A 1,113,062-nucleotide genomic window follows, 5' to 3' on the forward strand; every position below is an offset into this window, starting at 1 on the left:
ACGGGGAATAGCGTACGTTAACCGTTGGAATGGTAATGGGAATAGTGTAAAAGTAAAAGGTCATTGACCGTACACACACACACACACATGCATAATACCTATTCCTGATATCTACACACAAATGTTACTACCTAATTGTTATTACAATTTGCAAGACTTACAAACAAAATAAACAAATGAATCAACTCATCAGCTTCTTTTTTTGAAATCAAAGTTTATTATAACTGAACACAAAGATATGTATACATATATACCTATTTGTATTAAAATATTTTAAATACTTTGAATAGTCACTCAAAGTACTCTAAATGTTTAAGTTATTCAGTTATTATGAATTCTCTTAGTACCTTGATTTCCTTCATTTGGTAAGTTTAAGGATGCGAAAACTAACGGTACTCAGATTTGCATTCGAATATATATTGATGAGTAATCAGAGTCATCAATGTTTTAAATGTATTTAGTGTGTTTTATTTTCTTATTTTCGTTTCAGTTGATTAAAAGTTCTTTAAATAGACCTCGACTTATTATTTATGTAGATCAATGCCTGATAATTTGATTATTTCAAGACCATTATAAATACATACATACATACATATGTAAATTGCTTATTCTTAAAGTTGATAATATAATACACAATACTAAAGCAAAATCGAATAACAAAAGAATCAACGTCATCCATTTGTATAATCAGCTGTTTGTCGATTCATTTAGCAGCATTCAGTTCAGTGGCTCATCTTTGGGGCCCTATTTGACATACCAAAATGATGAACTAGATACTACACTAACTTAGTAACTAAAGTAGAATCGAAAAACTAGGGAAAAGGTTGCATAAAGGTCTCTCCTATGTCCATTTGGTTAAGGTTTGGGACAAGAATTGATTCAATTCAATTTCATATATATGATCCTTTACATTGCATATGCAGCAAGCAGCAAGAAAATCGTTAATTATATATTGTACTTACGACTTAATGAGTTAAGTTAAGGCGTTTAGACGCCTTTTAAAATATAGGGAAATATCGCATTTCTTATGACAGAATCCAAAATGTTTCTCGCATATTTAGACTTGAATTCCAAGTGAAAAGTCAATATAAAAGTCAAAAGAAATACAACAAAATTGAAAAGAAATTCAGTGAAATGGCAAACAAAATACAAAAAGATAAAATGAACAATGTTTGGGAGAATTCGATTTAGAAATACCCTGTACCAAGTAAAAGATACGAAGCACTTACATAATATGAATATCGAAGGATATTTAACTATATATTTTTATTATTTACTTTAGTTACTCTTGGCAAGGGTTTTACAACTTAATATGCCCATTTCTCTGAGATGTCTACAGGGTGTTAAGACTGACAATCTGGCTGACAGGTGTGTGACAGCAACAGCTTTAAAAGATCGCTGATTTACAGATCGATCCTCTGCATACCTAAGCGTAATACATTAGTCAAAAGGCAGAGAGACATTCCGCCATTCAAAATATTAGTCATGCTCCAACAAAAAGGTGCCAATTCGGTCAATGTCTATATGTATTTCCTATTCGGTGACAGAATTGTCGAATATACAAAAATGCCATATGTACCTATAATCACTGAGTCTGATCAGTGGCGTACCAGGGGCCATGAAATGAGGGGAATTTGCCCCCTAAAGTATGCAATAAACAGTCCAAGACTTTGCTGTTGATAATATATAATCTTCAGAGGAAATGGATAGTATAAAAATCATTCGGCAGTCAAAATTCAAGATAAGTTGAAAATTGTATACTTTCACAGCCTATTGCATACTTTAAGGGATACAGTTGGCTCAAATTCCAGTCTTTGATTAGAATGTATGTATGTACATATGTAAAATCTATGAATATTTTTTCTAATTTACACATACATACATAGATAGTAAAGTTTAAAAAAGAATAACTGCCTGCCCAATAAGAAAGTAAACGCAATGTTATGTAATTAAGGTGTTCGTTACATCGCTACGTAATGTAAAGTAAATATAATGTAATCAAAAATAGTTTAAAGATTGTTAAATATCACTTGAACTTGAAGAAAGAGCATTATAGATATTTAGGTATGAAAAGTCATTCGTTTAATATTGAACGTAATGTGATGTAACGTAATTTAATTGAGGTTATGTTGGCACTGGGATATATGGCAAACGTTAATGTAAAGTACCCTTAAGACAATGTAACGTAATTATCTAACTATCTACAACCGAGAACCGAATATGTTGCTTTGAATTGACCAATAGTTCGATATATATATACATATGTATATATTGAAAATTCAATGAGTTGACTTGAAAGTCGATACAAACACATACCAAAAGCATGGTTTAATGAGTCATATTCGGGTTTCCAAAGTGCAAGCAATGCGGAAGTAAAGGTAAAATACGCAGAGGAGAGAAAACGATTCAAAAATCACACTCTAAAGTGGCAACTGATTGTGACTTAAGCAAATAAAGAAGCGAACGATCAGACGAATATAAGTACACATTAAAGATAGATAGATAGATATATACTATATATGTATTTGTGTATACCATGACTATATATAAGAAGAAGAAGAGTCATGGTTAATGCTGATAAGACGGGTAAGAACTCTGTGAGATTGTATCTCTATCTCGCTCTTACTCACTCCTCTCTCTTTGTATGGTAGGTGGCAGGTGGAATGAGAGTGGGAGTTGTCGTGAACCATTGTTCTACAGATGTATGTACATATACGTATATGTATATATATGTGTGTGTGTGTGTGTACAAATGTATATAATAAAAATCAAGTTCATTGGCATTGATTAAAATGCAAAAGCGAAATGAAAATGGAAATGCTTGCCGATAAGACAATATTTGCCATCATTGTGACGTATGTACATAGATACATACATACATAATAAGTATGTATGTATGTATTGACAAATATATAAAAAGATGGCTTACAATAAGTGTAATTTGCTGAAAGGATACTGGTTACAGCAGCTGCTCTTCATGATGATAATGTATCCTTAAAACCAACTCACCTTACTCCCCGTGGAGTGGGGTGAGGGGAGCGAGTGGAGGGAAAGAGAGAAGGCAAATCCAACCACTACAATTCACTTCATTTCACATTTCATTCGACTACTGTCGGAATATTGAACTGGATATATGTATGTATTTTTTTCGTATTTGGTGCATGGGCATTTTCTACCCAGTTTTAGATGAAGGAACCCTCTGCTTATCCCTTATCCTTGTAAAAACGGGGGTTACATGACATTGAAACCAAATTTGAAGGTTTCAACAACTGCTTTTGTTGTCTCTCCTAGAAGTGGTTGTGGTTGTTGTTGTTGTTGTTGCTGCTGCTGCTGCTGATGGCTTGCATGAGAGGTCCTTTGCCTTGTCACAGGAGTAATTTGGAGTTTTTCTGGTATTCTTTTTTTTTTTTTGGTCTGTTTTGTGAATCTCTGACGCCCTTGCCACTACATTTACGGTCACAGAGGCAATGCCCTCACACACACGCACACACACACGCTTATTTGGGACTTGGTAACAGGCAAAGCCACCCAGTTCCTCGTTTGTCAGCTCTCTCAGGTTTTTTTTTTTTGTTATCGTTCGTTTGCCAACCCACCCGCTACACACACACACACACACATACATACATACAAATACGCACAAATTCAGGAAGAAGAAACAAGCCAATAAAATGTACTTTCTTTTCCATTTAGAACGTATTCAAAATACTCTTTCTCTAAAGAAAGCCATTTGGCGTTGCCACTTTTTCATTTTGACAATAAAAATGTTAGCCATATATTTTCGATTTAATTCTGTGAATCGTTTACTTCGGTTTCAACAGTTTACTTCATACATACATATGTACATATATTTTGTAAGTAATAATTTTTTTTAGGTTAATTTTCCCTTTTGGCTTTAAAAACCTTAACAGTTTCTTTCTTAAACTTATAAAAGTAAAACTTTAGCGAAAGAAAAACTTAAAAGAATATTTAAGCAAAAATTTATAGATTTTTTCATAACAATATTCATACATATACATATGTGTATAAACATACATATGTATGTATGTGTGTGTTTTTATTATTTTTCAAGAAATTTCATTTCAAACTATGAATAAAAGCGCAATATATTACTAGCAGAAGAGAAGGGAAAGGGGGGGGCCAAGAGAAAGAGCACAGAGTATTGAAAAATTCGTAATGAGAAAAAAAAAATTACTTAATATCAATAGTCATCGAGTAATGTTGACGTTGACGTCGATGTCGACGTCTTAAGCGTTCCCAACGATTGTTTATCAATGTGTAAATAAGTCGACTTATGTATATACGTCTGTGTATGTGTAAGTGTGTGTGTGTGTGTGTTTCATTGCCCAAAAATTTCAATAGCAAAGGTCAATGAACTCAACACAAAGCCAGAGCGAGAGAGCAACATAGCATTGGCTTTCCGCATTGACCGCGCTCTCTTTTTTCTTTCTGCTTGTTATTATTGTTGTTGTTGTCTTTCTCTTTGGCCTTGCTCTCTCTTCAGTTCATTTCGTTTCGCCTATGTGTGCGTGTGTGTTGCGTGTTATGTGCTTGGCGTTTGCTCTCTTTCTCTCTCTCTCTCTCTCGCCGTCAGTCTCTTTTGAGTTTTTGCATTGAATTTGCTGTTGTATTGTTGTTGTTGGTAGAATTTTGCGCGCGCTTCCTCATTGCGTTTCATTCATAAACAGAGAGCAATATCTCGGCCAGGCCAACGAACCAGGCTTGACATGTGCTAACCCAAACCCAAACCTAAGCCCATTCCCAGCCCCATCCTACGACTAACATTGCCACCCACCCGACTCAACAACAACATCATCATCCTATATCCATCCACCCATATGACCGACCTTTTCCCCCACTTTGCCATCGCTAGTCAATAAATAACTCCAATAAGTCCATAGTTAAGATGGATTCTCTTTGGAATAGATAAAATTTTAAAAGTTATATATTTACTGGAAACAGAGTTGAAAGAAAACTAGATATGGCCATATAATTAGACTCTTCAACATAATTACTATCGTAGAGTTCTAGAGCAGAAGCGAAGAGAACTTGAGAGGTCGTCATAGTCCATATAGACGACCGATTACTCTGGCATTTACAAATATTATTCAAAAGCACATAAAATAAAACAGATAACGACTACCAAGAATAGCTCAAGAAATAAACAAGTTTCTTAACAGGCCAAAACTAAAACAAATTTTTTTTTTAACGCCTTATCAGTCTCAATATATGTATAGTTGACTGATTTTAATCCAATTTAGACTGAAAAGTTTTTTTTTTTTCATTGAAAATTGTCTAATAATCATAAACATTTTCGATTTTAATACTATTTCTGTGTAAGCCCTATGAAAAACCAAATTCATTAAGTTGTGAACCATATTTCATTCAAATCAAACATTCTTTGCCATGGATAACAATGAACGTAAGAACGTAGCCATTCGATATTTTCACATCATTAGGCTTAATCAAATGGAAAAGACAACTCTTGCTCAATAGCTAGTGATTAGTTTATAGTTACCCAGCTTTTGAAAAGGATCTTGAGTATCCTTAAGCATATTTGCTACTATATATGTTCATACATACATACATATCTTCTGATATATGTATGCAGAAATGATTGCGAATTATGATATCTATGATTGATATACACTTATCTTAAACGATCTAGTGCAATGTTTTCTAGCCTAATGTTCCTTTTTAACTGTTAAGTCCATAATGTTTGATTAGTTGTTGAGCAATGATGCTTCTTTTATGTCAAAAGTTATTCAGTTACCAATTAACATTTACAAAGCAAATCAAATAAGAATTTTAATAGTTGATATTGTAATTTGTTTCAATTGTTGTTCACAATTTAGTGAATGCATATAGTTTTAGCTGTGAAACTATTAATGTCGTTTGTAATCAAAATCGGGTCAAAGGATGTGAAAAGTTTTCAATTGGCCCTATAAGAATGCAAAATTTAAATTGTTTAAAAATAAAGATAATTTTTTGGTTCCAAAACAGTTTGGAGTTGTTGATTTCCTGGAAAGGCATTGTCTATGGCATACTTATGGGGATAATTGTTCACCTTTCACAGTTCTTAAGATTCCATTTCCATTCTTTATAGTTGCTAATCCGAACCTGACTTAATCATACATACATACATACTTTCTGAACTGATACTTCTTTTAAAACGATCGTTTTAAATATTATTTAATATTATTAATCCTTTTCAAGATGGCACTTACATCAATTCTTGTTGACGACGTCCTTGCAGCGGTGGCATTTTAATGGCCGACTGGCTCTCATTTAATGCCCCAGCTAGCTAAGACGCCTCAGTTTCCGCTGCTGCTGCTGCTGACGAGGATCCTTTGCCCAGTTAAGCAAATGTTGTTAATTGTGTTGCGGCTAATGATGATGACGAAATCCATAATCCCAGCATTCGAACAACAAAACCAACAAACAAAAAAAACAATCACTTTTCTTTTGCTCTTTATTTTGATTTTGATTTTGATTTTTTTTCATTTGCTTTCTTTCTTTTTTATTCTTTTGCATAAATTGTTGTGGTAATGATTTAGATTTTGTTTTCTTTCACATTTCTTTTATTTGTTTTGAACGCACTTTTCATATATTTTTTTGATAGATTTCCTTCTATCTTGTTGATGTTGTTATTATTTTCTTTGTTTGCACTTTGCAATTTTAGTTTAGATAAACTTGTAAAATGGTTTATTTACTTAAATGTATTTGAATTGCTTATACATTTCTTTGTAATATTTCGATTATTTTTATCATATTTATGATTTGATTCAAGATGCAGCAGTTGTTAATTGCTTGAGGAAATTGATCCAAAAACAAAACAAGAAAAAAAAACATTAAAAAAATTTAAATATATGCATATTTGTATTTGTTTAGCAACATTTTGAAACCGTTTTCCGTTTTTAGCACACACACTCACACCTACACGCATGTATATATATACACACACACACACGCTCACACACACACACACACACACACACACACAGAATATGCAATTTGATGCAAGATAATGGGCATAAGGGGCAAAGGCAGGGGCAGCCGGGTCGTGGTATAAGGGGAGTTGTTTTTAATATTATTGTTTTTCTTTTTCTTTTCTTTTTGATCACTTTTTCCCTTTTTGTTTTTGTTTAACTTCTCCATATGCATGTATTTTGAATTTTCATTATTTTTTTCCTTTATTATTTTTGAATTTTTTGTTGTTTTCAATCGATCATATGTAGTATATATGTATATCCAATCTATATAGCATTTTATGATCAAAAAAAAAAAAATTGTACAATTACAATCAAATTCTAACAATTCAAAAAACAACAAGAAACAAAAATGTAAAAAAAAAAAAACAAAATTAAATAAAAATAAACTAAGGTGTAGTGATTTTGTTGTTAACAAAAAAATAAATCAACAGCAAAATGCACACACAAACACACGCACACACACACACTGAGAGAGTGGGAAAATATTTAGATGTGGAAGAAGTATCCGTTGAATGCGTGCTTTCCGGGCGCGCGACAAACTCGCAGCGAAATGAAGACGGTGAATGTAACTGTCAGCAGTCTGCAGCGGCCGAAAAGGAGAGGCAGAGAGCCCAGTGCTATGCCACATATAAGCGGCGGCAGAGCGAGTCCAAAGAGAACGCCAAGCAACCAAGTTGCTGTTGTGACTGTTTGTCTGTGTGTGTGAGTGTGCTCTCTTTGCATTGCTTTTATCTGTACTGCTTCTCATGACAATTTAAATATGTATTTTCTTTTATCAAAATTTCATTTATTTCTGAAATATTTTTAAAAATTTCTTTAATTGTTAAAAACAAAAAAATTTAACTAAAAATTTCGAATTGCCCACCTTTCGAACATGAGTTTAAGAGAGAAACAGAAAGAGAGAGTTTGTATAGCTATGTGCCTGTGTGTGTATTGCTCTCTCTCTCTGTCGCTCTGGTGCTATCTACACATGCGATGCGGAAAAACAAAAACAATAAGAGAAAAGTTCATTCACTTACCCTGTTGTTGTTTTTGTTGTTGTTAGTTGCTTGGTGTTTCGAGTTCAGATTCAGATTGAGATTTGGGTTCGATTTCTAATTAACCATTAGATGGCAATTATTAAATAAAGGCGAATTCCATTTGAATTTTGAAAAGTTAAATTAAATTGAAATGTTAAAGCATCGCTTCAATTGGACTTCCTTTATTTTGATATATGTATATCCTTTAATAATTTGACCAAATTTTTATTTGAATTTAGTGGCTTTAAGTTTAAAATCTATTACATGATTATTTCTTAAGAAATTTCGAAAGTATTAGGTTTATGGCTTAAACCTTGGTTTTAAAGCCAAATTCGGGGTGAATTAAATCTCCAGGTATACGTCGTCCCAATCGTGCCACGAAGGGAAACCACCCAAAATAAAAGGAGTTGATCGGCAAGTGGGGCGTAGTTCGTTATACCGCAAACATTCTTAATATATGTGGGGTTTTATTTACATTATATATACTTACAACATAGTTAAGATAAAAAAACACTGATTTGACATGTCCTCGACTCTTTCGAATCTCTTCAGATTGGCTCCTGAAATGGAATCAGGACTCTTCTGCAAGTTCAAGGCTGACATTTCTTTGCATTCGCCTGCTCCTTGATCGCAATAGTTGGGCTAATAACTACTAATAAAATATGTAATGATTATAAAATCATTTTATTCTTGAATTAAAAACGAACTCATTTCTTTCATTGTTTACTGCTTAAGGACAAGTATCGCAAGAATAAAAAGCAGTAATAATCTCAATGTTTTATGATTTTACTCCGGTTGCACTCCCGGGGCAAGAAAAAATATATTTCATTCATTATGCAAGTTTATTTATCTGATATACTGATGGCTATTTAAAAATTTATATTTATTTTTCAAAGCAAATTGGTTTATGGATGGATTAACAGCCAATAACATTAGCATTAATAAATTGCACGAATAATTGAGGTACTTGCTCCAACGGAGTCGGCGTCGTTTGGCTAGCCGCACATGTGCTGGTTATAAACTTTTTTCGGAGTCGATTCAATTGCATGGCATTCATGGAGGTTGTTACTTTGACGGCATTGCTACTACCTTTAATGCGCAGCTGGCCAAAGGCACGGATTTTGACAGACCCAAGAATTTCTTTGATTATCTGTTGTAACAGTTCGTCCAATTCGAATAAATAGTTGGTGGCACCCAGAGGCGGCTGTAAGTGAAGGAAAAGCAAATATTATACAGTTGGATAAAGGGGGGCATGAACAGACGAAACGTACATTCTGTGTGCTCTGATTGGGAGGCAGTGGTTGTGACTCGTACAGGGCATTGTATATGCTCTCCACATCTAGTTCATCCTCTGGTAGGGCAACCATTAAAGGACTATCCCAACGGTTATTGCTCATGGGCTCTTCATAACGCATGCAGAGTGCATCAAAAATTTCTCTTGTATAGGGTACTGTCGTATTATTCGTCAATTGCTCCAAACTATCTGGATCCTCACGTTTAATATTAAATGCCCAGGCCTGATCCTGGGGTATGCAACAAAAGAGTGTGCATTGTGTGGTGCGAGAGGCCTTTGTTAGACAAAATAATTCATAGCGATAGCCTAAAAATTGTAAAGGAACATTTTGTTATCATGTTTGTTGTGTTGTTACATGCCACTGTAGCTTACCTTTGATGTAGTTTCCTGCATCGAGAATGACAACTTCCTCCTTATTCAGCTGCCTGGACGCTTCGGACTTTAGATCACTTCTTCCCAACTTCTCTTTCTGCGAGTCTGCAAAATATGCATTTTTCTCGTATCCAGCTTTGGGCACAGCCTCATTCTCGGTTACCAAATGTACTTTCTTGCCCCTCTCAGTTAAATAATCCGCTAATTGGCGAGCTCTTGTTGATTTGCCACTTGCCGGCAGTCCTGTAATGACCACAATCGGCATTACAAAAAAAATTAAGTTTTAATAAGTTTAATTAAAGTTTTTTTCCATCTTGTCTCGCCGTAAATTCTTGCCCTCACATTAGAGATGAGCGATATATTTGTTCGCTGTGATTTGCAAAAGTCACTACTTATTGCACATATCTGGTTATCGCTTTTCGACTAGTTTCGATAATCGATTCGATAATAATTTATCGAACTTTTGTTCGTAATCTGTAAATCTGGCCACACTGGTTGTTTTCATTTGGAATGGCTGAGAACCATCGAAGGCGCTTTCGCAATAAGAAACGCGATGATGCTAGACAACAACACCAGCAGGAGATGCTGGGTGCTCCAGTCACCATAGCCCGTCGTGATGATCCACGTGTTGGACTAGTGCAGCCCAGAATATTGCTGAAAAAGGATCAATACCAGCAGCAGCAACAACAACAACAACAGTTGGAGCGAGAGGCGAAAGCCAATAACAGCGCCAGCAGTAACATCGGTAACCAAGATACACACAGTTCCTTTAAAACAATCATTATTAATCGCAGTCAGGATGCCAGAAACAGCAGTGAAAGATGTCCAGCAACGACAACCCCTTCAAACTCATCGGTGTGTGCGGCCCTGGTCAGCTCTAGTTCTGGTTCCTCAGCCACATCTACGGGCAAGGATAAATCCAATGCTAATGGTCAGGACACCGCAACACCTCTGCGTATGATTCGACCGACACCTTTAACATTGGCCAATGGCGTATTCAATGCCAATGCACGAAAATTATTTTACAAGACCAATACGGATTTCACTGTGATTGGCATTCTGGGGGCCCAGGGTGTAGGCAAATCCTCGCTGCTCAATTTACTGTCATCGGACTATGGCATGGACTATGATTACCATCAGCGTTTGTTTTCTTCGGATGCTGATAATTGTACATTCCTAACTAGACACAAGAGCAAGTCCATCCATAAAAACATTTTGCGTCCGCGCACAGAGAATTTGCAGTTTTTCATTACCAAAGAACGTTTTATCTTGTTGGATACTCCGCCCCTAATGAGCGCTGGCGCAAGTAACCAAAGTGGGCTAAAAGAAACGGACTATCATGATCTTCAATCACTTGCCACCATCTGCCATCTATTGAATGTCTGCCACATACTCATTATAGCTGTGGATGAGGTGAATCTCGAGCAATTTCATCTAATTAATGCAGCCCTACGCCTGCGTCCGCAATCACTTGGCAAAGGATTAGTTAAAGACTACCTGCCCCATGTTCTATTTGTACGGACACGTGCCCAGCGGCATCATTTTGAGCAAACTACACGCGAACGTCTGGATCAGCAGCTAATTCAGCTATATTCCCGTACGGGATTGCATATATATCGTGGACGAGGTGAAGCCCGTTGCCTCAATAGCTTAGTCATGCCGGAGATTAATGGCAATGGGGCCACTGTTTTTCATCCCAATCTTGGCGAGGTTGTGCGTCAGTTTCGTGAGCGTGTTTTGGGCACTACGCGATCGTCGGCCATGTGCCAGGGAAATGACTTTACCGAAACCATGTGGTTTGAAATGCTAGCCGAAAGCTTCCGCAAGGGAACCCAACACTTTGAAAAGATTTATGTAGATATAAAGGGTCGCCATCTCGACGCATGGAAGCAGAGGCGCAATGACAGTTGGCGCAATTTTCAATGCGGCGATTGTTAACCGATTAAAAGAGTGATTTATAAAAAAAAAAAAATTATGATAATAAAAACTACATTTATTTAGTACTATAGAGACGAATATAATGTAATTGTTTTAAAGGAGAAAAGCATTTAATGGACTAGATATAGCATCTCTACCTGAAGTAAAACTTGGTCCTTGGAGTTTGTTTCATCATTCGACTGCGTCTTCAATCTAGGATTAGGTCTGAGCTGGTCATGTATGTACCTTCAAAATAATCGAAAGTTTTTAGCGGACCATTAGAAAGAGCTGCGAAGTAGGCAAAGAATTTGAATTGGAATTCTGTCCAAAAAACTCGTATCAAAATTTGATTTAAAAATAGAAAATGATTTGTATATTTATATATGTATATTGTATATATAGAGATATATATAAACGTTGTTTTATTTGTGTAATTATTACTATGTTACAACAAATTATGCCGTTTAGGCATTTGGAGATATATTTCTAGTTTAACGACAAATTTATGTATTTTATCTTTGTTTTTAGATATAGCCAAATACGGGGCAATAATTTCGAAATATTTTATTCAGTACGTTTTAAAAAAAATAATTCTCGAAAATCACCCAAGCATTTAGTGGTCTATACCGATGTGCCCTTTAATGATGGCATCTGTAGGTGGGTTAAGTTTGATGTTTTTGGGATTGTTGTTTTCTGGGCTGTGATGATGATTCCAATTCATATGTCATAATGTCACGTTTGCTTGGCTAACGCCCCCGCCCCTTCAGTTTCAGTCAGCAAATCATCCATTAGCTTGGGCTCAGCTATAGATTCTGGATCCGTATAGTCATCCTCCTGCATATCCTCGACACTATCAGCGTGCACAATGAGATCACGTGGCTCTCTGGATATCTGGGATTGCTTGTTTCTTTGCTGATCCATGGGATCTGGTTTGCGGCAAACCCAGAATAAACTCTGATATTCGCTTTGCTTCATCGATGATGGATTTTGCGCATATTTGGTATGAATGCCTGTACGAGTGGATTCGATGACGAAACCAACACTCTCCATTATGATTAGCAAGTCCTCATAGGTCGGTTCAATGCTATTCTGACCATTGACATCGCTATAGTGGTAGAGAAGTGGTCCCAAATTAACCCAAATGCCTCCCGGAACGAGAATTCTGTTGGCAAAGGAAATTAAAGGTGTAATGGACATGAATATATAATGAAAACCATTCGACAACTTGCCTATATATGGTGCGTATAAAATCGATCACATTGTTGGCACAATCAATAAAAAAGCATGTGGCCACACAATTGTATGATTGCGGTGTTTTATAAACCTCTAAGAAATCACCGGCAGCCATTTCAATATTTCCTTTGGGTGGATTCTTTAAGGGACATACATCAGGAAAGCGCACAGCAGCAACTTGATCTTCACGTTTCAATATATTGACATACTGATGGACCCAAGGATATAGAACATATTTGTTCTCATAGTCACAACTAAGGGATAAATGGCAAATAGTTTATGCGGATAACGGATTAACTTAGCTCAAACTTACAGATTTAAAACGAAATTGGAGGCAATAAGCATAAAGTATGAGAACTCGTTCCCCTCACAGGAGTAACCCAAACAAGCCAATTCATAGGTCAGCCTACCCAGACCGGCTCCTGGCACCAATATCTTTATCTCATTGAGTGCGCTAAGACACATTATTAATATTAGTTACATCGCTTAGATCAAAGAAATAGGATTCACTCACTAGTCACTCGGCTTGTAGTACTCTACAATGCTGTCAATGATCGGCTTATACGATTGCTCACGCTCCAAAGCTCCATCAGCGCTCCAGTCTCGTGCAATTAACTTCAATGTTGATTGGGCCTTTAAAATTTTTAGAGGTTCTACATCAGCAAGATCATCATCATCAAGTATAACAATATTCTGTTTATAGATGTGATAGAAAGATTTCAGCCAATTGCAAAAGTGGTGGGATAGTAGAAGGAAAGTGTGGAAATGGAAAATGTGAAGAAATTTTGTATCGAGAGTTCACCTGATCCATATCGCCGTGACGCACGTGGGCAGGAGCTTCATCCTCATCATCACTGGGATCACTGGCATCACCTGAGGGATAAAGCACGCGTTCGCGAAGGATTTCCTTTATTACCGCTTGATTGCGTTCAATGGAAGTACGGACACAGTCCAAGTGCATGCGATATTTGGCTAACAAGCGCTGATCATCAATGGAGAGGCTATTTAGGTAATCCAATGACTTATTTAGCCTTATGCTGGCATACGTCCTGTTTATCCAATAAAAGATAAATACATGCATCATCAGAATTATAACGCAATCATAAAACGGACCCGGCAAATCTTACCCATAGTACAGAAAGGCGCTTTGAACCTTCTTAATGTGATGTCTCTCTTCGTCTGCATCATTGGCATTAAATGCACGAGCTAGTTCGGCATCAATTTTTGGATGCAATGGGAACATTGTTTCCCTAATGTCGCTCATCTAGACTTGTCAGCACCCGGTTTATCTAAAAAAATCTGTTTAATTTCATTTATTTTACTTTATATATATGTGACCAGTGTTGCCAGATTCTAGATCAAGTTTGCAGCGAGAGCGCTTTTAAATTCCGCTAAGGCGCTAAATAAATTTAGCTAGAAAACAGATTTCTGCTAAAATTGTCTTTGATTTTAAAACATTTAGTTTATGTGTCTAATAGACAAAGGATTTTTTATTTAATTTTTAAATGTTATTATGAAATTTCGGAAATTTAATAACACTCTATTTAGGATGATGCTTAAAAAATAAATTAACTAGCTAAGATTTTTAAAGATCGAATCAGACTGGCAACCCTCATAGGACATGATTATTCTGGCAGCTTTATTTTTAAAGACACCGTTATGTTGCAAACGAAAAGACTGGAAGAGACAAGAGTGGCGGCAATTCCATATTCAGCCATTGTTTGGAGACCAAAAGGGCGGCAATTCCAATAAATGTTTTGTATTCAGCAACATCTTTATCCCTATAAATAGTACAGTTTAATGCCAAGTCAAGACCAAGTCTAGTCTGAGACGCCAAATAATTCAGTTTTTCTTTGTGTCCATCAAACCCCTTCAACAAAAATCTCAAGATGACCGCCAGTGCAGTACGTAGCATGAACGATTTCTACAAGCGCGTGGAGGCTGCAGATGACAAGCTAATTGTGTTGGATTTTTATGCCACTTGGTGTGGTCCCTGCAAAGATATGGAAGGAACTGTTAAGAGCTTGGCCCGTCAATATGCCTCCAAAGTGGTGTTCATCAAGGTCAATGTTGACAAATTTGATGAACTAACAGAAAAATATAGTGTGAGAAGTATGCCCACATTTGTTTTCCTAAAAGGAACACGACGTGTCTTTAGTTTTTCTGGAGCCGATGACGATAAGCTCATCAAAACAGTGAGCAAACTGGCCAAGTAGACTTGGACCAATCCAAATAACAATAGCCGCGGAGGCGCAGGCGTTCCAGTTGAAAGACTTTTAATGTTTCTGAATGTGTCCTGTGAACAGTTTTTTTATGTGACCACGTCCTTAGTTCTTAAGTAATTTTATACATGAGCATCTGTGATGCCTTGTCGTCCTATAAATGACTGAACCCTACATAAATATAAGCCAATAAAAAAATTACATTTATAACGCACGATAATTATTAAATTCGACTTTATTTGATTATCATGCATAGAAACTCTAAAACAAATCCTACTTATTTCACACAGATCAAATATTGGACTATATATACAACATACATACATATGTATGTAAGAATAAGATGAGATAGAAAATATGCATTTTGTCCATATTCTCTACCAGTTTCGTATTCAAGAAATCGTCATTTATACCATTCTACAGGTAAAATCCCAAAATTTCTGACATTTGGGATCACAAAGAAAACCAATTAATAAAACAAAAGCCATTTACAATATCCATTTATACATTACAAATTTTTATTGAACATCTAACCTATGGAAATAACGCGCAAAACAATTATTTGTTTTAGATCCATATTACTAAATACAGACAGCTCTAAAAGCACATGACGAATTTGAAATTCATTAAAAAAATTTTAAATGCATTTTATAACAAAACGAAGAATTTCCTTTAGAGTTACGATTTGGTTTCTTTTATCTTCTATATAATTTTCTCGTCTTTTGGTTTGATCATCTCGAAATGAAATAATTGAGACCATATATACCGCCATCCTTATGACTATTAAAGATGATAATTATACATACATACTTGTACATATATTTATATGTATATACTTATATATTTCAAAATTTATATAAGTTGGTAGGTAGTATGTGCTATTTGTTTGTTTTATGTATGTTTGTTTATATGGCCACCATTAATATTGTTATCATTGTTCCGTAATATCAATATAATATGATTTGAATTTGCAATCACAAATTTTTAGTCGATGCTGATGCAGAAAGTAATGATGACTAGCCCATGTTGCTGCCCAGAATAGGGTAGGTGATGAATGTGTGTTACATAAACATAAAATTTTCTTTGACTAGCGCATTTGTCGCTGAGGTCCCCGATCGTAAAATAGCAGATAGGCCGGCACACTGAGGACCTCATCAATGGATACCTCACGAACAACAGTGTCTGATGTGTAAAACCATCTAAGTAGAGGATTACGATAAATATTTCATTATTTGCGAGCTATAGCTAATTGAAAGGATACTAACCGATGGGCATTCCTTAGGGATCCACGACGATAGGTTACAAAATGTCCACTATTGGCCTCGCCAGAATGGACCACAACCGCCAGAAGGCGATAAAGATTCTTTGGAAACATAGTGCCGAAGCCTTCGCCACTAGCACCGGCGATGCCATTGTTCATGGGAAAGCTGGATGAGTATAAGGACATGGTAGATCCCCAGGGTGTACCAGCCTGTAGGAAATATATAAAGTGACGAGATTAAGATTCTATTCGAATTAATTTAATCGAAAACAACTAATTACCTGGCTATTGAGATGCGGCTGAACAAAGCTATATGGAGCCATTGAAAGGCTCTCCGGAAAGTGAACATAATCTTGACGCTTGCATATCTGTCCAGTGGGTAGCCAAACGGTACGAGCTATGTGTATGCAAAGACAAGCCGGAAGCTTTGCAAAGGTCACCGATTTCGTATGTGTCGTGGTCTCATTACAGGAATCGCATTTCACATCGCTCAAATCCTCCGAAGTAATATATTCGCTAAGTAGGTGTCCCAGACTTAGTCCAGTACGACGCTGTGGCGGCAAATTCAGTGTGATGCTATCGAACTTGTCATACCGCACTGTCGACTTGGAGTTGCAGCCATTGCAGACAATCTGTGCACCCATGGCCCCCTGGAAAGGATGAGCCACCTGGCTTGGCATCATATTGGACCAAATAGAGACGCGACCGGGACCACGATTAAGACGTTCAAGGGAACGACACGAAGTGGAGACACGTCGGTTAAGACCCTCACTAATTTCTTGGGCTTGAGGCAAGCGTGGTCGTGACAATCGTTCCCCACCCAATATAGGGGAAGCCACTGGTTCATTTGGATCCATGGGAAAGCCAAATGGATGTGCGGAACCAGGTGTAATAGCATCAAGTAGAGATCCCAAACGATCGGGAGCCTCTCGCTCACAGACCGAAGCAGGCGAGTCGGGAGTGTGAGCTTCGGAGCGGACTAAGCGATTAAGACTGGTCGCCTCGTCATATTCCATGTTGAGAAAGTCTGATAACATGGCACTAGAGGGACGATTTGGTTGATCTCCAATACGTTGTCCAATATTGGTGCCTGAATTAGCACCGACAACTGTTGCTGCTCCAGTGGCAGAACCCAGACAAATGCTATCTACGTCGTCAGCTGATGCCAGGGCATCGGATAAGCATCCCACCGGTTGAGGCCGAGTGGCCTCCTCTTCCAGTGACGACAGCAAAATGTGGAATAGCTCATGAGCATCATGCTCTTCTTGTGGAATGACCCAGCCTAGGGCATTCAGGGCTCGCAGCACAGCTCCCGGCGAATGAGGGTCGCCGCGTAAGGTGGCGTGTGTCCCATTGACTACCTCCAGGGTATTCAACATGCTCGTTATTAAGCTCTTTCGATCCGGAGAAGCGCCATTGTACAATTGTAGCCATGCTATAAACTGTGGGCAGGCGGCCAGAGCCTGAAGCAGAGTATTTAGAAAGCAAGTACGTCCAAAATTGTGCAGGCCTGCAATCTGACCACGCCGCTGACGCAAACGAGAGCCTGTGTTTTTAGAACAATTACGTATGTCTTTAATATGTACATTTATTTCCGTCCGCCTCTTCCCCTTCTTCTTCAATTACCTGATGGACCCCAGAAGACAAATGCTCCAACTACGGCAGCGACTGTCACACCAGCAGCCATCAATATCTTCTCACTCTCCATTACGTTGCAGGGGCAGGAGCGCGGACACGCCTCTACAGCATTCGGGAATAACCTTGATAAATTGTGAATGTATATTGCGAATAAAAGGTTTGTTGTTTATTTTTATTTAATGCAAGCGGAAGGTATGTGTGTGTAACTGTGTTCTATTTTGTATAAAATATACATACTTGTGACCGATCCAAAATAAAAAAATGGATATATATGTATATATGTATATCTAACAACAACTAACGTTAAATTTGGTCACACTGGCATAGATTGCTTAATTCCCTGCCTACAGATGTTACTGACACAGCCACCTGACCGATTGGCGCCACCGTGGTGAATAATTTTTTACTTCCACTCGTGTAGATAATATATTTACATAAATATGTACGTACGAATGTTGATACTTGAATGAATGTCAATGACCGACCGTATTTTGAGAATTCTTTTAGATTAAAGTCGGTTGATTTTGTTTAATGCGTTGGCTTTCTGCTACAAAAACTCTTATCGTTCTAACTTCTGCCAGACGAGGAGGTAAAGCATTTGCCACAACCAACATCAATATGGAAGACAAGATTCCAACAAAATATGAATCAGGAAGCAATTCCGTGGCTTTTGTCACCACACCGACCAAGGACTCCGCACGAAAACTAGCTCGGGGCATTATCGAGCAGAAGCTGGCCGCTTGTGTGAATATTATACCTCAGATCGAGTCCATTTATGTGTGGGAAGGCAAAGTCAATGAGGACAACGAGTATCTAATGATGATCAAGACCCGCACAGAGCGTATTGATGAGCTGACTAAATACGTCTCCGAGAATCATCCATACAGCGTTGCTGAAGTTATCTCTCTACCAATTGAAAATGGGAATTTGCCCTATTTAAATTGGATCCGCGAAACAGTGCGGGAGAAGCCAGAGTCCGAGTAAATTTGATTCGATTGCTGTGTATAATAAAATAATGAAACTTTATACTGTATTTAAATTTTTTGCATTCCGTTGCCCACTTAAGTGAAGTCGAATTTTACACGCGTAGATAATATACACCACAGGTGTGACCAAACTTTAGTCTTGGGTGGATTTTTTTTTTTTTTTTTTTTTGGATTTGGTTTTGTGGAGGTGGATAAGGAGTATAAAGAGGATTGGAAACCGGTGGCATTACTAGCATCATGTCCGATGATGATGCAGGCGTGCATAGGCTAGAGGGAACACAGGATCAAGAGGTTCGTGGAGGCCTAGTGATCAAAAAGATCAAAACCAGCCCTGGAACAAAAAGCAAAGGAGGCTTTTCTCCCTTACCTTCCCTGTTGGGCTTGGACAAGTTAGCTGCCAAACGGCGGGCTGAGAAGGAGCGGAGCGAACGTTTAATTTCATTTAAGGACAATGAGTATGATGATGCTGGAGCAGCTACACCTACCACATCGTCTGGCGCGCCGGAGGGGATCAGTGAGTTTGCTTTTAAGAAACCTGACACAAAAAGTTTCGAAAAACTAAGCCGACAGCTGCGAGAACACAAGGTTGAGACACCTTCACACACCGGTGGAGTTTCCGAGAAGGCGAGGGAGCGGCTGCGTGAGCATATCAAGCGCGACAGGGAGAGAGGCAAACAAACTCACAACGCAGTATCATCTAGCGGCTCCTCTTCGGAAAGTCGCAGTTGGGATCGAGATCGCGATAGAAAAAGAGATCGTGATAGAACACGCGACCGTGACCGTGATAGGCAGCGACGTCATCGCGATGCAGATCGGGAGGAACGTAATCGTGACCGTGATCGGTCTCGACATCGTAGCCATGATCGTGATAGAGATCGCTCCTTGTCAGTGCGCAGCGTTCATACACCTAGAGAGCCGGGTACTCCCGGTGGAAGTGGTGGCGGCATATCCAACAGCAGTTGGGATGACGACGAAACTGAGGATGGTCAACGCAAATCTGACTGGGATATGCCCACACCGCGGCGTCAAGGGGGCGGCAGTGATTGGTCAGTTAGGAGCAGCAGCCGATACAGCAACAGGAGTCGCCGGCACCATGCCGATGACAGTGCCCGACCCACGCCCGCTCATCGGTATAATCAATGGGCCCACGATCGAAAGCGAACGGGAGCTACACCTTGGAACGAAGGCGATGACGTCGAGTCCCGTGATCTTTGGGAGGAGGAACAGCGCCGTCTCGATCGCGAGTGGTACAACATCGATCAGGGCTATGACGATGAGAACAATCCGTTTTCTGGATCCAATTCCGATTATTTCCGCAAACGTGAAGAACAAATCGAACAGAAGCGTACAAAGCGTATTAGCGCTCAACAACGACAGAATAATCGAGACAATGAGCTATGGGAAAGGAATCGAATGCTTACCTCTGGTGTGGTCACCTCAATTAACGTAACGGATGATTTTGATGAGGAGGCTCTGGAACGGGTACATTTGCTGGTGCATCATATTATTCCCCCCTTTCTGGATGGCCGCATTGTATTCACCAAGCAGCCAGAACCAATGGTGCCCGTCAAAGATCCTACCTCTGACATGGCTCTGTTGGCCAGAAAGGGCAGCGCTTTGGTGAGGACCTATCGCGAGCAGAAAGAACGACGTAAGGCTCAAAAGAAGCACTGGGAACTTGGTGGAACCAAGCTGGGTAACATTATGGGCGTGCAAAGGTCTCAGGATGATGAAGATGCCCGCTTCGACAAGGACAAAGACACTGCCGACTACCGCAAGGATCAAAAATTTGCCGATCACATGCGAGATCAGGACTCCAGTGGCAAAAGCGAGTTCTCCCGCAAGAAAACCATTTCCGAGCAACGTCGCTTTTTGCCCGTATTCGCATCTCGCCAAGAGTTGCTCAATGTCATCAGAGAGAACTCGGTTATCATTATTGTAGGTGAAACGGGTAGCGGCAAAACGACACAATTGACCCAATATCTACACGAAGATGGCTACAGTAAGCGTGGAATGATTGGTTGCACGCAGCCACGTCGTGTGGCCGCCATGTCGGTGGCGAAACGTGTCTCTGATGAAATGGACACACAACTGGGTGAGAGATATTCCTTCGTTCATATAAATCCCAAATGCCATTTCTAACCCATGTTATATTATTACTTTCAGGAGAGGATGTCGGCTATGCCATACGTTTTGAGGACTGCACTTCGGAGCGTACGGTTATTAAGTATATGACCGATGGTATTCTGTTGCGTGAAAGTCTTCGTGATCCTGATTTGGATAGCTATGCGGCCATCATTATGGATGAAGCTCACGAAAGATCTCTGTCAACTGATGTGCTCTTTGGTCTACTACGCGAGGTGAGTCAACCTATTTTGCAACCGTTCAATTTCTACATAAAATTGTTGTCTATTTTTCTGATAAAATATTTTAAATATTTATTTGTTAATTCCAAAATAGCTTTCTGCGAATTTTGGTTCTTGTTTACTTAAAATTGGTAGCTACAGTTAAAAGGTTTAAAATTAGATCTTGGTAAGGAGAACATCTCTTAAGGAGGTTCTTACCTGTTGCCAATATAGATGGTAGGATGCATAAAGATCGAAGTGGTTTGCTATGTGTCAGGCTCCGTTTTGGACACGCTCGAATACAAAGTACAGACTTTTCTTTAATAATCTTTAAATTAAAAAAAAGGACATAAATGTACTGGTATATCCATCTCCAGGATTACTAAGTTGGCGTTACTGTCCGCTGTGTGCGCCCAAGTGCTCTTGTCTTTATAAAAACGAGCGAGATAGCCTGCGTTTAACCATATAAAAGACTTTGATTTACATTTTTACGTAAAGATCATTAAAAATCAAGAACTTGATTTTACTTAAGATCAGGTTTAGCTGCTGTGAACTTAAATTCCATTTAGAAATCTTGGGTTGCCTTTGTTTTTTGTACCATGATTCTTGTTAAATAGTATGCTTTAGTTACTAATTGATTTTGATTATTCGATATGTCACGCCCTTTTTCTCATCAAACCCCTTAGCTTGATGTTTGTTTTGAAAAAAGACTGTTAGTTTTTTGTTGTTGTCGATTGTGGTAAACATTTAATAATAGGTAATATCAATATAAAGCATTTTACAAACGATTTTCATGTTTTAAATTTAACATTGCCAAAAGTTGTATATATATCATCTTGATATCGATTAAGTATAATAAATACATACAATATATATATATGCTTATATCATAAATTGCTTACGTATACTAAAAAAACAAAAGTCATTATCCATTTATGTATATAATATAATATAATATGTATATATATATATATATCGTGGGGCTTATAATATTAAACTTTATTGGTTATGTGTGGCTGTGTGATTTGTGTGTGTATGTGTGGGTGTGTGTGTAGGGTTTTGAGTCCTTTCCATGCATTGATTTTAAGCACCACGCGACAAGCATAAAAAATATGCACTTATCAATTGTCCGGTTTTTATTTTTATGTTTATAAATCTATTTTCTACCATTATCTCTCTGTATATATACGTGTAGAGAACTTAAATTTATACATATGGATGTAACAAGACATTTTAAATAATTTTCTTTGTTTCTGTACTTTTTAAATATATCTTGATCCTTAATTTTATACAGTTTATATGTACCTATGTATATACTGTATTAACTTTGGGGTCTTTGTTGGAATAACTTTGCAGAGATTGGGCAGAGGGATTTAGGGTTTATATCAAATATTTAAGTCGATCTAGAGGTCTTTCTTTAAGTCCTTTAATAAAAAAAAAAAAAGATTTTTATACATAGATGTGTGTAGATTGTAAATTTTGATAAATAATTTAGCTGCCAATGTCCAATATGAAATCAACAAATTGTTTGATACTACGCATTTCCTTGGGATCGGACTACTCTGCAAAGGTTTTTTTTATTATAAATCCCAGAATAGTTTGAGTACTCTCAATTTATTCTTACAATGAAAAAACAAAAACAAAAAAAAACTCGGGTGGGTATCTATATGTACGTATTTTAATAATAATTTTATGAAACAAAATGGGGGAAAAAAAAATAAACAAACAAATAGTAAATAAGTCTTTTTAAATTTCAGAGTGTGTGTGTCTGTCTCTCTCTCTGTGTGTGTGTGTGTGTGTGTGTGTATCTTTCCCTTCATCACTCTCCGTCATGTAATAGCAAATACAATAGTATTTATATAGATATACATATGTCTAATTCTATATATATTATGATATCATATTAATATATCGTAAATTTAGTTAAATTGACGGAGGTGTGTACAGGTCTGTGTGTGTGTGTGTACGTATGATAGTGTATGTCTTTGAGTGTGTGGATCTCCTACCAAATGAATTGCTGCTCATCTGATATCACTTAGTGGCACTTAATTAATACCATATATGTATGTATGTAGATAGATAGAAGATGGATGAATGTTTTTGTTTTTTTTTTTTCCTCTTAATAATTCGGCCAGAACAACAGTGACAACAAATTGAAAAGATATATAGTTAAAACAATGAACAATGGCAATAGATAGATAGATAGATAGATAATTAATCAAAAAGGAAAAACGTTTTATCTTAGTTACTTGGAGTGGGAATAGCTTTTTTGTCTATTATTTAGAACCAGCAACATGCCCGCATTCATGCCAACGCTGCCCCATTTCACGCACTCCGATATCTGTAAGATAGATTTACTTGTGAAAAGAAAAAAAAAAACACAACAAAACAGAAACGGAATAGATACTTATATATGTATGTGTGTACATATATCTCGAAATATTGCAAAATGATGAAGAGAGCGCAAAAAGAAATATTTTAGTATTAAACTAAAAACAACTAGGAAAGAAAAACAATATGACCAACAACAACGAAAACGAAACAACAAAAAAGTTAATACGAAATGATGGAGAAATTATAATAATGTGCAATTTTGGCTTAAACAATAATGACAAACAGAGTAAAGTAGAAGAGGAGAGCAGAGGGGAAAGATTGAGGTGGAGGAGGGGGAGCAATTAATGTAGCAGAAGCAAGAGGAGTGGCAGTAATTTTTTTTGAAGGTGATAGTGTGCAATTTGTTTTAAGATTTTCCACATTGTATATAGATGGCAATAGAGAAATATGATAAACAAGTTCATTCTCTCCCTCTCACTCTCTCTCTCGCTCTGTTTCTCTCACACATAGTCATTAGTCTTTCTCTCATTCTATCATCTCCATTTCTCTTTAGTAGTCTACCTTTGATTGTTTTTTTATTGTTAGAAAATTGGTCAGATTTGATCACATGATCGGATCTCAATATACAATGAAGTTTCTTTCAATATGAAAAACTAATACTAAAAATTTATAAGAATTAAGAGAGACCTAGAGACAGAGAGAAAGAGATTGATTAAGTTAGGATCAAAGGAAAAATTCAAAATTTCGAAACATGATGAAATGCATTTCAATATATTAACTTTTCACTGTTGTTTCTGTTTTTTGTTTCTTTTTTTTTTTTTTTTTTTGCATTTTTTGTTTTGTTTTGTTAAATTTAGCATATTCATTTTGATTGCACAGATTCAGTCGGGAGATACAATCACAAGATAATTTTTTAAACAATTTTGTGTGTGTGTGTGTGTGTGTGTGTGTGTGTAGTTGGTGCTATACTTAAACATATTAATGCATGTGGAGGCGAAAGGAATTGATAAATGTTGATATTTCTTTTACACATACATGTTTGTGTGTATGTGTGTATATATGAGGTGTGTGTATGTGTGTGTGGGGGGCGTGTGTGTATGTTGATTAAATCAATTAATCAAATGCAGCAGCACATGATTCGCACTCGTCGTTACCTGTCGCTTGCGAACATCCTGCTGACGACTACCATAACGACACCAATATACAAAATGCTTATTATTATTCCAAAGACTCTGTTTGGCCTTTCTTGCCAGGGATACCTATACGAATAAAGAAATGCGCAATAATGAATAATTCAAATTCGATATTTGATTCAATTATCCTTCTTTTTTTCGCACTCACCTGATTGCGTATATCCTTTTCGTTGTGTGGCATTTTCTCCTTGTCGGCAAAATTATTGATACGCAATTCCCATCCATGGCTCCATATATCGGCCAGTGACATTTTAATCAATTTGTATGTGCCATTTTCTCGTATTTTCACAGAAAATATCTCAATGGTATCGGGTTTTGGTTTGTTGTCTAAAATTGAACCAACAACAAGGGGAAACAAAACAAGTTGGAAGAACGAATCAATTAATAGTTGTATCAATTTCAGGCAATTATTTAGACAACAGGTGGCTCTCCTTTCCTCAATGTTATGTACAAGCTATATATTTCAATTTAAGCATGTTTAAAAGCATATAGAGTATGTAATGTATATCATTCAGTTCATTGCCAAATTGCAATATTTAATAGTATTAGCACAAGAAAAAGCAAATTCTAATTAGATCTAATTTGTGGGCAAAATGTATAACACTTCTTTTTTGAGGATAAAACTAAATCTGATTAATAAGATGGTCCAAATCCAATCTAGATCTTTCTAGGAATATCTTGATTTGAAAGTCGGATAGTCGAAATTGTCATTAGAAGAATCATCATCATAAAGACATTTTAAACTTTTGTAAATTTTACACAATAAATTAATTTCTAAGCAAAATCGTTATCATCCAACATTTTTAAATGTCAGTTTTGTTAGTAGTAAAAAAAAAACTCACTTTTTGTCAGACAAAACTCTTATCCGAACAAACGGATAATTGGAATCTGAAATATATAGTATATACATAAATATATATATATTTCCAATGCATATTAACAAAATGGAAAATAAAAAGGCTTAACTTAATTTGCTTTGAAAAAAGAATGTCCGTACAATTATGAAGCTGACTGTAGATGTCATAGTGTCAGCATTAACTTTTAGTTTCTCGATTGCCTCAATTTATCTTTTGTTTTTAAAGATAATTGCATTACATTAAAGTTAAGTAAAGGGTATTAAAAGCAAGTGTGTAGATATTTTTGTTTGTTCTTTAAATGCTTTACACCTTATGTCAGCAATTAAATAATCGTTGTGCGCTGATAATGTGTATATGTATGCCTGTATAAAGGGCGTGGGAAATTGACCACGACTATGTGTACATATGTACAAACATATATACAAACATACACTACATACACATATGGACACATACATATGTATGTATATATTTAATATGGAGGATAAAAGTGCACTTGCAGTGAACTCATCATTATCATAAATTACATTCTCAGTCTCAGTCTCGGCTCACAGATTGATTGCGGATGATGATGATGATGATTGTCCATTATCTTGTCTTTGTCTGTGGTTTGGGTTAATGAACGGAATGTCACCTGGTTTTTATTGGTAGTATGGGGGGATAAGGCATTTTCAATTGTTTGCATAATATCAAAAAAATGGATAAGGTATATTTAAAATGATTGCTTATCGCTTCACGAGTGCAATGAAAAACATGATGTAAAATGTTGTACATACGTGACATTGTGCGAAAAATGGCAAATATCTTTTTTAAGCACGCATGCGCATAGCTTAGAGCAATCTACATACATACATATACATATATGTACATACATACATATGTATCTACCATGTAGTTGTCTAGGATAAAAAAAAAACGAAACAAACCCTAATCCAATTTAATTATTGATTGGAAACGCCGTCTCTCTTTCTTTTATAGAAGAATTACAATCGGAATTTGCTTATCATACAGACTGTCTGTGTTTGTGTGGGTGTGTATGTGCCAATTGGATGCATATACATACATACATATGTATATGCATGTGTGTGTGCATCTCTGTAATAATTCCTGCACGTGTGGTGGGTTATTGGCCGCCGCACGAGATGTCGGTGCCGTCGCCTCTGCCTCTCTCTCAATGTGGTGAATATGCAAACAAAAATAATACAACTTGTAAAATTTTTACCGCACACCCACCACAGCAAACACACACACAGAATGTCGCACCTCTTCTATATGTTTTGTTTTTTTCAAATTCCCTGATGCATAAAACATTTTTGATATTTTCAACTAGAGGTGTGGAAACAAAGGAAAAAAAATAACAAATCAAAAAGCCCCATTAACTTAAGACGTGCCGTTATTTTTTATACCCTTGTAAAACTTTTTGCTACACTCTTTTACCCCACCTGCAAATATCGGAATTCATATTTTGCCAAAATAAATTGTCGTAAAAACTAGTGGAAAAGTAATTTTATGCAATTTGCAAAGTTTCCATGACAGGTTGTGATATAGTAAACTGATTTTGACCAAATACATATGTATGTATGTAGCTGATTCAATAATATAACCATATTTTAGAGATAATCGAAGGAGAAATCCTTTTTTTTAACAGTTCTTATCGTACCAGTGATATACATATGTATGTACATATGTACATTGTAAAGCTAAATCCTAAAATGTACACCCATGATGAATATAATAGGTACACCCTTTAAAATTTAATTTAAATTAGCACAACTTTTTTTCTATTACCTTAATCACCAAAATTTAAATGCACATTTGTTTATTGAACATTTGTGTATTGTTTACCTTAATTTGGAAATGAAAAGTTATTTTATTCAAAAGTTACAACAAAAATATGAAATTTCAGAATTTCGTGCTTGATGAAAATAATAGGTACACTTTAATTGACTAAGTTTTATTTTTTTTTTTTTGGTTTTGAAATCACTGAAAATCTATTTTTGTTTCATTATCTGATTAATATGGAATGTATCCACCTTAATTTTACCGTTACTTTTCTCATCCGACTGGGAATACTCTTAATCAAAGCTTGGCAGGACTCTATCGAAGTCTTCTTCGACGCACTCCCACAATTGTCGGTTGTTGCCACTTTTTTCTGTTCGAGACTGATCCTATAGCTCACCCCACAAGTTATCGATGAGATTCAGATCCGGAGACTAACTGGGTCAAGAGAAAACCACTCCTAACCTAAGAAATTCGGACACTTTCGAGTCCTTGAGAGCCATTGGATCCAAAATGGACAATGATATTAATGTTTTTCCAATTAGGATATGACTACAAATGGCTAATCTATCAGTTCGTATCGCAAGAAGGGTTCCTTTGATGCGAACCAAAGATTTGATCATATAGCAAAGATTTCTTAACGACTACTTCACATGGGCAGCATCTGAAGTTCAAAAAAACCGGCCTAATATCCTTCTTAGCAACGAAACTAAAATTTATCTTTTCGGAAATGACTGTTCCTAACATTTAAGGCGCCCTATAACCAAAAACTTTGATCACCGCTACAGTGGTGCATGGTGTTAAAAATATTATAGTGTGGGGTTGTTTGTCTTGGTCAGAACACTATCCAATATTCCTAGTATCTGACATGATGGGAGCAGCTGACTATAGGGATGTCCTGGAAAATATTATGCTAGCATATTTAGAGGAAAAAAAGTCCCTGTGGTGGGTTTATCAACAGGATAACGACGTAAAACACACCTCAAAAATTTTAAAAACTTGGTTAGAGGTCAATATAGTGGTCGCTCTTACCTAGCCCACTTAGTCTCCGGATCTGAATCTCATCGATAACTTGTGGGGTGAGCTATAGGATCAGTCTCGAACAGAAAAAAGTGGCAACAACCGACAATTGTGGGAGTGCGTCGAAGAAGACTTCGATAGAGTCCTGCCAAGCTTTGATTAAGAGTATTCCCAGTCGGATGAGAAAAGTAACGGTAAAATTAAGGTGGATACATTCCATATTAATCAGATAATGAAACAAAAATAGATTTTCAGTGATTTCAAAACCAAAAAAAAAAAATAAAACTTAGTCAATTAAAGTGTACCTATTATTTTCATCAAGCACGAAATTCTGAAATTTCATATTTTTTGTTGTAACTTTTGAATAAAATAATTTTTCTTTTCCAAATTATGGTAAACAATACACAAATGTTCAATAAACAAATGTGCATTTAAATTTTGGTGATTAAGGTAAAAGAAAAAAAGTTGTGCTAATTTAAAGTCAAAAAAATTAATTTTAAGGGGTGTACCTATTATATTCATCATGGGTGTATGTTCATATACATATGTACATATGTATGTACATACATATGTACATAGTCAGCCAATTTCATCACCATAACTGTGCACTTTAAAAAGGCGTTTGAAATATTGCTATATCAGCTTGTTTTGACGTGCTGATCATGAATAAATATGGTCTAATATGGATTCATTCTAGGCTTTGTTTATGTATTTTTGATTCAAAATGAATATACCCCTTCTTATTGTTAGTGCAAGGGTATAAAGAAAAATATTCAATTGCAATTTTGCAATTTAAGTTCATACAGTATCTTATCGATAATGTATTTATGATATTTGATGCATTATATAGATAATTATTATAAGTTTTACAAGATTTGTGAGCTTTTTTTATAAGGCAGGCAAATCCTTGCCACTAATATGGCCCAAATGCCAGTTACTATAATTTTTGTTTGAGCTTATGCGCACGCACAAAATTACTGTGGAATGTTCTAGCAGCTGTCGGCGCAGCATTGTGAATGGTGGTCGGTGGTCGTGCTTATTTACTCGTAGTCGTCGTCGCGCCGCACCGCATCGAATGTATGTATGTATTTGTATTTGTATATGTATATGTATGTATGAATGTATGTATTTCGGTCTGGAGTCAACGTCAACGTCAACTCTGGGCTGCGCGGGTTGCCCGCTTGCTGCTCTGCGCAGTTGACAATGTTTCTTGTTGTTGTTGTTGCTTTTTCGATTAGATAAAAGAATTATGCCCTTGTACGTACATATACAAATGTATGTAGTATGTACATATGTACATTTATTTGTTGTTGCTTATTGAATGACATTTTGAAATTCCACTACACACACTATACTCTACATTTATTGACCAAAACCCGTGAGATTAGCCTACTCTGACGTCTCTCTCCAAGTTTGATTAATCATCAAAAGTGAACAACGAAATTGCCTACTTCGATATACTTAAAGATTATGATTGATAGGGTGCGGAAGAAAGGGATGTGGGATGGGAATGGGGATGAGGATGGGTGGGTATACAAATGAATGAAAAATTTGTTATTTACTACTCACCTTTGGCCACTTTGCACAGGACAATGCCATACCATGACGCCACAGGCGTTTCATTTTCATCCTGCGTTTCCAGGAAACTGATGCTAGTGCTGCCATTGCGGGGTATCACTAATGTTAATGGAGCTTGTTGGACTGCTGCCGATGCCGACACTGGACAAGGACAATCAATGTCCAATTCTAAGGAGTCGGCATCACTTGCAGCGGCTGCAGCAGTTGCTGCGGCAGCAGTGGCAGCCGCTGCTGCAGCACTATTACGTACTTCAACAATAAATCCACATTCGACAACCGCACAAAAGATTCGTTGTTCCTCTGCCTTGAACCATTTGGATTCACGAAGTTTTTGAACAGCCACACTGCTACCGAAAGTGGTACTGACAACTCCTCCCGCACCTCCAACACCGCCACCGGCTTTGTGGTGGTGTTGGTGGTGGTATTGCTGCAACTGTGGTGGCCAATTGGAGGTGGGAGAACTGGGTGCCGACTGTGAGTATCCGCCACCGGCGGCAATGGCTGATGCTGATGGGGGAGTCGCTGGTGTGGCTTGACTATTGTGACCCTGCAAGGGCCACCATTTTAGGGAGCTAACAAAACTGTTGGACCGATTCATGGCGGTGGGCGTGGGCGCCCTAAACTTTCACTTGCAAGTGCACTTTTCCGCGCGAGATTTTCGTTTGCCGTTGCTGTTGATTTTGCTTTTATCGTTGCCGTTGTCGTTGCCCGTTGCACACAACTTGCACTCTGCTTTGTGGTGTAATTTTGATTCTTTGTTTTGCTTTTATATTCGCACACTATGTGCTAGGCTTGATTTTTGGGAACTGTGCTACGAAATTGAAAACTGTGCTAGCTGATTTTCGGTACTGTGCTAGCTGATTTTCGGTACTGTGCTACGCGAAAACATAAACTGTGCTAGCCTGTTTTTTGGAACTGTGCTACGAGTTTTGAGTTCGCTAACAGAATTCCAATTTTTCTGTTCAATAACATTTACCACGAGCTGTTAACTAACATTACGTTTTTGAGACTGCTAAATAAATCCATTAGTGTTGCCAGAGTTTTAGAAACGCTTTAAATTAAGTCTACACAACACTCAAGGACGATATTATTTATTTTTGCTTCAGCAACATTGGCAGTTGGCGCCCGCTTCAAAGTCGGATTGAATCTGATTATTTCAGTTTCGCGTTTGCCCGTTAACAGTTTGGTCAGGCAGTTTACATTCGAGTCTGTTATAAAAGCTCATTCGTGAGTCTGTTAATAACATTGCCAAAGCCGGTTTGTTCGCTGCTCCGAGTTCTTTTTACGTTCTTAATTAAACAGCCCTGTTAAATGCTAAACTTTACGATAAAACTCCAAATTAGACATTCGGTTGGGACTGCACATTGGGCCAGAAATAATAGAAAATTTAATTGAAAATATATAATTCTGAATTTCCATATTAAAATTGATCATAAAACATTTTTATTTCATAAACTAATTAACTGTTATCCAATTAATCTATATTTCATTACACAGTGGATCGGGATTAAATGCACTTATCACATTCACCTTAGTGGCTTAATTGCTCATTTAATAGTATTCAAATGTTGATGTTTATATGCTTAATTAAGTCCGATATATACATTCAATTGTACATTTATGGGTATCAGTATGTCTGTACGTGAATAGTAAACCAAAACATGTACTCGCTCTCAGAGTAAATGCGGTTTTTGAATGTATTCATGCAGATTATTTATAATACATTCATGTATACATACATATGTATGTATATCAGCAAATCGTATTGTTGATACTTCATTTTTGTACGATAAAAGCCTGGGTTGATCCACATATGTACATACATATATGATGGACTAAATTGAAAACAAATTATTTATCCATTTTCCATAATGATTGTGCTAATAAATAGCTATTGATGATCGATCACATGCGATGAATAAATCTGAATTTTTAAGCGTGTGTGTGTGTGTGTGTGTGTGTGTGTGTGAGGGGGGTGCGCGTGTACTTGTTTGTATATCAATATTATAATACCCAAATGATTGTTGTAAAAGATTTGCTTACTTTGGCAAAGACGTAAACAATCTCCGATATCAAAAAAATATATACATATGTACATATGTATAGACTTTCATCATATTACATATTCTTAATCAGCATGATTGGAGTTTCTACAGTTGTATACGCTTTTGTGTATAAACAATGAATGACTGAAAATCGGACAACCGTATGATAAGTGTTTATTACTTGCTTGTATTTCAAGTTATCGTTAGCAAATCTATTCCCTTTTATTGAATCTGATATGTCTACCTTAAGTACAAATAATTATAATATAAATAAGAGGCGAACTTGAGCCTGGGAAAGATAAGCACTTTAATGCAATATTTATAAAACAAAAATATTAATAAGCATTTTGTAATATCAAATTCGGGCAAGGTTTTTTTGTTTAGCTTATTTAGTCAAATATTGACTTACATTTTTCGATTAGAATACCGTTTTAACTAAAAATCATTTCAGAAACGTGTGAGAAGCCATTCAAAATGCTTTTTAAATTTTATTTTATATATCTTTATAACAATGCAAATAACACAAAACTTAGCAAACAAAAAAAAAAATTGCGTATACGCCACTCTGGATATGCCCATATAAAAAGTATACGCCACGTAATCTTAACAGGTGGAAAAAAATAGAATCATTTTTGTAATTAACAATAAGTAATCTCAGAGGGCTTTAATAATAAAAAAAAATAAATATTAACAGAAACTAATTGTTGAAAAAACATAATTAAAATGAAACAAATCTTTAATCTTAAATATCAATTTATTGATCCAACTTTTTGTCGTTGCTTTCTGGCAAACACTTACAATTAGAGCCATAGAAAGTTGAAGGTTATTATCAAAGTTGTTTATTTTCCATATATGTAAATGGGAAACTAGAAAAGAAAACAAAAAACTTTTCCTCTCTCAAGTGTGTGTGGGTGTGGGTGTTTGTGTGTGCAGTATAATGAAAAGCAGTAATATTAGTAGTAACTACTGTTTTCTTTTCGGTGCAATATAAAGTGACCTATTATATTGCATCAGCTTGAAACTGGGCCACTCAATGCAATGCAATGCAATGCAAAAAAGTTAATAATCGTATGTACTACGATTGCACTTAATGCACATTTGTCTACATACATACATATATATGTACATACAGAAACCACTTGGACATCCATGACCGGTTATTACAAATGATTCGAATCGTCCTTGTCCACCATATTTCCAACTCTAGAGAGGGCATTTTCAAATCGGTTTCATTTATTGAATATGGTTTCGAGTTTGTTTGTTTATTTTTTTTTTTACAGTCGTCGTTGTTTTTGCTGTTGTTGTTGTTGTCGACGTCAGCTAAAAATAGCTTTTGCAAGTTTTTGTGTTTGTTAAGTTTGTTGTTGTTGTTGTTATTGTTTTTTCTCCATATCTATTTATAGTTTAACCTTGACTGAATACTAAACACGAGAATGTGCCGAGAGAGTAACCGACTTCAACAACAACAACTGTCACAACAAAAAAAAACTTACACTATAGGCCATAATGCTCTTAGCCATAGTGATATATTGATAAAATTTTTGTCGTTTTTGACTGAAATTATTGAGAAAAATGGGTAAAAAACAAGCCTGAGCAATAGTAAGAGCTTTTGTCTTTCAGAAATATGTCTAATTCTTATTGATAATTGTTTAAAATCAAACATTTTTCGATAAGTCGAAATTGACGACAAGCTGATAACAAAGATTTTTAAAGTTTAAGAGGGTCTTACCCTGGAAAAGATTAATCCAATTGGCTTAAAATTCTTCAGGCAATGAACATGCACAAAAATCAATCGATTCTAATTGCATATAATCCTTTAAGAGCTGCTTTGCATTCTTTTTTCTACTTTCAGAATATGTGCTCCTCTATAGACTTAGCTATAATACAACAGTCTTATATCCATATGTGTGTGTGTGGACTTGGGTGTAATTTGATTAATTTGCATTACAAGTTGTGTAATGCAATTAGCAGCGCGGACCGGTGTTCAAACAACCAATAATTCCATAATTAAAAAAACATGCAGTTACACGCATAACAAGACGGGCTAGAAAGGTGCCAAATAAGCCAGAAATACATACCTATCTTCGGGCCCATTTATTCCATTTACGATATTAAATGTTTATTCTGTCTGTTGACGAGTTTCGATGGCCTATAATATATGTAGATACTTTTGATATATTGTGGCTAGAAGATGATCACGTATCACCCACCCACTCATATGGCTTTAAAAATGTTCTCTTAGTTAAATGTTCTGTCAACGTTGACAATGCGACAATAATTATTTGCTTATAACTTATGGCCAAGAATAAGGTATTGTTGTCGGTTGGCGCAACTGTTCAATGTTTGCTTCAGTTTTCTTACAATTAGTGTCTCTATCACTGTGTATGTGTGTGTGCGTGTGTGCCACCACCACCACCACCACCATGAAACGCCATTCATAGACAATCACTCGATAGCAGAATGCACGGCTTTTGCGGCCCAGTGGGTTGCATAAATTATGGCCAAAACTGGCTGTCGGCTGTGCTTAGGCACTGAGCTCCAACGGTTGACAAATGGAATATATATCGTCGTAGCTATCTACTTATTTACATACATAGATACTATGTACACATACATACATACATGTATGCATACATACATTTGTGTGCGTGTGAAAGAGTGTTTGGTTGAGTGTGATGTATCCGAAACTCGTTTTGTTTTTGACTTTGCATTGTAAGTCCATTTGACTTAAAGTCTTCGCTTTGCGGCTTTTACCGGCAAATGCCATTGCTATCTGGTAATAACCGGACTTTGTGCTCGGTTCTGAATATAGCGATCATTTCCTCCATGCCGATTGTTTGGTAGGCAATCACAGAAATAGTTAAAACATTCTTCAAGTTTATCGTCATAAATACACAAAAACGTACAAATATATAGAAATTCGTATATAGAGAAAGTCTAAAATATATGTATATCGAACAATGACATCAACAATACAATGTTAATCCAGTTGACTTCAGTTCAATACATCAAAAATGTATGTAATTTACTGCAAGGTACATCAATCTTACATACATACAGACAAGCCTGCATGGATATGTATTTATTTTCATATGAAATACATATTTACATACATACATATGTAGATATCTGTCATGTGCTACTGTGTTCATCTATTTTCAGATGCAGCCACTGTCTCTGCCGCAGCCTCAGTCACTGCCGCAGTCGCAGCGGCAGCGGCAGCTATCTTATGACAAAAACAACAATAAAATATGGAAGCAGTAAAAAAAAGGGGGGAAAAAATATAAAGAAAAGAATATGCAAAATATAATGTTCTATGATGAATACGAAGAGTGTGCGAATAGTTTGTCAGATACTTAATAATTATAATCTTCAGATTGGCAGCAATTGTAGTAAAAAACAGTTAGCCAAGTCCTAGACAATTGTTGATTTTTTACATGTTTAGCATTGACAATGTGTTATGATCATTGAGATTCTGGAGATTTTCAGAAAAGCTTTTGCAGGTTCTTAAAATATGGACATATTGATGATGTTTTTCTGTCATAGCTGTCACACCGTGCGTATACGTTATGGTTGAATAAATGATGGAGTGACTTTAGGCTTTTGGGCAACTTTAAAGCTTACCCACGTCTTTGTCCAATGAAAGCTACGTTCCTGTATCAAATGAATACAGTGGACATGGTGAAAGAGCGAGATAGCGTAATAAATTTATAGTTGTAGTAGTTCTTTTTGCCGATCTCATCACAAGGCGGAAGGACTTTATAACAGCTGTTGCAGAGTGTTTTTCAATGTGTATGCATGTACATTTGTTTGTACTTGTAATTTTGTTTTTGTTTTTTGCCGGTTTTGCAGTAGACTGTGAGTGAGGGAGATGATTAAAGAGAGAGGGAGAGAGCGCAAAAGAGGGAGAGAGAAGCTCAGTCTTTCTCATTTAGTCTTGCTCTTTCCCCCTGGCCCCTTCGTACAGTGTATTCACCTCAGTTGGGGCTATGCATGTGCTTTTACCCCTCTCACGCTCGGCCCACTCTTACTCTCTCTCTCACTCTTTGTTCGCCCTCACTTTTGCATGTTGTTTTTGCTTATAACTTGTTTGCCAGTGTTGTTGTTGTTGTTGGGTTTTTTATTTTGTCATTTCTTTTTGTCTTTTCCTTGCAAATATGCGGATAAAAACAAAATATGCAAAAAAAAATGTAAAACAAAAAGACGAAAGAAAAAAATGCAAAACAACAATCTTTGCCATTGTTTGCTAAAATATTTCTTGAATTTGTTGTCTTATATTTTTGTCGTTTTTCGTTTTGTTGTTTACATTTTCTCATTTGTTTTTGTAGTTTTGCCAAATATATATAAATGAAAGAAAAAAATAAATAAACACAACAGAAACCAAAACAAAAATCAACGATAACTTATTTTTGCATTAATGCCACACCTCCAGAAATGAAATGTTTTTGCACAGTGGGCCTAACTCACATTGTGCACTTGTGCACATTGTCCACAATCCCGCAATCAATTAAAGGATTTAGTGAAATGCACAATGCTAGTTAATAAATAATCCGCTACGAACGATAATGTTAAAAATTTATTGGAGCCTTAAAAATTGGATTCATGAAACGAATAAACACAATGCATACATATATATACAAATATGTATGTATGTATATATTTCGCCTTTCTTATCATATCGGTGCCCCTGTCTCAATTTGTTTTGGGAAAAAACTTTATTAAGGTTATAGTATCCTTCGATTTCTGTTCAATGACTTTGTTCGGCTGAAAGAAAATGCACCACACAGTTCATCAGTCTCGAATAATTCACACGGGACGCCCACCCTTCATGCTGCACTCAAGCATCCATAAATACATATGTACATATGTCCGCTTTATTGAGGCATGAGTAGGATAAATTGGCAAGCAAGAACTATATCATTTATCTGGGAAAATACATAATATTCTATATAAGAGGAAACATTTGTAACGATTTGTTCAGGTTCCGATTTCATCACGTTATTTTGCGTTATTTATGCAAATACATATAATGTATACGCACAGTGTGCCCATGTATTTTCGATGCTTATTATAACAATTTGAATGATTTTGGAAGTTAAATAAGTAACATATTTCAGCTATAACAAAAGAAATGCTAAAAGTATAATATAATTAATCTTCATATGTAGATTCTTATACGGAACTGGAAGGAGTATTTGGTAAATGTAGATCCTTAAAAACATGAGAAAATTAATAACAAGATTGAGATGGCATCCATCCAAGAATTCAACTCAAACTGTGGAGAATCTGAAGCTATCTACCACTATCAATTGATTATTGATAGTGATTTTTTATTTTGAATGTGTGTGAGAGGAAGTGCTAGGTCAATTGATTTTTATTTAAAGAATGATTTATGATTTATTATTGTGTGTTTTATAACAACAACAACAACACCAACAGTTTAAATTTTGTGCGAAAGTTATAAAATGCAGTGACTAAAGATCACAAGTTTAAACACATATCAGCTGATATTGGGTCTAATTCGCTTAAAGTCGTATAATACTTAATGGCAAGATTGCAGCCTATATAAATACATACATATATGTATATAATAAGTATATATAAACACCTATGTATGTATATACGCCCTATATCTATACCAATCTTTATTCTGATAACGAATAAACCAGGCCACTTGAGTTCGAAATATTTGAATGCAATTTCTTCTAGATTGTTTTGACTATAGAGTAATTAAATATAATATGTACGTAAATACAATCAATGGATGTGTGTGTTTGCGATTTCAATCAATATAGAACTATAGCAAAACCACTTCTTGGCCATCAAAAAAATAATTCAAAATGACAAACAGATACAATTTTTTCCTAGTTTTTGTTATGGTTGTTGTTTTTATTCGGTTTTTAGGCACTTGGCCAACAATTTTGTAGATGATAGCAATGCCACAAATTTTAGTACCTATATAAATAGTCTATAAATATTTCAGTATTTAACAATATCTTTTAAATAAAAAACAGAATATATATAGATAAAAGCATTGTCGCACACACACACATACACGTACACACACTATACCGTTAGAAATGTGATATTAATCCTGTCATCAGTCTGAATGACTTTTTTTGGCAATGTTTGCCCAACGATCTCTTTGCACACTCTTTCTGATTAAGGAAGATGACAAAATGTTTAAATATTATTTACTCTTTAAAAGATTATGAAGTTTGCAATGAACGAAAGGATAAAGTCTCCGATCACGTAAACATGAAATACGTATTCTCTTTTGATTGGGCAGAGTTTTTCCTGACTACCTCTGACTATGTAGATTAACGCAATGTTCTACTGCTTTTACTTTACTAACTAGAGGTTTATTTGTTTTCTTTCAAATTTATTAGAATCAATCTCCCATATTATCAAAAGCAAATCTAGGCCTGGTTAAACTTTATGACCTTAGCAGTCGAAGGGCTGAGGATAAGACATAATATCTGTTCTTGGACAGTGTTTTTTTGTGTCAAGGCATATAAAATTTGACCAGCTTATTGCGTACTTCAAGGAGCATAGTTCCCTTATTATACAGTTCTATATATGTAGATTCGCCATATTTCAAGTCTTGTGTTTGTGTAGTCTTGTGGGGGAGTGTATGGATTTCCTTTTTTATAAGGATCACTATGTGTTATATTTCTCAAAATGAAACTGCACAGGGTGGGTTTGTATGTGCGCCAAATTTCCACTCTCACTCTCTCTCTCTCTCTTTTTCTCCCACTCTTTGCTCGCCCTCACTTTTGCATGTTGCATGTTGTCTTATCCTTCGATTACTGCTTAAAACTAATTGTTTTATGTACATATTTTTGTTGAAATCTTACAGATTGTTGCACGACGACATGATCTGAAATTGATTGTTACATCGGCCACCATGGATTCGACAAAGTTTGCAACGTTCTTTGGAAATGTGCCGACATTTACTATACCGGGTCGTACCTTTCCTGTGGATGTGATGTTCAGTAAAAATGCATGCGAAGATTATGTTGAATCGGCGGTGAAGCAGGCCCTGCAAGTCCATTTGACGCCCAATGAGGGTGACATGCTAATCTTTATGCCCGGCCAGGAAGATATCGAAGTGACATGCGAGGTGCTCGAGGAGCGTTTGGCCGAAATCGATAATGCACCAGTATTAAGTATTTTGCCAATTTATTCGCAGTTGCCATCCGATTTGCAGGCGAAAATCTTTCAAAAATCCGGCGACGGTGTACGCAAATGTGTCGTGGCTACCAATATAGCGGAGACTTCACTGACCGTGGATGGCATTATATATGTTATCGATTCCGGTTATTGTAAGCTTAAAGTCTATAATCCTCGCATCGGTATGGATGCCCTGCAGATTTATCCGATTTCGCAGGCGAATGCCAATCAGAGATCAGGTCGAGCTGGCCGAACAGGTCCTGGTCAGGCATTTCGATTGTACACGCAACGTCAGTACAAGGACGAGCTGCTAGCTCTCACAGTGCCAGAAATACAGCGGACCAATTTGGCTAATACGGTTTTGCTATTAAAGTCATTGGGCGTTGTTGACCTTTTACACTTTCATTTCATGGATCCGCCACCGCAGGATAATATTCTGAATTCGTTATATCAGCTGTGGATTTTAGGAGCCTTGGATCATACTGGTGGGTTGACCACATTGGGTCGCCAAATGGCTGAATTTCCACTAGATCCGCCGCAATGCCAAATGCTTATAGTCGCTTGTCAAATGGAATGTAGCAGCGAGGTGCTTATTATAGGTAAGAACATACTCCTTTCTCCTAAGTAAACATCTTAATGATTTGGTTGGATTTCCCCCACTCTCTCTCTCTCTCTCTCTCTTTGCAGTTTCCATGTTGTCGGTGCCTTCAATTTTCTATCGGCCCAAAGGACGTGAGGAAGAGGCTGACGGGGTCCGTGAAAAATTCCAGGTGCCTGAATCCGATCATTTAACCTACCTCAATGTTTATTTACAATGGAAGCAGAATAGGTAAGAAATAGTTTATAGTTCTTATTTTTCTCCCAGGTACTGACTCCGCTGCTTCCATCAACAATAGTTACAGCTCCACTTGGTGCAACGAGCACTTCATACACATCAAAGCAATGCGCAAAGTTCGCGAAGTGCGCCAACAATTGAAGGACATTATGACACAGCAGAAGATGAATGTCAAGTCCTGCGGCACCGATTGGGATATTGTACGAAAGTGCATTTGCTCGGCCTACTTTTATCAGGCGGCTCGACTCAAAGGTATTGGCGAGTATGTCAATCTGCGTACAGGAATGCCGTGTCATCTGCATCCGACTTCCGCTCTCTTTGGCCTTGGAACCACACCCGACTATGTGGTCTATCATGAGTTGATCATGACGGCCAAAGAGTATATGCAATGTGCAACGGCTGTCGATGGCTATTGGCTGGCGGAATTGGGCCCCATGTTCTTTTCCGTTAAGGAGTCCGGTCGCAGTGGTCGGGGTAAGAAGAAACAAGCCGCCGAACATCTTAAAGAGATGGAGGAGCAAATGTTACAGGCCGAGCAGGAAATGATGGAGCGCAAACAGCAAGCAGCCCAACGGGAAGAACAATTGGCAGCCAAACAGGAGATTGCCACTCCTGGCAATGCCACGCCCCGACGAACCCCGGCAAGGATTGGACTCTAAACTGTTAACACATTTAAAGAGTATACATATACATATATATTTTTTAGTACATTAAGTAACACATTCATAATATGAGATTGAAAATGTTGTTTTATATTCCCCCAATAAATATCCTGTGTAAAGTGCTGCCAATTACTATCAAGAATATTGCCGGAAAATGGACGACTGCACCCCCATTGATTATACATTTGTCGTTATCCACAAGAGTGTAGTTATCACCGCAGCGACATTCACCCCACATGCATCTCATGGGATTCGGTGCCTGAAGTTGGATCTCCTGACCCTGTTCCTTCTGAGTTTTCATGGCATGCTGCTCCTGGCAATCGCTATCGTTGCGGCAGTAGGCACCAAAAAGTACAATGGGTCGACAAATTACATCCTTATTAGCAATTCCCTGGCTTTCCCCCTTAAGCTGTGCCGGCACTTGTCTTCTAGGATAATGCATAGCACGGCAAGCACAGCGATGGTCTTCTTCGCGACACTGTCCGGCGGCTCCTAAAGATAACTGGCATGTGAGATTATGGCTACAATTCTCTCCGTAGGCAGCACCCGCTATGCATTTGGTCATATTGCGATTGGGGACATAATCAATGGAGCAGTGGCACTTTGAAATGTTGGACATACAGACAGACGCTCCGAACGTTTCGCAAACCGTGTTGTTTAAGCACTTGACATCTGTAGGTGCAGCATAGGATTAGATGAAACTCACATTAAAAAAAACAGTTAAGCTTAATTACCTAAAACGGCTCGACAACGTTGTTGATGCGGCTCAAAGTTTGTCTTGCACAAGCAGCGGCTCTGATGGCAAACACTAAATGTCTCCGCCCTCTGGCATTGGCTATCCATTTCACAACGTCCATCCAATTCAACTTTCTCCGGCAGGCAGCGTCGTCGATCTACGCTAGGTATATATCCCTCGGCGCAGAAGCACTGCTTCTGCTGTTGTTCCACCTCGATGCATTCGGTATGCGGTTGTTTACAAGGACATGGCCCACCAACAATATTAGTCAGTGTCTGGGAATCTTCCATTGGACGGCAAGGCTCCTCCTCTTCAGTGTCACGTGCCGTGCAAATGCAAACGGAATTTCGACATTTTCCACGTTCCAATTTTGAGCAATGGTCATCTGTGGAGCAGGATAATTCCAGAAGTTCCATTGCCTTGCCACAAGTTGCCATTAGTAGTAGCAAAATAAAGCATTTATGTCGTGGAATGTGCATTTTTTTCTTCCACAAAAATATTTTCAACCTCTTTAAACTTCAACAATGCGGTTGCGCAACAGAATGCAATTTCCGTTAACCGTTAGAAAGCTTCTCATGTCGGCGTGACACGAGAACATTTCAAATTCACCCATCACTAGCAATAAGTTTACTCGCGTAGATAACTATTTACATAGTGTGACCAGCTGGCAACAGGCGTTTTCTATCCAACTCTGTCACTCGCGTAACGAAAGCATCCGAAATGTCTTTAAGCAATTTCTTAATGAAAAGCGGCTTAAACAGTGGTAACTGTCTCCGCGGAACAATTATCCCAGTCGTTCTCAATAATCCAGATAGGCGTCATGGGCATACATTACGTGGCAAGCCGCCTGGAGTGGCTCGCACTCTGGAGCAGCGACTGAGAGGTGGGTTAAAAACATTGATTGGGTTGATGTTGTAATCAATTCATACCCGGTGTTTCAGATGAGACAGCCAGCGATCCTGAAGTGACGGCTCGTGTAAATATTGGTTTCCCACAGCTTAAAGGATCACGATCGGAGCAACTAAAAAACCGCTTAAAACATCTGAAAGCCCAACGTTCCAACAAAGAACTCGAGCAATTGGCACGCAGTAACAAACGTGAGTGCTTGGCATGAAGAAAATAAATTTGTTTTCATTAACTTTTGGTTTTCAGTACTAATTGATCTGGATCAGGTGCAGGAGACATATACAAAGACAACAGGGCAACATGATTTACGCCTGCTGGCGGATCATTATGGCATCTTTGGTGATCTTTTTGGTAGCGCTTACTTTGTACCCCGTGTGCCACTCCAAATAAATTATGAACAGGAAAACGTTCTCAGCCCTGTGTACAACGGCAATGTGATCAAACCGTCGGAGGCAACTAAGGCGCCACTAGTTAATTTCGATGGTCAGCTTGATCCCATTAGCGGTAAGCAGACAAGCAATTCAGAGAACTACTGGACATTGCTCCTCACCAATCCGGATGCACACTACACTAACGGGGCCAAGGAATGTGTTCATTGGTTCATGTATGCAATCATTGCTAGAATTATCTATTTCCAACTGCTTCTTACATTCCATATGCTCGTCTTATTTTTAGCGGCAATATTCCCAATGGACGTGTAAGTGAGGGTGAGGTTTTGGTTAATTACCTGCCACCATTTCCGCCCAATGGTGTGGGCTATCAACGCATGGTCTTTATACTTTATAAGCAACAGTCTCGTCTGGATCTAAGTGCATACCAGTTAGCCACATCCGACTATGCTAATCTTGAGAAGCGTCTCTTTAGCACACTTGACTTTTATCGCCAACATCAGACCGACTTGACGCCAGCGGGCTTGGGATTCTATCAAACCAATTGGGATGAGTCGCTGACGCGGCTTTATCATGATGTGCTTAGTGAGTTTTGATTCGGTTTAATAATCTCCTTTATATCTCACTCTCATCCATTCAATTATCTAGAACTCAAGCAGCCCATTTACGAGTATGATTTCCCTAAGCCATATCTGGCCGATCAGAAATTCTTCCCATTGAAACAGCCATTCAACTTGTATATGGATAAGCATCGTGACATAAAAGAAGTGAACAAGGAGTATTTGCAACGAAAACTGGCCAAAACGCATCCCTTCGATGGCCCCGAACAGCCATTGCGCTACCCCAATGCACATCCCATAAAGGGTGTACCCTCGTGGCTAAAGACCGAAGTGCGTAAGCAACGTCTGGGCATGGGTCGTGTCCAGGATTATTAGAAGAAGTCGTAGAAGGAGATCTGTTAGAAATACTGTTTATTGTTTTAGTACGTTTATTTTGGTTAACAAGAAAGTAAATATATGTACGTATAAACTAATCAAATGTTAAAAAAAAAACTGTGCTAAAATTTTTAAGTAAGTAACTACTTTGTATATATACCTACTAAGTTTCTTAACAATTGGCCAATTGGGGGTAGTCCTTATAAATTGGCTTTAACTGGAAGGGAGGGAGGTTTATACTTGTGCAGATAGCCAAATATTGTACATGTCCAATATGACTAGTCTATTCGCCATGATATGTTTTCCTCTTATTTAACGCACAGATGGAATAATTTACGACTGCTTTTCGGTCGGGTATATGCGTTTGTATGGACATGTTCATGACTGAATCTGATTAACATATTCTTCAGGGGAGTTTGCATAACTTAAGTATAAATCGTCTTTCGGACTTTGTTTTTGGCACAGTTTTTTTTTTTTCATATACATATATATGTAAGTGCTTTTAGGTCTCGGCTTTGCCATAGGCCCCAACTGGTGGCCTATACATTGCGGGCAACGAGATGACCTGAGGCAAATTAAAAGCATACTTGCGTTTGCCAATGTTTTTAAGCACATTATCCATGCGTGTTCCCTCGCTAAAAACAAAAGGAAAAAAATAAGATATTAAGCATTAAACTGAAAGAGAGGGGGAATTAATACTAGAAGTTACCTTCGCATAGTGCTCAGGGCGTTGGGCACATGTTTTGCTGGCAATTGAAATTCACGAACCAAAACACGGCACTGCTCTAGTGTCACAGCCATGCCAGTGCGATCTTTGGCACTCTTGCACGAGGTGAAACGCAGACCATCCATCAGCCTGCAGGCATCCTCTGCCAGGTGTAAAATTTTTATATTCTTTGATACATTGGCTCTTAGCTGCTGCTCCATGAAGCCAAGCAGCGATTGAAGCGACTCGCCAGTATCAACTGAACCCAAACCCAGTTTACGATAACGTCCGACATACTGACTGAGTCTCAGATAGTTATCCCAGTTGGAACGATGCTGTTCGCGTGTCTGGCCAAGCGTCTCAGCAATGGTGGCCTTCTCATTGATGCCGATGTTGAAGAAAACTGGGGTTATTTTAAAGCTAATTGTGGACCCATTGCCGGGCAAAGTGTGCTCCGGCACGGGCAATTGCACTTCCAAGGCCTGGCGTGATCCTGTGATTCTTGGCGTTGGCGTTACCTTAGCCTCGCCCTGGGCTCTAACCAGTTGAAAGGTGACTGCTGACAAATCCTCAATGGCAATGCACATATCACTCCACATGTCCGTCTCGCTGCCATAGAGTGAGAGCAATCCCTCGAAATAGGCCAATGGCCCAAGATCACGCAGCATAATAAAATACGCCATGTCCACCTCACTTCCCCAAAGGCGAAGCATCAGGGCACTGACCAAAGCTGTCAACTGTGTGAAGAGCGCATAGAAATAAAGTTGAGATGAGCAATCTGGACAAAACAGGGAGAGGATAGAAAAAAGTGAATGCTTACCGCCTGGGAGAAGCAGACATCCCTTCGATATGTGATGCTGGCTTGGATTCGATTACAACGCACATCCTGCTGTAACCGTTGGACAGAGTGCATTAGCCTGGCTGTCTTCAAAATCCGGTCCATTGCATGCCGCAGCTTACGCATACTAGGACGCAACTCGGCTGTCCAATCGGTGGTCAGCGACAAATCCAAACCATCTGTAAACTTGTTTCCCCTCTTCCCACCTCCACCAGTTCGGAATATAACTCCACCATCTGCTGGCGGCAATTGCTGTTGATCCGTCTGGCCTGACGATGGTGGAGCTATCGGCGCTTTTCCTGGAGCAGCAATCACATCAGGTGTCTGTTGTGGTGACACTGCAAATCCTTCACGCTTTAGAGGCGTCTTGGGATGACGCAGACGGATCGCTGGACTATCACAGCGACCGCAAAAGAATTTCAGTTTGCTCACCAGGCACATGACACTAGCCTCAATGTTTAGTTGGGTTAAATCCAATGGCTCTGGCTCCTCTGTGGGCCGATAATAATTGGCTGACGGAGAGGAAATCATTAGCTTGGTATCCAGAAACCCAGCGGGTGTTGCTTGTCTTTTCTTAATCTCATCAAGATCAATCAAATGCAGTGGAGGTTCTGCAGAACATGACACTGGAAGTGGTGCTGCTGACTGCTGCCAGGCCGGGGGTAACGACTGATGTGTGGCCTCTGCCTCCTCCAAGCAACGGAGATGCTCATTGTAACACTTGACAGCATGCTGCAGTGAGTCAATGGCATTGATGTCCAGAGAGCTAGATGGCGAATTGTTGCTCGGATGCCAACTGTTGGAGCGCATCAGCGATGGCTGGCCACGAGGCCAGAGATCTGGAGGTGCTACCACTGGTGTGGCAAAGTCCTCCAGCTCTGGCGATTTCAAGTCCAAGGCAGTCAACTGTTGAGTTATTTTGCGAAAAGGCGACATTGGTTCCATAAGAACATTATCGGGCTCTTCTATAATACGATGCTTTTCAATAAAGGCCACCGCCTCCTCGACAATGCTGGGCTCCCATATGTTGAGAAGGGTGCGAGTCTTGGACACCATTTGATTACAAAGAGGCATCATATCTTGGGCACTCCGTTGACTAGCCAACTGCAGGAGCTGTGACATCAGCTCGACAATCTCTTTTCTCAATTGCTTGGTTGCCTGGACAGCATCGTTGGCTGCCTGAACCTTGCAAGCATTGCTCTGCTCCAGCTTCCATGATTTGCTTTCCTGGAGCAGTCTAAAAGAGAAATCCAAAATTGTCAGTAAATTGAATGAAATCTGAAGAGGATTCTGGTTACATACTTTATAAGTCCACCGCATTTGCGACCCTTAACGTCATGCCTGGTAAAGGCACCGACGGTAATCAGGTCAAGGACTCCTCGTCGTTGCAACGTGTCATTCTGGGCCCACATTCGTTGCACGTGCAGATTAACGGGCAGAAACTCCAAAGACTCGTCTGTCTTCACGGATGATTGTTTGAAATGGATGCCATCTCTGGCCAATTGCTGGATATTCTGCTTTGCCTGCGAGTAATCCTTAAGCAATCGCAAATGCTCCTCAAGCAGATTCATCTGGCGCCCGCGCCAATCTCCGCTCAACTCCCCCATGCCGGATACTTCTTGCAGCAATTCCTTTTCCCGCTGAATCCAAATGGATAAAAGCTGTTGAGGTACAACACAGCATAGCCGCGACTCGAGCAACGTCTCCTGGACACTAATGTCGGCTCCCAGAGACGAGTGCAGCCGATACGAATGCAGTAGAGGCCTGGCGCAAATCCTTTGCAGTCCCGACTGCTGTGGCACAAAAAGACGCACAGCGAGCTTGGGAGGCAGGGACTGAGTTCGACGATGAGCTACAAAGAAGATCAAAAATTATAGGCAATCAAATTGGTTTTTTATTTTTGTGAAAATTGATGACCCAACTTACCACGTCGACGACCTCCTGCTGTTTCGTTCGGTTCAAACAGTTGAGTGCTCGATCGTGGAGGAGGGGCCATGCCGGAGCCTGACTCTAGGGCCACCTCTGGTGTCCAGGAAGCCAGTGTAATAAAACCACATTCGCCACGAGGCGAACTCAGAGGTAAGCGTAGCCTTGTGGCATCTTGAATTACACCCAGGGCCACTTCGGCATGGCCCAGAGGCACTGAGGTCAGCGACATTCGTTCCTTTACATCATGCACGGTGAATCGTAGACGCGTGGATGTACTGAATCCAGCACTGCGTTGGAAGCGCATCGTACATAGAAATTGCGGCGATTGGGTGCGCTCCAGCATTTCTGTGCGGGCGTGCTCTCGCCAGAGTCCAGGCTCACCATCGTCTGACTGCAGTACCAGACAAACCACGCGAGGATTAGGGGCACGACCCAAACTATCCGTCGAAAGATTATCACAGCTGAAAGCCGTCTCGCAAATGGGAAGCTCTGACAGATCCAAATCTGTAAAACGGATCGGCCAAGTAGATAGATTGATACATTCATGCAAAGAGGATAGATGGAAAAATTATAAATAACAAAAACAATATAACAAACAATTCCAATTGGTAAAAAATATTTATTCCAAGAATAAATTCCATTACTAGAGTTATAGCCTATACCCATTTCCAATTTTCATTTCCATTCCCATTACCATTACCATTCTCATGTATGTATGTACAAGTAAATTATAAATTCTATGCAATGCGTTTTAGTTATGGATCATTTAGTTTGAGAGATCGAGCAAATGAGTGCATAAATCGGAATTTGGTTTTTGAGAGGGTTAACAACAACAAAAACAACAACAGAAAAACAATAGCCCATTTCTAGAACTGAATAAGATCACCTTCAACTGAACCAGCAGCCTCAACCGGCTGGCGATCCTCCTGTATCATCGTCGTGGTCGTAGCCTGGCTTACAGGAACGGCCATAGGCACAGGCATGCCCAGATCAATGTGATTGCCCATTGACAATGGACGCTGCCTGCTTGTGGCCGCGATTTGATCCTTAAGTTGCCTAATAACTTGATTTAATTTTTCATTGGATGCCTGCTCAATGCTGCGGACCCAGGCCAGTCGTTCGGCAGCGGAATGTGTGATGAACCTTTCCGATGGGCTCTCCTTAAAATCTATAAATATATAGATAGATAAAACCAATTATAAGAGATGAGGGGAAGAAAAAATTTATAGTGATTTACCTAAATCGAATACATAGCCCTCGGGATCGATTTGATCATTTTGGAATCGAGGCCGACAATTCTCCAGGACGAATACGCCTGCCACTTGTGATTTTGAATCCTTGTCCTTTAAATAGAAAAGTAAATTACCCCGCAATTTGCACCAACGTTGCACTCGGACTGAAATCAATTTAAAATTTACATACAAACATTCTGGTTGAGATTTCAAACATTTAACACACCTTCGCTACGCCAGAGAAATCCCTCCTGGCGATCTGTGATGATAAGCAGCCCTTCCTTATCAAATTTTGTTGCTGGATTTGTGGCCAAAGAGTTTAATTCGGATTTGTTGAAGCGCATGGCTGGCGACTGAGAGCAAAAACAAAAATTTAATGAAAAAGAACTGAAGCGTAATTTGCAAATTAATTTCGTTTGGCACGTCGCAGCCCCATGGCCAAAATTGAGCCAGCTGGTGGGTGTGGAAGTGGGAGGCTGGGTCGGGGCGTGACAAATTGGGGATGTTGAGCTGGATTAGAAAAAAATAAATAATATATGTATATGTATTTGGTACCTTCTTCCGCAATCAGCACACGACTTAAGTTACTCTTCTTTCGGTTAGGGCTGCACAGCTTAAGGCAGCTTGATATTTTAAGTTTATTTGTAGTTGTCATTCGTTTTATTGTTTATTTCAAGTTGTTCCATAATTTTTCTGTTGTTTTCGTTTTTGTCATTGGTCACTTTTCTTTGGAAATCAGTGCTGCCAGAATCCCAAAAGTGAAAAGTTGTTCAAAATTGTTGGCAAAAAAATATCTATATTTAGCCACTTAATTGCTAAATTGTCAGCACTATTGGCGAGCTACATAAGTAAACTTAAAAGTGCGGCGAATTGAACATTACGGTATTTTTTGCCATCCTTTCAATTTGACGGAAAAAAGCCAAATTCGCAGCACTGCCGCAGATGCCAACCTATAAGTTGGAGGATATATGTATGGAGAAGCGTGTTTTTTTTTTGCATCGTCGTCTAAAGTGAAGATAAAATACCTCGAAATTTTAATTACATACATGTGCTGTGGCGTTATCCTCAATCCGGGGAGGCCAAATAAATCTCCAAATATATAGAAAAAGAAAAACACAAATTTTGTATTAATAACGGCAAAAACAAATCGCAACTGCAACGAACGACGACGAAGACGCTGCCCGTAACCCGTAAATATGCAGAATATACAAAGTGCGACAATATCTGAAAAAGCGGGAGACATCGTCTTGTCTGAGGCAGATGCCATAGATCTAAATCCACCCACAGCATCATCTCCATCCAAATTCAGCGGCAGCAGCAGCCCCAACGCCAATCCCACAAGTACCAACACCATTACCGTTCCTGCCGTCAACAACGGTAATGGTAACGGGGGCAGCGGGTGTGATGGCAGCCCTGGCCATGGCCGAGCGGTGAGAGTTTTATGCATGTGTAATTGGGGGCCTACATAAAGAATGTTTTTTCACAGTTAGTTTTTAAGACCAACCATGAAATTTTTCTGCGCTGACCAAAAATTATATAACTTTCCTTAACCCCGCAGAGCGCAGCTCGTGTTTTTCTTGTTTTATTTAGTATGTATATTTTTGTTGTTTGTATTACGTATTTTTCCTACTTATCCCATTTATCTTGTATGTTGTCTTATGCTTGTTTGCGCGTAGCGAACCCCTTCCCCCATATCAGTGTGCACCCGCCGTAACAGCAGCTGGAAGGCAGTTCCTTCTCCCTTGCAATTAAGAGTATTAAATGTGCATAATTCTTTGCCTCCCTGTGATTAGATTTAATCGTGTAGCTTCTCTTAAGGACTTGTTCCCCTTCCGGTTTCATTATGATTACCCCTCCCTAATGCTCCTCTATGTATGTACATATCTATTGTACAATTTCATTTGTCCAAAAGCGGCTAATGACGTCAGGCTTTTGTGTGTTGGCATTTATTTTGTTTAGTTAACTGGTGAAGAGGGGTGGCCAGAGGCGCAGATGTATGTACATACATACATACACAATACTTGGGGCATCATCATCTTTTCTCTCACTCTCATAAAAAAAGGGGAAAAAATCCGGCAAAACATATGCATATCTTACGGCTGTAAAAAATTTCAGACTTTAGTGTTGACAAGGTACATAAATTTATTTATTTTCGCTCGTTTCGAAATAATTTATGGGGAAAATTTATCTAATATTATTGACTTAACGTTGCAAAGACTGGGGGCTATTCGTGACAATTGCAAGTTTGCGAACTTTGACCTGACCACATTGCTATAAATAGAAAGATGAGCCCATTTGTATATTTTTTTTTTTTTGTAACACTTAGTTACAATCCAATTAAATTGATGAAACAATTTATTTTACTCCCATTACATTTAAATCGCTCATAAGCGGCCATGAGCTATTTCACAGCTCTGTAAATGTAATGTTCGATCATTCAAAAGATGATTCCTTCTTTTTTAATTTACCAGTCTGAGCAACATTTAATTGAAAACTTCTAAAAAGTTCTTAAAAACTCAAACCATTGCAAAGTTGTAACTTTGTTAAATTTTAAACGATTTTCAAAACTGATATCGCATTTTATTGCTTTTCAATGTAATTATCAGTTGGAATATAAGTCACACTAAGCCATCAAAATATCTTCTCAAGCAAGGAAATAAAATGCCAACAGAATATAAAGAAACCTTAATTTCAATTTAAGGAGTATTTCAAAAATGTTTGTTTTTATTTTCAAATTGGAATAATATCTGTTAATCTGCACTTAAATCTCAAGAACTTTATTTTTTGCTAATTTTTGCAGAAAGTCATGGTGTTTACATCATGATTTTCTTCAAAAATCTAATTAAAACTAATTTCTTCAACTGTCCAAAAGTTTGATAGTATTTTAAAAAGCGCTAAAACACAATTTGATTGATATACATATAACTGAAATCGGTTAGAAATTAGCCAAAATACAGACTGAAAAAGAGAAGCAGATTGTCAAAAAAATAATGTTTGAAAATTCTAAAAAAAAAAAAAAAAAAACACCTCCATCTTTGCGAACCGTTTTAGACCGATTTTGGCGGTTGGCGTTTTGGTTCTATTTTATGGATTACCATATATTTTTTTTTATTTCAAAATTATTAATTAAGTACAAAAGACTAACGTCCCTTTTCTTTGACTTTGAGTTTTTAGGACCTTTTTTTTCCGCTGTCAGAAACAATCTCAAATTCAGTTGAAAATGATCACTTTTGTAGGATATTCATTTTGTATGGTTTTCAAAATATTTCAATAAAGAGAGAGAGGTATTGTTTAAGACTTAAAAAAATCAATGATTATAAAATTGATTGAGTTTAGTTGAGGGTAGCAATATATTCATTAATTCTAAGCTAATGACATTTTTTTTATATGTTGTAATTGAGTTTCGATGACTTTAAGTTAATTTATCATTATATATTATTTAGATGTATACATTCAATTATGATTTATTTATTTATATATTGTATTTTATGATTTCATTTTTAGCGCTTTTTGTTGTTGTACTCTTAACCAATTTAAAACCCAAAAACAAATATAAAGAATCATTGATTCTACATTTGAGGTAAGATTTTACTCTAAAACGGACAAAATTTCTTATAAATGTTTATAGTTAATTTAGGATTGCGATTCGATTGAATGAACCTAATTTTTAATTTTCATAGTATGGCGCATCGCAGAAAAATCCAACAGTTAGTACCAAACAGGAGCCACATAAGGAGACGGAAAAGGAACTTCAATTGCAACGAGATTGTCTGGGACAACAGCAAAAAGAAAGTAATCCAATTGCAATTCACTATTTGGCCTGTTTTCATGAGATTTGTGTGGTAACTGCTCTGCTGCCATTGGTGACGCTTTTTACATGCTTTGTGACCGCCTACGTCTTCCAATATGATGATGTACACGAGACACACTGCCGCGTAAGTTGGACAAAAAGTTCAGGTTGCCACTGCAACCAGATTCCATTTTGAAATGTCTCTCTCTTTCGTTAGGTCTATAACATAATACCTTCAATAAGTGCAATTACCGGCGTCAGTCCACAGCGATATTTCTGGCGTTTTAGCATTGCCCTGCACATTGGACCACGTATCCCCATAGCCTTCGTCTACAAGAACTATTATCACTCTCAATTGGCGCGATTGACGCCGTCGCTGGTGCCAAAGACCAGTATGCTAATAACATTGATTCTAGTGCTCAACTGCATTGAAATTGCAGCTCTTGGCGGTGTTACCTATATATCGAATCGGGAGAACTATCGTAAGGAAGAATACCACTTTTTAGACAAGTGGAATAGAATTTTTATTATTATTCTTTTTTTTTTTTTTTTAGCTGTTCATGAAAGAATCTTCATTACGTTTATGGTCTGCTCGCTGTGCTATATGCTGGCAACCATCAAACTAAATGGCATCCTGAATGAAGGCCAAAAACTGAATAACCAACAGATTCAATCGATTAAATGGAAAAAAATATTGTTTGTTGTCTCCATTTTAAGTACCATTGGTCTATTGGTATTTTTTGCCAAACATCGTTTTTATTGTCATGATTTGGGTAAGCATTTTCAATTTGTAAATTCTCCTTAATGTATTAACACTTTTTGTATTTCTTTCACAGCTTTCAGTTGGTTTGCTTTCTTTGAGTATTTGATTGCCATTGCCAATATGTTATTCCATTTTACAATCATTTGGGATTTTCCATCACAATTTATGATGATCGTCCAGGGACCGCGGGAGAATCTCTCTCAATACCTGAGCAATAAGCCAAAGATTGAGTAAAATGTATTTCTATATATAGTATTATATATAAAATATTTCAGTCTTAATTACATACACACCACAGTGTGTGTGTGTGTTATGTCTATCATGCCTTATTGCATACCATTAACAAAACGTACAATTACTTCAACTTCACTTAAACTTGACGCTTCCACAAGAAGAAACGCGAAAATCGAATGAAATCTTCTTGTTACCATTTAATTTTCTTCAATATAGATAAAAAAAATTTTTGAAACGTTAACGAAATCTTACCAATCCCATCATAATCAATATTAGATATATATGTAAATATATATATATCGGAAAACATATTTTATATACACCTACATATGTATCCATACGAATATATAAGAGAGAGACCCTGTATACAGTTGACATTGATGTGGCATAGTTATCAATATCAATGTCGGCGATTTAGATACAAATGGTAGCTATAACGTTCTCTATATACACACACACACACATTCTAAATAAATTAACTAAGTTATATAAGATTTAAGTGCACTAAAGAACAAAAACAAATAAGTAGATACAAATGAATATCCAGTTTAGCAGAGCTGGCGAGAATGCGTGCTGTATGTTGTGATTGCCTTTGCTGTTTCATGATCTCTTTGTCAATTTGCAATTCAAGAGGCGGCGGTATACAAAGCCCTTAATGATTTCTGGCAATTGAAGCAGCGTGCATACATACCACATTAATTAATGATAAATGATTCAAAAGAAAACAAAAAATGTCTTACCACTCAGCAGTACATATCGAATTATATAGAAAAGAAAAAAACTCACACACACACACACACACACTGAATAATGTAACCTGAGCGAGTGATGGGTGGCCCTATTGGCCCTCAGTTAACTCTTCAATCTAACCAAAATGAACAAAAGAAAAACAAAAAATAATAATAATGCTAATACAGACAATAGCCATTTAAGCTGGGACAAGCAACGAACATGTAAAAAACCAAAACATTAGGAAAAAAAAAACTCTTGAATTCTAATTAAAACAACAACACGACAATTCAAAAAAGAGTTATTATTAAATAGTGAATACTAAATGTAGCAAATGACAAAACAATTAATCTTACAATTAGTATTGAATTTGAATAGCAAAATAATAGAATGAACAGCAAACAAAAGTATTTGTAGTTTTCAATATGTGAACGAATATTTTCCATTGGCTTTTATTGTAAGCTTTTCAAATATATGTACATATATATGTATACATTTATATGTATATATTTATATACCTACTAATTCCATACATAGCTAATTCAATTATTAATAATAATATATAATGTGGGTATGCCTATATAATTTACAAAAAATGACAATTCTTCATCGTGGAAAACTTCAAGTGAAAAACTCAGCTTAGACAACAAAATTTGTACAATACACGAAGAGCAAAAGGAAAGGATTAAATAAATATTGTGTAGACGTTTCGGGTTGTTCTCAGTTTTTGATTAAAACAAAAAAAAAACCTTCCCAATTTTAATTTTTATTGTTCTCCTTTTTTAATTTATGTAAATGCTTTTCTTAATGATGAGAACCTCCTGAAACCAAATTTTAACAATAGCCAATTGTAATACAAGTAAAAACGTTGTATTTCTATTTTCAAATGTAGCTAAATCAATGGAATAATTGTTACTCAGAATCTGACAACCAAAAATAAATCCAGGATCGCGAACCTTCCAATTTAGAATGTTATACTTTGATTAATACTATTAATAATACTACTTATAAAAAGTTATTCAAACTATTATATAATTGATAGTCATGCAATCGATTTGGAAATGCATTTCTATTCAAAATATTGTTATTGGTTGATTCCTTAAATATTTTCACAGTCTTCAATCAATCTCCTATATTATTTTATATTCCAAACAAAAAAGAAAAGAAAAAAAAAAAAACAAAAAAGCAAATCTATTTCTCTGTTAAATATTAAATTATAATGTACGACTTATACTTATTAAATATTTTCATTGCATATTGAGTTTTAGATGGCGAAGCAAACGTTTTTCGAAAATACCTAACTACTTTTTCAAATTCAAATTTTACACTAAACAGGCAATATAAACGCATTCTAAAACAACCAAACAAAAATTTAAAGTATGTAATATGCCAAGAAAACAAAAACAATTATAAACCTTGTAGTTTCTTAGTTTGAATAAAGATTACCACATACCAAAATTGCAATTAATTTTGTTATTCCATTACGAAATGACGGTGAAGTTCTTATAAATAGAACGCTCTTGGAATCAGTTAAGAGCGCTAAAAAAAATTGCATTCCAAAGGCGTGAGTATCAACGTAAAACAATTATTGAAATTACAGATCCTTCAAGTTGTGCGCATATCATGAATATCAATAAACTTTTACTTCTCACTCTTCTCTAGACTCTAACGCCGCATAGCTTACCTGACAAAAAAGAAATCGACTATACTTTGTTTTTTCTCTCAATTAGATTTAATTATAATTAATTTGCATATTATTTACACACTCTTGCATACATAATGCACATAGATGTATGGCTCTTAAACTATTGTTTTGTTGACGTTTACAGCGTTTCAAATACAAATTGATAATAAAGATACTTGCATAAAGTATTGTGGCGATAATGGTACATTCCCGATTTGTTCGATAAGCTAATTTGTTATTAAAATCGAATAATAAAAAAAAATTATAATACATATTCTAAATGTATGATGAATGGAAAACCAGACGTCAGTCACATGCATATAGAAAATGTGTGTTTACATATAGACTTATCCATAAATATATGTATGTATTATATATTAGTTATGTAGTAGATGTGCATCTATTATTTGAATTCTGCTTATACATTTGAGTGTGTGGGCGTGGGCGGTTTATAGCATTGGCTTAAAATTAAAATTCAGTACGAGACTATAATCTACGGCCGATACGTACGTATGGTTTCATGTCTGTGGTGTAGCGGTGGTGGTGTATGCATGTGTGTGTGTGTACGGTAACAGGTAAGCTTAAGCCTATGTATTGTTGTCGGTTTTTTTTTTGCCAATTTAGTCAGGCAAATCAATGCTAACAAATGGAACCACCGGCTTCATGATATCATTTTTGGCCGCCTTCTTGCTTTTTTTGTCATGTTTGCTAAACTCGTGCAGCTGCTCATTGGCAGCATTTGCCGTACTTGTGGAAGAAGAGGTGTCCAGTGGCACCGATTGACCCGCATTGCTATGCGTCTCGGCATGATAGCTGATATTTCCATATTCCTGAAGAAATGGCATCGCCGATAGTAGGAATTGGCTAAATGATTTACGTATACCAAACCACCACATGTTGCCGCCCTTGGCGGTAAAACTTAAGATGATCAGAGCCAAAATGGACACCAAGAGCGGCGAGAAGACCACAATGTAGGGAAATTTTAATTCGCCATCCAACTTGTCGCAAATGACCACCTATCAAGGAGTTATTCAGAATCAGAACATTTAGACTGTGCTATAATAACTTACCTGAAAACAGAGTAGAGGAAGCACTGTGCAAATATTACCTACTGCCGCATTAAGGGCAGCCTTCTTTTGCTGTAGGGAAACTTCCGGTGTGCGCATCATGATCCCACAGAAGATAATGTTGTAAAGAACGCTAACAAGGCTAAGGCAAATGACAATCCACATGGGTACAAACACCACATCCCAGTTCCAATAAACGAATCTATCCAATTTTAATGGCAGCGATACAAATTGTAGCGCATTAACAGCCAAAAACAGTTCCAATTCAAATGAACGATCATGCTTTACGGCCCACACACAGGCACCCACACTCACTACCGATCCGAAGATCAATGGAATGAAGACCAGCACCCAGAGATGTCGCTCCGACGTTAATTTATCGCAGGCCAATAGCTCAAACATTAACAAAATGAGATGCAGAGCCAGTGAGATAAGCATAGCCTTAAATTGGGTATAGGCGTCACCTTCCAGGCGATAATGTGGATAACGACACCATACTATGGCTCCAACGATGGCACCCAGTATGGCAGTGCATTTCCAAATCCACAGCGGCGTGAATATGGCCCAATAAGGCCAATCTAAAGTCGAAGATTGAAGAATTAAATGTATTGAAAGGGATGTGAGTCCAATCTTACCAATGTAACCATCTAAACGCAACGCAAAAAGCGTCACAAATGTAAAAAGACTGCAATGCACGATAAATTTGCTGCAGATGGTTGTTAAAGATAAGGGTGGAAGAGAGAAAACAGTTATTAACAAATCTTTATATCAGTAATTTCTCTTACCATGGATTAAAGTCGCGAAATAACGATTCCAGGTTCATTTTGACACCATAGGAGAGCGTTCAAAATGTGATCCTGGTGTGGGATTGGGTCTAGACGGGCCGCCACTAGTTGCACATTGCACTGTCTTTTTCTCTCTGTCGCTGTCCGTTACCCTTACAAAATGTTTTGTTTAACTAAAGGCACTAAAATGGTTATTGATTGCACAAGTCCGTACGCCAAGTCTGTTTGTATTGTCTCTCTTATACGATTTCTGGGTTTCCTTTTCCTCAGAATTTCCTTTCTTGTATTATTTACATACACCGTGACAGTTTACAGCGGTTAGGGTTGCCAAGCAAAATGAATAGAATGTTATCGATTAGTCGACAGTCGATATTGTTTTGTCGTCGATGTAAATTTTTTTTTTTAAGATTTCCATCACCATTATCATTTGGCCTTATCAACATTAATTATTAATTTTCTTGTTCGAAAACATTGCCATACAGCTGGCCTTAGTAAACACTGGACATAAATAAACTGAATGGATGATGGAACCACCTCATAGGTAGTGTATGTACCTGTACAATCATCATTTATATTTGAATCTGGGTGTTGAAGAAACTGCAAGATCATTGATCAAAATAATTTAATTTCTAAATTGACAGTGACCAAGGCAATAGCCCGGAATCGGATTGTTGTGGCAATGGCTGTGCCAATTGCATACTGGATAATAAGCCAAAGCGTAGCAGACGTGCCCAACTGAGCGGTCAACCAAATGTGATCCTTGACTATGCGGACTTTCGTTTGATTCACAAAGAAGCCCTTATGGGAGATGATAAGGTGATGATTTTACATTTCGCTTATGCAGTTGCTTCAGATAATGATGATTGCATACTGGATATACCGCCTGGTCACCATGTTATGCTGCGAATTGGTTCCCTCCTGCGACCTTATTCTCCATTTTGGACAGATTTCGTTCGAAAAGAATTTAAAATACTAGTTAAACTAGTGCCAAATGGTCCTATGTCGCAGCATTTGGCTGATTTGCACATTAATGATGTATTGCAGTTTCGTGGACCAATTGGCAGCCATCAACATGATGCTAAAATAGCGAAATATATAATCATTATTGCACAGGGTGTGGCAATTGCTCCCACTATTCCCCTGGTAGAAGAGGTTCTCGATAATGAGGATGATATGAGTCGTATTTGTCATATAGTGTGCGCTCGGGATATGAATCATGTTTATTTTCGAGATCGCCTATTGGAATTTGCCACATACTGGAACTATCAAAGTTGCCTTTACCTACCACATCAGCAATGTGAAACTGTTGTTTGCAAGGAAAAGGGTCATTGTTCTCAGGATTGTGCTGAACTACGGAAACGTCTTCGCTATAGAGAGCGGGCTAAGATTCAGCGATTCGATTCACATCAATTTGATGCACATGTGAGATCAATTAACAAGGATCTGTTACCTATTATTATCATAGCCGGAGATTCTAGTTTTCAACAATCAATCAAGAAAATTGTGGCATGCGCTGAATTCCCTGTGTCCGAGGAGAATATATATTTGCTATGAACTTTTGTTCATCCTGCCTCCACTTGAGGCTCAAACTGTACAAATAGTCAAATGGTTTTGTGATCAATATTTATATATGTATGTATATATAAATGGATATATGTATTACATATACATATATACATAATTCTGTCGGGTAGTTAAAAATATTTGTCTGTTTTTTTGTTGTCATTTTTACATATATTTAGTAATACTTGAATAGCAATAGTTCAATTTGATGAATATAATGTTTTTTACTTTCATACATACATTTCAATTTTAGTTTTTGATCAATTATAAGTATAAACATCTTAATATGTATGTATATATATATAATCAGTTTATAGAGCTGACTGTGGCCAAGCTGGGCGTCCATCAGGATTGAGGGGCGGTTGTTGTGGCATCATTTGAGCATATTTTGCCAAATAGGGAGTAAGTAACTCCATGGGCAAGGGGAAAATGATGGTTGAATTCTTTTCCGCGGAAATGCTACTAAGAGTTTGGAGATAACGCAACTGGCGATCACATATAAAAAAAAGTATATACATAGATTAGGATTATGACACACAAGATGAAAATTGATGTGATATTTAATGGCACAATCATTCAATCAAAAAACTGAATTAATCGTATCCAAGCTGATAATTTGTTTAGACAGTGACTAACCTGCAATGCTGATGGACTGGAGGATATAACATCGGAGGCTTCTTTGAGTGCAGTGGCCGATTTTTTCTCACCCTCTGCAGCAATTACCTTAGCGCGGGCATCACGAGCAGCTTCCGCTTCAGCGGCCATGGCACGCTGCATCGAAACGGGCAGCGAGACATCCTTGCTACAGGATGAATTGAAGGATTTTTGTTATTTTTAGAAATCGCCAAACATTTTGTGCACTCACATTTCGACACGTTCCACCATTACGCCCCAAGGCTCGGTTGCCTCGTCCAAGGTGGATTGCATGTGATGGGCCAAAATTTCACGCTCGGTGAGAAGTTCAGAAAGATTTCGTGTGCCCACAATATTGCGTAGAGTTGTGGCCGCCAATAGACGTGTCGATGTGCTATAGTCCTCCACTTGAACAACGGCAAAAAGTGGATCATTGATTCTATAATAGACAACGGCATCCACTGTGACCGTTACCGAATCTTTGGTCAACATTTCCTGTTGCGGCACATTGAATGTAACCGTACGCAGATCAACCTTGCGATACTCATCGATGCAGGGCAATATAAAGAACATGCCAGGACCTCTTGGGCCACCGCTCAAGCGACCAAGACGAAAGATAATCGCCCTCTCATATTCGGCAACGACCTTAAAGCAAACGAATACCGATATGGGTAGCGTTATAATGAAAACCAGCATCGAGAAAATTGTCACAATCCATTCCATGCAATTCCTTGGTTCGTTTTCTGCTGCAATTTGTTAAATTAGATTGTAACCAAATTATTAACTGGATAATTATTTATGCATTATCGTCTTTTGTTTGATAGAGATAGGCATATCCCTCGGTTCAGTTAATTTTGAGCTTGATCTTATCGACAATCATTCAAAATTCAATTTTCAAGTTTATCAAGAATCATTGATTCCATGCAAAAGGCTGTGAAGGGGGTTTACAATCTTATCAGAAATTGCTTTTCTCGGAAATTCGAAATAATTTAAGTTGCTTTTTGTTTTTGTTTACCAAATTCCTGCACAATTTATTGATGTCTCGTGCTTACATGTTTTGAAGCCTCTATATGGCTGAGTTCCACTCCGTTTGATTTCCGGCGGTGGAAGTGGTGCATCTCCTCCGCCCTGTCCCATATTGATCATGTATGTGGTGGAGCCACTAGGTCCCGAATTTCGCAAATCCTCATAATTGGCATAGACAGGCGAATCTTGTTGTTGATTTTGTGTTTCCATTGCAATTAATCGCTCTCAGCCCCTCCCTCTTTCGATGTGATCCAACTCTGTCAACGAACAAATTATCACTGAATTCACAACGGATAATGGACAATGTATTGAATAAAAGTCCCACCGATAAGCCAGAATCGTTCTTCCCAAACTTGTGTACTTATGGGTATATACATACATATGTATGTATGTATATACAGATTACTCATTCCATTGGTTATCTCTCTTCAAATATCAAGCTTTCGGACTGTGAAGCTTTACCCGAAGCTATGGGAATACCAAGAGCATCTGTTTCTTTTTTAAAATCGGTCTCACTTATGGAACTCCAACACATTTTAAGTTGACTGAGTCGTTAAAGTAATATAAACAAATTTGTATATATATTTATATGCAGTGGCAGAGTTAAAATAGCCCAAAATGGGTGAAAAAGTATCTAAAATTCAGCTAAAACAATAAAGAACTTCAAGATTAATGATCATAGATAGTTTTTATACCCTTGCAAAAAGGGTATATTAATTTTGGTCAGAAGTGTGCAACGCATAGAACGAAGCATCTCCGACCATACAAAGTATATATATTCTGGATCAGCACGACGAGACGAGTTCAACTAGCCATGTCCGTCCGTCCGTCCGTCCGTCCGTCCGTCTGGATCAACGCAAACTCCTCCTAGACCGTAAGAGCTACAGAGCTGAAATTTTGCACGTAGGCTTGTATATACTGCAGGCGTTGTATATCTCGGATTCAGCCGGATCGGACCACTATATCATATAGCTCCCATACAAACCCCAAAGTCACGAACAGTGACTTTTCTCAATAACTTCGTTATTTTCTATGCTATTATCGTGAAACTTAATATTAGAGAGTTTACTACGCCTATAAGCGACTATGCCAAATTTGATCAAGATCAGGTGACTATATCATATAGCTCCCATAGGAACGATTGGTCGAAAACAGTGACTTTTGAAAATAACTTCGTTACTTTTAACGCGATTGCTTTTAAATTAAACATTTATTAATTTAATATATATGTTAATGACTGTGCCGAATTTGATAAAGATCGGGTGACTATATCATATAGCTCCCATAGGATCGATCGGTGGAAAACAGTGACTTTGACAATATCTTCGTTATTTCCTACGATTGTAGGCCTTTCTTTCTCAAGCTTAAGCCTTTTTAGATAAAACGTTCTTCCACATTGATGGCTAATAGGTAAGGATAGAGTTACCAAAAAAGTTGCAAGGGTATACAAACTTTGACGCGGTCGAAGTTAGCCCCGGCCCTCTGGTTTTTATTTTCTCTGCCATGTAAGTTCTCTCCCTAAAGTATGCAAAGAAAAATATGGAACTATTCGTTAATCCTGTGGCTGAAATAAATTTTCTATAAAGTTTATTTGCTTTGGGGATCATTTTTTTAGTCATTACTTATCCCCAGAACCGTCATTTAAGAGGAACAAGCAAACAAATAATAAAAAGCTTAAATATTGAACGTCTCATATTTTTCTTGGAAAATTCTCGTTGCTTGCCGGGCCAAGTTGATAACTGAATGATAAATTATAAATAACTATGTTTGATTTGGTTTAAAAAAAAATCTCTGTCAATATATTTAAATCATTTTTTGTATATATTCAGCTTCTGAATCGATTGATTGTAATATTGTAATGTATATATAAACATACATATATTGCTCTCCATGACGGAAATTGATTATGATTTCATGAGTTCATTTTTGTTTTCTTTTTCATGTCGCTGCTGCTGCCGGCCCCCTCTGCCACCTCATCTGATCATAGCAAATAACCAACGATATCGTCGTCATCATCGTCGTCGCCTGAGTTTGAGCCAGTGAGTTGTTTCCTTAGTTCACAGCGACGCAGTGCCTCGAGATATGGCTGCAGCACCGACATTGAGCGTCACTGATGATGCTGATGGCGATGGAGCGGAGGTCCTGCAGCTGCAGCAGCTGCTGCCGCATGATATTGATGCGCTGCCGCCGCAGAAGAGTTGAGGAATGGGGTCAGCAGTTCCATGGGTAGGGGAAATATAATTGTTGAATTTTTCTCCGCCGATATGCTACTCAATGTTTGCAGATACCGCAACTGCAGAGCTGAAGGGCTGGCTGAGATAATCTCTGAAGCCTCCTTCAGAGCCCGCGACGATTTCATCTCACCCTCGGCAGCAATCACTTTGGCACGGGCCTCGCGGGCTGCCTCAGCTTCGGCGGCCATGGCACGCTGTAGAGCTGTCGGCAGTGAGACATCCTTACTGCAAAACAAATATAGAATGTTTATTTGCCACTTCTCCCCCTGTGTGTACTTACATTTCAACCCGCTCGACTTTAACGCCCCATGGATCGGTGGCCTCGTCCAGAGACATTTGCATGGTATGTGAGATTGTTTCACGTTCGGTTAGCAGCTCTGACAGATTACGAGTGCCCAGGACATTACGCAATGTGGTGGCAGCCAATAGACGCGTTGAATGGCTATAGTTGGACACCTGAATAACTGCCTTAAGTGGATCACTGATCCGATAATAGACAACAGCATCGACAGTAACTGTCACCGAGTCCTTTGAGAGTACTTCTTGTGGTGGCACATCAAACGAAACAGTACGCAAGTCCACCGGATAGTAATCATCAACACAGGGCAATACAAAAAAGACACCCGGACCACGTGCTCCACCGCTGCGTAGGCGACCCATGCGAAAAATAACAGCACGTTCGTACTCGGAGACCACCTTGAAGCAGATGAAAACTGAAATGGGAAAGGTCAGCACCATGATGAGCACCGATACTGCAGTGGCCAGCAGTTCCACACATCCCATATTCTCGTTTTCCGCTGAAAGACACAACAACAACAATAATAACCAAAAATAATTAATAAAAGGCAAATAATAATTAGCTATGCCTTATCACAAAATTCGAAATTTCACAAGCAATTGAAGACAACATCTGTAATCGAGGAATCACATCCAATTAGATATATAGACACATGTTCTAATTAGTTTATCTAGCTGTTAATATGTACATATATATATGTACATATGTACATATACCATAAGTACATTAAACATGTATTCATTTGTGTTTTATCCATTGATCAATCTAATTTTACATACTCAAGTATATAAATCTTTAATAACTTTCATACTATGTACATATAAACAAACTCTCATAATGAATTGAATGAATGAATGAATCTTAAGGGTAAAATATTGTTTTGAGAAAATTCTGAAAATTTCCCAAAACTCTTAAAATCTTGCGAATGTATAACTTTGTCAAATTTAAACCGATTTTCAAAAGTGATATCGCATTTTAATGCTTTTGAATTCAATTTTCAGTTAAAATGTAAGTTATGCTTAGCCATCGAACTGTCTTCTTAAGCGAGGACGGAAAATGCCAACAAACAGCGAAATATTCAAAAAAATCATAATTTCAAATAGCCCTAATATTGTCAATTTTTGGACTATTTGAAAAAATCACATCTTTATTTTCAAGTTAGAACAATGGCTTCAAATCTGCAATTAAATCTCGAGAACTAAATTTTTTGTCAATTTCAGAAAATATCATGATGTATACATCATGATTTTTTTCAAAAATCAGAAAAAAATTAAATTTTTCTAATATCCAATTGTTGAATGCAATTTGAAAATATACAATATTTCGATTTGATTGATATATAACTTTTTGAAATCGGTTAGCAATTGGCGAAAATACAGTCTGAAGAAAAAGGCCAATTAACCAAAAAATTTATGCTTGATAATTCAAATAAAAAACATTATCTTTGCGAATTGTTTTTGACCGATTTTTAATCATGTTCTTCCCTTAACAATTACGAGTCCAAAAGCTAGACTTCAAGAGGTATTTGAAGGGTGCTAAAACTAAATTGAATCGAAAATCAACCTTTATTCGTATTTTGGCGCGCCTCCAACTTTTGGCCTTCAATGCCCTAAGGCCCTCATGATCTGCGACTGATTGACAGGTGTTTGATGGTTTAATAATCAAAGACTGTCAGGTTGTTTATCATGTTTATCCATTTATAGTTAGTTGCCTATACACAACTATTCTATTCATAAATGATATGTGCAATTTTGTGGTGATCTAAATAATTTTCATCATAAACTTTGCACATACATATATTTATGGATATGGGCGTTATGCTTCAATAGCAACAAGTAAATACATACATACATACATACAATAATATGTATGTTTTGTCTATGGAAATAATCGGATACATAGTTATGTGGAAAATTGTTTATGATGTATGTATGTATGATTTTTTTTTGTTTTTTTGTGTGTAGAACATGTTTTGATTTTGTTTAAACTAGTCCAAGAAATATTTCACCTCATACTCGAACTATTTCCATGTATCAATACATGTATGTACATACATATATCTATATATATATGTATGTTTAAATGTGCGTGTCTGTGTGTACATTAAAAGGTGGGAGTACATTATTTTCGGTTTTTTTTTTTGTTTATCTTAAAAGTTTCAACAATACGATTTATATCACGGATACAGATCGGTTAAGGCGTGTGGTTCCAGCTAGATTACTTCATAGTAAAAATAGTCTATGAACATGTGTATGCCCTTGCAAATTGGTACATTGATTTTGGTTGAAAGTTTACAACAAGGAACACAAAACGAAATAGCACATTGGAGCTGGTCTTTGGGTCAAAATTCAGCAGTTAATCATGACTTAATTTCCTCTCTATTGATCCTTTTCAACAGATCAAAAAAGAAAATAGCGATTGATTATCAAATCGGGATACAATTTTACAACAACTATGTTCTTAGCTCAAAAGACAATATTTATAGTATACATATATGTTCATATTTCCTCATCAATCAATAAATTAATCGATCAATAAATTAAACAACTTGAGTTTTTTTCATATTAACAAGACTAGTTTTGAATCAAAAGGATTGCAAGATTTTTGTTCTAGGCGAACGAATGCCTAAAATTCTATAACTTTAAAGAATCCTTTTAGCAAGTGTTAAACATCAAAAAAAGAACGAATTTCCATAATAATATTCTTAGGATTTGCCACTTGAGTTTTTTAAATGTCTTTTTTGATTTATTACAGATTTCATGGTATAAACTAATGGGATTTTCTGGCAAGGGTATACATATATACATAGATATATGTACATATGTAGATGGTCGCTCATAGTGGAAGATCCAATCACTTGGTTTCTATTTATTTTTACTTGCCATTTTAGTTTATATTGCATACTTCATAGGTGTCAAAATGAAACACAGTTCGCAGTTAGATCCTCTCCACTTTATATATTCACTCTCTGATGGGTATTTTATGGTATATAGTATGTATGTATGTACATATGTATATGTACATTTGTGTTAAATGATTCATTTCTGAACAAATTGCCTTACCTCGCTCATTAATTATTATTTCATATCGCATAAATTTTCATTATTGGGGAACGAAACGGAGGTGGAAAGAAGAAACAACAACAAAACGCCTCTGGAGGTTTGTGAGGTCAATTGCTCAATAGAAAATATGATGTGAAAACTGATTTGTGTTGCCTTCAGTCAATTACGTGAAAAACTTTCGTAATTTAGCATTAAATTAGTTAGTATTAATTATAGTTTGCCCTAGCATAGAGTAAGTTAGACAGTTAAGAGTTCTCACATGTCTTGAGTCCTTGATAGGGATGCGATATGCTGGGAATTTGGACAACATGTTGCTGTTGTTGTTGTTGTTGTTGCTGCTGCTGATGTGACTGATGAAGATGCTGAGGACTAAGTGAGTTTAAGGCGAATGTCTCCGTTGATGGTGATGATTGCACATTGGCATTACGAGAACGATGTTGATGCGGCGAGGCAGGATGCATATTGCAATCAGTGCACAAAAATCTATTGAGAACGGATACAAAATCGAAACGGAAGCTGATCGATCAGATCAGAGATGAGAACTGCACGCGTTCAGCGCACGTTTTCAAGTGAGCGGGAGGCGGCGGCATTAATCCACAAAAGCATCATAGGCACAAACAGAGAAGCAAATGCAGAGGCATAGACAGAGGCAGAGGCCGGGGCAGAGGCGGGAGTGGCAGTGGCAGAGGCAGAGGCAAGAACCATAGACAGTTGTTCGGCTCATTTCACAGGGAACCGACTATTCCCGTGGCCATTTCCATCTCCCGCTAAAAAGTCTATAAGTATATGCATATGTGTTACTATGTATGTGTAATTTATATACATATATATACAGATCTTTATACATACATACATATGTATAATATGTACATATAAATCGATGTATAATTCGACTGCCAATGGTGTGGTTGGTCTGCTGCTGTATTTGTTTTTTTTTTCCTTTTTTCCTTTTGTTTAAATAATACTAAACGAACTAAGAAATTTTTTTTCATTTGGAGATGAAGATAATTTATAAAGCACTTCTTTACAAACAGTTGTTGTGTTCGTTTTCCACTATGGAGCAGGGCAGGGAGTGTGGGTCTAGAGGAAACTAACATAAGATGTGCCTTATTCGCATTTGTCTTCATGATTAGACAGCCACTAGGCATCCAAGCAAGACACGCACACACGCACACACGCACACACACACCCATATGGTAATCTATTATCGCCGCAAACAAATCAATCCAAATTATGTGAATGCTGTGACAGACTAGAAGCATCATATCATTCCAGTTGATTTAGAAACAACACGATACTTGTAGATCTAGTTTATGCTAAGTCATACTGGTCTTTTAATATACTTAATATATATGTATTTTAAATAAGGTCTTGTTTGATTGGGGTTAATCATAATTTTAGTATTGTTCTTTAAATCAAAGCAATTATCAGTTGGTTTACTTATCGGTTTTTGGTATATGTTTTGTGCACTCCAAGATTTGTATATACATACCTACATATATCTAATCGTAAATCTTACTAAATTTATTGTTAACGCAATGCAAAAACTAGATGTACATACATACATATGCATAGCGAAATTTGTTTACGTTGCGAAAATAATAATTTTCTTGTTGTACACACTGTCAAAGAAAAATAAAAGTACATAATGTACATAATTGCTTGCTTTATTTAAAACAGTTAAATTCGTAACAAATTATAATCATATTAAATGAAATTACACGCTTGAATCGTTTATGTTTTCAATTTTTCTCTCTCGTTTTTTTTTTTTTTTTTTTTTTTTTTTTTGGTTTTTGCTGCTGCATTTGGTGACTGTTTTTGATTTAGTTATAAATTGGAGTGTAAATTTTCGAAATTTCGAATATTACTATAGCCATAGGTGTATACATATGCATATATAGAGCTGATTTTCTTTAAGGCACATTGTGGTTAAATGTTTTTAGATATTTCTTTTTATATATTACTACATATGTATGATTGATTGCTAATTGCGCGTTATATAGGATTTTTACAATTTGGTCAAAGTCTCGAATCAGATAGATGTGTATTAATGATTTTCATTTTGATTTCACAAAGTATTCCAGCTAAAAACAAATTAAATTTTTACCTCATTAACATCACAATTCTTTTAAATTTCAAGAAAAAAAAGGTAAAAATAATGCTTAAGTTGACAAATGCAAAAAACTTAGTAAAATTATCTAACGAGAATGGAGAATAAACAAAATGCTTATTACAAAAATTTCACAAAATCAGTAATTTCAATTTCAATTTGGCAACTTTGAAACATAATTAAGTCTAAATTTTGATAATTTACAATTTTCTTTTTTAATTGACTGAACAATATAATGTTTAATACATAATAATTATGTATTATTGTATGTAAGCCAACTCTATTACCCTCTGCCTTAAAGCTAAGAAAGTCTTTGTAGCATCGAGAAGAAGGATGGGGTCGAGCGAACAGATTTTCACGACTGTCGCCGTCGCCGTCAGTCGTTGTACATACCATCCACCAGGAAGTCCATACGTCTGTAATGACGTGTGCTCCACATTTCGCGAAATCTGCGATACATAACGATAGTCACACCGATGGCTAATGGTACGGTCAACATAACTGTCACAATGGGCACTATATACTGATTTCCACGATCGGCCAAATTGCCATTTGACTCTCGTAATAGCTCTACAACTGGAGAATCTGCTGGTTCCGGTGTGGCGGAAGATGGGGCCGAAGCAGATGAATCAACACCATTTGCCGCCAGCGGCTGATGCTGATCTTGGTCCCATTCTGGATGTACAGACATGCTATATGAAATTTTGGGCTTCGGTTGAGGTGTCGTTGTGCTCGTTGTTGTTTTTGTTGTGGTAGTTGCTACGGTTGTGCTTGTAGTAGAGGATCTCGTAGCGTTTACGTCCTTTTGTGTGTTTGAAAAGTTTCCAATAACACTAGAAGCAACTCCATCTGCACTTATAATGTGTTCTTTTGGTGTTTTGGAGTTTGTCGTTGTATTTGTGGAGCTTGGAGATGTTGACAAAGACGGAGAAGAGGCATTTAGTGTCTCATTTTTAAGTTTAACATCCGGACGTACAGTGGGATTTGCAGTAACTTTTACATTCCTTTCTTTTGGCATATTTTCCCCCGAGTTGGTGGTGCTGTTGGTCTTAGATTCGAGTTTATCAAGCTCCTTGGCCAAATCGGTGGAGGTCGAAGACTTGCTCACCGTCTGCATAATTTGTATGGGAGGTGACGGAGTGGTGGTAGTTGTAGTGGCATTAATTTTTGTCGATGCAAGAGGGCCAGGATTGCTGGAAGCGGCAGGCGTAGCAGGAGCCGAAGTTGCTGTTGCATTTGCATTTTGTTCTGCCCAGGCTGGCAACAAAAACAACCCAGATCCGCAGAACATCCACAAAAGTAGAATTGCCTTCATGTCAATTGGATAAAAACTGACAATGTATTTCCCAAAAAAATATTGTGTATTTTTATTTATATTAAAATTCTTGACCCAATTCAACTCTGATTTCTTTTAGTGGGCTCATTGTCGATGTAGATAGGAAGCAGATGTGTGTAGATATTATGTACAGATTTAGTGAGTGGTCGGAATGTGGAATTTGCACATCTCTAATCCCAAATTGCAGAATAGCGAAGGAAATTTAAAAATTGAAAATTAAATTTTAAAAGGTTGCTTACAAGATGGCCCAATCCAGCTCCATGAAACTCATAGGTGCTCGCAACATGAGTTGCGTTGTGGAGCGCATGGAGTGGAATAACAAAATGGATCTCATTGCCTATGGAACTGAGAAAGGTAAATAAAATCCTGATCTTGATCCCTATATATACATATGTATATGTGTTGGTTTTGTTAGGTGAGGTAATTATACAGCGCTTGAATTGGCAAAAGATTGTCACATTTCCCACTCCTGGCGAGGATGTACGCGTTCGTTCACTTAGCTGGCAAATGGATGAGACGCTTTTGGCTGTGGGTTACAGCAATGGCAAGGTGGCCCTGCTTGATGCCGAAAGCGAAACAATTATATCGGGACTAATCTACGAAGATGACATTAAAAAGGTTTACTTTAGCAAAGCCATCAACTGTAAAGAGAAACTGGAGAGCTACACAAGCAATGCCAAGGATAAGCATAAACGCTTTCTGCCTAAACTGCAACCGCTGACCAATATTGATCCATGTCTAAAGAGTCTCGATCAGAAATCTTTTCCCAAAGGTTCACCCTGTTTTCTTGTTGTAATCATGCGCAGCGGTAAAGTGCATCTTCTGTTGCTTGGAGCTCTTCAAGCGGGCAGTATTGATCTTACCCAGCATATATTGCATCCGGAACAGTTTGAGGTGTACGATGTACGCTTGAATGGAGACTTTAATGCCATATATGCGTTACTTCGTGATGGCCAACAATTGAAATTGCTTCACTTTCACAATCAGGTGTTGCAGGAATGTATGTCTCCCATGTTAGAGTTGGCTGCTCATTGTGCTCATATTCTGGAAACCAAAAAGTAAGTAACAAGTATTATACACAATCGAAAGACAAAATACTAAATTTCACTCATCCAACAGCTACATTAACGATACTCAACAATGTCTCACAGAGGCTTGGGAAACTGTCCAATTGGAGATGGACAATAAACTTACAAAGTATGCCAATTCACAAACTTATGGCATGATATCCGCCAATTATTTGGAACTGTTTGTCTTTGGCTATGCCACTTTGGAGGTTGAAGAATTTCTGTTCGAGTGAGTTATCCATTTAACCAGGTTATCATATGCTAATCCAATCCAATCCAATTGTGTAGTACTCTGACAGAGAAAGGCTTTAAGAAGATTGCCAACTCAGTGGAACTGAGTCTCAACAATTTGAAGAGTCTAGTTTTTAAACAATTAAACGGTGCGGCTGTCAATATGTTTTACTTTCTCAATACTATTGCTGGATTTGGACGCATATCACATTTCTTTGAGGTACATAGAGTTACATATTAGTCAATTAAATATTTTTTATATCCTTGCCTTGGCTTTTAGGCTTTAATATCGCCGGATGTGGCCAATGAGGCGATGCGTGCTTGCGGAGCATTTCTACTTAAAGTACATGAGCTGCAGCGGACAATAGATACTTTGGTTTATGATATAAAACTATTTCACTCTTGGATGGTTATTACTACGATTCGGCTATCGCATCAAGAGATACCCGATATTAAAGTTTTTACCGAAGAAGAGAATCTAGCATTGGCCGAGTTTATTTGCTCAATGGAACCAGAGCTAGAAAATGAAGATGATGAAGATGAGTCGGTGCCAGAGGCATCAGCATCTCCTTTGCCACAGCGCAGCAAATTTAATTTGGAACGTGTCGGTCAATACTTGGAGAATTCGTATCTAACTCAACCTCAGCAAGTGGACACCAATCAGTTGTGGGAGCAAATGTTAGCCGAAAACGAATGCTTGGCTGATTGTAATCTCTTTGTGCCGCACGACAAGAAACTTTCGCTCATTCAGCAGCGGGAGAAGATGTTCAATGCCATCGATGCGGTTTTTCATAAGCCCACTGAAAGCATTAGTGCCAGTTTCAAGCTTAGCAATGCTATAATTTGCGGGGAGCTGCCACCAATGATGACAGAACAATTGGACGATCAAGACGAATCGGTTGATTTTGTCACCTGCAGCTACCATGTATATGAGGCCTCCAAATGCGATATGCTAGCGTTGACAATAAGCTGGCAAGAAGCCATGGTTTTGGAGTTTAGTCGCAGCGGTGATTGCCTCCTACGCTGTACACGTGTGCAGTTGCAACCAGGTCCATTTACCCAGCAGCTGCACGAGGACTATTATAATCTACGTTTCGTTGATCTGCAGTTCTACAATGAATCTTCGTTGTCAATGCTAGCCCAGACAAGCACATCGGCGGCAAGTCCTCGTCCGCATAGCTATTTTGTTCAATTCTCGTTGAGCGCAGCAAGGAATCAGTGCACACAACATCAATTAGCTCCGTTAATAAAGTTGCCGGACGCCACAGTGACACACAGCATCCATGACATTGCTGATGGAGCCGCCTTTAAGGGACTCGATGGAGTTTGTGAAATGCTTGCCGTTTCCGGTAGTCGAAAAGTTGCCACGGTGTTGTCCGATCGCAAACGAAAAATGACTATTTATGAAATGGAGATAGAAGAGGAAGAGGATGACACGGAAATGTCACAGGCATCGTTTTTGGAAATAAGTAAAGAGTCTGTCCTTGCCGGTGCTAGTGAATCAGAGGAGAAGGCTGATTCATAGATCAACTTATTTTTTTTGCTAGCATAGGATATTTGAAACTACTTGAAGACTTCCTCTAATTATGTCACTGGGCGCCTTCATCTTTGTTCAGGTTTTCTAATGAGTGGAAATTGGCCACTAGCAGATGCGCCATGCAGCAGATGTGATACTAAATATACAGATTAAATTAAATGACGTATTTCGCTATCAAGTCATGACAACTTTCAAACATTCTGATGGATCATTATTAGAGTTATTTATTTATATATTTGTTTTTTTTTTGTCGATTAAATCATTCTTATCCTCTTTCCATTTCTACTGCACTCCACCTTATACACTAGAGCAAAGTCATAATAAAATAAACGTATATACAAAATTTAAGTAGTTCATTTTTTTCGCGTTCCATATGTGTAAACAAACTTATTTAAATACGTATATAGAAACTATTACACAGTAAAATTAATAAAGGGACAACAAATGAGCTACGTCTAAATTTGAGCTATGCGAGAATTGCAAAAGGAATAGGTTTTTTTTTTTTATTTTTGAATCCTAACAAATAGGAGAATTAGCTGATTTCATATTGATAAGCATCGTCCGAGTCCTCGCCACTGGAGAGATCTCGTTTTCGTCGCCTTTGCTCACGTTTGCTCAGCTTTTTGGGCGCTGGTAGATCTGGATCTGATGTTGGCAATGGTTGGTCGCTCTCCGTTGCAGACGTTACAGGCAGTTCTTCGGTGGGTGTTTCGTTAATCTCCATGTTCGCCTCCTCCTCGGCTTTCTTTTGTGTCTTGACCAGTTCGCAAAGGTATCTATAGCGTACCAGACACTCATCCTTAGTTTTTTCCGGCACACTATTGGCAATTTTTTGCCAGCGATCACCACCAGTTGTTTTCCGATACTTCACGATGGCTGCCTCCAAAGCCCGCTGTTGTTCTTGCGTCCAGTTTGTTTCTGGTATAAGCATGCTCTTCTCACCCGAACCAGAAGAGGAAGACGTGGACTTCACTTTCGTTTTTTCCTGTACCCGTAACTGGTCTGCGGAAGAATTGCTATCGGCCTGTCCTGGTATGCGATATCCGTTTTCCTTCATTTTGGCAGCCATGAAGGTAACCTCCTGGACAGAACGATTCATGGACTCGGCAATGGTGTTCCAACGACTGCCAGCACCACCTGGATACTTTTTAACCAAACGTATTAGTTCAGTGAGATCCTCGTCTGTCCAAAAGCCACCGCTGACAGTGCTCTGTATTTGTTGAATGAAAAGAATAAATACTTGAGGTTCTATAGAGGTAGATAAGATTGCACTCACCTTTTGAATGGCTGGACGAATTGCATCATCTTCGGTGAGCTCACGAGCCTGAATTTGGGAATAGCCACGTAACTCTTCTTCAGTTTTAACGGGCGCTGTAGTATTTTGTTTGCGTTTACGCAGATTTTCTTTCTGCTCTTTGCGCAGCCGAACCTGTTCCTCAGCCTCCCTTTCAAGTTCCTCCTGGCGACGAGCCGTCTCAATTTCCTGTCTTCTCTTTTCCAGGGCCAATTCCTTAAGTTCGTTGGCCTTACTGAAGCCATTCTTGATGGTCTTGGGTAGATTCCATATGGCCAGAGGTATTTGAATTGGTAACGTGTTCAGAAGTGATGGCATGGGAATCTCACTTAGAATGACGTCCATGTCAATGTTTTTGTTCTTTTTTTGCAACTTCTTTAGTTTGGTACCAAACACCTGCTCCGCGGTGTATTTCTTCTCCAGATAGGCGGCCCACGCAAACAGGTACTGGCCCACTGTGGTAATTAGGAAAAGAATGAAGGCTCCCTCATACAAGCCAATCTTTCGCATCCGGCGATAATAGTAAAGGGCTGACTTCCAATTAGGCATTCCATCTCGAAGCACCTTGTCGTATTTTTCCCTCTTCGACGAGTCCTTCAACACCTCATAGATGGACACGAGGTTGCGGAATTGGATATTGGCGTCTTCGGCAGAATTCTTATCCGGATGTAGAACAATTGAGAGAGTACGGAAGGCCCTTTTAATCTCATTATTCGTGGCTGTCTGATTGATGCCCATAAACTCGTAAAAATTTTTGTTGACCTCTTCGACCAGATCGAAGATCTCCAGCTCCTCAGAGTGCCACGCATGACTCGTTTGCGAAATCACAAGCAGCAACAGGCAGCTAAGCCAAAGTCTCCAATCATGCAGCTTCATTTTATTATACCAATGGACAAAACAAATGGGCAAAAGCCGAAGCAAAACTCATACGCTGGCAACCTGCAGACAGTGTTGCCAATTTGGCCTTTTTCCCGTCTTTTTTTTTTTTTTTCTAATTTATTGGTTATCGGTATTAGCGGTACAAACAGTCGATAACTCGTTCAAGTACAAGAACAGGAAATAAATATATTCGGTTGAAATGAGTAAGGACACAACGAAACGGATGCACATTCGTGTACACAAATGAACGAGTAACTCAATAATTTAGGCTTGAATGAATGAGATTTGATTTCTCTATTTTAATTTTTGATGCCGCATTTGTCGTATCTAATGTCCCGCAATCCACTGGTATGCAAAAATCAACATTTCTAAATTTCAAAATTATACGTTATAAAGATTACACAATGGCCGAGATTTATTTTAAAATATAATGTTGCCAAAGATTTTGTGAATTTTGTTTGTGAATTCTTCTACACGATAAGTCAGTGTCAGATGATAATTTAGACTGAAGATGGGTGTATTTGGTTTTTGCTGGGGCTTCGACTTCAGTTTATAGGGCTCGTAGTCCATTCATACGACGACGAAGTGGTCGTCGAGAGAATAAGCCCGGACCATAACGTGGCTGATTACCGTTTTTAAAGATATCCAGAGTCATATTTTTTATTAAATAATTGGCCACAAAGTCTGCCGGACTTGTAATCTTCTTTTGGCCCACAGCGGCGGCTCCAGTTTGACGTTTCTGCTTTAGCATATTCTCATGTTTCCTTAACTGCTCGAGAGCCAACCACAGTATGGGCTGTGTTACATGCTCATCCACACCATATCCTGGCATAGTGTGAGGAGCGCGTCGTTTCGGACATGCGTTCCTGATACTAAACAGCGACTCGTTCAGTTCATCGGCGTCGTCATCATCATCGGAGTCATCAATACTATCGGAATCTGCCAGATTGGGTTCCTCATCTGAAGCGACCTCATTTTCGTCAAATGCCAAAGCTTGACGCCCAAAGTTTAGTTCCATGTCTGTTTATAATATTTATAAAAAAATATGCATTAGTTTTATCATCAACGTGCTTATAACAAATTTACTAAATCTAATATGAGACAAGTTTCTCATCGATTGGTGATGTCGCATTCGATCGTTCAAAAAAAAAAAAAAAAAAAAAATTTTTTTTGACACATACCCTCTAGCAACCGTTCTCGATTCATGATCCTGTTCAGCATTGGCAAACCTGCTATCTCATTGTGAATTTGCTGATTCTCAAGCAATGGTTGCAACCGGAATAGTTGGTCATTCATATTGCGGTTAGATCTAAATGGGTACCACAAATTACGAAACATTTTGTGCTTGTATTTTCTTAAGATAGACTATGTATGTGTCGGACTTACTAAACTAAAAAAATTTCTACTAAAACAACTAAAACAACAGAACGACGACGTTCAGCACTGACCGCTACGGATTTAGAGTAGATGTGAGGCAATATGGTGACAGCAACTTCAAGGTAAACTTAGTTTGTAGTTTTCATCTGACAATTTTCAATTTTAATTTATTTTGCGTAACAGTATTTTAACCAGTATTTTGAAATGACTATCTGACTATTATTTTTAGCTGTTTTTATTCATAATTTAGTTTTATTTTATGTATGTACATCTAGTTTTATTTTATGTATATTGTATATTGTCTATACAAAACAGAATAATGTATGTTCATACATACATTCGTTAACTGATACCATCATCATTCACTGTCTTAATGACTCTGGCTTTTTTTTTATTTTCCATACTTAAGCCATTTTATCTATTACGTGCTATCAAATGCACAACTACGAACATACATTACGACTAATCACAGTCAATATTGATGACCCTTGAAAATAAAAACCCTAATTTAGCAACCACTTTGTTATACAATATCATATCTTATTTCTTAATGTCAAGAAGCTAGTTTTTAATATTTAGAACAATACAAAACTTTGAAATGACTAGCTGAGTTTTAAACGCTGCCAAATAAACTTACTGTCTTTGCGTTCCATAATCTATCATTTAATGATAAAATTGTGTTTGCGGATGAATTTTGTAGATTAGAGTGTTTTTATAACTATAAGTTTATAACTATAGCCAAAATGAACTCATTGACTACAATGATGGGAAAATCCAAGTAATAATAAAGATTAAGTGCTAAACATGTATGTATGTACATACATACATACATACATATGTACCTCGGACAATAACGGAAGACAAAAATCTTTACCTACAACCAAAGTTCTTTCTTTTTCTGGAATTAAAAATTCTGAAAACAACAACTAAACATATTGCAAAAAAAAACTGTTGCAATAAATATATTGGTTAGTTAATTTTCCAAAAGTTTTTTGTTTTTATTTTATTTATTTTTCTTCATGGTGAATGCCCAACTATAAACCAGTATTTTATAACACTGGTGAGTGGAGCCGTCAATGAATCATGATAAGGGGTATTTGAGAGAAGGAGAATGGGGGCAAAATACACAAATATATGAACATAGTATGCCGGTAGGCAAGGTCGAGTTGTTAGTCACTCATACACATACACATTCTCCACACTTGGAGCTCAAATTTTTCAGCATGGATGTGTGTTTGTATGAATGCATGTACATATGTAAGTATGTTTGTGTTAACACAATCGATACGGTCGAATGTATGTACATCCATATGTACATACAAATGTATGTGAAGTACGCGGGTACATGCAATATGGCAACGTCAGCTTCGCTTTAATCAGAGAGCTTCTAGCATTAAGGCCTTTTTTTTCTTGTTGCGTTAACACACATACGCGATCCGCCACTCATAGCCAACAGACGTGTCGCTCCTTACCTGTGCTCCTTGTGCTTTGGCGTTCCCGTCGTGTTACGGCTCTGTTCTCATCGACGTCGGTGTGGAACTTGTTGCATTCTCTAACCCACCCCTCTTCTTAACCTCTTTATGGTTTATTATTTTTTTTGTGCCTAATGATAGTGTTTTATGTGAAATAAAAATTGTTCGACATTTTACAAGTACTTCGTATGTATGTATGTAACTACCGACGATGTCCATAAATGTTTATATTCTGTTTTAACCACATTCTATGATAATGGCAGTGTGAAATCAGTGTAAACAAAACCTAAAGAGAACCTCGATTTCCTTTTAGGTGGCCCGCGGTTTATCAACAGTTTCGAAACTTACATAAATTCCCACAATTCTACAAACAAATTCAAGGCCATACAATTAACTATAATAGGTACGAGATTATAGTGATCAGTAAATTTGGTTCCATCCGTAACTAATTCTTTTCCCTTTCATTTTGGCACCTTTCAGATACCCGAAACATTTAAATTCTTGTCAAATATATACAAAAATGGGCTCTATTAATTGCAAGGAATACAAAACCACTGGAAATGTTCCACCCAAAAAGGATCAGTCATCATCAGGTAATGATTGCAACTGAGATAATATGTTTTAACTATTATTTTTAAAGATCTTTAATGCGGGAGAATCCCTATCGCCATTCAATTTTAATTAATCACAATCTGTGATGTCTCGGTGCGTCATTTAAAACTCCAGATATTCAATGGATATTCCGATCATTCCGACATTAAAATTTTTCATTATCAGCGTTATAGAACCGAAAAATAAAAAACCTGTAACGTTCAAATTAAGTCATTCAATCGAATCGATGTAATTAACACATACTTTTGATGTACTTTTACCATTAAATTTTGACAGTTGTTTTAGATGAGGTTGAGTTTGTTTATGTTACTTTACACATACATACATATGTATGTATGTACATATAAAGTAACCTTTCTAATTGACCAACAAGGCTAAAGCTAGATTATAGCATAATACCAATTGTCTTTCACTTGATTTCAATTCAATTTAGTATTAATATTTTGTTATGTCCATTCATACATATGTATGTATGTACATATGTAAGTTTATACACACACACACACACACACACACATACAAATGCAACTCCATTCGAATGGTGCACAGTGTTGGATCAGTTAACAAAAACCACAAGTAATGGCAAAATGAATGTATATTATTTAAGCCCTAAGGAAGCACAACAAATTTTAAAGCCAAACATGAGTTCCTACAGATAAATAATCAAGGGCATAACTTAGTGATAATAAATCTAAACTTGTTAATTACAATGTATGTGTGAGAGTCGTATTCATAGGGAGAGAGACAGCTTAGTGTTGCTTAAGCTTTTGCAGTTAGTCATTATTTTTGTTGTGTTCATTTACAACAACTTTTTTCAGTCGGCATTTCTTTTTCATTTCATTCCAATTCGGTACGTCGTCCGTAACTGTCATTCTAACGTGAACTAACTGGTGGAATTTTTTACTTACAATTAGTGTTTGTCATTAAGTGAAATCTTGTTACATATTTCTTTTTTGGTATACCTCAAACTGAAAATTTGTTTGTTATTAATACGTGTATACAATTAGAATAATAACATTTGTTTCTTGTACTTGTGGTAGTGAAGTAGAATTGTTGTAGATGGATATACATACATACATACATATTGTGCATATGTGAGACAAGGTTAACCGGTTATTAGCCTTCCCCCTTAGCCCTCTCTCTCACTCTCTGACGTGTGTCGGATGTCTGTTTGTCTGTGTGCCTTTGCGAATAAGACATGACAACCAAGTCAGATCCAAAAGTTAAAATTATTAATTAGACAGAAACAAGATTACACAAAAAAATATACATACATACATAGCTGTCAATTGTTTTGTTAATAAACAATTTTCAACCACAAACCAAAAATATTTGATCTGGTTCATTCTGCAATAAAATTCCGTTTGCATTGAATTCAGAATTTTCAGAATAAAGGCTACTTTATATGGAGACGAATTTGTTTGAACTTTTAGACACTTTATGGATTTCTGGAAATTCGATCGATATTTTCTATTTTATGTTCTTTAGTAACTAAAAAGTGGGCAAATTATTAAAAACCCTTAACTTTGCGAATCTGTAACGAATAGCCAAATTTTAACCGATTTTCAATTTTAAACAGGATTGTAATAATCAAATTATCTATTTAAACAAGACGAAAAACGAACAACAACAATGAACAACAAAGTATTGATGATGTATACATCTTGTTTTTTTTAAATCGATTTTGAAATTAATATTTTCAAATATCGAATTATTTGATATAATTTAAGATAATATTAAATTTTAATTTGAATGATATATAAATTTTTGAAATCGGTTAAAAATCGGCGAAAGTACATGAATAAAGGCAGACCAAAAGATAAAAATTTTTAACATAGTCACGGCTAGATAATCAATTGTATTTTTTTTTTTTTTTTGATTACCAAGCAAAAGGAAAGGAAAAATTGACATGACCAAGTCAAATCATTCACTGAATGTTATCAGAGAGAAATAAAGTTTGTCTTGTCATGTATGTAAATATGTATGTACATACATAAGAGCATACATATATGAACAATAGATAAGGGTTAAGTTAACACTTGTTAAGACCATATCGATCTACACATATACATATCGATCTATACATATGTATGTATGTATGTATGTACTTCAATTATAGAACTAGATTACGAGAAATGGGTTTAACCTACATTGTTCCCTTTCCTTCTATTCCTCTGTCTGTCTCTATCTATTTGTTGTTGCTTGGTTGCCTTTTGTTGTGGTCAAGACGTTTTTTTTTTTGTTTGAATATCATTTATTGCAATTAAAAGGAAATTTTGAAATAATTGTAGATATTTTTGTGAATTAATTAACATTATTATTAAGCTTTCTTGGGTGCCAAAAGTTCCAATTTCATAATGGTTTGATCAAGAAAATCACGTTGTTTTTTTAATTGTCTTAGCAAATCCTCGGCACTTATCGAATTAGTTGTCGTCGCTGCCTCTACGGGCTGCTGCCAAAGATTACGCCAATTGCTTGATGTGGATGAATTAGATCCATTTGGCCTCAGTATGGCCAAGAGACGTTTAATAAGCGATGGTGGATTATTTGGCTGTGCGCTTGCTGGAAAATCTGGCATAGCCAACAATGGTGATGTCCAGAAATAAGAATTGACAGTTGATGGCGATAATGTTGTGGTTGTAGTTGTAGTTGTTCCACCATTTAGATCTCTTACATGCTCTGTTTTTTCCAATTGATGTTTAAGTTCATCCAACTTTCGTTGTAAATGCTCAAAGTCAGCTGTCAGATTAATGGCAATATTCTCCCCACCTGCTGCTGCTGGTGCTCCTATTCCGGATCCAGCCTCGATTAGTTCAATTTGCATTTGCAATTGGTGATCACGTTGTTGTAAATCATCTAGGAGCATTTGGGTTTCTGGTATCATTGGTTCCATATATAATCTAGACATTTCGGTTAATAATAGTTGCCGATGGTTTAGCAACGAACTAAGCTCATGATTTATGGGATTGGATAGTCCCACATCGAATTGAAGACAAAGACCAACAAGAAAAATGTGTTCTAAACGCAACCCCGACATTTTAAAGACTGACTTTCTCATTTGAACCCGGAAAATCAACTAAGTAGGCCAACTTTCCCAAATCTCAGTTTGTCTCTTATTCACTCACTCGTACTCGTTTGCTCCTAAAAGAAAACTGGAAAATTTCTGTATGTATTTGTTTCGTTAATCAGTTCGTGTTTTTTTTCTCCTCTTGTTTTTAGGTGGTACCGTAGGCTCATATCAATCGAAGTGCCCAAGCAGCAAAATGACGAATACAACAGCAACAACAACAACGCCCAATCTAGATGAATATACCGATCCGGTGGCCGTTTGTCTGGCCTCTGAACTAAATGAGAATGAGATGCGTCAAGTGGATTTCGATGAGGATACTCGCATTCTGTTGGTCAAACAGAATGGCAATCTGAGGGCAGTGGGTTCGAAATGCACTCATTACGGAGCACCCTTGCATACTGGAGCTTTGGGCAAGGGTCGTGTCCGCTGTCCCTGGCATGGAGCATGTTTCAATCTGGAGACTGGTGACATTGAGGATTTCCCTGGCCTTGATTCGCTGCCCTGTTACAACGTACAAGTTAGCAGTGAGGGTCAGGTAATGGTACGAGCCAAGCGTACCGATTTGGAGAAGACAAAACGCCTGAAGAATATGGTTAAGCGAAAGCCCGATGATCCACGTTGTTATATTGTCGTCGGTGGTGGTCCATCTGGAGCAGTATGTGTGGAAACTTTAAGACAGGAAGGTTTTACGGGTCGTTTGATTCTAGTAGCTCGTGAGAATTATTTGCCGTACGATCGTGTGAAAGTTTCCAAGGCAATGAATTTGAAAATAGATGCATTACAATTTCGTGATGAGAAATTCTACAAGGAACACGATATCGATGTATTCTTGGGTGTCAGTGCCGATAAGCTGGATACGGCCCAAAAAGAATTGCATTGCTCAAACGGTCTGGTGGTGAAATATGATAAGATCTTTATTGCCACTGGATGTTCAGCCTTCCGCCCGGCCATACCGGGCATAGAATTGGGAAATGTGAAGACAGTGCGAGAATTCGATGACTGTCAGAGTATCATGAACCTAATCACACCAGAAACACGTGTCGTCTGTCTTGGTTCCAGTTTTATTGCTTTGGAGGCAGCTGCCGCTCTGGTTTCTAAAGTGGCCAGCGTTACTGTGGTAGGACGGGACACGGTACCCCTGAAGGCGGCTTTCGGCGAACAGATTGGGCAACGTGTCCTAAAACTGTTTGAGGACAATAAAGTCACTATGATTATGTCTAGTGGCATTACCGAAATTATTGGCAACGAGGAGAATAATGTTGCTGAGGTTCAACTAGCTGATGAAAGGCGTCTGCCGTGCGATTTACTTATTGTGGGCACTGGCTCAACTCTTAATACTCAGTTCCTGGCTAATTCTGGTGTCCGTCTTAATCGTAATGGTTCGGTGGATGTCACTGATTTCCTGGAGACAAATGTACCCGATGTCTATGTGGGCGGAGATATTGCCAATGCCCACATTCATGGTTTGACCAGTGAGCGTGTGACCATTGGACATTACCAGTTGGCCCAATATCATGGACGCATTGCAGCAATTAATATGAGCGGCTCGGTTAAAAAATTACAAGCTGTTCCCTTCTTCTTCACCATGATCTTCGGCAAGGGCATACGCTATGCTGGTCATGGTCGTTACAAGGATGTCATCATTGATGGCAGTCTCGAGGATTTGAAATTCATTGCCTATTTCGTTAATGAAGCGGATACGGTGATAGGAGTAGCCTCCTGCGGCAGGGATCCCATTGTGGCGCAATTCGCTGAGCTCATATCACAGGGCAAGTGTCTGGGTCGTGCTCAAATTGAGAATGCAGAGAATCGTCAGGCCTGGACGGCCAAGCTCAAGGAACCATTGCCGCTGGTTCGTTAGAATAACCACCGAACTGACCTGAAATACCGTCAAGTTCGTTAACCAGAGAGATTCGTTTTATATTTTATATATGTATATATATATAAACACAAAAGATGTATACATATATTGTAATAATTATATTTTATGTATTATCGCATAAATAAGTTATGTATGTTAAATCTGTGCAAAATCAAAGAATTATTAAAACCATATTGTTAGGCTTTTTTATTCAATCAATTGATTATAGGAAAAGCAACTTCATATTAGTACTTCTTAGAAATTATGTACATATATCATTCTGACATGAACCTGACCAAAATAGTTTACACCGGCTGGATTATTCTTATCCTTGGGACAGATTTTGGCACGTGAAAATCGTAATAAAGTCCCGGTCACACGGGAATTTAGGCATCCCATATGTATAAATATTAGAAAACTGAACCACAAATTGCTTCTTATTATTGGGCATCCATTCGATGCTGTTTAAAATGCGGGATTGATGCCAAATAGAATGGAACCTTTTTGGGCCAACCGACCCCATAGGGTACACATTTTCCGTTATCATCAAAAATTAAATCTCGCTTTAGCTGACTTTTTCACTTTTCAGCCCTGAATTCTCGAGTAACTTATTTATCTAGCCTTTTTAGCAGAATTTTGCAACACTAAAAACTGAACGTTATCGCTAACACATGTTCATAAAGCAGCACCGACAACAATAATAAAGCATATGTTGTAAACTATTTATTAATATATATATGTATATATAAATATATATATATGCGAAATTGCTAAAAAAGAATGATCAATTCTAAGTGAAGTGAAGAATAAGAAGAATTTCGCTCTAGCAACTACCTTTTGCCAGAAACAAGTTGAACCACTTCGCCAGCTATATTTACCCCTTTACCGCAAGAAGTGGCAACAATAAAGTAATAAATTTGACAAAGATACGTTTTTAATTGAAATTTATTCATTGTGCTTGTGTGTGTGTTCGCGACCATTGGGGGTTGGTGAGTGGCGTAGATTTGTCGTCATTTCCGTTCACCCTCCCACCGTCCCCCGTGTTTTGTCAACAAAATCCATCATTGAATTAATCGGAGAGGCCGAGGCATACAAAAACTATAACCATGTTAATTGAAAGCAATAAATGTGCCTAAAACATTCGCATTGACCTCAAACGTTCAATAGAAGGAGACGAGTACAAAACATACAAGCTCCGGACCAAGCTCCCAATCGAACCAAACGAAATGGAGGATGAACTCAGTCTAGACCTAAACAATGAAAAGAAGGTTTTGTGTGAGAAGATTATCAGGGATATTAATGCAGTGTTTCTGCGGGATGCCGATTTGTAAGCCATTGCTCGATATGTACATATGTATATTAAAGTGTACTCATTCCATTTACTTTATCTTTCTGTATATACATATGTATACATATGTACATATATAGGGCGTCGTTTGAGATCATACCCAAGGAAACGAATTGCAATAAGTCGCCAGTAATTCATGTGGATCACAATCTTGGACTAGAATCTTGGTGTGCCCAGCATGTGTACGATCATGCGCATCGTACACTCATCTCACATCGTCGTCAGACCTGTCAGCAACAATTAAGGATATTACAACAGCAGCAGCAGAGCGATATCTTGGCAAAGTATCTAAATGTCGCGCTTTTAATTAATCCAGATGTGACCACATTTTGGCATATACGTCGCCAGCTGGTACAAAAAAATCGTTTGAGCATTAACAAGGAACTGCAATTCTCTGCCCTGGTGCTGTCCATCAAACCCAAATCAAATGAGGCATTTGCTTACCGTCGCTGGCTGTATTCCTTTCAAAGTAGGTTCCAAATACACAAATCACTATAAATATATATAATTGTATTGATTGGTTTTTTTTTTTTTTTTATAGGTGCCGATGCCATTGATTGGCCCCATGAAATCAGCATTTGTGAACGATCAGCAGATCGTTGTGCCAGCAACTATCATGCCTGGTCCCATCGCCAATGGGTGTTGCAGAATGCCCCTTGTTTGCTTCAATCGGAATTAATGCGTACCGAGAAATTTATGCGTAAACATATTAGCGATTACAGCTGCTATCACTATCGTCAAGTGCTACTGAGTCGGGCATATGAGTTGTGCTTCTTTATGCCCGGCAAATTTAACAGCCTTCTCGAGCTCTTCAAGCAGTATGACTTGCAAGTGGAGGCCAACGAAAAGAGTGTTTTCCAATTATTGCTACCACAATTGAATCAGAATAGCATTAGTGATCAGCGTATGCGTTCCTTTTTGTATTGCTGCAATGTGGCTGCCCATGATATGCATTTGTGTGCGGAACAGCGACGAGTCTATGGACCACGCGATTGCTTTGATTTACATCGAAGAGCATCACTCAAATTCATTGTGGAACAATGTGTGCGTTTGGCAAGTGGATTAAATCTAGAGCATGGCGGTCTCTACTTGCCGGAACCCAAACAGGAATTGCGAACCCATCTTAGCCAATTTAATTTCGAGAAACATCCGTTTTTGGACGCTATACGAAAAACAGAATCAGATTTGGGTGAAAGACATCGACGTTGGTGTAATTTGCATTTGAATTTTAATTATCCAGACGCCGTAGGTGTTTAGAATAATGCATTCTAACTCATAACAAAGTGTTGCATGTGCCGTAAGTGGAGGCTGTTTTGTTTGTTACGATATATTTAAACGCACATATTCCTGATCCAACTGTATGCTAAGACTTCATTCAATCAGAAAATGTAGAATTGTTGTACATATGTGTATATATGAAAATATTATATCATATACCTACACGCTCCCCCATTGGAAAATTGCCACCTAAGATATACAGTTTACCCTTAATTTTCTATCTATCATTGTAAAGCATCTCGTTGACACAATTCAATTTTTGTTGTTTACTCAACTACAAATGAGTTGAGTTTTTTTTTTTTTTGTTATAAAACAAATCGAACCTTGTACCCTCTTGTTAAGCTCAAATGTTATTAATATAAACTATTATTGTATGTGTGAGATGGCACGCGCATGTGTTTCTGCGTGTGTGTGTGAATGTTTAAACTTGTTATTAGAAAGTAATTGAAATTCAAGGAAAATAAGGAAACAATTACTCAATTTTTAGTAAAATTTCTAGCAATTACCAAACAAAAGAACTATATACATATAATGATTAAGGACAAAACGCATGACATATGAATGGAGTGGAAACACACACACATTTAAAGACGTTAACATATAATCATCTTCTTTAAAGTCCTTGGAGTTCCCCTAAAGAAAGAGTCCAATCGATCCAAAGAAATAAATAAATAATAATAATAAAAATATAAAAAAACGCAACAACTGCCATGCCGATCGATTGATTGTATTGAGATAAACAGGCCAAATTAGTAAAAATTTATAGCATCCAATCATAAATACATAAAGTATATAATATTAAAAATTTCATTAGCCATGACAATTTTCTCGATTGCATTTCATTTAAACATTTATAAATTGATCTAAATAAATTATGTTGAAATGTGTTAAATGCAATATTTACAAAACAAAATAAAAAGAAAAAAAATACCAAATGCTCGGGTTCATATACATACGTATACATAATAATAATAACTATTATATTTGTAATCTTATGAGATTTAGTAAATTCTATTAATGAGCACGTTACATTCTTGCTTTAAGATATTTTTCAAGAATAAAGCAACCATTTTATAGAGGACAAAAATATGTGAACGCTGAGAGAGTAGGAGGGGAAGAGAGTGGCGACTAGGATTAGTTAATGCCGAGATGCTGCTGGTGAAGTGAAGAAGAGGTAGGAGACCATTGGTAATGGCATCAATCACTGCGCATGCTTCTATCTGCAGAACAGAGAACGGACCTGACCTGACCAGACCAGGACGAAACCAAACCAAAACCCCAAAAACCAGAGCAGCGATTTTTCAGTGTGTTCTTGAAGCAGTTAGCGTGAGGGTTGATTTCAAAGTTTGCAACACAAAACAAAAAAAAAAAAAAACTAAAAAATAAAATACATAAATAAATGAATTAAAACGAATAAGAAATATTTCGGGTGCGTGTATTAATTTTTGTTTTTATTTTGTTACGGTTGTTGCACTTGTCTCGTCCTCCAAGTGCATGTGTGTGTGTGTGTGTGTGTGTGTGTGTGTGTGTGTGCGGATTTGTGGGTGTGGGCCTGTGTGTGTAAGTTTGCTCTTACTCCCACACACAATAAACAATTAAACAAGCAAAAAGAGTTAAGAAGAATCTTTCAAGCTTTTGAGGAAAGAAAAAATGCATAAAGAGAAACGCAAAACAAAAAGGACATGTACTTCATACACATACAAATGTATGAGTACATATTCAGGGATTGAGAGATTAGGATGGTTGGGCTGCTGGGATTGTGTGGGCATCTTTGTTTGGGTTTTAAAATATTCATATTTTCTTTTTAGACATTTCACTTCACACTGACATGACTAACTATTCAAATGGAGAGCACTCTAAAACACATATATGTTTATATATGCATGTACATACATATATACATATGTGTGTATGTCTGTCTCTTATGTACATGAGGACACACCTGATGATTTTTTTTTATTTTTCATGTCTAGGCCTTATCCCCTCCCGCTTATCTACATATACATATGTGTGCGTATGTGTGTTTGTGAGTACGCATTTCAGAGATGAAGAATGGGCCCATTTATTGTCTGAGAAGGGGACAGTGGCAGTGGGGGGTTAGTGGGGTTTAGGGTGCGGTAATGTCTAGACCTACATACATACATATATGTATCTATATGTCATGTGTGTATTGCTCAATAGGTTTGTATGTATGTTACATATTTGCGATAAATATCACACAGGTGAAAATGTCAATTAGCTAGCTTGGGGCCTAATATAAAGCCAGGACACAGGGGTCAGGGTTGCAGAAGTTATGTAAAAACATCTATCTATCTATGTACAATTGTATAAAATTATTATATACATACATACATACAATATCTATCTTTTCTTTTACAGAAAACAACAGATTTTTCATTTTTTTTCTTTTGCCACTTAATTGAAAGTCTAAGACAATGAACATATTCAAGTGCCGCATACCAAGCATAATAAGCCCAAGGATTAAGGTCGAGAATGCATCATTATCATCATAGTCATTTTATGCTAAAAAGGGCAAATGGACGCCCAATCAGCAGACATCTTTTGAGTGATATCTAAAAGAGATTTGTCACATCATGTGCAAATCCTCCTCATCTCATAACTGAATCAACAACGCAGGAGGAGAGAGGAGAGAGCAAGAGACAGTTAGAGAGAGAAAGAGAAAGAGGGAGAGAGTGTGTGTGAGATATACATCCTTCAGCCTTTTTAAGTCAGATCAAAGATCATGGGCAGTTTACCAAATCTTCACGAATTGGAAGTGGCCGAACGCAAGCGGGAAAAACGTCGAGAATATGAGTTACTTTTGGAGCAACGTGCCAGGGACACAAGCCGTGAACGGGAACGCCTAACGGTATTTGCCCAACAGCGTAAGGTAATGTTTGTGGATGATCCCGATCGAACGTAGCTTGTTCTGCAGTTGAAGTAATGCAATTTTTCACATAAATTATTTATTATGACATTTCTAAATATGCACACATACATACATACATACATATGTATATCGAAGTCCGGTTTGTAAATACATATACATACATATGTATACATATGTATATGTATGTATATCCTTTTTGGAGGCTAAACTCTTTTGTAAACACTTCAAAATCGTTAATCCAATTTGCATTACTTCTTTTTGGTTGCAAAGAGGAAATATTGCACCGATTGAAAGAGATTAAATGAATGGGTTTAACGTAAAATTCTTTCTTTGTTCCTTCAATTTTCTAGCAATCCTCGTATAATGCTTATATCATGGCTGGCCTTGGCATTGGCGGAGGTTCACTAAGTCTTACCACCAATGGACATCATGGAAAAGGTAATGGTGAGCTGCTAAACACAGGGAATGGTGCCACAACGACAGCAGCAACATCAGCAACAACAACAGCAACATCGACAGCAACGACAGCAGCAACAACGGGAGCAACAACTTTAAGCGGATTCGCCATGTTTGGTATGAGTAGCAGTGTGGTGACCAAGAAATATCCCCATGCATCCACACATCATCATTTGCATCATCATCATCATCAGCAACAGCAGCAGCAGCAGCAACAACAACAACAACAACAGCAGCAACATCATCGCCACTCGCTGACCACAAGGCATCGCGTGCTGCGTACACGCAGTTCGGGCGCCACTCAAAACGTTTGGGATGAGCAAATGATGGAGGTAAGTGGTTTTTATACTAGCTGAATGTGGTGCTCTGTTGTGTGTCCTGTCCTCGTCATTTATTAATAGAATCACTCGTGGGGCCTTCAACGTGGGGAAATTAAGTTTCTAGCTAGCTTCCTTGCTTCCTTGTTGGTGGTGTTGATGGTTGAAGAAAATGTCAAAACCATAAAACCCGATTATCTTTACCAAGTTGTACAACAAGTAATTAAGTCACCCACGTACATAACTACATACTACTATATACACTATACAATATAGAAATTATTTTGACGTTGATTACTCCTGTCCTGTCAGGAGCCCTGCCCAGCCCAGTCCATCTGTTTTGTCTGTTTGTCACTTAAATGAAATCAACTGAAATGGAAATTGTAACTCGTGTTGGACTCAGGCCCAAGGTTTTCCATACCTTACACTGGTCACAATTCAGTTAGTTGTTGCTCAGAATCCTTTCCATTTCAATTATCTTATTCCGAGGCTAAATGCGAGGGAACGAGGGTCAAGGATTTATTTAAAATTTTAAGTTAAGCTGTTTAAAATTATCTTCACAGTCCAGAATGAGCAACTTTTGCATTAACAATTTAAGATTTGTGTGGACATCATGTTAACTGTTTAGGAGTAAATTTGTAATCAATCTCTCTTTCTTTTCCTTCCTCTATTTTGCAGCATTTGACAACGACATATTCTCCGTCTCCGATATCAACACGTTCCCATCGCATCAATCCGGTGTCCTCATACCAAGTGCAAGCTGCACTTGCAGCTAGCCGACGTCGGGAGTCAATTAACAGTTCGATTGGAGCCACTTCGATTAGACGCCTGATCACATTGAATAATCGGAATTGTCGGCATAAGGTGCCAGCACATGTACGCCAAAAGGTTTGGCAACATTTTGGTTGCCTCAGCATTGGACACGGTCTAATGTGTGCAGTGATGTTTCCAGTGATGGCCCTCCAGGGTTCCAATTCGATGTGGCATCATCGGGAATTGTGGGTGCCAATCGGACCCAATATTGGTTCAATGCTATTGAGCGGTATGTTCCTATTGGCCGCTTGCATGTGCCTGCCCAGCATACGATTAATACGACGCTATGGTTATACACCGTTGGTTGCCCTCAATTATTTTGCGGTATTTCTTTTCGTGCTGGCACATTTGTATGCCTCGATTTATACACTAGTTCCGGCATATCTGTTGCTCGGATTGACCCTGAGTGGGGCAACGGGCTGTAAGGCGGCATTGATTGTCCACTATGGAGGCAAATTGAGCTGCTCCCAGCATGCGAGCTGCGAACAGTCATCGAATGCCACATCGGATATGCTATTGCAGGAGGAGCACAAAATGTTTTGCAATCGGGATCAGAAGGTACGTCGTTTGGCCCGCTGGTTTCGTGCCTCACAGGATTTGGGTCTTATTGTTGGAGCGCTGCTGGCTTCATTCATGTTATCCTGCGACTTGAATGTATTTGGCGGCACTTGGAACTGTGATGTGTTGGTTAGCAATGATACGAATAACAATTTGAATGCTAATGCTAAGCTTGAAGATTTCTACAATCGCAATGAGCACGGCGAAAGGATTTGTGGTGCCGACATGTGTCCACTGCGCACCAGCAGTTTGAGTTCATCAATTTGGTTGAATGATACACGTTCTCTTTATGCTGATTTTATCGATAGTTCTACTCAGAATGGTGGCCAATCTTTACTCTGGTTGTATCTACCATTCTCGTTGGCCTCCCTAATGCTATCGCTATTGGTGATGATGGCTCCCTCACCTCCAGCGCAGCCAGCACCATTATCAGCATCAGCGTCTAACAGACAAGAGCGGGGCCATCTAAAGGATATTGTCTCCTTAACAGTAGACACGGTGCTTTTTGCCGGGCCATTGGCCTATTTTGTGGGCACCGAACAGGCCTATATGTTAGCCGATTTCTTGCGAGCCTTTGTGTCATGCTCTTTGGGCATTGGTATGATAGCCGGAGCTCTAATTGGCATGGGATTAATGCAACTAATTGTTTCCTGCACGTTGAGTATGCTGTTACGACATGTCAAAAGGATTGTAGTGATATGTAAGTTCAAATGTTGATCTCCCTTTTCTTTATTTTTAATATCCTATTTGTATGGATTTGTTTTTGTTTTCGCAGTGGCTGGTTTCTTTTTCCATTCCTGCCTTCTGTTGGCCCTGTCCAGCTGGAAACCATCAAGTGATGATAGTGCTCTCTTCTATGTGATAGCGGCCTCGTGGGGCGCCTGCAATGGAATGTGGGAAACACTCCTGCTTTCCTTGGTCACACTGAATCATACCAATCAAGTGGCCGAAATTTCTGCCCCATTGCAGGCACTGCGTTTCCTTGGTCTGGGCGTAACATTTGCAGCCCATGGTTTTCTATGCGAATCATTGAAAATTATTGCTCTTGTTGTGCTGCTAGTAATTAGTGTGCCGCCATATGCCATGCTGGAGACCCGTCTGGAGGCACAACGCAAGGCAACGCTTATAAGCTTATGACGCAGCTTCTTCAGCTAGTCGCGACAGATGCGGCGGGACAATGTGGCACGCACACATACCATGTGAGATTAGCTGCAAGCTGAACACAATGATCACCACAGTCACCGTCGAATCATGGAACCATCCAGCAATCTTCCATCATCATCACTATCATCATCGGTCATCGTCGTCAGTCTTGAAAGAAAGAGGAAGCTGCAACTGGAGTTTAGAATATCTACGTCAAGTCTGCGTTGTGAGGCTGAGGCTACCCTGAGAACGAAGAGAAAGCGGATACAGTCATAGTTAGGATCACATAGGGAATTGTAGTGGCCAATTTGTAGGACGCAATTTTCGGTTTCAATTAAAATCTATTATTACTGTCCAAGGAACAGCAAAAAACAAACCCCAATTATTTTTGAATGTTTACGTTTTTTGAAAAAAAAAACAAATCATCGAAATCTATAATTTCCCTAGCATATTTTAAGGCGTCTAAAATTAGAAAGAATCAAAATATTTCAATAAATTGTTTTTCTCGACCTTCCCAAATTTGTTGACATTCCGAGCATTATGCTTTAAAAAGCAAAAAAAAAAAAAATAAAAAAAAATCAAAAGTCCTGTTTCACAACTCCTCATAAATTACCCCCAAACATATGAATTTGTATGTACATACATATGTATGTATTTATGTATGTATGTATGTATGTATACTTAAGTGTAGTTTAGGCGTAACTCTAGCATTTACCAGTGCCAATAATGTTGTTCCATGTCTAGAAAAACTAACTATCCAACCATTCTACTATACTATAACTCTCTAAATGAATATCTTTATGTATGAGTCTATCTGCTAAATGTTTGAGTATGTATATATGTTTGTAGTATATTTTCATGACTAGAAAGATCTTAAAATACAATGAATTCTGCCAGAGGGCCTTAGCTTAAGAAGTGAATTAACTACATGGGTTTAAGCAAAAAAAACATTTGTGCCATCAGCATGTACATATATACATATGTATGTACATATGTACATATGTACATTAGAGTTTCTAGAGTTCAAGCAAATTTTAAGTTAACAAAGAAAGACAAAGAAATCAGAAATTGCAAGTCTAGGGACATATTTCACCTAAAGACAGTCGAAAAATGAAAGTATTTAAAAACTCTCACATTCCTTGCATTTTTTTTACAGGATATTCAAAACGTTTTTTACACTTTGACTGTTGCATAGTTTAGGGAGAGAAGTTTCTTAGATCCACCAGTACATTTCTTTCCATTATCTTCTCCCGAATGTATGTATGTATATATAGTCTTACATATATGTACATAATTCATTAGGGTAAATAATTGTTATGATCACCAGGTGAAATCATAATGTTAACATTTTATAATTGAAACCTAAGACAAAACAAAAACAAATTAAAACAAACCAAATAAAAAAAGAGAAATAAACAAGTAAAATGAATATAAACTTGTGGTAAAAAGATTTTTAAAAATTTTGTTAACAAACTTTATATGGGATGGTATTGATATTTTCCAGACTTTCTCTGGCTAAAAAAAAAAAAAAAACAAATTAAAAATAGAAAATATTCCAGATCTAAAGAAGTGAAATTGCAGTGATAAATAAAACAGAAAAACCCAATAACAAGAAAAACTATTAAATATCTATATAATTGTTCATATGTTCGTATATAGTATATACATATGTACATATGTATATGTATCTCAAAGACAACTTGTTAAATTCATGGAATGTTGTATGTGTACTTATATATGTATGTATGTAATAAAGATTCCAAATAATATTGATTTATAGATTGTGTTTCGAACTTTATATTAAACCTATATATATGTACTAAATATATATGTTTTTTGTTTTTAAGTTTTTAAAATTAATTTTAAAATATAAATATGTACATGTGTTTTGTCAAATTGCGATAATTTTAAATATGACGGTGAAAAATAGTCCAAAATATAGTCTGAACAAAATTGACAAATTGATTGAAATTTATGTGTGTAATTCTGCCACTTGGACAATTATTTTTCCATAAAAATTCTTGTTTGTTTTTTTTTTGTTATTGTGCAAAAGTTGGAAAAGTCGCAGTCCCAATTTCGCCCCACCGTTCTCAGCTGTTATTCGCAGCCAGTGTGGCCAGAGATTCACCAATATACTGAACGAAAGTTGTAATTCGAGGGGGTTAGAGAGCAAAAAAAAAAAAGCTAAAACGGCTGAGTTGAACCATCGATGACAGCAACTGAGAGAAGAAAAAAAACAACGACATATTCTTCACACAAACAAACCGTTGCAGAAGTTGGAATTACAATCCAAGTAAAGCCAGGGTCAGATCAATCGATTTGGATCCAAGAGAACGTCAGATAGAGTCAGTTTCGATCGAAGTGAGAAATAAAGACTGTGAAATTGCCAACTGAAACCTAGTGTCGCTACCGTCACCCCACCTTGGCGCTGGATGGGCGCGCTAACTAAAAATAGAAACAACAATAACAACAAGTAAAGCAATTAGTCCAAAAGACCGTACTATTAACGGATATCTGTGTTAGCTGTGTTTTAAGCTTGGCCAATGTTAGCCATGAATACCCCATCATCCATCGATCAGGAGATCGATACCCTCAGCGAAGGTATTGGCTCAGCAATGCCTGGAACTGGAACTGGGACCGGTAACGTACCCACGGCAGAGAAATCTACATTGGACATTGTGAGGCAACGTTTTAAGGAAGACGAGATTGTTCACTATGTAAGCAAGCAATGATAGTTGTACGTGGATACGTAGAGGGCGTTGAAAGATAGCAGCAGTGTGATATCAAAACGACAACTCTCTGAGCTAAGAACATTATTTTTGTACAAACATACATACATACATATGTATTCGTGTGTGCACTAACACTGCGCAACAAGGTTCCCATCATCACCCAAAGCCACCACTTACAACTTTTTAATTGAAAATCTACTTAATATACAAACTATTCGTTTAAACCCATCAATTTTGGAAAGTTTCATTAAATCCTTACAAATTTTACAGTTAACTCAGCCCTTTTAGTCATTACTTCATTTATTAAATTCTAAATAATTTTTATTTCTCATTCATTATACACTATTAGATATTTGAGGCCTATCAAATTCAGGGTCAGGAATACTTGGATCGTCTGCTGGCCTTGGTCTCTTCGGAATCGGGTGGCACATATGCCATTATTGCTTTCTCCTATTTACGCACCCCCCTCTGACTACGGCCAATGAATTGATTATTAACAAAGTTTTTGCTTTAAACGAAAGTTTCCAACTTCGTCAGGGTGAGTAGGTGAATAATATTTCCAGGAACAAGTTGGAATTAAATACGATTCTTCTTTTGTGTGTGTGCGTTTAAAGGAGATGGGAAGGGCTCAATTACGACAATGCAATTTGATCTATCTACCGCTGAAGATAGACCTATCAAATATTATTATTACCCATTAAAATCGCTAGAATACGAAGAGTTTGTGGCCAAGGTGATATCTTGTAAAAATTCTATGTATAAATGTGATCCAGAGGCGGTGCTTAACTTTAGTTGGCTCAATGACTATCGTCAAATTGGCGAAGTGAAACAGGAATTAAAAAAACGTGAGGCAGAGTACATTGTTTATAAGGACATTATGTAAGTAGGGTAACACCCATTCCTTCCCATACGTCATTTTCATCTATCTATCTCTCTGTGTCTAGTATCTATTGTGCGACATGGAATGTGAACAATAAACCTTGCTGTGATAGCAACAGTCCGCTACGCTCTTGGTTAGCTTGCAGCGAAAAATCGCCCGACATTTACGCAATTGGTCTACAAGAGCTGGACACGCCTACCAAGGCCATGCTGAATTCCACTCAATTGCAGGCCAGTGTCGAGCAGTGGACGTAAGTCGATTGCTTCTAAAGATAATACTTGCATAATGATTTGTCTCTCTCTCTATCTCTCTTGCCAGTCAAAAGATGGTGGAAAGCTTACATCCCGGCGTGGAGTATGAAGTACTACGTTCAGTTCGCCTGGTGGGCATCATGCTAATCGTTATTGTGCGTAAACAACTACGGCAGCACATTCTGCGTTGTCAACTCAATTCGGTGGCTCGTGGTGTCCTCAATACATTAGGCAACAAGGGCGGCGTGGCAATTAGTCTGCAATTGCATGAGGGAAACATTTGTTTTGTCAACTCACATTTGGCAGCGCACATGGGCTATGTAGAGGAACGTAATAAGGACTATAATGCAATTGTTGAGGGCATGCGATTCGATGACCGGCGGACCATTAGTGATCATGAGTATGTGATGATATTGGTCTCCTTTACAATACATTTCATTTTAGTTATTATTTGCAGCCATATCTTTTGGCTGGGTGATCTGAATTATCGTATACAAGAGCCTCCCGGTCAACAACGGCCAGGACCCTTGACAGATGCTCAAACCTACGAGCTTTTGCTACAGTACGATCAACTGGGTCAGGAGATGCGCAAAGGCAGATGTTTCGATGGCTATACAGAAGGAGAGATCAAATTCCGGCCCACCTATAAGTATGACCCGGGTACGGATAACTATGACAGCAGTGAGAAGCAACGAGCTCCTGCATACTGTGATCGTGTGCTATGGAAGGGTACACGAATCGAGCAATTGGCGTATGATAGCATTATGGAGATTCGACAGAGCGATCACAAGCCGGTCTATGCCATATTTCGTGCCAAAATTAAAAAGCGCGACGAAATCAAGTATAAAAAGGTACAGGAAGAGGTCCTTAAAGCCGTCGATAAAAGGGAAAATGATAACCAGCCGCAGATTACCGTGGAGACAGTGAGCATCGATTTTGGACGTGTACGTTTCAATGAGCCGAGCATGCAGGACTTTAATGTTTATAACAATTGTCCGCTGCCCGTTGACTTTCGTTTTAAAGAGAAGGACATGCATGATATTTGCGAAAAGTATCTGCAAGTAGATCCGCGTCAGGACAGTTTAATGATTGACTCTGCACGCAGTATTCGAATAAAGCTACTTGTCGATGTTCGCACGGTGGGTAGTTTACTCAAAAAGATACGAACTAGCGACAACTTTGATATACTCATACTGCATGTGGAGAATGGTCGGGACATATTTATAACAGTAACGGGTGATTATCAGCCCAGCTGCTTTGGCCTATCAATGGAGACAATGTGTCGAACGAATCGTCCGCTCAGCGAGTATACTCAGGAACAAATCAAGCATTTGGTAAGTGCCTGAAGTTGCCTTTGCTGGATGATATTTCTTAATCTTTATTCTTCCCAGATGAAGGACGAGTCCCCGGAGTATCAGGTTACCATGCCTAGAGAATTCTTTCTCCTTATTGATTATCTCCATAGGCAGGGCTCGAATCTCGAGGGTTGTTTTAATGCGCACGACTCACGTTATTCCCTGGGCGGTCATTTCAACGCAGTGCGTGACTGGCTGGACACCTGGTCGAACGAAGAATTCCGTATGTTTGATGATATCCCATTTAATTTAATTTTCCCTCAGTCATTGTCACTTTGAATGTTTATTCTTAGCTGGCAATGTTCAGACTGCCGCACAGGCCCTGATGCTACTGCTGGAGTTGCCGGAACAGTCGTTACTCGAACCCTTCGTAGAGGATCTTCTCGCCAGCTCAAGCAAATCAAAGGCCATGGACTATATTGCTTTATTAAGTGCGCCAAAGCGCAATGTCTTTATGCATTTATGTATGTTTCTACGTGAGGGCATTCTGTGCCAATATTATGATCTGCAGCAAGTTGGTAAGTGAAAATCATATATAAAACTCATCCATATAGATTTGATTTAAAATTTCAATCTAATTTAGCTCTCTTATTTGGTCGGATATTACTCCGTGGCAGTAGCAGTAGTGCCCGAATGGATTATAATAGCCGCTGCTTACAATTTATGCGATTCTTTATTGATAGCGATATCTCTGACTCGGCATTGGGAAATGGCCATACCGGCGGCAGTGGAACAGGCAACTTACAGGCCAAATCGTCAACATCAGCAACATTTTCATCATCACAGTCCCGATAATTATTATAAATCCCACTGTATTTAAGTCTATTGTTGTTTAGTCGTAAATTAACTTATTTTTCTTGTAATTTAAATGTTTATTTGTTGGCTACAACTTACATATTATTCTGCTTTCCCCTTAATATCGATCCACAACACATATGTACTATGTATGTACATACACATGTATTACTTTAGGCGTAGCTATGTCCGTTGTTTAGTTTATATTGATTTTATATATTAAGACAGTCCAACTGCAATCATCTCTTAAACTGAAACAATAATACCCACCCCGTTTAATCAGCGTACTCACAATACTTAACCATCACGATACACAGTTATAAAATTAAGCACTTATATAATGAAATTGTGACCTCTTATATATACACAGGTTCAAAAACTATTTAATAAGCACTTATAAAATTAGATTGCATCCTGTGTATAGGACAGTTGTAGATACTATATCAGACTACCAAACGCTATCTAATATGCGAAAAATTATCTTTACCCTACTTTCATTGAATTTATATCTTTCCGTTTCGTTTATTTGTATATTATGTAAATAGTTAAATAAAAGTGTACAAAACTAGCTTGTGGGTAAAGCAATAAATCAATATACAAATATTCATAATTTCAATTAAGTTCAAGCATTAATTCTGAAAGGATATAAATGGAGAGAAAATGTTGGTTTCATCGGATAATAATAAACATAATATTACAAGAATTAAATCTATAAAAACTTGAAACGATAAATTTACTATACTTTGAAAGACACATTTAGCTTAGAATTGGGCCCACCACAGTTAAATAGATAGTGAATGCTGTTTTAAAGTATACAACAATTAAAATCAAATCATTTCAAGACTTTTATTTTTATTGTGGTTTTAAATTATTTATTTTTGTTTATACATGATACTCATGTAATTTATATGATCTTTATCTAATTTCAAGTGCACAAAATATTATTAAATACATCAATAATCATAATCATCAATGTGATTGGTAGACAAAACATACACACACATACATTCATATATGTACATCCCATACAGTCGTTGTATATAATTTGTTTTATATACATTTGAGGGTTAATATATCCATATAGATTTCTAAAACAAAAGTGTTTACGATTAGGTTTAAAACTGAACAATGGAAATTTGGTGCGGACGCATTTTGCAAACAGACACAAACAAATGACATTCGAATTGTCGTCAGTCGAATGGTTATAAATTACAACTTGTGATCATTTTAGAATTTTTTTTTTTTTTTTTTTTTGTGAAAAAAAAAAATCGCCGTGGGACGATGACGTTTCTGTGGGAATGCTGGGCAGCTTACGATTTGCTTTCTTTGCTGAGTGCTAGCTTTTTTGTTGTTTTGGTTTTTTTTTTTTGTTTGGTCTTTACAGTTACTGTTTTTGTTGTTGTTGTGTTGTGTACTTGACTAGATGCTGCGAATGCGGAACAGATTTAGCTTTTAGAGGCAATACGATGAACTTATTCTAAACCAAGCATCCAATTGATGCCTTGTACTATAAAGAAAATCAACGGCTGCCAAGCTACCAGCCAACGGATCCAGTCCAATAGACGACCATATAGCACGTGCGGTTTCTCCCATCTGAATCAAAAAAAAAAAAAAAAAAAAAAAAAAGAGATTAGATTATCACACAAGTTGGACCTTCATGTTAACAGTTAACATTTTACGTACGGATTACGAAACATTTTCTGTAGATCAACCTTCTCCTTGCAGTATGGACATGTCTGCTTTTTGCCCACAATACACCATCCGCGTATGCAAAATTCGTGAAATACATGATTGCATGACAACTTGTAGGTATTCTCAATGACGCCCTCTTCCTTTTCGGACACCAGTAATTGATTACCACACACAGCGCATACATTTTGTTCCAGATGCCTAGTGGGAATGCCCTGAGGTGTATAATACTGGGAGAAGCCATAGAGAAGACATTCACAATAGTTAGTTAGTTAAAAAAAATAGCGTTGGATTGAATTTTTTTAATTACACCAATTGCTGCAGCCATTTTATCCGAACAGATTTCTGAAATGTCGCGACCCAATACGCCAATGTAGAGTCCATAGAAGCAAAACATTAAACCCACGTCCATCCAGGTATTAGGTGGTTGCGAGAATATATAGTTCATGCCCAGAAATGCAGCCATTATAACCAAATAGCCAACAAGACCTAGACCGTAACTGAGCTTGTAAATGAAGTAGAACCATTTGTACACCAGCCTAACGAAGAGTGTAAATGAAGAGTTATTATTTTATGCTAGTTGGCCATCTTATAGTGCTAACGCTGAGTCACCTGGGCGTTGTGCCTTGAATCGGTTTGCTTATCGCCCTCCGCATTACTAGAGCCGTTATACAGGTGAATATAAGCCAAATCACTATAAATCGCATCCAGCCAAAAGTGCAAGACAAAATCAGTGGAATTAGCCACATGGCCAGCAATGTGACAAAGGAATAGGAGCTGTAGTGGCGTTTTTTCCATTCGACCAAGATTATTTGGGCAATGACTAGAGTAACAAATAGTATCATCACCATTTCAGAGTGCATGGCATCGTGGCCCCTATGCTTCTCCACCATTATCTGATGTTCAGCCCTACAGAGATGTAACATAAAAATCATACAAAATAATAAACTATCAATTAGAATTTACCGCATGCGTTCCTCCGGTGTCATCTCGTCCAGGGACTTGTAAATGGAAAAACAAACAATAGGTTTAGTCCGATTCAATCGTAATTTGATCCAAATATTGTCTCACCTTATTCAAGTCCACTGGTGCATGGAGATCCATATGCTGCTGGTGCATCTTGCCGCTACTGCTGTGGTGGTAACTTTTTGCCACCCCGTACAATTTCAAACGCTTAGGTCTTTACGGAATTTTGCCAACGTTTTGTGTTAACTTTTGTTGTTGTTGTTGTTGGTGTTGTACGAAACAAATAAAAAACTAACCAGCGTTGAGAGGAGCTAAATCGGTTTTATGGCTAGAGGAGTCATCATAAAAATCCGCTAGATTGTGTTAAATAAGCAATGACAATGCTAACTTATGTTCCTATCTTAAAATTATTTGCCGCGCGTGCCTCTTTATTTCAAAATTAATAAATGCTAAAACTAAAGATTCTTTTTTGAAACTATAAAAAGGAAGTGAATTAAATAAAATCCGCTAAGTGTAGCGGAATTTGCCAGCTGATTTAAACCAATACCGATGTTGACTACGATTAATCGATAACGATTTTGATCGAAACTCTTTCTAAAAATCTATCGAAAATCCGAACATCTGTGTTGCTATCAACACTGCAACAACAATGGCAAGCGGCAACGGAACGCTGCAAGTGGAGCACTGGGGAAGCCTACGACTAGATGACGATGCCCAACTCACCTCCGATAAATATGTACCGACAACGGCCAAGAAGTCCAAGCTGGAGGAAATACGCCAACAAGGGGAAATTCAACCGGAGGATAATCAGTAAGTTGGCACTCTTACCAGCGGCAAGCTGGAGCCAGCAGGATATAACAATACATTCTCTTTTGCAGTCACATAGTAGAGCTGAAAAGCTCACTAGTCACACAAACCATAGAGGTAATGAAGCAAACAGAGATGCTGCAGTCTCTTATCGACACCTACTCCAATAAAAATGTAAGCGAGAACCATACCTAATACCAATCCTTAAAGATTTCATTTGTCATTTGCCCGTTGCAGGGTTCATCAAACTATCTGCTAAATCCTTGCCAAATGATACCTGAGGTGGACTTTCCACCTGAAAATGCGGCCGATTTGGTCGGGGGTCAAAAATTTCAGAAGCCCATTTGGTTCATACCTACTGTGGATACAGCCTACTCGCGTGGCGAACCGCAGGCCTATCCAGAAATCTCGAGTCTGGTTTGCCGTCAGACCCTGCGAAAGGTTATGTGCGGTATGTTGCGTCTAGCCGGCTTCACCGACTGCTCCGAATCCGCTATTCAACTTTTAACTGACGCCACCGAAGAATTCCTACGGAGCTTTATTGGAGAGTATCGTGAGAGTTACGACATCAATCCGCGTCTGAAAAAATCCACAATGTTGCGTCTATTGCCACTAGAGCAAGCATACACTTCTGTAACAGGAACCTCGCTTACCCAAGTGCATAACTACTACAAGCACAGAGTTATGGCACGAAATCGCGCCGAAATTGCCGAATTTAATTGTGTTCTTCAGGAGTACGACAAACTAATGAAAGAAAGCCAGAGCAGCATGAGTATGCAAAAGCACAACGAATTCAATGGCAGCGACTACCTCAATATTTTGGACAATAGTACTGGCACGGGCAGTAGCCAAAGCATGGGTCACATTGTGGGCGACATAATGCAGGATCTAAGCGGTAATGGCAATGGACAAGTACAAGGGCAGGGACAACAAGGGCAAATGCTACGTAGGACTTCCTTGTATGGCCTTCTAGAGAACAGCCAGAGCAGCACTAACGCTACTACCTCCAATATGACTAACACCAGCAGCAGTGGTGGTGCCACCACCAATAGCTTTCAGCCCAACTTTGAGTCTTAAAACTAAATATAGAATCTATTTAATTCATTTCAATTTTTTTTTATTTGATATTCGTCTCTTTTGGCTTATCTTTGACTCGTCCCATTTATTTTTAATTCGCTGTAATGTAAACTCATTCGTGGGCACCACTTCCACCGCCTGAAACAGCTCTTGTCCACTTATATTTTTTTTGGATTTGTATTGGAAAAACTTATTCGGATGTGGCTTACGCTGAGTCCAATACAGGGTATCCTTTGAATCTAAAATCTCCTGACCGCCAACTGTACAAGCGGCTAAAGCAATGACATCATTCTCGGTGGCAGCTTCTTCACTTAAGCGGCGTTTTTTAATGATTGGTTTCTTTAAAGGTCCTGCTGTCTCCACAATTTCTGTATTTAAATAGCACTTGGCATTGGATACAAGTTGAACACAGCCTGGTATTGTTATATCTTTGACCGTGTGACGACCGCTGGTCTTGATCTGACAAAACTCAACCTGATTTTGAATAATCTGGCTTAGCTTCTTCCAAAAGTGCGTTTGCATTTCTTCACTGAATTGCAGGTCGTGCTCTCCTGCTGTCTCCTGGTGCTCCAAGTGGCGTTCGCTTTTTAGTTTGGGTTGCGTGGGAACAGTTTCAACGGATGAGTTCGATTTGGGCTTTGGCTGAAACATGGCATTATTCAGTAGTGTGTGATCAGCAGCCTCTAAGAATTGACGCATTTGTGCATCATCTTGGGAGTCGGAATCGCTGTCGCTAGTTGTCATTTCCTGATTCGAGAATAAAAGAAATGCGGCAATGTTTATCTTTTCACTGAACGAGCACTAGTGTTGGAAAAAACAAGTATCCGCTCCCGGCCTACATTCTAATTTAAGTGATCAACACTAAATGTAACGGATTGTGTACTCACTTTAATGTATTTGAAATATTTAGAAAGTTTATTCAATACAAATAAATTTATTCTGAAATTGTCAGTCTCACGCCACAGAACTGCACAACCCGCAATTGCTGACAGGGCACATCTTCATCTCCAAGTCCTCACCTACACGCACCACTGCCGCCATGCCATTCTCCGAATGTGGGGAGATGTGACAATGGTACATCCAATAGCCCGGACTGTCTGAATAAAACCGAATGATTGTATAGCCAAAGGCTGGCACCTGCACCGAATCCTTAAGTGGACCACGTCCGCGTCGTAGTAGCGGATTGCGACGATCAATTTCTTCAATTTGGCCGACACGCTCCTCACCCAGAGTACCCATGCCCACCACTCGAAAAGTATATCCATGCAGATGAATGGGATGCGGTGTATTCGACTTGCTCGATATGACAAACTCAACATGCTTAAAGGCCGGTACATGGATAACATTAGAGCACTTACAGTGGCGCTGACGGCAATTCAATCCTAGTTCCGCCTGCTGCGAATTGTTACAGAATATCTGGCCAATTCCCAAATTACGAGTCTGAAGCAGAGACATTCTGGGCATGCTAAAGGTAATGTCATCCATCTGAAAGCGGAAGCCTTCACCTCGCAGCTCATAAGCATTCATGCTGGTGTAGTATGTCATAGACGGTTGCTGCATTGAACTAGCGTACTGTGAGTTGAGGGAAGCAAGCGATATGCTTTCGGCATTGCCATCTTCTAGCTGATTCAACATAATACCCGGAGCATCGTAGGCATAGCTTAGGGTTCGTGTGTCCAGGGCTCTGGTATCAGCGTCCTGGTAATGTAACACCGCCTCCTGATGTAACTGATTTTTGGCACAGAAACTATACCCCTTGATGCGTATCCAGTAGTTTTCTACCTCCTGGTTAGCGTGCAAAACAAAATCAAATCTTTCAGCACCATGGAACATAATCTTTTGAACAACTACAGGCTCAATGTCATTGCCATCGCTTGCAATGACTTCCAAATCATGGCCATCAATACTTAGGCTAATCGGGCAATTGGAGACCCCATTGAAAATGGTCCGAAAACGATACCGACCACCCCGTATAACTGAGAAATGGGCATACAGAGTCGCCTTGGACTTGTTGTTTTTCTTAAGATTACGCCCGCGGCCATTCACGAGAATGTTTTCCGCCACACTTTCATCAAAATTATCCACCCAATCCTGGATCATGATCACATGCTCTGAAAGATCAAAATCATAAAGATGAGCGTGCGGATTATTCTGATACGGCTGTCGTACAATTAGCGGACCGGCTAGGCCGTAGGCGCGCTGATGCTCGGTATGACTATGCCACCAGTTGGTGCCCGCATGGTCTACCTCAAAGCGATAACGAAAGGCCTGTCCCGCTTCAATTGGATATTGAGTCACATGCGGCACTCCATCCATATGTGGTGTCAAGCGCTGGTGCATGCCATGCCAATGTATGGTTGTTGTATCGTGCAAACTGTTAATTACATCAGCCACTATAGTATCACCGTAGCAAACCTCAATAGCTTGTCCTGGTAGTTGACCATTGACCACCATCACCTGAGACTCTACACCGTCAGCATATTTGCAGTCGTCGACTTTGGGCTCCATTTCCGCCAGCAAAATGCCATCGATAAATTGCTTGCCATTTAGTTTATATCTGTACTTGGATTGTAAGTAACGCTTGCATGTCTCTGACATTGTGTCGTCATAGTGGACCACCATATAATAATAACAGGTCATCGGCACCTGATCCACACAGTCTCGTCGGCACGGATGAGGCATACCCTTGTCAGCGGAACGCCATTGTGAGGATTCACTGCCAGTTGACACCTCGGGATAAATTTCTTTAATCCTTTCATAGTTGCTCACTATTCGTTTGCCGCTTGCATCTAAAAATTGTAGGAAGATCCTTAATAGTACATATGCGAATATTAACCATTAAACTATAAAAGTACCCAAGAAAAAACCCTAGCTGAGCAATAATTTCTAAATAGCCCATTAAAAGCAATAGTAGGATTCTATTCAGGTTAACACAGACTATATCCTAATCGGTTAAAATTCAAGATCTTTTATTTCTTCACCTTGTATGCCATAGATTTGCACTGTAATGAGGCAACTAAAGGCCATTATAGTTGGCAATACGCTTGTTTGTAATCGCATAGCTCGATTTTGTTGTTATTATTATCCTTTGTGAAATTCTTCTTACGTCTAAATGGTTTACACTGAAAAGGTAAAGGGTAACGGTCTCAAATGCCAAAACGTAACTGTTCTCATATTGTCATTCTCAGATAGCTTTTGTAAGCAATTATGCCGCATCTTTCTGATCATCGAAACAGCAATTGGCATGTTTTTATTTCGTAGTATACAACGCTTAATGGTTAATTGAAGATTGTTGGCAAGACAAGCAACTGCCGTCAACAGCAGCAGCAGCAATATTACAGGCAATCTTCTTTAGAATATACATACATACAATATCTAACAACTATGTTTAGATGAAGGAGAGCTTGACGCAAGCGAAAATTGCTCGAATGGGGGGAATACCGTTGACATATATATTTTACCAACCTTGAAATATTTGCAAATTATTTGTGTATTTAAATTTTCAGTACTGGTACCGGGAAAGGAAGCTAAAAAATTTAGTAATTTCAGGGTCTTTTCTAAAATCTACAACGAATCTACAAAAACAGTTGGGCATTCCTAATGTTATTTTTAAAATCTATAGATTTCAGTTGTTCTTATGATTATGTACATATGTATGTATGTACATACATACATACTTACATATATGTACATATGTGTGTATGTTTGCATTATCTTTTGATAGACTATGAAAACAAAAACAGAGAACAAAAACGGTAATTTCGCATTTTAATTTTAACTAGCTTCTAAGCGTTATCAAAGTGCTTTTTGGCCCCCTATCCGAGTGTTCGTATTAAATTTTGCTTTCGTTTTCTTTTGGTGTGTACATACAAGCATGGCTAAGGTTCATGGGATGTTGTTACCACAATATTGGCAATTGATTTAAATCAATTAAAAAATGTAAATTTCTTACATTACATTGTTGATATAGGCATTATGGAATGGATTTAGTTTTTAATAAATATTTGATTTTGAATGAAATGTATAAATAATTAAGTTAAGAACCACTGAATTACAATTTTGCCATCTCTTATTTTGAATTTTAAATTTTTAATTTAAATAAATTGTACTTTTCAATAATGAAATATTTTGGTAACAAAGAGGAATTAGGGACATACTTTTGTTAAGTTGTTTGAGAAGCGTATGAACGAAATACAAATACAAGCAATTTGTTTAATAAACCTAGAAGCAGTGTTTTTAGATTATGCAAAAATAATACAGGTAAAAGTGCAACAAAACATATATGTATATATGTACATACATATACATATGTACATATATATATGTACATGTTTGTATGTATATGTATATAAGTATGTATGCATGTTCACACCCATACATGCATACATACATATGTATGTATGTACATATGTACATACATACATGATATATTGTACATGCATTAGGCATATACTGCGACAAACAAACAAGTTTCAAGGCGTTGGAAGGAAAAAATTGTGTTAAATTGACGGCGATGGAGTTCATTAGGCGTTTTCTATTGCCCCTGAGCGGACGCAGACGCATACCACTTGAATTTGCAGACAGAAGGAGAATTTACTCCCACCCACAACATTGTAAGTTGCCACCAAGCAAGCCAGTTAGGTGCAGACAGCATGGCAACTCTCTCGATAACGGCTCGATCGAGTTTTTTGTTGTTGGTGTTGCTGCTAATATAAATTTCACAACTTATTCAAGCTTATCTTTTTTGTGATGTTTATAAATGTATAGTTAATCAACGCAAAATGGATACAGTGCACTCAGCAGGGATCGCCGAAATCCACAATGTACCCATGAGTGTAATCAAACGTCCCATTCCATCGGTATTAGATGAAAAGAAAGTGCTTTCGCTTATTGAAACCATTAAGGTGGGTGAACCAATTCCTGTTATTTATTTCTCTTATAACCTCCCACTTTTCTTTTTAACAGCAAGAGGAAACCGAGGATGAGGTCCCACCAATCGACTTGCTTTGGATAACCGGCAGTTCGGGTGGAAACTATTTCTTTAGCTTTGGGGGTTGCCATCGATTTGAGGCGTATAAAAGACTAAATCGGGAAACCATAAAAGCGAAACTGGTCCGCTCCACTTTAGGCGATCTGTACCATTACATGGGTTCCAGTGCTCCAAAACATTTGGAGTAGCCCTATATACATACATACATACATATCTACAAAAATATGTGCAATCTTGTTTTTACTTTTATATTTCCTAGTACATAAATATTATAAAATTGAATGAAATTTGCTTGACTTCTTTAATTCGTTGATTATGGTCTATGTATGTATATTTTTATATGTATGTACTTATTCGAAATGGTACGAAGTTCACCAAAGAAAAGGTGAACGCTCGCGTAAAATGCGAAGGCCGTTCTGTTGCCAATCTTCTTGCGTTATCCAAAGCTCTCGAGCACTCTCCAGCACGGACATAATAGCCGCCCCTTTCCAAGCCACCATGCCCACATCCATGCTTTTAGTAAATACATTAATATCCACACCAGGCGGCATTTGCTTAACAATGCGTTGCTCTAGCCAAGGTACCAGTCCGTTCAACTTTGCCATGCTGCCGACCAAAAGAATGGAACCAAACATTTTTCGTTTTGTATCGTAGCTGGAACAACGTGCAATGGACTGAATGATAGCTTGATCCAGGGGCACAATCTGACCTTGGCCATTGTGATAAGTGACGGAAATATTGGAACTAGGTTGTGATCCGATTGGCGGCGGCAATTGCGAGTTACTATTTATGCTAGCTTGGCTCATGGTAGTAATAGTGTCATCCTGGTCAACAACAATGAGTTCCTCGTCGTCAGCTGTAACAGGGGCCATTTGGTGAAGTCGATGAGTCGCCTGACTCATGCCTGTAGCGTTCATCATTGGATCGCGCTCCATTGCACGCATTCCATTGTTATTACCTTTACGACCTGTCTCCCGCAAGAACTCCGCATCAAAGCAATCTTCACAATCGTATTGTAACTGCGCCGACTGTTGTGTAGCCACATCTTTGGTCTTGCCCGTTATATTAAGCAGTTCAGTGTGAAAGAGGGCCAGCGGAGCCATGATAGCCTCGTCACCAACCTGCAAAGTGTAACGTACCCATTGACCATTCGGGCGGCGCAATGTAAAATGTTTCTCTTGGGAGCCACAAACACTAACGTTTAGGTGACAGAGGCGCTCTTTTAGTTCGACCACTACTCGGGCATCTACATAACTATCCTGCACGTTACACTCGCGATAAGGAAAGCCGCACTTACGCAGTAGCATTAACAGCACATGGTCGACATCAGCGCCACCGTAGGGAAGGCGGACACGGGCTTCCAGCTGTGAGATTCCATCCTCCACGCATGCAATAGACGTTTTTTGGGCCCCGATGTCGACGACACAACCATGCCCCAAACCTGCGCCATAGGTGGCAGCCACGCTGTCCTGGACTAGGAAACATCGCTGAAAGCCCAGGCGCTGCAATAGTAGTGTCATATACTCTCGAAGATGCCGTCGAACAAACACGTCGTTTACCACCAGGACAGCGCAATGTGTACCCAAATCACGCAGCGGAATCTTTAGTCGATACTCCAATGCATGCGACCAAATACGTTCCAAGTGTTCTAGGGTAGCCTGCAAAGAGCCGCCTGGCTGCTGATGTAAATTTAATTCTCCTCGCTGAATAGGAAAGTGAATGTCATAGTCTTGGATATTGGTGGCATTCAGCTGCAGTATTTGCTCATCGTATAGGGCAGTGCCGTTGCGATTCTGCCATGATTCTTCAACATCACTGGCTTGGGCTGGAGCCGGAATCTTATCCGCAACACTGTTTCGATTAAAAAGTGCCAGCTGCTGGGGGGAGTAGCAACGCGTAATCGATTTTGATCATCCACTACACAATGTTGCAAGATGCGGGACACGGCGAGTCTCTGCTCCTCGAACTCCAACTGCAACTGCGAATTGACTTTGTTCAGCGGCGGAAGCAGCGGATCATGATGCGGCTTGGGCGAAGACGAGCAAACGACATCCTTCTGTCGTTTTCGCTTGTAGGCCACTGCATGGAGCAACGTTTGCGGATTGAGATCTGCAGCACGTCCAATACGCAGGTTCTGTGAACCAGGATGAATAACTATAATCTTGGGGGCCTCCAAGGGCTGCTGATGGATCTGAGGCTGGATGTTGATGTTCGTAACAGGTGCGCGGACGCTGCTCGTGCTGCTGGCCCGCGAACGCCTGTGGCAAATAAAAGTTTTGAATTAAACATTAAATAAGCTTGTACACACTACTTACTGCATTATCCAAGATTTCTTTTAAATAGAGCCGGTTAGCCGAAGCCGTAACCGGAATCATTGTTTAGAGGTGAACCGTTGACCGCTGAAACTCTTACCACTAATATCGATACAAAGGCAAAACCAATAATCGATACTCCAACATGCAATTATATATATGTATGTACATACATATTTAATTGCCCTGAAATATTACAAAATTTTTTAAAATTGTGTTTTGTGACATGTATGTATCTGATGAATCGAAATTGCATAAAAGACTGATATTCAGAATGCACGATTCAAAAATAGAAAAATTCATCGATGCCAACTTTAGTTTTTATATACTTAAAAAATATTGTGTTATTTCTGGTGCGCAAATAAATACTCCAATGCTATATATTAATTAATTGTCTGACTAAAATCAAGTTTAATCTTATTGATTATATTTTTTCTGCGACTTGCCGATATATGACTAATAATATCAACACTAATTTCCAAATAGTCCATCACTAATTTTCGCGTATAGAGAAAAATGGCGTCCTTTTAGTATTTTTTTTTTTGTTTTTTGTAAGCATTTTTGTTGTTGTTCGCCGTGTATGTGAAAATTTCCCGAATATACATTTCCACTTAATTTAAACTAAAGACATTACGTAAATGAACATCATGGCCTTGCCGAGCAATTACAAACAGATTGCTGTGGGTGTTAGTGCACCCGGCACCGGGCCTGGAACAACAACGCCACTGCAAGGCGTTGGCGGCGGTGGTCCCAGCCGGTCTCGTGCGTCTGGTGGTGGCGGCGGCAGTGCCTCCGATCGTAATAAGGATCAGACCCCAATTTTTACCCATAGTAATTACGGCAACCCGGCATTTACTCCCCAAAAAGTGACAAAATCGTCGAGTAGTAAAAACCAAAATGAATCTCGACTACCTAAGCCGCCAAAACCGCCAGAGAAACCTATATTGCCATATATGAGATACTCCAAACGTGTGTGGGACAGTGTTAAGGCACAACATCCGGAGCTAAAACTATGGGAACTGGGCAAAAAGATCGGCGCCATGTGGAAGCAGTTGGGCGAAGAGGAAAAATTGGAATTCATCGACGAGTATGAGGCTGAAAAGCTAGAGTACGAAAAGGCGCTAAAGGCGTACCACCAAACGCCAGCTTATCAAGCATACATGTCTGCCAAAAGCAAGGTTAAATCGGATGTGTTGGATATGCATGAGACTCCGTCAAGAGGTGGGGGCAGTAAGTCGCAGCACGAGCGCCGCATTGACATCCAGCCGGCAGAAGATGAGGATGACCAGGACGAAGGTTATACAGCCAAACATATGGCATATGCGCGCTATTTACGAAATCATCGGCTAATCAATGAGATCTTTTCTGAGGCTGTGGTACCGGATGTGCGGTCGGTGGTAACCACACAGCGGATGCAAGTGCTTAAGCGGCAGGTTAGCTCTCTGACCATGCATCAGACCAAACTGGAAGCGGAACTGCAACAAATGGAGGAGAAGTTCGAGGCAAAAAAAGCAGCGCATGGTGGAGTCTAGTGAAGCGTTCCAGGAGGAGCTGAAAAGGCACTGCAAGCCTGCTGTTGACGAGGAAACATTCCAAAAGATGGTTCATCGCATGTACGAAGACATCAAACGCGATCGCCAGCGTTTAGATGAACAAGGACAAGGACCTCCAGCTGCATCTGCGGCCAATTCGGAACCCGCAAAAAATCAGCCTAGCCAACCAGGGGCCACACCCGCCTGTCAACAGGATGCTCCGGTTCCTGTTAAAGAGACACAACCTGCCAGCAAACAAAATCCCACACCCAATTCATCTCCGATTGTCCCAGCTACCGCTGCACCCATACCTACCCCCACGCCTATAGTACATCAACATGAGACGGCAAGCAAGACAGATCCGGAGCCGATGGATATTGAACCACCACCCAAGCCTTCGGTTCCACCACCGCCGATAAAGCCAGAGAAACTGGAAATGGCAGCTGCCCTTCCCCTTCAGTCTGCTCCTACGATAGGAATACCAGCGGGAGCGGCCGAAGTATCACCCAAAGATAATGCCTCAAACAAAGTTGCTCCTCATAGTAAGGTAACCACTCCATTGCCTACTCCCACACCACCACCACAACCACTGACGAGCAACGACTTAAATCCGGCCACAACGAATTCGACTCCACCTCTTCCAAATGCAGTACAGCAGACGACACCATTGCCGCAACAACAACAACCACCACAGCAGCAGCAGCCGCCGCCGCAGCAGCAGCAACAGCAACAACAACAGTGTCCACCACCGCCAGGAGTAGCACAAATGCATCCACATCCTGGTCATCCACCTCCGCCGCCTGGTCATCCGCATTTGCCGCCACATATGGCAGGTCCGCATCAGCCACCCCCACCAGGCATGCCACCAGGACTAGCGCCACCACCTCCACCCCATGCCGGCTATGCGAACTATCCATCTCCGGGTGGTCCAACTCGCTCCCCGTATTACCAACCTCAATATGGCGGCCATCCTAGCGCTCAGTCCTACTATGCACCATCACCATTTTCCCCCCTATCAGCAGCCTTATGGGCCACCACCCGGTTCCCATTACATGAATCCTCGTCCGCCACCACAGCACAATGGTAATCCGGGCGTGCATTATGCTGCCGAGCATGCCACAAATCCTCCGCCACCACCACCACAGCAGCAACTGCAACCGGGCCATAGCATGCATGAAGCACCTTCAGGTGGAGGTGGAGCAGCAGCAGCGAGCGGTGCACCAGCAATCTACGGCCAGCAACCGCCTCTAACGACTGTTGCTGGTGCTGGTCCACCAGCGTCCGCAGGCGAGGGACCAGTCGGAACGGCCCCACCATCAACGGTAGCATCAGCACCCGCAGCAGCAGCAGCACCTGCTCCCCCATCTAGTGGAAAACATGATGCCGAGAAACATGAAACAGATTAGGACTAAAACGGCAAAAAGGCATCAGCGAATTGAAATGCAAATTAAAGTCTCCCCGCAACCGATCGTCGTACCCTTCTTGGCTTTTAACTCTAGTTATGGGAATTAAATTATATATATATATACATTTTCCAATTATATGTGCGTCCCTCGCGTTGTATCATAGCTCATCAATTACCCTATATACCCCCTATATCCTATTCAATTTATTAGTTTATTTTTAATTTCCTTATTTTTTTGACACAGCAGAAAAATGTACTAAGTAAAACTCAATTAATTTTAAGCTTAAAAACCAGATTTTAAGCGATTGTGTATGCACTGTATCTGAAAAGAAAATGTATTATCATTCGAAATATACAGATAACAAAACGTGTATAATGTTTTTATATCTATAAATTAAGAACTTAAATCACGTCATCGTTTAGAAACAGAAAATCTGATATTGTTCTCTTGAACTGAGTTTTGGATTAAATATTTAAAAGAGACTCTGAAACCTCTATAAGTATGAGCCAGTTGGTAGAGAGATTCACATGCAAATCCTGCTGCAGGACGCAAAAAATGGTTGCCTATTCGTTAATGATTTAACGATGGGGTCCATCTAAGGATGCAGGACATGCAATTTTCTGAAAACGTTAATTTTCTCGGCTTTCCGAAGGACATTCCAGGACCTAATGGACAAGGATTTCCACCTGGCCAAAGCGCTTTCCAATGACCATGCTTTAATGACATTTGTGGGATTTTTGCGACTTTAAAATCCACAAATCCTGCCACAGGGCGGAGGGACTTTGTTTTTCAAGATATACTTGATCTGTACAGGATGGCGTCCATCTAAGGATGCAGGGCATGCAATTTTCTCAGCTTTCCGAAGGACACTCCAGGACTTGTGATGTCAGCTGAACAGCATGAACAAGGAGTTCCCTCTGGCCAAAGCACATTCAAACAATTTTAAACAAAACGCACCCATGATCTGTTGAAATCTAAACAATTTTGTGGATTTTTCAGTTTTTGAAAGAGAAAACAGATGCTTATAATATTTGTGATTTTTCAATGCTTAAATAGCAACTAAATAACCGAATTAATGTTAAATTATAATTATTATAACATTGAGAAATACAATCATTTTTTTTTTTTTTTTGGTTTTTTCTCTAGAAAAAACAGTTTATTAAGATGGTACTATTGGGATTTGGGAAGGGGATTTTTTTTGTTGTTTTTTTAAGTTTTCTTTATATATATGTGTGTGTGTTTTCTTGTTGCTCACGTAAACTATGTTTAGATGTATATGTGTATATTGAATATTGTATAGTCGTACATAATTTTTATTCTCAAACTTCGACTTTTAAAATGAAACATTAGATTTACAAAATTCCGAAATAAAAAAAATTTTTGTTGTCTTCCAATTGAACAGTGTATTTTTGTTTTTCCCTAAACATATGAAATGCATGTAACCTAACAAAATCTTATTTCAAATCCACGCCGTGTCATAAATGTGTATGTATAGTATGTATAGAATCTAGTTTTTGTTTTAAGTTTAAAATACACATATGAATAGTATATTCCCGTCGATTTTTAAGCGCCAGGTGTTCGTGTTCAAGAGGCTTGACCTATAACTGCAATCAGACACTATTTCCAAATTCACTTGGATATAAGGCCTCTGATCTCTGCTAGTTTTAAGGACAAAGGTCTAAAAACGACGGAAAGTGTGGCGAGAGCCAAAGTACATAAAATGTGTTTAGCGTGGCGAAAAAAAAAGAAACAAAACAAAAGGGGAGGGCAGAAGATGAAAAAACTTAAAAACTAAGATACAGTAATAATAATAGCAATAATTATAAAATATAAAACTAGATTAAATTGTGTTAAATCTTTCATTCTTAATATGTATTAAAATTTGAAGTTTTTGTGTTTGTTTCTGTGAAATAATGAAAAAAGACGAAAACAATCTAACTGACAAAAACGCTGGGTACACGTAGTTAATGGTTTGTTATATCTAGTTCTGATTTTGTTGTTGTTGTGGATGCGTGTGTTACGGTTTCGGGGTTGGGATTGTTCCAAATAATGAATTATAATATTATTAGTGTTATTGTTGCATAATATAATTAATGTTGTTCTTGTTGTTAATGAGCTGCCACTTTAAGCACGTTCTCCGCGAATGCGACGGGCCAGTTGAATATCCTTGGGCATAATGGTTACACGCTTAGCATGAATAGCGCATAAGTTGGTGTCCTCGAACAAGCCAACCAAATAGGCCTCAGAAGCTTCCTATGTATTTCAAAAAGATAGAAAATGTATGTTATTATTATCCATTTAAATTAACTTATTGTCTTTACTAACCTGAAGTGCTCCAATGGCAGCCGATTGGAAACGCAAATCAGTTTTGAAATCTTGTGCGATTTCACGGACCAAACGTTGGAAGGGCAACTTGCGGATCAGCAACTCAGTGGATTTCTGATAGCGACGAATTTCACGCAAGGCAACGGTGCCGGGGCGATAACGATGGGGCTTCTTAACTCCACCAGTTGACGGTGCCGATTTACGGGCCGCTTTGGTGGCCAATTGTTTACGTGGTGCCTTGCCACCAGTTGATTTACGAGCTGTCTGCTTGGTACGGGCCATCTCTTAATAGATTCTTTACAACTATCAAAGGGAATTTAAAATCTGTGTATTAAAGAGAGAATTTAAGTTAGTAAAACCGTTTATGTAGGAGCTACTACTATATAAAACGGCTCTTATTTTTTTAGGTCAGTCATGTCACCCACCTCTACAAGAGCCCATTAACCCGATCGGCAGGTAAAGCATTATTGTAAATACATATGTACAGTGGCGGACACGAATTTAAGACGTTTTTTTTTTTTTTTTTTTTAGTTCTAATTTTCTCGGCTCCTAAATAACTTAATCGAATAATTTTTTCTGTAATTTCTTGGTTATTGTGTTCAGATAATGGACCGTAAGAATGGTCTTCATAGTTTAATCCGTTTTTTCACAGGTGCATTTGAACAAAGGTAAGTCCGTTTTTTGGGGGCATTTATTTAAGACGTTTTTTCCAAAATCTTAAATATTAAAGATAGACGTTTGAAATCTTCGAAGAAGTGATAGATCTAGCAAAACTAAGATAAACTGCATACCACAAATTTTGGATTTAGCCCCAACTTTCAATTTGGGGCCAAATGAAAATCTGAATTTTGTATGAAAATTTTTTGGTCCTTTGGGCGAGTCTATTTTACGACACTAATTCATACTAAAGTACTTTTTTTCTTGAACTACGAAAGAAAGTAAATTGAATTTCCCGTCGAATGACATATTTTTCATTAAAATCGGATAAGAATTAGATATTTTATTTTGCCTATCAATAAGGGACATTTTACGCCAATCTAAACAGCGGCCTTTGGAAGGGGGATACGCATGAAAAGAAAGAGATGGAGAATAGAAGGGTAGTTTTGAAAAAAATTTACCATATTGATAGGCGATGAAAAATATCTAATTTTTATCCGATTTGAATCAAAAATATGTCATTTGACAGAAAATTTAATTCACTTTCTTTCGTAGTTCAAGGAAAAAAGTACTTCAGTATGAATTAGTGTCGTAAAATAGACTCGCCCAAAGGACCAAAAAATTTTCATACAAAATTCTGATTTTCAATTGGCCCCAAATTGAAAGTTGGGGCTAAATCCAAAATTTGTGGTATGCAGTTTATCTTAGTTTTGCTAGATCTATCACTTCTTCGAAGATTTCAAACGTCTATCTTTAATATTTAAGATTTTGGAAAAAACGTCTTAAATAAATGCCCCACAAAAAACGGACTTACCTTTGTTCAAATGCACCTGTGAAAAAAACGGATTAAACTATGAAGACCATTCTTACGGTCCATTATCTGAACACAATAACCAAGAAATTACAGAAAAAATTATTCGATTAAGTTATTTAGGAGCCGAGAAAATTAGAACTAAAAAAAAAAAAAAAAAAAAACGTCTTAAATTCGTGTCCGCCACTGTATGTACATATATGTAAACGAAAAACAAACCGCACTTTGTTTTAACATGGTACAGTACGAAAGAGACAACCTTATGCATCTGCACATGCTTGCACATTAAATTAGAAGCCAGTTAGACAGAGACAAAAAAACAAGTAATGATCTCGAAGACTTGAGAGAAGATAGTGCCCACATTGCGCAAGTGAGAGATATTCATTAGCGTCGTGGGTGCCTGCAAATTTTTGTGTTATTTCACCTCCAAAATTAATGGAAAAAGACGCCTAATTGTGCCATTCAGATTTCATATTTATCAACACTTTTAACAACAGAATTGTTAGTTAGGTAAGTGTGCAGAATCAAAACAAAAAACTGCATATTTTTATTTGGTGGCCCGCGCTAGCTTTTGTCGACTGTGGCAATCATAATGATGACAAATTGCGTCGTTTCTCAATCTATATATGTAAGTGTGTATGTTTGATTATCAATACAATACAATATCAGAAAACTAATGAGCACGCAGTGCAATATTAGAACATCTCCCTCGCTCTCTCTCACTCTCATTGATAGAAGATACTAGAACAAAAAGAAACTTACTGCGCAAGTCAAGCAAAACTGAATGTGATAGTATGAGTGTAAATGTGTGTTTGTATTTGTCTATGTGGGCCTTTATTTTTATAGGCAAAAGTAATAAAACTGAAATGAAAAGCAATGGCGCTTGCTTGATTAGCACAGGCTAAAACAGCACACGCAGTTTACGCGCCTTTTTTTTGCTAAGTTTGCAACACCTTTTGTTATTGTTTAAATTGCAAGATCCCTGGGCCACCATTTTGGAAAAGTAAAAAGCAAATAATAACTTAGTTTTAGGCCGAATGCATCGTGTGTGACAAACGAAGTCACCTCCTTCGTGTTTTGTCGTGCATTTAATGCGCGCGTGTGTGTATACATAAAAGCTAACACACAAGAAATCAGTGCTCCACCGGCCGTCCAGCGGAGCCCCAGAAATCCAACACCATTCGCAAAACATTTTAACCACACTTTAAATCCCTCAACTAAACTTTCACTATCGTCTTCTTATCCGAAGCAAAACGAAACGAATGCACATTTACTTTTATATATTTTTTTCTTCCAGAATTTTACACTTACCGATCTGTTAAAGTACACAACTTGTCACTCCGAATAAAACACAATAAACGTCCAGTGCTTTAAAACACAACACCTTCGCTCTGAATTAGAGTTGGAAAACGATTGCAACTAAGATTTTAGAATTTACAAAACTATCGATTATTTATGAAGAAATATCAATAGTGGTGGGAAAAACATCGTTAACATTATCGATGTTTTTGCATTTCTGGTGCAAATATTCAAAAAGAACTTTGTTTCATAATGGATTTTAAGAAGTTGTTTTTATCAAGATCTACAAAAGCCACTAACTAACTACTCCTTATGATTTTGCTGTGGTAGTGGCCACGGTTTATAATAAAATAAAACACATACATATTACAATGAAGATATAAACTTTTGATACAGAAATTTGTTTACTTTATTTATTTGCATTTTTTTTTTTATAAATTTCTTTACTGTGTCTTCTTGTCTTCTTTTGAGGACTTTCCTACAGTGGTGTCCTCTTTGAAGTGCAAAAATACAAAGGAGAACACGAATACACCAATCATCATGGAAAATGCACTGGTGTAGTATGGGGAAAGCACTTGGTATAAATCGTTCATACTGTGTGTGCTCTAATGGACGTACCGACACCTGAGTGGTGCTATATAAATGAGTGTAACCGACGCGATCGTAATCCACTTTGAACTGATAAACGCCATATACATCCGGAATTTTAAATTTGGCCTCATAACTTCCCGTGGAGGTCTGCTTAAGGAAGGTCCGTACGAAAGGATCAATCCGCACGAATTCGAGTTGAATATCGCTAGCCTTAAATGCTTGCCACTTACCCTCGACCAACTCTTCGATGGCAATGGTATAAACAACAGGATCGGTGATAGTGTAAGCTTGCTCTGGTGGCAATAATTCGCCCGCCTTATGATGATTAACGGAGGCCACACGCAAACGCCCGCTCTCACCAAAGACCCACTGGCTTATAGATTCGGATACAGCTCGATTGCCGGTTTGCTTGTGGAAGACACCACTTTGGGCATATTGCACAGCAGTAGTGAATGTTGCGTCCGAGAAAAAGTGCAGCGAACCAGAAAATACAACACGAGCATTATTGCGTGCCTGAAGTGCAGCAATAAGCAGAGTACCGCGACCCACAGCGTGAGGGTAATCACTGACACTGGAGGCTTCTGGATTGTAACTGTAGGCAGTACTCTCCGCTGTCAGCAGCTTCAGCACAAGTGGATTTTCTTTGTCGGCTATTAAGCCTGTGCCTCTGTATATCAAAGGTGCAGCATCCTTTTGTCGATTTCCCTTCCCGACTATGACATCCGAGTCAATCAAATTACTTGCTGATGTTAAAATGGTTGTGTGGTCGCCTTCATCGCTGTGGTCATAGTGTAGGTGATCAATTACGGCAGCGTTCTCTTCGTCCAGCTCAAAACCACATTCAGACGCAAATTCACGCAAAGCATCACCAGATTTCTCACTACCGGCTACCAATACATTACCTCCGTCATCGACAAATTGGGCTAAGCGTTCAACACTGATATCTCCGCCGAATTCCTCCACACTAGGCGCAAATATTATTAAATTTTTGTACAAATATTCACCATAACGAGAGAGTAGCAAACTCGAATCGTCGGCCAATTTGTAAGTCAGCTTGAAACCGCGATCTGTAAATTAACCAATATTTCAATTTGAAAAAAAAATTGTCCACGTCAGTGTCAAAATAACCGGCAGGGCGTTGGAAAGTAACCCTACCTTGAAGTGATTTAAAGAATATGGAGTGAGTCTCCCTTATTGCCAGATTATCGAGAAGGACCAGAGTGTTGGCATCTGTCTCAAGCACAGCATTGCAATTATAAATTGATAGAGCTATAATAAATAAAACTTTCCACATTTTTTTCTTTTCTTCAATGGTGCACTCTGGTGATGGACAAAACATCAATGCTGCCACTAACGGTGAAGTTTACTTATCGATAGTTGCTTATTGGTCACAACTGGTGTGACACAGCATTACTGATTTTAAAATCTATTAATTCAGACAGAATTGTATATTTTTAAATAGTTCAAAACATCTCATGACGAGAATATTGGAGCAATTAAAAACGGCCCATTTTTCCAATATCAATGCATTTCACAAAGTAATTAATGAGTATTCACGCAAAATCGAAGTGGCTTGAAAATTGTTACTTGTTTCGTATTTAAAAAACACACAAGTTAGTTGAATAGTTGTATTCAATGCGTACGTGCTAGAAAAATTTCCTAAAATAATACTTAATAATATAAAATAAAAATAAAATCTGTTAAATATTGGAAAAAAGTGCAGCGATTGATAAATTTATCGAACTATCGAATTTGTGTACAGTCGTCACAATAGAATTGTTGTAGATATATAAATAATTGTTGTTTCGCGGCAAAAAAAAAGAGAGAAAAAAGAGTGACTAGACTCATAGCAAAGTTTGAACGCTAGCGCGTCGATTTTAAATTCGAAAAATTTTGACAACTAATCAACATGGTTAAGCTAGGGAAAAAAAAGCTGGCGGAAGAACTAAGCAAAAAGAAACCGGATAAAGGCAGCGAAGAGAAAAACTCCAAAAATGGCGATGACGGTGCTACGACAGATCTGTCTAAGGAAAAGGATGTGGACTCGAAAATTGAGACAGGCTCCACTTCCAAAAGTGATAGCATATCACTTAAGCGTTCCAGTGAAAGCAAGGGCAAGCAGCGAAAATCTTCTCACATTGCTAGTCGTGGTCACTCGGCCTCTAAGTCCGACTCGGGAAAGGAGCAAGAAGAAGAACGCCACCAAGACGATGGTGACGACGAAAGCGACTACTTACCATTAAATGGTAGAAAAGGTTCCAGTTCCATTGAGTCTTCTAGAGACCCCCCACCGTCAAAAAAGCCCCGTAAACAAGCCAAACCAAAAGCCACATCGAGTAAGGTGGTAACGTCAACTGTTGGCAAAGGCGCATCCAATAATGTCAACAATAAAAAAAGGAAGTCTCGCGCAGTGGCGCCTGATGATGACGACTCACTTTCAATGTCCGATGTGGCCGATGAGGAAGAAGAACCAGAAGCAGAAGATGAAAAGGAATTTGAGGTTTGTCATTAGTTTTTGAAACCAATCAGTTCAAGTTTTTAAGTCAATTTCTTTCTTTTAAAAGGTGGAAGCCATTGTTGGTCATAAGACGATAAAAGGCGTTTCATACTTCTTAGTGCGCTGGAAGGGCTATACGAAAGACTCAGATAGTTGGGAGCCGGAGGAGGATTTATATTGCGATGCATTGATCGCAGAATTCCGGAAAAAGGTAAACTTTAAGCTTACACATACAATTCATAACTTTTTTTTTTATATTTGACAGGAAAAGAGTTTGGATAAAACCGGTAAGCCTAAACCAGCTTCCAAAAAATCAGTCTCCGGTTTTGCCACGGGTGGTTCTAGTGGCAACGGTCGAGGACGTCCCGTTGACAATGCCAAGAATAAGAGTAACAAAAAGTTGCCCACTGATCCTAATAAAGAATGGGCGGTCGACCGTATTATTGACTTTGTCGATGATGACGAACAGGGTCCATTATATCGAATTCGTTGGAAAGGTTTTGGGGCGAAGGAGGACACTTGGGAGCCGGAATCAAATCTCTCCTGTGAGGGACTAATAGAGAAATTTAAGAAGAGTCTCGTTAATGAACGTAATGTGGATGCTAAAGAACTGCGAGAGTCTCCGAAAAAAACCAAAAGATTGGTAAATGAAACTATCCCACGTTCTAATCTTCATAATCGCATCGAACGTTCTTCCAAACGGGCCGCTGCCAGAAATCGGTAAGTTGCCGGCGAGAAGGTCGGTGTATTTGAAATCATACATCAAAAAGATTATCATTTATCTACATTTTGAGAAAAACAAATTCATAGGTGTACAAATTTCAGTGAACCTCACTACCAAATATTCAAAGCATTTTATTCAGTTTGTACAAAATATGCGAGCCACATTAGAATGAAAATGTCACGCAAATAACTGTAATTTCTGGATAATTATTTAATAGAATAACATTAAAAACTCTTCTAATTTGTTATTTTCATGCTCATACATACGTACATATGTATGTACATATATGCACGTTACATACACGTTACATTGTGAGTTCGTGGCATTTGAAATAACATGAATTCGATAGAGATAACTATATGTAGCTTAATACTATTGTCACCGTTTTCTATTCTCAACAGCGTTTTCTATGGAGAAGAATAATTTGATGACCGCGCAAATAATTGACGACTGGATAACTCAAGGATGATGCTTTTGAACGAAACACTTTTAAAATAACTACATATGTAGATGTTAGTCTCTAGATTTTACATCATGCGAACTTTGGCTTTGCTAAGGAAGTAATCTATTTGTATATTTTAAGATCCCACATAATATCTAATGTGCAAACCCCCAATCATTTCTATTCTTTGACATACATATGTATATACATAGAAATTGGATAAGATTCAGTTATGTTTACCTTACTTTCCAAATTTTATTTTTTAGTTGTGTTTTTTTTTTTTTTTTTTTTTTTTATTTATATTATGTTCAAAACTTTGCGTGTTTCTGGATTTTGTGTTTTTCTTTTATATAAATATAACTTATAGTTAAAATTAATTATATTCACCTAATTCCATTAAAGAAATGGCATTGATTTATCTTTTTTTTTTTTTTTTGATTACTTGCAATTATAACGTATGTACTTGCTGAAAATAAGCTTATATTTCTTAAAACAAAACGATCAATGATGTTTAGTTTTTTAAAGAACAAAAAAAAAAAAAAAAAGAAAACATCCTTGAGCTATTATTATTTATAAAATAATATTATGTCTTCTACTTTTTTTCGCCTTTATCGCATTGAAACAAAATGTGTTTTGGTTAAAGTAAAATAAATATTGATTGAAATCCAAATCTGACATCGCCCGCAGGACTCTAGTGAATATACAAATATATTTTCTTAAGATATATATATGTCTGCTTCAATACACACTCTTGTATTAGCTTCATACCCACACACACACACACACACACATGGAAAATGTATACATACCATAAATAACTTTTATTTCAAAATTTACTATTGATCTAAGATTTAGATGAACCTCTGTTTGTGTAATTGTAATCAGAATGAGAAAAAGAGATTATAAAAACTGCAATTTTAAGATTGCTCCAAACACTTCCTCTCATTTGTAATCCTTTTGTGTATATTATATATTGCAATGGATATGCATATGTTGGCATAAATGTTTTCAACCATGTACATGAAAATAAATAAAATTGTAAGCAAACATAAGAAATAGTTTTTTTTTTTTTTTTGTATATTGCAAGCTTGAATTTTTGGTAATATTTAGTGACGTTTTTCAAGTTTTTAATCGCAAGAATTTTTCGTTAAAAATAAAAGGAGTTTTGAACTTATAACGGTTTCTTATTCTTTATGCCACTTCTTGCCATTTTTAACACTGGTATCAACACTGTAATCAGCTGTTGCCCAAACGCAGCCTTTGACTGCGTTAGTTAATGTTGCCGAAAACGTGACAATGGCAAGTGAAAATCAAAACAAATTTTGTGTACCTTTATTATTGTTATTTTCTAATGCATTTTTTACACTCAATATACAGACGAATCTACGCAAGGAATTGGAAAAATGTAAGCATCCCAATAGCCGGAAAACCAAGGCCCTGGGCAAAAAAGCTAGACGTCAGAACAACAAGCATAAATCTAGACTTGGTCATGCCATCAAAAGCAACCTCATGGGCGAGAAGTTAAGTTGGTTTATAAATCACATTGAAGAAGGCCGCACAGCTCCGTTAAGACCAATTGAGTTTGAGAACTTAATTGATCTCTATCTTAAGCGGTTTGACGAGGAGTTAGAACAGATTGCTCTAAAGCAATCAATTGGAAAACATCGCGCAAACCAGCATGCGTCGCGCAAGGATATGATCACCATTACCCTGGAAAAGGAGCGGAATGAATATCAAAGCGGTGGAATGGGTACCATATAAAAGTGTAAAAGCGCAGGATAGGTTCTAATGCTTATATTTTCTTTAGAACTCTTAAACCTTTGCGATGCAGGCAAATTTAAAACATTGCTGGATTGGGATGGCAGTGCTCTAAGTGTCCAACATTTAAAATTGGATTTGGTTTCTCAGAAAATGTTGCAGAGGTTGAAAAATGATGCCGTTGAAGCCTCTAGCAGTAAGTCCGAGCAAATGGAAACGTAAAATAGTTAACACTCTTAAAGGCAAATATATACTTTAATAAAAAAAAAACATACGCTACCATCGTTGTCCAAATTTCAAATAAATATTACGTTTTGTAAATATAATACAAAACAATTTAAAATTCTGGAAATAAGTTGAAGTCGTCCGTTAATAATACGCACGCTTTACAACACTCGTTCATGAAATTTAACCCATACTTTTTAGTTGGCTTGTCCGTTTTCAGTGGCGCCCTCTAATTCATGGCAACATGTTGGACATAATGACAACCCTGTTGCCTGGCCGCCAAGGAAGCAATAATTTTCGAAATTAGCAATTTGTTTTTTTTTTCGATAAAGGGAGAGAGAAATTAAATACTGTCAATAATTATAAGAATTCAAGTGAAATTCAATTGTAATGGATTCCGTACGAAATCATACAATGGGCAGCAGCAATAATAATAATCTTGAGTCGCCGCAACAACAGCAGCCAGATCCAGGACTTGTTCAAGCCATGGGTTATGTGCGGGAATTTAAAAGTCAAGCGGCAGCTTTTCAACTATTGAAATCGGAAGAATCTCTAGTGCTTTTACAACGCAGCATTGCTTTGCTGGGAACCACGGTGCAACCGCACTATTATGCCCCCGGGTCGGACAATGTGGAGTTGGCGAAATTTTTTGTGGATTTGCATGCCCTAATGGCCGCTTTGGATGGTGATGGAGACAACGATACTCTGTGGGCATGCGTGGCTCTGGTGCAACATTGCAGCCGAAATTTGGAAGCTCGTTTGGCAATAGTGGAGAAGTATTGTTTTGTGCCGCTTCTTAGCCTCTTGCTGAAGCGCACAAAACGTTCTGAACGAGTGCATCGCCTGTTAGTCTTATTGCAGGATCTCACTTATGGCATACGGATTGACTGGGAGGAGCCATATTTGGTACAGCTGCTTGAGCATTTGGTCGATATTATACACAATGTAGATGGCGATGAGGGTAATGCGACTTCCATTGCCTCCGATGCTGGAGAGGTTGATGCCCAGGCTCTGCTGGCTGTATCCATATTGGTGAATTTGTGCTATAAAAATTTTGTGGTTCTTTTCCTTTTCCTACGTACGGTGAATGTCTCTAGCTTTTGTAAGCGCATTCAGAATTTCGGATTGCTGGCTTACAAGATGCTCATTATTCTGTCGGAGGATGTGCGACCTTTTGAAGAGCGCGAGCTGCACACATTTCTATTAATGGCATTTGCCGGCATCGAAGACTGTCTCCGGCAATGGAATGTGGCCCAATTGAGGCATATTGTGGACTTCCTTTTGGACTCTCGAAGTCACGCGGGTTTGCATAGGGCAATGCTTCGCCATACGCACTACTGTACCAATGTGGAAAAGCTGCTAGAAGTGAGTAAGTTACAGATTGATCCATATCCCTTTTCCTAATATATTTTTCCATCCTCATTTCGGTTCATAGGCCATCGACTCACCTCGCTCAATGAACGATTCCCAAGACGAGCTACGCAAACACCAACAAATCTGTTTAGATCTCACATTTCAGCTCATACGCTATATTCTCGAGCTATCCAATGAGCCTGGTAATGATGTAATCAGTCTGGATGCAATTACCAAGCGCCTCTATGAGGTTCTTAGCAACTGGCTAGAGTTCGATCTGTGTAGCGTAGCGGCCTTAGAGCTGCTAACCACAATGTTGCGCAGCAGCAAACGGACTTCTGTGGCTCGGCTCATAGCTAATAATCCGGCTAGTGTGGTCAATATGGTGGCAAAAGCAGAACGGCCAGAAACAAAACCCGCTCAGGTGACTGCAATTCTGCAATTGCTTCTGGTTCTTCTCGGGGTTTCAGAGACAGAAAAATTGGTTCTCTCTAAGATTTCCGAATCGTATTTCGATAAAATTCTTGCCGGTCCGCTGGCACTATTGCCCCAACAATTAAACAGCCAATCTCTGAGCCAATCAGAAGTCGAAAAGTCCATATTTTGCCTGCTGCTGCTCATTAACTTTGCAAGCATTGCCAAAAAGGCATATTTCGAAAAATGCAGCTCCCTACTCGAGATGCCACAGATGCAATATGTTTTGGCAAGAGCCATGGACAGCGGCAATGAGCATTTGGTTGCTGCTTTCTTGCAAATTGCACAATTCCAACTTTTCCCGAGGACAGCCGTAGCCAAGGTGAGTTTTTTCTCATACAAATCCCATAATAGTAATGATTTACTTTATTCTTATTGCCAGCATGTGGCTACTATTAGTAGTGACCATAAAAGAATGAATGCTTCAAACTGTAACGATAAAGCTGAGCAGTGGCGCAATCTAAGTTCCATACTTAAGGGTCATCGCTCTTTAATTGACAAAGAGTTGACGGAACGTGTGAATGCATTGATTGGTAGTATCGACAGTTCATTAAAGTATAACAAGCTACAATCGGCCCCCGTTTCTCAAGTCATTGAGTTATATAATCATCGCATCAATAGCCTTCACACAGGGATGCTAGGCCTACAGCAGCGTCTGGATCAAGCCAGTTCGCAGTTAAATGGTAGCATACAATTGGTTAATGTACAAAATGCGGAACTAAAACAATTTCAGACTAAGAATTTTGAATTGATTGTTAGCCAAGAAAGGTGAGTGGGAAAGAGAGAGACTGTGTATAATGCTTTTAACCGATTCACCACTTTGTGCAGATTGCAGTCACAGTGCAAGGATCTGCAACAGCAGTCAATCAAATTAAAAAGTAATTTAAAAAACGCTCTTAAGCAAATATCCGAAAATGGTGGGCAATTGAAAACTGGCGAACAATTGTTGGCTGCTGAAAAATCCAAAGTAACCATTTTGCAAAAAGAGTGTAGTGAGATGAAAGGAAACTTAAATGCCAAGACGGAGGAATTAACCAAACTGGAAACGTTGAGCAAAGACAATGTAAGTTTTATTTATTATTGCATGTGCTAATCTCCTTCATATTATTGGGATTTGTTTCTTTCAAAGTTTTCACGCATAGATAAGCTTAAAAAATCGGTAGTTGCCTATGAGCAGGATATTAAGGAAAAGCTGAAAACTATTGAAGAACGTGAACGAGAATTGACCAAAACGCAAAAGATACTTGAAGAACAACGAGACTCACGTAAAAAGTCAGAAGATCTGGTTTGTGTCCTCGAGACACAATTGCAGGATAAAAAGCAACAAATCGAACAACTTGAGAACGAACTAAAAGAAACGGAAGATATGCGTAAGACCATCATGAGTCTGATGGAGAGCAAAAGGCCCAAACGCAAGGCTTAATTCTTATTTGTAATACTTTATACTATATATACTACAAATGTTGTCGGTCAATTTATTCAAGCATTTATAATTTATAAATAAAAAATTAATAATTTGAAATATTAAGGTATTGCTACATATGTATGTATTTTACCCTTTTTTAAACAAGAGATAAATGCCATTTCACTGTTTGTTTTATATACATATATATTTTATTGCATATTGCACTAACAATAATTATTAATTATTGTAATAAATGGTTTATGTGCGCACATACAAAAAATGCCATTACAAAAATCTCCAATATAACCGACAATAAAAAAAAAGAAATTAAATATAATTTATAATTAATCGCGTGTGTGTGGCGTCGTGGTGTGTATGGGGTATATATGTATATGTATCTATAAATATAAAGTATGTTTTGTATATTTTCATAAAATTTACTAAAAAAAATGAATGTTTGCTATGTAATTGATTATCCATCATTTATCATTATCTTTCATCGTTCACTTTATGCTTAAAGATATCTTCCAAATTGATCGCAATGTTGCCTAACAGTGTTTTAATAGCGCATTAAAAAGGTATATCTTAAGGAAAACGAATCACAAATATGTTTCGAATAGACAGAATTGAAAAAAAAAACTAAAGGGGGAAAGGTCCATTCAAAATGATGTATCTGTATGTACAATGCACCTGCTAAATAATTGAAAAAAAAAAAACGAGAAGACAACAAAAAAGAAACTAAAAGGTGACAGGAAAGATAGTCGGAGCATAAGGAACCATCATCATAGTCAAAGAGTTGCCAGCACCAAAATTTACTATTAGTTTCCTTAAAGAATGTTTGCGTTGTAATTTCTCTCTCTATCGCGCTCTGATGATTACGAGCCAAAGTGCTCCTTCTCCTGATCAATAGCGGCAAACTCGTAGCTACCAAGGCCATCGAATTGCAAATAGTAATCGTGATGTACCCAAAGGGACTTACGATGGGAGACAGTGAACAGCGTGATGCCCACTTCGCGGCAATAGCTATACATTTTGCCTTCTACATCGACGGAGACAGCACTAGTGCACTCATCCAGAATGGCAAATTGTGGCCGATGGTAGAAGAGACGTGCCATGGCAATGCGTTGCTTTTCACCTCCTGACAGTATATCAATCCAGTCCTCTATCGCATCCAGACCATTCTCCCGATGCTCCAGATACGTAAGTTGTACAATTTCCAAATAGTGAATGAGATCGTCATCAGATTTACCCAAACGACGCATATCCTCTCGCGTGTGAGGATAGATTATCTGGCGAAAGAATAAATAAATCAAATAGCGTGTATTTTAATATTCTCAATGTAAGTTTCTGACTGCTTACCTGATCGCGCAAAGTGCCCAATGTCATGTAAGGCCTTTGAGGTATATAGAAGAGTTTGCCTCTGGATGGCTTTGTCACTTTGCCACCCCAGGTGGGCCAAAGTTCACCAAGAATGCGGAATAGCGAAGATTTGCCACAACCATTTGGTCCACAAACTAGTACATTCGTTCCGGATCTATGCCAGAGAAGATGATGGTGTAAAGTGACGAAAGTGGCGAATGTATGTAAACTTATAATCCAACTTACTTTACTTCAAAGGTTAGCTCCTGGAGCAGTACATCGCCATTGGGCGTTACAAGAGGCACCTTCTCGAAACGTATGATGTTGTCCTCAAAGCACATGACACCCTTGTTGGGTCCAAAACTATTGGCATTACCACCAGCATTGTTTTGGGCGATGCTATTGCCATTGACCATGGTTCGTTCGTATGTGCCCTTATTGAGATCGCCAAGAACTTTAATAAGCTCCGTCATACGTGCAGTGAAGCCAGCTAATCTAGACATTTCCCTTCCGGCCAATACCAGACGACCAATGGCTTCTGCCAATTTTACCAGCATACGGCCATACGTGTAATAAGCCTGTAGACGTTGTCCACTCTGTTCACCAGATAGCAACGGATGATTTTCTGTGAAGAATGGTATGGACACTGCATAGAAACCCACAATCGAAGCGAAATCTAAAGGACAAACAAATTTTAATGTCATATGCATGTGTTTATGTATATTAAGACATTTATTTTCTTACATTTGCCAATAATGTTGTCAATGATGCCCATGCTAACTCGAAATTCGAGAAATTTACGCAAATGCGAACGCAACTTGGAGTAGCTGGCTAGCAAGGTAAGCTTTTCCCGAACATTGCCTTGATAAAAGGCCACCTCCTCCGAATTAGTTATCAATCTGCTATTCACATAGCGGAATTCACCCTCTAACTTCTGCTCTTCGACAGTCAATCGTCCTGTTGGTCGTCGCAGGCGTGTTAAGAAGACACCAGCGAATAACAGATATAGCATTAGGATCGAGGGCGTTTTACCGCCCAGATTAACAGTCAATCGATAGACATATATAAATATATCCAGCACCGGTTTGCTAATATTTGAATATAAATCTGTAGCACTCTCACAGAACTTGTCAATATCTGTGGTTAGCAACTGATCGGCATTGGCTATTCTATTATCCAAATTGGACATTTTGTAATAGGTATAGCCACTGAAAATAACACACAGAGTCAAAAAGAAGAGAGAGAGAAAGAAAGTAGTAGATAGTGAACATATAGCTTAAATAATTATACTCACTTGAGGTACTGACTGTATAGATGATGAGTTAGATTCGTACGAAAACGTAGCTTCAGCTCACCAAGACTCCATTTAAGAACATTCGTAACCACGGATATCTGGAGCAGACAATAAATTTGATATTAATTGAATTAACATTTTGGAGATGTAACACCTACCGCTGGCAAGGCAGTTAGATATTTGAGTAATGCCGTCTTAAATTTCGTTCGATTCATGTGAATAATAGTACTTTCGACCACAGTTGCATTCTGTATCATCCAAATATCGCTAACCGATCGTCCAATGAGGGCGGCGGCCACCAAGAATAGCAGACCCGTTTCAACGCTCCAAAACCCAGGTATAAGTATTGCTAAAATGTTAAAGAAATTTGTGAAAGATTCAGAACAAAATAAATGTTACAAAAACACTTACGTAACAATTTTCGCAATTGTTTAAAGAATACTGCATTGACATGCGCTTTACTTGCTTTCTTCTCCTTCTTTTCGGCAATTGTATATTGGATTTTTTCATCGATGCTAGAGTTCCTAAGCGGGGTGAAAAATTGGCAATAGGATGGGTTTAGTTAAAAGTTCGTTAAAGCATTCTAAAATCTCTAAGACAACCGATTTGAAATGTTTGTGAGTTGAGTCAGTCAATGTCAAGGTATCATCATCCAACAGAAATCCAAATTAAGAACCACGACATGGCGTTCAAAGTACAAAAATTCAAATCAAAAGACCGCCAACCATGTCGTCTAGTCGCGCATCTAAATCGATTAGATTTGGCCCCCACCCACCTAATAGGGACTATAGAGACAGAGAGAGAGAAAGAGACGAAGGCAAAGTACAAAGATCAAAACTTTCTGCGCTAATCTGTAGGTGTCGCGTGGTATTATTTTTGTTGCTGTTTTTATTAAAGATGATGACTAGTAATGACTTGCAAATTTGTCAAATTTCATTTATTGTTTAAAATTCTTAGACCATTCTTGAGATTTACTTATGGACCTTTAGTAAAGAGCAACACACATAGCGTGTTTGGGTCCATAGGTCGCAGAAACTATATATTGATCATTTCGTTTGATCGCCAACTGTCTCCAACAGGGGGCTAATCTAAAAATCGATTAGGCCAAAATAACACAAGATGTTTTCTAGAAGCCTGATTAACAAAACTTTCTCTCTTTCTGACTAAATGAGTTGTTTGCTTAGTGATAATATTCGCAAGGTAAAGTACGCGAAACTCTTTTTTTCTGATTGTCCAATTATAGATACATATATACTGTGTGTGCTGTGTATACAGACTGATAAAAAGCCTATTTGATAATGAAAACATGTGTTATCTGGATAAGAGGCGAAGGCACACGTGGCAACTAGTTAGAGTTATTAACAATTGTCTAATGTAAAACAAATATTTCTCATACTTCTCAGTATCAGTTAAATTTGTAGCTATACTTTGGCGTTTCCAGAATCAGATCGCCAAAAAAGCATTTGTCAGAGAAAGAAACCAGTTAAATTATGCAGTGCTGACATAGATAAAACTTAGGGGTCAGGATAGATTTGTTGCTACAGGACAGATTTTGTCAAGTGCTGCCACCCTCAACAGACTTTACTATGTTAACCACCTGTTGGTACCTAACTGCATATTTACATTTGTTATATTTGGAAGTAACTTTTACATATATCAAACTTAAAGTGTCCTAATTTGAATGTGAATTTTTAATTAGTTTAACATTTTAATTGCAATTAAGAATTTGCAATTTGGTCTACGGGTCGTTGTGCTGAGCTTAGACCTAAATTGCGTAACAGTTGAGCCAAATAAAAAGAAACAAAAAAAGAAGAAAAAAAAAATACGGCGGAGAGAGCAAAAGTCTCCAAGGTATACAACAACTGACTACAGGTAAAAATTTTGATGGCAAAGTAAACAAAATTAACATTTATTCTGACCGGTGTGTGAAACGAGCAATTCAAGTCGGTTGTTTGGCAGCGGCTGTCGCCGATTCGATACACGCTTACATACAGACACAAAGCCATACATATATACATGTTTATATACATATATGTATGTACATGCATGTATGTATATTTGGCGTATACACACCTGTATAGAAAGGCTACCGATTAGACGAAGAAAATAAAACAAAACAAAGGCCCATTGACACATGTGTGTGTAAATAGAGAAGTATCTTTCCATTTTGAAGATGTTATGGCTGTAATGCGAGGGTAACTTTAACAATTTTTACAATCAAAAATGATTAATTTGTCCCCCCCCCCACAAATGAACTGTACTTTTGGAATAGGCCTCGCTCTATTCATTTGGCATACACAATTTCAGCTATTCATAGATGTCATCAAATTATGACATCCGCTAAATGCACTCAAACTGCTGAGCGTCTTCCTTCAGCCTCCTCCCTCTCTTCCTATCGTGAGTGGCTTTGAGTTGTTAATGAATGCAATTTCTAAGGTAAATATCTACCAACTATAGATTTCCAAATCGACAACTCCGCCCACAGGGTTTCGAGGGGTTTTTTGTTAAATTCCGCATTTCATTTCCCCCATCAAGGGGCCGCTGGACTTTTGAACGCGCAGATTTGCATTAACGATGACAACGGCCGATGTCGATATTTCCACCTTCATGCACCTCACCGTCTCCGACTACTGCCCCTCCCCTCTCGTCATCCAGCGGTAGTATTGAGCCACAATGACTAGACAAATAACCAATGAATAAAATAACTAACGAGTCAAAGTTACCCTGTATTCACTTTTATATTTCCTTGATGAATTGATTTCGACTTAATGTTCTTTGAGAGAGTAATTTGACCAAGATATGGATTTGAATTTCAAAACAAATATCTCTTTACTTAAAAACTGTTGGTTAAAAAATTAAAGGTCAACCGAAAGTTATATCTATTTTTAGCAATATCTCATTGCCAAGGCGACAAGTTTAAGTACAAAAATAAGTGATTGGAATGTAAAGTCCGTCACGATAGATTCGTCCATATAGTACTAGATAAAAAGCAATAGTAGTAAAAGTAGTAGAACTGTCACTCAGTAATATAAAGTGCAAATATTAGCATTCTATATATGTATGTATGTAGGTAGAGTATATGGGTACTAAGTAAACTGCAAGTAGTACTAGAAGAAGTTAAGCAACAGTATTTAAATACTGACAAAATAGACAATCATTTAAATAAAAGTTGTAGAAAACTCAAGTATGATAAAGTATTATTAAATACATTAAGACTAACAATGTTATAACAAATCAGTTATAGCCAAACCACTAGCCATTTCGATTTTCGAAATTTTAAGAATTATTAGTAGATATATTGGTGGAAGTATTAACAAAAATAAGAAAGAGCATATTAACATTAATGGTCATTCAAAAATAAACAGAATGGGGAATATTTATTTTAGTTATTTAGATAAAGTGTTCCATTGTATGTTGCCAATTCTTTATTTATGTAAGTTTAGGTACATTTGTACATACATATGTATATTGTCTTGCACTACAACCAATACGCCAAAAGACTTCACTAATTTCTAGGGGGAGTCTGTTACAATATGCAAACGCTGCAAATGTACATATGTTGCCGTTGCCGCCATCGTCGTCGTTGGCCAGGTAAAGCAGCAACAACAACAATTGTGTCCGTTGTGTATGTAAAGTCCATTTCAAAAATCTTAAAAGTTTATTGCTTTCCATACATTTCCAAAGTGCAACAGCAAAAAATAAACACAGGGGTATAAAAAATAAATGTTATCGAACCTCATCAAATTGGCGGAAAATGGACTACAAACAAATGGTATGCATGTATATTAGCATTTCAATGAAGTAATCTATCAAAATAAATTGCATTGAACATGCAAAAAAAAAAAAAAAAAAACCGAATAGATAAGAATTAACAATTTCTATTAATGAATATACCAAAGTATTAGTCCTCTCCCCACTCTCTTCCAGTGCTGGATTAAGCCAGCTGAAGCAATTCAAATACCTAAAGTAAAATCCAATTCCATATAAAAGTAAAAACATAAAACATCAATTTCTCATTACGTTGCCCTTTAATTTACAGTATATTTTTTTCAATTTCAATCGAATTAAAAACCTATATCTTAATTAAATTGGCATTTAGCACATTTTTTGATATTTGAAAAGTTTAGTTTTGACTCGACTTAAAAAAAGAAAATTGGCAAAAGAGATTCAAGATTTTAATGCAGATTGAAAAACGTTATTCTTACTTGAAAAAAATACATAAATTTTTTAAATACTTAAAAATTAAAAGAATTAAAGCTTCATTAAAATTTTTTTTTTTTTTTTTTTTTTTTTTTTTTTTAATATTTTGCTGTTTATTAGCATTATTTGTACCACTTAAAAAATAAATTACATACATTTCAATTGAAAATTGACTTTAAAACCATAAAAATGAGACATCTAATTCAAAAATCGGTTAAAATTTGGCTAAGCTATGTACTAAGATTCGATTAGGATATTTTTGAAATTTTCAGAATTTCTTAACATTAAGTCAACTTTTCAGTGATCAAAAGTGTTCTAATTGTAAGTGCTCTAATTGCATGGGCTCATAGCATTTGTTTATCCTGCTATATGGCTGATCCGGCACTGCTCTCTTTAACCATCGGCAAAAAGAAAAAAAACTCCACAATAAATATGCAAAAACAGCCACTGTCATCAGTATTCGTCTAACAATTAGATAAACAGACCTCTGGGTTGTTGCGATGTGGCCTCTACAAACTACTAAGTAATGGAACCTGATATCGTCTATGTTTTATTGATTTATATTTTTGTTACCCACCATAGATAAGTCTAACACTTATGAGAGTGACTGTATGTAATCAATTCAATAAACCAAATGGATTCGACCAAAGGGACGTCTCATTTAACTTGCCCTCCCCCCAACCACATTAATAAACATTTATGGCAATGGGCCCGTTGATAAACTAGAGTTAAAATGACTAACCCATCTTTTCGATAAGATTTGAACTCAAATTCGATTTTAATTTTCTTTTTGTTTTGTTGTTAGATGATATTTACCTTAATTTCTAATTGGGTTGAAAGTTCATATGGTGTGACAAAGGTGATTTTATATATAAAAAAATATATTAATATTAATAATTGACATTGGAAGTACAAACTTAACACATTAAATTGTAAAAATAATCGTTTCAACTTGTCACGAAATCAGACAAATTAACAATAAATTTAATAATGCGGGTTTAGGTTAGTAAAAAAATTTTTAATTGTTGAAAAATATGTACATATGTATGTATGTATGTATGTACTTTTACTATGTATATATGTATATATTTTTTTGGAATTAGATAAAGTTTGCTCATGGCAGACAAGTTTTCGATGTGAATCGTATGAAAGAATACGTTTTAATTCAATGAAGAAGCTGAAAGTCCCCCTGGACTAAAACTAGATGTGCTTCATTATAAAGAGCCGTGGCAAGATCAGTGTAGGAGACAGTACTATTTAAAGGTTAACTAATATAGCTCTTAAAATTCATAAAATTTCTATGCAAACGAAGGAAGGTGCATACGGTATAGAAATTCTTTGAATTTTCACACCCTTCTGCTACGGCCGTAGTGATTGTTATCAAAATATCAAGTGATTAAACACAATGTAGTCTTGTTTCTTTATCGCAAAACTATACATTTGAACATGAAAATAAAAAAAATGAAATATATAAATTTTCAAAGCAGTATCAAGGATTTTGGCTATATTGCTTCAAACTATAGTCTCCTGATTCTAAGCAAAATTTAATTCATAGGATTAGACTACAATTAAAAAGAAGTGTACATTTTTTTAATAATAATCGGACATCGGACATATACTTTAAATATGTATGGTTCAAAGTGCTTGCCTTTCGAATTTTATAGCGTTGTTGAGGAATTGACTGTTGCGGCTGCATGCAGAAATGTTGAAATGATTAAAGAGGGCAGAAGCCCATGTAGGAATACATATATTGATATTAAACCAGTTTTTTTTTTTTTTTTTTTTAACATCAAGACACAAGTTCCCACCAAACTGACCTAGTGCGGACATCATACGATTCCCGCATATGCACAAACACAGACTCAGACACACAAACACACACACACCTGCAATCCGAAACGGAATAAATCATACACAATGTCAGCCAATACATTGTCAGAGGGAGAGAGACATAGAGTAGGTGAGCAAGTCCAAGATCAAGACCTTACCCAATGTCTCCCCAGGTCTGGTATACTTTGAAGGACTTGGATCTTGGATACACTTACCTCTTTTTGCTTGACATCTTGCCGTAGGCAATTATCCAAAGGGCAGCAGTCATTCCAGCCACACCAACGATGGCGCTTTGATTGTTGGCCAATTTACTCAGAGCCGGAGCCATTTTCGGGTGATAGATAGAGGGGGGATCGGGATGTATGAAGGTTGGGAAGTAAATAAAAATCACCAGATACAATTTACGCTCACGTGGGCGTCACTATGTGTGTGTGTTTATGTGATAGAATAAATAATTTGTTTAACTTTGCGATACTAAATTCGTAATACAATATTCATTTATACATATACAAATATATATTACAACAACACAGGGTGCACACATACATATATACACTCGCCCTTAAACACTTGCACATACACACACACACATACACACTTGTAATTTGTAAACACACATTCACATATGCAGGCCAATTTTCGATTGAAAGTGTATTTAATAAAATTGTCCTTTAATTTATTTATTTATTTTTTTAGCCTGTCTCATTTTCACACGACTTCAACACGCACGGCGAAAATCAGCGGTTAAAATGAACACAAAATTTTTTTCTCGTTTTATGTTTGCCGCGACCCTAGGGATGGAGAAAATATCGATGTCTGGTAACACTATTATTGAGTAGCAGTGCTGCCAGAGTGCTGGAAAAATACCATATTTAGTATTTTTTGGTTTGCAAACTATTAGATTTTACCGCCATTTCCCAGCACAGCTTTTGCGTTGTAGAGCACTGCAGTTAACACTTTTCGAATTACCAATGGCAACCGAATCACAACAAATATTTAAATTTTAGTTAATATTATTATATTTTTGTTTTTATGTCTCCAATAAATTGTAGAAGCCAAAATTTCCCCAGTAATCATAGACAAAACACATAACAAATGGATAGCGCCAGGTGAAAAAGAAGGAAATGCTGATTACTTGAATGGATTTAACAATTACTTGGATTATTTTTTTAATGATATACATATACAAATTGAAATAGCCAAGCCATGGAGAAGCTGTTGGCAGCGACCATAGAACACGACCTAGAATTACCGACAGATGAGGGAACGTCAAGCACATCGATTGCAAACACTGCGATTTGTGCCCGCTCCAGTTTCAGTTCCTCCAGTACTCTGAATTTAAAATCTAGGTTCCACCTGGATGGTCAGCCCATATTAGCGCCATTGGTGAGTACAGAAAGAGAGAGAAATGGGTATGGCGTGTTATTCACTGAAGCATAACCGTTGTTGCCCCTCTGCCACTCCTATCTAGATGACGGCCACCAAAGTGAACGAAATGCAGATGGCCAGGCAAATGGCTATGCAAATAGAAGCCAGATTGACAGCAACTGCCGAAGCGGATGCTACGGACGACGACGGAGACAACAGCAGCATGAAGGGTCGTCGCAGTTTTCCCAAATTAGAGCAGACCAAGACCTACATTTATGACAGCACACAAAGACGTCCCCAGTCCTTGGCTATAAGGGGAGGTGGTAGCTCTAGCTTGCCTATTATCTGTGTGAATCCTCCAACACCTCTACAGCCTTACCAACATCAGGATGAGGAGGAGGTAAATCAACATCATCAGCAGATAGAGCAGTTCTCACAGGAAAATTTGTCATCACCCAAACACAAGGTGAACAAAATAACCAATCGCATCTTGCATTTCGAGCGAACTGGTTTGGGTAGGGCAGCTAAGGATCCCACTCTGCCAGCTACTGTGGTGTGGCAAGGACAGGATAAGCGCATCCTAAGATCTAGTACAAGTCCCTCATTGGCTATCGATCAATTGGATAAACAAGTGGATCAATTGGAAGTCAACCAATTGCAGCGCTCACGCTCATTTACCTTAGAGGAACCCTCACAAGTGCTGGTGGAGCATATGCAGCGACGTGCGGCGGCTACTGCTGCTACTGCATCTCAACCCCCGATTGCTAATTTTCAGCGCGATACCATTGAATCAAAGGCCAAAAAGGTTCAACGTTCCACACCTAGCCCCAATCGCAGTTCCTATCGACAGTTGGCAAATAGTTCGCCTTCATCTCGACAGCAACACCTGGAAGCTCTTTTGGAACAGGCGCTAAGCGAAGCTGGGGCCACTACGCATCAGCAATTAAATCAAGCCAAGCACAGAATGATAAACGATATCAAGTATGCTCATCGTGAACGATTTCAGAAATTGGTCCAATATCAGCATAAGGAGCAGCTACGCATGCAACAAGAGTTTGAGCGGCAGCAAAAGTTTCTCATCGATGAGATTTGTGCGGAGATAAATGTGTCGGCGTACGCCAAATCTCCGAAAAATATACAAGTCTCAGAGTACACCAGCACAGGTGACTTGAAGGGTAATCGATCCTCTGATGTCTCTGCCTCCTCTCATTCGCCAACAAATACGATCGCCCTCTCATCCGTACCCAAACCACTAAGTTTTGGGGAACTCGATGAGTTTCTCTCAATGGGAAGCACTTGTCGCCTACCTTCAGCCCAACCGCCATCATCAGCTCCGCCCAGCCAAATTCATTCGACACGTAAAAGTCTCTTCAACGTGAAACCGAATCAGAATTTGAATTATGATTCAGATCCTCAATCATTGCCTTTTGGTAGTTCTTCAAGTACGCCCAGATCATTGCCATTGCGTAATAGTAGCATAAGTAACAGTAATCGTAGACCATTATCGGGTCCAGGACAAAATCGTACACAATCACCAATGCGACGTGTGACAAAAAAACCCATAGTTCGAGGAGAGTCGACTGTTCGAACAACCAAAGTATCGCCAACAAATACAGCTGCCAGTCGAAAAACTTCTTCTCCAGTTCGCCGTCCCCCACAGCAGCAGCATCCACAAAGATCTGTGTCCAAACCACGCAAAGTTGCTTCACCCAATCGTACGACAGTAAGTATTCTATTCCCAATTAAAGAGATATGTGGAGCATGTACCCAAAAACCTATTTATCCAATGTTCATTTGAACTTTTGTATATGTATATTTTTGGGTAAAATGTAGCCATCAAACATATACATATCTCTCAATTCATTTCTGTAATATCTCATCCACTTTCTCTCCTTTTCTGCCTACAAGCAGCGATTTGCGGGAAAAAAACATTAACAACGAATCAAACTTAAATCAAGTGCCTTAAAAGCGATTTCAGGAACAATCAAACCAAAAAAAAAAAAGTCATTATTTATAAAGATGAAGAATCTAAATCAAACTAACCGAAGCCTTTGGCCATGCTCTAGTGTTCTCCTCATTTATCACTTTTTCCTTCTCTTTCCTTGTCTGTGTATATATCATGAATTTAAACATTTGCTAAACCATTTGTGATAGCAGGAAGTTAATGATATGGAAAAGCATTTGGCCGCTTGTCGCATCACAGCTGCTGTTAAAGGCTACCTAGTGCGGCGCCTCTTTCGCACTGAGCAAGTGCAGCGTGTTGTCCAGACCATTAGAGACACCTTGATATTTGTACTCAATCTTCATTTGGAGACATACGGCAGTAGTTTGGAGCAAGAGGCCCCAGCTAATATACGATTAAAAGCCCGTTTGCTACAACAGGTAAAAATAGTAAATTCTTAATGTTCAAATACATTTTCACTAACTTGTTTTGCAGCTCTGCTCGGCCAGTCGTACCTTGCATTTGATTTTTTTCCAGACGACTGTTAAAGAGAGAATGGAAATTATAGCCAGAGATCGGAAGCGTATTAAAACTAAACTAATGGCCATTCAATTTAAGCGTAGGCACTAAATGGATTGCGAGATTATTTGCTTAATCGAACTAGCAATCGTTCCTTTAAAGCGCCGAATGAATCCAGTTCAGGTCAATTCATTTCTTTGAAATGTTGGAAACAACAACAACAACTAACTATAGCATATGGCCAAATATGAAGCAATTCTAATTTGATGGACGCCCTTTTTCGGTTTCAATGACGTTCCATTTAATCTCCATTAATCTACATTCACCATCAATCGTTAACAATTTTAACAATCTGACAATGTTTTGGAGATTATCTCATTAACTATACTTGTTCAACGAATTTCTGCCTTAAGCAGGGATAAAAATAAACTCACTCAAATTTGGTACCTACTTAAATTTATTTTGATTTTCATCTCAATTTGTGCCTCTAACTAGAAAATAAACTTTTTTGCCTCCATATGACAAATACTAGTTAATTCGTTTTTGCCTGAACTGGGGAGTCGATCTTTGTAGATCTCTTTTTCGCCCAGTATTTTTAGAATGGAGCAATGTGAAATCAAAGTTTTAAATTTGGCGCTTTCTAAATTAAGATCGGAGCAAACCTATTGTAATCGACATTATCGGAGCAAGCCTATCGGTTAATTGACGTTTCGGAGCAAAACCTATCGGTTAATCGACATTATCGGAGCGAACTTTTCGTAATCGACATTAGTGTTACCAACTTTTGCGACAGCTCAGAGTGTCGATTGAATAATTACTTTTTAAATTAAATAGCAAATAGCACCTTCGGTAGTGAGAGCAAAGAAAATAAGTAAACAAACAAGTGCTGCGTATTGTTCGTGGTTTAAAAAATAGCCAAAAACAACAACTGTGAAGAGAAAAATTTGAAAATAAATGTAACATTTCGTTGAAAAATCGAAGGCCAGATGCAAGCACGGCACAACATTTGTTCAGTTTATGTTTTTTTTAATTGATATTACAAAAATAATATATACATATAAAAGAAAAGATATATGTAAATTGTGACACGCTTCAAGGTGCCAAAGTGCGTGGTATGTGTGTGTGTGTGTGTGTGCTAAAAGAGAGATGAAGGAGAAATAAACGGCGCCAAGCTTTTTCTTTGCTTTTTTTTTTTTATTTGTCGTACTAACAAAATCAAGAACAAGGTTAAAAAGGAAGAAAATGTCCTACACTGAATTGGAATCAGGATATCAGGACTTACGTCAATCGACGCAAAGCAACACAGCCGCTGCCCATCATCATCAGCACCAGCAACAGCAGCAACAACATCATCAAAATCAACAACAACAACAATCAGCACAAGGATCTGGTCATCATCGTGTCGGCTTCTATTTGGGTCACGATGGCAATGTATGAGCTTTAATTTTCTCTTATTAACCCTTTTTTTTTGTTGGCATTTGGGGCGTTGCATCTTTGAGAGTTGTTTTTTTTCCTTCTATGACCCTGACTTTTATGTTGCATGCAGCAGCAGCTTCTTCTTTAACAGCTGTTCAATGTCAATGTCGAAAGCTTTTTTTCTCTCTTACGCTCTCTTTCCCTCTCTCTAATGCTGCGTGTGTGTGTGTTTCTCTTTAGTGAAATCAAATTTAATTGAAAAAAATTAAACCAAAATCTAAAATATAGAACAAATTTTAAAAATGGGCAATAGCTTTGATAAGTTTGGCGACGCCAATGCCGACAACAACAATAATTTACGCTGTCGGAGTTGGAGCCGGCGTTGTCGACATCAGCATCATCCTTTATCGAGAGCAGCAGCAACAACTACAAAAGCAACAACAACAGGTGCAGCTGCTGAACAGTTAGCAGAGGCACCAGATAAAGCAGCAGCAGCGGCTGCAGACGGAGGTGCCCAGATTTCGGGCCTATCGTCATTTCCAGTTCAGGGGCGGCTGACCCATGTCAGTTCCACACCCAACTTGGGCGGTGCGTGTTGTGTGGGTTGTGAATAGTGCATAGTGAGTAATTGCAAACCAAACGCAAACAAGAAGTCACGCTTAGATCGATTAGGAACAGAAAACGGAAAAGTATATAAAAAGTAAAACAAAAAGGTTTTAAAAACATTTAAAAAAAATATTTAATATATTCGAAATTCGACCTGCTAAATTTCAAATCATATTGATAGAATTGCAAATAACCAGATAAGTATTTTCGAATCTTTCTATTAACTAAATGGAAACGGATATTCCGCTTGTAATTCTGATGTTTGAATACCGCAAAAAAATGGTGTTTATATTCTTATTGATATTTTTTTTACCGTAAAAACAGAGCTGACACCTTATAGATGCTCTGTCATAGCGGTATTACGTAATAACTGAGTTAAATAATGGCCCTTTGTTTAACATTAAACATCATTTGTTTTTTAATCCTTTAGCAACATTAGAGTCTTTGATATAAATAAAGCTGAAGATTGAATGGTTACATAATTATTTCAGTATTTGTAAAGACACAGACTAAGAAGATAATCAAATTAATAAGCAACTCAAACTTTGCATACATCATTTAGTCCGATTTCTTATCAACTTTTGGTTTGCATTTAGTTCAAATGAGTTTTTTTTGTTTTATTTTCTTGTTATCATATTTCCTATAATTTGTTCTATCCACTTTTCTTTCATTCCTTTTCTCAACCACCAGAGACAGACATCAATGAGCTGGAGCCACGCTCATCATCTTTTTCATATGGGGTGAATCTCTATACCTTACCTTTCTATATATCCCATATATGTACATATATTCTTTCGTTGTTTAAAGATGAATTTCTCTTACGTATAGCTTGCTTCATTCGGCTGTTGATTCGTTATTTATTTTTATTTTGTTTGCCCAGTTTGACTGAGTTTTAATTAAATTTTGTTTTTGTTTTTCTTTGAGCTGCTTTAATTATGCCTTATTTTTTATATACTTATTGTTTGCCTTATAAATTAACTGTTTGTTTTGATTATTCGCGCATAAGAACAAATATACATACATAGTCACAAAATCTGCAGCCGATAAGCTGATAAATTATACTTTTTTGCAATTAACAAGGCAATCAAGCCGCCTTGGCTTATGCAAGAAATATTCAAGTAAAAGCAAACCATAACATTGCCTACTTTGGGGCTCACACTTAAACGAGATACATTTAAAAAGAAAAGCACAATTTGTAGACTATTATAGTGTCAAAATGCGCAAATGCTTTTATTTTGGAGTATTATTATTATTATTATATATGATTTGCATTACAGATCCATCATTATTAACAGTTTATTTGTTGTTAAAGTTGTTGCAAGTAACAACAATTTGGCTTGATCGATCGATCGTTCGGTCTCAAATCTTATCTCTAACACTTTTAAGCGTTTATCATGGTCGTTTAGCTTCCGATAGCTCTCTGTTGCTGTGAGTTTGTAGCCCTTTGACTTAGGAACAATTTAATTGATTTCATACTTAATAATCGAAAAATAAGACAAAGTGTTAAAAAATTTTAAATTAGATAAGCTGCCGCCGCTCTGCTTGCTATGATCGTTTAGTTTAGGTTAAGCTGTTTCGTCAACAATGGAATGGAAATCGTTTCACTGATAACAACACTCAACAGCCGAAACAGTTGTACACAAAGCCAGTGAGCAATCCCCTACCATACAACACAATGAGAATTAAGTCAACGTGCGACAGGGAGGGAAAGAGAGAGAGAGCGAGAGAGCACATAAAAGAGAGTGTGAAAGCGAGATAGAGTGAGGAAGAGAGGGTAGTGGCAATTATCTCATAATATGATCGTCAGACTTCAGGCCACATTCTCCTCTCCCAAACCGAACTCCCCAACCGATCCGCTCCCGATATCGATGTATCATTGTAGTCGGTTGTTGGCGGTTCACAGTACGGATCGCGACCCCCACAGCCACTTGACGTGTTATTTTTTTTTGTTCTGTGTTCGCAAAGAATAATTAAAAGCACGATAATACCTATATACTCTTCATAGTATACCTAGGTAAAAATTGTAATAAAAGCGATTCAATAAAATGCAATAGTACAACGACGTATACGTAACTTTTTACACAACTAGCGTATACTTGATATGGAGTGGACGTGGTTTAAAGACTGGTGGCGCTTAAAGAAGTTACGTTCGCGTCATCAGCGTCATAAAAAGAAGTTGGAAGCGGCAGCAGCTGCCACCATTCTATTATCGAATGCCAACAGTGTCGATCAAATTGGTGATAAAGATAAAGATCCTGAAACAAGTGCTGGCCGTAGGCATGGCAGAGCCCGAGATCGTTTGCGTCAAACCCGTAATCAAAATCGTCAACTGCAGCGTCAGAGGCGCAGTCAAAGTGCCGGTGTGGAAGCCCTTAGAGGGGAAACTAACCAAAAAACTAACGTCTATGAAGATGATGATGACGGCGAATATGGGCCCTTTAATGTCAGCGACTATGAAGATTATAATCATGCCAGTGATGATGATAATAATGATTTTTGTTTCTGTGATGAATGCCTGAATGTAAGAAAATATCAAATTTTTTGTTGTATTTCTATCTATCTAGCTAATGCTAGGCAGGAGGTGATAATAAGCCAACCAAGCGACAAGGCTAACAACTAAAAAAGTGTGCTGCTAATTGAAATATTCAATGATAGAGAAAAAAGGGCGGAGTAATAGGCGTTAAGTACCTCTGGGTTGACTATAATTCTCCTTTACTATGAACTTGATGATGAGATTCTGGCCTTTATTTATTTCCATTGTGTGTCGGTTAACAACTTTAGTCAAGTTTAGAAAAGTATATGTGATACACAAACACACACGCACACACACAAGCAACAACAACAAAACCAGAACATAAATTGGAAAAAAAATAAGGGAACAAATTTTCAATCCTTAATGATATTTGAATGTGCCTGAGTTTTCTGTTTTTGGTTTCCTTTTTGTTTGGGTCTCTTTCGGGTAAACGTTTTGAACACTAATTGCGAAAATGCTGCGACGTACACGACCAATAAAAAAGTCTCATTGCATCCTCATTTCTTAACTGTTTCCTCCAAGGGCGACACGGACTTCGGTGACAGCAATGACGGCATGGACTCGGATACGAGCACCTCATCTAGCAATAGCAAACAGGTGGTGGTTGGCATCTGTGCCATGGCCAAGAAAACGCAATCGAAACCAATGAAGGAGATTCTGACACGTTTGGGTGAATTTGAGTTCATTAAATTGGTAACATTTGAGGAGAATGTTATATTGCGTGAATCGGTACAAAATTGGCCAACCTGTGATTGCCTTGTCTCATTTCACTCGAAGGGCTTTCCCCTTGAGAAGGCCATTGAATATGCTCAGCTAAGGAATCCATTTGTGTTAAACAATTTGCATATGCAGTATGATATACAGGACAGACGTCGTGTCTATGCCATTTTGGAGAAGGAGGGCATTGAGATACCAAGATATGCGGTATTAGATCGTGATTCTCCTGATCCAAAACGTAAGTCTTCGGAATTTAGATTGTCCCCATATGTATATATTGTGAAAAATAACGCTTTAAAATGTTTTCAGATCATGAACTCATCGAATCCGAGGATCATGTGGAAGTTAATGGTATCACATTTAATAAACCATTTGTGGAGAAACCTGTATCGGCCGAGGATCATAATATATATATTTATTATCCAACATCGGCGGGCGGTGGTAGTCAGCGGCTATTTCGTAAAATTGGCAGTAGAAGCAGTGTTTATTCGCCAGAGTCGCGGGTACGCAAAACGGGCTCCTTCATTTACGAGGACTTTATGCCCACAGATGGTATGCAAGCTTGATCTATATCCAATAATTCCTTTTCCATATATACATATCTTTCGATCTTTCGCCGATAATTCGATATGTGCACCCGCTTACGGAGCTTACAATTTTTATGTGCAATGTGTACAATTCTTTCATTTTTTCTTTCCATCCCAATCTACCGCCATGAATTTTAATTAACCAAATTAATCATTGTATTGCGTCTCGCTCGTCGTTCATATACAACACACAATCAAAATGAAAAGAACAACAACAAAAAAAAAAAAAAAAGGATAAAATCCAAATCCAACATATGTATATCCAACGTGCAAGAAAACGCCGTGTTAAAACTGGCCGCCAGTCGAACGCACTGAATTATCCAGCATCATTCCTTTACAACTTAGTATATTTTTCAGGCACCGATGTCAAGGTCTATACGGTGGGGCCCGACTATGCGCATGCTGAGGCTCGCAAGAGTCCCGCTTTGGATGGCAAAGTGGAGCGCGATAGCGAGGGCAAAGAGATACGCTATCCGGTCATACTCAATCATTCGGAGAAGCTCATATCGCGCAAGGTGTGTCTGGCCTTTAAGCAAACCGTCTGCGGTTTCGATCTCTTGAGGGCCAATGGCAAGAGTTATGTGTGCGATGTGAATGGTTTTAGTTTTGTGAAGAACTCGAACAAATACTACGATGATTGCGCCAAAATATTGGGCAATATGATATTGCGCGAATTGACACCCACATTGCATATACCATGGTCGGTGCCCTTCCAGCTAGATGATCCACCGATAGTGCCCACAACATTTGGCAAAATGATGGAATTACGTTGTGTGGTCGCTGTCATACGTCATGGTGATCGTACACCAAAGCAAAAAATGAAGGTCGAGGTTAGGCATCCCAAGTAAGTGTAACGACAATATGCTTGTTCTCTCATAATTTTCTTAATTCACATTCTAATTGTCCTTAGATTCTTTGAGATATTTGCCAAATACGATGGCTACAAACTGGGTCACGTCAAACTGAAGCGACCCAAACAACTACAGGAGATTTTGGATATTGCCCGATTCTTATTAACCGAAATCCATACCAAATCGCATGCTGAAATTGAGGAGAAGGAAAGCAAATTGGAGCAGCTAAAAAACGTACTCGAAATGTATGGCCATTTTTCGGGTATTAATCGTAAAGTGCAAATGAAATATCAACCAAAAGGACGACCACGTGGCTCCAGTTCAGATGATAGTAAGTATATAATATGTACACGTATGTTGGATTTGTTTTGTATGGCCAAGAGTAACCAATTTGAATCCATTTCGGACCCAAACAAAAGGGTATTTCTATATATTTGAATTGGTTGTTGTGGTTTACATATTTACCTTGAGGTACTTAACCAGATGAAAGCTAATCTTGCAGCGGATTCACCGGCAGAGCCGTCCCTGGTGCTTATATTGAAATGGGGCGGAGAACTGACACCTGCGGGTCGCATACAAGCCGAAGAATTGGGTCGTATATTCCGATGTATGTATCCAGGCGGACAAGGACGTTCGGATTACTCAGGTACCCAGGGATTGGGTCTACTACGGTAAGCATTAAATTATGACTATACTTATTTGCTTAGTTAACTTGTTATTGTTTTCCCCTTTTAAACAGATTACATTCAACTTTCCGTCATGATCTAAAGATATATGCCTCAGATGAGGGTCGTGTGCAAATGACAGCTGCTGCTTTCGCCAAGGGCCTTCTGGCCTTAGAGGGGGAGTTGACGCCCATTTTGGTGCAGATGGTTAAAAGCGCCAACACAAATGGTTTGCTGGATAACGATTGTGATTCCAGCAAGTATCAGAATCTGTAAGAAATTTGAAAAGTGTCATTTCTATTCTTATGCTTGTAATCTAATATTTGTAAATTTAGCGCCAAAGGCCGACTTCATGAACTAATGCAGAACGATCGCGAGTTTACCAAGGAGGATCGCGAAAATATAAATCCCTGCAATAGTAAATCAATTACTCAGGCTCTTGATTTTGTTAAGAATCCCGTCGATTGTTGTCATCATGTGCATACGCTAATACGGGAACTGCTACACATTATTAGCATTAAAAAAGACGATCCAAAGACAAAAGATGCCATACTTTATCATGGCGAGACCTGGGATCTGATGCGTTGTCGTTGGGAGAAAATCGAAAAGGATTTTAGTACCAAGTCCAAATTATTTGATATATCAAAAATTCCTGATATCTATGACTGCATTAAATATGATTTACAGCATAATCAGCATACATTGCAATATGATCAGGCCGAAGAATTGTACATATACGCCAAGAATTTGGCTGATATTGTTATACCGCAAGAGTATGGCTTAACGCCGCAGGAGAAGCTGGCCATTGGCCAGGGCATCTGTTCGCCATTGCTGCGCAAAATCAAGGGTGATCTGCAGCGTAATATCGATGAGATCGAAGATGAGTTTATGAATCGCTTGAATCCTCATTATAGCCACGGAGTGGCTAGTCCTCAGCGTCATGTGCGTACACGCTTGTATTTCACCAGCGAATCGCATGTCCATTCTCTGTTAACTGTCCTACGATACGGCGGCCTGCTCAATGTGGTGACCGATGAGCAATGGCGTCGGGCCATGGACTATATCTCAATGGTGTCCGAGTTGAACTATATGTCACAGATTGTAATTATGCTGTACGAGGATCCCACCAAGGATCCCACATCCGAAGAACGTTTCCATGTCGAACTGCACTTCAGTCCAGGCGTCAATTGTTGTGTGCAAAAGAATCTGCCGCCGGGCCCCGGCTTTCGACCGCATTCCCATGGTGATAATGCGTGCAATGTTAGTATGCAATCGGATGAAACGAATCCATCACGCATTGAGGAGGAAAATGATTGCAATTCAGGTGAAGAGCATCAGGGCAGAAAGCGAGGGGTGAGTTGACTCTTGTTTTATTTTATTATTTTTTGGAAGTAATGCAAATCATAAATAGCTTACTGGCCAGACCAATCGTAACCAATCGGGGAATAGCGGCTGTGCATTTGGCTTCAATCGTCTGGAATTACGTTCCAAGCACTACAAATCGAAACCCATTCCCATTGGTGCCCATCACACAGTTAGCGGGCATGAGGCTATGGATCTAGCTAAACGCTTGAACGAGGAATTGGCTTCCCAGCAACATCAAATGTCCCAACAGCAGCAGCAACACTCACAACTAAGACCGATTAGCCCTGATATGCGTGCCGTTAGTCCGGACTGTGAGCCACGTTCCCGTAGTTTTGAGCAGCGCCCCACTTCGGGCAATTGCGGCAAGGAGGCGGGTATGTATGTGGCAGGGTCGATTCACTTTTCCTCTCTCTCTCTCTCTCTCTCTGTTTATCTCTCCCTCACTCCCGTGATCCCACCTTTTATTCTCTTTATATATCTATATATTTCTCCCTTTGTGTGAGCCTTTTTGTATCTGTGTGTGTGTGTGTGTGTTTGTGTGAAAATGAGTGTGGGTACGTGTGCTCAGCAGTTGCTGCTCACCTTTCACCTGCATTCTTCAAGGTGAAAGGACTCGCCTTTATTTAATTTTTATTTTCTATTAATTTAAATTTATTTCTTTGTGTATTTGATTGTTTGGTTTGTTATTTTTTCTTCTGAGCCTATCTAACATACCGATTCTAACCCAATTGCAATAGATATGTCGCTCGATTAACCCCTAGATTAAGACTCGAATGAGCACTAATTGAGCTAAACCATGATCAGAGGTAGATAATGGTTGAATCTAAAATTCGACTATAGGTTTAACGATATGGGAGTATTACGTAAAAAACTCATATATAACTAGTATTGAGTTTTAGTTTTTTTTTGTTTCAATTTAACTTTTGTTAACTATATGTCTTTTTTTTATATACATATATATACATTTATATATAGTATATAGTGTGTGTGTGTGTGTCTGTGTCTGTGTGTGAGATTTTATTACTACCAATCATGCCTAACCATTTCGGATGAACCTTGAAGACTGACTTTAACCCTTAACAAACATGAACTGAAGAAAACCATCTATACCCAATCCTTGATTAGCCTGTGCCCAGCTTTATACCTTTTTGGTTTTTGTTCGATATTATTATTATAAATCTATATAGTATACTTATATTAATTTTTTTTTTCAATTCTGATTGATAATGATGATGAATATACACACCACTCGTATATACCTAAAGATGTAATTTATATATCTAGAGCTGAAAACAAATCTTTTTAAACTATAATATCTCTTTCTCTATTGATAATGTACTGTGCCCAACATTTTTGGTTTTCTTTTTTTCTCACACTATCTGCATAATTTTCAAAAACTTACATGCAATATTAATTTCATATATGTACATGCATATTTATATACATATGTATATGTGTTTATATATAAACAATATATATGAATGTATATGAAACACGATTTGATCCTCTCTCATTCCTATATAATCGCGAGAAAAACTGAAAATCGATAAGCATCTGGCCGCGGAATCCCGTGTACTTGGCAATGCTGGTCCCCACAAATGAAAAATCCGAAAATCAATCAAATCAATCATAACAGTCCCAACTACAGTTGAGTGCCAGAAAATGTTTTCCAGAACCATTTAATCAATGAAAATGATTAATAATGAATTGTATAAAGCGTAAAACATTGCTGGGTTTCAGCTGCAGATGGTCACCCTAAAATCGTTTGATTCCTTCGACTACTTCTATCTCTATGTATTTAGTGCTATATCCATCGTCAATGTCGCCGTCTCTGTCTACCTCTATGCTGAAACTCTCTTAGCCATTTTTGTCCTTTTATTCTCTATGTTTCTCTCTTTCTCTCTCTCCTACTGTGTGTTCGCTTTCGCTTTGTCACTGTTTAGTGCATGCAAAAAATATAAAAAAAGAGTTTAAAATTGTTTGTTGGTTTTTGAGACGTTTTATTGTTTGTATCTCTGTTCGTTGTTGTTGCTTGGATGGTTTGTTTGTTTGATTGTTGCCCGCGCACTGACCCAAAGACTCACCCTGGACTGCGACCTAACAAAACAAACATACATACATACATACATAAGTGATTTACATAGTTACAGTTACTTGCTCATCATTTACCTAATACATTATTTACTATACATCATGCAGTGAACCAGTTTACTTACTCACTTGCTCACTTATTCAGTTATTCTATGATGAAGTGAGAGTATGTCAAATGGGACACTCACTCAAGGGCGACTTAAGACTAATCTTTAAATACTATGTTACAAAACAAAATTAACCGTGTATGTATTTTTTTTGCTTGCGCGCTTGCTATATGCACTTGACAACCCTGATGGGATTGGGGTTGCCAACTGAAGAAAATGTCCGTTAACCTCAACTCTGAAATTCTGAAATCGATCAAAGAAGAATTTACGGTAATTTTGGAAAGTCTTCGGCTTGCCGAGACATTTCTTGTGTTTATTTTTCTTTTTGTTTCTCCCTCTTTGTCTGTTGTCCATACGTCTCTCTCCCCTTTTGGATAATTTTAAATATATACATACATACAAACATTTTTATATTCTGGCTAATAAGTTTTTTGTTTGTTATATACAAAAAAAAAAAAAAAAAACACCAACAACAAAAACACAACGAACATAACGGACGTAATCAACCTTGATACGTAATGACTCGACGACTAAAACCCGGAATGTAACAAAACTCAATCTGATCCTTCATATCATTACACATCGCTCCCGAACAAACAAACTAACTAACTAACCATAACTAGCCACATTCGATGAGATAATCAGTGCTCGTATGGGCGTGGGCGTGCCAAATCGTTCGGCATTTCATATACGGGTGACGGATAAATTGTCATTTTTTAAAATTGATTCCTCCACAAACGAGTTGCCGTTGTCCGATATTGATTTCTCTTTGAATCCGAGTACACCCCAGGTGGGTCCATTGGAACGCAAGCGTTTGCACATGCTAACCATGAGGCGCATGGAAAGTTGCGATGAAGATGCAGATGGATCGGCAGCAGGGGATCTGCCACAGATATCGCCAATGGCAACCAATGAGCGACCATTGAGTTGCAATTGCAGTTCGTTTGCACAGCTGCAAACGCATTCGCATTCGAAAAGTCTAATTGACTTGGGGGCCAGCGAGACGATGGTGGTGCAGCACAGTCCACCACCGGCAATCAACACCACCATCACCACCAACACCACCGAAACGCCAATCTGTGCTGCTAGTGGTGGTGAAGCTAATTCTAGTTTTGAAGATGATTTTCAGCTATCAACTTCAGCTCCAGCCGTTATGTTAAGCTCGGAATTTGGTCAACGAATGGCCGTCAATAGCAGCAAGAGCGGCGATCCAGTGGCAAAATCTTTGAATAATGCTAACAATTCGCCCACTGCATCCACATTAAAATTGTGTAAAGATTTAGATGAACTGCGACCTGAGAAATTGAAGGGCAAGGCCACAAGTCATTCATGTGGCCAGCTATCGTTGGCATCAGCCACGGCCTCGGCCTCGGCTCCGGTGGTGAACGAAAATCCTTTTCGGTTTACGGTAACGCCATCTAATGCCTGTTTTGTAAGCCCATTTGAGCCAATTGCTGAGCATACGGCAACGTTTACACCGCCCACACCGCAAATGGTTTATAATTTACCAACTTTATTGGTAACAGAAACAGTTAGTACAACCCAAACACCCCAAATACCAGCACCACTATCACAAATCACAAATGATACAACAATAGCAACAACAACAGCAACAACAACAACGACAACAGCCGCAACAATGTCTTCTAATCAATATTTTACTAACCAATTGAAATCGATTGATCCTTCCTCTACTGACGCACCACCACCAACACCAACACAATCACAACCATCATCACCACCAAATACAAACGCAACCACACTGATTGACCCACATACAAAATTGAATACAAATACAAATACAACAACCGTCAAACGAAACACTTCCTTCCCCTCTTGTTATAACACCAATCCACCAACCACCTCAACTCCAACCAACACCAACACCACCACCACCACCATCGCAACCACAACAGATAGCAACATTTCGGTCTCGGTATCGGCATCGGCCTCGGCCTCCGCATCGGTATCATCCGCTAATTCTTCGTCCACATCGTCGTCGCGTCGCCAAAGACACAGTATTGCCGGCCAGATGTCCTATATGAAAATGTTGGGTTTCGGTGGTTTTAGCAAAAAGATGGCAACCAGTGCTAATAGCCTTTTCAGTACGGCAGTTATAAGCGGCAGCTCATCAGCGCCAAATCTACGCGATATGATACCGGTATCATCGTCCGGTGAGTACACAAAAAATAAACTTTAAGAGGATTAGGCAATGCAAGGCGTATCTAGGGATGTGAGAAATCTTACAAATTTGCCCCCCTAAAGTATGCTATGCATTTCCCATGCACTATTGGTGTGGCTGTGTACTACAAATAATATGATCTCAAAGCTAATTCTTTGGCCGCATATTGCATACATTAGGGGGCTAAATTTTTATTACATCACATCCTTGGATCCGCCATTGATTTAGGATTAAACTTAATCAGAGATAACTCCCGCTCCCCGAATCGCCCTAAAACGAATTTATGATTTAAAAAGTGGTTTAATCCTATATATACATATGTAACTGAATTGTTAATATACATACACAAGTAGATAGTGATGCACAACCTTATGGGAAATTTACTCTACTGTGTATACTAAATTATGTATATAAGATGTTTGAACTGACTTTTATTACTTAATTATTTGCTTTCTTTTTTTATCTCAATCGCTCTCTCTCACTCTCTCTATCTCTCTGTCTCTCTTAATCACTTTCTGTCTCTCGCTCTTCAATTCTTTCTAACCCACACCCTGTGTATGTGTTTTTTGTCGTTTTCTTGTGATTTTTGGAAATTTTCCAAGGTTTTGGCGATGTGCCACCAATACGACCATTGGAAACCTTACACAATGCATTGTCATTGCGTAAATTGGATAGCTTCCTGCAGGATATGATACTAGCTCAAATATTTAAGACACCAACTGGATCACCGCCGCGCATTTTACATGATGCTCAGGGTCCCATAATGGAGGTGTCGTCAATGACATTGAATGCTCAATCAGTCAGTGAGACAACGACCGCACCATCGGGAACAACAACAACAGCAGCAGCCTCAATACTCTTGCAGGATACACCCAATGTTACCACGACCTTTAATCGAGGAAGCGAAGCCAATTCGGTTGTTGGTGGGCCAGCAGGTCCGTCCGGTGGATGCCAGTTGATGGACGCCCAATCGGATGAAACGGAAGGCTTGGATACAGCCAGCAGTACGACAATGAGACGTTGTTTGGCAGCCAAGAAGCAGCAGCGTAAGTCGAAGCATAAGTTATCCTTTTTAAAAATGAAGCAAAGCAAAATCAATGCACCCATAGTCCGAGCATGTTTTCCTATGCATGCCTTCCTTATAATCCATATTTTGGCCAATTTTTCTTTTTTTCGATATCCCTTCGTCATTTAAATAAACTTGATAATAATCAACCAATTGTTTCAATTTAGTTGCTCATTCGGAAATAGAACTTGAAAGACAAATTAAATTCGCCTATTGTAAAATTTAAAGTTAAAAAAGAATTTTCAATTAACATGAACTATTAAAATTTATAATTTCGCTTATTTTGTACCTTTTATTATTTCAATTTACATTTTTTATGTTATATGTTTTTTTTTTTTTAATTTTTCAGTGGATTAAACTACAAAATATCCGGAAAATCATTGAAATATATCTTTATATATATATATATACACATATATACCTTAATATATATAATGTATGCTTGTTAACATATAAATTTAAATATTGATTTTAATTTGGCTTGTTTTTTTTTTTTAAATTCATGGAAAAAAAAGAATATTTCGAATTTGTTGTATATATGTACATATATTGTATATCTCTATTTACAAGAAGAAGAAGACAAGTATATGCTAAGAATTTTCTGGCTATATCTATCTATCTATCTTTCTCTCATTGCATTTCGTTTTTCGTTTCGTTTGCGTTAAGCTTGAACGCTTTCTTTCTCTCTCTCTCTTTATCTCTCTATCTCTGACTCACACACATGTACACGAGCTTAATCACTCAATGAGTCAATGAGTTTGTCTCTTCCATGCACCAAATATGCACTTTTGCATTTCAATTTAACTTTGAAAATAAATATGTAAATCAAAAAACCCAAAAACCAACTTCATTCACCACAACCACAAAATAAAAACCGCCCAAAAAAAAGTTTGGCAACAACAGCCACAAGATAGTCTGCAGGCAGCCCAAGAAGAAGATGATCTATGCCAACAGGAGCAGCAGCAGAAGAAGCAGCAAATGGAAAGAGAGATAACCGGGTAAGCTCCTCATCCACATACATATGTATGTACATTTGTCTTGTTTTAAATAATTAATATCAATCATATCCTTGTGCTAAATAAAGCATGCAGATTACTCTGGCAGAAATAGAAACGGATGAAACGAATTTCGAGCCCATGAATGAGGATACTCTACATAGTGAGGAGGCTGGAGAAGCCGCCGGCTTATACTTGCTTAGCGTTGGTCAGGATCTAAGCCAGGGTCAGGGTCAAAGCAGTGGCAGCACTTGCCTAACACCGGTTAGTCAGGGCATGGACCTGGATCTAAGTATGGTGGCCAATAAGGGATCGATGACACTATCCATGGATGTATGTGCTTTGACGGGTCATAAGATTAGAAAATAGTTATAAATTATGGCTTTCGTGTCGTTCTCGTTTCAGGGTTTCGATGATGACGAGGAAGCTACATTGTCAGCTGCGACAACACCCTCATTGCCAGCCGATAGTGATGGACCCAAACTGGAGCTATGCTATTGTTGTCCCACCCATGCCCATGAGAAGGCACCACCCGATGTGGCCAGCGATGATCCGAAATTTGGATTCACTTTGCCTGTAAGTATTATCCAGGCTTCACCCGAGCATAGGCACGAGACGCCACGACCCGTTCGACGTATCCATGATCCTGTTTCGCCACGCATGCAACAGCAGATTAGTCTGTTTGAAGATAATGCAGCAGGTGCCGTGACAAATGCCGCTATGCATGCTTCGATAAATTTGCCAGCTGCTGCCGGTGGGCAGCAATTGCGTCAGGATGCTCGTCTACGTAAATTTGAAATTCTCACACAGTCCACTTCGAATTCAAATTTCCCCTTCGAGAGCAATACACTGAAGCGGGCACCGTTAGAAGCCAATGAAGATGTCTCCCATACGCAAAGCTGCATCAACTTGAAATCTTCTAGTGGTGCACTTGGCTCTAGTTCACCACAACGGCACGCCGATAGGGTAAGAGAGAAGGAAAAGGAGAGTAGAAAGAAGCAATCTGTTGGCCGTTTTCCGAATGCTTTATCGGCCTGCTCTTCCCTGGAGACACAACCACATCCTGGCGCTTTGATAGTCAAGGAACGTTTCATAGAGCCACCCAAGCGGGGTGTTGTTCGTGGTTATCACGGCAAAACTCAATCCATGGATGCGGATTTTCTATTTAATGAATTTCTACTATTACCGGCAATGGCGCCAGCCCGTCTGTCCATAGATCGTGTTGATTCTAGTGATGCAAATACCGATATGATGGAATATGATGCTGCTGCTGAGAATGATAATAATGATCATCCTGACGATGCTAATTGACCAAATTAGAATCAATCTCAATCTCCTCGCCTCCTACTCTTTTTCCCGTTTTGTCTTAAATACCTTTGACTAAGCTCTTAAAATTCTTTAAATTCTAATCAATCAAATCATATTCAGGGTTTGCAAACGAAGAAAGTTTGACAATAGCTAAGGAGCTATACATAGATATGGATTACGCAAATGAACCATCAGGGTGATCTATGGATCAAAATATATGTACAAGTAAAAATTTCGGCATGATTATCTGAAAGCTTTAAATTAGCAAAAAATAATGAAAAAGTCTTTACAAATAGCCGTCAGGTCAATATATATGAATCAGTCAGTTGCGTTAAAGGTTAACCGATGTGACCGTTAATCGGTTGTGAACAGTATATTTCTCAATTGTCATAGATAATGAAATTTTTTGCTTTGTAAATAACGGTAGAAAATGAATATCAATTGCGTAACGCTTTGCATACCCTGAAAACCTAATCTAAATCTTGTTGATGTTGTTGAGCCAAGCAAATAAAATTACCAGGCATAAAAAAAAGAATAAAATACAAATAAAAAAATAAATAATTGCTCAATTGTGTTTCTGTTTCACCTTTAAGGGCTGTCATTGGGCAAAAGTAAAAGTCAATCTTCAAATCAGAATGAACATTGGCGACCAAATATACAAATTTTTGTATGTATGTATGTATCATCGGTTGCGCCGTCTCCCACGAAGTTTACATGGCAATGCATTTCACTTGTCAACCTCGATCCACATTCAACTTGGCCAATTCTAAAATTGCGTATTCAAGTCACCCACCCGTTTGGCCATGTTGATGTTGATTTGGTAGGTGGCACTACAGTTGAATGTTGCTTCTCTCACGTCTCTTAAATCAATGGCGTAGTTTGTAGCATATTCTAAAGGGGAGTTAAGTTCAAGAGTATAATAAAACAGAATCGAAAAATATTCAAATTGGAATTGAATAACATAATTTTATAAGCAAATTGCAAATATTGATAACACGACATCGATTATATTGAAATTTCGGTAGAGATAGAAGTGCAAAAGACTAAATGACAAAGATAAATGTTCTGATTATTATTTTTTATAAATGTAGCTATAATAAAGGTTGTAGAGTATATTTGACTTTATATGGAATTCGTTTCAAAAATTGCGTTAGATAAAATATAGACAGAGTGCTTTGCATGATGTTCGCTTTTCTCGCCCATCGAAATGTAAGTTCGTTGCCTAAGTCTTTTGTTTTTATTTTCTGTTTGTTTTGCGTGGGCCAAAGTTGACCGGGAACTAGGCTAAGAATGTTTTCAAAACAAAAGAACTACCACTCAAATCTAATTGTTAGTTTTTCAACTATTCAAGAATAAAGGTAAATAAGCAATGTTTTTTTTTTTTTTTTGTTTTTTATGAAATTTTTTCAAAATTTCAAACACTTAAATTTTGTTGCCTTTGTCTAACGTTTTTCCACTTAATGCAGCAGAACTTAGATAACTTTAAATGGGCGTCTTGATGATGTTTTCACTTGCAGTTTTTTTTTCACTCTCCATAATTAGCATTAGCCTCACTTAAGTACACATGTGTATATTTCATATGTTGGAATGAAAACTACATGTTTCCAGTCAATTTACCTTTTTGGTTAATTTTGCTCGCGCGCCCACCGAGTACTGAAGAGGTGAGTGCGAATGAAAAGGGGGACGAGGGGACACAAGGTAGAAAGCAGATGTATGTATGTTGGTATGTATAGCTGATTTACATACTATACTATAATCCATAACCATTAGCTTTGCGCTGTTTGGCATTTGGTTTGGTTTGGCTTGGTTTTGTTGTGGTTTCTGTTTCTTCTTCTTTTGGCTTTGGGTGCGGGTGCTGGCCAAAAGTTTCGCCTGCCAGTTGGAGGGAAAGTTCTAGAGGCATTTGCCAATATAATAAAAAAACAAATTTACACATACAACCTACATATTTATATATGTATTAGCATGAATCTATGCAAATCGAGTCACAGCAGAGAAAATACTTTCTTTAACTTTAAAGAGATATTCGCTGAGAATTTAAATAATAGTCTGATGAAATATCTGTTAAACAACTCGCTGAGATAAGAGCTGACAGTAAGCTAAAGGTTAATCAAAAAGTTCCCAATTCCCTATTTAAGTGTTCTACTTTTTGCTAGCCCAACTTTTATATGAACTTTTTCTAGAACAAGCAATTAAATAAAATGTTTTTTCCAGACTTTTGATTTATTTTCAAACAATTTCGATTGTATCATAGCTGCATACATACATATATTGTGCTTATCATGTTGCAGGTAGCATGTTGCATACATTTTAAGTGCCTTTCGCAATAGGCAAGCCAAAAACGAAAGACTTAAGACACAAACTTGTCGCCGCAACAACTTACATAAAAACATAAACTGTAAACTAAAAACAGAAAATATTCACCAAGTAGTTAGGACGTATGTGTGTATGTTTGAATGTACTGTATATTTATAGGTACATATCAGCAGGTGCAAAAACCAGTCGGAGGAGTTTCAACTTGCCGCTGCTTAGATGAATTGATTAAATATTTTTGATTCCTTTTTATTACCTCCCTCCCTCCCTCCATTTGCCGCTTTGTTTTTCGCAACTTTAAGGAAATTCAATACGAATTCGAATCGTCATCGCCAAGCATTGTTCACCCCCCTTTTTATACATTGTGAAATGTGTTAGAGAATGTTTATGTTGTTATGTTTTATTTTTGTGCATTTTATGCATTTTTTGGTTTTGTGTTTTTTTTTTGCATTAAAACATTTGCCGTTTGTTGTTGTTGTTGCTGTTGCTTTCACATAATGCGGGTTGAACGCTCTATTTAAGGCACTTCACTAACACTTGAGGCCTTTTAATTACATATTCAATTTGGTTTTTGTTTTGGTTTGGTTTACGTTGGCTCGCTTTGCCTTCTTCTTTATGGCCTATAATTTTCATAGCTTTTTGTTTTTGTTAACAACAAAATGTTTTAATGAAGTTTTGTTTACTTAGGAGTTTTTTTGTTGTTTTTTCTTTCGTACATTTTTCACATTTTATTTTTTAACATTTTTGTTATTATCGTTGTATTGTTGCTGTTTTTCGGCATTGCCACAGTTATATCAACTTATATAATGAGAATGCACAAAAAGCGACAAAGAAAAAGAGTTAATTGAAAAGATTCTTATTCCAAGAATAAAAAGTTCGAGGAAAGAAAAAAAACTGAAACTGGTTTGCACTTCACTTTCTGTTATGTGATCTGAATAAATAATATGAAATGAAGTAAAGGGACAGTTTTAAATATTTAGTCCGCCGAAGTTTCTATACGCTTGCCTAAAGTATTCCATGTATTCTGAAAGGATATTTTCGAGATAGGCTTAGAAAAGAAAAAATGCAATTAACAATAATCTTGCCCTAACTTGAGCTAATTTTGTAAGTTTGAGATCGCAATTATGTGGTTGGCCAGCATACATATTCTGGCATACATGACATGAATTGAAATACCTGGCCAATGCCGCAATTAATCTACTTACACACACACACGTACCTATGTATACAGAAACTCAGGCATACATATATATGGATTTATAATGTAAGTATGTATGTCATAAACTGATTTCATTTACAATCTTTGGGCTTTTGTCAACAAGTTGATCGATTTCATATCTGCAACAATAACTGCTTCTACTCATAAAACGCAAGAAATGAACGAGAAACAGCAATAAAACATTCCATAGTTCACTAAGGGCAAAAAATAGACGACTTAAATATACTGTGTAGTTCATCTAATCAATTAAATATAATATTTCAATTGAGAGATTCAACAAAAGATTCTTCAATATAAGGAAATAAACACAATTAATCAAGATAGGGTAATTGATGATTTTGACCTCATCTTTATATCATATATACCCATCAAAGTCTATAGGTATAAAGGGTATCAATAAACGCCAAGCCCAATTTCAGGTGAAGGAAACAAAACACAAAAAATGAGAAAAAAAAACTACATGCTGAAAATGAAATTAAAGTTGGAAACAAGTGTGGCGACCACAGCCCACAATTTTAAATAAACACACACATACACACACACACACACGCGCGCAAGTAGACACAGACATCGCTTACTAATCCATGTAAATGTGCCAATGATCTTTCAGACAGTCCGATGTCGTTGATGTTGTTGCCATTGCCGGGGACTTGCGGTGGCGCCCCGGCCAAAACGACTTACACTTTTTACCGGCTGCTTTCACTCTTCATTGAACATTTTGGTGGATTCTTTTATAAATTTCCCTACAGACAAAGGCGTGATTTCGAGACAACGAGAGAGAGATAGATACAGAGAAAGAGATAAAGAGTTAGACATGTGGTTGTCAATCTGCAAATTGCGTGGGTTCTTTATGACAACAATTTAATAAGCCGTTTGCCATCTAAATAGTTAGAATGGTGAATAACAGAAATTTCGGAGAGAGAGATTGCGAGAGTTGTGAGTGCAGATATTGAGCCAGCAAATTGCATTCCAAGCGAGTTGATGAAGTAGATTCATAAAAAAGTGAAACCACTTATTTTCCAAGCAAAATCCATCGTTATAACTATGATTAATGAAGCTGGTAATGATTGTGAGAGTGGAGGAATAGTTTTTTGTTGATCAGCAGGATGCTATGGCTATGACTACGGATGCTAGTAATTGCTCCACGAATCGAAATTGTATGGACAATGATAATATGTACATACCTATATACATATGTACATACATACATACATACATGCGGGTGTTAGACCACATAAGATTTCACAATTCAAAAATTGTTTATAATACATAAATATATTCATGGGGCCCCCCACTCATTGATTTTTGTATATTTCTTTTGCTTATCTCATCTCTTTCTTCGTTGTTGAGTGAAAAAGAAAGTGAAGCTGAACAACAACAACAACCTGCCAACCCAGACTCTTGGCTAAAAATCAAGTTGTTTGCTGGCTTGTTTCTTGTAATGTTGATTCTGCCAGCAGCCAAAAAAAAAAAAAAAAACAAAACACACACACACAACTAACAATTTTCTGTGCGTTTCTTCTCCCCTCCAATTTTCTATTATGCAAATTGAAGGCACAACATGTTTGTATACATATATGTAGACTTGTCTATTGGTATTTAACAGTATGCTTGTCTAATGCATATGCATGGAGCAAAAAAGAAACAACAAACCAACGCATAACAATAATATTGAAGAATATTTAAAACCAAACAAAACAAAAGAAAACACTTGGCTACAAATCTATGAAACTGGAAGTTTCTAAATCTAAAAATATGTTAATATGTCGTATTTTAAGGTATATGTATATGATCTCAACAGTCGGTGCCGAATGTATCAAAACAAATTTCTAATTTCTCGATTCTAAGCACCTAGGACAAGAAGAAGATGCGTTAGCCTCTTTCGAGAATAGTAATTACTAATTACCTATTAATCTAAAAGTTTAATCGCTTAATCGAGTGTATCTAAATTAAGATACAAATATAAGTCCATTCTTTAACTTTTAAATCAAATCTATTTAAATTTCTTTCCACTTTTCATTTATATCTACTCAATTTTTCAAATATATTAACTTTTGAAAAACAAAATTTAAAACAAAATAAGTTATGTTAATTTATTTAGTTATGTACATTATTCTTTCTTAATTGTTTAATAATTTTTTCATCAAAATCTTTGTTTTGTAAATGAAAAAAGTTCTTGGCATTCGTTGGTAATTACTTTATTTTAATAATTATTTATACATACATATATTCGTAATGTTGTTACTTTGGCTGGCACACCCTGCGTATACGTTATTACAAAGAAACTTCTTATCTCCTTTTTTTTTCTAAGTGTTTTTTTCGTAATAACTTTTATGCATGTATACAAATTCTATTTTATTGTACCTATGTAAATACTTGTATGTATATTTTGTTTCCCACAATTTACATTCTCCGATTAAAATCTCTATAAGCGATTCGAGAAGAAGCTTCCTTACGTGGGTAACTTAGTTATCAACAGAGATCCTAACATCCCGTTAGTTAAGGCCGAGATCCAGAGGTATGGCATTCGGTTCCTATTCAGTCTCGAGACCCATGATAATGCATCCATGATAATGGCCCTCAAACTGCTGGACATGCGGACTAGACGTCTGAAAAGAAGCCACCCACTGGAACTGGAATTCAGACCAGAGACGGACAGGTGGTTCCACACCTTATTATGATTACCTTTGATATTACTCATTCGCTTATTGTTCATTTAGGATGGAGTGCAAATAAAAACAGATTTTCAAATGCAGTTTTGTTGCACTTGTTAACTGATAAACTTGTGAGTTTAGAAATTCATTGGTATATATCAAATTTGGTCTTTCTGTTTTCGTTTCACACTTGATCAGCTTAAAATGCGAATCAATGTCGAATCGAAGTTTCATCTTCAAGAGGGAGAGAGAGAGAGACAGACAGACAAATCTGCGTCTCTCGCAATAAACGAAAAAGAAAAAAAAGTTCAATTCGAAAGCAGCAGCCGTTGCTGGTGTTGTCGTTGTTGTTGTTGCTGTTGCTGTTGCTGCTGCTGTTGGCGTTGGCTGCTGCACGCTCATTACCGTTTCGTTGTCGGCACTTCTTTAAGCGCAGATTGACGCCAACAGGTTGTAAAGTTAACAGCAGCAACAACAATAATGCGGCATACCATTGCCCATGTGCTTGAGTCAGGTTAAAGCTTTTGCTGCCGCTGCTGCTGCTGTGTGTTGTTGTTGTTATCGCTGTCGTTTTTAGCAGCAGCAGCAGCTTTACGTACGCCTTGCAATGGCCTCAGCCATTCAGTCTATAGCGAACAAACACACCGAACGGCCACAAGTCACGGGCGAGCTTTTACTTTATATATTTTGGTTTTTTTTTTCTGTTCGAACGTTTTAACGGTAAAGTGAGTGATCAGATTGCTTCCCCTCCTTCTCCGCCATTACATTGATTGTTTTTTTGTTGCCTCTTTTTTTTGGATTGGTTGTTGTTGTTGTCGGTTCGTTCATTGAACGTCGCGCAGCATCCACATAATCAAGTGTCGTCGCTGTCATCGCCGCCGCGTGTTCGTGTGTGCGTTTGTGTGTGTGCGTGTGTGTTTGTGTGTAAAGTGAAATGGAATTTGTTGAATTTTAATGCACGCAGCAGCAGCAACAACAACAACAACAGCAAAAACAACCACAAAATTTCATTCATCATAAAACAAACAAACAAAAAAAAAACCAACAGGAGGAGAAAATTACCTGCAGAAACGACAATATAATCTAGCTAAGAAAAGTAAGTGAAATTACTTAATTAGATTAATTAATTAAAGCATTCGGCAAAAAAGGCACGTGTTTAGCCGGTAAAATGGATGTCAATTGCCCTCAAACTAGCAATAAGTAATTTACTTGTCGAACAAATCTAGGCCAGCATGAAAAGAAACTTTAACGAAAATCAAAGGGCCCACAGGGCCTGACCAAATCTAGAGCTAGTCTGCCAATTTATACCCTAGACGAACTTAAAGTTTAAACGAGCATGGCAGGGAATCTCTTATACACAGTAAGAAATTCTTCATTGACACTTGAAAGGCATTCAATTTGAAAAGAAATTTCAATGAACCATTTTGGAAATTGACTTTTTACCTAATTTAATTTAATAGCAAATTTATGTTCTAAAACTTATAAAAAAAACCCGCAACTTTTTGAATCTCTATTTACGCCAGTTTTAGGGCAACTTTCATATTGAAATGTTTTCTATTAATTTGAGTTATTTTGTATCGTAATATATATATATCAAAAATCAGGACCAATTATTATTAGGATTATCAGAATAGGATATAATTGTAAACTATCAGCCTGTAAACATATTTTGGTTTTTTTTACCATTTTAAAATGGAGATAAAAGTTTTTAAAATATGTTAAATTGCGGCTTTAAAATGGGTTGAAAATTGGACAAATGCAGTCTGAGGAAAATAGACAAATTGACTACAAACAGGAACGAAGGGACCGACTGACAAAGCTTATAAATTGTATTGGAATGCGATCAAGTAATCAAACAGGAAGCTATATATTAAAGTCGTCAGATTCAGATTGCTCTTAGATATGTTAAAAAATACTTATAAATATTATATAGATATATGAAGATGTAAGACGATTATGTTTCTTAGCAACAGTATTCTTAAACTTGTTAAATTGAATAACAAAACAAATATCTCTATCTACCTTATTTTGTTTTGCAAGAGAATACCTAGACAAAACGTGTCTTTACAATTGGTTTCGAACAATGGCGCAAAGTTTTTAGGGTCGAATAGGAAATGAGGGGTAGAGTAACTCATACTTAGATCACAAACAGACAGAATAGAAGTTGAAACATTTTGGTTGCTCTCCTATTCCATTCATTTCGTTGCATTTCGTCACATTTCGTTTCAAAGACATTGAACAAATTTGACTCTTTATGGTGTTACATAATCGCCCAAACGCATAAGGAATTGGCCTATTGCATATTATACCCTGCAATATGCGGCCATATAAGCCTCAATCCAACACGTACTATGCCATAATTACAGGAAATCGTTGCACAAATAAACACTCCAAAAAAGAAGAGAAAAAAAAATTGCATTCAGCGAAAGTTTTTCCTTAAAGTGCGCATATTATAAATAATAAATAAACTCGAACCAGAAATTGGCTAACTGAAAATGAAGTTGCTGAGGGGGGTTTGCCTACACGAAATAGTTGGGCGTTTGTTTATTATCAATTTATATATGTATAGGATGCAATCAGTTTACTTCATTTGGATTCAACCATCTCCCTTGCCATTTCTACTTTGGCGGTCAGTTTAGCCAGTTTTTCCTACAGTTTTTCTCTTTCAATTTTCCATTTTTAGTGGGCTCGCGTCCATTGCACTCTTTTCCACTTGCTCTTGCCGTGAAGTGCGTAGCAGCAATTTCGCCTTAACTCTCCTTCATCATGGCAATGCAATTATTTTGTATTAAGTCATTTCAAATGTTCATTTTAACCAAAACGACGACGACGACGACCTTGCCGCCTTAATTGTAGCAAAACAAAGTGGCTCAGATCTTGTTGGACAAGGGGTGGAGTGTGTTTGGAACGGGGGGGCAAGGCGAATGCGTGCCATGATTGGGCAGCGGCATAACTACAAATCCAAATTCGACTTTGACTGCGAGTTCGCTTTGGAGTTCAATTTGGAGGTAAAGCAAAATGCACCTAATAATGGCAATTACACATTGACAGGAATTGCCAAAGACCCAACGAATTGTGATTAATCGCATAATCAATGATCGATTGACAGAAATATTGCAGAAATTGCTATATACAAGTCGCAAGTAAATAGATGTATACTTTAATACCTACAAATACCTACATACATAAACACATTTCATTATTTAAAATTACCCTAATCAAATGAATCTTAATGCCAAGCGAAAGCAATAAAGTATCTATAGATATCTTATTTATTTATCTTAAGTAACTATTAAAAGATTTCAACATAAACCATGTAAAATTGTAAACAACTGATAATATCCGTGCATTATTTGATTGCTCTGAAGAATCAGATGCAAACCGCAATTTATGTTGTTGTTGTTTGTTTCTGAAGGCAATTTTAATTTACATAAACTTAAGTTAATCTATCTACCAACTACAATTTACTTAAACCAAATATATAGCTTTATATATTTGAGTAACAGATTATTAAAAACTAAACAAATTAATTTGATTAACAAATTTTTTTAGACTTTTTGCTACTTTTGTTTTTTTTTTCTTTAATAAATATTTAATGGATAAATACTAGTGTATCTGTAGATGTAAACGATTTCTTTATGTTTATTTTTTTTTAAATTTTCGATTGCTTTAAATTTTTTTTAATTATACAAAATGTATTTTTGATTAATCGTTAACGATTTGTCATGACAATAAGAAGATGAATATTTTTTTGGTTTCTTGTAATTATTTCTGGCATAATTTTTAATCAAGCAGTAGTAGCAGCAGTCATTATCAATTGTCATTGGTATGCTAGTCAGCCCCTGCCCCCCTTGCTCTAGCCCCATTCAACCCAATCGCCTTCCAGCACCTTGCAGCATGATTAAAAATCTCCAAAAATAAATATCATAGAGACCAAAAAAGTACAAAAAACAACAACGAATAACAAAATTAACAGTCAGATACTAAATTCCCTAAGAAAATATTTGTGAACAAACACACACACATACAGAGACAGGTATCAAATTGTAAGACGAACAACAATTTGAAGGCTGCTGCTGTTGCTGGTTAATGTTAACCCATTGTTGGCCAAAAAAAAAAAAAAAACTTCAGACCTGAGACCTAAAGACAAACAACAAATATTTTGATTCATTTACGTTTTTTGATTTTGACATTTTAACGTGTATATTATTAACCCCTTTGGCAAACAACCTCCACTTGATCCATCCGTACACACACACACACACACACACACACACAAAGAAGAGAGACAGAGACAGAGATAGAGATATGCGTACACACATAATTACTCGCATTCTCATTTCAATTTCAATTCCAATTCATTTGCCGTCTGTCTTTCTGTTTTGTTGTTGTCCAAATGCCTGCATAAAATTAACTACCATTTCGAGCCGCACTTGACTTGACTTTGCCAAGATGAATGTTCAGGGGAGTGGGAGTGGGAGTGGGAGAGGGAGTTGGGTGGTAGTGGTAGTAGTGGTGGTGGAGGAGTGTCTGGGAATTTCTGCCGTTTGGAAACTATTGCATTAGAGCGGAAAAGCCAAATGTTAACTCTTCAGTTGACCGTATGATCCGATATTGAACTCAATTAAACCAAAGAGAACTAGAACTATCTAGATGGACAATCAACCGAAACTTAATAAGCTAGATAACCAACGACTACCTAACGGTTATTTCTTTTTTTTGCAACTGTCAAACAAAAGACTTGGAAAACAAACTTCATATTCAACGATAGAACTGTTGTATCTGAATTTAGATCTCTATACGGTTATAGTTGCTAGATTTTCCAGTGCCTAAGCATGATAGTTGGCATAATGTTTGTCAAATGGTTGACAGATTCTTTTGAGCTACGCCTTCAGATCTATTTCGCCTTGACGTTGACTTGACGCTCTTACTATTAATAATAAATGTAATAATGTTAACAATTACCGAGCTGACTATCATCATCATTATCATCATGTTCATAAAAATTATGATGCAACCTTTTGCCGCTAGACAAAAGCAACTCAAGTGTTGCAGCTTGTTGCAGTGTCACATTTCACAGTTATTTTGTTGTTGCACGTGCTGGTTTTAAGTCCCTCCCACACACACACACACATACACACACACAATCTTCACACTCTTCTCCTTACTTGATTTTGATATTTTAATTTGTTATTATGACAGGCTGGTGGCGCGTTTTTAATTACCTCAACGGCAACAATTGCATTTTGCAGAGCCATATTAAACCATACCATACCACACCACACCAAACCAAACCAAACCAAAACCATATCATGCCATCAGCATCATCATAATTTGCGTGGGTAGCAGGAAGACTCTCAAAAAAATCTTTGCTGCTAAAAATCAGACACTCAATTCAGTCATTCACTCAGTTAGTCAGTCAGTCAGTTAGTTACTTACTTAGCTGGTTTGTGGGAGTTTCACAGCAACAACATTGAAAATTCTAACAATCGAGTTGGGCAACAGTTCAACTGAATAAACTAAATAGCAAATGGCTTCAGATATTTCGTAAATTTAGCCTCTTGACCGCAGACTCAAGAGTCTTGAGTTATTTCCTTCACTCCACATTATATGAAATCAATTAAATGGCATTCAAATATGAGAAACATAAACAGACTAATTTAATATCAATATTTTATTGATTTCTAAACTCACAGGTCTAAAATGGTGGAATTTTGGCAGCTATATAATGTACATATGTGTACATAAATGGGTATTCAATCTTAATGAAATATACTAGGGCAATTTTATGAATGTTTTCATGTTTTTGTGGAAATTGTCAAACAGTTGGCAACAGTGGGTGGGACAACCCACACGAAGCCGGGCCACATCTGCCGCAACTGCAACATGAAGGCGCGACACTTGCCAGATTTTTGTTTAAACATTCAAGGCATAATTTGTTGCTGTTGCCATTATTATTTGTCTATTAAGCAAGAAACAAGCCTCTAAAGACAAAACGAAAAAAAGAACTGCAAAATTTGCAATTTCAATATATTTTTGCAATAATTGTTTTAGTTTTTTTTTTTTTTTTGTAATTAGCAAATGAATTTTTGTATGTCGAAAACAAAGGATTTTGAAAGTGGTCTGGTTTTTTGTTTTTGTTTGGTTGTGTTTCAGTTTTCTGTTCCGCCCCAAATCGATACGAGGCTATGAGGAAATCCATCCCACCTTTTTGGCAAATTGTTGGCCACAGAAAACACTTGGCCAAAAACAAATTTGCACAAGTGAAAGTGTTGCAGCCATTGACGTTGACGTTAGCGTTGACGTCGCTGCTGCCACTGACCGTCGTCATTTTGAAGCTGTTGACTTGCCAAACCGGTGCAATTTTTACTTTCAGGAAAACTCATTGTCATCGTTATCGACAACCACATCCACATCCACATCCATCGGCATCACGTCCCCCTCTTGATCCACAATTTTCAAGTACATTCTTTCTTTTTGTTTTTCAAACACTCTCACTTCTCTCACTCACTCTCACTCTCTCTTCCGTTCGGAATTTTTCTGCAGTGTTTTCAATTCTCTTCTCGCCATAAAAAGCTTATTATATAAGCAAGGTAGATGCAATGGAAGTGATATCATAAATAGATGTATCCCAAGCCGCCTGAACATGAACTCTCAGGGATCGAATTGGGCGTTAGATAGAAGTCTTTTATGAGGAAAAGTCACATTTGAACTTCTCCCTTTACAGAAACAAATTGAGGCTACTTGATATAGCTAGAGACGTCAAAGTACATATGTATGTATGTATATAACATGGTCTGGAAATACTTACCTAATTTAATTTAATTTAATACTTACTTAAATTTTTCTCAATGAATCAATTTGAAGCAAGTACTTAAGGTAAGCTTACGGATTTCACCTATGAAAAGAAAATCGTATTTGCCCTTTTACTAACTTTTTCTTTGCCGCTTTTTGTTACTTGATTTTCTTCATTCCTTGTCGTAGATTTTGTGTGTGTTTCTTTTTTCCAAGTGTTTTTTTCTTTTGGGTTTCTTGCTGATTTATCGACATATTCCAAAAGCTGCTGCGACGACTGCGGCTGCTGCAATCTGGCGGTTGGTTTTCATTTATGCGGTTAAGCGCTTGGGCGGCTATTGAGATTCAGGCACAAGGCAAGCGGGCTGTCGGGCGGGGGGCGTGTCTGGCTGGCAGGCGGTCGTTGAAGTTGTGAAGGCACAGAGCCTAGGGAGGGGGCGCTAGGCAAGTGTTTTGGCCACAAAAGTGTGGGAAATAGTTAGGCATGGAGGTGACATGGGCATGGCCCAAAATCAAGGCATAGGCAAAAGCAATAAACAAAAATTCAACAAAAAAAAAAAAATAAAAATAGGCAAGCAGCCACCACAACAATTTCGTTTATGCTAATTGACAAGTGAGCGTTCAAGTATTTAGCTGTGTGTGTTTGCTGTGGTGTTTGCTATGTCTGACCAATTACGCCTAATTGCTGTCAAGGCGGCCGGCAGACAGGCAGACAGTCGAGAGGCGACAGTGAAAATGAAAATGAAAACTGCCGGACATTGGCAAAACTGTGAAAATGACAACAGAAACGCAATGGAAATATGAAAACAAAAAAACTTTCACATATTTCAATAATTTGTGCTCAACACCAGAAAGATTCAAGCTCGACAATATTTTCTCAAGTTCTTTAATCACAATGTTGAGATCAAGTTAACAAAACACATCTATTATGTTGTTGCTTTAGTCAATTATTTTTTTTGCCTCAAAATCTTTTTTCCCAAGAATGAGATTTAAGATTTCTTTTTGATTGTAAATTGGGCCAATTATTAATTATATCAGATTATTTAAAGTCACTTGAAAGTTTAAGTTTTTAAAAGCAAATAGAAACAAGATTGAAATTAACGAAAAAAGATTTTAGAAAATCATGAAACATTTCAAAGTGGGAATCCGTAAGTTTTTAATGTGTTAAGTTAGGCTGATAATCTTAGAAAAATAAGTTTAAATGTACAAATGTATAATTTGATAAGACATATCGATTTCTATTGACTTATCCTGTAGAAGTACTTTGTTACCCGCATATTTGATTGAATTCGCTACTGGAATGAAGTTCTGTTTTTTTTTTTTTGTTGCTACTAGTGGTTTGCCTCTAAACATAAATGGCACCACCTGCCCCAATGCCTCCCAGGCACTAGTTCTGCCCCAGACACCCCTCTTTATCCCCTAAAACTTCTTTCTGTTAAGGTTGCGATTTTTTTTCAGCATTCGTCTGAATGTTTTTTCTTTACTTATTTCAGTTTTTTTTCTTTTTTTTTTTTTGTATTATGTTTTATTGTTTAATTTGCCAACCGGTTCGGCAAAGTGGCAACAATAATAATAACAACAACAGCAACAAACTCTTCTAAATGTTGGCAAATGTCAAGGCACAACAACAACAATCGTCACAGAATATTGAGAACATTTTAACTGCTTTATGGGCTTATGTCAAACAGAATTATGCGAAAAATGTTCAAATATGATAAATTGTTTACCAATCATGTGATAATAATGGGACAAACCTTTCTAAAATTAAAAAGAAAGAAAACTAGCCAATGTTAAGTAAAGATTGTCAAATACTCTACAATATAGAAATTCCTACAGATTTACTTTAGGAATCAGCAATAATCTAACTATAATCGAAACATTTCAACACAATGTTGAAGCAATTATTTTTATTTATATCAATCAGACGGCCATTTTTTAAAATGTTTTTGTGGTAGCTGCATGATCTGTGAAAAAGACTCCAATACCCTTCATTTGGTCTCTGAAAACAAAAGACTTAAGTAACGAACTTGCTTTTTGGCCAACGGCATAATTGCTATGCTAATCTTGTTGGTCAAAAAAGGCAAAAAAAAAAAAAATGAAGCAAAACGAACAAAACTACAATAGCTAAATTCATAAAAATTAATAACACTCGAAAAAAAAATTGTGATACTTTAAGTATTTTTTAGATTTAATTTGAAGTTTCCTATCACGTGCACATTAGCCAAACTATTTCTTTAAGTGTGTTTAAAATGAATCTCACTTTTATGCCTTTCTTTTTTCACTTTTGCAGTTTGTCAATGAAAGATCTGTGACATCAGCTACCATAATGACAGAGATAATAGGTAATAGTAACAATAATCATACCAATCCCAATGAATTCAATGGCCGCCATTCGGCCTCACCGGCACGCACAATAGATTCGCATGATTCGACAACTGGAAGCATGGACACCATTGTGGATCGTAGTCTGAATCGTGAAGAGCTGGGACAGGTGGCCAACAGCTCTACTATGGAGCAGGGCACTAATACATCAAATGCTAATGTTGGCGAATCGGATGAGGCACGCCAGGATGCCCAAAGTCATATCTATTCGAGTCCCGTCTATGATGAGAAGCCCTTGACCGCACTGAAACTGACAGCAGCCACAATGATAGATGACCTCAAAAAGGATACAAGCAAGGAGCCAAAACAGGAGCTTAAATTAATGAGTCATCAGGAGTTCAAGCAGCAACTGCAGGATGCTCAGCAGACAAAAAGTGCAGCCAATACGATTGATTCTCGTATCAGCAAAAAACAACGATGCCCGCCAGAATTCATTAAATACAAAGAGACAGGCGGAGGATCGGGTGCTGGTGGTAGCGGTAGCGATGATGGTTCCTCATCCAAGCAACGTCGCCAACGTCGGGCAAGCAATGAATGTTGCTCAGCCTTTCCCCTGCAAATTGTCCTTGGGCTATTACAATTGCTATTGGCCATCTCTTTGGTAGCTCTAGGATCCCTGCTGATAGTCCGTGATGCGGCCTTGTCGATGGCCGGCTGTGGCATTTGGACCGGGCTAATAGCCGCTGTTACCGGCTCCCTGGGCGTGGTTAGCATGCGCAAAACTCAGACAGCATTTTTGGCTCTAAGTTTGGTTTGCATAGCCAGCAGCACATTGGCTTTGGCCATTTCGGGAGTGGGATTGTCGCGCGACCTCAATCGTCTGGCCGAGCAGCAACAGCCAGAGCAACAGCAGCAACAGGTGAGAGTTAATTAGCCACAGAGCTGTATGGCTTTGTTTTTCAATTAATATTGAACTTTTTCCCCTTCACAGTTGGAACTCATCAATGGAAATAGTGAGGTTTCTGCTGCCTGTGGTTTAATATTCGCATTATTTCTACATTTTGTGGTCAGCATTGTTTCAGTTTATCGCTGCGCCTTGCAAATATGTACCAAGTAAGTCGTAATTTTAATTAATTTCCCGAAACAGTCAAATTTCTTTTTTTGAATGAAAGTTCTATTTAAAATTTGAATTCGATAGGTTTGCTCCGATAGTGTCGATTACCGATAGTGTCGACTTGTCGACCACGATAGGTTGGTAGGCAGGCGGAAAAACGTTGATTGGGTTATCTCAGAAACTTTAACTAGACATAATTGAGTCGCCAATGTTCGCTGGGTTGCAACTGATAGAATTGTTTATTTTTCGTGGTTTTTGTTTGTCGTTAATTAATTAAATTAATTTTTTGCAAATGCATCTAATATTAAGCAACATGGCAGCAAGTGTCAAGCAGTGAATTGTTTTAAACAAAAAATAAGCCCAGGGCTGAAGAAATCACACCGAAGCTCAAAAGCAGCAGCAGAGATAGAAGAAGAAGAGAGAGTCAGCAGCGCCTACGCTTAACGGAAGTAATAAAAAAAAAAGAAAAAAAGAAAAGCAAAAAGAAAAACAAGGCGAAGAAGGGAATTCAGTGAAAGCCTCAACGTGTCGGCGGATCTACAAGCCAATACGCTAGTCATGCCCTTGGCTGACTCCAATAAGGATCTCCGCCAACAACAGCAACAGCAGCAGAGCAACAGCCATGCCCCCCCAGTCCCGGGTAGCAGTTCATCGGCATCTGCAAGCGCATCCGCATCCGCGATGGGCTTGCAGCTGCGACAACGCATGCAGATCACCTCATCTGGATGCAGTAGTTTGGCGGTAACGCCCATGGAGCACACACCCACCGAGGATGAAGAAAGCGGTGTTGGGGTGACTATGGTGACATCATCGCAGCGCCGACAGCAACAGCAACTGCAAGCAGCCCTCGAACAGCATCACATTTCCCCCACAACCAGGACAAAGCGAGAGGTCGCAGAGGCTGCGACACAGCCAGCAGCCGAGCCCGTCGAGGAAGAGCAGCAAATGGAAATGAGCACCGATTCGGATCTGCTCCTTTGCGATATGAATGAATTCGAGCTGCGTGAGGTGATCAAAGAGGGTCACGACAAGGCGGATCCCTCCCAATTCGAACTGTTGCGAGTCCTGGGCGAGGGCAGCTTTGGCAAAGTGTTCCTGGTACGTAAGATTATTGGCAAAGATGCTGGCACACTGTACGCCATGAAGGTCCTTAAGAAGGCCACTCTCAAAGTTAAAGATCGTGTGCGTAGCACCAACGAGCGAAAGATTCTGGCGGATGTGGGTCATGCCTTTATAGTAAAGCTACACTATGCTTTCCAAACGCCTGGCAAACTTTATTTAATTCTGGATTTCCTGCGTGGCGGAGATCTCTTTACCCGTCTGTCCAAGGAGGTCATGTTCACCGAGGAGGATGTTAAATTCTACCTGGCCGAATTGGCCTTAGCCCTGAATCATTTGCATACGCTGGGCATTATATATCGCGACTTGAAGCCAGAGAATATACTTTTGGATGAACATGGACACATAGCTTTGACCGATTTCGGTTTGTCCAAGCAGCCTTTGGATGGGTCCAAGACCTACAGTTTTTGCGGCACTGTCGAATACATGGCACCGGAGATTGTCAATCGAAAGGGTCATGACTTCGCTGCCGATTGGTGGTCATTTGGTGTGCTTATGTATGAAATGTTAACGGGAAATTTACCCTTTCATGGCCAAACCAGACAGGAAACTATGAATCAAATTCTACGCTCCAAGTTGGGTATGCCGGAGAATCTATCGCCCGAAGCTCAGTCGCTATTAAGAGCCCTGTTTAAGCGGAATCCTCAAAACCGCTTAGGTGCCGGCTCTCAGGGTATATTAGACATTAAGGCGCATTGCTTCTTTGGCACCATTGATTGGGTGAGGCTGGAGAGGAAGCAAGTACGCCCGCCGTTTATTCCCGCTGTGAGTCGTGATGATGCCTTCTATTTCGATGTGGAATACACTTCAAAATCACCGCGAGATTCACCAGGTGGACCCATATCGGCTTCCGCTCATGAAATCTTTCGTGGATTTAGTTTTGTAGCCCCTATACTACTGGAGGCGCAAGGAAACAGCGATGGTCCTCTGCAAAATATTGCAGGCGGTGCATCCTCATCGGATTCGGGATCAGGTTCGGGCTCTGTTATCACCACCACGATGACAACTGGTGCTAATACGGGTGTTAGTGCTCTTCCCGTTACTGGAGCGCCCTCAAATCCTGGTCGCAGCTTACCTGGCGTTTTGCCAGGCAATTTCCATGCCGAATACAATCTATTACAAGAGCTGGGGCGTGGCACTTTCTCGGTATGCCGATTGTGCGAACATCGGTCTTCCAAGAAACATTATGCCGTCAAGATTATTGAGAAAGCGGCTGCAGCTGCTTCAGCCACGGCTGCAACGGCTACAGCCACCTCCGGTTCGGCTACTGCAAGAGCCACCACAGCCACAGCAGACTGCTGGGAGGAAGTGGAGATAATGCTGCGTTATGGCAATCATCCGAATATCGTTACCCTCTATTCAGTCTATGAGGATGCGAGTTCAGCGTATCTGGTTATGGAACTACTCAAAGGTGGTGAACTACTCGATCGCATTCTAGCCGTAGGCCAAATGTGTGAAAGTGAAGCCAGCGCTGTCCTTAAGACCATTGCCTCGGCAGTGGCCTATTTGCATGAACATGGTGTAGTCCATCGCGACTTGAAGCCCTCGAATATGATTTATGCCAGCATGAGGCAAACTCCAGAGACGCTTAAACTGTGTGATTTGGGTGAGTATTCGTGATGCTATTGCAAAAGAAGGAACACTCTACAACAACACCTAATTATCTTGTAGGCTTTGCCAAGCAATTGCGTGCAGACAATGGACTGTTGATGACGCCTTGTTACACGGCGAATTTTGTGGCTCCCGAAGTGTTAAAACGTCAGGGTTATGATTTAGCCTGTGACATCTGGTCACTGGGCGTTTTACTATATATCATGTTATCGGGTAGGACGCCATTTGCCAGTACGCCAAATGATTCGCCGGATGTGATACTAAAACGGATTGGTTCAGGTCACATCGATTTCAGTAGTAATAGTCGTTGGACCCTAATTAGCGCACCGGTGAAGGATTTGCTGCGGCAGATGTTGCATATAGTGCCCGAGAATCGACCCACAGTAGCCCAGATACTGGAACACAGTTGGGTGCGTGATCAATTTGCTGGCTCTGCTGTGCAGTTAACCGAATATGCAATGGCACCGGCTCTATTATCGCTGGACGCCCAACAGCAGCAACAGAATCACATTTCGATGGCATTGCGCGGCGCTGTGGATGCCACATTTCGTGCCATTGCCATACCACAGGCAGCAAATGTGGGTCCCGTTGAGCTATCAATGTTAGCCAAACGAAGGGCCAAAGATCGCGCCCAATTGCATTCCTAATCTTGGGCCAGGCGCAGCCAAAGGCAACTAATACGTTTAATTAATAGATTATATGGCATTCTTATACACTATTGTTGTGCATTTCCTGGCCAACGCGCAAGGAATTGCGTTTGGTCTAGCATCTTACCTAGAACCTAATCCAAGGACGACTCGAGATGTCTGAAATCGCACAAAATGAATGAAAGAATTATCGTTATATTTATATATATGTTTATGTGCTATCCTTGAACTTCCAAATGTGAAAGAGAAAAGAAAACTTTAAAAGTATTTTAACAAGTGTTAATTATTTATTTTATACATAAACAAACACACACACAACACACACGCACGAACACACAAACACATACACCTCTACTTTATATGCAAATCTATACAGAATCGGTATTTATACCACCTATACTTAACACATATATAGCTAATGTAAAATAATAAATTAAATGAAAACACAAGAACTAAAGAAAGAAAATTCTTACTTCCTGATTTCTTCCATTGAAATCATAAGCATGTATGCATGTGGTTATATACAAGAATCAATCCGTAACAAAATCTATTTAGTTAACATTTTGTTTTTTAAATCGAGTTTTAACAATAATCAAATTACAAAGATTAAACAAATTGCATTAATATTTTTAATTAAATTTAAATGTAGCTAAATTTTTTCCACATCACGTGTTATTGTTGTTTAATTGAAAACACAAAAAAAAAAACAAAAATTAATAAATATAAAATAAATTAAAAAGCTACAAATAAACAAAAAAGCCAAATAAGAATAATTTTTTATTAACAATTTTAAGCTGTTGCCAAATAAAAAGCACACACACACACAGAGAGAGAAACATTTTAAGTGAATAATCTTTATAAAGTTGTATATTATGTCAATTTGCTTACACCTTAGCTATAATGATGCAGTTGTAAATATATATAAATATATATACATAATGCTACGCCTATGAAAAAACACAAAAAACAAAGAAATTTAAATAGTAAACCTTTGTTTGTTCAATGCTTACACTTTTTGCCTGAAATATTCCAAATGACGAGAGATTATACAGATATATGTATGTATGTATGTATGTATATACACATCGAATTGATTAAATTTGAAAGCGATTCAAAGGCCAACTATTTCAAGGGATTTGTGAAATTTCTATTTGTATCTCCCAGTGCTAAATCCATTAATCAATATATTTTCCACATACATACAGACAAAAGTGATTTCTTTTTCACAGCCAAAAATATGTTAAATATTTTTCACTTCAAAGCAAATTAGATTTCGTTTCGTTAGTATATGTTAAAATTATTCGTTATCCACAATCATTTCCATTTTCGTTAGTAAATGTATATACATACATATGTACATATGTATGTACATCTCTCGTCTTTTTGGTTTTCAATTTAAACGGAAGGTAAACAAAGAAAATAGAGCACTACCCACTATAAGGCCCACGATTCAGTCGTACAAATTTGACTATATCAAAGACTTTCTTAAAAAAAAAAAGAAAAAAAGAATTAAAACTAAGAAAAAAAACTAGCACAGAAACCGCAAAGTAAAATATATCCATAAATATGTGTTGAACGACTCATTGTTGGCCCATTTTATAATCTGCTTTATGGAGTCTCCAAATTCGAATGCTTTAAGGGTACCCAATCATCAAGACGCAACAGCAGACAAACTGAAGTTTATATACCCAACAACTTCTATCAGTTTTCTATAGCAGGGCTAGTCCGTCATTTTAAATTAAACTGCCCCAAATCCGTTATAGATAGTGATCGAGAATATATATCAAATGGAATTTGTAAAAGGGTATGTGCATGTCGGTATGTGTGTTTGATAAACTTTTGAGCTGTGTATTTGAACTTATTGCTAAGTGAAAACATAAAAATAAACAATAATTATTAAATAAAATCATAATCCACCTACAAATATGTTTACTTTTATATTGTCTGTTAGTTATGTAGAAAATTGTGAAAACAAATTTCATTCCTATATCATTCTCTCCCTGTTCATGGCAATTTGATGAATTTTTCATTTGAAATAGACAAAGATAGACAGATTGTTGCAATGACAAAACCTAACATAAAGAAACTCTAAATCTATAATTAGAATACATACACACATACACATAGCCTTTAAAATTAAAGAATTAATATACATAGATAACTGAATTCTACAAGCCGACTGAACATACAAAGCTTAATTTATTGAAGGCCTGATTCATACAAATGTAAAATTCTATAGAAAACGCAATAATTGTTTTGTTGCATTAGTTATTCACACTTTATACAGATTATTATGTATATGTATGTCTCTCTAAATGCCAGCCAGTTCGATTCTTTTCCCAAAGACGATGAGAATTGTTACTATTTAATGCCATAAACCACTCTCGCCTATCAAAATTGTATATTCATCCGATCCATGCAGTTGCATTGATCTGGTTAAATATTTGATCTTAGATATGTCATAATAAATAACAAAAAAAAAAAAAAAACCAAAACCCTTATCTAATCTGATAGCTGTGCATATATAAAGAAGTGTACAAACTTATATACACACACATGCATACGTACATATATATATATATACATAAATATATATATTTTCTTAGTAGATTTTTACAGCTTGGAGAATACAAAAGAAAAAAAACCTAGTTATATATACAATTTCTTAAAAATGAAACAAGTTTTATTGTAATTAAAAACAATATCGATTCAAAATTTGAAATATTGAAACAAAATGCAAGAGAATTCCTTAATAAAAATTCAAAGTTCTAAATTGTGTTTGCAGTGAGGGAGGGTCGGGGAGGAATAATTTTCCAGTATATTTCTCTACTATGAAAACATCGTCTCTAAGAAACCAAGTTACTACTATTACTGACTATTTAAATCAGTTTAAAAGCAATGTCATACTGTATTACGTCTATTTTTATCCATTTAGCGCATAGTTAGTTGTTGAACTTATCTTAGATAGTAGCTCTTGACAATGTTTTTGCTTCTCCATTGGAATGGGCTAGATCTCCCAAGGGGTAGCCCTCGTTTAAGCGCTTATGTAATTCTTTGTAAACATACAGTTTTTGTGTTTGTTTAGATGATGGCATGACGCATTTTGGTTTCTTGGGTTTATCTTTGATAAAATTGTGGAGAAACCAAATTAAACAAAACAAACTAGTTTAACACTAGATTTTGTATGTTGAAGAAAGAATTTGCACATATTTATTGTTTCTTTGATGTTATTACTATTATCATTATTATTATTTCTGTAATAATCAATCAATTCATTGACTTGTTTCTCTATTTAACAATTAGGGTTTGTTTTGTTTTTATTTGATTTATTAATTATTGTTATTAATCATTGTTTGTATTCATTTTAAACGAACTTAATATACTAAACTCTTAGGGTGTTCTCAATCCGGTTAGATAATAACCTTAACGAAGTTAATACATATAAATATTTTAAAATGTTAAAACGATAAATTAATCTAGACAAAAAAGGACATACATGTATATGTATATATAGTAAAATATTTTAGTTCTTGGTAATCACTTTAACCGAATTGAAAACATCTTTTTGTTTCATTTGATTTGAGTTTTTTTTGGGCTTGTATTTTCAATTAAGTGTGGTTCTCTGTTGTGTTTAATTGTTAAACCTGCTTTAAAAAATTATTATTGGAATTTAAATATTTCAAAATAAAAGCAAATTGCTTTGTTATTGGTGTTGTTGTTGTTTTTTTTTTTTTTTTTAGGAATATCTGAAGTTTTGGAATTCATGTATTCTCGACTCTTGATTTGTTTTTGGATAAATTAAATTGTTTTAACATAAAAGAGTTCTTGGAATATTATTTTCTTTTCAAAATTTAATGATTTTCGTTTTTATCGTCAATCTTTTTGCCATAGCTATTTGTATTTTACATTAACAAATTATGCATGGGTGTGTGTGTGTTTCAATGTATAAAAATATATATGTGTATATATTTATATTAGGGATATAATAAGGACACGCCGACTCTTTTTTTGGTCTCTTATGTCCAATTTAGGCTTTGCCTTTGCGTGCTTTTTGCCGTTTTGATGTGGGCGTGTCTGGAATGGATTGATTATCAATAGAAAAATGTTACCTTAGTGCCGCACCTTCTGGGACTTACCTTTTTTCTCCTCTTCCTCCTTCGCTTTGTTCGGCTGTTGCTGCTGCTCAGTAACCGGCTTTTCCTCATCTCCATCCCCACGCTCGGGATCCGCTTCGTCCTCGTCGACCTCATTAAGCTCAACTTGATCGAGTCTTGTTTGCACTTCCACCACAAGAGTTTCATCCTCCTCATCATCTTCATTTTGCAAATGATGATGATGATGATGTTGCTGCTGACGTCCTTTGGTCTCCAAGACGACAACTTCCTCGTGCTCCTCTTCGACAACATGTGCCTCCTCAGCCAGGACACCATTGAGCACGTTAACCGCCTCTTGTGCCTCTGGTGTTGATGCTGCTGCAGCTGATTTTTTCTGTTGCCGTCGCTGTTCCAGATCCTTTGAGCATGTCTTTGTCCATTCGACATAATCCTTGTAATACTGAGAGACGGGAATCACAATCACCGAAATATCATCGACTGTGGCTGCTGCCTTACTATCAGCCAGACGCCAATGGCCCGATTCATTGATTTTACCGCGGGCCCTAGCTACCAGCTCTTGGGCTACCATGGTATATCGATGCTTCTCTGTGGGATATTTACTTAACGTATGGAAGACAGTGCGGGCCACCGCTTTGTTTTCGGAAACATCCCACAGTCCATCAGTGGCCATAACTAAAACCCCGTAATCACCATCCTCATTGTGCTCATCAGGTATGCTCACCACCTGGGTGAGATCGCGCTGTTGCACATCGGGCTGGGGGGTTAAGAAAGGTTTGATCTTGATGCCCGTATTAATTGCCAATAGATCGTGATCACCAAAGCCACGAGTTACACCCAGAGTTCCAAGCAGACGACTTCGTTTGCCCTCACCGTTGACCACAGGCATGCGAAGATCTTCTCGGGTCAGGGTTTTGTAAGTCCAGCCCTTCATGGATCCTTGGCGGCAGAGTATTCGCTGGCCCATATCCTTGATATGTGGACGCTTGGCGTATTCCGTGGCCACATAATAATTAGATAATAGAGGTGGCTTCAGCCTGGCAACATTTAAGAGGCGCTCTCGCTCTGTTTCGGGTGTGTGATCCGACGAAAATGGCACTGGATAAGAGCAGGCATCCAACGGATCAACAGCTATGGACGAATCATCAGGATCGTCCTTTTCTTGGGCAGGTAATGCACTTCGACGACACAATACAGCTCGACTATCGCCAGCATTGGCCACATACATTTTGCCATCAATGAAAAGGGACACGCATGCCGTGCAGCCCCCAGCATCACGATACCGATCCCTGTCCTGAGCGATCAGCGAGTCCATATGAAAGAAGGCGCTCTCTAATGCACCGATAATCAGTTCGTCCTTACTAACACGCCGCTGAAAATAAATTGGATGCGGAAACGTGGGATTCAGTTTGCCATTTTCGCCAGCACCACCAGGTCCGCTTTCATTTGTGTCTCTAGGCAACAGCAAATCCAGGCAGTCCACTAGCTTCTCATGCAATATGTGATGGAATTGATGGGAGGCTGCCAAAGCAGCTCCATAACCGGCATGACCATCAAAGATGCCGAAATATGTGTAAGGTAAATCCGGATGCTTTTGTTCCGGATCCGAAAGAACTTGTCTGTCCAACGAGAACGATAATATTAGAAACTGGCAACACAATATCCATTTCCATATTTAAATCTTAAAATACACACCTGCAGAAGGCTCCCTGATCCTCATTCCACTCCGATTTACCAGAGTTCACACATTCTGCATATCCAGTGCCCCAAGGCAGCAAATTTATGTCTCTGGGCACAATAATAGGCCGAACATTGTGATCTGCCGATGCCTTTAGCTCATCGGGTGTCATCAGTTGAAGGAAAGGCGGCCGGGCATATGGAAACTTATCTGTCAGCTGCTGGTTACCGAAACGCATTCCACCGCCACGATGATGATGGCTATGATCTCGCTCAATGTTGGGTAGCATAGGCACATCTGGCGCTATGGCCGATATGAAACGCTCCTTAAAATTGCTAAACATGATTTGGTGTTTTTGGGAAGGGGGACACCGACACCTGCACAACTTCCTTCTGCTTTCTGGGCCTCCCTCTGTTTCTTTCTCGTACTTTGTTTTTCTTGCCCGCTCACTCCCACTGACGTGGCGAGCTTTGCTTTTGTTTTCTTAGAAAAATGTAACGTCCGCGACTGTGATCTGATCCGGCGCAATAAGTTTATCTACACTCTACTACAAGTAAATATTTTCCACAGTCTTTGTGTATTTCACCCACTTCTTTTCTTTCTGCTGTTTATTGATTTGTTTCACTTTTTATCTTCTTCTTCTTTCGATAACGATATCGATTACGATAATGTTGCCCGATAATGTCGATTGCGATAACGTTGCTCCGATAAGTTATGCTCCGATAATGTCGATTACGATAGATTTATTCGGATAATATCGATAACGATAACTTTGGTATTTCTGGAGTTTGTTGTCCAACACTTTTAAAATTCAAATTATTAATTTCTTTGGTGTCGTTTTTTTCTTATTCTACAGATCGGAACACAGCGAGCTACGCGATGTGATCATTAAATCAAATGCCTCGGGCATGGCCTTAGATCAACAAAAGGTGGATCAATATATAAAAGCCATGTCGCTGAATGGCAGTGAAAAGGTAAGTTTTCGAATGAAATATTTTTTGACCCTTATAATTTAATTTCATATATGTATGTTTGTGCATATTATAGATAAGCTCGGAAAAGTTGGCGGCCATGTGGATGTATGCTGCCCAAATGGGGAATCCTTCGATGCGTAAACTGACGCCGCCCTCACGTCCCATCATGCTTATACCAGCATCAGCAGCTGGTAGTGGGGTAAGGATCAAATCTAAGAGCATTTCTTGCAATTTACAATAAATCCTGATTTACTCATTACTAGTTGCTGCCGCCGCCACCAACACGCCTACCACCTCCGCCACCAGGAGTCGGACCTGGCCTATTGTTACCAGTGCCAGCTCCACCTCAATATCGCGGCATGACGTTACCGTCATACATGCGCTCTGGTCCCGGCTCTGTCATTTACGCTCATCCAGCTAGCCTTACTGGTACCTATCGCACTCACAAAAGCACCAAGTCAGCGGAATTGAATGGCCAACGGCGACGCCGGCGTGCAGGAAAACCAACATCAATGGATGCCAATCGTCGCCAGCGTCGTAAATCCGAAGCAGATGTCCTTGATGGTGCAGCAGCACCCAATTTCCAGTACACAGGCCTGGATAGAGCCATAGCCGATAGTTTTCTGGCACGTCAAGAGCAATCACATGCGGGAAGTAGCCACATGGATTACTCCTCATCAGCATCTTCATCAGAAGCGACATATGGAGCTGCAACGGGAAATGCATCGCGTGCTTCTTCCAAGACAAAAATCGTTTGCCGCGATGTTGTGATGTGATGCTAGAAGAGTCCGTCCATCAGTCAGCATATCTTTTGTAAATAGTTTCTAAACGGGATTCATAATCCTTAAGGTCAACAATTGTGTATTCTATTTTTGTATCCTAAAAGAGCAGAATACACCTCACATCCATATATTTGTCTAATTACAACTCTGATCTGTTAACTCGATCGTCAATTGATGAGTATTGGAGAATTAAGATATAAAGGATTATAACAGACAATAATATTAAAAAGATGTACGGCTCTCAATCATCCAAGGTGCAAGGAGTCTGCTTAAGCTAGGGTATATCAACTCCGACGATACGAAGTTAGTTACTAAAATGTTTTCATTTTTTTTTGTATCTTTTTATATATGTGTATATGAAACAAATAAATATATATACTATATGTCTCTATATATATTTAAAAAATTTAGAAAACCTTTCCCTGACTAGAAATCTTCATCACTGTGGTGCTCCGGCTTATTGGCAGTCTTGGGACGCAATGGCAATTCGCCTGTTAGCTTGGATATGCTTATATCATCGATGGAATTCATATCGACTTTGGGTTAAATCAAATAAATATTATGATAAAATGACAAACAATTTGTGTACTTACAATCATCATCGCCAGTGCCCACAATACCCATTATATCGCCAACATCTAGTTCACTGTCTGAGCTACCAAAGCTACTGTCCGCTGTGGCCTCTTGATGCTTCTCCCTGGCTGCCCGGACATCGGCGGTGACCTTACGACTGCGTCCTGTGGTGGGACGCATTCGCGAGGTTGCTGTGTGAGGACGCTGCTGCTGTCTTAAAATATCCTCATCGCGAATATCAGGTATAACTGAATCTAGAGTAAAGGACCCACTGGTATCGTTTACACCACCCGGAATCTCATCAGTTCCATCCCGACGATCAACACCGTTCTCATCATCATCATCTTCATCCTCGATCAGACCTTCGGGTATTGGTATAAAGGGCATTGAATTTTCGGATGGCTTTTGCAGCAAAGGTGATGAAATGGGCGTGGATTTCTTATTACGCCCCTCAAGATGATGCTTTAACGAATCCCTTACGTGTAGGCGCAGGAAATAGCGCTGAAATAGTTGTTGCAATTCCTTCTCACATTCCTCGAATTCGGCCATGTGTGCGGGCCGGATTTTTTGTAACGCCTCCAGCCGCTGTTTGGTCCTCTCTAATTCAGCGCGTTTACGCTGTAGCTTGGACTGGAGGGCATTCAATTCTACCCGCTGGCTTTCTAGCTGCGAACGGCTAGTTTGCAACTTCAATTGATTGGCCTGAATGGAATTCTTTAGAATCCGTTCGACACTTACTAGCTCCAACGGTCGCTGAGCCTGAGCTAGGCGAGCCTCTTTGTTCACCAGCTCCTTCGACAACAGATCATAAAGAGCCGCTCCGCGTTGTGTTAAATCCGAGGAGAGCTCACGGGCGCGTCGCAGTTCCTCCATTTTATCTCCAATATCAACCTGATTGAGGCTGCGATATTGCTCCCTTTCCCGTTCCTCATCACGTTCTGCATCCGTTTGAGTGGGGGCTATCAGCAGGCGTGTAATTTTCTGCAGTTCCAAGGCCGTCACTGCGGAGGCAGCATAAAGTTTGCGTGGATTCAGACGTATGGCCGATTTCATCACAAAGAATTCAGTGGCCGAGCGTATAAGCTGGACTCGCTGGTCCTCACTCTCCACGCCGCCGCTTAGTATGGATCCTGGTTCCATAAGACCAGCCAGCCATTGCAGCAATTCGGCCACAATGTGAAAACTGGATAAACTACCCGTTGACGGATGACTGGCCAGTGATTGCAGGGGAAAAACCCGCGGAAACCCCAGCAGTTTCAAATGCTCGCCAAGATCTACCAGAAATCATAGAATAATATTCCTTTTGATTATAGTAGATTACGACTCTATTACATACCTCGCACATCCTTAAAGGACATGGCTGCCAATTGAATGGACAAAGTCTTCTATTGGAGGCCATTTGTTGTGGCTCCCGTTTCCGGGGACTTTTCACATTTGTTTGGGTTGATTGTTGCTTGGTTACCAGGTTACCCATTGCTTATCGCTTAAATGGTAGCCAACCGTGTTGACTACGTCAATGACTGGGCCTATGTAATAGTTCATTGGGGGTTGATCAGCTTATTTCTTAGTATACAAATGATTAACTAACAAACAAAACTCACTAATATCATATTACAAACAGTTGGCACAGAAATTTAGATTCAGCTGCATGTGGTCCGTTTTGTCTTTAGAATTATAAACAGCATTATACTCGCCCATTTAATAATACTAGTTATCTTTAAAATAGTTTGTATGTTAATTTTCTTCAGATATTTACAGATGTAATACATAAATCAATTGTTTAAATTAAGAAGACTACCTACAAAAGACCAACTCCCATTATAACCAATTGGAAAAAAGAGACTCAAGGGAGATTGATGACGATTATAGGTAGCTGGGCGAAGAGTTTTTTTTTCTTAAACTAGAGATCTCACTCTCCTTCTGCTGCTGCTACTGTTGCAGCAGCTGAATGATGACGATGATGTCTTTGTTATGGAAGATTAGCACGGCTATCGCCGCTTAATGGATATTTTGCCTTTGGCCAAATGCGACATATTGATCTTGACTTTACTTTCATTTGAACGCTTCACCCACACCTAAAATTGAAATTTTTTGTTTTCACCGTATTCCATGAAAATTACAAAATTTTATTTTCAACTTACCACTTCATTGCCAATAGCTGCAATGGTTGCTGGGAATTTATTCATATCCTTGCCCTCGACATAGACCTGTTGACCTCGGCAGAACCAGCGACGTTCGTACAACAATTTGTTGGCCTCAATGCGTGTCTCGACTTGGTAGTTGGAAGATGCTGCAGGATCATTACCACTTATGAGATTGTGATGGGACATTTGCTGCTGATGTGATTGCTGGTGATGGTGTTGCTGCTGTTGGGCATAGCTGGCCATTCCATTTTGCTGCTGTTGCTGCAGGGCCAGTGGTTTGCCTCTTTGAATCATCTTTAGATCAGACTCGATTTCCTTATCTTCTAGCTGGTAGACTAGTAACTGTCCAGTGGCTGGTTTGCGTCGCTTCTCTATCACTGGTAATGGCTCATTGGGACGACGCCGAAGTTTTCGTGTCACTGTTGTTTTAATCTCCATTGAATCATTTGTTAGTTCCAGGCTATATCGTTCGTTTTCTATTTGTCGCTTACGATCCTCAAAATCAGCAATGAGGTTATCCTTGAGATCCATCATTTTCTCGTCGTATTCCTTTTGGGCAGCCTTCTTCTCTAATATATAGTCCCGTTCGACGCACTCTCTCATGTATTCTTTGTAAATCTCATTGAGTCTTCGACGCTCTTTTAGCTGATTCTCTAGTTTCTTAAGACGCTTGATATATTCCGGGTGTTGCAATTGATTTAGTTCATCCATTTGCTTATGAAGATTGATCAATTTGTGCTGGTACATTCTTTGAAGTTAAATGAGAAATGAGAAGATTTAATTCCTATACACAATCGGGCTAAACGGGAGGGGTTGCCCCCCCACCCACCTATACTTACTGTTCTTTCAACTCGCTGTTGCTGCCCACATTGTTGTTGCTACTGCTATTGGTGTTCATGCAGGAAATTCCATTGGACGCCATTCCCAACCCCAGACCACCATACCGATTTAGATTTGGGCTACGAAACTCTGTTTCACTGGCGTCGTCCGTATCTGTATAAATGCAAAAGCGAATCATAATTTTCTCTTCGGATCGGGCTCAGCAGAAGCCGTAACCCAAACTTACCTTCTTCGTTTCGTTCATCTCCGGAGGACTCATCGTCGTAATTGTCCCCACCCGCGTAAAGATTGTAGAAAGCGGACATTGTTTTTGTTATTATTTTTTACGAGTTTTTAGTTCATGGGCTGCCAGTCGTTTTGCTTTTCTTTTTTTCTCTTTTTATTGTCTGCGCAATAATAGGGGTGCTCAAACGCTCTCGATAAGTATTAGTAGAGATGGCCGTAAATCAGGGTTGCACTGATAACGTTGCAATCGATAGGCAATGAGCCGAGCGAACAAGTACCAGCGTCGAACCAATAAGTAGAACTAATTTGACAACGTCGAACTAATAAGCCGAACCAAAAGGTACCAATGTCGAACTAAGTGAACTCGCCTAAACAAAATTCGCCTGAACAGCTGACTGAATTCGCCTGAACAGATTATTCTTAAATTTTTAAAACAGGAAAAATTTAACCAAATATTTTCAAACGAAACAACTGTCAGTGTCTTTTTTTTAACTGTAGACATTTAGACTATTATTTAATTTCTTTATAACTATGAGTTCAAAAATTTCATACAAAATTTAAAATTTTAATGCGTTCCAAATCGAATGCAGTTTATCGTAGTTTTGCTAGATCTACCATCTACTACAGCTTATTGCAAGAGTTTATACTTCTATAAATATTAAAGATTTTAATTAAAACATTCTAAATATTTGCTCAGACAAAAATAGGATTAGTTTTTTCTTGAAAAACAGGAAAAAGCCAAGATGATCATTTTAACGGTTCATATTCTGAAAACAGTTACCAACAAATTGCAAATTATTTCAGTAGGTTTCTTAGGAGCCAAGAAAATCAGAACTAAAAAAAAAACATAAAAACCCAATAACCCACCACTGCATCTTTTCTGTTGTATAAAGAATGTAACGTATGTTCGTTTTATCCGATTCTTTTAAAATTTTGGAAAATGTTTGAAATGTCTTACATGCAGCTCCGAATGATCTTTATACATACTTAATCTCACCAAAGTTATAATTATCTAATCCTAAAATTGGCGGAGTAAAATGCATACGCACCGATGGACGGACGGACTATAATTTCATCGAATTCCCAGTATATTTAAAAAAGGAAGCAGTTTTGCTCACTTTTTAAAGTATTCAAATTTTAAGAATAAAAGAAATATTAAAATTTAATTAATTTTATTTGTGCATGGATTAAGCTTGAATGAGTTTTCTTCTTCTCAATGAAACCATGATTACATTTATTAAATAACAAACCGGAAAACGTAAGGGGGGATAAATATGTTTTACAATTGATAGCTACAAGTATGTACATATGTATGTGTGAATTTTTTAAACAATTTGAAAGCCTTTAGCCCTTAGCGTGTCAGGCATTTTTATGCTTGTCAGTAATTTCCTATCAAATAGTTTCCTTTGCCATTAAAGATTTCCCTAACTCGAAAGTTTAATCAAAGTTTGCACAGCGACAATAAAACTGGCGATTTTATTTACAAACAATCAGGCACATGACGACTCCGGCAGCGGCTACGGTTCCCTGCAGCAACCCCAGACCCCGAAACCAATCCGGCCATCACAAGTACAATGTTTCCCTATTCACAATCGAAAAACGCTGAACAACAGCGCAAAAACTGCTGCTAGATGAATGTGAATGACAAACAAGAGACTCACCAAGTAGGCAAACTAGGAAATACGAGTACATAAGGGAATTTGGTAAATTGAGCTGAAAAGGCAGAGTGGCATTATGGGTTGGGGTATGGATGTGAATGTGGATGTGGAAGTGGATCTCACAGTGGATGGAGATACTAATACGAAGAGTATTTGATGTGATGTCTCCTACAAAAGCAACAGCAACAGCTACCAGCATGATGTTTTTATTGCGACTCCAACGACTCTTCACCGTCCCGTTCTTTGCTCACTTGGTTTTTTGTTGTTTTCTTTTTTTCTATGTTTTTTTGTTTTGTTTTGTTTTTGTTGTAGTGAGTACCCACCTCCAAAAACAGAGAGCACACACACACACACACCATATATGTATGTATGCTGGGTACATATGGCATTTACTGGCTGCTGGTGACGGCGGCGGTGCCACGCGCCAAGTATCTTTTCTCAGTGCTTAAATTTCCTTCAATTTCGAAAAACTCCTTTTGTCCTTTTTCGGTCATGTCCTGTTTTGTTCGCTTCTCTTGTGTTCTGTTCTGTTCGGTTTGGTTTTGTGTCCTGTTGCACAGTTGTTTAGCACATTAAGCCACTAAAACAACTACGAAAACTTTTTGTGGTGACAACGTGATGACAACTATATCTACATACATGCATACATACATACATAGGTACATCCCAAGAAACCTACATACATTCTATAATATTCATTTCAAAAATTGTAAAACCAATAGAATCCTTAGGAAATGATTTACAATACTATTGCGATCCCTGGGGACACAAAAAAAAACACAATAAGGATTACAATAAAAGTGTGTTCTTTTAGATTCTTGATTAGTACAAAATATTTCAATGCTATGAGCCACTGAAACTAAAGTCAAACAATTTCAATTTTCAACTAAATGTTTAGATTTTTTCAATTTCCTGGATTGAAATACTCTTTCTTATGAAATATTTAATGTATCTTTCCTGTTCCAAATATTTTGTTTCAATAGATTGTTGTCACTTTGATTGGGATCATTTTGTAGGCAAGATGTTAGTCACTTGAGAGTAGCTCTGGGAGGATAATCATGACAACATTGTATCCTGTTTATGTCTATGGCAAAGGATTTGAAAACATCGCTTACTTGATTTCGGACACGTTCTCATCTCTAAAATATATCAGGCAGGCCTCTCGGTATGTTGGGTTTATGGGTTTAGGAAGTTGTCAGCTGTTTTACGGCTAAGTTATGACAGAGGCCCATGTGGATAAATATATGCTTGTGCGTGTGTGCGTGTGGATGTGAGTGTGTGAAGCAAGGTAAAAGCGCAGAGTCAAGCATACGAAAGAAGAAAAACTTTTTTCTTTTCAGATACTGTGTATGTGTATGTGTGTGTGTGTGTGTGTGTATGTGTATGCCTTTCGGTGTATGTCCTTTTATGTATGTCCTTGTTGTCGTATTCTATAGAGGCAGGCGCGCGCGCTCTTATGGCATTTTGCGTGACATTTATTGTCATTTAACTGTGACAAAGTTTTTTACATTTTTTGTTGTCGAGTGTGGCAAACATATCCATTGAGTTTATTGTCTAAGAAACTGAAACCGTAACTGAAACCCAAACCCAAACCGAAATTGTAAGTAAAAACGGAACACTCGAAGTTAAACCTAATTAAGACATACAAGTACATATTTTCGTCTTGATTTTAAATAGTTCTTTGCCAGATGCCAGCATACGATATCTACATTTGGATATGTATGAAACCATCTGTTTCTCTTGGCACTTGGCACACAATGTAAAATATTGTATTTTCACATCCTTCACGTTCTACAAGTGTTTTAACAATCAGTTACAGCCACCAGACCACCCACCCACTCATACTATATATAGTATGCACGTAGAAAATGTGCTGGAACATGTGGCAGGTGGTAGGCTGGTTGGGTGGTTGTGTGGCTGCTTGGCTGGCTGGGGCTTAGCCCCAAGTGAATCATTAAGTTGTTCGCAAAAAAAAAAAACTTTAGTTTTTGCCTGCCTTTTTGCCCATAAAAGAGGTTTCTACATACATACATTTTTTGGTTTTTTATTATTGATAAATGTCGTAAAACGTCTCACTTGAATGGGTATTATAGGTACTTGTTATAGCCATTTCTATAGTTTACAAAGTTTAACAGCAGAGAGATGTATGTAAGTATTAGAAAACCCAAGGATACTCTGATGACAAAGTAATAGTTTTCTGTCCTCAAAGTCTAAGAACCAATACAGAAATTTGCAATCTACTCTAATTGGCCCTAGGAATCGTCATTAGAATTTCACAATCTATCTGAGGACAATCAATGTGTTCCAATTGCATTGTAATTTGCCAGGACACAAATGTGACAAATAAAAAAGGTGTTGATGTACATGTAAATTGCATCGACACCAAGCATATCGTATCACCTACACCCACACACACACACACACACACACATTCCTCAATTTCATATACTTTTACATGGCAACGGGTGCCATCCAGTTGTATATCGTAACTGTCGCTGCCACATGATGCTGCAGCTAATTAAACGCGAAAATTGCAGCCAGCCAATTTCACAGTGGCAGTGGGAATGTGTGGCAAAAAAAAAAAAAAAAAAAAAGAATTGAAAAGGCGTGGCCCTGGGAGAAGGTCAGCACCCAATCATTAGGGTAAATTGCTAAAAACTGAAACTGGTCATGGCGAATTGGTGGTCTGACTGGTCCTGGTTGGAATGATAGAACTGGGGGGGAAAAAGAGCAAATGGGTATACAATTTCAATTGAAATTCAATTCCATCGGCAACAAAATGAAATTGAATATTTTCCACAAGAGAACAGAGAAGAGAATCGAAATAGAATAAAGAAGAGAACATTTTGAAATCAGGAAACCTTTCCAGCCCACATGACCCCCTAAACAACCACCACCCCCTCACGCCACACACACCACTTTCATCAAACTGACTGACCCCTGTTGGCCGCAGAGGAACACGAATTAGAATGGAAAATAATTGCAGTTGGCGCAGAGTTTCAATTAGGTGCAATGGCGGTGTATACCATGAATTTGCTAATGCAGCTGATCCAACCGTCATTCGTGCTCCAAGCTCGAAGCTCCATTCCATTCTCCGTTCCCCAACTGACCCAACTAACTGACCAACCGAAATGCTTTGGTAATTGTATTGTTGTCGCTTACACTGGAAATAAATTCTAGTTCAAGGACATCAAAAATGAATTGCTACCGCAAAAGTAGGCAACAAATATTAAAATCAAAAAAAAAAAGTTAAATAGTCACCCAACTCCTCTCTGTCGAAGATACGATCATTTTGGTAAATGTTTTTATACTTTGTTTCAGTGTACCACTGGGACTACTCCCAATTGGCAGTTTCAGTGAGATTTTTAGTTGCTGTTGCTTCAATTGCCTAGAGTCGACGAATTCTGGCCGGTGTGCACTTTGGTCGAGTTGGCTGATGGCGGTTAACTGGGAGAGGTTGAGAGGTGGGCTCAAACAAAATAACAAAAAAAAAAAAAACTGCACTCTAGGGATGCATTTATGCTGACCAACCTGACCACCAGCTGCTGCTGGTGCTGGTGGTGTTTCTGGAGAATGGACTGACACGATGAAACGGGATGCAAATGTGAATGCATTTTATGCTCTCTCATCAGCTTTTACGGTCGCTTGTTGCAAATTATACAGACAAGCCGACATTCTCCCACTCTAAAACCAACTTCATTCCCCACTAAATGAAGGAATGAATCACTTATAACCATATTCCATATTCATTCCTAAAAGATTGAGAGGGACAGACCCATAGAGACACAGAGGGAAAGAGGGAGAGATATAGAGAGGGACAGTTGGAATGGTGAATAATTGATTTACGAGGTTTTTCTTTCTTTGGGTCACTTTCTGCATTGTTAAGTTCATTTTATGTTTCTTTTTTGTTTTTGGGGAAGCTAATTAAAGCTAATCGAGTTGCGCTTTTCCTTCTAAAGAGGCTCGCGGTGGGAGTGGAGATGGTAGTCGAGGAGTTGGTTGTTGGTTGTTGTTGTGGTGGTGGTGATGCTATGGACTACGAGTGGGTGGCAATCATTGTCGATTTGTTGAAAAACAAACGACAAAGTCTTCCAAGTAGAAGTTAAAGCCAAACCAGAAGGAACGACACGAACTTTTTGCCGAAACGCTTTGCGGCGAATTGGGCGAAAGCTTTGCCAAGCCAGTCCACTTCTATTCCTCTTCACTATCATCTCATCCTCAGCCATTTCTGTGTGTGTGTGTGTGTGTGTGGAGGTTAGGGGAACGCGGGAAGGACACTTCCGCTTTTCGTCCAGTTTTTGTGCGTTGACAACATTCTGAGAGATGGCGAGAGGAGCAGTAGGAGAAGAAAGTTGGGAGTTGAAGTTGGAGCCATGTCAGAAGTTGCTAGCATTTACTTCAGCGTGCTTAACACTTTCCGCACTTTTTACCTCCCACTCCTTATTGGCGGAATGGGATGGGAGAGGATCCCCCGTCGGTTCTTGCTTTCCTATCTTGCTATGTTGGTTGGGTGCCAAGGAAAAGTTGTTGCCTGATGTATGCTCATATAACTTTGCCACTAACGAGACTCATGAGCTGCATAATAATGAGACACACACACAAACACACACAAAGAGAGAGCAAGTCAAAGCCGGGTAACAAGCCGCCACACTCCCCTTACCCCTTGCTACTGAAGAGCTACTCCCCTGGAGCGGAATACTGCTGATGCTGATGATGATGATGATGGGAATGATGAGGGGAGGGGCTTTCGGCCTGCTTCTGGTCTTTTGGACCATCAATCAGTTGGCCTTCGTTTTGATTCCATACGATTAATTTAGCAACTGATTTGCCGATGACGAATAACAATGCCAAGTTAATGTGACGCAATTATTCATTTCCATTTCCATTTTGAAAGACCCCTCGAGGGGTGCAAGCCGACTGAATGTTTAACCTTGCCATCGACTCCACCTGATACACTGACAAAAATAAATGTGACTCTCTTTCTTTTTCCGTGCCCCCTTTGTGATTGTAATGTATCACATTCAACAATGTTGGATTAAGCCAGAGCTGGTCTATAATGCAAATTAGAAAACCGCGTTTCAATGCGAAAGTCAGAACATTATTGAAAATCGATTTGATGATTTTTCAAACCAACCACCATTTCCGATAACACCCAATATATTTTAGACTTTTAGTTGAGAAGTCAATAAACTTTAATCTTAAACAAATTTCCAAATCGTATATCTTCAAGGAAAAACTAAAATATTAATACGAAATAAGTTTAAAAATGTTTAAAAATGAATAACAAATGGAATATCATAACAGAAATTTTAATCGATAGGGATTTCTCTCAGTGTTTTTTTTGTTTCTTTATTAAGGGAGGAGTCGCTACTGGACAGAGAGAGGGTCGTTAGAGATTTCCTAGCGAGCAGTAAAAAAAGAAGAAGCAAAAATTATGATGAAGTGGAAAATGAATGTGTCGATGATAATGACGATGATGATGATGACCATGATGGTCGGGAACACATTTACTCTGTATACAATGTCCAGGGACTGGGTCTGTCTCTCTTAAAATAGATATCGTTATTCTTTTTGGTGGGTGTTAATGGGCTATGTCTTGACCCAACTTTATTTTCAATTAGTCTAAGGCAAAACACTTCCACAACTTCCGGCCCGCTGCCCGCTGCCCCTGCCCCTGCCCCATGCCCTGACTCTGGTGCCGACCATACCAACTTGCTTCCGGACAGAGCTGCAAATTAGTCGAGAGTTTTAACAAATTTAACAAGCAAATTTGCACTCGAGGCACTTGGGCCAACCCCGCGTATTCTTTCCCATTCTTGGCCATTCACTGCATTTTGCCTGAAAGCTGGACTTGGCCGGGGAGTTGAATTTGGCGTTTTTGGAACAACAACGGGAGGCAGTTGCAAATTTTCTCTGTTTGCTGTACGGACTTTGCCTCTGCTACAGTTCTGCCCCTTCTTGCCTGTTTTGGCCCCATCGCTGTAGCAATTGCTGTCTGTGAGAATTGGTTTGATGAAGGCAAAGAAGCTCGACAAGTGGCGATGGTGGATGGTGGAGTCCATGGGAGGTTGGAGGGACAGAGAGTTTGTTTTAATTTAAACAACACTGTAAAAGCAAAAATTGGCCCAAAAATAAAAAAAAATGGTAGGGGCTAGACTTTGCAGGGCTCAGACTCAGTTCCTTTTGGCTGCTTCTCTTTTCCATTGGCATTTTCATGTCTTATTGCGCCCTTGACCCCAGGTACGGACTTAGCTGCATATGTTTAGGGCGCTTAGAACGTTAAAATTCCTACTGTAATCCTGTAAGTTTCTTATCGCCTGAAATGAACTTCCAATGCTTTAAACGGTTTTAAGGGTCTAAATTGGCCCAACTAACTCCCCCCGCCACTCCTGCCTTGGATACACAGGCGTTGGCCATTTTCGCCCATGTGTATTTCGAGATGGTAGGGTGTCCTGGGGTCCTGGCTACATATCAGTGCAGATTGTTGTCCTGCCTTCCTCTTAACGAGTATTTCTTTTGATACGCCTCGTTTTTGCGGACCTCCAGAGTGTGTGTGTGTTTGTCGAGGAAATTGAATAAAAAAAAAAACAGGGGAGAAAAAAAAAAACTGGATACACAGCAGGTTGAAAATGCTGTGGGTGTGGCCATTGAGAAGAGCTGTCAGAATCCTCTGGCACCTCCAGCTCCCGATTGCTCCTTTTTTCATCTTCTCAACTTCATCTCCTTGTGAAATTGTGAACCCATGTCAACTTTAATTGAATCTGATGGAAAGGATATTTAGCCAACCTGCCCAAACATGACCCATCTGCAACTACCACCCACCCCATCCCTCTCTAACGAACCATTGAACCTGCTTTTCGCCACACTATTAATAGGTGACCTAGTCGACAACTATAAACTTGAGTCCACACTGCAATTGATGAATTGCCGCCTGACCTTAATTAGCATAGATGAACAGATTTGGGTCACATTTACAGCCCGCCCCTCCCGAAAAAGAAAAACATTCACAGCTCAATCTTTGCTATTTCCACTTTGTTCAGTCAAAGTTTATCCTCCTCTTGCTGCTCCGCCTCCTATTTTGTCATGGCCAAAAACCACAACCGAGTCGTTCTCTTTTGTATATCTTGTCATCAACTTTTTGCCCAAGGACTGTAAGAAATCATTCGATTTTTTCCACTTTATTTTCTATTTACCCAATTTAACATTATAAAAATTTGAGCATTTAGGTCTGGAAATGCGCTTTTTCGCATATTTCATTTCGAGTCCTAATAAGTTGGTTGGTATACACCAACCCCTCACCCCCTGTTGTTCCTTCGCACCTCCTAGAATCACTGCAATGCCGTTTCCTTATGCCCAACCGTTTTAGTGTAAAGTAAATCAAAAGCATTTTGCACAAGTTCTTCCTTGTTTTTTTTTTTTGCTCTTATTCTGTTCCTTTGGCTATGTCTGTATTTTCTCTTTTTCTTTCTTTTGTTCTTTTCTTTTACAAAGTTCTTTTTTTTTACTCTATTTTCATAAAATTCGGGTACATTAACTAGCAGTTTTGTTTGGGTAAATTTCCAAATGTGCATGGTATCTAGAAGCCCCTGGAAGTAGGCTTTACAAATTTTCCAGCGTTTTTTACTATGTTTAAAAAGTCAATTTCTTTAACAACTAGTTTACCAACTAATGTGCTTTGGCAGTGTATTTAAATTTTAAGACAGAAAAGAAAGAAAAGTTTGAAATTGAACTCTAAATTCACAAGAATTTTGTTTGGGCATTGTAACCAGAGATTTGAATAAAACTTCAAGGTATGGAAACTGAGGTAATCTCATGTGAGACATTAGTGACTATTCCAATAAATAAAGCTCTCTCAAAATGATCTCAGTTTCAGATCCGACTGCAACATAAAAGAGTATTTGTAGGTCGGCACAGTTCGAAGCTGGCTTTCGGTTTTTGCACTTTTTTATGGTGTTTTTTCTTCTCGTTCAATGCCGTTTGCTTTTGTTATTAAATTGCCAGCCAGTCGAGGCGGTTCTCCTTTGCAATGAAACACATTGCCACCTCGTCTTCCTCTCCACAATTTGTCGGATTCCTTGCCCCTCCGAAACCCCCGGCAAACTTGCACTCCGCGTGTCTGGGGAGTATTTATTAAGTCATAAGACCCGGCCAACATATGTAGTGTAAGGATACGGTATGGTACGGTACGGTCTCTGTGTGTGTGTGTGTGTGTTTATTGCACACACAGATGCAGACGACGTGCATTTCACACCTACGCGTAGGTGGAAGCATGAGAGGAGAGGCGGAAGCCACAGAAACTTTTGGGCGCAGCTACGTACAAAAATGAATCGAAGTAAGTGAGTGGGTGGGTGGGTGTATGTATGGTTGGGTGGTTGAGTGTGTGGATAAATATATATGAGCAGTCGACTGGATGGTATTCGTTACGAACGGAAATCATTGGCAATCGAGACGACGACGATGAATAGTTAAGTGCCAGTGAACTGTATATGACTATGAATATTTAGCCAAATTATCGATTAATTAACTAATTGAATTAAATGAATACTGAAAATGACATTGCTGAGAAGTAAACAAAGCTAGAATTAAGTTAAGATGTATGTAACTAGAATTTCTATTATCTTTAACTAATTTGATGTCATTGAAATTAATTGCCAACGATTAAAGTTCAATGTTCTATCACTAAGAGAGGTAACTACATACATACATATGTGCATACATGTAGGTCTTTGCGGGTGTTGGTGTAACTACGTATGAATGTGTGTGTGTGTGTAGAATGTTGTGTTGTGTGCAAAAAGTTTTGCAAAATCTTAACGATTTGCTTATTGTTCTTTCCACATTTTTGCTGCAGATGCTGCTGCTGCATGCCACATCGAGTCAAACCCCCAGTTGCCAAGCTGGCTTTCTCCCTCCTCCCACTACATTTTAGCACAGTCTTCACAGTCTCATGCACGCTAAAATTAAATTCTCTTTTAATTGCTCACAGAGGTTCCGCACATGTTGCACACAGCAAAAACTAATTGAATTATGTGTAACCTCCGCTCGACTAGACAGATTCTGGCAGGAATTGCCACACCCATTCCTTTTACACACCCCCCATCTCTACGCTCTCCGCTCTCCTCTCTCCACCACCCACCATCAGGCCAACTCCAATGAAGTTTTGAGCAACAAAGTCTGCCTAAATCATTCCGTTGCCCCCATTAAGTAAAAGTTGTTATGGCATTTTCTCCTGGCATATCGAAATTCCAAGCCATTGACTCGTATTTGTCGTCCGTCTGCCCTTAGAGCTTAGTGCGGGTTGAGCTATGGGTGATGCTTTGGGCCATTAAGTTAGCCAAGTTAATGAACTTCTAAATTCAACACAGGCATTTAGCTTAAGTTGCATTAATGGGCCCAACTGATTTATGAATACATGTAGAAAAAGACACACACACACAGAGAGAGAAAAAGGGAGCAAAAAGACTTAACAGTCACACATAGAGATAGATAGACAGATGAATAAATGAATGAATGGATGGATGGATGGATAGTTAGTTTGGATGGCGGAAAAAGGCAATTTACCATCCTAGATGCGATAAAAGTCAAAATAAGCCGCAAAAAATGTGACCACAAATGTGACATGAATTACAACACCCCCCCCCCCCACACACACACACACAAGCACTTGGCCAAAAAAGGTAGGCAAATGGATCAATGTAATGGAAAATTTGGAATTAATTTCAAAAAGCATACCCACATACATTCTTTTCTATGGGTAAGATTGTTTAGCTTAGACTCAGCCTCCGATCTCCCATCTCAGTTGAGTTCTTTGTGGTTCATTTGGGGATCATAGTTGATTTGGTTTCATTTCGCCTTCGTTTTCCGTGCTTTCCTTTAAATAATTGCTCTATAAATGAGGCAAATAAATTTTGTAAAAATAACTGCACAATGGTTTGCTCTTCTAGTGTGATGCAGTGCAGCCAGCTAGCAAAGGAGGCAAAGGAGTGCACTGGTCAATGGGCCATCTCCACATGGAGGCATTCATGTGGGACGTTTTGTAAATGGATGCCGTCATCATCATCATCATCATCAGAGGCCATCATAGCGGCTTCTGTGTGTGCTCTTGCTTCTGCAACTGATGGGTGTGGCCAGAGTCAAAGGCAACAGAACAAAAACAAAAAAAAAAAAAAAAAAGAAAAAAAAAAAGAAAAAACACCCAACCAACGCGAGTCCAATATAGAGAAGAGTACGAAGGACAGTCTCTGAGAGAAGCAGGAGACTGGATAGGTTGGAGGATTGGGTATTGGGGTGTGGTTGTAAAAGGGGTCCGACGCTTTGTCAAAGCCTGCTGAAAAAATTTCTGGAATGAATCGCCTTTTGCCGCTTCAAAGTGGAAAATTGAAATTTTCATCAAATGCAATGAAATATCGCACATAATGGGACTGCCCTGCCCTACCGCCTCATTGAACCGCCACCGCCCACACCATGTGAGTTTGTGGGCATGCCTTATAGCACGATGACCATCAAGTGGACTCAACAAAACGCTTGAGTTGGCTTGTAGAACTGGCAGAAGGCCACCAGAAATCCACTAAAACCATCTGGATAGCAAACAAAAGTTTCCTTTCGCGCTTTCGGCGCCAATTGTAAAGTTTATCTGATGAAGGGGAGGTTAACATTTGGTAGAAGCCATCTGCAAGATTCTATTACAAGCTGGTAAATCTCTCTTGCCATACTAACTTCATCAGGAGGATGAACTAACTGAGTGTTAGTGGGACCACCCTCGTAGAGAGGAAACTCCCCCGAATGGAACAAGAACTTAACTCAAGTCAACTCTTAAAATGACTTCATAATCTTATTATTTTTGCATCATTCAATCAGCTAGGCGCGAAGGTTCTTGTCTCTCTCCTTTCTCTTGTCTCTACACTTTGCCCTATAATTATGTTTACTTCTCCCCACTTCTCGCTCGCGAGCCCTTCTGATGCTCCGTCTCCGTCATTGATGTGAAATAATTTGCAGAATCAGCGAGGAAAAAGTTTGCCCCCCTCCCCAAAAAAACAAAAAGAATTGATTATAAACTTTTCTTTCTCTCTTTCCCACTTTTTTTTTTTTGTTGCTATTGTTATTGGTTGGTTTTTGTTGCTTTCTTTTCTTTTTTACTAGTTTGCCATCTTTTTAAATGGTTGGGCCTACAAGAAGCAATTTTCAGCAGGTGCTGCTGGTCCTGGACCATGGGATTAATTGAAAATCAAAAAAAAGGATGAAAAAACAGGCCGAGAAATGTTTGCAACTGCCACAAAAATCAAAAGCGCCAGCCCCAAGACAGAGACATACATAGACCAAGAGAGAAAGATAGGGAGAGGAAGACGGCGGGGTAGGCGTGGCCGTGGGCGCTAGGCAAATTGTTTGCTGAGTTGCATTTGCATTTTGCATTTTGGCCAAAAAGTTTTCCATTTCTTTCGAGGGAGGGGGAGGGGTTCTTTTCGTGTTTTCCACCGACTTGTTCCATTTGGTTGTGTGTTCCGTTTCGTTCTATTTTCTATTTTATTTTTGTGTTGTAAGCAAAAGAAAGTTCCAAGGCATCTGGCGACTTTGTGTTCCGGTCTGCGTTTTTCGTTTTTTTTTTCGGACTCTCATCTAGAAGTTTCCATCGACGAGGAGTCCTCCATAGCCATTGCTGTAACACCCTTGCAATTAAGTTGCTCAGAAAAAGTTTCTCTTTTTTCCCCCCAAACTGTCTGATTTGGCATAAGCTGCAGCAGGACGACAGACCTAACCCACCCGTGGTTGGGTGCAACCATTTCACCATTCTACCATTCCCTAACCCCATGGCTGTCATTTGCATCATGTTGCTGCGGGCAGCTGCGGGTCGATGTGAATCCGATGTTTGCCCAGTTACTGAATGCCTGGACTAAGTGTTGATTAAAATATAATCAGATCCGTAATTAATGTTAATTGATTTGTGCGACATGTGCCATGTCAGCAACTGATATAAAGCCGCCACCGCCAGTTGCCAGCCGCCGATGTCTGCATTTGCTGTCAAATGTCGCAAAAGTTGTTCATGTTGTGTATATAAGTACATATGTATGTACATACGTATGTCCAGTAATCCTCCTCTATCCCTAATACTTTTGTCATGTTCCTAAAATCGGCTTAATTAAGCTTTTGTTACCAAAAATTTTGAACTCATGGCTAGGGAATTTGAAATCGTTGCTATGTCAGTCAGAAAATGGGTCAAATCTAATGAACTTTAAAAGCTACAGAATGTGGTAGTAACTAATGCCTTAAACTCCAAATATGTCCACTTTACCTGTTCATATCCAAAAAGTATGCAAAGAATTATTTAAAACCCATCTCGATTTCGAAGACAATTTGAAAATTTGGAACATAATGAAACTATATATATACCGATATTGTATTGTAGTATGTGTGTATTGCACTTATGTATAGTAGTGATTGTGTGTGTGTGTGTGTGTGTCTGTCTGGGATCTGGTGGAGTTGTGTTCAACGTTGCATGACAAACGGCAACAGCAACAACAACAATAACCAGCGCCCAGTTGATGAATGTCTCTGTGTGTTGTTGTTGTTGTATCTGTGTTGTTTGCCTGTGGCTGGGGATTATGCACCACACACACACAGACAAAAAGTTATTATCTACCTCGACTCTGACATACCCTAATTAAAGTACGTAGTCGTATTTTTGTTAGTCATTTCTTCAAGTTAACTATTTAATTGGACTTTCAAATTCCTATAATATGTATGTACATATATTCATATATTAAGATCGATATCTCTGTTATCGTTTATCAAGCGTAATTTCAGTATCGGATTATGGTGATTATGGAGCAACAAAACGTTTGCCTGGAAAACACGTCACGTGTCAGATAAACGAGGTAGCCCCCGAGGTAGGTAAACTTTCGACCAAAACACACACAAACAAAGCGAAAGGGGGAAGCGGGAGGGGGACCATCAATGGGCATATATATCCCACATATGTATGTATATGTAGGCAAAGGCTAACCAATTAAGCTCTGTCAAATTGTTGGGGCATTTGGAAATGTTTCCAAATCCTAAGACCAAAACCAAGTCCAATTAAAGCCACTCTTAGGCTTTTCTCTCTGAAAATGAATCCTTCACTTATCCATTTTCATTTTCCATTTCTTGCTTCTTTACAATGATCATGGCTATCTATTTTCACTCTCAATTTGTCAATTGCAGTAGAGACAAACTTATCCAATCCAATCGCAATCAAGATAGGTACAGGTCCATCAATTAATTAATGTTCTCAAGTTTTTCATCATCATCATGGGAATTGAAGCATTCATGGAGTTTGTGTACCTTTTCTTTTTAGTGGAATCCATCATATACAGGGTTTGTGCAATGTTTTACTTACACTTTGCTTTTGCACGTAAAAATTAAATGCCTTGGGGTTCTTTCCTCTTCGTGTTGTGCCAAAAGTGTAAATACTGTCTTACACACGCTCTAACATCATCTTGGATATCATCTGTCTGTCCTGTCGTGTCCTCGACAAGGTGACTAAGTGAAGTGAAGAGACACACAGAGAGAGGAATGATGCCCATGACAAGTCACTTTTTTATGCTACGAGTACCAGGGAAAGGACTGGAACCAGCAGCATCAGCATCAGACTTCTGGCATCATTATAGGATTAAATCGCATCCGCATCTTCAACTCTATGCCGCATTCGCATCCACATCCACATCCGCATCCACATCCTTTCACTAACATTCGCTTCTTTTTTTTTTGTACCCACTGAGCATTTGATTTAGTTTTGTTTGCTCTTAGTTCAAGACTATATCTACTCCTTTTACTTTGTCTCCCGCTCGATAGTGTCCAGGTGCCTGGTAGTTGGATGGTTTTCTCTTACTATCAGGTGTCCGTGCACATTTTAAATTAGATTTCTTTTCCCTCTTTGTGTGTGGGTGTGTATATTGTGTCTGCTCTAGGCTGTTGATCCTATTCCTAACTGATTTAATACCATTTCAGTTGAACTATTAACAATTTAACAGGGCAAAATTTAAATGAAATTTGTTTAGTATGTAGTTTAGCGAATTAATTGAATCTACCGAAGCTGTTCATACTACATGGACTCTAGGCGCTTCGAAACTGACTGCGTCAAGTGCAATTTAATTTAAATTGTGCGTAGCCAAGGGCAACAGAGATCCGCCAGAGAGACAGGAGAGTGACGGTAGAAACAATACAACATTATCCTTACACCGCTCCTCTTGGCTATTTTTTACGCTCGGTTGGTGTCCTTAGGCGAAAAACACACACACACACACACACCCACACACTCATATACGACACATCTATTTGAATAGGCAAAAAGGAGCAAAAAGAGCAAAGGCCACTTGAAGCAGTCATTTCATATCCTGTTGTTTATGGCCACATATATCCTAAGGAAGACTGAAGACGACGACAGAGCACTGAAAGTTAGTCGCACGGGAATCACTCACACACACACACTCACATTCACGCACAAAGTGCAGGCGGCAGGGGACTGGAGAGCACAAGCAGAGAAAGGTCAGTTCAACTGCGAAAAAACCTACAAATTTGTCGAGGGAACGGATATTGACAGCGCCGGGCAATAAAATTCAACAACGACAAAGGGCGACAAAAACCATGGGAGTCCGATTGAGCCACTGAAGCCAAGGAAGCGTGAACATTTTTTATTTATATAAAAATTTTGCCCCCTTTGGCCTACAACCCGTACCTCACACCCCGAACACTATATACATATGTAAGCATGTTTCAACTTGTATGAGGTGGGTAAAAAAAACCAAGGTGACAACTACAACTACAAAATGTTCAAGTTGCTAGCAAATGAACGATAGCATATTGCCCTGAAATGTAGGCTACAAAATATTCAGAACAGATCATGCTGGTATGTGTAAGTGAGTGCAACTATTTGTATGTGTATAGATGGCTTTTATTTACATAATAAACTAATTAAAGAGGCTAATCCCATGGTTGGGTGGGGGCGTTGGTTCAAGTTTGCTTTCAGCAATTCCCCAAATGACAATTCTCATTTTACATTGGCCCAACTAATTAACAAGTCGAATTCTCTTTTTATTAATTACTCCAATTCCCAATGATTCGTTTTTCAAATTGAGTTTCTGTTTTGTTTTCACTAACAATATTGATCTATATCGATTCTATTCTCTCCATGTGTTGTCTCTTTTCAGCACTCAGTTGGATTTTTTGAGGCTGCTGGTCAAGCTGGTCAATAGCCAGTTATGTATGTCTCCTTTTTCTTTTGTGAGTGTGTGTGTGTGCTCTTCTCGCTCTCTCTAATTTTATCTCTCTCTCTTTCACTTGTTTTTTTGCCAGTCTCATCACTGTGCTGGTCACGTGTCTAGGACAACAACAAAACGCATCAAAATTCCAAAAGCGTGACACATAGTCGAGGGCGCGAGTTTGTTTGGCCAACAGTAGGAGAAAGCTAGGAATACCCGTAACCCCCTTAACCACCAGACATCTATGTATACATATATATACATATATATATATATATGGATGTGTATCTATCTATCTATGCCATGGCTATGTATCTATCTATCTATCCATCTATCTATCTACCTCTATTCATGAATCTTGTCTAAGCATAGACGAGTAGCAGATTGGGTAACGGAAGCCAAAGCCATTTATTGTCTTCTCCATCTTCTCTCCCACACAAAATCTCCACCCACTTTCCCCTAAGACCCTCTCTTATCTGATGGGCGAGGGCTATGATTTTGGCTGCTAAAATTTGTCTGAGGTGCAACAACTTTGTTTGTCTTTTGGCCAGGCCGAAAGGGAAACAAAAAAAGAAAACAAAAAAAAAAAAAAAAAAAACCGAAAAAACACCGAAAATTGTAACAGCCTGTGCCATGTCCAGACAATAAGGCAGAATCACTACTCTCTACTCTTTTTCCGTACTATTTCAACTCGACTCGACTGCGAATCTTCTCACAGAGGACCGAGGACACTGCGAACGTGATTCACAGCTTAAGCAGCTGCACTTGAAGAAAAAATTAAAGACTTGCACGTTATCAAGATATAGATATCAGATATCAAGACAAATCTACAAGCAATAGTCAACTCAATTGCAATTCAAATTTTTATCGATCTCAAATTTGCTCTTAAAGTATCAACAATGACCACTTAGGCAGTCGAAAGCGCTAAGGTCTTCAACCTTTCAACTCAATTTCAAATTTTGCCTCTAATAGGGTATAGGAAATGTCCTGTCTAGTTTAGACTTCTTTGTTTACAGTATACTTTCAATTTCACATAGGTTTTTAACACACATTTCGACACAATTCTGGAAATTTTCTTCAACATACTTACGCTTGGAGTTTTTTTGTACAGTGTACACGTATGCATTTAAAGCAAACAAAAAAATAAACGAATTGTCGATAAGAAAAATATTGGATAAATTAACAAAGTGGGCGATAGTTGTTATATAGTGACATTTATCGGTTAGAGATTGAAGTCTATCCTATGAGTGATACTCAAACACGATGCTTACACAAAATTGATTAAAGAATATTAAGCTTAAAGAATTTAATGGGCTGATGGGTGACACATTTACACATCATCATTATTATTATCATCATCGCCATCGGCATCATCATTATCATCGTTGGGAATTGGCTTCATTATCGACAGGAGAAACACTAATTAGCGCAATATGTAATTGTCGGTTACACAATGACAAACATTCTTATCATTCCTTACACCTACAAACACCTCCCACCCATCCCTTTGGATGTGGCTGTGCGTTCGTATATTTTGGAATTGAATTGAATTTTCCTTTAGCTATAATTTTACATAGCGATATTTAGTAGATTGATCTATTCCTTTCGCGGAAAAACAACTACAACCCTCCACCCTTCTTTGCGTACACTTTGGGATTCAATTTAATTTTCATTTTGCTGAAAATTTGGGCTTCGGTTAGTTTCAGCTTTGAAGGATTAACAATAAATCATTCCGATGTAGGTGGCGTTTGCCCCTGGATGGAACAATGCAGAAAAACGAATCACTATTTTTTCCCCCATATTAATACTCATATTTAGGTTAATCTATGCTTTCATTGAAATGCATTTGCAAATAAAAAAGCCAACTTTTTGCAACCATAGCAACCTTTCATAATCTAGTGAGAAGGCAAGCTTAAGTGGTATAAGGGGTAGTAAGTGGCCGATGGGGGCAACTACGTGTCTGAGGCAAGTACAATAAATAATATTCAAAAGCTCTAATTAATATCAAATTACACAAGTTGCAATAGGGTGCGGTAAAAATGGGTGGCCGGGGGTGGCTGAAGAAATAGTTGTTGCTTCTACGTATTTACAAAAGCTCGGATATCCTAATAAGGCTATTTAATTGGTTCAAGAAGGACAAGGGTAATTGCTGTATACTCTTCTCGTTAGATTGTAAAACAGAGAATTTACGGCACTTTTGTTGCCTTATCAGTTACACGCCCTGCTCTACCCTGATTAACGACAAAGTGCATATAGAAATTAAGTCAGTTGATAAGGGTTTTATGATTCATTTCGAATAAAATGTTCTTGTTTTTTACGTTTGTCACTTGGAGAAGAAAATGTTTTCAGTACGTACATATGTGTGTTCTTGATCAGCATAAATCATCAGTTTTCCGCCCTCAATTTAAGAGGCATTCGGCTAAAAATTGCTATGGAAGTATTTTATTTTTAGTTCTCTTACAATTTGAGGGCATAGGTTTGGACACGTTCGTGTGGCGGTGGCACTTGGATAAGCTGTATGCCCTCTTCGTTTGTATATTCAGCATATTTGAGGCTACTAACCAGTTGATAGCCCAAACGTTTCACTAGCTGTGCGGAATAGATGCTGGTGCAGTCCAGACATATTAAGGGATAGCCCAATTTACGGGCCTGTTCCTCCATGGCTTTTATAACACGAGCGCCCAGAGATTGGCCACGCATTGAGGCATCAACACCCAAGGCATGGATATGCAGAGCATGGGACACCTGATAACGTGCACACACATTACTGAGAAGTTCCACCTGAGTTAGCAGGTTGACAATGCGACCCCACTTGGTGCCCACAAACTCTTTGGCATATTCTTCCAAATGTTGGCCCTCGTTGGCATCTTTGGAGCCGGCAACAGCGGCGGCCACAATGCGGCCGCTTTCCTTGAGACGAAGCGTTAGGCAGGTTTGATTTGGAATATGCGAGAGTAGAAAATCTCGATCGGCCTGATCGGGTTGCGATGGGGGGCTTGTGCCCACTGTTAGTGGTTCTTCGCGATAATAATGCTCCAATAGAAATTCTAACAGCTGAGAGCTTTCTGCCGGCGATACCACGCGTACCTCGATGACGTCATCACTGGAGAGAGAGGCGGCCATATGTTCGTATTGTCGTCACGTGTTTGTAGATCGAAGGCAACTAACTCGCCAAGTTCCAACAAACCAAGCGAAAGCCATTCACAGCGATCGTTGCGATAAGCAATTTGTTCTCTCTCTCTCTCCCACCCACTCTCATGCTTGCGTTTTTGGTCGCTCTCTTTTTTACTCTTCCTCTGTTGTTTATCTACCTTGTGTGGATTGTATGTAGATTTTATATGGAACTCATTTCGTCTATGTATGATTAACATTGTGCGTACATTGTACATACACATATGACTGAAAGTATGTACATACATATGTATGTATATACCATTAAGAGCAAACATACATACATACATACATTTGGCAAGCTGCGCTAATGGAGGATTTTCAGCCATCTAGGGGGCCATTAGAAAAGGTATTAAAGCGGCTTAAGAACCTTTAGAGACAATAGAACAACAGCAGCAACAACAACAATGGCAACAACTTAAATACCATTGCCCAAAGTGCTCGAATTGTTTCGGAAATTAAACAAAAACTAAACAAAGAACTTAATATACACTTTCAAAGAAGCGTAAACTAATTTCCATTTTTAAAAGCGCTTCTAGACCTATGAAATTGGGGAATTCTCCCCTGAAGTATGCAAAAGATAGTCCTTCTAAAGAACTTGTGGATGACTATAATGACCGACTACGACAAAATGTTTTTTGTTTAGCTACAAGAAATTTTAGAAGTCCTAGATGGTTTTGCAAAAAATGACTATTGCATACTTTGGGGGACAAATTTTGTACAATTCACATAACTAGATCCCAGACTGGTTCCGACTTTGATATTTTCTTGTCAAAATTGCTTATGAATTTAAAAGGAATTATGGATAAAGTACCTACTTTATATTTATTCCTGGTTAACCTAAAGTGCTTACACGTTTCGATGTGCGTGTGTATTTGTAGATGAGATGGAAAAATCTTTACAAATGTAATCCGTAAACAAAACGTAGATATCATTGGGCCAGGGCAAAGCCAAAAGAGTCTACGGATTAGGCCACAGAAACTTATAGAAGTGAAATTGAGTGCGTTAAGTGTTGGAGAAGAAATAAAACCGAAAAGAGAAAGAAAATACTAAACATTTCTAATTGGAGCGCAGGGCAAGGTCACAAACCAAAAGCAAAAAAAAAAAAAAAAAAAAAAAACACATACAACGAGCCAGAAAGGAAACGCAGCAAAAAAGCAAAAATAAAGAAAGAATGAACTAACCGAAAAATGTCCAAACAAATCCACTAAAAATAAAAGAACTGCTTTGCTGCACAATGAAAGCATTTTGAGTTGAAGGTGGAGTGGAGTGGAGTGGAATAGGTAAGGCTGACAGGGGGCAGCACAACAGCGATGGCAAATGCGGGGATCGAAGGCAGTTATTCGAGCAAATGTCCTTGAGCGTTTTTGTGTGCAGCAGCAGCAGCAGTGAAGCAGCTGAAGCAAAAGCAGGAGCCAAAGCTTAACACACACTTCAATTGCTCCCAACGAGAGCCACATAAACTTCCCATCTCCTTTTATTCAACTCCCCAACGCCCAACACCCCATTCAATTGGTCCCTATCTCCCTGTCTCCTGGCAGTCTCTGTTACTCCTATTTTACCATGTTCGCCGCCTTCTGACCATTTTCGCCTTAAATTCGCCGTTCAGAGCTTTTTTCGCCTTAGCCTGAGTGTTTAAAAAGCAGATGCTTCGCCGTCGAAGGCTTCAGAATAATTCGTGCCGCGTGCGCGTACGGTTCGTAGTCCTTTTTGTTTTGTTGGCTCCTGTCAGTGTTTGCCTTCTGTTTCTTGTCTTCCCTACTGCCTGTGTGTATGTTTGTATGAGTGTGAGTGTGAGCGTGTGATTGTGTGTGTGTGCGAGTGTGCGTGAGTGAGTGTGTGTGGGTATTGTCCGTGTGTTTTTGATATGAAAGTAAACAACAAGCCAGAATGGCGCCGGCAAAACTCTCTTTCACATACAAAAAAAAAACCCAACCCAAAAGGAAACGCTAAGCTTTAAAAACTCCAAAAAAAGAGAACAAAGAAAACATTTTTTACCCAAATATTACATTTCATATGGTATATGGATTATTTTTTCAACATTTTTTATAGTGTGTTAATCAAGCGATATCGTATACGAATTCAAAATGTCACAAAGCGGCATCGCTGCGTCTGCCGCTCATCGCTGGATGTTGCCACTTTTGGGATTATGCCTAATCAGTCTAGGATTGCGCTGTGATGCGCGTGCCGTAAGTGTAACCATACATATCTATCTGCTCTAATATCAAATAATACAAATTAATGAAACAGCTGACTATCAGACCCATTGGTATCGGGGGTACGTGGGTGCAACAGATGCACTCTTGAGCCAGTTAGTTGGGAATTTCGCCAATCTGTCTACTGAGGACCCGTATAATTTGAGATTTCAGTCACTAAACTATTTTTGGTAACCCCGTAGAATTTAGTGGCCAACTGCAAATGGCCTTTAATGGACTCTTGATATTATTTCAATTCCAGCCCTCTCCACTTTGTGTTGTTACGGACAAACGTTGATCTTACGAAAGGGAAAAAAATAGACCTTCGCTTGGCTTAACAATTTATGTGCATAAAGTTCTTTCTAGCCATTCATGTCCTTCCTTTGCCGTTGTCTTCTCTGTCGAGGTTTTTTGAGAGTAAATCACAAATATTTTGAACTGTTTGGCTTAGCCAAGGAAAGTTTCTTGATTTTTGTTTCTTTTTTTGTTTGCCCTTCTCTATTTTTGTTTTTGGCGACGTCATCGTCGTTAGCTACTGCCCGCTGGGCTTGCTCTGGTTTTTATCCTTTCGTTTTGTCTGTCTCCAGTCTGTCGTCTTCTTCTTCTTGGCCACATTTTTCTTATTTCTTGTCGTTTTTACTCGTTTTGTTTTGTTACGAGTCAGCGACAGCATCAAAGTCGGCGTCGGCGACTGCAAAATGAATAATTTCAGTGAATTTACTACACAATTTTATTCATATAAATCACAAATTAAATAAGTTTTTACGAGGTTGTTCGCAACCAGCCAGCCAACCAGCCAGGCAGTCAGCCAACCCCAAACGAAACTTGTTTCGTTCTCAACTTATTTTGTAGGTTGTTGTTGTTGGCGTTGGCTCTGTGGGTTATATGGGGCTCAAACGTTTTCCTACGGTGACCCCGACGCCTACCTCAACTTTAACTCCCCGTGTGGCATTTGCCCTTTTTTTTATGGTCGTGTAATTTTTTCGTTTTGTGGTGGCCTTTTTTTATTTTCTTATTTATGCTTATTATCGTGATTGCTATTCACCATTTTCCTTGAAGGAAAACAGAAAGCAGAGTTGTCCTAAGTGGTTGCTACCTTTGCCTAAGAAAAGTGCTCTAAGATGATATATTTTTCCATATATACGTTAGTCTTTCGCCATTTGGAATATTCTCGATCTGTAACTCGCTTGTTTTCAAATGCTAATCACTCGTCAAATCAGAAGTTACAATCTCTTGACGTCTTTTCTGTCATTCATTTGCATTTGGACAAGTGCAGATTTAAGCACTGTCGGGGTAGCCATTACCTTTTGGAAGTCTACGAGCATGACAAACAAAAACAGCGCAACAAAAAGAAAAAAAAATGGGAATCATTCAAAGTGGTAGTATTCGTTTCTGCTAAATGTTATTCATGGCACTCACGTGCGTTTGACACGAGATTCACGTGATGGAACGTGAAAGCAATTTACGATGTGGCAGCGGTTCGTGGTGGTTGTCCGCAACAGCAGACAATTAATCATGCCACTGCCAGGAGTCGAACTCGGACGCGAACGCGGATGCAAACGCGGATGCGGACTCGCCGCAGTCAATTGTTGTTGCTCCACTTTCACTTTCGTCCTCGAATATCCAAGGACGCGTCGAAGGCCAGGCCACATTTACTACTTAAGAGAGACACGAGCAGCAGTTACAAGAACAAAAAAGTGAAAACACCTAACGACCTTGAGCTAAATTTGACTACCCCACCCCTTTAACCTCACACCACAACCACTATATATTTCGCACATCAAATCATAATTTATGGAGGACAATCAAAAAAAAAAAAAACCCCCCTAAAAAGAAGAAGAAGAAAAGAAAAGGCAAAAAACGCAGGAAGATGAAAAAAAAAAAACGACAAGAATCCACGGCTTGCGCCTTGGCTGACTGGCAAAAGGTTGCACAATTCGCCCACATAATTATCGGTTTGATTTATGGGGAACCCGGGCCAATTACTTCCACCAAGAAAATGGCGGAATGCCCGTCGTGGGGGCAAACGGAAACGGAAAAAAAAAAAAAAGAAAAGCAAAACTGCAATGGAGAACGAGAGCGAAACCAACCTGGTCCGTTTTTCCTGACTGATGATTCGCAAAAAAATAACAAAAAAAAAAAACCAATTTATAAAAAAAAGGCGAAGCAGAAAACTTTGCCAAGGAAAATTCAAACGAAACCACCAAATGATGGTAGCTACCTGAAATGTAGTTATACATTTATTGTTTTGTTTTTAATTTGTTTAATTTAAGCAGCTTGTAAAAAAATTACTAGCCGAAAAAAAGTTAAGTCAAGCAATAGAACATTGATAAAAATTACTTTCGACTCGATTTTTGAGTTTAATCATTAGTTTTAGTCATTCGTTATGTGTTTAACTCATTTAACTCGCTTATCATTTTACTCGTTACTTTTACTAGTTCATTATTTTGCTCGCGTATTCGAATTCTTAGTATAATTCTATCATTCAGAATTTGATTTTGCTATATTATATCCACGCCACACTAACGAGTTTCAACCCATCAGACACACTTGGCAAATATTTATTTGTTGTATGGTTCAACAAAATAAGCAAAATTAGACTAATATATGTATGTATGTATGTAATATACATCGGATAGTGTACACACAAACACACAGATATATATACATATATGTACAAAGCTCAGAATCAATTACCTTGCTGATGATGTATAGGGCGAGGAGGCAGATAAAGACACAAGTATGTACTAGATCTTTGGTTGTATGTATTTACAATGTACATAGAATGCAGTACATACATACATACATATATGTAAGTGTAACCTGAAATCCAGCCGGTTATGCAGCATAGCAAATATTTATGCTTAGTTGTTTGCGGTCAGTTGTTGTGACCCGATGCTGCTCCTGTAACGTAATTAAGAAATTGCTGAACAGATTGGTCAAGCAGTGGTATGAATTTCATGAAGGAGTTGCAAATATTTGCCAGCCACATCCAACATGAGGTCGTCTCTCGATTTCTCCATTGTGTGTGTGTGTGTGTTTGTGTGTGTAGATTCATATGTGGGTTAGCTATAGCAAATATTATTTATGCACATATGTATTATTCACTTAAGGATAAGCACATTTATGGAAATGGCAAAGGAGTCCAATTATCAAATAACACCAAGACGTGTGTATATGTGGGGATGCTGTAAAAGTGATCATCTTGATTTTCTATTGAATAGCATCAACAAACTAAACTTGCCTATAGGCAAGATTATTAATTTCTTGATTCACTTTATTGTAAATGTTATTGCAATTTGCAAATGATATCACACATACGCCATGTATTTCAAGTGTAATTATAATATCACGCATACGACATGTATTTCAACCTATTTTATCTACATATATGTATGTTTCAGTGCAATTATTCATTACCATTATTTGATCAAAATCGGGTTTCTATATCTTCTGTTAGATTGCAAATGTGGCCAATCAACAATGCGTTTTTTTTTTGCTTGTCCTTTTCGCCAAGCTTAGCTCTTTCACTATGGTTTTCATTTAATTTCTTTGCTAATTGGCTATATAGTTTGTTCCCTCTGTGCTTCTAATTTCATTTTACTTGCTTATGCAACTAAAAGTATTTCTTTTTATTTTCTTTTTGGTTTTGTTTATTTTGTTTATTTCTTCATTCAGTACATTTCAGAGATTCCATTGCCTGTGTTGTTGAGTAATTGCTCGCAATTGGCACATGAATACCCCAAATGCGTTTCATTCAATGACACATACTCACACACACACACACACACACACACACACATACATTGAAAGTGAGTGAAAAGCAAAAGATGTCTTTGTTAGCGTTTTCTCTAGTTCTCTAGCATTTTTTTCTCGCTCTCGCTTTACGGTTTTCTCGTTCTCTTTCTGTCTTTCTCGCTCTCTCTCTCTTCTTGTGACGCTGACGACCTCTCTTGGTAATCAACTCAATGAGGTAGCTTCCACGCCTTCACCGCTTTGACCCGAATTCTTAGGGCGTGTGCGGTTCCATGAATGCGGGCACTCATTTTACCCATTTCCCCTAGCATTTCTCTACCTTCCCGCCCACTCCCACACCTTCCCCTCTCCATTACCCGGCCCTTGGAAGGTTCTTTTTTTGTTCCCCTTGGTATTTTACCTCCTTCGTTTCTGTCGCCATGTCTGGCATCCTTTTGTTTGGTTAGCTACGTAGCTAGCTGCATGCCTCGTTATGCACAAACAAAGGCGTTTTTTCCACGCTTCCATTTAGCAGCAAATTAGAAGCTGCCTTGCAGTGTCCTTAAAGAAACGTTTTGTGGCAAAAGCGGAAAGGGGTGAGCGGGCCGCTGAGGGCGTTGGTGCTAGTAGGCATAAGGGCAAGAGGGCAGCTAGGGCTCAGGGCTAGGTCATATGTGAAACTCTCTTCACATGCGAATTAATTAACAGTAAATAAAGAGGAAGACAGCAACAAAAAAAAAAAGGCAAAGACCTTGACAACGCGACCCTCCTGTCACCTCCCTCCCACAGCTCTAGGCAATTTGTTGAATACCCGCACACACACACCCACACCCCACACACACACACACATTTAAAAAAGGGTCGACAATTAATTTAAGATGGTCAACAAGTTGAAACCCAAAGCTTAAGAAATAATGAGGGGAACATTCCAGAAATTCTAAATTCTATGCTTCTTTTCTCACTCCTCTCTATTCCTTGTTTTGTTGTTATTTTTTTACTTTTTTGTGTGAATTTTCTCAGTGTATTCTGCAGCTGATGCTGATAGTCCGATGATGATGATGATGATGATGATGATGATAATGATGATGGTGATGAGTTCACAACATTTAAATCTCTTCCTCTCGCGTACTGTCTGGCGGCCATTATTGTGCTCATGGGGCCATCATTGATAACTAATGTTGCTTGCCATTAATTGAGGCATTTTCGTTTTTGGCTGGCTGCCTGCCAGTCTGCCCTGTTGTCCCCCCTTCCCAACACTTCCCAACTTCACATATGTATGGGCCTTTTTTTTTGCTTTTCTGTTGTGCTCTCAGCCTTAATAATTGAACAATAAAGTAAGGCATTAAGTAATTTGTGAGGGTTAAGTCATAAAAATGGCACAAACACGCATACATACACACATCTACATACATGCCATGGTTCGGTATACACACACATGTATGTATGTATGTATAAATTCGTAATTTTAGTGCTTAAAATTTAATGAGTCATTGGCATGACATTTTGCTACCCTAGCCAAAGGAAAGTATAGCAAATAAATGAGCATCAACGAAATGTCAGAAATTAAATGAGTTATCATTTTCAAAAAACATAAAATAATAGCAAATTGAGGAGTTAATTAAAGTTAATTGAAATATCATAAACTACATAAACCTATTTAAGATTTTGACTTACTCCTCATTTCAAAAAATGTTACTAGGTTTTAGGGTTTACCCTTTGCAAGGGTATTAAAACAAACTTCTTGAGGCAAATGTTCTCTTGCCTACTTTAACTTCTCTCAAATACCAATTTCTTACCATATTTTCGCCAACTAAAACATTACGAATTTACGGTGAATTTGCAAATCGGAATGCCAAACATGCGTGCTTATAAATAACCAAGAAAAAAATTGTTAGGACACTTTTGGTGTTTGCATCACGCAATCATCTTTCCTTTCTTTCTTACTCGTCCTTAGCCTTAACCATTGATTCATGTTAATTAAATGTGGCAAAACAAGAAAAAAAGAAGCAAAAACAGCGACAAAAAAACGAAACAAAAAAAAAACGGAACAAACCGAAAGGGGGTGAAAAGTTGGGGCAACTTTCTCTATGGCAATAGAAACTTTGTCTGCTCTGCAACATTTTCATTTGCTGTGGTATTGTAACTTGAAACCCAATCGTCTCCCCTCAGTCGACATACATTTGCTACTCGCCGCTCATCACTTGCCATTTGCCACTCTTTAGCCACTTATCCCCCTCTCTCTCTCTCGAGTTCAATGAAATTCATTATCGATCATTGAGATGGGAAAGTTTCTGATAAGCTCTTTTAATTACAAACCGAAGCTACGTAAGCTGCACAAGTTTTGTCTTTACTTTTATGCAACGAATGGCCACAAGGACATCACAAATGACATCGATATGCTAAGGGAAGCAATTGCATTTGCATTGCCAGGTTTGGGCTAACTAAAGGTAACCTTGCCTACCTTAAAATAGACACACACATACATCTTGAACAAAGTGCCAAGTTGCAATTGCAATATCTTGGTAAAATGTGTTTTCTTTCCTTTTTTTTGGGAGGCGTGACTGTTAGCTTTTGCACATTATGTCCTGGAATTTGATTTTCTTTCCATCTTTAATCGAGCAAGCCGCTTGTCTTGGTCTAGTCCTTAGTCTGTCTTTCCTCACAGCAGGAAATCAGCATAGAACTGACCCATTCCTAGTGGTTGAGTTGCTGCTGCTTCGGCTGCTTCTCATTTGCTACTTTCTGCTTCCGTTTATTTCTCTTCCTTATGCCATCGTTCATTCCTCTGTTTCAATTTCAATTAGAAACTTTAACTGCTTTAGAGAGACAGTGGGAGTGAGCTATAAGATGTTGCCGCCAACTTGTCCTGGCCTTAGATCATACACTAAGAGAAAATAGTAATGGCACATATTATGTTTAGAGCATGCCTTTGATTAGGAAATTTACAGAGTTTTCAAGGGATAAGAGAATATTCGTTTTCATAGATGGACAATATTTGGATGTCCTAAGGGTAGCCTAGAATGCTCTCTCTGCTTCTTTTGGAGTTTGAGGTTTTAGTTAAAGTTTTTTTTTTTTTTGCAGTGCAGTTTTTTATTTTGCTGCAGTGGTTGGCGTTCGTATCATTCTTGGTTTTGGTCGTTTTTCTCATCTTTTTCTTAGTGCTTCTTTTTAGAGCAATTTAATTTCTTTTCTGCTGCCGTTCGTTCTCCATGTAGTAGTCAAAGACCGTCATCCTGTGATGAAGCTACCAACGACCAAGGCGATGTGGGCGACGACGTCATGGAGTATAAGAAAGATTTCGTTTTCCCTTTTTTTGATGATGGCGATGGCGATGGCGGTTGTCGTTGCGTTTGCCTTCTGGCTGGCTCGACATTAAAGTAAATCACTTAAACTGTTGGAAAATTCACACAAGTGACTCTATGTCATTCTGTCTCTTACTTTTACACACAGTCTCTTTCTCTCTCGCTGTCTCGCTCTCACACTCACTTACTCACTCAATGAATGCGGTTTTTGGTCTATATAGTATGGGAATATATGTATATTTTGCGTCTTGCCAGTGCGCACACATAATTCACATTGGCTCAAGGATTAGACATCGTTGCCGCCAACACAACAAATTGCTATGTTATCCTTGGGCTTACAACCATATTGTAAATGTATGTGTATTTATTGTCCTTGGCTCGGTTTTGGTTTCTTTTATGTTGTTGTTGTTGTTGTTTCGTGTGTCGGTTTATATCGTGTCTGTCCTCCACTCAATTCCCATCTCATTCATTAGTGGCAAACAGCAATTTGAGGGCTTCTAGAATTCAAATAATGATTCAAAATAAAAATACTCGAGAACATTATAAGTAAGTGTGAGTCTGTGTGTCTGTGTGTGTGTGTGTGTGTGTGTACTTCGCAGTGTGTTTGTATGGGTGCCACGCTTAAGTGTTCGTTTTCCACATGGATTACCTGATAGAGTCGCTGGATAACGGGATGACTGGATGAGTGACTGTTTGGTTGGGGTGAGATTCCTGCATGTCTTCAATTTTAATAAATTTTCCATGCATGTAAGCATTTGCGCGACAGTTGACAGCTGCAGCAGCAGCAGCAGCAGCAATAGCAGCAGCAACAACAAGAGAAGGAGGTGAAGTATTGTCTCGTTTGTTGCCATTCCTTTGCAAGCTTTGTGACAGGACAAGCAAAAGAGGGCCAAGGACGGGGAGTTTCTTTATTTTTTCATTTTTTTTTTTCTTGTCCATGTTATTTATATACTTTTATCATTCACTCATTCTTTACTCACTTAGCTTTCACCGAAGTTGAATTGCTGCTGTCATATTCATTTCAACGCAATTTATAAGCGTTTTTCCTCTTACCCTTTCCTCTTTTCATCAAGTTAAAAGTGTAATGGGATTCTTCGCACTTCTTCTAGCTGCATTCACAGACCAAACGCTTTGGTTCAACATATCGCATTATATAAATACATTTATATCCATATATGTACCTACCTATGAAGTGATGCTGCTATGTGTAAGTGCTTTTTAGCACTAAAAGAAAACTTTCAACTAGAAAATGAAAATATATATGTTTAGTTTTTCAAGTAGTTTAACATTAATGTTTTGCATTATTTTTGCACACAGACTAAACGTTTTTATAGACAAAATCTTAAAAAGCGAAAAGAAAAGAAACATACAATGAATAGATTCATTCACGAAATTTATATGCTTGACTTTAAAAGCGATGATCTGAATGAGAGAAAAAAAGAAGGTAAAGGCACAATGTTACAACAGATGTGGTGTTTGTGTGTGTGTGCGAGTATGTATGAGCATGACTTGACATTTGACACAGTTTACAAAACAAGTAAACGTGAAGCCATACACACACGCACAGAAACACACTAAAAGAGACAGAGAGAGTGAGAGAGGAACAGAGATAGCAAGAAACAGATGTGAATGGGGCAACCAACGTCAGAGGACGATGGCATGCATAAAATATTACAATATATCAAAAGGATTGCCTAATGCAGGTGTCTCTCTGTGTGTACCTCCCGCCTACAGCATTGGAACATTAACTGTATCCTTTTCCCATCAAGGTCCCTATGGATATTTGACTTTTATTTGTGCGTGTGCGTCCTGTGCCTGTGTGTGAAAATGTTAAGCTAATGTCGAGCATCAAATTTGCATAAGAATGTCTATATAGATAATATGATGTATTAGAATGACAAATATCAAAGCTTCATTCAAAGTCTTCTATTTCAATAAAATATCATTCACTCACTTTAAAGTTCTTATAAATAGTTGTCAAACTTAAACAAACAATTCTTCTAATTAGTTAAATGGAGTAATCTAAGGAAAAGCTTAATATGCTAAAAAAGAGCAAACAATGTAGCATACTTATAAGGGCACACATAATGAGGACATTCATGCATTCATTGCTTGTCTTCCTACATTTTCGATTTGCGTTGCTGGTCGAAAAGTGCTGAACAAATAGCAAAACAAAAAACGCGTTCAGAGTGAAGAACTGAAATGCAAATAACTTAAGTGAAATTATACATTAAAACAGCAGCAGCAGAAGCTGGGGGAGGAGCAGCTTTGTGATGTCTTTCACTTATGCTTTTGTATAATTTGCATTCAACTTCTGGTCCAACTAAACCTTTAAGTCTTTACTTTACTTTACTTTACCTTCCACCATCGTCCATAATTTCCGCCTTGTAGCATCATCATTGAAAAGCGATAGAGAGGGGAAGAGAAAAAAGTCAAGAATTAATTTTTATTTGGAAAGGCGAACCCCATAGAAAGGGAGATGCAAAAAAGGAGTAAAGTAAGGATGGGAATGCCAGGACTATGCATTTTCTTCGTCTAAATGGATTATCAATTTATCTCCACATAGTAAAATTTGATTTTTACCCATAATTTTTTGTGTTTGTTCTCTGTTTTTCTGTATGCTGCAAACTTTATCCTACCGATAGAATGGAAAAATTTTACCGCTTATATTTTGTATGTAAATAATTGAATAATGCATAAACCACAAAAATTTGCATAGAATAATTGATAATGCACACACACACACACACAAATACACACACATATTAATATGTATATACAATCAAGTTAAAAAAATCTTTGGCCAAAAATGAAAATAAAAATAGCAAAGGGAAAAAATCAATTAAACCTTAAGCTGCTATTGATGCATGATAAATAAAAATTTGAGGTATGCAAAAATTAATTAATTAAGCATGAACTTATTCATTTTCACCATATGCAAAAGCCTCAAATTATTGAATATAAAATTCGTTGTGCCCTTTAAATCAATTTCTGTTGATTGAGTTAAACGAAAAACCGAATAAATCATAAAGCCGAATCTTCTTTTCGTCAGTAGATTATTTGAAATTTTGAAAGAATTTTCAACGCTTTCGATATTAATTCATAATTTATTAAAATAATTCCATGATGAAAGTTTTTATTAGCTTTCTTTGTTTCTTATTTCGCGTTTTCTTTAATTTTTTTCTTTTGTTCTTGTATTTTTTTGTATGTTTCGCAATTAAAATTGAATCGAATTAATGAAACGAAACATTCGCTTTGACAGACTTTTACCTGATGAAAGAAGAAACTTAAAAGAATAATTCAAATGGAATTTCTGAAATTTGATATAAGTACTTAGCGCATATGGCGAAATGAATGACGCGAGACCCACAAAGCGACTCGCATTTTATAATTCATTAAATACGCACACACACACAGACACACTCTGAACGATTTTCCTCAGACAGGTTTCTATGGCAAACGAAAGGAAGAATGTAAAATGAAAACAAATGAAAAATGCTTTTATAATAAACTTTTGCTAAATAAATTTAATTAGCCTTTTTGATACATTTTCATTGAAATTGAAATGTACAAGGTGAACCCCAAAACAAACCTCAAATTTGTTTTTGTTTGGGTAAATTAGGTGGCGAAAACCTCTCAAAAAGTAAAAGTAATATTTTCTTACTTTACACCTAAAGCGCCAAATGAACGCCTATTTACTTAAGTATGTATATGGATGTAAAGTAAAACTTTAAGAAATTTTAATTTGTCTTTTGCAAAAGTAAACCAAAATGGGTTTATTAATTTACAAATTTCAGCAAGCATTTATGACTTTATATAGTCCATATATGAATATATTCATAACCAAGTCATGTCCCTCTGGTTGGGACAATCTCCTTCTAGGTCTAGACCACAGAGCAGAATTGTTGCATTTTGACTTTGTGTAGGTGCAGGTGTTCGCATCGGATTAGACTAAGATCTAATCATCATCTAACCAGAAAAAAAAGTGGGACACCTTAATTTGGACTCAGTTTGTAGCCTTTTCATTGTTTAAAATTGAACTGTGGATAACTGAGGTAGTTAACCTTCATACCCGGAAACCATAAAAACTTGCAAGGGTATACAAACTTCGTCATGGCTGATTTGGCATGGGCCTCTTGTATTTTTGGCCCCTTCTTGAGGAGTTTATGTTTTATAATTTTGTTGCTTCCACTTTCTTTCATTCTGTTTTTGGATTCTCGTTTTGTTGCGCCGTAATTAGTTAATGTGGTGGCTCGAACACACACACACTCACACACACACACCGCATCTTAAGTTAGGCCGTTATACACATAAATGTTGTTGCTGTTATTGTTTTTTTGCGTTCTGTTGCTTTTGGTTTTGTGAAAGAAAGGCGTGTTGTGGTTGCCTTTGTGGCACTCGGCTCGGAGACTTCCTAATGAAATATATGGTATGGGATATACTCGCAAAGCTGATTTTTACACTAACCAAAAGCTCGTCTTCTCTAGCTCCTTCTCGTGCTCCTGTTCCTGCTTCATTTTGTTGTGTATGCAAATGGTTTGCCCTCGTGTGTTGTCGTTATATGTATTTTTAATGTCGTAGACTCTTTTACAGTCTCCCGCTTCCTGCTCCTTTTTGTTCTTAATGCTTCTGCTTCTTCATTATGAAGTCGATGTGGATGATGATGATGCTGCCGCTGTGTGTGTGTGTGTGTGTGTGTGCGTGAGGTGTGGTAGCAGCATTAAAAATGTAAAACGCTTTACTCAGCTTCATCCTTAATGCATAAACAACACCAACAGAAAGCAACCAAGGAAAAGAACACGCAAAAGCGACAGAGAAAGAGAATACAAAATGCCCCAAAAGTTACACGATTTTCCCCTTATATACCTACAGAAATATTTTCACAATCCATATGAGGAAATGTTGCTCTATTCATTCGCTAAACTCTCTATAAACTTTCTATTTGAAAGCTCGTCCCAGTCAATTCGGTAATAACTATACAAAATATGTCTTTAATAAGGTTACTTTACTTTTAAATCTTATTTACTGATATAATTTAGTTTTCCTATATATGTATATATATTTTCCCTTTTTGATTTGTGGTTTCTTTCAGGTAAATGTAAGCAACACTTGGACAATGCCCCAGGAGGGTTTAAATGTATTCTATAGATTCTTTCGTGATCGCATCTCTTGGTTTGAGGCAGATGCCGTTTGTCAGTTTCATCATGCCAATCTGGTGACAGGTAAGCCAGGTTATCAGAAAGCCAAGTCAAACTAGAAAGCAAAAGCAGGAGGGAGCCATGCTGGTGGATGGGGCTGATGCTAGGCGGGAGTTCTTTACAGACAACTACTACAGAGCTGAGAGTAAACGAAAAAGAATGCCAAAATGCCAACACAAATTGTGAAATGCAAATAAGCCCAATGACAAGAGCGAGGGAGAAAGGTGAAGGATTAGCTGTGGGCTGAGGCCAGAGGACAAAGCGGATTGCATGATGGGGCATGAGACATGGGGCATGGGGCATGGGGGGTTCGCCCGTTCACATTGCACATTATTACAAATGTCCGGCAGCTGCTGTGACAGCAGCCCAGCCAGTCCAGGTAGGTTGACTGCAGCTATAACGCACCAGTTATCTTGTCTACACGGAATGCTTTTTAGCCTCCAGACCAAACGCATTTACAAAGGGTTGGAAGCAGCATCGTCATGTCCAGCCATCTATGTATGTATGTGTGTATATACATATATATTAGATGGGTATGAATACGGGTGATTGGGAGGAAGAGCCTTGAAAATGAGGCTACTGCGGGAACTGAGGTAGCATTGAGGTTTACAAATGAATGAGAAATGGCAGCAAAATGACGCAGCCACAGAGAGACAAGTCTTTTATATATATCTTCCTTTTTTCCTCTCTCTCTCTTTCTCTTACCCTGCCCCCTGGTGTTGCAGTTGTTGTAGGGGCCAGGGCCAGTTTACCAACAATGCTCCAGAAATTTTACAATAAATCCTTGTGACAAATGCCACTGGACAACAGAATGGATTGTTAGGCAGGGCAGCGTTTGTGTGCGTGTATGTGTGTGTGTGAGGGGGAGGAAAAGGCGTATACACACGTACTTTCACATGCATAGATCCCCGATGGGGTAAAGGGTTGCATCTAGATTGGGACCCATCGACTTACAAGGGGTTACTCTCTCTCTTTTATGTCATAGATTCGTAGAATTTAGCACAAATTTTTATTGAAAACTTATGGAGTCAACCTCGCTGAGCATTGTTTCAATTGAGGGTCATGCTTTAGCTAAAATAGGCACCATGAACTTTGACAAATTGCCAACGAATTATAAAGTCGAAACCTTCTTTTGTCAAAATGTCAAAAACAATTTTCTCAAAATATTCTAATATTCCGATTCGAAACACTTGCAAAAAGAATCTTTGGGAACGGATTAAAAATAACGTTTTCTTTTCATTTACTACATGAGAAATAGATATGTTTGTCCAGGACTCGGTCGAGGTTGGGAGTATGTATGTGCATTCATTCAAATGCAAATGCAAAGTGGGTTCAGCTTGGGTAAGCAAGTGAAACCTGAATCCAGGCAAAATCAACACAAAAGGCTAAATAACCCCTGACCCATAACCCCCTTCGAAAGGAGAAGAATAAAAAGCAAATGGAACAAAACAAATAATTTCACTAGCATTTTGCTAACAATTTGTGTTTTGCCACTAGTCAGAGAGTGAGAGTGAAAGGGGACATACAGAGCGGGGGAACAGGAGAAAGGTGATCGTTAGGTATCCCTCTGTAGCATAGCCATCGTTCGTCCATGCCCAGCCTTGTCATCGTCCTGGCTCTGAACCAATTGAATCGAACACAACATAAAAAAAACCCAAATATATATATATATACACAAATAAAAACCATTTGTTTTCGTTTCTCGTTTTCATTTTCATTTGTTGTTTTCCTTCCTTTTCCTCTACGGTTTTATTTTTTCCTCTTTTGTTTTGTGTGTGTGACTGTTCCTGTTGTTGTTTTTGTTGTTGGTTTTTGTTTTCGTTCGTCCTGTTTTCAGTTGACAACAGTTTTCAATTCGATGCAACACGCGACCTGCTAAGGGAATTGGATGTAAACGACATCGTTTGGATTGGACTCATGCGACCGCAGAATTCGGATCGTTTCATGTGGTCGTAAGTATACCAAAAAAACAACAAAACAGAAAAAAAGGGTTCTGCTTCTCATATTAACAATTGTAATTGCTTTGTTCCTGTTGACATGTGTATCAAGGATTTGGAATAGAAAATGAATGTGTTTGCTTAAAACTTATCCCTTTCCCTTCTTCTTGTTTTGTTGTTGCAAAGGAATTCCCGTCCTTTGGTTACGGATACCGGCTACTGGGCCGAATCGTTGCCCCTAATGGATGCCCCTTTGTGCGCTGTTATCGATCCCATACGTGATTATCGCTGGCATGCATTGCGTTGTGGAGGTCCTGAGACAGCTTCATTTCTATGCGAAATGCCGGGTACGCCATCGACTCATTCTTAATCTTATGAAGTTAACATTCAACTTCATCTTAACGTGTTTTTCTTTCCCTATGGTTTAGTGCCCAGCTGGGCAGATGCCTGCATTCTCAAGGATATGCCCAATCTAACAATGCAATATATGGCAGATACGGCCAGCATTGAGTTAATACGAAATTGCCAAGAGGAGGGACTGCTGCGACACACTTGCAAGGGCAAAGAGGTAAGAAACCAAGTAAAGAGTAACAATTTCCATCTTTTGCACTGGCATTGCCTTCCCCTTTCCTCCTTTCAATTGAACCATTTTCTAGGATCGCGAACGTGCCATTCGTCAATTGATATGCCCCAAGGAACGCATGGAGGCTCAACGTATAACCGATATGACAAATTCACATTTCAAATCGCTTCAAATCATCCAGAATATACGTACCGATAATAATGAGAATAATGATATTGATCTTCTGCCACTGCAACCCAATTACAATCGCGGTGGCAATCTTGAAATTGCTGTAGCCCCACCGCCAACTTCATTGGGCGGCGTCACCTTTGGTATACCCCATGAAGTGCCCCGTCCAGTTAAGAAATCAGGACCACGGCAACCACCACCAGAGCATATTGATATCATGAGCATTATGATGGGGGATCAACCGGCTTTGAGCATGGAACAATTGCCAGATAGTGGAGCTGATGTATCGAATGAGATTTTCGAACATTTGCCACATAAAAAGAAAATATTACAACAAGATCTAAAGACCATGCCTAGTATTCATGAGGCCACTACCATAAGCTTTTCAGCAACACCAAAATCAACTCCAAAAGCCACAACCACAACAACAACAACCACTGGGCCATCGTTATTGGTCAGCACAACTGGGGCATCTCAACATACAACTCATGTGATTGAATCAGCGGATAATTCACATTTCATTCCACCCATGCTAATGGTAAAGTCACATTATATACCGCCAGCCAAACATGGTGAACATGGAGAGCATATTGAACATTTACTGGCAACATCGTCAACAACAACAACAACAACAACAACAGCAGCGCCAGTAGAAACAACAACAACCACAACAGCAACACGAACAGCTAATGATAAGACAACAACAGAAAAATCTGCAACAGATGCAGCAGAAGCAACAAAAACTACCACAATGGCAGCAGCAAAAACATCAACAGCTAAACCAGCAACAACAACAACAATTGCCACAACAACCACAACATCAGGGGCGGCAGCAGCAACAACAACAACAGCAGCAGCACCACCAAAAACAACAACTTTTGAAATAATAGAAAAACCAACATCAACCTTGGCCACTGATAGAACTGTGACAACTGTCAAAGCAGATGTCCAAGCAACTACCCCAGCAGCGACATTAGAAACAGCAGCAGCAACAACAACAACAACAACAAAAACAATAACAACAACAGCAGCAGCATCAATAGCAACAACAACGGTAACTAAAGGAGCAGCCAATGATTTGAAATTGAATTCTACAACTACTACGACTACTACAACTCCGGCTGCAAGCGTTACAGGAGCAACGGCAACATCATCACCTTCATCTGTTACAGCAGAGGCAGCAGCAACTTTATCAGTTACATCATCAACAACATCATCGCCAGTTATAGCAGCGACGACACAAGCAATAGTAACTATCAAGGCCAAGGAGACAGCAACAACATTGGTGACTGAAACGGAACAGGAAGTGGCAAGCACCACAGCAATACCAAAAGCAACAGCAATACCAACAACAACAACAACTACAGCAGCGCCAGCAACAACCACAACACGACGCAACTTCCTTCAAGAGGAAACTGAGGCGCCATTTAAACCAAATCGACGACGCTCGCTAACAAAACCGGAAACTGTTAGCTATTTCAAGAAGATCTTGGGCTAAAGCTAGTACCCAGTTAAAACACACACACACACACTTCCGTTACATAACCGCACACTTCCCGTCACCCCGTCACCATTTCAATGTGCTTCTGCTTCACCTCCTTCTGCTGCTGTCCCTCCTCTTCGGAAATGCAGCAAGTAATTGCTTACGCAAAATCAAAGCTGCATTTGAATGTGAACGAATCTGTAAACGAATCCAATTCAAGTTGGCTTTCTCTTCTGTTTCAAAAGTTTGTAAAACTTGGCAAGCCCCCCCTCTCCCCACGCACAGACACACTACATCCTCGACACACCAACTTGTAACTCATGCTTAACAGCCGGAAATTTAACCCGCAGCTCAAAACAAAAAAGGAGAACAACGCAGTGAGAAGGAAAAGAAATAGAAAGCGCTGACAGTTTCAACCAAAAATATGTCAATTTTTCATCCCCTCCATCCCCTTATACAGCCTTCCCAAAAACATTAGCATCATATGTAGTAAGTCTGTCAATAGGCAAAAGAAACAAGCGAAAGCGACATACAAAACAAAGAGTTGAAAACAAAGATAAAATGAAGCAAGTAAGTCGACTCGTCGACTCGGGTATACCATACACCAGGTGAAACAAATTTTTTTAAATTTCGAAAACCAAATGTACATATGTATGTCTTTTAAATTGTTTTTACATGTTTCATAGTATGTGCTATCTCGCTCACTCTACGAACACACGAGCACTCTAGCGCCGCTACTAGCCAACGGCCAATTCTGGACCGCGGACCGCGTAGTAAAATACGTTCATACGCATATTTTGCATGTTTCTAGTCCGATTTCAATAAAATTTGGTAGTTTTGTAGAAATAGATAAGATTAATTAGTCTGCCGAATTTGAATGCGATAGTCAAAAAACTACAGGAGAAAATCGGTTTTTTCTTAATTATGGAGGCGGAAGTGGGCGTGGCAAAATATGAAAATATATATACTCTGCGCGAATACTAAGCCAGTATACATAGTAAATTTGGTGACTTTAGCTTTGTTTGTTTTTGATAAAATCAGTTTTGTTTGATTTGCGGGGGCGGAAGTGGGCGTGGCAAAATTTTTAAATAGCCAGTTTCTGCGCGTCTATTAAACTAGTCTGCATACCAAATTTGATGTCGGTAGCTGTCATAGTTTTTAAGAAAATCAGTTTTATGTAAATTCCGGGGGCGGAAGGGGGCGTGGCAAAAAGTTTAAACAATTAGTTTCTGCGCGCCAACTAAACGAGTATATAAACCAAATTTGATGTCTCTAGCTGTTATACTTTTTAAGAAAAACCGTTTTATGTGATTCCTGGGGGCGTAAGGGGGCGTGGCCGAAATTCCAATTAACTCTGAACATGTGCATACTACACGAGTATACATACCAAATTTGGTGGCTCTAGCTCTTATAGTCTCCGAGATCTGCGTGTTCATACGGACGGACGGACGGACAGACGGACGGACGGACGGACGGACGGACGGACGGACGGACGGACGGACGGACGGACAGACGGACATGGCTAGATCGACTCGGCTATTCATCCTGATCAAGAATATATATACTTTATAGGGTCGGAGAAGCTTCCTTCTGCCTGTTACATACATTTTGGCGACTTTAATATACCATTTCACCCTATGGGTGTATGGTATAAAAAGAGACAGCACATACCAAAGGCCAAATCTACAAAAAAAAAAATAAACACACAAATCTATAGATGAAAGGAAAGAAATAAAAGAGACATAAAAGTAACAATTTAGACTCTTAAGTACGCGTACATACATAAAATGTGTTTTGATTTTCGTTTATATTGAAGAAAAGCACAGAAAAAGAACAAACAATACGCCCTGTTAGCTGGTCCTTAAAAGTCCTCAATCCGTTCTTAGACGCACTCGTAGAAACTAGAAGAGGCAACGGCCATAGATTAACTAAACGTTTTCTCTTTCCAAAGGAATTCCTGGCAAACTAGAAAGAGACACGACATTTATTAATATTCCAATGCCATAAAATCATTCATTATAAACGAAATTCAAAGCACGCTAGCAAAAAAAAATAACTAGATGATATTTGTTTTTTTTTTTTTTCTTAACTTTGTTTTGTGTCTGTCAAATAGTGAAATACAATATACAATGTAAGTGAGCGACAGAGAACGAAGTAAAGAAGATACATTTTTGTCAAGACAAAAAAAAAATGTGCAAAAGTATTTAGATTATAACCAAAAAAAACAAAGAAAAAAAGAACAAAACATTTAATGAAATGGAAAGTCAAGTCAGTCAAAAGCCAGGACATAGAGCAAAAAAGTAAGTAAAAACAACAACAAAACAAAAATTGAACAAAAGCCAAGCGAAAAGAAGCACTTAAAATTAAGTTAAAATTAAAGAAAAAAAAAAAACCAAAGCACTTAAAAATATTCCCTCTTCCCCCTTAATAAAAAAAATCCGTTTGTCCCCCACATGCACTTGATATAGTGAATTATTTATAACTATATATATAATATATATCGTCGTACTTGAAATCAGTTTGAATCCAACTTACAAAGCAAGATTAAAGTGTAATGCAAAAAAAAAAGAAAAACGGCAAACAACTTTATTGAAATGAGTAAACGAATAAAACTTTCCCAAAACAATTCAAAAGCACACAAAAATTGTATTAATTTTTTTGGGATTCTGGGCAAACTACATATAAACCACGCAAATCACATGAAAATCGAAATGAAAAACAAAAACAATTTGAAACAAACAAAAAACAAAAGCAAGGAACTCAACAGAAAATCTCAAAAGCATTTGGATCTTGATGTACCCAGATGTACCTTTTAGGTGATGAAGCTGAGAGGGATAAAGAGAGAGAGAGAGTGAGAAAGAGAAAGAGAGATGCCCACACGCGCAGCCATTCATTTCGTTTCGTTTTTTCTGTTTTGCTTTTAAAGCCATTTCAGGTGAATTTTTTTCAGGTTTGCATGTTTTAGGTTTTTTTTTCCTTTTCGCGGCATAGCGCGAAAATGCTCGAGGCGCCATTCTGCAAATTGATAACCGCAGGCCAGTGGCCTGCTATTCTTTGGTCCATGATGCCTCGAACTGTGGACACTCTCTCAGTATTCCTTCTTTTCTGTGGACTCTCAAGTGGTAGGCTAGACGAGAAGGCGAAAGAGCAAAAGCTCCATTTAGAGACCCTTTTTTCGCAGATTTCTGTCACAACTGTGCCCTGTGTTTTGGTGTTATTCAATCCTCGTGCTGGTTGCTTTCCAAATGCTAGTTCTTTTTTGGAATCCAACAACTACACATACATATACATTATCTGGATTCGTATAACACTTTCACATCTGTTCGTTTTTCGTATAGAAATTGTGAATCTTTGGGTTCTAGCTTTAAAAAGTAAACTCTTAAGGGGAGCCACCTTGGTGGTACCATCATCAGCACCACTTCCACAGCGGCTATCTATTCCGCTCATCGACCATTTAGCATGTCAGACCGTTGAATATTCAAACAACATCTCAACGTTTGCTGTCAATGCCAAAAACGTAGTTTTCATTTCGTTTCCTTTTTTTCATTTCCCTCGTTTTTTTTTTTTATTTGGCTTTATATGTTTTGTTTTCCCTTTTTTCTTTTTGTTGGTGGGTGCATTGGTGCTGCCTTTTTTTAAGGGCAGTGACCGGTCACTGGTTCGGCTCGGCTCGGTCTGTATGCCTGGAGACTGAACGGACCTTGTCCCCTGTTCAAGATTCCGTGAAATTCAACGAGAACGACTGTGTGGCCCCCAGGCGATCAAATGAAAGGAGCAAAAAAAAAAAAAGAACAAAATAAAAATAAAATAATTCCTCACTTAAAATTGTAATTTCCATGCTTACAGTTTGTGTCTTGCTTGGTCCTTTTTCTGGTTCTTACGAGCCGGCGAGCGAGTGTTAAGGGTTTTCCGCTAAAAATTTATTACGCATGCTGCAAGACGAAAGGAAGCAATTTTTTTGTTTATTTTGCGTTCATTTTATTTCATTTTTATTCGTCAAACGGAGAAATTGTACGGTTCAGCGGATGTTTTACTGTCTGTCTGACAGGGGTATGGTGGTGGGAGGGCGCTTGGGTAGGCGCTTTCAGTAAAGGGAGTCAAATTAAGTGCAGCTGCCACTCTTCTGCAAAACGTCTTCAGGACACAAAGGATATTTGCCATATACCGCACACACGCATGTGTCCATTAGGTTTCAAATTAAATTTTTTATTAAGCTCAAAGAAGAAGAAGACTACACCTTAAGTTGTAGTGGGCAAGGATGAGCAAGTGTGGATTTATCACTGAATCGAATCGAATGAAATGCATCATCCAAAATTTATATCAATGGTTGGTTGTCAAAGTTAATTGAATTTCATTTCACACACACACACACACAAACACACAAACAGACACATACACGCGACAAAATCCTTGTTACGGTTTCTCGCTCAGCTCCAAGGCAAATTCAATTCAATTTTCGTCAATTTTCATGTCCATCTTAATCAATTTTGCCATCGAAAAACACCCAACTAGACCAAACGACCTATCTACACACACACACACACATACATATGTCTATATATACATAGATATATCTATACATATATATAATATATCTATATCTATATGCACATGTAATCAACTCTGACTTGCATGCACCTGGCGAGAGTCAGACACAATTCGCACTATTGCAGTAGATATTACACGGCAAGAAATATCTGCGAACGTATTTAAACCATTTGCTCAAGTTTTAAAATTGTATTATTTTGTCGTTGGTTTCGCCAAGTGTACAGATGGATGGAGTCATTACTAATTTCAATGGCGATTGAAGTGCTGGTCCACTTGAAGTGGATCTAATCTTCTTTCGTTCGGCATTTTGCACTATTATCTTCAATCTGGAAATTACAGAGAAAGAAGCAGAGAGAGAGTGAGAGAAAGAGAAAAAGGGAGGCCATTTGGCTGCAACCTTAAAAGGAGCAATTCCTTGGCTACAATTGCCATTGCTGTCGTTTGCAAAATAACTGTAAACAGACTAACTGTACATTATGAATGAATGTGTGTGTGTGTGTGTCGGTGTGTGCGACTGCTAGACAGGATGCGGAACCAATTCAATGGCGCCATTTCCGCGACCTGGGCAAACGTACAACAACAACAATAACAACTAACTGTAACTGCAGAAACTCTGCGGCCAAGTCATCTTACTTTCCTTCATTTCTATCTCTTTCACACACTCACTATGCCGTCTCTCTGTTTCTACTTTTCTCTCTGTGTGTCTATGTGTTCGTTTTCTGTTGCATACTTTTGTGCTTGATTTGTCAGCGAATGCCATGCCATGCCATGCCGGATACAACTCCATTCCACTCCACTCGAGACAGAACTTTTGTGTTGTTGTTGTGGCTGCTCCATGTCGCCTCCATCGACTCGACTCCCATCTCCGCCCATTAAGTCTTTTCTCGCATTTATTGCCTTGGTTGTGTAAACTTGCCGCAATCGTTTAACTGTCTGAGTGTGAAAATGTGCCTCGAGTCGTGCTCGCGATGGCATAGAGCTTCCCTTCTCCTTTGCCCTTCTCTCCTCGCATTTCAATCGAAATCGACATCCAACTTCTGTTATTTTCATACAAGTGTCACTTGTGTGTCCTGTGACCACTGCGCTGACAATTCCGGAAAAACCCAAACCAGAAATGAAATGAATTATGTTAAGCATGCAAATTTCGCAAAAAAAAAAAAAAAAAAAACCGAGAAAAATGTATGCACTGTCAATTGCAATTTGCAATTTGTGTATGTGGCTTGTAAATAAATAAAACATTTTTGGGTAACAAACAACATTTGCAATTTACACACTGCCACACGTGATCTGACACATAATCAGGGGCTATACATATCGTCCTCTCATGCACACACGAATTTTGCTACAGAACAGTTAAGGATGGTTAGTATATCCAGGTGCATATATTGAATGGATTTTGAGTGACGATCAATTACTTTCGGTTTCAAGTTTCATTTCAGCTAAATTTTTATAGTCACTTCTTTTTGATTTAGATTAAATGCATATTAGTCGTCTGTGTTTGCATTATCTATAATTATTTCTGCAAACTTATATCTTCTTGTGATAATTACAAAATATTGTTAAAGTATTTGAACATCGGCCATGCTATCAATCATGACTCCAATTTATTTATGTTACTTTTTATTCCATTTTTATTCTTTTGTTATGTGGTACACACTCACCCCACACACACACACACACACACACACATGTACACGCATATATGTATATATAATGTATTTGTACATGTATTATACTCTGTCATTGCCTTGCGGGGTGATATATACAATATTTTATTTGGTTTTTTTTTGTTCGCGCTCTCGCGCTTTGTTCGCATTTATTATTTATTGTATTAATAATGCAGTCGTGTTGAAAATTTCATAATGTCCGGCAATGTCATTGACGGCAAGTCCAGCAGTCACTAGTCAGCCAGTCGCCAATTGCACCATTCAGCAGTTGTTGTTGTAGTCGTTCTCGTTGTAGTTGTCGTTGTCGTTGTCGTTGTAGTTGCTTTTGGTTGTTGCTTGTTGGTTGGTTGTTTGGTGCTGATGTTGCAGATGCTGTCATGGTTATATGTGCATATTTTGTGACACTTTTTTTTTTTTTTGTTTTTGCTGTTGTCATTTCAGTTGCGGTTGCGGCTCAGTTGAATGTTTGATGGTTCGTTCGTTTGTCGGTTGGTTGGTTGGCTGGCTGGCTAGCTGGTTGGCTGTTTGGTCGTCTGAGGCCGGCGGTAAAAAGTAGAATGAACCGCAAAAACAAATGAAAGAGAGATAACCAACGGAAATGGGTGTGTGTTCGTATGTATTATAAATTGTATTTTTTTTGACCAAATTGATTATCTCAGCACACTGTGGGACGCTGAGCCGTTTTTTGAGCACTTTATTCAAAAATATATGATTTATAATAATTTTCAGTCTTATTACATTGCGTGATGTAATAAATATATTTTGCAATTATTTTTAGAGAAAATGGGCGTGGCATCTCGCTTCCACGGCGAAAAAACCGTATTTTGCCCAAAAAAGTATGCAAAGTATTTTATCAAACACAATACTTTTCATACAACCGTTATGATTTTAATAATTTCTTTAAATTTAGGGCCAAGATTCATAGAAAAATCTAGAAAATGTTCCTAAAGTTGATCAATATCATTATCAGCATAAGTAATACAGACACTTGAAGCAAGCAACTGCTTCTGTCGGCCGCGGAATTGGTTAAATGCATTTGGAAGTTTTTTTGTAAGCTTAAAGAGAAAATCAAGGGTTCGGAATGTCCATTTTTATGCGGAAAGTGTTTTTAAAATCTGCGATTCTATTGTTTTTCTTGGCGTGAAGGTTTGGCTTATATGTATAGCAACCAGCAACCTTGTAATATACCTTTCCGCTTTTAGTAGTAAACCTTATTTTCTGATTCGTACTACTCTTTGTGTGTGCATAAATGAGACATTAAAGTCGCGGAAACGATTTTTGTGCTGTTATTAGAGGTATTCCCTATTATTCGAAAGGTCGTATGCATCTGCCATCTAAAAGATTGAACTTAAAAATATCCAAATTGGTCCTATATGTTTTGGTGCAATAAAAAAAAAAAACGCCTTGTATTCAATTATAATTTCGCATCTAACACACCTGGAGCACTGTACACTACATGCGCCTGCAACCTATGAACATTAAATCGATATGCTTTATTCCTTAATCGTTTTTTCCTGCTATATTAAAATCTCGTCCATAGCAGAAATTTGAGGTTATTCGCTAAAAAGTTAAATTGCAAAAAAAGTGGTTATTTGTGGACATTGAGACTTTTATATTTTACAAAGAATTGATTATTCTATCCAATAGTAAAAGTTTTAAACTGCACACTGGTAAACATTTTTTTTAAACTTTACCTAAAGTTAAGATTTCGTTATAAGTTTTGTTTTTGCGAGTTGCTCAGAATGACACAAATTTTAAGGCACACACCTAAACTTGTTACAAATTAAATATATTTACACATAGTACAAACCCGACTTTTTCAATTGCATCAACAGTTTTATCAATAACGTTCTTCTTTCAAAAGTTATATACACTCAAAGTGAAGCAACAATTTGCAATAAACGGAAGGGAATTCATTCTGTTCCCAACACTGGTTTTCAACAATGTTTTTCTCGAAAGTGTTGAAAAAATTTGAAAAAGCAAGTATGCAGAAATATGCATTGATGTTCTACCTATAAAGTGGCATCAAAACATTTCGATTTCATTAACTTTTAAAAATTGACTTAAGTGCTCAAAAAACGGCTCGGCGTCCCTATGTGCAGCAGCAAAGCCCAAAAAAGTATGCTATATAGTATGGGCATAACCCATAGATTGTTATCTATTTATGGCCAAAAATACAAAAAAGAAGCAGATTGAATATAAAGGCGTTTTTATGACGAAAATCAATACCAAACTTTACAATAAACTCGTCAAATCATGCGAAAACGGTCCCATAATCGCGTATTACGTATACGCAGGGTATGCTAGTTAGATTAGAAACGTTTGAGATAAACATAATAATTATAAGGTTTTTTTTTTTTTTTGTGTTCTTAACCAACTTTAACACACACCCACCCTGTTCACCATTATAGTTTATTTTATTTATATTCTTTAGTTTCGTTTAATTTGAAATGACTTAGCTATGGCCCTTTTTGTGGGTCTATAAGTTACCTTGTTTACTACTAGAGCTTATGCTTACAACCGAATAAGTGAGTTTTTCAACATTATACATAGAATGGAATAGCCTTTCTTTGGTTGTTTTTCTTTCTTTTTTTTTTTTGTTTTTTGTTACGTAGCCTATGAAAGAAAAAGTATTCAATCCTTACACACAAAATGCCACAACGAAAGACGACAACAGCAACACGGATATGTATATATGTCGTGAAGGTTTGTTGCTTGGGCTTCCCACAATAGCCGTAACATGTGGGTTTTAGTGTCGTGTATATATACATATGTATATGTATCTAGCGATATCTTTTAACGTTGAATGTTGTTGCCGTTGTTCTTGTGGCCACCAGCTCTTCTTTGGTTTATTATCATCCCTTTTGTGTATTGTATGGTGTTGTTTTTGTATGTGTGTGTGGCGCCACAGCATTTGTTAATATCGCGCTGGCTTAACTAAGTCCCAATGACTTTTATGTGATTTCCCTTGTTGTATCGGTGTATCTGAGTATCTGTGTCTGTGTGTGGCACTTGGACTGCCATTAGGAACTCAAATGGTCGTAAAAATACCGCAGCATCTTCGTCTTTAGCTGTTCCTTTGGCTGTCATTACACATTTTGTATGTGTTTTTCGTTTCTTATTTTCTTCTTCGTCTTTTTTTTTTTCTTTGTTTTCGGCGTAATGAAAAGCGCGTTAAACCGCAATGCCGCACGCTCACATATGTTGATACACACATATATGTACATATGTATGTATATGTGTGCCTTATAGTAAATTGCTTGCCTTGGCATTTAATTTGATCTGTTTGTTTGATTGTTGGCTAAGCGTTTCGTTTCGCTTTAATTGAATTTTATGATGGGAATACATTTATAGGGCTACATATACACATGTATACATACCCTATATATATAAATATGCATATATGAGGATATCTGATATATATACTGGCTGTATGCAACTTAAATTTGCCATATCTAAAAACTTTTTTCTACTCAACTTTCGTTGTTTGTATTCAAATGCATTGCCCACACAAATTATTTGCTAGGTTTGAAGCGGTCGCCATCTTGACTGCTCGAACAATTAAAAAAGTTTAGTTTTCCCTGCGGCCTGCATTTAATTAGCAACAACAACAATAACAATGGCATTCTTACAGTTAGAAAAGCTACTTACTATATGTACTAATAGCTTGAACGCCTAAAGGGCAATATAAAATGGTGAATGCGATGCGGCAAGCAACGAGTGGCGAGCAGCGAGTGGACTGGGATGAGTAGTTAGCAACGAATTGCCGCTTAATTGAATGCCGTTGGCCAAAACAAAAATGGAAACCATAAAAATCAACAAGAGGGTTGGCTAAAAGCTTTAAGGAAATCATTAGGCATATCTATGATTTAATTGGATGAAAACTTGCAAGGTTCAATTAAACTCAGCAACTGCAATGCATCAAGAGGTGAAGTGATTATAAAGCAAATCATTTGTTATGTTTGTTATGGAACTCTGGCAATTTTTAAATTAGCCTTCGCAAACACAAACAGATGAACCCCTAGTGGACGGTAGAGGAACATAGAAGAAGTCAAGATGGCCGCAACAACAATGGAAGTCAGAAATGCGGTACTCTCATATTGTATTATCTATCCAGTGGGGTTGGGGCATTTGTTAGGCATTTGGTTTTGGTTTTGACTTTGGTCAAAGCCGCCGGCTGTTTGGGTAATGAGAGAAGGATGGTGCTGTTTGTTGGATGCTGGGAAAAAACACCATGAGCAGCTGCACAACTGAAAATTTGACTTTTTTTGTATTACACAAAGAACAGAGAGGGGGGAGTAAACTCTCTTCTCTCCAGTTTTCTTGTTACCGCCCTTTTTCCTTTGCCTTCGTTTTCTTCGTTAAGTGGCGGCCACAAACCGCAACACGGCGAATGAAATGCCAAAAAACATAAGCAGCGGCCGCATTATGAAAATGCCAGCGGCCATTTTTCCTTAACTGTTAACAGCAACTGTAACGATGTAACGGTAAATGGGCAAGCAAGCAACGCCACACCACGAACGCAGAAAGAAACAAAAACACGAAAAACACTTTGCATGTTCGCCGTTTGAAGTGCTGCTGAAATTTATGCAAAAATAAACTAGAACGAGGGCACAACAACAAAAAAATAAGGAAAAGACCTTAGATACCTAAGGGAACCTATGGGAAAACCTAGAGCATTTCAATTTCAATCTTTCCTTTTTTTTTTTAGCGGGCAGCTCAAGCGTATTATACGTATTACGAGAGTAAAGATCACAATGGGGTTACCTAGCTATTAACCATAGCTTTAATTTCCATTCGAAGACTATTTTGCAAAGTTGTGAATTCGCATTGTCAGGTATCATATTCAGCAACTTGAACATCAACATCATCAATGTTCTATCTAATCCCAATAATTCTGTGCAAAAAGAGGAGAGAGTATCAGTAGGCATTCAGTAGGCAAGATTGCAGGAATAGCAGGAATAACAATAACATTGTAACAGCTTCGCTTGTTCCCAGTCCTTCTCCACACCCATTCCCCACCCCTTCACAAATACCCCAAACACTACCATTGTTATGGCATCCCCCCCTTATTGTGTTTGTTCCTTCCATTCTTTTCAATGAATGGGCGACAGCGTCGGCGGCCTCAGCTCCCTACTTATATGGGAAAATATGCAACGTCACTCGCCGTTACATCCGTCATTCATCTTGTGAAGAAAAAAAAAGATGTGTAAGCTCGTTAAAAGCTACTCAAAAACATACAAACAGGAAACAACTCATCTGCCCCGTGAGCCGCTGCCTGCTTCTTGCAACATTGAGTGGCGGGCCCTAACAGGATGTTTCCACAACGTAATTAAAACCATCATCATAAATGATAACTGATCTACTAATGGAAAATCTTACTAAATGTATTAATGGAAAGCAGGATAAGTAAATAGTTACTACTATATATACATATATATAATTAAATGATATTTGATGCTCGCTAACTAACCATTGTCATTAGACACTTTGGTTGCATATCAAGTACAACAAAATGTTTCGTATCCAAAACTGAATGGAAGACGAATCTACCACCAATCATGCTGCCGGGCAGCTGTCACTTACCCAAGCAGCATCATTATCAGCAGTCAACATCGTCTCTAACAAACGCCTGTCTGTCCAGGGAAACTGAAACTCCAACTGCTTTCCAGACCGATATCCCCCACAGGAGTGGATCTGGAGAAGTGAAAGGCTCAAAGCTGGAGATACTTGACTCGTTTGTCCCGCCCTTAAGTCCGACCCTGATGCTCTCTATGTCTTCTTGGAGTAGAGACTCCATCCAAACATACATACAGCCATACAGATAGCGACGGATACGCTGTATCCGTATACGCGCCGGAGGTGTTAAAGTGCGTGATTTGTTAGCCGTCGTGACGTGCTGCGCAAACCAATGATGATGATGATGATGCAGATGATGATGGCATCTGCCCACCCCTACCCTACCATCTCGCTAACATGATTATAGGAGGGAAGGATGCCAATTTTAAAGAGGGGGGCTTACAAAAACCCGAACCACAACTTACCAAACTTTCAATTTACCCTTGCCAACTGAATGTGGGGGAGGGGGCAGAAGGGCGTCGCCAGTAAGCGAGAGAGAGAGAGAGAAAGAGCAAAAGTAGGGAATTGCCATTCTCGTTGTATTTATTTTACCGTTTATTTGTTTCATTTTCACATATACATATGTACATACACACTCACTCACTCACATACATTTATAATTAATCAAACGAAATACACTTTTAACTAGATAAATTCAATAAATTGCCAACGGTTTAATTAATTTTATGTACGCACATTTGCCACATTCACATCACGACTTGTCCTTGTTTAACCCAGCACACACACACACACACATACAGACACAGTCACACATGCATAAGTGAAAACCATTATTTTAGAGAAGAGTTATCGATATCAATTACACTCGGCCCTTCCCCCCCACACACACACACACACAAACAAATGATCATTAATCGATGTTGATGATTGCAAGTGTTGAAAAACCTGGCTTATAAAATATAAATAAATTTAGCACAGATCTTAAAACGCAATTGGAAAATGAAAATGGAATTGTTATGTATTATTTGCAATAGACTCTAAGAAATGGCCAAACACTCAGCTAAATATATTGAGGGACAAATTGAAGAGCGAAGAGAAGCTAAGCTCAATTGTTTAAAATGCCAATGGCATTTTTTTCTTTTGTTGTTGTTTTCTTCTTTTTTTATTTCTTCTGGCATTAGCCTAGGCCATAAATTGCGGAAAGGCGTTACTCCTACTTACCCTATTTTTTAGCAAACGCTTCGCCTCAATTGAAGCTTTCGAGTGGTGACAAAAACATGAAGGAAAATAAAAATAAGAAAAGCAAACGCAAAATCAACGATTGTTTACACTGAGAGAAATGTAAACGGAATCAAGGTCATTTACATGTAATTACTGTAATTCTGTTAAAGCTAATGTTTGTTTAGGTATTTGCCCGAAATCATTATTATACCACCTACAGATCGAATGCTTTCTCTCTCAGTGTACGTGAAAGTTGTTAAAGAAGGACAGAAAAACAACAAGAATATGCCATTATTTGCTCTCTGAGGCATACAATTTATTGTTCATTTATTCGCATTTAAAATACTTACCAATACACAAACACACACACACACAAACACACATACACACCTACACACAAAAATATTCCCCGCTGATTGCTATAGATTTTCCGTTTCTGATTGCATTGAGTGGTTGGGTGGACAGGCAGAAAGTGAGTGCTTCTCTTCGCTTCTCCTGGCTTGTCTCATGGCCAGTCATCCGTAATTTTCGTATAGAAAATTAAATGAAGGGCCTTTTCCCCCTCACATCCATTTTACGCTCTTTCATCCTTCCGCACATTTCTCCATCCAAAAAAAAGAAGCGAACGCAAAAAAAAAATAAAACAATGTGTACTTAATTTCCGTTTCAAAAAAGCTGCTATTGCGGGTGGTGCTCCTGATGATGATGGTGATGGTGCTCCTACTGCTGTTGCTCATTTCGTTTCATTTCGTTCCATTTCATTTGCATGCTGAATATGAATCATGTTCTATTTCTTGTTGTTGTTGTTGTTGTAGTTGCTGCATATTGATTGAAGCTTTCCTCTCAGCTTTTCTCTGGGTTTATACCAAAGTGCAACTGCCGCAGCCAAAACATTTTTCAATTAGAACTTGCCCCAAGTAAGCAATAGAGCGTTAGCGGAGAGAAGGGTGCGAGGGTGCCTAGTCAAGAGACGTTTAATTAACATTTTGGGGCATGGCCATAGAGAGAGCAATGGGCCATGCAACAAGTGCCCTGGCGAACACTTTTTATGCAACATCAGCTAGCTTATAGCAGGAACCCCATCTCATTTGGTCCCACAAAGAGAAGCCCACGATATTTGAATTCACTTGGAAACTTTTGAATATTTGGTGATTTACAAATGCTCCAAGTAAACAAAATATTTTTTAAATAGTTCCTTTCTTTCTTTTTTTTTCAAAAACTTTTGATCAATTAATTAATTGCATGAGAATTTTCGTGGTTTCTGTGGGAGAATTTCTCATTTGTAGGAGAATTTCATTCTTGTTATCCTTGGACACTCTTTGGTGTTGCATAATGAACGCCAAGCGCCTCCGCACCTCTGTCTCAACCCTTTCGATATGCATATAAGCCGCAAAGTGCCGTTATGAGTTCAAGCAGAGTTTGCTGCTGTGTGGCAGAACTTTTTCAAATGCCCCCCAACTATCGGCATCAAGCATCTATCCATCTATATATCCATCCAGATGTCCTTACCTTGTGAATATATACTGCATATAGCAGAGGCGCATCAACGATTTCGAATCTTTGGGGATTCTTTGATTATTTTTGATTGCTCTTTTAAATTGGTGAAGGAGTTTTCCCCCTTATCAGTCTAGAAGACCATCCGTCACTGTGAAAGATATATGAATGTATATGTATGTATGTATGCATCTTGTATGTACAAGTACTATATGCTCGTCACTTGTCATAAATAAACTCCATTTGCTATGCAACATGCCCAATGGCTTTTGCCACTGCCACCATCGTTACGCATACCCGACATATCCTTCTTGCCTCTCATTGCCGCTGTTCTCGTCTCGTCGTCATCATTGTTTATGTACGTGAATTTCGAATCTAACTCTCTTTCAGTCTCTCTCTTCCTCTCTGTCTCTTTCTCTTTTCGACAACCAAAATCAACAAGGCGACTCAGTCAGTGCGTCAGTCAGTTCGGTGGCAAAGAGACTTTTGCAAAATTCATGCAAATGGATTTTTGAGAGATCGGCTACCAACATCTACCGCAATACTACTCCCTTCAGTATTTTGTTTTTGCCGTTGCCGTTGTCGTTGCTGTTGCTTTAGTTAGGCAGAAACAAACTTTACCACATTGCCACCAATTCCATCATCATCATCATCTCATTATTGTCTCCATTGTAGCTGGATATTATGATATGTAGTTCTTCCTGTTGCCTAAATCCTTCATAGTTTGCGGTTTCTGATGAATGCCCACAAACAGCATATAAATCCGAACTTAAAACCAATAAGCAAAACCAAATGCTAAATGACCTGAAAACCGAAAAAAACGCAGTCCGAACACATCTGCATCGACTGTAATCTCTCAAAAGCCAACGCACTTAAGTATGCTATAGTTTTTGGCCTACATTCACAAATGGCTCATGCAAGTTCGAGACCTAAAGTCAAAGTAAATAAAATTTTCTATTAAACTTTACTTGATATCACTTTTATTTGCATCTCATTTTTTCTGCTTTTCAAAATCAAACTTTTATTTGCTCTTCAGTTAATGAATAGAATAGAATAGATGACAAAACTAGCAAAACTGAAGAAGTGAAGTGAATAAAATGAAATGACATGAAATATTGTAAAATAAAAGAAAAGATAAAATGAAATGAAACTCAGCTTGATGATGCATGAAAACAATTTTATTAAAAGTAAGTGGGCGTGGTCATTGGGGTGGCTAAGAAATTTTAACCACTCAGCACATCATGATGGTACACTTTCTGCAAAGATGTCGTGGGGAACAGTAACTCGAAGGGCATCAGCTGCCATTTCATTTTGCTTGCTTGAACAAATTTATGAATGGTGAAGGGAATGTGATAGGTGGGCTGATGCGAGGGGACCCCCATCATTTCAAGTATTGTACAAATACCGTCTCCTACTTTTTGCGCTCCTTTTGCTACCAGCACATGTCCTTGTGCTAGTCCTCGTCATTGTCCTCGTTTTCAACCTCAACTAGGTCCTGCTCCCCGGTCCCGGTCCCATCCCGGTCCAAGGGTCATTGAGTAAAGTGTGTTCGAGTGTAGAAATTTCCAACGATTAGTTTGGCATATATCGATAATGGTGATACAGAACTTGGCGGCCAAATGGAAGGCGGTGCAGAAGACGCCGGTTGTGTTGGCATTGGTTTACAGGCCGGGAGAGTGAAACAGTCAGTCGTCGTCAAAGCATTTGCCTCCAATCGTTAGCATATCCCCAAACTGAGGGAATTGTGGGGAATGTGCCGGCGACAGCTGTTCAAGTATTTCAGGACCAAACTAAAACCATGAATAAATGAATGAATACTTTTGCTTTCGCTATTTGCTATTCGCTTGGGGAACACACAGGTCTGTGCAGAGGATTCGATTGACTTCAATTCCAATATTCATCACAAAACAAAAGAACAAATGGCTTTCATGGCAATGTTTCAAAAAAAATTTATGGAAGGGGAAGTCAATACTAAAGTACTCCATCTATAGTTGGTCTAAACTTTTGACCTTGTCACAATAGCACCAAAAAACCAATACAGAAACAAATGAAAAATTCGTATACCCTTTTTATGTTGAAAGTCTAACACTTTGTTGGAATTACTCAAACGCTTATCATTGGGATCATTTACTTTGATTTAACCCAAACAAGTGATCAGTGGCTTTCAGCACATAGAATATGAAAATTTCTGAAGTTTTGATTCCGTTCGAAATAGTTATAATAAATTCAGAATATTTATACATTTTTCTGTTCCATGTCATTCTTCACTTCTCATTCCATATAGTTCTCTGTATTGCTCCTTTCCGCGTCCCACCGTGTCACATGGCCTTTTATTGCAGGTTCAGTGCTTACTCTGCTAATGGAAAATACCAATTGAAAATACAAAAACTTAGTTAGAGATTTAATTTAATTCAGGCTTTTAGTATTTCAAATTTTTGCATACATTGCATTTGTTTTAGGATTTGCCCTGTTGCACTTATGTTTCGCAATGATTCGTATATATCTATGTATGTACAATGTACCTACATATACATATGTGAAAATGGAGAAAATACATACATACATTAGTACATAAATCAGATTGATGAATGCAATTGAGCATATTTCGTTTGTTGATTATGGCATTTTTTCCGTTAGTTTCGTATATAAACTACCGATGTGTGTATGCATGTTGGTACGCGATAATGATTTCCGTTTTCACACCTCGATGCGACACAAAAGAACCTTACACATATTCGAGTAAATCATGGTGAAGCGGATGCGAAATGAAAAAAAAAAAAAAAAAAAAACGTCAGCTCGACAGGGTTTGGGGATACGGATACGACGGTGGTTCCCCTTTAACGGAAGCGCTGCATTTGCACATTTCCGGAGCTGCTGCTCACTCAGCCCGTGCATAATCGATTAACTGGCGCGCATAAACATGACCGCAAATGTGCAAATGCGCGTGGGTAGATGGATGGTTGGATGAATGGGTGGATGGGTACTTCCTCGGTTGGTTGCAATGTCGATGACGATGACTACCACAACTACGATGCGGAGAACGACGACTCCGACTACGATGACGATGACGACGACATGCATAAATGCAAATGCCATGCCCATGCCCATGCCCATGCCATACTCGTACTTATACGGGTACTGGTACTGGTACTGCCTCACATACATACATATGCAAATTACTTTTTCACACACTGCCAACAACAGTGATGGGTGGTTCATCAGAAGGATGTCTTCAACCACCCAACCACCGAATATGTGTGCAGCCACTAAACTAATTGCAAAAATGAAACTCGAAACTCTTCAACGAGAAGGGCCAAAGCAACAGAATAAAAAAGGATGCTGAAAAACATGAGCAACCAACCAACTGACTGACTGGTGGCTCACTGAGCCCCATGAACCTTGAAAATAACTTTGCATATACTTTTCAAATTATTCCAATCCAAATACAAAAAATGTTTTAAGCTTTTATTGTTCACTTCATATTTCTATTAGCAAACGAAAATGTCTTTCTAAATTAGCGAATTTCGGGGTGCAAAAATATTCACAGAATTCATTTAGGAATTTCTTTCTGTAACCTCCTCTGTGCTTTATCTTTTCTCTTGACGAAAATCCAAATTTTGTCTACACCTCTCACAGTGGTCCCACAGACTAAGGACCCTTTCACACTCTTTGGCCGCCAAAACTCTTATACTTCAAATTTATGACCCTTCCGCTTCAAATACCAAAAACTAAATCAGAAAGCAAAAACTTTTTGAAAGGGTGGCCAAGCCGAGAACAAGGATAAAGACGAGGACGAGGACCAAGATGATGCTGAGTCTGAGGAGTTAAGGAGGTGTGCCAAATTAATTTTAGTTAAATTTCAACACGTTTATTGTGTGTACGTACAGACAATATTGTTAGAGGGGCACAAGGGGGGAGAGGCAGATGCAAATGGAGATAGAGAAAGTGCCATAAAGTTGCTACCAAAAATTTTGAGATGTATAACTTTTGCCATATTGCTCTAGTGAAATTGAAAAGAGCGAACAACGAAGCCAACACTTGGACGTCGACTTGGACTTGTTGGTGCTAGCTACACAAGGACATACTAGTCGGCGTAGATTGGTACGTGAACGTAGACATGGACGTGGATGTGGACGTGGACGTGGACTTGTACGTGGACCAGAAAAGACAGAAACAGTTGCAATATCTAAGATAAAAGTAATTCTCTCTAGCATTGTGGCAAATTTTTCAAAAACAACAAAAAAATATAAAATAAAATAAATAAGCCAAAAAAGTTGTGAAAAGCTTAAAACGCAGAAAATACTTACCCGCCCGACCCAACCAACCAACCAACCAACCACCTACCTATCCACTCACCTATTTTTGGCTACCTGCTTGGCATGCCGATTGCCCATTCCAATTCCCCCATTCTCATTTCCGTTCCCATTCAACGTATTTCTCTCACTGTATTTTGTTGTAGTTGTTGTTGCTTCGTTCTTGTTCTCTCTACTTGCCGCGTTGATTCCTATTAAATTGTATTGAAATTACGTTTATAAGCGCACAGTGATGCGTGACAATGGAGGCTGGATGAAAGGAGTGATAGAAGGCCCTCCCATCTAAGCAAGGATGGTTGGCAAAGTTTCTTTATTTTTTGTTCTTATATTTTGTTTGCGGCTGCTGGGTATTCGGTTTCGCCTGTCACGTCACCTAGCCTAAATGTCTGCCATCAAAAAGTAAAGAAGCTCAAAAAGTTGTCAAAAAATTGTGAAGCAAAGATTAAGTATTCGCTGCGGTTCAAACAGAGTAGCGGGTAGCCGGTAGCAGGTAAACGGAAGCGGAAGCGGAAGTATGAAAGTTACCTTAACCTTAATATATGTCATTTACCCAAAAAGAAGAAAAGTTCATTAATGACAGCGACAGCTTTCCCTTAAAGATATTAAAATATTGCAAGTGTGTCTGGATTTGAAAGAGGAGAGATAACAAAAACGATGTATAATCTAAAATAAATGACAGTAGTTTGGACAAAATGGAAAGAATTACAATACGAATATTCAAATGCAATTCCTTGGTCCTCCCATGGACCATGATTTACGATCGATTAAGAATGATTGCTTGGCCTATCGATTCCCTTTTTTTTGCCCTCGATCTGTAACCCTAATCGATGGATAAATTGTCCGAAGATACAAGGGTTTAAATCAACCAAAGGCAATAACAACAACAACAACTACTACTACTACACATGTACATACATACATATTGAATTCTAGCCAGAAGGATAATTACTAGACATTTATCACGTATACGCCTCGATGTGCTGGCCTACTCACAAAATGAAAAGATGCTAGAGGTGGGTGGTGGAGAAGTGGAAAGAAGTTGCTAACACAACACAGAAGTGGCCAAAGAGGAAAAGGCTAAGAAATGGCAAGGAATACAACAATGTCCGACTACGAGTCTGTGGCTGAGACTAAGAAATGGCATGTTTTGCGTTCGGGGCCAGCAAAGTTAATTGAGCAAACGTGTCCTTTTCTCTCTCTCTCGCTTGTATTTTCTCTCTCTCTCCCTCTGTCTGTATCTTTGAGTCGCTGTTACTCCTTGGGCGAAATCCAATTTGTCTAGCTGGCCACAACAGCTGCAGCTACTGAGTAGAAAAAAGGAGATGCAACCAAGTTGCTTGCGAACAGGATAAAACGGACGGAAACTCTTGAAACCGGAATGGGATGGCCTGTATACAAACATATTTCTAAAATTGCTCAGCAGCAACAACATTAGCCGAAATATGTCGGATGAAAAACATCCTATACACACAACCTCCCACACACACACACACACACACACACACACATACATATATTATATATATGTTTGTATTGCAAATAGAGCATATACCTTGCTTGGTTAGGGTATCAAAAATTAGGCATCGAGAAGCAGACAGATACTGAAATACAGAGTTAGAGCCTTACTCTCTCAGCTGGCGTTCCTGTGTTTTTTTAGTCAAACTTCTAAAGATATGCATCTGACAGCATTATGGCTGAAATTGTTTGCCTTGTAAGTAGCACATCCTGCTGGGTCGAACAGCCCAAAGGGAGAGCACAACATGATCTAGACTAAGTTCAGTTCAACCTACCCATCCTCCTTGGCTCCGCATCGTTTCAATTTAATCTGCATATGAATATATTATCTCAATAAATTGCCAGCCAGGACATTGAACAAAAAACTTTCAAACTCAAATCACACATTTCATTGGCAAAAGACATATGTATATGTTTGTATATTACTTGCATATTGTATTGATGTCGGTTGCCTTAGCAATTTCCGTTTTTGTTGTCTTCAAAACTTTAATTGATTTCACACAAAAAAAAGCATAAATATTAATCTTTCTGATGGATTCTTAAAGAAACGTAAAATTTCCAAGTAAACTGTCAAAATATAAAATATTTCGTTTGAGAGAAATACTCTTGACAGAAAGTTTCAAGAACATTTTCAATTTATTAGCTTGAATCAAAATAAAAATTCCTATGCAAAGCAATCAAATGTTTGAATTGAATTTAGTTAATTCAAATTCAACTTTCGGAAATTTATAACATTTCCTGCAATCGTCGAAAACGTCAAAACTTTATATGCATTATTCGCTGTAATTTAAGATTGAATAAACCTCAGTGCTTTAAAATCGTTAATGCCAAAGGGTGGGTGGGGGTCAGTTGAAATCCAAGATTTCGGATAGTGCAAGATATCGACCCGCTGTGTCTCTAACTGTCTTCATATTTTTATTCTCGTATGCCATCCTTTTTCAAGCTTCTGCTTCTACTCCACTTTATAGTTAAATGCTGACCAAGAGCAACCAAACGGATGCCAATACCACAAAAAAAGAAAAAGAGAGTAGAAAAAAAAAACTCAAACATACACAGACAATGGTCAGGCAGATGTTACCAATCGCAACCAGATACATAGATGGGTGGCATGATGTCATGGCTTGGGACGTAGTTGGAAGTTATAGAGAACAGTATGACATTTCACTTGGAGTTTTCCTTGGTATTTTCGCCAAATTGACTTTGCAGTAGCAGCAGCATCCATTTTTTAAGCTCCATTGCACAACACCTTCAGCATCAGCATCAGCAACAGAATCAGAATCACAGGATAGAACGAAAGTAGCAGGAAGATGAGAAGGAACTGGGGAAGGAAAGCAGGATGTACGAAGGATGTGAACGGATACGTAAGAAATACGCAAGTCATGACCTCAAGAAACAAAAAAACAGGAAACCTAAAGCAATACCAAACCCAAAAGAGTGCAATCTATAAATATCTAACAGCAGACGAGGAAAGGCAAAGAGAAATGCCTGCAAATGTCATCAAAGGCAACATCAGTGCTGAAGCTGCACCTGCAGTTGTCCCTATCCCAGCCCTACTGCCCCCCGCAGCGACCGACTTTGGCGCCTATGCCGCCCGAAATTGACATGTGCAACTGCAATACCTGCGGTTCCCTGCTGCCTTTCCAATTGATCAATCTGCAACAAGGAGACAACGGAGACTTGCAACGGGTAACGGGAAAAGCGAATCATGAGATGCAACAGACGGCGGAGGGGCATGATGATTAAAGAGGAGGCATGAAGGGCAAAGTCGGGCAAAGTGAAGGAGTTAGACAATATTTGTGGATGATTGCATGCTTGTGCAAACGTAAACGGCGAAATTTATTTGCGAAGCAAGGCGCCTGCTGCCTGTCAAACTTTGCCATTTTCCAAATGCGAATGCGACGACTCATTCAGGACCACCATTCGCCCGCCATCACTTTCAACTCATACACATATGGCCTGCATGTGCGTGTGTGTGTGTGTGTGTGTGTGTGAGTGCACCGCCGCCATAAAAGTCTAGTGCATAAACCAATTTCACATTCGAGACTGCAGCAATCATGAGATGGAATGGGTATGGGAATGGGAATGGGTATGGGTATGAGGGTAAGGGAATCGAATGGTATGCGATTGGTTAGGATTGGAGATGGGATTATATCATGAGACTCTGTCATCACTGGCAGGCAGACAGGCAGACAGGCAGGCAGCAAACTCTCAGCGTTTTCTTCTTTTTGGTTTCGTCGTCTTCGACTTGACATAAACCGCTTTGATTTTTATTTAACTGCACATTTCGCTTAGAGGCTACAATCCCTTACTACCCAATTCAACCACTACCTAACATCCATCTAGACGCCTTTCGACTCTTCGTTCCCTTCCCATCGAGTATGGAGATTTGCAGCTGCATTTTTCGTTTACGTAGACCAATTCATGCGGTTTTTCCCTCGTTGGTCCACGACCCTTCTCCATCCACACACACACACGAACAAATTTTGCAATTTTCCATTTGCCTTGCTTCCACTTATTGCATTTATTTTCTTCGTGTCTCAGTTTTTTTTTTTTTTTACATTGCATTTTCTTATTTATTTATTCACTGGCTGAAATGAAATTGATAATTTATAAAATTGCATAAATCGCTTGCAAAATAAAAAATTCACCAGCCATGAAAAAACAAAACAATAAGAAAAAAAGAAAAATTAAGTTCATAAGTCATCGTGCCGACTTTGGTATACCATGCACCAGAGAGACATAATGACTTATTTGCCCTTTTGGTTGACATGGTAATAAATATTATTAACTTCGTTAATACAAAAGACAGAAAGAAGCTTTTCCGACCTCATAAAGTATTTATATATGTATATTCTTGATCGGCATAAATTGTCAAATTGATTCAGCCCTATTCACCGCCTCGTCTGTCCGTATCAGCATCTATGTAAATCTCAGAGACTTTAAGAGCTAGGAAAACCAAATTAAATATGGAGAGTTCTGTAGCATGCACGCAGATCAAGTTTATTTTATATTGTTGATTTCTTTTAAAATCGTTTAGAAATTGGTTGTTTTTGAAAAAACCTTCCTTCCTTGGGATGCAACCTCTGGGCATGGCAAGTATTTCAAACAACCTGTGACATAGCAAACAAAACAAAATGAACTGTAGTATTTAATACATTTACTTAACATAATGTTTATATTCAACTATTTATGGATTGACGTTTTGATATTTTAGCTTAATGGTTACACTTAAATACGTTAACTTATTGAATGGCAAATACAAATTTCTCAAAGAACACAAACACACACACACACAGAGAGAGCGAGAGAGAGAGAGAACAAAATGAACTCGAAACCATTTTTGCTGGTAATAATTTTCCATTTGACCATTAAAAAGGACCGGTTAAGGTGCTTCCAGAAGCCCTCTATACCTTTTTCGCTTGGTGCTTGCTTGCTTTTCTAGGTGTAGGTACATATTAAATTTATGTGTTATATATATACACGCATAGGAAACTTTGATTTCGATGGCAACTATGGAGCTACTTAGTTACTTTAAAAAGTTTCCTCCTGTTGGCTGTTGCTTTCACTTAAACCTCTAGCCACCTCCCATCAGCCTTCGCTCCATCCATTCTATCCGAGGGGGGAAGCCCTACCACACCCCCATAGCCTCCCCTCCCACCCGGTTAGCCAGTATTTATTTGGCTCTTCGCTGCTTTTTATTTTATTGAAATTTATGATTTCTGACACAAAATTTATGTTGTTTTGCATTTATGCTTGCTTACTCGCCCTTTCGTTCACACAAACACACTTTTACTCACCCTCTCTCTCTCTCTCGATTCCTATCTCACTGGGTTGCGTTCTCTTTCTATGTGAGTGTGGTAAAAAGCATAAAATAAACCTCAAATACTCGTAAAATGTACAACCCGCCCTGTTTCTTTTTTTAAACCTCCTTTATTCTTCCCACTATCTGAATGCTACTTGGACCGGACCCTTCCGTTTGGTTGTCTGTCTGTCTGTCTCTCTGTCTGTTTGTCTCTCAGTCTGTCTGGTCTGTCTTTGTCTGTTTGGGCCCCTCCACCTACTTGTGCATACCTCCTCTTTACCTCCATGGGCTTGTGTGCTACTGTTTGCTGGCCTCGTGCGGTTTGGTTTACACCATCCGGCTAGCAAGCAGCAGGCAAACTCTTCTCTAGGCCTTCTGATTCTGTTTCTGTTTTTGGTTCGGGTTCGGGTTTGGGATTCGGGTTTTTGAGATGGGTAGGGGTTTCTGCTTCTGGTTCTGGCCACAGCCCCATGCGCGTGAATTATTTAATTCGTATAAATATTGAAAAACTCAATTTTTTATATTGTTGTTGTTGTTGTTGTTGTTGTTGTGTTCTCTGTTTGTTGGTTTATTGCCCTTTTGTGGCATTTTAATATCACATAACTTTGTAGCAAGCATCCAGTATACATATGTATGTATATTCCATACACATATATGTACAAATATTGGTATAAGTAAATTATAAATGTTCCATATATACATATGTATAGGTACATATATGTATGTACCTACATATATTTCTGTTTACAATGTTGCTAAAATGCGTTGAAATTGTATATTGAAAATACTAATTTATTTCACTTATGCATATAACAGTTAATATTTCAGCTCAAAGCAGTGTGTGATTGCACTTGGTCTAACTACTTATTTCCACAGACCCTTAGTGCATCTCTTCAAAAAATCCCTCAAATTATGTCGAAAAAGTCGTCATGCATGTGCAGAAGGTCTGAAAGTGAAACGAGCAGTGGACAAGTGCCATTAGTGACAGACTTTGGGAACTGGACTTGGCCCGCAACCTTTTGGCCATTCTTCTCCATTCCATACATACAAGTACAAATACATAAGTATGTACATTTTGCATTTCATTCCATAGTCACATACACATCAATACACACACACACACACCACCGTATACATGGGCTGGCTTTGAAGTTTCAAAGGATACTCTTGACAATTTGAAAAACTAAACTAAAAAGTGTTTGAACTCACCTCGTGCATTAAACTGTAGACATATGTTTCCAGAAGTATACGAGTATATCTATGCATAATGCTAGATACCAAAGGAGTTAAAGGAAGTTAAAAGGAGGGACAGACGACTCATGCAACATTTTACCGCAACAGAAAACACACAAACCAACTAACAAACCAACCATCCAACCAACCAACACATACACACATAATCCCCAAAAGATGAAAATTGTAGAAAATTTGTGTTGCTTTCCACTGATTAAGGATGGCTTACTGAATGTGCTCGAACCAGGCAATCTCTTGTAGACCAACGAGATGAATAGGATAGAGAGTTAGACTCAAAGAATATCTGTAAAATGTGCGAAATTTATCAGACGGCATGGAAAATGGCAAACATAATTTTCTTATGCAACTACAAATGCTGGGAATTCAAGCTAGTTGCATGCCAGTTGCATGGATTAGGATGAGAAGTGTAGTTCAAGCAAAATACAGCTTCAATTATTATTTCCAAGTCAGTTCCGAGGAAACACAATTGGCAATCCGACCACGACCCCGACCCCAACCCTCAACCCCCCTTCGGTTTTGTCGAAAATGGTAGTCAGCATGTTGCGTTGCTATGCAGATGTTGAACTCTAAGTATCTTTTAAATATATTTTGCTTGTTGTTTGGTTAGTTTACAGATTACAGAGAACCAACAAATGGATTATATGGTAGATACGTTACGTTACATATACATATTTCTATCTCTCTTTACATTTAATCCACACTCAGCGTTAAACTCGTTGCTCACTAAATATAAGTACGACTTTAAATATATAGTACGTATATTTTTTGCTTTATCTTTGGAGGGGTTGGTTGACAAAAAGCCAGTTCCAGGGTCGTGATTTGGTTTAAGGTACATCGTATAATGCTTGCGTCCGGAATTCAATTGGTTGGTTTAAAAACCTATGGCCTGCATATAGCCTTGAATGTGATTACCCAGAGTTGTGCTACACAAGAAAAGAAAAGAATCATAATTATATAAAAGAATCAATATTATAAATGATGTCCAAGTTACCCCAGGCCAGAGATCCCCTTTGTATTAGCACTGGATTTGCTATAGATAACAGCCAATAGCATTGCTTGAGCGGTAACAAAAAGCTCTCGTTTGCCATAGCTTAGCCAATTTCCAGATGTTGCAGGGTTATTTAGTGACATATTCTCTCGGCGGTTCGATGACTTTGTTTCAGAATCCCTGGGTATATCACGTAGCTCTCGTTCCGCAATACGACTGCTTTCCTCTAGTCGTATGTTCCCTTCGCTACGTCGTTGCTCTTCTCGTTCGACTCGTCGTGAGGGATCTCGTTCTTGACGGTCTTCCCGTCGTGAAGCTACTTGATCTTCCCGTGGTGAAGTTTTTCGTTGTTCACGTCGTAAAGCTTGACGTTCGTCACGTCGTGAAGTTTCTTGTTCTCCTCGTCGTGAAGCTTCGCGATCCTCTCGCCGTGATACCTCTCGTTCAGCTCTTCGAGATGCTTCTCGTTCCTCACGTCGTGAAGTTTCTTGTTCTCCTCGTCGTGAAGCTTCGCGATCCTCTCGCCGTGATACCTCTCGTTCATCTCGTCGTGATTCTTCTCGTTCCTCGCGTCGTAAAGATTCTCGGTCCTCCCGCCGTGAAAACTCCCGTTCATCTCGTCGTGAAACCTCTCGTTCTTGTCGTCGTGAAGCTGCTCGTGTTTCCCATCGTAATGCTTCTTGCTCAACGCGCTTTACATCATCCTCATTCTCTAGTCGTGCATTGTCGTGTTCAATTCGCCTTGTGACATCACGAACTTCAATTCGTCGAGAGTTTTCTCGTTCTCTTCGTTGTTCCTGTCGGCGTGACACATCTCGCTCAAGTTGCTCAAAATGTCTTACCGTCTCTTGACTGCTTCGTTCGATTCGTAGTGAGACATCTCGTTCCTGGCTTCGTGCAATATCACGATCTTCTCGTCTAGAATCTTCACGTTCCTCTCGTCGTTCAATCCGCCTCAAATTATGCTGCTTTTCTTCTTGTGCATCGTCGCGTTCGACTCGTCGGGAGAGATCACGTTCCTGGCTTCGTGAAAGACCAAGCTCTTCTCGCCTAAAATCTTCCCGTTCTTCACGGCGTGAAGCACTTCGTTCAAGGCGCCTCAGATCATCCTCGTTCTCCCATCGTCCACCATCACGTACCTCTCGTCGAGAATCCTCTCTGTCTTGTCGTCGCTCTTCTTCCCCCCTCTGGGTGTTATCTCGAGATTCACGGCGTGAAACTTCTCGTTTCTCACGTCGTAAAACGCTTCGTTCTTGTTGTCGGGGTTGCTCACTTGATATATTGAGCTCTTCTACTCGCCTACTATCTCGAACATCTCGTTCCTCTCGTCGTGAAGCACTAAGTCCAAGGCGCTGTGAGATATCTTGCTCCTGACTTGGAGGGAGATCACGATCTACTCGTTCTTCACGGCGTGAAACACTTCGTTCAAGGCGCCTCAGATCATACTGGTTCTCCCGTCGTTCACCATCTCGCTCGACTCGCCTTATGACATCACGTTCCTCTCGTCGGTAGTCCTCTTGTTCCTCTCGTCGCTCTAATTTAGGTGATGCATCTCGCTCTTCTCTACGTGTGCTATCACGACTATCTCTTTTTAAAGCAAACTGTTCCTCTCTTCGCTCTAATTGTCGTTCATCTCGCTGCAATTGTCTGACTTGAACTCGTTCCCTTTCCATTCGCTCTTCCTGTTCGAGATGTCTTGTAAGATCACGCTGCTCGCGTTTATCGTTTCGCAATGAGTCGCGGCGAAGAATTTCCTCACGCTCAGTTTGCCTCATAGTAGCAGTTTTGTCGTTCCTTTCCAAGCGCTCTTCCCGTCGCTCTGTTCGGTAAGAGTCTCTTGGCAAACGCCTGAGATCTTCGTTGCTGCTTTCTTCCCGGCGAGTTATTGAGTACTCAGCTCGCCCATTCACAGCCGCTGGTTGTCTGTAAACCAAACGTTCGTCGTATTCATCAATATTGGTGGGACCACGTCTATTTTCCCACCGCTGAGTTTCGGATATCTCGTGACGGGAACTTGTTGCAGCCGCAAGTACCAATATTGCCAGGAACAGAAATGCGCTGAGCCGTAGCCATAGAGCATTTGCCATCTTTGGAGTAGCTGAAATTTTGTGATTAAACTTTTGCTGATTGCGCTGCTAAAACTTGCTGATCGCTTAGAACCGCCTTGTTAGTCAGCCAATACTTGACTGCCTGCTGTTGGTATCAATTCGAGGGTTTTTATAGTCTATTTGCCCACCATATTTTTGACATTCTTCTTGCTGAATGAACTTCAATTCTGTTGCCCATTGACTCATTTTCTTTCCTTTTTAGCCTCAATTTGATTGATTGAATTTGGCTTATCGCACATGTGCACCATTGCACCATCAAGGCAAGAAATTTCACTACCGGATCGACTTGGCGCAGACGCGTCAAAGTCCATTCAAGTGGACTCTAATTCTATGAATGAAATTCTTCATAGACATACATATATCTTACTGCTGTGTGACGTCACACAAATCCTGTGTGGGTGTGCTTGTTGTGTGACGTCAAAATAACTGGAAGAAACTCCAACTCTACCCCCAAAGTTGGTGCACATTTGTGATAAGAGAAAATTCAATCAACGGCAGCAGCAAATTAAAGTGCAATGAACAATGTAGTCAATACTAAAATAAATGAATAACAAGGATAAATGGATAGGCATCTGGGCGTAAAATTGCTGTACAAAAAAAAAAAAAAAGAAATAAATAAATAAAAAGGGAGCCAAGCTGCAAATGCGTTCAAGTGTAAGGCCAGCTATAAAAGCGTTTTGAAATTCAGTCATCACTTTAGTTAGGTATCCAGAACTCTTCGACCCAACTTGAGGTTTGCCTCGGAGCCTTCAAAAGTGGCATGGCATGGACTTTGCTCGGACTAGGATTGGAAGTAACAATAACAAGGAAATGAAGATTTTCCAACCAGTCTTCTTATTATTATATATTATATCTATCACTCTAAATAAAATATTATTATATATGTATCACACTATTTAACCACCAATATGTAATATGTAATCCAAATGTATGCCAAATAATCTTATCTTGTTAAATGTTGCTGTTGTTTGGGATCGTATAAAGATACATGTATTTATCTATCTATATTCCTACGTATATATATATATATGTATGTAAATTTTTTTGACGACGAACTCTATGTATTTCCATTAATAAAACAAAAATTATTCACACAAAACTACAGCGAGGAGAGGATTTTGGGTATTTTGTTGGTGGCTATTACAGGACATCACAGTGGGTTACGATCACCGGTTTGCTAATCTTACCATTCTTAGTGCCATGTGCCTGCATACAATGAATTATCTTGTCACCCCGTATGACCCGACCAAAGCCAACTCGTCGCCCATTCGATACACGCAAGGGCTTAAAGCTAATGGTGAAATTAATGGCTGATCCGTTGCTGGGAAAACCTTTGCTGCAGTATTCTTTCGAACAAGATAATACATAGGCATAACGGCCATGGTCCATAACTCGTGTATCGAACTCCATGGCACAACCCAAACTGGGCTGGGCTGACAATGATGGCCTTGCGGAATTCGATACCACCAAATAGCATTCCAGCCAGAGTTGCGGAAAAATGCGTCGCACGGAAAACTCATGCGATCTATGCTCCAGACAGGTCCTCATAAACTGCAATACTATCAGGGGGGCTGCTTCTGTATATAGCTGAATGATGACATCGCCCAATGGCCGGCCATCTATGGCACCAAAATGCAGGGTTATGCGTGGCCTTAATAATCGTACCAATTCGCCATTATCTTTGGGTAATTGCAAATTGAAACCATTATATTTTGCAAATATCTGATTATCTGTATTGGGTGCTATAAACGATTCTGATAACGATTGATTATGCGAGTAACGTGACTGTGTATTATATATCGATCCGGATTTCACGAAACGTGGCGTCTGGTCGACTGATCGACGATCGCCCAAGTATTTAATACTCATCAACCGTTTGCCCAATTCGATATTCTGGCGTTCCAGTTTCTCCACATGCCGCACCATTGTGGGAACCATCGATGAGCCAATGCGATACGTTTGAGAGTGGGTGCCAATAGTGCCCATTGTTCGCATGATTCGCGACAAATGCAACAGGATTCGCACATTCTCTTTGGTCCTTTGCAAATAGGTGCGAGCATCAGATAGCAGAGCATCAACGTTTCCCAAATGGGCGGCCGGAAATACCGGAGGCTTATTATCAATCAGGCTATGAGCACAACGCACACATTCATTTAACCGGTTCGAGATGCCCTTATGTCGCCGCCTAGTATAATGGTTCATCTTCACATACAATAAATTTTATTTCGCATTAGATTTGCAAAAACGAAAATAGTTGATTCACTTTCAATTTTTAGTCGTATATAATGAAATGTTGCTTGCCCTGGTAAAATATAAATGCTTGTCTACGAATTTTATAATACGAACAAACAAGTGTAAAAACAGGGTAGCTCGATTGACCAAAAAATATTGTGACATTTTCGTTAACTTGAGGGGCAGATTTACTCAATGGACTAACTCAACAAATTTACAGGTTTAAATGACTAAATTATTATTGTTCTTTTTGTTCATCATCTGCATTATTTTTTGATTTTCCAGTTACTTGGCTTCCACTGGGAATCTGGTCATCATCCTCTTGTCTCTGCTGCTGCTGCTGCTCCTCCTCCTGCCCTATTTCCATCTCCTGAAGCATGTGATGACCACTTGAAGCCTGAGGTTCCACTGGCAAAAACCGAGCCGATGAGGATGAGAACAGTATAGAAGGTAGTCTAGATACCTCATAGACATTCTTATTGAGCACCTCAATGCTCAGAATGGATGTACTTTTAACAACCGTGGTATTTGGATTGATGGCATATTTGGCAATTGTTTCACCCCTTTCACTGGTAATTGTCTCTGTGCGCAAATACTCAGCCTTAGCCTTGTCACAACTAATAACACACATATCGATATTCGACCCAGAACCAAGATCATTAAAGACGCCAGCCGTTATGGCTTCACGCACCAATTGCTTGCCCTCATCCAGAGTCAATTGTGGATGCCAGCGTTGTTCGAGAACCGACATGGCAGCTAAAGTACCTGAACCCATGGCAGCGTATGGTATTTTATCATTAGAGCCACAAGGGTATATGCAATAGATCTGTGGCCCCCACTTATCCACACCGCCCATAACCAGGGCGGCACTTATATGACCTTGAAATCGAAACAATGTGCTACGCATCATTCGGCTGGCACAGACTACAGGCACACGTTCCCTATTGAAATTCAAGCGATGTAAGTCCAATTCCGATGAAGTCTTCTGGGTAAGTTGCTCAGTATCAGCAGCTGTGCCGGCTCCACAGCAACTGAAAGGTGAAAAACAGCCTCATGATTAACCTCACACACTCCTCTACCCTTTTTCCACTTACTATATATAATCCTGCAGACGATGTATTTTGGAGCAATTCTTATCAGAAACAATAGGTCCTTCAGTGGCTCGTGTATCGGCACCCAAAATTACGCCATTCTCATAGATGATGCCCACTATAGAGGTTCCAGTTTTTACAGTCCTTGGAGGTCGATAACCTTCGGCCAATAATTGGGCATTACTGCAAAACAGAAACACATCTTTTTCTCATCTTTTTCCATGTGCCTGAAGAAACTCACCGCTTGCAGTTGTCGAAATTAAAGCCACTGCGTGAAGTTGATGCCGCATAATTTTGTTTTTTTTGCATTCCAATCATAATGAAAATGAAAAAAAGATCTAACAAAAAAAGTGAATTCGAAATATCACAGAGAAAACTAAAGTATTTGTTTTTGTTGTTTTGAAAACTATTTGACAACTGAAAGCAAACAAATCTTTATAATCTCAGCCCAAAGACTAGTAAAATTCATTAACATTTAGTCAAGATAGAAACAAATTTCTTAATTCGCCATTCAAGTTTTTCATTCATGAGACTTGCAAATTATTCTGGGGAATTTCATAATTTATTTTATTTGTTTTGATTCTGATTTTTGGTATAATTTCTATCCTCTGCCTTAAAACGCAAACATGCACATAAATATTCATAATACACGTAGTGTAATTAAATTAGGTACAAAAAAATCGGATTTGTTACAATAAATATATATATATATATATATATAATCGATTGTTATACTTAATTATAAGTACCGACAATTATAAATTAAATATATGATATTTAAAAATATAAAGAGATCCATTTAAATCGTATTTACATGACATTGTAATGCATTAGCATTTCATTACTATTTGGTTTTTGTTTTAGTTTCTTTTCTTTTTTTTTTTTTTTGTTTTGAAGTCTAGCCGATTTTTAATAGATTTAAAATCATTAATTACATCAAAATGATACAGAGCTAAATATTGACTATATATCTTGCCTGCTTTATTTTGTGTATCTCTTTCTCTGTTCAACTGATGCTAAATCTTTTACATTGTATATATTTCGTTTTGTTGTTGTGTTTCTGAACATTCTTTAATATTATTTATAACATATTGTTTGATGTCTGAACTACACACAGTAATTATTAAGTCTGGCAGGGTATGGTATGTAAGGTAAGATGAGGACGTTCTAATTTTTGTAACTTTGCTACATTTTTATTTACAAAAAAGTTTTTTTTTTTTTGTTAATTTTACTGAGAAACTGCAGCTGTTGGCCAATTTGATTGGAAATTTGTATGTATTACGTTTAAAATTATATCTGCAGTTTCTATCAATCTATAATTTACAATTTTAAAATGTCAAACTTGTGTTTTCTACACAAAAATAATTAACTGCCATATTAGATATTTATTATGTTTGTTTCTTTAGACGGCTTTTTAGCGGACGTTACTCAAATTTATTTGAACAAAGTTCATGGAATGAATATTTTGGTTTCTTTTTTTCTCTTTTTGTTTTGGTTTACTCTCTTTTGTTTCATTTGAGACACATACATATGTATATTAAAAAAAAAATAATATGAAGTTCATTATGCATTTTCCTTTTTGCATTCAGTCACAACCCACACAACGGGATATAGGTTACGGCAACTCCACTTCACTTGTTATTATTATCCTGCAACAAATCCTCCAGGGCACCATTGAGACGTCCTTTACTGAGGGCATCGACAAGTATATGCAATCGTTCCTCACGCTCGGAGTGGCGGCGTTCCAACAACGATACCTAATAGTGAAGCATGAAATGTTTTTTTAATTTAAATTATTATTCTCTCCTAATCACAACACAACATTTTGTTACCTTAGCTTTCAGTGCATAGTAATCAACGGGTACTTTACGTCTCTTTTGTGTAGCCTCGTCGCGTTCATTGAGACGTTGCTGTAAAATGCGCACCGCATCATTGCAGCTGGCCAACTCCCGCTCATGAGCACTCTGCAAGGTCTTAAGCTATATAAAGCATTAAGAAGAAATTATGATAAATCGTTTGCTTTATTTCCATGGCTGTTGTTAGTCTTGCTGGTTACTTACATCTTGCAAACGTTTGTCGTGCAACGTTTTGTAATCGGCCTCTAGCAAGCGATATTTATTCTGTGCCTCTTTAAGAGCTTGATTCTCTGTGGTGGCTGGTATATGGTCATGGTGATAGTAATGATGGTCATAGCCTCCACGGCGTTGACTCAGGCCAGTTGAATTTATTAGGCTGCTGCCACTGCTTTGAGGTAGCTTAGAACCTAAATAAAATAGAAGAAAATTAGTTAATTCTTTGACATTGGTGACTCCGAAGTTTCTTAAATTTTAGAGAAAGATAAACGAAAACCTTAAAATGTCATGTTAATACTCATGATATATGTTTGTAAGTTCTTTTCCTAAAGTAAACAATATCCAAACAATATCCTAAAGATAGTTTTAGTTATAGATATCTTGACATAACTTATGTAATTGAAGTTCATTGATCTAACTGTCTTATGAGATTGTCGAACAATCAGTTGGTATCATTTTTTTCTTTCTTCTTTCTTTTGGGAATGAAACCTTTTCTGATGTAAAATGGAAATTGATAATACCAAATCATATTGCATAATCAGATTAAACAAAAATATAAAATTTGCATTTCAACACGCGCCGCACATACACACACACACACAAAATGAGAAAAGATATTTTTGGCATTTACAATTATTAACCACAAAATGAAGACGACGGCGTCGTCGACTCGACGGTTCGACGGCTCATTAATTAGCTAAACAAGACATGAAATTATACAAAAAACTGAACAAACTCAAAACTCAAGCAAACGACGCCTCGTCGACGGCAACGACGACGACGACGACAAGTAAGTCGAAGTGTTGGATGCCGGACCGCGTCTTTGACTTTGACTTTCGCTTTCGAATTTTCTTTTTCAAATCAAAAGCCAAGAAACAAAATACGAAAAAAACCAAATATAAACAAGCGGTTTGCCAGGTGACATAACCAACTGGCCGAGATGCGGTCGAGTCTTTGGTTAGGGGGAGGGTGTAGGTAGAAGCCGGTTTAATGCAATTGCCGTTTGAAACGAGTGCAAAAAGTGGCCGCCAATGGCCAATGATTTATGCCAGGCAATTTATTTGTTGCTGTACGCTGTACGTGCTGAACTGCCTAACTGGCTGGCTGACTGACTAACTGACTGACTGACGGACGGACAGACAACGGATCAGCAGAGAAAGTCTATAAATTACCAACCAGCAGCAGGTACAGCGACCGAGTGACATACACACACAAAGAGCGAGAGAGAAGCACACACATGCTCTTGGAGTTGACACAAGGGCGTAGTTAAGTTGTCAATCTTACATTTGAATAACTATAATTTAAACGGTTTTAAACAATAAACTAAGTTTATCCACTTTAACTAAATTGCAAGAAATTAGTAGCTAATGCAAAAAAAAAAATACAAGTTTTTACTTGACCCCTTCCCACTACGCCTATATTTTTTTGTGGAGTGTATTAATAATAGAGAAATGGGCATAGAGACCTGCTGAACCACTGCTGCTCATGTTGGACTCTCCGGTGGCTGAGGTTGGTGTTAATGCTCCACCACCTCCGTGTCCTGATCCTGCACCATTGCCAGGACCTCGTTCCCTTTGCAATTTCTTGATGGTCTTTTTGCAGTCATCTAGTTCTCGGGTCAGACGTTGCATAGCCTTGTTCTTGATGGCCAAATCGACGCGCATGCTACGCACCGAGCTAAGCAAATGAGCGGAATCGTCCTTTGTCGAACCACTTGCTCCGCCGCCGCCACCACTGCCGCTGCCTGTGGTGAGCAACGATAGAGTCGATTCAGATTGTGAAATGGGCAGCTTAGATGCAATACCACCACCAACTACTATGGCCGGTGGTCTTCTATGCTGTCCACTTTGTTTCGAGTTGGGACGTGATGTATTTGGCGTTGAGTTGGCAGTGCTGCTGGTGCTGCTGCTGGCCGAATGTGCTTGGCCATGGCCATGAACATGGGTAGTGGTACAGCCAATGGTATTGGTGGCATGATCACGCCTAGAACCAGGCGTTGTCTGTGTCTCAGAGGTTGTGGTATTAATGGTAGTGCTGTTTGGCTGGTAAGTGGCCACTGCTAATGACCCGGCCGTATGGAGTGCATTGCCTTCAGTTGCTGTTGTTGTCTCCTCGGTCTGTGTGCAATTGTTGTAAAACCTGTCCGCCCGATGCTGCATATAACGATCCAGTGTACGCACTTGACTCTCAATTTGTTCATTCAACTTGGTGTTAATCTCTTGCAGACTGTAGAGCAGTAGTAGTAGTAGTAGTAGTAGTAGTAGTAGTAGTAGTAGTAGTAGAGTGGAAAGAAAAACAAAAATAATGTGTCTCTCGCTCACACAATTAATACGATTATTTTGTTTACCCACCTTAAAACCTGAGTCTCCAAATCGGCAATATGGGTCTCATATTTGGCCTGAACTGAATTGAAACGAGCCTGAACATTGGCCAATATCTGTTGAGCTTTGCTATCCTGCTCTTTGGCATCCGACTCCAATTGTGCTATGCGTTGCTCCAGCAACTTGCGACTATTCAAATTTTCTTGATCGTTTAGTGAACAAATGCCAGGACTTTTTGAGGCCACTGCAAACAAAAAAAAAGAGAGAAGCATGTCCATGGAGTTGAATGTATAAACTATAAAAACTTTTCTCTTACCTATTAAGGCGGAGACTGAATCAGGATGCTTACGCATTAGAATGCGTTCCATTTCGCGACATTGTCGCTGCAAATCCTGTATGACTTTGGCATCCTTCTCCTTGCCATCGGCGGCACGCTTGCGTTCTTGCTGCACTTCCTCCAATTCGGCTCGCAGGGAATTCTGCATTTGCAGGGCCTCGGCACGATCACGTCGAGCTGCCTGCAATTCGGAACGCAACACTCCGGCGCATTCGTTGAGATGTTGCACATCCAATTTAAGCATTTCGGACTCTTCTTGTAGGCGGCTATTGTGCTCCCGCAACGAACGTTGGGTCTGCGAGAGTGAATCACTTTGCAACCGTATGGAGGCCAAACGCTCTTCGGTATCCTTTAATTGCTCCTGCAGCTGTTCAATCTCGTGTTTGAGGGCATGCTCACGCGACACACTGGCGGCACTGCAATTCATCATTGGTTCAATGGGCGAACTGAGAGTGCTGACAAGATGTTTGGGTGAACTGCCTACGGCCTTTTCGCAATAACTGGCCATGGGTTTGATCGGTTTAATGGGAGAATGTTGTTGGCCACGTTGAACACCAGTTATTGCCGCCGATGTACTATTTCTACGTATCATTGCTTCCACATCATTCTCAGCTTCGGTTAAGTCTTCCATCTGTCAAAATATAATAAATTTAATTTGACTTGTTTCGATGATTTTTCTAGATTTCAAATTTAAGTAATAGTTGTCAAATGAGGATTTTAAGGCAAAGACTTGCTGATCTTTGACCATTAAATATAAAGCAGATAAGATCATTACAATATGTGTGGATTGATGACAACAACAACAACAGCAACCATATACAACAAAACGGACCACAAACAAGCAAAATATTGAAGAAAGTTTTGTGCTCCAGCTCCACCTTCACTCTACTCCACCTTCACCTGCTGCTGCTGCTGCCACCTTCTCCACCACTACCCATCAGCACCACCACCACCACTCCCTCTGCACTCCACCCCACACACCTTTGTCATTATTCATTGTTCAGAGTTTTTTTTTAAGTCGCATTTTGACATTGCTAAGCGTTTTTTGTGTTTTGTGTGTGTGCTTTTTTTTTGTCGGTTACCCATAGTTATTCGCCCACTCTCGCTTTCATCTCAAGCTGCCAAAAAACAAGGCAACAACTCACAAAAAAAACAATACAAATCGAAGAAATCCCCTAGAGATTCTACATACTACATACGCCACCTGCTTTTCGGCACTCCCATATTTCCAATCCCCACTTTATACTTACTTTATCCTCTAAAAAAAACCCAAAGACAACTTATTTCATTAAAGGTTTCATTTATGTGGCAATTACTTTTGCCTATAAACCTTTTAAATCAAAATTTTTGGTAAAAACAGAGATAATTCTGATAATTAACTTCTTTCTATTTTGATAAGAACATTAATATTGGGCGAGATTTATAAGTTTAAGAAGTTTAAGTCTTTGTATCGAATTGTATCTCTAGGAAAATTGAGTTTTGTTCTGTTGAAGTTTTCATTTTGCTTTCGCCTGAATTATTCAAAGGTAAGAATAAAAAAAAAGTAATATAAAAACTCTTAAATTTTTTAATATCATTTGATATTATGATATTATGATGATCATTTGATTCTTAAGAAAACTTTCTATTTGAAATCAATTTAGCGAATCGCATGAACAATTAAAACGTGTTTAAGTATCGAGTAAAAACAATAATAACGAGTGCAACGAGTGAATTGCCAATTGATCAATTGACTAACGAGTGATAAGTCTGAATAAGTATATATTAAGGACAATTTCACTACTTGACCCAGGCCACTTGGCAATTTACTCGACTCGACTTGGACATGCGTTCGCTCTTCCTCAATTGTCATTTTGTATTGATAAACTCCACTTATAAAGTGAAAGGAGCGACGATGATGCGGTGTCGGTAATGGCGCCAATTGTTTGTATGCTCTCTGTGCGATGATGACGATGATGATGATGGAGGTGGAGATGAAGATGAAGATAAAGGTGAAGGTGGAGCTGCGGAACTGCGGAGGGGTTTGGACGATTTGATTAGAGAGTCAGTGTGTGTGTGTGTGTGTGTGTGTGTGGAGACACCTCAGCTTACATTTATTCAGAAATCATGTCAATGAGCACAAATTGGAAACTTATAAAGCTCCGCACATACAACAATGACATCAAGGCGGCAATTGAACACCGATATAATCGAGATGGAGTAAGTGGAGGGGATATGTAATTGTTTAAACAATTTCATTTTCACAATACATCAAAATATTTGTATATACAATCATTTTAAACAAGAACATTGCTCATATATAGGTATGTATATACAACATACACTTTCTTCAATATAAAAGATTGATGATTAAACATTTGACCAATTTTAGAATACCCTCTGCCCAGGTATATATGTATGTACATACATACATGTAAGACGCAGATTACAACCTTTTTCTTTTACATTAAAATTAAAACAATATTGAAAAACCGAGTAAATGTAAACATGAAAAAGGTTTTTTTAGATATTAATTTAAAACAAATCTTAAGAATTTTGTAAAAATGTGGGATAAATCAAAAAATTGATCATTATTTGTATTCTATATTTGCAAAACAATTTTTTTTAATAGAAATAGATACTAGATCTAAATCTTAAATGATAAGAGTCATAATTAAAAGGCATCAAAAATCTTAATAAAAACTATTGAGAGTCTAATTAAAAATTTCACACCATGAAACAGAAAATATTGAAAACTTGAAAACCCCCTCACTGAAATATACAATTCTGGCAACGTCCATGATAATGTTTAAATGGAGTATTTAAAACTTAACTACAGCTTTTAACGTACTTGACATTATTGATTGATTTTTTTGTAATTTGTAACTTTATTTTTTTGTCGTTCATGTTTCGTTTTCTATGCTGCGCCTGTTGCTGTGCTGTTGCGACCTCTGAAAGAAAGCGAGAGCGAAGCGGGCGGCGTTGGCGACATTTGGAAATTAACATAAAAAGATCGAACAAGAGCGGCAACAACAACAACAACAACACCAACAACAACTGATGGCTAGCCGCATTCATGGAAGATTCATGCAACCGATAAGCAGCAACAGCAACAACAGCAGCAACAGACGCTGACCGCGACAACGCTCACTTCACTTCACTTCACTCACAAGGAAGAGAGCGAGTTGGTGTTGTTGTTGTTAATATTGTTGCTGCTGCTGTTGTTACCTAAACAGGTGCGGATTTAAGTCAATTAGCGCCTTGTCTATAGCAAACAAACACAAATTTGCGAGGCTGGAAGGAAAAGCGATCACTTTATTTAAGTTGATAATTGTCCTTGATGAACTTTAGGAATCTGTTGCAGAATCATTCCAACTCAATTTAAACATAATGGGTCATCATATTTCTATATTGGTACAATTATAAATAAATTTTTGTTTAATATGAATATGATTTTTCTTTCTAAAATGACCCATTAAAAATCTACAACTAAAAACTTTGTTTACTTATTTTTTTCAAGACATTTATGTATGTATATGTCTGAGTAATCCTTTAAAGGCACAGCCGTAATAAATCTAAGTCAAATAAAAAATAAATAGATCAGTATAAAGAGATCTGACTCCTGATGTTCTTATTATAAACAAGGGCAACTCAAGTGAAAATGAAATTTTGTATTTCAAAGGATGCAGAAAAGCCCATTTTTTGGTGAATCCTTTTTGGAAGTTTACACATAGTGATTGGAATAGAGAGAGTTTATCATTACACTACTTGAGAATTGATAAGCATAAGCATAGGCGTAGTCATTACCAGGGCCGAGTTAGGGTCGGTGTTAAGTTTAGAGTATAGATGGATCCGGTCCTGAACATTGCTGGTTGTTGTTAGTTGTCGCTGCCAACGCATTTACATACATAACACGATTGTCATACACTCACACACATATGAGCAGAGAAAGACAGAGAGAAAGAAAGAAGAAAGAAAACATATTGAAAATGAAATGGCAATAGACTTTTTCCCAGTTGGCGGTATAAAAGCGCCACTCCACGAATGGGACATGTCTCATTACTAGTTCAACTCAGATCTCGCAAAGATGTTTAACGGGAGATCAAGCACTCCAATACTTCTGCCATCAAGAAGGAGAAGATGGATGACACCGATGATCAGTATGCTGCTAATGAGCATCATTACATTCGGTTCGGTATCATCGATGTCATTGGATCGCTTGGCCTTGGAGCGCAACGAGCTTGTCCAGCTCCCGCCAGTTGACACAGAAGACAATAATAACAATTCTCCCATATTGGTTGATGATCTAAAATTGACCGCTGCCCCAAATGGTGGGAATACCGATACATATATGCTAGTTCCTGCATCGGTGGCCAATCAATTGGACCAATCGGCAAATGTGATTATGAATACCATTGAAAATGTGCCGGAGTCCAGTGATTCGGAAACGGATTTGTCCAATCCAAATTCTGATATGCTTATGCTGGAAAGTGATCAAGGACCAGCTATGCAAATGGTTGCCTTGCCCAGTGATATAACCATAGCCGAAAGTCCAGCTATCGAAACACCGGCCAGTGAATCCATGGAGCTAATTGCCGAGCATGTGGTTGAGGAATTACAAAAACCAATTAGTCAAGAGGTGCAATTGGAAAATGTCGATGAAGCTGTGGAAACTGCCACTGAGGAGACAGAAAAGGAACAGCAAAATGATGAGCCAGAGCAGGCCCATGAACAGGAACAGGAGCAACAGCAGGAAGAAGAACAAGAGAGGAAAGAAGAGGAACCCGCTGCCTTACAGCCTCAGGAGGAATCTGGTTCCACAGAAAGTTTGGCACACATCATGGCCGATGCAGTTGATGTCATGGAAAAGGAAATCGAAGAAGCCATTGAACCAGAAGAACCACATGCCATTGAAAAGGAAGAGGAATCTTCCAATGCTGAACAGACTGTGGAGAAAGACACAACTGAAGCATCCTTAATGGATATCATGGCTGATGGCATTGAAGAAGGACTCAGTGCTGCCATGGATCAAGTAGAACCAGAAGAAAAACCTGAGGATGCCAAGGAGGAAGAAAAAAAGGAAGCCGATGAAGAAGAAAAGGTGCAGGAAGAAGAAAAAACGGAAATAGATGCCAATGAGGAAGAACATATGCAGGAGGAGGAGAAGGTGCAGGAGGAAGAGAAGGTGAAGCAAGAAGAAAAGGTGAATGACGAACAGACAGTTGTGGAGAAGAATGAAGAAACAAAGGAGAACGTAAATACCGACGAAAAGAAAGATGAGGAAAATGAAGTAGAAAAGGTGATTGAAAATGAGGAAGAAAAGCAAAACGAAACAGATGAAGTAAAGGAAGTGCCACTAGAAGCCGAGAAGGTGGAAGAAATCATTGGAGATGACAAGGAAGTTGAAGATAAACAAGAACCACAAGAACAACATGAGGCTGTAAATGAAGAAATGGAAGTAATCAAAAATAATGATGAAACTGAAACAGAGCCAGAGGAAAAGAAGCCAGACCCAGAGGCTGACAAGGCTGAGGAGGAGACACAGGTGATCGAACATGTGGCTGAAACAGAGCCTGAACTAACTCAGGAAACCGAAATGCAAATTCAGGCCGAGCCAGAGCCAGAAAAGGCCGAACTAGAGGAGGACATAGTGGAAGATGCTGAAAAACATACCGAAAAAGAAGCAGAAAAGTTGGAGGTTCAGCAACAAGATGATGTTCCAGTTGCTCTGCCAAGTGAGGTGCAAGAAAATGAAATAGAGCCACAACAGACACCAATCACTGAATTGGAGGATAACCAAAAGGCTGAACCAGAACACCAGGAACAGGCTGAAGAAGAAAAGCAAGAAGAGCCTACTGAAAGTGAAGTTGCACAACCAGAGCAAACTGCATCTGAGCCAATTGAAGCTATACCCATAGAAATGGAGCCTGAAAAACAGGAACAACAAGCAGTAGAAGAAGAACCTAAACCAGAAACCGTAGAAATTGCTGAAGAACCATCTAAATTGCCCGATAACATTAAGAATGATGAAGTTGAGGAAGCTGAACCCAAACCAAACCACGAAGACCAACAAACCAATGAGCAGCAACCGACCATAGAAATGCAAGCCAATGAAGAGGAAAAGAAGGAAGAACCACAATCAGTACCAGAATCCTTGTTAACCACCATCATACCAATGGTTCCAGCTATCCCCCAACAGCAACAGCAATCACAACAAAAACCTCTACAAGTGTTAGACAGTGTGTTGAACTATGTGAACGCATCGTTCATGCAAGCCGAATCAGATCTGCCCAAAGTCGAAACGGAAACAGATTCATCTACATTTAATGCCCATTTGAGGCGTTATGATGGGGCACAAGTCTGGCGTATCGTGGTGCAAACCGACAAGGATAAAAAAATGGCCGATGAATTGCAAACGAAATATGGTAATGTCCCCCTATATAATGTCCCCAAAAAATATGCCCTAGGAAAATTTTTCATAAACTCTTTTGCCCACTTATTGCAGATGGTCAACTATGGAAAGAGGTTAAACAAGAGGTTGACTATTTGCTCAAGCCACAGGTTTTAGCCGCCGCCGAAAGACATATACGTGCCGCAAATCTATCCCGCATTGTGTTAATCGACAATTTGCAGCAGGTGATTGAAGTGGAGAATCCACCAGCAGAAAAAATTGCTGAATTGCAGAACCGCAAGGGTGAGTGAGTTAAATTGAGTTGAATGCCCAAGGAGTGTGAAAAGTCACAGGACACGAGACACGGCACACGGGACGCAGACGACACACGACACTTTTGACAGCATTTTGCCATAGTAATAAAGGGCAAAAGGTGTTTTAAGGTGTGAGGGTCATGTGCACGCACTGGAAACGCAACTTGAACAAAATGTTTAATCAATACACACCAACACGGCCCTGCCCAGCCTAGACCGGCCGACAGACAGACAGATAGCAGACATTAATTTCCTTAACAGCATAAAAAGTTTTTCCTTCACAAAAACGAACAAACAACAAAGTGACGAAATGCAATTAAGCAATGTGTTAACCATCCCTTTTACATTTCAATAGGACATCGTTTGACCTGGCAGGCATATCATCGTTTGGAGGATATTCATGGCTTTATTGACTATATGGCCAAGACATATCCAGATATTTGTTCAACAGAGATTATTGGCTATTCGGTTGAGAAGCGTCCCTTGAAGATACTGAAGTGAGTTCAAAACTTTCTCTCCCTTGCTATGGGCAGAGAGTAATCTTTTTGCTCATTCGTTTCGTTTAGAATCTCCAATGGTAATTCAAGTAATCCTGGCATTTGGATCGATGGCGGTATGCATGCACGTGAATGGATTAGTCCCGCTACTGTCACCTATATGGCAAATCAATTGATCGAAGGTTGGGAAGATTTACCCGAACATATGCGTAATATCAATTGGTTCATTCACCCGGTGGCCAATCCCGATGGTTATGAGTATTCTCATACCACAGATCGTTTGTGGCGTAAAAATATGCGTGCCCATGGTCGTCAGTGTCCTGGTGTTGATTTGAATCGTAACTTTGGTTACAAATGGGGCGGCAAGGGAACCTCAGCAAGTCCCTGCGCCCAAACATATCGCGGCAGTAAGGCTTTCTCGGAACCAGAGACATTCTATATTTCGAAATTTATTAGTAGCTATCCACGTGAGACATTCCAGGCATATCTATCATTCCATAGTTATGGCCAATATATATTATATCCATGGGGCTATGATTATCATTTAACGCAAGATCGTGCCGATTTGGATCGTGTGGCACGTCAGGCAGGAACAGTAAGTTTTAGGAACTAGCGCTAAAAGATAATTTTTAACAATTTTTCTCTCATCAATCTCTCGTTTTGCAGAGCATCACAAAGTCAACGGGTGTCAAGTATACGGTGGGTTCATCGGCTACCACTTTGTATCCAGCTGCTGGTGGTTCAGATGATTGGGCCAAGGGTATTGCTGGCATTAAATATGCCTACACCATTGAAATGGGCGATACGGGACGCTATGGATTCGTTTTACCAGCCAGATTTATCCAATACAATGGTAAAGATGGCTACACCTTCGCCAACACAGTGGCCCGGGCCATTGCCCAGGGACGTAATGGTGGTGCTGATGGTGGTGTTGTCAGTGGTCAGGCCAGACGTCGTCGTCACTGAATGCATTTAGTTGAAATTTAGTTTTTTTTAGCTTAATTATTTATTTTTTTGTTTTTTTTCAAATTTTTTTTTGTTTTTCTTTCATTTTTTTAACGTCGAATGTTGTTATACATTTAATTTATTTATTTATTTATTTATTGTAACTAGACGAATTGTAACATATATGAAATAGACTGAGAAATGTTTATTTGAAATCACACACACAGACAACACGCAGATAGATACATATAAGATATATACAAGCAGGTGAAACTATTGTGGCACATCTCGCTACCAAAACCGGGTGTATAACAGTCTCTTCTTTCGCATTGATTTGTGTTCAAAGTAAAAGTTGCTGGACTATGCAAATATTTAAAATCTATTGTCTATTGGATTGGATATTTGGCCTAGTTTGTGGCTCCATCCAGAATGAACTGAACTCTCTTCAAAGTTGTTTCAACGGTCTACAAGATCGGTTGTTAACCATATCGTAACCGAAATCGTACGTATCACAATCGTTATTGTGTGGCAATGCACTTGACTTGTCTATCCCTATTGATTTTCACGCTTAACTTTGCCACATCTGTGGAACGAACTGTGAGTGATGCAACCGTTAGTAGCACTTTGGCTCGTTTGCCATTTTTTGGCGGCGGTGTCGGCCAATTGTTACGGTATATAAGACCTTTGGATACAGTCATTGGCAATCAACGACGTTCCGAGCTGCGTAGTGAGCTCGATATCAACTACATTAGCTATAGAGGAAGTCAGTTGTGGAAGTTAAATTTTAATGCCACACGAATGGTTAATGATGATGATGATGATGAAGACTATGTTAATGAAAAGACATCAGCCATAATGCCCGGGCCAACGGATGCTGAGTTCAGCCAGATGGTTGAACGTTACGGTAAGTCAAAGTTGAAAGGGTTACCCCGAGGCGGGGGGCTTCGAAACAAAACACTGGGCACCCGGCTAATGAACCCTCTTGCCAGAGATTCAAGAATTCACTCATTTAATTTCAACTGTACAGCTCAACACAGCCACAGCCCAAAAAGAAAAAATATAGTCATCGTTTTTGTGGTTTTCTTCTTGGGTAATATATGCATAATTTTTTTTTTTTTTTTTGTTGGAATAAATCAACGATGGATGAGAAGTGGTCGTAAGAACTGGCCAACTTCTGACCTTCTGCTGAAAGTTGTTGGCTTAAATCGTCTTAGTTCACATTTCACGACCGCCTCAATCAGATGATGACAGTATTAATACGGCGGTGGTGTTGGTGGTGGTGCTGGTGGTTACAGTTTCTTTGCTTGCTTATCACGGCATTGAAGGCAGAGCGTTTAGTTCTTTGGCGCAGCATTTCAGTGCCGGGTGCTTTTCCGGGTGTACCTTTGGCACTTTGGTCTCTAAACAGCAGTGAACTCTATGACACAACATTCGAGAGTCTGCAATGGTTGTCGCCAACAGATTTACGACGATTTGATTTCATTTCACCGGGTTCGTCATATCAAATCAATCGACGATATCGCAATAAGGCCTCGGTGAAACGTTATTATGGTTATCAGCTATGGAAATTGCATGAAACCAGATTACTGGAGCCAAAATTAAAAGCCTTTTTGCAGCATTTTGGTAGTAGCATTTGGCATTTCTTTTTTTTTATCTAACTATCTTTAACTTGTTTGGGTCCCTTCAACAGGCACCGAGGTTTGGAATATTAATCAGGATGGCATCGATATTCTAATCGATCAAAAGAATGTGGCTACAGCTCGGGAGTTTATGGATAAGGCTAGCTTTAGCTATAACATTATGATCGATGATATTGAAAAGGCCATTGATGAGACATATACAGAAGCAGTTGTTCAGGATTCAGGCTTAATGGATTTAAATAATAATTCACATCCTTGGATGGAACGTGAAGGTGTTTTAATGACCTGGCGACGTTATCACGATCATGGTGATATACAGCAGTTTTTGCAAAACATCTTGGAAACTCATTCCGATTTGGTTGAGATCATACAAATTGGATTAACGCGCAATAAACGTCCATTAGAGGTTTTAAGGTAGGTACGCGACCAACTATTTATATATTTTGTTTGATTTTTGCATTACATTTTCAACAGAGTATCAAATGGGAATCCAAATAATTGGGCCATATTCGTGGATGCTGGTCTACAAGCACGGGATTGGCTAAGTCCTGCTGCTGTCACTTATGCCATATCCAAGCTAACGTGGCTCTGGTCAATGAATGAACTTGATAGACATATGCGACATATTGATTGGTATTTTCTACCCATCACCAATCCCGATGGCTATCAATATTCCCGTCTAACGGACCGGTTATGGACCAAAAATCGTAACTATGACAGTGCCACGGGCTGCTATGGCGTTAATTTGGATCGTAACTTTGATCAGGGGTGGAGCCAATCGGGTGGTTCGTCTGCGAATCCATGCAAGAATCTCTATAGCGGTTCGAACAGTTTCACCGAAATCGAAACACGTGCCATGCGCAATTTCCTCCTCAGTTTGGGTAAGGATTATTTAGGAGCTTATATCTCGTTTGGCGGCTATGGTCAAAGTATTACATATCCATGGGGTGACGCTGACTATGTGACAGAGAATCAACGACAATTGAAACAAACGGGCCGAGAAGCTGTACGCAATTTAAGACGTTTAAATCACGCGGAATATAGTCTGGGTACAAGCTATCGCCAGAAACTTGCCAGGCCAGGAAATTCTGCCGATTGGGTACAGCAGCGTATTGAACCGCAATTTGTGTATAATGTATTCCTAAAGGATCAGGGTCGATATGGTTATCTAATGCCACCGCACTATATTGTCGAATCCGGTGAGGAGGCCTTTGACTTTTTAAGCACAATTGCCAAGAATTTGAAATGAAATTCAGATACAATTTGTATCCGATTTGTATACAAATTGAGAGAGAAGCGGGCAGAGTTTTCAGAGATGCATTTGAAATTTCCCTCTACGCCGACATCATATACATATTATTTATTTTTTTTTTTTTAACTATAAAATTAAATAAAACTAAAAGAATTAATGCAACTTTTGAAGTAGTTTATTACGTTCCTTGAGTTGGTTGAAAGATTATTTCGGTTATTTATTTGCTCTGACTGGCTTTCAAAACTCAAACTCAAAATTCTGGTAAAAGGAAACCGTGATTTCTAACTGGCGATCGTACTCCGTAAAAAAATAGTCTACTTTTAGGCTTAGAGCTCAAAATATTCAACCTGTATGTGGTGTATGTGTCTTTGGGCCCATTTAGATTTAACATATTGAAGCACCTCCCGTCTTCAAGACTTCTCTTGCCGCCCTAACCCAATGCAAATTGCCCTACGGTCTTTTAGCATTATGTAAACTGATGGGAAAAATGCGAAAAAAAACAAATCGAGAATCACATGAACCCCAAAGAAACTCCAAAAGAAAGTTAAGGCACTATAAAGCGTCGGCCCGATCGCACGAGAGACACCAAAAGTGAATATACATATTTGAAAGAAAAAAAAAAAGAGAGCGGCAAAACGGCAGCGCGTCGAGATGGTAACGAACTTTCACTTTCAATCGCCTGAATTGAAAACCAGTAAGTCTCGATGGATATATATTTATTTTAATTTTACATATACAAATTATGCGGCGGGCGGGCGAAAGGTAGACACTGTCAAGAGCAGGTAACAAACAAGCAAAACCAAAAATTAAAAACAAAAAAATACAAAACATACGCTCAAAGCCGCCCGTAAAGAAAGTGATTTACTACAACAGAAAACCCCTTCCACCAACTAAACCATCACGAAAGAAAAAAACAGGTAAGAACTGAAGCTAGTTGGCAACCAGTGTTGGACCAAAGTCGACAAAAGAACTACACTATACAATACAATGCCCCAATAATAGTGCTTCAATTTCTTTTCATTTCACAGGGTAAACAAGTGATCGACTCGTTATCATTATTGAACATCATTTGTGTTCAAACACGATCAAAAGGCAAAGGAAAGTAAAAACTTGCCAAGTGGGTCAAAAATTGCTCGGTCATACAAACATATGTATGTATGTACAAATGGATATGGTATATTGTCGATCGTATATACAAAGCAATTGTGTGGTGCAATTGAACCCAAACCGCAACAATTCATTGTTGTTGCTTTTTTTCGTATGTTTGTTTTCTTGTTGAATTAAATCAAATTTACAACAAACCAACGCACTTACATATGTACATATATAGTCATCATGTGTTTGTGTGTGTGTGTGTGAGGGGTGTGTGTGTGTGTTTGCCTACACACACGCATCATGTAAACGACCCGTAGTGTCACAGTGGTGCCACCACTATCATCTATTTCCGTCAATCACTTCAAATCAACTGGAAATTCCCTTTAACAATTTTTTTTAGAAAAATAATTAATATTATGATGAGGCAATCTTTTACGTCAATGCATTATAAAATTGCACACACAAACACACAGAAAGATTTCTTAAAATTAATAGGAATTCTTTTGACAGCCAAAGAAATGCAAAAATTGCATACATTCTCATAAATTTAATTAAACAGATTAAATGACTTTGGGTTTTTTTCCTCTTTGGCCAAGTGTAAAGTATGTTAATCAATCGATATTGGAAATGAATCACTCGACATTTAATTGGCCTCTAACAATCATAAGTCGCACTTAAGACCGGCTTCAGTTTTGACTTCTATACGAACTTCCTGTTGCATTTTAAACAATCTATCTTTATTAGATATTCACACAACAGAAGTGCGCTCATCACTGGTGGTGTCATTACGTATTGGTGGTGAGTGGTGCAGTAATCTCATATGGAGTGCAGCCAAAACAGAGTGCAACTGAGTCATCTCAGCTGCAATCACACACAACGATAACGACGACGACGACAACGACGGGAACGATGGTAAAGCACACGAAGAGTCAATCGATCAGAAGAGAGTTGAAAATCAGCCAAGAGTCAGTTAGAGTCAGTCAGAGCCATTTGGTTGCAATGCATCCGTAATGTAATTTAACGGAGCAACAGAAAAGCCTGGCTTTTGGGCATTGGGTGTGGGCGTGGACCATGCACTTATGACACTCTCTCGCTATCTCCCTGTCTTGTTTGCTCTCTGTCCCTCTCTCTGTGCCTCTGTGTCTGATTGTGGTGCGTGGTTCTCTCTGCCTGCCAACTGCTGACTGTTTCCTGAGCCAGAGCCAGAGCCAGAGACCGCTGCTTTGTTTGGAAGCGTTAACGTCAGCGCAGCTGCGACTGTCACTTCATTCAGTACGCGACGATCGCTCCAAAGATCAGTCGTTGGACAGCAGCGCAAAATTTATTTATTTTGTTTTTGTTGTTTTGGTTTTGTTTTGTTTTGTTTTTGTTTTCTGATTTTAGTTTTTGTTGTTTTTTGATTTTCTTGCTGTTGTTGCTGTTGCTGCAGTTATTGTTGTTGGTTTTGTATATACATAGTTTTTACAACATTTTTGTACTCCGTTTTGAGTTTCGCCGACGTCGCGCTCACAGGCCCTCCGACTCTGGCCATATATGTATAAAAATTGAAGCGCATATAAGCACAGCATTTAGTCTGGCCGCAACGCTGGACCCTATCCCACATACACACACACACACACACACGCGCGCACATAAAGAACCAAGTGCGTCCCCCAACAACATCATCATCATCATCATCATTATCATCAACGTGCAGAAAAAGTAAGCCAAAGTACTAAAAACAAAAGTTAAAAAAAATACTAATAATCATAATAATAAGAATAAAACAAAGGGAACATAAAAAAAGAATGAGGATAAGTGAGTTGAGGAAATGTATTACAAATTTACCGGTTTAAAACAAAAAAAAAATATTTTTTCTTTCTTTCGATGTTTTTTTTTTTTTCGGAAATTAAGGAAAGTGTCGTTGCTCCAATTTTGTTTTGGTAAAACTTGATTTCTTTGAACATGTGATTAAAAACAAAAAAAAAAAAAGAGAAAGAACTGAAACTAAACTGAAAAAAAAAAACAAAAAATGATAAACATTTGTATGTATGTACAACTCACGGTATTTAATTGTACAATACAATACACGAAGGTCGAGGCAATTACTATATGAGGCCGCCAGGGAGGGGGAGGAAAGTAAAATCGTGTTGATATAGTTCGAGGAGAGAGAACCTGTTCTACGATGACTCCGGCAACTAAAGTGTGTTTATTTTTTTTTTTCCATCACACCTAGTGACAGTGCCGACACTTTCTGTACACAATAAATTAGCACAATATTCGAAATAATAGATGCTAAACAAAAAATTTTCGAAACTAGTAACATCAATTTCTATTTTCATATCAGTATGCGATCCAAGAGAATTCATTCCAAAACGTTAATGTGTTAAATTTCAAGATGTCACAAAAAAAAAAAACAACAAAAAAAAAATTGCGTCACACAAAGAGATAATCAGCATAAAAAAAACAACACTTCAACGCGTTCGGCATAATAAGTTTTGGATTTCAAAACTAATTTTGCTAACCATTGAACTTGAACTGTTTACGATAATCAAGCAAAATACATGATGATATTTAACGTTTTGTGCCAAATTCAAATTACAGAGTCAGACAAAGAGATCTCTCACTATTTCTGTGTTAAGAGTTAAAGTAGAATTTACTTTGAATAACGTTTTACACAATATAAAAAGTAGATTAGTTTTTAATGAAAGTTTCTGTTCCTGGTTTTGACACATTTTTCGGAGGCACTATTTAGTTTTTTGATTTTGTTAATAGATTAATTTGTTCATGGTCATGTAATGTTGGCTTGTGTGGGGATGTTTATTAGACCAAATCAAATTTGACTGCTAATTTAGTTTTATCTAACCTTTCAGAATGTTAGTTAATGATAATTATTTTTAAATATTTTTAAAAAAGCAAAATGACGGCAAATGTCAAAGCATACAAGATACTGATAAGAAAAAAATCGTTTCGTTTTTTTTTTTTTTGTTTTTTTTTTGCAGCTGACAATACATGAAGATGTCGTCATTATACAATTGTGTGGGGAAATTTTATATAGTTTCCCTGCTGATGATGATGCTCTGCTCTGTCCGCGCCTTGGCAGCTATGAATAATGCCACCGAATTCATGCTGGATGTAAATGAAATACCCCAACGATATGATGAGGCACAATTGTGGCGTATTTATAATATATCCGAGGCCATGCAACAACGCGTGCCTGTGGGACAGGTTTTGGAACAGAAATTCGGTGGTAACATTTGGAAGGAGAATTCTAAATTTCTCGATATATCCATACAAAAGGAACAGGTGAAGGCAGCACGTGCCTTCCTGGAAGCACATCGTCTGGACACTCAAGTTTTGAATTATAATGTACAATCGATGATCGATGAGGAGCTATTGGAAGGTGTTATGAAAACATCATCCGGACCAGGTGTACGTTCAAGTGAGTATTAAAAAAATAAAGGACAATAAATGGGAGGAACAATCAACTATTTTTTGTTTTTTTTTTTTTTTTTTTTGTAGAAAAAGCCACTGGCAGCACCATGCACTGGAAGGACTATCATGACTTGGAAACAATTTATGGTTTTATGCGAGAGATACGTACTAAATTCCCAAATATTGTGCGACTGTATACCATTGGCAAAACTGTTGAGGGACGTGATCTTAAAGTATTGCGGTAGGTGGTCTCATCTCCAATAAGCTTTTCAAGCTAAAGCCTAAAAGTATGCTTTTGTTTCTATTTATTTGTCATACAGTATCTCGGAAAATCCGCGTGAATATAAAAAAATTTGGATCGATGGCGGCATTCATGCACGCGAATGGATCAGTCCGGCCACAGTTACCTTTATTTTATATCAATTAATGTCAACTTGGGAGAATCAGCCATCCCATATACGTGGCCTTACATGGTATATTATGCCTGTCATGAATCCGGATGGATATGAATACAGTCGCACAGTGAATCGTTTGTGGCGAAAAAATCGTTCACCATCGCGACGTAACAATTGTCTGGGTGTTGATCTTAATCGTAATTTTGATATTGGCTGGTCTGGTTATGGTTCCTCAACGAATCCCTGCAGTGACACATATCGCGGCAACGCACCAGCTTCGGAGGAGGAAACGAAAGCAGTTGCCGAATTCTTGGCCAAACGTAAATACAATTTGGAAGCATATTTGACATATCATAGCTATGGTCAAATGGTTGTCTACCCTTGGGCTTATAAGGCAGTCAAGGTCAAGGATGCAAGTGTTTTGCAACGTGTAGCTAATACGGCTGTTCAAAGGATAGCACAGAAAACTGGCTCCACATATCGTGCCTCAGTCACTCATGAGGTCTTAGGCATTGCCGGCGGTGGTTCAGATGATTGGTCTCGTGCCGCTTTGGGTGTGAAATATGTCTATACCATAGAATTGCGCGATCGTGGGGCCTTTGGATTTGTCCTACCACCCAGATACATCAAGGATACGGCCCTAGAGGGATGGACAGTGTGCGAAACCGTTGCGCAGGCAATTGGTTAATCGCTTTATTAAAAAAGAGGGGGGCAACGTATGTTTTCTTTTTTAGTTATGTGTGAATGTGTTTGTGAATACATGTGAATCGATGGATGAGTGTATGTGGAATGTATGTGACCATTATGTTTCTTATGAATATATCAAATATATTCCTTTATTTATTTATGACGATTAAAAAAAAAAAAAAACAAAATAATTTTCCAACTTTTCAACTCAATTTTGGCCTTTTAATAGTAAAAACCAACGACTTATTGAATTACCATTAGAATTACTAGAATTATAAGAAGTACTTACCGTATCCTCATCATCGTCGGTATTATCTGTATGCAACTGAAGCTGTGTCAAGGTTTCCGTACGATTATGCATATCCTTGGGCGTTGATTCCTCCGATATGATTGACTCCGAGGGTAAATTGTCGACAAAAGTCGAAAAATTATTGTTCTGATTGGCGGCAGCACCATCTTTTTGAGGACTAACAATGGTGGTAATGGACGTACCAGCTGAGGAGGAAATTGATTTTACGAAAACGCCAGGCGTCGTTGCTGTCGTCGTCTTTTTTTTGGTCCATTTCAATGCGACGGGTAAATCGTTTATTTAGACGAATAGTGCTATGCGGTGATGATTGCGGTGAGGGTGACAAGGGTGTGGATTGACCCTGCCGTTTGGCGGCCGCCACATCTTGATTCACATCATCGCCATCATCACCGCCGCCGGTGGCTCCTAAGCGACCTAGCCGCAATTGCTTTTGAATTAAACGTTCTGCTTCCAAGAGCAACTCATCCACTGAACGCATATCCGAGCTATCACTTAAACGGCTAACTTCACGAAAAATACTTTCAGGATCCACTTCTCCTCCTCCGCCAATGCCAGCAATTCCAGTGACGCCGTTACAGTCTTGTTCTTTGGCCAGGAACTCTAAGATCGAACTGCTGCTGCTGCAGGTGTAGTCGTCCATGTTTCCCTTGGATTTGCTGCTGCTGTTGGTGGTGGTGGCGACGTTACCTGCTGCTGCACCTCCTTTGCCACCTGCTCCTTGGGCCACGCCCACCCCCAGGCTGTCGCCCACACGACGGGCTGTCTGCGGGCTAAGCACCTTGGACATTGCTTTCACTGTGTCTTTTGTTTACTTCTACTGTCTCGGTTTTTTATGTTTTTTTTTTTTTTTAATTATATTGTTGTTGTTGTTGTCAAACAGAGAATTTTGCAAGCAAAATACAGGGTGGCCAACTAACATTCGACATCCTTTGCCACCATTTTATCGATAATTGTAGTCGATAACTTAGCCCCGACAATGTCGATAACGATAATGTTGCTATTGTAACGTCGATAACGACGGCGTGTTATCGTTTATCGGCGATACTAACCGATGTATTGCACTTGCCATGGATTTCCCATCACTAGCCAATAGTTATTTAATTTAGGTTGTAAATTTTACGCCGTAAATAGTTTTTAATAATTAAAGATGTCCCAACTTACATTGCGCTGGCTAACCAAAGCCAAGATGCAGCCGATGGCAGCAGCAACAACAGCCACACAGAAAACGCAGCTGTTTCACACATCACCGGCCTGCTTGGAGATACGGAAACTGGCTCGGCTCCGTGTGGTGGACAACAGTGATCTGGGCAAACGAGCCATGGCCGAGGGCCGACCACCTCGTTGCATTCATGTGTACAATAAACGCGGTGTGGGTCTTATTGGGGATAAAGTACTAGTGGCTATCAAGGGACAGATGAAAAAAGGCATTCTAGTGGGACTTAAGCAGAATCAGCCCAGCAAACAACCGAAATTTGACAGCAATAATCTGGTTTTAATCGACGATAACGGTTCGCCGTTGGGCACCAGGATTCATGTACCCATACCCAGCATATTAAGGACCATACTCAAGGAGAAGACGTTGGCCAAAGGTGCGGATTATACCAAAGTTTTGGCAATAGCTAGTCGTTTTGTATGATTCTTCCCATGCCTAACAAAACTAATGATTATAAAAAATAAAGATAAAGGGTTTTGCCTCTGTTGTTGTTATAGTATATATAAGTATATTTTGTTTATAATATTTAGTGGTTTGCCTAACATTTATATAAATTAATTTTAGTTTAGTTTTCTTCTTTTCTTTGTGTTTTGTGGGATGCAGTTTACATTTCTATGTACATTAGCAGTAGTTTACAAATTACAGTTCAGAGTTAAAAAGAAATGCAGTTTACTTGACAGTTCAGAAAGAAGGATGAGAGAAGGGAATTAAATCTTTATTCACATGCTCTTTCTCTCTCCCTCCCACCTCGTCTAAATAACAAAAATTGAAAATCAGGAAGCGGGGGCCACGTTTGCCATCAGATTTCAGGATTTAAAACTTGAGCATCGTTCCATTCAGAATTTGGATTCATTTGTGACTACAAAGCAATAGCATTTGGAGCGCATTTTCGCTTCGTATAAGTACAGGTACAGGATACACACATATGTTTCGTTTTTGTTTGTTTTTCTTTTTGTAATTTGAACCTAGATATTTCCTGCACTGCTATAAAATTGAAAATTATTAAAATTCACCGGTGTCTTTGGACTGGGGCAGAGATACAAGAAATCTTCATTTTGCAATTGCGATTGTGTCAAATTCGGTTCACTTGCACTGCGATGAATTTTAGGCAGGGTTCTTAACATATTTTCCAGCATATTGAGCAACGGCCGAAATAGCGGACGCTCTTTAGGATTATACTTGATACAGTCCTCGGCTAAGCGTTTCAGGGCTTGCGGTGCATCGGATCGCACTTGACTCATATCCGGTCTAAGGAGACCACGTCCCACCATAAATAGGATTTGATCCTTATTACTAATATGACAATAGGGCAGACATTCACCCAATAGTTCGTACATGACGATACCAAAGGCATAGACATCCGATTGAAACGAGTAGGGATTCTGCTCTTGCATACGTATCACTTCGGGGGCCATCCATAAAATGCTGCCAGTTGGTTGATTTGCTTGCTTTTCTCCAGACCAACGTGTTTTGGCAGTGGCCAAACCGAAATCGCCAATTTTCACCGACAAATCTTCGTGCAGGAAAATGTTGTTGGACTTGAGGTCTCTATAAAAAGATAATGATTTACTTCGTGCGCTTGCCTTTATACTTGTGTATGATATTCACCTGTGTATGATATTCTTGGCATGTAAATAATCCATGCCCTGGGCCACCTGCCTACCAATGTCTATAAGGGTGTTCAATTTGAATTTGGTCTCATTCACGTGGACATGCTTATAGAGACTACTTCCCTCACACCATTGTGTGACAATAGCAAGTGAGGGTTTTGATACGCAACCCATAAATAATAGAATATTACAATGTCGCGTCTTTTTTAGCATTGCGACTTCATTCTTAAATGCCTGCAACTGGGCCGGACTGGGGGGTTTTTACATTCAATGTTTTAACAGCCACTGCTCCATGCCAATGGGCACGATAGACAGTTCCAAAAGAGCCAGAACCAATTCGTGGTCCAATTAAAATCTCTTCGGCTTGAATGTTCTACGAAAAAGACGAAACATATGTAATCAAACGAATAATGGAAGAATTTTATGGACTTACCCAATTTTCCTCGGAGCTTTTAGCATCGCGGGAGAGTAGATTCTTATTGCTCTCATCGGCGGAACGAGCACGGGGACGATTATGCTTCAAGGTACTGGTAGGCGAAGCTTGCGTTGAATTTGATGAATGATCGGTACAAGGATGCTGTGAAGCAGTAAGCGGGGAACACCAAAAACAAAGATTAGTTGTTCATCAAAGTAGTAAATAAATAAAGAATGAAATGGTTGTGACATAATATTTCTAGAATTAAAGTGTTTTGGTTCAGTGATACTTTTATTGAGACTCACCGGCAATGGGGGCCTGGATTGCATAATTAAACTGCGCTGAACCTCGCTAGTCATAGATCGATTGATATTATTGATACAGACATTTGGCGCCGAGTTGGAACGATCATCCTGGCTAATACGTGGAGCACGACCCTGTCGATGATGATGATGATTAGTTGAAGTTGATGTAGATGATTGTGGTTTAGCTGAGCTGCTGCCGCCGACGCCACCGCCGCCACTACTACTGCCGCTGCTACTGCAACGTCGACTCCGACCACTGCTGGTGCTACTCACGTTGAATTTAACGGCAATGCCGCGTCCTCCTGTTAAACCACCGCCCATGGTTGTCGGATCCGGTTGTTCGGCCAACAGTAACTGGTAGTAACTATCCATGGGAAACGGTTGACACAGCATCGGTACACGGTTGGCGCATCTCTGATGGAAACGAAAATTACACTGACTGCAATAAAATCCAGTGAACAGAAGGCGCCGGCAACCTTCGCAAAACACCAACGAGAAGAAGGTTTTGCGTATAATCTGATGCTTGATATGTGTGCGTATGGGAAATCTATCAACCAAACGCACATAAATCTCTTCTACATGCAGTGAGCCAATATCTGTATTCCATGGTATGATATGTCTACCCGCCAACGATGTGCTAACCTCACACATATCGGGCGTTAGTTGTCGCAATTTTAATGCCTTCATCAATGCATCGCAAAGGCGTACCCCAGGCACCACCCCAACGGTAGTGCGCTGCTGATTGGGCAAATGGACGCGTAATAAAATCTTTGTCTGACGAAAGGTGGCTGAGGATGAGGACACGCTTGATACCAGACTATCAGTGAGACCACCACCAGCAGATGCCTGATTAATTTTTTTGGCCAATTGTCGCTGCTGTTGCAGGATTTGTGTTTGATTTTGATAATGTGGTTGTTGCTGCTGCTGGTGATGCTCTGGTTCCTGATGCTGCTGTTGTTGTTGTTGCTGCTGTTGCAATTGCTCCATCAACTCATGCTCTTTGGCCTCCAGTTCATGCAGTTTTGAGGTCAGCTCTTGGTATTCTATAGAAAAGAAAGAAAATTATGGTTTAAATATTTTTCTTGATTTTGTTCAGTCCTCCTCGGCACTCATATCAACTGAAGGATAAATATAAAAGCTCAAGGCTTCGACTACTTCAAGGTCCTATATCTATGTCGAAAAATTACGCAGATTGTCAACAAATAATACAAATTGCAAATATTCGGAACATATGAAATTCACTTACCATTTAAGTACATAGCCGGAGGCTCTTGTAGATTGGCAAACTTGGCATTCAATGCGTCAATATTTTCCCTGGTCACATGCTTCACCAGTTGAACATTATGCAGCTCCTCGGCCAGCGGATCATAGAGCTCGCTGTCGCTCTCCATTGACGACTCACTAGACATGGTGATGATGATGCTGCTGCTGCTCCTTGAACATGACCCTGAACCCTAGCCTACCCCTAAGCTTGAGAAGCCTTGATTTTCTCTCTTCTTGTAAGTGTGTGTGTGTGTGTTTTTTTTTCCTTTTTTTTCTCTTGAGTTTGCGCTTGCGTTTAAATTTGGTCTAGCGGCCACCCACGTCCACCAGCAGCAGCAGGTGGAGAAGCAGGTGGCTGCATGATTTTTTATAATAAATTTATTTATTTATTTTGTATTTTAGTTATTTTTGCCTTTTTCCTCTTTTAGCTACACACACGCACACCGCTTTGGCTCAGACTGCAAAGGAACGTATTTAGGTATTGCTCTTGTCTCTTCTTCTCCCCTCTCCTTTCAAGGAGCAGGTTTTTTTGTGTCAATTATCGTCCTGATTAGAGCTGTTTACGATTGCTACTCGAAATTTTTTTTCAGTGTTGGTAAGCCTGATTTGATCCGGCGCTTGGCAGCACTAGTGGGAGTTTGGCGTTGCCACTTTTTGAAACTCACGATAGTGGCAACATTATTAGAAACAAAACAAAAGCAAAAAAAAATTGCATTTGACAAACGAAACAGTAGAGCAGCATATATATAGTAAACTATGATAAACAAGAACATTTTCATAAAAAACTAGATTAGACACAGAAAAAGAGAGTGTGAGAATAGGAGAGTGTTTATAAAGTGATTGTGGGCAGGCCCCACCAAATTACAAATACCAAGAACTACAGAGAAGGAGAAGGAAAGGCCCCCATAAAAAGAGCAAAGAGAGAGGCCCTAATTAACTGCGTCTTAGTTGCAAAACGGAACTGCAAAAACCAAATTGATTATCCTCCCGTTAGCGGCAAAAGCTAATAAAAGGACAAAACGATCAAACCAAGTGCCAACCACTTTTATATTTGATCCTCAGAATGGTTGAACCAATCTTTGAGTACCAATTCCGTTTGATACTCATTGGCGACAGCACAGTGGGCAAAAGTTCCCTGCTAAAATTTTTTACAGATGGCAAATTCGCTGAGGTGAGTGCATTTAGTGCAGCGATCATCTCTTGATGAGTATGACATAATCTCTCGCAATGTTGACTCATTTTTTCTCTCTAACAGCTATCTGATCCCACAGTGGGTGTGGATTTCTTTGCCCGCCTAATCGAGATGAAAGATGGCACACAAATCAAATTGCAATTATGGGACACAGCTGGGCAAGAGCGATTTCGTTCGATAACCAAATCGTATTATCGCAATTCGGTCGGCGTCCTTCTAGTCTATGATATTTCCAATCATGCCAGCTTTGAGCATATCCCATTATGGATGATGGAGGCACAACGACACATTGAACCGCATCGTCCAGTGTTTGCCTTAGTTGGCTGTAAACTTGATTTAATCAATGCTGGCGGTGGACACCGGGAAGTAAGCACCGAGGAGGCTCAAACATTCGCCAAACAGCATGGCCTGCATTTCGTTGAGACGTCCGCCCGCACTGGAGCCAATGTAGAGGAGGCATTTCGCATGGTGACTCAAGAGGTGTACGCTCGCATTCGATCGGGCGAATATAAAGCCGAAGATGGTTGGGATGGCATTAAATCTGGCTTCGCCAGGCCAAATAGTCTGGACTTCAATCTGGTTGTGGCTGAACCAGAAAAATCCTCCTGTTGTTGATTTGTTTTATAACTTGGTCTATTTTTTTCTTTATATTGTAATCTATACAATCTCCATATACACAGACATCTACACAAAGAGACATACGATAGTAGAGAGGTTGTTAACCAAATCGGATTTGTAATTCCCCCAAAACCAAACGACATTGCCTAAAATTTTTGTTTTTATCGTGTATGGAATGACAATTTTCCCATTTTACAAAAAGAGTTTTGTGAGCATTACAAATCGGAATATATATGCAACTTATATACATCCATATACCTGTATTTGTTTTGTATTTGATTTAGATGTCGCCTTATATTTTGTTGACCTTAACTTACCTTAATTTAGCTGCAAAACCAAATTGTAAAAGTCGAGAAGTGCGTTGAAAAGACTATTATTAGTTTCGTTTTTAGTTGTAAGTTCTTTTGTCCAGTTGTCAATTAGGTGTCTCATTGGAATTTTCCACTTAGTACAATTTGTTTATACCGGGAAAAAAGGGGAAATTCTCCTGAGAGTGGTCAGATACGTTCTCAGTTTAATACGTAATTATTTGGGCGAATGGACTCAATTTAAATTCTGTTTTTTTCTTTTTCTTTTATACATAACATTACATACATAGATATGTAAACTATATATGAAAAAAGCTCTATTATAAAATTGAGACAAAACATAACTACATATTTTTTTTTTTTTTTTTGGTTCATGGGGAGAAATGTTTGACATTTATTTCATTTTTTAATAGTAACCTAATTAACTGAGTTGTTACATTTTTCAATACTCTGTTGTCAGACAACAAACATTAATCTTTGGACTCGTGCTATCTCATCCTATTCTGGGTCACCATTGAATCTCTTGCGTTTCCAGAGCATTTAGCATGTGAGCGATGCTCTTATATGTATGCTGTCCTTCATCAACTTCACTATCATCTTTAACACCGGCGGAATGCACTAGTAAGCCACTCCAACCGCTGTTGCGTGCTCCCATATAGTCCATATCGGATTTATTGCCAATGTGCAGGGCCTCATGTGGCGCAATATTCAAACGCTGCAGTGGTATGCGAAAAATGGAAGGGTTCGGTTTCATAACACCAGCCTCATACGATGTTAGTACGAAATCGAATTGATTCATAAAGTTCATTTCGTCTAGCACCTGCCGCAATGATGGGTCAAAATTCGATATGACACCCACACATTTTCCAGCATTGCGAACCCTTTCCACCAGTTCCTTGGCTCCATTCACATGCTCCCAGCAGGCACGCGTACGAAAAATGGCCAACAAATGTTCAGCTATGGTATCTAGCTGTTCCTGCGGTATACTTCCATCCACGCAACGAAAGGTCTGCACAACAAGGTCTTTCCACCAACATTGCCAGCCCATTTTGCCGGGTCCTTGGCCAAAATTCGGATGGTCTTTGCTCATATTTTTGAATTGTCTACGAAAACAAAGCTCTAGCTTTCCAGTATCTATAATTTGGACACCGCATTCGTTGGCAGTTTGTTTGTACTGCTCTATAGGATCCTTGAGATGCAGCAGGGTGTCCGTCACATCAAATGTAACCAAACGAAAGCGTTGCAAATTTCGTAAAAATTGTTTGGCCAACGGCATTTTTGGATTTAGCCACAAAGAAGTCCGCAAGTGTTTGAAAACAATTGTCAGCGAGAGATAACCAACACTGTTTCAAGTCGGTTGCCAACTGAAAATATCGATATTTTCTTAATTAAATACCAACTTTTTTTATTATTAAATATTGAAAAAATCAAGCAAGTTTCCGGTCCAGTCCAACCTTTGTGCGGGCTAAGAGAAATTCAAGATTTCCTTTCGAATGACATTTAACAAAATTTGTGGGTGTCAAATGCAACGGCGAAAATGGCGGCATTACCAGCTATCGATAATTGCATAGTTCATCACTGTTGAAATTGCGTCCCTCCACCGCGAGTTGGAAAATTGTGACGGCGAAAAAATTAGCGGTTAGCAAAAATTGGTGACGGTGTCCGTACGGATTGGTTTCAAATAATTCAGCTTTCAGTTTCTTCCCTCCAACTGAAACACCGCCAAGGAAGCTGACAAAAGAAACGTTTGCCCGCCTACAAAGAGGGAAACACAAATTCACAGATTGAACCATGAGTCGTCGACGTGCCCACGACACTGAGGATGAGGGCTATGGTTAGTACAGAACGACAACCGGCATGCTTAATCCGAAATACTTTTAATATTCTATCACCTTTGTCAGACCACAGGCGTAACAAACGTCGAAGGGTGTCCGAGAACCAGGAGATTGAGGACAGGCTAGAGTCGCTTATATTGCGTGTCGGTGAGCGTAGCACTTCGTCTGTTGAATCGAATCTCGAAGGCTTAGTTTCGGTGCTGGAAGCAGATCTGGGCACATTCCGTTTAAAAATATTACGCATTCTGTCCGACTGTGCGGTCCGGATGCCAGAGAAATGTACAGTGTACACAACATTAGTAGGCCTGTTGAATGCCAAGAATTACAAATTCGGTGGTGAGTTTGTTGATCACATGGTCAAGACATTTAAGGAGTCGCTGAAACTGTGCCGTTGGGATGCCGCCCGATATTCGCTGAGGTTTCTCGCCGATTTGGTTAATTGCCATGTAATCTCGGCGACCAGTTTGTTGCAATTACTGGACACCATGATTGATGTGTCCAATGAGGACACGGTACCACAAGTGCGTCGCGATTGGTTCGTATTCGCTGTCTTATCCACTCTGCCTTGGGTGGGGCGCGATCTGTACGAGAAGAAGGAATCGGCTCTGGAATCGCTATTACTACGAATTGAAGTCTATCTAAATAAGCGCTCGAAAAAGCACCATAATGCTCTAAGAGTCTGGTCATCGGATGCACCGCATCCGCAAGAGGAGTATTTGGATTGTCTGTGGGCTCAGATACGTAAATTGCGTCAGGATAATTGGGCCGAAAAGCATATACCGCGACCATATCTCGTCTTCGATTCCATACTGTGTGAGGCATTGCAGCATAATTTGCCACAAATTATACCACCCCCGCACCATGATGCATTCGAGTATCCCATGCCCTGGGTAGTCTATCGCATGTTTGACTACACAGATTGCCCAGATGGGCCTAATTTGCCAGGTGCTCACTCGATTGAACGGTTTCTTATCGAAGAGCATCTGCATCACATCATTGAGACACATCATCACGAGCGCAAGGATTGTGCTGCACAATTGCTTAATTTCCCATTTAAGCATAAAATTCCATTGGAATATTGCATTGTTGAGGTGATCTTTGCCGAACTATTTCATATGCCAACACCAAGATATCTGGATATTTGTTATGGTTCCATTTTGATTGAACTTTGTAAGCTACAGCCGGGAACTCTGCCTCAGGTTTTGGCCCAGGCCACAGAAATTCTATTCATGCGGATCGATTCAATGAACACTTCATGTTTTGATCGTTTTGTCAATTGGTTTTCCTACCATTTAAGTAACTTTAAGTTCACCTGGTCATGGGATGAATGGGACAGTTGTTTGCTTCTCGAATCCGAGCACCCACGTCCAAAATTCATACAGGAAGTGTTGCAGAAGTGCCTAAGGTAAGAAAAAAACGAATTTAAACTTTATCTTCTGTGACCAATTAATGTATGAGCTATCCCTTCTTCAAATAGGTTATCGTATCACCAGCGAATCACTGAGATGATGCCAACTACTTATGCCAAGCTCATACCATTAACACCCGTGCCCAATTATAAGTATGCCAATGAAGAAGCAGGTGAGTGTCAAGCCCCCCTCCTCCCTCTGCAATAAGTTGTAAAGTATATAATTTATTTTGGATTTAGAATACATGTGTATATATATAATATCATTATAGCAGTAAGCAAAATAGGTTTACGTATTTGGTATCGGCTTGACTTCATTCTCCTTGTCCTCGTCCTTGTCGTCAACAATTATGGGAATCTCTTCCCCATTTTCACCGACTTTAATGCTTACGGATTTACTAACCGATTTCTGTGTAAGCACTTCAATAATTTCACGTGGCCGCTGTGATTTCTGTGCTTGGACTTTACTCACGGCCTGCACAGAAGGAGACTCAGTCGTGGTTGTTGATGTCGTTGTGGTTGTCGTCCCAGCGGTGGGCGTAAATGCCACCTTGGACTCATGACGATAACTATGCTTAGCCTTGCTATCCAATTGTTCCTTGCGTCTCTTACTCCACTTGGCCAGCGGTGACTCTGTTGATGTTGTTGTTGTGGTTGTTGATTTACCAGCCGTAATTTTTGGTGTGGTTCGATATCGACTTAAACTGCGTAAGGGACTGAAACTAGTGGAGGTGGAAACAAAACTGGAGCTGCTACTTGTCGGTGCCAGAGGGGTCGGTGGAGTGGTGGTGGTTGATGTTGTTGTTGTAGTGGTGCTACTACTGGTAGATGTGATTGGTTTTGTTGTGGCAGCCAATTCTGGCTCCTTTTGACTGCCCGCTAAACGCTGTTCGTCTAGCGAATCCTCTTGCTGTTCTTCTTGCTGTGGTTGATATGCCACCTCAGCATAATTTTCCGGCAGAACATCTACAGGATTTTGATGCACATACAGTGGATCGGGCTCTGAATAACGATATATTGACTCTTCAAGAGGTTCACTTTGTACAAATTGCTTCGGATTATTCTCATCATCCAAAGACGAAGAGGAGCCTGTTGAGGAGCCACTGCCACCGCCAGCATAAATCAACAATGGTGGCAATCTGTTTGCTTGTTGATACTTTGAGGCTTGACCATAAATTTGTGATGGATGCAAATTGTCACCAGCTTCATCGCCAGATTCCAAAGACTCACTAGACGACGACGAGGGCCTTGAGCTAGGGAATTGCACAATTTGATGGTCACCTGCATGCTGCAGCTGATGATGATAAAAATTTGTCTGTATGGGCGTTGGCGGGGGCGGTGGTGTCGATAAGCGATAATCTTGTTCCAACTGCAATGAGCCCTCATGTAATGAGGAGGCACCAGGAGCAGTATAAAAATGATGATGAAAATGATGGGTAATTGGCGCCCCGGTAATCTGTCCTTTAATGCCATCATTGCCATTACCAATCAAATTATTTTCATTTGGCAACGGAAATCGCTCTAATTCAGCATGCGAATTACTGAATTTCACAGCCGAAAAATTGGGACGGAATGTTGTCGGGATGATATAATTTTGACGCAATCCCAAATTAAAGAGTCCAGGAAATAGCTCAATTTTTGAGCTACCCTTCTGTGGCAGACCCTTCAGCAGATACTCACCAATATTTAATTTGGGCGGCAGTAATGGCAGTGGCGCTGGCGGCAGCGGAGGAGGAGGCGGTGGCGCTTGGAAGATGCCGTGAACAAAAGTCGCTTGCGATTGTTCCCGTTCATGATCCAATGGACGATCTCCTCTATCTCGATCTCGATCTTGTCGCCGTTGGGCCATTGCCAATTGTTCACGCTTATCATTGTAGACCATACGGCTAAAACTCTGAGGATAGTCATCCTCCTTTTGTATATAACTCTGCTGCGACCAACCATCTCTGGTCAATGGTGTTACACTGAATTTAATCTCATAATGATAGCGACCTTCAGTTGCTCCATCTCGATGTCGTATGCGTTGCACTTGCCACAGGGCACGACGGTCCCCGGGCTGCTCTAAAGATGAACCGCCATTCTCCACAAAACGATAATGACTGGCATTCACTAGCATTTGCTCCAAACGTCCACTGGCCAGAGTCACAATGTCACCGAAGCGTGAAGGGCTAGATATCCTCTCGTGTCCCTTTGCCGCCACATAGGGCGTCTGTAGAAACTCATGGTATTGATGCAATTGACTGAAATACATTGTTATGTTCACATCGACGTAGGACTAGAAGAAACCACCTACCTTAGATTACCAGCTGCCGCTTCAATGGCTGCATTTGTAAAGAGTGTCACAAATGTGACATGTTTAAGTGTACGTTCCCAGGGTCGTTTCTCATCTTGCCGCTCCTCTCTCTCCTCTTTATAATAGAGACGCTTGCCAGGCAATTGTAGACCATGTTTGGGTGTCAATACCACATCTCGTCCTGTGCCACCGCCTCCAACTATAGCTTTGCTCAAAGGCAACTGCAAATAAGGGCCATTTTTTATCCAACACAAAAATAATTGTTATATATTTAAGCTTAGTAATTTTCACCTACAACTGCCATTAGAATGGTCAAGAGGCCGATAAATTTCCACATTTTGTAACAAAAAAAAAAAAAAACAACCAAAAAGAAAACACAATGGTTTTTCCTCTACAGTCACTTGTTGTTATTGCTATTGTTGTTCTTATGGCTACGATATGAGCTGGGCGCGCTTGAAAACTCGACTGAAACGCGTCCAAGACTTGCGCATGCTAATAATCGACAACCAGAAGCAGAAGCACCACATCCATCTCTCTGTTGGCTCTACGTTTTGGGTGGCACACTCCAACATCAGTCTCTGCCTCTGCCACTGTTGCTGCTTTCATTGGAGCAGCCAAGCGATGAGCAGAAGCAACAGCAGCTATGGCAAACTGCCTACCAGCGGCAAAGATTTTGCAATCCGCATTGTTACGGCCAAAATTTTCTATATATGTGTGTGTGTGATGTAGGAAACTTAAACACGGATGAGGAGGGGGGCAGGTGGGGGAGAGTGTGGCACAGTGCCGCGCATTTATGCAACACTTGCCATCAGCCGTTGGGTGACCTACCCTACCTTAAAAACAAATGTGATTTTCCACTTTGCCAAAAGCCAAAAGTGGCCTAGGTTTTCATCATGTGTAATACCCTTTAATTGATCTAATATAATCCAATTGAAGCTCTCTAGCTTTCAATTATAATTAGTATTGAAAGAGGCCACAGAGACAAAATTACAAAATTGTTTATCAAACTTCATTTTGGGTTTATTTTGTAATCTACTCTACTCTACTCTATTTTATTTTTGTATAGAGCATTTTGATATTCGGTATACAGAAAAAAAAAACTTTAAAAAAATATTCGAAAATGTAATGTGAATTGGTTTTGTTAAGCTTCTTGACTTGATTTCATTTTCATTTGCTGCGTTTCTTGTCTTCTTGTGTTTAGCCTCCATTTTGGGCACAATTATGCTTTAGATTATCATTGAGATATTATGTTATTCTACGCTTCGTCGATGTCGGAACAGACGGATTTCCAACTTTTGATCTCTTGTGGATTTCACCTTGTCTATGTTCTGACTACAACATAATGAAAAATGATGACCTGCTGCAGATAAGGCTAACCAAAGTCATTTAACATTGAAAGTCGTATAAACTTTTACTTATTCCCAGAAAGTAGGATGTTAATGATGTTGATGATGATGAAATGGATTGGGATACGCTCAATTTGATGCGAAAGCCAAAACTCCGTGACATAAAAACTTAAACCTAGGGGGAGAGTGGAGTCAAAGAATTTCAATCTATTCATTATAGATAATGCTGACTAAAGTTGTTATTACCTGACGGTGGGAATTTTTTGGGGTTTTTTTTTTTGTACATGATCTTGACATGCTAAGAAAGCTATAGTCCCCTCGATTAGAATGTATGTACATGTATATGTTAAGATGTAACCGACGACCTCTGAGAAGCCATTGACATTGCGAATGTTTTTTTTTTTGTTAGTTTGTTGGTGATTTCGTTGAGGGGGTTGAGTGAACAAATTCCAAGCGCATTTGCCAATTCACTTGATTGCCAAATGGGCCCATAATTAACCACTATACTTCTATATCTTCTCCGCCCCTTTCTCTTTCTCCTCCATTACCTTCTCATTTAGTTTAGGTAAGCGCTGCTCTTTATTGACATAATCGTCTTTAGAGTGCCAATAAACTGCATGTAATGGCAAATAAACATGGCTTAGGGGTGAGAGAAAAAAATTCGAACACTCTCTGTCTGGGGCCCCATCATTAGTAACGCACCAATCCGAGCTGGATTGGGTGGTTGGCTGGCTGGGTGTCTGGCTGACTCTGTGTGTTGCCGCTTGGTTCCACGCCATGGCACACATTCGCAACGCAACAATGCGAATGCAACAAAAGTGTCGCCAAAAAATCATTTAATGATGCATTTCCTAATCTATTTCTCCTCTCTTTTTTCGTTTTTGCAGCAAATCTACCAGGAACCACAGTGGCCCATCAACTGGTGGTGGCCATCAGACAAAAATGTACACCAGAGGAGGTGGTCAATATACTAAAAGAGATCCCAAGCAGCGGCTACAGCGGCGAAGAAATGTCCGATGGCAGTTTCAATGCTCTAAAAATTGATGTATTCGTTCAGACACTGTTAAACCTGGGCTCCAAATCATTTTCGCATAGTTTTGCTGCCATCTCGAAATTCCATGCGGTATTCCGTGCACTGGCTGAGACCGAAGAGGCTCAAATTTGCATCTTGCACAATATATTTGAGCTCTGGTCATCCCATCAACAGATGATGGTTGTTTTAATTGATAAATTGCTGAAATTGCAAATTGTCGATTGTTCGGCAGTGGCCACATGGATATTCTCCAAGGAGATGACAGGAGAGTTTACAAAAATGTATCTCTGGGAGATATTACATCTTACCATTAAGAAAATGAACAAGCATGTCATCAAGCTGAGTAAGTAATTTACCAGAAAATGTCCTTCTGGCAGTTATAACACATTTCCATTATAAATTTATTTAGACACTGAGCTAAGCGATGCAAAAGATAAACTATCTAAGGCGGACTCTTCATCTAGCGATTCCGATGAGGATACACCGCATAAACGCAAGAAACCCATCACCCATGCAGACAAACCGTCCGAGGAGGTAAACCAAAGTCAATTGACTTTAATTCGATATATTTTAATCTTTTATTTAATTCTTCAGGTCGTCGAACGCATGGAGGAAAAACTGGAGGCAGCGAATGTGAATCAAAAACGTCTGTTCCTGATTGTCTTTCAGCGTTTCATAATGATACTCTCCGAGCATTTGTTGCGCTCTGATACAGACGGGCGTGATCCGGATACAGACTGGTATCGATGGACAATTGGACGATTACAACAGGTCTTTCTTATGGTAGGTCCAACCATCCATATTATCGTGTAACTCACGAGCTAAAGTTTTTCTCTTTAATCCTTTGCAGCATCATGAACAAGTTCAGAAATATAGTAGCACACTGGAGACCTTACTTTTTACATCCGATCTGGATACACATATATTGGAGGTGTTCCAACAATTTGTGGCTTTGCGTGCGTGAAGCCAACAAAAGCAATGCAACCGGATATGAAAAATGGCTCTATTTTTAAATACCATTGCAAAAGAGGTTGCGCTTTTATTTTGGACAACGATTTGCAATGCCATAAGACAAGCCTTTCCGTTTCTACAACGTGTAACCAATTCTTGAGTCGTTCAAATTAATCTAGCTACTATTCCATATTCTCAGTCTATATAAAGTCCTCTTAATTGTTGCAACCGCTTGACAAAAATTGTCGAGCAAAATATGAATTTGCACGGGTACAAAAACTATGGCATGGCCGTATTTAGTTCGGAACTCTGGTTTCCTTATGTATACATATATATTTCTATATATGTATGTATTAAAGAATTGTAGAAAGTTTTTCACGTTGTCATGGTCATAATGAACAAAACATACATATATACAAACGATTTAGATTTGTTCCTTGTTCCATTATTTTTGTCCATTACAAAATCCATCATTCATAAATATATATGCATATAATTATTTAGGCAGACATTTTGTAATTTGTTAAACGAACCGAGAGTAAAGATTAAAACTATTTAGACACACAATTGTAATATGTAAGAAAATAGATAAACCAACAATACTAATTTTAAATAATTTGCACTTTTATCTTGTTTTTTTCCATATAGTTTTGAATAAATTGATTGGTCTCTAATGAAAGTCAATATACATACATAAATAGTTGTAGTATGTAAATAAAAACAGACAAAGAAGAATTTGTAATTCTGCTAGCTGCTTAATAACAAATTAAATATATTTGGAAAAAAAACTTTAATTACATTTGATTTGAAAGATTTTAATTTGGCCTATAAGTATATAGATTATTTTTGGAGAAACTTTTTTTTTTTTTTTTTTTTTACTATAGCCTACTTTTTGGCCAAAAAAAAAGGCAACAAGAAGTAAAAAACATTTTTTCAATGCATTTTGAAATTCGATTTATTGCTTTGGCTTAAGTAAATACAACTTATGGTTGTATGTGTGTCTGTTTCTGTATGTATATATAGATCTGTTTTTCTCTACATATGTATATATGAAAATATATTTTCCAACTTCTTTCCAGTTTTGCTATTCATTTTTTTGGCTTCGCTCTTGAGGTAATCTTATGTGAATTCCCAAGATTGCAAAGTTGACGGAGAATATCTCTGGCTATATACTTATATGTATATATATATATATATATATATGTCTATATAATTGCTTTTCGTTAGACCAAAAACCATTTCCATGAGTCGCTATGAGTCCAGGTCGTCTATGTTGTTTAACTTTGTTTTGCAGATTACGAGGAAGTCCGTGGCTGACTGGGCACATATTTCTCCGATGGCTGATATTGCCATTGGGCACAGATTTCCTCCTGTTCCGTTTGATTGTAGCCAGCTCTGTTATGGGCAGATTAAATTAAATTTTCATGTCGTCCTTGTGATTATAATTTATAAAAAAAAAGGCAACACTTCATGCAAACGAAATATTTGGAGTGAGGAACACATGCAAATGACTATATATGTGTGACTATGATTGAGAAGTTGATGGTTTCTCTATAAACTATGGATCTAGATACTACTAATACTACAGGTGCAACAGTCTTCTCAACTCTGGCTTTACAGGATGATTAACTCCAGCCATAGCTATCACCATAGCCAGGCGGTTCTGGTCCTGGACGTGGCCCTGGCCGCTCATAGTAATAACCCGATCTCGATCTGGGTGGTGGAACTTCTCGACTGACTGGCGCATACAGACTATCCCAGAGGACCCGTGGCCTCTGGACTACCTCACGTATTATATTGACCGCCGCAAGTCCAACACTGGCCAATTTAACACCAAATCGTCGAGCACTTTGCTTAACCGGCGCAAAAACCGGAACGGCCAGGGCCCGACCCTGGGGATGAGCCAATATCTTTGATATCAAATTATCCCCATGGGGTGGGACATAAAGATCCGCCTGTCGGAATTCAGCCGGACATTGATTTGACCCATAAAAATAATCCTCGAACCTCTGATGCGCAGAGCAGGGACTGCGCTCCTGGAAGCATGTCACCTGTACCACATTATAGAAAATGGCTCCCAATGTATTGGCCGTTTCCGTATTGGCCGCCTGCAGGCAGCGTCTAAATCGGGCATCGCAATCGCAATGGGAACGAGTAAAGGTGCCCCTGTTGCACAATCCACGTCGACATTCGCCCACATTGAGTACATCGGGACACATGTCATGTTCCCGACAGCAGCGATCCTCGCGTGCATGTGCACCCAGATCATCGTAGCTGGTTGCCGCTGTGCCAGGACCACACCATTTAGTTCCAGGATAAATAAAGCCCAATCCACCGCGAAACTCATGGCCATACGAGCCCTGACGTCGGCAAACCTCTTCCAGTTCCATAACCGATTCGCGTGGAACCTGACGAATACGTCTTGGATCCGATTGCAAGAGCATGCGTTGTATATCGCCACTGCCGAAAGGAAAGGTTAATTTTAAATTACATATGTACATATATTTATGTACTTATGGATGTCATTGTCTACTCACCGATCTGTATGCATTTTACAGAAGGGATGTCGGGAGGACAACTCCACCATTACCGTCATGGTCATGTCCGAGATAAGAACAGCTGAGCCGGAACTGGTTAGCATCATCTGACCGATGACTAACAGTACCAGCGACAAAGCCAGCAAACTCATGGCTAAAACAAAGAAAAGAGATATATACACAAAGGTTGTTAACATTACAGATTGTCTTATTCTTAATCCAACGAATTAGCCACATTGAATTACATATGTACATACATATGTGCCAAGATTTGACGACCGGTAATAGCTCCCATGGAAACAATCATTTCGGAATTCAGTTCATTATTATATAAGAGACCCAAAAACTCTTTTGATTAGAATGAAATTGTTTCTTTCTTGGGCAATTATACAAAGGGGTGTCGTTTAGTTTGAGTTTGGAAATTAGCAACAATGTCCTTAATGTTTATACACATACGTATAGAAAAGTTTGGGTCAACATTCTGCCTAAGCGAACATACATATGTTTGTTTGTCTACAAAAACAAATTGTTTTGGCCCTCTGATTAGTTTCTGCAACCTTTTCTATATAACCATTTGAAGGACTGACCATGGTTAGCTGTATGTGGGCCATCATTAGCACCAATGTTGCTATTGTTGGTGCTGTTGGTGCTGCCTCTGCCGATGTCGCTGCTAGTTAATTAACAGTTGAATAGATCTGCTCGCCCGCATAGCATGAATTTTTGCATTTCTATAAGAGCTCGGTGACCTCTGTGTCTCACCGGCGCGCCGGTTCAGAGAATAAATCGCCACACTGGAACCATTATAATTTGTTTCCATAGTGTTAATCAATTCCAATACGATTTCGGTTCATAGGTAAAGTAAACACCACTGTAAGCATAACAAAAGAAGAGCAAATCAAAAACCGAAATGCGCAAAAAACACAACAAACTTTTTGGCCAAAAATAAAAGCCAAGATGATGACCAACGGAAACCGAAATCGAAACCGAAAATTAAACTGTATACCAGAGGCGGAGATCGCGACCTACCCCAAGAAGCGAAACAAACAGCAACAAAAACAAAAACATAAGAAAAGACGAAAAAAAAAAATCAAAATTTAAATTTAAATCAATAAGTCAATACGTCGGCTTTGCAATACTCTTTTTTTCTGTAAGAGGTATAAGCTACCAACAAATTGTTAAGTTGTTATGTTGCTAGAGAATCTTGTTGCCAGAGACATGTTGCTGGAATGTCATGATGCTGGGTAACTATTACCAGAATCTTGTTAAGGGAGTGTCATTAGAGATGTGTCCAGTAGTCAGAGAGACAGTCAGTCAGTTGCCAAAGTGCCATGTTGCTAGGTAGTCATACTGCTAGAGAGTCATGTTGCTAGAGACTCATCTTAATATAAAGTCACATTTAAGAAGAGTTAAACAGAGATTACAAGAGTTAGTATGTTGGTATAGTTTTTTTGTTAGAGTATTAAAGCTGAAGACAGGAAGACTTATCTCTCAAATTAGAGGCGTTAACTTGTTACGAATCTTTTTTTTTTTTCCAACTCTTCGTCTCTTTCGGAGTGGAAAAGGTGAAGGTCAGTTGGGGTACAATTTTTCCATCTGTCATGTCTCCTCTAGCCGAAAAGATACATTGTAAAACATTCAAAATGATATTCATATACAGCAATTCGAGTCTTGAGTTAATAATTAATGATGACATTTTCGAGGCGCTTATTATAAGTATTATTTATTGTTGCTCTTTTTTCATTTTTTTTGTTTTGTTGCATTGTTACAGTTTCAGTTTCAGTTCCAATTCCATTTTCGGCTTCAGTTTCGGTTCATTGTCAAGAGGATGTGAGGGTGTTGTTGGATCGATATGGTTGGGTATTCTGTCAGTATGTCAGTCAATCAATCAGCAACAACAATTGTTCAATTCGATCGATCAATCTTAATTCACATGAGTTAGATCAACAAATAGTATGTCAGCATCTGATAATTCTAGTAATTCAGCACAAAAAAAATAAATTCATACCTATATAATCAAAAGCGCAATGAATAAAAATATTAAAGCAAATTATTAATGCCATGTAATTGTTTTTTCTATTACCTAACAAATTCTATAAAGCAACTCTTCTCTTTCCTGAGATAAACTTTTAATATTCCTTCCTCAAAATTCAATTAGAGCTTCAAAGAAGTTTCAAATCTTTGGAAAATTTTCCAAATTCTCAAGAGTTTTGAAGCTATTTGTATTATTGTTATTATTTGTTATTATTGTTATTATTATTATTTATTTTTATTTCTTGCCAAAGAAGAGAAAGACAAGACTTGTTTGTCTAGGCGATCTAATTAAATCTCCTCCCATAAAGAAACCGTTTAGTTTTTAATTTCAATCTTGTTCGAATTTGGTCTGAGCTTCTGCGTTTCGCTCTTGATGTTTTTGAGTCTGCATAAATTTCAATGTCAATACTTTTGCTTTTCATTTCATGGCATAATAAGCAACTTGCTGTCTGTCTGTCTGTCTGTCTGTCTGTCGATCGAACGCGTTTATTATTAGTTAACTTCTTTTTCTTTAAAGATTTTTGTTGATTTCTTTCTTGTTTTTTGTTTTTTATGATTATTATTTATTTATTTCTATGTTGTTTTGCAAATGAAACGCTAAAATGGTAATCGATTTGAACGAACCAAATACCAAGTACAATGACCGCAGGTCTATCTATTTGATCACTTGAACAGTTTTCGATTTTTTTGTTTGCTTTTATTATATATGTGTTTTTTATACTTTACTGTCACTCAACAGAAACAGATCAACATCAACACAGCATAAAAATATGATCATGATGATGATGATGTTCAAGATGATAATCATGTGGGGGCCGGGGCCGATAAACCTCGGGGAATGTGTTGTATATACATACATATCAAAGATATGCCTATACTTTGTACCCTTTCCAAAAATGAATGTGAACTTTGACTTTGACTGTTAAACTTGAAAGATTCCATTAAAAAAAAAAAAACAAACTTAAACCAGCTAAACTGAAGTGTCAATACCCTAGCACCTACACATAATTCATATACTAAATTAAAGGCTTCATTTGGTATATTTTAGGTGGATACGTTCCAAAATGAACTCAAAAATTTACCTTTGGCATTGTTGGCTATTCTTTCTCTGTTCGCTTTATGTCATTGTCGTTCCCAACTGGTTCATCTGCACCACTTTTATAGAAATCCTGATCCTTATGATCAAATAAACTATAATAAGCAATTTTCTGTAGATTACAAGCTCTGAGAGTTTGGTTTGGAAGGTTCTTAAGCATTTATCATCATAATATATCAATAGAAAATTCTGTCATCAAGACGATCACATATGAGCATAAGGATGATATATAGGATAAAAAGTCATTTATATGATACGTCTAAACTTTCAATACGATGTGAGTTATGGCCGAAAGCTAATGTTCTTCAATGTGTAAGGGTAAAACAAACTTTTTCGATATCAAAAAAATATATTTATTCATATATACAGATGTATGTATGTATGTATATATGATTGTCCCCTAGCCAAAGGGTACAAATGTAGGTCTTGGAGGGGCTGTGAGGTCGGAGAGGGGGGTTAAATAAGAGGCAGTCTTGGCTTGGTCTTGAATCATACCATCAATCAAAGTGCACCTGTTCCTCCTTCTTTATTTAGCAGTCAGTAACACATTCCCTTTCACCCCTCCCGCCCGTCATATAAGACCCCACGAGTGGCGCATCAAAACTGGTTTGTTTTTGAATTGTTACTGTTTGCATTTTGAATGTCATGGTGGGCCCCTTTACCGATTCCCCACTTCCTCTCCCTGTGCCTAGCTGTTGCATACTACTTCTTGTCCAGTTGATTCTCGACAACAACAAACAAAACAAAAACTGTAATAAAAAAAAAATAATAATAAAACCAACTTGTAATCGTAAAAGAAGGTTCCAATGACAGCTCAGCTCAGCCCAACGCCAATGCGTTGGCTTTAGCTCGGTTTAGGCCAAGACTCTCGAGGTAATTGCCGTACACAGCAGCCACATTGTAGATCTTAAATCGCTGTAATCGCTGTAATTGCTGCTCTACGTGCCAAAAGGAAGTTGTCCTTGCCACCAAAAAAACACACCGATTGAGGTCAAGTTGAAGAGCAGCAACCGCTGATATCAGCGCTGCAGAAGGGAAGGGTCAAGAGGAGGAGAACTGAGGATCACATATAAAAGACGACTATCGAATTGGGTCGCATCTGGGATCATAAATACTTAGTCGATTGAATGGAATGGATCACAGAGACATAGCATTGTAATGGAGGTTGGTAAAATGACGTTTACAGTGGTCGGTCATTGAACGGCTTCCCGATGGCTCTTTACGCTTTCCACCACAACTCTTCTCCGCCAACAACTTGAAGGCCAATAAGCATGAGAGACAAAGGCCAACTATACATACATAAGTTATCCAAGATCCAAGTATATGATGGTGTTGGTTTTTTTTTTCTTTTTATGGTTTTTATTATTTATTTTCATCCAGCAGAGAATGCTAATTGAATGCATGAAACTAGCAAGTAGACAAGACAAAAATATCTTATAGATACTTTTCTACTCTATATGTATATGTATGTACATACATACGTACATGGAGGACAAAGTCCATAAGCAATTGGTATATCCTTGAAGAAGATATCTTGAGTAAGTGCTCCCTCTTTTTGTAATTAGCAAATATTTGAGTCTATCTATTGTTGAAGGGTATTGCCAGGTCGTTGTCGCCAATTAAACAATGTTGAATTAGTTTTTTAGCATGTTGCTCATATGACGGAAGTGACAATTTCTTGGAGAATCTTTAGTTGACCATTTGAATTTAGAACTCATGTTTGTGGTTTATATCTAACAACCTTCGTAATCATGATGATGATTATGATAACGATCATAACGATGATGATGATCATGTGCTAATCATTGTGCAAATTTTCGCAGCATGTCCATCGTATGTGCGAAAATGCTCATCATGCTTAGAGGAGCGAGAGGAGAGCTTGCTTATCGGCTAGTTAAATATTTACAAATAAATATGCGAATGCTTATAGCCATGGTGATGGTGTTTAATGTCATTTTTGAGTGTGCGTGTGTGTGTTTATTTGGCCAATAAATGCCAGAATTCTATAAGCATCTTGCTTTCAGTTTTTTAAGTTCAAAAACAACATAACTTTTTCGTGGGTGAGGCTCCATTACAATGGCACACAGAAGATTGAAAATTGAGGAAAAACGAACCTTTGTTGATAAGCTTTTACCACATCCCTTCTATTTTCATTTGGAATAACTATGTACACATACATATTTCAAACATTTTCAACAGGTATTCAATCGTATCACAATTAGCCCTGTTAACACTTTGAAATTATTCTCAAATATAACTGGCTTTCATTTCTGAAAAGTTTTGCAATTCGAAATTTATTATAGAATATTTGTGTGGTATTAGATTGACTTGTAAAGACGTAAAGCCAAAAGGGTGGACCAATTTTCATCTTTTTTTCTAAAGAGAATCGAAATCAGATGTATCAATTTTGAAATCCAATAAATTTATTTATTTGTGATCTTTCACAGATGCCCTGTCTTGAATCTTTACTTTTTCTTTGAATCTTATAATAATAATTAGCATTACAAAACTTTGTTTAACCCTTTACGCGGAATGGAGATCTATAATAACTAGATTAATTCTAGATATTAAGTATTTTGATGAGTTAAATATCAAATTACATAAAAAATTTGATTAAATGGAAAAAAATTCCAAATATTTCAAAATTTTTAGGTGTTGTCAAAATGTTGCAACTATATAAAAACCAACTGATTCTATTTTAAAATTTTGGCATTAAGGCAGTGAATTTTATACAAAAGGTTGAGATTGGATAAATTGGTCTACCCAAGAGCATTTGTTTTAGGCTTCTTTATTGTGTATAAAAAGAGTTGATGAATTTTTGATTTAAAAAAAAAAATTTTTGTCTTCAAAATCTACACTACATAAGAATTATATGCACATACATGTTGGGGGTTCCCCATTTCACCAAATCACATTCCAGTTTAAACTTTTGCCATAAAGTTATCACTCAACGATTTAATAAAATAATTCTTTGAGCTAATTAAAATTAGCATTAAAACCTATTAACAAATATTCATTTAATTTATTTAAATTTCTTGTAGAGGGTAAAACATAAAAAAAACTATTAAAAATGAGTAGTTCTTTTAATAAGTTTGAAAGAACTCTTAACAATGAATAGTCAAATTTGTACATTTGCATTTTGATACTTTAAATTTCAATCATCCTTAATGTGCGTTTTTTTTTTTTTTTTTGTAATTTGAATGGAGGACTTTAATAAGAAGGACATTTCACGTTGCCTTCACCTCTTGACATTTGCAAAAATTTGTTGCCACTTTCCATTGAATCTCTCACTGTTTCCCCTACGCCCCAACATCTTACTTTCACTCTCAGCTACTCTCTTTTATATCTGTCTCTCTTTCTAAAAGTGTCTGTGTCTAGTGTGTGTGTGTGTGTGTGTGTGTGTGTGTGTGGGTGGCCTTCGTGCGTAAATGACCTTGAAAAAAGGCAGCAAAGAGAGAGCAGGAGCAGGCCAAGCAACAACAAGAACATTTTCGACACAAATATTCCGGCACTTGAATATTTTTTTTTTAATTTTTTAATTTTATTTACTGTTTTTTAAGAAATGTTTTTTTTTTTTGTTTTTGTACCTGGAGCTGTTACGGTTTGCCCAAATTTAACAAAAAAAAAAAAACAAAAATTAGAGAATAAGGACTTTTGGGACTTGGTCTCGGCTATTTATGGTGGACGGAGGAGACGCGATTCTGTTTCTCGATTTCTCGGTATCTCTTGGCTGACGATGCTCGCAACAAAACATTTCCGCAACGCGTTTGCGGCGCAACTGAACTTGATTCTGGCGCGTCGAGCGATGTTAAACTTGGACTTGGCCAAAAAAATAAAATGAAAGAGAAGAAAACCGGAGGAGGAGGAGACGCCAGCAGAGCTTGGCTGCAGCAGCTATACACAGTCCACACAGCATGCCAAATCACAACGAAGCTTTGATGCTCTTTGTTAATGTTTTTTGACTAAAACGCATTAGAGTATCAAGTTACATTAGAAATCTTTACAAATATATATGTATATATATATACATATATTCCCATTAAAGCACAGAAGTCAAAATGTTTTGAGAGAAAGTGTAAATCGTTTTTGGATTTCAAAATTTTAGCAAGTGAAAGAAAGGTGGATGATTATCAGGACTGATATAACTCAATTTTGATTTTAAATTAATTCCATCGTTGGAAATTCAGGAATCTCAATGTATAATGAAATGGAGTCGACTCACTTTTTATAGAAAAGAATAATAGAACCGAACAAAATTATGAATGAAATAGTTCTACATAGTCTCCAGTTTCGAAATAAATAAGAAATAATCAACAGAAATATGTATAAACGGAAATTGCTCTAGTTTTTTTTTTTTTTTTTTGGCCAAATTTGCAATCGCCAAAATTGACCAACGAACCGCGCAAGTTTGAAAAAAGTTCGCTTCTCCTTATACCAGGCAATCCTAGAGTGAAATGGTCTACTTCAGTCGGCAAAGTGTTTGGCCCTGGGGTATGCCAAATTCGTCAAGACGACTGACTTACTTAATATATTTAAATTTAAGCTTTTTGTGTACTTTTTAACGGACCTTTCCTTATTTACTTCCCATTTTAAGTATGGCTTATTGAAGCTTTTGCACAGTGCTGCCATCTATGTTTCCCTTTTGTTAGCCTCAAGACGTGGTTACAATTCACTAGATTAGTAATTTCTTCAAGAAGGAGGGAGATGAATTAAAAACTACAAAACTAAAGGTTTTTTCTGATTTGACAATGCAGAGAAATTGAGAACTATAAAAGTTGGAGAAAGAGAGAGTAAGAAGTTTTAAATCAAATGGATGCGAATCATTTTCAGTAAATAATATTACAGAATCCAGATCCTTTCCCTCAGGACGGCTTGATCGTGGTCAAATGACAAAAAATCCTTCATCGTGTGATCACATCCATTTCATCCTTTTCAAAATTTCACCATTACTTATAATTAAAGCCATTAAAAACTCCGTTTTGGGTCACGTTGTATAAATTGTTTATTAAATATACATGTTTTATGTGTTGTATTAGAAAACAAATACATACAATAGATTTTTATGCGATTGCAAAAATTAAGTCTTACATACTAACCAAAAAAAAAAAAAAAATAGTTATAAGCTGATGTATTAAAATAAAGGAATTCTATTTATTTATATAAGATACACACAAAAAAAAAAACAAAAAGTTTCGTTAACTACGGCATAGCCATAGTTTGTATACCCTTGCAAAAAGTAAAACTAAGGATAAGAATTCGTCAAAAAAAAAAAACCAAAAACTGGCATTTCCCTCAATAAATTTTGCTTTCAACCTATTGTTCCTATGATAGCTACATATATATATATATGTATATATATATATATATATGTGATCTTAGTAATTTGATATTTATTCAACTTGACAATATCCTATCTTCGAGAAACTAAATTGTTATTGCACTAAATGAGTGTGTGTGTGTGTGTGTGTGTGTGTATTGGACCAATCGGTTCTATATGTCAGCTATATAATCTCATCTGATTTGGTTGTAAGTTATCCAAAAAAGCAAACAACTAATACAAAACAAAAATTGAATTAAGAAAAAAAATAACTTATTAAAACAAAAAGCGATTTCTGCTGAAAACTCTGCAATAATATTTTTTTAAGTCGTCCGATTTGAACTGAAGTGCAAAATGCAAGACTAGAGGCACCAGCAACACCTTGAAATTGTTATCAAAAAGATTATAAACAACAGATATAAATATGTACAATCAATTCTATTGGATAAATCTTATAACTATACATTTGCCCTGGCCAAAATCTATACAAAAATTTGCAAGGGTATAGAATTAGGAAATCAAAAAAAAAATAATAAAAATAATAATAAATTGTTAGTTTTTTAGTTCTTCGTTTAAATGTGTCTTATATGTATGTATATAGACTTAATCCGTTTTCAGTTCTTGTTTATGGATATTTTGGGTTAATATTAGTTGTTTGTTTTATTAGGCAATTGGCTTGTGGTATATATATATATATATAATTACATTTAATTTCCCTAAATAAATTTTGGAAAACATTCATAATATATGTTTGCCTTTTCGTTGGCTTAAGACTAAACTAAATACTAACTGAAGTTACAAGCGGGAGACCAAATAAATTGAGATGATTAGGCGTACATTTTTTTGCTTTAATGGGGATTTTAATTTTTTTTCCCTTTGTTCCTTTGGGGAGCACACATTTTAAACTATATTTAACTATAATTTTTAGTTCTGTTAGAGGGGATGATTAAAGGATTGCAAAGACTTTGAAGAACATTTCACAATAATGTTATAAACGTAAATTTAGATGTTTTTGTTTTGTTTTTTCATGTGTTTCAAACATCAGAGACATTAACGAGGTGATCGCGGTGAGGGGATGTGTGGTTTATGTGTGTGCTTATGTGGGTGTAGTGAGATTGATATTGCCTTTTGTTTTCTTTTGAGTCCAGTTAGTTGGTTAATTGGTTCGTTTGTTGGTTAATAGCTTTCTCTGGTTTGTTAATTTTTAGTTTCTTTTTGTTTGTTTGTTAGGTTTTTCCAAATTGTTTGCCTTTGGCGTCTCGCTCAGTCTTAAACATAATTAGGTGGAGTCCTCTACCTGATGTTGGCGAACAAATTAAGGGACAGACTTGTTCTCCTTTTGGCTGCGCGCCTTACTAAACACATTCCAAAAGCGCAGCGTCTCATCGCCAGCACCGGTGACAATTGCCTCACCATCGGGACTGAGGGCCAAGTAGAGCACACGATACGAATGTCCAGTCAGTTTGGCCACTTGCGTCAAAGATGGATATTTCCATACAAGTATCTGATTCTGCGAGTAGCCATGCGTGGAGACCAGCTCCGACGAATGCTTGGACCAGGCCAAATTGCAGACCTGCGAACCGGTATCCACGCACTGCATGGGCTGACCCGTCAGCGTATTCCAAAAAGCGTATACAACGATCAGCAGTACCGCCGCCACTGGCCAGTAGGCCATGATGATGCGGTGACCAAGCAATGGCCTTCACAGCGGCCATATGTTCGGTATATGATTGCACGGGATTTACTGAATGCTGATTCCAAACGTAAAGACGATTGTCATTACCACCGCTGGCCAGGTACTGGTTATCTGGTGACCATTTCAAACCGCATACTTCCTGCCGATGGCCAGCCAGGCGACGTTCCGATTGCAATTGCGGTGTACGTGTATCCCGCTGTATAATCCAACGATCTCTGGAACCACTGGACAAGATATCATTATTCCAGGCAAGAGCTCCAACACGTGCCGAATGACCATTAAGTTTATTGATCTGCAAAAGAGAATTTTCAATTAATTTATATGTAATTTGGTTTGCTTCTAACATTTTCTCTTACCTGCTTATTGGCGGCCACATCCCAAACTGTCACATAGCCATGATGTGTACCAACCGCCACTGTATTGCCACGCTCATTCCAGGATACCGAGGTCACTGTATTCGCATCCGGACTGAGATCACACAAACGTGTAACCTGACTAGTACAGGCGCTCCATAAATAAACACAACTGCCCAGGCCCACAGCCAAAACATTTTGTGATGACCAATCGACCAAATTCAAATAGAAATCATCTTGCAACTCTGGTGCATCGAGTACTTTAAATGGTATTCTCGATATTTTCCTCGTAGCCTTTCTGGGTGAACGCAAAAGTTTTTGACTTTTGGCGCTAACCGGTGACAATGAGTATGGACACTCGCCATTGTAATCCTATAAGAAGAGAGAGTAAGAGAGAGTTAGAGTTAGAACAATTACTAAATACTAGATCTGTAATTCTGACAATTGTTCCAATTGCAGCTGAGCGTTAAATTACCAAAGTAAATTTCCAAAAACAGAAAAGAAAAGATATACATACATATATACCCCATCGATGTTTGCTTAACGCGTACTTGGCGTGGCAATTAACGCCATCGTGCTAAAAGCCACGGCCGCATCATCGACACGGTGGCCGTTGCCTGTCGCCGTTTGCCCCCGCCAACTCTCAAAGCAATTGCCTACAACGGCGACGAGTTTGGTCATTTGAATTTACATTTGGCACGCATTCCATTCCACATACCCATCGATCACAATAAAACCTTTGTAATTTTTTTTGTCTTTTCTTTGCATAGAAAATGCGTGCAGAAGTATGTTAAGCGTATGCGTCGTCGTCATAGGCCCTTAACCTAAGGGCAGCTCACTATGTTTTGTGTGTGTGTCTTCTCTCTTTACCTTATTTCTCTTCCTAGCCACACACTTATGCAATGTTGCGTTACAAATCCGTGATTTAAGTGCACAAAAACCCAATTGAGAAAGACAAATGAAATACTGACCGAGGGGGAATAAAATCCCTCTGTTACTTAGAGGCCTAATATGAACTAAGTTTTGAATCCAATCGAAAATCGGGCTTTACCAGATTTAAAGAGAGCCGTAAAGAGTACCTTGAGGACTGTTCAGACGCCCCAACCCTTCTAGATGTGTTTAGGTTGGTTTAGGTTTTTAGGTTGTTTTCGTTTTCGTTTGTATTCCTATAATAAACCACCATATTTTTTTTTTTATAGAAGTTATTACACAAGTTTTGGGAGTACATAGAACGAATAGTAAATAGTTGTTTTTTGACGATCTTTTTGATATCACATCAATCTCTAATGTAGATGGATCTCTCATTTCTATAGATGTCTATGCGTTTCTATGGAATTCCTAACATAGGCCAGTTGTATATTATACCTATATTCTTACAAATACTATGTGAATGATAGACCATTCATTTCGATTGGTCAGTTGTATTAAGTGAATTTCTTTGTTCTAGTTTCGATGTCGTTGTAAACATTTCTTTGTATATAAGCATATGAATCAGTTACAAATATGAAAAATCGAACGTATCGAAACGTTCAAATTCTAGCGACACCCCAATACGATGAATTCGAATTTTGTGTTTCTCAGCTAATCAAATAAAAAGTTTTTTATTCACTTGCATCTATATCATCTGCGTCAGCAGCACTAAATCATCATGGGAACCAAATGGAATATATGGTTTGAAAATGGGTGTGGGTTGTCTGGGATCTGGGTATTTGGGCTCTGGGTCAGGTGATTAAGCGAGTAAACATCCCGACAAACATTTTTCTTGTTTTCTGTCGTTGTCAAAAAATATATGTTTATAAATTGTTACTTGTGTTTGCCTTAGATAAGTCGGGTTAGGGTAAGTTACTTTTTGTATGACTAAGGCACATTGACCTGTTGCTGCTATGACTCTACTTGTTGATAACGCTGTGGAACCAAAATCCAGTCATCTAAGCCTATCTGACGTTGAGTTGAGATTGGTTAACCCATCGTAAGCTCTTTCATAGGGGTAGTAATGGGTTCCGGTTTTTTTTTTCTGTGGACACAGTTCATGATCTCGCGTCGTCCGTCATCCGAAGCCTCTTAATTCATTTGATAAATTAAAATTTAATTCAATTAACTCAAGATAACCACCAAAATTTAATTACATTTGAAGTGGTGCGGTTTTGTTCTTCTTTTGCGATGCAGTATGAGATTATGAGATCATTGTTGGTTTATTTCTGTAGTAGCTCGCGTCTGGGGAAAGGTCGAACAGTCGGCCCGGTCGGTCAATGGGTTGGCCCTTAATGGTTCACTTTACACATTTGGCCAGCAAAAAGTTTGTGTGTGTGTGTGAGTGTGTGTGCGTGCTGTTTTAATGACTCCACACACACACACGAGAGTTTCTGGGGAAAATCCCCCTTAAAAGGGGACTCAAAAGTGACCATCATAAAACGTACAAGCCAAACAGCCATTAAAAAATTTAAATGTTTTTCGATGTGGCAAGGCAAGAGAAGAAGGCGAATATCTGTATATACCAGAAAAGTTAGAAGGAAGAAAAAGACAGTGGGCTGTTTATGGTAAGCCTATTAGAAATTCAATTGTTAAAACGCTTAACACACACACACACACACACAGAGAGAGACACCAGACCATTCATTGCCGACATATTAACTGTTGCCGCCGCGTTTCATGATCATTTTGTCTGCTGCTGATGCCCGGACTGACAAATGTCAAAAGGAAATTCAAAGTCTTGTTTTGCTTTTTGCTTTGTTGTTTCTTTTGGGCTGCGATTAAAATCTGTTGGCGGCCTATGCCCTCCACTCCGCCTCCTGGAACCAAAGCCCACTGGAGTTTTGTTGTTAATTTTGTCATTTCTGTATTCGTCATGGTTGTGTCCATTGTCTAATTAACAGGGCGGCTGTTAGAAAGCAAAAATTTTGAAAGCAAGTACAGTCAGGCCATGGCCACTGATAACTGATACCCTTACCAAAAGTTATGCTCGGCCAAGTTAAGAAGTTGGAGATTTCCATATGAACATTGCTATATAAATGCTGGATGCGCCATTCTAAAAGAGTATAGCACATTCGTTACGTTCGTCTTTAGTTTTTAGAAGAGTTACCGGCCGGCCGGCCGGCATTTATTTTGCTGTTGTTGTGGGCGGCGCTTGGAGGTTTGGAGCTTATAAATTAAACAAATAAACAACCAACCAAGAGACAGAAATCAACGACCAGTCATGATCATGGAGCAACGAATCTCTCTCAAGAGCAAAAGAGGTGAGGAATTTGGTGTGAGGGAAATAAGAAAAGAGAGTGTCTCGCAAATGGAGGAATGTAATCCAAGCAGCAGCAGGTTGTCAGCCTTCTCCATCCCCATCCCCACCCCCACCACAACCTCCTCCAGTCACCTGTTTCTTAACTAGTTTGAGGGTTAATCACTTTGTTAATTTATATACCTACAAAACGCAAACACATATATATAAAAATAGATATATGTATACATTTATATATGCATATGTATATAGATATACAGGTATGAATAGTCACAGCCTTCTTTGGTCTTTGTTAATGCTATGTTAATGCAAATGTCTGCTGCATAAATTTATAATAATAATAACAATAAAACAAACAATGAAAGAAGAAGTTCGGCATTCAGCATTCGGTGTCGGAGTCCAAGCCGGTGCCTAGCCTTATTGTGTGTGTGAGTGTGTTGTTTCTATAATTCCATAATGGCTTTTCGAATTGATTAACCAACAGGTGCACACATAAAACGCAAACATCCAAACACGATCTGAAAGTAGCGACGGCTCTTTTAGTGAAATGAACGATCAAAGAAGTTCAAGTCCAAGGCCAAAAAAATGGACACACACCCCACACACCTTCAACCTGTTCCTAAGTAGAAGAGTAGGTCCAATCGAAACTAACTAGCGAACAAGATCAACCTAATTTCTATAAATTCTTGAGACCGGTACAAAAACATTTTTCAAAATTAGTAATATATTTCGTCCTTTAATTTAGCCACTGAACGTTTTGGTAAACTCAACTCAATATCCCTCGTATCCCTTGTAAGATGAATATATAACTATATTTAATATTGTATAAGCTGCACATTAGCATCCATTGAATGGGGTAATGACAAACTGTCATAACAATTTCTTAAACTTGTCTATCATAAGAAATTACTTTTTGACACATGGACGACTACCGTCGGGGTTGGCGGTGGTTTGGATTCGGATCTGGTGGTCTCAGCCAGTCCAGTCCAGACCAGTCAGTCACTCAGCCGGCCAGCCAGCCATTCATTCATTCACTCAGACAGACAGACAATCAGTATGTACGTGTTTCTCTCATTATTTATGACAAAAATATTGCGACCGCACATAATTGAATTATATATGTATTGATGGGGAGGGGTGTGGCCAAAACGAAATATTCGTGTTAATTACGAGGGCGTGATATAGATGAATGAATTGAGAATCGGCTGGCAATTGCTTTTAACGCTGGTCAACAACAATAAATGATGGCAACAACAGCAACCAGTGTCTTGGCCAAATAGTTTTCGACCACATTAATCAACGTAAATATATGGTTAAAGATGGCAAGGGCCTGTGGAGGGTGAATGCTCGGATGGAGGGGGAGGAGAGGCCAAAGCAAGTTAACTGATCTGTTTTCTGGTATTTCAACTACTTGAACCACCAAATAATCTCTAGGTACACATCTCTACCTATAACCCCCGCCGCCATCTATTCCCCCTCTCGCTCACGATTGTTTTGCTTTTTACAGTCATTGCGCGCTATTGACTCAAGTGTCGTTTTAGACCACTGAAGTAGTTGGGGATTGTATGAGGATGGATGAAGATGGAGATGAAGATGAAGATGGAGAGAAACTGTTGACCACTTGAGTTTTTGGTCTTTTCTTTTCGCTGTCAACGACTGGCAACGTGTCAACTGTCAAAAATTAGTCAAAGCAAGCGGCCCCCTCACTCAGTCGTTTGGTCGATCGGTCCGTCTCTGTCTCGGTCCCATTCGTACGTGCCGGGAGTAATTCAAGAAACATAAATCTGATAAGTGAGCGCAAATATGTCAGGTCGGTAATAATCATAATCATAATAATGATGATTCTTTTGCAGCAGCTGCTGCAAAACAAGTGGCAATAGTTGGCTCTTTCCCTCCATATCTTTTTCTATCGTAAGCAGGAGTATAAAGTAGGAGGAGTGTTGGGTTAAATAAACGATCTATCATTTAAGCTACAGGTTTTATATTTAAGTTTTGGTTTTGGAAAAGAAAAAACACTTGAACAATCAGTTTGGTTTTTGGTCTATAAAGAAGACGATCGAACCGGCTGTGCCTACACACACACACACACTCTGACAAAGCAAACACACACGCACATGAATTGAAAGTGTGTTAACCCCGAAGAGCAAAGCTATTTTCCCCACATTGGCGAAAAGCGATGGAAGTGAAACCGGTTCAATAGACAGAAAGATTAGAAATACAGAGAGAGGAAGAGATTTTCCCAGACCAACAATAGCCACAGAGTAGGTACATAGGTAGATATATTGTTAGGTAGGCAGTTAGATGGTGCCCTCTTGACCTGTAACTCAACCTTAACCTGCTGTCGCGTCCATTCCAGCAATCTGTTTAGTGCATTCAACTTTGGGTTGCCTCAATTAGCACCAAAATGAAAAAGAGAACCAGACAAGACAAACTTAAGTTGACTGCAAATTCAATTAAATGCAGTTTTTTTCGGGACAATAAGTCAATCAAAGTGCCGCCAGACTCCCAGACAGACTTTCCCACAGCACTAATATACATTTGTTCATAGAGATACGTCTATATATACCCATATATGTATATAGTTGGTTGGGTTTTCTTACCTGTTTGGTGGGTGATTGATATTTGAATAGACTCCGCTTGGCTGCCGGTGTATAGGCATTCTCATTACGCTCCTCGCCGGCTGTCTTCACATCATCAATGGCCGATCCAAGGAGCTCATTCTTTAATAGACACGAATAGGCCAAACTATCGCGTGCTGTTTCGCCGCAATCTCTTTGCTTTTTGCTTGTCTGTGGTGAATTATCATTTGACTTGTTAATGGATGCGAAATTCGTTTGCCAATTGTTGTTGGCTCTGGAAAACAACAACGGAAGAAGGGAAATGTTACTTTCTTACATAAATATCTATCTGTGATATATACAGATGCATATATGTACATATGTATGTATAGAGACTTAGTTATACCTTGAGTCTCGGTTTTTTGTCAAACATAAATTATTTATACAATCAACAACAATGGCAAATAATAGCACCAACAATCACAACAACAACAACAGCAAACGCAGAACTGCAAAAAAAATTAAATTTATGCAAAGGCGTTCAAATTCAATTGTCCGCCCTGACGACCCTCAATCCGCCACCCATCCCCCCTCCACCACTCTCCTCCTTTACCACCCCACACACTCGTATTTGTGACAAAACAATTGTTATTATTTTTACTCATAAAACATAAAAAACGTGTGCAACGTGCAAAAAAAAAAAAAAAAAAAAAAAATCATATTGACGGTCAAATTTTTGCCAAATTTGCAAAATTATTTGCCATGAAATTTTGGCCAAGTGTGAGAGAATTTTTAACTTCAACTAATAAAGAGAAATAATTTACTGGGGGGAGGCCGGGAAGAATGGGAGGTAATTTTTGTTAGGGGTATTGAATTGCATTGGAAACAAAAACTGTTTACGAATGCAATAAACGTTTGTGTTTGTGTGCGTCTCTCGCTCTCTCTTTCTTTCCTCTCGTTTCATGATTATTATCAACCAAACGCATTTCAAGTGCCTACTTCCACCTACAATAAATCAATTTTATAAACATAAAGCGGATGAGGAACTCTCACGAGGGAGAACCCCTCCGCCATTGCCCACTGACAAAGGGTGGTGTGGTGTGGAATGCGTGGAATTGGGGGGGGAATTGGAAACAATTGTATACAATTTAATTAAACACAAAGAAATAGGTAGAGAGAAAGATAGAGACGAGAAGAGGGAAAATGGTAGCTTACAGGCTAGTTGTCTAATTGCATCCATTTTTTTAACAGTTTGAAATTTTACTAAAACTAAAGAATTAACATCAGGTCTCTAGCCCCTCTATTTAGTTAATTAGAACAGGTGACGATTTCTTAAATGGATGAGCTCTCTAGCGAATCTCAACTATTTCACAAGAGAGTTCAAAGACTTATTACTACACCAAGTGTGGGGCAATTATTATTATTTGGCAATAGGTGTTTACCAATTTCCACATTTAAACCGCATGAACCTAAGCCACCTTTCAAGCGCATCGAACTCATTAGCGAGAGCCCACAATTACCCATCCAATAAAAAAGTTGTCTCGCTTTTCAGATAAGGCGGAAAATAGTATTTATGGATTAAATAATCAAATCATCAATGTACGTCCATTCCATTTGTCAATGAAAGGTCTGTTAATGGGAATCTGCATAGATTTCAAAATAAAGGAAACCACAAATTATATTGTCTTGTTTTTAAGCCATATTCCTAGTATAATAACCGCAATTGCGGCAATTTAATTTTAGGGCCTAGAACTTGTAGAATAAAGAATTCTAATTTCCTTAAAAAAATTATTAATATTAATGTCCTGTTATCTCTCTTTTATTTTAAGGCATTTTGTGGTTTATACCTCTCTCCTATAATGTCTTGGTAAGGGTATCGGCAAGTCAACTATGTATTTTCTAGTCATTCTCTTGACTTTGCTAGTTCTTGGAGTGCTTACATCAGGACTGGTTACAGGCACCGTTAGCCCCATCGAGGCGCAGTGAGGCGGGAAATTCATAGGGCAATTCTTGTGGCTGTTGCTGCTGTTTGTTGTCTGTTCTTTTGCTGCACACACACGCTCGAAAGCGGAAAAGATGATGTAGCAGAAAAACAAAACAAAATAACGGCGGCTTTAGCTGAAGCCCCCAGTTTAGAGTTGGAGTTGGAGTTGTTGGCGAGTTCAATGTGCTTTAGTGGCCCTTTATATGGCTGAGAGTATATACACACATGTATGTATGTGTGTATGTAAGTGTACTCACCTGCATGGTATGAAGCGATCCAATGATGTTGGTGTCGTTGATGATTCCAAATTATCAAATAAGTTTCTAGCCACTGGACTGTAATGCTTCAGTATGCGTTTTTCATATTCCGGACTAAACATTTTGATTGATCTTTCTTTCTATAGCAGTATCCTTAATAATATTTATTATAAATATTATTTGATTTCCTTTCTATTTTTTACTTTTGGATGTTTTAGATGTGCGGAATGGGTAGATTTTTTGGAGTGTGTGTATGTGTATGTGTGTGCGTGTTTTCGGGTGTGAGTTAGTGTAATTGAATCAACTCCAAAAACAGAAAATAATCAAAGAAAACTTAATAAAATATATATCGTATATATGTTTAGAAATCCAATTATTTTTGCAGTCCAAATTGATTTGTGTTATAAAATATATTATATATTTTTATTTATGTTGAAAGAGATCTGTGAAAGAGAGAAAGAGAGGTAAGAATTAATTGGTTTTGATGTTAAAATTTAAATAAAATTGTAATTTGTTTTTTATTTTTTTTTCTCTCGCTCTTTCGTTTCACACAAAACACAACAGTCACAAGAGACACTCATTAATCAACGTCTTTCTGAATTTTAGGCAAAGCTCCCAAAATTACCCCCTTCTCTTTGTCTCATGTGTCTCTGGAAGAGATCATGCTGGGCATGTCTAATCAGCCACGAGAAAGAAAAAAAAAAACCAAATGAGAATTATTCTATTTCTATTTCTGTGTCTCGGTGGGCGTATCAATCAATCTGCTGTTGGCCAAAGCAAACAGATTCGGCTAAGGGCAGGCAATCTCAGTTAACTCAGTGAATATCGCACAACCCACAACTACTACTCCCCCTCGGTACTCTCTCGCTTCCTCACCACTGTTTTCTGTCATGTTGTTCAAATGTTTAAGATGTTACCATATGAATACAGAAAAGTTTTCGAAATAAATAAATATTATCCATCTATGTATCTACCTATATCTATTCCGATCATTGACTCGTCGTCTTTATTTTGACTGGCACGCTTCGTTTCTTAAACTCTTCTTGCATTAAAATCCTTGCGTGCCCAACTATAATTAGTTTATGGGCGTTAAGTGTTGCTTGCTCCTGGGCTTGTTAGGTGGTTTACGAGGGCAGACTTCAAAGTAATTATATACATACGCATTTCTACTTGCGATTTATTATGCAACTACTTACTTCTATCCTTAATTCTCAGACATATTAGTCAAAAACACAACAGAAAAAAACCCAAAAGTGTCGAGAATGATCATTTTTCTTATTATACACTTGCAAGTATGTACAAAACGTGGCTATCTCTGTATGAATGTATGTACATATGTGTGTTTGTAAGTATCTTGAATGTGGTTACGTATCCAAGATACCGTGAAGTAAACTCACCGCAAACACTTCCGCATTGAAAACTTTTATAGGCTTTCGTTATAAAGTAACAAATAAATTAAACACACACATAAAATAAAATTTGAAATTGTTGAAAAACTTGATAATTTTCGTGTCGATTTGCTGTTTCTTACTTTTTTTTCCTTTTTTTTTACAATTTATCACTATTATTTGTTATTGTAGAAAATATATAGATTTACATTACAACCAATGTTAGACTGACTGACTTGATGAATGATATTAGAATGAGAGGAGAGTTAGTTTTGTCTGACTGGTAAAGTAGAGAAACTTTGACAAAATGAAAATGGTTTACTTTGTTCGAACAATTTTTTTAAAACACACAACATAATACACACATATGTATGCAGAGTGGGAAAGGGGATATAAGATAATAATTCGCATTTCTTACAGGTACAGAACAAAAAGGGACCAACCAGCAGGTACACTAACCACTGATAAGGCATACATATATGTATGTACTTACATATGTATTTTTGAATTTATGTACCTAAGTTCATGTCACCATCGAGAGCATGACTCAACATTTTTATTAAGGTGAGGAGGAGAGGGTGAATCTCCGGCTTGAACGTTCATGAATGGTAGACAGCACTACCGACAAACCGTAATCAATTGCCTTTCTTCCAACCCCTATGATAAGACCACCATCGACTCCCTCCCACCGAGCGAAACCGAAAAAAGCTTAAAAATGTGTAATATGTACATATGTATGTACACACAGACATAAGTTAAAGTACATATGTATGTACATACATATGTAAATTTGTTCTTGTTTTAAAAATAAAAATATTATTTACTTTTTGATAGGCGTGTGAAAGTCAAAGAATAATTTTTAAAATACTAACTATTGTAAATGGAGGTAAAGTGAGGGGCGTCCGTATGTTCATATGTACATACGTACATATGTATGTCGGTAATGAATGATATAAATGAAAATTTTGTTCATTAGATTTTGATTCAATTCTGAACTATGAACAACTCAAATATTTCAATTGTGTGCAGGGGTTTTCAAAATGTTCCGGAAAAGATAGTGCAAGAGGATATGTGATTTACTAAATTCAAAATGCACCCCTATGATTCCTATACAAGCATTTACAGAAAAAATGATATCAAAACCATTTTCTATGATTCACTTCTGTACAGAACATAAACTGGTCAACACTTCAGCATCAGTATGTACATATTACTGTGATAATAAAGAAGTGAGTAACTAAAATGCTATTACTACTCATGCAAAATGTACAATATTTTGTTTTTAATTTTTTTATCAAAATTCATAATACCACAAAAATTGTATTTTCCGTACAAAATTCAATGAGTAAAAACTTAGATAGAATGCCATTCTCATTTGTTCTTGCCCCCCATTTGGATCCGTGCTTTTTTAGTGCTGCCTTGGAGTGGATTGGGGATTGAATTGTCTATTTTTAAATTCTAAGACTATAGCAATAATATCTGTCTTCTTGTTTCAGTTCAATACCATTTGCTGATTTATTTCACGCATATGCCGAAGGTCAGACAACAGACAATTCTTCGTTTTCTATATCGCCTCCCCACCAGTTCTTTCTCCCCCTCTTTGCCAGTGTAGCTCTCTGTGGGGAGTCAGAATGTGAACTTTGTTGGCTATAAATATATATCTTCTGTTGGCAAGTGCGACAAATGCAGGGGGGGTTGGGTGGGGGGTAACGTCGGAGGTGTCTTATCAGCTAGGCTAAATATGACCATGTGTGAGAAATGTTGTTTGCATCTTCAGCTGATAAGCAGAGACCACAGACAACATGATATGAAGAGAACTAAAAATTCATCCCTTTTCCCTTGCACAAAGAGCACGAGAGCTAAAGAGCACACACACACACACATATACAACCCATGAGATATGAGGAGAGACAAAAAAAAAATTTAATCGATAATTGTTTAGAAATAATGTCAAGGACATCAAATGCAAACGCCTTTTAGGTTTGACTAAATACATATTTAGTTAAACAATTTGCAGCAATTGCTGCTAGCTGATTTGTTCGTTCGTTTTGTTGTTATTCCAATTGTGCATGCACTTAGCGCGAGAGAGAGAGACCAAGAGAGAAAAATGGATAGATGGAAAAAGAGCGTCGTGCGTGTCAGAGACGCACACAAATGTACAGCTAGTAAATAGTGCAACGAACGGTGTACATATATCCCCGCAACTCTCCACTGTTTCCATCTATCACCATGAAACCACTAATGCATTTCAACTGTAAAATTATTTACTTGATTGCATTTTGCACTTACGTTTTACGTTCCTACGACTTCTCTTTAACAAATTTTCATTTAAGCGCTAAACACTATTTACAACGGTTTCAATTTGGATTTCATTCTCGACTCTGTGTTTCTATTTTGTCTGCCTCTTTTTCTTTTTGGCTATGCTTCTCCGTTGGGGGTTGATTTGGTTTTCCTTTTTATATGTTTTTCTTGTTGTTATTTTGTCCTCCACTCAATTACAACAGTTGACATTGACGGCGAATGCACTACGCGATTTTCTAACGGTTTTATTCGATACAAAATGCTGGTGTTATTGCATTTGACTTTTCTGCGGGCGTCCGCGCGTCATCTGCCGCTGAAGTTACAACAATTTTTGTTACGTCTGTTTCGTTTTTTTTTGTCTTTACGCGTTGTGTGACCAGCTCATTTGCAGAATAGTGTGACCCTATCAACAATGCTTAAAATCCCAAACCACTTCAAAAGCATCAGCAGTTAGTATATTTTGTATATACTCAGCCCTGGGAAATAATATAAATTAAAATGCACTTTGAAATTATAATATTGCTGAAGGAAATATGAACATCTATTTGTCATAATTTTGTATAATTTTCCAACACAATGAATATATGTTAAAATTTGCATTTTGATAACTCGGTGGGAACAAAAATACCAAAAATAAAATTGGTTCCCACAAAATACCAATTAGATTTACGGTCGGCCGTTCAAGTTCAAAAATGAATCATTTTAAATCGTATGGGAATGGGATTGGGTATAATTCTCTTCATCTCAATCGTATTCACATGCGGTTCTCATTCATATCACTCAATTCGCTAGCAGGCGAATTATCACGCTGATGACACTCTCGTTGATTCTCGATCATGTCCAGGCTCCAAACCTCCAGGAGAACGCTCTTCATGCAGCTTCGTATATATGTGAGAGCAACATCAGTCAAACTTCCATCATCTTCACGGCGCAACGGCAACTCCAATTTATTCAACCCACATGCATCGGCATCCTCATCTGGCATTTGCAAATCTTGAACACACATTGATGGTGATTCAGTTGTGTAACTGGATGGAATGTTAGTAGGTGTTGATGACATTATGTAGACGGCTTTTGAACAGGAAAGGAAGAAAATTTTGAATAGGCAATTCTATTGAGAGACGAAATGTGAAAATGAGGAACTAACCAGATATACTGTTTTATGATAGATGTACATATGTAGAGGTATATATGTATGAAATGAATACTGTCAATCGGCCTACTTAATAACTTTTAAATCAAAAAGCAAAATTATTCGTTAATCCACATTATAGCCAACGGAATTTCTTTTCAGTATTGCTTAATCGGAAGGAAAACGCCTCCTACGTCAAGACTGTTACATCTATTAAAAACGTTTTGGAAGAATTGTAATTTTTGTACTTAGAGGGGCTGGCTTTAAGATAGTAAGCTCTCCTAGTTTTAAGGGGGTAAAAATATCACATAAGGTCTCTATGGGGAAGGATTCTCTAGTTTCCCGAAATTTGGGTCGCGTGATTAATCGCTAAATAATACGACGCAAGTAAAAGATATACATATATTTGAAAATTAAAAAAAAAAAATGTTGATTTATGGTTGTTTTTTTTTTTTAACAATTATTAGCATCTCTTGATAAAACTTAAACAATTAAAACTTACAATTATAAAAATAAATACTTTTTCTGTAACTTTTAAAATTTCTCCATGACAAAGGCGGGATAATTTGAGAGGCAGACAGACGGAAAATAAAGCTGATTTCGATCAATGTCGATTTGTGGTTAGCTTGCATTGACACACTAAAAAAAAAATTGTAAGCATAAACTCGTATAAACTTATTGCCATAAATTACTAGACTATGAATTTTAGTTTATTGTTGAGATATAAATATATATATATATATATATATATATATATATATATATGTGTGTTTATATCTGTCTATATATTAACATTTTCTATGTACATTACAAACGAATTTGTAGTTATGTATGTGTGTGTGTTAATTTTTGTGTCCAAAACTAATTACTAATTATGATTTTTTTTTTGTTGTTTTTGATGTTTTTTCTTTTTGTAGTTTTTTGTTTTTGTATTTGTACTTGGAATTTGTTTTGTTGGTGTTTTTGTTCTCAAAAGCTGAAGAGAAGGCAAAGACGTAACAGCCAACCTTCTCCTGGACAGTATCAGCGCCTGCGCGTTGTTCCTGCTGCTGATGATGTTGTATTATTACTATTACGATTTCGTGGACTATAACAGGAAATGGCAGACATAAGACTATTTCCACCCAAAGACGAGGAGGAGGATGATCCTATTGAGTTGGTAGCGCCGCCGCCAGAAGAGTTCTGATTAGGATGACTGCTACTGCTGCTGCGCAGAGACCAACGTTTATTCAAATGATCGGCTGCTGCGGCTAGGGCAGCTGTGTAGGCTCTTGTGCCAATGGCTAGAGTGGGAACAGCACCATTAAGCTTCTTCGGTGAGGGCGGAGGACGAGCAGATATTGCACTACCACTGCATGGTTGCAATCGAGAAGATCTACCAAATTGGCCGCTGCCAGCACTGCTGTTACCATTGAGTTGATGATGAGGAAGGTGTAGCTGATGATGGTGTCGAGCACTCAATTGGCTGGCACTTAGGGTGGTGCGCCTTAGACTGCGTCTCTGTTCACGTTCTTCTTCTTTGATTCGTTTCAAGCGACGTGAACTGGTACTGGAATTGGCAGGGGTCGTTGTGGCTGTATTTGATTGCGTTGGTGGTGTTGGCGCTGGTGTTGGCGTTGTCGTCGTGTTGGCAACTCCAGAGACAAAAGAGTTGTTTGCACGGTTGCTGGTGCTGGATGAAGCTGCAGGTGACCGCGATGAGGATGAGGATGTTGTTGATGCCACTGCAGCTGGTACATTTCTAGTGCGCAGAGTTCGCTTTGTCAAGTCGAGATTGCCTAAATTGCAGATGCTACTTCTTAGTTGACGTTTACTCACTCCTGTATTAATCAGGCTATGACTACGCCGCGTCATTACCATACTGGATGAGGAGGCTGACGTTGAGGCGGAAGTGGCCCCCACATTGACAATTCGCCGTCGATTTACTGAGGTTGAGGAACTACCGTCACTATTGACATTGCCATTTTCATTGCATTTGCTGTTGTTGCCTGTGGAGGTAGAACCAGCTCTGGCTTTTGTGCCGCCTACCACTGCATCTGATTTCACTCTGTTGTCAGCGTCAGATTCTTCTCTGGCCTCAATTTGCTCGCGTTCGCTGTAAGCCACAATTGCCGCCGCACTGGTGGTGATAAAGGATTTAGCCTTGCTGCTCTTAAAGATTTGATGGCGTCGTCGTGTCTGCATATGCTGGTGATTTTCATTGGGTACATTGCGATAGCGACGCATTTGCCGAATGAGTGGAACTGATTGACTGCCAGCCAAAGCATTGGCACGCTCTAGCGCCTCACCAACGTTGGGTGCGGCGGCTACGGCAGTGCAGTCAACCTGTTGCAACTTTTGAATTTGCTCAAAGATATAATGTACAGCGTCAGCATCCTCTTTGCGGATTTCGGCAACTGTCTCTTGGAATTGCTGAGCTGCCGAAGTGGAGGCATGTATGGGTGTTGGTTCTGGAGTGGCAGACAGGGTAGAGCTAACCTCATTGTCCTGCAGTGTGGGGGGAGTGGGGGGATCGGGTGCCGATTGTTGCGGATTGTTTGACTCTACATATGATTTTTGTTGTTGGTGTTCTTTAGATTGCTCCTTGGATATTTGGTCGGGCTTCTCTGCTGCTAAATCATTATCTTGTTTACCCGGTAATTGCATTGATGTACTACTATTACTCCAATCAGCTGTATAGCGAAATTCTCCACGACTCGAGCTGCTGGTGGCCTCCATCATTTGTTCACGTGCCACCTGTTCTTCTTCTTCGCGTTCCTGTTGCAACAATGCATTCAATTCGAGTAGTTCACCAGGTTGGGTCCAGTTGCTCTGCTGTTCTTGCTGCTGCTGCTGGTGTTGCTGCAATTGGAGCTGCTCGCTTCGCGTCTCCAGCTGCGTTAGGGAGTAGCCCTCCTGCTGCTGATAGAGCTGTTGCTCCTGTATAATCTCATGCATCCTATGAACATCAACTCCAACACCTGTACTTCCTCCACCATTTGCTGCATTACCTCCTGTTGCCGAGGAAGGAGCTGCTGCGGCAGCAGCCGCCTCCGACCTATTGCGAGCCTCTTGTTCCTGTTCATTGAGCAGGCTGTTGTATGATTCGGCAAAACTAAAGTCTGTGCTAACAGCAGTTCCATTATTAGCTACATAACTGCTAAAGCTATGATCCAAATCTGCTCTAACCAATTGAACTCTCGAACTGCTGGTTACCGAACTTGAAGTGGAGGATGCATTGTCATAGATGGCGCTGCGGTCAATGCTGGTATCTGAAAATATACTTAAGTTATGTTCAGCTTCTAGTTCCATTGCTCGCTCTTGTTCTTTTTCAGCTTGTCGCTCTTCGGGAAGCACTGAAGCCCTAGGTGTATTGGATGAAGGGTTTTGAGTGGGTACAATGGATCTGCGGCACAATTTCCTATGAATGGCTAGACTTTGTTGCATACGTTGACCATCATATACTTCCATTGTCGTTGCAGCTACCGTTACGATAGCTGCTGCACCATCACAATTAGTGGCATTAACCGCAATGCCTTCATCATCGACCTCCGACTCCTCTTCCTCTTCATCGTCGTCATCGTCGTTGTTATTATCCTCGCCACAGACTTCGGCGACATCTTCGTCCACGCCATAATAATCGAAATTGCGGTATGGCTCCGGGGGCAAATGACGCTTTGCCAAGGCACTGTATGGAGTATCATGAACATATTCTTCTTCCTCAATGCATAGCTCAACGGGACAACTATTCTCTCTGTCTAGCCTTTCGTCCTCGTCCATCTCGTCATCTTCATCAATATCCGCCTGATCCTCAGCCTCTAGAAACATGTCCATATCGACTTCACTGACGCCATTAGAGGATTGCGAACTATTAGATGTAGCTGGGGTTAGTATCACAGTTACGACAGATGTATTGTCTGCCCCTCATCTTTTTGGCTGCCCATGTTTTTAAAGCTTGATCTACCAATGCCTTGCTTGGATTCATAACATCCTGTTCATTGAGAATTTCACCAATTAGATGCTTTTTCCGAACACTGTCCACCGCCTCCTTTGGAGTAACCACATTCCACAGGCCATCGGTGCCGAAGATAAGGCATCTGTGACGAAAAAAATTTCATCGTTAAATATATGTAAATTGGAATTGCTCTAGAATCTTACCTAAATGTTTTTGGATCTATTTTAACAACCTTAACATCGGGATCAGGGCTAACAACAAATTCCTTAAATCTTGAATTATAACTCCATAGATCGCCCAACGATCGGGCAACAGCTAAAAATGGTATATCGTCGACTAGTGTTCGTCGTTTGATGGGTCCACGGTGCATCGGATCTCGCGGACGATTCCAAACAACGCGCGGTACTCCCGATTTAATGGCCACATTACCACCAGCTCGTTGAATCCGTGCTTTCTCGGCTGCCGATTCGGGTTTGTGATCTGTGGTCAATTGTTTAGCTCTCCAATGTCTCTCATTTTTCTTTTGATAACCAAGAACAATCCCCGAATCGCCCACATGACCAATATAGATCTTTTCTCGTCGCATAAATGCTATTGTGGCAGTTGTTCCAGCTGTACTTAAATGGCCATTAGCAGTACGTGGCCACTTTTCTGCGATAGAAATAGATGGATTAAAATCATAAATTAAAAAATGGAACAATTAAACACACACACACACATACGACCCACTGTGCGCGCGCCATTATAAAATTTTGAAACGCCTTTTTATGGCGCATACGGGGCGGGCGATACGACAGTACTGTCATCTCTTTTCAACTAATGCAAAGAGTTGCCACTTTGCGACAAAGTGGCAAGCCTGGGAATATTCCACTAACATTTTAGATTACTGCATGTGTGTGTGTAGGTGTGACGAGACAATAGTGATGGGCATTGAAGCGATTGTTGAGTCATCGCATAGATTGCGCATTGCATAATTCAAACAATACACATGCAGCAATTATAATGAAATATAATAATATATATTCAGTTATTTTCAATTCCAACTATTGCTATTTGAGATTTTACACATGTAGATAACTATGCATGTATGTATGTATGTGTGACCAAATTCTAGGATTGTTGCCATTAATCGTTTTTATCAATTAATCAAATCAATCTAATCATAATGATAATCCGCTCTTAAATTCAACTTACCTTGTTCCCGCCACATAGCAAAATGTGTAGCAATGTAACCCTCACGTATGGCTCGCAATACATCTTCATCATTGTCCGACCAGAATTGCTTCTGCTTCACAATTTCTAGCATTAAATGCTCTTTGGCAAATAGCGCAGCCTCATTGCCACCATGTCCATCGTAGATGCCGAAAAAAGCATATTCCAGTTCATGGGTTAGCGGTGACTCCTGATACGCCACAGAGAATTGATCCTCCATGTATTTACGTCCACCTTGACTGCATTGGCCAGTGACTCGCATATTAACACCCAGTGTGGAGCATGGTGAAGGTGAAGCATGGCGATTGGGATTGGGAAGATGATTACTACCAACGACAGATGCTGGTGCTGTTGTTGCTGCAGCTGCTGCTGTTGATCTAGCTTGAACAGTGGCCTGTGGTTTTTTTAGACGACTGTGTACTGCACCTCCACCACCACGAGAACGAGTGGGTTGATCCTCTGCTGAAGTATCCACTTCAAGGCAACGTAAAATTTTTGGTGGTCTATCTACCTCTTCCGTTTGCCCAGCATGCTCCTCTTCTGTAAGGGCTGCAACAGATTCCGCTGCTACACCAATATTTGGGCTGTGGGACGATGTTGCTCCCACCTCAACAAGAACTGAGTTATTGTTGCTGCTGTTATTGTTGAGGCGAGAACAGCGTTGACCCACAGCGTGATATTGTGATGATGAATTCTGTTTGCTGCGTTGGCGAGGACGTGGTGAGGTAACGGCTATTCGAGGTATACTAGTAACAGATGATGATGATGATAAAGACGATGCTGGCCGCTGTGGTGGTGGAGGTGGCGAAGTATAGTTTATGATATCATATTCCACATTGGTTACATCCTGTTCGAGCTCTTGCTGCGGCTGCTCCTCCTTTTGGTGTACTTCTAGTGTTTCGGTTTTGGTTTCTTCAATATGTACCACAATCCTTTCAATTGCCGTTTTAATAAGGCATTTTTTGTTAATATTGGTGCTGCTGCTGGTGTTGTTGCTGCCACTGCTTGCCGTCTGCATTTTGTTTATGTTCTCTCTTCCTCTTCTTAACCGTCGCCGTCGTCTTCTTCTTTAGCTTCCTCCAGTAGTTGTTGTTGTTTTTGCTTGTTAATCGTCTTTCACTTGCAGTGTTGTAATTTCTGCTGATGACATACAGCAGTAGCACACACTAGTTGTCTCACTCTTTGCGTTTGTACTCCCGTGTCTGGGCAGTGTGCTAGAGAGAGATGACCATGCGAATTCGATTCTTTTGTTTGCTGGGCGTGTGTTTGTCACTTTGCTACTGCTTCTTCTTCTTCTGCGTATTTGTATGTCTGCCTGTTTGTGTGTGTGTGCCGCCAAATTGCTTTTTGTTTCCTCTTCTTCCTCTTTGCCAACAAAATACGAAAACTTTGAACTGGACTGATTTTGTTTTATTTTTGTTATTTTTTTTTCTTTTTCTCTCGTTCCAAAATAAATATTGTAGATTTTGTGTGTATGTATATATGTGTGTACCTAATCAACTGTATATGAGGTTTAAGGGGGGGGGCTGCCCCAGTAGAGTCAATGCCAGCTGCGGGCGGGCAGGCGGTCTTGCAGTTTCACCTTGTGTTTATTATTCCCAAGGAGCGCGAGGAGTGGCGCTGCGGGTGGTCCTATTTAGATATCAGTTGTTTAGTGTCTTTTCCCCTTAGTTTTTTTTTTTTTTTTTATTGGATGTTAAAGAACAAAATATAAAACAAAAATGGGGGAAAACTAGCACAAAACTTGTTTCACACTCTGCGCCTATTTTTTAAATCGCGTTCGAATTGCTGTTGTTGTTGTCGTTGCAGCGTCGTTCTCTCTTTTTGACTCTGTGGCTTTTGCTGCTGTTGTTTTTCAGCATTTTCTCCAATCAACTTCTACGAAAATACGTATTTCAATTTTTTTTTTTATTTTTGGAGCAATAAATGGAGCACACACAAACAACAAAATTCACGTCAAACTTTTTAATAACAGAAAAAAACCAAACGAAACGAATGAAGTGAAATGACGGAGACAGAGAAACACACAGACGCAAGCCAAGTTAAACGGCGAAACTGGAAGGGCTGGAAAATCATCGATGGTTTTGCAGCCCTAGAAACTGAGGGCGAAATCGCCAATCGGTTAATCGACATTATCGGAGCAAAACCAATCGGTTAATCGACATTATCGGAGCAAAACCAATCGGTTAATCGATATTATCGGAGCACGAATTGTCTCGATAACTTTTTTGGCGGCCTTTTTTGGTTTTGAAAAGTGCCGGCGGTAGGAACTTCCAAACGATTTAATAAATTGGATGTTGCAATCTTTCAAATGTAAATAAAATTTATGTTTTGTAATACTGTGTTTATACATATATTGCATTTTACTGTTTGCTTAGAGCTGTATTAAAATAAATATATATGTATTGCCGCCATTGGTTTTTGGCCGACTTTTGTTTGTCTTCTGCTTTGTTACATAATTAAGTCCTAATTTTAAGTTAATCTAATTGCTTTAAACTAAACTACTACAAAAATTTAAAGCAGCTGCTTTAGTAGTTGCGAGTTCTCTTTAAACAACCTCATGCCCAATCTTCCTCGGTTCACAACAACGCTTAAGCACTATCGGCAGGAACTGGAGCTGGAGCTGTGGTTGTTTCTGGATTAGAGGAGGGAGAGGATTCGGGATCCACACTGACTGTGCGCACAAACACAGCTGAGGCTTCAATTACAATTGTGGGCAATTCTGCGCTTGTCTGTGGTTCAGAAACTTGCTCTGGAGCTGAAATTGGGCTAGGGTTGGGTAATGAAGCTGTTTCTGGTTTTGGCTCTGATTGGGGCTCAACTACGGGAGTCTGCTCGCCCTGGGGCTCTGCATTATGACTCTGCTCGGTCTTGGCCTCATCGACCGGAATAGGAGCTGCATCTGCTACCACTGGGGAAGGTTCCGGTGTAGGCTCTGCGCTTGGTGTTGTTTCTTCGGTTTTGGCAACAACGGTAGTGGGTGTAGGACTAGGAGCAGCGGACACGGTTGCGGGAGCCACTGGTGGTTTGCCCTCTCCACTTCCGCTTCCTTTAGTTGTTGTTGCTGTAGTTCCAGCCGCAGATGTACCAGCAGGCGATGGCGATTTGGATTTGTTTTTCGATTTAACGGCTGGCGATGGTGTCCGCGACTTGGATACGCGCTGCTGCTCCTGTAGAACTTTTAAATTCTGCTCGTGGGCACTACGATCCAGCAGCACCGATGTAGATTGCGGCGGTGCCGGACTGGCAGCCCGTTTGATATCCTCAATTTTGGCATCCATTTCCTTTCGGATTTCCTTAATAGGTTTCAGCAGAAAAACGGGTACATCATCATCGCGACGCTGATACAACATTTCGCCCTCAAAGTCGACCAATTTGTGTTTGCGGGCACGGAGCAATATACCCACCACCTTGTCTGATATATAGTTGTAAATCTATAATAAAAAAAAGTGAGTTAATCATAATTAAATCCGAATTCGTTGCACTAAGTAACTCACGTTGAAGAGCTCGCCGAAGGGGATCACCCGCATGGTGGGTTCATCTTTAACATCGTAGCCTTCGGAATTAATGATTTGGCATAGTTCCAACATTTCCTTCATCACATGTATATTGGCCTTTTGACCACGCATTTCAGTAAGACTGCCGGCCAATGGTTTACCATATTGATCCTTGGAGAAGCTCGGCTTAGGCGATGAGGCACGTCCATCTTGTGAGAATGGATTTAGCAACTGCGATTGCTTATGCTGTGTAGCCTGATTGTTGAACATTGCTACCTTGGAGGACAATGGAGAGTCCTGTAAACGCAATAATTATACAATAAAGTTAAATGAAATAAATGAAGTGAAAGTTGTTCAAATTAATCCGAAGAAGAATTGTGAAGAAGCCAAAGAAAGTTTTAGTTCAAGTTTTAAAGTTAATAACTTGAATAAAACTTATAATATTGATTGTAGATTGTAGATTAGATTCTACTAATAAACTATTACTGGAATTACTCTTTAGGATAAAATGTTGGCAGGACTGCCGAATTGCAAAACAGTGTGGCAAAAAAAAAAAAAAAAACGTTAAAAGTGATTTTTTGTTTTTAAATTCAAAATGTGAAAATTAATTAGCTACAATTAAATAACATCAGTTGTACATTTTGTGTAATATTTCATCAAATAAATGCAAGATGTTTTAGAAATGAGCCAGCCAAAGGAATTTGCAAATGTCGTGGCCATAAATAACGAAAAAATGACCGGAAGAGGGGAAAGAGCCGTTGTTGGGGGTGCTGACTGGGACTAACAATGACCTTCACAAGACAACAACAGCAAATAGCTACAGTCACAGCCTCAACCGCAGTCGTGGCCGCAGCCGTTTATATTTGTTATTTATTTTATTTAGTTTAACGTGAAGAGTGAAGACTTTATGGACACATGAATGAAAACAACATTTATGATTTTTTTTTTTCTTTTTTGGCAAATTATAATTTTTCTTTTGCCTTGCCGCCAAAGTCAATGACGAAATTGGTTTCTTTGATCAATAACCCAAAAACGAAATGAAAAGATTTCTTCAATCAATGCGCGAAATTCATTCATATAAATAAATCGAAATAAAATCCTGATTGAGGTGATGAATGAAATGTTTGCCAAAAGCAAAGTCTCTTTATCTATTTCTCTATCTCTCTCTCTCTGTCTCTCCCTTGTCACTATGTATACTCTATGTATCTAATAGATACAAAAGTATCTTCTTCACACACATGATTTCTTTGAAAGAGTTGACAATGAATCAAACCAATCTAAAAATCAACCCAAACCAAACCAAAAAAAAAGAAAACCCCAACCGAATTGAACCCAACTAACAAGTAAAATTGGTGAAAGTCTGGGAAACATACATACATAAAATGTCTATTGAAATTATACACATTTCTTAACAATAATGGGAAAAATCATACATGCCCCCTGCCACCCCCTACCAACACCGCCCCCCCACAAGTAAGCTCTACCGATCAAAACATGTGAGTGATAACATAAATGAAAAATTTCAAAAACACAAAAAGAAACTGGAAATTAGTGAACAATTTGTTTCAATCTTTTCGACTTGATTAGGATATACACATGTACACATACATACATATCTATTAGGGTATAGTATATAATATAATCTTCATGATAATAATGATATATTTGTCGTATGAAATTCTTGGATGTATGTTTCTTTTTTTTTTGAACTGCAGCTGTTTGTTGGCGCCGAAGTTGTCACTGTCACTGTCGCAAATTGTCGTCGTCTGCGCATTTTGTCGATCTTTACTATATACCTATATATACATATACATATGTACATATGTATGTATGCATGTTTCAGTTATATACATATATGTATATACTTTTATGTATGTATGTACATACATACTTATAGCCAAATGGCTATTTCAACTCGAACGATGGTCATTGCCAAGAATTTTTCCGTGTTTTGATCTACTTGAGTTTTTGTGCGAAATTTTCTTTCTATACGTTTTTTCTTCCTTTTTTTTTTTATTTTTATTTGTCTTTTGTCGTTTTAATTTTTTTTTTTTTTTATCTTTATACATATGTACATATATTATTTTTGGCAATTCATGTGGCGACAAATTAAAACAAAAGCAACATAACATTTCTTATATTATATACATAAAAGATGATTTTATTTTTTTTTTTTTTTTGTTGTTTGTTTGAAAACTTGATGTCATTTCGATTTAATGAATTTTAATCAGATATTTCAGTATGTTTCGCTTTTTGTTGGCGTTGTGGTTTTTGGCATTTGTCGCACGAGTTAAAAAATGAGGAAAAAGCTTAAATATTCATTTTCAAAAATATATAAAAATATTGTTTTGTTTTAATGTTTTTTTTTCACTCCTCTCTATCTATCTCTCTCTTAACATTCCACATGAAATTCCATTTTCATGGGCAAATTATTTTGGGATCTTTGGACAGATTATTGTGATATCAGGTTTGATAATTATTTTCTTAAGATTTTTTTATGAGTGAAATTCTTTCGAAATTTGTTTAAGGATACTTACCACCACAAAGCGCAGGGCTCCTAACTCATGGGATACATCTGTCATATTGTTGTGGCTGTTGCTGGTCGCTTGATCTTTTGAATTTTGCAGTTTGAGTTATTTATACCGTAGATCGAAACTGAGAGAGAATGTGGAATTCGCTACCCCTTTGATTCTTTTTGCTTGTTTTTTTTTTTTTTTTGTTTGTTTTGCCTGCAAAAAAAAACACATAATTTGTTTTGGGGATTTTTGTAACAATTTGTTTTTAACTTCAAATTCAATTAGCTTAAAGTTTTAATTGTCCATTCTCGGTAATTTGAGCATTAATTTCGGCATTTCTAAATACTGTTATAACTGAGAAGATAATGTCAATTAAAGCATCATTTAGTATGTAGTTAATATGCAAAAAGATCTGGATATAAGCATTATAATTATAGTAAAATCAACAGGTAGTTTCATTTTAAATGGCTAATTGTTTCATTAAAAAGGGTCTTTTTTTGGTCTGTAGAAGTTGTAGCTTAGGTTTTCAGTCTATGTATATTGATATGATTTACAAATGTTCTATGTGTTTGTGTGTGTGTGGGAAATTTGGCTTACAACACGTTCTGTTAAACACAAATTAGTTACTAAAGCAAATCAAGAAAAGTATATGAAAGATGGAGAAAATGTAAGTCAAGCAACCGTTAGACCTGAACTTTGCGCATGCGCGACCCCAAAGCGACCTAAAAAAAGAAACAAACAAAAAAAAAATGCCAACCGGAATTTGCTACAATTTTGTTACTACCTTTATACATATGTATTTAGGTAGGTGTTTGTATGTATGTACCCTTCAGTATCGGTCGCCGCAAATTCCTCTGAAAATCCGAGGCAATTTTTCAGATGTCGCCTCGGAATTTCAGGGGACATGCCATACAAATTTGCGGCGACATTTAACATTGTGTGTCCTAGCGCCTCGGACATTCTATCGATTTTTCGGCGACATATCGCCGGAATTTCCTCTGAAGACGAATAACAAAGTGGCTCGTGTGTTCAACGGAACTTGCGGCGACATGTCGACGGAATGTCCCAGCAAAATAGTGGTTGATTTTTCAATCGAATTAGCGGCGACATGTCGACGCAATGTCCCAGCGAAATTATACCTCGGATTTACAATCGACATTGCGGCGACATTGTCGATGGAATATCCCCGCATTTTCCCAAAAATAAATAAAAACTTGACTTGATTTGGTTTTTAACACGCATTAGTTTTTATTTAATAACATATATATTCATTTAAATTTGTTTTTTTTTATTCTTAAATATATTACATTAAATTTAAATATTTATGTATATTTACATTTTTCTTAAGTTTTTTATTGCTTTACTTCTTTTGGCTTGTGCCAACCAATGCTCATCCGGAATCGGATTTTGGATGGATTCTAAAAAGAACAAAATTGATTAGGGAATGAAAACTTCATAATATTTTAATAACACTTACCTTTATTACTGTATACACTGAATTTGAAAAAATTCAACAGTTCCTGTTCCTACGAAATTCAATCGCGAATGAACAAAGAAACGAAAAGTACAAAGCGATGCGCGCAGATTGGAAAAAACAATAACAACAATGCACTGACGAACGAAGTGAATTGGCGTAGACAAAAATCATCATGCTTTACTTCTTCCAATTTTTTTTTTTTCAAATGCTCTCATATCTCTGCGTACACCCAAGAAAATTTCTGTATTTCAAGTTTGACCATTAATAGCCCTCAGTATAAACAAGATATCGAATTTTTTCTTTTTCTTTTTGTTTTTTTAATTATTAAACTTAATATTTAATACCATTTCTTTTATCAAAACAAAAATCTTAAGCAATATTTAACCAATAGAAAAAAAAACATAACAAAAAATGACTTTCCAAAAGTCTGCGTACATATGTACGTAGAATTCTGCGTACAATGAGGGAATTGGCGATTACCGTTAACTTTTCCGGCTTCTTATTTTCGTTAAATATTTTCTCGGAAACTTGCAAGCACATTTTTTCACTTTTCGGCACGCGTTGTATCATGGAGACCAAAGGAAAAGAAATTTGTGTTGAAGAGCGCAAATTAATTTTAAAATTTCGTTTGGAGGGCAAATCCTGGCGAGAAATCGGACGATTAGTTGGCAGAACTCATTTCTCTTGTCAGAGAGTATACGACAACTACGTTTCAACAGGCTCTATAGCATCAAAGCCCCGATCTGGCCGTCCTTCGTTGCTGACAGAGAGGGAGAAGAAGCGAATTGTTCAGCTGGTGCCTCCAAATCCAAGGATTACTGCCCATCAAGGAAGTCTTGAAGTTGCGGAACGCTTCCACAAAACAGTGTCCGATCAAACAGTTCGCCGCATTTGGAAGGGAGCGGGGTATAATGGAAGAGTTGCCCGTAGGAAACCACACATATCAAAGGCAAACAAAGTTAAGCGTATGGACTTCGCCAATGAGCACATTACCAAGCCGACTAGCTTCTGGAACAAAGTCATATTTTCAGATGAGAGCAAGTTCTGCATATTTGGCATCAAGGGGAAGAAAATGATATGGAGAAAAAGAGGAGCAGCCTTCGAGAAAGAAAATTTGGTTCCAACAGTGAAACATGGAGGAGGAGGAGTAATGGTTTGGGGGTGTATGGCGGCTGGTGGTGTTGGAAACCTTACTTTTATCGAGTCTACTATGGATCACAAAGACTATATGGCTATTTTGGATCAAAATTTAAAGCAGAGTGCCGAAAAATTGCAGATTGCGGATGATTTTTACTTTCAACAGGATAATGATCCGAAGCACACAGCTCATAATGTGAAGCTATGGCTCCTCTATAATGTTAAAAAGCAGTTGCCTACGCCCCCCCAATCACCGGACTTGAATCCCATAGAGCATCTATGGGATTTATTGGAGCGCAGGATCCGGGAACACAATATTACCTCGAAAAACATGCTAAAAGAGGTTATTATGGAGGAATGGTGTAAAATAACCATCGAGGATACCCGCAAACTTGTAGAATCGATGCCAAGAAATGGTATTAAATATTAAGTTTAATAATTAAAAAAAAAAAAAAGAAAAAGAAAAAATGCGATATCTTGTTTATACTGAGGGCTATTAATGGTCAAACTTGAAATACAGAAATTTTCATGGGTGTACGCAGAGATATGAGAGCAAGTGTATATATATATGTATGTACAATGACGACATTAGCTCGTTCGGGTGCCTTCGGCTAACCTCAGCATGAAATGCGCTGGCAGAATTTTTTTCTGTCGACGTCAGTAGTTCGGAATATGTGGCGATTTTGTCCCCGGCGACATTTGGTACTGAAGGGTAAGTACATATACAAAGTAACGGTTGATTACTTCAGACACACATAAAATGGCGTTTCGAATTCGGCACTCACTTTTTGTAGTAGTAGTAGATATCCTTGCGGCTAATAACCGTTATGCAGCTAAGGCTGGAATTAATTTGCTTTTGTGTTTGAAGGTGTTTGCTTTTTCGTTTTGCAGATTTTCCACTCACTTTTTGGAGCACTTTGTTTAGGTGGCTTAGGCTATTTATAAATTTATAAATGTTTTTATTCTTCTATTTGTTCTTCTTCTTCTTTTTTTACAGAATCTCTTTCACAACATTTCCTTTTAATGTTTTTGTATTTGTTGTTTTTGTAGTTGTTGATTACAATGCACAAACAAACCAAACAAAAAAAAAAAACAAGAAATTTCTTTAGTCCCGTTTTCTTTTGCGATTTTCTTCTCTTGCGTTTTACTTGGTAGCAGTGACCAGAGTAGAGTGAGCGCCGAAAGCGAACGCGCTTTCTTTTTATAGGTAACGTCGGCAACACTGGCATCTATACAACTACATATACATAGGTCTAAATGTATGTGTGTGTGTGTGTGTTGTATAGTCGGGGGGCTTGGGCATGGGCTGCTGGTGGCTTTTCTTCGCCTTCTTTTGGGATTTTCAGCTGTCGTTGCTCTCTTTTGCATTTTTCTGTTTTTTTTTTTTGTTTCTAATTTTTTAAATTTAGATAAAAATGTTTTCCCCCACTAAACAATAACAAAAACAAAAGGAGCTCTCTCTCTTCCTCTCTCTCTATCTCTCTGTCAAAGACAAAATTAAGACGAGCATTTTGAAAATATGAAGCTCAACCTTACGAACCTTTTTAAAAGAGTTTTAAAACACATATGTAGGTGAACATAAATCTTTGGATCTACTTGATTTTTCAAGATTTAAAATTTAACTTTAATTTTGCTTATACTGCATATGCAAGTATCTGTATAGCAACATAATCTTAACTATGTCTGAACTCTAAGCATAATTTTGATCCCCTCTAAAATATGTATGTTGAATTATGGTTTCTTAAATTCATTTATAATCAAATTCAAGACATTGAAACACCTGCATTTTTAATTGATTTTCATGCTCTATAGAAATTCAAACGAATTTAAAGTTAGTGTTAGGTCTGTATTGGAGGTTTCGGGTTTATGCGCATCGCTAAGCTTGGGGTCAGGCATGAAAGATGATTAGAGAGAGAGACAGAGAGAGTGAAAGAGAAGAAATAAAATGCAAATGGCAATTCCGATTCGGCATTATCTATGTACGTATCTGTCTGTCTTTGGGGAGGGGGGTGTGGCAAAACCGGAAGTAGTCATGTTTTTTTTTTTTTTTTTTTTTGCTCTTTGTTGCCACTTAACAACAGTCAAATCTAATGCATTATTTAGAACTTTAAATAGAATTGTCATCTAATGGGTAAGTGATCAATTGTGGGGATTCTTTGGTTCTCTATTTGCTTTTTTTTTTGTGCAGACATCCCATGAGCAGAGTCTTTAGTAAAATGCAATATGATGCCAAACGTATGCAAACGTAATGCAAATGTTGGATGCCATTCAAAAATACCATTCTTGCAACCTTTTATCTTCTATCCTCCGTCCATAGTCCACTATTCACAATCTCACCATTGGATTGCCCAAACTCTTGATTCCTGAATCTCGAGCTGTGCGTTAAGCGGCAAACAGCTGCCTTGGCTTGTCAATTATGAGAAGGAATTGGTGGGTTGGGATGGGATGGGATGAGGATTGTTACCCACCCCATAAGTACCTACATACATACAATATGTATGTATGTATGACCTATGTGTTTATTACGCTAATTAAACAAATTTGCCTGCCTATTGAAATACGTTTGCAACAAATGCAAATCATTTTTAATAATTTCACCTAAATTAAGGGTATATTAGACACAACCGATGGCTGAGACTTTAAATTCAATTGCTAGGTATATCAAGATGCCCCCCCACAATTAATTCCCATTGGTCGACCATTTGAATCAGTGTGAACTCCCGCATTCCTACTTATTGTGTGCTGTTGCATGTTTGGCTGACAGCCACAAGTGCATAGCGAATGGCAGGCCACAAATGTAATATTGGTGGTGGTGGTGGTGAAGGTGGCTAGTAGCTAACTACATACATACATCTTTGGCGACGACCGTTGGGCAATTATATGGGATGCCGATGCTGATGGCTCATGTTTGGCATGGGGTGGGGGCATAAATAAAATCAACTCATGAATGAAAACGCGTTCGCCTGAGCGAATTTCCTGTTGCACACAAAAACTCTGCAAATTGTTTAACATAAATTATTTGATAGATTTGCTGGCAAGCAGCGGACGGTGGCACGTTTATTCTTGTTGAAAGACTCAAAGGAGTATACAAAACAATTTGTTCACCATAAAGACTATGTATCAATTTAAAACTAAAGAAAAAATGATGATGATGATGATGATGACTGTCAAACCATTTTTATAAATACATTTTGATTTGAGAAAACGTCAAAATGACAGATTAGCAAATTGGGGTCTATGTCTGTATCTGTGGTATGACTCAGACCATAGGACTGTCCCTCTGTAGTGTGGTTTTCCCTATTAACAAAAATATTTTCTCTTCAACTACGTTTTATTTTGGAATGTTTTGGTATGTAAATGCATGGCAATTTTATGGATATTGCCAAATTTAGTCATAAATTGCCATTCTATACGTTATTTCCACTCTGCTGTGCATTATAGAAATTGCGCATACGCAACGTTGGCTTATTCATACATTTTGATTAATACCCTTACATTAAATGGTTTATACTGATTTGTTAATAAAATAGCTTTATTAAATCCTATTATACAAAACTATTTGTTTTGTTTTTTTCTGAATCAAGATAATGTGGTCTTGATACTTTCAACATCTAATCAAAGATTAGAATCTTTAGTTAAAGAATTTTAAGGGTATTAGAAATTTAAGTTGGCCATTTTCGTTTCTTATTTGTTGGGAATACATACATTTGTAGTATATATGTATGTATGTAGATATGGCGCAAAATAATATTTTGTGTGTTTTTCTTTCGTTTTTGTGATGTGATGTGTACGGATGGCTCATCCCTAGATCTATATATAAATACGGGCACTTGGACCGCATTATATGGTACCTATTATACAAAAAAAAAAAAAAAAAAAATATATATATATATACATATATACATAGGTACATACATATCTATACATATAGATAGACATACTTCGCCTATGTATATGTACATATATACAAACATACATATATACATATGTAGTATATGACAGATAGTACCTACTAGATGCCTGGCCTAGTGACGCAAAATTAACTTTTTGCCAAAATTGTTATTATTATAATTACTTTCATTTCTTATTTCTCTTTTTTTTTTTTTTTGAATCAATCTCAATCAATGATTTGGTTTTTTTTTTTTTTGTAATTGGTTATTATTATTTTAGTGGACATTATCCGATCGACAAAGGAAAATATGCAAATGCCAATGAAATTCTCTCCGAGAAAGAAAAATTAACCAGCTCTTGTAAGACATGTGTAAATATTTATATTTTACCCTGATCTGATCCGATTCGATCAGATCAGATCATAGCCAATTTTTTTTGGGGTCGTGGTGGTTTTTTTTTTCTTTCTTTTTATGACGTCGACAATCGACGCAAGAATTTTGGAATTTGGCATGCCTGAAGGACGCCAACATGTTGTATACGTAACGATCGAATTGAGTGGGCGAAATTTTGCTTTAATTTAGTTTTTTTTTTTTTTTGTTTTTCGGTCATGAATCAGTGTATTTTGTTTTGAATTTTTTCTTTTTGTGTGTGGATGGACCATGGGGAATTTCTCAATATAGAAATTGTTTAATTTCTATGTGAATTCCTATTGTGTGTTTGTATTTGATGCCTACTATGTGAATATTTGGCCATTTTCCATTCCCATTTTGATTGAAATTGCTTGGTACTTGGTTCCAAGTGAGTAGGTTTCGGTTAGTTTAATGAATTAGCACAATCATGCTTTATTAGCATTAACAACAACACGAGATAAGAACTAAACCATAATAATAATATCAATACGGGGTTTTTAATTTGTGTTGTCGCTCATAAAATGAGATTAAATAGACCAACATAAATGCTAAAAACGCCTAAAATTTGATTAGAAGTATTAAAAGTTTTCTAAAATGTTACTCGATATAAAGTTTAACCGTGCCATTTGGAGTCTTTCAATGAGGGGGGTCAACAGTACAACAACTGTTGGCTCTGACATCACAGAGAGACATGAAATGAGAATGGGAGTGGTGAGTGGGGGAGAGAGGAAGTCTTGTCCGCCACATGGCCAACACTTGATGTGCTATTTTTAGCAATCTCTGAATATCAGAATATCGGAAATCTCATCAACAATGATGACGAAGGCATCAAGACGAGGCAACAAAAAGATGACGATGTCTTGGCATTGGCCAATGGGCGGAATCTTGAACTTGACATGGACCAGCGATAAGACTAGAACATATACACGGCTAAGGTCACTGATTAGTTGAGATCTTACTCTCAGCATTTTTGAATTTGGAATTAGTCGTTGATCAGTCTTGAAATCGAATGGTAGATAATGCTCTTCTATGTAATAGCTGTTGCCTGTTGCATTATAATCCTTACAATTGTCATTCTCAATTGTTGGAGGCCATTGTGTCGACGATTAAGGGTCTATGAGTTGGCTGCTCGTTTACCAGGACCTCGCTCTCTGCCTCTATTGGGCAATGCAAATCTCTTTCTGGGACTCACACCAGCTGAAGCCTGTCTTTTGATAGGTAAACTGGCTGACGAACATGGTGATACCTTTAAACTCTGGCTAGGACCCTGGTTTAGTGTTATGCTATTCGATCCACGCGATGTGGAGCATGTCTTGTCCAGTACCCAATTGCTGGATAAGGCATTTGAGTATGATTTCCTGGGCCAGTGGTTAAATCAGGGTCTACTGGTTAGTGGCGGCAGGAAGTGGCATCAGAGACGTAAGATTATAACGCCGGCTTTCCATTTTCGTATTCTGGAGCAATATGTGGAAATATTTGATAGACAGACACGTCAGTTTGTAAACAATTTGAACACAGTCAAGCGCAAGGAAGCTGCAAATAGTTTAAATGGCGTAGATTTCGGACGTTTCATTCATTTATGTACTCTGGATGTTATCTGTGGTAAGTTAAGTATTTGATGATTCGTCGCCCACTTGACTAAAGTTCAACCATGGTATATATGTACATATAAATCTAAATTTACCCAGCTTATGATTAGATAGGCTAAAATCAAACAAACATTAGCAATGTCAGGGCAGTGGCAGTGGGAATTTCAGTGGCAAGGCAGGACTTATTAAATTGATTAAATGTAAGAAAAAAAACAAACAAAAACAATTTTTCCGAGGGGCACTGTGTGGTGTATATTAGGCTGATTAGATTCTACAAGAACCGATTAGTTACCCAATCGTTTACAAATAAAATATTCTTTCGATAATCGTTTAGTTCAGTATGAATTAGAGTTTCGGTTTAAAACGATCGTAGTTATGTTTTTTGTTGTTGGCCTAGTTTTGGCCAGCGCCCTGTTTGTTGGCCTACTAATATATCAGTTGAAATACAAGCATATTATCGATGTGATCAGCTATATGCCGGGACCACCCACATTGCCTCTTGTGGGCCATGCCCATCATTTTATTGGGAAGGCACCCCATGAGATGATTGTCGTAATAACCGATTTTATGAAAACCTATTCGAAAGGACAGGCCATGAAGGTGTGGCTGGGGCCAGAGCTAAATATCCTAATGGGCGATCCCAAGGATGTGGAAGTTGTTTTGGGCACATTGCGTTTCAATGACAAGGCCCACGAATACAAGGCACTGGAACCGTGGCTTAAGGAGGGCCTCTTAGTTAGTCGTGGCCGTAAATGGCATAGACGTCGCAAGATTATCACACCAGCTTTCCATTTTAAGATATTGGATCAGTTTGTGGAAATCTTCGAGAGGGAGTCACGTGTCCTGATTAAACAACTTGAGAAAGAACGACAACGTAATGGCTCAGATGGTTTCAATCTATACGATTGGATTAATCTCTGCACCATGGACACGATTTGTGGTAGTTTTTACAAATCTTTGTTTGAATCATATTTAATAGGCTCTAATTTGCTCTCTCTTTCTTAGAAACCGCCATGGGTGTTTCAATTCATGCCCAGACGAATGCCGATTCGGATTATGTTCGTGCCGTGAAAACCATTTCCATGGTCCTGCACAAACGCATGTTCAACATATTCTATCGCTTCGATTTAACCTACATGCTGACTCCGTTGGCTAGAGCCGAACGCCGAGCCTTGAATGTGCTGCATGAGTTCACAGAGAAGATTATTGTCCAGCGTCGCGAGGAGCTTCTACGTGGAGCACCGAGTGAGACGGAAACCAGTAGTGCTGATGCCGATGTGGGTGCCAAGCGTAAGATGGCCTTTTTGGATATCCTTTTGCAGTCGACTGTGGATGAGAAACCGCTAACCAATCTGGATATACGCGAAGAAGTCGATACATTTATGTTTGAAGGACATGATACCACATCCTCCGCCTTGATGTTCTTCTTCTACAATTTGGCAACTCATCCAGAGAGTCAGCGAAAATGTTTCGAGGAGATTAAATCTGTGATTGGAACTGATGTGCAGACACCAGTCACATATGAGCTTCTGAATAAGCTTCATTATGTTGAATTGTGCATCAAAGAGACTCTACGCTTATATCCTTCGGTACCACTACTTGGACGCAGAGTTATTGAGGAATGCGAAATAAGTATGATTTAATGTTACTTTAGTTAAATTTGTCAGTGATACTTATTCTTGTTCGTGTAGATGGTAAAGTTATACCAGCCGGAACCAACATTGGAATCTCGCCACTTTTTATGGGACGACGTGAAGATCTGTTTGTTGAGCCAAATAGCTTCAAGCCGGAAAGATTTGATATTGTAACTACTGCAGAGAAACTAAATCCGTATGCATATATTCCATTCTCGGCGGGACCACGCAATTGTATTGGACAGAAATTTGCCATGTTAGAGATCAAGGCAATTGTAGCCAATACACTGCGTCACTTTGAGATTGATTTTGTTGGCGATACCTCAGAGCCTCCTGTACTTATTGCTGAGCTTATTTTGCGCACCAGAGATCCGCTCATGTTCAAGTTGAAGGAGCGCGTCTACTAGCATTAGCTAAGGGACTCAAAAACTTAAGTTTCATCTTTGTGAGATGTTGTAAATAAACCTATGACGATTATATAATAGACGAAATTGTTTTAATTTACTAAATTGCATCTATCCATAGGGAATCAGAAAGACCGCGAAAGACCTGTGAGTTTTAAATTTCCCATTTTCGATATCGACTATAGCGTTGCCACATTGTTAACCGATATATGATGCTGAAGTGTCATCACCAACGATTGTTGTTTTTCCCCAAACAGATGACAAGAAGTTAATGCAAAGTAACCATATTCAATTCCTGTCATAAATTGAAAACACATATAATTGTACATTCAGGCAAATCAAATTCAAATCTATGGACGAATATTCGAGACAACATATGGATGACTGCTTTCTGCGGACGCCCAGCGATGTCCGTACCACGTGAGTACTCATGATTTTCCCCGTTTTAGAGAAAGCAACCTCGAACTTAACATTTCCATCAGCAATGTGCCGGCTCCAGCCAAATCAGTAACGGACTATAAGTCACGTAAAACGGAACTTCATGTCCTCCGACTGAACGAGGCATCCCAGCAAATGACTATGGACACATTGCGCTCCATCCACGGACCGGAATTTAAGCTGCAAGACATCAGCAAATATAAGGATCGCGGGAGAGGCGGCGATGGCATAAAGCGTGCCTATTGGAATGATCGGGGAACCTTAATGGTGCAAAGTGTACAAGGTGTTAGCTATAAGACAGGAACCGGTGGAGCCACTGACTCCGATGGTGATCGTTTGCGCCGATATGCCTTGCTGAAGCTAGAAAATTATGGTTTCCATACCGCCCACTGCCTGGAAGCATACGAACATTGCTCCCATGACACTGAGGCTGCTTTATTACTGCTATATAGACGCTATATGCGTGTCCCCCAACAAGATGAATTGGCCCTGGAAGCACCTAGCGAGCCAGAACTGCTCCAAATGCGGGAAGATGAGAAGGAAGCTCTAGAATCCATCTACGATAAGGCCTATGAAGAACGAGAGCGAAATAGCGTATGGAACCTAAAGTTTAAAATTGATCATCTGCTCTCACACAGTCCCTCCGAGGTACGAAAGGCTAGGGAGGCGGCAGCTGCGGCAGTTGCAGCAGCACATGCCTTAGCTCTGGAGAAGAAAAAGAAGGCACCGCCACGTTGTCGCAACTTCGATAGGGATGGCACGTGTAAATTTGGCAGCAAATGTCGATATGCCCATGTGCCGCCTGTTCAGCCCGACACGCCTAAGAAGACAACAACTGGTGATAGTTTAGATGAGAATGACAATGAGCTGTGGTTCCATGTGGAGGTGCGATTTCCACCCGGCAGCCGTTATCCCTACGAGGCCCCATTTATATACCTGAAAACCACTTGTCATGATATCCCACATGAACTGAGACTACGTTATGCTCGCCATCTTTACAAGGAGGCTAGAGAGATTTGCCGAGATGGCATACCATGTGTGTTCAGTATTTGTGATCTTTTGCAAAACAATGAAGAACTGGCTGGTAGTTTGGATACCACACGATTTCCTTCGTCCAAGCGTTCTCTGTTCTATGATGAGCCCAAAGATGGTCAGGATAACGATGATGCCAATGGAGAAGGCCTTCAAAAGGCAAAACCTACGCATTATGCACGCGGTCAAACGGCGCGGAACATTGATGGCTCCGGATCAAAAAATGTAGAAGATTTAAAACGTGAAAATCGCCGGCTCCTGCAGCAGTTTAATGAGCGACGACGAGATGAGCGTTACCAGAAAGTAATTAATGGACGTAAACAACTTCCCGCCTTTGCCGAAATGGAGCGAATTTTAGCTCTGATTGAACAGTCACCGGTGGTGGTGATATCAGGCGAAACGGGTTGCGGCAAAAGTACCCAGGTGCCACAGTTTATTCTGGACAATTGGTTCTTTCAATCCCTCCAACGTTCCGATGACAAGAACATAGATATGCCTCATGTCGAGATCATTTGCACGCAGCCTCGTCGACTTTCCGCCATTGGTGTGGCTGAACGAGTGGCTGCCGAGCGTCTGGATCGGATTGGACAATTGGTTGGCTATCAGATACGACTCGAGAACAAGATATCTTCCAGCACCCGCTTGAGTTTCTGTACAACAGGAATCTTGTTGCGTCGCCTGGCCTCTGATCCTTTGTTGGGCACTGTGACCCATGTCATTGTGGACGAGGTCCATGAACGATCCGAAGAATCTGATTTCTTGTTGCTGATACTCAAGCATATACTAAGAGAACGCAAGGATCTTAAGGTGATCCTTATGTCGGCTACCCTAAATGCCTCTCTTTTCTCTGACTATTTCGGTGGTGCACCAGTTTTGGATATACCCGGACGAACGTTTCCTGTTCAGCAACTATTTCTCGAAGATATACTGGAGGTCAGTAATTTTGTAATGGAAACCGATACGAAATTCTGTCGCAAGCTCAAAAAATCGGAGCTGGCGGAATTAATGTGGGAACAGGAATATGCCGATGTCCAAGCAACAGGTCAACCTCCAGGCAAAAAAATCAAAGACGAGAAACTAACCCTTGCTGAAACCTATAATCGATATGCCGGTAAGACGACTCAATCTAATTCAATTTAATTCACTTAATGTTTAATTTGCCGTCATTTTAGATTTCAGCAAAACAACCTGTAGAAGCATTTACCAAATGGAACCTATGATGATCAATCCAGATCTGATTGAATCGGTTTTGACCTACATTGTGGAGGGCTCTCATGAGTGGCCACGTGAGGGTACAATACTTATTTTCCTTCCAGGCTTTCAGGAGATACAAACTGTGCACGATTCACTTTTGGATCATTCGATCTTCTCACCAAGGGCTGGCAAATTTGTTTTAGTACCCTTGCATTCATCGCTGTCTGGTGATGATCAGGCTTTGGTCTTTAAGCGGGCTCCTCCGGGAAAGCGAAAAATTGTGCTTAGCACGAATATAGCTGAAACCTCGGTAACAATTGACGATTGTGTCTTTGTTATCGACTGCGGGCTGATGAAGGAGAAATGCTTCGACTCGAATCGGAATATGGAATCCCTTGATCTTGTCTGGGTGTCGCGGGCGAATGCTAAACAGCGAAAAGGTCGTGCCGGTCGTGTTATGCCCGGCATTTGTATTCATTTGTATACGAGTCATCGGTTTCATGAGCATTTCTTGGCCCAACCAGTGCCGGAGATTCAGCGTGTTCCGCTCGAGCAGATTGTGCTGCGAATTAAAACTCTCCAAATGTTTGCCAGACTAAACACCCCGTCCGTTCTGCTAGAGACCTTAGAGGCCCCCACCGAAGACAGTGTTATGGGTGCCTTGAGTCGTCTGCGCAATGTTGGCGCTCTAGATGCTGAAGATCAGTTGACGCCTTTGGGTCATCATCTGGCTGCTTTGCCTGTGGATGTGCGCATTGGCAAACTGATGTTATATGGTGCCATCTTCCAGTGCCTTGACAGTGTTCTGACGATTGCCGCTTGCTTGAGCAATAAATCACCATTTGTAAGTCCGCTCAATAAGCGAACAGAGGCAGACAGAGCCAAGCGTTTGTTCGCCTTGGGCAACAGTGATCATCTAACCGTACTGCACGCCTATAGGGTAAGATAATATAAAATAAATAATATAGGTACATATTTAAATATTGATTAACATTCCAAATATTTTAATAGAAATGGCTTGATGTTGCCAAACGTGGCAATTATGCAGCCAGCAGAAATTATGCCAACGAACATTTCCTCTCGCTCAACACTCTGGAGACAATAGCCGATCTCAAATATCAATATCTAGAGCTTTTGGTTTCGATTGGTTTTGTGCCCACCAATGTGCCGCGTAGACGCAAAAATTCCAATGATAATATACTCCAACTGACAGGTAAGTTATCCTCGAATACAAAACAAAAACATATACATAATTACATTCCTATACTCTTTGACTTTCAATTTTTTAGGAGTTGAACAGAATCTTAATGGTGACAATAATCGTTTACTTACCTCTCTCCTCTGTGCGGCACTCTATCCGAATATCGTGAAAATCATGACTCCAGAACGTTTCTATGTACAAACTGCTGGCGGTGCTGTACCCCGTGAGCCCAAACATTTGGATTTGCGTTTCAAGACACATGGAGATGGTTATGTGAAAATTCATCCATCATCAGTTAACTCGCAGGTGGCTGTATTTCAGTCACCCTTTTTGGTTTATCAGGAGAAAGTGCGTACGAGTTGTATATATATACGGGATTGCTCAATGCTGCCACTCGTTGCCCTTGTCCTATTCGCTGGCAGCGATTTTAACGTGGAACTCCACGATGGCGATTTCCTATTTCTTCTTGAGGGCGGTTGGATTATACTCAAGGGACATGATTATGAGACGGCCGAAATGGTGCAGTGTCTGCGTACAGAACTCATTAAATTGCTAGAGGAAAAAATCAGGGATCCATGCCTTAATTTGATGCATCATAAAAATGGCTGTCGTATTATAAATAACATTGTTCAATTGGTTAGCAACAATTGATGACAAAATTTTAAGCCGTTTGTATACAAAATGTGTGTGTATTTTTAATAATAGCCGATTTACAAGAATTGTGTATAGCCAATTGATAATTAAATTAATTTTAAAAGCAATATATTAAATAATTTAAATAACAATAATAATAATAAAAACAATAATAATGGCTGTAAAAGAAACTCCAAAAATTGCAACTTAATTTACCTTATTTGCCTACTAATTACGTATCGAATATATCACCTTGAGATTTACCTAGAAGAACTACACACGTACATATATACATAGATATATCTTTTTGTATGTCATTCATCAATTTGATGTTCGGTCTACGTTAGTTTGCCATCTTTTGGGCGCCTCGCACTCATCACTCAAACTCAAATATCGATCAAATTGACAAGTATTTGCTCTCACAACTTTCATAAGTTCATAATGATCGGGGTGTGCCACCACCTAGAAATACCCTGGCGAGGGCGACGACGACGAAGACAACCACATCGACTATTTTCTTGCTGGAATATACTGATTGCGGGAAAATACATTTGCCCATCAATTACAATTGCAATTCATTTGAATTTATTTAAATACACTTGGATTTACTTTGCTTAAATTTGTATTCAAAACGGCGGCAGCATAGCTCTCTTGCCTCCCACACTTGTCTTGTCTCTTGGATCGTCGATATTATCGATATATCAAAAGTTAGTTCTACTTTGATAATAATTAATTATACTTATCAAATGATAAGGTGGCAGGTCTATATAAACTTAATGCTGCCATGAATCAGATGTGAATGTGAATTTAAATACAAAATGTTTGAATTTTGTTTAAAACCTTGAGCAGTCATACTCAATCTATATCTTCCATACCTATATACATATATATGTACATACATACATACATATATATATTTATATATCGTTGCTCTCTCTTTCCCTCTCTGTGGTTATTTTGATTTTGTTAACACATTTTTCTTCGGTTTAAAGCATTCCCCACTGAAGGCTTCACTTCTTAAATACAATTGTGGAATAATTTTAACACCTTATTTCAAACTGGATATTTGCATACCGATTTAATCCAATTAGATTAGCTCACCTGGGCCACTCCACAGACACTACAGAGTCCACCGCCGAAATAATTGGGAAAATGGTGAGGAGGGGGATTGGTTTTGATTCATATTCAATTTCTAACGTCTAATACGTTACGTAGTGTAATCTTATCGGTGACTAATTAAATTGACTAATTTTATGATCACTTGTGCTATAATCCATGTACCTACATTATTCATTTCAAGAATCTATGAAATTCTTCAACTTTAAATTGCGGTTAGAGAACCGCAATAATTATAGTTATCTGCAAATGAGTTCAATATAAATATTAGATGACGTATAATTTGCAATTTCGTAATACTTTTGCTGCTTTTTTGTTTTTAAGCTTTCTCATTTGTTTACAATGAAATGAGTAAATGTTGTTATATATTCCAATATAAAACAAAAAATATATCGGTTTGCTAAGATATTAGGTTTTACAATTTATTTATTTATTTTAAACTTATTGCCAATAACTTTTTTTTCATTATTGTTATTATAGGTAATTTATTTATTTGTAAAGTTTTTAGATTAAGAATATTTAAACCGCCGCCACTGATCGATCTGATTACTCTGAGCTGCCGACGTCGAAGTCGCAGTTAACTGAATTGATGCTGCAAAGCAGGGCAGCGCTTTGAGTGCTTCTTATTATCAATATGAATATTATTGTTGTTGCTGTTTGTTAAAAACACCTATACCCACACATGGGCATGGTTAAGATCACAATAAAAAGGATAACCATCTTAAGAAACCAAAATTTGTTACAAATGGAGCAAATGCCTAAGATTTTTGAAGAGCGAAAAGTGCAATGAAAATTTCCATATACATATGTATGTATGTATGTACATACATTTGTACATACATATGTATTTAACTATCAGGGATCAGCATTCAGCAGTCAATAATTGTACTGAAATAAACTCCAAAACTCTTTTTTCTCTTTTAAAAACTGGGATCTAGGATATTGGATTCCGGTACAGCTTGTCCCTCTATTGAAATCGTTCCTCTCCATTCAATTGATTTGAATATATGAGAGTATTATACATACATACATATGTACTGGGATTACTGCAAATCCCCCAAAATTTGCGTGTGCATATAGTCTACGCCCATGCATAATCTTGCCGAAAGCCAAAGCTATCTCAATCTCTGCTCTCGTTTTAAACAAGCTTTCTTCCAGCAATAAAAAAGAAGAATCACAAAAAAAAAAAAAAAAACAAAAGTTAGAGGCGGAGCAAACCACCGAATTGATAACTCAAAACAAACTGTCAAGTGTCATCGGTCGTTATTGCTCTCTCACACCCCCGAACGCCACGTCCCGCCCCGACCCACCTCTTTTCAATCAGTGTTACCATGTACCGTTAGACTAAGTACAGTGTGTGATGTTCGACCTCGAAATAAATACCCTACCTAGGCGACGGGCCTCTTGTTGTTGACATTGACATTGAAATGGCGCCGCGCATGCGCAGGATCAAAGCTAATTGAGCCTATGGGGAAATATTATTGTCGGCTTAGCTGGGCGATCGTTTACAGGAGGGGGTGGCGGTGGTGGTGTGGGTGCTATGGGATTGTATGGGTGACTGCCGTTTTTTCGTTTAAAGTTTTGCGCTCTATTAGCGCCTCCGTCGTAAAGCACTAAATCCGTAGACAAAACATTTGCGCTCGGATAGCTGTTGTTGTTGGTATAGCACATTTAGGTGTCTCTGTGTGTGTGTATGTTTTTGGGGGTGCGGCAGGGGATGGCTGTGGGTGTGTTTGTGTGTGTGTGTGTGCCTACGGATGTGGGGTTAACAGGCGAGGTAAGATAGAGACGCAAGACAAGCGGGCAGCACATGGTTTGCCCCCGGTGACAAATTTTACGTGTACTGCGAGAAACAAAAAAGAAAATAAACACAAAAATAATAAAAAGTAAACCAGCAAAAAGCCAAAATCAATGCGCACAGTGGTCTAATGTGTCAAACAATTGGGATCATCATGTACATATAATGATCCATAATTAATAGGTATTTTTTAAGATCTTAAGCAATCGTCTTCAGTCTGCAATAAATTATTCTTAAATTGGATAATATCGAAAACGTTATTTTCTATTCTTAGAAATAAGCCAACAAATTAACGAAGCAGACACCGTTACTAAAGTGAGATCAATTCGTTCTACTTTGCCAAGTTTGTTTCACTGTAAGAACGCATTCAATTGGTAGCAACGTACTACTTGAATATCTCTGTTAGCCTACGAGAGAGAGTGCGAGAGAGAGGGGCGAGACGGGGGTGGCATTGGGGTTGTATTTTTTTGGGAGGGTATTGGTGGGGTGAGGGCCTGATTTGAAAAGTGCTCGCAATACTTGGCGTAGTTGTCTTTTGTCGATCGACACTGCCTTTAGTTAATGTTAATGTTAGTTAGTAGCCAGGCCAGGCAAAAAACCGTTGAAATAGTTTAAATTGTGGACTCGGGATGGTGTCTGGTGCGGAATCGCGTTAGTGGACGATCAGTAGGTGGTGGGTGGGTTGGTTTGCTAGGTGGATAGCATGGGGCGTTGCTTGACACGATCCCACTCACTCAAACTGAGTTGTTGCCATCGTCGTTGAGGAAATTGAAATTGAAATCACTGTCGGCGGATTCACAATTTTTGCGCGCACACTCACAGCGACGTTGTCGTTGGCGTTGGCATCGGCATCGAAATCGGCGGCAGCGTCGACGTCTGCGTCAGAGTCGATATTGACGGTGTCTTCTTTGAGTGATTTCGGGCTGTCGTCGCGAAGCTCATAGTGAGTGAGCTCGGGATTAGAGATCACTCACACACACCCACATATACATACGCACTTTTCGCACACCATAACCCCCCGCAAACACACTCACAGAAGAATTACGAACGGCAGTTAAAGGAGGTGGGAAAAGTCGCTTGATGTCAGTCAGCCAGAGTCAGTCGGAGTTGTGTGCGGTTCTAGTTTACCGTTACCGGCTATTGAGGCGCTTCCTTGTCGCTTTTCGAAAATCAAAGAGAAAACTACAAATTCCGGTTCCGGAATTAAAAAACAAAAAAAACGGGAAAACGCTATAATTCTAGAGCAGCTCTGCAACTGCGAACCGCGAGGCAGAGACTCTAGCAGCGGCAGAGAATCCACAGAAACGTGGACGTGAGCTTAGAGCAAATTTTATTTAAAAATCACCGTCAATATAAAAAAAGTGTCAATTCGTGGCCTGCAGCGTTTCAATACCGTGGGCGCCGTGTAACATAACGGTAACGGCAGCGGCAGTGTCTATAACGGTTCACAAATCAAACGCAATCGTCGATTTGATGTTCTATTGTGCAAAAGTAACGGTAAAACGGACAAACCATTACTAAAAGAAAGTTGTTTTCGTTTTCTCCTGTTACTTGACTTTTGTTTTTGTTTTTTGTTATTGGTTGTTTCATTATTATTATTATTTTTTTTTGTGGTTTGTGAATGTGAGTATCAACGGGGATGCGAAAAACCTTAAAAAAAAGCGTAAAATTGTTTTGCCCTACGATCGTTGATAAAAAGTGCCAGGATCCTAAAAGAAAACGTCTGTCTGTGATTCAACTGACGGTTTATCTGTCTGTCATAACTTTCCAAAAAATAATTTAAAATGCAATATCAGAGGAAATCGTTGTTTTTGAAAACAAGTGAATTAACCATAATGAATGTGTGGTCTTTTTTCTCTTTTTCCTTTTTTTGATAATATGGATAAGGATTTTGAACTCTCTGTTTCTTTCTTTCTCTCTCTGTGTCTCTCCTTCTTTGATCAATTTCGATCATATGTGACGATGTGCCAGATTTTTATATGTAGGTAGAGGGTAAATAACATTATCACAATATTTCTTTTTCTTGGTCACTCGATTTCTGTTGTCTGTCCGTCTTCTTATCACAATGGGGCAAATAACAAGAGTAAATTGCAATCACTGATTATTTAATACCAATACTGATTACCCATGTATCCACATACATACATATGTACATATGTATATGTACCTTATGTACACTTTAATTTCATTAAGGAAGCGATTACATGGATTTTTTTTAAACACAATCAGTCCAATCAATCTCATTAATCTCAGTGATCTGTTCTACTTTGGTGACTGACTGTCTGCCATACACATACGAGAAGAATTATGGCAGGCGGCTTCTGGTGTTTTGTTTTTGTGTATATTCGCATATTCGTGAATGAATTGCATTTAGTTAATATTGTTAATTAATAAAAAACAAGAAAACAAACTGTTTTAAATGCCGCACAGTGTTTGCATAACTGTTGGGGGTATCTCTCTACACTTGAAGAAACTCTTCTCATACCTCTTACTTTCGATTCAAAAGGTTCATATCATAGAAAGATCCTTGCGATCTCATATAAACAAAATGCTGAACGATCGTTAAAGTATATGGCATCCTTCCATTTCAAATCAAATTGTCAATAACTATTATTTAATTAATTGTCACTGTTATGGGGAGGGGGCCTACGTGTGGAATAGCCTTATCAGCTGATGAAGACTTGACAGAATACAAAACATTGATAGATTGTCAATTCAATTAATCATTCAGCCCGCTAGAGGAGTGTCAAATGGTTGTGGTTGTAAAACAATGTCATCATTAGCACTTATTAGTAGATCTAACTCATCGCAAAGCAAAGAATCGCTATCGATTGTTGTTGATCCTGTTGTAGTACCACACACAAAAGGATCAGCAACAATCGATAATTTGCACTTTAGAGAGATATATAGAGAGAGAGAGGGAGTTAGAGCAAGAGAGCTGCGTCACTATGCCGACATTGCCCCGTTTATGATTATTTACTAAACGTGTTCATTTTGCTGTTGCTGCTATTTTGTATTTTTTTTATTTTATTATTGATTATACGACTATTTAGCGTTGCTTGTATGTAAATATTTTTTTATTTATTAATTTTGTTCTACATAACTATATGTATATATATGTATGTATATATGTACATACAAATATAGTTGAGAAGCAGGAGAAAGCAACAAATTATTGTCTTGATTCTGCACGTCAGTTAAAGCTGTTGAGATCACCCGCCAAAAAAATCAAATCCTTTTTTTCCCTTTACCCCACAAATCACTTTTTTTTTTTTTAGTCCCTCACACTCTTGTCGTTTGTTTAATCAAATTAGTAATCTTTTACAATCATATTAAATGTTCTGTTTTCCATAGACACCATAAAATGTTTTGATTTGACGTCAAATATTGATTCATTTAATTTACATGATGATAAAAACAGAAGAAAAAAAAAAACAAAACAAAAAATTTCCAAAATTATTTCTATTGTTTTTTGCGTGGGTGGCTACAAGAATTAAAATTGAACTTTTCGATAACAATGATTATAAAAAGGGCCACCAGTTCTTTAAAAACTTTGCCGTCTGGTAAATTTCCTATCAGTAGAATTCGCCAAAACTCGCCTTTCACCCTTCATTATCTTTCAAACGTTGCGCCCGTTTTTTTTTTTTTTTTTTTATTTTTTGCAGAATTTTCCATTTTATAGATTTAGACAAGCCCAGAAAAATAAAGAAAAGAATAAAATGTATTTGCAAAACGCAAATAGCGTCATCAAAAAATGTTTGTTTAAAATAAATAACAAAATGAAACACAATAAATTGAAAAGACTTCCATTGAACGGGGCAACGGCGTCATCGTCGTCACCGCTGTCGCCGTCATCGCCGAGGAACGCACCCAATACCCGATAGACCCAATAGACCCAATAGGCCAATAGACCAATAGCCCAATGCCACTTTAGGCCGACTATTTCTGTGGGCAAAAACTATGTATTTCATAGATAATTCAACTACTACAACAATTGATAATTATTAGTAATTTGAAATTATTTGTTTTTACTTCTCTCTTATTACTGGAGCTACTTGAAGCACATCAATAATCTGTCACGTAATGAGAGAAAGGTAGATACATTAGTTGAATAGAAATAGAACTTTGCTGATTTTGGATGTTTTTTGTTTTTGGGATTTATCATTATAGTCACCATGGGGCCTAAAGTCCATGTGCCAACAAGTGACGGTGGTTCCCGATGTCGCGAACTACCTCAATGTGGTCTAATTAAAGCGTAACAAGCAATTATCTTTATGATATTTGTAAAGAAGAAGTCGCTGCAAAGTGTTGACTTATCGATAATAGCTGGTACTAAACATTATTGAACTGACTAAGCCGTCTCTTTCACGATGAGAGGGGAACGGACAGGAGGGAGAGAGAAACAATGCTGATTGATACCCTATCAAAAAATATTGTCAAGAGTGTAAAGATTTTGCCATAGATCTTTGTATGCAATCTTTTGCTAAAGGATCATTTCACTTAATGAATGCTTCTTATGTTAACCCTAAAGCTCAAGACTATTACATTATACTAGGAATTATTTAAAAGAAAGACATGAATTAGAATATTAGTTTTTAAGGTTTAATAAGAAAATAATGGCATACATTTTAAAAAATAAGCATAGTAATAGATTCAGGAAATTTAGGGTTTTTGATAACTTTTAAAATCGAATTGCTGATCAATTTGTTCATTTTACTTAATATGATACTTATTTTGATCAATTTCAATCTGAGCACATTTTAAAATGGTACTAAACAGTTAAAACTTTTGACTCGATTTTTTTAAATTACAAAAAATCTACATTTTTAAGGTTTTGTAAAAAATTAAGAATTAAAGATCACTTTTCTATAAAAATGTAAATATTTATGTATTTGATTTTTCTAAATTTCGTTTTTCGAGAATTTTAGAAACTCTGGATTTGAATTTCATTAAAACCTATGACTATGCTAGCTCTAGATAAAATATTATAAAGTTTTTCGAAATAATTTAATGATGATCAGATTGGTTTTCAGCTAATTTGTAAACGATTTCCAAAAGTTATATTTCAGTTTAATTGCTGTTTAGCATATTTTAAAATGGTATGAAACATTTGCAACTCAAATTGTCAACAAATTGGCCAAGTTACAATTTAATCGTTAAGCACACGATAAGCTATACCATAAAAGTAACGATCACTTTAGATAAGGTTATGTTAAATGGGTTTGTTATAAGTTATAAATGTATATTATAATTAGGAGGTTTTCGAATTCGGTTTTCTTTTTTGCCATTTCCATTTCAAATTTTTAGAGTTGTCAAACCTTTGCGATTTGCAATATTTGCTAATTAAATTCACCTAGACAGTAGACTTTGAAAGTGACATCGATACCAAACACTCACTTCGACCCCGATGCCTAACCCTAGGATTATTCCCCCAGACAGTTGCAGAGATAACACAAAAGGAGGGAGAGACAAACAGACAGACAGATAGAGATAGAGAACAAGACGAAGGCGGAGACCGATCTGTTGCTAATCGTTGTCGGATCACTTTGCACTGGTTCTTACAAAACGACAACAACAATAATAACAACACATCATAGAAATTAGCAATAATACGCCTTGGCGATATGATTAGAAATGTCAATAGGTGCCAGATCTAGCTAAATGACGTAGCTGACGTAGCTGCCGATTCCCCGTAGTCAATTCCCGGGCTTGTAGGTAACTCATTGTCTTCTCCTGTCCCATTTGACAGCTAAGAAGCGCGTGAATTTTTGTTATTTGAAAAACTCAATAGGTTAAAAAAACCTCGAAACCCAGAGCCCCTATAAGTATAATGCAATTACCTGTAGAGTTTGATCAGTTTGTTCATAAGATCGATTGATTTAAGGGTAGAGCAGTGGCTATCTGACTTGTTTTTTTTTTTTTTTCTGCTTTTTGGCTTTCTGTGTTCCAGACAACTAGCAGGCACTTGAGCAATCGCAATCAAGCTTCGATTAGACCATAAATAATAAAAGTGTTAAGGTATCGAGGGGAAAAAAAGACAACTACCAGCCAAACACCGATCGAGGGCAAAACAAACAATTTAGCTTACTCCAATGATCTCGTGTCGTGTTTGTCGTGTAACTATCATCATTTCGGGCATTATCCTTGCAGTGTGTCGAGGGAGGAGCATGTCGCCAAATCGTTGGATATTACTGCTTATCTTTTATATATCGTATTTAATGTTCGGAGCCGCCATCTACTATCACATCGAACACGCTGAAGAGAAACAGGCACGCGCCGAAGAGCTTAAGGAACGCATCGCCATCAATGGTAAAAAGTTATTAATAATAATATGTATATAGCAAGTAATGTCTACATATCTATGGACCTCTCTCTCTCACATGATAACTACTTCGCTATAGATACAATTAACTAACATAAAAAGAAAGAAATGAAAAGAAAAAAAACTCACATATGTGAAGCATGTGATTTTGATACGAAACTAAATAGTCGGCCACGAAATCGAAACTATATAGACAGAAGTACAATGGCCCTAATCGTCACTTCTAAATTAAAACGCCCACTCCAAAATAAAAAAAAAAAAAAAAAACCCAATGAAAACGACTTGCAAAAAAAAAAAGAAAACAAAAAAAAAAATGTGATGAATTTTGCTCGAGATCTGTAGTTATTTCTGTGATTTTTGATACCCGATTTCCTTTCCTTTATTTTATTTTTTTTTTGCGCATAAAACGTGCGTAAATGTTAAATCAAAAAATTTGTGTGTACATCAAGTCCAGACTTAAAAGTGCGGGGGAGTTGGGGGATTTTTTTTTACCTCGAGTTCGAGTATGCCTCCCTCTCGCTCTCAATTCCCATTGCAATAAATTTGAAACTGAATTTAAATAGCATATAAAATGTGTTAATTGTATGTATAAATAAACCTATAAAAAATGCTCTAATTAGCCATGATCAAGACGTGTGCAATTTGGTCAGTCGGTCGATCGGTGGGTCGATTACGATTACAAATACGTTTACGATAGCAAAAAAAAAAAAAAAAAATACTGACTACGAAGTAATTTACAATATGTACATACATATATCCCCATGAACTTAAAATGAACTATCAAGGGATCGATATGACAATTTGACAATAGTCTGATATGCTGAGCCCTCTTATATGAGGGGGGTCTTAGTTATAAATAATACCCCTAATGCTTTTAAACACTGGCCATTGGCCACTGGACTCAAATGGACTTTTGTCTTAACTACTTAAAATTAAATAATACCTAAAAGCACCCAAGAGTTCGGTATAAATACCTATATAATACAATATATACAATATGTATATATATATGACATTCAAGTGTCCATCGAAACGTGTGATATTCGACTTTTGATAGCTCACTCATAGTGTTTGGTATAGAAAAGTCGTAAATAGATCTAGAGTCTAAAACATAAGGTCATTTAAAGCTTAAAATAATTGAATTAATTTATCATCAAGCAAAACTAGATTATTTTATGACCTCGACTTATGCATGTTTTCTTCATTTTTTGACAGAGCGAGAGAGAGAAAGAGAAAGAGAGGACTTACAAGAATTTTTTGTTCAAAGATAATGATCGACTTCTATTAAACAAATTGCCGGCAATAAAGGCTCGATTATAAGTACCAAAGCATTCACTTGACTACTTTACGTATGAGAGATATAGTGAAATTACCCCGAACACACAACAATTGTGCCCCGTTGAGAGCAATGATGGCAATGATAATAATGATGATGATGATGATCGTTCCTCCAGATAAGTGTGAATAGCTACCGATCTCACTCACTCTCTATCTTTCTCTCTGTCATTCCAGAGTCCCTAGTTTTAGTTAGTTAAATCAGTCAGAGTGCATTTATTGAATTATGCAATTCGTCAAAAGATTACAAACCTCTCAAAAATTGTTGTCATTTGTACAAGGCTTAAGATTAGTTAGTTTATTGAATGATTGCAGTGTGCAGTCGCTTTAACAGATGGCATTGTGCATGCCCACCATAGTGTGTACCTTAGAATATGAAGTATAATGAACTCACTTGAATCGGAGTCGTGGCTCCTTAATCAGTTGTAAATACGGAATATTACAAAGAAAGAAACAGGAGAAGATACATATGTAATATATACATACATACACCTCTGGGCATTATGCTAGCGCTTTCTTTTACAATCTTTATCAATGATGCATATTTTCTAAATTTTTTGAATATTAAGCATTAGTTTTTATTATTCAAGTGAAAGATTGTTTGTTTTTAATACCAAATAACGCAATTATTTCTAAATTGACTACTTTTTTTCATTTTACGAACAGAAGTACCATTACTTTTGATATAATCTTAAAATATTTGTCATACCTTTTTCTTAACAATTCTTCATTTAAATATTAATAATAGTGCTATTCTGATGACCCGCAATGTATTATCAATTTAAAAACATAATGGAAAAAACTATACCGATTTGTAAAATTAAACGAATCTATTTGGTTTGTCTTTGTTATTGTTTCTTAATTTTTTTTTAAATGCTATCGAAAATTGGGAAACTTTAAAAATATTTGAGTTTAAAAAGAAATAATTTATTTCTAAAATAAACAAGGTTTAAGTATTAAAAAAATCAGTTATTCTCAAAACAGACTGAGTTAAAGTTTCAAATCAGACATGATCTGTGTCATATATACCACTTGAATCTGCAGACATATCAACTATTTTTGCTCTAGATAAAAGAATCTCTGAGATCTTGATGGTTTTTAGGTGGTTGGTTAGATCGACTTTTATACTGATCATCAAAAAAATACATACATAGTTTATAGTCTGCCTGTTATAAAGACATTAATAGATTGCGTTTCAAAATAGAAAATCTTTTTAGATCTATTTTATAAAAAGTAGTCCTCTGGTCAGATCTCTACGTTTATTTAGATGAACTTTAAAAATTATCCCAATCTCATTGAGCTTGACATGAAATATTTAACCTGGATTTAGGAGAATTCTTTAATGAAATCGAAACGTATAAATGTATGTATGTAAATGCATAAATAAAAAGCTTCGCTTTGTGGATCTGCGGACGTGAATTAATTTGTTTGATAAATATCGCACTATGTGGCCAGGTCACTCAACATCAAAATCAACATCACATCAACAACAGACGAGTCGTCGCATTTCAATCAACCTGATCATGATCATGATCTTGATGATCATTACAACGTCAGAGATCAGATCAGATCACGAGTAATAGTCTAAAAAGTCGCACGATTCTCGTAACATCGGGGTAAACGGAGGCCAGGGCTATTTCCCCTCTCTCTCTCTCACTCTCTATCTTCCTTACTCTGGCCAAAAAAAATTTACGTATTCGGTTTGTGACATGGAAGGCGGAAGAAGGTTAAATGGCTCTGGCAAATGCTTCCGGACTATATAAGTTCAAAGCAATTAAATTTGAAATGATTTTACGCTCGATTGGATTACACAAGTTTTCTTTTGTTTTTAGACTCTTTTCAACAAATAAAATTCTTTTTTTTTTCCGTTTTTAGAATATCTATTAGATGAGCTGGCTGATAAAAATGTTAGTACACAAAATGAGATACTCGAAAGGATTAGCGATTATTGTGGAAAGCCGGTTACGGATTATACCAATGATGAATATGAGATACCATACACTTGGACCTTCTATCATGCTTTCTTCTTTGCCTTTACCGTATGCTCCACTGTCGGCTATGGCAATATATCGCCAACAACATTCGCCGGTCGCATGATAATGATAGCCTATTCCGTAATTGGTATACCCGTTAATGGTATACTCTTTGCCGGCTTGGGAGAATACTTTGGACGCACGGTAAAATTTACTATGACTACAATTATAAGTTCAAAATGGTTAATGCGGAATTCTTTTTTACAGTTTGAGGCGATATATAGACGTTATAAGAAATATAAAATGTCAACGGATATGCATTATGTGCCACCGCAATTGGGATTAATAACCACCGTGTTCATAGCTTTAATACCGGGCATAGCCCTTTTTCTATTGCTACCCTCATGGGTGTTTACATATTTCGAGAATTGGCCATATTCGATATCATTGTACTATAGTTATGTGACGACCACAACAATTGGTTTTGGTGACTATGTACCGACGTTTGGTGCCAATCAGGTGGGTACTAATCTTTTCTCAGGAAGGAGGAGCAATTAAATTAATTCGTTTCTTCTCTCTCTCTCTCCGCAATTTATAGCCACGTGAATTTGGTGGCTGGTTTGTGGTCTATCAAATTTTTGTCATTGTCTGGTTTATATTCTCTTTGGGTTATTTGGTCATGATTATGACATTTATTACACGGTAAGTTTAGTTAGAATGAATTTTAAAGCATGTCTATACATATATTTGGGTTATATGTACATGTCCTGGTTCTTGCATGCAATATCATCCATTGTCATTTCCATAGAGGACTTCAGAGCAAGAAACTTGCACATTTGGAGCAGCAGTTATCATCGAATCTGAAGGCCACACAAAATCGCATTTGGACGGGAGTTACCAAGGATGTTGGCTATCTGAGGCGTTTGCTAAATGAGCTATACATACTTAAGGTCAAGGTAAGTGTACGAAGATCCATTATTTGGACTTCAACAGAACTGCATCCCATAACTACGGAATGAATTACACAACTAACATTTAAAGTACTTTAAATATTTACTTTGAACTTGACACTTTGGGAGCAATTAACTACATTTTATTAACCAAACAGTTGCATTTCAAGCTAAACTCATTTCAAGTGAATCCCCGTGGCCAATTCTTTTACGTCAAACTGTTACAAATAACGTAACTTTTGAACGTTTATGCGTAACGTCTTGCATTGTCCGTAATTGAAAATTTATGTTTTGAAGTGTAATCAAAGACTAATTGGGTTCCAAATTAAACACATTTACGATTTATATACTTAATACAAATGACTAAACGGGATTCCATTATGTTGTTCTTTGACGTTGACCTGATAAGCGTATTTTTTGTATGTTCTTTGGCAGTTTTGTCGAAAGGGAAATAGAAAGAGCACGAAGATTAAGATTGAGATTACGGAGAAGACGATATGGCGTAAGTTAACTTTGAACGCAATCGAGCAGACTGAAGACGTTAACCAATGACTACAATATCGGAACATAAATCACAATGAACTAGTTACTCATTTATATAACATTTTCGAAATTGCCTTTTCTACTTTGATCACAGCCCGTTTATACCGATGTGGATGTGGCCTATACACTACCTCGCTCCGCCTCCTGTCCAGAACTCGACATGTATCGGATTGAGCCCGCTCCCATACCCAGCCGCAAGCGAGCCTTCTCCGTGTGCGCTGATGTGGCTGCCCTTCAGGGCCAGCAGGCCGCCGGCGAATTAGTTCATGCCAACTCCGATACGGAGATAAGCAAATTCGATCGCGAGAAGACTTTCGAGACGGCAGAGGCTTATCGTCAGACAACCGATTTGCTCGCCAAGGTGGTAACTGCTTTGGCCACTGTCAAACCACCGCCGCCGGAGGCTGACGATGCAGCTCTATATGGCGGCTATCATGGCTTCTCCGACTCTCAGATCTTGGCCAGCGAATGGTCCTTCTCGACAATGAATGAGTTTTCGTCGACACAAGCTCCGCGGCGTCCACGTGCCCGGGCTTCTTCGGACTTTAATATTGAGCCACCGCGTTGGGGAGATGGACAGCGTCCGTTGCGTGCACCACACAACGAATGGACGTGGAGCGGTGACAATCAACAGATCCAGGAGGCCTTCAATAAGCGTTACAAGGGCGAACCCCACGTGGTTCAAGTGGAGGCAGATGCAACAGCCGATGGTTCGGCTGGTGCGAGTGGAGGACGTGTCAAGAAGTTCTCAATGCCAGATGGCCTGCGTCGTCTGTTCCAACGCAAGCGAGCCTCACAAGATTTGGAGCGAAAGTTATCGGTGGTGTCCGTACCGGAGGGGGCATCTGCTTTGCCACCTCGTGCGCAGTCTCCTCTTGATTATTACAGCAATACGGTTACAGCGGCAGTCAGTCAATCCTATCTGCGCAATGGCCGCAACGGTATGACCAATCTGGGCTTCCAATTGGACGACGCCGAATCCCAGGCCACCCTCAATTCGCAGGCAACCGCCAATGGAGGCATCACTGGAGCCTATCAGCGCAAGCAGGTGTCCGGCAAACGACGACGCGAATCTATTTACACCCAAAATCCGGCAATGAGTGCCAACCATCGTCGTGGCAGCATGTATCCACCCACTGCAGCTGCCTTCAATCAGATGCAAATGCGTCGTGGCAGTCTCGCCACCAGCGGTTCCGGTTCAGCCGCCATGGCCGCAGTAGCCGCGCGTCGGGGCAGTCTGTTCCCCGCCATGGTGGCCACTTCTCAATCAACAGTGACTTCCAACTCGATGCCTCGGCGCTCAAGTATCTTTTCGGTGACTTCGGACAAGGATATGGATGTATTGGAGCAGACCACCATAGCGGATCTTATAAGAGCTCTGGAGGTGGTACATACCCATGCAGTGCTGGATGAACAGCAGCAACAGAGTAAGCAATCCTCCGCAATGGCCTCGAAGGGCGGCAAGAAGCAACGGAAAATGGGCAATGCCGGCCTAGATCCGCCCCAGTTACCGCCCATCCTTTCGCTCTTTGCTGGCGATCAGACGCGTTCGCTGCAGGCGGCAGCCGCTAATCGCCTATACGCTCGTCGATCTACCATTGTGGGCACCATGTCACCAAGTTCTAATACCATGCCAGAGCCACCACCCAGCTACACTGAGAGAGCCGTCAACCAGGCGCCGATTATGGCCAGCTCACCGGCTCCAGTAGTAAATGCACTCGGACCTAGTAAGTTCCGACGTCGGTTCAGTGTGCGCCCCACTGCATTGCAGATTCCTCCTGGTCAGGCTCCACCTCCTGGTGTCAACGCCGGCCAGATGGGTAGTCCTGAAATACCGTCCAGTTCCGGAACATCACAGACGGCATTGCAGCGTCGCCTTTCGCTTCGACCCTCGCCGTTGGCACGCGAATTGTCGCCCACTTCGCCACCAGCTGGTATGACCGCAGGGGGTGCAACTGCATCCGATGAGCGTCTATTGCCGCTCACTTCCCCCACAAGACCCAGCACAAGCAGCACTCATTCGCCGCTGTCAAGGATTGTGCAGATCTCCCAGGCTCAGCGAAAGAGCAGCATGCCAGCAGCTAATAGTCCTGGAGCTGGAGCTAGCTCTGGGCCAAACCAAGATACATAGATGTTCTCTCAAGAAATAATGTTCTCGTCTTTCATCCACCTGTTTGACCACTTAAACCCTTAAAGCCTTAAGTCCAAATATTATTCCTAGTAGAAATTCCTATTTACATACAAATCTACATAGATATTACCATATAAATATTCGATTTAAGTATTTGTAGAATTATCTATTGAGATTGTTGTGAAATCCGCTGTGTAAATTCATTTGTAAAAAAGGAGCTGAAATTGGTGTTAATTGTTTAAACGTTTTTAATTTGTTACAATTGCAAACTAAATTATTTTTGCGAATTCACAACAATCTAGTTATTCTGTGTTTTGTTTTCTTATCCAATATTAAATGTAATTATGCTTATTCTTATCCTAATAGATATAATAATTGTTAAAGCAGTTAAAAGGGCTTATATGAACAAAATATTATAATTATTAACTAGGCATATGAAAATTCCAACCATTATTCGCACTTATATACATACATCGCATCTATATAAATTTATTTATAAATATATTTTAAACGAAATAAATATTTATCTAAAGATTTATACAGAACAGAAACCTTAAAACCAATAAATAAATTAAACTATCTCAGACTATGTTATTTCTGCTTACGTGACGTTAAGTCTTTAAATAAACCGCCAAACAAAATGTTTCAAGTGCTGCCAACTTGCCTGAATTTAGTTTCAGCTAGTCTTTTTGCCGCTTCTGGCAACACTGGTTTCAGCTGTTGCTGCCATTTCCATATAAATTGGTTGTGTTTTTTTATTTTGTGATCATTTTGTTAATTGTCCACAAACCGGTGCAAGCATTGATAAAATTATTAATGAGAAAAGAACAACAAATATAACAAAAGCAACAGCAGCAGCTACAAATACTAATTAACGACGCAGTTTTTGGCAATGTCCAAAAGCCACCAATAAATTACTAAAGAAGCACCAACAACAATAACAAAATGCAATTGTTGCTTTTTTTGCTGACCCTGAGTTCTATTGGTGGACTACATGTTCAGGCAGTCGAGGAGGAGCCTACACAGATTGTCCACTATCAACCAGAGCAAGTGCACTTGTCCTTTGGAGGTAAGTTGTTGTTTTTATTTTTGTTTGCTCTATTTTTCCTAAGTTGTTTTGTTTGCTTTATATGATGATAATGATGATAGTGTTGGTTAGGATGATGATGATGATGTGTCGTTTCTGCAGGGAATCTCGAACGATCCCCTGTTTTGTAATTTGTTTGCGCTGATGCGTAGTTTTTTGTTATCGTTATCCATATTCGTCATATTGCATTTGCCATTGTTATTACAGTTTGTTGTTTTTTTGCAATTCACCGTTTAACTACAAGCCCCACTGTCCCCTTTTTACCCTCGAGGTAACTCCCTTCAAAGCAATTTACACTTGCAAATTCTCGAATGTTGCCAAAACAAACTGGTAACTGATAATGAACAATTAAAAAACTGATCGCTTGTTTTTAATATTAGGGGACTTTCCCATATTTCAGCATAACTTCATTTATTTTTGAGATAAATTTGTAATAAAGTAGCTGTATTTTGATTAATGTAACAATAACCCGAACTCACGATTCATATTACACTTTGAACCAGCCAATTAAATCGGCCATGGAAAGGCTAAAACTTTGTTAAGGGGGGAATACCATGAATAATTATTGTTTTCCGCAGGATAAGTTTACATTGTTGTAATATATCTGTTAAATATACATATCTCCATTATGTAAGATAATATATATGTAAGAATTTGTTCTGAACTTCGACCTCGCTTTTCGAATAATTAGTTTCTTTGTAAAAAAATGTATACCTAGATTTACTATAGAAGTCAACAATGGTTTTTGCAATGAATCAAAGACGAACTTCCAAAAGTTACGATACGAAATTCCTTGCGGGATGAACCCCGGAAAAGGGGATGGGGATAGGGATAGGAGAGAGTCGATGCATAATGCATTGCAGTTCTATAAATAACTTGCCTCTAAACAAAAAGATTGTCCAGATCTGATAATTATATAAAATATAAACAAAAGCAATGCCCAACTGTGAAGGGTGGAGAGAGGGGGTATGCATATACATACATATGTTTTGTTCCACATTTCGTTAAAACGATAAGAAATATGAATAAAGAAATCAAATGAAAAGAAAACAAATAGAAAACAGCTAAAATTTGATGAGATTATGAAGAGCAAAACAAATTTTGATTCTGTATACTTTTATTTTTATTATTTGTTATTGCTGATAAAGCAAATATTTTGGCATTTTGTTATATTAAATTGTCACAATTGTTTTCTTTCCGTTTTGCATTTCCGGGGTCCGGTGGAAATCAGAGATCAGCGCTAGTGAAATTGTTGTCACGTGGTCAACGCTCAGCCTACCGCCAAATGCATCGAGCATAGTTGAATATGGTTTACTTCAAGAAACTGGTCAAGATCTGGCCAGTGTTCCTTTGAGCCAACGTGCCGAGGGTCAGGCCATCAAGTTTGTGGACGGTGGCCACAAACAAGCAACACAATATATCCATAGGGTAAGCAGCATTGCCTTAATATATATGTATTTATATATATTTATATATATATATATATATTGGTATATAGGTCACACTGCGAGAGCTTAAGTTGAACTCGTCATATGTATATCATTGTGGCAGCTCATTTGGCTGGTCAGTATTGTTTCAATTTCGTACTACACCCACCGCCGGATCGGATTGGTCACCAACATTGGCTATTTATGGTGATATGGGCAATGAGAATGCCCAATCCTTGGCACGTTTGCAACAAGAGACGCAACTGGGCATGTATGATGCCATTTTGCATGTGGGTGACTTTGCCTACGATATGAGTTCGAAAGATGCGCGGGTTGGCGATGAGTTTATGCGTCAAATTGAATCAGTGGCCGCTTATTTACCATACATGGTGGTGCCAGGCAATCATGAGGAGAAATAGTGAGTGTAAAAAAAACAACCAAAAACTAGGATTGAGAATTCCATTTAATCTTTCATTTTTAATCTGTGTTACGCTTCGTTGCTTTCAGCAACTTCTCGAATTATCGGGCACGCTTCAGCATGCCGGGAGGTACTGAAAATATGTTCTACAGCTTTGATCTTGGTCCCGTGCATTTTATTGGCATATCAACAGAAGTCTATTATTTCCTTAATTATGGCGTTAAATCATTGGTCTTTCAATATGAATGGCTTAAGGACGATTTGGCCAGGGCCAATTTGAAAGAGAATCGCTTGCAACGACCATGGATAGTTATCTATGGCCATCGGCCAATGTATTGCAGCAATGAGAATGACAACGATTGCACACACTCGGAGACATTGACTCGTGTGGGTTGGCCATTTCTGCATATGTTCGGATTAGAGGATTTGCTCTATGAATACGGTGTGGATGTGGCCATTTGGGCCCATGAGCATTCCTACGAACGTCTGTGGCCCATCTATGATTATGTTGTGCGTAACGGTTCGTTGGGATCACCCTATGAGAATCCCCGCGCACCGGTACACATAGTCACTGGCTCGGCCGGCTGTAAGGAGGGACGTGAACCCTTCAAGGGTAAAATACCCGAATGGAGTGCATTCCATAGTCAAGATTATGGCTATACACGTCTAAAGGCTCACAATCGAACACATTTGTATTTTGAGCAGGTGTCGGATGATCAGCAAGGCGCCATAATAGATCAATTCTGGTTAATTAAATCACAACATGGCAGCTATGCCAAGTTATAAGAAAGAAAGAAAGAAGAAAAACAAACAATTCCACACAAGAACAAATTTTAAAGCACAAAGAAGCAAATTACAATTAGAGCAGTATTACCACAGAGCACATACTTTCCAGTAATAATTAAAGAAAATACCTTAAACAAATCTAGAGATAATAATTAGGGAAATAAAGAAAAAGCTATAAAAAGCCTTTAAAAGTCTAATAATCGAAATTAAGAGTAAACGTTATGTAACTTAATGCATTTCATTCTTTTTAAATTCGAAACAAAACAGCTGATGTATGTATTTTAATTCTATAAATGGTATTCCTTTCTAAGTAAATAATGTATACGTATACGTACAAATATGTATGTTTATGAGGATCCACTTTGGATCTGCTCGCCTCTTCTCCAAACACTTATGCATTTTTATTTCGTCGAAAACCTGCAGAATCGGTGCTCGATGTTGTAGTTACCTGGAATACGCGTGACAATACAAAAGATTCAATTTGTGAATTTGGTATCAATGGGCTGGAGCATACGGTTAAGTCAAACAAACCACCGGTGGCATTTGTTGATGGCGGTGCAAAGAAGGCCAAACAATACATACATCGAGTAAGTAATTGCAACGAAGAATTCACAAGAATCCACGAGATCAACGAGAATCTGTCCAATCTGCCGCAGGTGACGCTAGCCCAACTGCTGCCGAATACAACATATCGCTATCATTGTGGTAGCCATTTGGGATGGTCGGCTATCTATAGCTTTCACACGATTTTCGAGCACAGCAATTGGTCACCCTCTTTGGCCATTTATGGTGACATGGGTGTGGTCAATGCCGCCTCCCTGCCAGCTCTGCAGCGGGAGACCCAGTTGGGCATGTATGATGCCATTCTGCATATGGGTGACTTCGCCTACGACATGTGTCACGAGGATGGCTCGGTGGGTGATGAATTTATGCGGCAAGTGGAGACAATAGCTGCCTATGTGCCCTATATGGTGTGTGTGGGTAATCACGAGCAGAAGTAGTAAGTGGATGGCTCCAAATCTAGCAATCGACTCGGCCTAACTTTCCTCCTCCTTCCTGTTCTCGCAGCAATTTTTCGCATTACATCAATAGATTCAGCATGCCGGGCAATACGGAAAATATGTTCTATAGTTTCGATCTGGGGCCGGTGCATTTTATTGCCTTTAGCACGGAATTCTATTATTTTACCCAATATGGACTCAAACAGATTGTCAAGCAATATGAGTGGTTGGAACGAGATTTGATAGAGGCCAATAAGCCGGAGAACCGACGAAAGCGACCGTGGATCATAACCTATGGCCATCGACCCATGTATTGCAGCAATGATAATGGTGATGATTGTGCCAATCACGAGACAGTCCTACGAAAGGGTCTGCCAATCCTTCATTTTTTTGGCCTGGAGCCACTTTTCTATCAGTATGGCGTCGATGTGGAATTGTGGGCTCATGAGCACTGCTACGAACGGATGTGGCCCATGTACAATTATACGGTATATAATGGTTCATTGGCCGAACCGTATACCAATCCTCGTGCTCCGGTTCACATAATATCGGGTGCGGCTGGCAATGTGGAAGGACGTGAACCGTTTTTCAAGAAAATACCACCATGGAGTGCATTTCATAGTCAGGACTTTGGTTACCTTCGCTTGAAGGCCCACAATGCCAGCCATTTGTATTTCGAACAGGTGTCGGATGATAAAAATGGGCAAGTGATTGACAAATTTTGGCTAATCAAGGATAAACATGGACCGTACGACAACAACTGAAAGAAATTTTATACATTTTGTTAAACTTTATCAACTCAATCTTTGTATTAATCGAACAATTTGGTCCAAATGTGTTTAATCAACAATCCTAGCTCCAAATAACTGGGAAATTAATGCATATTAAATCAGGGGCTGTAAATTGTTTTTAAGATAATTAGGACGTAAACTATTTTTATTTATATATAATCTGCAATAAATTCAATATAATGCTGCATTCCGGAATCGACTTTAAATTTTATATTTTAATCGAAATTTCTTGTTATTAAACTAAAGATATCTAAGTTACCTTCTAGACCCGATGAAAATTGACCATTTCTAAAGCTACACGATCTTGGGAATCTGATGTACATAAATGTTTTAATAAATTAAATCGATTTAGATGTTTTAACAGACAAAACACATAGTTCTGCCCACCTTCGGATTACGAAGAAATGACACATTATCATCATTATCATCATCGTATGGAATACTTTTAATTTCTAATCCCTTGCAGATAGTCTCAGTGACATTGTAGTCACTTGGTCGACACGTGGATCACCGAATGCTTCACAAGTTAACTATGCTGAAAACTATTTAAGTGATGTGCTCCAGACGGTGACTGGGCATTGGACTCGCTTCGTTGATGGTGGACATAAGAGGCGAAGCCAGTATATTCATCGAGTGACTTTGAAGGATTTGAAAGCGGATACCCGCTATGAGTATAGTTGCGGCAGCGACTTGGGCTGGTCGCCGGTGTTTTACTTTAAGACTCCACCATTGGGTGAGAATTGGTCGCCATCGTTGGCCATTTTCGGTGATATGGGCAATGAGAATGCCCAATCGTTGGGTCGACTGCAGCAGGACACAGAGAAAGGCATGTATGATGCTATAATTCATGTGGGTGACTTTGCCTACGACATGGATACCTTCAATGCCGCAGTAGGTGATGCATTTATGCGTCAAATTGAAACAGTTGCCGCCTATGTTCCCTACATGGTCTGTCCGGGCAATCATGAGGAGAAATAGTAAGACAATAAATATCGATATCGACTTTTCCATTTATAATATTTAATTTTTTGTTGCCTTCTTTCAGTAACTTTTCAAATTATCGCTCACGCTTCAGCATGCCGGGTGGAACAGATAGTTTGTGGTATAGCTTTAATATGGGACCGATACACTTTGTTTCCTTCTCCACGGAGGTTTACTATTTCCTCAATTATGGCGTGAAATTGTTAACCCAACAATTTGAATGGCTCGAGCAGGATTTGGCCGAAGCGAATCGTCCTGAGAATCGTCAGAAACGTCCCTGGATTATTACATATGGACATCGTCCGATGTATTGCAGCGATGACAAGGAATACGATTGTGATGGCAAGCTGGAGACCTACATACGACAAGGTCTACCGTTGCTTAAATGGTTTGGTCTCGAGGATCTCTTTAAGAAGCACAACGTCGACGTGGAAATCTTTGCCCACGAACATTTCTATACTCGCCTGTGGCCCATATATGATTTCAAAGTGTACAACGGCAGTCGAGAGGAACCATATCGTAATGCCAAGGCTCCCATTCAGATAATCACTGGATCGGCCGGTTGCAGTGAGCAGCGTGAGCCATTCTCTAACGATTTGCCAGAGTGGAATGCTTTTCATAGCAATGTAAGTTAACTCCAATGCTAACATTCGTCATCCCTCCAATTCTTTTATTCCGTTTCACTTCCCGTAGGACTATGGTTACACCCGTTTGAAGGCCCACAATGGAACGCATTTGCATTTCACACAGGTTTCCGATGATCAGCAGGGCAAAATAGTCGATTCATTTTGGGTGATCAAGGATAAAAACTAAATGATTGAAGTGGAGATATCCTTCCACGCGAACTTCAGTCTAGCAGCTACTTATACTCAAATGAAAATTGTAGACTTGGCAATTATCTTGTTGCATATTTTAATACAAAAAAAAAAAAAAATTAAATTAGAAAAATATTAAAAAATAAAGAAGAATAAATGTTGCAGATACAAAAAAAAAAAAAAAAGAAAGAAAGAAATTTCACTAAACTTAAATGTCAAACGTTTTGGGTGGTGAGAGATGAGGATGGGCATGGGCAATGGCTCTTAATAGACTGTTCCTGAAATTCCGGCACCGTAATTATACCCACTGCCAATGGGCGGAATGCCACCAAGGGCTCCAAGTCCGCCACCAACCACACTGTTGCCGTAGTTGCTTGTATAGTAGCTGGATGGATAGCCACCGGCTCCAAAACGGGTATTGTAATACGGATAGCCAGTGCCGGAGCCGCCCAGACGGGAATTGTAGTAGGACAGTGCATAAGGATTCGAGTTATATGAGTTGTAACCACCCAAAGCTGATCCATAGCCGCCTATAGCAGAGCCATAACCACCCAAAGCTGATCCATAGCCACCCAAGCTGGAGCCATAGCCGCCGTATCCGCCATAACCGCCGTAGCCGGCATAACCACCACCATATCCAGCCAATCCAGTGCCATCTAAAAACCCAATGTGTCAAACAAAGTTACAGACTTCATCCAAGCTATAAATTCTCTGCAAGCTCTCACCCTCACCTAAAGCACCCAATCCTCGTGATGTATACGGATTGTAGTAGCTATCCACACCCAGTCCGCTGCCATAACCACCACCATAGCCGCCGGTATAGCCACCCACATAGCGCTTCTCCTGTTTCTTATCCTGCAGCGGGGCATAGCTGCTGGCGGCACTCACTTGATCCTCGCTCTCGCTGGCCTCCTCGGCCCAGGCTTGGCTTAGCATCAGTGTAAATGCCACTAAGAGGAACTGTAACACACAAATAACACAAAGTCAATGCAATAATCCTTCACACTAAAATCCTTGAGCGTTAATCCTTACAAAGCACTTCATGTTGTGGATATTTGGATTTATTCTTGGCGTCTTTGGTTTTTTCAAATACTTTTAAGCTACTGCGCACGCGTCGCTTGACACTTGTCTAATGCTCTGACTACTCCGCGAGTAACAACTTTTATACCCATTCACCAGGGAGGAGAGATAGCGAGAGAGAAACAGTGCCAGGCCAGAGAGAACCACTGGGCGGTGTGTGCCTACCTAATGGAGGTGAAGGTGCTAGCTGGCTTGCTAGCTAGTTGGCCGAGTGGGTGGGTGGTTGTTTGGTTGATCCACAATATATGACACATGCCACCCCGCCTCAAATGTGTCAGCGATCGATCGCTGCCATCAGCGATCAAAATTCAAGGTCTGGGTATAGATTTTGGTCAATTTTTGTTTAAATTTAGCTTCGTTTTACAAATATATACGTATATAGATAGATCTATGTCCTATGTAAAGACAAATACGCCGAAATATCGAATGTCAACGTTAAATCCTTAACATACGAACATAAATCTCGACTCTGGGCTGTTGGAAAAACTTTCCTTTAACATTTCATATATCAACACTAAAACCTTAGGGAATAGATGTTTCTAGAGGTTCACCATTTTTTATTTACGCTAAAGATCAGGGCTTAAATTGGTAAACGTTTAAACCACAAATTGGTTGATTTTATTTAAGTTTAAGCCAAACATAATATTAAAGCTAAAGTAAAACAGATTCAAATCTGCACTGATTTGTTGGCCTAACACTTGTCAGTCATAAGACTAAATTGCATTTAAGTATCAATAATCATATTCCCACGATCTCTGACAATTATATGCCCCACCGCTCCTCACAAAAAAAAAAAAAAAATAATAATACAAAATAGCAACAACAATGGGCAGCAACGATGACAAATGCTAATTGAATCATTAACCTGACCCTGGCTACTAAGTAAGTATTACTTCGGACTCTCGGTAACCGACTATACACAATAATTGCCCAATATACTCATAAAATAGACGCAAAAAACTGAAACTAAAACGTGCATAATGATCATGACGATGATGATAATGATGTCCAGTTGAATTGATTTACTTAGATATGATATCGTTGGTACGTGAGTCATTATCCTATGTTATATTCGTAAGGCTTTTGGCTTTTCACTTTCAAAATAAAAACACTGATTCTATTAACAACTCTCTACTATTTTAAAAAGGGAGTAAGTAATAGGCACAATTTTCAAGAGAAACTCTAGCGGAACTCTAACGGACTGGCAATTGGCTAATACAATGAAAACAATTGTCGAATAGTTGACGGATCTTTTTGCATCAATTTGCGACAGGGGTCTCTCTATTGGGTCTGAGTCATCATCATTATGTTAGATCTTTGAATTTGATGGCTTTAGCAAACAAATCCGTTACCCAATCGATACTCTTAACCAAACTAATCTTTGGCCTCTTTTTGGTTGCCATTGGGCAAGAAGAAACGACTATTTATTTTTCTATTTTAACAGTGATTTTAAGTTTCGTTTTTAATGATCTAAAAATGTATATTTTGACCTCTTTTTGCCTCAAATAAATCAAAGATATCCTTATTATCTCATATATATACGTATTATGGGTTATATTATGGAGAAATTTTGCCCCATAAGGTATGCAATAAGCGGAAGAAGTATTCACATTGTTTTCGACAAATTTTTGAAGTTTCGCACGAATTGTAACTTCAAAATTGCCAATTTACCAAATTTCCGTATGTTTGTTGCATACTTTAGAGGGCAGTTCCCCAATTTCAATTATAACGAACACGATTCTTAAATAGGAATTGTTCTAATAACTTGAATTGCTGCCGAAAGAAGTTGCTATTGCCTTAAGATCTGTCTTCATTTTAAAGAGAGTATATCTCAAGCCGTTTTAAAGGTATTCGAAATGTTTATGTTTAATTTCATAGGTATAATCAGTCATACATAGATATGTATGTAAAAGTGTCAAAGTGCTATCCAGTATCCACTATATATGTATGTATGTATATGTATGAGTGGTCTTACATTGTTCGCCTTTTTTGTTTGTGTTGGTATGTGAAAAGTGTTAACCAACAGCAACAACAACAACAACAACAATATGACCATGGACATTTTAGTTTTTTGTTGTTGTTTTTTTAGGGTGGAGGGGGCCTGAGAGTATACATTTTTTTTGATGTTGTCTTTACAATTATTCTTTAATATATGATGGCTAAAAGCGAGAGAGATAGAGAAAAAAGAAGACCCATTTGTAATTGTTGGAATATTTGCTGACCTAAAAGCGAACATCATCATATTCCTATTTGAAAAAAAAAGTCAAATTTTAAATAGAAGAATTACTATGTACTTGGGCGTAGTTCTAATCAGCAAAAACAACTTTAACAACAACAACAACAACACAAATGTTGCATCATTCAACTATCCATTGCTTTTGTTGTATTCACACGCCCACCAATTATATTTACAAAAAGAAAAACAACAACAGCAGCAAGAAGAAAACAAGCAACCGATTTAATTATAATGGAGCACACTAGAAAACCGCAACAAGGCAACAGAGCAGAGCAAATGAAGCAGCAAAATGATTGGCAATGACGGCCAAAAGGGGGGTAACAAAAGGGGGGTTACTGCTAGTACTTAAGTTAAGTTAGTGGGAATTTAAACATAATGGAAAACACAACAACAACAAAAGCCCTCATCTTTTCCGTTGAACTTGCACTTTGCATAATTGCATAGAACTCTCTGTACATACATACAGATGTATGTACCATATACTATAGCATTATAATACCTAAATATACATATGCATGTACGTTACCAAGACCAAAACCAAGAAATATTCACACAATTAGCCATTAGTTGCAATTTGGTATGCGAACCATCCCTAGGCAAAAAAAAAAGTACAGTACTTTAACTTACGATCCCACAGCCTTGACATTAGCATTGACTAAATCAAAATTTCAGTTACCTACCATTAGTCACATAGGAATAGATTATAATATATATATGTACATATATATATATATGTACTTACTGGCAAATCACTTGAAATTCTCAATTTGTTCTTTATAGAAACTGTTAACCAATTACAATACATTTAATTTTGAAATGACTTTTGTCTTATAAATTTTAAATATAGAAAATATGGGAAATTGTCCACTAAATAGATAGGAATTGGCAGATTTTTTAGATAACTATATTTAAGTATTATTGTAAATAAGAAATATGTATGCCTATAAACTAAAAGGCTAGGTTCAAGGCTTATCAAAAAGTATTGCATACTTTACAGGGTAAATTTACTTTACTTTACCCATCCTGGGAACGTTAGCATAAACAAGGACTCCCGCAGATATCAGGATAAGTCCTGACTCATGCATTTCATGCAAATTTAAATAGAAGTCGATACATAATTTTATAAAATATTTTGTTGGACGAGAACATTAATCTCACTTAAGACATAGAAAATTATTTTAAGCTGAACTGATTTGAAAGTAATCTCTGCGGCTAGCCAGCCCAGCCCCTTCTGCTTCAAGTGTAAAGTGAATCACACACTAATGTGATCTAAACTGCTCTGATCAGGCAGAATGATTAATATGCAAATACTTATCCAGATCGTGAGCACTAGCATACACGTTAAATGAAGCGGCATAGAAAACTTTATATGCATTATTTCTATGTGTTTTGGGTTTATTTATGCAAGAATTGTTTTCTTTAAAAACCTTATTCCGATATTTTTTAGCATTTAAAGTAATTTATTTGAGTTTCTGAAGAAATGCTGAAAATTGAATCAGTGATCCTTATTAAAATACCTCTAATTAAAAGTTCATAAATGATGTTAGCTAAATCTAACAAACTTAAGTAATGTTGTTTCTCCATCCGATTCGGCATATGTATATCACTAACACTCTGCTCTCAACGATGCAATCAGTTGAAGCTATTTGGCTGCTGTTGTTGGGGGTCTGGGTCAGATCATAGGCGTATGACATTTTCATAAATCTTCGTCTCCATGTATATGTGAACCATAAATTGTATTGGCATTGTCTTGACGTGGGAGATCCGAATGAATGAGATGAATAGATGAATGCCAAGATCAAGCAGCAGCAACCGCAACATAATAATCTAGAGATAATTCCAAAATGAAGACCCACAACACCCCCTCTCCCATATCCTCGCCCTCTTCGCTAAAGCAAATAAGTCAAAAACACAATTTTCAAAATTGGAATGCTGTAAAAAATATACACATATATATGACTTGATATATGTATGTATAGAGGTGTATATTCGATTTTTATTAAGTCTTCATCATAAAAAGAAATGAGTATCGTTCGCAGCTTCACGTTAAGCGAGCTGGCCATGGTTAGGAGAGAGGTTAGGTTCCAAAGTTTGCCATTAGTTTGAGCGAATGGCAAACTGATTCTTTTATGTTTTGTATTGTTTCGTTTTGTTTTTCTTTTCATTTCATTATTTGTTTCTAATTTTTTTTTTTTTTTTTTTTTTTTGGTTTTTTTTGTTCTTTTGCTTTGTACGTTTTTGTTTTGTTCTTTTTTCTGATTTTGGTTTTCTTTGTACAGAAATTGTGCTGAAAGAAAATTAATTTATATAGATAGATATATATATATATATATGTATATATAGGATTATAGAATTTATCAATTAAAGTTAACTTAAATGGGAGAGTAGAGCAAAATGTTTAAAGGAGCCAAAGTAGACAGAGAGAGGGAGAGAGAGAGTTAGAGAGATATAAAGCGAATGAAAACTGAATTAAAATAAACAAAAAAAAAACATATTTCAAATAAATTCCAACAAAATTATGTGTGTGTGTCTGTGTTTGTGTGTAGAGGTAAGGGGGCGAGGCAAAGTAACGACAAAAAAAACTATATCACTATATAGACTTATAAACTAAACTATGCTAAAATCGTGCAAATACATCAAATTATCATTATTTATATATACATACATATAGGTAACAGTCAATTGGTTTTCTTCAGTTTTTCTTTGCTTATCTATATATCTATATATAGTTAGAATAGGAATCATTGTGTATTTATGTCGAATCGAGGCCAACAAAAAAGAATTACTCAACTCAACTTAAATCAGATGGCGTGTTGAATGGACTTTAAAAAGTAATTATAATGATAGCAAACTCAACAATATAAAAGTTATATAAGTTTACAAAAATCGAGAGATTTAAAGAGATGTGTATGGGGATGATAAAGGGGTACTAAAATAGGAATATGAGATATTAAAAAATTATAGCTACACTTACACATAAGTCAACTAGAGTTTCATTATTTTTGTTTGTGTGTTCTTTTTTTTTATCACATTTATGTGTAGACTAAGTGATTTATGTTAAATTAAATATATATATATATAAATATATATATATGTGTATGTGTGTGTGTGTTTGTGGGAGAATGGGGTGTTTTGAGTGCAGCGTTTGATTGTTGTAGGGTAATGTTTGTTTCAAAATGCTTAAGAACTAGTTTCTCATCTGTGTTTTTCTTTTTTAATTAAAAAAAAAACATTAAAAATTATATATATATATATATGAGTATATATATATATTTGTCTGTGTGTGTGTTGGTGTGTGTGCGTGTGTATGTGTGTCGTTTGGTAATAATTATATAAATATGTAAAAAATAATCACAGCTGCTTGGAATCAGTTTTTTTTTGTTCTAGTCCACACTTGAAAGATGTGAAGTGTTTGTTTTTTTCTGTGTTGATTTGTTTCGTAAAGCTAAAAATCACTTGGAATAATTAATATATATATATACAATGGTTTCTTTTTTTTTTGTATATTTTTTAGTTAATTACATCATCTGACATATCATCATAATTTGTATTTATTTATCCTTTAAATATCTATTCATTTTTGTGTGTGCTGCTCCATCAAGCATTTACCGTTTTAATTTTTAAGCAACTTACAACAAAAATTTGTATATATATATATATATATATATATATATTCATTGTTTGTTTTTGTTTTCATTTAGCATGACAGGCATATATTTTTTTTAAGTTATGAATGCATAGTTAAGTTTTAAAAGTTTCATAATATCTCTCTCTAAATAGAATATATGTGTAGTATTTTTTTTTAAGCTTGCCTGCATATCAATCTCTTTGACTTTTTGTTAACAATATTTCACTTGATTTTCGAGCTGGTATATGAAAAACTTTTCCTTTTTTTTATATATATATATATATATATATATGTTTGTGATTTTCATTGTTGTTTAGATTTAGTATTAACATATAATAGTTGGATTTTGTTGCAATAATTTAACAATTTCTTTAATAATAAATGAAGTATGTCAATTTACTTTTACTTTCGGATTTTCTTTCATCTTTATTATGGCTGGTCCACAGAGAACGCTAATTGTGTTTAACTTCAAGTATATATATATATATATATATATATATAGGTCTATATATATGTAAGTGTTTACGTGTGATTATATACAATCGCTTAATATCTAATTATGTAGCAGAAATTAATTATTTAGTATACCCTTCATGCTCTGCGTTCTCAGAAAAGGCCGATATAATATTTTCGGATTTAAGCCATCGCTATAGATCTATGTATATAATAATAAATCTTTTGTCTTAAATATTATATTTAACTTAACTCGTCTAGGTGTTAGGTATTTATTTTCTTCGTTTTTACGCTTAAGAATAATTAGTTTTTACTATATAGAAAAAAGTTCAACTTCACACTAAGGCAAACATAAAAAAAAAAAAAAAAAATACACATAAACATAAAACAATTTCGGGAAAATACACACAAAAAAAGTCAATACGTATGTATAAATACATATAATTATGTATATGGGGACAAAGCACTCACACATTAAAAAATTTGTTATCATAGTCAGGGATTTCAATTGGGCTTAAGATCGTGGTTAATATTCGCTAACAACAAAAAGGATAAGCAATTTCCGTCATAGACTTTTTGAAACAAAAGCATGCATATATATATAAATATATATATGGTTTAAACTTAAATCTAGATTTTTCGAATGAATCGGCTTCTATGTATATGTATATATACACATATACTACACATGCAACTAATTTTGAGTTTGTGTGTGTTTAGGTGTTACGAAAGTAACAAATTTATATATAATTCGGTTTAAGAAAACGTCTTCCTCAGAACGTTTTGTCATAATCATAAAGAATAATTCGTTTTTGTACATTTATAACTAAAGTTATCAGCATAGATACATACAATAGATTTATATGCATTTTGTTATAGGGCTAGTAGTACTACAAGTAGTTATTACATGATTTCAAGTGCCTGCATCTTTTTCTATTATCTTATCCCTTATTTTTTTAATCGATAATTTCTACTTTTCCGGATTTTGTGGTTTTATCTCGTTTGTAAATTACTATAAATATAAATTATATTGAATTTATCTTTTTCTTTTTTACGTAAGCGAATATTCATTACAAAAAAAAAGAAGGACATTACAAACTAATTTCACTTGCTTCTCGTTCTTCATCCTGGTGTGGACGATCTAATCGTGCTTGAGTACGATTCTGGCAGGAGCCTTGTGGCGTTTGCTGCTACCTCCTCCTCCTCCAGCAGATGCTCCACCGCCGCCGCCACTGCCTCCTCCTGCAGCAGTTGCTCCTGTTGTCGTGGACTGTCGTTTCTCCAGACGATCAAAGATACCACCTCCTCCTCCACTTCCTGCATTGCCCTTCCTTTGCTCCTCCCGATGCCTTCGGTCTCTCTGTCGACTGCCATGATAAGATTGCTGCTGATCTCCTCCTCCAGCACTGCCATTGCTATTGGGCTTTAGTACAACCCGCCTTTGGCTCGAGCCAAATGATGAGCCAGAATTGGGACGCACTACCAATTTGTGAATTCGTTTCATCACTAGCATTTCGGGAGTGGCCGACCGTTTGCTATTCACCACCAATTGCTGGGGTGGTGGTGGAGATGGTGTCGCCAGTAGGCGATCTTCCTCATCTAGCAATAAATCATCATCATCATAATCCAGTTCCACTTCATCATCGTTATCGTCATCACTTGGAGTGGCCATGCGCAGCATATCATGTGATTGAGGCGGAGTTCCTCCAGCTCCAGATGCCACACGATGTGACGAGACGGCAGCTGTTACTGCATTTTGCTGCTGAATCTGCTGCTGCTGTTGTTGTTTGCTGGTGGCATTCAAGTGCTCGGTTATGCTCCGCTTGGCTTCGGGTGCCAATTTAGCCGCCGTTAATTGTTTACGTCCCTGCGTTAGGGATTGGGATGACTGCGTCTGGTGTCTCGCGCTGGTGCTGCTTCGACCATTACCCGGATCAGGATCTTCGCGTCGCTTTAAAGATATTACCTTGCGTTCACTAGTGCCACTTGATGGCTGACGTGTCTTTTGACCACCTCCTCCACTTCCGCTTCCACTATTGCCGCCTCCAGTTTCAGTTTCATCCTGCTGCTGCTCGGCGCGTTTATCCTAAAAGGAAGTACATATTAAATTAAATCTCTCGAAGCGTATAAAGAATTTAGCGATCATTTACCTCGTTCTGTTTTTCTTCAGCAGCACGCCGACGCTTCAGCTCCTTGTCTCGCATTATCTTTTCCCGGAGTTGTTTTTGTTTCTCGATTTCTAAGCGATAGATGCGCGTCTCCTCGTCCTCATCGCTGGCCTAAAAATATGACCGACAAATAATATATAATCTGGGGGTTTAATTCTAATAATTATTGTACTCACAGTGACGCGGCTACCACTGTCCGATGCACGACTACGTAGCTCCCCAGAAAATGGATTTCGTGTGGATGACGGTGAGCCACTGCGTCGTCGTTTGGGTTGTGTTGATCCACCGCCGTTACCGCCAGCACTGGCATTAGAACCGCCTCCACCTGTACCACTGCCACTGTTGGGATTGCCTGCCTCTCGACGAAGATTGCCTCCTCCTCCCCGATTACTTCCAGGAAGTGGTCTACGTTCGCGTTCCCTTTCCCTATCGCGCTCCCTCTCCCTTTCCCGCTCTCTATCTCTTTCACGGTCACGTTCCCTCTCACGATCTGTGCGTTTAATTGGCGAGTAACTGCGTCCACGGGATCGACTCCGACTTCGACTCCGTCGGCGCTCACCTGAGCCTGATGATGCGGGAGGCGAACGCTCCAGGCGACGTTTCTCGAAATATTGGCGATTTTTATTAATAAACTCTTCCTGCTGCCGCAGTAGCTCCGCTTCGCTGTTAATGGCAGGCATGAAATGTGTCTCCTTGATGAACTTATTGGTTGCCGCCTCGACACCGCCCTTGAAATTAGGATTGATGAGCACTTTGCTAAGGCGAGGGACTGCTGATGCAGCCTGCCCTGGTTGCTGGCTGGGATTTGGTTGTGGTTGAGGCTGTTGTTGTTGCTGCTGCTGCTGTTGTTGTTGTTGCTGCTGCTGCTGCTGCTGCTGAGGTGTTGGCCCTCTCATGGCTAGGCCATTGACATAATTGGGCCCAGCTCCTGGCATCATATGTGGCGGCAATACTTGCAGTGGTGGGCGTGGCAAGCGTCCGGCATCACCTTGTGGTCGCCAACCGTTATGCGGCCTTATAAACTGGCCAGGATGCTGTGGTGGCTGCTGCTGGTGTGGTGGTGGTACTGGTTGTGGACCCATCTGGCCGTAAGAATGAGGATGATTTGGCGGTCCATTGCGATACATGGGCGGACGAGGCGGTTGCTGTTGCTGCTGTTGCGGCGTTAGAGGACCCTGGCCCAGCAAGGGTACACCAGCTCCTCCGCCATTGCGATATCCAGGCGGATTATAGGATAATGATGGCGGTTGGAGCAGGCCAACGCGTACTTGCTCATGGGGATGGGGCAGCAAATGGCCTGAGACAGGATTAAGGACATGCGGATGATGTAATAGTGCATGATGCGGGGAGGCGTTGGCGGGATTTAGGCTGTTGAGTGGCTGCTGTTGTTGTGGTGACTGTTGTTGCTGTTGTTGTTGTTGCTGTGGTGACTGCGTGGGAGATGGATACTGACCGGGACCTGGGCCTGGAATGGTAATGAATGTGGATTTGTTGAGTGGTGTTATTGGAACTGAAACTGGGACCAGGGTTAAATGGGTCACAGTCAAACGGGTGAGAGGATTACCCGGCATGCCATATCTTTGAGCTGACGGCGGAGGCATAACAACTCCTCCCCGCTGCTGCTGTTGAAACATCGGCGAGGGAGAACGCAATAGATGATGACGAGCTCCTGCCATTCCACGTGGTGATTTAAGAAGATTATGTTGTTGCTGTTGCTGCAGGAAACGTCCACCGTTCCCTGTTTTAAGGTGGAGCGATTAAATTAACACAAAAATATATATCGTAAAGTTTTTAAGTTTTTTTAAAGTTAAATTTAATGTCATCACTTACCTCCTTGCTGATGATGATGCCGCCTTTGCATCTGCTGGTTTGGATATAGATTTAAAAGGCCTGCCGAATGTGAATGTTGTGCCTGCTGCTGTTTTTGTGTACCGTTATCGCCTCGTTCATTGGAGGTCTTAAAGTTGGTTCTCTCCTCACGCTCTTCCTCATCCTCGCGGGGATCGGGCGTGGTACTGGCAGTGACACTAGGCAGATTTTCTTGCGACGAGCCGGTGGCAATCTGTGATAAGCTGTCACCAACTTCTGATACAGAAGCTTCTTCTTCTGTTTCTGTTTCCACTTCCGCTTCTCCCTTTTCCTTTTCTTCCTGGTGCTGGTGTTCTTGCTCTTCTATTTTAGCATCTTGACCATTATTTAGGGCAGAAGTTTCTGCCTCATTAGAACATTCCAGCGTTGCACATATTTTAGAATTGTTACCGGGTTCTTCGTTTTGCACTTTAGTTTCTTTCAAAGACGTGACAGTCTCTGCGTCTTTGTTTTGGTTTGGACTGGTCGTTACTTCTACCGTAGAAGTGCTATTAGGAGCTGGCTGAGCTGGTGTGGAAACGGGCGTGGGCGAACCGGCAGCCGCAGGAGGAGCAGCTGCCTCTTTAACCAAATTCGTTTCCTTTTGTTTGCGCTCGTGCTGACGCAATTGTTCTTGTGCCCATTCCTCAGCCTCAGCACGCATCTGTTGTTTCACCTCACTGGTGACATCCTTTTCCAACTCTAAAATGGTGAATGGTGCAAATGGTGAGTAGTTACCCTAGATTCGCACACATTCAGACTTACCCTCATCCGAAAGCAGCAGCTCATCCTCGTCGGCACCCAGCAAGGCCTGATCATCAATATCATCGCCAAGCTCGTAGTTAAGCAGATCATCGCTAGATCGGAAAACAAAACCAAAATTCACCATTAATAAATTTTTCTTTTCAAGTCAACCAACCCCCCACACGCACTCGCACAGCACACACACACACACATACACGCACTTTCATTCATCAGTTCTCCCCGCTTGCTACCGACAAACTTACTTAATGTCCGACATTCTGTCTGCGCTTGTCTTGTGTCTTGTCTGTCTGTATGGTTTGTGTTTTGTGGATATTTTTTAATGTTTATAACATCTTCGATCTATTGATTTCCACCTCCGACAACGGTTTTTCGCACGAACGAAGTATAACAAAAAAATTTTTCGTATAACACAAAATGTCTTCCGATAGGTTTCATGTATCGATAACGACTGTTCAATGTTTGCGATTACCTATCGATATTATGTTCGATCAACTGCGATAAGAAATCGATAGCTTGGTGATGCCACCTGGTGAAAATATTTTTGCACCACTAGAAATTTCTCTGAAGGAATCCTCATCTACTGGAAGAAGAAGTTAACTCGCTGCAGGATGCGACAACAGCGTCAGTGTATAGTAGTAAATATGCGATCAGCTATTGCCTTAATTGTCATTTTCGTGCTCAATGGCATTAAGAATAGCGAGACAGCCAGCGGTGGCAATCAAATGGATCTTAGTGATACCAAGGCGGATCACAGCAAGGACAATAGCAATGTTAGCAACAACAACGACAATGAGGTCTTTATGCCTGCATTGGGCAACATGATAACCAAGTCGTTGGCCAATGAATCCAGCATCAGTGGCGGCAGTGGCAATGGAAACGGCAACCTGGTGTGTCCCATGGATAAGGACACACCTTGCGAGAATTTACCCATCCAATGCATCCGATGCACATACAACTATGCTTGTCACTACGGACGAGAGGTGAACATTACATGCGAGGCCATTAACAATGTCCAATGTCAAGGCGAGCGTTCGTTTCAACGTTCCATGAACTGCCGCTATTGCTATCAGACAGAGCTGTGGCAACAGAATTGTGTTCAACGCGCCCATTGCAATTCGGCAGCGGATAAATATTATCGTACCAATTGCACCGTTTCGTCAGAAGTCCTGTGTCTAGGAAATCGCTCATTTACCCGAAATTTGCGATGCAATTGGACGCAAGGATATCGCTGGAGTACGGCTCTGTTAATTAGTTTAACATTAGGTGGCTTCGGAGCTGATCGCTTTTATTTGGGTCACTGGCAGGAAGGCATTGGTAAACTCTTCAGTTTCGGTGGCCTTGGTGTATGGACTATAATCGATGTGCTACTTATATCTATGCATTATTTGGGTCCTGCCGATGGATCGCTGTATATTTAAGCTATACAAAAAGACGGGACTTATAGACATAGGTAAATGTATGTACATAGACATAGTTGTAGATTATAATAGTGTATATGTTTCGCATAAGAAGACTGCAAGCCAAAAATGCCTAGATAGTAAGCAATAAATGTCGAATCAAACATTATGTATTTTATTCGGTGTATTTTCTGCCCCACCTGATCTATGAAACTCCAATATTTTCAAAATGTATACTTTCTACTTATGCTAAAGGGTCGGCAACCCAATCGCTTTTATTTAGCTTTAACTCTCAACTGGTGGGGCCACCACCACAACTTCATCATCATCATCAAACTTAATGTGCTTGGCCAGTAATTTGGCTGAAACCTTTTCTCGACCTCGCTTCTGCTGTACACGAACCTTTTTCGTGAGCTTAGCCTCGCGATCCTGTTCGATTTTGCGCCAATATTGTTGTTCCGCCTGACCACGCAATACTTTTAGCTGTCTCTCGGCACAATTGAGCTGATGTATCAGATCATCGGCAGCGTCGGGGGTCTCCAATCTCAAATGTGCCAATTGATCACCTTCTTTGATGTCGACGTATTTAATTTGCGGATATTGACGCATATCGGCCTTGAATTCTTTGACATTGGTGCAGGGCTCTAGCAATGATAGCTCAACAATCAAGCCTGGCTCATATTTAAAGAGTGGAACACGCTCTTGGGTGGAGGTGGAAGATGCGTTGGTTGTCTCTTCTGACTTTGTGTTGTTGCGTTGGTCGTCGAGGCAGGATTCCCCGCCGCCAGCACCATAAAAATTCATATTCATCTTGTGGACAGCCTTCCGACGCTTTGCTGGGGCAGCTTGTGCAGCATTATCACACCCATCCTCGACAGCGTTAGCTTGATTTTCTGAATTAAGAGCTTCAGACTCTTCGCTTGCATTGGGATCGATGGCTCTATGGGCTTCGCCGAGCTGTTCGGGTGGGGTGCGTTTTTGAGGAGGGTGCGAATAATGCGTGGGATGTGTGGCGTGCGGATGTGATTCCCGCCATAGTTTCGCTTTAGCCTCACTCACCATGCGTCGCTGAAGGTTGAGATATTTGTTGCGCAGACTACACCATACTGTCTTGGGGAGTACTTTAAGCTCTAAAGCAGTTGGCTCGATATTGGGGTTCTCCAGACAAATTTTCTTTTTGTGAATACGACGTCGTTTTTTACCGTCTCCTGTTTCTGCTCCCTCTACGGCTGTATTTGTTTGATCCTGATCGGTTTCCACGCCGCTTTGCTCGGAAGCCGAAGCAGTGGTGCCAGCTTCTTCTTCCTGATTGTTATCTTTGCTTTTGGGTACCTCCAGTTTTGCACGCTTTACGTCTTGGAGGGAATCATCTTTGTCTACAGCTTCGCGTTTAAGATTTCTCTTTTGTTTGGTTTCCTTCACTGGTGGTGTTTCTTTTGTGACATTTTCGCTCTGATCCTGTTTTTGGAAAGTTCGTATGCTTGCCAAGTCTCCTGGATCTGTGTCCATTGCCAGAACACCCTGAATTTTGGCAAACGCTTTAATAGCCTTTTCCAAACTGGCCGTACGCTCGAATTCAATAAAAGCAAACTCTTTAATCTTCTTCGTTCCCGGATAATGTGGCAGAGAGACATAAGCCACAGGTCCATAGCGGCTAAAGACCTCTTTGAGCCAGTCATGGCTGGCATTTGCCGGCAGTGCCTCCACATACAGAGTCCTGTCATTTACATCACGATGCTCCGGCAAAGCAGTTTTACGGCGCACTTTCAATCCACTCTTATCCAGTTCTAAAAGTTGGGAATTGCTTAGTGATGTGGCTATCTGCTGGATATCCTGGGTAAGCAATTTGATTTTGTTGAAGGTGAGAAATATCTCCAGCGGCACAACTGCAAAATAATTACATCCCAGAACAAAGGAGAAACGGGTAAACCAGAGGGTGCAATTCGTTCCATTAGTTCTCCAACTAGCCTACTTACATGGATCCTGTTCTACATGCCGACGCAAAAAACGGTCCTTGCTGAGGTTTGCATCTCCAAAGTAGAACTCCATCTGACCGCGTATGGCATTGTACAAGTGACGCTTGCGTTTACGACCACCATCATCCTTTTTAGCCTTTGTTGTTTCTGTCTTGATCGCCGACTCATCTTTATTTTCCGTTGGACCGGTAGGAGTAGAGACTGCAGTTGGCTCTGCATTATCTGTATTGCCGGAATCACCGGCTCCCGCAGTGGCGGTAGCAATTGATTCTTGGCCATCAGCCAGCTCATGCGACAGTGCAGCCATTTAAATACAGCGAATGGCGAAAACCACAAGAGATGGACTTCTCGACAGGAATTCGATGAACTATCGATAACAAAATTCGAAAATATCGCAAACCTATCGAAAATCGACATTTCGGAGCAAAACCTATCGTTATCGACATTCCAGAGAAAGCCTATCGTTATCGACATTATCGGAGCAAAGTTATCGCTATCGACATTTTCGGAGCAAAACCTATCGGAAACCTATCGTAGTCGACATTATTCGATAACAACTATCGCTGGCAGTTGGTTGTTTTTGGCGGAAAATGTATTGGAATTTTTTTGTAGTTGTACAGTTGTAAAAACATAAACAAGCAAAAAATAAGAATATTCTTCAGCAAAAAATGAAAGAAAAATAGAAAGAGAAACCAATGCATTCATTCATAAGCAACAGCTAAGTGGTCGCGACGAGTGTCAAAGAAGCAGCATAACAAAAAGAGCGAGAGAAGAAGCAGAGTACAAAGCCAAACAACCAAACAAACAATCGCAGCGTTTATTTTTTCGCATTCGTTTAAGAAATTTTTTTTAAGACCGTGGAAAGATGCTCTTATAAACATGGAATCAATTGTTTTACATGCAGATGTAGCACGTCTGGTTCTTGGTAAGTAATTTCTTTTTGTTCTCTGAGTAGGGGACATGCTGCATATGGCGTCTCCTACACCAGAAAATTAAAATTCTTTGAAATTTTCTTTGCAGGCTATTTGGTTAAACAAAACCTGCGACGAGCGGCTTACAGTTTATGCCGGTCATCGCCACATTTGAAACAAGAGTTCTTAGCGCTCAAGCAGGGATTGCAGTCGCACAATTTCCTTAATGATGGCCTGGACGATATAATACGCGAACATGTAAAGATAACTGGCTTGGGTAAGTAGCTTCACTCTGAGTTGTGGCCAGGAGTACAGTTAACACTTGAAATTGCTCCCTCTCTCAATTGCAGTGACAAATGCCTTGCAAAAGCTGCCGCTAGACAAACGCCAACAGCTGCAGGAGCTAAAGCTATCTGAAAGACTTGCTGAACTAATGAGACTGCAAGTAGGACTACATCTAAGAAACACATCGATTAAACAAAATCACCAGGCTAGAGTGGATGTAGAGACAGAGACAGAAGGCCCTACGCGTAAAAGGAAGCACATGTAAGGTTAACTAATTGTCTTACTGAACTGGAAATTAAATTTTTGTTTCTAGACGTACCCAACACTCGACACCTTCGCCTCCTGGTCTATGTAAACGGCCGCGTCTGTTGCCACCACATTTCTATTCTCATATTGGCAATCTCAGTATTGAAGACGATGACTTATTTTGGGAGGATGTGGACGACGACGATGATGATAATGAAGATGAAGATGAAGAGTGGCATGAAGAAGAAAGCCACAGCTCAGCTGATAGCGAGGAGCAACCAGAGCAAGAGGATCCCCAACAGCAGAAAACTGTGGCCGCACAAAAAACACTAATAACGCCCCAGAGTATGCCAGTGAGTGGGAAATTGTTAGGATGTGGTCCACCTAATTTTTTTTTATTAACGTTGATAATTCTTTAGGAGCTTACGCAGGCCATAATGACCAATCAGGATTTCCAGGAGAAGCTGCTGACAAACATTAACATGGCCCTACAGACAGTCACGGTTAATGCTCCAACTGTGAGCTCAGAGGCGGTATTAGATGGTCTGGTAAAGAATATACTTGAGGCTACAGAAAAGGATCCATCGTTTGATCGTATTATTCAGGAGGTGGTTTCGTCTGGAGATCAACAACTGGAATCGGGCGAAGCAGAGAAAGACAAGGTTGATGCTGACGTTGACCCAGCTCCTCCCCAAACTCCATTAATCATACGTACAGCAGTGGCAGCTGTGACGGCGTCGGCGTCGGTTCCCGCAACCGCCGATCCCAATTTTTCTATATCCAAACTGATTGTGATGAACTCGAACGACAGTGCCCAAAAGTGCGCCGCCAATGTAAGCTTTGGCAGTGAAAATCTGAACTTAAACTTTGGTGATCCCAGTCAAAGCCTGATAGCTTCTGATACAGAGGTGGGACAAGTGTGTGTCGATGCCACAACGGGCCAGTTAACATTACCCATGTACCTTTCGAATGGTGGACTGCTTTCACATTTTCCATTTTTGGTCAATAATGAATGGGTGGCACAGCAACTTGGTCCGGATGCCTTCGCTAATGTAGATGGCTCTCACATTGAGATTTCTCTGCCTGAGCCCATTACCCTGACGGCTGATCAATTGCCTCCGAACTCAATTATCATTAATTCCACACAAAAGCAATCACCACCACACCCGATATCAGTAGAACCGCCCGAACTACTCATCCAGGATAACAACCACGAATTACAGGAGGGAGCTGAAGAAGCGGAGGAGCGATTGCATTCAGCGGGTAAGGTTCCGCCTGCTTCGCTGGACTCATCCCGATTAGTTTTAGAGCGAGTTACACCCTCAGCGGCGGGTATTGTCAACGTGAAGGCCTATCGAAGCCTCTCTACCCCACGGAAACGTACCTCGCATGTAAGAACATTAAATTTCTCACCAAAAGTTGTCCCTTCCGGGCAGCTGCTTCATATTCATAATCCTCCCCATCATCAGACGCCGCTTTCCACTCGCCGGCAAACTACTGTGACTGCGACTAAAGAGGTTACGTCCATTGAAGCTACTACGGAAAACGTGCAAGTGGACGCCGCATGTACGAATTCCTCAGATCAAAGTGGAAATGAAAGTCATAGCAGTGTTCCACCTCTCTTTGTCATGGAGGAGAGCAGCAATCAAACGGTGATTAAAGCCCCGCCCAAAGCCAAGGCACCTGCTCCAATTGCTGCAACTGCAGCGACGCCGAAACGTAAGCAGAAACGTCAAGCAGCTATTAAGGCCTGCAAGCGAATCATCTCTCAGACAGCTATTCAACCCGAAGATCCCGCTGGCCCTGCTGCTGCTGGCAAGGTGCTAGAGCCAGTGCCAAAGTCCAAAGAAGTTACTGGATCTCCCCATAACGACAGTGCCGAGGCCAGCAAGGAGAATCAAATGAGTCAGATGAAAAGCAATACCGATGACAATTCTCAACAGGATGAAGGAAATGCTAAAGATCTCTTGGCCGCTTGGCAAAAACAAATGCACGGTTCCAGCTCAGATCTGGAGAAACGTTTACGTGAGATCAATGCCAAGCGTCAGGAGAATTTAAGGGGTCAGTCCAGTCAACGACGCCAGCGGCGTAAAAGCTGGCGCTACCCCTGCAGCTACCAAAAAGAAGATCAAGCCCAAAGCGCTGGCAAAGAAGAAGAAGCTCATCCGCAGTGGCGAAACAGTTGGAGAATTTAATATAAAAATTACTACGCCACAAAAACTAAAAATAAAAAAGAAGACTCCGCTGGCTGTGCTAAAAGAGGATGAAGTGCTGCAGCTGCCGCTGCCGCCGCAGGAACCAAAGCAGCTACAACCGCCTCCATCAGTTCCACCACCAATTGTTCCGGTCAGTCATCCTGCAGAGATGGTGCCAACCAGTATGGCTCTGCTGTTAGAGACACCTTTTAAGGAGCCATCTGGCTTGTTACCCGTCGGCGGGGGAACAACCACTATCATACCACCCACTCCTGGGACGGCATTGTTACCATTGGACACACCGTATGGCAAACATCTGGCAACCACTTCATTCCTATTTGGATCTGATACCAAAAGTATCATAGATACTCCTCAATTGAGTGCCATTACACCAGGATTCCGATGCACTCCCTTTGGCCAGACACCTGGAACACCGGTGGGCAGCGCTGCCAAAACAGAGTATTCCTCGGGTAGTTCCTATTATCGCCCAGATGAGGCCGAGCACACGGACACCAATGCGCAGTGCGCCATTCAGCAACGGGACATAGCGGAGGAGGTACAGCAGCAACAACAACAGAACTGCGATCACGAGGAGAAGCCAGTGGCGAGCACTATCCCACCAACTGTAAGTCTGATGGATGGACTCTGCACCGAGCGTTTGGCCGTGGAGCCAACTGTGCTTAGGCGCGTTCGATCCTTTGGATGTGAGGCGGTGGACAGTGCCGAAGCAGCTGCAGCCATGCCCGAACAGAACATGGAGATGGTAGCGGCTCCACACTACAAACTGGTAGCCGGTTTGCCCGATGCTGTGGTCGAGGAAGAGGGATGCTCATCTAATTCCAGCTCGTCCACAGCAACCAGTTCGTCCTCATCCTCCTCCTCCAGTAATTCCACCAGCTCCAGTTCATCCAGTTCCAGTTCATCGTCATCAGACGCAAGTGGTAAATCTGCCGAAATCAACCGAGATGGCGCAAAGGATGCAGAAGAGGATGAAACATCAGGCAATGTTGCTCAAACGACTTGCCGTCTCATGGACATTGACAACCTGTCGGAAATAAGTAGCACTGAGGACGAGGAGTGGTGCAAGGCTTCTTTGGGTGACCCGAGCGTTAGCCAGCCCCTAGCTGTTGATAGCCAGCCCGCTCAGCTGCTTAGTCAGGATGGCGAAGTTCGGTATCCCATACGCAATTGGTTAACACCCAGCAAGGAGCCCACTACAGCTCCAGCTAATATCAGTGGTGAGACGCTTGCTTCTCCGCCACCAGCGCGGCCGTTGCCATCTTTACCTGCACCACTACCACCCCCACCACCACCAATGTCTGCTCCAAAAACTTTGCCCGTTGCTGAGCACCCAGCCGTCAATGTGGTCAATCAGCGTATGCAAGAGCTGGCCGAGAAGCGGGAACGGGTTAAAGCCAAGGTTAAGCAGAAAGAGGACACACAGACACGAGCGCCAGCCAAAAAGAGCCAGAAGAAACTAACGGTCATGCGAGAATCAGCCAAATTGGCAAATCCTCAGGCACAGACCAAAAATAAGTCCCCCAAAAAGAGTGCATCCGACAGGCTTTCACCTCCGCCAGCACCACCAACTAATGTACACCCTCCTGCCAGCAAATTGGATCCTGCACTGCTTATGGCTTTGAATCTATCAGCCAAAAAGCAACCACAAATACAAGTGCCGCCTGTCGCCCCTGCGAAAACAAAAACTAAAATTGCCCGTGCCGCTGTCGAGATTGCCGCCCAACCAGCGCCCGGTACACCAACAGGCCCGCGACGACCAGGACGCCCCAGACGACCAACCAATGACGATGCTGCCAAAATTACTATGCGCCGCTCATCAAGACTAATTGAGACCAAGTGTAAGTCGCAATATCCAGCACATTAAATTTCATTAACATTTCATTTGATTTCCCCCATTAGTGTCTGCCGTCACCAGTACCGCTGTTGCCGAGGAGGATCAGCAATCCACTACAAAAGAGGCAAGCAAACCCACAAAACCGACAAAGAAGCCAGCAAAGAAACGCGCTGAAGCCAGATCGACGGGATCAGGAACGGGAACAGCTCCTGCATCAGCACCAGCATTGGCCATTCTAGTCGAGGCTCAGACCACTCAACCCTCATTAGAACCACACACCACCGATCAAAATCGATCTGTTTCTGCTCCGTCTCCTGTCGTCCCCGCTGCTGATGATGGTTCGATCAACGATTTTGAGATGGATCTTTGTCTCAGTTCAGATCGTCAAATGAATAATTTAATTACGTACGTCCATGCGGATGATGGACCAAAGCCAACTCAAACGAAACTCCGGCAGCCAGAAAGCTATTTTAATAACTATCAAATGCGCGTCATGATGGAAGACAATGAGATGCACACGATGCGTTTTACAAATCTTCAATTGCTGCATAAATCTACGGATAGTGTAACGGCAGTAGGCGGCGGCCAATCAAATAATAATAAAAATAATATACGAAATATACCCAAAAAGCGCATACGACGTATTACAGCCACAATTATAAGTACAACTCCTGCCAGCACTACAAATGGACTGAGTGGAAAAGAGCAACCCACTGCCACATCCACACCGTTGACAGAGAAACCACAACAATCGAATAGCACTAGCACCAGCACCACTACCAGTACCAGCAGCATCAGTAATAGTAACAGTAATCGTTGTGATCTGCCAGACCCAGATGAGAACGATGCAGAAGTGGCTGCCATGTAAGTTCCTATATCTTAACCCTAAAAACTTTCGCCGACAATTACCCCTCCTGCATTCTTTCTGACTTAATTCGTAATACAACTTCCGTCTCTTTCATTTTAATGCAGCAACAAGGACCCCCAATTGCCAAATTGTGTGCATACCAGTGAAAATGCAATTGCTATAGGAGAAGGAAAAATTATCAATACTAACGAGAATGATGATAATGTTGATGTGGAAGATGAAGAGGATGGCGGACATGATACTACCGATGGTGGAGTTGAAATCGAGGATATAGAATCGATACTATCCCATCTACATGGTACCAGTTCAACCAATTAAAAAAAAAAGGTCATTATTAAGTCGTTGACCATCATTCGCCTGTAAATTACAAAACAAAAATCACAAAAAAGAAAAATTTGCTTAATATTAATTTAAATACTTATTTATCGCTCTATTTCTATCTATCTCTCTCTATTTCACTTTGATATCTGTAAGATCAGTTTCCAAGAACAACAGATTGTTGATTTTTGATATATTTTATTGCTTCTTAATTTTTTTTTGTGTATAGTAATACATTACTATTTCGTTAAAAAAAAATCCAGTTTGAAATTGAAATTAAGCCTTTAAAGTTTAAAATAAATTTGATTTTTCTCGGCCAGATGTTCATAAGTAGCTTTTCGTATTTAATGTACGTATTCTGCTATAAAGTCAATAATTACTATTACTATGTATAATCATAATAAATTATTGCGCTAAATTTAGTGCTTTCAAAATAATAAAAACAAGAAAGCAAAAACACATACACGTACTGGGAAAAAGTGAGACATTTCTTGAGACTTTGTATTGTTATAGTCACCAAAAGACAATCGCCCCCATCTGTCACCTTTGCAAATGCAAAATCGTTGTTTCATTTTAAAAATGCATAAGGAACTGTCGATTATTGGCCATTTCAATTGATTGACAGCAATCATTGAATAATTGGCCAACGATGCCTGCTAGTTGCCTTTTTGGGTTGACAATTCTTGACCAATTCGTTCGTAACTCTTTGGACAAACGGTAGATATGAAACTTCTTTTGCTAACTCTTTTGCTGTGTCTTAATTTAACCGGATTGGATGGAGAGCAAGAGCTGAGGATTAGTGAGTACATAGTAATAAAATAATTAACAGGAAAAACAAGTACATATACTTTTTAAAACGATATTTGTTTTAATCGATTTGATGTCAGTTATATGTAGTCATCAAATATTGTTACGTAAGAGTTTTGTGTAACCTATCTATTAACCCTTATAAGGAATTTGTTTGATTTTACTTTGAGTGTTCTGTTTACTTCATTGATTTCGAATTTCCGTTGATTAGCCTTTTGGATTGAGCCCGTTCAGCAGGCAGAATTTGAGGCGGATATGCTGATAGTCCAAAAGGAGCTAAATACCATGAATCTGGATGTGAGAATTACGGATGCGGTTATAATCCTGACGCGCTCAGTTAATCAAGATGCCGACTTTGATAGCTGTGGGTATAAAACAATTGTTTTAGGTTAGCCTTTAGTTTTTCTCTAAACTGCTTGTTATTACCGCTAGTATGCAGAATTCTATCCAATGTGGGTAGTTCCATTGTCATTGATCTAACCTATACATTATGGACTGATGGATATCGTTTGATCCAGGAAAAGGGCATTGCATACTTGCGATTGGAGAGGATTTTAAGGCCATTTTTGGAAATGTTTGGTGATTTTATGCGTCAGAAACGGGCCAACAATGTGGCAATGATCTTTAACAATCAACGTGATATGGCGGAGGCAGTGCAGCAAATGACAAGTGGTTTTCCATTTCGCACACTACTCATGGATGCGAGCCAAGACGAGAATTTCGCAGATCGCCTCCAATCGCTAAGACCATCGCCCAACTATGTGGCCATGTTCGCTAGAGGATCCGCTATGAATGGTCTTTTCGAACAGGTACAGAAGGCAGGCCTTTTTCGCCGGCCGACCGAATGGCACTTTGTATTTCTGGACACTAGAGATCGGGTTTTCAAGTATAAACGTCAAGCTGAATTTTCCACACGATTCACCTTGAATCCACGGGCCATATGCAAGGCGATGCAAATGCGGGACTTGTACTGTGGAAGTGGATTTACGGTAAGGAATATCTCTCCTACGGTAAAGGCAAAAACACAAAAAAAAAGATTTCTTTTGCAGCTGCAACGGGCCCTATTGTTGGATATTTTACGTGGTCTCATTGGAGCGGTTCAAATTAGTCCTAGTTATCCTGAGCCAATATACATGGATTGCAATATTTCTGCCGAGGTAAAGGATGGGCAGGACGCCAATGAACAAGACTCAGCTGAGTGGCTGGAGTATGTGCATTGGAGCAACTTCATTACCTATGCAACTCCGATGGGTTACTCCTTTGACGATGATCCTTTGAATCCCGAAGATGGCGATATTGCGAATACCATGCAAGCCTTGAGCTTTGCCATCAACATCTCTGCCGGTTACTATTCAAGCGAGCATGAGGCCAAAACGGATTTGGCCAGGTTGTCATCAGTTGGCGAAATACTCCTGCTAAACGAGACAATCAGCCCGGCACGTCGTTTTTTTAGGATTGGCACAGCCGAGAGTATACCCTGGAGCTATTATCGCCGAAATGAGCAGACTGGCGAATTAATTCTTGACAGAAGAGGTTCACCCATTTGGGAGGGTTATTGCATCGATTTCATAGCACGGTTGGCAGAGAAGCTTAATTTTGACTATGACATTGTGGAGCCCCAGACCGGTCATATGGGACAGCGAAACGAGCAAGGCGAATGGGATGGTGTGGTTGGAGATTTGGTCAGTGGCCAGACGGATTTCGCAATTGCCGCCCTTAAGATGTACTCGGAACGGGAGGAGGTCGTCGATTTTTTGCCACCATATTACGAGCAGACGGGCATTTCCATTGTGATCCGGAAGCCAGTGCGACGTACATCGCTCTTTAAATTTATGACCGTACTCCGCGTGGAAGTGTGGCTGAGCATATTGGCCGCTCTGGTGGGTACAGCTCTTATGATCTGGTTTATGGACAAATATTCACCATATAGTTCGCGTAATAATCGGGAGGCCTATCCATATGCTTGTCGTGAATTCACACTGCGTGAAAGTTTCTGGTTTGCCCTTACTTCGTTTACCCCTCAAGGGGGTGGCGAGGCGCCCAAGGCGGTGTCGGGACGGATGCTGGTTGCCGCATATTGGCTATTTGTAGTCCTTATGCTAGCCACCTTTACAGCCAATTTGGCGGCTTTTCTCACAGTCGAACGTATGCAGACGCCGGTTCAATCGCTAGAGCAACTGGCTCGGCAGTCTCGAATCAATTACACTGTCGTCCATGAGTCGGATACCCATCAATACTTTATTAATATGAAATTTGCCGAAGATACGCTTTATCGCATGTGGAAAGAGTTGGCACTGAATGCTTCGAAGGATTTTCACAAGTTTCGCATATGGGATTACCCCATTAAGGAGCAATATGGCCATATATTATTGGCCATCAACAGCTCGATGCCGGTGCGAGATGCCCGTGAGGGTTTCACCAAAGTTAACAATCATGAGAATGCGGATTACGCCTTTATCCATGATTCGGCGGAGATAAAATATGAGATAACACGTAATTGCAATCTCTCCGAGGTCGGAGAAGTGTTTGCCGAGCAGCCGTATGCAGTGGCTGTACAGCAAGGTAGTCATCTAGGCGATGAGTTGAGCTATGCCATCTTGGAGTTGCAAAAGGATCGCTTTTTCGAGCAGCTCAAGGCCAAGTATTGGAATCAGTCGAATGTGCAAAATTGTCCGCTTTCCGAAGATCAAGAAGGTATTACTTTGGAGAGTTTGGGCGGTGTTTTTATAGCCACATTATTTGGCCTGGTACTGGCCATGATTACTCTCGGTGGTGAGATTATCTATTACCAAAGGCGCCGCAAACAATTGCAAACTCCATTACCCATTACCCAAGTGAAACCGTTGGATGAGCCGGAGAGGGACGAGCATGAAAATCCCCGACAGGCTTGGCATGTATCATTACCCAAGTCCAAGCCACCGGCTAAAATAACACCGCCGCCTTCCTTTGAAGCAGCCACTTCAAAGGGCAAGAAACTGTCCAAAAAGATCACTCTGGGCGACGCAAAATTTAAACCACGACATGGTCTACAATCGCGCCGTGAATTAGGAGCTTCATCAGGCATGGGCTATATAGAATGAAATTCAAAAATCTATCCATATTTTCAACAAGTGTTGCACGCATTTTCTTTGTAGATTTCCAATTATTGATCACCGAATAAAAGTTTCTAAATGTTATTTAATAACCAAAAAAAAAAATCAAATCTGATTGCCGTTATGCACGCGTAGGGTTGCCACTGAACATTTCCAATATATATGTATATACACTTATGATAAAAATATTAGGTACACCCCTTAAAATACACTTAAATTGACTAAGTTATATATGTTTTTTTGGTTTTAAAATCACTGAAAATCAATTTTTGTTTCATTATGTGATTAATATGCATTTTATTTTATTTTACCATAACCATCGACGTACTCCCACAATATATATCATATTTTTTGTTGTAACTTTTGAATAAAATAATTTTTCTTTTCCAAATTAAGGTAAACAATAAACAAATGTTCACGAAAGAAAGGTGCATTTAAATTTTGGTGATTAAGGTAATAGTCAAAAAGTTGTGCTAATTTAAAGTCAAGAAAATTAAATTTTGAGGGGTGTACCTATTATTTTAATCATGAGTGTACATATCGATAGGTAATCTTTTGCGTTTGAACATGTTCGAGTTCGTGAGTTTGTTGTGTTTATGTTGCGGGATAAAAGAGGCACAAAAGATAGTTTATAAATTTGACACCGACAATTTTATGTAATTTTTGTAATTAATGTCAAAAAGTTTAATTTTACTCAAATATTAAATTTCGTAGCATTATTACAACAACCGGGTAGTATAGTTTTGCGAACAGAGAAAGTAGCAAGTGCGTAACAAGAAGGTATTAGGAACGCCCAGCGTGGCCAATTGATTGAACAATCAAGAATCGCAACAGTTCAGCAAAGTTGTTGTAGTTGTTGTTGGTGTTGTAAGACAGACGACATGGAGCCGCTAATGTCGGTGCCAGGATGGCACACGTTAAATATTAAATCAATAGTTGTGCTGGCAATTGTCATCCTACTCGGACATCTTAATGTGGTTCTTGGCCGCAAACATCATTTGGAAGTTCGGGTAAGATTCTGTCTCGACACAAACCCCTGATTCCCTGCTTTCGCTAATCGTGACTTGTATTCCTCGCAGAATGATATGCGTCCCTATATAGCTTTGAGCACATTTGGGTTCTATACCAACGGTCATTTGGATGTTCAGCTCAGTCAGCTGACCATTGATGATGAAAAGGAAACAGATAAGGTATGCTGCTGGAGAAGTTGCCTTGAATCAAACTATGTTTTCAATATTGGTTTTCCATCTTTCTAGTTTGGCTTGTCATTGGACAAAACCACCATAGATCAACTTAATCCCTATCTGGACTCTCACCAGAACAAATGTATATTGGAGGAGTCGCCCAATAAGCAAAATAGTGGACCCATATTATTCTTTGTGCTAGATCTCAAGGAGTTGAAGTAAGTTAACCGTTGCATGTTGCTTCAAATGACTAATTTCCCTTGCTTGGCAGAGTTCGTGTGCAGTGCTCTCCAGAATGGGCCAATTGGCGTGTCTACAAAGATATTACCTATAGACACAAGCGGCAATCACATGTAACTATAGTTAGTGATTCGGCTCTGTTTAAACAGCGTCGACGTCGTGACCTTCCCGATGCTAGTTTGGATGCTGGACCCGATGATATCGATTCATTTGAGGATCCGCAACCGCAAGAGGATATAAAATCATCTTCACCAGCTGTGACGGGCAAAATTGAGAATCCAGCTTCTGTCAAAGTTAGTCCACCTTCAGTTGGGCCATCACCTCCATCAGTAGATCTACCTATTCAAACCGAGAAGGAAAAACTTGAGGCTGCAGCAGCAGCAGCAGCTCCTGTTGTTTCTTCCAACGAAAACAAAGCTGCTCCGGAGTCTCCTTTCCCTGTCGATAGTGTGGACAACAGTTTGGCCGACATCAACTCTTTTAGACAGTCGCAAGATGATTTGTGCAAGAATTTCACTTTGCCTCTCATAAAGCATACTGTTGAGGGTGTTAATTATTATAACTTTACATTTTCCATGTTTGTGGCCACGCAAAGAGATGAAGGTCTTTATAATTTGTATTTCCACGCTTGTCCAAATTACTATAGACCAAAAATTGTCTCCTTTAATGTGAGTTTGCAGCCAGCGGCTGAGAGTGAGAGTAAAAATCATTGATGTCTATTTTCTAAACTTTCAGGTGGACATTGAGGAGAATAACAATGGCAACTATTTGTCAGCTGGTGAGATGCCTTTACCAGCTCTCTACTTTATGATGAGTTTGCTGTTCTTCTTATCGGGTCTATTTTGGGTCTTCATATTGAAAAAGAGCAAGTAAGGCTGTTACATTGATTGTTTCGAACTTTGCCATTTACTTTAAATATTTTCAGACATACTGTATATAAGATACATTATCTGATGGCCGTTCTAGTGTTCCTCAAATCCTTGTCGCTAATGTTCCATTCCATTAATTATCATTTCATTGAGAAACGTGGAGAGCATGTAGAGACTTGGGCCATACTCTACTACATAGCTCATTTGCTTAAGGGGGCTGTCCTGTTCATTACAATTGTCCTGATAGGCACTGGATGGACTTTTATCAAGCACATATTGTCGGATAAGGACAAGAAAATCTTTATGATTGTCATACCCTTACAGGTACCGTCTATAACATTTAATTTTTAACATTAGCTCTAACGTTGCATTATCATGTCACTTCATTTCCTTTCATCCCGCTTCCCTCCCTCCTAGGTTCTGGCCAATGTAGCCCAAATCATTACAGATGAGTCTGACCAGAGTGATGCCGAGTTCCGCACTTGGCACAACATTTTCTTCTTTGTCGATTTACTTTGCTGTGGCGCCATACTCTTCCCCATTGTTTGGTCTATACGGCATTTGCATGAAGCTTCGGCCACTGATGGCAAAGCTGCAATTAATTTACGTAAATTGAAACTATTTCGGCAATTCTATATAATGATCGTTTGCTATATATACTTCACACGTATAATTGTGGACTTGTTGCAAATGACTGTGGTATTCCAATATGCCTGGCTGGATGAAATGTTCCGTGAGATGGCCACCTATGTGTTCTTTGTGCTGACCGGCTATAAATTCCGTCCAGTATCATCGCATCCATATTTCACAGTACCAGACGAGGATGAGGATGATGATGAAGTGGAAGTTCTTACTGAATCTGGTCTAACTGAAACAGTGCATCGCATTAAGCCACTAAATAGAAGTGGCGGAGGCTCTGGTGGCACCAACAGCGGAGGCATTACCATCATCGAGGGCAATGATGATGAACGGGAGAATCTGATTTCAAAACGAGAATCAAGTCATGAATACGATTAAGTTTAAGGCAATGGAAACTATTAAGAGAGACAGTAAGAGAAAGAGAGAGAGATGGAAAGAGGAAGAGAGAGAGAGAGACAAACAGAAAGAAAGAAAGACAGAGAAAGAGAGCGCAGTGGAAAGAAATCTAGAAAAGAAAATCACATATAAACTACATATACATATATAGTAGCTATAGCATCCATATATAGCTATATTCATATATGCATTCCGGGTAACTGGAAATGTTTGCAAATATCTCTTTAGATTCTAAAGATTCTTCAAAAGATCTTTGCAATTTTCGGGACTTTTTGTTTTTAGTAATGAAAGCCTTATATAGAAAATAGACACAATTAGTTGACGAATTCTCTCATATAGCAAACAAACATTGAACATACCCACATTTGATAATAATGCTAAATTAACTTCAATGCTATGAAACTGCAATGGAAATTTCCTTTGTTGTATAGCTTGGCTTTTGTTTTTTCAACTTGTTAATTTGTCTCTTATGCATTTGATAAGATAAACGCGCTCAACATTAAAAAAAATAAAAAGGAAAAATAAAATGGGGGAAAAAGAAGATAAAATCACATGTGTAAATATACTTAATATTGTCTACTAGTTTCCCCGCCCTCCCTCCGTTCGCAGACACAACACCCATCCTAGGCATTGCTACCTTTTGATCATTCAATTCCTGATTTTCTTTAAGATTCTTAACAATATAATAATATGATATAATACTTTATACATACATACACAATTAATGAATATAACAAGGCTTTAATATAAACCACAATGGACAAAATGTGCAAAAAAAAAAAAAAAAACAAAAAACATCAATTGTTCAATGAATTCTTGTATGCATTTAATTAAACATTTCTTCGTAATTTGGGCATAAATTGTATGGCATAGATTGAGTAAGTGCTTAGAGAGCAGGCCATCTATAAAGTTAAGATTAAAATTGTGAAAATTTATGATATCCTTGAGGAAAGTGCGATAGATACCTACACGGGTCAATAGATAGCTATCCAAGACAGTAATACCCAAAGCATGTATAACCACCGGCTGATGCATCATTTGCAATGAGAAGTTTTGAATCTGTGAAAAAATTGCAAAAAAAAACCTCGTATGTAGTGTGTGTTGTAAGATTTGAGTTTGCTTTACCTGTAACGAGAGTGTTGGATAAGAAGCCGAAGTTGGTCCGGGAGTAATGCTATGCAATTTATAAGCTATTCTGGGCAACATTTCCATGCAACCACGTGAGGTATATATAAACGCAGGAATCTCAACGAGAGCGTTTAAAATAAATAAGTAATCTTCAAGTGAAGATAATAAATTGTTAAATTTTTCCAAACATTCTCGAAATTTAAACGCACCTATATCATCGATATTGTTATAGATTGTGTAGTACATGAAGTAAAAATCGACTGATATCCGTACACCAATCATTAGAAGAACCGTCAACATTGAATATCTAAAAGCCGCCTGGAAGTTGATGTACATCTCATAGATCTTGTCATAGATCAATTGCTTCTGTCTTAGCTGCCTGCGGAGATAATCCTCAAAGCCTTCGAAGGTAGCACGCCGATTGGCAAATCTCGAATATTCCGACAGTAGATTCAACTCGTTCACTAATTGCTTCAGTTGTTGACGCAATATCTCCACATGCAAGACGAATTGTATGTTGCGGGTATGGGTTAGCCAAACAAATGGTTGATATGTTGACCAAAAGAGCATCAAATGACGACGTACTGTGCGCTGGCCTAAAGAAAAAACAACGAACAGTGCTACTTCACTTGCATTGAGACCATGGAACCACGACAGGTAACGCCAATGCTGTCGTAGTTCTTGCCACCATGATGATGATGTGGGTGTGGATGATGGCAACAGGTCAGACAACAGTCCATGTAGTCGCCAGAAACGTGCCAAGGGCCTGTGTGATATCAAAGTCTCCATATAAATGCTTACTACGGCTATTCCACCGACCGTATACTTTAAGACATCATTGAAACTTCCAAATGTATCGCCTCTATGGATAAATTCATCCTCACTGCACATACAAAACACGGCCAGAGTGGTGAGAAAAATCATTAGACACAAACTCCAAAGCTGCAGACATCTTTGTATCAACAAGGGATGCCCATCTCCTGGAAGGGGGAGGCCATGAAAGCCAAGCAACTGATAGAAGCGCAGGTGATAGTGAAGCACTCGACCCAGTTGGCCGGCCATTGCGGACTAACTGAGTGACCTATGCATGAAGTGTGACTCATTCAAAGTCAATAGTATAAAAAAGGAACACTGTAAACTTATCCCTGCTTAAGATCTTTGCCATTATAAGTTATTGATTTACACTGGGCAAAATTACTCAACAATGTGTTTTGAACTTTTTTCGAAAAGAAATACTTTATTATTATTACCAGTATTTCTATACTAGTTGTAAATTATCAACCTAAATATAATTTTTGAGCACTAGCAACTATGGCCTTCGGCTTAGAACAAAACTTCATCCAAATGAATAAGTAATCTTTAATGTAGCCTGGTACTCGTTCGCGGATCCTCGTTATTCAGTTGTCTAATTGACTGGGTCATTTAGCCAACTCATCTACACTAAATTTAGACCTATCAAATGATGGTGATTTTTTAGGTCAAGTATTAATTTTTGAAATACCTAAAGTTTTATTTAATAATATTGATATTTATTAAAGTAAAAACTAAGAAAAAAAAATGCAATAAATAAAGCTTAATAATTTGTTGTGCTACAATTTACAGGTATGGTCCATTATATTGATAACCGCCATTGCCCAAGCCCTGGACGTGGCCCACATTATAGCTATCGGCTCCGCTGTATGTCTCAGCGGCAGCAGTATTAAAACCCGTCGCCTCGGGCCAGTCGACTAGGCTGGGTCGACGACGTCGTGAGGATATTGATGACGACGCAACAGGAGCAGCATAATTATCCACATCATCGTCATAGGTATCAGAAATGCTATGAATCTGAGGAGATGGCCGAAATCCGGAGGTAATGGGTCCGGCAGAGTAGTCATAGCCACCGACATAGGCAGTTTCTTCGGGGGCCTCTAGAGTATGAGCCGGTGGCGATCGCACAGACCCTCCATGATATTGCGAGGTAGGTGGAGAATAATTGTAGCCCCCGGAGTCCGATTCAACTTCGGCTGGTTCCTCAACGGGAGCCGGTTCGGCATGTAGGTGATGATGATGATGGTGATGCGAATGGGTCTGATGGTAGTGACTGCCATAATGATAGCCAGTATCTTCAGTGTCTTCATCATGGTGATGATGCTGCTGCTTATGATATGCATGCTTTTGGCCATTGTGACGCGTTTGATGTGAGGGAGTGTCAATCACTCGATATGTTTCCACACTATTGTCCTGATGATGCTCATCAAAATCATAGTTTGGTTTGTGCGGGGCCGTTTCCTCTATAATCGTATACGTGTTGACCTTCTTCTTCGGCGGAGGAGGTGGTGGCGGTGGTGGTTTTTTGGCATAAACTTCGGTCAGATGATCTGCAATTTCCTTGGCATGATTTAAATAATCCGCATGCTCACTCATATGTTGTGGCTTATCCAAATCCGAGAGTATAACACTCTCCAATAGAGGGCTAGTGTTCTTTAGATGGCTAGGTGGACGTGGACGTAATCTCTGATTGGGATGGGGATGATGGTGGTAATGATGTATCACCTTATGCGAGGTATGCAGCTCCGGTTCCGATTGTTCCTTGGGCACATGCACCTTTATATGAACGTATTCATTACCAAAACTAGACACCAAATTAACCGGCAGTATTAACAATATTAGCCAAGGCCAACTAACTTGGCCTGTCTTCATCATGTTCAACTGCATTCTGATTTTGTCACACGCGTTTATTTTCGTTTTGGTCATCAGCTTAGGGCCGCCGCATTGCCAAAATTGGTTTAAACCGAAATCTTTCTTTTGTCAAAATTTATATACCAGCCGTTAGCCCGTTGGCCATGGCCATGGCTGTAACCAAAAACGTTCCCATAAATGAGTGAAATGCAGCAGACACTCAATTCTTGTTGTCATTTAAATACTCTTTCTCTTTTCCCTAACCAATAATATATACATATGTACTTGACGATTTTTTTGAAAAAGACTTAGCTGATTTGTCCAAAAGTTATTGCAAACATTAAACGTATATTTATCTAAATTAATGTTAAATTTTAAATTTAAAACAATAGATTACAAACTTCTGGAAGAAAGATCTAGTTTGTAAGGACAGAAATCATGGTTTGATATGGTAAGGATCAATATTTTATTTTTCTAAAATTTGTAAAAATTCTCTTAAATTATATTCAAGATGATAGAACTGTTTAAGGACTCGGACTTAACAATAGAGTAGAAAGCAACTGTAAATTGTAATTTTTTTTGTTTTTTTAAAACCTCGTCTCTTTTACTCTTTCCATGTTTGTTGTTCATCGAAACTATCTATATATTTGTCTCTCTTTTGCTGTTGCGCTCATCTAGCGGTTGTTTTGTTTTAAACTTTTGTTTTCATTATTATTGAAATGTGCCGCATATTTTTTCTAGCCGCCAGCTCTAAGGTTCCAACAACAAAAATGCATTTTTTCTCCCAAACGAAAGTTGAAGAAAAAACACACACAAAAACAAAATCAATAACGAAACACCAAAAACACAACAACAAATTCAATAATGAAAGCGTGTTTTTTGGAGTCAGAGTTTTGTTTTTTTTTTTTTTTTTTCGGTTAACGTTGAGATGAGTTCCAAATTGCTCTTCAAGAAATTACTATAACGCATATTCATTATCTTTGAGGCAGAGATTCTCACTTATATAACAGTCTGAAAAAAAGTGAAAAACTAAAAAACAAAAAAACATATGAATAACAATAAAAATAACAAAAAAAAAACAAATTAATTGTGATGCTAATAGAGCACACTGAGAAAGTTTTTGCCATAACTGACTGATAATCATCATTCGCATCATCATCTTGGAATGATATTAGGTACATATCTGTCAACAATTTACCATTTATGATGCTCCCCAAATGTCCAATGAATGTCCACTTATGGAGTCACTTGACTATATAATATTAAATATTTATGTATATGTTTTCAATTGTTGATGGGATTTAAAATAGTTTAGAAAGAAAAAAAACACTAGCACTCACTTATTTGTACATAGTTGTACATATATCCAAGTATATTTAATTATATTCACACGCTTTTCATTCAATCGTGGAAAATAACCATCTTGAAACTTGATCATTTCGTTTTCATGAGGGGCGCGGGGGTAGCGGCAATAGCGAGTGCTGGATCAAGTGTCGATCAGAGCGAGATCACCTGGCGTATGCGTAATTTATGCATGCAAAACCCAACCCAGTTAAATAATGAAAATAAAATAAATCTAAACAATAATAAAAATGAAAAATACGTAAAAAAAAGTCAAGAGAAAAAAAGAAAAAAGAAGCAAACGTCAAACGTGTTTTGCCTGTGAAGAACAGCAAAATTTAAAAACAACAACGACTGACAGATACCCTATTACAAAGAAATATGCATACATCTTAAATACTTAACTCATTCGCATGTAGTCATATTTTGTCGATTCATTGCTGCTGTTGAAGCCTCTTCTAAACTTATTATATAGTCTTAGCTTTGTATTAAACCTAAGCATCTTCTGAAGATATCTTCTCACCCTTTCGGATATGCAGAGTATCAATATAACAAAAGAGCAAAAATATTCATGGTCAGTACTGGAAACTAACGGCTTGCCGTAGACCATTGGGACAAACGTATAATATATTACGTATACCTTAACCCTAATGCCACTAGCCAAAAGCAACAACAAAACAACCAAAATAACAAAAAACAAAAAAAAAAAGTGAATGACTACAAACGGCAGAAAAGAAAAAGAAAACCGAATAAAGCCTAGAGACCAACACATTTGCTTAAACTAAAGCCTATTAGGTCTCTAATTAACTTAAGAGTCAATAGTCAAATGGCTAAGATGAATGTCTAAATGAAAGCATTATATGATAAAAGAACATTCGATCTATCTATGTACATGTAAATCCACCAAGAATCTTATACATTGCGTCATTGCGAAGGCCTAATTGGTAATTAAGTTATTAATTTGTGTGAAATAATTATAAATTCGTTAAAAACGATTTAAGCCCCCCTGCAAATAGTCGATAATTCTTGGCTTACAAATCGAATAGAAAAGTTACTACAGTTAAATCTAGTTTTGGTTTCATATATATATATAAACAAATATATGTATATATGTACATGTACTTGGAAAGTTAACCACAAAATCTGAAAATCAAACATGTGCAAAATTCTAACTTTAATCCTAATTCCGCAAATCCGCAGACCTTAACCCTAATCGTAAGACCTAAATAACGGTAAAACACTAACCTTACCCAAAGTAACTTTACATTATGCATTCCCTTATCACGTTTTGCGTTTTATTATTATTGCAAATTTTCATATTTTAGTTACTGATTATGTATTTAGTGCAAAACTAAAGTAATTATCAACATGTTGTTTGACTGCGGTTCTAGAATTTATAGAATTTTTTTCGAAACCTATTTCCAGACCACATTCGGAATTGTAGTTTTCATATTTTGTTGTATTATATTTAACTCTAGGTCGCTTGTTGCCAACTCGGTTGCAATCGTCTTCGAAGTGGTTAGATTGTCGTCTCCATCGTCTCCAACGTCTCCGGCTATGTCTCCGTCTCCGTCTCTCGGTTCGGCTTCGCCTTTTGCTGTTTGCTCTTGCATTCGCCTTCCTAATGCGGCGCCAAAACGAACCGAAATCAGTTTGAATTCTACCTTCAAGCGCTTTAGAACAAAATCCAAACAAAATTAAATAAATTTCATTAACAATTTGACTTGCAAAGCAAAGCAAATCAAATATAAATATAAATAATTGATTTGTTTGTTTTTTTTTTTTTTACTATTAGCATTATTATCGTGTATGTGTTTTTTTGAGAAAATTCAAATTTTGTTGCATTTATTTAAAGATTCTTTGCATTAAATTGCATTTGCAAATTAAAATTCACTTAGTGTGTGTTGTGTTTGTTGTCTTATTTTTATGTGTGTGAGTGTTTTATTCATTTTGTACGTGCGATAAGAGTTGTAAAATTTATATATATATATATATATTTACAAATATCTGTGGGTGATAAGCAAGAATTGTTCTACTTACGAGAATGTCTTCTGGCAAGATTTTACCAAGACGCCAGGCAGTGCCTGTCTTGTATACGAGAGGCACCCACTATGAGGTCGGCTTCGATATGGTAAGTTTATATAAGGAGTAAGGACAAATGGCCTTCGGATTTTTTCACTTCCCTTTTGGGGGTCAATACAAGCAAGAGCTAGAAATTCCGAAAATTGGGTCACGCACCTTGAAAGTTTAATTTTAGAAGCCAATATTTGATTGTTTTTAATGATTGTTTACCTACTTATCATATCTGAGTGTGGGAAAACTGAGGTAAACATGAGTTTATCAACTCAACATAAACTCTCTAGCCTTGATAGAAGAATGTGAACAAAAGTCGATGCATACATATACACTTTCTCTTCTAAACTTCCAAATAGTCTAGGACAAGAGAGACGGAAAAGGTAATGGAGTATTTCATTTAATAAATTCTTTTAACCTATCTTTTGTGTTTTTTTTTTTGTTGCTTAAACCTTCAGACTTATCAAAGAGTTATCTTTATTAGTTTGCAAATGCAATTGTAGAACTTTGTGTGTGGTTTTTTTTTATAATCGGGAATATTCCCCACCTACTGACAGAAGACTTATAAAACACAAAAACTTCTTTCTTTCACGACAGTCTAATCAGAATAATCTTTAATTTTGAAAACAAATTTAGATTTTTTTATAGTAGATGACACTCTGATCTGTATTTGAGTGTCTGGATATCATTGAATTTTGGAGATCAGGATATAAAATATATATATATGATTTCCAACCTAACTCCCTAGCTGGTGGTGATAAAATTATTAAAAATAAACTCTTTTGAACTTTTTGGTAATTTTTGTTGTTGTTTTGATTTTATTTTAAGAACATGTGCAACATCTGTTTGGCATATGCACAAATTCAGGCATTCCATGTCGTTTCCCTCTTCTATCTGTAGTTCAACGATTTCTTGAATGCCCCTCGTAAATACAAGTGGGAAAAGAGTCCCAAAAATTGCAAGGCAATGACCCTCAATTCGCAATGCAATCAATATGAAGACAATAGGTATATAGATGACATTCCATAACGTGATTCTTAACATTTGGTTCCTTTCTCTTTGTTCATTATCAAGGGCGTATCCAAGCCAACTTGCTAATTGTTGTCGCCCATATCCAGATACAGATTCAGATTCAGCTCCGGCTTCGGCTTTGGGCTCCACGACATTCTACGTCACGAGCGATTCAACCGAAATGTTTATTTTAATATTTTCATACAATATTTTTATAGCACATCAAGACAATAGATGATTATTCATAAATGTATTGTATGAACATATTTGCAGCGATTGATCGTGATCGATTATCACATTTATCTAACCCAAAGCATAGAGAAAGGGTATATTGACTTTGGCCAAAAGTTTGCAACCGAAACAAGTAGTCTATAATCTATATAACATCTAACAGAATTTGTTGCTTAAATAATAAGTAAATTATGAAATATTTCAAAAATGTAAACAATACATACATAAATATATGAATTTAATTTTTTTAATATTATGAACTATATCAAAAGAGCATTTTATTTGAGATATTGTTTAAATTTGAACTTTTAGTTAGTTTTTTGTTTACTATTAACATTTTGAAATCAAATTAGAATTGCTAATTCTCAAGGGTATACAAACTTCGGTTAACTTGTTCCAGTTTTAACTGCCTTCAATTCCAACTAAAACAAAAGATTTGATCAATAGGAGGGCGGATCTAAGTAGATAATAAACATAATACATAAAATATAGGAAAAAAAGCTTTTTAATTTATTTCAAACTAAATGACTTATACATTTGTTTTTTTTTTATATTTATTTTTTTGTGTTCTTTTCTGTTTTTTATAATTAAAATATTGTATATTCATCAAATTTACAGGGCCGCACATTTGGTTCGATGATTAAGAACTTTCTGATATTATCGAATCCATTGAATGAAACCTATTTACCCCTCTATCAGTCACCCAAAGGCAGTGAGTATCGAAAGAGAGCTACATGTGTATGTTTCAAAAATATTTCGATATATTGTGCTTTTGATTTATTTACAGGGCAAATCTATAATGAAACTCTGGAATCGGTTAAAGAAAGCTTTCCGCAATATATACGCGAATTGGAGGGTGTGGCCGATGGGGCTGAGGTTGAATTTCATAAGGTAAGTTAACAGGTTTTGAAAATTTTCCCTACGAAAAACCAAATCTAATTAGCCCCATTTAAAGGGGGTAGGCGGTCATTAGGGTGCTGCAAGTGATTCGGCCGGTGGGGTGGGTCGGTGCCTCCCCAAGTCGTCTAATTAGCGCTTAACTGTAAATAGACTTAGCTCAGCTGTCTACAATTAAATGGCCATTAAATTGAATACACATAATTGTTAAGTATTTGTTTAAATATTGTAATTTATAATTTTATTTTCAAACGGTGTGTGTGTGTGAGCTGGTGTGAGTGTTTGTGTGCTTTTTTAGAGGGTGTGGGACACCGTCAAGGCTTTCTCGTAACGGCTTAACGGTAAAGGTAAAGCAAATAATGTTGCATGTTTCGTGTTACGCGTTGCTTGCCACTTTGTCCGAAAATCCAATGACAAACATTACATGCTAGCTTAAAATTGATTCCATTTACAGTGCTCATTCAATAATGACTATCGCCTAGCAATGCATATTTTGTTCCATTGTTTATTATTCCTATAATTAACTGCTAATTACTTATATTAATCATTAATATATAATTTTAATTAACACAATATTATCAATCAATTCGCTTCGGTGCATCCCCACGTAGCGTCATAAGGTATAAGATAACGTTTATTTCAATATACATATGTATATTTCCGTTATGCACTTGGATTCATAACCGATTTGTTTGGATTTTGTGTTTTATTTATTAGGCCCTGTAGCGGCTACGACTTAAAGGTCTTCATTAAATGCAGTTTTATTTGTTTGATTTTGTTTTTAATTATTATTTAACCGCCTTTTAATATACAAGTTCAAGTGTTATTTACATCTGTTGGGTAAATCGGTAACAAAAGCCGGCGATTGTATCTCAATTAAAGAGCAATAACAATTAAAAATAATGATTATAGCTTAATAAAAAATCGATCAAAATATATACATACATACATTGGGCATTTTCCATACATAGCAAATAACCATATATACCATAAAGCAGAGCACTTTCTCCTTCGCATATTCTCTTCTCTTAGGCAATGATCACTGTATTACGTATACGCAATATTTCATATTGAGCTTGCCTCGTGCAGCAACTATAGACATTGAACTAGTTCCGTTTGAGCTTGACAATGTATGATAGACAGTAGACAGGCAAACGGCCGTCGTTCTTGCTTTGCTGTTTAAGCCAATTTCTGTATGGTTTTGGCCATGTACATATGTAGATACATTTGTATGTATGCAGCTATGAAGTCATCAACATTTTGTCAAGTGGAGAAAGAGAAATATGGCCCACGCTCATGCTTCATATATTGAAAATACTTCTACATACTTCTGCTTTAGCTTTTACTTTTTGATTACTGCTTCAAGTCAAGCATGTGGTCAGCAAAGTCATCAATTAAACGTCTTCTCATTGGCATGGCCAAGTAGTTTTCTGTCCACCCCTCAAACAGTCAATCAATAATGTCTGTGTACAAGTAAAGGGTTTCCATTTTTTTAGAACTAACATCTTTTCGTACAAAAATATTTCTCACAACTGTAGATACTAACTCTTTTAGTATTCATGCACAATTAAGTGTGGAGACTTAAAATATGAATATCAATTAGCAGATGCAGACAAAATGGACTTCTTAGTAGTTTTGTTTGTTCTTAAAACTCACAGCTGCCGTCCACTTTGTACGTCCAATGTCTGTTAATGTGTTATAATATTCTGCGTTCAATTAAATTAGTGGCCAATTAATTGCACGCAAAATCGCACTAACCTTGGCCTCCCTCCAATTTGGCTTTGACTTGGGTTACTGCTTGCTGATTTTGTTGTTGTTGTTGTTGTTGTTGTTGCTGTTGGGCTGCTGCTGTTTTGTGGCGTTGTTGTCCTCGACTTAATAATTGTAATTACAATTACTTAAATGTGTATTAATGAGCAGTTCCAAATATCAGTTCAAAAATAAATAAATTTCTCAATTACTTATCAAATTGATTCGTGCTATTGATTCCAATTGGTATATACATACATATGTATGCATTTATGTATATATTACAAATCGATCTCAATCTCAGACCCTTAATTCTTGAATTATTCGATCCATAACTTAGCTGACAAAATGCTTAAACGTTTTGTAATTGATTCTGAAATCAATTTATGTATATCGAATGGTTAATGGTGTAAAGTTTGTTTCTTAATTGAATTAAGCTTTTATTTAATCAACATTCTCACATATTTCATCTGTGTAATCAATAAATTCATAATTTACATTTTAATAGTCTTAATCAAACGGGACTACCACTTACAATTAACTAGGTACATTGTGTCTATTGATTATTAGCCATAATTTGTATACTTTATGTTTAAGCTGTTCCTCTTGCACTTGGATGAGATTCTACCGCAGGCCCTGAAGCATCAGCCAAGGAATAAGAATCAACCTACAGGCTGTTCCACTATCATAGTCAATCAGAAGGACTGTGTAAGCTCTTTTCTATCCAAATGCCAAAGATAATAATAAGAATTTGGTTCTGATTTATTTTGTTTGCTTATTTCTGTTGGTTTAGCGTATTTTGGGACACACCGAGGATGCCTTGACAGAGACATTGAATCATTATTACTTTGTGGTCGCTCACATTATCAGTGACAAGCCACAGGGTAAGTATAATGTGAAGGAAGAGCATTTCATGTCCCTGTGCTATGCCGGACATTTGCCTGGCTATACAATGAATCAGAATGCTCATGGTTTGGTGTTTAGCATCAATACCATTAGCGCAGAGCTATTGAGGGCTGGCAAGACACGTGAGTATTGAAAGTGAATGAAAAACAGTATCACATTAAAGATTGGTATCATTACAGCCCGTCACTTTCTTACTCGGGCTCTGTTGGCTACCAGCAATGTGGAGGATGCTTTTAGGGTACTTAAGGATGCAGGCGTGGGTGCAGCAGACGCTTGCTCCATTAACTTTACCTTTTTGTCGTAAGTAAATATAATTTACACATCGGCGTTTTGACTTTAATTTGTATTTGTTTCGCTTCAGGGATCCTCGACAGATGTGTTATAATGTGGAAATGGCTCCATCTCCGGAACGTAAAGATGAATCTCACTTGAGCATAAGGGAAATACCTTTGGGCGAGCATAATTATCATACCAATCAGTGTGTATAGTTTAAAAAGTAGAGAAGCGAATTTATTCATAGTGTATTGATATATTTCCCTCATAGATTTGATCGCATTCGTCAGGATCAGGCTAACGAGCTTATGATTGATTCAAGCATTTCAAGAATGCGAACATTCGGCGGCTATAGACCGCCCACAAACGAAGATGATGTGCGTCATATGCTGGGCGATGTATCCGGAGGACACTATTGCGTCTGGCGCGACAATGGACAATGTGATGAGCCCGTCAAGACTATTGCGGTGGGAATCTTTGATTTGAAATCAAAGACTGTTTCGCTCTATTCAGATAATCCGAGTCTCACACAAGCGCATTGCACATTACCCTTCATTTTGAACAAATAAACAATTCTCTTCTTATCTCATAAAAGGCAATAAAGTAATCAAACTTTGATAACAATAGTTTCATGATTTTGCAAAAACTTCAATTAAATTTAAATGTACGCGGTCAGCCGATATAAACTCCGCTATCGAGTTACATATCTCACATCTCTAATAACAAATTCTGCGCCCCAGCGGGTGACGTGCGCCAAATCTCGCCAAGATTTAGAGAAGTAGGACCATTAAAGCCACAACAAAGTTTTCCTTTTTTTTTTTTTTTAATTGTGTGTGCTTGGAGTGAGCTGTGTGTTGTCTAGTTTGGAACAGCTCATAGGCAAAATGTTCGGCTTTCTAAAATGGTTCAAGCTGCGCTTTGTTATGTTGGCAGTTGCCGTGTTGATTGGTGTTTATCGCACAGAAATACAACAGGTATTGAGAAATCTGACAGATCGCTATCTGGACCATTCGGACGGCAATAGTGCAGGTATTCCAGTTCAGTTTCAAGATCCCAAAAATGAAGCGTCTGTTAACTTGGCACTTTTCACACCTGAGCAACTGGCCACTTATAATGGTGAGAATGGAGCCCCCATCTACCTGGCCCTTCTTGGTGAAGTGTTTGATGTGACCCGCGGGGCCAAGCATTATGGCACTGGCTGTAGTTACAATTTTTTTGTGGGACGTGATGCTTCGGTTTCGTTCATAAGTGGCGAATTCGACGAGTACGATCCCGAGACGGCGGATGATGTTCTCACTTTGAAGCCTAGTGATCTTATTGGATTAGTTACTTGGAAGGATTTTTATGCTAAGGACTATGAGTACAAAGGCAAGCTCATTGGCCGTTTCTATGATGAAAATGGACAGCCTACCACTTACCATTCCAAGTATTTGACTCAACTCGAGCAAGCCCAAAAAGAAAAGACTCGGATGGAACAATTGCTTGAAAAATATCCAGGATGTAATATTGAATGGTCGGAGGCCACGGGAACCCGTGTATGGTGCACCCCAACAAGCGGCGATGGCATAGAACGTTCATGGATCGGATATCCTCGCAAACTTTATAGTCGGGGCAGTAAAAATTTTCAGTGTGCATGTGTGCCCGAACATCAGGTGGATGCATTGGATGGGGGAAAGCAGGTTAATCATGGAGACGCTATGTTTAAGCCGTATGACGACTGTGATAAACGTGCAACAGAATGCTTTTATAGGGTGTAGACAAACATTATAATTATAATTGTTTTTGTAAATCTGTTTGTTATTGATTATTTTCTAGTAAATCACAAACTAAACCCTTTTTGATTCGTCATCTTGCTAATTTTCCACCCATTGGTGGAATGGGAGTACTTTTAATCCATTCCGCCACTGCTAATGTCCCCGTCAGGGTTGGATTTAAGACCCCCGTGGACTAACCCTCTGGATCCGTCACTGGTCCCAGTCGATAGAATAGCCGATACTGTCGGAATATCGGTTATCGTTTCCCTTGGCCACTGTCCAAAGAAAACGGGAAAATAATAATAAACAAATCCGCCGAATTTTCCTGGCCTGGTCATGGATGGTGTCGATTCGGGCACAGACAGCGACAATCTGCTGTCTGACACAGTTATAGCCGGCCTCAGGAACCTGGGCTCCATCCTTAGTCCAAGTTTGACAAAGACACTAATAGCCAACTCGCTGAAATTAACACTCCATCCAGATGCTAGTATGTTTTTACTCTAAATGTCTACCAAATCGTTATTGAATTCTCCTGTTTAGTCATAGCTCCAGTGCCTGAGATCTATGCCACGAATGCGGCGAGCGCAAAGCAAAGCGAGTACGGTGTGGTCACTCTATACGCCGTGGCCACTAAGCACGGTTGGGACAGTCTCCATTTGCGACAGCAATTGGAGTCCCTTAATCTCCATGCGACTGCCATAGATGAGTTGACACGCGTTTATGAAGACAATCGAAAAGATCTCGTTTTACGGCAATTGCAATTGGGTCACAATTTCCCCCACATCACCGATGTTCAGTGGCGCATTGCCTGCGATGTGAAATCCTCCACTTCTGACAGCAGTACAGGTGTGGCCAATTTCTATATAAATTTGGGAAACTATCGTCAAAGCAGCGGCGAACGGGAGACCATTGTGGAGTTCATGTGCAATGCCGAAGAATTGCAATCCCTAATTAATCGCCTCAAGGAAATCGAGCGGCATTGCCATCAGGTGGCCATTACGTAGACGGAATAAACCAAGACCAGATAATTCATTAGAATGTATGCTATTTTAATTATTTTTAATAATATATAACAAAAAATGGAAACAAAGGGGAGGAGGAAATCAATTTTCTAACAGTTAACACAGTTTTCCTATCATTTCGATTTTGTCATCGTCGTCGATGCTAATGTTTGGATCGGAAGCAGTCACGTCTTTGTCGACTTTGTTTTAATCATTAGCAGCTCCAGTAGGGTATTGTAATTATTTGGCGCAGTACAGTATATTGTGCCTGAGAAATGTGAACCGCCAGCAACGGCATCATCGTCATTATCCTCATCCTCGGCTGCAATTACCATACATTCATTATGCTTTGTCAGACGCATGTTTATGCCTCGAAAACGGGAATCCTGCTTATATAATATGGAACCATCGCGGGGCATGAAATAGGGACGACCACTGAACGGATTCAAAAAGTCTGCCCAATATCCCAGCGACAGGAGTCGATCACTGATATCCCGGCCAGCTAAAACAAACTACAAAATAATGGAAAATAATTTTCATTTCTAATTCATTCATGTATGTACATACATACATACATATATACAATATATGAGTAATTTTGCTCACCTTGGCAGCACCTGTCTCTATGTCGCCCTCATATCGCAGTGTAAGCAATGTGATGGCGGAATCTTTTTGGGCAACAGCACGTACGGGAAACAATTCAATTAAGGTCTCTCTTATCAACATTGGACACTGGCAACAGCTGAACTCTAGTCGCATCTTATTTTCATTGGGTTCTCCTAGGAAGTTGACCAACTGGGACAGCGGAGCCAGAAGACTTACTGTGGAAGTGTCACCCTGCCAGGCGGGACCTGTGGCATTTGGTAAATAGAAGCGATTATGCTTAAGCGAAGTCAGTTCCCAATTAGGCTCCCTTTCCAAGCTATTCAGTTCATCATCGTCGCCGTCCAACCCAGTTCTACGGGTCACCGTTTTGAATGGCTGGCCAGCGTCCGACGGCGGTCCATTGCCATTTCGTTTCGAGGAGTATGAGGCAGCTTGGTTCTTGATGAGATTAGGCCCCTGGCCTATGGCAGTGCAAGTGAAAGTGGGGTGGTATATCAGATTCCCATTACGTTGACTTAACTGTCCCAGTACTCGACCCAATGTACGCGACATTTATTATTATTGTGTTTTTATTATATCACAAATACGCAGTTAAAAAATGTCGTCTTATCGGTTATCGAAACAAGATGTCGATGTTTCTCGGAGCAAATATCGATTTGTTATCGGTTATCGGAACAAATGTCTAAATGTTATCGATTATCGGCACAATTTACACCTTTGTTATCGGCTATCGGATAAAATGCCGATTTGCTATCGTTTATCGGCACAAATATCGAGTTGTTATCGTTTATCGTCGCAACTGTCGATTTGTTATTGTTTATCGGTACAAAAATCGAGTTGTTATCGTTTATCGTCGCAAATGTCGATTTATCATCGGTTATCGGCGCAGATGACTTGTGAAATTGAATTTTTAAGCTCAGTATCTAGAAGGCATACGTGGCGAGCTGATGGCGTGCATTGAAATGAGGGACATGACGACCTCTGGCAGCGACCCGAACCAGGATAGGAACAGCGGTGCTTTCACTCAACAAGAAGTAGGAATTACGAGTTCTCCAAACGACGGCAAGATCACAGTATATATATATACCAGCGAGAAACCTATGAAATTTGCCACTACCTTGAATTGCGAAGAGGTTTGCACGGAAATATGCCGCGAATTAAAGATAAAACCATTGGTCCAACTAATATACGGCATATGCGAGCGCCCGGATTTGTCAAGTAAACCTAAACCCAAAACAAAGTCAAAATCTAATAAAAACGCCAGCTTGAATAGAATTGGCTTTTGGCCCTTGCCCGGTGAGTGTTTAGATAGCAAGTTGAGCTATTGTTTCCGTATACGCTTCCGTATACCGGAAATGGAAAGACAATTACAACGTCTCGATCCGGTGAGCTATGACTATCTATATTATCAGATGCGCCATGATATGGTACATGAGCAAATCTCAGAGATACGTTATTCAGATCACAAAGACATGATCCTTGGCCTGGTTGTCCTCGATATGCTTATCGATCTTCAGATCGTTCTGGAGAGAGACAAGGCAGCAAAAGAGCTCGGGATCAACTCAGATTCTAGGGCCATGGCCATCGTGAATGCCTACAAATCATATTTGCCGCGTAGCATTCGGAAAAATCACGGCATATTTACATATTTTCCCCTTCGTAAAAGTTTCCGGAAGATCAAAGAGAAACAATTTACCCTGGATCAGCATAAATTTCATTATATATCCTCCATATGTTCTCTGGCTCCAAATTATATGATAATGGATGAGTATATGGTCAGCGTTGATGCATTCCCAAATGAGGTTGAAAGCGGCAACACGCCTTTGTCCACCAGCAGCAACAGCATACCTGATACTAATGAACCTCTCAAGGTCCTAGTTAGGTTGTGGACACATGCGTCCACTGATCACGGACTAAAAATTGCTCGGATTTCAGCTAAACCCAGGGTGAGTTTGACTTGAACGAATTAACATCAAATCTATTTTTCCCATCTTTGTCTTGCATCCGCCAGCTGACATTCATATGTATATAAGTACATATGTACATACATATACAAAATCTTTTATTCTTTTGAAGTAATCTTTTCTTTTGAATAAGATTATTATTTTTGACATACAAAAAGAAACTACATATATGTATACATATGTATTTTGATCAAGACTATACTATATGGCCTTCTGCTTGTGATAATTTGGCGACTTTAATTTACCACTTTTACCCAAGGATCCATAGTAAATACATATATGTATTTAAATTCTTATCAAAAGTTTTGTAGAAAAGCAAAAACACAAAGTTTGTTTCCTATATTATGAAGTTGAAAAGTTTTGTAGAAAAGCAAAAACACAAAGTTTGTTTCCTATATTATGAAGGGAAACCCCAAGTCGTCAAAATAGTAAGCAATAATAGACTTTTTTCCAGCATCAACAGCTCAATCGTAGTTTCTAAGTAAAGCTTATAAAAGACATGTGATTGTTATTCACGATTGTTTTGCAGTGGATTTTGGTTGCCATTACGGAAAATATTGATAGGGCTACGGTAACAGACACGAAATTGTCACTGGAAATCAGTGGCATGGTAGACGACTTTATTATGACTTTTGAAACGATTAAGGAAATGAAGTCATTCCTTTCCTATTTAAACACTTATAAGAGGTTTGCATTTGCATTACTTTAATAGTCAACTACGCTTTCAAGTAATAAATATTAACGTTTCAAGACTGACTGGATTATGGTTGAAGGATATATGCACCCAATACAGTACACCTTCGCTCAAGGATATAAAGGAAACAGCAATTCATGGTCCTATAGGCGGCATCAGCTCTTTAAGGAAACTTAACGATTATCACTGTGGATCATATATAATTCGACAATGCGATCAAGAGTACTTTACGTATTACATTGATATTAATATAAAACGGTAAGTTGTTTTTTTTTTTTATATGTATGTAGAATAGACAAACATTCCGTGGTGAAGCTGGAGCTGAAAAAAAAAAAAAAACGAAATCATTTAACTTGAACCTCCAGTGAAAGTGAGTGCCTTCTTATCAGTAATCAAGTAAACATATACATATGTAGACACACATTCCATTATTAGACGATGCTAAATGCTCTATCTTTGACTGATCATGTTCATTGGAATTATTTGATATAGTGGTCCGATCGGGCTGAATCGGCAATGTACATATGTATAATGCAATGCTTGTAGTATATATATACTCATATAATACTTCCTTCTGTATGTTTTACACTTTTGACCCAAGTTAAAAGACATATTTCGGGTAGGGTAGCTCAAAATGAATCAGAATCGATTTCCCGTTTAAGTTTCTCATTAAAAAAAAAAATTACTTTTAATGTATAGACACGGATAACGATGATGCAGAAAATGAGAATGACATCATCCATTAATCAGGTAACGCAAATTTTCGGTTCATTTGATCCCCATTTCATTTATATAAACTTTGAGTAACTCAGAGTTAGTTAGAGATACTGAGTTTCTATATATGTATAAGTCAAAAATTGACTTATGCATCTATATAATCATAATGTAAGTGACTTGCCTCTTATCTACATATGTACATACATACATATATGCAATTCCATATACTTATTTATAGTGAGAATAGTTCAGACATGCATCGGCGCTTTGATACGAAAATATTCAAAATCGAACAAGCTGGGACACAGAGCAGACCTTGGATATTGCACCAGGATAATGGTCAGAAATCATCACATTTGACATTACAATGTCTTGCGAACTCCATAGAAACCGAGGATAATAATCATAATGAGTGTGTACCGCCGTTATGGAATGACAAATACCCAGATTTGTTATTATGTTTGCCCAAAATATTGAAGACCAAAACGACTTACATTCAATTAAGCGATTTCGAATTGCGCAGTCGTAAACCACAAGTCCTGGATGGCTCAAAGGATTTGCAACGTTATATAGGTGATTCAAACAAACCCCAACCCAATTCCACCCGCACTTTACTTACTGATCACTTCATTTTTAGTAGAGGAAAACGTCTTGAGCAATGATAATTTAATGGTCACACGTCCAGGAAATTGGATACAAAAAGGTTATATCAAGGATGTTCCGGTCACACTGAAAGTTCTACATAATGAAGGAGACGTTGCCCAATTTGTTAACATGACAGGTCAATGGGGCCGCATCGAATCGCCACAATTTCTGAAATTATATGGTCTAACGCAGTTGAGTCCATTTACCATGGTCATGGAATATGCCAAATATGGTCCATTCGATCAATTTTTAAAATCATATCCAAATGTTGGCATATCTAGCCTAAAGTTGGTATTACGTGATTTGACACGTGGCATAGATTATCTGGAGGACAATGACATTAAACATAATTATATACGATGTTCAAATTTATTTATCACCGGATTTAAGGCGCCATATATATCGGTCAAAATTGGAGATCCTGGATATCCGAGACGTTATAACGAGACCGAGTAATTTGAAAGACATTTAAAATTTTTTCGATCACAATTAATAGATGTAGTTTTCATTTTCCAGTTTTGCTTGGATACCAATGAAGTTTTATAATAATCCAGAGCAGGCCAAGAGTGATTCCAAAACTCAGTACTGGGCATTTGCGACAACAACCTATGAAATATTCTCACGGTGCAGAGAGGATTTAAGTAAATTTTTGAAAGAAACATTTTTGCAGAATTACACTAATGCCGGATTCATTTTGCCAACCACTGATGAGGAACACTTTCCCTCAGAGATTAGTCATATAATTATGGATGGCTGGAGCGATGAAAATAATTTCAATCATGATGCAATTATGACGTGCATAAATAAGATTAAATGTCCGTCGGATGAGAAACCTTTACAAGAGATAGTATCTTTGGACAAGTTAAGAAGTACGTACGAACATGGATCTAACTGTAAACATAATTATATCGATTATATTGATATGTTCTTTTAGGTTACAATTCGGTAAACATTGACTTTCCCGAGTACACTGTTGTGCGCAATCGTGCTCAGGCATTAATGGAAGTGAATGGTGGTTTAGTAAAGTTTGGAATGAATAAAGAGGATAAACTTGGAAGTGGCCAATTTGGCGAGGTATTTCTGGGTCGCTATAACCATAAAGATGGTTATAATGTACCGGTGGCCATTAAGAGACTTTATGAGAGGTGCACATCAAAAGATTTCCAAAACGAAATCCATATAATGCATTCCCTAAGACATCCCAATGTGGTAGAACTGAAGCATTGGTCAGCGACATACATTATTATGGAATTTTTAGACTGTTCACTTGATCAATATTTGAAAACTAATCTAAATTTGTCAAGAAAGCAATTGGAATACTTTTCCTTGGATATAGCTAGGGTAAGATAAAAATCTTCTGACAGAAGCAAAATCTAAAACTAATTCAATATCGATATTCCAGGGCATGGAATATTTAGCTGAAAAACGTATTGTACATCGCGATTTGGCAGCGAGAAATGTTTTGGTGGAAAAAAAGTAGAAACATTGTGAAAATCTCGGACTTTGGACTGTCCAAGAAACTTAATGATGAGGGCATTTATGTTGGAGTCACAAGTCGGCCTCGCTTACCCATTGCATGGTATATGGATAATCTTTCTTTCTGACTCAATCAATAAGAAATGTTTTCTCTCTTTTCTTTAGGTTCTCGCCCGAGGCCTTCGAACACAAAAAGTTTTCAATGTATTCAGATATATGGAGTTATGGTGTAACACTCTATGAGATATTCACTCGTGGATCTGTGCCTCCATTAATTATAAGGACAAACTTACTACCCGAAATTGCAGCTTATCTGAAACAGAAAGAAAGGTAAAATAGACTTGTCAATCTGTCTTAACTATAGCTGTAGCAATTAGACCCGTAAATTGTTCCTCCTAGGTTTCCGAGACCGCAGCCATTAGAGGCATGTGCAGATTTTGTATACAATGACATTATGTTGAAATGTTGGAATGAAGAGCCTACAGATCGGCCAACATTTACAATGATTATTGATATACTCATAAAGAATATTGAAACATCAAATACTATGAATCAATCGCAGCAACAGGACCAACCAACAGAACAACCACAACAGAACCACCCAAAAGAACGGCACCAACAACTACAACAGCAGAACAATGGTAATAACATCGGAAGCAATGGCTATACAAAGATGAATGTCATTATAAATTGACATGTTCTATTCTATAATTTGTTATTTATATTTTTACACTTGTGAAGCTATCAATTTAAAACGTGTACATCTTCGTTGTTATTTTGATACCTATGGAGGACTCTTTCACTAGGTGTTCGTATTTTTAGGCCGACCTGAGAGACGACGAAAGCCCGTGACGCTTTTTTGTTTAGAGCTGCCGAGTATTTAGCGATTTAATGATATTTCCCTGTAAAATGATTATATGCTGCTGGCATTAAGGTCCACAGCGATCAGCGATCTCAAGCTGATCAAGAATATATATACTTTATGGGGTCAAAAAGCACATCCCATTACATCCATACTATCAAAATATTTTGTATAAAATTGAATTTCCCACACTTGGCAAATTCGCTCAGTCCTTAGCACTTCCGGCTGAGACCTTAGGACTATTATTCGCACCCTTAGAACTATTACTCGCACCCTTAGGAATATTCATTTTCGCCTCATCAGTTTGCCGTTGGCATCAATTGTTCGACTCCGATGTTCGAGTTCGACTCCTTTGTTTGATGTTGGCATCATTAGTTGCGGCGAGAGGGCAAAAAATTGCGGCGAATGTTCATTTTTCTACGGCTTTGGCGAATTCGGCGCGGCGAAGCGAATTTATTTCGCCATGTTGTTATTGTTTTTTTTCACCGTTGTTTAAAAAATGATAGCGGGAAGTGCGGTCGCGTTTCGCGTGTCGGGATTTTTTTTTTTTTTTTTTGTAGTTTGTTACATTCAAACTAAGTTAATTTCTTTAAAAGTGTAATAAGCACATAGAAATATTTTGCAAGGTGTGTGAAACAAAGAAATCGACGCCACCAGCAGCGGCCACATATAACAAATAACAGTGAATAACAAGAAGCAAACGTTTAACAAATACTAAATAAATAACAGTCGAAATAGTTGCAGAGAATTGCAATTGTTAAAAGTTGTTTTTCTTTTATTTTTTATAATAATAAACCAGCGAATTGTCTACGCTTCGACTTTCTGTGTGTGTGTGTGTGTGTGTGACTATGTGTGACTGTGTATGTGATCTTGGCCAGTTATTGTTGTTGCTTTGTAACTTGTTTTGTGAACGCGCGCGTAAGTGATTCATGCACAGCAGCAACAACAACAACAGGAAAATAATCCTTAAATAGAAAGAGAGAGAGAGCGATCGAGAGTGAATTGTTGTACAGCTGTCAAGTGCAAGGTAACGGCCAAAAAATCCTTTTGTAACATCCCATACGTTCAATGTGTGTGCGCGTGTGTTTGTGTAATGCCATCTCGCTTACACACACGTTATTAATGCTAGCCTAGAGAGAGATAATCTACGACGACAACACAAGCACAGAGCTGCTGCAGCTGCCTAGCAACAACAACAACTACCGCCACCACCACCACCACAAGGAGCACAGAAGATGCCGCACAAAAGCAAGTTAGAAAGAGTGAGGGAGATCCAGAAAAAGAGTGAGAGAGCGAGAAAGAGATAACAACAACGAAGAAGCGAATCGAAAATCATTAACAAAACGAAATCAAAAACGCCAACTAAAAAAAAATTAAACTATATAGAAAGTGCAACAAAAATAACAAAGAAAATAATGAAGGTTACCGTTTGCTTTGGCGATGTTCGCATTTTGGTGCCCTGTGGACCAGGCGAATTATTAGTCAGCGATCTAATCAAGGAGGCCACGCGACGCTACATCAAAGCAGCTGGAAAGGTATGTAACACCATAAATAATCTGACCAGAATCGAAATACTCTTCCACACACGTGTAATATATCGCTGGGATAGACCAAATCTAAATCCAATTTGTTCTAGTTATTTTCCAACATTTTAATGTCGCCTTTGCAGAATACTCACTTTAAACCAAATCTTTCAAAGTAGAACAGCGATTTGTAAGAATACAAAGGATGAATAACCAATTCGAATCCTTATTGGTCCAATTAAGACATCTTTGTCAAAGAAGGTGATTAGGTGGGTGGCTTTTCATTTGATTGATATTAAAAACATTGTGGGGATTGTGTGAGATGATGACGATCCTTCGATGCACTTTCAACTAGACTTAATGGGTTTCGTTGATGTTCTCCATTTTGTATACATGTTCTAGTTATTTTGGTGGTTGCCTTCCCGGCTGCACCTCCTCCTACTCCTCCTTTATGCCTTCTGCTTCTTTGTCTTGACTGGCCAAGCGGAAATGCTCCTTCTCCAGCACTTGGCACTTGAGAATATGGGAAGAATGTAATTGAAGAAATAAAACTGAAAATTCTTATCTCTTTTCTTTTAAAAAATGTTACATAAAATCATACAGTGTGTGTGTGTGTGCGAGAGCTAGGTAAAATATTTAAATAATGATAAGCTCAATAAAAACAATCTTCAAAAAAAAAAAAATTAAACAAAAAACAACAACCAAACGACCTGTGATAATAACAACAAACAAACAAACAAATCGAAGAACAACGAGAGTGAGAAGAGAAGGGACAAAAGAAGAATTATAATAAAATCAAAAACTGAACTCATTTGAACCCGCACGGAGAAGATTCGTTGTAGAGAGAGAAGAGAAAGAAGAAATTTAGGTGTGTATGTATGTATGTGTGGGGGAGAAAAAGGCTCTTTTCTGCTTCTAGAGCAGAGCGACAGGTAAACGAACACAAATTATATGACGAAGATAATGATGATGATAAAGTGGAAAAGGGGTAAAGCAAATGCACTGCCGCACATTGAATCCGAGAAAGAAACTTGATCAGCTCAAATGCCAGAAGTTTTCAAAAAATTTTCACAGTCACAGAGGGTGTGCGTGTGTGTGTGTGCACCTTGTAATTAATCAAAAATCCATTAAAAAAATAAGAAAAGGTATATGAGAAAAAAGGTTAATCCTAAACTCCCTTTTATTTTCTCAAGAAAACAAAAAATGTAAATCACATATAATGGTTTTCGAAATGATTTTTCATATTGATTAAGTCATTAGATCCCAAAAATCAAGTTATTTCCGGTATAACTTGTGTTTGGGGGGGCTGCTGTTGAGATGAGAGGGAAGACGGAAGATGGGGGCAGAGAGCAAGTTGCAACGTGTGAAACATTTCATAAACAAAAATGTATGGTATGGTTCACTTCTGGTTTTCATTGTCTACCAGAAGAAACTATGTCACTTGCAATTAAAGTGCAAAAACAAAAAATAACTAAAATAAAACACACTGAAAAGAAAGAAACATGCAAAACTTATTAATTAGAGCACCGAAAGCCAAAGCACCCTGTAAACGACATGAGATACATATACCTAAAAGTATTATAAAGGATTATTTCGAGGATAACTGCATATGTATGTCGATGAACAGTTTTTAAACCACAGCGAGAAGTCGGGACGTCTGCCTTCTCTTTTTGATTACAGGGTATACATGCAAAGAAGCAATGATAAGAAGACGTTTTCCACGTGTGTGTGTGTGTGTCTGTATGTCTCACAGAGAATCGGCCAGAAATCTGAACCCAACTTGCTAATAATGCAATTTAATGCTTGAAAATATGTATATATAATGCAGAAAAGACAGAGACCAAAAAGAAGCAAATATTTTGCTAGCTTAACAGAAAATCACAAATCAAATGGGAATTCTTTTAACCGGCAATTTACATATGTACAAATGTCTGTATATACATACACTCATACATACAAATATATATATACAAATGTGTATACATGTGTATGCTCGCGTTCTGTTTAGGAGTTGGACTGGGACAAGATCTTCAAAAATAAATAAAAGATGTCACTGGAAACCCCTTTTTTATTTAGGAATTTAGACTAAAATCGCTACAAAATTGGCAAAATACAATGTATAGATGATAGAGAGATCCCGATCGTCAAGAGATGAATTTAAGTAGCCCTCCCAACCTTCATGCAGTCCACCCCTGATGTATAAAAAAAAAATGCAGCTGCTCGTAAGCAATCAGAGCTTTGTTTTCAGATATTGAAGAAAGAAGTCTCAAAAATAAGATACCATTTCGTCTCGAATCCGCATGGCAACGCAAAACTAACTTCGGGGCAAACTTCTTATAAGAGGAAAGTGCCGCTAAAATTAAATTTCAATGCATTCAAAAGTGAAGAAATAATTGATTAAAGTAACTGATTTCGACCCATTGTTCCTATGAGAACTATATATGTATGTATGTAACAGCTATTCAGAAAAGCCACTGCTTTGCGCTTTGTTTGGTCCGATCCGGATGAGTTCGAGATATCTAAGATATAGAAGCAGAAGAAGGTCTAGGAGAAGTTTTCGTTGATCCAGACTGAAGGATATTTTGCTATCCGAACTTAATTTGTCGTGATGATGAAGAATATATATGCTATATGGACGAATATGCTTAACATACCTTTTTGCATGTGTATAAAAATAAAGCCAAGAATAAAATATCTAAGAAACCATTCCGGTAGCTCTCAAAATGAGGGACAAGGCATGAAACGGCGGTTTTCGTCCTGATGCTGTTTGTGTGGTCCAAAACGTGTCGTTTCCTTTTCTGCAAGGGTATCGAAAAAATGAAAAGTAGTAATAAGCATTTAATTTCAAATTGTGATCACAATTTTAAGTGTTGCAAACATGATAGCATCGTTAACCGCCGATCTATAGCAGAAAAAACAGTTGTAGGTTCTAAAATCAATAGTTGTTGCCTCCCACATATATACATATGTACATATATATGTATATATAAACGTTTCAAATATTGCTACTATGGTTGACTCATAAGCCAAGCATCTCTTATGTGGCTTGTCGGCCATGCATTACGGAGGGGTCCCCCTACTTATCCGCCCGCCCCCATATTCTCCTTGTCCAGCGATCAAGTTCTTTGTGTATGTGAAAAAGCTGTAGTTTCTGTTTCTGTTTAGTGGGCGTTTTCTATGCACTTGCTGAATAAAGGGTATATACATTTTGGCTATTGTACCCACAAAATCTTTTAGACTAAGCTAAAAGCTTTATCATTCTTAAATGATTAATTAATTAAATGCACCATTCAAATATTCGTTAATTGTACCTACTAATTATATGAAGTGAATTGGCTTCTTGATCTAATGGGGATTCCCGTCAAATGCTTTTTTAGCTTCCGATAAATTTCCGAAGGTATGTTCTATATTTGTTTCCAGTTTTTATTTTAATTGCGATTTGTCATACTTATTTCTCACATGTCTCCTTATCACAAATTTTGTATTTGTCATTTATATATTACATACAATAATAGAAACTTGAGCAACAGAAAAAAAAGTTATAGATAAACAGTAAGCATTTAACGATTTTGAGATACCCTAACCGACTACATAGAATTTTACATTATTTGATCACACTAATATACCCTTTTTGCAGGGTATGAAAATCTGTTGCTACTTCATTCATTGAGCATTTTTTGGTGTTTGTGAATTCTTTTTGTTTGTTTGTTGTTGTTGTTTTTTTTGGGGGCAAGCAAAACGGCAGCTGAAAAAAAACTACTGAAAAAAATGCTGCTGGCAAACCTGTTTTGCGCAATTTGTAAATTATATTTAGTCATAAAAAGCAACGACAACAACTACGAAAACGACAAGAAGGAGAATAATCTCCGCTAGATGTGCTAACCGACACCGCCATTCTCTCCCCTCCATTCCCGATTTCATTTTAGTTTATGTTTGTTTAGTGCATTTTAATTGGCATGAACCCCTCGCCTCTACAATTATTAGGAATGGTGCAAATATGTTGGCTAACCTCATTGAAAATTTTTTAAAAACAATTGGGAACAAATAATACAACAAACTCAGGTTTATAATATACAACAATAATCCCATTGAAATTGTTGTTATTCACAAACGCAACGTTTAATAGAGCAAATATTTAACCCAATCGGACTTACAAGAAAGAAAGCCAGTAGTCTCGCCGACATCGGTATACCATGCACCAGGCAAAAACAACCTTTTTAAATTTATAAGTCCAAAGTAAATCTCGCTCACTTTTTCAAGAACATGAGCACTCTATCGCAGTTACCAACAGACGGCCAACTTTGGCTCTAGTAAACAATGTTTATACGGATAACTTGGATGTTATTAGTCAAATTTTTAAAAAGTTCGGCATTTTGATAGAAGTTAGTATAGGAAATTCAAAAAGTGCCCGTGGCAAATGATTCGATCACTACACGAGTCTGCAAACCAATTTGGTAACTCTATGGATTAACTTGCGATTCTATGTTAAAATTTTTGTCATTAATATTCTTTCAATTCTTCGAAAACTGAATGATTCTGAAAGAAACTTCTTTACCACGAAGTACAAAAGAGAGAAAATTTAAAAAACTGTCTGTACTATTCGAAGATTTGTCATTTACAATGTATCCAAAGAATGGACACAATAAAAACAACGCGAAATAACAGAAAAATCAATTGCGCTTTAACTTTAGCTAAACTAAACCTTGGACTAGAAAGAGGGAGAGAGATAGATGAGAGAGAGAGAGAGAGAGAGAGAGACGTGGCAACCATAGTAGGAGCCTACATATTAAAAACTGTGTGTGTGTACCTACCCTATAGCCTATAGACGGCTGCCCCCGACACGGACAGGTAGTCAGCTTAGGTAGCTGCTAGGTAGGCGACAGAAGTTTTTTTTTTCAGCCAACTAACAGGGGGTTGACTGCATTTTTAGTTTCTGTTTTGTCGGTTGTTATGGGCAACCTTAATATATGATACATACATTCAAAAGAGACCTATATATGGGGGACTGTCGCATAGCTGCGTCATTTCTCTTTCTCCCTCTCTCTTTCTCGCTCTGTCTTTATAGAACATTTATAGTTTTTGTTGTATTAATATGTATTTGCAAGCCTTTGTGGGTTGACTGAGACCGAATTTGGACATGAAATTCAGTTGAATTTCTATATACTTGTCTAATTGTCTCTTTATCGTTAGCCTCAATTCACACAAATTCTAAAATTCTATTCGACTAATGTAATTGAAAATAATTTCAAAGCAAATAGAATAAACCTACACGAACGCCCACAACAATCGAAATGCATTCATTTGAGTTTTATTGAATTGAAATCAATTTGAAATGAATTTTGTTTTAACTCTCCATCTATCTATCTCTCTGTCGCTCTATAGAGCGAGATACTATCCTTGCTTGGGTTAAAAATATTAACTCAAAACGTGTCATAAAGCATTATAAGAGAGATATCTGTTTTTGCGTTTGATTTTGAGCCAATCACTTCCCTTTTTGTTAGTGGAAAACCAAGAATAGGCCTGTTTATAAACATATATCTGGGGAAATGATAGAAATAAAACAGGGTATAAATATGCATACCTTTTTTCTCTCTCTCTCGTTCTTTTCTTTTTCTCTGTGCTTAATGCTGCCTTAGAGGGAGGATGCTTTTGTAGAGCATTTGCATGGCAGCACGATTTCACGATTTCTATTCAGGGTTTCAGGGCACACACGATCACTGCACCACAGTCGACGCCACCGCCACCACCAACCACAATAATAACAGAGACAACAACGACAAACAGAATCTCCTACTAGAATTACAAATAGTTTTTATTGCTGCCGCACTAATTGAGTATCTATTTTGGTCACGCACGCGTGTTGTGTATGCACGTGTGTGTGTATTGGCTGCCCGCGCCCCTTTGGACAGATGTTCTTTTCATTGTACAGGATGACTCCTGATAAATTTGACGGGCCACAATGCAGGGAGTGCTCGGATATGCCCTGCTCTGCTCTCTTTAGTGTCAGGTGTGAGCACAGTTTGGTTGGTTCGTCCGTTCGTTATTGGTTGGTTGCCCAGGGCAATGATTACATAGTTTAACGGAAATGCAATAACCACACCCAACCATCCACCCACCGCATGTAGCCGCCTCCGTTTCGGCCCCCCTTGCCCATCTAAATTAATATGTTTTTTCCCAAAATCATTCTAATTAATTTGTATTTCATATTTGCCTTGCCCAAAAATAAAAAGGTTTCAAGGTGGTTAATCATAGGCATATTTACGCTTGGTTAGATGGTATGAAGCTTTACACGGATGGGTAGGGGCAACGGGCAACAGGGCGGCACTAAGGTTAAGGAAGACTTCCAATGCTGGTTATGCTCCATTGACTTATGAGTTGGTCAGTGACTTCTTGATGGGTCAAGTGGATAACCTTCGATCGAATAGGAACTGGCATTGAGTCAGATTGGCTAAACTATTATTATACTAATATAGCAGCAAAAACAATTACTAGTTAATTTATTGCGATCTGGCACACATATGAATATAGAAGGATACTTTTCAGGACCGGGTTTGCCGTAAATAATCTTCACCGCCTACGCTTCCTTCTAGATGCGGCATTGTGTAACATTTGTTCACATTTGTAACTTTGTCAGTATGCTACATTTTGGGGGCAGATATTGTTTATGAGGCAGAGCATAAGTTGGGCTAATCGGTGAGCAACTACTATATATGGTATTAAATGTTACAGCAACTTCCCCTCTCTCTCTTCCACACCTTCTCTTTTTAAACTTCCTTCCTCTCTCTCTCTCTCTCTCTCTTGCCCCTCATCACACGTTTAACACGTACATTTTACTGTGTGTGTGTGTTCGGGTTTTTTTGGGCCCGGCATCAGTAAGCAGCACGCTAAACAAATCCCCAACAACGATCGTGCATGCCAGATATGTATATATATATATATATATATATATATATATATTCACATATGCACAGAAGTCAGACAATTGTCGTCCGATATACCACAACACGTACATAAAGAGGAATGTAACGTGTTTGCCAAAAGGGTTGGCATGGGTCAATATACCGTCATCTCCTCCCCTCCTCCTCCTCCTTCCTTGTCATCGTCGGAAAAGTTTGTGTTCTCTGTTTGGTCAATGTTCCATGCGATTACGGCGAAAAAATGAAACGAAACGTAAATTTCATTGCCTGGAAACCTAATACTACTACATTATACCCCTCCCAGCCCACAACCCCCGCCCACACACACATACACACAACCTCCCGCCGGCTACAGTTGCAGTTTGTCAATACGCTTTTTCAATTTCCCCTCGACTGAAAGCTTTAAAAACCATAACGTAGCTCACGTTTTGGTAATAATAAGCAACAACAACAAAAATCAGAATAGAACCATAAACAAAACAGGAAATTATTCATTACGAAAATATGTAGATACTCGAAAACATTTAAACATTTTCTGATTTTAACTTAGGTCAGTTTAAAGCAACTAGTTAAATGTTTGCCAATTGTTATTCGATTCTAAGTGGAAGTTGAGTAAAATGATTCGATTTCTATTGTCAGCCACCCCAGCGCCCACTTCTCCATATGGCAATCAAACAATTCATATGCTGACTCACATTTTCTTCACCCCCTTTTTGAAATGTTTGCATTTATCCAGGTGTTTCCTACCTGGAAGCGATATCACGTGAATCATCATCATCATTGAAACAAAGAATAAATTACAAGAGAAAAAAATTGAGAGAAAGAGAGAAAAACACGCTGCGTCTTTTAGTGTTGTCAAACGGCAAAATGCCGAAGAATGTTGAAGGCCACAAAAGGTCGTAAAAAAGGCGAGAAGTAAACAGGGAGAGACAAAGAGAGTAAACGAGAAAGACAAATGCGCAATGGAGGCGGTGAAGAGTAGTTGGTGGGAAAAACAGATTGTGCGGGGTATTTTTTGCCGGCTTGTCTTGACTTGGCTTGGCCCTGCTTGAAGTTATTTTGTTTTGTTTTTGCGTAGGCGCCGCACGTGCAAATGAATGGCAACAACAACAACAACGGCAATCAGGGACACGCCCACTCCTAATTGTGCTCATTGAGCTTGTCTTTGCCGCTTAATTAATTAAATAATTATAAATAAGCATACGACGACGAAGACGACGGACGGCAGCCTGTTGTTGCTTTTCTCTGTACTCTCGAAAGGGGGAAAACGAAAGACTTAAGCCACGAACCTGACGGCAAACCAAATAAAACCCAACAAACACCACCAACTATGAAAAATCGTTCCAATTGAACTCACACAGAGTATGTAAGTTTGTATATGCACCCACATTGAGTTTGGCCTTGAAATTGTTGAAACTTTCTGCACACCTTCTTTTCGTTAGGCTGTGATACATGGAGAATCGTAAAGTACATATGCACCTGCATATAGATGTGTATATACGCATATGTACATATGTTGCCCTGCATAAAACTGTCAATCGAATAGCTCTATCGATAAAATTTATCGGCTACTAATAGAGAGATTTCTATACTTGCCATTTATTCAATTGGATTTGAATGATTTTTAACTGAATTTTCGTGTTTAATTCACGACATTAGACCAAAAAATACTTCAATTTCTTTTTGCGAGTTTTCTTTCTTTGCTGCTCCGATGAAATTAATTCTTTCCATATTTACAATACTTTTGGTATTCAAAACGAGATCAAAATAATTGTCTAAAGCATTAACAATTTTTGTTGCCATGGTCACGATATTAGATCGTTTTTTTTTTCTCTTTTTTTTTATTTTTATTATTTTCTTTCATCTTATGGGAATTTAACAACTTTTCGCATCACCCTCTTTCTTCTCTTTCTCCGCCCATTCATTTAGCGTTTCATTTAATTTCACTTCCATATACAATAAAAAAAAAGTAAAAATTTATTTTTATATATAGTAGAAAAGCAAAAAAAAAAGAAGCACATAAAAAAGTTTGTCATCGTTTTTCATATTTTTTTTCGGGTATTAGGAGTAGAGATTTCTTTTTTTTTCACTTTTGTTTATGAACATTTGTTGATTTGATTTCCTTGTCTGACTGAGTGAATATGATTCTTCTAAGAATCGAATTATATTATTTGTAGTAAGAAGAGAGAGGTGCGGCTCATTTTTTTTTTATTTTATTCCTGAGTAGCCAGAAACTGAATCCCATAAACTGACAATTTTTATGTCGTCGTTGTAATTTCATTTTAATGAAGTGTGGGCCGCTTTTCGTAGAAAAAAAATTGATCAATGACTTGCCGGTACTTACATACCTGTTGCCTCTTCCCCTCTCCTTGCATTCTCTATTCTTCTCTGTGTTCTGTTTTTCTCTAAGCCATGACAGTCTCTTTCTCTTAGCCTCACAATAAGAATTTATAGAAATTGAAGAGGCTTGAAACGATCCTTTTGTTTATCGTTATGGTGCTTATTTTTTTGGATTGAGTTTCCTCGAGAATGGGAAGAGAGAGATGTCATGAATGACAATAAATGTGTTTTTGAATTTGAAAAGTGCTTTCTTTTAGCACATTATGTGAGATACGGTAAGAAGCGCTTGCAAAATTTACAATTCACAATTCAAAAAAAGAACCCAATCAAAATTTCAATATTCTGTTGCTTGTCGTGTTTGTCCAAGTGTTGCAGTCGTTTCTTTATGGAATAGTTCTTATTATTAAGTATATAAGTGGCAGTGCCGTAGTAGTTCAGCTTGTTGTCTTTACTGTACTTTTTGGCTTTGTTTTCTCAATTGTATTTATGTATAATGAAATCTCCCTCATCGAGTCGTCGCCGCTGTCGTCGTCGACTCATCTTACACACACATTCTGGATACACATATTTCTGCTAAGGCTGTGTCGTCTCTTTCAATTCCACAAACAATAAATTATATTGTTTTGTGGTATATACATACCTGAAGAAGAGTTTACTCTTTTTTTTTTTTTTTTTGCTTTGCTTTCGTTTCCACTTAAGTTTCATTTCTTTCATTTCCTTTGTTCTTCTCTCTGGGTCCCAAGTTATTTCGTTTGAATCTGCCTACCGAACAACAACACAAACATCAAACAACAACATAATAACGTTAATAATTTATTTGATTGATTGATTGATTGATGGGTGGATGGATGAATGAATGGATGGAGCCAGTTTGCCTTGAAAAAGAAAAATGAGAAAAAAAAAGCAAACGCAATGCGTTTTCATCATCGTCCACCTGTTTTGTTGCCTGCCTTCCCACTTTCACTCCACCCCAAAAGGCATTTTTTGCATAACTAACCTCAGTCTATCTAAATTTTTTTTATTTTATTTAAGCTTTGTGTTTTATTTTTATTATGAACTTTGCTGACCTGCCTTGGACAAAACTCGTAACCTCCTCTTCCTCCTCCAATCTCCCTTCTTGTTTACCTTACTTAAAGCGGAAATTCACACACATTAAAGACAAAAACAAAAACAAAATAAAAAACTTTGCTTGCGCAATATCCGATTGGTTTTTGTTGTAGTTGTTGTTGAAGATCGCACTGAAGTAAGCCTCTTAGGCAACGTGACAACGTTAGTTGGTCATATGTGAGTACAGTAAAAACTCGTTTAACGCATACCTCCGATATTATTCGATATGCCCGTTCGCCCAGTTGAGTTTTCACTGTAGATGGAAACTGTTTACAATTTAGGCGCCGCCATCGAATGACTAACAAAAAATGATAAAGCGGGCGCTATGACTGACTCTTTCTTTCATCTCGAAAATCACCTTGTCCCATTTATTTTTATTTTGGTTGATATTCTTTTCTTACTCGACTCCTTTCGGTAGTGTTCTTTTGATCTGAATTTTGGCTTAGGTCTGTAATAATATAAGTACCCTCACTCATTGGAATATGATGAGTTTTCCATAATTTTTTTTGTTTTATTGATGGAAATATGTATAAGGGGAAATACGATAGGTTTTTCACTTGTATCCAAAACATTTCTGCGACTTCTTTTCAAAAAGGTTAATAAGTAGGAATCACTACCAATTGGTGGATGTGAATTGCGAGGAGAAGGTTATTAGCCGATTACTAATGCCACCCACCCACCACACCCACACTCCCCCCTCCACTCATACATTCACGTCACTTTACTTTATGTGTTGCATGAAATTTTAGCCTTATGTTAGGGGGCTTCTCCTACCTAACGTCTCACAACATACATACATATATCGACGCAAAGGCAGAGGTGGAGATGTGAGGGTGGTGGGGGACAACCTTCTTCTAAGTGGATTTGTTGTCGCTGCGTGCGCTTTATTAGCCACCGTGCACCAGTTGTTGTTTGCTTGTTTTTTCTTTAGTTTTTTTTATTTTTATTTTTTTTAGCGTGTTTCGCGTTTGCGTTACATTTCATGCAGCTGAGTTTTCTAATGTCAAAGACACGATCAATTACAGGCAGTCGACGGTTGTTTTTGTTGTTGTAAGTGTTGGTAGTGGGTGAGGCCATCGAAACCGGAGTCGTCGTAACTCTCCTTTGGGGCACATTTTGATTTGACTTGCCACAAAACGTGATTGGAATTGTATTTACTTAGTTTACCAACAGAGGCATGCTTTTGTTTTTGTCATGTATCGATCTGAATATTAACAAGATTATAGAGCAAAAAACAAAAACAAAAACAGGAAACTTAAAGTTCTGCCTTGCTTAATGGGAAATAAAAGTTAAGGAAAAAAGTCTTGCACAATTTCATTAATCAATTTAGTTTATATGTGTTGCTCCATTTTATATATCATACCTACCTCAATTGAAATTTTCTTTACATTTTTTCTAATCTAATTTGTCTCTGCTTTTTTTTTCCTTTTTAGGTAAGTCAACACAACATATTTTTCGAGGAAAATATTTCGAAAGATAAGAAACCACCTAATCAAATGGGGGAAAAAACAGTGTATGGAATGTGGCGGCGGCGGCAATGGTTAATGATGATGACCCAGTTGAACGACCACCAAACAACGATGATGTTGACAATTTTGTGACAAATGAATTGTATGCATAAAGGTGACACATGTCACCTCCACCTTCTTCTTTTGGGCCCCGGTAATGCCTTGTGTGCAGTCAATTGTAAGTTATTCTTGTTGCAGCAACAGATACCTAGAGTAATCGCGTCGTCCTCTTAGCTGGAAAAAGAGACGTAGTTGTACAACTAATTATAGAATGCTCTTATCGGATATTATGAATTTCAGGCCATATAGGGCAAACAAAATCAGAGTATTTTCTGTAGTTAGTTTAGACAAGTATCGCAATGTTAAAAAAATAGTAAATAGTCTCAATAGCAATAAAAACTATATTTCATTCATTAAGGTTTATCCAGATAACATTTTTTTAAATGTGCCCGCCCAGCCAAAATGAGACCTTAGCATTTTTTACTCAGACCTTAGCACTTTTTATTCAACCTTAGGACTTGCTGTTAAATAACAGTGCTCGCGAATGATACTGTTAAAATGAGTTTACATTTGCTGTTAAGTGCTAAGGCCTGAGTAAAAAGTGCTAAGGTCTGAGCCGGAAGTCCTAAGGTGTAAATCGAACTGATGAAGCGTTAAATTTAAAAATTAGACCAAAAATTAGTTGCAGAACTTAAAACGGGAATCGCACCTTTAAGAATAAGATACATAATAAGTTATAATACAAGCGAGAAAGTACAGAAAAAACTTTGTCTACTCTAATTACTCTGAATAACTAAATCCTTTTCAATTTGGATGTCATAATTTTTAAGATTCGAAATAGTTAACACTATAAATGTCCAGCAAAAGTTTAACGACTTTCATATACTCTTATATTTTGTTTTGTGTGATTTCTACTGTTATAGCTAGAGGGTATAAAAATTAGGTGAAATGGTGAATGAACTTACAATAACATACCCCGACCCCTTCTTCTCTGCCTCTTCTCTCAATCATTTTTTGTTTCACATCTTTTGTTTTAACCAATCGCCAAACCATGGACCACAGCAGCGGACCAGTCAAACCACTTGGGCACGCGAGAAAAACGAGACTAGCTGAAGAAACAGCTGAGTGAACGAAGAGTGTTATAGAGAGAACAATTTTTACTTATAATAAATTGAAGTTTAGCATAGTTTTCTTTTTATGTGTTGATGTTAATTTTGTTTGTTGCTCTTTTTCTACATTTTTGTGTGGTTAACATCGACAAGTTGAGTGTTCTCTTTTGTGAAGGTGACAAAAGTTATTGGATTCCAGCGGTTGGGCCATTAAAAACACATAAATCCATAGAAAGAGTACCAACAGTTTGAGAGTCATCATCAAAAATAGAGAAAGAGAGAGATATATAGAGAGGGAGAGAGAAAGAGAGAGCGAGAGTTTTAATGAATGAATTTTTCAATTTCAAATTGATAACTTAATTGAGATTTACGAAATGAAGAAATGATTGATGATAATGCGCGAAATCGTTTGCTTTTCTTTTTAACAATCAATAAGCGAGTGAATTCAATGATTCAAAAGCGCAGCCCGAAGAAAGAGAATATTCATTTGAAACAAATTAAATTATTTGTATTTTAATAATGAAAATCCAATTCAGGCATAATACATGTGCAAAAGCCAACAACTCGAAACCACAAGTTATGCCACACAATGTGGTGATTTTTTTGTTTCATGGAAAAAGGAAGCTTTCCAGTTCGTTTAATTTCATTATGCGAGAATTTCAATTGAAAACCAAGCGAACAGCTACAACAACTATTGAGCCAAATGCAACTACTTGAAGGCCAATTTATTTGTGGTTGCTACGTTTGTTTTACCGTTTTACCTGCCAGCAAGGAAGGTAATCATCATCATCGTCATCACCACCACCATTATTATTATCATCATCATCATCATCATCACCACCACCATTATTATTATCATCATCATCATCATCGTCTTGGCAATTATGTTTGCCGCCGGAGCTGACTGTCTCTAGATACCGCCCTAACGACAATGACGTCCTGTCGCCAGTTTTTCACCAACATCATTAACTCCGCCTATTATTCTGAATACTCTTTATGGCAGATTTACATGTTCAAGGAGTGTGAGAGATGTGGGGAGGGTGCTGAAAATTCAGTACGTATTTTTAATATTCTGGAGAAGTGCATTCATTTGAAATGGTTTCCAAGTGTCCTGTCAATTGGACTATTCAGACTTATATCCTAAAAGAAGTCAGTCAGTTAGTTTTCATATAAAATCTAAAAACTTTCATTAATATTCTCGACGCCAAGTGTTTATATTTATGAATTGCTTTTTTTTTTTTTTTTTTTTGCAATCCCCTTTTTCCTGTTTTTAATTTGCATTGTTCTTTGGCTGTTGTTTTTTTTTTTTTTCTATAACTGGCGGGCGTTACGCTTCATGTATTTTTGCCTTGTTGTTGTTGTGCAGCTTTTCTTTGGTCAGCTGTAATACCCTCTAGCAGACTGATGGGGTATATTAAGACCGATAGAAATAAAAAAAAATTGAATTTCAATGTTGATAGTACATATATACTACAAAAAACATTGGACATTGTTTCTTTATAATTGAATTTTCAAGTAGTTATTCACTTACATAAATAAGTAGGTACATAAGGTACATTAATATATGTATATGTAAATTGTACATACATTTAATTTCTGACATATATTGATAGATTTAGGTGCTTATATCACGGATTTAATTGTGGAGAAAAAAACCCTCTTCAATAACTTTAAAATCTAATAATTTAGTACATTTACTATTTCGGTTAATCCAGTTCTGCAAATAACACAATAAATAGATGAGAAAAGAAATTTAATAAGTATTCGAGAAGTCTATATTCTCAATGCATACAGTTTGACAGCAATTGGATATACTCGCACTGCACTTGTTGCGCTCACTGCTACCTGCTGCTGTTGCCACTAAGAGAGCGTGTTAGTGACTCTCTTTTGCTCTCGCTCCTCTCTCACCACCTGTATCTTTTGCTCACTCGCTGCGATCGGCATTGCTGCTGATGTTGGTGGATTGTAGTCGAAGCGTCGCTGCTAAAAAGTCAGTTAACCAACGAAATGCGTCGACGTCGGTTGGCCGCTCGTCGTTTTGGCCTTTACGCAATTGTTGACGGTTTAATTTAAGCAAACAAAATAAATAAAACGCTAAACTACACAAAAAAAACAGCAACATAAAATTACAACAATTTCTCTGTTGTGTGTGTTTAGTTTTAGTTATTTTGGCATGTTCAACAAGTGAGCCATTTTTTTGTTGTTGTTGTTTGTTTCAAGTGTTGCCAAAAAACAAAAAGAAATACTGTATACAGTTTGACAGCGATTGTATATGTGTATGTGTTTTGTGTTGTTGTTATTGTTGCCCAATTTAATGGCAAATCAAGCAAATTTAAGCCAAAAAAGAAAATAAAAAGCCAAAACCAAAGCCAATTTGTTGCTTTTTATCTTAACATTGACTGCTATCTAATATATACACACACATGTATATATTTTATATATGTATTCACATATACAAATTTATTATATATATATCTGCTATATATGCAGATTAAATTTCAGATAAGACAAATTTTTGTTTAATTATGTGAGAAGGCGAAGTCACTTTTGATATAGGGTATATGCAATCATAGTTGAGAGAAAAACAAAAAATTCTGCAGTAAAAGATACATATGTACATAGGTATATAGACTAGAGTCGAGCGTATTTTAAAGTCGTCTTTGAAGCGAATCCTCTTGAGGGGTAGATGATGTTGCTGCCACAGCCGCTGCTGGTGCTGCTGCTGCTCAGTTTCCCATGACGCATGAAGGAATAGTGCAACAGGAAATGTCTTAGCACACACGAAGACACACTCGCAAGGAAAAACTTCCCACAGAAAGGTCAAAAATAAGAAAAGAAAACCAAAACGAAACACGAAAGAATGTTTTATTTTGTTGTTCTCTCACCTTTAATGGCTTCTTTGTCAGGATCAATTAAAAATGAAGCAAGTAAGTCGACTCGTCGACTCGGGTATACCATACACCAGGTGAAACAATTTTTTTTAAATTTCGAAAACCAAGTGTACATATGTATGTCTATTAAATTGTTTTTACATGTTTCATAGTATGTGCTATCTCGCTCACTCTACGAACACACGAGCACTCTAGCGCCGCTACTAGCCAACGACCAATTCTGGCCTTGTGGACCGCGTAGTAAAATACGTTTATACGCATATTTTGCATGTTTCTAGTCCGATTTCAATAAAATTTGGTAGTTTTGTAGAAATAGATAAGATTAATTAGTCTGCCGAATTTGAATGCGATAGTCAAAAAACTACAGGAGAAAATCAGTTTTTTCTTAATTATGGAGGCGGAAGTGGGCGTGGCAAAATATGAAAATATATATACTCTGCGCGAATACTAAGCCAGTATACATACTAAATTTGGTGACTTTAGCTTTGTTTGTTTTTGATAAAATCAGTTTTGTTTGATTTGCGGGGGGCGGAAGTGGGCGTGGCAAAATTTTTAAATAGCCAGTTTCTGCGCGTCTATTAAACTAGTCTGCATACCAAATTTGATGTCGGTAGCTGTCATAGTTTTTAAGAAAATCAGTGTTATGTAAATTCCGGGGGGCGGAAGGGGGGCGTGGCAAAAAGTTTAAACAATTAGTTTCTGCGCGCCAACTAAACGAGTATATAAACCAAATTTGATGTCTCTAGCTGTTATACTTTTTAAGAAAAACAGTTTTATGTGATTCCTGGGGGCGTAAGGGGGCGTGGCCGTAATTCCAATTAACTCTGAACATGTGCATACTACACGAGTATACATACCAAATTTGGTGGCTCTAGCTCTTATAGTCTCCGAGATCTGCGTGTTCATACGGACGGACGGACGGACGGACGGACGGACGGACGGACGGACGGACGGACGGACGGACGGACAGACGGACATGGCTAGATCGACTCGGCTATTCATCCTGATCAAGAATATATATACTTTATAGGGTCGGAGAAGCTTCCTTCTGCCTGTTACATACATTTTAGCGACTTTAATATACCATTTCACCCTATGGGTGTATGGTATAATTAAAAGTCAACCATCGAATTGTATGTTTTCTTTCTTGTCTTTAGGTAAAGTTTCATGTTACAGGCCCGAAGTTTTCCTCGCTGGAAATAAAATTATCCATAAATCCTTCTTTGAAAAGTTGATCCAATCAATGGGAATTTTTTTCGTAGCAGTTTATGTATGTACATATGCAGGTAGTCAAGTTATTCATTTTGGTATTTATAGGTAAATTAATTAATCTAAAGTCTTTTACAACCTATTTTGCGCAATTCACTTTGTGTGTGTGGTGGTGTGTGTGTGTGTGGCGGGTGCGTTTGCTCTGAGAAGGGGAAAAAACTCAAACAATGGGAAAAACATTTTTATCAATTTTTAAAACATTCTATGTAAAGGTATGTACGTACGTATGTACGTAGCGCAATTGGTAAACCGAAAGTTATTTTATCTTCGAAGGACTCACAAAATACAAAATACTATAGGCAAACGATAAGATTAAAACAAAACAAGAACAACAGCTTTGTCTTGTTTCTTATTTTGTATTTTGTTTGCCGTTGCCGATTTAGAAGTATATTCAATGAATCAGCCAGCAATCGTGAGATTGATCAGTTTCGTGTGGCGTTCGTAGTAGGTCAGCCGTTGATGAAGGCTACCTAAACATCCAACTGGTAAGAATAGTAGAGACTGCAACTGGTAGAACCACAGACGGATTTGAATCTGGTTCTAGTCGTTTGGTCTCTCTATCTGGGTGTTGTTGTTGCATTCCTGTCTAGTGAAAGTTGTTATTGTGGCAGTGTATCTACAGTCAAGGCTAAAATATAGTGAATGCATATTGCAATCATATTTACCCAAAAAAATATTGAAAATCCACAGATAATGGCTAATGGCTAAAACAACATGAAATTTCATTCATTGTTTAACGATAATAAAGTTATTTGTAAAAAATTCTCCATGTGTAGTTTGTAAATAGTTGAAAAACCACAGCAACAAAAGGAGAAACAAACAAAAAGAAAGAAAAAAATCGAATTAAATCATTCATTAAATGAAACAATCAAAATGAACAGTTAAATGCCGGCTACCTATTTAATACCCTCTACTTAAGAGTCAAATGGGCTATATTGGAATCTTTCATTGTGGACATTCGTCTAAAAATCTCTTTAGAAGGAGTAGGGCTAAAAGATTTTCGTTTTGAATGCTACACATAGCTACAGGGAAATGGAAATCCGAATAATTCTATTAATGGCACGTTTTGGACTTTCTACTTATAGGGCATCTGAAAGTCATTATCATTGTCAGGCCCCAAAATGTTTATTTATTTTTTTTACTGTAGTTTCGGCTAGATTAACTGTAATGGGCCAACCGAAACAACATCTGTTTTTTTGTTTTTGTTTTTGGGTTACCCCAGCTTCCCGGCTTTGTGGTCAGTTGCAAAACTTGTTCAAGTGCAGCGAGGGCGAAGGTGGAGAAGATCGTGGCCGAAGGTGGAGGAGGGGCGGGGATGAGTGAAAGTGACAGTGAACTCAGTTGACCTGCAGCTCGGAAATGCCTCGGCACGTGTTACCAACATTTGTGTGTGTTGCAATCAAATTGAATCAACTGAAACCAAATTTCGAAATGTATGTGTTTTCTAGCCTGGGGGGGAGCAGTGAGTGGGGTGGTTGGAGGGAATTAAAAAAAATTGAAACCTTTTTCCCAATTACCTACCGAAATTGTGCTTTTACTTTCCACTATTCTCAGTTTACTTCCTAGCCTCATCTTCTTCCGCTCCTCTTTGGGGCTCATCTCCATTAAAGATCTCATTTGGCTTTGGCTTCACGTGCAATTAAACAGTTATACATACATATAATGTTATTATAAAACTCCTCGAGTGGTTTAAATCAATTAAATGTGTGTTACTCAATCGGTTGTCTGTCTTTCCTGCCGCCCTCTCACCCCTCTCTCCCCCCCCACACTCTTCTTGATCTTACTCACACTGTCTTTCTCTAAGCAAAGTGAATGAATGAGGTTCAATCAACTTTTGGGCAAGCAATCTGAAAGCGCCAACCGGTTAGCTTACTCCCCTCCCTTTCCTCCCCCTCCGCCGCAAACTCCCCTTTTGATTTGATATTTCGGTAATGGCAATTACAAGAGTAAAAATTTGGTGTATTTTTTTGTTGTCGGTGTTTAAGCGGCTTTTTTCTGTGTCTTGTTGTTCAGTTGAGTTGCAGTTAAAAGCAGAAGAAAGTTTTCTTTTTTCTTCATTTCTTTTTTTTTTTTTTTTTTAAGTGAACAACAATTAATATTAATACATAATAGTCCCACGACATGGCCATAGACGAAAAAAAAAGGGGAAAAAAAACATTCCTAATTTGAGTCTTACTTTTGACGATTTGTTCAAGACGTCGAAATGTCTCAGCGTTTCCACAATGACATTCAGAATAGAATTTTAGCGATAAAGTTAACGAAGTAAACACATTGAGTCATCATTATCATTGGCTAATGAATGAGTATTATGGGCTGGCTTGCTGCTTATTCATTAACTTTGATAAGACTAAAAACAAATCACGATTTAGTCGACAAAAAAACCAAAAACCAACAAGAGAACGAAACAATTTTAGTTTCGTAAGTACAAATACACTCCGTCACATGAGGTTTAGGACGCCTTCGCCCTACTTTTTTGACCAATTTATTCAAAAAAATTGATAGTATCGTTGGATAGTCTTTTTACTCTATCACCTCTCGTTAACACCGTTTAATCGTTGGAAATTTCCTTTAAATTGAATGTTACTGTTTGGGAGTATGACATTCATGTTCGTCCTCTGATTGATTTGGCTTAGAGTTGAGCATTTGTTACGATCATACAATAAATGTATATATATGTAAGTATGTATATAGATTTCATCAGTGTATATGTATAACAAATGAGAGATCTTTCACATAGTGAATGAAACTAATGACCTTTTAGCTTCTCATTCCCACCAAAGTACATGGTTTAAGTATAATTTCTTTCTCTCTATATACATATACTAAGAAATAAATACATATATACATATACATATATGTATACTTATATGGCATGTGAACTATAGTAACATAACGTATAATTAACTGCACTTTCATATATATATATATATATATATATATATATTTATGTAGGTACATATATACTAGATAAAAGAAGAAAATATGTACGTATGGGGGGGAAATTGAGTTAAAGCAAAAGCAAAAGCTAAAAGAAAAGTTGATGAGCCTCATCTAAGCTGGGGCATATGAAGTTTCTCATTGGGGGGTATAGAGCAAGTTCATTGCATTACTATCTCTAGCGTCTCTCTCTCTCTCTCTCTTTCTCCTCCTTTCCCTCCTTTCTTTCTGCCTTTTGATGGGTGTTAAAGGTTCGTTCAACAAAAGTTTTCTCGTTTGTTAGTCGTTTCGTTATAATTATGCCCAGTCAAAGTGGAGTCATTTGCTTTACTTTTTCCCGCTTGTGCAATGAAAATGTGATATGTGATGTGTGCGTGTGTGTGTGTGTGTGTGTGTATGTGTGGACGACCTCGAAGCGGCGTCATTGTTTTAGTGATAATGACATTTCCCGGAGCAAAGCTGCCACCCACTCCACATTTGTTGCCACTTCAGTTGAATCATATCAAATATGATTGATAATTAAAATGATTGCTTAAAGCCAACAACAGCCACACGAATTGTGCTAGTGGTGGTGGTTATGGTGGTGCTGGTAGTGTCTAGGTGGGTGAAGAGGAGATTGGTGGTTCGAAATAGGAGACAAGAGATGTATTGAGAAAGCGTTGCAATTGACATCAATAGCCATATTTGTATGGTGACTTTTCCGATGCATTTTCACCTTTGTATTGATGTATTGCTTCTTGTGATAAAAGTTTTATCTCTGGTTTTTGCTGTTGCTGTGCGTCTGATTAAATTCAACAATTTAGTTAGTCATTCACCCCCTTCTCTCTATTTCCTATGTCTGTCCCAATCTCTCTTGCTCTTGCTTTTGCTCATGTGTTTTCAGCTGCTTTGAAAGTAGAGTAAAAAATAAATGTAAAATTAAAATAAGGTCGGGGGAGCTGGCTATTCGGTAAACAGATATACATATATATATATATATATATATATGCATATACCAATTGTTGCTAATTATTTATGTAGATTGTACGCTAAATACAATGTAAATTAACCAGATGGAAAGGAAGGAGGCATAAAAATGGGGAAAAAATTATTATTTTTCGCTTAAAAGATTTTAGAGATAGAAATTAAAGATTTTTAAACTAAGTTTTGTATCAAATTTATGGTTTAATTTTATTTCTTTGTGATCAAATCTAATTATAGTCAATATTTTCCTTAAAATTTCCAATGCCATTTCACTTGACTTTAAGATTGTTTAACAACAATGCTTTTTTCTTTTCCTAAACTTTTTATATGCCACGCCCACATTGAGTTTTGCTACACTTGATTATGAGAGAATTTCCTTGTCTTCATGGTATTTTATTGTTTTTTTTTTTTACCTTGCATTTCTTTGCGTTTTTTGCATAGAAAGACGTGCGCATAATGGCAACATGCAATTTGAGTTTTCTCTGTACCGTCTCGCGTCTCCTCACTTTACTTTTATATGGCAATTATACCCTGCACTTTAAAAAACAAGGCTAAAAGGGTGTGTCGTTATTTTTTTAACTGTTGATATAAAACTTGAATGCTTTTATACACATACGCGGCTATAGAAGATAAGTTTTTGCTGTCTTGTCAGTAGACAAAAAAAAAAAAAAGTATTTTTCCCAAACTTTTTAATGGACATCTTGCAGTCGATGCTGCAAATTTTGAGTAAAATGTTGCCGCATGTCGAGGAGAGCCGTGTAGCTGATTGCAAATTATGGGCAAAACACAATTCACACAATTCCTAGACTCCCATCACCAGTTCCAACACCAACTTCAACTTGAGGGAATTATGGAGCATGTCTCCCTCCTATGTAGGTGGGCGTTGTGGCTTTTGAGGGAGGTTATAAAGAAGAAAAAAAAACTATTTATATGGATGGCATTTTATGCTAATTTATGAGTGCATTTTCTGTAATTAATTTGAATCAGAAATTGGGATTGGCGAAGGGAACAGCCAAATGACGATGAACCTCTTTTACATATATATAATTATGTAGTTTATATGCATAGAGCGTCGACTTCTCTATAGTTATTGGATTGGCATAAAATGAAACGAAGTCTGTTTAAGGATTTCCTAATTGTTATTTGTGAATGTGTGTGTTTTATGAATAAGAAATGAGAAATGCAAAGTCAATTCTGTTACATACATGTGGATTAAATTTATAATGAGTGTAACTATAAAAGCAGAATGGAATTAGCAATCCACGAAAGTCGCAAACGAATCCTTAAATAATGGCGAATTTTAGTTTCAATTCATCTTGATGCACGAGTCTGTTACAATGAATAATAACTGACTTGAATTTCTATGAATGAATGAACATACACACACATTAATACACACCCTTTCACCTTCAATCAGCCCTGTTTGGGTCACACCTGAATGCCAATGTTAATTAATGATTATTGGATGACTCTTTCAATCTCAGTTTCGGCCCAATGGCTCTTTCTTTCTGTTTTTGACCTTCAATTCCATTTGAACTCATAAAAAATAGAAAAAAAGGTGTTTATGCAAAAATTTGAGTCTAGATTTTTAAGTTAATTGACTTACCGTTTCTCCTTCTCTTCCTTTCACCCCCTCGCCACCCACTGAAGTGAACAATGCATGTCTAAAATTTCTAAGTAAGCAAATAAATCGCAACACTCCCACCAGAGCAGGCTCTTCTCTCTCTCTCGTTCTCACGTTGTCATGGCTCAGTGATTTGATGGCGCTTCAAAAACTATGGGCTATCCATTGTTGTTGCTCTTGCTGGTGCTGCTGTGCGTCATTATTTTACAGTGTGTATTACAGGTGTCTATCTATCTAAGCGTGTGTGTGTGTGTGTGTGTGTGTGTGTGTGCTTCTTTCACATTAGGCGGAGGCGGTCTAAACAATAACAAACTAAAATCCAGTTCCAGTTATAGTTTCTACAAATACCCTGTAGTCAGTTATACCATCTCCATCTCCCTGTGTCATTCTATGATCGGAGCATACCCTTCGATTACTGGGCAAGGCCATTCATCTAGTTAAAGATGCACAAAATTAAGCTCAAGTCACTCAAAAAGTTGCTCTCCATTGATAGTGTTTCGTGCTAGTTGATTTACTTAGGCATATTTCCCATATATGTAGAGGAACACGAATGAAGCTATATATATGTACATATAATATATATAAATTATGAAAGAAAATATATGTATAAATTATTCAAAATAATGTTATTCAACTTTTGTACTAGTTTTGGGTGATGTTTGTTTTCTAAGCATTGTTTCAATTGCATCTAAAGAAAATATTGAAAATTGGTTTATCGTTCTTGGTCAACCTACTTTGTGTGTTGTAAATATAGCATTTAACTTTAAAGTCTGTGTCTGTGTTTGGTTTTTAGTGTAAATAATTAATTAGAGTTGATTTAAATCGTATCAATATCAATTTATTACAACTACTAGGAGGCCTTCAACTTGAGGCTCAGTTTTGTTTTTTCTCACCAATAAAGATGCAACAAATGTTGTACACATGCATACATATATAAAGATATAGGCATATTGGGGAGGGGGGACCGATAAAAGGGAGTCCCGCAGGTATCTATATTAAGGAAGTGCTCTTCATTGATAAGACCAAATCGAAAGTTTTGTCGATAAGAGAATTGGTTAGGTGAATGATTGATTGAAGTGAAATTGCATCATCGATAACAATCTATAGTTAGACCGTAAAGAAATCTAATCGTATACGTATACCTATTTGTTTTTGTTTATATAGAATACCAAATATTTAACATAAACGGTATAATGTTCCTTTAAAAAACAATGAAAATAATAACGTTAACAACCACAAATACAAATGATTCTATAAACCAAATAAAAACAAAACCCAGTGCAACAAAAGAAAAAGAAACAATAAAAAAAAAAAAAAAAACTGAACTAAACAAATGCTAATCAAACCAAAGACCCACAACAAAACAACAACAAAATAAAGGAAAGCGATAGGAGTTGCAACTAAAGTCGAAGTCAAGTCAAGTGTAGGAAAAAGGATTTTCGAAATATGTTTGATGTTCCACCCAAATGCCCGGCACTGGCTAACAAATTGAGCGGACTCTTTGGCTGGCGACACACCTACAAGGTGGCATCCAAGCATGAGGGCATATCACATGGCAATCTCCACAAATCCTATTCCCTGACATTGCCCAAGCGTCCACCATCGCCATCAAATTATTCGTGTATGAAGGTAATCGCAGTAGAAATGGAAACAAGAAACCAAATCAAATCCATTTTACAATCTCAATTCCTTGCAATCGAAACAGATTCAGATCAACGATACATTATCTGTATATAGATATACATATATGTATGTATATATTAAACTCGCACTTGAATGCAATGAAAGGTTATCATAAGACTACCATTCGGTGGAAATAAAGATAGAAAGAATAAAGGGAGATGTAGATAACCTTCCGACACATGGCTCTGACTCACTAGTTGCTTCATGTAGGCATGTAGGCTTATTTTAATCCGAACTGCCATCCATATAGGTAACCAGCTCCCCCATTACAAACAATGCCGGTGACCTCCGATGGCCCAAATTGCAGCAAAAAAAACCAAAGCAAACAAAAACATCACTAAGTTTTGCTCTCTTGCTCTTGCTTTAACTTTTTTTTGGCATTCCAATGGATTCCACAACCAAATGCCAAATGCCGAAAACTGTTGGCCAGCAACAACAACAACAATTGCATCATGTCATGGAAACCAGTCAAAAAGCGTTGGAGTCACATGCAGAGGCAGAGTCAGAGTCAGAGGCGGAGGCAGTCGAGCGTGCACCCTGAACTGGAGAACTGGAACGTCAACTTGGCGCAACCGAAAATCCAAAAGCAAAAAACAAAATAAATAAATAACTATATACCTAGGGTATTGGACATTTGAGATGGGGTCGCATCGAATAATTAATACCTTTTAAATTATTTTTAAATAATTTTTTCGAAATGAAATTAATATAGGATCTTTTTCTTGTATTCTTCACAGCCCGATTCTTGGGTAAGCGTGACCCATTTGCAAACACAGTCGGGTATCCTCGATCCGGATGATTGTGTTCGCGATGTGGCCGATGACCGAGAACAGATATTGGCCCATTTTGAAGATCCCGGCCCGGATCCAGGTGTGCCGCAGGGCGGCGGTGATGGTGCCTCGGGAAGCTCATCGGTGGGCACCGGTTCGCCAGATATATTTCGCGATCCAACCAATACAGAGGCGCCCACACGAGATCTTTCGACGCCGCATATCGAGGTGACCAGCACAACATCGGGACCAATGGCTGGTCTGGGTGTGGGTTTAATGGTGCGCCGCAGCAGCGATCCAAATTTGTTGGCCTCTCTCAAAGCAGAGGGCAGCAATAAACGTTGGTCGGCTGCAGCTCCGCACTATGCTGGCGGGGATTCGCCTGAACGTTTGCTCTTGGACAAGGCTGGGGGTCAATTGTCACCCCAGTGGGAAGAGGAGGATGATGGGGGTGGCGGTGGAGGAGCTGGACAGCAACATCACCAGCATCTCCAGCATAAATCAGATCAATTGGCAACTGCGTCTGGAGGAACAGCAGCAGGAGGAGGAGCCACAGCCAATCATCAGCCATTTGCTCGTTCCGGTCGCTTGTCTATGCAATTTCTTGGAGATGGCAATGGCTACAAATGGATGGAGGCCGCCGAGAAGCTACATCATCAGCACCAACAACAACCACATCAGACTCATGCCATCAACTCGGCCCAAGCGCAATCCTCATTGCCAAACAGCGCCTATTCCAGCAAATCCTTGCCCAGAGAGAGCAAGCGCAAGGAACCCCTGGGACAGGCGTATGAATCGATCCGGGAGAAAGATGGCGAAATGCTGCTAATTATCAATGAGTACGGTAGTCCATTGGGTCTTACGGCTCTGCCAGATAAGGAACATGGCGGTGGACTCTTGGTCCAGCACGTAGAGCCCGGCAGTCGAGCCGAACGTGGTCGCCTCCGTCGCGACGATCGCATTCTCGAAATCAATGGCATCAAACTGATTGGCCTAGCCGAGTCGCAGGTCCAAGAGCAATTACGACGTGCCCTAGAGTCCTCGGAGTTGAGAGTGCGGGTCCTGCGTGCCGATCACCAGAGACGTCAACGGCAGCGTTCCGATTCCAAAGTTGCTGAAATGGTGGAAGTGGCCACGGTGTCACCCACACGCAAACCCCATGCTGCTCCCGTAGGCACATCTCTGCAGGTGGCTAATACCCGCAAACTGGGACGTAAAATTGAGATCCTACTAAAGAAAGGACCCAATGGCTTGGGCTTCTCGGTGACCACGCGTGACAATCCCGCTGGCGGACACTGCCCCATCTACATTAAGAATATTTTACCACGCGGAGCTGCCATTGAAGATGGTCGCCTAAAGCCCGGCGATCGTCTGCTAGAAGTTGACGGCACTCCAATGACAGGGAAAACGCAAACCGATGTGGTAGCCATACTTAGAGGAATGCCAGCTGGTGCCACTGTACGGATTGTGGTGTCCCGACAACAGGAGTTGGCCGAGCAGCCAGCCCCATCAGAACCTTTGGAAAAGCCAGTGGCAGTTCCTCCTCCATCATTGGCAGGAACAGTTACTGGTCCATCATCATCATCATCATCTAATGCCAATATCCAGGTACAAAAGTCCAGTTCGGCTCGTTCACTTTTCCAGTCGCAGCTAAACGAATCTCAGCATTTCATTGATGCGGGCAGCGAGTCGGCAGCTTCAAATGTAAGTATCCTTTTCCCATCTCTCTTTGTTTTCACCTTTCTAATGATCTATTTATAAATTGTTGCGCCCCACAGGATAGTCTACCACCTGGAAACAACAGCTGGCAATCACGTGAGGAACTCACTCTTCACATACCCGTTCACGATACGGAAAAGGCCGGCCTTGGTGTTAGTGTCAAGGGCAAGACCTGTTCGAATCTAAATGCTTCCACCTCGTCATCTTCGTCAACGTCCCACAGCAATGGCCAAATGAAGCATGACGGTGATCTGGGAATATTCGTGAAGAATGTGATTCACGGCGGTGCCGCCTCCCGCGATGGCCGTTTGCGCATGAACGACCAATTGCTTAGTGTGAATGGTGTGTCGTTGCGTGGCCAAAATAATGCCGAGGCCATGGAGACACTGCGTCGCGCCATGGTCAATAATCCTGGTAAGCATCCAGGCACCATAACTCTGCTGGTGGGCCGAAAGATATTGCGCTCGGCCAGCTCCAGTGATATATTGGAACAGCAGGCGGCAGGTGGTCTCAATCATAGCACGAGTAGCAGCAGCGGCGGCGGTGCCGGCAGTGGCGGTGGCGGAAGTAACACCAATAATAGTAGTTCCAATGCCAGCGATAATTCGGGAGCCACTGTCATCTATTTAAGTCCCGAAAAGCGTGAGCAGCGCATCAATGGAGGAGGCGGAGGTGGAGCAAATGTCGGCAGCGATATGAATCGGTGGGTTAACGAATTATTTCGAATTCAATTTTTTTGTTATGCCTTCTAATCAATTAATCTTTTCTTTCAGATGGAGCAATCCCGTTTTGGATCGTCTAACCGGAGGTATTTGCTCCACAAATTCATCGCAGCCATCAATGCAGCAACACCAACAGCACCAGCAGCAGCAGTCATCCGTGTCCCAGCAGCAGCGTCGCCTACCACCTCCACCGGGCGCCTCGTTGCGCAATGAATCATATTACATGGCTACCAATGATAACTGGTCACCAGCTCAGCTGCAGTTGCTCAATGGGCATGGAAATACGGCTCTGCTTATCGAAGACGATGCCGAACCAATGTCTCCGTGAGTAAAATCCTAATCTCTCTCCTTAACTCTCAGCATTTCAACTAATTGTGTCCTTTTTAGAACCCTTCCGGCGCGTCCGCATGATGGCCATCACTGCAGCGCGAGCAGTGCTAACACATCATTGCAAGCAAACGCCACTCCAGGAGGTGGAGGAGGAGGAGCAGGTGGACCCGCTGTCACTGGCAACTTTGATGCCACTTATTCCTCACAGCTTAGCTTGGAGACAAACAATTCTGGTGTGGAGCATTTCTCCCGTGATGCATTGGGAAGACGCAGCATTTCGGAGAAACATCATGCCGCTCTGGATGCCCGCGAAACAGGCACCTATCAACGGAATAAGAAACTCCGTGAGGAACGAGAGCGCGAACGACGCATTCAGTTGACCAAATCGGCTGTTTATGGTGGATCCATTGAATCCCTAACAGTCCGCATAGCCAATGCCAATGCTCAGTTAGCTGGATATAAGCACGCAAAAGACTGCGTCCAGCATAGAGCAGAGAGAACAACATCAATTGGCCGCCGAAGCGGAGGCCAGGGATCAATTAGGCGATTTGGGACCATCGTTGGGCCTGAAGAAATCCTCATCCCTGGAATCTCTACAGACGATGGTCCAGGAGCTGCAAATGTCGGATGAGCCACGCGGTCATCATGCGTTGCGTGCGCCACGCGGACGTGGTCGCGAGGATAGTTTGCGAGCTGCAGTTGTTAGTGAACCAGATGCAAACAGTAAGTAAAGAAAAAATAAATACATTTCTCCATTTCGCCTCAATCACTGAATCATTGTACCTCCATTGCAGAGCCGCGTAAGACCTGGTTACTAGAGGAGGGCGATCATGAGGGTGGCTTTGCCTCCCAACGCAATGGTCCCTTCCAAAGCTCATTGAACGATGGCAAACATGGCCATAAGTCGCGTGCCAAAAAACCAAGCATACTGCGTGGCATTGGACACATGTTCCGTTTCGGCAAGAATCGTAAGGATGGTGTGGTGCCAGTGGATGCCACCTATGCGGTCACCACATCGCCACCGTCATCGGTTGTCATCTCCACCACAAACATTCCGCCAACGACAGCTCCACCCCCAATTCCCACAGCCGCTTTGGCTGCAATGGAGAGAAATGTTGGTAAACCACCAGCCTACCAGCCCCCACCACCGCTTCCAGCTCCAAATGGTGTGGGATCACTGCATGGTGGTATACATCAGAATGATATATTTAATCATCGCTATCAGCACTATGCCAACTACGACGATTTGCAGCAACATCAGCAGCAGCAGCAGCAACAGCAACAACAACAGCAGCAGCAGCAACATCATCAAATTAGGTGAGAGATGGAGTTTTCGGCATGCGCAAAATCATTTTCATTAACCATTAACTCAAGTAAAGGTGGTCGGCATACTATTTACTGGCTTTTTCCATCAAATCTTTTGCATCACATGGGAACATACTTAAGGTCATTCTATTATCATTCCATTCAGACACAAATTACTTCTGATGGAATAGGATAGTTTATCAATGCTCATTGTTCTTGTAAGAAATAACTTTCGTTTGGAAACTCATCAGTTAAAAAAATATTTCGTCGACTTTTTTAAACGCGAATTCCTAGTTTTTAGTGAGTTTCCCGTATGAGATTTTTGCTAGTCTTGAATTCTAGTTGATATGATGGAAGATGGGGAAAAAGTCCAGTGAATGTTTTTCAACTAGTCTTTCAAATTTCTGTGTTATCATTTTAGTATTTCTTAATTTTTCATGTTGACTAACTAACTCTTGGAAAAAAAGAATTACCAATTTTGCTTAATAATTTTTGTTTTAACATGTGTATATACATATATGTCTCTTTCTCTGTTTGTTCCGTGTGTTTTGCTTTATATGTATATGTATCTCACTCACACACACACATCCACACCCACACACCTACATCTAACTCACACCACCTCCACTCATACAAAACACAAACATTGTACAACACTGGTGATTGGGATTAACCATAAAGTGATGCCAGCTCGATACAAGAGACGCTCTCGGAATCAACATTGGAATGCATGCGCCAACAGGTGATCAGACAACGCATTAAGGTGGAGGCTGAAAGGTAACAACACCAAAACAAAAAAAAATCCATTCAACAATATTAATACTAACTAATTAATTACCCAACACGTATATACATACATACATACATATTTAGTGTAGATGCCTTTAGTTTGTCCATTCTGTCTCTCGTCACACCTGTATATTACCATTTGCCCCCATACTGAATGGCTTCTCTTTTTCTACGCTTTTATCCGACACAGTCGTCGTCATCAGCATTACCATTCGCAACGCAGTGCCCGCTCCCAGGACATCAGTCTTCATTCATCCGCCTCTGCTTCTATCTCTGCCTCCTCATCACATCAACAGCCATCGTCAGGCGTGACCAATGGCATGCGTCCCGTAAGCAGCTTTTACGAATACGAGACAGTGCAACAACAGCGTGTGGGCAGCATTAAGCATAGCTCCTCATCCTCATCATCGCCCATCAATGTGCCGCATTGGAAGGCTGCTGCCTTAAATGGATATTCACCGGCTAGCCTCAATAGCAGTGCACGGAGTCGTGGACCCTTTGTCACCCAGGTGACAATTAGGGAGCAACAGCATCAACATCATCACCATCAACAGCAGCAGCAACAGCAGCAGCAGCCCACCTATCAGACAGTACAGAAAATGATTGGAGCACCCACATCGTCATCATCCCAGCCACATGCCTCTAAAGTTTGACTATAGGTGCTGGCGCATGCGCGCGCCTCACGCGACGTCCTGCTCATTGAGCAGGGCCAAAAAATGGGAGAGATCAATGAGGTGGAAGTGTTCTACTATGCCACCGAGTGCTAATAAAAACAAATGAGAAAAAGCATTCCCAAACCTAATCCTTCCTACGTGAGAGACGTTTGCAGCCGGCAACAATTTAGTGCAGTGAACAGCAAACATTCATTTAATATACATATATATATATATATTTTTTTTTTTTTTTTTACTTTATAGAACACATGAAATCAATTTTGTCTAAAAAATTTCCCAGCATTACATTTAAGTTCATTTAATTCTAGAGTTGTGTAAACTTAGTTCATTCTCGTGACCCAGTTGGGTCCTTAATTACAATTTTTTATATCAATCATAGAATGAACTTGAAATGAACTTTGTTTATTTGTTCATTGCAATATATATAGTTCACATACGTATAATGAGGAGTTCACTAATGAACTTATTGAACTCAAATAATTCCATTTAGGAAACACACAAAGTATTCCAATTTCATTATAGAGATTTGTATATACATAATCAAGCAAAAAAATACAAATATTTACAAAGTTGAACCGAAAATGTAGCAAGTACTTTGTAAATATTTAATTTTTTTTTAGTTCTCTCTCGTGCCCAGGCTTTAAGGCGGACGCCATTTAGTTGAGTGAAACTTAAATCATTTGCCTCCACACAAAAATTCAAATTTAAATGTTAATCTTAAGTACTTAAATTCCGGTCCAGCAAATAAAAGAAAGACAACGTTTAATTGGATTATTTGCAAATAAATATATATACAGTAATGAAAATATTATTAAAGGACATAACATTAATTTGATTAACTAAATATTAAGTATTTTTGTATATAATTGAGCGAAACATATATTTACAAAGCTGGAAAATGAAAGTGTTGCAAGTCCTTTGTAAATATATATAAATAGGTATATATATTTTTTGTGCCTAGGCTTTAAGGCGGACGCCATTTTCTTAAGTGAAACTTAAATATTTTTTTGCCCAAACTTAAAATAAATATCTACTAAATGTTAAGTACTTAAATACCGGTCCAGAAATCAAAAGAGAGAGACAACGTTTATTTAGATTAATGATCTATGTATACATAAATATTGTACTACACAATATATACATACATACATAAATAGTTTAAAGAACAATATAACTTTAATTTAATAAACTAAATAATAAGTATTTTGTAAATTGTGAAATTGTATTGCGAAAATTAAAAGCAACAAACTGTCGATTTCCCTCAAAAATAGTTTCCAATGATTTATTTGAGTAGAAGAGCCTTTGGCTAGTTTGTAATCAATGGGAATTGACTTCCCATCTTGAATTTCTATATATGCATAATCCCAATCTATTTTAATCTGCTTAACTGTCTTTCTTTCTGTATTGTTCTTTTTGTCTGCATTTTTTGTAATAGTCAAACGATTGTTCTAAGTAAAGTAATGTCGGGGGTTCGACTTTGTTTATTTTCCTGCAAACGTAAAGAATATTTATAGAATTGATGATGTATGATGTGTATATCTGTAATCACTTTTCATTTAGAAAACCTTGGAGACTTGGAGCTCGCTAGGCTGTATGCTGCAGATGGTGGTGGTGGTGTTGGCGGTGTTGGTGTAGAGGAGCCAGCCACTTGACGCTGAAAGTTGAGAATCGGTGGCAACATAGTTAAGGGTGAATTATATCTAACCCATTTTGGCAGGCATTTCATTTGGTCAATAGTTGTTGGACTCTTTTGAGATGTGCTGGGTAAATCCGAATTTGAAGTTGCATTTACATCCTCTTTATTGATTTTGAGTTTGACAACTGGACGCTTCTTGCCAACATTGCGCTGTGGTGGGCGCTTTGTCGAGTGTGGTTTCTCTTTATCCATGGGTAAGAGAAGAGTAAAATTCTTTAAAAGATCGGGATGTGGTGTCTTATCCCAATGATCGCTGTCGGGCGCGAAGGAGGAGAAATTGAATGTAACAACATATGGAATTGGATTGAATGTCTACTGTATACGTACTCTGGTATCCCCGTAGGTGGAAGAACAACAGGCAGGACGTTATCTATGAGACGAGCCTTCAGCATCCGATCATTAGTGGTTGTCGAATGCATTGATGGCGATGTATTGATCTCAACTAACCATGGCTTTAGATTGTTATCGATTATAATGTCATAGCCATACACCTCAAAGCAATGGCGATCATTGGCCATGACAGGAGCAACAGCATTGAGGGAATGCCTTATCGTATCCGAGATGCGATTCCATAAAACATCCGAGACCCCCTCACCGCGCATACTGTCCAAATAGAGCCAAAGATTTTGCATGGGCCATTTGCCGCCATGGATGGTGTTGTATTCTTCCTGTACATACATATATATATATATATATATATAATTGTATTTTACTATTCAGTTAAAAAAATAACGGGATACCTACATTAGTCTTTTGTATGCTGACATTGGTCAAGTGCATGAAAACATTATCAATTTCCGTTTGATCGTACTTCTCGGTACAGAAACGACAGAATCCCTCATTATATAGATAGGCTTTCAGTGGATTGAAGGTGGTGACCAGGACATAGAGACGTAAATCGAATTTCTTACCACCGATTAGTAAGGGATTATCAATATATTTCGATATCACACAAGTATCCCGATTGAAGTGCGGATAAAATGTGCGGGCATCGTAGGCATATTTCTTCAATTTGGATAATTTATTAACCAGAAATATGCCCACACCCTGAGATTTACTGCACGGCTTGACAATCCATGTGCTTGCCGGATTCTTATGAAATTCCTCGACGAGCAAATTATAATCAGTTGGCAGGACAAATGTCATTGGTATGATATCCAAATGTATATAGCGCGTCCCACCAATGCCCAATTTCATACTTGGCCCATATGTGGTGGCCAGGGGATCACCCTTACGTTCCAGATCTTTGCGATAACGTTTTATATTCTTGATTAACAGATCCTTGCGCGATAACTCCACTGAGTTGGGAAAGTGATTGATTATTCTACACAGTATAAGCAGTGGATGGGGAGGGGGAAAGAGGAAAAAATAACTACATACATCTGTTAAATGTAGACGACACCAAATCGGCTTACTGATCTGATCGCATGCGATACGGATGATCCACACCAAAGATATAACGACAATTTTGCGTGCAGGCCCAATAAAAATTCCATTGGCCATCGAAGGATGGCACTTGCAACCAGCCTCGTTTTCGAAAATTCGATAACAATGCCGATTTCTCCCAATCGGTGCTATATAGAAGACATTTATCCGATCGCGGTGGACCCAAGGATCGTTTGAATTTCATTTGGAGTTCCGTTTGATTATCATTTTCTAACCGTTGACCCTGCGCCTGGAATTTTCTTTTCAGATTCTTTGGATGCTTGGATGGGGGGTGTTTCTTCATTTTGTTCTGTTCGAATCAAAAAAATTCAAGCCAGGAAATTTAGAATTTTGGTTCCTTTTGCTTTCGATAAAAGCTTTACTCCGAAATATGTTTTAGTTGTTGTTGTTGGCTCAGACCTCTGAATTATATAAGTACGAAATGGAAACTGCGGATTTAAACATTTACATCTTTTTATACTCTCCACAGATATATATAAATAATATATATATATCCATATATATGTATAAATATATATATATGTATTTGGATGACATATGAAGCCTACTTCAGTTGAATTTCAAACAGGTCAAAATTGTAAATTGTTCGGCTAGATGGGGGAATCATTTTCGATCCCATCGATGCAATATTGTAAGGAGGGAAACGTATCTAAGTCTGAGACAGATGACTCTAACAGATGACATCACATAACCCGGAATTTCAGGTGATTGTCACGGGTAATGTTTGTGCAGCAAAATTGCAGCAAAATGACTTCCGCCAGCGAAAGTGTTAATTCTCTATTGACATTGGCTTTGAGGGTTCTAATCATGACAGAGTACAACCAAATTGGTGTGTATATGATTGTGTAGTTCTAGTTGAACCTCCAACCCCCTCTCTCCCCCTTCTCAACCATCTCATCGCACTTTATCTTAGCGCTTCACATGAGCAAATTGACTTTGACATAAATTGTTTTTCTTTAGGTTTTGGGTTTTGGTTTTTGGGTTTGGGCTTTGAGGTTTGGGTAGGTTTGAGTAATTTCACACAATGGCGATGCCCTGGCCCCGAATGGAATGGAAACAATAACTGACCATTGTCGCAGGTTAACTATAAATGCCGGCGGCCGGTCAATAGGTTCAACAGTCGATGAAGAGAGGGTATTGAAGTTACTTCAATATCTATATATATATCACATTACATCACAAAGTATCCAGTCAAGAGTCAACCGTTTGCATTCGACAACATGAAGAACCATGGAGGAGCAGCAGTTTTCGTAGTCGTAGTGGCATCACTTTTGTCCCCAGGAATGGCCACATTTGGCAAACTGAATGTTCTGTTAGGTGGCGCAGCTGGTGGTTATGGTGGTGCAATTGGTGGTTATGGTGGTGGCTACGGAGGCGGCTATGGCGGTGGATATGGCGGCTATGGCTCTGGTTATGGCTCTGGTTATGGCTACGGTTCCGGATATGGCTATGGAGGCGAGAATGTTGTTAAAGTGATCAAGGTATCAGTGGTGCCAGGCGGCGGTTATGGAGGTGGAGCATATGGCGGCGGCTATGGCGGTGGCTATGGATCTGGCTATAGCACTGGCTTTGTGGGTGCAGCCCCAGCTATTTCCACATCGGCTGTGGTAACACCTGTGGTCACTTCCGTCTCCACGCCTGTCATCAGCGGCGCTGGAGCTGGCCTTGTGGGTGGCAGTGGATTTGGTGCTGGACTTATTGGCGGATACGGTGGTGGTTACGGTGGCGGATTTGGAGGAGCATCTTTGCCTGCTTCATATGGCTTCGGATCTGGCTATGGTGCTGGAGGTGGTTTTGGTTTGGGCTTTGGTGTCCCAGCACCCACAGCCTTGGGCTTGGCCCCAGGCCTCTGCTAGTTCCTCAAGCATCATATATTAATATTCTTTCTTTTTTTTTTTCAATGAAATCTTTATAAAGAATTGAGATACATTTTTGTTAACGAATAAAATAATAAAATAAAATAAGGAAATTTTGCACCTATTCGGTGGGGGTGAGGCGAGGATGGGTTTTGAGGGAGGGGATTCACCATTGTACACTTCAACCTTCAATCTTTGGCATGAAATCGAGAGTAGCAAGTTGGCCCTAAACAATGGCGAGTAGTTGGTACATGTTCCATTCCCAGATCTTTACTATTGACACATTTATTTAGCAAAAACCACTAACCTCACCTTGCCCCTGCCTCACCGCCCCCTTTCACAATGGTACTTCCATTTTGGTTCATGGTATTTCGACTACCAAGCCCAAAAAAAAAAAAAAAAAAACAGAAAATATTTCAAAGAGTCAAATTCAAGAATTCAAAATGTGTAAATTGCCTATGATTTAATATTTGCATTGATAGAGAGAGAAAGAGAGAAAGAAAGAGAGATAGAGAGAGAGAGAGAGAGAGAGAGAGAGAGAGAGAGAGTGAGAGAGATAGCGTCTTTGAGAACAGCTAATGATCTGCATAATTTATTCAAATTGCAAACCCTTTAAGTAAAAAAAAAACCTGTTGCCATAAAAAAAAAAAACATTTGCAGAAAATCTTCCCATAACCGATTTGCATAGACAAAACCGAAATCTCCATTTACATACATATCCAAATCTGGACAATGTGTAATATCATAATCTGGTCCAAGTTTAAGAACACACGCACAATAAAACAAAATGAAACTAAAGAAATACCCTACACGAGCTTGGCTTGGAGTAGCACATATGATGAAATGAAACATCTCTTAAGTGGCCTAATCTGCTGCGCCTAGATTTAAGCTTCTATTCTTGAGGTGTCGATTCTGTGTGCTCCAATGTGTGAGAGTATCAAAACTTCTGTATAAACTTACGTTCCTCTAGTTGGTTAGTTTTGTCGCGCTTAGCATCATTGAAAGCCTATGGACTGTGGACGTGGACGCGAACGTGGACGTAGACGTAGACGTAGACTACGTGTAGCCATGCACAAGATTTTTTTTTTTTTTCGGTTTAAATGATTGACAATACGAGTGCGGGGTACAATGAAGACGAGTATGCAAAAAGGCTTAGGCAGCAAAAAATACACTCAAAAAAAAAAACGAATGTAGGTAGATAATGTGGCCCTAGGGAGACCGATTTCCAAATCGACTCATTATAGGTGGACAGTCAGTCAGAAGCATATTCATTTTGATTATTAACAAAATGGTCTCTATCCAGCCATAACAAAACGATTTCTTAATTTTAAATAAAAGGTTTTAAATACAGTTTTGTCCTTCTTCGACTCAATAATTACAGAATCTTAAGAAGCACCAGATAATTTAGTTATAATTCTCAATTAGTTTTCGCTTAATGTGGATAACTCTTAAAAAAGGACGTAAATATGAACTAGATCGACCTAAAAAGGATCTTAAAATTGGTCTCTACTTGAACATGAATACATTTTGATTAAAGGAGTCTGAAAATTTTGTCCATGAGAGGACGTTGACTTGTTTAATGTTAAGTATTTATTTACAGAAATTTCTTTTAGTGTTGATTGTATTTTTTTTTGGGAATTACCTGTGCTACTTGCCAATAGATTTTGGTTTTTGGGTTTTGGGGTTTTGGTTTCTGATCGCTTATGCCCAGCGACGACTAAGCAAAATGATGATCTTCGTTGTGTGCTTTATTTACACAGAGATGCGAGAAAATATCTCACTTGATGGTTAAGTAGTTGAGTTGACAGACAGACGGACAGACTGTCGAACATACAAGCACTCATGGTTAGATGGACCCATAGATGTGTAGATAGATAACTGGCTAGTTGGATAGATGGATGGATGGATGGATGGTTGGATGAATACATAGATGATGGGGACCCCGCCTTAGTTTGTCCGTCTGTCTGCCTTGTGTGTGTGTGTGTGTGTGTGACTGTCGTGGCCCATCAGTAACTATTTATGAATTAAGCAAACAGCTTCCAGCTTTATCTGGGAGCATAGATTAGAACTACACACACACATTGAGAGACACACGCACACACACATACACCTTGAGAGAGCAAGCCACACGCCGTTGTGGCCTATAAATTTGTGCGTTTTGGCAATTTGGGACATCAGTTGAGTTTTGTTTCAGGTAACCAAAGCATCCAAGAGAAGAAACATTCAAATATGAAATTGTACGTTGGCATTGTGATGGCCCTTCTGGCCTTGTCTGCTCCAGTTAATGCACTGCTTGGCGCCAAATTGGCTCTGCTTAAGGCTCTAAGTGGAGGCGCCGGCGGCGGTTTGGGCGGTGGTTCAAGCTATGGTGGTTCCGGTTACGGAAGCGGTGGCTACTCTGGTGGCTACAACCAAGGTTATTACTCCCAGCCCAGTCGTCCAGTTTACAGCAGTGGCTCCAGCTCCGGGTCCAGCTATAGCGGAAGCTACGGCGGCAGCTATGGCGGCAACAGCGGCTACAGCTACCCCAGCGGCGGTGAGCAAGTGGTGAAAATTATCAAGGTCATCGAACAGCCATCCTCGGGCGGATATAGCGGCGGTTCCGGCTTCGGTTACTCCAGCAGTTCCAGTTCCAGTGCCAGCGCTTCTAGCTCATACTCTGCCCCAGCTCCAGTCACCTATGGAGCATCGCCTTACTCAGCTCCATCAGCAGTTACCTATAGAGCTGCACCCTATTCCGCCCCAGCTCCCGCACCTGTTGTCTACTCTGCTCCTGCTCCAGCACCTGCTGTCTACTCTGCTCCTGCTCCTGCCCCGGCACCTGTTGTCTACTCTGCTCCTGCTCCGGCACCTGTTGCCTACTCTGCTCCTGCTCCGGCACCTGTTGCCTATACTGCCCCAGCACCAGCTCCAGTTGTGCGCGTTCAACCAGCTCCAGTTGCTCCAGTGACCTACACTGTGCCGGCTCCTGCTCCTGTCGTCCGCGTTCAACCTGCCCCAGTTGCAGTGTCCTATCCTGCTCCTGCTCCAGCCCCAGTTGTGCGATATGTGCAACCCATTCCGGCTCCAGTTCCAGTTCCAGCTCCTGCTCCTGCTCCAGTTTCTGTTATTCCGGCACCAGCTCCCCAATCGCAGCAATATGTTAAGACAATCAAATTGATTGTCGATGAGGGAGACAGCAGTGAGAACCGTGTGCCTGCTCCTGTCTATGGACCACCAGCTGCTCCAGTGTCCTATTCCAGTGCCTCCTCCTCGGCTTCGGCTTCCTCCTCGATTGACTCCAGCAGTGGCTGGAATAATGGCTACAATGGAGGCTACAATGGAGGCTACAATGCCGCTTACAATGGCGGCTACAACGGTGGTTACAATGGTGGCTACAACGCCGGCAGCGGCTGGAAGAGCGGCGGCATTTGGGAAAAGTTGGCCTCGGGCTGCTAGAGAAGTTCCTAGAATCCACAACTCTTCCTCCCTCCTACAGCTCACCCCCTGGTCTACTCAACTCTAAGACGACTTAATCTTACTTACTCATCGAAACTATTATTTTTCCTAGTTCTAAAAACGACTGCTATATTTTTTTTGTTTTTTTTATTTTGTTTTTGTTTTATCGATCAATATCTACAAATTTGTATATATATGTATATACTAACTATAACTATATTTCCTCTCACAAATAATAAAAAATATATATTACATATCTAAATAACCTCAAAATATTATGACCTTACGGATCTGATGGATCTTATGCAATAAGCTAACAGAACTTGTTGAAACGTTGTCGTTTGTATGTATGTATGTGTGTGAGTGTGTGTGTTTTTTTCGGGGTTTTTCTATTCAGTTAACTCAAGGCAACGGCAAACCCAGGGACAGAGGCAAATCGGGGAGTGGGTGAGGAGCTGGATGGTAGGCAGAGTTCATTGTGGGATTCTAGAAACAAAATTAGCACCTCGATGCTAACTGTGAACATATTGATAGATCTAAGCAGCAGACTTTCAAATTTCAATTCCGTTTCGAATTCCGTTTAAAATTAACCTTTAAACGAAATTTCCGTTTACGCACTAAGAAAATTTAATTGTCATTGGTGGCAATTTAAAGATGGTGTGATTCTAAGTCCACATTACTTCCCTAATGCGAAACATTAAAAATAGTTATTAATTGCAATTAAATCGTTTTATTTTCCCTTTTCGATTGCCACTTAAAAGTTAAGCACTGATCAATGGGCGAATCAACGTCCATGGGAATGGGGTTTTAGCTGATCCAACTGATGCTGAGCCAGAGTCAACTTTAACTCATTGAGATTCACATGACGTGAAGGAAAATCCACATTGTCGCTTATCGAAATGTGCGGCGACTCGCGAGTGGGTAAAATGGGTGAGGTTGGCAAATTATCCAAGTAGATCTGAGACCAGATTTGATGAGGTGGCGTTGGATACAGGCTGGGCATCAGAAGCAATTGGGCTTGCTCATCGGGTGGGGCTAATTGCAGTACACCTGAACTGATATGAATAGCAGGACCATAGGCTAAGAAGAACTTGCAAAATAAACCAATTTCAATTCTACTATTATCGATTATTACGCATACGCACCGTTGTTCGTGTGTTGCTCCAATTGAACAGGCGGCGATGGCAAAGCCAACGTGTGGCCTGGAATTGTCAACAAACTAGCGACTACAATAAGACACAATGACATTTCTTTTGAAAACTTCGAAATGATAAATGAAAAATCAACTTATATACCCAAATGAACGGAAATACTAGGTTTTGGCTGAACGCCCATCAAGGCTGGAATCGTTTGATACTTGACCAAGTGGCAGTGGCTTACTAATTGAACACGACAACTGCATTGCACTCAGCTAAGATAAAACATCCAATTATATGCAAGCCATATAGATAAATTTCTTATCTCAAATCATACAATAAGCGGGCACTCGATGGAAAAATTACTTTGCCAACTAGCAACAATATTTTCTTATTAGAAGAATAGTGAAATGAATAACAAATCTACATATAAAGGTACATATGAGGGTTATTCTCTCCCCGCAAATTTCCATGACATCAAGCTTAACTCAAAGAAAACTCGCTTGGTATTAAGGCGGAAAGAGTTTATTGATAAACAGCCTAAACAATTAGGCGTAGTTTATATGGTATTTCTGGGTTAGGGAATGTGTTAAATTTTGACAGTTCCTATGCAAGTGATTAGTTTACAAAATTCATCTAGGTTCTTAACAAATTGGATTAGTCAAAACTAGAATAGTATACATATGTGACAGAATGGGGACAAAAAAAAAAAAAAAACGGAAACAGTCTATAGATAAACCTATGTAAAACGATAATCCAACATTGAAAAACAACTATCACAGAAATTCTAATGCAAGTCGAAATCATGATCTTGATGATGATGAGAAATGAGATCCAGTTGCGATTCATGTTCCACTTGTTGTTCCAGTTGCTGATGCTGCAGCTGATGCTGTTCATGCTCATCGCGATCCTTGAACTCGTAGAGTGTGCTATAACTGAAGGCTCCCTTGCCATGATCGATGCCCGGCACAGGCTTCTCGGGTTCACTTTCGTGTTCGTGATCGAAATGGGCATGCAATTCACTTGCCTCGGCGTATTCCACGCCCGCTGAGCCGCCATCACTGCCATAGTCCGCTGGGAAATGATCCTCACTCAAATGATCGCCCAATGAGCCCAAGTGCTCCCCGCCAAAGTCGTGGGAGTGGGTATCGAAGTTGATTTTATCCAAGGCCTCACCGCCACTCAGAGCACCCGCATAGCTGCCCAATAAGCCAGCCGAATGAACAATCGATGATATATCCTCGCCGCTGGGCGCACACTGAGTGCCAGCCATTAGTTGGACCAGAACCAGGATCAGCAAAAAGGTGTACATGGTTGGATGTGGGTTTCTTTTTCGATATGGTTAGACCGTCGCGGCGAAATGTTTCAAGTCGACTAATTTCTTTTACCCAGACTCGGTTTCATTTATATGCTTTGGCCATGCTTCATGTGTGGGGGCAAGGAGGTGATGGAGCGGGGCTTGTGCAGAGTTTTGCCATAGTTTTTCCTGCATTTTCCAAAGCTTTGGCTTGGCTTGGTTTGGCTTTTGTTATTTTTTGTATTTTTTTTTTTTTTTTGTCTGTTGCAATTGGACATCTGCCTGTTAGTCTGCCTGCCTGTCGAACGTCGGTTTTTCTTGGGTACTGATAATTTTTGCTGCACTTACTCTCTTGGTTATTACATGTCTGTTGCTGCAACATGGTGCGTATACGTAATATTTTGTATATTGCAGTAGTTTTTGGTAGTTCTCGTTGAGAGAATTGCATAAGTCTCCTTCACCTACACCTCCTACTACTAGACTCTTACACTCTTACAACTATGAACTTGTCCCCTTTCCCTGTCACTGATTCAAATGACTTTTGTTTTCTTTTGTTGATTTTTGTTTTTATCTCTTCTTTCTTTTAAGTTTTCACTTCTGTAGGCGGAAGCTACAACAAATTTTTGGCACAAGTCCGCCAATTGAGCAGCTAATTGAGTTGATCAGTAAATCAAACTCAAGTCAAGGTTGATCTAGGTACAGATTATGTATGGCAATAGAATATTTATAGAAATATTTTTTGTTTCATATGAGAAAAAGTTTTCCACCGATTATGTATGTATGTACATAGATACATAAGTGCAATTAAAGACGTTAGCCAGCCGAAATATGTTGGAAGCCAACTTCATGCGTCGCAGCTCTGACACATTCACTCATTCATTTATTCACTCAGTCATTTAGTCAGTCACTCACACACAAAGAAACATTGCAAAAGGCATGGCAAACTAATAAGTAAACAACAAATATCGCATAGAGCAAACAATTTGCCATTTTTTGTGTTCATTTTTGTGAAGCGAACAGAAAATACACACACACACACACACACACGCACACACACACACACAATAAGAAGCTACAAAATGCCCAAAAAAAGAAGCCAAAGATAGAATACAGCAACGACATTGCTGATACCCTGTAATTAAATGTCGTCTACAAAATAATTAGAATAAACTCTCCAGGACTAAGTTTTAATCAATTTAAGTCTATTAGGGCCATCTGGAGCTCTTCAGACCTAGGCTTAAGGCTATAAATTTTTAAAGGCACTCTTTGGTTCTAAAGGACATTTTTACAATATTAAGTTGTATGTGTTCTTAAAACTATTGTTTGAAATGAACAAAGATTACTCACTTCTTGTTATAAAAGAAAACCACTTATTTCTATTATCCATTAGAGAGAATCATGACCCTAAGACTTTTAGACAAGTTTATTCATAAATAAGATAACAAAAGCGATATTGACCAATGATGGATGGAAGCAGAAAAAGTCTCAGGCAAAGTATACTAGATTTTAATACGTGACAAGTTAAGGCATTTTGAAACCAATCATTACCTTAATAAATTAGTCATTTCTAATGGGTAATAAATAGTGTGAATCTATTTCAATGATATATGTCATGTGAATGAAATGCATTGTCTGATTGAAGGAATGTTGCTATTCGATAATTTGTAATTGAGTCTAAACACATCCTGTTTGTCTCTATATAAAAGAGTTTATGGCTATGAATTCATATGAATTTTTTTTACTACTGCCTCTGCGTACATTATACTTTCGGGGTAAACATATCTGTGGCACTTTCCACATATGATTTTGCATATTGCAATTAACCATTTAATGAAGTCTAACTTGCGAATAAACCGTTCAAATATAACCATACATACGTATAGACGACATAAGTATATGTTTACTCATTTGCCTATCCAACACCATCGACAATCACTTCGTGTCCATGGGCGTCGATGTGGGGGATTGCGTTCCCCTAAATTCAATCCTCGAGGCTGATCGAACTATTTTACGGAGAATAAGTCAGTGGGGCAATCCCCTTCTCCTTGGTTGCTGCTCTCAACTTCTTCCATGTGGATGTGGCTCATGTTGTTTGGTGGTTTTAGTTGGTGGTTGGGTAGCGTGCAGCAACAGCAGCAATTGAAGCGGCCAGTGGGGCACCACACACAAAAATTGCGAATCGCCGTAACAAAAAAATGAATCAAACAGAAGCAGAGCCTCTCTCTCTCTCTCACCCACATTTAATTCGGGGGCGGGCAAGGCAAGAGGGTTTTTGTGGCCGCATTTTGGGAGTGCAGTTAGTTATTAGTTGGCATTTTGGTATCAACATTTCCTAACGCAGCAACTATTTTTCGCTGGCACTGAAGTTTCCCAACATTAAACCGACTTAAAGATGCCCTAAATCCAAAAGTTTTCAGTGAGAGCTAAATGTTCGCATATATCTCGGCAAACTCATTGGACTGGGCAGATGGACTTTCTGGGGGGGAGTTAATGGAGTTCCTTCTGTTTGGTTGCATTCATTAAATTTTTGCATGTTTAGGCCACAGGGTACAGGTAGAGGGTATAATTATGCGATTGGTAAATGCGGCTACGCCTGTTCGCCTTCTCCGTCTCCACGTCCATCTCTGCCACAAGGTTTTTGTTTTTGCTTTTTGTTAGTTTCGGGGGGGAAAGCTACCTGAGTTGGGTAAGCGTCATTAAGTTGCTTAGGCACGCTCTGGAGTAGTTCAAAAAAAAAAAAACGAAAAAAATGGGGCAACTGATCAAGTTGAATTCTCATGTCTAGACTAAGACCCAAATCAGAATCCAAAAACCTAGACTCGGAACGTGATGATGAGAGTGTCGGATATAAGGGCATTTGTTGGGAACCCGTATGGGTCAGTTTTGCGTTGTCACCAGCCAATGACGGAACAAAACAAAATGACCTTGGCCCACAGATCCCTAATGATGGCCAGTCTATTGCTTCTCCTGGCTATGGAGTTTCCGGCTCAAGGACATGACGTTCAGAAGCGACAATCACCGATTGATTTTCAAGATCTATTGCAATTCCTGCAGGATCAATTACGTCAGCTGGCTATTGGTGTACCATTGGACATAAGTTTCTCGGCATTGAATTACATATGCAGCACAATTGTTGATCTGGGGATTGTTCAGTCGAAAATTGTACCGGACATGTCCAAAATGAGTTTCCAACTGCACACGGATGAGTGTCACAATGTCAGTATACCGCTAACCCGGGCAGAAGATCTCTGGCGGACACAGGGTTTCCGGCAAGATAGACCAATGGTTATATTCATCACTGGCTGGACAACGAACATAAATAATTCAAATAGTGGACCAATGGCCAAGGCTTATCAGTGCCGCAATGACACTAACTTTGTGGTGAGTCCAAAGATAATTTCTACTGAGAGAGGTGTTTCTACATATCAAGTCTATCTATATATATAGATTTTGGATGCCAGCAATTTCATTGATACCCTGTATACCTGGTCGGCTCTCAATACGGAAGCAATTGGAGCATATGTGGCCAAGGCATTGGTCAAACTGAATCGTCAATACATCACCACACGTCTGCATGTGATCGGCCATAGTCTGGGTGCTCAGATAGCCGGCTCGACAGGTCGCAATTACAAGGCTCTCACCGGTGGCGAGATATTGACTCGCATCACTGGCCTAGATCCGGCGAATCCATGTTTCTACGATGGCAACAATTTGCTGGGTGTACGCAGTGGAGATGCCAGATTCGTGGATATTATACACACAAATCCCGGCATTCTGGGCACTCCAAGGCGTCAGGCAGATGCCGATTTTTTTGTCCAGGGCTTGGCACCCTTTAAGTCGGGTTGTGCCCAGGCTCCCATAACGTGCTCCCATAATCGAGCGGTCGACTATTTCGTGGAGACTGTTTATCCGAGCAATGCAAATGACTTTCTGGGCAAACGTTGCACTCACTATGCCGATCTCTTGGATGGGCGCAATTGCCGCGATGCGGCCATAATGGGCTATGCAGCCAATTACGGGAAATTGGGTATGTTCTATGTCGATGCTAATGGATCGGAACCCTATGGCAAGGAGGCGAGCCCAAACAACTACACATATACAAATACATCGTGTGGAGTCTGTACAAGAGATGTTACCTATATATAAAAATTACCTACTCTTTCTCTTTCACTCTCTAACTATCTATAATGGAGCAGTTAAAGCTGAGCTTTTTGATCGTAGCGAAAGCTTCTTATCTATAACACAATCACAAGCTTTGAACTGATATCAACTGAATGAACTGCTCTTTTGTGGGTATTGTGTTTTTTCTTTCTCCCCATACTCTTGCAAAGGGTAGTGTGGGGTGGGTAGACCAGAAAGGGTATAAAAGAGTTTGAGATAGTTGACCACTAAATGAGAGTACAATGAGGACATATTCAAGGGATCATAGTCTTCAATTGAGTCAACTTTGGAGAGAAGAGATCTAGGCATGCCCATGATACAAAGGGATTTGGGGAATTTACCTATTCTTTTTTATATATACAATGGACTTGGAACTAAAAGAGTATATAAACTTCAGCATATCTAAAGTTAACTTCTTTGATACATTATTTTTTTTGGGCTTCTCCAAATTGTTGACGACTGGCAAACGTCAACAGCATGTTAATGGCTTTTTCCCTAACTAATGGCTTAATTAGGTATGGAGACGTTTATGTTCTGACATCAGATCAAAGCATTAATATGGATATAGCATTGTTTTGTTGCCGCCCATTTATGTACGTGACGATTGTGACTATATAGTCATACAGATGTTTGATGTTTGATCTCTAGTCAAGTGATTCAGTTTGTATAATCATTCGCCTCAAAAATTCCTTTTTAATGCTCTGCAGAGGATTAGCCCAAGTCTCTAAATCCAATGTGGCTGGTATTGTGTGAAAAGCTCATTGAAATTATTTCAATATATTCCATTTCGAAAAAAGAAGCTTTTTATTAGCGTGATTAGCAATCAGAATTAGCCCTGACACTGGCTATAGGGGATTGTAGTTTACTCTGATGGTGTATGTATGTATGTGTAGGTAGTTTGTTACAATACACGAAACAAAATTGCTATCTTCAAAGTGCCTTAGGTTGAGGTTTGTTTTGTTTTTCCCCCTACAGATCTCTCGCAACGAGAACAACTTTTGAGAAGAGAAATATTTCTATATGCTATATAGAATGGCGAACCGAATCTAATTAAGTGACAAGTGCACCTTATCTGATTGCTATTGCCCTGATGTGCATCGATATGGTTACATTCAAGTAGAATATAAGTAGTGTATTTAGGTATATATGTACATATGTACATACATACATACGTATAGAGACACACACAAAACACATACACCTATAAGGCATTGCCGGTTTCAAGATTCTCTTCCCTCTATATACATTTATATTGCCTATAAATACATTTTGTTTAACAATTTCCGGCACTCAGTCGGTATTGAACTGTTCAATCAGGATGACAGTGAAACAAATCAAAAAATTAAATAATTTCCAACTAATTTTATTGGTTTTACCATTGATTAGCCCATTGAATGCCATCGAATTCAGTATACCCGATGTTTTGGGTTCGATGGTGAGTTTGGGTGTCAGTTTTGTTGATTCAAGTATTTTGCCCACGGCTAAGGGTATATTTGAGAATAGTAAAAACTTATTAGCCGGGTATCCCTTTCAAGTTGTTGCGAGTTCAATAAATGCCATTTGTGAGTACCGGAATAAATAAATAATAACAAATTGTGTTAGTCTCACTTTCCCCCTCTCCCTCTCACGTTGTTTCTCCATGTCTTCTCAGGCTCACAGGCAGTGGGCACAAATAATGTTAAATCGAAATATACTCCTGATATAAGTAAAATGAGCTTTCAACTGCGAACGGCGTGCACTAAGCAAAGTTATCCATTATTACATCCGGAGGGCCTGTGGCAGAGCAAAGATTTTGATCCCAACAAGAAAGTTGTCATCTTAGCCACTGGTTGGACGACAACGGTGAATGGTTCCGATACCATAGATCTCTTCTCCAAAGCCTATAATTGCCGCGGTGATGTTAATTTCGTGGTATGGAAGCATCATAATGAAACCCACATTCGGTCTGCAAGATTCAATTGACATCTTCTCTTCGTAGGCCATTGATGCTGCACAGTTTGTGGACACCCTGTACTCGTGGTCGGCCTTCAATACGGGAGAAATCGGCGCGATAATTGCTCGTAGCCTGGTCAAGCTATTGGAAGTGGTGCCAGTTCGCAATATCCATTTGATTGGCCATAGCTTGGGTGCACATATTGTTGGCGCTACCGGAAGGTTTTTGCACGAATATACGGGCCAAAAGATTCCCCATATCACTGGCCTGGATCCGGCCAAACCATGCTTCAATGAGGGCGAAACTCTGTCGGGTCTAATGCGTGGCGACGGGGCATTTGTCGATGTCATTCACAGCAATTCGGGAGTCCTGGGTAAACGTGAACCCTTGGGCGATGTGGATTTCTATCCAGATGGAACGGGTCCGCTGCCAAGCGGCTGCCTCACCGCCATCTGTGCTCATTCACGCTCCTGGCAATACTATTTGGAGTCCATCTATCCGGGCAATGAGCTCAACTTTATGTCGGCACAATGCAATTCGATATCGAGCCTTCGGGACAAACGATGTCCTGGAGTGTTGCAGCCAATGGGTTATGCAGTGCCGCATTTTGTCAAGGGTAACTATTTCCTGGAGGTCAAGTCGAGCGAACCGTATGGCTATGGATCATCGGAAAATCGAACGGTTGAATATAAAAACTGTGGTCTATGTCCCAAGAGCTGAGTTAGTTGGAGTTAAGGAAGGTTTTCTTTTCTTATTCGTATTTCTTTTTCTTATGCTATCTATTATAATGCTTGCTGTTAGCGTCTTGCTTGACCTGGCCAAGACGTTGACAATTCAATTAAAACTTTGTTTATTATGCAAAAAACACAAAAAAACAAAAACCAAAGTTTAACCAAAAGAAAAACAACTTGTGGAAAAGAGGCCACAAAACACTGAGAATATTGCAACAATCTCTACAAATGACCAAGACGAAGGCAAAGACGTTCATCATCATGATGATGATGATGATGATGAAAATTGTGTGGTTGTTGTGGCTCAGCTGGCGCCACATTAACAATTACAGTGGATAACAGAAGACTAAAGTAGTTGAACTAATATACTTTTAGCATTTTGCAAAATGGGGCAATTTAGAATGAAGTTAATTGCTTTAAATTATAACAAAAACCCCAAAAGTATGCAATAGAAATAGAGTTCAAAGGTTATGGCCATAAGGCATACTAAAACTGTGCACAAAAAAGGTGTCGAAATGTTTTTACTGAAATCAAAGCTACAAGGCGAGTGTATTCTCCATTTGGTGATATCGATCTGAAAAATTAAAGAAATGATAAAACGGCCAGTTTACTCAATATAGTTATTTAAGCTCACAACATATCAGCAGATTTTAGCCAGGGTCTATGCCGTTTGTCGAATTATTGGAATCGGATCGATTTGGCTATCATTGACTATTGCAAAACTGGTCAAAAATTTATTACGAACTGCTGCCCTATCCACAACATATTGGGCTTTGGACTCTTGCGATTTACCCTAAACTTTTTTAATCCTTAAACATTCAAATCTGTAATTTTCAGACAGCTTTCGTGAAAAAGGACGAAAATCACACGTTCTTTTCTCATTTCTATATTCTTGAGAAAGGGGGGGACAAAATAATAACACTGTGGATGGTAAAACGTCAAAAATTCTAGTTTCTAGATTAAAACTAGTCCAATTGAGCAAATAATAATAATGGATGACCTTATGATGGATGACCCATACATGGCAATTAGATGAGAATGAAGAACAAACTGACGAATGATGAATAGAATTTAATGAGAGCACTTAAACCACTGTGCAACCATCACCTGACTGACAAATGACTCACCTAACGGGTGGCTTGCCACTGAGCTGACAGAGCTTAAGCCTTAAGATGGCGCATAACTTGTGGTTATTTGTCAGTTTCCGCCACCGGCCAATGATGAACCCGCCACTATCATACAGTATGGTTACCATTCGGATTCGCATTCGCATTCGCATTGGCGTTGGCGTTGGCTTTGGTGAGGCAGGCGAGGAAATGATCCATCAAGCGAGTGTGAATTATATGCAATTTTGCAACATGGTCACAGGTTGCTTCTGCTTCAGCTTCTGCTTTAGCTAGTGGCAAAGCAGTTGACCCTGGTCAAGAATCGGACGCTCAAAGTGGTTTAATAAACTGCAATTACTTTAGCACCAGCTGAGGCTGAGCTGGTTTGTTGTTTATCACCAGTTTGGCCACCAAAACTACCCAACCCCCTCTCCCACGCCATTATCTGAGAGAGATTTATTTTGTGGATTCTGAAGCCCCAACCCCCAGTACCAGCCCCAGTACCAGCCCCAGTGGTAGCCCCAGTTTTGCTCCACAGTAGTTTTTTGTATTACATTTTGAATAAATAGCGAATGCTGGAAATAGTTACTTATCATTCGAGTGCTACACTTCGAGAAGACCAGGAATCCAATTGACACACAAAATCATATAAAATGAAAGTCCTTATTGTGGTTTGCGCATTGATCGCCTGTGCCTCAGCTGGACTCATTCGTAGCTCCGGTTGGAGCTCAAATCCATGGGGCAGTGGCGGCGGATGGAACAGTGGTTGGAATAGCGGATGGTCCTCCCAACCGAAGGTTATTAAAGTGATCAAAATTGGCGGCGGTGGTGGCGGATGGAACAACGGCGGTTGGAGCAACGGCGGCAGCGGCTGGAGCAATGGTGGCGGCGGTTGGAGTGACGGTTGGAGTAATAGCGGTGGTGGTTGGACCAGTGATGGCTGGTCATCCGGTTCCTCGCTTGGTGGTGGCTGGTGGTGATTCAATCCTCTGAAAATCTGCTGAACAAATAAAAAAGGAATCCCAAAATCTTGTACCATATCTACATAAAATATTTCCCATTCTGAAATTCGCAATGTTTCTCCACTTTATTAACTCCTTACCTATATGTATCTATTTTTTTTTTTTTTTTTTTTAATATTTTTTATTAAAAAAAAACTTGAAATGAATGTTGCCAACTATTCAATTATCTATCTATGCATATAAATGTCGAGTTTGTTTTTAATTTGACGAGCATTCTCACCAGTTAGTTAGGCCATTGGAAAACGATCAAGAAGCATAAATCGAAATGCATATAGCAGAACGCATCAAAGTTATGGATCGTAACAATTAAAAATTCTAAACTTGAAAACTTGAAATTGAAATTGAGTTTTTATTTTGTTCGTTTTGTTTTTGTAATTATTATTTTATGCATTCGCAAATGATTGTGGAACGTTTGTAATGGGTGCCACAAGCACCTATTATGATATAAATTATCATTACAAAATCATACATATGCACAGTGGATGCAAACTACTTGAAAAACTTGGAATTCTCTAAAGTTGATTAGAGTAAACTTTGAACTTCTTGGACTTTGATTTCGCTTTACAACATTTTGCTTCTCATACAACAAGATTCGTAATACTCATGATGATGCCATTTTATCCATAACAAATAATGCTTTTGATATTCTCTTAATATTTTTAATGACTTACGCATGTTTATGAGGCTAGAGAGAATAGCAGGTAATACTAAAAAAAAGGCTTAATTGGCTCAAGGGTGTTCCCGTTTTGGAAACGTTTTCAAATTGTTTGAAATGTGAATTTGGCTTACTTAAATCTCAGAATTGGATATCCCTAAGCCATTGAGTCTAGGTGGTTTCCACCAATCTGAAAACAAAAGATCCTTAATATGACTTTCTTGAGTTTCTTAAGAACCGCTTTTGCCCAAGAAACTAAATATAAATAACTAAACTAAATATAAATAAATTCGAAAACGGGAATTACTTTTCCTCCTGGTTGACTAACAATGAGAGGCAATTGTTGATGATGACAAAATAAATTGACATTGGGATTGACAATTGACAATTGACAACGAGATTAGGTCTGAGAATCGTTATTTGTCATCTGTTTATTTCCAACATTAACGCTGTGTATACATTTGACGAGAATCATAACTAGGTGAAAGATATTAAAAAACACTTACAATTCTTCTTTTTCAATTCTAATTAACCAAGGACATTATAATTTGATGGTCGTTAAGATTTTAATGAATTGTTTCTTTGTTTGTTTGGATTCGCTTGGATTTATTTTAATGGTTGCAAGTAGAGTTTATTAGAGTCATTAAACCACTGTGCCTGATGCATGGTTGGCAATGCTTTGGCTGCTGCTGGTGCTGCTGTTGATGTTGAGGTCGTCTTATTGGACTTGACTGTGTCTATATCTTTGGGTATGGGTTATGATTTTGACTCTGTCTTTTGTGTGTTTTGGTGTGTGTGTGTGTGTGTTGTGTGTGCAGCACGCGTTAAAAGCAAGTAACAACAACAAAATTTTTACGAAATTTATGGTAAGTAATGCACTTGAAGAGGCATCTCGATTTGTATTTGTAAGTTGTTTGCATGCCAATTGACATTGAACTAGCCTGTTTGTTGTTGCTTTTGCTGTTGTTGCTGCGGAGTATGAGTCCGTGTCGTGCCACACACATTTGTTCGGCTCTGGCTGCTGCCGCCGCTGTGAAAATGAAGATTAATTGCTAGAAATATTACATGGGAATACCAAAAACGAAAATGAATTCAAAAAATGCCATACATAAAATCATTGATGTATCGAGATGGTTGTTGGTGTTGTTTTTTTTGCACCTCTGCTGTAGATTGTCTACATGGCGTATGGAAAAATGAACGATAATATATGGTAAGTACCTCATTATTATTCTCAATTCATATGCCGAATTTATTTGGGGCCCTTCATTAGAAACAGTAACGAGAATTTATTACTGAAACTACTTCCATCGTCATTTCAAGAAAAACTTTGGTTTAGGGAATGGCAAGTTATTGCAACCCATCTCCCTCCCTTCACCGGCCGACTACGCCTATTATAAAGTGCATTTTGTCTTATAGTAAATTATGATTTTGTGCATTCTACATGCATAAAATGATTTGTGTGTAAGTGATTAATGATCCGGCCGTGGCTCAGCAATTTACAAGTGGACAGTCGGCGTCTGCGTCGACGTTGGCATCGACGTTAGCAACGGTGGCGTATACGCGATATTCCCATCATTGGGATTGCGTCTACTTCAGAACTTTAGAAATCAGAAATCATGAGTGCTGCAAATTCTCAACGCTCGATTCTCAGCCTTCCGCTCCGTTGGGCTGCTGCTGTTTCGTTTTGTTCGCTTCACTTCTATGCCTAATCGGGCAGCTCGATGACTCAGCTGGAGTGTTGCAATTGTGTATAAAAGCCCAGCACATGGCCCAGATGGTGCATCAGTTGGAGCTAAAGGTTCTAACAGCAATCAATATCAGTTGGAGTTATTCAGGATGCGTCACGCTGTGATCTTTGTTTTCGTTTGCGGATTACTCTGCGCCCTGGTCTCGGCCGGCCTACTGGGTGGAGGCGGGGGAGGCGGAGGATATGGCGGTGGTGGTGGAGGTAATGGAGGTGGAGGATATGGCGGCGGTGGCGGCTCACATGGAGGCGGAGGCGGTAATGGCGGCGGTGGATATGGAGGTGGTGGCAAGTCATTGGCCGGCAATCGTGGCAGTTCCATATCCTGGCAAGGCGGCGGCAATGGCGGCAAACAAGGCGGAGGTGGTGGCGGCGGATATGGCGGTGGTGGTGGCGGCGGATATGGCGGTGGTGGTAACGGAGGTTTTGGAGGCGGCAAGAACGGAGGCGCCGGTGGAGCCGGAGGATATGGCGGTGGTGGTAACGGAGGCAGTGGTGGAGCCGGAGGATATGGCGGTGGTGGTAACGGTGGTTTCGGAGGCGGCAAGCATGGAGGCGGCGGTGGTGGAGGATACGGCGGTGGTGGTAGCGGTGGTTTCGGAGGTGGCAAGCAAGGAGGCGCCGGTGGCGGTGGATACGGAGGCGGTGGTGGTTTCGGCGGCGGCAATGGCAAACACGGAGGCGCCGGTGGCGGTGGATACGGCGGCAACGGCGGCGGTGGTGGTGGCAAACACGGAGGTGGCGGTGGTGGTGGATCTTATGGAAGCGGCGGCGGTGGTGGCGGCAAGCACGGTGGTGGCTGGTAACTGATCTAGATGACTCCTCCAAAAACCAGCAATCCCTAAGCAATCCATGCGGATAGCTTACTGACAACTTGTGTTCCAAGACATTGTGCTGGAATGTATTAATTCTGTTATCTAAGATTCACACAAAGTCCTACGCTTTTGATCATCTATTGCTTAAACCTATTTTTTTTTCAACTACCAATAAAGAAAATATATAAATTATAAACATTTCCATTTCATCTGCTAACTAAATTGAAGGATATATGTACATAGGTAGGTAGAAAGGAATCACATGGATTATAGACCCCAAAGAAGCAAAGAGTACAGAAATTTACTTGTGTTTGCAATGATCTGGATGTAAAATTGAAAATAACTTTCATTTGAATACTAGAGGACATAAACCTCACCTTAGCCAAGCTAAGTCACCTTTTTCATAATGGACAGCAATTGACAGGCAATTGAGATGAGAGTGAGGTAATTCATTTCATTTAGAACTGTCCTCCGTTTTCTCTACCAGACCTAATCTTTATTCTTTCACTGTGGTTTCAAAAGTTAAAGGGTCCTTCAAAAGCCATTTTGCTTATGTCCTCCGAAGTTTTTTTGGTGTTGTATCCTGGCCAGAACTGTTTTCTTTGCTGGCAATTTCCCAGCTTGAATGTTTAAACTGACTAAAATCCTATCCTATAATGTTGATACTGTATTCCAAGGGTGACCAGTCAGTGTCTTCATATTCATAGCCGTGGTAACATCCCTTTGATAATAATTCTATATTCTATAATTCTATAAAGGACCTGAAAAGGGATAATACCGTAGGGCGACCATTCAAATTGATCTAAGGGCTTAGAGTAAATTGATTCGTGTCCATCTACATATGTATATCCTTGCACTCAAGTCTTCTTCTTCAAATTTAAAAGAACATAAATGTATAAATGGATTTTTACATTATTTGTAAAATTTATTCACAAAAAATAGATAAAAAAAAAAGAAAATGAACTCTTTTTGGAATTTACATTAAACAGATAGATTAAGGAGAAATGTTATATACAGTTGTTGGGTGCGGTAGATTCTAGTGATGTCGCTTTGTCCTGATTGTGTCGTTTTGGTTACCATTTGGATTTACCAGCTCCAGCCATTGCTGCCACCAGAGGACCAACCAGAGCCGCCACCACCGCCGCTCTTCCAGCCGCTGCCACCGCCACCACCGGAAGACCAACCGCCGCCGCCACCACCCAAGGACCAGCCACCACTTGAGGGCCATGAAGTAGATATAATTTTTTTGATTCCTCCACCTGATGACCAGCCAGAGCTACCGCCGCCGCTCTTCCATCCACCGCCGCCACCACCACCACTGGAGGACCAACCACTGCTGCTGGGCCAACCAGAGGATCCTCCGGACGACCATCCGCTGCTTGAGGGAACCAGAATGATTTTTTTGGTTACTCCTCCGCTGGACCAACCAGAACTGCCGCCTCCACCACTTTTCCAGCCACCACCACCACCACCAGATGACCAACCACTGCTGCTTGGCCAACCAGATGAGCTTCCACCTCCCAAGGACCAACCACCTCCGCCGCCGCTGCTCCAACCGCCGCCGCCACCACCGCCACCGCTGCTCCAACCACCGTGGGAGGCCCCAACGCCGAGAACGACCACCAAAACACCAATGAGAATTTTCGATTGCATCTCTGCAGCTGCTGTGCACTAACTAATTTCCCACTTGGCCAACTCTCGGCTATTTATACAGCATTTGCCAGCAAACACTCAGCTCAACTCAACTCAGTCAGTCAGTCGGTCGGTTGGTCGGTTAGTTAGTCAGCCACTCAGCCACTCAACCGCTCAACCGCCCAACCGCTCATCTAAGATTCTAGCTGCCTTCATCTACATCGTATAATCAGTTGTAGGTAATTGCCAAATCTGCAAAAAAAAAAAAAAAAAAGACAGAAAAAACAGAAAAAAAGCCGCTTACAATCTCAGCTCGTCGCATCGCATCAATCGGAATAGCTCGTCTTTTGGGCCCTCATTATGTCTGGCCACCAATTGGCAATTGGCAACTGGCAACCGGCAAGGGGCAACTTTCAATTTCGTACGCTTTTGTTCTTTTTTCGGGGGCAACTTCTGGGGCAACGCCCCTTCTATCATAATTTGCCGTTACACGTGTCGCCTGTGCTACCGTGCCAACTTGCCACCGTGCCACCGTGTTATGCCGTGCCACAAAACGTTGCCTCACAGTTCGTGATGTCAGATAAATCAGGTCGACATCAATCAATTATGGATGGATACCTGCCAGCCATCAATATTGAGATTGAAATTGAGTTCCACATAATTGTTCGACTGCTGGCCGAACCAGAAAGAAGAACAGGTGTCACAGGTGATTACACTGCAATCAAACAAAAAGTGCTATGCAAATATGATTACACCTATTCCTCGACTTACAAACGGCCAAAGGAAATACTGAGAAAAATCAAATGAAAAATCAAACAAATTTACAAACTTTTTGGTGTCTTTATCTATCTATACTAAGTCGTAAATCTACTAGTATTTAATTCATAATTGAAACAATTTCTAAACAATATATATAGGATAATTCCCTTTCTATTGCTATTATAAACGTTTGACCATTCACTTCCTTGTCCTGAGAATTTCCAGCAATGTTCCCTGAGACCTATCTCTTAGGATTTAAGAGTCTATAAAGGACTAGCGAAACATTTACATTACATTACATACATTTCGACATATTTAATATTTATAAAAACAAGAAGGCAAGAACAAATTTGTCCATTTTCAACCGATTTGGCCAACAGTCCCAAAGCTATAAGTGATCTGATCAGGCTTAATCCATGTTCACGCCACCGGGTGAACAGCAGTGAGCGGCGAAGAGCAGTGAGCGGTGAGGAGTGAGGAGGGTTTTTTGATCCTCGGCGTCTACGGTCACACCAGGAGGAGTGACTTGATTTTTTCCAATGGGCACCGCCATCACTAAGAATCGAGCCTTTCACCCGAACACCCGTTCTCTTGCATTTTTTTTACGATTTGTTAATCACTTTCAACCCGAACCATTTCCGTGTGTGCCGGTTTACCTGTGAATATTATATAAATAATAAAACCTACATTTAGTTAACCGAAGTTTCTCGTGCGTTTTAATTCACCACTCGCTCACCACAAACTGAAGAAATTGGCACCCGCCAACTCCTTGTATTTCATTTGGATCCTTCCGCCCCCCACGAACATTGGTCCTTCGAGCCGGATATCCTTCCGCTCCTCCAGCTTGCATCGGCGGAATTCCTGATAAGTACAAAATTTCATTATTCATTTCATTTACATACTACTAAAAGTGTGAGGTTTTCCCGCTTCTCCATAGCGACCTACACACTTTTACATATTGTATGTACATACCTGACCTGTTCCAAGGTTTCATGGTAGTTCCTAATCCTTAGCGTGATTGTCCAACGTTCTCATTTTACATTCCACGATTATCCATTTTCATTTATGTTTTTTTTTTCCTCGCACTTGTCCAAATCCACCTTTTTTACATATGCATTCACATGTACATGTAATTTCCACAGCTGTTTGCCAAATCCGCGTAAAAGTTTAAAAAAAAAAAAAAAAAAAAATTATTAAAGTGTTATAAAAAATAGGGAAAAATAAAAATCAAAGTGTTCACCGCGTTTTCTTATGTGTTGGAATAATAATCTTTAATGCCAAACTTATTTCCACACGCGCGTATCTACGTACATACATACATCGTCACCTGTTGATGTACGCGCATATGTACATACATATCCATATACATACAATCCCTTCGCACATTTACCACGACACAAAAGGCAAAAAAAATATTCTTTTTTTTTAAATAGCACTTCACGTATGCACCGCGATTTCTTGCGCGTTCGAATTAGGTGCGAAATTAATTTCCTCACGCGCGTCTTTGGATACCGGTGCACTTGCTTACATACGTACATACATACATATGTATATGCTTACATAGTCATACATTGCACATACATATGTACATATCCACAACGCATAATACATTTCGGTGTCGCGCATTGATTTAACACAACCCCACATCCAATTAAATTACAATTACTTACGTTTTTTTTGTTGTTGTGAACAACGCGTGTGCATACATATCTATACTCACCTGTGTACTTATGCATGTACGTACACACATAGATCAAAGCATCTGTCCATATGCATTGATCGGTTGTTTTATTTGCGCACAACACTCGCTTGTTTTTCCGCACAACACTTGTTCTTGGTTTTTCCGCACAACCACAAAAAAAAAAATTATTCACATACATAATTAAACAACAAAATCAAAAACCAAATATATAAACAGCGGCCGACAGCTGTTTTCGGAGTAGTGGTGACACGTGAGTCGAGTCGTGATATCGATAGGCGGCTCAAGCGCGCCAAATTTAAATCACATTATTTCCGATTCTCTTTTTTCGCCTAATTATATATCCGCCCATATTTATAAAACAATACATATATATTTTTCCAGCATTATCGTGCCCACATTTATATATCCGTCCATATTTATAAATCATTTATATAATTTTTCCGGCCAACTTTTTGCGCTCACATATATATATCCGTCCATATTTATAAATTATATATATAATTTTTTTCGGCCAGTATTTTGCGCTCATATATATATCCGCCCATATTTATAAATAAATACATATATATTTTTTCCAGCACTATCGGGCCCATATTTATATATCCGTCCATATTTATAAATTATATATATAATTTTTTTCGGCCAGTATTTTGCGCTCATATATATATCCGCCCATATTTATAAATAAACACATATAAATTTTTTCCAGCACTATCGGGCCCATATTTATATATCCGTTCATATTTAAAAACTATATATATATTTTTTCCGGCCAGTATTTTGCGCTCAATATATATCCGCCCATATTTATAAATAAACACATATAAATTTTTTCCAGCACTATCGGGCCCATATTTATATATCCGTTCAGCTTTAAAAACTATATATATATTTTTTCCGGCCAGCCTTTTGCGCTCATATATATATCCGCCCATATTTCTAAATAAATACATATATATATATTTTTTCCAGCACTATCGGGCCCATATTTATATCTCCGTCCATATTTATAAATTATATATACAATTTTTTCCGGCCATTATTCTGCGCACCCATATATATCCAGATCCAGATTTATATAAAAACGTATTTTCCTTTTATCCTATACATCTTTGTTTATATATTTCATCCGTGTTTTGTTTTATACGTACTCCCATCGGTAATTTTCAATCCGCATTCGTGCGTTCGTATATTATTCCGCATCTATCCCCATTAAAGAGGCTTCGTTTCCGAGCCACACGCGAGAAAATTCTCCCGCAATCCTGCGGTGCACAGTGAGGAAGTTCTTGCGTCCCCATACAGTCCACTTCTCACTTCCAAAACAAAAAAAGGGACGCGCACAAACGCGGTGTTCGTCGGTAAGCTCGTCCCCTGAGTATGTCCACGGAGCCGTCCAAGACTGCGCCGAAGTCCAACAGTCTTTCGTCTCCCTCTGCAACTCCGGAGAAGGTTCGGCCTCCGACAACTCCGGTGACCGTGAAGCGTACGGATATTTCGCGCAAGTTCTCGTCAGTTCGCAGCCGCAGCGAATCCCCAAGGTCCCGTCCGTCTTCGTCCAGCTTACCTGAGGGTCGCAGATTCTCGGTTAAAGACTCGAGGGAACACCAAGGTCGTTCCAAGCTTTCAACTCAGACCCAGATTCCGCACGTTGTTGTGACGCACTGTTCTGACGCTCCCGTCACCCGATCCGTATCACAACAGCGTAGAGAACACTCCAGAATGTCCCTTTCCGATTTCGTTATAGCGTGCGACGCATTGACTCTGTTTGAAGCTCGCGAGAGTGAAGCTCTAACTTCTGAAGTGCCCTTGTTTTCCATTAAAATGCACTTAGAGCAGCTCAAATCCCTTTGGTCAACTGTCGAGATGGAATACTCCCGTTGTCACAAGGCCTTGACAATCCAAGCCGACGAGGAAAGCTTGGCAAACATAAGCCACATCAAGGCGAAGCACGAATCCGCTTACGCGGCATATGTGCGATGCGGGACGTTGTTCGGAGAACGCATCGAACAGCTCTCGGTACAGATGACGACTCTTAGGCGTCAGCCAACCGCTCCGTCGGGGCCACCGGGGCATAGAGTTCCTCCGTGTGAGGTAGAGACATTTGATGGCGACAGCCTAGCATGGCCCACATTCCGCGATTTGTTCGCCGCCATTTATATCGCCAATCCGTATTTGTCACAAGTGGAGAAGCTCTATCACTTGAACGCCAAGACGCGAGGGGAAGCGAGAACCATCGTGGCTAAGTCCCCCCTGACGAATGAGGGTTTCCAGGCCGCGTGGGAGAACCTCACCGCACGGTACGAAAACAGCCGTCTGCTGGTCATGACTCAAGCCAGACAACTCCTTCAGATTCCCGCGGTGGCACAAGAGTCGGGCAAATCCTTGCGAGAGCTGCAGACCGCGTTTCAAGGGTGTCTTACCGCACTTGAGCGTTCGGGTGTTAGTACTGAGAATTGGGATGTCCTACTTATCGCCATCTGCACTAGTAAATTGCCGAAGGCCACAATCCTCCTGTGGGAGCAATCAGTGCCCAATAAGACTGTCGTCTCAACGTGGTCCGATTTGAACCAATTTCTTACCGATCGGTATCGGGTCCTGGATGCCACCGACGAACATAAGTCGGCCCCAAGTGTCCAAGCCATCCCCATTGGCCCCCGCAAATCCTCTGCAACGATGAAAGTCCAAGCGTTTCCAGCGAAAGCTCAGCTCAAATCGGCGTCTTGCAAGCTGTGCCATCGGGAAAATCACCCAATACGGCTCTGCCCTAGTTTCCTTGATATGCCTGTTCAGAGGCGGCTGGAAACCATTAGACAGCAGGGACTTTGTCTGAACTGTTTTGCCCGCGGTCATCAAGTGAAGGGCTGCTCCAGTGCGCATAATTGCCATACCTGCAAGGAACGTCATCATACGCTGTTGCATCCTAGTGATGTGTCCGTGCCCTCGCCATCCGCTGCGCAAGTCCCACCATCCAGCGTCACAGAGCGCCCGTCCGCGAGCGACCAGCTCACAAATGCTCAAAGTTATTTTGCATCTACCCCAGGCAGAGGCCTTTTAGGCACTGCGATTGTCACTCTGCACCATCGTGGTGTGGATCATCATATTCGGGCGTTGATCGACTCGGGAGCCGATTCAACTTTTCTCTCCGAACGCGTCTTCAGCATGGTCCAGCCCCCTTCTACCCAGTAGACGCCGCGGTTACTGGCATGGGCCAGAGTGATGGAGGCTGCGCCGACAAGGTGTGTCTGCTAATGCTGTCTCCCCGTGTGACAGATTGAACAAGATTGAGGTCTCCGCCCTGGTCGTATCCAAATTGTCAGGGGCCATTCCAACAGCTCCATTCCTTAATACGGTTCCGACGCAGTGCCTCGATCGCCCCCTGGCTGACCCGTACTACAACAAGCCCGCGCCTATTGACATGATCATCGGTGTAGACCTGTTTCCCCACATCCTCGGAGAACGGATCAAAAAGGATATTGGTGATTTTGTCGGGCTAGAAACCATCTTTGGATGGGTTCTGTGTGGGGCTATCACTCCTGACCCCCCGGTGTCTAGATCCGTTTTCGCGGCACAGACGCGAGTTAGTCCCGAAGCAAAGCTTGATGTACTCCTCACCAAGTTTTGGGAGGTGGAAGACCTTCCCGCAAAGCCGGAAAAGGAGGATGACGCATTCTGCGAGCGGAACTTCCAGGAGACCACCCAAAGGGGAAAGGACGGCCGATATGTTGTGTCCCTACCGTTCAAAGGTCCGAATAGCGTTGACTTGGGCCACTCAAGACCGATCGCGCTGGCTCAATTCCTGCGGAATGAGGCACGCCTTCTCAAGGATCCGGTTCTAAAAACGCAGTACGATGCCATTATTCAAGAATATGAGGAATTGGGTCATATGATTCGGGTGACGCCGCCTCAAGATGGGAAAAACTTCTATCTCCCCCATCATGCGGTGTTTAAGCCCGATAGCACCACCACTAAGGTACGCGTGGTATTTAACGCGTCGAGCCCCTCCACACAAGGCGTCAGCCTCAACGATGTCTTGCACACCGGTCCTACTCTTCAGGCCGACCTCACGCTTCAGGTACTGAAATGGCGGTTCTTTCAATTCGTTTTCAATGCCGACATAACGCAGATGTATCGACAAATCCGAGTCGATCCCAGGCATACCCCCTTTCAGCGGATCCTCTACCGAGACCGCTGCGGCAATATTCAGGATTACGAGTTACAAACTGTCACGTTTGGGGTTAACTGCGCGCCATTCTTGGCGATCCGAGTCCTTTTACAACTGGCACAAGACGTGCAAACGATGTATCCTCAGGCGAGCGAAATCCTTCGGAACTACATGTATGTTGATGATGTCCTTGCCGGCGCTCACACTGAAGCCGACGCTCGTCTCGCCATACGAGAGCTTCAAGCGGTCCTCCAATCTGCGGGATTCCCGCTTCGGAAGTGGACTTCCAATAAGAAGGAAGTACTTCAAGCCATTCCGAGAGAGCACCTGCTGCGAGAGGACTTTCTCGAGCTGGAAGACGCGAGCACCGCAAAAACCTTGGGTATTCGATGGCAAGCTGCTGAGGACGTCTTCTTCTTCACCACAGCGGACCCCCCTTGAAGGAGTCGATCTCCAAGAGGCAGGTTCTGTCTCATATCGCTAAGCTCTTCGACCCCGCTGGGTGGCTAGCCCCATTTGTCATCCGAGCGAAGATATTCATGCAGCAAATCTGGCTTACCGAACTGGGCTGGGATGATGCTCTGCCGCCTCTCCTGCTGCAGCAATGGCATGAATTCCTGCAGGATTACCCAGGCCTCAGTCGACTCCGCATTCCCCGTTGGCTAAACACCAGCGATAAGCTCTCGTGGGAGCTTCATGGCTTCTGTGACGCGTCACAGAAAGCGTATGGAGCGGCCCTATATGTGCGGGTTCGGTACGGCAATCAAGTAGACGTCCATTTATTAACGGCTAAGACCCGTGTAGCTCCAGTCAAAACAGTCTCGCTGCCTCGGCTAGAGTTGTGCGGAGCGGTTCTGCTAGCCGATCTCTGGGCGTCGATCGTTCCTGAACTTCCAATCCGACCTGCAACCTCCCAGTTTTGGACCGACTCTACCATCGTGTTGGCTTGGCTCAATAAACCTCCGTGCAGTTGGTCCACCTTCGTGGCCAATCGCGTATCCAGGATCTCCGAAAGCACTAGTGGCCAAAGCTGGTCACATGTGCGCTCCGAGGACAACCCCGCGGATCTGGCGAGCCGTGGAGTCTCCGCGGCCGAGCTATCGGCCAGCAGCCTCTGGTGGCATGGGCCGGACTGGCTCCAGAGAGCCCCCGAGTATTGGCCAACTCCCCATAACGAACTCCCAGACACCCAGCTGGAGCAACGGGTCCAGTGCCACACCACCGCGACCACGCTACTCGAGGACGTCAGCGAACGGTTCTCGAATTATGGTAGGGCTCTACGAGTCATCGCGTACATCCTACGCTTCGCCACCAAGAGGATTTCGACGCCTTCCACGGTTCGCCTCACCAATGACGAACTTCTTTCCGCCGAGCGCGCCTTGATTCGGACCTCTCAGCGGCGGGAATACCTCGCGGAGATACGGGCCCTGGGCGAAGGGCGACCCCTGCCATCATCCAGCACTCTACTCAATCTGAACCCATTTCTCGACCAGCATGGGTTACTCCGCTCCTGCGGACGACTCCGGGCCGCTGAGTCCCTCCGATATGATGAACGTCACCCTATTCTCCTCCCATATAGTACTCATTTCACTCGCCTGCTTGTCGCATTCGCCCACCGCATCACGTTGCATGGCGGCAATCAACTGATGGTGCGGTATTTGCGCACCAAATTCTGGATCCCACGGATAAAGAACATGGTAAAGTCCCACATCAAGGGGTGCAAGGTCTGCATCGTTCATCGTCGACGACTACAGACCCAGATGATGGGTGATCTCCCTCGAGAACGCATCACGTATTCCAGGCCCTTCACCCACACGGGCATTGATTTCGCAGGGCCGTTCGAGATCAAAAATTACACCGGGCGTGCGTGTCTCATAACTAAGGGTTATGTCTGCGTCTTTGTGTGTTTCAGCACGAAGGCAATCCATCTCGAGGCTACCTCCGACCTCACCACTGAAAGATTTCTGGCAGCCTTCTCTCGGTTTGTCGCACGGAGACAATGTCCACAGCGCATTTACTCCGACAACGGCAAAACCTTCGTAGGGGGCCTCAAAGGCGCTCGAAAAAGATTTCCTGAACGCCACCAAGCTTGAAATAATGAAGGCATTCCCCCAGCACATCCTATCCTGGCAGTTCATTCCGCCAAGCGCGCCCCACATGGGAGGACTGTGGGAAGCAGGGGTCAAAAGTTTTAAGACCCTGTTTTACAAGTCCTCGTCCACTGTCAAATACACCTTCGAGGAACTTTCCACTCTCCTGTGTAGGATCGAAGCGTGCCTAAACTCCAGGCCAATCTCTCCCATGAGTGAGGACCCAGAGGATCTACTGGCCCTAAGCCCGGGACATTTCCTGATTGGAGGACCACTCTTAGCCATTGCGGAACCGGAAATTCTGGTCGAGCCTATGTCGCTGATCAACCGATGGCAGCGACTAAAGGCAATCCAGCAGGCTTTCTGCCGCCGCTGGAAGAGTGAGTACCTCAAGGAGCTTCACAAACGGAACAAGTGGAAATCACCGACTCGCAGCATCCAGACCGGCGACCTCGTGATCGTGTCCGAAGATCATCTCCCCTCCAACGAGTGGCGCTTAGGGCGAATTGAGCGCACTCTGCCCGGGGCTGACGGCCTCGTCCGAGTGGCTGATGTCACCACCGCGCGTGGGTCTATCCGAAGACCCGTAGCGAAGCTCATTCTGTTGCAAGACAGCAGGAGTCCTGAGTCTAAAACCTTATCGTGACTCCTAATCCCTCTATGTTTCCTCCGAATGTCCTCGTCTCCGTGCATGTTTCTCGTTCCCGTGCATAGACTAATCCACTCCCCCATACGTAATTTCTTTCGTTACAGTTCATTCAGCTCGCCCTTTCATAGCGACATGGCCCCCACGCGTCTGCCGCACCACCGCAGCAAACGAGCTCCACAGGGCACGAACGTGTACCGATGCCGGGTCTGTCGGGGGGTTCATGCACTCCGGCAGTGTCAGCGCTTCCTAAACCTCCGAGGGGAAAAGCGGCTTCGGGCGGTGCTCATCAATAAATATTGTCCCAATTGCTTGGCCCACGAGCATTCATCCGACGCGTGTCGGACTCGCCATGGTTGCCGACGATGCGGGCAAAGGCACCATACCCTGCTCCACATGGCCGACCAACCGCCGAGACGACGTGCCTCCGCCCGGCGTCGCAGCCGATCACCCCCTCCAGTCGTGCTGCACCCCCGCTACAACCCCGTTCCCGATCATCGTCCGACCGCTCCGCTTCCCCAGAAGGCGCACCCGAGATTTCGTTATCCTCCCTGCTCCACGCCAGGACGACGACTGTCCTGCCCACCGCAGTCCTACGGTTGGGCAATGGCTCGAAATCCTTCGAGACCCGCGTCCTTCTTGATGCGTGTGCGGCTGAGAGCCGCATCAATCTCTCCTTTGCCCGGTCCCTGGGGTTAGCTGTGACCACGGTCGGGGTCGACCAAGCCTGTACGGCCGTCCTCGAGTCGAGGTCCGACAAGACGTTCCGACGGAACGTTATATTCCGGGTCGAAGAGGACTTGCTCATCCGCACTCCCATCCGGGAAGTGGCGGCGCCGGTCCGAGAGAAGTTCGCAACCCTGATCCTGGCCGACCCCTACTTCTATCGGCCGGCGTCGGTATCCGTGGTGCTCGGGGCAGACCTCTATCCTGAGGTCATCCAACCAGGCTGTGTGCCCGGTCATAGCGGTACTCCCGCAGCCCAGAGCACCGTGTTCGGATGGGTCGTCTCCGGCTCCTGTGGGATCTAGGCGCTCCAGGACGTTGCCGTCCCCCATCCTTTATATGTCCAGGGTGACAATTGCAACATGTTGCAAGGGGGGGCGGTATGTTCACGCCACCGGGTGAACAGCAGTGAGCGGCGAAGAGCAGTGAGCGGTGAGGAGTGAGGAGGGTTTTTTGATCCTCGGCGTCTACGGTCACACCAGGAGGAGTGACTTGATTTTTTCCAATGGGCACCGCCATCACTAAGAATCGAGCCTTTCACCCGAACACCCGTTCTCTTGCATTTTTTTTACGATTTGTTAATCACTTTCAACCCGAACCATTTCCGTGTGTGCCGGTTTACCTGTGAATATTATATAAATAATAAAACCTACATTTAGTTAACCGAAGTTTCTCGTGCGTTTTAATTCACCACTCGCTCACCACAAACTGAAGAAATTGGCACCCGCCAACTCCTTGTATTTCATTTGGATCCTTCCGCCCCCCCACGAACAATCCAAAATATATTATGATTCTCTTCGGTGCCTTGCAAACTCCTTAACAAAATAAATGGAAGCTTTTCCGCAAGTGTATTTAAATAATATGGATGTAATCATTTGTTTTAGAAAATAAAGGGAGAGACTAGTATTTGAAAAGGAAATATATCTGATAACATGGGTTGATTAAATTTATGGCATTATCGATCAACGAGAGATCTTGTTAGTTAGCAGCGAGCAGAGCAATTTTCGTGGTAAAGTGTTTTTGGCTAAGCGAACGGTTAGATCGTTTGGGCCATTGTTAAAGCACGATCGATCGTTTGAATGATCTGTTGGCCCCTTTGACTTTTGCTCATTTGCGGTCAATTGTAGGTGACGTCGCGACGTCGACGACGACCAAGATACATGCATACAAAAGAATTTTCATGGGCGGCATAAAATCAAATCAAATTTGTGGCCTCAAACTTTTGTCCATTGGCTTTTGTCGATTGACTGGAAGTATCCATCCATCAACAATTGAACAACAATTGAGAGCTGCCTGTGTCTCGGTGCAAAGCGTTAACGATTCGCGTTTCTGGGTTACACCAAATTGATTTGGCTCTTTGGCAAATGAAATGCCAATTCCGATGGGTGCGAGAACCAACGATGGGGCATTGGGTCACAAGTAGGAAGTGCGTTGGACGTGTCATTAACCGGTTTAGAGAACAAAACAAAAAAAATTATAATTTGGCTAATTAAAAATGGAAATTCCTTTTCTTGTATTTTGCATAAATTCTAGCAAAAAAAAAAAAACATGAGAAAAAGATTAACAAAAGACACAAAAAAAGAACACAATTTTTTTGTTTGTTAAGTACTAAACATGTATGTAAAAAAAAATCTTAAGCTAATGAACGGAAAATTTCGGGTTAATTTTCAAGAGGTTTTTCTTTTTGGTGCCCAGTTTGAACTTATTTTTGAAAGAGTTTGGTGGGGTGGATTGGGGAAAGGAGGGGAGTATACAATTTACCAGCCTTTTTTCCAGCCACCGCCTGAAGAGTAGCCACCACCTGAGGCGTAACCACCCGAGGAGTAGCCACCGCCTGAGGAGTAACCACCGCCAGAGGAGTAGCCACCGCCGGAGGAGTAACCACCGCCTCCCGAAGAGTGACCCTCATTGATGACTTTGACAATGATAACTTTTTCAACGGGTGCTGGAGCAGGGGCTGGAGCTGAGTATCCACCGCCGTAGCTGGAACCGCCTGAATAACCACCTCCGTAGCTGGAACCGCCCGAGTAGCCACCACCGTAGCTTCCACCGCCACCGCCGCCGCCACCGCCGAGTTTGCCACCCAATCCTCCTCCCAATCCACCGCCCAATCCGCCTAATCCACCGCTCAATCCTCCGCCAAGACCACCCAGTTTGCTTTGCAACAATTGGCCGATTCCTCCAGCGCCGCCGCCACCGCCGCCGCCGCCACCACCGCCGAGTAAGCCGCCAAGAGAGGCCTGTCCAACGGATAGGACAGCAGCCAGGATGACCAAAATACAGGCAAAGGGTTTCATCTTTTTCGGTGATTTAAATTCCAAATCAAATTTCGATGACTGCCACTCGAAGACGAACGGAAGCGTTGACTAATTCCACAATTGCCATAGACACGCACATTTATAGTCCAATCGAACAATTTTTTGACTAGAATCGAGGCAGAGATGGCCAAACGAACAAACATTTGACCAATTAGAAGCCATTGATAGCATCTGCTGTCACCTCTGCCTCAGTCACTGTCACTGTCTCTGTCGGTGTCGGTGTCTCTGCCAGTCTGTTGATATACATAGATTTCATAATAACCCACATTTCCATGTGCTGCTTGCCGGTTCAGCCAGCAGCTCATTTCTGTTTGGTTATGCAAATCTTTACGCATGCGCCGCATTTGGGCCCATCTTCTGGTTTCCGAAAAGCACATAAACACATGCTAAACAGTGGGGCAGAACGCGTTCGAAATGCCAATCAGATGATGGCTCAGTTGGGGGAATTCCAAAAGTCAATCGAGTAATAATTTCGAACCACTGTGCACTAGCTGCTTAACCATTGTCCGGCTTTGGGCCAAAAGCCAAACAAATTAGCAGCATTTAATCACAAAAAAAATGAAGAAAAAACCAACAATGGCCAGATCGATCAATATCAATATCAATGTTTTGTCAGCTCTCATCTCTCAACACTTTGACGATGAAGTTGAAGGGAAGGAGCTAATGCTGATAATATCGTGGTATATATCAATTGATTAATAGTCAGTATGTTTGCATGAACTTCAACTTCAAGTAGTAGTAGAGTGTTTCGTTTAGTTTTCAAGGTTCAGAACGAAACTGTAACTCGAATCAGGAAGATGATTAGAGATGGTTAGAACTAAGCATTCGAGTGATTCTATCTCTAATAAGTCCACATCATCGCTTATAAATACCTGCCAATATCTATTTAGGAGACTCACAACCGGTTTTTCGAAACCCATCGACAACGATAATATGCGTATATTTGCATAGCAGCTTGGGCGGATATGCTAGATGCTAGTTATAGGTACTAAGAAGAGTTCTACAAATACAAACGAAGCGACCAACGACAAATACATTTTGGCTTTACACTGCGACGGGTTCAATAAACTTGACCAAACAACTAAAATTTATGCGAAACGAAACTTAGACACAGATTCAAAAGGAAAACAATAAAAATAAAAAACCAAAACCCAAAACGTTAAACTGTTTCAAAAACTTCAGAGAAAAACGCACGTGTTTACGATTTTACATACTCGCTGAAATGAATATTTATTTTTATGGCGGGGGCTACTCAATTGAATAAAGATTAATAAAGATTGAATGGAGGACTGAAACAGCTTGTTTCATTAGATTAAAAACATAAGGAAACATTTTTGAATGAAATCTAATCCTGGACTAAAACTATTTTGTATGTTGGTCTGATCTGAATGAATTTAGTCTCGTTTTTATTAATTCTCTTTGATTTTAATAACAAAAAAAATCGTTCCATCGTAATTGTATAGAAGATACTTAATATATACAAACTTGTAATCATTTTGTAAGGAAAACTTTATTAAGATATCGAACTAATATTTGAAATGTTGTTTAGCTTATTGTTAGTCTTATATTAAGATAAGATATATCTTAATTATTTGTTTGCCCTTGAGGCTTATCTAATTCAAAAAAAAAACAAGCAAACCTATTTTATTCGATTAGCAAATATTCTTAACCAGTTTTATGTCCACCAAAAAACAAAACAAAAAAAAAACAACACAATCCCAAAGAAATTAGTTGCCTTTTGTTCTCATTGTTGTGGAACCTGCGGCTTGAAATCAAGAAAAATCTTACAAAAATTCAACTAACTAAGTTCCCATCGCATTGCCTTCAACATTGAAGGCTTCCTCCATTAGTAAGATGGAACAAACAAATAAAAACACATATTCAAAATTATCATATTTAATTACATGTGTACTCGTATCTACATATGTGTGTATGTATGTACATATGTATATGTATATGAAAAATGAAATTACCAGTGCAATAAAAAACGAAAACGACAAAATAAAAGTGAATGCAAAAGGTGTTTTTGGCCAATTGTGAATTGAGCAAAATTGATGACACTCATAAATTAGTAAGTAATAATAGTAATATTTGCAAACTAACTTAACTAGGCGGCAGCAGCAGCTACTAAAGGGGTCGAGAGGGGGTGGAAATGGGCGGAGAGGTTGCCTATGTGTGTATATTATCCTCAGTTGTATGTATAGATTAAACAATTAGCCGATTTGCATAAGATTGTAGCATTTTGCCTCAGCTTCTGCCTTTCTAACTGCTGCAATTAAACGAGCCACATAAATAAGCATACAAATTACATTTAAACACTGCCAATGGCAAATTGATGGCGCATAAATATTCAAGAGAATTATGGCCCAAACGATCATTCATAGTGCATAATCGATTCGATCATGTTTCTACCGACATATATACATACATATGTAGGTCTATATAGTGTGAAAAGGTTGTATTAGGATTAAAACTAAAGAAAATTTTTGTATAGAAAGCTAAAAAGAAAATAAAGCTGTGATCAAATTTGAGATGAAGAAAAAAGTGCAGGATCTATTTGGAGTTTTGATCATAAATTCAATCAATGAAGCAATAAATCTTGCGTTATTTGTCGTTAATACATGATGTTGATTAAAGTGTAAATATTAGCCAGACACATGTTTGTGAACAAATGAAATATTTTTTGTTGGCCAACTTTATCATGATGATGAGGATGATGATGATGATTGAGGCTGAAACCTAGTCTGAGGCTAAGGTGGTGTAATCAGAATTTGTGTGTTTATCAAAACGTGCAAACAAAGTTTGATTTGTTGTCAAGGTTTGAGGTCTGTTCATGATTATTATACGAAAACGAGACTAGTTGACGCCGTTGAAGCAAACACAGCACACAAAAACAGAAAAGCAGAAATGAAAAAAAATGCAAAAATACCAAAGACAAAAGGCAGAAGATGAAAGACAAAAGACAAAAAACAAACAAACAAAAGCAAGCCAACGGAAGTCGATGAAAACAGAAAATGCAAATGCCATAAATCATGATTGTGACGATTATCATCATGATGATGATGACGATTCTGAAGATGCCAAAGTCAAGGATATTATAGTTATGATATGGAATTGCTCATCCTGTTTGTCTGTGTGTGTGTCCTTAAATGACAGATTGATGTCAAAAAGTGAAGAAAAACATGTAATAAATTCCGTCTGGTCACTTTTACTTCCTTCTTCTTTTTTTTTCTTTTTGCTTTTTTGAATGTTGATCTTTCTGCTAATCGTTGGGTTTCACTTTCGCTTTTTTACAGGCCCCAGCGAAATGACATTGAACTTCATTTTTAACCCTACAAGGGCAACTAAAGTGCACAACAAAAAACCAGTTTGCAATTCCAACAATAACCCCAAACGCCATCTGTGGTATAAATTGTTAAACAATATGCCCAAAAGCTGGGCAAAACAAATGACTTAGGCAACGAACTTGAAAGCTGCGTCTAATCATTTCATGTGCTTTGCATAGCGGCGACTGAAAAGACGTCTAGAGTGGGAGAGTGGTTAATTCAAGCCACCGAAATGTGACAGGCATAAAGTCAACGTATTCTTGAGAAATTTTCAAAACAGTTTTCGATCATTTTACCCATTTTTCTTTGACTGAAATTTGGTTAATTTCTCCCTTGGATTGTATACATTCATTTCGTCTTCAATGTTTGGCATGGAATACCGAAAACCTAACCATATGTGATTTTTTTTTTTGTAAGCTCTAAAGCGCCATCTGGAAAACTAAAGATCTTGGGCACAATCTGGCTTAGGTAGAAGCTTTAAGCTTTTTTGAAAGCCTCATCTTAACAAAATACTTGGAAACCGAATATTTCGAATTGGACACAGCGCAAAATTTATTCATTTATGTGGGTAGGCTTTACAATTTTCATTTTCATTCTGATCTCACTTGCACTTTTTAGTCGTTCCACCAGCCAGCACCGCCAGCGCCGCCAGCACCAGCACCTGCGCCATATGAAGCAGCACCACCGCCATAAGAAGCAGCACCACCGCCATAAGAACCGGCACCACCGCCATAGGAACCACCATTAGCGCTTGAGGCATGATTCACAGTGTAGTCAAACTGGGCGGGATTGCCCCAGGCATTGCCACCAGCACCAGCTCCACCGCGTCCACCGCGACCCTGTCCCCTGCCAGCCGCCAGCTCCAGCTCCGCCATAACCGCCAGCACCGCCTGCGCCATAGCCTCCAGCACCACCGGCACCATATGCTCCACCGCCGCCTGATTTAAATCCTCCACCCAAGCCTGCTCCATAGGCAGCACCTGCGGCAGCACCACCGCCTCCACCTCCAAGAGCCGCCGCTCCACCAATATGAACTTTTGTGTTGCCTTGATTTTGCGAGACGTGTGAGATCAAACCAGCTCCATTGACTGGACCACGACCACCGCGTCCGCCTCCGGGTAAGTAACCACCGCCTCCACCGCCGCCAGCACCACCACGGAATCCTCCAGCATTAACCAAAGCTAATGTTGCCAATAAGCACACGAATACCTAGAAAAGAATTCAACCTTGTTAGACTTCCTTTTGTTCCGTTCGCCATTCCATTCTCCTTCATCCTACCTTCATCTTGTTCTTGTTATCTGTTGTCGAAAGACCAAACTGTTTGTGATGCCTCCATCCAAACAAACACCACAATTTATAGTCCAAATCTTATGGATTCTGCTAATGATCTTTTCAAGAAATCAATCAAGATTTTCAAATCAATTTGCTTTGCTCCATAATTAGATATTCTCCCTCTCACACATTTCCGACTTGAACTCATCGTTTTTGGTTTTTACTTGATTTATTTTTAGTTATGTTTCATATTGTTTTACCCTGTATAATCAAACCAACTAGCTGGTCGAAACTAACAAACACTTGGTCTCTAAATTCCCATTAAGACCTGAACTTGATCTCCTCCAGATTAAAGTTGTAGTTAAATCGCCTGATCAAGTTGATGCCTGTTGAGCGAATTTTTTAAAGGATATCACCTAGTCGTTGCTCATACAAACCTAATATTTTTGTTTACTATGTTTTGCTTTAAGTTTTTAGTGTTTGTTTTTTTTTTTTTTTTTTTTTTTGAGATTTTTCTGTTCGCTTTGTTTTTCCCTTGGCTTGAATTAATAATTAAATTTTCGAAAAAAAATAAATAATAATAATAAATTGCAAATTGCTTTCTGCCTTTAGGGGGGCGCTTGGCGCAAATGTTTAATGTAAAATATTTGCATAAACTACAACATATAAAAGGTGGCTTCAAATGGACGCATTGCGTCCAGTTGTGTCTCAGCCAGGCGACAGATGAAATTGTTTGTCAAACACTAGCCAAAATGAGTCCGTTCCAAAGCGTGGGCCAGCTCGTTTTCCTGTTTCCTTTTTTTGTTTTGCACTTTGTGGGGTTTTTTCTTTTGAAAGTGATTTGTACTTAAAAGTTTTAACACAATTTTATGTTATGCAATTTAAAACAAAGAAACTTGAACCGAGACAAAAAAACCTAACTAAAAATCTTGCACATCATCATGAAAACCCATACATATAACAGTGGGAACTCAAGAACTGACATAATCTGGCCGTAGGCAGAGCCAGAGCCAGAGATAAAAACTCTTCCGGGAAAATCATAAAGCACACAAAACTATGAACAGCATCTCATCCGAAAGAAATGAGAGCCCAAGCTGTCTTCGACTCATTTGTTAATGGCCGAAGTCCTAACTTTAATTCGATTTCAACTAACAAATTTCAAAGTTTTAAAAACTTTGTGTATTATAATTTTAACGTATATAAAATCATAAGCCAATTAGAGTGGTAGACTAGAAATAATGTCGAATGGTTCTACGACATTGATAGGTATAGAAGGTATTAACCAAATGGATACATATGTTCTTTATATCTGCATAAACTGATTTAAAAACTTTGATTCGTTTCACAACGTTTAATCACTGATATATGCAAATGTAATAGCGAATTTTGAAAACATCTACATTATTAGCACTTACAAAACTGTTAGTTAAAGCAAGTAAATAAATAAATCTTAAAGCCGATAGAAGCTTTCGAAATTCTAAGGGATATAATTTTGGCAAAACGATTCTTATTGACACAAAGTTTGCAGTCTTAAAAGATTGCTTTCAATTAATCTTATGCTATTTCCTCTATGATTGAGCTAGAAATTTTCATTTGGCTAGATATACCTACATATGGATGTAAAACATTTTGACTTATTGCTTATCATTTAATACACTCCACGCGTCAAATGTGAGAGCATGAATGATATTTCATATTTTCATATATCGAACGGTTGGGCCGAATGGCAAAAACTTGTTTTAATTTGATTGACCTGTTCGGCTGTAAGTAATTTATATTTATTTATGTGTCTTTGGACTGTTAATACAACAACCAGGCTGCAAATCAAGCACATTAACAAGTGTCACCAATTGATGCAATTTATGCGACATCTTCAAGTTCAACTTGAAACTTGAACCAATTTTTGAACAGTTTGAACAGTAGCAGCAGCGATAAGAGTCAAAACATGGAATAAACAACCGTTTTTCCAGCAACATTAACTAAATGCAGGGTATACATGTATACAAAGCAAGAGAAAGCCTCTCTCTTTCTCTCTCTGTCTCTCTCTCTGTCACCTTGTCTCTGCAGCTCTCGCGCTCTTGCCGGTTGTGGCTTTTGACGCTGCCTCTCTCAAACAACATATGTTTTCTTTAGCCTAGAGCCGGGCCTAGTCTGGCCGACTGCAGATTTGGCCAAATCATTCCGTTGTTAAGTTGTAACTGGGAAACGTGTGTAACGGACGCCGCAGTCGGGACGCTGCAGACGCGCGAAAAACTAAAACCTCAAAAAAAATAATTTAATGGCCTATTAATGTTTTGGTTAATTGACAAGAAAACAAAAAAGAAAAAAGAGGCCCCTTAAAAAAAATTAGTAAACTAATCCTAGATTTGCATTAATAAGCAAAAAGCAAAAATAAGAAGTGTCACAAGATTCATTTGTTAATTTTTTTCCTTTTTTTTTTTACCTGGGTTGTTTCCCAATCTTTTGTGCAATGTTTAAGAAATAAGAAATTTTCTGTGCCAATTTAACTTAACGGATTAATTTAAGGATCCCAAGTATTGCTCAATATAGGTAAGTCCTTGGATACAATTGTTGCCCAAAAACTGGCATAGATTTCCCAAAACTTAAGTTATGATAAGACGCCTCCAACTACTCCAAGTGCAAACAGTTTCTTTCACAGCAAAGTCTAGGAAATTTTCATGGTCTATTAATTTCCCAGCAGCAGCAGCAGCAACAGCAGCTGCCGATTTTGCTGCCAAGTTTTCTTTTTGTTTAAATTTTATGTGTTTTCCAATATAATACAAGTATATAAATATAGCAGTGTAATAATAATAATTACACTATGCAACACAGTGGCCAGTCCATTGAAGCGAAAGCGACAAATTATATACAACTAAACTTAGCTTTCAAGACTTTGAACATTATCTTTTAATCCTTTGGTTCCTTTGTGATCCGCAATTGAAATATAATGCAAAAGACACTGTAAAAAAAGTAGTAAATACTTCTTTAATGTTTGTTTTGTAGTTATATAGAAGTTATAGTCAGTCTTATTCACATCACATCTTATTTTATTCTTGGGTAAATAAAATGATCTTGTTTGTTGCCAAATATATGTACATATATGGCTTAGATAGAGCAATAAAAACTAGGTATAGAATAACAAAAAATACCAAGTTGAATCTAAATTTATCAAAAATTACATTTTCTAGATCATCAAGTAGTTTATTTATATGCATCGTAGTCAAGTCGAACGCTATAAAAAAGCTATCAAGAATCATGTTGCATAGTGTTGGCATGGATTTAAGTGTTAAACTGTTGCCCGCTTGGAGGGCATTAACATATTTTGGGCGAATTGAAATCGAAAATAAATTGTTCAGTTTTATACTCAATTGCGTGCTTAAATTTGGCAAAAGAAAAAACTAAACTAAACTAAACTAAACTAAAGTTTGGTTACTTTTGCTATTGCAGAACAAAAGACTTAGGCAACGAACTTGACTGCGCTTGCGGTTTTCATCACCAGCGAAGGTGGTAGCTGACTAGCTGCTTTCTCCACAGATGGCCGCCCACCGCAATGACAACTTGAATTCTAAGTGCCATTGCTAATAAGCCAGGCATTTGTTGGGTGCAGCTACGTACATAGGTTTTTGTTTTTTCTACAGGGTAGCCCAGGGAATAGGGTGTCACAGTTGTAATAATAATGCTGGTTGTCGGTTGCTTTTGGTGCTGAGCTGTGTCTTTGCGGTCTTGCTGTTTGCTCAATTGGAAAAGAGACCCTCCGTCTTTAACTTCAGGTGCAACTCACTCCATCTTGTCGTCTGACTCCCATATCCAAGTTGAAATGATCATATTAATTGCCACACAGAGAGGCAAAAGTTTTAGATACATATAACATACTTAGTTTGACTTTCATTGTCTTTGCCATTTGCTTCGGCTGTTTTGCTGCCGTCTCTCTTATTATGCGTCTTGGTTTATACTTTATGTGGTATTTTTTTTGGTTGTGTTTCGCCTTTTGTATTATGATTTTTGTTTCAACTGCAACTTTAATCACACTTTTAACTCCACTTCACATTACACACACATAATACACATTTCATAATTTTTGCTCCAGCAATCTACATTTCACTTTTTGCATATTTTCTCTAAGTGGAACCATCCATGGTGAGCAATGGTGGGCGGTGGGAAAACTGTATTATTTTGTAGTCAGAATGATGCTGGAAATTGAATGCTGGTTGGTTGGCTTAAATCTGTGTATCTCTCCCTACATAGACGTGCTGACATGCTCATGAGCAGCCAGCTGACAAGCTAACTAAGAGGCAGACAAAACCTAGCGGATCTTAATTGCTTTGCCTTCTTCTACCCTGCGGCTCCTATCATAATTCTAACTGAAAACGATAATAATGAAGGTGAAGATGAAGATGATGATGAAACCTTTCAGTTGGTTGCAGCTTGTTTGGTCATATGGATGGCTTTGCTGCAGGCAGACATGAAGTACGTAGCCAAAAAATCTATCTCTATATGTTCAAGGAGTATAATTAGCTTGGCATAACAATGTTCCTTTAATTGTTCAGATTTTGTTGGCCTATATTACATACCTTTCAAGACCCACAACCGAATCATGCGCTACATTTGAAGGCTCCTCTATTTCAAGTATTAGCCATTGAATTAATTATGGTAAATAAATAATTACTCTTCCGAAAGGGTTTAAAATTTATAAATATATTTATGTAAAGTGCACTTTAAAAGTGACGGAAAGAGTATCACCGATTCGTTCACCATTCATTCCATTTCACCTTTTGCAATTGTTGCTGTTGCGGTTGTTGATGTAGCTTGTAACTGTCAGCAAATGAAATAGCACGTACCATATAATCAACATCAACCCAAAACAAAACAAAATAACAACAAACCAAACAGAGAAAAAAAAAAACCAAAATACAAAAAGCGGAGAGAAAAAAAAGAGCTGTATCTAAGAATGAAAGTTAGTTGGGGAGTTCAAGCCAAGTTGTCTGACAATACCAACTTCAAATGCCAACTCCTTTTGTTAACAAAAAAAAAGAAGTCGACGACAGACGACAGAGACAAGATCTTGTCATTATGCACGTACTGTTTAGTTCCCTTGATAATATTCAACAATTAACATAATTATCAATGGTCACCAAACTGACAAACTGCACTTTTCACACTTTCGTTGGAGCGTTTAGTTTAGTTTTTTTTTTTTTTGGGGAGCATTTGTCACAGAAATTATGCATATTTTTCTGTTGTCTGCTCGTTTTCGGCCGTTTCGGTATCTTTCTGCTCGCTTTCGAATCGGAATCGCTTAGTTTTCTTCATGTCTTCATTGGTCTATTTGTCTGTTTGTCGGTCTGTCTGTCTGTTTGTCTGTCTGTCCGTCCGTCTGGTTGTCTCACAAAATATTTTTGCTTTTGTTACAATTTCAACGTATTCTGGGTGCCCATTGTTAACCCCCTCACCTTGTACCATCTCTCTGCCCACGGTAAATGTCATAAGGCTCATAAATTTGCTTGGGGTATTAGCCTCAGACAATCAAGCACAAATCGACAACAAAAAAAAAATACAAAATAAATATTGTTCAACATAAACAAATTTGTTTTATTGTGTTCAATTTGTATTGTAGGAAAGTGAAATTTGTGGCCAGGCTCATAAATTAATAAACCTCCAGAGTGTTCCAATAACTTGCCACAATGCGAGAGAGACATACAACAACATACAGAGCTACAATCAAAAAGCAAATAATCAAAGAAGAAGAAAAAAAGGGCCAAAAAGTCAAAATGAAATGAAATGAAACTTTCCAACATTTTCGTTGCATTATATTTGTTTATTACTGGGTATAACCAACAATCGCATAAGGCGATTAGGTTAAAGTAGGCCCTCAGATGCAGATGCGAGATGAGACCATTCCGAAATCGATTATTATAGGTTTTATATAACATCTGTTAAGTCTGTCTATTTCTCAGCAGTTCCAAGAAAAAGAGAGAAAAGTTTTAAATAGCTCAAATTTCTTGGAAAGATTATTTCCTAATGCCAAAAAATTGAAGATTAATCGTCGGTTTTCATGAGGACTGTCAAATATGACGCGCACGTTCCATTGCATATTCATCATTTTCACTCAACATGCGATTTGGTTCTTAGTTCTAAAAGCTCAACAAATTTCAAATCCATATTTATGCTGATTTTCAATTAACAACAACACACAAAAAAGAGACAACAGCAACAACATTCGTATAAAAAAAAAACATAATTAAAACTTAAAAGATTAAAGACAAAAAAAAAAAAAAAAAAAAACAGACAAAACTCTTTGAAATGATGATATGGAGACGGAGGAAGTGGGTTAGGGGTCGATAATACCGCATATCATGGCTAAAACACATATGACAAGGCATTAAAATCGGCCTAAACCGTGTGCCAAAGATTGCTGACCTTTTTAGCTGTGCCACAAAACAAAAAAAAAAAAAAAAACTGAGCTTAAAACAGGATGATAAAGCAAGAAACAGGAGAAGAAAATGCCAGAGGAGTAGATTTTGGATGGAGTGGCCAGTCAACCTGTCGTATCTCAATTAAAGCCTCACAATGTGCACGTAACAGAGATTTGTCGGTGGTGCGGGGAGCAGTCACAAAAATTAAAATGGGTGGATTTGTTGGAGTTTTTTTCACATTTTTATATGCAACTTACATAAATGCAAATTTCAGCCAAAAATGTTGTGTTTGTTTTGGCACTTTAATGGCCAGTCAACATTTAAAAAAAAACAACACATAATAACGACTGCGGGAATACCCTTTACAAGTAAAGCCAACGAGCAATAATGTGAATCTCACTCATTCGTCTGATGAAAGGCAATCAAAAGAAACTATAATATCATCATAATAAAGGGTTAATACCCTTTTTATTTCATTTTCTTTCGGATAGAGGGTATACCCAAATATTAATAGCAAATTTTGCCATCATTAAGTATTGTGACAACAAACCAAAAAAAAACAAAAAAAAAAATCTTTGACTTTAGTCGAGACAAAAGATCGACATGGCAAATTGTTACACGACATTCGAATTTATGCATAAATAATTTGATTGATTGTGTATTGACTTCCGACCATCTGTATGTATGTCTCTCTGACTATCTATCTTTCTCTTGGGTCAAAACAAATCTTGCGCAATTTGGGAATCGGAATACAACAACAATTCCATGTCGGTAGAGGCCAAATCATTTCCGGCTCCTGCTGCTGGCAGACCACAAAGAAAAATCAACTTGTTGCCACTGTTGTTCGCTCTCGTTTCTTTTGGGTTTTGGCTTTTACTTTCGGTGAGCACATGACTTCACTTTTACCTCCAGCCTCTTGTTGGGGAAGGTATTTACTTTTTTTATTTTCTGTTCAGTTTTTATTTCTTGAGTTTTTTCTCTTTTATTTTTCATTTTGTTAGTTGTGACTTTAACTTTTCGTCATGCCTCAATGCAAAGCAAAACGAGACGAATCGAAATTGTTCGAGTGGGGCAAGCATTTTCAAATTTAACAGAATGAAACGATCATTAGATCAGATATGAAGTACCATGGCTTAACTCCTCGAAATCTTTACGAAAACTCTTTGTTTAAGAAACAATACTTACAATTTCAAATGATCAAATCATTTTGGCCTCGTAGAACATTTCGATTTATTTAATTGGTTTTATTTTGTTATTTTGCTTGACCACGTATTAAGTTTCTGACTTAATCGGTTGGGATTCATAATGATGCCCCGATGCCACTGCCACTGATGATGAGGGCAAAAACAGTTACAGTTACATAATTACACAAAATTGATTTCACAGACAGTCCCCAGGTGATGTGGTGCTCCAAATATCTTGGCAATGCCCAGAGGAATGCCTACACTCTGACTCCCAGTGAGATGACATCATCTACATCATAATGAATAATGATGAATGATGAATGATGCGATGCGATGGGATGGATGAATGATGCTGACGATGAAATCGCATCACGAAATGCGTTTTGGTAATTCCTAATTAGAAATAATCATATAGCTTACAATAGACAGAGGGCACTCCAACGGGTTGGTGTGAAGGAGAGGCACACCATGAGCATGTCATGCCAGACATGAGCTTTTTTGCGGTTGCATTTGGGTGAAAGTCGTTTGCTCTCTATGCTCTATGCCCGACATAGAGGGTCAAATCAATCAGCCTGGGCGGCGACCTGGCCATAATGCCAAACGTTATACATACATACATAGACACAAATATGTTTTTGCCTCAGTTTCTCCTCAACATTTTTAAGTAGCTATTGTAATTAATTTAGTTTTTCCAACACCCTTTGGGGTGTTTTTTTTTTTTTTTTTTGTGTGGCAAACACCTTTCAAAATAATGCCTAATTATGCCATTAAATACACAAACACATGGAGTTTTTTTTCCTTTTTTTGGGTGGAGAATTTTTGTGCATTTTTTTGTCGACATTTCAATATATTTTCATTTTGTTGAAGTCCATCGACCACCTATGTATGTATGCCTACTCTGGACTTGCAGGCCGAGGGCTGACCCACAATCACTTCGATTCGATCTCGTATTCAAATTCCAATTTTTGAATGCAATTTCGCCTTCCTGCATTGAGTACCAGCTGAGCCGCATCCAAATCTATAAGTCGTAACCAACTGCACATTGGTTAAAAAGTATATGAATTTGCTTCCCACTTAAGAATTTGTTTCCCAACTAAAATCAGCTTGAAACACATCCGATAAGGGTGTAAATGTAAGATATTATATACATATCATAGAGTAGATATTAATTCGAGGGGCAAATGTAAAATAGATTTTAAAATTGTGTTTCAGTGTGCGATGCACTTGTTGCCGCAGCGGCTGCTGTTGTTTGGGGGGAGTGAGTGCATTCACCTAGGAACAGCTTCCACATCCACTTGTTAGCCGGGTTTATTGTCCATCCATTAACGTTTTGCCATTTCATTTCGAGAGCGACAAGTCAATTGAGTTTGATTTTTGCTGCAAACCGCACAGTTCAATGCCTACAATTGACAATGGCAAACCCACACGAATCGAAATGAAGCGAAACTCAAAATTCATCTTGCTAAATTGATTTGCCTCCCCTCGTGATTGGCAGGCAAAGATCATTGGAGATTCACAGTTAGGCCAAGAAGTGGAATCATATATTATGCATAACTGTTAGCAATTCCCCATGATGAGTCGCCGGATTCCTGTGGTTCTGTATGAACCACAAGATGAATGGCTGTCCAAATTGAAATTTGAAGCAAATCTTGGCTTCATATGGAGAGTCCTATATTTTGCTTTAGTTTGTAACTTGCGATAGGTAAATTACCAACGCTTCAGTAGGCACTCCTAACCGATCTGCTAAAATGCACCAAAAACTAACAAATTAATTTCACTTTCATTGCAATATTTTGACTCAATCGCTCTGCTGCTGTTGCGTGTTGCTCAGGTAAAACAGGTACAACAAAAAATTGCCTGTCTTGCCATTGTTGGAACCAACGACACCAAATTGAGACGCGGTGGCGGCTGCCTTCAGGTTTATTGACTGCGTCGCCTATGTAATTAACGTTTTCCATACCCCTGTAACCTCATACAGAGACTAGGGTATATTTAATTCATCATAAAAAAAACTATTTAAGTATAGGGAATCTCGATTAACTTCAATAGTCAATGTGGTCGGACATTTTTGAGGCCTGAAATTAAATTATATACATATATAAAACTTGAAGAGATTTAAGTTATGCTCAAACTAACTTAAAGGAATTATGTATAAGAACATAGAAATATCTAGATAAATCTCTTTAAAATAGTGTCTTAACGTCGATCTGTGTCTGGAAAAGGGGTCCAAGCTTGTATATCTTTTAGACGGCTAAAGTGAACCGAAGCAGCAACAATAAACATAAGACAAAACAAGAAAATGTTTTTTGATAGCCGGTTCCATGGCCCAATGCACCGCTGGGTTTTCTTGGGAGACGCCCAACGCTCACACTGACTCCAACTCTGACACTGACATTGAGACTGAGACGAAGTCGGCTCTTGTGTCTGGAGGGCATCCAAATTCCATGCACCTGATGGCCCACATATGTATGTATGGATGTATTTTCACCTAGCAATTATGATGATGTTGCCTTTGTCGTTCGCTCGAGATTACCTTACGCCAAAACAAATTAACTTGAACTGGGAGCTAAAATGTGAACACTATACAATGCATGAAATGATTCCAACAAATTGTACAACATGAAACTCATTCAATTACATTTAGTTTATTAATAAGATATGGTTATATCTTTGGAAAGGACACATATTAATCTAATGAACATAAAGAAAAATCTAAAAGAAAATTAAAGGAAAAAAAATTCCTGTAATTATCCGATCTATATATGTATGTAGATGAAAGTACATTGATAGATGCTAGTGAGTAAGGAGATAAGTTTGCATCGACAGATTTATTAATACTCTTTATATATGTTCAAATAGTACTTTGGGCAATCACATTTTGTCATATGTATGTACAGATTTGTATAATCCTATAGCGATATCTTTTGTACCAAAGGGTATACAATTATGTACATATACATATATTTAAATTGTAAAATAAAACTATGTATGAGAAACATATGGCAATTAATTTAATTGAATTGTAGCTGCCTAGCTAAAACTAGAAAAATAACTCAACTTGTATACGAAAATGTTATTTAAATAGATTGTAAATTGTAATCTCAGCAAATTAAAGCCTCTTTTCAAATAAAATATTTTCTTACAATACTTACAAAGTGAGTGAAAACTCACAGCAAAACTAGAAAATTTAATACTATTAAAACCTAAGTTGACAGATCGTTATCTTTGATAGAGTTTGAAACTGGCGCCATGTCTGAGTGGAACTGAAGTAAATAATGAACCAATTCGGGACCATTTAAATCCATCGATATTTCGCGTCTCTTTAACATTTCAGCAAGCTCAAAGTTGAGTTGAGACCGCAAACGAAGCAAGAGTCGCCCAAATTTTTGCTCCACCCTGATCCTTATCCAATTATCTATATAGATATAGGAATTTGCATAGTTCGCTATTTGCTCAGAGCTGGAGTTTTCGTCTGTATTTAAATGGTCATTGGATTCCTCTTCTAGTTTAATTACTTTGCCGGACACCAAGACAAGCATAAGACTACTTATTGAGGTGGTTTGTTCTATTGTCGTGACTCCGCCATCCCATGAGCGTGACTTCTCCACATAAACAATCCAATCGCTGGGCAGCGATCTAAGATTCTTGCGATTAAAGCGCACGTGGAGGCACGAATTTCGCGAAAAATGTAATAGCGGATGAGTTTCGCTCACAAGAGCGCCCTTTTTGGAGCGATCGACAAAAGCCAGCTTTGGATAAAGTCCGGCGGTTAGAGCTAGGCGCACCATATCGAAATCGGAGTCATAGGCACCCACGTTACATTTGGAAGTGTAGCTTAGGTGAAAGATACGTTCCACCGACTCACGTAAAGTGGCCACTGCCGAGATGAACATGTCCATGGACTGTCGGCATACAAAGTTCTGCTCACAATATAGCTGGACATCGTAGCGCTTCTTTGAATAAATATCCAAATACTCCTCATACAGTTTGACAATACCCAAGGAATCACTGAGCATGTCCGCTCCCAAGTGCTGGCGAAAAGATTGCTGTTTGCCTTTCTGACTATTGTCCGCGGTCAGCACAAAGGGATCGCGGACCGAATAGTAAGCGGCTATAATAGTCATAGTACCCAGACATCGGTAGTAAATGGAATAGACCAAACACTTGCCGAGATGCACATCCAATGGGAGCATTGATATGATTTTACCTAGATCCGTAATTTGTTCGTCCTCGTCGCGTAGAATGTTAAGCAGCTTCAGACGGGTACAGGACTGAACCACGGTTTCACCTTGTGGCGGATTCAAGGCATTCGATAGAAACTCGGCTACTGGCATATCTGGAGCAGCCACCTTGGTTAGTAAACAAATCTCGTCCAATGTGCGACGCTGCATCTCTGGTATTACGTATTCGCTCATCATTTCAAATCTCTCGCTGCTATAGAGGCGATAGCAAATGCCATGTTGCTTGCGACCCACGCGGCCTGCCCTCTGCTTCGCATCTGCCTGGGAGATCCATGTGCACGTCAATTGCGAGGTATCGGTAAAGGGGTCGTACGACTTTATCTTAGCCTTACCCAAATCTATCACATACAATAGATCGGGTATCGTTATGGAAGTCTGGCCAATATTGGTGCTTAAGATAACCTTTAGCTGGACGTTTTTAAAGACTTGGAACACGGATTTCTGTTGAGCTGTATCCATTTGACTGTGAAGTAAATGCGTCTTTATCCTCCGTCGCGGCAGTTCCCGTTCCAGGCGATCTAACAGAATAATCATATCATGATATCCTGGTAAAAACACGATGACAGCGCCCTGCTGCCCAATCCTAAGGAGTAAATCCAGCAGCGACACAATCAGATCGAAATCAATATCAATTTCTGGCACCAAACGAGTCTTATTGTAAGCGGCCACCAGTTGGTCGCTGTCGAACTTTCTTTCCTCGAATGGGATATGAAAATCTTCTTTGTTCTCTTCGGCATCTTTGTCATTATTGGCCTCTAATTCTCGCCTCATCTTGGGTGTCATGTAGCCAGTTATCTGTAGAATTTGCTCTAAATGCCAAATGCGCACGCCGAAGCTGCGTCCCTCAACATCCAGGACCGGAGCGTTGCCAAAATATGCGGACAAATCAGACAGATTCATGGTGGCCGACATAAGGATTAATTTGAGGAAGCGATTTTTTTGCAATTCGATTTTGGCAGCCAACAATAAAAAGTCTGTATCTAAATCTCGCTCATGGACTTCATCAATAATCAGATGAGACGTATGCGCAAAGAATTTCTTCGCATCCATGGCAAATGCGCGGAGTAAGCAGCCACTGGTAGTAAGCGCGAGTGCCGTGTTGGCAGAGCAATTGCCTAGGATAATGAGACAAAATGTATAAATTGAAAGTGCATTGAATATACAACGAACTGTACTCACTTTCCATACGGATCTGATAGCCCACCGTTTGGCCAAGTTGTTCAGACCTCTCCTGAGCAATGCGACCGGCTACAGTGATAGCCGCCACTCGACGTGGTTGGCTAACCACAACGCGTACAGGTTGACGCTTGTCCGCAGCATTTTCAAGTATAAACTGTGGCACTTGAGTGGACTTGCCTGAGCCAGTAGCTCCATTGACTATAAGAACCTGTCAAAAATCAGGTAGTTTATTCTTCAGATACTGGGCCATATGCAAAAACTTACCTGAGAGTATTTTAATAGCTCGAGTATTTTTGATTTATGAGCCGAAATAGGCAGCTCACAGCGTTCTCGCCTCATCGCGCTCGAAAAACAGCTACTGGGTGGTGGTATCAGGGCAGGACTAACCAATCCAAATCCATTGAGTCCATTCTGGGGCCAAGCTCTTACCTGACACTGTTTAAGCGCGCGTCGTTCTAAGCTAGGCAAAAACTCTGTCAGATACTCCATCATACCAACACTTATTGTCAGATGAGATTGGGCCTGACAGATTTGCAGCTTTGAGGTTTCTCTGCGGATGATGCATAACACACGCTGGCCGTCTTTGGTATGCGTACGCGTCTTCAGTCCATATCGTTGGGAAAACCGATGGACATGGGCACGTTGGGCTGTCGACAGGCCAGGCACCTCTAGATTGTCTAATTGACCGCGAACAAATTCGTTGACTAGAAGTTCTAGCCTGTGGCGCTCAATGCCGGTCAGCAATTCCTGTGTCGCTTTTTCAGCCCCACCTACGGATTTCTTTGACTTTTTTGGTTTCGTTTCTAATTTCGAGTCACTTGCCACTCCAGTTTGTAACAGCGGTGGTGGTGATGATGACATATTAGCCTTGTTGGTGAACATCTTTTCGCCTCCGCGCATGCGTGCCATCCTGCCCATTTTCATTCAGAAAATGAGAATCTTTTGCGCTTAAAAAATTATGTCGCAGTTTTCTTTGTAGAGCTGGAAAAAACATCGATGGTACTATCGATACATCGATGGTTTTGTATTTTTATAAAACATCGATGTTTGGCCAGCACTATCGATGTTTTCTTTCTTTTACAATTCTTCGAGGGAAAAGCATATAAGTACGAGTTTTCTGTTCTGTATTTTGCAATTTAATTGGAAAGTAGATTTTACTTCTTTACGGTTAATATTATCTTCTTTACAAAAGTTTAAAAAAAATGGCCAACAAATTTCTATGTGTGCCTGCATCGTCCTGCGAGTCGGAACTACTATCTAGCACGGCAGACCAAATAATATCGGATAGACGTTGCTCTTGGAAATCTTGTGTCGTAAAGAAACTTTTGTTTTTAAACAAAAATCTCAAAAATGATCCCTTACCCTTGTATTTTTTTTTTTTTTTTTTTTTTTTTTTTTTGAATGGCAATAATTTAAATCAAAAGTAAAAGCTTTAAAAGAACGTATTTCTTTTAATTTTAGTTAGTTATAAAAAAAGTTACCAAATGAATGGTTATTTACTAAATTTTAGCTTATAATTAAAATATAACCCCAAATCTTGCTTAGTCGGATCGTTTTTATTTAGTATCGCTTTAACTATTGTTGCTATATCTCTTTATTCCATTGAGATTCGCGAAATAAATGAATGATTTTAAAAATACCGCGCAAACATCGATGTTTGACGTTGAAAACATCGATGTTTTTCCAGCTCTATTCCTTTGGCTGAAGACGCGAAATAGAGATGGGCAGACTAAAATTAGCGATGGGAGAAGTCACTTCCATTTATTTTTGGTGGATGAACTGATTATGGAAAAGTTATCCAATATACATATATGGGAATCTGAAAAATAGACTTATTAAATGTAAGTTACTTAACCCAAAAATTTTTTTTCTTAATTTCGTGTTGTGTAGCAATTCAAAAGTAGCATTGTCCACTAAGCAAAATAAAAAAGCAGAGCTTTTGCCAAAGCTTAGTAAAAGCTCACTTAAAAATGTTGTCTTTCTCACAATGGTGAAGCCAAACAAGACGTCAAAGAAAACAATCTATTTTATTTGCTAACTACTATTCTTTTCTCCTCTTCACTATCTTCCTCTTCATCCTCTGAATCGAAGTCTGTTCCACTATCATCCTCCTCTTCGTTTTCATCATCATCATCATCGTCGTCGTCGAACTCTTCCTCATCTTCTTCTGCCAGATTCAATTCCTTAATTTTCTCCAGCAGTTCATCTCTGGTATGGGCAATTCTCTTGGCCTTTTCTTTAGCAGCCAGAGCCTCTTCGTCCAGTTCCTCTTCTTCCGCCTGCTTATCCTTTTTACCCTTGGCCATGAAACGCAAAAATGCTCTACGCTTGCGCTCTGAGAACGATTTGATTAGGCGATCCATTTCGACTTTCAATTGCTGCTCCTCTTGCGGCGTTGGCTCCGGCGCTTCAATTGATACCTCATCGGCCGTCTTCAGGCACTTGGCACAGGCACGTGCCTTAATCGCGCAATCTCTACAAATGACATGGTATGCCTTCTTAACAGTCCGCTGCTGGCATTTAGTACAAGTCTTCGCCTGTGTAAGGGGTTTGTACTTCTTGTATTTTATCTTCCATTCGATTACCTCCTTGCACCGCTGGCAAACAGTGGACACGTGCATCTGATTGAGGCGAATCTGTTGCGGTGTTTTGTCGTGCAGGTCGTTTTTGAAGACAAACCGATTTTTGTGCTTCTGGGCACGTGTGCGGCTGGCATTGCCGCGCTGTGTGCTCATTGCTCTAAGGTAAAGAAAACAAAACGACAGAGATTAAATTATCCACTACAAGCTGCTTGACCTACACTTATTTAGAGTGCTTATTTACCTCTTTAATTAAAAACTTTTTCTCTAAAATTGTACGTAAATGCTAAAACGTAAATTGTTTACTCGGACGAATTTATAAATTTAGATAGTGTGACCGAACTTTTTTAAAAAAAAAAATATACCGATAACTAGCCATGCTATTGAAGTTAGAGATGGACGATATTTTTGTATATTTGTCTTGTTACAAGTATTTAAATACCATATAGGTTTCAATGTCTCCTCTCCAATTAAAAGCTTTTGAAGAGTAATTCTAAAGCTGACTGCTACAACAGACAAGTAACTGCCATAGTTTTTTAAAAGTGTTAACAAAGTCATTTCTTTTTTTTAATTAAAGGAAACTTTAACAGAGATGCGCCATGCGCGATCTCAAGCAGCGTCTGTTTGACCTTTTGCGCTCCGGCGGTGGCAACAACAACAATCACAGCAATAACAATAATGCCAATGTCTCCACGAACAACAACAACAGTGGCAACAGCAACAATTGCATTTCCGCCCCCTCTGCACAAAAACCAAAAAAACTCCATGAATACACAGCCGCCGATTGCAATGCTGCATTTTTACGCAAATACCACGATCTGAGCATAAATCGAGATGGCGATCGAGATAGAGAGCGAGACCAGGAGCTGTTTCATGGTCATACACAAGGGCATGGCCAAGGAGCAGCCGGAGCTGCCGGTAATGTGATTTACTTTAATGAAAATCTTTCTATGGCCAGCAAATACACGGTACGTCAGTATCCGCTTACTCGGTATCCATCCTGTCCATTAAGTAGTTTCGGGATGTCCCCGAACCAAAGCGGTTCTGGTGGCGGCAGCAGTAGCCTAGGCGAGGAAGAGGAAGAGGATACAGAAAGTGAAAGATATCCCTTCTGCTCGGATGAGGATCAGAGCAGTAATACACAAACCCTCAAAATCCATAGGCACAATCATTCACACCAGGCTATGGGCATCGACATGAATGTCGATTTAATGGATATGGATGCTGAAGACGTGGAGATGGAGGATGATCAGGCTGAATCTCAATTGGATTCGTTTTGCACGCTCTGCACCTCAACATTTAGCTATAACAAGTGCTGTCGCTTCTGTGAGAATTCTCTATGCGGTTCCAAATGCAATTCGGAGCGTGGCTCACATGCAAGTCGGATCAGTCGCAAAATCAATGGGAATGCGAATCGAATCCCTGCCAATGGCTATTATAATGAAGGCGATCAAAGATTTGGAGGCAGCACGAGAATGCTGGCCAATCATCATCAGCCGGCAGCAATTAGGTGAGTTCAAATATTACAAATTATTTATAAAACAAAGCAATTATAAAATTATCCTTAGGCTTTTTTTCTCTCTTATTGTTAGATTAAATGAGATTTGTTTTCGGTTTTCGATACACTTACATATAAACCTACATATATCAGAGCAAATTAAATTCGAATCACTTTCTATTATTAATTAAAACTTACCGGGGGCAAAGCAGAGACAGACAAGGTGTAAAGAGAGTTCAAAGGTCGCGTGACAAATCGCAAACTGTATGTACACACATCATAAAAGCATTTCAAAATCATTTTAACTAATAAAGCCATCATCAATGTTCAATCGAATTGCATTGGCAATCAACTTAACGATTGATCATGGCATCTTTTTTGTTGTTATTATTTGCTAATGAAGTGTTTTCATAATTCTATTAAATTACATTGAAAGCTAATTAGCTGTAAAACATTTGATTGATTGCATTTAAATGAGGAAAGTGGTGGATTGTGACGAAGAGAAAGGGGCCAAGGGGGTGGATTGAAGGGCAGATTTATTAGTAAGGGAGAGCTAGTTAACTGCGGTAAGAGCAACGAACGAGAGCTATAAACAATTATGCAGCAAACCTTAAACTGGTCATAAACCACCGTTAGGCCCCCTTACCATAATGCGCTGACCATAAAACAAAAACAAAACAAAAAAAGCATAAATTCTATTGAATGAAACAACAACCACAACCACAACTATGAATTCCGAACAAGAAGAAAAAGTCCAGCAATGTGCAAAAAGCGCATCGAAAATCAACTTCATCTAAACCCCCAACAAGACGCCCGCCCCACTACCTCTTCCCACTGCCAATATACACCAGAAACATTTGTTGTATCATCATGATATCCGGCCACAAGGTGGCTTATAAAAAAGCCAACTTTTTAGTTTTTAATCTTATAGGGCTTACGTCATTAAGAGTAGGCTAAATACTAAGTAGAGAATTTTCATAGCCCAGGACGAGAGAACTGCATTATATACCTATGTATATATAGAGGTTTTGATTCTGATTTATGTATGTTTAAGTTATGTTTAGCCAACAATTAAGTACATCTTTGTGGTTTCATTTAAATTTTGATGTATTTAAATTTGTAATCTGATTTTGCAAATTATTTCTAGCCGACATAAGCCACAATTGTTGGATTTGTAAGCCATTTATGCAAGTCTTGGTTAATCCATCTTTCATGAAACTAATTGTATTATATTTTTCGTTTGTGATGTCACGGGAATCGTTATATCTGTTCTCTTGTATCCATCTATTGGGTGGCTCTCAATAAGCTTTATGCTTACAACCACAACAAACAAGCAACGCGCTGCGCTGCGCTCACTCTTGAAGCAGAGAGCTTTCTTAGCTGCCGTTGTTGTTGTGGTTACTGGACTTCTTCTTCGTTTTGTGGGAAGGGGGGCGGGCCTAGTGAGATGCTTTGGCTTTTACATTTCTTTAACGATCGCTTGGCCAAGTTGGAGTTTTTTAATTTTACCGCAAAACTCTCAAACAAGTCTCGACCATTGTTCGCATAGCACGTGCCGCGACGAGTAGCTCCAATACAATTTATTTATATATTTTCATAGTCGTAGTAATACCTATATAAATTGTGTTTCTTTATCTCCGTGTTTATTCTATGTGTTTGTGTGTGTGTGAATATTAAATGATAAAACAAAAACCAATTTATAATTGATTTTTTTTTTTGATTTGTGATAAACAATTGAAAAACAACAGAGCATTAATATTATCCAAGTGAAAAGTGTAACAATAAAAAGAAAATGATGCTGTTTGGTATGTTCAATTGATTTCGAAACCTAAAAATCTTGTATATCTTTAACCAATCCCTTCTTAACGGTGAAAACCAAATTAACTTGAATGGTGCCAAGTTTTCTTATATCTAATAGAAATTGATCTTGAATATGTTCGTATCAGGAATACCTTACGATTTAATGGCAACGTGAAATTAATGAATATTTCCCCCTATCAAAAGTTGATTTCTTGTGGAATTTTGAACTGACCGATTCACGATATCAAAGATTTCAATCCACCAAGCACCTTCCACAAACCCAATTCATTTACTGAGTATCTTGACATAATTATGTTTGTTTGTATAGTGTATGATGATCTTGTCAAAGAGATTTCAACTATAATGAATGATGGCTTAAACTTTCTTGTATATGGACATGGAGTCGCTGGAAATCATATTCTCATTAGAGAACATATTTTAGATAAAATTCCATGCTTTGGGGCAAAAATAGTATAAGCTTTCTCTCCATAGACTAAGGCCGATTTGTATGTAGGTATTTTTAGACGCTAGCAATTTAAGCATAGTTTTTATATTTTGATTAGGTTATACAACAAAAAAAAAAAAAAAAAAAAAAAAAACAAAGTCTAGCTGCGATAATTACATATGTATGTATGTATGTATATACGATTGTGCTGAGTGCTTTACAATGTGTTGGGGAGCCCTCTCCCCATATGTTGCAAGTCAAAGTTACCAACGTAAGAGTGCGAGGGAGGGGATGAGGAAGAGAGAGAGGCATGATAAATATATAATGAACGGACCAGCTATCCATATCCATGTTTAACTGACTTGATCCATCCACTGCGCAAGAGCAAGTAAGAATTCCGTAGCAGCAACAACAAAAGCGCATTAAAAATGGTATTTTGTTTCGGTATTGCACACACAAACACACACACAAATACACCATATACACTAGTGTAGTTTTCAAATGAAATTGTTTAACATTTCTTTAAGTAAAGCAACAAAAACCTTTTTGGTTGGCAAAATTCTATTAATTATAATCCCAATTGGCTAATTTATTGAATACTTTAATACAAGTTGATTTCATTTATTTTCCCATGTCTTGAACCACTGTGCATTGGTTATATTGTCCTCTTTACACCTGCCCCTATCCACTTCTTTTTCCACCGTTGATATTTTTTTCTTCTATTGAAAATTACTTTCAATTTGTTATTGTTGTTGTGTATTTATGTGTTACCCAAAAGTATGCTATGACAAATTAATTATTATATTCTATGACTAATTCACCAATTTCAGCTTTATTGCTCAAGCTAATATAATTTTGTTGAAATCGGTGCCAAATAATTACTAAACCAATCAGCAAATGTAATTATTTTCAATATTTCTTACGATTTTGAAATAGTTTTTTTTTATTTATTTGTTTTTTTCTGCGTTAATTAGACAGCCGAGTTAAAGAAAAAGTGAAATTTGTTGAACAATTTTTTCCTTTTCTTTTTCTGTAGTTTGATTTTGGTTTTGGAAAATCTAGCCAGGAGAGGAGTGTGGAAACCAGTTTCTTGGGCTAGCCGAACCATCATCATTCCCGTCATTAACCATCCTTTTGCTTTCATTTTGCCAGACCCAAAGGCGCGGGCGATGTTAGCCAGTTGTTAGTTGATCGGTCGACCGACCGGCTGAACGGTCAACAACCGGCAACAACTTTCCACCAATGTCAATTATTAAGGCAAAGCGTTTACATACAGCATTTTCCACACATACATACATACATAAAAACAACATTGCCGACAGTTTGCTTGGCTTTTCTTTGCTCTTTTGCTTTTGCAACAGGTTTGGTTGTTGTCGCCGTCATAATTGGCCATTTGTTTGGTTGTTCAGCCTGGCTAATCCTCAACTGGACATATTTGGTCGGCAATGGTTCATTATCAATTTGAAGAAAATACAAAAAGGATTAGGGGGAGAGGAAAACCGGTTGTCATGATAATAAAAAAAAAAAGGAAAAACTAAGCCAAATTCTCATGCTCATGGCTTTTAAGCATTCAATTCATAATTAAAATCATCGTTTACACAAATTAAGTCTGCTTGAGTCAATGAAATCTCTTGTTGACAATTGACCGGAAAATGGAGTTACATATATGGTTGATTGAACTCTTGACCACAGTCTACTCAATTCGATTACACATAAAGATCTATACATAAGAGTATATATATATAGGTACTTATATGGGTCATCACTTTATGGTGAAGGGCATTTTGACCACATTTGCCATAGAGTCGCCTTTACCTACGCCACCAATGCATCACCATTCACCAAGATTATTCATTTTGCAATTCACATGCAACTCACACTAACCTGTCACAATTCGCATCTTGCTTCACTTGCAACATGCATCACTCTTCTTGCCTCTTATCTCTGGCCAGTCAGTCAGTTAGTCACTTTGGTTAGACAAATGTTGTTTGTTTGCATTGCCCAAAACGAACGTGAACGAATTGTGATTTGTTTTGGTTGAAACTTACTTTCACAGACTGACTGAATGATTTTGAATAAATGAATGAGTGAGTGAGGAATGGCGTGGAATAAATAACAAATAAATGTCTGCATAATTTCTTAAATAAACTGAGCCAATTTAACTTCTTAAAATTTTGCCAATAATAGAAGAGAATCTCATTTCATTTCTAGTTGGCTTCTAATAGATTTTGATTTTCTTTGAAGAAACGATTCTCTTGACAGGTTCAAAAGTTTGAACTTTTGCTTTCTATTTTATCTATTTTATACATACAGACTTGTGTGCGTGTGTATGTGTGTGTGCGGAAAGTGAAAACTCCCCTCGATTTGAATTTGAATTGGCCAAACTCTGACAGAGATGAAAGATGTTAAAAGATGAAGCTGTGCTTCAGTTCTTTTTACCGTTAGACATCTGTATATATACATATATATACATATCTCTTCAGACAAATGTTAGCGGTGTGTTCTGCTTTTGATAACTTAATAACAAAAACAAAAGCCAACCAAAAAATAAACAATAAGGTGATGTTTAGAAAAGTAAAAGTATTAAGTCTCAGTTGAGTGAGATAAAAGAAGTTTAACAGAATGAAAGAAAGAGCGTAGAGAGAGAGGGGAGAGATCAGCCTAATCCAAAATTGAATTAAAATTAATTATAAATGTTTGGTTTTGTTTATTGCTTATCTCTGCATGAGTTAAAAATAAGCAAACCATTTTTGTCCTCTGTGGTACTCATTCTTTGCTAATCTTTAAGGAGCATTACCTGATCCCTAGAAAAACATATATATTTTAAGAATCCTTAAAAAATTTTTAGAAGTGATTTAACGAAGTAATTGGTAAGGATTCCTTTGTTAGCTGCATCCGTCCCTGGTGACAATGCATATCTTTTTAACCTGCAGCCAAAATTTTAGGGAAAGAACACCGAAATCTATTTATATTTATTCTCATTTCAGAATTTTTAGGGTTTTCAAGCTAATTTAATCGGTTCCAGCCGATTTAATCTCGATTTAATTTAAAAATGTATTAAAACTCTGAATATTATGTTATTCATTATAATGTAAGAATAACTTACAAGTTAATGTTGCATAATTTTTCAGCCGACTCATTGGCTAAGATTCTGTAGAACCTCAGAATCATGTTGGCTCAACTCAAGCGTTGCGAATCTTTGAATTAAACACACATTCAGACATAGAACAGATAGGTTGTTGCTATTAGTTGTATCTGCAGGTAGTTTCACCCACTCCCCTCTCATAACCACCTGCGTAAGTTTCTTATAAACCTTTTTGTGAGTCATGCTCAAAGAGCGTAAAAAGTTGTCATGATTTCTGGTTCAATGGTGTTCAAAAACTCTGAATGTCACCGCCCGCATTTGCACAATTATTTATATATGTCCATGTATGTATGTATGTATGTATATACATATTCAAGTTGGTTGGTATGAAACTTCCGCTCATTCTACCCCTGGCCTCCGCCCTGCGTTCCAGTACTTCCGCTTCAAGTGTCCTCAGCCTTGTGCTGTGCGATTTTCAGTTTGTAATTTGTTTAAATCTTTTGCATAACCATTTATTGTTGTCTAACATCCAACGTTTGACCCAGAAAACCCAAACACAAAACCCAAAATAAAAAAAGAGAGAAGAAAACAGAAGTAAAGTGAGGAAAACTGAAAATAAAATGTCAAAGATGAAGTCCATTAAGCCCACAGGGAAACATCTGACTTTGACTTTCCGTTGACACTAGAGACCATGAATGATCTCTAGAAAGGCTAAATAAAACCACTCAAAAACAAAACAAAACCATTGTATATATAACAGATCACATTATAATAGATATGTGTTTTGACTGCGACTGTCCCCCCCTCCTACCATCATAATAATAATCGTCAACGAAGTTGCTCTCATCCGCATTTCACGTTTTTCTTTTCAAATTCAAATGCGATCGTTGCGATCGTTTGCAATAATTCGAAGGTTACTGAAATCACATATAATCTGACATACATTCCCACTGAAATCAATCATAAAGATATATATTGTTTATATATATATATATATATACATATGTACCTATATCTTTACAATATCGCTTGACACCCTCAGGTGTTTTACAAAAATTACATTTTGTATTACCAAAAGTTAGATAAGTCTATAAGTCCCGTTCGAAAGAGAGATCAATTTTTTTTCTCTGTCTAACATAAGCTGCAAAACAAAACATTTATCTTTAGTTAACTTTAAGTTTATTTCACTGAGAGTTTTAACCTGAAATCAAAATATAAACAAAGGCTACCATTCTACAAATTGCCCAGGACGACTTTTTCAGTAATTTAAGCCCAATTTATAAAGTTTGAAACTCAAATAGCTAAAATACATATATGGGAATGTTAGGAATTAATGAAAATCAGTCAAAAAGAAAAACCCATTTACAGATTTTTTGTGTTTAGAACTAGAGCTTGATGAAGTAAGGTTTATTTGAATATTTTTCATTTCTTTACCATTACCTAATATTTCAAATCAAAATTGAATCTAAAATCAGTAAAAAGAGATATCCTTTTCGAAAATCGGTTAACATTTAGCAAAGCTACAAGTTCGTCAAGTTTTGAAGAATTTTAGGATTTCTTAAAACTAAAATTTTGTCAATTAACGTGAGGCCTATGGCATCTAAATGACCAATCCTACAATATAGCCATATGGGGAATCTTTCACTGGGTTAGGTTGTCCGAATTGTCTAATTCTTGTTCCTTAAAGGATAATTGACAATATTTAGATTTGGTGTTTTGTTCAATGGTTCATTCTGTCTTCTGCAGACGAACCCTGTTTGTTTATTGTTTAAAACTTCCCAGGGCAACTGATGTAATGAACGAAATTAGCATTTATTCTAGATGACCATATTATATATATTTATGTACATACACGAATATACCTACATACATATATGTATATATGGGCATAGTTATAAATTTGTATGTATGTATTTAGTTAGAGTACTGATCGACCCCGGCATTTTTGCTGCTGTTGACGCGTGCGCAACGAAGTGAAACATTTTGAAACGAGGCAGAGACTTCTCTGACAGAGAGTTTTGTGCCCTATGCCAGTCAGTTTGCAAGTGGCTGTTGTAGTTGTTGTTGTTGTTGGAGTTATTGTTTTGTGAAGTTGACATGGCAGTGAGCGTGAAAAAATAAATAAATAACAATAAAAATGCCAAGGGGATGGCTATAGCCATATAGGCTCCAGCTGCATCCGAAGCTGAGTGGGTCTTCAATGTTGAGCAAACAGTCAGACCCACTAACCCTCCTTTCCATAAGCGAAAACAGCGACTGAATGCCGAATATGAGATACCCTGCACATAGACAGAGGTCTCGACAAGTGGAAATGCCTAGTATACCCGTCTGCCCTTTTGATGGTGATAGATAGATAGATAGAAGAGAGAGAGAGAGAGAGAGCATATTTAAAATAATATATAAACAAAAACACTCTTAATCATAGCCGTTGGCAGCGCAGTCAACGCAACAATTTTGTTAGTTTTGGCTTTTTGTTATTATTATATTCGCTGTTTTTGCATAGAGTGGGGCCCTGCAAGTTGGATATTTTTTTGTTGTTTGTATATTTTTTTGGAGTCGGCGTTTGGATTTCGGCCAAACAACATTGGCACTCGACGGGGCGAACGGCGAAAACGGCCAAACGGAAACCGGAAAACGTTGGGAAAAAAAATTAAAAAGCAATCAAAAAAACTGTAAGAACTGGGAACTAGGGGGAACATGCCCAGCAGTGTCGGGAATTGGAATGGAAATGGAAATGCTAATGTTAGTAGTTCACCGGTCATTGTGTGGAACGGTGCTCAGTATACGGCAAGCAGCAAGGAACTCGAACTTGAACTGTTGCGTCGCGAATACGGTCTAGATTCGCGTATGTTGGAGACGACTCTAGTGCCGCGCTATAAACGCCGCAAGCCATCAGCTAGTGCGCGTAATGAATACGTGAAAGGAGGGCATCTCAATCAACATTATCAGCAGGAGCAGCTAAAGCCATCCTCTGATTGGATATTACGTCAACAGGATCATCAGCAGATAATCAATCAAATCAATTTTCATCCTTGGCTGGGCGAACAAAAATTTTCGCATTTCGATTTAGTGCCCTGGCGTCGCACTCGATCAGCTTTGGATTTAACATCAATTGCAGATTATAACAGTGCTGCAAATGGACCAAATGGTACCGGGTCAGGAGGATTAGCTGGCGGTGGTGATGCCAAATCGTTGCGTGGCCTAGAGAAATTGGAATTGCGTCATAATCGTCGTCGCTTGCAACGTGCTCGCTCCACACAGCAGGGTTTGCGGCGGTTGGTCCGAGTTCGTCTGATCTTCTCCATTGAATTGAGACACAAACGCATGGAGATTTTGCGGCAAAGTGCTCTACCCATGCGGGTATTCGAGCAGAGATTCGCCCTAAGTGAGACGGAAAGTGCTGCCTACGAGAGAGTCCTTAAGGATGCCAATGCAGGTGTAGAACAGCATGTGGGTTACTTTAGTAAAAGGCAGCAAAAGGAACAGGAGCAGCCATATGTAGATGTTCTAGATAACGATGATGATCAGGATGATCTCAATGAGTTGGTTGTAGATTTTGCCAGCGAAACCGAGGAAGGGCCAGCAGATCACGAAGACGAGCAGGAAGAAGAGGCTCAATATGCCACCATTGCACAAAGGAAAACTAGTTCAATCAAAGACGAATTGAAAATTAAAGCAAAAGGAGATTCCGATATCCCGAAACAGGGTCAAGTGCCATGCATTAAGTGTCGCGATATTGCCATCAAATTGAGGTAAATTTCAAATCCATCGAGAAATGCAAGTTATGCAGATTATTTAACAATACATTTAGCATGGTCTTAATTTAATTAGGGAAAAGTCATTATAATTTCCTCTTTCTCTTGTTTTGTGCATTGTTTTCATGTCTCATCATCAATTGCGCGCTCTGACCAACTGCCCTGCAATGTGTTGCCAAATTGTAATGAGTTTTATTTTCGTTTTTAATATTTTTACTTTTTTTTGGGTTGGCACCTGCCGCCCTCTTTCTGAGTTGTCACCTGCTATAAAGCGCCTCGTTTCCAACTAATTTCAAAACGTGTTGACGCAATAAACTTAAAGAAAGTGGATGGGTGCTTTCTCGGTCTGTTGTCGCTTTTTTTTTCTCAACTGGGAAAATGAGACAAAGTCTGCGGATTGAGCTGACTCTTTTTATTCATTTTGCTCTGCTTTCAATTAATTTGTTGCTGCTGGTGTTGTTTGGCAGCGGCAACTTTATGAGAGAAATAATATTATTGTTATTATAGTTTTATAATGTGGCTGATGATCATGATAATAATGATGATGATGTTGATTGTGTTGTAGGTGAATCAGAAACATCAGTCTCTATTAGACTTGACCTGGTTTAGTGATTTGGAAAAGGGCAAATCATTTACTATAAAAATGCTCATGTATCTCAAGACATGTAACGTAAAGAAAATATTATTTTTAACGCACAGATTATAAGTCTGATTTGCCAAAATAATAACAAAAGGAGCAGATGCGGCCAAAAATTGTTATACAATTCGCAAATGGCTAGAATCATCAACAATTATTTTGAAAATTCGTAAAAATTATGAATCTATGCCGATTTGTGGCCGATTTTTAAAATTTATGACTTAATAACATTACTGGAAATTTCCTGGTGATTTCCATTATATTTTGCTCGATTTTCACCCAAAAGTCAATTCTTTTTTTTTAAAGATCCCAGCCAAAACTTTTCAAAATTGCGGTATTTAATACGATTTTTTTTTTTTTTTTGCGAAAAAAATTACATATAACATTTTTAAATGGAAATGAGCTAAATACAGTCTGAAAAAAAATTATTTACGTCTGACATCTTTAGTCCTTCGTTTTTCAACAAGTCTTCACCGTTTAGTCATATTTTGTGATTGGTGCTTCTTTTTTGCTTTTCAGACAGTTTATTTAGTTGCATCTCTTTGCTCGTTTTTGAACCTTAAAATATGAAATTACTTGTAAAATGTAAATTATTAAAAAACTTTATTCAAAAACACACATATCCTGCATCCGTATTACCCTCACTCAGTAATTGAGTGTTTTAAGTTTAAAGTGCATTTCATCAGTCCACATTTTGCGCTTTTTATATTGCAACTTTCTTAGAAAGTTTGTGTCTTAAGTCTTTCGTTTGGAGAGACTTCGAAAAAGTATGCAACAAAAAATGTTGTCTTAGCAGCTGAAAAGCCTACTTTATTTTTTTTAATTCTCTTATTATTTTCTTTTCATTGCAGAACCATAAACGACTATGCCCTCAACTCAAATCTATCAGCACACAAACTGCAAGCAACAACAAAACTAAATAATAAACTAAATAGCAATCCAAACAGAATGCATGCCCATCAATTGGATTCATATTTGGCCCATGGAGGCGGTGGCATTGGCATCGGCGGCATGCACAATTTGTTGCCAAACCTGAATATGAATCTAAATCCGAATATGAGTCAAATGCATCATCCGGGTAATATTTCTGGCAGTGAAAGACCCAATGGAGGAGCATTGGCTCTACACTACGCTGCCGCACGTGGATGCCTCGATTGTGTCCAATTACTGGTTGCCGCATCCGTGGATATTTGGTGAGTGTGCCACAAAGCGACACCATGTAGTATGTAGTACATACTTATCACATAAATATCTACTTACTTATTTATTTAAGTCAGGAGGAGAAAGCTTGGTTTTTTTTGTTTTGCTTGTCGGTTCTTTATGTCCGAATCGAAGTGGTCTGATGCCATTTAAATAATGGCAATTCAAGTGATTTGTGTTGCTCATTTGCTTTAATTAATGTGGCACGCAATTAAATTCTACCATTTTGCTGCCAACTGTAATTCCATTTACAAACTCTAGCTATAGTAACTGGGTTAAATTCCTAATGTCACATTGGCCAAGGCAAGCCGGGCCAGCCAGGCCAACCAGAGTCGAGTCCCCGCGACTTTGACCAAAAGCAAGCAGTTCTGCTCCTTCAGGTTTGTGCTATTCGCGTTTTGAAGTCAAAACCGGGCAAAAGATGTTTAGCCTTTGCAATAGGAAAAACCGTTGCAACTTGTTATTTCTTCTTTTTCTTTTTCTGCCTTGTTTTTTTTTTTTTTTTTGTCCGTTGTTGTTTTAAATCGAATTGAATCAAAGTGGAGCAACAGCAGCAACACATGCGCAGCTGACAACCATACTGGAGAGTTTTGAGTCATATGTATCTACTTCTATATGTATATATGTATATGTCGATACAATGCTCCAGCTAGATTAATTGATATGACGACAAGTGGACAACAAGGACGTTAGACATCGAACATAAGAAAGAACGAAGGTTAATCAAAGAGTTTGGAGTTGAGATGACAAGTTAATCCTGTAATTCGTAAGCAAGAGCCATTACAAAAACGAAATGTGGGTATTTTTTGAATCTATGACCTTAAACTAGAAATAAAATATATCATAACATAATATTTTTCATTCAGCTAGCACGATAACAAAAAAACAAGTTTCGATATAAATTCTAAACAAAATGAAAATTAAAATATGAAATAATCTTTAAATGGATTTAACAATCTTATGTGAAACATACGCACTTATATTAAATAATAATGGATACGATGTATGAATACAGACGGCTACTTCTGTACATACATATATTATTGAATTGACACAAACTTCCCGAAGAACTTGGAAAGAATAATATCAGAAGAATTAGTCAGTATGAAAGTACTCCTAAGTGTTTGTAAAGAATTGTCTGGGACTTCTTTTTTATTGAGATATTCATTTGGATCCTCGACTTGTATTGATTACAAGTATTTATAAGAAGGCAATCGGATAATATTGTGTATATAAAAGATGAGAGCTTCTAATTCTGTGTGTGTGTGTGTGTGTTAGCCAAGCTGGTTTAGTTGATGCGGTTAGATGCTACCACCCAACAGTTCCAGCTTCAGCTCCATCTCCAGCTCCCAGTTTGACTTCCACTTCGACTTGGTTGCTGTTGATGTAGCTGCTGCTGCTACTGATGATGATGATCGAGCTGAGTCTAAGACTGAGCCACTGAGGCTAAGTCTGAGGTTGAGACTGTGGCTATTCGCGTTTGGCCAGTCGAAGCGAACGGTGCTTTCATCGTCATCGTCGTCATCGTTGTTGTTGTTGTCGTGGTCGTCAGCATTATTTTTTTTTTTTGTGTTACCGTTTTGACCAGCCGTACTGATCGCTTAACCGTTACAACCAACCACAACAACACAAGCAACAATATAAACAACAACAACTGCAACAGCAACATGCAGCCATAGACAAAAAATTTAAATTTGTTGTAATGCTTGTCAGTATTTGTGTCTGTGTGTGTGTGTGTGATATGTTTTAGTTTAGTTTAATGCTTAATGCAACAACCAATGGCTGGGCCATGCCCCATGCAATGCGTTGCTATGGTCAGCCAACAAAAGCAAACCAAATTTCGCGCTTCAAAGTGTTTCGAATGCAGTTAACGAATCGGAACGTGAATTAATTAACAGTTTCAGTGTACCAAAGAACTGCAAGCCACAAAAAAGAAACAACAACAACAACAAAAAACAGTAGCAGCAACAACAACAACATCATAAAAAAAACCGCAACCATGAAAAGGTAGCAGCAGAAGCAGCAATATCCTCATCTTCTCAGCCATGGCCACTCAGTTACAATTAATCAATTGGCCAAGCAACGATGCAAGATGCAAAAAAAAATATATATCTAACAAAATATTTTTAATATTCACGAAATTTATAATATATTTTTTGCAAGTGATCAAAGTGTGTGTGTGTGTGTGTGTGTGTGTGTCGTACGTGCCAGGCCAACAGACCCTTTGTTTAAAAAGAAATCTTTTAAACTAATACCAAAACCCCAAAGCAAAGTCAAACAAACATTGGAAAACATATGAACAAAAAATGATCTTGGCCAACAGAGAAGGAATAAAATATTGAAGTTCAATTGGATGCAAAAAACTTGAATCTTAATGTAATAATTGTCATAGACTTGAGTACTTGAAAGCATTATTAGATAGATCCATAGGTGGGATGTCATCGCATTAATAGATCGATCGTCTTAATGATTGTTCCCCTTCCGCCCACATTAAAAGAAACTGGGTTTTGTCTTCTAATCGATTTGTAAACTATCGCATTTATCTAAACGACAGACGACAGTCAGTCAGTCAGTCTGGCATTCAGTTATTCGTGTCATCTAGTTGAAGTTGCTTTCATTCTGTTGCCCCCCCACACCTCCCTGCCCACTCCAGCGACCATTTCCACACGCAAATGTTCAATTAAACAGAGAGCAAAAAAAAATGAGAGAAGAAAAGAAAAGAAAACCAAGTAGATAGATAACTGTCAACTCGATTTATAACGAGACAAGCAAAATAGACATTAAATAAATTAAAAAATAATTATTTAATTGCCATAGAAATACACCGTCTATGTTCAATGTAATTGTACTGGATTTTCACCTACAAAACGAAACAAAAAACTAGACTAAACGAAGCAGAAGCCAAGGAAGAAGAAAACTGACAGAAGAAAGCACCAAAATGATGATGAGATGATACAATAAAACTAAAAAAAAAGAAAAAAATTGGGTGAAAAAAACATATACATTTTTAATTGGTTTACAATTCATTTCGAATGTGCGAGAAAAGCTGGAAAATGTGTAGCAACAACAACAGCAGCACGTCACCGAAGACGGTAAAGAAAGCAACTAACTCTCCTGCTCCCCCTACCCATTAGTTACTCCTCTTCATCATCATCATCATCATCATCATCATCATGGTCATCATGATCATCTTCTGGCTCTCTGTGCAATATCCATGAAGAAGTAGCTCATGTTAGCAGCCAGACCAAGACCAACTAGAGTGCCAGAGATACAACATTGAGTAGAAGCAACAATAAACCAATCCAACGCCTTCGCCTCAGCATCAGTGCGGGCCATGGCGGAGGTAGAAAGCACAGTGAAACAAGATTACACATAACAGCGAAAGAAGTTGCCTCTGTCAATAAAATGAAATGGACAAAGAAATATTTACTAATAGCTAGAGAGACTATTCTGAAATACATATTTAAATAGTTTTAGTTACCTTTAAAGGCACTTTAGTCGTTGAAGTTTATTCAGTTCAATAAAAATTTACAAAACGATTTCATTTCGTTTTTCACAGGGCTCATTTCTGACGATGTTTTTATAAAACATTTAATTGTAATAGTCGGTTTGAGCTTGCTAACATACTTTGCCCCACTGTGCAGTGTTTTATGCCAGGGCAAAATCGGTAAACAAAATGTTGCCTAGACACATAGACTCAAGTTGATGTTGGAGAGTTAAAGTTGGACTCACAGGCGTAACACAAAGAAATGTCTGCCTCCCACCTTCTCACTATCCACAATCCCCCATACCGTACCCCTTCCACCCTTCACATGACTTGAATGCTTAGTTTCATTTCACCCACAAAAAAGATAGTAAACATTAAGTTTTTTTTGCCAGAAGTTTTGCACATTGGTTTTAATCGCAGTGCGGACACTCTGAGCATCAGTTCGTTCAGACATTCAGTGCGAGTGACAACCGAACGATATAACTTTCGATCTCGGTTTTGGGGCTATATACATATATCTAGCCGTATTTGAATATGCAAATGCAACCAGTCAAAGTCAAAGAGACGGAAGCCAATAAATGAAGTGAATTTTCTTTAACCAGTTTGTTTTTTTTTCGATGTTTTATCGTTTGGTTTTTAACGGTATTGAGAAAATTCAAGGTATATATTATTTGAGGTACCTAAAGTTAACCATAATAAAAGAAACCAGTTAATTCTAATGATTGTGTTGTGAGAGAGGAAAAAAAAAGCGAAAGTGAAAAAAAGAAGAGGAAAACCGTTTCCATTTTGGGTAAGTGAGTAAGCAAAAAGAAAAAGCTAATGCCAGAGAAGCGCACTGAGAACTTGACTTGCACACACCTGGCACGCGCACACACACTCACGCACACCCACCCGGCCCAAATACCTATTAGTCCATCTGCCCATTACGCACTTAGCAGATGGCACAATGATCGCTTTCCCATAGGGTCTTTGGATCATTGAATCGCTTTAATATTGTGTGTATGTATGTGTATCCTTTAGCTACTTTTCCACCATCAATGTCAAAAAAGGCCTTTTGGGCCGCATGACAACAAGTCTGACTTCATATCGTCGTAGTAAACAGAAAAGCAAATCGAACAATGACATCCATACCATCATTGCCACAGAGGTAACGGCCATATTGAGTAGCAGCAATATCAATAGTAATTACAATAGCTCCAAGGACAGTGAGCAACATCATCTCAATCATCTAACAGAGATACGAAAGCAACAGGCAATAGATTCTAGGGCAGCAGGCAACGACGCCGACGAAGACACTGCTGACGAGGACGAGGACGATCAGGAAGAGGAGGACCAAGAGGAGGAAGACGAAGACAAAGAAGGACAATCTTTGGAAGAGAAAACTCTAAGAAAGGATCAAAACCAATTGAGTGATCTTATGATGATGGACACGCATCAGCAGCATCAACAGCAGAAGCAACAACAGCATCTGCATCAACTAAGAAAAACATCGGGCGATAATAAATTGCGGCATCTCAACGATGATGAGGCTGATTCGAATGATGATGAGGCATCTGCCATGCCCATGATGACTGGCGGCCAGGGTCAAGGCCGTAAGGAACAAAACAATCGACGCAGTGTCGTCAGGTGTGAAAATTGTACACAAACTTAAATACTTAAGACCTAGCACTATATTCAGTTCAGCATCTGAGGCAGACAAATCGCTTAAACGAATAGTACCTACTTATGTACATATGTACATATATCAAAATATTGTTACACTATGCCTAATCCAATGGCAAGGTGATATTCTGAAACTTAAATTAGAAATTCCACTAGTCAAGCATAAAGAAGTAATTATGAAATAACTTTTTTTTTTGTGTTTGCTGTCCTTACTTTTCTTTTATTGCTTTTACTAGTTCTATTTCACAAGTAATTTTGGCATTAGTCAAAGAACTTGGCCATGCTAGAAGCAGAGCATAGTTCGAGCCAACTCCTTTAAAACATTGTCCATACGTCATAATGACAAATAACTCGATCAAATTGTATTACGATCACACAACATATCGAACCATTAAACATATTACACTGAAGATTGGGATAGAAAAAATCACCGCTAGATGGAAAGCTGATAGCCAAGACAAATCTTCAATCAATGCTGACAGATGATACAGAAGATACATGGGACAAGAGAGATACTTAGATAGCATGGGGAGGGGAAAGAGTAAATTAGTATAGTTTTTTCTCTGTCAACAATGAGGGGCATAATATTTCGCAAAGAAGAAAGAAAAAAAAATGAAAGTAAGATAAATTTTTCATCTTTGTTTAAAATGTAAAGAAACTTCGAGTGTAATCGAAGTTAATTAGTTATATTATCCTCCTATACTTAATTGGCTCTAAAATATATATATTTCGTTTTTTTTTCCCCCTAACCAGCGCCAATACGCAAATGGACAATGATGTGACGCCAGTGTATTTGGCCGCGCAGGAGGGCCACTTGGAGGTGCTTAAATTTCTGGTGCTTGAAGCTGGCGGTTCGCTTTATGTGCGAGCACGCGACGGCATGGCACCGATCCATGCCGCTTCACAAATGGGCTGCTTGGATTGCCTCAAATGGATGGTAAGAAACAAGCAGCAAAAAAAAAAAAAAAAAACGCCAAATACAATCGAGTCTTAAAACTTGGCTCTAGTTAACTTTGGCACACACAAACACCACCATACAATTAATGTGTAGCACCAAAAACTGGATTCAGTTGCCACATCTTCTAGTATTAACTATTTTGGCCAACATCTTGCCACTAACTAACGGCATATCGAAGCTTGAAAGATTCTTCGTTTTCTTGGACAAATTTCCCAACCAGTTTGTTTTTTTTTTTCTTTTTGTCGCCTGGCCTATACACTTAATCAATTTGCATTAACTCTATTTCTTTTCTACCCTCTCTGCCTCTCTCTCTCTCTCTCTCTCTCTCACTCTCTTTGTGTCTGTCTTTCTCTTACTTTTCTATGTGTCTTGTGGCTGATTCTTTGCTTGGTTCTGGTGATTTTTCAAGATCAAACAGCTAAACAAGTAGTGGAAAATCACCTTTCTAAATTGAACTAAATAGTTGAATGAAAAACCACTTTCCACACATAAATGACAGTAACAGTTAGAGGACAAAAAAGACAGCGATGACAGCCATAGAGAAAGAGAAAGAGAGAGGGGAGATACAGTATCCTTGCTTCAGTTTTTGTTGATCCTATACTCATCTCATTTGGACAGGTGCAAGATCAGGGCGTTGATCCCAATTTGCGTGATGGTGATGGTGCCACGCCCCTACATTTTGCTGCCTCACGTGGCCATTTATCAGTGGTTCGTTGGCTATTGAATCACGGTGCCAAATTATCGTTAGACAAATATGGCAAATCGCCAATTAACGATGCCGCCGAGAATCAACAGGTTGAGGTAAGTCGTTTAGTGAATGTTTATTTGTGGCTCTTTGCGTTGATAATCCAAATTCGATTTGTATCTCTCTTTCTTAGTGTCTTAATGTGTTAGTTCAGCATGGCACCACGGTGGATTATAACACGAAGACTAGCTCGCAGCATCAGCAGCAACAACAACAACAACGTCACAAATCGCAACAACAACTGCATCAGCAACAGAGCAGCAGTTGCAACTCGAACTCTAATTCATCGAAACAAACTAGCCGCAGTAACACCATTAAATCGAAATCCTCATCGACTCTAAGTTCCGATGTGGAACCATTCTATTTGCATCCGCCAGCAGTTACATCTACAAGTCCTGGAGGTGGAATCCCAGGTGGAATTGGTATAAGTCGTAAGAATAGCGATGCCTTGTATTCACATCAATCGCGCAGTTCATCGGAGAAACTTTACAATGGTTCATTGAATGGAGCATCTGGAGTTGGAGGCAATGGATCAACTGGTGGTGGCGGTGGGGGTGGTGCTCTTTTGCCAAACGATGGACTTTATGTGAATCCCATGCGAAATGGCGGCATGTATGCGACACCCTCGCCAAATGGTAGCATATCGGGTGAATCGTTTTTCCTTCACGATCCACAGGAGATCATATATAATCGTGTGCGTGATCTATTTGTCGATTCCGATTGCAGCAACAGTGTGAAGCAGCAGCAGCAGCAGCATCATCATCAGAAGCAACAGCATCATCATCATCAAATGCAAACAAAGGCCGCTGGCAATGCATTGACCATACAGGCCGATGTTCATTCCAGTTCAAGCGGAGCTGGCAGTGGCTCCGATGAATCTGTATCCATTTCATCTAGCTTCAATTCCCCCAAGAGTCACAATCACAATAATCACAGTAATCATCATAATCATAATCATGCTCAGTTGCGTAGTCAGAGTTTTAATCGTCACAATAGCAATAGCAATATTAACCACATTAACAACAACAATAGCAACGCCAACAACAACAGCAAAAAGAATAACAATTATAAACAACATAGAAGCAACAATCAGAATGGCAATGCCAATGTCAGCAGCAACGGCGGCGGTGGCGGCGATCATGACTATGAGGATATATATCTAGTGCGTGAAGAATCTCGTAAGCAACATCAGCAGCAGCAGCAACAACAGCAGCAGCAACATCAGCAGCAGCAGCAACAACATCTGCAACAGCAACAACAGCATATGCAGCTGCAACATAAATATAATGTGGGTCGCTCCCGTTCTCGTGATAGTGGCTCACATTCTCGATCGGCCAGTGCCAGTTCAACCCGCAGCACCGACATTGTCTTGCAGTATACCAATCATGTAAGTATCCAGTTATACCAGAGCTAAGGATAAGGGGGATATATAACTTTGATGTGATGAAAAACTGACTATAAATACACTTGAGACTAGTCTATTCAATTGAAAGCCACCTAAAATCAAATTATTCATCAAATTTGTAATTCTTGGTCCTTTTCTTCTCCTACTAGCATCTAAACAATAAACGGAACAACAACAATTCTAATCCCAATCAGAACAACAACAATAATAATAACAATAATAATAGTCTGCTCAATCGTAATAAATCGCATTCAATGATCGGTTTACATAGCAGCAAATATGAATCGAGCCTTAAGGATAACTACAGCACAAAGAATGTGAATCTAAAGAATCAATTACTTAATGGTGGGATTAAGAGCGATACATACGAGAGTGTTTGCCCGCCGGAAGATGTGGCCGAGCGTACCAAACAAACGCACAAGAACTCCATGATCCGTAATAATCTGACAGAATCGTCATCAGCAATGGGCAGCAGCAACAATATTACCAGCAGCAACAGCAACATCAACAACATTAACAATAACGGCAACAGCAATCAAAACAATAATAATAATGGTAGAAATTTGAAACGCGTTTCGTCGGCGCCGCCCATGCAAAATGTTGCTCTAGGTGAGTTACGCAATTGGATCCCCAAATGTCAATAATGAGATTTTAATTAATAACCAAATGTTTCGTTCTTAGTTAATGGTCCACCGCCTCCGCCTTTGCCGCCGCCGTTGAGGGCACCGACCCAGCACCAACAACAGCAACAACAGCAGCACCGCAACAACAACTTAAGTGCCGAACATGCAAACAGCAACAGTAATATTTATAAGAAAAATGTATTCAACGGTCCTCCACCAATCAATGGAGCTGGTGCCGGAGTTGGCAGTGTGGCTGTTCCAGCCCAAACGCAACATCATCCAGATTCCAATGATGCTGTCGACTCGGACTCTGGCCTGGAAGTGATTGAGGAGCCAAGTCTGCGTCCCTCGGAATTGGTACGAGGCAATCACAATCGCACCATGTCCACAATATCAGGTAAGATTGCATATTCATTACTTCTGTTTACTATTAAAATCAAAACAATATAAGAAAGCCAGGTGGGAGCCTAAACTTTCCACTCTCAATCTACCTCTGGATCTTCCATAATAAAAGATTTGATAAAAGAATTTCGAAAATATTTGAAAAGCGCACTTACTTTGTGTTGTTAAAGCAGAATAAGAAGCCCATCAAACAGCAGTAAAACAAGTCCTTTAGATATTCTCATTCATATTCAAGTTTTGCTAGCTACTAATTGCCATCCCAAGTACAGTCGAATCTGTTTATAATAAAAACCAGATATGTATAATGAAAACACAAAAATAATTGCAACCTTAAATTATGGAGCTTCTGTTTTTAAAAAGTTTTGAGAACTTTAATTTCTTCTTATTTTCTTAGAGTCCTTTGAAACATTTTAATGCATTAGCAGGTCTGAGAACGTTGAAAAATTGTGATTTTTAATTAGGTTGGCTCAAATATTATCCAAATTTGACGTAACTTAATAATTGGGGATGATCTCCCTAATATTTAGTTTAAGACAAAACTTGCCCCAGCAAAAATTGAAATTTTTAGAAAGTTATCAAACTTGCTTAAATTTTGAAATATTATGAAGCACCTTTAAGCAATGAGTTTGAGAATTTACTGAATACTTGCGTAAATCTAGAACTCCGTTTCGATAATGTCAAACACACGTTTCTCCAGTCTGTTCATCACACTAGCCTTGACTTTTCATAGCAGTTGTAGATTTTGTTTGATATTCGGTAGGTCGTTTTGTAGATTCATTTCAGTTTTAACCCACAACTGGGCAGGTAGCCAACAAAAAACAAAAAGAGAAATTTAAATTGAAGAATTTTTAGTATATTTTAAAAAGAAATTTTGGTCTTAAAATTGAACAAAATAAAATTTTCAAAATTACCACAAAAGCAATCAACAACTGAAGCAATAACACTTTAAAAATGAAAACCATGAACAAGAAGACTGAAAAGCGGCGTCCATCATTGCAACTGGAGGCCTGCAAATCCTCTGGAAGTGATGAACCAACCGTTCAACAAAGTGATGTCAAGGTCCAGCAGAAGCAGGACCAGAAGCCAAAGTTGATGCCCAAGGCAAGGCCGAACCCGAATCCGAAGCCGACCCAGAAGCCGACCCAGAAGCCGACCCAGAAGCCGAAGCCGATGCCGATGCCGAAGGAGGAGAAACCCAATCAAACGGATATGTCCATCAAGGATAAATATATTATTTATAGTGCTGGCAATGCCACGCTATTCCTTGATTCCCTGGATCCCGCACTGGCGACTCCCAATGAGCTCGAGCTATTGAATCGCCATTTGACTGATGTGAAAACGGTTTTCCCACCAACTGAATCACTATGGCCGGATCCCTCGATCATAACCAAAGGAATGGTTTATGAAACTGAACCCCCCACAACCAGTTCACCGGTAGCCAAGACGGTGAATACAAAACCGAAAATGAAGACGACGGTGGCGCATGAAATCGAAAAGCGCATGAAATCAAAAAACGCGGCACCAATTCCAACTGCAGTGCCAAAGACAAAAGCTCCAGTAGCTAAAAGAACAACCACAAAAGTGGCAGTCACAAGTGAAATTGGTCGCTGGCGATCATCGACGGCATCGACAAGACCTGCTACGCGCATTACCAAGAAGGTGGTGGCCAAAAAGCCTGTCCCTAATTCCCAGTAACAACAAAAGCAACTCAAATTCAACTAATTCAAATGGTCTTTAGTTGAATCGATTGGAGGAGGCGACGGACTATGAGGACCCGGAAGAAGCAACGGCTCGTGACCACTTACATGAATCTACTGATTGATTAAATAGGAGAATTTTGTTGAAGACCCAACTTACAAAATACGCAGAGAGACAAAACGATTTGAATAGTGGGAGAGTCATTTCCCTTAAACTATCCCACAATAAACTCTACGCGTAATTGACAAATGTTTCACGATATATTTGATATTTTTCTTTGCCATAATTTTTTCCCCCTCGCCATTTGTAATTGGCCATTATTGTATAGCAAAAATTAGACAGACAGAGAAATAGACAGGGAGAGAACTGGAAATGGAAATTAAAAATTCACTCAACGTGTTGCGTTCACACGATAAACTAGTTGAGATTTAGGAGGGGGAGGGGGACACTTCGTGGAAAATGTTGTTGCATTCAAGGGGAAAAACAAAGAAGTGGAAGTTGTAATGAAAATAATTTGAGACTACCGTCTATATAAAAATATAGAGAAATGGCAATATGAGCATATAACAAACTATTGATACCCTCAATTATTTGAAAATTTCCACCATTCCATTTCCAAAACTGAATGTGGAATATTAGGCAATATTTTAGTTATATTCATTTCTCTAGAATAACATGCAAAATAATAAATATATTTAAATTTAGAAAAAAACATAGCTTAAGTAGAAGTTTGACTCCTGAAAAACGTATTTGGCCAAAAGACAAGATGAAATTTATTAAAAATTCACGAGGTGCTAATTAGTGATCGTAAATTTATTATAGTGTATCTGACTATGATCTATGAAATTTCAATAAACCCTCAGTGTGTTTAATGTAGGTATAGGATTTTCTCCGTCGTCGTATAGGCCACGATTTTTGAGGAAGCAATTGCCATAGACCCATAAATGTCCCACACATTTCACCATAATTGGCCTTACCCCAACCTGTTGCACCCGCACTTGCAATGCTGCAACCAAAAAAAGACTTTTACCAATGAAAGTGAACGTGTTTTAGAGGGAGAGAGAAACCAAGTGAGAGAGAGAGAGATAGAGAGAGACGATAAGACTTACCGCCTAAGGCCAAGTCAACAAGTCGTTGTCGAATGGTTGATGGTTCGTCTTGGGTGAACAACTTTGGCAATAGCTTGAACTCACTTCAGGCTGCCAACAGCATTCGTCCGGATAACATCGTACAATTCCACGCACTCCACCACCGGCAACGCATCTTTTGATTTTCCATTTTCTGCCCGTTTGTTTTTCCAAGAATGTAATTTATATACAAATCAGAAGAAACAACAAAATAAATAACATTAAAATGTTGGGTTCGGTGAAGATACATAAAAGTTCGCGTCGCAATTATTTCACACTTAGTTTTCAACGCTTCGACATATTTCGGTGTAAGTGATGATTTCTATAAGTTTTCTGAATCATGTTTGTTTACTATCGTAAAGTAAACGAACTAGTGAATAACTTAAAAGTTGACTAAGAAAGGATCCCTGAAAGAATCCCACATTTCATATTGACTGATGGAATCTTAACATATATTGAAATGAAATGTTATTAACCCGGTATACCATTACGGAATCGCTTTTAATCGAAAATTGTTCACAAAGGAATTGAAATATTGTTGGATTGAAACTTGAATATAAATTATCCTAAGACTTTTAAGTCAAACATTTGAAATTCGGCACAATATAATCATTGTATGTTGCAATTATTGAACAAAAGGAATGACTACATCTTGATAGTGATCGGTCCACTTCATTTGAATTGAATTGGTCTATGCAAAAGTCGCAGACAACGGCAATGACCTTGCTGACAATATGAACTCATAAAACAAAATAGTGACAAGCAAAGAAAAAAAGTAGGGGGAATTGTAAAAAATTGAAAAATGAAAAGAGACCGAACCACATTTCCAATTTCACCATCATGGAGCAGACAGCTCAAACCACTTTGTTCAATTCAATTGATAGATAAAACAAACAAAAAAAAAACGTATAAATATAGAGACATGTTGTTGGGGCATCTTGCCAAAATCCAATGCACAATTCAAACTGGCTTGACTTGATTTTAGCCAGAGTAATTTGACCATAATACCTACGCGCAAACAGAAATCGAGAAAGAAATCCTGGGGGATGGAATGGGGAGGCTTGAGGAGAGTTACACTACGTAACAAGTTATGAGCCTCTGAGAAGGCAACGTGAAAGTTGACGGCGAGGATACGCACCACAATCATGTTTGGACCAATTAGCTTTTTGCACATTGTTTCACATAAATGACAAGTGAGATGACAACAACGGCTACTGCTATCATGCAATGCAACTGCAGTGGAACTTAACTATAATGCATTGGCATGGGATCAGCAATAACTGCCAAACTATAGTATTAGGACCCTCTTTTCGCTAGATGAAGATTCAAGCGGGTTCAAACGACAAGCTCCTCTAATTGTAAGACTCTTATATAGATATATGTATGCACAAATATATATGTATCTATATACGATATGATTTAAGGAATGCAATGTTATTTTAACTGCTTCTTATTTGATTTATTTGGCAAGCTTTTGGCTTGCATATTGTAGGGGATAGGTTCATTGTCGGTTTTTTGTGAGTTGAGATCTTCCCGTTACTTTGTGCCTACTTTTGTTTTTTTTTTTTTTTTTTTTTTGCTCGTTGGAGATTAAATTAATTTAATTTATTTGTCTGGTGGCTGGTGAAAGGCGGCTCAACGCTGCATACGCAATGAGATACATACTTAACCGATGTTCAAGTTAGCATGACCAAATGAAGATGGGGCCATTGGAGGAGATGCTGCTAACCCAGAAAATAACACTCCTAACTGATGAATTTTGTTCAATTTCAGCGAACAAGAAAGCCAAGCTACTTAATGGTAATCCAGGTGGTGGTGCAGCTGCAGTGCCACCCAATCAGGCGGTCAATGATGCCGCTGCCCCTGGCATTGGCACTGGAGCAGGAGGAGGTCGTATGGGTAGTCATGGTGGCAACAGCCTTTATGGCTATGCCCAAGATGGATCCAAGCAATTGCAACAACAACATCAGCAGCAGCAGCAGCAGCAACAGGTCATGTCACCCTATCATCCGCACCAGCATCAGCAGCCATCCAATTCGCAATATAATCCAAGTATTTATAATGGAATGGGCTCTTCGGCCGAGGATCACTATGAATTGCAGCAATCGCAATATTCTGGCGGTATTTATGGCATGGGCGAGGGTGGATCGACTGTTGGTGCTGCAAGTAACGGGGTAACGGGTGTTGGCCGTTCCGGTGGTCCGAACTTGGTCAACAAGCAGTTGGTGCTGCCATTTGTGCCGCCCAGTTTTCCCAATAAATCACAAGATGGCGTCACGCATCTAATCAAGCCGTCCGAATATCTAAAGAGCATAAGCGATAAGCGTTCGTGTCCATCATCGGCGCGGTAAGCAATAATAATAATAATAATAATCCCCCACTCCATCCAATACACATCACGTGCTAGTAATTGCTAGATGAACAAGTACAGTTGCCTCGCCTCAATTAAGTTGCTGCAAAAGATGCAATTAGCAGCTAGACAGACATCCGCTCAAGAGTGCATGAAATTTTATGCGTGCTCCGTTTCGTGCTCATCATGCCATGGCGCATCCATCCTAAAATTCAGTTGGCCACACATCTCGACTCTGCACCTGGCTATGTCTGGCTAGCTCTAGAGCTCAGTTGCAAACCAACGATGATACTGCGCACACGCCATCCCTGGCGCAGGTCCGCACCTGTTTCCTTCCGATATTTATTCCATGATTTTATATTTCTTTTTGCACAGCTCCACAGATACGGAGGACTATATGCAAATACAGATTGCCAACCAGCAGCAACACAATCATCTTCATCTGCATCATAATCAGCAGCAGCAACAGCAGCAGCAACATCATCATCACCAGCAACAGCAACAACATGCCATGGCGATGGGTGAGCAGCCTCCGTTGCCGCCACCACCGCCTCCCTTACCGCATATGATGGGACCACCCTTACCCATGATGCCCATGGGCATGGGCATGGGCATGATGTCGGTCAATGGCAATGATCCTAGCACAGCGACATCCAAGTCGCATAAGACTAAGAAGCCGCATGGAGGAGTGACACCCAATAGCCAGGATACAGCCACACGTAAACAGCATCAACCATTGTCGGCCATTTCTATACAGGATTTGAACAGTGTCCAGGTAAATGAGCCATTGGCAATTGTAAACTCAAATGAAATGTGTTTGAACTAACTTCTATTCCTGTTTTGTCTACTCCCTTTCGTTAGCTTCGTCGCACGGACACGCAAAAGGTACCGAAACCATATCAAATGCCAGCCCGTAGTCTAAGCATGCAGTGTCTAACCTCAAGCACGGATACATATTTAAAGACTGATCTTATAGCCGAGCTAAAGATCTCTAAGGATATACCGGGCATTAAGAAAATGAAGGTGGAACAACAGATGGCCAATCGTGTGGATTCCGAACATTATATGGAAATAACCAAGCAATTTACGGCCAATAACTATGTGGATCAGGTGAGGCATCAATAGAGTCACAGTGTCAACGTGTCAACATTGTCAAATGGAGTTGATTGGTGTGGAATTCGGGTATTGGTTATCCAGAAAGGAAGTATCAATTCATCATCTTCCATTTTCAAGATCTACTTACAGATACCAGAAAAGGATCAAGCCGGCAATGCCATACCCGATTGGAAGCGTCAAATGATGGCCAAGAAGGCTGCTGAACGGGCCAAAAAGGATTTCGAGGAGCGTATGGCCCAAGAGGCAGAGTCACGAAGACTTTCCCAGATACCACAATGGAAGCGTGATTTGTTGGCACGTCGCGAGGAGACTGAAAATAAGCTGAAGTAAGTTTTGTCCCCAGCACTCAATGATGATGATGATGATGATGATGTTGTGGAAGAGATTGAGGAGAAAGTGTGTGGAATTGTTATAGTTGTTGTTAGAGAGCACTTCTCTGACCGCAATGTGCCATTTTCCAGAGCGGCCATCTACACGCCCAAGGTGGAGGAGAACAATCGCGTGGCGGATACCTGGCGACTGAAGAATCGCGCCATGTCCATTGATAATATCAACATAAATCTGGCCGGCATGGAGCAGCATTATCAACAGCTTCAACATCCCCCAAATGTCCCGCATGGCAATAAGGAGAATCACTACAATGGTGAGCCGCATACAGGTGAATCCGATGCGGAAACCCTACCCCTGCCAGATACGGACGGGACAAAGCAGACCAACCACATCGAACCGGAGGAACAGGAGGAAGATGATCGTGAGAATATCATACCATGGCGTGCCCAATTGCGTAAAACGAATAGTCGTCTAAGTTTGATTTAAATACTAACCCCCCTCTCCACCCCCAATTAAGTCGTCTATAGTGCATTTTTTTGTTCGTCTTTCTTCTGTTCGTCTCTTGTCTTTTAACATAACAAATGTGCAATTATCAAATTATATTCATATATATACGATACGATTCTTAAGAGCTTTAGACCCAAAAACAAAAAAACAAAATCAAACGAAACGAAATTAAAATTTATATAGAGTATGAGATCAGATATACTTATAAACATATATGTAATTGTTATTCCTATAAAGTGCCGAACGATAATTATTTGGTATCAAAATTTGGTGTTGTATTCTCTTTTCTATATTAATGAATTTTTTTTTTTTTTTTTTTTCTTAATTTAAAATTACGAATATTTTTTTTATTGTTATTTGTTTTTATACTTGGCTCAATCAATATTATATATATACAATATATATATATATATATGTATATATATATATAAATATATGCATACATAATAAATAACTAAAGATAATGATTGTTTTTTCATTTTTTGTTTTCTTGTAGTTTTCTTTTTGAAGAACTCGCAGGTGGCCAATCAAAAGTACTTTATATACAAAAACAAATCTATTTAAATACAAAGGTCTTAAACAAAAGATTACGATTAGGAGTTTAAAGTTTTCAAAATGGATAGTTTACAAATAACTTAATGGCCATTATTATCAAAAAATCCCTAATCGATCATTATTTTAAGTGGTATGAACTATAGGCGGATTTAATGAACAAGAGTTGTATAAGTAAATGAGTAAGGAAATGGAAGTTATAGGCTTGTAATTCGTAACCAGTTGTGGCTTTAAATATTTAGAGTCATTAGCAAAGGATGCTGAGAAGTTCTGTGCTGTAGTTCTTAACGACAGACAACCTCTTCGCCTATGAATTAATCCTCTTTGTAAGTTACTACTTCACTAGCTATGTATCTAATATCCCAGTGTTAATCATCTGCCTCATTTGGTTACTTACTTATTTAATTTAGTTCAATTTGAATCAGTTACTATTTCAGTAAAACTATGTACACGATTCATTTCCTTCCTCTCTAAGCCTCATTCGTTTGATTTATCATGCTGCTATCATTGACTATGCCGCAATTTGTATACCTGTGCACCTTTCTCAATTGGTTAAACTAGCTCAAATCAAACTAATCAATGCTAAGTGCATATCAACCGATAATTCACCTATCTCTGTATGTTGGCGATAGCACTTGAACTAATCGAAGTGATTTGTTTGCCACTATCTATATAAATAGAGTTTCATGAAAGAACAGCAAGCATTCCGTTGTGAACTGTCTGCAACAAAATGAAAGCCATAACTCTTTGCCTACTCGTCCTGGTTTCGGCCAGCTGTGTGCTGAGCGCGAGCGTGAGTGTAAGTTAATTTCTTCTCATTTCCGCATTATCATATTTATGACCATTGTATTCCTTCGTGCAGGCCAATGCCGTGGACTCCGTCGTGTTCGATGATGAGCAAATCGATATGCTCTTGGCCGAATTGGATTCTGATGACGACCAGGACTATATGGACATTGAATCCTATGGTTTCATTCTCTCCTGCAAAAAGATATTGAGAAAAGCCCTCAAGTCGGTTCGCGGAACCAATTGCATTCTGAAGGAGGTTGTTTCTGTGTTGAGCGCATGCACCACATATGTGGACGCCATCGATGCTTGCGGTGTGGCTGTTCCCAAGGATGTGGCCAAAATCTTAGCCTCTGTTAAATCGATAATTACTATTTGCAATAACATTATCAATGCCAATTCGACTTACTGTGATACCACCGCCGAAGCCGAAGCCGACTCTACCACCAGCAACGTTTCTACATCTGCCAAGTGCTTTACCAAAGTATTTGTGGCCACCATGAAGTTGGTTCGCAAGATCAATGTCACCTTGAAGTTGATCGCCAAACTGCCTTCTGACACCAGCTCGTGCTTTTTGGATGCCACCAATAACGTGAAGGATGCCTTCAACACCTTCTTGCCCAAAATTGATGTGTGCATTGATTCGATGTAAAAATGGAATGAAATAAACGAAAATTTATGAGCAAACCATCTCTCTTTAAGTCTGTAATAAACTAAGTCATAATTCTTCTGAATTAGTGCATGAAATTTTTACGAATTAATCATTTGATTCATTATCAGATTATTTTGAATGTCAGTTTACACACTAAAATACGTATATTGGCGGTACCTATAACGATTTTTTTTACAAAACCAACTGGGAGGAATTTCATTCAAAAAATATATCGAAAATTCCTAACTTAGCCAAGCTTTTGCATTTTGCACTATCTATCAGATCAGGATCACCTTTCAATATAAGTTTACGATATTTGAAGATATATTGACCTTAGAGTGTAGAATTTCAAAACAATGAAGTAAGTCGTTTTGCCGACTTCGGTATACCATGCTATCTCGCTGACACTTGCAAACGTCCTTATCGCACACCTAGTAAAAAACGTTGGTAGGTATAATTAGGATATTTTGATTAATGAACTCACCCTGCTTCACTCGAATAGTGAAACCACTTTGGCCGAATATATGAATATTTGAAACTAATGCTGATGAGGCTACAGCAAAATGGTTAACTCTACCTATTAACTATCGTTTTGAGATTACACAAGCTGGTGGCACGTTTTGAGTATGGTTAATAGAACTTGACCTATCTTTTGGATGGACAACAAAGGCGCGTGCAGAGCAATCATTGTGGCAATCTAATAGCTAATAATATAGTATTTAAAGACATACGTGACGAACAAACAGATAAAGGGAAGCGTCCACCTTATTAGTAACACATACACACATATATAGTCTATTCGTATCAATCAGCTTTTGGACTAAGTCAGTGTAGTTTGTTTAGTGTATGTTATGGAGAACCGAAACGAAACGAAATGATCTGATTAAATTGACATGCCTCGGGGTTCTCGGGTAGTCGGTCTAGATAAGTTGTGCAAGCGGACTTTGGGTGATTTAATTAAATCGCACAAGAATAAATTTGCCGACCACAACTGTGTGATCGTCCGCTGTCATTATGGGCTTTAGAGGGGTTTTTGTGATTAACTTCAATTGATTTAACTAGCCCAAATCAAACTAGTCAATTCCAAGTGCATATCAACCGACAATTCGCCAATCTTTGTATGCGTAAACACTTGAACGAATCGAAGTGATTTGTTTGCCGCTTTCTATATAAACAGCTCTCCGTGGGGGAGCAGCAAGCATTCCGTTGTGAACTGTCTGCAACAAAATGAAAGCCATAACTCTTTGCCTACTCGTCCTGGTTTCGGCCAGCTGTGTGCTGAGCGCGAGCGTGAGTGTAAGTTAATTCCTTCTCATTTCCGCATTATCATATTTATGATCATTCTATTCCTTCGTGCAGGCCAATACCGTGGACTCTTTTACGTTCGATGATGAGCAAATAGATTTGCTTTTGGCCGAATTGGAATCAGGAGACGATCAGGAGTATATGGACATTGAATCTTATGGTATAATTCTCTCCTGCAAAAAGATATTGAGAAAAGCCCTCAAGTCGGTTCGCGGAACCAATTGCATTCTGAAGGAGGTTGTTTCTGTGTTGAGCGCATGCACCACATATGTGGACGCCATCGATGCTTGCGGTGTGGCTGTCCCCAAAGATGTGGCCAACATCTTGTCCTCTGTGAAATCCATGATTACTATTTGCAATAACATTATCCATGCCAATTCGACTTACTGTGATACCACCGCCGAAGCCGAAGCCGATGCTTCGTCCAGAACAATTGCTACCACTGGCAAGTGCTTTACCAAAGTATTTGTGGCCACCATGAAGTTGGTTCGCAAGATCAATGTCACCTTGAAGTTGATCGCCAAACTGCCTTCTGACACCAGCTCGTGCTTTTTGGATGCCACCAATAACGTGAAGGATGCCTGCAATACCTTCTTGCCAAAAATTGATGTGTGCATTGATTCGATGTAAAAATGACATGAAATAAACAAAATTTATGAGCAAAGCAAATCGCAGACCATTTCGTTAACTCTGCCTCACCCAGACCAAAAGAGACAAAAATCATAAATAATGTTCATAATTCTCTTGAATTTTATTTAGGAAGTCAATTTGGAGCACGTCTTGATATTTTGGGGAAACTGAGTATAATATGCGGTCAACGTGCTTACCGCATCGTTCACACAGCTAACGGCATTTGGCCCTGTCTGTGGTATCTTTTTGGCCAAGCTGACGGCACTCTTCACCTGCTTATAGAGTGAGAATATTTTGGCCAATGCCTTGATGGCACAACTATTGGTCACCTTGGCCACAGCCGATTCGGTATCAGCACAAACATTCGACTTCAAATTGATGATATCGTTGGCAGAGTTAATAATTTTCACATTGGCATTTATCAAATTTGTCACATCTTTACTTGCCGTCACTCCGCAAAGAATGACATTTGAGTTGAATGTCAAGGCACTAGTCTTTATACCCTCCACCCATTTAATGAGGCAATTGAAACCCTTAACAGTCCGTAGGCAGGCCTTGATAGCCCACCAGGTGGAAGAGAATATGCTAAAAGATTCGGCCTCAATGCCTTGTGGTTGGCCGTCATCGGTATAGTCGAGTGTCTTCAAGGGGAGATCCTCGCTGGGGTATTCGTAGACAAGTGCATTTGCCTAAATATTAAAAGCAAAAAGACAAAATTATATTGATATTTTTCTTAAGAACAACTATGTACCTATTTATAGGACTTACACTGATCAAGCAAGCCAGAAGCAAACAGAGAGCTAGTTTCATATTGAATACTTTTGTCTATAGACTTCTTCATAAATTGTTGTTCAGGCCTTTTTATATAGAATTGATGTTTCCGTCACGTTGGCCATAATACGATAATGCCAAACAATTCACCCCATATCTATATACATTCTCACTGTTTATATATTTTTGAGCTTATTGCCTATTGATGGGTCATCTTATCTATTATCATTTACACTGTAAATAAAATTTTACATAGCCTTATGGAAAATTTCTCAAATCAACAAAATTGTAGCATACTTTTCGGCAAATTCCATTAAGCATATATGTATTTTTCTTATCAGTACCTATATATATATAATTGAACCAAAACTTATTAAGTTCTGGAATTGGCCCACTTTGTATATACTTAGTTTTTTATCATTGTTTACCTAAAGTTCAGAAATTGAAGTTTCATCAGTTAGATCTTTACATACATTAAAAATTTGAAATCGCCCGATTTGCGGAATATCCACATAAAAGAGTCTTCACTGTAACTGAATATGCTTGCCTATCGATATCAATAGTGCACCGGCCTTTACATCGCGATCAGCTGTGAATTCGTTGACTAAAGAGAGGAAGACATGGCCTGTGAAATGCCAAGCAAATCCTACGTGGTCTATGACTGTGACATTGGCACCGACGATGCCTGGGGCTTGGCAATGCTCCTGAGGGCCGAACAGCATCTGGAAAAGCGGAACAAGAAATTCCAATTGATTGCCATTACCTGTGTCCAGGGCAATACGGATGTGGACAATGGCACACGAAACGCCCTGCGAGTACTCCACACACTGGATCGGCTTGATGTGAGTAGAACTAGGAACTGGACGATCGGAAGCCAAAAATGTGTATATATCGGTAGTTTTTGTGGGTCTTAGGTGCCGGTTTACAAGGGTTGCTCCGATCCGATTGTGCCACGCAATTGGCAACGTCAACTGCTTTTCCATGGTTCCGATGGTCTGGGCGATGTTGGTGACTATCCACCGGTGCAGGAGGAACGCTACCTATTGGAAGAACATGCCGTCAATGCCATGTATCGTTTGGCATGCCAGTATCCCAAGCAGGTGGATTTTATCCTCTGCGGACCATTGACCAACTTTGCCAACTGCATTAATCTATATGGTGATAGATTTCTGGATAATTTGGGCAGCGTCTACATAATGGGCGGCAATTTGCAGGGCAAGGGCAATATAACCAAAAGTGCCGAATTCAATTTCATAATGGATCCTGAAGCAGCGCACATTGTGTTGGAACGTCTTAAAGAACCAGCTCTCATATTACCCTGGGAGCCGTGTATCGATGGTGAATTTGATCTGACCCTTGATTGGCGTCTAAATGTGCTGGGCGGATCTGCTGCAGAGCAACCGTTCATGGATCTTTTGAATCGAGCCGAAAGATCTGTACTCCTGTCCAAAGGATTCACCAAATGGCTTACCTGTGATGCCCTGCTAACCGCCGCCTACTTGCTGCCCAAGCTAATAATAGCCGATGAAAGGACTTACTATGCCACAGTGGAGCTAACCGGTGTCCATACACGCGGTCAAATGGTGCTCGATCATCTGAAGGGTCGTCGTGTCGATGCTCAGCATGGCAAACCCATGAATGTGAGAATCATAAGGAAACTGAACGGTGAATCCTACCGAAAGATTATCTCATGGACAGGCTGGTTAAAGGACGTTGAAGATATAGCTCAGCTGTGGCAGCAGGAGCAATCCCTATAGAATACACAGGCAACACAGGTTTTGTTATACACAAACAAAAAAAAAATGTTTCGTGTATATGTATTTCTTGTTTTTTTTTCGATTTCATTCAATGTACTAAATAGAATGCGAGTGTGTAACAGAGTTGTTGATCGTTGTAGTAGTGCAATAAAATCTATATATATTTTTTGTTATACATATATATATATATACGTAGTTCTCTATAGTATGTATGGCTGACTAACTATATATATATGTATATATATTTCGATCTAAGCAAAATACGTGTATGTCTTTTAAGTCGAAGGCAAATTTTGTAAGTCCAAGAGAGTTTTGGTATAAAGTAAAGCCAGAGAGATCTACACATAAACATATCTAACACAACATTATGGATCCTAGCAAACATCAATCGATTCTACAGATGAAAAATATTACATAATTCTTCTATGCATATCAAATTTTGTAAAACATTTTGGTGCATTTGAAAAGTATTTCAAAATTTTGGTATTATCTTTTAAATTCAAAAAAAAAAATAAATAAAAATAAAAACAATTACATCAATTAGATAATATATACCTATATATATGTACCACCGATCATTTCTAAGGCAGTTATTAATTTTTGTATGCATAAACTAGTAGTATTTAGTAGTAGTATTTTAATACCAGCAATTAAATTTCCAAAATTCGTACTTAATTAAATTAACTGATTTTCCATACCATTGATTAACATAGATAGATAGATAGTCGATGGTGTCTCAAATATCGATTGTAATTATAGGTATATTAATTTCTTGATAGTCACCTTTAAGGTAAAATATATAAGTGCATTGATTGATTGATATGAAATTTGTGCTAATCGCCTTAGTATACCTCTATATATATATTTAGTAATTTCCAAGCTTTTCTTTAGTTAAGGTTTTATTTCTTTCACTTCTAGATACTACAAGGAATTTTCTCTCGAATATATAAAATTTCTTTAGATTCAAGATAGGAGCCAAAATTTTAAAGTCGTGCAAGACGAATAAATTGAAAATTTTATATATATATATGTGTGTGTATATATTAAGATAAAGTCACAGGATATTTAATTTAAGGAATATGGATTTACAAATGTTTGTTAGACCCGTTAAATCAGCGAGAAAACACCCAGAATAAGAGCACTTGAGCAAAATTGTATAAAATTCGCTATGGAAAAAATGATCTTAAGTGTGTGGAGTATACGACTATCATCTTGTTAAGTTAGCGGGCCTTAATTGACACGACTTTTTGCATTTGTATTCCTTTTGTGTTGGTGTGTGTTTAATTGACACAGTTTTGTGCAAGAAATTTGTGGTTTGTGCTCAATTTAGTTGCATAGCACTGGAAAAAAATTGGATTTTTATTTAGCCTTACAGATTGAGACGCGACAAGAAAAACGAAACGATTAACATGCCACTTGTCGAGCTAAAGCCGAAGGACTACTATGACTAGGACTACTATTTTGATCTTATGATTAACGTATTAGGACTTTGCAAGAACATACAGTGAATAGTTAATGGCGAAAGAAGAAAGAAAATCAACAAAATCAAATCGACTTTTAAATGTAATTGTAACAATTCCAAGTGCGATGTCTCGGCGATTAGTTGATAGTGATGATGATGATGATGACGCCTAGACTGGTATGCCAGTGCGATCCTTTATTTTGCCCAATACATTCACATGAACCTTGGAGTAGCCACTGGGCTTCTTGGCAAGCGCTGGCGGCAAGGCAGCCGTAGAGATGCCGCCACCCACATCCAATGACGCAGAGGCCGATGACAAAGGCGATGAGTGTTTAGAGTCGTCCAGTTGTGAGCCAGTTCTCTGGGTACTTGACAGCATCAGATCGTCACTGCTGGGGCGTAGATGACTGGGCAGAGACGATGGAGTGTAGATGGGTTGCAATTTCTCTACCTCATCGTCAATGGCCTTGAATTGCCAACTCCAGTTGGCACGATACAAAAATGGACGATGATCGAAACGATTATCATCGGGGCTATAGGATTCGGCATGCACCGATGGTGTTAGCACTGTCATTTTGTGCCGATTGATGGCATAGCAACGGAAGAAATGTTTCACCTTATCGGCCACCTCCTTGGGGCTTAGATCACCCTTCCAAGTGGCCACCAGATGACAGAACATGCTGTATGGACCGCAGAATGATTGCTTACGCAAACGTCCATATTCGCTCAGCTCAGCATAGGTCATGCCCATGTCCTGTTCGTCGGTTTGCTGCAGCTCGCCGTTCTCCTGAAGTGGTTCCAATTCGGCTGTAGGCGGAGCATCTATTATCGACTCCAACACTGGAAGATTATATCTGAAAACCGAAAAACAAAGTGTTAAACAATTGTTATCTCAAATATATTTTAGATAGCTTCTTACTTATCCTTGGCATAGATCAGAAAACGTCGCAAATCAGTCTTGCTTATGCCACCAATGGGATTTATATCCGCCGATGAGCAATCGTATTTGGTTAAATAACCCCTCAAGGACTCATCCACATTGGCCGAGCCAAGAACAAGCAGACCGCCAGGGCGATTTCTCACCCAAAGCATAAGCTGAGCAAAAATATAGGCCAGAACCATGCGGATTCTCGATTGAATATTCTGCAAAGCCAAATTTTGTCGAGCACATCCGCCCTGGGTGCGAAATCGTGGCGTCAAACCGGTCACGGCATTAAAGATGCCTAAGAGGGCATTCACTGCCAGATCGATGCTAATCTCAATGTGATAGCTGCCCAATTGATTGGCCAATTGAGCAGCTCGTCGTCGTGTCTCCTTGCTGCTATTCACGCTGCCCATAAAACAAGTCACCAGAAGGCGATTGCAGAGAGCGGCCGGATTGTCTGGCGTGTAATCCGTGTCGGCTAGAATTTTGCGAATATCGTGCAACACCTGGGCATCGCCCAATTGGACGGCATGGACAATTTGACGGCACATCGAGTGGACAATTGTGGCCGAGCTGCTCGAGTCGACGCCACCACTGAGGGGCAAAAAGAAACCACCCTGGCCAGAGCGACGCAGGTAATCCCAAAGCCAGCATGCTGGGCCCAAGGCGATTTCCTCCTCGGGCGTATGGTTTGGCCAATTCAATGGCGGCGTCGATGTCTTAAATATATCACTGTGCGTGGACATTTCAAAATCACAATGAATTCGCGGATAACTAGCCGCTCCTGCGGCAGCCGAACAACGGGAACGCTGACTGACACGATATGCCCGAATCTCCTCCAAATCGATAGTCGCCAGTGTTACCTCCACATCCTGCAGAGCGAATTGCTGACCTCGAGCCAGGATATCGCCATTCAAGGCAATTGCCGAACAGCCATTGAAATACACTCGCTGGCCATCACAACCGCGAAGATTACTAAAAAGATAAGCACCGCCAGCTTTAAAACTGGCATTCCTTATCAAATCGGTGGTAATATGAGCTTTACGCAATTCCATATAGCTGCCCGAACCATTCACTATCAACTCGACGCCGGCTAGCGACATTTCGATATGCTTGCTACGCACATTCCACAGTTCTTCGCAAATCTCATAGCCCAGACATGTATCCCGGGTGGCAATAACAGCATCTCCGAAGGGCACTGTCCGCTGGCCCGTATGTTCGGATATGAGACGTGGCAAGAGATATTCTTCCGTTTGCAACGATTTTGTCCAGGCGGTAAACCAGCGAGATTCCCGATAATTGCCATCATCACACAAGGCCATTTTGGGGCGAATCAGCAATAATTGGCGATTGAAGAAGGCAACACGGCAATTGTAGGCCACATTGCGATGCATCACAGGCATGCCGACATCCACCAGCATATTCTCGCTGTAAATGGTAAAAACATTCAATTAGCAAGTAACAAACAGCGAGTATAGAGTAAGGACTAGCAAGTAACTCCATAACAAGTCATTGCAAAGTCTTACCAAATGGGCGACATCATAATTTCCAATAGCGTCTCCCAAGAATGTAGAAATGTGTCCGGCTCACGAAAATGATCTTCACAGCTATAGCCGCTGTTGGGGAATAGAAGACATACATACATATAAATATACATAATATCCGTACATGATCTCAATGTCATTTCACTTACCACACTTCCAATTCGGGCCCAGTTCGATAGCTGGCTCCCATATCTTTCGCTTCCAATATTGATTGCAATATTCTTGCCAGATTCCCTTCAAAATCCAAAGCCCATTGATTCAATGTGGACACTGCCACTGTGATTTTGCGACCCATCTTTGCAAAGGTTTCAATTTATTTATCCTTATTGGTTAAACGTCACACAAATTATCCTTTATTTGGTTTTATTTGAACTTTTTTTCGTTTTTATGTTTTTTTGTTTTTTATAAACTTTTTTCTCGTTAGTTTTATTGTCAGTACGAAAATCGGCAGTTATCAACTGCAGTAAAAAAGGAGAGAAAAATATATGAAGCAAAAGATAAACGAGACTTTTAGTAAATGATTTCAATGCAGTTGCAATTAATTTGATTGCCAAACAACAGCAAACGCAGTTCTTCGACTTTGCTTTTGTTTTTGGTTATTTGAAGCTTTCGTCGGTTGGTTGGTTGGTTGGTTGGATGGATGGATGTGTTGCTATTGGTGGTATGGTTCTATATAACTGGGTTATTGATCAAACAGCGGCTAAAACAACAATCATCCAATACACATACAAAACAAACTTTTGTCCGCTGACGTAGCCGGCATTCTATAAATAAAACTATCAACGCCTATTTCTGTGCCCAATGGCGACGAAGACGATGACAATGACGACGACGAGGACCATAATAGCATAAGGATGGCAAGGATGGTTAAAGATGAACTTTTCATTCAACAAACAGAGAAATAAATCCACCTTAATGAAATTAATAAAATGTATTTGACAATTTCCATAAAAATATAATTGAAAATCTATCAGATTGCCAACTTCTTTTAGTCTAGCTAATTTCTGATGAAAATGAATATACTCCTCTTATTATCTTTTGTTCTGAAAGGGTATTATAAAGGCCAATGCCATTATAATGACTTGAGGTAGTGAAAGAAGCGTTAGCAAAAGAAAAATGATTCATAACAAGTTACCAAAAAAGGACGATGATATCATAAAATGCGCATAGTTAGTTACATTGGCTAATTAGGTCGTTTGGTAGATAAGAGCACCATTAAAACTGCAAGATTTATTATGATTTCAGACCAACTCGGCAAAAGCAATGGTTATAATTATCAACAGTTGAAATTAAAGACCAGAAGCAATATAAATTTTTGCAAATTTATAAATGATTTTTTCCTTTTTTGGCGGCTTAGCATTTATGGACACATCTTTGACACATGCTAAAAATTCTATGAGTTTTCTCTCTCACTCTTTCTCCTTCTTTCTTTCTCTGGAAACACCGAAGAAGTTTATGCAAAAAAATTGACTTTAAAGACACGCAACACGCACACCAAAACTTCTTCTTTTTGCATTCCCCCAAAACTACCTTGGGGTGTGATGGGTTTTCCTTTTATTTCTTCCTTTTATTTTTTGCAAAAAAGTTCAAAGTTCACTGTGGTGCATATTTCATTTGATAGTTTGATGGCTGACAACCTGCCAGCCCAAACTTCTCCCCCTCCATCCTTTTGGCCATATTAACGCGTCACAAAGTTGCGTTTAGCAGCTTTACTCCCTCATGCCTTGTGTTTTACACCGTGTATTTATTATTCATAAGGTAGCTGAGATGGACTATAGGCGGCATGAGAGAACTAACTCTTTCGTTTAGGTGGAATTTGAGTCAGAAGCTGAGCACGAGACTAAGACTGAAACTTGGGTAGAGACGTATTTCAAAAGTACTTAAAATTGTAGTAGTAGATCAGTCCCAAAAACTTTGATTGTTCAAATCTTTATGAAATGCTTACGAAGTATCTGAAAAGTCGAACATTTGCGCCGCGTTTCCGTCAGGTTGTCGTGGGTATGGTTGTGGGTGTGGCAGTCTTGTCAGTGAGCTGCGTGTCGCAAGCCAAATGCATTGAACTTTGAACCGTAGCGGTCAAAGTGCAGCACAATCACAGAATGAGGGAGTGAGAGAGAACCAAAAAAAACCAAAAACCAAAAACCAAAAAAAAAAGAGTTACAGCTGAAGGAAAAGACTTGCTACGCCTTGTGGTAGAAGAGACCAGGTGAAGGGGACAGGGACGGGGACGGGGATGTGTCGTGGTGGTGGGTGGTTGGCGGCGGGTAGATGACAGAGGAATGAAAGTTTTGCCAATTGGCAGCCAATTTTAATGGCACATAATCAGCAGCCTGAAAAAAGCTCGGGAATAAGCCCACATAAAAACACACACATAAAGGGTTCCTTGTTTCAAAACAACAAAGTCTTCCAAAAATATTTCATCAAGGCGGAGCAGCAACTAGAACTGGCTAAGTGGAAAGTTCACCAAAACTGATCAAATGAACGAACAAGTTAATCCTTTAGGGATACTCTCCAATGTGCTCAAAAGATCTACATTTTAGAGACCCTTTAGGAAAATCCATCGACACCATTAAGTAACCTTCTCAAAGAAGGATTGCTAGCTAGGTTAGCAGGATAATTATTATGCTGGAACACCCTGTATGTTAGAGGAATGAAAACTCACATGATATGCATTATATTGCACACGCTACGTTAGTTTGCAATGGGTTCGGATTCGGGTTCGGGTTTAGGTTTGGGTCACGGGACATTAAATGTAGGGGACAGAGGTGAATATAGAGCTGGAGAGGAACACATAGTATGCCATACTGCCCTAGTGTCATCCATTCACCGCTCCGGCACTCTGCCACTATGCTGGCGCAACTGATTGTGCTGCTGGCTGGCTGGCTGCCTGATGGGCTGAGCTAAATAGGTGGATGTGCTTTGGTAGTTGGGAAGTGGCTCCTTTTTTTCTAGCTGCCCCCTTTTTGTGCCTCTCTGCCACTGTGCTGTGCTGATAGCTGCCACTAATGCAACTAATTCGCTTTGATTTGTTTGCCGCCGCTGGCGTCGCATTGTCACGAAGTGTTGCCAACATGAGATGGCGGCCAATATGCCTACTCAAATGCCAGATAGATAGGATAGACAGGATAGTTGGCATCCGGACCTCGCGCTGTTAGCCCCCCAAAGAAAAAGTTGCTCAAAATTATCATATTCTTAACCGATTAATTAGCCATTTGCACTGTTTTTTCTCACTCTCGAATTTTTATATTTTACGGGCTAAGCTGGCTCAGAGAAATCGGTTACAAATGGGCCTGAGCACTCACAAAACACAAGCGTTAAAACTACATAAATCAAAGGGAAACGGTCAGGTTGTGTTTGTGTGATAAGTTTCGAAATCGATTTCCTTTTTTCTAATTTTTCTACTATTTATCCCTCTCGAAGAATATTTAATTGAAATTCAAAGAAAACGTGTAAAACAAAATAAAAAGAAAACAGCGCGGTGGCAGCAGCAGCAGCGGCGGCGGCTTAAATCGATATCGACAAGGCACAGTGCACAGCATGCAGAGGGCCACAAAGGACAAGGATAATAATAGAGATAACAATCGGTCAAGCAATAGCAGCAGCAGCAACTACAACAACAATACCAATTTGGAGGCGGTAAACCAGCAGCAATATCAATATCAACATCACCATAATCTGCAACATCAGAAAACAGAGGGTGAGTGAGACAAAGGACTCAATATATCCTCTACATCCCAACATAAACTCAAAAGTGAAATACATAAATTTTTAATCTGGACAAGGGGTCCCTTACTCAGAGATTCTTCTCGCATAAATATCCGCGATGAATTATCTGTTTAGTTCTAGGATTAGCCCAATTTCTATAGTTTTTTTCCTGTTGTTGTTGTGTGTGTATGTACTGTGATTTCTTCTTCCAATTTCCATTTCCGTTTTACTGACATTTGACGTCTGTCCAATTGGATAGGTGGGGTGAGTAGTGGGTAGAAGGGGAAACAAAAAAAAAACCGAAAATAGGTTGGAACGAAATTGTTTCTTTATTTGGTCTTTGAAATCTATTTTTAGGGATATAACCCTATCCCCACACCGCGCCTCTCCAGCAAAGCTCCAAATGCATATCGCATCAATAGTAGTTGTGATTCTCTGAATCGGTTTCTACTGCCGCCTGTCACTGTCTTTGCTTGACTTGACTTGACTTCACTTGGCAGGTGCGACAGGGGAGGGTGGCTGGTGATAGCAGAGAGAGAGAGTGAGACAGAGGGGGTGGGGCCAGGTGTCTGCGGGCCGCCACAGCCAAAAATACTACACGAAAACCATTGAGCAAATATAGCGAAACAAGAATAGGAAAAAAAAGCAAAATGTGAATGGGAAAAAGTAAAATGAGACGCAGCCAAATTGGTAAAATAAAATGACAACAGCCAAAACATGAACAACAACTAAATGAGTGCAAGAGAGATAGACAGAGTGAGAGAGAGAGCGAGAGAGAGAGAGTGATACAGTCCAGCAGAGTGAGGGGTATTTAGCTTGGCGGAATGACGCATTGCAGTCAAGTTTCTATGGAAAGTTCCAAAAATTTCCTTGCCACACAGGACACCTTAACAAAATGTCATTATGTCCAAACTTAATTATTAAAAAACATCTCCTAAATCCTAAGCTTTTAAGGATACGATTAGATGAATTGTTTCATAAATGTTGATCCAGGAAAACCAAAATTCAATCCACTCGTTGTGATCATTATTGAGCAGACTTTACTATATTTGTATATATTTCACCTTATATAAATCAAATGAGTCATTCAAGGCACTTGGAAAGAGAAAGGAGAGCCTAAGGGCCTTCTGTCAAATGCCACATAAAAAAGGCACCGCTTTATTCATTTATTCCTCCCCCCTCCCGGCACCCGATTCAACTAAAATAAATAAAAATAAGCACCAAAAAAATGGTGCCGTGTCTTCGAGAAAGTGAGGGCACCCAAAAAAGTAGGCAACATGAAAACCAATGAATACATATTTACAAACATACCCTTCTTCACTTCCGCCACGAGGTGTGATCGGAGCATTGCAAAGATTGTGGATATGCTGGTTCGGTTTTATATTTGGTTTTTCTCTTTTTATATAAAACACAGTTAAACCTAGAAAAATTGTTAACTCGGTTTGCCAATTAGTTGTAATTCTCATCAAGTTTTAGCTTTTAAGGCACATCTGGAAACTGTTGTTTCTAACTATTCATATCTGTGTTTTAATAATCAAAATAATCTCCTCGAGTTGGCATAATAACGAAACTTTGATACATTCAAAAGCACTTTGTTAAATCTGGGATAAGTTTGTTAAAAATATCCAAATCAATATTTACTTTAGATCTAATTTATCTTTAGCATACCTGAGCTGGAACTTTCTTGATTAAAGGGTAGATTCCATTCAAAAGATTCTTTACTTTGGTTCGTCAAAGATTGATAGATGGAGTATTTCCATAGCCCATTTGGGCACACCTCGGACCAGATATTTATTTTAAAATTTGAAACCTATTTTTGTTGCATGTATGTATATAAGCTTATGTTATGTCTATGCTAAAATAAATATTTAAATACATATGTATTTGTATGGCGAGGGAAAGGTGGTGAGGTAGTTGGGAGAAGGTTGACAGGTAGGTTGGTAGGTTGCGGATCGTTTTCTTCTTTTTTTTTTTTTTTGTTGTATAGAGTTCTTGCCTCTCACATGTCGTGCGCAATTTATGTTAATCACAAAGCCAGAGCCTGCCACAGAAAAAACCCTTTACCTCACACCCACAAATAGAGGGCAGGCGCGCCCCTTCTCTCCCTCAACCATCACACAATTGCAGGCAAAGTCCTTCTTATTTCTTTGTATTTGCCCCAGTATGTATGTGTGTGCGCTATATGTGTGTGTAGGCCTACAACAAAATAACGAAAACATTTCTTTTTTTTTTTTGTTATTTTTTTCTGGTTTTTTGTCGGTCGGTACCTTGCACAAAGGCAAACATCGACATGGCAGCAGCAGCAGCAGCAACAATTTTAATACCGATGCCGATGCCGTGGTTTCTCCTCCACACTGATTCGCACAGCACAATTCGTCAAAGTGAAAACCCTTCAGGCTAGGCCTGAAGAGGAGTCCACAGACCAAGTTAGTCAGTTGCTTCGCTGCTCGCAGCCAAGTGGCCCCGGGAATTCGGTTACAAATCGAGCTTTGCAATTTTGCACATTTTCTTAGGTCCTGCTTTGGGTATTCTTCATTTTTTTTTCTGTGCTCTGTGTTTGTCGCTCCTTGTGCGTGGCTGGTGTGTGTGATTTTGTGATTTTCCTGTGAAATATGCAGGATGAAATGATGGCCACTACCACATCCTTTACATGTCTATTGACACGTCAAGGACGTCATCATCATCATCATCATCGCTTGTTGTTAAAGCCCCTTTCGCACGATTGTGAGGATGATAGCTTCACGCAACGACAGCAATCCTCATCCAGTTGCAGTGACGAAGAGCCAGAGCCAGACCCAGAACCACCAGAACCAGAGCCAGAAACAGAGGGCCAATATGTGGTCGAAGAACAAAAGGTGGACGATGGCCCCATTGAAACAAATGTAGGAGGAGGAGGAGGAGGAGATGGAGCCAACGTTAATGTAAACGTTTTGAGGGCAAATTTTAAATGCAATGACATGGAATGCTCTCTTGTTCTGGGTGACTATGTCAATGGTGAGTACACTACCCGCACAGACAATTTGGAGCACGATAATCTTCATAATAGCTTCTGAGATAATTAAAGACAACAAAGCCTAGATGTGATGGCCGATAGGCTTGGGCTGGGTGGGGGATGAATCAATTTCCATTGTTAATAACACCTCCTCCTACACCCTGTCAGAAAGAAATGTCCAAACAAAAGACATTAAAACCCGATAGAAAATAGTTAAGGCAATCTTTTGATATCAAAAAAGTTGCAAAACAATTTTTAATCAATCTACAAAAATACATACACATTAAGTGAAATTTCGAAATGAAAATTGACCGACCTATTCCCCATTCGTGGTTCTTTCTCATCTGCTGCCTCATCCATCAGAAAATTGTTAATGACAGTTTTTGGATGAGTACATACAATGGTGTGGTGCGGAGACGGGGGGAACAAAGGGTGAAAGGGGGGTATATACATATCTATATAGTGTTTATTTCACTTCCAATGCTTGTCCATCGTTAATCTCTGCCAGATTGTTTTGGCTGTGTTTCACCCAATGTTCAGCACGCTCCACCAGAATGGGGTAAGAAATAAATTTTTAATTGCAATTTGTTAATTTGCACAAAATATGCGACCGACCACAGGCGCAAAGATTAGGCAGAGAGATGCACAGAATACACTGGGTAAGGATTGTGGATGGGGGGTTGATGGCGGGAGGAAGTGTGGGGACTGAAGAAAAGAGTCTTTCTTTCTTTCACCTTGGCACTCGTTACGGTGGCGGCGTCTTGCCAAAATAGAAAACACATAAATTGTACGATCAAGATCATGTTGAGATGCTTTGCTTTGCTCTACATCGATGACATAATTCAACCAACAGAACGAGAACAACAACAGAGAGCACAGCAGCATCTTGAGAAGCAGAGAGAAATAGCCTGCTCCTCATTATCTCTCTATCTTGTGTTGTGACACCTGTTCGTTTTGTCTTTCAGTTTGTAGCGACAGCTGCTACTGCGGAGGAGGACCATCATCATCATAATCATCATCATCATCACCATCGTCACCACAATCCCAATCACCCAGTCACAATATAAGCCAAACAAAATATATTGCAATGACTTTGACAAATTGTTTGCTTTTGGGCTTTCTGGGTGGGGATTTTATTCTCCGTGACCATCAGCTGATCCGATCAGGGTCTAACATTCAAAGAGAAACTCTATGTATTTGTCCTTAAAAACCAAAAACCAAAAAAAAGACAAAACTAGACAGCAAAACACTTTGAATTTAAGAATACCCTTTACTCGAAAAAAACCCAACAGATAAAATCCTTCATTATTATTTGTTTGTTCGATTTAAAATAGAATTAATATTCGATTCGAGATTAGATTATGCATTGAAAGCAACGTTTAGATTTTCAACACATACTTTTTTGATTGAATTATTGAACACTAGCTTGGATTAGTTTAGATTTGGAACTAGGAACTAACATAATTTTTAAGTAAGAAAGAATATTAGATCTAGAAGTTATAACTACTTCGGATTACTTTTGAAAAAAAGGGTAAACAAAGCGCGTGGTGGGCATAAAACCTTTGCTTCCAGCGATTTATTTTATTTTATTCTATTTGATTTTTTTTTTTTTTTTTTGCCCCGTATCCAAGGCTCTGGTTACCTTTGGCTTTGGGCTTTGTTTGAATCCAAATCAAATCGAATTCATGTTCATGGCATAGCGAGAAAGCGAACGAGCGCGAGGATAATGCTTGAATGTGTTATATGAGAGCCGAGAGAATGAATGCCAGGACATACACACACAAATTGCCTTGCACTTCCTTTACTACTCTACTCGAGTCAACTCGACTCGACATTAGAGACAACGCCAACGACAACGAGACCGAGAACATAGCACAAGGAGAACTTAGAGGATACTATAGAGAGACCGCACATACATTCGCATTGAGTTTTGTTTATTTGTTTATAACAGTGTCGAAAGGCGGTTGCGGGGGGTGGGTGGAGGCGGGGAGGGCGGCGATAGTGCGGCAAATTGGAGTTAGCTAACAAATTTACGTTGATATAGACTCAGTTTGCATTTGGAGAACGCGAAGCGCGAAGCGAAAATGTGACGCTTAGGAATTTCTAATTTGTCATTAATTCGAGAATTGCATAAGAGAAGTGAAGGGGAAGGAAGGGGTAGTAGGGGAGACGAGTAGTGGAGACGAGAGAAGAGTTTAAATACATGAAAAATTAAAAAAACAAAAAATAAATAAAAATATAATATTTGAAACAGAGTTGCATTTGATGTGTGCCAAACAAAAACAAAAACCGAAACCGAAACCTAAAAACGTGTGTGTTCCATATACTACTCTCGCTGACCCTCTCTCTCTCTCTCTCTCTGTCTGTCTGTCTCTCTCACTCTCTAAATCTCGTTACCGCTCTCCTTATTCTCATAATGCTCGTTTAACAATCAAAAACATTATTCTAAGCTTAAAACAATTAGTACAATTTAAACCAAACGTTATGGATTTTGGCGGTGGACGTGTCCAATATCTGCAGGCTCAGCTATTTCCTGTATGCACTTTAACGGCATCCAGTGGAGGTAAACTATAAATCAGAAAGAGTTGTCAATAGAAGGTGCTAAACTTGGCTTCAAATTCGCATCTATCCAAACAATCTAATGGGTTCAGTCTCAATTTGAGACCTATGCAACTAGTGTGTCCTAGTTCCTGGCAATTCCTGACTTTCTAAAGGTCTTCAGCGAATCATAGTCAAGCTGGGACATCTTGATTTTCAGACTATAATAATAATTCGAATAGTTTTCAGATTCCTGCATGGAGAATATCAAATTTCAGAGGAGGCAACAATTGATTTGATAAATAATATGAATATTGAGCGGTTAAAAAAAACTATTAGTTGATGATTGAATGCTTGCTTACTTTCAATAGGCTGTTTGTTGTTGTTGTTGTTGTTGTTGTTGTACGAGTAGATTGTCTAAGGGCACCTCGGTGTTGTTGTAGTTGTTAATCCTGGTTATTATTGTAAATGTATCTTTAATATCCTCTGCTGATCAATTGCAAAACTTTGTTGTGTGGCTTGATTTCTCTCTCTCTCTATTTTCTCTCCTCCTTGCTGCTGATATTTCTGTAAGGAAACCATAGGGAAATTTTTTTATTATTTGTATACCAAATACAAATATCTTAGAAATTAGCACTTAAATGTTAAGGAATTTTCCGCCAACCCCTTCCCCCACTACACGCACACCCACACACACACACACCTTTACCATGACAACCCCTTGGCAAACAAAATCATTAACACAAAAGTCAATCGAAATCGAAATCAAATTCGTTATGGCACACTATCAATATCAATGTAAATCCCCACAAAACCGCAAAACGTTGACAGGAAGAAGGAAGGAAAACCAGTGCATAAAAAATCTCGAAACTTAGTCAATTAATGTCATCGGGCATTCGGGAAAGTGTGTTGGTTCTATATATGTAAATAAATCACGACAAAAGCAAAAATAAGGAGCTCGATGAGCTCATTAAACTACGCCGGAACGAAAATTCGGTCATTGCCTCTGTGAACCTCTTCTTGTCAGTGCACAAAGGAGGAGAAGAATACCAAACAATTTCCTCTGAATTTTCACTGACGAATCAACCAGAAGGTTGTTTCTAGCGGGGCATCTAGTTAATAACATATTGATGCTTAATTTGATTTGAATATTATTTTCTTTATCGATTTTCAAACACGGATTTAATTCAAGCACGCGATTCTTCCATTGTTATCCTCCATTTATAGAAATCGCTCTGCAATGGAAATTTTTCTTTTCTTATCTTTTTTTTTTGCGTCTCATTAATATTCTTGGCAATCATAATGAGAAATTTGGTGTAAATTTTGTGCAAATTGAGGACAACCGACCGAATGTGTCTATTTACGGCTGGAAGAGAATGTGAAAATGAAAAACAAAAAAACCCAAAAAAAAAAAAAAAAAGATTATATACATAAATACAGTTATACATATATACATAGGTATACAAATGTGTATGCACATTGTAGATATAAAAAATTTCAATTAAATTGTTTCAAAATTATTACAATTTTTATTGCGCCTTTGTCTCTGTGTCTCAAAGGCATTGGCCGAATATTTTTCATAGACTTATTTTTGCACTTGATCAACACAAAATGCCATAAATATTATATTGTAAAATAAATATAATTTATGTAGAAAGACCTAATAGTGAATAAAATATGCAATAGGAACAATATTTTGCAATTAAAATCAGATCAGAGGAATTTGCTTTCTGGTTTTTTCTTTTTCTTTGGCATTTGAGCATAAAAATTTAATTAATGTTAAATTCCTATGGTTTGGTAATGGTTCTAACATTGAAAATGTTGCCGCTGTTGCTGTCGACGGACAGTTGGGACAGTTGGCGCCAGAATTTCAAAACCATACAAAGAAAGAGCTTTTAGCCACCACCCTAAACCATCATCTCCACATAAAAACCACAACCACATATCACAGGTAAACCAATAGAAACGATTTTAGCAGATTTTTTCAATGGTTGGAGAAGAAATGAAATATTTAAGAGAGTGGTTGAATACATTACACAGATTTTAATGAAGTAAACTTGTGATTTTTGGTCTAAAATATTGAAATGTTTTTAATTTTTAAATGTTTCTATGATGGGGCTTGTGGATGGCTTAAATTTCATCCGCCATGTGGTCACTTGTTCATTTGTTTATAGTATATAGTATAGTATTTTCTGATTCAGCAGTTTCTTAATCGATTTCATGGTAAGAAAGTTCAATTGTTAGGTGAGCTTTTCTACTTTCTTCTTTGCTGCTGCTGCAATTGATACCGCGAATCTTGTTTGCTGTTTGCTCGTTTTGTCATTTCACGCATTGCAACTAAGTGCAAGGTCAAGGTCTTTGAGGCGAAAGCTTTTCGAAAACATAATGTTGTTGTTGTCGAGTCTTTGGCCAAAGGAACAAAATGTGCATTGGAAGAGAATTATCAAAAAAGGAAAAACTCCCCCCATTGTTGAGAGTCGTTGAACGGCAGGCATAAATTTCCAAAACTACTGTTTGGGAAACACAAACTGAAAGAGTTCCTGAGAGTTCCCAAGAGTTTTTCTCTCAAGTTTCGTTTGGATTCCATAAATAAATGAATCGAATGATCTTAATAATTAGCTATGCTTTCTCTCCATCCTTTGTTGTCAGTCTGTACTGAATGTTGTATGTAGGTAGACAGGCGGGGGAAGGAGAATCCTAAAAACATATGTTTCACCCACCATACCAATGAAGCTCTCTTTGGAAAGCTTCTATCAGCGAAAGTGCAACACGCTAAAGCTTTTTGCTAACGCGCTCTCCCTTTCTCCCACTCACACTCTCTCCTTCTCTCCTACTCACTCTCTCACTATTTCTCACTTATTCACTCACTCTCTCTAGCTTGCTTTCTCCTATCCTCTTTTCGCCGAAGCCGTCACCGTCGCCACCTCGCACATTAAATAATGTAGCAGCAGCAGCGTCGTCCCATGTAGGTGCACACACACGCATCGGTCGGTCGGTCGGTCGGTCGGTCGGTCGGTTGACGCTGACGACGCGACGCTGGGTTTGTGCAGCGCAGGAAGATTGAACATTCCACATTCGTTTGCGGGGTTTTGCTGCTTTAGTCAATAGCAAAACGCGCATACGAGCGAACGACGACAAGTTAAAGGGAAAACGCGCCAATTGTATCCATATATAATATATATCTCTCTAAATCGCCAACAAAAGTCGCGAAAAAGTCTCACAAAAAAGAAAAGTCGTCGACAGTGCACGGGGGAGACGCGACAACAGTGCGAAGAAAACCCAAACAAAAACACACACACAACGCACACACACTCACACAACACTCTGTGTCCAAATAAGCCAAATCCATAAGGGCAATAATAATCGAACCGTTTCCCAAAAAATTGAATATTTAAATAAATACGCGTAAACTTTACACATATACATACATATATATCTATTCGATCTATACCCATATATATATATTTTTTTTGTTTCATTTTGTGGTGAGTGCGAAAATTTTAAAATCATTTGGCGAACAAAAAAATAACAAAAATATCTATAAGCATCGAAACAGCTGTTGTTGTGTTGTGTTGTTATTTTTGTTTTTTTTTTTTTTTTTTACAATTTAAATTGGTATTTGTTTTCGAATATTTTTCTTGGTATCCATTTGTTTTTGCCGGTAAGCAGAAATTTGAAGAACTCATCTTAAAATATGTACAAAAAATAGAATGATACAGATATACATATAATTGTTATAATTCGATATTCCCTTTAGTGAAGATACAAAATAGTTGGTTGTTGTTGTTGGATTTTCTCAGGCTTAAGGTCTTGATTGTTGAATTGGAAACTGCAATCTTTATTTTTATTAAATTTCAAGAGAAAACCAACAATAATAATAAGAAGGTCGCCAAAATCAATATAAATCGTGATATGGACACATTATTACCCAAACAACTTTTTAGACCTGTTATTGGTGGCAAATTCGAATTCGAAAATTTCAGGCATCGGATTGAAAAGTAAACACCAATTTGGACTTTAAGACTTTTACTTTGCATCTTCCAAATAATAACCATTTGTTGTTAACCACAAAAATGCAATGAGATTGAAACTAAAATTGAATGAAATTAAAAAACAATTATACAAATTATAGCCAAGTTTAATACTTGAAACAAGAAAACTATTGGTTTCCTTAGTTCACATTCTGAGTCTGATGTTGATAAACATTTTACTATCATTTAGATTAAAATAAAATGTATTTAGGATTTTCAAAGATTTCCAAAAAGACACACACACACACTCATGTGTCGGTCTGTGCTCCAGAAGCTACATACATATGTGGAGAATTGCAATAAACGAATCTTGTGGAATAATATCAGCTTTTATGCGCTCATAAAAACTGACATGGCGCATAGACAGAAAGCAACCAAGCAGGCTAACCAAGGAATGAACGAACACAAAATTAATTAACAAAATATGTTGCAAAAATGAAATGAAAAACTCATATTTCTCTGTTGCTCCCTGCCCGCCGCTCTTTCTCTATCTCTGTCTTACTCTCTGCACACGCACTCACGGAGGCAAATGAAAACGAAAATGAAATATCTTTTAGTTACACACAAAAAACTTTGCTTGTTCGCACACCAAAGAAGAAGAGGAACAACACATTGATAGGTAGTTAGAGGAGAGTCCCACAGGGCACAAGACGATGATGAGGATGCTGATGATGATGATGATGACTGAGAGATGAAGCAAGGAGCAGAGCTCGGGGGAGAAACATGCTGCTGCTTTGAGGTGGATCACCCACACACATGGGCAATTAATTTTTGTTGACATTTTCGTTGCACAGATTTTGGTTTTAGGCCATATTAATGGCCTGAGTTTCTGTGCAAACCGAAATGACAACACGAAGAAGGCTCGACGATTAGTTACCCTTTCTCTTATGCTGCTAATGCGTAAATTCGTTATTTAGATGGCCAATTTCAGTCACTGAGATTCCTTCACTTTTTTATCTTGGTGTGTTTATTATCTACATTTGTGACCCTTCTTTCATTATCGTTAATCGATCGTTTATTTCTTACTTCTCCATTAAGTTTTCCTTGTTTACACAATACATTAAATGTATTTTTGTATTTTTATTGCAGGATTTCTTGGCAGTTTCCTGTCAAAAGGTTTAAAGACCAATCAATTGGTGGTTAATACGGATGAGAAAACACTGCGTCCAATTGCACGACTGAAGGAACCGCGAGATCTTTTCGCCCTGCCTAAAGACAAGGATAATGACTGCTCACAGCAGGCCCCCCGATGGCCAGTGGAATGTCAGGTGAGTAGTATGTGTTTCCCCCGCCCCTTTGACCTTCTTTGTTCGATCTCTCGATTCGTCAATCACAAATCGAAAGGCTTCCTATTGACGACTGTGCTTGGTCCTCTTTATTCGATTCAGTTTTTGTTTTGTTGGCCCAAGCAACACGCAACTTCTTTTGCCATTGTTTGAACACCTTTATCCATGCAGGAGCCTCATTAATATTAACGAGTTGTCGTTCTGCGCTTTAAAAACGCAAATCCAAAGACATTTTACTGTCAAAGAGAGTGCAGAGCGTTGCCGAGGGTGTCGTTGTTCTCACCCCGCACTCCACATCGTTCCCAATTCCATGTGTTTGTATGTAGGTCAAATTGCAATGAAAGGTAGACCCTTCCATACCTTCCCCCTCCCCATCCTCCCACACCCTTACAACCACGCCCACTATTTAACCCATGACATGCGTAAAAATATTTTATTACTGAAGCCAAACCAACCGGAAAATCTTTTTCATCACTGAAATACGATTGCGTTTCATGCTTTCTCTACTTTTACTTTGCCCCTCTTTTTGCTGAAAAAGTGTTGGGAGTATTCGAACTTTTGTCACTTTTCAAATCAATATCAATAACATTTTTATTTAGAAGTATAATTTCGAACTAGATTAGAATAATAACTATATAACAAAGCGCTCGTAGAAATCTCATAAGATTAATTCTTTAATTTCCATTCCCCTTTTTTTTTATCCAAATGTAAGGCAACAAAAAGTCGGCATTATTTTACTATGAATTAATCAGTGTTCCGGCAGATAAATGATTTAAATTGTTGCCAAAAAGCCATGTAACATGAAAAAATATTAGCCAAATCGAAAGAGGGAGCAAAACCTACAGCCAGAGACAATTCATTGATCTGAGGTCAATCAATTTGTTTTAGTGCGCAATTGAAATTGAATTGACAAACAAGAAAAACATTTTTTTAGGGGGGGCAATGAATGAAGAAATAGAATCAACTACATGTATATGCATTTTTGAATAGGTCTTAATAGTCAGATAGTACCTATAGGATTTGCATGAAAGCCTTTAGCGTAGAGGTGGATGTTTTTTTCCAGTCCCCTTGGGCGTCGAGATCTTAAAGGGGGGAATAGCTCAATATGGACGAAAGTAGTCAAAGTGATTTAAAATGTAAGCTTGTAGTGCTGATAATAAAGCGATCACGCCGGAGTCTTTGATATTAATACTAAACTTTTTTATATCCCCTCTAAATGAGATCTTGTCTACGCCCATGTGTGTGTATAACATATGCATGTATGTGGATACTTAGTATACCAGCTACTCCACACACCTTGTTCTTGTTCTTGACTTTTGTTCTTTTTTCTTAGTGTCCTTCCTTTTTGCGATTTACCCCTGACTCTCGTCTCTCTCTCTCTCTCTCTCTCTCTGTCTCCCAGCGCTGTTACAAACGAAGTTAATCAAACTGTTAAAAAGTAAGGAACAAAAATAACCAAAAAGTTAGTTCAAAGAAATGCCTTTTTTCATTTTCTTTTTTTTTTTTTGCATATTGGCCGTGACGTTCATTCAAAATGCAAACGCAAATAAAAAGTGAAATTTCAAAAACGCTTTTTAGTGTTTGTTATTGTTGTTGTAGTTGTTGTTGTTGCTGTTGCAATGACACTGCCATTGGCAATGAATGGTAAGAGAGTCAAAAGAAGGAGAGCGAGAGAGCGGATAGGGGGGAGGAGCAAGAGACGAAGAAAAAAATGCAAAAGGTATAAAAAAGTTTTCTCGTTTTCTTATTTGTTGTTTTTCTTTTGCAAATTTCATTAACATCGAGCCAAACGCCAAAAGGCAAAACAAACAAGCTAATTAGTTAAGTTTGATAACAACACACACGACCACACAATAAAGAGAGAAAAAGAGAGAGAGAGACACAGATGACATAGGAAAAGAATGAAACAAATTTAAGGTCTACAACACCCTTTAACATCAGCCATCCCCCCGACCAATTCCGCCTAATTTGAATGAAAGCGGAAAGAGACCTGCCAACCTCTGATGTGCATCCACATTTACATAGCTCATTTATAAATATATGAATGTTTGTGGGGATATGTTAACCAGATTGGCAGGTATAACCGAAGTTTTTATACCGTTGAGTCTTTGTTACCTAACGCACAAAAGGGACCCCTTATTGGATTCATACTTATTTAATTCCCTGATTTCAAAGGGATAATTTACTATGCCTGTGTCAAGAGTAAGCCATTTCACGGCAGTTAAGGGCCTCAAACATATCTTGCAGCTGGCATACGATGCGTATACTTATTTTTTTCAAAATCAAGATTTATTTTAACTAGTTATTGAAAAGTTAAGTGCTTCGTCGACATAAAAGTTCATTTAAAATTAAAATATTTCTTGAATCAGAAAGGTGGCGATTTTACAAATATTACGTATACGTGCACAGTAATAAGCTGACATGCATTAAATTTTTTAGCGACAATAGATCAGCGCTCTGAACGTTTGAATTTTCGAAAATCTTGCCAGCTCAATTATCTTTGACACTTGCTTTTCGTCACAGCGGAAATCTAAGCCAATTAAGGGCCTCAAACATATCTTGCAGTTGGCATACGATGCGTATACTTCATTTTTTCAAAATCTAGATTTATTTTAACCAGTGCTTCGTGGACATCAAAGTTTATTTAAAATTAAAAGGTTTCTTAAAGGATTCTTCAATCAGAACGGTGGCGATTTTAAAAATATTACGTATACGTACACAGTAATAAGCTGACATCCATTACATTTTATTGGCGTCAATAGATTAGAGCTCTGTACGTTTGAGTTTTCGAAAATCTTCCCTTAGTCTTACGGCAAAAACGATTAACAACCTTATTGTATCAAATTTTATATTTGGCGTGCAAATATTGTAAAATCTAAATTCATCCTGTTTCCCTTCAGGTCATTGAGGAACGCATCACACACATTCCCTATGTGCCAGCCCAGCCAGAACCGCTCAATATGCCCACCGGCAATGAGCTTAAACCGCGTCCCGTTGGCGAAGAGAATGGCATAGTTGTCTTTAGCTATAATCCGATTAGTGCTGTCAACTACGTGAGTATTAGTAGCCTTGGAGTATTTAAATTGAATTTAAGAATGCAATGCACTTCCCTGCACTGCACATCTTATGCACTCCATTTTTTGGTTTTTGTTTTATTTTGTGTTTTATCTATGTGTGTGTGTGTCTGTCTGTGTGTATGTAGGAAAAGCCAAAGGCTAAGAAAAATGATGATTCTAGTGATGAGAGTGATTACTCATCTGATTCTCATATCGATTCTACACCGCCAAGTCGAAGTACTCCAGTGCGACAGCAGGCGGTGGGCAAGCAACCACCAACTGTCTCCAAGATGATAAATAATCTTGACAATCGCTCGACTAGCGTCTCTCTGGATGAAGATAATGACTTTGAGGATGATTATGATTATGATACAAGTGGCGGGACAAATAGTGGCGAGGCACGCGAAAAGGCCATTATCAAAGATCTCATCGAGGCAAAGAAGAAACGTTATGCAGCCGGGGGTAGCAAGTGCACAAGCAAATGTAGCAGTAAGGCCGAGTCCAGCAAGGATCCATCCAGTGAAATCGATGACATTTGGAAGAACAATAGCACGGAATACAAACCAGCCTCACCTCGCTATGTGCTGAGTCAATTTGGCAGAAAGGTATCCAAGGCGATAATCGAAAAGATGTGCGACAATGATGATAAAACCCCAAATTCTACTGGCGTTGGCGGTAGCGGTGGCACATCAAATAAGGTACCAAAAAGCAAGTATGCCGTGGCTCCCATTAAATTGCCAAAATCGAATATTGCCCGCTTGGAGCAGGCATTTCGTCGTAGTGCCCATTCGGCCAGAGAAATGCTTACAAATGCCTCAATTGACATTAGTGACGATGATGAGGACGATGACAGTACCAGCACGACCCTGGACGATACAGACGAAACGGACGAACAATTTGAACGCAAGGGCAGAGGAGGAGCAGGAGCAGGAGCAGGCAACATAGAAGCCTATCCCTTTCGCCTAACTGGTGGGTCCGAAAAGCGGCAATGTAATGGGTCAACTTCTGTATCCGAAACGGATACCCTTGTGGGTGACGAAAGCCTAAGCAGATTAGCAAGTAAGCAACACATCAGCAGATTAGAGTTTGAAGCGGGGAGATGGTTTAGGATCTACACAGAAATAGACAATTCTCAAGGGAAAGAACATTCCACATAAACACTACTATTACATTCATCCGCCCTCTCACCGCCATTCACCTTGTGTACCATTTAATTTCTTATGTCCATTCCATCATTCAGCTAAACAAGATGTCAACGCATTTCATTCCAATGCATTGCCACCAGTAATCCTACAGCGGGCACGTCCTCATACACATGAGGCCACAATGGCTGCAGCAGCAGCTGTCGCTAGGGGACGTAGTCGTGATATTGAGAGTATTTATAATGATAATTCGATGGGCGGGCCAAGTAGTATCAATAGCAATGCACTAAGCAGCACCACAACTAGCACCACCAGCACCACCAGCACCACCAACAGCACGTATAGCAATATTAGCACTAGCACTAATAATAATAACTATTGGTTGGGCAAAAATGAGGCTATGCATACGCTTGAATGTCCAGATACAACAATTAACAATAACAATGGCAACAGCGGTATTAATCAAACGACGACGATGACCACTCCGCCATCGTCTCAATCCGTTTCTTCTGCTATTCCCCCACAAACACAGTTTAGTCGCTCGGCGGTCGGCGGTGCCAAATTTGTGACCAATTGCCATCCCATGAATCCCGATGAGTATGATGGCCTTGAGTTTGAATCACGCTTTGAGAGCGGTAATCTGGCCAAGGCTGTACAGATAACGCCCACCTATTATGAGCTATATTTGCGTCCAGATCTCTATACAAGTCGTTCAAAGCAATGGTTTTATTTCCGTGTTCGTCGCACACATCGCAAAATGCTTTATCGTTTCTCGATTGTTAATCTGGTGAAATCGGATAGCCTCTATAATGACGGTATGCAACCGGTAATGTATTCCACATTGGGAGCCAAAGAGAAGAACGAAGGATGGCGTCGATGTGGTGATAATATATGCTATTATCGGAACGATGATGAGTAAGTGAAAACTATTACCTAATCCTTCCTCCCCCACATTTAATTTTAAAGAGGACTTTAATCGAATTTTGAATGAATCCATTCCCTAGCAGCAGTGGTAGCAACAGTAATGCAAATGAAGAGGATGAGGATAACTCCAGTTATACACTAACATTCACCATTGAGTTTGAGCATGATGATGATTCGGTATATTTTGCACATAGCTATCCATATACGTATAGTGATCTGCAGGATTATCTAATGGAAATTCAAAGGCATCCGGTTAAATCGAAATTTTGTAAATTGCGTTTATTATGTCGTACGTTAGCGGGAAACAATGTCTATTATCTAACGGTAACGGCACCATCCAGTAACGAAGAAAACATGAGGGTATGTATGCATATACATTTGTATATCCGATTCATTTTGGGGAGTCAAAAGCATCAATTCGCTTAATTTGTAGCGTAAAAAATCAATTGTGGTGTCGGCACGCGTCCATCCCAGCGAAACGCCCGCATCGTGGATGATGAAGGGTCTAATGGATTTTATAACCGGCGATACGACGGTCGCCAAGCGCCTGCGTCACAAGTTTATCTTCAAGCTGGTGCCCATGTTGAATCCAGATGGCGTCATTGTGGGCAATACACGCAACTCGCTGACCGGCAAGGACTTGAATCGTCAATATCGTACGGTTATACGCGAAACATATCCATCCATTTGGTATACAAAAGCCATGATTAGAAGGTACTCAAAACCCCAATTGTCAATCTTTTCACCTAATCCACTATAAACACTCTTTCCACAATTCCAGACTGATTGAGGAATGCGGTGTAGCCATGTACTGTGATATGCACGCACATTCACGTAAGCACAACATATTTATATATGGCTGTGAGAATAAACGCAATCCGGAAAAGAAGCTCACCGAGCAGGTATTTCCACTGATGTTGCACAAGAATAGCGCCGATCGGGTAAGCCCATCCCCCCACAACCATTTGCCTCCTTAAATTAGCAGTAGCAATGCCTTACAATGTGTTTGTGTGTGTGTGTGTGTATTTTCATCTTGCAGTTCTCATTTGAGAGTTGTAAATTCAAAATTCAACGAAGCAAAGAGGGAACTGGACGCATTGTGGTATGGATGTTGGGTATAACCAATAGCTATACAATTGAGGCATCGTTTGGTGGTTCGTCGTTGGGCTCACGCAAGGGTACACATTTTAATACACAGGTAAGCAAAGGCATGAAATGGTTCATCCTTCCACTGATTGTGAATATTTTCTCAGGATTATGAGCACATGGGCCGAGCATTTTGTGAAACACTTTTGGACTATTGCGATGAGAATCCGAATAAAGTAAAGCGACTATCAAAATTATTTAAGCAAATCAAAAAGATAAGAAAACGCGAGAAACGTGAACAGAAAGCATTGAAATTACAGAAAATGGCCGATCAGGGATGTATAATAAACGAGAAATTGAAAGTGAAACGTTCTGTGGAGAAAAGTGTCTCCTAGGAATGTTTCCAACCCAAAAAACCACCTTCTTACTCCGACTCCTCCTATGAAAACCAAACAAACGCTACACACATACATCTAAATTTTTGCCAACTCTATCTTTTCCTCTTGCTCCCTCTTCAGTGCCTTTGTCGTAGTTCTCGTTCGTGTTCGTTTTGTTTAAATCTTTGTAATCTCGCTCGCTAATATATCTACTATATATACATACATATACATATATGTAATCAATTGCCGCAGTTGCTGTGCCTAAACACACACGGACACACACAGACACAGAGTCCATCCTTGCCCTTCCAATACACACACAGACACACACACATACACGCAAAAATGGAGCGATAAATTTTGTATTTTATAAACGCGCCAACTTCCCCGGCATCGGCCAAAGTCAAAAATTCATATATTTCCAGACCTCTTTTCTACATTCGATTCAAATGTCCCTTAAATATTTAAAGAAAAAAAAAAAACAAAAAATAAATCTCATTAATTTGAATGCTGTCTATTTGCGCGTATCGTTGATTTTCTAGTGTTTTTGAATATCCATATTGCATATATATAGCCGATAATTGATTTTATATATGCAATGGATCCTTTATGCAATACGCACACACTGGCACACAGAGCAGTATCTACCTAAAATCTATTACTTAATTAATTAATTAACAGCACAGCATCGAGCGGCACTTATTCTTCTTTTTATTACAATTACTATTATTATTATTATTATTATTATTACTATTATTATTACTATTATTTAGTAACTTTTGCTTAATTTGATGTATGTATTATAATCTTGCCATTACACTGTAAAGCCAAAACCAACCATATTTTAAATATTATATATCTGTTAAATAAATACAAATCTGTCTATATATTATACAATATATACATATATTTAAACAAAATCTTCTCTGTAGTCCGCTTTTTTATCATTTATTACACATTTTCTGAAGTAGACATTATTGGCTTTCGCTTTTAGATCAAATTTCATTTGGCTTACACGATTTGTTTCATTTTAATTATTTTTCTTTCCGCCAGTTTATGATTTCATCACTAATCCAAATGCATTAAACGTTTACAATAGATTTTAAATTTACTCAAACAACAGGATAGACTGCGCTCCAAAATAATCGAAAGACTGATGCGCGAAGGCTCCAGTGCGGATGAGCCATTAAATATACCATTATCAGATTACTCAAGGTTCGTATTATTAACATGTATCACCCCTATAACCGGGCCAACTTTCTGTGATACAACAAAAACGATTGTTCCAATCGGTTTCCACATGAATTGGTTGAAAAAGGACAAGAAATAAGAGTCACATTCTTAGTTCATTCCGGATCAGTGGCGGCTCTAGACATGCCCGTTCCAATGGTATGCCATAGACAGTCTAAAAATGCACTTCCTAAAAACTACTATAAGAAGAAAATTGATTGTCCTTATATAGCTAGAAGTCATTTTTAGACTGTATACACTTTTTGGAGGCATCTTTGGCTTTGTTCTGAAGGATATTAGCAAATCGCTGTCATTCATTTATCTAATCAATTTTACACACACACACACACATAATCTCATTAGCGATGAAGGCAATTGCAGTTCAAGCTCCGATAATGAGGGTAAACACTCAATAACCGCATCCGACTTGGAGGGTCCTTGTTGTGCACCCACACGAGCTCCGCCTAGTTCACCAGAAGTAATGCATGAAATACGCAAGGTAAGCGTTTTGTTTTATTGATGTTTCCACCATTTTAACTATGCACACACCACACCCCACCCCCTTTTGCACCACCCACAACAGTTTCGTATGCGTCGCATGCGAAAGGTGATGCATGAATTGGATCGCATATATTTTACGCCGCTCTTTCAACGCAAGTTCAAAGCATTGACCACACTTAAACGACAACGGCATAAACTTGGCTGCAAATTACCCACAGCGAAACGTTTGCGTGGCGGTGGAGGAGCCTCGCAAGTTACCGCTGAAACGCTTTCCCAAGGTGGTGGCACCACCACTGATGTGAACTCCTTGCCCGTTCGCAGCAGGCAAGGTAAAAGAGCCGTGCAGAAAGTTAAATCAAAATCACATTCGCGTAGTTCCGAAAGTTCGGAGAGTAGTAATTCCTCGCAATCGCAAACTATAATAAATATTGATAATAGCAGCAGGACTATGCCAACGCCGCCGTCACCAACATCGTCCATGGAGGTGAAGCAATCGATGAAAAAACGACCCACTACTACTGGCGGCGGCCATAATAATGGCAATAATAAACATCGTGGCAAGAAGAAGAAATATATGCCAACTGAAAAGAATAAAATAATAGCGAATCATAAACTGTATATTGATCGCAATTTTCGTCTATGGCTGGCCAATCGAAAAATATTCATATTTCGACGCAAAAAGGTAGCACCAAAAACAAAGAACCACTTTCTAAATCTCACCACACCCCCTCTCTTTTGATTTTGGATTGTAGCCTAGTCATCCCCCTTATCCGTATCATTACTATCATTATTTACAGAATCGTCGCATTCGTGTGCGCAGTAAGTCATCAAAGAAACGAGGCGATCTAGTGCGGACCACTCTGGATTTGCCTACAACGGATCCCGGCTCGGATTTGCATTTCTCAACGGACGATGAGGAGCACTCACCGCCATCGGGCAATGCCAACTATGGCCAAGTGGCGCCATTGCGTCACACACTATTGCAAAGTGAGCTGCAACGTCGATATATTGAAGAGATTGGCGATACGGTGGTGCAGAAACCCAAACCGGCCCATATGCCGCCCGAATTGATTGTGACAACGCCATCGAAGGGTAACAGCAATGGCACGACAGGCAAGAAAATCGATGTGTACAAGCTAACGCCGCGCACAGCACCCGAATTGGAGAAGGTCCACCATAGCGGTGGAGTTGGTGCTAGTGGTACACAAACGCTAACAGCCAGACGCACATACTCGTGGCACAATTTAGATCAGGAAGTGGTTAGATCAACAAAACAAAACAATAGTTTCTATGAAACTCGGGTACCGCCTACGGCTAGCGCTAAGGCACCAAAGGTAGCGCCACCACCACCACGCAGGTAAGTGTGACGACGACGCCGCATAATTGGGTTGGAGAAAGGGGCAAAACAAACTAATAATTTGTTTGATTCTTTCATTATAGAACTGTGCCTAGCAATTTTATACCACAACGCCCTATGAATTCCTTCAATCAAGCCGATGATTTGCAATTAAAATTATCGTTAAAGAAGAAAATCTGGACGGGAGCCCAAGGTGAGCCAGATGGTCGTCCCTTGGCCTGGTTTAGGGGTCATCAGAGTCAAGTACAAAGTCAGGTACAAGCTCATGCAGCTTCAGCAGCAGCTCAGACTGCTGGTAACCGCAGCGCAGGTGGTGGAGCATCGGCCGCTCCGCCGTTACGTACTGTGTCAGGTGGTGGTGCAGGTGGCGGCGGCGGAGGTGGTGTTATGACAAATGGCCCACCGCCTGCCTTTATTGGAGCTTCGGCAACAACAGCGACGGCGGCGCGTAAGCCTCGCAAATTGGAACAAATGGATCTATTTAAGTGAGTACAAAACAAAGGATTTAATCAGAAGGAAAGGCTTAATATCGTTTTGCATCTTGCAGTGCTTGTTCCCAGAAATTGCTGCAGTGGCAGCAGCAGGAGGACCAACAACAGCAGCTGCCGCATCACCAGCACAAGAAACTCCAACAGACGCATCAGCAGCAACAACAACAACGTCTCATTGGAGGAACTAATGTTAAATTAGATGAACAATCACGATACAAGCCTCTACCTGCGGCAGCGGGAAGCCAAAAGAAGTCATCATCATTGTCAGCCAATAAGCAAATACCACTAACTTCAGGTCCACCTCCTCCACAATCAACACAACCATCGCATCATCATCACCAGCATCATCATCATCACTTGGATAAGGGCAAACGCAAGTCGAATAGCCTAATTAAAATTGCCGAGACCACGCAATTAGTCACTAGATTTGCTCGTGGCAATAGAGGTAGTGCCCCGGGCGGCAGCTCCAATCAACAGCAACAACAGCAGCAACAGCAACGACTTTTATACAAGACACCAACAGGAACAGTTGGAGGGATGGCTGCGGGAAGTGGCGGGCGAATGCATTCAGCCGGCGCTGGCATGCAGCCAGCAATTGGGAGAAGCGGCGGTGGTGGTTTACCAAATAAATTTAAAACCGGCGGCTTAGTCATAACAGCTGTCCAGCAGCCGCGAAACGTACCCGGTGGCAGTAGACGTATGCGTAATGCAGCCGCAGGAATCGGAGGCGGTGGCGGAATTGGAACGACTACTACTACAACAACAACTCTTTTGCAATATCAGAGAAGCAGTCACAGTGTCCAAATGCATAAATCCTCGACGGGCATATCCTTGGACACCGTAAATCTGGTGCGCAAGGTCAAGACCAAACTAAAGAAACGCAAATCTCGCACATTGACCAAATAGAGGAGGTGGCAAGCCCTCGTACAACACCCTCCCCTGGTGTTTTCTCTTTCCTCATTCCTCATTCCTATCCCTTGCCCTTGATCCTTGTACTCGTCAAATATGTCTATCAAGTATTTCATTTGAATAATTGCTTGGTTTTTCTTTCTTTCGATTCCTTCACCTTTAGCAAAATTTTAGTCAAATGATTTGCAAAATTAATGAAATTATATAATTTATTAAATGTTTGTAACTAGATATGTAAACGAAAAAACTAACTAAAAATTATTAAAAATGAACTGTGAAAATGCGCTAAACAAATTGACATGTTATCATCATTTAGAATTGCCCTTTGAGTCGCTCGATTCGCGATAAGAAACTAGAACGCCTAAAGGGAGAATGAAGTTAGCCTGGACCTCAGGTCGTATGAATAATAAAAGCGTTGACCGAAAAATCAATTACAATACACTCGAAAACAGGGTGAGGGGAATGAAAATGGAAATGGACGAACCTTATGGTTGTCGCTGATTCCACTGCTCATAGTGGGGTTGGTCGTTTAGTTCTTTTTGTCCGGCGCCACTGGCCAAAGATTGCAAAACAACCAATAGAGGGGGAGACGAAAAAAAATGAAAGAAAAGCAAACAAAAGCACGCGGCGCAAATGAATTTTTCTGCCTCTTTTTCGTTTTCACTTTCATTTCACTTACAACAAATCTCGACTGACCTGTTCTGCCTCTGCCCAGCTGTAGATCCTCTCCAGCACTCGTCCAATCCACAATCCTGATGATATCCACACTTTTCGGATGCAAATGTTATTTTGAATTTATTACAAGTTTCAAACGTTTCTGGAGCAAAAAAAAAGTAAACAAAGTTTCGAGACCAATTGCTTCACATTACTCTCCTTCTCTCTCTGGGCACAGAAAAAGAGAGAAATTGTTACTCCACTGGCGTTGCCAATGGTGTGACCTCTAGAGATGGTATTTGCCATGGAGAATCGGTTATCGGAAGGAATTCCGTCTCTGAGAATAGCAACGGCTTTGTTTTTAAATATGGCTAAAACTTGTAATATAATTATTAATTAATTTACTGTTATCTTTATTACATATATTAAATAATATAATTGTAAGCTATGTATTTTGTCTTGTTATTACACCCAAAGCCATTTAAGCTAATAAGTTAGAACTACTACATACGGAGAGGCCATAGAGAATTCTCGTAATTAATTTAACATTTGCCTTTTGTTCGCACGAAACGTTGGAAGCCAATGTAATACAGAACAACTAAAATATGCTCTAGTTGAATTTTAAAAAAATGTCGACGAGTAGAATCAGACACGAAACTAATTAAATTCGGCTATTCCTCAGTGAGGGAAATTTGATAACGGGTTATTTTCGCACCGAATGAATTTAATCGCGAACTTCCATCAATATATATGGTACTGGCGGCATTTTTCTGTTGTACTGTAGTTTTTGCAAGCGGCTTTTATGCAACTTTCATTAAACTATCAATAAATCAAGTCTGTGACCATCGACATCGACAATTCAAACATTGACGGCATTCTGAAGAGCGGTCTTATCATCCACGATGATATTGGCCGCAGTGCTTGTTGGATTCGAGCTAAGTAATTGTTTGGTCGACGAACTGGATGAATAGCTATCACTGGAGCTGCGTGTGGATGCTGAATTGCCACTGCCAATGGGACTGTCTAACATGTCTGTCGAACAATGAAAGTTAATTAAGAATAAAGAAAAGTTGATGTACGGCAGAGCTTACCTGGCAGAGAGCTGACACCATTATTTGATTTGAGGTCAACAACTGTGGTGGATGAATTCAAATTTGAGTTCATATTACCCACTGATGTCGATTTCTTGTGCAAATTCTTTTTCACTGAACTGCAGCTGAAGCCAACAACAACACGATTTGCTTGCTGTGGATTCAAATTGCTTACACCACAAAGTGGATCACCACTCTTGGCTCGTTCTTTCTCTGTGGGGCACAATGGACTCAGAATTGAGTTTTGTGTATCCTCTGGCGTATAATAATCCTCCGAGTCATCCTCTTTAGTAGATCGTTCGGTCTTTCTTTCTTCGTTGTTGTCACTGGTGGTGGATGCTGCTGCTCCTCCACTTCCTCCTCCGCCCTCAACTGCTGTTTTGCCACCTTCCGCATCGTCAGCCTCAAGAGTGGCCACAACCTGCTTTAGGGTTTTGTTGGACTGAGTTTTAGGCTTATGACCATTCGGCGATGATGATGATAGCAACGGCGACAACTTTTCATTTTCACTGTCCACATCGTCATCTGTGCCACTGCCACGCCCATATTTACTGCCACGTTCATTGACAATTTTCAACTTATCAGTGCCACCAGTCAAAGTGGGTGAGGTGCAGGTGGCAGTTGTCGATTTTTTGGGATCACTTTCAATCTCTACCACCGATAAAGTCGCCGATGCAGCTAAACTGTTACTCAAAGAAGTGGTTAAAGTGCCAACTTCATTTGTTGACGTGCAAGTGGATGCATTTTTCTTGCTCTTGGTCCGACGCTGACTTCCAGACTTCAAGGGTGAAGAGGCCGTCGTCTTATGATCCCCGACAGCACTTCCATTGCCACCTGTAGTCATTGTCCCCACTGAATCGGTTAGATCATGATCACTTGTTCTGCGCCAAAATAAAAATCAAAATAAGTTTTGAAAACTGTATCGGCAAGATTAAGATAGATTTACTTACCTGGGCCTGGCAATGTATTGAGGAGGACCATTTAGAGCCTCAATTAAAGAGACTGGTATATAGCCTGGAGGTACGTCAACAGGTGCTGGATCGCCGCTTCCACTGCCTGTACCACCAGTTGTGGCTCCACCGCCTCCAGAGCTGGTTAGAATATGCCCCGTATTGCTGGTACTAAGGATGCCCTTTTGCACCGCTCGTATTTGGAGCAGTGCCCGGAATGGTGCCCGACAAATGGGACAATTGTTGGCCTGATAACGCAACGAATCAGCACAGGAATTGCACAAACAAAGGTGACGGCACGGCAGTATTAAGGTATCTCTTGTCTCACTCATACAAATGACACACTCGCTGCCATGGTCATCGATCTCCTCATCCATGGATGAGGCCTTATTCACCGCCTTGTTCTCAATGCCGTAGATCTCTTGCAGCAAATAGCATAGACCATCTACAAAGATCTTTTGTTTGAGAGCACGCAAGACATATGAATTACTTTCCGGATGATGGTCAATCACACAAATGGTTGTATGCGATTGGCGACACTCCTCATTACCCTCCTCGACCACACAATGGATGGCAACAGGATATTGCTCCTTGCCGGGATTATAGATGAGATCATCTTCGGGTATTAACTGCGGATTAAATAGATGTCCCGGTTGTGAGAAACTCTGATTAATACCCTTCTCATAGTGATAGGTCTCTGAGGTGAGTCCATCGCGTGGCACGAGAGTCACTCCACTGGGACTGACATCCTCCGAGCAGAAATAATAAATGGTTATGGCACATTTGGCATCCGAATCAAAAGTGAACTCAATATTGTAAGAGCATGGTGGAGGCGGTGGCGGCGTAATTGTGGTGGTAACATCAACATCACCACCACTTCCGCTGCCACTCAAGGAGCACAAAACATTGCCATCAATCTCCTCAATGGTCACATTTGTGGCTTTTTTCTCTGGCTTTTCCTCCAGTTCGTGGGCCTTCTTTTCCACTGGCACGCGAACAAAACGCACAGATTCTTTGCGTATGTTAACCAAACTCTTCAATGTCTTCGTTGGCTCGTTGGCTTGGGGCGGTGGATATGGGAATGCTGTCGGACGATTCCCCAGAAAATTCAAATCCGCATTCTCACCAAACAGATACGATTCAGGCTGGGGCGTGTCGAAGCGCTCACCGCCCATGATGAAGTGGCTGCCAAAGAAGTTGCCCATCCTTGGTGGATATTTGTAGGCATGATTCGTATTGGTCTGATCTGCTTCCTCGACAGCTGCATTCTGTCTGCTCACAAAATTGCCCATTGGCCCAAAGACTTTTCTATTTCGTTCTGGTATTACCTATTTTCTGTGTTTTGCCAAATTCGACTTTTCCTATTCGCCTTTATTTGCTACTTGACAAAATTTCTCTTTATTTATCTGTTTTTCTCCTCTTTTTGCTCTTTCTTTCTTTCGACAACGATAGACTTTCTCTGGAATGTCGATTACGATAGGTTTTGCTCCGAAATGTCGATTTTCGATAGCTTTGCTCCGATAATATCGATACTAATTACTAGTGATGGTCAACACGCTGGCTGATTGAAATTGCTTGCCCACGCCAGGGTTAAGGCAAAGGCATTTGAATTTTTGTTGTTATTTGTATTGTTATTGCTGCTGCTATAGTTTCCACAGTGTCCTGATGGGGGACGGGGACAACATGTCGTCATCCGGATCCTGTGTCAAGCCAAAGATAATAATCATTGAACCCTTCTACGGCGGCAGCCATAAGCAATTAATTGAAACTCTAGTTGAGTGTAAGTAAAATGATTACTTAAAGCTCTACGTGTAATGCCATCAATCAAGTCTAATTCAATTACTTTTAGGTCTCAATCCCTCCGATTATGAGATCTTTAGTCTACCGGCATCTAAATGGCATTGGCGTGCACGCACCTCGGCTCTGTATTTCTCTCAACTGATACCCCCAGAGCATGAGTACAAAGTCCTATTCACCAGCTCTGTGCTTAATCTGGCCGAGCTAATTGGAGTGCGCCCCGATCTGGTCAGTTGTCGTAAAATAGTGTATTTTCATGAGAATCAACTTGTATATCCGGTGCGTGAGGTCAAGGAGCGGGATTGTCAATATGGTTTAAATGAAATACTCACCTGCCTGGCTGCCGACATTGTGCTCTTCAATTCCAATTTCAATCGCTCATCGTTTCTGGACAATGTGCAACCATTTCTGAATATCCAGCCCGATTTCAAATTGAAACATATACGCGAACGTATCGAAAAGAAATGCCAAGTGCTCTATTATCCCATCAAGTTTCATGCCTTTCCCAACAAACGTCACATTTCGCCTGCATCTACGTCTCCATCAACCACGCCAACAGAGCAGTCGTGTCTGCATTTAATTTGGCCCCATCGATGGGAACACGATAAGAATCCCAAACTCCTGGTGGAGGTTCTCATGGAGCTAAATAAGCGTCAAGTTGACTTTAAGGTAACCATTTGTGGCGAAAGCTATTTAGCTGTACCCGAAGCCTTTGACGGTATACGAGAGAAACTTGGCTCGAAACTCATCAATTATGGCCATTTAACTCGCGAGGATTATGTAAAAACTTTACTTACCGGCGATGTAGTCATCTCAACAGCTGGTCATGAATTCTATGGTGTCGCCATGCTGGAGGCCACTTATTGTGGTTGCTATCCCATTGCCCCCAATAAGCTTGTTTATCCAGAGATTTATCCCAAGGAGAATCTATATAATACATCCAACTCGTTAATTAAAATGCTATATAATTGGTGCCGTAATCCCGAGGCGTTTCGTCGTCATCGTGATAAATTCTTTGATTTCTTTAGTTTTGATAGATATTCAGCTCAACATTTGGTTCCAAAATATCTGGACAAAATGCGCATTTAGATATCCACTTTGGAGTTGTGCAACATAGATATAAGATTCATTTTGGTGGGACTTGTTTTCATTATATGATAATCCTCTTAAGATCGATATATTTGTTATTTGACAAACAATTCCAAACACACAATGGAATGACCAATTTACTAGAAACCAGAAAGAAACAAAGCAACAACAACAAAATAATAACTGATAACAAGAAATCATCATTTAGACGTATGTGAATGTAGATACCCATCATTAGCTCTTATCCAGTAGATCGAAATTCGTTTCATTTTTAAAATTGTTGACTTTATATAAGGAAATCATTGTTAATGTGTCATGTTCTGTATAAGATTTTTGCCGGGAAGAATGTTTTCAATTTTTAGATCATTAGTTCAAAATTATCTTTGTTATGCTAAGATGCCTGTTTTCTTTTATATATACTTATATATATATATATATATACGAAACATGTGTTCTATTGATAATGCTCCCGCGTTCAGTTCGAATCAAGCACCAATTATTCTAAATAAATTACCTTAAAAACAAAATGGAACAAAGTAGCATGCTATTTTCGCACAGGAACAATGTTAAGTAGATTATTTTTTTCCATACGCATAATGTGTGTATGGCATAAAATATTAAATAAAAGGAATGAAAATATAATGCATAATGACTTTCTTTTGCAATAGATTTAAAATAGAAAAACTCTAAATTAAATGTTTTTTTTTTACCACTTTTTATACATAGTTATATTTTATATACATGTAGACAGATATAGTTAAACATTTACAGATATGTATATATAGACAAATATATACACACATGTTTATGTAAGGAGAGTATATGGTCATAGATATAGAATTTTCAGAATTGGAAAACAGTTAGAAGAATTTAGATACAATGAGTCAACTAAATAAGCATACATATTTGGTTAGAAATGATTTTCCTTAAAATTGGGCGGAGCACTATACTTTTCTTTGACATGATCTCGATACTCCTCATCATCGTCGTGGCACTCGCGAAAGCATTGTGCACAAAATAATTCACCATCACAGCCCAGACAACGGAAGACAGCATCCTCGTTGCATACATTGCACCATGGTAGCTCCTCGGTAATGGAACTGTTATTGGCAGCATTGCTGGTGGTTGGAATTGTAGCTTCTGGTCCATCTGTAGGCGGTAAGCGGGATTCTGCCACATACTTAAAGAAATCAAAAGGTACAACATTATCGTAACGGGGTAAGATCATCTTTAGCCTGGACAATTTACCTTTTTCATAATATTCTGCAGCACGGTTTCGTCATTCTCGTCATCCTCATTATCACTTGGAGTATTTAAATCGGATGTTTTTGTAGTTGGAGCACCTTCCTCAATGGGTGCATCACGTAGCGCACGTAAACGTCGCTCAATATCAGAAATTGGATCACTCAGCTCTTCGCTAACACGCTGATCCAATTGGGTTTCACCCATAAATTGCTCCAATAGATCCTTGATTTTATCCTGATCACTTCTTTGGTCTGTCGATAGTAGCAAATCTTTTTTGTCATAGTTCTTTTGATGCGGCATTCCACTTAAATTGGACAAACGATCACGTATCTCTTCATCCGTATCCGCACCAGTGGGCTCGACACTTTTGAGATTTTGCAACCGTTTCGTTATGGCGCTATCAAGATTCTCATTAATGTCCTCGGCATTGGTGATGGAATGTGCATTACCAGCTGCACTGGCACTGGAACTAGTTGGTGCCAGCACAGCGGCCAGCTCTTCGGATGGCAGAATATTGCTATGGAAGAGGAAAAGTGAATAATTACAAATTGATCATTGACCCCGTCTTTTCTTAACTTACTCAAAAATGGCATCGGCCGCCTCCAGTTGCTGCTGCAATTCTGTGGGACTTTTGGGTGGAGCTGGCAAACGTATGTTGGTAACCAATTCGCCGGGCAGAGCTTCACAGTCAATCACCTTCTCGGCATCCGCATTGGCCTGCAGCTTGGACAGCTTATCGTAGCAGATTAAACAAACGTTCATTACCTTCCCTGCATAGCGTGGAACTGGCATGGGTCTTTTAAGACACTTGCTGCAATAGGAATAGCCACAATTAGGACAGCCATTCTGCAATGGATCCGAATCCAGTTGGGAGACAGGACAAAGAGAATTGGAATTCTATTAGTATCAAATCATTCGTTAGCTTTTGCCAGAGCATTTACCTCCTTACAGAAAATACCATATTTTCGGCTACACCCATAGCAGCTCATTTTTAATTACTTAATTATTTCACATAAATTATAATACAAATTAAACAAAAGACAAAAACAACTAAGTCAGCTGTTCTCTGTTTAGAATTGCGATGGCGAACAATAACAAGCGAATAACACTCCTAAGGGTGAGCGTAACACTCCTAAGGTTGCGAGTAATAGTCCTAAGGGTACGAGTAATAGGGTGTCTGTTGATATAAATAAAATCAAGAACAAATAGAAAATTAGACTACTAATAGTGTTCTAGCTGCAATTTAAATTAGGTAAGTAGGCCACCTCAAGTGAAGTGCCATGCCCAGCGGGAGACTGGAATGTGTTTTTTTTTTTTTTTTGGTTTCTTATAGTTTATGGGAGTTTTTTTGTATATCGTTGTGTGCGTGTGTAAATTGGCATCAAAGTTGAATTATTTTTTGCGCACCGGACCCGGCCATAGGGCCCCCGGCCGTAGTCTCTACAGTGATCCCTTGGAATAGAAAATCTGTAATAATTTTCAAATCAAACAAAAATGAACGCTTTTGAAATATAAAAAATGGTAGCTTAACTTCGAGAATCCTTTTTTCTGTTGGATTTGTTTTGAAGCATCTACTAATAAACTTGATTAATATAAAAATTATTGAAAAAACATTTTAAGTTTGCTTGACTGTATATACATACATACATATATATGTATGTACATATTTATACTATGTAACGGAAAGCAAAAAAGTCCCGAAATAAAAATGAGAACGGAAAACAAAGAGTGTGAAAAGACTAAGGAACATTCGTCGTGGGATGATTGGCAGAGAAGAGGGGGCGGACAGAAAGTCGGTCAAAATGAAAATAAATTCACTTTATACAATTTGCAGGAAGTATGAACAACAATAGCAGCAACCGCAGCCATAAGACGCATAATTTGCGAAGAAGTGTACACCAAAGTCTCGAGTATTATCCGTATTATAGCAGCCGGAATGGGGGACAGGCGCAGGCGAATCTGCAGGCCAGCTGCAGGAGTAAGTCCCTTAAATCAAAATCGATCCATTCCCAAATTGAGCGACTTGAGCGGAAGGGGAATTTAAATTATTGTCTTTACCTTAGACTCACTGGATTTTGTGCAACGTATGGATCTGATGCAGACTATGGATGTCCATAATGGATGCGTGAATACAGTGAATTGGAATGCTAATGGGACACACATCGTTTCCGGTTCGGATGACAATTGTCTGGTCATTACGGAAGCGAAAACCAGTCGTGTTATTTTAAAGAGTAGAACCCAGCACAAGAGGCATATATTCAGTGCTCGATTTATGCCGCATTGCAATGACCAGGCGGTGATCTCATGCTCAGGCGAAGGTCTAGTATTGCATACTGAATTCCTGACACCTTATAGCCAGCGTCAACGCTCACAGGATGTACTCATTTTCGAGGAGGATCAGCGGACGAGTGTTTTCGATTGTCATAAATTTGGAAGCACCTTTGATGTCCTGCCATTGGTGGATGCGCCACGCAGTTTCCTTAGCTGTGGCGAGGATTCGACAGTGCGTTGCTTTGATCTCAATGTGAGTAGCCGATGCACGGAGCTGGTTTGTCATAAGCATATTTACATAATGGCACCCTGTGCTGTAACCGCCATGGATGTGGCTCCAATTAATACGCATCTGCTGGCAATAGGCTGTTCCGATTCAATAGTCCGAATCTATGATCGCCGCAAGATGAGTCCGGGGCATGACAGCAGCGGCGCAAATGAAACGCAACCCCTAAAAGCATACCCCATACCCTTGTCCTTTACACGACGACATTATCGTCCCACATGTGTCAAATTTAATTCAGATGAATCCGAACTACTAGTCAGCTACTCCATGGAGCAATTGTATCTGTTCGATTTAAAGCATCCGGGCTTTGAAGATGCCGGACTCTTGCGTAGTGGTTGCTATACGGGCAAAATGCGACGTGACGACGATCCAGAACCGCAGATACCGAGGCTACGATTTCGTGGCGATTGGTCGGATACGGGTCCAAATTCATTGGCAATGACAGAGCAAGGATCAAATCGACCGAATGTGGGTCAGGCGCGTCCACCACTTGAACCGGGAGTGCTTAGCCGATTGAGTGATGAAATCTTCCGCATGCTCAATTCCAATTCGCGCCAAGGACGTTCAAGCACGAATCCGCACGAGGCTGCCATCAGCAATACAAATAGAACTAGACCAATGAGATGGCAAAATGCTGTCCTACGTACCATGGAACAAGGAAACCATGAGAATACTTCAATGCCCATGCCTATGACAATGCCAAGTACTGATAATCAAAGTCCATGCTGTGAACCGGAAATTGCCGATGTTTCTGCTCCTGCGCGATCGGATGACGGTAAGAAACGAAATTCATTTAAAAGACTCATTTTCCTAGTCCCTTTTTCTCACACATTAGTTACATCTACATCGTCTTCCAAATCCGAAAGCTGTATGGAAGCTGTGTCTGATGTCGGTGGACAGAAATACCCTTTGACCAGTTTTGATTATGTAAAAATGTCATTCTGTGGCCATCGAAATTCACGGACCATGGTGAAAGGAGCATGCTTCTGGGGTGATGATTTCATAATGTCCGGTTCGGATTGTGGCCACATCTTTGTCTGGCAACGGGAGACAGGAAAAGTTGTTAAAACACTTCTGGCTGACAATCGTGTCGTAAACCGAGTTCAACCGCATCCCACATTGCCCTATTTGCTAAGTTCGGGCATTGATTACAATATCAAATTGTGGGCACCGATTGCTGCAGAGCCCGCCTACGATGATCTGGTTACCACAGCTGTAAGGAGCGACATACATACGTTCAGATTTATGCCAAATTAAACATTAAAAAATTTGCTTCTTTTTCTTTTTTTAGTTAATGAAAAACAATGGGATTATGTTGGTCGAGACAAGAGATACGATAACTGTGCCCGCTCAGGTAATGATACGGATATTGGCCAGTCTGCATCAATATCGGCGTTTAATGCATAATAATACTGGAAGCTCTTCAGGATCAGGAACCTCAGCAGCAGCAGCACCAGCAGAAGCATCATCGGCTGCTGAAACCTCAACTGAAGAGAACAATACAAGCGATAGCAATCCCAATGCTGAAATAGGTTAATTTAATTCTAGTCAATATATACATATATATATAGGTATATATATATATATATGAAAAAGTCATAATTTAGCTTTATTTAGGTGACCTCTACACCATTCCTTACCCAACTACCTATTCCACAAATATTTAACTACTACACAAATTGTATACACCATTTCCACAGTTGCTATCGCCTGATCCAAATAAGAATCATTAGGAACACCTTATGCATACGCCTTTTAAGTGGCAATGGCTTGAATTTCTGGCTTATATCCTGTACTGATCTGGAAAATCTAATCCGTTTTAGAACTGAGCGGTTATAACGGCATTATGTCCATTGTATAGCTTTTGAGGCTCATCAATCTTATATTTCCTCATATAATTATAGACAAATTCTGTATGTTCCTTTTTAATTTATATTATAACATATCTATGTATATACTATATTGCTTTTTCGACGACACAAGGTGCCATTAAAGATGCATTGCATTATTGTGTAAAAAAAAATCGATGTGAAAAACTTGAAGATGAATTACAGCTTACAGGGATGAGTTGACTCAAAATAATTAGCATTCGCTCAGGTTATTTGATCACTGGATTTAAACTGATTGTTAACAAAATTAAAATGTCAATCATAAATACATGGTTAATTCTCTTGTACTTTCTATTTATTCAACGTTTATATATTGCATGTATATACACATGAATGCACATATACATATATAAATATATATATATGTACATATGTATAGCTCGCATAATTTCACTTAGCTTGTTTCTTTTTCAACATATAGGTTCTGTTCATTTTTTGCTTTTGTGTAATTTTGATTTAATAATTTATACAATGCATGTATGTATGTATAGCTATATATGTATATTGATGTATGTATGTATATATCTGCATGTGTGTGGGTGTGTATTTCTGTGTTGGAAATTCCAACTTGGAATAGCTACAAATTCATTTCAAAAATAGTTAGTACACATTATATAAGTAGTTGATCGATTTCAAGCCGCAATTGGCAGATGCGGCGGATTTTTGTGTTTCTAAATTACTCTCTCGTTCTTTCTCTCTCTCTCTAGTTTTTTCCCTATGTATATATGTATACACTTTAAATAATTGTAATATTAATTGTAGGTCATCATAAAATTGTTTTTTTTTTAGTTTGTTCAATTCGGTTTACGTTTTTATATCGCAGCGATAAGAATTTTGCTTCTTTAAGAGAACTTAAACAATAATCTATGGAAAGTATGAATGATTTTGGATTACAATTGATACATATACATATAATAAACATAATAATTATAATAATAATATTGGGACCACACAATAATTCATTTAAAAGATCTCTTTGCTGGGTGTTGAGATACCCAAGGGTTCCTCATACCCGGATACCTTTTCCTTGTGTTCAGTTTTATCTCTTTTATGCTTCTTCTTATGCGATTTGGCAGTGGCTGCCGTTGCCGAATCTGCCGCATCATCATTATTTATATCAATGATGCTAGTTGATGATTTCTCTTTATTCTTCTTTTTCTTTTTGTGATGCGCCGCCGGCTGGACGGCTGAATCGGAAATAGTTGTATTATTATTGCTGGAGACGGATATGGAAGTCAGGGCATTCTTGCGGGGGCTGGCAATAGGTGTGCCAGCATCGATTAAATCGCCCACAATTTGTTGCGTAGCAGAGGAAGCAGCAGCCGTAGCAGTAGTAGATTTTCGTGACTTGTGCTCTCTGGACTTTTCCTTGTCCTTTTTCTTCTCTTTCTTGGAGGACGACGAACTTGGTACGGCTGCCGTTGTTGATGCTGTAGCGGCTATGTTTTCTGTTCCCGTTGGTGTCTTGAGATTCTCTTTCGATTTTTTACCGCTGCTACGCGATGTCTCAAAATCAGTGCTAAAATGAAAACAACAAACAAAACATTTTTTATTGTCGATAATTAACTAATTAATTGATCTCGCCTACATTTCCAATTCAATATCCAAGGCTCGATGTGGATCATTGGGATCATATTTGCCATCCTTGTCCTCGCTGTCCGAAAGCGTCACACCCTCAGGCATATCAAGTGTGGTATTCACAATATGCATAGGTTTCATTTCTACAATAAGTAAATTTCAATTTGATATTGCACCTAAAAACCGTTTCATACTACACTACCTCCTTCCGATTCGGAACTGCTATTGTATGCCACTTTATTCTTGGCCTTTTTACTTTTCTTTGTCTTTTTATGTTTCTTTTTACCATCCTTCCCCTGATGAGCCGCCGCCGTAGCTGCCTGTTGCTCCTGCAGATATTTGTCTGACCGTTTAGTGACTACAGAAAGAAAAAAAAAAACAAGTGATAAACAAGTGTGGATAGTAGGCAATTTTGTTTGACTTACTGCCCACTCTCAGAGCGCTGACCCCTTCCAGTTCTAAGGGAAGCTCTGTTATGGGTATATCATCAATGTTATCATATTGATCAGCATTTGAACTGGATCCACCACCGCCTCCAATCGTGGGCGTCGATTTTAGGTAATGCGGATTATTAGATTGCTCAATAAGTCGCGCTTGCCGCTGACGTTCCAATTGCTCGGGTGTTAGCTCCAAGCTGGGCCGTCGCCGTCCTGAGTTGGTCCCATCATTGCCACCCTTATTGCCTGTCGTTGATAATGAACTAACAAAGAGCTCATCCTTATCATGCTCCGATGAAGATGAACTACTGGCATCATCGGGTGGCGGCGCGTTAATCCATTCATCCAAATCAAGGCCATCGGGTAACGGCACTTTGCGCTGAGCTTTGGGTGCCACCGGTATGAGTTCCCCGGCAAATAACAATGCCATCTCCTGGACAATTTCAATAGCCAATGGAGGTATGCTACTGCTGCTATTGTCCGTATTTTGGGCTAGCTGAGTGCGCAACATTTCAATAAGCATGCATGCGGAATTTGCTCGCTCCTGCACCTCAATGTCACTGGAGCCATTGAAATGCTGTAATTTCTCCAGCAAGTGATCACAAAGCTGGCAAAAAGTGAAAAACAACGATATGAGTTTAAAGGTGCAAATAAAAATATAAAGGCCTTACCCTAACAATTCCGGGCAGATCCTGAAGCTCGAGGCAGGTGGTTGCCAAGCGGGCAAACAATTTGATAACATTTTGAACATAGACACCTTGTATATGTCCCGGCAATTGTCGCGGCCTCAATAATATATTTAATGTCTTCTCTGCATCTTCCAATTCGGCAGCAAATTCTCCTACTATCCAGGCGGCCGCATATAACACTTCATACATTGAATTGCTTTGAGCGGAGACTGTGAATGTATCCAGTAAATTGGTCATCTCATTGACAGCAAATTGACGCACAACTGGCACACGTATGGCCACATCCAACAATTGCTCGGCAATCAGGCGACCATGTCGCGAGCCGGCTTCCAATTGGATTAGCTCCACCAATACCGTCAGATACCATTCGAAATTCGTGACATACAAATAGGAACTCTGACCACAGATCTCAATGACTTTGTATAGCAGTTCATCACGATAGCCCGAGCCCTCAGCTCGCTCCATGTGACCCAGAAGGCGTTTCACAATCTCCATGAGATTCTTTTTCGATACCATGCCATAAAGTAGATCCAAGGCACGCAATCGTATCGATTCATCTTTGTCATCAAGACATGCCAAAATCAAATCCTTGTGCGCCTGTACGCTCTTTGGATGCGTTTTCAATATCTTTGACATGGCCAAAAGACCAAGATATTTCACTGCAAGAAAGAACATTTAATATAATATTGATGTCAAGAAATGGATGGAGACAGAGATAGACTCACAATTTTGATCGGAATCCTCGATCAGAATGCGCAACTTTTGAACGCAAAGCTGTATGGAGGCACTGTGATTGGGCATGCCGCTGCTGATGCTGATGAGGACCGCAATAACCGTATTGATGCACTCGTATAGAAGACTCATCGCTGAAGTGCTGTTGATACATACACACACAGACACACACACACATCATGATGGAGGAGGTTGGTTTTTTGTTTGGTTTTTGTATGTTTTTTTTGTCGGATTTTTTGATTTCAATTTGGTTGTTTTTTTTTTTTGTTTTGGGGTAAAAAGCAAAAAATAAATTAAAGCGGCACAAAAGCGAATAAACAACATTAAGTAACTTGGCTTAGAAACATATATGAATGTTCGTATATATGTATATATATATATATGTATATATACATAGGTACGATGCATGTACCTAAATGTATATATACATACATACATATATATATATATATATATATATATTTGTACAGTAACAGGTAAATGGTACAACGAATATTACAAGTAACGACTAAAATTTCCAACAATTTCTTAAATGGCAAAAGCAAATGCAACAAAAGTATAAAAAAATTACAAAAAGGGAAAAATAAGAAACTATAAAATTTAGTACTTAAATTTTGCCAGTTAATTGGTTTTTTTTTTTTTTTTTTTTTTTTTTTTTTTCTTTGGTTTCTTTTATCTTCTCAATGAATTGTGCTTTTGTTGACCGGGGCCGAAAATTAAGAGCCAACGTAAAATACAGAGAATTATAGAAAGTAATATAGGTATATAATATATATACAGATAGGATGGACAGTAAAATAGAACGAGAGAGAGATATATAGAGAGAGAGAGCAATAACAAGCGAAAAATTTTCTTTGTCGCACAATCATCGAGCATTAGATTTCATATATGTACATATGTATTATGTATGTATCCATTTGGATCAGCAACTTTTGAAAAAAACTTTTTTTTTTCTGGAGATTATGAATTTTGAATACAATTTAAAAAATTTTTGCTTTTCCTTTATTATAATTTGGCGGGGGGTCTTTTCTTTCGTTGATACCCTCTCTTGCAACAAATTTCGTGTGGGGAAGGGTATTTTAAATTTGTTTTTTTTTTTGTTTTTTGGTTTTTTTTTTCTTTTTATAACTTGCCTATGGATTAGATTTGTGAGTGGTTCTATTAATTTCTTTCCTAGCCGGGGTTCTAAGGGAGTTAAAGCGCCAAACTGCAAATGCAAAGAGAGGAAAAAACACAAATGAAACAAGCAGTAAAAATTAAAATTATTAAATTTTATAAAATCAATAAAAAACAAAAAAAAGGAAACCGAAAAAATAAATCAATCAAATTAAATAATAAATTCAAATGTACACTTATCATAGAACTAAAACTAATAATAAACGAATAAAGAAGAGAACAAATCGTTTTTCGCTATTATCATAGTCGGGATCTGTGGCGAAGCGCAATTAAGATTTCGATACAGATCCCTGATACCATTCTAAACGGTTACTTTGGAGTTTATAATTTATTTTTTTTGTATTAGCTTTGGTAGTCCCCTCTCAACCCTTTTGTCTAAGGGTCTGTGTTAATTTTGTTTATGGGTGTGAGGAGTTTGTTCTTTCGATTCTGATTGTATTGAATTCTATCCACAATATGAAAATAATTTTGATCGTGAATTTTTCATGGATTTAATATTCACAATCGAATTGTCAAACTATAATTATGAAAAAATATAATAGTTACTATTATTTGCATAAATAAATAAAATTATCTAAAGTATATTCTCATTAATATTAATATTTTAAAATGTCTTCTATCAAATTGAAAATTAAAGAAATTTAGAAGACCACAATTTAAGCACTGATAAAAGGGAGTTGGTCTTTGATAATTGTTATAACAACCTAACTAAAAAAATAAATGCACTATTTAATATCTTTTGGATGCACTGCCACCTAGCCACACACACACACAAACTCAGAAAGGTTCAGTCAGGCTAACAAGGCTACGGAAAATACATAGGTTCCTGACCCCTAGAAACTTAAATTAAAACTTGTAATAAGCCTTCGAAACCATGGGACAAAGATAGAATAATCCTTCTCCCCAGTTAATGAAAGATTTTGTCCTTTCTTGAGAGTCGTGGTCTTGCTAGGTCTATCTCTTTTTAATTTAATCTATACTATTTTTTTTAATCTATAGAGAAATGCAAATGAATTAAATGAATTTTGAGTTTATATTATATATCATATAAGTTGCGTATTTTGTGGGATTGTGTGGGGTGGTGAGATGGAGTGGGGTAAGGTGAGTGGAAAGGACGACGAGGTGCATGAAAATAAATAAATAAAACTTTTAGTTTTCGTTTTCTTTTTGTTGTGACGATTTCAATTACTTATTACGACACTCTCATATATACAATTGTGTGTGCGTGTGTTTGTTAAATAAATCATAAATTGTACAATAAAGTCGACAAATAAAAAGAATAATATTATTAATAATAACAAAAACAAATCGACAAATAGAGCAACTTTTGGGTTGATTTTTAAGTGAAAAACAAAAATTTTAAAATTAAATTAATGCTTAAAATCAAAGCGCGTGCTCTTTCATTTTTTTTTTTAAATTAATGTTTCGCGCCGATAAAAACCTGGAAATAATTTCAATTAGGGGCTGAGTCAATTTGCGTCCCAGCGCCGGTTCAATTGTTGTGAGGCTCGCGAACTGTTGGAATTATTTATAATTTTTTGTTTGGTATTTTGGTCATTAATAATTTGATTTGATTTTTGTTGTTTAAGGATGTGACAGAGTGGGAATAGGATCGGGATGACAGGATGGAGGAGTTGTGTTAATAAAAACTTGCTTCTCTTTTCTTTCATAAATATATATATAAAAGATATATGTAGATATACATATATATGGACATTTAAACATTTAAAGAATTATGTTTAAAAAGTATTCAGTTAAATTAAATTAAAACGTAAAAAAACGTTACAAAATAAAAATTTAAGTCGGAGCGCCGACTTAAAAATGCCCTGCACCAAGTAAAAGACAAATAAATTTGCCCCAAAAAAATTACTTCTCGCTTTAAAGTCGATAAACTTAAAATAAATCCAAAAATCAAATTTTTTTCCCTTGGATTTTACAAAATTAAGTATAAAAAGTCGGACAGAAGAGTTAAGTCAAACAATCGTTCAATGAATTGCCTTCTTCCACAGGTACAGGACAAGAAAACCGAAAACTCTTGAACCGTACAAAAATTTATGGAACAAGCAAGCACTTACCAGTTTTATAATCTTAATTAGCATCCAATTGTTGGTCGATGTGGTCATAAGTTTGAAGAATATCGGCGCCAATGGCAGATAGTTCTTTGGATTCTTACGTGCTAGCTCACAAATGACATTTACGGCAGCAGATTGGACACCTGCAGACAAGAATGATGACAAGAATAAACAATAAATTGATCATTTAATATTTAGTAAAAATAACCTGGATCTGGATCTTCCAGTTTCTCTTTGAGTTTTGGAAATGCAGGTTTTAATGCTTCTGGATAGCGTAAAAATACTTTATACATCATTAGGACGGCTTTCATACGCAGATACGGTTTTGTTGAGCTCATCTAAAGGAATCAAAGATGTACATAAGTTACATGTTTTACAGCAATCAATCAAACAATCGATCAATCACGTACCAGTGTCATAATATCATTTGCCAAATCGCGTGATAAATCAGGGGATATAAAACAACTTAAGCCACTAAGCGCCACACCAGCATCATATTGATTCTGTGAATTCAGATCCTTTCGTATCATGTTTGTCGTCAACATGAGCAACTGAAATTTAACATTTTCCATATAAGTATAATAGAAATATATATACTAATATAAAATGCATTATTTACCTCACTGTCTGGATGGAAGCATTGACTGGCTGCCAGATAACCAATACGTTTGCAGGTAAAACGCGATGAACTCATCACCTCAATGATATTGAATCCCGCCCAAGAGATATCATAGCCAAGCATTTGTATCTGTATAAAGAAGACTATAGTTTAGTACATCTCTAGACCAAATGGTATGGATTAGGGTACACTTACATAGGTTAGTTTAGCCACCGCATTGCATTTAACACTGATATTATCCTGACGCAACTCCTGTTTGATTTCCTCAATGCATTGCGATATGTATTTGGCCTGTAAATTTAGGAAACTCACCATGAAATAAAAATAAATGGATTGTAAACCTATATATCTCAGTTTGGTGCCTAAAGATAATCATAACCAAAGAAGATTTTGAAAGCCCTAACTTCGCTTTTAAGCTTGACAGCTTGAAAAGTCCACGAGTTCGGTTTAAAAACCATTTTAAAAATTTTATAAAATCACTGACTTCTACTGCAAATCTGCTATTCAAATAATTTTGGGACGAGTTTCAAAACTTGCATCTCTCTTGGCTGCTATGGATATGAATTTTAATGTAATCAGAACTAAGAAACCAAAAATCAATGTCTCAAATATTTTGTATCCACTGTATGCATCAAGTATGCAGCAAGAGATGCAATTGTGCATATTTGTATGTAGAGGAGGATGATGACTCAATAGAATTAAAAGATTGGGGGCTATCAGTTTATAGATTCAAATACAAGCAAACACATATTTACACACACCCATACACATATATACACAGAAACACATACGTATGTTTGTATGTACATATGGAGAGTGGACACAGATGCAGAAACATAAATCAACAAGGTCAATAGGACCATTTTGAGATTGGCTCTTCTGCTGATTCCTTGCACCCATATTATGAGGCATGTAAGAAGACTCAAGACCCAGAGATCGATCCACTGTATTTCAGCTGATTAAAGTTCTGAGCTGGAGAACTGAAGGAGAATGAGACAGATCTCTTTTTCGAGCGAGAGACGGTAGGGACTGCTTGCCAAAATATAAAGGCAATTTACGTGGGTAAATATTTGATGAAACGTGCGTAGTTCTACCTTCATATGTACATACATACCGCCACTCAGCGAACCCCACCCCATCCATCTTTCTATCCATTCCAACGCACACACAAACGCCGTGAAAGATGTGGGCGGGTGGGGGTCGTTGGTGAAATTCATCTGCATTTGACATAAACGCATTAAGGTAATCTTCACGAAATGAGAAATGCCGCTAATTAAGTTCAGCTAGAGGCTGGGGTGAAGAAGTATAAAGTTCACGCTTTGGCTCCCCCATTTTTGTGTTCGTTTTTTTTTTTTTTTTTTGCCCACGTTGGCAAATGAAATTGCCTTTTTTGACAGCCAATTAGCAGTAGATTTCCTTCATTCCCCTTCTGTCCTTCGCGGCGGACACTTCTCGTTTCACTTTCTTCTTGGCTGGCTGGCATGTGACAAAAACAACAACAACGCCCAGAGGACCAAAAAGAGACACATTATCGAAATGCTTACCTCATTATCCTTATTGTTCCGTATGCCGCGCACTAAATCTGTTAAATTTTTATCAAACATACGCTCGAAATTCCCCTTTACTTTCTTTAATGCCATATTTTTGTTGTTGTTGTGTTGGTCCAATTGGAATTTGCCGTGGCGTTAACAATTATTATTTATTTGTTCAATCAATGCCAACACCCGGCCCGTTCGCTTCCCGTTTCTTTTTCCACTCTTTCTTTTCGTTCCTCACACGTTTCGCTTTAAGCTCGTTCTTGATTTTGTTTTCTTTTTTTTTTGCAAAAACGAAACAACTACATTAAAGTGACCAGAGGAACTGAAAACATAAGCGTACGGAGACAATAGAAATATTTATCGATAGTCCGTTTTGCAACTCTGTCCAGATTTGTTAATTTTTTTTTCCCTTACAATTGTCCAAGTGCCTGCAGATCACCATGGGTAAACTTTTGAAATGGTGTCTGCTTCTGGTTTTACTGGAGCTGCTGTGGATTAACTCAAGCAGCAGCAGTACGAGTTCCAGTTCCCCGCCCGAGCTATCGACAACATTCCGTCAGTGCGAATCCATCCGGATCGAAATGTGCCGTGGCATTGGTTACAATGAGACGTCTATGCCAAATCTAGAGGGTCATGAGCTGCAAACAGATGTCGAGTATACCTTACAGACATTCGCCCCGCTAATTGAATACGACTGCAGTTCCCAGTTAAAGTTATTCTTGTGCGCCGCCTTTGTACCCATGTGTACCCCTAAGGCGCCAGTTCATGCAATTGGACCATGTCGTAGTTTATGCGAATCGGTGAGGATACGTTGTCATCCGGTTTTGCAGGGATTTGGGTTTCCCTGGCCGCTGGACCTGGATTGTGAAAGATTCCCAAAGGAAAATAATCACGAAACGATGTGCATGGAAGGTCCAGGCGAAATGCACATGCCAGTGCAGGATCATGAGTTCGATAGCACGAATGGTGGTGGAGTGCCCCCAGTAGGGTCAGGAATTGGTGGCAAAATACCTTGGGATTGTTCAGGTTTTGCCAAATCGCAGTTATATGTCCGTTTACCACGATCCGGACGCTGTGCACCATTGTGTGAAGCCGATATTTTATTTACCCCTAGCGAAAAGCATTTGTCTGAAATTTGGGTGTCCACTTGGTCATATGCTGCCTTAGGCTTAGCCCTGGTGGCTACCCTCTGCCTACTACTGAGTGATGAACGTAGCAGTGCCAAATGGTCCCGATTGTTATCCCCTTTGATTTGGTGCCATAACATGGTAACTTTAGGCTGGAATGTGCGTTTTTTGGTGGGTAGAACTGGCACATCATGCGGCATGGATCCTCAGGCCCCCCAACGAGTTGCTCTTGAGTATTGATGGTCTGTCTAATGCGGCCTGTGTGAGTGTGTTTCTGTTGCGCTACTACTTTCTGATGGCTGGCTGTGCGTGGTAGGAAAATCTGCAACAATATTTTTTTCTATTTCCATTTCATTTGTTTATTGTTATTTCTTATTGTTTATAGGTGGGCTATTCTCTGTTTGGGCTGGCACAGGGATGTACGCCGTCACAGTCCCGATAACAAAGGCCACATAGCTATACCATCTAGTTCCAACCCTAGTGCCTTAACGAAACGCAGTGCTCAACAGGATTTGGCTGCTAACAACTTTGTCTGCTTTTTGGCCTGGGGTTTGCCAGCCTTTCAAACAGCAGCCGTTATTGTCGGACGCCTTGTGGATGCGGATGAATTATTGGGTGAGTTACGATTTGCATTTATCTCTCGCTTTGCGTGGTGTCACAAATGATTCTCTTCAAAATATAAGGTGCCTGCTTTGTGGGTAATCAGTCGGACAAAGCTCTACAGATTCTGGTGGCCACTCCTGTATTTTGTTATTGGATCTTTGGTTCAATGAATTTAATATCTGGTTATTTGGTTCATTGCCGCAACAAGGAAATCCTGCGCAACTCCAACACATTAAGTCTTCATCAGCAAAGAAACGGTAATGGATCCGCCTCTACTTCCGGTATGGGTATATTTCTGTTCATTTATGGCCTGGCTAGTGCTCTGTTCCTGCTGGCCGTTATCTATGAGTTTGCCAACATTGATATTTGGTTAAGTGCTGGCGCGACAAGCACTCCACTTTGGCCATATTTATTGCGTGCATTCATGGAGCTTATGTTGGGGATTTGTTGCTTTGCTTGGGTCTTGGGTCCCACTATATCTACCATGTACAAGCGTCAAGTCTCACAGAAGCAGATGGCTCTAAAGCAACAGCAGCAGCTTCAACATGATGGCCAAAACAGTTCACGTGGGTCACATGCCGCATGCAGCAGCACAGTAGTCTCCTATCATTCGGTACGTCCTTCCGTTCATCAATCGCTCGCAAGTGCTCCTGTCTTGACTAGTCCTTATAAACTTAAATCGCAACCACACCATGGAGCTGGCTCCATTTCGTTGAATCAAATGTCAAATTATTCGCTAGGTCGCCAACATCCGCATCATCAGCATTCGCATTCGCATCATTACCAACATCATCATGGCTATGGCCATCAAAATTTTACTCATCACGGTCATCGCTATTATCCCTATGGGGATGAAACACTCCTATGATTATGCGAATTCTGAAATTGATCAAATTTCGCAAAAAATTTGACATTTATTTTCTGTCCAAATTTATCAAAATGTTCCTGCTTCTCTAATTATATTCTCTTTTTAGTTTTTGAAAAGCAAAATTAAGCATAGCCAAGGTTGGACAGTCATATCTATACAATTTTGGATCAGCTCCATTTGTATTAGTGTCAATTTAGTACAGATCCAATTAATGTATATCTCTTTTTTTGATTCCAATTTCAAATATGTGAAAGTTCTAAAATGGAGCACCAAAAAAAAAAAGAAAACTATTTAGGTTATAATAATGACCTCACTGACTTTTATCCTAACAACATGCTATATATACATATTTGTGTACTGTGTATATAAATGTTCTTTGTTGTATTTAGATTTAGTATAATATTTTTTTCCTGTACTTAATAACGAACTTAATTAAGTATGTGTATTAACTGCAATGATTCATTATACAAACATTTCAGCTTGCCGCCTGGTGTAACCAAAGTACAATTATTCCTCAATTTACCCACCTCTTCCCATTCCTTTACCCCTCTCTATTTCTTTTAACCTGTGTCTGTATTAATTTGACATTATATGTGTTAAGATAAATATGTAAATACTGTGATAAGCAATTCAATCAAAACTAAAACCCAATTTTCTAACTAACTTTCTAACTATTGAAAGCATAGCTCAAGTGTACTTAATATATAGTATATATAAAAATGCAATTGTATACAATGTGCCATTAGATTTAAGAATTTTGAGTACTTAAAACCGAAATACGAAATTTATATATCAAAACAACAACTTCCTTTTGGAATAATCAGCAAACGTTTAAACTGTGGCTCAGCTGCTGTTTTTGTTTTATGTATGTATGTATTTATATATATTTACCATATATACATATATATATAAATTATTTCCTTTATTGATAACTTATTTTTTTAGTGAATAAAGTGTCGAAAAATGTATGTATGTATGTAAAAAGTCTCCAAATGTTACAATTTTTAATTTGTCGTTTTCACTCTAACTGAGCTTTTTTTTTAAATCATTGTCGAGTTGGTGGTGCCAGCGCTGATGATGGTGATGATGATGTTGGTGCCGGAGCACAAACCACAATGGCATCATTACGATTGTGTTGATTATTGTTATTTCGCGTTTGCCAATTATTATCGAGTTCCTCGTCATCCTGTTGCTCGGCATGTTCGTGCTGCGAACGTTTATAGTATTCCAATTCGCTGGCATATTTGGAATTCGTAATGCCCAAGAAGGAGGCCAATCCCCCACCCACATAATCAAGGCCAGCAAGAAACTTATTGCCCACCTTGCTGGCCTTGTAACGTAGGCGTGGCCCCAGAGCCATATCACGCTGGTTAATTATGGAAGAAGGAGAATAAGGCAAGTTGATAATGAGTCATGAGGATTAGATTTATTTGATTTGCTTACCTCATTCAATTGTACATCGAGACTCCTGTCCGGAACATCCATTTCATTTTCACTCTCACTGGACGAAGGCTCCTCCATGCAACCATCACTGAAGTAGAGCATTCGTCGATTCGATTGCAGCTCCATGGCGGATATGTTGTCCGTTTCACTGATATTACTTAAACCGTTGGCGGCTAGGCCGTTAGTAGATGTTATTCTCTCTACATTCATGGCCATTGCTTCAGCATATATGTATGTATGTACTATTCTTGGAGTTCTCTAGTTCTCCTGATCCTGCCCCGTCTTTGCTTAGACGCCAAATGATTTTAAAAAATTGTTTGCTCTACTGTTCGTGTTGTGGTCTTGAGAGAACCCGTTAACATCATTTGTCCATATACGTTTAAGTCAATAGTCCATATTCGTCCTTGAGCTGGAGGCCGGCGATTATTTTGCCATGATTACAATAATCAATAACAACAACAACAAAAACACAAGCAAAACAAACGGGCGGCGTCTACTAAATTTGAATTAGGGGTGATAGTAGGGACCATCGGTCATTATCGATTTACGATAGTAAATTCTAAACAATCGATAGTGTCGATAGTTCCGCGTATCGATAATTTTTTGGAAGGCTGAGTTGTTTATGTTTATTTATAATTAATTATTAAAAATTTAAAGAATGAGTTTTATACAATTCGAAAGTGGCCGAGAGAAGGACAAAGCTCGCCAGGAGCTGCGTGAGGCGCGTGCAGAAATGCTGGCACATGCTCAAAGCCGGGCCGAGCACCGCTCTCGTCGGGAGCGGGAACAGGAGTTGCGTGGCGAGGCAAATTGGATGTTGCCGGCAGTGGCCAAAAAACTCGATTCATCCAAAGTGAGTTCCAAAAAAGCCAAGTCGAGCAAGTCAAAGAAAAAGTTGAAAACAAAATCCAAAGCAAAGACCAAAGAGAAGACGAAATCTTCCAAGAAAAAGAGCAAGAAGCATCATCATAAACGCAGGAGCAGCAGCAGTAGTACCAGTAGTGATAGTGATAGCGATAATTCGTCGAGCTCTTCAAGTGACAGCACCTCATCATCTTCTAGCAGTGACAATGAAAAAAAACGAAGACGTTTAAAGAAAAAATCTCATAAATCTCACAAATCTGAAGATGAGTGGATGGAAAAGAAACCTGTTGAGACGCCCGTAGAGCCCTTGCAGCGTGACAGCTGGATGACTAGTGAGAATCTGAGGCTTAAGACCTTTATGCGGGAACGAAAAGAACCAACGAAACCAAATGAGAAGATGCAGCAAATCGATGCCTATGATCCGGCTAAAAGTGTCCACGAATTGAACCCCTATTGGAAAAGTAATGGCACAGGTCTACCAGGATTTCAAAAACCGCAAGACGAAACTACAGATGATGAAGTTAGGCAAGACCGATATAAGCCAAGCTCGTCATCTGGTTGGCGAAAAGCCACAGTAGCTCAACAACAAGAGAAATCACCTTCGCCGAAACCTTCATCAGATTCCTCTCAGGAAGAGGAAAATGAACAAGAGGACGAGGAAATGCATGATGCGCCTGTTTGTCTGACGAACGAGCAAATAAATGAATTAGCCAGCAAAGCCATTAAAGCTGAACTTAAAGGAAAATCAGAACTGGCCAAAGATTTAAATTTTCAATTAGAGGCAGCCCGCAAAGCTAGAGCAGAATTTCTGGCCAGCGGCAAGCAGCCATTCAAACGACCTAAATCCAAATCTGTGGCTTCTAGTTCGGAGCATGTGCTCCTTACACGTACAGACCAAAAGGGTCAAGTCCGGCCACTCATTCAGTCTAGGCCGAAGCTAGAACCTTCCACTGGAGAGCGAGATACGGGAGCGAGAAAAAAGAAGAAAATGGAAACACATCTGGATGGACAAAGGGTGCGTTACTTTGCCGACGACGATCGCTACGATATAAAGCAAATGGTAAGCTCAACTAAATGGAACTTCATAAATCTTCTCCACTTTATACTCATTTTTCTATCTCTCCAGTTCGAGCGTGAGAAGCATTCGACAGCAGCTGAATCGAATTTAGAATATGCCAACATTCTGTCTAAACATAAGAATCCCAATGATGATCTCGAGGATATATTTTCGGATCGTATACGTAGAAATGGTCCATCTCAGGCCGAGGAGGAGAAACGGGAACTTCAAGCAGCAATACGAGAGCACGAACGTCTCTCTTCCACGCTTGAGAATTGTGATCGTTGCCTTGACTCGGGAAAATTGGACAAACAGCTTTTTGGTCTCTTTGGGCCAGCGTATCTATTTGAGTTTACCCTGGCACATAGGATTGCAAAATGGTCATTGCATATTATCGCCCATGCAACATGTGGCATGCTGTACGCAGCTTGACGAAGATGCTTGGCAGGAGCTCAACGATTTCCGAAAATCGTTAACACGCATGTTTGCCTCCCAGGGCAAAGATTGCGTTTTCTATGAGATAGCCAATAAATTACACAGGCGGCCACATCTCAGTGTTCATTGCATTCCCATACCCAATGAACGTGGTGAGGTCGCTCCATTCTACTTCAAGAAAGCCATTGAGGAATCGGAGCAGGAATGGTGTATTAATAAGCAACTGGTTACTTTAAAGGCGCAGAAATCTTTGCGTTCCTCCATACCCAAGGGTTTGCCGTACATCTGGGTACATTTTGGCATGGATACAGGCTTTGCCCATGTTATCGAAGATCAAGATCGTTTCCCAAACAATTTTGTGCAGGAAATCATTGGCGGAATGTTGGAATTAAATCCAAATGCTTGGCGGAAGCCACGCAAAGAGCAAAACATCATATCCAAAGTTAAATCACTGGCTGACAAATGGAAAAGTTATGATTGTACAGAGTCATAGCATTAGAGAAATACATAAGAAATAGTAGGTTAGTACTGTAACTTTAATTATAAATATCCCCATTGAATAGAATCAAATATACAATATTGAAGAGACAACTTGTTGCTTAAATAATGATTTACCATAACCAAACACACTCAAATAAGTAATTGTAAAAACCAAAAATCGCGCCGATCAATGGCACCTGATAACGCAGTGTTAGAAAACACAACACAATAGTTGCGGCTTGTGTTTATCGATTAACGATGTGCATGTGACAACTCTGTGACAAGCGCAGCCAACTTCATGCTGCCTGTTCTTTTTTCCGGTTGACTTTAACGAGAAAGGTTGGATTCGCGTTTTATTTTAAGTGAAAATTTATATTTTTTGTTGTTTATTTATCTGAGAATGTGCTGCTTCAACAGCTGGTGAATGCAAGAATTAATGAATTGATTTACAGCTCAAGTAATCTCAAGAAATACACAATTCAACACATTGCAAAAGCTAAAACCAATTTTTTTTGTTGTCCCGAAGAAGAGTGTGTGCATGTGTTTGTGTGTGCGTGTGTGTGCCAGTGCCAGTGTGTAAAATTGGCGTATAAGCAACGTGTTTTTTTTTTTGGCGTATTTAAAATTTTGTGTTTTTTTGTTGCTTGTTCGTGGGATTCGAAAATGTTTTGCTTTACATTCTCTTTGTTCTCTACATTTACAGATGCCTGGAGTGACAGTGAAAGATATTGACCAGCATGCCGTTACCAAGGCTGTGGCCGTCTTCCTAAAGAAGTGAGTTCCGATTTAATTACTCCCCTTGCTCCCACTGACTCCCTAACCTCACATTTGTTATTGCAGGACTGGCAAGTTGAAGGTGCCCGATCAGATGGACATCATCAAGACTGCCAAATTCAAGGAATTGGCTCCCTACGATCCCGATTGGTTCTATGTGCGTTGCGCCTCCATCCTGCGCCATTTGTACCATCGTAGTCCAGCTGGTGTTGGCTCGATCACCAAAATCTATGGTGGACGCAAGCGCAACGGTGTCCATCCCTCGCATTTCTGCCGTGCCGCTGACGGTGCTGCCCGCAAGGCTCTGCAGGCTTTGGAACATGCCCGCCTAGTTGAGAAGCACCCCGAAGGTGGCCGCAAGCTCAGTTCAACTGGTCAGCGTGATTTGGATCGCATTGCCAACCAAATTGTGGCCAAGCAGCGCGATGCCGCCAAGCAGACGGGTCCCATTGTTATTTCCAAGTAAACCACTCGGGCCCTGGAGATGGACATTTATGGATCGAAGTTTGAGATGAGAAAAATCAATCTTTTTAGACTTCTTACCTTAACGTAAGCGTTTTTTTGTTTACACGATGCAAAGACGAAAAAATAAAGTACCCAAAATTCACAAAAGTCTACAAAAGAAATGCGTTAATCTGATTTCTTGCAGGTGGAAGAGCTTCAGTAATTTGCTGTGAGAATCTCTAAGACTCTTCTTTAGAGTTTGCAATTTTTGTGAAATACGCAAACCTATTGTTATATGTGTCTATAACAGACAACCTGCTATATACATATATCTATGCTTCAGTAGTACAGAATAAAAAGCACTTAGGTGAATGATCTATAATTCTATCAATATGTTTCGTTTTATATAACATTCTCTGTATAATCGAACTAGCTCAAATCTCTGTATCCCATTGCTGGGCATTAGCCCTTCTCAAATAGTAGTTTTTGTGTGTGGCCCTATATTAAAGGTGCACTTCATAACATCTCAAAAATTATTGTGTTAATGCTGTAACATGATGTCTAGGTCTGCGTTGGATCAAAAACCGGCACACTACAAATGATCACTAGCTTGAAAATAGTTTGATATCGCTCACCCAATTAGTGGCTTAAAGCAAATGGTCGATTTCAATTCATACGTTTTGCGTTATTTTACAGATTATAGCCTACTCAAAGAGCTATGTCGGTATTGCACACATGTACATACATATGTATAAGTTTGATTAAATTAAATTATTTGAAAAATTTATATGATTTTTAAGTTTATTTAGAATGTATATTCTGTATTCATGTGTGCTATACTCTGTCCAGGGCCTCGACCATGACAATGCTGTTGCCGCGAATAACCTGAAAGGAATAACCGCGCAATCAAAACAACATAAAGTAAACGATTGATTAATATTAGAATCTAAATGATCGCTTACCACCATGCCAATGTTATTTTTTGTGTTGTCCTTGCACTCCTCAATTGTGTCGTCCAGCACCACATTCATAAAGGGATCAAATCCTCGCAAAATGCCGTTCACTGCACGGCCGCCGTTTAGCTTTAGCATCATTCTCTTATCCATATATCTGCAAATGAAATTGACAAATTTTATATAAAAGATCCTCATTCACCTATAAAACTTACTTTTTCAACTCTGGCGGATGGGCTTTGGACATTTTAATCAGTTTATTTTAATCGTTTACGGATTTAATGCCGACAACTGAAATAAATCTGCACAAGAAGAAAATTCAACACACCAAATAATGCCGTATACAAAAATGACGGCCACACTGGTTGAATGCGCACACAAAAATACTAAATCTCTCATTTGAAGGTTTTACAAATAATAAATTTAAATCTAAGTGATTTAATTTAAATGGTTCTTAAATTTAATTATTGAAATAATGTTGTAATATTGTGTTTATAAATATATATTTTTTTTTTTTTAATAGACTTTAATTGTAAAGTTTAGGCTTTTCCTTTTTTTAAGACCGAATTCAGTTTTATTGAGGTATTGTAATTACCATACAATAAATACATATGTAAGTTTTTTATTCTACATATAATTTTGATTTAATAGTATTTAAATTGAGTAAAAAAACACTACAAGCGCATTTTATAACAGGTATGCATTTCTTTTCGGATTTCCCACATCGCTATTCTCGGTCACACTGCATTTGAGAGTATAGCGTAGAAATTTACAATTACAAAGTAGAAAGAAAAATAGATTTTTTTGTTTGCGAAATATTCGTTTTCTATTAGACAGCAAGAAAATACGGCTGCAAGGCGAGTTCTTAGAAGAAGCAATTAACTTGAAATTGCAAGAGCCAGCAGAGAAATACCGTGGGAACGCCGTTAGTTTGCGGTGGGCCCCTTCTGCTGGTGCTGCTGGTGTGTGTGCGTGTGTGTGCGTGTGTGTTAGTGTGTTCGAGAGAGTGTGTTTGTGTGTTGTTGTTGTCCCTCCTCCTCATCCTCCAGCGGATGTGGATGTGGCGTTGGCGGGCGCAACACGCACTCGTATTTACCCCCCCAATATAAATTAAACAAAACGCGCAACAAAATCGAAAAAGACAATCCATAAACGGCAAACCACCAATCCTAGCCAAAGGTGGAACAACTCGTTTGAGCTGCAATCAACGGCAAAGCGACGCTCGTGACCTCATCGCCAACAGCAGCAGCAACAACAACAAGCCGAAGCAGCAACAGCGGCGGCGGCAACAAGTCAAAGTCAGCAGTGGGAGCGGGAGCTTGGCGCGTGCCTCCCCCAAAAAATATATTTTCAAGGGGGGTTTATAAAAAAAAAACCACGCACAAAAAAACCCTTTTTTTCTCATAGTTACAACACGGTCACAAAAGCAACAGGTAAGTGTGTCGTCTCTCTATGCGTATGTGTGTTTTTATGTGTGTGTATGTGTGTGTGAGTTTTGCGTGCATTTTATAAGAATATTTATACTTATCCTTGTGATCTTGTTTTATTTTAATTTTTATTTCAACAGTTGCATGCAATCATCATTAGCGTACGTCTTCTAGGAATTCTCAGCAGCAAGAGCATCAGCCATGGATGTGGAAAGGCGGCGTCGGTGAGTCGTCAAAGCCATCAAAAAATTCTAGTAGAAACTCAAAGCAAAGTGTAATCTGACTGCTGACTGCTGACGACTGATCGACTGAATCGATTGATTGGATCACAGCTCAAACACCTTACCAATAATCTCAAAACAAATTGGCTGAGCTCTCAAGTGAACATAAACGGAGACCGACTTGCAATATATTGCCCGCAGAGGGTGGGGTGTGTGGTTGGGGTTGGGGGGTGGTCATAAATTTTTGCCATTTTCGCATTAAAATTTTGTAACCAAACTAAAAGCCAATGCTGCTCACTCGTAGGCCAAACAATTTATTTAGTTTTAAACGCAACGAATTGCGCATCGCATAACAAATTCGCGTTTCTTTTTTTTCTATTCTGTTTAATTCTTCAATCTCAATCAATCTCCCCATTTTAATAGTTTTGTAATATATCCAAAAACTTTGTATCTATCTTTACACAAATTGTATTGTTGTTGTTTGGAAAACCTTTTGAATTGAATTGGATTTAAAATATTTAATGTTCTGAAATAGGTTTTCCATATATTTAATATCGTTTCTATATAATCTTCCACAAAGGGTCCACAAGTTTAACCCTGAAAAGTCGCGTTCAATACAATTTGAGTAACAGTAAACTATATAGACAAATGAACTTAAACTTATTTACGATAAATCTATTGCATTGCAGTTGATTATTAAGAATTTTTGATTTTGAAATCGAAAGCCGTGAGGTGCAGTGCGGCGGTATATGTTCCTCCTGTTATACAGATACGCTGCATAAAATATATATGTGAGCTGTTTCAGAGAGCTGCGGCTGCGGCATGTGGAGGTGCCGATGGTATATGCCTGCTGCTCTTCATAGAAGCGAACCGGAACGGTATGCTATTCAGCCCGCCAACCAACCAATCATCCACCACTTAACCCATCATCCATCCAAAAACATAAACACACACACACACGAAAATACTTTTCATCAATTGCATTTTTGCGAATTTTGCGCTATAAAATGGATTTTTATGAGCATGTGTTTTTGGTTTTTACTGTGTGGCCATCTAAGTAAAATTTAGAAGATGAAGGGTATATTCATTTTGTCCAGATGTTTGTAAGCATAATATAAGAATACATCTGCCATGACAAACGGGCACAGATTTTAAAAGAGTATTCTTCAGTTTTAATTATTAAAAGAGGAGCTAGCAGTGAGCTCTTTATTCAATATTTGTTTTTCTAGTCATCTTACCATGGACTTTCTTTTCATATGTATTTTTATTGCTTCGGTTGCTGGTTTTTAAGAATTAGTTATAATTAATATAGTGTGAAGAGATATTTCTATGTACTTACTACGGCGTCGTTTCATTTGTACAACGCAAATTGACGGACGGAATGTTGAAAGCACTGTGAATGGTGTTCCACCACCTGGTGTGTGTGTGTGTATTTGTTTCGCTGTCTCGGTGTGTATAAATTAAATTCTGAATTGAAAATAATATTGTCTATAGGTGACGATAATGTTGTCGTTGTTATTATTATATCTATGTAATAATTATGTTGTTGTTGCCCAAAAAGAAAAACACAAAAACCAAAACGACAACCAAACAACACCAACAAAATCCACTTTCCAAGTTTTAGCTTTGTTGCTTGAGTTTCTGTCATGCCGTAAGTGGCGATGATGAAATCACAACAATTCAAACACCTTTTAGTAGCAATTTTTTTCTTCTATAGATATATATATATTATATATATGTATATACATACATACAGTGGTGGTCAGCGTGTAAGCCCCTTTTTTTTTTTGATTTTAAATTTGATTTTCTCGGCTCCTAAGAAACTTAATGAAGAAATTTTTTCAGTTATTTGTTGGTTATTGTATTTAGAATCTGACACGTAATTATTGTCATTCCAGCTTTCGACGTTTTTTTACAGGTGCGTTTGAAAAAAAAGCTCCCCCAAAATGTTTGACAATAGTTTAGCCCGGTCATTTCAAAATCTTTAATATTATAGTTAGACATGTGTATTCTTTGAAAAAGTTGTAGATCTAGGTAATCTAAGATAAACTGCATACCAAAAATTTTCATTTTAGCCCCAGTATTTATTTTGGGGCCTATCGAAATTTCGGGATTTTGTATGTAATTCTTGAGGTCTCTTTGTTTGGCGACGTTTTACGATACCAATTTAAACTTAAGTATTATTTTCTTATTCTAAGTATGAAAGTGAATTGAATTTCCCGTCAAATGATACATGTTTCATAAAAATCCGACAAAAATTAGATTGATTTCATCGCCCATACTTAAAAAAAGACTAGAACTAGCAAAATTTCCCACACATCCTCCGTCTCTTTCTTTGCACGCATGTAGGGGAAATTTTGCTTACCTGGTTTTTTTTTACGTATGGGCGGTGAAATCAATCTAATTTTTGTCGGATTTTTATGAAACATGTATCATTTGACGGGAAATTCAATTCACTTTCTTATTCTAAGGAAAATAATACTTAAGTTTAAATTGGTATCGTAAAACGTCGCCAAACAAAGAGACCTCAAGAATTACATACAAAATCCCGAAATTTCGATAGGCCCCAAAATAAATACTGGGGCTAAAATGAAAATTTTTGGTATGCAGTTTATCTTAGATTACCTAGATCTACAACTTTTTCAAAGAATACACATGTCTAACTATAATATTAAAGATTTTGAAATGACCGGGCTAAACTATTGTCAAACATTTTGGGGGAGCTTTTTTTTCAAACGCACCTGTAAAAAAACGTCGAAAGCTGGAATGACAATAATTACGTGTCAGATTCTAAATACAATAACCAACAAATAACTGAAAAAATTTCTTCATTAAGTTTCTTAGGAGCCGAGAAAATCAAATTTAAAATCAAAAAAAAAAAAAGGGGCTTACACGCTGACCACCACTGTATATATGTAGCTCTCGTCATGTTGTCACTTGGCTATTGCCGTGCCGCCGCCTATCTTATGTTTGCCTCCAAAATGTTGCTGTCACACTTTGGCGACAGACTTCGACAATTTTTTCAACTAATTGCATATGATTTGGTTTCGTTTTTCTTTTTGCAATCCATTCTAGAAAAAGGTATACAAGATGCTTTTACTCTAGTGGTATCTGTAGCTGATAGTCTTGGTAAGAAGAAATATAAAAAAACACAAAGAAACCATTAAAAGTTTCATTTCAGTAAGAATAATTTTTCAAAAGTAATCAAAATATTGTGTAAAAAACAATGAAGATAATGTGATATAATAATAATAGAGACCCTCTATATACATACATACATACATATATTATTCATTTGATTGAATTGCCTTGTTTACTGTGCTTGAAAAGCTATATCACATGAACCTTATTTACTCCCTTTCTTCCTTCCACCCCCCACTATTCTCAAGTGGGCCGTCCCTTTATTCTCAACGAAGGCAAAAGTGCACAGAGACAGAATTTGCTCTAATTCATTGGGTTTATTCAAAAAAAAGAAAAAGCGCACTGATAAGAAAATGAGATAAAGGTTACATTCCATTGCATTGCATTCCTCCCCCACTGTTTATAGCTTTTATTCTGCTCTGTGATGATGATTAAATGGCGTCTATATGTCTGTCTTAAATTTCGTCGCTTTCCGTTAGACTCCGTGTGACTCATTGTTTCCCACCTTTTTGCATGAGTAATGCGTTACTTATTCTGCGCTGTTTATTAATGGACAAAGGTAGATCAAATAATAATGTATAACAATTAGCATAAACAACGAGTCCCCAGAACTGACATTTTCTGTGGATACTTTTGGAAGTTGATCGAGTGCATGTAATTGGCAAATGAGAATTCATGCGAACAAGACAAAGGAAAAAGACCAAAGTAAACATATTCTCGTCCAATGTACTATGGTTTATTATTTATGTTAGATTTTAAATTATGTCAACAAAACCAAATAGTTGGGATAACCGCTGCTAAATTAATTTTTAATTGTGCAAAGTAATGCTAATATAATATGTGGACAAATACTGAACAATTGCACTTGCTTTGAGACACCAGGCACCATAAGAAACTGAATACAAGAATTTTCACGACAACTCTTTAAGAAATCTCTTTCGGAGCAAATATTTATTGGGATCCCTTGTACTTTAATGCGGTTTTCCAATACTCAAACTACTTGACTACTGTTTTGATTTCATTTTACAACACTGATTTATATTAGGAAGCCAATTTTTTTGTAATGAGAAGGAAACATGTTCACTTATGTATAATTCATTTACTCACTTGTTTTATTATTTACTTGCTTACTTGTTTGGAACAAAGTTTGAAGAAAGAGAGAGCTCTTGAGCAATTGTACCAGTGTTGCAACATTACAACTGATGCTTAATTCATTCAAATAAGTGTTGTTGAACGGCATAAGAAGACCGAAACTTTAGCAATAAAAATAAAATGCCAATATCTATCGTTTTGATTTCAGAAAAAAGGCCAATATGTGTATCGTCAGATAATTTTTTGATTATTAAGACTTCATTTCTAAAACAAGTGTTCGAAATTGAATTACAAATTTTTTACGTTATGATTGAAGGTATTCCGAAAAATCTCTGAATTAATTGAATAATATTTATTTTGAGGGGAGTCCTGAAAATTTCTTGTATCTTGTATCTTAAAGATGTGCTGAATATTGATTCAGACACAGAACTGATTTGGATATTCAGAAACCTTTTTCTAATGCTCTTTTTATTTGAATTTTTGCCTTGTATTTTTATCAATGGAATAGAGCCAACACGCTCGAGCGCGAGATGCGGGATCCGAGAAGCATTTGTAATGTGGACTGCCTATTGGATACGGTATCGGCTCTGGTCAATGATTGTCAACATGAATCATTAAAGCGTCTCAAGAATATTGAGCAATATGCAGCCAAATGTAAGTAGATTGAAGTGAATTATCCAAGTTACATGAAATGCTATGAAACACTTGCGTTATCTTTTTGTTGTTTTCCACCATAGATAAACCACTCGCCCAGCGGATCAATCAGTTGCGAATGAATGTGGAGGATTTTGATTTCATTAAACTAATTGGTGCCGGAGCATTTGGTGAAGTGCAATTGGTACGCCATAAATCCTCCAGTCATGTGTATGCCATGAAACGTTTGTCCAAATTCGAGATGATCAAGAGATCCGATTCGGCCTTCTTTTGGGAGGAGCGACATATCATGGCCCATGCGAATTCAGTGTGGATAGTTCAATTACATTTCGCGTTTCAAGATGCCAAATATTTATATATGGTCATGGATTTTATGCCAGGCGGTGATATTGTCTCGCTAATGCGTGATTACGAGATCCCAGAGAAGTGGGCTATATTTTACACAATGGAAGTTGTCCTAGCCTTGGACACCATACATAATATGGGCTTTGTGCATCGTGATGTTAAGCCAGATAATATGCTACTGGACAGCTATGGCCATTTGAAATTGGCTGACTTTGGTACATGCATGCGGATGGGAGCCAATGGTCAGGTTGTTTGCAGCAATGCTGTCGGCACGCCGGATTACATAAGTCCCGAAGTGCTGCAAAGCCAGGGCGTGGACAATGAGTATGGCAGGGAGTGTGATTGGTGGTCAGTCGGCATTTTCCTATACGAAATGCTATTTGGCGAGACGCCGTTCTATGCCGACTCTTTGGTGGGCACATACGGTAAGATAATGGACCATAAGAACTCATTGAGCTTTCCTCCTGAGGTGGAGATTAGTGAGCAGGCAAAGTCATTAATTCGTGCCTTTTTGACGGATCGTACACAGCGCTTGGGTCGCTATGGCATTGAAGATATCAAGGCTCATCCGTTTTTCCGGAATGATACTTGGTCCTTTGATAATATAAGAGAGAGTGTGCCCCCGGTTGTGCCAGAATTGTCATCCGATGATGATACGAGAAATTTTGAGGACATCGAACGTGATGAGAAGCCTGAAGAAGTGTTTCCAGTGCCAAAAAGTTTTGATGGCAATCATTTGCCATTTATTGGCTTCACCTACACGGGTGACTATCAGCTCCTTTCTAGCGACACGGTTGATGCGGAAGCCAAGGAACTAAATTCAGTAAATAGCAGCAATGCCAACAGTAACAATCATAGCCACGGCCCGGGACACAATCATCGTCATCGGCCATCGAATTCCAATGAGCTGAAACGTTTGGAGGCACTGCTAGAACGGGAGCGAGGTCGAGTAGAGACTCTTGAGCAGCAGGATGCCAATTTGAGGCAACAAATCGATTTAAGCACCAAACGAGAGGCTGAACTGCAGCGTATTGCAACGGAATATGAGAAGGATTTAGTGTTGCGTCAACATAACTATAAAGTGGCCATGCAGAAGGTAGAGCAGGAGATAGAGTTGCGGAAGAAGACCGAGGCGCGGCTGGTGGAGACGCAAATGAATCTGGAGAATGAGCAAAAGACTCGAACCCGCGATTTCAATATCAATGAGAAGGTCCTTGTGCTAGAGAAGCAATTGCAAGAGATGGAACAGAACTATAAACAGGAAACAGAGCATACGCAAAAGCTCAATAAGCACAATGCCGAGTTAGGCTTCTCCCTGAAAACTCATGAGGAGAAGGTACACGATATGGTCGAAATTATTGAAACACTCCAAAAGCACAAAGAGGAACTGGGCCAGGAGAATGCCGAATTGCAAGCACAAGTGGTACAAGAGAAGAATCTACGCTCTCAGCTCAAAGAACTGCATAAGGAGACCGAAAATAAAATGCAAACCCTGACCAACGACATCGAACGGACGTTGGTGAGAGAGCAAAAGGTCCAAGAGGATAATCGTGGTTTACTGGAGAAGATCAGCGAACTTGAGAAGAGCAATGCCAGCTTGGACTTTGAGCTAAAGGCGGCCCAAGGTCGTTATCAGCAAGAGGTCAAGGCTCACCAGGAAACCGAGAAATCTCGCCTTGTGTCACGCGAAGAGGCCAATCTACAGGAGGTGAAAGCCCTGCAATCCAAGCTTAATGAGGAGAAATCAGCACGCATCAAGTCCGATCAGAACTCGCAAGAGAAGGAACGTCAGCTGAGCATGCTCTCGGTGGATTATCGTCAAATTCAATTGCGTCTACAAAAACTCGAAGGTGAATGCCGTCAAGAATCGGAAAAGGTTACGGCCCTGCAATCCCAGTTGGATCAGGAGCACAGCAAACGCAATTCCCTGCTCTCTGAGCTCAGCTTGCATAGCTCCGAGGTGGCCCATTTGCGTTCCCGTGAGAACCAATTGCAAAAGGAATTGGCGGCTCAACGGGAGGCCAAGCGACGATTTGAAGAGGATTTGGCCCAACTAAAGTCCACCCATAATGCGGCATTGGCCAATAATCGCGAATTGCAAGCCCAATTGGAGGCCGAGCAGTATTTCTCACGCCTCTACAAGACCCAGGCTAACGAAAATCGCGAAGAAAGTGCCGAACGTATATCCAAGATCCAAGATCTTGAGGAAGAACGTGTCTCTCTCAAGCACCAAGTGCAAGTGGCTGTGGCCCGTGCCGATTCCGAAGCCTTGGCTCGTTCCATAGCCGAGGAGACAGTGGCCGATCTCGAAAAGGAGAAGACCATCAAAGAGCTCGAGCTCAAGGATTTCATTATGAAGCATCGTAACGAAATCAACTCAAAAGAGGCTGCTCTCAACACGCTCAAGGAAGCTGAATCGGAGCTGCATAAGAAGCTTGGCCTGAAAATCAACGAATGTGAGGATCTAATGCAACAGCATAAAAAGCAACAGGATGAGCTAACATTGCTGCGGGCCAGCAAGGATGAGGAGATTGCCAAATTGTTAGAGAAGTGCAAGAATGAGGTACTCCTCAAACAAGTGGCGGTCAATAAGCTGGCCGAAGTAATGAATCGTCGTGATTCCGATTTGCAAAGTGAGTAACATTTTCCTCACTATCCTTCGACATAACTAAATATATATATATATTTTATTTTTTATAGAACAAAAGAGCAAGGCTCGCTCAACCGCCGAGCTGCGTAAAAAGGAAAAGGAGATGCGTCGCCTGCAGCAAGAGTTGTCACAGGAGCGTGACAAATACAATCAATTGCAACTCAAATATCAAGATCTCCAGCAGTTGACTGTCGAGGAGCAACAGCTGAAGCAGAAAATGGTTATGGAAATTGATTGCAAGGCCACCGAAATTGAACACTTGCAAAGCAAACTCAATGAGACGGCATCGTTGTCATCGGCCGATAATGACCCCGAGGATAGCCAGGTGAGAATTTGCATTGATACCTATATCACACAAACATTCACACTCACCCACAAACACACACACATTTCACACACACACGCATACCTACAAATACACATGCGAATCTTTGTGAATCTTTAGCACTCCTCTCTGCTCTCACTCACACAGGATTCGGTTTTCGAGGGCTGGCTAAGTGTGCCAAATAAACAAAATCGCCGTCGTGGTCATGGTTGGAAGCGTCAATATGTGATTGTATCATCGCGCAAGATTATTTTCTATAATTCGGATATAGATAAGCATAATACAACAGATGCTGTGCTTATCTTGGATCTGAGGTTAGTCTCTGTTGCCTTCCATTTGAACATTTCATAAAAATTCTTTTCTTAATTGCAGCAAAGTGTATCATGTGCGCAGTGTGACCCAGGGTGATGTCATACGTGCCGATGCCAAAGAGATTCCGCGCATTTTCCAGCTTCTCTATGCCGGTGAAGGCGCCTCCCATCGTCCCGACGAACAAAGTCAATTGGATGTGAGTGTTCTGCATGGCAGCAACAATGAGGAGCGTCCCGGCACTATTATACACAAGGGTAAGTAGAAAACTGAAAACGAAAACAGGACACCAAATGCAATGATATCTATATTTCATATTTAGGTCATGAATTCGTTCATATTACCTATCACATGCCCACAGCCTGTGAGGTGTGTCCGAAACCCTTGTGGCATATGTTCAAGCCGCCGGCGGCTTATGAATGCAAGCGGTAAGTGTGATGCCCCTAGAGATAAAAAAAATTATTGTTGTTTATTGGTTTCTCTTTGCTTTTCAGATGCCGCAATAAGATACACAAGGAGCATGTAGATAAACATGATCCACTGGCACCATGCAAACTCAATCATGATCCTCGCAGTGCACGTGACATGCTCTTACTGGCCTCCACACCGGAGGAGCAATCGCTATGGGTGGCCCGTCTAGCGAAACGTATCCAAAAAAGTGGATACAAGGCGAATTCGTCATCAAATAATAACAGTACAGATGGCAGCAAAATATCTCCTAGGTAATGCCAACCAACGATCCATCCACCTAACCATGATGTGAAGATTCTCCTCCTGCTGCACAATCCTAGGATTGTTGACGTTTTCAAAAATTATATGACACATATCTACTATATATCACGTGTTAACGTGTTAATATCAACAATCCTTACCATAAAGTTAATTTAATTGACGTTGCGAAATGATATATATATAAAATACTACCTGTAGCTATTAATTTCTTAAAAGCAGGACGTTGTCCTCGTTCTGTCTCCCCTTCTCTATCCACTCAGGGGTTTTTGCTGTTCTAAATTTAATATTTTAATTGCCAGTGGCGTTTAACTGTGTGTGTATTATATCGGAACTAATATCGAGTCCATTTAGTATTATGAAATATTGAACAAATTCGATGTTTTGCATACTTTATAATCCCATTCAGTTTCTGTGCCATTGTCGAATTCTATTATTTTTCATCTGTGTGTGTCTAAACTAATCGAAATTGGTGTTTCTTTTTTTCTCTTTTTGCTCGCCTAACAATCATCATCATCATCAAAATCCACCATCATTTATACAAACAAACACTCACACCTTCATCTATATATCATCCATTCATCCATCCATCACCTTTAACTACATCCTGCATACTGCAGCCAATCGACGCGTTCCGCATACAAACCGTATGCGGTGAATGTGCAACGCTCTGCCACGCTGCCAGCCAACTCATCGCTGAAATGAATAAACGAAGTCTCCGCCAAGTTCAAGTCCAAGTCCAAGACAATCGAGTCCTAGCCCCAACGAAATTATGCCTATATACATATATAAAACTTTATATATATTTACTACTTACAACTAAAATACTTAATTTAATGCCTTTATATATATATATATACACTTACATTTAATATATACATACATATATGCTTTACATACAAGTGAACATATTTTTTTAATAATTTACACAAAAAAAACGAAAGAAAACGAAACGAAAACTACAAACAACATGAACTAAACTAATATACTATGTAAAGCCAATTTGCAATTTGTTTAACGCTTCATTAACAACATTTGCAACGTCAATTGTGTGTGTATGTGTGTGTGTGTGTGTGTGTGCGTGTTTTGTAGGAATTACTTAATAAATTGATATCAGGGAATGGGGGCCTAAATCGCCATCGAAATAAGTTTCGATTGCATTCCCTTTACATATATGTACATCTAGCACAACAGCAATCAAAAACAACAACAACAAAACAGCAAAATTATTATGTTTAAGATTAAAAAATTGAATATATCCATCTATATTTTTTGATCTTCATGTATACATAAATTAGTTGCCTTGTAATCATTTGTCTTCACTGTCTTAGCGAATGGATTGTTTGTTTGTTGTTTTTTTTTTATCTAACTTACATTCATATAGATATACACACACATATATAGTTAAATATATTTAACGATCATATGTGTTTGAAAACAAGAAGTGAGAGAAACGAAAAGAACGAGAGAGAATTCAACTGAGTTAAAGGCAGCTTAAAGCTTTAACTTGTATTCCATTTTTTAAAAATATATCATTTATATATATTTATACAAATAAACAAATAAAACAGTTACTTAAAAAAAAAAAAAAAAAAAAAAATAGAGCGAAAATACGAAGCGCAAAGAAGTTGAAAGATACGAAGGTTAAACTAAAAAAAAAAAAATATATATATATATAAACATATAAGAAAAAAGTAAAAAACAAAAAAAAAAAGAAGGATTAATCTTCGTTCTTGTCTTTTAAGTATTAAATATCCAATATGTTTTGTTATTTCAATAAGTTAAACAAATTATTATTTATTTCAACGGGCAGCAGGGCGTAACATTCTATATAATTATTATTATTATTAATATAGAAATTAAACAATTTTTTGTATTTTTTTTTTTTTGTTTACTGTAAATGTTCTGTGTATGCGTGCGTGAATGTGTGTGTATGTGTGTAGATACCTATATAAAGAATGCAAATGCGAAAAAAAGAAAATACGATAAATACGAAAACGATCGAAGAAATAATAATGAGAATAGAAATTAAAACAAGGCGCCACATAAAAATTATTGTATTGCATTTAGTAAACTTATATATGTATATAAGTATATATCAGAATGGAGAATCAAACATTTTATTTGACAAATTGAATGAGCAACCCAAAACGCTGCTTTCTTTTACACATTTTTGATTTCAATTTTAATTCTGTACTATCATTTTACTATTACTTCTATTACTATTATTACTACAACCTACTATTACTATTATTATTATTATTCTTATTATTATTACAAATACTATTACTTTTATTATACGCATTACGTTTATGTTTAATGCTACAATTTTTTTCTAGTTTAACGACATCTGTAATTACATACAATTTGCCTCTGGGCAAAAAAAAAGCAGAAGAAAGAGGGAAAGAAAGGAAAAAGATTAAGATACCAGAGAATAGAAGGGGAAAACAAACAAAATAAAAGTAAATAATGTGTATAAAATGTAGATTCTTCTTTTTTTCGGTCTTTTTGTGTTGTATAGTTTTGGTTTGTTTTTTGTTTTCTCGCTTTTTGTACAATCTTGATCAACTGGAGTAGCATACGAAATACAATATCAATGAGACTGTCTGCACATTTTGCCTTTTGTGAAGCCAAACTTGGCATACGAAACGAAAAACAAACTGAAACTGAAATTAAATTAAAAGCAATAATTGAGTTACCTAAGCAACATTTTATATCATAAACAACTATACACATACATACATAAATATACTATATATATATCATTATATATAGATAAATGCATATGAATCCTGAAATGAAATAAAGGATTAAAAATTGAAAGTCTGATTGATTGAGAGAAATCTCAAAGAAAAAATAAAACAATCACTTTAAAAATTATAATGGTAATGGTTTCAATTAAGGGGATTATAAATCGGAATATCCTGATATTTGCAGAAGTTAACTAAAAGTTTTTGGGGTTTTAAGGGAAACTTAAACTTTCTAATGAGAAAGCAATCGATTGAAAATTGACGGAATCGCAGATTCACAAAGTGAGGCGTATTTAAGGATATTTTTGGAGATGTTTTGACTTTTTGTTCCCTTAGACTGTATTTTCGCCAATTACTAAGAGTTTTCAAAAACTTATATGGCATCAAACAATTAAATATATATTTGGAAATATCCATTTAAAACTTTTCAATAATTTTCAAAACTTTTTAACTAACGAATTGGTAATTTTGTCATTTCATCACTTTCTTATCATCCTTTGCATTAAAACAATTTCCGCAAAAACTAGTGAAAAATCGACTCGAAATCAATTTAAAACTTTGGAAATTCTCTAAGGTTGTTTCACTTGATGCATGGTATGTCAAAGTCGATGCGAAATTGTTCATTTGTTTATATGTTATCTCTTGTATTCAACGTGTCATCGGCATTTATCATACTCTAGCAATTTTTGGTACCCCTTTTTTTGTTTTTGGTTTTCGAATCGTGCGTGTAATATGGTTAGAAAATGGTCCAACCAACCGATCGATCTGTGGTCCATTTGCATTTATTTGCATTCAATTTGATTTGATTTGATTTGGTTCCAGTTTTTGGGGATTGTGACCCATCCGCCGCCCCCCGCCCTCTCGCTCCGCACCCAATATTGTCATCCACCTTCGTCATCATCCTCCTTTGGCAGCGCCCGGTTTGAGGCATTGTGCAAATGCAAATGCATATTTTATTATTAATTTAACATGTTTTTTGTTTATTTTGGCTTTATTTATATTTTTTTTTTACATCAATTTTAATTTTTTTTTGTTTTCCTTTTGGCATCGTACAATTTTGTAGTTCAAGGTAAATTGGCCACGTTGGAAGCAGTAGCAGGCAGAGACCACATAATTAGCTGTCGATGGCAATGAAGATGGAGTTGGTCCAATGGCAAAAGGAACATCTGCTGCTCTGTGGGCTCCTCCTTCATCCATTTATCCATTTGTTTGGTTGACTACTTTTTCTGCTGGCTCTCCACTCCCATCCTACTTAATGCATAAATTTTATATACCATTAGATATTCCGAATCAGTTCAAGGTTAAAATGAAAATAAAACAAAAATCACACACACACACACATCACACCCCAAAATACCTAAATATTAAAATAAAATTAACAATTTACAAATGTTTGTTTTTGATTTTTTTTTTTTAATACTCTATTAAAAGAGCGGGTTTATGGACTTGGCTTTTGAATGTAGATTTCCTTAGTTTAGATAATTAGTTTATTGGAATTAAAAAGTTGTAAAATAACCTTAAAGTATTTAAGAGTTAAATGAAAAAATGAAAATTCAAATGGATAAATCGAAATCAGAGTATTTAAAAGTCTTTAGAGACTTGAAGATGGGATCTGTGGTGAGGGCAGGATGAGTATCTCTGTGGCTTGAATGGGAATTCCAATTGAAATTGTTTAAATAAATTAATTAATAAATAATTCAAAAAATTGCAAATATCGCTAAAGCTAAGCCAAGTCGCTTAGGTCTTAAGTTTATTTCAGTTTCAAATTTAGCTTTGGTTAACTTGTTGTTCGAATAAAAATAAAACCTGTCATAATCCGAAAACGCAAGCAAGAGCCCACAACCTGGCAACCTGACAAATTGGCTGTGAAATCGTAGCACCACCACCAGAAATCCAAAAAGAAAAAAAAAAAAAAAACCAGAAGTGCTCCTGCCCAGACTCTTTTGCATATTCAGCCCCAGCTTCCATCAGCTAGCCAGCCAGCCAGCCAGCCAGCCTAGGGCGGGCGTCGGTGTCGGTCGTCGGGCGTCACCATCGCGGCTCAGTTTGAACTGAACCTGTTCCGCTGCTGGCGTCGCTGTCAGCTTTGTTGCTGTTTGCCACAAAGAAACAAAAAGAAGAAAAAAAAAAAATAGATATATATATGTACATATATATATATATATAAATATATATATGTATATTGCTCTGCCGTAGGTTAACTCCGTACACACGGCATAAGTAACGTTCAGTCTGCCTCTAGAAGTCGATCGTGATCGGTGGCCCCAATCTTCTCCTGCGTCTCCTCCGTGTCTTCTGTTGTGTCTTGTGTCGCTTGGCATTAAATTTGTTTTTTTTTCTGTTGTTACTTTTAAAAAACGAGCGCGCAAAGAATATTTAGCCATACAAAAACAAAAAAAAATAATTAATTAAAGAGCCATTTAAACAAAAATTTACAAAAATTTCAAAAATATATATATATATATATTTTCAAGTTTTCCAAAAACGAACAAAATATATAAAAAATAAAAAACTCAATACCATCAACTAAAAAACACATATACAAATACAAACACACATAAAATGAAGTACTTTAACATGTGAGTGGTCTTATTTTAAGTTAATATCCTTAATATATTTCTAATATTTCACCTAAATCTAAATAATATATAGTTTTTTTTTTGTTGTTGTTGTTAAATTTTGTGCCCTGGTTTAAAGAATTTCTAGCTTGGGCGACCATGGAAGGTTTCAGAAGGAGTAGGAGGAGATCAAAGATCTTGGGAGAGATTACAGAAAGTCTGGATAAGTTTCGATTTAAATCTGTGAATAGGAATCGAAATTATATGTATATTTATCTTTCAATTAACTATAAAATAGTTTCGCTTAGACATATGGAAAGAGATACCAAAGAATTTTCAAATTCCAAGAATCCCCCAAATTCTAAGTTTCTTTTTTTAATAGCTAGAATTTTCGAATTTTTAAATCATAATGCCCATAATCGTTTTTTTTTTTTTAGAGAACACTTCATAAATGTTCGATTATAGATGGCTTAAATTTGATTCAAATTTGATGGCCATTTAGGAGTTTTTTTTAAAAAATTTTTTTTTTTTTTTTTTTTATATGTCAAAGTTAGAGTTGCTTATCCCGGTGTTGGCCACTTTGACTTGGTTGATTTTGTTGTTGCTGTTTGTAGACTTGCTTGTTAGTTCATTCATTTGAACTTTAACACGACGGCAACAACAACAACAACAACATGCATTAAAATTACCAAAGCGAAAATGTCAAAGTTAGTTGTTTGATGGGAAGTCTTGTCTGTGGCATTTGCCGGCAACTTGAAGAAATGGCAAAAGTTAAATCCACTTCAGCAACAGCAACTGATGATGACGATGACGATGATGAATCTCAGTCTCAGTTTTAGTTTCAGTATGTTGAACCTCCTTTTTAAATTCAATTAGTTGCAGTTTAGCGATTTTAGTTGATTGAAAGAAATGTTTCAAGGTCGTCATCAGCTGCTGCGAGATTTGAGTTGTTGGTATTAGTTGGTCGATTACTGCTTTGATATTCGTGTTGCTGTTGCTGGTGGTTAGTTAGTTAGTTAGTTAGTTAGTAAGTTAGACTAGCGGATGGCGGCGGCAGCTGCAAATTAAGTATATTGGATTAATTACCACATGTTGATTGTTGGCTTGGCGCTTGCCTGTTTGCTTGTCTGATAAATTAACGGTTACATTTTTTTAATGCGAACTGACAGACACACACACACACATACACACACACTTACATATTTGTACATATGTACCTATATGTGGACTGCATATTGCGGGGAATTAATCACCAGCAAGCAACAAGATCAGGATTTCAATTTAGTTTCGGTTTTTAGTTTCAGTTTCGGCCTGCTGCCTTGCATGCGTTTCGTTCCATTTCATTTCATTATGCAATTTTTGCAAAAAAAATATTCCCCACCCCCAAAAAACACAAAAAAAAAACATATGCACATTCAAAAAAAGGTTTATTTTCAACTCTGGATTAATTCAATTTCAACGCAATAATTCAAGGGCTCCATCGACTTATGAAGATATCTATATGTATATACACACATACATAGATATATATACTACATACATTATATGTATGTACGTTAACATATGTATAAGTATATATGTATGTATACATATGTATAAATACTAGTGTATGAGTTGTTTTTCTGTCTATTCATGTTGCTCTACATACAAGCTGAAAACAAATCAAAAGACTCAAGCAACGAACTTGCTTTTGGCACCTCACAATTGCAGCAGCAGCAACAACAACAACAATTCGATAGCCAAAACACGTACTTCAAATGCACCGTTATTGAACCCACTTACCTTAAAACCACTTCGCTATATGTACATACATATATTTTAGTTGGCATTCCCGCCATACAAACAGCAACAACAACGACAACAACAAAGCAAACTATTACAACTAATTCGAATTCGAATGGTGCAAAGGTGATGGAGTGGTAGAGGGAAAGAGATAGAGCGAGAGAGAGAGAGGGGGAAGGGGCATGCAGGATGGCGATGGCGTTGCCCCCATGTAATGAGGGCGCCAGGGCAATTAGAGAACGTGCAGTGACTAGGTGAGGCTACAAAAGGGCGTGCAACAGCAACACACTTAACACACACACACACACACCAAGAGTGTATTTAACACTAAATCCGTCAGGTCAGTGTCTTCTGTATCTTTAACTCTAATTCTCTAAACTCTCAAGCCTTCCTAAATTACTTTTGGATATAGATGATCCACAAGTTTTCGATACAAGATATCAAAAAGGAAGATAACCCATGGATGAATCGAGAAAGGATTTTCGTGGAGTTCTGAGTTTTCCTCCTTTCAAAAATAATATTCTAAATTACGAAAGGAATAATGTAATTTGACATAAAAGGACTGGATGAGCTTGTCAGGCGAACTAGTCCTTCATGAGAAAGACATCAAATCACCAGTAAATAAAAGGCGATCAGAATAAGTTCAAAAAAAGGTTAAAGGAAGTGTCTCGATGAATTAGTTTTTGAGGTCATCATTGACGTCAAAAACTTCCTGCTCGTTGCATTTGATCTTCTTCTTGAATGACTTCCTCTTAAATGACTGACTGATTTCTCTATAAATAAATATCAATTTAATAATAATTTTATTTCAAGATGACTTCCATGGAAATAATTTAAGTGTTCTCGAATACTCATTTGCCGAAAGAGAAAAAAAAACGAATATTATGCTTTCAGCCTTCAAAGACTTCTTGTTCACACTATGAAAATGAAAACTAGTTTCAACTAAACATTATTAAAAATTATTCAAATGAAGACTGAAATTTTTTGTTAATAATTAAAAAAACCATTTAATTTGCATAGACAAAAGTAGTTGCAGTGACGTCATTGCCTTGAACCATTTAGACGAACACAAAACGTAAGCATACATATACATACATACATACATATGTACATATGTAAATAAGTATAAGATAGGAAGAAAAACATTCATGAAAATGATGATGATGACGATGATGGAATGGGAATGGAGCTAAAGGAGCTATGAGGGATGGGAATGATGATGCTGCATATTGACTATGTTAATACAAAAATGGTAACTGTCATTCCCATTCCCCCATTCCCATTCAAAATTCTCGAGTGCCGTAAGAGCAGGAGAGGCCAGACAAGAGACAAGACGCCAACACAAAGTATATAATAAATTTGCAAACTAATGTCTAGGGTTATATAAATTACTAGCTGACGAGAGAGAGACTATCAAAGATAGTTTTTAACACATACACACACACACATATACAAGTTTCTGGGATAAACCAGCTAAATGTGAGAGATGATACACTAAATGCCATAGTATGTGATTTTTGTTTCGATTAGGAAGTAAAGAAGACAAAATAATTCAAGGCACGCACACACCCTCACCCACATTCACACTCACACCCACACCCACAGCAATCACACCAATATATCTGAGTTGCCTTTCACCTGTTGCATAACTTGTTGTTGTCGGCCAACAGCAGAAGCCTTGAGGGAAGGAATTTCTTTATTTTCGTTTGCCCAACTGCCAATTGCATTTGATTCTATCTATACATAGGCGAATGGTTAACTGGTTTTACTTACACATAGATATTTGTAAGCACCTGTTTCCTTTTTGACCACAGTCCACCATGCCACACCACACACTGCACTCCACACCACACCTCAAGCCACCCACCCCCGATGCTAGGAAAGAATTTCAAAACAAGTTCGTCGCTTCAAGTCTTTTGTTTTGCATAAAACCCACTTTAACATTTTTTTTATTCGTCTTTGGCATCGGCATCGGTATTGGCATCGGCTACGATTCGGCATACATTTTTCATTCGAAAATCGAAAGTGAACCAACCCGTTTGCCTGACCTTTACACATTTATAATCGTTAGCACATCTTCGTCTCCATCTCCAATCTCCACTTGCACCTCCACCTCCACTTCCACACCTCGACATCTCCACATCTCTACATATGTATGTCTGTATGTCTGTCGGTTGAAAACGAAAACTGATCAATTAAGCAGATTCATAATTTGAAACCAAAAACAAATCTTACAGATTAATTAAGTAGCAGAGTGAAATATATATATATATATATATATATATATATATACAATATATATTTACTTAATTATTATTAATATTTACAGCATCAGGTTCTTCTGGTATTCAAAATAACTTAACCCGTCGAACCAGACGACTAAAAACGAATCTATATATACATAAGCTTGACTATGCTTCATTTCATAGCCTGAAATGCCAGTCACGAGAATTAGAAAGAAAAAAAAATAGCATGGGATTTCATATAATATGGGGGACACCATCATTGGCATCATGTGACTTATCTAATCGAATCTTTTCTGTTTTAGCTGCCTGCTCTTTATCATCTGCGCCTTGTGCTATGGCCTAGTATCGGCCCAGCAGGAGGATGGTGGCCCCGTGTCGCCAGCTAAACGTATTGCTGCCCTACGCCGTCCGGTGGGCAAAGCAGCCAAAGCCACAACAACCACAACCCCAGCACCCGTTCATAATGATAACGGCGAGGAGGAGGATTATGGCGATGAGGCAGCCGCCGGTGATCATCAAGGAGGCGATGGCGAAGATGATGAGGGTACGGGTGCATTGAGCTCAACCACAACCACCACAACAGAGGCACCCAAAAAAGTTGGTCCCGTCATTCGTCCCTTCCGCTCCAATGATGATTTCCTCAATTCGCTAAAGCGTCGCCAGCAGAATGCCAAGAAACATCGCGCCGAGAAACCAACCGCTGGCAAACAGACATCGACCGGCAAAAAGAGTGACAACTCATCGGGGGAACAGGAACAGGAGCAGGAACCGGTGGCTGCTGCCGCTCCAGTGCCAGCATCAACATCATCCAAAGGCTACAAGGGCAATTCGGCATGTAAGTGAATGTTCTGAAGGACGCACAATTGCGAATGTGACATGTGGTTGACCCTATGTACGTTACCTTTCTTCTTTTTGGTTTAGTGAGCCGTCGCAAATTAGCCAAGCCGGTGAAGGCGAGTCCCGAGCCAGCGACTGATGATGCCGCTCAAGACGAAGACTCAGAACCGAAGGAGGACACAAAACCCAAACGTCCCATTGGACGTTTAGCCTTGAGAAAGCGCAACTAATTCCTATAAATTCCTTTCACTTCACATCCCCCACCTCCACTTCACCCTTTTCCACACAAACACACAAACGCACACACACACACACACACACACATAGCATATACATGGCTAGCTATATGGCAGCCCGATCTGCCCATTAGTTTTTAGTTCACAATTGATAAATACTTTATATGTAATTTTATTTTGTATAAAACAACCAACACAAACAAACACACACACGACCCATTATTCCACTTACCACCTCACGCACACACACACACCTTTTTTGTCCACACATCGTTCACCCTATAATTCATATATGTATTTATATATTCACGTTCGAATATATATTTCACCGATATATGTCTCTATTTACATAAGTATATATGTATGTATGTATTCACACTTCACCAAGACTCTCCCCGTCCCCCATCCATCAATCAATCAAAAACACAATAAACTGAAAAGATTAACTATATAAAATATATATATGTAACCAGAGTTCATTGATTTTAAAAACACAAAATCGGGTTATCAAAGGGGGGAATAAATTGAAAAAGTATTTTAACATTTTATCTCATTAAAAGCATAAAAACAGTTTTTTTTTTTTTTTTTTTTTTTGTAAGTTTTCCATTTTTGATATTCTGTTAAATTTATTCATTAATATAATTACATTGTTTTGAAAAATCCAGAACAAAAACTAATATACTAAAATTTCTATAAAAAAAAAACTTTCCTCGTAATATTGGGGGGGAATGTGTATGAAATTTCATTAATTGTTTCGTAAAAACTCGGAGGATGACAATTTGGAATATGAATTAAAATGTTATCATTCTCTTTTCCTATATGTATAGTACAATATATGGATTACAATAAAAAATATATATGCATTTACTTACATATATATATTTCTGGCCTTATGAGCTTGGAGCATATGTTGTCCTTGTCCAACAAGAAGTACACTTTTTTTCTCTCTCTCTCTCTCTCTCTCTCCCCATCAATTTATGTATCTTTCGCTATTTCTTTATCTTTTTAAGCACATTCGTTGTGTTGTGTAAAAATATGTTTCATATATAATACATATGTATCCGTAAGCTGAATCGCTTATACATTATATTCGAAGAAATTCAAAAAAAAAAAAAAATGTATATATATATATATTTGAATACAATATATTCTAAAATGCATGCATTCATTATTGACAAGAGTTTTAAAATGAGAGCAAAATGCATTTGTTATATCTTTGATTGAACAGATTTTGTTTCTATCACACACACACACACACACACACAAGCACAGATCGACATCCGTTTAAATAAATAATTGCCTTAATTTTTTTTAATACACTTCAAATGGCTAGGCAAAATTGAGAGAGATTATTGGTCAAATAATATTACATAAATATTAATTGACTCAAATCATTTTTGTTGTGGTGTTGTGTATGTATGTCTGTGTGTGTGTGTGTGTGTGTGTAAATACATGTGAAAGGCACATTGCGTTACAAGTACAAGTTCTCTTCCATTTCTTAGTAAATACTAATAATATTTATAATAATAATAATAATAATAATAATCAGAGAGCGCAACCGTAACTTATTTTTAGTTTCTGTTTCGGTTTTGTTTCTAATATTATTTACACCAAAAATTTCTCATCGACTGAATTTGCTTCAGTTGTAGGACACTAAATAGATAGTTAAAGATATTAAGTACAGTTGCCAAAAATGTTCAATTACAATAGAATACCAATAATTTGGAGATTTTAAAGAGATCTGCCTGCCAAAATAAAAAACAAATAACTTTCTTTAACTCACCTAAAAGAAATGTTAAAATCAAACATTTAGAGTCAATAAACATTTTTTTTTTTTTTAAATGCTTATTAATTGGTTGGTTCTCAAAATTTATATAATTTTGTATGTCTGGTGAATAATTGGCATTCTATTGTAGGTATGTATATTAAATAAAAAAATATGTATATAAAAACAAACACACATAATACTAAAAGTTCATTTCGTTTACACACTGTGTGTAGTTACCATCTTACGAGGATATCGTCAAAAGATTTTGATGTACCAGGCAAAAAGATTTCGAGTTGCGTCCCTAATATTTGATACATTATAAAGTATATATGTATCTTTCTCTCTTGCTTGCTTATGGAAATTTCGTTCAAGTTCAATTTGTAAGTAGAGATAGAAAAAGAAATAATAAAAGAAAGCCATGTACGCACGCTGCTGGTTGGTTGGTTTGTTGGTCTATGGCATGGTAGATAACAAAAAGCTGTGTTGCTAATCCTCTCACTTTAGATTAGATTCTTATGAATGCTGTCGCGTATTACGCATCAATGGGACCAGCAACGATGGTGGTCCCGCTTGCCTTAGGAACGGATGGACCAACAATTCGGCTGCTGTAGCTCTTTGCGCCGGATCTCTGACCAACATACGATCAAGGAATGATTGTAGACGAGGCGACACCTTGTGGGCATTCTTTAAATTTGGCGGCTGCATGTCACGTATGCGTCGCATGGCCTGCAATGGTGGCTCATTGAAGAAGGGCGGCTCGCCATCGACCATTTCGATAACCATAATGCCCAATGACCAGATATCCACTTCGGGGCCATAGGGCAGACGGGATATGACCTCCGGTGACATCCAATATGGTGTGCCCACTAAAGATTTACGTTTCGGTAATTCCTGTGAGACTTGGGCACAGAAACCAAAATCAGATAACTTGACACGTCCATCGGCGGCCAGGAGTATGGAATCCGATTTAATATCACGATGAATGACGCCCTAAACAAAATAATAAATCAATAAATGAGTCTTTTAGAGTAAATAATTAAACATATAAACTAAACATAAAAATCGAAATGGTCAAGTTTCACCCAGAGTACCCTACACTTACGGCCTCTCCGTACCCTCCTTCCACTCAACTTCTCTCCCATCGACCTTCTTTTATCACCCGCTGCCGCCGGCCTCTTTATTTCTTGGTTCATTCTTTTCTATTTCATTTGCCTCTGCTTTTACCTACTTATCGCATTACATGTGACAGTGGGTACAGTGGACTGAAAGCGTTGTAATAGTGCGCCAATTGATGTATTATGAATACTAATTAATAATTAAGGACGCTTGGACTTTTTACTACACATCTCTAAACAACCTTAACTTTTGGCAAAAAAAAAAATAAAGAGGTACGGTAGGTATGTGAAGCACATTATGACCCACTGTGCCTTGGCTGGGGCGTTGTCTTCGTAGAAATTTGAAACTAAAAAGTTGTCGCCAAAGCGACAATCTCTCCCCCTCTAAACGAACTCAACCCAACCCAACCCGCTAAGAAGAAAGCGCCACAAACGATGGCCAAATGGCCACCTGGTTACGCACCTGTGAGTGCAAATAGGCCAAAGCCTTGAGGCATTGTTTGCAAACGGTCGCAATTTGCTCCTCATCCATGCGCGAATGGGTAACAATGTCGGTTAGAGCTCCACCCTCCAGATACTCCATGACAACCCACAGCTCATCGTTGACCAGAAAACTTGAATAGGTCTCCACAATATTTGGATGATGGTAGTCACGCATAATGACCACCTCATTGAAAAGGAGTTCGCGACGCTGTTGCTTGCGCAAGTCCATTTTCTTCACCGCCACCTGTCGTCCTAGATTTGAGAGACAGATACAGAAGGATCATCAATAAGGCAATCTCTATATTCGTATAAGCATTAATTTTATCTTACCTGTGGATTTGTCAGTGGCTATGCAAACAGTGCCGGTTGAACCCTCGCCAATTTTCTGAAAATGATCTAGATTCTCGCGTGGATCACCGGCAGAGACGACCATTTGCAGAGCGGCGCGAAACTGTTCATGGGTCAGCCGTTGCTCCTGCTTGGGCTGGGATTGATTCTGTGGTTGTTGCTGCTGCTGTTGTTGTTGTTGCTGCGAAATGGCTCCGCCACTAGAGCTAGAGGCACGGGAGGCTGTCTTGGCATGGGGATGCGGTTGATGCTGCTGCTGCTGGAGTTGATGGAGCAGGGGATTTTGATTTTGATCGCCCAAGGGTTTTGCAACTGGCTGTGATCCGGTTACGGATGCGGATGCAGGATGAAGCGGATAACTTATTTGATTACCATTATTATTGTGATGTGAATGAGTCGAAGAGCGTGTGCCACTAGCCACAGAGCCCACCGGCGATGTTTGCTGAGGATGATGATTCAGGGGTGCACCACCTCCTGCCGCTCCTCCACCTACTCCCCCACCACCACCAGGCATTTGACGATATGTTTGATCCGTACGGACAGCCAGTGGTCCAGGACCGGCCGCTCCGCCATTGGGATAGATTAGACTATGTGTATGTGGCATTGTCTGACTCTTAAAACCTTGTTGGCCAATTGGCTCCTCCTCTGGAACAGCTGGCGGCACATTGGCCACTCGTCGAACACGCGGTGGACTGGAACTTCGCAGCGAATTTGAACGCGCCACATGGGATGTTTTTGGCAGAACGATGCCCGGACCCGTTGGCATTGTTGATTGTTGTGTTGCCATGGGCGCAATTCCTGGGCCAACACCTCCAACTGCCGTTCCCGTGGCCGACATCATCATCATGTTGTTCACATTGTTGGTGCTATTTAGGGATGTGGTATCTGCCTTGTTGTTATTGTGATGTGGACGCACAATCGTTTTTAGATCCAAGATCTCTGTTGGCGTTATTTCCGATGGATCCACCAGCGGCAGTGGACGATTCGTTGACTTTAAAATCTGATTGTTGCCCACTATGGAGGCCCATTGCAGGGGCAGACCCACATATTTGTTCTCGCGCTTGTCGAATCCCGTGTGCACGCGATGCTCAAAATTGCTGGGCATTGAGATTAACGGTTTCTTCTTCTTCTTTGAAAACATTTTCACAGTAATATGCAATTTTCTTTCCTGGTCGCTAATACTGCTGCTGCTATGGCTATGGCTCTGGCTGTGGCAATTTCCCAGTTCCAGTTCCAGGTTTGTTGACTTTTCTTTTCGCCCGCCCTTTTACCCGACGGAAAGTCTCCCGCTCAGTCACTCTCTATCTCTCTCTCTGACTCTCTCACAGGCACACGCACATACACAAGCACAGACACATATACACGAGCAACGGCAACGACGACAAATAATTTTCAAGATGCTAACGCCAAAGCAGCCCCAAGCTTGGGTGGAGCTGCTGCAGCCGCTTGGGTCAAAATAGGTTTGACGTTCAAGCGAAATCTCCTTTGGTCAGCAAAATGTTCTTTACTCAAATTACCAACGAAAAACAAAAAAAAAAAATAACAGAAACAAAATGAGAACGAGAATAGAAACGGGACAACAAGCACAACAGAATTAGTGATGGGATATGTCTCGCCGAGCGATGTGTAACAAAAAGCGATTATCCGATAGTTCGATAGATTCTCACAATTGATAATGATGAAATATCGAACTTTATCGGCATTGAAAAAACTGGCGGCTTTAAGTTCAAATATTTTAAATTGTAGAAACTCACTTTTTTCATAGATGATTGCCATAATAATTGATACCATTGATTAATTTTCATATTGTTTATTTTTTTTCTCTTTTCTGTTTGCTTTAGGTATACCATATATATTTACTTATTTACAATACGTTTAATTTCCATTCAATATCTCGCTCCCTTCCCATAGCAATTTTGCAAAAATTTTATCTGTAGCTGCTTTCTACCTTTTTAACTGTCGTTTTGTAGAACCCCCGCTTTTGATGATCTATATCTATTAGTGTTACTGTTACTTGGTTTTTTTAATGCAGCTAAATAGTTGAATCTGTTTTTTATTTTTATTTTGCATTTATTACTTTTTATGATCAAAAACAAAAAAAAAGTTGGGAAAAATTAATTATAAAGAATAACAAAAATTCTAAGACTTAATGCAATTATGCTCTCCTCCCCACGTTAACCATTCTTTATCATGTACGAATCTAGCCATCTTTTTCCTAAGCCCCCTAACACTCCTCACCTCTCCTTTCCATATCTATTTCTTAACCTAAAACAAATGTGGCATTTCATTATCATAAGTATTATTATGTATTAGTATATAGTATATATATTATAGTATTTCTTTCTTCTCTTTTGCGCTATTCCTATCGGTTCATGGGTTCTCCTCCTTCACATTTTTCTCATCATTATTTTTCGATTTATCTCAATTTTCGACCATTGTCTCTTTTTACACAGTTTTTCACAACATAATTATTACATAATTATCGTTTACAATGATTTTTAAATATATTCTATTTGTATGTATAAAGAAAGGGCAGGGTGCAGGCGGGGCGGGGGCGTTGACAAAGATTGGACCACAAAATAATAATAATAAAATTTTATAAAATATATGTATTTGAAATTGTGAAATTTACAATAGATTATTTTTCCTTTCTGTGTGTGCGTGCATGTTTTTTTTTTTAAATCTTTTTATCACACACAGCCACACACACATGTATTTAAATATATATATATATATATATATATATTATATATCTAAGTATATATATATATATACACACAACAACGAATCCATCTCAAAAATTAGGACTTGTACATATAAATATATATATATATATATATATCAATTGCTGATCTGATTTTCTTATGTGACTTTAGTCATCGATGAAATATGTATATGCATATGTTTATATGGGATATACATATAGGATATTGGCATTGATATATATATATTATACATATATTTATGTTGATGATATTTCAGTTCGCCGGTTGTGGTTGTGGTTCTTCTTGCTGTTTGCTGCGGTTGTTATTTATTGTTGTTGTTCAGTCGATGATCCTTTGTTTCGCACTAATTTATAGCGACTTCGCAGGACGTGGTGATTTGTTGTTGATGATTTGCTGTTGCTTTGTTGTTGCTGAGACGAGGTTATGGTGTTGTTGTTGCTGCTGCTGCTCCTACTGTTGTTGTTATCTTCGTTGTTGTTATCCTTGTTATATTTGCTAATGTTCCGTGTTGGCCGACGACTAATTAATTGACCCAAACCGACAAATCTCTTTCGTTCGCTAGCTATTGAGGTGATTCCCGACTGTCTCGCTGGTGCTTCTGCTGGTACTCCAGCAGCTCCTGCTGCTGCTGCTGCTCGCACAAAGCGATATTTGTTAAGCTTTTGACGTCTCTGCTGTCGCAATTGATGCAATTCCTGTTGTAATTGCTGCTTTCTGTCACTGAAACGTCGAGGAAGCCGCCTCAAATATATATTAGTCCCTCGTCCGTTATTCTTCTTCGCCATCATACTGGCCACCTGGGGAAGTCTTAAATGTAGCGACTCCAATTGTTGCTTACAATCATCATCCTCTCGTTCAATTTGGCTTTGTTGTCGTCGGCTCATATCATTTACAGCAGCAGCCGTTTGCTCCGTCTTTTCTACCGGGGCGGCAGACGACGCATCGATGTGCGTATCTTCCGCCTGCCCATCTGTGTAGAATTTGGACTGGAATTGCCTCCCGCTGTTGAATTGAAGCTGTAAACGCAATTAAAAAAAAAAAAATTGAATATGAAAAAAGAAAATATACATATTTTAACAAATGAAACGATGCATCGATTACGAACGAAGGCTCCTGTAAAGGATGCGATTCAGCATAAATGGCATTGCAATACGAGCTATGACACATTGTATATCAAATGGTTATAGAACTGATTTTAAGGACAGACTTTTCGAAACGTTCAATAGGTTTTATTAAAGACCGGATCGTCTAAATTTTGGCAAAACGGTCGAGTTGCTGGCCTCTTTTAATTTTGTATATCCAAGTCGATTCTAATGCACACAAACATAAACAAAACAAGGAAACAATAAAAAATATAAAAACACACAAAACATAATAAACACAAAAAACCCAAATGAATGAATATTGTTTTTTTTTTTTTGTCTGCTTTCCAGGATAACCCAGTGTTGAAAAATGCTTGGAAGTGCTGCTTGACTTCCTGTATAAGGAAATGTTTTATTGGTTGAAGATCAAAATGTAAATTTAATTTGAATTATTTTCAATCTGTTAACGATTTGTTTCATTTTTGCAGAAAAAAAGATTATTTAAATTCAATAAACAATCAATCAACCAACAATAAAGCAACAAAATGCATTAAAAACAATAATTAAAATAACGGGTTAATATATAATGCTTGTGTATGTGTGTGTGTCTTTTGTATGTGTGTGTGTATGTGGCTGTCTTTTCGAATATTTTAATAAAACCGACAACTTTTTTATGTGGTCTTTTATCTAATTAGTACCAATTCTGCAACCAAAATACCGTTATATGCTTACACTCTCGTGGGGGTGGTCGTAATATGCATTCGCTGATACTTTCGATTTCATACTTACGCAAATATATTTGTCGCGGCAGAGGCGGAGGCTGAGGGGGGCGCTGGCACTAAATTGAAACGGTGTCGCAGACTGTAAAAAAAACACAAATGTAGCGGAAAAAATATTGTTTTTCGATCACACAAAAAAAAAAACGAAAAGGCAAGGGAAAAGCTCAAAAGTATATCTTTGGAGAGATGATTTTGTGGATGAAGAAATTATTTACAAAGTATGTTTATGGGCCGAATAATTGAATGAATGAATGATTGGTGTGCGACAGCTGATAATGCCTGCGTGTGGATTTGTGTGCGTTGGATGTATGTATGTAATGTCTTTGTTGTGTAATTATTATGATGTACATATGTATGTAGGTATGTATCTATTTTCTATCAGTGTTTTTCAAAATTTTAAGTATTAAATTTTCATGCAGCCGTTATGTTTTGACAAGCATTGTGTGCGCGAGTGAGGTGAGTATCATGCATAGATATTGTGCGAGTGCAGAGCAAATGTGACAAGTGCAAAACGGATTAAGATAGATAAAAAAAGAGAGGGAGAGATAGTGTTTGAATGAGACTACACTAGACTAAGTTAAAAAAAGCATTCGATTTCAATGTCTACTTTAAATTGTAATAAAACAAGTTGTAGTGACTACATTTAAATAGAAAATAATAAGAAATTTCGTTTCTATTGTATGTACAGTTCTCTCTGGAATTGGTCATGATTTGTGTTGTTTGATTTTACCTGCATTTGCGTCGGTGTTGCATTAAAAGTAAACATTGCTGGGACATTGTTGGTGGAGGATATTGAAGGCAGCGGCGCGGGAGCAGCGGCTGAAACGACGGCACCGGGAGCATTACCATTACCAATACCATTACCACCGGCTAACGTAAAAGGTGTAGAAGCAACACTACCAAACTGAAAAACTCTCTGCAGTTGCGGTTGCTGCTGCTGCTGCTGATGTGCTCCGAATAACTTTTTTTTTTTTTTTTTTTTTTTTTTTGCATTTTTTGGTTGGTTTGTTGCAGTTGGTTGAGGGGGTTGGGGTGGGGATTGTTTTGTTTTTGTTCGATTCATTTTACAATAGAAGGCACATAATATAGTATACAAGGGTTTCACATATACATCATAATACAGTTGGTTCAATTAATCAATCAATCAATCAATTAACAAGGCAATAACATCAAGATTTTTTGATCCAAAAACAATAGTGAGTAGTAATGAGAGGGAGTATATTAAGGGAGAGAGAAAAAGAGAGAGAAAGACAAAGAGAAAGAGATAAATTAAAAATTTAAATTAATTGAATTAAGTGTGTGTGTGTGTGTGTGTGTAGGTGTGTGCTGCGGTCTCCACATAATTCATGCAACAACATTGTAAAGAACTACTAAAAACCAGCAATTGTGTTAAAAAAAAAAAACAACAAGGATTTACAATTCATTGTAAAACTAAAACATATACATAAGTATCACACTTGGTTTTTTTTTATGTTAGTTTTACAGATATCAAAAAGATAGATAGAGTTTCTATTATAATTATATAGTAATAACAATCATAATTGATTTGATTTGTAGTATAAATTATCAAAATAGAAAATTAAGGATTCAATTTTTCCCATATTCCCCATATGTATATGTGTAAATGCATGTTTATGTATATAGTCGAATTGTTTGTCGCTTGTAATGGTAATTTGTGACTTACATCAGTTTGATGGACTGCATTTCCACTAGCTGGTGGAGCTGCTCCAGGTAATAGTCCAACCGTGGAGTTGCCTGTGAAATTGAATGTACCAGTTTGTGGTGCAGCCACTGTGGCCGATCCGGTAAAATTAAAGGCCGGCTTTATCGTGCTGACTGCAGCACCTCCACCTGCAGCCGATGGTGCCACATTGGCAGATGCTCCAAAATTGAATGCTCCCGGTGTGAGCTAAGTAATACAAATTTAAGAAAAAACGTAAAGAATTATATATATATATATATATATATATATATGTATATATATGTTTGCTTACCGTTGTTCCCACTGTTGATGCAGCGCTTCCAAAATTAAATGCTGGTTTGGCGGTTGTGGTAGCTACGGCTGCTGCAAATCCTCCTCCTCCACTTGCTGCACCAAATGCTGGTGTTGATGACGCCGCTGGTGGTGCTGCTGAAGTTGTTACACTTCCAAAAATGTTTGCGGTGGCGGCCGGTGCCACCGCTGGAGCAACTGTGGTAGCGGGCGTCGTTGTCGTTGACTGGCTTGATCCAAATGGATTATTTACAGCACCAAAAACGGATGAGATGGCGCTGTTGTTAGCGGTGCTGTTACCACCTAAAATGGATAAAGCTGGCGTTGATGATGATGGTGCTCCTGCTCCAGCTAAACCGAAAAGATTTCCAGCCGGACTTGGCATTGTTGTACTGCCAAAAACAGAACTACTACCAAACACATGAGGTGAGCTGTTGTTGTTGCTAGTGCTGCTCGTGGTGGTGGATGAGGACACAATTGCCGCAGCCATCGCTGGCGTTGTGGTCGTTGAGAAGGATGAGGATGAAGTATTGGTATTGGTGCCACCATTACTAATGGGCCAGGAAAATGCACCACCTCCACCACCGCTGCTCCCAAATGTAAAACCAGATATGTTGCTTTTAACACTTGATTGGGTCGTGCTAGTGGTGCCAGTGGTGTTGCTGCTGTCTGTTATTTTCGCCTTGTTATCACCTCTACCGAAACCGCTGAAACCACTCAGTGCTGTGCTGATAGTGGTGGCTCCAAATATAGAATTTGTATTTAATGGTGCTGTTGGTGCTGCATCTGCAGTTGTGTTAGCTGGTTGCTGCTGTTGGCCAAAAAAGAAGGCTTTCGTTTTAGGCGTCGAGGATGCTGTTGATGCAGCCGATGTCAATGTTGTGGCTATTGATTTGGCCTGATTGCCAAAACTGAAAACACCACCACCCGCCGCTGGAGTTGATGTTGGCGTTACAGTTGCCGCCACCGATGTTGCTGTTGTCACACCGCCAAAAAGGCTAAATCCTCCTGCCGACTGTGTACTGCTACTAACACTGCTGCTGATCGCACCAGTTGGTGCTCCTGCGGCAGAGGGTGCAAATTGAAACATCGGTTCACTTGTGCTAGATGTGGTGCTTGATACCGTTGACGATGACGAGGAGGATGACGTAGACACAATTGATGTGCTGCTGCCAAAGGTAAATACAGACGAGATTGACGTGGAGCTCGATGTTGTGCTGCCACCAGTTGGTGATTTGAACACAAATCCTGCTGTTTTTGTGACTGTGTCTATAGTGTCTGTTGCTGCTGTTGCCAACTTCTGCTGCTGTGGAGGGTTATCGCTAAAGCTAACAACTTTTTCCACTACCACCGCTGGTTGGTCCACTTTCTTTTGTTCTACTGTTGGTGGTGGTGGTTCTGCGGCTACCTCCGTTTTCTGTATGCCAAATTGGAATTGTTTAACGGGTGAAACTCCGAAAGTCGTTGTTGTCGTTGTTGATATCATCGTCGTTGTCATTGTCGTCGTCTGCTGCTGCTGCTTGTTATTATCCAAAGTTCCAAAGCTAAATACCGCTGATGGTGGCGTTGGCTGTAGGGGAGTGCTGGAGACTGGTATGTTGGTGGGTAGAACTGAACTGGCCGTCTTCGTCATCGTCTTTTCTTTAATTGAGCCGAAACCAAAACTAAATTTAGGCACAAGAGTTGCTCCTGCGGATGCGGTTGATGTTGCTGATCCTCCAGGCTTCAAATTGTCACAACAAATGCATTTTGCACGACTTATGTCATTTTGTGCCATGCAGGCATCACAATTCCATTTGCTAGATTTCTGATCAGCAACCAATTGCTGGAATTTTGAATCCTGCTTGGGAGCGGCGGCAGGGCCAGCACCAAAACCAAATTTAAATGAACTTATGCTGGAGGAAGTCGCGACAGCGGGAACCTTGGCGCTGGCTGAAGTGCTTTTGGGATTAAGTGTTTGGCAGGCAACGCACTCGCTAGCTGTTGATTGATTCATAATCATGCATGTGGGACACTCCCAGGTATTGGTCTTGGGCTTGAAAGCGTCACCAAAACTTTCCGAAACTGGCAACGGCGGCGCCGGCAGTGCAGGGTTCGATGTTGTAGCAGCTTTGTTTGCACTTTTACGTGGCGTCTCGCAGGCTATGCATTTAATGGCATCCTCTTTATTAGTCAACATGCAAGCATCGCATTCCCAGGCTGTAGATGATTTTTTGAAACGTTGACCAAAACCTTCGCTGGTGGCAACAACAGGCCATGCCGATGCCGTTGGAATAACCGTAGATGGAACAGCAGCAACTGGTGCTGCACCCGCACTTGGTTTGGGTGTCTCACAAGCAGCACATCGTGTACGATTCTCTGGATTTCTTATCATACAAGCTTCGCACTCCCACTCTTTTGAGGATTTCTTGAATTGCATACCAAATCCTTCTGTACTACTAGCACCATTAACAGCTGGTGTCTTTTTTGCCTCCTGTTGTTGGATGCTGGTGCTGGTGCTCGTGGCGGCAAAATCCTCCTCCAGTCCCATTGGTGGCACAAATGTAAATTTACGGGAAGAGCGCAACTTGGCATTGGGAACAGCGGCTCCATCCACTATCGCCGCCGGTGGCAATGGCTCGGGCGGGACAAAAGTGAAGATGCGACGTGGTGGTTTGCTAGCGACGACACTAGGCGACAAGTTGCTTGACAATGGTGTAGAAACAACTGACGCCACTGAAGATGACGTGGGCTTTATAATCAAATCAAATTTGGGTGCACTTGCCATTTGAGGGAAACTTAATTGAGGCAAATCCAAGGGAGCTGGAGCCGCTTCATCATTCGAATGCAAATCTTTCCGAACCTGGTGCGATAGACGAGAACGCATTTTGTTTGTATGATTATAAGGTTGTGGTTGTTGTTGCTGCTGATATTTTTCTATAGGATGAGTAGGAACTGCGACTGCAGCTGCAGTTGTAATGGGAGCTATAGTAGATGCAGCATTAGGAATAGAAGTAGCAGGAACAGCAGGAACAACCGTTGGTAGGGCGGCAGAATCCTGCAGCTGCCGACTAGGTAAGGGCTTTTTTAATTGATGTTGCTGCTTTGACGGACTTTGCACCAATTTACGTGAACTTTGGGTCACACGGTGCAGACGACGACGCTCCACAGTCTCAAGCATCTCCTGAAATGCGGCTGCTGGTGTTGTTGAATTACTAATATTGGTGCTACTAATAGGCGGCGCTGGTCGGGCATAAGGAGTGAATTGTTGTCCACGCATTTGACGTGATGCCTGATGCTCCTTGATAGTGCTGCCCATGCGCCTAGCATCAGTTAGGGGCGTTGAATAGCTCTCGAGCAGTTGGAGAATTCTTCTGGCCGTATTCGATAGCCCAGCATCAGATGAGGAGTTTGGCTTCTGTTGGTTCGAGTCCGTGGTTGGTAACTTGTGAGTAATTCCAATCTTCTTGACACCATAGTTACCACCAATAGCCGCCGATGTTGGATGCGCTGGTGAACTTCCACCCGAGTTAATGGCTATCAGTGATGACGATGCTGAACTTAAATTGCCTTGACTAAAGTTCCGATTGTTTGCCGAATTGCCACCAAACGTGGTGCGCCCCTGATAGAATGGTGAACTAGAGATGGAGCCGCCACTTGTCAGATTAGCTGAGGCGCTACTACTCAATAAACGGCTATCACTTAAAGCCGATGTCGAACCATATATAGATGCATTGAACCTGCGACGACGGCTCAATGAATTTAGGGATAACGTGGAATTATGATGATGATAACCACCAACACCACCACCGCTACCACCGACGACGCCACGACCATTACCACCCCTTGTGGTGGAGCGATTAAAAATTGATTTGGCACTATGTAAATTGCCATAAAAGTCTAAATTGCTATTGCTTCCATAATGTTGTTGCTGTTGCAATGATGGTGATGTGCGGCCGCCAGTTCCTGTTTCTCTATCACCGCTTTCACTTCCAATTTCTCCATGGTTCTCTACTATGGATCTCTTTACTCCGAGAATGCTGTTATTATTATTGTTTGCCTTGGAGCAGAATTCAGAATTATTATTATCCCGATCTGTGGGTGCCCCTGCTGCAGAAGGTGTCTCATCAATAGTTGTTGATGTGCGCCAAGGTGTGGCAGCCTTGTCCTGCTGTGTTGCAGACAATAGCGATTGCCTTTTATAGGTGGGCAACGGCGGCGGCTGCTGACCGCGTTCCATTGTATAATTGATATTTAATGAGCGCCGTGTACTGCAAAAATGATAATGAAAAAGAAAACCAAAAATAAAGATTAGGAAGGGCAGATATCTCACCTGAAGGGCAAATCTCCGCTAGTAGCCACGGCTGCCTCAGTTCCAGTGCCAGTGCCAGTACAGAAATTATACGCCGGTTCACGTTGCCTTTGACTCCCGCCATAGAGATTCAAATGGGTCAGACGATGTTGTGCATAACGATTTGCAATACCCTGTTGCTGCTGATGATGATCGGGCGTAGAGGAGGCTAATGCTGCCAAGTTTCGTAGACCGCGTAATGTAACCACCTTTTCCGACTGGAAATTACAAAAATATAAATTGAGAATTTAAGCAAAATAAATAAATTAGGTTTTTGGTTGTACCTCCACCAATCGTCGACGTTTGGTTAGGTGTCCAAATTGTTGTGTTCCTGCTTCATACTCAGGACCCTCAACATCACCACCACCCTGCGGCGGCACGTCGTCATCGTCCCCGTCATCGTCATCATCCTCATCGTCATCATCATCATCATCCACATGTTCTTCATTAACATGAGCATTTTTCCTGGCGTCTGTGCTCGACGTCGATTTCTGTTTTCGATAGAGATAAATGTTATTATATTCATTGCGACGCGTCTGCTCATCCTCGGCGGCCAGATCATGTTCGGCAATGTTATCAGCTAAAGCAACTTCTTCGTAATCCAAGCCCTGAGCATTGGCTCCATCATCAACATCAAAACCACCACCAACGGGTGAATCATCTTCTTCGGCTTCCAGTTGTATGCGACGGCGTCCACGTTTCCGTTTCGTTGCTGTGGTCTGGCCTCCATTATATTGATGTTCTTCGCCCGATGTTGTTGATGATAAGTTTACTCTACCGGGGGGACCACCACTTGCTAAGAGAATCGGGTAATATGCTCGATAGTTTCTTCATTTTTCCCATTATAGACTGTATGTAAAATTAAGAAAGTTATTTTGTTGGTTTTTGATATATGTATGTATATATTTTTTTTTTGTTATTTTTTTAATTTGAAAGCTTTCAGTTTTTGTAAACTGTACTTACACTGCCACCGCTGGTTGCATCTTCCCGTTGCTGCTGTTGATGCTGATCCTCTCCTCCTTCGCCAGTATCCCCAGCCTCTTCCTTCAGGGGCGTCAGTTGACGTCTGTTATTGTTATTGTTGTTGTGCATATTATTTGTGGTTTGTGTTGTTGCAGTTGTGTTTTCTTGTTGTTGGCCATCCTCAAATGTGGACATTATTCAAATATTTCATCAGCCGGCAAAATAAATCAAAACGAAACAAAAAAAAAAAACGCACACACACACAAAGGCTGAACTTTTGCCGCTGGAAAACTGTTGCAAATATTTTCCGATAAATTGTTTTTTTTTTTGCGTTTGCGTATGTGAGCGAAAAATTCCTCCACACGCGACGGCGTCTTTAGTGGGGAATTCTTTTGCTTCTTTTTATTTTGTTGCTGGCACGTTTCCGCTTTTTGGCGCCACACGATTAACAATGTGTTACATCAAGCAAAAATACATTTTACTGGAAATATTTGAAATCAATTGTTAGATTAGTTATTATTTTTCGATTAGCCATGCTTTAACAAGAAAACAAAAGCCTACTTTATATTATTTTAGTTTCGTTTTGTTCAAGATTCACTTTTTATTTTTCTTCTCTTTTTGCATTCTTTTTTTTTTTTTTTTTTTTAGCTTGGCGTTGTCTCCCACAGTGTCAGTTTTAATTTTAACATATCTCTGGCGGCGTTAACAGTCTCGCTTTCGCACGCACGCACACACACATACACGCGTACATGCACAGACACACACAAACAAGCACACACTACCTTGGCATTTGTTGCAAGAAATCTACCTCTTTTTTGTTTTTAGCTTAGTTTTGTTGATTTAGTTAGCTTCCAAATGCTGACGAATGATTTATTTTGGGCTCTCCGTATCTGGGGGGTTAACGCCAACGCCAAAGAAATCTAATTGAACTCACACTTCTATTGTAAGATATATATGTATATATATATATGTGCATATGTACTGTATATATATTTATAAAACAAAAAAAGACCGCTTTATAGTTAGAGACCTCGATTTTCCTGCATTTTATGTTAAAGAGCTTATTGTTTTTGCTAACATTATGACTTGTGTAGCAATTGCAGAACTTTTTAGAAACACTTTACTAAAATAAAATAAAAGAAAATCTCGATTTTGTGAAAACGCGTGTGTAGCAGAGTGAACGAGTGGCCAAAATGTAGCGTGTGTAGCAGAGTGAACGAGTGTCGATTGCCGAGTAAAATTCAGCTATTGGCGTAACAAGTTACGTAGAAAATGACTAACGTAACGTAACAGTTACCTTTGAAAATGAGTAACGTAACGCATAACGAGCACGTCAAAAATCAAGCAATTAAAAATTCAGCGAATGCAATGAACAGCGAGTTAAACTGAAATGAAGTTACTTTGATTTAAATTATTTTAAGACAAATATTAAATTTGATACCATGACTGAGGCGAAACCACAGAGATCCGAAAGGCGTTTATTTCCTGTGCGACTTGATTTGCATTGCTTAGGTAAGGAATTTAAAGAGCCTTTTCCAGAAATGAGCCGGCCAAAATGTACTGGATTCTTCTCCATTAACGGGCAACGAGAGTATCAGGATAATGCCGAGAATTTGGGCTATTTGTACATGCCGAAAAAACTGCCCTTGGATCTGAATGCCGGCATACACACTGTGATTCGAAAGACAGGGGATCCCCTATACTTTAGCTTGCATATGTTGTGTAAATACATATACAATCATCAGGGTGAACTGCTTCAACCATACAGTGGCGGTAAGCCGGGGGCTCGACGCTTGGATGCCGATTTTGTGACACTTCGAGGAGTGCTTCGTTACATTATGTGCATGCTCTATGAAAACAACAAGGAGGTCCGTTTGCATGCCGTTCGCATGAATAACAATATTTACTTGGCCAGAGTGGAGACGGAAAAAGAGAAGCTGGAGCGTGAGGGGATGAGTGCTTTAAATGTGAATATGTGCTCGTGGGGCTTTAAGTTCGAACAGTACTTGATTTCATCAAAGCCCACAGAGAAACCAAAAACTGATGTTCCTGTAAATGAATGTACGGAATTTAACGGTATGTTTAAGTGCAAATTCGCTGGTTCGACTTTACTCTATGCAGCCGAAATGGATTGCGTTGAAACTTCAGAAGAAATGTAAGTCCCTGTGACTAACCCCTTAAACTCAAAATTGTATAAAGCTGTTTATTTTCGATATCTAGCAATTTAAACGATGCGAACGTCTTGCATTCTTTGAAATTTGTTGAGCTCAAAACCAGTTTCAAGCACATGAATCCCCGTCAAAAGAACAACTTTGAAATATATAAAACATCTATGTGGTGGAGTCAATCATTCCTGGTGGGCATCTCAACGATATACGCGGGCTTGCGTGATTCTCAGGGTTTTGTTCAAGAAATAAAACAATACGACGTCAGAGATCTCGCCCGCAAAAAGTCGTGGAGTCCAAATGCTATGGGCGTTTTTCTAAAGGAATTTCTACATCAACTGAAATGTCTGTTGGAAGACATCGATGATCCTTACACTGTTGTTCAAATTGATTACAATGCAAGAATGAAAGAACTTTCCTACATAAAAATTAAAAATGATGATCGGGCTAATCAAATTCTTCCCGATTGGTATCGTCTTCTCTTAAACGATAGGCCAACAAAAAAAATTAAACATTAAACATTTTCTGTGATACACAAATCATAGTACAAATGACTTTACATATACACATCATATAGCTCTTCTGACCCAGACGAAACACGATTAAAACTGAGGACTGATGTGGCTGACTGACGCCTGAGGCGAGACGTTTGAACTCGACCACTTTCACTATACATATAAATAAATTTAACCCCTCGCCTCAGGCGTAACATCAGTCCTCAGTTTTAACCAGTGCTTGCATCTCTGTTTTAGTATTTACATGTACATGCATATACCAATAATGCTCGAATGTAAATTTACGTAGATTTATAAAATTTAAAGAATTTTTTTCTTTTATTGCATCAAAAACGATCTTAAGTCTACTTTTGCTGAGATGAAGAGGAATTATGTTTGGGGATCGATAAAAATGACAGTACGGGGTTTTCGCCATTAACCAGACTTTGTGTCCTACGATGGCGATGATGTTGTGAACTCTGATGATAATTAGGGTTAGTAGACAGAATGGCTGTTGTGGTTGGAGTAACTGTTGTGGCATTCACATCTTCATTGGAACCCTCCTGAGCAAAACTATAGCTAATTGTTCTTTTATAGATACGCTGTCGGCTTTCCGTATGCTGAGACTGCTTGGCTTCAGGCATTTTCATAACGGATTTGGATTTGGTTGGCATTCTTGATTTAATGCTCATTTTATGATTCGATTTTAATTGTTGTTCTGTGTCGTAACAACGTTCAAGTTTGTTGCCTCCACTATCCTGGCAGTCGTAGCAAACACGCTTGCCGTGAAGGCGCCGCACGCAAAGACTATTTGGCTTGGATGTCGATTCCTTTGTTGGTTGGTCAATATCACGATAGCGTCTATACTGGCTTTCGGTGCCATAAGCGTATTGCTTTGGCTGATCTGCATGGGAATAGCTGCAAGTTTCGGATACTTCACCGTTCTTGGGATGTCGGCATATCTCGCAAAGTTGACCCTTTTTCTGGACTCGTCGGCAACGTTGATGCTGTACATGGCTAGCTTCTGCTTCAAGACTGGCATCGGATTGGGATTCGGCTTCGACATCGGTATCGGTCTCGACGCCATCATCCACATTTTCATCATCTTCAGTAGCTCTATCGAAATGTTCCCGCACAAATTGCTCGTAGTTACGCTCATAGTCCTCTGCTGAATTTAATCCTTCTTCATGGCTAGCGGTCTCAGCACTTAGTTCGACAGCTTCTCCATCATAATCCTCATCATCAGCATCAGCATCATGCTCGTCCGGGAGATCATCGTCAGACTTAGCCTGAGCCAACATTATTTTAGTAGTATCTCTTCCATTTGGGTCGTCAGTTTGGGTTAACGCATCTAAACGTTTCAGTAGCTTGCCGGGCGCAAAGGCCTCCCAATAGTTGACACTCCGATCATAGGAAACGGACATGGATACAGCCATGACTGTGATTAATAGCAACTTCGGCCAGATCATGTTGTGGAAAGCAGTCAATTCAGACCGTGATGAGCTCTTTTAAGGCCTTTTTGTCCCACTGCCAAGCGTGTCCAATAAAGCGCAACCAACAATGTTGGCCAAGAGACCGCAGAGCATCAGGAAGTGGTTAATGCTGGGGAGGGAAGTGTGATAGAAAGGGCAGATTTGTGTATTTTGCGTGGCCAATCAAGTAAATCAAAACAAAACATTTGAACGAAAAAAAAAAAAAAAAAAATAAGAAAACTATGCAAATGGAATGGAAATGAACAAAACGAGGATAAACGAGGGGATTGCCATTGCGAACTACGCTACACGACCACCAACGCCACTCAGGCGCTGTGCTCCAATGCCTCCCTGCTGAGATGGTTTAGATGGGGGCGGACGTTGATTACGCAGTTCTCGACGCTTTTCGCGGATGATTTGCTTTGTCTGTGAGGTGTCCAGCTCCTCCCAACCACCACCAGCACCGCTACTCTCATCCACCCAGTCTTCGAGATCAGCCTTAAGAAAATAAATAAAAATAAGTAAAACAGATATCCGTTAAACTTCTTAAACATACATTATCACTAATGGGCACCACGTCCTGGGCCTGAAGTCTTGAGAAATCAGTTGGTTTGTTCGATGAGCCCGTACTGGAACTCGTATCCAAATAGTATTTCAACTGAGGTTTTATTGTCGGCGCCAGCTCCTGAATAAGAAGTCAAGTCCCTTGTTTACAGGCGAGGATTAAAAGAGCAACTTGAACTTACACTAAAGAAGTCCGGTTCGGGCTCCTCTTTTGGTGGAGTAGGTGGTTGGGCCATACGTTGGCGATATTGTTCAATGTGCTCCTCAACCGTTCGGGGAGTTGTGTCCCATGAATTCCAATCACGTTCGACTCCTACTCCACCCTTTCCACTGCCATAGTTTCGTTCCACAATCACATTTACAGCCTCAAGTTGATCCTGATCGCCGGCTGCTGTGGCCCCTGCCCCTCTGCCATCGTAGCTCATCTTGCGGCGACGGGAGAAGCAACAAAGTCGTCGGCATAGTGTTATGATGCTCAGCAGTAAGAGTTTAATCTGCTGCAGCATTGTCTTATGTTTGCCTTTGCTTTTTCCCCTTTCACAAATCGAATAATTAATGGAAAATAATTTACAGTTAGTTGGCATCGACAACAGAATCAGCTGTTTGCCAGCTGCTTTTTACCTTTCCCTCTATTATAGAACATACCTTGGCAGGAATAAGGGTAACATAATAAAAACCCGCGCACAATACTGGGATTTTTACAAAAATACCGATATTTTCGCTGCCGATGCTCGATGTTGGCATCACTGGTTCGAGTTCGGACTTCGATGTTTGAGTTCGACTCCTTCGTTCGAGTTCGACTCCGATATTTGAGCGAACATCGCGATGTTTGGATATCGATGTATCGATACTACATCGATATTTCGCACAGCTCTAGCATGTTGTTGTTTTTGCTATTCAGGGCGAGCGGACGTGTTTTTTTGCGAAAAATCGGGGAAATATAACAAAATCAAAATCAAAAAAAAAAGTCGGCAAAATCGGAGTTGTATGTGTATGAAAAGCAAATTAAATTAAAAAGAAAAAAACTTAAAGCGTAATCCGAGAACGCAAATAATTACACTTTTGCTTCGAAAATAACACAGAGACACACTCGAAAATAAGGCCAAACGAAATATATTTCAAAACTGATTAAAACTATATTAAAAATTAAAAGGAAAAAACAACGTACCGCTTTTCATTTTCCCCCCGCTCTCATTCTCTGTCTCTGTCTCTCTCTCTCTTCACGCTTTGCATGTTCTGAGACCCAAAAGCAACACCACCAAAGATCTGGCTAAAATCAATAATTTGGTTGTGTGAATTTCGCGGCTTTTTTTTTTTTTGCGTTTTCGTTCAAAAACCAAATCAATACCCGAAGGTAACGTGTGTAGTAACTTAATGCAAAGAATTCCAATTCACCTCAGTGTATGTACGTTTTGCATTTCGTTGACGTTGACGTTGCTGTTGACGCTTGAGAAATTTTGGTACACATTTTCAATATATGATTTGATTTAATTTCATTTCATTTACTCCCACATCACTCAATATCACTCTCACTCATCCTATCATCCGATTCCATACTACCATATGATTCGATGCATGTCGCCCACACACCGCCCCCCTCCCACACACACATACCGAGATTAACGGGAATTTGTCCTAGGACATCATCCTAACCAACCCGCCACCCATCCCCTTCCACCCACCCGTAACGCCATTGAAGTGTAGCACACCTAATGCTTGCAAACTTTTATGGCTCACCTCTTCATATGTATGTACATACACGCACTTCATCCACATTTTGCACACACTCACTCACATTTCTACATCTGTATGCATTATGTTAAACAATAAGTAAAATATATATGTATGTATATTTATTTGTTATACCCGTTAAAGGAGAATAGTTAATACTTGTAGAAACATGTTAATACCAAAAACAAACACACGAATCGAGTCGCGTGCAAACGACCCGGTTTACGGCGAAATTTTGTATAGTACATACATACATATGTACATATATTTCTATATATGTACGTATGTATGTATAGGTGCATATTATACACCTGAACGTTAATATAAATATCTACATATGTATGTATGTATGTAAGTACATGCACCAGACAGTGTATAAGTATACATACATATATATATATATAAAATTTAATTGGTCTGGAAATTACATTCCCTGATTTTTGATCTTATCTTCATACCTGTATATTATCTATCTATATAAGCAATTGCTCATATACATATATATACACACATACATATATATCAAATTATACACATACATGTGTATGTACGTGTACTTGACATTGTATGTATGTATGTAAAGTAATTTTGAAAGTAAATTCAACGACCCCGTCCCCTCATACACGAGCTTGTGTTATCATTATATTGTCCATGTTCATCAGTTTTATTCTAATATTTTTTTCTATCAATATGCTAAACAATTTTAATTAGCAATTTCCCGTGACAATAGTTCATTTCATCATTCAAATTAAAATTCCAAATCGAGATCCATTACAAAAAATTTAAAATTCAGCTTAAATAATATAGATTTTTATAAATTGACTTCAATTCCATATACTAATATTATATCCAAAGCTCTTATATCAACCAATGGAGGATGGGGATGAATCCTAATTGGTCTGATCTACAATAGGAAAATGAGTTATGTTTCTAAAACATTTTAATTTAAAAACTGTTTTTTTTTTTTTTTTTTTTATTATAAAATATGAAATATTTCATCTTCTAAGATTACGTTAATAAGATTTATCCATATTATTCTCCAGCTAATCAAGTATATATGTACATATATACATTATGAGATCGGAAAAGTCTTTACTGCATAGCAAACATGTGACTAATTTCAAAATAAATACAAATTTGCTTTCACAGAATACTTATTTTTCATCCGATTATTCCAATTTGCCTGGATTTATATAGTTTAGGCAAAAAAGAAAATAATTTGGAATATAATGTAAACTTTAAGCTATTAGGTTGAGCCAGATAGGAAAACAAGGTAGAGTTTTACAAATATTGCTGGTAAAGTAAAGATGAAATAATGATGATTAAAAATATACATATGTATATGTACATACATATGTATGTGTGTATATGTATGTGTATTTGTCCAATGTGTCCAATACTTTTTAAGTAGAAGGCTTTCTTTTCCATATGGCCGTAAGTCGTGTCCTACGGCTTGTTATCACTTTGCTTTGGGGGTTTCGCCCTTTTCTGTATTCACTTAGGATTGGGCGTTGGTCGTTGGTCTATACATACATACGAACAAAAACAAAGGATAACCTAAAGGATGTTTTTAGTTTTGGAAATCTATTATATGCATATTTTATTTTGTATGTTAATTGGTTGCTTGGTTTTGTTGACTCATTCATTCATTCATTCATTTGTTTGTTAAATGTTGTTTTGTTTTATTGTTGTGGTTGTTTTTGTTCTGTATGCTGAATGTTATGTATGTTAGATGTATGTATGTATGTACGTGTTTGACCCGAGACCTGACACTTTCCGTATTTCACATTGTATGATATAAATAGAATGGGCACAGAAACCAAGAGCAACAGTTACACAGGACAAATTTCAACAAGTGGCGGCAACCCCAAAGTGATGAAAGATTCTTTATCCTTAGTTCAACGGCAACAACAATCGCATTTAAATGATATCAGTTTGAATTCATCGACCACCAATACAACAAATTCAATTCAAACCGAAAGCGAACGTCAAGCCACCGCCGCCGCGGAACCACCTCATTATCATCACAATCATCATCATCATTATCATCATCATCCAGAAGAGGATAAGAATTCATGTGATAAACGACCAAAGCATCATCAATTGGATACCAAGGAGGCAATTGTACCATTTGTTCCCATATTCGTTGAAGAATCCGATGTTATACAAGGTGCTACGGATATATTGAAAGTAATACGACCGAATTGGGATCTCACCCATGTTGAATTTAAGGTAAAGTAACGACAATCGATTCGAAAAAAACCTAAAACCAAAAAAAAAAAAAAAACCATCTTATGTTCCATTTCTACTCCAGACATCTCTCTACCCACACCCACCTTTATACGTACGTACGTATGTATGTATGGTAATACTCCTGTTCCTTCTTCTATATGCCAAATATATATATAGGTATATATGTATATATAGGGGGCCCGCTTTCCCATTTCCATAAATCGTTAAAGCAAAAAAAAAAGCAGATGCAAAATTATTAATATGGAGTTTTGTTTGTTATTTCTTTTTTTATATATAACTTTTTATCTCGTTGTTTCATCTTTTATTTCTTAAATTTAATTCTAACATTTTTCTTTAAAATTGCATTACTAATTTTTAATACAATTTGAATTGAGTGATATGATGATAAAGAAAACAAATTGAATCGTTTCTAGAGCTTACTTCTTTACACATACTTCTCGTGACTTTAGTAAATATATATACATACATACATATATATCGGTAGGGTGGAATTATATCTTGGTTGTGCAATCGTCGCTCCTCATTTTCTCTCTCACTCTAAGCCCCCCTTGTCTCAAGTCTGTCTATAACCAGTTATAATATTCATTTATTTTGTTAGATGTTATTTTGTTTGAAGGCCCCCAGAAGCAACCTTGAATATTGTAAATAGTTTTTGCAAATTTTTGTTGTGAACCTTGTTTGTTTATTATGGTAATTAACATTAGTTACGTGATTCGTTATTCTACATAGGAACTACATATATGTATCTAACTATTCCATTGAATCGTAGGAGAAACCAGTTTTTGTTCTTTTTCTCCCTAGCATGTGCTTCTAATAATGATATCAATCTTGAATACATATATATATATATATATATATATATATATATATATATATATATATAGTATGTATGGGGTTTATAGTCATAAACAAAGTTAAGTGGGCACTTAGCACCCCAAAGTCATATTTTACGGATCGAATGGAAAAGATACCAGCTTGTTTGCTAAAAGATAGAGATAGTACATAACTTTATGTATGTTTTATAGTACCTTCAAAGTGGTTTGCTTTTTTTTTCCATATTTCTTGGTATTTTTTGTTGTTTTTGTTTTGCTGTTGGTTTTGTCGTGGTGTGGTAGTGTAGTATAAACCGATTTTGATAATGATTATTTGATTGTACGCATATGTATGTATGTATATAGACAATCACCTAAATATTTTCCTTATCAAAAGTATTATGTCTTGACCTCGCGCCTTTAAAGCCCAAGCCAAGAGAGTATCAGCATTTTTTTTTGTCCGTAATATATACATATATATATTCGGATCATATCAAGTTGAAAAAACCCATTAACTATAACTATATATATGTACATATGTATGTATACTTACTTAAGGAATAATACCTTAGTAACGCCTTACAAGAACTATGCCAAACATTTTCAAGTCGCTGATTTTGTAAAATAAAATGTTGAGCTAATGTCATAAAGTTTATCACCCTTCATTATATACATGTGTATATACATATGTACATATGTATTTGAACATGTGTGTGGATTGCGATAAGGAAAATGCTCTCAAAAAGCCAGCCCCCAAAGTTCGAAAGAACTTTGAGACTAGAAATACATATAACTAACTTAATGAGGCGATCTTGAATTAAAAACTATATATGTATGTAGTTATATATTCATAAACTTACACAAAATCTAAAGATTAGAGGAATTGACACTAACAAGACTAAAACTTGTAGTTAATGCTCTTTCATTTTCAACTCTTAGTCTAACTATACTTACTATTGTAATTTCATTAGTTATGTACATATTTATATATTGTATGTACATATGTATATGTATATATATAGGTAAATATGTACGTTAATTTGTGGTTTTTTGTTTTTTGTTTGTTTGAAGTATAGTTTACTGAATTAATTGCATATTTTGTTTTGAATTATTTTTATATATTTTATAGAAATTTACCGATGGCATTACTAATAAACTTGTCGGTTGTTTCCATCAACCAAGTTTAAAATTAAACGATGAGAATGGCGATGCAACATATACAGGAACCAATAATGCCCATAATTGCTTACCATGCGTACAATCTGAGAATGACGATGAGAATGATAATGAAAATGATTCCCCATTGGGAATCAAGAGTGATGCCAAACATAACCGGCAAAGGGATGGCTCACCTGTACAATACTCCGATAACGTAGTACTTGTTCGGGTATATGGTAATAAGACAGACCTACTAATCGATCGGAAAGCTGAAACGCAAAATTTTCTCTTACTGCATACATATGGCCTAGCGCCATCGTTATATGCAACTTTTAAAAATGGCCTCGTTTATGAATACGTACCTGGGAACACCTTAAACACGGAAAGTGTGCTATGTCCAGATATTTGGCCACTGGTTGCTCGTCGAATGGCTGAAATGCATCGTGTGGTAAAAAAGAAGGGAGACGCTAAACCCATGCCAATGATATGGAGGAAGACGCAAAGCTTTCTTGATTTAGTACCTGAACGTTTTAGTGATGCTGAGAAACACAAAAGGTAACAATATCATTGACCATTAGCAATAAGATCTTATAATGATCTCTCTTTCTCTCTCTTAATCTCTATACTTGCAGAGTGAAAGAAACATTTTTACCTATAAGTCGCTTGCGTGAGGAGTTTAACAATCTGTACAAATATCTGGAGGCTTTACAAAGTCCAATTGTATTCTCTCACAACGACCTGCTATTGGGCAATGTGATCTATACGAAGAGCATGAATGCTGTCAACTTTATTGATTACGAGTATGCGGATTATAATTTTCAGGCGTTTGATATTGGTAATCATTTTGCGGAAATGTGCGGAGTGGATGAAGTGGATTATACCCGATATCCGAAGCGTGAATTTCAATTGAAATGGCTACGCGTTTACCTGGAAAGCTATCTCCAACGCACCAATATCCTGAGCGATGAAGTCGAGCAGCTCTATGTGCAGGTCAATCAATTCGCCCTTGCAGCACATATCTTCTGGACAGTGTGGTCTCTACTACAAGCTGAGCATTCCACTATTGATTTTGATTATGTAGGGTAAGTATACATATTATCTTCTTTAGTCCCAATCCTATATTAATTTACAATTACTTTCTAATCCTTTTCCTTTTTAGATATGCATTTCTTCGTTATAATGAATACTTGGCTCGAAAGGAAGAGTTTTTATCATTGACTGCATCAAAGACCAATGAATAATTTCCATTTTTCTGCTCTTCCTCTCTCTCTCTCTCTCTGTCTCTGTCTCTACATCCTATATCTATCTGAACTATCTATTACTATGTCTCTGCCCTTTCTTGGCTGTCATTTGTAAGAGAAATTGGTTATGTGTGTGGCCAGTGGCCCCAGTGGTATATATATATATATATATATACATATGTATGTATCTGTAAACTAAGGCTCAAGCGGATGTTTCTGTTATGCGCATATGTAAATATACTTATAACGTGTGTTCACAAAATCAGCAAAACAAACAACTAAAAAACAAACAAAAAATCTTTAAATTTAGTGTCTCGTAATCCGTACCAGCCTTAGTATATGTATATACATATAAATAATGAATTTGTATATGTTCTCTAATTTGTAAATTGATATTTTGTAGTCATAAATAAAAACGAGATATGTACTTTAAACATAAAATATTTGCAGTTTAAACAAGATTTAGCCTCGGAGGGTTTGTGTTTATTATCTTTATCTTTTGTTTCGTTAGCGAATGAAATAACTTTCCCCTTAATATGATCCACTTTTGTGGCGGTTATCATGTCATGATTGTTAAATCTTGTTGTTTACTTGGAGATTTTGGCCCAAGTGCGTATTTACAGTGCAAATATATGATTATAATTTTTTCTGATTCATTGTATTCAATTTGATTTCGTTAAAAGTGGCGGATCTGTAACATTCAAAGGGAAATTTGCTTTAGCATTTCCGAAATGTGGATACATCCACGATATATGTACATATGTGTGTATAACGCTTTCAATTTTTTTAAACGTTCTTCTTTCCAAGTCTAATTTAACCGTTTTTGAGCCAAAATAATGTTAAATGGTGTTTAATATACATCATCTAAATGTTGTATTTAAAGTAAATTGAATAGTCCACATTATTTAATTATACATTTGAGGTGAAATGTTTTACACAACAATTTAGAAGAAAATTTATTTAGTCTAAAAAATGTGTTTGTACAATTTATCATAGAATCCTGCGGATACATTATACTGTTGTCCGATTGCCATCACCTCCAAGTTTTTGAACAATCTAAAACGAAACGAAAAAATTCAATTTAATTTTAAAATAGATTTTGTTTGTTTTGTTTTGTCATCCCTGGTATAAGTACGAGTACAAAAATAAATACTGCTATCGCTACCGATAGCCGATAACCGATATCCGACAAAAAATACCCAGCTGTCAAACCTCAAAAGAAAAGTAGAATTTCTGAGACGAGGCCCAACTACTTTTACGAAGTTTTTGAATTGTTCGCTAATCATGTCGAGCTACATTGCCAGAAAGGGTCCATTGGTATTCTGTAAGTAACTCATGGTAATAGACGGCTTTGTATATATACAAAGACTGTCGACTTTGTGTTTCTGCATTAAGAAATGATTACGTAAATATGTAACAAAAAATTTCATTAATCTTGCAGCCAGTCTGGGCAAGTGGGCCTACAATCTATCGGGATTTAACCAATACGGTAAGAAATGGTAAAATGATATGTTTGTAGTATTGTGTCGTAATAAGCGAAGTTCGTCTTTTTGTCCAGGTCTGCACCGTGACGATTGCCTTCACGAGAATGAAGATGTGAAGGAGGCCGTCCGCCGTCTGCCCCGTAAGTTGTACGATGAGCGCAACTACCGTATCATGCGTGCTCTGCACCTGTCCATGACTAAAACGATTCTGCCCAAGGAGCAATGGACAAAGTACGAGGAGGATGTTAAATACTTGGAACCCTATCTGAACGAAGTCGTCCAAGAGCGCGAGGAGCGCGAAGATTGGAATAAAAATCATTAAATTGGAAAGCATCCTCTCGCTCGATTTGTAAATGTTGAAATACATAGCTTAGATTAAAATTAAATTGGCTATGAAATGTTGTTTTGGCTAAGGCCATTGGGAAATGGAATAACTCTCAGTTTATTTGAACTGGACTTCTCACACAAGTATTTATGACAGGGATGTAGGCATGGAATGTGGTTATTGGTTAGGCGCGATAAAGTTGTTACCTTACCTTTTGCATAAATGGTAAATTTAAAAGCGTCCCCAAAACGGGTACCCTTCCAAGGAAATTAATGGCTACGGGGAAGAATCCGCTGCAACAAGAAAAATAAGGTTGTAATATTATTACATGTGTTACACTTCTCAGTAAACTACTTAAAAATAACTAAATTCGATAGTTTCTTAAAGGTTCTATGTTCCATGAGCATAGATACCATTGAGTTTGTAACGTTGAAGTAATATAATATATATTCAACTTATCTCATGAGTTTTAAAATCCAAGAATCTATCTAAAAATAAACAAAATAATCAAACCTGAAGAGTGCAAAAAATCCATAGGATTCAATTATCATGCCAATTATAGGCCAACCTAGCAGCACAATGACAATGCCCCCAAAGAATGCTGTAGTTCCTTTGACTTTATGACGTTGAAAGAAAAAGCGCAGAGTCCTCTCCACACCGATCACACATCCGAGTCCAGATATAAATAATATCTACAAGAAATATGAATATGAAAATTGTGTGTAATTTTACATCATCTTATGATTTTGATGGAAGGGCACCCACATTGCCTATTGCAAGCAAGCCTTTGTCGAATAGTAGCAGCATGCCAAGAAACAAAAACGATATGCCAAAGCCAGCCAAGCCGATGCCAATTTCTGTAGGGTAAAGAGTTTTTAAATATTTGTGTAGCGTTTCATTCTGCTGGATATATTTTTGATTTAACATACTTTGCAAATCTGTGATCTCGATCATTTTGTTGTTATTGCTTTGTATTTACTTTCTAATGGGATGTGGACAGACACGTAAACAGAACAGCTGATTTGCAGAGTTGCGTGTTGCAATTGTACCATTCGTAATCCCTTAAATGAATCGCTATAAATCGATTTAGTGCGTTAACTGACCGGTGGGCAACATTCACAAGAACATAATCGCCAATCTAACGAAATGTCACAATATACTTTGGCAATAATTTACACTTTGACTGCTTAAAATTTTGGTGTTGGAAAATACAGTCATACATGAGTGTTAGCTAACAAAAAGTGTTGCAAGCCAACTTTTTTAAATGATCAATAATCGATAAGCTACTTACTTATTGGTTTCGATTAATGTCACTCTTTATGACTTCACCATCTCTATTTTCACACGCCATTTTTACAGTAAAGGTTTTTTGTACTGATGCTACATCTTTGCATAAAGGCTTGAAGAGCAAAAAGTGTTGAATTATTTTTAATATTTTAGTGTTTAACCAATAGTGAACATTAGTCATGGATCGTAAGTATAGAAATAGAATTAAAACAAGTTATATACAAATGCATAAGTACATAATGATGTCCTTAGGTGGCGGTTACGGTGGTGGTGCCGGACAGGGATACAACAACTTTGCTGTTCCTCCACCAAATTACCAACAAATGCCAAATAAAAGTGGTAACTACAATGAGCCTCCACCTAATTATAATAAACCAGGCGGAAGTAAGAAGAAATGTGCAAAAACTGTAAAGAACTTTAAAACTAATTGTAGCATAATTTCTCTTTAAGGTTATGATTCCGGTCATCGTGGCTCGGGTGGTGGTGGTGGTAGCGGCAGCGGCGGCGGCGGCTCATGGAACGATAGAGGAGGAAACTCTTATGGGTATGTTATTATATTCACTTTTTTACATATGGTTACAAAATTCGAAAAGAAAAATCGAAGGGTAAATGATTTAATGGGTATTAAGCATAAACTTTTAGCCATAATGATGAAAATAGACGAAGAGATAATAAATAAACTAGCCAAATCAATGAGAAAAAAAATTTAAAAAACAAAAACTTGACAGTGTGTAAAAAATAGAGTCAAAACGACGTCTCCCTGACAAATATGTACATATATACATATACTCTTACATTTAACTATGTATGTAGTGGGAAAAAAAGAGACTAAGAAGTATTTTACTTTTTGGTCGAAATCAAGCGTGAAAGAAAGAGTGTAACAACAAACAAAAATAAAATTGGCCCATGCAAAAAAGATTTAGATGCAATATATGAAAACGTTTGGAAAATCAATGTCAAGAATTTTTAAGTGTACTCATTTAAGTATGTATGTATATATAAAGATATATACTTGTACATGTATGGATATGTAGTTACAATGATTTTACTGTACTTGGACGAAATATTGTTCGTTTATCTGTCTGTTCTTCGTCTGTGTGTGTGGTCACACTTGATTATTATTGCAATATTAAATGATAAATACAAAAATTGATATGTCGTAGCAACATTTATGAATTTTATAACCAAAAATTACTTATGCATCATATTAACTATGAACTACATATATTATAAGGTGGCGAAAATATACAGATACGCCACAATAAATGTGTCATACCAATAAACAATGGGACTCAGCGTGATTTAAAGAGAGTAAAACGCTGTAAGACAAAAAAGAACTTATTTTTTACCAGCTTTTAACTGATATACAATTGTTAAAAAAAAAAAAAACAATCAACCAACAAAGTAAAGTGTAAGACTTCTACCCGCCCCGACCCTACGTCCCCCACATACACATAGTCTTTTTAATGCATCATCCATCATACCATATTCGCGTCGTGTCCAGAAACAAATAGAAAATGCAGAAACAAAATAAACTTAAATGAATTCTTAAACTCATGTGCGTAAAGAATTGTTTCTCGCACTTGAATGTTTAAGCAAAAGGTTTCAAAACACACTATAAGCTGATGATGTTTTGAGTATAATCCAAAAATATATAAGTCATTCAATAATATTCATACAAATTAAACCGTTAAAGACAACCCAAAGAAAAATTTAAATGCTAAACAACGTTCTAAAATGGCTAAAATATCTCTTTCAACAAACACACACTTCTCTTTACACTAGTTATACATATTAACGTAATATTAACAAAATGATCAACTTTCTTACAAATTAATATTCTAGAGCCGATGAAAAAAAAAAGCAAGTTAAACTTAATTTTAACTCGAAAATATACATCCGTTGAACTCTTTGAATACTTTTAATCTGTCTTTATGGAATTTTATAATAATTTAACGGTTATAAATACATAACTTAAATAAAAACGTTTAATTATAGGAAATAAACAAAATAATTTGAAAGAAAGTTGGCAAGTTCGGCTAATCGAATTTATTATATATACACTTTACTAACTCGACTATGTAATATTATTATAGTTTTTTTTTTTTTTTTTTTGTAAGTTCTACTATAAATTTAAGTTTGAAGTTTAAAGATGTATAAACCATTTTTAGCATCCGTCTGAAGCATGTATTATTGGTTATCATCATTTTCAAACTCGAAATGGTGTGCTCTAAAGGATTGTAGTAATATAAAGTTAAATGTAGCAAAAAGAATATAAAAAAAACCTCTTGTTGTATGTACAATACGTATCATATGTATATGAAGATGATTATTTGATAAAAAACGGAAAACAACCATAGGCCTATAGTAGATCCCTCTTCACCAATATTTGCATTACAACAACACATCAACAAATCAAAAAAGAAATATATATTAAATAAGTTGTTCAATATCCTATTTTAGAAATGGAGGCGCCAGCAAGGACACCTACAACAAAGGTAAAATAATGCAAATTAACTGCAATCATATCGAGTAATGTATACCACTATTTTTCCTTCATATTGAACTTAAAAAGAAAAACAAAAAAAAAAAAAAAGTAAATAAACTAGAAAAGGGAGTACAAAATCAAAGTCAAACAAAACGAAAAAAAAAACAGAAAAGCAAACAAATAGAGTGAAAAATTATTAATAACAAGAAAGAAAAAAAAAACAAAATGTATTTGGGCTAGGGAATAAAATATTTCAAGAAGAACTCAACTTGCGTTAATCCCCATCTAAACTACCAGAGTCGTCGATATCGCCCTCCCTCTCTCTCTCTCTCTCTCTCTATCTATCTCGTTCCATGTGTGTTAAACTAATGGGTAAAATAATTAAGATTAGGAGCGTATTTTAGCAGGTGTATTTCAGCAGATATATGCATATATTGAAACATAAATAATTTTGTGGTGTGGTGGTTTACATTTTGCCTATGTTATGAGCAAAAAAAAAAAACAAAAACAGGCTTAGATTTAAATATTGCATTTATAAAATGGTACATAGACAAGAGTTTTAAAGAGTTATTTATATTAAATATTGGTTAACAACAACGGTTGAGTAACAACTACAACAAGTAACAAATACGATGACAACAACGAGAGTTATTTAGCTGGTTAACTGTTCTCTCTCTCCTCTCCTAATGTGTGTGGGTTGTGTTTTTTACTGTTATTTCGTCGTCATCATGTCTTGGTTATGTGTGTGTTTTCTTTTTTTTGGAAGGTCTTTGATCAAAATTAGACACTTCCACTAAATAATAAAAAATAAACAGGACTATGATTATTGCTCCATCTATCTCTCTCTCTCTCTTTTGATTTACCCAAAACCCCCCATCAACCGTTTGACTGCGTAAGCTCAATAAAAATTGAAACAAAGGAAAGAAGGAATATGCTCCTATCTACTTATATATAAATATCTCTCTCTCTTTCTCTCTCCTGTTATGATTGATTACCTTGTCCACAATAAGCCCCCGTACCCTTAACAAGTGATCTTTTCCCTTTGAATAACATTGAAAGCCAAACAACAATCAACCGAAACGAAACAAACAAAGCATTGTAGTTATCTCTTGAAAGTAGTTATATAATCACAATTTTTCGAATTGCCGTATCCTAAAATTTCATTACTCATTTTATAGGACCTGGAGGTTACTCTGGTAGCGGCGGTGGCGGTGGTGGCGGCGGTAGCGGCAACGACATGATTACTCAGGAAGACACCATCTTTGTCTCAGGAATGGATCCATCTACCACAGAGCAAGAGATTGAAACTCATTTTGGTGCCATTGGTATAATAAAGGTTTGTGTTCGTAGATGACAACTAATTTGGATCCTTTTGGTAATAATTATTTATAATAAACTTTCAGAAAGATAAGCGTACTATGAAACCAAAGATTTGGTTATATAAGAATAAAGAAACTGGCGCCTCAAAGGGAGAAGCCACTGTCACATATGATGATACAAATGCCGCACAATCGGCCATTGAGTGGTTCGATGGACGTGAATTTAATGGATGTAGCATTAAAGTGTCATTGGCCCAACGACAAAATAATTGGAATAAAGGGGGCGGTGGTCGTGGTGGCTTCGGTGGCCGCAACCGTGGTGGAGGCGGCGGCGGAGGCGGTGGAGGAGGAGGCGGTGGCAATCGGTTTGATCGTGGCGGCGGTGGTGGTGGTGGCGGCGGAGGCGGAGGCGGCAACCGTTTCGACCGTGGTGGCGGCGGCGGAGGAGGCGGCGGCGGCAATGTCCAGCCACGTGATGGTGATTGGAAGTGCAACAGCTGCAACAACACCAATTTCGCCTGGCGTAACGAGTGCAATCGGTAAAAATAGTGACTTGCCTTTTGCTTTATTCCGATTATTCTAGACTTACATAATTTTTTTCCTTTTTTTAATTTGTTTTAGTTGCAAAACTCCCAAAAGCGGCGATGAAGGTGGCAGCAGCGGCGGCGGAGGAGGCGGCTATGGCGGTGGCGGTGGTGGTGGCAGTTACGGTGGCATGACTGACCGCGGAAACGATCGTTCTGGTGGCGGAGGATTCCAAAGCAGAGATCGCAACTCAGGTGGAGGCGGCGGCGGTGGCTACTCTCGCTACGGAAATGATAGCGGAGGTGGCGGTGGTGGTCGTGGCCGCGGAGGCGGAGGAGGAGGTGGTGGTGGTGGCGGTGGCCGTCGTGATGGCGGTGGCCCCATGCGTAACGATGGCAGCATGCGTTCCCGACCATATTAAAGGACAACATGACAACGCATGCAATAATATAATACATCCACACAACAATGAAAAATTATTTTTTCATACTTATACTTTACATATTAATTATAGCAAGTACTATTCCTCCTCCTGCTCGTCCTTCTCCTATCCCTTTATATATTTACCAGTCGGAATATGAGAAACACGAGAAAAGCCGTATTAAAACCTTATATTCAGTTTGTCATCCAAATACGATCGGCTATACACACAAAAATAAACACACCTTTTGACTTAGAATATAATCTAATTTAACAAGAAATAAATGTAATAGATACATACAAATAAAACAACTGTACGTTAGACTGGTTAAATATCGACCCCTAATGACAAAATTAAGTTTTTTTTTTTTTTTGTTATTCAGATAGAGGGGATTAAAAGCTGCCATGTTTTTTTTACAATTTTCTTTTAATAATTATTATTTTTTGTTTATGGGAATATACATAGTTAATATTACAGTTCATCTTTCTCTAGCAAGGTATAGCGATGTTTTGAGGGTCCCAGTTCTTTGAATTTAGACTCGGGTGGTGATGTGCCCTTACCGGTTTCAGGTTGTATCTCATTATTTGTGGGATCCGGCCCATAATGGAACTCCCTGAGAGGGGGAGAAAAAACAAAATTAAAGAAACAATATAAATCTTCATAACTTTCTCTGGTTTTGCTAGACAAACCTGTGGAGCTTGCCACTGTAGAGATCCTGAAGGAATTGCTTTAGCTTGCCTGCTGTATACATATCACTAAAGTTCGGAAACAGATACATATGCTTGAATGAATCAATTGCAATCAAAGGTAAATCATCTTCAGATTTTCCCAAATGGTGTAAGGGATGGGCAAATCGTTTACCATCTGCAGTAAGGAAATTAACGTTCTCTGCAAAATATAAAGATCGATTTTGCATAGGTAAATTTTGGATTAATATACAAAGAATTACGTTCCTTACGTTTTTCATCTAACAATTGCCGTTCAATAATTGATTTGTAATCTTTAATGGAATTATGATCATCCGGCCGATGGAAGAGAATCAGGAATGGTAGACCCTCCTCAGTTAATTCTTCGGCATTCTCAAACGTTATTTCCCTCACAAGCGGCACACATTTCTCTTGGATCCAAATTTTGAGCTCATCGAAATTTTGTAGACTTCCAGTGAAGGTTTCATCATTATCGTGCGACAAAGCCACATCAGGCCTAAATACAATTATGGGGGTACCTTGTGTGTTCATGTATGGGTGTATTTAAATTTTAATTAAATTAGTTCAATTAATCAAGTAATTAAAATTAACTTACCGGGTGGATGCATAGCCAGAGATGCATCACCGAAACCAACATGGAATTGGCAATCTTCCTTTAAATTGGTAGCCACCTTTCTAAATGTATCATATTCAGGCTGATCTCTGCGATCGAAATAACCAATTATGCTCCGTTTCTTTGAATCGAGAGTCTCTAAGTCCTTCAAACTTTGGAATTCTTTAATTGGATCTTCCAATTGCTTTTTGACAAATTCCAGAAAAGCATCCGCTGATCGCTGTCCACGATATTCACGTTTGCTAAGCTGTCCATTTCGTACAATTTTCAAAGTTGGATACTTATTGATGTGAAATCTTGAAGCTATCGATGTTTCTTTATCACAATCGACTTTTCCTAGCACTACTTTACCAGCATCGGGAAATTCCTCTTTAATCTGCAATACATTTTGTTTCAATGTTTTTCGCTTAATATTTAGTTGATTACATGTATTTATTAGTTTTACTTACCTTATCCGCCGCTTCATTGAAAATTGGGGCTAAAATATTACTAAACCGACACCACTCCGCATAGAAATTTAGGAAAACCAATTCATTAGATGCTGCAAAAGATAAATAAAAGAAAACGAAACCAAAAAATGATGAAATGTATGTGTTATAATTTAGAGGTGAGGTATTCAAATATAAGGGTATCCTTTACTTTGGTATTTATGTAACTGTATTTTATTTATTAGAAATTAAGTTCACATTAAGTTGATCTATGTTAACTAGCTTTCTCCAAAAATAACTCTCTATACATATGTAATTCTTAAAATATGTACATATGTATATTCTCTACAGGCGCCTTTCAGCCTTTTGTATACACCTAAAGTCTCTGTTGGATTTTGTTTACTTTAATGAATAATGGCAACACCTGTAACCCAAAAAATAAAGACCATTTACTCAAAGAATTCATTTTTTATAACAATAATATGATCATACAATGGAAATAAAAAATCTATTTATACATACATACATTTACCTATGTACATATGTATGTACATATATTTTCTGTGACCAATCAACTTGCCATTATTTATTGGTCTACTTTGTGTAGTGGTAACAAATTTTGAAGAGCTCTGCTGTTACTATTACTAGTTACTAGTAGGCAACCGGAATTAAAAATTGTTGAAATTTATCTTGACGAAATGAAGTGTTAATTAGATTGATAAGATAAAGGAGAAAAACAATCCAAAAGGTTTGCTTGATTTTTTCCCCAATTGGAATCCAAATCCCTTTAACTGCCGAGATCTGTAATTCTCTAGAACAGGGTCTTATTAACAGTTATTATTGTTCAGAAAAATCCTGGCTAGAATGTGGGAGGGAACTTCGGTAATAGACCTGTATGATATTTTATTGTGTGTATGAATGTACATATGTATATCCATGTAAGCCCTTAATTTGAAATATTTAAATATGTCTGTGCGGAAATACGGTCATTATGGGGTATTGTAGATGAATACAGGGCATAGTACGTATGTATGTACATATGTATGTAAATATATCAACCACGTTGGCATTGACCCGGAAAGTAAAAGAATTATCGTGTTTAGAGAGATTTGAAATTTTTGATGTGACACGTCAATACATGAAAAATTCAGAGATGATTGATTTTCTGAGAGTATGGCGGTTCAAAGTGTTAAAATGTTTCTTTTTCTCTCTTTTTGGGGGGAAAATGGCATCTGGCGAGTGATGAGGAGCGGAAGGGTGGGGAATGGGCGATTGAGGGTGGGCTAATGCTATTTGGCCTCACCTAATGTCATATCAATATTTTCACTGGTCATAGGCACCGCACCAGCATCTGTTGGGGTAGGATGATGGAGAACATGAAGAACCTGAAAACATACAAAATATAAAAGATCCCAATTGAATTGTAGCTCTCGATCAACAGATTTGTTGTTCTTGTTGTTGTTGCTTTCGGTTGGTCTGCAGAGAGCCGGTCATCAGTTTTTGCTCATTATATTGTGTGATTGTGATTCAGCGACGGCGGTAGCAGACGACACGAACACGTCGACTTACCGCAACTAAAGCTAAGCACGGTCCCAGCAATGGACTTCTTGTTTGAATCATTGTTGATGATTTGTGGGTGGCAGGCTAAGTCGATTATCGATATTCTTAAACACTGGATTTACAATTTAGATAATATAATTCACTTATACATGTGTGTGGAATGAAATTGGCTATTATCGTACTTGCAGTACGCGTATCTGGAATACAAATAAAAAAAGTTTTAACAACTTCGTTGATAACCGTGTGATGACCAGTGTTGCAAATTGCAAGTAATTAATCGAGTAACGAGTCAAATGTCAGTAAATTTATCGATTGATTCTTCGATTTATCATGTTGCACACGAATAGTCGATAGTTTCATAAAACCAGAACCCATCGATGGTTTTCCAGCACTAAAAACAAAGTATACATATGTATATGCAACAATATTTGCGGATCTTTGTTTATAATAGTTATGGATTTTATGGTGGTAAATAAAAAGCAATCCGTACGCGTTTTTAATTCGCCAATAAATAGACATCAAAAATAATACCTCGAAGCTGTTATTCCAAGGTTTTCTGGACTATAAATGTGTGTGTACATATATATATATATATCCATGCATACATATGTACATACATACATATGTAACAACTCGATTCGATTGTTTTCGTGTTATTGTTGTTTTTGTTTCTTAACAAACACGCACACACACACAGAGAGATAGACTGAGACACGCACACATACATGCAAATACTTGCGTATAAAAAGTTGATTTACTTTGTTTATAACATAATATGCCAATGCCAAAAAACTCGATTATATATATATGTATATAACAAATTCCATATACAAACAAATATACACTTGTGCACTGTTAATATGAAAACTGCGGGATATTCATCTACATAGAAGCATACATATTCCATATATGTACGTATGTACATACATACATACATACATCAATCAAATGTATTGCGCACCTTCTACGTTTGCAATATATGTATGTATGCACATATGTACATTCAAACATATATACATAATGCACATTATCTACTATATATGTACATAACCACACATATGTATGTATGTACATACATTCAACAAACAAAAAAACAAATTAACTTCGATCTATTATGAGAGAAGGTGCTCTGGTTTTGTGTGTTGTGGGAGTGGAAACATTTAACAAATAATATTCGAGAACACACAGTTTCTAATAAAAGATGATGAAAATGATGCACAGTGTTCTTCCAATAAAAGTGAACTTTTCTTTGGAAAAAATGCATTTACATATGTACATAATTTTTATGCCCCGGCGGCAGTAGCAGCAGCAGCTCCAACGGGCTCAAAAGTCTTACCAAATTCAATTTCCAATTGAAAAACTGCACCTTATCAAATATAAGGTCATATTCCACCTTGTTTTTTTTTTCCATTACGTCTTAGTTCTGTTTTTAGCCAATGAATCAATCGGCGGCGGTTGTTCTCAATTCCATCTACATACATATTTGTGTTCGAAGCGTCCTCATTTCGTCTCATAATCGATAAAAAGTTCTTTTCTAACTTTTGACCTAGAATTCCATTTTCAAATTAAGCCTCTTCAAGATTTGCCAATTTGTGATAGTGATTAAAAAGACTTTAAAAACAAAGTTGTGTAATATTAAAAAAAAAAAAACGAAAAACAACTACAATCGGCTCTATATTTGCATTGATTGTTTAAAATTGAAATCTACACACATACATACATATATGTATGAATATGTGACTAACATTTTTTTAGCTAATTTATTTATGTGAAACTTTTTGTTTTTAGCCGATTCATAATATAATGTCAGATGGATCACCGCCCCCGTCGATTTGTTTTATACGTGCCGCCGAATCTTATCCAAAAACGCAAATGGAGAAGGAAGACTCACAGCTGTTTGTACCATTTCAAGAACGTAAGTAGTAAGTGGGAAAGTTACCAATTACATCATTGGCATTTCCATTATCATGTTGCCATCCATCGACATGTCATTAATCGGTTAAATTATTCTTACAGTTGCCGGCGAGTCCATTAAATACTTAGGACGAACCGATGATGGGGTACTCGCCTTGTCCAATTATCGCATATTTCTATCAAAAGAGTCAACTGCATTTGAGACGTATGTGCCACTGGGCCTCATTGAATCGGTCCAAGTCCGTGATCTATTCCAATTGATTGTTAATTGCAAGGATGCCAGCACAGTCAGATGCTCATTTCAGTCGGCTGAGCAATGCTCTGAATGGCAACGACGCATTCAACTGCTAATCGGTGTACCTGAGACGCTTGAAACGCTATTCGCTTTCCCATTCTACTCCTGGACTTGTGACCATCAAATAGGCAATGCGAACGGCGGTAGCAAAGAACGTGCCTCGCTAACAAATGGCAGTTTTACGCAATCAAAATCTTCGGCCAACATAGAGAATGTTGCTTGTAGCGAGTCCAGTGCAAGTAATCGCTTACAGCGGGCCACACGATATGATACAGATTTTAAAAATGAGGTATCACGTTTGGGTTTCGATTTGAAGGGTTCGTGGCGTATATCAACGGCAAATGCTGATTTCAAATTGTGTCCATCGTATCCACAAAAGTTATTAGTTCCTTGCTGCATTACCGATGAAATGCTTCACAATGTGGCCAATTTTCGTGGATCACGCCGCCTGCCAGCTGTGGTCTGGCGTCATCAGAAATCGGGTGCTATACTGGCCCGCTGCAGTCAACCGGAAGTTGGCTGGCTGGGATGGCGAAATACCAAAGATGAGCAATTGCTCAAAGCTCTGGCCGATGCGTGTGCATTTGATAGAGGAGAACATGCAAGGCGTTCATCTGCCACCGCCACAGCCTCGGCCTCTGCTTCTGACGCTGCTATGCAACAACAACAACAAACAAAATCCACAAAAGATACAAATGGCCAATCGAGCTCATCGGGCAAAAGTTCACCATCATTGGAAGATTCGTCACATGAAGAGCTGGCATTGGATGAAATTAGGGTAAGCAGACTTTACAGATCACATAAAAGGCGGTTGGTTACTTATAATGAATGGATTTTCATTTAAATTGCAGAAAATTCTTATAGTCGATGCACGAAGCTACACATCGGCGGTTACAAATCGGGCTCGAGGAGGAGGTTGTGAATGCATTGAATACTATCCATGTGCCGAAATAGAATTTATGAATTTGGGAAATATACATGCTATACGAAAAAGCTTTCACGCTGTACGACAGTTGTGCGCATCATCACCCGATGATCCAAAGTAAGCAAAGCACTCCATATCTCTATCGCTAGATATGTATTGAATTCCATTTATTTTTTTTGTAGTTGGTTTGGCCAATTGGAGAAAACAATGTGGATGCAGCATCTATCTGGCTTATTGGGCGCAACCATGACAGTAGTTCACACCATTGAGAAAAATGGCCGACCCGTTCTGGTGCATTGCTCTGATGGATGGGATCGTACGCCACAAATAGTGGCAACAGCGCAACTCTGCCTGGATCCGTATTACAGAACAGTTGAGGTGAGTTGTTCCCCCCTCCTCTTTAAAGTGACATCTTATTGACAATGCTCTGATGCTTTTGATCTTTTTAAGGGTTTCCGTGTGCTGGTTGAGCGTGAGTGGTTAAACTTTGGTCACAAATTTGCCGATCGCTCTGGCAATGGACCACATTCAGATGAAGTAAACGAACGATGTCCCGTATTTCTGCAATGGCTAGATTTGGTACATCAGATCCATAGACAATATCCGTGCAGTTTTGAATTCAGCATTGGCTATTTGGTAGGCATAAACGGAGCTTAATTGTGTTAATAATTATTTATTAACTCGATCTTTAACCTAATATCTTAGATTAAGCTGGCACAGCACTCACTGTCATGTCTGTTTGGCACGTTCCTATGTAATTCGCTGAGAGAACGAATTGAGAATTCCGTTTTTGACCGCACATTTTCTGTATGGCCATTTTTAGCGGAAACTATGTATAGAAATCCACTCTATAAGCATGAGACTGAAAAGGTGAAACCAAATGATTGTATCTAATCCAAATGTATATTAATTAAATGTTTAATTATTTTGCAGGTTCTTTGGCCAGCGCACAGTGTGCGATTTTTATTTTTTTGGTCTGATCTATACCTTGGTAGTTTAGGTAATAAAAATGGTACTGATCTTCCATTACAAAGTAATGAGAGGCAAAATCCACACAATGGTGAGTAAATTAGTTAGCTATTACATATCTCCTTCTATATATAATATTAATTTAGGATCGTCAATGACTAAAACACGATCATCCGAAGACATCACAACAAGTGAATTGGGACAGAGCACTTTTTCGAGAAGATCAAGTGACCCAAATTTGGCCGTTGAATCTATGTAAGTGAAAAAGAAAACACCACACCGCTTACCCTACCTAAATAATATACCCTTTCTCAATCTTCAGTGTTTCAGACAGTCTAAATGTGAACAGTAACTCAATGTTTGATATACGATCTAGATCTGGATCTGAGGCAAACAATGGTGTTTATGATAGAGAAGTCGTGGATAACAAAAGCGATGCAAGGCATGCTGAACGAAACAATGTGGACAATGATAATTGCGCTACCAATATTACCTCAGATTTTTATAATAATGACCAAAGTACCAAAGCTTCTAGCCATGATGATAAATTATTATTTGAAGCAACATCACAATCAACAAACGAGTTGGCCAACAGTTTACAACAAATGGATTCAGTTACCCAAACTCAAGCACCACAATCACAACCATCAGTCGACTCAAGTGAAATGATGCCGAGTAGTGAGACGGCGATGGCTGCGGATCATGGTCCTTCTTCTTTTAACAAACAACAAACAAGTGATATAAGCCATGCCCTATGGCATGGCCCAATTGATACTAGCACAGATACCTTAATTCCTATAGAACCCATGCAAAATGTTCGAATTGGCAAGCATTCTGAGGATGCTACTGACGATGAAGTTGATGCGAAGGAGAAGACAAAAATTTCAACGGAAACAGAGTGCAATTCCACAATTTCAGCAATTGCCCAGCAAACCAATAAAATAGGCCAAAGTTACAACAATTTGCCGAGAGTTCATATGAAGCCCAATAATCTGCGATATTTACAAAAAAGTCTTGCAAGTGACCATTTGCTAGACCATTTGGATCTTCATGTAACCAGAGAGAGCAGCAATGATGATGATGATGAAAATTCAGCTAAAACTGCAAATGTCAGTTCAGTGAATGGATCAGGTGAAGTCGGAAGAACGGGTACAAATGGAACTACACACGATGGCAATTCTTCTTCTGTTGATGAGCGCATTTGTCTCTCGCCCGAACTTCACAGATTGAATAGTCAATCTCAAAATATATTCTCACCATTCGAAATGCCAATGCCTAGCAATGGCAATCGAGTGCGTAGGAACACATTTGGTTCCAGTTATAGCAGAGACATAGCCCACTTAAAATATACAGAAAATAGCAGGTAAAATCTAACAATTTGAGTCTGTATTAAATTCGAATTCATAATGAACCCATAAAATATATTTGCAGTACAAATCACCATTTTCCATCGCCGGGAGTTATATCATTGCCACCCACTCCACAAGGTTTTCAGGAACGAACGCAATTTACGATATCCTGTCCGGATGGTTTGGCTCATGGTTTGAGCGAACAAAATATTCGACTACATCAAATTGTACAAGAACACAAGGTAAAAGAAAACCTCAACTAATGCTCAATGTGCGTGTCAATAGGAAATTAATAACTGTATAGCCATATACATCATATATATACATATATATAGGACCCCAAATCTATATAAATATGTATATCGATTGGTTAATTAAGTTGTCCCTGTTGCACACCTTTAAATCTTGTATAAAAGACAATTGAGCACTTATTAATGATTATCTGATATTTAGTATAATTTTATTATTTTATTGTGTATTTTCTAGCTACGCGAAGAGATCCTCCTGCGTGAAATTCATGGCATGCGAATTGCTTTACTGCAGAAGGGGTGTCCAAGCTGCAATAGCGTTGTATCGGCAAATGTGGAACATGTAAATATTAAATATATACATATTATGTTGTTTTTATTCTCATCATTATCGTAATATGTAACTATTACGATATTTTGTCATTCATACATACAACATACATTTCATCCAAGCTATTTGTTGTTGTGCTTGTCATTTGTAAACAGAGAGGCACAAATGGAAATCAAAATAAACTACACTACATTTTTGTGGGTGTTTTATTTTTCGAAAAACAAAATCCATTTTCAATACCCATTCTATATATCGGCTCTATATTGCTGCTGTAGCATTTTAATCAAACAGTTCAAAATAACTATTGAGTACTATATACTATATGTATATGTATAATTGTGTTTATTTTAATTTTCTGCTAGATTGTCTCTCTCTCTCTATCTCTTTCTCTCTGTTTTTTGTCTTTCTCTCTCTCTCTCTCTCTCTTTCTCTACGTGTCCTCTAATTATTTGTATACAATTTCTTTAGGAAAATGGATCTGATATCGTTGAAAATGCATCGACATGTTCTTGGGAAGCTGTAGAAGAGCGTAGTGGTCCCTCATCGTATGCTCCTTCCTCGATACAAGAGAAAAAAAGTTTCCAGTGTCCTTTGGGTACCAGATCATGCAGTTTCACGTTGCTCAAATTGTCAAATTGAATTCTGGCTTGGACGAAGAAAACATCATTGTCGGTGCGCATTCCCAAACAATTAGTGTATCATTTGCTTTTGCTCTATTTGTACTTTCTGTTTGATACACATACAAAACAGGTCATTATCATCAACATAATCATCATTGAATATACAAATTGTCACCGTAAAGACGAAAATTCGTTTCGTTCTTGTTTCGAATGGGCCGTGACTTAACATTTATCATAACGTAGGCCTCAAATCTTAGTTCTAACACAAATACTGCATAAAATAGCATTTTATCTGATGATCTGATTACTGTCTAAGTTACCATTAATCTTTTCAAAAAAATTTTGTTTATTTCCTCTTCTCTATTTTGTATAATTAATAAAGATCCTGTGGAGAAATTTTCTGTGCTGACTGTTCCGAGTATTGGGCTCCGTTGCCATATGAGAAGCTTTTTAACCCAGTCCGACTCTGTGGCTCCTGTTATACGGCAGTGACAACAGCAACTGCAGCAGCAGCAGCAACAACAACAACAGCAACAATAGGAACATCCACTAATGTACAAGATTATCCAGCTAATTCAGCCGACCAAATTATATCGACTGATCATACAGCAAAGCCTTCTGCAAATTCCTAAGAGTTTTTATTTTCCATTAGCTCTAGGATTTTGACAAGATTGTAACAATATGTACATACAAATATATATAATATATATATACATAAATATATATATACTCAAATATTTATTGCATATGTGTTAACACTATAATAGCAAAAAATTCATTTTTCTGTGTATGTGTGTATAGTAAAAAAAGAAAACACGAAATTATACCTTTTTGTTAGAAATATATTTATACATACATATGCACATATATGTAGATGTATGTATGTATGTATGTTTGTGTGTGTATACATTTTGTCAAGTTACTGCTTTGGTATAGCAAAAAATAATTACGTTTTTATAAAATTTTACTTCAGTCAGATCCTTGTTAGCATGAAGGTTCTCTCAATTAGATGTATGATATCCCCCAATAAAATCGAGTGGTATTTCCCACAATAATGATTTATGGACAGTCATTTGTACGTTTTCTCCTTTGGCCTAGAAACTCATAAATTCTCAATTCTCTCACGCCCATCGAGAAAGCAGCGATCGATGATCCGTCCTTCTTCCTGTGATGTAATGCACCGACGAATTGGATAGAATGTTTCATGATTTGCGCTTCGCAATTCTGTTTTGAACTTTTAACACTTTGTAAACAAATAAAAGAAAAGAACAAAAATCCACAATGTTTTTGCTATGACAAAGGAGTCACTTGAAAAATTTCTAATCTATATACAAATACAAAAATATGCAAATAATTTATATACATATGTAATATACACTATAAATAATACATGTATACTTACCGAAAAACAAACAAATTAAAACCAATTGTACAATAAATAATAATACATCTATTATTAACACATATTATGCTCGAAGTCAGCTTTTAATATTCAAGGCATAAGTATGAAAGAAACCATTTGGATAACGGTCTAATCGATAGTATTTAATATTATCGAATGTTGCGATTTGAAACATGTGCATGGCATATTATGTAAAAGAAAACAAGAATTTTATTTCACTAATCAATTTAACAGAAAGCTCGAACAAGATTCCCCTCAAAATAATCTAATTCCAGAGCTATATTTGAACCCATGTGTTATTTGTTTGTTTGTTTGTTGTTTTTGTAACTTTGGTTAATTTCACTTATTTATATATTTACATATTTTCCGCTTTTAGCTAAATGTTGAATGGTGAGAACTGGCACTACTTGTCCATGGATTCTGAATAGGATGTGCTGGAAATGCTGTTGCTGATTAGAAGTGGTGGTGTCGCTCCTTCTTGACTCTTGATCAATTCATTGTGCTGATCAACATTGTAGTGATAGAAAAAGGATTTTCCATACTCAAATGTTGAGATCATAATGGCACAGGCAGGTGCCACCTTAAATAGACGCGGCCCCAGCCCAGCGAATATGCCACCTATGCCACCAAGTCGATAAATGCTTGCCAGACGATCTAAAATAGATCTGGTGATGGCTGTTGACCGGGGCGGCGGTTGGGGATTATCTACGGTAAGACAAACCGCAGTATTACCGAGATCAGTGGTGTTGCTACTGCTAGCAATCGATATAGCAATGGATCGTGGCCTACCTGAGAATATGAATTTCTCACCAAACTCGATTTGGTCGTGTGTCTTGATCACATCAAACGGTGTGGTTATAGTTGCAGCTACCTAATTATTAAAGTAAAACGGAAATAGTGAGATTATTGACAATTTTGTTTATCGATGTTTACCATTGACTTACCGATCCTGAAATAGCACCGGCCATGAAACTGAAACCAAATGAGGGCTCCACAACATTGAAGCTGCTCTTCAGGTACTCATATGATGTCCAATAAATTCCCGAAAAGGGAACATCTCTCAGAATGGTGGGGGGCAAACCACGCCACAGGCCTAGAATACCCTGAGATTGAACCACCTGTCGTACAGAGCTGAGCATTTCTGCATGGCTCATCTTCTGTGATTGCATTTTGGTGCGTATCATTTCGACAGGACTAACACATGTCACAGCCAGTATACGTGCTGCCACTCCAGCCGTGAGGGGTACCAACATAGAAACGTCTGAGCTTGAGCCCGCTGGCTGGTTAAGATACTTGTATTGGAGGTCGGCGAAGCGAGCCTTAAACTGCTCATAGGCCACAAAATATATAATGGTCGATGGCAGGGCGGATATCAATGTGGGACTGAGTCCAGACCAAAGAGAGCCAATACCTTCACTGCGACTGATTTTAATGAATGCATCCTGCAATGAACACGAATTTACATACATATTTAGGTAGTTTTAAATTTTCACTACGGAACCAAATATGAAAGACTTACAATTGTGCCGGAGAAGTGCGTTGCTGGTTTAGGCGGACTGGAATTCGGTCCGCATGGACATATGTGGTCCATGAGACCATTGCAATATAGGAAACATTTCTGTGAGAGCATAAGCGATTGTTGAGTCTGTAGACGCGTTTTTATCACATCCAGCGGTGTCACTAAAATTTAAAGACAATAATGATGATAACAATTGAAGGGCATTTGACGAAATTCACTTGAAACTCACTGAAACAGGCGGTTATCATGGCTCCTGTACATGCCGAGGCAACCTGTTGCAGTGGGCGAATGCGGAATCTAGGATCAGTCATGGTGTTTGTCCTGCTTCCGGCACTGGCTTTGCATTTCTCCACCGCTGACTCCGACATACTGTTGAGGCTGGTGTTTGTGTTTTATCCAGTTTCTTCCTTGGGATCTTGATGTGACTTCGTCAATAAGCCCGCCGGCGATAGCCTACACAAGGATTAGGAGTAGCACGTGGTTGTCACTGTTTATATTAGAGCAAATTCAAGAGTTTATAGATCATGATGAAATTCCATGTCCAGTCCCCACCTCATCCGACCCTTAACACACCACTAACATTTCTCTCTCTCTCACTCTTGTATAAGTTATCGATTCGAGTTTCAGTCGATATATTAGTCGATAGTGTATTCATGTTATCGAAACGTAACGGTTTTTAAAATTCTTTCACCTTACCCGTTTCCTTGAGATCCAGATTGTAATGGAAAAAGAAAGCTTTACTATATTCAAATGTGGATATCATAATGGCGCAGGCTGGAACAACGCGCAACATGCGCGGCATAACACCAACATAAAGACCACGCAATCCTTGCTGACGATAGATGTGGCCCAAGCGATTAAAAACTGAGGGCCGTGCTCCTGGAACAGTACTAACAACCTGTCCCATTTCTGCTCCGCCTGTTGCCTTACCCTTCGCCATGCTGTCGGAGTTGAGCACATCCTGGCCCAACTCAATTTGTGTATGAGTGGTAATCAAATCAAAGGGCATTGTCACCCAGGTAGCTAGCTGGAAAATTGTGCAGGTAAGTTAAATCTTAAAATAAACCGTAAATCAACAGCTGCCACCTACCGCCCCGGCAACTGCTCCTGTTAAAAAACTAAAACCAAATGTTGGTTCTGTCACATTGAAGACCCGCTTCATAGACTCATACACCGCCCAATATGTGCCCGAAAAGGGAGCATCGCGCATTACTGTCGGCGGCCAGCCACGCCACAAACCCAAAATCCCCTGAGTGCGTATCAGAGAGCCCAAAACTCGCCACAATTGAGTATAAGTCATGTAGCCCGATTGCATTTTAATCCGTATCATTTCGATGGGTGTTATGGCGGTAACCACAGCAGTGCGTGAACAAATGCCAGCAGCCATGGGCACTACTGCGGGGACAGGCATCATTTCCACTGTATCCTTATTACTCCCACTTTTAGTAGAGATATCAGAAGCCTGAGCACTGTGCTGACAGATGAAGTATAAATTTGTGAAAGAATTCTTAAGATATTCATAGGTCAGAAAGTAAATAATGGTCGATGGCAGGGCCGACACTAGAGTTGGACTTAGTCCCGACCAAAGACCGCCGATACCGTTGGTACAAATAATCTTCATAAAGGCATCCATGGCACCGCGCAGTGGGCGCAAATTAGTTGGAGATTTGCCAGGTTTGGGAATGCATTCGGTGGCATTAGGTTTGCAGACGTGTGTCATTAGGCCATTGTGGAATACATAGCATAGCTTGGACACTGTCGGGCGCTTGGGTACTGTGTGTTGCGTTTGGACACGGGTCTTAACCACCTCCAACGGTGTCACTGTGGTTGGGCGGCAATTAACTGTCGATCTGACTGTTTAAGACATTCAACTCTTACCGACAAACGTTGTGATTAGGCCACCAAAAAGCGCGGACATAACCTGTTGCATGGGCTTAATGCGATATCTTGGATCCTCGCTTAGAACCGATGTGGGCAGGCGCAACGGATCGTTCAACGTATGCTCTAAATGTTGATGATCCTCACTATTCGTTTCCGGCTCAGGTGGCATATTTACAAAAGTTTCTCAAACTATTGTTTTTTTTTATGTGTAAATGATAAAAATCTGCATATGTATGTATGTATGAACATTTTACTAAAATCTGCATGGATTTAATTTAAAACCCAACGCTTGCTTTGATTGTTTGAAATTTGATATCAAGATCGAACGAAGATATCTATTTGCCTCTAATTTAAAATAAATTTTTAAACGAAAAGCCACTCGTTAATTTTTAAATTCAAGAGTTTAATAAACTTTTATTAAAACTTTCCATAGCATTACGGCTTTATCTTTTATAAAATTGTTTTTGTTTTAGATATATATTTATTTTGGGCTTAGCAATTTGGGGATAGAAAAAAAGGGAAATAAGAAAGGAACTACAACACAAATTATTGATTGCGTTTAATTGCGACAAATTATAAATATGAATTAATTTAAATCAAATTTAATAATAATTTTGTATTACATTTAAGTTAATTATGAGTAGTAAGTCAGTATTTTTTTTTTTTTCATATATAAAGACAGAGAGGAAAAAAATAAAAAAAAGGATGTAGTGCACATAGTAAACCAGTGTAGGTATGTATGTATATATGTGTGTGTGTGTTTGTGAGGGTGAATGTATTCTGATCTGATCTCCATTTCTGGTTGCTGCGCTACTGGTACTGGTGGTTTTTAGTGGTAAGTTAACTGGGGGGATTGGTGGTGGTGGGGAAATGATTTTCTTTTAGATTTTTTCACTTGTGCGCAATCGGAATCAGTGTCTCGCCGGCAGTAAGGGCTGGCAATGGGGCATCCACAGTTAGAACGCCATCCTTGCTGAGGGACGATCTTATCGATTCGGGATTAACACCCTTGGGCAGTAAAAATTCACGATTATATTCCCTATAAACACTCTTTGTGTCCGATTTCTCCTCATGCTTGGCGTGCACCTAAACAACAAGAGAGAGAGAGAGAGAGAGAAAACAATAAATATTAATTTAATTCAATCTTAAGTTTTGGTTATTTTCTTAAGAACTTACCAAAAGTTTCTGATCGACCGTCTTGACAACAATTTCCTCTGGGGCATATTGACTAACATCGAAACGCAATTTCAATACTTTATTATCGCCCTCATCCTGTATTAAGGGTGAACTAATATCGGAAACATAGTTCTGTTGCTTGGATGGGACTCGTGATGGCAGCGCCGAGTTTGTTGTTGAGCTGGAAAAATAAAAATAAATAAACTTTAGTATAATTCTCGACTTGTTATTCTACAAAATAATACACCAAAGAAAACAAGTAAAAATTTAATTGTGCCAAGGATGATTTTGGGTTGATTTTTTTTTTTTTTGATACCTTGTTGAGGAATTTGTTCTTGTGGTGGTGGTTGTTGTTGTTGTTGTGGTATTAATATTATTACTATTTCTAGTTGTGCTAAAACTTTTGTGAAATGTGCGCTTAAAGGCTTCCATAGTAAAAGTAATAATTTCGATCAAATAAAACTAGATAAACCGCTCTGATTGCCGAGCCGTATTGAAATGAGTCGGGTTTTGAAAATAAACTTCCGTTCTAGAGCCTAGCAAAAGGAAAGACTGACTCTATTTTTAGAGAAATGACGGACTGCAGCAGCTGCATCATCATACTCCTCATAATACTATGTGTTTTATATTTATACATATACATATGCACATATGTAAGTATGTATGTATGTACATACATACATATGTGTAGATACTACACAATGAAATTCTTGATTAAACTCACATAATATCTGATTCATTTTTGGAATCGATATGCTGTTTCCTTTTCTTTTTTATCATACTTTTATTGGTTTCGGTTTTTGTCGTTAGTTAAGGTAAGTTATCACAAAGATATTATATTTGTGTTTGTATGGTAACCTAAATACCAACATTTTCTTCATAGAATATTATATCTTTTGCTAAATATAGTAACAGAAGACAACAGCAAAATGTTGCGTGCGTGTGTGTGTGAGTTATTTTTCTTAGTTTTTCAAAATGAATTTGTTATTTGTTCCAAGTGACAACAGCCCGTGACCGAGCAGCAGTTGTCACTCAAGAAGAAAGACAACGGGAAATGGTCGCGGGGGAAGGGGCAGGAAAGTTAAAAAACAGATTTGAAATCCAACAAAAACAAGAAAAATAAAATTTTCATACATAATAATATACAAATTGCACAAATTTGTTTTGTGTAATAAGAAAAGTGCAAGAAATACAAAATTTGTTAAAAATAATTAAATTATACAAAGAAAACTAAATGGTATTTTTTGTTGTTGTAGCAATATTTCCAAATACCTGGTTGTTGTTGTAGTTTTTTTAGTAGAGCTTTGTAAAATAATTTATTATTATTATTATTTTATAAGTAAGGAGAAGATCAGGTAGTCGTTATTATTATTAAAGTTGTTGTTGCAGTTGTTGTTCAGTAAGCAGCATGTAAAAAGGTTGTAAAAGAAGGAAGATATTATGTAGAGACACATGTAATTTTATATATTAAATGTATGTACATATGTATATAGGCAAACCAAAGGCACTTTACCTTACTAACAACCACCCACTCCACCCTTAATACATACAACATCAAAAAATGACCCGCTGGACTGAAACACCTTGGCGACAAGAGCACAAGCAGTTAAAAGAGAGGGAGAGAGACAGAGAGATAAATCACGACACGTTTGCTGATAAGCACAAGTCAATCACGCACCACTTCAAAAAACGACCTTGCCAACATGGAATCTGCACAATTATATACATATGTATGTATGTATGTATGTATGTACATAAATACGTACACATACCATGTACATATGTACATAGATATACATAGATATCATACAAATATGTATGTATGTTTAATTCATTAAATTAAGTAGGAGACCTACGACTAATCATTATCATATTGGCAAATTACCGTTCTCCAACGGTACACACTTGTAGAGTGTAGCCAGAATGTCTAAAAGTAGAAGAATAGGAATATAGGAATAGGGGGGGAAGATGAGTAGCAGGAGGACCAGCACCTGTGTGAGTAAGCACAACGTAAACCGCAGCAGACACAGCAGGCAAAGCAATTGGCGCTCACTCTCTCACCCTCTTACCTCTCTCTCTCTCTCTCTCTGTCGCTCACCCTCTGTTTTTATCTCTCTTTGCGTTTCTCAATGCCTGATGATGTCATGCATATTTTTTTTGCGCTTATTGAAAAAGCTTTGGCGCAAAGAAATTTTGAAGAAGCAACAAAATTATTATAAAAGAAACAAGCTCAAACAAATATGTACATATACATACATACATAAACATACATATAGACGTACGCATACATATTTATGTATTAATGTATGTGTGTATCATGTGTCAGAACAATCCAACTGATCGACCAAGACATTGTTGGAGAAGGGGGCATTGTATTATAGTGTATAATATTTATCTCATCATTCCCCTTCATGATATCATCTTTACCTAGTTACTTAGTTGTTGCTATTCATTATCAGCATCAGGGCAGCGCATGGATTCTACCAATAATGGCAAATAAATCAGAAAATCTATTTACATACACTCTCTGTGTGTAAATTGCTGTTTATTCAGCCCATTTAGAGTATAAGTTGTAAACAACTAGTTGCTCTTAAATGATTTACAATAGATAGATTTACAAAACGTAAATGTTAAGTTGTTCATTGGATATTGCCCTTTTCATTCTCGCAACAGATGATCTTGACATCTTATTGAAATAACACTGGCATCTAAATATGTACATATGTATGTACATATGTATATGCAGATACATATTTTGTTTTGTCTAACCCCCCATTAGTAGGAGAAAAAAAAGAAGCAGAAAAGGAATTTCAATGGCGCCATGCAATAGGCCAAGACCCAAACTAGCAAAACTTTGCATATTTCACTCGAAAGAGAAAAGAGGGGAGGTATGTGGGTATGAACATTTTGGTATGTAAAAATATAAAGTGTACATATTTATATGTACCGCTTATACGTATGTACATACATATTGTATGTATATTTGTAGTATTCACAACACTACAAAAAAATCACAAATAATCATGAAATTTTAGTCGTTTTGGTTGTTGTTGTTCATAGCGCCATACTTATCGACATCTAATCGAATAAGGCTAGGCAATAAATATTGCTAAAAGATAATTAAAAGCTTTAGGTTAAGAGAAAAATCAATTAGTGTATTATGCACATGTTTGCTATGTGATGACGCGACTGAAAATCATGGCGAAATGGCAAATGAAATATTTTTTTTGCCCATTGTCCGTTTGTCCATTGATGACCATTTTTTGTTTTTTTCTTTTTTTATGTGGAGTTGAGTCATCCGAAAATACAAAAGAACTAATGTCAAAGGTCAATTAGCTACAACATCAATAATTTGTTTGTTTTGGTGGTTTCCACCTGCAGGAAGGATATCAAAACACGCACATACTCTCAACCGCACAGGTATGCGTAGTGGGTGCACCATATACATATACATAAGTATGTGTGTGTGTGTATGTACATATGTATGTATATTGCCATGGAAATGGGGGGAAACTTGCAACAAATACACACACAGTAAACAAATTGGTTCGATTATGTCATAGATTGAGGTCGGCCCGAAACTTGGACTCAATAAAAGTGTTTAGAGTATAGTGTTTTTTGTTTCTCATGTTTTTGTGTTTTCGGCGGCCTCAAGTGGTCGGTCGCCCACGCCAGGTTGACGCTGATTTTGATTTGAAAGGTGCGCAACCGCGACGACGACGCGTCGACGTACATTTTTTTTTTGTTTTTAATGGCTGAGCATTGTCTGTTTATTTAGTAAATATTTGAATTAAGCACACACATACATACATACATATTTATATGAAATGTATATACATACATATAATATAAATATAAAGATACACATATGTATGTATGTACATACCTGCAGAGGCAGGTGAACATACTGATGTGTGTTTGAATCTGTGTATGTGTGTGCGCGCCATGCAAAAAGCTAGCCAAAAATTCCGTTATGGCTCATCATAAATGAGATTGTATAAATAAAATGCAGCCCTGATAGATATGTACATATGTACTTATGTATGTATTTATGTACATAGATGTACATATGTGTGTGTTAATACACATATATTACTACTTATGTATATATTTCGCCAAAATGTACAAGAGTAGTGAAGGATACACGAGATCGGACAAACAAATTGAACAGCTGTGGGATAAAAGTGTTGTAGGAGGGCCTAAAACATGTGTGTGTATGTGTGTGTGTTCGCGCCGCAAAATACAGACCAACAGAACAGACATTTAGAATTTTAGCCAAAGTGTGAGTCATCCTCTTATAACCCCCGTCTGTGTGTGTATATGTATGTGTTTGTGTACGCTATGTTATAACTATAACAAGAAATGGATCTGGGCCATTTACTTGTACGTCTTTTTCCTCCCCATTTCCAACCTCATCTCCAAACCCATTCCCCATTCCCATTCTGTTTGTAGATACATTTGAACTTTCCAGCTAAATATAGGCAATGCTGGCCTACATACATATACAAACATGCATATATGTACATACATACATATGTATGTACATTTGCTATGATAAAGTGGGGGATTCGATCATACATGCTTTATTCTTCCCTTCAAAACAAATGTTCCTAAAATCAGCCGTTTTGTTGTTATCGATAAAATTTCGTGTTATGTATCTTTATCCCACTCTAAACACTCTGAGTCTAAGAACTCTATCACTCACCTGGTTGATTCAAAGAAATTGGCCTCACGATTCATCAATTCGTGACGGAACTTGGCCATCTCCTCCTCCATTTTACGCATCTCGGAATCGAAACGTTCGCGTATGCTGCTGAATTCCGTGTCGATAACGCTGAAGTCACCCATTTTGATGGGAATATTTCTCTTATTTGCTTCGGCCATTTTTCTTTTTTTATTTATTTATTTTCTTATTTTTTGTGTATGTTAAATACTTTCTTCACTCGCGGCTCGCGCTTTGCTTCTTAGTTTAATTCACAACAACAAAAAAATAAACCGTCTGGGTATTTGATGGATTTGTTTTATATGTATGTGTATGTGTCTCGTATCTTATTTTTTCGTACACCTTTAGGGCTTTAGCGCTCAGTTTCGCACAAATTGCCGCGTGTCAATTTCTCTGGTAGACTGTTTTGCATTTTTGGCTTGCAGAGGTTTTTATAGTGCCGCTAATACCGCAAACGTTGGAGCCACAAGAGCGCCATTGAGACAGACAACACACACATAGACACTCTCATAGGCACGTACATTCAAACCAGAGAGTTAGCCGCCGTCAAGAGAGAAACACAAACATAGACAGCGAAAGAGAGAGAGAGAGAAGCAGAGGAAGACACACACAAAGAGAGAGAGAGAGAGTAAGCACCCACACATGTGCGCTACAACTGGCTCTCTCTCTCTCCGTCCTCTCGAATTTAAGTGAATGACAAAGCAACCAACGGTAGTTTGCTCTTTAATATACTCTATCAAACAGGTAGAATTATAACGTCATCTTATTGGATTGTTTACATGATTGGAGATTTTTTTTGCCCGTTAGGCTACAAATTGGTTGCGCTATTGATTAGAGAGGGATTTGCAAAGAGGCAAATTTTCATATCACATTTCACGAAAAGGGCATGCAAAAGTTGTCAATCTTAAGCTTAGAAGGACGCTAGTTTGCCTTACATTTGTTGTTTCAGGCATGTGGGAGAAATTGAAAGAGCGGCAGCAATTCAAATCACGACTTTAAATGAGAGCTCTGTGACAGAAGTCTGCTACCGCAAATGAGATTGTTGTCTAAGCATCTAAAAATAGATGAAAACAGTTAGTTAGTTAGTGAGTCGATCGCCTGCTGCTGTGGTTTCTGCTGAAACCGAATGATGATGATGATGCTAGGTGGTGGGTGGGTGGAAATTGGTGTAAACAGTGTAAAAACCAGTTAAAGTAGCCGTTTTAGGGCAAAGAATGGACCCTGATCGGTTGCTCTTTCTCTCACTCCCTGAGCCATACATATGTATGTATGTATGTAATTCTGGGTGGGCGTTGCAAAACGTTGGCGTTACATATCCATTTTAAATGATTTGTTTATAAACAACTAAAAAACACGAAAGAGAGCGAGCAAGACAGAGAGAGAGATGAGTAAGCGGTGACATTGGAATTGTCATGGGAAGACTTATCCTTTTTTGGCCAGAAGATTAACATAATAGAAAGAGAATTTGCCAGATTATTAAAATCAAAATGTACGCGACACGATTCATGGGCAACGACACCATCAACAACAATAAAAAATAATAATAATAATCATGATCATGAATTACAAAAATAACATTAACAATCATCAGCGAAGGTGTTGTGTGTTTTTTCATTTTTGTTTTTGTTTTTTTGACGATGGCCCGCCCACATGCATATGTACAAATCGAAATGCCGGCCTGGTATTCAAACAATAAACTCATTTTCATCGAAAATGTACGACCTTGAAGGCGACAAAAATCTCAGCTAAGTCCCCACTTCCATCATGACTGAAAATAAGAAACAAAATAAAAATAATAACAATTAGCCAATATTAAGATGCGTCGATGTGTCGAATTTCAGATATCCCGTAAATATTAATGTAACCGAAATGTATTCAAGCTTAAGGAGTTAACCCAGATCCACATTTACAGGGCTATAAAACATTTGGGAATATTTTCCTAATAAAATGTTGGCTGATTTTTTTCTTTTTTTGCGCTTCTGGGCGTTTATTTCATTTTTAAGAAGTTAAGGCTAGATGAGTCCAAAGGTTAAAGGTAAAATGGAAATTTTCTGAAATGAAAACGATCCTAACTGTATTTTAATGTCTGTGATAGTTACATCTGTGTTCAGATCTTCTCGACTGATTATACACATTTTGTCTAATGCCTACAGGGTATAAGTATTTCAATTTTCCACGTCATCATCATCATTATCAGCATCATGTTCATCATTGTGATCGAGAATATTCAGAGATTTTCGAGTCATTTTCTTCATAGTCATGCCAAAAACATTTCCCATTCCCTTTCCTCGGCGCCTTCGCACAAATCAATCAAAAGAAATTTTGTCTTGCGATGATTTAGCATGGAATTTTTGTATAATTCACTAATTTTTCAGTTAAGGCAAATAACAGCGGACATTCTCCTACTACTCTCAAAAGCCCCAACACCTCCTCTTGCCCTCCATGCTACCCCATTTTTTCTCATTTCGACCCACAAATTCAACTCGTGCGTGGGCCGAGCGTCAGCATCTGCTTGACGACAGCATTTAAATAGGTATATTTGTATGTACATATGTATATAAAATATATAGTCTGTAAATATGTGTCAGTAAAACTGGCAAGCAGCTAGAGCTAAAGGCAAAAGCAAAAACCAACAAAAAAAAAAAACAAGTGCATGTGTACATACGAGTATATTTCATTATTCTATGTACTATATGCAATATATAACTATGTACAAATGTATATCGTATACACAGACAAAGACATGCATGAGAGAGAGAAAGAGAGAGAGACAGAGAGAGAGGGAGTGAAAGACAGCAAACATATTGAAAATCTATCATAAAACTGAGATCATTACTGTGATCTGTTTGGAATATTCACATACGTACATCTGATATAATCCGATTAATCATCCTTACCATTTTTGGTTACCAATATGTATTCTATGATAAACCTACATATGCGTAGGTTTATCATAGGCAATAGCAAATTTCGACTTGAAAAATAAAGTTAATTAGGCCATGATTTTCAAACATTGATCCTAATTTTGGTGGGGTAAATTGGCTTATTTCCATTTTTCTAATTTTTTAAACATTTGGTAGGCTAATTGATAGATAGTAATTATACAGACGGACTATTTATATTGACTCGGCTGTTATACTTTGCAAGGAAATGTTTCAGATTTCATTCTCCCTGTAACATACAATTTGGGACCTTCAACTTGAATAAGTAAGTCAGATAAACAGTTTTTCTTTTCGAAAATATAGCAATCGTTGTGTTTTCAAACTACTTGACCTGCTAGACGATTTCCCTAGCTGTATATCATTCTATAAAAGTTATTCGTAGAGTTCGGTTCGTTTTGAAAATATTTGAAAAAAACAATCGACAATTCAAGCTATAAAATTTTGTTCGTTTTTTAAAATCCAATTGACCAAATAATGGATTCTTTTACCAATACACCAAAAAGCAATGATAGCCAAACTGAAGAAGAAGAAGATCCAACAAAGTTGAAAATGGGACCAACGACAGCCGTTTCGGAGGCTCTGATTAGCCTGGTAGAGCGGGCTAAACACATGAAGATAGATCTACGCAGTCCACCACTAAATCTTACCAAAAGCTGTCCCATTATAACTATGCGTCGATCGCTGAACGCTGCCTCGATGGCCTCCACTGCCACAGTTACAACTTCCACTAATACGTTTGATACTATTAGTTTTATCAAAAAACAAACAATTGGTAACCGCTTACAGCCGACAAAAACAAAAGCTCGAGGATTTGGACCAGCGGCGGCTTCGACTGGACGTAGCGTTGCTGTTCCGCCGACAACAACAACAGCAACGAGTACTCTCCGAAAATTGCGTAAATTTGATACACATTGGGGACAACAAGTCGCCGGATCTAAAGGATTGGCAACGGCAACGGCACCACCACCATCGCCAAGATCACCGCTAATGAGTGAACTTAGCCTGGCAATACAAATGGCAGATGCTCTAAAGGATGAGTATAAACGTACTGACGTTCTCACAAACAATATTTGCCACGAGGCAATGTGCATTAATGAGGAGTTAAAGATGCAATGGAAACATCAACGTGACATGGAGTTGGTCCAGCAAATTGAAATGGCAACCGACAGCCTTAGCTTGAATTTGCTACTAGCAAAGGATGAACTAACCGAGATGAAAACCCGATGTCTTAAGGCTTTGGATCAGAGTGCTGCATCACAGGAAATTTCCCCATTGCGCATGCTTAACAAGGACACTCAAACCACATCTGCACTGTTCGATAAAAGTGCCGAGTTCACAAAGGCCTTGAACCAAATGCGTCTACTCTTATGTGGTGTAGAGGAAGAGGATCTAGAAGAGTTGCTTAAACATACGGCGACCTATCATCCCAGTTCAACATTGATTGAAATGGCAGATCGCGTTGAAGAGATGCGTCTCGTGACGTGCGTTCTCGAGACGGATGGAGTCTACTTTGAGAAGCGTATCCGAAAATTGCGTTCCACGTGCCAACGGAATGCTATTTTCTATAGATCGATGGCATCTTTAGAGCATGAATTGTCCCAAATGCTATTAGTAGTACCCCCACTAATTCGCATCGATAAAGCAGAGAAAGCTATATAATTCACAACATATAAAAAAATAAATATCAGCAGAAGTTAAAACATCTGATTCTCGTTTCTCCTTGTCTGTTGAGGTTGCTTTTTTTTTTTCTACCTACCTCTTTCATTGTCACTTTTTTGGATTTTGTATGCTTGTTCTTGCATTCATTCTGTATGAAATATAATAGATGGATAGATATATGTTTTTAACATCTATTGGAATTGTAATATTTTTTGTTAATGATAATGCTATAACTATGAAATTTCATTTAGTTAGTTTTTAACTTGTTTTGGTCTGCAGCGTCTTCTTCAAGTAATCCATCCATTTCGTCTAGATCGTCCGTGTCGTCATCAATATGCTTAAAGATTAGACGTCTCTTGCTTAAAGCCAAACTCCAGGTGACAATCCATAAGGGTAGGAATGCTGTACAAACGGCAAAATATAACCAATTGCCATAGATCTGCACAAAAAACAAGGAAACATGATGATTTAATATGAAACAATCATTTAAATGAAATATTAGCTTACCACAGAATCAATTAGGGCAAATGCGGAGGCATCCATTGAAGCTGAAGCTGCTCTAAACAATATTTTCTGAATGGATAGTTCTGGAAACTGGTAAAAAGTCATAACTAGAATAATGCCATAGATCACAATAAGAGGATTCAGTAGGAATGTGATCAAGGGCAATGGATTAGTTTTGTGCTGTTCTATTGGATTTAGGGCTATGATCAGCGGTACTGTAACCAATCCCACAAAGAAGCCCAGTGCAAAGTTCAGTAAGCCGATAACTATCAATGAGCAGCCATAGATGAGCAGAAGAGCAATGTGAAGTAACTCCAAGCCACCTGGTGGTAAAATGACCACAAATGGCATTACTATACCAATAATGGTCAGCGAGGCCACGGTGCAGGCCGTAAGTGGAGCAGCACTTAATGGTAATTCCAGAAAATATGGTTGCAATGGCAGAACATTTCCTAAATACCCAATCATTAGACTGGCAGTAAGATATATCATCACAGAGCCATAGGGCGTGGGTTTGCCCGCTAATGCAAGGCTAGACCAAGTCAAATATGCCTTGATAAAAACACTGGCCACCATGGCCATTAGAGCAGGCATATAATCTCCAATGGATATATAACGATCATTATTAATAATCACATAGAAGAAGAAACTCTGATGAAAACGCTCAAGCAAATTGTTTAAACTTCTTGCAATGCCCTCAATGGCCTTTAGCAGGGCTGCAGCTGAATTTGAGTTTGATTTCTGGTGACTGTGTTGCCTCTTGTTGGCCGTTATGGTAAGAGCATCGATGCGATAACGATGAAAGAGGCCATGATTACCAGTGGGCACGCCAGAGCATTGACTCAATAACATTGTGACCATGCGTTGTAAATTCTGTTCATAATTGGAGGATGATTGACGTCGTCTTTTCTTTAAAAGCTGCTGCTTATGTGCCTGTTTGTAGCCCGAAGTGAGTCCCTCTTTGGCCATTATTCTTTGCACCAGATTGAACATATCCAAATTTGGTAATTTCCCATTGAGCCCCTCAATCTTCACATCGACATATTCGATATCACTTAGATCCTGAACTTCTATATTAAGTGCTGCTTGCAGAGAACCAGCGCGGGCTGGCAAGTTCCCAGCCCACAAGTACTTGTTGGCGGAGAGTCCATCATCAGATCTATCACCCTCATGATAGGCATCTAGCCAGGCCTGCATGCCCAATTGTTCTTGTTCGGTGACCAAAAATATTAAATCCTTTGCCCAATAGTTTTTGCCTGTAAATTAATTAATTGCAGTGCAATTGTACATTTGAACATAATGAAATCACTTACGTCTGGCAAAGTCAGCAAATGCCATTAATAATGGCACACTTGGTGCCAAATCCACATGCACCGAACTGGGTGCACGATATGGGGCAGAAAAGACAACGCCCTCGGTAGAACCAATGCGTGGTGCTCTTAATATGCCATAGACATTCTTTCCATGAAATTCTTTGCCACCACCGAATGGATAGCGCAAGGTATAATTATGAATGTGCGTCTCTAGGCCAAATTCACGGAACTTTGCCGCTATCCAAGCATGTGGCGTTGTTGATCTATGATCCTGACGCTCGCGTTGCAGTTCCTCCATCAGTTGTACGGCCAAACGTTGGGCATCTATACGTATCTCTGGATAGACCAGGCCTAGTCAAAGAATTACCCGTTACTGACACTGTTTAGAAGAGTTAAAGACATTGTGTAGGCTTCTCACCTGGCGAGAGGGCATTTTCGGATAGATATGTGCCATGGTTAAATTCGGGAAGGGCCAAACAACAAAACCAGACGACGCCCAATAAATAAATAGTGTAGCATAACTTCCGCACATGCTTGGCAAGGCTGACCACAAATTTATTTTGGGTGGGCAATGAAGGATCCGAAAGTAAACCCATTTTACTTTTGCGTGGTGTTCCTCCTTCTTCCTCTTAAAGCACCCAATACAAAAAAAAAGACAACAAAAGGAAAACCGGCTTTATTATTATTTGGCTACAAATAGTCCTAAGGGTGCGATTAATAGTCCTAAGTGGGAGTTGCTGTCTAAACAGATGGCTATCGATTATCGATGTTTTATGAAATTTGAAATTTACTACAAAAAAAAAAACCGTTAAGACGATAAATGTTTTAATGTTTCAAAAGTGGTAATATCTATTTTTCCATATTATATTTCTATTTGAATTTGTCTACTATATACGTCTATAAGAGAAAAATAAATAACAACTGATATATGTATGTACACAAATAGGTACAAAAAATTTGCGTATATTATACATATTGTGTTTCTCTAATTACAGTCGAATTAACTATTGATCTGTGGGGCATTGCGTGTTGACAAAGTTAATTCAAAGGACGTACAATTGATTGATTAATTCCGAATTCTATCTAGAAAAACAAAAAATTGTCTCTCTTTATCTGTCATCGTAAACGACGGGACAATAAGTAAATAATTCGTTGCCTTATTAACCTTTATACGTGCACATATGTATGTACATATATCTGATTAGAAATGGGGATTAAATTCAGACGATACCAATATGGCCGATGTCGCCCCACCACCACCATTATAGCCACTACACACGACCCAAAACTATTGCAGGCGCATAGCTTGCGATAGCCCCTCTAACTGGCGGTTTTTTTTTTCTTCTATTTTCTTTACATTTGTTGTTCTTTTTATTTTGTTTGCCACTTTATCAGTATATAAAATAATCATATTACCCGACAGACAGCACGATCGAGTACTCATATATATTATGTATGTACATTTAGTATAGACATACATATGTAAGTGAACAAGTGCCCTTTAAAATGTCATTACTTTGCCCATTGAAGAAGTAATTGGCAGTAGGATGGTCCCAGTCCCACAACTGTCATGACTTGACTTGATGTTAGTTATTTTTTCTCTCGGCTCAGACAGATTTGTTGTGTACCTTTTCATAACTGTTACCAGGTAACAGCATTTGTGTTTTGCACTACGCTCTCCATTGGGCAACAATTGAAATCGTTTTTAATGATTCAGCAAACGTTTTTTTATTTGGTTTCTCAGCTTTTGTTGTTGTTCCTGATGAATATGAATAAGAGTTTTGTTGTTGGGACTTAGGTAAACGCAACGAACGGAAAAAGTAACATTCAAACATGAATTGTGGCACCGACTTAAATTTACTCTTATATTTGAGGGAAATAAATAATAACATTTTATGTGATATATGTAGAGCTCTATTAGTTTTTCGAGATCTCATAAATATTTGTCATCATAATTGTAGCTTTTAGATTAGCTAAGATTAGAATTGAACTTCCTTATTTCAAAAAATTACTTCTAATGTACGTAAGATACTGTGAAATTCCATTAGGAAATCAAAATTATTTCACCTATGTATGTACATATGTAGATAAGGCTTATCATACACCGAACCATAATATTAGCCAGATGTTCCAGCCAGTTGATAATGCCGACATAAACTTTTCCCTATACCCTAACCTAAAGCACAATTTGAAAAGGGTTTTACATTTTTCTTGTGGTTTTTTTTTTAGTAGGTTCCATCGATTTAAAACTTTTTGTTTTGCAGCTGGGGCTATTATATATACATACATATACGTACATATGTATATAAAAACATGCTGACACAAACATTCGTAAATATGTACATACATACATACATACATATGTATTAATAAATGTGCAAAAAAAAAACTAGTTTTGATCGTGGTGGAACCGCGTGATGAACAGACAGATAGACGACGGAGGGCTCGTCCGCAGGGGACTCCTATCCAAGCTTATACGTGGGCTTTGAAAGAGAGAGTAAGTCTAGAGAGAGACAGCTGGATATACACGCCATTCGGCTTTGCCTAGACCCACTGCACTTGGATGCATTAATCAGGTGTGAGTGTGCCACTAGGGCAATTAACAGCTGATCAAACCAGCTTTTGCTCTATTTGCCTATCTCGATCTCGCTCTAACGCATATATGACGTTGTTCAGACTTCTCCAGACACATTTAAAATTGTTAATTTCGCAATCAAAATCTTTCCGGGATCCCAGACATTCATGTTTGCGATAAGTTTCCAGATAAGAGAAGATACGAGCATTTTAGGTGATATATGTGTGTTGTTACTAGTGGGGGAGTTCAAAGTTTGCCCACGTGTTTTGGGGTTTTTGGAAAATTTTATTGTACGAAAAAGTTGTAGGTATTTTTTTTTTCACTTTTTCACTTAGGTATACATCGATCTACGATCTAAGGGTTAAATATGTATATAGAAATATGTATGTGTATGTGTGTTTGTATGTAGTAGCATCTTTTCTTTTCATATATTATTTCTGCTCTTAAGAAGTGGTTGAGAAATATTCCTTAGACTTGGTAGGATCGGCCACCATAGTCTTTTGTCCAGGCTTCCAGTTAGCTGGGCAAACTTCGCCATATTTATCGGTATACTGGAAGGCCTGAACCAATCGCAAAGTCTCATCAACGCTGCGTCCCACAGGCAAATCATTGATGGTTATTTGGCGCAAATTTTGCTTATCATCAATAATGAAGAGACCACGGAATGGGATGCCAGTCTCCTCATCTAAAACGCCATAATCACGAGCAACCTTCATTGACTTATCAGCCAACAGTGGGATGTCCATGCTGCCGAGACCACCCTGCTTACGGGGTGTATTAATCCAAGCCAAGTGAGTGAATTGGCTGTCTGTGGAGCAGCCAATGACTTCGCAATTGATTTTACGGAATTCAGCTGCACGCTCCGAGAAAGCAATAATTTCCGTAGGGCATACGAAGGTGAAATCCAAGGGATAAAAGAAAATGATCAAATATTTGCCCTTGTAATCGCTTAACTTGATATCCTTGAACACGCCATCGACGACAGCAGTTCCAGAGAAGTTGGGAGCGGGCTTCTGCAATTGAGGCATCTATACGGAAATAAATGGAAAATACGAAGAAACAAAGTGAAAAAAAGATGTGAAAATGGGTGTTTATGCAATTCAAGTTAAGCTTTAAACAAAATGGCTGCTCTCTGCCTATGCTTTAACTTGCCGCGAAAGAGACAAACACAGAGTGAAAGGTCAGAAAAAAAAAAACTTTAACGGAAACTATGTATTTGAGACACACACATACACACACACTAATACACTCGGACAGAAATAGGTAGTGTAAAATGAGCTAAAAAGGAACTATTAGGCACGTAGGCAAAAGAATTTTTGCACTTTAAATTACATTAATTTTTGGACCATTTTCCCTTTACAGCCGGCTAAAATTACGGCAGAAACAACATATAATTTGCCGACGTCTACATGCCGCTGTGTATATAAGTATGTACATACATATATGTATGTATATGTGTCTGTACAGATGTGCGCCCGCTCTTGTTTGTGTGTGTGTGTGTGTGAGCAACGGACGTGCCAATAAAGCACACATAAAATCAAACTATTTGCTTTCAGTGCTTAAAATTGTGAAATAATCATCTTTGTTAGTTCTTGTCTACTCTTCATCTCAAGCATCAAAAAACAAAATGAAAGAAAAAAAACCGGGCAAAAAAAAGGGAAGATTATGTGCAACAAATATCCACACTGAATTTGCTTTTTCGTAATTTAAGTTCTTACTAATTCGCATTGTAACTTCTCTTTGACTTTGTTCAATATTTGCTGCCTTAAACTCATATTACACAAAAACTAATCGTCCACTCACTTTAATCTCTTTTTTTTTTTTTGTTAATTCAGACAGGCAAACACAATAAAAAACTTGCGATTATTCTTCCGCACTCGCCAACCTTTCGACTTGGTGGAAATTTGAAAATGATTTTTTTATGCCAAAACAATTTGCAATATATATGCGTTCCGGCTTAGTTCGCGGTTCCCGCCACGCCAGTGGTGCCAGTTGAGCTTTTTTTCCCCCGCGATTGCCAGCCAGCCCTTTTTTAAATCTAATTCATAATCAATGATTCCTAAAGATGTTTGGAAGCAAAATCAAACTTTGTTTCTTGAACTATTTCTCTATATATATGTTAATGTTTTTTTCCATGAATTTGTAGTCTCTTCCTATACCTAGACATTCTTTTAGGAAATCAGTTTTTTTTTTATTAGCTTTTTTTTTTTTTTTTTTTTTTGTTTATTTTGCTAGCTAGCTTTTTTTTGTCTGGTTCACTGTTCTAGTTCCCGGTTTTCACTTACGAAGCTTTACCGTTATTTGAGCCAGTATTCTTACTTAGCGTTCAACAACACTGTTTTTGGATGTTGCAGCTGCAACAAATGATAAACAATTACAAAGATTAAATTTTAACTGTGGTAAACAAAACACTAAGCACTTAATCCATGAGTATCAACTGGATAAAAATAACAGAAAGGTAACAGTTTGTCTTTATAAATTTCAAATTACATATGACCTAACGATAATTCGAACTTCAGGGCTCGGGAAGGCATTAAAATAATCAATGCGTTGCCCTATGATACATTCACAACAGTCCTGTGGTACACTCATCGCCAGATGAGTCCAAATGCAATTGCCGGTGGAAGTGGTGCTGCCGTCGGAGGAGTTGGAGCAGGCTCTTCTGCCGGACGCTCTGCTGGCGGTTCGAATGGCTCCGGCACAGTGGGCACCAGTGTCACCACTACGGAACTGGCCAGCGATGACAGTGATAGCCATTGGAGTAGTAGTGCTACGAACGAACCGGAATACACGTTGGAAGAGTTAGAGCGTTTGGTCGGTGTGCCACGCAATGACTTTCTGTTGCTTATCAAAACATTCTCCTACATTTTGCGACGCATCTCCACGTTTATCATCAAGCCAAGTCTGCTGCAGCGCGAATTGCGAGAGAAGTTGCAATTGCAGGACGAGGCGAAAATTGATGCCATTTTGCGGCTCTGGGTACGCCAGACAACACCACTAATGAATAACTTGGCAAGTAAGCGATATGAATCAAATGTCATTGAGGATGTGGCCTGGAAACTAAATGTGGAGATCTCATCACATTGCCAGCAGCGTGAGAAAACGGCCCTAGCCGTGCTACAGATGAGAACCGGCGCAAGTGAAGACATTAGCATTGAGATGACTCAACCGGAATTGTTACACCTGTACAATCAATTCGAGCAAATGCAAGCGGAGTTAGATGCAACGCTGGCAATGAAACGTGGTCCAGCATCAACCGAAGCATCCATGCCCAGTCAATAAAACAAACGACTTATCCATGTACATAAATAACAATGAGTGTTAATTCTATAGATTATCCATTAATTTGACAATCTATGCTTGATGTATGTATTCAATTTCTACTAAAATTAAGCAACCTATGTTAGGGTGTTCAATAAGTGTATTCAAATGTTTTATATTTTTATGCATACTTTTCTTATAGATGTATTATTGTATTTTACGTTATGTATTGTCTAATTGTTATATACAAGAAAATATTACTCGAGGATCTGTTTGGCCGAAAAAAGATTTCATTTTATCTTGATAAAAACGAGTTAAAGTTAAAGCTGTGTTTTTTGTACTTATAATCTTTTCCAAGTTCCAAAGTGGCAAAAAACTAGGCCCTTCTCGGCTCTCGGCTCTTCGCAGGACTATCAATATCTCCATTGCGCCGGTGATAACGAAAATGACCTTTGATCTCAGCTTCCCGAAGGACATTAAATACTACCATCTGACTAAACTATGTCCCGATCGTCTTTTTAATGGCTTCGTTTTAAAAAAGATTTAGGGTTTTTTTTGCGACTTTTTAGCCATTTTTCTGATTCACCTATTGAACAAAAGCTTAAGTAGTATTTTTGGAAGGATATAAAATAAAACCTTAAACGGGAATCGATAGTCCTAGTACTGGAAGATCCAAAAAAGGGTATCCTGTCTAAATTGGTCAAAGGTATGGCCTCTGAAAACACCTTGTTATGTCTTATATATACATATTGAATAAGAGATGCGGTCATATCTATTTTATCCCAAGGACATTCAAACGGAAAGGGAAATGAAACAAATGTTTTATTCGCATGTTTATAGTTTACACTTTAATGGAATCATTTTTACTTATTTTGGTTTTTGGGTTTTCTTTTGTTATACCTATATATATGTATATATAGTTTAGTATGTATATTCATATATGATATACTGCTGCTACTGACAAAAACATTACAAATTATTACAATGATATATATTTTATATATGTATGTATATATTGTATATGCATATGTATTTTCGTATATGTATATATATATATGTATATATATAAAGTCGTATATATATATGTATGTGCATCCATACATATGTACATTTAGTTATCTCATTAACACCATTCTCTCTCTCTGTGTGTGTTTGTGTGTGTTTTTAGTGGACTTACTTGGGCGGGGGAGGGGTATAGTTGGATCATTTCGGGATATTTCGGGATATTTCGTTGTCTTTTTACTAAACTACAGTAGAAGCAAAAAACATTCCTATTGCACTTCTTCACATTTTTGCGGCAAAACTTTTCAACTAACACAAAATCTACAAATACATATCAAAAATGGTATGTAAATTTATTATATACATACATATTGTATATATTTTTTTTGGTTTTTTTGTTTTGGACTACAAATATTGCCTATTATTTTTTTTTTTTTTTATATAATTCTATATTGTATTTAGCTTATTGTGTTTTGGGTGTTCAAATTAATAATACTGAAATAAATTTCGAGAACTCTGACAAATCATCTTCTAATGTAACCGAAATTTATTTCGGTATTATTCCCTTGTCTTGTGATTCTGTGTGTGTGGGTGTGTGTTTTTTTGTGTTTTTTTCGACTTTGTTTGGCACTGACAAATCAATTAAAGAAAAAAAAGAACCTTTATAAATATGTATGTATAAAGATTAGCTGAAAATTGAAAAATTGTTACTTGTTTTTTTCCTCTTTGTTTTACTTGAGTTTGTAATTATTGTTGCAGTTGTTTTTGTTGTTGTTGTTGTTCTTGTGTAAATGATTATCGCCTTACGAAATGCGTTGGTCATTTGTTGTTTAGTGGTTGTTCTTGTTGTTGTGCTGATAGTTTGCCATACCCTCTATATATAATATATAATCCTTGCAAAGGGACAAACTTGATAAATTTTAGAAATATTCAATTTTATTTGTGGTTTTGTTTTGGAAATACTTGAAAACTCTAAAAACAACTTTGGATGGATCTCTACGGCTACTTTTACACGGAAGATAATCGAAGATGGATACACTAACTTTGCAAGGTGTATATTAACTTTGGTAAACCAAAGATCAGATTTTTAGGCTTTTGTTTTGTTGTTTTTTTCTCATCGGTGTTTTCCATTACGTTTTGTGGTTTTTTTTTTTTTTTGGATTCTTACATAATATAAATGTGAGTAGCTAGCGCCAAAATAAAAAGAAAAATTGTACAGTAAAAAATTTCATTTGTTTCTTTTTTGTTTCATTTGTTTTTTTTTTTAAATAAAGTTCTGTATAATTAAACAAAAATCATTAAAAATAAAACACATACATACAAACTGACAGCGAAGAAAATGACACACATATACAAAGGGGTACAATACAAAAAAAAAAAAACAAAAAGAAAAAAATACAAATAAAGTTAAATTATAAAATGATAATCTACAAGTTATATACCCTATATATATATAAAATTATTGGAACTACATTGCAACGACAAAAGATATACAATATATATATATAAAAAAAAAAATATAAAAGAAAAAATATATATAAATCGGATCAACATGTTTAAAACTATGTAACTGATGAATTATTATTGCAACTTACATACAAAACACATTTTAATGCCTAAGATTAGAAACGTACATTTATACATACATAAGTGCATACAATGTATGTAGTTTATACATATATGTATTTATATATATGTAAGTATATAAAGGTTAAACATTCAAATCTGTTTATTGCTGGAATTACTGAATGGAAAACCTTTTTTTTTGCTCGACTCGCTCGTTTCTCACAATATTAACTAACATTTAAGTGTACAAAAAACATATTGGAAGAGTCACATTATAAGTAATAATAAATCATATACATATATACATATATATATGTATATGTATATAGTTATATATATATATGTATATAACGTATGTGTATAAAAAATTGTGGCTAGCGTAAAAATACAAATACAAATACAATCAGATTCACATACGTATGTGTGTGTGTGTGTGTGTGTGTGTGGGTGTTTATCTGTGTCTCTAGGTATATACAGATACCGATTTAGTTTAAGATTCATTATTCATATTCATTTTTGATAAAAAGCAGCAAAAAATGGTCTGTAAAACGTTGTGATGCACGTAATAATTGGTTCATAGTGGCGAGATTGCTGCGTTTTCAGTTATATGTATATATATATACATATATGTATGTATATCAAGTATAATATCAAGCGTTCTTTTCTTCCTTCCGTCTTCTTGTTACTTAAGTAAATAGTTTTTGTTTTGTTTTTTCTTTATATATGGTTGGCCACATGATGGGTTGGATTGAGTTGGGTTCGGTTCGTTTTGTTTGTGGGTTTCGTTTTGGAATTTACATGCCCGATTCCGCTATACCCTCATCATCTGTAAAGTATATTAAATTAAATTAGAAAACATTGAAAAGACAAGTTCATTTGTTAAGCAAGGCATTAGCATGCAGTGTGGATTAGCCAAACATAGATCGTATAACTAAATTTATAATATAAAATGTACATATCAACTTCTAAACAATAACAAATGAAACATGCAAAAGTTATAAATCACAACAATTTGTACAGACAAACATCTACAGAGAGAAATAGAGACAGAGAGAGAGAGAGAGAGAGCAGGATTAGGAGTTGAGATGAAAGATGAAAGAAGATTACAAACCCATGAAGGGATTGGCATAGATAATGCCACCGCCGTTAGCCTCGGCTTTACCCAGACTGCTGCCAATGTGGCCATTGAGATTGGATTGGCCACCGATAGCCACAGACACCGATACTCCTCCTCCCAGTCCAACATTATTATGACCGCCAGCGAGTTTCGAAGGCTTGATTTGAGTATTATCCCCATCGCCGACCAACGTGGCAATATCATCATCATCGTCCCCGTTGCGGGTATTACAACTGCTGCCCAATAGCTGATCATAGCAACTGACATCGGTGCTAATGACATCCACCTCGATGTCATCGTCATCCTTCTCCAAACTATTGCGATTACTGCCACCCAAGGAGCTATGCAAGGCATGAGAATCCTCATAGCTGCCGCCGCCGCTGTCATCGTTCGCATTATTCGATTTGGCATCGATGTGCGTTTCAAATAGCTCATCGTGCATATATAAATCCACATCGACATCAACATCCTCATCCACATCGAGCTGCTCCTCCTCATGATGGACAACTAATTCGCCCTCTTCGCCAACTTCAACGCCCAGTTCGACCACTTCGAGGAGTGATCGTCGCCGATGGAAGACCTCATCATCCACCTGTTGCTGCTGCTGCTGATGCTGTGGTTGCTGTTGCGGCACTATCATTATATCCTCCTCGGCAAAACTGAGACGCACATTGGCGCGACTTGTGCGATTACTGCCAGTGCCAGTTCCAGTGGCCGTTGCTTGGGTACCCGATGAGATATGCTCATGGCTGAGACTATTCTTGATGTCACACGATGATGCACTAAATGTAATCAACTGGGATTTACGTCTGTGTTGAAGCGTATTATAACCATTCACCATTGATGTCGGCTGATGGTTGGTAGTGGTGCTGGTTGTGGTTGTGGTGGTGGTGGGTTCAATTGGCACATCCATTTGACCCTCTTTGCATATCATGGAGCTTGGTTTATTGTCAACCAGAACGATAACCACCGAATTGTTGTTATCACTCTGATTGACAACCGAATGTCATCTGTCCTCGGCTATGGATGAGCCACCGCCTCCTGCACCATTTCCGAATGAGCTCATCGATGCGGATGTCAGAACTGAATTCTTTTGGCCATTGAAACTGCTAGTTAGCGGCTGTTGATCATCATTGAATATGGCCGCATTCTCATCATCAATGGCATCTGCTTCGTCTTGCTGTAAATCATGATGATGATGATGTCCCACAGCCAAATGATGTTCCTCAATTGTGGCTATAACAGATTCGTCCAGATTCGTTTGTTGGGCTGCTTCAAAAAACCCAAAGAAATCGAAAGAGAAGACAAAGAGGGAACGTTTTCGCGGGAAAAGTGGAAGTGGAAGTAGGGGTGGAGGTAGAGATGGAGGAGATTGAAAGAAGGAAAAAGCTCTTTGTTAGTTAAAAATGCCCAGCACCAAAAAAAAAAAAAATTTAAGCTAAAAGAAAGAAAATAAACACATTTCCCAGCCCATCATTTCCTCATGTCCAGAGTGGGGTGGATTCCTCTGATTCAGTTCAGATATTTTGTATGCCCTTTACCATTTTATTGGTTAGTTAATGAAACAAAAGTGGCAAACAAAAAAAATATATATCGGCAGCTTTATCTGCCACCTAACACATACCTTCATAGCCTTCATTGTCGTGCATTTCTCGAGCAGGACCGACAATATTCTCTTTGCCCTCCAAAACGGCCAGCAGGCATTGATGTATGCAGATATATTGCTGTTCCGTTTGCACCATCCAAACGCGTTCTACAAAAAGAGAGATTAGGAAGAATAGGTTACTTATTTGCGGGGAAGGGGATTAAAGGAATAACAATTACTTACCCTTTCGCATGGCATAGACAATGCCAAATATATCCACATAATCGGATGTGTTGATCTGCTGCAATATGCGATCGAGCGTTATAAATGTACCAGAACGACCGACACCCGCACTACAATGGACCACAATGGGCCGCTGTTCGGCTCCAATGCGATCACGAAAAGCTCGCACAAATCTGACCAAAGTCTGTGGTGGATTCGGTACACCAAAGTCCGGCCATGTCGTGAAATGGAAATGACGTAAGATGCGTTGTTCACTGCCCTGTGTAGAAAAATAAAAAACGAATTGAATGCTTAACAAAATGCTATTCTCCTCTAATGATTTTGGTTTTTGGTTTACCCTGCAGAGCATAAATTCGGTCATCACCCAATCGGCATAGTGACTATCATTGAGTATTTGGACCTTGATGTCGCCATAGAACACTGGCACCGTGTCATTTGGCCAATATTGATCACATTTCTCGCGACCCTTCTCAAAGCAACGTGTTAGCATTACAATGGCCCTCGAATTGCTTTCCCAGCACATGCGCCAGAAATCATCACGTGTCGAATGCAATGGTCCTTGGGTAACAATGAATTCACGCGGTGAATTATGTCCGGGCACATAATTGGCATTGATATAATCGGAACCCTCGTCATCGTCGACAGGTTGCAGTTTGAAACGCGAATGATCGTAGGGTAGAATGTTGGTGAAACGATTCTTTGGACGATTGCATGGCAAATCGGCAAATGTGCACGGTTGATCACGACCCACATGCTTCAGCTCTTCGAATTCTTCGCTAAAACGAAAATCTGAATCCGCTGACATTAGACGATAATGTTCGGCAAAATTCTTGATCAATATGGGACGATTCTGTTCGATAACACTATCCGGCAGCGACATATTATCATTGGCACGCGAGTCTTTGGTGGTTTTGCGGCAATTATTCCGACGACGTTTATAGAAAAGGAATGTGACTAGCAGCACAAGTATAATCGTTAAGGGCACGGTAATGGCGACAATCAGTGAGGTATTATCTTGATCTAGGAAAGTGGGGAAACACACAGGTTAATCAATGTCAAAATCATTCAGAAAGTATTAATTCTAATGTCAGGGAGATGAGGAGACAAATCTTACCCGGTGAACTTAATAGTTCTATACATAATAGAGCAAGACATGTATTTAAAAGAATGATGATACGATTAGAAACCCCTAATAAGTAGATAGATTAAGACCCTCCACCTATGGATTCACACTCACCTGTCTGTATGGGGAAACTGTATGCTGTATCTGTGAATTTGTCGGGTCCGGTGAAGGCGCGCACTTTGACACGGTAAGTGGTGCCCGACTTAAGTGGTCCATTGCAGTAGCCAATTTTATGATTATCACAATTTTCGGTGCCAATGGTGAAATCTTCCACCGAACGATTCTCAAATGGATAATATGGATCGATGGCCTGATAGGGTAACCATACGCTATACGATTGTACATCCAGCCAACTGGGCATTTCCAGACCGGAGGCATTTTTGGCATCATCCTCGGCCACGATGATCGTATACATGCGCACCTGACCATTCTGATCGGAGAAGTAATTCTTACGGAAACGTATCTGTATGGTCGATGAGCTGCGATAGACTTCGGTGGGCACCACCTGAGTGGGTGGACGTGGTGGAGCTAAAATCGGCATGGTCTGACGATATTCACGCTCTGGACCAAAACCAATTGCCGTCTTCGCTTGAATCTTAAAGACATATGTTTCGCCGGGTTTCAAGTTCTTGATAATACCAAATGATTCCTCTGAATCGAAATCCTGCATGCCAGCATCGGTTAAATTATTAACATTCGTATAGGCAATGGAGAATTGTCGGATGACGCCATTGGCCTCACTGGAGGGCAGGGACCATTCGAAATTGATTTCACTTGGCTGCACATCGGTGGGATGGAAGCGTTCAACACGTCCGGGCACTGCCTCATTGGTGGTGAAGCTAGCCGAAAGTGGTGCACTGCTCCGCAACACCGATGACTCTGTACCGGATCTGACCACCACGGTGAATGTGTAATTCCGATGCGGGCGCAAATCGTTAATTGTGATCTCATTGCGTATGGTCATATTCTGGGCGAGTAGATTGTCAGCGGTCAGATAGGCGATGTCGAAATCATTGTATTCCCCTTTGGGCAGATCCCAGCGCAGTGAGATTTCCGTATCCGTAATATTGGTGGCATGCAATTGTGTAATTGGCTCCGGATAGAGGCGATCCTGACGTTGAATGGGCAAACTGGCCACACCGCCGCTTACAGTCCAAACGGTAATATTGTATAGACGACCGGGCACCAAGCCCGTGAAGGTCACCTTGCGATCGGTATCATTGGCCAGTTTCTCTTTATCCTTGATCTCGGCATCGCCCAATGAGAAGCGATAGATATCGAATTTCGACGATGATTGTGGGGTCGGTGTATAGCTCAATGTTATGGTGTCGCGTTCATCTTCTTTTTCCCCATTGGCCACCACCACATCGGATTGAATGAGCGGCATGGTGCGTGGATATAGGCTGGTAATTCCCGATAATATCCCATACGATGTGGTTTGTATATCAAATTTGTACTGCAAACCAGGCATAAGATCACCAATAAGTACACGCACCGTGGACAAGTCATCAGCTGGAAATCCAAGAGAGAGAGATACATCAGATTAAGTAGATCATTTGAGTATTTGACTATTCAAACTTACCTGACTTATTCTCCGAGACATTTTTCGTTTGCACTTTACTTGGATTATCACTGGGCCACCATTTCAGTATATAGGATTCGACACGACCCTCCGGTTTGGGCCATTCCAATGTGATATTACGCGAATCGACAAGTTGTATAATATTCGATACTGGATTCGGTGGCACAGTTGTATTCACCTCCTGCGGATTGGGGCTCTCGACACCAAAACTAACCGTATTCACTTGTATTGTATATTTCTCGCCCTTGGTCATATCGGTAATATCCGCCTCGGTGGATCTTACACTGGGCAAACGTACCCATTGCTGTTCACTGTCGGTGCGATAGCGTATCGAGTATTCTGTGAATTCACCACTTTCTGGCGGTGACCAATGGACTAGAACCGAATTGCTGCGCACTGTTTCGATGGTCATATTACGTGGTGGATTGGGATCTGCAAATAGAGTTGCATTAATAGCAATGGAATTCCATTCCAAGGCGGATCGAAGCCTGTGAAAATTACTTACACACTGCCTGGAAATAGGCATGAGGTTCGCTGCGCAACTCATGGCTTACGGCAAAGACTTTGAGCTCGTAGCCAGCTCCGGGCTGTAGATTGGGTATAACCAGTCGTGACTCCTTGGTAATAAGGGTTCGCACTTCATTGGTACCATTGCGTGAGTAGAGAACCTCGTATTGCTCTTGCTTGGAATTAACATCACTTTTCCAGCTAATATTCAGACCCATGCGAATGCTCTTCAGGTCCTCAATGATAGGCGATGAGGGACGTGTCACCACAAATATGCTTGTCTCATTGGATTCCATTTTCTTGGACACAGCCTGCACGGACAGTGAATAATTCCGTCCGGGCAATAGACTCTCCAAAGTGAAACGTGTCCGATCCGTGGTCAAAGTGCTCGTATCGCCATTAAAGGTTTCCAACTCGTGGTAGCTAAAAGAACAAAGATGTGGATGGTTGATAAACAAATCGAAATCAGTTTTAGCTCTTCGTCACGTACACAATGCGATACTCATCTTGGGTGCTGGCAGCATCTGCCTCCCATGTTATGATCATGGTGTTGGTCTTGTCATCGTTGAAGCTACGCAAATTGCGGACAGGCAGTGGTCGCAGTGTCACATCACCGGTGGCTGGCCAGGAGGTTACCTTACCCGAAACCGTTTTCACAATCACATTGAATGTTTTGCCCGGCTCGGCAATGTCACGGAAATCAAAATAGGCTACCGGTTCATTGCTGCGACTGACTGTCGACTGTCGTCGGGTGGTGGCCACCGATACCTGGTATTTATCGAATTCAGACACGCCCTTGGGTGCCTCCCAAAGGACACGAAATGAATTCGATGTGATGTGATCCTTGTCAAAGGTGACATTTAACGGTCGTAACGGCACTGTCCGATATTGGGCTGTGGTGGGCAACGATATCTCATCCTCGGACATTGTTTGCACCGATATATTGTACGCTCGTCCAGGCACTAGGCCCTTAAAGGCCGCCTGCGCGGGTCCCGGGGGTTCACCCTCCTTCTCCACATACAGCACACTGTCATTGGCATCCGGGGGCTCTATCGAGACCTTGTAGTGTGTGTATATTCCAGCCGGATAGGGTGGCTGCCATAGCACCAACAGTGTGGTCTCATTTCGAAACCAGACAATGAATTTACCCGGCGTGTTGGGCTCTGCGGGTTATTGCAGCAGCAACAATAGACAACATTTTTGCATTAGATTGGTACCGAAAGTCAACAAAAGGCAATAGAGTACACTAAAGATTGAGTCTTTGATTCAACAGCAACAGAAGAACATACAAAATACTATCTACTACATATGAACCACAGTGGATGAACACTGTGTCTTTGGTGGGTTAGGCATGCAGGCAACAATGATTACTTCTTATGGTTTAAATTAGTCTTAAAGTTCAACAAAAAAACGTATACATACACATAACCAAACAAAGGGTGCAAAATCATAAAATAACATACCAATATATACACAAACAAAAGAAACTTAAAGAACTTCAGACGCGTTTTCTGTTCAAGTGATTTAATTAATCTTTGACTGACAAACCATAAAAAGGACAAACACAGTTTAACTTAGTTAATTGGTTAGTTCTAGTAATGTGTATATACTAATTAGGACATTGATGAATACAAAAATGTTAGTTATTGGTTTTAAGACATGAATAGTTGTGATTTGTCTATAAGAATCGCTTATCCATCTGCCATTTCAAATTCTTAAAGTCAAACAATTGATTTATATATCAATTTATGATTAAAACAAACTATAGTTGAATTTTAATGAAATATTGATAAACTCTTTTATTGAAAATTTCAATATTTATGCTTCTCTTAATAAAAATCGCATTTTAGCCAATAAGTATGCTACAAAAAATGTATTTCTTTGCTAAATCCTTTATAACTTGCCCATTAGACATTAAGTTCTTAATAACTTGGCTTAATCAACAAATTATGTTTCCTCTGTTTGTTGCTGATCCTAAAGAGGACTTGGTACAATTTTAATAAGCTGTCTAACATAGATTTTACACAAGGACTTTTAAACATTATATACACAAGAGAAAAAGCAAATGCCAAATTCTTTCTGGCTATGTTGTGTACAATTTCAGCAACTTGCAACATGACCACAGACCACTGTGCCACACAGTGCCCCTAAAATCAAACTAAATGCGGTTTCGTTTAGTCTTTTGTATGCAAATTTGTTCCAAAAAGGGAAAAAGGGATGATGTTGTGGCCATGTTGTGAATGCATGCAAAGTAGTTGTAGTTTGTGGTCTTGCAATTTTTGGCTAGTAGAAATTAAAAACTGTTTTTTTTTCTTTTCTCTTTACATTTTGGCTCCTGGCCATGATTGTGTGGTTGAGTCCCATTCAAAAAAAGGGGTTAGGGGTCAGGGTTATGGATGAGGAATATATATGTATGTATGTATGTGTGGATGATGTTCATGCAGCAGAAGCAATCCAAAACAAATGGATCAACATTTACCTCTCAATATTTTAATATCCAGCAATTCTTTATGCCGCGTCCTTCGACCTTTAAATGATTAGTTTTTAGTCACGTGAAGAGGGCGGGGTGAAGGAATGGGGAGTACAAAATTAAATGAATATAATTAAGTTTACACCCAACACCAAGAGAATAATTTTTAATCGTTATGAATGTGTCAGGGGAAGTTAATAAAGTTTTCTTTTTGCCAATTACTATAAAAAATTCACTCACTTGTGGTAAAATTACGACTCGTATAGGCCACTGATTCTTTGCCATCGTATATGGTATAGGCCTGCACCTGATATGTAGCGCCGGGTGTCAATTCCTTAACACTATGCTGGAATGTATTGTCATTGACCTGAAATGTGCGATTATAGCTGCTAGATGCCTCCGATAAGCCAAGCACCTTTATTTTGAATGCCGTATAGCTGCCCTGTGTGGGCGGTGACCAGAGTATGATGGCATTTTTACCACTTCTCACTTGTACCGACAGATTCGATGGTGGATCAGGTGCTACAAAGATCGAAAATATAAATATATATATATATAAATTATAAACATTATCTATGACATTGGTAATCTCATTTTCTTATACTAATTAAACAAAACAATTTTTCTTATCTGTATACTCTTTAATTTGCCAATGGGCACATATGTTGTGAAGCTTCCTATTTAAAAGGACTAAGAGGACAACTTTTATCTTAAATTCTTTCTTTCGTCTTAAATCTCATTCTGGCTAGTGCCTGCTCCTTTCTCTTTCTCAAACTGCTGGCTCTTACTCCAAAAAGAGAGGGAGAGAAAGATGAGTAAGGATATGCCTAAGCCCATTAGCTAACTACCAAAACGACACTGCCCTCCAGTGCTGGGTGCGTCATTGTCATTGAAAACGAGACCCTTGGGTAATTTATAGGCAAATGGCTGACCATTTCACCATTCCATCCAATTGACTTCTTCTCTAGGTGTTTGTTGAAATCACACCCATACCCAAAAAAAAAAGAAAACAGGAAAATCGAACAAACAACCCTTATATCTTCCTCTCTCCTCTCTCTATATCTCTCTATCTATCTATATGGCTAGCCTAGCTGATTGATTTTTGTTTTAAGGCTCATTAGGAGAATGTTTTTGCTCCTTTTGACGGAAATGGGATACATTAGTCGAAAAAAAAACGAAAACAGAGGCAATTAATGCAAGAAACGGAAGCCATTTAAGTAGCAAAATCCTTCACTTACCCGTTGTAATGGTCACCGTCCAGGTGAGCCAGTCATGATGCGTTAGATTTGTATAATATAACCAGAAATTGTATTTGGTGCCAGGTAAAGCACGCGAGAATTGTATCTCATCGCCGATATCCCGGGATGCAATTGTTGTGTTCGGTTCCGGATAACCAAAGGGTGGACTATAATCTAAGCGATATGATGCACCATCATCCAGTCCAGGATTATTGGGTATACTAATGGCTAGATCAGCGCAATGAGCATGCTGCAAAAAGGAGAGAAGAGAAAAAGTTCAAATTGATTTTAATCAAGCGACGACAAGGCAATCAAATGGCCAGCCAAATGGCCAATGCCAATGAGTACAATAATGATGCTGAATGTGCTGCTTGTTGTCCTTGCACCTGGAGCAGCATGGAGCATGCCACTCGTTGCCTATCCGTTGGGTGCCAGACGCCAAATATTAACACCGCAAACAATGCTTGACAGCCAACTGCCATGCATAAAAACAAAAAAAAAAGCAGTAGGGAAACAATGATAGAGGCAGGTAAAAGGGAATAGCGTGAATAACTTGTCGTAATGCATTGCAGACAGGAGAAGCAGCTGCCACAGATGTCCCATGCCGAATGCCCCCACAATGCTCCACGACCCATGCGCCACATTAAAGGATTAAAAAGTGTATATACATACATACAAAAAAAGGACGGAAATGCAGGCATTACAGTTGGCAAACAACTCCCACCCAGACGACAGTCACTTGCCAGTGCCAGTGACTGTCTGGTTAGGTGACATTTTTTGCTTTAATAATAATAACCCGACCATTTTATAGACTTACCAATACAAGTCCATTTCATTTACGTATTATCAATAGTCATTAAAATATCTATTACTATTTTAGGACATAATTACACAAATGACCAAAAAAATTGTTATTACTTTGCGTGACAAACAAAAAAACCTTCGTAATGTGTATATCTATAGGGCTAATTGCTTTCTAAAGTTATCAGAAAAAGTAAAGTTAACAAACGATCTAAACCTAAAACTTACAATCAGTTGACTCCACTTTTAAAACAAAGATTGTTGAGATTATCTCATTTTACTTATCCTGTATGGCTTTATTTACGAACTTCAGGAGGAATGGCTTGTTCACAAAGACAACAAAAGCAAATGATATGGTAACCAATTTAAAAAGAAGGTCAAAATTGTGTATACGTATAGTATGAATATGCCAACTGAAAATTGATCTGATCTGAAATCGTTTACAAGCCTTTCAGTTAAAGTATTTTCACATTGGTCACGTAGGCTGTATCTTAAAATATGCAATGTGTATATATGTATACATGTATTTATCAATAATTTTGTTCAATTTATCACAAAGTGAAGAGATACATATACACTCATAACTTTTCATCTTCCCAACGACTATAAATTTGTGCAGTAAGGGAAAAAAAAACAACAACAAACACACAGACACACCAAAAGTGCATACCTCTAGAACAGTTTCATTTATAAAATTGAATTATTTGCATATATGTAGTAGACATACATACATACATATGTACATATGTACGTGCCTTATGTGGGCAACAATTTTAATCAAATAAACCACAGTTGGGCGGATAAATGGGCGTGATTGTGGGCATGGCAGGAAATGACCCCCACAGCAATGCAAAATTCCTCAACAGCCATCAAATTTTTCAAAGTGTTACAAATAAAAGGCCAACGAAGCAGCACCAGAATAACATAAAAATACACACACATACATACATATGTACATACATATATGTATGTATGTATGTTTCTATATATATTTCACACACAAAATGGGAAATCCAACAAGAGAGTTTCATTACCATTTTGCTTTTACTCTTACAGAGAGTATTATCAAATTGATCAGATGCAGCAAAGGAATCATTTTTGATATATATATATTCATGTTCGGCATGAGAAGTAGAGTCGATATGCTCATATCCCCCAGTTCCATCAGTATTCCTTTAGAAATAACTTGCTCTATTTCTGGAACGGATCGCAATAACAAGGCAAGACAACGTTTCGCAAAGCTTTTGAGACGCAGGTGAAAGATCTTCGTTTATATCAAAAGGGTATTTAAACTTCTACATATCCCAAAATTGTTATTTTTCATGTTGATGATTTTCGTATTGAAGTTTGCATATCTTTTGCCATTTTTTCTTTAGTCCAAATCTGTCTTTATGTATGAAGTTACACAAAGTTTTACAGTCACATCATAAATAACTTTTGACGATGATAAATATACAATAAAGTGGCAATTTAAAGAGTCTTTCATTTATTCTTTGATATCGAAAGAGTTCCAAAGAATTGTTTATGCAAGTTTTTAGACGTTAAGCGATGCCAGGAAGCGCGGTGCCAGTAGCAATTCAAAAACTTAGATATATGTGGCACTAGAAGATTACTTTCGAAATATTTTGATTAATCTGACTTTTCTTCAAACTGTATTTGGCCAATTTCTAACCGATCTCAAAAAGTAATATCTCAATTAAATCGAAATTTATTATATTTTAAAATGACATTAAACACTTGAATATTTGAAAAAATTATTTTCGATACCATTTTTGAAAAAAATCATGATGTATACATCAGGATATTTTGCGAAAATTGGCAAAAAATTTAGTTGACAAGATTTTAATGCAGTTTGATAGATATTATTCTAATTTGAAAATAAAGACACGAATTTTTCAAATACACAAAAAATTGACTAAATTAGAGCTTGATAAAAATAAGCTTTATTGGAATAATTTCCTGTCGATTGGCATTTTTGTCTCGTTTAAAAAAATAACTTAATAATTTGCGTGATTTATATTTAAATTTGGAAAATTAAATTTGAAAGCATTAATATGGTATTAAATTTTTGAAAATCGGTTTTAATTTGTCAAAATTACAGATTCGCAAAGTTAAGAGTTTTATAAGAATTTTCCAAGTTTTTCAAAATTTTGTCAATTTGGCGTTTTGTTTCGCTTAACTTAAAAAGTTAATGTACCCTTTGCGGAAAGAAAAATGGCGTCAACAGAGTGGAAATGGTAACACAGCTAACAGGAATTATAAATAGTTGTTGAAATAGTTGATGGATTAATGGAAGAACAAAAAAGAGAACGACCACAAATGGAAAGAATGATGAGTGGTTCACTTTAATATAAAGTTAAATAAATAAATATAACTGCAGCGTTATATTGATTTATTTATAAAGATTTTTCATTGAGGAAATTGCGCGTAAAATTGAAAAATAAATCAAACAAGCAAAACAAATAAGAAATCTCTGCTCTTTTAATGGAGCAGAAATGGATATAATACTTTAAGGACATTCTTTAGGAATGTCATGCCAGGTCCTGTCCGAAAGTAACTCAAGCTTTATTTAATACAGAAAATAAAACAAAAGTTAGTGATTCTAAATAAGACATTGATGGATGAGTGAGTGTGTCTACTTTTTAGTGGCTAACATCACACATTCCTTGCCACATTTTATTTTATTTGTGCAACCTGTTTTCCATTCCCCTTTTTTTTTAGTTCCATCTGCAGTTCTTCTTGAATTGGCTAATCTTAATACCCTATAGTTTATTTGTCTTAAAGATATTATATTATTTTAACAAAATTGTTGTATCCTTTTAGAGGAATATTTAATATATTTTTGTTTAAGAAATACATATCATAAAACCCGAGTGTGTTTTAAAGAGTATTTGCAAGTCCATGTGAGCCTATGTAAGCTTTTTTTTTTTAGCTTTTCTTAATCAATTATTCATTTCGTTTTATTTTCACAACATTTTTTTTTGCTTTTCTGTAACAACTTTTGGTTTTTTTTTTTTTTTGTGTTTTGTTTTCGCCACGGAAAAAATTTCAATTGCAATTTGGCGCCGCACTTTCGCTTTATTATACCAAAAGAGTGAGAAGGAGAAAGAGAGAAGGAGTGAGGGAGTGTGTAAAAGATGAAGATGGAGGGAAATCGAGCAACGAAACGAGTGTTATTCGAGTCATTTTACTCCAGTCAACTCCATTCCACTCCACTCCATTCCACTCCACTCCATTCCAATTCCACATCAAACTCTAGTTTACTTTTTGGTCTGTTGCATAATTGAACGTTTTGGGTTTATATTTCTTTATTTCTCTGTTTTGGTTTTTTTGTTTTTGTTTCATTTTTTTGGGTTCGAAATGAGGGGGGCCATTACATGATGCTCTATGGTTAGGTTAGTTATTAACTGCTGCGTTAATAATCATTAGTCCGATATATTGATGATGATGATGATGATTATGATCGTTTTTAAGTGGACAAGAGAGTGTGCCAGTGAGTCAGTTAGTCGGTCAGTGAGTCAGTTAGTCAGCCAATCAGTCAGCTAGACATTATGCAATTAAATATTCGCCCCACAATGCAACACATTCGCTGCGGTTTAGTTTCATTGAGAGCTCAATTTACAATTTGTTAGTAGGAATTAAATATGTACATATACCAAATACACACATACATTCATACATACTCATATATGTATGTATATTTCATATGGTTAGCTTTACCTATACATATACAGTATGTGCATGAAATTTCCCTGCATTGTTGATAATCAACACGTTTTTGTCGCAAAAGTGACTTAAAAAAAAAAAAACAAAACAAAAAAAAAACCCATAAATGTTAACTAAGCGAACGACTTGGCAACTTTGACTTTTGCCAAAAGTTAATAACAATTATCAACGTAAAACAAAAAAAAAACAACAACAAAAACTTGCTAACCTTCGGATTTCAACGAACAAAATAAGCAAGGCCGTTTGCGAGTACTCTATGCATTAATAATAATTAACAAAATTGCTCAAAGAATTGGATTCGATGTAAATCAGCAATAGAACCACACCCCTTGCTATCGCTTTAGATTTTTAACTTTTATTTTTTTGCACACTTTAAAGAGGCTATAATACTCGTATTACGTATACGCCGGGTGTGTCACCTAACCAGAAAGACTTACAATATTTAGGATAAGCTTAAGAATTATTATGATAATGTTTACAATATTGAACATTTAGGGAGGAAATCATTTCCTTTCCTCCTTTGTATCTCTCTTTTTTTCTGCATTTTGAAGTTTTTTTTTTTTGTTTGAAGATTTGAAGTGATTATTTTGCCATCTCTTATCATGTGAGTTTGGCTCAATTATTTGCCATTTTCATTTTGGCCATGAGCAAGAAATGTAAACTTAAAGTTTTTTGTGTATTTTAATTTCCTTTTTTTTTTTGTTTTTGTGTGTTGTTTTTGCTGCTGCAGACAACAAACAACGGTCAAAGCAAACAGCAAAGTAAACAACAACAACAACAAATGAAAAAACGAGCAAACAAGCAAACATTTAAGAGAGTTGTGTAAATATATACAACAACAACAATGGCACAAAAAACGAAAATCATTTAAATAATTAAGCGCAGCATATGCCAAGTTTATGTCCGTGTCCGTGTCCAGTCATTTCAAGAGAACGTTATGACCCCGCCCGTTTCACCAATTTGCCTTGCCTTGTCAGTCCGTGTGTTCTATAGGTAGATAGATGGATGGATGGACGGATGGACGCATAGGCAACACTGCCATCGTAATGCTGACTACACGTTTATTTGCTCACATTTTGACAGACAAACTTGCGGCGGGAGGGGGTGGGGCAGATAAGTGTGTGGGGGATGGATGGCGACGAGTTCAACGTCATCTCAGGTGGCTCGTTCTATGAATAAAACCAAGTACAAGACAATGCCAAGGAGTTGGACCACAAAGCGCCAGTCAGTCAGCCAGTCAACCATTAAGATAAGCGTAACCACAATGGCGAATTCTAATTGAAACATGCTGAACTCTCTATACTCTTTCGAGTTTTGTAAAAAACTGAGGAACGAAATATTTGACAAACAATCTAGAACTATTTCTTACCTATCGATTAAGATATTTAGTGGAGATATTTATTCCAAATCAAGTCTAATTAAGCTTATTGATTATATAACCAATCAGATGATTATATCTAAAGGTTAAACAGGGTTACATATGTATATAAAGTAATGCCCTTGCTTGGTAAGAATATTTATACTTGATTTTATTGCAGATGTTTTCTTTACTAAATTCCATAAACCCTTCTGGTTGCAAGAGTAGAAAAAAATGGGCCAAGATATACAAATGTTACCAAGACAATGGGGACAAGAAAGGTAGAAAACTGTAGAAATGTGTACATAGGTGTATATATACATAGTTTTTATTCTCCCTCTTTTTAGCTCCACGACAGATTAAAGTCACAATACACATACATATATACTCTTATGTATGTAATTTAGTTTGCAGATGGACCCATTGAGAAATATTGTGGAACTGCAATTGCATATCTATGTAGGTAAACGAATGGCACTTGACTTTTCTTGACCTTAAACACTTCTTTTTGATATTTTTCTCTGGAACTATCTATTTAAAAGTGAAACATTTGCACTTTGTTTATTAGCTTTGATTCCAGGGAAATCGTAGAATGGTTTAAACTACACAAAAGGGAAACGTATTCCATGTGTAAGACCATTTAAAATGAAACACATGTCTCTCATTTGCTCTCTCTCTCTTTCGGTTTGTCATGACTTGCTCCTGACCATCATCTCGTCCCATTCATTGACTTGCTTGGACTGTGACTCTATGGAGGTCGCTTTAGGACAATGTTGTGTGTTTCCTATTACCTGACCAAAAGGCAAATGTGCAATTAGCATAAAGTGCTTGGGCCTGACAGTCAACGGACATACATACATAGGGATAGACAGCCAGACAGACAAAAGTTGCAATTGCAATTGCAGTGGTTATTGTTGCTAGTGTTGACTGTGTTGAAGTGTGAAAAGTTGGCGGTTGGCGCGGCAATGGCTGCATGACGGAGCGAATAACAACAACAGTAATAAATAAGTGACTAAGTTGAGTTAGTCAGTGAGTGAGGGAGTGTGGTGGAGACCTTCTCCTTCGTCTGTCTTCTATCTGTCTGTCTGTTGGTCCCTTGGTCATGTGCTTTGTGTTGTGCATTGCGTGTCTTGTTGAGCTTGGAGCGAGCTGGGCACCCATTCCCCATTTGCTCACTCATAGTCTCATATGCCACAACTGCACAGTGGGACAAAGAATGAGAAAGACAGGTTTCCATGGCATATGAATAAATTGCCAATAGATGAAGCCCAAAAATATTATTTTTTTAATTAGGAAAAAGATTTTTCTTATTCTATCACAGTTTCTAATTGTTTTCTTCAATTTTTTGAATTTTGCTTAGATTTTTTCTTCGGAAATTCCTGTCCCACTGTTCATTGTGTGCCATTAATTTATGTTCATTTCTTGTTATTGCTTAGTTGGTTTTTTTGTTTTTGTTTTATTTGTGTCTTTGTGTGTGTTGTTTGGTCTTTGGCATGCATTGCGCGTTGTCGTTGTTCGATTTCTTGCTTTCAATACCCTGTACATTTCGAATATGAAGGTTATGAGCGACTGTTCTTATAAGAAATACTAACAGAGGGTATTTATTTTGACAGGTTCTCCATGAATGGCTCAACTGTGATTTGTAATACAATTATTACTGATGCTTAAAAATGTTCAAATTTTTCTCACAGGATATTTTCCAAGTCTATGATGTTTGTTCGGACTTTTGTCTGTACTTTGATTTCTGTTTTCCATTGTTTTAGGCATTCCCAAGTTGATTTTGTATTTGTTGGAACTGAAGGCGAGCGCTCTGAGCTTAGGCTGAGCTTAGCTTAGTGCAGTTGAGCGGTGACTTCTCTTCCCACCTTCTCTAACTCTCCCTCCTCTTCTCTATCGACTTGAGCGGCTTTTGTTGTATGCGTGACTTGAATTGTTGTTGTCATAACAGGGGGGCTAGTTATCAGTTTATCAACATTATTATCATCATCGTCATCGTGATCGTTGTGATTAACATCATGAAAATCATCACACGCACATATAAGGAACCAGCAACAACAACAATTACTTAAAAGACATATAACAAATGACAACAGGAAGCTTAAATTGAAATTGGCTCCCGTCTCCGGCACTCAAACAAGTAAGTAAGTCCCCTTATTTCATCATTTGAGAGAGAGAGAGAGAGAGCGAGAGAAGCATCTCAAATGGCATTGGTAGAGTAATATAAGATGCTTAAAGATCTTTAAACGAGTCAAACGTTCAAACACATGGATGAGGTATGCAAATTATTCAGCCACTGTTGACCTATCCTTGTTCCAGCTCCTTCTGTTCATTTCCATCCAATTGCGATTAAATGACGAGTATTTTAAAGAACTTCTAGAGGCAAAATCAATCGCTACTAAATCTATTTGTCGCTATAAACTATGACGCTGAAGTGCATACAGCCATTTATTTGCAACCTCAAGAGGAAGTTGAGTGAGGAGTAAGTGAAGGCTGCCAGCTAAGTGGCCTCCTAGGTATGTGGCACATATGTATGTAGTTTTATCACATGTGCCACAAAATTTTTTGGCAGACTCTGACATCTTTTCGTTTTACCACGCAAAGAGTATACACGACAATACACTTAAGGATCATATGGCGTTTTTTGGCTTGGTAATGGGGTAAAGATAGGAAAACTTTTTACTTCATGTCTCTGTGTGGGCAAAAAGTTTTGCAGTCTCAATGAGAAAATTTAGGAAGGTAGAATGGAGTGTAAGTTGACTTTTAAGGAGTGAAAAATGTTCTATGTATATTGTGGCTCAGTGGCAAAGATTGATTAGCTATTAAAAAGAGTTAAAAATACATACAAAAAATTGTATATAACGGTCTATTGCTCCCAATGGAAAGTGACAGAGATATGTCAACTTACGACTTTTCTTTCTATCTCAAACTCTCAAACCAGAAGTTTCAATTGCAGTTCCACCTCCACTTTCAATCAGCTGTTTACAGTGACAACGGAGAAAAGCCATGGGAAATATTGTCAATTGTGTTTCTTCTCTCTATTTCAAACTCGTCTGCCATTTGTCTCATATTGTCTCGATAAGAGTTTCGCGTTGTTATTCCACTTGAAAATTTCGAGAAATTGTCGAATATCAAATCACCTTTTAAAGAGTTGGCGATTAAGCAGGGTATATTGATCTATTCCCTTATCTAATTGAGTGAGCTTGGATGTTTGGTGGAGTAATTGGCCTTTCCAAGCAAAAGTTTAATTCAAATTGCATAAATTAACTAAACCTACTCCCACCATATAGAGTATCTCCCTCACCTTTCTTCTTTTCTCCACTTTAAGTTGAGAAACCGAAACACGAGTATGAGGAAGTCTATACATAATGATGGGAGACGATGCTACTGAAAGTGCTATTGTGTATATATGTATGTGTGTACATATTTTGCATAACAACAGTAGCAGCAAAAAAAAAAAATCAATATTATTACCAGAGAAGGAGCGAGGTGAAGAGAGAGAGGGAGAGGGAACATTATGAGGAATGGATGCAGGCAATTTGAAATTGCGCGCCCTACAAGGGGCCCTGCCCTCTTTTCTCCTTGCAAATCATAAATACATTTGCAACAAAGAATTTTCTTTCTCTTTTTCTCATTATGTGTGTGTTGTGTGTTTCTGTTGCTTGCCTGTTTGTTGTTATTTGTTGGCCAACGATGCGTGGCCAAAGGACTTTGTTTAAATGCCATAGTATGGCAGGAGTCACCATTCCTTCCTCGAGGTTGGGACGCATCTAAAATGCCATAGTATGGCAGGAGTCACCATTCCTTCCTCGAGGTTGGGACGCATCTAAAAACACTCTAGTTAACAATAAGTTAACAATTCATTATAACTCCTTATTGTTTGTCATCTTAAACAAAATTAGTTGTGATACCTAAAAACCCATATTTTAAATTTTTTTTTTTTTTTGTTTTTGCTACAGAGAGCTAACTTCTGATTAAATTTTTGCGATCGATTATTATTTCAAACGCAGCAATAAATATTATAGAGATTGTCAAAGTTAATATATACATAGAGTTGGGTAAAACCGTTCAAATTTTCAGATAACTCTTAAAGATTGACAGACAGAGAGACAGACAAAAAAAAAATATCAGAAGCGAATTAATTGTGCTTTTTGTGGATCAATCAGCGAAACTGGATATATATTTGCCTGGCTCATATGATTTGCGTGGGTTAAACCAGTTTTGATAGCCTCTACTCTTCTCTCCTCTCATCTTATGGTTGTTTTGGGTTTGATAAATACATTTATATAGTCGCCGTTTCTTTGTTGTTAATGCAAATGAATTGGCATTAACCTTAATTGCCAATGTTTTGGCCTTTGACATTTCGGCTTTCTTTTGAGACTCGATGATTATGCAACTCATTTGTGTGTGTGTGTGTGCCATGTGACGGGTTAAATACATCTTAGCCCAAATTTGCAATGCATCATCATTCTTTCAAATGGAAGTATCTATTCATCTTAATCCTTTTTGGAATTAATGAATCGACTTTTGCGATACCTAGCAAAGTAACGACTTAGATATATTTCTAACCAATGTGATCATTCGATCGGGAACAAAAGGAAATAATCCTGTATACACTCTGCTTAATAATGGGTAGAGAGTGTTTAAAACAAAAAAATAAATATAAATAATGCTTAAGCTGTGTGTATACGCTCTTAATTGAACTGAAAACGGAGACTTCGGCGGAAATGGGATGTGGGAGATGTGGCGAGAGGGAAAAATGCCAGCAAAGCGCAAGTTTTTAATGGCTTCGCCAAAAAATGTATGTCAACTCTTGTAATTAAAAACTCGGTTACTGGATAAGTCGGCAACGACTTGGAGATACCGTAGAAAGCTAAAATTTAACTATCAAGTCATGAGTGAGTTTAGTCCATTTACTTATTATTGCTTTAAGTATGTATGTATGTATGTACATATGTATATATATACTCTAGTCTAGAATCTACTAGTTATACAATGTTTGTACAGTTTAAATATCTAAATATATATGTACCCTCTTTGGTGCTCTGTTGAATATTTTTGTAGTTGGCAAACATATAGAGAATTCTGTAGACTTTTTTTCTCTACTTCTTTTTTGGGTCGTCGTGATATGTGACCCAGCTAGAGCTACTTCATATAGACCCTCCCTCTCCCACCTCACATTCCATGCTCGTTTCCCCCCATTCCACATAGCTCCCCTTTTGACAGTCGACGTTTTCTTTTCATTGGCAATGTTGACAGTTGAAATGAGGCGCAATTCAAGCAAAAGTTAATCCTTTACAGCTGCTGCTGCGAGGGGGCGAAGTGCAGAGAGGAAGGTGGTAGATGGCAACTCAACTTTAAGCGGATTTCCTATCATTGACTCGTCTTCTCTGTTTTGAGAGGTCTTTAATTTAAAGATTGAAATAAAATTCAGAGAAATGCTTAATATTAAAGCTAAAATGATAAGGATGCCCCAAAAAATAGACTACACAAAAACTCTAAGTGAAATTGAAGATAATTTCGACACACAAAAATTGTTAAAAAATTAAAAAAAAAAGAATTGAAAAAAGAGGAAAGATGAACAAAAGAGCAGCCAACCAGTCGACACACCTATGAGCGCACTCGCATACACTTACTCACACACACATTGAAACTAAACTAAACTAAAAAGTCGAGTGCTTTTACCTATAAATAAAATAACAGGCACGGCAAACAAAATAAAAGGAAGTGAGAAAAAACTCTGCATTCAAAAGTTGGAGTACGAGTGGGAGTAGGTTGAATATAGTATACATAGTTACCCCGCACTCCCCCTGGAGCCGTTTCATTTTCAGTTGCGTTTATAGTTTAGGGTTTTTCGTGAATGGAAAATAGGGAGAAAAAAGAAAAACAAACTCCTGCCCGTTATGAAGGCATCGGCGACGGCGACGGCGACGGCATCAGAGTTAGCGTTGGCTGCTGCTACCATCATCATCATCATCATCATCGTCAACACTTGAAAGTGTCGCAAGTTTTTTAGTTTGCCGTACAAACAAACAAGCAAACAAACGACATCAGCAACAACAACAACAACAGCAACAACATAGGCATTTGCCGTGTACCATTAATTGAAGTTTGTTGAACCAAACGATGTTTGCTCCTGCCTACCAGCCAACCAACTAACTAACCAACCCATCCACCCACATTTTGCTCTTCATTCTATGCTTTTGAAAATCTCTTCACTTTTGAATGGATACAATTTTTCACACCTTTACATGAAGCCCAGCCCCCACTAACGCCCCAGCCCAAAGGTTTTCTAAATACCAAGGAAGGGGCGAAAAAAGTGGTTTAAGCTTTACCCAAGACACGAAATTCATCAATTAAAAGATCTGTGTAACTCAAAAAGAATATACATACATACATACTCTCTCAGCAATGGCAAATCTATGAAGATTTATCAACTGAACTAAAGATTCTGGTTCCTTAAGGCGTATCTATGACTAAAATTAACAAAAAACTTGTAGTTGATAAGTTTTCGAAAGCCAAGACCATTTATTTATCCCATCATAAAATGGCATAAAATGTTTGAAGCAATTTAATATAGAAAATATTTCAAAGACGCAATTAAGAGAAAACAGAATTTAAAATCAGATTTCATATTTCTTTTACAAACTTAATCCAAAGCCCAGAAGCTTTTATTTCTCTGAATCTGTGCAACTAGATTGATATGAATGAATAGATTGGATTTGAGTGGAAATGAGTTTTTACTGTATTTTTGGGTATGGTGGCTGAAATGCTATCAATTGCCTTTTAGAGACATGATTTTCTTTTGTGTTTTTATGTGATGTTAGACATCTGCAAAAAGGGCGTGGCTAGCTTTTGCTATTCCCAGTTACGTCTGCCCTCACACCATTGATAATCACAAGACCAAGACAGTTCGTTGTCGTTGTCGTTGTTAGTTGCCACATTTCATGAATGATGCAAGTATTTTTTTCTTTTTTTTTGGTTGGTGTGTCTCTCCCTCCATTGTCTTAAAGGCAAAGAGCCAAGCATTTCCTATTCGACAATAAGTAGTAGTGGGAAATAGAGAAACAAAAGAGATACAGAGTGTAAAAGAGAAAGAGAGTAAAAACAGAGAACCATGAGTTTGTTTTTTTTGAAGCCAGTTGTATTCAGGGTATCCATGGGAGCGTCTTGAATGGGTCTTTTGTAATTCATATTGCTTGCTTTGAAATTCAAATTAATTAACATTTTATTGCGCACATTTTGCAGCAGTAATGGCATCCTGCAGGATTAGGCCAAACATCCGCATCCGCATCCAGGCATTTGCATCGAGAAGAAGTTTGTCTGTGTTGGCCCCAGTAAGTAGACTTAGTCAACTGCGTCATTTGCATTTGCAGCAACTGCAGAGAAAGATTAAGATGGCAACTTTTTTCCCTTCCCCCTTGAAAAATGCAATTAAAATGGCTAAACTATATGTGCGATTTATCTCCCAAGACTCCGCCCCTTTTACATTAGCAGTATTTCTTGGAAATTCTTTCTTGCAAAAGGCAGATAAAACGATGAAACGAAAAGTAAAATAGAAAACAGACAAAACAAAAATGGCTATATGCCACCTGTACCCAGCCGCCCATACGCCCACCTATGTATATATATACATTCGTATCTACCTACAAATACATATACATATATGTTTATGTGTATGTACCCATATATGTACTTATACATACATATATATATATATGCATATCCTTTCAAGGACACCCTTTGCTGTCAGCACCGGATTTCTTTTCATTTTGTTTTCTGGTCCCCTTTTAAGCAATTTGCACAAATGCAAATTATATTAAAGAGAACAAATGGAAATAAAAAAACACACTTTGATTGTTTCAAGAAAACAGAATACCAAGACATATGTATGTATGTATGTATGTACATGAAAACATTTTGGAAAATTCATTAATTCAAAAGTCCTGACAATGAAAATAAAAGGTACATATTTGTTATTCTTCTTTCTTTCTTTTCCATGACAATTTTTAAAGTGAAACTGAGATAAAAATAGAATTTCAGAATTTCTTTAACTTTCTTTAACAAAAAAAACGGCATACCTGATGGGTTTTGTTTTTTTTTTTGGGGTTTGGCAGTAGGCTTAAGAATTTTTTATTAAATATTGAAATCAAAGATAATTTATGGCCAAGATAAGTGTCACTTTTTAAGTCATTTATATATAAAATGCTCATCTTAAGTTTAAGTGTATTTAGGCTCTTTAATGCCTTTCATTTACTTAATTAACAGAACACACACACACACACACATAAGAATATATGTATGTATGTATGTATGTAGATTTGCAAGCCACAAATTGAATTAAATATGTCTTTCCCTTTTTATCCATCTTTCGATTTGTGTGCATTATCTCTGGGCAAAAGTCTGAGCCTAATAATCTATGCAAGAAATCTCAGAGTGAGCAAAAACTTTCTCTATGAAAGCATATTGGGTGTGTTTTTCATATACATATTTAATATGAAATTATTAAAGTACAACTACGCACACACGCACACACACACACACACACCCCAGAGAAAGACACCCACACATCATCATCATTGTGTATATGTGTTTGAAAAGCCAGCAAAGTAAACTTTCTTGCAGTAGCTGGCAAAATTCTTGTCAAATTCTCAACTTTTCTATTTGCGCCCTTTGCCCATCCATGCCTAGCAACACAATGGTATGGAAAAACAGAATGAAATCAAAGGAGAGAAAATATCTACAGAGGGAGAAACTTTACAGTGCACACTCAAAGTATGCACACTAGCGAAAAGGAATAATATGAAATGTTTAGAAAAGCTAAGCTCATCCTAAAGGAACATCAGAGTGATTTTTGATAGGAAGGGAAAAGCGATTGCCAAGTGGGTCAGAATTTCAACTTCAGCGGTAGAAAATCATCCCAAAAACAAAAAAAAGAAACAAAAAAACATAAAATTCCACACTTTGCAAAAACAAAACAAACGAAATTTGTTTTTTTCTTTGCCTGCACAATGAGCAACAGCAACAACAACATCAACATCAACAATAACCATTTAAATTCAAAATTCCGGCAACATAATGTTGCCGATGGCCATATTCTTGCGCACATTCTCTCTCAACCCCTCTCTCTCTCTCTCTCTCTCTCTGTGTGTCTCTCTCTCGCTTGCTCACTCTCGTTCTTGCACTCTCTTTGTCTCTCTCTTTTGCTTTTGTTTAGTCTGCCACACATTGCGTATACATAACGTAACCGAAAGTTCAGCCGGCAGTTGGCTAAAAGGAAGTCCTGCTGCCAGCGTCTGTGTAGGTGTATATATGTGTGTTTGCGTGGGCGTCTGTATAAGTGTGTGTGTGTGTGTGTGTATCTGCCGAAATATATTGATTTTCCGTTATTTTGTTGTTGCTTGGTTTGTTGGTTCCTCATTCTGCTTTTGGGTTTTACTTTGCCGCTTCCTTTGTCGTCTGCAACCAGCCCAGCAAATATATACATATGTACATATATACATGTATATGTATATGTATGTATGTATGTATGTATATGTCTGGCTGCTTTTCCTCACTCGCTTTTGCTGTTGCTCTCTCTATTTTTTCTTTTCTCTGTTTTGTGTCCTGGTATTATTTAGCTTTAGATTCGCTTGTTGCTGCTTTTGTTGTTATTGCTCAGCTTCCGTTAGTTCTAGCCACCATTTGGCCTTTCCTTTTAGCCAAAAACTGACTGTGACAAGGCAAAAGGCAAAACAAATGGCTTGAATCCTTTGTTTTGCATATTGATTTTTGGGAAAAAAATTAATCCAACTTTTTGCGGTTTTCTAAATCTATTTTAAACATAATTCTACTATCTTTCCTCGTATTTTGTGTGTGTTTTTTTTATTTTACCTGTTTTTTTTATTAAACTTTCTTTGTGACTCATATTTTCCTTCTTATCTTTTCTCCCAGTTATATTCATTCATTTTTCTGGTAAGTTTTATCCAAAATTTTACTTTAAAAGCTTAAGTTTACTTTCTTTTGATCCTTCAGCTTCGCACTTTATACTTGATTCATCTACCTTGGACATTAATTTTGTTGCTGTTGTTGTTGTTCTTGTTGTTGTGCTTACTTGTAAATTCTTTTTCCACTGTGTCCACTTGCTTTCTTTCTATTTTGTTTCCCTATTTGTGTATGGACAACCATCCGCCGCAGTGGTTAAATCAAGCGTCACTGATGTAATTAAAACGGAACAACGATGTAAAAGGACACCGTCCAAAGGATAACATGCTGGCAATGGAAACTGCATGTAATGGCATGGAAAATTAGCTTTGACATACGGCAAAGAGTAAATGACGGACAACTGTACGAAAGGAGTCCGTTAATGTGACTTTTAGTGACATCAACTAGACAGTAGGTTGGTCATGGGATAAGTAACTAAGGAGTTATAGCATCGTTCAATTATCGATTGATATTAGCACGTCCTTTCCTTCTCTCTCTCTCTCTCTCTCTCTCTCTCTATTTCTTTCTCTCCTTGCCCTGCTCCAACTCAAATGACTCCAATACAATTCCTATACACATATTGTATATAGATATATCCTGTGTACTTTCTCCTCTTTCAGTTCCGTTGTTCTATACTCATTTGTCTGTAGCGGAAATGTTGACAGTCTATGGCGTTGGGGCAAACGCAGGGGAAAGGTGTAATGGAAATGCAATTTTCCATTGCATACAATAGGCATTAATGGGCACAATAAAGCGACACCTGGGCAGGCAGGTAGTCAACGTTGAAAGGAAATTACAGGAAATGAAAAATTCTCAACTCTCTCTATATCTCTCTTTTGTCTTTTCACTAGAGAGTTAGTAGCTAATAACTGAGTTAAGAACTAAACTTTGTTAGTTTCTGCACATACAAAATGATTAATCAATGTATAAAGTATGCCCTGATATAAATAACAATGCAACTTCACATTGTATACATAAACATATCCATACATACATACAAAACCAACAACAAAAGCAAACGGACAGCTGTCAAAGCACATGATAAAATCAACAATCATCAACACGGCTCGCCTCGTCTCGTCACCACTCGACTGGGAAAACAGCCACACCAGGGGTATGCGGAAATGGTGTTGTCTTGTGGGTAAAAGGACTGGAAAATCTGATTGCCTCTACGTGACCCCAAACAAAACTTTTCAAGCTATGCTCATCATCAAGTCGACAAGAATCTGCGATAATAGATGGAAAAAAGGTTTCAAATAAGGCACACGATATCTGGATATATGATTTTGGATCGGTATACGAGAATGTTTTCGTACACAACGAGTCTCGGTTTTAGCCAAGAGAAAATTCTTAGAAAAAAGCAAAGAAATTAAAGCAGTCTAAGAAAATGTAATCCTCCTCAAAAACCGGAAATCTAGTGGGGGAATGAGTCCTTCCTGCCATAGCAACAACAACAAACATCATGGTAATGATTATGATGATGGGGCAGCGGGGGATGACGCCGCCGTTGGTGGCGTCAAACGTAGACATAGGGCGAAGATGTAGCGAGACCTGCACTAGAAAAGCCAAAAAACCGGGGGAGGAAGGTTATATAAAGTTGTGTTTAAACGGATTTCATCACTGCCGGCGCTCATGGAATTCAATTTAATTTATCAAGAGCAAAGTAAAAGCGCCCACAAAAAAATAAAAATAAAACCACCCCAAACGAAAATCTCTCTTTTTTTCTCTTAGACAGAAAGACCATACAAATTTTCCCTTTTAACGTCGTCTCCATGCTGAGCCCACCATAAATGCAATTAATCATTTTTCTTTAAGTTTTTTTACGTTGATGGTTAATGTTTGATGGTGGTGTGAGTGAGTGAGCGGGTGGGGTTGGTTTTGTAGGGAATTCGGTGGGGGTTGGTTAACAATTTGTTAACAATTAAGTGCAACTGATATGAATTTCTAACTTGATTAGCCTGCAGGCAACTCTACTAATTAGAAGTTCATTTGCATATGGTCAACCAACCCCTTGACATTGACCTTAAAGTAGCTTCTCCATTTAACCGCATTCAATTAGTCACTCAATCCGAATCCGTTGCATCTAAATTGATCGTCATGGCTTTGGGATTAGGGTGGTCCTCAGTGTGTGTGAGGGTCTCCCTATGGCTAGTTGATTATTTATTTGACCACTCATGGCGCAAAAACACCTGACCAACAGACCGACCGACCACATGAAATTTTCGTTTCACTGCGGACTGCTGCAAAATTGTGAGTGATAATAAATTTGCTGGTGTTTTTTTGTGTTTTTTCTGTTTTTTTTTTGTTGTCAGAGGGGACGACAGTTGAGTTGAAGGACAGACAGGCGACAAACGGTAAGGTGAAGTGAGATGAGGTGGCAGAGAAGCATTTAAAAAGCGGAAATAAGGCAGACGACGGCATAAATAAACCACAGACTCAGACTCAGACTCTCTGCTCACACACACAAACCTAGATAATTCATTGTGGCGACAAGTGCAATGTCGAGAGAAAGAGTGGGACAGACTGTATGAAAAAGAGTGAGAGAGAACGATAAAGGGGCGTTGTCTCTCTACAAGACTCTACTCTAGGATTGCTCTAGACTTTGGAGTTAAGCTTTGTTTCTCCTCCAAATATATGTATGTGAGTTTCTTTTTTATACCATGCATCCCCCATAAGGTGCAAAAAGGGTATATTCAGATTGTCAAAATGTTTATAACAGAAACCAACTTCCTAATGGCTATTTAGATCTAAGTCTTGAACATCTTGCCACGAAGAGCTACTAAATTTTAAAAAAATATATATCGATGAATACTTAAGCTTTGTTTTCCTATTCCATTCCTTATTAACCATTATCACTGAAGAGCTTATCTGGAATATTTTATGAATGAAACAAATACATTCGGTATTCATTACTTAAAATTCAAAACCTTCAAGTGTATTCGTTCGTTTGAAACCAAAAAGTTTCGGCATCAAATAAAACTCCAATTTGGAATATTATTAAAGAGTACTTCAAAGTTTCGTAGGATGCAGGGTATACAAAAGTCGACTGGACAACCAAGTCTGCTTACATCATGTTTACATAAAGCATTTCTTTTTGTTTTTTTTTTTTTTGACATTTTGAAATATGAGTACAAATTTCTTCAGATGTTGACAACTCTTTAATTCTATCACTCCCACACTAACAAGGCTAAGTACTTGACTTATACACCCCTCTCTTTCTCTCTCTTCCACTCTTTCTCACCGTCTTTGACTTCTCCTCCCTGACCTTTGAGTAAGTGCTTTTTTGTCTCATTTGACAATAAACTTGAATTATATACACAGATGTACATATGTTTGTATGTACATATTCAATGTATGTAATATGTATGTACTTTAAGCATTTTGAAGGTTTGAGAATGCTTATTGAAAAATTCATTAAAATGTGGAAATTTATAAACATAATCCAGACATTGCAATGTTGACATGCCCATAATAATAATTGGTTATCTTAGTACATACTTATTTTTCTCCATTTTTCAAAATTTCACATTAATCAGCAGTTTGATAATGTTTCGATTTGAATCTAAATACATATATTTTGGGAAATCCATGAGTAAATCGATTACATACCTGAAATGAAAGAATAAAATTATTGTTTTAGTTATTGATACTCATTAATTATTATAAATTAGCAAATGAAATAAGCTAATAGTTAAGCGAAATATACATTAATCGAAGCAAATTTTATGAAATGAATTTATTCATAGAAAATCAAGTTTAATAATGAACAATCAATCAAAAAAAAAAAAAAAAAGAGAAAAACAGAAAGAAGTTTTCTCAACTTGTTTGACATAAAGTTGTAAAGTTTCTCATTGATCCTTTCAGGACACTCGCTCACACACACACACACACACAATCAATCACAATCAATCTTAACCATTTATCAATCAATCAGTAGTTATTGTCACAACAAACTTAAAAATCGATTACTGAAAGGGAAGGTAGAAGAGGGTTATCATTTTGCAATGACTTTGAGATACCCTTACTTCTAAAAGGACGCATTTCGTATAAGTTTTTAGTTTAAACTGGTTTTAATGGTAAAAAGAGAAGAAAACGACAGTTAGTCAGTTGGTTCTTAGTAAACCAAGTAATCATAGTGACAGTTTAGCTAGTAATAATCGACCTAGCCTTAGACTAAGTTGTTTGGGAAGAAAATGTGACAACTTAATTTGCTTTTCCCGGGAACAATTTTTATTGCCCTTTTAGAAATAATCCCCGCATCTCCCTGACTCTTTCTAGCCTACTTCTCCTCCTCCTCCTCTCGTTGTTCATTGTAATTGTTGTCAATGTCATTTGTTTGTCTTGGTTGACAATATATTTAACCCCCAAAAGAAACAAAGGCAACAAAATTCATAGAATAGAAGACTGGTGGTTGATGATGGTTCACCTTTTTTTTTGGGTGGACAATAATAATAATAATAATGCATATTTTTCATTTTACATTTTGTTGTTTTTTGGGTTCCCCCCCCACCTAATACTTACATACGTACATATGTCCCATATGTTAACTTTAACACAAACATTTTAGTTGTTGCCTTTTTGGTCATTAGGTGTGTCACTTTGCTCTGCCTCTTTCCCATTTTCGTTCGGTTTTCCACTCTCTACATTTGTTTTTGAAAACAGATGTTTTTTTTGGGCTTTTGATTTGTTTGTTGGTTTTCTTATTGTTGTTGTTTTATAATTTCAACATTTTTTTTTGTTTTTGGGTCATACTTTGATAAATGAGTATGGTGGCTCATATGATTGGACATGACTAAAGAAGAAGCGTTTTTCTTCTGTCTACTAATTGTTGAGAAGGTTCTACACATAGTCGCATAGGTCTACCTGGTTATACATATATACTATCTGCTATAGCCGTAGATCGTTTTTTTTTTTTGTTCACTGAAACTTTTCTCTTCTCTTGCCACAGCTCAGACCAATATCAAACCCATCCCTTTTTTCCAAACATCCCCCTTAACAGAAAAAACCAACAAAAAAGAGGGAAAAGTGGAAGTAAGGAGAAAAAATCTGCTGACAGAATCTGCCATGCTGCTATTGGCATTGGCTCAATCGAATGCCAATCGATAAATAATAAACGACAAACAAAACTATGGGCAAAAAAAGGGAAAAACCGCCGATGGCGGCAACAGTTTGGCCAGCGAGACACAAACCCAGGCACAGAAGGTGGTAACAGACTGGCCAGAGACTGTGCACTGCTTTGGCAAGTGACTACATTTCACCCTACAAGACAGGACAGGACAGAAGTCACCCTGCCCCGTACCCCGCATCCACACAATCCACTGGGAATGGTGTTAGCTGCGTGCAAAATTACAACAAAAGAAAAAAAAGACCGAAAGGGTCGACTAGCAAATGCTTCTTGGGTCTCATAATATACACTCCCAGTCACGTGAATAATAACAGTTTTTTTAAACACAAGTCCTTCTACCATATATGTAGGAAAGAGAAAGACATATTTGAATAACTTATTCAATTTATTCAATACTTATTCTAAGTAAGCGCGATCACTTGACTTACTCTTCTGTTGAGATAGATGAAACACTTTGTTCCAATTCGAATCGACATGAACAGATCCCCTTAAACTTATTATTCATTGATTGTCTTTCTACATTACAGGGTATAAAAAGAAAAATATTTTGCTTTGATTTTGCCAATCAACCGGGTGGGTAAGTGCAAAACTCGCAGCTAGTTTTCCCATTTCCCATTCACTCATTTTTTGTGTTTTTTTGCTTTTCTCGTTCATTCTTTAGAAAGAATGAAAAAAAGGCCATAAAACGGTTATAGAAATGAATGACACGTGTGTACGGCAACTATGAAATCTCACAATCACAGGCGACTTGGAATTTTCCCTTGATTTTTTTGTCAGAACAAATTAATAGACATTTGGACAATAGTTTTTGTTTTTTTTTTTTTTCTTTTTTTTTGTAATTGAACTGCAATCTACAACTTATTTCGATAAACTGAACTAAACACATGTGTGCTAAAAGTCGTACTACTAGGCGCTAAGCACTAAAGCTGATTGCTTCGTTTAACCGACAGAATGCACAACATACGTACACACACACACACACACACACACACACACACAGACACACACATTGTGTATATTGCCAGTAATAAGATGGCCCAGCAGCATGAACATACATAACTCCAACTATAACTCGAACTATAACTATAACTGTCAACTACCTAGAAACAGTGTCTAAGGGTAGAGAGAAATGTCATAAACTTGCGGCAAATTCAATTTGTGCTACAAAGACGCGATGACGACGACGGCAACGACAACGACAACGACAGTATTCAGTGCACTTTGCCACGTAGACTGTAGGATCCATAAACACGTACAAGCACACATACAAACACAAATATATGTAGCTACCTTAAGATGCACAAGTTGGAAGGGAAGCACCTCCAAAAGCAGAAGTCTGAAATGTTTATGAAAACAGTTTTAAGACCCTTTCTCTCTCCCATCAGAGGAGGATGCCTCTGGCATAGGGACGCAATGTTGCCATTTCTATGCTAAACGTTATTTAGCGTCTTGTTACATGCTTCAGCCGGAATCACCATTCGAGTTGGGTAAAGTTGAAAGTTTGAGTTCGAGTGACTCGAATAAGTCAGGACAGGAATCCCTTGTGGGCTGCGATGGTATGAATTGGTAGCTAAATATGATAAGTATATGTCTAAACATATTTTATTAAGGAGAATCCTTTACTTTTGTCTTAATTTCCACATTTTCACTCCATGGTTTACCCGTATTTTCGAGCATTTTTCATCGTTTCACGTTCAGACTTGTGAATTATCTTTAACGCAGGCTTAATTCTTTAATTCACATATGTTCATTATCTGAGACGTTTTCTCATTATGTGTTTTTTGGTAGTGGGGAGAGAATAATTGTCTTGTGAACAAATGTCTTAATGAAATCAACAGAACAAAAACTATCCATTTCATCCCGCATAAAGCAGGCCCAAAAAAGACATGAAACTAGAGCAAGCAACGCATCATCTACTCAATGATTTTCCATTAGTTTTTCCAATGTTCAATGTCATTGGCCTTGGACTAAATGCATCCCTCCTCTACGCATTTCACCCACGATTGATGCAAACAGTTCTGCTTCAGTTCAGATCCCTATACCAAGTAAACAGCTCAATTTTTCCGGGGTCGGTTAGTCGGTTGAGATAGCAACGCTGCTTTCCAAAAGGGTGTGAATTCATTTGTCGATTTAATTATTAGTTTGTGCCACTGCCTCGGCCTCTGCCGATGGGAATGGAAATGGAAATTTTCGAGTAGTCCGTATGAGGGTTGATTTCACATAGTGCTATAGGTTTTGAAAGAAACAAAATATAAATTGTCCACCCTCAGCTACAACATAAAAATAAAATTTGACCTTGGCAATGGTAGCATCATTCGAATATGAATCTCTTAATCAAATAAAAAATGAGAAAGTTGAACGAATCGAATGTGGCAACGTGTTAGCCGAGAGAAAGTTTCTACCCTGCAGGGCGGGAAATGATAACAGGAAATGCAAAACAACAGAAAATATTTGTCTTGGCTTTCTTTAAAATTCTTTAAGATCTTTTTCTGCCGATTGCTAATGAATATTAGAAGAGACATGTTCGTCCGTTTTAATTGTAACATTAAAAAGCATCTAAATTGTGAATTTGTTAGAGATCCTTTAACTTTTTAAACGATCCTAGGGCATTAAATGTTATGGTTACCAAGTTTCATCCCAATAGTCTCTAAACTATCTATGTAAATGGGTACGACCTTTCATGCTGATTAAAAATATATACATACATATGTATCATGAACATATATATTATGGGCACAGTTGCAATCAATTTTAGAATCCACTTTACCAAAAACTGCCATCAATTTTACATTTTATTAGCTTTTAATAACTTTTTTTAGCTCACATATAGTGGGGGGCAATGGCTCTTCATAACCTCAAATTGTTAACTCATTTCTTGAGAAATATTCCTGTTGAATCTTTCCACTTTATGACTTAAATTTCAAGTTTATGATCGGGAGAGAGATTCCATGCCTCAATCCTCATATGTGACTCAAATTGGCTAATTGAAATACTTGGACATTGACTTCATTACACAATAATAAAAACTGCAAAATTACGAATCCAGAATTCAAGAAGAGTGGCTGAAAAAAGTATTCAAGAGTTCTTACATTGACGAGTTGGCCCACATATCGATTAAAATTGAATTCGATTTTCGATTTCTGAAATCGAGAACAATTTTCTTAAATCTTAATAGGCCTTGACTTCTTAAGTCAACCTTGTAAAGTCAACGGGTTTAGTTAAATTTAGATAATATTCATAAACTAAAACAGATTACAGTAAAGTAGTACAAAACAACAGACAAAAAAAAATATAACTAAATTCAAGTATTAAATTTATTTGTATAAAATTCAAAATTCTTGTAAAAAATGGAAAAAAAAATATTAATAAGCCGGTAAGTTAAATTAATCTCTATCTCACTTCGCTTCCTTGCATTTCGTGCGCGCTCTCTCTCATTCTCGATCTCTCATTCTTTCATTATAGAGATTCAACTTCAATGGATGCGAAATGTATCCGAGAGCACGACCCACCGAATTTTATACGACACCACAGCCGAGTCCCTCGTTCCAAAGTCGATGTGCTGAACATCCAAAGGAGTTGAATCGTGTACCACCACCACCAAATCGTCAACAACAAAGTGTGCGCGCGGCACCTCCCCTTATACCTTCTCCTCATTCAACTATGCGAATTTATCGTAATAGTTACTTTTCTTAAAACTATTTTCTGTAAACTGTAAGTATTTCTCATGCTCTATCTTTTACTCTTATCATAGATCCTTTTTTAAATAGATTCCAAATGTGTGAAGAATTGTTTAAGTCATCATTCATCATTCATCATTTCTGCACCCGAAGATTGTAAACATTTGGAGCTCTTCTATTTTTCTCTATATCTCTGTCTCTCTGTCAAACCGGAAATGCAACTATTTTCTGTAAACTGTAAGTATTTCTCATCCTCTATCTTCTACTCTAATCATAGATCCTTTTTTAAATAGATTCCAAATGTGTGAAGAATTGTTAAAGTCATCATTCATCATCAGGTGTAATAGTTACTTTTCTTAAAGCTGCTTTCTGACAAATTTATGAACTTCTGTAAAGTGTAAGTATTTCTCAAGCAGTCTATAACTACTCTAATCATAGATCCTTTTTTAAATAGATTCCAAATGTGTGAAGAATTGTTTAAGTCATCATTCATCATTCATCATTTCTGCACCCGAAGATTGTGAACATTTGGAGCTCTTCTATTTTTCTCTATATCTCTGTCTCTCTGTCAAACCGGAAATGCAACTATTTTCTGTAAACTGTAAGTATTTCTCATGCTCTATCTTCTACTCTAATCCTAGATCCTTTTTCAAATAGATTCTAAATGTGTGAAGAATTGTTTAAGTCATCATTCATCATTTCTGCACCCGAAGATTGTGAACATTTGGAGCTTTTCTATTTTTCTCTATATCTCTGTCTCTCTGTCAAACTGGAAATGCAACTATTTTCTGTAAACTGTAAGTATTTCTCATGCTCTATCTTCTACTCTAATCCTAGATCCTTTTTCAAATAGATTCTAAATGTGTGAAGAATTGTTAAAGTCATCATTCATCATCAGGTGTAATAGTTACTTTTCTTAAAGCTGCTTTCTGACAAATTTATGAACTTCTGTAAAGTGTAAGTATTTCTCAAGCAGTCTATAACTACTCTAATCATAGATCCTTTTTTAAATAGATTCCAAATGTGTGAAGAATTGTTTAAGTCATCATTCATCATTTCTGCACCCGAAGATTGTGAACATTTGGAGCTTTTCTATTTTTCTCTATATCTCTGTCTCTCTGTCAAACCGGAAATGCAAAAACCAAAAAAAGACTTGAAGTAGCTTTTATGCCAAATTGATTGACTCCACATGAATCTTATGGAAGCGGCGGCCATCGAAAGAGATGAAAAGAGGCACTTTGTTGGGGCATTTGATTTTTTTTCCATTGCTTGCTTAAAAAATTTCTCGTCTACAAAATATATATAATGATTGTGATGTGACTCAATGGAGTTTAAGAGGGTGACTTGTTGACTTATACGTACGGACATACAAATGTACATATATATATATATATATATATATATGGAGGGAGAGAGAAAGAGACAGGGAAAGTGAGTGAATGAGTGTATATAGTCTATATAGACGCTTAGTATATTTAGTTTATTATAGTAACTGTGTGTAGCATGAATCATACAGAAATTCAGGAGGGTTGTATCCTCCATCCCTTTATTCTCTCTACCCACCCACATATCCTGCTTCTCCTTTACCTCCCTTCTACCTCTCCTCTACTTGAGCTTACTACTTCATAAATAGAGAGAGAAGGGCTGCTTCAGACACTTGAGTGCAGTATATATAAATATATATGTATATATATGTATAATATATGTTGTATATATAAAGTTATGACTTGAGTTATAAACATGAAAATATTGCAGCCACTTAGCTAGTTGCTAATTACTTTACTGAACAACGACAACAACAAATTCCCATAATAACTAGTTCAAATGAAAAGAAAGTTAGTTGAAGGAAAGAAACAAAAATCAGAATGAATAGAAGATGAAGAGCAATAGAATACTCGAATGATTTTTAATGGCAAAATGTCTGATGTTGGTCCAAAGTTTTGTGCCAGCTCATATCCCTAATGGTTGACATTGGGTGGTGGGGAGGACAACCTCTATCGAAAATGACTAATTTAAATTTTGAAAATCTATATTTTTAGATTGAATTTTCGAGATCCATCCTTAACCCTCTTGTTTACTTTTTAAAATTCCTTAAATTAACAAAAGTTTTATATACTTTATTTGTGTGTTTTACTAATAAAAATGTCTAAACATTTCTTAATATTTTTCTTATTTTGAGTAACACTTTAATTCTCCTTAATTTCCGTCGGCTATCCGATTACAGTAAATAGTTAATTTAAATTGACAATAAAAACGTTTTATGAAATGGTTATTAAGTTTATACTAAACGTATTAGTTACGTGAGCTGATTTAGTCGCTTTCCCCCCACCTCATTTCCCTTATACAGTATCGGATTTAGCCAGCGGGGACTTTGAATCAAATTAGAAGATCACTTTCCAATATTAAGGTAAGAGCATAAAAGAAAATCGGCCAAAAAACTAGGAAAATTTTTTGGTTAGACGCCGCTGTGAAATTGCTGGGATTCTCCGCCCACTGATTGGTTGATTGACTGATTTGGCCAGATAACTCAATTGGGCATTAACCACCAAACAAATTTATGCCATCTGCACCCTTTTTTCGCAAAGTTTTCTTTTAATTTATGCAATTTGTATTTCTTTCAATTGACCGAGACCAACGTGGCGGATGATGATGGATTTAGGTTTGGGTGGAGTCCTTTCCGGGCTTAAATTGCATTAACTTGCAGGGTTGCATTTAATTGAAAAAAAAAACCCACTTATCTCAAAATCTCTCTTTCTCTTTCTCTCTCTCACTTGGTTTGAATGTGTGCAAACAAAAAATTTGTAATCTATCTACTACAAGAGAACCGGCAGTAGCAAATGTTAAGGTGTTTTGTATGAAAACTTTTGTGTTTTTTCCATTTAGCCTTTTCTGTCTGTCTGCGTTTGTGTATCGTTTCTTTGGATAACTTGACACGTGCCATTGGTGAGGAGGGAACGGAGGGCGAGTGTGGGGCAAAGGGCCGTGGTTATCTGTGCTTTGTCTTTGCACATCGTGCACATCTCTTTTTCTACAGAGCATTTTGTGGCCCTGCATTTAATTGCCCATATAACACGCATATTGCGGCTAATTGTTTTTTGTTGGCCCTCAAATTTTCATGGAAACGGCAAGATTTCATTTGAAAATTGTGAAATACTTTTCGTTGCTATCGATTACAGTCGTTCTTCAGAACTTATATATGGAATTTTCACCAGTGTCGAATATCTTTAATAAGATTACAATTATTTTTAAATTAAATATAATGTGAAAAACAATTTTCAAACACAAAATGCATTGGCTAATTTGTTTATTGCAAAACTAAAATTGTGAATCGTGACTTATTAAAATCTAAAAGTTCCTCTTCGTTTGATCTTTAACCTTTGCTCGGCCAAGTCTCTTCTTTTTGTAGTTAACAGTATAACGTTAAAAACTACAAACTAAAACAGAAACAGGAAAAAAAATGTACATTTTATTTATTTTGTACTCAAACTTTTCATTTTCCGGCTTGCTAATTAAAACGTGAGCAATGTTTGAAATTATTTTGTGGGAACAGAGTAGAGATTCGACCCAGACAGAAACTCTTTGTTGTTTTGGCACCAGACAGAGAAAGAGAGAGAGAGAGACAGAAAGAGAAAGAGTTGTTTTTTAAAAAATTGCGCTCAAGAGAGTTTTGTTAATAACATTTTGCATTTTAAGTTAATAACCATTTTTACATTCTAGACACGAACAAAACTTTGCGCAAGACCTTGGAGATAGAAAAAGCAGGCAAATCTCTCTCTCTTTCTCTCTTTGTAATTAGAAATGAACATATTCTTTACTTGCAAAACATCTTTTCGTCAGAGATTCTTCTCTGACCGCTAGAATCGGATTCTAAGAAGAATTATAAGATATTATTAAATTAAATTAGAAATTGATCCGCCTTTAAAACATATATGAATGTACATATATAGGGGAATAAGTCTTTATAAGGATTTCAAAACATTATAATTATTTCACGACAATTTAAATTTGTAAAGGTTTTTTATTTCTGAATTTGTAATCGAAAATAAAAGAAGGTTAGATGTCAATTTCGGCTCCGCTTCAGTGGTTTGATAAGACTCTCAAATATTTGTATCTAAAATTAATCTTAGTGGCAAAGAGAGGTAGAAAGAGACTAAAAACATTTCTCTATTCAGTTAGTTAAAAGTATCCACCTTGGACTTTATTAGTTAAAGCTGCTCCCCACTAGAAACACTAGAAACATTCTCATTTTGTCTTTATTACAAGAAAGTGATTTGAATTTATTGTTATTTGTTGTTGTTTCTGTAATGTGTGTAACAATTACAATCGAAAAAGTTTTTGTTTTGTTTGGTTTGTTTTTGTGTTCATTTAACCAATTACTACAAATAATAAAAAAGGGAAATTGAAAATGGGCACGACGAACCGGCAAACTGAACCGGTTCAATTTGGTTACATTCGGCATCTAATATCAATTTCAATTTCCATTTCAATACTCTAAAAGCTAAGCTTAACAACATTTTAAATTGTTGACGCGTAACGACAATGGCTTCGACTCTCCCCCTTTGCATCCTCCTCGTCGTAATGCTACTCTCTCCTCCCACTACTGGGTTAGGCTTGAGAATTATTTATTGTATTTGCCGTCAAATGTCGATAAATGACAGAGAAATATTTAAGCTTTAGTCACATACTAAATATTGTGACATAAATAAGTCACGTCTGGGCCCAAATAAAAAAAGAAAAAGGTGCATAGGTTGAGAGAAACAAATCGATCTCTCTCGATCTCGCTTGCACTTTCTTGTTGTCTACTTATCATATATCATAATAAGCTATAGCTCTTGACTTATGACTTGAATGTTTGGGAGGAACGGCCACAATTTTAGGCTGGAGGTTGAGGCACTTCCTTCTACATATATATTGCACAATTCTACTTACAATACATTTTAAAAAGGACAACAATAATTGTGCAGTCTAGCTAGACTCCAAATATCGATTAAAATTGAATTCGATTTTCGATTTCTGAAATCGAGAACAATTTTCTTAAATCTTAATAGGCCTTGACTTCTTAAGTCAACCTTGTAAAGTCAACGGGTTTAGTTAAATTTAGATAATATTCATAAACTAAAACAGATTACAGTAAAGTAGTACAAAACAACAGACAAAAAAAATATAACTAAATTCAAGTATTAAATTTATTTGTATAAAATTCAAAATTCTTGTAAAAAATGGAAAAAAAGAATATTAATAAGCCGGTAAGTTAAGTTAATCTTTATCTCATTTCGCTTCCTTGCATTTCGTGCGCGCTCTCTCTCATTCTTTCATTATAGAGATTCAACTTCAATAGATGCGAAATGTATCCGAGAGCACGACCCACCGAATTTTATACGACACCACAGCCGAGTCCCTCGTTCCAAAGTCGATGTGCTGAACATCCAAAGGAGTTGAATCGTGTACCACCAAATCGTCAACAACAAAGTGTGCGCGCTGCACCTCCCCTTATACCTTCTCCTCATTCAACTATGCGAATTTATCGTAATAGTTACTTTTCTTAAAACTATTTTCTGTAAACTGTAAGTATTTCTCATGCTCTATCTTCTACTCTAATTCTAGATCCTTTTTCAAATAGATTCTAAATGTGTGAGGAATTGTTAAAGTCATCATTCATCATCAGGTGTAATAGTTACTTTTCTCAAAGCTGCTTTTTGACAAATTTATGAACTTCTGTAAAGTGTAAGTATTTCTCAAGCAGTCTATCTTCTACTCTAATCATAGATCCTTTTTCAAATAGATTCCAAATGTGTGAAGAATTGTTTAAGTCATCATTCATCATCAGGTGTAATAGTTACTTTTCTCAAAGCTGCTTTTTGACAAATTTATGAACTTCTGTAAAGTGTAAGTATTTCTCAAGCAGTCTATCTTCTACTCTAATCATAGATCCTTTTTCAAATAGATTCCAAATGTGTGAAGAATTGTTTAAGTCATCATTCATCATTTCTGCACCCGAAGATTGTGAACATTTGGAGCTCTTCTATTTTTCTCTATACATATCTCTGTCTCTCTGTCAAACCGGAAATGCAACTATTTTCTGTAAGTTGTAAGTCTTTCTCATGCTCTATCTTCTACTCTAATCCTAGATCCTTTTTTAAATAGATTCCAAATGTGTGAAGAATTGTTAAAGTCATCATTCATCATCAGGTGTAATAGTTACTTTTCTTAAAGCTGCTTTCTGACAAATTTATGAACTTCTGTAAAGTGTAAGTATTTCTCAAGCAGTCTATAACTACTCTAATCATAGATCCTTTTTTAAATAGATTCCAAATGTGTGAAGAATTGTTTAAGTCATCATTCATCATTTCTGCACCCGAAGATTGTGAACATTTGGAGCTCTTCTATTTTTCTCTATATCTCTGTCTCTCTGTCAAACCGGAAATGCAAAAACCAAAAAAGACTTGAAGTAGCTTTTATGCCAAATTGATTGACTCCACATGAATCTTATGGAAGCGGCGGCCATCGAAAGAGATGAAAAGAGGCACTTTGTTGGGGCATTTGATTTTTTCCATTGCTTGTTTAAAAAAAATTTTTCGTCTACAAAATATATTTAATAATTGTGATGTGACTCAATAGAGTTTAAGAGGGTGACTTGTAGAAGAGACAGGGAAAGTGAGTCTATATATCACATCAGGGCCAAAAAAAAATAAACAAGGTGCTTATGGATGGAGAGAGTCAAATCGATCTCGATCTCGCTTGCACTTTCTTGATGTCTACTTATCACATATCATTTACAATGTAGCTCTAATACCTTAGCTTCTAACTTATGGCTTTAATGTTTGGGAGAAACGGCCACAATTTTAGGCTGTAGCAATGCAGCGCATATTGCATACAGCGGACGGACGGACTTAGCTCGAGTCGTGTTACGGATTAAGAATATATATACTTTATTTGGGTTGAGGCACTTCCTTCACATATGTACAAATTAAATAAGACAACAAAAATTTAGCACATACCTGTAGACAGACTGTTAACGTTAACAGCAATGTAAAGCTCCAGCGTTGAATGTGATGTAGTTTAGCAGCTTTTGCCTTGATAGGTGACTGTTGATGTTGTTGTTGTTGCCTTTTGAGTCGAATTCTGGTTGTTGCTTTGCCTAGCTGGTTCAACATCTTGTGGTCGTCGTCGTCGTTTTGCGGCTGTTTGCTTTAATTGTTGTTGTTGTTGTTGCTGCTACTTTGGTTGATTTGTTGTCGGTTTTGTTTCTCTCCTCTCTTCTTGCGATTTATTTTTTGTTGTTCAATAATTTTTGCAAATATTTCTTTTTTTTTTGTTTTATTTTTTTTGCTTTGCTAATTTTTTTTTATTTTCGACATTTTTAAATCGATTTTAGTTTTTCTTGTTGATTTTTGTATAATTAAATGCATTGCTAAACAATTTTTGTGGCTGCACAAAAAACCCAAAAAAAAATGAGTGATAAACGCTATATCTCTCTCTCCCCAATTTTTTCCTCTGGGTCTCTCGAGATCTCTTCCCCTCTCTCTCTCTCGATCTTTGTGTCTCTCATTCTCTCATTGTCTTGCTTTCATTTTTGTACCCAGCAAACGATCAGCAGAGAGGTATATTGTTTATTAAGTTTTTATTTTATTTATTGTTCTATCAAACTTCTTTAAAGGTATATGTATATCCATAATTTGAGTTCATTTTTTGTTGTTAAAAGTACAAACACATGTATAATATGTACATATATAGAGTAATAAAGATCGTATTAAATAATAATAAATCGAGATTATTAATTAGCAAGTGTGTTTTTATATATGTACATTTGAATATAAAGCTAATCAGATGAATCTAAAAAGTGATAAGTATTACGAGCTAGATTTCTGTTTAACTTTGCCTGACTGCTTTTCATTTATTTTTCTATGCTTCTTTCTGGATGGTAAATATTCCATTAAAAATTGTTTAAAAATGTTTCCTTTTTTTATCAATAACAAATACGTACATTTATTTTGAAAACTAAACCGACAGAACTATCAGCTGCTGTATCAGCTGTTTTGCTGATTAGGTTGATTATGCCGACTTGGAAGAAAACCCCATCTATGTATATATACATATGTATGTTCATATGTACAATGATTCCAGAGTTAGATCGTTTTATAATAGGCTCAAACCGTACAAATCATTAATGTTAGTATTAGCCTTCTAGCATTTTGAGATTTACTGTTAATCAATTGTATTTAATGTTTATTTTTTAGCACAAACGCATACTTATTTAATGTATATATTTATATATTTTGGTTTGTGGATTATTTTTATTTTCTTTTTGCGAAAAACATTATTTTTTAGTCTGACTACGGGCTGACGTCAACTGAGCACAAAAAAAGCTTTAATCATACGTATTTTTATACATATCTTCGTGTATATATATGTACATATATTTAACTGATGTATATATTTAAATTATAAGATATAACAAAAAATTTAAAACCAGTTTTCAGCATACAAACAACAAAAAGCTGCCCTAGGGGTCTATTTGTTGTTGTTGCTGTGTAGTTGTTGCAAAAGAAACCTTCAACTTACAGAGAGACTGGCAGACAGACAGAGAGGGAGAGAGACAAAGAGACACTGAGAGAGAGCTAAAGAGATCTTCAGCATCTCTGGTTAATGGGAGGTGTAAGAGCGAGACGGGACTAAGAAATGCAATAAACACTAAAACGTAATAGCAACAAAAAAAAAAAAAAAAAAAAAGAAACAACAACAAAAGTCAAACTTTAAGCTCTCGCTGCAAAACAAGTTTTTGAAACCAACGAAACCAAAAAAATTGTTTTCCTTTTTTTTTTGGTTAACTTCGTTTTCTTTAAATGTGGGACATAAAAAAGGGAAATAATTACCACAATAACAAAATTGTTGTTAAAAAACAATAACAAAAGTAAACATAATTTTGCATCTCATTTTGCACACACACACACAGGAAGTGGAGAAATTTTCAATTTTCATTCAAAACCCAACATAAGAGACAGAAAGAGAGAAAAAACAAAAGACACTTTGATGGCTAACGGGGCGTGGGAGGTGGCACTAGCAATTGCTTCAATGGAAGAAAGAGAGAGAGAGTGCGAGAGGGAGAGAGTGGGTTGGTTTCGATGGAAAGAAAGCAACGGCATGCCAAAAAGCAACGACAGCGGCGTCGCCGGTGGCTGCAAGTTGCGTAGGTGTTGTTGCTACTGCTGTTATTATATGTAGTTGCTGTTGTTGTTGTTGTTGCTCTTGCAACAAACGACAAAAAACTCTCAGTTTCTGCTTTTGCTTTGCGCTTTGTTAAACATACTTCATTATTTAATTTCCTTTGATTTTTTTCTTACATTTTTCTTTTTCTGTTGTTGTTGTATATAGATTTATATATGTATGTAAATTTTCTTTCGTTTTCTATTCTATTTCACACGCGACACACATTAAAACAACAAAAAAAAGAACTAATACTTTTTTTAATACATACAAATATTTATGCGGAAAAAAAAACAAACGAAAAACCACAAATTTAGACGGCGGCTGCGACGACGGTACGATGATGGTGAGAAACAGCGACAAACGTACACCGATGGGCTTGATGGGCAACGGACACGGAAGCGGACCAGCAAACAAAACACCTGAGCACGCTCTCACATTCAAAACTCAACTGAAAACGAGCAAGTTGTAACATGTAACATCCGACACAGCGACAAACACAACTGCTCACCACGAAATTCAAAATCACACTGAAAAAAACTGGCGCAATTTTTACACCCGCGCGCACCCCCAAACACTTAGAGAAACAAGTGGTGATGGTTGATAATATCTACTAGAAATTCATGATTAATAGACGTAGCGGCCCTTCTGTTAGTGGCGACAGCTGTTATAATCTAAATCCGTAATTCAAGACCTCGATTGATTAAATACACAGGAAAGTCGAAACTTACTCTATTTAAATACAAAGCTTAATAAAGTGGAACGTTTGTTGCAGTGCATTTGGCCATTTATTTATTTTGCCTCGCTCTTAAATTGCACTTGCCAACCGCCCTCCCCCCCCCACCCTGGTGTTCTCCAGTGTTGCCGAAACTTTTTCAGCAAAAGTAGCTAAAAAAAGCTAACTTTAAATTTCTAACTAAAATTTCATAAAATTAGCTACTTAGCTAAAATGAAAACAGTTTATTTTTTTAATAAAAGTTCAACTTATTTAATTCAATGTAGTTATTACTTTATCGATGAACACCAACTCATCATTTTCAACGCTTTCATCGCTTTTATGATTAGCTTTAGGCACTTAGCCAAATGATAAATTTCTTTTTTAAAAAAAGTATCGCAACTAACAAATATGCAACCAATTCGGATATTTGTTCAATATTATTTTAGCTAATTGTAATTTTTGAAAATAGCTAAATCTGTTTTCAAGCAATCGGCCTCAAAAAGCGGCCAAATCTAGCTACAAGGTAGTGATTCGGCAACACTGGTGTTCACACCAACCACTCTTTGCAACCGAGCGCTCTCTTTCTCTCTCTTAAATGACTATTACTCGCACCCTTAGGACTATTACTCGCACCCTTAGGACTTTTACTCGCACCCTTAGGACTATTACTCGCACCCTTATGAATATTACTCGCACCCTTAGGACTATTACTCGCACCCTTAGGACTATTACTCAATTTATAAACTAAGGTGAATATATAAACAAAGGTGAATTTGAACTAAAAACAATATACATATGTACATATATATTTAAAGGTTTGCAATGCTCACCACCGAAAAACCCAAATAAAAACAATAAAATATTGCAAAATATGTAAAAAAAAAAACAACAAGTGGATAAACAAAATTGCAGTAGATAATTGAATAAAATAACTTAAAACACAACTGGTTGGCACAAATTGAATGTAATAATTTTTGAATTGAATTTGAATGTGTTTTCGTTCTAACAACTGATATTTTCTCTCTGTCTGTCTTGCCTGTTTGGCAGGTAATGGATCTAGATTTGGACTGGCAAAACAGTCTGACGGAAATCAAGGATCGTGGTCAGTATTTGCTTCATTCGGAGAAATGGGCCGATTGCAGATTTCTAGTGGGATCGCCACCCAATCAGCGAGTGATTGCCGGTCACAAGCTACTGTTAGCCATGGCATCGCCGGTATTCGAACGGATGTTCTATGGCATTTTACCGGATAAGACGGATCCCATAATTATACCAGATGTCCAGCCAGAGGCATTCGAGGCAATGTTGGAGTACATATACACAGATCGCATCACAATTGGGTCCTTCGACAAGGCCTGCGAATTGTGTTATGTGGCCAAAAAGTATATGCTACCGCATGTAGTAACACGATGCACACTCTTCCTGTGGGCCGATCTCAGTCCTAAGAATGCCTGTCGGGCCTACGAGTTTGCCAAACTTTTCGATGAGCCTCGCCTAATGCAGAGCAGTATGGAGCTAATTGCATCAAACACTCGCGAAGTGTTATCCGACCCCAGCTTCCTGGACATTGAGGTGTCGACATTGATGGCCATTTTGGATCAGAACCGTCTGAATATTGATTCCGAATTGGATTTATTCAATTGCCTGATGAAATTCGCCAGTGAAAGGGGCATATTGGCGGGTAATACCAATGAGGTTTGTGACGAGAAATTCGAGAAGGATTCATTACGTAAAGAACCACCCGTGGAGGAATCCTCGTTGGGTGTTGCAATTGCTGCTGCGGACGCTGGCGAAGATGTTGTGGTGGAGGAAATCAAAATGGAGCCCGATGTGGCAGCCATGATGCAGCATATGCCGCAGGATAATGAAGAGGTTCATTTTGATGCCGAACCAGAGCCAGTGGCATCCACATCATCAGAGGCAGCGGCAGCAGCTGCCGCCGCTGCTGCTGCTGCTGTAGTAGCCTCTACATCTACTTCTGTTGCTGCATCTGCTCCTGCTGCATCCCCGCCATCGGATGATGTTGTGATAATTGACAGCGATGCCACCGATGATGCAGCAACAGCCGCTGCCAACATGATCAGCATCATGGATGCCCAACGAACCATTATGGATGGAGCCATGCTGCGTCAAGCGGTGAAAAAGATTCGTTTTCTGACCATGACGCCGCAGCAATTCGCAGAGGGGCCGGCACGATCTAAACTGTTGCAGCAGCATGAGGCTTTGGCCATTTTGATTAAAATCTCCAGTCCCACTTTGAACGATTGCCACATGCCGGAGGGTTTCTGCGTATCGCGTAGCACTCGCAACTTTTATGAGTTGGCTCATCGGCAAAGTGAATTGTCTTCGTCCTACAGGCAGCATCCAGGAGGACCCAATGGCGCCTCAACATCTGGCAATGGCGCCACCTGCAGTGGACGCGCAAATCCCATTTTGTTCTCCCGCCTGGGTGCCAATCCAATGCCCAATCCATCTGCAGTCTTTGGTGAGGACACGGTGATGTCGCAGGATCATCCAAATGGCAGCCATGCATCAATGCGCTGTTTTAGCCAGGTCTTTGAGGGTGGCTCTGGCGGCGCAGCACCCGCACCGGCACCTGTGCCTGCTCCCGCACTGGCACCTGAGCCGGACACAGCGCCCTCTGGCTCAGCTGGATCTAGCGGCGGTGGCGGTGGCAACTCTCAAAATGATATGGTTAAAACCTATTGCATGCGCTCACTGACACGCCAATTCGATTTCCGTAACACCAGCGTCACAGATTCGGGTGTCACCTTCCAGGTGAACGCCAACATTTGGATTTTGGGCGTCCAGGTGCCGACCCAGGTGCTGTGCGGTGAATTAATGACCTCCGCCGGTTTTACGGAACGGTATACCGAAGTACTCTATGCTCATATTCAGGATATGCATGGCTCTCGGATCACTTATACACATTGCACGGCCCGGGTACGTTACGATTCCGTATTGGATATCACTTTCGATCGTGCCGTCTATATCTATCGCAATCAGATCTATAAGATCTACGTAGTATTCAATAAAATGGGCTGGTATCCAATGTATTCCTGTGTCCCAAATTCCATTTGCAATCGGGTTAAATTCATGTTCAATGTCGGTAATCCCACTGAATCGGTACGCGAGGGCCTTATATATGCCATTATCTTTTCAATTCCCCAGGATCATCCGCGCCATTTGATTGATTGAGTGATCGATAATAGCGATGATGATCAAAATGATGACAACGATGGGAATTATCCATTATATTGTATATTCTCTATGTGATAGATGTACGAATAAGTGGATTTACATAGTTGATTTCCACTATAGCCAAATTCTATGAAACGCTATTGAAAAAGAGAGACCCCAAGTGGAAATGTAACCTTTTTTTACTTGCAACAAAATTTCAAAATTAGTAATAAGAATTCTTCATGTCGTCCTTGTGCGGTTATCGGTTTGTCCTTTTAGCGAGTAAGCGTCTAATTAGAACAATTTTCTACCTAAATTTAATGTCTTCTACTGCAGAATTTTGAAAAATTATCTTTCTTTCCTTTTCTTTTGCTATCTTTGTATGCCAAATAGAATAGTTGTAATTTTATTATTTAATTATCAATCGATCGGATGACCAAAATACTTCCTCAAAGAGAAAATTTTCTTTAGCATTTTTTTTTTTTTTTTTGGTAGTAGTATTAAAAATTGAACTGATCCGAATATACATATATAATGTGGTTTTCCATTTTTGCTTCCAATAGTTCAAGTTCAATAGTACTAAATTAATTTTATAGTCTTTGTTTTATGTTTATTTGCCTTTCATTTATGTGTAAACTTTAAGATAAATTTATATATATACAAATATATACATTTTTTTTATGTCCCTAACAAAAACAAACCCTGTTCCCAGCTTTAGCTTTTGTATACCGACAAAAAAAAAAAAAAAATTAACTAATTACAATAAATTAAATTAACTTTATTGCGATTTGTATACGAAAAAACAAAAAATGGAGAAATAAACACAAAATCAAAATGAAGTAAGACAAGACAAGGTAAAGTTAAAATATTTTATATATTGCCATACATTTGATGCTAGGAAAAAAATAAAAACAAAAAAGGGGGACAGTGTGCGAGCGGGATAGAACGAACAACCAGCGCGTGCAGAAGAAAGGAAAGATATACTACATACATATATGTACATACATACATATTAGGTTGAAGAGAAAGAGAGAAAATGACAAAGAGCGGTTCATAGTCTGAGCTTTGAGTCGAGCTTTTTACACACACACAATATATACAGTTATAAAGTTTGCAGTTACAATTCGCCTTAGCCTTCTATTTGCCATAGTTGGCACAATTGCCGCTGGCATATTCGGGCTCCTCACAGGTCAATGTATGCTCATCGAAGACCTTATCCTCGCCGCAGCTTATCAAACGGGGATATCCCTCAACGCAAGTGATCAAACGATGGCAATCACCGGAAACCGGGAAACGTGGGAAGGGCCAGAAGCGAGCGGCCACCGAATTGGGATCCACTTTAGTGGGGCACTTGAAGCCAACGACAGCTAAAAAAAACGAAGCAAAGCAAACGAACGGACATCTCCAGTGTTAGGAAAAGGAAAATCTAAGAAACTTGGCTTAGACTGCTTACCCTCAGGATTGCAGTGATCTAACAGCTGATCGGGCCAATTGCAGCCATGAATACGCTCATCGTATGCCAAACCAGCATCGCAGTCCTGTTCATGGGGTTCACCGTGGGCACACTTGATATAGGTGGTCGAGCAATCCTTCGATACGGCATATAAACCAAATTGATATTCACAGCCAGGTGATGAAATGGGTGTAGCTATGAATAAACAAAAAACCATTTGTAGCAATTTTCAAATACCTAGTTTAATTTTTCACTCCGTATCCTTTCAAAACAATTTAGCTGAGCTCTGTAATATTAATCAATCTATTTATTTGAAATTCAAACTTTATTTGAATATATTTACTTTGCAGTGGACTATGTTAGGTTAATCTCTCCTAACATCAAAGCTTATATCTTTCAGCTAAGTTAATTGATGTCTTTTTCGTCTCCTTTCAATCTACTGTGTTTATGTATATACTTACGATCCCAGTGCCGTCCTTTGCAGTCAACGGCCCAATTGTAGTTGCAATGATTATGTACAGCGCCTTTGCCATCGAAGAGTAAACCATTTTCACAGGTCTCCAAAGTCAAAGTGCCATTGGTGCATAGGAAGAATTGGTCACAATTCTCCGTATGGGCATAGGCTTGAACGCCATACTTTTCGGGGCATTCCGGTGTGCCAACGGCCAAGGCATGTCCTGGATGCGATATAAAAACGATACAAAACAAAAAAGATGAAATTATGTGCAATGTTCAATGTATTCAAAAGAGAGACCGGAAAAAACGATAACATTTACTTTTGTCAATTTCAATTTCTTTTTGAGCCGTCAATGTGTACACACACAAAGTAAACAGAAACAACTACCAACTACATTTACTTCCTTCCTAACCAACTGGTTTCAATGCAAGTGCAAGTGATGACAAGACACGATGCACTGCGTCGTGAGGTTTTTGCTTTTGCGATGCGCGCACATCATCTTCGTCTAGCGCCGGGTCTTGGACGATAACGATGATGGTGATGTAACCTGTCTCTTAGCCATATACCGTATGCTTGGAATTTACAATTTGGATGTGTCTCTTTCTCTCTCTATGTGTGTGTGTGTGTACATACCCGTGTAGTAACAACAGATTGGGAAATAAATATAATGAAAGATTTACTGTTATATTAAAATTTCGAGAGATTTTTTTTTAAAAATGGGATTTTGACCTTTTCGAACGTCACAAAAATACATAAAACGTGTATTCGATGAGTGAGACAAGAGAGTAACTTGAGTTTATATGGCGGTATATCAGGAATTTAGATCGGGTTAGATAATTTGATTGTTGTGTGGTTTCTTAATTGTTAACTGGTTTAACCAGATCAGTTCAGACTCTATTAATTCTACTTGGTGCCAAGCACTGCCCAACCCAAAAACTGAAACCAAAACCCCTTGCAATTGGGTATTAATACATATATAAGTAAATACATATATACAAAAGAGAACAAGAAAAGCAAAAGTAATTCGCAACAAACTGATCTGCATGCCAAATGAGTCTTCTAGACGGACGACATATGGTTAACTTTATATACATACATACATACATATGTATGTATGTGTATGTGGATATATAAATCTTGGGTGCTGGTGAGTGTAAGATTTGCTCAGGGTTAAGTAACTAATCTATGGCTATAAGGCCTTCGAAAAACTTTGTCTTTGAAACTGACTTTCAATTTAATTGATCAAAGAGTAAAAAAAGTTGGTTTTGAGAACAATTACAATTATAATCGACAGACATACAATGCTCGAATGGTCTAATGGAATTTTTGAAAGTAAAAGCTTATTTACCCAATCACACACACACACACACACGAGCGTGTCTGTGTGCGTGCCACTCCCCCAAACTTACCACAGGCAATTGAAGCCAGGATCAGAATCAGCATAGTGCCAACTTTAATACGTTGCTGCATAGTGAAAATTTCACACACACACACACACACACACAAGAAAAAAAACAAACAAACAACAACAAAATATATATTAACTAACAAACGTTATAAACAGCAACAACAATAAACAATAACGGCAAACAAAAATTAATATGACAAAACTTCCGCTCGGCAATTGGTATTAAGTTTGTGTATATATATTGTTTCTATATATATGTATATATTTATTTTTCATATACGTTTTAACGGTTACGCGTTCCAAACTCAACTGAAAAGATTTATACCGCGCTACCAGAAGAAGAAGAAGAAGAAGCAACAGCAGCAACAGCAACAGCAACAGCGCGACAGCAGCAGCAAAAGTCGCTAACAACAACAATAGCAGCAACAACGTCGGCAACTTGGCTTTGGTAACGGCAGTGACAACCCAAAAAATCAAAAGAAAAACTTTTGCAAAGCTTTGCGTTTGAATTTGTTTTTTTTTTTCTTTCAGTTTTTTCGTATTGGGGGCGTCACAGTAATGGTCAGAGAAGTGGCTGGTGGTGTCGGTGGCGGTAGCGTCCCTGCCTGGATTAATATCTACAGAGACTTTGTCGCCAGTGTCGGATCGAGGTATGTAAATGAAACTAAGTGAAAATGCCCCCTTTAAGTATGCAATAGGCTTCTTACAGCTTAAATCAAATTGAAATTAACTATGCATAAGCAAAAATCAGTTCTCGATGCGAAAAAGGGATTAGGCCATGAGTTTTTTTTGTTGATTTTAAAAGAAGAAACTCCTTAGCAGTCTGTTGCATACTTTAGGGGGTGACTATTTGGGCCTCAATTATTTGGTCTTTTTAATGAGAAAAATTCAACATTTTGTCGTAAGATTTCATATGTTGCATAATGTGATTTACAGTTATTTTCAAGCTTTGGATTATTTTTTTAATTTTAAAATTAATATATTATTTGGTTTCATTTCTGTAATTATCATATTTTTTTTGAGTTTGGGAAATTTTTACGTATACTTAATTTAGCACTGGCAAATATACGTATACGTTATTTTTTTTGCACAAAAAGTATTGCCTACTTTGTGGAGTCTTTATGATAATCGGAAAACTATTTTAAACTGCTAAGATTATTAATATTCTTGATACTTTTGACAGGTTTTCGGGAAAAGCCAACTGAATTTTTGAATATTTTTAAATGCATTCAATTAAAATTTACATCGAATTTACTATAAACTTTTCTAACCCATCAAAAAGTATTCCTCACAATTCTTTTCGGATAGTTTCAACTGATTGTGAGAATTAAGTTTTCCTTTACCATTATGGGCGACCCCCGTTTATGGTCCGGACCTGGGTATTAGTTTGGTATGTTGTCACAGTTGCGGTAAAACGTGATTGGCGTTTAGCTGAGAGCTTCCATTAAGTGTGTGCGATTGAAAGTAAAAGTCAAAGCTTGAGCCGAGCTTAAGCTTCATTCATGATTGGTTGTCGAGAGCTGCTGATGGTGTTGCGGGCCGGCAAGGGGGGTGGTTAAACGAGAGCGGAGGTGAAGCGATACCGTTACCATTACATTGTTGACTATTGCAAAATTGTTGCATAAGCCAAAACAAAAGCAAAAGCAACTAAAAAAAAAAAGCCTGCATCAAGCCCCAAGCTAAGCTTCAAGCCTGCAGCTAAAGTTGTTTGATATATTTTTCGTTTGAACTCTTTTTGGCTCTTTGTATGTCTGTATTTCGTTTTGGTAATTAACGCCACAATGCGAACAAAAACAAAGTGTTAAAAAGGGTCAACGAAGCGTCGAAAGGTGATCCTGGCGCAATAAGCCCAATCAGTTTCAATAGTTTCTCGTGTTTGTGGATTTTTCGAGAGTTACGACTTTGTTTATCGAAGAGATAAATGCTCTTTAAACCACGTACGATCTAATCCCCATGGGATTGGTCAATTTATTGCGTGTGCAGTGAAAGCTTTAGGTTAAATTGGTTACCCAAATTTCTTTACAAATGGCATTATTAATTATCTATTGTTAATTATCAAAATCCATTATATTTACATAATAACATAAAATACTTTTTTGATTTGCAAAATTTTATTTCTTTAGTGTTTTTGATGCTAATAATTCAAGACATTGGACATTGAATGTTCTTACATTAACTAGGATTTTAGAAAAGAAAGTGTATAAGATATTTCTACAATAAAAATCGAATAAGGCACATCTGATATATAATTTCAGTTTGTAGTCACTGATTTCTGTTTCACCCAAAGAATAAGATTAGAATTTGAAAACCGGAAAATCTATAAAAAAGTTCAGTTATCAAAACTACAAATAATTTAAATAAAAATGTTAGACAAAGAAAATAAATATTGATGGAGCTCTGTTTAAAAACACTTAAACTTAATTGTCAATTCTTAATAATAGAATCTAAAAAAGTCAAGTATCTTACTTACTTACAAATACAACTACATATATGCATGTGTGTGTATTGCCTATACCAAAGATCAAAATATAAAAAGATTTTGAAACAATAGAGAGTAAACATGTTATCGTTTATCGGCCACGATTTACTTTCAATTACTTTCGCGATAAATTTGTGTATTACAAAGTTATCGAAGTACTAATAAGTGAATCGAATTTTAAAACTTGAGAACTTAGAAAGTTTAATAAAATTGGGACTAAAAATTGAAATACAGTTTATATGTAACAGAAAGAGAGAGAGAGAGAGAGCGAGAGAGAGAAATAAAATTTTTATAATAGTTTATTTTTTGTGTATTTTGTTTATAATAAATTTAAGAATATTATAGAAAGTTGAAAAACATAAGTCTTGAAATGAGCATACAGAATATTTATAAAGAAAGAAAAGAAAAAGATTTAGCATAGATGAAAATTAAATAGAACAGAATAAAAGATAAGGATAGAAAAATAGATTACATTTAACAGCTAGCTAGACTTATTAAATTTAAGTGACTAACAACGACGCGAATCCTTAATCAGTGTGTTGATGTGTGTAAGTGACTGTGTGTCTATGATTTGATAGGAATACGAATGAAGTAGAAATTTTAGCAAGAGAAAGAAAAGGTAAAAGAAAGGAAACAAAGAAAGGGGAGACGCGCGATACGGCGGGCGGCACTTGGCCAAATATTGGCCATTTTATTTAAGGCTTATCATCCTTGTACCAATCCTCACAGCCGGGCACATTTTCGGGTGCATCACACATCTCGGTGGCATCGTTGTAGACCTCGCCCAACTGGCAGCCCAAATCGCGGGCATCCTCACCGTTAAGGCACACATAGAACTTCTGGCAATCGGTGGGATGGGGATACTTGGGATGTGAGACCACCTGACCACGATCGTCAGTCTTGGGCTGATCCTTGGGGCAGGTAAAACCAGTTGCAGATTGTCCTAAACAAAAAGGGACAAATACATTGTAATTTATTACAAAACGAAAACATATTAGCCTTTACTTACTCATTTCGGGATTGCAGCCCTCACGCTTGGCTGTATCGGGCCACACACAAGTTCCGGAGTACTCATCGAAATGTAGACCCACAGTGCACTTGGTCTCCAGAGCATCGCCATTAATGCAATTGTAGAAAATGTTGCATACCGCCGGATCTGGATGGGCAAAGAAACCATTCTTGCGTGGACAATATTTGGTGGATATGGGTTCCTCTGCAAAAATGGATACAAATTAATTGTTAGCAAGTCACAAAATACCCACAAAATAAATCGACTTACGTAGCTCTGTGCGATCTTCGCAATCGACATTGAAGGGCTGGTCACATTTGTTGACTTTACGATTCAATGGATCAAAGACCAGGCCATCGGCACATAGATGCGCTTTGGCCACATTATTTTCGCATTCATAAAACTTGTCGCATTGAATTTCATCGGCAAATTGACCATTTGGCTTGGGGCACTCAAAGCCGGCGGCAGAGATATCTAAAAACGGAAAAATAGGGGGAACACATTTAAAAAAATTAAGGAAATGAAATATAGTTCGTTAAACTCAAACTGTCAGTCCATAATTCACTTTCACTTTTTGCACTATATGTATGTATGTATGTATATGAATAGATATAGATATGGGCATAGATAGAGGTCTTCGTCTCTCTCTTTCTCTCTGTCTCTCTTCCTATTGAATTCAATTGGAGATGCTTTAACGGCTTAGAACAGAGATGAGCCAACATTGCTGGCCATTTTGCCAGGCCTATCCGTCTTCAACTTGAAGCTGGAATTGCATAATCTTTGCCAGCCCAGACAAGTTTTCCTACTGCAGTCTCTCTGTCCATCTTAGCTGGTTTCGTTACCTGTTTGGTCCGTTGCGTTATTTAAATTGATACCTCTTTTGCTTAAATGCCAAATGAATATTTATAAATTTAGTTCCACCCTTCTCCCCCATCAAAATGAAGTCCATTTGTATTCTTCTTGTGTCTTCGTTATAACTTTTTTCATGTCAATGTCAAAGAAATTAGCATTAATTTGCAAAGAAGAAGATGCGGAAGAAAAACAAAAACGACTAACTAAAGTATATGCTTATGTATGTATGTACATATGTATGTATGTGTGGGGGTACATTTTAATGTAAATTTACTTAGTTAATCTATTGTATTTAACACTCACTTGTCGCTAGCAACACTAACGCAATGGCACTGGTAAATAATTTCATTTTTTTAAACAAATTAAGCACACACTATTATTTATATTATTTTATTGTTACGCACACGCACACAGAATAATAAATAAATCCTTTAAGAAATTTTCCAAAAAAAAAAGAAGAAGTATTCAACAAAAAATCGCGACTTGAGCGAGCGTGGCAATGGTTAAGTTTAAACTAACAACGGAACGTCAAAGAGGCGCACTTTTCAAGACTTTTTACCGGTTGACGTTAGCGTTGACGTTGACAGCGACTGCGCGGCTGCGCCAATAACCTGGGGAAGCAGCAGCAACAACAACTGCAAAGAAAGCCAACAGACAAAGGTGTGTAATGAAGCGAGGTTTTCGTATGTATGTATGTGTGTGTGTGTGTGTGAGTGTACATGCAAGTGTACATAAAGAAAAGGTTAACTGATCTAAAAAGCATCCATATGAATACCCTTAATGAAATCAAGCTTCCTTATTTGAAGCACTTGCTGCTAGGTAAACCCTCTTACACTTTTTTTCAAATAGCCATTCATTTTTGCACACTTTCTTTTATTATTATTAAAGTTTTCTACAAAGGATATACTCAAGAACATAAAAGTATAAAAAGTTGTCGGGAAAACTAAAATCTTGAAACCAAAAATGGTCATTAAAATGTATTTTTAAATTATTATAGGTTTAGAGAATAAATTTCTGTGATATTCAATATTTTGAAGAAAAAGCTTTACAAAAGTTCGAATCCAACATGGAAACTACATACATATTTCAATAACAATATTGATATATATTGAAAATATGCCTAAAATAGACAACAAAATGAAATCTTTAACAGAGTTCAAGCTTAGCTATTAACTTATATTCCATTAGAATGGAACATTAAATTGCTAAAGTTACCTTAACAAATTGGTATCCATTTCATTCACTTTAAAAAACGTAGGCCAAAAACATCTATGTACATATATGAAATGCATAAATTTTATGTTACCAAGTTGATCAAATAGTTAGCAACACCAGATCTTTCTCTTGCATTTTATGTTACTCTTTTGTATTTCTGCCTGAATATCTTTCTATTTCGAATTATCTTAGCGGTGCATACACACACCTCAGTTCCAGTTCCAATTTCAGGTCCAGAGTGTATATATGTATGTATGCATGTACATATGTATGTACATATGTATGTATGTATCTATCTACTATATAATGTCGTTGGCGTTGCCGATGTGGCTCAAGCACCAAACCACACCGAAAAAAAGATATATTCATATGCGCCAACGCTCGCTCTCCTCTTACGAGGGGCGAATGCAAATGTTAATGTTATTACCTTCTTTTTTCTCTCTCTCTATTTTTGTGTTGTGTCTCACCCATTAAATTTACAGCCAACACATTTACCAAAATAAATAAAGTCCCAGAAACCAATGGAAGAAAACATAAAAGTGTATAATTATAAACTTTGAACAGAAGTCACATCAACCAGAAAGCGGGCCTTGAAGTGAAGGAGAAGAAGAAGAAGAAGATTGAGGAGGAGGAGAAGGAAGAGTTGAGGATCCATATCCAGATTTACCACTTTTCGACTGTATTGGATTTCCGCCGATTCGAGGGAAACTGTGTCACATCTGGAATGGGCAGATACAGATACAGATCATATACATAATATATACATATATATGCTAAATACAAATCACACGCAATGCCGCAAAAACCCGTTTGTCCTTGACAGATTTGAGATTTCCGAAAGAAAAAGAAAAAAAAAAACGATTGAAACTAGTTTAAGTTGGGACTTAATATCAGACTAAGTCCAAAAACAATAACAACAAAACAGTAGATTTAATGAGCAGCATATACATAAATACTTTTACTCTCGATCTATTAATTGAATTGCTAAATGAAGGAGTCATTGAAATTCTAGAGAATTTCAAATCATTTCGAAAGCAATTTAAAAGTCGTTTAGCAAATTAATTTCTAAATGAATCAAATGTGAGACTTAAGTTCTAGGCTTAGTTCCTAACCAACCAGTATGCATACTTACATATGTGTATATGTAGCTAATGGTTCTCCACAGTAGGAGCTGCAATCCCAACTGAATGGATTTTGTCTGTCCCACTGTGCAAATGGCGGAATATGTTTATCTGTATGCGGTTTGGCAACCTTTCTCAATTTAAGTTGCTGCTGCTGTAATATTCAGCCTGGAGCCACTAAAGATTTGAAAATTCAAGGTTTTTGATGATGATTGGAAATGAAGAAACGATTACGAAATTACTGGAGAGCTGCCTGCAGTTTTTTTCTTTTTTTCTTTTGTTTTTTGTTGATGGGACGCCATGACTTGAATATAAATTTAATGTGAATGAACCTGAATGCACCCAGAAACATACATACCGAAAAAGATGCATTTTGGGTCAACCCCAGTTGGAGCAGAACTGATGCCATTTACCTGCGAGTAAGGGGTAAGGTGGCAAAACCAAAACATACATACATAGATTACAATTTTAATTACTTTTATTTTTTATGACTCTTTACTTCTCGTAGAAGTTCCAATTTGTCGGATAATTATCTTTATTGTGCTAGAGTTGGCTTTATAAATGAAAAAATATATTAAATCTATCAAATAAGAAATTCTCCAATCATCGAAAATCCTTTTAGTTGTTTGTAAAAATCTAACAGAGACATTTGGAAAACCTGTTGTAAAGATTAAAAGCTTTTAATTGTAAATTTAAAAACGCACATCAATTTACAATAACAAAAACAAATTCGTGCCTACATTCTTAATTGACTTTCTATTTACCTGTTAATGACGTTCTAAATGATTTCACCTGTCGCGTGGGCGGAATAAATTATTTATGCTACCTTGAATGATTGTAAGTAACTCTTATTGCCGTTCTATTAAATTGCATTGCTTGGCAATGTCAAATTTGACCCTTTGCCATTTTAAATTTAACAGTTTTGTTTTTTTTTTTTTTTCGTAGTGAGCAGCGGTAGTATTTTTCCGGTATTTTAGTATTTTTGTGTATCGATAGAAAAGCAGGAATCGGTGCCATGTTATTGTGTGACCAAAGCTGCGAACTAAGAATCGTAGCAAATCGGCATTTTAAAGTAATGGGAAAAAGCAAAACGAAATCTTTAAAGGAAGGAGAAAAGGTGCGATCAGTTGCGCGAAGCTCTAGAAGATCATCATCATCAGGCAGCGAGAGCAGCAGTGCTAGCAGTGGCAGCAGCAACAGCAGTTCCTCCAAATCGAAATCCAGTAGTGATAGCGACTCCCATTCGGCCGATGAGAATAAAAAGCGGCAGCAAAAGAAAACTAAATCCAAACCCGAGAAGAATGCAAAGGATTCAGGCGATCACAGAGACTTGAAGCAGCGGCCAACAGACCAACATCGGGGTTCCGGTGTCAGTGGTGAGGAACAACGCTCGAAGTGGGACAGTCCCGAACGTGGCGGTGGATCTGGCGCTGGCGGTCAGCGTAACACAAAAACGCGCAGGCACAGCCGGGAAGGAGATAAACAAAAGGATCGAGAACGTGACAAAGACAGAGAGCGTGATAGGAATCGAGAGCGGGAACGGGAAAGGGAGCAGGAACGTGAAAGAGACATGCGACGAGATCGAAGTGGCAGAGACCGACAGCGTAGCAGAAGCAGGGACAGGGACCGTAGGCAACGTGGTCGCAGTAATGAACGCAAGGATAGAGATAGAGAAAGGGAGCGGGAACGGGATAGAGATAGAGATAATGATCGGGATCGAGGCAGAGATCGAGAGCGTTTCCGGCGTTCACCTGACCAAAGGCAAGCAGCTCGGTGAGTCTGCCTACATAAAGGCCTTCGCTCATGATTGTCAATTTATAATTTTACTATATCTTTCTTAGCCGAAGTCGCAGTCGCAGTCCTCGGAATCGTGATCGTGAACGTGATCGCCCGCCTCGTTCAGGCGGTCGAGATTTTGGCAATCGTCGGAACCAACAACACCAGCGTCGCAACAGGGATAAAGATAAGGACGACGAGCACTATGAATGGGGCAAGCAGAGCGATGAGAAAAAAGTCTGATAAACCAAATCCCGATGACGATGAACCCATTGAGAAGGAGAAGCCCAATTTTGGTCTAAGCGGTGCGCTCACCGAAGACACCAACAAGGTCAACGGTGTTGTGGTGAAATACTCTGAACCACAGGAGGCACGTAAACCGAAACGTCGATGGCGTTTATATCCCTTCAAGGGTGAACAGGCTCTGCCCACCTTGCATATACATCGTCAGAGTTGCTTTCTAGTAGGACGTGATCGAAAGGTCGTCGATTTGGCTGTCGATCATCCAAGCTGCTCCAAACAACATGCCGCCCTGCAGTATCGTCTGGTACCCTTCGAACGCGACGATGGCAGCCAGGGCAAACGTGTGCGGCTTTATCTGATTGATCTGGAGTCGGCCAATGGCACCTTTCTCAATAACAAAAAGATCGATGGACGCAAATACTATGAACTGATGGAAAAAGATGTCATTAAATTTGGTTTCAGCTCGCGCGAATACGTTTTACTACATGAAAATAGCAAAGAGGATCAAGAGGATGATGATGTGCATATCAAGGATGAGCCGGCGGATATGCCAGTTGAGGATATCAACGCATAGTTGATGAATATTATAAATAGAGATATAAATATATATATACACAAATACTTATTGTATCAATTCTTCTTTTTATTTTACGTTTTTGCAATTGTCTGTAAATTATATAACTTAAGTTTAAATTGATTGATTGCTCTTTAACTGCCACAAGAAAAAAAAAAACAAAAAAAATAATAATATACACTTCAAGTATGGCATGATATTATCTTTCATTTTTAGAAATTAGAAACCATGAATATAGACCGATTTCAAGTCAATCCGTTATCAACTCGCTGTTTATTGAAAACCTAAATGGGAATGTATTCCCAAAGGATATCCAAATTAAAGCTGCAGCAGTTAATGAACACAAATCATTTCAAAATGATTAAACTTCTTAAAGACCAAAAGAAAACGCGAAAGATCAATTCAATTTCTTCTTAACAAATTTATCTGATTTACTTCTCAGAAAAAACGCTAAATTCTTTTTTTGACCTTATGTATTATATTTTGTATGTGTCTTTGGTTAAATTTGCATTTACCATGAACCCACACGACGGCAGCAACAAGTGAATGTCAATGTAAAATGCTGACCAAGTCTTCTTGGCGGTCTGTGTATGTAGTTTGGACAAGCGTCGCATTAGCATTTGCAGTTCGGCAAGATCATGATGTCGTTTAAGTACTTTCTCTTCTCGGGTCTAATTTTTATTAGTTCGACTACCATGAGTAGAGCCGCCTGGTCCTTGTTGTTCCATGTAGATCTAGTCCCCCCAAATTGGCTCATTCCTACTCCAGTGCCAAGTGAGGACTGGAATCGAAATCGTCGCCAAGTTGTAGCCCCCGATTGGCTTAGAGGTCCAGTGCTACCGACAAATAGCCAGTCAGCTATGGTACGTGTCACACCACAGAATCTTCAAGAGACGGCCGCCATACGAGCCTCCATACAAAAGGCGATCAATGAGGGAACTTATGTGGTGGCCACCGATCCACAACAGGTGGGTGGGATCCAATATTAATAACTGATTTTTGCTAATCGCTTGCCGTATTCGTTGTGTTCTTTAGTTTCAGATTGCTCTTAGCCAACTGGGCTATGGCAATCAATGGCCAATACAAGCTATGCCCATGGCCCCAACTTTCCGTTTGGCCAATTTCTGGCCACGTTTAGGTCAGCGTCGGCAGCTGCAGACTAAAGCGAATCAGTAATAGATACATACATATAGTTAGGTATATTTCTTATTGTTATTATTACTTTTCAAATCTTCAAATTGTATAAATTATTAAATGTATTAAAAATCAATTCCCCAGCTTCTTTTCTAGCTGCTCTCGATCAGCGATCAAAGAGATGCGGCAATTTCAGTAGTTTGCTGCTGCGCCTCTTGAGAAACTGCAAAAGGGAAAAAGTCAAATTAAAATAAATGAAAGTTTCTATGTTTAGCATTTGTTTGGGGAATGTTTATTTGGTTGTTTTTTTTGTATTGGTGGGGGGGTGGGGGTCTTTGGGAGGAGCTTAGGGTTAGGACCTGAGGTAAACTAAATAATTTGGTATCATTACAGGTAAGCATATACATACATACATATTGTATGTAATAGTTACACAATAGTTGCATACATACATATACATTTCATTCATACATACATAATTCACATTTCATTATTTCTTTGTTTCTTTTTTTCTTGTACAAAATTTGTTACCTTAAATAGCTAGCAATCGATTAAAGTTCAAATAAAAATTGAAAACCAAAGAAAAACAAAATTAAACAACAATTACTGGCTCTAAAATATATATATATATATATTTTTTATATGGTATTACATTACATATACATATATGAAATCTGATGTGAGGAGAGGGAAGGGCGTGGGAGGCTGTGGGAGTGGGTGGGAGATTTGTAAGACGCATGCCAACAACAATGAATTAACACTAGGATCATATACAAATACATATACATCTATATCATATTCATTTTATATCATTATCGTATTTTGCAGTATTATATTGCACTCTATATATATATTTGTATATATATGTATGTATATATAATATGTATATAAGCAATATATCAATTTTTCGCCTATATTCAGTTTGCTTTAGCACTTTTCTTCTCTTTTTTTGGGGGTTGGGGGAGGTGTGGTTGTTTTTTTTTTGAGTTTTTTGTTCCCTTTGCAATGAAAAGTCGAATGAAAAAACCTAAGACAGGAGGAAAGAGGGGTAGAGGGGAACCGGAGCAGGAGCAGAAGGAAGATGAGGAGGCTTATAAATTTGGAACACGTTGGCGCACAACAAATCGCTCGCCTCCTTAATATTTAATATTTCCACAAAAATGTTTATTACAATGCGAGCTTATAAACAAATTTTGAATTTAGGTATACAATTTTGTTTTGTTTTAGCTTAATTTTGTAAGTTCATTTATTTTTCTTTTTTCATATATTAAGATAAGGCGTCATTTTCAGATCAAGTGTTTTTGCTCTGCTGAAATATGTGTTGTGTGTGTGTGTGTGTGTGTGTGTGTGTGTAGGTCGATCATATCATAAAACTAGACAAATAAATTGCAATCAAAATGTGGCCAAAAACCATAGAGAACTTATTAAAGTCAAGAAACTGCAAACAGCAACTAAATTAAGTCGATGTGTGTAACTAATAAAGTTTGCTTTTACTTTCGACTTATGGAAATACTTAATATTCCTTTGTTGTTAATTATTTGGAAGGCTACTACTGATTGATAGATAAATCGTTTTTGGTTTGACAAAAGTAACTTATAAAGTAATAAATTAAGTAAAAAGACAATAATAGATAGAAAGAGTGAGAGAGAGTGTGAGAGAGAAAAACAGTTTACTCAAATGATAACATAAATATTTTATTTCTTTAAAATTTCTCTTATTTAACTTTAATAAAGCTTTTCTCTCCATTCCAGTGTATTTCATTAGAAATAAAATTAAAAAAAAAAAAAAACATTAAAATTATAGTATCAGGAATTATTTGTTGTATCATTTGCATTGCAATCTCCAACTTTAAATCATTCTCTATGGTTATAGATATATATATAGGTATATAGACTGTATGCAAACAGATTTAGATACTTTATATGATCTAAGGTATGTAAAGCTGCAATACGCATTCAAAATTTAAATGGTTATGGATACTAACTAAAGCTAATATTTAATATATGAAACTAAGTAATCAGTAAGTAACAAGTATAATTCTAACACAACATAGGTGGCTAGTCTTATGGTTGCATTTTGTGTACATTTTTTTTTTCTCATTTATCTTTTCTTTTTTTTTTTTTTTTTTTTGTATTTTTATGGGCAACAACATTCAACAATATCCAGTATGCAGTTTATATATATAGTATGTATATAGTACATATATCCTGTATCTGTATCTGTATCAATCAATGATCAGTCTAACAGTATTTTTTTTTTTTTAAACTAATTATAATTCGAATGAATAGCCAACAACATGAGCATGATCGACAATTTTGTTTCATTTGGCTTTGGGGGCTTTTGGTATTTTCCATAGTTTTCCATACTTTTTTCATATTGTCGCTGTTGCTAATGATGTTGTTGATGTTGCTGTGTTTTGTTTTTGTTGCTAATGATGAAATGCAGTGGTGGTGGTGAGCTGGTGGTGGTAAAGTAGTGAGGCTGATGCAAATAATCATGATGCTTAACGATCGATCCTTCGGCATGTGCGTCAGATGGTGCATTACAATATATGTATCTCTATATATGTATGTATCTTATCTAACCTCATCGATATCCTCGCCCTCCGATGAGCTGCGTATGGTATTATATTGGGCATTCCGACTGCGCAGCATTCGCAAAAAGCTACCCACGGCAAATATGGTACGGCGATGTCGATGGAATATACCCTGATATAAGGCCTCTCGTAATGTCTTTCGATCCTCAACGTCCACCGATGATGTCAACGATGTTTGATGCGGCAAACGTGCTGTGAATGTAAACCAAAAACAAAAACAAAAACGAAAAAAACTATTAATGAAACATAAAATTCATAAAAATTGTCATAACGACCTTTTGTTTTGCCCATCTTTATTTAGGCCTATATTTATGTATGTATGCGGATGATTGCGATAAGCCGGAAAGTTGACTCTTGATTCTACATTGCTTCGCTTACAGATATGCTAAGATAAATATAACCATCGCTTCGGTTGGCGGCGGCATTTGCGGCGACAATAATGCCGACAACAAAAGTCGTATCAGACGAAACTAATTAAATTCCAACGCTATCGGCATATATCACATGAGAGAGAGAGACAAAGATCACATGAGTGAGAAACGATATTCAATTTATGAAACCGAAAAGGCAATCCAATTAAGCCCAATATATATATAGACATACATATATATGAACTTAAATATAAAATATGTCAATTTTATTGAAAGTGTGTGCATTATAAAATAAAAATGATTGCTTTAACTTTGAAACGATCCTTGAAACAAAAATATATTCAAAATGTTGTCTACATTTTCGAAAATCTTCAACTTGCTAAACTTACATCTTTATTTTCTAATATTGAAACTGAATTATCATCAAGATTAGATTTGACAATTGTTATTTCTAAATGATATGGCTAATTAATCTCTGTGTAGTTAGTTTAACTTAATTAAGTAAAGAAGGCTTAATCCGGCACTGATCAATCTCAATTTTCTAACAAATGTTCCGAATCTCTCTTGATATTCTAAAAGTCTAAATCTCCATTACTAACCTGCTATGGGTGATTTTGGTGATTTGAGTGCATAGTCATCCAAGTTTTTGCCACTCAAATCTAGTTTGAGAACCTTTTTTGTTAGCTGCTGTGTGGCTTGCTCCATGTTGCTTTTCTTATCAATTTTAATATCCACTTGTCGTTGACTCACTGCACTTTTTGACGGCACTGGCAGTGAACCAACAGCAGCAACAGATGTTGCCCCTGTAATTGTTGTTGTTGCTGGTGCTGCTGGTGTTGTTGTTGATGGTGGTGTTGCTGCTGCTGCAGCTGATTCTGTTGCCGACATAATGATTTTGTCTTGATTATTGTTGATCGTCGTCGTCGTGTTGTTGGTGGTGGTATTAGCTTCTGAATTTACTGCTGGCTGTTGCTTCTGCGTGCCAGCGGCAATTGCTGTTGTTCTGGTCGTCGTTGTCGTTCTTGTGTTATCACTGCGATGATGTTGATGACTGTTGTTGCTGTTGCTGTTGCCGTTGTTGTTGTTATTATTGGAGGACGCCTCAGCCGACTCACAAGTGTTTGGTGGCGTTAATGCCTTTACTGTTGCCTCAAATTGAATATTGCCGTTGGCGTTGCCGATATTTGTGTTTGCTGTTGTCGTCGTCGGTTGTGCTGCTGTCGCTGTCGTTGCTGCCGTTGTTGTTGTAATTAGAACGTCGTCGTCGACAGCAGGAACAACAACAACCATTGTTCGCCAAAATATATACGCAGTTAGTTGCTCTCACTGTCTCTGCTCTGAAAAAGTCGTCTGTTGTTGTTGCTGTTGCTGTTACTGCTGCTGCTACTGTTGTTGGTTGCTGTTGCCGTCGTTGTCGTTGTCGTGGTCGTTGCCGTTGTAGTCGTTAGCATATAAACGATTTCCGCTGACGTAGATGACAACGCGCGCCTCCCGTCCGTTCCTCTGGTCGTTTTTTTTTTGTTTTTATTGTTTTTTTTTGTTCTCTATTTGTTTTTGTTTGATTGCAATTGAGTGAGTTATTTTCTAAATGTTACTAAATTTTTTGGTGGTCTGGCTTCGTTGGGTATATGCATTTGTTGTTGCTCATGGCTGGCTGCCACCTGTTGTTGCTGTAATTGTTGTTGTTGCTGCTGTTGCTGCTGTTGTGTATAGTCTGTTAGGGTAATTAATGGTAATTGCAATCGATCAATATTGCTTTCATTGGTTAAACTCAATTGACTGAGATTGTCAATGATCTCATAGAATTTACACTGATCGAATGTTGCTGATAAATTGTTGCTGCTGCTGTTGTTGTTGTTGCTACTGGGCTTGATAAAATAATCACACATAGTCAACTTGTCTGCTACGTTTTGATGATGTTGTTGTTGCTGCTGTTGCTGCTGCTGCTGCTGATTATGATAATAATGTGTTAGTTGTTGCTGCTTCTGCTTCTGCTGCTGTTGATGTTGTACATTTGGTCTTATATGAACTCTAATGGCATCAATACTCTGCTCAGCTGTTGGATAACTATTTTTATTGTCAACGCTGTGTTTGCCACGACGCCAACTTTTCAATAACTTAACCAACGGCAACACAGCACTGTCAACTGTGTCACGTAGATGTTGCTGCTGTTGGTGTTGCTGCTGTTGCTGCTTAGTCTTTATTGCATTACGTTTACCAATCGATTCTAGATACTTGATATTGGCCTGCAACCCTTGTTCGTAGTAGCCGTTAGCCAGTTGCAGATAAGTGTAAAAGTCAATGCGACGTCGCTGCTGCTGTTGTTGCTCTTGTTGTCGTTGTAGGTTTTCCACCTTGTTCTTATTAATATTTAGCTTATAATGGTTACGGTTGACATTATTGCTGCTGCTACCGCCATGGTCACGTTGGCCACTACTAGTCTTACGATTGTTGCTATTGTTGCTGTCGTCGTTGTGGTTGCTGTTGTCGTCGTCGTCGTCCTCATCATTATCGTCATCAGCAATGGCATTCTGCAATTGCTGGACGTGTTCTCTATGTCTCAGTCTATGTCTGTGGCAAGAGTATATCCACAATTGCCGTTGGACAAGCTCTTTCAATTGCTCACAACTTTGGGCCTGTTTTATGAGACGCACCGCTGCGTTGTAGGTCTCGTCAGGTGGCTCACCGGAGCAAATGGTTTGACGCCCACGGGGCGCATACGTATCGCCGAATCTGTAATTAGTTGGGAAGTAACCAAGTACAAACAAAACATTAATTACAACAATGCCAAATGTAAACACACACACACTCGCACACACACACACCACAATAGCCTAGCAGATAGGGGGTTTGTTAGGTAAGGTATGAAAGAAGGGAGGACCGTGTCACCGAGTTCAGGGTCAGAGAGTGGAGCAGGGGTAATATAATTAAGCAACAGCAAAAAAAAAAAAACAACAACTACACACACACTCACTTAACTCTCTTTTACTTTCACTTAGTAAAAATATTTGGGCACTATTTATTTGCTTATGGTGTTATCGTTATGCAAATGTCAGCCAAGTTAGGCATACCTACAACGCAATCCCCTACCCCTACCATCCCTTAACGCGTAATCCTCTCCCCTCACTATGGTATGGCTAATACACTACAAAAAAAAAAAAAACTTAAGTAAAACAAATGAAACAATCTTTTACAAAAACATGGACTATCTCCCCAACACCGCCCATTTTAGGGGGCGTGACATTCTATCTTACAATAGTCTGTACATTCCATTTGCTGGCTTACAGCTTTTAAAGTCTCCAAGATCTAGGCTGACAAAAGGTTTATTTATCCTTATCAAACAGAGACTATTCCTTAAGGCGTCGTATATATATTTTGGCCAGTTTGATATACCGTTTCACCCAATGAAGGAGGCAAGCAACTTGACCCAGACACTTCATTATGTCCTCCACCAAGTGCAGGATTTTAAATGCTGGAATACATCTGTCCAGGATAATACCTTCATAGCAAAGCTTGCAGATGATTAGGCCAAAGATCGAGCTAGCTTCCGTTCAATCAACAAATCTAGAATGTGTTCTGAACGCAAATTAAGGGAAGAGAGGGACAAGAGTGAGGGAAACAGACATAGAGAGAGAGAGAAACACAGAGTGCGTTGTATGTGTGTATTTTTGTTTTTTTTTTTTTTATAATGTAAATGCGTAGCCTCAATCCCCCAACTGGTGGAGTGACGTCAACCATTGGAAACCTCAGTGCAAGGTCATGAAACTCGAGCTATGAAGATGAGTACGGAAATTTCATGTCAACCGCAAGAGAGGTGTCTGTCTGTCTGTCTGTGTGTGTGTGTGTGTGCAACCCAACCTATATTTATGGCGTTAACTGTCACACACCCACCCAATTGACTATCTTATATACCCACACCCACACCCCAACAACACACACTGCTGCTCACACCCAAAACCCCAAGCGTCCCATTTTATGTGTGTATGTATGTATGTGTTTCCTATGTATACCTCGGAAAGTAATGCACATGGGTGGGCCAGACACCACGAAATTGTGAATACTGTGAGGCTAATGAGCCAGAGAAAGTTGATGCCGTTGCCTCTGGGCGATGCTTGTTGCGACGCTGATGCTGCAGGTGATGCAAATGTCGCTGCTGGCGTTTTTGATGTCGTTGACGATGCCGATGTCCCGATCTCGTCCTCATCGTATGGGATAAATGCTGATGTTGCTGCATTTGCATCTTATAGTCCCGATAATGATTGGCGATCTCATGACGATAGCGTTCCTCTCGAAAACATTTCGTATTAAAGATACGTCGCATTGTCAGCCGTGGTATATATTTATCACCCGTGCTTAAGGGTACGCCTACTATCATTAGACCGGACATTGTGCTAAGGGCAAACAACGACGGGATATTGGGATGACGTTTCCCTTGGAGTGCTGCCGCCCTAACGAATGAAAGCAACGAAACAAACTACTTTGAGGCTTGACATTGATGAGTCCTGTGAGTTCTTCTTCCGATGTTGTTATTAGACAAACGAGACAACGAGAGTGAGATGGAGGGAGAGAGAGAGAGTCACCACTCCCCACCACTCCCTCCAAAACCCCACTGAGTGTGCTTCAAATTATGTACATTTATTGAACAACACAAATTCTGTTAGCAACAACTTGCGGTTATTTGTTATCACGTCAGGCAGCGATTTGTTGTCGTTTGTTTGACATCGAAATAAAATAAGGATCTCCCCACCCCTACCCCTTAGCGCCGACCAATTCACCCCATCAAACCTGCAGACCTTCCTCACTCACTACCTCCATCCATTTCCATCTCTTTACCCATTCACTTGACTGGCGGAGAGGGTGGAGAGAAGTCGGCTTGTTGCCAATAGAAAAATTAGTAGCATTCATGTCGTTAACTATTGTAACTGGTACATCTTTTTTTTTTGCTTTTTTATTTTCTCCTCTACTCTCTTCTTCTAGCCTTCTCTGCAGACCAGAAAAAAAACCCAGACCCCCGACCCAGACCATCTGCTGGTAACGGTAATTCCAACAATTTGCATATTGCGACACACGACAAACAATAGAGTCAGCAAACAAACAACTGTACCCATACAAAATATATATCTATATACATATATACTAGAATCGTATCCTATATAGTATATAATTTCTGTTTAGCTTCTATATTTATTCGTACACTGAGGAAAATGCAAGTGGCCAATACCAATATCATATTATATTCATTTTAGGTAGCTTTCCTTGAAATCTCTATCGATTTTCAGATATAATCATAGAACAGGACTACTTTAGATACCTAAATTTGACTGAAAATGAATTGAATCTTTTGGTCTTAAATCCATAAATGCAATTTTTCGTTTTTTCTCATTTATTGAGTGATTCCCAAAGTTGCGGCAAGCTTTTTCTTGTGTTCGACAACAATCAGATTAACAAATCAATCGTTTAATATCCAACTTAATATCCCTTCCCTTAACAAGAAATTAAAAGAAAATTGTTAAAACACACAAAGTTGAACTTGTTAGTTTTAGCCATAAGTTATTCAGCAACACTCTGAAATTTTCAAGAATCCTACGATTATTTTTGAAATAACGTAGCGTATGGATTCATTTTTGATTTAGAATGATTTTAGGCTTATTTCAATAAAGATTTTGTATCTCTAATAGAAATTTTGATACAGTTCTTATTGCTTAAGTTGGCTATCCCACAAGCATGTTTTACCTCAACATCTTTATGATATCTTTCTATGGGTTTGTCATCTTAATGCATAGTTGATGGGTTTTCGTGTAATGTATTGGAATATGGTATGTATTATATTTCTCCTTTTCATCTCACCATACACTTGCTGACTCGTTCACTCGTTTTTTTCATTCATTTTGCATGCACATCTCAATCACGTATAGGCAAATATGTATGTCCCTTTATATTCAATATATGTACATACACATATGTATGTGCATATATGTACATATGTACATATGTATGTATGATGTATCCATGTAGTTAGTTATTTATTTATGTATGATGATGGAGCACATGCGACCGACCGTCTGGGACAGGTGCATATCAATATGTGATGAATAATAGTATCTAATTCAGTTTCAATCGACAATCAAATAACAATATAATGTTCACCCTTTAAAAGCCAGTTGCCTCTCTCTCTCTCTCTCTCTCTCTCTATTTCTCTGTGTCTCTATCTCCGTCACACTTTAGATTCCATTCCACACATGATTAATTTCGATTTTTGATTATATGACGACATGCACTATACATATGTATGTATATGTATGTATATGTATGTGTGTATATATACGCGCTCACACAAAGTAGTGCAAAAGGTTTTGGAGCATGGAAGAGAGAATGGAGAATGGGAAGGCTATCACTTAAATTGACCCCAAAATGAACACGACTTACCAACAACAAACATTTCGAGCGAATTTCAGAGGACCGAGTACACATAAACACATACATACATATATGTACATATGTTTTAGTTTATGTGTATGTGTTTGTGTACATACATACATACATAGCTGTAGCTGAATCTGTATCTGTAAAAAGGCTTAAATTTCAGTTTCAATGAAACTGAATTCGCTATCAATCAATCAATCATCAATTGAATCAACAGAGAGGCCGCTACTTCATTGGAATGTAGTTATTGAACCTTTTTTTACCAGATATGCATACATACATATATAAATATATACATACATATGTACATATGTTTCAAGAGTATTTTCTCAATTCAAAATTCTAGTGGAATGTGCAATTTCTAATAAATTCCGAAATTCTAAAATATAATTTGCATTATCAAAATAAGCTTAAGATTTATTTTATTGTTTTAATTGGAAAACCATTCAAAAACTTGCCCTTTTGGCGCCCCTTCTGCCACGGCGCCTAAGGCGACATTACTGAATCTCTTGACATTCATAACTTGACATTATTTGTATTAGGTCACATGGGACATAAACATTTTGACTAGATGTCCCCCTTTAGCTCCGTGACAGAATTAACTTGTTGATATATACATATGTACACACATACATACATATATAACACTTTTGTTTTGATTTAGTGTTAGAAAATGTTCTTTGTTTTCGGATTATGTGATATTTTGGAATTACCGCACAAAATATACTGTACATACTTAATATTTGTTAAATTTTCGCCATTATTTGTATTAAGTAAATGTAATCGATTTCTGTTTAAGGGTAAGAATGTTCCAAATTCTCAGTTTTATTTTGACCACTGACAGTTTATTGAAGCATGCATTCTTCTGTCTGTACGCAGATTTTATTGTTCAAGTGTTTATTGTACAATAAGTTGCTAATATTTGTGCCTTACTTATGGGTAATTGGGTTTATTGGATACATTCGCATAAAGCGGGGCACTTTCCGGAGAATTTCTTTAACACATAAAAACAAACAAAAACAAAAACAACGACAGCGAGGACAAGAACGACTGTGTCTTTCCATTACAGGTAATTGCGGTATTTATTTCAAATAAGCACCGAACGGCGCCAGACGATGGCATCGGCGGCGGGGTGCTTGACGAGTGGATGACTGCGCCTTTAGGTAGGCAATACCTTTGGGCTGTCACTGCATTGAAAGGCAAGTTGCAAAACTATGCACAATTAAAAGAAAACTAAAGAGAAGCAACTGAGAAAAAGGTAACGGTGAAAAGTTTTTGTCAGTCCTACCTAGCCCAATGAGCGACAGTGTGTCGCTATGAGACTGTGTGTGTGTGTGTGTGTATGCATGTTTTTGTTCCTTTTTACTACCCTCCCCCCTTTTAACCATGCACACAATAAGCAAAAGGTTTTGCTCCACTTTGACATAAAAGCCCCACTTTCCTCTCTTTGTGTGTGTGTGTGTATGTGTGACACACTTATTATTATTTTGCCTTATCACACTCACACAAGCACATACACATTGACGCCAAACAGAAGACAAGCAGGCGCACGTACGCGTTTTTTCTGCTTTGGTCAATAAGCCGTTACGGTTAGCCAACATTTCAGTTGTTTAAATAGCCTGCAACAACTTATGCCTAATAAACAAAAAAACCTGAATCCTTTTTACCATTCATCATATCATATTGATTCAAAAAACTTACCAATAAAAAATATTGGGCAAATAGAAATTTACCGCTAATTATTCCTTTCCGTCGTTACCCACAACAACAGCTGGTCCTGCTCCTTGTATTTCTTTTCTTTGTGTGTATGTGTACGAATTTGTGTACGTCTGTTTGTGTTTGTGTGTGTGTGGGTGAATGTTTTTCACTCTTATTAACCAAAACTCTCACTGCACTTGCACATTTTGTCTGTTTATTTGAACTATTATTTTATGTTTATATATATTTCTTAAAAAAAAAATTCGAATTTTTCAAATCTAATGCCGCCTGACCGATCCTGATATAAATGCGTTTGATGATTGCCACGCTTGATCTTGATTGTGTCTCGTTAGTAGGTTTTGATGTTTATATATATTTCTAAAAAACTGCGTATTTTTTGCGGTATTTTTCGCGTTGCCAGAAATTACAATTAAATAAGTATTGCCACATCGTTCGAGGAGACCAGTGCTCGATAGTTCTGCGATTGATTTTGGCTGCACAAATACTGGGAAGTTACCGTATTGCTAGAAAGTAGGGATGTTAAAATAGTAAAATAAATATTGCATATTTGGGGGGCACCAGGATCAGGATCGGGAGCAGATGGAGCAGCCAGGAATCCGTGTGACGACGGCGTCATCAGGAAAACCAACACCAGCTGTGACGCAAGGCAAACGCAAGGACTCTGGGCAGCTGACACGCGATGATTTCGATGGTGGACCTGTCAGCATTGATGAGATTGAGATGGGCTTATTTTTGGGTATGCTATGAAATGATAAATGAGACTAGCGTTCACTCATGTATTCACCTTTAGGCAACCTGACGGCCGCAACTCACACGGAGACATTGAAGTCATTCAAGATTACACACATCCTGACACTGGACTCGGTGCCACTGCCACAACACATTGTGGAGGCCAGTTTCCTGACCACCAAATATGTGCAGAGTGAGCCAAGCAAATACTTAAGGCAGTAGACAATGGTCCATCAAATGGTTTAGTTGCAGGGACTTTTTTGTTTCATTAGATCTCTTGAAGACCAGTTGCCTTTGCTTAATTTGAAAAGAAAAGAATAAGAAGTAGTCCTGAATCTAATTAAAGATTTGTTATCTCTCTTCGCCAACAGTTGCCGACATGCCCCGTGCAGACATTCTCCAGCATCTGGAGGCCTGCGTGGAGTTTATCACTTCGGCCGTGGATCAGCAGGGTAATGTCCTAGTACATTGGTGAGTGGTTGCTTTCGAAACAATGAAACATTTTAAATAAATTGTTTCCCTAGCTATTTTGGTGTGAGTCGGAGTTCCTCTGCGGTGATTGCCTATATGATGAAACGCCATAATCTGGACTTTCAGGCTGCCTTTGAACTGGTGAGATCAAAGCGACGCTTTGTACAGCCAAATGCTGGATTTGTTACCCAGCTAAAGTTATACCGACGCATGGGCTGCAAAATTGATGCCAGCTGTCAGCGCTACAAGATACATCGCCTGCGTTTAGCCGGCGAGCAGATGCGTAAGGCGAAGATCCTGCCCCAGGGCTTCCATAGTGTTGTGAATCCCGATCCAGATATAGCCCGCGAAAATCCAGAGCCCAATGTATTTCGTTGTCGTCAATGTCGCCGCGTTCTTGCCACCAAATCGCATGTTCTGGAGCATAAACCGCGCGACCGACCAGTGGAGGAGCGAGTGATTATACCAACACCAGGACTTCCACCGCCGCCACCAACGTCCGCGGCGCAATGCCGCATTGAACAATTGTCTGAGCGTCTGCGGCAAGCCTCTTTGGGCTCACCCGGTCAAGAGGATGACCCTGCGGCAGCAACAAATTGTCGTCGAATATTGTTTGTGGAGCCCATTGCCTGGATGAATCGCATCATGCACAATGAACAGGGTCGCCTCTACTGCCCCAAGTGTGAAAAGAAGCTAGGCAATTTCAGTTGGGTCAATGCATGTCAGTGTCCATGTGGCGAGACAATGACGCCGGCATTCTATTTAATACCCTCAAAAGTGGAGCTATCCAAGACAGTGCAAAATGTTCAAACAACTGTCTAACCCATCTTTAAAGTGGGACAACTGGCAGAATACTTTAAAGCGATATTTTGCGTCTTGCATTTTGCGAATCAATAGTTTAAATTCCAATTTGATAATTAACTAGTTAGCCAATGAAATTTCGCAGATGAGTGTTTGTCTCAACCGCTCCAAGTGTGAGACGATAATGTAATTGAATACCAAATCCAATTTGGATTCCATCTTTACTATTTATATACATACGGATATTTACGCTGTTGTTCCATTTATGCATTGCTTAGTCTTTTTGGTTAGTTGTACCAATATACATATTTGTTCTGTTTGCATAGTAATTTTTAGCCACTTATGAAGCCAGACTTGATAACGTTTTTTTGGAAACATATTTTACATACATACATAAGTATGAAATAAGCTGAATATCCACATTTTCGGTGACAATATATTAGAAATGGAAAACCCAACAAAAGAAACTTTAAGATTAAATTAAAAGTTAAACAAAATTTAAAGCTATAAATGTTGTTGCATGTGTTTCAACAGTCTTTTGATGTCAGCCATAATACTTAACTTACCTAACTCTAGTATACATACATACAAACATATATATTTACTATATCATTGGGGTGCTAGTTGCGTAAATGTTTGTTAAATATTGAATAATGTTAACCCAACGGCGTCCCATTCACTTATTTACACTACACATACAAATTTTGAATGCTAATTTCAAGTTTTCTCTTCCTAGAAGGATGCAAAAGGAAGAATTGGTTTGATTTCTTCCACAGTTCTTCCACACTAAAATAAGATAATAATTTGACTAGAAGGCCAAAATATTGAAATCTTTTAAAATATTTTAACACGGCCAGTACACCGATTTGAAATCGAATCTCGTTAACATTATTATATAAACTCTTACAATGTTTAATCATTAATTTCGGCACTTACAATACCAATCGTTTGTGTCCGTGAGGAATGTTTTGTTTGTTTTAGGAATTTGAAGACGGTTTCATTTAACCGATATGGAATTGAAAATTGGACTCCGGACATAAGAATACCCTCCCAAACCCACTAACTCTAAACCAACTTCCCACATCGATTTGCTTCTTTGAGCCACTTACTTTCAACATGTAACTAATATATTTGAAAGTGACACATATGAAAATCATATTATGAATGTACAATTATTATAAACATACATACATATACTATGTAAATTGTAATAAAATTCAAGAAAATTTGAGATTCTTTTTATCAGCATAAAAAATGCTGCGAGACTTTTTATTGAAGATGGCTCGGTCGGCTCTGGGCCAACGGCGTTCGATGTGCAGCATAAGTAATGGAGGAGCCAAAGGTCGTGAGATGGCTGCCTTTGACTTTGACCTGACCATTGTGGATAGAGATTCAGATACGTCAGTTGGGCAGCTATTACCATCAACGGAACGCACCGCCGAATTGTTTGACCTGATACCAAAATGTGGCTGGGTTGCCTTCATTCAGCACGCCCTGCAGTTGCTGCATCAAAAGTATAGTATGGACGCAGTGGCGGTGGGTCGCCATATACGCAGCCTGCCGCCTGTTCCGGGAATTCTACGTCTATTACGACAATTGGCTGGACATCACAGCAATATGGACTTGTTTATAGTCAGCGATTCGAATTGTTTTTTCATCAGCGAATGGCTGGAGGCACATGGAGTGGATCATCTGTTTGCTGGCATCTATACGAATCCGGCCAGTATTGCAGCAGATGGTCGATTAATTGTCTCCCCATATGAGGAGCAGAATCATTGCGAACTCTGTCCGGTAAATCTCTGCAAGGGTCGTATCCTAGACAAGGTCATTTCTATGGGTAATTACAAGCGTGTCCTTTACATTGGTGACGGATGCAATGATCTCTGTGCCGTGCAACGTTTACGGGCCAATGACATTGCCTGCATTCGACGCGGATACGAATTGCACAGGAAACTGACAAATGCGCATCATCGTCCACAATTGACTTGTAATCACATTTTCTTCTGGAGCAATGGTCATGATTTGTATGAGCAACTGCCAAAATAAACGAAGAGCGGAGAGGGCGGGAATAATTATTAATGCTGCTGTTTTATTTTCGACTTAAAAATAAATGTTCTTCTGTGTATGTATACATATAGTTAATAATATTAGATTTATTTAACTTAATCGAAAAGGACTTAATAATTAAATTCCATGGAAAAGTAGAGTAGAACCTTTTTCTTTCTTTCATTCTTTCTTGTTGTATCTGTTTTTTGTTTTTATTTATTCAGTGTTTTTTCCTTAGTTGTGTTATTTTTGAATTTCGTTCTTAGTTCCTTATTCTGTTATGTTTAGGTATTATTTCTTTATCTTCTGGTTAAGTAGACTTTACGCTTAAGGCTAAATGTTCTTCTATCGTTTCTATATATATATATTATTTTATATGCTTTATCCATCGCTTTAGTGCTGATGCTGCGGCGGTATCAGAATATCTCTTAACTAAAAAAATCTTATTTCCACACATACATAACATATCATTATATTGTAACTTTATATAGTAGTTTTTACTTGTAAATTGTGCTTAAACATAATGTGTGTGTGTGAGTGTGAGAGTGTGTTTAGGTGTCTGTATGAATGTATCTGTGGAGGTGTGGTGTGTGTGTGTGTATATGTGAGTTATCATAAATTACATTGTATAATACATTTCGCTTAAATGTAAGAAAAAATGTAGCACATAACACACTACTTTAGCTTTGTTTTGTTTTTTTGCTTCGTTTGCTTTTTATATGCTAAATATCTAATGCTCGATCGAACTTCATTACAGTTTATGATCTCCACATATGGATTCGAACATAACACGACAGTATTTCTATGCGAACGCAGCTAAAAGCATAATTGTCGGATGTACGAAAAATACACAAAAAAAATAAAAAAAAAAATTGTACAATCATAATATTATTAACAATAAAATATTACATTATATCTATATATATATAGATTTATATGAATATACGTATTTGTATGGGTGTGTTTTTTAATTTATAGTTCTTCTTTGAAAATAATCATAAAGTAGGTCTGTAATGTTTAAACACGAACACACAACAGCTTGACAAAAGACAATAAACAGACATACAAAAGGACTTCAAAGACTTACATAAACATAAACACACGCATACACATACACATACATAGACAGAACAATAATGAAACAGAAACTAAATATAATAGTAAAGCCAAGGGGACTATAAGATAAATATAGATACGCTGCTTAGATCCGTCGATGTGCTAACTAAAATGCATTAAATGAACTTCCTTTGTTTGCTTTTTACCCCTCCTCTGTAAGAGTTTGTATATATATATATATGTGTGTGTGTATAAAGTTGCTCAACTTATTGCATTAACTAAAATAAAAAAATTGAAATTGTTCTGCTTTCCTTGGGTTTGTTTGTCATGTTTCAGTATAACATAATCAAAAAATAATTGATAAAAAATATATAAAAAAAAAAAAAAAACCGTAAATGTTCATTCTTTAATACTATGCAAGTTTGTGTATGTGTGTGTGTGTTTGTGGGAGTGTTGGGAGAGGGGGGTAAGTGTTTCTGGCTAGTTGGGGGGTTGCTTCAAGCGGCGTCCGGCGCTTACTATAAATCCGTTAAAGTGCGCTTGGCACAGTAACGTATAACCCCCACTCAGGCAACTACCGGAGGCGGTGCTATGCCAATTGCTGTTGAGGATGACGATGACGATGGTGTTGTCGTTGTTGACGTTGTTGTTGCAGCTGCTGTTGATGATGATGATGAAGAAAATGTGGAGGCATTGCTGGCGTCAACTGTATTCGTTTGCGCCGTTGTTGTGGTTGTTGGTGCTGCTGCTAAAGGAGCAACCCCAGCAGGAACATCATCATCAGTTGCATCGGAATGCCTACTGAATGTGCTGCATTGCATTGTAGCTATCATTTGCCGTCGACCACCACTGACAATTGCTGGTAAGCTTGTGTTGTTGCTGCTGCTGCCGCTGATATTGCTGGTGCTATTGTTGTTGTTGCTGCTGCTGGTGTTGGTATTTGTGTTGCTGTTGTTGTTAGTGATGTTAATTGTCGTACAATTATTGTCAGAAGTAGCCAGTAATTTGGGACTGGGACTACTACTTGGACTGGTATAGGTTTGTGTATCTAAATCCATGCAGGTGACAGATGTTGTGGCAACAGCAGCAGCAGCAGCTGCGACAGGTGATGCCGCCGACGCTGGTGCTCCTGTTGTTGGTGTTGCTATCGTTGGTGTCGTTGCTGCTGTTACTGGAGATTGACGTTTTGGTGGCTTGGCTCGTGCACAGGGCACACATAGCATCGAGCAATGTTCTCGCAATTGTGTTATGTGATCTATGCGATACTCATTGATCCATTTAACCTTTTTGTGTTTCACCGTCTTGCCACCACCAGGAGAGTTTCCATTTCCATTGCCGTTGTTGTTGGTATTATTATTGTTATTATTGGCGATTCCAGGCAGGCCCTCGGGTCGAGTGGCACCACATCGCATACACATACAACACCGTTCGCAACTCCATCGGCCTAAAAAAAGACAAAAGAGGTAAAATAATGAATAAGTCAAATATCAACTGCCTCTCCCCTTTTTTTCAACTTACCGTCCGGCACGGTCTTAACCCCAAGGCAGTAAATGTGATAACCACGATCGCATTGCTCACAGAAAAGCATTTTGCCTGCCTTCTGTCTTCTGCGACATTTAATGCAACATTTGCATTCGGCGCACTGCCAATTATAGTTTCTCACCCGACCCAGCATACGTTGCGGCATCTCAATGCAGCTGGGATGTACTGTGGAAATAGAATGTACATATATTTTTAAGAACAGAACTTCACCCTTGTCAAATAAAACTCACCATTACGCCGACAGCTGTAGCAACGTATAAAAGCCTCCGGCATATTACGGGCATTTCGATGCTGATTGCGTAGACAAACTCCACAATTCGAGCCATGGCTAAGCCGGGAATTGTTGGGTGGACGCTGCTGTTGCTGCTGCTCGTTGTCGCTACTGTCCACACTAGACCCGCCGCCGCCATCGGTTGAGCTGCAGCAGCTTGAGTCGCTATTGCTATCATTATCGGTGTCCTGTAAGTGGATGAGATTTTAGTGTGTGTGCCTCTTTTGAAAAGACATTCGCAACTTACCGTATCACTACTAGAACTGCTGCTGCCACTTCCTTCGCTGCTACTACTGTGGATAGATGAGAAAGAGTTTGTGGAGGAGGCCGATGATGTGCTGGAATTACTGGCTGTACGCGTCCTAATAGGCTGCTGTCGCAACGCTCTGCGACTGTGTCGCTTGAGAGGTTTGCTATTGCTTATGCTACTACTAGATTCGGCCACTGTTGGTCGCTCCTCCTCAAAGTTATTGTTACTGCTGCTGGCTGGTGCATTAATGCTCTGCAATAGCTGAGCCTGCAGTAGCTGCTGCACCGTCTCCGGTTTATCCATTGCTGTGTCCAAGGGATAAGCTCTATACCAAGAAGAAACAATTGCTTTAATTGCCACCAAACGATAATGCTAATATTACTCACCTCAGCTCACAGGGTAACAGCTTGCGATAGGGTAAACAGAATTGATCTGGCACCACAGTTAATGGATACGCATAATCTGAACCTCGGAACGCCGCATCAAAGACACGTGGCACCAACATCTCTGGTGGTTCCGGCATATTCTCTGCTTGAGCAGCTGATCGGACTGCATTCACCACAGAGCGCTGAAGCCGGGTTGATGTTGGCGCTGTCCTAGGCAACGGTTGATTCATGGTGAATGTCTGCAGATCTAAGCAAGCAAGACGCTCCTCTTTGCGGCTGTTAAAAAAAAATAAAAAAGGAATAGGAATAGGAATATTGGATGTTGTTATGTCCAAAAGACTTACGTTCTGTTGAAGTAAACATTCCATTTACTGGCAGCCAACATGGCCCGATCTCTGGCTTGGAGTCCCCGTCCATTAGCCACAGTCAGTCCTAATGCCTTTTGCTTTTGTTCAATTTCACGCAAATGCTTTTGCCTTATGTATTCCTTGTAGCCTTCATATTTGTCATAGAAATCGGTGTACATGATATCCAAAATATCCGATGCCCATACTGCTGTGATACCCAAATCGCACATTTTCTCACTAACGAGTCCCTTTTCCTGTAGCCAATTGCGTTCCTCCATATCGACAGCACGTCGCGGCAGATCCGGATACTTTCGCTTAAAGCTCGTTATACCCAAATAGAGGGCCACCTGCTCCTGGATCATAAACGTATCACGATTCTTGGACGGGCAACAACCTTTGGGTGGCGGCCAATCGTATTCAGCTATGCTGGCAGCCACAAATTCGGTTCTGAAATGCAATCCACAAGATTATATGAAATTTCATGTGGTAGAACTTTTAACACTTACTCATCGGATACACAAATTTCCATTTTCTTTTTCTTTGGACGTTTTAGAGCTGATGATCCCAGGATGGTATCAACAGATTGACCCTGATTTGAATCCATCAAGCTAATATTACTCACTAGCGATGATTGTGACTCCTCATTGTTGAGAAAATCTTGCTGCGGTTGTCTGCGTATAAAAAAAATATATACATATATATATTAGGATTTTGGCTTTTACATTTAATTGAATTAAATTACTTTTGAGGTGTTAATGGCGGTTCCATTAGGCTAGCCATTGATTGATTACTGTTGTTCAAATCGGCACTCATGCGCGTATCCTCCTCAAAGACTTGCGGCGACTAGATAGAAAAGATAAGAAAAAAATTTATGAAAATAACGGTATACATATGTGTGTGTACAATTTGAAATTGTTACTTTAAGCAACATTTGTTTATCCCTTACTCCTAAGTATAAGAAGGCGTGAAAAGATGAATACTATCAGCCTAAAAAACAGCTGGTGCAATTGTCGTTATCATTGACGTCACACACAAATACATATGTATGTACATAGCTGAGTGACAGGCCCCTGCGCATTGCACTATCACCCTCCTTGGACAAAACTAGTTGACCAGATATGTATATGCTTAACATAAATATACTAATCATTTATTAATTACTTTCTACTATTACGTGAACCACCACCACCACCACCACCCCCACCCACATCCTCAAAACCCGATGCACAATTCCTCCCACCCGGCCTCCCTTTTGCTGGAGAAGATGTGCAATTTTACAAGTAAATATTTCATTGGGATTTTTCTGCAATATGCATACGGCGGCATTGCCAGCCCTCACAAAAAATAAAAGAGAACCAGCAGAGAGAGAGAGAGAGAGCTAAAGAGAGAAAGCGAAGAGGGCGCAGCGACGCCGACAGCAATTTTAGCAGCGGCCGCAGCAGCAGGTGTGGTGAAGTTGAAACAACAACTGCACAACTACACTGTTAATAAATGCAAGCTAACACACACTCACACGCACACCAACACATTCACACATATGAAATTTCAGCTGATTAAAATCACAGGTGAAGCCCAAAAACAACACGACAAAGCTGCAGCAGCAAATGTTGTTTCTCTGCTTGTAACGGCAGCGGCGGCTGCGGCTTGTTTGTTGCCACTGCAGTTACTTAGCCACAATGTTAAATGTGCAAACATATGTACATATGTATATACATACATACATACATGCATGTGTATACATACATATATTTATATACATATGTACATATGTATATGTATGTATTTATGAAATTGTATATGTACATACATGTGCATTTTTGTGCTTCAATGTATGCGCATTTGCATTAGGCAGTTGGCAATGAATGCAACTTAACCCCCAACCACCCTCTTTTGATTTTAATTACCACACGATTCCTATGTATAAGTGACTATCTGAGTGTGTGTTTGTGTGTAGGGAAACATTTACGTAACAAAACATAAACACAAGTTGCAAATTGTAGAAAATGCAAAAACAAAAAGAGACACACATACAAAAAGAAAGAATGGGATAGTAAACATCTAATTGGCAAAGAAGCAGGAATACCCCCTATTTCTATCTCTATCTTGTTCGTCATGACTCTCTCTCTCTCCCTCTCTCTTACTCATTCAATCTTTCGCTTATACAGACGCGCTTAATAATGTCCACACACCACGTGCTTGTTTACGCTAAGCCATTAACCGTTAGCGTAAGGTGGAGTAGGGACGATGCAAGAAATTCATGGTACAACAGGAACATTAATTTCCTATCTCTCTCTCTAAGCAATTTTTAATGGTATATGATCTAGTCTATAAACGAATCTCTATTAGACACCTTACCGGACTAAATAATCCTTTAAGCCTTTCCGGGTCGGGTGTATGCTTTAGACCGCCCACACACCGTGGCCTACTCATGGCGATTGCCTTGGCTACAGCGCTGGCTCCACGACTCATGCGAGGAGCACGCGGCTGTTGTCCCCCGGCAGCATTATTTAAACCGCGGGCCGCCGATGAGTTTCCACCACTATTACTATTGCGAGCGCCGCCGCCTCTAGAGCCGCGTCCACGTCCTCTACCTCGCGTGGGTGTGCCACCGCCGCTGGTGAGGGTAGCACCCATTGAGAGTGGATTCGTGGACGGTGATTCATCTGGAAGAGCGAGGGGGATTAGCATACTATGACAACAATATAAATTATTTTTATCTCACCTCCAGAATTATCGAGGGTACTATTGTAATTATCCTCGTCATGGGAATCGGGTTGACTACCAGCGCCACTGCCTCCGCTAATGCTGGCTGAGGAGCGCGGTGAGCGCAACTGTTGGGTGGCCATGATTGAGGAGAAATCGTTGGGCTGGAATATAACATCTGGCAAAGGGTCCGATGATGATAATATGGTTGTAGGTGGCAACATTGAGCTACTGCTGCCACTGCCGCCGCCGACTACTACCATCTGATTGGGGCCACCAACGCCACTGCCAGCCACTCCCGACGAGGTAGACGAACTGGACGAGCAGGTGGTTAAATCAATTTGGGCAGACAAGGCATAAGACGGCATGTTGTTGTTATTATTATTATTTGTTTCCGTTTCACCACCACCACTACCACCAAACTGTGACAGGGACACAGCCGCTTGCTGAGGAGGAGGCTGTTGCTGCTGATTGGCCTTAAGGTGGTTACCCTGTCGCTTTCTTCCACCACCAGTTGTTGATTTAGCCGTAGACGGAACTTGAGGCTGTGGTGTCTGGGTGCGACGAGTTGTTCTCAATGGACGTTGATCAACTAAAGTTAAATGATCATGTTCAGCAGGGCCAACAGCTGGTCCACCGATGCCACCACAGAGGCCGCTGCCAGTGCCACAATGTGTTTCATCTGGTTGGTCGACTCCACTGACCATATCAATAGCCAGACGCTTGCGTAACAATTGAACTCGGCGCGATTTGACCGCACTGCTAGCTGCTGCATCCTCTCCTCCGCCACCTGCGATTGGAGTGGTTGTTGCGGGACTGTTGCTCCTTATTGCTTGGGGATTCCTTTTCGGTCGACCGCGCCGCTTGCCTGTCCCTGTTACCGGCGTAGCCGATAATGAGATGGAGGTGGCATTGTTAATGGGTGAAGCGGCTATTGATGGCGCTGCAGCTTCCGTCGCTGTGGATGGCGTCGGCTCTTCGCCACTGCAGCCTTCCATGGTGCCATTGGTATTGGCATGTGACAATTGCAGTTGACAATCCGTTATATTTGAATGTTGTTGTTGTTGCTGTTGTTGTTTCTGCTGCTGCATCGCTGAGGAAGGGAAGAGCGTATCCTCCAGCTCGGAATTGAGTATCTTCTCATGCTTTTGCTTGCGGGATCTATGAGTGGGCGTTGTCTGTGGTTGTGGAACTTGTGTTCCTGCTGCTGTTGTTTGAGAAGGTGGCGTCTGCTGGTTATTCTCACTGCGGCAATTTTGCGTATACTGATCATTCTCATCATTGTCCAATCGACGCTGTTTAATCGGAGGCATCTGCATGAATAAGATTTGAAATTAATTGATGGATTCGGTTACTTGTTTTGCTTTATTACTTACACCACTGGGAGATTCATTGGCCTGGCTGTTGCTGCTGCTGCTAATGCGCTTCAAATGATGTTCATTATTGTTATCTACCACCTCGTCCTTCAATGGATTGTCTAGCTTAACATGATTGTTTAATTGCTCCTCATCATCCTCTTCTTCCTCCAGTTCCTCATCCTCTATGTGATTGAGATGATTCGGACTACCTTCGGGTGTATCCAATATCTCAATGGCCTCAATAATGGGCATGGGCAGGGCATTTGGAGCAGGCACCAAAGGTGGCATTGGAGGAGGTGGCTCAATTTTATTGTTGTTGCTGCTGCTGTTTCCTCCATTGGCCAAGAGTCGTTCAGTTAATTGTGGATATTTGCTAGCAGCGGAGGAGAAACTTTTCGGTGGAGCTGTTAACTGGCTAAGCAAAATGTTGGATTCGCCTCCAGGTTCCTTCGCTCTGGCCTCCAAGGGGTGCAGATGATGGGGATGACGCAGCGGATGATGTAGCTGTTGATCCTGGTGATGATGCGGCGATGAACTTGGTGACGGTGAAGGCGATGACGTCAAGTCCACCACTAGATGATCTTCTTTAGACACTTTACCATTACTGGCAACGGCCGGTGTTCCTCCTCCTGTTCCTGCCGCTGCTGCTGCCACCAGGGGTGGCAAATTGTGAAACATTTGTGGATCATGATCTTTGGACAGGGATTCATCAATGTCCATGTCATCAGAATTACGACGCAATTCATCTGCATCAGAAAAGCCACAAAACTCTTGACTGTTACTATTCGATTCCTGACCATTTGTTATGGGCGTCCGTGTCGTGTTGGTTGTGGCGATGGTAGTAGCCAATTTGGAGGGTGGAGTGGCCGGCAATTTATCCTCAAGAACAGCACGAACCTTGTGCTTCGGTGAGCATAAATTCTTAATGGTTAATTTGGGTAAGGGCTGCTGTTGTTCTTCCAATTCAATTGACTTGGTCTTAATAGTCAATTTGGGTATGCTCTGGGCATTATTGAGATCATGTGTCATGATCACAGTGTGAAGATGCTGCTGCTGTTCCTGTTGACCTGGTCCTACTCCTCCTCCCCCTGCTGTTGTTGTTGTTTTAATCGTCAACTTTGGTATCTGCTGCTGTTGATCCTCAATGCTATTGGTTGTGGTGATGCAACTACTCCCGGTTATTGTTGTCTTGATCATTAACTTGGGCACTGTTGGCATTTCCGATAACGATGAAGAACACGAGGATGATGATGATGATGACGAGGACGAGGACGAGGATGATGAAGAAGCGCCGCATGCTGAAGCTGGCGAAAGACTCGACACCTTAACAACTGGCTGCTGCGCCGATAACGATGATGCTGAAGATTGCGCCGCCGCCGTCGCAGCAGGGGCCGCAACAGGTGGACTTAGACTGTTGCAGTTATTAGCCGCCGACGCTGTTGTTGTTGTAGAAGAGGAGGAGGAGGAAGAGGACGTGGCGTTCGCGGTGGAGGCGGATGAATTTTCGGGCATTTTAATTGTTAACTTGGGTACAACACTTCCCACACGCTCCTCATTGGCAGCCCGTATCGTTAGCTTTGGCACAATGTGCGGTGTGCTGAGTGGATTGAGAGGAGGTGGTCGCTTTGTTGTCGTTATGGAGGAGGCTTCATCCTCTGCACAAGAAGAGGAACAGGATGAGGCATCCGCATCGGATATAGCCACACTCACGCCCACTCCACTGCTAGGTAATTGAATGCGCAATGGTTCCACACGCCGCTCATCCTGGCACTGGCCATGATCTTGGCCAGCAGCATTCGATGATGATTGAGATTCATTTGTTGGCTGCTGCTGCTGTTTGGATAGCTTCAATATGATCTTATTGTGTATGGGTGAGGGATGGGGATTAGCCGTTGCACCTCCGCTCTCGCCGCCGCTCCTCTCCTCGCCGCCACCGTTCACAACATCGACGGCTGTGGCAGCCATTTCTGCAGCTTCAACTCCCGATAGCGATGATGAAGTCGATGATGATGATGACGACGATAATATTGATAATGCTGATGATGACGATGAGGATGGTCCCCCAGTTGCTTCTGATTGCTCTGCTCCAAGTCGATTTTGGGCATTGTCGTCACTCAATGGCAACGACAACAGCTCCAACTGTGATGGAGGTGGCAACGGCGGTGGCGGTGATGCTGTTGTGCTGGTTATTTGGCCAGGCTGTTGATGTTGCAGGTGGTGGTGGTGATGGTGCTCCTCCTCCTCTTCCTCCTCTTCCTGATCGAGCTCGGCCAGCTCTTGCGGGTGTTCTTCCTGCTGGTGCTGATGTTGCTGCTGCTGTTGCTGTGCCGGCGATGAAGTGGAGCTCACAAGTTGTTCTTCCTCACTGGGTGGAGCAATAATGGTGGTGCTGCTAGTGGCCGCCAATTTAAGACGACTCGATGTTGTTCCTGTTGCTGCTGCTCCCGATTCTGTTCCAGATGACGATGTCGCTGCTACCAACTGCTGTTGACGTAAATCATTCATTGCTGCTCTATCCAATCTTCCAATTGCCGCATGCCTGTTGGAAAAAGAAAGCGAGAGAGGTGAGTGAATGTGAGATGATGTCAGTTGGAGTTGGCTTTGATTTTTTTGTAATTTTAAATATCAGCATATCTTCTCCTATCCAGACAAATATTAGAATCAACAACCAAAAAGTAATCTGTCGTAATTTTCTGTTTTTGTTTTAACTATAACGATTTTTTTTTCGTTTTTGTTTTCGCCTATTCAAAATTTATACTCACATTGCAAAAAGAAGGAAAAACGATGCTGATTATATCAACAATATTTGCACCATTATGGTATCCATTGCGATATCAGTTGGGATTGCTACGATCACTATCATCCGGAATGCAAGTAATTGAAGAGAATGAGGAGAGGGGGGGAAACAGAATTGTGAGGACGGAATAAGATTCATCGTTTTCTTTTTTGTAGGTTCCGGGCACAAATCTAGTTCTAGTTCCATACACTGGCAGTAGCCGTTTTAATGGGCTTGAAAAATGGATTTTGGCTGTGGCTGGAGCTTGGTTGGTCTTACGTTTGGCCAGTTGTGATTTTAGACAAGCAATTGGGGAGATGCTAAAGGCTATTTATGATAAACAAATCTCTTATAAGGAAGTTAAGAACAAGCACCACGAGGGGGAGGAGCAGGAGAATCCGCGGAAGGTGACTACAACAATAAATAACCATGAGCAGCAGCAGCAGGACCAACAGGAGGAGGTGATGTCACCATCGAGTGATGGTGGTATGGAAAGCACAAATATGGAAACCTATAGTAGCACTGATAATGATGATACTGAGGAGCAGATTTTTTATTGGCGGAGTCTGCCTGGTGGAGAAAAGCCCATGTTTTGTTTTACGGCAAAGGAATTGGACTTGTTGCTACAATTGCCTTTAAGTGTGGACTACAATGATAGTCCAAACTCCGATGTCGACGAGGAAGGGGAGGAGGACGAGGAAGGGGATGAGGACGAGGAAATGGGTGACGAAGAAGATTCGCAAGATACAGAGAGCACAGAATCCGATGCAGAGAATGAGGATGATTATGAATATATAGAAGTATCTAGCCCAGTCGCATCATCCCAAGAACAGGATTCAGAAACAGAGTATTATGAAGGGGATGAAGATCAGGGTTATGAGTACTCGTCGCAAGAAAGTTTAGAGAATACTGAAGACTCTGAAGATGATGCTGGTGGCCATCTCTCAACTTAAGCAGAGAGAAGCCACCGATTGGCCATCCTACAAAGCAGACAAGGGGTGCAATGATATCTTTACCTCCCTCCTCCGCCACAACATACACATACACACAAACAAAAAAAAACTTTATATTTGTATACACAAATGAAACGAGGAGAAGCTAAAACCCCAATGAAGGGAGAAACGACCTCACACACAAACACACACACACACACACACACATAAGCACGCGTATTCCAATAAATTCTATGTAAAATTGTTTTCTTTTTACTCGCAAAATAAAATTTAAAAACCAATTCAATATTCCATTTCAGTTGCCGGCAACAAAAACTCTACTACAAACAAAATAAAAGAAAAATATATATATAAAAAACGAGAAGAGAAAAAATGCCGCGCAAACTCTAGAAGAAACAACAACATTTAATAAATAAGCGTTGGAAACATGCGCGCACAGCTGTCAACGAGAGGGAGGTAAGGAGAGAGCGAGAAGATGAGTGAAGAGATGGGGTAGGCGGTTAGGGGAATTTTTTTATATTTTTTTTCTTTTTATTTTATTTGTATGTGTGTTGGCAACACTAAGCCCATACGAAACTAAACTCAACACACTATAAAAAATTCACCACATTCGATGTTGCTGTTGCTGCCGTCGCCGCCGCCAATGCACGGAGAAAATACATATACACACACTCACACAATATACGTGCACAGTGCACACACACGCGCACTCACAATTACACATGCATATAAGCATACATATGTGCATGCATACAGAGATTTGAAAACGCAACTTACAAATGATGTGGGCTGGGGGAGGGGAAAAACAACTAATGTTTTAGAAGAATTTATTCTAATACACTCACACACACACACACACACTTTATAGCAGCAGCGCCAAAGATAAAAGACGCCGAAAACCTAGCCCAACAACAACAACAATAAATAACAGCAGCGCAGCATAGCGCTGAAAAACTCACCATGCGGCAAAATCGTCGTCGTTGTCGTCGTCTCGGGTCAGTGTAGTCAGACAAAAGAAGATGGAGTTGTAGTGGTAGTAGTTGCTGCTGTAGTTGTAATTGAGCGCCTTAAATTATTATGTGGCGGCATTTGAAAACTTGTAAAATTGCTTCAATTTTTAGCTGACAAATATTGAAACACAACATATTTTATTTCATTTCGTCGTCGTTTTTCTTTTGTTGAACTGACGACTGTAGCGCGCTACACGCTCAAACTCATGCACACAAGCATAGGCACACACACACACACACATATATATACAACCGCACGCACACACACAAACAAGCACACAAACACAGTACGCTCGTTTGTCCCACTTTCCGTGTATTGGTTTCGTTTCGTACACTTTTCCACGCACTTTTCAATTTGGTTTTATTTCAAAATAAATATTATTGTTGGCAAAATAAAAATATGATTTATTAACTATTTACCGCTTGCTATTGCACGTATACATACGCAAGCATTGGTCTCGGCGCGCAACGAACGGGTTTTTTTACGAATTCATTTTATCAAAAAAAAAAAAATGCTCTGCATTAGAGCTGGGAATTTATCGATAATGGCCCCATTCGATATGTTCGATGTTCCGACAGCGAAAAAAATCGATACTATCGATAATATAGTTATTTTTAAGACTTATTAATTTTTAACAATTAATATTAGTATATAAAAATAACACTTGCCATTTTTTTGCAAATGAAGACCATTAAAAATGCGATACCTCGATACCCCAAGACCTTCGATAGGCTCTTAACTCACATCAGGGATATATTTGTTCAGGGTTGTTCAGGGAAATTTGTGTTTTACAGGGTTGCTTAGGGAAATTTCTAGTATCTGGTATCTTTCTGGTATTTTTACAGTAAATGCCAGTGTTGAACATTGCTGAACTTTATCGATTAATTACGTCTCGGAATTAGTAAAATTAATCGAAATTCAAATGAACTTTTTGATCTATTTGTCGACTATCATTCTTTTAATCTTTGCAAAAAAAAAATTTCGAATATTTCACAAGTTCATTAATAATAATAGTAAAAAAAAGGACAATTGCCATTGGGAATAATCTGCCAAGTAGAACCCATTTATTGAAAACTTCATTTTGTCGCATTTGGCTCTGGCAATTACAACATTTATTTAGCTATAATTTTTCTTTTTTGTATTTTTTTTTTAATAACATTTTTGTGTCGTGTATGTGTGTGTTTTACAGAATGTATGTATGTTTTTGTCTATGTAAGTCTTACAATTAGCTCAAAAAGAGTCACGGCATTTACACTGAGTTGTTGTAAGTATTTTCTTTAATTTTCTTTTTCATTATTGTTGTAGCTTTTGCTATCAAAAAAAAAAAAAATAAAAAACAAAAATCAAACAAAAAATGGAAATTCCTCAACTACAAGAACAGGGAGCACAGTTCGAACAATGTCTGAAATTCGGCAAGACCGAAGTTTTTTTTTTTTTTTTTTTTTGGTTTTTTTGCTCAAAGATTTGATTTTTGGTTTCGGTTGTGTTTTTTTTTTTGCTGTGAATCTCTCTCATTAGATGCACGGCACAAAAACACATAGAAATATCTGTTGTTTTAGCAAAATATACATATACACACATATATACATATATATATATATGGATCGTACAATGTACACTTAGATATACATATACATATGTATATATAGGTATATATACAGTATATTGCATTTTGTATATTGTAAATATTTGTAGGTATTTATTAAATGTTTCATTTGACGTTGATTTGTTTTTTATTTTTTAAATGGTTTGTTTGTTGTTCTGTTTTATTTTATTTATTTTGTTTTTGGTTTGTTTTTTTTTGTTTACACTTATTACATTGAAAATGGTTTTAATGTCTTGTCATTATTTAATATTAGGTAATTAATTGTTTTGTTTACACAGTGAAAACGCTTAAATTGAGGTTTTTTTTTTTTTTTTTTTTTTTGTTTTAACGCTCTTCTCTGTTTTGTTATTGTTTTTGTAGTTGTAGTTGGTTATACGTTAAATGTTAAGTCCTCTAAGCAATATAACAGTTTGTTGAACATTTAAAGTGAAACCCTTTTCGAAAATGCTGCAGTTTACAATTTTACATTTAACGATAAGAACTTTTTATGCCCTGCTAAAAATGTTTGGTTTCCTTTTGAATCCTTTTTATTTACATGTGACTCTCCTCCCTCCTTCTCTCTCTCTTCCTCTCGCTCTCTCTCTGCCTTGCGATTCGCAGGTGTAAAATGCTGTGCGAGAGAGATGACTATATTGCTGTTATCAATCTGAAAGCTTGTGTGTGAGGAAAGAGCGAGAGAGAGAGAGACAGAGCAACTTCCTTAGGTATTCCTGCTTAACTTCAAGGATATATTTGTTGGTTTTTGATTATTGTTTGAATTTTGAGTTTTCTCTTTCTCGAGATGCTACAAGTTTTTCACCACTGCCATGCTAATTTAAAGAAAATTGTCTATGGAAAACTTGTTGCATTTTTCCTGGTGAAGCTTTATGAAAATAGAACTGCAACTCAGTCAGTAAATGTGAAGGTTGTTTATGACGATGTTTTTTCTTTTTCTGCTTTTCTCTGTTACTTTTTGTACACATTTAGTTATTGTTTAACATTTTTTTTTTTTTTTTTTGGGGGTTTTTGCATTTTGTAACATTTATTTTTACATTTTTTTTTCTGTTTTTACTTTTACTTTATTACTCGGGGTTTTTTTTTTTGTTGTTTTTGAATATCTTTTTGTATAATTACACAGTTAATGGTAGGTATTATGTATGTTTGTATGTATGGTATATATGTATAGGTATATATCTGCATATATGTATGTATGTATTTTGTTTTCTTTTGTATAGCCTATCTTCAGGCGTCGTTTCACCCACTAGGCAAGCCAATGGTTTTGCTTTCCATTATGTAATTTCAAATTGTTGGTATTAATTGAACATTAAACAAAAAGAAAAGAAATTTAAAAAAAATTAACAAAAAATTATAAATATGTATATATAAATAACACAAAATAAAACTAACTAACTTTGCAGCCAATACAAACAGTTGATTTTTGGTTGCAATTGTTTATAAACATTTAAATACATTTTGGTTTTATTTTTTTGTCATATTAGTTTTTTTAGTTGTTTTATTTAACATTTTTCCTTCTCTTTGCTGTTTCATTTGTTGTGGAGCAGATTTTTGCCCATAACAGATTTTCCTTTTCATTAAATACAAAAAAAAATTATTTTTGTTTTATTATTATTTATATATTTTTTTTTTGTTAAGTCTTTGTTTTACATCAGTAAGCGTTTCTTTTTTTTGTATTTTTTTTTCTTTTTCAGTTTTTTATATGCCTTATTTTTTTTTTTTTTTTATTTTCATACTGAATGTTGTGGATATCAAAAATCGAATGCCACACAGATTCCTTAGATTCTCCTATAAACTAGTTACATACATAGGTAATACTTGGTAGAAAATCTTTGCTTTTTGTTTTTGTGTTTTGTCATATTTTGGGTTTCTTCTTGTTTTTGTTTTTGTTGGTTTCTTCTGCTTATGTCTTGCGGGGTGAATGTAAGAGTTAACAATGTCAGTTTCGATTTGGATATAGTTGGAGGTTGGTGCCTTTTTGGAATTTCGGGGGAGGGGCTCATGGGCTTATGTCATCCATCCATCATAATATATTTTCGAGCGGTGGGTTAGAGTCAAGATTCACACACATACACACACACACACATGGAGGTCAAAGGAAAGACGATCGGATATACCTAATATTTCTCAATCAGTTGGTGAATTAATTTAAACTAAATAATGGTTGAACAAATTGCGGGTTTGTTTTTCTTGTGATTCGGTGGACATTTCATTGAAGGAAGTAATAGATATAAACATGAAGAAGTATATATATATCTAATGTCCTCACACACACACACACACACACACACACACACACACTCACGTATGTACGTAGTACTCTTTTTTATGCCCGTGGTCCGTTCCTAATTCATGGTTTAGTTGATTAGTAGCGACGAGCATTACCGCTACTTCCGCTGGCACAGCCGCCATCCCCGCTACTTCCGCTTGCCCCATCGGCTGCCCAACGTTTCCGACGTGCCTCTTTGGCTGCCTGCATTTGGGCCGCCACTCGACTAGTGCTTGGTGCAGTATCAAAGCTGGCATAAAGTTCAACTTCTTCATCGGTGGCATCACGCTGCAGTTGTTGTTGCTGTTGATGTTGTTGCTGTTGCTGCTGCTGTTGTTGTTGCTGTTGTTGTTGTTGCTGCTGCTCAAGTGCAGCAGCTAATGAGGCCATTGCATATGCTCGAGCATCCACAATGCCCGTTGTACTGGCAGTGGGTGTTAGCATATCGCTTGTATCCAATTGATGGGCAATGTCAGTGGCGGCCTGCAGCTGATCCAAATCGAAACTCACATTCTTACTGTCTCATCCACCCCGATGGACCTGCACAGTAGCCTCGGCGGACTCTTGCTGTCGCAACTGCTGACGATACGCATCCAGCTCGGGCATACGATATGTACCCAAATTCACCTGCACCATGAGCGTCTCCATGATGCGTTCGTTTTTCATGGATTTGGATGGCAGAACCACAGTTAGCAGCTCACTGGGTGAGATGCGGCACAAATTTAGATCACGCGTTAAACGCTCCATAATGCATTCAAATTCGAATTGTGTATCCTTATTCGGATGGTTCTTCAATTTGGCCACCTTGTGCTGTGCCCAGGCGAGCATTGCCTCAAATTTTCGTATTTCGGGCGTCTGCAGCTCACGACACATGATCATCTGGACCATGGACTCGGACAGATTTAGAAATTCGGGGCACTTGAATAGAGCATGAGCCTTGCTTTCCACGAACGAGAGTATCATGTTGACCAGCTCGGATGCGGATGTGTAACGCCAGTAGTAGTTCTCCAGCGAGATAAGCATCGGGCAAACGACCTCGATGCGTAAAAATTGCTTGCAATGATGAAAACATGCCTGCAGCAGCTCCGGCAGATCGTAATGTTCGGCGGCACAAAGTAGTCCTGCAATCGGAATCGGAAAAAGGATTATTTCACACATGTATCACAAATGTTGAGCTATCAATTTACCGGGTATGGAGACACAGGTGAGTGGACAAGTGCCCGTGTGCAGATAATCGAGCAGCACACGAAATGTATCCGGATCGAATTCAATGATATTGAATTCCGTTTGAGCCAGCTTGGCACGATCCACCTTTTGGGCATCGGCACACACTGAGAGGCGGGGTACGGCCAATTGGTTATTGCCTGGTTTATCCTTGTCCTTGTCCTTGCTATCTCGGTCTAGAGGTTTTAGGTTTTTGGATTCGGTTTTGGTGTGTTTATTTCAGGGACAGGTAAAAGGGTTTTGTTTGCGTTTTTTGTTTGTATGTTGTTGTTGGTTTTATTTTTTTTTTTTTTTTTTTTTTGGTAATTTGGTATGCGGTTTTTGTGGTATTCCAAAAAAGCAAACCAAAAAATTATACAAAAAAAAAAAAACAAAAACAAAACAATTGAGAAAAAAATCATAAACATGGTGAATACCAAAAACCAAACCAAAAATATCATTTGAAAGAAAAATATATATATATTTATATGGACCAGAAATGAGGGATGAGAGAGATGGTGAAAAAAAAATATGTTTTTTTTTTTAGTTTCATATGTTTTATCATTAGAAAGAACGAGTTATATTTAATAGAGGATAAAAATAATTCGATAGACAGATAGATAAATAGATGGACAGATTTCGATACAGTGTGGTGAAATGAGGTGAATAATTTTTGGTGCATTAAAACCAGAATTTGCAAGGTACAAATATATTTAGGCCAATTGATTAAGAATTTAAAATGCAAAAACCATTTATTGACATTGAAAAACGATAATGAGAGAAAAATTAATAGAAAACGTCCAGAGGTATTTAAGGCAATGAATCAATTAGATACATAAGAAGAAGAAGAAGAAGTAGGAGAAGTATAAGAAAAAGATATTATGAGGAAGAAGAAGAAGAAGAAGACGAAATGCATTTGCCAAACATTTCGAACAGAAAACGGAATTTTGAATTCGAACACGAAATGAGAAGACAAAATGAACGAACAGCAACAAAACACAATCATACCACAAGGCACACACGCACACGCACACACACACACACACACACACACAGATGGAGAGGCCATTTGATTCAGTTTCAATCGGATTGTATGTATAGTATTTAGATATGTTTTTTCAATATATAGATTTACGAGAAGGTGAAGCGTGCGGCAAGTTATTGATATTAAGTAGTAGTTAGTGGTAGTAGTAGTAGTAGTAGTAGTAGTAGAAGTGACGCAGTGATCGATTAACAGTTGCAATACATTCGATTCGAGTATTAGTAGTTTTAGTGGTTGTGGTGGTGGTGAATGGTAGTAGTAGGAGTATCGCAGAAGGAGCGAAGATTACGTTTTTGCAGTAGGTACACAATACGTATTTATATATATAATTCAAAAACGCAAGTGAGAATTTTTATATATATATATATTTTTTTTTTGGTTGAGATGGAAAGACAAAAAAAAAAAAAAGAAGGAAGAAAAAGAAAGAACACGCATCGATATTGTTGCATTGCCATAAGTGAAAACTCTTACTCGAACAATCTGTGGACGATATCCATTTCTTTTTATCATCTGGATTCAATTGATTCGTATTCTTGTTGCGTATGGATCGTCCCCAGCCAGCTGTGATGGTACCCAAACGGGAGAAGGCACGCTTAACCATCGGCGATGATGGCACACTCTTTGGCCGTATGGAATCCGAATCGGGTACGGTTAAATAATTGTTACTTTTCGGTTTCTGATTCTGTGGCGAGACAAGTGATGGTGCAGGTCGAGCGAAAATCTCGGCAACTGGTATTTGCGGTGAACCGAAACCAGTTTGAATGCCATACAACATTTCCTGGAAAACAGAAAATGGAAACGTTTCATTTTGGGTTTCCTTCATCTGTTTAGATTGGAGAGATGCTTACCTGAAAGACACGACTTCGTACTCCCAGGATGGCGCGTACACCGATAAAACGTGCCTTCTGCTTGGACTGACCCACCAGGAAAACAACATCAAAGAGATGGGCATTTGTCAGGCACGATGGTTCGTCGTTTAGAAACACACGGGTGAAGTCTTTCGCCAACTGATCATAGTCCTCGAACTGATCTCGCACTGAGTCCAACAGCGGTGATGAGGGTCGCATATGGCCTATACAATTGGCAAAAGAACGTTGACAACGTTAACGAATTGAGTTTAATTAAATACCTACATATATTAACTTAAGTACATGCACTAAAATGTTGAATATGAAGAAAATCAATCATGCCAATCATCATTCGCAAAACAAATTTATAGTTTTAAGTTTATTGATGCTTTTCTCTGGTTTCGCATGAACGAAACATTTTGTTCCTAACATATGGAAAACATCGTTTACACACACACACACACATATGTATTTAAGAATAGCCTTTTTTTGTTTTGTTTTCTTCTTGTCGCCGTCCACTCCTCTTTTACCTCTTTTTCTGCTTCTTAACTGCATTGCTCTTCTTATGCATTTTGATTAAAATTTATCTAGCTAACAGGAGCATGGAAATAGAATGTAATAAAGAGAGAGAGAGAGAGAGGGGTAGCGGGGCTGATGAAAAACTTATTGCGGCATACACTTGAGGAAAAAACGTAGCCCAAAAAAGTAGGCAACATGAAATTTTCTTAGCATTTCGAAAAATGTCTTTTGCCATTTTAAAGGGGCCGCTGCTTCAAACTTCAAATTGCTTAAGAAAATGTTATAGTTCTTCTCTATGTGCACTTGGATTTATTCAAATCGATATTGAGTGCAAATATTATAAACTACATGAAATGAAATTAACTCTGGATCAGAAAGACCCCAAAGGCCCCAAAGGTCCCTCATCATCTGTTTGCCTTGCCTAGCAATAATTTGCATGATTTTAATATGCGTACTTAGTTTTCTTTGAATTGGGTTGGCAATATTAAGTCCACAGGGGGGACGACTACTTCGATTGCCAATAGTTTTCATCTATCTAGGTGTGCATGAGTGTCTCTGCGTGTGTGTGTGTAGGTGTGTGCGGGCATGTGGGTGTACCGTGTGCTCAGGGTAAGAGCATGAATAAATCAAATTAGATTTACGTTGTCTAATGCAACAAATAGCAACAAATAAATAACAAGAAATCTAAACAAATCACAACAACAACAACAACAAGAATAACAACAACAAAACCATCGGACATGGTGTGGGACAGGAGACCCACACACACACATAAAAGATTTCGCCATGACAGATAAAATAATAGAAGCATGTACAATATTTCTCCTGGTATTTTGGTTTTTTTTATTTGTACTTTTTTTTTTTTTTTTTTTAGCTGGACAACATAAGAACGAGAGACAAGAGATGTTGAATGGAGGAGACACCAAAACAGATTGTCTATGCCAAAATGTTGGGGACGGGGGGAACAATCTGGTGGCAAGATGGCAAGGTGGGACAGTGTATATGTATGTACATACGAAATGCTTAAAGCACAGACTGCACACTTCCGGCAACTACAAACACTGCCGGATGTGTTAATGGCGGAAACGGAAGTGTCGCTATATATATATGTGTGTGTGTGTGTCTCTCTCTCTCTCCCTTTTCTATCCCTGTGTGAGTGTGTGTGTGATTCATTTGGGCGGGCTGATACAGTAACCATAACCTGCAGAGCAGTGACAAACGATTAATCATATGTTAATACAAGCAGAGAAAAAAAAGAAGAACAGAAAAGAAGAATAAATATATAAAAGTTCCCAAGTCCTCAAGACTTAAGTGCTAAAAAGTACTAACTTCCAGATAATGTCTCGCCATTTAAAAACGTTTGAGTGGCAATTGAAAAATTAGTCATTAATTTTAATTTTAATGCCATACTAAATGATGGCTTTATATTTTCATACTTCATAGGTTAACCATGATAAACTTTTTCAGAAAAACTTCTGCTAAGAACTCCAGAATAATGTCAAATCTACTGACGTTGGAAATTGGTCTCCAAAAAGTAGGCAATAAAAAAATTAATTATTTGGAAACCATTAATTACTCTTGCTCTACTTAGCAGGTAGAGCACCTGCTTAACCTGTAGGTTATTTTTACCGACTGGACATTTAAAAATTTTGTTGTTTTTACAAAAGTGACTTCTTTGACTACCTTTTGCATATTTTTTGGGGGCAATTTTTCCATTATTTTACTGGAAAGTCTTTCTATTTATGTATCTCTTGGTATAAACTTTTTAATCGAATGGCGCCTCTTTGTTTGTAAGTGTAAGTGTGTTTTCAATTTGGCTTAGAACTTGAAAATATTTCAATGAGAAATTGGGGCATGGCTTTTGAAATGGAACGGGGTGGGAGAGAGAGAGAGAGAGATAGAATGGGAGGGCACATATCAAAAAGGGTAGCAGCTGCTTTGGGCAGGTGACATTAAATTGTTTCACAATCAATTGGCTGTTGGTAAGTTGTGCTTCGAGAGTGTGTGTGTGTGTGTGTGTGCGTGAGGGAAGGAAGGACTGTGTGTGCGATACACATACAATGCCTTGCACAGAGGTGCATCATGGCACAACAAGTTGTTTGTGTGAGTGACGACGTCGATTGTAGTCGTAGTTGTTGTTGTTGTCTCTCTGCTGCCTGATGAGCGTAGTTGTTGGTGTGATTGTTGTTATTATTATTACTGTTGTTGTTGTTGTTGTTATTGTAGTTATTGGTGTATTGTTGTGTATGTCTGTTGTGTATGCCTGTTGTATATGCATTTTGCTGTCCTAGGCCCAGACCCAGACCCAGACCCAGACCTAGAGCCAATATGGCTTGCGGCTCTTGGGCGTTGGCATTGGCATTGGCATTATTACAATTGCATGTGCAATAACAACAGTTGCTGTATGACGGTTCTTGGTATTGTTGTAGTTGTGTGTTGTTATCATAGACTCTGGCATGCAACATTTTGATATATTCATCCTCACCAATCGGTCGCCAGGAGCCACGTCTATATGGTTTCGGTATTTGACCAGTCTCCGCATGATTCGATAGATTCATCACCAAATCCTCCAGCATTTGTGATCGTGTACGTTCCTGCATGCGTGCAAATTTTGGTGCCGAATACGAGGCCCGTTCACCATTCACGATTTTTGTCAATAACCATTCGCTGCAATGTAAATCAGAAACAAATATCCCCATATTCAATGAGCTCAGTTTTTTTTTTTTTAGGTTTATTCGTCTTGGCCAATACTCACCGAAACATGGGACCCTTCTCAAAGACGGATTGCTCCCACAGATATGGTTTATAGGCGCCAACTTCGTCGCGTGTCACCACAGAGACTTCATAGCGCGTAGGCTTGTGCTTAATGCGTGCAGAGACGCGTACCTTTTGTTATGTGTGTGTGTGATGAATAGAGTGGAATGGAATGGAATGAATGAATGGTCAAGCGAAATTTCAATATAAAACGAACAATATTTGTTTCTCTTTCTCTTTTTTGTGTTGCTGCTCGAAATTAAAATGTCGCAATCGATTAAATTTGACAGTTTTACAATTCGATAAGATGAATAGGTAAGCATAAACAATAAGCAAATACAAAAAAAAATAAATATCAGAATGGCAACGCGAAGACCCTTGTCAATGCAAGAGAATTTTTGGTCAAATTTTGTTGTAGTTGTTCACCATTGCAAAAAAGGAAAAAGGATGTATTCAATTTGGCCACTCTTATGAATCCTCAATGGCAAATTTAAAACACTAACTTCAAAGAAGATTTCAATAACAAATTCAATCAAAATCCAACCATGCTTAGACATTAAACACTCACTTTGGATACGCCAAAGTTATTTCTAGAATTTATCTGACTTTGATAGGCCTAAAGAGAGAGAGAGAGAGAGTCATTCTCTAACCGAAAAAAGTCCAAAGAAAGAGCTTTCAAATCGGTTCAGGTTAATCTCAAATATAGGCAAAGAATAGGCCATGGTAACCTTTTTCAAATGATTTACTAAAAATTCCATACAAAAAACAGATTTTTGGCGTATCAGATTTTTCCATCTGTAAAAGGAACGTTGAAAGCTATTTATGATTTATCTGCACCTGAATGCAATTACAAACAAGTTACTGAATAAATTGTTTAAATTGTCGCTATAAAGTTGTGACCACCACTGTATATAGAACTTTAAAGTTTGGCAAAGAAACATCATTGTTCCTTTTTGGAATTAAACTTGATTATATATTTTGTTATAGTAGAACTTTATCTGGCTGTCCGGGCGTGTATATATAGTGTATATATATAGCAAGACCACACAAGTTGAGACATCTTTATAGAGTCTTGTCTTATCTCAAACTACTATATCATATAGTTTTTCGTAGGAAAAATCGCATGAAAACAAGGACTCTCAGCAATAACTTCCATATTATACAAACAACTATCCAGAACTGTATTATTTGTTAGTTTGAGTTACTAAAATATTTGCCAAACTTGATCATATTGGGATGACTATCAAAGGTGAATTCAATTTTAGATCATTTATTTTTCAATAGTTAATATTAATGTATTAACTCATGGTTTTCTTTTTGTTTTTGTTTAGTTTTATATAAGATTCGCATTGCGTTTAAGTAGTTAAAGGTGAGTAAAATAAATTTTAGAAATACACGACATTTATGATGGCAAGACGATAGAATTTTGGCCAACACGAACAACAGTTTTATGGCCTCTTTTATTGGCTAAAAGGTGCGCATGTCACTTTATTTTTTTTTTTGTGGCAAAATCATAAAATTCTGCTAGTTATTTATACTAAAAACAAAAATGTCTTCGTTAAAGCTTTAATTTAACTCAATAGAAATAAAGTTTTCGTTGTATTGAAAGTAAGAATAAAGGTCAATCTATGAATAATAATTGTTGATGGTTTTTGGACTTAAGCTTGATTTGCATTGTTTACTTACCAATATGAAAGTGTGCAGAAAATGGCTTTTAATGCAGGCGGGACTAAAACGTGTATTGTCGGCTTCAAGAAAGACAACACAGACAATATCATTGCCAATATGACGTTTTCTTTGCAATTTCTGTGGATCGTGCTTCTCGTATGGCAGCAATGTGGATACATGGAACATTATCTCAATATTGCGCCAATTTGTATAAACGGAGAAGAGACCTTTTTTGGAGAGTGATAATGAGTACCTAATGCGAGGAGGAATGGTCAAGAAACAACTTACCTGTAAGGTCATGTACCGTATCAAGGCCACCTTTGTATTTATCAAAGCCCCGCAGGCGGACACGATCGCCCAGTAGGGTGAGGAACTCATCGAAGAGTGGTGAATTTTCATTATTGTCCAAAATTTGCTCTTCAGTGTATTGATCCTCTTTGACAAATATGACGCCAACTTTTAATTCTGATTTTATAAAAACCTACAGAATGAAATTCTCTCTTTAGAAAGTTGAATCCTTAGTTAGATGTTTTAGCTAACCTGATCTAATTTTAATAACTCCTCCGGCGTATCGGGTAATTGTCCTAATGTTAATGGTGGATTTAAATTAACTTCTTTACCTAAAGATCTAACTACCTCCTCGCGATTGTATCTAGATAAAATAGATGTCACGTCCATTTAGCATTATTGAATGATTGAATGACGGATGATTGATTGGGTTATTTATTACCTATCGGCAAAAACACAGGACGCCGGTATCAGTCCATGAACTGTATATGAACCAGCTCGTACTAGTATACGAAACTGATCGCGCCCATTGAGCGTCTCCTGTTTAATGGATAATATAACTGGACCCAGATCCTCATCACTCGTGAAATAATTCCAATGCTCGGTGCCATAGAAATATTTCTCATATGTCTCCTGCTCCACAGAGATGAGTTCGAAGGCGCCTTGTTGATCCCATTGCTCCTCAATGGTTGTCTTTTTACGCGGACTGTTCAATTGAAGGTTGTAAGGCCGATGTAATGTTAGCAATATTTTGGGGTATATTCGTTTTGGAATTACCTTGGTGTGGCTTCCGAATCCTCATCATCTTCATACAGATCACTACACTCACGCTCCAAATAGGCATCACTGGCACTGCCCGCCCGTATATCCTCGTGCTCGGAATCGCTTTCATCCCAAATTGTGTGCGGTGTTGGCATTGTTATTTTCTGTCGTGAACATTCAATCCAATAGCCCGGTGTGGGCATTAAATTGTGTGGATATTCCTCGCAGAATTCATCTGGAAATTCAATGAATACAAAAGTCATTCAATGCTATTCAAGTTAACAAAGAAGAAATAAGCGAATTGCAATTGCAAACTGATTGCATTCAAATTCGAATGGGAGCGAATAAATTAAAGATTTTTGTTTGCTCCTTTTACTCTGTTTCTCTTTGCCTTTCTTTTATTCGTTCATTAGGAAGGTATTTAAATATATGTATATATTTTAATGTATGTATCTTAATTAAGCACCTTCTTTTTTTTTAATTTTTTGTTCAAAAGCTTTGGAAAATTGTTCGCTTTTACTTAGTTTTAAGGATATATCCTTTGTATTCAAGAGTTTATAATTTCCTAGTTAAAGTTTGGCTTTGTCCCTTCTAATGCCAAGAGGATTTAAGCCAACAATTAATAATTAAATCTTTTTCATTGAGACAGCAATTAATGTAGGAGCAAGAGAGAGTGCTAAGCAAGTTGTAGAATTATTAACAAGGTCAAGTAGTGATTTGTTGTTGGCAATTGTGACGTCCAATTACGCCATTAAATGGCAATACAAACCGCCAAATGGAATACGCAGATGCTGCTTCTAAATGAAATAGATTTTGTGAACAGTGGGAATTAAGAGATTAACTCATAACTCACTATTACCCCCAATATATATGTCTGTATGTATGTATATGTGTGACCCCCATTGCCATGTCTTAGTCAGGGGTCGACCTGGGTTCGGGTTTAGTTGGGGTCGCGTCACAAAAGTCAAAAGTGCGAAATTCATCAGAACTTTTTCATCCTTATTTCAGCGACGTATCGCTGCGCATCGAATCTTCATCTTATGGCATCTTTCGTTCCATTCGTTTGCCTCTTTTTGATCAACTGAAACAGTTAAACTGTCATAAACTGGCTCTACTACTTTATCTTTTGCAAAAGTTTTCCGTTTCAACTTTTTAGCAGCTTGTGGTTTTCCCATTTCACCATTTTCCATTCCAAAGTTTTGTCCTTTAGAGAATGGCGGGAGTGAATGGGGTCGGGTTGGGTTGGGTTGGGCGGTGAGGGGTAAAGAAACTGAGGCCGCGCGCCATTTTCTTCCATCCACCAGCGACAAAAAGCACACAAAAAGTATAAACAAAATAATTTAGTGCAATTCAATTAAAATGCAAATACCGTGAACGAAAGCAACGCAATGCTCGGTCTATCTACCAGCTGCGAGTCATAAACTAAATATGAAGGAAGTAATATTGGAAGGAAGAAAGGACTACCAAAAGATTCTCCCCGATTGGGGCTGATGATGATGACGATGATGAAGATGATGATTGGCTTTCATTTTGCCATTTCGGGGTTGGGGTTGACATGTGAGCAAAAACTTTTCGCTTCTTGCTCATAAAATTCTCTAGTCGTGTCTGTGTATTCTGGTCCCTTGGAAACTATGCTTCAGCTACATATGATCTAATTAAGCAGCAGCTCACCGTTTTTCATTGAATTGTGTATTTGTGTGAGTTTGTGTACACACGTGTGTGTGTGTGTGTTGTTTTTATGTGGGTTATGCTGCAAAACAACTAACGGCAGCAGCAGCAACACCACCACCACCACCAACAACAATAACTACAACAACTGAGACCAGCTGCTGCTGCATGAGGGGCAGACACAGGTCATAAAATGTTGCTGAACATCAACACCCATACCAATGTTTTCTACTTCTACTTCTATTGGCCCACCGAAAAATATTCAAATTTGAATAACTCGCAGCGTGCGCGCCGCTAAGTAGGCTATGAAATTGTTTTGTATCTTGCGGTCATGTTGTTGTGTATATGTATGTATGTATGTGTTTGTGTATCCATGCATTGTGTTGGCCAGATGCTCTTTTTGGCATAACTAACTGACTAACATTAAGTTTAGAGATTTTCCATTTGAAATTGAAAACTTTCCTCCCCTCCCCCATCCGCTCTTAGAGTTGGCCAAATGTTCAAATTGTGTGGTTGGTTTCTGAAATTAATTAGTGTATGCAGACTTCGGTTTAGTACTTTACGTACGTTGATTCTACAATTTGGCAGCTTCATTTTACCTCTGCATTATAACCATCATGCGGTTCTATTTTAGCTGTTTGGTGTACAATATATATATACTCATAAGTATGTAAATGTATGTGTGCGTTTTATGTCTTTTTTGTCTAACTTTGGTCAGATTTCTGTTTGTTGTTTGTGCTTTTCTTTGTTTCTGTTTCTGTTTCTGGTTTTTGTTTTGCATTGCGTATGTAAGGCCTGCGGATATTGCAATATATTTCAGTTTTAAGACCAGTTGAGCCGCATTTAGCCATTTTCAGAGCAAATTGGATTTAGACAACGCACTCGCATCCACACATTTCAATGTTGAAATTCAGTTTTGCCAGAAAACATATCTTGTCTATGTAGTGGCAAATTAATGGCAAATAGGTTACTTTACACCCCAGGGCAGAAAAACAAAGAGAGAAAAATGCTTAGCCATAACCAGGTCGAGTCGATTATTTGGATTCAAATTTAGGACCTGCTCTTGCTTCCGATGAAAAGCAATGGCAAAATTTTATCAAAATTACAGTTTTTAAATGTTTTTCTTATATTAATCTGTAATATATTAAGAACAATTCCAAGTATTATTGAATAATTGCGTTTTAACCATTCATTACCAAGAATTATTCTTAGCAGGCAGTCGAAATGGAGTTGAATGTTTCCAATTGGAATGGTTTTGCCACTTTAAAACCATTCACAAATCAAACCTGAGTCATTTTTGTCAAAATTTGAATTGAAATAGAAATTATATGTACACCTAATTATGAAGCTCGGCAAACCTGTAAGCTGTTATAGTAGGCGAAACTAAAAGGTTTCAAAGTTAAACGATTTAAATTTTAATCGAAATTAAGAATCCGATCGAATCGATTCGGAAATGAAAATGTCAGGTTGCCTAAAACTAAACAAAGTAGTCCGTGATATGTAACGATATTCAACACATTCACTGGAATTTTGAGCACGAACATAAACAAACTCTCTCTCTCTCTCTCTGCTACACACATACACCCACACATACACAAACACACACAAATAAATACACAGGATACACACACTTTCAAACATACTAAAAAATTATGAGTAGTCCAAGCAAAGTAAAGTTGCCTAGAAGATTTGTCCATCATCCGTGCAATTTCTTTGGCTGGTATTTGCTTTACGACTCTGTACGCCATAGCCTATGCAAGAAATCCGATTTGTTAATTGTTCTGGCCCATTTTGTGATCACCAAGCAATACAATTTTCGTATTGTGAATGCGGACACCGAGACAATCGAGGGACAGGAGGATCCGGCAGCTCTAGGAGAATTGGCTAACGACAACCGGAGTAAATTATTGCCAGAGAATTGGAATCAAGATGCCCAGAAATATGCCCTGCATTACATGGATGACGCCAATCAGCGGTATGTGCTATTGGCCAAACTGACACGCAACGATTTGGTTATTAATCTGCAGAATTCGACAAGCAAACGTATGTCGATCACGTGTCTGCAACCAAAAACACTTGTCTGTTGCTTGGGTATGCCCTCTTTAAGCCATTCAATACCCGAGGCCAAAAACATTGTAATGCAATTGCGTAGAGATCTCGTCGATCCGGTTGTCCATGGCTCACGAATATCAAATCCAATCCCAAATCCAAGTCAACACCAATCGATGGGCGAAGACGACAAGGAAAATGAAAACGAAAACAAATCTGAGTGCCTCTATTCGTTGCGGGAAAGCGATAGCGATGCTGAACCACAGCCAAGCAAATCGAACACCACAATTTCAGTTTATAAGAGCCTTAAGTCTGCAACAAGTCTGGACTCCGTTTAGTTAACCACATTCATTATCCATCACAATAAGGTAGCAATATAATAGATTAAACCAATTCAATCAAAGCATTTCATTTCATTCTAAGGTCCGGCTAACCTTTACATCAATGTGAAATTGACTGGACAAGATCAATGTTCGGATTAATTGTGGTCCATTAATCAATCAATTATATAATTTCCACATAAGTACTTGCACTTGTTTTTATTTTTAATCTTAATTAGGCGGCTTTCAATTAAACAATGCATACACAAAAGCGAAACGAAATCAAGAATGATGGCGGATGAGAAATTGCTGAAGAGGTAATCCGTGTTGGTTCGTGACTTATTGCATTTCTGCACAGTCATTCGGTCAGTCAGTCAGTCAGCCAGTCAGTCAGTTGGTCACTTCAACCGCAATTCATTTGTTGTGTCCTTTCAGTTTGTGCGTCAGCCAAAAGGGATTTCCGCTTACAAAATAAATCCCAGTCCTTTTTCTCGATTTTGACCATGGCCATGGCATTCGCTCAAACAGGCTGCTATTGCCGTTTCTTCTTCTTCTGCTGCTGCTGTTGGTGACGTTGGCGGTTTGACAATTTATCAGCAGCACAGCAACTAACAATAGAGACAATGCACTTTTGCTTAGTCGCATGACTGTGCAAAAAAAAAAAAAAAAAAGAAGAAAGAAACGCACAGCGAAAAAAAAGAAAACGTGAGAAAGACTTTTTTTTTCTTGCCTTACCCAACTCATCTGTTTGCGCTTTGCTTTTTCCCCCCTTTCTATGTTTTTTTTATGTTTTATGTTTCGACGCGCCATGAAATCCATTAGCGTGTTATGCCAAGTGAGTTGGCCCTAATGGCGAATCCTTCAAGGATCACGCAACATTGCATTAGCATAAAGTGACAGCACACAACAGCACGAACCTTCTGACATGTCAAAATGATATGAAACATTCCAATGTATCACAATGGACCATTGGGATGAATGTTGCAGCAACATCATAAATATTAAGTGCTAACTGAATTATGATACCAACTCAATGTCGAAAATCGACAATTTGCCATTTCTCAATGACTCATATAAAAATTAATAACTTTGATGATAAAGTGCGATCAAAAGTTTAAAGTGAGATTTTTAACTGAATTTTTGAGAGTCCAAATAGCAACTGAAGCTCTTAGCAATAGTTGTTTAGAGTTGTAAAGTAAAGGTATACTTCGTTTAACAACACTGTCAACTCTCTGTCTTCGGCTCTGATTAACGGTCGATTGGTCCATTAGATACCAAAGAGACTTTGTTTTAAAATAAATCTAGGTCATTTATTTCATTTCCATTCGTTTCTGACTTTTTCTTGCTGACCTTTGAAAACACCTTTCCAACACTGATTAGCATCTCTAGCTAACTTAAGAACACTCTTTGTGTGTGTGTGCGTTTCCTGATTTAATTCAATTTAGATTTGACGTGATGCCACTTGAGTGAATTACATTGCAATCCTCAAAACGTAACCGAATACATGCTGTTTAATTGACAATGTCATGAAAATCCATTTCCACTTATTCCAAAAAAGCCAAGAAAAACCAAAGGAATGGGAATTTTCCCAATTGCCCAGGCATCAAATTTCCTTAGATTTTTCTTAGCTTGCTTTTTCATCCTTCACAACACATTAGAGACATTTGCTTTTGTTGTTCTTTTTTATCTTTCCATTTGAATTTGTTTTTTTTTTTTGTCTTTCTTTCGTTTCTTGTCTTTCTTTTTTGTTGTTGTGGCACTTTAGAAATTTGTTGTTGCTGCTTTGTTTTTTTTTTTTTTCGATGGTGGAGTGGGGGTAAAATGAAGTTTTCTTTGGGATGGGGGGAGGTTGGGGTATTGGTACGTTGTGATTTTGATGGCATTTTCTTGACTGTTTGCTTTTGTATTAACCTTCTTGTCGATGGATGGATGGATGGATGGATGGATGGCTGAATGACTGAATGGCTGGATCCTGTTGCCTAAATGGAGGACACTTTGGGGTGTCATTAACGATGTCAATGCCATTGCCGTCCAACAAGACGACACCAATAAGGTCAGCAAGTAAACATTTTAGACAAACAATATGCCAAGTGGGCAACGATGCCATTTAAATTGCCACTGAGTTCTCTACTCCCTTATTATTATTATTATTTTTCTCTGTTTGCTTAAAGCGTTATTCGAATTGGCATGGGCAATTGATTGGATTCGATTTGATTCAATTGGATTGGATTGCGTATTAATTGTTGTCAAGCATTACTAAGATTTTCATAGACCGCCCGCTATTCAAACATTCTCTAAACATTCGCGGTGTGTCTCTTGGGTCGTTCTGCCATTTGCAGAAACTTGGCTTTGACTTTAGATCTGGCTTTGTTTGGCTGCCATCAGTGTTAACGCTTACGCTTGCCCCCCAAAAGGTGAGAGCACAAAAGAAAAACGCCAGCGATAACAAAAACAGAAGCCTCCAGAAGCCTGCATCTGATGTGAATGCAAAGGCAAAAGCACAAATTAAATTCCACAACTCAAACAAACAATTAAAGTAGTAGCTACATGAAAGTTGACCAAAAGCAAAAAAGAAATCAATTCATCTTGTCTTTTCAATTCAAAGAACAATTTCACAATAAGTAGAAAATTAAAAGTAAATGGCTCGGATATTTAAAAACAAGTTCAGTAACAAAGATCTCCTGGTGTTGTTTAGTTCTCAAGTTGTAAAGAAATTACAGAGCTAAATTAAATTGATGGGCAATCAAAGGATTGCATTCACCTGATGGCCCACCTGATGTGTTGGCAAGTAAAACAGGCAGATGCTTTTGCTAATGCCCGCCCTGTGCGAAAACGTGTTGGAAGTGAGTGTTATATATATTTTGTTTTTGGTTTGTTTTTTTCTTTGATTGTGTGCGTGAGAGTAAGTGAGTGTGTTTTTCGTATGTCTTTGGCATTACGAGTGTATCAGTTGGCATCACTTTCACTTGCACTACTTTTTCACTTGCACTTGGATCCGAATTCAATTTTCGATTCGAGATTTGATTCACTTTCGTTTGTTTTTGTTTGTCTTGTTTTTTTTGTTCGCTGAACTCAATGCCACGCACACACTCACTGTAAGAAGTAACACCAAGCTGTGAGGCAAAAGGCAACGCTTTGATTGTTACAATTTACAGCGAGCGGATCGGGCCGTTTAATGTATAACGCGGCGTATGCGCAATTATTTTGCTTTACTTGTCTGATTTACATTTTTTGTTGTTGCTGTTGTTGCTGTTGTGGTTGTGGTTGTTGTCTGTATTGTATATTGCTTGTTGTGTGCTGTTGTTGTTGTTGTTGTTGTGGTTTGTTTGTATATAAGCCATTGTCTAAATGTAATAAAGCTCTGTATTAAAGAGTGAAAAATCCACCCCCCCCCAAAAAATTTAAATGCAACGAATGGCCACAGATTTCTTTACTCAAGGGAACTATACATAGATGATAGTTGATTCCGGATATACCCAGTTTGATCAGGCATTAAGCCACCAACTTATAGAGTCCTTTTTTTGTGCTCTCCATTTCTTCTTCTTTACATTTTTAATGATAAAAATCAGTGCAGAAGGCACAAGGAGCGACGAGAAGTTGAGCAAAAAAGACCGCGTAAGCACGAAATTTCTTTATTATTAATTTAAAAACGGTTAAAAATACATACAGAGAGTGCAAAGTGTAAGGGTGAGAGTCGCGGGGGGGCGAACTGGTTTCGCGTGGGTTTTTGGACAGGAGCCAAGAAATTAAAATTCATTAAAGCGCAAATATCAAATAACAGAAAACGGATAAGAAATTAGGGGCAAAAAAAAAAAAAAAACAACTTTCAGGCAAGTTTTTTCCCCATTTTTTTTTTTTTGTTTGTTGCCTTTCTTGCCGCGTGCCAACGACAGCGGGCACAACTGGACCTAACAAGGGGTTACCTGAAGATGGGAGCGGCGATAAGGCCATGGCGTATACCCCTGACGACGACGACGACTGCGACTTCACCCTCCCCCTACACCTTACCTAGCTTCAGCCAGACCAGCCACAAAGAGATAATGGCAGTAAAATGGACATGGTGACTGAAATGGGGTCACCATCATGGGTTGGGGCGACTACTACACAGAGCAATGAATGAGAAGGGCATGGCAACAAATACACTCTTACATAAACCATATTCTCCCCCCCACCCCTTTCTAGCTGGCTTGTGTCCGTTATCCGCACCGGTCTTCGGTCGGCCACCGACATGCATTTGCATAAAAGTCAGCTAATTTTTCGGTGCTGTTGTGCTGTTTGCGTTTAATCAAAATGACGATGAAGATGAGACTACGGCGAGACTGAAGCATACCAGAGAGCAAGAGAGATAGAGCATTTCATTCGCATGAGAAGAGATTTCTGACCAAGGACCAGATTGGACCAGTTAATAAAAACCCCGAGTCAACAGTGGGCAAACAAAAAGTGAGGGCAAAACGATTCAAATTTGTTTGGTGTTGCAAATTACGGGAAAAAGTTTGACATGTCAGCAAACTGAATGAAGGACAGGAGTATTAAAAAATTTCAAAAAGGTTAACTATTAAAAGTCCAAATAAAGATGGCAAATGCTTTTACTTTTCAGCAACTAAATTTTTGCTAAATTTTTGTTAGTTATGATCATTACCAACACTGGTAAGTCTCTCAAACACATCTATAACAATTTCATGCAAAGATTCTCTCTCTATATCTAATCTACTCATCCCAACTACACAAAATGTCATAATTGTAATGGAAAATTTGTGTTAGAGACAAAATGATTTCGATGTATGCAAATCAAATTGAAAAGAAAAAACGAGTTAACTGTCAATAAACATTTCAAATTGACAATTGAAGGCTCTTTAAACGTTGTTCCATCAATCATAACTAGACAATCTTTGTTTTGAATCTCACGATTAACTTAAAATGCAGAGAGAGAGAGAGAGAGAGAAAAATTGGAGAACTGGGGTCGGCAACATCCACACGTACACGACAATGGCAAGTGGATGCCAAAGTGGAATAGCAGTGCCCACAGTACACAAAGATGAAGAGGAATAAGCAAAATTGGAAATTCATGTTGACAAGTGGAGTTTGGTGTTGCTGTCGCTGCTGGCATTATGTACATACGTGATGAAAATTTCAATTCATTTTTTCTCCTTTTTTTTTTTTTTTTTTCCTGTGGAATATATTTTTGTTGTGTTGCTTGTTTTTCTTCATATTTTTTTTTTAAGTTTGAAGGAAAATGTGAAAATGTGTGTCGGCTGCAATGTGAAAGAGTGAATTGTGTATATAAATCTTGGCTAAATATGACACATTAAGCAAATCCAATATACAAACAGACAGAGAGACAGGGAGACAGAGAGACATGGCATTTACACATAAACGCTCGATTAAGCAGATTATTGAAATATTTGCTTTATTGTTTTGGCCTTGGTTTTGCCAAAACCGAAAGGAACAAACGAATGCGTAATCAGTAATTAAGGTTTATGGCCTTTAAAATGTGTTGGCATTTTTATGGCCAAGACGGCTGGTTTGCGTATCATCATTTGTTTTAAAGTCATTCGGCTAGCCGTGCACTTTTGTTAATCAAGTTGCAAATTGGCCAATAAACCGCAAAGAGCCGGCAGGACACGTACTCAAAAGCCATTGCCGAGCAATTTTGCGGTTGGCCAGGGTCCAAAATGCAAAACGATGTAGCCAACCCACACACACACACATACATACATAGTTCACCTCTAATAGGCAACCGATGATGATGATGATGATGCTACTGCTACCGCTGCTGCTCTTGGGTTGCAACCCACTACTATTATCACTACTCTCCACCACATCCACTTCGGCCACTGTCAATACATTTAGCGAGTGACGACAACCAGAGCAAGAGCCCTATGGAGGAAGGGTACATATAATGCAGAGTAAAGTGCATTGGCCATTATTTGGTTTCCCCAGTTGGCATACATAGTGAATTGACTCGTCCTTATTTCACCAATGCGATATACCTACATACATACATAGATGCAGATTGAGCATTGGAGAAATTGGAACAGAGATGATTTCTGGTGATGCAGGACAGATGGAACGGAACGAAAACCGGAACTCGGTAATTCAATCTAATGAGGAATAATGGAAGATTAATGATCGCCTAGAAACATTTGGAAATGAACAATGGAAATAAAACACCACATAAATTATTCATTTGATGTGTAACTTGAAAATTTTAGCATTGAAATGAAAAAAAAATCTTTGTATTTTGAAACCAAAAAAAAAAAAGGAGGAAATTTCAACTCTCTTTTTACTCCGATGTCATTACATATGATGTAACTGAAGCTCAATCTACATATGTACATACATACATATGTATGAATGACATCCACACACATACACACATATGTATGACCCTCACTCTTTCCTTCTCTTTGTGGGCAATTTTAAAGACTTTTTGGAAAAAAAAAAAGCTTTGTGTGTTTGTGGCAGGTTGATTTTTTTTTCCTATGCGACACAGTTGCGATTTATGTCAGGTGAACACACAAGCCAGGTAGGGGGAATAAAGAGAGAGAAAGAGAGAGAGAGAGCGCAAAACGAGAGAAAAAAAAATTGGTTGCCCCTGACAATGGCAAGTTGAACATGAGTAGACAACAGGAGAACATGGTGGACGACGAATGGTGATAGAGCAGAGTCCTTGACTCTGAAAAGGGGGGGCGGCGAGGGACAGCAGCATCATATAATCACTTTGCAACATAATGCCCTGCGTGTGTTGTTATTTTTTTCTTTCTATTTTTTGGTTTTATGTGTTCCGAGTGGATTCTTATTTTTTTTTTTTTTCGTTTTCTTTATTTTCTTCCTGCTTTGCCAGCAATATTTTTTCCCAACTTGAGTTTTGTTCTCCAAGCCATAATTTCGTCTAGCTGACAGAAGACATTTTTTTTTTTTTTTTTTTTGCATTTTTTTATATATATACCATTGGCCCTTAGAAAACGATGTCACCAAATGGTGGGTAGGTAGGGCAAGTATTTGTCCTGGCAGCTGTCGCGGTTTTCTGCTTGTTGCCGTCTTCTTGTAAATGAAGTGCTAAATTATGCTAAATGTGCGCACGAAATGTGATTTGAGAGCAGATCACGTCGGGGTCACCAGCCAGTTAGATGCTGGTTTATTTATTTGTGGTATCGACCTCGACCTCTTGTCAAAGGGGTTAACGTCGTTAATTCTCTATTGCATTTTTTAAGCACGCTTTCAAGTTAGTTTTTTTTTTTTGGGGAACTTGAGAGAAATAGATAGAGTGATAGAGGGATAGGGACCGAGAGAGAGAGAGAGAGAGAGCAAGTGAGAGAGAGATGTCCCTATGAAAATAAATTACTTTCAAACGAATAGACTTGCGGGCTTATTGAATGCTGTGAACAAATTTTGCTTGCGTCATTGCTTCAATAACAACAATAACAACAACAACAACAATGACAGCAATGAGCAACAGATTTATGATTTCTCTAGGAACGACATTCAACCACACCCGAAACGCCTCCCCTCCCAAATGGTCCGTTTCCCATTTCCATTCCATGCCACATTCCATTTTCATTGTTCGCAGTTGAGCAACGCCTGATGATATGCGAGAAATTGTGTGTGTGTGGGCAATGGGAGGGTGCTCCTGCCGAACAGCCAAAAAGTACGCAAAACGGTAACGGGACAAGCGTTAAAACAAAAATCTCTACATTAAGAAGGTGTCAAGGCGTCGATATTAATAATACCCTCTATCACTTAACCTTCAAAGTTACTTCTTTGATTGCCGTGCAGTAATCTTTAGACTTTAGACAAATATTCGTTGCATACTTCTCAGCTGATCAGGGCTAAAGTGATTTAGTTAAGGCGCATACAAATGATCTTCCATTGGGTAAAGGTGGTTACTCCACATTTTTAATTAGTAAATGTCAAGTGGTTTTTATAGGGTATCTTAAAGTTGTTAGAGCTTTTTATTTTTGTTTTTTCACTTTCTTCTCCCTTGCCATTTTTGCTAAGTGAATGAAAACGAAACTTTAATTGAAACGAACGTTTTGGTGTGCGTTTTTGGGTTAAGTGATTGATTATGACTTGTTTGCTGGAGAAGAAGCGAAAGCACACACGCACTCACTCCCACACACACATAACATAAAATGCTCTGTGCGGGGCATATGTGTGTATATGTATCTGTATATATTTCTGGTTCTTCTACTAGATGTTGTTGCTGTTAGATTTGTGGGCGTGGAAGGGAAACAACACACATACACACACACATATGTATGTATGTACGTGAGAAATTGGTAAGGCAACGTGACAGACTGACGACACTGTAAGGTGGCCAAGGGATAAGGGAAAGGTAAGGCCTGAATAGAGCTGGGAGCCTGAACAACGCTCAAGAAAGGAAGAATAAATGAAAGGTAGAAGACTGTGAACTGCCTGAACGAACCGTGATGACTGTGTGTGTGTGTGGAAGGGCTGCCGTGGTTTGACAGGCAACTTTGACAATGGCAAGGACAGAGACTGAGGCATTGGCATTGGGACAGTAGACTAGTAGACGCAGCAGCACCACCAGTAGCAGTGGCTACAAATCATTCAGAGTAAAGTTTGCCACAATAAAAATGAAATGGAAATCGAACCGCGCGCGAAATCGAATCAATAATTTAATGCAGATACAACAACTACCTTCCTTCCTCTGCCTGCTGCCCTTCTGTTGTTCTATCGCCCCTTCCCCTTTATTATCGTATCGCCTTCTATAATGTTGATACGCCCGCCAGCGTTTTTATAAGTTGCCAGTTTCTCTTTTTGTTTCGGTTCTATTCTGCTTTGTTCTCTATTTTTATTTTCGTCCTCCAACCATCTTCTTTCTTCTTTTTTTTTGGGGTTGAGTGCTTGACTAACGACTAGTGGCTGCTTTTGTCATTTTGCCCATTGGCAAGTACGAGAAACTTTGGATTCGACGTTGTCATAGATAATAATAAGCCTGTTCAATACGTTAAGTGGCAACTCCATTGGTAACAATTTGTAGCCAATGATCGCTTGATCGCATATTATTCTTAAAAACTACTTGACTTTTGAACAAACCTCTCTTTATCGGTCCTCAGCTTAAGTTCCAAAATTGATTAGTTTCGAGTAAGTGAACCATTTTATTCTTAGTTTCACATGAGTGATCTTTTTTTTGGGATGTCCTTAAAATGTACACCACGTACGAATGGGCAGAGGAGGCGAAGTGGTGGGATTGTGGTAAAGGTAAAGGAAACACCATACACAAAACAATGGCCATAGTAATAATCAGGCAAAATTGCCGCTGCCATGGGGCTATTGATATTGATTATATTTTAATTGCTTTTTGTATATTTAAGAGGATTACACTTTCTTTTTGGGCCAAACTGAAGGCGGAGGTAAAGAGTGTGTGTGTGTGTGTGTGTGTGTGTGAAAGTGGGTGAGGCTTGCTACGTGAGTGATTTAGCCACATCAACAATATATGTATAGCTAGGCATTAAATTACTTGGGTCCATCCTAGTTAGGACATTTTAGGATTCCCAGCTTCTATGGGGTTTCTGTTAATTGACAACAATCAGAAAATGAATAGGCCATGACAAAAAAAAATTTAGCTTGTCTGCTGAATGCTGATAGCCCATAGAAAGTTCATGAAAACACTTTGGGGAAAATGCAATGAAAAATCGAAAATTCAAACTTTAATTGAAACTCTTTTAGGTACTACTAATTTCACAGGAAATTGTTGCCTGTTTTTGGGTTTTATCCAAAGTCTAAGCTACTTACTAACTGAAACTGAAATTGTGTCCCACTTAAGCTGGCCAAATGTGTAAGCAACATCACAGGTGCTGCTTGGTGAGTGCAATTTGAAATGAGAGATAAACCAAATGAAGTTTCTCACTTTGGCACCTTTTGCATTTATGTATGTATGTCTGTGTATGTCTGTGTATGTATGTATACACTCTAGTCGTTTGCTTTTTATTTAGATTAGTTTAGCAGCAGCTCTGGCAATGGCAACACCATTAGCAACTTTGTTAAGTGCAACAATAACCACCTCTTCCTCCCACACTGTCCACCCCTCATCCTCTCTGGCATCATATTCATCGTCAACTTCATTATGGGATTTATTTTTCTTTACTTTCAGTGTGTTTTACTTAGCCAAAGTAGAATTGCTGAGGGAAATGTTGCTGTGGCTTCTCAATTTTTTCCTTTTGTGACTAATTAAAAAAGTATATCAAAAGCCCAAAACAAAAGATGAAAGTGAAATAAAAATAGAAAAGAAATTAAATTGAAAATAAAGTCCATCTAGCATCACCTACCCATATACATACATACAAACATAGTAGAGTCAGAGTGTTCTAGGTAAGAGGATTTGCAAAAGGTTTCAATTTTCAATCAGCTGGAGATAATTGCATTTTCGAGTGCATTCGATGAATCATTGATTGAGTTTCTTAGAATCATGTTTGAATGGAATTAACTACTATACATGTATGTATGTACATACATGTATATGTATATGTTTGTATGTGCACACATACAAGGTGAACATTTGTCTATCTATTATATTAAAATCCACGCAATATTTGCTGTCTAAATTAAAAAACATTTTTCAAACGACACCAAAATAATGAGACAAATTTGCGTGCCAGGACATATTAAAATATTAAAAATGCCAACAGCAACAACAATGAAAACGCCCAGCAGGCGTAAAAAGGACCACAAAAAAGGGAAAGAGCAAGAGATTGAGAGTCAGAGAGAGAGAGAGAGGGAGCCGAGTGAGAGAATTGACAAATGAACGCTAAAAGTTTCGTGGCAAAAAAATTATTTTTGTTTTTTTTTTTTTTTTTCTTTCCTTGGTGGACTTTTGAATTTATTATCAGGGCAGAAAATGACAGCCCACAAAAGCACAAGCTATGAAAATTGAGGAAAATGACAGCAAGGCGTAAGAGTGGTAGGGGTGGGGTGGGTCTATGGTGGGTGGTGGCAACGTTACGATGATGTCTATTCTTGGCCAATGTGTTTGCGAAACAATTATCTACCTAATAATGCATATATTAAAATTGTATTGTTCCCAAAAAATGTTGAAGCAGGTGTAAAAATGTGTTGGATTATTAAATGAAATTTGAAATTGTTCGAAAATTGGTAAAGAGGATTCTTTACGAAAGTAGTTTCAGGAGGTCGTATATATTATATCGAGATAATAATAGAAATTGATTTTCTAAAATGTTTAACACATTTAGAGAGTCTTTTAAAGTTGGATTTTCCCCCTAATTGCAGCACAGAAGTATGCTACAAAAAGTTAAAAATGTAGTAAACTATCGAAATGTCCTTTAGCTAAAATGTATTCCATTCCCAATTCCTTGGACATCTAATACAACAAGCCAGAATATTGTCTGGTTTGTCAATAGTAGCCAATCAATGAATTTCTTGTTGATGGGATGGGATGGGTCTTAAACTTCTTAGACAGTTCGTCGGAGTCATAAGAATATTTGTTTAATGTTAATGCTATTAGGTGTCCAAGGGGATAACCCGCAAATTGTATATATACTAATGTAAAAAGGCTCAAAATTGAGAAAAGTGAATTAACTATTTAGTTTTATAAAATTATTAAGGCTCAAAGTTGATTATACAGCAATGAATGTTTGTACAATGAAATGTTTCCGATACGCTACAAAATTAACTCATCATTCAATTTTTATTTGACAGTCGTCAGTTGCCCTTCCCTTTTACTTGTGCCATTGCTTAAACATTTCTTTTATCGCCTTTCCCTTGCCTCCATCTATTCGTTTCTTTCCTTTTTCTTTATTTTTTGTGGGGCATTAGACCTTAGTTATCCCGCTAATGGTTCAACTTGGGCCACAGTCACGCGCCAGCCCATTGCTTTTGGTCATATAATTTGAGACGTTGGCCAAAAAAGGCAACCTTTGAACTTGTTCTGACTTGGCTTCGACTTGGCTTCGGACTTGGTATCCCATTTTAGCCCTCTATATATATAATTTCATAAATTTAATTGTCACGTAGACACACTCACATGTATCTGGTGGCGCATTGTTGCTGTTGGATTCCCAGAGCGGAAGTTGGAAAATGAGAATGGTGTAGGATAAATGCATATCCATAATACGTGTTTATAACTCTGCTGCGCGATTTTCGGCTATAAATGACTGTTTTACTGTACGTGTGTGTAAATATATATGTATATGCTAAATGATTTATTTACCATATTATTTAATATATTTTATTATATGCCTAATGAAGAGAGAAAGAGAGAAAGAGAGAGAGACAAAGGGCGCACAGCCAACTAAATCCTGCTGTTATTTGGTTTTTCATTTAAATTCAAAGTTATCCTTTGTATATATGGATTTTTTTTGAATTTCCCACATTTGTATAAAGGGGAATTCGTTTGTCATCAAAGCAAATACAAAGATATTTTTACAACAATGCACAATTTGTATGTCGTGTGTCACATAAAGACATATTTCACGGAAATAATATATAAACAATTCAACAAAACAGACAGCAAAGTTAGTTTTGTTCTACCTCAAACAAATATTAACTAACTTCAAACGGACACATGATATTTACGTTTACTTTTCTCTCTTAGTGTTTTGTTGGTATGCGTGACACATTCGTTGGAATTAGTTGGATCAAACTGAATTCACATATTCATACTTTAAAATTATCTAATAACAAAATTATAAATAGGCCTTCGAACTCAACTAAAAATGAGAGCAAGAGAGAGAGAGAGAGAGCAAAAAAGGCCCCCATAGTTTGGTCTCTTAAACGTCTCGTAAAGAATTTAAAAGCAGTTAATGACAAGGCTTGAACTTTTAATCTTAACTAAGCTTAACCAAAGAAAGAAAAAAGGGGCAAGGAGATATGTTTGCTCGATCGACTCTTAATTTAAATTCGATTCAAATACATTACTGAAGAAAACTGTATGGTTTTGACTTAGTGTTAGTTACTGTCTTACTGTCTTTTTGGCTGTTGCCACACAAAAAAACAAAAACAAGCAGCAAGTATGCAATGTCGCTTCCAAGCACCAACACCAAGACCAGCAGCAGCAACAATGAGGCAACAAAGAGCCACTTGATTGTGACACACATCACGAATCACTTTACACAAGAAGCGCACTTAAATGTCGCTTCAAATGAGCACAGCTGGCCAATCAGATTGCAATGGGATTGCATGGGCGTAGACCGAATCTCATTAACTGGGTCAATCAGCCAAACTCAGGCTAACTCAATCATATCACATGATTACTGCCGTGAGGCCAAATGAAAGAACTTTGAGTTTGCATTTAGTTAGTACCCCGTTGAACCTAATGCCCATGATTTTGTTAAGCAACAATGAAACATTAGAAAGTGCTTAGTGTTTTGTCCTCCTGGTAAAGGCAGTACTTAAAAAGTTGTTCAATCGTCAAACAGTATATTGACATTGGGTTACAACAAAGTATTCGAGTTTAAGACATCTCTTTCAGTTTCATATCCGCTTTGTACTTTGTTGTACAACTTGGCTTTATCATGTGCAGAAATCAGGATTATAAGTAGCATGCTTTAATAGAGTTAACCTTTTCGACATCATTTACTTGCCACTTTTTGTGATTGCCAGTTAACTCTCGTAGTTTAATTTCCTTGAATCAAAGTTGCAAAATATTTGAATATGTAAAAACAGTTTCACACTTGATATCTGCTCCGACAGCTGTATGTACATACATACATATGTTGTTTGTATACACTTTCAACCGAAAGGGAATATACGATTTTTGGCAAACAGAGAAAGCCAGATCAATTAAAGCTAATGGGGAAACAACAACAATTAGTAGGATATAAAAAGGAAGAAAGAATGTATTTTTCATGCAAACAGTTTTAAAGTTTTGATTAGAAAGATTGGAAATAGAAACTGCAAGAGTGTACAGACATTGGGATTACTTAAGTTTATGTTCCATAACTTTTCTAGATTTTGCTACAAAATGCCTGACAGATGCAAAAACTGTTTCATTTCGAATGAAAACATTGTAATTAAAATGGACGGCAAACGAATTGAGCATGAAACGCAGCAAACTGCCAAAGGACGAGGAGGGAAGGAGAAAAGGACATGGTGGAGGCCCAACAACAAGGAGAAAAGAGCGAAGAAAGGGAAAGAGAAACACTGAAGACCCGGACGTGAGCTCTATGGTTTTTTGGCCAAAAAAAAGTTTTGTAATAAAATCCAGTTAATAAACCCTGCATCAGTTGCTGCTCATAAGTAAATACACACACACACATACACGCGTCCACTGACAGACTCACACACACACACGTGTGTGTACACGCATACAAATCTACACATGTATTTGTTACCATACATAAAATAAGTAAAGTTAAGATATTTTTCCTTCGGTTTTTATATTTGGTGTGGATTTTTGTAGAGGATTTTAATTAAACATTTGGCACATTTCTTTTTTGCTTTTTTATGTAAGCCAAAGAGAATAAAAATAAAAAATTGCACGCAGAGTAATGTGAAATACAAATAAAGCGAAATAAAGAATGAAATGAAAACTGAATTGAAAGTTTATGTCAGCGAAAAAAAAGTGACGGTTCTATCTCTAGCTCTCTGGCAAACACTCTCGTCATCTTTCGTTCCATTTATGTGTGTCTAGCTCTCCCCTTGCCACTTTCTGTCCCTGTCGCACTGTATTCTGTGAGTGTTCAACCCGAACGTCAAATATGTTTGAACAACTTTATTGTGCAAAATGCCAAACATTCTCCAACTTTTAGACTCGAAAGGCATGAGCCAGGTCTCTCCGTTCATATTTACATACATACATGTAGAAACAGACACAGGCACACACACACACACACACACACACACACACACACACACACACACACATACACATGTAGATGGGATTGAGTCCTGTATTCGCACGCTTTCGGTCTCTCTTTCTCTCTCTCGCTCTCACTCTCTCTTCTATTACATCGCCCTTCTTTGTGAGGCAGATTGCTATGCGCGCAAATCTCATTTGAATTATAATGATGGCGCCGGCAGCTTCACACATACGCGCTCTCTCTCACACACACACACACACTGACAAATACAATCGCAACAAAAAAAACTTTAAATGATATGAATTCTATTCGAGATCGACAAAAGACATACCCCTTATGCATAAAGTTGTCCTATTTTAGATTAAATTATATGTAGCATACTTTTTTGGACCAACACATTGCAATTATCTTAGAATTTAATACATAAATAATTGTTACCTTACACCAATTTAAATGATTTATCAGTTTTCTTTTTAGTTTAAAATACAAATTATTAATTATAAAAACTATTTTTCTTTCATATATTCTTGTCTAGGCTTAACCCAACGCACTTGATATAAGGTATCAAGCAAATGAAAATGAAAGCGTTGAAAATATGTAATGCCTGCTTTTGCCCCCACTCTGCCAATTTTCACTTAAATATAGGTAGGTATACAAATGAACGAAGGGCATGGGCATGGGCATTATAATGGTGACGAGGGGGTTAAAACAAAAGCGAAACAAAAAACGGAAAGAGAACCAAAGAAAGAAAAAAAAAAAACATAGAAGGATGGAGTTCTTTTACATACCTGAACATGCTTGCGGCGGCAGTGGAAATATTAACGTCGTTGAGCTCTTGCGCCTGGCGACCGCACAGCCCAGCGATTGTGGCTTGAAGCTCCGGAGCTGTTGCATGAAATCGGAGCACTCCATTAGGGCCACGTCGGCGAAATGCAGGTCGCACAGAATTTGGTTCTATATATGTGTATGTGCGAAAGAGTGAGATGGAAGTATGTGAGAAGTGGCAGAATAAAAGAATGGGCATGTACCTATACTATATGTATAAGTATGTATGTATGTATGTATGTATATATGTATGATACATATGCATCAGCTGGGACTGAGCTCCCATTTCCATTTTGGATGTATAATGAGTTCATTTTTATGGCAAATGAGCAAATGCATTTGTGATGAGATTCACTCACTCACACACATCACATCACATCACATATACCTCATAATCGTCAGTGTGCGTATGTGTGTGTGAGTGTGTGTTGGGTCATACCCACCTTGAACCTTCTGGCACGCTTCTGATTGGGCCCTGTCAAATTCAATCCACAGGAATTGCAGCGCAGACATTCCTCATGATAATGATTATTATCATAGAGGGGCGATGGTTCTGTAAAATAATAAGCAAAATTTAATACCAATTGAAATTGCATCATTGTATGTCCATGCCAATGAAACTCAACTACAGTCAAGTAAAGTGACCCAATCACATGTTCACATATGTATGTACATACATATACAAATGTACATATATGCTTATTACAGATGCAATTTGCATAACTGAAACTTAAACCAAACCGATTTATAGACATACACACCAACAGACGGACAGACAATTGTGTAAACGTTTGTTTCGACAGATAACATAACAATGCCAGCGGAAATGACTTTATAAGCTCAATTAATTTACTTTAATAAGCTATACTCTGTATCAAGATCTAATGCCAACAATAATAAGGAAACAAGTTTCTTTTAAATCGAAGCTTTTCTAATTTCTAAACGTTTTGTAATTGTTATCCTTAATGTTTGAATAAAATTGAAAATTTTGAATATTTTGAATATTTTGAACTATTTCAATCAATCTTGCGCTATTAAACTTTATTGCCAAGTTCAGATTGAGCTAATACCTCTTCAAGCAGTGAAATCTATTGCCTTGACATGAAAATCGCATCACATTGAAGGGCATTTATGACTTTTTGATACCTTCGAAATAAATGATATAAATTTGTCACTTGTCAACTATGAGATGCATATGGGAGTCCATTACTAGCAAATCTTAATACGCCACTTTAGCTTCATGGCTGCTACAGGGTATAGAAAGCCCAACTTTACGCATATTTTTGCATTAATGAACTTGGTCGACTATTTGGCAGGACAACTCAAAGCCAAATGTGTTCACTTTGTCGTGGTGGTAGATAATTTGCATTTGACGGGATGTTTCCGGACACGGGTTTCGCTCCATTACCACCGCCCTGGCTTGTCCTTCATGTTGTCAGCAGCAGTCGGCAGGCTTCTTAGCAATGGACAAAAAAGTGAAACTAATGCAATAAATGTCCATAGAAGTAAATGAAGATAAGGTCGACAGTAAAAGTATGTATGCTGAGTGCATATGACCAAATGTCAAGTGGTAGCAAAAAGTAGAACAACAAATGTAACCCAAAAAAGGACTATTTAATATAAGATGGCATTACATGGACTAATTGAGAGAATGGAATAAATTTTAGCACATCTGTGCCACATAGTTTTCTCATTTGATTTTATGATAGAGGTAACTTGACTGAAAGGGGGTTTACTATATAAAGCAAATACTTACATATATATGTATATGCTATAGTATGGTATGCTATGGTGCTATTGTGTATATATATGTATATATTTATGACTTTGATAAATTACCAACTAACTAATGACCGAAAACAATGGCAAACTTCTGGTTTTTAGTGCTGCAACAAAAAACAATGGCTGGTTAATGGCTCGTAATAGGCAAGCAGCCAGTTTAAGCAGCAACAGCGGCAATGGCAATAGAAGAAACAGTTAAAGTGCCATAGGGCCAAATTAAGGACCAAATGGGTTAAATTGTATTTGCCTGCTTGGGGGAGACCCCAGTCCACATGTTTCTTCTATTTCCTATTCATATAGTCGACTCGAGTGAGAGTAAAAGAGTGTGAACTGCAAATGCAGTTTGTTTAATGCAATAGTTGAAAATAAATGTTTAAGTGGCAGCTAGTTTAAATTGTATGACTAAAATGGGAGCGTAGCACTAACCTAATTGAGCATAAATTTTATACCACAGAAAAAGAAAGAAATGAAGAAATGCGGAACGAAGAAAGAAATAAAGAGAGAGAGAGGGAGGAAGAGATAGAGAGAGAGAGAGAGAGAGAGAGTCTGTTGGGGGAGTAAGCGAAATGAAATGTACAAGAGCTGACTACATACGAACGGCAATGCGATAATAACTCATTCAACTGTTTCAATATTTTATACCACTGCGCCGAAACGTATGCTACAGTTTAAATTTGACTTAAGTTTTTCATTTCCTTGTGGAAATATATAGGTAGTTCAGGTTTTTTCAATTAATAGACAATTTTTAAGTTACAAATTTATAAATTTCTTAAATGAATGCTTTTCCAGTTTATTGCATACATTGAGGGGTAAAGTTACCACATTTCACAGTCCTAGAGCCGTCTTTTTGGACAGTTTCTTTCTTTCATTTTAGTTGCAAAGTAAATTGCAATCAATATTCGACTAATGAAATATGTTTAATTGGTCAAAAGAAGAAATGGAAAGCGTGTGGTCAAGAAAGAGAATTTTCAATGAAATCTCAAAGCAAAATGGACACAACAATTTCACAATAAATGTTTAATTGCAAAACTTGAAGTAGTAGGGTCAACCCTTCAAAATGTAAGTGTGAATCAATACACTATTCAGCAAAGAAATAGGTTTTGCATACTGATCATCTACTGATAAGTTGGCAAAGTGGAATATAATGAAGTGGTAGGGTATCTACCCATCTGGAGCTTGATGATTAAAGAAGCAACTTGATAAAGCAACGGTCGTTAATGCAAAAACTACAACTAACTAATCCCATACGTATTTACATATACTCACACACATACGTACATATGTATATGCTGACTGCACATCCTGTTGAACAATTACCATTATCCCTGTCATTAGGCAAATACAAGCAAAACTCCCATTCCCATTGCCATTTTCATTTTCATTCTAATGCTTTGCGTGTTTTGTCCTCAAGTAACACATATTGCAATTACATTGAGATATACGTACATACATACATACTTATGTATATATAATTTACTTGAATTTCTATCCAACTGTACATACATTTGTAGTAGTTTTTACAGTTTTTTAGTTTATTATACTAAATGTAAATGTGATGCAGATGCAAACTTACTTATGAGTCACTTGGGTAGCAACATAAAGCTCTTGCAGTCGAGTGTGGCCCAATATGTGTGCGTGTGTGCACGCATTGTCCATTGTCATTTGTATGACTGTGTGTGTGTGTGTGTGTGTGTGAGTACTCTTTAAATTAAATTAATTTTCCATTGAACTGCTAACAAAGTGGACCGAGTGCCATATAGAGTTTAAAATGTCCTACCACTTGGATGCATATTGCGGCTTTTAATGGAATTAATGTGACTCAGCTAGCCATGTCACCCAACATCATCAGCTTTTGATTCTGTCCAGCAGACACACATATTGACCATAACCAATTCGATTTGGTGGCTTCAATCAATTGTGATTATTTTTTATCTGCCATTAAATTGTTTCATTTATAAACATGAGCTGAAATACCACACACTTGTTGATTATTTTTCCATTAAAGGGCTTTGAACTCCTCGAGCCGATAAAAACAGTTAACAATTAATTCCCTCTGAGTTTAAACAATACATGTCAAATCATATTAACACCCTCTTACATATGTACTTGCTCCAATAGGGACAAAAATAAGAAGCAAGCAAATTGTCTAAATTGTTATTGGCTACTTGCCATTTGGCATTTAAACTGATTCGTGTTTTGTCTTAACTGGTTTCTGATGACTTTGAACACAAAATATAATACATCAGCAATAAGTTGATCACCTTTGCATGATAAAAACATAAAGAGGTATATATATATATATGTATATATATATGCATATTCTTTATAATAGAAATCGATTGATTTTGGCATCAACAGAATTCCCGTCTGGGGATTGAAAGTGATGACGAACAAAGGGTAACGAAATGGTGGTGTGGGGGGATTGAAGTTGGAATTGAGCTCAGGTTATGCGTATGCGAGTATGTAAGTTATCTATGAATACTTTTCAACATCTGAGCTGGGAAATTTACATAACCATGTCTGGGGTCCGTGCGGGAAAGTTGTAGCCAAGATGAACGAACGGACGTATGGACGTACGGACGGTGTGACTGAATGGGGAGGGGGGCCCAGAAGAGAGAAAAAGAAATGCCATATGTAGATTTAAGCTCCAGGCGGCCACAAAATAAGAAAGCGAAAGCAACAGAGTAAGGAAACTATGGAAATGGGCAAAAGTGGAAGAACCTAAAGTGCAACAAAAGTTAATTCACTTTTGAAATGCTTTTCAAGCGTACAAGTTTTTCATATGAATATATATACATACATTTGTATCTGTGTTTGTGAGTGAGTGTATGCGTGTGTGTGTGTGTGTGTGTGTGTTGTAGAAGGAATCGGATTGAGAAGCGAGAAAAACTTGATACAAAGTTTTGGTTTTGCTTTTGGTTTTCTTTTTTTCGGCCAAGGATACTTTTTCTTTTCTTTCGGTTTTTTTTTTGTTGTAAGGAAGGTGAGTTTGAGGAATATGAGTTTGCGTAAAGATTTGCGTGCAAAGTATATTAACAGAGGCTATCCTAGTTTGGGCTAGGACACGGATACGGACTAGGCTAGGGGGGGCCCAGGTAGATATAAGAAGTGAGAACATATTGGCCATGGCATTCAAGGTGAGTCAGAGTGCTAGCTTCTAATTTTATTTTTTTCTCTTTCTTTGTTGTAATCTTTGCCATTCACTCACATTCTCGTTCAATCAATGTCAGCTCAGCTCAGCATCCATTCGCTCGTCCTGCCTCTGAATAGTCTTTACTACAAATTCCCCTATTACCGTTCCTAACTTCTATGGTATAGAAACTTTTGGGCTTATTCTACTTGCCCACTTGCCGGTTATCTCTCTCAGTGTGTGTGTGTGTGTGTATCTTGTCGTGAAATCCTTGGAACTGCCCTACATCGTATGTCACCCTCTGCTGCCTGTTGTAGTTAAATCATTCGGAATTTTATTGAGTAAACTGTTTTGTAATTATTTTCATCTGCTGCCACGTCATGCTGTCTTCTCTCTTTCTCTCTCTCTCTCTAGCTCTTACTCTTTGTGTCTCATCAGTCGCCCACCTCCTTTCACATTATCTTGGCCGGTGTCAACGTCATTTTGGTATGGGTAACGGTTGCTCCAATTAGCAAAAGCGACAACATGTTGCGGTCCTTCGTGCCACAATTTCTCTGCCTTTTTCTGTTTGTTTTTGTTTTATTTGTTTGTGCTTTTTGTTTTTGCTGTCGTTCTTCTTCATGTCTTCTGTTCTCTTCTATTCATCCTGTTCCATTTGGCTGGCAAGGAACTTGTAAAAGATTTGTTGGCTGACAGTAAACTCTATCGGAAGATTCGAATTGAGGTTGGATTGCTCAATATGTGTCCCTCTTTCCCTTTTACTATCTATCCTTACTTACTATTTTTGGCTTATGTTAGTTTTGGTTTGCGGCTTTGTATGCGGATTTATTTCGTATCTAGCTTGTTCAATTGTATTTTTGTTTTTCGTTTGTTGTTGCTTCTTTCCAAATCCAAAATCTGCTTGGTTAAACGCAAATCGTTGTGGTGGTTTGTTTTCTTTTTCTTCTTTCTGTGAAATTTCAGCATCATCAATTCAGATTTGACTAAATGATTTCAATGATGAGAGTAAACAATTGACATCGGTATGAGATCGAAGAGCCATGAGTATGAGCTTCTACGTATGTAGAAGAGATGGTAAGGAGGTCCTCACGACTTTCGTATGGTGTTAAATTAGAACCTATTAATTCGATTTGCTGAGTGCTCAAATAATGAATTGTGCACATTCGTTAGCATACAATTTGTTTGTATACCATTAATCATGCTACATATACATACGCATATAGGCAAATATATAAATATTAACCAAATGGTCACAATGTCTCTGAATTCTCGATCGACTAATGTGGTGGTAAATTAATCAATAAATAGTCACTTAACAAGTATTCATAAGTTTTGGCAAAAGTTAAGTTAAAGCTACAAATAGCTGGAACCTGTTCTGTAAGGTATTAAAAATCTTTTGATTTGAATATACTGACTGGGCGTTAGTTGGCCATTAACTATTGTAATTTTTTGTTTATCCACGGGCAGACTGGCAGACTCTATTCACATGTAGGTCTACACATATGTATGTGTGTATATAAACTGACCAAGACAGAACTTAATTAAATTCTTAGCGTCTGGGGCACTATATAGACGTACAAACATATATATATACACAGCCAGGAATGAAAGCAATAACTTCAAACTTCAATACACACCCCCACACACACACACAAACCACACACACCTACATACATATATGTACATGCAGACACACACACACAGGCATAGAGACTTAGCATTGCCTCTTAATGGGTCAGGTGATTTTCTATTGTTGTCGTTGTCCTGCTTTCCTCGCTGGACTGCATGTTTAATCCAAATTACTTAAATACACACACTCACACATACTCCCTCCCCCAAACAAACTCACACACACACGCAGTTACACTTTCCTTTGTTTGAACTTACTTTCTGTTTGTCTTCTTTCCTTTCCACATACATATAATTGTACATACGTACATATGTATGTATGTATATAGGAGAATTAGACTGGATTTCTTTTAAGTATAGTAAAATTTGATCAAATAGCTGACAAAGTGCCCAATGCAATGTAAAATAGAGAAATCCTATAAAAACTATTTAATCCATTTTGTTTTGCCTCAGATTTAATCAGAAAACTGTTTACAAATGGCAAAAGATAGTTTTGCTTTTTGAAACGAACGAAAATCTTGCGAAATGAAACTTTATGAAGCCAACGTTGCGTATGAGTATCATAATATCAAGTAGCCGCAGAGAAAATGCAAATTAATAAGAAGTTTTAAGACTTTTTCTTTCAAGTTTTTTTGATATTGGTTAGAAACAATTGCTTTAGCATTTCATCAACTAAAATATTTCAACTTAATGATGTCTTGAGCCAACATTTTCTAATGCCTCTAAATATACCAGGCTAATGTACATACATGTGTATGTATGTATATAACTTTCTGGGTGTGTGCTTGTGTGTGTGTGTCTGCTGTCTAGCTTGTTTGCCATATTTATTTTAATGAATCCTAGAGATGGGCAGTCGGTATGGTGTTAATTGAGCTTAAGCTAAAATGGTTGTCGAGTTTCAACTCGACCATGGCCAACATTTCAAACATTTTTCACCTTTACTTCAATTAGAGAGACTTGCCGTGTGTGAGTGTTAAGAAAATCCTTAATGAAATGGTCTTAAAGCCTATCATATTTGACAGTATACACAGTACAGTACACACAGTATTTTGATCATAAATAATAACAGGAACAACAACAACAACAACAACAATTGACAAGCATCTTGTTTGGCAAATAAAGGCAAACCCATTGCCACGAAACTAAAATGCTGTCTCAATATTATCATTATTATTATTATTATTGTTATTATTTCAATGGCTCTTTGGACTGCCTTCTTAGGCATTTGTGTATGTATGTGTGTGTGTGTCTTTCGAGTTTTATTTTCGTCTTTTCTCTCTCTCATTCTCCTTGTCTTTTTAGTATACGACTGTCAAATATTTAAAAAGAAGAAAACTCCCTCCCAAAAAAGAAAAAAAAAGCAGAAATGAAAGCAAAACAAAAACAAGACAAAGTGACAGCTGTTAATGGCATTATATACAATACATTCGGCTGGACAGCACCAGCTAAAGCAGGTAAACAGGAATTTTGGTGTTGGTCTTGTTCTTGTTCTTGGTCTTGGTCTTGGTCTCCCCTAATGTCTGATTGGAGCTTTTGGCCTCTAGAGTGCCAACCAAGCAACCAACCAGCCTGAATGACTGACTGGCCATAACTTTTTATGTCCTATCGATTTTTATTATCATTGTTCCTTATCGATAACAAGGGGTAAGTCACCTATACATACATATATTATGTATATATGTGTGTATATACTACTATATGATTGGAACGCGAGGTCAATTAATCAGTTAGTTGCTTATTTAGTTAGTTTTGGGCTGCTAATCAATCAACGCCTTAACATAGGCAACACTTTTTCTTATTATCCTTCTAAATTGCTGTGTGTGTGTGTTTTTTTTTTTTAGAAACTTTAATTCGACTTTGGCCTTGCATCCATAAATCAATCAAATGCAATCAATCAATTAATTGAAGCAATTTGCACATCTATTTTGACCTTGGTCCGCCTAAGGTTATAACCAACATAGATACGAGGACTTTGTACATAGTTCTATCTGCTAACACAAAATGACGGGCAGCCCTAATAACCTCCATAATAATCAACAAATTCCCCTTTGGGCATTCGCAATTGGTTTTAGCCATTAAAGTTGGTTGACCCACAAAGTGTGTACATATTTCTCGACCCCCGTTCAATTAAATGAATTACATTAAAATTGAAGCATAGTTAGATTACACACCAACTTGCAATATGATACAGATGTGTATGTATAGGAAGAGAAGAGAAAACTGATGAAGAGATTTTCTACATATATGTATAAAATAATGTTCAACTTCAATTTGATGGTAAATTCTAATTAGAGGAGTGCGTTAAATACAAAATTCACCTGTGTCTTGGCTGAAGTAATGAAAAATAAACCTTATGTATTAAGTTAGTTAGTTTAATATTTTTTGTATACATTTTTTCACTAGCAGTCATTTGAATGTCACAGATGAAGAGCACGGGGACCAACTTCTGTGCTCTCATAACTTTTTACGATTCTTGCAATTTCCCTTTAAAGGTCAATCAAGCTGAGAGACAATTGTGTCTAATTTATCACCTAATTAATTGTCTAACTTAACAGACATTTACTTATAGGAATATAACAGATTTTATGTAATTTATAAAAATCCTTGCTCATGGAGTCTTTTATGGCAATGTCGTTGAAATAAATTATGTTGTTGAATTGCCAATTAGCATAAAGTTCATTTACCTGCCTGTCTGTCTGTTTCATTAATTAGGAATTTCACATACAAATTTTATGTCCATTTTCTGAAACTGTTGGCAGTCAATTTGCATTGTGAAATGTGGCTCATTTCAATTTGGCTTTTTACTACCATTTTCAACTTGTTGACAAGTCACTTAGTTGCATTCGAAGTGACCTTCATTATGGCATTTCTAGGCAATAAAAAGCATAAGTATGACTTGAGTAATCGAAGGAGCATGATTGCCAGGCCATGTGAGTCAAGGACACACTACACTGGTCGTAAGAGTCTTTCTTAATGGAATTAATTAAAGTTTTAATTGAGTAATTGTATAGGATTGATATTCGTTATGGTTGGATGGGGGGGTAACGATAGGAAACTTGTTGCATTGGTTTTGTGGTTAGGGTGAGTAAATATAGTTGTTGCCAGTGGGCCAATACTAGCGAAGTGCCATACTCGATTCAGCGTTCCATTCATAACACAAAAGACAACAAAAACACACACACACACACACACACACACATACAGGCGTCGCCAAAGCTTGCAATTTCATTCATTAAAGTCAATGTGACAGGCCAAGGCGCCATTTTGGGTTACCCTCCACGCAATTCAGCTTGCTCCTTCGCTCTCTTGGCTCTCGCTAGCTCTCCCACTCTCTATTCTTGGCAACGGAATGTAAACAGAGGCAAAAATGAAATGTGAACAAAAAAGAGAATGGCGAGCAATAATAACAACAACAGCGCCAACAAAAAAAAAGGGAAAATGTGTGTCACAGCATCTCTCAGTCATTCGCTCGCTCACTTTCGCTCTCCGTCTCCATCTCACTCTTTCTCTTTTTTCTTTCTCTGTCTCTGTTGCTTACCGCTGCGACTGCGATTACTGCTGCTGCTGGCACTGCTCGATGGCTGCGACCGCTGTTGGCGGCCACGGCCGCCGTCGCCGTAAGCGTCGATGAACTCGGCCACGTCGCGTCGCTGCGCATGCAGCGCACCCAAAAAATGTATGCAAAGTATGCACCGCACCGCACTCCAACAGTTTCCAAAAAAAAAAAAACAAAAACAACAACAAACCAATTTGGAACCCACACAAAAAACAACAACAACGACGACGACAACGACAACAAAGTGTGTGCCAAAATAACACAAAAAGGCACCCGAAATTGAATAAAACCAAATACGAAATTCGCGAAATGCAGTCGATTTGGATATTTATGTATTTGTATTGTATCTACGGATAATCTCGCAGGCAAGCACGCTGCACGCCACACACAAACCGATGAACGCGTTATTGAACTCGGCAAGGAAGGAAGGACGAAGGACCACAAGCGTGGTGCTGCTCCTCAGCAAATGCTCGAGGGCAAAATCTTAATTGTATTCTGTTGCCTTCTTCGTTTATCCTTCTTTTTTTTCTTTCTTGTTTTATTCTTTAGTCTTTTTATTTACAGTATTTACAGTTTTACGACACGGAGGACGACGACATTGTATTATGTACGTGCGAATGCGAGATTCTCTCGACTGGTGGATCTTGGACTTGGGCGGGGAAAACCGACGGGTGTTATTTTCTTTTTTTTTTTTTTTTTTTGATTGGTATGACTTTATGTTTTAAGATTGTTACTTTTTGCTTGTCAATTTTGGCTACTTTCCGTTGTGCTATACTCAAGCTTGTGTGGCACGTCTGCGTCTTCAAGACCAACTGATGGCAACAATGACATTTGGTTGAAGCATCGGTATCCCTATGCATTGACACGGGTTGGCAGCTCGTTCAGAGTGAACAGCTGCTTGAGTTCCTTAACAGCTGACAGAAGCTTTCAATGGAGCGCCAATTTTGAGGGTTTGTTCAGAACACTAGCAAACAACAGGATGCAGGACTAAAAGCTTTCTATGTTGGCTAGAGCTTTGCATCAGAGTCTTATCTTAGTGTGAAGCTTTTTCATTGACTGAGTTGGCACGTCTTGGACAAGTTTCTTATTTGGCCGTTAACGAATCGATTACGGATCTTGTGCTTAATTGTTAACTAACATTTGACATCTCACTTACCCGTCTGTGTGCTGGAATCGAAAAATGTGCTGGTTGTCTCCACTGTCATGGTGCCAATGGTACCATCAATAATCTGTGCTGAGGAATCTCGGCGTCCGCGATACCTATGGGGGAATTGGTATATTAATTATATGGTGTTTCATATTCAGATATGATATATTTAGATAGGACTAACCGGCAGACATCGTCGCTTTGTGAGCTTTGACGACGAAAGTTTCGACACCGAATCATCTCCTCGGTGGTTGACTGACGTCGAAAGCCACGGGCAATTAGAATCTCTTCGGTGGTAGACTGACGCCGTATGGCAGGTCGTTGATTCTGCTCCACAGCTGGCATAGGAGGTTGACGAGAGCAGGGACTGGGATCACGCGAGGACGAGCAGCTGTTTGAGTCAGGTGAGCGAGGCGATCGAGCCGCAGAGCTGCTTTGACGACGTAATGTATGCCTTCGCGGACTACCATCGCGCTCGTGAGATCGGTCTGGTGACAGGTGGGTGCGTGAGTCGCGACGCCCACCCCTAGAGGCGCTGTCAGGTGATAGCGAATCGCGCCTTGAGGTCCGTCGCTCACAGTCTTCGGGTGGATCTGGGCTGAGAGCTGGCTGGGAACCGCGACGACTGCCACCTGGAAGGCAGCTTTCATCGAATGCTGTGGCCTGACGTTGAAGCCTTTGCAAACGCGGCGCTCGCTCCGGACTGATCCCGGCCTTGGAGTCACGCCTGTTGACGCGACCGCACTGCGTCGTCGAGTCTCGTCGACCCTTGGGCGCTGTCGGACTGGTGGCTGGTGGCGTTACCGAGCTAGTGATGATCGTCGGCGGCGGCAGGGCCTGACAGGCCGAGTCCACCTGCTGGTGATGGTAAGTGCTGGTTGAGATTAGTGGCATGGAGTGATCGGAGCAGGAGCCAGCGGAACTGGTTGAGGGACGCTGCTCCTGTCGGAAATTGGGGAACTCCGGGGCGGCAAGCGAGTCACGCTTTTTGGTCACTTGGTACTTGGATGGCGGTGGCGGGGTCGTCACACGGCCGGCAACATTACTGTCACGCCGACTGCTCGACAAGTAGCTCTCCCCAGAGCCACGTCGCGATGCCTGGGGCGAGGAAGGGAAACATATAAAGCGGGCGAGTGATAGACAGACAGAGAGAGAGAAAGGGAGAGTGGAAGACGGGAAGAAAGTCGCAGGCAGGTTTCTAGGTTACAAGGACTAGGATAACTTACACTTTTACTGCATTCGACTACCACATTTACCGCCACACTGCCCGACTGCTCTTCAACTGTGGTGCTCTCCCGTCGATTCCAATGCTTCACAAATTCCGCCGTATTGGAGTCACGTCGTGAACGCATACTTCGTATGCCCGAATCCGCACTGGATTCGCGACGTTTTCTTGGTGCTATGTAGGTGGTATTGTTGCCGCTTCCAGTACCCGCCCCAGTGCTGGCATCTGTGGTTGAGGTGCGCCATGGCAAACTGCGTGCCAAGTCGGCAAGGGTTTCGCGTCGATTCAGCTGTGCCTTGTTGCGAGCGGCTTGCTGGGATTGCTGCTGCTGTTGCTTGGCTCCACCGCCGCCGCTCCATTCGCGCAATATGTCAGTTAGCTGGGCCAACGAGCTCCGCCGACGACGCTGAAGCCCCGGCGGTGGTGACGTACTGGGCGGCGTTGTAATCTGTGCAGCAGAATCGCGTCGTCCGCCGAGTCGCTGTCGTATGGTCGACTCCTCCAACTACAAGCAAGCGATGTTAAGCAAATTGGCTGAAAATCAACGCCGTGATGTTTACTTACCTGTTCGCGCACCAAATCGTCCCAGCCATTGCCACCTTGCCACACCAGACCTACCTGGTGTGACATAATGGGTAGGTTGCAGACAAAGCATATTGCTGTCATAGTCCTGCAATGACAGTTAAGGGTTACAAAGACGAGTGCCATAACAAAAACAAAAATCCATTGTAATTGATAAGTAAGTCATGCAAGAACATGCAACTGAACGTGCCACAGGAATGAAGGAAATAGCTTCTGCAAATTCCTTTATTCCTGTGTTCCTTAATCTGGCTGGATTGGCTCAAGAGCAAAATGATTAGCAATTACTCAGCAGACTCAATGAGGATCTGCGTTTCCTTGTAGCTTCCTTCGGTTGTGGTAAAATTTTGAAGCTTAGGAGAGCTTTCTAAGGAAACAAGTTTCTTTGGGGAAAAGAAATAGGCAAAAGCTCAATCGATTAAAGCTTTCAACTGTTTCAATTTCTGTCTGCAAAACAATGTAAGGACATGCAATTGGAAAAAGGATAACAAGCATGCATAACCAAGTAACCAAAAGCTTCAAGTGTGTTCTATAACATGCTTTTTGGCTTTTTTTAAAGCTTTTAAGTCAGTGGTGGATTATTGTATGTGTGTGTGTGTGTGGGTGTGTCTGTTGGTGTGCGTTAGAGTTGAATATGTAGAAAGGATAGCGGAATTTTATGGCAAAAATGGCGATCTGAGCAGAAGGAGAAGGAGCAGGAAATATATTTGTCAAGTACAGAGAGTATAAATAGAGAAAGAGACAGACAGAGAGAGGGAGAGAGAAAGTGAGAGTAAGAGAGAGAGAGAGAGAGAAAAGAAGTACAGCTGGCACTTGTGATATGTAAGTTTTAAGTGGTGGTTAGGTGAAAGTAATTGAAAATAATTGTAGATTGGTAATTGACAGTAATTGAAGTTGCTTTTTTTTTTCTTTTTTTTTTTTTTTTTGGCAATTTGTTATGTTTTATGAACTGCATTTGTAGTTGTTCCTTTTGTTTATGCTAATTGCTGTTCTTGTCATTCGCTTTGCCTTGCTCTTATTAAGATTATGATTATTTGTAGAAATTTGAATATATGTTCGTTTTTTTTTTTTGCTAACTTTTTGCGTATGACCACATTGGTACTGGGCTGATCCATGGACCTGTAATGCCGCAGTTTTGACATGGCGCATGGCGTATTGTGCACCACCTTGCACCCAGCAGATCCTTATGGTTAAAATATAAGTATATCCTTTCGGGACTTGTTATTCCCTTTTGTTGCTGTTGTTGACGTTATTGTTGTTTGCTGCTGCTGCTGCTGTTGTTGTTCGTGTTGCTGTTGTTGGTTGGTTGGTGGTAGATGTTGATATTGCTGTTGGTTGTTGCTGCTGCTGCTGCTGCTCCTGCTGTTTGATGTGCCAATTTGCTCCAAGGTTTTTTTTTTTTTTTGTTTTTGTTCTGTATTTGGTTTTTGAATTTTTCGTTTTACTTGTTTTGTTTGTATCTTCTGTTTGTTTTTGTTCTTAATTACAAGAGTTTTGCATTTGACTCTGTGGCAAAAAAGTTTGATCATATTTCCATGTATGTACGATAATTGCTGTGGCCAAAAACCATATTGTTCATAGTGCTTGTTGGTAGGAGGGTTGGACCGGGTATTTGGTGGCGGGTCGGTGTGGTGTGTGGTGGATTCGGGGTTAACACAACGTAGTGAAAGCAAAAACGATAAACTTGAAGTTTCAAAATTTTCGGCTAGCCGAAAATCAATATTCAATTTGTGTTTTTAACTGGTTTAATCTCAATTATCATTATACATTTGTTTCTATATGTATATATATATATATTTTTTGTTACTTTTTTGTTAAGTATTGTTAATTAGTTGTTGGAGTTCTTGTTTTTTTTTTTTTTAGTGGGGCAGGGATTGGTTGGGAAATTTTGCTACACACACAGAGATACACTGAAAAAAAATTGAAGAAAAGTAAATGATTGTTTTTGCAATTTGGTTTTTTTTTGAAAAACTAATTTGGATAATAATTCATAATTATAATATTGATTTTGTGGTTTAGGTTGGGGTTAGACGTGGGGTTTGCGGAGACAACGTGTTTTTTTTTTTTGTTATTTAATATATAATATTCTAGTTTATAGTTGTAAATCTTCTTAAAGTTAAATAATAAAAAAGAATTATTTTGAAAACTTATATAAATTAGTCATGCAAAAAATAAATCATTTTTTTTTGTGTAGGAAATAAATCAAGTGAAAGTAATTCATAAATTTTCCAATGAAATGTTTGTCTTTATTCGTTTTCACTTGTGTTAAGAATAAAACATTTTTCAAAAGGATGTGCAACAATTAATAATGATTTCTCAGAAATCCAGCTACCATGGTCCATGACATTCTGCCCCCACCCCACCGCTCCCCTGCCATTAATGCAGCAATAATTCAATTATTTGTTCGTTGGGACCAAACCAAACTAAAAACCTTTAGAAAATATCTTACATATTTATTTCAAGTGAATTGAAAAGGAATATCAACAACGACACGGAAGCAATATAAGGACACTTCATTGTGAAGGGCAAGTTATAAATAAGTGAAGTAAAATTTCCACAAAATCTTTTTGTTCGAACTATATTTTTATGGCTTTCGTTGGGACTCAACATTTTCAATGAGTTTAAAGTTTAAACTTTTGCGTTATTTCTACTATTTATAGGTTCAATATTGAGGAAGTCTTGGAAGGATTGGAGACCTATCTATCCCCCGAATCGGCAAGATTATTTAAAACTTTAACAGATTTCTAATTGACTCAAGACTCACATTTAAGTAAGAGACTAACTCATATTTATTATAGAGAAACTGAAAAGGGTTTATTTACAAGTTAAAAAAAGAACAAGCACAAAGTTTTGGTTATAATTCACAACCAGTTTGGGCCTTGATTTACTCACATGACACTTCATATCCAGAGTCTTTAGGGAATAGAGTAGTCAATTGTCAGAGTCAAGTCAACTTCCTTTAATCTAAAGTTTATGAACTTTTAAGATAAACGCCTAAGTAGTATATACAAATATAAAACGTTTTTAATGTCGTTTCATATTTTGCAAAGCCAATAAAAATTGTATCATCAAGTTTATTTGACCGCAAGATGGTGGCTGTAATAACTAACTGACAGTCAGACAGAAAATCCACAAACTTGTGGCCCATGTGTGTCTGTGTGGGAGTCATCTACAACCGGAAGTTGTCAAGTGCGTTGAGCGGGCTTCAAGAAAAGTTTAAGTATAAGTTGGCAGGCTGTTCGGCTAGAAGAAGAGCAAACTGTTTGGCCACGTAGAGGGAGGTAACAAGATACTCTATATATGTATATATATAAACATCTTTATAGTAGTCAGTCAATGGAATACTTTTCACAAGCAGTTCCAAGTTCTTCGACCTTGTGTCTTGTTGCTTAGCTTTTTGTTTTTCTTTTTGAGCGAGTTTTGAGCAAGTTTTGTGTGTCTGTGTGTGTGTGTGTGAGAGATTGAAGGTACGCCGTGTAGATTTTCAAGTTAAGAACAAAAAAAGTTTGTGGCCTGCTTATTTGCTGGGAACGACGGCAACAACAACAGCAACAACATCTGCTTACTCAATTTCAAGTGCAGTCAGGTAACGGCAAGCAGCAACAGAAACCCCCCAATCACCCACAATCAACTTGGCCAAAGAACATTATTTGCAACCCAGTTGATTGACAGCTGTCAATTTGCGTATGCCATGAACAATTTTCAAACTCAATTTTCTGGCCATTTCTTTTTTTTTTTTTTGGCTATTTTAAATTCACTTTAGCAAAAATTTATGCATATTCATTACCAGACAAATAAAATACGAATTGGATTTACGAATAGATCGCATCAGATCAAAAATGGGTGGGATAAAAGTCATACTCTTTGCAGAGGGTAAAGCCGCAGTCGGTGTGAAAAATATTCAAAAGAGCCAAACGTTTTGTTTCATTTTCTTTTCTTTCCAGTGTCAGTCGAGTGCAGGAAGTGGACGAAAGATGATGGCCATTGGCAACCGATTACAAAGAGTGCCAGATGATGTCAAAAAAAAAAAAGAGAGAAGAATTGAAGAAGAAAAGAGAAGGAAGAAGAACTAAGTGATGAAGTGGGTGAGATGAATGCAAAGTATGGCAACAAAAGTAGAAACGACATCAACTTGGCTAGACTTGACGACCTGCGTCGTATCCGTGCACTTAGCACACTGAGAGAAACAAGTCCTTTTTAATTCTAAAAAAATGTATATGAAATTGAAAACATTTTTTGTTTGCTTTGGTCTCCACAAAGCTTGCAACTTTTTGGGACTAACTCAGTTGGATATCTTATCGGTTTAGTTCAGTGAAGCTAATCCAAGTCAAGGATATGCCAATGGGGAATTCGCTTCAGGTGTAGGTAAAAAAATGAAACGAAATTTAAAGGTGAAGAAGATGAAGTAGAAACAACAACAAAGATGCCACTTTGCTTAAGTAAATGAAGCAATTTAAGTTAAATGCTGCGACATTTACTTGATTCTCCTTGAGCCGAGCGATGAAAATGCAATTCGTAATAATAAAAAATAAGAGAAACAAAAATAAAGAAGCAATTCAAATAAAATGAAAGCGGACACCAGAAGTGGCATAGTGACAAGGATCAGGACATTGCCCACGTCAGCTTTCGCTTAAGTGACTTTTCGTGTGGTTCTGGCTAGGTGAGCGTTGCCCCCCTGCCTGCCCCCCTCCCAACCATTTCATTTCTTTGCTATTTAGTTAATTTTTGAGCGTTTCCTCTAACACCACCGCACTCTTCTCTCGCTATCGCTTTCTCTTAAAAAAATTACTTGCTAAAGGAGCGAGAGAGAGAGGGGAAGAGAGAAAACAGAGTTTCTTTTGATGTAATTGCCATGGCTGGGTGTAAGAGGGGATAGCAGACAGAGGGTTAGGGAGATGGCAATGCAAGAAATTGGGCAAGTGAGATGGCAGGGTGGAGAATGGCAAGGGTGGGGGTGGGGTTAGGTCATAGGGATGGCTGGGTGCGGCTATTCATTGATTAACTGCCAAGGCTTAGAGAGCTGGAGACGCTGAGGCAATGCGTAAAGCCTCTTGGGGTCTTTTTCATTTGACATTTTCATTTTCTTTTTTTTTTTTCATTTTGCTCTCCCTCTCTCTCTCTTTCTCACACATTCACTTGCTATGTCTGTTTGTGTGTGTATATTTCTGTCTTGTCGTTTTGCTGTTTATTGTTGTTGTCCTGAGTTTCGCTTGGCATTCAAAGTTGAAAATACCTGAAAATGTTTGGTAAATTAGATCAAAGGAGGACAAAGTACGCGACGGCATTTACGCCCCGTCTTTTATGTCCTTCTTGTCTGTGTATAAGGATGTGCGCGTGTGTGTGTGTGTGTGTGCGCCTATTACTCCTCCTCCGGAAATACTTAAGTCGGATTAAGTAATTTGCGCGTCCAACTTTCAATTTGGTTGCCTACTTTTCGGCGTTCTTTTTACTTAATTTTTGGTTCTCTTTAAGAGCTTGCTTCTTGTGACTTTACACCAGTCAACTAGGCCTTAAGCTTCTCCCCCAATATTAGGCGCCCTTAAAAGGATTCCAAGAAACCAGAGACATACATACATACATAAAAAAAGGTTTTGATCTTTTTCGTGAGCCATAGATTTGAATAAATAAATAATTAAGCAGGCGAATTGGATATGCATCATCATCACCATTAGTGCGTGTGTGTGTGTGTGTGTGTGTTTGTGTAATTTCCGCTTGGTATAAAAGACTGCAAAATCTGTAGCATACTTCTTGGCTGGCTATTTCCAACAAGTTAAGTTGGATGGCTGATGCTATTATGCAAATCGTATCAGAAGTATTTTATCCATGGCGAAAATCGCGAGTTTCTTCTCTTTATCTAAACAACCTTTTCCCTTTTTGCTTGCTTGTTCTTTTTATTTTGTCCTTTGCTCTCCTGCTACGCGACGTCCTCTTTATCTCTCTATCATCCTGTTAGTCACTGCTCGTGAGTTCCAAATGGGGTTTGAGGTAAACATCCCCACCAATCCCCTCCCCCGCATGAAGGGAAATCTAATTTCCTTGACAATGACAACCCTGGCAACATCTTTGTGAACACTTTTGCATGCATAATTCAAAAAATGGACAAAAACTAACCATCCGAAAATGGGTTATGCATATTTTATACATCCTTACACTTCACAACGACCTCACTTCACTTCACATTGGGAGCACTTCAATGGAACGGCAGATGAGATGGGCAATATGTAACGACATTTTTATATTGAACCAAATCGAACAAGCCGTTAATTATCTTATCGTCTAGGCATCTAAGAATTTCCCCTAAATTCTTCAAGTCAACGTTGACCAAAATAGTTAAGTACTTAAAGCTTTGAACATACATACATATATGTACATATGTATATATATTTGCTTTTTTCCCCAGCAATGACGATAAAAAACTTTCGTTTTCATTTTATCAAAATTGACAAGAAAGAAAGAAAGAAAAGAAAGCGAAAAAAATTGTACTAAACTCTCATAACTTGACTTGAAATTATTCAATATCTTTAGACGTGCCGAATGATTCAGCTTTCGAAATTGAATCAATATTTTTTTTCCTCTCTTTTTTCCCTCTGCTGTTTCTCCTTTTTTTTTTTTTTTTTTCTAGATGATGTATGAATTTTTGATAAGGGTCGGCGGACCCATGACCAACCCCATTGCCGGAGGCCTCCAACAGCATGAGCAACAGTTTCTAAGTTCTGCCAGAGAAGCGACAGAAATGTTTGAAACTTGTTTACAGGAAGGAGGGAGGGCGGCGTATGGAGTGGAATGGGCATGGCCTGGATATTAAGTTGGCAGTCAAGTGCAAAACCGTAAGCACACAGCAAACCTAAGTAAAAACAAAACAAGGCTAAACTAGTGTTTGCTGACAGTTCATAGTGGGGATAGCAACAGCAGCAGCAGCAACAACAGCAATGGCAGTTGGTGAAAGCCAATGAAAGTGGCAGTGGTAGTGAAAGTTTACCCGCTGTGCTGATTTTTGCTCTCCTTCATTTTCTTTCGGTTGCTCGTCATCGTCGTCCCCTATTTTCAGTTCAGTTTTGTGCTCTGTGTCCTGGGTCTAGTCTAGTCCAAACAAAAGTCGAAACACCGAACCGCATCGTTTGCTCGTTTATTTGCTAACAAGTCTAAAATGAAATTAATTATAGTTACGCACAATTTCCCTGACCCACAAGGAGGCAGGCACCAGGCAGCAGACAGCTTTATGCTCCTCTTGTTCGTTATGTTCATGGTTGTTGTTTCTTGTCCTGCTTCTGCTCCTGTTTCTGCTACTGCTATAGCGTTAGGCTATTGCCCGCCCGCATGTTTTTGGTACAACTTCGCATCCCTGATAAATGGCCCATGGTCCCAAAGTCAGCTACACACACACACACACACACACTCACTCCGGAGACCGAGAAGCAGGACCAAAGAGTAAACAAATTATGCATAAAAGTCTAAAAATAGCTCAGTAACTGGATGAAGATCAGGACCCTGAACTTTTAATTAATACGTGTAAAGTGCGTGTAAGTTCATAGCTGAACAGAATAATTTGAGTTATAGACTATACGGATATCCTGTATCTAATAAATGGATACATTCTCATTAACATCAATTCGTTCCATCTCTAAGGTGATGACCCCGACGGTAGAAGAAATTTTATTAACCTAACTATAGCCAAACTACTTGACTTAACTTTATTTATATATCAGTTATAGATCAATTGTTCGGCTCCTAATATGCCTCTTCTATGTAATGGGTATTTGGGCATGAAATTTTGTGGGTAAAACTGAGAAAAACCGAAAAAAAATCAAAAAAACAAAATCGCAGTTTCCATTTATCTTTTGCTTGCTCTTATGTTGTTGCTTTTTTTTTTTTGTTTCTTTTCGTTTCTTCCCTTATTTTTCTTGCTGGCCTTTTAACCGACTTCCTCGCATCGCTTCCTTTCGCTTCAGTTTTTTGTGTCGCTCTTGTTGTCTTTAAATGCGGCCCAGAATGTCGACGAGTTGCGACGTTGCGTGAGTTGTGTGTTTACATTTTATATCAAAAACTTTTACGAGCTACAAAATATGCTGAGCTTCACTCTTCAGCCATCCCCATAACCAGCCACGCCCTACCCAAACCGAACCATGGCATCGCATCCCCATTGCCATTCAGCTCAAGCTGAATGCCCACTCCCAAGCCAGGCTAAGGACAAACAAAGTGAGATGAGAGTTGGAGGCCAAAAAATAAATAAAAATAAAATTGATAGCATGTTCTTTTCAATGGCGTCCCAGTGTGTTTCAGTGCTCTTTGCTGTGCTCCTACACCTCCTCTTCACATTTATCCATCTGCGTGTCTCTGTGTGAGTATGTGTGCGTGTGCAATGTATTCAAATGAGCAGCTCTCATGGAGAACAGGGCGTATGGAATTGAAAATGGGCATGGAACAATTATCGCTTCGAACAGATTAGGCATTTGTCTGTTTTGCAAAAGTTTGCCACAAACGAACTTCCTATAGAAAAAGGTCCAGAACTGGGGCCATAATCGGCTTATAGAAATATAAGTACAATTGGACTTAATCGATGTATGAAGTTAGCAGGCAAAAGCCTTTACCTACATCACAAGAAACTAACTGAATATAGAAGATATGCCTACCTATATCTATACCTACCAAATGTCATTTCAACTTTGGAACTTAATATTCTTGTTTTTGTATATTTTTTGACGTTTATTATGAAATTTCGCACTTTCATTTTCAACTCGCTGGCCAATTCTCGACAAAATTTTCATGACTTTAAGAAGGGAAGCCAGAAAATTTCAAGTTTCTGGCATTTTTACTAGGTACTCAAAACTTGAAATTCGAAAGAAATGGAGAGAGAAAAAAAAATAGAAATAAAACAACAACAACCAAAAAAATAGCTCAAATATTTGCCAGCAATCTGATGGCATTTTAAAGAGCAATGAATGAAGGATGGCCCCATATGCAAAAAAGAAAGAACGAAAAAATGGGATAAGAGCCAAGGACCCATACAAGAGGACACGACACGAGTACAGGTGAAAAAAGGTACCCTAAAATAATCGCATACCTTTGCATCGTGCCAACTGTTTTATGGTTCATAAAGTTCTGGCTGAGTGTTTGCCTTTTTTTGCCTTCTTTTGAGCGCTTTTTTTCTTCTTCTTCTTTTTTTTTATGGGCCACGTTGAATAAAAAACTGATTTGTTTTTTCCTCGTCTCCTTCTTCGGGAGGTGATGTGTTTTGGGTGTGCGTGTGAGTTGTTTTTGTTTTTGTTTTTTGATGTTGCTGGTTGCTGATTTGTGCTTATTGTTGCCACCAAACGGATGAGGAGTCTGTCTGTGACGGTGTGTGTATGTGTGTGTGCGTATAACATATGGCACTCACTTGAGAAATAATCATCATTATTATCGTCATCATCATCATCATCATCACCATCATTATGCTGACGAGTTGTTAATGATAAACATAATGATGACAGAAGACACACGGCAGAGACGTATCTACATATGTATATGTATGTATGTGTTAGCTGTAGGGACAGAATGCAGGGGAATGATGGAAAACGCTTTGGGCCAACAAAGTTGTTAACATAAAATGGCTCACTGCACACAGGCAGAATTTATGACCTTACCTTTAACCAGATTTTGTTTGGGTGCACCCACAACTCTTCTTTCCCCCTCTCTTTTCCCCGTTTCTTTTCGTTTTTTACCCCTTTAATATTTTGGCATCTGTCATTGCAATCGATTTAAGGTGAATGTAGTCATAACTGATGTAGAAAACTTGGTGAAAATTTCATTACATTTCGATTTTTTTGCGTCCCCTGTTTGTTTTTGACGCATTTTATGGACAGAGGAAACCAAGTGAGAGAGACAGAGAGAGAGCGAGAAAGTGAAGGTAAAAACCAAATCAAACAAGAAATCACAGCAGTTTGAGGGATGTTTGAGAGGTAAACTTTTTCATTTTCCATCGCTTTTTTTTTTTTTCTCTTTTTTTTTTTTTTTTTGATGTTTTTGCTTTCTCCTTTCTTTGCCTTTGCCGCAGGCTTTGAGGGATTTTCATGACCATGCTAATGATGATAAAAATGAAATAGTGAGTGTATCTTCCATGCACACCAACACCAACAAAGAATACACAGACACACACACACACACACGCACAGGGACCTCACAGGTATAAGATGACCATACACAACTTCATCTATAGCTAAGCATATCTAATTTCTCATTGTCTGCGGCTTCTTTTGGAATTTCTTAAAATTTTCTAATAAATTCAGACATCACATTTTGATATTCTCTGTGACAAAAGTAATTAGGTACCAGATGACGTCCCAATAACCAGCAAAAACAATTTATATTTAAAGTCTTGAGATGTCCTTTAATGGTTAATGGTTCTTTCTTCTAGGAGATACTTATCTAGTCCTTTAGAGCTAATTAGGTCAGACCAAAAATGACCAAAACCAAAAAAGTATGCAATAATTTAATAATTTTCAACGAAAACTCTTTATCCTTTGATACCAATTCGATTTAAAGTCTAAGTAAGTTAGTTTGGAATAGCCTTTTTAATCTTCATTCTATCTTCTTGCCTTAGCTTTTAAACTCCACTTAATATTTTATGTGGCTTTAACTTATGAATTGCGTTACCATCTCTACTACGGTGAGTATAATAAAAAGTTTTCAGTTTCTGTCAAAGTAGACCTTGTTGGCATGGCATTACCCCTACCTACTAGGTCTATGTGAAGAGTACAATTGTAATCAAGTTTTCAAGTCCTGACAATCTCCATATGGTTAAGAAAGATGAGTGAAGAAACGGGAACGGGAACGGCAGCAGCCAGCTGCTATGGACACCAAGTGAGTCCGATAATGGGCTACTGGCTAACCGCATTTACCACCAATTTGGTAGGCCACGCGCACTAGGATATGGCCAACAAACGAGCGGAAGGAGCAGCAAGTAGCAGCACTTTCTTGAATTACCGCAAGCCATCATCTTAAAGAGAGAGAGAGGCAACATTAGCATTTATGTTTAATGTGTAAATGCCAATTTAAGTGAAAATTTTCAAGTATTTGAAAAAAAAAAACTGGCACAGGTCATGGGTGTGGCTAGTCACTTAAAGGCAACGCGAGGGAACTTTAGTTAAGTCACAAACACACAGGAACTTCAGGGAGCCCAGCGGCGCAAAACGCAAAAGTACTTAAAAGAATTGCTCAACTATTAGGCAAAGTAGAGCCACAAGCTGCAGGCCATATATAGAAACACACACCCAAACACCCCGCACACACACACACACACACACACACGAAATATATATATATACTTGTAGATAAAGTTTGTTCAATTTGTATGGGAATAAGTCAATGTGGTCTGGGCGTTGGGAAATGCCGGAAATGCCTGGCAAACGCTCAGTAATGCGGAAAAAAGGTTAAACTTGTTGCAGAAAAACTTTTTCCCCAGACTGAACAAAAAAAAAAAAAAAAAAAAAAGGACAGAGACACACATAAAGTGGGATAGAATGATAGGGGATATGAAAGGAGCAAAGGATACGTATAAGTTTTATGAGCAGCGATAAATGTTATTAACTTGGCCATGGCATACAAAAACTTTTGTAATTGAACGCCCAACATATACGAAATTAACTAGTCGCCTACAAGACCGCTGAGAATTGGCCTCTACGATTTACATATATACATAAGGATATGTATGTATGTATATGCAACAAATTTCCAACTTGCCTAAAGATTGCAGAATGATTTAAAACTATTTGTTGAATACTTTATGACAACAACTAAGTACACATATCGAAATCAAGTAGGCCTTCGCTTTTACATGTCAAATTCAAACCTTCCATATTTCAATTGCGTATTGAAATTTTCCAGTAATTGTTAAAAATTTGTACACTAGTAATTTTTCAGATTGCAGATTGCTTCTTTTTTTTTCAGAATTGTTGTACTGGTAGCTCTTGAGACATGGATCCAGCCGTTGTTTTACGTGGAAATTCCAACCGATATGCACGCCGTAGCCATGTCGTTAGATCGATCTGTCGTCCTTTATTGAGTGTTAGCCAGCTGACCAAACTGGAGCAGTTGCGTGAATATCTGAACGATAATCTGAGGGGAGCCGACGCGAAATGGATGACATTTGTTACTGCTGTGCTTAGCTATCGCTATAGCACAATGGTGCTGCCGTATCCGCCATCCTACATGGGTGCCCTGGAGGACAATGGGATCAATGCACTTAGTATTATAGCAGCTGGCATGCCGAACATGAAGACTGTGCATTATGAGCTGCAGCACAATGAAATTCGGTTTCATCAACACACCTGGCAACACATTGCCCTGCTCCATTGGCTGCTAATCGAGAGTGGTGTGCCACATTTGCGGCAATTGCAATTGGAGAATGATCGGGAATTGCTATGGGAGCAAATTGGTCAGAGTCCTTCTGATCGGCCGCTGTTCGTTTTTTGTGTGGAGCCAGCCAATCCACAGTTGAACGGCAATTCATGTTGTTTCTACAATGGCCATATAGATCAACTATACTCCCTGATCTCTGGCCAGGCGCGGGTGGAACGCTATGAATTATTGTCGGATCTGGAGTTGGCTTGCAAAACAGCTGAACTTTGTCCTGGCTGGGGTCAATCTCTATGTGGATCAATGTTACGCTGTGTTGCCATTTGTGAATGGCAGGAAGGTGTACTCAAAACACGCTACCTTCTAATCTATGGCAAGCGATTGCAAGCTAATGACATGTGGCAAAAGGAGGAAAAAGAGCTGCAGCAGGCGCAGGAGCAACAGCATCAACAACAGCAGGAGGAACAACAACAAGCAACTGAATCTGACGTTTCAGAGGGCTCTACTATGGGGCAAATGCTAAAGTCTTTGGCCTTTTTATTGTTCAACAACAGTTACGCTTTGTGGTTGCGACGAATTGGTGGCCAGCTGAAGGAGAAGATAATGGCACCAATATCTTTGTTGCTATTCTTATGGTAAATTAATTGTTTAAATTGTTGTCGACTGCAGTTGAATACCGTTGGATGCAGAGGCAATTCATTCTAATTTCGTTCCTTTCCCTCGTTCTCTGTCATTCATCTCATCTCGTGCATAAACAATTCGCATTTTTTATGCGAAAAGCAGTCGTGTACAAATAATGTTAATAAATACGCACAGATAAAGCCTATCCAAGAGGATGAATAACTTGGATAAACACCAGATTCAAGATGATAGGCCACTAGAAAGAGGGGGGGATCAGGTGTGGGGGGCTTGTTAGAGAAATTGGAAATGAAAGATATTCTTGTACACAAGAATATCTCGTTTGTCAATTCATGAAACACATTAAAATTTGGTTTTCTTACTTAATCCAACGATTTTACGCGTGTGTGAGTGAAAATGAAATTGATTGTGAATCAGAGAAACATTCAAAATACATACAACGGATGTCAATGATATACTGTACATCATCTCACCATGGCAATCCTTCGAAATCATTGAATTTTGTGCAAAATCAAATACTTCAAATCGACACATATCCTCAAATTGATCGATAACAATGGCCTAAACCGTTTGCTGAGATTATCAAGTGATAACAACATCAACATCATGTGGTTGAAATGAATTTCTTTTGGTTGGTAGATGAAAGAAATTGGCGACACGTTTCCAAGTTCATTTTGGTATGAGAATAAAGAATGGTATCTATCCAGAAAAGCATAATGAAAATGGCATCAACGAGTTTCAAAATGTGACTAACATACAACATCAACCTCGTGAATCTAAAAGGATATTCAGTGAAGTCCTTACTCTTTCGACTATAAACATTTTCTTAGTTTTGTCTTTTTTTTTTTTTTTTTTGTGTTTGCTTGTTTATTTGGCTTTTATCGTTTTGGCCTTTTCAAAAATCTACAATTTAGATATTTATTTATTTTCGTATTATTTTTGTAATATTTTTGGGATTTTTTTTTTTTTTTTTTTGCTCTGGTTTGTCTTTGTCTGAGAAGATTTATGCAAATTGCTTGCAAGTCTATTAAATTTGCATATTTATCAATTTGTTTTGCGTGCTTTTCTTTAGCTTTTCTTTTGGAATCATTGTTGTTGTTGTTGTTTGCTTTTGCCAGCATATTTTAATTACATATTTTTCCTGTACTCTGTAACGCTATTTGCCTTGAGTTATTTATCCAAACTTGATTTGCATATAGTCTGTTCGAGCTCAACCTGATTCCTCAGTATTCAGTCTTCAGTTGTCAGTTGTCAGTCGCTTCACTTCAGACAGATTTCGCCTCTCTATCTCTCTGTCTCTCTTGGCCATAAGTCGTATCCAATTGCTAGTCGGGCAGAATTTCAGTATGGCCCCAACAAAAGCTAATTAATAAAGATGCAATCCAATTAGGACCCAGGCACATCAAAGACGATCAAATATTAACAAAATACAAAAAGAGACAGAGAGAGAGAGAGAGAGAGAGAGCGAGAGAGAGAGAGAATGCGGAAGAAGAAAAACCAAAAAATAACCAAAACGACAACACAAATAAGAAAAAAGTGAAATGAAATGAGGGGAAAGGACACAAAACTAAATAAACCAACTAACGATGAGACAATTATCATTATGATGATTAAAATGTATGAGCAAATTGTAATTAGAATGGATGCCTAATGAGCAGCTCCATGTTTTTGGCCCTTTCCATCAGCATGGCTGGCCATGGCAACTACTACCTAGATAATTCATATTCATATGTACATACATACATACATATCTATTTATATGCAAAACAAAGACAAAAAAAGAAATGCTTACTTAAATGTAAATAAATCTGCTAAGCACAAAGAATATTATTTGATGGCCAACCCTCCTTAATTTCACATACAACCTGGCATCCCTTATCCTGGCCTTGGTCAGTTGTTTAAGCTGAGCTGTTGAGCTGTTAATGTCATTTGCCATCTTTCATTCCTCCTTTGGCCACACAGCGTGGCTTTAATAATCTTCTTATGCATTTAATTACGAGAAGGAAACTTCAAAAAAAAAAAAAAAAAACGAAAGATGATATGTATTCCTTTGCTAACCAATCTTCCCCCAATTAATATCAATTTATTGCACAACCAACAACCAAGTAAACAAAAGTCGAGAAGAGAAAGAGAGAGAGAGATGTCTATTTGGATTTCCCCAGTTAAATCTCAATTAACAACATTTTTGAAGTTTCAAATGTTTTTCAACAGAACAGAGGGACAGGGATAAAGTGAATATTTTGTTTTCCTTAAAGGACTCACAAGTTTGTCTTTTCTCACTCCATAACACAGAACGAAAAAGAGCCACAACTGATGGGCACCTCAAGATCAAAGTCTTTTATAAGCTAAATTCCATTTTTGTTCAAATACTTACATAAATAATAAATAAAAGTTAAGTTGCATTTGTTGATTTTGACTGGTTATTATTTTTGCAAGTACTTATTCTTCTTTGCATTGTTGCATCTTTTGTTGAAATTTTTAGCACTTTTATAGTTTACAATAAACGCAACGCATTTTTGCCATGGGCAACATTTTCCTTTATGACCCACGCTATCGGCCATCCTCGTCCTAAAAACTATTCGTTGCAACAGCAAGGGGCTTATCTTTCTCTGCTTGGCAACCGAACCAAACGAAATGAAAACTGCGAAAAACTACTGTGTGGTGGTGGTGGTGGTGATAGGGTGATGGGGCGAAAGGGTGCAAAAACGAAGTTATCATAAAAGGGAAGCGTGAGGAAATTGGAGGGGAAACGGAAACTGCACACTTTGTGCAAGGGCTTAGCATTTTCCCCGTTCGTCCATTAAAATGCATTCAACATGCGTTTCACATGGCTCTCAATATTGTTGGACAACTGTCACTTGGCACATTGGCTAACATCCACTAAAAGTGGAAAGTGGTCCCGCCCCTCAAACCCTATTGCATTCGCTTTGAAGCATTGTCAATTATTTAGCAAATACTCGAATGAACCAACACACACACACTCACACACTAACACACTCACATGGCTAGGGAACTTTTGAGCTGTTGCTCACTTAATCTGATTTAAAAAGTGGTTTGTGACTAGATGGAAGGACTAATTAGAGCAGTCGATTGTAAGAAAAGGTGCAGTTTAGTTGATCGACCACTTGTTAATACTTATATTAAATGCAATACAATCTGTTGAAACTTTCGCTCACAAATGGCTGAAGGGTTAAGAAATTAATTGCTTAATTAATTGGTTTAATACACGGGTAAAAAGCAAGTTGAAGAACAACATGAACAGGTAAGTGCAAAAAGTGCAACAATTTTGATTTTTTTTACTTCTTCTGCTTCTGCTCTTTATAGCTATTACAGCTAATTAATCAGTTAGTCCTTGTGTAAAGTATCCAATAGAAAACAAAAGTGTTGCCTACTTAAATGGGCTGCATAATTGCAACAGCAAAAACCAAAAGCAGGAAGCCCAAGCCAAAGACGAGAGAGAGAGAGGAAGTGTGAGAGCCAGAGCTGCTTAAGGCCCTTAGAGCGAAACTGTGTTGAAAGCGTATTAAAATTGTTTTCCTTTTTGTGTTACTCGAATCATGGCCGACAAGCATTTTACACCAAGTGCCAATTAGAGGAAATCATTAAAGTTAATTTCCTGATCTTTAAAAGACATTAAATTTAAATTGTTGCCATGCCGAATAGCCAAACACAGCAGGATAAGCATGCTGATGATGATGATGATGGTGATGATGATGAGAACGATGGAGAAGCACAAAAACCAAACCTGAAACACACACAAAACATAACAAAAAAAAATAAAATAGAAGCAAAAGCAAAAGCAAACTGTAAACAAAAAACAAAACAACCAAAGTGTCAGGCAGCAGGGAGTCGTTGGTCGTTCCATTGGTCGCTTGTCTAATGGACAGTAACAAAAACAAAACGGAAAGGGGAACAGCCAGTAAAGCCATCAGCACCATTGGCAGTCAGCTAAACGGCAACCGGAAACGGCAAAAATGAACAAATCAGTCGAAACGGAAGGAAATGCTTAAGCGATATGAAAAAACCCCTGCCCCCCCTTATGGGGTGCATACGCTATTTTTCGTATTTGTAGCAGAGTTATTACATCAGTCTCTGGTTTAACTCAACCAAATTGATGTAGTTACATAAATAAAAAATAAAAAAGTTTTTTATTCAATTTGTTTTCTACTTGTCGACTGCTGATCTTGTCTCTTGAAGAAATGGTAGATGGGATTCTAGTTTAAGGGTATTACGAATTCGTTGCTTAGCTTGGCATTAACTGGTTTTGGTATTGTTTTTATTATTACAGCTGTGTTGTTGCGTTGTTGTTGACGGGTCAACGATGGGTTAATGCCTTTAACAATTCCGCCGCCAGCAGCTGGATTTGGTTTGGTTTTGCTTTGGCCCAGTTGGCCAGTCATCATCCCACACAGATGCTTTTTAACGTGGTATGAAATTTTTACGATCACAAGGCCCACACGCACAGACACACACAAACACCCACACATGGTCTCAGTGCTTTGGTCAGCAATTAATGAAGGAAAAGCGAAAATGAGATGATCCAGAAATGAAATTTATGTGCTCATAAACTGAAGAAGACCAAGACGAAAATGAAGCTTAACCTGTAGGCAATTTATATGACAGATGGCAATAACATTTGCCCGTTTGTCAATATGATTTTAATTATTTTTTGAAGAATGCCAAGAGCCAGAATGACTACCGGACTACCATCCTGCCATCCCAGCTCAGCTAGCCAGCTAGCCAACTTTGGAATGTTGGTCCAAGACATTTTGTTATTGTTTCCATTTTATTTGACAGGGTTGAGCTTGCTGTTAATCGTTTTGGCTGCAATTTGTTGGCTAAAATAAATTTGTTTCAATTAAATGCACATTTAATGAGTGTCCTTGCCACGCCTTTGACTTTGCTTTTGCCGTTACGGTTACCGTTGCCTTTTGCCCTGTATCTGTATCTCTTTTGCTGCTGGCTATTTTTCCGCTCATTTTGACCTTTTGTTGTGCTTTAGATTTTTCTTCTTCTTTCTCATTCTCGCTGTATCTCTCTCTCCCTCTCTCTCTCTATCTGTCCCTCTTGATGTGTTTTTGCTTTCGTTTTCGCTTTTTTTGTTGTTTTGTGCGTTCTTTCTCGTCTTGAAGCCATTAATGTTAATGTTCAGAGGGCTTTAGGGGCACATTTTCCAGCTTATTAACTCGGTCATTTGCACGGCTTTTTATTAAAAAATTTCCTTTCTCTGCCACTTGTTGTTGCGTTTGCCTTGTGTCCTTCTCCCCTCCTTCACTGAAGGAGTCAACTTGGCAAATTCTAGGCATGAACCCAAGCGTCTTGTGTAATGCAATATACACATAATTTAAGGGGGGTGGGGGCAAAAAAGGTGAAAGAAAAACGAAGACATTAGCCACATTTGATTAACCACAGCACCACAAACCGCCAACCACACAAAACTTGGCGTCTAATTGATATTTTCAAGTGAAAATCGGTGGAAAATAATGCAAAAACTTATGTCTATAAAATGATATTTTTTTTACTTTTAGAAATAATTGGATTTGTTTATATTAGATATTTGTTCACCAATCAAGCAAACTTGGATCCTTTATATCTCGAAAATTGATCTAATTAGATTTCGGAATCGGTTAAAAATTGTTTAAAATACAGATTAACCAGCCTATGAAATCCAAAAACCAGTAAAATATAAGTGGAAAACCTTAATTCAACAACATTTATTCACTTTATGGATAAAGATGCAGTTAAAGTATTGAAATAATTCCTTTAATTACTTTTCCATTACGCATATACTTAGTATCAGTTGATGTGGTGAAAATGTACTTACATATGTATTTGCCTTTACTCTCCTATATGGGCTTTATTAACTCATAAAGATATTAAGTAGATAAGTCATTTTAATGTTGGGTAAACTTGCAATAAAAACTATGACCACATCTCGTTTGCCGAAGGCGTCAAGTTGCCAAGTGCCTCTCTAGCACCCAACTCACACACTTGCACACACACACACACAGGCACAATCACCCGACCAATTTACGAACTGTGTTTTTTTTTTTTGTTGCTTTCCTTTACTTTTTTTGCCTTGGTTTTCTGTTTTTTTTTTATTTTGTCTTACATTTTGCTACTTCTCTATACGTAAATTGAACATTTTGCCGCAAACGGAGCGCGGCAAAATTTTATGGGGCCCACGTTGTGGCAGAAAGAAGGAGGCGGGAGGCAGGAGGCAGGAGGCACTGGCAATGGCAATGGGAGCGCCTGTTGCTCGATGAAGCAGGAGCTTCTCCCCGTTCAGGGTATGGAGTATGGAAAGAGGAACAGATGGCAAACCACTCGACGCAGACAAGGACGATGTAATAAAGTTAGAGGCTGTCAGGCGGCATGCCACAGAAAAGAAATGCGGTTTAACGCACAGACATAGACACGGCAACAGAACAGAATATGAACATGTCATTGTCGAGGAGACTAGCTAGCCTAACTTAAAAACCAGAATTCAAAAATGCTTCAAATACACTGTATGTGTGTGTGTGTGTGTGTGTTTCGGTGTGTCGGTGTGAATAAGTTCTTTGAGCCAAAGCAAATCAATAAAGAAATACAAAATGCTAGCAAGCCGTGGCCCATAATGTTCATAAATAAATAAATGCATGAAAACGTGGCAAATTCAAACTTTTCTTTTCTCCATTTTATTGCAGTAAAAGAGACAGCAAAAGTAGCAGAGACAGAGAGACTGAAGCTTGGGAAAACGAAAAATCGAGAAGCAGAAGAAGAAAAACAGGATAAAAGCAATCGAAATTTCGAAATCCGCTAACGAAGCAATTAGCATCTGTTGGCAATGCTCTTTCTCTGCTATTCTCTTTCCTCTGTCTCTACGAACGTGTGTGTGTGTGTGTGAATGTGTGTGTGTCGCCATGTGTCCCAGGTGTTATAGTTCCACATTGCCTATTCCAAGAGCCACAGCAACAAGAACAAATCCACTCCCTCTCACTCTCTCTCTCTATCCACCTCTTTGCCCCTCTTCTTCAATGACAACTGTCCAGTTTGTACCGTTACTTAGCCAGAGGGAACTTGTCAAAATCCCCCATAGACAAGAAACGAAACAACCGGACAAACGACAAACCGGAGACCAACAACTAAAGTAACAGTAAAAGCTAAAGATGAAGAAAACAAAATGAAATGTATATGAACACAAGCGGAAATTTGGCATATGTAGGTACATATCCTTGGCTCTGTATGTGTGTGTGGCACAATGCTGGCCACTTGATTAGATTGGGGTCTAAAGACAACTCCCAAAGTATGCAAAATTAGAGAAATTCCACACTATTTTTTGAGTAAAAAAACTAATTCAAACTCATTTAAATAGCGAGGACCAAGCAGCGAACTGTTGGAGGGCCTATTGCATACTTTAAGGCGAACGATTTTGCCCAGGAAAGGAAGTAATGATTGTTATCTCTAAGGAAACACAAAGCAAAAAGAAATATAAATGAAAATCCATTAGGATAACTAACTATTTAACCTAAGATTTAGAAAATAGAAAGATTTCTCATACAATCCTTTATATTTATAGAGTTTCCTTTAACAATTTTGAAGCCATACCAACATAAATAACATTTCGTGCTGGAATGATAGGAATAAGTAAATCCAGTTATGCATTCCATTCAAGTCCAGAAGATTCCAGGCCAGAAGTAAATGTGCAGGTGCCAGGGCAGCAACTTGACTCAAATCTACTCTACTTACTACTTGTTCGTGGGGGGCGGAAGGATCCAAATGAAATACAAGGAGTTGGCGGGTGCCAATTTCTTCAGTTTGTGGTGAGCGAGTGGTGAATTAAAACGCACGAGAAACTTCGGTTAACTAAATGTAGGTTTTATTATTTATATAATATTCACAGGTAAACCGGCACACACGGAAATGGTTCGGGTTGAAAGTGATTAACAAATCGTAAAAAAATGCAAGAGAACGGGTGTTCGGGTGAAAGGCTCGATTCTTAGTGATGGCGGTGCCCATTGGAAAAAATCAAGTCACTCCTCCTGGTGTGACCGTAGACGCCGAGGATCAAAAAAACCCTCCTCACTCCTCACCGCTCACTGCTCTTCGCCGCTCACTGCTGTTCACCCGGTGGCGTGAACATACCGCCCCCCTTGCAACATGTTGCAATTGTCACCCTGGACATATAAAGGATGGGGGACGGCAACGTCCTGGAGCGCCTAGATCCCACAGGAGCCGGAGACGACCCATCCGAACACGGTGCTCTGGGCTGCGGGAGTACCGCTATGACCGGGCACACAGCCTGGTTGGATGACCTCAGGATAGAGGTCTGCCCCGAGCACCACGGATACCGACGCCGGCCGATAGAAGTAGGGGTCGGCCAGGATCAGGGTTGCGAACTTCTCTCGGACCGGCGCCGCCACTTCCCGGATGGGAGTGCGGATGAGCAAGTCCTCTTCGACCCGGAATATAACGTTCCGTCGGAACGTCTTGTCGGACCTCGACTCGAGGACGGCCGTACAGGCTTGGTCGACCCCGACCGTGGTCACAGCTAACCCCAGGGACCGGGCAAAGGAGAGATTGATGCGGCTCTCAGCCGCACACGCATCAAGAAGGACGCGGGTCTCGAAGGATTTCGAGCCATTGCCCAACCGTAGGACTGCGGTGGGCAGGACAGTCGTCGTCCTGGCGTGGAGCAGGGAGGATAACGAAATCTCGGGTGCGCCTTCTGGGGAAGCGGAGCGGTCGGACGATGATCGGGAACGGGGTTGTAGCGGGGGTGCAGCACGACTGGAGGGGGTGATCGGCTGCGACGCCGGGCGGAGGCACGTCGTCTCGGCGGTTGGTCGGCCATGTGGAGCAGGGTATGGTGCCTTTGCCCGCATCGTCGGCAACCATGGCGAGTCCGACACGCGTCGGATGAATGCTCGTGGGCCAAGCAATTGGGACAATATTTATTGATGAGCACCGCCCGAAGCCGCTTTTCCCCTCGGAGGTTTAGGAAGCGCTGACACTGCCGGAGTGCATGAACCCCCCGACAGACCCGGCATCGGTACACGTTCGTGCCCTGTGGAGCTCGTTTGCTGCGGTGGTGCGGCAGACGCGTGGGGGCCATGTCGCTATGAAAGGGCGAGCTGAATGAACTGTAACGAAAGAAATTACGTATGGGGGAGTGGATTAGTCTATGCACGGGAACGAGAAACATGCACGGAGACGAGGACATTCGGAGGAAACATAGAGGGATTAGGAGTCACGATAAGGTTTTAGACTCAGGACTCCTGCTGTCTTGCAACAGAATGAGCTTCGCTACGGGTCTTCGGATAGACCCACGCGCGGTGGTGACATCAGCCACTCGGACGAGGCCGTCAGCCCCGGGCAGAGTGCGCTCAATTCGCCCTAAGCGCCACTCGTTGGAGGGGAGATGATCTTCGGACACGATCACGAGGTCGCCGGTCTGGATGCTGCGAGTCGGTGATTTCCACTTGTTCCGTTTGTGAAGCTCCTTGAGGTACTCACTCTTCCAGCGGCGGCAGAAAGCCTGCTGGATTGCCTTTAGTCGCTGCCATCGGTTGATCAGCGACATAGGCTCGACCAGAATTTCCGGTTCCGCAATGGCTAAGAGTGGTCCTCCAATCAGGAAATGTCCCGGGCTTAGGGCCAGTAGATCCTCTGGGTCCTCACTCATGGGAGAGATTGGCCTGGAGTTTAGGCACGCTTCGATCCTACACAGGAGAGTGGAAAGTTCCTCGAAGGTGTATTTGACAGTGGACGAGGACTTGTAAAACAGGGTCTTAAAACTTTTGACCCCTGCTTCCCACAGTCCTCCCATGTGGGGCGCGCTTGGCGGAATGAACTGCCAGGATAGGATGTGCTGGGGGAATGCCTTCATTATTTCAAGCTTGGTGGCGTTCAGGAAATCTTTTTCGAGCGCCTTTGAGGCCCCTACGAAGGTTTTGCCGTTGTCGGAGTAAATGCGCTGTGGACATTGTCTCCGTGCGACAAACCGAGAGAAGGCTGCCAGAAATCTTTCAGTGGTGAGGTCGGAGGTAGCCTCGAGATGGATTGCCTTCGTGCTGAAACACACAAAGACGCAGACATAACCCTTAGTTATGAGACACGCACGCCCGGTGTAATTTTTGATCTCGAACGGCCCTGCGAAATCAATGCCCGTGTGGGTGAAGGGCCTGGAATACGTGATGCGTTCTCGAGGGAGATCACCCATCATCTGGGTCTGTAGTCGTCGACGATGAACGATGCAGACCTTGCACCCCTTGATGTGGGACTTTACCATGTTCTTTATCCGTGGGATCCAGAATTTGGTGCGCAAATACCGCACCATCAGTTGATTGCCGCCATGCAACGTGATGCGGTGGGCGAATGCGACAAGCAGGCGAGTGAAATGAGTACTATATGGGAGGAGAATAGGGTGACGTTCATCATATCGGAGGGACTCAGCGGCCCGGAGTCGTCCGCAGGAGCGGAGTAACCCATGCTGGTCGAGAAATGGGTTCAGATTGAGTAGAGTGCTGGATGATGGCAGGGGTCGCCCTTCGCCCAGGGCCCGTATCTCCGCGAGGTATTCCCGCCGCTGAGAGGTCCGAATCAAGGCGCGCTCGGCGGAAAGAAGTTCGTCATTGGTGAGGCGAACCGTGGAAGGCGTCGAAATCCTCTTGGTGGCGAAGCGTAGGATGTACGCGATGACTCGTAGAGCCCTACCATAATTCGAGAACCGTTCGCTGACGTCCTCGAGTAGCGTGGTCGCGGTGGTGTGGCACTGGACCCGTTGCTCCAGCTGGGTGTCTGGGAGTTCGTTATGGGGAGTTGGCCAATACTCGGGGGCTCTCTGGAGCCAGTCCGGCCCATGCCACCAGAGGCTGCTGGCCGATAGCTCGGCCGCGGAGACTCCACGGCTCGCCAGATCCGCGGGGTTGTCCTCGGAGCGCACATGTGACCAGCTTTGGCCACTAGTGCTTTCGGAGATCCTGGATACGCGATTGGCCACGAAGGTGGACCAACTGCACGGAGGTTTATTGAGCCAAGCCAACACGATGGTAGAGTCGGTCCAAAACTGGGAGGTTGCAGGTCGGATTGGAAGTTCAGGAACGATCGACGCCCAGAGATCGGCTAGCAGAACCGCTCCGCACAACTCTAGCCGAGGCAGCGAGACTGTTTTGACTGGAGCTACACGGGTCTTAGCCGTTAATAAATGGACGTCTACTTGATTGCCGTACCGAACCCGCACATATAGGGCCGCTCCATACGCTTTCTGTGACGCGTCACAGAAGCCATGAAGCTCCCACGAGAGCTTATCGCTGGTGTTTAGCCAACGGGGAATGCGGAGTCGACTGAGGCCTGGGTAATCCTGCAGGAATTCATGCCATTGCTGCAGCAGGAGAGGCGGCAGAGCATCATCCCAGCCCAGTTCGGTAAGCCAGATTTGCTGCATGAATATCTTCGCTCGGATGACAAATGGGGCTAGCCACCCAGCGGGGTCGAAGAGCTTAGCGATATGAGACAGAACCTGCCTCTTGGAGATCGACTCCTTCAAGGGGGGTCCGCTGTGGTGAAGAAGAAGACGTCCTCAGCAGCTTGCCATCGAATACCCAAGGTTTTTGCGGTGCTCGCGTCTTCCAGCTCGAGAAAGTCCTCTCGCAGCAGGTGCTCTCTCGGAATGGCTTGAAGTACTTCCTTCTTATTGGAAGTCCACTTCCGAAGCGGGAATCCCGCAGATTGGAGGACCGCTTGAAGCTCTCGTATGGCGAGACGAGCGTCGGCTTCAGTGTGAGCGCCGGCAAGGACATCATCAACATACATGTAGTTCCGAAGGATTTCGCTCGCCTGAGGATACATCGTTTGCACGTCTTGTGCCAGTTGTAAAAAGGACTCGGATCGCCAAGAATGGCGCGCAGTTAACCCCAAACGTGACAGTTTGTAACTCGTAATCCTGAATATTGCCGCAGCGGTCTCGGTAGAGGATCCGCTGAAAGGGGGTATGCCTGGGATCGACTCGGATTTGTCGATACATCTGCGTTATGTCGGCATTGAAAACGAATTGAAAGAACCGCCATTTCAGTACCTGAAGCGTGAGGTCGGCCTGAAGAGTAGGACCGGTGTGCAAGACATCGTTGAGGCTGACGCCTTGTGTGGAGGGGCTCGACGCGTTAAATACCACGCGTACCTTAGTGGTGGTGCTATCGGGCTTAAACACCGCATGATGGGGGGAGATAGAAGTTTTTCCCATCTTGAGGCGGCGTCACCCGAATCATATGACCCAATTCCTCATATTCTTGAATAATGGCATCGTACTGCGTTTTTAGAACCGGATCCTTGAGAAGGCGTGCCTCATTCCGCAGGAATTGAGCCAGCGCGATCGGTCTTGAGTGGCCCAAGTCAACGCTATTCGGACCTTTGAACGGTAGGGACACAACATATCGGCCGTCCTTTCCCCTTTGGGTGGTCTCCTGGAAGTTCCGCTCGCAGAATGCGTCATCCTCCTTTTCCGGCTTTGCGGGAAGGTCTTCCACCTCCCAAAACTTGGTGAGGAGTACATCAAGCTTTGCTTCGGGACTAACTCGCGTCTGTGCCGCGAAAACGGATCTAGACACCGGGGGGTCAGGAGTGATAGCCCCACACAGAACCCATCCAAAGATGGTTTCTAGCCCGACAAAATCACCAATATCCTTTTTGATCCGTTCTCCGAGGATGTGGGGAAACAGGTCTACACCGATGATCATGTCAATAGGCGCGGGCTTGTTGTAGTACGGGTCAGCCAGGGGGCGATCGAGGCACTGCGTCGGAACCGTATTAAGGAATGGAGCTGTTGGAATGGCCCCTGACAATTTGGATACGACCAGGGCGGAGACCTCAATCTTGTTCAATCTGTCACACGGGGGGAGACAGCATTAGCAGACACACCTTGTCGGCGCAGCCTCCATCACTCTGGCCCATGCCAGTAACCGCGGCGTCTACTGGGTAGAAGGGGGGCTGGACCATGCTGAAGACGCGTTCGGAGAGAAAAGTTGAATCGGCTCCCGAGTCGATCAACGCCCGAATATGATGATCCACACCACGATGGTGCAGAGTGACAATCGCAGTGCCTAAAAGGCCTCTGCCTGGGGTAGATGCAAAATAACTTTGAGCATTTGTGAGCTGGTCGCTCGCGGACGGGCGCTCTGTGACGCTGGATGGTGGGACTTGCGCAGCGGATGGCGAGGGCACGGACACATCACTAGGATGCAACAGCGTATGATGACGTTCCTTGCAGGTATGGCAATTATGCGCACTGGAGCAGCCCTTCACTTGATGACCGCGGGCAAAACAGTTCAGACAAAGTCCCTGCTGTCTAATGGTTTCCAGCCGCCTCTGAACAGGCATATCAAGGAAACTAGGGCAGAGCCGTATTGGGTGATTTTCCCGATGGCACAGCTTGCAAGACGCCGATTTGAGCTGAGCTTTCGCTGGAAACGCTTGGACTTTCATCGTTGCAGAGGATTTGCGGGGGCCAATGGGGATGGCTTGGACACTTGGGGCCGACTTATGTTCGTCGGTGGCATCCAGGACCCGATACCGATCGGTAAGAAATTGGTTCAAATCGGACCACGTTGAGACGACAGTCTTATTGGGCACTGATTGCTCCCACAGGAGGATTGTGGCCTTCGGCAATTTACTAGTGCAGATGGCGATAAGTAGGACATCCCAATTCTCAGTACTAACACCCGAACGCTCAAGTGCGGTAAGACACCCTTGAAACGCGGTCTGCAGCTCTCGCAAGGATTTGCCCGACTCTTGTGCCACCGCGGGAATCTGAAGGAGTTGTCTGGCTTGAGTCATGACCAGCAGACGGCTGTTTTCGTACCGTGCGGTGAGGTTCTCCCACGCGGCCTGGAAACCCTCATTCGTCAGGGGGGACTTAGCCACGATGGTTCTCGCTTCCCCTCGCGTCTTGGCGTTCAAGTGATAGAGCTTCTCCACTTGTGACAAATACGGATTGGCGATATAAATGGCGGCGAACAAATCGCGGAATGTGGGCCATGCTAGGCTGTCGCCATCAAATGTCTCTACCTCACACGGAGGAACTCTATGCCCCGGTGGCCCCGACGGAGCGGTTGGCTGACGCCTAAGAGTCGTCATCTGTACCGAGAGCTGTTCGATGCGTTCTCCGAACAACGTCCCGCATCGCACATATGCCGCGTAAGCGGATTCGTGCTTCGCCTTGATGTGGCTTATGTTTGCCAAGCTTTCCTCGTCGGCTTGGATTGTCAAGGCCTTGTGACAACGGGAGTATTCCATCTCGACAGTTGACCAAAGGGATTTGAGCTGCTCTAAGTGCATTTTAATGGAAAACAAGGGCACTTCAGAAGTTAGAGCTTCACTCTCGCGAGCTTCAAACAGAGTCAATGCGTCGCACGCTATAACGAAATCGGAAAGGGACATTCTGGAGTGTTCTCTACGCTGTTGTGATACGGATCGGGTGACGGGAGCGTCAGAACAGTGCGTCACAACAACGTGCGGAATCTGGGTCTGAGTTGAAAGCTTGGAACGACCTTGGTGTTCCCTCGAGTCTTTAACCGAGAATCTGCGACCCTCAGGTAAGCTGGACGAAGACGGACGGGACCTTGGGGATTCGCTGCGGCTGCGAACTGACGAGAACTTGCGCGAAATATCCGTACGCTTCACGGTCACCGGAGTTGTCGGAGGCCGAACCTTCTCCGGAGTTGCAGAGGGAGACGAAAGACTGTTGGACTTCGGCGCAGTCTTGGACGGCTCCGTGGACATACTCAGGGGACGAGCTTACCGACGAACACCGCGTTTGTGCGCGTCCCTTTTTTTTGTTTTGGAAGTGAGAAGTGGACTGTATGGGGACGCAAGAACTTCCTCACTGTGCACCGCAGGATTGCGGGAGAATTTTCTCGCGTGTGGCTCGGAAACGAAGCCTCTTTAATGGGGATAGATGCGGAATAATATACGAACGCACGAATGCGGATTGAAAATTACCGATGGGAGTACGTATAAAACAAAACACGGATGAAATATATAAACAAAGATGTATAGGATAAAAGGAAAATACGTTTTTATATAAATCTGGATCTGGATATATATGTGTGCGCAGAATAATGGCCGGAAAAAATTGTATATATAGTTTTTAAATATGAACGGATATATAAATATGGGCCCGATAGTGCTGGAAAAAATTTATATGTGTTTATTTATAAATATGGGCGGATATATATATGAGCGCAAAATACTGGCCGAAAAAAATTATATATATAATTTATAAATATGGACGGATATATAAATATGGGCCCGATAGTGCTGGAAAAAATATATATGTATTTATTTATAAATATGGGCGGATATATATATGAGCGCAAAATACTGGCCGAAAAAATTATATATATAATTTATAAATATGGACGGATATATATATGTGAGCGCAAAAAGTTGGCCGGAAAAATTATATAAATGATTTATAAATATGGACGGATATATAAATGTGGGCACGATAATGCTGGAAAAATATATATGTATTGTTTTATAAATATGGGCGGATATATAATTAGGCGAAAAAAGAGAATCGGAAATAATGTGATTTAAATTTGGCGCGCTTGAGCCGCCTATCGATATCACGACTCGACTCACGTGTCACCACTACTCCGAAAACAGCTGTCGGCCGCTGTTTATATATTTGGTTTTTGATTTTGTTGTTTAATTATGTATGTGAATATTTTTTTTTTTTGTGGTTGTGCGGAAAAACCAAGAACAAGTGTTGTGCGGAAAAACAAGCGAGTGTTGTGCGCAAATAAAACAACCGATCAATGCATATGGACAGATGCTTTGATCTATGTGTGTACGTACATGCATAAGTACACAGGTGAGTATAGATATGTATGCACACGCGTTGTTCACAACAACAAAAAAAACGTAAGTAATTGTAATTTAATTGGATGTGGGGTTGTGTTAAATCAATGCGCGACACCGAAATGTATTATGCGTTGTGGATATGTACATATGTATGTGCAATGTATGACTATGTAAGCATATACATATGTATGTATGTACGTATGTAAGCAAGTGCACCGGTATCCAAAGACGCGCGTGAGGAAATTAATTTCGCACCTAATTCGAACGCGCAAGAAATCGCGGTGCATACGTGAAGTGCTATTTAAAAAAAAAGAATATTTTTTTTGCCTTTTGTGTCGTGGTAAATGTGCGAAGGGATTGTATGTATATGGATATGTATGTACATATGCGCGTACATCAACAGGTGACGATGTATGTATGTACGTAGATACGCGCGTGTGGAAATAAGTTTGGCATTAAAGATTATTATTCCAACACATAAGAAAACGCGGTGAACACTTTGATTTTTATTTTTCCCTATTTTTTATAACACTTTAATAATTTTTTTTTTTTTTTTTTAAACTTTTACGCGGATTTGGCAAACAGCTGTGGAAATTACATGTACATGTGAATGCATATGTAAAAAAGGTGGATTTGGACAAGTGCGAGGAAAAAAAACATAAATGAAAATGGATAATCGTGGAATGTAAAATGAGAACGTTGGACAATCACGCTAAGGATTAGGAACTACCATGAAACCTTGGAACAGGTCAGGTATGTACATACAATATGTAAAAGTGTGTAGGTCGCTATGGAGAAGCGGGAAAACCTCACACTTTTAGTAGTATGTAAATGAAATGAATAATGAAATTTTGTACTTATCAGGAATTCCGCCGATGCAAGCTGGAGGAGCGGAAGGATATCCGGCTCGAAGGACCAATGTTCGTGGGGGGGCGGAAGGATCCAAATGAAATACAAGGAGTTGGCGGGTGCCAATTTCTTCAGTTTGTGGTGAGCGAGTGGTGAATTAAAACGCACGAGAAACTTCGGTTAACTAAATGTAGGTTTTATTATTTATATAATATTCACAGGTAAACCGGCACACACGGAAATGGTTCGGGTTGAAAGTGATTAACAAATCGTAAAAAAATGCAAGAGAACGGGTGTTCGGGTGAAAGGCTCGATTCTTAGTGATGGCGGTGCCCATTGGAAAAAATCAAGTCACTCCTCCTGGTGTGACCGTAGACGCCGAGGATCAAAAAAACCCTCCTCACTCCTCACCGCTCACTGCTCTTCGCCGCTCACTGCTGTTCACCCGGTGGCGTGAACACTACTCAAGAATTTTAGCTATTTGTGCGCTTGTTGTAGTCGCAGGTTCTTGTAGTGACATCATTATACTAACGGCATACCCATGCCTGTATATATTGTGAGTTTTGTGCATTATTAATATAGTATTATCTATTAACATTCATGCAAACTTAATGAAAATGCTCAAACAACATTGAAACAAGCATGGACACCAGAAGAATCGCAAAATATGAAGGACAATGGTATGAACTATATCTGCAGGATATCTTAAAGTCGTTTTGGATATATCAATAGCTTAGTGTAACAAAGGCAAAGACACTGATTGCGAATTGCAATGCGAAAAGTTCGTGAGGCAAGTAAATTAAAGTTATTTCTTCTATGACCAAAGTGAGCAGGTGAATCAATAGCAAGTAACTAAAGTGGAATGTCTTGAATTAATTTTTTGGCTAACCAATTTTTTATGCTGTTTGTTTGTTGGTTTTCTCGCTGCCTGTCATCATTATAGGTAAATAAGTACATAGTAGTGATGCCTGTCCACACTTTTACCTCTACCTTTAAGGACATCTTTTTGCTGACCAAACCCAAGTACACCCTTACACACCCACACCCACACACACACACTGGGATAGAGGGAGAAAGGCATATACAATTAGCTAGATTTTTGTGGGCGTTGGCCCATTGAGTAAAAATGTAAACAAAATCCGCATTTAATGCGGCTTAAGTGTTGCGGCATAACTTTCGGCACGTCAGATGCTGCTGCTGCTGCTGTTGGCCCGGTTTTTGGCCAATGTAATTAGTATCGCATAGCCCAAACATAGTAAAAACCCTCAAAGTAAAGTACAAAAACAAAAACCAAAAAAAAAAAAGGAATGGCAAAATAAACCAAACCAAAGAAGAAACTTTGTAATAAAAGCCACGCCCATAATGTATAACCACGAATGATGAACCGACGGACAGAGAGACAGAGAAGACAGACGGACGCACCGACCGACATTTAAATGCCATTTAAGCCAGACCGTCAGCCCATCAGCCCATCAGGCCATGAGTGAGGGCCCCTCTATTGCCTTTTTCAACAAATATCTCTAGCCCAACCACCCAACCACCCAACCACCCGACCACCCATCCGGTTGAGGTAATTAATTATGTATAAAAATATTTTTTTCGTTCACTGCATACTTTTCGGCGTGCGGCAATTAAAAACCAGGCAAATCTTACAGAGAGCTCAGCGAGTATGCTTTTCATTTTTTGTTTATAATTTTATATTTTGTATTTTCATTGCTGTTGCTGTTGTTGTTGTTGTTTGTTTTTTAGATTTCTAATTACGACAGCCTCTTCGGCTGGCTTTTGTGGGCTTTCGGGCACAAAAAGTTTTCTCAAAACGCGGCTTAATTATGTGGCAGCTCTTACTCTCAATCTAAATCTACCTTCGCCCTGAATGAAATTCAACAAAATGAAAATAAAAATAAAACGCACACACACACCCCCATACAAATATATATACTCACACACACATACACACGCACGTTCAGTAGGAATGAAGGAAATTTCAACAAATTGAAATTTGATAGAAATATTTATGTATGTATGAAAGTTGGACTTTTGCGTGCGCAATGCGCCGCAGCGCAGATTTGGGTGCTGTCTCTCCAATCCACTCCAATCCCTCGCCTCCACTGCCACCACCACCCAATCCTCATCACTCCATCCATTCTTTTTTCAGAGCATCATCATCATCTACACACTACACCCTAGCTTGGCGTTGCCCTTCGGGGTTTGGGTTTGGGGTTGTTGTTGTTGTTGTTGCTGCTGTTGCTGTTGCTGTTTGCATGGCGAATGGCCCAAAGCTCAAGCGTAAACAAAATTTCAAATTATACACAAAAATGTTTTGTATCAGGTGAGCAGAGAAGAGCTAAGATACAGAGGAGAGAGAGAGAGATACAGAGGGAGAGGGAGAACAAGAGAAAGTGAGTGAGTGTAGTAAGTTGTTGAAAGGAGGGGGCATTCGAAGGAGGCGGTCGGGAGGCAGTTATAGTTGCTGTGCGTAGCTCTAAATTCTAAGTATTGCCGGGAGGTAGACAGCCAGGGGAATGGAACGCACACAGGCAGAAAAGGTGAGGCAGCTGTAAAAATTTATGCCTGACTTGAACTTGAGGCAAACAATTCAATTAGCCGGACCCCACATCCAACTGAGTTGCAACTGTGTGTGCGTTGAATGTTCATCATTCATATGTCCAACTGTACAGTGTGCACACATTCTTCGCAGTCTTCTTCTGCCATTCATCGTTCTACCAGTTTTAAAACTTGCTCTTGGTGGCTGTTAAAAAGTTACCTAAGTTGTAGCATATTTAAAATTCATAATTCCAACTACTCGCATTTTATACTTTATTTTTTTTGTGTACTTTATTTTTATTTCCTTTTTTTGTTTTTTTTTTTTGTTTTTTGTCTGTGTGGTTTCTCTAAACTAACTCTGGAGAAAGTTTTGCATAAAATTGTTTGTTCTTTCCCATGTTGCGTGGCTTTTTTTTTATTTTCATTCTTTAATACACATGTAAAATCATAAGTTTATATACATGTGTGTGTGTGTGTGTGCGTGTGTGTGTGCCTCTTCTCATTCGAAATTCGACCAAACATTTAGACACAGTGGCATGAAAGTTTTTCAATTTTGCATGAATAGGATATATACCTTTTATTTATAAGACATTTTAATTCAATTAAATACTAGAGACAACCAGAAGATTCCCATTTAAAGTTTCTCAGAAGAGAGAAACTGAGAACTATTTGTGTGTGTGTGTGTGTGTATAGTTGATTGATTCTTGTCTTCTATATGTACTAATTAGCCAGCAATACATGTTAACATTAGTTTTATTCCAAACACATCTTACTAAAAAGGATTAGCTTCACTTTTAATATTTTAAAGCATACTTTTGGGAACTTATTGTATTGCATTTCGTTTAAGCTTTTAGTTAATAATCTTAATAAATGTGAGAGAAGTGCTTTATTGTTTGTCTTTTCCAAGTCTTTGTTTCTATTGGGTTTCTAATTTATATTAATTTTGTAGTACCCAAAAGTATGCTAGAATATATCAATTAACTAGTTAAACTTTGATGTAGATGAGAAATAATTTTCATTAAAAATATCAGTTTATTTATGAATAGAGATAGCAAGAGGTGGAGAGAGAGAGAGAGAGAGAGAAAAAGATAATGTTGTTTGAGAAATTGCGTAATCCTTAAATTCTGGCTGGATTAATTTAGGTTTCTGGTTTTTTTTTTTTTTCTTCCCCTGGCAAATTAATATTAATGTAAATTAATTAATTTATTGTTTGTGGTGGCAAATTGAGCACACATACATACACAGAGGTACATAACACAATGCTGATGTATGTATGTGTGAGTGTGTGCCTATTTATTTGCTTAACACATTCGCCTCATTTACTTTCGGTTTACTCGGTTTGAGCGAAATTATAAAAATGCCAGTAAAATGATGATATTTCATTTATTTTGTATTGCCACGGCAATTATGAGAGAGAAAGCTGATGGACTGCATATTGGTAAACTCATTCCCATTCCCAATCCCATTCCCAATCCCAATCCTTGATCCAAAATTTTCATCCTCAACTTCTTTCTCACATATTCATCGTCATTCTCATCGTCATCGGTGGCTGACAATGATGGAGGAAGATTGATGCTTGGCTCAAAAAAAGAGAACGAGAAAAAAAATGGAAAAGTAAAAGTGAAAGTGTGACACACACACACACAAATGAAGGAGTCTGGGGAAAAGTAATTTGTGACTACATTTGGCAAAGTTACCGTTACACCCACAAAACAGACATGTTTCCATATGTGGGTAGTTTGTGCTTCTCTATGATGGATTGCACCTTCCCCCTGCCAACCTTCTCTCAACTGATCAAACCCCTTGCCTACCATTTGATAAGCAAATCAAATAAGTGAAAGCAGTTGGTGCCAAAAAACAAAAAAAACAAACAAAAAACATTTCCCTTTGGATTGCCATGAAACAGATGTAATGAAATTAAAAGAAGGCCGCCGTTTGCAAATTTTGTTTTTTGTGGAAAATGCAGCCATTAAAAGTGTCCTCAGCAATGCTTACTCGACATGCCTCACATGGAACATGCAACAAGCACACACCAGACAAACACACTGAAATGGGGCACAATGTGCGTAACAAGAAAATGCAATTATGAGGCAAAAATAAAAACAATCAATGGCAATCGCTTTAGGGGCAAATGGGAGGTGGCGAGTGAGGAGTTTGCCCAACGGCAAGAGCAATTCTCCACGACTACTTGGACTCCCGCCGCCAACATTTCTCTCCCATGGTGTTCTCTGTCGCAGTCTCAGTGGGTGTGGATAAGTGTGTGTGTGTGTGTAGTTTGGTCCCCTGGCAACATTTCGGTTCGCAAAAGTATTAATCACTTCAATGGCGAAATCAATAATTAAAAGCCAGTCCACACAGATGGTCGCTCCTGGCTTACTCTTTCATTCTCTTTTTTCGCTTCCTTTTGCGTGCGTGCGTGTGTCTGTGTGTGTGTGTGTCTCTTTGTGTATGCGTGCAGGTGTTCAAAAGTTATTAATGGTTTTTGGCGGCTTACGTAATTTGCTCTGTTATTAAAGCTCTCCTCACAGTCGGAGTTGGATCTGGGCTTGGGTCCCCATGGTCATAGCTGGAAAGATGACCCAGCAAAGATATCAAACACAGTTCGATAATGTGCAACCTATGTCCTTGTGTCTCTCTGTCTTTGTCTCTATCTCTCCTTCTTCCTCTCTCTCTCTCTCTCTCTCTCTCTCTCTCTGTTTCTCTGTTTGTGTTTGTATGTGCCCTAAAGGCGAAATAATTTCATTACAAACAAAACTCTGCAATGGCAAATGGCAAGGATTTTTCATCTCACAAAAGATGAAAGCTTACAAACCAAGAATGAAGACTGAACTGAAGCGAAATGATTCGAATGACAAACCATACACAAGGCATTGAAGATTAAGCAATAAAATATTACTTTATTAACATTTCAATGACACCAGAATAAAACATCTTGAATGAGAAGCAAAGAAAATGGTCTCAAGAAATTTAAATATGAAATCATTAGATTTAGATTTTTGCCTAGATTAGAGAATAAAACTACGAATACTAGTCAAAAGTGAAAGTGATTATGTTTTACAATTCATGGAGTCATATGTATGAAGTTTCTGTTTATCAACTTAGAAGCATGTTTCAGTCATATATACTCTTTCTCTATCTATATACCTTGTTTTCTATCGTTTTCTCTCTATCTTTCCCTATCGCTGGGCCATAAGCTACATGATATTAAGAACTCTGTAGTAAAGAAAGTTTACCACTAAAAATTTCTTTTAACCTACACTTTACATATATTCACATACCTTTCTTTAGTGTGTGTGTGTGTGTGTGTGTGTGTCTGTGAGGTGTAGACTTAGGTCTGGACCTGGCCAAAGCAACCCTTGTTATGGTTAACGTTATATTCCTTTTAAACATAATCATTTTTGTTTTCATGTTTTTGGCTTTTGCTTGATGTAAGTTTTATTCGCCCCATCCTTAAAGTATGCAACACGTTTTCCTTGGGTTTTCCTTTTATTTTTTGTGGGGTTTCCATGTCAAAAAAAAAAAAAAAGGCCTAAATGGCCATTTCTATACCCTCGCTCTAACCTACTTAAACCCTTTTTGTTTTAAGCCTTTCAACATTTTCCATAGAGTATACAAAGTTTGGTCTATAACACATTGAGTCTAGCTTCCAATTTATTGTCATATGTTAGAGGTTAAAGGCCAGACACAAAGAACAAAAATAGGACAGAAAAGTAAATGTGTCACTTTATGAGAGAGACCTATTTGTAGACGAATTTGTTTGAATTTCATTTTGGTTTTACATAAAGACCTAATCAAGCTGAAAAAAAACAAAAAACAACTCAATGCCAATTAACCAAATAAATGAATTTTCTAAAAATATTTTAGCTAATGCCGCTCGCCAAAATGTAAATGTATGAACATAAACTTATGACATAATTGAATTTTCATTTCCATGGCCCAAACTGGCTCAGGGGAACAAATGAATGAAGATCAAGTTGGGATGGGAGGTGAGTTGGCGGGAGGAGAGGTTAGAAAACTAATTTTGGCATCGCAATCTAAAGATGAAGCTTATGACTTAAGCTCTTAAATTCAGACTGTAATTTCGCGGGCAGGATGCGTAAGGGTGGTTAAGATATTTATTTATTGAAAACTCATTAAAAACTCGCACACACACACAGAGAGAGAGAGGGAAATAAATATAAAAATAAACAGGCCAACAAAAACTTGACACAAAAGGCTAATTCTCTTTCATTCAAAATAAAAAAAAAAAACCAAAGTAAAATTTTCTGGCATGTTGACTGAGACTTAAATAGCAAACAAAAAAACAATCCAAAAAAACAAAACAGAAATTATTAAGCCCAGATACATGAAAAATCCCACATAAATCCGGAATCTCATCAAATGTGTGCCCAGGCATCAGGAGCCGATCCAAAGCATCCCAAGCATCCACCACACCATGGACCACACCATGGACCACAACATGGACCACACCAGGGCCCACGTCGTTCAAAATCCAACAATTCAACAGATTCGGATGGCAATAGCAGTGACAGCAGCTATTACAGCAATGAAGTGCAAGTCGATGTCGAGGATCCCAATATCATACGCGTTGGCATTATAGCAGATAGTGTGAGTTTGAAACGAGTAAGCAAAATGCTCTTAATGCACTTTTCAACACTTTGCAGGAAGTCGTTTTGGGGTTTCTATTGGCCGGCATTGGTTATCGTCGTGAAAAATTTCGCAATTATCTCATGGTGGAAAATGGTAAATTGAACAACAAACGAAAATCTCAACTTATCTCCATCTCTTTCTATATATATATTTTTTACAATATTAATAGACATGCCTCTGGAGGACATTGAAAATTTCTTTCATGTACTCTATAGTCGCCATAATATCGGGGTGATACTTTTGGATTACTTTACGGCTAGACGTTTGCATCATCTACTGGAGAATTGTAATCAAATGCTGCCAGTGATAGTTATAATACCAACCAAAACCTCCCTTTTGCCCTATCTGGAGGAGAAGGACCGACTACGACGTCAACAACAACGCGAAGCTTATCAGTGAATCAACACATTTCAGTCACAGAGTGTTAAAGTATCTGGGCGGAAAACAAAATTCACAATATTGCAAATAGATTCGAATTCTTTCCCGACAGTCTTTATCTAGAAATCTTGTAGTTTTCTTTAATTTTTAGAGAACTTAAGTATTATTTTTATGTAGATTTCCATTTTATTCTCTTTTTTATGACTCCCCACAACTTTGTCTCTTTCTGATGATACATATTTGTGGCGAGTTTTCATAAGAAACAAGACTTTTAATCCGATCGTTCCTATTGTATCCATTCCTTTTAGTATGCCGCTTTTATCTATCTCTTAACTAGCAAGTTTTATCAAAAAAGATGTAAACTGAGCGCGTGAGATGACTTACAACAGATTGCCGAGGGGATAAATTTAGCAAAAATTACAGAAAAATTACGAAAAATTTATGAAAAATTAAGTTCAATTAACAAAATTGAAAAAAATTCAAAAATTTAGAAAAAGTAAAAAAAATTAAGAAAAATTAACAAAAAATTAAGACATTTTTTGAATTATTTCCAGTTTTTCGTAATTTTTATTATTTATTCTTAATTTTTTCTTAATTTGTTATCTTTTCGTTAATTTTATGTTAATTTTTTTAATTTTTTTCTAATTGTTAATTTTTTCCAATTTTTGTTAATTTTTTAAATTTTTACTAATTTATGTAATTTTTCCTAATTTTTTCCTAATTTTTTGTTAATTTTTTGTAAATTTTTCGTTAATTTTAGGATTTTTTAAAATTTTTTGTTAATTTTTTCTAATTTTTTTAAGTTTTACAATTTTTTTTAAATTTTTTAATTTTTTTCTAATTAATGTTAATTTTTTTTTAATTTTTCGTATGTTTTTTAATTTGTTTTTATTTTTCCAAATTTTTGCGCAGAGTTTTATAACAGTAAAAATTATAATTTACTCACCTGATGACCTCCAACAGTTTGACCTCACTGAGCAATGCAGCTCACACCACTGATGCGACCCCCTCAGTTGCAGCTTCTTTTATAGGCCCAGCAATGGCAAAGAGCGAGAGAAGTACTCTCCCACAAAACTGCAACGTCACCCGCACACTCAGGTGCTGATCGGGAGAACTGCACTCGCTCACTTACATATTGAGGCGCCCTCTCGCTGACGTGAGCTACATACATAAGTATGCGTACATATGAGCTTGCTAAGCAGAGCGGTGTTATTGTATGTGTGTGTGTGAGTTGAGCTTCTTTTTATACGCCCAACGAAAGCCAAGCATCGAGAGAATCGATCACTTGCTGAGCACCTCTTGCGCTTTGTCACCTCCCACGCAATACACACACACACATACACTAACACCGCTCTGCCTTCGAACGCTCATATGCAAGCACACTTAGCTCACGTCAGCGAGAGGGCGATTACATATGGAAGTGAGCGAGAGCAGAATTATTCACTTTCTCCCGATCAGCGAGTGACACAGCAGTTTAGTGGGAGAGCACTTCTTTCGCTCTTTGCCATCGCTGGGCCTATAAAAGAAGCTGTAACTAAGGGAGGGCGCATCAGTGGTTTTAGCTGCATTGCTCAGTGAGGTCAAACTGTTGGAGGTCATCAGGTGGGTAATTTTTTTTTAATGTTGCTTTTTTAAAAATTAAAAAAATTAAGAAAAAATAGGACAAATTAAGAATAATTCAAAAAATTTCGAAAAATTAACTAAAAATTAACAAAAATTAGGAAAAATTAACAATAATTTTAAAAAATTAAGAAAATTCAAAAAATTTCGAAAAATTAACAAAAAATTAACAAAAATTAGGAAAAATTAACAAAAATTGTCATATATGTACATACATATGTATATGTATGTATACTTTATAATACCCCCTGCTAAGTTGATCAAACTTAAATAGTAAGAGACAAAGCATTTAAAAGTAAGAATTTGTTAACAGGAACTTTTAGTGGCATATGAGTAATTACATATATATGTATATTTTCCGTTTTATATTGATTTGTAAGGGGAATTGTAAGGATTAAGGATTTGAATGTACCCTTTTTGCACTTCATTGCACAAGGAGAGGGCAAGCAATTTAATTACAATTAGTTGGCTGAAAATGCAATTGGGAAACTGTTTTGTTTGTTTTTGTAGTTGATTCTTTTTTTTCTGGTTTGTATCCCTCTGACATTCCCGCAAGCATTTTAATGTAAAAAGGTTTTCATTGTTTTTGTTTTTGGTTTTAGCTAAAGTTTTCTCTCGTTGGCATTGTTGTTGTTGCTTTTTTTTTTTAGTTTAGTTTCGTTTGGTTTGGCTTCCAGCCTGTGGCTATGGCTTTTTGTAAACTTTTTTCTCTTCCTCTCTCTCTTTCTAAAATTTATTGGGGTGTGTGTGTGAGTGTGCGTGTGTATGATGCCTGTCAATGTCAGAGTTTTGGCCAAGTTTTTGGGCGCTGCAAAACTTCGGGGTGAAATCGTAGAGTTTGCTGGGCCAAATGCAGGTTTTTGGTGTATAATGAAAAATGATAAATGAATATAATAATTTTGATTTCATTTAGAAACTAAATTAATTAGAGTTATAAACCACATAGAATTAAGTCCATTAAGTCCATACTGTTAACAAAATCAAAAGCTAAAGACTTGATTATTTCTAACATTATTGTTATTATTTTCGCAGTTGGCTGGCTGCTAGACAATTTAATTGAATTGTTTTCCTTCACACACATGCACACACACACACACACACCCAAACATTTTATACGAATGAACAGGCAATGTGGCTAAGGGGAAAAGCTGTTGGCCATAATATAGAAACTGAAAGACAAACCTAAGGGGCAATAGAGTTAACCTGGCTCTCAGTAAAGGTAATATATGCGCATAAATCTCTTGATATTGGCCAACTCAATTGACTTTTCTTGATTTCCCTTCTGCTTGGATGATTACCGACTTCTCGGCCGTATTTGTATGTACATATGTGAGTGTGTGTACGAGTGTGTGTGAAGACATTGTATGGATGCAGCAGTCACGTTTCACGCCCTTGTGATTTTGGCCAAAGTCTGAGCAATTAATTTTGTTAGTCGCGTAAAAAAAAGAATCGCCATGAAATCTCTAGAGAACCGAACGACATTGACATGGCTTAAGTACAGACACATTTGCACCTATTCCACCCCACTCGTTCAATCTCTCTTACACCATCTCTCTCTTCCTTCCCCTCATCCTCTCTCTCTTCATATACATACATACATATATTTGTCTGCCTGTCTTTCTGTCTTTCAGTCAGTCTATCTATCCCTACATCTATAGTAACTGTCGTGCCAAACGTCTTGTTTGTCTTTGGGCTTTGATTTTATCGGCGTGAAAAAATCAAAGTTAACTTTGAAGCGCCCTCAAACATGCAACGTCAAAGTGACAACCTCAATGAAAAAGGACCCAGAACCAGAACCAGACCCGTTGGCATTGCCTTGGCCCTGTAGCTGAAGCTGGAACAGCCTGAAGAGAACCTGAGTCCTGACTAAAATTTAATTATACTTATGCTCATGGGCAAAGTTTCGTCGACAACACGAATAACAACCGGCAGGTGATGCCTTTAGGGCATACATACATACATACATACATACGTATGTACATACATGTAGGTGTATATGTATGTTAGTATTAGATATGCTTTTATGTATGTTGAAATTACGAGCGAAAAATGTGTAAAGTCGATTATGTAATTTATGGGAATAAAAGTGTGCTCAGCGTAATTCACTCTTATATGTATGTATAAAGTAAATCTTTTTGGTTGCCTATAACATTTTGATTGAGCGCAAATAATTAGAGTATACACTTTGCTAAAACCGATCCAGATAACTTTCATTTAAGTACATTACTAATTTCCTAATTATATATCAGCAAGAAGGAATGGAGTAAGCAATTTGCTTTCTGAATATTGGTGAAAAGTCGGAAATCTTCCAAAAGTTGTTGTGCTATGACTATGCCTATAAAGCATATGTACATATATAATCAAATCTCATATAACAGCATAAGCTTGGCGTTGTGCTCTCTTTAAAGTTAAAGTTTAGCCGTTGCTACTGTTGCCACCCGCCAATGGCAATGTTCAGATAATGCAGCAGCACAAAGCGCCAAACTTCAATTTTTTTTTTTTTTTTTTTTTGATTCTCATTCTTTCTTTTTCTTGCACACACACAACAAAAGGATACACAGACATGCAAACAAAGCATCAACCATAACAAAAGTAAACAATTACAGGCCTTGAAAAAAAAAAAAAAAATACAGAAAATTGTTGCTGCTGCTGATGCTCCCGTCATTCAGACAGCAATTCATCTGTATGCCTTTTATTTTGTTGTTTTGCAAGATATAATTTGATTTTTGCATACTTTCTTAGTAGTTTACATTGAGTGACTGTATCACACACACACGCACATAAAGAGCGTATAACGAGAGAAAGAAATATTAAATTTAATATGCCTGAGAGTGAAGTGGAGAGTGGAAATGCTTTTGGCATTACGTATACGCATCGTGGTCTTGTTGTTCCAACTAAATCCCTAGCAAAGCGCAGAAAAAAAAAAAAACTCGAACCGAAGCCATCCACCATTATTGGTATATATATATGTGTGTGTGTGTGTGTGTGTGTGCGGTTGGGTGTATTTGGGTGTGCGTATTATTTGGGGGATTGTTGCTCCATCTGCTTTGAGCTTAGGTCTCAGTTATTCGTAACAGGCTTTGGCTTCAAAATTGAAATGCTCATACACAAGCACATACATATATATACGCACACACACACACACACGCACGCACACACTCAAACACACATACTCATATGAATGCGGCTTAAGTGGCTGGTATTGTTTTTACATTAAAATATCATTAATTTTGATGCTTGGCTGAGTCACAAGCCCTATCCCTCTATCCCTCTCTCTCCCTGTCATCATTCTCCCTCTTCCGCTATCTCTCCCCTCTCTCTCTCTCTCTGTGTGTGTTTGTAAAATTATTTATGCAAACAGCAAAAAAAACAATAACACCCAAGAAACGGCCCATATCCATGAAGCCATTAACACAGGGCGTGAATAGCTAGAAACCACCGTGCACACTCACACTCCTCATATGCGTGTGCCTGTGTGTAGCGTGTGCGAGTGTATGTTGTGCGTGTGTGATTGTGAAAACGAAGCAGTTAAAGTGGCTGAAGTAAATGCTATGAAAGGCAAAAAGTATGGCCAAAGAGTTGCCCTAAAGATGCGGAAAATTGTCGAGCAACACTGCCAAATACACACAGAGGCACACACACAGTTACACATACACAGGCTCAGAAATATTAAAGACGTACGTGAAAGAGCATAAACATATGGTAGAAAAAAGGAAATATTCTATGCAAATGCTAAATTGAAGCTTTATATTTTATGTTATTTGGCCCAAAACATTGCACTAAAACTTTTGTTTTCAACTCTTTGCTGTGCTTTTGCCTTAAGCCCAAAAAAGTATGCTAAGTATTAGAGGTAAAACATAGTTTTGGCGAAACAATAACTGCAAAATACTTGTAAATCTTCTTAGACCTACACCTATATATATAGGAATTCCATAGATTACATTCACTTGATGAAATTTTTATTATATCTTTTCATATTTTTCTTTTTGTGGTAAGTCAATTCAAAAGAGTTTTTGCTTAAGTTTTCTCTCTGTCCTAAGCTCTTTTTTAATCTCTATTTGTATCTAAACATTTTAAAGCATATTTTGAGTTGAACTTTTCAAAATTGAACTGAAAGAAAATCTTATTCTATATTCTACATACGTGTGAGAATCTTCAAAGTGAGCCACATAGCCAAAAATATTCACTTATTTCGTTTGAATGTTAAAAATTTCATTTTGAACCGTTTTCAAGGAATCGAATTTATACAAAAGTCAGTATCAGCCAAAAAAAAGACTTTAAAGGTTTTCAAAAACATAAAAAATGTTGTCTGAAGTAGATTAAACGAGTCGATAGTTATGAATGTAGTTAAACAAAAATTGTTCTTAAAAATTTGGGAGAATAATTTCTTTTACTCAAAAATTAAAGAAATGTAAAAAGTCAAACGCTTAAAAATTGATTTAAACTTTGTACTAAATTGAATAAAAAGACGAAGAAATAGACAGACCCATAAGCCTCTAATATGAATTTCTTTTCTATTTACTGCCACGCTTCAAAAAACACATGAGCTTTGTTGTCAAGGCGAAATATTGAATGAGTTTTATTAGGAAAGGATTTTGGGATTTGATATTTTCTTGCCATTATTGAAGAATTGAATTGAGGAATCTACTTTTTGATCTGATTTTGATACGATTTTATGGAATAATTTGTATTAAATTTTAGTTTTAAAATTACTCAATTATATTTTCTTTGATATGTTATTTCTGCTCTATGTGTATGTAATATGATATTGTCAGAGAGCATAAATAAGACATTTCAAACATATAAATTTATTTAATGATTGATTTTCAATTAAATGAATTCGCAAGCGAAATGAAAAGCTTTCAAATACTAACTAAATTTAGTTTTATTTTTATTGAGCTGAAACTTCAAAATGTTATTCTCCCTATGGCCCACATGCTGTCCGCATGACAAACATATTTATGTTAAGGGTGTATGTGTGTACAGAAGCAGCTTAAGCTGCCAATAATGACAGACACACACACACACACACACACAGAGAGAGACACGAAATTGGCTCAGTAGCCGTGCAATAGCTGGGCGCCTGGCTACGGAGTGTCATGCTTGCTACCAGTTCTTCATCCCCATTGTCATTCCACCCATCTGAACCATCCTCCTGTACTTCATTCACAAACAACTCCACCAACATCAACCTATCTCCACTCTGTTGATTTTTTTCTTGTTGTTTCCTTGCCTGGCTTATACGCTTCGTTGCCTTGCACACACAAACACACACACTCACACTTAGGAGCCAATGTTGGCATTAAAATTTGCCTTTCATATAACAACCCACAGGTGAGTCAGTGGGGTCAGCTAGGTGGGTTGGGACAACTCCGCATTTTGGTTGCTGTTTGGTTTTTTTTCCCCATGTTTTAATACCCTGCCACAAAAGTTGCTTCAATTTTTGTTGACCAACACTAGCTTTTAAATAGGCAGTGACAGCTCCTAACACTGGCTTTCACAGAGCTCTTAAGGAGACGCGATCTAAGAAGTTAAAGTTTAGATGACAAATAGAAAGCGTATCATAGAGTATCATAGGGTATATCAAAAATCGGCTTTTTTTAATATTAACTTTTACTGTGGTTGGTTTTTCTTTTTTCTCCATCTTTTGTTTGTACTTACTTCCCTGCCTTTTGCATTCGCCTCTGGTGGGACAACCATAAGAGGGTGAGACCAAGTTTCCATATGTATGGGTATGTGTGTGGGTGTACGACAGAAGTAGGCACTGTGAATGTTTTCGTGTTGACGCGATTTTCAACATGAGTTGAAGCGAATTGAATCACAAGCAAACGAAATGGCAATGCCAGCAGCAACAGCAACATTAGGACTAGGACTCTCCCGATCAATCTTTGACAATTTCCCGTGCCAATCATCAGTATCCCCTGGGAGAAGGACATTTGCTCGTGTCGCTTTGCCGCTTGGTTGTGTAGTTAGCTATATATATACAATGGTCTATCAATCCGAAAAAATCGCTACACCTTTAACAGGGAAATGCCATAAACCTTAAGACTATAATGCTAAATGAAAATTATTTTACTAAACTTGTGTTTAAGAATTTTTAAAATGAGCCAATTGCCTTTTTAATAGCCAAAAAATCATTGTTACGGATTCATATGCTTTTCACTTTGAAAGATTGAAATGCCTTTAACCAGTTTGCCATAAATTTTGACAACAACTGTCATAAACCCACTCACCCCACACACACACACACACACTGATATGCAACAGTGTCTTTTGATATTTGCATAACATTGTCATGGAATGTCAAAAAAAAAAAAAAAAAAAAAAAAGAGGAAAAAGAAAAAAGAGAAATTCTTGACACAGCAATATGAGCTGAATATTGCGGGGAGAAATATATGTGGGCCTGGATAAGGTATGGGGGGGGGGGGCGGAGGGGATCGAGGTCGGTGTCTGTGTCAGTATCGGTCGTCAGTCGTCGAGTGGAAACGATAGCGACAAATAAAGTGCCATGCTCGCTCTCTGACTTTGTCACTTTGGCGATATGACACCAAAGTAACAAACAAAAAATGAAATAACTGACAAAAGGTATCCACCATTTGTCTCACTCTCTCTCACTCTCACTCTCTCTTTCTCTCGACACTTTAAAAAATAAATAAAGTTGATTGGTTCATCAAATACCCTTTACTAAACTCTTAAGTATCAGTTAACTTAATTTATGGCCAACATGTGGTATGAGTAATTTCAAAAACAAAAAACTGTCCCTTTAAGCGTCCTCTCTGGTCACTAGCTAATATGAACCACCTCCCCCTCTCACCTTCTTCAACTAATGCATCTGATGAAGGTGGGCATAAATTCCTTTTCCTTCTTTTTTTTCACGTTTCGCGTAATTGATAAATTTTCAATGTAAAAGGAAGCCAAATTAATGCAAAGCACACAAAAGAACACGGCAAAAGGCAATATAGTCAATACGAATACATAATACTGTATAGAATTGCATGTTCTATGAAATAGTTTAATTTCTGCTCAGTTGAAACTGGAATTCTTTTGGCTTATGTATGTGAAAGTGTATTGGCCTCTTTTCGGTGTAGGGTATTGTGAAATTGTATTCAATCAAAATATTTTGTCAGTCGAGAAGTGCCCTTCTGCATAATGATGAAAAATATTTTGTTCATGTCCATGGATTGGTATTTTTCTACTGCAAAATATCCACACTGCAAGAAAGCCAAAGCCAGGTGGTGGACGAGATGGAGGCGGAGGCGGAGTGAAAGTGGGGTTGTTTTCAGAAGCATTCTGTATGCCCTTACTGACCCATGGAATTTATAACAAATATGCTCGACCAGCGATATTTAACTTTGCCATGAGAGAGCGCAACCAAAAAGAGAAAAAAAAAAAACAAAATCGAAATATTTCAAATAGTTAGCGTTGTCAAAAATGTTGCCAATTATAAATGAAGTATTATTTAATATGAGTATCTATGTATATATACCTATAGTTATTTCAACCAACATTGACCTTGCATGTGGTTAACTTTCTTATAATATGTTTCCAGCTTTTGATTGAAATCAAAGTATGCTTCTTCTTCTTCTGATTTGAATTCAATTTTGAAAATGTATTTTGCTGTATTTGACATTTCTTTTTACCTTTTACCTTTCACGTTGCAATGTCCAATTCAAATGGTTTCAGTTAACCAAATATGAAAAATCATAGCCATGTGCAATTTAAACTGCAGACTCATTTCAGTTTTTTTCTTCTTTTTGGTGTGTGTGTGTTGTTGTTGTGTGTGTGTGTGTTTTTTTTTTGAGCAAATTGCAATTTGCAGCTTGTCAGGCCGTCAGCCAGTTGGTTTGGGTCCGTGTCCGGGTGCACTTGCCATGCGGTTGGCTGGGTTTTATAATAAAGTATCCACACAACCACATTTACACACACACACACACATACAGCTGTTGTGTATGTGAAACAAGTGCAGTTAGTGTTTAGTTTCTATTTCTATTTCAGTTGATGCTGATGATACTTTTATGCAAAGGTTTGAGTCCCATACACACACACACACACACAGTTATACACAGATGTCATATGGCTAGGTAGGCAGCATTGCATTTGTTTTCATTTGACGTTTCCAATTATTTCAAGTGCAAGACAGCAGCAAAAAAAAAAACAACTAAATAAACAAAATAAAATATAGACCAAGAAAAATGACTCAACCCAAAGACAGAGACAGCGCGAGAGATAGATAGAGAGAGAGAGAGAGAGATGATGATGTTCTTTTACTTACTTTGAACATAATTGTGCCATGAATATGTAATTGGCTATACGGCTTCAGTTCGTCACTGTGATTAGTGTATGACTACAACCTACGACTAGTTGGATATACTACACTTATTATAGTCATTTGCTTGACTATATATTATTAAGCAGCCATTGATGTCCTTGTCGAGCCGAGCCGAGCCGAGGCAGCATGGAGTGACGTGAGAAAACCTTTACAATTCTTGACATGCATTCAACTTGGAAATTCTATGCAATGCCATGTAGATGGGGGAAATATGGTGAGAAGGAGGAGAACAAGAGATGCAAATACATGTGTGTGTGTGTGTGTGTCTTTCTGGTTATTTTGCCTTGTGTTGTGTTAAATTTAGCATGGTTTCTGCTTATTTTAGCCAAATGCTTTAAGTAGCCACTAATTGCCCAAAGTCGATAACATTGCGTATTTTTCGTATACTTTATCTTTCGACATGTTAAAAAGTATATGTAGGTACTCGTTATCATTCTCATTTTAGACACATGGATACATGGATAATTTGCCAAAGCTTTGAATATTTATTTTCAGCATCAAATCGATAGAATTCTAACGCTTGAGTGCACTTTGCTGCCAGCACCAAACAACCAACCACCCAGCCACCCGCGTAATTTGTGTTTTGCTTTCATTTTTTTTCTCTCTCTCTCTCTCTCTCTTCGCCCTCTGACTGTCTCTATCGCCCTCTCTGTTCACCCTGATTTATTTATTTATAAACGGTTGCTTGCCATGGGCCAGCAGTAACAAACACTTTAGTCTGATGCCAAGTCAACGGCATTTGTGGGATCAACATATAAGTATATGTATGTATATGTATGTATCTATAAGTCCTCATATGGCAATTGCATGTATGTATGTATGTGTGTGTCTGTGTATTCCCAATGAGAACTAAACTGATACGAGTATCCATGAACTGGTAAGTTCAATTCACATTAGATCTTTGGCTTAAGATACATGATCAAATTTTGATCGTCTGATATAATCTTGAGAGTAGTAATATTTATGCAGCATACACTGCGTATGCGTAATTAAACCAACAATAAGCTTCAAATTCAACTCATATTTTATATCGTCTAAAACACAAACAGTTTAATAAGTAAAACTGGGACTAAGAAACAAAAAATCCTTAGGCACACACACTAAGAGATTCATTTATAAAGTGAATTCCAATTGGGTTGGGGTAATCATAAAGTCAGTGTCAATGGCAAAAAGCACAAATACCACAACAGAAATCTTAAAGTGTACGTGTATTTAGGTTTCTTTCAGTCAGCAGACAACAGATGAGGCAATATTTGCCATACACATACACAAATACATACTCGCATATGTATGTATACCATAAATCTTTAATCGGATTCGTGATCTCTGCTTGCTTCCTCTTTCCCCTTTGAATTGATACCAATGCCACAAATGCTGGATGACAACAGAGGAACTGGGTAACTGGGAAAATGACGAGCACGAAGGACAATAGCAAATCGAATCGTATTGCAAATCATTTGTGTGTCGTCACATATACATACATATATTTGGTATGTATATATACCATTCACCATCCATAGTACCTTTCTCCTGTTACACAGGTATCTCTGTGTGTGTCTGTGTGTGTCTGTGTGTGTTTGTGTGTGTGGCATCGTTATAATAACCTATAAGTGCAGCTAGTCAGGGTCAGCAGCTGGATGGCATAAAGAAACGACAAGCTATTGAGTGCATGTGGTTAATCGGCTTTCGCAAGATATAAGCATGTTTTCATAAATATTGTAAAATGGCATAAAGTCCAAAAATAATCGTTGCCATCATTAACTCATTGTCATTAACTCCTTTGCATATTTAACTATGGCTCTTTCCAAAAAGACCCTTAAATTATTACACAAAATTGCCCAAAGCCTGTTAATACTTTTAATAAACTAAGAGTACTTAACACAATGGTTTATGGTAGGTTAACCAAAAATTTAAATTGAAATCTGAAATTTACAATCCAAAATTTATTAATTCTACTCTATCATTATTACTGTGAACACTTTAAAGTTGTCCATTATGATTGGCCTAGCTGAAGATATCTTAATAAAGCTTGTGTTACTTCATTTTACTAATAATATAGAAATGCACACAGGTAATGTAGAAGATAATTAATTCAATTCAAGCAAATGCAAACTGTTTGTGGCCTAAAATAATTGTGCCTCAATGGCACACTGATTCCCGTTCCCCTGTTTCGTCACCTTTGTCAATTAACCATAAATATTTTGTTGATGGGTAAGGCAACTGCAATAGTTCGATGACAAAAGAGCAAGGTTTGGATAAACCACAATGCACATTGCATGGCTAATACACAAACAAACACACACAAAGATACCTCAATCGGATGAGAAAGGCATGTGAGAAATGTCCATGGTGACATTATTGTATCGTGGGTAAGGACCAAAAGGCAGCTGTTGATTTAGTTGTACAAGTTGTATAGATGCATGTGTCCACTTTCTACATTCTTTGGTGGTTAGTGGCAACCGATTCCAATCTCCAGTCTCTGTCCCCTGTTAACAACATTTGCTCAAATTTTTGTGAATTAAGTCTTAAAGCGTAATTGAGTGAAAATTTTCATTGAAGCATAAGTGTAACATGTATATACATATGTATGTATGTGAATGGGTTTTGGTTTTGTCCAAGGGGGTGGAGCAGCAGCAGACACGCACGTATGGATGGACGGACGGGTGCATGGATGGTTGGACGATTGGACCAAACAAGGAATGGACATACATACATACAATAACCCACATACACATAGGTGGCTAAATAACGGAAGGAAAGGACTGTGTAAATCAACTTGGCGCTTCCGACATTCTTGTCCTTTTCTTGTACGCTTGCTCTCTCTTCTATATGCCCTCTTCCGCTCTCTCTCTCTATCTCATGCTTTTGCTTCTTGCTCTGTTGTCTTCATCATGCCAATGATACATACAAACGTACATATATATATATATAAAAAAGGCAAAAAAACGGAAGCTCTGTCATGTGCCGGAAATGTGTCAGCCATTGATCAGTTTGCCAGTGTCTGTGTTTCTGTCTGCTATTCGATGTGAGTTCTTATATCTGTGTGAGTGATTGTGTGTGTGTGAGTGTGTGTGTGTGTGCGTGTGGGAACCATTTAGTTAGAATATCTTTGCCACTTATCGATAGAATTTAACAAGCAAACATGATGAAGCCAATGAAACACACATTCCTCTACGGAAATTCTTCACATGAACGAACAGATACAAAACAGATGAAAATAAACGTAAAATGACAAAAAGGCGACCAAAACGAGATAGACAGAGAGAGAGAAAGAGAGAGGCTTACATTGTCGAAATAAATTGCCACAATAATCGTGCATTTGTGTGTATGTGTGTGTGGTTTACTTTATCTCAATTTTAATAAAAACAATGGAAATAAACAACTTTTGTGTTTTTGGTTCTTTTTGTATTTTGAAATATTTTACAAATAGCAGAAATGTTTACAACATTTTACAGATTATCGAAATTTGCGTGTTTTCAATAAATATTCTTTGCCATTGGACTTTCCTTTCCACTTGAATAGAAATGTCTTGGCCAAAAGAAATTTTTGGCTAAATACCTTAATTAGTTTGTTTATTTAATTAAAGAGTTATGATTTCCTAAAGTCAATATTGTCGAATTTCGTTTTAAAAGATAAAGGTAAAGCACATTTAATGGAAATTCCATTCTGTTGGTAAATATTCCAAAAAGCAGTTATGTTGATTGTCATAATCTGATCATGATTAGTCAATTTTTGCATTTTGGTCATAAGAAATTCACAGAGATGAAAAAAGCAAAAGGCCATCATCATCATCATCATCACCATTCGTAGATGGAGTAGCAGCAGTGGCTCTTGCCAAACTGTGTGGAATCGAGAATTTATAAATCCACAAGGAGAGATGGAAGGGCACTGTCACACACACACACACACACACACACACACACAGGAGACCGAGAGACATCATATGGTCATATATATGGAGAATATCCTTCGTCTGTTTATCCCATAAGTGCCCTATGTCTGCCATATTGATCCAGCAAATGCAAACTGAAACGGAAGCAACAGATCCGTGGCAAAAGCAAAGCCCGAGCCAAATGCAATGTGGCCAAAATGCAAATGTAGCAAGGACGAAAAACAAAACCCAAAGAAAAATACAAAAAAAAAAAAACTGAAAACAGAAAACAGAAAATGAAGCAAATTCCCCAATGCCTTGCACACAGACACACGCACACACACACACACACACATGTCATGGCAAGCAACAGTTATCATCACTATGCTCTACATACACATACAATGTATAGAGAGATATACATTGTATGGTAGTAGTGGTAGTGGTAGTGGTATTACAGAAGGTCCTTCTTCTTTTCACTCACTCAGGTATGTACATACATACATATGGAATATGCACAGTCTTTTGCACATTTGCAGCTAAATCACGTACTCGGTAAATGTGCTACTAATGAGCGTTAGAGGATGGAAGTATGAATGTCTGGAAGGTTGCTTGGTTAGATGGATGTCTTACTCTCTCTCTCTCTCTCTCTCCTCCTTTCTCTCTCTTTCAATTTCAATCTCCTGCTATGTCTTCAACATGGTCTACATCTCTATGGGCGAGACTAATGTCTCTGATTTTACAAATGATTGTTGAATCTTACTGCCTGTTTGCCTTATATTTAGTAACTTCGATTGTGTCACACACACACACACACACACACAACGTAAACACACACACATACATGTGTCCGTGTCCGAATCAGAGCAGATTCAATCATTTTTTTTACTGGGCGTGCGTGTGCCCATGAGCCTGGCACAGCCTCTCACAGTCACGGGAATTGTGCGAACTGTGTAAATAATTTCTAAAAATAAATGCTCATTTGATTGGACCTACAAAATGGCATTGGGTCCCCCTTCTTTCTTCTGTGTGTTTTCTTTTTTTCATTCTTTTTTCACGGGGGTTTTATTTTTTTGAGGGTTTATTTCAATGGCATTGTGTGCTGTTAAACGCCATTACGAGCAGTTATATAATGGATATATATATGTATGTGGGTTTGGGTAAAGAAAGAAAATGGCATACATACTTACCCATATATAGGTATTTAATACTCTTAGAAACAATAATTACAACAGCAGCAACCACAACTAAAACTTTTAGCTTTATTAATTCAAATCTATCGAACATTAATTGTTTACTTTAATTAAGTAAAACCCATTTGCTGATGAGTTTCTTGGTGTAACCAAAATACTGAGCTTAATTGCTTAAACCTAGACCTCAGGTTTAAGCTCTAATGAAAATAATTGTAGACTTTTTGAAAGTTGTCAAAATGAATGTAAAAGAATTGAATCGATTTGAATTGAAGATGATTCTTTTTCATTTTCTGCTCCAAAATTTGCCATTAAAATGAAAATATAGCTTAGAAATATGTAAAGTTTCTACATTAATCTACCAAGTTGACCAAAGTTGAATTTAGTTGCCATAAGCTGTACCTCTGCGCCTTCTAATACATTTAGTTGTAATTCGCAACTGCTTCAAGCGTTGAAGTCGTGATGTGACCAAAAACAGTTGAGTTGAGTTGTGTACTATCAAATGTTAAAGAAAGGGATTCTACCAAATCAAATAGTTGGCCATATACTTCAGATTCATTTGTGTTTGAAAAGATATTCCAAAACCAAGCCTCTTAATGTTAACTGTCTTGGGCATGGTGAATGAAATAATGTGAAAAGAAATGAAAATTGTGAATAGACAACTAGAACATTCAATCAGAGGATAGACCCTATTGGAATAGTCATTAAATTTCCTTATTTATACAAGTTAAGACATTTATGGTATGAATGAAAATATATTGAATTGCAGTAGGTACTTATTGTTAAATCACTTATTAATGCTGATAATTGTGAGTATATCGTCTCTCTCTCAAGGATAATGGCAAGAAAAGGTATAAAATATCTCAATTATGAATTATTTAGACAACTTATGCTTTGGTAATTGGATTATAAGCCAAAATGTAAATGAATTTTGTTTCAATTTTCGTTGTGATGTTCAAGTGAATTGATACAATTGGCTGAAACTGAGACAAACTTTTGCCAATTTGTGAGTTTATTATGAGTAGGTGAATGTTTATGCAAATTTATATTCAGTTTCAAAAGCTAATGACAGTGCATAATGTGGTTGTTTTTATTGTTGTTGCAATTATTGTTAAAAGCATAATTATGGTATCTATTATAAAAGTAAATTGAATATGCAGTATAAATATGTTTTTAGCCCACAATGAAGTCTCTTCTATCTATGCATTTTGATGAACTCTCTATGTATGTGTTTGTGGGTGTGTGTGTGTGGGTGTGTGTGTGTGTGTGTAACCTATGTAACTTGTGCAAATTGCTTAATTATAATCAATTATAATTGAATGAGTTTGAACTAAATATATATTTTTTGGTCTAAACTTTTTGTCTGTGTAATCTTTCGACTATTCATTGGAAAATCTATGAAAATTCATTGAAAATTGAACAATTAAACAATAATCAATAATAATAATAATAATAAAAATAATAAAATTACTTTTGTATGGAGTTATTATTTAGTTTAGTTAGTTTAATAATTGGTAATTTGTTTAATTGGTACTTACATTTTGTTTTGTTTTTGCTTTTTTTTTTGTTTTTGTTTTTTGTCTGTTTTATTGTTGATTTTTTTTTGTACACTTGTGTTTATTGATTTTGATTTCTTTTCATTACCTTCTTTTGTAATTTGCTTTAGTTTTTCTTTTCATTTATAAATCTATAATTCATTGTTTTGTCCTTTTGGCATAGATCATTGGAGAAAGTTCTGTTCAAATGATTGATCTATTGTACTCTATATTCATATTTGTTTAGTCAATTGACTTTATTCATGATTCATTGCAGTTTGTTTGTATTATTTATTTATTTTTTTGCTTTGGTTTATGTTTATTTTAACACAACACTCGAACGTTGCAAACAATTAACACTTGGACACAATTAAAAAAAAAAAGAAAATAAATGAACAAATTAGCTAATCTCTCGGCTGATGTGATGAATGAGAAATGAAGACAACAGCTAAACTGTTGGAATAGTTAGAACTTGTTGCACGCTCAACATGTGGCAGAGTCGGCACAAAGAAGATTGGCGCGAATTTCGTGATATGAAGCAATTGGAATTTAGTTTTGGGCTTGGACGAGTTTAAGTTTAGTTTTGATAGTTGGTTAATTAGTTGTTTTTTTTTTTTTTTTTTTAATTTTTGGCTGATTGATTGATTGTTGTTGTTGTTGTCGTTTGGCTGTTTGTTTAAATGGTTCGCTGGTTGATTAGTTGATTGGTTATAGGGCCACATCTAGATTGACCATGCTCTCTGCTTGAGGTTTTCTTCTTTGGCTTCACACAATTTTTGTGGTATGTGTTTTTCAAAATTTGATTTGATTTGACGCCGTGTTGCTGTTCCTCTATGTATGGCGCTCTCTCACTCTCTCTCCCTCTCTCTCTGTGTCTTTGTCTCTTTCTCTGGTGGCCGTGGCACACAACCGTTTGGCTTGGATGTTGAACAGCATCTGTTGCTCAGCTTGTTAGCCAAGTGGCGAGGCAGCCTCGTGCGTTTCACGCTGTCTCTGTTGCAGCCGTTCGGCTGGACTCCTGTCGTCGTTCGTGGTTCAAGAATGTGAATTTTATATTTTCCCATTTTCGTTTTTGTGTTGTGTGGTGTGTGTTTCTGTTTTTTTTTTTTTTTTTTTTTTTTTGGACAACAAGTGGCAAGTGTGTGAACTGTAACAAGACGCGAGACAGCAAACGAAACGCCAACGACCACGAGACACGAGACGAGACGAGGGGCAATTCGGGATATGGCATTCGGTATTCGGCATTCTGGATTTTATAGTAGCAACAGGCTGGCTTATGGCCAGGTAAATTGCTGTCGCAGGGATGATGATGATGATAATTATTATGATGGGGGGTTGCTTTTGGGCCGACAAAACGAAAAAAAAAACATATAAGGGGAATCGTATTCAAATTCAGCTCAGCTCGTCGTTGTGACGCTGAATCGCTGGATGGGGTAAATACCAAATGGGCAATTGCCTACCACCATGGGGTGGTGATGAAGGGAAGGGAGGGAAGGGAAGAGGCTACCGACAGAAACACCTTGGGCATCAACTGGTAAATCCCCTAGCCAAGCTGGGAAGTGTGTTAGTTGCTTGTTATATTTAACCAATGTTAAGCCTTCTTGAGCTGACGATTTTGCCATCAAATCCAGCTTAAAGTGCCACGAGCCTAAGCCTAATTTACCTTATGGGATAACACAAAAAATATCTATAACGGTTACAAGCAGAGGTCCCCGCCCCCTTCGCTTCACCATGAATTTGTCATTATGGGCGAATGCAAATGAAAAGCACTCAGATTCAGACAACGAAATTGCAACATCATTATTACAGAGCTCTCTAATAGTAATGAAAATCTGCATGAGTGGCAACCGGAACAGACAACCTTGATTTTAATGAATAGCCCATAGTTAGGATTTGAGTGAATCGGGTTACTGGGATTGGATGACGCCCACGCCAGCGGCTTACCTGTTGGACTTGGATGTCTGATGGGGCGTATGCGCAATATGCAGTTTTCAACAGGTTAACCTTGAGCAGACGCTGCCAGAGACGGCGCCAAGGCCAACTAAAACGACAACGACAACGCCAACGTCCAGTTCAAGCAGAGACCAAATCGAGTCAAGCCGAGGCCAAAAGCGAAACAAGGCTCTGCCATCCTTTACCAATCCTCCCTTAAGCTTACCCTGCCTGCCTGCCTTTTCTCTCCCTCTCGCTCGCTCTGTCTCATCATCTATCGTTCTCTCTCGCTTGTGTTTGCCTACTTGCCTCCTTTTCTGGCATATCCCCTCTCACTTACTCGTCCATTCTCATATGAAGGACTTCACTCGCTTGCTTCCACCAATCGAATGGATTCAGCGCATGCCCCCAAGTCTCCTTTGGCCAAGAAAGGCATCAGTTATTAGAGGGGCTAACACTGATTGGTCTCGTGCATTCAGCTAAAGACCATTCAATCGGATTTCCCCAATTTGAACTTGACTTTTTAGTCAGCAACAATTCACAATTGAATTCAATTTTAGGCGCTAAAATTAATTAATTATACATTCTATAGAATTAAGCCCCCAAGCCCATTAGAAATCTAGGATTTAATTGAAGCTCAATTAAATCAAATTGGAATTCCGATTCAAATTCAAATCTATCTCTAAACAAATCCCATTCATCCTTTCATTTATTGTCATATGTCCAATTAGGCGGGAATCATTATTTCTTCCTTCTTTTTACTTTCTACATTTTATTTGTTTGCCTTGTATAAGAGCTGAGCTCAGGTGCAAGTAATTTGATAAATTTCTATATGTATATGTATTTCTATTGCAACAATGGGAATGAAAAAACAAATTGGTACTCTAAATTGTGCAAAAGGGAGAGATTGTGTGTGTGTGTGAGAGAGGGAGAGAGATGCGAAAGTTCAGAACAAAGTTTGACCTGTTGCCATGGTGCAAAAAAAGGAAAAAGAGTCCTTAGATTAGACTTAGTACTCTGTTTCTCTCTCCTCTCTCTCTCTCTCTCTCTCTCTTTCTTACTCCTATCAAGGCTTTAATTTAACTTAAAAAGGCAATATTTATTTAAAACTTATGCAAAAGTTGAAAGTATGCCAATCCAACTAAACTAAGCATACCCAGATGTCAGATAAAATGTCATATGCTAGCCATTTGCGTAAGGGTACAAGTACAATGAAAAGTTAAAGACAGAAAACCCATAAAATTCGACATAAGAAAGGAAACACAGAGTTTGGCCAGCAGTTGGGGGTCAGATGAAGCCAAAAGTCATAAATTATCGTAAGGCCAAGTACCTGTAGTTGTGGCCACTAAAATGCGCTGAAAACGTGAAATTAAATACCAACACCAACAGGATTTCAAAAAAAAAACCCGTACTTGTCTCATGGATTTTTTTATTTTTTACCCCTCTTAATTGAAATTCGTAATATTTGCACAAATGTGAAAAGTCTCTGTAAACAAGAAAAAAATTTCCACACAAAATAAAAAGCAAAGGATTTGCGGTGAAATAAAATACTCAAAATAAACTATCCGAATATTCAGTTGTCATCCGTCCAGCCCCCCTCAATTAGCCAGAGTTTTGCGGGCGGACAAAAAAAAATGGCAACATTAAATTGTGTAAAATGTAAAAAACACGTAACACGTTCAATTGAAAAGTACAACAACCGAAAAAAATGTATATGTATATCGAAAAAACCGAATGGTAAATTCTCTATACACCATACACGAAAGTTATAAAAAATCTTGGAGTTTACACTCTATAATCTTTAATCGAAGTACTTTAGAGTTGCCATATCAGTTAAATGATTCAGACACAAGACTGGGCACACTCTGAAAATGCATCTAGTTGGCTTGCAGGTAAAGAATTCATTTATGAACTTTTAACATAGCCTTTAGCTAAAAAAGAATCTTTGTGTCTCCAATGCTTTCCCAACAGATATTCTTCCAGGCATTAACAATTTTATCCGACTTCGCAGACTTTGCTTAAGAACATCAGACTAGTCTTGGCATATCTTGAAGGCAATAGAATCTGATCTCCAAAGGTATGTTCAAACATTCATATCGATATCAAAATGCCACTAAATCAGGAAATATTATTTAGACATTTCAATCGACAGTTTATAAGATTGGACATATCGGATATTCTGGTACTGGAAAAGGCAAAATGAAAACTCAACTGCATAGAACCATATACATATATAAGTCGAAATACATAACTTTTTTAAGGGTACTAACATATTTGTTTATATAAACACATATATAGGTACATATATGTATATGCAATATATTGCACCATTTATGTACATATTTGATGTGTTTGAGGATTGAGCATTATTAAGAGGTTGAAAAAATATAACAAATATATTAAGAAATGTGATGTACTCTGCAATTGTATTTACTTGAAATTTAAGTATGTGTGTGTGTGTGTGTATCAATGTGTAATCACTTAGCCATCCTCATCATCATGCCTGTCCTTAGGCTCTTTCTTCAAATGCCTTTCTAAGAGCAGCACGATAATCATCGCCATAGTATTTGATATGTTCCAATAGTTGTCCTTTGCCGTTAATGACATAAAGAAAATGCGGCGAGGATTCATCATGCTCCTGTAATGCGGCCACTGTAAACACTTCTACTGCACCGATATTGCTCTTGATCGATTCAGTGCGATCTTTGAGACTACAGCCACCCTGAATACTGAGCTCAGAGAACGAGCTGACTATCGGTGCAAAGATATTAATACGATTAACACGTCCTGGCATTTTATCTGGTATCGGTTAATAATGGCAACAATTTTTACGATTCACCAAATTTAAATTAAACAACAAATTTCCAATGTATTTGTAACTAACAATCTGAATAAAAGCCAACTATGTTGACGAACAAACTAAATAAAACATAGAAGAATTCTATTTTGCATATGCAACTACTGAACAGAATGCGTTCTTATCAACAAATAATTATCCTTTAGCGAACTCGAAATCAACATGCAATTGCAGGACCTTTTTGTTTGCAATTTAAAAGGTAAATGTTCAATATGGTCTCGATGACAACGCATCAAACGGGCATGTCAGAAAAATGATTGATTGTCAAGTCATAATCCGTTGTGATTAATTTGAAAAAGGAATGATAATTAACGGATAATATTTTAAGGAGCTTTTAAGCCACCAAAAATTATTGACTGATTTCACATGTGTGTGTGTGTGTGCGAGTGTGTGCCCATGAAAAAATTCGCGAATTTTCTTTGTGGTTGGTAGAGAATGACCACACAATATTTCGCCGGCTTGTGGCAGGACATTCATTATGAGATTGCAATTGCTCAGCGGTTGCAACTACAACTGACTGAACCACCGAGTCAACCACACTTCAATGTTAGCCATCGACACAGTTGGAAGCCGAAAGCCGAAAGCCATCTAATCAGAATGGGTTACTACAATAGGCCTACATAGAGGGTAGATGAGCCTATGGAGATTTTAAACAGAATTTGCGGTAACATTTGTTTCATGATTTTTATTTTACATACATATTTAAATATGTATTTGGCTTCTATATTTCATTCCATTGTTTTTTTTTTTTTTCTTCATTCTTCTTTTTTGTTTATTTGTCCTTGTCAAAGTGAAGGGAAACGCAAAATAAATGAGCTCGATTTTATTTTCGTTATATTCTCATCTTTCTTTTTTTTGCTTTTGCATTATTACATCTTTTTTGTATTATTTAATTTTCATGTTTATGCATTTACAATTTTAATTAAACATCCAACTAAATTTGTGTCAAACATTATTTTAAAAACTGAGCAAAAGGTACATTACTTTTTTGCCTAGAAGTATGCAATAAAAAATATCTGTACCTAAGATGAAACTCTCTTTGAGAATATAAAAGAAAAAGAACAATGAAATATTCAAAATACATTTAGGAAATGATTCTTTTAGTATGCAGTTGTTTATCAGGGTCGATTAGGGCATTTGCGATGTCTCTAGAGCCGACACTCATTTTTTTGTTCTTGTTTTTGCCTATTGACGCGCAATGGCTATCAAAAAATTCAATTTGTGAGCTTTTCCCGTCGGTTGCTCTTGTTGCTGTCTCTGTCATCGCTTTTTTTTTTTTTGAATATATATCTCATTATTATTTCCATTATTTGTTGCCATTAATTAATGACATATTATTTTACATTTGATGACATTTATGGCACACTGATTACTTCTGACAGGACATGGGCATGAATTGTGGCCTCCGATATCGGTGTGTATGTAGATACATACATATATTTGCATATCTATTGAATGAAAAGTTGAAGGAATAATGTATTTTGGGTGTATTTTGTTATGCCATAGCCTAATTGGGGGATTGTGTAGGTGTTCGTGAGAGTGTGTCTGTGTGTGTGTGTTAAATGGAAGTCGACAAATTAATGAAATGTTGATTAAGTTGCATTTGCAGTTCGATGCAATGTTTGAATTCGTGTTCACATGAATAACAACTATCCCCTTATTATGCTCCCATCTTTATTTCATACATATATGTATATGTAGATGTGATTGTATGTTTTGTGTATACATATATGTACTTCAATAATTTCGAAATGTGTGTTCATTAGTGCACAACTTTCGATTTCCTTAAATGCAGCAGATGGTGTTAAATTTTGGCGACAAAGAGCACACACAGAGAGAGAGGGAGAAAGAGAGAAATATGAATAAACGAAAAGAATGCCACAAAGAAGATATAACAGCAGGCAGCCAGGTAAACATACCAGGCATCCTTTATGTCCTTGACGTCCTTTTGCGTCATATTTGGCTTTGGTAATATATTCCCCAAGAACCACTCTCCACGCATCTTTCATATTACCCATTGCATTGAGTACAGCAAAAAAGCATTTTCCATCTGGACTCAATCCGCCTCACCAAACGAAACGACTGTTCTCTTCCTACCCCCCACCGCCACCACCCAATTGCAACCGCAACAGTATTAAACTGAAAATGACATGCGAAATGGTCTGGCAAATTGTACAAAAACAATTGAATTTCCTTTTTAACTACGAGTATTAAAACGGCCAAGTAGCGGAAAACGAATGAACGGTCAAGCATTATTGACATCGAAAGGCACAGATCATCTCTCAAACAGTAAATATGAATAAGAATCGCTTAATGACCAGATCTATTTACATACAACATTCACATTTACATTTTATTCATGATTCATTTTATCATTGGTAAGAAAGGTAAGGAGTATTAAGCAATTTTAGTCACGAGGATTTGGCAAGCAAGCTTGAACACAGTCTTACCGAACCATAGACCCTTTTAGCCCCAAAATGTATGCTATACATATTTAAAGTCTGAAAAAAACAAACTACTCTTACTTGTTAGAACAAAAGTTCACCAAATATAATAAATAAAGATTTTGACTTTTTGTAGAGCATAAAATTGTTGTCCTAGTCGAAATATAGACAATGCTACCCTATCTGACACTTGGGGAAATAGAAAAACAATAATAATAACAAACAAAAACAAGCACAACTAAAATGGCCAACATTTTGTAACGCTTAATTCAATTTGGTAAACAATTTAAACAAATTTTGTAAACGAAACTAAGTTAGTTAGTTTTGTGTTGTGTTCTTTGACATTCAACAAGGATAAAGAAAGAGTGAGTGGGAGAGAGGAAGAGGAGAGACAGAAGGAAAATGCAGAAATACCTGAATGATAGTCAATTTAGGCTTAGGTCATCCAACTTGAAATTGGCCTGCAGAAAACAGAACAGTGCAAGATATGCAGTTTGAAATTGGTAACGGAATTGCCTAGTTCTAACTGAGAGAATATTGAAGTATCCTTGAATGGCACATGGTCCAGAAAGTAGTCAGACATAAGAGGCCTGGCATGTGTCGATACGTGTCACATGTCTTCCATCTTCCTGCCCTGAGATTGATGGAATTTCCTGGCATGCTTATATGCTCAGGTATGTGTATGCATTTTCCTAATTGGGCTTAAAGGCAATGTAAGGATATGCTGAATTGAAACTGTATGATGAATTTAATACCACAAATTGGATCTATAAACATATGTATGTACCGATGTGTCTATATCGTGATGGAATGCTTGGTTATTGTAGCTGAGCCATTGCTCAAAACTCAAGTTGTGCGTGACGAATTGTCTGTTGAATTGTAAATTATAATTGAAATAATTATATGTATGTGGGTGTACCTTGTGGTTGGATGGATGTGTGTGTGCGTGTGAGTGTGTAGCAACTGTTTGTAAATACAATATAAGTATGTACTTACGAATAACATTTAATTCCCTGTTTCTGCTTTTGTGACTTTTGCAAATGAAAACGGCTTATGAAAGGTGTTCAAACGTTCACATGAGTTTTATAACAACAGCAAAAGCAAGAGAAGCAGCACCAACAGCAGCAGCAGCAGCGGCAATAAAACCCTGACATAAAGAGGGCCAAGAGAAATATAATAAAAATATGTAAATAAATTGTTGTCGTCATACTCATCCTTATTCTCATTCTCATCGTCGTCGTCGTCGTCATCGTCGTTGTCCTCGGTGTGCTCGTCGTCCTCGTTTTAGTCCTTGTTCTCGTCTCGATGTTGTCCTGGTGGACTGGTTGAAGTCAACGTCAACACATTGTGGCATTTTAAGCGGAAAATATGCCTCACTTCCGGTTTACTCTTTGTGCGTGTGTGTGCCCCTGTGCTGTTCTATACTGTGCTGTGCTGTGTGGTAAATATTAACACACATACACACACACACACAGACACACACATGCACACAATGACATTGCTGCTGCTGTGAGTTAAGTTGACTTGTTTACCATTATGAGACAGGCTCCAAGATGGCTGGCAAAGCAAAATGCAGAACAAACCAAATGACGCACTGTGAGTCTACTATGTTGTATGTGTGTGTGTGTGTGCGTGCGAAAATATATATTTTTATAAATTTAGACAGGGCTGAATCTAGTTCTGAATTCAACTTGGCCATATCGTGGCTAGATCCTCTTCAGATATCTTTAAAAGATCTCAATTGTATTATGTTCTCTAGCAACAAGTTGTCGAAACTAAGTTAACTAATGGGTTAAGGTCGGACTAACTCCTTTGAAGTCAATATACCCTGTAAGTAAGGTATCCGTCTGTCTTTTTTTGCTTTATTCATTTGTAATTCCCAACAAGTTTAAGCATTGCAATGCATTGAAGATATCGTCGCCTACTAAAGAGTCTTTTTCTAATAGAATAAAACTAGTTCCAAAATAAATTTATTTCATTTTAATCATTTTTTATATTAGAATTAAAAATTAAAGTGATAACTCTTGCTGATCCAGCCCTGTGTTTACATATACATTATTATTTGTAAAGGCACTGACAAGTGAAAGCAATATTTAAATGTTGGAAAATCCCATTCAGGCACACTCACCCGCAACACACACACACACAGAGAGAGAGAGAGAGAGAGAGAGTAGAAGCACCCAGCCGGAACATAATATGACCAACAAAATAAATTGAAATCATTAACTTTAAATGCTGCAAAATGCAATAATAAGTAACATAAATACCATAAATGTTCGTAACGTCAATTGTTCATTAAGAGAGAAAGGAAAGGGAGAAAAGTAGTCAGATTGTGGATTTTATTAGTGTGCTTGGATTACAAATAGTTTATTAAGAAGGCAGATGGTGAGAGGAAGAGGATTAAATGAGACATGTGGCTACTGAATGAATGATTAACCCTCATGTGGTTGGGCAATTGGCAATCTAAAGACCACCAACAGTCAAATAAACGATTTTTGCTTTAGGCCAGGAGAGAATGTCGTTATAGCCTTATGAAATTGTCTCTTTCACAATCGTATTTAAAGAGTTTTGTGTCATTTGATTGGTTTCCAGTTCACAAAACAGAGGCAGAGAGGGAAAGTGTGAGACACAGTTAGTTCGGTTGAGTTTTTGTACTTTTCATTAATTATTTTATTTACTTTTGCCTTAACTCGTCTGTTCATCTTTGCGAGTGTTTTTCACATTCTATGCTATTATTTTAAGTCACAGAGAGAGGGAGAAGGAGAGAGTTAGAATCAATAAGAAACAAGATGAAATTCTCGGCCAGACACAACACACAAATAGACCAGAGGGAGGGAGGGGGAGAGAGAGAGAGGCGAGCAGATGGTTTGCTGCAACCAAGTATGGCTACATGTATGCGGGCTAGAGGGGCACAGGAGGAAATCCGAAAGGACGAAAAGGAAGAAAGAAAAAGGAAACTGGACCACTGTGTTCATTATCATTTACCACAATCGGGTAGGACAATACACGACACAGCACAACACGGACACGACATGGACAACAAAACAGAAGAAGAAAAACTTTCAAAAAGAAATTGCAACAACAACAATAATACAAACAACAAGGGCAATGGCAAAGGCAAACAGCAGCCACAAAAGTGGGGCGGAAAAAACTTCCGGCCAAGTAAACGTCAACAGCCTATGGTCGGAATGAATTCTCCACTGTCCTCCACTGTCCTTTGTCCCAATCTGGCTCTGGCTCTAACTGAAGTCTCTTGGCCAAAAAGTTTTGGTGTGAAATTAAAATTGGAATTAAAAGGACAAAGAAAGAAAGCAACCAACCAACCAACCAACCCATCCATCCATCCATCCATCCAGCCAGCAAACCAAGCAACCCAGCTGGACCGAACCGACCAGGCCTTGGGTCTTAGTTTTAAATGATTTATGGTTCGTCTTCTGTCCTTACGCAAATTGTGTGCGACTATCAAAAGAATAAGAAAGAAAGAAAGAAAAAAAAAACATAAGCAACAACAACAACAAATAAACGTTTTGGCATATAAGGAGGAGAGAGGAGAGCATCCCGCCAAAAATTATAATTATAATAATTTGCATATAAATCCAAAATATTAACTTATTCAAGATGTTCTATTTCATTTTTTGTTGTGTATCATCCATTAAACAAGATGAAACTCTTCGAACGCCAAGGTGGAAAGATGAGATGTCTGGGCGGATGTTGTGTCCACCATTGATACAGAGCTCTGGCCATTATCCAACGTTTTATGCAATCGCCAGTTGGTATAACGCCGAATGACCGATGCAACGATTCAGCCAGTAAATTGGCATAGCGTGTTCTATAGAAGTTCTCAATATCCTCGAGAGGCATTTCTATATTTAAAAAAAAAAAAAACATTCAATAATTATAGCCACCTTCGTTGATGGTCAAATACTTACCATCCTTTTCATCATCTGCATTATTCATATGCTCATCCATTGGCAGTTCTCTCTCTTTCTCTTTCTCTCTCTCTCTCTCTCTCTTCTGTTAACACCAACTTTAGGTCAACAAAAATGTTTTTTTTTTTTCTTTCTTCCCTTTTTTAATGACTTTTATATCATTTGTAGTTTAGTTTTTATTTCATATAGATTTTATTTTTATCAAGATTTAACTTTTACTCATCTAAGTCAACCGGATGTTTTTCCAATATTTGGTGTGTGTGCGTGTGTGTGTGTGTGTGTTTTTTCGCTACAAAGTTTTCGATCAACGAGCGTCATCAAAAACAAACTTTTTGGTTTTTTTTTTCGTTTTCGTGTGCCTTTTTTTTTGGTCTTTTTTTGGTTGGCAAAGTTTATTGCTTTGCCGTTATTGAAAACGAAAGAGCAAAGGCGGCTCACAAAACTTCCCATTTGATCCAACTAACACCCCAAAAAGAAAACCCCCCCTCACAAACACACACACACACACACACACACACAGAGACAATGTAATCTGCATATGGTTATGTATGGGAAGCAAAAGATACAATTTATTAAACTGCCCTCATGTTCATGGCGAGTTACCCTGTTACCCTGGGATGGCTACAAAACAAACAAGTAAAAGTTTTCCAATACCCTTACCACAGATCAAGAAAGAAAATCTTGAGACTAGATGTAGTCCAAATTGAAATTAAATACATATCTTCATTGACTAATTGTAATGTAATGAATCGTAGACTATTTTCAATTAGGAATTAATGGAATTTGTGGCTCCTGAATTCCTTTACCTGTGAGGTGAGAAGGAAACAAATCTTATATAATAAGCTAAGCTAAGCTAAGCTGCCAACATGCAGTAAAACGTGTTAGGGGGTTATCCTGATCTAAGCATTTTCCATTGCCTACATTTTGGGGCAATTGAGTCACTTTTCTTTCCCATTGAAAGTAAGAACTCAATACTCACTAAATGATATAGTTCATTTATTTGATATTGAATAAAACCATTTAAATATGTAAATATTTCATCAAATTTTTAACTATTTTACATTAATTTCGTTATGACTTTTTGTAAGAGCATTGTCAATGCTGGCATATTGGTTTTTCTTTTCTTTTGTAGTCCAGTTTACTCCAAAACTATAATGGGTATATTGGAATCATTTGAAAAAAGTGGACTGGAGCAGATCACTCAAATCTACAGCAGAAAGTAAGTCATTTTCCACCAAGGACTAAAATGAGCATCGAGTGAGTATATTTACTCAGAAATGAAAAGTATTTGTCCTTAATGTTACAGTAATATCAATTATGTCCCTATTATATCTCTGATAGTGTTGGTTAATAGCGAAAAGGTTAGAAGTAATAATTAAATTAGTACAAATCTCCATCAGTAATTTTATTGTATAAATTATAATAGAGTATAAATAAAACTTTCTATCATTCACATATCTAAGATTTTATCAGCTATACAGATATTCTATCTTGTTCCGATGGAAAATGGAAAATTATTAACTCAACTTATTGGCTGCAGAGACCTCAGAGCGAAATATTATTGAGTATTAAAGATTGGTTTGTTCATATAAATAATTTAATTACTTTGAATAGGTTTTTTTTTGTCTTTTTATATTTGATTCTTGTCATTTCAAAGAATCTTCATAAAGAAAAGTAAAGGTTGGTTCTGTAAAAACTTTAGCTTGACAGCAGAAGAAAGTTTTTCTTTTGTCTTCGAGAAATATCTGTTGAACCTAGATTTTTTCACAGGTTTAAATTTGCTATAGTTACTAAAGCATAAAGTGTGGTTTTAATTTGCAAGCATCGATCTTTAAATACAGTTGCTTATCTGCCATTTATTATATTATCTGACATTTATCCCTATAAAGGACATACCTAAAGTAACTGAGAAACGGGTATTAACACGAAACCAAATAAAAATAATACTCACATTATATTAAACTTGTCTTTTATACCAAAAATAAGATTCCGCTTAGCATCTGATACTAGAACTAAAACTCGTATCTAAATGTCAGCCCAGAGCAAAGTTTTCTTAGTGATAACCCAAAAGTTTTTAAAGAAAATCCTGTGTATTTAAGGGGTTTATCGAATCGTTAATCTAATGATCTCTTACAAGGGCTGAACCAATTCATTTTGTATATTTATTAAATATTTTAGTAATATTTGTGTTAAAAATCTTATATTTGTTGTTAGACAAGCGCTAAAGGGTATGATAAAGTCGACTAGAAAGTTATCATTTGTTTTGGTTTTTTTATGTTCTTGTTGCTCTCCGTCACCGCGCACAAAGTAAAACTTGTCTCTGCGTGTGTGTGTGTGTGTGAGGAATGGAGAGTTGGAGGTGAGGAAAGGCACAAAGCACAAAGAACAAACAATAAACAAACAAACAAGCTGCAAAAATGTCACACATTCATCATACTCGTACGATATAATGTGGATGAGAATTGCCTGGACTAACACCCACAGATCACAACCCACAGCCCAGAGCTCATCGCCCACATCTTACAACCCATGACCAAGCCCAGACGCAGACCCAGAACCCAGACTCTGGTCTTACAGTCTGAGGCCATGGACCTGTGGACTCGGGGTTTTCGCGTTGGACATGGCCAACCGCATATTGTAATGCCCACACATGCTCCATATATGTATGTATGTAGATGTATATATATATATATATATATTTACATATACATATACATATATAGGACAAACAAAGTGAGCCAGAAGCCGCAGCTCAGGTCAGCAGTTCAGCAGCCGTCCAGCGGTCCTTCTCTTATGGTCTTGGCCCAATAGGTGTCAGATGGGTGGAATTTTTGTTCATTTTTTTTCTTCTTCTTTTTACTTTTTGCTGCAAAACTATGGGAAAAAGTGCAAAAAAAAAAAACAAGAAGGGAAAACAAGTAGAAAAAAAGGTCAGTAAATTAATGTGCAAAACGGAAGCTGGATAAACTTTAAATGTTATGCTGTGTGTATGTGTGTGTGTGTGTGTGTGTGTGTTGGTTGGCCTTTATGTTAGTGAGTAAAGGAGAGACAGAGATAGAGATATAGATAGTAATACAGACAGATTCATGGCTAAAAGGTACAAGTTTTGCTTTGAGTTACAGCCTTTATACAAACAAACAAACAAACAAACAAGCACACACACACACAGACACACACATGCACAAACACGCACACTTACATATATAGAGAACACATAAATGCGTTTTCATTTAGCATCAATGCCAGGAATAGACCACAACAACACTTACAATTCCAACAACAAGAACAACAACTAGAGCAATATATTCAGATTATACTAAAAGGGTTATCCACAAGCGTCTCACCTTTACTCCCTCCCCCCCTCGTAGAGTCCTTACCTGAACTTAAACTTTCGTTCTTCCTCCGTCATTCTTTCATCATCAGAAATATGCTCAGTTTTAGGCATTTATTTTTCAATTTATTGGACTCATGGATAATGATAAATGCGTTAACATTGACACAAACTCACCGACACAAATTGAAGTTTAACGTGAAATTGTCCTTAGAACCCTTTCACCATTCCTTTCCTTGCCGCTTCTATTAAATTGAACATCTAAATTTTGGCTAATAAATCAATATTTCAATAATTTATACAAATTATGGAAGAGGTTTCTCATTTTGTGCGTAACTTATTTTATTTTTTTTTTAGAATTATTCGTTGATAGAGGGGGGTGGAGGGGTAGGAAAACCCCTAATGATCGATTACCGTTTGGTTAAGTTGCTCTTTTTCTTCTCTTTTTTTTTAGGGGTGGTTCTTACACTGGGGGATGCATGGATTATAATGTGTGTGTGTGTGTGTGTGTGTGTGTGGGTGCCAGCAAGACTGAGTAAAGACACCAAAATGACAAAAATTTTATATAATTTCTGTTTAAAATTGAGTTTGCCAGATAGAAAAATAATGATGCTAATGATGGGAAACATTCGATTAGAATTTAATGCTTCAATTTAATTTTTTTAACCTGGCAACAAATCAGATTTTAAAATTTATTTGTTTTAAACTAAACTTAAAACAAACTAAACCAAAACTCAAAATATTTTAAAGCGATTCAATCTTTAAATTGAAATAGACTTATATTTATGTGTAGTCATAGAAATCTTTTTTTTATATATGTAGTTATAAAGCTCAAAGATCTTAGAAAACTTTACTCAAGAAGGAAAATTGAATCATCTATAAATTTTCTGCCCTTTGATAAACATTTTTGATTAGCTTGCCAAAATATGAAACATTTGCTTTACATAGTTCATATAGCCCATCAGAATCTGTTCTCATCAGTATAAAAACTATTCCCATTTTGATTCAAGATCTAAAGTAGAAGGTGGGTAGGAGGTTATAAATCGGAGACTCTATTAATTGAATTCCAAAATCAGCTAATTCTAAACTGTTTCGCGTTTTCAATTCCATATAAATTGGTCAATACCATCATCCATTCAAAATTCTACTCACTTTTCTATGGAACACTCGAAATCAAATCACAGTCAACTATAATCTACAAATCTACTACAAACCATTTTGAGTCTGAGGCTTGGATTTGGCTTGGTTTTTGAAAGCAAGAACCAACCTCGAATCTCACAAAGATTGGCTAAATTTCTTTGGATAAGAAACAATATTATTAACTCGACTATTTTTTGTGTAATATTTTAGAAAAGTTGATAATATTTCCCATGAAAATCATATAAATCGGTTAATAATTATAGCAATTTCTTAGTAGGTATAAAGATGATAGTTTATTACTTACAAAAGTTTCGTTAAAAAGTAAAGAATTCTGATCACTCTACGCAAGTAGCCAAAAATAATTAATCTATTGATGTAAACCAAAATTGTAATCCTTTGAAAAAATGGGAAACACTTAAATTTTGGTGCCAAATTTTGTATTCTTGCTATAAAATCAGTTTTTATGGTAAAACTAATGCAATGTTAGCTTTTCACCATCCCAACCGAGCTTAGAAAACTTTGCCAAAAGCCTAAAAGTCCTTAAAGCTTACATACCGTTATTCTTCTTTCGAACCAAATGAAAGCGAGAAAAGTCTTTCGTTGCCTTAAAGAGCCAAAAGTTATTCTAACACAAAGTCTTTTGAAAGACTTGGAAAGATGAATATATCAAGCTCATTTTTGAAATTATAAACGATTATAACTATACTTAGTTAGCAGCTAATGTTATATGTATATAAGTCTGCTTTTGTTGCATCTTCAAAGACTTGCCAGATAGAGATCAGCGGAAGTGAAAGCTTGCATGATAGTAAGCCAAGTAAACCGAACCACTTAAATGGAGGTCAGACTGCAGTCATTGAGACGAAGTTTAATAGTTGGCAATGACTTTATGTACATACACACTTCTCGGTAAATCCAGGATCGACTAGTTAATACCTGAGAACTACCGACTGTGGGTAATCTCTGAATGGGTAATGGCTAAGGCAACCTAAGCATGGAGCAATGCATTTAGGGTATGTTGGAGAACTTCAATTGTAAAGCAAATTGTTGCAGTCCAAGTGCAACTTAGCAACTGCTTAATGCTCATAATTAATGACAGCTCCATGGCTAGGCAAGTTCTCAAGTGGTGGCACTATTGCTTAGAATAGCCTGTGGTAGGGCCGCCTCCATGGCTTCGAGCCGCATTCGCAATGACTCAGCTGGCTTAGCAGCAGCAGCAACAGCAGCAGCTTCACCTTTTCGACTATAAAAGCCCATGTCGTTGCCCAGTTAGAGCATCAGTTTCCAATTGTATCAACAAGTCAAGCAACTAACCAAATCATCATGCGTTACGCTCTTCTCGTTGTTTTCCTTTGCGGCCTGCTCTTTGCGATTGTCTCAGCCGGTGGTCAAGGAGGAGGTGGCGGCGGCGGTGGCCAAGGAGGTGGCTGGCAAAAAGGAGGCGGTGGCGGCAATGGCGGTGGTGGCGGCGGAGGCCAAGGTGGATGGCAAAAGAATGGTGGAGGCGGCGGTGGCGGTAATGGTGGAGGTGGCAAACATGGTGGCGGCGGAGGCGGCGGCAAACATGGCGGCGGCGGCGGCAATGGTGGCGGCAAGCACGGTGGTGGTGGTGGTGGCGGTGGAAACGGCGGCAAACACGGTGGCGGTGGATGGTAAACTGGAAACATCTACGGTCAATGGCATAACGAAAAATACTCCCCCCTGTTCGATTTCAATCATCGTATTGATGTCCTTTCTGAAACCACAAAAGAAATCTTCTCATTTCCGTTTTTCCTTTATCTACATCTGTTTCTAACTGTATTAATAAAGCTACACTATATGATGGTATGCATTGAAAAAACTTTACTTTTTTATCTATTACAAACTCCTAATTGAGGAGAAAATTACTTACAAAACATTCTTCAGGATAAGAGTCCCCAAGAGGACATTTTTCGATCGACTTTAACTACTATGAATCCCACTGAAAAGTTTGTAGAGAAGAACTTTTACCTAGTTTTCCCCCTACAGCCTTTTCGACAAGATTTCGTAAAGAGTTTAAAAGTGAAATTGATGGTGGATATGAAGACAACAAAAGTGATATGGACATCTAACCAAACATTCAAACATTGCTTCAAGTTCTGCCAGCTAGCAAGGCTATTACCGAAAGGACATCGCATCCAATTCAACCGAATCGAAACTAGGTGAGATTTACAAGTGCAAACTCTTCTCTATGCATCATAGTTAAAAGACAAATTTCAATCTTGGCAAGATTTGATTCAGCCTTTAAGAAAGGCTACATATCATCTTCCAAAAGTCGTTCGATCTGGATATATCTACATACATTTGTAAAGCGAAGCTTTAATTCATCGTGTTGTTATCGAATTCCATGACCATGACCCATCTTATTCCATTAAAATGAATATTGGAAATGCATTTAATTTTATGTTTTGTTTTAGTTTTTCTTTTATTGTTAATGATTTTATCCTGATTTTTTGTTGTTGTTGTTCTTTCATCATTTTTGTGTTTATTTTTGTATGTTATCGTTTCATTGCGATAAACGATAAATCTACCTACATGTATCGAATTCCTCTCATCTTTCACATTCCATTTCCATTTCCTTTTGTTTTTAATTCCATTCTAAGCATTCTTTTAGTATTTTTGAAAATACTCGTAATTTGTTAGTTAGTTTTGTTTTTTGTTTGTTCGTTTTTTTGTTTATTCAATTTGCTACACCACACACATACATACATACATACGTACATACAACATACTATTAAATGTTCATTTTGTTTTTCATTGTTTTTTGTTTTTATATTTATTAATGATTTCTTTTCGGTTTTTTGTTCTTTTAAATGTTTTCTTTTTGTTTTTTAGTATTTTGTTTTGTCATATTTAATATATACGTATAAATAAAGACTTAAACAAATTGTTATTTTTTTACTGCACGCATTTTCATTTCCATCGTCTTTTTTCTTTTTTGTTTTTCTTTTTCTTTTGTTTTGTCTACAAAAAAAAAAAAAATTAATTCAATTATATATTTTGGGTTTTCTTTTGGGCCTTAGAGAATTTTTGTTATCAATTGTTTAACATTTTCCTTTGTTTATTTTGCTGTTGCTCTGTGTAAATATGTAACATAGTTTTTTGCTAATTTAGTCGACGTCATTTCATAAAAATGTTGTTTCTTCTGTGTGTGTGTGTGTGTGTGAGAGTGTGTGTGTGTTAATTTTAACAAATTTGTGTCTATACTCAAAAAACATGCCAAAAAAAAACTCGCCAATGCATTTTCTTCTTTCTTTTTAATTTGCATTTAGTTTTAAATAATTAATTACAACAACATTTAGTTTTTTTTTTTTTTTTTTTGCTTAATTCTAAAATATATATCGCTTCTTGTTTGTCTCAAATGGGTTTTTTGTTTGTTATACGTTGGTTTATTAAGAATTTTTTTTTTACAGTGCTCAAAGTTGACTACATTTTGAATTTGTTTTCAACATTGTTTTCTTTATTTGTTGCTAACTTACGCTTTTCCCTTTCTCTTTTTAGTTTTTCATCGTTTTTCTTTCATTTTTATTCATTTGTTTTTTTTTTTTGGCAATGACGTTCTGATTTTGTTGTTGTCTCTCATTTGTTTAACGTCTTTTTCTTACTCCTTTCGTACACATCATTTTGTAGACTTTTTTGCTTTTGTTAAAATTAAAAATAATAATAATAATAAAAAAAAAAAGAAGTTGTTTTTGAAAAAAAAAAAAATACATTAATTGTATTAAGTACATGTTAATTTATGTATATGTATAATATGTATAGGTATATATGTATAGTTTAGGTATATGTATATATATACCTATATATATTTATATAAAGTAAATAGATTACGTAATTGCAACACTTTTTTCATTCATTCCTGCTCTGCTCTGCTCTGCCTCTCAACATTTGCACAGTGGGTAAAGGACGACGAGTTCAAACAAAAGTCTCACACATAACAAGTTAAAACAAAAAAGGAAAAGCAAATTCACTCAATGATCACATTAGGCGGCCTAGGCCTAGGGCCGAAACGTACAAGTGGCAAAATGGCTTAAAAAACTGGCATGTTATTTAGTTTAGCGGGCGTACCGTGCGTATACGTAACAAAAGAAGGTGAATCTCTGAATCAAGCATTTTTGAAGCTACCCTAGCCCACTGTGCCCATGGATTACACTACCTCCTCCTCCTCTGCCGCTGCTGCTGCTGCTTCTACATACTTCCAAATGGCCTTCGGATTGTTTTTGTTCTGTTAACATTATGGTATTACGAGTTGGTATCGCTGCTTATGTGTTACATTTAGTTATACATTTTGGTTTTTTTTTTAAATTTATTTATTTTTTTGTATTTTTTTTTTTTTTTTCTTTTCTTTTTTTGACCTTTTTGGGATGCATATTTTCCAATGTTCTGGCCTAGTTTTGTTTGCTTGTTTCTCTTTAGACTGTTTTTAGTTTTTACTTTGAGAAATTTGAGATAAAAGCAACGAAAATTAAAAAGAAAAAAACAAACATTAAACAAATGGTAAATATTTAAAATGAATTTTTCAAAAACATAAGTGGATACAGTTGGATTTTGTTGTTGTTATCGTTTTTGTTTTTGTTCTTCTTTTCTGTTTTGTTTTGTTTCTATTCTTTTGTGAACATATAATATTTAAATGTATCTTTATAGAGGGGCGACTATGCAACCAATTTTTGTTAAATTTTGTTTTTTATATATAAATAATAATTATATTGGTTATATCTACTAGATCTAAGTAGTTTTTAGATACGTTTTTGAGGCGGCATGGAATGTATGAAACTAGCCGCACGAATGGAATGGGACAAGGTGGGAGAAGGAGGGTGATGGAGGGAGTAGGGGCGAGGCGGAAGGACATGGGCATGGCTTGGAGTAAGTTGTTTGGAGAAATATTTACAAAGTAATAACAATTTGTTGGAGGCTTTTTGCTGCTGTTGTTGTTGTTGTTTAGGGAAATTTGCGACCCAAAGTGAAAATGGTCAGACATCATCATTATGACTCGTCGCGATTGTTGTGCACCCATTGGGCTGGTACCCATTGCGGTTCGCGTTCCAGCGAATTGATCTCCGCCAATAGCTGATGATAGGCCCGTTCCGTATCATTGTTGATGATAATCATATCGAACAGATGACCCCAACGTGCTTCCATGTCACGTGCCGTGGCAATAATATCTTTAAGCTCTTCCTCCTGCACGATAAAAGATCAATAGACTGACGTTAGCGTTCCATATTAATCGATATTTGGACATACCTTGAATGGCTCGCCATTGCGCAATTTCTTCTGACGCAATTTATCAAGACTGGGAGGTGCCACCAGGACGACATAGGGCTTGAGGTCCGAGGCTCGCAATAGTTTCAAGCTCTGCGGATGCAGATTTAGTACACAGATCTTGCCGCTGGCAACAACCGTGCGTATGGCCTCCAGTGATGTGCCTGGAATCCAAGTCGATGGCGATTATATATAGGAGACGAAAACACAATCATTATGAGAACACTCACCGTAGTAGGCCTTCTCGTATTCGCCGTGCTCTACAAATCGTCGGGCCAGGATATCCGCTTCGAATGCTTGCCGCGTTATGAAATGATAATCAACGCCTGGCACTTCGCCTTCGCGTCGAGCCCGGGATGTATCTATGGAGAGAGCAAGAGAGAATGCTTATTTATTATGCATAAGGAAAGTCAACTTGATGGGAGAAATAAGCCTTGGGATATTTGCTAGCCATGCATCTGGAATTCAGTGGCTTAGTGAGCAAGCAATTTACCCTTGGCCGGCTTCAGACGCTCCTCGAGCAAATAGAAAACTAAACGGCAAAAAACGACAGAACGGATATGGTATAGGATATCGGATGGAACACCTGGATCACCGCTCTCTATTCACTTACGTGGCACTGCCGCCGAGAAGCGTTCAGAGTCCGCCATCAAGCGTTGGCGCAGCTCATGTCTGCCGATATTTGGTGGTCCAATGAGTACAATGGGACGCTTGTGGGTTGCACGTGGGTAATATAAAGCCACCTCTTCATAGGTGAGTATCTCTTCGGGATCGGTTTCATCTGGCGCCGTTGTCGCATACAAAGGATAACTGAAAAATGGAAAAGAGAAGAAGAGAGTTGAGCATTTGATATGGGGAGAGGGGGAATTTCTTTCTACTTACCCCGCTTCTGAACTGGCCTTCTTCTTCTTCTTGCGACCCTTGCGGGCACAAAGCAATGTGGCCCCCTTGCCACTGGTTCCCTCCTTGCCACGTGAACGGGCCAAGCCCGCCTCCTCGGCAATGGCCAGCTTCATGGTCTCACGCTGATGCTGAAACGATTGACTAGGTATGAGGCCGGCCAGCGTCTGATCCTCCTCGCCTTCGCGATAAGCCTGCCACCAATTGGGATCCTCGCGCGAGATCACATGCAACACATCGCCCTTCTGGAAACTAATGCCAAGCTCTCGGCACGGTATATACAGATCATCCTCGGGATCATAATCGAAATGGGCTCGCACATGCAAGACGGCTGTGTCACGGTGTCCACCTCCCAATCCCGTGCCCGCACCCACCGACATGGAGCCAATGGAGCCCTGGCCGACCATGTTGCCGCCTCCCGGGGGCGGACTACCCGCCGGCACAATGAGGAAGGTAAGAGTCCCCTGCATAGCGCCCAATAGGGCGCACACCTCGTTCACCGTCTTGCCGCGCAACTCCTGACCATTCACCTCCAAAATTTCATCGCCCTCGTGCAAGAGCCCCGACTTCTCAGCCGCCCCGCCACGCACAATGCGTCCAATGACCACAGCTTCGCCCTCATTACGCACAGTGGCGCCCAGCGGTTCCGTTGACTTCTCGATCTGGATAATCCGAATATTATCGTTCTGATCGTTCAGTGTTCCAAAGCAGGCGCTCATCGGTGGCGGCGAATCGTTACGCGTTGGCAACGGCATGGCACCACGCTGAGCCACCGGCAATGGCGGCACCACCGGCGGAGCCACCGCTACAGGAAGATTCCGCTTAACCGCCGGTCCCTGTGCCGCTGCCGCCGCGCTGGCCACCTGAATCGGACTGTTTGGTGTGGCTGTCGGCGAGGGCGTGGCATCTGTGTGATTGGCAATGCGATCGTGAGCCAACAATAGGCCCTCCATTTCGTGGCTGGTCAACAGGTTGCCCAATTCGATGGCCGCCGCCGTATTCGATTGTGTCAGCAGCTCAACAATGTCCTTTTGCAGTCCCAAAGCGCCCAAATGCAAAGGTCCCGCGACACGGGGTCGTCGACGCTGCAGCACCGCAGTGCGAGCGGCCAAAACATGCGCCACACTGGCACTGGCCAGGACACTGTGGGCACTGGAAACACGTCCGGCGAGGGTGCTCAAACCGCTCTTACTCAACTGACTCTGGAGGCGTGTTAATGCGGCAATCAGTTCGCCATATCCTGATAGAACACAAAAATGGAATAAGAAATATAGAAAAGGAGGAGATGTCAAGGCACTAAACTTACCATCAATCTGTATGGTCTGTGGCACTTCCTCATCGGGCAAATAAGCCTCATTCTCCACACCGGTCGCTTGTTGCTGCTGCTGTTGGTGCTGCTGCTGCTGGGCCATGGCCTTGCCAACGGCTGCTGTGGCCGTGGCCGTATCTTGCAGTGCCTTCAACTTACGCGATCCACGCAAACTATTCCGGAGGAACTCATTCTGCTGGGCAATGCGTTCCTCCTCTTCGCGTCGCCGACGCAGTTGCTCCTGCAAAATGGTAAATAATCAAAGTAAACAAAGTGGTCAGAACGGTACATGATGACAGGCACTGGCACTGGCACAGGCCCAGGCACTGGGACAATGACTCTTAAGTGGCGCACTTAATCCGCAGTGCACTGCAGTGCACCCGGCGGCAATTGTGCTAATTTAATTAGCAAAACCTTTACAAATCGGGGCACACGCAAAGCAAACGCAAAACCGAGGCTGAAAGGGTCGAGATAACACACACAATAACAGAATTCCCTTCTGATCGAATACATTGTTATCCTAGCAACAAATCCAAACAAGAGGAGTCTATCTCTAATAAGCACACGAGACTATGATTGAATTTTAATCCCACAAACATCCAACAATGGCAATGTTAACCCTGAATACCCTCAATGCAAACAATTATTACAGGGTAGCCAGGGTAAAGCTTTGCTGATTGTCGAATGGGGGGCGAAATGGGGTGGGCTCAGGTGCAACAGCAATTTGTGAAAAGAAAAACAAAAAGCGACAAATCCCTCCCGTCTATGGAGGACAAACTGGCCAGTAGCGATAAATGGATGGCAATTGCCAAGGCAATTGTCACACAGAAGCCCCTTAAAACGGCTCGCACAATGCTTTCTCAACTGTAAACTAAACCAAACTGAACTAAAAAAACAAAAAGACTTTAATAAACGGAATAACAATTGATTATTGAAATTGGCAAGACAATAACTAAAACCGTTTTCAATTAGATAATACAAAAGACACGAAAAGCGTATGGTTCCGTGACCAATACAAAAGAAACACACACACCCATACACACACACACACACAGACATTTACACCGAGATAACCTTCGGAAGTTGCGGAAGGCAACCAAAAAATTTGCTGACTTTTCATAATACTCTCAGAAAATCCACAAAATCAGCAAAAAAATCCACAGCAACAAAAAAAAAAAAAAGAAACTAAATATTTCTAAATAAAACAATGCACAGTGAACCAGAAACACCATTCTTATACCTTACAAGTACTGTACAAGTTTTGAAGCCTCTTGAGTCACTGTGCACTGGAAGAGAGTTTAGCCTTAGAAAGTGGTGAAGTGGGGGGCAATGGAGATAGATCATGAAGTAAAATGACCAAAGTTCAATTGACAAAATAGATAAACATTTTCAAATTGAATGATACATAATTAAATAGCAGTCAAGTTAGAGAGAAATGACTGTAACTACATTTGAATACCCACCCATACCCATAAACTATACCCACACACCCAAATGTAAACCATTCATAGATCAAATGAACCTTAGCAATATAAAAATAAAGTTTTGTTTGGTTTGCTTTTGTTTTTTTTTTTTTTTTTTTTTTTGACCCATCAATCATCTAAGCCAAGCCAAGCAATTGTTGAAATTTTATAACAACTACAACATTTAGATATCTGCCAGCAACTGCTGCTTTTTGTTGCTGTTGTTAACAACGCAGCAATGACATCATCATTAAGCAACAACAACAATGTTAACTTTAGAAGATACCCTACACACACAGAGGAAGAGAAATAGATAGAGAGACAAATAATACATTTGACACACATTGAAAGTAAACTAAATTCTCAATATATGTACTTAGAAATTGCATTAAATAAAAAGTTAGTTTTAAGTTATTCCCCCCTCTTTCTCTCTCTCTATCTCTTACTTTCGTTCTTTCTCGTTCTAAGCAGCAAAACAGGAAAAATATCAAGAGGTATTCGAGGTAGAGGTATATAACGAAATTTGTATACCCTTTGCAAATTCTTAGCCATTTCTAAGCAGCAACATAAAAAGGCCTTAAGGCCTTTGAGATCATTATGTACAATCAATGTTATATTGATTCGAAGTTGACAAGTGTCTTCAATTAAAAAAAGACAGGGGTCTTAATCTAGGAACTGGGCAAGAAACTTGCAATCCCTCTTAAAAGGTCTCCAGGTGTAAAAGGTCTTCCCAAATTTCTATCCCCCAATCCCTGCCTTTGCTATGTAGATGTTCGATTCCGAGAATGACTTTAAGAAACTCATGAGTTTCGTGTTTCAAATCAAAATGAATATACCCCACATTTTGGCCAAGTGTATTGAAAATGTATTTTGTTTATGGGCCTGTACGAGAACGCCCAAAGGGGCAGCCAGTTAGCCTACTTGTCAACTGGTTGGTTGGTTGTTGTTGTTGTTGTTGTAGTTAGCATATATGTATATATAGATAAAGCCAGTTCAGTTGTTGACTAAAAGCTACAAGTTGCTTCTGCTGCTGCTATTTTTGCTGTTGCTGTCACACACACACACACACACACACATACACACACACACACAGACAGTCTTTAGGTTGGAAAATATTGTTTTGAATAAATGAAACAAAGTTATGAATACTTTAGATATAAATTACAAAGACATATTGCAAGCGCGTGTACCAATTGATATGAACATAAAAATTGTTGCCATCCCTCCCATCCCCTAACAACATTACACATTTTTCCCCCGGGACTTGCCTGTTGTTGTCGCAAACGTGTCGATGAGCGTTGAATTTGTATGCCCCGTCGCAAGCTAAAGGCATTATTATTGTTACGTTGAGGCGTGGTTGTTGCCGATCCTGGCAGATGATCAGCAACATGTTGCTGTTGCTGTTGCTGTTGGCCAGCAATAATATTATTGCCATTCATATTGCAATAATGATTATTATTGTTGTTACTATTATTGTTATTATCTTTATCATATTTAATGTTGCTTGTGTTTGTATTTGTATTGGTATTCGTGTTGTTGTTGTTATTGTTATTCGTATTAGTTAACACCATAAATCTACTGGTTGTTGTTGCTGTCGTTGGTGTTGCTGGTATTGAAACATCTTCTCTATTCCTCTCTATGGCTAGCTCATCAGCAGCATTATTCTCTAGAGTCACTTGCAATGTGGATACAACCATGTTGTTTGAGGTTTTTTTTTTCAGTTCCAGTTTGCTATCACGCATAAATTGTTGATACAAATTGTTAGGAAGACACAAAAATGCAGTGCATACATATGCAAATGTATATGTATATGTATATGTGTGTAGAATAATGCGCATTTCAAATGAAACTTGTTACTAAATGTTGCTGCTGCTGCTGGACAGTTGTTCTTGGCTCGTTTTTGCCCATTAAAAGCGAAAGTTAAAGCTGTTAGTTAGTTTTTTTCTCTTTTTTTGGTTGCTTCCTCCCCTCCTCTCTTACTATCTCTTGTTGTCTTTGCATAAGCCAACAATATGATCCACAACCAGCAGCAACAATAGCTTTCCATTCGACATGCACGTGCAATTTACAACAGTTTAAGTTTTTATTCATTTGTTTATTTATTACTTTAATTTTTGTTTTTTGTTTTGGTTTTATTTTATTGTTGTTGTTGTTGCTGCCTTTATTTCAACGTGCCTTGCTTAGCAAATGAGAAGCCGCCGTTGACGCTGCAATTTTTTGTTGCTCCAACAACATCAATGAAACAAAGCGAAAAAAAAAAACACAAAAATTTACCTTTACTGTTTACTTATATCATTATTTTTATTATTTTTGTTTTTTGTCGATTTTTTTTCTGTTGTTGCCTTTTTTATGGTATTTTTCAGAATTTTTGTTCTGTTTGCATTGATATTCATTATGAGTCAGAGCAAAGTCCAAGGCAAAATGTTGCTTATTATAATGCTAAATAAATTTAATTCAATTGATTAGCTAATTATATAAAAATACGAAGCAGCACACACACAATGCTTGTCAAACTGTTCAAACTGTTTTTCACACAAAAAAATAATCACAACAAAAAGAAAAACCAAAATTCAAATGCGGCCGATCGCAGAACGTGTAGAAAAACAACTAAAAATGCCAACTGAAAAATCATAACAAATGAGCGACAAAAAAAAATACAACCGACCGAACCCAATGGCCCACGGCACCGGCTTTATGTCTACACACAGAGAGAGAGAGAGAGGTAGATGGAGCGGGATAGATAGAGAGAGAGAGAGTTAGTCAACGACTGAGAGAGATAGATTGATAGGGGAGAGCACTAAGGTGGTTAAGATAGTGCGTTTGTATGTGTGAGCCAAGTTGCTGCTGCTGCTGTTGCTTCTTCTGCTGCCTACTGTCGGTCTAAACAATTGCCAATGCCGCTTCTGTTTAGCTTAACACTAACAGCAACAATAAAATATTCAACTAATTTGCTGCTGCAACCCTTTTTAACACAATACCAAGAAAAATGCCGCAAAATAAATATTTAAAAACAACAACAAAAAATAAATCTACCACATTTAACCAACTCGACATTCTGCTACCCTTTTGAGGAGAAGAGAATCAGGAATCATGTAGATAATATTTCTATATAGATTTTGAATTATACGTTCTATGCTATGGAAATCCATATAGTCGCTTGATCTTAATGAAATTTGTTAAAAAAATTAACCAATATAGATTGGAATTTCTATATTGGAACAATCTTATGTGACATAGTGATGCGATTTGGCTAAAAGTCTACCAACAGAAGTCCCAACCGGGCTATATAAAGTCATCCTTTCATACTGATTATGAACATATGTTAGCCGAAGGAGTTTCCTTCTAGGAAAATTGCCAATTTCAAACAAAACAAAATATTATTTTTATAAAAATTTTCAAGTCACATTTGACCCACTGTGCTGTGTTTGGTCTTGGCAGGCAATACAACAATTTTGTATGATAAAGTCACATTGATAAGCACTGGCAATGTTGAACCAAGATAAACTAAAAAATACCTATAGAATATTGGTCACAAAATTTGATAATTTTTTGATTATAAATATGTTAAGTTTACAGGGTGCAATTTGGCCCATCAACAAAAGTGATAGAGAGAGAGCGAGAGAGAGAGAGAGAGAGGAGAGAACAAACCACACAAACACATTACTCATTACCCATTGCACGTTGAACGAACGTTTCAGGTTGCTGGTTGCAAGTTGCATGCACCACCTACCCACCTTGCCCAACCCTTCCCTTCTGTATGCCACCCTGCTAACATTTTCCCGCACATTCATTATCCAATTAAAGCAAATGGCTCTCAAACTGCATACCATGGGCTTCCGCTTTTTAGTTGAAAATTAAGTACATTTGCCTCATCTTCAGCTTAAACTCCATCTACATTGTCATTTCCACTTTTCACTCTTAACGAATTCGATTAAAAGTTGGCATAATTAATCATTGCATTAAACAACTTTGAAAACCCTTACCCCGCCACCGCCATCGCCCCCACCAGGCGACGGCGGCATCGAAATGTAAAAATGTTTCACTTTTTAAAAGCATATACAATATACATTTTGTTGGTGTTCCTGGGCACTTTTAAGAGCACAGTAAACAAAAAGTTGTTAAGCAACTTTTTTTACGCCCACAACAACACAATTTACTGGTATGGACTCTGTGTGTGTGTGTGTGTGTGTGTGTGACTCTGATATTTTTCCGTTTTGTTTAATGCCTTTACATTTTGCTTTTTCCTCTTTAGTTTTCGCTACTTTTCAGCCACACCGATTAACAGTTTGAGGTAATTATGGACGACGTGGAGGGAGTCTTGCAGTTTTAAAGCCATTGCCACTTGAATGGTTGCTGTTGGCCATTGACCAGCAACTCAAATGAGCACGTACCACACCAAAGCAGAATGAGGCATTGACTAAAGGGAATGGGCCAACAAAGAACACACACAGAGAGGAAGAGAAAGAGAAAGAGAGAGAGAGAGAAAGAGCGTAGAACAAAGTTATAAGCCGGAAACGTTGCCATAGAGTTAACCCTCTCCCTTGCCACCACTACTTCCTCCTCTTGCCATTCCACAGACTGCAAATACATACATATATTGAGGTTGACAAGGTATCGAAATAAGAGGCGAAGGTAGCGAAAAAGGGCGGGGAGTAGTACGGAAGAGGGAAGCATGCGTCACGGATATTTCTACCTGTTCTGCATGTCAAAAGGGCTCATTCAACTGTTGTGGCCTCATCTGCCATTGCCTTTATATGAATGTCAAACTATATAAGTTTTACATAGCTTCAAAATGATTAAACTGAAAGATCTTTATAATATAAAAGGCTTATTTATGTATTTCCCCCTTGTTCATTTATTGTTATCTATTCTCTTCGCTCAAGGGTTAGCTTTGGATTGTTGTCACACTAATAAAAAGGTAAACAAAACGACAATATATAATAGTATTGCAGCTTTTGCTTCGTTTTACAACACTGTTTGGGTTAGCTGCAACCTAACTCTGCCTTATATGAAACAATTGTTTGTGGTTTTGAAGATGGTCAATAAATTTAATCTTATTAAGAGAATATCACAAAGAGAATATCACAAACTTCTCTAAACTCTTGTGAATGTAAATGAAAGCGATTCCCAGGAGTAAAACAATCCGAGTGTTTAAACTGAGTAAAATCCAATATGTACATATAAGAGCGGAATGGAATCTGAATTGCAGTTTTACAAGCCCTTTAGAAACCATGTGCAATATTTGCCATAGCCTAACCTTTAGGCGCAATATTCTAAGTGAATGTATGTAAGTTACTCACCTGATATTTCTTTATGCTATCCAATTGTTCCAATGTGGGTTCAACAATTTGGGCAATTTGTTGTTGCTGCTGTTGTTGTTGACTGCTGCCATTGCCCAAAATGCGACGATCGGGCAATTGAGGGGCGGGTGCACAATTGATAAGACGTCCATCCTTTTCCACACGTAAATGATCGCGTGGCGGTGGCACGGGTTTTGCATTACCATTAAGCTGCATATGTAGAAAAAGTATGATGAAGGAGTTTTTGAATTAGTTTTAAGCTTAAACAAGAAGTATAACGCCTGTGTGTGTATGTCTGTATATATGTTTGTGTGAAGATGATGAAATGAAGATGGAATGTATATTATATGTCTGTATGTATGCATATGTGTGTATACATATATGAGTGTGTGTGTGTGTGTTTGTGACAAATTTGATTTGTACCCATTATTGGCATTTTTTTTTATCTCCGTTTATTTTATGTTTTTGTTTTTTAATTAAATATTTTCGTTTGACAACCCTGACCCAAGGCATTACCAACCCCAACCCAACCGCTAGCCCCCGCCCTGCTCTTTTGTTTTAACAACCCACCCACATACATACATAAATGACACACAAGCAACAACAATGTGTCCGCCGCACTACCCGCACTTGTTAACACTCAAATATGTATGCAACGAGTGCATCATGAGGCAACTGGCAATACACCGAAATTCTTTTTACTCCATCTGGCAAAAAAAGCTAAAGAAATGTCATTAACTTTTTAGAAGGACTTAAGGAACTGCGTTGAGATGCAGCAATGTTCCATTTGACTGATGGTCAAAAAAGAGCCATTAAAGGTTATGACGGTATTTTAACTTTTCTTATCGTTATACAACACTGTTTTGGTACGGACGGATCCTGGAGAGACGAAATCAAAAGAGACTATACTGTGATAAAGTTTTAGATAGAGCGATAACGACGCATCATCCATAAAATAGAAAAAGCTGTTAAAGTTTGACTGGTTTAAGAGACTCTGGTTTGAAGTTTTAAGTTTTAGAGATCAAGACCATTTTACAACACTGCTGCAAATCAGCCTCAAATCAAGTGTTTTTAAACGACATTTGATGAAAATTGATGATAGAAACTGATTCGAGATCTAGTATCTAGTCAGATGGAAACATTGCAGCTGCCATTTAAATGAAATTAATAAAAGAACCAAAAAAAAAAAATCCCCCAAAAATAGGCTACAGCACAATTTTGTAAATTGTATGAACGAATATGCTTGATTATTTAATCCTATCGCATTATTTTTAGTAAAATCCAACTGAAGCAGATAGTTGCAGATGACGTCACAAGAATGATGACCGAATGAATATACCTTTCTTTGGAATTTTGTATCTTGCAGATACATATTCGTACACGTGGGCAAATGGATGCAATTATTTTTGTTTCATTGCATTGTCATTTATTTATTTATTTGTATGCCCTTTCTTGTCTCGGTCTTTCTCTCTCTCTCTCTCGATTCGTGTGTGTGAGCTTGTTTCACAACGAAATGGCAAAAAGGCAACAAAAAAATACAGGAATCCTTTGTTTTTATCCTTTCGTTTCTTTTTTTTTTTCTTTTGGGTAAATTAATCGAAAGCAATTTCGCATAAATTACACTTATTTCTCAATGTGTACATATTTATATGTATGTGTGTGTTCGTGTGTATTCGTATGTGTGTGTGTGTGTGTGTGTGGGTTTAGAGTGATGAGGGGCTACTCGACCCCCTTTAACCCTCAGCGCCTCAGATTTCCCCAGCATCCACTCGGTCTGGGTATTTAGGATTATGCGATGCTAACGAGGCCAAAAGAAGCAGTTGCTTTAATGCCAGGAATTAGGCCAAAACTAAATAATGTTGGCAATTGAAATGCAATGCAATGCAAAAATCAATAAACAGATTTATAACTATGTATATATAGGTACATATATATGCATATAAAGAGAGAGAAGAGAAAAAGAAACCTTAGCAAGTGTACCATAACTTTTGCAAGAAAAAAAAAAACAAACAAACAATCCGATTCAAGACTGATTTGACGCCCCTCCCCCTCTCCCCAAGAAGGGGGCAAAAGAAGGTCAAGATGTCAATTTCCACAGCAGCCGAAAACACAAAACGACAACTACAATAAAAAGAAAAAAACAAACAAACGAAGGAAAATAAAGAAACACGGAGAGAAAATTATAAAAGAAAAAACCTAAAGCCATATGCGGGAAATGTTGGCGATAAAAATGTTGAATTGTTTTTTTTCTCCCTTTCTCTCTCTCTCCCGCTGTCTCTTTCTCATCTTTTTGCTGCTGCTGTTGCTGCCGTTCCATTAATATAGCATTTACTGCCGCTGGCATGGCACATGTTGCTGCTGATGGTGCACCAGGTGTTGGCTGGCTTCCTCCACCACATTTCCATTTCCATTCGCCCCAGATGAAATGCAAATTGCCAGAGATTTATGTCAGTTACATGCACATTTGCACACACACACACACACAGAACAACAGCTAGAAAAGAAAGGCAAGGGGGCACCAGGGGCAAGTGGGTGGTTGGTTTGGTTGGTATGATAAAGAATGGAGAGATAGAGAGGAACAAGAGAAGTTGGTAATTTCCTTTTGGTCATGTTGCTGCATACCGCACATAATTAATCAACTTAGACTAAAATACAAAAAAAAAAAAAAAAATAGAAGAAAAAGGAAACAGAAACAACAAAATCTAAACAACACAAAATACAAGAGAATGGACAGAGCACAGAAACATAATAAAAAAAAAAAAAACTACAGCAGAAAAGGAGCTTAGTTTAAACTACACAAAAAGAGTGAGAGAGGAGAGAGGTAGAGGAGAAAGATTGAGAGTAGGGACATAGAGCGGGAAAAGAGGAGGCAAGACTGCCAGTTAGACAAACATACATATATGTAGAAGTAGCAAATATTATACATGTATGTATATACAATGTTGTTGTATACCTCATCTGCAGCTACGTGCTTGCTGCTGCTGCTGCTGCTGCTGCTGCCATCGCTGCTCGCAGCAACAACATTACCAGCAGCAACATTCGCAGCAACAACAATTGCCGACGACTTATAGCCAGAACCTGAAACAGAACCAGACCCCGATCCAGACACGCCCAGCGATGACAACGTTGTGTGTGCCGTCGAGGAGCTGGCATTCGATAGCAATGAGCCACGTGATGAGAGATGTGCTGGCGGTGGATAACGTGGCGGCGTTTTAACCATCTCAATAAAACTATCCGGCACATCTACCGGCAATTCACGATGTGATGGCTTGATGCTGTTTGTCATTGAGGTTGCTGATGCTGCTGTTGCTGGTGTTTGCTGCTGTTGATTAGGCTCATAGCCAGGCGGTGCTAAACTTAAATCATCTGGCACCGTTGATGTGGTGCTCGCTGTTGTTGCTGCTGTTGTCGATGACGCTGATGATGCTGATGTTGATGCCACACTGGGTATATTGCTGCCGCTGCCGCTGCCACTGCCACTGTTGCTACTGCTATTGCTATTACTTGTATGCATTGAACTATTGCTGCTGTTCAATGAATTGCTGTTACTGCTGCTGCTGTTGGTTATAATTAATGCTGACTGACTGCGGCTGCTGCTGCCAGTGCCAGTGCTTTTACTTGCTGATGTTGTTGTTGTCGTCAATGATTGTTGTTGATGTTGATGCTGATGATGATGATGCAAATGATGATAGGCATGAAATGTGTCCAATTGTTGTTTGCTCATCACCTCATCGAAGGCACTCGATGATGGTGAGCTGGAACCTTTACGATATAGACCATCTACCATGCAGATCAATTCATCAGTGACACTTTTATTGCTATTGTTGCCATTTGGATCATTGTTCATTAACAATTTATTGCTGGGCGTTTGTTGTTGGGCTATTTGTTGTTGTTGTTGGGCACTTGTTGTTGTTGTTGTTGTTGCTGCTGTTGTTGTTGCTGCTACTGTTGCTGTTGCTGTTGGTATGGTTAATAACGTTTGCTGTTCATGTTGTTCCGATTGTAGACAATTTTCATAGTTTTCAATTTGTTCCAATTTAGTTTGTTGTTTTTGATTATACAAATTTTGTGTGGCCACATCGAGTTGTGTTGTTGTTGTTGTTGTTGACAATGTTGTTGAGTGTTGTTGTTGTTGTTGTTGTTGATGATGATGATGAGCATGTTCATGTTCATGTTGTTGTTGTTGTTGTTGTTGTTGTAGTTGTTGATCATGTTGATGTGAAGAATGATATGCAACAATTAACAATTTGTTAGCATGATCATTGTTATATTTAGTTGTGAATGTGATATTTGTGTTGGTGCTCAATTTTGGATGTTTCTGAATGTCGAATATATATGTGTATGTATATGTGCAGGTGGTTTAGATGCAGTAGTGTGTGTGTGTTTTTAGATGGATAGTGGATGGTTTTTTTTGTTTTTGGTTGATGATGAAACGAAAGAGATGCATGGATTGGAATGATATAGTAAGTGGTGGGTGTTTTGCATTAAGCATATTTTGGGTTATTTGTGTTTGTTAGTTGCAATTGCAGTTTAGTTAGCTAGTTAGCTAGTTAGTTAGTTAGTGTGTGTGCTTTGACTTGGTCTTTGGTGTTAATTAGTTTTCCTCTCTGATTTACCTGTGGTGGACGGGGTGGCGGATATCTGGGTGGCGTCTTATTACGTGCTATAAACGTATCTGGACAGTCGACGGCCATCTCACGATGTGGACCTATCGGTTGGCAATAAAATGTCATGTGTGTCATTATACAGTTAGTTTTTAAATTAAACGCACCGTTATCTTGATTCACCGACAGCATGGTCAGCATTTCCTGATCGATCTCCCTAATATCACTAGAGTGTGTTCGATAATGTTGTTGTTGTTGTTGCAAGTGTTGCTGTTGCTGCTGCTGGGGCAGTTGTTGCTGCAGTTGCTGCTGTTGATGATGATGCAGATGATGATGCTGACCAGTTATATAATCATCCGGCAGACATGGCTTCAAATCATCACCATCAATGACTACAATGCTCGAACCGGAACGCCGGCGTGGCCTACAAGAAGCAAGGAATTAAAACATATATTAAATTATTGTATTAAATATACCTACATATAACATAACATGATTGCATTAAATCGAGAATAAACTACTTAAATGAAATTCATACAATAAAATTCTGTTGGCATTTTGCAGCAAAAATTTTCCAACTCCCCTAAAGCCAATAAAATCCTTGAAATCCTTGAGACTTGCAAACACACACACACACACACATACAGACGCAGACACAATCTAGTATACAGTATTTCTATTTCATGCAACATTGACAGCACCTGTCAATTGCAACACACACTCGATTCAAGCTCAGGCTTTGCCTCTGGCTATGGCTCAGGTGCATTTACAGTTTGAGTGTCACTGTGTAGAAGATTTAGAGAAAGATGTTGACAATGATGACGATGATGAAACGCAGCTGGATATCGTTATTATTATTATATGCGCCTTTTATTATTATTTTCCCCAAAAAAATACCAAGCAGAAAGAACAGAGAAGAGCTTGCTGGCCGGTTAGAGGGTAGCAGAGAGGCTGGTTAAAGGAGCAAAGCGAAGCCGGGGATTTTTTAGGTGCCGAAGTCCCAAAAACTTTTGTCTAACTTTGCACTTTGGTTTTCTCTTTCATTTTTGGTTTAGTGAGGGGGTTTTTTTTCTTCTTTTTTTTGCTTTGTTTCCTTTTGCTCTGAGCTGCGTCCATTCAAAAAGGGGTTTTCTATAGAGGAGGCAATTTTCGCCTTAATTTGTTCGACTTTTGGCTTAAAGGTTTTGGCTACAACGACGGCCGGGCTAATTGCAAAAAAAGCTCAAAGTGGATTTTATGCTGGGATCAGCTTACAGCCTAAAAGTATGCTACTTTCTAATAGAGAAACGGGTCTAGGCCTAGAAAGAAAAGGGGAGAGAAGAAAACGGAAAAACGGGGCTACAAAAAAAAAGTAAACTAAGGCCAGGATGTGGCGTATAGGTGGACGGTTGGGTGGTTGGGTGGTTGTGTGGGTGGGTGGGTGTTTGGTTGGTTGGTTGCTTGGTTGATTGGGTCGCTATGCCAGCTCCAGAGGGACGACAAAAGCAATTTCAGTTGCCGACATCAAAGTGCAGCTCCACTTGCTCAATTTACACCGCTACCACTCAACGCCTCCCAGCCCCCCCCCAAACTTCACTACCCACACATACACACAGTTTGGTGGGCGGCTCAGAAAACGTCAGTAACAGTACAACGTGACCAAGACCAGCAGCAGCCTGAAGAGGTGTCAACGCTATTTTGCTGGTCAGTCCAATTCAGAACAAACCACCCACCCACCCACTCTGCATCACACCACTTGCACATGAAAAATCCTCCCAACCCATTTAACTTGCCTTTATTTATAGAGAACATAGAGAGCGGGAGACGCCCATTGAATAGGTTGCAATGCATTAAAAACCGATTTCTAGAGAATGCGCCCAAGACAAGACAACGGGGCGAGACAATTCAATTTGCGTAACAGCCGACGACGACAACGACAACGATGATGATGACGACGATAGCAATGGCAATGGCAATGGCAAGGACGACAACGCAAATGAGTCGAGCGCCGTGATGTGGAGAGGGATGCGGACAAAAAAAGAGAACTATAAACGAATTAAAATGCCTTTGGTGCTGAAGTTGAAGTGAAGACCCAAGACCAAGACGGAGGCCAAAGCCAAGTGAGAACGAGTGGCGGACCAGAGAACAGAGCAACCGACAGCTGGAGCACTCTCGCACGCTCATCAAAAGTCCTTAGTAAATGGTGAAAGCAGAAACAGAAGAAGGAAAAGGAAAAGCAAAAGTAGTAGTAGGTGTTCAAGGCATCTCGAGAGGTTCGTTCGATTAGTTCCATAGCAATGCAATTTTCATGCAATTAACTTTAAGGACTGTGGGCTTGGTCAGGCTCAAGTAGAATGGATGGATAGATGGATGGATGGATGGATGGATCGATGAACGAACGAATGAATGGATGGATAGATGGTTGAATGGAAACGCAAAATAACATAGAGAAGGCAAAGCAGACACAGTTTTAGAGCCACAATACTTGTAATCTTATGCCACTTAAGCAAGCATGGCAACCAATTTGTGTAGGAGCCTCCCTCGCACTTTTGTTTGTTTCTGATGGTTTATGGATTTGGGTTCAGGTCCGGGTTCGGTCCGGCCGTGTCCGGTCCGGTCATCAATAACCCATTTGGATAAGCAAAAGCACAACAATTTCCAAACGCTGTCAAGTGAGCAAGTGTATCCGAGACAAAAAGAGGTCAAAACAGGCGGGGAAAAAGAGAGAGAATGCTGAAGATAATGAGAATGAGGATGATGAAAAGGAGGACATGGTTTCAGTATCTGCGGTTGATAACCAGTCACCAGTCGTTGGGCAGAGGAGAGAAACAAGAGGCTATGAGAGAGACAAGACATGCAAAACCATTACATTTCTCATCGGTGTGTGTGTCTGTGTGGGTTAACACACACACCCACGACACACACACACACACACACACACACATGTTCATGACAGCGACATCCACATTTGTATTGTTGTCATTGTTTGTTGATGTCATGCGACATGCTAATTGTTTATGGTCAGCCAGCGAATTCTGCTTAGACAGGCAAGCATAGAGAAGGAGAACGAGAGAAAGAGGAAGGGAAGTTTGAACTGATAAGCGATAGTCACCGCTTTCACCTCAACATAATCATCATCAATTGGTGCATTTCCAATGCAAAAAAAAAAAGAAATATACAAAGAGCGAGTACGAGAGACGAATAGGGAGAGAGAGAGAAAACAGGAATGTTAAAAATGCCAACACAAACTTCATGCCTCAAAGATTACACACCTGTGGATAGCTAGCTTCTCCTGGTCAACAAGTGGTAGTGGCAGCTGGGCTCTCAGTTCTGGGCCCAACCCCCGGAAGAGACTTATTTACTGTGACCAGCGGAAGTTGCCTTTGTTCATCATCATCATCATCATCATCATCGCCATCGCTGGATAGGGTTTAGGGTTTAGGGCTAGGGCTACAACTACAAGTAAGTCATAATAATGCCGGACCACAAAAATATTTCGAAAGGTGCCCCAAGACCAGGTAGAGATGCCAAACCCCCAAAACATTGGGTATTGTGGGTGTGACCGTCGGCAAACACCTAAAACTATTTCACAAAAAAAAAAAAAAAAAAAAAAAACACCCAAAATAAAAGTACAAAGATACAGACAAACCAACAAGAAGAACGAACCAACAAGCAAATGCCAATGATCATGAGAGAAGCAAAAGGGAGGAAGAGTTTTGGTAAATGAATGATGAGATGAGCAAGATGAATATATGGGTGTGAGGTATGTGGTATTCACGTGTGTGTGTGGCATAAACTTTAAAAATGTGGATAAATGACTAGAAAAATTAGAATTGATATGTAATCTTGAGGATGAGAAATTATATCAAAAGAACTGGGCCCTAGGGAAACAAATTTTAGGGTGAAATTTCATTTCATTGATATTTTTCTTAAGTAGAAACCTTTCTTGGAATCATCAGAAATCAGATCATTTCCCCACTAACTTTTCCTTACCACATGATTTGACTGAATTTTGTTCAAACTTTAGTTACTCAATACGTCAAATTTGATTATTACCTTAATTCTAGTAATCAACATTTAGTTGTACTCTCTCTTCAGCATCTTTATTAAGACACCAAATCAAAATAAAGTCAAAAAGTTATAACTGTTAATCAATAGGATTAGTTACAAGTTTAGATAGATAGAGAAATCAAAGATTTACTCGAGCTCTCATTACATTTCCAAAGATGTCCTCAGTTGAATCGTAATTTATCGTTTTAGATGCTTTGAGTGGTTTTACATCTAATTAACGGTAAAGCCACAAAAACCAAAAATATCAGTGGCCAATCAATCAATAGCAATCAAAGTCAAGAGACAGTTTTCTCACCCCTAAAGAAGGGAATCTACCTTCGATTCAACTCAAACTACATACATATATAAAGTTTCCTATACATTTTCTCTTAATAAAATTCATGGGCAAATAGTAGAACGAGAAGGAGAATCGGAGAAGGTGGTGGGTGGTGGGTACCCCACAAATTTCTGCCATTTGACGTTGAGGTGCACAAATTTCTTAAGAATTAATTAAAAGCTAAACACAAACAAAAGAGTCAAAGTGGTAGAAGACGAATGATTGACTACCCTTCCTTTGTGTCCCTAATGATGGAGGGGGGGCAAACGTTAAAGTAAAGGACGAATGCATTTTCAAAGTAGTCAACCTCCCATCCGCTTTTCTTTCGCCATTACACCGACCTAACCTCCTACCAACTGTGTGGCCCCCTCTGGTCTTGTTTTTGGCCATGAATGAAATTTCAATTTTAGGTTTGGGGTGAGAACTTTCGATTTGGTATTGCTTTTTAAAGAACAGTCATTAAACTACAGTTGATTTGGTTTGCAATTTGGATTTCTTTTAAGAATGACTTAATTGATTGTTGGATTGACTTTTTTTTTATTTTTTTGGTTTTGTTTCTCAAGTTCAAGTTCTTAAGATTTGTCCAAAGTTGTGGGCATTTAGAAAATCAATCAAATGGAATTTATATTAAATGAATCTGAAGCTTCGCAAATGCAAATGAAGTTTGGTTTGCTTGTTTTTCTCTCTTCTTTTCTTTGTGTCAGCTAATTCCTTTTCATTCTGAGAAAAATTTACCTTTCGACATTTGGTTTTATCTTTTCTCTGCCTGGTTTTACTTTTACTACCGTATACTATATATCAATATGGTTTGCACTATTGCAACTGCAGGTAGACCGATTGGGAGAGCACAAGAGTAACAGTGAGGTAGAGAGAGAGAGTCGATTTTCTTTTCCACTTTGAGGTGAGTTAATTTTCTGGCTAAAATTTTTACATTTCGCTATGAATCATCTCATAGAAAATGAAAAAATATATTAATCGTAATTGGAGCTACATATTGCAGATTGATTCCCATCTTACTTTGTAAAGAAGAATACTTTAGTAAATCAAAATCATATACATATACAATCAAACATGTACATATACATACATATGGATTATTATGGGTCTTTCCTCTTCAAGGATCGAAGTTAGCATATCTTATAGATGCATTTGCATATAGTCTAATCTCTAGGGCAGATCTGGGGATTGATTTAGAACTTACCATTGCTTTAAGATGCGCATCTTATAATCCAATAATTTTCTTTTTTCCTTAATTAATTATTATTTTATTTTTTAAGTTTGGCGGTCATCACAAACATAACACATAATTAGAAACGACGACAAAAAAAAAAAAATAATATCTAAAAAAAGAAACAAAATTATGAGAGTTGAGCGCATGCGCAACAACAACCATCAAACAAACAAAAAAAAAAAAAAAAAAAAAAACAGAAAACTTTCGAATGAAAAATGTTAACTGACCAAAAATTGCAGTGGCCATTGCAAGTAACACGGACACATGCACACACACACACACAAGTAGAGATCAATGCAGCTGGAAAAGTATCTTTCACTTTTCATTCGATATGGCAACACTGGGAATGATTTTCGGTTCTCTGTTTTGCTCTTGTTCGTTACAATAGTTGTTGTTGTTGTTGGAAATTTTAATTGCATTTTAATGAGCTTGAAAATCTGTCAAAAATTCTTGGCAACAAACACACACAGACACACAAACACACACACACATATTCACGCGCGCACACTTGCAATGAGTGTGATCAGCTAACGGCAACTTGCAATTGCATGTTTGTTAAACATTTTTCTTCTTATGATTGTTTTTGTTTTTGTTGTTGTCGCGGTCAGTTGCATTTTGATTGCTGTTGTTGTTGTTGTTGTCGTTATTGTTATTGTTACTGCTGCTACCGCTCTTGCATTAGCCACAACGCGTTTTTACCTCTCTGCGAACAAAGTCAGCCATAGACTGACTGAAAAACTGAAAACTGAGCTGAAAACTAAAAAAGAAAAAAAACAAAAATAACAACAACAACAACAGCACTAAGCAAAAGCCAAGCCACTGCCGCCGCCGCCGCCGCCACGGCCAAACAGAAAGAAGAGAGCAAGAGCGAGCGAGCGAGGTAGAGAGAGAGAGAGTGTATGGGTGAGAGACCCAAGCAACCAGTGTGAGCGAGGGAGATAGGGAGTAGGGAGAGCAGGAAGAGCCAGAGTTTTGAGTGAGAGACGACAGAGCAGCGTAACGAGGTGAGCGAGCACTGACTGTCTCATATACCTGTCGGCTATGCAGCGCAAGTGCAGCTCACTCAAAGGATATTGAAGTGCTCTCACACACACACACACGCACGCATACACATACTCACACGCACATAGCCCGAGGGTTAAGCAACAACAACAACAGCAGTAAACAATGGCAAATTGCAAACGAACACTTCGAGTGTAACAAAAACAACAACAACATCAACAGAGCCAAAAGGAATAGGAGAGCAATAAGCGAAATAGGCAATTTCCAGCAATTCTTAATGCACAACTTCCATCTTTTCTGATCGAATTGAGAATACCCTAACATCGACTACTCTATGATCGGGTCTTACTCTAATCAGAATCTCTCAGAACTAAAAACTTTAATGATCTCTCATTGAAGTTGGGTCAATGTGTTGAGTGTCTGGTGTTTTTTTTTCGCAAGGGTATCAAAACAGGCAACAGGCATAACAGAAAAACAAGCAGAGTTGGAAAAAAAAGGCAGCAGCGTCCGCAGCGCTGCCAGCAGCAGTAAGGTAAAAGCCATTGAGCGGGACGTTGACAGAGGCTGCTGCTGCTGCAGCGGCAACTGAGGCTGAAGCACAGGTACAAATAAACTCATTGTTTATATATGTATATCTGTGTGTGTGTGTGACAGTGAGAATGCCTTGCCTGTATGTATGTAGTTAAGCCTGTTGTTAATGCCTTGCAGCATACAAAAGAACAAAAGGTGGGCCCTCTACATTTGTATACACCTCGAGATACACACACATACATATACATACATATACAGTTGGAATTAAAAAAAGCCCCCTTGCTAAGGGAATAAAGTGAAAAAAAGCTTAATTTATTTTTAAGGAAAAAGAAAAAATGAAAAAAATTTTTTAAAAAAAAAAAAAATATAAAAAAAAAAAAAAAAAAAAAAAAAAAAAAAAAAAAAAAAATTAAAAAAAAAAAAAAAAAAAAAAAAAAAAAAAAAAAAAAAAAAAAAAAAAAAAAAAAAAAAAAAAAAAAAAAAAAAAAAAAAAAAAAAAAAAAAAAAAAAAAAAAAAAAAAAAAAAAAAAAAAAAAAAAAAAAAAAAAAAAAAAAAAAAAAAAAAAAAAAAAAAAAATATTATTTAAAAAAAAAAAAAAAAAAAAAAAAAAAAAAAAAACAATTTAAAAAAAAAAAAAAAAAAAAATTTTAACATAAAATTTCCGATTACTTCTCAAAGATTACTATAAAATCCTTAAATTTTTTTTTTTTTTTTTAAAAAAAAAACCAATTTTATTAATTAAAAAAAATTAAAAGATTTTTATTGGGGGTTAGGTTAGTTGACCGCCCCCAAAAAAAAAAAAAAAAAAAAAAAAAACAAAAAAAACTTTTTTTTGTTTTTTAGGGGGGGTTTTGGGTTAAAAACCCAAATTAAAAACAAAAATAAACCAATATATACATATGTATATTTTTATTCATATAAATTGATATCTGTGTATATGCAGGTTACTATGTGTGTGTATTTCTGAGTGTATGTTCTGTATTTTCATGACTCAACAAACAACTATGTATGTATGGATGTATGTATGTACATATGTACATATGTATGTACGATGCTGTTGCCGATCGCATGGACCCAAGTACAAGCCTCCAACATCAATGACGCGCTCAGCTCCAAACAAACAAAAAACAACAACAACACATAAAGTAGACAAGAATTTCAAAGATTCTTTTCGTATGTACATATGTATGTAGTAGGTACACACACACACTCAAAGAAAAGGATGTGCATAGATGCTCTCAGATTCATCTTGATTGATAATGGAAAATAATGTTCTTTTTATTTTCTCTATAAATCTTAGATAATATTTCCACAAAAATGAATTGCCAATGTCTTAACCACATATGTACATACATATGTATGGATGTACTTATAGATTATGTACATAATTATCGATCGATTGATCAATCTGATACTTGAAACAAAACTTTTCATTAATTACTCCATTCAAAATGCATGACAAGTTGGCAGCTCTGTCACCCGATAACTTTGTTTACACGAGAATTGAAACGAAAAGCAAAGCAAGGCAAAAGAATAAAACAAAAAAAACAACAACAACAACAACAAACCTAAAAGAAGGTAAAATGAAATCAAACAACACAACAGGTAAAATGTGTAGGTAAGGGTGTCTTTGTATGTGTGTGTGTGTGTAGAAAAAAGGGGGGGAGCCAGAGGTGCAACAGGGGTAAACAAACCAGAACGAAGAAACGAAAACAAAAATGAAACACACGCACACACACACACACACACACAACAAACACAAGTTTTGCTATAGTTGTCGACATTGATGGGCTTTTGGGGATACCAACACACACATACATGGTGGGTGAGAGACGGTATGGGTGGAAATGGAGAAGAAGAAGAAGAAGAAGCATCCTCCAAAGATACAATCACACATTGAGACACAGACATAGCTATGTCTAGCCACTAGCACGTACACGTACCCACACATACACATACATACTATATATCAATGCACAAGGTATGTATGTATATGTGTATTAGTTCATGGCAACAACGACTGAGAGTGGGAGAAACAGAGAGACAGAGAGAAAGAGAGACCAACTGTAGGAGAGTCGGCGAGAGGCTGAGCCTGGCGGGCATCATTTGGCTCGCATTCTGCGCTCCGTTCTACGTTCTGTCAGTCGCCCAGTTGCTTAGAGTTATTATAACGGATTTATCTCAAGTTACAAGCTGCCGGCCAACTTGTACCTACATACACATACATATGTACATACATATACTATGTATGTATATTCACTCTTATATACACATGTGTATGTATGTATGGCAACAGCACAAATATACATAATTCAATTCTATATATGTATGTATGTACATATGTGGCAGCCCTCGCCGCTTCGTTTTCCTTACTTCATGAGCTTTAAGTTTTAGTTTGCTCCTTTTACTTCGAATATTACGGTATATTCCAGACATATATGGAGAAAGCTAACAGCTCTAGGATGTGGAAGATCAAATGTCATCGTCGTTGGGATAACGAAATTCCTTTCAAAATGAGATATAAACAGATTTGATCAAACATTTCGTAGGGATTTTAGTTTTATCTCGATTTTGAGCTTCCTTAAAATAATTTATTAACTTCTTGTAACTTTTAAGAACCTCTAATGTCTTATTTCTTGAAATACTTTAAGTTATTCAAATAATTATCCGATTATGCGAACCTACTCTAGTCAAAATTGATCCGTATAAAGGGAATTCTACAAAAATTAATATTAAAAGCCATAAGGGACAAGGGATTGACAACTGACAACTGTGTGTGTGTGTGTGTGTGTGTGTAGAAAGGACTTGTTGTTAGGGGCCGGGACATCAAGGGCTAATCCAATTGCTGTCAATTTTTTGTACTTTTTCTTCTTCTTCATCCTCTTTGGGTTTCTGCTTCTTGTCCCATTTGGTAGTCCTACCTCAATGATGGAATTAGTAAGTATTGCATTCAATCGTTGCGCCTGCGCGTGTCTGGCATACAAAATTTTGATTATATATATATGTATATCCAAGCTCCAAGCCCATAACATGGGTTATCTAACTACAGACAGTATGTTGTATGTAAGTATATGTAGACAGTCTGTGACTGGACAAGTCTGGAATTTTAAATGCCCTTTTGCACAGTTTGACAGGCTTAGCAGTTTGAGCAGCATGCTAATAATGTCATGATTTCATAACAGAATGCAAAACGCATTACGCAAGGCGCAATTATTGATGTCTGTCAGCCACATTTAGGGTGAGATCGTTAAAACACTTGAGCTACTTAAACACATCGCAACACTTATCAAAACTTTTGATTCGACATTGTAAGGACTACAATCTATGTATATGTATGTAGATATATTCAATCAATTGGTTCATTCAAAAGAAAGTCTCAAGAAGTAGTCAAGTTGAGATGCAATTCATGGACAAGCTGATTATTGGTCTCAATTAATGACGTAGTAGTTTGAACATTGAGCAAGCTTTTGCGGTATCTACGCCTATTAGTGCATTTGGAAAGTAAAACCGACAGCAACTAACACCCAGGGCGTATGAAGGAGAAGGCAACCAAATGTCATCAGCATTAATTGTTGTCATCGGAGATGTGAGATGTTCATCTATGTACATATGTATGTAGGTGATGTGTGGTGGAATATCCAACAAATGGCAAATAGAAAACAGCAAACCAACAGCAAACAGAGAGACCTCGGCCAATCACTTTGACAGTTTTGTTGCCTATACACACAGACACACGCACACACACACACACACATGATATGCACAACAAGAGCCATAGCAACAACAACAATAATGACAAACAATAGATAATGATGCACATCAAGTGCATCGGCCATATCAAGTGTCGTCATCATCATCATTGTGTGTTGATGTTGTTGTTGTTGTTTTCGTTGTCGTTGTCTGCCAACTGATTAGTCAGCAGAAATTCTCACAACGCTCACTGACTTGACACTGAGATGAAGGCAAAGGGAATTGAAATTGATGCAACCGACTGGGGAATGGCACTGGCATTGGCCTGCTGACTGGGCCATTGAAAAATTGACTTGTCGAAATTGTTTTATCATTCCCAAAAAAAAAAAAAAAAACACATACAAAACAAAAAGGAAACACTTTAAAATTTATGATAAATATATTTCAAATACTAAACCAAACTATGAAACGTAGTTTTGACATCATTAAAATTATAATTCCCAACTAGTTAAAGGCTTTAAAGGATCTCCAGTACTTCTGCTCCTCATTTAATATCAATTTCTATGAAAAGTAATTGGAAATAAGTTTAGTTGTTTATTGTCGTGAATTTACTTTATCACTAAACCAACAGTGGGTTTTTCCATTTAATTATCTAATTGTAAGTACAACCTACTTAACTTCAATATTAACAATCTAAATGCATTCGAAAAAGTATTAACTAACCAATAAACGATGTGGAATTAAATAAATGCATTTAGGTTAATTGTTTTCATTTTAGGATTTAGCGAATTTCTGAGGGAGGCCTTAAATTAATTTGTTTATCAGACGACTGTGTGTAATTAGAAATCAATTATCGATTTCAACTTAATGTTAAGTAATCTATATCCAATCGAATTGAAGATGGTTATAAAGATTTTTGTTGTAGTTTTCGGTTTTGAGTTTGAGTTTCGAAATCATAAATCAATGGCATCATTATTACCCAATTATAGCAATTGGGTTGTTAAGCAGCCCAATTGCTGTCAAACTGTGGAAGCCCTGGCGCTACACGAGTTTAAGGGAAAATCGATTAAAAATGTATAAATATTCAGCGCAGGGTGTGGAAAATACCTCGTTAATTAATAATGAGCATAAAATGAAAGCGCGCGTGCAGGATGGTCGATGCCAAAGATGATGATGATGATGATAATGATGATGGAGGATGGAGGACGGCTTATAGCTGGATGGAGATGGAAAAAGGATAGTGGTGGTAGAATAGCAAGCTAAAAAGGAGGACAAGAGGCGGCTTAGTGGGGACATAGTTTGCTGCTTGTGGCTGGGCTCGCCTTGGTTTGGCTTGGCTTGGCCGCAGGCAAAATCACAACAGGTTCATTTGCCATGCCAGCCTCAGACTGATGTTGAATATGAGTCCTAGACAAGGACACAAAGCACACACACACCCACACCTATACACCTACACCTGAAGCCCGAAAGAGGTGAGAGCGAGCGAGAAAGAATGTGTGAAAAATGTCAGTGCTGGTCAAAGGCGAAACGCGAACGAGGACAACGACGGCAACGACGACAACGGCCACGATGGCGATGGCAATGCCGTTAAGTGTAAAGATGAGGATGAAGGACGCAGGATGTGGATAGCCAGCCAGTCAGTCAGCCAGCCAGCTGGAAAACCCAGCGAGCAAAAGCAAGTAAATAAATAAGCAGTCATAAAAACAACGTATACATATGTATGCTCACACACACACACACACGTGCACAACGCGCACGCATCTAAAGGAACACATATGGTGGGTATTACCATTTCCATTGAAAACAACAGCCAACTGCCCAGGGGCTGGCAACTGGATGGCAATGCGAATCCCAGAGCTAAGCAAAGCGGTAATAAATGCTTTTCCAACTACATATACATACATATATATATATATATATATATATACGACTAACAGACTAAGAGACAAACAAACAATTGTTGTGGCAGACATTCAAGCAAACAAAATCAAAGATATCTAAATAATCATCTACAGTTTTGCAGCCATTACCGGTGACCTGCGCCTGCAGCGTATGCAACAAAATTTTTCAAAATGGCCTTCACATTCTTTTCAATTTCAAGGGCAAATATATACACACACATTCACACATAGTAAACACACATAACCAATTTGAATTAGTTAAACAGAAATGTAATTTTTTGTTCTTTAATAGTTTAATTAAATATTTCATCTTGTTCAAGAGGAAAGGCCACTTGACTTTCTTAGCTCCTATCGAGCAAGCAACTCGGTAATTTTTGCTATTATTAAATAATTTGTGTTGGGATATAAAAGAAATGTTGTTTATATTATTATTTACCTTGATTCCTGGCGAAGACTTTGATCGCCCAATAAAAGTTCAGTTCTTCCTTTTGATATGCTACTTGTGGGACTGTTTTGTTGTTGCAATTGTAATTGCTGTTGTTGTTGTTGCTGTTGCTGTTGCAGCTCATTCAGCAATTGTTGTTGCTGTTGACTTCTATTGCTGATTGCTGTTGTTGTTGTTGTTCCATCACTGGACTGATGCACTATGACATCATCATTATGCGTAGCTAGTAACTGTGAGAGAAGAAAGGACAAAGAAATTGAGATGATTAAATATACGATATACAAATATGGAAAATAAAGCAAGTTCAAAATAAAAACCTAAATTAACTTAAGAAGTGAACCGAAGAATGTATGAAAACCAAAAACCATAAGCAACATCAAATCAAAAGTAAAAACAAAAGCAACTTCAAGTGTCATGTTTTTCTTTTTTGGTCAACATGTTGCCTGTTTTTGTGCTTCTGTTGTTGAAGTTGTTGTTGTTATGTTGTATACCTCTCTTCTCGGTGGATACAAATTATTCGATATTAGTAAATCACAATTTTTCATAACAGTGGCCGAAGTATTTGTATTGGATGCGGATGCGGATGCGGATGCCGTTGCTGATGCTAAAGCGTATGGAGCGGTGGAATTATTGCTATTATTGTTGTTGCTTAAAAGTAAATGTTGCTGTTGCTGTTGCTGCTGCTGCTGCTGTGTGCCATTGTTGTTGCTGTTGTGACTGCTGCTAATGCTGTGCATTTGAAGTTCAGCGAATGCCTGTTGCAGCTGTCCACTAGATATGGCCGTTGAATATTCCGTTTTTGGTGTGGTTGTACCATGGACATGATGATGCGATTGATGCTGCTGCTGTTGCGTTGCTGTTGCTGGTGGCAATGCAATATCCGCCGATGTTACTATACTTGTTGCTGCCAGCAATGGTGATGTCTGTGCATCAACAAAATGCACATCTGTGTTACTACTTGTAGTCGCACTCAATTGCAATTGCGGTGGCTTATTTTGACCCTGACCATGACCTGGCTGTACCTGTTGGCCCTGACCCTGGCCCTGGCCATGACGTTGCTGTCGATGTATGGCCGCTGTTGTGGCCAATGTTGCTGCCGCTGCTGGCAGTGTTGTTGTTGCCGGCAATGTTGTTGTCGGCAATTGGGCATGCTTGTTGTTATAGCTAATATATGTAATGCCACAATAATTGGCCCCATCCACATCATCATCATCGTCGAGATCCTCGTCATCCACCTCCTCGGCCAGATGCTGTAGACTACTGGCCAACAATGATTTGGCCTGCAATGGCTTGCCGGCAGCAGCAGCTGCCGCTAGTTGCTGTTGCAGTTGCTGCAGCTGCTGCTGCTGGGCCTGGCTAGTTTGATAGATATGACCAGTGGCGCTGCTTGTGGAGGTGGTGGGTGGCTGGGATTGCGACAGGGATTGTTGTTTCTGCAGGGCGGCCGTTGTTGTATTATTAGCGTTTCGATCGGCTGCCGTAGCAGCGGCAACAGCGGCACTAACCAAAGCCGAGGCCCCCTGGGTGGCAATCTGTTGATGTTGTTGCTGTTGCTGCTGCTGTTGTTCCAGTGACATAATCGATGCCGGCGTTGGCACTGTTGTTGTGGCCGTTGTCGGTGCCAGGGATGGTGCACTTATTGGACCGCCAGCTGTTGCTGTTGTCATTGTGGCACTGCTGCAGGTTATTTGATTGCTTGTAAACGACGTCACATAGATGGGCGTTGAGTCATTCAAGAAGCTTAGGTCCTGCTTCTGACTCGCCGTCGTACCGCTTTTTGTTTGTTGCAACTGTTGTTGCAGTTAGAGAAATGAAAAGAATCACAGACAAAGGAGCAGAGAGCAGAGGAAAAAAATAGAAAGAGTGAGAATTTTTTATCGAAAGGAGAAGTCTACACATATCATTCTCATATACTGTTAATATTAATATTAATTATCAAAGAAAAGTTGAAAATAAGGTTCAATACATTCCTTGAATAGTGCTGAATTCCAAATGGATCGATTAGAACCTAATTGATCGATAGCCACTTAAAGTGGGGCAATAAATAAATAATCATCAAAAATCATCATTGTCATTAATCGATAGCTGACAAATAATATACCTTCACATCAATGCGTTAAGCATGAAACAAAACGGATCATTATTTTCTTTATACCCCGCTACCCGCCCACGCCCACACCCACACACTCGCACACACACACAGACTGATGACAGGACGCCTATACACATATGCAAATCAATCAAATTTTTCATGGAATAAAAGAAAGAAGCACAGAACATAAAGCTAACCAGAAATAATCCTCTACTCTACCCCCCTCACTCCTCCCACTGTGTGGCATCATTTACCAACACTGGCAAGAGAAGCCGCGATGCCTGCTCTTAATGAAATATGCATTATTAATGCGACACACATAATGGATGTGGTTATGGGAATCAACTAGATGGGATTGGGTTTTGGGATTGCTTTTCAAAATATGCGTATATCAAATGTGTGTGTGTGTGTGTGTGTGTGTGTGTGTGAGTGGGTGTGTACGTAATGTGTATGTGCTTTTGTGTGTGGGCTCAACTTCATTTCTCGGGTGGGTAGATGCGAACAATTTAATGACTCATATTGGCATAGCACTTACAGTTCTTCTCAAACTGTAAGAAGCAAAAAGAAGGTGTTTACTGTGTGTGTGTGTGTGTAATTTCTTTGGTTTGGCTTCGTTTTTTTTTTTTTGACAAAACTCAATTGCCCATCAACAGTTAAGACCGCTTAGTATACTACCACTTGCCGAGGTCTAAAAAAATCCAAATTCTCTCAACATTTTTAATGCAATTACGTGGCCAAGTCCCATCTTTCCCATCTGCTTTCGCGCTGGTTGTCTGCCCGTCTGTCTTTCTGTCTGTCTGTATGCTGCCGCAGCACTCCCAAGTTCCGTCCATCGTCCTTTACGCTTCGTGCACATTCCACTTGTGCGTTCAATTGCTTTGACTTTGCACCAGCTTTTGGGTGAAGGAGGCGGACAAGAATGTGGGCATGAAGATGGAGAGATTCATACTGCGGCTACACCGTTTTTTTCTTTTCTTTTTCTCTCTCTCTCGTATTTTCTTTCACAATTTTATCGGATTATTGACAGTCAAGTCGATTCGTCAGATGACTGACTGACTAGCTGGTAGGTTGGTTGCTTGGTTGGTTGGTGTCACTGTCTCAACACGATTCTACTCATACACTCATCGAACATATGTATGTACGTACGTACGTATGTCTATCTGTATGTATAATCATTTGCTCGGTTGGCCTGGTAATAACCGATTGACTCTGCTCTCCGTTTTAATACCTAAAACGAAAATATATAAAAGTAACAGCACCTGACCCAACTCCCATTCCGCACAGCCCACCCTCATCCATCCACCCATCCCATTCATTCATTTCCCAAACCAGCTACATCCGAATGCGGACGTTGAAAGCAATTGTTGGAGCGTTCAACTGTGATGATGACAAAAGCATTTGATGCGCTTAATCAGAGATTCTAAGATTAACACATAGTGAAATTCTCAGAAAAAAAAACGATTCTCGTACTTAATTTACATATCGTGGTAGAGTATTTGTGAATATTTATCCAAAAAGGCATTTGAATGCTAGAAAATGGCCAAAATGGAATGGAAAGATTTGCCATACGAAAACGAAATATTCATACGAATGTTTTCGAGTATACATATTTGAGGCTGATGTTGTTGAGCCTTCAACCTCTGAGTGCAATATATGATCGAAAACATTCATTTGGGATAAATGAACTACTGATATAAATGCTTTTGAGTATTCAACTAATGGTAAGGCTTAGATTTGTAGCTTAAGCCTACTCATACTTACGAAAACAGGTAATTATAAATGTGTTTATGCCCAATACTTAATGCTCCTTGAAATGATTCCCATTTTTAGCTCTTTAAGGCTCTTATCAGGACTAACCAAATGTATTTGCATCTCCAACTCTCGAATTTGAATCTAATTAATGGGCATGGCTCATTTGCTTGATTAATCCCCAATATGAGTGCACTCAAGACCCAAACACACAAACATTCATTTATTCATTCATCTAAAAGATTGGTAAGCTTACTCATTCGTTCGTTCGCTTTCATTTACTCACAAATTTGATTTGTAGTTTGAATTTTGCATTTTGTCGAGATGTGTGTGAGTCTGTTCCCCATTTTTTTTGCCTTTTTTTTTTTTGTTTAATTTTATTATTTTGTTGTCTCTATCTGTCTCTATGTATTTTCTATTTTGCATAACATTTGCTTGGCAAGTTGCTTGTTTTTTGTTTTTGTTTTTGTTTGCTTTTTCAAGTTTAGACTGAGTTGTGTTTTTTTGTATTTTTCACTTTTAGTTTCATTTTTTGTTTTTTTATTGTCTCTTTTTGTATATGCATTTGTGTTTGTGCCTTTCTCTCTCTGTGTGTGTGTGAGTGTGTTAGCTGGTATCTTGTTTTGTTTGTTGAATTTTTAATTGAATTTTGTGACTATAACCATATAGCTCCTCATGTTTGTATGCTCTCTGGCCAACTGAATGAATGCCTGTTTTATGGGCGTATCATGGGGCGTTGGTCAATCGAGTGTTATGGCAACCGCATATGGTGAGATGATGGCTGGAGGGGGGTAATTTGAAGGGGGGTTCTGTGGAGTATCTACATACATACATATACATATATATGTACACTTGTTTTTGTAGAGATAGCCAGCTAGTGCATTCAACTTGTTATTGATTCGAATTGTTCATTGTACCGTGTTGAATTCATTTCCCCTTTCCAAAGAAATCGACAGCAGATTCGATCCCCCAAAAAATATCCAATTTGTCCTCTATTTCAAAAAATTGTTTCTGTTTCTGTTTTAGAGAGAAATCAAACTCACCTTTTTTGAGAGTTGCGTTATATCCACGGGCGTGACACGATTCAAGGCGGCCAATCGCTGCAAACGCTCACGGGCATGCTCCTCGACGGCAATGACAAACGCGTCCTGCACCGAATTGCCAATATCCCAGGCTAAAATAAGCATAGAACAATAAATAATTAGATTAAGATTTGCCAAGATTACTTAACTTAATATTTCTTCTATGTGTTGACAGAATAGAACAACAATTTCCCATGATTCGGTTGATATCATGTGACGACATATGAGAAAAATTTATAATTGATATACTAAATAGATAGTTAACAAGTTTTCTAGTAAATATTCACAGCGATTGTATTTGAACACTAATTCAAAGCAGCTGTTTCTATATAGATCTATATACATATGTTTTCATCGGAATTTCGATGCCGCGTCTCCATAAAGTTAACTTGGGGCGTTGATTTCAGAGGAAAGTCGTACTGGAGTCCCGTATTAAGTGAGGTTATGTGTAAAGGAGTTTGTCCAAAGTAAAAAAGTGAAAATTTCTTGTACTGTTTTCTAATTATTCAATGCATTCGATTCAAGATTCATATATGCAATCACAACAGCAGCAAGGACGAATACTGTATGTCCTTTTAAAATTCCAAATGATCTAGCATCTCTCTCTCTCTCTCTCTCCCTCTCTCTTGATGCATCTATTCCTTATATTAATCTATGTATTTAAGCTTTAAAGGTTTTAAAACCGAAAAGCACCGCAAGGATATGCCAAAGTAAACTAAACTCCAGGGAGAGAGAATGCAAGAGAGACAGAGAGAGAGAGAGAGAAGAGAAGAGAAGAGAACGTTGATTTTAGGGTCCACAAGGACTCGAGAGTTTTCCTTCTGATGAAAATGATTGGGCAAGTCCAAAGCAAGTGTGAGAGTGGCAACACCAGTAAGTAGTGTGTGTTGTGTGGAGGGAGGGAGGGAGGGGCGGCATAGGGACCGCGTTACTCAGCAAGCAAGGAACAGATAACTTTCTTGTCTTCTTTCTCTACATCTCCCCCCTCTCCCACTGCGTGTGCCTGGGATATGTGCGTGTGAGTGTGTGTTTGTGTGTGTGCGTGTGTGTGTGAAAAGTTTATGTGTGCTCTTTGCTGTCAGCGCCAACATCATGCAGCTTCTTTTCTGTGTCGTCTTCGCCCACACTCTTAACTTTTCTTCACTCTGTATCTCTCTCTCTCTCTAGCTGGTTTTTTTGTTGCTGCTGTCGCTTTTATTGCTTTTCGGCTGCAGTCGCCGCTAAGCAACAACACCACCGCTCCACCCCCACTACATCTTTTGTGTCCCCCTTTCCAACCCCCACACTTTCTCACACCGTCACGACCTCCGCTTTAATTTCATTTCGCTGCCCTTGCGTTTTCGGCTGTTGATTGCGCCGAAAAGTGTAGCAAAAGGATGGAGTGAGGGACGGGGTACGGCGGCCCGACGAATAGATTGAAGGATGGTTGGTTGGTTAGAAGGTTGGATGGATGGATGGATGAATGGAGGGAGGTGGGTTGTTGGCGGGGGGGTAGGGAGCAGCATGCGGTGCCGCCGTTCGCCCTCAATCCGAGGTCGTGCCCAAAAGCAAAGTGGGACGCTCGGGCAAATCCAATTAGGCGCCGCGTTGTCAGCCTCAGGCTTGCCACATGTCGTTGAACCCACCTCCAAACCGGTGGAGGCCGCCATTCTTTCTCCTTCCTCTCCCTCTCTCTCTCTCTCCACCCTCAACCTTATTCGCCTTTTTGCTTTCCTTTGACTTTTAATCTCATTTGTGCATCTGTATGTGTGTGTGTGTGTCTCTGTTAGGCACTCATTTCCGCGTATATCTACTCCCATCAGCCCCCCCTTTTAACAACCATCAAGCATAAGACATGTCATGACCATGTCAGTTGAGCACCACTTCAAGCCAATGTCCACGTTTACATCCAACACAGAACCGGCAAGAGAAAGAGAAAGAGAGAGCGAAAGAGAGAGAGAGAGAGATAGTGGGACACTTTCCCGTTTGACATATGCAAATGTTCAAGTTGATCCATTTGTAATCGAGTTAAAACTGTAAAGCAAACGAAGCAACAGATCGAATGGCATCATTGATGGCTAGATGGATGGATGAATGGATGACTGGATGGTTGAATGCATTGCATCTTTGTCGCATTGTCCCATTGCCCCACTGACCACTGTTTTGTCCAATATTATTAACCTTAATTTCCACTAAATGCCGCTAACCAAACAACGAATGTAGAACGGCGAACAAAGATGCCATCAATAATGCACTTATATCTATGTAGATAGTCCAAATGGATTATATACATTCCGTTTACTTCAAAGTCCAATAGATCTTCTTTCAATCTAGCCATAGAGAATTTGTAAACTTAAGAGAGGGAAAACTTATTTACAAAGAAAGTACCCAAAGTTATAAGCATAGAAGAGTGATCGAAAGGACTTTCAGAGTATAGATATATCCTGAGTCATAGGATATATGAGTGAATGGGCCATCGGGAGACTCCAGATACCATTAAAGTTTGACGTCTTTTGACCGGAAGTGCTCAAATAAATATTTACACAGTGACCAGATCTAAAGTTGAATTATACATGTATTCAATTAATCCAAATGTATCCTGAATTTCTTTGAATTTCACCCCAAGGATTTTCTTTCAAAGTGTTTTAAAGGTGAGACTGATTGTTCATTGATTGATTTAACAAAACTAAGCTAACGAGTTATTAAAGCCCTTTCGTTCTATTTTTGACTAAACTTACTCACTTTAAACATAGAATAGAGAGAGAGAGAGAGAGAAAAAGGATAAACAAAATGTAAATCAGAAGGGAATAAATGTCAATTGCCTTGAAATCAAACACCACTAACTCAGCTAACATGGCCAGGTGATTCAGTTTCTCTTTTAACCAGATCCAATGCCAAGCGCCATGCACTTTAATTGCCCGCTAACAAATCGATAAACAATAAAGCAAAGTGCACTCCATTTGCAGGCATCACACACACACACAAACACACAACATACATAGATATATGTATGTATGTATAAACGTGAGAAATGGCTGGCAGCTATCACAACAGCAATAAGAGCACTTGAAATTGCAAACAAAGCTTTGTTACAGTGGCTCTAAAACTGCATGTGGAATTGATTTAAAACAAAAAATAAACAAACAAACATACAGAATCTTAACTAATATAACAACCAGTTTTGTATATGTATAGTTTTTTTTTGTTTAAAGGCAAATAATGAAGAATGTTTGGTTTGTTTAGTTAATAGTCTTGCCCTCTTCCACCACCCCCCACCACCCCGTTTCAACATTCCACGCATTAAGCAGGAAGTATAAACACACAAAAACAACAACATATACACATGTACATATATAAAAATGGCCTTAAATTTTGCATTTTAAATGAAATTTTGCAAAAATTAAATGAAATGTCGTGCGTTTAAACAATGGAAAGAAAAAATAAATGAAATTTATATACACAAATATCTATATACATATATATATATGGATGTGCATGTCTATAAGTAACCCTCTTTCCATCTCTCTCTCTCTCTCTCTTTCTTATCAGCATACAACCGTCTATTTACCTGTATGTTTTCTCCCACCTACCATTTGCTCCCCCCCCACAGTCTTGATCTCTTGTTTCTTATTTACACATTAAATTACTCACTAATTGGTCATTAAATAATTAATATCATAATGCAAATAAATTTTTCGTATATATGAAGGTAGCCATTTAGATGTGTGTGTGTGTGTGTGTGAGTAAATAAAAATAATTATCATAACATTTCCATGGGGAAAAATAAAACATCTTTTGTAGGCATCTTAATATATAAACTTGAATTTTTATATCTTTCCTTATACTATCGCAACTGTCGTGACAAAAATAAATCTTGTAAATTTATACATTAGTCTGAGAAGTTTTAACAGATATATTTTGTTATGAAATATTCAAATGTTTTGTCTTACAATAAGCCACTTATTTAATAGTTTTAACTATTCTACAGCAGCTAACAAGTTTATTTTAACTAAAGGCGTTCTAAAATTTTAAAACTGACTGCTAAACTGCTTCTAAACTATTTATTAACAATAATTCTCTATATTTTATTAGCTAATTTGTAATCAGAATCACTTCAAATTACGAATCAAACTAAGAAACTAAAAGAAAGAGAATGAAATGTTTATATTTAAAGCAAAAGAGAGAGAGAGAGAGAGATAGAAAGAGATGTTTCCAAATGTTAATCAAAGTCAAAGTCCTAGTCTAGGCAGTATTTTGTATAAACGTTTGATTTGTTTTGATATAAAATCATTTGGAACCTCTTTAGTCTGTTCAAAAGGTCCTAAGGCCTTGCTAGAGATGACACTGTTGCGATAGACAGAAATAATCGAAAATTAAACAAAACTATTTATCCCATACTAAACTATGTTTTGTTTAAAAGAATTTCTCTTCTGCTTCCCTTTTGGAGAGGAAATCACTTGGATTAATTGTGTAAAGGAAAACTTTAAATCAAGTTTTAAATGTGAAATGAATATCATCTCAATATATACATATGTACATATCTATGTATAATTGTGCTTACCAAAATGAGCACACATATGGAAGATTAAGACATGGAGTAAATACATACATATATTTATGTACCTACATATATACATTCATAGTTAGTTGTATGTAGGACAGATTCCGAGCATTCGTAATCGCTTTGTGTCAATCCGTTACGGTAAGCGGCACCTGCCCCATCCGTTTGCTATTCGCAGTAAAGTTCATGGACATGGCAGCCCAGAGGCAGTGGCAGTGGCAGTAGCTAAAGCAGTGAGAAAAACCATCAGTCTCCAGACAAGACTGGTGAAGACCCGCTTCAGCTGGTAACAGAAGTCTCTGTCTCTATGTCTATCTCCATCTCTTTCGCTGTCTCCGTCTCCGTCTCAGCCTCAGACTCAGCCTCGGTCTGAGTCAATGCCGCCGGATTGGTAATGCGATACAGATACATCATCATTTTGCGGTTACATAACCCGCGCACATGCTTTGTAGATACAACAAAAAAAAAACAAAGCCAAAAACAACAACACATTCACACAAGAAGAAGAGAATAAAGTAGGTACATATATTTATGTACATATGTACATCTATGTATCTACTTGTATAAAATACATAGATATACACACACACACACACACACACACACTATTAAATGAAGTCTTTGTGAGCCAAACAAGTTTCATGGGGCAACAGAAAACTGAAAGAAACGAAAGAAGCAACAATCAAACGACGGCGACCCCAAACTAAAGGAACACCACAACAAATATCAATACACACACACACACACACACACCATACACATGTACACACCAATATACATATACACATTTACCAAACAAAAATTAGAACCTAATGCATGTCTAATCAGACAATAATTCAATAGGCCACACAAATAAAAATATAAACAAAATTTAACAAAATAATTAGAATTACACTTGTTTTAAAGCGAACTTTTTATATTTTTCTTCACTTTTTACTAATATTTGCATCTTCGAAACGCCAAAAACAATAACAACAAAATAGTAAATTTATCTACTTTAAGTTAGGTTAGTTAAAACTAGTCATACATTCCATTAGTAGGAAGTATTTTACTTTCAAAAACATATTCACATGTTCCTTGAACCTTCAAATAAGTGTAGGAATCCTTTGAAGACATTATCTCAGCAAGTGTATAAGATCGGTTAATCTATATTTTGTTCCCAAATCCCAGATATACATAGGAAGCGGTGTGGTTCATCTACAGGAAACCTTTGATTCTGTTTCATTCAGAAATTGATTAATGATTTTAGAATATCATTGAGTACATTACATAAAGTCAACATTAATTTGAAGGGAACTCAATCTTGCAGAGAGACCTAAAGAGGGTTAAAGGGTCCTGATATATAAGAAATCAACTAAAAGCATTGGGCCATTGGGGCAGAAGCTAGTTACCAATTAAACCAAAAAGAATATCAAAACAATAGCCGAATTTATATACCCTTGCAAAGTAAGATATACTAAATCAAACACTTTCATTGCCTTGCATAAGTTCTGTTTACTTACAATTAGATGTTTCTAAATAATAGTCTCCTAACTGTCTCTCCTTTTCTATTTGTCTCTCTCTCTCTCTCTCATACACTTATTCAACAGATCGTAGGTTATATATTGCCAACCCATCAATCAATGAATCAATGTAGGCAGTAAAAAGCTTAATAAGTTTGATAATATTTTTTATCTCCATAACTAACTTAATTTCAATTTTAATTTATTCAAAAATCACTAAAAATCAATTTTCCTAGTTAATAACTATATAGTTAAACGTCTCAGTTACTTTAATGGCTAATAAAGTGCATTCAATAATAAAAAATTTATTTAGCATCGAACATTGTCTCTTGAATATAAAACTAAAAGTCAATTCAATTGGAACCCTTAATTCCTCTGATTATTGGGGGAAAACCCAATAATATTATGGGTTCTTTTGTTGTTGTTTTGGTTGTCCTATCTTAGTCTGACGAAATGCGAACAAAGTTTTCGTCTAGAGTTTAGGCAATGGCAATCTTTTGATAAGTGAAAGTCGTTCAATGAGTGTAATCTACAGAAACAAAAAAAAAGAGGGTCGATTGAAGTGTAGTCATAGCTGTTATTTTAGCCGTAAGTTTACTCTCTTGCACTCTCTCTCTCTCTGTCTCTATCTCTTTCTGTCTGTGTCTCAGTTAATAAACCTTATCATTGTTTCGAGCTACATGTATCCATATCAATTTGTGTCAACCAGATTTGATAGGCAATTGTTAATGGGTTAACGTTTTAGGCACTACCCTCAGCCCACTGACCCCACACCCCTTTCCCACCACAAGCCCTAAATGTTACTCATACGCCACATGAACAAGTAGTTAAAAGAGCTTATCGCTTATCATTTATACTTTTCTTTTCATTTCTTTGTGTTATTTTTTAAATGTTGGGTAAACATTGGGTTTTATTATGATTATTATTATATATATAAATATTTTTATTATTGCGATTGCTTGAGATTGTGCTAAAAGAATGGGAGAAGGAGAGAGAGAGAGAGATTGACAAAGAGGAAGAGGCGCCTAGATAAGTAGACTCTGAGTGATGTTGATGGACGGTCGCAGTGCTGGGCCATCAGCATTCACATCATTCAGCATCCTAGTATCTCAGAAGGATGGAAGTGAAGGAGACGGAGCGAGGAGAGTGAGGGGAATGTGTACTCACATTTGCTTGTACTTAATTTGTTGAACTAAATTAAAGTACATATATTTGCACTTTCAAGTTGAAATTGAAATTGAATTCAAGTCGACTCACCAACCGAACTCTAGACACAGATAACAGGGCTGCATTCAATGGTGCCCAGGGCCCAATAAAAGCCATAACCCAGAAGAGTAGTTACTTATTGAGTAAGTAGGAGTAAAATAAAAGGTTTTAGATCTACTCGAATAAGTTATTGATTAAAATTTCGTTTTGATAAAAACCTTTAAAACCTTTTTTCATCTGTTATATAAAATATCTCATTCAAATGGCAAAGTTATTAACCACTTTCACTTAAAGGGCATTCTATTTCTTGATCTCTCTCTCTCTCTCTCTCTCTTTCTCTGTATCTTTATCCCTTATGTATGTATTAATCCGCTGCTGATGATTTGTACAATCATCATCGGGGTCGGGTTGGTGTTATTGTTATTGTTGTAGTCTGGTCTGTTATTACTCAGGTGCGCATTGTCTCACGTTTGTTTATTTATTTGCTTGCTTGATTGCCTCACACATGGTTTTTCGCTTTTTCATTTCATTTCTTTTGCATTTCATTTCGGTTCTTTGCGATTCTTAGTTCTCTTTTCTCAGTGTGTGACAACCATTTCAGTTGCAGTTGCTCTAAAACCAATTGAATTGAGTTTCCGCCTCGCCCCCCACCACGATCCCCATTCCCACCCGCACATAACTCTATACACCTCCAGTGGCATTCGATGCGTGCCTCGTTTCGCTTCGTCTGGCAACAAGTGCGAACGTAGAAAAGTACAAAACTAGATGAGAATTCAGGGAGATGAGGGTTGAGAGGTGTAACTGTGTGTGTGTGTGTGTGTGTGGTGTGTGTGGGAGGTACATAGGTATAACCAATAAATTGGCTTTAAAAATTATCTGCGCATATCCAATTATTAAAAGCGGATTTAATAGCGGTAAAGCTATAACAACAGAGAATAAAACCAGAGACACACAGAGAGAGAGAAACAGAGAAAAAAAGCCATTTGAAAGATAATAAGAGAATGAATCGTTTGAATGGACTATGGAATTGGCAGCTTGGTATTGTTAGATAATGCCCTTTTTGAAAGGTGAGCGACACATCACCAGGGGGGAGGAGGGGGGCAACAAAAAATTGAAAAGAGAAAGACAGACAAAGAGACATGGAGAGAAAGAAAAAGCAGAGAGCGAAAGAGAAAAGAGTATACAACGGCTATTGCGACGGTAAAAGATAGCTACCATTCCCAGCAGCAATAACAGCAACAACAACCATATGAACAACAACAAGCTAAATATAAAGGTTTCCACGTCGAACAAGATGAACAACAAAACGCGAAGCGAAAAAGCAAAACACAACCACAGATAAAAAACAAAAGCCAAAACACAATTGCAGCTGCAGCAGAACCAAGCCAAGACCAGCAACAACCAGCAACAACAACAACAACACAAGCATACCACATGATGAGGGCCAAATTTGTTGCAGTTCTGGTTGTTTTAGGTTTTAGGGCGCATGCCATTGAATAAAGAAAATGGCAAATCATTTTCCAACAAAACAACTTTGCAGTTGCTTTTCGCATTAAACAATGTGCAAATGTCTGAAATGACTATTTATGAATATATTCAATGTCACTAAGGGCGCAACAAGCGCATTTGGCGTATGAGTAGCTAATGAATCTAATTTGTTTGATAACCAACCATTGTCTTATAGCCCCATTAACAACATTAAACAATATTAAACATTTTACAACACTGAAAATTGATTAATCACAATAGTTCTATATATCATTATGAATAGAATACAATTAGAATTAGTGTTAGAAATGGATTCGAAAGGTTTCTATAATAATCAGTCGACTGTTGGACATAAGAAACTCTGTTGTGTATATGAGAGTTTCTTATGTCCCTTTCGAATCCATTCCTAACACTAATTCTAAGAGTGGTTTAAACATTTCTAGCACTGGCTGTAGACAAAATTACTTATAATTCACAATTATTTGAATGCATTTTTACATTTATTCACAAGTTTGTATCTCTTTTTGAGTACGTGCTACTGCTTATTGCATTCCTGTGGCCACTAAGAGGTCAAGAGCTTTGATTAACTTTACCACTCACGGTGTGAGTGAGTAGCATTCCCCTTACCCTCTATCGATGCAATGCCACAAATCCCACATTGTATGTGTACAATTCTAGAAGATGCTCTCGCAAAACTTTCTAGCATAGATCCTACACAAATCGCATGCCAATGCAATTCCATGGCCAACTGAGAAAACGCTTTTGGGTCTCTTAGAGGCAATGACTTTTACACATGGCTAACCAAACATTTACACCAAAGTATTCCCTTCCCTTTCAAGCAACCCAGCAACCAACCCCCAATCCCCATCATCATCGTCATCGTCATCATCATCATCATCATCTCCATCAATCGTCGGCCAACTGAGCAACTGAGCGCGCTCAATTGTATCGCCAACGTCGCCGTTGCCGTTGCCGTCAGAGTTACTCACATACTTGAATCACAGAGAATGGGTTGGTGGAGACTTAGTGGGGAGTTTGCGGTGTGTGCTCGGTGCTCGGTGGTCGATGGTCGATGGTCGGTGACGACGGCAACGAGCAACTGGAGCCAAGAAACTTGCCTTACCGGATTTCGGATGCTGTATTGTTGCTCCTTTACCCGCCAGCCGCTGATGTTGCCGGCCCCCGCGCCTCTTGCACCTGCAGAGAGGGCCCCCAAAAAGCAATAGACCAACATTGGAAGCTTTTTTTGGCTCTCCATTCTCCCTCAGCTCCTCCTCTCACCTCTTCCTCTTATCTCAGTCTTCTTCTCTTACCGTTTTGTATCTCTATTGATTTCATTTTATTGCTTTGGAATGTTTGTGTATGTGTATAAATGTTGTTGTTGTTGTTGCTGTTGCTGCCGAAGAAAACTGGAAATTCTTTTTTTTTTTTATTTTTATTTTTTGTTTGGGGGGTTTCAAGTTGACCCAAAAACAATAGAGAGAAAGAGTGCAAGAGGGAGAACCAGCAAGTGAGCGAGGGATAGATAGATAGAGAGAGAGAGAGAGAGTGCGAGGTCAGGAGTGAAAGAAAGTATTTATAATTGAAAGTAGCTTGTTTTCAAAATAAATAAATTTCATAAATTGCCCTCTCATCATCAATACAGTGCAGCTCAAACTTTAAGCCATGCAAATCACTTTAATCTAACCGACACAGCATAAAAAAAAACGCAACAATTTCTTTGTTATTTTCTTGTCTTTTAGTTTAATGTTGTTTTTTGTTTTTTATGTTTTATGATATTTTCTTCTTCCCATGTCTCGATTTTCTTTTTGCCCGTTCTCTAAATAAAGTCTTAAAAAATGTGTTTCTCTTTTATGGCCAGAAAAAAAAGAAAAAGACACAAAAACTCGTTTCATTTGAGGCTAGTTTCCTTTATATGTTGGTATGTGTCTCTGTCTCTTGCAACAACACGTGGCACACAATGCATGCCAAACTGCTGGCAAATGAACATCATCATCATCTTCATGATAATTTTAATAATTTTTTGCGTTTTGCATGAAATTCCCAAGCATCGTTTGATCGTTCCATTTCCTATTGTTGTTTTTTTTTTTTTTTTTTTGCACTTTCTCACGCCCACCAAAAATTGTTAACAGAAGCGACAAAAACCGACCAACATTTTGTTAATAGGTTAAACTCTCAGGCATATTTTTGACCATAAAACTAAAAGCCAAGCTTGAACTTTCCACAATAGAAAATGGAACTTGACAACTATTTTTTATTTCAATAACAAGTCTTTTTTCTTTAATTTGATGTTCAAGTCAAAATTCTTTTCGAAAATTGTTGCCAATTTATTCAAAGTATCGATTACAATTAGTAATTGTGTGATTCATAAAGGAATTTTCCTTTCAAATGTGTTTTTGGTATTGGAGAAAAAACAGCTGTTCAAGCCTAAGAAGAAGAAGAATATTTCATACAGGATTCATGTCGAACAGCTGTTTAATGTTTACACTAAAAATATACAAAAATTCGCAAAACTTTCACAAACGAAGAATAGCTAAAAAATTGTACTTAATATTAACATGAATGAGATTTTTTTGTAAAAAGTTCATAATTTTTAAGTAATCATTGAATCATAGATGGAAAGGTACTCGTACTCATACTCATATATATACAAACAATATATAGCTATAAATCAGTAGACTTTTGCTCCCACACACAAATAGGTACATAGAATACAGTTTGAAAGTCATTCATTATCTTTACTTACTTGTGATCTATTGTTGTACTTTTTTCTAGTTGTTGTTGTTGTTGTTTAAAACGTTGAATTGACTTGCCATGCAAACAACAATAGCAAACACACACACACACAGAAAAGACACGAAAAAAAAAACAGACACAAACACACACACGAAACGAAATTGAAACAACAAATTGCGCAGACGCAAAACGCCAAAGCCGACGTCGACGCCAACACGCGTGCGCAGAGCCCAAAAAAGAATGCCAACTGGCTGGTGGGGGCTTTAGATATGTGGTTAGAGAATGGCAGAGAGGGGCTTGGGTCGGGGGCACATGGGGACACGAACCGCAACGTGCAACACACTAAAACGCAACGCAAGCCAACGACAATAACAATAATGACGACGACGACGACGACAACAACGACGACGCTATGGAAACGGCAACAGTCGCCGCACAACTGAACTGAACGATGCTCAGCAAGCGGCAGTTGGCCCCCTCCTAACCTAACGTCTAGCTAGACGTTTCAAAGAGAAAGAGAATGTGAATAAGTGAGAGCGCGAGAGCAAGTAAATGGGGGGCCAACAACAGAACCAGCGATAAGCATCCAACGCAATGCAATGGAAGCTTGTTGAGAATAGGAGAGAGAGAAAAAGAGAGAGAGTGCGAGAGAGCAAGAATTCGAGAGAGCAAAGGTATGGGAGATAAGTTACTTGGCGACTTGGCATACATTGAATATCAAGCGACAGTTTGACAAGCATTGCGGCAAAGCTTTCAATTTGGCACACACAAAAAAACACTTGGCCACATTAGAGATTCGAAACAGTAAAAATATAAAAAAAAAATATCAAAGAAGTTAAATTCGGCTATGCCGAAGTTTATATACCCTTGCAGTCCTTGACAATAATAATTTCACATGTTCAAAATTTTTTTTCTGCAACTCAATTCATTAATATACAAACAAAACAATTTTACTCTTCATACTATGTACAATTTGTTCTTCTTCTTCCCTCATTCCCTAAGCAAAGCAACGCACGCATACACATACAGTTTATGTAGCGTTGCGTCTGTGTGTGTATGCATGTGCTCTGTTGATTTGATGATGACGTAGTAGGCAGCAAGCAGAGCTGCCGGCAGCGATTGAACCGATTTATATAGACTGTAACTTGTGTTCTATTTATCCGATCAGGGTCAAATTTTGGGATCTGAGATTTTATATCAAATTCTATTATATTGGTGAATTTCATGGGGATACTCCAATTTTTGCAAAAATTTTTGTTCCAGAGCTATATGATATAGTAGTCCGATCCCAAAGATTTTCATACTTTATCTCACCCGGGTAAAAAAAAGCTCCCAAAAAAAATTTCATCCCGATAGCTCTTAAGATGGCTGAGTAAAACGCGTACGCACCGACGGACAGACGGACAGACGGACAGACGGACAGACGGACAGACGGACATGGCTATATCGACTTAGCTTCTCATGCTGATCAAGAATATATATACTTTATGGGGTCGGAAACGTCTCCTTCTGTGCGTTACAAACATCTGACCAATTTTATAATACCCTCTGCAAGGGTATAAAAATGCCCATAATGAATCGATTCGAAGTAAACTAACGAGGTGTGCTTAAGAAGTACAATGACTTTATGATAGTCAGAGCTTTTGAAGTTTGAGATTTATGTCGGCATGATTGGATCTTGATTCGGCCCCCTTTGAGATCTTAATTGAATTGCTCATTAATACTGATCAAAAATGTACCTATATATCCTTAGATCGTAGATACAAAAAATATATGCACAGATAAAAAAATTCAGTCTGTTTGTCTGTTGTTCTTCTAAAGTTCATCTTAGAAACTAAAGTAAATGATTAAAGAATGAGAAATTTTTTCGGAAAAACTTACCCAATCTTGAGTCATTCTTTTTGCGTACGCGCAAACAAATTGTGCAGGATTTGATGCACTGTAAAAGAAATAGGAAACAAAGTAAATTGATATGTATTATAGGCCATATCATATTATTAAATAACTCACATCGTGTATGTGCCGTATAACTTCCGTGCGCGATATATTGTCCAGAGTCAATCCATTAACCTCGAGTATCTCATCGCCCACTTCCAGATTATCGCGATCGGGCGGTGAGCCATATAATTTAATTTTACCCTCCACATTCTCAACGAGAATGATGACATAGCCGGATAGCTCGACAACTTGTTGCTGCAAATAAAAAACAAACCAAAAAACAAATCAGTTAATGAATTTAAATAAATAAATGTATGTATGTATGTACGAATGTTATGTACATAAGTAGATATAATAAAAGTATAATGTACAATGCACAATAGTCATCTGGGGAATACTTTGGACCTCAAAATTTCTTGATCACAAATTGTTTTAGTCGTAACAGTAAAGTAATTTTCGTCATCATTTTCAAAAGGCACACACACATCAATGGGCGGGGAGAAAACCCCACCAGGTGCCTATCCCTACCTACACATACATATATATTTTTCTCTATAGAAGTGAAATGTAGATTGTGGCTTCAAGGGGAGATGGTCTAACGGTGGAGACGGGAGGAGGTTGTTAGACAAAGAGTAGAGGGACCTCAAGCCGCCCAAAAACAAATTAATTACACAAAAGGATGAAGGACAAAGGCAACAACAGCAACAGCAGGAGTCACACAATTCAACTTCTGGGCTCCTCGTACATATACAGACATACATACATACATATACTTATAAATGTGTGTGTGTGTGTGTGTGTGTATGTCTGTATAAGGGAAGTTTACCCATTATTGCTTGGGTTGGCTCGTTATGTTAATTACAACAAATTATGCTCGTGCGGCAATGCGTGAGACCGAGTTAGTCTACTTTAGCCCACGCCTACGACCCCCTTACCCCTTACCCCATCCCCTCATACCACATACCGCACTTCCTTAGCGTTTATTCTCCTCCATGGGCCAGTCAATCGCTTATCCAGCTATTTTTACACTGATATTTCAGATTCTGGTGTCTCACGTTATGTCTGGCCGAGCACTTGATAATGCTAATAGACAATTTGCATACAGTTTGGGAAGCATTGATTCTACTTGTTGGCTTTTTTTGTTGTTGTGCTCTAAGTAAACACCATCCAGGTTATAGTATACCCATTTTGATTGACCGCATTGCCACTTTTGCAATTACTCAAGAGGAGTTGAGTTATACATAATGAGAGGTACACTGAGTTTATGAATTGTGATGGCAACCCTAGAAAAACTGAAAGTAGTGAAGAGATTGTGGTCCATCTTGAGTAGTGAAAGGAAGCGGAAAAACTGATCTTCTTTACAAGCATTTGATTATAGGCAAAACGCTTGAATATTTGTTTATGTTGCATACCTTAGGGGGTAAAAGCCATTGCTCAACAATTTTAACTTATGTTCCATCTAATCGTGTCTCTTGTGACGACGGGGAACAAAGGAATCAATGCGTTCCATAGACGCCTCTTCGATTGGTTCAACTTGTGTCGGTTTATGCCCAATAATTATTACATTAAGGTGTTCAAAAAGTTTCAAATATCATGCATTAGTATTGACAACTGGACCCTCAAAGTTATGCTATAAATATTTACAAATAACATTGAAACTAAACTTTAAGCCCATCAAACGATAGAAAAAAGAGAGACAAAGATGCCTGCAACTGAAACTGCCACAAACTGTAGCCCAAATTGGCAAAGGCACTTAAAAAACATTTAAACCTGGCAACAGACAGTATCCTCGGACAGGATAGCTGAAAACGGTGGAAGGTTGAGGGACACCAGCAACGAATAGTTGCAAATGGACAACAGCAACGAAAAAAAAATGTGGCCTAATTACAAAAGAGACAAAAAAAAAAAAAAAAACGAAAAGAGAATGGCAAGTGCAAGTGCAAAAAATGATCGGGTCACAAAGTGAATCCTGCGGCAAATGCAAATTCTAGGTACAAAGCAAATTCTGTGAGGGCGTGGCAGAATTGCAATTGCTGCAAAGTGCCAACAACAACGACAACAGCATCAGCTGAAGAAGAAGGAGCAGCATCAGCAAACACCAAACACTCGACACGCATAACTCAACTGAACCGAACTGAACTCGAAACTGAGTCCTGAATTTGAGTTGGGTTTGGGTCTGTTCTGACTTTGCCTGGCAGACTGCCAAAAGGACAAAAAACCACAGTCGAGACCTGCCGTACTATACCCACCTAAAACCAAAAAAAAAAAAGAAAAGGAAAAAAAATGGCATAACATGGCAGAGCAAGAGAACAACGCTTGGGCAGGGGCAGACAGAACACTGACTGAAACAAGGTGGCAAAGGTGTGCCAACAGCACAAAGGCAACCGACAATAAACAGTTCACAAACACACACAGACACACACACACACACTTAACAACAAGGAGCAACAAAAGGAAAGGACATAACCCGACATTTGAAAGAAGCCGCGCGAAACAATATTTTTGCCACTCGCAGCTAATTTTGAATACCCATTAGCCAATGGACAAAAACGGGGTATATCAAGTCAACACATAAGTATTTATACACATATACATATATACATATGTTCTATATATATATAATTTCTATGCCAAATGCCTTAACTCTTATTCTTTATTGTTTTTTTGTTTGTTTTTAACAGCGAATTTAAATGAAAATAAAAATCATAGAAAATATGATGAAAATCAAAAACACACACACACACACATTATCTATTATTCAATTTATGAAATTCTTATGTTTTGTCATACATAATTTAAATAAAACAAAAATGGCAGCCTAAAAGTATGCACAGCAAATTTATTTTCAAACGGAAATTGCTAACCTAAAGCTGAGCCAAGCCATGCCAAAGAGTGGAAAGAGAGAGCCACAAATTGATGGTGTCAATGTAGTTGTTTGAATTTTTAAATCAACAGTCAATATAAACTATTGCAACAAATAAGCTGAAGCAAACTAAATGCTTAAACTAGTTGTTAGAAAATTGCCTAAAAATATTGCTTGATGCTAGGACCTAAGTAATTTTGATGACTGTCTATTGAATACTTTAAGGAGCATGATGATGTGCCGGTTGTTATAACGGTTAATGGTAAATTGGTTATGTTGAATTTTCTACTTATTGGTTAAAGCTAAAGGAGAACTAATGAGAAACGGAAAGACAAGAAGAGACAAAACGAAAAAGAAGCAGACTAGAAAGTCAGATAGAGAGCTGGATAGATATGAGAAAAAGCAAAGAAAAAACGAGAAAAAAAAGAGAACCTAAGCTGCATAATTATTGGCGCTTCAACGCCGGATGCAGGCACTCAGCACACAATCCCACATACACACAGACGAGGACAACTGGCGGCATAGACAAACTGGGACACATGAACAGACAGTCCGTCCTGGTCCCTGTTGGTGGACTTGCTGCTGTTGCTGTTGCTGTTGCTGTTGATGCTCCTGATGCTGTTATTGTTGCTGTTGTTATTTCTACTTGGCCTTCCCTTGCCAGCCCTTATTGCCCTCCAGCAGCCCCGTTAGACGATGCCTTTGCCCCAACATGGCACTGGCACTGGCACTGGCACTGGCACTCGCACTCGCACTCGAATGAAAAATGACAGCAATTACGCTTAAATTATGCGTTTGTTTTCATATGAGCGTCCTTGTCAGTTGTTCTTGTTGTTGCTGTTGTTGTTGTTGATGCTGTTGTTGCCGTTCTACTTGAAGCTCATTTCACACATAGACATATAGATATAGACATAGACACAAGCCCTACCCACATTCATACTCACACCCACACCCACACACACACACACATTCACATACTGAGAAAACTCATACCGAGCGTACAGCGAAAGAGACAGAAAAGCAGGCGACAACTTTTCTCCCTTTTTTTTTATCTTCTTTGTTATCCCTCATTTTTTCCAGCCTTTTCTTGTTTTGTTTTCTTTTGCTGTTGTTCTCTCTCTCTCTTTCTCTTTCTTTTTTTTTTTTTTTGTTTAGTTGTTTTTTTAAAATTCCCTAAACTGAATCATGTTACGGGTAATAACCGACAAACCAAACAATATCAAATCTAATCAAAAAGTTCTCAGATAGAGAGAGAGAGAGAAGAGAAAACGCAGCGAACACAGCGTGCAATACAAATCTCCAAATATGCCATAGCATACTTTTGTGAGTAAAAAGAGGTTAAGACAATTAGAAAATATAATTTCCTCACATAGTAAGTTATATTTAGTACTCTAAACTTAGTAGTTATAATCTTTAGTCATTAATATCTTTCTTTATAGAACTCAACCAACAATCGCCCAGACAAATTTTTAAGGTTTATCTCCTCAATGACTTCTCCAGAAAGTTTGAATCTAAATTCATTTAAGCTAGCTAAGTGAAGAACACCTTTTTTTAAATTTAGGCTTAAAAATTCCAATAAACAATATTCCAAAAACGAAATATCTAAATAAACCAGAGGGCCGGGGCTAACTTCGACCGCGTCAAAGTTTGTATACCCTTGCAACTTTTTTGGTAACTCTATCCTTACCTATTAGCCATCAATGTGGAAGAACGTTTTATCTAAAAAGGCTTAAGCTTGAGAAAGAAAGGCCTGCAATCATAGGAAATAACGAAGATATTGATCAAAGTAACTGTTTTCCACCGATCGTTCCTATGGGAGCTATATGATATAGTCACCTGATCTTGATCAAATTTGGCATAGTCGATTATAGGCGTAGTAAACTCTCTAATATTAAGTTTCACGACAATAGCTCAGAAAATAACGAAGGTATTGAGAAAGTCACTGTTCGTGACTTGGCCGTTTGTATGGGAGCTATATTATATAGTCACCCGATCTTGATCAAATTTGGCATAGTCGCTTATAGGCGTAGTAAACTCTCTAATATTAAGTTTCACGACAATAGCTCAGAAAATAACGAAGGTATTGAGAAAGTCACTGTTCGTGACTTGGCCGTTTGTATGGGAGCTATATTATATAGTCACCCGATCTTGATCAAATTTGGCATAGTCGCTTATAGGCGTAGTAAACTCTCTAATATTTAGTTTCACGATAATAGCATAGAAAATAACGAAGTTATTGAGAAAAGTCACTGTTCGTGACTTTGGGGTTTGTATGGGAGCTATATGATATAGTGGTCCGATCCGGCTGAATCCGAGATATACAACGCCTGCAGTATATACAAGCCTACGTGCAAAATTTCAGCTCTGTAGCTCTTACGGTCTAGGAGGAGTTTGCGTTGATCCAGACGGACGGACGGACGGACGGACGGACGGACGGACGGACGGACGGACGGACGGACGGACGGACGGACGGACGGACGGACGGACATGGCTAGTTGAACTCGTCTCGTCGTGCTGATCAAGAATATATATACTTTGTATGGTCGGAGATGCTTCGTTCTATGCGTTGCACACTTCTGACCAAAATTAATATACCCTTTTTGCAAGGGTATAAAAATGAAACCTCAGGCGATGTATTGCATACTTTAGGGTGCCAATTTACCCCAGTATTCATTTGTTAAGACATTTGATAACTTTTTATATTGGATTTTATAGTATAACCATAGCAGAGCAATAAGTAAGTATTTTATTGATTAATTAAGAATTATTAAGATTCAGGATCAGCAGACTCCATATACAAATGAGGCATCAAAGGTTAAGCTTTTGTGAATTCATAGGGTATTTAAAGTTCCAAGAACTTTTTTTTATCAACAATCTGTTTTGTTTCATGTTCGCTTGGCTGCTAATGACAAAGCGGCAATAGCAACAAAAACAAGAACAAAACACTTGACTTGTCATTTTTGACATATAAATGGCAAAACAAATCTCTGGATATTGTTTTAAATGGCATACACACACACACGCACACCCATGCTCACATACACCCACACACACACACACACACACCAACACCCATACACCCATACACATGCTGACAAGAAGAGACAGTTGACGCTGACATTGGCGTTAGCGGAACTGGTTGGTTGGCTAATAAGACAAAAAGAGATAGAGGCAGAGAGAGAGAGAAAGAGGGAGAGAGTGAGATATAGATAGAAAGAGAAACACAACGCGAGAGATAGTAAAAGAGGTGGGGGGAGGGGACGGGGAGGTTAAGAGTGATGAGATGCTGTGAAAAGGTTAAGTCAACTTCTCACCCATTTGATTGGCTTTCATTTTCATTTATTTTATGAAATTTTTTGCTCTTTCTTTTCTTAGCTTTTTTTTTTATTTTTTGAGTTTAAAAAAGTTTGCCAGCTGAAACTCAAATTTGTTGTCATCGGCAATCAGTGGCCATCATCATAGCATATGTCTTTTGGCCACATGCCAGTGGGATAGAAAGGCGAGGAGGGCAAGAGTGGAAGAAAGGAGAAGGAGAAGCCAGCACATGCGCAATGTAATCCACCGCACTGACACACACACACACACACACACACAAGCACTTGGACGAGTGTTTTGTGATTTAATGAACCAAAATGTTTTATACTTTTCATTCTCTTGCTTCAATAATATTTCCTTTCTTTTAGGTGTAAAAGTAACCAAAAATTACACATCAATTTCACGCAACATAAATGAAAGATATAGGCAGCTATCATGATTTATATACGTAGTTATCTATGTGATTGTGTGAGTGTGTGTGCCTATGTGTATATGACTACGAATCCTTAGACAAAGAAAGCCTAAGCGAACTGCAATTTCTATTCATTCCATTGCATACTTTTAAGAGCTAGCTATCAAATTGTATACCCTGTGAGAATCGAATGTGAAAGGGGTATACGAGATTTGATCAGCCATTTCTTAATTGGCATTCTACAGAAGTGATCTGATATTTCATTAGATTAAGCAAGGATAAAACGAATGCAACTTTCTTGTCTAGCATCCTCGATTACGATCGATGGCTCATATTCGCAATACACAACCTTATTGGTTTCCAAGAACTACAATCAGTTGGCCCGGTAAACTAATTGAAAACTAAAAAGACAGAGTTTCAAGCCTGTTGTTTGTTTGGAATCCAATCTCATGATAAGGACAACCTTCGGAGAGTCGAATCAACCGAATTTAAACCGCTTAATGCTATCATCTGGTTTAAAGCAGTTTTTAGCAGAGTCATAACTACTTAACCTAAGTATTGTATCTGCGAAAAACAGACACGAAGTAACCTTTTTCTTTTCCTTTTACATTTTCGTGTATTATGTGTGTGAGTGTGTGTGTGTGTGTGTCCCCTTCAACTATATAGCAGCATTGCAGGCGTTTTGTCGAGCAAAAGAACAAGAAAAACCGTTGCCGGCTTTTTTGATGCCACCATTTCAGCATGCAAGCAAGAATTTGTATGGGTATGTCTGTGAGTGCGTGTGTATGTGTGTGTGTATCATGACAATAATGACAAACGGAGATTTTTACTGGTCTTTTTTATGACTTATTCACACGCGCACTCACACTGACAGAAGCAAACACACACACGCATAGAAAACTTCAAAATGTGATGGGCAAGGCCTTGCTACGCCCTCAACACCAACGCCCACACACACACCGACACAACACACAAACAGTTTGGTGATGGGCGGGGGCGTGTCGCCCATCGAAAAGAAAGAATAACTGAAAGCGAAATGAAGTATTTTCCGAAATGTTGTTGTTGTTGTTGGTGTTTCTGCTGCTATAGTTGCTGATGTTATTGGTGCTGCTGTTGCTGTTGTTGTTGTTGTTGCTCTTGTTCATAGTCAGACCCAACAACAACACTTGTATAGATACAAATACTATTTGCTTGTGTCCCGAGTAGCCAAAAACGGGAATGTTTAATTAAAAACGATAGCATAAAAGTCGCGACGATGACTCCAAATGCAATTGAGAAATGGCAAATGATTGCTACTAAATGGCAAATGGTAAATGTGAATGGGTTGAAAATAGTTCACAGCAGCAACAAACTCAATTAATTGAAACAGAATAGGAATAGGAATAGGAATAGGAATAGGAATAGGAATAGGAATAGGAATAGGAATAGGAATAGGAATAGGAATAGGAATAGGAATAGGAATAGGAATAGGAATAGGAATAGGAATAGGAATAGGAATAGGAATAGGAATAGGAATAGGAATAGGAATAGGAATAGGAATAGGAATAGGAATAGGAATAGGAATAGGAATAGGAATAGGAATAGGAATAGGAATAGGAATAGAATGCTCAGTTTAAAAAATTTAAAGCATAAATTATGAAATACTCCTCTTCGCCTCATCTTATCGTCACCCACCTTCCGAACTGGTTGGAGGTCCGTTTGAAAGGCCAATGGGGAGCCTAAAGCTGGGAGTTGAAAGCTGCCTGAAGCAAATGCAGCCTATAAGTACAAGAGAGCATGCTTTTGGGACTATCGTTTATGTTTGTTGCATAATTGAGGAGCGCACACACACATACACACACACACAAATAAAGATACACACACACAGATATACACTCAAACAGATTCACACAGATACACACTTCAAAGGGTCTCTCTGTACCAGGCAACCTTAAGGGAATATTGGCATACAGCAGGGAAACATCTCATTATTTGTTTTTTTTTTTCGTTTTTGTGTTTTTTTTTTTTATTTTAGATTTTTTGTTATCGTTACTCACCTTGCCCTGGGATGAGGATATCGTTGAGGCTGACGGTGTGCCCGAGGATTGTGCGCTTAATGTGGATCGACTGCTATTCGCTTGCATTGCTTAGAGCCCAAAAACGGCACCAAATGGCGGAGGATATCAATCCAATCGTATCCAATCCAAATGCCAACTTCAACCTTTAACTGCTGTCTTAAGAAATATCTACAATTCAACGGCATCAAAGTTGCTTCAACATTTGTTTCGCCTTTTGTTGCTGTTGCTGCTCAATTCGAAGCAGTTGGGGCAACAGCGGACTGCTTAACATTTTCTTCATTTGGTGTAAATAGTGGCTTAGTCTACATTCCGCATGATCATTATGATCATTATGCTATTTTTCTTATCATATAATAGATTTAGAATAGTTGAACCGTTTTGGCTGTTGGTGTTATCGTTAACTGCAAAAAGAAGGCAAAACAATATTTCTGTTAGTTTTACAATTGCAACAAAATGAAATTATGAAATCAAATGGGTCTTAACCAGCTCGAAGACAGTCAGAAAAGCACAAAAACAAACAGAACCTAAAAGATACAATGATCACATTATGTCTTCAGTGCTCAGGTCAGTTTTGTTTTGCATACCCTCAGGCGTTATTAGAATTCTCATAAGATTAAAGACTGTTTTAGGATTCTTTGAAGTAAGACTAACTAAAAACTTGAATTAAAGTCTATTTCATAAATATTTCTTAATGAGATGCAAAATTCATTTTGGTTATTTTTATTTTTAATTACACATTTAGAATAGATTAAAGAGTTCGTAAATGCAGATTTTTTTATGGTTTTTCATAAGAAAGTTTCTATAATTTCTCAAAATGTTTGTGAATAAAATACTTGCATTAATTCCTAAATATCAAAACTGAATTTATCACAACTTCACAATTCAGAATTTTGTCTTCTTTTCACGGCGTAAATTAAGTAAGAGCAACAATATTAAACATAATGTTGATTAAAGAAACAAACGCAGAATTTTCGGAACTCTCCAATGATTACAAGCTGAGTTAATGGCCAAAAACAGAAATATTTGGAGAATATTTTAAATAGTATCTAGAAAAATGTTTTTGGACAAAAAAATTGAATCTACTTCTTAGTCTGCCTTCTTTATCTAGTGTATCTTAGACCATCCAAACAGTCCAAAAAACTATTTCTCATTATAATCTCAAACATCAGTAAATTATAAAATTAAATGAAAAAGTTTAAATCAATTTGTATGATTTATTCAATAAAAAATTTAAAAACTTCTTAAGAAATATATATCATAATAGATAAATTTCCAATAGGTTGCTGGGCAAAATAAAAAGAAAGTCAGTTTAGATTAGATAAATTGTGGCAGCAAAAAGAGCTTCTTGTTTCTATAGGCAAATAATAAAAGTATGACCAAAAATAGGGCTAGGTCATTTACAGAAGCAAGGACAGACAGGGTAGTATGGTGTGTGTGTGTGAGTGTGGCAAACAAAAGATGTTGCTGGTTGCTTTTGGCTGCTTTTGCCTTTACCATTGCCATTGGTTTTAACATTTTTCTCTGCTCTTCGGCTATTCTGGTGCTGCTGCCGGCACGCCCAGCCAAATGGAAAAAGAGGGCGCACGGCTAAGATGCCAAGGACATGGTTTGCTGGTAGGTGAAGCACATTTCACGGCGCAGACATAACCTCAACTTCTTGCGCGCTGCTTACCACGCTGCCAACAGCAGAACCAGCAGAAGCAGCAGCAGCAGCAGCACAAGCAGAAGCATCAGCATCAGCAAAGGCGGCAGCCATTTTAGGGGGCCAGGCAACAGCTTTACATGGATTTATGTACGTATGTGAGCGTATGTGTGTGTATCGTTTTAATTTTTCTTTTTTTCTTTTGACCTTTTTGTTCTTCTGTTCTGTTTTTGCAACATTTCTGATAATTTATATGTGAAATTGTGTCAAGGAAATAGTAAATAGATTAGATAATCCCTTTTTGGCTCAAATGATCGGTAGGCGCTGCAAAGTATGCTGCACTTTTTTACTGTAACACAGACACACACACACAACTGGTCTTATTTCGAATGAAATTTGTGGGTTAAAGAGGGGGAAAATTAGAATGGAAATAAGTAATATTTACATTACGGTTTTGGTTTTTTTTTGGTTTTTTGGTTTTGTTGCTAAAGATTTGCTGCTTTGTTTTGTTGTTGGTTTTTATTTTAGAATTATGCGTTGCGTTTTGTGCGTTTCGTTTGACGTAGAATTCCAAAAAACAAAAAACAAAAACAGAAGGCTTTTCTGTGCTGTTTTTACATTTTAATTATTATATTACTATAAATATGTATTTATTTTTTTTATATATCTTCTTATTTTTGATTAATTAATTCTCTTTATTTTGTTTGCCGTGTGTTTTTTTGTTTTGGCACGTTTAAAACAAACAAAAAAATATACAAAAAACACTCACACACACACACTTATTGACAAAGCACTCACTCACACACACACACACACGCACACGGACGCGCACGCGGCTAGAACGGCGGCAAGATTAACACACACCAAAAAACAAAAAAAAAAATAACACAAGAAGAAGAAAAGAAAAACAGTATTTGATTCCTTTTTTGGCTGTTTTGTTTTTATTTTATTTTTTTTTGTTTTGCAATTTTTTTATTATTTTTGTACAATTTTCTTATCCAAGCTATTTGCTCATTTTTATTGATACAATTTCGTTTCTATTTCCTGTTCAAATTTGAAATTTGATTAATTTTGTGTGATTCTCTGCAACATTTTTTTTTTTTTTTTTGGTTTTTAGTTTTTTTTGCGTGTTTTTTTTTCTTGCTTTCTTTATATTTCGTTACGTTGCGCACGCCCGCGCTTGCCGCCGTAAACTGTGCTACAATTTTGTGTTGAAATCTTGCGCGTAACTGAACCGAACCGTTTTTTTTTTTTTTTTGCTTCTTCTTTCCTCTTTTTGTTGTTGTTGATGTTGTTGGTGGCGCAAAGAGTGCGGAAGAGGGAAGGAGAGAGAGAGAGAGAGTCACACACAAATGTTGATGAAAATTTATATATTTTACGCGCTTTGCTGTTGCGTGAACAGCAGCCGTTGCCCCGTGCAGTAGCACTGGGAACTCTGGACCAGTTTAAGTTTTCGGTTTTCTAGCTCTGCCGCTGATGCTGCTGCTGCTTCTGCTGTTGGTGGGGCTGCTGCTGCCGCTGCTGGGCCAGATGGCTCATACAGGACGAAGGCAACACACGATGCGACACGAGGATAAGATGCCACAGCACAGTGGTCTCACAAGAACAGAAATTTTCTGTCCCTTTTCTCTTAATTGCCATAATGAAGTAGAGAAATTCTCCAATAAAAATTGTCGTTTAATAAAAAAACTTATAGTAAACTAAACATTAAATTTAATAATATTATTTGAGCAAAGATTTGAACGACACAGGAAAGAAAATATTGAGCCGGTTTCCATAAGGCTGAAATCAATTAGAAATATAGAAATATGTATATATTTTCAAAAATGTATTAATTTTAATAATTTATATTTCCAATTAAATTGTAATTTCAAGTTACACACATTTTTTTGGTTAACTATAGCTAATTTACTTCAGTTGTCGAATAAATCTTTAATAATCGACAATTTACTTAACAAATTCAAAGGAAGTAGATATTCTTGTTTTAACTAAAAATTTGCTTTGAAATTTCTCTCTGTATCTCTCTGTTTCTGTGAACCACAGTGCAATGCCAATGCCGACGAAGAGTCCTCTGGACCGAACCAAATTCAGCCGGAGTGTGTATGGTTGGTAAAGCATGGAGCAAGAAGTCTACAAACACAGATGGGCTGACCAAACAAGAAACCAACTAACCTACCAAGCAACCACCCACATCCACATACTGGAGCCACATAGCTGAGCGTGCGGCATTAATGTCGAACACATGCCTCAAAAGAGAGAAAGGAGAGCCAAAAAACACCGCAGCAGCATCAGCAGCAGCAGCAGCAGCAGCAGTGGCGGCAGCTGTAGCAATAAAAGAGAGCGCGAGCTCCATTGACAGGACGATGGCAGTTGTCCCACTTCCGCTACTGTGCCGCAAACATGCGCAGCAAAAAAGAAAACAAAATTGGTTAAATACCAAAAAAAGAAAAAGTTATACAAAAAACGTTATTGAAATAATACCAGAATTGAAGCTATTTTAAAATGTTAAATTATGATGTTTAAAATAAAAAGAAACAATACTTGAAAATTCTCTTAAGACCTAATAACTTGAAGATTTATTTTGAATTTTTCAAATTTTAACGGTTGCTACTATTCAAAAGACCGTTGATTTCTGATCTTGGCAACTGCGTTTTTCAACACTAAGCACTGTTCTAGTGATGTACCTAAAAATAGTTGTTTTTACACGTAATTGCCTATATAGAAGTGCAATTAATTTGAGGAAAATTAAATATATTCCTATTATTCATTAAATTAAAAAAATTTAATTTTAAATTGTAGCCCTTTAACAGGAATTTCACACTTGATCATTGAAAATTATTTCTGACATATAAATATTTATAGTTTCGCTTTTTTGTACATCCCTAACCGAAATCGATTTCTTTGGCCAGAAAACGGATATGGCAACACTCGTCGAATCACTGGTAGAAACGTAGTGCTGCCAGATGTTCCAGACGAACTAAGCAACAGCGAAAAGACAAAAAAAAAAGTGCAGTTAATTAATGTTATCAACTTGCCACCTAAACGGGGAACGACGTAACGGACGACAAGGGACCGAGTTGCGGCAACTATACAAGAACGGAAGACACGGAACACAGCAGTGACAAGGGTGAGGTTATATGTTGTGGTTTTGTGTGAGGGGGGAGGGTGATTGCAACAATCAAAGAAAAAGAAGTGAAATCTATTCAGTAACAAGACCAACAACAAAAGCAGCAATAACAATCACAACCTCAACAACAACAACTTCAACGTGAATAGGCGCGCGCGCTGAGTAGGCGTGGCAGGTGTATTGGTTATTGGACGCATTTAGTTTAGACAATTCCCTTATCCCCCTCCCCCATCCACCAGCCATAATAGAAGAAGATATATACATATCTTTGCGGGGTTCGAAATTCATTTGATTACACAAAGACGACGACTGGAGCCCCAGAAGAAGAAGGAAAAGTATACCTTAGCAAAGAACATCCTGAGGCTAAGTGGCACACGACACGAAATTAGGGTTGTTTACTTCAATGCTGTCGCACAATCGGACGAATTGAACAGACAATTCGTTTAGGAGTAGAGCATCATGCTCTCCATTAGAGAGGAGCAGCATGTGGCCACCAGTCATCAGCAGCCGGCAAATGGAGTGGATGTGAATGTTGTCCAGGATGATGAGGCACCCGTAGCTGCCGATGGCAGTCTATGGACAGCCTTGTATGACTACGATGCCCAGGGTGAGGATGAGTTAACACTGCGTCGTGGACAAATTGTTGTCGTCCTTTCCACAGACAGTGAAGTATCTGGCGACGATGGATGGTGGACGGGCAAGATCGGCAATAAGGTAAGTTTGTGTGTGTGAGCATTCCAATTAAGCAAAGCCTTATCTCCGAAATCTTCTTTTGCTTAGGTTGGAGTCTTTCCACGAGATTTCGTAACCGATGTGGATCCATTGCAACAGAATGTACCATCGGCCATTGGTAACATTCAGCCCCACGAAATTGCCTACGATGAGTTGGACATTAAAGAGGTTATCGGCTCTGGTGGTTTCTGTAAAGTGCATCGCGGCTATTACGATCGCGAGGAGGTGGCCATCAAGATAGCCCATCAGACGGGTGAGGATGATATGCAACGTATGCGCGAGAATGTTTTGCAGGAGGCCAAACTATTTTGGGCTCTCAAGCATGAAAATATTGCCGCTTTGCGCGGTGTCTGCCTAAAGACGAAACTCTGCCTGGTCATGGAATATGCCCGAGGTGGTAGTCTCAATCGTGTGCTGGCTGGTAAAATTCCACCCGATGTTCTTGTCAATTGGGCCATACAGATAGCGCGCGGCATGAACTACCTGCACAACGAGGCGCCCATGTCGATAATACATCGTGACCTCAAGTCCTCCAATGTTTTAATCTATGAGGCCATCGAGGGTAATCAGCTGCATCAGAAGACGCTTAAGATTACCGATTTTGGATTGGCCCGTGAGATGTACAACACACAAAGGATGAGTGCAGCGGGCACATATGCCTGGATGCCGCCAGAAGTTATCAGTCAAAGCACATACTCCAAGTAAGTTCCAACCACTCTGAACCAGTGCGTCAAATACTAATCTACTCTCTTCCACAGATCCTCCGATGTCTGGAGCTATGGGGTATTGCTGTGGGAACTAATTACTGGCGAGACACCATACAAAGGTTTCGATCCACTGTCCGTGGCCTATGGCGTTGCTGTTAATAAGCTAACCTTGCCTATACCAAAAACATGCCCCGAAACCTGGGGTTGGGGTGCCCTAATGAAAAGTATATTAACTTACTCTTTACACCATTCCATTGGATGTTGTCAATAACATTTGGATTTTTGTCTTTCAGGCTGCTGGCAAATAGATCCGCACACACGACCAGGATTCAAGGAGATACTTAAACAATTGGAAAGCATTGCTCTATCAAAATTCTCAGTTACACAAAAGGAAACGTTTCATTATATGCAAGAGTGTTGGAAACAAGAGATTGCCGAAGTTCTGCACGATTTGCGCGAAAAAGAAAAGGTAAAGCCAAATGAAAACAACAGCAAAAGTCCATAAACTTATAGTTAATTAAATGTCCTAAACAAATTTAGTCTATCCTCTCTGTGTCTGTGGGCCATTTTTCAAGGATATGTGATCTACGATCTCTTTGAATTTCGGCTAACTGACTAATTCTTTCACATTGTCAAAATTCTAATCATTTCGTTTATTTCCTCTCAATACTTTATCTATCTGTATATACATATATATTTATATATGTATATGAATATAATTGTTTATATATACATATATAACTTAACCATCGTAAAGCGTTTTCAAACCATCGAAGAGGTAAGCGCATTAAAAGAAAGAAGAAAGTTTTGCGTTTCTGTTTTTCTGTTTTTACGTATACCCCATTGGTTAGCCACCAATTCCCCCCTCACATGCCTTTATTTTTAATAATTATTCCTTTTTGGGTTTTTTTTTTATATCTATTCCGGCATGACATTTAACCGTAGCCCAATTCTGCTCTACTCTACCCCTCATTGACATTGTAAGCTAATGATTTTATTCCATATTCCACACAGGAATTGCGCAACAAGGAGGAGCAATTGCGTCGAGTGCAAAATGAGCAGCGTGAGAAAGCGAATCATCTCAAGATACTCGAAGATGCTCTTCGTAAACGTGAAATCGAGTTAATGGGCCGTGAGCTAGTCATGATGCAGCCAGTGCCATCGAAACGTAAACCCAAAAAGGGCAAAAAGGTGAGTCTAGAAATTGAAATTTATATGAAAAATGTACACAACTTAATTGCATTTATTTTTGTTTATTTAATATAGAAACCTTTGCAAATAAGCTTACCCACGGGTTTTCGTCATACAATTACAACAGTGAGGGATAAAATTGAACCGCCTGGATCACCATCTTTATCCGGATTGCGTATTGTGGCACGTGAGTGTAGATACAATAAAATGAATTCTCTTATAAGCCATTTCCTACGACCCCTTCTTTTAAACAATTTGATGACTAAAGAGATAGGATTTCAAAAGCAGATAGAAAGATAAACAAAGTCCACAGTCTCTGTAAATGAAACGAAAAGATTACTAACTTTTTATAGAAAACTAACTGAAAAGCTGACAATGCAAATAGAAGTAAAGTTGTTTACCGACTTGAGTAGGCAAATTAGATCTTCTTTCATTTGTTTATTTCTTTTTAATTCACATTTTTGCTTGAATTTATTATGCAAGTTTTTCTGTTCTCTTTTTTACGATTTTTTCTTTATTTTTCTTTTGTTTTTATTTACTTTTTCTTTTTACATTTTGTTGATGAATATGATGATGATGATGAGGACAGTGACAGATGGTCATAAAGGCAAAACCTGGGGTCCATCGACAATGCATCAGCGTGAACGTTCATTGCTACCCTCGCAATTGGGTGGCAATCAAACGGAGTGGCCAGCCCAAAGTTCCACTCATTCATCGTTTAGCAAAAGTGCACCAAATTTGGATAAGAAGCAACAGCAACAACAACAACAACAGCAAGTGTCATCTGCCACATGCTCCTTAACACCGCCACCACAATCGGGTTTGGGATTGGGAATGGGAATGGCAACGCCAGCAACATCGCCCACCTCGCCATCGATAATACATTCAAATGTTGGCGGCAGTGTGGCGGTTATTGGAGCTGTGGGTGCTGGTGTGGTCTCAGGTATGCCACATTATCAATTGCGTACCAAAAACCACAACAATATGAACCACATCAACAACAACAACAATAATAATAATAATAATCAAAATAATCATAATAATAATAATAGCAATAGCAATAACAATAAAACTAATACAAACATGAGCATGTCATCCAACCACAACAGCAACAACAACAACACCAGCAATTCCTCTTCGCCCAGTATAGCTTCTCAAAGTAGACTCAATAATGGCAACAATAATAGCAACAACAACTCGATAAATCGCCATTATCATAGAGCACGCAGCCATGATCAGGGGCTGGACAATCTATCAAGTCATTTACAAACAACAGCAACAACAATAACAACTCCCTTGCAAATGCCATCGGATGATAGCTCAGAGACGCCCATACTCGGTTGTTTCAACATATTCAAACATTCAAGCACATCGCCAGTCGCAATGACAACAACAACATCACCATCGGCAGCGGCAATCAGCCGTTTGGGTGGCGGCAGTTTGGGCAATAGCCCAGCAGTTGGACGTAAAAAGCATTCATTGGATAGCACAACACAATATCCCCATCAACAAACTCAACCTCATCAGCTTCAGCATCATCATAATCATCCACAGCCAGCAGCAACAACGGCCGTTCTAGAAGCACATTACCACCAATACATGGAGCAACAGCAACAGTTGGGCTCATCCATACAGTTGGGCGGCTGGCGAGGTGGTGATAATAATACCTATGATCGCGCCTTCTATAGAAATGTATCGAAAAAGATTTTGGCTAGTAGTGAGCGCGTTAATTCCAAATCCAGTGGCGATCTCACCATGTATAATTCCACGACACCGCTTAACGATGAACACGAAAGAATGATTCAGGGTTCGGACTTTGATTATCTCGAAAAGGAGGAGACATTCAAACGTGATGCCTCACGTTCACAATTCTCGCGTAAATGTTTCTTTACGCAGCCATCTGATCAGGCTTCCACAGGTGAGGACGATGATGATGATGATGACGACGACGACGGGAATGATGATGATGAAGAATTCTCAACATCACCAGAAGATATTCAGGATGAAAATGAAGTTGCCACTGTTGTTGCCCATGACGATGAGGATGATCCACCTTCATCGGCAATTGGCGGCGGACAAGTGCGTCAAAATTCAACAACATCTAGAAAAAGTTCTGTAACTTTTCAAAGCACCACTGCCATTAGCCCCAATGCGACCAAAGCCTCAATTGATGATCCATTGCATACATCGACTGCCTCGATTAGTTTTATCACCTCATACTCATCCAGCTCATTAGCGGATAGCATCAATGGTAGCCCAGAACCGCCCATAGATAGCCAGAATGGCTATCATATGCAGGAGAATTCCATATTGGCCACACGGCGTATGCTTGATGTTCAACCACATCCGGATGTTATCAAAATGAAGCAACATCTGCTTGAAGAGGAGCAACGGCAGCATAGTAAAAACCAAAAGAAGCAACGTCCCAAGCATATAACCAAATCGAAATCTGTAGAGGCACCCACCGACCAACGTAAGGTGGCCAAGGAGCATCACCATCATCATCAGCATCACTCAACCGGATCCACAAAATTTCGTTCGTTATTAAATCTATTTACACGTGGCTCCAAAAAGAAATATCACAAGCTCTATGAGAACAATTTGAATGGTGCTGGCGGCGGCGGTGGTGGTGGTCCTGCAACAGTTGATGTTGATGAAGATGGAGTTGAATTTGGTGCCATTGATCCTTATCAGACGCGAACGCAGCACGAACTAAGTAAATCTAAACGCAAAAGTAAGAAGCCTCAGACACAATCATGTGAGCAATTGGAGCGTTGCTGATGATGATGATGATAGCATCGAGAATCGAGATGATGTTGAAATTGGAGTTGAGTTGCCTGCTTGAAACGCAAAACACCCACACAAACACACACACACACATCTGGCTCTTATTGTGGACGAAAAAGCTCATTGTTTTATATTAAAACCCTAGGCTACACTGCACACTTAAATAATAAGTCAATCCCTCAAGGAGCATTAACATGCTCGATTCCAAAAAAAAAAAAAACAACTTAAAACAAAAGCATTTCGTATATGCACTGCAAAGTGAATAAGAGTGAAGAGACAAGGGGATGGGAAAGGGGAAGAGAGGGTCGTCTTCTAACCAGTGATTAGAGAAATCAATAAGTTTCCATCTATGGTTAACTCGCATGGCAACGATGCATAAACTGAGAACTAAAAGATAACATTTAACCAAATCTAGGGGCTCTAAGAGTTTAGTTTCTTGGGAATAATTCCCATTAATACTCAAACATGAACATTATGTCTTAGATGGGCGTTTATCTCTTGTTAGTCGTTAGCCGACATTTGAAGTCTGTGTGGCAATAACTTTCAATAATTCCAAGGAAATTTGACAGCCCCCTCCTCCCCAATGAATGACAATGGTCTTCCAAAGAAAAGTGTCTTAACTATCAATGAGCGGTCCTAAAGCAATTTCATCATATACAGTGCATATATATGATATAAACCCACATACATATAGAGAATAACAATTGATAAAGAGCTCGAGAGAAGAGAACAACAATAACAACAAAAGGAAGGGGATAAAAAATATGACGAAATGATTATAAACGTAATTGTAAATTAATTAGTTTTTAGTTAATGACTTAAGTAAGCGATACTTTTTTTATACATGTACCTACAATTATAAAATCCTATCAACTATGCCTACTTATATACAATATTTATATATATATATCTACACACACGCACACACACACGCACACACACATCTTAGTTGAACTAAGTTTGTTTAGTTTCTAGATCTTATATTGGCTTCTGTGTTTCCTTTTTTTTCCAAATTTTCTACTTTTTTTTTTGCATTTTGATTACAGTTTTATTTACAATTTATGCAGAAAAAAAAAAAAAATTCAAAATGTGATCAAAGTTTTTACAAAAAAAAAAAATGAAAATCAAAATTTATGTATTATTTTTACAACAAGAAAAAGAAAATAATTTGTGTATTTTGTATTGTTTTTAATTTTAAATTGTAACAAATGCTATGTTTTCTTAATCATAAAAACAAAAAAGTTGTGTATTTTCCATTGGATAAGGGTGACCCCTACGAACACCTTTTAAACCCAAAATAGAAAAAAAAAAAACCAACCAACTGAACACACACACACACACTTAGAAAACCAGAAAAGTACGCAAATAAAACAAACTAAAAACAAAACAAAAAAAAAATTTAAAAACTATAAAGAAAGGTTTAGAGAATGAGAGAGAGAGAGTGAGAGAGAATGAGTTATTCCGATTTGTAATCCGCTAAAATTATATTGCTAATCAAAAACCATTCAACACAAACACAACAAAAACAACGTATTTGATGGCTAATCCAAGGTATTGCCTGCGGTGAATCCTTCCCCTCTTACCTCTTACCCCAATCCACAACTAAGTAATCTTTGCCCAATTTCAAATGCATTTTACAACTATTGAAACAATCATAACTTCCTTCATGCCAACAATTTCCATTGACGAAGGCTGCAAAATGGAAGAGAACTGGCGACCAGGACCAGCCAATATGCCCATCATGTCGCCATCACCTTATCTGCTCAGTCGTTTCACCAGCAATGTGCCATTGCCCACACTTTATGCCGGAGATGCGGCCCGTAAGCCCAAGCTATCGGTAATCGAACTGCTCCTCTATAACATGGCCTCACTGCTGGCCGGTGTGGCGGCTGGTTACGATGTCCGCATGTCGAATGTCTCCCCAGTGCATCCGTCATTGCTGAGCGAAATTCAGGCCCTGCGAACAGGCCCCAAGGCATTGACAGCCGCCAATATACTGGAGGAGGAGGAGGTTGTGGTGGAGCCAACACATGAAGAGAGAGATGAAAAGAATCTGCTGGACAACGAGACGACGGATACATTGCTAAAGCTGACTACCACAGATGGACCATTGAAATTGGAAACGGAATTGCAAATACTACCGGAGACTCCAAGGCGAAAAGTTTCGGCCACAAGGTGAGATTGCATTTCATCTCATTTTCCATTTCTCCACTCCACTCCAATTCATTTCGATTGCTTTCCTTCTTAGGTATGCATCAGCAGCAACACAGCAGCAGCAGCAGCAGCAACCACAAATGGTGGAGAGTAAGTTGGCCCAGGCCACACACGCAGCATCAATAGCCCGTCGCATAGGTGGCAGTCAGACGTATTATACACCAGTGCAGCGTACACCCCAACATCAGTTGCATCTGCACCAGCAACAGCAGCCGCAGCAGCAATTGCCACCAGCTCAAACACAGCCACCACAAGCACAGGCAGTGACGGCGCTTTATGCTGCCGGCTCGCAACCACCAACACCATCGCCACGTCGCAAATTGAGCAATGCTGGTGAAGGCTTTGAGGAGTTTCGGGTGGGCGGTGGCATTGGTCCGCCTCCACTTTATGCTCCGGCTGACTATTTGCGGAATGGTCCCAGTTATTCCAATGATGGCGGTGCAACCTATCGGAATGGTTACTTTGGTGAGTTAACTCTCTCAATTTGCCATCATCTAATCTCTCTCATCTCACTTTTCTCTCTCTCTCTCTCTCTCTCTCTGTTTGTAGGTTCAAATTATTTTCCATATCGACCGGAATTGAATTATGCGTATGAGCGTGATTGTAAATCTTATCCAGATTATTCCTATGACTATAACCATCGTCTGCCCGATTACTATGAATATCAATATGAGTCACCACCACCACCACCAGTTGCTGTGACACGAACACCACCGCCTCGTGTACCCCAAATGGGTGTTAGCGCGGCAGGACATCGAAGGACACCATCCACAGTGTCCAATAACTCGAATGTCTTGCTATTGGAGCAGGAGGAGTTAATCTATGATTACAATAATCTTAATTTGGACTATGACAGACAAACGCAGCAGCAACAGCAGCAGCAGCAACAACAGGAGGCACAGCCGATTGCATCAGCACAAGCACCACAACCACCCACTAAACAGGAGCTCTATGCCGCAGGATCACCAAAGTTGCTCAATCGCTTAATACATAGTCCTTTGCCGATAACCAAGACCAAATACGCAACTGTAACCCGGCCAGCTAGCTTGCCCTTTGAGCAACATGGACTCAATCTAAGTTATCAGCCGCAGCAACAGCAACAGCTGCCAATCGGAGCTGTGGCATCGCTGCCACCAGTTGTCAGTGCCACCAGTCAGGCCTCCAAATTGCGCAGTTCCCTCAAGAAGTACAATGGCACAGGGGGAAGCAATGGTAATAATGGTGGGAACGGAGCCGGCAGCAATAGCATCTCCTCTCAACAGGGCACACCAACAAATGCCACACCGCCCGATTCGTTGACCAGTGATGATAGCTCATATTTGAGTGCCAAAGAGGGATCCATCGGATCGCAGCATAGTCGTGTGCGTTTCAGTCCGGAAGCCTATTTGGATGTGAATCTATCTACACATGGTCCTGGCAATGCATTGGCCAGACGAATGACGGCACCAGCAATGCATACGCATCAGCAACATCAGCGACGACCACGTCACACTTCCAGCGTTAGCACACCATCACCATCGCCATCGTCATCATCCTAGCAGGCGCGTTTGGCGCTAACCCTACAGTTGGCGCGTAGTCCGGGAGCGGACATTGGTAGTATTGCTGTAACCAATGCTGGAGCATTGGGTTTGGGTCTAGGGTTGCACCAGCAACGTGTCCCATATCGTTGGTATTCAGGAGCACGACGTTCTCGTTCCGCACACTATGAATATCGTTTGTGAGTGAGTGCGAGCGAGAGCACAAGAGTCTCCGTGAATTAGAGTGAAATGCCAATACGCCATACCTCAGATAACAGACACCACAGCATAAGATTGAAAGAGGGATTAGGATTAGCTTTATTATCCCCATGTATATATATCGACTATAGATATATTTCATACATTTATTGCTGTAGTCTTCAAATTTGTTTCAATTTGCAATATATATACAATCTTGATTAATATTTATGTATATATCCCATGACTTGTGTGATTTGCCTTAAAAAAAATATAGCCAGAAGACTAGAGTTCGATTCCCGGTAACCTATATGCATCCATCTATCAACATTATACATCCTCCCCTCATAGCTCCCCCCCAAATTTTATATATATATAGAGAAGTTGCCAATTGCAAAAGTGAAACATAGTGGAGAAAAAGACACAACAATAATAATGTACATGCTAATAAATAATAACTAATATACACACTTATATACACATTAAACGATGTAAAATCCAAACATCAATAATTTAATAATAATTATTATTAAATTTGAGTACTTCTAATATATATATCGAAAGTACTAAGAACATTTGAATTCTAAACACCATATACCCAAACAAAAATTCAGATATATATATATATATATATACTCTACACTCCATTTTTAAGTCTGACAAAGTGTTTATATACAAATACAGATATGTATATATAGAAAGAGAGAGAAAGAGAGAGAGAGAGAGATGTGTGTCTATGTATGGATAGAAAAAAACATTGCTATTAACATTTATAAAAATCAAAAAACATGAAAACTCAAAACTTTCAAAAACTAATGAATGAAGAACAAAAGATTCTATATAATATATACATACATACATACATACATATATCTTAAACAAGTTATAATCCATGAAGCTTACAAGCTTTCTCTTGTTTCTTTCCAATATAATCATCGATTATAATTTTGTGTTTTTCCGTTTAAGAGCGCCATCTATAAAAATAAGTTGAATATACATATATCTTTAAGCTGAATTCCCCATATGATTTCTTGTTTATTGCATTAGCTAGGAATACAATTTGTACATCAAGAAGCATTTCTAAGCTCTAGAATATATACTAAAATCATATATATATATATATATATAAATGTATATCTATATAAATTTATTTCATTAAGCTTAGTTAAGATACAAAATCAAGACAGACAGAAAGAAGAGGCAATCGAGAATAGCCCCAATAGACCCTTAGCTCAGATCTAAACCTCACTTAGTACAGAAAATAAGAAAACCAAAACCAACTAACTAACTAATTGAATTTACCTATTTACACAGGCCAACATATAACAAATTCCTGTTGGGACAATTTGCCCCTAAAGTATGCAATAATCAATACAAGAAACAGATAGAAAAGTTTTCGAAATCTAAAGTAATTCTTGAAGCAAAATATTGATTGAAAGTTGCAAAGTTATAAATTTATTTATTGGCATACCTTAAGGGGCCAAGACTTGACTTCCATGAATGTATGAATTTTGGCCTAAAGCTCAGTTCAGTTGAAATGAAATTCATTAAAATTGCTGGCCAATTTCATTTAAAACTTGTTGTCCTTGTATGAAAATGTCAAATTGTTGGCCTGTTGTTATTAATTTTAATTTAGACAAATTGTTGTTCATGCTCACAAAAAAACATACACACACACACACACAGAAACACTGAAGCAACCGAAAATAGTAACAAATGACGAGAATTGAATCGAATCGAATACTGAAAACGAAATAATTTATATTTATAACCAAAAAAAAAAAAAAAAAAACGAAACTAACCAATTTGCCTATGAAAGACAAAAAGAAGGAGAAAAAAAAAAAAAACAAAAACAAACAACCAATCAGCTAGCCAGCCATGTTAACCTTGTAGTGTAATTGCATTTTTACCATTGCATTCAATAATTAATTATAATGAGGAAAGTTTCCGTTTTTCGTTTTCCGTTTCGATTTGTTTTCATTTGAACCCCCTTTTTTTCCCACTTTTAATTGAGCTGTGGCGCCCTTAAATATGCAATAATAAATGCTGCTTGTGACTTATTTTATGTACAAATTAGCAATTAACAATTCATTTTGAATATCCATTCATAGCCAGAAAGACCAAAAAAAAAAAAACAAAAAACGAAAAAAAAAAAAAAAAAAAACCAAAACAAAACCAAGAAAATGAAAATAAAGAAATTATTTTTTTATAGAAACTTATTTCGTGTTGGTATAAAAGGATTGAACCCTTGTTAAAGGTCCTTCAGTGGCAAACATGATGGGTCAGGAAACGAATCTCTTTCAGAAATCCCAGCCTAAACATGTATTGGAGTCCCGACAGGCTTTTGGCAATCTCTTCAATTGCTTTTATGCTCTGGGTATGCAGGCACCGGATGGCAGTTACCCCACAAGGAGCAGAGGCTGGAAACTTGTCTATCGCTGCTTTGCGGCCATTATGTATCTATGGCAATTGCTATTGGTGCCCACGTTCTTTGTGATCAGTTACAAGTATACGGAGGGCATGGAAATTACCCAGGTGCTAACCTCACTGCAAGTGGCCATCGATGCGGTCATTTTGCCAGCCAAAATAGTGGCTTTGGCCTGTGGATTGCCCTTGCTGCGACGGGGGAAATCCATTTGGCCGAATTGGATGCACGTTGTGTACGACCGGATGAACATCACCGGATTGCGGCAACAGTGCGATTTTGCAATCGTTTGGTTTGGTTCTATCAGATAGCCTATGCCATTTATTCGGCCTCGACTTTTGTTTGCTCATTCCTGCTGGGACAGCCGCCGTATTCGTTGTATCTGCCCGGTCTGGATTGGAGGCGAAACCGACGACAGTTCTGTGTCCAGGCATGGATTGAGTTCATCATCATGAACTGGACGTGCCTGCATCAGGCCACCGATGATGTCTATGCGGTCATCTATTTGTATGTTCTGCGCACTCATGTCCAGTTGCTCAGTGTACGCATGCATCATTTGGGTAAGACAACCAAAGATTTGGATAATCAGCCAGGCCAGGAGCAGCAGCAAAGTGACTGCGATGAACTGCAACTCTGTATACGGGATCATCAGACTGTGCTGAAATTTTTAAATTGCATAAGTCCTGTGATTTCGCGTACCATTTTTGTCCAGTTTCTAATTACAGCCGCCATAATGGGCACCACCATGATCAATATATTCATTTTCGCCAATACCAACACGAAAATCGCCTCGACCATCTATCTATTGGCAGTGACCCTGCAAACGTCTCCATGTTGCTATCAGGCCACCTCGTTGATCGATGATTGCCAGAAGCTATCATTGGCCATATTCCAGTGCCGTTGGATTGGGCAGAATCCCAGATTTCGTAAGCTATTGCTCATTTATTTGCATCGTTCGCAGGAGCCCATGAAACTGACTGCCATGAAGCTATTGCCCATCGATTTGGCCACCAATTTGAGCGTAAGTTCTGCTATAAATAATCTCTGACCAATGTGCCAGCTTTGTTTGTCATTTGCAGATTGCAAAATTCTCATTTTCACTTTATACCTTGATCAAGAAAATGAATCTAGGGGAGCGGCTAAACAATGGTAATTAGCAGACTGGACAATAAAATGTTTGAAAATTCAACTTGAATGAATAGAGAAATTAAATAAATGGATTATATTTTGAATATTTTTGATAAACATTGAGATTTAATTTTTGAATCTACAGTTGGACCTCGATTATCCGTGACGGTCGGGACCAGAGCCATCACGGAAAATCAAAAAACCCGGATAATAGAGGTGAGAATGAAACAAATTCAACTTTATCCCGGATAATAGGGGTGCCCGGTTAATGTGTGGCTGGATAATCGAAGTCCAACTGTATTTATATATTTATTGTACAATATTTTTAATATAAAATATAATCTCAAAGTGCCGCATAGACCCTAAAAAAATAAAAGTGAGCAAAACAAAACATTTTATCTTGAAAGCCAAAAAATAAATGAACTAAATGTTTTCTTCCCCTCGATTTAAATATAATCAAATAAAATGTAGAATTTTTAACAAAAGTCAAAATTGGCTAAACTTATGAAATAGATAAATTTTTGTTACAGACAAAAAAACAAAAGGTTTTATTGCTTAAATTATTTCTAAAACTATTCTTGCCAAGCAAACGGTCATCAAGTACGTTACATTCAATTAACCTTTTGAATTGAATTTAAATCAAAATGCTTTGCCTACTTTTGGGCAATCAAATATGGTCGCCCCAAAGTTATCGATAACAACATATCATCAAGGGTGCCAGAACGTTCGTGAGTCGGGCGAATATCGTTTGCTGGGGCGAATTGGTGCAATCGTATTTTCAATTTTTACGGCGAATATATATTCTACGGTGAATATTGGTTCGATGTTGGCATCATCGGTTCGCCGTTGGCATCAATTTTTTGAGTTCCACTCCAAAGTTCGACTACTTTGTTCGATGTTGGCATCATTGGTTGCGGCGAATATTCTTTTTTTTTACGGCTTGGTCGAGTTCGGTGCGCGGAGCGAATTAGTTTCGCCGTGCAGTGCTGCCAACTCTTCTGGGCTAAAAAATGCTAAATTAACTTTGTAAACCTGCTAGAAACGGCTAGATCAAATTCAAAAACATCCAAAAAAATGGCCATTTTTTTGTTTTAGTAACATTTTTTTTTATTTGAAAATTGATAGACAATTATCAAGCTCAATAAAATAGAGTATAGGAGTTGTTTATTCCAATTAAATTCAAATACTTTGGAGGCACTTCAAAGTTGTGGCAACATTTATTTGATCTACGCAATCCATAACTGTAAATATATATACATTTACGTTTAATAAGAAGTCCAAATTTTTAATATGTATTGTGTTCAAATTATTAATTACCGTATGTGTAAAATCGAATTAAGTGTGTCTATGTTCATTGAGTTCCTCAGCTTTGATTTTACAATGTTCATCTGACTAAACACTCGTTTGACCACGGTAGCGATAGTGGGCTCAAGACAAAAGTAGCTAATGATTTAAATCGGTGATTACCTCCCGAATCCACATAATTGTTTGCTTCAGCCCAAAATATCAAAGTACAATCCGTATTTTCCCATTTCAAAAGATGTATGGTGTTGTACTGCAGAACGAGCTCTTCAATCTGAGTGACAGGCAATTTGAAATGGTTTAGGATTTCAATAACAGAGCTAAAACTTTTTAGTAAAACGCATCATCTTGAAATTTGTTAATATTTATTTATTTATTTGTATGTATGATATGAATACTTTTTGAGACAATCATTCAACTTACAAATGATATTTCGACAAAATTAATTAAACTAAATTGTTCAAAGATCGAAGTAAATTTTATAAAGATTAATAAAGTTCAAATTAGAATTTCATTTACTTTTTATATATTTTTTAACAATTTGTTATAAAATTAATTGTTCATGCATTTTTTTGCATTTTGTTAAAGTGTTGCATATAGTCGATGCCACTGCCATTGAAAGAAGCAAAGCGGCTACTGCTCTGGCCTGGGAAAACGCAAAATTGCTTGGGCTACAAGAACGTTTCAAGGTACATAACCACACCATGGAGGAGGACAACTATATGCCTGGGGAACTTAAGGATAAAAAATATGATTTAATTATATCGAATCCGCCATATGTTAATACCGAGGAGTTTCAATTCCTACATCCCGAAGTTGTAGTGTAAGTAAATAATATCATTGTATTTGCCTTATCTATTAATAATAATTTTAATGTTCGCTTTCGCCGCGGTTAAAATCGAGTGTCGTCGTGGTCTGGTCTGGCCAGCAGACTCTGGCCATATTCGGAGTCTCACATTTTCATGTCTCAGTACATTTTCAGCAATCAGTGTCGTGGTTCAAGGTGCGGCTAAAACAAATTTATATTTTTGTGGCAAATAAGAGACAATTGCAACAACAACAATAACAAAACAAATCGAGTGAATTTAGTGAGAAACGGTAATAATAATAATAAGCAAAACAAAAAATAAAACCAGTGCCTAACGGTTAATATAAAGCCAGCGAAAAAAAAAAAACAAAGCTGCTCTGGCAGCCGAATATTGTATTCTAAACTAACAAATATAGTTTATAAAATCAAGAAATTTTGTAAACTCAACAATATTTTCGTTTGTTGAGAATAGTGCGAACAAAATATTCAAAAAGCCCGCGTATTCGGGTATCCGAAAATCGGCATTTTCAAGCTATAAGCATTTTAACCACTTTCCAAGCTATTTCATTTTGAAATAATCCAGATCTAGCTTAAAATAAGCCAAAATGGCAACACTGTCGCCGTGTTGTTGTTGTTTTATTTTATTGTTGTTTTGTTTTCAAGCTGAAGAGACGTGCGGTCGGCGTTAAGTGTGTCGAAAACCGAAATTTGTTGGAAAAAAAGAATGTAAAATTTGTGGAAAATGTGAATATTGAAAATTGAGTCTGCAAAGCGCGTGCATTTTACAAATACGGGCTCCGTTGCATTTTTCTTCTCCTTCATTGCGCGTGTGTGCGTGCGTATAAGAGAGAGCGCATATTTACATTTATGTTATTTATTATTTTACGCATATTGAATGCTGGAAAAATGTTTGTTTTTTTAAATAAAATTCTTGTGATTTGAACATGTAATAGTGGCAATTTGTTTAAAGTGTATGCACGTTGCATTCTTTCGGTGGCCAAAAAGAAAACACTTTCATTGAAGAATACCGAAAGTCCAGGTTCGTCTGTCATCTGGTGTACATGTATGCAACTGCATCTACCTCGTCTGTGTGTGTGTGTGTTGGACTTGTATTTGAAAAGTGCATTTTGTTATAAAAATAGACTGAAAAGCAACTTTTATGCCCCTTCGATGGACCGCTAGCTCTTCTCCCCCGAAACAAGCCAAGTTCAGGCCCAGTTCGCAAGACTAACAACAAAAAGAAAGAAACAAAAAAAAACTTGTTAATTTTATTTCACACTTTTATTTATTTTTCACATGTGCTGATAAGATGACGGGCAGATACCGATCTACCCCGTCCCCAATAACCATGCAACAATTCCTTTACTTTGTGGTTAAAGTTGGGTTTATTTTCTTTTAAGTACCCTTTAACCTGAAAGTGATGAATGGGTATATGTTAGACACCGTAAATTATACATCATATATGTCTGCCACGCCCACTCTACAGATGTATCTCCAATATCAATTATCTCTGGGTGTAATTGCCATTCGATTCCATTCGATCAAGCTGAAATAAGATCGTATGGAAATTTTGAATACACATTTCCTATTGCAATTTGATGCAGGGTATATACAAAGTCGTTTCGTATGCTTTAGTAAGGGTTTCTTTTAATGTTTGCCTTTTATCATCGATCCACTCCGGCAACTTTTAGTTGCCGACATTGAACAAATATTTTATTAGTAATAATCATTTTTCAGTATTCTTCTTCTTCTTTTACCGATAAAAACTATATGTACATATATAAACCGACAACGTCGTCGTCTGACGCCAGCTCAGGAATTTAAAAAAAAAAATTTAATATATTTTGTTTTTGTTTGCATTTGTAACTGCTTCGAATTACACACCAACCCAGCGAGGTGATTCAATGTGGCGAGGGTAGGGGTGGAGTTAGGAGAGACAGGCAGAGAGGGAGATAGATAGATAGATAGAGAGGTGGAAGTGAAGTGCAACCACACAACATAAACATAAACTAGCAAAGCTCTTGGAAGCGGTTATTCTTGTTAGCTGTCGTTTTTCCTCTTCATTTCCTAAACTCGTTTTTCTCGGCCAAACAGAAGAAAAAAACAAAAATCTAGCACAGACCAACAGAAAACGAAAACCAAAAAAGAACCGTAAAGTAAAATCTGTATAATCAGCTATAAAAATTAACTTGCAAATGCATATTCAATACTGCATTTTGAATTTTCTTCTCCGATTTCGATAAGTTGGCTTTATCGTATCGTGTCGTATATTGAAATGTGATACAGCTCTGAAAATGGAAATATCACCACCAATCGTTAAACAAATAAACAATTTGTTGGAATTTTTTAATGGAATTTTAAAGGACTTATTTATTTGTTTATGTCAGAAATAGTTTTCAAAAGCTGAGTTTACGTAACAGCAATGCATTCGATTCATTTGCCAGTTTTAGTAGTCTACCAGGGAAGACCTTTTTGAACAGTAACAAAACCGGACACTATTGGCCACTGCACCTGATGGTCCACAATAAGGATTCCTCTTAATTGTCGAAATAAACAATATTTTAGCAAATTTTCCTAAAATCATGAGATGATCCATGATCATTTTCTGTCTCGACTGTTGTAATTTTGAATTCTACAGAAGAAAGTCTTCAAATATTATATAACAAAGTGTCTGAAGATCTCAATTTTTGAAAAAAATAACTTTAAAGACGGTATACCTCTAGTTTTATTTCCCCCACTGTGCGCTCCTTTAGAGAACTTTTCTTTTGTACAAGAACCCATACTAGAAAAATGTTATATTTTAAGTGGGCGCGCCGGTCTTATGATACCCTGTATACGTAGATGCTTCACAACGAAGAGACTTCACTACTCACCAATTCACCTAATTCGAATGATAGATCCCAAAAAGGATTAATTTGTATTATTTCAGTAACTGTCGCAGGACTTTGTTCATGCTTAGGGTTATTACACTTACACATACACCGCCTAAGGGTATGCCATCGGTCGTTGTTTAAAACCTACAAAAAAATCCTCGTCCTGCGATTCCTTGCAGCAACTCTTCGAAATCCGCTTATATAAGAGATTTTATACGAGAAAAATATATAAAAAGGAGAGAGTGTTTTCATCCGGTTCGGCACATCAGTTCGAAGTTGCACATAACGGTTCGAGGTTGCACATAACGGTTCGCAGCGCAGAAAAGTCGAAAAGAGAAATAAGAACCCGCTATTTGCGAAACGGAACGGCAACGAGACGAGACGGTAAATGAAACAACGCCCCGTGCACGTAAAAACAAAAAACAAGTCCAAAGGAATAGCAAAATTTTAAAAATTTTAATCTTGCGTGCAATAAAATAACACGAATTTACATAAGAGTGGTGTGAGTGAGTGTGTGTGTGTGTGCGTATGTGTTACTGTATATACTAAATAGTAATCAGTTTACCTAAAGTGTATACTCACCTCTCATAATTATCATCTAACGGATGCTGCTGATAAGCGCGAGAATTCTGTGCAGTTTTTTTTTTCTTCTTTCTTTTGTGGGATCTGTTGTGTTCTCACTCTCTCTATCTCTCGCTCAAAGATTGGCTCTCTATTGCTGAAATTAATGAAGGAAAAATGATAATAATCATAACAAAAATATAAATAATCGGCTATATAATATTTGCCTGGCAAAACTAACTATTCAAATACGTGTGTGTGAGTGTGTTTGTGTAAATTTTTGCAGTTTCTTTTGCCTTTTTTTTTTGGGTGTGTGTGTAAAAAGTGAAAGTGAAAATTTAGAGCACACAGGCAGGACGACGCGTGCTAAGGAGTGTGAGTAAAGAGAGAGAGAGAGAGGGAGCGAGAGATAAACGAAAAGAACGGGAGAGCAAGAGCTAGCGCGAGTGAGAGCATTTGCCAGGAGCATGCGTTGGGTTTTGCCTTGCAACGTTTTGGCATTTGGAACAGCGTGTGAAACGCACGCATTAACACCCCCGCAGCTCTAACGGTTTTATTTTCTTTTTCTGTTTCTTTAGCTTGCAGCAGCAGCAGCAGCAGCATTGTGTGACGTCAAAAGCAGCAGCGACATTGCGTCGCTCCTACAAAACACACACTACAACACACAGACGACACACACACACTTATGTACATACATATAAGCGCACGCACTCCCTCGTAAAACAACAACAACAACAACAGGAATCACATCAAGCAATAACAACAAAAACAACAACTACTACTACTCCATCCCCCATTTTACCCCTCCCGCGCGATTGAGAGTTTCGCTTTGTTGTGTGAATCTCTCCTTCGCGTGCTTCACTTACTCTCTCTGGCTGTCTCCGCTCGTGGGTGTCTGTGTGAGTGTGTGCGTTTTTATTGCCCGCGTGTGTGTGTGTCTGTTTCTGTTTTCTGTGTGTAACAAGGAAAAATGGAACAGCCGAGCATACTCGTAAAAATTCTGCATTCAATACCACATGTGAATTACACATTTCGCCGGGTTAATGACACCTTCAATCCGGATAGCGATGTTTACCTAGAGGTGAGTATTAGAGCGACAACAATAATTCATTTACCCCATAACCCCTAAACCCAACCCCAACCCCCACCCCTCGATACCCTAAGAACGTCCCCACAACCCCGTCAACCGCACATTGGTTTAAGTATCTCCTATAATAATGGGCCATTTCTTTGCTCAAGTGGCCACTCAAGTTGAGTTCTACAATACAAATATTTCAGTGTCACACACACACACACACACACACACACACACACCCACATAGACACACACTCAGACTTTACCTGAGCCATGAGCCTGCTGTGCAAGAGAAACCAAAAAAAACTTCTCATCTATCGCATCTTTTCCATTTTGTTTCGTATTCCATTCCATTTCTGGGATTGCTTTGCTTTGCTTTGCCATGTGCGGCACACTTCCGGCTTCCTGAATTCCTTTTCTCTGTCTTTGTGTGTGTGTGTTTTTTTTCTTCTTTCATTTTAACGATCCACGTCCGTGTTCTGGCATTTGAATTTGATAATGTAATCGGTAGGGAGAGAGAGGAAGGAAGGACCCCCAATATGTCCCAATGGAGGGGAAGGATATACTCTTATATCATTTACTTTAGTAGTTTTTCGTTTTCTGTCGCAGAAATTTGATTAAAATTAGCAATGAGCCACTCCACGTCCATCCATCCGTCCATCCTTCCGTCCATTTATCCAATCTATCCATGCCGGCTTCCAACAACGATGAAAATCAGGTCAGCTGGTTGGGCTGTTCTTCGCCGTTTTAGCCTCGTTATATGTGGATGTAGGTCAGCTGGGCTGGCTGCACCAAACGTACCTTCCGCCTCTGCCGCTACCGCTGCGACCAACCAGCCCGAGCTCTCTTCTCAACATTTTGTGTGTGCATTGGGCGTAGTTTTTTACGCGCGTCAGCAAAAATCAGTCGAAACCAAACACATTTACGGTATAAAGACGGATATATGTATGTACATACCTATATACAGTTGGGTGTATATAATGCATTCCGTAAGAGTACGTTTTTATGGCGGTAGTGCCGGCTATTGACAGCAGGAGCCGTAGGAGTAGCCTTACGTCACATATTGTAAATTTGGGCTAATCTACTTAACGCTCACTAACAAATGAAGAAAGTCATGAAACACATACATACATACCTACGTACATTATCATGGTTGAAATTTAAATATATATGTATAAACACTATTTTGTCGAGTGCCTTTTGCAGTTTCAGCTGGCAGAAGGCAACAACAACATACATAAATTAAATGTGTGTTGTTGTTGATGATGATGATGATCAATTCAACCTTCAAAATGGCTTAAAAATTGCCTCCGAGGTGATAATGATGATGATGTTGATGACGCACCCCAATAGTAAAATACATGGGGCTGACTAATATACATACATAGTAAGGGTATAGCGAGAGAGAGAAGGAGAGGGAGAGAGGGTGAAGAAAAGCACTCCCTTTGGTGGGTTGCCCACCACCCGCATATATGAGATTAACAATAGATTGAGTTAAAATTAAACTTAACCCAGTGTCCAACCAAAGAGATATTGTCTCCATTAAGCCCTTTCATATGTAAGAGAAGGAGGGTATGGGAAAAGCAATTGAAACAAAATGAATCTAGTAGAGATAAAACTCTATGTATGTACATTAATTTCGATATTTTGTGCCGACATTGCACTTTTGAATAGCATACCAAATCGCACATATATGGTATATGGACGTATGTCGGACATATGTGATAAATCTCATCGGCCTTTTGCCCATTCATATATGTACTTAGTACCAGGCAGAGGCATTCCCCAGTGACAATGACAGCTGTTGGAACAACAGTAAAATAGGTTCCGTTCAGATGACGGGAGGAGCGAAAGAGAGGCAGAGAGAGATACATCATCTTTGACTTTTTGTTTTTCTCGAACTAACTCTGGTTTAAGCAAATTATCAGACGGATTGTTTGTTCCTTTCTCTTTCTCTCACTCTCTCCTTCAGTGTGTGTGGAACTCCAGCTGCACACACACACACACTGACAACTGCATGCAATTGCAGACACAAGCCATGTCTCACTCCCTCACTCACTCACTCACTCACTCACTAACAAATACTTTTCCGTCAGAATCCGAGAAACCGAGTCTGCCAGACTGTGACAGCTGCCCGCACATTTAACAGAGATGCATCTTACTATGTGATGATGCCCATATGGGCAATTGCTTCTCTCTCTTATTCCCTTTGTCCCAGAGAGCGAGATGGAGAGAGAAATGCCGTTGCAGTTTCAAATTGTCGCGATTTTACGACTTTGTCGAAGCCAATCAACCATGGAAAGGTGAAATTTATCGATCCTTTTTCTTCTATCCCTTGTTTCATCTTGTTCTCCTTGTTTTTGTTTGCTGTGCTCCAGTTTCTTTTTGAATATGAGCAGAAATGATCTAACCAAAAGACCACACAACGTTTCTGTTTGTTTTTTTTTTTTTGTTGTTTTTATTTATTTATTTATTTGGTTTTTAGTTGTTCTGGTCCATGCCCAAATAAAAAAGAAAAAGAAAAAAAAATTCAAGTTCAAAAACGGTTTTCTGTTTGTTTCGTTTCTTGTTTCGGATTTTTCCTGTTTCTTTTTTTTTGTTTTTTGTCTCTTGGTTGGTGGGCGTCCATCGAAAAATAAACTCTCTCTCTCTCTCCCCGACCCCCACAATTCCCCCCTAGGTTCCTTCTATTGAAGTTCTTTTAGTTCAGTTTCATTTTGGTTTGGTTTTTCTTTTTTGAGAGCTCTTACTGTGAAAGTTTTGCGTAGGCGTTTTTTTTTTCGTTAATGGATTAACAAATCTTCTGGATTCCAATTGGATTTTTGTTGTTGTTTGTGTTTATATTAGACTGATGCGTTCTAATGATCTTGAGTTGAAAGCAATATACATAATTGGCTTTTGGAAATCAATAAACATTCAAAGAGGAGGCAGAGACAATTGTATATACAAAAATTATTAATCCAATTTCAGTTTTATGACTAAAATAAAATAGTCTGTGTAATTGAAATACGAATTTAAATGCAAAAAGAAGCAGGGAAAAAGAAAAGAAGGAAGGTAACATCGGCCAGGCCAAAGTTAATGTATCCTTCCAGTATTTGGCAAAAATATTTTTAAAATTTTTAAACTCTTTTGCGATGCGATGTATTAGATGCAAGACTATGCCAGTATTAAATTTGGTAAGGATACTCCTACTCCTTCACCGATTTTTCATATATCATTTAATGATATAGTATTCCGATCCGGATGATTTTTATACCTGATCTCATTAAGGTTATAAATAGTTTAAATACGCATCGACTCAGCTTCTTTAAGGGATCTAAAACGTCTTCTTCTCTACCTTACAAGCATCTGAGCAAATTTTTAATACCCTCTACAAGTGATTCAATACTTGTGTATTATACATATATCCGAGTCATGGAAATGTTTATCTGAACCCAAACCCCATAAGAACCGTACATACATATGTACATATATCTGAATAATACTCGTCGACACATACATTTTTATATATTTATGTTTATCTGAACCCAAACCCCAGTTTAGAATCCTTAGACTTTTTCCATATGCTTTGATGGCTCATTTCTCGTGGTTTCTTTATCAGTTTTTTCGTTTTAAACTTCTCTGGTTATGGGGGTGACTAAGAATTCCAAAGGAATCGGTATGGGACATTACCAAATGCAATTTCCTATGAAAGGGGGCAATAACTTTTGGTTCGAACATCAAACATTCTCAATATAATGAATGGAAATGGTTGTCGAATGGAGGATGGGGGACACACCTCTTTTTCTTTCTCTAGTTTTTCCGCAACGACGCAATTGAAATTCAGAGTTAAAATATATTTATATGTTATTGTTGTTATTCTTTTGTGTCACTCACGTGATTTGCATATGAAATTATGCCACATCACCGCGTCAACCTATGATGTGCCCACTATAAAATGACTTACCGCCCGTTGGCATTATCCCCTTACCCCAGCCCCCATCTTTCCTCCGTGACAACTTCCTGAACTTCCGTTGGCGGCGGGCGACGATTCCAGTTCCAATGCTCTTTCTGTTTTTTTTTTTTTTTTTATTAATTTATGTTTATGTGTGTGTGTGTGGGTTTTTTTGAGAGATGAATTTTGGTTCCTGAGTTTGTTTTGTTGTTGTTTCATTTCCCAATTTCAATTTTCATGAAACTTGTATCACACAAACACAATGAAGTTCCCTTCATTTCATTCAATCTCCTTGATGGAGAGTTGTCATGCATTATTTTTAGATTCGCGATATCTTGGTTGGTTGGACATTTGCCCTATGGGGCTAAATTGTGTCTTTATCGCTTTGGCACTCTGATTTTCTGAGCTAGGAAAGGGGAGAGAAAGCCGGAGACGACCCCGGAAATGGTCAAACAAAGTTGATACACATTCCATACGTACACACACACACACATATGTACATATGTATATCTTTTTATTGCATTATGTTTGTCTTTATGTAGCTATAACTGGGTTTGAGGGCGAAACTGGTTTTGTTTTACTCAATTTAGAGGCAGAAATTCTAATGTTTTTTTTTTTTAATTTTTGGTCGGTTTGGAGAAACAACGCCTACAAGAATATTAGAAAATGCAGATGAAAGTTTTGGTTCCACATAGAAATATACATATGTATATATGGCGATCTAAAATACAATAAATAAGATAATAAGGAATAACTGAAATTTCAATATGCTACTTGGGCGGTTCTCGTTTTTTTTTTTGGGATGGGTATTAAGTACTCTCTTGCTCTCAATATTAGCGCCGGGGCTTACGGCGAGATTGTTCCACTTCCGGGGCACTGCTGCTGCTCGAATCAGTGGGACCTTTGAAGTTTGGATTCTTATGAAGAATACGAAAAGTATTGGTATCGACTGACGGCACTTCTTGGGATTTTTGCTGTTTCTTGGCATTCTTTTGATTTCCAGAATTATATCCTCTTTGACCACGTGGCTCCCGTTGCTCTCGTCTTTCCCGTCGTTCCCTTGGCTCACGTGATTCCCGTGGCTCGCGTTGCACCCGTGGCTCGCGTTGCTTTCGTTGCTCCCGTTGTGCCCTTCGCTCCAGCTGCTGTTGCTTCCTGCAGTAATCACAATTACAAACGTAGGAATCGGCCAAGCTCACTTTTATAGCGTTATTCTCTAAGACTACTGGAGGAAGTGCTTCCGTTTGCCGCATAGCCATTTGCCTACGCAGTGGCGATAGGCTCATTTTAAGGATGCGTAATTCATCCTTAGCGTTTTTGGATGGCAATAGGCGACCGCTTCTTATAGGGGTTGGGGCGATAGTGGTACCTAAACGCATTAGGGAAGTGGCCCTGGATGTTGACTCTTCGTATTTGGTGTCAAAGCTTCTAAAGTCAAAGGAACGTTGCCATGGTTTTTTTTCACGTTCCATGAGAGCGCCACGCAACTCACGGATTTGGGTATTAATTTCGCTAATTGACTGCAGAGCAGGCTTGAAGAGAGCTTCACAGAACTGAAAGGGAAATGAAATTGGTTAGTAGCTGAAAATGCAACTCTCTCTACATCTCTCTTTGCCAGCCAGACAACTGACCTCTTCCTGAGTTGCTTGTCTTAGCTGCCAAAAATATCGAAAGTATTTCCCATCCTTTTGCTTATAGACCATCTGAATAAGAATTTTCACTCCATTTGAATCATTTTCTTCTGCCATCGGTTTGATCTTTTGGTCAGCTAGGCGATATTCCGTGGCTGCATCATGGGTGGCCCTCAAAAGGGTCTCATTCATGTGATTTGCATCCAAAGGTTGTACAATGGTAATATGACGATTGAGGGCCTCGGCTCTTTCCACTGCATTGGTTTTGTGTAGTATCTCTATGTAGCAAATGCTGCTCTGGGAATCAAATAGCGTGAACTTGTAATCAGGATGCCGTAGTTCTCTTTGGGCAAAGTACCGCTTTTGGTCATCTACCACGAAGCTTTGCCACATTGTTGCTGGTTGTTATTTTTTCCAGATAATAAATATATATTTTTGTTATATATTTTTTGTTGTTGCTGTGACCCGGGCAAGTAGTAATAGGTTTGTGTTTTCGTATAAAAGTTTGTAAGTAATGTCGACTATACAGAGGCAGGTGATATCTTCCAGGTAACTATGTTTTTTGTATTTAAAAAAAAATTCATATGTTTGAGAGTTGGAAGTAAAAAGGTCTTGGGGCTATAGAAACCAGATTAGCTCCAATCTATTAAGCTATTTGAATATCTGTATCCAGATTTAGATAGTTTAGCTAAAACTAAACATCAATTAAAAGAAAAAGAGAAAAGCGGGAGAGGGGGAGAAGGGCCATTAGCATATTACTCTGTTGTAATTGAGAAAGAAAGAGGTAAAAGTCAGTAAGAAATGCAGTGTACTAATCCTCAAGAAATCCTCAAGGAACTTTCAGTCTTAGCTTAGGGAATGACCCAACAAAATTGTATGAAATTCCCAATGAAGGATAAGTTTAAGACTTGTGTTACCATATTCTGTAGCCGAATAGGGTGTTACTTGCTTTTAACAATCATTTTCATCAGTGCAGGGAAGAGAGAGAGAGAAAAAGAGAAAAAACTAATAATATCTTTGATAAATATTAGAAGTAAAGACACTAGAAGAAAGTGTACAAAAGGTTACTTTTTATCAATCAATTGAGCATCGTCCAATTGCGAATCGAAGGTTGCAACCCAATCAAATCACAAAATGTTTGCCCATTGCAAATGTTTACCAGAAATTGGAAATGCATATAACTAACTAACTGACTGACTAACTGACTAGTTAACTAACTAACTAACTAGTACACAGAGCAAGAAATGTTCATTTTTGATGATAAACTTCCCTTTGACCATTGAGTAATTGAGGTAGGGTTGGGTGGAATAGCCAAATGAAACCAAACTAAAGAAAGGAAAATGAAATGGAGGCATGCAGAGTAACCAAGGTTATCTGTGTTGTTGTTGTTGCTAATGTCACTACTGCTGATGATGTTGATGGCAATTTGCTTTGATTTAATTCAATTTAACAGCCTTGTTGGGCCGCCAGCGTGTAATTTGCCATTTTTAGCGCCGCGTTCAAACGAGAAGGGTTGCCGCCTGTCCGTCCTCCTGATCTCTCTCTATCCATCCGGAGCTTGTTACTATGCATAAAAAAAAAAGAAAATTGTCACTTCATTTTGTGCAACACAAAGTGAATTCACTTTGTTTTGAACAGCGGAGAGGGCAAAAGGAAAACTCGTCCATGTTCATCGTCTCAAGTGTCATTCAACTGTTCGCGAGGACACGCAAGTGGGCCATGCTCTAAGAAAGCAACAACTACAAGATATAGTGGGGGAAAGGGGTCTCTGCTAAGTTTAGTTTACGCTGCCTCTGCATGCCTTTCTTAGTTTTTAATGATTATTTACATGACAAACTAACTAACTGTCATTATAAATAATAAATTTATGCCGCCTGGTTGGTAGTAGGTAACCAAATTGGACACAAGTCGAAACATGTCACAATCTTTTAATGGTTCTCCTTGCATTCTGGACATATTGAACTTGATTGACAAGCGTCTCAAGTTTCTACTTAAACTTGGCTCCCAATGTCCCCCCTTCTCACTCTGTCTCTCTGTGTGTGTGTGTGTGTGTGTGTGTGTGTGTGTGGTGTGACTCATTTACATTTAGTTGGAATGAACGAAATAAGCAAATATCGAGGGTGACTTGATGACTCCTCTCGCAATTACTAAGAAGAAAAGTGGATACCCTTATTCTGCTATACCTTTAACAAGCCATACATATGTATGTACATTCATATATCCCCCATTCTCTCCCTCTCTCTCTCTCCCACACTCTGTCTTCTATCCTTCCCCTACCTCTTTATGCGACGCGTGTATGCCGGTAATTTGAGTAGAGTCATACCCTACAACTTTCAGGACAAGAGGGTGGGTATATGTCAAGTATGTGGGGTAGGATCATCCAAATCTAAACTGCTTTACAACCGACTAGTGTGGAAATGATCAAACTTTGGAAGAATCATCCAAAAGCGACTATTGAAAAGGATTGAAACTGAAACAAATCTCCAAAACGGGCAAGATTATCGTCCGAATTTCTAGTAAGTTTTAATAGTGGGGGACTTATCGATCGAAATCAAATCCCCAAAAGGGATATCTGCAGAATGGACATAATGAGGAAGAAATCAACAACAGTTCCATTGATCCATCCATCCTTGAGCATTTCGTATCCAGTATTGGCCTAGTTCTTACAGGGTATATAAAAGTCCTTAGCTTAACTGATTTCACATTGATTTTTCATATTGTTGGTGGTGTTTTTGCTCCTTTTTTGTTTTTGTTGCCTTTTTTTTAATGAAAGGCAATGAAATTTCCGTTCATATTTGACGTAGAAAAGGGCCCTTTAAATACATATACATAAATGTATACATACATACATATATATATTTTTTCCGGCCAATGCATTCAATGGCTGGCAACGAGCTACTCTGCTTTTGGCTGTGCTTCACGGTGTCTTTCTGTCTGTCTGTATGTACATATGTATGTATTTGTATGGGGTCCTGTCCCGAGGTCCAAGAGGATACTGTTTTTGCTGCTGCTTTTCGGTTGTCGTGTTGCCAATTCAATTAAGTTTTTGTCGTTTTTGCGTTGCGCCCAACGACAAAGCAAAGTAAAAAAAAAAAAACAACAAAAAAATGAACTTTGCAGACGGAATATTTTTATACTGTTTGGAAACCATTTTGCTTCTTGTTGGACCATTGGAGGGCTGTTGGAGGGACTGCGGCAGGTCTCCAAAAAAAAAAAACTAACTCAAACAAGCAGCAAACGAGTTGCAACTTATTCAATTAAAAGTTTACTCAATGCCTTGCCCCAAAACGACGGGCAGTTGGAAGGACAACGAGTAAACCCAATGGTGGTTCTTGTTCTTGTGGCTTTCTTTTCATCGAATGCACTTTAATTATTCAATTATTGATTGATTGATTGCATCGATGGATGTAGTAATGAAATTATTATTATTGAACAGCTGTAATTGTTTACAATTTGAATAACAAATGTTTTTCTCATCTATTCCAGAGCCTGGGTATACTTGCCTCCATACCCGCCGGATTGCTGATACTGTCATTGCTTGGTCTGTTACTTTACCTACTGACGAGATGCTGCGATCGAAAACAACGCAAACCAAGTGCCCAAAGGTGTCAGAGTTGCTCCTTGGTCATCATAACCCTGATGACCTGTGCCGCCATCGGACTAGGTAAGCCATCGATTCGGTTCATTGAACTCACTCACTCACTCGCGGGTCTATTGTGCATTTGCCAAGGCACGTATGCAATACATTTTACCTACCAATTGTCGTCATAATCATCATCATCGTCATCGTCATAGTTGTCGTCGTCGTCGTTGGTCTGTTGCTTCGCGTGTTTAACTTGGCAATTAGCCAAATCGCCGCCGCGGCTAGGCTTATCGCTTTGGCAGCCATCGCCGATGGACCCAGGGCACGTAGTAGGTAGTAGGCAGGCACATGTAGATTTATGTACACACACACACACAATCTACATACACTTGGCTGGGTCAAGTGACCCTAAAAACGATCGCCGGCCGCGCCATGTAAAGCTTACGTCAAAATGCCAAAGAGGTAACGCCCAATCTCTTTGGGATGGGATGTGTAAAGGCTAGTCGGCGGGTCATCTGATTCTGCAATGAAATAATAATTTAATTAGTGCCTGTTATTTTTCATTTTTTTTTTTTTTGTTTTAATTGACACAAAAATGTGTACACACAGTTCGCACTTTTTCTTTTGATCTCTGCATTATTGTATTATACGCATTTTGACCTTGCAGAATTAAATGCAATCAGTGAGTAAACTGAATCAATTAAATAATAAAGGAAAAAGTCGGGCAATGAGCAAACAGATCAAATCAACGTTTTCCTGAAGTAAGAAAACGATAGTGAACATATTTCAATTTCAACTTTTGAGAGTACTAGCCTTCACTTTCCTGTAAAGGTTAGGGAACGGTTTAGGTCAGAATTAGTGAGCATTTGTTGAGGCTCCCCAAATCCTTAGCTATACTGACTATATATAACTTATATAAATTTTGAAACCAAACCGACATTTACTAAAACTAAGTTCAAAGTGAGAAATAGTTAAAAGCATTAGTTTTTTTTACTTACTTTCGTGTGTGCCCTTTTATTTTTATGTTAGATTCAGAGAGATTTGTTTCTTGCCTCTCGGATTACCATATAAAAACTTTTGATTTCTAGAAGGTTAATTCAATGTTCATTCATTTGCCAAATGATAGGTCTGAACAAAATAGGTAAATTGACAAAAATTGAATTTGAAGTATTTAAAAAATTCTTAAAAACCTATTTCTCATTTTAATGCTGGCTACAGACCCCTCGCTGTCCTAATCCGGCACGGTCCCTTGCTCCCTTTCGATGCTCACATAATTCCATTTTCTATAATTTTTAAGATATTGAAAAAGTAGGCTTGAATCTAGTATTGCTTGTAACATGATTTTGATATGTACAAATATGTTGTTTACTTTCAGGTTTATATGGCAATGATGATTTCCATAATGGTCTGCTGCAGGCCTTCAGCTCTGGCAAGAATGTGGAGGGACTTGTTCTGACTCTCAAGCGACAGGTAAGAATCGAATTCCCTAATTTTGGGAGGGGGATTGAGCTTAAATCCAAATGGAATACCAATTGAAAGGCACTGAAAATCATTGTCGCCATATCCTTTAACTTTCTCCTTGAAACGAAGACCTGCAAATATGTGTGTGTGTGTGTGTGTGTCACGACCCCTGGTAGACTTCTTTTTCATTATAATCAACCTAAAAGCTGCTGTGTTGACAGTAACGGCTAAGATACATATATAAAAGAGGTGGTTAAAGGGGGGTAAACATAGAGCCGTAGCCATAACCTAACCGTAGACATAGCCATTGCTTCTCCTATTCATAAACTTTCTGAGCACACACACACACACACCCTTCCCTTTATTCTCTCATATGTGTGTATATGTGGTAGCGAGGGTGGTCAAAGGAGTAGTAAAACTTGAAGGAATATGAAGACCTTCCAGTGGGTTAAAAAAAAAAGAATACTTAATAATTTGAATTGAATTTATAAAAATATTTATAGTTTGGAGAATTTTAAATAAGTCTTTTTAGAAAACCTTTGAAATGCCCCTCGTATAAGAGAAAATTATATGTAGAGAGAGGGAGAGAGAGAGCCAGCAAGAAACAGAGCCGATAAGGGAAAAGGTTAGGAGGAGATAGGCAAGATGCAAGTTACGAATTGAGGGGGAAAATGAAAGGATGAGCACAGGTCAGGACAGATACAGTTGAGATGGCACTAGAATTCAGCATCAAAGGGGGCACACACACACACACACACCGACAGATAGAGAGACAGAAAGAGAGAGCAAGAGAGAGAGAGAGATAGAGGTGGAGGCCCGACCAAACAGATGGCTGGCATTGCTCGACTCTTGAGTAAAACGCTATTAATTATCTCTGCCAGGATGAGAACGAGGACATGGTCTCGTGTGCGGAAGCAAAGGCATTACGGTAAAAACTATATTTTTTGTTTTCTCTGTGTCCTACCGCATCTTTTGTTTCTGTTTGAGGGTCTCTCTCTCGCGCTTTCTCTCTCTCTACACATCTATCTATGTATGTCTGTCTGGGCCTGGGTTAAAATGGTGAATAGTAGTAGGGGGAGAGAGCGAAAGAGATGGCTAGTCGTCTCCCCCCTTAAACACGCATTTTGGTCATTAACTTTTGAACTGTTCCTCTTACTCTCTCCCTCCACCTTTTACCTGATTTAAAGAAAATGACTATTACAAAAAGGGTATATGTATCATCATGAAGAGCGCGAATTATAAATAATTTTTATCCACTCTTTTTTCCCCCCTTTGCAGACTGAAAGTATTAAGCATGATTTGGACACAAAGATGACATCCCATAAAATCGAACATCTAGTTGAGAAGCCTCAATATAATGAAACGGTTGTCATGCAGTTGCTTGAGACATCCCGTGTGGTTAGAGAGACCACTTCGAGGGCTGTCACCTCACTGGATAATATGGTCCTGTATTTCATGAAGACCAAGGGCAGTGAGAATGATACTTCGCTAATGGGTCTGCTCTCTGTAAGTCTCTGATCTTTGACACTTGACATTTTGACTTGGACATGGACTGACTTGTCTCCCTGTCTTTTCTTTCCTTCTCGTGGCAGCTGGGTGAATTTTACGAGTCCATACGTTGGCCAGCTACATTGGCCTTCTTAACCATTTTACTGCTACTCTGCACTGTTCTGGTTATTGGTGTGGCCCGACGATCACGTTGCACATTGATTTTCTTCAGTGTATCGGGTCTGTTTTGCATTATCATTTGTTGGCTGCTGGCCGGACTTTATTTGGCTTCCAGTGTGGCTGCCGGCGATTTCTGTATGCGTCCGCATGAATACATGTGCCGTCAAGTGGGCATGGTAAGTGAACGATTGATTTGAATTGTTTAACTAAACAAAATCTCATCATGCTCTTTCTTTTTCTATAGCGGAGTCCATATGTTTATTTCCTCAATTGCGGCACCCTGCGCAATCGTTTCATATTACGTCTCAATGAATCACGGGATTTGGTGGATCGCGCCCGAGAGAATGTGGAAACTATGCAACGGTAAGTGAACACTCAAAAATCGGACATTACAATTGTCGTATCTCATATTACCGTCTCTTTTTGTTTGGTTTGTAGTATGAGTCAGGAGACTTATCCGCGTATCGATGTACAGCGGACACTAAACGCCATGGACACTGATCTCGAAGAGACGAGACGCAATTTGACAACACTCTCGGCCACGCTGGATAGACGGGCCATTGATCGACACTATGAGGATGCCTTGCGTGGCTTGTGCGGTGGCGGTTTGTTGGGTCTCAGTTTGATGATGGTCGCTGGCTTGTTGACGGCATTTCTACTAACCATATTGGTGTATGCCGATTCCCATGCCTGGATCTATTTGAGTAAACGGTAAGCACGAAACCAATTGAGACTTGAGTGGAGTTAACTTTCTTTGTTTTCCAACAGACCCACAATGGATGCAGACAAGTCAGAGACGGCGCCTCTATTTCCAGCATCGAATGCGCCAAGTGCTAGCATTTCGCCCACTGCTCCGCTTAGTACTGGCACCATCAATCGCACCCTGTTGCATCATCAGCAGGCGCACGGTAGCGCCGGAATGGGAGCCATTGGCGCCTCCGGCACATTGCCCAGTTCGGGTAGTCTAATGGGCGGCAATGGAGGCGGCGGTGGAGGAGGCGGCGGCAGCGGCAATGGCCCCTATCGCAATGGATCAGTGGGCCTGAGACAAGGGTTGGCATCACCATCATCACAATCAAGCCACACATCATCTACTACAACAACTTACAACCACCACAACCACAGCAACAACCACCACCACCACCACAACCACCAAAACCACTACAACAATACACAGCATAGAACTAACTCAACGGCGGTGGCACGGCGTGAGCCGTCGCCTCCGCCCGGCTATGATTTGGTGCATGGCACAAGGCATGAAGTTATTTTTTAATTTCTTATACTTTTACGTTTTATATATCAGTTGATCCATTCCATTTGATCCATTTCTTTGCTTCGCTATTTTTTTTTCTTTCCTTTTAACTTTGTATATCTGTATTATTATCTTAAATATTCATACATATATACAATACATACTGCATATATATCCATTGACAAGATTTAGTTAGATTGTTTTTTTTTTTTTTTTTTATTGGTTTTATTTATTTTATTGCTGATATATAAACACATTCAAGTTCTCTTCGATCAAAGTGTTTGTTATATATTGTTGCGTTTTTAGTTTTCATCTCTTTTCATCTGTTGCCGTTGTTGTTGTTGTTGTTGTTATTATTCATGTTATTTTTCTAGTTGTGCCCTCTGCCCTCAACGTCACCCATACAGTATATACTCACAAGTAGTTAGATTTGCACTGAACGCGGGCTTGGGGTAACGATTTCTCTTTGACTGATTGGCCATATATAGGAATTGAGACGAAAACATTCTCACATTCATTCTATAGACTTGTGGTTTATAAATTCAAGCAGAGATTCCAAAGAAGTTTTCATTTATAGTTAATTTAAAGTTTTACATCTTGGAATACTCACACATATTATCACATTGGGTTGGACTTTAGACAATGTTTCTTTTTGAATTGGTTGAAATTGGTAATTGGACTTGGAGTTAATAGAGAATCTAAATGTACTAAAAAACCACCATAAACTGACTGATCTCTGATAAGCAACTAATTAGACTAAGGGTTTATTGGCAATTTACTGAGATTATATTGTTTTCTTATTACAGATCTGGTCATCATACTTTGGGTCGTCTGCCATCGCATCATCAGCAGTCGGCATCGTATTTGCCAGGACCTAATAATGGCAAATATGCGACATTGAGCAAACAGTGTAAGACGCTCGAATCGAATGATTTCTACTGAGATTCGCTTGCCTGCAGCACATATGCAGGCAATAGCAACAACACAGCACAGCAGCAACAGCAGCAGCAGCAACAACAACAACAACATCAACAGCAACAGTTGCCGCTGGGTGGCAACATCATACACCCAAATCAAAGCCAGAGTCAGAATAGTACGCTTAAAAATATATTCGCTTCAGCCACATTGCCCCGCTCGACGGGCAGCTCCATACGATCCGTGCTTTCGGCCCAAACGTCCAATGCCATGTGCAAATCGACGGGCAATGGCCTAGATGGTGATCTTGGCGACGATCGCGATCCCCGGGATGTGACAAACAATAGCTTCAATCGCTTCGATCCCAAATATATAAGCATTGGTCCCAAAGCGGTGAGGGGTAATAATAATTTGAATATTGTGGCCGCTGCCACGGCCAATAAATGTGCCACATTGAGGCATGTGGGACGCTATGGTGGCTCCCTGAAGGGTGTTGTCGGTGGCGGTGGTGGGTCGATGTCAAGCGGATCAGCTGGAGTTGGAACTATAAATGGATTGTCGCCGTCACCAAATTTACGCAGTGCCAAGACACCCTCGATCGCAACTGTATCGAAGGATTATTGCCAGCAACCGGATTGTATACCACAAGTTTGTGGTACTGGATCCACTGAGCTATTGGTGCCGACGGCCAGTCATCAACAGCATCAGCAACAACAACATCAACAGCAGCAGCAACAACAATTACAATTACATCAGCAACAACATTCGCACCAGCCGCAACATATACAAATGCAGATTCAAATGCAACAACAGGTGGCACCACCCCCACCACCGCCGCAGCAGATGCAAATGCAAATGCATCAACAACAACAACAACAACAACAACAGCAGCCCGCGCCACCGCCTCCACCAAAGCCAAAGATAGTCAATACATTTACCGAAATACCCGGCACCACAGGCGTGGGCAGCTCCTATGCCAAAGAGCAGCAACACCTTTTGGCCCTTCAGCAACAGCAACAACAACAGCTGTTGGCCCTTCAGCAGCAACAGCAACTGCAGCAGCAGCAGCAACAGCAACATCAACTTCAACATCATCCACCCACAACACATATTTTGCCACCATCGGCCGTCTATAGCATTGAGCAGAGCAGTGAACCGCCACAGCCAACTGCTGCTCCACGCATTCAACGCTCATTGAATCCGGCTTCGATTGTTAATCAACCACTGCCAGAAATACCCACACAATCACCCACTGGCCCCCCACAATCGAAGATATCGTCGCAGCCGTTGTGTGCTGCCAATTTGGGCCAGTATCGGTCGCTGCAGCGACCCCAGGGTGGACAAAAATTGCAGATATCCGCCTCCACTCAGCAACAACAGCAGCAGCCCCCCACATTGCCGCCCAAAAATCGTCATAAGAACTCAAGGGATGCCACCAATGCGAATCATATGGCGACATTGCCACCCAAAATGGTTAGCCAACGAGGTGGGGAACGGGATCGGGAACGCGAACGAGAACGAGATCGAGACAGGGAGTCAAGAGAAAGAGAGCGTGAACGAGAACGTCCGAGGCGAGCTGAAACATTGGACAATGCACGCAGCTATGTGGATCAGCAGCAGGCATATATGAGCGGTGGTGGTCAGCCAGTGATTAGTAGCATGAAGAAGCAACACTCCTATGACAGCAGCAATTATCAACACCAACAGCAGCAACAGCAAGCGGCAGCCTTCTATCAGCGACAGCACAACAACAATTATCAAGGAATGGGATCAGGTGGTGCCAGTGCAAGTGCAGGAGGTGGAAGCAGCAAGCAGGCCTTGCTCTTAGAGCAACAGCAGGCACTATTCTATCGTTCGCTTAAACGTGGCGAGAGAGGAGCTGGAGGAGGAGGCGGCGGAGGAGTTGCCCACGGTGGCACTGGTGGCGCCAATCATAGTGATTTATATTCTGTTACCGAATTGTAGGAGTGCGCCTGCTGCGGCGGTGGCGTTGATGTAGTGCGTAGGGGCACCACAACAACGTCACTGCACGCGGCGGCGGCCACAGCCAGCACACAGACACAGATGCCAATTCCAACGCAGGCCCCCATACCCCTGCCGCCCAAAAAGCATCGTTCCCAACAACAACAACAGCAGCAGCAACAACAACAACAGCAACATACGCAGCCCTGTAATGCAAATCTTTGTGACGATCATGAATATGATGAGTATTGCCCGCAGCCCTATGAAGTATCCTCCACTGCAGCAGCAGCACCAGCAACAACAACTGGTGGTCAAAGGCATCATGGCAAACAGCAGCAGCAGCAACAACAACAACAAAAGCGAGCTGCCACTTTCGATGTGGCCGATGCCCGTGATTATGAGCTCAAACGTTTGGGTAATCGTCGATCGCAGCAACAGGCAGCTCCAAGTAAAAGGAATGGTTCCAACAATGATCATCATCATCATCGTACACATGATCGGGAGAGATCGCGTAGCGATCATCGTATAGCCAGCTATGCCTGCGAGGATGTTGGCTCTGCGACAGCCTTGTGTTCAGCGGGATCGATGAGTGTTCTGCCACCAGTTGCAGCCAATGGATCTCATCGCGGTGGTGGTCAGCATCAACATCAGCAACAATTACAACTCCAACAACAACAACAACAGCAGCTGCAACTGCAACAGCAGCAACAACAACAACAACAGCAGCGGCGCGAGAAAACCTTTAAAGTATGATTTTTAGAGACGTCATAAAAATTGTCCAGCCCGCGCCAAGCTGGTGGCTCCCGACGACGTACGCGTTAAGCTCCGGGAACCGCATGATGTGTAGCCAGCGAACGTTGCGGATTTTTTCTCATAATAATAATAATAAGACGAAAAACAAAGAAAAGAATAAGAAAGAAAGAAAATGAACGAAAACAAAAAACCTACAAAGAAAATGTTAAGAAAATGCACCCGCCCGCCCGATTTCCATCCTTTAACTTTCACGCACTCTCTCCGAATAAAAGAAAAGCAACATAAATATAAATGAAAACGGCATTTTTAGCTAAATAATTTCTGTTAATTAAGTGAAAAAATGCAAAAAAAAAAAAAACGAACAAATTTCGAATGATAAAATTCTCTGTTGCCATTATACAACACTATGTTCAGCTCTGTCTGTTTTTCTCTCTCTCTCTCCTGTTTTTTAACTCGCTGTCTCTCAGTCGTGCCTCAAAATGCAAATGCACTTACACACACACACACACACACACACACTACATTACACTCCTGATTGATGCAACTGCTGCAGTTCTCTAATCTTAACCCCCGCTCCGAAACAAAACAAAAGCCAAACAAGAAAAACAAAAACAAAATCTAATATTTTGCTCTGTGTTGTTGCCTATTGTCACATATGTATATGTAATTATATATTTAATAACAAAACGAAACTTATTTTAATGATTTACCTTCTTCCCCCTCTCCAACAATCCAATATATGTATTCTTTTTTTTTTTTTTTTTTTGCCATTTATGTATATAGAATATAATAATTTTTTTGTACTATTAATTATTTTATATAAAATTTAAGTGACAATTGTTAGGTAAGATTAACGCCTTAAATTAACTTATTTATGCAAATGATAAACAAAAAAAAGAAACAAAAAATGAAAACAAAAAATAACAAAGAAAGCCTGCCCGCATATTTCCCGCACCTTAAAGTGAGAGAAAAAAAAAAAAAAAAAAAAAAACGGGCCATGCCCCCACAAATTTTCCTTCAACGAACAACGAAATACATGAATAATTACAGAAACCAATAAAAAATAAAATGAAATACTAAAACCAAATGAAAGAGGCTTAGGGAGAGAATATTTTTAGAATTTGCTTATTCTGGATATATATACATATATATATATATATATTTGCATAAAGCTTGTTCGCTTAGTCCGATCCCAAATTGAGAATCTCTTTGAAACAAAAGGGAAATTAATCAGAGAACATGAACAACTTTTTCCATCATCTATAACTAAAGAAAACTTTCAAACTTTTCCCCCTTTCGCCAGCCTCTGAGATCTTAACTAAAAAGTTTTATTTTCTATTGCTTTTTTTTTGGTTTTCTTTTTTGTTTTGTTTTGTTGTTTTATTTATTGTGTGACCTGCGCTTAAGAAAATATATAATACTATAAAATAATAATTTTTATTATTTATATAAAAAAAAATCCGTTGCGAGACCAACACAGGAAACAACAGCAACAACAAAGCGACACCGTACGTAAAATTTTTGTGACGTCAGAAATCTAAAGAAAACAACAACAACAAGATAAAGGATACTCCCAGAACAAAAGAAAACAGCAAAAGCACAAGACAAACACCAAATATACAACAACAACAACAAAATGAAAGAAGAAAAAACAACAAAGAAACAAATTTAAAAACAAAAATTAAGCGAATAAAGAAAATACAAAAGTTTGCAAATTAGCAAAGAGAAACAAAACAAAATATATGATAAAAAACATGAAACATTTCACAAAATATATACAATACATAAATAAATTTTAAACTTAAAAAACAAAAAACAAAAGGAAAGCAATAAAAAGTAAAGTAAATGAATGAAATGATAAAAGTGCATGCCATTGTTCAACTATTTTACAACTCAAACAACAAATATATATATATAATATACATTACATACATACATACATACAAGTGCATACTTACCACAAATATATACACATACATATGTATATGTGAATATGTGTGTATATATATATGTGTATAAACATATTTGAATATATAAATCTAATATGGAAAACAGAAAACAAACGTTGTTCAGGTCAATAATTGCATTTACAAATTTTTTAGGCATTAAAGCAAAGGGATATGCTATTTTATACACCCAAACACACACACACACACACACACACACACACACACACACACACATACATACACACATACATATATACATATATAAATAAATATATAAATTTGTAAGCACAAGCCATAAAAATTTGCAAGAAATACATAAGAACAAAATAAACTAAAAAAAAAAAAAAAAACAAAAACAAAACAAATTATTCTCTCTGCTGTGCAGATGCAAATAAACAAAACGATAAAATAAAATTATGAAACAAAAGCAAAACAGAAAACACTTTTAAGGACAACTCCAAATGGAGAGACATACGAAACATTTTAATAAAAACAAATATTGTGGATTAAGAAGCAAATATTTTGCATAAGTTCCACTCGATTTAATAAACAAAAACACACACACACACACACCAAAAACATTAAGTATATCCAATTGTACATAACTTTAACTGTGTCGCCACGCCCCCTTCATTAAAGTTCATATATACATACATCTATATATCCCTTTTCTCCCGAATTCGAATAAACAAAAATTTGTATCAATTTCGAATTGTTCCACAAGTTTGACAATATTTTTTTATTATTGACCAACTGAGAGCTCCAATTAACTTTAATTTTAAGACATTAATGTCGATTTCAAATAGGACTTTTCTCCCTTAGTGGGCCAGAAAGGATCTACAACTTGATATATGAAATGCATTTGTCTCTTTCCCCCATGGCCTTGCTCTAATCTTTAGTTTAGTAGATAGGTAGAGAATGAGATATCCTCGAACAACACAATCCAAAACCTAAAGGACATTCCACAAAGTGTTTAGAAGAATAGAGAGAATTTTCTGTTCCCTTCACCCACACAGACACACACAAATTGGTTTCCATAAAACATATACATATGTTCCTATGCCAGTTGGAACAAACTATAATAGTCTGTGTGGAAATTGTAAATTTTCAATTCTTCAAGAAAGTTATAATAAATTTAAAACTTTTATTTAGTTATATTTCTCTTTCTGTCTTGTTTTTCTATCTCTCTATTTCTACTACTTCTCTGTTTTTTTTTTTTTTTATGTAGAAAGTCTAACAAAATACTGCCCATCATGAACTTCAATCAATAAAAAAAAATTAAAGAGTTAACAATTACCAAAAACAAAATATAAAAGAAAAACAAAAAAAAAATCAAAATAAAATTATTAAAATTCACAAAAAAAACGGAACCATGTAGTTCCACATATTAAAACATTGTATATATAAAAATAAAAGAATTAACACAAAAAACAAAAGTTTCAACAACTTTCTAAAGTTTAAGTAGAAAAAAAAAACCAAACTGCAAGAAAAAAAAAGTTTATACAAATTAAATTTCGTGTGTGTGGATTTTAAAATTTTCTTTTGTGTTTCTTTGGTTTTTTTGCACAAGAAAAATAGATGACTTTAAATTTATTTTTAATAGAGTTCCGGCAAAAGCAAAACCAAAAAGTTGTTTCCGATTTGTAGTAGTTTGTAGTTTCTTGTATCACATAAGGCCAAAATAGTTTTTAAACAAAAGGAAATCGGAAAATTCAAATAAACAGGAATGCCAGAGAAACACACACGACGACAAAACAACCAAATAAAATTTGCAGACAGGCAGGTATTTACTTATAGCATTTAATATTAACGTTAACATTAACATTAAACACTAACATTAATTGCAATTATTAAACTGTTTAGAGACAAAATCATAATGCATTAAATGAATAGAAAGAATTGAACAGCGAACAAAAACTTAAGCGCACCATTTTCTAACTAAACAAGACAATGGCAAAAAATTAAAATTGATTGATTGATGAAAAGAAGAACAAAAGAGAAGGGGAAAAAAAGTTGAGAACAAAATAAAATCCATGCATACAATCCTTATGTAGTAAGTGAGATTTAAGACGAATTTTAGAGTTACCATTTATACATACATACATATATAGAGTACATACATATACATACGCATATATAATTTTCAATTCAATCTCTGCTCTAAACACAATATACATTTATTTATCCTGTCCGTAAAACAAAGAAAAGAAACCAACAACAAAAAACAGAAATGAAAAAAAAAAAAAAAAAAAAAAAAAAAACTCCTGTTACAACATTTCAATGCATATTATATATATATACATAAATATATATACACTGACACAAAAAAAAAGAACATTAAATTATTGTAATAACTATTTAAGTCTGTAAATTTGTTAACATTTCTAAAAAAAAAAAACAAAAAAACAAAACAAAAAACCACAACAGCAACATAAAAAAGCAAAAAAAAAAAACTCATAATATTAAGACAAAAACCCAGCGTATGTCGTCTATGTAGTTGTAGTTAAACCAAATTACAATTATACATAAACAAAGAAATACACACATACATACATACATACACTTGAAAATCATAAGAATAAAAACCAAAATCGTGTGAATTATATACAGTAAAAGTAAAAACAAAAAAAAAAAAAAAAAGAAATGAAAACGATAAACAATTGTTGAAAGCGGCTGCTTTAAAATCAAAAAGTAAAACGAGAAAAAAAAAAAAACAAAATAATTATATAACAGTTGTGAACAAATTATATTTACATAGCGTATAAAAATAAATTGCATAACAATTGATTAAAATACAAAATAAAATAATTCACTTTGTTTTTTGTTGACCGTTACAAAAAGGGCAAATTGATTTTGAAAAGCTGCTCGCAAGGTGTGACCATTTACATCCGCAAACTAGAAAACAGTGTTGTAAAATATCTAGCATCTGGCAACTCAGTTCATCTCTATCGATAAATTGTAGCTACGATAGGTAACTATCGATATAATTATTAAGACGTACACTAATACAGAAACAAATTGGCGAATTATATTAAACAAATTTCAAATACAATAATTGTTTGAATTTAAAGTACTTATAGAAGCAAATACTCAAAAATTAAAGGCCTTAATACTAACTGAAACCACCAATTCACACGGCTAAAGCATAAATAACATTGACATACGGAACTTGGGTCAGGTGAAGGCGAAGACAAGACAAGACAAGACAAGAGGCAAGGCAGACACGAAAGGACAGACAACAAGTTAAAGTTTCTCCGCAGTGCAAGTTTGGTTTATCGAATTGAAATCAATTGTCAGTCAACAATATGGTCAAACTTTTCGCACTGAGCATCTTTTACAAAGGCAATGGAGAAGCCCGCATCTTGAAGACAACATCCGACCTACAGTCGTTCTCCTTCTTCCAGCGCGGCACTGTTGAAAATTTTATGACGTGAGTTGCTCTTTTGATTACAGATTTGGCGACGGCGCAAATTAAGAGCCCCCACTTGAACTTTCCTTATGGTCACTCACACACACACACCCATCCAACCCCCTCCCTGCCCAACCAACACATCTCAATGTGCGATTGAAACAATTTGATTGACTTATTGTTATTGTTCTTGTCTATAGCTTTGCATCGAAAACAATTGTGGAACGTACACAGCCCGCGCTTAGGCAATCGGTGAAGCAAGATGCCTATATGTGTCATGTATATGTACGATCAGATAATCTGGCTGGTGTCCTAATTGCCGATCATGAGTATCCCAATCGAGTTGCTCACACATTAATCACAAAGATACTCGATGAGTTTGCCACCAAAGTGCCAGCGGATCAATGGCAAAACGGTTCGGCAGCAACCATATCATTTGATATGCTACCAACATTTTTAGCCAAGTACCAGGATCCCGTTGAGGCGGATCCATTGACAAAAATGCAAAACGATTTGGACGAAACGTCAATTATATTAAAGAATACAATTGCGGCGGTATTGGAACGTGGCGAGAAGCTTGACGATATGGTACTCAAATCGGAGGAACTGAGCCTGCAAAGCAAGGCCTTCTATAAGACAGCGAAAAAGACCAATTCATGTTGCAGTTTCACCTAAGCGTAGGATGTGGAAGCAGCAGATGCAGTTAAATGTCATCACACACACACACACACACATACAATGGAACAGGAACACCACAAGATAAACAAATGAAAACAAAAACACCAAGAAGAAGAATCAACAACAACAACAACAAAAATTACCAACTACCAAAACAAATTGCAAGTTGCAAAGTTGAATTAGAATTTGTATGCTTTTTATAAATTAATTAGTTAATTAACATACATACATGTATAAATAATATACGTATATAATATATCTAGGTATATGTTTGTATCGATATGTATCCATTTGTATATGTATGTATGTATGGGGAAAAAAAACCAACCCAACATTCTAATCCTTTCCCATATCACTCTTCTCTCCCATACCCATAACACTCCACATCCTAGCGAACTTCACCATACTATCCATAATATTAATTGCAATGAGATGTCCACTTGTTTTCCCCTCTTTGGGCATCCATTGTTAATGTTCTTTTTTTTTTTTGTGAGATATTTTATTTAATGTCTATGTGAATACGAATAATGCAAATTGAATGTGTCGTTAATTATATATTAAACGAATACAATTTATGAATATTATACTTACAATTTGCCAAGAGTTAAGCAAATGGAATCGACTTGCAGATTGGAAGGATCCAGGAACCCATTCATAGGACATTCCCACTTTAGTGGGAGAGCTTAACCTCATTAAGTTGGCTAATATTTGTGGGAAAGAGAACTCCCAACCCAAATACAAAAAACACGCCCCTCAATTGTGGAAAAAAACAGTTGATTGGAATTTTTCATAATTTTATTTGGAATTTTTGGGAAGAAAACCCATTTGCATATATTTATGTTTGTATGTCTATTATATTTAGCTGCTTTTTCTTTGCCTCTATTGACACTGACTCAAGGCATGGGTATAGAAGGTCTTGTCATTGTCCTCAACGCCACGTTTGATCTTATGTGGAATAGTTTTTGGCTCCATGCTGTAATCAATAAAAATTAGAGGAAATGAAGATGTTATTAGACACATTTGTATATTTCCTAGACTTACGTTATGCAATCGATGATGGGGCAAACGGAGACACACAAAGTGCAACCCGTACAATCATCATTGACATGGGGCAAGTGAGTGTCCTTGTCAAACTCAATGGCCTGATAGCCAGAATCGGCACAGGTCATATAGCACTTGCCACAATTGATGCACATATCCTGCAAAGAGAGAAAGACAGACAGAAGTCAGAGAGATAACTTGACAGAGTTGGAGATCAACCTACATCATTAATAAGGGCAACCTTCTGCTGTTTGTTATCCAATTTATTGTAGGGTCCAATGCGTGGCAAAGCAACGCCAATGACATCGGTTATTTTGAGAGCCGGTTTGGAGCCATTGGAGGCCGGAGTAGAGCTTGAAGTAGTAGCAGTCTGTTGGGCATCCCAGAAGGCGCCCTGTTTGAGACGGAAATCGGCCAATTTGATGTCCCGCTGCCTCTGGTAGGGACCAAAGAAACCAAGTGTACGATTACCCTCGCCGGTGAGATGAACCACTGGTTTGCCCTTCTGATGCACAGTCGTTGGCGGTGATTGGCCATCCCAGAAGGCGCCATTCACTGGTGGCGGATTGGCCTTGAGATACAGCAATGCCTTCAGACTCGTGCAATAGTCCTCGATGAGGGTAAAGTCTTGATTCTGCACCGATGAGCATATCTGCAGAACTGTGGCGCCGGCCTGAATGAATTGCAGGGCCACTTCGCCGGAATCAATGCCACCGATACCCAGAATGGGGAATCCCGGAAGTCTCTTGGCAATATCCGAAATGGCATGCAATGCCATCGGACGTGTGGCATTGCCCGATACTCCGCCATAGGTGGTACGCTTCTCCTGGCCAATGGCCGGCCAGGCAGTGGCATCTGCCTTCAGGCTCATCAGACCTTGAACAGTATTAATGGCCGAACCACCGCTGGCTCCGCCGCGTTGGGCTGCCTCCGCAATGGTCCAAATGTTCGTGATGTTCGGCGTTAGTTTAATGAAGAATGGCACTTTGATGACCTCACGGACCCAACGTGATATTTGCTCAACTAGCTTGGGATCCTGCCCACAGGCTAGACCCATGCCGCGTTCACCCATGCCATGGGGACACGATAGATTCAGCTCCAAGGCATCTGCTCCGGACTTTTCGGCCAATTGGGCCAATTCCTTCCAATCGGCCTCATTATAGCTGCACATGATGCTGGCTATGATAATCTTCTCGGGGAAATCCCTCTTTAGTTCGCCTATCGAACGTAGCCAGTATTCAGCGCGCTTCTCCGAAATGAGTTCGATGTTGAGGAAACATCCCTGCTGGGGACCATATTTATAGCCCGATGTCGTACCACGAACAATACGGGGCGAGACATTGGTGACCAGATCCTTGTCAAGGCCAAATGTCTTGGTGACCACAAAGCCCCAGCCCTGCTCGAAGGCTCGGCGTATCATGGCCCCACTGGTGGTTGGCGGCGCCGAGGCCAATCCAAATGGATTCTCGAACTTCAGGCCACACATCTCCACGGACAAATCGACGTTATCGATATCCGTATGGAACAGCGGAAGTGCCGCTGGCGTGTCCAAGGGCAGACCACTCAACTGACAATGTATACTCCAGGCGGCAACTTTGCCATCGTTCACCGACTCGACAGTTGTGTTTGCCACACCGGCAAGATCTCCACCCAGGAACACATTGGCGACACTACTCTGCAGTGTAGTCTTATCCACCACGGGCAATTCGCCACGGAAGGCCAGGGGAGCCAAAGCCTCGCGCACATCCGCATCCTGCAGACCCGATCCAAAGGCTGAAATAACAAAGTTGGCCTTTAAGCGCACCACCTGCTCCTCATCCTCGATCCATTCGTCTTGCTCGTTCTGCTCGGTGCGACAGAATTCCATGGCAGTGATCAGACCCTCCTTCACAATAACCTTGCGAGGACTTAAATAGGGCAACAGCTCGCAGCGCTCTTCACGGGCCAAGTCCACCTCTTCGGGTACGGCTCTAATGCCAGACGATCCCTTGCGGAAGACCACAAAGACTCGGCGGGCGCCACACCTCAGAGCCGAAGTGGCGCAGTCGAAAGCCGTATCACCGGCACCCAATACAATCACATTGCCATGCAATTTGGGCAGGGCCTGGGATGCCTTACAGGCGCACAATCCCGGCTTGGAGCCATCTGCCACCAGGGGCAAAAAGTTTTTCGACGTATAGAAACCCTTGTTAACATCGAGGCCAGCAAAAATGGGGTTGATTTTAGGTTCCGGCAGACCAATACCCACAAAGACAGCATCATGACCACTAGAGAGAAGACCCTAAATGAAGATACGCTTTAGTTTCTGACAGATTGAGAGAGGGAGAGACACCTACCTTAATGGTCAAATCCTTGGTGCTCAGCGAACGATTCGTCTCGATTTGCACACCCAAATCTTTGACCAAATCAATTTCAAAATTAACCACATCAATGGGCAAACGATATTGGGGAATTTCCGCTGCACTCAGACCACCCAGATAGCTGCGACGCTCATAGATCGTAATGTTAGAATAACCCAAACGACCCAGAAATGTGGCACAAGACAGAGAAGCTGGTCCACCACCCAGCAGAGCAATCTTCTTCTCAATGGGCTTGACATGCGGCTGCAAACGCTGATGGACACCCATTTGCTTGAACACTTCGGTGGCATACTGCTGCAAACCACCGATATTGATGGGTCCCGCCTCCGAGGCCTGCAGATTGCAACCGCCCACACACAGATCACTGGTTGGACAGACCATGCCGCATGTTAGACCCAATGGATTGTCCGAAAATATAGCCTTGGCTGCACCATAGAAATTCTTATTCGCAATACTTGTGATGAAACTCTTGATATCCAATTGAGTGGGGCACGATTTCTGGCACGGAGCATCGGCGCATTTCAAACAGCGTGCCGCCTCCTCCAGGGCACCGCGTTCCGATAGAGTTGTGTGCTTGATATCCTCGAAATTGTTGGTCAAACTGGTGCATGGCGGAGCCGTGTGATCGGCATTGCGCTTCCAGTGTTTCTTATTCTCTTTGGTCTGCTTGGTGGGCACCACAGAGCACTGGGTCTTGACTCGCGGATTGAGGGCCAAAAGATCCTACAAGTGAATACACAGAACAGTTTAACAATCCAATGAGGCGTTTGGAGTTATCTAGACCTACCTCAATATCGGGTGTATCTTTGCTTAGTAATATCGGTGGAGCCATCTTATAGACCGACCCCTTTATAAGTATGTATATCTGTCAAAAAGCATCAAGTACACAAGTTGTTACAAACATTAGAAATACAACACTTAATCTTTATTGTCTCACTGATTAAGTATCTTGTGCACCTTATCAACACGAAACCAAAACGAACCGTTTGGCTCTACTAGCCCTGAATCGTTGTCCACGTGTCTGTATCTATGCGGCAAGCCAATTTATATATAGACCTGGGCCATATACATTCTTCTCTATGTGTTTCGGCCACTCTGTGGCCAGAGCCTTATCATTTTTAGCTGTCAAGGCTATTAAGCATAGCGCCATTTCTTTGAAATGGATTATGGTATACAGTATACATATACATAACATAAGAGTTGTTCTATATGCCACCCCCACGAAGACACAAGGTCAGGCTAAGGAGGGCTTGTTTTTCATCGAGACTTTGTTTTTGATAATGGCGACAAAGTATTAATGTTATCTCGCAAAAACAAAAACTAATAAACACAATTTAAACGACATAATCTTTCTTTCTCAAAATTGGTTGTTTGGCATCCCAAAATGGGGTCTTTGGTCTTACATCCTTTCATCTTTCCATTACTAGAAAGCAATTCTGATTATGAATGAATTCCTTTAGTAATTCATTTCATTTTACAAAACGAGAACAAACAAAAACACTATCAATTCCTCAACTAGTTCAAGGTTTGTAAATTGTGTAGTCAATTACCTCATGACGCAGCCCTTAACGGTCATTTAAATGAACATAAATTGTTTCAAATATATAGAAAGAAGAACACGTTAAATTGATTTAAAACTGGACTAGGTATATACCCTATATAAAGAATTAAAGATTCTTTGTTAGATTAAGTAGGAACTAGACCTAAACTTTTTGTCATCTTTTTAAGGGAATTCAAATGCTTTTCCTGTCTTCTTTTAATTCGAATCACTACAGATTGAAAAGTTTATATTGAAGAAACAAATTTCACAATATAAATTTCAATTAATATACTCTTAAACTGTTTGTAGTTACAGAGTATCAAAAATTATAACATTTCTTTTTCATCTCTCAGTTGATCATTTCTCTCTCCCTCTCTCTTTATATATATGTATATATATATCTCTTTTGCTCGTGCCCTAGAAGTTGAGCATATTTGTTGATTAAATAATAGATCATGATCGTCATCATGAGATCAGCTGTGACCCTATACGGTTCTGAATGCCATACTTTCTCAGGCTTTATCAACGTTTTCAAGTAGTTTCGTTTATTTCGTTTCAAAATATATTGTTTATGGATTATGTTTTGCATGCTAATGCGATTATTATTATGTATATATAGATACGGGTTTTCTGGCCACTTGTTGTATTTGTTGTTGTACTCTATTGCCAGCTAATTAAATGCAAGATTTTTCCTATAAAACGAGAATAACAACCAACCTTTCGATAAAGTTTATATGTGTATCTACTTTAGAAATTGCACCGCACAATAATAGAAAAAAAACAATAACACACACACACAGAAACCCACACAGAGAGAGAATGGAATAACTTTTTGGTCTTCACACTGGAAACGCCAAAACTGAAATGAGAATTAAGAACAGAAATTGAACAAATTTTTAGTTTTTCTAGCGATCGACGCGGCTGCTCTCTGTGCGGCGCATTGGCCAGCGTCCGATCGTGCCAGTTTCATTTGATAATCATTATCGCACACACACACAACACCCTAGACACACACACACACACACATGTCATTTATAGATACTTTGTTTTGCCTCCAGTTTTGCAGAAACTAAAACAGAAAAGTATGAATTTCTATACAAACATTAGGGTTCTTCATACATAGATTGCAATCTTGAGAATAACAAATTATTGTTTTCTTTTTTTTTTTTTGTTTACTATTCATAGGAATTTTCAAATTTAAAGAATCTTTTGTTTACAGACATTGGCCATTGGCTGATTTCTAAATATTTTCAAATCAATTTGGCATAAAAAAACCTTTTTGTTTTTATGGTTTAATGTATAAATCAAATATCAGTAATAATAATAATAAATATATTGTATTATATTTTCTTTTTCTTAAACAGAGTTTATCTCAAGTATTTGATATATAAATAGGTACAAATCAATTCTCATTTTTGATATTTAAATACTACATTCGACAATTAGCGAAATTTACTAAACGCATCTAAATGGTTTCGAACAATACAGTGAAACTTCGGTATATTGAATCTGATGAGAATCACAAAACTAACGATTTTGGGTTCTTGAAAAGGTTTTATATATCTATTCCATAGGCGAATCTAGGGCTGTGGATTGGGGGGGGAACTTTGTCTATAAAAGTATTCATTTTCTGTAGTAAATTTTTTAATATGCCCATAAGCAATTAAATATTTATCTACAAAACAATACAAAATTTCATATTTATGCTTAAAAAAAGAATTCTGAAACAATTTATTGCATAATTTGCCCCCTAAAGTATACCTTATTCGATAGCTTTCTTAAACATTTTAAGCCATATGATCTTAACTGATATTGATTAACTGACTCATAATCTACATAGGTCACCCTATTAGGTAATAACTGCTTTCCTTTTCAAACATCAATACCAATTGTGTAACCATTTTCACAATTGCAATCGCATTGAGTAACCCTAATGAGTATATATGGGTATGACTGGTTTTAGCAAGAAACTTGAGACAAGTGAGTGATGCATTTTACAACTTTACAAGAAGTGCGAAAGTGATATCAACTCAAAATCATTTTGCAGTTTAGGCAATATATATGTATAAACAACTATTGATGTTTGTTGTTGTTTTAAAGTGTTTCCTAATAAACTTTGAATAGGAATTTGTATTGAAGTTGTTACAACAAGAAAATATTAATCAAAAGTGTGCCAAAATAGCATCTCAAATAATAGAAACTATATATGTACATACATATATTTCTGATCAGTTGCAAAGATTATTATTTATTAAGTCGTTCTTATACTAATTTATTGTTTTTTATGAAAAAAACTGAATATCAAACCTGGTCATATCCTTTTATTAATCATTTTCACCTCTTTATAGAGTTAAATATTGAAACATATATTCATCTATATGATTCTTGATCTTTTGAGATCGTTGATCAACTATGAAAACATATTTCAAATCCAAATCCAACTAATTAACGGAAATTTTTGTTTTGATTTAAAAAAACGAATTTTCATTTAAATCCTAAAAGTATGCAAATATTTTTCATTTAAAATTTGTTTGCCAAAAAGAATTTGCATGCATTTTACTTATTTTATATATGTATATATCTTTGATTTGCACTTTTGATGACATTTTGGCCATTAAATACAAAAAACAAAATAAACATTAATTGAAAGTGGATGTAATTGTTGCCAAATGTCTCATATATTATATACATTTTGTGGATCGGTTTTTATCATCGAATCAAGATGCACATCCAAGTATGTATGTATGTATGTATATAGTATGCCAGATGCTCTGATCTTTGGCCGAGGAGAATTTGCGTTAAAATTTATGGACACTTGTACATTAAAAATGCATAAATTATCCATCTGAACAAACGGGATTTTGATGTCTTGACGTTTGATGGCGCCCGACCGTGAGAAGTAAATCAGATCATTTTATTATTATCTATTCCCCATATCCATATGTAAATATACAAATACATATAAATTACAACGAAAATGAAAATGAAACGAACGCCAATTTTGAAAAAAGGGGGCAGCTACACACACACACACAGACAAACAGAAATTGTAATTTTAAAACAAATTTCATTTACAATTTAAATTGAATGGGCAATGAATTAACCTAGACACGTTCATTTTCATAGCCCATTAATGGGCGAATAGGCGACAGAGGGACATACTTAAAGTGGCATTGTGTCTCAATAATTAAGCGATCATCACTTAAACAGATGAAAAGATCATGACTCGAACATGACATTACCTTGTCTCCGTCAACATTATTAACTGCGACAGCTGAAAGTGTTACAACTACAAATACGAATACTAAATAGTTAATAAGGAATTATAAGTATACACATTTAAACACCCTCTAAAAAAGTAGTTAGAGCATTCATTGAACATATTCTAAGCCATTTGAAGGATTATCTCTTTACAAAATGCTTTCAGGATATAGGGACCAGACTCGTACTCAAGACTCGTAACTTATACATATATACCTACATATGTATATCATCTTTGGTGAGTCTTACATTTTCACACAAGAAGCCATCGATTGCAATATTGAGCGTATCTTTTAAGGATCAAGCTGGTCCTTTTTATACCCTTGCAGAGGGTATTATAAAATTGGTCAGATGTTTGTAACGCACAGAAGGAGACGTTTCCGACCCCATAAAGTATATATATTCTTGATCAGCATGAGAAGCTAAGTCGATATAGCCATGTCCGTCTGTCCGTCTGTCCGTCTGTCCGTCTGTCCGTCGGTGCGTACGCGTTTTACTCAGCCATCTTAAGAGCTATCGGGATGAAATTTTTTTTGGGAGCTTTTTTTTACCCGGGTGAGATAAAGTATGAAAATCTTTGGGATCGGACTACTATATCATATAGCTCTGGAACAAAAATTTTTGCAAAAATTGGAGTATCCCCATGAAATTTACCAATATAATAGAATTTGATATAAAATCTCAGATCCCAAAATTTGACCCTGATCGGATAAATAGAACACAAGTTACAGTCTATATAAATCGGTTCAATCGCTGCCGGCAGCTCTGCTTGCTGCCTACTACGTCACCATCTGTTAACAGAGCACATGCATACACACACAGACGCAACGCTACATAAACTGTATGTGTATGCGTGCGTTGCTTTGCTTAGGGAATGAGGGAAGAAGAAGAACAAATTGTACATAGTATGAAGAGTAAAATTGTTTTGTTTGTATATTAATGAATTGAGTTGCAGAAAAGAAATTTTGAACATGTGAAATTATTATTGTCAAGGACTGCAAGGGTATATAAACTTCGGCATAGCCGAATTTAACTTCTTTGATATTTCTAATCATGATCTCACTTCGAGAACTTTGGCTTGGGGTCAGTAACGAAGGCTTGATTGCTCTTTTTACCTATATAACGTATACGCAGTGTATAATTACATTTAAGATAATATTTAGAATACAAAATGTGTTAGATAAAGGTGCACATTTTTTTTACCTTTTAAGTGATAAATTCTCAAATTGTATCCCTCAAAAATTACGAAATTTTCTGATCGGATTTTCTAGATCCCTTAATGATGATTTTATGAAAGTTTTGTTCATAGATTTATTTACTGTTTATATCATCGTCTATTGGTCAGTTCTCTAGGGGTATTTCAAAACGTTTTGACTGCCGAATTCTTTTAGATTGGAAAAATCTTAGAGAATGGACATATCTTGGAGTTATGGATGAATCAAGTGGACCAAACAAGAGTAAAGTTATTTGAAACAAGAGCAGATCTTAATGTCTTGTACAGTTATGTCTTCGGTTTATGCTAGTCAGTTTCATCAAAGATAACCTAAACGAAGAGCGAGAGTTAGAGACAGAGTTCTCTAAAGAAACTCGCATATCGAAAGGAATTGGCATCTTAATTGTTCTCTTGGCATTATATATGTTCCCATGTATGTATATTTTTCGCTCTGATCTCCTTTTACTAGAAACTTTCTCTTAATCATTCATTTATTTCATAGTTCATCTAATCTAAATTCTTTCATGGAATCTAATAACTACAGGGTATGCGCTCTAAATGAAATATAAAATATATAGAGAAAAGACAAAATATAAATTTATGAAATATGCAAAGAAAATGCGTGCAATTAATCAAACAGCCTCTGGGTGCAGGCCATGTACAAGTACTTATACATAACTAAAGATATATATATATATATATATATAGATACCACCTGCTCCACTTCTCCACTGGCACAGACGACAGGCCAGTTCAGCTTCCCGCCTTGATTTCTATTCCCATTGAGCATTTGCCATTTGGTTAGTGCCCTGAGACTAAAAGCAATTTGTGATTAGGCGACACATGCGACAAGTTTTGCGATTTCATTTTTTCTACAATTTTCGGAGTGGGCGGCGGCACCATCGACACACTTGCCTCAAAAATTTGGCAGATATATGTATGTACATATGTATGTTTGTATTTAGAAACGGGGATCAGTTTGGTATCAACTTATTTTCCATTTTCCATATATATATACTAACGATATAAAATTCATAAATTCTATATACATACATATTATAATTTTATTATAGCCATAGGTGAGTGAGTGAGTATGTTTATGCATTGGATTCGCTAGGCAATGGTCATCGTGATTGTCTATCTCTCTCTCTCTCTGTCTATCTCTCTGTCTATCTCTCACATTGATTCAATATATGCAACATAATTTATTGAAATTTTTATTATAGTTTTATTTATGATTTCTCAGTCTTCGAATTTGTTTGGCTGGTTGCGCTTTTATTGTTATTAATGTTCTTTATGTACAAAGAAATTTCTGTCAACTATATGTATGTATGTATGTATGTGGATATAATGCGATACGATTCGATGTTATACATTTTTCAACACTTTGAAAATCCATTATAAACACATCGCAACTCATCTCAACTCGTTCTGTATGTATGTATGTAGAATCTCTGTGAACAAATTATGACATTTTTTTGGCAAAAAATTATACAATATTCATTAATAGATTGGACTGAATTACCTAAAACAAAAATTATCAAAGAAGAACACAAATGAAACATTTGAATAATTTCATCAATGAAAAAAAAAAAAAAAAAAAAAACAAAGTTTTTTTAGTTCCCCACTGTTCATTCCAGGACAATTAGAAGATTCACAGCAAATTCCCGTGTTAGGATCCAATCCTTAAGACCTTATGTACAGAGATCTAGAAATGTTTTCCATTAAAGTTGAGATTTCTGTCAATTATTCACACATTTTTCCCTGGGAAAGTAATCTTTTGATTACCATTGAAACTTTTAACCTGAACGATTCGAAAGAATGTTACAAAATCTTACACTTGAAAATATCTCAACTCAAACTCAAACCTTAGCTATAAGCTAATCACAGGAAAGAACCAACAAGTAATCGTTTTATCTCTTTTTCTTTTTTAACTTTATGTTTGTATAAAAAATTTTACTCCGTTCTTGATTCGTAGTCTGCATCTCACTTAGGGAAAATGTCTGTTTCAAAATCTCTTCTAAATGGCAATCAAACTGAGACTAAACGTTAAAGAATCGGTTAGAAATTAATCCAAATATAACCTACAGGAAAACATATAGAATCAACAAGAATTGGTTTTGAAAAAATACAAAAACAAAAACCAACAACGATTTTTTTAAAGATTTTTGAGGTCATGAAAAAGTGTTTTAAGTTAAATAGGTCTCCTATAGTAATTTGGGGGTGCTGATCACGGCCCTGTACAAAGTTTTTCTCCTAATTTTCTTACATATTCTAAAATCTGCTGAAAAAGTTGAAAAATTGTGTTTAAAACTTTCTCTAGTATACTTTTGGGTGCCTATTTTCCAACCCCAGATCTCCAGTCGTTTGAAAATTGTCACAAATAATAGTTAAAGAAAAATATGAAGGAAATGAAATCACTTAAATATCTGACAATGAGATCCACTTGATCATACGAGTACACGGGCAAATGGAAATAATGCCTTTTAATGTATAGTATAACAGGGATTTAACTACTTTTCTATCTAATTACTAGTAATAAGTATAATGCATTAGAATGAATTCCTCCAAATCTATTGCTGTCTTATCTATCCCACTTTTGGTAATGACAATGATCGGGGGAAACTTTAGAATTCGATTAAAGAACTATTAACTAGTTTTAGCCAATCAGAGAGAACGCTAGAAGAAGATGGTTGACAAATTAAATTAAATTTTTAAACCAATTAAATACTAATTAATAAAGAACTACTGCTCAGGACTGTCATTGAAAATGTTTTTAATGCCAAGTTGATCTATTTGTAACTAACTCAATTCAAAGAAGATAAACTATGTTTATATTGAAAATCTCTGAAAGTTTTTATGTTTCATTAAATATTGGATAATCTCCCACCACACCCCCTCCTCCTCCCCCTCCTTGTTTTGTTTGTTTTGGATAACTAATAATTTGTTTTTTATTTGTGTTTTCTTTTTTAATTACAAGCATGAACCATTTTAATGTGTTCAATTTTGTATTTAATGGTCAATTTTCTGGTACAAAAACGAAATAAAATATTAAATACGAGGTACATACATACACACGTATGTGTGTGTGGTATATATCTATGTATGTATGTATCTACGGCTAATACCTGGCAAATGCACACGGATTTACATTGTATATATACCAAAATATTATTATTATTATTATTATGATGATGATATGTACAAACATATATATTGAATATATATGTTTGTGAATAGTAGAATCGTAAAAGTGCCACAGAGGCAGACCGTGTGACTTGCCCCAGGCCCGTTGCCGTTGCCGTTGCCTCGCTTCGCTTCGCTTCTATTGCCAAAAATAGATGCGGCCGCCAACTTTAACGTCCGCCTGAAAGGAAACCGAAAAAAAAAACATAAAACAAAAATTCAAGTGAATGAAAATTTGCGAATGAGTAATGCCAATCTATGGGAAAGTTATAACCACAAAAACTCAAGAGAAATGCAACTAAAATTCATCTAGCTAATCCTTTAATCCCTTGTGGACCATAAGCCTTTCTTTTGCAACCAGATTTGTATTTGTATTTTAAGGATCTTATAAGTTGGGAATCAGTTAAGCTTCTATTATTTATTATCTAACATCTTTCAAATGTTCAAAATTAATTGAATTAAAAAGTCACAAAGCTTAGAGAGTTTATGATTTTGTGGCTTGGCCCAATCTTTATTGAAAGGATTATACCAACAGATTTAATTGGTTGAAATATAACCGAACTGTATCTGATCTGAGTTCCTATCTTTTGTAGATAACTCATCATTCTTAGAATAAAAAACCTTGAATTTGACTTGATTAAGTTTTATAATTATCACAGAGTAACTAAATTCGATTATATAGAAGCTCAACACTTTGGTTTAAAGGGTCTACAAGGAGTTTGCATTTGGAAAGAATTTCGTTTTTTATACCCTTGCAAAAAGGATATATTAATATTGGTCAGAAGTGTGCAAATCATAGAAGAAAGCATCTCCGACCATATAAATTATATATGTTCTTGATTAGCTTGAGAACATATGCTAATATAATCAAGTCATGTCCTTCTGCTTTAAGCCCTCAGTTTGAAATCGATTGGTATTTAAGCTACTATTTGCCTTTTGGATTAGGCCACTATAACCTACATATGTACATATATCTGCCATAGAATCTAGAAATTGAAATATCTACTTTACTGAGATTTGTCTTTGTAGATATATGGATATATCTTCTTTAAGTAGAAATTGTGAGAAATTTCTTATAATAATATAGAAAAATCTTATAAAATATTTGGGAAAACCGAAACATTTTCAAGGAAGGAACTTCGGAACAAAGTCAAAGTTCTCTCAATGTATTGAGAATCATTTGATATTTATTTCATTATTTAGCAAAAAGTCTTTAGTCTTTCGATCCCAAGTACCTTAAGTACATTCATTTGGCAAGATGCCAAAAACTCAATTCTCATACATTCTAATCAAATCTACAACCAAGATTTAAAACGATATTCTCAAGTGATATTCAGTGAGTAATACTCAACAAAAAATTTCATATCTCTTGTTGGATATTTTTCAAAAATAAGAAATATATACTAGAGTGCCTGACATTGGCGGGGGGATTATAAAACGTTTTGACGAATTGGCGCTAAGTCGGCTAAGTTCTTGAGCAATTTTTCTGCTGTTGATTTTTGTTTAATTTATTTTGTATTTTTGCAAAAGAAACAAGTCATCACGTTTGTTGATTTTGTTGTTTTTTCGTTTATTTTTGTGTTTTTTTTTTTTTTTTTTTTGTTTGTTTGTTTTTAATTTATTATAAATAAATAAATACAGATACAATTATGTTTAGTACACAGAGAGCCAAAGAATTTCATTGGTGAAGAAATAATAGATGGGGATTGGGGATTGGGTTTTGGGATGGGGCGTTTGGAGGATGAGACTTCTGGCCAACAACAGAGAAACTGATGGAGTTAGGCCAGCTCAGCAGCTGGAGCCGGAGTCGGAGCCGTGGCTGCTGCCGCAGTTGGGGCACAAGTTGGCGCCGTTTCGGCCGCAATAATGGCCGCTGCCGTTTCATCACCATTTGCCGCCAGGGCGGCCAACAGTTTATCGGCCTCGGCGGCCTTCTCTTGCAATTCGGCCAATTTGCGTTGCTTCTCCGCTTCGGCGGCTTGCTTAATGGCTCGACGTTCCTCCTCTTTGCGTACCTGCTCCTCCAATTGGGTGCGCACCAATGAATCACCCATGCCCAGTTTATCCATGATTTGCATAATATCCCTGCTATAACGTAATCGTGTATTGGCTGCCAATTCTTCGCTGCAGTCCTCACGTGACTGATTCAGACGCTGGAGCACCGTCAGTTTGGCATCGATAATCACGTGATTACTATCGGGTATGAACTGATCGCTTTTCTCATTCAAATATTGGATCAATGTGCGCAATGAATTCGAATTGTTTTTGGCATTGATGGCACCGCTGGCAAAATCCTGAGATTTCATCATCTGGGCATGGGTTGACTTCTGCTTGCACTCCAAGCAATTCCAATTCGGATGGGGCAGACCAGTGATCTCTGGAACAACAAGCCCATTGCAGCTTGTGTCACGGCAATAGAGGCCCGAAATATAGGCGCCTTTCTCCTGCAAACAAATGGAAAGGTGAAAAGTGATTCAAATATGTTGATATCAAATATGCATCATCGAATATTTCTAACTCGGACGACATGTCGCAAAATTTATCTATCTATATATCTATACCTATATATACATACATATATTTACTGATTAACAACAAAACAAAACCTCAAAATGTTGGCAAGAAGTGAAATCATTTAAATTCTTTATCCAGCTAAAAATATCGTCATAAAGATAGTCAAGAAAAAGGTAATAAAAATGAACACAGACACACACACACGAAATTTGAAAAACTAAATAACAGATCGATATATACACAAATATATGTATAATATACATACATATATATAAAATATATGTATGTATCTATTATACAGATGGTAAAAGAAGAAAATATTTCATTTATATCCTATAAATATCATAAATAAATTGACACATAAAAAGATGTCGTTTATTAAGAGTTGGCGCGTTTTAATTTGCGCTCGTGCGATCAATAAATACGTATTGAATTGTGAATATATACATATATGAGTGTATGTATGTATGTGTGTGTGTGTATGGCGGCTAAGGTAAGGTAACGTGGCTAAAAAGAGATCAGCAAGTCCATCTAAATTCCCCCTCCGACCCGTTATGCCAAGGGTGGCATTTGGCTAATTTGCTGGCCATAAATATCAATATAATTAATGACCGACGACTTCAAGAGAACAGCAAAAAGGTGTATCAACAGGAAAAACAGATTCTAATGATCGGATGGGGCGGACAAAAAAAAAAAACAAACAGAAGAAATAAACTTTGTTTTTTTGCTTAACCTTTTCTCTTTAAAATGTTATGTCCTTTTTTCATTTGTTTGTAGCATACTTTTAGGAACTACAATATGATTTAATGTCATTGCGTATTAATCTTTGAGTCTTAGAATGATTTTGTATGTCTTACGGTCTTTGAAATTTGGTTATTTATCATGACAAATGTATATTTTATTTTCAAAAAATTTCAAAAAATGCCATGCCAAAGTCTATATACCCTTACAGTCTCTGTCTCTTTCACACTGCTTTATGCTTATGGGTATGTTCAAGTTTTCGAGGCACAAGGTAAGTATCAGAAAGCTAGTTTTCTCTCTCTCTCTCTCTTACTGATATTGCCTTATTGAAAGAGAGCTATCTGTTATGGAGTACAACAAAAGACTATCTCTTTCTTACTTTCTTATCTATATTTCTATGCTGAGCTCAAAAAGAAGCCAATGAGACACTATTTGTCCTGTTTTTCCTTTTTTGTTATAAATGTTATATCCATAAAAGACGAGCCTAAATAAAATGTTTTCTAACAATAACTGAAAACCTAAAACAGAATACTAATATACCCTTTGTAAGGGTATAGTACACAGAGATCTAGCTTATACTTATGCCAAAACTTAATTACTTTATTTCAATGGTCGTGCATTGAAGAGATCTTAAAGTAATTAAATTAAAGACCAAAGAAAAACAAACGTTGAATTGTGATTCATTCAATATGGGGCCCTTTGCCTTTGGCCCTAATTGAGGGAGGTTCAATGAACTTTACCTTCTCACCCTTCACAGCTGGCACATTATGCTAATCCTCAAACGCCCTTCCGCCCCCTTGAAGTACATTCCCCCCTTCTCGTGCTCTTCAAATTGTTTGCTTTAAGTGTTTGAAATAGTTTTTATGATTGGCCTCTACTTTGTACACGAAAATTCGAATGTCAACCGGGAAATTACGATTCGAGGCGCCCGTATCCGTGCGTTCATTGGTATGCTTGAATAAACATACATATACATATGTACATATATACATACATACATGAAATGATGTATATAAATATCAGAATATCTCTCTCTGGCCATGGCCAAGAAAAATGTGTGTTCTCTATGTGTGTGTGTGTGTGTGTGTGTGTGTGTGTAGAAAATGATGCGACAAGAAATCAAATCAATTCGAGTGCAAAAAAAGAAAGAGCAAAACACACAAAAATGTTGCCAGGAGACATCTAGAAAAACCTATATATCGGAAAACATCTATATGTACCGACATATTTCGATATCCATATACATATGCACACATCTACATACATACATATGTATGTGTGAATTCACATACATTCAAATTAAAAGCTTTTTTTTGGAATCCATCTATTTATTTGTGATTTAATTGAATTGTTTTCTGACTGCTAAAAATATAAACAACCGCAAAAACAGCAAAAAAAAAAAAAAAAATAAAACAGCTTGTTATTCTTATTATTGTTGTTAATTATTGTTGTTGTTGTTATATTTGTTGCCGCCACTTGTTGCGCCTGGAAATTGGCAGACAGAGAGAGAAAGAGAGAGAGACAGAGGGAGAGTGGGAGAGAGTAGGAGAAATAAATAAATTTATGACCGCAAAACATTTTGTTGTAACAATAAAAACATTTGCATGAAATTGTTTTCGGATGAATTTTGATGCGTACAGGAAATCCTTAATGAAAGTTTCCTCATATATATATATTCGATTTTCCTCCTCATTCTTTTCTTATTTTTGCGGCCAAATGAAAATTAAAATTTTAAAATGAGAAATCAAAAAAAAATAACAAAAAAAAACTTGCAGGAATATCAATAGTGCGTAGTCTTCAGGGGCGTACTACCAGGGGGGGAGGGGGAGGGCTAGAAAGGAGTAGCTAGGGGGTTCAAGGGAGGGAAAGTGGGGAGGGGGGGCGATAAGGGTACAAATTACACCACTTTAAAGCTAAAGAACTTCTTAATTCTACTAAAAAAAATCAAAACTTTAAAAAGCAACAAATTTAATGAAAATTTACTAAAATTTAAATTAAAATTATAAAAATTTCTATTAAAATTTATAATAAAATTGTTTTTTTCTTCCAATAAATCATGAGAATTTCCTAAAGAAAAGTCACATCAGAAAATATTGTGAGAAAGGAAAAGTTAACAAGAAATTTTCAACACATTGATAAATAAATCTTTTCTAAAATATTCGAAATATTTTACATTTGAGATTTTCTTTTTTTTTTTTTTTTTTTTTTGCCACACCCCAAATTACGCCCATGTGAAGCATTGTTAATTGCCTTCTGATGGATCATAGAAAAACATAATGTGGCAAATTTATTTCATCTTGTTGCTTTTTTTCATGCCACATCCACTTGAGAGATGTGGAGAGAGGGAGTGCAGGGGAAGGGGTAGAAGAGTTTGGGTAGCATATGTTTGTATGTACATACATAAGGTGGGATGGGGAGGGGAGGGACAATAGTTTATACAGCTGCCTCATCGTTCAACACTTCAAAAACTATCTGAACTTTCGATCTCAACTGATTTGAATTCTTGCTTTGATTTTACTTGTGATTAAATTTAGTTGGTACTTGGTCTACTTACCGTTGGATCGGAACAACGTGGACACTTGCAAGTGAAATTCTTCTTCATCTTTAAGAACAAATGCCTGGCTATATTTCCGGTAAACAGTTTCGTATACGTTGTTGTTATCTCAAATCCTTCGGGTATATCGACAGCGGCACGTACAATCATATTATTGGTCTTCTCTTCAAACGTATAATATGAATTGGGAATGCAATCGTGATTCATTACCCCAAATAATGGATATAGAGCACGATAGTTAAATTCCTGATTATCATTGGTGCGATCGGTGGTCTTATCAAAGCCATTTGTTCTTAATACGGCGACCGTGCGATTCATCATTTCGATGACTTTCTTATCGGTTGGGAATTTCTTAAAACATTTGGCTGCATTCCGAACTTCGGTGCGATGGTTGTTATCCAGATTCGCCTGCAGGCAATAGATCAAATCCCGTTGATCCTTGTTCAAATTGATGGCCCGTGCCACACATAGCAAACGGATGATCACCGAATTGGCCACCTCGGGCTCATTGGGTCCCCACGATCTGAACAGATCGCAATCGGTCTTATGTTGCTTCTTCTTGGCGCATAGACTGCAGACGGGTAAACCGCATCCCTGGCGGCACATGAAACGTGTATCGGGCAACAGAATCATGCAAACGCTGCAGGCATTCAGCGAGTCCTCCTCATGGGCAGCCAGACCGATGAGTAGAGGACTGTCACGGAAGATGATTTCGCCACGTTTCAAATGACGGGTGGCCACCACACCGCGGCCGGCTATTTTCGAGATGCCAATCTCCCAGGCCGGATCCTTATCCTTGAACGGAGCCAAATGCAAATCCAACAGCTCCGAGGTACGTTTCGGGCAAATCATGATTACAATTCAAAATCAACTCAAACAAAAGTACACAAAAAAACCAAAACAAAAAAAATGTATACAAAAATATCTAAATAATATATATATATATATAAATATTGTTATAAACTGAATAGTTTAATTCTATTCTGTACGTGAATCGCGTTGACTGCACGGGAATTTTTTTTTTATTAGTTTTTATGTACTTTTTGAATTTTTCTTCTGTTTTTTTCTTTTCTTTGCTTTGGTGTTTGAATTCGACGCGTTTTTCGCGACTGCCGTTCGCAAACTGTCGCCTTTTCCAGCCTTACATGATTTTTATGTGTGAAAAATCGGAAAATTCGCTGTCGACGATTGCAAACGAAGACCACAACGATGCCCAGCCCCAGGGGTGATCGTCAAACAAGTGCGAACTGCCTAAGCAAAGAGGAGGAGACGAATCAGTAGGGAGCATTGCCCATGCAATTACAACTACACTGAGAGAAAAAGAGATGGCAGCAGCAGCAGCAGCGACAACATCACACATTATAATTAATAGTTGCCTTTTAAAATGAAATTAATTAACTAATTAATTAATTTAACAGAAATCTTGCAGCTCTTTGCTATGTTTGCTTTTATGTTTTACTTAATTAAAAGCAATGACTATGTTTTAGTCAATTATATTAAGTATAAGTATAAGTAAAACTAATGTTTTATTATTATTCAAGTGAATCAGAAACTATTCATCTTTAAGTCTTCGTAGTCTCAATTAAAGGAAATCATCTTTGAGTCTTACATATATTAAGTATACGCCAAGGCGGACGCAGTTATAAGGGAATCAATTTTAAGAGAAATTTGATAGAAGAATAAATTCTTCTACTACTAAAACATACAATAATTGTATTAAATGGAATTTGTACAGAAAGTTCAGATTAGAACATTCCTAGCTAAAGCTAAACCCTAAAAGTAAGTATACGCACTGTGGTATGGATGTATTCAATACTGAAATCTAAGGAAATGCAACTTAAAAACCATTTTTCAAGTGTTGAGAAGAGCACTTTTCTCTCTACTAATTGAGGATATTTCTGCACCTAAAGATACTCCCCTCACGCCCTTCATATTAAGTATACGTGAAATTGATGCAAGTGTATTTTTAGGGGCAGAGTAGATGGTGGGTGGCAAATAGAATTCTAATCCCCCCTATTTTTTTTTTTTTTTTTGTTATGAGACACGTTTGCCAGAGTTTAACGGACGGCTAAATGGATGGCATCCATTCATCCATGACTGACGGATGTTCATCTCGATGTACATGTACATGTATGTATACACATGTACATACATCTGATGGCACGGGGTTTTTTTTTCTACTCTTTTGGCTTTTATGCATTCCTGACAGACCGCTGGAGTTGCGCCAAGAATGCGTCGTTTTCTTTTGACTCTACGCTGATAAATGAGCTCAAAAGGAATGGGGAATGAGAATGGGTTGCACGAGATTGAGGCAAATGATCAGGTTTAATCAATTGACATTGTTGAGATGTGATTATATTGTTTTTTGTTTTCACCCCCGCTCCACCCCTCTGACCCATTACGACGAAATGTCTACAGGCCTCGGAAACAATGATCCCGAGCGATGACCTTCAAAATAAACCAAAAAAATATAAATAAATTTCAAATAATATAGTTCAAAGAGTAATCATTATTTATATATTTTAATCTCTAAATTAGTTTAAATTAGTAAAAATAGTTAACTAGTAACGACTTCAAATATACCCTGAAAACTAAAATGGTAAATGAGCAATTATTTTTATCATTCATGTTATACCTTGCACTCGGAGGATAAAATGGCATATTATGTTGTTGTTAAAACAGTCAGAAGAAAGCTCTTTTTTTGTTGGTCTGTTTGAACATCTAGATCTTGGAGACTTCAAGATACATACATCAAATTCAAACTGTCGATGTTTAATAATGTTTAAAATATGTTTTGAAGTCGATATCTATTAGCTCACCGAATTTCAAGAGAATCGATCTATAGATAGTTAAGTTATGAGTAGTTTCTAATGTTTGCCTTTATATGAACCGAAAGTGGCGCCAAAATGTTCGTGTGAGTAAGATAGTGTATTTTCTAGTATCGACTTGAATTTTACATTCAATTTCCTTTTGAGTGACTACCTAAATAAAAGGTAAAAGGTCATAATGTTTTTCTTTACCTTATCGCTTTATATACTTTTCTATATACATTTGTATGTACATAGGTACTTATCATGGTATAGACTTTACATTAACCATGCCTATGGTTAATAAGGTCTCTTCAGCATTGATTTTTTTGGGGTCTCAACTGATAAGGGACATTAGTATAAATTGAGTTTCACTTTCATATACGAGAACAGTTCTTGTCAGAGACTAAACAATTTAGAAACAAAACAAAAACCGAAATAAAAACAAACAAAATGTTCATTGTCAAGGTTATGTTTTTGGCACTGGCTGTGATGCTGGTTAATGGTCAACCTCAAGGATTCGGTGGTTTTGGTGCTCCCAGGCAATTGAGTCCTGAGGAATTATACAAGGCTGAGGAAACCCTACAATTCTCGCTAAGCAAATTGGCAGCTGGCGATGGTCCCCATTATAGGTGAGTCGAATTCGAGTTATTTAGCATCCTCCATAACCCATGTTTTTTTCTAGAATTGGTCGCATTTTGGAGGCGAGCAGTCAAGTTGTGGCTGGCTCTTTGGACAAGTATACCGTGGAGCTTATCGATTCCCATAATCATACCAAGGAATGCAAGGTTAGCATCTGGTCACGTGAATGGCTACCCAATGGCATTGAAGTGACCATCGATTGCCCCAATCAGCCAACAGTGACCAAGACCCACAATGCTCCACACCGCGCTTAAAATCGAATTTCAAAAAATAAAAGGAAATTATAGAACAAAAACAAAAAACAGCCTAGACCTTGAATTGACATCAAATTCAAATGAATCTAAAACTAAACAAACTTACTAACTAACTTTACTAACCATTGAGTTGTAGTCTTTCTAAAGAATTTGTCATTCCTTTTCGTGATAATGAACTTGATGAACTTTCCAAAGACAATAAGTACTCATGTACTTGCATTTAAGATAACTTTTAAGTTGTTAAACTTATCTTATCGTAAGTCATACATAATTCAACACCTCTGACTAATCTTTAATCAGAGGTGGAATGGGTTAGAGATGGAGATGATTGTGACTGTTGGGGCACACTCAATTCATTCAACGCCAAATTTGCCGCCATCTACAAAAGTATATATATATATATATATGTATGTGTGTATAGCATGATATTGCGACCGTTCCGTTTCGCTGTAACAAAGTGGCGCAAAAATTTTAATTGCAAATTTCGTATTTGGATTTTTTTTTTTTTTTTTGGCTAGTTTGTTCGTTTTGTATGGTTCGTTCGTTCATTCGTTTTGTTTCTTCGTTTTTCATCTACCCTAAGTAAAATTAACAATTTTTAATTGACTCTGAAAATTAATAAAAACAAAAACAAACAGCAACAGCAACAACAACAGCATTGGCATGGCATGCATTTCATATTTTTCAACAAATTTTCTGTGATAAATAAATACATACTATATATTCTTAGCTTGATTTTATGTATAATGAATTAATGAAATTAATATGTACTTACATACATATGTATGTATGTATAGGGAATGTGAATGAAATGAATTAACGTATAAGAAGATGCTAGACTAGATGAGACTAGACCCAGGACCCTAAGCACATTGATATTCCCCTAGGTCTTAATGACGTCATATCTATGAGACACTCAACTTCTACCCTTAGGGGCTATTTTCTAGTACCTAAAAGTATGCTTAGATTAAGAACAACTAACTAGCCATGCTAATTTAGAAATTGGCCATAAACTTTTAATTCTTTAATTCCTCATACTAAATAGGCATTTACTAACTAACTATTAATCTAACTTTTTGTTGATCAAAATGTAATTATTTTATGATGAGACACAAGAAAACTTTAACCATGCCGAAATTTAGATACCCTTGCAAGCAAATGGAGAAGGGGAGACTTTACAATGTAGATAGAGAGGAAACAGTTTAAATAAAGTATTTTTTACAATCGTTTTCGAATTAAACTCTTATAACGAAAAGCTAAGATAACATATTATTAACATTGATCGTCAATGAAGGGGCAAGGAGGTAGAGAGGGTCACAAATAGGATTACTAAATAATAGAATGAATTCATAAAAAGTGTTTAAATCAAGGCTCTAAAAGGGGTGTAACGCAGAGGGGAGGAATACCAACTGCCCTGCCCTTTCTATACCTTGTTTAAGAATTTGAATATAATATGGTTTTTATATTCAAAATACTCTTCATTAAAGCTTTTAAAACAGAAATCATCAGATGGAAGATGGTATCATCTAGGCTAGGCTTTACCTTTTCAGCTGATGAATGATAGATAAATACCCACAAAACCTTTTTAAGTGAGAGATGATGAAAGTTAGATAAGAATTTGAGAATTTAGCAAGTCTGATCAATTCACTTGGAATATAAGGGTATTTACACTTCGTTTAAATGAAATTAACTTCCGCCTTCTGAGTCTTCTTCTTTTTTCTTGTGTGTATTTTTGAGCTTGCATCAATTTGCTGCAGGCCCACATGGCGTATGCGTGCTATTGCTTTTGAACGAAGCGGAAACATTTGTCCGCCTGCCGATCAAAAATCTGATCATGAGGATGTGATGAGAAATCATCAAGCTGGAGCAAGCCAGCTACATATACACATACATATATAAGTACATATATTCTATATTCTGTAGAAATGATACAACTTTTTAAATTGCAGATGGATTTTCACTTATTTTGTATCGTTTTTATTCATTTTCATTTTGGGACGACAACGACAACATCGACGACATGCCAGAGGCAATGCTCTGGCGATGGCGCCAAATTCTTCATTGCCAGCGGTGCGCAACAAAAACGCGTCAAAGCGCCAAAAAGTGCACATTAAATACAAAAAATTAAGGCAAAATATTCTATATTTTGTTCATTATTGCCTACATTTTGATCGCAATTTGCACATATTGATGAAGAAGAAGAAGATGATGATGATGACTTCTGGTCTAAATGTACAATATGTAAGTATTATTTTATATTTCTCAACTTTTTTCATTTTCTTTGCTTGATTTGTTTGGCATTATTTTCTATATCATTAAATTAAAGTAGTTTCATCATATTTGTTGTATTCGTTGAAATTTGGCAAATTTTCGAGCCAATTTGTTTGGTATTCGTTGAGGATGATGAAAATGCACGTGACGAGTGTCATCCCACCATGAGGATGACCGTCAACCAATAAGGAAAAACCCCAAAGCAATGACCAATTGCAAGTTGTCTTGGAATATTCTCTTATTCCTTTTGCATTAAACTTTGTCTTAACTTTTTCCCATAACTTCAGTTTAATTAGAAATATTTAGAAATTCACTCATTAACAATTTGAAAAGTTAAAAGTAAAATAAACTAAATGATTCATTATCTTGGTAAACCAATAAATGGCCAAAAATGTCGAAGAAAAAAACCCACAAAACATTCATAAAGAGTAGGCAAAAAATATCAACGGACCACTAAATACCAAAGCAAATTCTAAATCATTTTCAAATTCAGATATTTAGATTGGAAATTCCCAAAAAAAAAAAAAACCAAAAATATAGGTATATATACATATTTGCATATTCATATATGTAGATATGGTGGTTAATATAAGAAAATATTGCAACAGAAAAAAAGTGTTAGAAAATAAGTAAAAGAATTATATGGTAAAAACAAGTCTCTCACTCTTCTCTCCATAGCAATTTCTAGGCCCAATCCTTAGCCCTCTTAGGCAATGAATCTTGCAGTTTATCATTTGTTGATCATGAAAGCCAAAACTATATATCGAAAGATTCCAATGCAAACATAAAAACTGTGACAAGTCCGGCAAATTTCATCTTGTTTTGGGTAAAAAGTTTATAAGATTATCTTTGGTCCGATTGTGGTCCGTGGTGTAATCGAATTTACAGGATTTACATACGTGTATTTGGAGCAAGCCAAGAGAGTCAATAAGTAGGCTCTCATATCCTGCAGCTGTTGGAGTCCAGTAGGTTTAGTTTAGTCGAGTGAGTTCCTTCAATGCATCCTGCAATCCACATATGCCAATCTATCGGTTAGCTATATGCTTTCCACCTCCTTCCATTGGCCATATTTCTGGCAACGAGTTCCAGTTTTCCTCCTAGTGATACCAAGGAGATCAAAAACCTTAAATCTTAAAAAAAATATGTAGGAAATGATGTCAAAGAAAACCACAGACAAAAGCGATTTGTTACAAGAACTATTTGTTCATATATATCTACAGATATATACCTATATATACATATATACGAAAGATGGCCTACTTTGTAGAATATTCCACAATTTGGGGCATGCCAAACTTCATTTGCTTCAATGTCAAATGGCAAGAGGCATGGACATGGACATGTGGGAAACGGTTTTTTTTTTAATTTGTTTTTTTTCCCAATTTTTGTTTTTTTTCTTGATTTCAATACACTTAAGCGCAATCAATTTTATTGCTTTCGTTGCGGTTAGGCTGTCCAATCGAATTCAATTTGATTCGCTTTTGCATGTGTGCGAGAGAATTTTCCTGTTTTTCGTTTTTCCTGTTTTTCTAACATTTCGTTTTTGGTTATTGCAAGACCCCCTTCTAAGAGAAAATATTGAAATATGAAAGAAAACCAGAGGGCCCTCGACAAAAAAAAAAAAAAAAGAAACATTTTTCGACCATGTGATATTGTGAGCTCAAATACCCTTGTATATCCAATAGAGCGAGTCCTTTGATCTTTTGGTAGATAAAAAATAGACTAGACTTGAATGATGACTCCTTACCAAGAGGAGATCGAATGAGGAAAAGTTGAAATTGTGGTCTTTTGTCCATGTTTTCATTCTATAGAATTTATTAATCCTCAAAAGAAAAACATTTACATTGTATGCAATTTAATAGTCACCAATAATTATTTTTTCTTTCATACAAATTATTTGATATTTGCAAGGGTATTAAAATTGCTTACAACCCAAAAACCAGATCATCAAAATATGCGATTGTGGAATGTTACGAAAAATTGGTGCGCAGCACATGATAATTTGGAAATATTGCCATTATAAGTAGGTATATAGAGAGATCAGGCATGTGCTGGTAGACTCAATTTATATAGATCTCCCCATGACTTATGTGTTTAACATAAAACAGATGACGGAACGGCAGCTGTGTCTGCCAATTTGATTTCATCAAGTTGGTTATACACACATATATGGAAATGGAGGTGACTACGGTGAGATGGTAGAGGTGGAGCCAAGGGCGGAGATGGACTGACGCAATACAGAGAGATTAATATCATTTGATAAGCAGCAGCACATTATTATCACTCAATTGTCATCGTCATAGTCGTCGTCGTCGTCGTTGTAGTCGTCTCCAGATTTTCACTGTCAGTGCATTCTGGAGATCACTATGCATCTGTGTTTGATGCTGGCTGTGATGCTGGTGCTGGGGGTAAGTGTATTTGCAACTGATTACTCTTGATTAAGTTTAAACCGGTTTGTTTAGAAACTAGTTTAGCTATCTAATCCGATCTTGTGAATTTCACCTTTTGCAGCTTCAAGTGCAGTCGCCAGCCATTGGCATCGATGGAGCACCGACTTCTTCTTCCAGACGTTTGCTCACAGCACGAGATTATTGCTTCCGTTCGGGCAAATTGTCAGATCGTCAACGTTTGCGTCTGGATCACATGGCGTATGAGAATCAAGAGTATGCACACCGTTATGTACATTGCTTCTGGACTAAAATGCAACTCTGGCGCGATGACTACGGTTTTCAGGCTATGCGCATTGTCAATCATTTCGGAGGACCCGACCGTTTGAATGTCGAGCAAGCTGTGCCCGCAATCAATAAATGCAATTTGTCCACCAGGTCAGGAGCGGCAGCCAATTGGTGTTATCGGGCATTTGTTTGTGTGATGAGAACACCCGTGGGTGAATGGTTCCGACGTCATATGTCCGATGTGATCAATGGCAATGCCTAAGCAGGCTCTGAATGAGAGGAATAAATTTTCGATAACTCCATGTTTTGACATTTGCCTTGTTTGGAAATTCGTAATGCTATCGTAGTAGGCCAAATTAAAAAAATATGTTTCAGTAGATTTATTCATTCTGACGGCTTTGAATTGTGTGATTTCATTAAATACAAGCAAAAGCATAATGAAAAACCAAAAAAATCGTAGCTTTGGAAAGAAAAAAACGACTCAATGGATTCCGTATCAGGTGGTACCGATGATTGCCGTGCCACAAATCCCCCAACCACATTGAATCCAATGACGTCCATTGCCCACGACCTTTGTCCGGATAAAGAGAAGGATGAACCGAATAATGAACAGCAGCAGCAACAGCAAAAGGAAGAACATGCTAAAGGGTCAGTTGTTGCCGACGAGCGTGAGCAGGGGGAACAAGCCGAGCAAACGGAACAGCAAGAGCACATCAAAGAACAGCAGGACGATAACAAGGACGATGACCAGGACGCCAACAAGGACGATAACAAGGACAACAACCAGAACCGTGCCGTAGTCAAGGAGCCGAAAAAACGCTGCGATAAATGTGGCAAGAAGCTGGGTCTAATTGGAGGTTTCCCATGTCGCTGCGGAGGCACATTCTGTGGCTTCCATCGCTACAGTGACCGTCATGAGTGCAACTTTGACTATCGTGAAATGGGTGCCAGCGAGATACGACGTGACAATCCGGTTATAGTGGCCAGCAAGTTACGTAAACTTTAAGAGACGGCGGACAAAAACTTAAGAAGGAGGGACTATGCGGTAGCATGAGCGGCAAGATGCAGTTTGGGAAAGGAGCAGATATATATTTTTTTTTTTTTTGTACAACCATCCATTTAGAATTCCACAAGCTTACATCACCTGGCCAGAATAAGTCAAACATATCGACTAACATCGAATCGAAAATGCAACACCAAACATAAAATACTTCAGGCAAATTTTGAGAAAATAGTATGAATTATAGTTAAATATGAGAAAAGGTTATGGTTCGATTTAAAAATTTAATTGGGCGGCAATACTGGGTAATACATGTGCAATCGATTCGATAATCGATAGTCGATAGGACGCCTTTGGTGTGCTACGGTTTGTTGCCTCTGGTCACACTATAGGCGAGCACATTTTAAAAACATGCCCAAGACTAAAACGAAAACAAAAACAAAAGGTAAATCAATGGCCATTGATGACAGTGAAGTGTTAACTGATGTCGCAGATGCCTTGGAGGACAATGAAGGAGCAACAGAAATTGCTGATGGCGACAACTCCACCGACAAAGACCAAGGCAACGACGACGACGATGACGATGAAATGGACTTGGCCAATTTTAAGGCCAACACTGACAGCAGCAAATCCCAACTAAATGCTCCGGCCAAGAAACGAAAAAAGGGTATCATTTATATATCAAATATACCCAAGCACATGAATGTAATACGCATTCGGGAAATTCTGGGAGAAATGGGAAAAATTGGACGTGTTTACTTGCAGCCGGAAAAGCAATTGGGTAAGTCCATTTAGTTTGAAATATTTCAAATTATCAACTCAATGGCATTGCATTACAGGCAACAAGAAGAAATCCAAACGTAAGAAATACAATATACACTTCACCGAGGGCTGGGTGGAATTTGAATCGAAACGTGTGGCCAAACAGATTGTACCCTTGCTGAATAACAAGCAAATCTCGACGCGCAAGAAATCCCAATTCTATGATTCGCTGTGGAGCATGAAATACTTGCCGCGCTTCAAATGGGTTCATCTAACCGAACGCATGAACTACGAGCAGGCTGTCCATAAGCAACGACTCCAAACTGAAGTTTCACAGGCTCGCAAGGAGACGACATTCTTCCAAAATAATTTGGACAAGAGCGAGTATCTAAAAAAGCAAGCTAAGAAGGCTAAGCTAACGCAAAAGAAGGAAAATTCATAGAAGGCAAGGCAATTAATATAATTAATTATTAAGACTGTTTACTTAATCCAATAATCAGACAACGTCAATGAAATTTGTAATGTTTTATACATTTTTTTGATTATCTAACAAGTGCTTAATTTACTAATTCGAATTTAAATGAATCTACATTCTATTTAATCTCATCTTCATAATGACACCAAAATTAATGGAATTAATTTGATCTACGTTTGCTAAGATCCCTTGGACCACGGGGTTTAGTTTGTGTGACCACACTATTGGAAGACATGGTGGCTATAAGCCACGGTATATAGTGCTCTACTCTTGTAAAGATCATGGGACGATTGCGATTGTTACAAGAGCTCCAACCGAGAGAGATTAGGCCAACAAGATAATAGCTTTGGCTGCCAATGCCATTGTCGTCCAGCAACATCAATGGACCACCTGAGTCACCATGGCAGGTTCCCGCCGCAGTTGATCCGCCAACACACATTTGGCCAATATTTATATCACCATAGACACTCCTGCAGCTGGCACTGGATAGACATTCAACACTGGTCCTCAATTTGATAGGACTACCACCGAAACGGATGTTCTCTGTGTTACCCCAACCGGCAATGTCCATCGAATAGCCCCCATATCGATGATCTTCGTTCGCATTAGCTGGCGGCAGGCAAACGGGCATAATGTATTCGCTAAAAAAGCACAGCCCTCATCAGTTTCAGCAAGGCTACATCATTGGCATAATTGTCATGACGTCCTACATTTGCTTCGTTGGGCTTATATTGCTCATGCACTATAATTCGCTCGATTTGAAAATCCTGATAAGCTGGAGCACATATCCGATCTTGCCTGAATTGCTGACAATCTGGATTTGTGGTAACGTTCCATTCACCTAATCGCACTTGCTGTAACCGCGACGTACTTGTCGCATCGGGGACACAATGGGCAGCGGTTACAATCCAACGTGGGTGTATAAGGGATCCGCCGCAGCGACTCGTATACTCTTCACCTGTCAAATATAATGATCATTAGAACTTCTGGCCAATTGTAGGACTTCAAGCGGCCATAATTACCATCTGTGGTGTAACGCAGCAGGGCCATCCATGGAAAATCTTTGATATGAGTCACCTGACCCATAATAATGCGGTTCCCAAATGAATATCCGCATAGTCCAGGCTGTGGCAAGATGAACTCCGATGTTTTGGTCGATCGTTTATTTGGACAACAAACCAAATTGGCTAGAACTTTACTCTCACACTGACTGTGCATTGAGTCGGGAAACCCCTCTAAACTCTCCTTGCACTCATCTTGAGGTACACAATATCCATAATCGGCCGCATCTGTACGACAGCGTCCAAAGTGTTTAATTGGCTCTGGAAAAGGGAAAAGGCTAACCCCACATAAGAAAGGTGCATTCTGTGTTTCACTTACAATTTTGTATTTTTCTTACTTCCTTCAGTACTTCGGTTCACCGTCAGCCAGAAGCAAATAATGCTCAATCCAACTAATCGCATATTCAAGCAGCTGTTGCTCATTGTTTTCTGCTCAACCATTGATTAGGGAAACTAAACAAACAATGAAACCTTAGTACATAAACGCCTTATCAATCGATCGATCCCAGTTCGTTTCTCGCTCAGTTGATCCGCTGATGTTGCTGGCTCGCTCTTTTATTCTGACAATACCGGTATCTCAAGTGATTCTCATCTGCTCATACATATGTATACTAAACATATGAACATATATAAGTACATAGACTACATATATGTAGTTGCGTAGTTAAAGCTGGAAAAACCAGATTTTAAATATGGAAGGTTAAAATGCATCAAGAAACACAGCATATTATTTATGCGATTTGTAATTTCCCCGTGTGCAGCATCAAACGAATTAATTTAAGTTAGTTTGAATATATTAGTTGTTTCTTTTCCCTAGTTTCTGTTCACAATCAAATGTTGAACAAACAACAGCATGGACATGGCTAAGTAGCTTAATAAATATTGGCAACAAATTTTATTTTATTTTATTTATTAGTAAGTTGGTAAATTATTTACATTTGTACGTTGTTTTTAAAATATGTAACGATTTCTTATTAGCTATTGGCATTTATATTGACTGTAAGTTGTGTTCCGATCTGAACCTAAAAACCTATTATATTTGTATAGGGATATTCCAACTTCTTTTCCTAGTGTTCTTCTATAACTATGTGATATAGTGATCTGATCCTGACAATTTTCATACCCGGATTATAAGTAGCTCAAAAATCAAGTTTCATCGTTGAGTAAAACGCATACGCACCGAAAGATAGAATGATGGACATGGCTAAGTCGAGTCAGCGTCTCATGCTGAATAAGAATATATATACCACAATATTTTAATTAAAATTGAATTTCCCACAATTGACAAATTCGCCCACCCTCAGTACTTCCGGCTCACCTTAGGACTTTTACAGCTGCTGTTATCGATAAGTATTTAGACATCAATAATGACCAGAATGTCATCACTAAATGTCAAAAGTTCTTTAGGGCTTTCATGCTCCAAATGTTTGCTGGGCTATTTGCATTGACTTGCTGTTTCGCCCCTGGACAATATGATTTTTTGTTGTTGTTCAAAAACACCGCAAATTTGTTAGAATTTTTATTCTCGATTTATCATAAAAATAAAGATTTTCTAAACAGTCATAATTTACAAAATGACAACAACCGACGAAAGTATTATGGAGCAAATGCTAGGTAAGCTTTAATTTGCCAATTGCCAATATTGCGGCTTCTATCGTTCCGTCTCTCGCTCTCTTTCTTTATGTTCGTCTCTTTTCTTTGGTCAGATCGCGCAACAAATCCAACGAAGGAGAAGGTGGATGAATTGGGCGTGCAAATGTTTTGCCTTGTTGTACGCAGCAATACCCAGCTGGTGCAGAGAGCCCAGGAGATGATTATGACCAAAGTGCGATCCGCAAATGTGACCGAGGCGACTCGAGGCATTGCGGTAAGTGGGTGGGCGGGCATATTTGTGGTTGGTGGTTGGGTTGATGGGAGCATTGTACGACAAAGACCGAGAGAAGCTATGAAAATTTTGCAATTGCACACACGCAGTTGTGTGGCTGCGATTAGAGACAACTTTTTGTTTTTATCAATATTGATAGGCCACAGGGGCGGAGTAATAGTAACCCTCCACGCCATTGGGCCCGCAACAAAGTGAGCAAAATTATGAACTATAACAAAATATTGCACAGTTTCCTTCTATAAAGAGCTTCCCTTCTTCTAAAGCTTTCAATGCCGCTCCACAAATTCTAAAAATTACAATTTTAATCAATGAATGTTCAATATACACATACATACATATATAGTCCCCTCCTAAGCCCTCTTTCCAACAAGAGCTCATTCTTAAATAACATTAAAATAAGTCGGGTATTCCCCGCTAAATTTCTAATGCTGTCTCAATATGTTGAAGAGCAAAGTAAAACCAAGCGGCTCAGTATTCAAAGCAGCCGGCAAAAACCGGTTTCTCTTAAGGCATAGCAGAAATTTTGTTTTTTGTTTGATTTAAAGTATTAATTTATAAAATTATTGACTCTTTAATCGAAATCTTGGAGTGATTATTGTCCAACTAAAACAGTTGCTTACAATTATCTAATTTTAGCTACTGGAAGAATGCATGACTCAATGCGGGGACGTTTTCCAAGATGAGGCAGCTAAATTTCGTTTCCTCAACGAACTCATACGATTGGTATCGAAGAAATATAAAGGGGATAATACTGCCATTGAGGTGAAACAAAGGATTATGGAATGCCTGCTGCTATGGACAACGGATTTTCCACAACGTCAGAAAATTCGTGATGCCTACGATATGTTAAGGAAAGAGGGCGAAATCGAGCATGGTCAGGCAACGGCAGCTGTGGCTAAACGTGAGAGTGTCCTGGGCACAATCGATGAGGCAATGTTTGCCAAATTGGTAAAGAGCAAAAATCCGGAGAATTTTAAGCGTGCAAATCTATTATTACAATATCGGATGGCCCAGGAGGCCAGGCGCAACGATCTGCTGGCCCAGCATCGTCTCGTTCTGCGCGAAGTTCAAGAGACGATGCAATTGCTTAATCAAATGTTAGACACATACGACCCAAGCAATCAGGATGTGAATGAAACCATACATGAGCTCTATCAGAGTTGTAAAAAGCATAAGCCAATCTTTCAGCATTTACCACAATTGCTAGATGATTCGGATGCTCAGTTAACTGGTAAATTTTCATATTTTGGCATCTCTAATGAATTCCACTAAACTCTAAACTCTGTTCTCGTTATAGCTGATACCTTAGACGCAAATGTCGCTTTAGTGGCAATTATGCAACGCTATAAACAATTGGTACCTACATCCTCTCAATCGACAGCTTTGTCATCGCCTTCTGCTCCAGCTTCAGATACTGCTGCTCCTCTTCGTAATACAACAACTACTACTACTACTACAACAGCTGGAGTAACTTCTGGTATAAGCTCCTCCCTCCTCAAATAATGTAGAGCTTCTTAGTGAATTGTTAGGCGATTTAATTGTTGATGAAGCGACACCAGCAGCAGCAGAAACGACGGCCGCTGCAACGGCAACAGGACAAGATGCAACTGCAGTTAAAGTATCTAATACAACGAGTTCCTCGCCTTTTGCTGATGGCGCAGCCAATCGTCTGGCCGATTTGAATGACATTTTCAGCGCTGCATTGGCTGAGGGCGAAAACAATCAGGGCACGGCCTTTAGCAATGGTACTTCTCTATTGGAGCCACAGATTCTTAGTCCCAATCCAGCAATCGATGCTTCTGAAAATGACAAATCCTTATCGGCCACAAACTCGACTGCTGATCCTCTTAGGAAAACACCTGGCACAGCTCGCAAAATGCCTCAAATCGATATGTTGAGTGAACAGCTTTTCCAGCAAATTCTGCCAACGTCTCAGGAGCGTATGGCTAGCTTTAAGCGTGATCCAGAGAAGATCACTCTCAATGATTTGGCACGCGAACGAATGCATGTGAGTCCGGCAAAAGTGACTACCTCCATTGTAACAACAAATGCCGACTTATTAGCTAACCATGATGATGATCCATTGCTTAGCGATGCACCAGCCATTGGGCAGGAGATTAAAACGGAAGAATTAGCACCGGAACAAAAGTCAAAAGTAATTGAGCCAGAGTCAATACCTAAACCGATGGCCCAATTACCCATTAAACATCTTAGTGAGATAAGCATCGAGCTGGATGAGATAACGGCCACTGGAGAACAGCGTGTAGTTCTCGATGATGATGATATACAAATGAGTTTAAATTTTACCGAAGATCGACCTAGTCATCAGGTGTCGGTAATTGTGATAACGGTTCAAAATAAAAGCCGTCAACCAGTCAAAGATTTCCAATTCGAGGCGAGTGTGAAAAAGGTTTGTAAAGAAAAAAATGAAGTCAAACCATTATTAATGTTATTCATTTTGATTCCAGCCCTGCAAGGTGCGTCTTTTGCCGCCTACGGAGAGTGCAATGCCGCCGCATAAACCATTTCGTCCTGCCACGCCCATCAATCAAGTAATGCTACTGCTCAATCCCACCGGAAAATCGGTGGATATCACCTGCATTGTGGGTTACAAGCTGGGCGATGATCCTGATCCCATTAAAGAGTCAATTGTGGCTCAAGGCATTCACTATGTAGAGTAAAAATGATTTCTACCCATTATGTAGCCAAAAAAGACCCGTCCTTTAGGCACTTTAAAAACCAACCAAGGTCAATTTTCAAAATTGTTGAAATTTTAATTTTCCAATTTTTGTTTTGTTCTTAGTATTTGTCCCACATGCCTGTGTTTTGCATCTTTTAATCATAAAGCCATATTGCATTCTATGGTACTTACACAAAAGCATATAAAAAATATATCTTTACTTATTCCACTTTATTTATTCGCCGTTGAGCTTTTATATTTTTGATTCAGAACAAAAAATTATATCAAAGATTTATAAATTGTAAAAAACAAACATTTCGCATTTCTCTTCGACAAGTGATCAAAGTTAGTATTAATATAGATTTTGTTGGTTTAATGGATTTCAAATAATGCCCCTTCCCCCCGCCTTACCCGCCCACTCCATGCATTTCAAGATCTTACAATTAGACTAGAACTTTTTGTTCGCATAGATTTTACAATTTATTTGATTGGTTCTATATACACAGACATAGATATCGATTAGAATATATAAAAGTAAATATATTTAATTATGGAAATTTTATAGTTAACTAATTTAATTGCATTTCATTTTATTAGGTCGTATTGCGAATCATTTCACTATATACATAAAATCCATTTACATCTTTAGGCAGTCTTCTATATAATGCACGCGACTTTCAATTCAATTATTTAATATCCGAATTGAATATAGATTTGTAATAAAAACTACGTCGTGTCATATAAAAAGCTGTCTGTATGGTTAGATCTTGGTTTTTAGTCAATTATCTTGTATAGATGATTGTAAAAAGAATCAAAACATCATATACACAAAGGATCTAATTCAGTTATAGCCACATACATATACATACGTATGCATACATATATAGAATGCCGAGTAGTACATGGTATAATATTCTCCATTTTGTTTTGCTACGTGTTAAACTATTTACTCACAATCTCATCCTTAAAAGATAAAGCTGTAATGGCCTTGGTGTGGCCCTTGTAGTCGCGTATTTGACTCTTTGTGTGCAGTTTCCAAAGACGCGCCACACCATCGGAGGAGGCGGTGAACAGCCATTTGGAATCAGCTGAAAATGCTGCATCCCAGACCCAATAATTTTCGATAGATAATTCGCGCCATTTCGTAAAATCTTCGGTCTTCCAAATGCAGGCGGTTCCATCGCCTGATGTAGTCAACAGAAGGCGGGAATCCGGTGAGAATTTACAGCGCAGGATATAACGTGAATGGGCTGAAATTTTCTTTTTCGGGCACAATGTGCTCATCTTTTGGTCGGGACTACTTGTGAGTGACCATATATAACAGTTGCCCTTATTATTGCCAGCGGCCAGATAATGGCCATCCGGAGATATTGCCACGTCCTGTATAGAGGCATCCACTTCGGGGACAATTCGTTCATGCTTCTCCGACTTGACATCCCAAAGATAGACACTGCCATTCTGTGAGCCCATACCAATTTCCACCTGATTGGGATGCAAGCAAGCGGCGTTGACGGGTGCCTGGCAATCGAAAACACGAGAACATTGTGGTGGAGCGGCAGTCATATCCCAAATGCGGACACGATGATCCTCGCCAGCGGTGAACATCCAATTGCCATCCTCCTGGAATCCCAAACGTGTCACATTCTTTTGGACGCTCTCGAAATTGATAACCGGAGCCGTACAATTCGATTCCAGATCATACAGTCGTATGCACTGATAGCCACAGGCGGCCAATCGCGTTTTATCTGGTGTGCGATCCAGGGCATTCACTTGCTAGAAAGCAGAAAGTAATTGTAGTTAAAATTCTTCGATTCCCCCTCTCCCACATCTCTTACAGATGTCTCCACAAAGCGCATGGTCTTGATGCAGTTGCCGGTGTGGGCCTGCCATACTTTGATTGTATGATCATACCCGCCGGTGGCAAGTATTAACTGGTTCATCGTTTCCATTAAACAGGACTTTATGCTATGTTTATATATGTGACGATGGTATCCTTCGTTTGGTACCCGGGAATCGCTTGAACAGAAAATGTCACCACATAAAAATGTGTTAACCGTTGCACTTTGGGAATAGATTCACCTGTAACCCTAGGGTTCAGGGAAGATGCGATTCATTTACTGACAGTTGGCTGAATTACGACCTTAAGATTATCCTGATATTTATTTGTAAAATATTATTTTGTATTTATTGTAATATTAATTTGTTTCAGTGTGGCCAGTCCGTATTCATTTCTAGTTGGCACAGCGGTCACACTGAAGTGTTAAATCCGAAAAAAAAAAAAACATGCATATCGAAATTCGATAACATTTTGTGGGCGCCACATTCAAGTTTCAGTTTCTAGCAAGTTTGCCTGGATATGTGATTGAATTTTTTGATTTCTATTCAATAACTCAACAGCAAATCTAGGACATTTTAATATTGCTGACTCCTTTGAGAACTGGTAAAATATTTTACTGTCTTTTCTATTTATTTGTTATTTTCTATAAAAACTCAATTCAAAAATAAAGAAAAAGCGTAATACGCAAATATTTTGTTAAACATATCAATATGTATTTTTCTATATATGGTTTAAAAAAATATATATTATATAAAGTGTGGGTGTGTTTCATGATTGCGAATTGCGCATTTTTTTTATCCAATCGCAATTGTTTAAACATTTATCAAAATACATTAATGTATATATATATTTATATATAGATAAACCGTAGTAATAAAGTAAATTCACATAAAAACTTCAAATATGTTATAAGTTCATTTGGTTATTACAATTAAATAGTTGATGTATTTAAATCAAGTTATATTGATTATATAGTATCTTGGTATCTGTACGATTAGGTGATAAAATGGCTGTGTTAGTATAATACATATTTATATTCTTAAACATTTAACGAAATCTTAACTAATATTATGACAAATATTAAAATAAAAAAAAAAAAAAAAAAAAAACAGAAAAATACAGTTTCTTTGACTTTGGTCCAGTACTGAAATCTCGGATTTCGTTAGTTTTAAAGGAAAATATAAAGTATTGTAGGATGAACCTAGGATGTACATACATACATACATATGTACATATGTGTATGTACGTATGTTTGTAGTCCTTATTGTTTAAAATTGAGCTTATAGTTACACTGGGGAAGTAGTAGTCGTATATGTATGTATGTATATAGTAACAGTAGTTGCAAAAGTTCTCTCAAAACTCCTTAAACTTCGCTCCGTGTGGATTCAATAGTCCAGATTACCCTGGGCTCCGGTTATAATGGCATCTATCCAAATACGTGCCGCCGAATCGGAAGCTGCCTGTAGATTATAGCTACGCTTCTTTGTTTTCACAATGAATGTGCAATGTGGCCGACCACTTTTCGAGGCATTCAAATGATCCAAATAGACTTCGTCGATGGTCTAGAAAATGTAAGCAAAAAATACGTTATAGATTGAATTCCATTAAATTGATATGGATATTGGTACATACCGCAAAATAGGCTCCTCCGCGTGGCTTTCTCTCTGATTTATCCGAATAATAGATCAAAGCACTTCGTTGTCTATCTAAAACAAACCAACGTCGTGACCAAGCATGAAATGTAGCTCCCAATTTATGAAGATAGCTGCCAATAGAATGAACGATTGTAGAGAAAAGCAACAAATTGATTCGATATACTCTCTCACTCACCCGCGACAACTGTGCGCATCGACAAAAACATGGGGACAGAGATCAATTTGATGACCAGCTGTCTCGATATGATGACGCAAATTCAAATCCGGCGAGAATATGGGCAGGTAACGTGTTAACGGACGCTGATGCTTGGGCAAAGCGGAGCGTTTCCTTTCGCTGGTTGTGGTGCTTCCACCACTGCCGCCAGTATTGCCACCGCTGCTGCTTGCTGCACTCCCTCCACTGCCAGCCGATGCAGTGTCCTGATTATAGCTTTGGCTGCTCGAACGTTTGTTATTCTCCGATATGGGTGATGCAGATGAGGCTGAATCGAATTTGGGCGCCTCAATTGCGGCATCACAATTGTTGGCCTCAGAGAGGGGACGCGGACTGCGTGCTGGGTTAGCCAATCCTCCGGTAGTGCCAACTCCCATTGCAATCGCATGATGCTCTAGTTCGGGCTGCGAATGACGTTGCTGTTATACATACATGTAAAGAAATGAGAGCAAGCGAAACTATGTATTAAATACGATTTATTTAAAGCACATTTATGAAATTCTTTTGTTAACCCCAGTTAATATATTCAAAAATAAAAAAATCAATTGGAATTCGTTGAGCGTGTATGTATTTATGTAACTAACTCAAGGTTAAGTGCCAAATAGTCTCACAATGCTAATTAGATGGCTTATGCAATGAGTTTTAGTTAATCACTTACTAAGTAATACAACTCCATACGCTGTCGTGCATTTGCATCTGTGCGGCGATGCTGCACATAGGTCATCCAAACGGACATGATGATTGTGCTCTGCTCCTTTAGCTCTCAGATCAACGCACAACAAAATGTTCTCATACACACGAACTCAACGCAATTTGGAAACTGAATGGCGGCAAAGTGTACACGGCGGAATACGGAATACGGACTAGAGAATACTGTGTTCCCTCCTTCTATCTAGCTACCACTCTTGCTTGTTAATGCTTATGAGTCTTCTGACTCTTTGGTGCTCGAAATTTTAAACGAGGCGCACACGAACATTGTCCAGCAGCAGTGCCAGTGGCAGAGGACGTCCGAGGTGATTATACTCGTAATGGTCAAAAGATTTCTGTGTACTGGATCGAGCTATGTAGAGCCATAGTGGCCAATGGTGGTCAGGTGCCGATAGATTTGTAAACACAGACCAAAAATTGTACACAGAACGCCAGAAAGCAAGGTAAACCCAAAAGTAAACATTAACTGAACGAGACAAGGGGCCAAAAACAAGAAAAATTTCAATTCGCGCGCACAACACAACACACACACACACACACACACAGATAGAAAAGTCATCAACAGCAAATTATTATTATAAACTTATTAATAAGTGTATATAGAAGTCCATTTGTGTGGGTGTGAGTATATTGGGGAGGCAGATATTAAAATAAACATTGGCCAAAATGCCGAAATAGCAAACAAACGAGAAAAAAAAAATACCAACAACTTGTGACTAACAACCTACCGATAGATTCTTATGACCATCTCTCTCTCTCCCACTCCTCCAATTGGAAAGGACAGAAACAATCAAAACAGATGCAGCGTGAGAGAACGAAAAGGAGAGAGACAAGAAAGATTGAGGGAGAGAGAGCACAGTTTACAAGTAGTTGACAACTTTTACCGTTGCAACGTACTTAAACACATTTAAATAGCTGCCACTAACTGGTTAATACCAAAACCTAATTTTAATGTTATGTCTTGATTGAACTAGTTCCGCAAAAGTGAAATTCGTAACGGCTAATCAAGTGAAACGAACTAGTTCAGTAATTTGAAAAGTTTTCATGTAGCTTTTTTGAGGTTTGCCCTTATTATAAACAAATTTGTTTAAGTTCAAACTTGGAAGACACACAACAAAAGGCAAAAGTCTTTTGTTTACTCATACATACATAAAACTTAGAGGTCAATATTTTAGGCGGAAACAATAAAATAAACTTTCAACATTTTATGTTGTTTTGTTTTCCCCTTATTTCTTATTGTGTGTTTGTTTTGGTTTGAGTTTGGCACTCTTTCACTCACCTGTTGACTGGTTGACGTTGTTATGGCATTGCTGCCGCTTTTCTTGTGTTGTTGTTGTTGCTGCTGTTGTTGTTGTTGTACATTTTCCTTATCGTTTGATTGTTGCTTTTTCTGCTGTTCATCTGATTCATTTCGATTTAGTTTTTGCATTTCGGTTTTCTCAAATAACTTGGCATCCTTGCCACCACTGGAAAGAGACAGAGAAAGCGGTGATGAGAGAAGTTAATAAAAGAGAAATACATATGTACATACATATGTATGCCGATTCTCTATGCTAGTGTTAATTAAAGATCACAACATACCAACAGGGAATCATTGCATTAATCCGATTCATAGCCATTTCACATTTATTTTGCTATTCGGGCGTAATGACTCATTTGAGAGTATTGCCGCTTCGTTCGAACTGAAGACTCTGACTAAGCGCGGGCAAATGAAATGCACATACAAACGGGGCAAACGAAGGCAAAGTTGGCATCACAATCACACACGCACACACACACACACACACTCAGATAGACGGGCAGAGGCAGGCACACACATGCACACGCGCGACCATTCGCAGCTGATAAGCTTTATCAGAGCTTCGTCAAGTCACACAAATTGCAGCCGATGCGAAGTACATACATACATACATGCATACATATGTGTAGAAGGGAGTGGGGGCGGGGCGGAGTTAAGGCGAGGGTGTCGGCCAGCGCGTTTGCTTGGCTCAGGGTCTGGCCAGGTAATGAAGACTCCGTTGACCAAGACAAGTAAATAAAAAAAAAAAACATTTCATCTGTACACAATAATAACCTCCAAAAAATAAGTAAGGATACACCCTATTATCATGGGGTATATTAACTACAATCAACTAGATTCAATCAGGTGAGTAATTGAAAGCATGCATAACACTTAATATGTCATTAAATTTCAATTACAGGGTACATCATAGTCGGTATTAAGGGATTTTTAACTATTTGTCTATTGACTGTGCGGCGGTGTGTCTCTTGTTGATTTCGCTTTGTAAATTGAAAAACCAGTTTCGCATTGTTTTTGTAATTAGCAAAATATTTGATTAATTTTATTTCAAGAGAGTTGTAGAGAGAGAGAGTGTGTGAAGGAGACGCAATGACTTCTTAGTCTCCAAATTACTTTAATATTTACACTCAACAACAAGAGTTTAGAATCAGCAGCATGTAAACTGAACCATAGTTTCAAATAATGCGGATATGAAAGATTTCATAAGTTTAAACGTTTCAGAATATTAAAGATTTCTGAATTTGTCTGACTCTTTATCAACTTTCTTCTTCTTATCATCAGTTTTGCAATTGGGGATCGATTTAATGCATCAATCAATTTAATGCATCATTTTTGTCGATCAGTGTAAAATTGCACTTGGAAAAAGAACTTTTGTCAAGCTGCAGAACTAATTAAAAATGCAATGGGCCACGTACATATGTACATATGTATATATGAAAGAACGGAGAAGGGCGTTGATTCAATTGAGTATTGGATACTCTACTCACTTGTCGTCTGTATGCTGGTTCAAGTCCAGATCTTCCATGGAATGTTGGGTGGAGAGCAAATATTGTGTGCGGGCTTCGTCATGGCTTTTCTTTTTCAGATCGTACATCTTTTGACGTTCATGCTCAATGACCTGATGACCTGAAAGGGGAGGAGGGAATAACAGGGTGTAATGCAGGGGTCAAAGAAACAATATAATGTAAAGAGACTTACCCTGCTGGGCCAGCAAGAGTTTGCGATTTCTTTCAATTTCCTTAATGCTATCGAAAATCTTGGTGCTGGCTCCCTGACTGGTTGATATGGGTGCATCATTGGCCACTTTGCAGCTACGATCAATATCATCCTGTGATGGCACACGACGTTCCAATGGATTCACTTCGAATCTATCGCTTTGCAGCGATAAATTGAAACTAATCTGCTCACAACTGCCGCCGGCCTCATACAGTTGAAGGGGCAGACGTTTGGGTGTGCTTGTGGTTACTTCGATCTTATTATTATTATAAAACATATTCTCATTGACACTTTTGGACATTAGATCCTCGGCTTGATTATGTCGTTTAGGGCAAAGTAATTCAGCAGAGCCAAAAAGCGATTGCGACATGACGCCATTGATTAAATTGCTATTAATAGCAGGAGCAGTAGCAGGAGCAGTAGCAGGAACAGAAGGAGGAGGAGGAGTTGTTGAATAATGAAGTTGTTGTTGATGATGATGCTGACGATGATGATTATTGTGTAGATTGTTTGATGGCTTCTCTGCTAATGCCGTTTCCAGGGCAACTGCTGGCGGCTGCTGCTGCTCCTCCTCCTCTTCATCTGGTCCTAATTGTATGCGCAATGCGGCCAATTCGGCTTCTAGAGTCAAACGTTTCTCTTGTCGCTTTAAATCCTCATGGCTTGCATGATGTTCAGATTCTTCCTCAAAATATTGAAATTCCAAGTCCTCAAAAGTTTTTCGATCACTTTCCAGAGATTCACAGACCAATTGCAGCTCCTCCTTAAGGCAGGCATTATTTGGTTTTTGCTTTAACATGGCGCGTAGCCTGAAAAATAATACAAAGAATGTCAAATCCAATTTCCCATTTATGTATGTATAATGTTTAGCTTGGCTTACTTTTTCAATTGATCCTGTTTCATTTCAATTGATTGCTTTAATTTTGCCTGCTGATTTTCCTCCATCACTCGCGTGGCATTTCGTTGAGCCTCCAAACGGTGTATTCTATGCTGCAGAGCCAGCAATTGTTGTCTTGGTGGTGCCACCATTGGGCCACCACTTGGCTCAATCGAAGTGGTCTGAGAAAGACAAAAGCCGAGGCAAGAAATGAATGTCAGACATTAAAGAGATCTAATGAGACTGCATACTAACCTCCTGTTTATTCTCCTGTAACGCGGACAATTCGGCCAACTCTTGCTTGAGTTGTTGTCGTCTTTGGCTTAACTCCCGTCGCTGGCGCTGCTCCAGGTGTATGGAACGTGGCGCTGGTGCAGGCTTACGACTTGGCTTCGGCGATGAATTATTAGTATCTAAATTTAATGTTAAATTGTTAATATTCTTATTGGGTCGTTTGCTTTGATTTGTCATCGGCGGCGATGTTAGACGATCCAATTGTTGTTGTTTCCGTTCAAAGGATTTGAATAGTTGCTCGTAGTCGCGTTGTTGATTGGGTGCCGGTGGTTTGGGGGCTAATGGTGGCTTCACCACAGCTGCTGGTGTGGGATTAGTGGACAAGGAGGATGATGCGGAGCCTGGGGGGTGGTGTCATATTGAAGGCTTGCCCAAACGATAGCTCCTTTTTTGGTGATAGACAATTTGTACGTATTTTTGTACGTGGACTTTGTGGTACATATTTTCCTCCCGTTGCTGTTGTTGTTGCTGTCAAATTTTCATGACTTACAGCCGAAGTATTTGCAGCAGCAGCAGCCACATGAAGTTGTCCATTAATTTCCACACGATTGGGTCCCAAGAGCCTTACATTCTCATAGCCCGATGAACTGCTGAGCATTGAAAGATTGGTATTGCTGCCACTTAGCTGATGAAATGTTGATTTCTTATCTCTTGGCAGGGAACCATTCGTCTTGATGCGATTCTGAACAATGGGCGAGGAGGTGATGCTTAAGCAACCTGTTGATGAATTCGAGGAATTGTGATTATGTTGCTGTTGCTGTTGTTGCTGCTGCTGTTGTTGATGCTGGCGATCAGCATATTCGGTGCATATTTTAAGCATATCCTCCAGTTCAGCTCCACCACCACCAGCACCACTGGCGTTATTGATCTCATTATTTAGACCATTCATGGCATAAATTTGTAAGCCACTCGATTTAGGTGGATAACGATCGTATCGATCATTTTGTACCTTAGTCAATAGCATATCCTGCTGCTGCTGCTGCTGTTGATTATTGTGATCCTTGTAGATGGCCGCATTAACAGGCACATTACAATAGCCTGAATTGTGACCCACACCGGGTCCTTTTAAATATTGGTTATTTGATTGTTTCTCACTGCGATGATTCTCGGCCAGATTTCGTGCAAAACTGGCATATTTCTGACCCAAAACATCTTTAGCTGGCATATTGACGGTAACCAAATCCGAGCTAAACACCTTGGGACATTCCAAATCATAGGATTTGCCACCACCATTATTTGCCACTTTGGGATTGATAATACTTTCATAGAAACTCTCCATATCCAGAGTTTGACTCATATCATGTGCCTGTCGTGCGGATTGGCTAAAATCTATACGTGCCATCGATATTCTCTCATTCGAACCCATCGCCGAGCGCATCATTTGCGCCTCATCTGGATTATTGAAGCGTAAGTAGTTCGAATTTCCAATGGTTATCATTGCTCCTTGACTTAGTTTCGCCTCATCTCCCTGTATGGCAGATCCATCGATCAATAGACGGGCATCCTTCTCGGGCACCACAGTCACCTCATTCGCATCACTTCTGTAGATGGTACAGTGTAACGGACGCACTCCACCGCCATTCAATGAGATTGTACACGTGGGCGATGACCCAATTGTTGTGTCACCTAGAGACGTACAAGACGAAATGAATGTAAATGATTTCATTTCTATTCAAATGAATTTCAAAAATAAAAACAACCAAAAACAAAAAATTAAATGCCGATCTAATTGGTTTGGCAGTGTTGAATGTTTGTATACCCTCTCGAATTAGCCTTACAACAGCGACATAATTACAAGAAAAGTTTTAGAAACAAAAGGAAATTGAGTTTTCATAAGATTTTCTAACATTTTCTAATTATTTGAAAAGCAAAAGTTTTCAACGCTCTTTATGTGGGTACATAGGGTATAATGAGTTCGGTGTCTTGCTCAAGTTTTGGTTTACATTTTCTGCTTGCCCTCAATTCGGTTCTTATCTAAGTATTCAAAGATTAGGCACTGTGGAATGAAGTACAACTTAAACATAAATAAATACGAGTATTTCTCAAGAATATCTGTTAAACAAAATATTTATATAGCTTCTTAAGATCTGGCGATGTGCTTTTTTGTCTAGGCATTATCACTGAAACTTGCCAAATTCCTTTATGTACTTCAATAATCTTTAAGCATCATTTGAACTTTCCGGTTATCGTCTAACCTTTCATAAGTCTCTGAGTATTGGTTTTTGGACACTAATAATATGATCATTCAGTCTACAAAGTGTATACAAATTCATGATTAAGTGCTTTGAATCAAATTAAACTACAATCTCATAATTGAAATTTCAAATTAAAAAGGGTATACAAACATTTGGTGTGGGACTTACCAATATGTATATAGTGTAGGGTAACTGCTGTACTCAAACGTCCACCGCCCAGACTAACCAAGTGTGGATCAGAGGCGGCAACCCGCAACGATGGATCTTTTTTTCGTCAATGACATCTGAAAATGGGAAAATGGAAAATTCTATATGATTTTCATGTCTTTTTGGTCAACCCCTGCAAATTTTCAGTTATAATATAGGGTAGGAAATCGATTGCAAATGGCTTACTACTAATTTAACCAATAGGCTAAAAGTACAGTACACGAAATTGTTAACTACCACTAAGCGGATGTGTTGAAATTAAAAATGTCCTTCTTATATAGGACGAATACACACACACACACATGTCGCTCCGGATGAACAGCTGCTGTAAATCGTTATTGTCTTTGGCACGGCGCTCACGTTTCCCCCTCCTTCTTCTCATCCTACTACTTTTAAACGATTCTGTGTGCGGCTACGTGTGCCTTGAAGCATGTGTGTCAGGGATCAGGATCATGGCAGCTGATTCAGACATCTGCTGGGGGAGTTTGTGCACTTGGTTCTCGGAAGCTGAAAGTGTATATATAAATATATTGCAAGGATATGCCTCATCCTCTTTGGAATCTTAGCTGTATTTACTTCAAGAGATTGATGCTAACATCATAGAAATCGATTGTGATCAGTTAAGTTATAGATTTAATTATGTATAAGAATATAAGAGTTCAACTTTGCACCTGTGCAGTGAAAGTCTCTTGTCCTTTTATCAATACATTTGTGAATATTTAGGGTCCTTCTGATTAGGATGATCTTTTAACCTATGTTCCCACATTTTTCATTTATATTTTCATCAAATAGATGTTCTATATAACCCAAGAGAGAAAACTTGATCACATTTGAAGTGTGATACAATTTATTTTAATTGCAATCAGAGTTAATCTATGAGCCTATATCTTTTAGGTATTTAAATTTGGACGACATTGCCAGAAGAAAGCAATTTAAGAAGCCATTTAAACTAGCTTTTGAGAAAGCTAATCAATCAACAATGAGCAAACACACTCTGAAAGAATGTGCGGTGTTTGATAACATGTGTACACACACACACACACCCCCAAAATGACTACAAAGGTAACATTAGAGCGGAGTGGGAGGCGGCCGCATTTGAGGAAAAGTTTTTAAATTTTTGTTTCGGCGGGCTACTAAAGAGGGAAAGGCCAGGGAAGGGACCACGGAAATGCTTCAACCCAAAGATGGAATCGGGTCATAAAACACCAAAAGTGGACGTCGACGAACGATTACACGGCATTTTCATCATCATCGTCATCTTCGTTAAGCATTATGATGATGATCATGGCGACGTGTGCGGCGTTTTCATATGAATACCTGAAAATGAAAGCACTTTGCCCGATAAAGTTTTTAATATTACCAGCACTCACACACACACACACACAGAGCCAAAGGGCTAACATAATCTATAGTTTTCCATGTGCCACTCTGTAACTCACGATTACACTTACACTAAAAAAAAACTTGATATTCATATGATGTCATGCATGAGGTTTTTGTTTTTTACTTTTCTTTTTGCTATTGGGTACAGATATTTTGTCTTGCCAAATCACTTAATATCGGTGAAAAGCTCCCTCCACCCCTTACAAGGGAGATTTTTGAGGAACATACTTACATATACATATGTACATATGTATGTATGTGTTTTTTATCTACCATTCCATGATAAAGTTGATATTCTTTACGAGGGTTTCTTCTTATGTTGCTTAGGCATGAATTCCACTTGAAATGTGAACTAACGAAGCAAATTTGAGATGATCGAACGACAAAATTCAAATTAAGAGACCTAAGTAGACTTTTTCTAATGGTTTCTCAATCACTTTGGTTAAGTGGATATCCTAAAAAAAGGTATTGCAAATTTCCAATTGCTCTCAGAATCTTTTAGAACTTCTTCTTCTAGAAGAAGGCACAACTGGTCTAAAATTTGTGGAGAAATCTTTGCCTCAAACCCAAAAAAACCCTCTAACACCATTAGTCGAGACTAGTCCTTGCTGTTCTTTTTGGTGTAAATGCTTTCCTTGTAAAGTTAATCAATTCTTGTACTCTCATTTGTAGGATTAAACATAAATGGTTGAGTTTAACTCAATTATCAATTATATTTGAATAATTACAATTTGTTAAGTATAATGAATTGCGTATTCAGGTTTGCTATTTAGCATCATCATCCTCTCATCTGAGGTACTAAATAGCAAAAATGTGTAATAATTGAGAAAAGAAGAGAAAAAAAGGTGATGAAATAATGATTCATTAAGGGGATGGCAAGTCGAAGATGTGTTCCACATTCCACACAAACTTGTTATGCTGGCACACACATACATAGGCAAACAAGGTGTTAAGGTAGTTTTTATTGTTGTTGTTGTTGTTGGAGAGATAAGATAAAAGCAAAACGAAATCATTGGGAGATATGCACACACAATTGAGGCCTTAGCCTACTCATTATGTAAAAAGTTCGATTCGATAACATTAAAGTAAAAAAAAAAGAAGAGAGAAATGAACGGGAAAATTTTAATTAGCCAATACCACACACACACACTCACATGCACACACACACACGGCAAAACAAACATACATTCATCACAAGTGACACGTGCGGGCCGGGGGACGGACGTTTGGTCGGTGGAAGGGCTCACAAATAAGAAAACAAAAAATCGTCAACGCAATTAACGTTTCTTTCCACTGTTCAAACCCCCTCCTAGCTCCCCCATTCTGGGCCACCCTCCCACACACACACACACACACACATAGAGACACACGCATACTTTTATCTTATTGGGGCTTCTTCTGGATAAAACATTGAATATACATTTGCCATTTTTAGTTCGCTTTATTTATAGAGAGCAAACACAGCTGTAAACATAGTTGGGGAGCACTAGACGGGTGTCTTGCTTAAAGGGGGACGGAATGGAGGGCGGGATGGCTGCTATAGGCGGATGAGGTTGGAAGGGCAGGTTGCATCAATGACAAAAGCAGGGGGGCCACAATTCCTGGAATAGCCCAGTGTAGGGCCATACAGGGTAAGGAAGAGGATTGGTGGTTGTGGGGCGATGGACGATGCATTAGTGAGCCAACTTGTCAATATTTTGCAAAATGGCAAACGATGATGCTACTTTTATACTTCTTTACTCTTTTCCTGATGGAGTCCTTGCAAATTAATAAGAAAGTGAGCCGAAGAGGCAAAGCTGCGGCAGAACTAAACCCTATGATAATCGTTGGAACCAAACCGAAAACCGTCTAATAGGTCAGTCTTTGCTTTAACTTAACTAAAGTTTATTAAAATTAAAGTCTTTAAGCAAACAAAAGGACAAAAAACAACCAATTATTCTGTTTGTTTAACACTTTTTAACTACTTATGAGTTATGGTGTTGGAAAACGGCATTTAATTCAAAGAATTTCATCTGCCAATGATTTTTAATCAAGTAATACACGAATGAATAACATTTGCTATACTTAATTTGCTAACCAACAACTGGAAAGTCCGTTAACTAACTGAATAGTTAATAATATTTTGGGCATAAAACAAAGTTACTTCAGTTTGTAATAAGAAGAAAATAATCAACACCAACTGTGTTGTTATCCAACAATTAACTAAGTCACTGTGTGAATATTGCAAAAATTGAATATATTCGAATAGCAGTTTGAATTCCATAGACAAACACATTTGTAGCAGATCAGATTTTTGTTTTGGAAACGTCAAATCAATTCAATTTTTGGCGCATGTCGTTTGGAATATGGCCAAAAACATTCTGAACGATTGGCCCAAACAAATAAAGTCCATTAAAGCCCATTTTCACTCTCCAGCTCATTGGAGATGAGCATTCTACTTGAAATTCATGAAACAAAGGTGTGGGACTGAGATAAAAAGGACATCTTTTGCTATTAAGCCTTTTGTAAAGGGTATTTCAGTTATGGTTGGGCTTATTTTGTTTGAACTGAAAGTAAATACGTTAAGTGTCTATCTATATCTAATATCTATACCTTAATATTAAAATTAAAACGTAAAAGATTGCATATTAACAAATAATTAGTTTTTTGGCTTATATTGATGAAACAGGGCCAAAAGCTTTGCCAAGGGCTCCCATATGGAATTGTTATCTGGCCAAGTAGCGCGGCAAAATGTAATTTGTTATGCCTTTTAAAATACTTTTACAGGTTCTTCTGAGTCATTTCTGTTTGTTGTTGTTGTTGCTAAATCCCCTTGCACCCTTGGACCCCTTTAGGGTATCGCTGAATGCTGTTGTTGGTGGAACCAGTTTGTAGCACTTGCCAAAAGTCAAATACATATGTTGACACAATTACGTTTTGTTTTTGTAGGTACAAAATGTCTATATGTATTTGTGTGTGTGTGTGTGTGTGTGTGTGTCTGTATGTCTAATTATGTATAAATAACTAAACAAATTTTGGCAAACGACAATTTTGTTGTTGTTGCACGAATTAAAATAATCCGCAAAGCATAACAAAAAAAAAAAACAATATTAAAAAATATCAAACTAGAATTATGTATGTAGATCTTGGATGTGTGTGTGTGTGTGAGAGTGTGTTGGTGTTGGTGTTGCTGTGTTGACAAGGTCAGTCAGGCGATGACGATGACAATTGGCATAGAGAGTGCATTTTTAGGTTGACAGGGTGTACGTACTACGTGTCTTGTTGTGGCATGGCGTGCATAAACTTATGCGATTGGGGGCTGTTGTGTGTGTGTGTGTGTGTGTGTGTGTGTGAATGGAATTGACAATAAGGGAAATGGTCGAATGGATGGATGGCCAACTAGTTGGCTGGTTGACGCGTTGTTGTGCATACTGAAATTCAACCCACATTTTGCACCCAACCTGAAACAAAATGTGTGAAAATTATCAAGCTTGTTGAGTTTATTTACCCCAACAGCTAGAGCAGCAACAACAACAACAACAGAAACTATTAGATGGGGAATGGTTGAATGGAATGAAGAGTGAAAATTCCCCTCACACAGAGAAACACAAATATAAAAACAAATACTTTTAAACGCATTCACTCAGCTCCAATCGCCCATAAAATGAGCAAAACGGTAAATTGTGGGCGCCACTTGTGTGTGTGTGTGTGTGTAAGCGTAAGTGGAACAAGTGGAAGCGAAACAAATGAGATCAAATCAAATTTGTTTCATTCCTCTGTAGTTCTTGTTGTTGCTGTTGTTGAGTGGATGTGGATGTGGAGGTGGAGCTGGATGAGCATGAGGAGGAGAAGAAGAAGAAGGAGAATTGTGCGCTGTATGTCAAGTGGCTTGTTAATTATGAAAAAGAAATAACAATCACTACCCACTTGAATGACCCAATATTAAATCTTTCATTGGTATGTGTGCATGTAGAGAAGAGAAGCTGCCGTTCTCTTCATAATTAATACACAATTTTCATTTGTTAACTCTTAATTCTCGTGATACCCTCTAGACTCTAGACAGAGTGTCTACTAGGTGGTTAAGAGGACAGGAACAAAATATCTTCATTCAATTTAAGAATCATTTTATATTTATCTCACTGTTTCCGAAAAAGTGTTGTAAAATGGTATTGAAGTGAAAGAATTTTTATACACACATAAATACAGTGTTCAAAAATTAATTAATGGTCGCGAAAGCAAGAAAATGTTACGTCTGCCTCATCAATACTGTGTCCACAATGGAACATCAAAACGCAATAGTGTTGGAAAATGGCATTTCTTTAAAAAAAAAGAGCTTAAGCCATCTTTTCTACAAATTAAGCTAAAGTATTCCAGATTATGGCTAGACATTGCACCTTAGTAACCCATTAAAAAGAGTTTGGTTAAGTTCTTTTAAAATTTTCTAAATGTCAACAGTGGTCAGGAAGAAACAAATCCTTCTCTTAGGCACCAATTGCAAAAGTAATCATGAATTCGGTTCAGGCAATTGACAATTTTTGCAAGTTCTTTTTATTTTTGCTCCCAAAAGAATTGAATTGAAGCTGCAGCACAATAAAAGCCCCCACAATGAATCGCATCACGGGCATCAGGCAACCATTTATGAATCATTGCAATTGAAATTAAGTGGAAAGGAAACACAAGCAATGAATACTGTGTAATATGCAAAATAAGAAGACATGGACATGTAAAAAGTAAATCTACATACAAACACGAACCTATGTACATACATATGTAGTTGCAATTTGTGTGATGTCATCAACAGCAACAACAACAACAAGAGTAAAGCAATTGCATTAAACACAATCAGCAAAAAACCAAAGCGCGTTTTTCATGGCGGTAAACGGAAAGACGTCGACGAAAAAACAACTTGACTCGATTCAGACTGATGGATGGATGACTTCATTAATGTGGGTATAGGCGAGGTAAGTACATAAACACAAATGAAATACAAAAACTTGATCAAAGAGATGAAGAATATGTTGTTTACCAAGTCGGAAGGGGCAGACACACTGGCAAGGCAGTTTGTAGATGAAACAATAAGCATTTCTGGCAATAAGATCTGTCCTTAGCATAGCTTCAGTTCAATTCCTGTGAATGTTTTCCACAAATCAACTTGGGGGATATTCAAAGGTTTATGCTATAACCTAAAGAAATCTGAAGAAGACTGTCAAATCCTAGTTACTTTTATGCTGTATTCAACAGGATTTGGAATACTACATATAATATAGTATTTGGTTTTTATGTTTTCACAAAATAACTTTCAAGTTAGATTGATTCAATTAAATTCTTTAACTGTGTCTGTGACTTTTGTGGCTTTTAATTAAATACAAAGATGAAGGCCATACAAACGCATAGCCATATAGACGCACACACACACACATACGGACAGCAATTCACATATGTACATATGTGCAAATGTATGTATGACCCCACGCATTATGCGTAAATTGAGGTTTTTGAACTCGTCTGCTATTTAATAACAACAATAATAATACATAATGCCATAATAACGTTGAATAGATGAAAACTATGGTTTTCTGTTCAGTTATACATATCTACATATGTACATATATTCTTTTGCATGGTTCCGTTTCGTTTCGTTTCCCCATATGTTTCGCAGTGCTCAGTGCTTTGGCCGGAAAACGGAAGTGCCTCTTTTGGTATTGTTTGTTATTGTGTCTATGTCTATCTAGGTTTATTCATTTTTTTTTTATGCTATGGCTATTTGTAATTATGAATGGTGGAATGGTTAGAGATAGCGATAGCAGAAGAAGGTGTAGGAGATGATGGTGGTGGTGGTGGTTGTTGGAGAGGAATAGGCCTCAACTAAAAATGAGGCCACAAAAGGTGTCGCCACCACACACACACGCACACTCGCATACACAACATAAGGTCGGTCTCTGTGTGTGTGCCTTCTTGCATCGTGTTGCATCGTCACTGGCAGACATTGAGTTTTATAGACGCACCATTAAAGATCAGAGTCGCTGGCTCTGAGTAGCAGTGACAAAGTGCGTCCGGTTTTCAAAGTGAGTGTCGGATGCAAATGTGTTGAGAGGGATAGAGAGTCAGAGAGAGCAGGTGGAGGTGGAACCGTTACGCTGTACGCCTTCAACACTATATTGGCAATAGATTTTTATATATACAATCAACGTTTTTGTTGTTCTTTTTTTTTTCTCTCCAGTTTCAGCCAGCCAACCCAACTTTTTCTTGGAACAAAAACACGCACAAAAGCTAAACGAATATTTATATACTCTTACTATTTATCAACTTGAAACGTTGAAATCCTTTAAAAATATCCCTGTTCTATAATAATTATCATGTTTTCTCTTTTGGAAACAGTTTGTCTTTTGCTATTCAACTTTTTTTTTGCCGTTTCGCAACACTGCAACATTAGTTCTGCCGTGGCGGATCTAACACTAAGGATTCTGAGGACATTATGTGCATCACCGACAGACTGTCCTAAAGAAATCAAGAATTGCTTTAGACATCCCCTATTACCTGATCTCAGGATATACAATTTAAAGCGTTACAAAACGTCTGACCAATTTAATAATACCCTCAACTGCATAAGGGATATTCAAACATGTGCAAGCACATCATAAAACAGAAAAAAAGGAGGAACAAGAACAGAAGTGTGAAATGGAAAAAAACACATAAAACAGAGAAACCATATGCAGCAGGAAAAATGAGAAACGTTCATGGGGCTAGGTAGGAGTAGGAAAAACGACCGCCCACAATCGTTTGCACACTGGGCCAAGAGATAGATGAAAAACGATAAACCGGAAGACTCTATACTAAAACAATTGCAAATGTCAATCAACAGAAAGCGAATCCTTTTTCTTTTGTCCAAAACGTGAGTCAGTTGTAGTTTTGAAATCAAATAAGTTTTATAAGTTTACATATTCAATTTGATGTTTAAAAGTTATTTAATGCTTTTTAATTAGTCACTCTTTATGCATACAAATATAAGACAGTTAAAATGGCAAAAAAAAATAATTAAAAACGGTAACATGAGATTTTTATTATCTAAATATTTTGAATAGAATTCTCAAAAGTTGCGCTCTGTAAGGCTGAAACGTAATCTGAAGACTCGGCCACAATTTGAGACTTGTGGGTTGGCAACTTTTGAGAAATCATAATATCAACAAACTGAACCGGCAACTGAATTCTATGGAATTCTTCTTCCAAACAATTCCCCCACCCTCCTGACTACAGTTCGGTTTAGACCACTTTTCATTCCATTCTATTCTATTGTTCTGCAAATGTGTGTAATTTGATAATGCAAGTGACTAAGCGCGTCTAAGTGAGGTAAACACATTCTCTTGTTAATCATTTTTAAGAGTTTAGGGGGTCTCTCATTTTAGCTAATTTTCTTTGCCATAGACTTTTTTAACTAGGAGCATTTACTTTTTGTAGTCACTGTGTGTGGCAATAAAAATCTCTTTCCATCTGTTTGTGGACTGTCCTAGCCGTCCTCCAATGTGATTGGGGGGGCCTCCACTCATGTTTGTTGACACACAAAACTGCAATTTTGGCAATAGTTTCACTCTCATCTAATATTTCATCACCTGCCCCCCACCTCACCTTCTCTCAACCTCCTTATTTACCTCCTTTTCTTTTATTTTGCGGCTCCTCTGATGATGATGATGTTTATACGAGCTGCCTAAATGTTATGTTGATGATATTGTTGAGTTGTTGGCCAATAATGATGACGACGATGACGTCGCCGTCTTCCGTCCCTCCCTTCCATCGGACACGACGCATTGAAAGCATAAAAAATAAGTTTACATCTCCATCGTCATGTTATACTTGGCAAAAAAAAAAAGAAAAAACTAAAAAAATCGGTAGTGGGGGGAGGTTTGGAAGGGGAAGATGTCTTAACTCATTGTTTCTGCTTCATCCATTAAACTTAATTAAATATACAAGACAAAAAACAGCTTTTAAAAACAATTTCTGTTTCTTTGCTGCGCAGGCGTCACTACATAAGTAAGTGGAAATCGAATGAATATATTCGCAAAAAAAAAAAAAAGAAAAATAATATTAGTTGAATAATGCCAAATGGCTTTTTAGCCCACATGACTGAAAGACTCAACAGAAACAGCCACCAATTTGATGGAAATATAAGCAACAGGAGAGGTTTTTCGACCAAAAGGGTTTACGCATTAAGCGAGTTTTCACTGTATTATATTGTGACAATGAATGTTTATGATGTGTACGTGTTTTTCTTTCAGTGAGTCATGATGTACGTACATCCGTGTGACAATAAACTAAAAACTTCAAGCCAAGATCTTGCCCTCGAGTGGAATATTATCGCCGGATTAAAAAGAATGTAATAAAGTAAACTATAAATTCATGACTCTTGTTTTTTTTTTAAGTATTTCAGTAAGTTTGAAACTATATTCCTTGGTTTGGAAATGTTTCACATAGACTTAATACGGTCTATAGTTTTAATAGTCTCATTTTTAATTTTAATATTTGTATATTTTTTGGTTTCTTTATGACAGTGACAAAGGTGGGCAAAAAGAATGTTTATTAACAAACCTGATCTGCTGCCTACATTTTGGACGATTGTAGCACCTGACAAATATGGTGGCTTTGGCTCTTGTTTTGTCCAAGAACTCTACAGGAATGTATCGACATTTATACATATTAACAATTTGGAAAGTACCTTTCCATGAGAGAGCTTAGCTTGAAACAAGTTCTCAAATAAATAAAGAGTTGCTTTAATACTCTATGCACTAGAGGTTATATTTACTAAAACAAAAAAAATGTTTAGTGGAAAATATTATGAAAATCAATTACTAAATCTTTCAGACTAGGAAAGATATTTAATTATGCAATTCGGATACGTTGTGTTCACTGTATTAGAGATGGCCCAGTCCAGCAAAGGGGCAAAGGGCATGAGTACGAAATTATACCAATCCATTTACATATGTGTGTATATAGCACTATAGCATCATCATCATCTATGATTTCATCACACAGTCCTTTCGGAACCTCTACATTCTACATATAAAACAAAGGTTTTTATTTAAGGATTATAAAGGAATGACTTAGAAGCTAAGGAGTGAAGTGCCATGAGTTTTCAAGGAAACACAAGTCGTTCAATATCGAAAACATCTCATTTGAAGCGAAATTCAAATAACTTTCTTTTTTTTTCCCCCGTCAGTTAAGTGTGAGATCCGGAGGTATGGCATTCGGTGTTGTTGGAAACCCATAACAGCATCCAGACCAGCCGTCTGAACAGATGTCATCTCCTTGACAATGTATGTACATGATCTTTTCTGTGATCGTTTTTCTTTATAGCCAAAAAATCAACAGAGAACTAATTATTTAGAAGAGTTCTAGACAAGCACAAGTCACTAGCTATAATAGAAATACATATTTATGTATGTACATATGTTTGATTCACGTTCACAAGTCTCTGGAGAAAGTGTATAGAGAGCTCTTCTTAGGAATAGCATAATTTTATCTTTTAAATTTTTGATTTATCAAATTGACATTGGAAATGAAATCATAAAGCAAAAACGCTTTTAATTATTTTGTCGGGTGGCTCTTCGTTATGCTAATCAATCTTATGGTATCTTGGCAGATGAAGTCACGAGATTTCATTTATAAAGATTTGTAAATTAATTTGTACAAATTTGTTTGCTTGTTATTCAATTATTGTCTTGGATTTTCTCAGTTTAGTTAGCGAGTAAAAATTTGCACTCCCCCTCACCCTTTGGGAAGTGGTGAAACTTATTAGTTCGATTGAATTTTTGGTGAACTTTGATTGGGGGCGGGGCGGGGTCATTATCATCATCATGTTTGTCATCTTTTCTTTAGTTTGTTGGTTTTTCTAGGGATGCCACACCCCTAGAAAACAAAACAAAACAAAACAAAGCCAATAACAATAACACCAACAAAAACACAACAACAACAACAAAAAGCCAACTTGAACTTTCGCAACTCTTTCTTGTTGCATTTGTTGTTGCTTTTGCTGCGACTGCGGCTGCTGCTTCAAGACGAGCTCGCTGCGGCGACGGCGACTCTCTGACCCACTCACTTTGAGAATTATGTGTGTGTGTGGTGTGTGTGCGTTCCACCCCCCGCTGTTTACCCTAACACTGCGGCGCTGTTTCTGCCGCTGCTGCTGCTGCCGATGTCTGGGCTGGTTACTTTTTTTATGGAAACCGGCTAAATTCCATTTGATTTGGAAGTCGAAGCCTTGTCTTGCCATACATAAATACATATACATACGCATCTACATATACATACATATGTATGTGTGTACATACAAACGTATACATTTATGCATGTATTTGTTGTTGTTGTTGTGTTTTTTTTTTATTTTCTTCTTCTCCTCTGTCTTTTCACATCACATTTCACTTTGTTTGCTGCCAGCATTCGCTCGAGTTTTAAATGCGCGCACAGTGGAGCAAATGGAGTTATATTTGTGACATGAAAAATGTGTGTTTAGTTTCAAATTAACTATGTTGCATAGTAATTAGGGTTAATTAAATGATATTGCCATAATTTATTTAATACATTCATTTATTAAACTTCCTTTAACTCGCTTTTCATTTCGAGTGCTTGGCATTTTCATGACTGTTTTAATGGTTTTGGTAGCAGTGTAAGCAAACTCTAGTTGGCAGCTGTCAAGGGCGTTGAGTTTTTTCCGCCTTTTTTGTTGCTGCTGTTGTTTTGCTGCTATTGTTGTTGTTGTTTACAGCGGAACCCGAGTTTTGACTCAAATACCGTTACATACATATACATAAGCACGCTTTAATTGATAAATGAAAATCCTTGCATTTGCAATTTGATGCATTTTGGCCACTTACCTTCGTCTTCCTCTTCTCGCCGCTTCCGACCACAACTGTTGCTGCCTTTTCGTTGATTTTATTCCTTGTTGTTAGCCCTTTATTGCTGGTGGTGGTTTATGGCTTTTTTGTTGTACATTGAAAATACGATATAATATATTTTATTTATTTCATTTTGTTGTTGTTGTTGTTTTCTTCTTGGTAAAAAGCCGCGCGTAAACAAACAAACACATACACAAGCATTGTGCTCACACACACACACAAACACACAGACACACTCTCTCAAATAAACTTTAAACAAGTTTTTATTGTTGCAATTGTTGTTAACCGCAAATGGGAAGAGAATGAGAGAAAAAAAGAGGATTTTTATGCAAAGCTAAACCGAAATAACTCCTTTCGCCTCTAAACACTTTAAATTATTCCTTTGTTGTTCTTCTTATTCATCATTTGTTACTGCCAATAAAAAAATCAAAAAAAAAAATTTGAAGGTACGATTTTCTCTTTCAATAATTTTCATTTGTCCGTATTGAATAAGTTGACGTTCCATTTATTTAAAAGCGATTATTACTACATTTGTTTCCCGATTCCCTTTCGCGCAAATAGAATAAACAATTAAAGTTTATAAAAATTACTAACGAGAATCCGCAGCACGTCCGCTCACTTCAAATATAAAAACAACACAAAATACTAACAACAACAACAGCAACAATGAGAAAAACAACAACAACAAACCGCTTACCATTATTTTAACATCCCTATTTCCCGACATTGCTGCATTAACATATGCCAATGTTTTGAAAACAAAAACAGTTATTTAGATTCTCTGCCTCCCAACAATTGACATTGTCTCTCAATGTTGATAGTTTAGCGACAAAAAGAAAGAGAGTTGAATCCCTTGATTAACTTACGTTTTCCCATTGCTCCTTTAAGGAGAAGCAGTTTACAAAGCAAAAAGCAGGAAAAATACTAAAAAACTAACCAGTATTTGAGTTTAACACGCACATTGTTTACTGTTAACGCACTCAATGCTCACCATAAAATTATAGAGAGCGCTTTTGTGCACTCATCTCATAGATGGCGCTTAGTGGCGGTTATAAATTTAAATTTAAAATATTCGGCACACCACAAACTAATATTCCTTTGAATAACAAGCCAGTTAATTGTTAGTATTATTTTATAATTCATTAACTATTTCTGATATTAGGCAAATAACATTATCAGTTTATCAATAAAGGACAGTTTATTTGCAGAAAATTGGTTTGGATTCATTGTATTGATATTGAATAAAATTAAAGGAATTATTTTCTGAAAACCTTTTAACTTTGGGACTTGCGCATTTGACTGAATTTCAAAGTTCGTGTCTTAATTTTTATATTGGAAAATGGCTTTTTAATTTGAATTAAAACCTAGCAAACTAATATTTTGTCAATTTTTGCAGAAATTTTGTGATTTTTTTTGAAAATTTTAACAATACCAAGATATATATGGCCGTTTTTCAGTTAAATTTTCTTATTATAGAATCGTCAAGTTCGTATTTATTATGAAATTCCATGAAAATAGACTTTGACAGTTTTTTGCGCCGCAAAGTATGCTATGTAGTAATTCAACTACATATTCCCATTTGTAATTAGGATCTTGTTTATGATACATTATGATATGTATTTTGTGAATATGGCAAACAAATTAGTTGCCGAGATTTTAATGTAGATTGAATATAAATCAAATAGTCCAAGAATTGACTCAATTTAAGCTATACGAGCTAATTTGCACAGACTGTAATTTGAATAGACTGAATTAACCTTGATAAGTGTCTGTCTATACTAGATTTTATTTATAGCCATTCACTGCACTTTCAAGAGATAAATAAAAATCTTAAATTAAAAAAAGAGGAAGCTCACATAACGCGATGGCATTTGAAGTCCTTTTATATTAGCCAACCCAACTACCTTTTGATTTCAGAATGAGCATTAAGAGAAAAATGCATACATTTCTATTTTGATCACGTTATTTGCTTCAGATGTCTTCTGGCTCTTACTTTAGCATAATAATGTTGTTAAAAAGACACAAGTTCGAATGGCTGGTAGACCCTGGGATTCCCTTTTGGAAGAGGCCTAGAGATGGAGTTGTAATTTGCCACTTTCCTCGGAGCACATCTTTGAGGAATAAATGAAACAATGTGGTCTAGGAACATCATAAATGGAGCTCAATAATATTTTGCCTGTCTGAATTCAGGACGTGGCATAGGGATGGCTTGGATTGCAGGGTATTAAAATCATAAAACTGTAATTTAGTCAAAAAATGCAGAAATATAGAAGCACACACATAAGCATAGATGATGAGTTAGGGGGTTGGGGGGTTGTGGGGGATGGGAGATCAAGGTTCAGTCGCTCATGCGTTGTGCACGGAAATGAAATGCATTGAAACGGAAAAGAAAATTATAATCCAACGAATGTCTTTTGACTTGAATTACAAATGGGCGCACATGCAATATGGAACGGGAATTCATGGCATGAAAGGATGTTGGGGCGTCGTTGAGGCTGCCTGGCTGACTGCCTGCCTGTCAGGGACAATCAAATCAAAAGGGCGTCAAAGCGCACACACACAGACACTCTGTCTCTCTCTCTCTCTTCATCTCTTTCCTCCTCCTCCTACTCCTCATCATCATACGAAACAGGACGATTTCCCGTTTCATGTAACATTGTAAAATTGCATTTGCTCCTGCTCTACTCATGTTGTTGTTGTTGTTTCTAAAAATTCAGAATATGATTTGATTTTCTTCTTCCTTCTTCTAGCCAACACCCAAAACATCTCCCTTCACGTTATAGCCTGGCCAACGGGTTTGTTAGTTAGTTTTGGGTAGCTCCAAGCCTATTTGTTATTCATAGATTGGGAATTACAAGCAGCCATTGCCAATTGTCAACATCTTTAGACAGAGACAGAGCCAGAGAGCCAGAGAGAGAGTGAGAGAGAGTGAGCGCACGTGCCGACATGTCAAATTACATGACATCGAGTCATACAATTCCTTTTAAATTCATGCAAGTTGTTGTTGTTGTCGTGAAAATTGTCTTTCAAATTGGTTTTTCCTTGTTTATAGTGATTAACACGAATCGTCATCAAATCCAACATAATTTTACTTAAAACTTTCACATTATACCTTTCTTTTTAATTACTCTTCGTAATTTCGTAAATATACAAAAATTCTTTAAAACTCTTAACTTTACCCTTAAAATTGACTACTTGAAATGTATTTCACTCTAATTACCAACTTGATGTAGCACATTGCCTACTTTGGGGCGCAAAGTCTCTGCATTTCATGATAAATGAACCATTGCTGATCTATGACAGATTCAATTCAAAAGATGATCAGTTTACAAGTTGACTTTTTTTTTTTTTTTTTCCAAAATCTACAGCTGTGGAAAGGTACATAAATCGAGCTATAGAAAATAAAAGGCACCTAAAAAGTATGCAACGGATAATAGTTTTTAATAGTCTGTTGCATATTTAAGGGGTAATTTGTTTATAGTCATTTTTTCAACATTCTCTCACTCTTTTCATTCTCTTTTGATGTAGTTTCTTTGATAAAGTCCCAATGTACATAGGTATAGTCCCTTTCTTCCCTCTTCCTCCTCCTCCTCCCCCCCACTTGTGAAGTAGTTCTGAAATGTAATTCCAATAGAGATAATGAATTGTTAATTATAGTGTCTCGATTCTGCTCTTGTTACACCTTATGACTCTTTGTAATTAAACTGAAGAATATTATTTACAATTAGCTGTAAATTGAATATGATATGAGTGTTCTCCTTCAGTCACTCACCCCCTCCCTCGATCAGTCAATATTTTATCAGATTTTCATCATTTTTACAGTTTGCCAGTTAACCTTAATGGCATGAAATGGAAAAGACGCACATAAATAGTTGAGAGAAAAAAAATTGGCTCAAACATGATCGGCATCTAACTGCTGCCAAGTAGATTGAAAACCCAAATACCCCCCCCCGCCCCCCACCCCATTCGACTCCATTAGTGTTCACTCCCCAATATGCCTGTTGGAGGCCACATTAAATGCATTAAACAATGGCACCCGCAGACAGTTTGACGCTCTTGGGCAACCTCAAACTGCATTTGTCTCGTGTCCACAAGTCCAAGAGTCCACCAGTCCAAGTGTCTGGGGCCTGTTCACAAGTTGGTGGTCGATTTTTATGAGCGCCGCCGTTGACAGCTTAAAAGTCTCTTAGCTTGAAAAATATTGTCAACGCCAAATGGCAATTCCCTCCGATTGTTGTTATTATTATTTTTGTTTTTGTTTTCTTCCACCAAGAGAGATAGAGAGAGATAGAGAGAGAGAGCGCGAGTGGGTGAGTGAGTGAGTGGGGTAACGTTTTTTTTTCTTCTTTTGATGTGTTTGCTGCGATAAGATTTTGATAGAGTTTCGATTAATGGCCAACTTCAAGATCTCAGACCAAAAAGACTTTTTACTTATCTGCAAAAACTGACAATCAACTCATTTTAGAGCACACACACCAACACACACACACACAGTGCATAATTAGCCCAGTTCCACACACACTTACACACAAACACACACACACCAAATAGACGTAAATTAATTTCACAAATTGTGCTATGATAAAAAAGAAACCAACAACAAACCGATGGCCTTTTAAACAAACATAATTTTGTACTTTTATTTGTGGCATTATTGAAATTTTGATTCCCATTGATTACAATTTTATGCATATTATTCCCAAATACCAAATACCAATCTCTCCTCCTCCTCCTCCCTTTCGTCTTACCACTTATCAAAACGTTAGTATATAAAGACGGCAAAATTAACATAAAACTTGACATTTTTCCTATCGCCCGGGCACGTCTTGTGTGTTTTGTTTAAAAACTTTTTGTATTTCGATTTTGTCCCTTGTCATTTGTTACACACACACACACACACACACACACACACACACACACGATCAAGTCTTATCATCATGATGTTAGCGAGTCCATATATTAGACCAAATGAAATGATAGATATGAAAAGCAATCCATAATCATATCGTCTTGTGGGTTGGGCTTAAAGGGCCGAATTCGAAATTGGTTTGAAATGAAAGCTATCCGAATCCATGATCTCTCTGTCGTACTGAGTTTAGTGCCGTTAAAGCCAAGATAAGGATCATCAAAAGCAAACCTCCTTGCTGGTGGGAAATGCCAAGGCCATGAAAATACTTGCCTAACAAATAATCCCATCCAATACCAGAACAACTTATTGAATATTGAAAGCCAAATGAATGAATTGAATAACTTTGAATTAGAATGCAAGACAGACAATGAGTTGCCATGATTCAAAGTGAATTCGAATACATATTTCTATTGAATACTTTGTCCATGTAATATAAGTGATTGAATAAGGGACCTATTTCGAGTATTAGTTGTTGTTGCTTTAAAACTTTCCAATCAAAATAAGTAAAAGCGAATAATTCGAATGATTCGAATGCCTTAGAATGCCATTTCAATGCTTAAATCATTCCCAGACTCATTTTCATTATGTATTTGTCGAATAGATTCATTTGACTTTGATTTTTCTATCATTTAAGCAGCTCTCTAATGTAAAGCATCTCAATATGATGACCAACTCATAGCAATTTATCCTTTGTCCTATCAAGTGAGTCAGTTAGGCCAGAAATTAAGAGGTTTTTTGTTGGCATTTGCCTCTAAATAATTAGATTTCGAATTCGAAAGATAATAAGTTGACTCGAAATCGTTTTTAAACAAGTTATATTCTATTAGTTAGTTACGAGACCAACTCCAGGAAAGGATTCTTGAGCCTTTTTAAGTTTAGGAAAACTGGCTTTTAGCCGGCTTGGCCAAAGGTGAGCAGGTTATCTTTGTGGCTATCTCGAGAATCACAAAGAATCCAGAGTTGTAATGGCCATCCCAAAACTAGTTGGGAATTCGAACCACATGAACTGAAGATTCCACCGTTTTTATGTGCATACTTTTGGGCGCCATCAGAATTAGTGTAAAGGACTTTGCCTTAAACATTTTCTTGAATTCAAAACTAAAAAACTGTCATTAAATGCCAATAAAAAATGAAGGGAAAGTAAATTTTAAGAAATTATTCAACAAAAATGTCAGAAAAACCTTTAAAAAGTTGACATAATGAAAACAATTTTTAGTCTCAATCTCTTTTAGTTAACTGACAATCAGCATGAATACAAAGTTAATTTCATTTGAATCAGAAGTACAAAATTTGATAAACACTTTCGTGTCATTTTGGTTTTGTTCTGTTTTTATTTTTCGAACAAATCGGAAATCAGACAAAAATTGAATCAATTAATTAATTAAATATACATACATTGAAAGCGTAGAGAAACTTACTAACGAGGGTCAGAAAAGGTGAGCGGGACTCCACTCGATACGTCAATATTATTAAATATAAATGCAACAACAACAGCAACAACAACAACAACAACAAATTCAAGAGGACCTGATGAAAAGAGCCGCGCGAGACGCAAACGCGACATTGCGTGATGAACGAACGAAATGTTGAACGTTTTTCAATGGGATCAACGGAAACACAGTCAATCCGTCATTCAGTCAGCCAGTCATTCGGTGAGAGGGTGAGAGGGAGGGGAAGGTTCTGACCCAAAAATAAAATGAAATGACAAGACGTGTTGTTATTAAGCTGAATACGCGTATCGAAATAAAAACAAAAGCGAATAATCAAAAAACCAAAAATTTTATGAATGAAAACTCACGAGATTTACCCACAAACAAACATAGTTCATAGCAGAGGGGTGGAGGGGGAGTGCACGCGAAAGGGAACATGGAATCATCATTGGACAGTGGACAGCATTCAATCTGATCTCATATATAAATTGTTGTTAGTTATATTTATCCACAAATCTTTGATTTAGTTTCCAATACCATTTCATATTAATTATTTAGTGATAGTTTTTAAAATTCAACTCTAAAAATGATTTACCCATTTCGGATGCAAGTGGTTTTAAGGAAACTTGAACTTTTTATAATGAAATTTCAATAATCTAGCTGTAACTTTTAAATTCAGCTCTGAAAATTATCCATAATCTAGCTATAGCTTTTAAATTCAGCAATGACAATGATCAATAAGCTTTTGAATCCAGCTCTGAAAATGGATAATAAACTAGCTATAGCTTTGCAACTCTGAAAATGGTCAATAATCTAGCTATAGCTCTTCAGCTCGGAAAATGATCCATAATCTAGCTATAGCTCTTCAGCTCTGAAAATGATCAATAATCTAGCCATAGCTTTCGAATCCAGCTCTGAAATTGATCAATAATCTAGCTATAGCTTTTGAATTCAGCTCTGAAAATGTTCAATAATCTAGCTATAGCTTTTGAATTCAGCTCTGAAAATGATCAATAATCTAGCTATAGCTCTGAAAATGATCAATAATCCAAGTATAGCTTTTAAATGCAGTTCTGAAAATGGATAATAAACTAGCTAAAGCTTTTGAATCCAGCTCTGAAATGACTAATAATCTAGCTATAGCTTTTCAGCTCTGAAAATGATCAATAATCTAGCTATAGCTCTGAAAATGATCAATAATCCAAGTATAGCTTTTAAATGCAGTTCTGAAAATGGATAATAAACTAGCTAAAGCTTTTAAATCCAGCTCTGAAATTACTAATAATCTAGCTATAGCTTTTCAGCTCTGAAAATGATCAATAATCTAGCTATAGCTCTGAAAATGATCAATAATCCAAGTATAGCTTTTAAATGCAGTTCTGAAAATGGATAATAAACTAGCTAAAGCTTTTAAATCCAGCTCTGAAATTACTAATAATCTAGCTATAGCTTTTCAGCTCTGAAAATGATCAATAATCTAGCTATAGCTCTGAAAATGATCAATAATCCAAGTATAGCTTTTAAATGCAGTTCTGAAAATGGATAATAAACTAGCTAAAGCTTTTAAATCCAGCTCTGAAATTACTAATAATCTAGCTATAGCTTTGCAACTCTGAAAATGATGAATAATCTAGCTATAGCTTTTGAAAATGATTGCGGAATCTTGTTGTTCCCTAGTTCCTGAATTGACACACTCAGAAAGATTCAAAAAGTTTCAATTTGAATCGTTAAAAGGAAGACTTCATTTCGATTGTTGTTATAACTTAATCTCACTGATTGTCAATTGTTTTCGGACGAGAACAATTCTTGTAAATAACAATGATTATCTAATGCAGCTTCACGAAATCCTTTTAATCCGTCACTAATTCCAATTAGCTCAATGATTATTGGCATTATAGTTCATGGTAAACACTAGGAAAATAATGGCAACACATTTTAAATTGGTTTTCAGGATGAATTTATGCCCACTGTGGCATAAATGTGGCTTATATGTTTACCGCCTGGGCTCGGCCTGGCCGGCGTTCTTCAAGGCGATTAGCGAAAAGCGGTAAATGTTGTGTTAAACCTCAATTAAGATGGGATATGGGGCTACATGGGTCTCAAACAGGATGTTAAACTCACAATTTTGGTAATATTTTTGTTGTTGTTGGAGGTATACATATCAATATATATACCTGACTATGAATATATATGTATTTCTCTTGTTGTTAAATTCGTTTTGACTGACGCCACACGCCAGGGTTGTGATTTGATCGCTTTTTTTTGTCTTTCATCTCAACTCATCTATGTATGTGTGTGTGTGTGTGTGTGTGTGTGTGTGTGTATATCTATCTGAATATTCCCTTTTTGTGTGCTAAGTGGTTTTTAATTTGTTTGCATTCGAGAAACAAAAAAATCAACAGAATCTGAATCGCAATCACTCGCAGTCGCTCTTGCAGTCCCTTGTGTTCCGCTTTTATCGAGAATCAAGTGAGTTGAGTGCAATTACGACACCTTCAAAAATGCCAAACAGGATACATAGCCATCATTATCATCATCATCGTCAGCTACCACCCCCTGGATATGAACATTCTCAACAGGCACTTAAGCTCATCCCCATGGGGGTTGTTTTCAGTTTGTTGTGGCCATATGGGAATGGGGCATGGAAATGGGTATGGGGATGGGTATGAGGATGGGGAATGATGTCCAAGGCCTAATTAAAATAACTTTTCACAGAGTGGAAAGCCAAAAGACCGAGAGTTGCTGGTGTGGAGTGGAGTGACGAGCCAACCACATTAATGGTCAGTTGGTCACTTTTAATGAGACTCCAAAAGTTCCATTTGGCTGCGACCGAAACTGAAGCTGGGAACGGAGCGACCATTGAGCTCAAACTGCGTGAATTTGTCAACAATTTTTGGCTTTTTTGCTGTGTTGTTTAATGTCTTTTTAAATCATTTGTGAAGTGTTGCTCATTACCACTTTGTCTTTGTCTTTTGTTTTTGGTTTTTGGTTTTTCGCTCTATCCATCTTTAATTAACTTATCTTGCTTCAGTGACGGACCAGGCCACAACAGATCGCCGTTACCCACAACAAAATGGCCGTGTTGATGAGAGCCAGGCCAACAAGTTGGCCCTTCCCTAGCAATTTGTCTAATTTAGACATCATTCTCATAAATGTAACACAATGTGATCCATTTCGGAAAATTGTCATTTCACATATTTTAAACAACTCTCACGATCTCTCACGATCCTAGATGCCTTTAGTTTATAATTTTAATTATTAATTAACTCAAATTTATCAATTTCGAAACTTTTGAACAATTTGTTAATACTAAGTACATTAATTTATCAATGAGATTCAATACTAAACTAAACTTTCATTGATTACTAAACTTTAAGCTTCATCTTGTTAAAATTCTCAACCAGTTTTAGCCTGGCACAAAAGAAAACATTAAGTAATTGACATTATTTTATTGTTTTTCCCCCATTTAGTAATAAAGGCATACAAAATTTATAAACATTTCGAAAGTATTTACAACTTTTGGTAAGTATTATATAGAAAATTGTGCAAATTATCCGATTTCGTATCGACAATTAAGAAAAATTATATTTGAACTCATTTTTCATTCCATTGAATATCTAATTGTATATACATATATTAATTGACGGACTCTCATTATCTCTCATACCCATGATCATCTCATAAAAGGTCAAAGGTTAAGAACTCCAAAATGTTGTTGTAGACTGTTCCAATTGGAAAAAGTAAGAAACTTGCAGATTTGTTTGTGTGTGTGTGTGTTTCCTTTGACATTTTTTGACGTAATTTTTGAGCAAACAAAGCAACTAATTTTCGCTTACACCCCCCATCACCATCCCACGACTTACTTTCGGTCAAGTCATGAGACCTGGTAGCATCCTTAAGCATCCTTAAGCATCCTTTTCAGGATGGCAACTTGAAGATGTTGCCACGCTTCAGTTATTCACTTGCACATTAGGCAGCAAATTGACATCGATACACAGAAAAGGCAAGAGCAAGAGCTGCGGAGAAACAGTGAGAGAGAGCGAGAGAGAGAGAGAGAGTGAAGGCAAGACGCACACAATAACTTTGGCTACAGAGAGCTTGTGAATGAGAGAGCGAGCGAGAGAAACAGAAAGCACAAGCGGGCATCATTTAACTGCTGCCAATTTACTGTTTAAATGCCAAACAAAAAGTGTTAACAAGCGCAAAAATAACAAAAGACACCAACAATAGCAACAACTGAGCGAAAAAGAGATGCAGCGTAAAAATGTGTGACAGACAGAGAGAGAGAGAGAGAGTGAGCGAGAGCGTGCCGTAAAATGTGCGTGTGTCCTAATGTGTGTGTGTGTGTAAGCAAGAATGGTGGGAAGAGTGTGAAGATTTTGTTGGGCTAGAGCGAGCTAGCCTTATGCTTGGCAGGGCTCCTTCTCTTTTGCTCACTTGTTTTGCTCTTGTTAAATGCGCTTGTATGGGTAAGCGTGAACCAGTCAGAAATGGGGTTGGCCGAATCTCGCAGCATCAGTAGCAACAACAACAACAACAACAATCATCATCATCTATCTGTCGTCCATCAAAACAAGAACAAACATTGCCATAAAGCAACCATGTTGAATTTCCGTGTTGCCATAAAAATATATTTATAGCAAGTTATGGCAAATTATTCTTAAAACTTGCAATAAATTGAATTATTGTAATATGAAATTTTCTTTTTTATTTGTTTATATTTCAAATTTGACAACTTACAAGTCACTTGCTATAAAATATAACCGTTATATGCACAACTCACCACACCCACACACACTTCATCAACATGCTTAGCGTTCTTCCACCCGCCCGCTTTTGAAGTCTAATGAATGTCAATTGCTGCCAATTATGACCAATAAATACTGGCAATAGACAGCACCAACAAAACTCACCACACTTCAGGCCAACACACCCAAGTGTGAGCGGGACCACACGACAGGTGCCGAGGGAACGACAGAGAGAGACGCACATTGTGAAATAACTCAGTCAACTGGTTTTTCTGTCAGTTTGTTTGTTAGCAGCGGCTGGCTAACTGCCACTCCGGGCCAAGTACGGAGCTTCAGTTTCAGTCGAAAGGCAAAAGCGAACGGTTCTCATTGTACGTCGTATCCGTGCGTCAACAAAAAAGGGAAAAAAACGAGAGAAAAAAACGAAATCAAAGTGCAGAAAGTTTTTCATTGCCAAAAGTATAAAAATATTTTTGGACGCAAAATTTTTATGTTTTTTGTTTGTTTGTTTTGTTTGTGCGAGAGAAAGATTGACGGAAAAAAGAAAGATTGAAAGAGAAGTAGAAAGAGGGAGAGGGAGAGAGAGAGCGAACGAGCGAGCAACCGAGCCATAGGGAGAGTGTGGGAATCGAGTGTGCTGAAGTGGTGCTAGTTGTCGAACCACATGAACACAATGCCACCGGAAATGTCCACAACAACGGTTGTAGCACCCGTTGGAACAGCGCCCGCAGGCATCATAGCATCCAGCGCCGTCGGCATGCCGCGTGATTCGCCACCAGCCACGGTCGGAGCGGCAATCGGCGCCACAACCACCGCCCAGGCGACACGTTCCCGTTTCATGATCACCGATATATTGGCGGGCAGTGCCGCCGCCGCAGCCGCCGCTGCTGCCGCCGCTGCGGCAATGGCTGCCGCCTCATCATCATCAGCCTCGTCCGGACGACGCAGTGGCTCACTGACGCCGCCAGAGACCGATTGCTACGACCATCGGGATCGGCTAAAGGAACGGGACCAGGTGGCTGCTGCGGCTGCTGCAGCGGCAGCGGCGGCGGCGGCCGCTCATCAACATCACCAGCACCAGCAGCAACAATTGCAACATTATCTGGTGCAACAGCAGCAACTTTTGCGCTTTGAGAGGGAACGGGAGCGGGAGCGGGAACGTGAGCGGGAACACTACCGTGAACGGCATTCACCGACGAGCGGTGGTCTACATGCACACCATCAGATGGCCAACCATTTACCTCCCAGTGCGCTTTTGGCACATTTTCCGGCCACCCACTATGCCATGCATCCGCATTTGGCATCAGCTCCACCGCCGCCCCCCGCCGCCCTTGGCCCCACATCCGCATCATGGCCAGCATCCGCATGCTCATCCCCATCATCCGCATCATGCCCAGCAACAGCATCAGCATCATCATCTTCAGCTGCAGCAATTGGAGGCTCTGCATCGCCAGCACGACGAACGTTCGCGATCACCGTTAACACTCCAGCAATTGGGCAATAACAATAACACAAATACGAATAATAATAACAACAACAACAACAATAACAATAATAATAGTGTCAGCAGCTCTCAAAATGGCAATGCAAGCGGCGTCCTTCTTGGCGCCGGCACTGGCAGCAGCATTAGCGGTGATCAGGCCAGCACAATTGATGACAGTGATAGTGATGATTGTGGTGAGTATTACCGCCGTTACCCCCCACCCCTTTCTATAGGGTGCTCTTTAGATTTGAGTTTCTTAAGTGTGCAAGTGTGTGTGTGTGCTAGTGTGTGTGTGTGTGTGAATAGTTTATGCAACTTCCCCAGGCCTTGTTGGCACTGAACTCCCCTTGATCCTTATATAGATTATAGATCAAATACAATCTCCCAAATGGATCATTTCTTTGGAAGCTTCTTCTGAAAAGATAGAGTACATGAGTTGCCCAAGTCCAGGCCCAGTCAATTGAATCCAGGTTGGAATCCCTGGCTAGTGTATGGAGGAAAGTTGTCGTCTAATTGGTTAATAGTTTCCAACTACAGTAGAGTCCGCTTATCATATCCGTCCGGCTAAAGCGACTAAAGTTCAATGAGAGATTGCTTGGTTCCCATACAAACTTATATGAAAGGGACTCCAATTAGTAAGTCTTACGTCCTTATAACCGGATTCTACTCTATATATCCCAAACTTATATAGTTAGTAGTCGTTTTCTTATATAGTTTCCCTTTAATTTCCTTAAGGAAGAAGGCAAAGTTCTAATTTTCTTCTGTAGGAGGAAAAGTTCTTTTGAAATTCTTCATTAAAATATTCATTTATACTTTTAAACGTTTGATAATTGTTAATAATAAAAGAAGAAGAAGAGTTTTGTTTGGTTACAGCCTTGGCTAAATGTGAGTAGATTCCCCCTCCCTACTTAGGAGGCTTTTTATTAGTTACAGAGATTAGCTTAATTTTGTAATACTTTGAAGTAACTTTAGTTAATTCACATGTCTTTTGGCTCTACACTAAAGGAAAAATCTAGTAGCTGAAACAATTTGAAGTTTTACCCTGGGGGGGAGGGGCTAAGTTACTAATTAGAAGAGACTCGTCTTAACCATAACTTTTTATGTTTTGCAAAAGGCCTAAAGACCCATTTGACTCTGTGTGTGTGTGTGTGTGTGTGAGTAACGTTTAGACGTTTCCATGTTGTCTTAGCCTATTTTCAAAGACGACCACCAAAAGAGCAGAGAAAAATAAATAATTATTACAAAGAAGTCTCAAAATTTGTTGCTTCTTGGCTTTTGCAGTATTTGCATTTTGCCTGTTTCCTCTTTCGAGTTGGTTTCTCTTCCTCTTTACCCATGGCTTTTCTCTTGTTGCTTTTGCTCTGGCATAACAGTAAAAATACACGCAGTTTGTTTGCAATAAAAACCTAATAGATTACAACAACTACAACAACAACAGCCAGTGAGCTTACCTCAATGCAGTGGGGGGAGGGGGCAAGGTGCATGGCGTGCGGTTGGCCAAAAGAAATAGGAAAAACTGACTCGCTTAGCTGAGCAATAAGTAGTGAAGAGGAAAAAGTGAAATGTGGCTGGGGGGAGGGGGAAGGCAATGGGAAGGTGTTGGTAGAAGACGACGACGACGACGAAGAAGAAGGTCGAGGAAGAGGAGCCACCAATTACAAAATTTTACTATAACAGCAGGCAGCAGGTGTGTGTGTAGTGTGTGTGTGTACCGTTAATAACAAATCAAATGACGACATTGTGATACTCTTCAATCTGCTAAATGTAATCACTTTTGTATTCAGTGTTGCTCAACGTTGCAAAGTTCATTCTAGTTTAGTTTTCCAACTCTGGCCACAGCAGGTGTGTGTAGTGTGTGTGTGTACCGTTAATAACACATCAAATGACGACATCGTGATACTCTTCAATCTGCTAAATGTAATCACTTTTGTATTCAGTGTTGCTCAACGTTGCGAAATTGAATCTAGTTTAGTTTTCCAACTCTGCCCACAGCAGGTGTGTGTAGTGTGTGTGTGTACCGTTAATAACAAATCAAATGACGACATCGTGATACCCTTCAAACTTCTAAATGCAAACACTTTTTTATTCAGTGTTGCTCAACGTTGCAAAGTTCATTCTAGTTTAGTTTTCCAACTCTGGCCGCATTTTGTATACCCTTTCGGCCCTTGAATATAACTGAAAAGGCACGAGCTACCTATCTCTCTCTTTCTTTCACCTACCAAATGTATATTTTAATGAAGCAAAATATAGACATAGACAGATAAGGAAGAAGGACACCATATCTAATATCTTTTGGAAGGGTATTAAACCCAAAACTGGGATATCTTAGGTGAGGGGTAAAGGAAAGAATGGAAAGGGATTTTAAATGATTTTAACTATAATGATTTGATAATCTGTGAGTTCAATGAATAAACAAACAATTAATGGAAGATAATTCTAAATTCAAGCTTTATGAAATAATTTGTTTGCTATAGATTATTAATTGATTGCTATATACTTAGCTTAGGCCATTATCTAACCTTGAGGGCAAGATTTGTAATTGATTTCCAGACATTGTTGCATTAGAACAAATTAGAACAAAATGCTATTAGATAATTGTAAATGTGTTGCAGAAATAAAAGTTGTTTATTCATTTTTTTAAATTTTTCTTTTGTATCTTTTGATTGATAAAGTTTTGCAAGTGGTTTTTGATCCTTTGTTGTTGTTGTTGAACTTGTTTCTGTTGGCCTGGAGTTGTTGTTGTTGTTGTTAGTGTTTCAAGGTTTCTTCTGTTTTGTTTTGTTTTGTTTTTTTTATGGCCAAGCCACATGCAACAATTTGAGGCAGGGCAGCAACATTGTTTATTCTTTCATTATGCTTGGACTTGGACTTGAAAATGCCATTGCTAATTTGCAATTAAACAGTTTATGAGCACAAATTGCTAAGAAGAAGAAGCCAACAGTTAAAGATACAGCAACAATTATCTACATTCAAACACACACACACACACACACACATACATTTACATACAAGTCAGTTTTTCCTACTCTTTGTGAATGATGATGAATTTCCATCTACTCCTTTCTTTCTATAGAAAAGAAAGCAATTCGAGTTAGTTTTTGATGTGTTTTCTTAGTATGTATTTAGTATGTACTTAGTTAGTTATTGTGGCTTAAATCTACTTGATTATAGAAATTTTCAATAGACAATCTTTTGCTGGATAAAAGTTAAGAACATTCAAAGAGAACTCAACAATTTTATAGAATTCATTTTAAACAGAGATAAAAACATCTTAGTAAGAGATTTTCATAAACACAATGTTTAAGTTCTTGTTACTGAATCGTTTACAAAGATTGGGAGAGCGAAAGAGAGAGGAAGAGAGAGAGAGAGAGAGAGACAGAGAGAGAGAGAGAGAGAGAGCCAATTAAGTGGATTAATTAACTTTAAAACGAAAGCGTTAAAATTAATTACTAAAGCATACCTGATTGTGATTCATTTCCAAAGTCTTGTCTTCCATACGTTATGAATCCTTTGTTTTGCATTAGAATACTTTCGAATTATCCTTTCATTTGAAATCCTTTTTCATCTTTAATGAGCATTCAAAATGTATTAACTGAATTGCTGGTTTTTTGGCCAATTGTTAAGGTCTGGTTTGATTACTTCCCACACTTTTCTAATCGTCTCTTTGGCTGTTTTTCTTTATTCGTTTCATTATTCGCTCTATTGCCTGACTTTGACTTTGCAAGTACCCAATATTAATGTGTGTGTGTGTGTGCCAAAAAGCGCAGTTAGCCAAGCATTTCCGCAATGTCTGAGCCACACTCCCATATCTATAAGAGAGAGAGAGAGAGAGAGAGTGAGAGGGTTGCACTTTGTCTTCCTTTCTTTTACTGCCCTCCTCCTGCTCTATGCATTCATTCATTCATTCATTCACTCATTCATTCATTCATTCATATGCAGTTTCGCATTCACATTCGCATTCGCAATTCGCATTTGTAGTTAAGTGCTTGTGGCTAAACTGTATTAAACATGCTTAAGTGTGCAGCGATGAGACTTCCTTTTTTGTGTTCATCATTTGCTATTGCAAGAGGGAGAGATACCCTTACAGCAAGAAGAGTATATAGTATTTGCCATGCCAGTTGATCATTCACATGTATTCTAAGCCAATTCAGACACGTTTTAAGCTAATCGTATGTACTTTTAGTTAGTTAGGGTATAGTGGAAAACGACTAAGTTTTGTATTCTGTTTTCAGTTCATTCCTTTTTGGCTTGCGTTTTACCTGCTTCTGGTTGCTTCGTTTGCTTCTTCTACATTTAATTGCACAATAATAGCCGCGGCAACAACAACAACAGCAACAACTTGCAATTAGTTTTTTTCATTCCTTTTTGCATTTTGCATTTTAATTATTGTTGTAGTTGTTGTTGTTGCTGTGTTGTCTATCTTTCTGCCTCGTCTGTTTTGCTGGTTGTTGTTAAACGTTTATCAACATTTTGATAATGTTTGCGTTTAGTGGGCCTTGCACACAGAAATAGTCCAGCAACAACAGCAACAACAACAACAACAACAGTAAGAACAATTACTTATTATGTAACGGTATTTTCTAACAAGTGAATACAATTTACCACATTACCCTACAAACAAATGACTTGAACAACAAACTTGTTCACTTCTCCTTCTCCTTCTCTTCTCACTCGGTCGATTCACATTCTTTTTCGTTTCGTTTTTTTTTTTTTGTGTTCGTTGACAAAATATCAATTTCAATTAAACAAGAATGTCAAAGCAAAGCAATATTACGTTGTTGTTTTTTTTTTTGGCACTTGGCTGCTCCGAAAAGTCAAAGGAGGCATTGAGGCGTAAGCAAAATTGAAATGTGATTCGAGGCAATCGTGTTCAGTTTGCCTTGTCCCGATCGATCAGTGAACAGTTCACTTGCTTTCAAGCTTTGGCTCAATATCAACCAAAATAATAACAAGGATCCATGGGCAGACGGCATCCTTTTTGGCAACACCAACAACTGTTGCGCTCGCACGCGTCTCATGTGACACGCGAGTTAATGTCCTTTTCGTCTCATCTCCTCCAGCAAGTGAGTTTAAAAACTATCCCTACCCATTTAACACTTTCATTTTGTAGGGTATTTGATAGAAAGAGGAGGGAGAATAATCTGATTGTGAGTCAGTCACACAGCATGACAGAGTCGCGGAGAAGTCTATCTATTTTTGGTTTTGGGGTTTCGTTAATTGGTATTTCTGTTTATTTTTGGCTTGTGTCTCACATCAAAATGATTTTCGTTTCAAAACTAGAAATCTATGCTAATGCTTTTCTCCTGTTTCCTGTTCCTGTTTCTGTTCTAGGTGGCAAAGATGATGATGGCGAGGATAGTATTAAGAATGGCAATGGATCCGCCAATGGTGATTCATCTTCACATTTGAGCTTGAGTTTGAGTAAAAAGCAACGTAAGGCACGGACTGCATTTACGGATCATCAGCTGCAGACTTTGGAGAAATCGTTTGAACGTCAGAAATATTTGAGTGTTCAGGATCGTATGGAATTGGCAAATAAGTTGGAATTGAGTGATTGCCAGGTGAAAACTTGGTATCAAAATCGCAGGTGAGTTTAGTTTGTGTGTGTGTGTGTGTCGGTATCCTTTGTAAAATTCAACATATTACAACAGAGAGTAGATGATGCTGGCAAACTGGTCGCTAATCAGCGCCTTTTACGAGGCGCGCCCATTCCCATTCGCGCACTTTTCCAATAAAAATCATTTTAATGTCTTCTCTTCCTTCTGTTTATGCATTTTGTTTTTATGCTGATTGCTTAATTTGCTGCATTTTGCGCAAAGAATCGTAAAATGAGAGGAGTAAAGAATACTTTGCCAGTTTATTAAATGAGTTGTTTGGCTTTTTTGCGCCCAACGTGCGCAAGTTTGTTGCCTAAGTCTTTCGTTTTTTGCAACTAGACGAATGGATGGACGGATAGATGGATAGTAAATGAAACGGACAAGGAAATGAAAAAACAGAAGAAAAAAAACATAATAATAAAGAGAGAAAGAAAGATAGTTCACACAGTTCACTCGTTCGTCCGACTGACTGACTGACTGTCTGTCTGTTTGGCTGCCTTATTACGTTTAATAGCATTCTATTTTCGTTTTTAATTATTGCCCAATGACTTGTCACATTTCTATAAATTGTTTGTACAACAACAACACACAACATTTAGTATTTGAAAATTCTCAAAGAACCTGAGCCTCAGCGCAATACGCAACCGTAACTGTAATCATAAACCAAACCGGATATGGAAAGCGTATATGTATATGTATATAGAGTAGAGATAAGTGAATATAAGTGAATAAGACTCGAAATGTACTCTATCGAATATACGTATCAGGTAAATTACGATCTTGAGATATTAAACCAAGAAAAATCCATTAGACGAAATGATTTTAAGCTGTCCAATCATATCTGTAATGGATGTTGTTGCTCTTAATCGAAGGATTTAGTTACAATCTAAGTCAGATCTACGAGGACATTAAAGGGAGCCCATCGGAATGCACTATTCTTCAAAGATGGTTCCCATTCCTCTTCATTTAATGCAGTTTTTTTCACTTCTGGTAGAGACGCTTTCCCCATTAGAGTTGTGCTTCATTTTCACCATCTGATTGACTGCAGCCTCTATGATTGTCCTCGAGCGTAGGGAATTGGTATGCTTCTAGAGTCTAAGGTCTTCTTGAGTGGGGGTAACCACTTCTGGTCTCCATTCTCCATCTATGCGTCCTTTGTGCTTGGCCTACTTTTCAGCCATTGACAGATTTTAACTGACATGAGGTTCAGATCCTTAGAAAAGTCACTTGATTTGCCCAAGAGTGATCTGTTACCATTTGGCGGAGCGTCTGGCGCCTGGAAGTAATTAAAGGATTTGCCAAAAAAAATAAGAAAATAAAGTGAAAAGGAAAATAAATAAGCAAAAGGATGAGCAACTGTTTCAAGTTGAAAACTCATTCGGGGCGGGTCGCTAGTAATTAGATTTGAGTTCAATTTTAAACGGTTTTAATTTTGTTGTTCCCTCTTCTTCCTTTTTTTTTTCTTCTGGGCACAAGATAAATGACAAAACAATTAAGTGCGAAATATAAACACTAATAATGCATAATGCAGTTGAAGTTGAAGAGGAGTCAGGACTAAGGACTTTGAGCTCTGCGGGGCTACCATGACTCGGCGGCATTCTTGGCTTTGGAATAATGATTAATAGAAATTTCTTTCTTCCTCTCCCTCTCTCTCTCTCACTCACTCACTGACTCGACATTGTGTTAATCCTGAAATAAAAATTTGGTGTGTTTTTTTTCTTTCTCTCTTTTCGTTCTCGGCAGAACTAAATGGAAAAGGCAAACGGCTGTGGGATTGGAATTACTTGCCGAGGCTGGCAACTATGCGGCTTTCCAGCGTTTGTATGGCGGTGCCACGCCCTATTTGAGTGCCTGGCCATATGCAGCCGCTGCTGCGACACAATCACCGCATGGCGGTGCCCCGCCCTCAGCAATTGATATCTATTACCGTCAGGCTGCAGCGGCAGCTGCCCTGCAAAAGCCAACGCTGCCCGCCTCCGCCTATCGCATGTATCCGACTAGCATACCGCCCGGCATGGCCATACCAGGAATGCCACCGCCACCGCCCGGCAGTACGGCCTCCATGCTGGGTGGCTACTATGCAGCCGGGCAGGCCCCACCAGCACCACCCCAACTACCGCCGCCACCCTCATCGGCGGCGGCAGCCAGTCAATTGATGTCCCAGCGACCCGAACGTTCGCCGGCCACCAGCCAGAGCGCCAACAGCGAAACGGATGGAGACAGGGAACGGGAAAGCGAGTCGTTACGTGGCCTAACGATGTCGGATGGTGCGGATGGCATACATTTGCAGTCGCCCAGTCCACCGCTGAATCCGGGTAGTCCACCGCGTCGCGAACGGGCAATGCTATTGGAGCACGACGTCGACGATGATGACGGAGATGGAGACGATGATGGCGGTGGCGATGAGGCTCTGAGGGGGGAAAGAGGTTCAAGGAAAATACTGCGTAGCGATAACGATGACGAGGAAGATAATAGTGATGAGGACGATGAGGATCTGGCCCTTGAGGTGTGAGTGCTCTCTGTCTTCTTCAAAAGACAAAAAAACTGGCTCTAAGCTGGATCTCAGAATGTAACTAAAAAAAAAATATACACAAATATCTATATATATGGCCGAGGCAAAGTGAAATCGATGCATTATCAATCACATTTAGGGCCCATCCCCCCAACTCCCCGCTCCATCATAAGAAATTGTCTCTAAGCAAGTTTAGAAATATTTTGTACATTTTTTGTAAATGATTTTTTTAATTGTACATAAGAAATTTTGTCGCCCCAAAAATATATATAAAAAAACCCTGTTTTTTTTTTTCTTCTGTTAAGTCCCAACAACGATATAGTATAAAATATATATATATATATATATATATATTCCTTTTTTTTTTGTATTTTTTGTGCTTAGTCTTAAGACTTCCATTGTGTGTAGTACTAATAATAATAATAATAAAGAAAAAATAAAAGAGCAGTCGATGAATGAATAAAAAAAGAAAGAAGAAAAAAAAAAAAATGTGCCTCTTTGTTTGGAGAAAGGAAATCCCTGAGCCTAATGCAAGCTGACACACGAGCCGAAGAACTCTTCAATGCAAAACTCTCGAGAACTCGATTGGAAGAAATCTTGGCAAAAGGACACTCAAAAAACTGTTGCACTTTTCGCCTGGGAAGCGACCACTAAACTGCTCACTTAAAAATTGTTAACATTTTGCCATTTCGAGGAGGTTAGAGAACCACCAGAGAGGGAGAGAGACTGCAGGAAGGGCGAATTTGAGAAGTTCTTAAAGTGCTTGGCCTTCTCTTGATGTGAAGACGAAGCCGACGTTGGCAACGCTGCCGCCGACGCCGTCGAGTGGCAAGCCGGAACAGAAACGTTTCTAATTGAGTTGCAAAAAAAAAAAAAAAAAAGAAAAAACGCAGGCGAAGGGAATTTCAATCAACCCTCTATTGAAAACGGGGTTAGGTCGCTTCATAGAGATGGCCAAAAGACACAGTCACGACTCACTTGGCGATTAATCGTTTGATTAAACAAAAAGTAAATATTATCGGCAAGTAATTGATCATTAAAAGGATCGATAACATCTTTACAAGTAAATGTATCGATAGGTAAGTGATGATTAAAGATCAATAAGTGCTTTTTTCATTAGAGGATCGATAACATGTCAACAAGTAAATGTATCGATAGGTAAGTGATGATTAAAGATCGATAACTACTTTTTTCGATCTTAAAGAGAAAGATTTGCCTGTTGCTGAGAGAAAAAGTAGCCAGTAACGAGCTTGTTTGTGCTAATGAACTTGAACCTTCATTGAAATGTGCCATCTCTAGGTTGCCCTACTCTGCTTTGTTTGTTTATGTAGCCTGTTTACATGCTGCCTGCCTGCCTGCCGCTGGCCATTTTCGTTACTTTTTTTTTATGACAATTTCATTTTGATTTCACTCATGTTAATGATTTAATTTATGGGGTTGCCTGGCTAAGCGAATGCAATTTGCTCTGCCCACTGTCAGCAATCGAACAACCAGGGCCAAAGACCAACCCCTTCTTGAGATCCACTCGGAGGCCGCAAAGGACTCGGAGAACTGGAATTGAAACTGAAACCGAAACCAAAAACTGAGACTCTGACTCTGACTTTGACTTTTGCGCGTGAAGTGGCTGCGTCAACAGCGGGAAACAAACGAATCGGCCCGTCAAGTGTCTCAAATAGGTCGCAAAGGGTCTCTCTATGAATATTGTGCGTAATGTTCCTGTGACTCAGTTCCTCTGCCTGGGAGTTCCTCATTCCTTCGCCAGTCTGGGAGTCGTCTGCATAACGCCTCTGTAACAAATTGATTATTTGTTGCGGTTTCAGTTCGCATCGATTTGAACAATTTTTGTTCGAATTGAGTGCCAAAAAGCCGAACGAGTGCCGAATAAGAGTGTGGTACTTATAAATTTATGAGTGGCCCGTCAAATCGTCGTCAGACCGTGCGAAAGTTTTAGTTTAGTTTCCATTTTTCCACTGAGAAATTTGCCCAACGAAATATTTACGTATTTATGCGTATGAAATCGGTGGAACGAGTTTTTTTTTTTTTATTGATTTAAATTCAATTGTCACTAAGTTTCGCCTTGGTGACATTGTGGAGGAAGATGGAGCTAAAACTAATTGAGAATTATAAGAGAGTTATTATTGAATAACATCAATATTTTACATCTTTTAATGTAAGATGCCTTTCAATATATATTTTCGATGTGAGATATCATTAAATGTGCAATTGGAAAAGCTTACATCAACATTGTACATCACATGATGTAATTTGCCAACATTACTTTGAAATCTTACATCATCTGTGATGAAAGTTCTTTTGGTTACTGTCGTTTTGTCGTTTTTTTATGTTTCTTGCATCTCATTTGCATTTTCATCTCTAATATGGGGATGTCTTTTTTATCTTCCTCTTCTGTTTCGTTAGCGGCGGCGACTTCTTCTTTTGTGCATCCGAACTGACAAAATGCTTTCACACCGGAAGCTAGTGCAATGCGTTCGCCGTCGTTTGTCGCCGTCGTCGTCGTCCTCGACGTCGACGTCATCTCCCCTGCTAATTGACAACTTTTCCTTTGAGTCCCTTTCTTTTTATTATTTATGCTTTTGGACTTCTTTGTGAGGCAAATTTGTCACAGGACATCATGTATGGGGTATGGTATGGTATGGTATATAGGATGGGTGGTTTAGGTGGCTTGGGTGGCTAGAGAGTGGTGGGGTCTATTCATTACACAGGCAATTTGTTGCGCACAATGAACGCAAAACAGTTTTTCGTTGAAATGGCGGAATTTCGAGTTTCCGTTATCAATAAATTTTGGCATTTTTTTTGGTGCGTGTGTTTAACGAATTTAGATGCCGGAAAGAACCGTAAACCCATCCACCCACACACACACACACACATACAGAAAGTGGGGTAGATATTGAATGATGCCAAAGAAGGGTTTTACATTCATACATACATACATATGTATGTATGTAAGATGTCTATGTCTGTGTCTCGAATTTAGCTTTAAATTATTGTAAATGGCTTTGTGGCGCCAGGCAACAAAATCGATTTGGCGGTCGTCGCCAGTTAAACGTTGAAAATTACTGGCCAACCAACTAACTGACTGACTGACTGACTACCGATTACCACGGCCACAGTCGGACTACCTTTATATCTGTTTCTTCTTCCTCAACCTGCAGACTTTTCACTGATGGGCTACTGGTTTTTTATTTTGGTCTGTAACCTGCGCCGCAGCGGCCCAATTTGCATGCGTTCGATTTGCAATTCGCTTTGCAATTGCATTTGCGGTTTTAGGTTGCTTTTCGTTTGATTTTTACCCCCCCCCTGCCTCTCACTATCTTTTTGATTTTTCAATCAATTCTAACTGTGTGTGTGCAGCAGCACGTTTCATTGCAGTTGCCTGCTGCTGCTGCCCACACAAAGAAAGCCCAATCATCTGGAGGCCATCGGTTTATAACTATTTTTGTGCCCAGCAGCAATTAGAGCGAAAAGTCGGTTCTAGAAGTAAAAGTCTCAATCCACCAATACTTCCAGAAGTCTTACCTCAACAGGACAAACAAAAGTTGTTGCCCATCCAATCCACTTAACAAAATGTGATCCAAATCATGATTCAGATTGAAAGATTGGACTTGAAGACAGATCCAGTCATTAAACTACAAATTGAAAGGATATTCAAACTACTTTTTAATCAAATTGTGCAAGGATTTAACATATTCTCTCTCTCTCTCTCTTTATCACCTTACCAAAAAATATTCGCAGGCACACGCCAATGTGAGAAAGGTTTCCATGGTGTGCGTGTGTGTGTGTGTGTTCAAGGGACTCTTGTTAATGATATCGTCTAGTGAAAGACGATACTTTTTATTGGGTTACAAGTGCCGTTAGCTTTTATATAATATCTCTTTGTGGGAGGTCCTCTGTCTCAGGATAAGATTTTTGTGTGTGTGAGAATTTTGTTGCCTTTATTTTTTTGGGTGTGCAGGGCCATTAAGGCGCCAAAAGTCAAGCTTTTGTTTGACAAACGGCACGTGGCCGATTCGAGTAACGAAACTTTGAACACAGATGTGGTGATGTGGAGGGATCCGGGTGCAGGAGTAGGGTAGGTGTAAGGGTAGTTAAAGGGGCCAACTGATGTGTGACTAAACGGCGCCCGCAGCAATGTAAGTGTTACTTCTTCTTCTTCTACCTTCTTCTCTGTCCTACTGCTCAAGGACGTCAAGCTGAGAGAGTCGAATGCATTGGAAACCCCGTGAGCTTATTGGTTTTAATGCCCAAACAAAAGGCAAGAAAGGCAACAACAACAATAGCACCATACATACATACATACATACATACATCTGGGATCCAATTACGAGAGGACAACAGCTCCGACTCCTTGTCCGTCTCTGATCACGACTCTCAATCTGACTCGCTGTTAAGCCAATTTGCTGAACAAATTAAGAGGATCACCCCGATTTTATATACCCTATGCAGTTAAAGGAAACACAAATGATTTCTCTTACAGAATATGCCCCATTTTTTTGGTTAGTGTATCGAAAAAAAAAAGGCAACAGCAGGCGATGACTGCATTTTGGGTCTGGCACGCAACACAAAGAAAGAGCTACAGAGAGAGAGAGAGAGAGAGAGAGAGAGAGAGGATAGAGGGGATTAGCCAGCGAGGGTAGTTCCATGAATTACTCAAGTACATACTTGACTTGGCATTTCCATCTAAGTTTAGTGATTAAAACTAGATGAACTAAATATAAATTGAATAACTAAAGCAAATTATCACAAATTCTTTGATCGTTCCACCAAAGTCAATTACATCGAACCAAAAGAGACAAATATATATACATATGTATATAACTAAATGAATCTAAAGTCATTCGATTCGATGTCATAGCTTCTTAGCGAAGGTCCTTTGAACAAATTTTCTTGATGTATATTTAATATTTTTTGAACAACTCATAAAACTCCCCTCGCTGGCTGGTATCCTTGCATTGTGATCGGACTTGGTGTTTGCCGTTTTGTCCTTTCTTTTGGTTCCTACATATGTAAAATTGTAATTTCTGGCCTTAATTCCTTTTGTATTTTCATCTCTCTCTCTCTCCCTCCCCCTCGCGACTGTTTTCGTTTGCTAATTTGACAGTTGTCAGCTCGACTCAATCGACAGAATGTCAGTTGGCGCGTTTTCATTTTCATTTCCATTTCCACATTCATTTCCATTTCCATTTCCATTCATCAAAATTGGCTTTGGCTGTTTTATTTGGGTGCCCGATTGCCCGATTGTCCATTGCCCATTGCCGAGTGGCCGCACAGCTCATAATAATTTGTCATCAATTAGCCGAGGGTGTTGATGTGCGCGGTAAACCAAGTGGAAGGTAAATGGGGCGGGCGGCATTCGGTATTGGACAGACGACAGCATGAATGACAGAAGGAGGATGTGTGGGGTGGGGTGGGGTGGGGTAAGGGTGAGGGTGGGCAGCACCCCGTTGTCATATAACATAAGCTATACGACTGACGACTGACTGTTTTTTGAGTACATTCCCTTTCCCCTTGCCATCCATCCATTGCAAAGGATGTGCCTACCTCCCTCTCCTCTCTCTCTCTCTCTCACTCTCTCATCTCATTTTAATTTCTCTTCTGGTTCAAGCTCTAATTGTTCTTGTTGTTGTTGCTTTTGATGTACATTTGAGCAGCCACAAGGATATGGAAATGATGTATAGATAGGTGGGGGGTCAAAGGACTTTGGTGGGTGAAACTTTTGTAAGCGTTTCAAATTACCAAATGAATTGTAACACACACACACACACACACACTTACATAAGTGAAATAAAACAACTTTTTAATTTAATTCAAAGTCCCTTTTCAAGTACTTCTCTTTAAGTGACTTTAACTTAACTTAACTAGGACCAATTAGGCAATTAGGACATAAATTTTAAATCAGTTGATCTGGCATCAATTCGTTTTCATTCGACATTGAGTGTTGGCTATATAAATAATGATATATGACTAATTTGTCCTACAGTTTGAAGCTAATTCGATGCTTCTTTGATTAACATAAAAAAGTGAGTTGAGTGACCAAAACGATGAATGAATATGAATCAATGTTTGGTGCCCACATATATATATACATATATATAGTCTGATCAGCCATTCATATCCTACACACTGCCTTCTCTATATTTGTATTTAATCATTTTTTTTTTTTTTTTTTTTGTTCACAAAGCAAAACAAAAGACCACATAATAAAATCGCTTTGGTGCTATTGCTAAACACTCAAAATTACTAAAAAATATATCCACACAAACATACATAGACACACACACACACATATACACATACATGGACATAGATAAATGTTGTACAAATCGTTAACTGCTTTTTTATGTTAATCGAAAAGGCATACTAAGTATATTTATATCAACAAGAAAAATGACAAAATCAAAACGCAAAGTTAAACCAAAAGCTAAATCTGAACGTGCTGACAAGTGGACAAGTTGCCCCAAGATCGAGTCAGTCGAGAGGCAAAGTGAAGGGGAAAGAGTAAGAAAAGTTTAGAAGGTTCTTTGAGGGGGTTAGAAGAGAGATTTCAGGTACTTAAATGTCTAGTCTAGTCCTCAAATCAAATTCTATTTGATTCTTTGTTTCTGTAGAAACGATTTCTCACTTAAGTAAACGTTTTTGGATATTGATTTGGATTATATCAGCGGGAAGTTTGCTGTGGAACTTCTGAGAAGTTGTTCAGGTTGTCGGAGGAGGTGGGTCAATGTGAAGAAGAAGAAGATTCACTCGGCATCGTACTTATACTTAAATGTCTAGTCTAAAAGACTCCTGCTAAAAGATATCCTATTCTAAGTTTCTTTAGATAAAATAAAGCCATTTCTGACTTAAGTAAACGTTTTTGGATATTGATTTGGTATATAGCAGCGGGAACTTTGCTGTGGAACTGCTGAAAAGTTATTCAGGTTGACGGAGGAGGTGGGTCAATGTGGTAAAGAAGAAGATTCACTTGGCATCGTCTTGGCAAATAACTTGCTAAGTGGTTTTAACACTTTTATGGCGTTAAGTTTTTAATTTTATTCGCTAATAAATAATTTAAGTCAATTCACCCAAACAATATAAAAGATTGTGCATTAATTAAATTTCAGATGGAACGACCGACCGACCGACCGACCGACCGACCGTCTGGCGACAACGACGACTCGTTTTGTCTTTTAACTCGATTCGAATTCGATATTCGTTTTATGTCTGCGTGTGCTCAATGCCCCGAATGGCTGGACACCCCCCCCCCGCACACCCCACCTCTCCTCTCTCTCCTAACTCTTTTGGCCATGTGTTGTTCATTCACTAAAAGCCTCCACGATTGAAAAAATCTCAGTGTGGAGTTCGGGGTTCGGTTTTGATTTTGATTTTGACTTTTTTGGATTTTGTTTTGTTTAAAATGACATTAAAGTAATTATCTAATTAAGTTAACATTTTGCTTAAAGATAAGTGCTAAATTATTTTTCTGTTTCTCGTTTTGTTTTCGTTAGTCTTTTAGTGGTTGTTATTTTTTTTTTGTTTTCTTCTCTTTGTTTGTGTTTCCGTTTCTTTTGTTATGAGATTATTGATTATAATTGGGCAGGTTCCAGGGCAAACAGATTTAGTATATATTGAAATTTCTAAATTCCTTTTAAGCCAACGACACACACACACACCAACACACACACCAACACACACACTCACACATACGAGTCAACCAGCCTGTTCCCATCCATATACATAAATCAAATAGTTCGTTGCGAGTTGCCCCTTTTTTTTTTTTTTTTTTTTGATGCATTAGCTCCTCTTTCTCTGGCTCTCTTAGGAAATGCCTGGATGCTTTACATTATGACGCCCCAAAAAGAGAAGAGAAGAAAAAATACGATGAAAACTTTTGGACGAGCGATAAGCCCACGCCATGACGACGACCAAGACCACGACCACGAAGGAGAAGGCGAAGGAGAAGATGACGACGTGCGCCAAGGAGATGGCACATCAATTAGCACACCTACCTACCTACATACCTTCCTTTCTCGGCTCAGTTGCTCTCTAGAAACTGGGTCTTAAGGTCTTCGTCTTTGCATTTGGTCCTCAAAGTCTGCCCACCCGTCCCCGGATTTGCCTCCCCCGATCATTTATTATAGCTGGAAGTGTCCATCAGTTGGTGGTTCTTGTGTGTGATGAATATATTTAAACGAAAATACGAAAATAAAAAGTATAAACCGTTTGCTACCTTACCTTTTCTTTACAATGTGTGTGTGTGTGTGTGTGTGTATGACTAGGTGATAGTATTGATTAAGTAATAGATAGATAGTCACTTTACTGAAACAAGGATTAGGCATTTTAACTAATTCTATTGGCTTGCAAGCACAAGTAAACAAAAGATTGACTCATAGCATTGCGCTTCATTTGCTTATAATTCCCAACTAGTTTGAACGTGTTTCTCCCGTAAACAAAGCAACTCTTATGTCCACTTTTCTCTAAGGAAAGCTAACAAAGATATAATCCAAAGTGTTTTTGGGATATCTAAGGATAAGTTCAAGCGAACATATACTAAGCTAAAAACCGTTATTCAAATGTAGATCTCCATAAGATTTGGATGTAGAAGTAAGTAATCATAAATTTGCAATCAGCAGAATGAACCAAAGATGTTGCTTATCTCATTGTATGGAAAATAAAGTGTAGAATGTAAAATGTTGTAAGTGAATGTTTTGGATACGAACATACCAACCGACCAGCACACACACACACACACACACACACACACACACACCATATGTGTGTATTTACATAGCCATTGCACTGATGCTTATCTCAGCTAAGGTAAGACTACAGCCCACAATCGACCACCCCCTCTTGTGGCAGGGGCCTGGCGCCCTCCCTGTCCCACTTGTGCCCTCTCATCAATAAAAGTTGCATCAATTAGCCACAAGTTGGTGTATTCATTTTCTGTTTCTTTCGGCTTTTAGGAGTCCCAGAGATCGTTTGAAGGTGTTTCTTCTCGGTTTCTTGTTTGTTGGACCGCTTTTGTTGTTGTCGCTGCCACTAAACTATAACGATAACGAGAAACAATGTTAAACTTAAACATCAACACCTTTTAAGAGCGTGCACACAAGGTGAACTCCAGACAACAACAACCAAAAACCAAGAAAACCAAAATCAAAAACCTGAACCCAGACATTCAGTCTGTGGGGATCGGGATCACTCTCGATGGAGTTCTGTTCCGTTTCGTTTTCCCCGTTCAATGTCTTGTGATATATTAAAATGGATCTTGGCTTTTCGTAGAGCCCTTAACACACACACACACATACACACACACACACACACTCTCCCTCTCTTTCTCACTCAGCTCATTTTGACTATACATTCTCCTCCAACTTGGTCTTGTCCCCGTTCTCGTTCTCGTTCTCGTTTTTTATGGCACAGTTTAGGAGATAACAAATTTTTGTTACAAGCAAATTAAAAGGTTTTCTTTTTCTTGACGTTTAATGCAATGGCTTTTAAAAAAATTCAATCTCTGTCCGACAAACGGCACACACTCAAACACACACACACACACATACACATTCACATACATATGTATATGTATTCCTTTAGAGAAGAATTCAGTTTTATCGATTGTTTTTGCTTGCATCGTTTAGTCGATAATTTTGGTCATAAATTTTAAAATAAACAGGGTTCGGCTTTTCGGGTCGTTTTCTTTAAAGGAAACAACTTGAAAACAACTTCAAAAATCGAACGAAAACAAAAACTAAAAAAAAAAACCCCCCATGAGATCCCCCTCCCAACCCCACCCCCGCCGCTCCAACAACCGACCGCTGCTCAATGTGTGCGCACGCGTGGCAGGCACATCATGAGTGCCTTTTGCCTCGGACTGGGGCCCAAAGAGACCTGGAGACCTGGAGACGAGACGCCGCCTCCAAAATTCCATGGCCGCACATAAATTCAGAACATCAGATTAAGAAAGTGTTAATGTCGCAACAATTTCCTTTTATCTTTCAAACATAATTGAGCGATAGAATTTGAATTTAGCTAAAAGCCAAACATAAATTTAACAATCCCAAAACCTGCATCTGATACAGAGCAAGCGAGATGCACTACAGAGAGAGAGAGAGAGAGGTGGAGATGGAGAGGTAGAACAAAAAGAGTATTCCAGGTTTCTTAAATCTCTTTGTTACCTTCCTTCCTCTCATAAATTTGTCACCCTTTTGCGTTGCGGTTCACTTTTTGTGCGGTCCCCCCCAAGTGGGAGCCTCAGCGGTGCCCCCCTCCCTAGAGCCACCACACACATGCTCATCTTTAAATTGTCTCTCCAACACTTGTATACACTAACACATATATAGAAAACTACTAAAAAAAGAGCTAAAACTAACTTTAAATAATCGTTTGTTTATCGATAAACGATTGGCCCAAACGATTTCACAAGTCGACCTTATATCGAAAGTCGCCTATTGAGAGTTGAGAGCAAATATCTATTTGGTAAGGGTATACGAGTGTGTGTCTAACGAAATGTCCAATGGAAAGACAATAAATTATCATATTTTTGTGGCAACAGTTTAGAAAGATGATATATGGGCTATATATATTTAGTTTGTTTCTAAAAGGTGTAATCTGAGGACTGAGTTTTGTCTCGGAGCACCAAGTGAAAGTCATGGGGGGAGGGGGACCACCCCACACGTCATCATTGTGATTGTCATTGTCAGGTGTAGCTAAATGTGTGGAAAACCCTTGGAAATTGGCAACAACAACTCCTGCTTCCTCTTCCTCTTCTTCATGGTGTTAATGATTAATGAATGAAATCAATTAAAGTTCATTAACAAACAATTTATGCCAAACCAAAACCGAGTTGAATTCTTCACAAGTGTCAATAAATTTGGGAATGGAATGGACAAGTCTTCATCTTCATCTTCCTTTGGACAATATGCAAAATCATTGTTTTGCCATAAGCGAAAGTTATTGGATACAATAGATAGTTAAATATCGTATACACACACACACACACAGAGAGGCACACACACAGAGAGGCACATTCACTTTGAACGAGTTTGTTTGGTAATTTAATAACAATTAAAAGTCATTCGGTGCATGTCTTTTGAAGCCAATCTCCGTGTTACGCATTAATGAGCATTTAACTTGGTCAAAAAGCCCTTTTGCCTGCTCCACATACCACTCGACATGACTCCACTTCACTTCACTTCACTCCACTTCAGTCCTCTTCAATCCACTCCACTTACATACATATATTGGTTTCGGTTACGCATCTCGCATTGATTACATTTTGAACGTTTGTCAATTTACAGACCCACACACACACACACACACAGAGACAAAGACACCCATTCACTTGGCTCTTCAACTTGGCTAAATTGCTTGAAATTATTCAGTCGTTAAGCGTGCGAAACATCAAGAAAACAAGAATACTGTGAGGTCTACACAAGAGAAGACCATCTAGTTCAAAGGATCCAAAGGTGGGAATAAAATGACCTCAATCAAAAGAAAAAGACTGAAACAGAAACCGCACAACCTTCTTAACAGGAGGGTCAATACGATCCTCCCTTTGATTATGCCTACTTCAAGTGTTCTCAGGAGTTAGCAACTAACATTAGCAGAACCCATTTAAAACTTACTTCTTACTTCAAATTATAGTTGATTCTGGTAAATAAACGTATTTTAATCAAGATTTAGTTAGTTAAGATGCCAGATTTGAACCCCCTGTACTACATTCTCAGATTGGTTCCTGTTTCGTATCGAGCTTAAACTTACAAAGGCTTAACATAAAGACATATGTAAGATCTCTTCCAAGGACCAACAAGTCCCATAATCCAGACTCACAATAGCCATAACGCTAAAAGCAGTTGAGAATTATAACATAAAACATAATATGAATAAGTGTTCTTAAAGCTATATAAGGAATTCTCTACAGTCTATAGAGACATCATATATCCACGACATTTCAGTTTCTGTTCTTAAACGTTATGGGTTTATGTCTACATATATCATCAATTAGGGATCGTTCAAAAAAGGCAATCTCTCTCGCTTTCTGGACTAATTTTGCGTTGGCGTTGGCCGCCTCACGATTTATGACAATTTGTCACACATTGGTCGTTGATCAATTAAGAGAGACTAAAGGATGTGGTCATATAAATTGGCGGCTGCGCTCTAATGCTTCGTCTCTAAGCATCAAATCCAGGATTGGTATGTGGCACAGTGGTTGTGATTGCAATGATTTGGTTACAATTTTTGTTCTATTAACAATTTCTAGTTAAATGGAAATGATACGAAATGAAATTATGGCAATTGCAGATATCGATTAATTATCGACAATAATTGAGATGTGAGATGTGGGCATACATATGTACATACCACTGTGGGTACTGTGGGTTCGACCCGGATTTGAAATTGAATTTGTATTCGAAGTTGGCCCAAAGTCGGGACAGACCGCTCGTTCGGTCAAGTGTGCATGATTGATGAATTATTTCGTTTTGCGGTGAATCAAAACGATTTCAATTTTATTTTGTGTTCTTGTTTTTTCCCCCCTTTATTTGATGACATATTTCACTTTAACTCCTCAAGCCCCCCTTGAACTTCATCTCCATCTGCTTCGGTCAGTCTAACAAAGGTAAATTGATATGACGATGACGATGATGATGATGATGATGTTGTCAAGCCTTTGCTTCTCTAATTGCAAGCGGGGCTAGAAAAAAAAAAGAACAAATTAAGTGAAATGAAATGAAATAAAAAGGTTTGGTCAGCATTTGTGTACCTTTGTCTCTCCTCTCCTCTCCACTCCACAACTCATGCTCGAACCTATCAGTATAAAGGATATCAATGGGGCGATAACATGGCCTAAAGTTGATTGAATTGTTTTCGTTGTCGACGTTATCGACGACATTGTTGCTGTTGTTGTTGCTGCTGCTTGGTTTTTGTTTTGACGTTTTTCGAATTGTCCCCCCGCACGACCTCTCCTCCCCCAACATCGAAGAACCAAATTGAATTGTACTATATATGTACATATATGTAGGTAGAGGTTGAACACATCATGAGAGTCGCTTGGAAGGACGCCACTCAATAGACCAAAAGTAATTAAGATAAATACGCAACGATAAAAATATATAAAAATAATTGTTTCGTATTTCTTTCTGGTTTCTGTTTCTCTCTCTCTTTTTTTTGCTGAGTATTTGACAATCAATTGGTTTGCGTGCCTAATGGGGTATATGATTAATGAAGTGATGTTGGCCATAGTGGGCTAAGAGCCAACACCAAATTAATGGAATCAGACTAACTAACGTAAAAATTGACAAAAATATCTAATATACAAATAGAAAAGGATTTTAATTCTTGTTTTCTGATTTGTTCGATAAATTTCTTTGATTTGTAATTTCAGAAATCTCTAATACATTCAAAAGGATATATCAAACGCAGCGAATTTTCGTTCTTCTGTAACTTTTAACTGCGATTCCTTGTACATTATAGTTTAAGAGGATTTATAAGTAGTTGTCTATGATGATCTTCAAGCCCAAAGAGTCGGGGCTAAGTTTAAACGCATCAAAGTTTCTATACCCTTTCATTTTTCCTTTGGTTACTCTTTCCTTATCTGTAGCCATCAATGTCGAAGAACGTTTTATCTAAAAAGGCTTGACGGAAAGGCTAAAAGGAAATATCGAAGATATCGATCAAAGTCACTGTTTTCGACCGATCTTTCCTATGGGAGCTATATGATATAGTCACCCGATCTTGATGAAATTTGGCACAGTCATTAACAGATATGTTAAACTAACAAATGTTTAATTTGAAAGCAATCGCGTTAAAAGTAACGAAGTTATTGACAAAAGTCACTGTTTTCCGCCGATTGTTCCTATGGGAGCTATATGATATACTCACCCGATCTCTATCAAATTCGGAACAGTCACTTATAGGCTTAATAAACTCTCTAATAGTAAGTTTCACGAGAATAGCTCAGAAAATAACGAAGTTATTGAGTATGGGAGCTTTAAGATATAGTGGTCCGATCCAGCTGAATTCGAGATATAGAAACTGTGCAGTATATAGACAAACCTAGAGGAGGTCTAGAAGGAGTTTGTGTTGATCCAGACGAACATGGCTTTTTGAACTCGTCTCGTCGTGCTGATCAAGAATATATATACTTTATATGGTCGAAGATGCTTCCTTCTTCCACTTTTGACCAAAATTAATATACCCTTTTTGCTAGGGTATCAAAATATAATAAGTATTTATTAAAGAGAAAGATTTCAAGAGGGTTTCACATAAACGGATTCAAGGGGAGAGTCTGATTTTTTACCTATTTTCAGATCTTAATACCCTAAACTAGTGAGTTTCCGATAAATTCCTATACTGACACAATAATCTTATAGAAAATTAATGAAAATATCGAAACGGAAGTCTTGATTTTTGGTCCATTCATGGACTTTCATGACCCTCTTAGAAGCTTTCTGGTATATATATACATATATATATATAGAAATCAGAAAGAAAAGCTACTAAATATATATACCTACTATGTATAAGGAAACAAATACTAAAACTAAAATATTAAAGGTTGTTTAATGGTCTCCTCGAGTCTTCATGACTAATTAGTTAAAGCTTTTGACTTCTCTAGGATGAAGACTAAATTAAAAATACATAAACATAATACTTAATGACTTGGGGATCGGAACAACAACAATTGTTGGAGGAACCCTAATTGAAACCTCTGCGAAACGCTAACGATTATTAAGTCATAAACTATATCTAATGACAATTTATTATACTCGAAAGACCAAAACAAAAACAAACAACTAAAAAAAAAAAGGAGAATTCGTGGTCATCATAAATTTGTGTCTTGTGGCCTTAAATCATAACAAACAACAGAAATGAATAAAATGAAAAAGGAAAATAGAAAATGGAAATTATTTCATACATAGATAATAATGAAAACCGAGTCTCATTAGTGACAACAACAAACAAAAAGGCATGTCTTTGTCGTTTGCCGTTATGTGTGGCTATAATAATTTTTATGCGTCAATTACAAACAGATTCAGATTCAGATTCAGATTTCGTCTAGAGTTGTCAAGGGGAGGGGAGTGGGGGGGGATCAGAGTTGACCACAGTTCATGATAGTTTTTTCTTCTGTCATGCGTAAATATCTGACTTGGCCACACTAATTAACTTAAATTTCAATTAAAATGTCTTTTGTTATATGATTTTTAGTTGACACACGCATAGATAGTGTGTCTGTGTGTGTGTGTGTCGCCGACCTAGCGACCAACGACCATTAGTTCATAGCCGTGGCCAACCGGAAACTTTTGTCACCCAAAAAAAAAAAAAAAAGATATATGCACACAAAATACATATAAATATGTATATATACCTCTGTCTACATGCTAATGAATGCACACACGTCCGTTCCCCTCCCCTCCACTCTGTCTCTTCCCCCTTAACTTTACTACAAGTAGTTCGAGTATATAGCTCATTATATTCATTTCATTTCGTTTCATGTCTCGTGTTTATTTGTTAATTTTTGGTTTGTTCAAAATTTCTTCATTAGCGCATAAATTAAGTTTAATTACATTTTAGTTGGTGTCTTTTTTTTTATAAAATCATCTCTCACTCACTTGTTGTGTGTGTGTGTGTGTGTTAGGGCCTAAATGTCCTCTTCTCCCTTCCCTTCTAATGATCTATTCACAATTTTGAAAACATTTTGTTTGTTATCAAAGGAATTGAATTTCAAGTTTGATCAAAATTTGTTAATCCTTTGGATTAAAAGACAAGCTTAAACTGGGTCGGGAATCTTAAAATGTTAGTTTTAATCCCTAATATAACTAATGGAACCTGTTTTTTAGTTGTCTCCCAATTGAAATGATGATGGAAATCTCTAAAAATTTTCAATTTCTAATACAAATTATCCTTGTTATAACTGTATTTTGTAACTTAATTATTTAGTAGAAGAGAAAGGACCTGCATTTCAATGAAAACTTATATACAGTAGAATCTGGTTATAACGACCCTCAAGGGCTCTTTCATATAAGTTTCTATTGGAACTAATCAATCACTCATCGAACTTTAGTCGCTATGGACTTTATAAGCGGAGTCGTTATAGCTGGATTCTACTGTACTAAAATGACAATCAAGTTTGGAGACAAATTTTAAAGAGTTTTAAGCATTTTCTCTCCTTCTAATTGAATTTTAAAGGATTGGAAAGATTTCTACTCTTGATAAGGGTAATGGTAAAAGATCCAAAGCTACTCCACAAGGATTAATCCTTAAAGCATGTGTATAATACTTCATATTTAGTGAAACGAACTAAACCTTTGTGGCTTTTGCCCTTCTTGATTTCAGGATCATAAGTTTTAGAAACAAATTGAGCAGCAAAATAACATTCCCATTGAAAAACTCTTTGAAAAAAACATAAATTTTTGTAGTATTTGCGATTCCATTTGGTTTTAACATTAACTCTGATTCGATTGAGAACGCAATTAACACATTAAGGACCAGCTCAGCCCACTTTGGGCACCTTGAAGTGGCTAATGACAAAGTTGGCAAGAAGGAAATTAAGGCAAAGTTATTTTGTGAGGACCTTTTCAAGTTTTCAACGAGAGAAAAGCAAAATCAGAGAAAGGGCAGAGGGAGTGTAAAAAGAAGAAAGAAAGAAATGAAAAAAAAAAATGCAAAATGTTTTTAATGTGAACACTTTTAACACTAATGGTGCCGGAATATTTAATTTTGAGTGACAGAGAGAGAGAGAGAGAGAGAGAGAGAGAGAGAGTGAGGCAAAGAGAAAAGTTTCGGGAAAAGGGCCCCAAAAGCGAAAGTACATTAAGGGACACGGACACACACACACACCGCAAAACATGTCAAATGTGAAGTTCACCAGTCCCCCCCCATTCCTCTCCTGAACAACCACCTACCCCTCAGGCCGCCAACACCCATATTTCCCGCACTCCTTCACGTCACGCAGCCCACTTGCGCCTTTGAGTCGGAGATGTTGGCGTAAATTTGTTAATTTGCCACCGATGACAACCAACCAACATGGGAGTGGGTGGGGGGAGAGAGTGAATGAAAGAGAGAGAGAGAGAGGAGAAAAAGCCAGAGCCACCCCTTGGAAAAACCAGGACACGTATCACCAGCCAGCAACAGGCAGCAGGAGCAGCAGCAGCTTTGCTTTTTGGTGGAGGCGAATCGGGCTGGTGGGTGGTTTTCAAGTGGGTCGCTGTTTTTGGGGGTGTGGATTATTATTTTTTTGTTCTTGTTGTTGTTGTTGTTGCTGTTGTCGTTCTGTGTGTGTTTTTTGCTTCTTTTTTTTTGTCGCTTGCTCGTTTGTTTGGTGTTGCGAGTTAAAATTGTTTTAATGTCGAGGCAAATTTATGCAAATTGCGCTCTTTTTGCATATTTAAAAAGCGAATACACGAGCACTTTGCCAAAGTAATTTGTTACATAATGGTTAGCCAAAGAGAAAGAGAAGGGGCGAGAAGGGGCGAGAAGTGGAGAGAAGGGGCGAGAGAGCAAGTAAGAGTGAGTGAAAAGGACCAAAACCGGAGGCGAGATGCTGGGCGCCATTTTTGTTGCAAAAGTTTAATTTGGCATAAGTGCGCGCCATTTTGTAGCATTTTCTTCAATTGAACTTTTTTTTTTTTGTGTTTTCCTTTTTTTCTCTCTCTCTCTCTTAATGGAACCTACAAAATAGCTGGGGAGGATGCAAATGGTGGGTGGTCGGAGAGTGGTGGTGCTGAGGATTGGAGTCCCTCACAAATATTATGTAAATTCCGTTTGGAATTTTTAAAATATGTTCATGCTGGTCGCTGGCTGTGTCTGTTTTGTTTGTTCTTAACATTTCTCGGCGAGGGCTGCTTTGTAAATATGTCCAACAGGAGAAGATATCACAGTTGGCATAACTTTCCCTTCGTTTCTCATTTGAGGTTGTGAAATGAACCCCCTAAGCTATGCAATAGTTAATGGGATAATTTGTTATACATAGATCTAGGTAAATCTTAGACTTAGGGGAACTTTGCCCCTTAAAATATGTTATAAACACTCATAATAACTCCCGGAGTAAACTCTCGAGACATTTGTAGTTTATTGAAAGCCTGTTGCATACTTCAAGGGGCAAAGTTTCCCCATTTTATCCGCCTATTGATGATTTTTCAACCTTTCAATAGACTTTCAAAAGTTGTAAAAAATCATCATCCTTTGCTTACTTCCGACTTTGGGCTCCTCCCTCAAGTAGTTTAAGAAAAAAAAATTGGCGTTAGACAGAGGGTCTGGGAAGGAGGAGGAGATGGAAGGAGGAGGATGATCATCATCTACTTGCATCACATTGATCAAATGTTAATTTGAAAATAAATGAAGGTTAATTATACGTTTCGAATTCTATGTTTTGTGTGTGTGTGTGTGTGTGTGTGTGTGGGGGGGGGTGTGAGAATTGAAATTTGTCTGCACTTGACGGACAAATCATGTCTAACCTTTTGATGTTATCGTCGTCCCGTCGCCTGGTCGTCGAAGGGTCGTTTGCTAGGTGGATCGGTCGTTTGGTCTGTCATTAATGTATGTAGAGGAGAACGACGACGACGACGACGACCAGGATGATGATTAGGATGGATGGAGTACAGCACTAGAAATTGTAAATGTAGCAAGAGAGGTAAAAGGAGGTGTATTCGTTAGTATGAACTAGGCTGTCTCTTGCTGACAGCTGGTAGCACTCAAAAGCATAAGGGAGAAAGAGAAAGAGAGAGAGAGAGAGAGAGTGAGTGAGAAAAACTGGCTCTAATGAGAGTCCAGAGTCATGAGGATGGATGGAGTGAAGGTCGACTGCGTGTGCGTCTCTAGTGACAGCTGCCCAAGCCTTGTTGTCCTGTAGAGTGCACCACGCACTTAACTCGTCTCACACCTTTAGCAGTTGTTGTTGTTGTTGTTGTGTTTTTTTTTTTTTTTTTTTGGTAGGTGTGAAGCGGAATTTCCAGTCCAGTCTCTGCTTGTGGCCGTGTCTCTGTGGCGTCTTATCTAAATTGCTTTTCAAGTATCAATATTTTACCTCAAGTGTAAATTATACGCACACGCTGACGACAGGATGGACTCGGACTCGAAGAGTCTCCGTTCGAGTTTGTGTTTTCTTTTCTTTTTCTCTCATTTTTTAGTTTTGTTTTTGTTTTTGTTTTGTTGTTTTTTGTGGTCCATCTGTTGCAGTTTATTTAGTGCTAGGCCATAGATAAATCTAAAAGCTTTGATGCTGCTGCTGCTGCTACGGCGGTCGTCCAAATACCAATTAGCCAAAATAACTAAAAACCAAAAAAAAAACCCTTAAATTATGCACGCCAACATATTCATAATTCTATTTCCGGCAATCATTAGCAGCAGCGCAAAAACAGAGATGAGAAGATAAAGATAGACCAACAGGGGGGATAGAGATGGGGGAGTGAGAGAGAGGTCAATCTTGAAAACATTTTGAAGATTTGTCGTTGGCACGCAATCCGGGGCCAAAAAGAACATGGCAACGGGATGTTTGCTTCATTCATTAATTGCCTTTACCCCTCAGTCAACCCCCCTCCCCACCCACCGAAGGAACGCAACGAACTAAAGACAAAACAAAAATCAGGTAAAAGTTGTTAATAAAACGAAAACTAAACTAAAACAGACTCAAACTGAGCGCATTATAATCAGATTATGAACACTAATGATCCTTTAATGATCGACGTTTATGGTAAGGTTTCGGATGTTGCTTTAGCTTGCCAGAGATTGGTTTTAAATTGAAATGGAAACAAAACAAAAAAAACCAACTAGTATCAAAATCTCAAATATCAAAATGAAATCAATTCGTAGCATAACACATTTCCTCTTCGCCGTTGGAAGTTCGAAGGGTAGAAAAAGTCGAGTACATGGACTAGGGGAACTAGGGAAACTCTGGGATTTACGATATTAAGTTAGAGCATTTGAGGATCGGCTTAGTTTGGCCACAAAAATAGTTACGAGAGTTTTATGAATGAATCGTATAGAGTGGAGAGACCTCGGGGCAGCCACGATGACGATGACGATGACGAGCTACTGTACATTTTTTTGGTTGTTGTTGTTGTTCCCGTTTTCTCCTAGCTAATTATAATCGCCGCACTGGGTTAACGTTTGGATCTTTCACTATCTCCCACTCTGTCTCACATTTCCGGTGTGTTAGGGCCTCCTGTGAGATCTGAGAAGCGGTAAGCTGGTGCGCAGGCGCGGTAATGAACTTTTAAGCGTTGAACCAACCAAAGAGACAATGAGAATGAGAACAAGGACCAGCCAGGATAGAGGTGGAGGGAAGGGCAGCCACAGGGACAGGTGTAATTTAATTATGCAAGCTAGCAGCGAGCGGGTGTCCTGTTCTGTTATTGTTGGCGTGTTATTAAACAAAGTGCAGCAAACGAGAACGAGTCCAAGTGGAAGGACTGTGGAAGGAGATGTAGGACACAAGGTGAATGGAATGAGGGCCAGCGCGTCCAATTTTAATGACACATAAAATTGGTCACTTATGTTGGCCGCAATGAAAACAAAACTGGCCAGGACATGACAGGATAACATACACATAGTCACACACACACACACACATGAAGAAACAGGCGGAAGAGCTACCTATGAAGGTTGCACATGTTATACACTGAGCCAAAATAATGATTCCCAACCAGTTTAGGTAGATTGCTTTAAGGGTTTGCTGATCTCTTTCAAATTTGTCGCCATAACAAAGATCCTTTTCTTTGTTAAATCTTAGAAATTTATATAATTATTGAAATTTGTTACCAAAAATTATCCAAAAACGGATTCAAAGATTATCTAAGATTCTCCTTAACCTAAAATGTTGCTATACAGGACATCTTTGTTGAAATCATTAACTCGTTCAGTTAGTTAAGGATCTACGGATCTTCAAGTGGTTGTCCTTGCTTCCTTCTTCTATAGTTTTTCATCTCCAACCTTTTGATATCCTTATAGAATCATTATGTAAGCCAAGTTTCCCAATTTATGTCTAGAATTTGTATTGCAGTGTAGTTGTGTCGTTTGTTTTTGGTCTCTTTTTCTGTGTGTGTGTGTTTTTTAGGGTTTTCTGTGGCGTCATTGCCCTTGTCCTTGTTCGTTTGTTGCTTAGGTTTGCGAGAATGAGTAAGGAAGTGCCAGCTAGATAAACAGAGAAGTGTCCTTTAAAGCCGCTTAGCGAGCTGTAGGACTCTCTCTCTCTCTCTCTCTCTCTCTCTAATGTGAGCCGAAAATGAACCTGTTACCCCTCCCTCACTCTGGCTATCTTTCTGAGTAGGTTTTCAGGTGTGATGCTTTTGTTTTGCTTACGCAGCTTATCCCGCCGTCACCTTTTCTGTTATTTTTATTTCATTTTACTGCTTTTTTTTTGGGATCCTTTGGGCACCTTTGTGTGGCTGCTCGACAGGCGTTAAAATCATTTATCGCTGACTCTTTTAATTAAGGTTACACGTAAGAGAGGTTCTTCCAGCTAGAAAAATACGCCATCAGAGAGAGAGAGAGAGGGGGGAGAGAGAGGCAGTCAGTGATAACAGTAGCAGGCTGAAAAGGATATTATCAAGTCTCCAGGTGACTTTAATTCTTATGTTATTGACAGATTGACTAATTGTTAGAGTGAGTTTTTAGCTCTCTCTTTCTCTCTCTATCTCTTTCTCTCTCTCAAGCTTCTAATCCAATTGGAAATTGTTACTTAATAATCACAGAAATCGTTTAACAGTTAAAAAATACAAAATTAAAATTAACAAAATTGTCTTTTTGGCTTTTGTTCTTCAGTATGAATTATTAATGCATCAAAGTATCTGAAAATTAATTAAAAAATAATCAACATTACGTGAACAGAACACAACAAATAGTGTGTGTGTGTGTGTCCCTGTGTATGTGTGTGTGTGTGTGTGTGTGTTTGTTTATGCAAGTTGGCGTGACAGTAAATCATATTTAATAATAGACCCATAATATTTATTTGGCCACAGAGTAAGAGAGAGAGAGAGAGGGAGAATCTTCCGTCTACTAGTTGCCAGTTGCCAGTTTTGCCCCATTCCTGCATGAGTGTGAGTTGTGATTGCTGCCACCCAGCTTGTTGCATGGCCGCAAAAATTAATTGCACTTAAATTGTCATTGGCAACAACAGTGACTTTGTTGTTGTTGTTGTTGTTGTTGCTGGTTTCGTTTGTTGGCATTGCTGTTTTTGTTGTCTATCATTTCATTTTCATTAGTTGACCATTTAAATGCAACTAATTAATAGTAATGGGTCATTTTGCATGGCCATCGGACACAATGCAGTTTGTTTGTTTGTTTGTTTGTTGATTTTGTTGATTCTGTTCGTTGGTTTTGTAAGCAATTTTATCGATTTTGTTGTTAACATGAACATATGTAAGTAACAACAACGACAATATTTGACCAATTAGATCTCAGATTGAAAAGTTATGGCTTAGAGTTAAATTTTAGTTAGATCAGTTATGAATGAGAGGCCTCTTAATCAGACATCGAACACACTCAGTCTCTTGAAAATTCAGTTTTAATTGAAACATTTAGTTTCGTGTTTCAAATCATTCGAAATCGTTTAAACTTAAAATGTCTTGGGTGTATATTGGAGTCATTATTTAGAGCCTTTTAACCTCAGGACCTTTTCTACTTTGATATTTCACTTGCTAAATTTAGAAAATTTTTGAAGTTTTATATTCCGATCAAAAAGAAAGTTAGATAAAGCTTATCTATGTAGTACTTACATATGTGTGTGTGTGTGTGTGTAGGTAGAGGAAAATCTAGAAAGAAAGAACGAAAAGAAAATCTTAAAGTCAAAGCCCGCACATTTACAGTAATTTAATCAGTTTTTGGTCTCGCAATCAGGGAGAATGTCTGGCCCAAAACTACACACACACACAGGCATCTCTCTCTATGTGTGTGTGTGTGTGTGTATAAAGCTGGCACAGTGTGGCAAACCAAGTTTGTTCAACCATGCTCAACCTCCACCTACATATGTACATACATCTCCCTAAGTTATCTCCTCACTCATCCTCTCGCTCACACTCTCCCACTCACTCTCTCACATTGGCCAGCGACAGGCAGAAACATGCCACGTACTTTACCATCCTAATTGTATAAAAGCGTTTCCCGTTACGTACGCCATTTTCACACCGAGTGCGAGCGAGAGAGCATTGGAGCCTGTTAGATGGAGATGGCGCACGTATAAAAGGAGAAATGCCAAAAAGAAAACAACAACAGCAACAACAAACAAACTTCTGACTCAAAGTATCTAAACGCACAGTTTTTCTGTATCCAAAACTGCATTAAATGCCATAAAATAACTTTTAAAATGCTTTTTACTAGAATATCCTGCCCCGAGTTGATCCTGATGCCGAGTTGGACGAGGCGCCGACGCCGACGCCAACGTCGACGCGAACAGCAGCCGAGCCTCATCATTATGAATGTCGACGTCGACGGAGCGCCAGCATCGCTTGAGAGAGTGAGAGAGAGAGAGAGGTGCGAAAATTTCCTACAAGAAGCGTAAAGAGAGGCAGAGAAATGGCCAAATTCAATGAGCGAAAGAGATGGAGCATCACCATAAAGATTAATTAGCAATTTGGCTTTGTAACACAAAAAAAAAAAAAGAAAAGAGAGTAGCAAAGGCCATCAGAAGCGTAGCTCAGAAGGGGGTGAAAATTGCTTGGAGGAAAAGCCTTTAAAATGGTTTTCAAAAGTTAGCCAAAGTATTCACTTCTAAGAATGAGTAAATTAATGGGGGGGAGGGGAGGGGGATGGTAGTTCCAAACTGTTCTACGCCCATGATAAGTTTCTACGCCCCGTCTTAAGCTGTTACTTTTATTTTATTTGATATTTTCTTTTACTTTTGCTTGTTTCGTTTATTTTGCTTCTCTTCTGTTCTGTATTTGTTTTTTTTTTTTTGGCGCTCGTCAACAGCAAACAACGTTGACGTCGCTGCTTATTGGTGCGAAAGTTGAGAGCGAGACAACGCTCTTGCCTGCAGAGTTAGAGCGAGAGAGTATGGAGCATAATCAATGTGCGAGCGAGAGAGCACATTAAAGCGACCATCCCAATGACAAAGAGTGAGAGAGAGAGAGAGAGAGAGAGAGACAGCGAACAAGAGAGTGCCAAGGCAAGAGATAGAACGAGAAACAGATACATAGAGGGAGAGAGAGAGAGAGAGAGAACTTTTTTTTTTTTTGGACAAAAATTATCGACAGCGGAAGTTAACACACTTTAAATCAATTAGAAAATAAAAGGCGGAGTTTACACCCAGCAAAGGTTTATCCACCCAAGTCCATGACCCGTTAGACATGGGTTAACATTGCAATGGATATGCACATGTGTGTGTGTGTGTGTGGGGAGGGGTTGGGAGTGAAGACCAGACACGGACACAGACACAGGGACAAATGCGTGCGCAGTTTTTTTTCTTACTTTTCTTTTTCGATTCTTCTTTCGTTTTTGTTACCTTTTATTGTTGAATTTGTTTGTTGTTGCTGTGGATGATGAGAATGAATCCCCCTTGGGATTCCCTCACCGCACCTTCTCCCAAAGACAGCCCACCTGGTGGGCCACCCAAAATGTAACGAGTGTTGAAATTTTCCCGTCTCTCTCTCCCTCTGTGTGTGTGGTGAGTTGCCTTTGAATTCTTTTGCGGTGAATTCTTCTTCGATTCGTTACTGATTTTCTTTATGATGGCATGTTGGCCCATCGACAAAATTGGTTTAATAGAAGTTGATACCATTTAGCTTTGGCTTTGGTTTTGGCCCCAAAACTCTCCCAGAGAAATCATGAGATTGCATTTTCTTCTCCATTCATGAATGGAAAGCAACACAAAACTTCTCTCAATGAATTATCAACATTTACGAGAAGAAATACTGGTTTTAAGAGTTCTCAATTCAAGCATTACTTTTCAGTAAGTAAGTAATTACTTTTCAGTAAGTAATGCTTTATATATTTTTTGTAAAAACTACAAAATTTGTTAGAAATTTGTAACTAAAATAAACTCATTAAATTGTTTTTGAAATTATGTCTACAAAATTCTCCAAAAAAGTCAAAAATAAGGGATTCTAAGGATTCAAGGATGCGATTCAATGTCAGCTCGAAACGTTTGAGGATGTGAAAATCACAAAAATTGGCACATTTCCACTTGAAATTATTGATTTTTATTATTATTGTTGGTCAATTGTTGTTACTTGCACCAGTGGCGTAGCCAGAAAATTTTTGGGGGGGGTTAACATGTTTTAGGATCAAAGATATTGAATTGGCTGAATCAATTTTATAAGAAATGAACCAATTTTCGGGGGGGGGGTTTATCCCCAAAACCCCCCGTTACTACGCCACTGACTTGCACAAATTTGAAGGTGGGGGTGGTGGGTGGCGGGGCAGGGGGATTACTTACAAAGGAATTGGAAATAACAATCAATATTTGGTCAATGGACTGAATTACAATTCAAAAGCTAGAATTACCAATAATAATTTCAACAATTATTTAACACGTTTTGTAACCCACTTCACTACTCCTCCCCCCCAGGGAGGGTAAAAAAGTAAGGCAATAAGCGCAGCTAAAACGAAGAAAAAAGGTCTATGTAACTGTCATAATTAAAGTAATTTGGTAGAAAATTTTTAGCCAATTAACCAAAAAAAGACGCAGAAAGAAGCAGAAAAATGTGACGCGACGACGATGACTATGACTGAG

General features: G+C 38.5%; 165 protein-coding genes and 8 long non-coding RNA genes across 268 annotated transcripts; 90 read left to right on the forward strand and 83 right to left on the reverse strand.

Annotated features, from left to right (window-relative positions):
- Positions 1 to 8,874: 8,874 nt before the first annotated feature.
- On the reverse strand, positions 8,875 to 10,035 carry LOC137586592 (protein KTI12 homolog). The gene is made up of 3 exons (XM_068302687.1): positions 9,675 to 10,035; positions 9,280 to 9,608; positions 8,875 to 9,212 (listed from the first exon to the last, which is right to left on the reverse strand). Exons 1-3 carry the CDS (start codon positions 9,937 to 9,939, stop codon positions 8,925 to 8,927), a joined length of 882 nt encoding a protein of 293 aa, XP_068158788.1. The 5' UTR covers positions 9,940 to 10,035; the 3' UTR covers positions 8,875 to 8,924.
- Positions 10,036 to 10,175: 140 nt separating this feature from the next.
- Positions 10,176 to 11,677, forward strand: LOC137586590 (protein SMG9). Its single transcript, XM_068302684.1, has one exon. It carries the CDS (start codon positions 10,185 to 10,187, stop codon positions 11,610 to 11,612), a length of 1,428 nt encoding a protein of 475 aa, XP_068158785.1. The 5' UTR covers positions 10,176 to 10,184; the 3' UTR covers positions 11,613 to 11,677.
- A 259-nt stretch (positions 11,678 to 11,936) lies between these two features.
- Positions 11,937 to 14,190, reverse strand: LOC137586591 (carnosine N-methyltransferase). Of its 2 annotated transcripts, none has more exons than XM_068302685.1 (6): positions 13,952 to 14,190; positions 13,627 to 13,873; positions 13,339 to 13,517; positions 13,138 to 13,278; positions 12,821 to 13,078; positions 11,937 to 12,753 (listed from the first exon to the last, which is right to left on the reverse strand). In XM_068302685.1, the coding sequence occupies exons 1-6, from the start codon at positions 14,086 to 14,088 to the stop codon at positions 12,324 to 12,326; spliced, it is 1,392 nt and encodes a 463-aa protein (XP_068158786.1). In that variant the 5' UTR covers positions 14,089 to 14,190; the 3' UTR covers positions 11,937 to 12,323. The 2 variants fall into 2 exon arrangements, with proteins under 2 accessions (XP_068158786.1, XP_068158787.1); XM_068302686.1 differs by having other exon boundaries at positions 13,339 to 13,457; positions 13,952 to 14,189.
- A 428-nt stretch (positions 14,191 to 14,618) lies between these two features.
- LOC137586511 (thioredoxin-1-like) lies at positions 14,619 to 15,266 on the forward strand. Its single transcript, XM_068302584.1, has one exon. It carries the CDS (start codon positions 14,714 to 14,716, stop codon positions 15,038 to 15,040), a length of 327 nt encoding a protein of 108 aa, XP_068158685.1. The 5' UTR covers positions 14,619 to 14,713; the 3' UTR covers positions 15,041 to 15,266.
- Positions 15,267 to 15,542: 276 nt separating this feature from the next.
- On the reverse strand, positions 15,543 to 18,318 carry Usp30 (ubiquitin specific protease 30). 2 transcript variants are annotated; one of them, XM_068303302.1, is made up of 5 exons: positions 18,183 to 18,318; positions 17,934 to 18,067; positions 16,589 to 17,853; positions 16,312 to 16,517; positions 15,543 to 16,245 (listed from the first exon to the last, which is right to left on the reverse strand). In XM_068303302.1, the coding sequence occupies exons 2-5, from the start codon at positions 18,013 to 18,015 to the stop codon at positions 16,134 to 16,136; spliced, it is 1,665 nt and encodes a 554-aa protein (XP_068159403.1). In that variant the 5' UTR covers positions 18,016 to 18,067; positions 18,183 to 18,318; the 3' UTR covers positions 15,543 to 16,133. The 2 variants fall into 2 exon arrangements, with proteins under 2 accessions (XP_068159403.1, XP_068159402.1); XM_068303301.1 differs by having other exon boundaries at positions 16,589 to 17,880.
- Positions 18,319 to 18,415: 97 nt separating this feature from the next.
- LOC137587059 (divalent-cation tolerance protein CutA) lies at positions 18,416 to 18,978 on the forward strand. Its single transcript, XM_068303303.1, has one exon. It carries the CDS (start codon positions 18,477 to 18,479, stop codon positions 18,927 to 18,929), a length of 453 nt encoding a protein of 150 aa, XP_068159404.1. The 5' UTR covers positions 18,416 to 18,476; the 3' UTR covers positions 18,930 to 18,978.
- A 107-nt stretch (positions 18,979 to 19,085) lies between these two features.
- Positions 19,086 to 40,881, forward strand: Prp16 (ATP-dependent RNA helicase l(1)G0007). The gene is made up of 5 exons (XM_068303858.1): positions 19,086 to 21,026; positions 21,098 to 21,291; positions 38,942 to 39,854; positions 39,943 to 40,084; positions 40,152 to 40,881. Exons 1-5 carry the CDS (start codon positions 19,169 to 19,171, stop codon positions 40,747 to 40,749), a joined length of 3,705 nt encoding a protein of 1,234 aa, XP_068159959.1. The 5' UTR covers positions 19,086 to 19,168; the 3' UTR covers positions 40,750 to 40,881.
- l(1)G0469 (lethal (1) G0469) lies at positions 22,603 to 31,139 on the reverse strand. Its single transcript, XM_068302669.1, has 4 exons — positions 30,029 to 31,139; positions 24,952 to 25,130; positions 24,765 to 24,869; positions 22,603 to 23,617 (listed from the first exon to the last, which is right to left on the reverse strand). Exons 1-4 carry the CDS (start codon positions 30,633 to 30,635, stop codon positions 23,522 to 23,524), a joined length of 987 nt encoding a protein of 328 aa, XP_068158770.1. The 5' UTR covers positions 30,636 to 31,139; the 3' UTR covers positions 22,603 to 23,521.
- Positions 40,762 to 42,039, reverse strand: LOC137587435 (multiple epidermal growth factor-like domains protein 11). The gene is made up of 2 exons (XM_068303860.1): positions 41,487 to 42,039; positions 40,762 to 41,424 (listed from the first exon to the last, which is right to left on the reverse strand). The coding sequence occupies exons 1-2, from the start codon at positions 41,965 to 41,967 to the stop codon at positions 40,841 to 40,843; spliced, it is 1,065 nt and encodes a 354-aa protein (XP_068159961.1). The 5' UTR covers positions 41,968 to 42,039; the 3' UTR covers positions 40,762 to 40,840.
- A 127-nt stretch (positions 42,040 to 42,166) lies between these two features.
- Positions 42,167 to 43,853, forward strand: mRpL38 (mitochondrial ribosomal protein L38). Its single transcript, XM_068303859.1, has 5 exons — positions 42,167 to 42,371; positions 42,430 to 42,585; positions 42,641 to 42,998; positions 43,070 to 43,368; positions 43,432 to 43,853. The coding sequence occupies exons 1-5, from the start codon at positions 42,209 to 42,211 to the stop codon at positions 43,716 to 43,718; spliced, it is 1,263 nt and encodes a 420-aa protein (XP_068159960.1). The 5' UTR covers positions 42,167 to 42,208; the 3' UTR covers positions 43,719 to 43,853.
- On the reverse strand, positions 43,738 to 49,170 carry LOC137587432 (inositol polyphosphate-4-phosphatase type I A). Its single transcript, XM_068303857.1, has 9 exons — positions 48,979 to 49,170; positions 48,650 to 48,776; positions 48,429 to 48,587; positions 48,078 to 48,359; positions 47,189 to 47,695; positions 46,565 to 47,114; positions 45,245 to 46,499; positions 44,428 to 45,161; positions 43,738 to 44,353 (listed from the first exon to the last, which is right to left on the reverse strand). The coding sequence occupies exons 2-9, from the start codon at positions 48,765 to 48,767 to the stop codon at positions 44,221 to 44,223; spliced, it is 3,738 nt and encodes a 1,245-aa protein (XP_068159958.1). The 5' UTR covers positions 48,768 to 48,776; positions 48,979 to 49,170; the 3' UTR covers positions 43,738 to 44,220.
- Positions 49,171 to 49,371: 201 nt separating this feature from the next.
- LOC137584542 (post-GPI attachment to proteins factor 2-like) lies at positions 49,372 to 54,177 on the forward strand. Of its 2 annotated transcripts, XM_068299977.1 has the most exons (5): positions 49,372 to 49,853; positions 52,104 to 52,358; positions 52,431 to 52,695; positions 52,768 to 52,986; positions 53,050 to 54,177. In XM_068299977.1, exons 1-5 carry the CDS (start codon positions 49,620 to 49,622, stop codon positions 53,208 to 53,210), a joined length of 1,134 nt encoding a protein of 377 aa, XP_068156078.1. In that variant the 5' UTR covers positions 49,372 to 49,619; the 3' UTR covers positions 53,211 to 54,177. The 2 variants fall into 2 exon arrangements, 1 of the variants encoding a protein (XP_068156078.1); XR_011033486.1 differs by lacking the exons at positions 52,431 to 52,695; positions 52,768 to 52,986; positions 53,050 to 54,177 and adding an exon at positions 51,928 to 52,003 and having other exon boundaries at positions 49,714 to 49,853; positions 52,104 to 52,234.
- Positions 54,178 to 55,648: 1,471 nt separating this feature from the next.
- Positions 55,649 to 57,806, reverse strand: LOC137584550 (transmembrane protein 185B). Its single transcript, XM_068299995.1, has 4 exons — positions 57,476 to 57,806; positions 57,326 to 57,396; positions 56,694 to 57,268; positions 55,649 to 56,639 (listed from the first exon to the last, which is right to left on the reverse strand). Exons 1-4 carry the CDS (start codon positions 57,511 to 57,513, stop codon positions 56,244 to 56,246), a joined length of 1,080 nt encoding a protein of 359 aa, XP_068156096.1. The 5' UTR covers positions 57,514 to 57,806; the 3' UTR covers positions 55,649 to 56,243.
- A 40-nt stretch (positions 57,807 to 57,846) lies between these two features.
- On the forward strand, positions 57,847 to 59,273 carry LOC137584565 (NADH-cytochrome b5 reductase 1). 2 transcript variants are annotated; one of them, XR_011033488.1, is made up of 2 exons: positions 57,847 to 58,021; positions 58,117 to 58,249. XR_011033488.1 is itself a non-coding variant. In XM_068300021.1 (2 exons), exons 1-2 carry the CDS (start codon positions 57,997 to 57,999, stop codon positions 59,027 to 59,029), a joined length of 933 nt encoding a protein of 310 aa, XP_068156122.1. In that variant the 5' UTR covers positions 57,854 to 57,996; the 3' UTR covers positions 59,030 to 59,273. The 2 variants fall into 2 exon arrangements, 1 of the variants encoding a protein (XP_068156122.1); XM_068300021.1 differs by having other exon boundaries at positions 57,854 to 58,016; positions 58,117 to 59,273.
- Mec2 lies at positions 59,238 to 60,962 on the reverse strand. Its single transcript, XM_068300008.1, has 4 exons — positions 60,724 to 60,962; positions 59,904 to 60,417; positions 59,675 to 59,840; positions 59,238 to 59,523 (listed from the first exon to the last, which is right to left on the reverse strand). The coding sequence occupies exons 1-4, from the start codon at positions 60,905 to 60,907 to the stop codon at positions 59,350 to 59,352; spliced, it is 1,038 nt and encodes a 345-aa protein (XP_068156109.1). The 5' UTR covers positions 60,908 to 60,962; the 3' UTR covers positions 59,238 to 59,349.
- Positions 60,963 to 62,469: 1,507 nt separating this feature from the next.
- On the reverse strand, positions 62,470 to 66,843 carry LOC137586786 (band 7 protein AGAP004871). Its single transcript, XM_068302943.1, has 3 exons — positions 66,551 to 66,843; positions 63,212 to 63,728; positions 62,470 to 63,156 (listed from the first exon to the last, which is right to left on the reverse strand). Exons 1-3 carry the CDS (start codon positions 66,750 to 66,752, stop codon positions 62,805 to 62,807), a joined length of 1,071 nt encoding a protein of 356 aa, XP_068159044.1. The 5' UTR covers positions 66,753 to 66,843; the 3' UTR covers positions 62,470 to 62,804.
- Positions 66,844 to 68,777: 1,934 nt separating this feature from the next.
- Positions 68,778 to 69,518, reverse strand: LOC137583083 (uncharacterized). The gene has a single exon (XM_068297981.1). The coding sequence runs from the start codon at positions 69,516 to 69,518 to the stop codon at positions 68,778 to 68,780; it is 741 nt and encodes a 246-aa protein (XP_068154082.1).
- A 401-nt stretch (positions 69,519 to 69,919) lies between these two features.
- On the forward strand, positions 69,920 to 72,915 carry APC4 (anaphase-promoting complex subunit 4). 2 transcript variants are annotated; one of them, XM_068303838.1, is made up of 5 exons: positions 69,920 to 70,091; positions 70,153 to 70,795; positions 70,857 to 71,033; positions 71,093 to 71,255; positions 71,316 to 72,915. In XM_068303838.1, exons 1-5 carry the CDS (start codon positions 69,980 to 69,982, stop codon positions 72,558 to 72,560), a joined length of 2,340 nt encoding a protein of 779 aa, XP_068159939.1. In that variant the 5' UTR covers positions 69,920 to 69,979; the 3' UTR covers positions 72,561 to 72,915. The 2 variants fall into 2 exon arrangements, with proteins under 2 accessions (XP_068159939.1, XP_068159940.1); XM_068303839.1 differs by having other exon boundaries at positions 70,857 to 71,027.
- LOC137587423 (uncharacterized protein F54F2.9) lies at positions 72,771 to 74,822 on the reverse strand. Its single transcript, XM_068303847.1, has 2 exons — positions 73,849 to 74,822; positions 72,771 to 73,782 (listed from the first exon to the last, which is right to left on the reverse strand). Exons 1-2 carry the CDS (start codon positions 74,740 to 74,742, stop codon positions 73,105 to 73,107), a joined length of 1,572 nt encoding a protein of 523 aa, XP_068159948.1. The 5' UTR covers positions 74,743 to 74,822; the 3' UTR covers positions 72,771 to 73,104.
- Positions 74,823 to 75,126: 304 nt separating this feature from the next.
- LOC137587424 (uncharacterized) lies at positions 75,127 to 76,800 on the reverse strand. Of its 3 annotated transcripts, none has more exons than XM_068303849.1 (3): positions 76,760 to 76,800; positions 75,927 to 76,054; positions 75,127 to 75,765 (listed from the first exon to the last, which is right to left on the reverse strand). In XM_068303849.1, exons 1-3 carry the CDS (start codon positions 76,783 to 76,785, stop codon positions 75,296 to 75,298), a joined length of 624 nt encoding a protein of 207 aa, XP_068159950.1. In that variant the 5' UTR covers positions 76,786 to 76,800; the 3' UTR covers positions 75,127 to 75,295. The 3 variants fall into 3 exon arrangements, with proteins under 3 accessions (XP_068159950.1, XP_068159951.1, XP_068159949.1); XM_068303850.1 differs by lacking the exon at positions 76,760 to 76,800 and adding an exon at positions 76,132 to 76,211; XM_068303848.1 differs by lacking the exon at positions 76,760 to 76,800 and having other exon boundaries at positions 75,927 to 76,187.
- Positions 76,801 to 77,363: 563 nt separating this feature from the next.
- LOC137587421 (apoptosis-inducing factor 3-like) lies at positions 77,364 to 83,329 on the forward strand. 6 transcript variants are annotated; one of them, XM_068303840.1, is made up of 4 exons: positions 77,364 to 77,379; positions 77,908 to 77,997; positions 78,075 to 78,187; positions 81,426 to 83,329. In XM_068303840.1, the coding sequence occupies exons 1-4, from the start codon at positions 77,366 to 77,368 to the stop codon at positions 83,135 to 83,137; spliced, it is 1,929 nt and encodes a 642-aa protein (XP_068159941.1). In that variant the 5' UTR covers positions 77,364 to 77,365; the 3' UTR covers positions 83,138 to 83,329. The 6 variants fall into 6 exon arrangements, with proteins under 6 accessions (XP_068159941.1, XP_068159942.1, XP_068159943.1 ...); XM_068303841.1 differs by lacking the exon at positions 77,364 to 77,379 and adding an exon at positions 77,524 to 77,788; XM_068303842.1 differs by lacking the exon at positions 77,364 to 77,379 and adding an exon at positions 77,524 to 77,784.
- Positions 80,527 to 81,243, reverse strand: LOC137582390 (uncharacterized). The gene has a single exon (XM_068296911.1). It carries the CDS (start codon positions 81,241 to 81,243, stop codon positions 80,527 to 80,529), a length of 717 nt encoding a protein of 238 aa, XP_068153012.1.
- Positions 83,330 to 83,799: 470 nt separating the features above from the next.
- Positions 83,800 to 86,586, forward strand: temp (protein prenyltransferase alpha subunit repeat-containing protein tempura). Its single transcript, XM_068303158.1, has 3 exons — positions 83,800 to 84,464; positions 84,566 to 84,954; positions 85,027 to 86,586. Exons 1-3 carry the CDS (start codon positions 84,364 to 84,366, stop codon positions 85,740 to 85,742), a joined length of 1,206 nt encoding a protein of 401 aa, XP_068159259.1. The 5' UTR covers positions 83,800 to 84,363; the 3' UTR covers positions 85,743 to 86,586.
- A 113-nt stretch (positions 86,587 to 86,699) lies between these two features.
- On the forward strand, positions 86,700 to 93,530 carry LOC137586948 (protein unc-93 homolog A). The gene is made up of 5 exons (XM_068303157.1): positions 86,700 to 87,192; positions 88,143 to 88,653; positions 89,004 to 89,441; positions 90,105 to 91,497; positions 91,573 to 93,530. Exons 2-5 carry the CDS (start codon positions 88,507 to 88,509, stop codon positions 91,932 to 91,934), a joined length of 2,340 nt encoding a protein of 779 aa, XP_068159258.1. The 5' UTR covers positions 86,700 to 87,192; positions 88,143 to 88,506; the 3' UTR covers positions 91,935 to 93,530.
- Positions 93,531 to 94,142: 612 nt separating this feature from the next.
- Positions 94,143 to 98,521, forward strand: Ocrl (Oculocerebrorenal syndrome of Lowe). The gene is given in 10 exon segments (XM_068298233.1): positions 94,143 to 94,657; positions 95,022 to 95,135; positions 95,138 to 95,210; positions 95,290 to 95,551; positions 95,617 to 95,802; positions 95,871 to 96,203; positions 96,261 to 97,137; positions 97,195 to 97,381; positions 97,452 to 97,676; positions 97,742 to 98,521. Coding segments are annotated over 10 exon segments (2,643 nt in total). The 5' UTR covers positions 94,143 to 94,483; the 3' UTR covers positions 97,954 to 98,521.
- A 264-nt stretch (positions 98,522 to 98,785) lies between these two features.
- LOC137583283 (E3 ubiquitin ligase Rnf121) lies at positions 98,786 to 100,941 on the reverse strand. Its single transcript, XM_068298253.1, has 6 exons — positions 100,714 to 100,941; positions 100,609 to 100,643; positions 100,255 to 100,551; positions 99,953 to 100,181; positions 99,637 to 99,872; positions 98,786 to 99,546 (listed from the first exon to the last, which is right to left on the reverse strand). The coding sequence occupies exons 1-6, from the start codon at positions 100,759 to 100,761 to the stop codon at positions 99,426 to 99,428; spliced, it is 966 nt and encodes a 321-aa protein (XP_068154354.1). The 5' UTR covers positions 100,762 to 100,941; the 3' UTR covers positions 98,786 to 99,425.
- Positions 100,942 to 101,230: 289 nt separating this feature from the next.
- Positions 101,231 to 102,519, forward strand: Spt7. The gene is made up of 3 exons (XM_068298245.1): positions 101,231 to 101,418; positions 101,487 to 101,589; positions 101,653 to 102,519. Exons 1-3 carry the CDS (start codon positions 101,258 to 101,260, stop codon positions 102,490 to 102,492), a joined length of 1,104 nt encoding a protein of 367 aa, XP_068154346.1. The 5' UTR covers positions 101,231 to 101,257; the 3' UTR covers positions 102,493 to 102,519.
- LOC137583299 (uncharacterized) lies at positions 102,502 to 103,294 on the reverse strand. The gene has a single exon (XM_068298254.1). It carries the CDS (start codon positions 103,234 to 103,236, stop codon positions 102,517 to 102,519), a length of 720 nt encoding a protein of 239 aa, XP_068154355.1. The 5' UTR covers positions 103,237 to 103,294; the 3' UTR covers positions 102,502 to 102,516.
- A 94-nt stretch (positions 103,295 to 103,388) lies between these two features.
- On the reverse strand, positions 103,389 to 105,832 carry Mco4 (Multicopper oxidase 4). Its single transcript, XM_068303247.1, has 2 exons — positions 105,474 to 105,832; positions 103,389 to 105,281 (listed from the first exon to the last, which is right to left on the reverse strand). The coding sequence occupies exons 1-2, from the start codon at positions 105,550 to 105,552 to the stop codon at positions 103,447 to 103,449; spliced, it is 1,914 nt and encodes a 637-aa protein (XP_068159348.1). The 5' UTR covers positions 105,553 to 105,832; the 3' UTR covers positions 103,389 to 103,446.
- Positions 105,833 to 106,943: 1,111 nt separating this feature from the next.
- Srx (Sulfiredoxin) lies at positions 106,944 to 107,769 on the forward strand. Its single transcript, XM_068283735.1, has 3 exons — positions 106,944 to 107,105; positions 107,260 to 107,396; positions 107,458 to 107,769. The coding sequence occupies exons 1-3, from the start codon at positions 107,006 to 107,008 to the stop codon at positions 107,668 to 107,670; spliced, it is 450 nt and encodes a 149-aa protein (XP_068139836.1). The 5' UTR covers positions 106,944 to 107,005; the 3' UTR covers positions 107,671 to 107,769.
- On the reverse strand, positions 107,770 to 110,027 carry Arp8 (Actin-related protein 8). The gene is given in 3 exon segments (XM_068283734.1): positions 107,770 to 109,361; positions 109,364 to 109,740; positions 109,798 to 110,027. Coding segments are annotated over 3 exon segments (1,890 nt in total). The 5' UTR covers positions 109,803 to 110,027; the 3' UTR covers positions 107,770 to 107,853.
- A 303-nt stretch (positions 110,028 to 110,330) lies between these two features.
- Bap111 (Brahma associated protein 111kD) lies at positions 110,331 to 113,107 on the forward strand. The gene is given in 3 exon segments (XM_068283733.1): positions 110,331 to 111,299; positions 111,301 to 112,323; positions 112,325 to 113,107. Coding segments are annotated over 3 exon segments (2,298 nt in total). The 5' UTR covers positions 110,331 to 110,432; the 3' UTR covers positions 112,733 to 113,107.
- Positions 113,108 to 113,997: 890 nt separating this feature from the next.
- His3.3B (Histone H3.3B) lies at positions 113,998 to 117,968 on the reverse strand. The gene is made up of 3 exons (XM_068303870.1): positions 117,837 to 117,968; positions 115,058 to 115,381; positions 113,998 to 114,985 (listed from the first exon to the last, which is right to left on the reverse strand). The coding sequence occupies exons 2-3, from the start codon at positions 115,337 to 115,339 to the stop codon at positions 114,857 to 114,859; spliced, it is 411 nt and encodes a 136-aa protein (XP_068159971.1). The 5' UTR covers positions 115,340 to 115,381; positions 117,837 to 117,968; the 3' UTR covers positions 113,998 to 114,856.
- Positions 117,969 to 118,190: 222 nt separating this feature from the next.
- Ost48 (dolichyl-diphosphooligosaccharide--protein glycosyltransferase non-catalytic subunit Ost48) lies at positions 118,191 to 119,756 on the reverse strand. The gene is given in 3 exon segments (XM_068303867.1): positions 118,191 to 118,390; positions 118,392 to 119,482; positions 119,571 to 119,756. Coding segments are annotated over 3 exon segments (1,398 nt in total). The 5' UTR covers positions 119,755 to 119,756; the 3' UTR covers positions 118,191 to 118,267.
- A 406-nt stretch (positions 119,757 to 120,162) lies between these two features.
- LOC137587444 (M-phase phosphoprotein 8) lies at positions 120,163 to 123,013 on the forward strand. The gene is made up of 4 exons (XM_068303869.1): positions 120,163 to 120,915; positions 120,980 to 121,123; positions 121,178 to 121,632; positions 122,038 to 123,013. The coding sequence occupies exons 1-4, from the start codon at positions 120,325 to 120,327 to the stop codon at positions 122,057 to 122,059; spliced, it is 1,212 nt and encodes a 403-aa protein (XP_068159970.1). The 5' UTR covers positions 120,163 to 120,324; the 3' UTR covers positions 122,060 to 123,013.
- Positions 123,014 to 123,302: 289 nt separating this feature from the next.
- Positions 123,303 to 124,120, forward strand: LOC137584015 (translation machinery-associated protein 16 homolog). The gene is made up of 3 exons (XM_068299237.1): positions 123,303 to 123,377; positions 123,456 to 123,828; positions 123,886 to 124,120. The coding sequence occupies exons 1-3, from the start codon at positions 123,375 to 123,377 to the stop codon at positions 124,056 to 124,058; spliced, it is 549 nt and encodes a 182-aa protein (XP_068155338.1). The 5' UTR covers positions 123,303 to 123,374; the 3' UTR covers positions 124,059 to 124,120.
- Positions 124,121 to 124,300: 180 nt separating this feature from the next.
- LOC137583981 (protein CIP2A) lies at positions 124,301 to 127,471 on the forward strand. Its single transcript, XM_068299188.1, has 5 exons — positions 124,301 to 125,426; positions 125,497 to 126,210; positions 126,271 to 126,656; positions 126,717 to 126,951; positions 127,018 to 127,471. Exons 1-5 carry the CDS (start codon positions 124,452 to 124,454, stop codon positions 127,309 to 127,311), a joined length of 2,604 nt encoding a protein of 867 aa, XP_068155289.1. The 5' UTR covers positions 124,301 to 124,451; the 3' UTR covers positions 127,312 to 127,471.
- An 8-nt stretch (positions 127,472 to 127,479) lies between these two features.
- Positions 127,480 to 136,775, reverse strand: Abcd3 (ATP binding cassette subfamily D member Pmp70). 4 transcript variants are annotated; one of them, XM_068299225.1, is made up of 9 exons: positions 136,594 to 136,775; positions 136,192 to 136,397; positions 130,358 to 130,470; positions 130,105 to 130,295; positions 129,947 to 130,044; positions 129,397 to 129,860; positions 128,899 to 129,328; positions 128,653 to 128,827; positions 127,480 to 128,582 (listed from the first exon to the last, which is right to left on the reverse strand). In XM_068299225.1, exons 2-9 carry the CDS (start codon positions 136,302 to 136,304, stop codon positions 128,169 to 128,171), a joined length of 1,998 nt encoding a protein of 665 aa, XP_068155326.1. In that variant the 5' UTR covers positions 136,305 to 136,397; positions 136,594 to 136,775; the 3' UTR covers positions 127,480 to 128,168. The 4 variants fall into 4 exon arrangements, with proteins under 4 accessions (XP_068155326.1, XP_068155318.1, XP_068155310.1 ...); XM_068299217.1 differs by having other exon boundaries at positions 136,575 to 136,775; XM_068299209.1 differs by having other exon boundaries at positions 136,523 to 136,775.
- A 145-nt stretch (positions 136,776 to 136,920) lies between these two features.
- Cp110 (Centriolar coiled coil protein 110kDa) lies at positions 136,921 to 140,261 on the forward strand. Of its 4 annotated transcripts, none has more exons than XM_068303391.1 (5): positions 136,921 to 137,085; positions 137,176 to 137,362; positions 137,448 to 139,067; positions 139,499 to 139,726; positions 139,782 to 140,261. In XM_068303391.1, exons 1-5 carry the CDS (start codon positions 137,072 to 137,074, stop codon positions 139,914 to 139,916), a joined length of 2,184 nt encoding a protein of 727 aa, XP_068159492.1. In that variant the 5' UTR covers positions 136,921 to 137,071; the 3' UTR covers positions 139,917 to 140,261. The 4 variants fall into 4 exon arrangements, with proteins under 4 accessions (XP_068159492.1, XP_068159493.1, XP_068159494.1 ...); XM_068303392.1 differs by having other exon boundaries at positions 139,502 to 139,726; XM_068303393.1 differs by lacking the exons at positions 139,499 to 139,726; positions 139,782 to 140,261 and adding an exon at positions 139,253 to 139,468.
- A 323-nt stretch (positions 140,262 to 140,584) lies between these two features.
- On the forward strand, positions 140,585 to 156,863 carry l(1)G0196 (inositol hexakisphosphate and diphosphoinositol-pentakisphosphate kinase). 14 transcript variants are annotated; one of them, XM_068283601.1, is made up of 15 exons: positions 140,585 to 140,917; positions 141,026 to 141,236; positions 144,883 to 145,315; positions 145,387 to 145,629; positions 146,010 to 146,508; positions 146,575 to 146,846; positions 147,006 to 147,186; positions 147,255 to 147,452; positions 147,516 to 148,533; positions 148,592 to 148,919; positions 151,367 to 152,917; positions 153,528 to 153,971; positions 154,881 to 154,989; positions 155,076 to 155,319; positions 155,392 to 156,863. In XM_068283601.1, exons 2-15 carry the CDS (start codon positions 141,048 to 141,050, stop codon positions 156,295 to 156,297), a joined length of 6,615 nt encoding a protein of 2,204 aa, XP_068139702.1. In that variant the 5' UTR covers positions 140,585 to 140,917; positions 141,026 to 141,047; the 3' UTR covers positions 156,298 to 156,863. The 14 variants fall into 14 exon arrangements, with proteins under 14 accessions (XP_068139702.1, XP_068139701.1, XP_068139707.1 ...); XM_068283599.1 differs by lacking the exons at positions 140,585 to 140,917; positions 141,026 to 141,236 and adding exons at positions 141,510 to 141,809; positions 142,518 to 142,567; XM_068283600.1 differs by having other exon boundaries at positions 140,585 to 141,236.
- A 6,259-nt stretch (positions 156,864 to 163,122) lies between these two features.
- Positions 163,123 to 183,678, forward strand: LOC137581870 (uncharacterized). Its single transcript, XM_068296255.1, has 6 exons — positions 163,123 to 163,576; positions 171,566 to 172,516; positions 172,589 to 172,710; positions 182,735 to 182,852; positions 182,926 to 183,051; positions 183,116 to 183,678. Exons 2-6 carry the CDS (start codon positions 171,602 to 171,604, stop codon positions 183,626 to 183,628), a joined length of 1,794 nt encoding a protein of 597 aa, XP_068152356.1. The 5' UTR covers positions 163,123 to 163,576; positions 171,566 to 171,601; the 3' UTR covers positions 183,629 to 183,678.
- Positions 172,899 to 176,355, forward strand: S6kII (Ribosomal protein S6 kinase II). The gene is made up of 2 exons (XM_068296241.1): positions 172,899 to 175,436; positions 175,502 to 176,355. The coding sequence occupies exons 1-2, from the start codon at positions 173,270 to 173,272 to the stop codon at positions 176,086 to 176,088; spliced, it is 2,754 nt and encodes a 917-aa protein (XP_068152342.1). The 5' UTR covers positions 172,899 to 173,269; the 3' UTR covers positions 176,089 to 176,355.
- LOC137587054 (protein phosphatase 1H) lies at positions 179,922 to 182,540 on the reverse strand. The gene is made up of 3 exons (XM_068303292.1): positions 181,896 to 182,540; positions 180,225 to 181,819; positions 179,922 to 180,162 (listed from the first exon to the last, which is right to left on the reverse strand). Exons 1-3 carry the CDS (start codon positions 182,219 to 182,221, stop codon positions 180,116 to 180,118), a joined length of 1,968 nt encoding a protein of 655 aa, XP_068159393.1. The 5' UTR covers positions 182,222 to 182,540; the 3' UTR covers positions 179,922 to 180,115.
- A 332-nt stretch (positions 183,679 to 184,010) lies between the features above and the next one.
- Positions 184,011 to 186,098, reverse strand: Cluap1 (clusterin associated protein 1). 3 transcript variants are annotated; one of them, XM_068296281.1, is made up of 4 exons: positions 186,010 to 186,098; positions 185,544 to 185,922; positions 184,228 to 185,481; positions 184,011 to 184,170 (listed from the first exon to the last, which is right to left on the reverse strand). In XM_068296281.1, the coding sequence occupies exons 2-4, from the start codon at positions 185,563 to 185,565 to the stop codon at positions 184,061 to 184,063; spliced, it is 1,386 nt and encodes a 461-aa protein (XP_068152382.1). In that variant the 5' UTR covers positions 185,566 to 185,922; positions 186,010 to 186,098; the 3' UTR covers positions 184,011 to 184,060. The 3 variants fall into 3 exon arrangements, with proteins under 3 accessions (XP_068152382.1, XP_068152374.1, XP_068152366.1); XM_068296273.1 differs by having other exon boundaries at positions 186,006 to 186,056; XM_068296265.1 differs by lacking the exon at positions 186,010 to 186,098 and having other exon boundaries at positions 185,544 to 185,733; positions 185,809 to 185,948.
- Positions 185,931 to 187,618, reverse strand: LOC137581898 (sin3 histone deacetylase corepressor complex component SDS3). Its single transcript, XM_068296294.1, has 4 exons — positions 187,418 to 187,618; positions 187,191 to 187,344; positions 186,349 to 187,099; positions 185,931 to 186,282 (listed from the first exon to the last, which is right to left on the reverse strand). The coding sequence occupies exons 1-4, from the start codon at positions 187,494 to 187,496 to the stop codon at positions 186,196 to 186,198; spliced, it is 1,071 nt and encodes a 356-aa protein (XP_068152395.1). The 5' UTR covers positions 187,497 to 187,618; the 3' UTR covers positions 185,931 to 186,195.
- A 19,103-nt stretch (positions 187,619 to 206,721) lies between these two features.
- On the reverse strand, positions 206,722 to 207,448 carry AgmNAT (Agmatine N-acetyltransferase). Its single transcript, XM_068303180.1, has one exon. It carries the CDS (start codon positions 207,422 to 207,424, stop codon positions 206,759 to 206,761), a length of 666 nt encoding a protein of 221 aa, XP_068159281.1. The 5' UTR covers positions 207,425 to 207,448; the 3' UTR covers positions 206,722 to 206,758.
- A 2,076-nt stretch (positions 207,449 to 209,524) lies between these two features.
- Positions 209,525 to 228,717, forward strand: LOC137586835 (uncharacterized). Its single transcript, XM_068303012.1, has 6 exons — positions 209,525 to 209,661; positions 221,797 to 221,926; positions 223,740 to 223,854; positions 224,026 to 224,186; positions 224,268 to 224,407; positions 224,496 to 228,717. Exons 1-6 carry the CDS (start codon positions 209,560 to 209,562, stop codon positions 226,086 to 226,088), a joined length of 2,241 nt encoding a protein of 746 aa, XP_068159113.1. The 5' UTR covers positions 209,525 to 209,559; the 3' UTR covers positions 226,089 to 228,717.
- Positions 228,718 to 252,007: 23,290 nt separating this feature from the next.
- Positions 252,008 to 254,754, reverse strand: LOC137586992 (trichohyalin). Its single transcript, XM_068303214.1, has 2 exons — positions 252,459 to 254,754; positions 252,008 to 252,390 (listed from the first exon to the last, which is right to left on the reverse strand). The coding sequence occupies exons 1-2, from the start codon at positions 254,540 to 254,542 to the stop codon at positions 252,339 to 252,341; spliced, it is 2,136 nt and encodes a 711-aa protein (XP_068159315.1). The 5' UTR covers positions 254,543 to 254,754; the 3' UTR covers positions 252,008 to 252,338.
- Positions 254,755 to 254,961: 207 nt separating this feature from the next.
- On the reverse strand, positions 254,962 to 256,906 carry LOC137586993 (uncharacterized). The gene is made up of 2 exons (XM_068303215.1): positions 255,751 to 256,906; positions 254,962 to 255,150 (listed from the first exon to the last, which is right to left on the reverse strand). The coding sequence occupies exons 1-2, from the start codon at positions 256,763 to 256,765 to the stop codon at positions 255,098 to 255,100; spliced, it is 1,068 nt and encodes a 355-aa protein (XP_068159316.1). The 5' UTR covers positions 256,766 to 256,906; the 3' UTR covers positions 254,962 to 255,097.
- A 53-nt stretch (positions 256,907 to 256,959) lies between these two features.
- Positions 256,960 to 258,287, reverse strand: Prosbeta2R1 (Proteasome beta2 subunit-related 1). Its single transcript, XM_068303216.1, has 3 exons — positions 258,128 to 258,287; positions 257,890 to 258,069; positions 256,960 to 257,826 (listed from the first exon to the last, which is right to left on the reverse strand). Exons 1-3 carry the CDS (start codon positions 258,202 to 258,204, stop codon positions 257,034 to 257,036), a joined length of 1,050 nt encoding a protein of 349 aa, XP_068159317.1. The 5' UTR covers positions 258,205 to 258,287; the 3' UTR covers positions 256,960 to 257,033.
- A 405-nt stretch (positions 258,288 to 258,692) lies between these two features.
- Positions 258,693 to 280,464, reverse strand: LOC137587136 (serine-rich adhesin for platelets). The gene is given in 8 exon segments (XM_068303401.1): positions 258,693 to 259,643; positions 259,719 to 259,865; positions 259,947 to 260,149; positions 261,424 to 262,184; positions 262,310 to 262,523; positions 262,596 to 263,247; positions 279,515 to 279,779; positions 279,781 to 280,464. Coding segments are annotated over 8 exon segments (2,910 nt in total). The 5' UTR covers positions 280,323 to 280,464; the 3' UTR covers positions 258,693 to 259,517.
- On the forward strand, positions 266,683 to 270,763 carry LOC137582397 (uncharacterized). The gene is made up of 5 exons (XM_068296925.1): positions 266,683 to 269,020; positions 269,101 to 269,289; positions 269,656 to 269,797; positions 269,867 to 270,392; positions 270,464 to 270,763. Exons 1-5 carry the CDS (start codon positions 266,683 to 266,685, stop codon positions 270,761 to 270,763), a joined length of 3,495 nt encoding a protein of 1,164 aa, XP_068153026.1.
- Positions 267,894 to 279,437, forward strand: LOC137582404 (uncharacterized). Its single transcript, XM_068296936.1, has 10 exons — positions 267,894 to 269,020; positions 269,101 to 269,289; positions 269,656 to 269,797; positions 269,867 to 270,392; positions 270,464 to 270,737; positions 272,433 to 272,796; positions 272,857 to 273,581; positions 277,713 to 278,150; positions 278,231 to 278,384; positions 278,464 to 279,437. The coding sequence occupies exons 1-10, from the start codon at positions 268,048 to 268,050 to the stop codon at positions 279,224 to 279,226; spliced, it is 4,548 nt and encodes a 1,515-aa protein (XP_068153037.1). The 5' UTR covers positions 267,894 to 268,047; the 3' UTR covers positions 279,227 to 279,437.
- A 145-nt stretch (positions 280,465 to 280,609) lies between the features above and the next one.
- On the forward strand, positions 280,610 to 281,247 carry mRpL14 (mitochondrial ribosomal protein L14). Its single transcript, XM_068302955.1, has one exon. It carries the CDS (start codon positions 280,683 to 280,685, stop codon positions 281,169 to 281,171), a length of 489 nt encoding a protein of 162 aa, XP_068159056.1. The 5' UTR covers positions 280,610 to 280,682; the 3' UTR covers positions 281,172 to 281,247.
- Raf (Raf oncogene) lies at positions 281,234 to 284,919 on the reverse strand. Its single transcript, XM_068302954.1, is given in 6 exon segments — positions 281,234 to 282,296; positions 282,357 to 282,613; positions 282,615 to 282,731; positions 282,792 to 282,935; positions 283,079 to 284,121; positions 284,325 to 284,919. Coding segments are annotated over 6 exon segments (2,307 nt in total). The 5' UTR covers positions 284,488 to 284,919; the 3' UTR covers positions 281,234 to 281,713.
- Positions 284,920 to 285,014: 95 nt separating this feature from the next.
- Rab39 (RAS oncogene family member Rab39) lies at positions 285,015 to 286,803 on the forward strand. Its single transcript, XM_068299385.1, has 2 exons — positions 285,015 to 285,512; positions 285,597 to 286,803. The coding sequence occupies exons 1-2, from the start codon at positions 285,405 to 285,407 to the stop codon at positions 286,146 to 286,148; spliced, it is 660 nt and encodes a 219-aa protein (XP_068155486.1). The 5' UTR covers positions 285,015 to 285,404; the 3' UTR covers positions 286,149 to 286,803.
- Positions 286,804 to 286,935: 132 nt separating this feature from the next.
- Positions 286,936 to 287,777, reverse strand: LOC137584143 (rhythmically expressed gene 2 protein). Its single transcript, XM_068299395.1, has one exon. It carries the CDS (start codon positions 287,733 to 287,735, stop codon positions 286,968 to 286,970), a length of 768 nt encoding a protein of 255 aa, XP_068155496.1. The 5' UTR covers positions 287,736 to 287,777; the 3' UTR covers positions 286,936 to 286,967.
- A 259-nt stretch (positions 287,778 to 288,036) lies between these two features.
- On the forward strand, positions 288,037 to 295,941 carry Cbp80 (Nuclear cap-binding protein subunit 1). Its single transcript, XM_068303110.1, has 7 exons — positions 288,037 to 288,293; positions 288,361 to 289,699; positions 289,772 to 289,875; positions 294,229 to 294,717; positions 294,784 to 294,908; positions 294,969 to 295,157; positions 295,225 to 295,941. The coding sequence occupies exons 1-7, from the start codon at positions 288,251 to 288,253 to the stop codon at positions 295,336 to 295,338; spliced, it is 2,403 nt and encodes an 800-aa protein (XP_068159211.1). The 5' UTR covers positions 288,037 to 288,250; the 3' UTR covers positions 295,339 to 295,941.
- A 321-nt stretch (positions 295,942 to 296,262) lies between these two features.
- On the reverse strand, positions 296,263 to 304,756 carry LOC137586722 (acidic phospholipase A2 PA4). The gene is made up of 4 exons (XM_068302851.1): positions 304,577 to 304,756; positions 297,863 to 298,016; positions 297,333 to 297,785; positions 296,263 to 296,720 (listed from the first exon to the last, which is right to left on the reverse strand). Exons 2-4 carry the CDS (start codon positions 298,012 to 298,014, stop codon positions 296,621 to 296,623), a joined length of 705 nt encoding a protein of 234 aa, XP_068158952.1. The 5' UTR covers positions 298,015 to 298,016; positions 304,577 to 304,756; the 3' UTR covers positions 296,263 to 296,620.
- Positions 304,757 to 305,973: 1,217 nt separating this feature from the next.
- fzr (fizzy-related) lies at positions 305,974 to 320,447 on the reverse strand. Its single transcript, XM_068302767.1, is given in 7 exon segments — positions 305,974 to 307,626; positions 307,628 to 307,933; positions 307,935 to 308,294; positions 308,359 to 308,727; positions 314,185 to 314,437; positions 316,384 to 316,826; positions 320,061 to 320,447. Coding segments are annotated over 6 exon segments (1,437 nt in total). The 5' UTR covers positions 316,506 to 316,826; positions 320,061 to 320,447; the 3' UTR covers positions 305,974 to 307,599.
- Positions 320,448 to 320,583: 136 nt separating this feature from the next.
- Positions 320,584 to 321,303, reverse strand: LOC137587242 (uncharacterized). The gene is made up of 2 exons (XR_011033895.1): positions 321,220 to 321,303; positions 320,584 to 321,143 (listed from the first exon to the last, which is right to left on the reverse strand). It is a non-coding gene; the product is annotated as an uncharacterized lncRNA (long non-coding RNA).
- A 289-nt stretch (positions 321,304 to 321,592) lies between these two features.
- Pp2C1 (protein phosphatase 2C) lies at positions 321,593 to 328,362 on the reverse strand. The gene is given in 4 exon segments (XM_068303811.1): positions 321,593 to 325,104; positions 325,106 to 325,280; positions 325,342 to 325,789; positions 326,333 to 328,362. Coding segments are annotated over 4 exon segments (4,536 nt in total). The 5' UTR covers positions 327,369 to 328,362; the 3' UTR covers positions 321,593 to 322,227.
- A 326-nt stretch (positions 328,363 to 328,688) lies between these two features.
- On the reverse strand, positions 328,689 to 336,134 carry LOC137587407 (uncharacterized). Of its 2 annotated transcripts, XM_068303813.1 has the most exons (5): positions 335,763 to 336,134; positions 335,594 to 335,682; positions 332,385 to 332,576; positions 329,848 to 330,144; positions 328,689 to 329,784 (listed from the first exon to the last, which is right to left on the reverse strand). In XM_068303813.1, the coding sequence occupies exons 3-5, from the start codon at positions 332,427 to 332,429 to the stop codon at positions 328,942 to 328,944; spliced, it is 1,185 nt and encodes a 394-aa protein (XP_068159914.1). In that variant the 5' UTR covers positions 332,430 to 332,576; positions 335,594 to 335,682; positions 335,763 to 336,134; the 3' UTR covers positions 328,689 to 328,941. The 2 variants fall into 2 exon arrangements, with proteins under 2 accessions (XP_068159914.1, XP_068159913.1); XM_068303812.1 differs by lacking the exon at positions 335,594 to 335,682.
- Positions 336,135 to 340,293: 4,159 nt separating this feature from the next.
- Positions 340,294 to 342,992, forward strand: Cyp4d1 (Cytochrome P450 4d1). Of its 2 annotated transcripts, none has more exons than XM_068297963.1 (3): positions 340,294 to 340,880; positions 341,873 to 342,499; positions 342,559 to 342,992. In XM_068297963.1, the coding sequence occupies exons 1-3, from the start codon at positions 340,298 to 340,300 to the stop codon at positions 342,906 to 342,908; spliced, it is 1,560 nt and encodes a 519-aa protein (XP_068154064.1). In that variant the 5' UTR covers positions 340,294 to 340,297; the 3' UTR covers positions 342,909 to 342,992. The 2 variants fall into 2 exon arrangements, with proteins under 2 accessions (XP_068154064.1, XP_068154072.1); XM_068297971.1 differs by lacking the exon at positions 340,294 to 340,880 and adding an exon at positions 341,236 to 341,807.
- Positions 342,993 to 343,159: 167 nt separating this feature from the next.
- LOC137587251 (putative ATP-dependent RNA helicase DHX57) lies at positions 343,160 to 347,531 on the forward strand. Its single transcript, XM_068303575.1, has 5 exons — positions 343,160 to 343,325; positions 343,388 to 345,486; positions 345,548 to 346,509; positions 346,581 to 346,782; positions 346,859 to 347,531. The coding sequence occupies exons 1-5, from the start codon at positions 343,258 to 343,260 to the stop codon at positions 347,419 to 347,421; spliced, it is 3,894 nt and encodes a 1,297-aa protein (XP_068159676.1). The 5' UTR covers positions 343,160 to 343,257; the 3' UTR covers positions 347,422 to 347,531.
- Positions 347,532 to 356,472: 8,941 nt separating this feature from the next.
- Ork1 (open rectifier K[+] channel 1) lies at positions 356,473 to 364,160 on the forward strand. The gene is made up of 6 exons (XM_068303576.1): positions 356,473 to 356,626; positions 359,850 to 360,151; positions 360,215 to 360,466; positions 360,546 to 360,649; positions 360,756 to 360,903; positions 361,535 to 364,160. Exons 1-6 carry the CDS (start codon positions 356,485 to 356,487, stop codon positions 363,569 to 363,571), a joined length of 2,985 nt encoding a protein of 994 aa, XP_068159677.1. The 5' UTR covers positions 356,473 to 356,484; the 3' UTR covers positions 363,572 to 364,160.
- Positions 364,161 to 364,284: 124 nt separating this feature from the next.
- Positions 364,285 to 371,035, forward strand: LOC137587254 (acid phosphatase type 7). 4 transcript variants are annotated; one of them, XM_068303579.1, is made up of 4 exons: positions 364,285 to 364,640; positions 369,548 to 370,058; positions 370,127 to 370,688; positions 370,756 to 371,035. In XM_068303579.1, the coding sequence occupies exons 1-4, from the start codon at positions 364,517 to 364,519 to the stop codon at positions 370,873 to 370,875; spliced, it is 1,317 nt and encodes a 438-aa protein (XP_068159680.1). In that variant the 5' UTR covers positions 364,285 to 364,516; the 3' UTR covers positions 370,876 to 371,035. The 4 variants fall into 4 exon arrangements, with proteins under 4 accessions (XP_068159680.1, XP_068159679.1, XP_068159678.1 ...); XM_068303578.1 differs by lacking the exons at positions 369,548 to 370,058; positions 370,127 to 370,688; positions 370,756 to 371,035 and adding exons at positions 367,713 to 367,876; positions 367,946 to 368,289; positions 368,358 to 369,268; XM_068303577.1 differs by lacking the exons at positions 369,548 to 370,058; positions 370,127 to 370,688; positions 370,756 to 371,035 and adding exons at positions 365,890 to 366,086; positions 366,157 to 366,503; positions 366,593 to 367,677.
- Positions 370,958 to 372,001, reverse strand: LOC137587255 (shematrin-like protein 2). 2 transcript variants are annotated; one of them, XM_068303583.1, is made up of 3 exons: positions 371,910 to 372,001; positions 371,609 to 371,837; positions 370,958 to 371,533 (listed from the first exon to the last, which is right to left on the reverse strand). In XM_068303583.1, the coding sequence occupies exons 1-3, from the start codon at positions 371,919 to 371,921 to the stop codon at positions 371,142 to 371,144; spliced, it is 633 nt and encodes a 210-aa protein (XP_068159684.1). In that variant the 5' UTR covers positions 371,922 to 372,001; the 3' UTR covers positions 370,958 to 371,141. The 2 variants fall into 2 exon arrangements, with proteins under 2 accessions (XP_068159684.1, XP_068159683.1); XM_068303582.1 differs by having other exon boundaries at positions 371,603 to 371,837.
- Positions 372,002 to 376,117: 4,116 nt separating this feature from the next.
- LOC137587369 (RNA-binding protein 33) lies at positions 376,118 to 383,486 on the reverse strand. The gene is made up of 7 exons (XM_068303738.1): positions 383,298 to 383,486; positions 383,056 to 383,147; positions 382,273 to 382,992; positions 382,007 to 382,180; positions 380,619 to 381,907; positions 380,425 to 380,553; positions 376,118 to 380,360 (listed from the first exon to the last, which is right to left on the reverse strand). The coding sequence occupies exons 1-7, from the start codon at positions 383,309 to 383,311 to the stop codon at positions 379,416 to 379,418; spliced, it is 3,363 nt and encodes a 1,120-aa protein (XP_068159839.1). The 5' UTR covers positions 383,312 to 383,486; the 3' UTR covers positions 376,118 to 379,415.
- A 118-nt stretch (positions 383,487 to 383,604) lies between these two features.
- On the forward strand, positions 383,605 to 384,625 carry amx (almondex). Its single transcript, XM_068303203.1, has one exon. The coding sequence runs from the start codon at positions 383,664 to 383,666 to the stop codon at positions 384,471 to 384,473; it is 810 nt and encodes a 269-aa protein (XP_068159304.1). The 5' UTR covers positions 383,605 to 383,663; the 3' UTR covers positions 384,474 to 384,625.
- Larp7 (La related protein 7) lies at positions 384,607 to 386,760 on the reverse strand. The gene is made up of 2 exons (XM_068303202.1): positions 386,429 to 386,760; positions 384,607 to 386,338 (listed from the first exon to the last, which is right to left on the reverse strand). Exons 1-2 carry the CDS (start codon positions 386,733 to 386,735, stop codon positions 384,738 to 384,740), a joined length of 1,908 nt encoding a protein of 635 aa, XP_068159303.1. The 5' UTR covers positions 386,736 to 386,760; the 3' UTR covers positions 384,607 to 384,737.
- A 228-nt stretch (positions 386,761 to 386,988) lies between these two features.
- mxc (multi sex combs) lies at positions 386,989 to 393,575 on the forward strand. The gene is given in 8 exon segments (XM_068303737.1): positions 386,989 to 387,353; positions 387,449 to 387,616; positions 387,690 to 387,885; positions 387,938 to 388,223; positions 388,290 to 389,966; positions 389,968 to 391,924; positions 391,986 to 392,784; positions 392,893 to 393,575. Coding segments are annotated over 8 exon segments (5,343 nt in total). The 5' UTR covers positions 386,989 to 387,307; the 3' UTR covers positions 393,107 to 393,575.
- Positions 393,576 to 394,132: 557 nt separating this feature from the next.
- Ir8a (Ionotropic receptor 8a) lies at positions 394,133 to 397,057 on the forward strand. Of its 2 annotated transcripts, none has more exons than XM_068302608.1 (3): positions 394,133 to 394,277; positions 394,346 to 394,902; positions 394,963 to 397,057. In XM_068302608.1, exons 1-3 carry the CDS (start codon positions 394,169 to 394,171, stop codon positions 396,991 to 396,993), a joined length of 2,697 nt encoding a protein of 898 aa, XP_068158709.1. In that variant the 5' UTR covers positions 394,133 to 394,168; the 3' UTR covers positions 396,994 to 397,057. The 2 variants fall into 2 exon arrangements, with proteins under 2 accessions (XP_068158709.1, XP_068158708.1); XM_068302607.1 differs by having other exon boundaries at positions 394,141 to 394,277; positions 394,432 to 394,902.
- Positions 397,058 to 397,595: 538 nt separating this feature from the next.
- LOC137586528 (protein GPR107) lies at positions 397,596 to 400,373 on the forward strand. The gene is made up of 7 exons (XM_068302609.1): positions 397,596 to 398,015; positions 398,085 to 398,195; positions 398,262 to 398,407; positions 398,461 to 399,097; positions 399,165 to 399,298; positions 399,355 to 399,622; positions 399,716 to 400,373. Exons 1-7 carry the CDS (start codon positions 397,887 to 397,889, stop codon positions 400,313 to 400,315), a joined length of 2,025 nt encoding a protein of 674 aa, XP_068158710.1. The 5' UTR covers positions 397,596 to 397,886; the 3' UTR covers positions 400,316 to 400,373.
- Positions 400,374 to 401,163: 790 nt separating this feature from the next.
- Positions 401,164 to 402,523, reverse strand: Gr8a (Gustatory receptor 8a). The gene is made up of 4 exons (XM_068298015.1): positions 401,671 to 402,523; positions 401,459 to 401,610; positions 401,303 to 401,392; positions 401,164 to 401,235 (listed from the first exon to the last, which is right to left on the reverse strand). The coding sequence occupies exons 1-4, from the start codon at positions 402,521 to 402,523 to the stop codon at positions 401,164 to 401,166; spliced, it is 1,167 nt and encodes a 388-aa protein (XP_068154116.1).
- A 528-nt stretch (positions 402,524 to 403,051) lies between these two features.
- LOC137587148 (LIM domain-containing protein A) lies at positions 403,052 to 404,190 on the reverse strand. Its single transcript, XM_068303418.1, has one exon. It carries the CDS (start codon positions 404,156 to 404,158, stop codon positions 403,058 to 403,060), a length of 1,101 nt encoding a protein of 366 aa, XP_068159519.1. The 5' UTR covers positions 404,159 to 404,190; the 3' UTR covers positions 403,052 to 403,057.
- A 3,099-nt stretch (positions 404,191 to 407,289) lies between these two features.
- Positions 407,290 to 413,229, forward strand: t (C45 family peptidase tan). The gene is made up of 8 exons (XM_068303335.1): positions 407,290 to 407,594; positions 409,397 to 409,490; positions 409,566 to 409,669; positions 412,022 to 412,132; positions 412,218 to 412,452; positions 412,510 to 412,630; positions 412,692 to 412,808; positions 412,875 to 413,229. The coding sequence occupies exons 1-8, from the start codon at positions 407,508 to 407,510 to the stop codon at positions 413,170 to 413,172; spliced, it is 1,167 nt and encodes a 388-aa protein (XP_068159436.1). The 5' UTR covers positions 407,290 to 407,507; the 3' UTR covers positions 413,173 to 413,229.
- A 94-nt stretch (positions 413,230 to 413,323) lies between these two features.
- Positions 413,324 to 414,434, forward strand: LOC137587037 (neuferricin homolog). Its single transcript, XM_068303275.1, has one exon. The coding sequence runs from the start codon at positions 413,488 to 413,490 to the stop codon at positions 414,358 to 414,360; it is 873 nt and encodes a 290-aa protein (XP_068159376.1). The 5' UTR covers positions 413,324 to 413,487; the 3' UTR covers positions 414,361 to 414,434.
- A 142-nt stretch (positions 414,435 to 414,576) lies between these two features.
- On the forward strand, positions 414,577 to 415,474 carry LOC137587038 (COMM domain-containing protein 3). The gene is made up of 2 exons (XM_068303276.1): positions 414,577 to 414,844; positions 414,898 to 415,474. Exons 1-2 carry the CDS (start codon positions 414,694 to 414,696, stop codon positions 415,359 to 415,361), a joined length of 615 nt encoding a protein of 204 aa, XP_068159377.1. The 5' UTR covers positions 414,577 to 414,693; the 3' UTR covers positions 415,362 to 415,474.
- LOC137587036 (uncharacterized) lies at positions 415,386 to 416,596 on the reverse strand. Its single transcript, XM_068303274.1, has 2 exons — positions 415,965 to 416,596; positions 415,386 to 415,870 (listed from the first exon to the last, which is right to left on the reverse strand). Exons 1-2 carry the CDS (start codon positions 416,514 to 416,516, stop codon positions 415,544 to 415,546), a joined length of 879 nt encoding a protein of 292 aa, XP_068159375.1. The 5' UTR covers positions 416,517 to 416,596; the 3' UTR covers positions 415,386 to 415,543.
- Positions 416,597 to 416,912: 316 nt separating this feature from the next.
- Positions 416,913 to 422,232, forward strand: LOC137583154 (tyrosine-protein kinase hopscotch-like). The gene is given in 11 exon segments (XM_068298053.1): positions 416,913 to 417,910; positions 418,458 to 418,615; positions 418,680 to 418,880; positions 419,578 to 419,642; positions 420,121 to 420,436; positions 420,501 to 420,766; positions 421,087 to 421,325; positions 421,387 to 421,452; positions 421,454 to 421,563; positions 421,626 to 421,790; positions 421,860 to 422,232. Coding segments are annotated over 11 exon segments (2,865 nt in total). The 5' UTR covers positions 416,913 to 416,926; the 3' UTR covers positions 422,155 to 422,232.
- LOC137587082 (uncharacterized) lies at positions 420,768 to 421,025 on the forward strand. The gene is made up of 2 exons (XR_011033861.1): positions 420,768 to 420,853; positions 420,919 to 421,025. It is a non-coding gene; the product is annotated as an uncharacterized lncRNA (long non-coding RNA).
- A 608-nt stretch (positions 422,233 to 422,840) lies between the features above and the next one.
- baz (bazooka) lies at positions 422,841 to 455,770 on the forward strand. Its single transcript, XM_068297200.1, is given in 9 exon segments — positions 422,841 to 422,948; positions 423,122 to 423,857; positions 448,931 to 450,667; positions 450,742 to 451,385; positions 451,456 to 451,728; positions 451,792 to 452,203; positions 452,205 to 452,457; positions 452,529 to 453,051; positions 454,019 to 455,770. Coding segments are annotated over 8 exon segments (4,425 nt in total). The 5' UTR covers positions 422,841 to 422,948; positions 423,122 to 423,737; the 3' UTR covers positions 454,482 to 455,770.
- Positions 455,771 to 455,945: 175 nt separating this feature from the next.
- On the reverse strand, positions 455,946 to 458,159 carry TTLL1A (Tubulin tyrosine ligase-like 1A). 2 transcript variants are annotated; one of them, XM_068297211.1, is made up of 4 exons: positions 457,614 to 458,159; positions 456,943 to 457,522; positions 456,526 to 456,866; positions 455,946 to 456,451 (listed from the first exon to the last, which is right to left on the reverse strand). In XM_068297211.1, the coding sequence occupies exons 1-4, from the start codon at positions 457,925 to 457,927 to the stop codon at positions 456,055 to 456,057; spliced, it is 1,632 nt and encodes a 543-aa protein (XP_068153312.1). In that variant the 5' UTR covers positions 457,928 to 458,159; the 3' UTR covers positions 455,946 to 456,054. The 2 variants fall into 2 exon arrangements, with proteins under 2 accessions (XP_068153312.1, XP_068153321.1); XM_068297220.1 differs by having other exon boundaries at positions 456,943 to 457,496; positions 457,579 to 457,661.
- A 620-nt stretch (positions 458,160 to 458,779) lies between these two features.
- LOC137587214 (keratin-associated protein 21-1) lies at positions 458,780 to 459,500 on the forward strand. Its single transcript, XM_068303520.1, has one exon. It carries the CDS (start codon positions 458,865 to 458,867, stop codon positions 459,498 to 459,500), a length of 636 nt encoding a protein of 211 aa, XP_068159621.1. The 5' UTR covers positions 458,780 to 458,864.
- Positions 459,501 to 461,581: 2,081 nt separating this feature from the next.
- Positions 461,582 to 463,203, forward strand: LOC137586755 (uncharacterized). The gene has a single exon (XM_068302900.1). The coding sequence runs from the start codon at positions 461,730 to 461,732 to the stop codon at positions 462,936 to 462,938; it is 1,209 nt and encodes a 402-aa protein (XP_068159001.1). The 5' UTR covers positions 461,582 to 461,729; the 3' UTR covers positions 462,939 to 463,203.
- Positions 463,204 to 464,861: 1,658 nt separating this feature from the next.
- On the reverse strand, positions 464,862 to 465,386 carry LOC137583156 (uncharacterized). Its single transcript, XM_068298069.1, has one exon. It carries the CDS (start codon positions 465,384 to 465,386, stop codon positions 464,862 to 464,864), a length of 525 nt encoding a protein of 174 aa, XP_068154170.1.
- A 2,870-nt stretch (positions 465,387 to 468,256) lies between these two features.
- LOC137586883 (phospholipase A1) lies at positions 468,257 to 469,646 on the forward strand. Its single transcript, XM_068303067.1, has 2 exons — positions 468,257 to 468,752; positions 468,819 to 469,646. Exons 1-2 carry the CDS (start codon positions 468,273 to 468,275, stop codon positions 469,515 to 469,517), a joined length of 1,179 nt encoding a protein of 392 aa, XP_068159168.1. The 5' UTR covers positions 468,257 to 468,272; the 3' UTR covers positions 469,518 to 469,646.
- A 1,193-nt stretch (positions 469,647 to 470,839) lies between these two features.
- Positions 470,840 to 472,357, forward strand: LOC137586584 (vitellogenin-3). The gene is made up of 3 exons (XM_068302677.1): positions 470,840 to 471,094; positions 471,184 to 471,443; positions 471,511 to 472,357. Exons 1-3 carry the CDS (start codon positions 470,851 to 470,853, stop codon positions 472,183 to 472,185), a joined length of 1,179 nt encoding a protein of 392 aa, XP_068158778.1. The 5' UTR covers positions 470,840 to 470,850; the 3' UTR covers positions 472,186 to 472,357.
- Positions 472,358 to 473,817: 1,460 nt separating this feature from the next.
- LOC137586643 (uncharacterized) lies at positions 473,818 to 474,407 on the forward strand. Its single transcript, XM_068302751.1, has one exon. The coding sequence runs from the start codon at positions 473,956 to 473,958 to the stop codon at positions 474,280 to 474,282; it is 327 nt and encodes a 108-aa protein (XP_068158852.1). The 5' UTR covers positions 473,818 to 473,955; the 3' UTR covers positions 474,283 to 474,407.
- Positions 474,408 to 476,750: 2,343 nt separating this feature from the next.
- Positions 476,751 to 477,734, forward strand: LOC137586642 (uncharacterized). Its single transcript, XM_068302750.1, has one exon. The coding sequence runs from the start codon at positions 476,816 to 476,818 to the stop codon at positions 477,527 to 477,529; it is 714 nt and encodes a 237-aa protein (XP_068158851.1). The 5' UTR covers positions 476,751 to 476,815; the 3' UTR covers positions 477,530 to 477,734.
- Positions 477,735 to 478,580: 846 nt separating this feature from the next.
- LOC137583221 (uncharacterized) lies at positions 478,581 to 479,213 on the forward strand. Its single transcript, XM_068298174.1, has one exon. It carries the CDS (start codon positions 478,581 to 478,583, stop codon positions 479,211 to 479,213), a length of 633 nt encoding a protein of 210 aa, XP_068154275.1.
- Positions 479,214 to 479,990: 777 nt separating this feature from the next.
- Positions 479,991 to 482,142, reverse strand: LOC137586921 (uncharacterized). 2 transcript variants are annotated; one of them, XR_011033833.1, is made up of 4 exons: positions 481,600 to 482,142; positions 480,902 to 481,071; positions 480,666 to 480,790; positions 479,991 to 480,585 (listed from the first exon to the last, which is right to left on the reverse strand). It is a non-coding gene; the product is annotated as an uncharacterized lncRNA (long non-coding RNA). The 2 variants fall into 2 exon arrangements; XR_011033832.1 differs by having other exon boundaries at positions 481,650 to 482,137.
- On the forward strand, positions 480,354 to 489,923 carry LOC137586919 (uncharacterized). Its single transcript, XM_068303126.1, has 2 exons — positions 480,354 to 480,797; positions 488,637 to 489,923. Exon 2 carries the CDS (start codon positions 488,895 to 488,897, stop codon positions 489,558 to 489,560), a length of 666 nt encoding a protein of 221 aa, XP_068159227.1. The 5' UTR covers positions 480,354 to 480,797; positions 488,637 to 488,894; the 3' UTR covers positions 489,561 to 489,923.
- Positions 489,924 to 490,938: 1,015 nt separating this feature from the next.
- On the reverse strand, positions 490,939 to 491,552 carry LOC137586920 (loricrin). The gene has a single exon (XM_068303127.1). The coding sequence runs from the start codon at positions 491,550 to 491,552 to the stop codon at positions 491,013 to 491,015; it is 540 nt and encodes a 179-aa protein (XP_068159228.1). The 3' UTR covers positions 490,939 to 491,012.
- Positions 491,553 to 495,137: 3,585 nt separating this feature from the next.
- f (forked) lies at positions 495,138 to 540,775 on the forward strand. Of its 3 annotated transcripts, XM_068303122.1 has the most exons (14): positions 495,138 to 495,463; positions 495,518 to 496,017; positions 512,342 to 513,274; positions 523,836 to 524,177; positions 530,087 to 530,270; positions 530,910 to 531,092; positions 531,170 to 532,423; positions 532,591 to 533,050; positions 533,123 to 533,461; positions 538,065 to 538,638; positions 539,017 to 539,416; positions 539,503 to 539,751; positions 539,875 to 540,083; positions 540,219 to 540,775. In XM_068303122.1, the coding sequence occupies exons 3-14, from the start codon at positions 512,364 to 512,366 to the stop codon at positions 540,571 to 540,573; spliced, it is 5,460 nt and encodes a 1,819-aa protein (XP_068159223.1). In that variant the 5' UTR covers positions 495,138 to 495,463; positions 495,518 to 496,017; positions 512,342 to 512,363; the 3' UTR covers positions 540,574 to 540,775. The 3 variants fall into 3 exon arrangements, with proteins under 3 accessions (XP_068159223.1, XP_068159224.1, XP_068159225.1); XM_068303123.1 differs by lacking the exons at positions 495,138 to 495,463; positions 495,518 to 496,017 and adding an exon at positions 510,948 to 511,026; XM_068303124.1 differs by lacking the exons at positions 495,138 to 495,463; positions 495,518 to 496,017; positions 512,342 to 513,274; positions 523,836 to 524,177 and adding an exon at positions 529,206 to 529,297 and having other exon boundaries at positions 540,219 to 540,773.
- On the reverse strand, positions 495,514 to 496,211 carry LOC137583238 (uncharacterized). The gene is given in 3 exon segments (XM_068298198.1): positions 495,514 to 495,736; positions 495,738 to 496,108; positions 496,178 to 496,211. Coding segments are annotated over 3 exon segments (600 nt in total). The 5' UTR covers positions 496,184 to 496,211.
- On the reverse strand, positions 506,395 to 510,182 carry LOC137587132 (3'-5' RNA helicase YTHDC2). The gene is made up of 3 exons (XM_068303397.1): positions 509,450 to 510,182; positions 509,186 to 509,393; positions 506,395 to 509,121 (listed from the first exon to the last, which is right to left on the reverse strand). The coding sequence occupies exons 1-3, from the start codon at positions 510,107 to 510,109 to the stop codon at positions 506,969 to 506,971; spliced, it is 3,021 nt and encodes a 1,006-aa protein (XP_068159498.1). The 5' UTR covers positions 510,110 to 510,182; the 3' UTR covers positions 506,395 to 506,968.
- On the reverse strand, positions 511,194 to 512,159 carry LOC137586918 (uncharacterized protein C9orf85 homolog). Its single transcript, XM_068303125.1, has 2 exons — positions 512,009 to 512,159; positions 511,194 to 511,924 (listed from the first exon to the last, which is right to left on the reverse strand). Exon 2 carries the CDS (start codon positions 511,918 to 511,920, stop codon positions 511,213 to 511,215), a length of 708 nt encoding a protein of 235 aa, XP_068159226.1. The 5' UTR covers positions 511,921 to 511,924; positions 512,009 to 512,159; the 3' UTR covers positions 511,194 to 511,212.
- LOC137582416 (uncharacterized) lies at positions 521,290 to 522,348 on the forward strand. The gene has a single exon (XM_068296948.1). The coding sequence runs from the start codon at positions 521,290 to 521,292 to the stop codon at positions 522,346 to 522,348; it is 1,059 nt and encodes a 352-aa protein (XP_068153049.1).
- On the reverse strand, positions 532,335 to 533,652 carry LOC137586922 (uncharacterized). Of its 2 annotated transcripts, none has more exons than XR_011033835.1 (3): positions 533,622 to 533,652; positions 532,810 to 533,563; positions 532,335 to 532,446 (listed from the first exon to the last, which is right to left on the reverse strand). It is a non-coding gene; the product is annotated as an uncharacterized lncRNA (long non-coding RNA). The 2 variants fall into 2 exon arrangements; XR_011033834.1 differs by lacking the exon at positions 532,335 to 532,446 and adding an exon at positions 532,712 to 532,742.
- Positions 540,776 to 541,854: 1,079 nt separating the features above from the next.
- Positions 541,855 to 542,619, forward strand: LOC137586772 (uncharacterized). Its single transcript, XM_068302928.1, has 2 exons — positions 541,855 to 541,945; positions 542,009 to 542,619. The coding sequence occupies exons 1-2, from the start codon at positions 541,877 to 541,879 to the stop codon at positions 542,582 to 542,584; spliced, it is 645 nt and encodes a 214-aa protein (XP_068159029.1). The 5' UTR covers positions 541,855 to 541,876; the 3' UTR covers positions 542,585 to 542,619.
- Positions 542,620 to 543,788: 1,169 nt separating this feature from the next.
- On the forward strand, positions 543,789 to 544,558 carry LOC137586858 (uncharacterized). Its single transcript, XM_068303037.1, has 2 exons — positions 543,789 to 543,880; positions 543,944 to 544,558. The coding sequence occupies exons 1-2, from the start codon at positions 543,812 to 543,814 to the stop codon at positions 544,517 to 544,519; spliced, it is 645 nt and encodes a 214-aa protein (XP_068159138.1). The 5' UTR covers positions 543,789 to 543,811; the 3' UTR covers positions 544,520 to 544,558.
- Positions 544,559 to 544,616: 58 nt separating this feature from the next.
- Positions 544,617 to 545,426, reverse strand: LOC137586742 (uncharacterized). Its single transcript, XM_068302886.1, has 2 exons — positions 545,288 to 545,426; positions 544,617 to 545,208 (listed from the first exon to the last, which is right to left on the reverse strand). Exons 1-2 carry the CDS (start codon positions 545,327 to 545,329, stop codon positions 544,645 to 544,647), a joined length of 606 nt encoding a protein of 201 aa, XP_068158987.1. The 5' UTR covers positions 545,330 to 545,426; the 3' UTR covers positions 544,617 to 544,644.
- A 437-nt stretch (positions 545,427 to 545,863) lies between these two features.
- Positions 545,864 to 547,228, forward strand: LOC137587396 (nucleoside hydrolase). Its single transcript, XM_068303795.1, has 2 exons — positions 545,864 to 546,132; positions 546,205 to 547,228. The coding sequence occupies exons 1-2, from the start codon at positions 545,911 to 545,913 to the stop codon at positions 547,045 to 547,047; spliced, it is 1,065 nt and encodes a 354-aa protein (XP_068159896.1). The 5' UTR covers positions 545,864 to 545,910; the 3' UTR covers positions 547,048 to 547,228.
- A 1,081-nt stretch (positions 547,229 to 548,309) lies between these two features.
- Nadsyn (NAD synthetase) lies at positions 548,310 to 577,532 on the reverse strand. 2 transcript variants are annotated; one of them, XM_068303794.1, is made up of 6 exons: positions 577,286 to 577,532; positions 560,576 to 560,780; positions 551,128 to 551,436; positions 550,961 to 551,050; positions 549,429 to 550,862; positions 548,310 to 549,363 (listed from the first exon to the last, which is right to left on the reverse strand). In XM_068303794.1, the coding sequence occupies exons 3-6, from the start codon at positions 551,271 to 551,273 to the stop codon at positions 548,679 to 548,681; spliced, it is 2,355 nt and encodes a 784-aa protein (XP_068159895.1). In that variant the 5' UTR covers positions 551,274 to 551,436; positions 560,576 to 560,780; positions 577,286 to 577,532; the 3' UTR covers positions 548,310 to 548,678. The 2 variants fall into 2 exon arrangements, with proteins under 2 accessions (XP_068159895.1, XP_068159894.1); XM_068303793.1 differs by having other exon boundaries at positions 577,303 to 577,530.
- On the forward strand, positions 554,291 to 576,900 carry Nna1 (Nna1 carboxypeptidase). Of its 7 annotated transcripts, none has more exons than XM_068303792.1 (16): positions 554,291 to 554,675; positions 565,334 to 565,512; positions 568,431 to 568,583; positions 568,733 to 569,660; positions 569,827 to 570,643; positions 570,733 to 571,012; positions 571,086 to 571,366; positions 571,434 to 571,593; positions 571,692 to 571,850; positions 571,906 to 571,974; positions 573,218 to 573,333; positions 573,712 to 573,847; positions 573,932 to 574,531; positions 574,647 to 575,206; positions 575,290 to 575,691; positions 575,754 to 576,900. In XM_068303792.1, the coding sequence occupies exons 1-16, from the start codon at positions 554,516 to 554,518 to the stop codon at positions 576,601 to 576,603; spliced, it is 5,850 nt and encodes a 1,949-aa protein (XP_068159893.1). In that variant the 5' UTR covers positions 554,291 to 554,515; the 3' UTR covers positions 576,604 to 576,900. The 7 variants fall into 7 exon arrangements, with proteins under 7 accessions (XP_068159893.1, XP_068159887.1, XP_068159889.1 ...); XM_068303786.1 differs by having other exon boundaries at positions 554,292 to 554,675; positions 568,733 to 569,284; positions 570,261 to 570,643; XM_068303788.1 differs by having other exon boundaries at positions 554,292 to 554,675; positions 568,733 to 569,284; positions 570,261 to 570,643; positions 573,242 to 573,333.
- Positions 577,533 to 577,646: 114 nt separating the features above from the next.
- Mrgn1 (Mahogunin ring finger 1) lies at positions 577,647 to 580,749 on the reverse strand. Its single transcript, XM_068300580.1, has 3 exons — positions 579,302 to 580,749; positions 578,352 to 579,232; positions 577,647 to 578,292 (listed from the first exon to the last, which is right to left on the reverse strand). The coding sequence occupies exons 1-3, from the start codon at positions 580,591 to 580,593 to the stop codon at positions 578,120 to 578,122; spliced, it is 2,346 nt and encodes a 781-aa protein (XP_068156681.1). The 5' UTR covers positions 580,594 to 580,749; the 3' UTR covers positions 577,647 to 578,119.
- A 127-nt stretch (positions 580,750 to 580,876) lies between these two features.
- LOC137571861 (tRNA-queuosine alpha-mannosyltransferase) lies at positions 580,877 to 582,829 on the forward strand. Its single transcript, XM_068283523.1, has 2 exons — positions 580,877 to 581,081; positions 581,151 to 582,829. Exons 1-2 carry the CDS (start codon positions 580,967 to 580,969, stop codon positions 582,185 to 582,187), a joined length of 1,152 nt encoding a protein of 383 aa, XP_068139624.1. The 5' UTR covers positions 580,877 to 580,966; the 3' UTR covers positions 582,188 to 582,829.
- Positions 582,830 to 582,906: 77 nt separating this feature from the next.
- On the reverse strand, positions 582,907 to 584,532 carry LOC137571862 (abscission/NoCut checkpoint regulator). Of its 2 annotated transcripts, none has more exons than XM_068283525.1 (4): positions 584,382 to 584,408; positions 584,013 to 584,278; positions 583,436 to 583,949; positions 582,907 to 583,367 (listed from the first exon to the last, which is right to left on the reverse strand). In XM_068283525.1, the coding sequence occupies exons 1-4, from the start codon at positions 584,391 to 584,393 to the stop codon at positions 583,098 to 583,100; spliced, it is 1,062 nt and encodes a 353-aa protein (XP_068139626.1). In that variant the 5' UTR covers positions 584,394 to 584,408; the 3' UTR covers positions 582,907 to 583,097. The 2 variants fall into 2 exon arrangements, with proteins under 2 accessions (XP_068139626.1, XP_068139625.1); XM_068283524.1 differs by having other exon boundaries at positions 582,909 to 583,367; positions 584,374 to 584,532.
- Positions 584,533 to 584,561: 29 nt separating this feature from the next.
- LOC137587483 (DDB1- and CUL4-associated factor 6-like) lies at positions 584,562 to 588,172 on the forward strand. Of its 2 annotated transcripts, none has more exons than XM_068303915.1 (5): positions 584,562 to 584,684; positions 585,267 to 585,410; positions 585,496 to 586,764; positions 586,825 to 587,204; positions 587,281 to 588,172. In XM_068303915.1, the coding sequence occupies exons 2-5, from the start codon at positions 585,272 to 585,274 to the stop codon at positions 587,524 to 587,526; spliced, it is 2,034 nt and encodes a 677-aa protein (XP_068160016.1). In that variant the 5' UTR covers positions 584,562 to 584,684; positions 585,267 to 585,271; the 3' UTR covers positions 587,527 to 588,172. The 2 variants fall into 2 exon arrangements, with proteins under 2 accessions (XP_068160016.1, XP_068139623.1); XM_068283522.1 differs by lacking the exon at positions 584,562 to 584,684 and adding an exon at positions 584,777 to 584,901.
- Positions 588,156 to 597,032, reverse strand: g (adaptor-related protein complex 3, delta 1 subunit-like garnet). Its single transcript, XM_068303914.1, has 13 exons — positions 596,726 to 597,032; positions 595,377 to 595,472; positions 595,182 to 595,310; positions 594,973 to 595,113; positions 594,771 to 594,900; positions 594,566 to 594,705; positions 592,448 to 592,521; positions 591,308 to 591,456; positions 590,565 to 591,241; positions 589,882 to 590,500; positions 589,659 to 589,814; positions 589,467 to 589,599; positions 588,156 to 589,397 (listed from the first exon to the last, which is right to left on the reverse strand). The coding sequence occupies exons 1-13, from the start codon at positions 596,819 to 596,821 to the stop codon at positions 588,842 to 588,844; spliced, it is 3,096 nt and encodes a 1,031-aa protein (XP_068160015.1). The 5' UTR covers positions 596,822 to 597,032; the 3' UTR covers positions 588,156 to 588,841.
- Positions 597,033 to 597,091: 59 nt separating this feature from the next.
- Positions 597,092 to 600,301, forward strand: fz4 (frizzled 4). Its single transcript, XM_068302334.1, is given in 4 exon segments — positions 597,092 to 598,059; positions 598,061 to 598,158; positions 598,232 to 598,461; positions 598,530 to 600,301. Coding segments are annotated over 4 exon segments (2,016 nt in total). The 5' UTR covers positions 597,092 to 597,159; the 3' UTR covers positions 599,318 to 600,301.
- Positions 600,127 to 601,256, reverse strand: LOC137586318 (protein FAM177B). The gene is made up of 2 exons (XM_068302335.1): positions 600,761 to 601,256; positions 600,127 to 600,683 (listed from the first exon to the last, which is right to left on the reverse strand). Exons 1-2 carry the CDS (start codon positions 600,974 to 600,976, stop codon positions 600,363 to 600,365), a joined length of 537 nt encoding a protein of 178 aa, XP_068158436.1. The 5' UTR covers positions 600,977 to 601,256; the 3' UTR covers positions 600,127 to 600,362.
- An 89-nt stretch (positions 601,257 to 601,345) lies between these two features.
- LOC137586312 (CWF19-like protein 2 homolog) lies at positions 601,346 to 603,707 on the forward strand. The gene is given in 3 exon segments (XM_068302323.1): positions 601,346 to 602,684; positions 602,751 to 602,999; positions 603,001 to 603,707. Coding segments are annotated over 3 exon segments (2,124 nt in total). The 5' UTR covers positions 601,346 to 601,418; the 3' UTR covers positions 603,610 to 603,707.
- A 592-nt stretch (positions 603,708 to 604,299) lies between these two features.
- On the forward strand, positions 604,300 to 604,982 carry RpS19a (Ribosomal protein S19a). Its single transcript, XM_068301575.1, has 2 exons — positions 604,300 to 604,370; positions 604,437 to 604,982. Exons 1-2 carry the CDS (start codon positions 604,300 to 604,302, stop codon positions 604,834 to 604,836), a joined length of 471 nt encoding a protein of 156 aa, XP_068157676.1. The 3' UTR covers positions 604,837 to 604,982.
- A 615-nt stretch (positions 604,983 to 605,597) lies between these two features.
- Positions 605,598 to 606,140, reverse strand: SNRPG (small nuclear ribonucleoprotein G). Its single transcript, XM_068303320.1, has 3 exons — positions 605,983 to 606,140; positions 605,777 to 605,924; positions 605,598 to 605,699 (listed from the first exon to the last, which is right to left on the reverse strand). Exons 1-3 carry the CDS (start codon positions 606,012 to 606,014, stop codon positions 605,649 to 605,651), a joined length of 231 nt encoding a protein of 76 aa, XP_068159421.1. The 5' UTR covers positions 606,015 to 606,140; the 3' UTR covers positions 605,598 to 605,648.
- A 360-nt stretch (positions 606,141 to 606,500) lies between these two features.
- On the forward strand, positions 606,501 to 619,145 carry Rok (Rho kinase). 2 transcript variants are annotated; one of them, XM_068299476.1, is made up of 10 exons: positions 606,501 to 607,200; positions 607,335 to 607,418; positions 612,157 to 612,302; positions 612,386 to 615,280; positions 615,348 to 615,622; positions 615,743 to 615,936; positions 615,995 to 616,188; positions 616,254 to 616,359; positions 616,426 to 616,653; positions 617,281 to 619,145. In XM_068299476.1, the coding sequence occupies exons 2-10, from the start codon at positions 607,396 to 607,398 to the stop codon at positions 617,363 to 617,365; spliced, it is 4,146 nt and encodes a 1,381-aa protein (XP_068155577.1). In that variant the 5' UTR covers positions 606,501 to 607,200; positions 607,335 to 607,395; the 3' UTR covers positions 617,366 to 619,145. The 2 variants fall into 2 exon arrangements, with proteins under 2 accessions (XP_068155577.1, XP_068155585.1); XM_068299484.1 differs by having other exon boundaries at positions 615,770 to 615,936.
- Positions 619,146 to 621,854: 2,709 nt separating this feature from the next.
- LOC137586852 (nucleolar and coiled-body phosphoprotein 1) lies at positions 621,855 to 627,529 on the forward strand. Its single transcript, XM_068303032.1, has 3 exons — positions 621,855 to 621,989; positions 626,299 to 626,831; positions 626,918 to 627,529. The coding sequence occupies exons 1-3, from the start codon at positions 621,973 to 621,975 to the stop codon at positions 627,061 to 627,063; spliced, it is 696 nt and encodes a 231-aa protein (XP_068159133.1). The 5' UTR covers positions 621,855 to 621,972; the 3' UTR covers positions 627,064 to 627,529.
- A 245-nt stretch (positions 627,530 to 627,774) lies between these two features.
- mbt (serine/threonine-protein kinase PAK mbt) lies at positions 627,775 to 632,375 on the reverse strand. The gene is made up of 3 exons (XM_068302681.1): positions 630,766 to 632,375; positions 630,416 to 630,687; positions 627,775 to 629,827 (listed from the first exon to the last, which is right to left on the reverse strand). The coding sequence occupies exons 1-3, from the start codon at positions 631,922 to 631,924 to the stop codon at positions 629,351 to 629,353; spliced, it is 1,908 nt and encodes a 635-aa protein (XP_068158782.1). The 5' UTR covers positions 631,925 to 632,375; the 3' UTR covers positions 627,775 to 629,350.
- A 445-nt stretch (positions 632,376 to 632,820) lies between these two features.
- On the reverse strand, positions 632,821 to 643,843 carry Nup153 (Nucleoporin 153kD). The gene is given in 10 exon segments (XM_068303023.1): positions 632,821 to 634,525; positions 635,381 to 635,452; positions 636,101 to 636,331; positions 637,055 to 637,279; positions 637,365 to 641,613; positions 641,676 to 641,911; positions 641,978 to 642,473; positions 642,475 to 642,542; positions 642,657 to 643,137; positions 643,591 to 643,843. Coding segments are annotated over 9 exon segments (6,483 nt in total). The 5' UTR covers positions 642,852 to 643,137; positions 643,591 to 643,843; the 3' UTR covers positions 632,821 to 633,814.
- Positions 643,844 to 643,988: 145 nt separating this feature from the next.
- Positions 643,989 to 645,669, forward strand: Rai1 (Rat1 Interacting Protein 1). The gene is made up of 2 exons (XM_068303024.1): positions 643,989 to 644,811; positions 644,877 to 645,669. Exons 1-2 carry the CDS (start codon positions 644,099 to 644,101, stop codon positions 645,337 to 645,339), a joined length of 1,176 nt encoding a protein of 391 aa, XP_068159125.1. The 5' UTR covers positions 643,989 to 644,098; the 3' UTR covers positions 645,340 to 645,669.
- On the reverse strand, positions 645,627 to 646,787 carry LOC137586848 (uncharacterized). The gene has a single exon (XM_068303025.1). The coding sequence runs from the start codon at positions 646,782 to 646,784 to the stop codon at positions 645,681 to 645,683; it is 1,104 nt and encodes a 367-aa protein (XP_068159126.1). The 5' UTR covers positions 646,785 to 646,787; the 3' UTR covers positions 645,627 to 645,680.
- Positions 646,788 to 647,087: 300 nt separating this feature from the next.
- Positions 647,088 to 647,945, reverse strand: LOC137586849 (uncharacterized). Its single transcript, XM_068303026.1, has 3 exons — positions 647,534 to 647,945; positions 647,344 to 647,472; positions 647,088 to 647,285 (listed from the first exon to the last, which is right to left on the reverse strand). Exons 1-3 carry the CDS (start codon positions 647,933 to 647,935, stop codon positions 647,088 to 647,090), a joined length of 729 nt encoding a protein of 242 aa, XP_068159127.1. The 5' UTR covers positions 647,936 to 647,945.
- A 287-nt stretch (positions 647,946 to 648,232) lies between these two features.
- eas (ethanolamine kinase 1) lies at positions 648,233 to 654,987 on the forward strand. 2 transcript variants are annotated; one of them, XM_068302984.1, is made up of 5 exons: positions 648,233 to 648,811; positions 650,888 to 651,314; positions 653,277 to 653,860; positions 653,938 to 654,387; positions 654,465 to 654,987. In XM_068302984.1, exons 2-5 carry the CDS (start codon positions 650,889 to 650,891, stop codon positions 654,544 to 654,546), a joined length of 1,542 nt encoding a protein of 513 aa, XP_068159085.1. In that variant the 5' UTR covers positions 648,233 to 648,811; position 650,888; the 3' UTR covers positions 654,547 to 654,987. The 2 variants fall into 2 exon arrangements, with proteins under 2 accessions (XP_068159085.1, XP_068159084.1); XM_068302983.1 differs by having other exon boundaries at positions 648,234 to 648,705.
- Positions 654,988 to 655,395: 408 nt separating this feature from the next.
- LOC137586508 (vesicle transport protein GOT1B) lies at positions 655,396 to 657,559 on the reverse strand. Its single transcript, XM_068302576.1, has 5 exons — positions 657,285 to 657,559; positions 657,121 to 657,212; positions 656,869 to 657,047; positions 656,567 to 656,648; positions 655,396 to 655,602 (listed from the first exon to the last, which is right to left on the reverse strand). Exons 1-5 carry the CDS (start codon positions 657,307 to 657,309, stop codon positions 655,558 to 655,560), a joined length of 423 nt encoding a protein of 140 aa, XP_068158677.1. The 5' UTR covers positions 657,310 to 657,559; the 3' UTR covers positions 655,396 to 655,557.
- On the forward strand, positions 655,714 to 656,428 carry UQCR-14 (Ubiquinol-cytochrome c reductase 14 kDa subunit). The gene is made up of 3 exons (XM_068302577.1): positions 655,714 to 655,870; positions 655,988 to 656,035; positions 656,105 to 656,428. The coding sequence occupies exons 1-3, from the start codon at positions 655,831 to 655,833 to the stop codon at positions 656,350 to 656,352; spliced, it is 336 nt and encodes a 111-aa protein (XP_068158678.1). The 5' UTR covers positions 655,714 to 655,830; the 3' UTR covers positions 656,353 to 656,428.
- A 110-nt stretch (positions 657,560 to 657,669) lies between the features above and the next one.
- caz (cabeza) lies at positions 657,670 to 662,748 on the forward strand. 2 transcript variants are annotated; one of them, XM_068303171.1, is made up of 7 exons: positions 657,670 to 657,828; positions 657,895 to 658,026; positions 658,093 to 658,186; positions 660,106 to 660,140; positions 661,309 to 661,466; positions 661,534 to 661,988; positions 662,071 to 662,748. In XM_068303171.1, the coding sequence occupies exons 1-7, from the start codon at positions 657,822 to 657,824 to the stop codon at positions 662,393 to 662,395; spliced, it is 1,206 nt and encodes a 401-aa protein (XP_068159272.1). In that variant the 5' UTR covers positions 657,670 to 657,821; the 3' UTR covers positions 662,396 to 662,748. The 2 variants fall into 2 exon arrangements, with proteins under 2 accessions (XP_068159272.1, XP_068159273.1); XM_068303172.1 differs by lacking the exon at positions 657,895 to 658,026 and having other exon boundaries at positions 657,676 to 657,828.
- Positions 662,749 to 662,802: 54 nt separating this feature from the next.
- ERp44 (Endoplasmic reticulum protein 44) lies at positions 662,803 to 665,957 on the reverse strand. The gene is made up of 7 exons (XM_068303170.1): positions 665,713 to 665,957; positions 665,447 to 665,528; positions 664,165 to 664,256; positions 663,698 to 664,091; positions 663,354 to 663,620; positions 663,085 to 663,283; positions 662,803 to 663,008 (listed from the first exon to the last, which is right to left on the reverse strand). The coding sequence occupies exons 1-7, from the start codon at positions 665,761 to 665,763 to the stop codon at positions 662,867 to 662,869; spliced, it is 1,227 nt and encodes a 408-aa protein (XP_068159271.1). The 5' UTR covers positions 665,764 to 665,957; the 3' UTR covers positions 662,803 to 662,866.
- Positions 665,958 to 666,069: 112 nt separating this feature from the next.
- LOC137586956 (myotubularin-related protein 4) lies at positions 666,070 to 673,741 on the forward strand. The gene is given in 15 exon segments (XM_068303165.1): positions 666,070 to 666,171; positions 667,492 to 667,618; positions 667,720 to 668,690; positions 668,764 to 668,954; positions 669,020 to 669,215; positions 669,288 to 669,473; positions 669,543 to 669,707; positions 669,771 to 669,897; positions 669,953 to 670,061; positions 670,129 to 671,169; positions 671,238 to 671,397; positions 671,642 to 671,746; positions 672,203 to 672,313; positions 672,315 to 672,406; positions 672,737 to 673,741. Coding segments are annotated over 15 exon segments (3,846 nt in total). The 5' UTR covers positions 666,070 to 666,156; the 3' UTR covers positions 672,987 to 673,741.
- A 202-nt stretch (positions 673,742 to 673,943) lies between these two features.
- On the reverse strand, positions 673,944 to 675,830 carry Shawn (shawn). Of its 2 annotated transcripts, XM_068303167.1 has the most exons (5): positions 675,505 to 675,830; positions 675,276 to 675,436; positions 674,701 to 675,198; positions 674,546 to 674,627; positions 673,944 to 674,461 (listed from the first exon to the last, which is right to left on the reverse strand). In XM_068303167.1, the coding sequence occupies exons 1-5, from the start codon at positions 675,641 to 675,643 to the stop codon at positions 674,160 to 674,162; spliced, it is 1,182 nt and encodes a 393-aa protein (XP_068159268.1). In that variant the 5' UTR covers positions 675,644 to 675,830; the 3' UTR covers positions 673,944 to 674,159. The 2 variants fall into 2 exon arrangements, with proteins under 2 accessions (XP_068159268.1, XP_068159267.1); XM_068303166.1 differs by having other exon boundaries at positions 673,944 to 674,627.
- Positions 675,598 to 677,404, reverse strand: Tyler (tyler). Of its 2 annotated transcripts, none has more exons than XM_068303168.1 (4): positions 677,154 to 677,404; positions 676,366 to 677,096; positions 675,972 to 676,302; positions 675,598 to 675,728 (listed from the first exon to the last, which is right to left on the reverse strand). In XM_068303168.1, exons 1-4 carry the CDS (start codon positions 677,323 to 677,325, stop codon positions 675,706 to 675,708), a joined length of 1,257 nt encoding a protein of 418 aa, XP_068159269.1. In that variant the 5' UTR covers positions 677,326 to 677,404; the 3' UTR covers positions 675,598 to 675,705. The 2 variants fall into 2 exon arrangements, with proteins under 2 accessions (XP_068159269.1, XP_068159270.1); XM_068303169.1 differs by lacking the exon at positions 675,598 to 675,728 and adding an exon at positions 675,759 to 675,873.
- A 134-nt stretch (positions 677,405 to 677,538) lies between these two features.
- Positions 677,539 to 683,463, reverse strand: LOC137586962 (heat shock protein beta-1). Of its 2 annotated transcripts, XM_068303173.1 has the most exons (4): positions 683,038 to 683,463; positions 679,605 to 679,634; positions 678,333 to 678,513; positions 677,539 to 678,242 (listed from the first exon to the last, which is right to left on the reverse strand). In XM_068303173.1, the coding sequence occupies exons 1-4, from the start codon at positions 683,214 to 683,216 to the stop codon at positions 678,048 to 678,050; spliced, it is 585 nt and encodes a 194-aa protein (XP_068159274.1). In that variant the 5' UTR covers positions 683,217 to 683,463; the 3' UTR covers positions 677,539 to 678,047. The 2 variants fall into 2 exon arrangements, with proteins under 2 accessions (XP_068159274.1, XP_068159275.1); XM_068303174.1 differs by lacking the exon at positions 679,605 to 679,634 and having other exon boundaries at positions 683,038 to 683,461.
- Positions 683,464 to 687,833: 4,370 nt separating this feature from the next.
- GAA1 (glycosylphosphatidylinositol anchor attachment 1) lies at positions 687,834 to 690,163 on the reverse strand. Its single transcript, XM_068302503.1, has 4 exons — positions 689,892 to 690,163; positions 689,474 to 689,824; positions 688,164 to 689,416; positions 687,834 to 688,095 (listed from the first exon to the last, which is right to left on the reverse strand). Exons 1-4 carry the CDS (start codon positions 690,067 to 690,069, stop codon positions 687,904 to 687,906), a joined length of 1,974 nt encoding a protein of 657 aa, XP_068158604.1. The 5' UTR covers positions 690,070 to 690,163; the 3' UTR covers positions 687,834 to 687,903.
- Positions 690,164 to 692,312: 2,149 nt separating this feature from the next.
- Positions 692,313 to 694,007, reverse strand: Prx2 (Peroxiredoxin 2). The gene is made up of 2 exons (XM_068303678.1): positions 693,852 to 694,007; positions 692,313 to 693,076 (listed from the first exon to the last, which is right to left on the reverse strand). Exon 2 carries the CDS (start codon positions 693,074 to 693,076, stop codon positions 692,492 to 692,494), a length of 585 nt encoding a protein of 194 aa, XP_068159779.1. The 5' UTR covers positions 693,852 to 694,007; the 3' UTR covers positions 692,313 to 692,491.
- Positions 694,008 to 694,347: 340 nt separating this feature from the next.
- Vlet (Valette) lies at positions 694,348 to 695,634 on the forward strand. The gene is made up of 2 exons (XM_068303677.1): positions 694,348 to 694,506; positions 694,568 to 695,634. Exons 1-2 carry the CDS (start codon positions 694,475 to 694,477, stop codon positions 695,328 to 695,330), a joined length of 795 nt encoding a protein of 264 aa, XP_068159778.1. The 5' UTR covers positions 694,348 to 694,474; the 3' UTR covers positions 695,331 to 695,634.
- Positions 695,635 to 697,245: 1,611 nt separating this feature from the next.
- Ptp10D (Protein tyrosine phosphatase 10D) lies at positions 697,246 to 742,108 on the reverse strand. Of its 3 annotated transcripts, none has more exons than XM_068303675.1 (14): positions 741,730 to 742,108; positions 739,387 to 739,816; positions 707,743 to 707,992; positions 706,745 to 707,026; positions 706,514 to 706,561; positions 704,525 to 705,197; positions 704,033 to 704,457; positions 703,528 to 703,959; positions 702,060 to 703,457; positions 701,937 to 701,954; positions 701,160 to 701,842; positions 700,823 to 701,081; positions 700,619 to 700,747; positions 697,246 to 698,703 (listed from the first exon to the last, which is right to left on the reverse strand). In XM_068303675.1, the coding sequence occupies exons 2-14, from the start codon at positions 739,540 to 739,542 to the stop codon at positions 698,672 to 698,674; spliced, it is 4,785 nt and encodes a 1,594-aa protein (XP_068159776.1). In that variant the 5' UTR covers positions 739,543 to 739,816; positions 741,730 to 742,108; the 3' UTR covers positions 697,246 to 698,671. The 3 variants fall into 3 exon arrangements, with proteins under 3 accessions (XP_068159776.1, XP_068159777.1, XP_068159775.1); XM_068303674.1 differs by lacking the exon at positions 697,246 to 698,703 and adding an exon at positions 699,857 to 700,263; XM_068303676.1 differs by lacking the exons at positions 701,937 to 701,954; positions 706,514 to 706,561.
- Positions 732,413 to 733,708, forward strand: LOC137586971 (uncharacterized). 9 transcript variants are annotated; one of them, XR_011033841.1, is made up of 7 exons: positions 732,413 to 732,422; positions 732,479 to 732,625; positions 732,682 to 732,785; positions 732,827 to 732,989; positions 733,046 to 733,185; positions 733,242 to 733,345; positions 733,403 to 733,708. It is a non-coding gene; the product is annotated as an uncharacterized lncRNA (long non-coding RNA). The 9 variants fall into 9 exon arrangements; XR_011033838.1 differs by having other exon boundaries at positions 732,843 to 732,989; positions 733,030 to 733,185; XR_011033839.1 differs by having other exon boundaries at positions 732,843 to 732,989; positions 733,226 to 733,345.
- Positions 737,475 to 738,998, forward strand: LOC137587122 (uncharacterized). 7 transcript variants are annotated; one of them, XR_011033873.1, is made up of 7 exons: positions 737,475 to 737,634; positions 737,710 to 737,952; positions 737,993 to 738,112; positions 738,171 to 738,274; positions 738,333 to 738,469; positions 738,533 to 738,636; positions 738,694 to 738,998. It is a non-coding gene; the product is annotated as an uncharacterized lncRNA (long non-coding RNA). The 7 variants fall into 7 exon arrangements; XR_011033871.1 differs by having other exon boundaries at positions 738,009 to 738,112; positions 738,155 to 738,274; XR_011033872.1 differs by having other exon boundaries at positions 738,009 to 738,112; positions 738,317 to 738,469.
- Positions 742,109 to 743,112: 1,004 nt separating the features above from the next.
- Positions 743,113 to 746,329, forward strand: LOC137587101 (uncharacterized). Its single transcript, XM_068303358.1, has 2 exons — positions 743,113 to 743,274; positions 743,358 to 746,329. The coding sequence occupies exon 2, from the start codon at positions 743,361 to 743,363 to the stop codon at positions 745,506 to 745,508; it is 2,148 nt and encodes a 715-aa protein (XP_068159459.1). The 5' UTR covers positions 743,113 to 743,274; positions 743,358 to 743,360; the 3' UTR covers positions 745,509 to 746,329.
- A 16-nt stretch (positions 746,330 to 746,345) lies between these two features.
- Peritrophin-A (Peritrophin A) lies at positions 746,346 to 749,099 on the reverse strand. Its single transcript, XM_068303360.1, has 4 exons — positions 748,810 to 749,099; positions 747,405 to 747,620; positions 746,944 to 747,138; positions 746,346 to 746,857 (listed from the first exon to the last, which is right to left on the reverse strand). Exons 1-4 carry the CDS (start codon positions 748,868 to 748,870, stop codon positions 746,628 to 746,630), a joined length of 702 nt encoding a protein of 233 aa, XP_068159461.1. The 5' UTR covers positions 748,871 to 749,099; the 3' UTR covers positions 746,346 to 746,627.
- Positions 749,100 to 751,704: 2,605 nt separating this feature from the next.
- obst-A (obstructor-A) lies at positions 751,705 to 753,650 on the reverse strand. The gene is made up of 4 exons (XM_068302945.1): positions 753,452 to 753,650; positions 752,567 to 752,770; positions 752,297 to 752,500; positions 751,705 to 752,230 (listed from the first exon to the last, which is right to left on the reverse strand). The coding sequence occupies exons 1-4, from the start codon at positions 753,495 to 753,497 to the stop codon at positions 751,983 to 751,985; spliced, it is 702 nt and encodes a 233-aa protein (XP_068159046.1). The 5' UTR covers positions 753,498 to 753,650; the 3' UTR covers positions 751,705 to 751,982.
- Positions 753,651 to 756,505: 2,855 nt separating this feature from the next.
- Positions 756,506 to 758,271, forward strand: LOC137586486 (uncharacterized). The gene is given in 3 exon segments (XM_068302546.1): positions 756,506 to 757,257; positions 757,326 to 757,491; positions 757,493 to 758,271. Coding segments are annotated over 3 exon segments (1,449 nt in total). The 5' UTR covers positions 756,506 to 756,559; the 3' UTR covers positions 758,078 to 758,271.
- Positions 758,272 to 759,267: 996 nt separating this feature from the next.
- Positions 759,268 to 763,731, reverse strand: LOC137585831 (uncharacterized). Its single transcript, XM_068301809.1, has 3 exons — positions 762,778 to 763,731; positions 761,797 to 761,999; positions 759,268 to 759,434 (listed from the first exon to the last, which is right to left on the reverse strand). The coding sequence occupies exons 1-3, from the start codon at positions 763,466 to 763,468 to the stop codon at positions 759,378 to 759,380; spliced, it is 951 nt and encodes a 316-aa protein (XP_068157910.1). The 5' UTR covers positions 763,469 to 763,731; the 3' UTR covers positions 759,268 to 759,377.
- Positions 763,530 to 767,003, reverse strand: LOC137583315 (transcription factor SPT20 homolog). Its single transcript, XM_068298255.1, has 4 exons — positions 766,981 to 767,003; positions 766,424 to 766,626; positions 766,189 to 766,345; positions 763,530 to 764,911 (listed from the first exon to the last, which is right to left on the reverse strand). The coding sequence occupies exons 1-4, from the start codon at positions 767,001 to 767,003 to the stop codon at positions 763,756 to 763,758; spliced, it is 1,539 nt and encodes a 512-aa protein (XP_068154356.1). The 3' UTR covers positions 763,530 to 763,755.
- Positions 767,004 to 770,717: 3,714 nt separating this feature from the next.
- Positions 770,718 to 773,441, forward strand: MKP-4 (MAPK Phosphatase 4). Its single transcript, XM_068301799.1, has 4 exons — positions 770,718 to 771,056; positions 771,111 to 771,242; positions 771,421 to 771,520; positions 771,574 to 773,441. Exons 1-4 carry the CDS (start codon positions 770,900 to 770,902, stop codon positions 772,340 to 772,342), a joined length of 1,158 nt encoding a protein of 385 aa, XP_068157900.1. The 5' UTR covers positions 770,718 to 770,899; the 3' UTR covers positions 772,343 to 773,441.
- Positions 773,442 to 773,575: 134 nt separating this feature from the next.
- On the forward strand, positions 773,576 to 774,379 carry LOC137585842 (pyridoxal phosphate phosphatase PHOSPHO2). Its single transcript, XM_068301821.1, has one exon. The coding sequence runs from the start codon at positions 773,576 to 773,578 to the stop codon at positions 774,365 to 774,367; it is 792 nt and encodes a 263-aa protein (XP_068157922.1). The 3' UTR covers positions 774,368 to 774,379.
- Positions 774,380 to 774,390: 11 nt separating this feature from the next.
- On the reverse strand, positions 774,391 to 787,542 carry e(y)3 (enhancer of yellow 3). 2 transcript variants are annotated; one of them, XM_068301842.1, is made up of 12 exons: positions 786,969 to 787,542; positions 782,299 to 784,819; positions 780,942 to 782,235; positions 780,575 to 780,882; positions 778,962 to 779,062; positions 778,726 to 778,890; positions 778,217 to 778,666; positions 777,873 to 778,148; positions 777,484 to 777,811; positions 777,196 to 777,424; positions 776,942 to 777,130; positions 774,391 to 776,867 (listed from the first exon to the last, which is right to left on the reverse strand). In XM_068301842.1, the coding sequence occupies exons 2-12, from the start codon at positions 784,783 to 784,785 to the stop codon at positions 775,990 to 775,992; spliced, it is 6,705 nt and encodes a 2,234-aa protein (XP_068157943.1). In that variant the 5' UTR covers positions 784,786 to 784,819; positions 786,969 to 787,542; the 3' UTR covers positions 774,391 to 775,989. The 2 variants fall into 2 exon arrangements, with proteins under 2 accessions (XP_068157943.1, XP_068157935.1); XM_068301834.1 differs by lacking the exon at positions 786,969 to 787,542 and adding an exon at positions 785,043 to 785,128.
- Positions 784,952 to 786,290, forward strand: LOC137585862 (protein ENDO16-like). Its single transcript, XM_068301853.1, has 2 exons — positions 784,952 to 785,154; positions 785,233 to 786,290. The coding sequence occupies exons 1-2, from the start codon at positions 785,065 to 785,067 to the stop codon at positions 786,007 to 786,009; spliced, it is 867 nt and encodes a 288-aa protein (XP_068157954.1). The 5' UTR covers positions 784,952 to 785,064; the 3' UTR covers positions 786,010 to 786,290.
- Positions 787,543 to 791,292: 3,750 nt separating the features above from the next.
- Positions 791,293 to 887,364, reverse strand: rsh (radish). Of its 4 annotated transcripts, none has more exons than XM_068302673.1 (19): positions 886,445 to 887,364; positions 833,741 to 834,573; positions 832,649 to 832,754; positions 832,086 to 832,589; positions 831,044 to 831,957; positions 830,869 to 830,972; positions 820,059 to 820,168; positions 819,579 to 819,744; positions 799,989 to 800,208; positions 799,654 to 799,917; positions 799,464 to 799,575; positions 799,212 to 799,404; positions 798,942 to 799,150; positions 797,257 to 797,387; positions 796,987 to 797,168; positions 793,983 to 794,206; positions 793,612 to 793,912; positions 792,077 to 792,289; positions 791,293 to 792,010 (listed from the first exon to the last, which is right to left on the reverse strand). In XM_068302673.1, exons 2-19 carry the CDS (start codon positions 833,803 to 833,805, stop codon positions 791,412 to 791,414), a joined length of 4,617 nt encoding a protein of 1,538 aa, XP_068158774.1. In that variant the 5' UTR covers positions 833,806 to 834,573; positions 886,445 to 887,364; the 3' UTR covers positions 791,293 to 791,411. The 4 variants fall into 4 exon arrangements, with proteins under 4 accessions (XP_068158774.1, XP_068158773.1, XP_068158775.1 ...); XM_068302672.1 differs by having other exon boundaries at positions 793,606 to 793,912; XM_068302674.1 differs by lacking the exon at positions 833,741 to 834,573 and having other exon boundaries at positions 793,606 to 793,912.
- Positions 804,019 to 804,216, forward strand: LOC137587041 (uncharacterized). The gene is made up of 2 exons (XR_011033850.1): positions 804,019 to 804,058; positions 804,114 to 804,216. It is a non-coding gene; the product is annotated as an uncharacterized lncRNA (long non-coding RNA).
- LOC137587052 (protein mono-ADP-ribosyltransferase Parp16-like) lies at positions 844,478 to 845,822 on the forward strand. Its single transcript, XM_068303290.1, has 2 exons — positions 844,478 to 844,524; positions 844,589 to 845,822. The coding sequence occupies exon 2, from the start codon at positions 844,616 to 844,618 to the stop codon at positions 845,633 to 845,635; it is 1,020 nt and encodes a 339-aa protein (XP_068159391.1). The 5' UTR covers positions 844,478 to 844,524; positions 844,589 to 844,615; the 3' UTR covers positions 845,636 to 845,822.
- LOC137587212 (uncharacterized) lies at positions 853,472 to 862,937 on the reverse strand. Its single transcript, XM_068303516.1, has 2 exons — positions 862,333 to 862,937; positions 853,472 to 854,757 (listed from the first exon to the last, which is right to left on the reverse strand). Exon 2 carries the CDS (start codon positions 854,497 to 854,499, stop codon positions 853,834 to 853,836), a length of 666 nt encoding a protein of 221 aa, XP_068159617.1. The 5' UTR covers positions 854,500 to 854,757; positions 862,333 to 862,937; the 3' UTR covers positions 853,472 to 853,833.
- LOC137587213 (V-type proton ATPase subunit F) lies at positions 867,855 to 873,593 on the forward strand. 2 transcript variants are annotated; one of them, XM_068303517.1, is made up of 4 exons: positions 867,855 to 869,476; positions 869,533 to 869,611; positions 869,688 to 869,913; positions 873,148 to 873,593. In XM_068303517.1, the coding sequence occupies exons 1-4, from the start codon at positions 869,249 to 869,251 to the stop codon at positions 873,227 to 873,229; spliced, it is 615 nt and encodes a 204-aa protein (XP_068159618.1). In that variant the 5' UTR covers positions 867,855 to 869,248; the 3' UTR covers positions 873,230 to 873,593. The 2 variants fall into 2 exon arrangements, with proteins under 2 accessions (XP_068159618.1, XP_068159620.1); XM_068303519.1 differs by lacking the exon at positions 873,148 to 873,593 and having other exon boundaries at positions 867,881 to 869,476; positions 869,688 to 870,022.
- Positions 887,365 to 897,199: 9,835 nt separating the features above from the next.
- LOC137587349 (uncharacterized) lies at positions 897,200 to 897,731 on the reverse strand. The gene is made up of 2 exons (XR_011033919.1): positions 897,604 to 897,731; positions 897,200 to 897,537 (listed from the first exon to the last, which is right to left on the reverse strand). It is a non-coding gene; the product is annotated as an uncharacterized lncRNA (long non-coding RNA).
- Positions 897,732 to 903,363: 5,632 nt separating this feature from the next.
- On the forward strand, positions 903,364 to 903,820 carry LOC137586979 (uncharacterized). The gene has a single exon (XM_068303195.1). The coding sequence runs from the start codon at positions 903,395 to 903,397 to the stop codon at positions 903,725 to 903,727; it is 333 nt and encodes a 110-aa protein (XP_068159296.1). The 5' UTR covers positions 903,364 to 903,394; the 3' UTR covers positions 903,728 to 903,820.
- Positions 903,821 to 904,663: 843 nt separating this feature from the next.
- Positions 904,664 to 964,135, reverse strand: sdt (stardust). 12 transcript variants are annotated; one of them, XM_068283632.1, is made up of 18 exons: positions 963,159 to 964,135; positions 961,051 to 961,472; positions 952,497 to 952,679; positions 952,368 to 952,425; positions 938,976 to 939,106; positions 934,583 to 935,881; positions 934,083 to 934,321; positions 921,092 to 921,348; positions 920,937 to 921,028; positions 919,274 to 920,302; positions 916,321 to 916,530; positions 909,555 to 909,798; positions 908,231 to 909,488; positions 907,962 to 908,158; positions 907,842 to 907,880; positions 907,579 to 907,710; positions 907,331 to 907,512; positions 904,664 to 907,267 (listed from the first exon to the last, which is right to left on the reverse strand). In XM_068283632.1, the coding sequence occupies exons 2-18, from the start codon at positions 961,135 to 961,137 to the stop codon at positions 907,073 to 907,075; spliced, it is 5,832 nt and encodes a 1,943-aa protein (XP_068139733.1). In that variant the 5' UTR covers positions 961,138 to 961,472; positions 963,159 to 964,135; the 3' UTR covers positions 904,664 to 907,072. The 12 variants fall into 12 exon arrangements, with proteins under 12 accessions (XP_068139733.1, XP_068139732.1, XP_068139735.1 ...); XM_068283631.1 differs by lacking the exon at positions 907,842 to 907,880 and having other exon boundaries at positions 919,274 to 920,638; XM_068283634.1 differs by lacking the exon at positions 919,274 to 920,302 and having other exon boundaries at positions 963,159 to 964,133.
- A 1,468-nt stretch (positions 964,136 to 965,603) lies between these two features.
- slpr (slipper) lies at positions 965,604 to 975,159 on the forward strand. 3 transcript variants are annotated; one of them, XM_068303803.1, is made up of 10 exons: positions 965,604 to 966,554; positions 966,621 to 967,273; positions 967,331 to 967,503; positions 967,573 to 967,748; positions 968,037 to 968,057; positions 968,294 to 968,470; positions 968,546 to 968,657; positions 972,949 to 973,432; positions 973,506 to 973,936; positions 974,021 to 975,159. In XM_068303803.1, the coding sequence occupies exons 1-10, from the start codon at positions 966,300 to 966,302 to the stop codon at positions 975,007 to 975,009; spliced, it is 3,471 nt and encodes a 1,156-aa protein (XP_068159904.1). In that variant the 5' UTR covers positions 965,604 to 966,299; the 3' UTR covers positions 975,010 to 975,159. The 3 variants fall into 3 exon arrangements, with proteins under 3 accessions (XP_068159904.1, XP_068159902.1, XP_068159903.1); XM_068303801.1 differs by lacking the exons at positions 972,949 to 973,432; positions 973,506 to 973,936; positions 974,021 to 975,159 and adding an exon at positions 969,060 to 972,004 and having other exon boundaries at positions 965,628 to 966,554; XM_068303802.1 differs by lacking the exons at positions 968,037 to 968,057; positions 972,949 to 973,432; positions 973,506 to 973,936; positions 974,021 to 975,159 and adding an exon at positions 969,060 to 972,004 and having other exon boundaries at positions 965,630 to 966,554.
- Positions 975,160 to 977,460: 2,301 nt separating this feature from the next.
- Or7a (Odorant receptor 7a) lies at positions 977,461 to 978,843 on the forward strand. Its single transcript, XM_068298261.1, is given in 3 exon segments — positions 977,461 to 977,809; positions 977,812 to 978,632; positions 978,691 to 978,843. Coding segments are annotated over 3 exon segments (1,248 nt in total). The 3' UTR covers positions 978,769 to 978,843.
- A 2,713-nt stretch (positions 978,844 to 981,556) lies between these two features.
- LOC137571884 (protein tweety) lies at positions 981,557 to 1,005,189 on the forward strand. Its single transcript, XM_068283561.1, is given in 10 exon segments — positions 981,557 to 981,575; positions 984,862 to 985,364; positions 994,410 to 994,587; positions 995,882 to 995,976; positions 997,246 to 997,473; positions 997,560 to 997,811; positions 997,880 to 997,998; positions 998,074 to 998,346; positions 998,404 to 998,889; positions 999,694 to 1,005,189. Coding segments are annotated over 9 exon segments (4,566 nt in total). The 5' UTR covers positions 981,557 to 981,575; positions 984,862 to 985,253; the 3' UTR covers positions 1,002,518 to 1,005,189.
- Positions 989,972 to 991,428, reverse strand: LOC137586916 (uncharacterized). Its single transcript, XM_068303121.1, has 2 exons — positions 990,924 to 991,428; positions 989,972 to 990,845 (listed from the first exon to the last, which is right to left on the reverse strand). The coding sequence occupies exons 1-2, from the start codon at positions 991,314 to 991,316 to the stop codon at positions 990,126 to 990,128; spliced, it is 1,113 nt and encodes a 370-aa protein (XP_068159222.1). The 5' UTR covers positions 991,317 to 991,428; the 3' UTR covers positions 989,972 to 990,125.
- A 2,265-nt stretch (positions 1,005,190 to 1,007,454) lies between the features above and the next one.
- Positions 1,007,455 to 1,009,139, forward strand: Ykt6 (YKT6 v-SNARE). The gene is made up of 2 exons (XM_068302980.1): positions 1,007,455 to 1,007,896; positions 1,008,076 to 1,009,139. Exons 1-2 carry the CDS (start codon positions 1,007,772 to 1,007,774, stop codon positions 1,008,548 to 1,008,550), a joined length of 600 nt encoding a protein of 199 aa, XP_068159081.1. The 5' UTR covers positions 1,007,455 to 1,007,771; the 3' UTR covers positions 1,008,551 to 1,009,139.
- Positions 1,009,140 to 1,009,330: 191 nt separating this feature from the next.
- su(r) (dihydropyrimidine dehydrogenase su(r)) lies at positions 1,009,331 to 1,014,353 on the reverse strand. Of its 2 annotated transcripts, none has more exons than XM_068302978.1 (6): positions 1,014,212 to 1,014,353; positions 1,012,742 to 1,012,819; positions 1,011,931 to 1,012,677; positions 1,009,818 to 1,011,875; positions 1,009,595 to 1,009,752; positions 1,009,331 to 1,009,526 (listed from the first exon to the last, which is right to left on the reverse strand). In XM_068302978.1, the coding sequence occupies exons 2-6, from the start codon at positions 1,012,784 to 1,012,786 to the stop codon at positions 1,009,433 to 1,009,435; spliced, it is 3,102 nt and encodes a 1,033-aa protein (XP_068159079.1). In that variant the 5' UTR covers positions 1,012,787 to 1,012,819; positions 1,014,212 to 1,014,353; the 3' UTR covers positions 1,009,331 to 1,009,432. The 2 variants fall into 2 exon arrangements, with proteins under 2 accessions (XP_068159079.1, XP_068159080.1); XM_068302979.1 differs by having other exon boundaries at positions 1,014,303 to 1,014,341.
- An 8,354-nt stretch (positions 1,014,354 to 1,022,707) lies between these two features.
- SmydA-9 (SET and MYND domain containing, arthropod-specific, member 9) lies at positions 1,022,708 to 1,028,053 on the reverse strand. The gene is made up of 2 exons (XM_068302606.1): positions 1,026,964 to 1,028,053; positions 1,022,708 to 1,023,598 (listed from the first exon to the last, which is right to left on the reverse strand). The coding sequence occupies exons 1-2, from the start codon at positions 1,027,813 to 1,027,815 to the stop codon at positions 1,022,933 to 1,022,935; spliced, it is 1,518 nt and encodes a 505-aa protein (XP_068158707.1). The 5' UTR covers positions 1,027,816 to 1,028,053; the 3' UTR covers positions 1,022,708 to 1,022,932.
- A 2,131-nt stretch (positions 1,028,054 to 1,030,184) lies between these two features.
- LOC137583338 (sarcocystatin-A) lies at positions 1,030,185 to 1,030,666 on the forward strand. The gene is made up of 2 exons (XM_068298274.1): positions 1,030,185 to 1,030,402; positions 1,030,456 to 1,030,666. Exons 1-2 carry the CDS (start codon positions 1,030,224 to 1,030,226, stop codon positions 1,030,664 to 1,030,666), a joined length of 390 nt encoding a protein of 129 aa, XP_068154375.1. The 5' UTR covers positions 1,030,185 to 1,030,223.
- Positions 1,030,667 to 1,035,232: 4,566 nt separating this feature from the next.
- Obp8a (Odorant-binding protein 8a) lies at positions 1,035,233 to 1,035,991 on the forward strand. The gene is made up of 2 exons (XM_068302926.1): positions 1,035,233 to 1,035,345; positions 1,035,449 to 1,035,991. Exons 1-2 carry the CDS (start codon positions 1,035,304 to 1,035,306, stop codon positions 1,035,872 to 1,035,874), a joined length of 468 nt encoding a protein of 155 aa, XP_068159027.1. The 5' UTR covers positions 1,035,233 to 1,035,303; the 3' UTR covers positions 1,035,875 to 1,035,991.
- On the forward strand, positions 1,035,951 to 1,036,874 carry LOC137586770 (AN1-type zinc finger protein 6). The gene has a single exon (XM_068302925.1). The coding sequence runs from the start codon at positions 1,036,097 to 1,036,099 to the stop codon at positions 1,036,616 to 1,036,618; it is 522 nt and encodes a 173-aa protein (XP_068159026.1). The 5' UTR covers positions 1,035,951 to 1,036,096; the 3' UTR covers positions 1,036,619 to 1,036,874.
- A 107-nt stretch (positions 1,036,875 to 1,036,981) lies between these two features.
- On the forward strand, positions 1,036,982 to 1,037,955 carry LOC137587391 (uncharacterized). The gene is made up of 2 exons (XM_068303784.1): positions 1,036,982 to 1,037,393; positions 1,037,452 to 1,037,955. Exons 1-2 carry the CDS (start codon positions 1,037,024 to 1,037,026, stop codon positions 1,037,814 to 1,037,816), a joined length of 735 nt encoding a protein of 244 aa, XP_068159885.1. The 5' UTR covers positions 1,036,982 to 1,037,023; the 3' UTR covers positions 1,037,817 to 1,037,955.
- On the reverse strand, positions 1,037,871 to 1,039,361 carry LOC137587389 (serine protease easter-like). The gene is given in 4 exon segments (XM_068303782.1): positions 1,037,871 to 1,038,493; positions 1,038,495 to 1,038,807; positions 1,038,872 to 1,039,171; positions 1,039,249 to 1,039,361. Coding segments are annotated over 4 exon segments (1,200 nt in total). The 5' UTR covers positions 1,039,352 to 1,039,361; the 3' UTR covers positions 1,037,871 to 1,038,009.
- A 992-nt stretch (positions 1,039,362 to 1,040,353) lies between these two features.
- Gga (ADP-ribosylation factor-binding protein Gga) lies at positions 1,040,354 to 1,043,709 on the forward strand. Its single transcript, XM_068303785.1, has 6 exons — positions 1,040,354 to 1,040,524; positions 1,040,617 to 1,040,777; positions 1,041,432 to 1,042,026; positions 1,042,093 to 1,042,254; positions 1,042,286 to 1,043,205; positions 1,043,264 to 1,043,709. The coding sequence occupies exons 1-6, from the start codon at positions 1,040,485 to 1,040,487 to the stop codon at positions 1,043,474 to 1,043,476; spliced, it is 2,091 nt and encodes a 696-aa protein (XP_068159886.1). The 5' UTR covers positions 1,040,354 to 1,040,484; the 3' UTR covers positions 1,043,477 to 1,043,709.
- A 209-nt stretch (positions 1,043,710 to 1,043,918) lies between these two features.
- Lst8 (MTOR associated protein, LST8) lies at positions 1,043,919 to 1,045,718 on the reverse strand. The gene is made up of 2 exons (XM_068303783.1): positions 1,045,311 to 1,045,718; positions 1,043,919 to 1,045,248 (listed from the first exon to the last, which is right to left on the reverse strand). The coding sequence occupies exons 1-2, from the start codon at positions 1,045,422 to 1,045,424 to the stop codon at positions 1,044,418 to 1,044,420; spliced, it is 945 nt and encodes a 314-aa protein (XP_068159884.1). The 5' UTR covers positions 1,045,425 to 1,045,718; the 3' UTR covers positions 1,043,919 to 1,044,417.
- A 507-nt stretch (positions 1,045,719 to 1,046,225) lies between these two features.
- On the reverse strand, positions 1,046,226 to 1,054,536 carry LOC137587388 (pleckstrin homology-like domain family B member 1). The gene is given in 10 exon segments (XM_068303781.1): positions 1,046,226 to 1,046,874; positions 1,046,945 to 1,047,077; positions 1,047,143 to 1,047,600; positions 1,049,169 to 1,049,355; positions 1,050,677 to 1,050,815; positions 1,050,888 to 1,051,714; positions 1,051,786 to 1,051,964; positions 1,052,038 to 1,052,415; positions 1,052,417 to 1,053,702; positions 1,054,440 to 1,054,536. Coding segments are annotated over 9 exon segments (3,576 nt in total). The 5' UTR covers positions 1,053,515 to 1,053,702; positions 1,054,440 to 1,054,536; the 3' UTR covers positions 1,046,226 to 1,046,697.
- A 23,573-nt stretch (positions 1,054,537 to 1,078,109) lies between these two features.
- B-H2 (homeobox protein BarH2) lies at positions 1,078,110 to 1,087,680 on the forward strand. The gene is given in 4 exon segments (XM_068302998.1): positions 1,078,110 to 1,079,153; positions 1,079,155 to 1,079,487; positions 1,084,625 to 1,084,880; positions 1,086,634 to 1,087,680. Coding segments are annotated over 4 exon segments (2,037 nt in total). The 5' UTR covers positions 1,078,110 to 1,078,474; the 3' UTR covers positions 1,087,403 to 1,087,680.
- Positions 1,087,681 to 1,113,062: the final 25,382 nt, after the last annotated feature.

Source organism: Drosophila tropicalis, unplaced genomic scaffold, assembly GCF_018151085.1.
Source record: "Drosophila tropicalis isolate 14030-0801.00 unplaced genomic scaffold, ASM1815108v1 contig_158, whole genome shotgun sequence".
Classification (NCBI taxonomy): domain Eukaryota; kingdom Metazoa; phylum Arthropoda; class Insecta; order Diptera; family Drosophilidae; genus Drosophila; species Drosophila tropicalis.

What these genes read in the sequence shown, in the direction of transcription:
- LOC137586592 (XM_068302687.1), bottom strand. Translation starts at nt 9,939, where the DNA reads ATGCCGATTGTGGTCATTACAGGACTGCCGGCAAGTGGCAAATCAACA. An exon ending in TGCAGGAAACTACATCAAAG is followed by an intron (nt 9,609 to 9,674) that starts GTAAGCTACAGT and finishes TACAATTTTTAG; the next exon opens with GCTATCGCTATGAATTATTT. An exon ending in CCAATCAGAGCACACAGAAT is followed by an intron (nt 9,213 to 9,279) that starts GTACGTTTCGTC and finishes CTTCACTTACAG; the next exon opens with CCGCCTCTGGGTGCCACCAA.
- LOC137586590 (XM_068302684.1), top strand. Translation starts at nt 10,185, where the DNA reads ATGGCTGAGAACCATCGAAGGCGCTTTCGCAATAAGAAACGCGATGAT.
- LOC137586591 (XM_068302685.1), bottom strand. Translation starts at nt 14,088, where the DNA reads ATGAGCGACATTAGGGAAACAATGTTCCCATTGCATCCAAAAATTGAT. An exon ending in AGCGCCTTTCTGTACTATGG is followed by an intron (nt 13,874 to 13,951) that starts GTAAGATTTGCC and finishes TTGGATAAACAG; the next exon opens with GACGTATGCCAGCATAAGGC. An exon ending in TCCAATTTCGTTTTAAATCT is followed by an intron (nt 13,079 to 13,137) that starts GTAAGTTTGAGC and finishes TTTATCCCTTAG; the next exon opens with TTGTGACTATGAGAACAAAT.
- LOC137586511 (XM_068302584.1), top strand. Translation starts at nt 14,714, where the DNA reads ATGACCGCCAGTGCAGTACGTAGCATGAACGATTTCTACAAGCGCGTG.
- Usp30 (XM_068303301.1), bottom strand. Translation starts at nt 18,015, where the DNA reads ATGGAGAGTGAGAAGATATTGATGGCTGCTGGTGTGACAGTCGCTGCC. An exon ending in TGTCTTCTGGGGTCCATCAG is followed by an intron (nt 17,881 to 17,933) that starts GTAATTGAAGAA and finishes TACATATTAAAG; the next exon opens with ACATACGTAATTGTTCTAAA. An exon ending in AGCCGCATCTCAATAGCCAG is followed by an intron (nt 16,518 to 16,588) that starts GTAATTAGTTGT and finishes TATTTCCTACAG; the next exon opens with GCTGGTACACCCTGGGGATC.
- LOC137587059 (XM_068303303.1), top strand. Translation starts at nt 18,477, where the DNA reads ATGCGTTGGCTTTCTGCTACAAAAACTCTTATCGTTCTAACTTCTGCC.
- Prp16 (XM_068303858.1), top strand. Translation starts at nt 19,169, where the DNA reads ATGTCCGATGATGATGCAGGCGTGCATAGGCTAGAGGGAACACAGGAT. An exon ending in TGAAATGGACACACAACTGG is followed by an intron (nt 21,027 to 21,097) that starts GTGAGAGATATT and finishes TATTACTTTCAG; the next exon opens with GAGAGGATGTCGGCTATGCC. An exon ending in CAGCGAGGTGCTTATTATAG is followed by an intron (nt 39,855 to 39,942) that starts GTAAGAACATAC and finishes CTCTCTTTGCAG; the next exon opens with TTTCCATGTTGTCGGTGCCT.
- LOC137587435 (XM_068303860.1), bottom strand. Translation starts at nt 41,967, where the DNA reads ATGCACATTCCACGACATAAATGCTTTATTTTGCTACTACTAATGGCA. An exon ending in ACGTTGTCGAGCCGTTTTAG is followed by an intron (nt 41,425 to 41,486) that starts GTAATTAAGCTT and finishes CTGCACCTACAG; the next exon opens with ATGTCAAGTGCTTAAACAAC.
- mRpL38 (XM_068303859.1), top strand. Translation starts at nt 42,209, where the DNA reads ATGTCTTTAAGCAATTTCTTAATGAAAAGCGGCTTAAACAGTGGTAAC. An exon ending in TCTGGAGCAGCGACTGAGAG is followed by an intron (nt 42,372 to 42,429) that starts GTGGGTTAAAAA and finishes CCGGTGTTTCAG; the next exon opens with ATGAGACAGCCAGCGATCCT. An exon ending in ATTGGCACGCAGTAACAAAC is followed by an intron (nt 42,586 to 42,640) that starts GTGAGTGCTTGG and finishes TTTGGTTTTCAG; the next exon opens with TACTAATTGATCTGGATCAG.
- LOC137587432 (XM_068303857.1), bottom strand. Translation starts at nt 48,767, where the DNA reads ATGCGCTTCAACAAATCCGAATTAAACTCTTTGGCCACAAATCCAGCA. An exon ending in GGCTGCTGGTTCAGTTGAAG is followed by an intron (nt 47,696 to 48,077) that starts GTGATCTTATTC and finishes TCCGTTTTACAG; the next exon opens with ATTTGGATCTGTCAGAGCTT. An exon ending in ATGTCTGCTTCTCCCAGGCG is followed by an intron (nt 45,162 to 45,244) that starts GTAAGCATTCAC and finishes CTCTTCACACAG; the next exon opens with TTGACAGCTTTGGTCAGTGC.
- LOC137584542 (XM_068299977.1), top strand. Translation starts at nt 49,620, where the DNA reads ATGCAGAATATACAAAGTGCGACAATATCTGAAAAAGCGGGAGACATC. An exon ending in GCCCTGGCCATGGCCGAGCG is followed by an intron (nt 49,854 to 52,103) that starts GTGAGAGTTTTA and finishes TAATTTTCATAG; the next exon opens with TATGGCGCATCGCAGAAAAA. An exon ending in TTTTTATTGTCATGATTTGG is followed by an intron (nt 52,987 to 53,049) that starts GTAAGCATTTTC and finishes TTTCTTTCACAG; the next exon opens with CTTTCAGTTGGTTTGCTTTC.
- LOC137584550 (XM_068299995.1), bottom strand. Translation starts at nt 57,513, where the DNA reads ATGAACCTGGAATCGTTATTTCGCGACTTTAATCCATG. An exon ending in TTTCGCGACTTTAATCCATG is followed by an intron (nt 57,397 to 57,475) that starts GTAAGAGAAATT and finishes AACCATCTGCAG; the next exon opens with CAAATTTATCGTGCATTGCA. An exon ending in TTCCTCTACTCTGTTTTCAG is followed by an intron (nt 56,640 to 56,693) that starts GTAAGTTATTAT and finishes ACTCCTTGATAG; the next exon opens with GTGGTCATTTGCGACAAGTT.
- LOC137584565 (XM_068300021.1), top strand. Translation starts at nt 57,997, where the DNA reads ATGATGGAACCACCTCATAG. An exon ending in ATGATGGAACCACCTCATAG is followed by an intron (nt 58,017 to 58,116) that starts GTAGTGTATGTA and finishes CTAAATTGACAG; the next exon opens with TGACCAAGGCAATAGCCCGG.
- Mec2 (XM_068300008.1), bottom strand. Translation starts at nt 60,907, where the DNA reads ATGGAAACACAAAATCAACAACAAGATTCGCCTGTCTATGCCAATTAT. An exon ending in ATATAGAGGCTTCAAAACAT is followed by an intron (nt 60,418 to 60,723) that starts GTAAGCACGAGA and finishes AACAAATTGCAG; the next exon opens with CAGAAAACGAACCAAGGAAT. An exon ending in CCAGTCCATCAGCATTGCAG is followed by an intron (nt 59,524 to 59,674) that starts GTTAGTCACTGT and finishes TGTGATCGCCAG; the next exon opens with TTGCGTTATCTCCAAACTCT.
- LOC137586786 (XM_068302943.1), bottom strand. Translation starts at nt 66,752, where the DNA reads ATGCATCCTGCCTCGCCGCATCAACATCGTTCTCGTAATGCCAATGTG. An exon ending in CTATCAAGGACTCAAGACAT is followed by an intron (nt 63,729 to 66,550) that starts GTGAGAACTCTT and finishes TGTGTCTTTCAG; the next exon opens with CGGAAAACGAGAATATGGGA. An exon ending in AAAGTCGAGCGGGTTGAAAT is followed by an intron (nt 63,157 to 63,211) that starts GTAAGTACACAC and finishes TTTGTTTTGCAG; the next exon opens with TAAGGATGTCTCACTGCCGA.
- LOC137583083 (XM_068297981.1), bottom strand. Translation starts at nt 69,518, where the DNA reads ATGCAGACGGTGAGCAAGTCTTCGACCTCCACCGATTTGGCCAAGGAG.
- APC4 (XM_068303838.1), top strand. Translation starts at nt 69,980, where the DNA reads ATGGCCCAATCCAGCTCCATGAAACTCATAGGTGCTCGCAACATGAGT. An exon ending in TGCCTATGGAACTGAGAAAG is followed by an intron (nt 70,092 to 70,152) that starts GTAAATAAAATC and finishes TGGTTTTGTTAG; the next exon opens with GTGAGGTAATTATACAGCGC. An exon ending in CATATTCTGGAAACCAAAAA is followed by an intron (nt 70,796 to 70,856) that starts GTAAGTAACAAG and finishes CTCATCCAACAG; the next exon opens with CTACATTAACGATACTCAAC.
- LOC137587423 (XM_068303847.1), bottom strand. Translation starts at nt 74,742, where the DNA reads ATGAAGCTGCATGATTGGAGACTTTGGCTTAGCTGCCTGTTGCTGCTT. An exon ending in TTCGTCCAGCCATTCAAAAG is followed by an intron (nt 73,783 to 73,848) that starts GTGAGTGCAATC and finishes CAACAAATACAG; the next exon opens with AGCACTGTCAGCGGTGGCTT.
- LOC137587424 (XM_068303848.1), bottom strand. Translation starts at nt 76,083, where the DNA reads ATGTTTCGTAATTTGTGGTACCCATTTAGATCTAACCGCAATATGAAT. An exon ending in TCGAGAACGGTTGCTAGAGG is followed by an intron (nt 75,766 to 75,926) that starts GTATGTGTCAAA and finishes TATTATAAACAG; the next exon opens with ACATGGAACTAAACTTTGGG.
- LOC137587421 (XM_068303840.1), top strand. An exon ending in CATACAATTAACTATAATAG is followed by an intron (nt 77,998 to 78,074) that starts GTACGAGATTAT and finishes GGCACCTTTCAG; the next exon opens with ATACCCGAAACATTTAAATT. An exon ending in AAAGGATCAGTCATCATCAG is followed by an intron (nt 78,188 to 81,425) that starts GTAATGATTGCA and finishes TCTTGTTTTTAG; the next exon opens with GTGGTACCGTAGGCTCATAT.
- LOC137582390 (XM_068296911.1), bottom strand. Translation starts at nt 81,243, where the DNA reads ATGTCGGGGTTGCGTTTAGAACACATTTTTCTTGTTGGTCTTTGTCTT.
- temp (XM_068303158.1), top strand. Translation starts at nt 84,364, where the DNA reads ATGGAGGATGAACTCAGTCTAGACCTAAACAATGAAAAGAAGGTTTTG. An exon ending in TTTCTGCGGGATGCCGATTT is followed by an intron (nt 84,465 to 84,565) that starts GTAAGCCATTGC and finishes GTACATATATAG; the next exon opens with GGCGTCGTTTGAGATCATAC. An exon ending in CTGGCTGTATTCCTTTCAAA is followed by an intron (nt 84,955 to 85,026) that starts GTAGGTTCCAAA and finishes TTTTTTTTATAG; the next exon opens with GTGCCGATGCCATTGATTGG.
- LOC137586948 (XM_068303157.1), top strand. Translation starts at nt 88,507, where the DNA reads ATGGGCAGTTTACCAAATCTTCACGAATTGGAAGTGGCCGAACGCAAG. An exon ending in TATTTGCCCAACAGCGTAAG is followed by an intron (nt 88,654 to 89,003) that starts GTAATGTTTGTG and finishes TCAATTTTCTAG; the next exon opens with CAATCCTCGTATAATGCTTA. An exon ending in GGGATGAGCAAATGATGGAG is followed by an intron (nt 89,442 to 90,104) that starts GTAAGTGGTTTT and finishes TCTATTTTGCAG; the next exon opens with CATTTGACAACGACATATTC.
- LOC137583283 (XM_068298253.1), bottom strand. Translation starts at nt 100,761, where the DNA reads ATGCACCAGCAGCATATGGATCTCCATGCACCAGTGGACTTGAATAAG. An exon ending in ATTCAAGGCACAACGCCCAG is followed by an intron (nt 100,182 to 100,254) that starts GTGACTCAGCGT and finishes ACTCTTCGTTAG; the next exon opens with GCTGGTGTACAAATGGTTCT. An exon ending in CAGAAAATGTTTCGTAATCC is followed by an intron (nt 99,547 to 99,636) that starts GTACGTAAAATG and finishes TTTTTGATTCAG; the next exon opens with ATGGGAGAAACCGCACGTGC.
- Spt7 (XM_068298245.1), top strand. Translation starts at nt 101,258, where the DNA reads ATGGCAAGCGGCAACGGAACGCTGCAAGTGGAGCACTGGGGAAGCCTA. An exon ending in ATTCAACCGGAGGATAATCA is followed by an intron (nt 101,419 to 101,486) that starts GTAAGTTGGCAC and finishes TCTCTTTTGCAG; the next exon opens with TCACATAGTAGAGCTGAAAA. An exon ending in ACACCTACTCCAATAAAAAT is followed by an intron (nt 101,590 to 101,652) that starts GTAAGCGAGAAC and finishes TGCCCGTTGCAG; the next exon opens with GGTTCATCAAACTATCTGCT.
- LOC137583299 (XM_068298254.1), bottom strand. Translation starts at nt 103,236, where the DNA reads ATGACAACTAGCGACAGCGATTCCGACTCCCAAGATGATGCACAAATG.
- Mco4 (XM_068303247.1), bottom strand. Translation starts at nt 105,552, where the DNA reads ATGCGATTACAAACAAGCGTATTGCCAACTATAATGGCCTTTAGTTGC. An exon ending in GCAAATCTATGGCATACAAG is followed by an intron (nt 105,282 to 105,473) that starts GTGAAGAAATAA and finishes TACAATTTTTAG; the next exon opens with ATGCAAGCGGCAAACGAATA.
- Srx (XM_068283735.1), top strand. Translation starts at nt 107,006, where the DNA reads ATGGAGTTCATTAGGCGTTTTCTATTGCCCCTGAGCGGACGCAGACGC. An exon ending in TTACTCCCACCCACAACATT is followed by an intron (nt 107,106 to 107,259) that starts GTAAGTTGCCAC and finishes ATAAATGTATAG; the next exon opens with TTAATCAACGCAAAATGGAT. An exon ending in CGCTTATTGAAACCATTAAG is followed by an intron (nt 107,397 to 107,457) that starts GTGGGTGAACCA and finishes TCTTTTTAACAG; the next exon opens with CAAGAGGAAACCGAGGATGA.
- His3.3B (XM_068303870.1), bottom strand. Translation starts at nt 115,339, where the DNA reads ATGGCCCGTACCAAGCAGACAGCTCGTAAATCAACTGGTGGCAAGGCA. An exon ending in CTGCCATTGGAGCACTTCAG is followed by an intron (nt 114,986 to 115,057) that starts GTTAGTAAAGAC and finishes TGAAATACATAG; the next exon opens with GAAGCTTCTGAGGCCTATTT.
- LOC137587444 (XM_068303869.1), top strand. Translation starts at nt 120,325, where the DNA reads ATGGTTAAGCTAGGGAAAAAAAAGCTGGCGGAAGAACTAAGCAAAAAG. An exon ending in AAGATGAAAAGGAATTTGAG is followed by an intron (nt 120,916 to 120,979) that starts GTTTGTCATTAG and finishes TTCTTTTAAAAG; the next exon opens with GTGGAAGCCATTGTTGGTCA. An exon ending in TCGCAGAATTCCGGAAAAAG is followed by an intron (nt 121,124 to 121,177) that starts GTAAACTTTAAG and finishes TATATTTGACAG; the next exon opens with GAAAAGAGTTTGGATAAAAC.
- LOC137584015 (XM_068299237.1), top strand. An exon ending in ATATCAAAGCGGTGGAATGG is followed by an intron (nt 123,829 to 123,885) that starts GTACCATATAAA and finishes TATTTTCTTTAG; the next exon opens with AACTCTTAAACCTTTGCGAT.
- LOC137583981 (XM_068299188.1), top strand. Translation starts at nt 124,452, where the DNA reads ATGGATTCCGTACGAAATCATACAATGGGCAGCAGCAATAATAATAAT. An exon ending in TTGATTGTTAGCCAAGAAAG is followed by an intron (nt 126,657 to 126,716) that starts GTGAGTGGGAAA and finishes CACTTTGTGCAG; the next exon opens with ATTGCAGTCACAGTGCAAGG. An exon ending in AAACGTTGAGCAAAGACAAT is followed by an intron (nt 126,952 to 127,017) that starts GTAAGTTTTATT and finishes TTTCTTTCAAAG; the next exon opens with TTTTCACGCATAGATAAGCT.
- Abcd3 (XM_068299225.1), bottom strand. Translation starts at nt 136,304, where the DNA reads ATGGCTCCGGCTCTGAGTAAATTGGCCAACAATCAAAGCGCCATCGTT. An exon ending in GAGCTAACCTTTGAAGTAAA is followed by an intron (nt 128,828 to 128,898) that starts GTAAGTTGGATT and finishes TCTCTGGCATAG; the next exon opens with ATCCGGAACGAATGTACTAG. An exon ending in TGGGCACTTTGCGCGATCAG is followed by an intron (nt 128,583 to 128,652) that starts GTAAGCAGTCAG and finishes TTCTTTCGCCAG; the next exon opens with ATAATCTATCCTCACACGCG.
- Cp110 (XM_068303391.1), top strand. An exon ending in AGCCCATATTAGCGCCATTG is followed by an intron (nt 137,363 to 137,447) that starts GTGAGTACAGAA and finishes ACTCCTATCTAG; the next exon opens with ATGACGGCCACCAAAGTGAA. An exon ending in CTTCACCCAATCGTACGACA is followed by an intron (nt 139,068 to 139,498) that starts GTAAGTATTCTA and finishes CATTTGTGATAG; the next exon opens with CAGGAAGTTAATGATATGGA.
- LOC137581870 (XM_068296255.1), top strand. Translation starts at nt 171,602, where the DNA reads ATGACAGAGATAATAGGTAATAGTAACAATAATCATACCAATCCCAAT. An exon ending in CAGAGCAACAGCAGCAACAG is followed by an intron (nt 172,517 to 172,588) that starts GTGAGAGTTAAT and finishes TCCCCTTCACAG; the next exon opens with TTGGAACTCATCAATGGAAA. An exon ending in CATCAGCAGCTGGTAGTGGG is followed by an intron (nt 183,052 to 183,115) that starts GTAAGGATCAAA and finishes ACTCATTACTAG; the next exon opens with TTGCTGCCGCCGCCACCAAC.
- S6kII (XM_068296241.1), top strand. Translation starts at nt 173,270, where the DNA reads ATGCCCTTGGCTGACTCCAATAAGGATCTCCGCCAACAACAGCAACAG. An exon ending in GCTTAAACTGTGTGATTTGG is followed by an intron (nt 175,437 to 175,501) that starts GTGAGTATTCGT and finishes ATTATCTTGTAG; the next exon opens with GCTTTGCCAAGCAATTGCGT.
- LOC137587054 (XM_068303292.1), bottom strand. Translation starts at nt 182,221, where the DNA reads ATGTTTAGCAATTTTAAGGAGCGTTTCATATCGGCCATAGCGCCAGAT. An exon ending in GATCAGGGAGCCTTCTGCAG is followed by an intron (nt 181,820 to 181,895) that starts GTGTGTATTTTA and finishes CTCGTTGGACAG; the next exon opens with ACAAGTTCTTTCGGATCCGG. An exon ending in GGAGGAAGAGGAGAAAAAAG is followed by an intron (nt 180,163 to 180,224) that starts GTAAGTCCCAGA and finishes AATCCATTCCAG; the next exon opens with ACACGCCCACATCAAAACGG.
- Cluap1 (XM_068296281.1), bottom strand. Translation starts at nt 185,565, where the DNA reads ATGTCCTTTAAGGATGTGCGAG. An exon ending in GTCCTTTAAGGATGTGCGAG is followed by an intron (nt 185,482 to 185,543) that starts GTATGTAATAGA and finishes GATTTCTGGTAG; the next exon opens with ATCTTGGCGAGCATTTGAAA. An exon ending in GGGCACTGGCGATGATGATT is followed by an intron (nt 184,171 to 184,227) that starts GTAAGTACACAA and finishes TTTAACCCAAAG; the next exon opens with TCGATATGAATTCCATCGAT.
- LOC137581898 (XM_068296294.1), bottom strand. Translation starts at nt 187,496, where the DNA reads ATGTCCGCTTTCTACAATCTTTACGCGGGTGGGGACAATTACGACGAT. An exon ending in AGATGAACGAAACGAAGAAG is followed by an intron (nt 187,345 to 187,417) that starts GTAAGTTTGGGT and finishes GCATTTATACAG; the next exon opens with ATACGGACGACGCCAGTGAA. An exon ending in CAGCTATTGGCAATGAAGTG is followed by an intron (nt 186,283 to 186,348) that starts GTAAGTTGAAAA and finishes TTTCAATTTTAG; the next exon opens with GTGTGGGTGAAGCGTTCAAA.
- AgmNAT (XM_068303180.1), bottom strand. Translation starts at nt 207,424, where the DNA reads ATGGCCGCCTCTCTCTCCAGTGATGACGTCATCGAGGTACGCGTGGTA.
- LOC137586835 (XM_068303012.1), top strand. Translation starts at nt 209,560, where the DNA reads ATGTCACAAAGCGGCATCGCTGCGTCTGCCGCTCATCGCTGGATGTTG. An exon ending in TGCGCTGTGATGCGCGTGCC is followed by an intron (nt 209,662 to 221,796) that starts GTAAGTGTAACC and finishes GGTTTCTTTCAG; the next exon opens with GTAAATGTAAGCAACACTTG. An exon ending in TCATGCCAATCTGGTGACAG is followed by an intron (nt 221,927 to 223,739) that starts GTAAGCCAGGTT and finishes TCCTGTTTTCAG; the next exon opens with TTGACAACAGTTTTCAATTC.
- LOC137586992 (XM_068303214.1), bottom strand. Translation starts at nt 254,542, where the DNA reads ATGGCAAATGCTCTATGGCTACGGCTCAGCGCATTTCTGTTCCTGGCA. An exon ending in AAGGGGATCTCTGGCCTGGG is followed by an intron (nt 252,391 to 252,458) that starts GTAACTTGGACA and finishes TTTCTTGTGTAG; the next exon opens with CACAACTCTGGGTAATCACA.
- LOC137586993 (XM_068303215.1), bottom strand. Translation starts at nt 256,765, where the DNA reads ATGAACCATTATACTAGGCGGCGACATAAGGGCATCTCGAACCGGTTA. An exon ending in GGCACATGGCACTAAGAATG is followed by an intron (nt 255,151 to 255,750) that starts GTAAGATTAGCA and finishes TTTTTTGTACAG; the next exon opens with CAATTTTACGCCCAGATGCC.
- Prosbeta2R1 (XM_068303216.1), bottom strand. Translation starts at nt 258,204, where the DNA reads ATGATTGGAATGCAAAAAAAACAAAATTATGCGGCATCAACTTCACGC. An exon ending in AATTTCGACAACTGCAAGCG is followed by an intron (nt 258,070 to 258,127) that starts GTGAGTTTCTTC and finishes TCTGTTTTGCAG; the next exon opens with TAATGCCCAATTATTGGCCG. An exon ending in CGTCTGCAGGATTATATATA is followed by an intron (nt 257,827 to 257,889) that starts GTAAGTGGAAAA and finishes TTCACCTTTCAG; the next exon opens with TTGCTGTGGAGCCGGCACAG.
- LOC137582397 (XM_068296925.1), top strand. Translation starts at nt 266,683, where the DNA reads ATGTTTAACGGGAGATCAAGCACTCCAATACTTCTGCCATCAAGAAGG. An exon ending in TGAATTGCAAACGAAATATG is followed by an intron (nt 269,021 to 269,100) that starts GTAATGTCCCCC and finishes CACTTATTGCAG; the next exon opens with ATGGTCAACTATGGAAAGAG. An exon ending in TGAATTGCAGAACCGCAAGG is followed by an intron (nt 269,290 to 269,655) that starts GTGAGTGAGTTA and finishes ACATTTCAATAG; the next exon opens with GACATCGTTTGACCTGGCAG.
- LOC137582404 (XM_068296936.1), top strand. Translation starts at nt 268,048, where the DNA reads ATGGAAGTAATCAAAAATAATGATGAAACTGAAACAGAGCCAGAGGAA. An exon ending in CGTCCATTAGAGGTTTTAAG is followed by an intron (nt 272,797 to 272,856) that starts GTAGGTACGCGA and finishes CATTTTCAACAG; the next exon opens with AGTATCAAATGGGAATCCAA. An exon ending in CGTGATCTTAAAGTATTGCG is followed by an intron (nt 278,385 to 278,463) that starts GTAGGTGGTCTC and finishes TTTGTCATACAG; the next exon opens with TATCTCGGAAAATCCGCGTG.
- mRpL14 (XM_068302955.1), top strand. Translation starts at nt 280,683, where the DNA reads ATGTCCCAACTTACATTGCGCTGGCTAACCAAAGCCAAGATGCAGCCG.
- Rab39 (XM_068299385.1), top strand. Translation starts at nt 285,405, where the DNA reads ATGGTTGAACCAATCTTTGAGTACCAATTCCGTTTGATACTCATTGGC. An exon ending in CAGATGGCAAATTCGCTGAG is followed by an intron (nt 285,513 to 285,596) that starts GTGAGTGCATTT and finishes TCTCTCTAACAG; the next exon opens with CTATCTGATCCCACAGTGGG.
- LOC137584143 (XM_068299395.1), bottom strand. Translation starts at nt 287,735, where the DNA reads ATGCCGTTGGCCAAACAATTTTTACGAAATTTGCAACGCTTTCGTTTG.
- Cbp80 (XM_068303110.1), top strand. Translation starts at nt 288,251, where the DNA reads ATGAGTCGTCGACGTGCCCACGACACTGAGGATGAGGGCTATG. An exon ending in CACTGAGGATGAGGGCTATG is followed by an intron (nt 288,294 to 288,360) that starts GTTAGTACAGAA and finishes CACCTTTGTCAG; the next exon opens with ACCACAGGCGTAACAAACGT. An exon ending in CAGACAAACCGTCCGAGGAG is followed by an intron (nt 294,909 to 294,968) that starts GTAAACCAAAGT and finishes TTAATTCTTCAG; the next exon opens with GTCGTCGAACGCATGGAGGA.
- LOC137586722 (XM_068302851.1), bottom strand. Translation starts at nt 298,014, where the DNA reads ATGAGTTTGCTGGCTTTGTCGCTGGTACTGTTAGTCATCGGTCAGATG. An exon ending in TGTAAAATGCATACAGATCG is followed by an intron (nt 297,786 to 297,862) that starts GTGAGTAGACAA and finishes TCCTTTCGGCAG; the next exon opens with TGGCGATATACAACGCATGC. An exon ending in CCCTGCTCTGCGCATCAGAG is followed by an intron (nt 296,721 to 297,332) that starts GTTCGAGGATTA and finishes TGCCCATAACAG; the next exon opens with AGCTGGCTACAATCAAACGG.
- LOC137587407 (XM_068303812.1), bottom strand. Translation starts at nt 332,429, where the DNA reads ATGACAGATGTATCCCATGAGTTAGGAGCCCTGCGCTTTGTGGTG. An exon ending in GAGCCCTGCGCTTTGTGGTG is followed by an intron (nt 330,145 to 332,384) that starts GTAAGTATCCTT and finishes TTGCGTTTACAG; the next exon opens with GACTCTCCATTGTCCTCCAA. An exon ending in CCTTCGGCGAGCTCTTCAAC is followed by an intron (nt 329,785 to 329,847) that starts GTGAGTTACTTA and finishes TTTTTATTATAG; the next exon opens with ATTTACAACTATATATCAGA.
- Cyp4d1 (XM_068297963.1), top strand. Translation starts at nt 340,298, where the DNA reads ATGCTCTTCTATGTAATAGCTGTTGCCTGTTGCATTATAATCCTTACA. An exon ending in TACTCTGGATGTTATCTGTG is followed by an intron (nt 340,881 to 341,872) that starts GTAAGTTAAGTA and finishes TCTCTTTCTTAG; the next exon opens with AAACCGCCATGGGTGTTTCA. An exon ending in TATTGAGGAATGCGAAATAA is followed by an intron (nt 342,500 to 342,558) that starts GTATGATTTAAT and finishes TTGTTCGTGTAG; the next exon opens with ATGGTAAAGTTATACCAGCC.
- LOC137587251 (XM_068303575.1), top strand. Translation starts at nt 343,258, where the DNA reads ATGGACGAATATTCGAGACAACATATGGATGACTGCTTTCTGCGGACG. An exon ending in CCGTACTGCACGCCTATAGG is followed by an intron (nt 346,510 to 346,580) that starts GTAAGATAATAT and finishes ATATTTTAATAG; the next exon opens with AAATGGCTTGATGTTGCCAA. An exon ending in TAATATACTCCAACTGACAG is followed by an intron (nt 346,783 to 346,858) that starts GTAAGTTATCCT and finishes TCAATTTTTTAG; the next exon opens with GAGTTGAACAGAATCTTAAT.
- Ork1 (XM_068303576.1), top strand. Translation starts at nt 356,485, where the DNA reads ATGTCGCCAAATCGTTGGATATTACTGCTTATCTTTTATATATCGTAT. An exon ending in GGAACGCATCGCCATCAATG is followed by an intron (nt 356,627 to 359,849) that starts GTAAAAAGTTAT and finishes TTCCGTTTTTAG; the next exon opens with AATATCTATTAGATGAGCTG. An exon ending in ATTATGACATTTATTACACG is followed by an intron (nt 360,650 to 360,755) that starts GTAAGTTTAGTT and finishes TCATTTCCATAG; the next exon opens with AGGACTTCAGAGCAAGAAAC.
- LOC137587254 (XM_068303577.1), top strand. Translation starts at nt 364,517, where the DNA reads ATGCAATTGTTGCTTTTTTTGCTGACCCTGAGTTCTATTGGTGGACTA. An exon ending in AGTGCACTTGTCCTTTGGAG is followed by an intron (nt 364,641 to 365,889) that starts GTAAGTTGTTGT and finishes GGTGGAAATCAG; the next exon opens with AGATCAGCGCTAGTGAAATT. An exon ending in CAACACAATATATCCATAGG is followed by an intron (nt 366,087 to 366,156) that starts GTAAGCAGCATT and finishes ATTGGTATATAG; the next exon opens with GTCACACTGCGAGAGCTTAA.
- LOC137587255 (XM_068303582.1), bottom strand. An exon ending in ATTGGGTGCTTTAGGTGAGG is followed by an intron (nt 371,534 to 371,602) that starts GTGAGAGCTTGC and finishes TTGGGTTTTTAG; the next exon opens with ATGGCACTGGATTGGCTGGA.
- LOC137587369 (XM_068303738.1), bottom strand. An exon ending in GCTGCTGCTTTCGGATGAGG is followed by an intron (nt 382,993 to 383,055) that starts GTAAGTCTGAAT and finishes TCACCATTTTAG; the next exon opens with AGTTGGAAAAGGATGTCACC. An exon ending in TCAAAGATATGGCATGCCGG is followed by an intron (nt 381,908 to 382,006) that starts GTAATCCTCTCA and finishes TTACCATTCCAG; the next exon opens with GCCCAGGTCCCGGTCAGTAT.
- amx (XM_068303203.1), top strand. Translation starts at nt 383,664, where the DNA reads ATGCGACAACAGCGTCAGTGTATAGTAGTAAATATGCGATCAGCTATT.
- Larp7 (XM_068303202.1), bottom strand. Translation starts at nt 386,735, where the DNA reads ATGGCTGCACTGTCGCATGAGCTGGCTGATGGCCAAGAATCAATTGCT. An exon ending in GCATGTAGAACAGGATCCAT is followed by an intron (nt 386,339 to 386,428) that starts GTAAGTAGGCTA and finishes ATTATTTTGCAG; the next exon opens with TTGTGCCGCTGGAGATATTT.
- Ir8a (XM_068302608.1), top strand. Translation starts at nt 394,169, where the DNA reads ATGCTGATAGTCCAAAAGGAGCTAAATACCATGAATCTGGATGTGAGA. An exon ending in AGATGCCGACTTTGATAGCT is followed by an intron (nt 394,278 to 394,345) that starts GTGGGTATAAAA and finishes TATTACCGCTAG; the next exon opens with TATGCAGAATTCTATCCAAT. An exon ending in ACTGTGGAAGTGGATTTACG is followed by an intron (nt 394,903 to 394,962) that starts GTAAGGAATATC and finishes TTTCTTTTGCAG; the next exon opens with CTGCAACGGGCCCTATTGTT.
- LOC137586528 (XM_068302609.1), top strand. Translation starts at nt 397,887, where the DNA reads ATGGAGCCGCTAATGTCGGTGCCAGGATGGCACACGTTAAATATTAAA. An exon ending in ATGAAAAGGAAACAGATAAG is followed by an intron (nt 398,196 to 398,261) that starts GTATGCTGCTGG and finishes CCATCTTTCTAG; the next exon opens with TTTGGCTTGTCATTGGACAA. An exon ending in TGATTGTCATACCCTTACAG is followed by an intron (nt 399,623 to 399,715) that starts GTACCGTCTATA and finishes CCTCCCTCCTAG; the next exon opens with GTTCTGGCCAATGTAGCCCA.
- Gr8a (XM_068298015.1), bottom strand. Translation starts at nt 402,523, where the DNA reads ATGGCCGGCCAACTGGGTCGAGTGCTTCACTATCACCTGCGCTTCTAT. An exon ending in ATCCAACACTCTCGTTACAG is followed by an intron (nt 401,393 to 401,458) that starts GTAAAGCAAACT and finishes ATTTTTTCACAG; the next exon opens with ATTCAAAACTTCTCATTGCA. An exon ending in ATAGCTATCTATTGACCCGT is followed by an intron (nt 401,236 to 401,302) that starts GTAGGTATCTAT and finishes TTAACTTTATAG; the next exon opens with ATGGCCTGCTCTCTAAGCAC.
- LOC137587148 (XM_068303418.1), bottom strand. Translation starts at nt 404,158, where the DNA reads ATGCAGTTGAACATGATGAAGACAGGCCAAGTTAGTTGGCCTTGGCTA.
- t (XM_068303335.1), top strand. Translation starts at nt 407,508, where the DNA reads ATGTCTTCTGGCAAGATTTTACCAAGACGCCAGGCAGTGCCTGTCTTG. An exon ending in CTATCAGTCACCCAAAGGCA is followed by an intron (nt 409,491 to 409,565) that starts GTGAGTATCGAA and finishes ATTTATTTACAG; the next exon opens with GGCAAATCTATAATGAAACT. An exon ending in CTGAGGTTGAATTTCATAAG is followed by an intron (nt 409,670 to 412,021) that starts GTAAGTTAACAG and finishes TTTATGTTTAAG; the next exon opens with CTGTTCCTCTTGCACTTGGA.
- LOC137587037 (XM_068303275.1), top strand. Translation starts at nt 413,488, where the DNA reads ATGTTCGGCTTTCTAAAATGGTTCAAGCTGCGCTTTGTTATGTTGGCA.
- LOC137587038 (XM_068303276.1), top strand. Translation starts at nt 414,694, where the DNA reads ATGGATGGTGTCGATTCGGGCACAGACAGCGACAATCTGCTGTCTGAC. An exon ending in AACACTCCATCCAGATGCTA is followed by an intron (nt 414,845 to 414,897) that starts GTATGTTTTTAC and finishes TCTCCTGTTTAG; the next exon opens with TCATAGCTCCAGTGCCTGAG.
- LOC137587036 (XM_068303274.1), bottom strand. Translation starts at nt 416,516, where the DNA reads ATGTCGCGTACATTGGGTCGAGTACTGGGACAGTTAAGTCAACGTAAT. An exon ending in TAGAGACAGGTGCTGCCAAG is followed by an intron (nt 415,871 to 415,964) that starts GTGAGCAAAATT and finishes ATTATTTTGTAG; the next exon opens with TTTGTTTTAGCTGGCCGGGA.
- TTLL1A (XM_068297211.1), bottom strand. Translation starts at nt 457,927, where the DNA reads ATGAAGAAACACCCCCCATCCAAGCATCCAAAGAATCTGAAAAGAAAA. An exon ending in TCAGCATACAAAAGACTAAT is followed by an intron (nt 456,867 to 456,942) that starts GTAGGTATCCCG and finishes ATGTATGTACAG; the next exon opens with GAAGAATACAACACCATCCA. An exon ending in CCACCTACGGGGATACCAGA is followed by an intron (nt 456,452 to 456,525) that starts GTACGTATACAG and finishes CGCGCCCGACAG; the next exon opens with CGATCATTGGGATAAGACAC.
- LOC137587214 (XM_068303520.1), top strand. Translation starts at nt 458,865, where the DNA reads ATGAAGAACCATGGAGGAGCAGCAGTTTTCGTAGTCGTAGTGGCATCA.
- LOC137586755 (XM_068302900.1), top strand. Translation starts at nt 461,730, where the DNA reads ATGAAATTGTACGTTGGCATTGTGATGGCCCTTCTGGCCTTGTCTGCT.
- LOC137583156 (XM_068298069.1), bottom strand. Translation starts at nt 465,386, where the DNA reads ATGTACACCTTTTTGCTGATCCTGGTTCTGGTCCAACTAATGGCTGGC.
- LOC137586883 (XM_068303067.1), top strand. Translation starts at nt 468,273, where the DNA reads ATGACGGAACAAAACAAAATGACCTTGGCCCACAGATCCCTAATGATG. An exon ending in GCAATGACACTAACTTTGTG is followed by an intron (nt 468,753 to 468,818) that starts GTGAGTCCAAAG and finishes CTATATATATAG; the next exon opens with ATTTTGGATGCCAGCAATTT.
- LOC137586584 (XM_068302677.1), top strand. Translation starts at nt 470,851, where the DNA reads ATGACAGTGAAACAAATCAAAAAATTAAATAATTTCCAACTAATTTTA. An exon ending in GAGTTCAATAAATGCCATTT is followed by an intron (nt 471,095 to 471,183) that starts GTGAGTACCGGA and finishes ATGTCTTCTCAG; the next exon opens with GCTCACAGGCAGTGGGCACA. An exon ending in GCGGTGATGTTAATTTCGTG is followed by an intron (nt 471,444 to 471,510) that starts GTATGGAAGCAT and finishes TTCTCTTCGTAG; the next exon opens with GCCATTGATGCTGCACAGTT.
- LOC137586643 (XM_068302751.1), top strand. Translation starts at nt 473,956, where the DNA reads ATGAAAGTCCTTATTGTGGTTTGCGCATTGATCGCCTGTGCCTCAGCT.
- LOC137586642 (XM_068302750.1), top strand. Translation starts at nt 476,816, where the DNA reads ATGCGTCACGCTGTGATCTTTGTTTTCGTTTGCGGATTACTCTGCGCC.
- LOC137583221 (XM_068298174.1), top strand. Translation starts at nt 478,581, where the DNA reads ATGTCGCTTTGTCCTGATTGTGTCGTTTTGGTTACCATTTGGATTTAC.
- LOC137586919 (XM_068303126.1), top strand. Translation starts at nt 488,895, where the DNA reads ATGCGGGCAAAGGCACCATACCCTGCTCCACATGGCCGACCAACCGCC.
- LOC137586920 (XM_068303127.1), bottom strand. Translation starts at nt 491,552, where the DNA reads ATGAAACCCTTTGCCTGTATTTTGGTCATCCTGGCTGCTGTCCTATCC.
- LOC137587132 (XM_068303397.1), bottom strand. Translation starts at nt 510,109, where the DNA reads ATGAAAATGGGCAGGATGGCACGCATGCGCGGAGGCGAAAAGATGTTC. An exon ending in AGCTATTAAAATACTCTCAG is followed by an intron (nt 509,394 to 509,449) that starts GTAAGTTTTTGC and finishes GATTTTTGACAG; the next exon opens with GTTCTTATAGTCAATGGAGC. An exon ending in CTATCAGATCCGTATGGAAA is followed by an intron (nt 509,122 to 509,185) that starts GTGAGTACAGTT and finishes TCATTATCCTAG; the next exon opens with GCAATTGCTCTGCCAACACG.
- LOC137586918 (XM_068303125.1), bottom strand. Translation starts at nt 511,920, where the DNA reads ATGAGCACACAGCGCGGCAATGCCAGCCGCACACGTGCCCAGAAGCAC.
- f (XM_068303122.1), top strand. Translation starts at nt 512,364, where the DNA reads ATGCGCGATCTCAAGCAGCGTCTGTTTGACCTTTTGCGCTCCGGCGGT. An exon ending in CATCAGCCGGCAGCAATTAG is followed by an intron (nt 513,275 to 523,835) that starts GTGAGTTCAAAT and finishes TTTTCATTGCAG; the next exon opens with AACCATAAACGACTATGCCC. An exon ending in TCTTGCAGTATACCAATCAT is followed by an intron (nt 532,424 to 532,590) that starts GTAAGTATCCAG and finishes TTCTCCTACTAG; the next exon opens with CATCTAAACAATAAACGGAA.
- LOC137582416 (XM_068296948.1), top strand. Translation starts at nt 521,290, where the DNA reads ATGCCCAGCAGTGTCGGGAATTGGAATGGAAATGGAAATGCTAATGTT.
- LOC137586772 (XM_068302928.1), top strand. Translation starts at nt 541,877, where the DNA reads ATGAAAGCCATAACTCTTTGCCTACTCGTCCTGGTTTCGGCCAGCTGT. An exon ending in TGCTGAGCGCGAGCGTGAGT is followed by an intron (nt 541,946 to 542,008) that starts GTAAGTTAATTT and finishes TCCTTCGTGCAG; the next exon opens with GCCAATGCCGTGGACTCCGT.
- LOC137586858 (XM_068303037.1), top strand. Translation starts at nt 543,812, where the DNA reads ATGAAAGCCATAACTCTTTGCCTACTCGTCCTGGTTTCGGCCAGCTGT. An exon ending in TGCTGAGCGCGAGCGTGAGT is followed by an intron (nt 543,881 to 543,943) that starts GTAAGTTAATTC and finishes TCCTTCGTGCAG; the next exon opens with GCCAATACCGTGGACTCTTT.
- LOC137586742 (XM_068302886.1), bottom strand. Translation starts at nt 545,329, where the DNA reads ATGAAACTAGCTCTCTGTTTGCTTCTGGCTTGCTTGATCAGT. An exon ending in TTCTGGCTTGCTTGATCAGT is followed by an intron (nt 545,209 to 545,287) that starts GTAAGTCCTATA and finishes TTTAATATTTAG; the next exon opens with GCAAATGCACTTGTCTACGA.
- LOC137587396 (XM_068303795.1), top strand. Translation starts at nt 545,911, where the DNA reads ATGGCCTGTGAAATGCCAAGCAAATCCTACGTGGTCTATGACTGTGAC. An exon ending in ACACACTGGATCGGCTTGAT is followed by an intron (nt 546,133 to 546,204) that starts GTGAGTAGAACT and finishes TGTGGGTCTTAG; the next exon opens with GTGCCGGTTTACAAGGGTTG.
- Nadsyn (XM_068303794.1), bottom strand. Translation starts at nt 551,273, where the DNA reads ATGGGTCGCAAAATCACAGTGGCAGTGTCCACATTGAATCAATGGGCT. An exon ending in GGGCCCGAATTGGAAGTGTG is followed by an intron (nt 551,051 to 551,127) that starts GTAAGTGAAATG and finishes ATTCCCCAACAG; the next exon opens with CGGCTATAGCTGTGAAGATC. An exon ending in ATTATGATGTCGCCCATTTG is followed by an intron (nt 550,863 to 550,960) that starts GTAAGACTTTGC and finishes TACCATTTACAG; the next exon opens with CGAGAATATGCTGGTGGATG.
- Nna1 (XM_068303792.1), top strand. Translation starts at nt 554,516, where the DNA reads ATGCAGAGGGCCACAAAGGACAAGGATAATAATAGAGATAACAATCGG. An exon ending in GATGGCCAGTGGAATGTCAG is followed by an intron (nt 565,513 to 568,430) that starts GTGAGTAGTATG and finishes GTTTCCCTTCAG; the next exon opens with GTCATTGAGGAACGCATCAC. An exon ending in CGATTAGTGCTGTCAACTAC is followed by an intron (nt 568,584 to 568,732) that starts GTGAGTATTAGT and finishes GTGTGTATGTAG; the next exon opens with GAAAAGCCAAAGGCTAAGAA.
- Mrgn1 (XM_068300580.1), bottom strand. Translation starts at nt 580,593, where the DNA reads ATGGGCAATTTTGTGAGCAGACAGAATGCAGCTGTCGAGGAAGCAGAT. An exon ending in CAATACATTGCCAGGCCCAG is followed by an intron (nt 579,233 to 579,301) that starts GTAAGTAAATCT and finishes ATTTTGGCGCAG; the next exon opens with AACAAGTGATCATGATCTAA. An exon ending in TGGTGTCAGCTCTCTGCCAG is followed by an intron (nt 578,293 to 578,351) that starts GTAAGCTCTGCC and finishes ATTGTTCGACAG; the next exon opens with ACATGTTAGACAGTCCCATT.
- LOC137571861 (XM_068283523.1), top strand. Translation starts at nt 580,967, where the DNA reads ATGGGGGACGGGGACAACATGTCGTCATCCGGATCCTGTGTCAAGCCA. An exon ending in AATTGAAACTCTAGTTGAGT is followed by an intron (nt 581,082 to 581,150) that starts GTAAGTAAAATG and finishes AATTACTTTTAG; the next exon opens with GTCTCAATCCCTCCGATTAT.
- LOC137571862 (XM_068283524.1), bottom strand. Translation starts at nt 584,421, where the DNA reads ATGAGCTGCTATGGGTGTAGCCGAAAATATGGTATTTTCTGTAAGGAG. An exon ending in GCGGCCGATGCCATTTTTGA is followed by an intron (nt 583,950 to 584,012) that starts GTAAGTTAAGAA and finishes CCTCTTCCATAG; the next exon opens with CAATATTCTGCCATCCGAAG. An exon ending in TGCAGAATATTATGAAAAAG is followed by an intron (nt 583,368 to 583,435) that starts GTAAATTGTCCA and finishes GATTTCTTTAAG; the next exon opens with TATGTGGCAGAATCCCGCTT.
- LOC137587483 (XM_068303915.1), top strand. Translation starts at nt 585,272, where the DNA reads ATGAACAACAATAGCAGCAACCGCAGCCATAAGACGCATAATTTGCGA. An exon ending in TCTGCAGGCCAGCTGCAGGA is followed by an intron (nt 585,411 to 585,495) that starts GTAAGTCCCTTA and finishes TCTTTACCTTAG; the next exon opens with ACTCACTGGATTTTGTGCAA. An exon ending in ATGATCTGGTTACCACAGCT is followed by an intron (nt 587,205 to 587,280) that starts GTAAGGAGCGAC and finishes TTCTTTTTTTAG; the next exon opens with TTAATGAAAAACAATGGGAT.
- g (XM_068303914.1), bottom strand. Translation starts at nt 596,821, where the DNA reads ATGGCATTAAAGAAAGTAAAGGGGAATTTCGAGCGTATGTTTGATAAA. An exon ending in TAATTAAGATTATAAAACTG is followed by an intron (nt 592,522 to 594,565) that starts GTAAGTGCTTGC and finishes TTGCATTTGCAG; the next exon opens with TTTGGCGCTTTAACTCCCTT. An exon ending in CAGTTCCGAATCGGAAGGAG is followed by an intron (nt 589,600 to 589,658) that starts GTAGTGTAGTAT and finishes TACTTATTGTAG; the next exon opens with AAATGAAACCTATGCATATT.
- LOC137586318 (XM_068302335.1), bottom strand. Translation starts at nt 600,976, where the DNA reads ATGGCCATGAATGTAGAGAGAATAACATCTACTAACGGCCTAGCCGCC. An exon ending in TCGATGTACAATTGAATGAG is followed by an intron (nt 600,684 to 600,760) that starts GTAAGCAAATCA and finishes ATAATTAACCAG; the next exon opens with CGTGATATGGCTCTGGGGCC.
- RpS19a (XM_068301575.1), top strand. Translation starts at nt 604,300, where the DNA reads ATGCCTGGAGTGACAGTGAAAGATATTGACCAGCATGCCGTTACCAAG. An exon ending in GTGGCCGTCTTCCTAAAGAA is followed by an intron (nt 604,371 to 604,436) that starts GTGAGTTCCGAT and finishes TTGTTATTGCAG; the next exon opens with GACTGGCAAGTTGAAGGTGC.
- SNRPG (XM_068303320.1), bottom strand. Translation starts at nt 606,014, where the DNA reads ATGTCCAAAGCCCATCCGCCAGAGTTGAAAAA. An exon ending in CATCCGCCAGAGTTGAAAAA is followed by an intron (nt 605,925 to 605,982) that starts GTAAGTTTTATA and finishes TTTCATTTGCAG; the next exon opens with ATATATGGATAAGAGAATGA. An exon ending in AAAATAACATTGGCATGGTG is followed by an intron (nt 605,700 to 605,776) that starts GTAAGCGATCAT and finishes TATTCCTTTCAG; the next exon opens with GTTATTCGCGGCAACAGCAT.
- Rok (XM_068299476.1), top strand. Translation starts at nt 607,396, where the DNA reads ATGGATGTGGAAAGGCGGCGTCG. An exon ending in CGGCACTATTATACACAAGG is followed by an intron (nt 616,189 to 616,253) that starts GTAAGTAGAAAA and finishes TTTCATATTTAG; the next exon opens with GTCATGAATTCGTTCATATT. An exon ending in GCGGCTTATGAATGCAAGCG is followed by an intron (nt 616,360 to 616,425) that starts GTAAGTGTGATG and finishes TTTGCTTTTCAG; the next exon opens with ATGCCGCAATAAGATACACA.
- LOC137586852 (XM_068303032.1), top strand. An exon ending in CTACAAGGGCAATTCGGCAT is followed by an intron (nt 626,832 to 626,917) that starts GTAAGTGAATGT and finishes TTTTTGGTTTAG; the next exon opens with TGAGCCGTCGCAAATTAGCC.
- mbt (XM_068302681.1), bottom strand. Translation starts at nt 631,924, where the DNA reads ATGTTTTCAAAGAAGAAGAAGAAACCGTTAATCTCAATGCCCAGCAAT. An exon ending in AGCCACTGACAAATCCACAG is followed by an intron (nt 630,688 to 630,765) that starts GTAAGATAAAAT and finishes TCTCAAATCTAG; the next exon opens with GACGACAGGTGGCGGTGAAG. An exon ending in TGGCCTATTTGCACTCACAG is followed by an intron (nt 629,828 to 630,415) that starts GTGCGTAACCAG and finishes TATTTTGTTTAG; the next exon opens with GGCGTCATTCATCGTGATAT.
- Rai1 (XM_068303024.1), top strand. Translation starts at nt 644,099, where the DNA reads ATGACTGAGGCGAAACCACAGAGATCCGAAAGGCGTTTATTTCCTGTG. An exon ending in GTTGAAACTTCAGAAGAAAT is followed by an intron (nt 644,812 to 644,876) that starts GTAAGTCCCTGT and finishes TTCGATATCTAG; the next exon opens with CAATTTAAACGATGCGAACG.
- LOC137586848 (XM_068303025.1), bottom strand. Translation starts at nt 646,784, where the DNA reads ATGATCTGGCCGAAGTTGCTATTAATCACAGTCATGGCTGTATCCATG.
- LOC137586849 (XM_068303026.1), bottom strand. Translation starts at nt 647,935, where the DNA reads ATGCCAACTAACTGTAAATTATTTTCCATTAATTATTCGATTTGTGAA. An exon ending in CCGAACCGGACTTCTTTAGT is followed by an intron (nt 647,473 to 647,533) that starts GTAAGTTCAAGT and finishes CTTCTTATTCAG; the next exon opens with GAGCTGGCGCCGACAATAAA. An exon ending in TGGTGCCCATTAGTGATAAT is followed by an intron (nt 647,286 to 647,343) that starts GTATGTTTAAGA and finishes TATTTTCTTAAG; the next exon opens with GCTGATCTCGAAGACTGGGT.
- eas (XM_068302984.1), top strand. Translation starts at nt 650,889, where the DNA reads ATGGGCACAGAAACCAAGAGCAACAGTTACACAGGACAAATTTCAACA. An exon ending in GATGCTGAGAAACACAAAAG is followed by an intron (nt 653,861 to 653,937) that starts GTAACAATATCA and finishes CTATACTTGCAG; the next exon opens with AGTGAAAGAAACATTTTTAC. An exon ending in ATTGATTTTGATTATGTAGG is followed by an intron (nt 654,388 to 654,464) that starts GTAAGTATACAT and finishes TTTCCTTTTTAG; the next exon opens with ATATGCATTTCTTCGTTATA.
- UQCR-14 (XM_068302577.1), top strand. Translation starts at nt 655,831, where the DNA reads ATGTCGAGCTACATTGCCAGAAAGGGTCCATTGGTATTCT. An exon ending in AAAGGGTCCATTGGTATTCT is followed by an intron (nt 655,871 to 655,987) that starts GTAAGTAACTCA and finishes TTAATCTTGCAG; the next exon opens with CCAGTCTGGGCAAGTGGGCC. An exon ending in ATCGGGATTTAACCAATACG is followed by an intron (nt 656,036 to 656,104) that starts GTAAGAAATGGT and finishes CTTTTTGTCCAG; the next exon opens with GTCTGCACCGTGACGATTGC.
- LOC137586508 (XM_068302576.1), bottom strand. Translation starts at nt 657,309, where the DNA reads ATGATCGAGATCACAGATTTGCAAA. An exon ending in GGATTTTTTGCACTCTTCAG is followed by an intron (nt 656,649 to 656,868) that starts GTTTGATTATTT and finishes TTCTTGTTGCAG; the next exon opens with CGGATTCTTCCCCGTAGCCA. An exon ending in ATTTACCATTTATGCAAAAG is followed by an intron (nt 655,603 to 656,566) that starts GTAAGGTAACAA and finishes GTTTCGTTTTAG; the next exon opens with ATTGTTCAAAAACTTGGAGG.
- caz (XM_068303171.1), top strand. An exon ending in AGAGGAGGAAACTCTTATGG is followed by an intron (nt 658,187 to 660,105) that starts GTATGTTATTAT and finishes ATCCTATTTTAG; the next exon opens with AAATGGAGGCGCCAGCAAGG. An exon ending in TGGCGTAACGAGTGCAATCG is followed by an intron (nt 661,989 to 662,070) that starts GTAAAAATAGTG and finishes AATTTGTTTTAG; the next exon opens with TTGCAAAACTCCCAAAAGCG.
- ERp44 (XM_068303170.1), bottom strand. Translation starts at nt 665,763, where the DNA reads ATGATTCAAACAAGAAGTCCATTGCTGGGACCGTGCTTAGCTTTAGTT. An exon ending in AAATATTGATATGACATTAG is followed by an intron (nt 664,257 to 665,446) that starts GTGAGGCCAAAT and finishes TATCTTTTGCAG; the next exon opens with CATCTAATGAATTGGTTTTC. An exon ending in TCAATGAAGCGGCGGATAAG is followed by an intron (nt 664,092 to 664,164) that starts GTAAGTAAAACT and finishes AATGTATTGCAG; the next exon opens with ATTAAAGAGGAATTTCCCGA.
- Shawn (XM_068303166.1), bottom strand. Translation starts at nt 675,643, where the DNA reads ATGTCGGAGTCAGCGGTGGAGAAATGCAAAGCCAGTGCCGGAAGCAGG. An exon ending in CATGATAACCGCCTGTTTCA is followed by an intron (nt 675,437 to 675,504) that starts GTGAGTTTCAAG and finishes TTTAAATTTTAG; the next exon opens with TGACACCGCTGGATGTGATA. An exon ending in CCGGTGCTATTTCAGGATCG is followed by an intron (nt 674,628 to 674,700) that starts GTAAGTCAATGG and finishes TTTAATAATTAG; the next exon opens with GTAGCTGCAACTATAACCAC.
- Tyler (XM_068303168.1), bottom strand. Translation starts at nt 677,325, where the DNA reads ATGCCACCTGAGCCGGAAACGAATAGTGAGGATCATCAACATTTAGAG. An exon ending in CCTAATCACAACGTTTGTCG is followed by an intron (nt 677,097 to 677,153) that starts GTAAGAGTTGAA and finishes GCCCAACCACAG; the next exon opens with TGACACCGTTGGAGGTGGTT. An exon ending in TCTGGATCTCAAGGAAACGG is followed by an intron (nt 675,729 to 675,971) that starts GTAAGGTGAAAG and finishes ATCCTTGTGTAG; the next exon opens with GCTATCGCCGGCGGGCTTAT.
- LOC137586962 (XM_068303173.1), bottom strand. Translation starts at nt 683,216, where the DNA reads ATGGCCGAAGCAAATAAGAGAAATATTCCCATCAAAATGGGTGACTTC. An exon ending in AAAACTACAACAACAACCAG is followed by an intron (nt 678,514 to 679,604) that starts GTATTTGGAAAT and finishes TTATTTTTCCAG; the next exon opens with CTCAACAACAAACTCGGCGC. An exon ending in CGGTCGATCAGAAACTTTTG is followed by an intron (nt 678,243 to 678,332) that starts GTAAGTTCTTAA and finishes CTTGTTGTTTAG; the next exon opens with GTGCACGCCAAGCATGAGGA.
- GAA1 (XM_068302503.1), bottom strand. Translation starts at nt 690,069, where the DNA reads ATGGGTTTACTTTCGGATCCTTCATTGCCCACCCAAAATAAATTTGTG. An exon ending in CGAAAATGCCCTCTCGCCAG is followed by an intron (nt 689,825 to 689,891) that starts GTGAGAAGCCTA and finishes TTCTTTGACTAG; the next exon opens with GCCTGGTCTATCCAGAGATA. An exon ending in ATTTGCTGACTTTGCCAGAC is followed by an intron (nt 689,417 to 689,473) that starts GTAAGTGATTTC and finishes ATTAATTTACAG; the next exon opens with GCAAAAACTATTGGGCAAAG.
- Prx2 (XM_068303678.1), bottom strand. Translation starts at nt 693,076, where the DNA reads ATGCCTCAATTGCAGAAGCCCGCTCCCAACTTCTCTGGAACTGCTGTC.
- Vlet (XM_068303677.1), top strand. Translation starts at nt 694,475, where the DNA reads ATGAGTATCAACTGGATAAAAATAACAGAAAG. An exon ending in TGGATAAAAATAACAGAAAG is followed by an intron (nt 694,507 to 694,567) that starts GTAACAGTTTGT and finishes TTCGAACTTCAG; the next exon opens with GGCTCGGGAAGGCATTAAAA.
- Ptp10D (XM_068303674.1), bottom strand. Translation starts at nt 739,542, where the DNA reads ATGTTGAACCAGCTAGGCAAAGCAACAACCAGAATTCGACTCAAAAGG. An exon ending in TGTCTCGGAGAATAAGTCAG is followed by an intron (nt 703,458 to 703,527) that starts GTAAGTTTGAAT and finishes TTGGATTTCCAG; the next exon opens with CTGATGACTTGTCCACGGTG. An exon ending in TGTCTATGCCATGCGAAAGG is followed by an intron (nt 700,748 to 700,822) that starts GTAAGTAATTGT and finishes CTCTTTTTGTAG; the next exon opens with AACGCGTTTGGATGGTGCAA.
- LOC137587101 (XM_068303358.1), top strand. Translation starts at nt 743,361, where the DNA reads ATGGATCTAGATTTGGACTGGCAAAACAGTCTGACGGAAATCAAGGAT.
- Peritrophin-A (XM_068303360.1), bottom strand. Translation starts at nt 748,870, where the DNA reads ATGCAGCAACGTATTAAAGTTGGCACTATGCTGATTCTGATCCTGGCT. An exon ending in CAAAGGACGGCACTGGGATC is followed by an intron (nt 747,139 to 747,404) that starts GTAAGTATATAC and finishes GTTTATTCATAG; the next exon opens with CTACACCCATTTCATCACCT. An exon ending in AGATCACTGCAATCCTGAGG is followed by an intron (nt 746,858 to 746,943) that starts GTAAGCAGTCTA and finishes CGTTTTTTTTAG; the next exon opens with CTGTCGTTGGCTTCAAGTGC.
- obst-A (XM_068302945.1), bottom strand. Translation starts at nt 753,497, where the DNA reads ATGAAATTATTTACCAGTGCCATTGCGTTAGTGTTGCTAGCGACAA. An exon ending in GTTAGTGTTGCTAGCGACAA is followed by an intron (nt 752,771 to 753,451) that starts GTGAGTGTTAAA and finishes TTCCGTTTTTAG; the next exon opens with ATATCTCTGCCGCCGGCTTT. An exon ending in CGAAGATCGCACAGAGCTAC is followed by an intron (nt 752,501 to 752,566) that starts GTAAGTCGATTT and finishes CCATTTTTGCAG; the next exon opens with AGGAACCCATATCCACCAAA.
- LOC137585831 (XM_068301809.1), bottom strand. Translation starts at nt 763,468, where the DNA reads ATGGTTGTTGTTGTTCCTGCTGTCGACGACGACGTTCTAATTACAACA. An exon ending in ACCAAAATCACCCATAGCAG is followed by an intron (nt 762,000 to 762,777) that starts GTTAGTAATGGA and finishes TTACATTCACAG; the next exon opens with CACGTTTGCCGCATCAAACA. An exon ending in AGGGCGAGGATATCGATGAG is followed by an intron (nt 759,435 to 761,796) that starts GTTAGATAAGAT and finishes TCCCTTTTGCAG; the next exon opens with TTTCTCAAGAGGCGCAGCAG.
- LOC137583315 (XM_068298255.1), bottom strand. Translation starts at nt 767,003, where the DNA reads ATGGAAATGGATGGAGGTAGTGA. An exon ending in GAAATGGATGGAGGTAGTGA is followed by an intron (nt 766,627 to 766,980) that starts GTGAGGAAGGTC and finishes TTCATTCGTTAG; the next exon opens with GGCGGCAGCACTCCAAGGGA. An exon ending in CGCCAATCATTATCGGGACT is followed by an intron (nt 766,346 to 766,423) that starts ATAAGATGCAAA and finishes ATCGTCAACGAC; the next exon opens with ATCAAAAACGCCAGCAGCGA.
- MKP-4 (XM_068301799.1), top strand. Translation starts at nt 770,900, where the DNA reads ATGGAGCAGCCAGGAATCCGTGTGACGACGGCGTCATCAGGAAAACCA. An exon ending in GACCACCAAATATGTGCAGA is followed by an intron (nt 771,243 to 771,420) that starts GTGAGCCAAGCA and finishes CTTCGCCAACAG; the next exon opens with TTGCCGACATGCCCCGTGCA. An exon ending in GGTAATGTCCTAGTACATTG is followed by an intron (nt 771,521 to 771,573) that starts GTGAGTGGTTGC and finishes TTGTTTCCCTAG; the next exon opens with CTATTTTGGTGTGAGTCGGA.
- LOC137585842 (XM_068301821.1), top strand. Translation starts at nt 773,576, where the DNA reads ATGCTGCGAGACTTTTTATTGAAGATGGCTCGGTCGGCTCTGGGCCAA.
- LOC137585862 (XM_068301853.1), top strand. Translation starts at nt 785,065, where the DNA reads ATGCTGATTATATCAACAATATTTGCACCATTATGGTATCCATTGCGA. An exon ending in CACTATCATCCGGAATGCAA is followed by an intron (nt 785,155 to 785,232) that starts GTAATTGAAGAG and finishes TCTTTTTTGTAG; the next exon opens with GTTCCGGGCACAAATCTAGT.
- rsh (XM_068302672.1), bottom strand. Translation starts at nt 833,805, where the DNA reads ATGTCAAAACTGCGGCATTACAGGTCCATGGATCAGCCCAGTACCAAT. An exon ending in AATGTGGTCATACGCAAAAA is followed by an intron (nt 832,755 to 833,740) that starts GTTAGCAAAAAA and finishes CTGTCATTGCAG; the next exon opens with GACTATGACAGCAATATGCT. An exon ending in CACCTGTGTCTCCATACCCG is followed by an intron (nt 792,011 to 792,076) that starts GTAAATTGATAG and finishes TTCCGATTGCAG; the next exon opens with GACTACTTTGTGCCGCCGAA.
- LOC137587052 (XM_068303290.1), top strand. Translation starts at nt 844,616, where the DNA reads ATGGATCCAGCCGTTGTTTTACGTGGAAATTCCAACCGATATGCACGC.
- LOC137587212 (XM_068303516.1), bottom strand. Translation starts at nt 854,499, where the DNA reads ATGCGGGCAAAGGCACCATACCCTGCTCCACATGGCCGACCAACCGCC.
- LOC137587213 (XM_068303517.1), top strand. Translation starts at nt 869,249, where the DNA reads ATGTGTGCCCAGGCATCAGGAGCCGATCCAAAGCATCCCAAGCATCCA. An exon ending in TTGGCATTATAGCAGATAGT is followed by an intron (nt 869,477 to 869,532) that starts GTGAGTTTGAAA and finishes AACACTTTGCAG; the next exon opens with GAAGTCGTTTTGGGGTTTCT. An exon ending in CAACAACGCGAAGCTTATCA is followed by an intron (nt 869,914 to 873,147) that starts GTGAATCAACAC and finishes TCTGTCTTTCAG; the next exon opens with TCAGTCTATCTATCCCTACA.
- LOC137586979 (XM_068303195.1), top strand. Translation starts at nt 903,395, where the DNA reads ATGCGTTACGCTCTTCTCGTTGTTTTCCTTTGCGGCCTGCTCTTTGCG.
- sdt (XM_068283631.1), bottom strand. Translation starts at nt 961,137, where the DNA reads ATGCAAGCGAATAGCAGTCGATCCACATTAAGCGCACAATCCTCGGGC. An exon ending in AAGGCCAGTTCAGAAGCGGG is followed by an intron (nt 908,159 to 908,230) that starts GTAAGTAGAAAG and finishes TCCATTTTTCAG; the next exon opens with TTATCCTTTGTATGCGACAA. An exon ending in GCAATGGCGAGCCATTCAAG is followed by an intron (nt 907,268 to 907,330) that starts GTATGTCCAAAT and finishes TTTATCGTGCAG; the next exon opens with GAGGAAGAGCTTAAAGATAT.
- slpr (XM_068303801.1), top strand. Translation starts at nt 966,300, where the DNA reads ATGCTCTCCATTAGAGAGGAGCAGCATGTGGCCACCAGTCATCAGCAG. An exon ending in AGTCAAAGCACATACTCCAA is followed by an intron (nt 967,274 to 967,330) that starts GTAAGTTCCAAC and finishes TCTCTTCCACAG; the next exon opens with ATCCTCCGATGTCTGGAGCT. An exon ending in CGGATTGCGTATTGTGGCAC is followed by an intron (nt 968,658 to 969,059) that starts GTGAGTGTAGAT and finishes TGATGAGGACAG; the next exon opens with TGACAGATGGTCATAAAGGC.
- LOC137586916 (XM_068303121.1), bottom strand. Translation starts at nt 991,316, where the DNA reads ATGTGGCAAAGCTTCGTGGTAGATGACCAAAAGCGGTACTTTGCCCAA. An exon ending in GACAAGCAACTCAGGAAGAG is followed by an intron (nt 990,846 to 990,923) that starts GTCAGTTGTCTG and finishes TTTCCCTTTCAG; the next exon opens with TTCTGTGAAGCTCTCTTCAA.
- Ykt6 (XM_068302980.1), top strand. Translation starts at nt 1,007,772, where the DNA reads ATGGTCAAACTTTTCGCACTGAGCATCTTTTACAAAGGCAATGGAGAA. An exon ending in ACTGTTGAAAATTTTATGAC is followed by an intron (nt 1,007,897 to 1,008,075) that starts GTGAGTTGCTCT and finishes TCTTGTCTATAG; the next exon opens with CTTTGCATCGAAAACAATTG.
- SmydA-9 (XM_068302606.1), bottom strand. Translation starts at nt 1,027,815, where the DNA reads ATGATTTGCCCGAAACGTACCTCGGAGCTGTTGGATTTGCATTTGGCT. An exon ending in CACGTTGTTCCGATCCAACG is followed by an intron (nt 1,023,599 to 1,026,963) that starts GTAAGTAGACCA and finishes ATTTGTTTGCAG; the next exon opens with GAGAAAGGCGCCTATATTTC.
- LOC137583338 (XM_068298274.1), top strand. Translation starts at nt 1,030,224, where the DNA reads ATGTTCATTGTCAAGGTTATGTTTTTGGCACTGGCTGTGATGCTGGTT. An exon ending in GGCGATGGTCCCCATTATAG is followed by an intron (nt 1,030,403 to 1,030,455) that starts GTGAGTCGAATT and finishes GTTTTTTTCTAG; the next exon opens with AATTGGTCGCATTTTGGAGG.
- Obp8a (XM_068302926.1), top strand. Translation starts at nt 1,035,304, where the DNA reads ATGCATCTGTGTTTGATGCTGGCTGTGATGCTGGTGCTGGGG. An exon ending in CTGTGATGCTGGTGCTGGGG is followed by an intron (nt 1,035,346 to 1,035,448) that starts GTAAGTGTATTT and finishes CACCTTTTGCAG; the next exon opens with CTTCAAGTGCAGTCGCCAGC.
- LOC137586770 (XM_068302925.1), top strand. Translation starts at nt 1,036,097, where the DNA reads ATGGATTCCGTATCAGGTGGTACCGATGATTGCCGTGCCACAAATCCC.
- LOC137587391 (XM_068303784.1), top strand. Translation starts at nt 1,037,024, where the DNA reads ATGCCCAAGACTAAAACGAAAACAAAAACAAAAGGTAAATCAATGGCC. An exon ending in GCAGCCGGAAAAGCAATTGG is followed by an intron (nt 1,037,394 to 1,037,451) that starts GTAAGTCCATTT and finishes ATTGCATTACAG; the next exon opens with GCAACAAGAAGAAATCCAAA.
- Gga (XM_068303785.1), top strand. Translation starts at nt 1,040,485, where the DNA reads ATGACAACAACCGACGAAAGTATTATGGAGCAAATGCTAG. An exon ending in AACTACTACTACTACTACAA is followed by an intron (nt 1,042,255 to 1,042,285) that starts CAGCTGGAGTAA and finishes TATAAGCTCCTC; the next exon opens with CCTCCTCAAATAATGTAGAG. An exon ending in TCGAGGCGAGTGTGAAAAAG is followed by an intron (nt 1,043,206 to 1,043,263) that starts GTTTGTAAAGAA and finishes TTTTGATTCCAG; the next exon opens with CCCTGCAAGGTGCGTCTTTT.
- Lst8 (XM_068303783.1), bottom strand. Translation starts at nt 1,045,424, where the DNA reads ATGGAAACGATGAACCAGTTAATACTTGCCACCGGCGGGTATGATCAT. An exon ending in TGCGCTTTGTGGAGACATCT is followed by an intron (nt 1,045,249 to 1,045,310) that starts GTAAGAGATGTG and finishes TCTGCTTTCTAG; the next exon opens with CAAGTGAATGCCCTGGATCG.